This window comes from Schistocerca cancellata, chromosome 3, assembly GCF_023864275.1.
Source record: "Schistocerca cancellata isolate TAMUIC-IGC-003103 chromosome 3, iqSchCanc2.1, whole genome shotgun sequence".
Taxonomy (NCBI): Eukaryota; Metazoa; Arthropoda; class Insecta; order Orthoptera; family Acrididae; genus Schistocerca; species Schistocerca cancellata.
The window spans coordinates 198,784,292-199,937,724 of NC_064628.1; the positions used below are offsets into that span (position 1 = coordinate 198,784,292).

Consider the following 1,153,433-nt stretch of genomic DNA (forward strand, 5'->3'; position numbering starts at 1 on the left):
CCACCGGCGCCAACCTTGTGTGAATGCTCTGAAAAGCTAATCATTTGCATATCACAGCATCTACTTCCTGTCAGTTAAATTTTGCATCTGTAGCACATCATCTTCGTAGTGTAGCAGTTTTAATGGCCAGTAGTGTATTTTGTTAACACTTCAGTTGCTGCAGATTTAATGTCAATAAGCGCACTCTATTCTCCACATCAGAAAAATGTAGGATTAGAGATGAGTTCACCGACGTTTAATCTAGCTATTAAGCTTATTGGTGGGGAGTTATCAGGTTGATGTCTATGTACAAACTTCTTGACTTTTGTGTAATGAGATTGTATGTAGCAGGGCTTATTCAAGTTGATAAATATTAACTAATTTCTTGAATCAATAGCAAAGATATTGACATAAATTGCCAAAGTGATACAAAATTAGAAGCAAGCAAACTGGACCTTCGTTTTTTTTTTTAACTGTGACATAATGTTTATCAAAATAAGGGGTGCTAATTAGATAAATCTTCTGGTTATGTACATTTGTCATAATTTTATGTTTTTGTTAGTTAAATATGTATAGATATGGATAAAACACCGTACTTTGAAAATTAATTGTTCCAGCACATGATTTATGCTACAAAAATGGCATAATTTTGGGTGCAGAGTGTAAACTAATTTTGCTAATTTCATTTTTCACAAAGAATAATTATTGTTTTAGTTAAATGTATATTTAATTGATGTTTATAGATATGAAAGTTTTATGACATAAGTTAACACACACACACACACACACACACACACACACACACACACACACACAAATGGACACATGCACAAAAGGAATTCCATTCTTGAATTACATTTCATTTCTAAGTATAAGTTTCCTTCTCAGTAATTAACTAACATTTTAACATTTTTTTATTGTTCATATTTTAGTCTGAATTTTATACACATTTTAAACTTTAGTTTCACACCAGTAATAACTTGAGGTTTGAAAGTTCTGTAATGGTTTTTCATATCACCTTGAGTTCTCAGCAGATTTTGAATGTATAATAACCACTTCTCATTTTTATGTTTATCAGTAACATAATTGGTAGACTAAACATAGCACTCATGGTATTAACTTTTTTTACCATTTAGTTATTTACACTGTGATGAGGTACCATTAAAATACTGGATGGCATTCATTAGAAAATTTATCTTTTGGTTGTATGATTTACTTATGTGACTGGCAAAGTGACTTTACTCATAACATTTAAAATACTACTGTTTAAAATTCTTGAATACCCGAAGAATATGTATTGCCATTAAAAAAACTACATCAATGTTTGTTTTACATTTTTCCATGTATTAATGTCGTCATTCAATGGAAAAAATATTTGGCACATATTTGCTTTAAACAATTTAGGAAGTACATATTTATATATGTATGCATACACGTACATCTAGCCATAATGTATTTTACAAGCTATTCCATTTATAATATTAACATATTGAGTTCAATATATTATTTATAATTTTTATATTTATGCAATATGTACACAAACAGTATACTATATATTATTGTAGTAATAAATATTTCATTAATGTGTTAACAATAATATTTTTATATGTTTTATTTAGTTTTGCACTGCCCAAATGTACTCGTATAGACTCTGGCAAAGTAGATGAAGGAGAATAAGTTATGTTACACAAAAGAGAAGGAAGCAATAACAGATATGGAAGGACAACAAGAAATATATAGACTTATTTCTGTCAAAAACGATTCTTATGTCATTTACATTATAACTTACACATTTTGAACATGTCTACATGTCTTAAAGTAATTACATCATTTTATATGAGCTTCCACAGAGATACTACTAATAAAAAGTACCAAAAATATGACTATAGTTGTGAGAAGTAAGGAAATTTTGATTTAAGTGGCTTCAGATATAATGTATGGAGGAAAATCTCTTTATCACTTTTATTAATATACTGCATTTGTTCTTTGGGGAGGAATGATTTGTGAGAATGCACTATAAATTGCTAAAATTTCACATTCCATGATACACTGCATTATTCTCCATGCAGTGGAAGTAATTGTTTTGTATTACTTTGGAGTAATTGAAGACTGAAATAATTTTTATTTTCAAAATATCAGTTATATTCTTCATATTCTTTGTTTTACATGTACAACAACAGTATAAAAGGTGAAAGCTATCAAGGACAAATATTTTTGGTTTACAATTATGTTAACAGTACAGAGAGATTTATGCTGAAAAAACTGTAGACTATTCCTGTCTTGTGGCCCAGCGAGGTCATCATTTCAACATTTATTGTTTTAATGTGAAATTAATTAACTGTGAATAATAAGTGTGACAAATTTAACACTTATTATTTAAAAGTATGATTCAGTGACTTTTATTACTCCACAGTGAATATGCCATAATGTATATAAGGCCATGATAATCTGATGTATCAAAGTAATCAAATTCCTTCAGCTTCTTACTGTTGATAGAATAGACATTCAGTTTCATCTTTAAGAATTAATGAGTTATTCATATGCATCATATATGTAAAAAGTAAGCTTTAACAGTTGTAAGTGTGTTATTTAAAAATTATAAAAGTTAGGTCTCCAGCAGGCTTTAGACAAATATCTTGATTCTTGTCAAATACACTTTCGCAAAACTCATTACATAAAATCTGTTTTATCACATTAGTGAATCTATGATAACAGCACTTCTAGCATTTATATGAAAGAAATAGACATATGAAACTGAGAAGTAGCAACACAACAACATATTCAGGTACCATAACGAACTTTCAAGTATTTCATATCTTCTGTCCTTTTTTATTTTTTAATAAAAATGGAAGCCATAGCATTTGGAATTCATAAACTCCTGCCATGTATGTTTCATATTGCTCATTGTTTCTCTCTGTGAATTAATTATGCTGACTTATTTGTTTGTCATTAGTGACAGTACACTGTGTTACACATATGTTAACAATAATCATAATTCTAATGACTTACTGTCATATGGTTACAAATCAAGTAGTCTCAAATGAACATCAGGACATTACATTGAACATTTTAATTAATTTTTTTGAAATAAATGAATATAATGTGACAATAATATATTTTAATTTAGCCCATTGTTTCACAATGAATCAGCAAAGAATAAAATAGAAAACGTATTTCATTTATATAGCTCATCTGTGGAAGCTTTATAAATTTCTAAACCTAAAATATATATTTTTCAAATCAATCAGGTAGATGACAACTATGACATTATGTTCATGTCCACTCACAAACTACTGTGTCTTGTAAGTACTGAGAAATTTCTTCTCACTGAAAATGCTGTGACTCTCAATGCTGTATTTTAATGTATATGACATAAGAACATAGATGCTCGTGACATTAACAACATTGAAAATAGTAATTTAACAACAATTGTAAGTCATAACATGGCACATGTGCATGAACAAGAACAGTTAACATATTCTGTTGGATTTGCAACTGCAATTCAGCTGTCTCATTATTACATGGGTAGCACCATTTTGATTTTTTGAGCATTTTGGTTTTGCATTGCACAATTAAACAAATGATTATGTGGTATTTCAACAGTTACATATCATATGGTTAAAAGCTGTCTAAAATAATGCAAATTCAGTGGTTCATAATACAATAAAACAATCATTTGTATAATTGAAATATGTAGTTGCACACAAGATGATCATTCTGGGGGATGCAAGTGTATTCTCTCTCTCTCTCTCTCTCTCTCTCTCTCTCTCTCTCTCTCTCTCACACACACACACACACACACACACACACACACACACACACACACCACACACACACACACACACACACATGCGCGCGCACACACACGCACGCACTCACACACACTCACATGCGCGCGCACACACACGCACGCACTCACACACACTCACACACACACACACACACACACACACACACACACACACACACACACACACACATTCGCGCGCACACACACGCACGCACGCACGCACTCACACACACTCACACACACTCACACACACACACACACACACACACACACACACACATATGCACACACTCACACTTGCAAATGCACAGGTTCACAAAAAATATGTTATGTTTACACCCTTTAGTACATGCATTTTATTCATTACCGTACACTGCCCAATATTAGGTAGCACATGTTTTTTTGAACTGAAAACCATTTTCTTGATTTTCTACATAATGTATTTTGCTGCTGCTCTGTTTCTTTTTTCCACTAAAATATTTACACCTTTCATGAAGTGTTATGTGTACAAAGTTAGCTTGTCTTTATCAGCTTTAGATTTATCTCACAAATTTCATTTCGTTGGTTTAGGAATACTTTACTGTTGCTATGAGAAAATATATTGGACCAGCCAACACACCAATTAGCACATGAATCACAGAACAGTTTCCATTTCTGCTATTTCTGTTCTGCATGGCCTGTAATAGAAGAAGAGGAACATCACTCAGAAACATGAGGTTAGGTTGAACAAGATAGTGCAATAGCATTAACAAGAATAATTGGAAACTTTTAAAAGTGAAGCGAATTACAGAGTCTCTGGAATATTTTGTTCATTACTCTTGATTCCTGGATCAATGACTAAGGCAACTGCATTCTTCTATAATAATGGAGACTATTGCAACTGATGAAAAATTGTATGAGGAAAGACTATCACTTAAAAAAAAGGAATCCTTGAACAGTGGTGAAGCACATTAAAATTGGCAATCATCATAACATGCATTGTTTATTAGTGAACACATGGACAACTGCGCTACTCTGAAAGGAATGTCTGTCTTCCTACATCATGGGTTAAAGACACTACCTAACTTGCAATGATGGAGTCATATTTCAACAACAGAAAATAAGGGGCCACATCAACAAATTTAGTTTGGGGAATCAATAATGTCCTATGTAACTTGGCAGGTAATCATTTACCAAATACATCTGAGGTCTCTCGAAAAACTGTGCTATTTTCTGATGATACAGTTACAACTTTGTGGCTCCTTCCATCAGTAATGCTGTAATTCAATATGGTGTTCGCCCACCCTTAGCCTTGATGACAGTTTCCACTCTCAGAGGCATATGTTCAAACAGATGCCGGAAGGTTTCTTGGGGAATGGCAGCCCATTCTTCATGGAGTGCTGCACAGGAGAGAGGTATCGATGTCGGTTGGTGAGGCCTGGCACAAGGTCAGCGTTCCAAAACATCCCAAAGGTGTTCTACAGGATTCAGGTCAGGACTCTGTGGAGGTCAGTCCATCAAAGGGTTGTTATTGTCATGTAACCACTCCGTCATAGGCAGTGCATAATGAACAGGTGTTCTATAGGATTCAGGTCAGGACTCTGTCGAGGCCAGTCCATTATAGGGTTGTTATTGTCGTGTAACCACTCTGTCAGAGGCCGTGCATTATGAACAGGTGCTCGATTGTGCTGAAAGATGCAATTTCCATCCTCAAATTGCTCTTTGACAGTGGGAAGACACATCAATGTAGGCCTATGTTGTGATAGTGCTATGTAAAACAACAAGGGTTGCAAGCCCCCTCCATGAAAAACATGACCACACCATAACATCACCAATTCCAAATTTTACTGTTGGCACTACACATGCTGGCAGATGATGTTCACCGGGCATTCACCATACCCACACCCTGCCATCGGATAGCCACATTTTGTACCGTGATTCGTCATCCACACAATATTTTTCCACTGTTCAATCGTCCAATGTTTACACTCCTTACACCAACCGAGGCTTTGTTTGGCATTAACCAGTGTGATGTGTGGCTTACGAGAAGCCGCTTGACCATGAAATCCAAGTTTTCTGACCTCCCTCCTAAACATCATAGTACTTGCAGTGGATCCTGACGCATTTTCGAATTCCTGTGTTGGACTGGATAGATGTCTGCCTATTACACTTTACGACCCTCTTCAACTGTCAATAGTCTCTGTCAGTCAACAGACGTGGTTGGCCTGTACGCTTTTGTGCTGTACATGTCCCTTTATGTTCCCACTTCACTATCACATTGGAAACAGTGGGCCTAGAGATGCTTAGGAGTGTTGAAATCTTGCGTACAGAGGTATGACACAAGTGACTTCCAATCACAAGACCATGTTCGAAGTACATGGAGAGCCCCATTCTGCTCCCTCATCGTGCCTAATGACTACTGAGGTCACTGATATGGTGTACCTGGCAGTAGGTGGCAGCACAATGCACCTAATATGAAAAACATATGTTTTTGGGGGTGTCTGGATACTTTTGATCACATAGTGTATATCTGCACTGGGAAAGGGACCAAACACATCCATATACACAGCCAGGAGCATTCCATGACTAACTTAAAACTGGTTCACAACTAATAATTCTCATTCTTAATCTCACAAAAACTCAATTGCACAGTTCCAGACAAGTACAAATAGTTACAGGTACCAGAAATAGAGATCAATGGATCCATACTACATGAAACTCTGTGTATGAAATTGATAGACATCCTGATGAATAACAAACTGGAACTGGGCAAGAATTTGGAAAAGTTATTAAAAAAACTCAGTTCTGTCTTCCTTGCACTTAAAAATCTGTCTGACGTGTTGCTTGTACATCAGATTGCTAGTACACATTTTCATACTGTCAGTCATAACTGTACTATGCTATAATCTTCCAAGGAAGAAAGGTAAAAAAAAAAAGAGTTTATTCCACAAAAGCATGCAGTAATAATATACTGTCCAGCCACATTAATGTGATCACTTGTCAAAAACCTGAATAACTCCCTTTTGCAGTGCGGTCAGCTGTGAGATGTGCAGGGAGAGTGTTACTGATGTCATGGAAGGTACAGAAAGGAAAGTGAAAGCCATGCTGACTTCAGTGTCATGGCCAGCTGCACAAGGTTTCTTGGTTGAGGATCCAAGGTACAAACTGCCTGACTGATTTGGTCCCACAGATTCTCAATTGGGTTAAAATCTAGAGAGTTTGGTGGCCCTGGGAGTACAGTAAACTCATCCTGTTGCTCTTCAAAACGTGCATGTACTCTGGAAACTGTGTGACACATTGCAGCATTTTGCTGACAGATGCCTCATGCTGAGGAAAAACCAACTGCATGTGTGGATGGACATGGTCCCCAAGGATAGATGCATACTTGTGTTGATCCATTATGCCTTCCAGAATGATGAGATCCCCCAGGGCATGCCCCCTGGCCAGGACGCTTCCAATATTCTTACAGTCTGTTTGCTTTCAGAAGTTTCACATCATACATGCCACCGTCCATCTGACAAATGGAGCAGAAAATGTGATTCAGCAGGAAAGGTCATCTGTCACCACTCAGTGGTTGTCCAGTTGCAGTACTCATGTGCAAAGTCCAGCCCATGAACAGCAGTCAATATTGGTGCAAGAAGCAGGCACGTGCTGCAGAGGTCCATACACAGAAATGTTTGCAGAATGATCAGCAACGAGAAACTGGAAACTGTTGGTAGCCCTTGGTTAATCTTGGTGGTCAATTGCTCAACAGCTGTATATCCATATTGATATTCGCAGTTTTTGTTCACCGCTGTCATCTATGGCCCATGGTCCACCACAGCTGCCTCAGAGCCAGTTTGGGATAGTGCCCTTTTGCCATGCATGGTATACTTTAACCATGGTGGCACATGAACAGTTTACAAACATAGCTATTTCAGAAATGCTTCCACCCTTGGCCTGAAAGCCAATGTAACATCCTTTTGGATGTCATATAAATCACTCTCTTTTCACATTACGACAATGACTGTGAGGTTTACTGCATCCCCCAGATACACTTTATATGACCTTCACTACTAGTGCTGCCATCTGCTGTAAATGAGTGATTATTGCATGTTGATGTTGAACATTGGTGGCATCACATTAATGTGACCGGATCGTGTATGCTAAGCTTATAATAGAACACCTAGCAGAAACCTCCTTAAGAACCTTGATATTACTGTATTTATGTGACAAAACATTTACTCTTTAATGGTAATTGTGTTTAATAATAAAAGTAAATTTGGGACGTACTGGTACAATGAAATTCATATACACAGTACTAAATGTAAGAGTAATTTCCATACGGACTGTGCTTCCAGTCTGAAGTTCAGAATGACATTCTTAAAAGGTTGTCAGCAGACAATAGCTGTGTATGTCCACTTCTGTAGCTGATCAGTGAGTGCCATATATGGACTTTGGTTCAATTCAGACAACAGACAGGAATTCTTTCTTGGCGAGAGGACTGGAATAGAACGTACATAGCCTTTGTGATGGAGCAAGCTGGGATAGTTTTACTTCCCCTCTGGTTTGCTCTGTGCTTCCTTAAAATTAATTTTTTCTATTTTGAATTAAGCCCCATTAACATACATGAATATAATCAGGATTTTCATAGAAGAGAAAGATTGGTCCTCAGTTTTAAAGAATATAACACCAGATCTAATTTTGTGCTTAGTTCATTTTCTGATTTATTTTGACTATTCGTTGTTAGTATCTTTCATTATAGGGCAAAATCAGTAATTGTTTTGTAACTTAAATTCTATTGTTGACTTATAATCAAATATAAATTCTGTACTAATTATAAACATTTGGAAGATGAAACAATAGCATTCTTAAAGGATCTATTTGGCTCTATTTGAAAACATGTTAGCAAAACCAGCCCTTCATTAATTCCAAAGTAGTTAACAATTTTGTCAAAAGTGTTGTTTGCATAACCATATTTGTTAATTTCATGATTTAAACAAATAATTTGGCCTAAACCTTGTAGTAGAAGAAACTGTTAAAAAGAACCAATGTTTCGATGTATTCAGTTAATTTAATGAGTTAAGTTTTTATTGTAATTTCTGTAAATTTAACTTCAAACAATGTGAAGTTTCAGCACCCATTATTGTGAAGATATATAAGGGCCCGATTTTTGGTCATGAGACAGTCAGTCCACAGCCGAGTTTCAGACGAGGAGCCTGCACTGGTTACAGCAACAATGCTTCAACATAACTGTGAAATAAGTGTTACACAATTAGGCCATGTGTTAAAACAATGACAGAGTCTGCTCCATACGTACCTCTCTATTCTTCAAGAACTGTGAACTTTGTGGTTGTTAGGTTTCTACTGGTCGTAGATGTTCAATAGTAATCTATTGTAGCAGTATGTGGTTGTTCGCCTGCAAACTATTAATGAGGCTTTTGGAAAGTTTAAACAATAGTGCACTGGTCATATTAAATGTGTATATGGGGGGTTGTGGAAACTGAAAGTATACATCTGTGAAATGCAAATGTGCATCTCTTGACTTCATCATTCAAAGTAGTCAGTGTTTACTTCCAAACCCCATTTTTCAGCTAGTGTAGCAACACAGTATGTCAATACCGAGGACAACAAATCAACGAAGAAACAAAGTAGGCAAACTGCTACATCTTGTGAAGCCAATTGAGGGACTTCTTAAATTGGAAGTAGTAGGTTCAAGGTCTGCAAACCTACAGTGCCCAGGAGAGTGATGTGCTTGTCTCATGCCCCTCCACATGGCTGCACCATAAATTCCTCTTCTGCGCAAACCTCTTCATCTCATGTAGAACTTTTATTCAACACCTGCAATTATTTGTTGGATATATTTCAGTCTCTGTCTTCCCACTCAACTTTTACCCTATACACACTCCTATAGTATCATGGAATTTATTTCTTGATGTTGTAACACATGTCGCATTATCCTGTTTCTTCTTGTTGTCAATGTTTTCCACATACTCCTATCCTCATAGATTCTGCAAGAAACTAACTCATTTCTTATCTTCTAATTCTCAACATCCTACTAAAGCACCACATCCAAAACATTTTGATTCTCCTCTTTTCCAGTTTTCCTACAGTCCTTGATTCACTTCTGTACAGTGCTGTGTTCCAGAAACACATTTTCAGGAATTTTCCCTAAAATTGAGGCTGATGTTTATACTAGTAGACTTATTTTGGCCAGGAATGCCTTCCTTATTTGAGCCACTCTGCTCCTTATGACCTACTTCATTTGTCATGTGCCATTTTGCTTCAAGATAGCAGAATTCCTTCACTTCACCTACTTCATGGTCGTCAGTTTTGATATTAAGTTTCTTATTTCTGTTACTCCTCATTACTTCAATCTTTCTTCAGTTAGCTCTCAGCTTATAATGTGTACTCGCCATACTGTTCATTCCATTCAACAGGTGGTACAGTCCTTCATCTCTTTCATGAGGATAGTAATGTCAGCAGCAAATCTTATCGCTGTTATTATTTCACCCTGGATTTTAATCTCACTCTTGAACTGTTCTTTTATTTCCTTCACTGGTTTTTTCTGTGTATAGACTGAACAGTGGGCATGACTCTGCATCCCAATTTTACGCTCTGTATAATTTGAGTATGTCAATATTGATCATCCATTCATATTTTTCTGTTTTGATTCTTGTACGTCTTGTATTGATATTACTGTCTTTACCCATAGATTACAACTATTTTCATAAGAAATTAAAATGTATTGCATCTTTTTACACTGTCATACACTTCTTTTAGGTTGACAAATCCTGTGAACATGTGTTGATTTTTCTGAAGTGGTGCTTCCGCTATCAAGCACAATGGTGACTGCCTCCCTTGTGCTTTCACCTTTCCTAAAGCCAAACTGATCATCATCCAACAGATCCTGAATTTTCTTTTATGTTTTTTGTATATTGTTCTTGTTATCAACTTGGATGTGCAGTATGTCAAGGTGACTCTACAAAAGTTCTCAATCTTCCCTGCATTTGAAATCTTCAGGATTGTGTATGTGATGTTTTTCTGAAAGTTTAATGGTATGTCATCGTTCCAAACTCATGGATTTTACAAACAAATGTGACTAGTCATTTGATTGCTGCTTCCTCTAATGATTTTACATCATTCATGAAAGTGGTGAGTTTGGACTGAGGAAAGGTTGGGAATTTGTATGGGTGCTGATAACTGCACAGTTGAGCACCCCAAAAATCAAACATTATCATCATCATCATCCAATGATTTTAGAAATTCTGGAGGAATGTTAACTATTTCTTCCACTTTATTTGACCACATGTCTTCCAATCACTCTACTACCAGATCCCATATGTTTTTGTTATTAGTTCTCATTATTTCTGCTGTCATGTCATTAGACAGGTTTTCCACCTTGCAGGGGCCTTCAGTGTACCCTTTCCAACTACCTACTCTCCTCTGCATTTAACTGTGGAATTATTCTTTCACTCTGAATGTTGATGCCTTCACATTTAATTCCATCAAAGGTTGCTTTGTGTTTTATATATGCTCAATCAGTCCTTATGACTAACATTTCTTTTCTTCATCACCAGTGATCATTGTGTTAAGAAAGTTGGGATTACTTTTCACAGTATCCAGCAAATCCTGTGTGATTTCTAAACAAGGTGGCCTCTGCTCAGTTGTTAGGAGCTCTAGCAAAATTTTTGCTGAGATCCTCCTGAGATTCAAATGTTCCATTAAAATGGAATGAATTGATCCAGTACAAATTTTAACCTTGTCTGCAATTTATCTGACTATGATTCATTTATTATGTATCATCAGGGTCCTTATGTGATCAATATCAACCTCATTTGTGGATGTTGAGGGCCCACTTGAAAGTGCTTTACTCTTCACTGATGAGTGGCCATTTTTGAAGCAGTTGTACCACTCCTTTATTTGTGCAGTACCTGTTGCTTTGTCCCTAAACTCTTGTTAAATCTTGCAGATTGTTTCAACTTGAGAATTGCTGAGCAAAAAACAAAATTCGATGCAATAACTTTTTCTGTTATTTGGCCCACAACACAAAATCCGATGAGTTCCACTTGCAAGTGTTCACTTGTCAATGGATAGTGAATGAATGGTTGTTTCCACAGTTATGAAAAAAATCAGATATGTGCACTACACATGCCTACAAACATAGAGAGTGCACATGCTCTGATGTCATTGTTGGTTTCAATAATGAAAAATAATGTCAAATACTTTTTGAACAGCCTTTGTACATAAGTTACCTTCTGCTATATTTGTCCTTCTGATGTTGTGTCCTTATGAAACTGTTAAGAACTGAGAGTAATTTAAATACTTTCCAAGTCAGAAGACTGACCATTCTTGCTTCCAATTCACATTAGGATTTAATAGTGGCAAACATGGAGTTCCCCAAGATTCCATACTGGATCAAACCTGTTTTTACTATATGTAAATGATTTGGTTATAAACAGTAATACTGGTGACAGGAAACTATACAAATTTTCTGATTAATTACTGGAAGTATTAAAGAAATCTTTGAAAATGACTTTACAGTTGCCATGAAGAATATCTTAGACTACTTAGATGCAAACAATTCGAATATAAATCTGGAAACACTGTTACAATGGGCATATTCATCAAGCAGGATACGGCACCAGCTAAGTCTCATATTGAAATAAATAGAAAAATAATTGGAGAAACAGAGAGCTCAAAATTTCTTAGTATACAGATAGAATAGAACACGAAATAGGGTACCTATGTAGTCTACATAAACAGAAAACTGAGCGAAAGATGTTTTGTAGTGATACAAATACTAAGAAACTATTTGTTATATGTTAATCTCAGGATTTTATACTTTTCTTGTGTGCACTTTATATTAAAATACTGTGTAGTATTTTGAGGAAACTCTGGAGCAGTTGGAAATATTTATATTACTGAAAAATATTATAACACTAATGGAATGGGTAGACCAGTTATCAACAGGCAGGCAACTATTTAGGAAAAATAAAGCACCAAACTTCCATGTATTTACATACTAGAAATCATAATTATCATAATAGAGAAATGAACCAGCAACAGTCCATGCATCTTCCAAAATCTGGATAAATCTACAACCCAAGCAAATAAATTATGTACTATATCTACATCTACTTTGATGCAAACAATAGAAAGGCATATTCCATCACAGCACCAGACTGCCAGACTGCATAATGTATTACCTAAATTCATAAAAATAATCAGGGACAGAAAAAATTTCAAATCAACCATGAAAGAGTAACTGGCCAAACACTGCTACTGTAGAATTTGAGAACATATGCAAAATGTATGAAAACACTCAATTTCTACATGTTAACTACCTAGAGAGAGACAGTTTTACAAGACATGGTATGCACTTAAATGGAAAGGGAAAGAGACTTCTCAGCTCTAAAATTATGGAGACATTGATGGCAACAGCAGAATCAAGATTACCATGCCAGCCACAAATAATAGCACAGCAACCCCCACCAACTACAGCAGTGAAAGCATAAAAAACTACAGAAAAAAACACACTGTCAATATCAGAAACAAAACCAGCATCATCAGCTGATACAGCACAGCCCTCATCAATGGCAGAAAAACCAGCATCGACAGAAGTAAGACAATCCTCATCAGATGTGGCAGGGACTACTGATGCAGCAACATCATCTCAATCAACAGCAGAACCATCATCATCAGGGACAACAACAGAGCTGCTACCACAAGTGGTGGCATCATCAGCATTGCCAGAAACACATGAACAAGCAACAAGGCAAGAAGCAACAACAGAAGATTCAATAGGAGCCACTCATAACAAGAGAAAAACTTCACCACCATGCGACCTTAAGGATTGTTTTTAGTAGAAACTGGGAGGAAAAAACATTAAGGTAAGTAATCTACAAAAAAGTTTTGTCTGGCCAGTTTAGAGTAGATAATTTCAATGACATCACATCTAGAATAGCAAATAAGAACCTTATTATGCATTTGAATATTGGAGTTTTATCAAGTAATCTGGTCAGTAAGCTTCATGACTTAGAAATATTTCTAGAGAGAACAAAATGGTCTGTAAAGGTTATTTGCTTAAGTGAACATTGGCTTAGAGATGAAAATATAAATTAATTGAACAAACTTGCAGATTATGAAGTAGCAGCTAGCTTCTGTAGAGATAATGGGTATGGTGGTTCATGTATTCCAGTTCATTTACCAGTAAAATACCAAATTAAGCAAAATTTCAATAATTTAAATGAAGAACACACATTTGAGAGTTGCTGCATAGAACTTAAGGACTATAACATGCTGATATTCAGCATATATTGTACCCCTGGTTACTCAATCTTCTGAAGTTTTCTGGCCAGACTTGAAAATTTACTCCACCAACTAAAAACTGAAAAGTTATGTAAAAAATTGTTGTTTGTGCTGATTTTAATACAGATGTGAGAAAAAATGACAAATTTGCCTTTAAGATGAAGGGGCTGATGTCCACACATGGTTTTATTCTAAATTTTCTAAAAATGACAAGGGTAACTGCTTTGTCGGCATTCTGCATAGATGACATTGCTAGTAGCTTAAACTACAGAGTAACAGAAAAATGTATAGTAAGCTTAGGGTTCTCAGACCACAGTGCTGTATTAGTGCCATTACCCTGTTTTAGCCCAAAGCACACAAATAAGAAAATCAGAAATTTTAAACAAGAAAATATAGAAATGTACATCAATAAAATCAGCCTTATTTCATGGCCATTTACTGCTTAGTCCTCAGTAAATGAAAATTTCAATAACTTTCTGGAGGCCTTCTTGATGGTGTTCAATGAATGCTTTCCTTTTATAACTATAAAAACTGACCAACCTAAGAAGGGTTCATGGATAAAAAAGGTATTCAGATTTCAAGCATGAGGAAGAGGAAACTTCATATGGAGGCGAAAGTCAGTTGAGACCCAGAATTCTTAAATTATTTAAGGCGATATAAGAAAATCTTTGATAAAGTTGTCATACAAGCCAAAATATGGGCTAATAATAATTACACTTCAAATGCTAAAAATAAGTCTAAAGCAATATGGTCCACTGTAAAGAATGAAATAGGTATCAAAAGAGGCAGACAATGGAAACTTGAACTGGTGGTTGAAGATGAGACTGTTCGGGACCCTACACAAATCTGTGAAGTGTTTAACAGCCGCTTCATAAATCCATGTAAAACTGATGAACTTTCACTGTCAAACATGTACCCTGTTTCTAGTTTATGTAACCCACTAAATTTAAATTCACCCATATATCCTATTCTGAAGTAGCTGATATCATAAAATCCTTAAGAATTTAAATTCTGTAGGCTGGGATGAAATTCCTACAAAAATAATAAAGGCAGTCACCCATAGTATTGCACATTCTCTGTCCCTTATAATGGATCAATCTTTCGAGGAAGGATGTTTTCCTGATAGACTGAAGTATGCCAAAATACGACTCATTTACAAAAAAGGCGGACACGATGAAGTGAGTAATTGTCAAACAATCTCATTGTTATCAATATTTTCCAAAATATTTGAAAGAGCCGCATGTAACTAGATAGTTAACTATAAAAATCTGCATAATATCATCAAGAACAATCAGTATGTTTTTCAAAGAGGACAGTGCACTGTGCAAGCCATTAATGAACTTATTACAAAAATTAGTAGTAGTATAGATAAAAATATGAATATATCGGGCATCTTTAGTGGCCTAAATAAAGCTTTCGACACAGTAGATCACAAACTACTACTTCGCAAGCTACAAGCATTTGGTTTTAGTGAAAATTCATTGAGATGAATGTCATCTTACCTATTAAAAAGGAAACAAAAAATAGTAATAGAACAAACTTGTAAGAGATTCTTCTCAAGTTGGAAAAAAGACAGAACAAGGTGTGCCACAAGACTCTATCCTTGGGCCAATATTGTACTTGTGTTATATAAGTGACCTGCCAACTAACATAAATTCAGATACTATTCTTTATGCAGATCACTCTATGGCTATAGTCTGGTACAAGAAAAGTGAAAATTTAATTAGTCATCTTCAGCAGTCTCTGGCTGAAATTGAGGCCTGGGTGAGAAATAATGGTCTGAAATTAAATCTAACAAAGACACAAATCATTCACTTTACCACAAAACAAGGTGTACAGGTTATACTAGAAATACCATATGAGGACAATCACTTTGCCACCATAAACTGTACCAGATTTCTAGGTGTAATGCTGAACAAGAATTTATCATGGACAAACCATGTAGATGCCATATGTCACTGTCTAAATATTTGCAATGAATGTTATAAGCAGTATAATAGAAACACCAGTCAAAAAAGTTGTAAATCATGCACATTTTGTATCTGTGATTAGGTATGGTATAATTTTTTGGGGTCAGAGAAAACAAACTTACAGAGAGTCTTTAGGCTACAGAAAAAAATCATTACAGCCATGGCAGGTGCAGCAAAAAAACAATAAAGCAGACCTCTGTTCAAGGCTCTACGATCTTATGGCTGTTCCTGGTCTCTATATCTCTGAGACAATTAAGTTTTCGAAACAAAACTCACAACTTTTTGAGGATAACCTGTTTAAGCATGATTGTGAAACAAGAAACAAGTACCAGTATAAGTTACCAACTCATAGGCTAAAAGTGCTGGAGAAGACGCTTTACTGTATGGGTATGAGGCTGGGAAATAAAGCCTGTGAAAAATTTAGAAATTATGGACCAGAAGAATCTGGACATCATTTAAAAAAATACCTAGCAAGTAAATATTATTACAGTGCAGGAGAATTTAGACTGACTGTCACAAATAACTGTGCCTGATGTTTCATTTTATTCTGTCATGCTAAAAAAGTATGTTAAGTAAATACTTATTCTTAATTTTACTTTATTTTCAACATGATTATTTTAAATCATTTTGTGGTACTTAAAATTACAAAATACCTTAAATTATTCTGTATACTTCCAATTAGAAGTAGCTTTAAAGTGATGAGTCACCTATGTCCCAATCATCTGATTGTATATGACATGTTATTTGACAATAAAGTTTCTATTCTATTTCTATTCCACTCTAGAGTCAGAAAGCAGAAAAACAAAATTATGGCACCATGTTTTTAAAGTGTATAGGCCAACAAAGTATTCTGTGATATTACTTTATGAAGAAGTGATCTGTGTATTATTTTGAGAAATAAGTGTAGTAATAAAGGAGTGGTTGAATAGCTTTAGTACACTGTACAGACCTTGATTAACAGATTAATTGTAACACACACTCACAGATCATTATGCAGAAATCTCTAACATCTCTTTGGTGGATGATTATTGTACCTAATAATTACATTGCAGTTTAATTTTTCCGTATCTATTTTATCATATGGTCTGAATATAATAGAGGGAAACATTCCACGTGGGAAAAATATATCTAAAAAGAAAGATGATGAGACTTACCAAACAAAAGCGCTGGCAGGTCGATAGACACACAAACAAACACAAACATACACACAAAATTCAAGCTTTCGCAACCAATGGTTGCCTCATCAGGAAAGAGGGAAGGAGAGGGAAAGACGAAAGGATTTGGGTTTTAAGGGAGAGGGTAAGGAGTCATTCCAATCCCGGGAGCGGAAAGACTTACCTGAGGGGGAAAAAAGGACAGGTATACACTCGCACACACACCCCTATCCATCCGCATATACACAGACATTGAGCTGTAGACAAGCACACTGCAAGAAAACCTTAGCACCCAAAGAAAGCAGTGGATGTGTGTATGTGAGTTTGTGTCTGTGTATATGAGAGTATGGGTACTGTCTGCATCTGTGTGCTGTTTCTGTACAAATACAGTAATCAGCTTGTATCATACGTAGTTGACAATAAAGTGAATCACATAAAAATAAAAACACAATGGGTTATGGGCCCAGAGCTCTAAAAATAAATAAGGTAAAAACAGTGGCTGTGAACAATGGAGAAAGATCACAAAACCAGCAAAGAAGTGTTAGAACAATTAAGACATGTTGAGAAAGAAGAAAAACAAGCAAAATGTCACACGAAAATGAAGAATTTCATGCTATACAAGTGATCAAGTGCAGCACTACTTTTTCCATGCGGGCCATCTTGTTTCCTATGCAAGATCTGTGTGATATTTTGGATGGAACTGAATTACTTGAAAAATGTGCTGCAGAAAAAAAAATGAGGAAATGGTGTGGTGGGATAACAAGGCAAAACATTAAAATGAGGATAATTGACAAAAAGCTGACGCCACAAGCATTTGAAACTTTCCTGGTTGATAAATTATGAGAAGTATCTCTTTTGTATGTTGCTGTTAGAACTCAGCAGTTGCTTCAATAATTGTATAGTTTCAAATACAATAAAACTAGAGATTTTGCAAGAAATATAAGTGTACTGCAGAATACAGCATCTGAACTGAATCATTTACAGTCTGAAAAGGTATCACAGAGTATGCTTGTAGCCAAGATATTGTCTGTTTTGTCAAGTGATTTCAAACATTTTTCTCCAACATTTGATTCAACATCCAATTGTGAGAAGCCTATGGAAAATCTAATAGCAAGGCTCATACAAGATGAGGAACAATTCATAGCTAATAATCAAGAAGAGAGTATTGTAATGGGACACCCTCCTCTAACATTATCTTTTTTTTTATTTCATAGAAATAGCCAATACCAGGAATATTTTTGAATCTTGTATAGGTGAACATTATCTCAGCTGTTTAATTAAATGAATTACACATGATTTTGTACACAATGTATTATATTATAGGCTGAAACATGTAAAAATAAATTAATTTGTACGTACGGCCAAAATTATTCTTCTTTTGGAAATATTTGAAGTCAGTGTGATATAGATGAATGTGACATAATAAAAAAAGGTGCAATTAGAAATCACGTAACAGGCATTCTTAATACTTATCTAGTCATCTGGAACCCACAAAGTTAAAAAATTTTCAGCCTCAAGAATCTACCACTAGACATGCAGCCAGCAATGAGAAAATGAAGATAAGTAAAAAAAGTATTTTGTACATCTTACTCCTCTTGAAGTGTTTGAAACAAAGCAACTAATCTTCCTGAAGAGACTGACTGGTGATGTGTGGGAGGGTTGTTGTTGTTGTTGTTGTTGTTGTTGTGGTCTTCAGTCCTGAGACTGGTTTGATGCAGCTCTCCATGCTACTCTATCCTGTGATAGCTTCTTCATCTCCCAGTACTTAATGCAACCTACATCCTTTTGTATCTGCTTAGTGTATTCATCTCTTTGTCTCCCTCTACGATTTTTACCCTCCACGCTGCCCTCAAATGCTAAATTTGTGATACCCTGATGCCTCAGAACATGTCCTACCAACCGGTCCCTTCTTCTTGTTAAGTTGTGCCACAAACTCCTCTTCTCCCCAATTCTATTCAATACCTCCTCATTAGTTATTTGATCTACCCATCTAATGTTCAGCATTCTTCTGTAGCACCACATTTCGAAAGCTTTATTCTCTTCTTGTCCAAACTATTTACCGTCCATGTTTCACTTCCATACATGGCTACACTCCATACAAATACTTTCAGAAAAGACTTCCTGACACTTAAATCTATAGTCGATTTTAACAAATTTCTCTTCTTCAGAAACACTTTCCTTGCCATTGCCAGTCTACATTTTATATCCTCTCTGCTGCGACCATCATCAGTTATTTTGCTCCCCAAATAGCAAAAATCCTTTACTACTTTAAGTGTCTCATTTCCTAATCTAATTACCTCAGCATCACCTGACTTAATTCGACTACATTCCATTATCCTCGTTTTGCTTTTGTTGATGTCCATCTTATATCCTCCTTTCAAGACACTGTCCATTCCATTCAACTGCTCTTCCAAGTCCTTTGCTGTCACTGACAAATTACAATGTCATCGGTGAACCTCAAAGTTTTTATTTCGACTCCATGGATTTTAATTCCTACTCTGAATTTATCTTTTGTTTCCTTTATTGCTTGCTCAATATACAGATTCTATAACATTGGGGAGAGGCTACAACCCTGTCTCACTCCCTTCCCAACCACTGCTTCCCTTTCAGGCCCCTCAACTCTTATAACTGGCATCTGGTTTCTGTACAAATTGTAAATAGCCTTTCGCTCTGTATTTTACCCCTGCCACCTTCAGTATTTGAAAGAGAGTATTCCAGTCAACATTGTGAAAAACTTTTTCCAAGTCTACAAATACTAGAAATGTATGTTTGCCTTTCCTTAATATATCTTCTAAGATAAGTCGTAGGGTTAGTATTGCCTCATGTGTTCCAATATTTCTACAGAATCAAAACTGATCTTCCCTGATGTCAGCTTCTATCATTTGTCTGTAAATAATTTGTGTTAGTATTTTGCAACTGTGACTTATTAAACTAATAGTTCGGTAATTTTCATGTCTGTCAACACCTGCTTTCTTTTGGATTGGAATTATTATATTCTTCTCAAAGTCTGAGGTTATTTCACCTGTTTCATATGTCTTGCTCACCAGATGATAGCGTTTTGTCAGGGCTGGCTCTCCCAAGGCTATCAATAGTTCTAATGGAATGTTGTCTATTCCCGGGGCCTTGTTTCAACTTAGGTCTTTCAGTTCTCTGTCAAACTCTTCACGCAGTATCATATCTCCCATTTCATCTTCATCTACATCCTCTTCCATTTCCATAATATTGTCCTCAAGTACATTGCCCTTGTATAGACCCCTCTATATACTCCTTCCGCCTTTCTGCTTTCCCATCTTTTCTTAGAACTGGGTTTCCATCTGAGCTCTTGATATTCATACAAGTGTTCTCTTTTCCCCAAACATCTCTTTAATTTTCCTGTAGGCAGTATCTGTCTTACCCCTAGTGAGATATGTCTCTACATCCTTACACATTTCCTCTAGCCATCCCTGCTTAGCTATTTTGCACTTCCTGTCAATCTCATTTTTGAGACATTTGTAATCCTTTTTGCCTGCTTCATTTACTGAATTTTTATATTTTATCTTTTCTTCAATTCAATATAATGGTAGTAGTAGTAGTAGTTTATTCATCCAGCGACAATGTACACTGTATGGATTTCATCAAAGAACACAGTATAACAAAAATAAGATAAGGATGTACAGTTTCCTACATAATGCAATGGTTCATTGTACCCATCACATTATTTTTGGGCAATACAACTTTGATTACTGTAATAATATAGAAGTATAAGAAGGATCTTTTATATGAGATACCAGTACATTACAAGTAAATAATTGATTTAACACTTTTGTTCAGAAAAATTAACATTGAGGCTGTGGCAAGCATTTGATTTATGGTACTATTAACATATAGTAAATGAATGTAGTTACTTGCTACAAGGTTACTGCAGATATTCATTTATACTAAAATAGCAGTTGGTCATTAAGAATTTAAATATTGTTTCCTTGAATGTAGACAATGTTTTTATTTATTTTAGCTGAATTGGAAGTTTGTTGTACAAAATAGTACCCTGAATGTTGGTTTGTTTTTGTTTTAAAGCCTTGCTTACTCTTTTTATGTGGGTGTCGTTGCACATTCTTGTATTGTACATGTGAAGATCTGAGTTGGTTTTATAATTATCAATGTGCATTTTTATATTAACAACACTTTTTTATGTAGAGGCATGGCAAGGGTACAATATTTAGGTGCTGAAATACTTGTTTGGAAGGTGTTAGCATTGTACTGTTTGAAATCGTTCTAACAGTTCGTTTTTGTAAGGTGTAAGATGGTTTTCACGTTTGCCTTATTATGACCCCAGAGGGTTAGGCCATAGGTGATAGCAGAATGGATGTAAGCAAAGTAGACAGTTCTGCTACACTCCCTGCTACACACAGTACTAATCATGCATAATGTAAAGCAAGCAGAGCTTAACTTGTTAGTGAGGTAGAGACTGTGGGCTTTCAGTTTAAATTTTCATCAATTTGCACACCTAAGAACACAGACACAAGCAGACATTTGTGTCTGTGTATATGCGGATGGATATGTGTGTGTGTGTGTGTGCTAGTGTATACCTGTCCTTTTTTCCCCCTAAGGTAAGTCTTTCCGCTCCCGGGATTGGAATGACTCCTTACCCTCTCCCTTAAAACCCATATCATCTTTGTTTTTAGATATATTTTTCCCACATGGAATGTTTCCCTATATATATATATATATATATATATATATATATATATATATATATATATATATATATATATATATTGGCCTTTTAATATGTCTGCTTGTGTCTGTATAAGATATGTGTGTGTGCAAGTGTATACCCGTCCTTTCTTCCCCCTAAGATAAGTCTTTCCGCTCCTGGGATTGGAATGACTCCTTACCCTCTCCCCAAAACCCACATCCTTTCATCTTTGCCTCTCCTTCCCTCTTTCCTGACGAAGCAGCCGTTGGTTGCGAAAGCTAGAATTTTGTGTGTATATTTGTGTGTGTATCGACCTGCCAGCGCTTTCTTTTGGTAAGTCATATCATCTTGGAAACATTCCACATAGGAAAAATATATCTAAAAACAAAGATAATGAGACTTACCAAACAAAAGCGCTGGCAGGTCGATAGACACACAAACAAACACAAACATACACACAAAATTCTATCTTTCACAACCAACGGCCAAGGTAATCCCATTCCTGATGTCCAGGCGGAGCTCCAAGGAATCCTCAGAATCTTAGGCCCCCTACAAAACCTTTCACCTGACTCCATCAACCTCCTGACCCCACCGACACCTCGCACCCCTACCTTCTTCCTAAAATTCACAAACCCAATCATCCCAGCCGCCCCATTGTAGCTGGTTACCAAGCCCCCACAGAACGTATCTCTGCCTACGTAGATCAACACCTTCAACCCATTACATGCAGTCTCCCATCCTTCATCAAAGACACCAACCACTTTCTCGAACGCCTGGAGTCCTTACCCAATCTGTTACCCCCGGAAACCATCCTTGGAACCATTGATACCACTTCCTTATACACAAATATTCCGCACGTTCAGGGCCTCACTGCGATGGAGCACTTCCTTTCACGCTGACCACCTGCCACCCTACCTAAAACCTCTTTCCTCATTACCTTAGTCAGCTTCATCCTGACCCACGACTTCTTCACTTTTGAAGGCCAGACATACCAGAAATTAAAGGGAACAGCCATGGGTACCAGGATGGCCCCCTCGTACGCCAACCTATTCATTGGTCACTTAGAGGAGGCCTTCTTGGTTACCCAGGCCTGCCAACCCAAAGTTTGATACAGATTTATTGATGACATCTTCATGATCTGGACTCACAGTGAAGAAGAACTCCAGAATTTCCTCTCCAACCTCAACTCCTTTGGTTCCATCAGATTCACCTGGTCCTACTCCAAATCCCATGCCACTTTCCTTGACATTGACCTCCATCTGTCCAATGGCCAGCTTCACACGTCCGTCCACATCAAACCCACCAACAAGCAACAGTACCTCCATTATGATAGCTGCCACCCATTCCACATCAAACAGTCCCTTCCCTACAGCCTAGGTCTTCGTGGCAAACGAATCTGCTCCAGTCCGGAATCCCTGAACCATTACACCAACAACCTGATAACAGCTTTCACTTCCCGCAACTACCCTCCCGACCTGGTACAGAAGCAAATAACCAGAGCCACTTCCTCAACCCCCTCAAACGCAGAACCTCCCACAGAGGAATCACAAAAGTGCCCCACTTGTGACAGGATACTTTCCGGGACTAGATCAGACTCTGAATGTGGCTCTCCAGCAGGGATACGACTTCCTCAAATCCTGTCCTGAAATGAGATCCATCCTTCATGAAATCCTCCTCACGCCACCAAGAGTGTCTTTCCGCCGTCCACCTAACCTTCGTAAACTCTTAGTTCATCCCAATGAAATCCCCAAACCACGTTCCCTACCCTCTGGCTCCTACCCTTGTAACCGCCCCCGGTGTAAAACCTGTCCCATGCACCCTCCCACCACCACTTACTCCAGTCCTGTAACCCGGAAGGTTTACACGACCAAAGGCAGAGCCACGTGTGAAAGCACCCACGTGATTTACCAACTGACTTGCCTACACTGTGACGCATTCTATGTGGGAATGACCAGCAACAAACTGTCCATTCACATGAATGGGCACAGGCAGACAATGTTTGTTGGTAATGAGGATCACCCTGTGGCTAAACGTGCCTTGGTGCACGGCCAGCACATCTTGGCACAGAGTTACGCCGTCCGGGTTATCTGGATACTTCCCACTAACACCAACCTATCCGAACTCCGGAGATGGGAACTTGCTCTTCAATATATCCTCTCTTCCCGTTATCCACCAGGCCTCAATCTCTGCTAATTTCAAGTTGCCGCCACTCATACCTCACTTGTCAATCAATAACATTTTTGCCTCTGCACTTCTGCCTCGACTGACATCTCTGCCCAAACTCTTTGCCTTTTAATATGTCTGCTTGTGTCTGTATATGTGTGGATGGATATGTGTGTGTGTGCGAGTGTATACCCGTCCTTTTTCCCCCCAAAGGTAAGTTTTTCCGCTGCCGGGATTGGAATGACTCCTTACCCTCTCCCTTAAAAACCACATCCTTTCGTCTTTCCCTCTCCTTCCCTCTTTCCTGACGAGGCAACCGTTGGTTGCGAAAGGTAGAATTTTGTGTGTATGTTAGTGTTTGTTTGTGTGTCTATCGATGTGCCAGCGCTTTCGTTTGGTAAGTCACATCATCTTTGTTTTTAGATATATTTTTTCCCACGTGGAATGTTTCCTTCTATTTTTTATATATATATACTTAAAAACAAAGATGATGTGACTTACCAAATGAAAGTGCTGGCAGGTCGACAGACACACAAACGAACACAAACATACACACAAAATTCAAGCTTTCGCAACAAACTGTTGCCTCATCAGAAAAGAGGGAAGGAGAAGGAAAGACGAAAGGATGTGGGTTTTAAGGGAGAGGGTAAGGAGTCATTCCAGTCCCGGGAGCGGAAAGACTTACCTTAGGGGGAAAAAAGGACGGGTATACACTCGCACACACACACATATGTGCGAGTGTATACCCGTCCTTTTTTCCCCCTAAGGTAAGTCTTTCCGCTCCCGGGACTGGAATGACTCCTTACCCTCTCCCTTAAAACCCACATCCTTTCGTCTTTCCCTCTCCTTCCCTCTTTCCTGATGAGGCAACAGTTTGTTGCGAAAGCTTGAATTTTGTGTGTATGTTTGTGTTCGTTTGTGTGTCTGTCGACCTGCCAGCACTTTCATTTGGTAAGTCACATCATCTTTGTTTTTAAGTATATTTTTCCTTTGTGGAATGTTTCCTTCTATTATAACTATATATATATATATATATATATATATATATATATATATATATATATATATATATATATATATATATATATCTGTGTGTGTGTGTGTGTGTGTGTGTGTGTGTGTGTGTGTGTGTGTGTGTATGTATAATGATTATACAAGGCCCCTTAACAAATACAATAAATGAATCCTTCATATCACATACAATCTTTTAAGCGAATCACACAGTTTGGTTTCTGAAGGGACAAAAAAACGGAGTCAGCCATAGTAGAATTCACAAAAGCTGTACTTGATGCTCTTGATAAAAATGAGTGTGTCACAGGCATATCTTTGAATCTTTCTAAGGTGTTTGATACAGTTGACCACATGATTCTATTAAATAAATTAGAAGCATTAGGAATAAGAGGGGTAGCTAATGACTGGTTTCAATCATACCTAACAGGGTACAAAGAGTAGAAATAACACATACTTCAAATAGATCTAAACATTTAGTAAAACACTTATCAGAATCAAAACACATTAATATAGTGGTTCCGCAAGGTAGCATATTAGGACCAATACTGTTCCTGATATACATCCATGATTTTCCCAGTAGTGTTACTCATGGTGAAAAAATTCTCTTCGCTGATGGCAGCAATATTACAGTCACTCGGAAAACGAGAACTCCTTGCCAAGAAAGCAAATGAAACTCTCAAGGAAGTTTATGACTGGTCAATAAGCAATAAAGTGACACTGATCATAAAGAAAACTAATGCCATGAATTTCAGTTTGAAGAGGAAATATTACAATGTTAAATGAAATGTAGATGGCACCTCTACAGACTGTGTAACAAATGCAAAATTTCTGGGAATGAATATTGATTCTCAGTTGAAGTGGTGTGAACACACAAAGGTACTTGCAAAGAGAATGTCATCAGCATGTTAGTTAGTTAGTTATGTGTTACATTGATCAATAGCATGGAAAACCATTATGATGTGGGACGTGTCAAATGCACAAGAAACGCGCACAGGAAACAAGTTTTTTTTCTTTTTTTGTTTACATTATGGTGTTATACCTAAATACTTCTATTATCTATCCCATTCCCTTAAATGGCACAAAATGCATATATTATATCTCCAGATTTATTTACTCATATTCAAGACTGGTCAATAAGCAATAAAGTGACACTGATCATAAAGAAAACTAATGCCATGAATTTCAGTTTGAAGAGGAAATATTACAATGTTAAATGAAATGTAGATGGCACCTCTATAGACTGTGTAACAAATGCAAAATTTCTGGGAATGAATATTGATTCTCAGTTGAAGTGGTGTGAACACACAAAGGTACTTGCAAAGAGAATGTCATCAGCATGTTAGCTAGTTAGTTATGTGTTCCATTGATCAATAGCATGGAAAACCATTATGATGTGGGACGTGTCAAATGCACAAGAAACACGCACAGGAAACAAGTTTTTTTTCTTTTTTTGTTTACATTATGGTGTTATACCTAAATACTTCTATTATCTATCCCATTCCCTTAAATGGCACAAAATGCATATATTATATCTCCAGATTTATTTACTCATATTCAAGACTTCGTCTATGGTATAGAAGGAGTTGTCAAGGATGTATGGTTTCAATTTATTTTTGAAACTATTACTGCTGTCTGTCAGACATTCTATTTCATCTGGTAATTTATCAGAAAGTTTTATAGTAGCATATTTTACCCCTTTTTTTGCCAAATATAGGTTAAGAAAAGGATAGTGTAGGTCTTTCTTTTTTCATGAATGTCCCTGTTGATTTTAAACTGGTCCATGTTGTTGAGAAAAAATTTCATTACTGAGTAAATGTACTGTGAAGCTGTTGTAAGAATTCCTAACCTTTTAAACAGATGCCTACAAGATGTGCGACTATGAACCCCACACATTATTCTAATTACTTTCTTTTGAGCAGAGAATACCATTTGCCTAAGTGTTGAGTTGCCCCAGAATATTATTCCATATGACATCAGAGAGTGGAAGTATGCAAAGTATGTTAGCTTACTAATTTATACATCCTCAAAATTGGCAATTATTCTGATTGCAAAAGTTGCTGAACCTAGTCGCTTTAGAAGATCCAAAGTATGAATTTTCCAATTAAGATTCTCATCTATATGTACACCCAAAAACTTAGTATGCTATACCCTGGCTACTGACTTATTTTGAAGTGTTATGTTTATTGAAGGAAGTATACTTTTTGCAGCAGAAAATTGGAAGTACTGTGTTTTTAAAGTTCAGAGCAAGCCCATTCGCAGAAAACCAATTAATAACTTTTCCAAAGACCTTATTTGTATCATTTTCTAACGGACTTTCTTTTACTGGATTAATAATTATGCTTGTATCATCAGCAAACAGTGTCAGTTCAGCATCTTGTTTCACATAAGAATGGAGGTCATTCACATATATCAAGAACAGGAGGGGACCCATGGTCGAACCTTGTGGAATACCTAATGTAATTTCACCCCAGTTAGATGAAGTGGCAAACTCCTTTGAATCACTTGAAGCATATAAAGAGACTTTTTGCTTTCTGTTCTGTTGATATGACTTAAACCACTCATATGCTGTTCCATTTATACCATAGAATTGTAATTTCTTTAACATTTTATCATGGTTCACACAATAAAATGCTTTGGATAAGTCACAGAATATTCCTACTGGTGACATTTTACTATTTAAAGTCTCCATTATGTGGACAGTGAAATTGTATATTGCTGTCTCAGTGGAACAGCATTTCTGAAATCTGAACTGTGATTTACTAAGTGTCCCATTACTGTTGAGATGGCTAACCACTCTTGAGTACATTACTTTCTCAGAGATTTTTGAAAATGCTGTAAGCAAGGATACTGGCCAGTAATTATTGACATCTGTGGTTTCCCCCTTATTATAGAGAAGCCTGACAATGTCATATTTTAACCTGCCTGGAAAAATATCCTGAGTCAGTGATGCATTACATATGTGACTCAAAACATCAGCTGTAATTGCTCCACATTGTTTAAATAACTTGTTAGAGATGTCATTTACTCCAACAGAACATTTATTTTTCAAAGATTTAATAATTTTCCTTATTTCACAAGAAGTTGTTAGATGAAACTTAATCTGACTAAAATTTTTCAAAACTGTCTCTTCCATGTACTGCCTAGCTTTTTCTTTTGCACTATTCTCATCAATTTTTTTCTCTTACACTTAAAAAGTGATGGTTAAATACATTGGCTACCTGTGTACTGTTGGTTAAGATGGTCTCATTCTCGTTAACAGTAATACTACCTACCCCATTGGTTACTTTTCCTATCTCCCTTCTAACAACATTCCATATTGATTTGATTTGACTGCTGGAGTTGTTAACTTCTTCTCTAACATACATATTTCTTGATTTCCTTACAACTTTTCTCAGTATGTTACAATAATTTTTATAGTGTAAAACTATTTCTGGATCTTTACTAGTTCTTGCTGTCTCATACAGTTTTATTTTTCTTTCTGAAGACACTTTAATATTTGTAGTAATACAAGGTTTCTTTGAAAAGTTTGTGGTGTTATATTTAGTAATTTTCTTTGGAAAACAATGTTCAAAAAGGGATATAAATTTATCAAGAAATATACTGCATTTATCATTAGCATTTGTCTCATTATATACATCTTCATGTTTACATTTCCTAAACTTTCTCTGAAGTGATCTATAGATACCAGGTTGAGCACCCTCACACTTTTACTTAATGGTTTCTGAAGTGTACACCCTGTTAGGTTTTGTAAGCTAATCAGTTGTGCATCATGGTCAGATAATCCATTTACCACAGGGAAAGCATGTGTTTGTTCTACATCCTCTTGCTGTACAAATACATTATCTATTAGAGTACTACTGTCCTGAGCTATACGTGTAGGGAAAATGATCACTGATTCTAAGTTATATATTGTTAACAACATTTCTAGTTCACTTATCCTATCAGAATTGCTTGGAAAGTTAACACTGAAATCACCACAGATTAATAACTTCTTTTTGTCTGACAGACAGCATAATAGGGTGTCAAACTTTTTCACGAATAACTCCCAATCTCCTAGTGGAGACCTGTACACTGTTGCTAATATCAACACAAAATTATCTAGCTGAAGTTCACATGCACAAATCTCAAAGTGCTGATCAACACAAAATTTGCTTACTTCAACAGTTCTTTATTTATACCCTTGCTTTATGAAAATGGCAACGCCTCCTTTATCCATACTAGATCTACAAGTGTAAGATGCTAAATTATACCCATATATACTGACATTTTCCATCCCCACAGTTACATGGTGCTCAGACAGACGAAGTATATCAATCTCATTCTTATTTTTGAGATCATCTAAACACATTCTCAGCTCATCTACTTTATTTTTTATTCCCCTGATATTTTGGTGAAGTAAGTTGATACCACCTTTAGCTTTATCCCTGTTTGCTGTGCATGAAGTTTCTTTTCTTCTATTTTCCTTGGTTGCTGTCTGTCTGGAATTTGGCTTTAACCTAAAAAACCTGTCTGCCTGATCCCAATAACCACAGGGATCACCCCTTGTGTGACTGTGGCCCCCTTACAGTATCTGCTAATAGAGAAGCTAACTTATCTTTCCTTTCCTATTAAGGTGCAGGCCATGTGCAGTGTAACCCCACCTACCAATAGCATCAACTGGAACAACACTCATGTGAGACTTTGCCGGTGTCTTGAGCATCCTGTTTAGCTCAGTGTTAACACGCCTTATAGCAGTGTTTACCCAGGGCTGATTATGGCGCTGAAAGACCTCCACAAACCCCACATTCCAGTTTCTGCTCCTTTTATGCAGGTCACTCCTAATACTATATCTTGGATTCATAGCCAGGCTGTTTCCTGCTCCCCCAACTATAATTACCTGATCTTCCTTCTCAAAGTCTTTACATAGGTGACCTAAGTTTTGGTTTCACAAAACTTGTGACCTGGTAATCTGTCCCTAATTTCTCCTGAAGATGTTGGCCCACACCCCTCCCATGACTGCTACCGATAAGCAGAATTCTTATTTTCCTATTCTGTTATGCCCTGAGAATCCTATCATCAGTGTGTAACATGCAGTGTCTTTTAGTTGCATATTATTCATATGTACACACAATTCTTAGCTATGGCATTCGTTTTTGGGGAACAAATGCACAAAATATGAACACAGTTTTCAAACTCCAGAAAAGAGCCATAAGAATAATATCCAACAATGCTAGTCGAGCTCATTGTAAGGATCTGTTCAAAACACTGGGGATTTTAACTGCTCTATGTGAATACATTTAGCAGTCAATTACACACATCAAAAATAACATTTATAATTACTGCACAAACAGCTTTGTCCATGACCATGCAACAAGAGATAGACTCAACTTACATTTACCAAGAAAAAAATAAACATAACACTCAAAACAGCATTTTCTACCTAGGAATAAAACTGTACAATAAATTACCAAAAGAGATTAAAGAAATTGCAAAAATACACTTATTTAAAGTGCAGCTAAGTAGTACCTGTCATGCAATACATTTTATACATTGAAGGATTACTTAGATAAAACAGAGTAGGGGTTTGATAAAAAAAATGTTATACAAATAAATAACAATAATAATGATTATAAAACATTCAACATTCCAAATAACACCTTCACTTTTTTTTGTCCCTTCTATTTTCCTTTCTAGAAATACTTACCCCAAGCTATGCATAGCAAAATACTAACACCTCTTTCTGAGCTCAACATCTCACTCATTATGGAGGTATGCTGACAGTGTTTTTCAGGATAGCAAATGGGAAGTTGCAGTACAGAAAATGGCCCAGAGATCACCAGTGTGTGTGTGTGTGTGTGTGTGTGTGTGTGTGTGTGTGTGTGTAGTGAGTGAAGTGTTATGAAACAACATGTGTATAGTGTGTGCAGTGATTGATAGTGAGATATGAGTGAACAGTGTGGCATTACATTATTTAATAAGTTATTTGTAAAAAAGTACTGTATACCAGGAGTAAATCTGGTGATTGTCTCTAACTCTCTAACTAGAAGTCTGTAAATATATGTGTACACGAATTAGCTTATTTTAAATTGGTTTAAACTTGTAAGTACTTTGACATGTCCTATATCCATGTAAAAAGAGAGCTATAGATGAATAAAGCTACTACTACTACCAGGTCCTAGAATGCTGCCCTGAGGTACTCTGATTGGTACAGTCTGCATGTCCGATCTGTACACAATGTTTTGATTTTTATTATTTGCTGAGGTAAATTCTACTACCTGTTTTCTATTGTGGAGATATGACTGATGCCATTTTAATGCAACTCCTCATTTACCTATAGCTTCTAGTTTGTGTAGCAAGATATCACGATCAACAGTATCGAATGCCTTGGAAAAGTCCAAATTTATTCCTACTGTACTGTTATTTCTGTCAAGTCCTATTACAATGTTTTTGATGAATTGGGTAATTGCTTTTTCTGTACTCATGCCTTTGCAAAAACCATGTTCTGTTACAGAAAAGAGATTGAATTTTTTGGGGTAATTTGTAATTATATTTTTCATGACAGTCTCTATTATTTTTGAAAATACAGAAAACTAAGCTATTGGTCTATAGTTTTCCACATCATATATATCACCCATTTTATACAATGGTTTCATTTTTGAAATTTTTCATCTTTGTGAGAATGCCCCTTCTGTTAATGATATGTGAGAATGGTTCTGCTATGACACTAGCACATTTAATTATGACTGAACCTGGCACCTCGTCAGTTCCAGAGGACATTTTATTCTTCATTGTTTTTATTATCTTAAGAACTTCTAATTTATTTGTGGGACATAGCAATATTGAATTACCATGTTGCTTTATTTGAACTGTGGTACTATTATTACTAGCAAAATTTTTACTCAGATTGTCTGGAGTGTTTATGAAATAGTCATTTATGTAATTTGCTAGAGTACCTTTTCTGAGTAACACACCATGATCATCTTTTAATACAATGTCATCTTGCTTTTTAACACTTTTGTTTGTTTCTTTTTTTACTATATTCCATATTGATTTCAACTTGTTTGCTGTTCCTATGATTACTTTGTCAATGTGCATTGTCTTGTCTGTTTTAATTACTTTCTTATAAATTTTCTTATATGTCTTAACATATTCTGCAAAGTGTTCATCTTGATAGTCTTTTCTCAGTTGATTGAGAAGTTTTAGCTTTTGACGGGGTACTCTGATAGCAGGTGTTATCCATTGGCTGTTGTTTATTGGTATGACATTAATTCTTGTCAGCTTTTTTGGAAAACACATCTCAAATTTGGACTTGAAAGTTTTATAAAATTCATTGAATGATACATCAGTTGATGATTTTGAGAACATATCTTCCCAGGTTTCTTTTGCTAACCATTGAATAAAAATATTAACCTTTTCTGGGTAGAAGTGCCTTTTATATTTCCACTTGCATTTAACCACCTCAGGTACAGAAGAATTTATGTTACTAGTATGTTGTGGTCTGAAAGACCTAAGTTTGTGTTTTGTGCCTCAGTAACATCGTTTTTGATATTTGTAATGATATTATCTAATAGGGATGAAGATGACTCTGTTATTCAAGTGGGGTTCTGTGAAGAGTGGTTTAATGTGAAAGCTGTTTAGGATACTCAAAAGCTGTCTTTTTTCTTAATTTTCAATTAACAGGTTGATGTTAAAATTCCCACATAGTAATAAGTTAACATCATTGTTATACAAAATGTTTAGCACTGCTTCTAAATTTAAAAAAAAAAATATGTTTTCTCACATAATGTTGACCTGTATATTAACATGACAGTTAGATTTTAATACTTCTCCTCAGATTTTAGCTCAATGGCACATGATTCAAAATGTTTCTCGATATTTAGGTGGTATGTTTCAGATCTAACTTTATACTGCAACCCAGCCCTAGTGTACATGCATACTCCACCACTTTTACAAACATTGTGGCAATAATGAGATGCTAACTCAAAATTGCTTATATTTATAAGACTTAATTCACTGAGCCTGCACCAACATTCTGATAGACAAATACAAGAAATATCTACAAAGTAGTTTATGGCGACTTCTAATTCTAACACTTTATTCTTCAGACACTGAATGTCTTGACTCATTATCTTGAAAGTTTTGCAAGTATTTGTTATTTTGTCAATAACTGGTGAAGTGCTACTTTGTTGCTGATTTTTGACACTTATCTGCAATTTTTCAGGCTGATTTGTCAGAATCTCTTCCTTTTCTTCTTTTGGTGCCATAAAAAATCATCATCATTAAGTGAAGCAGCTGTACCTAGCCTTTGGCTCCTCCTCAGGCAGTGTTGATCAGCTGCTACTGTTGTTGGGAGTTCAGTGGCTGCTACTGTTGATGCTGTTGGTGACATGCTTTCACGTACAGTGAGTGCATTTGCTTTTTTTTTTACTGACACTGTTTCTGCTGGAGGAGGGCTGCTGCTGTAACTGATGTTGGTTTTACCTCAGCCACTGATGGTTCTTCTGCTGTTGATGTAGGTTTAGTTGTTATTGCTGTTTCTTCTGTTGTTGTTTTTGTGTTGTCGGTGGTGATGGTGGTGGTGGTGGGTGGGGAGTGGGGGCGGAGGGGTGGTACTGCTGCTGCTGTCATTTGTGTTGTACTTTCTGCCACTGGCTTTGGTAATTTTACTGACACTGCTGTTTGTGTTGCAGATATTTGCAGGTGCCTCTTGATTTTTACCAGTAATTTCTGGGTCACAATTTCCTTCCTTGGACTGTTCAAGTGAAGGCCATGTGATGTGTGAAACCTGTGACCAATGTAGCTAATATCAATAACATCAATGTTTTTGAATTGCTTGCATATATCAGAAAGAAGGTCATTGGTTGCTCTGATCTCCTTATTTACGCAAGACCAACGTGGCAAATCGTAGTGGTGGAGAATGGTCACAAAGAGAATGTTTTTGTGTGACATATGAACAAGTTGTTTCCTTAATTCTGATCAAGCTGTGGACATTTTGTTTCTGTACATATTGTTTGAGTCACTAAACAGAGCTATAAAGACACCTGAAGATAACTCCATAATTTCTGAGAGGGGCGCTCCTGGCTTGACAAAGCTCGTGGCTTTCAAACTGCTGTCTAATTAACACATGATGCGATTCTGCATCCATGGCTATCAGCTAGAATATAAAGTTTCATCAGGCAACCACGAATTTTTTGCTGCGGCATAGGTAAATGTTGTAGTATGCAAGTCTTCAGGGGTGCAGAAACGGCTGGTTTAAGTATCTGAGTGTTTTCAGTAGCATTTTATGATGCAGAGTCGTCACTTACACTATTTTGGATGTTATATTGGTTTTTTAAAGGAATTGGTGAATATGGTAATTCTCTGCTGTTACCGGTATCACATTTCCACTCCGATATTGTGTTTTCAGGTGTTTTTTGTGATGGACTGAGTTTTTTGTACCGTAAATTGAGCTCTCTTTCACATACAATGCATATGACACCATTTTTGCCTCCTCTCTCATAGTTTTTACACACACTATAACTTGTTTTAGTGTTGATACAAGTTCTTGTATCTGAGTGAAATTTATCATAAAATTTACTTGCATTCTGTGTGCCTTAGTTACAGTTATGTTTTAAAACCTTTATCTCCTCCAATAAGACAGAGATTTAGGAACCAGGTTTCAAATTTTAAGACATTTACAGTGACAGATGTGGACTCTGACCACAATCTATTGGTTATGAACTGTAGATTAATTATGGAGTTATCTTCAGGTGACTTTATAGCTCTGTTTGGTGGCTCAAGCGATATATACAGAAATGAAACATCCACAGCTTGCTCAGAATTAAGGAAACAACTGGTTCATACGTCGCACACAAACGTTCTGTTACCCAAGGATTTCTACTAGGCCTCGTCTTTTACCTACTTGATCCTCTACTGCCTTCACTATTTCATCCCTCAAATCTACCCATTCTTCTTCTACTGTATTTCTTTCCCCCATCCCTGTCAATCGTTCCCTAATGCTCTCCGTGAAACTCTCTACAACATCTGGTTCTGTCACTTTATCCAGATCACATTTCCTCAAATCCCCACCTTTTTGCAGTTTCTTCAGTTTTAATCTACAGTTCATAATCAATAGATTGTGGTCAGAGTCCACATTCATTCCTGGAAATGTCTTAAAATTTGAAACCTGGTTCCTAAAACTCCATCTTACCATTATATAATCTATCTGGTACAGGTAAAGAAAAGTGGATAAAAGCAAGAGAAGAAGAAATAATTCACTTGAGAAGAATGACACTTTTAAGTTGGTGAATCCAAAGGAGGCAATAGGGAAAGAGATCTTGACAAGTAAATGGATTTTTAAGGAAAAGCTAGGCTGCTTGTCATAGGTTTTGAACAAGAAAAGGATATAAGTTATCGGGAATTATTCAGCCCAGTAGAGATATCTGTTCACTAAGACTGTTATTAACTGAAGCTGCAGAGAATAATTTTCATATGAGAGTGTTTGATGTGAAAACAGCCTTTCTCTATGGGAAACTGGATGAAGAAATTTTAATAAGGATAAAAAGTGCTGGCGAGATTTGTTTTTTGAAGGTAGTTCTGTGTGGACTTAAACAAGCTCCATCCAGATGGAATAAAAATTTTATAGATTTCCTAAAAATAGGACTAATCTACTCAAAATCACATCAGTGCACATTTAAAGATGTAACTGAAGGAATGTATATGGCTAATCATAAAACAAGACTTGGAGAAAATTGAGAAATGTTGAAGAAAGTTAAGAAGAATTTTGAAATGTCTTGTAAGAAAATCCATATATTTACTTAGGGACACAAATACTGTAGAGACAAGATGAAGGAATATTTCTACACCAAGAACAGTATGTGAAGAAAGTACTAGAAAAATTCAGTATGATTGACTGCAAGACCAAGAAGGCTCCATTAGTACTAGAGGGGAAGTCAGATGAAGAAAATCAAGAAAATGAAAACAGTAAATTTCCTTACAGTGAAGCCAAACGAAGTTTCCTTCATTCATCATGTAAAACCAGACAAGATCTTCACAGTCATTTAGGAGAGCCACTTCACAGTAGAACCATAGAGAAAATATTACCAAAATGTCAAAAGGACTCTGAGATACCTACCAGATACAAAGAATTATGGTCTTTTTCATAAAAAGATAGATTATGGAGAAGATGACACTATTGATTTGAATGTCTACTGTGACGTCAATCATGCACAAGACTAATGAAACAGGAGGAGTACAACTGTATACATTGTTTTTTCTAATGGTGCCGCCATTAGTAGGTGATCCAAGAAATGAAGTGTTGTAGTTACTTCATCAACTAAAGCAGGCTATATTTCAGTAGTAAAATATGTGAAAGAAATAAAACGTATCAAGAACCTACTGCTAGAGCTATTCAGAAGAGAAGTGAAGACCATACTTCATGTAGACAATCAAAGTGCTATCTAGGTGATCAAATCAGGACAGACAGTTAGATGAAGCAAACACATAGACATGAAATTCCACTATGTTAGTGAGCCATACAGAGAAAATTTATTTGAGATAAAGTACTTTAATACAGAAAAACAGTTGTTAGGTATACTTACCAAAGCTCTGCAAAGATTAAAGTCTGAGAAATTTAGAAATGCTACTGTAAAACAACTACCATAACTTCCTTTTAGAAATATATACACAAATAACAGTTTTATGTGTGAATAACTAAAAAATATAAAAGTCTATAAAATATGGGAAAGGCAACCACTTACATATAGAGGATTGCTGTACGGCACACAGAAACATATAAAGGAAACCAGTTAACACTAGCTTTTGAGTTCTTGCTCTTTTTCTAGTAAAATTAAACACAGTCACAAGGAAAACCAGACTTACACAACTGAGATAGCATCAGGACTGGTTACTGAAAATAATTACTGAAAGCAGTTGCCTGGGTAGATAGGGAAAGATGCATGAGGCAAGAAGGGGTAGCAGGTCAGTGTAAGACAGGTCTTTCATCAGATAGCTATGGCACAACAAGACAAAAAGGATAGATCATATAAGGAATACAGACAGTGAAAGGGTGAAGAAAGGAGAGAAATACGGTGATAAAGAGGCAGACAGGGAGGGATATGGCAGCAAGAGAGGGGAAGAAAACCAATGTGCACTCTGTGTGCATACCGGGGGGAGTCATTCCAGATGTGGAAAGGGTCCTTCCAGATGCCATGAAGGGTACAGGGTGCACCCATCTGCAGGTGGTCGCTCATGTCGGCACCAATGATGTGTGTCGCTATGGATCGGATGAAATCCTCTCTGGTTTCCGGCGGCTATCTGATTTGGTGAAGACTGCTAGTCTCGCTAACGGGATGAAAGCAGAGCTCACCATCTCTAGCATCGTCGACAGGACTGACTGCGGACCTTTGGTACAGAGCCGAGTGGAGGGTCTGAATCAGAGGCTGAGACGGTTCTGCGACCGTGTGGGCTGCATATTCCTCGACTTGCGCCATAGGGTGTTGGGGTTTCGGGTTCCGCTGGATAGGTCAGGAGTCCACTACATGCAACAAGTGGCTACATGGGTAGCAGGGGTTGTGTGGCATGGGCTGGGCGGTTTTTTAGGTTAGATGGCCTCAGGCAAGTACAGAAAGGGCAACAGCCTCAACGGGTGCGGGGCAAAGTCAGGACATGCGGGGACCAAGCAGCAATCGGTATTGTAATCGTAAACTGTCGAAGCTGTGTTGGTAAAGTACCGGAACTTCAAGCACTGATAGAAAGCACCGAAGCTGAAATCGTTATAGGTACAGAAAGCTGGCTGAAGCCAGAGATACATTCTGCTGAAATTTTTACAAAGGCACAGACGGTGTTTAGAAAGGATAGATTGCATGCAACCGGTGGTGGAGTGTTCGTCGCTGTTAGTAGTAGTTTATCCTGTAGAGAAGTAGAAGTGGATAGTTCCTGTGAATTATTATGGGTGGAGGTTAGATTCAACAACCGAGCTAGGTTAATAATTGGCTCCTTTTACCGACCTCCCGAATCAGCAGCATTAGTGGCAGAACAACTGAGAGAAAATTTGGTATACATTTCACATACATTTTCTCAGCATGTTATAGTCTTAGGTGGAGATTTCAATTTACCAGATATAGACTGGGACACTCAGATGTTTAGGACGGGTGGTAGGGACAGAGCATTGAGTGACATTATACTGAGTGCACTGTCTGAAAATTACCTCGAGCAATTAAACAGAGAACCGACTCGTGGAGATAACATCTTGGACCTACTGATAACAAACAGACCCGAACTTTTTGACTCTGTATGTGCAGAACAGGGAATCAGTGATCATAAGGCCATTGCAGCATCCCTGAATATGGAAATTAATAGGAATATAAAAAAAGGGAGGAAGGTTTATCTGTTTAGCAAAAGTAATAGAAGGCAGATTTCAGACTAACTAACAGATCAAAACGAAAATTTCTGTTCCGACACTGACAATGTTGAGTGTTTATGGAAAAAGTTCAAGGCAATCGTAAAATGCGTTTTAGACAGGTACGTGCCAAGTAAAACTGTGAGGGACGGGAAAAACCCACTGTGGTACAACAACAAAGTTAGGAAACTACTGCGAAAGCAAAGAGAGCTTCACTCCAAGTTTAAACACAGCCAAAACCTCTCAGACAAACAGAAGCTAAACAATGTCAAAGTTAGCATAAGGAGGGCTATGCGTGAAGCATTCAGTGAATTTGAAAGTAAAATTCTATGTACTGACTTGACAGAAAATCCTAGGAAGTTCTGGTCTTACATTAAATCAGTAAGTGGCTCGAAACAGCATATCCAGACACTCCAGGATGATGAAGACATTGAAACAGAGGATGACATGCATAAAGCTGAAATGCTAAACACCTTTTCCCAAAGCTGTTTCACAGAGGAAGACCGCACTGCAGTTCCTTCTCTAAATCCTCGCACAAACGAAAAAATGGCTGACATTGAAATAATTGTCCAAGGAATAGAAAAGCAACTGGAATCACTCAACACAGGAAAGTCCACTGGACCTGACGGGATACCAATTCGATTCTACACAGAGTACGCGAAAGAACTTGCCCCCCTTCTAACGGCCGTATACCGCAAGTCACTAGAGGAACGGAAGGTTCCAAATGATTGGAAAAGAGCACAGGTAGTCCCAGTCTTCAAGAAGGGTCGTCGAGCAAATGTGCAAAACTATAGATCTATATCTCTGACGTTGATCTGTTGTAGAATTTTAGAACATGTTTTTTGCTCGAGTATCATGTTGTTTTTGGAAACCCAGAATCTACTATGTAGGAATCGACATGGATTCTGGAAACAGTGATCGTGTGAGACCCAACTCGCTTTATTTGTTCATGAGACCTAGAAAATATTAGATACAAGCTCACAGGTAGATGCTATTTTTCTTGAGTTCCAGAAGGCGTTCGATACAGTTCCGCACTGTCGCCTGATAAACAAAGTAAGAGCCTACGGAATATCAGACCAGCTGTGTGGCTGGATTGAAGAGTTTTTAGCAAACAGAACACAGCATGTTGTTATCAATGGAGAGACGTCTACAGACGTTAAAGTAACCTCTGGCGTGCCACAGGGGAGTGTTATGGGACCATTGCTTTTCACAATATATATAAATGACCTAGTAGATAGTGTCGGAAGTTCCATGCGGCTTTTCGCGGATGATGCTGTAGTATACAGAGAAGTTGCAGCATTAGAAAATTGTAGCAAAATGCAGGAAGATCTGCAGCGGATAGGCACTTGGTGCAGGGAGTGGCAACTGACCCTTAACATAGACAAATGTAATGTATTGCGAATACATAGAAAGAAGGATCGTTTATTGTATGATTATATGATAGCAGAAAAAACACTGGTAGCAGTTACTTCTGTAAAATATCTGGGAGTATGCGTGCGGAACGATTTGAAGTGGAATGATCATATAAAATTAATTGTTGGTAAGGCGGGTACCAGGTTGAGATTCATTGGGAGAGTCCTTAGAAAATGTAGTCCATCAACAAAGGAGGTGGCTTACAAAACACTCGTTCGACCTATACTTGAGTATTGCTCATCAGTGTGGGATCCGTACCAGATCGGGTTGACGGAGGAGATAGAAAAGATCCAAAGAAGAGCGGCGTGTTTCATCACAGGGTTATTTGGTAACCGTGATAGCGTTACGGAGATGTTTAACAAACTCAAGTGGTAGACTCTGCAAGAGAGGCGCTCTGCATCGCGGTGTAGCTTGCTGTCCAGGTTTCGAGAGGGTGCGTTTCTGGATGAGATATCGAATATATTGCTTCCCCCTACTTATACCTCCTGAGGAGATCACGAATGTAAAATTAGAGAGATTAGAGCGCGCACGGAGGCTTTCAGACAGTCGTTCTTCCCACGAACCATATGCGACTGGAACAGGAAAGGGAGGTAATGACAGTGGCACGTAAAGTGCCTTCCACCACACACCGTTGGCTGGCTTGCGGAGTATAAATGTAGATGTAGATGTAGATGTAGGAGAAACTAAAGGAGAGATATGGAAAAAAGAGGGAAGAGGGGGAGATAGCGAGAGAGAGAGAGAGTGAGAGAGAGAGAGAGAGAGGGAGAGAGAGAGAGAGAGAGAGAGAGAGAGAGAGAGAGAGAGAGAGAGACCACTTGGGGAGGGGGTGGAGGAGGAAGAGTGCTGTGAGAAGGCACTGGTACACAGGAAGGGTGGGGAAAGACTGGTGTGGGCTGAAGAGGAAAGGGAAAAGATGGGGGGGGGGGGGGGCAATGTAAATGAGTTAGCAGAGGTTTAGGCTGGGGCCAGGGGGAGGGGGAGGGTCTTTCCAGAACTCCAGCATATGCTACACTTTCACAATCCCCCTGGCCTATGGCCTGAGCCTCTGCTAACTTCCTTCCACTTTACCACCTTACTTTTTCCCTTCTCTCTTCTGTTCACACTAGTCCTTCCCCTTCCATATAGTGTACTGCCTTCTGCCATGACTCTTTCATCTGTGGCCCCCATCTCCCCATCTCTCTCTCTCTCTCTCTCTCTCTCTCTCTCTCTCTCTCTCTCTCTCTCTCTCTTCCCCTTTCCCTTCTCACCACCCCTCTCCCTTATTCTCTCTCCTCTCTGTCTCACTCTTCATCATCACCTTCCTCTCCTTTTCTCCTATCTCTCTCTACCCTCATCTGTCTGTCTGTCCCTTTTATGCTCTGCCCTCTGACTTTCTTTTGTCTTATTGTGCAGTTGCTGAGTCATCTGGCAAAAGACCTGTTATCTCCTCCTTGCCTCGTGCATTCTTTCCTATCGCCTCCTCACCTCCATCTATGCAGACAACTGCTTTCAATAATTGATATTCAATAATCAATCTTGATGCTACATTGGCCACATACATTTGGGTGTATGTTTGGTTGTGTGTGTGAATGTGTGTACTCTTACTAGAAAAAGAGCAAGAGCTCAAATGTTAGTGTTAACTATTTTCTGTTATGTATTTCTGTGTGCCACAAACCAGTCCTTTGTAAGCAAGTAGTTGCCTTTACCTTATCTTATGTGTTGTTTCAGCCAAGAATTTTCATTATTGCTGTAAAAAATGTAACATGTATGACTAAAATATGTTGAAAGAAACACTGATTTCATGGGTGCAAAGATGAATGAGTTAAACAGTTTGTAAAATGCAATGTTTGCTGTATGGTGTTTTAAAGGCTGGCAACATGAGTAATGTGAGAGTGCATGTTATCTGGGGGTACATGTACTGTTTGTATCTGTTTGTTGTTGGTGTCAAGATATGTTAAATAAAATAGGTTATGTAGTGCAATCAATGTGTGTCTCATAAATTTATTTTCATAATACAATGATCACATAAAAATAAAAATACAACACTGGAAATGAAAAATAATTTTATCTAAGTTTAAGAGAGAAAACTGTGTAGTAATAGTAAGGAATTGTGATGCACATATTTTTCACTGATGGATAAAACTGTGAAATATACCTGAACAACTGGTTACTGCCATCAAAGTGACCAGAATACTCTGTGGAAGTAATATGATTTCTTGTCATGTCACGGTGTTTCAGGACATCAGTACTGTCCATAATTCTGCAACATATGTAAATTGAAATTATATTATCTCAAGTATTATTTAGGATCTAATTACCATATCTTTGTGTACAGAATACATGTGTTTTATATACTTTCTGTTTTGAACTTTATACGCATTTTTCACATATTCAGTGTAAAATCTCCTTGTGTATAAGTTGCCCAGTCACACTTCAACATCTGAGGTGATAATGTTAGTGACCTGAAGCATTAATGCATAGTAAAGTAAGAAGTAAATACCTAGATAAAGTAGTAAATAAATAAATATTTATTTGTAAAAATTGTTGACTCAAGCTATACCTAACAATTATAAACATGCAGTGCTGCTGTTGCTGTGGCTCTTTCATGCACATTCGATAGCTTAACTAACACAAAGTACCATGATGTTTTGAATGGAAATATTGCAATCGTGCTTCGTAGGAAGCAGTGTGCTAAAAGGGGTACATAATTGATAAGCTTGCCTTATTTTTTTTTTAAAAAAACATTACTAAATATGCCATCAAACAAATTCATGCATGGCACTGAGTTTATATAGAATATCCCTGACTCAAGAGAAACCACACATTTTTTGTTTCATGGATGAAGTTGTCACTAACGTCTTCTGCAGGATTAACATAACTGACAATTTTTATTGCATGTTTTTGTAGGATGCACAGTTACTAAAATATGTAGAGGAATTCTTAATTGATTTAAAAACATGGTAAACACACAGAAAAAATTTTCAGACATGCTTATAAACCTGGGAAGAAAAGTTCTGTCATAAAAATGCAAATTATGAAAGATAACTTTTTTGTTGGGATAAAAACGTTTAAAAATCTATTTCTACACATCACATACATTATTTTTACATTCATTTGAGTAAAATTAAATGTGTTATTCATAAAAATTTGTCATTTAGGTATTAGAGAAGTGACATTATAAGATAGTAGTTTCATAAAGACTTCTATTTACAGGTGTAACATATATGTGATTCACTGGATGTCATTAACACTGAAAATGTGTCTTGTAAAACTCATAAATTATTTATGTATTACAACTAAAGCAAATATGAACTTGCTGAGAAAAAGGCCATTCCAGTACAGCCACATACACAGTTTTTACACAACAGAAACAGCAGGAACAGAAGCATACTTGCAGCCAATTATAGCCCTCAGCCCTGCATTTAATTTCTGCACCAGGTGAATTGTTTATAAATAACAAGCTTGTAACAACATTATAGAAATAGAATTACTGTTTTAATTAACATTTATTATATTCTGAACTATGAGGAATGACTGGAAATTATTAATAACATAATGATTTTATGTAGGGCTTCTCAAATTTAATTTTTATAACAAAACTTTGGCACTAGCCAAAGTGTAGGGTCTGTCTAGAAAGTTTGGTGAATGGCATGACACATAAATGATCGGGGTGGGGGGGGGGGGGGGGGGGAGAAAGAGAAAGAGAGAGAGAGAGAGAGAGAGAGAGAGAGAGAGAATCTGTTGAAAAGTGCCACATAACATTGCAGGCATAGTCTGAAACAGATTTGTCTGCTGTGGACAGTCAAACATAATGTTTCTGAAAAGTCACATCAAGTTTTGTTGCAGGCTGTGAAAAGCAGTCATGTAGGTGTGTACGATGTTGGTGGAAGTCTATGGAACAAAAGGTTTAACATGGAAGCGTGTTTGATCGGTTAAACTGCTTTTTTGTTTGAAAAGGAAGTGCCAGCTAACATGATAATAAACACCACTGAGATAGAGTGACAAATGATTGCACAAAATTACTGATAATCTACACTCCTGGAAATGGAAAAAAGAACACATTGACACCGGTGTGTCAGACCCACCATACTTGCTCCGGACACTGAGAGAGGGCTGTACAAGCAATGATCACATGCACGGCACAGCGGACACACCAGGAACCGCGGTGTTGGCCGTCGAATGGCGCTAGCTGCGCAGCATTTGTGCACCGCCGCCGTCAGTGTCAGCCAGTTTGCCGTGGCATACGGAGCTCCATCGCAGTCTTTAACACTGGTAGCATGCCGCGACAGCGTGGACGTGAACCGTATGTGCAGTTGACGGACTTTGAGCGAGGGCGTATAGTGGGCATGCGGGAGGCCGGGTGGACGTACCGCCGAATTGCTCAACACGTGGGGCGTGAGGTCTCCACAGTACATCGATGTTGTCGCCAGTGGTCGGCGGAAGGTGTACGTGCCCGTCGACCTGGGACCGGACCGCAGCGACGCACGGATGCTGCCAAGACCGTAGGATCCTACGCAGTGCCGTAGGGGACCGCACCGCCACTTCCCAGCAAATTAGGGACACTGTTGCTCCTGGGGTATCGGCGAGGACCATTCGCAACCGTCTCCATGAAGCTGGGCTACGGTCCCGCACACCGTTAGGCCGTCTTCCGCTCACGCCCCAACATCGTGCAGCCCGCCTCCAGTGGTGTCGCGACAGGCGTGAATGGAGGGACGAATGGAGACGTGTCGTCTTCAGCGATGAGAGTCGCTTCTGCCTTGGTGCCAATGATGGTCGTATGCGTGTTTGGCGCCGTGCAGGTGAGCGCCACAATCAGGACTGCATACGACCGAGGCACACAGGGCCAACACCCGGCATCATGGTGTGGGGAGCGATCTCCTACACTGGCCGTACACCACTGGTGATCGTCGAGGGGACACTGAATAGTGCACGGTACATCCAAACCGTCATCAAACCCATCGTTCTACCATTCCTAGACCGGCAAGGGAACTTGCTGTTCCAACAGGACAATGCACGTCCGCATGTATCCCGTGCAACCCAACGTGCTCTAGAAGGTGTAAGTCAACTACCCTGGCCAGCAAGATCTCCGGATCTGTCCCCCATTGAGCATGTTTGGGACTGGATGAAGCGTCGTCTCACGCGGTCTGCACGTCCAGCACGAACGCTGGTCCAACTGAGGCGCCAGGTGGAAATGGCATGGCAAGCCGTTCCACAGGACTACATCCAGCATCTCTACGATCGTCTCCATGGGAGAATAGCAGCCTGCATTGCTGCGAAAGGTGGATGTACACTGTACTAGTGCCGACATTGTGCATGCTCTGTTGCCTGTGTCTATGTGCCTGTGGTTCTGTCAGTGTGATCATGTGATGTATCTGACCCCAGGAATGTGTCAATAAAGTTTCCCCTTCCTGGGACAATGAATTCACGGTGTTCTTATTTCAGTTTCCAGGAGTGTATGAGAGCGATATCACAGGAGCTGAGGATTAGTGAACAGATTGTTTACTTCATTATTAAAATGGACTAGGATACATGGAAAATCATTTTCTGATTTACAGCATACAAACTGAAGTAAAAGCAGAAGACAGCATTGATAATAAGAGTGGAGAATTCACTGTTGCATGTTACCAGGCTTCATATTTTCTCTGACTGGTATCTGTCAAGGCAAAGATTTCTGCATCAGTTTTGATTGACATGCAAATACAAGTGGTAACTATGTTTCAAGCATTCCCATAAGAAACTTTCATTAATATTTTCCATCTGCTGTATAAATATTGGTAAATTTCTGTGTGATTAATAGATATTAGTTTGAAGATCACCAAATGTATTTTGCTTGTACCTATATTTTATAATACCATTCACCAAAATTTTTAGATGCCCCTCATAGATATTACTTTACATCAATAAACAGAGATATATATGTTGGCCTATATAATTTAAATTGGAGGAACATATGTTATAAGAAATGTGTGCTAGAACTGAATCCACACTCTAGAATCTCTATTTCTACAGCATTCAGTAGAAAGCACTTAATATCTGCAGCCTAATGTTATATGTTTCCAGAGTGTGATTCTATTTTTTATTATACAAGCAAGCAACATCATTAAAAAATGAAACTACCAGTAAGCATTCAAAGTTTTAACCCTACATTTTTATCAGAATATTAAGGATGTCATTCCTCATTGTTATTTATATGAGAGGCTCGATACAAGTATGAACAGTCCCTTTGATGTTCTTTAGATTTGCATAATTTATTATTAACATTGGATGCTGCATTTGATTATGAACAATAATTTGCTAGATTTCCAGTCTGTGTGCTTGTGTGTGTGTGTGTGTGTGTGTGTGTGTGTGTGTGTGTGTGTGTGTGTGTGTGTGTGTAGCAAGATCTAGGACTAAAGCTAACAGCAAAGCAAGCTTGGAAAAGGACAGTTGAAGTAAGTAGTGTATGTGTTTTATTTCTCATCAGTTCTCACCATTTAACAGTTGTTTCAGCTACAAAATATTTTTGAAAAGCTTTGTGAATTTTTTATTTCAGTAAAAACTATATCAAACAAATTATGGTAGTTATTACTGAAAAATTTATGATCACACTTTTATGATTTATAAACAATTTTTAAACTAATGTTAGGGAATGGAAAACTGAATCAGATGGAGAAAACACGGGGAATTTGCTTTGCAAATGGCAGCAAGAATGTATATTTCTGGTTGCATGCTTATCTTTGATTTTGAACAACATTTAAACATGATCAAGTATGGTGCATATTTTAATGTCCAGGTGTCCTGCCCCTCATGAAACTTCACTTTTCAACTAATTACTTTTATTTTATAAATGGATTATAGTTTTTTTGTTACTGTAAGTTACCAAAACACTCAGCATTCTTTAAATGAATTTCAAGATTTACAGAAATTTCAAATCTGATTATTTGTTCTCTTATTGGAAAGTAAAACACCTCATGCAGTATTTCTTTATGAACTGAGCAATGGAGCATAATGGTTTCCAAAATATGTCCAGATTGTATTCCTAATAGGGAATTTTGAACACACCAGAGGGTTCTACTAAACAACATATTTTTGATAAAAAAGGATGGAAAGGTTGCATACTTACGTATGTTCTGAGATTTAGTGAACTAACATTTGTGGAAGTTCTCTAGATGAATACCAGAGATTACAATATTTTAATCTTTCAAAAAGATAATAAATTTATAACATTGTATTTCTAGTTACTTCATAAAGGGAAAGGAAATAAAGGAAATAAAAAAGATGGAGAGAAAGAGAATTCACCACAAACAATGGATTGGAAGAAACATAAGGTGCAAAAAAGGTATCTAAGACAACTTTTTCTGCAAGTTTTCAGGCAACATTTTTCCCTGCAGTAGCTTATCTTATATTCATCTGATTATAATACCATTGAAAAGCTTAAACGGTAGTAATGGTCTTTTTAATTCAATATCATTAAACCATTCCACATTACTCCTTCTGTGGTACCTGGTGAGTAGATGCCATTTTATGTCTCGTACAGCATTTTCAATTAAATTTGTTCAACTTCTCAGCAACACATTGTCTGACCTAATTAAAATCACAGACAAATTTGACACAGAAAGTTCATTCTAAAATTTTTATGGTGTACAGCTTAGATACTTAATATCTAATATTTAAAAAAGATGTGCCAAGTTATTAACATTAAGGAATGGAAATTTTCAAGTGGTCTGAAATGTAATTAAAATAACCTTCTGTTTACAGTTTTCTGGTAATGGTAATGTACCAACACAAGCATTTATGAATTACCTTTCTCACTTTATAATAACATTAGCAGTTATCTTAAGTTTTTTTAATGGTGCTTTGCAGAAGTGTGTAGATTAATTATGAATTTTTGTTTAGGGAATGAAAAGATTAGTCTGTAAAAGATTTTGTTATATTTCCAAGTACTCTGATGCTACAGATCATAAAACTTCACTATGGAACTAAGATCTGTAGTGTAATAACAGAATCATTGTCCACAACATTCAATTATTATTTTCTAGCTGTGACAGCAGCCAAAGGGGCTATAAGGAATCCATTGTAGATACATTAGGCTCATTTCATCATATGCACCATCAACAGACTGTAGTTTCAAATATGGAACCTCTAAAGAAATTACCAATGTTATAAGATTATTAACAGACAGTATCCATTTGCTACAATGAGGTTTCCAAATGAATTTTAAAACATAGACAGGACCCTTTTCTCCATTAAACAATCTTTGTAATTAGTTAAGTGCTTTGACTATATTTTCTGACAGACTTAAACATGCAGTAACAATATCTATCTCAAAAAGGATCAAGCAAATACCATCCTATTATAGAATCATTAATGTCTTTCCAGATTTTTAGTTTTTTTAAAAAGGGAACTTGTTAATTAGTTCATATTTCAGCTGAATAAAGAATTCTATACAAAGGAAACTGTACTGCACCTCTTGGGTGAAATCTTGGGTGAACTAAACAGGAAAAAAATATCCTGTTAATATCCTTTGTGTCCTCAACTGGGTATGTGATTGTGTAAATCATAAATTTATATTTGGGAAACGAAAATTTTGTGATATTAATAGCTTCCCTCTAGGAAGGATTGTGTGTTCCTTTTAAAATAAAAAGGATTTTTTTGTGAATTGTGGTTTTTAATACCATAACATACATAAGCTAACTCATTTGAGTCACATACAGGAGACATGTCAAAGCTGTGGTAAAATTTCACTACAGACATAGAACAGCTGATGTTAACAAACAGCATAATAATAATATGTTGGCGTAAGCTGTCACCAGCTCACCAGGTGCCAAAGAGGTTGTGAAAAGATTGATAGTAGGTGCAAGCAACAAGCCTATCAAGAGAGAGGCCAAGGACAAACTCGCAAGAAATACCCTGCCAACACCCTCTCGACCACCAGTATTTAGACTGCCACTGCGGACCGGATGGCCCAGGATGTTCCTGCCTGTCATCCAGTGAGTCACCGAGACATCAGTCACAGCCCAGTCACTTGCAGTCACAGACAGTCGCAGGCAACACATAGCAACCAGAGTAGTGTACACAGCGGACTTGCACTTCACCAGCTGTGAGGCTAATCTGGTCTATTATGGAGAGCTTATACCACAACACCTGGACTATCTTGAGTTATTTTTTATTCTTATGAATAATGAACCCAGTTAATATAATCTTGCAATTTGTGTTATAGAAAGAGGATACTGGCGACCAACCAACATCCTCTGCTTGCCTCCCATGGTAAAAGTCTATAGTGACAATGAGACAACGCAAAAAAATTGTGATGAATAAAATTTGGTGCAGATTTTGCTTGTTTCAAATTACAGGGGTGGTCATATTCAAGTGTTTGCTGGTTTTTTGTTGTGTTCTTGCATGTATTCATGAGGGGTGCCACAGAACTAATCAAATTTCTCTTTTCAGAGGCTTTGCTTCCTTTTTTGCTTTAACATATTTATGTAAACCATGGCTACCCTGTCCCCACCACCCCCTGCTCCTCCACCTCAGCCACAGACAACCAATGTGATGGCTCTAATACATCTACATCTACATCTACATCCATACTCCACAAGCCACCTGACGGTGTGTGGCGGAGGGTACCCTGAGTACCTCTATCAGTTCTCCCTTCTATTCCAGTCTCGTATTGTTCGTGGAAAGAAGGATTGTTGGTATGCTTCTGTGTGGGCTCTAATCTCTCTGATTTTATCCTCATGCTTTCTTCTCAGGATATACGTAGGAGGGAGCAATATACTGCTTGACTCCTTGGTGAAGGTATGTTCTTGAAACTTCAACAAAAGCCTGTACTGAGCTACTGAGCATCTCCCCTGCAGAGTCTTCCACTGGAGTTTATCTATCATCTCCGTAACTCTTTTGCGATTACTAAATGATCCTGTAATGAAGCGCGCTGCTCTCCGTTGGATCTTCTCTATCTCTTCTATCAACCATATCTGGTACAGATCCCACAGTGCTGAGCAGTATTCAAGCAGTGGGCAAACAAGCGTACTGTAACCTACTTCCTTTGTTTTCGGATTGCATTTCCTAAGGATTCTTCCAATGAATCTCAGTCTGGCATCAGCTTTACCGATGATCAACTTTATATGATCATTCCATTTTAAATCACTCCTAATGCGTACTCCCAGATAAGTTATGGTATTAACTGCTTCCAGTTGCTGACCTGCTATTTTGTAGCTAAATGATAAGGGAACTATCTTTCTATGTATTCGCAGCACATTACAGTTGTCTACATTGAGATTCAACTGCCATTCCCTGCACCATGCGTCAATTCACTGCAGATCCTCCTGCATTTCAGTACAATTTTCCATTGTTACAACCTCTTGATACACCACAGCATCATCCGCAAAAAGCCTCAGTGAACTTCTGATGTCATCCACAAGGTCATTTATGTATATTGTGAATAGCAATGGTCCTATGACACTCCCCTGTGGCACACCTGAAATCACTCTTACTTCGGAAGACTTCTCTCCATTGAGAATGACATGCTGCATTCTTTTATCTAGGAACTCTTCAATCCAATCACACAATTGGTCTGATGGTCCATATGCTCTTACTTTGTTCATTAAACGACTGTGGGGAACTGTATTGAACACCTTGCGGAAGTCAAGAAACATGGCATCTACCTGGGAACCTGTGTCTATGGCCCTCTGAGCCTTGTGGACGAATAGCGCGAGCTGGGTTTCACACGACCGTCTTTTTCAAAACCCATGCTGATTCCTACAGAGTAGATTTCTAGTCTCCAGAAAAGTTATTATACTCAAACGTAATATGTGTTCCAAAATTCTACAACTGATTGACGTTAGAGATATAGGTCTATAGTTCTGCACATCTGTTCGATATCCCTTCTTGAAAATGGGGATGACCTGTGCCCTTTTCCAATCCTTTGGAATGCTACGCTCTTCTAGAGATCTACGGTATACCGCTGCAAGAAGGGGGGCAAGTTCCTTCACGTACTCTGTGTAAAATCAAACTGGTATCCCATCAGGTCCAGCGGCCTTTCCTCTTTTGAGCGATTTTAATTGTTTCTCCATCCCTCTGTCGTCTATTTCGATATCTACCATTTTGTCATCTGTGCGACAATCTAGAGAAGGAACTACAGTGCAGTCTTCCTCTGTGAAACAACTTTGGAAAAAGACATTTAGTATTTCAGCCTTTAGACTGTCATCCTCTGTTTCAGTACCATTTTGGTCACAGAGTGTCTGGACATTTTGTTTTGATCCACCTACCACTTTGACATAAGACCAAAATTTCTTAGGATTTTCTGCCAAGTCAGCTTTTCAGCTTCAGACCCAACAAACTGCTGCTTTGCTGATGATGATACAGCAACTTCTGGCTGCACACACTATGTCGACCACACAAGAACAACAACAACCACAACAACCAACTAGCCCAACAAGTGCCACTAACCAGCATACCCATTCCAGCAATTTAATGACACCGAAGAGGAATGGCTCAAATAGCTGACACAGTTTCAAGCACATTGTGAAGGTCATCGAGTTCAAGGTACTATGAAGCTACAATACTTTCTTTTGATTGCAGGGTCCCCAGTATTCAGGTTAATACAAAAACTACACTCCTGGAAATGGAAAAAAGAACACATTGACACCGGTGTGTCAGACCCACCATACTTGCTCCGGACACTGCGAGAGGGCTGTACAAGCAATGATCACACGCACGGCACAGCGGACACACCAGGAACCGCGGTGTTGGTGGTCGAATGGCGCTAGCTGCGCAGCATTTGTGCACCGCCGCCGTCAGTGTCAGCCAGTTTGCCGTGGCATATGGAGCTCCATCGCAGTCTTTAACACTGGTAGCATGCCGCGACAGCGTGGACGTGAACCGTATGTGCAGTTGACGGACTTTGAGCGAGGGCATATAGTGGGCATGCAGGAGGCCGGGTGGACGTACCGCCGAATTGCTCAACACGTGGGGCGTGAGGTCTCCACAGTACATCGATGTTGTCGCCAGTGGTCGGCGGAAGGTGCACGTGCCCGTCGACCTGGGACCGGACCGCAGCGACGCACGGATGCACGCCAAGACCGTAGGATCCTACGCAGTGCCGTAGGGGACCGCACCGCCACTTCCCAGCAAATTAGGGACACTGTTGCTCCTGGGGTATCGGCGAGGACCATTCGCAACCGTCTCCATGAAGCTGGGCTACGGTCCCGCACACCGTTAGGCCATCTTCCGCTCACGCCCCAACATCGTGCAGCCCGCCTCCAGTGGTGTCGCGACAGGCGTGAATGGAGGGACGAATGGAGACGTGTCGTCTTCAGCGATGAGAGTCGCTTCTGCCTTGGTGCCAATGATGGTCGTATGCGTGTTTGGCGCCGTGCAGGTGAGCGCCACAATCAGGACTGCATACGACCGAGGCACACAGGGCCAACACCCGGCATCATGGTGTGGGGAGCGATCTCCTACACTGGCCGTACACCACTGGTGATCGTCGAGGGGACACTGAATAGTGCACGGTACATCCAAACCGTCATCAAACCCATCGTTCTACCATTCCTAGACCGGCAAGGGAACTTGCTGTTCCAACAGGACAATGCACGTCCGCATGTATCCCGTGCAACCCAACGTGCTCTAGAAGGTGTAAGTCAACTACCCTGGCCAGCAAGATCTCCGGATCTGTCCCCCATTGAGCATGTTTGGGACTGGATGAAGCGTCGTCTCACGCGGTCTGCGCGTCCAGCACGAACGCTGGTCCAACTGAGGCGCCAGGTGGAAATGGCATGGCAAGCCGTTCCACAGGACTACATCCAGCATCTCTACGATCGTCTCCATGGGAGAATAGCAGCCTGCATTGCTGCGAAAGGTGGATATACACTGTACTAGTGCCGACATTGTGCATGCTCTGTTGCCTGTGTCTATGTGCCTGTGGTTCTGTCAGTGTGATCATGTGATGTATCTGACCCCAGGAATGTGTCAATAAAGTTTCCCCTTCCTGGGTCAATGAATTCACGGTGTTCTTATTTCAATTTCCAGGAGTGTATTTCCAACTGTCTCTCCCACAAACTCAGCTATGAAGAAGTAATTGTGGCATTAATTCAATATTTTGACTAGCAAGTCCAAGTAGCTGCAGCCAGATATCAGTTTTTTTGCTTGCAGGAAAAGCTGGAACAGACGTACCATCAGTGGTACACAGAACTAACAGGCTTGACTAAGAAGTGTAAATTTAAGTGTAGTTGTGGAAACTCTTACAGCAACCTAATGGTTAGGGATGCAATAACATTCAGTGTCCCAGATAGTAGTATATTTTGCGTGCTCCCAGAAAAAGAGGCTTGTGTACATGCAGTGGATGCTGCATCTTCTAAACCTACAATGGGTTCCGCCAAAAGTAAGATTAAGGTTGTGCCCAATTCTAACCCTAGTGCTGTGCAGTGATGTTCCAACAAACTATTTGTCTCACCATGAATTGCTGGCCATCGTGTGAACATTCAATTAGACATGGGTGCCTTAGTAACCTTGCTAACAATTATATGGGAACAGATCTTAAAGTACTCTGATCCATTACTTCCCCAAGTATTGCAAAACTTAAGAGCAGTATGATTCGGGTGTCATAGTGGCCGATAAGTTTGACCAGGCCCTGATTTGTTGGGTTGAGTCGCTCCTTGCTCATGACTACCCCAAGCAGCCACAACAACCACCATGTACGCAGCCACATGGAGAGATACATAGACAGGTAAATAGGCCTGTGAACTTAGTGAGGTCTTGCTCTAGATGTTCTGCTCACCATAAAATGACAAAATTGCCCTTCACATAATGCAACGTGTTACACATGTGGAAAAAAAAGGCTAAGTCCAAGCAGTTTTTTCACAATAGCACAAAAACACCAATTTTGCGTGCTCTCAGAAAAAGAGGCTTGTGTACATGCAGTGGATGCTGCATCTTCTAAACCTACAATGGGTTCTGCCAAAAGTAAGATTAAGGTTGTGCCCAATTCTAACCCTAGTGCTGTGCAGTGATGTTCCAACAAACTAGTTGTCTCACCATGAATTGCTGGCCATCGTGTGAACATTCAATTAGACACGGGTGCCTTAGTAACCTTGCTAACAATTAGGCTCACCACATCTTTCTAAATCTAGAAAGCATCTCACTGCTTGCAATGGACAGGAAATAACAGTGCTTGGACAGTGTAGGTTGCTGCCCACATACAAATCTCACACTCGGACAGTGAATTTTAATGTGTTGAAATCAAGAGACAGTGAGAACATTATCAGTTTAGATGCCTTTGATTTGTTTAGCCTTAGCATCCACAACAATATACTTTCCATATCAGTTTGTGATCCAAAAGACAGTGTCGCTAGTTTGCTTAAAGAATTTCCTGAACTATTTTCAGAAGGAATGTGGAAAACTAATAACTTTGTAGTGCATGTTACATTGAAAGAAACGGCACAGCCTAAGTCTTTTCGGGCCCAACCTGTTCCAATTGCTTTATGAGACAAAGTAGCCAGAGAACTGACAGAATTGCAAGATAGTGGTGTAACTGCTCCCATTCAAGCTAGTCAATTGGCAAGTTCTTTTGTATTGTTGCCTAAGCCTTCTGGTCACATTCGCATTTATGTTGACTTCAAGTCTAAAGTCAACCCACAGGCAGTCGTTGACACTTATCCATTACCTCACCCTGAGGAAGTCACGGACAGGCTTGGTGCAGGATGTTACTTTTCTAAGATAGATTTGCGAAATGCCTACTTGCAAATTCCATTGGATGAAGAATCACAGAAAGTGTTCGTTATAAATAAACACTTAGGACTATTCAAGTATTTGCAGAAGCCCTTCGGCAGTGCTTCTGCATATGCCATTTGTCAATGTTACTTTGAATAGCTGACTGTAAAAGTGCAATTTTGTTCAAACTATCTTTATGATATTGTCATCTCAGGTTGTACACCAGAGGAACATATTGCCAATTTGCATTTTTTTTTTTTTCCCGAGTGTTGTCAGAAGCACGACTCAAGTGTCATCTCGAAAAGTGTGACTTTTTTCAAACTGAACTACAGTCCTTAGATCATGCGATAAACAGTCAGGATGTGCACCCTCTCCTATCTCACTTGCTTGCAATCCGTGACCTGCCTGTTACTCGCAATGTATCTCAACTGCAGTCAGCACTAGGCAAGTTGACATACCACATTCATTTTGTTCTGAATGATTCACAAATCACAGCTCCATTGCAATTCTTACATCACAACAAGTTGCCATTTGTGTGGTCTAAAGACTATCAAGATGCATTTCAGAAACTCAAAAATGCTTTGCTTGGTGACAGATGTTTAGTGCCTTTTGAACCTGCCAAGCCAGCAGATTTGCAAGTTGATGCTTCTTCTGATGGAATCAGTACTGGTCTTTCACACAGAATATGTGCACAATACATACCTATTGATTTTGCCTCAATTATGTTAATTCAAATTCAGTGCGACATTTCACAAACTGAAAAAGAAGCTCTCGCTATTGTGTAGGGTGTCACAAAATTCCATCACTATTTTTATGGTCGCAAGTTCTATTTAGCGACAGATCACAAGCCTTTGCTGTCCTTGTTTCATCCATAAAAGCCAGTTCCTACATGAACTGCCCAAAAATTGCAACGTTAGGCTTTGTTGCATTCACAGTATCAGACGGGAGATGGACCATCCCTGGAGGAACTTCTGCATGGCTGCCGCCATGGGATGCTGCTACACTTTCTGCACCCACTGCATCATCCAGTGCCACCAATGGTCCACAAGTATCACTTTGTGCTGCATGATCTTGTTCTTTTCAGGGTTTATGGCAACAGCAGGCACTGGGAAAGATGTGTGATCGAGAAATGCATTGCCTCTTTTATGTATTTGATTGCAGGTCCCAATGGTTTGCAGTGCCGCCACCACATCCAATTTGCCCCATGATTCTGCTGCTTTTCTTCTTCCAGATTCACTGACTCATGGGACTATGTGGCCTTTGCAGCCACCTGCTGGTGCCACCAGGGCACCCCAGGAAGAGCGGATGGACAATGTGCCCTTGTCCCCACTTGCTGACGCCATGGACCTGGACCAACCATCACCATCATTATCATAATCCCACCATGTGCCCTCAGGCCTGGATGCATCATGTCCTGGCAGCAGTTTTCTGGAGGATGTTCCTGTTACATCGCAAGCCAGATGGGGAAGTATGGTCAGGAGTATGCCGTCTTCCACAGCTACAGGTCCTGATTCATCTCTACATCCAGCATTGTGTCTTCCTCCCAGCTGTGGCATTTCCTGGGAGGGGGGGGGGGGTAATGTGCTGTGACCAGGGTCCACATCTGCCCCTGGAAATGTCTTACCATTTAAAATCTGGTTCCAAAATCTCTTTCTTACTATTATATAACCAATCTCAAATCTTCTGGTCTCCAGGTCTTTTCCATATATAGAACCATGTTTCATGTTTCTTAAATCAAGTGTTAGTGATGATTAAACATGCTCTGTGACAAATTCTACCAGGTGCCTTTCTCTTTCATTCCTGTCCTCCAGTCCATATTCATGCACAATTTTTCCTTCTCTTCCTTTTCCTACATCAAATTATTGTGCCCCATCAAAATTAAATTTTCATAACCTGTAACTATATGAACAATTTGTTTTATATCATCATATATTTCTTCAATCTCATCATCATTTGCACAGCTAGTTGCCAAATAAACTTGTATGACTGTGGTGTGAGTGGGATTCATGTCTATCTTTTCTATGATAATGCATTCACTATGCTGTTCATAGTAGCTTATGCACATTCCTATTTTCCTATGCATTTTTAAACCTACTCCTGCATTAGCCCTATTTGATTTTGTATTTATAAATCTGTATTCACCTGACCAGAGGTCCTATTCCTTCTGGCACCAAACTCCACTAATTCACGCTATATATGAGGGACATTTCATAAACAATGTACACCACTTTTTTTTACCTACACATTTCTTCTTTAATATCTCTTTGAAGTCCTTCAATATAGACTCCCTGCTTGTCTGTGACTGAATCCTAATGTACTGGAAGCTTTATTATTCCATCCAGGACACCACTTCTGTTCATCTGTCAAATGACTCAGGTAATGGTGCTAGAAAGCCCTTCCAGAGTATGTCAACAACTTCCATGAAATTTTTTTTATTTTTATTTTTTTAATTACTTGGAGAACAAGTCAAAGTCTAGTAGATTCATGTCCAGGCTGTAGGGAGGATGTTGCAACACTTCCCATCTGTATTTGTACAGTTTTTGGGCTACTAAATTGCTGATATGCTGGCGAGCATTGTTGTAGAGAATGAGTGGCCCAGCCTCGAGCAACTAAGGTTGGGTTTGGTGCATTGTTCTGTGCAGTTTTGCATGAAGTTACAATAATACACTGCTGTGATACTTGTTCTACAGGCATTCTATACGTCATTATGATTTCTTGGTGATCATAAGCAAAAATCATCATTTGCTTGAACTTTGATCGACAGCATCAAAATTTTTTAGGATGTGGGGAATCTGGAACTCTCCACTCATTGAACTGGGATTTCAACTCCAGTTTAAAGTCTCTAATCCATGTTTCATAAATAATGGCAATTCGACACAAGGATCCTTGACCTTCATGGTTGAATCATTGTTTGAGCAAGGCCACAATGTCCAGGTGTTCCTGCTTGTCCTCAGCAATCAAATAATTTGGGACTCATTTCCTGTGGCTTCAGAGAGTTCCTCACAAGTCACGCTGTGATCTCCTTTAACAGCATCTGCCATAAGTTTCACACTTCATTCATCTGTTGATGCTTTTGGAATTTGGGTCATGGATTAACATCTATGTTCATAGGACCACAACAACAACAACAACAAAAACCTAATGTGAAACTGCACTACAGTCCACTCTAAACTCACCACAAAATTAACTTAATGCACCGTGAATTTGTGTTGGGTTTTTGCCATGTAAAGTTTTGATCTTCATGTATGATCTGTGGTCTTCACTGATCACAGTACCTGAGACCACTGCAGGATCCATGTGCTTCTCCTTCAAACTCCCATAACATCTGACAAATTTTCAAAATTGCTACATCAAACAGTCCAACTGCGCATTATTTATGAAATGTGCCTTGTATAACTTCAATCAATCCACTTCCCTTTTTAAATTTTCTAACCTATTTGCATGATTAAGGGATCTAACATTACACCTTTTGATACATAGAATACCATTTTCGTTTTTCCTCATGATGGCATCTTCATGAGTAGTCCCTGACGGGAGATCTGAATGGGGGACTACTTTACCTCTGGAATATTTTACACAAGAGGATGCCATCATCATTTAACCATACCATAGAGCTGCATGCCCTCAACAAAAATCATGGCTGTAGTTTTGCTTTGCTTTCAGCCATTCGCAGTACCAGCACAGAAAGGCCATTTTGGTTGACGTTACAAGACCAGGTCAGTCAATCATACAGACAGTTGCTTCTGCAACTGCTGAAATGGCTGCTGCTGCTCTCCAGGAACTATATGTTTGTCTGGCCTCTCAACAAATATCCCAGCAATTTGGTTGCACCTACAGTACAGCTATCTGTATCGCTGAAGCATGCAAACAACCTCACCAACAGCAAGGTCCGTGGTTCATGGACAGTGATCTCATATTATGTGTGTGGTTAAAATGATTCTCCTCAAATAATTTTTGTCTGCAGTGGAGGAAGATTATAATTTCATAAATGTAAATAGAGGAAACAGTTAGGATTTGCAGTTTCCAAAATAGTGGGCAACAAGATCCTGTTTGCTGTGCAGTGCACATGTATCTGATAATATTCTTCTGTGGTTTCGGTATTCGAGATACACTATTTGAACTTCCCCAGAAAATTATACAATACCTAGTGACAGGTTCAAAATAACTATAATATGCTACTTTTTATATACTCAAGACAGTAGACTTCACCAGTATTTGCACTGCAAATACAAAACTGGTTAGTTTATTTGTTAGGAAGTCAATATGTGTATTCCAGCTTAAGTTCTCCACATCTAGTCCCAGGAATTTGACTGTGTCAGCTTCTTCCATAAGTTGATTGTTATGTTGTATTTTAAGTTCCACACATTTCAAATGTTAATTGATGGGGAATTTATATTTGTGGGTAAGTCATTTACATAGAAAAGGAATAATATTGGCCTCAAAATGGCACCTTGAGGCTCATCTTGTGATACTGTACTCCATTTAGAATAATAATTCACTACATTTGAAGTGATGCAAAAAATATAAGTATGCCATAAGAGAAAAACTGAGTTCAGGCTGGGGAACATAAAATATGATGTCTGCCAAATATTGTTCTGTGTCTATTTGTTTCCATAACTGTTCATATGTTCTTTATATATCATGATTCATAATGCCCATCATGAAGAAGAGGCTTCAGGGATGTGCAACAAGTCAAATTATACATTTTCTATTAGAGGTAGCAATTGCATGCTATTTCTCTATGGTAAATTAATAAACAATTATGGTTAGTGCTAATCTACTTTCAGTGATACTTATTGAAATTAACTTTTAGATTACTTCATTGCTGTACACATTATCAGAAAAACAGCTAATTACAAAATGCACCACTATTACATTTCTTACACTATTCAGCTGTTTTTTTTTTTGTTTCTTTTTCTTTACCTCATCCATGAGATTAAATGTTCATGTGATTTTTCATAATTCTCTGACTGTTGTCCATATACTAACAATGTCAAAATTTGTCTAATACAAACATTAGTGTTAAATAGAATTTACATCCTAAGTTCAAATATTCAGATGAATTACAGGAGTGGTGAATAAGGTACTCTTTCAATATGGCTTTCAATATTCGTGGATTTCAAGTTTCCTGCCTCATATCTTCTGGGCCCTTGCTAATGCCTTTAGAACCTGTGTATAAAACTGCTTTGTGAACCTTAAATAATGATGCATAGCCTGTGCAGAAAATACTTTTACTCCTAGCACTGTGATTGTGGTGATCCTAAATTCACTCTTATTGTTAAACAAGAACATTATTAGGGAATAATTGTATTGACATGTAACTGTAATAATTTATAGTCTCTGAAGAGACATTTGCAGAGTATTTGGTTGTCAACTTTACAAAATATTCTTACTGCCTGCATCTGTAGAATAAATATCTTTTTGCAGAAGATTGTAATGTAAACAATACTGAGTTTAAGTATGCAAAGTATGGTAATCCCTTTGACTATAGTTCAATCCAAAGAGAGAAATTTCTATAAGCAAAGCATGCAAAATAGAACTTTTTAGTCAATTTATTCACATGCTGGTGCCAACTCAGTTTCTTAGCCGTCTGGATGCCAAGAAATTTCATCAAATGCAGAGTTTTGTTTTGTGTGTGTACAGTGATGTCTGTTGCTAGTACCTACAAGCAATTTTTATTTGTTTGGAATTGCACAGTATGAATCTCTGTAAGATGGCAAATTAAGCAGTGAACCAGTTGTAACCCTTTTCAAATTTTTTCCTGATTATGTTAGATATGGGTGTGTTTGTATCCTTTATTAGTTTGCTTATTGTTTGTCCATAATAAGTTGATAATTTTTGCTGGTGCTGCCAGTAGCAGAGAAAATTGCCACCAATTTATAGACATTAATTTGTTTACAAATGTTGCCAATATTTCACATGTATCATGGCTGCTTTCATATAAGCAGAGCCCACAGGTAACAGTGCCAGCACTGCAAGATTGTGTCAGTGCTGCTTTTCCCTTACTGCTCCTCTCTCCCTAAGCATTCATAATATGGGGGGCAAGGCCCTCCTCAAACCATTCCTAACAGCCACCACACAAATTGTCAACCTATCATGGCAAACAGTAGGTGATCATCAGACATTAGTGTTGTCTGTCATTTGTGTAGCAATGGGATACTGTGCCAATCACAGTTTGGATTTCAGGAGACACAATCTACTGGGATAGCTATTTGGATAGTCACTGGACACAGAATAAATGATAAATGATAAAATATGACAATTAGGGATCTTCTGTGGCTTATCCAAGAAACTTGGTTGTGTCAACCACAATATTCTACAGAGAAGTTGAGTTTTTATGTAGTATGTAGTTCAGCTCATGCCTGCTTTAGTTATTATTTAAGAAACAGAATGCAGAAAGTTATCCTAGGCTGCCTAAATAATACAAAGAGGGCTGCCACATCATGTGCATGGGGAGAAAGCACAATGGGAGTTCCACAGAGCTTGATTACTGGCTCACTACTGTCCTTCCTTTATGTTAATGCACACATTTTATTTGAATCAAGAGGGAGGATTAGTCCCATTTGCCGATGATACAAGCATTGTACAAACAACAAAAACACTAACAGATATTTAGATATTTTTGTGAATGTCACTGACTGATTGTTTACCAATAGAACTAGCTTTTTTTTAAAAAATAAATACAAAAACAGCTCATTCAGTTTTGCACTGCCAAAAGCAACATACCTCTTATTAACCTAGTATATCAGAAGAAGTAATTAACAAAGTAGAAAGTTCTAAGTTCTTTCTTTTTGGGTCATTGGTCTTTTGACTGGTTTGATGCAGCCCATCACAAGTTTCTCTCTTGTGCCAACTGCTCAGAATAGCACTTGCACCTTACATCCTCAAAGTCAAATGGTTCAAATGGCTTGAAGCACTATGGGACTTAACGTCTGAGGTCATCAGGCCCTTAGACTTAGAACTACTTAAACCTAACTAACCTAAGGACATCACACACGTCCATGCCCGAGGCAGGATTCGAACCTGCGACCATAGCAGCAGTGCGGTTCTGGACTGAAGTGCCTAGAACTGCTTGGCCACAGCAGCTGACCTTACATCCTCAATTAGTTGTTGTTTGTGTCCCAGTCTCTGTCTTCCCCTACAGTGTTTACCCTCCACAGCTCCCTCTTGTGACATAGAAGATATTCTCTGATGTCTTAAAACATGTGCTATCATCCTCTCCCTTCTTCTTGTCAGTGTTTTACATATGTTCCTTTCTTCACCAATTCTGTAGAGAACCTCGTCATTCCTTATCTTATCAGTTCATCCAATTTTCAACAGCCTCCAATAGCACCAAATCTCCAGCACTCAAATTCTCTTCCTTTCTGGATTTCCCACAGTCCAAGATTCACTTCCATAGAATTCTGTGCTCCAAATGTGCATTCTCAGAAGTTTTTCCTTTAATTAAAGCCAATGTTTGATAACAGTAGCCTGTCTTTGGCCAGGAATGCCCTCTTTGCCTGTGCTAGTCTGTTTTTATGTCCTCCTTGCTTCATCCATCATATGTTATTTTGGTCCCAAGGTAGCAGAATTTCCTCTTTGTCTATTTCACAGTCCTCATGTTTGATTTTAAGCTTATCACTAAATGTGTTTCTGTTATTCCTTTTATTTAAATCTTTCTTTGGTTTTCTGTCAATTCATATTCACACTCATTAGACTGTTCATTCCATTCAACATATCTCATAATTCTTCTTCACTTCCACTAAGGAACACAATGTTGTTGGCTCCATTATCATTGCAATGCTGCTTGTCTGTTGCCTCATTCATTTCATCAAAATTACAACATTCAAATAATGTGCCATGGCCCACTCCATATTGTCCTACTAAGTGGCAAAGTGTAGTGTTCTCTGACAAGTCTTGCTTCCACTTATCACAAAATGAAAGCAATGTGTATGCTAGACACTACCTTGCTGAACAAAATCAAGCAGACTGCATTGTTGAGTGACGTAGTGGACAAATGTGTAGTGTAATATTTTGGAGCACCATTGGCTATAAAATGATCTCATGTTCTATGTATTGAGGATAATATGAACAGAAACCACTTCATAAGGAACACTGCAGATCGTGAGACACTGTCCCCTCCGCAGGCAGCTTCACATGCCATATTTCTGCCCTACCACATGTTCAGAGAAATGTGCAAGCCATTTTTGAAGAACAAAGGGTACCACTGATTTGCTGGTGTACAGGTTCACCTGACATGTATCTCATCAAACATGTCTGGGACATGGTAGGTCAGCAACTTGTTTATTTCTGACCCTCCTGCAATCACTGTCAATGCTTTGTAGATGTATTTACAAATTGTGTAGCAATCTGTACCCCAGCAGCATACTGTGGTGTCAAATTGCATCTACAGTTCCGTAATTATAATCATTTGGGTATTGTCATTCCCTAATCTATGGAATAAAATTCCTTATACCCACATTTCTCCTCCTTGGTGTTGGTATTTTCACACACAGTTGTGTGTGTTCCTGTGTCTTTTTCCAATTTTCCTGTATACTTCTTCTGCTTTCGATTTTTGAGAATTATTTGGTATTACTAGTTTAAATGTATTACAGAATTCAAGGAGTTTTGCTTCCCTTATGTTACTATTGACAAGCCTTTATTTCTGCCTAATTGTGCTTTGAATTCCTTTCCTACTACAATGTTCCAGTTTTAAATTCCTTTACATTCTGAATCACTCATTCAGTTCCCTCACATACTTTCTAAGTTGTCATCCTCTGCTTGTAAAACTCACATGTGTACCTGAATTAGAGATGCTGAAGTTGGGTTGGTTTTGATTCTGTTGAAAACTATCCTACTGTTAAACTTTTAATAGTAACTCACTACCAGTGCCTTCCTATTCATGATGAATCCCGCACCTGTTACAACATTTTGTTATTATCCTGTACTCACCTGACTAAATGTCTTTAACTTATTTCCATTACACCTCACTGACCTCTGCTACAGCTGTTTCAAACCCTTGCATTTTCCTTTTCAAATTTTATAGTTTCCTGAGCTGCTGGAGTTCACTGTCATATGTCTGTGAGGTGTGCTTGCTTGTGTGTATGAATGGTGTGTGTCTCTGTTTCTCTTTTGTTGATGAAGGCTGTGGCTGGAAGCTTTGTGTAAATGTCTTTTATTGTGCCTGTCTGTGACTTATTGTGTCTTCCTTATTGTAAGTAGCAATCTGTATTTTCCTACAGTCTAGAAACTTTACTTTATAAAATTCATAGAGCAAAGTTACAGCAAGCTGAAGCATACTGGTACAATAGTAATTTGCTTACTAAATACCTTATGTCAAAATGTTATGAAACCTAATGAAAACGTGTTTTAAACCTATACTGTCTACTGCCCATCATGAAAGCTGGAGTGCCCACTAGAGGGTGACACAGACCAGGTTGACTACCACTGCTCTAACACATAGGGTGTTACACTCTCAGTGGTTGCGAAACCTTTACCTCATGGCCACCCTTTTTTAGTTTAGTTAGCCCAGGAGGGATCATCATGAAATACTCTTAATTAGAGCTTACTTTTACAATGGCCACTGTCTGTGTCCTTAACACAATAGTTTCCTCATTTACTTTCTGTATTACCAGACGATTCTGCGGAGATCTGGGGTGCAAATTTCTCGACCTCCGCTATCGGGTGGAGAAATGTAGGGTCCCCCTGAATAGGTCAGGCGTGCACTACACGCCGGAAGCGGCTACAAGGGTAGCGGAGTACATGTGGAGTGCACATGGGGGTTTTTTAGGTTAGAGAATCCCCTCCCTAGGCCCGACAAGACGCCTCCTGAGACGCGGCAAGGTAGGAGTAGGCAAAATGCAACAGGGAATAACAATATTAATGTGCTAATAGTAAACTGCAGGAGCGTCTATAGAAAGGTCCCAGAACTGCTCTCATTAATAAACGGTCACAATGCCCATATAGTACTAGGGACAGAAAGTTGGCTGAAACCAGACATAAACAGTAATGAAATCCTAAACTCGGATTGGAATGTATACCGTAGAGACAGGCTGAACAGTGAAGGGGGAGGCGTGTTTATAGCGATAAGAAGTGCAATAGTATCGAAGGAAATTGACGGAGATCCGAAATGTGAAATGATTTGGGTGAAGGTCACGGTTAAAGCAGGCTCAGACATGGTAATATGATGTCTCTATAGGCCCCCTGGCTCAACAGCTGTTGTGGCTGAGCACCTGAAGGATAATTTGGAAAATATTTCGAGTAGATTTCCCCACCATGTTATAGTTCTGGGTGGAGATTTTAATTTGCCAGATATAGACTGGGAGACTCAAACGTTCATAACGGGTGGCAGGGACAAAGAATCCTGTGAAATTTTTTTAAGTGCTTTATCTGAAAACTACCTTGAGCAGTTAAACAGAGAACCGACTCGTGGGGATAACGTATTAGACCTTCTGGTGACAAACAGACCCGAACTATTTGAAACAGTTAACGCAGAACAGGGAATCAGCGATCACAAAGCGGTTACGGCATCGATGATTTCAGCCGTAAATAGGAATATTAAAAAGGGTAGGAAGATTTTTCTGTTTAGAAAAAGTGACAAAAAGCAGATTTCAGAGTACCTGTTGGCTCAACACAAAAGTTTTGTCTCAAGTACAGATAGTGTTGAGGATCAGTGGACAAGGTTCAAAACCGTCGTACATTATGCGTTAGATGAGTATGTGCCAAGCAAGATCATAAGAGATGGAAAAGAGCCACCGTGGTACAACAACCGAGTTAGAAAACTGCTGCGGAAGCAAAGAGAACTTCACAGCAAACATAAACATAGCCAAAGCCTTGCAGACAAACAAAAATTACGCGAAGCGAAATGTAGTGTGAGGAGGGCTATGCGAGAGGCGTTCAATGAATTCGAAAGTAAAGTTCTATGTACTGACTTGGCAGAAAATCCTAAGAAATTTTGGTCTTATGTCAAAGCGGTAGGTGGATCAAAACAAAATGTCCAGACACTCTGTGACCAAAATGGTACTGAAACAGAGGATGACAGACTAAAGGCCGAAATACTAAATGTCTTTTTCCAAAGTTGTTTCACAGAGGAAGATTGCACTGTAGTTCCTTCTCTAGATTGTCGCACAGATGACAAAATGGTAGATATCGAAATAGACGACAGAGGGATAGAGAAACAATTAAAATCGCTCAAAAGAGGAAAGGCCTCTGGACCTGATGGGATACCAGTTCAATTTTACACAGAGTACGCGAAGGAACTTGCCCCCCTTCTTGCAGCGGTGTACCGTAGGTCTCTAGAAGAGCGTAGCGTTCCAAAGGATTGGAAAAGGGCACAGGTCATCCCCGTTTTCAAGAAGGGACGTCGAACAGATGTGCAGAACTATAGACCTATATCTCTAACGTCGATCAGTTGCAGAATTTTGGAACACGTATTGTGTTCGAGTATAATGACTTTTCTGGAGACTAGAAATCTACTCTGTAGGAATCAGCATGGGTTTCGAAAAAGACGGTCATGTGAAACCCAGCTCGCGCTATTCGTCCACGAGGCTCAGAGGGCCATAGACACGGGTTCACAGGTAGATGCCGTGTTTCTTGACTTCCGCAAGGCGTTCGATACAGTTCCCCACAGTCGTTTAATGAACAAAGTAAGAGCATATGGACTATCAGACCAATTGTGTGATTGGATTGAGGAGATCCTAGATAACAGGACGCAGCATGTTATTCTCAATGGAGAGAAGTCTTCCGAAGTAAGAGTGATTTCAGGTGTGCCGCAGGGGAGTGTCATAGGACCGTTGCTATTCACAATATACATAAATGACCTTGTGGATGACATCGGAAGTTCACTGAGGCTTTTTGCAGATGATGCTGTGGTGTACCGAGAGGTTGTAACAATGGAAAATTGTATTGAAATGCAGGAGGATCTGCAGCGAATTGACGCATGGTGCAGGGAATGGCAATTGAATCTCAATGTAGACAAGTGTAATGTGCTGCGAATATACAGAAAGATAGATCCTTTATCATTTAGCTACAAAATAGCAGGTCAGCAACTGGAAGCAGTTAATACCATAAATTATCTGGGAGTACGCATTAGGAGTGATTTAAAATGGAATGATCACATAATGTTGATCGTCAGTAAAGCAGATGCCAGACTGAGATTCATTGGAAGAATCCTAAGGAAATGCAATCCGAAAACAAAGGAAGTAGGTTACAGTACGCCCACTGCTTGAATACTGCTCAGCAGTGTGGGATCCGTACCAGATAGGGTTGATAGAAGAGATAGAGAAGATCCAACGGAGAGCAGCGCGCTTCGTTACAGGATCATTTAGTAATCGCGAAAGCATTACGGAGATGATAGATAAACTCCAGTGGAAGACTCTGCAGGAGAGACGCTCAGTAGCTCGGTACGGGCTTTTATTGAAGTTTCGAGAACATACCTTCACCGAAGAGTCAAGCAGTATATTGCTCCCTCCTACGTATATCTCGCGAAGAGACCATGAGGATAAAATCAGAGAGATTAGAGCCCACACAGAGGCATACCGACAATCCTTCTTTCCACGAACAATACGAGACTGGAATAGAAGGGAGAACCGACAGAGGTACTGAAGGTACCCTCCGCCACACACCGTCAGGTGGCTTGCGGAGTATGGACGTAGACGTAGACGTAGACTTCTTAATCTATGCAGATACTCCTATCTATTAAGTGCAGTTTGCCATCCCAAGAGCAGAAGGGTGCCCTGATCATTTTTGGCTTCACTTTCATCTTCTTAATAATAAACCACTGGACACTTAAGTTTGACTTTGTTATTGTCTCATAAAATTATTTTAAGGGAAATGTAACTTAATTGAATAGAATATTTGCTATACAGGAATAGGGCATAAGAATATTATTTGTTTTCAGAGGTTACATATCATACATTCATCATTTAGGGAATCTTAGCATACAGGATGTATCCAGAAAATAAGTTGAATAAATCCATAAAAAACAATTTATTGAAAATAAAAGTACAAATGTTTAGTAGTCTTCAAAATAGCATCCTTGGGCATCAGTACACTTTTTATAGTGATTCTGCCATCTCTGATAGACTTCCTGGAACACACTGATGGGAGCATCCTTCAGACACCTCATCCTGGTGTCTTCCATGGTATCTGCCATCCCAAAATGATGGCCCTTTATGTTTCTCTTTATTTGAGGAAACAAAAAGAAGACTGCTGGTGCATCAGTACTCCATGGTGGCTGGAGCATTGTTGCCACACCGTGCTTTGCCAGGAACTCACTAACAATGAAGGCAGTATGGGAAAGCATGTATCATAATGGAGTCACCTATTTACAATAATCTCCTTCCTGGCAAGGAGCACCCAGTTTTGGAGCCTTTCAAGGACTTTCAAGTAAAATCAGCTACTGACAGTTTGTTCCCATAGCTCAAACTCCAAATGGACATTGCCTTTGGAATAAAAAAAAAGATGAGCATCACTTTCACCCAGGTTTTTGTCATCCTTGCCTGTTTTGCTTCAGGGAAGCCTTCATGTGCCACTCTGCACTTTGTCTGTTTAATCTACACCTGCAATGATTCAATGGCATGTCACTGTTCAGTGAATTGTGGCATTTTGATCTCTTGAATGCAAGCACACACATGAGAAATCCACACTGGGCAACAGCCAGTAGGCAAATGGCACAGAAACGTTGCTTTTCCAAGACTGCCCACGTAATTTTCCCCCACCAATTGCAGAACTGCAATCTTCTGGGTTGGCAGGAAAAAAAATCATTCAACTTACTTTCTGGACACACACTGTATATACAATATATTTACCTTTTAATGCTGTTAATTGTGAGTATGTTAAAGAGATAGAGGGACCTGACTATACAGTAAACATCATGATAAAAGAAAAATGTTCTTAGACTTGTACCATTTTCTGTGAAATTTGTACATCTGTTAAGAATTTAGAATTTAGTCAATTGTTGAGCTCAAAAAGTTCTGAACATACTTCACAGTTGTAAACTATAAGTTTAGAATTAATGAGAAGCAAATCTATCAGCCTCTATATCAATAAATTGTATTAATTTATGATCCATCCCACACTTTATTATAGATACATCTCTGGTTACCTTTTAGAGATGGTAACATCAATGTGCTGTTTTGTTTACATAACAGATTTTGCTACTTGATAATAAAAAAAGTTGCAATAGTATGATTAGAGAAGCAGCTGCTTTTTTCAAAAGTAATGGCTTTTCTATCTGTGGAATAAGACATAACATATTATTACTTGAAATATGCATACTTAACGTATGTTTCCAATTATATTTGCATTAATAACTACTGATGGATAATGTAAACCATAATGATGATCTGTCACAGTGTTTTTGCTAATTTGTTAAAGGCCCATTCCACATTACTCAATGTTTATCCTCTTACTGATACTTATGAAATATATGTTAAATAGTACTTAGAATGTGATGATACTTAATCAATTACTTAAATGTTTAAAATAAAGTTGGATATGTTTTCAGTTTGGGGCAGAACATCTGGACTCAAATACTCTTTTAAGAAGGAATACATTTTGTAAAATTGTCATTGAACTACAAAAGTAACACAATTGTAAATAAATCTCCCTAGACACCCTAAAACAATATTGCCAAAGAAAATTTGCAGCACAACAACTGTTAACTGGCAAATTTAGGTAACATGGATGATTTATAGATCATATAATATTACAGTTTTCTTGTTTTTCTTCATTTGAGTATGAAAGCAATGAGTCACCATCTGTAACAAATAATCTAAGCTAAAATGTTTTCTTCCAGAGTTTTCTGATGTTGCATTGTGATGAGATATGAGGATTTTGGATAGTGGATGCCGTGCAAGTGTCTGTGCACTTACTGACGATCTGCAGGCAGCTCGTTGCAATTCAAACAGGATGCCCAGCTTCTGCCTCGTTTCTTCTTTCTGCCAGAGTGCATGATGGACACACATACATTCCAGTTAGCGAAGATCTAGCTGAGTTTCAGCATATGCCTCAAACCAACAATTAAGAATTCGATTTTGCTTGTATATTAATGAATCAGGAGGAAAGACTAAATCATTTCAGTGCTACATTCTGCCTTATGATGGTCATAGAAAATGCATTCCATTCTTGTAGTGTGTCCTGTGTTCTTCCAAGTACTTACAAGACAAGTATATGTCCATTCCTTATGTTCTTCCAGTGTTCAAATCTCTGTTAGGTTGGTAAATTTCATGCATATTTGTCACAGAGCTTTTAAAATTACTTCTCAAGGTGTTTCTGTAATAACTGGCATAAATGTGAAAAAAAAGTCATAAATGAAACTAAAAGAAGCTATAGATGTTTAGTAAGAGTAATTTCATGATGTTATCTTCAGTCATTTCTCAAATTCAGTAGTGAGTAATGTTTTTTTTCTGTGTCATAAAGAAGAAATGTTATGTTCAGCAGCTGTTAAATGCTTCAGTATACTTGTTCTACATATCAAGTGAAATATTATAGTTTTGGGTATCTGTTAGCATGATGATAGATTTGTCAGTAGAAGCAGTTTCCCTTAACATTGGCACACTGTAACTGTGTTAATTTGATTGTATGAGTTTCCACAAAAAATTGACCGCATTTTTCATCTTTATGACAAAGGAGCACTTTTATGTTTGCCAAATTATAATATTTACTCAAGTCAGATAAACAAGTAGCTCTGTATCTACTGTAACCAGAACAGCTGAAAGGTATTTCAACTGTTATGAACCTGCCTCATTATTTTATGAGCTTTTTAGTTGTTTCAAATCTGATTTGCTGCTGTTGTGACTCGTCATGTTAAGACTGAAGAAGGTAAATTAATGAAACTAATTAAATCACAGTGTGTCTGACAGAACTACATTTGTGAGGTACCTTGGTATTAACTGCATGTTTGTTCTGACTGCAGAGCTCATTAAATATATAAATGATTTTGACAAAAATTTGCTTCACTGTGCCTTACTCAAGTAAATGTTTTACAGAAATAGTTATAAAATATCTAAAGTGGATTTATAATAGAAATCTAATAAATGTAATATTCTACATTTATAAAGGTTATCTATTACATATTTTCCCAAATGCATTCCAAGTGAATATCTGACAACAATCCAATTTACAAATATGTAAAATATGATAAAGGCAACACTCACTACAGTGGATTGAAGCGTGGAGCACAGACATATATAACAGAAAACAAAATTCATTCTAGCTTTTGAGCACTAGTTTTTTTTTTCCTAGTAGTAGTACATACACACACACACACACACACACACACACACACACACACACACACACACACACCATAATGCACTATGAGGAAATTATCCAAATAAGATGGAAATTGGTAGATGTGATATACATGTACCGATAAACAAATGATGAGAATTTCAGATAAGTTGGATGATTTATTCAAAAGAGAGAGAGAGCTTCACAAACTGAACAAGTCAATAATGTGTTGATCCACATCTGACCCTAATGAAAGCAGTTGTTTGGCTTGGCATTGGTTGATAAGAGTTTTGGGGTGTCCTTCTGAGAGATATGATGTCAAATTGTGTCCAAATGGTGCTTTAGATAATCAAAGTCCTGAGCTGGTTCGAGGGCCCTACTTACAATGCTCCAAACATTCTTAATTGGGGAGAGGTCTGGTGACCTTGATGGCCAAGACAAGCATGAAGGCAAGCAGAGGAAACTCCCACCATATGTTTGTGGGCATTATCTTTCTGAAGTTTAAGGCCAGGATGGCTTGTCTTGAAGGGCAAAAAACAGGTCATAGAAGATCATCAATGTACTGCTGTACTCAAGGTTGCCGTGGATGAGAACCAAACGGTTCCTGCTACAAAATGAAATGGCATTCTAGACCATCATTCCTGATTGTTGGGCTGTATGGCAGTTGACAGATTGGTGTCATGCCCCTGTCTGGGGCATCTTCTTACACCTCTTTGCTTGTCATTCGGGCTCAATTTGAAGCAGGACTCATCACTGAAAATATTTCCACTCCAGTCAATAAGATTCCATTTTGAAGACCTGTCTGGAGACACCCCAGACTGTGAGGGGATAGCGACAAGACTGTCACCTGCCATACAGCCTGACAACCAGGAATGATGGTCTGTGGTGCTTTGGCCATAGGGGTGAGTCTGACCCATCTGACATGTTAGCCTGCCTGTTTGGATAAAAATAAAGAAAGCTCAAACAATATATTATTTGCTGGGATGACAAAGATTTTATTTGTTCATAGATCAAATAATACAGAACGTCTTTTAGATGCAGTGTAAGCAAAGACAAACTCGAGAGAGAACAAATAAGCCTCTTGTTGACTCATTACTACAGGCTATGCATAATTACATAACTAAATGTAGAGTAAACATGAACATGTATATCATCATAAACTAAGAGTAAATGGCATGGAGTTAATACACAAAACAAAGTGCTTCCTGAATAGTGCTCTACTTCCAGCAAGAGGGCTGTTGTAGTGACTGTGGCCAGCAGTTCTGTATAGTGTAGTGCATGAGCATTTGATGTGTGCGTTGTATTGGGAGTGTTCAATTTTGTGCTGTAAAATTAGTTCTGTGCTGGCTGACAGGAAGTGCTGTGTTTTGTCTATAAGCTCTGTGCCATTTACTCATAGTTTGTAATAACATATATGTTCATTTTTGCTCTATGTTTAGTTCTGCGATTGTACATAGCCCTTAGTAATGAGTCAACAAGAGGTTTATTCATTCTCTCTCAAGTTTGTCATTGCATACACTGCATCTAAAACACATTCTGTATTATTTGATCTACAAATGAATGAAGTCATTGTCATCCCAACAAAGAATATACCATTTGTGCATTATTTATTTTTATCCAAACAGGCAGGCTAAGCAGTCGGACAAGCCGGACTCACCCCTATGGCCAAAGTGCCATTTCTTTTCATAGCACAATCTCTTTGGTTGTCATATGTGACACCTTTACAGCACAATGGTACATTGCTGATATTTTACACCCCATTTTGTCACCCTCCATGGCAAGTCATCTTGGGCTTTCATTTCAACAAGATAATGCCTGTTGGCACATGGTGAGAGTTTCTCCATGTTCGCCAAATCCTACCTTGGCCAGTAATGTCACTGGATCTCTCCCCAAGTGAGAATGTTAGAAGCATTGTGAGCAGGGCTCTCCAACTAGCTTGGGATTTTGATGGTGTAACATGTCAATTGGACAAAAGTTTGGATGATATCCCTGAGGAGAACATCCAAAGACTCAATCAATCAATGCAAAGCCAAATAGCTGCTTGCATAAGAGCCAGATATGGACCAATGTGTTACTGACTTGCTCAATATCTGAAGTTAATTCACTTGAATAAATCATCCATTTTTTCTGAAATTGTAATCATTTATTTGTTTGTACATTTAGATCACATCCACTGATTTCCATCCCATTAAGATAATTCCTTCATGGTATATCGTTTCTTCTTTTTTTTTTTGTCTTAAAGTGTACTTATTAAAGTCAGATAAGCAAATGGTCTTTATGTGGCTACTGGAGTGTGCATTTAGGTGGTTGTGTGTGTGTGAATGAGTGTACCATTGCTAGAAAAAGAGCTAGTGCTTGAAAGCTAGTGTGAATGCTGTTTTCTGTTATGCATTTCTGTGCTCCATGCATTGACCTTCTTATTTTACATCTTGCTACATCCAGGAATTTCCATTAAGTTGCAAATATCACTTTTCTGATATGATATGTGTGTTGGAGACTTCAATTTTTTGGAGTATTTTTGTTTCATATTCACTTTGCCCACTGACAATGCAGAAATTGAATATTGACAAAGCAGCAAAATAAAGATGAAATACTTTTTACGTAACTGTGTACATTCATGTACTGACAACAGTCCTAAATGCACAATGCTGAAAATTTATGAGAAATGAACAAATAACAAGGATATCAAAGAAATATGACAAACTGGTATTTTTCAGATTTCAAATTTGTGAAGTTTCCATGATAAAATGAATGGAGGAGACTGACACAGTATAATACGAGGAGTGATAAAAAAGTAAAAGAAATTTTTTTATTACGTGGGCTTTGTACATCCGATTTTCAATTATTTTTGGCTTGTTGGTGTGCTCCTGATGTATGTTTGTGTTTTCAGCTGTTTTGAATAGTTAGTTTATTGTTGGCAATCAAAAAAGTTATACAAGGTTTTGAGTGCTTGGCAAGGTTTTACTTTTAAAAAAGATGGATCAAATAACTTGTAAATTTTGCTTGAACAATAGAATAAAGGGCATAGCTGAATTTGAAATGTTGACTGTGGCTTTTGGCAAATCTGATATAAGCAAGACAAAAATATAAGCAAGACAAAAATTTATGAGTGGTATAAATGGTTCAAAGAGTGTTGGGAAGATGTTTAAGATGATGACTGCCCTGGACACCCTAGGACATCAATTACTGATGCCAATGTGGAAGAGGTAAATAAAATGATTATGGAAAATCACCAAATCACCATCATGGAGGCTGCCTATGATGTTTGCTTATTCTTTGGACCATGTCAAGCCATTGTTTTGGATGTTTTGGGCATGAAACATGTAGCAGCAAAGTTTGTTCTGAAATTGTTGAATTTTGGTCAGAAATGACATCATGTAGATGTCACTCAGAAATTGCTGCATGAGGTTGATAATGATCCAGAACTCCTAAAGAAGGTTATAATATGTGATGAAACAAGAATATATGAGTATGACATCAAAACCAAGGCCTGGTCGTCCCATTGGAAACTGCCTGAAGGGCTAAGACTGAAAAAAATTCAATACGTTAAATGACATGTGAAGGTTCTTCTAAGTGTTGTCTTTGATTGCAATTGGATAGTGCATAATGAGTTTCTATCTTATGGTCACACAGTCAAAAGGGATATTACCTGGAAGTAATACACTGTCTGCATGAAAAATCTGAAGACAACAACCAGAACTGTGGCAAAACTACTCGTGGAAATTGTATTGTGATAATGCTACCACTCTCACCTCAATGCAATATTTTTGGGGGAAAAACAAAACCGTTATGTTGAATTAGCCACTGTATTCACCAGATATATCCCCCTTTGCCTTCTTTCTATTCCTGAGGTGGAGATGAACCATGAAAGGGTGTCATTTCACCATCACTGATGAGATAAAAACAGAATCGCTAAAGGAACTGAACACTATAATGAAAAGTGAGTTCTAGAAGTGCTTCCAAGAACTGAAAAAGCACTGACACATGTGTGTCATATCTGAGGAGGTTACTTTGAAGTGGACAAGGTAGATGTTGGTGAATAAATAAAGATTCCTTAAGAAAAACAAAATTCTCATTACTTTTTGGTCATGCCACATACAAATATTCAGTGACATCAAAAAGTGGAATATTAAAAAGTAAGGCTGTTATCAGAAGTGAGCATGCTTTATATAAGATTTGAAAACAAATTATGCAAATGTTCCTCCACAGTGATCAGTACTGAACATTGATGGTTAATGAGATTGAAAATGTTCACACAAATGTTTATAGATGCATGCTGCTATTTGTGTAGATTGCAACACCCAGGAAGAATGACACAACTAAACTGAAATTGGAAGATGTGTAGAGCCATTTGATATTCAGTAGGCGTACAATGTGCCTGGACAGGCTAATTTTATGCCAAACTCACTGAGTTCAAATGGAATGTGAATGTGGAACCAAGTGTCTGTATACTCCATTAAGCTTAGATGCAATATTAGTAGTAGATGAGAATTAGTTGACTGGGGAAGAATGACTGGTCTCCAAAAATGATTTGTCATACCATGATATTTCAACTTGTTTATCACAGTTCTCCAGCAATCACTGTTGATGGTTTGCCAACTCTCATGTAAATATCATGGAAAGAGAATCCCAAGAAATATATCCAGGTGCTCTTTGATTCATTGCCATAATATTTGGAATCTCTGATTGCAGCACATTGTGACAATACATTTATCAATATTCAGACCTATGTAATGTAATGCACAGAAAAATATTGTAGATTATCCAGGAATGTACTGCAGCTCAGAAAGATTGTCAGGGATATGATATGAATATAGGAAATGATGTACGAGGGCAGTTCAATAAGTAATGCAACACATTTTTTTTTCTCAGCCAATTTTGGTTGAAAAAACCGGAAATTTCTTGTGGAATATTTTCAAACATTCCCGCTTCGTCTCGTATAGTTTCATTGACTTCTGACAGGTGGCAGCGCTGTACGGAGCTGTTAAAATGGCGTCTGTAATGGATGTGCGTTGCAAACAACGGGCAGTGATCGAGTTTCTTTTGGCGGAAAACCAGGGCATCTCAGATATTCATAGGTGCTTGTAGAATGTCTACGGTGATCTGGCAATGGACAAAAGCACGGTGAGTCATTGGGAAAAGCGTGTGTCATCATTGCCGCAAGGTCAAGCAAGACTGTCTGATCTCCTGCGTGCGGGCCGGCCGTGCACAGCTGTGACTCCTGCAATGGCGAAGTGTGCGAACACACTCGTTCGAGATGATCGACGGATCACCATCAAACAACTCAGTGCTCAACTTGACATCTCTGTTGGTAGTGCTGTCACAATTGTTCACCAGTTGGGATATTCAAAGGTTTGTTCCCGCTGGGTCCCTCGTTGTCTAACCGAACACCATAAAGAGCAAAGGAGAACCATCTGTGCGGAATTGCTTGCTCGTCATGTGGCTGAGGGTGACAATTTCTTGTCAAAGATTGTTACAGGCAATGAAACATGGGTTCATCACTTCGAACCTGAAACAAAACGGCAATCAATGGAGTGGCGCCACACCCACTCCCCTACCAAGAAAAAGTTTAAAGCCATACCCTCAGCCGGTAAAGTCATGGTTACAGTCTTCTGGGACACTGAAGGGGTTATTCTGTTCGATGTCCTTCCCCATGGTCAAATGATCAACTCTGAAGTGTATTGTGCTACTCTTCAGAAATTGAAGAAATGACTTCAGCGTGTTCGTAGGCACAAAAATCTGAACGAACTTCTCCTTCTTCATGACAACGCAAGACCTCACACAAGTCTTCGCACCCAAGAGGAGCTCACAAAACTTCAGTGGACTGTTCTTCCTCATGCACCCTACAGCCCCAATCTCACACCGTCGGATTTCCATATGTTTGGCCCAATGAAGGACGCAATCCGTGGGAGGCACTACGCGGATAATGAAGAAGTTATTGATGCAGTACGACGTTGGCTCCGACATCGATCAGTGGAATGGTACCGTGCAGGCATACAGGACCTCATTTCAAGGTGGCGTAAGGCCGTAGCATTGAATGGAGATTACGTTGAAAAATAGTGTTGTGTAGCTAAAAGATTGGGGAATAACCTGGTGTATTTCAATGCTGAATAAAACAACCCCTGTTTCAGAAAAAAAATGTGTTGCATTACTTATTGAACTGCCCTCGTAGTAATGTCATCCAGAATGAGATTTTCACTCTGCAGCGGAGTGTGCGCTGATATGAAACTTCCTGGCAGATTAAAACTGTCTGCCCGACCGAGGCTCGAACTCAGGAACTTTGCCTTTCGCGGGCAAGTGCTCTACCATCAGAGCTACCGAAACACAACTCACACCTGGTCCTCACAGCTTTACTTCTGCCAGTATCTCGTCTCCTACCTTCCAAACTTTACAGAAGCTCTCCTGCGAACCTTGCAGAACTAGCACTCCTGAAAGAAAGGATATTGCCAAGACATGGCTTAGCCACAGCCTGGGGGATGTTTCCAGAATGATATTTTCACTCTGCAGTGGAGTGTGCGCTGATATGAAACTTCCTGGCAGATTAAAACTGTGTGCCCGACCGAGACTCGAACTCGGGACCTTTGCCTTTCGCGGGCAAGTGTTCTACCATCTGAGCTACCGAAGCACGACTCATGCCCGGTCCTCACAGCTTTACTTCTGCCAGTATCTTGTCTCCTACCTTCCAAACTTTACAGAAGCTCTCCTGCGAACCTTGCAGAACTAGCACTCCTGAAAGAAAGGATATTGCAGAGACATGGCTTAGCCACAGCCTGGGGGATGTTTCCAGAATGAGGCTAGTTTTTCTAGTTCTGCAAGGTTCACAGGAGAGCTTCTGTAAAGTTTGGAAGGTAGGAGATGAGATACTGGCAGAAGTAAAGCTGTGAGGACCGGGTGTGAGTCATGCTTCGGTAGCTCAGATGGTAGAGCACTTGCCCGCAAAAGGCAAAGGTCCCTAGTTCGAGTCTTGGTCGGGCACACAGTTTTAATCTGGCTCTGAGCACTATGGGACTCAACATCTTAGGTCATAAGTCCCCTAGAACTTAGAACTACTTAAACCTAACTAACCTAAGGACATCACACACATCCATCCATGCCCGAGGCAGGATTCGAACCTGCGACCGTAGCAGTCCCGCGGTTCCAGACTGCAGCGCCAGAACCGCTAGACCACCGCGGCCGGCAGTTTTAATCTGCCGGGAAGTTTCATATCAGCGCACACACCACTGCAGAGTGAAAATCTCATTCTGGAAACATCCCCCAGGCTGTGGCTAAGCCATGTCTCTGCAATATCCTTTCTTTCAGGACTGCTAGTTCTGCAAGGTTCGCAGGAAAGCTTCTGTAAAGTTTGGAAGGTAGGAGACAAGATACTGGCAGAAGTAAAGCTGTGAGGACCGGGCATGAGTTGTGCTTCGGTAGCTCAGATGGTGGAGCACTTGCCTTCGAAAGGCAAAGGTCCCGAGTTCGAGTCTCGGTCGGGCACACAGTTTTAATCTCGTAGTAATGTCATATCGGAATTTTGCAAATTAATTTCTTTTCCATAATACTGTGGTCTTTTTCTTCACTTCATGGAGTAATCTTACAGCCTGTTCCAGCTTCACCTGCATCATTTGTTTCTAAGTCATCCTACATCTCTCTTATCTACTGGTTTACAGTTCATTACCTGTTTAACTAATCTGTCCCCCCTCCATAAGAGTGGCATGTTGTTTTCATTTTACTCAAACTTCCTAGATTTTTTCATTTGTACAGTATATATATTTAGTACTTCACATATAATGTTGTTTTTTGTTTGATCTCTGAGTGCATGTTTTTAACATTCCTTATAAATTTTGTTTCAGTTGACTATATTTTTGTCCTTCATAGCTAATATTCAAGATCCTCTTCCATCTCTTAGAAAAGAAGTATCTATCACTTCAAAGAAATTTAGCTTGTGCCCTTCCTTGTTACACAGTGTTCTGCATATTGTGTCACATATTATTGGTATTTTTTAAATTTGTTAGTGGCATAATTTTCATATTCATAGTTAATATTGCAGACTAACACTGGAAAGTGCAACATCTGTCTTTCAATTATTCATCTATTGCTATTTTGGAGAGTAGTGGAAATTCTCCTTTGAGGACCATTACTTCAATCACTTTTATTGAAATTTTTAGATGATTGTTTTTATACACTGGACTAGGCAATATATTGTAAACTGGAATTAATTTTCTGTCTTCTGAATAATTGATTGGTCATCAGTAAAGAGCAGAGTGTTTATGTTTGCGTTTGTGCCCTGGTATTAACTGACACCTTGTTTAACTTTCCATTTGCACTGTCTAGCAGCGTCATTCAAGTACATATTGAGTATTCCAGTTGAAAGGAGACACACTTGACACTCTCCTCTATTGATATTTATTGGTCCTGTCTTCTTTTTCTCTCTGTTTATTGAAATTTATGCATTCTGATACAAACTCTTTATTAATTGTATTAAATGTCTTGGATACTCTTGTTTTTCCATGACGTTCCAAAGCTTGCTTCTGTTCACTCTATCTGTTGACTTTCATAATCTAATATGTCTAACATGAGTCTCCAGATTTTTGTTAATTTAGATAAAATCTGAGTGCTGAAGTTTGCTGTCCACTTCTTGAATGCATATTCACTATCACAAATATTGTTATTGTCAATGACAAGATCAAACCACATGATGGAATTGTTGTTGAAGAGAGCTATCATAAACTTTTATTTTCATTACTTCAAACTAACTTATTTTCAGTATTCTGAAGCGTAAAAAAATGTACAATGAATAGCTCAGTTTTGATGATGGTGTTTGAGTTGCCTTCTTCAATAGAGAGAGTATTCTTCTGGAGCACTTAATACATGAAAGAAATCCACGATTATCAGTAAATACAAATTAACATGTCACCCCAGTATTATAGAATTTTTGAGGTATTCTAGTGACAAAATTCAGTAATTTTCATAAGGACAGTTGCAAATATGAAAGAGGGAGAAGTGATAAGAGTTTCCATGCAAACTGAATGATTGCATCAAAGACAAAAGTAAAGAAGCTTCTGATATCACAACTGTTAGTTTGTTTTAGTGTGATGATGTAACGAGGCAAACTAGTGAGACCACCTCAAATCAAGGAAAGGATTTGGGGGAAGGGAGAAGTGGGGGACAGATATCTGCAACCTATTATCAGAAGTTCATATTTTCAGTATCTCCCAGGAACTTCTGCAGTTGTATTACCAATCAGGCAGATGTAAAGAGATATTAACTGTGTTGTCTGTTTATTGCAGCAAGCTGTTCTAAATTTCTCTAATTTTTCTCATATTGTGCAGTAATAAAGTTTTATGTGCATTTTACATCAATTATTGCCTTAATCTCTTTTCACTTGTGAGCTGATGAAGTCTAGTAAATAGAGGATGTAAGTTTGATAACAGTGTATATTATGAATTGCAATATATTGCATACTCAGAAATGATTATTTACACGTTACTGAATCAATTATGTGCTCCCTGAAATAAGCAGTAATATTAATTGTAATCACTTGATTTGGTTGCAAGATACAAGATGTTAGTAGCAACCCTTAGCAATACAATAAACAACATGCATAATTTTCATGTACGGTACCATAAATCTTCCAAAGGGAACCTTTCAGCAAAACGTATAGCAAAGGCAGTGATAGTTAAAGCTTTACATGCCTGATTGAAGCTTCATGATGATGTCATAAATGTTCTTTGAGATTTCAGCAAAATGCACACAATTTTAAATGATAGGGTGTAAGAAATGAAGTCTCAAATGTAAGCTTGTGAGAGATATACTCTGCAACAAATATGTAATATGCATGCTCCAGCAGACAAGTTTTCATTTGAAAATTATGTGAAGTACATGCTTCACAAAAATTCAGTGTAGCAAAAGGCAGTGAAGCCTGTTTTAAAGTACATTGAAAAGATAACCATACAATAATAACAGTAATTATGACAGTTGACTAGAGAGCACTAGTGTATAATCAGAATTTTCTAGATCTCACTATACAAATTATTTATTATTTTATCATTGGTAATGAGCATATATATTGTGGATATTAGTCTGTGAAGAAGTAAAAAGTTCACCAGTTATTTAGTGTAGTGGTTCTTCATTCAATTTCTCACACTTTGTGTTATAATTAATAGAATTTTAAAAAACTAGTCATAGATTTAGGACTGTGAAGGAGATAAGAGTGTCTCCCTATTTATGTATGTTAGAGGATGAAATACGTTTAATCGCTCTCTATATCCAAGTAGTAGTTTAAACCTGTACAGTGTGATATTTGTATATTTCGGTGTGATCAAGGACAAGTAAAGAAAAAGTAGTTCTGAAATCTCTGATATGTTAAGGGATCAAGCTATTTTGTTTAAAGTGGTACGTGAAAAGTATACACACCAGACAAGGAATTTATTGAAACTTGGGACAAGACCAAGATTAGTGTCTACAGTGCACCATGAATAAACTAGGCTATTGATTAGAATAGTGAAAACAAGTTACTATTGACTTGAAATCTGGAGTCAGACTTTCAGTAACTAATAATTTAACACCATATGATAATGTTCAATAAGACTGCAAGTATTCTCATATGAGGAATTATGGGAATTATGGACCTGTCAACAGAATGATTGTACTGAATACCAGAAACTACTACAGATGATACTGTTATTGCTGAATGGAACTTTCACATTGCTGCAGAATGTGCACTTCTCAGTACCTTTGTGACTATAGAAAACATGATGTGATTTATTTCAAAGCCAGATCCTTAGATCACTCTATTTAGTCAGTGAGTTCAGAAAATAAACCTAAATCAGGATGGCCATGCTGTGAGCTGAAAATAGCCCTCTTCAGGAGTCAGTCAAACCACCTTTCAAGCTAAGTTAAGCTCATGTGGATGACTCTGTACAGCTGGTTCCATTACATCACTTCCTAAACACGGCTGCATTACATCATACAAAGATTCTAGCAATGTTTACAGAGTTAAAAATGTTACAGTATGCTGTTTTAACAACACATCAATGCACACCAGTTTTGGAAACACTACTGGAAACTAACAAAAAATTAACTACAAATGCTTGTATGAGAAGTTCCAACTGAAACTCTACCCATTGCTTCATTATTATACAAGAGAGAAAGCAAAATAGGAATCATAGTGTTCTGGTTACCTCTAACATAATAGTTCTATCAGTTATTAACAGATATTGTCTTTTGAAAGTTTCCATTTGGACTGGGGTGCAGTTGATGATACTAGTATTAAAGGAATTACTACAGAGAAACAACCAGAGAAGTCTTCGTGGTCAAAAAAGTGAGGAACAACCAGAGTCTTATCTTAAGTAGGAGCTATAATATTCACTTCCAGGAAGGAAAATCCAAGGAATCTGCATGCAGGTTGAGATTCATTGGTAAGATATAGGGAAGCTATAGTTACTGCACTAGCAAAATTGTTTATAAAAGACTTGTACAGTCATACTGGGATACTGCTGAAGTGAGCAGAAACTTCAAGAACATAAGGACACTATAAAAGGTGAAACTACATAAAGACCCTGTGGAGAGAATGGAAGTGGAGCAGGACTAAGAACAGCTCAACAATAGGCACATGAGCGACCCTTATTCCCATACTCTATCGGTGTATTTTCAACAAAATATACATACAGTAGAGCAAGAAAGTATCTTCCGCTATGCAGCTTTAAGTGATTTTAAGTGTGTAAATATAGATATAAATTCAGATCTATAGGAATGTAGGAAAAGTATATTCAGTTTAAAAAGGTAAACAGTAGATAGTCATTGGATTTCATCATTTTATTCAGGATTGTGGTGAGAACTTATGATGTGTACCTTTCATCCAGAAGTTTTAAAAAGAGCTAATGTACATTCAGTTCATTTAACAAAAACTAGAATAATAATAATAATAATAATAATAATAAAACAAAAAAAAGCTAATAAGTTATTTCCAATTTCAAGGTCAGATTATATATGTAGACTGTGCTTTGTTTATATCTGACACAGTGTATGCTGCCTATGGTGAAATTCATAGTAATTTTATTCATAATATTTTTGATGAGTCTTTTTGTGCTTTGCCATACACTCAAAATGGGTTGAAACAGCCCCACTGAATCTTAAAAAGGAAAGTGCTCAGAACAGCTTAATAATGCATACAGTTCCAGTATAAGCGCCCAAAATTTGCTGTACAAGACTTAATAGAGTGGATGAGCTACTACAAAGTATTCCCATACTTTGTCTTTGTACCCCCAATGCAGGGTGTTCACTTCAGCTGCAGTACCAGTTTTGGAAAACAGATAAATACCAAGTTTCTGGACTTAGTGGAAACCTTTCTTACAATTCCATATTGTTGCTTGCAGAAGAAATTCATGCTTCAGGAGTGAGAGTTCAGATGTTTGTCTCAACAGATGAGTTGCTGACAGACAAAAGCCATTATGTCCTTCTATTGCACAGATGTTGTCTGAACAGAAAGTAACAAATGAAGTACTGATTGACAATCGTCATTTATATTATTTTTATTGATAACATTTAAATAGTTTTGTAATGGGTGGTAGTTTGATCCAGGTCATCAGATTCTCATTCCTGGGGTAGTACATCTGGAGTTGGTCACATCAACCATCAACCAGAAGTCCGATCAAATTGTAAAATTGTAGTACTATGTAGGATTGCTAAAATTGAGGCAATGAAAGGAATATTAATGCTGGCGATGAGAAATAATTGTATGCATCACAAAAGTAAATGGGTTTGGTTAATCTACATTCCAGAGGGAAGGCGAGAGGCTCCCAGGACTTATCTGCAGTGATATACACTTCTCCCAAATCTATCTCCTCTCCAACCCCCATCGACCTATGCAATGGTAAGACAGTAATAAAACAAACAATTGCTTCTAGCAAGGTGAAGAGAAGAGCCATGTTAGTAAAAGTTAAAATTCCAAAAATGTAATGAACACCAGTTGGACTAATGGTAGTAAGATTAAATGAGAGAAACAATCAGGTCAGTAGCTGAGATGGCACAGTTGAATGTTCCCAAGGGCTCAGCATGTTGTGGGAGGCATTCCTCCCACAACCATCCCATTCCCAGTCCATTATAGTGAAAGTGTTAAAGATGGAACTAGGATCCACTTTTTTGAAGGAAGCATGAAAACCAGTTCAAACATTTATATTTTGTTTTATTTATTTATTTTTGTCATCTGCTAGTTTCAAGCCTAAGGAATCCTCAAGATTTTGCTTTCATCAGAGTGCTATAAGAAGGGGAACTCCTAAAATGTACAATAGGGTGAAATAGAAAAAGGGCCCAATTGTATTTAAAAGTAATTAAAAACAGAATAATAGAGGGATGACCATGGTGGCTTATGGAGGAGGTAGGGGCAAAGATCCACCTGGGCCTGCATACGGTGGTAGTCACTCCAAGCCACATTACCCTGACGTCATGTCAAAAGCAGTTTAAAACGTAAGATCTGAAAAAGATCAAGATTTTTTTCACATGAAATGAAGAACCAGTTGAACTGTTCATGTGTCATCCATCAATATTAGAGATAAAGAATCTGGAAGATCATGCTTGTCACGGAGAGACAAAAAGAGGGGGCATTCTACCAGGATGTGAGCTACCATCTGTAAGCCTCACAATATGGGGGTGACTCATTACATAGAATAAATCTATGGATTAATGTGTTACGGCAGTGCTGGAGCAACATAGGAGAACTGATTCCTTGCAGGAAGAATTGAAGGAGGAATGCTATGCAGCCATAGTCTCCTTCATAATGTGGAGTTGATTAGAGGGTGTAGTAGCCCACCAGATGTTGGTCCATCTCTTATCTGCACTTGCAAATCTGTGCCAGGGATTATTGAAACAGATGTTGGGCAAGTAATCACTTCTCTGGTCAACAGTCAGTAAAGTAAGCTCATTCCCATTGAAACTGTTGCAAAGAAAATCAGTACATGTGTAAAATTTTCAGAGACCTCACTGTTATGTATAGAGAAAGGTCACCATAGGAAATTGCTGAGCCACACTTACAGATTTTCAACACCTGCTTCAGAGACTGACAGTTGACTCTCAATACAATTAAATGGGGTGAACGGAAGCATCAGATTCCATCCATCTGCTTTGACCCCATGACGTAAGGGTGTTGTGTGTGATGTCATTACGGCTCAGAGTTTATGAGTTGGTTGTGTTTGTAGATGTCACCTTGTTGTGCTTGATGGCGCCCTGTGTGTCTGTGTGTGTGTGTGTGTGTGTGTATGTGTGTGTGTGTGTTTTTGGGATGGCCGACCTACTTTCCAGTGCCGAAATTTGTTGGTGGTACATAGTTGATTTTTTGGGGCTCTATTTTTCTTGAGTTATAATGTTTTGTGTATTTATTGTGTATTGAATGTGTTTTAATTTACGTATGGATGTTTGACTTTTGACTTTTTGATGTGTTGTGGTTTTGTTTTTGTTTTTCGTAGTTGTAGGTGTTGGATTTTTCGTATCAATAGTTATGGTTGACCTATATAGGTCAAAGGAAATGATTGATTCAAATTTTTGTAGTTTTATATGTAGGTATTGGTGTTTTGGTATTGTCAGCTGTGGTCAAGGGAAATTCTGTTTCAAATTTTCGTAGTTTTTGCTGTAGGCGTCGTTGTTTTGGTATCGTAAGCTGCAGCTGAGCTATGGAGGTCAAGGGAAGTGTCCGGTTCCTGTAGATTTATTTATTTATTTTTTGTTGTTGTAATTATTGTGTTTTGGTCATCATTTTGTGTGTTTTGGGATCGTGGTGTGTGTGTTTTTTTTTTTACTGCTATATTTAGCTTGTCCCCCTCCTAAAGTCCCCAATTTCCTGCGGTTGTCCCATTAGTTTGATTATATTTTTGGAGGGAGATGTTACTGTCTTATTTGTACGTATTTTCGTGTTTGTTGCCATGTGTATATAGTAACATCATAGGCACCATATTGGAGATGCTTAGAATAGCCATTCCATCAAATTGTCTGCCCCGATAGCTGAATGGTCAGCGTGACAGACTGTCATCCTAAGGGTCCCAGGTTCGATTCCCGGCTGAGACGGGGATTTTCTCCACTCAGGGACTGGGTGTTGTGTTGTCTTCATCATCATTTCATCCCAATCTGGCGCACAGGTCACCCAATATGGTGACGAATGTAATAAGTCCTGCATCAAGGCGGCTGGATCTGTCTCGTATGGGACCTCCCGGCCAATGATGCCAAATGCTCATTTCATTTTTTTTTCCATCATATTGATGACATCATGGGTCAAAGCAGACAGGTGGAAGTGGACACTTTCGTACTCCCATTAAATATAGTTTTACAATAGAGTAAATCTATCCTGGACTCTTGACTATAAGCCATAAAGTAAGTTAGTGCCACAAAATGTTCAGTAGTTACCATCTAGAGTGACTCAAAGTAAACCAGATACATCCAGTTGTTGGGAAACAGATTTCAGGCTGTGATTCAATGGATTTCATGGAAACTGTAATGCATCTACAAAGGATGCACTTATACAATCATCTTTCAACATATTCTTAAAACCTGTTCCTCTGTCTGATATCCTTACCAAGCAGGATGAGCAGAGCAAACAGTGAAGACCTACAGACGTATTGTGAGTATCCAAGAATGTAGCTTTTGAGTAACATTCATAGACATAACTACGGAGTGTGATTCCTTCTACACAAGTCTTTTGGGTAAGGTAGTGACACTGATAATACTGTATACACTCTGTTGTATGGGGTGTTCCAAACAATTAAAGTCAAAATTATGATAGAGGATTCTAAACGGAGCATTTTGAGTTAACGAACTAATGGCCAGAAATTATGATATAATTTATTGACACAATTGAACTCTGGTGTCAGAATAATTTAGCGCCATTGCGACTGATGCATTCTGGTTCAAGCTGCCAGAGTTGGCAGTCATGTGTGTGTGAGGCGTGCTTGCATGTGTGAATGAATGTGTGCATTTTTCTTTCTTTCCCTGACAAAGGTTGTGACAACAAGCTTACATGTAAGTGTCTTTTAAATGTGTCTATCTTCAACTTAATGTGTCACTTTACAGTAAGTAGTGATCTATCTTTTCCTACATTGTTGTTATCCATCAGTGCTCTTCAAAATGTATTCTTTGAAGCGTGCATTTCAGATCTCCTTAATTTATATCACACAAACAATTATTTCTTATGAATTGTACCCAACTCTCTATACCTTGTACAGTCCAGTTACTCTCAAGATTCTGCCCAGTGTAATAACTTTCTTACATGTAAGAAGCCAATTTTTACAAGATTATTTCTCTGCAGATTAATTTTGCTCTCCAGGCAATGCATCCTGCTGCACCATAACTTAAATGCTAGTCTGCAAATTCCAATAATGAGTAATACTCTGTCTTCATCAGCCAGCCATAACTCGTAAACAATGGAAAATTCAACTGTGGACATTGTAAGATGTGAGGTCTGCCAGTTATGCAAAACACCGTTTTTCTCAGTATGCAAACATGTTTCAGCACCACTGTGCCATCATCAGTTGGTTTCCATTTTATTTATTCTGTAATGTGAACATTTTTATTAAATAATTACTAAATTATGTGGATGTTTAGTTGAAACAATAGTTCATTTCTTTTTGTTAATACCTTTACACTTGGTGTGTATGATTTTTCCGGATCACTTGTGTATTATTTATTACAGGTAGCTTGTGATCTGCAAGCAAACAATGTTGATGAGAAATTTTGCTGGGAGTTAACCTATCGTCTAGAATGTAATTTAGTTTGTTGCAATATTTCATGCCTATATTAGTTTTTACTTGCGTTTCCATGTGGAAAGCCCTTTTATTCTCTGCATAATTTTCTCTTCAGCAAAACAGTGTGATTGTGGTTGTTGTGTGTCCCAGCCCAGTCAGTGTTCAGTTGTTTACCAGAGAGTTCGGCTCCAAATTTGAATTTTGTTTACATTTTATCTTTGCGTGTGTGTGTGTGTATGCTTCTTAACTGTTTGTGTTGTCTTTTACATGGTGTTCCTTTTGTGCAGCGTTAATAGTGAGTCTTTGCAGATTGTAGTGTATCCATTTGTGTGTGTGTGTGTGTGTGTGTGTAACTTTTGTTTGTATGAAGCTGGTATCTGTACAGATGTCATTGGTGATCTTGCAGCTCTCGAAGAATGAAGTTATAATGAAATCTAGACCTTTTGCTGCTTACAGGCATTGATAAATATCAACAGGGACAGTTGAAAAATGTGTGCCCCAACTGGGATTCGAACCTGGGGCACACATTTTTCAACAGTCCCTGTTGATATTTATCAATACCTGTAAGCAGCGAAAGGTTTAAATTTCATTATAACTTCTTTTATCTGTTTGTGTTGTCTTTTTTGTGAAGTTCCTTTAATGTGTTAAATAGTGCATCCTTACAGAGTGGAGTGTATTCATTTAAGACCTGTTTTCCTTCTGCTATTGCCTTCTGTATGTGAAAGTGTTCCTCAATAGTCAGTTTGCTGTATAGGCTGTGGCTGGGTTTTAGTATTTTTAAGTCTGTTTCTGCTGTAATTGGCTGGTGATTGTGGGCTACAAGTTGGTCAGCTAATATGGGGAATACAGAAGTGTCTGATTCCACCCCTATGCTTTGACCCGTGACGTCATCAGTATGGCTGAAATGGCTATTCTAAGCATCTCCAATATGGTGCCTATGATTTCACTACATACACACAGCAAAAAACATGAAAATATCTATAAATAAGACAATAACATCTCCCTCCAAATATACACTCAAACTAATGGGACAACCGTGGGAAATGGGGGGTTGTAGGGAGGGGCAAGCTAAATATGGCAGTAAAAAAAAACCACACACCATGATCCCGAAACACACACACTCACACACTCACTCACACACACACACACACACACACACACACACACACACACACATACAAAAAATTGCAAAATCTACAGGAATCGAACACTTCCCTTGACCTATATAGGTCAACGGCAGCTGACGATACCAAAACACCGATGTCTACAGCAAAATCTACAGAAATTGGAATGAGACATTTCCCTCAACCACAGCTGATGGTACCAAAACACCTATCCCTACACATAAAATAATAAAATTGGAACTGGTCAATTCCATTGACATATATATGTCAACTGTAACTACTGAAGTAAAAAAACCAATGCCAACAACTACGAAAAACAAAACCAAATCCACAACACCTCAAAAATTAAAAACTCAAACATCCCTACGTAAATTAAAACACATTCAATACACAATACCTATCGGAGCTGTCGTTTTTTAAAGCGCGGAGATGTTCTGAATATCTGGTTTTGAAGCTTCTGCATGTTTGTCCTATGTACATTGAGTGACAAGTGTTGCATGTGAATTCATATATTCCTGATCTGCTAAGATTTTCGAAGGGTGTTTCTTGTGTTCTGATCTTTTTCTGTGTTGTGTTCTCTGTCCTGTGTCCTATTTGGAGTCCCTGTTTCTTTAATATGTTGCCTATTCTGTGAACAATCTTGTTATTGTAGGTGAGTATGTGCCATTTCGTTTTGTGTGTGTGTTGTTGCTGTGTTGTGTCTTGTAGTTGTCACTGTTTGTGTATTGTGTTGTACTGTATTGCATGAGGAATTGTGTGTGTGTGTGTGTGTGTGTGTGTGTGTGTGTGTGTGTGCTGTGTGGTATGTTCATTTTTGTACTGTTTACATATTTTTTGATTTAACTGTCGACCATATGGGTATCATAACATTTTTCTACTTCTATTTTTTTTATTGTGTTTAGTTCTAGTGTGTAGTTTTGTTTGTTCATGGGTGTTCTGTTGATTGCTTATGTGTCAGTGGGTTGTTCGATGGGTTGTGAATGGTGGTGCTTGTGGCTGTTGGTTTCCTGAATATTGTGAAGTTGTGTGTGTTGTTTGTTTTATGTATGGGAAGCTCTAGAAAATGTAGTGTGTTGTTAGTTTCTGTTTATAATGTGAAGCTAATTTTTGGGTGTAAGTTGTTTATTTCATTGTGTAGCTGTTCTGTGTGGATGTGGTTCATCAATCAGACATATTATGTCATCGACATAACAGTACCAGCATATAACTTTGTAGTTTTTTGCTTTTATTATGTGTCTGAAGTTCATGTTCTACTGGTTGTTCATAAATATATTAGCTAGGACACCACTAATTGGTGATCCCATTGGCAGTCCTTCATGTTGAGAATAAAATTCTTTGTTGAACACAAAATAATTTTGTGATGTTATGGTCTTGAGTATGCTTGTTATTTCATTGATGTGTGTGTCTGGAGTGTTTCCTTGTTGTTTTAATCTTTGTGTGATGATGCTGATTGTTTCAGTTATTGGAATACAAGTGTGTATTAATGTGACGTTGAATGATATGAGAGTTGCAGTGTCTGGTATGTGAATGTTCTTGATTCTGTCGATTAACTCCTTTGAGTTTTCCAGGTTCCTGTTGCTATCAAAAGTCTACAATTTTTTTAGTAGTGTGTGTGTCTGTTGGGTCAGGTGGTAGGATGGAGCATTTCGGATGTTAATGACAGGCCTTAATGTGATATTATCCTTGTGAACCTTTGGTAGGGAATTTAGGGTGGGTGCTTTTGGATTTTTCTGTGTCATACTCTTTACCTGGCCTTTTTAGAATGTATTTTTGATGTTTTTCAGTGTCTGTTGAATGTTTTTCTGGTACCTTGACTTTGAGAAAATCTAGTGTTTTCTCTACGTATTCTTTTTCATCCATAATTACAGTAATATTCCCTTTGTCAGTTTTTGTTACTATGGCATTGTTCTGTTTTAATTTTTGTTTTAGCTTGTTAGCTGTGATTTTCTCTGATGTTTTATGATTGGAAATAATTTTGGATTTGTGTGTTCTGATTATCTGTGTTATTTCTGCAGCTGGCGGACCTCACATCCTACAAATTTAACTGCAAAGACGATCAACACAAGGAGCTGCAAATCCAAATGATGAACAACTGTGGACATATCTGAGATGTCAGTGTATTATTTTACAAGGTAGTTGATGTGATAAGCATATGTATTTTTATTAAACATGTGGCTTACATATATGGCTGACACACATTTACCATTCAAGACCTCATTCCACATGAAATATTCTTTACTGCCATAGTTCTTTATCCTCTACCATCAGTATAATTTTGACCCTAAAGATTTGGAACACCTTACAGGGATGAAAGAGAAGTGACAAAGAGAGAGAAAGGTGGACGGGGTGGGTAGAAGAAGAAAACAGTTCAATAGGATTCTGGTGTGGAGCTTGCTTGGCTTCTATGAAACAGGAACTTCTTCTTCATCTTGCTTAATAACATTCCATTTTTGTACATAAAATACTATATTTCTAAAACAGCTGTCATTTTATAGTTTGGTATGTGAATACCAAAAACATGTAGCAAAATTAATGCTTCACCTGAGGATGTTAATGGTGGCAGTTTCCTAATGTGCTCTTTCGACTATTCTCTGAAAATCCTTGAAAACTACTATGGCTACTACTACTTCTAATAACAATAATAATACTAATGACACCTAGAATGACCCACATGAGTGAAGTTCTGGAGATTCACCAAAGTATGTAGCCCACATGACAAATGGCAATAGTGCGAAATTATGCAGTTGGACTATTGAGACTCTTCCTCATACACCACACTCTTTATGTCGGTCACTGATTTAACTCAACTTGTTTAAGATTTGAAGAATTCTTCTGGGTAAAACAATGAAATGCGTACATGGAAAAAAAAATGATGATGATGACAATAGTGCTCTCCATCCTGATTTAGATTTTCTGTACTTTTCTGAGTGACTCAGACATGAATGATTCCATGAATAAGTTCCTTACTGGCCTATGTCTAACAGAAGCACGTATTGCTATTTGCTAGCTGTCAAATCAGTGTTAAATTGTAATGTGGAAAAAAACTGGCACATAAGAAAAGTTATTTGTGGGTAACAGACTAGGTTTGTAAAATGTTATGAAGAAATTGTTATTGACTCTTTTTTAGAGAAATTTTCCGTAGCTTAATCAGGAGTAAATGTCTGCACTACTTTGATTAATTTTTCTTACTCTGTTTTCATGTTGGTTTCCTCATAACTGTGACAATATTACAACTATTATTACATGTTATTTTTAATGGGTAGCATTCCTGTTGTATTATAATTATAATTATTATTTAATAAGATACTAGGAAGAGATTCTCAATTTATGACCTTTATACACATGCATAAATCTTTCACTTAATAGCAGTTTCTAGAACTATTTAAAACTATGTGGTTTCTCTAAAACAAAATTCAGAACCATTTCTGTCAGATTTAAGTAAAATTTTGAGTACCTTTTCAGTTTTGTGTGGATTAATCTGTAATTGTGTGTAAAAGTTAGCTGAGTAGTTAATATGCTCCCAATATATGCAACCAATGTGGAAAATGACAGCAGTGCAAAACTGTGCAGTTTGGATCTTCCTCATACACCACTTATTATGTCCATCACTTGTTTAACTCAGCTTATATTTTAAGCAGACCTTATTAGAACACTTAACAGTAGGATGAAATTGTAGTAAGCTTGTATGTAAACAATTGAAGATGCGAGACAATTCAAAACATGCTGTGTAACAAAAAGTAATTAAAATTGAAATGAGATTGGAATGATGCTCATGAAGTATTTCTCATTTGTGAGTGAAGATGAAAGTTGTCATCCTGCAAGCAAAATATGCCCAGGAAGATGGAGTATGAAGTTTATCTTTTTAGACACTTATAGTTAAGGTAACTGTTGATGTTTAATTGATGACAACATCAGCTATATTTCCGAACATTATGCATTATGAGAAAAGTGTAAGATATTTACTGCAAGAAACCACACTTTGCATTTTAAGTATACATTTTTAAATATTTCCCCATGGAAGAAGCAATACCATATCTTGTAATGAATCACAGTTTCTTTTTATATACTATGGATGGCTCACAGAAAATACTTAGATCTATAAGCAGTTTTTATTTTATTTTGCATGCAGTCTATTACTGTGTGGCTACTGATAAACAATCACAATAAACTCCAAGTTTGGTGCTAAATGAAATTACTTCCACCTTGAAGTTAGGGCATGTACAACTCACTTGTTAATTAAGGAAATACAAACTGTTCATTAACAGATAAAATTATCAATTTATGGATAAATAACTTACAACATGCACTATAGTTCCTATTAGCCAGAAAAGAAAAATGGAACAGCAAAAAAGTTCTGATGTTCCAGTATCTGGCATCTTCAATCAAATTTCTTAGGATTACTCATTAAAAAAATCATTAAGCACTTGAAGAAATCTGAAAACACAATCCAAAGATATTTAAAAAAAGCTATAAACATAGCATAAATGGTGCTGGAATGAAGATAGGCAATAATTATAACTAATGTGTGATTTAATTACATTTATCTTTATAAAAAAATATGTTGTTTACAGTGCCTTAAATGTTATGAGCCTCAAGCTGGATACTTTATTTGTACCCTTGCATTGCATGTGCAAGTACATGCCAGTGTCATCAAATCTTAATACTCAAGCTCAAGCATGAAAATATGTACACCACCCAGTATCACTACATGCTAGTACTATTTTGTATCATAATGTACGTGTTCATATTTCTTGATTAGCACATTTTTCTCCTATAATGTCTGACAAACAAGCAATTAAAATCAAGTAAATTGTTAGTTCAGAAATGAATGTAACAGATGAACTGCTTCCAGTATCTGAAAAGAGTGTGACACCAGCTAAAGTGTACCAATACCTGGAAGTTAAAGAAATATATCAAAATTGGCAAATGCTACAACTAATATGTGAGTGGATTACTCTACAAAATTGAAATAGGAAAGTGACTCTTATTATAGTTACATACTGAAGAGTTTTAACAAATCTGTCATTATAAAAGTCTGCTAAAATATCTTTGATGGAGTATGGTGTAATTGTTGCAACAAGAGCCGTAATGGCTACATGAAAGTTGAACTACATATTAGTAATGTTTTTCCCTTATGTGTTTACCTCCATCTCAGATTTCTGTCTGAATTATACAGAACATCTGTATACATTTTTCTTTTTTATTTCAAAATCAGTGGGGAAAAGGAAGTGATAGTGTATTTGTTTCTCTCAGGAATTTTCTGTTCAAAATTACATTGTTGTGACACTAAATTCTAACTGTCCTATCTTTTCTTGCATGGAAAATAGCATGTAACTTCAGAACAAAGATGCTGCACTGGTTAGTTGTAATGATATCTCCTGGCCAGTACAATTGCTGGCACTAGATCTGCATCTTGCGGACTGCCTAAATGCTGGGCTACAGGTACTTCTCTTCGAGAGGCACCAGCTTTCTGGTAAGCTGCATGCACACCATCAATAGTAGCACTGTGATCTTGGACCATTTCTCCACCTCTGATCACTAACTATGTAAAATTAAAACTATCTGCTTCTTCTACACTTCATGGTTTAGTCACTTGTACCTGTTAAATCTTCACTTTTCACAGCCACCTCATTCTATGTCTTCTTACATCCTTTCTTCCTATTGGCTAGTAATGTGTAGTCTGAGGTGGGATTCTCTCCATGATCATTCCTTGTAGGTGATGCTTCCACAATGTTTTACTTTCTTCAGTGTTTTCATCAATATTATAAATATCTAGTTGATTGCTAATATACTCATTTCTTATATGGTCTTCCCTGGTAGCATCTCCAACTTTCCAAAGAAATCTTGTTATTGTTGTTTGTAGATTATCTTTACTACATTTTTAGGGGTCTGTGACTCATTTTCAAATAACAATGCAGGGGTAGCCATGGTTTTATAAAATCTTAATTTTGTTTTTGAATGTTTTGTTTATCATACTGCATATTGATTGATATTTGTTAATATAATTTTCTACATTCTTGTCCATATCACAGCTTATGTCACATACTAAAAAATTAAAAATGGGGACCTGCTCAAATGGAGTATTATCTGCTATTATTTTTGAGCAGGTGGGGTATTTCCCATGTTGAGCTGTGATGTTATTTAAGCTCTTCTAGGTTGTTAGTCCCTAATTTTCCTCTTTAACTCACTTTTTGTGATCCCTCTGCTGCAATATTTTTTCTGGAGTTACTCGGATGGCTCATTACTATTGAAAGGAAGTATTGTGTCCCTATAATGGAGAATTTACGATGTGTGTGCGTATAAGCATTATCCATAGCATCATTGTCCACAGTAAAAAATACTTTCACAAAAAACTGACAGTTTTGCACGCTGAAGCTGTGGATCTACCTAATTTTTAGTAGAGTCTCAAACACACTACTGATCAGCTCTCCAGGTAAGGATGATTGTTTTTGAATGAAAGCATTTTTATTTAGGTGGTTGTCATTCTAACAAGAAAGTGTGAACAAAAGCTGTTTGTACTCATTTTCTTATTCAAACTCTTTTGCCAATTTAATTTTGCATGTTACTGCCCATCATCTGTGGCTAGAGTACATACATTGAGGAGCCAAAACATCACAACCACTGCCCACAGCAAGATTGAGTGCCGTCAGGTGCTGTTTTGGGCAAGTGACACAGTAAGGAAAGTATATAAATGGAGCATACATGACTGGAAAACATTGTTTCAGACACAAATTAAAACAGTTCCACTCCATTAGTCTCATCACAGTTTTTGGGTTTCTTTTCCTTGATCATTGGGCAAACTTCAGAACTAGATACTCCCATCCAAGCTTCCCAACTGGAATTGCATCTGCCTCAGTCCTAGAGCTTGTTAGCATATTTGGCTGCAAAGATCTAAGTCCTACAACAGCCTGCCTTGCTCTCACAATTTGAGAAAAAAAAAGATACAAAAAATATTTTGTGACAATATGAGTTGAAAGTTTCAAAAAGGGCATGTTGTTATGGCCTGACACCTGTGTATGAGCACCTTGTAAGTGGGTAAGATGGTAGGCTGTTTGTGTGCTGCTCTTATGAGCATCTACAGAAAGTGGTTGCTGGAGGATGAAATCTCAAATAATTGAAGAACTTGGGGTATGGAGCCGTGTCCCTTCTTGAGAAGCCCAATAGATGGTTGATCTGATGGTAGGCACAGTGCTTTGAAGGGCACTGTGTGTTCCCATGTTGAGCCAATGACATCATCAGTTATGACTGGAGTGGGCAGTGGGCATGGGACCATCAAAATTGGGCCATAGAGCAATGGGAACATGTTTTCTTACAAGAAAGATGATGTTTCTTAACATACCAGACTGATGGATGCAGCTTGATATGCCACTGTAATCAGGTGGATAGCTGCTTGAGACAATCACTGTGCCACAGATGTAGGCCAGTGAGCATGGCAGTCACATGCTACAGGGACGTTCAACTGGGCTTCTGGCACCTGTGGTATTAATCAAAGGAACCATGAAAGCTGCAGGCTATGTGAACACTATTGTGGACCACCTGCCTTTTCTTCATATTTGATGTCTTCTCCAATGGCCACACCAGCTTCCATCAGGATAACAGTATGAACCAAAAGGCCAGAATTGTGCCAAAGTGGTTTTAGGTGTGTGACAGTGACTGCACATCAATGTATTAGCCACCATATTCATATGGTTTGAACCCAATATAACATATGTGGGACACTATCAGCTGCCAGCTCCTAGCCAACAGACTCTCATTTCATAACATATGGCAGTTGCACTACTTGTGCACAGACAGCTTGTGCCACACACTTCTCAAAACCCACCAAGGACTTGTCAAATCCACACCACACAAAATTGCTTCTGTATTATATGCCTAAGTTGGATCTGTATGCTATTGAGCAAGCAGTCATAATGTTTTGGCTCATCATATATAGTTAATGGGACTTGTAAAATGCATCATCTATATAGTCTCTTATTGTAAGTTCTTTTGAACACCTTCTTTTATACTGCTATAGGAAACAACCTGCCACAAAGTGATTGGGTTATTCATGTTATGGCTTGTGTGTACCAAAATAACCATTGTGCTAAGAAAAGAACCATTGACATTGTCACCTCTCTCTATATGTAAATGCAAACAATGAATTGAAATTTGAAAAGTGACAATGTAGGTCAGCATGGACTATGTAGATATGAGAATAATGAAACACGTGGAATGTGTTTTAACGAGCACCTGCTACCACTGCTTGTCAATATGAAAAAGAAAGTTTTGTTTTATTTTGAATGAGTTTAGCCTTTCCATCTGATGGCCAGCAGCTATAGCTAGGTAGCACTGTAAAAACTGTTAATGAGTAGCTGGCCATCCTAAATCTGCACCGGTGGTGATTTGTGTAGTTATAGCATTTTGGTAGAATTAGTGCAATATGAAACTGAAACTATCTTGTAATCATTCAGTAAATCCTTAAAATAGCAGCTTCAGATTTTGCAGTTAGAAGTCTTACTGGGAAGTAAGACTAAGTGGACAAGTTGCCAAAAGATTCCAGATAATTTTTTGCTTAGTTCTCAGCCTCTCAGTTTGCTTTATGACATTCTCCATCTCATCATATTTTGTATTTAGTTTTTCATTTAAAACACCTGCTATAAAGTTAATTTGCTTAGTGTATTTTATTATTTGACCTTTCCTCTAAATCTTACCCTATATTTTACTTTCCTTTGAATAGTTAAGCAGATGTGTCATTAACTTGTTCCCCATTCTTCTGAGGTTTTATCACAGATATGTTTCCTATCATATCCTTTTACACTTCTCCATTTCATACTTTACCTTTCCCATTAATTTTTAAAATGTTTATTACAAAATCTCACTTTCATCATAATATTTGACACCAGTAAAGTTCTTTAGTTAAATTTCATGTTTAGTTTCCTTTATATTATCCTTCATCACTTAAAGCATAAACTGTTATGTGCTTTTTACCCTACCAATTATGATCAACAGTTTTCTGGTTCTGGTGTTTTCTTTCATAATTTTGGGTATCAAATTAACTGAAAATAAGCAATAATTTAATGAGCTCTAAACCTGTTGTACAGATGTATATGCTGATTTCCTCTAACAACCATACATGTATATTAGAGGGAGTTGGTAAAGAGGTGGGTTTTTTAAACAATTTTAAATATCTGAAGCATGCACATGTCTGTAAAGAACAATTACAATACTGTATGGTACTATTGGTCTAGAGAAAGCATGTAAATTATTAAAAACATGTAAGTCCACAGCAGATGATCATCTTCAGCTTCCACAGAATATATAGATACCTATTTTGAAAATATTTGTGTTAATCATTACATAACTTCAGAATAAATAGCAGAGCGAATCATTCTCTGTGAAAGTGTGTGATGAGTGAGATAAAAAAGTGAGACAACAAACCTTTGACTGGGTTTGATCCCTCTGGATTCCAGCTCCTTTTGAAGTTGCCTGATTTTTAGACGGGCTAAGTCGAGTTCGTGTTTGACCTTCCAGAGGTGCGTGTCACAGAGCGGATCTGAACAGCGATGATGTCTTAGCAGGTCCTGAGCTTCATAGACTGCTCCGCGGAAGGTCAGTGATTTGCCCATACTCTAGGAAGTGAAAGTAATGTGCAAAATGACATTTATTTCAGTTTTTATGTATCAGTCACATGGATGGAATACATATGGTATGCTGAGACTTAGTGAGGTTATACTTTTGGCACAATACAGCTGGTGTGTAGGGATTTCAGAAAGTAAGTTACACATGTCTCCCTTGCTAAGAGTACTGTGCAACAAAAGTGGTGCACTGCCAGGAGAGAGTAAATGTTTTGGGTTACCTGCAAATGCAGTTTTGCTACAGGTGGATAATAGTTGCATCCCAGTTCGCAATTGAAATTCCACTGCATGTGGGAAAATACTTTGAAGCTGCAGTAAGCAGGGCAGTACGATTCTTATGGGGAAAACATCTTAATTTCACATAGGTTCACAGGGAAATACTAGTGGCATGTGGAACAGCTGCAAAGCTGTGTCCAGTCACAGTGAAATAATGCCATCAATTTTGTGAAGGCCCCACAGATGCTGGTGATGCTGATTGGGAAGAAGACCATCTACATTGACCAGAGACAATAATTTCCAGGCGGTCTTTTCATCATCTGGGGGCAAAGAGATTTTCCAACAATGAAGATATCCATACAACAAATCTTGAATGGCACAATGGCCAAGGAGCAGATTTCAGTTGCTGAGAGATTGAATGATTGGTAGGATCTTCCAACCATTGTTTACAACAACTTGGTGACTATGTATGAAAACAACGTCATGTATCTGTTCCACTTTAAAGTGTAGTGCAACATTAAGTAAAAGTTACTTGGCCCGTCATAATAATGTGTAACTTACTTCTTGAAGTCGTCTCCTGTACAGGCTAATAAATTGCAGTCTAGTGATTCATACAGAATATAAAATTAATTTGTTACCAACTAAGAATAACTGCTTCTGTCCAAAACATTATAAATATAAGCTTGTGCATGTAAATGGTTGCTCACTGTACAGTTCATAGATTCAAACACCATGATTTGCGCTACTTTCAGGCAATTTCTAAACCATTTTATAAAAAGTGCAGTAAGGCCTATTGTTGTTTTTTTTTGACATGTATCAGTATTTCATAATGTTAGCTAACAAAAAATATGCAAGTGGAAACATAACAGTCCGAAACCATATTTTTTTGTTAGGGGACACGACCACCTGTGACAATCGCAAACATTGAAGTGCAGACAACATAACATTGGCAAGCCATTGTACAACAGCATACTTGAATGCATTGCCAAACACGTTCATACAGCCTAGCACATAAGGGAAGCCAGTAACATAGACAAAAGTCACACGTCAATCTATACTGAAGGGTCGATTTTACAATCAAATTTATCTTTATGATGATGACTTGACATGTAACGGGAATGATATCCCTGCAGTTTGTCCAGGAGACATCATTGGCGCCTAGTAACATACACCCAAGCATATAATATCGTTGCTGGCAAGGACAATACGTACGCAGACCCAATATCTGTCCAAAATGTCACAGAGAATTTCTCCCCTCTCCCCTAAACCTCTACGCTTCAAAAACTTTGTCCTGCTATTTCCTAGATGGGACTACGTTAATGAGTGTAAGAACCCAGATGTATGGACAACAGGACAATGTGAAACCTCGACAGCAACTAACCTTTTTTTGCAGAGGTGACAGTAGACCAGTTGGTCCTAGCCTTTCTGAGACTTTACCCCTGAGTGCAATCAAATATTTATTACTAACACACCCACCCCACTCGTCCCCCTATCCCCACACCGTCACCAGTATTAATGCCTAACTAAGCTTTAGAATGAAAAAGAATATTCTTTGAACACTTTCATTTTTAAAATGAAGGAAGGTAAATGAATTTAGTTATTGTATTAAACTATGGACTAATTAGTTAGCGTGACAACTGGTATGTAACAACCTTTTCTCTTTTTTGAATTATGTTTGTTGTTGTTTTTCAGAAAAAGAGCTAACTTTCGATAATGGGGATAGACACCTGTTACAAAACATGCCTCCTCTGCAACTCTCCTCTCTCAAGCGGTACTTGCTTCACCCAAACCCTGCAACCCCATATAAAATCAACCAAACTGAAATAGTTGCATTGTTGTTAGGCCTACATGTTTGTCGGACTCCATACTTCTGAACTGGCAGAAATTGGAAGACTTCTCTTTGTCTTATCACTGCCACTAATTACAGTAGTAATAACAATAACAATAGTAACAATGGCAATCGGTACGCAAGCGACAGCATGCGCACTCTAATATGTTCCCAAAATGCCGCGCATAAAAACGGGATTCTTCCGGGGCTCATACCTCGAGTCAAATGTGTCGGATAAGCCTTAGGCTAGGGAACAGTTCTATACGCAAAACAAGGATCGTCTTAGTATCGCTATGCTACAGTACGGAGTCAAAGTATGTAGACACTTCCTCCTGCTTAGGCAAATGGAGCGAATCGGTTGGTTCCTTTTTGCCTTTGGTGTCGCTTACTGTGGGACTTAAGAGGCTTATGCAGGCACCACCAGTTTATGGGCTGTTTGTTAAAAATTCACCTAAAAACGTTTTAACAATTTTTGTGTGCCAAAACAAAGACGTGGATTCCAAGATGGCTATGCACAGCAAGTGGCTCAAATTTTTTACGATATAGCACTAAGATACCGATATCGAGCAACCTTGAAAATTTTCTTAATATGTTTAACCGTTTCTGAGATACAGAGGTTCACAGTTACCCTACTTGTACAGGTAAAACACGCACGTAAAATCCGGAATGAGGCGAAAACGAAGTCTGTAAAGTGACGTAGCAAGGAGAGATACGCTGCCAAGTGACTCCATTATCATCAGAAGGGTTCTGGGAACCCCATGCTGCAGTACTGAAGCACAAGCAAAATTTTTGTTCACGTATAATCCAGTTGGAGATGTAAAATCAGTTTTACGTTGTTTCAGTTTCACGTAAGCTATCAAAATTTTACAGACCCATAAAGTTCTTTTCATATGAGTGATATGCTCTGCTGTGGCAGGGAAAAGAAGGGAACCAGCGGAAAAATGCTCCTTTCGGAGCACAAAAAAGGCGAATGTGCTCCTGTATAAAATTTCGAGGAAATTTTTTTTAAAGTGCTGGGGAAGGCAGAATGAGGCAGCTGGCATCACACTTTTCAGCCAGAGTCAAAAACAGGGGCATGTTTGCCATTTTTGTGGTCCGATAAGAGCATTTTTCGGCTGGTTGGAATGTGAATAGTCATAGGACTAGTATAGCAATAAGAATAGCAACAGTACGGTCATAGTAATAATAAATGTGTGTAGCGGGTGGGCTGTGTGGCAAATATGATGTTCATACTTTCGTTTCACATGCTATAACCTCCACAGCGTCGTGTCACACATTAGTGTTAGTATTTAAGGAAAAAAATCATTGGGGACTTACGTAATCAGTATTATTGCCTTGTGAAATAGTGATAATCAGTACACTCCCAATTCTTTAAAGAAACGGAGTTCCTTTGACGTTGAAGGTGTGAAAAAGTTTGGATAAGTTGTGAAATTATGCTTAAAGGTTGTTGTAAGTCGCGAAATGTTCTCATTATGAAACACCACATAAATATAGTCTGGCTAATTTACTCTCTGTTTTAAGCAAAAGCCAGTTTTTCACGCATATCGATGTTTATGACGTTATTTCTCTTGAACTATGTGTCATACAGTGATATAATTTTGCACGTACATGCAGCTGTACCATATGGATACTGTCTGCAAATTGCGTTGCGAATAAAGTCTGTAGCAAAGAAGTAATAAATTAAAATGTTATGTCTGATGCTTCCGTTCTACAACGAAAATGTAGTAGCGCAAGTGATAAACTTTTCTCCTTTTATCATTTTGTGGGAATGTCAGCAAGAGAAAGTTTCGAAATTACGTGTAAATCTTGTTGAAAATCGGTAAGTGCTCACATTCTCATATACTGGATGAATAAAGTCTGGGTAACTGCATGCCGTCAGTCACGCTGCCTCAAGACGAACGCACAGTTTGTAACTGTAATATTGTCTTATTGTGTTGAATTTTTAACACAAGATTATACCCGTCAGGGGTTATTTCCTTCCAGTTGGGTACCAATGCAGTAGTGCTTAAATTATTGGTGGCGGAACCATAATTTCTTATAACCAATATAATAAAACCAAAACATTTAATATGAGCAATAGGTGCTACCATCTGTCCCCGTAGCAGTGTCACCTTGCTCTCTAACTCTGATCGATACACATCAGCCAAGTCGAAAATCTTCGTGACTATGACGTCATGTTTTCAGTTGCTGCTAGCCGCAACTGCAGCATGTCCCTGCCCACCGCATCACGCTGGTCATTCCTTGTTACGTCCACTGGTGCCGGTGCAGCTGCAAATAATAGTTATGTTACGATTTAATACACGTGTAGTATTTTAAATATCTAGTGCCGATTTGTTCCACGGAGTTAGAAAAAATAATGCTGGAAGGCCGTTTTTCAGTTTCCCTATATGTCCATCCACTTTTGCAATCAATCCTGTAGTGTTACACACCTTATTAAGACGTTTCAGCCTTTTAATTTTGATCTGGTGACCAAAGATATAGGTGGTTTTGCAGAGCATCCCACATTTTAAACTTTTAATGAGTTCGTGCACTTTCTTCTGTTGAGAGAACCAGTAGTAGTTGCCTCAATTGCCGCTAGCATTCAGGAGAGACTACTTTTCAAAATTATGCATATTAGCCAATTATATTAATGAAAAGGGACCTCTTGTCGGCCCGTGTTATTTCTCCATACGCGACAAGAGGTACCTTTCTCTAGGCTCGGTAGTCATTGCTTTGACGACGCATTTGAGTGTTTTATCTATTGCGATATTGCTTTATTTTCGGTCGTAGCTTGTAGAGGGCGAAGTAAAGTGCATTAAATTGCAAAATAAATAAATAAATAAATAAATAACAAAATTTATGGTTTTAAGGCTAACTATGTTTTTCGATGATACTGAACAACTGACTTTGCCGACAAGAGGTTCCTTTTTGCTTTCCGCCTCACTTTTGCTATCATATACTCCTACAATTATGAAGTACGTGTCTCAGTAACTGTGAATAAAAGGAGCTTGTCCATGAGCGTGTTGCAATTTTATTTTCCGGCAGTGTATACCACAAACCCTTTTGGGATCCTGTATCCTTTTCCAGTCCCATCCCCACTCTCCCGAAGAGGGCATATACGTAATATCAGTAATTTACACCAATTTAAACTGCGTTTTTGACTTTGTCTTTTCTGGTTATCTGGATTCGAATACACCGAAGATTTTTTGTGCAGAAAATTAGTAATTTGCACTAATGTAAGCTAATGTTTTGACATTGTTTACGTTGGGCCTCACCAGTAGGTAGAATGAAGGAAACATGTTTGATTAAAAGCTGATGTACCATCACAGTTTGCACATAATACAAACTACAGGCACATGATAGGAATAAAATTGCTATTGTAATTATGGAATAATTAACGATTAAAGTTCCGATACTTCTAGTCGTCAAGAGACAGCTGTTTGTATGCTTTGTTAAATAAAAATCTATTGTATCAATAATAGAAATATGACAAGATGTTTTTTCAGTCAGAATTAAGCATACTCATGTTTTAATTGGTGTTAACAGAACTGTAATTACGACCATATAGGATTGTAAAATTTTACTCGTACAAAATTTAATTAATTGACTTTAGGTCTTTTATTCAATAAAACTAATTGTTCTGTTCACCTGAAAATGGTAGGATGATATTCTTTTAAGTCAGTAAAATAGTATGTGCAAATTAACGAGATACATTGTCGTAATGATAAAACATGTAATTTATAGTCTTAATAGAAACAGATTATGTCCTGTCTTTGTATGAAATTATTCATTTATATTTCATGTAAATTTCTACGTGATTTGGGACGATGTATGTAAAATTTTAATTGTATAAATCCAAAATTCAATATGTAACAATGACAGTAATTGTTTAAAACCATATAAATACTGGGTGATCAAAAAGTCAGTATAAATTTGAAAACTGAATAAATCACGGAATAATGTAGATAAAAAGCACTCCATCTTCAGGCCACAAGTGGCCCACCGGGACCATCCGACCGCCGTGTCATCCTCAGTTGAGGATGCGGGTAGGAGGGGCGTGTGGTCAGCACACCGCTCTCCCGGTCGTTATGATGGTTTTTCTGAGTGGAGCCGCTACTATTCGGTCGAGTAGCTCCTCAATTGGCATCACGAGGCTGAGTGCACCCCGAAAAATGGCAACAGCGCTTGGCGGCTGGATGGTCACCCATCCACGCGCCGGCCACGCCCCACAGTGCTTAACTTCGGTGATCTCACGGGAACCGGTGTATCCACTGCGGCAACGCCGTTGCCGAATAACGTAGATAGAGAGGTACAAATTGACACACATGCTTGGAATGATACGGTTTTCACAAAATGTCCTACAGATGGCGCTGGGCAGCAAAACGTCAGTGAATGCGCATGACAATCGTGTATAAAAGGAGCTGTAATGAGAGAGAGAATCAGATGCGCCAGCAGTCGCAGCAAGTTACCTGAAAAGGCGCTTTTAGTGAAGTTGTCTTATCAGAATGGGGAGTGTGCTAGTTCGGCGTTACGATCCTATCGCCATAGAAAGGGGATTCGAACGGGTAAAGGTCCGTTGACAAATGCAGCTGTGGCGAGAATGATTTCGAAGCTCGAAGCCACGGGTTGTTTAGACGATAGACCCCGTAGTGGCCGACCGAGCACAAGGCGTAATGCTGCTGAGACAGTTCAGGAAGAAATGGAGACTGTAGCGGGCTTGTCTATGCACGGGGAAGTCAGCGCTCATGCAGTTGCATGTCGCACCGGCATTCCATACGCTACTGTTTGGTTGGCACTGAGGCGTACCCTCAGATGCTATTCGTACAAAATGCATCGGCATCATGAACTGTTACCTGACGATTTAGTGAAGCGGAGGGCATTTGCGGTGTCAGCGTTTTAAAAGATGGCGGAAGATGACGATTGGTTTAGTAACGTGTTGTGGACCGACGAAACTCATTTCACGCTCCGAGGGTCTGACAACGGCCACAACTGCAGAATTTGGGCTAGCGAAAATCCTAGAACTGTCGTGGAAACTCCATTGCACGACGAGAAAGTCACGGTATGGGTTGGATTTACCACATCTACGGTTATCGGGCCTTTTTTCTTCGAGGAAATGCGTGATTCTGGTTTTGTAACTGCTACCGTGACGGGTGAGAGGTACGCCGATGTGTTACAGAATCGCATCATCTCCAGCCTGGCTGATAAACACCTGCTGGAACGTACGGTGTTTATGCAGGATGGCGCTCCACCCCGTATTGCTAGACGCGTGGAAAATCTCTTGCGCGCGTCGTTTGGTGACGATGGTGTGCTCAGCCGCCACTTTCGTCATGCTTGGCCTCCCATGTCCGCAGACCTCAGTCTGTGCGATTATTGGCTTTGGGGTTACCTGAAGTCGCAAGTCTATTGTGATCGACCGACATCTCCTGGGATGCAGAAAGACAACATCCGACGCCAATGCCTCACTATAACTCCGGACATGCTTTACCGTGCTGTTCACAACATTATTCCTCGACTACAGCTATTGTTGAGGAATGATGGTGGACATATTGAGCAATTCCTGTAAAGAACATGATCTTTGCTTTGTATTACTTTGTTATGCTAATTATTGCTATTCTGATCAGATGAAGCGCCATCTGTCGGACATTTTTTGAACTTTTTTATTTTTTTTGTTCTAATAAAACCCCATGTCATTCCAAGCATGTGTGTCAATTTGTACCTCTCTATCTACATTATTCCGTGATTTATTAAGTTTTCAAATTTATACTGACTTTTTAATCACCCGGTACAGGCGATTATTACGCCGCCATAGGTCAGTCTTGGACCGAATTTTGTTTCAACAGCATGTAGTCAGACTTCGTACATTCGCCGCCGCCGAACATCTAGCGTGCGAAATAAAATTCTCTGTGAACAAGAAGTACTGAAAGTTATTTCTGTCATTGCACGATTCCCGTGTGGCGATGCAGTAACACCAAGCTGAACCTACGGCAGCATTAAGAAGCAGCACCTCGGATTACCAAAGATAGGTATTATTTTATTGGTGGAGGGTATCTGTGCTATGACGTGGTATATAAATCACAATTTTTCTTGTATTAAGCAACGATACACTTCCCAAACTTCACCCACAAAAACATTTATGGCATGTCATATTACAGGTTGGATCACATGTGTGTGTGGCAGGTACTCACGAGACTGATGAGGGCGCAGCAGCCGCCGCGGTCGGTCTTGGCGAGGTGCTTGCGCACGTACTTGAAGTAGAGGTGCTCGAGCAGCAGCAGCACGGCGGCCAGCAGGATGCCCGACATGAGCAGCAGGAACGCCGACAGGAACTGCTCCAGCGCCAGCGGGTCGCTCGACTTGTGCTCCTGCTTGCCGGGCTTGCACGTGCCCGTCATCCAGTAACGTCGCAGGCGCTCCAGGTCCCCTGCAGACCGTACGGTCAGACACACAGTCACAAACACTACTCGACAAGGCGAAACGTAGACGGCATAGAGCAGGAATTAGCTTGCTCGCGTGACGAACCGTCGTCTTAACTGTTCTCTCATAAAACTGCAAAACAGTGTAGGCGGCAGAAAACAAACGTCAAAATGCATTTGAGACAAAGGTTTTCCGAGTATCATACCGCGTCATACAGCAAAAAACTACGCTGGAGAAATCATCGTTTCGGCCACGGTTACGGTGCCCTTCTTCCAAGACTACTGATGTGTTTAGCTGTGAGGTGTCGCTTATATTTTGTCACTGCCGCTCGCTGAGCATGACATTACGTCATGATTTTAAGAGGTCGTAGTTACGATTGGTCACATGAGTTAGAAGGAGCGAGAACTTCATTATAATTACAAAGAAATGAACACTCTTAGCTGCTTGCAGGCGTTGACATACGTCAACGGGGACAGATGAAAATGTGTGCCCCGACCGGGACTCGAACCCGGGATCTCCTCCTTACACGGCAGACGCTCTATCCATCTTTTTTTTTTTAATCTCATTTTGTTCTCTTTCGTTCGTTGTATCTGCTCGGGGCGGACGTCGTAAGACACCCGTTTTGGTTCGTTGTTCATCGGTGAACTCAGTTTTTTTTATTACAGAGGGCAGCTAACCCTCTGGCCGAACACGCTGAGCTACCGTGCCGGCAAATCCATCTGAGCCACCGAGGACATACAGAATAGCGCGACTGCAAGGATTTATCTCTGGCACGCCTCCCGCAAAACCCACATTCTCAACGTATTGTCCCGCACTACATTCGTAGTGTCCCGCCCATTATACTCATTACTCGCGCCGCGTTGCCGATTCCCGTAAGAGTTCGGGCACTGTTTGTGCATTCGCACAGAAGAAGAAGATGGTCAAGTGGCCGGTGAGCCTTAACTATATATATACACTCCTGGAAATTGAAATAAGAACACGTGAATTCATTGTCCCAGGAAGGGGAAACTTTATTGACACATTCCTGGGATCAGATACATCACATGATCACACTGACAGAACCACAGCCACATAGACACAGGCAACAGAGCATGCACAATGTCGGCACTAGTACAGTGTATATCCACCTTTCGCAGCAATGCAGGCTGCTATTCTCCCATGCAGACGATCGTAGAGATGCTGGATGTAGTCCTGTGGAACGGCTTGCCATGCCATTTCCACCTGGCGCCTCAGTTGGACCGCCGTTCGTGCTGGACGTGCAGACCGCGTGAGACGACGCTTCATCCAGTCCCAAACATGCTCAATGGGGGACAGATCCGGAGATCTTGCTGGCCAGGGTAGTTGACTTACACCTTCTAGAGCACGTTGGGTGGCACGGGATACATGCGGACGTGCATTGTCCTGTTGGAACAGCAAGTTCCCTTGCCGGTCTAGGAATGGTAGAACGATGGGTTCGATGACGGTTTGGACCGTGCACTATTCAGTGTCCCCTCGACGATCACCAGTGGTGTACGGCCAGTGTAGGAGATCGCTCCCCACACCATGATGCCGGGTGTTGGCCCTGTGTGCCTCGGTCGTATGCAGTCCTGATTGTGGCGCTCACCTGCACGGCGCCAAACACGCATACGACCATCATTGGCACCAAGGCAGAAGCGACTCTCATCGCTGAAGACGACACGTCTCCATTCGTCCCTCCATTCACGCCTGTCGCGGAGGCGGGCTGCACGATGTTGGGGCGTGAGCGGAAGACGGCCTAACGGTGTGCGGGACCGTAGCCCAGCTTCATGGAGACGGTTGCGAATGGTCCTCGCCGATACCCCAGGAGCAACAGTGTCCCTAATTTGCTGGGAAGTGGCGGTGCGGTCCCCTACGGCACTGCGTAGGATCCTACGGTCTTGGCGTGCATCCGTGCGTCGCTGCGGTCCGGTCCCAGGTCGACGGGCACGTGCACCTTCCGCCGACCACTGGCGACAACATCGATGTACTGTGGAGACCTCACGCCCCACGTGTTGAGCAATTCGGCGGTACGTCCACCCGGCCTCCCGCATGCCCACTATACGCCCTCGCTCAAAGTCCGTCAACTGCACATACGGTTCACGTCCACGCTGTCGCGGCATGCTACCAGTGTTAAAGACTGCGATGGAGCTCCGTATGCCACGGCAAACTGGCTGACACTGACGGCGGCGGTGCACAAATGCTGCGCAGCTAGCGCCATTCGACGGCCAACACCGCGGTTCCTGGTGTGTCCGCTGTGCCGTGCGTGTGGTCATTGCTTGTACAGCCCTCTTGCAGTGTCCCGAGCAAGTATGGTGGGTCTGACACACCGGTGTCAATGTGTTCTTTTTTCCATTTCCAGGAGTGTATTAAGATGGTAAAAGAACAGATATCATCGGTGACCATGCAGCTCGTTAGAATGAAATTACAATGAAGTGAACACCCTTAGCTGCTTACAGGCGTTAATATACGTCAACGGGGACAGATGAAAGTATATATATAGTTAAGGCTCACCGGCCACTTGACCATCTTATTCTTCTGTGCGAATGCACAAACAGTGCCCGAACTCTTACGGGAATCGGCAACGCGGCGCGAGTAATGAGTATAATGGGCGGAGGCACTACGAATGTAGTGCGGGACAATACGTTGAGAATGTGGGTTTCGCGGGAGGCGTGCCAGAGATAAATCCCTGCAGTCGCGCTATCCTCTGTGTCCTCAGTGGCTCAGATGGATAGAGCGTCTGCCATGTAATTTCATCTGTCCCCGTTGACGTATGTCAACGCCTGTAAGCAGTTAAAGGTATTCATTGCATTGTAATTTCATTCGAACGAGCTGCATGATCACCGTTGGTATCTGTTCTTTCGGCCAGGTCCGAAAAAACAGATACCATCTTAGTATATATATTCATTATAATTGGTTGCTACGGTGCAGGGAGTGGGGATCTGCTGTTGTCCAGTGCTTCTTGCATTGTTTGCTGTGGCTGACATTCGTCGGCGATGAGGCGTGGGCAGACGCATGCCGCGCGGCGGCAGTTACCCGTCGTTAGCGCTCGCGTCACGTGTTGTTGGTGCGGTCTGTCGCTCTCTGAGGGCTGACAGCCAGGATGGGGCAAGCTTGTATCCATCCTTGCTGTTTGCTGTTAGGATGTTTTATTCTTCTACGGTTTCTCTGACATTGCGTTTCGTCAACGCCGGCTGCTTAGGCAGTACGACGCCCGGGTTCCCGGGTTCGATTCCCGGCGGGGTCAGGGATTTTCTCTGCCTCGTGATGACTGGGTGTTGTGTGATTTCCTTAGGTTAGTTAGGTTTAAGTGGTTCTAAGTTCAAGGGGACTGATGACCATAGATGTTAAGTCCCATAGTGCTCAGAGCCATTTGAACCATTTTTTTTTTAGCCAGTACGCAGGTTTCTTTAAACTTGATTTCCTTGTCGCAGTCTTGTCGGTGTTCGGCCACTGCAGACTTACGCAAGACAAATGTAGCGCTCGTGCTCTCGTATGCATGTTCCTATCAGCCTGCGACCAGGAGGAGAAAAACGGAAGGCCACGCCTCATCTGCCGATGAGCACCAGTTATAGCAAACTCTGCAAGAAACAATGGACAACAGCAGATCCCCACTCCAAATGGTTCAAATGGCTCTGAGCACTATGGGACTTAACATCTGAGGTCATCAGTCCCCTAGAACTTAGAACTACTTAAACCTAACTAACCTAAGGACATCACACATCCATGCCCGAGGCAGGATTCGAACCTGCAATCGTAGCGGTCGCGCGGTTCCAGACTGAAGTGCCTAGAACCGCTCGGCCACAGAGGCCAGCCGATCCCTACTTCCTCCACCGTATCAACCTATTACAATAACGTTTTCTCTCCTTCCGCTTCAAGTGACCAATCATAACTATGACCTTTTAAAATTATGACGTTACGTCACGTTCAGTGAACGTCAGTGACAAATTATAAGTGACTCCTCAAAGCTACGCACATCAGTAGTCCCAGAAGAAGCTCACTGTTACTGTGGCCGCCGAAACATTGGTTTCTCTGGTACAGGTTTTTACTTTATGACGGTGTACCATACTTAGAAAACTTTTATTTCAACTGACTCTGGTCACGGAAGCCTACGCAGTCATGTCAGAATGCACTGCTCGCATAAGCAAACGATTCGCGTTTCAGCACTGCCGCAGAGGTGAGGTAAGTAGGAATGACGACATTTTCATTCAGTGCACAGGGTATCCCAATTATCTTGTCATCACCAGATGGCTTTTTATAAAATATTATAAAAACAGTCTTGATAGCATAAAACCACTTTTATTCATAAGTGGTAACTGGTTTCGGCCCAGTGTGGATCATCTTCAGACGATACTCCAGTCACTTGGTGTGGAGATGACGGCACGGAGCAGGAACTGAGTACCACTTGTCGACTGCTCAGTGGGTGGTATCCACAGTTCCTACTCCAAGCCTTCGTCTCCACCACACACCATCACTGGAGTACGGAACGAAGATGATTCACATCGAGTCGAAGCCGCTCACCACTTACGAAAAAAAAAAATCTTTTAGGGTGGTTAAGTCTGTTCTGTATAATATTTTATTACCGTGATGTATGTATGCAGACTCAAGTGGACTGAAAAATTGTACCAACTTCAGGATTCGAACCCGCGTTTCCTGTTCACTCGGCAGATGTGCTAACCACTATAACCCTGGCACAGTGGCTTTACTCAACTACACGCTTCTCTCCTCAATCCAAATTTCCATTTATAGCTCAGATCACTAGGATAGTCCATGCATTTGTGCAAAGCCACTATGCCAGGAGGGTATAGTGATAGAGGCATCTGCGTATTGAGCAGAAGACCTGGTTTCAAATCCCGGCCTTGGTACAAATTTTCATTCGTCGCTTCAGTCTGCATATACAGATGTTTGGTTTGTGGGATGCACAACTGTGCGGTCATCAGCGCCCTCACGAAGTCACAATATTTTCATAGTCCACTTTTGTACACAATCCAATCGAGACACTTGCAACAAAGATAATGATGACGATGATGATGGAATGATGAGGACAACACAAACACCAGTCCCCGGGCGGAGAAAATCACCAGCCCGGCCGTGAATCGAACTCGGGACTCAGAGGTAGCAACGCTAGCCACTAGACCACTAGCTGCGGACCCATATACAGGGTGAACATTAATAACACCTACAAACTGCAGGGACGGATTACTGACTGGAAGTGGAGGAAAAAAGGTCCGGAAATGCATCATTGCCACGGTAGATGCTGCTGACGAATGACAGTTCCTCTGAGCAAGTGCAGTGTGTTCCTTGTGTGTTTCAGGTTGTGTGACTGACGCACCGCACTATAAGAAGCAGATTGGTCCGGCATTCATGTCGGGAACAAGCCAAGATGGTGTTTGTGTACGGCCAAGCAAATGGAAACGGTCGAGAGGCAGAACCCGATCCTCTACATCTGGTGTATGCACAGTTCGGCGTCCCCCAACACATTCGTCTGTCTAAACAAAGGGACCCATGAACATGCAAACGCTCAAAACTGGCTTGAAAAGTTGTGTGATGTGGTTGGTGTCTTTGAGGGTACTTGTTTTGGTATAGCCATCCTGTCTCTCGACCGTTTACATCTGTGTGGCCGTACATAAACACCATCTCGGCTTGTTGCCGACATAAATTCTGGACCATACTGTTGCTTACAGTATGCTGCGTCAATCACACAGCCACACAAGGCACTTGCTCAGAGGAACGTTCATTCGGCAGCACCATCTACCATGGCAACGACGCGTTTCCGGACACATGTTTAAAGGACGTTTCTTCCTCCATTTTCGGTTTTATTAATGTTCAACCCGTATTGACTACAGAGATTTAAAACTTGACAACGTCTCTGGAACCATATAGTTTCGTTTAACATTTTATTACCAATTTATTGTTTACAACGATTATAGATTACTTTTCGTCTATAACCATAATAAAAAAGTAGGCTGCCAAGTAAATGTTGTTTAGCTACCAGTGGAACATTAACCAGTATGACTGTTTCTTGTAACTTCGTTAGTTACGAAGATATTTTTAAATAGCACTTAAACTTTTTATCTGATTATCCACTTCTCTGCTCAATACTTATTCAAAAACGTATCACAAAGTACGATTCACGTGTACATATTGCTATTAAGAACGTAACATAAATTTGATTTTGACTCTCCCCTAGTAGAACGCTGTGTAAGTACGGGGGTAACGTAACACGTCCACTTGCTGGAGTTGACAGTAAAGAAATGGAAACACATATTATTGCAATTGGTGGTCTGCTTATATTCTCTATAGACGACTAGCATTTCTACCTTCTCTTCGTTGGTGGACATTGTGGTCACTCAATCACACAATCCTTCAACTCAAGATGGTTGGTTGATTTAACGCCGGCCGCAGTGGCCGAGCGGTTCTAGGCGCTTCTGTCCGCAACCGAGCGACTGCCACAGTCGCAGGTTCGAATCCTGCCTCGGGCATGGATGCGTGTGATATCCTTAGATTATTTAGGTTTAAATAGTTCTAAGTTCTAGGGGACTGATGACCTGAGATGTTAAATCCCATAGTGCTCATAGCTGTTTTCTTGTTGATTTACCAGTGTGCACTTTTCCCTACGTCTCCCTCTGTATATTGTCAACTGCAGAGTCAAATGTACGAGTTGCAGTATCCGTGGTGGACTTACCTGCCCCATGCGTTAGTACATGAAAGTCTAAGTCAATTTTGTATCCCGTTTTCAGTAACATCATGGTACGTTGTTGAGCAGGTCTTGAGGAAACGAAGTAAATTACAAAGTATAAAAAAAATACAGGATGCTATTCGTTATGAACAAAGTTATATGAAAGGGGTGTCCGTTAATTACGTGAGGGATTTTCTCTAAAATTTGGACACCTCTCTCTCCTTGGTGAGATGTGATGGGAACCCCTCCCTTCCTCCCTGCTCACCCGTAGCCAGGTAGAAATATGTAAAAATCAATTTTTTATTTGTTTTAAACACTGAAAAAATAATTTAATAAAACCACGTTTGATTTAGAAAGTGTATTGAACAGTGTTTTTAATATGTGATTAAAAACACTATTTTAAACGTGCCAACCTTGCACAGTTTTCGGATGGATGGACAGACAGAGGGACGAAAAGGCTCCACGAAAATAGCACTAACCGTTTTGACGGAACCCTAAAAAGTTGACATTTTATTGGTATTTTACGCGAGTATACATTAAATATCATTGAACCTTCACTTACTTTGCAGGCGAAAGACAACATTGTTTGTACCTTCCTTTAAACTGTACGATTACGTAGCTTTTCAAACTGTTGATTAATATGATCACTACGAGAATTCTTGTCTGTGAACTTCAGTTTAGTTTCCTTCCACGAATGATAACTTCTTGCTCGGACATTCTTTCAGCTTGCCTGCATTATGCTTAACGTATGCATTGTATAGGTTTTGATACAAATTCATGTTTAACACTGTAATATCGGCTTCATCTGCGCTGCAGAATATCATGATTGACTGACTGACAGACGCAGTGACTTCGACCTGTGCTGCAGCGCACTCCCTGAATGCAAAAAAAAAAAAAAAAAAAAAAAAAAAAAAAAAAAAAAAAAAAAAAAGGGTTCAAACGGCTCTGAGCACTATGGGACTTAACATCTGAGATCATCAGTCACCTAGAAATTAGAACTACTTAAACCTAACTAACCTAAGGACATCACACATCCATGCCCGAGGCAGGATTCGAACCTGCGACCCTAGCAGTCGCGCGGTTCCGGACTGAAGCGCCTAGAGCCGCTCGGCCACAGTGGCAGGCCCCTGAATGCGATCTGACACTTGCGCGGTACTCGTTTCCAATCGGGTATCCAGGGTATGAACACTTGTGTAAAATATTCACTTCAGTTCGCATATATTCGGTTATTCACAGAGCTACTTGAATTCCACTCTCGAAAGAAACATTCGTGGAAGAAATTAATTTGATCAAAACCATAGCAGTTAATAACGAATACGAAGCCGCGCGGAGTGGCCATACGGTCTCAGGCGCCAGGTAACGGATTGTGGGCCTCTCCCGCCGGAGGTTCGAGTCCTCCCTTGGGCGTGGGTGTGTGTGTTGTTCTAGCATAAGTTAGTTTAAGTAGTGTGTAAGTATAGGGAACGATGACCTCAGCAGTTTGGCCCCATATGAATTCACACACATTTGAACGAATACGAACCTGCCATAGTTGACGACATCCTTAAAAAGAAAACTGTTAAAAGAGTTACTACACTCGGCACCTCTGTCATTGAGTCCAACCAAAAGAAGAAGTTCTTTTCTATTCCTTTCTTGGGACCCATCCCCTATCAAATTCAACGCCTTCTTAGTAATGAATACAACTGAAGTGTAGGCTTTTTAACCAATAACAGCTTGAAAAAACTTTTATTTTCAATTTAAAATCGACCTGCTCCCCTTTGGAAAACTCTGGTATCTGTAAGATTTTTTGCGACACTTGCTGTTCTTACTACATAGGACAAACAGGACGTGCCTTTACAGTCAGATACAAAGAACATCTTTTAAGAAAAAATGGCACTAGACTCAGAATTCGTCTTTTGCCGACCATCTTCTGATTACAGGTCACGCACCAAAAGCTGTTCACGATATCAGCATTTTGCATACTGAGAAGAAAGGCCTTAGATTACATGTTCTCGAAGAATTAGAAATTTTTAAACATCTTTCTCGTAATGATAGTCTCATTGTTGATGAGCAGCTACAATTAAATGGTAAAAGCTTCTTCAATGATATAAAGCCATTACTTGATATTTGATTTTCATTTCGTTCGTCTGTCTACATTCTGAACGTTAAGCAGCCTGTTTGTATTTGCGGCTACTAGATGGCACTCTTGGTGTACTGTTCACCTGCGACGGGTGCCTCAGTCTGATGCTACCGTAGCTCGACGCGTGTGAGCAGCCCATAGTGGCTTGCCTTTCATGTAATCTGTTTTACAAATTTTGTGACTAAAGTTTTATCGCTTGAGTTTTAGTTTAAGACGTGGCATGTAAGTACTGTTCCTTTTTTGTATTACTAGCTACTACTTACACTTAAAACAATTTTGTTTCCTTTAATTTTTTTATAGACCAATTAGAGAATTTTATTTCTGATGAAGGCACTCGTAGCAGTGCCGAAACCTGGCTCAAAAGACTCCTTTTTTGCGACCGACGACTGCTATTGCTGTTAATTTTACTTTGTAAACGGTCGCTGACAACACAGCCATGTTCAAACCTTCTCTATTTAAATTGTACATAAAAAATTATCTGCGGTGGTCAAAATAAATTTGACATCAGTACTGTACCAATGATTAAACAGCCGGTATCGTATTTAGAAATCACTTTTGAATGTGGACTGGTTGTGAGGCGATTGTGTTATGCATCGTGTAAGAAGGAGAAGCATTGCACGTGTCGGAACTACACAGCGGCAGGATCGCGGGCTAGCGACACGGTGTTCTGCCGTTTCGCGATACTTTTGCTCGCGTTGGCTGACAACGCCACGGGGACGTTACTTCAGCGCTTGCAGTGTGTGCGTCTTGTCTTTTGTTGGCCACTGGCTGGCCGGAACCGATCACGGGAATATGAAATGCTTCTGGCGATTGTGCCATAAGAAAATAAAGGAAGATGAACTGAGAACTCACCATTTTCTCTGAAGTCGAGTAGCCTCTTGTTGAACATCTGTACGTATTTGGAGTTGCGTGTGAAGGCGAGGCCATAGCCCGTCATGGCGTACCAGGAGCCGACGGTGAGCAGGCGGCAGTCTTCGTCCTGCGCAACCAGGTAGTCCAGCACCGTCCCATCGTAGATGAAGGCGTCCAGCTCGCTGGAATCACAGAGTAGCGACATCCTGGATAGAATGTGAGCAGAAATACGGCTGCAGTGCTCTTTAACACCTTTCTCTAGGTTTAACATTTCCACTAAGCTTAATTGGTTTAGCCGATTTCTTAGGTTTCCGAAGTCACTCTGAACTGTGTTGCTGTTGTTATCTTCAGTCTGAAGACTAGTCTGATACAGCACTTCAAGCTACTGTGTCCTGTACAAGTTTATTTATTTCTGGACAACACCCATTTGAACTTGCATAGTGCAGTCAAGCCTTAGTCTCTCTCTCTCTACAGTTTTTAATCCACCGTCTCCCCCTCCCTACCCTTCATCCCCTATCGTGTCAAACACACATTACCAAATGATATTAGACGGACTGTCCAAAATATCAGAACCAGTACTTACAACGGAACAAGCTGCACCACTCAACTACTGCACCTAACATAGTATATTGAAGATGGTTTTGAAAACAATAAAATCATAGGTGTAGTTTTCATCAAGTTGATGGCAGCATATGCCACAATTAACCACAGCTTACTGCTAAACAAGTTCTATGAAATAACAAAGGATTATGAACTAACTCAAACATTAGTATGCCTTCTACAGAACGGAAGTTCAAAAAAATGGTTCAAATGGTTCTGAGCACTATGGGACTTAACTTCTGAGGTCATCAGTCCCCTGGACTTAGAACTTCTTAAACCTAACTAACCTAAGGACATCACACACATCCGTGTCCGAGGCAGGATTCGAACCTGCGACCGTAGCAGTCGCGCGTTTCCAGACTGTAGCGCCTAGAACCGCTCAGCCACTCCGGCAGGCAGAACGGAAGTTGTTTTGCTGAGCTGCAAGACCACAGAAGTATGAGGCGCGTTTGAAAAGTCCGAGAGACGGCACCACTGGCGCGTATCGAAGTCATGTTTAGTTAGTAGCATCTTTGGAAAGAACGCACACCAAGTTTCAGCCATATTGGTCTATTTATTTGTGTTTGACATTCGTGTGAATCAAGGAAGTCGAGTGATTGTCAAAAACTGGCCGAAAAAGAATTACGTTTGGCGATTAAATATTGCTTTATGAAAGGCAAAACGCCTCAGGAGACTAAAGAGAAGCTTGATAAACATTACGGTGACTCTTCATCTTCGATTAGAACAGTTTATAAGTGGTTTCAAAGTTTTCGGAGTGGCCATATGGAAACAAGTGATGCTGAACATTCTGGACGCCCTGTGGAGGTTACGACTCCAGAAATCATTGATAAAATCCATGATATGGTGATGGATGACAGAACAGTTAAGGTGCGTGAGATTGCTAGTGCTGTGGGCATCTCAAATGAACGGGTACATAATATTTTGCATAAACATTTGGACGTGAGAAAGCTATCCGTAAGATGGGTTCCGCGATTGCTCACGCTTGACCAAAACCGGAATCGTGTGAAGTGTTGCAAGGATGGTTTGCAGCTGTTCAGGAAGAATCCGCAGGACATTAAGCGTCGTTTCGTCACTGTGGATGAAACATGGATACACTACTATACTCCTGAGACCAAACAACAATGTAAACAATGTGCTACCAAGTGAGAATCTGCACCAAAAAAGGCAAAGACCATTTCTTCTGCCGGAAAGGTTATGGCGACTGTCTTTTGGGATTCACAGAGGATAATCCTCATCGACTATCTGGAAAATGGTAAAGCTATTACAGGTGCGGATTATTCATCGTTATTGCGCCGTTTGAAAACCATGCTACAATGAAAACGCAGGCGATTGGCCCGCAAAATGTCCTTTTCCATCACGACAATGCACCAGCACACAATTCAGCAATTGTGGTCGCAAAATTAATGGAAATAGGACTCCAACTCATTACACATCCCCCCTATTCTGGAAAACTAAAAAAAAAGTTTACCCCAAACATGTAACTAGTTATTATTTTTTTTATGCACAGACTTTTAAGACACTCCTCGTAGATGGAAGAACCATACAAATGGCCTGCCACAAGAAAGCGTCCTCGATCTTATTTTCTTTAACATCTAAATCAATGACGAACCTTCCCAGAAGGAACAAAAGTTTCATCTATGCAATAACAGCACAAGATACAAGTTTCGAGAATGTTGAAAAGAAGCTGTCCCAAACTGTAAAAGACCTCAATAATTGCTACCACGACAACCAATTAAAACTCAATCCGTCAGAGACACAAGTATGCAGTGTCCACCTAAAACGCAAGCAAGAACAAAATGGCATGTGAGCAGGGAAGATATTCAGTTAGAACATTGCACTACACCCAAATATTTAGACATCACCCTTGATCGAACTCCAACTTACAAAACCCACTGCTTAGACGCTAAAAGGAAGGTATCAGCAAGAAATAACATCCTCTGGAACAACTTGAAGGACACAGTCTCGAGTTCGGAGAAAACCAGCCTTAGCTCTCTGTTATTTTGCAACAGAATTTGCCTGTCCTGTCTAGTCCAGCATCAATCATGCCAGACGTGCTGATGTTGCAAATGCTAATTAACTCAGAAACAGCGCAACTTGCCGAATCCTCTTCTGAACAAGTATTTATCAGTATAACCTATCGTGCAACACCGTTACAAGCTTTTCAGACTGTTTCTGTATATTGTTTCGGTTAGGTGGTATATATTTTCTGATGCGATTAATAAGTAAATTACCAAACTGATGATTCCTTGATGCCACAGAATGTGTCCTATTAATCTATTCCTCCTCCTAGTCAAGTTGCACCATAAATAAATTTTCTTCTCAATTTGATTCCTTATCTCTTCATTAGTTATCCGATGCACACACCTTATCTTCAACATTCTTCTGTAAAAACATATTTCAAACGCTTCTATTCTCTTCTTGTCTGAAATGTTATTGTCCATGTTTTACTTCCGTACAAGACTAAATTCCAAACACATAAATTTATATTCATTTTCAATAGATTTCTCTTTTGCTGAAACACTTTTCTTCCTATTGCCAGCCTGCATTTCACATCCTCTCTCCTTTGTCATTGCCATTTGTTTTACAAACCAATAGTAAAACTCATTTATTACTTACAGCGTCTCATTTGACTCCGAATCACTTGATTTAATTCCACTATACTTGATTATCCTTGTTTTACTTTCGATATTTACCTTATAACCTATTCCATCATTCGTTCCATTCAACTTATCTTCCATGTTTTTTTGTCATCTCTGACGGAATCATGACATGATTTGGAAATCTTTAAGTTATTACATCTTCTCCTTGAATTTTACTTCACATTTCAAACTTCTCCTTCCTTTCTGAACTGAATAGTGCCACAAGCTCGGTTGCATGCGGTATGGCGCAGCGGTCAGTGTTGCTGGCTGGCGTCGGTTGGGCCGCCAGGTCAAACGCGACACCAGAAATTATTTGTTATTTAGCATTTATCGTTTCTAGAGGATTCTTGAAATATCTTATATTTGTAATGTTTGTATATTCTGGAATATTCGATGTTTATATAAATAATTAAAAATCTCCTTGTAGAGCGTTGGTGTTTGTAATAAACGTGTTTTCAGTGCTGGTTGTTGTATTTAAGTGACGACTCTTCATTCGGATTTGGACTTGAGTGTGTTTATGGTATGACATTGTTTAGTGGAGAGGATTGGTACTTCAAAATATCTGCATCACCATGACTCCAATCAGGCAACTAGCCGTCGCCTACACAGACAGGAACCGTAATCGAAGCATTACATCTTTCCCACGGTCCATGTATTCAGCAGACCAATAAATTACAAACCAGCAGTATGAAGCATCTATAAGTGTTCTCAAGACATGCTGGTCATGACCCACCGAAATGGCTGGAAGAATGCATGCAATAGGTGGGATGCCTTGGTACGTTTGGAAAGTGTGTACTTTTACTTGGACTGCACAGCCCAGCAATGAGTTGACAACGAAGAGAAGCTCAGTACTTGGGACAAGTTCCAAGTCGAACTGAAGACGATCAGTGGCAAGTCTGCTTAGCAGAAGAACCATTGAAGAACAGGCCCCAGCGTCATGGGGAAACGACATAGCTGTACATACAAAATGTTTTTACCCCGTGACACATCAAAAACTGACATCTCACAGTTGACGAAAGGATGTTTGAAAGTTATTTTCGCCATTTGACTGTACAACGTCTTTATTTTGTATTACTCTCATGATTTGACCTTAAGCCATCATAAAGTACAACAATATTGGGTATAATTAGACTTTTTAAAGTGAAGTCATCGTAAAGATCTATTGAACGGGGTGTCCCAATGTGTAGATAAGAACAAAATCACCGACGTATATGGCAGACAGGTAACAAACATGTTTTCCAGCCGTAAAACAACTGAGCTACAGAATGAACACCAATACATAGTTACATGTGCAGTGAACATGATCTGAAAACATGACTATGTATTTATTTACACTGCACACGTAACTACTGTATTGATGTTCACTCTGTGACTCAATTATTTTGTGGCTGGACAATATGTTTGGTACCTATTTGCTTCACATTTCGTTGACGCTGTACTTATCTATATTCTGAGACACCCAGTTCAATTGACTTTGACGATGAATTTATTTAACAAGGTCTGATTATTCGCAACACTGTTGTACTTGATAATGGGGTAAGGCCGAAATCATGATTTTTTTTTAATCGTATAGCTAGGGCCCCCCGTCTGGCAGGCCGTTCCCCGGGTGCCGGTCTTTCAATCTGACGCCGCCGGCCGGAGTGGCCGTGCGGTTCTAGGCGCTACAGTCTGGAGCAGAGCGACTGCTACGGTCGCAGGTTCGAATCCTGCCTCGGGCATGGATGTGTGTGATGTCCTTAGGTTAGTTAGGTTTAATTAGTTCTAAGTTCTAGGCGACTGATGACCTCAAAAGTTAAGTCGCATAGCGCTCAGAGCCATTCAATCTGACGCCACTTCGGCGACCTGCAGTTGATGAGGATGATAGGATGATGATGAGGACAGCACAACACCCAGTCGGGAATCCAACCCAGGTCCAGAGGACTGACAATCTGTCAAGCTGGCCATTCAGCTACCGGGGGTGGTAATATAAAATAAAGAAGTTGTACAGACAAATAGCGGAAATATTATTCAAACAGTATTACATGACTTGGACCAAAAATATGAAAAGATTGTTGATGAAAGGAGTTGTGGAAGGTACGTACAAAGTTCTTCTGGTAAAGGATGTCACAACAACCGAGGCGTTCATTATGTGGTACCAGCGTATCGAGGAGATGGAACAGAAAAGATGCAAACGAAAAAAGTATTCGTCCGATCCAGAAAGTGGTCCCTACAGCAGTTCTGAAAGACCACTACGACATGGTCTCTCTCATTTTCCAAATAATGAGAGAAGAGACACAGCATTTTGTGCCTTAGAATTGTCGGGCCGAGTAAGCAAGAGACAGGAGCCGTGAATGTCGATCTGATACGTCAGGAGATAACACAGGATTTGAATGCGCCATAAAAAATCGACTCGGCCAACTTGGACTTATTGCCATAGGCATGAAATGACAATCCAGTACTCGACCGACTAAGGTAGAACTAACTCCTACGCCAAGTATAACGTCCCATAGAATAACAGACATGTGGAGGCCAGAGGACAATATGTCAGTCTGAAATGTTAATCAAAACAACACCCTAGGCTGCCGACAGGCGTTGATATACATCAACGGGGACAGATGAAAATGTGAGCCCCGACCGGAACTCGAACCCGGGCTCTCCTGCTTACATGGCAGACGCTCTATCCATCTGAGCCACCGAGGGCACAGAGGATAGTGCGACTGCAGGGATTTATCCCTTGCACGCTCCCCGTGAGACCCACATTCCCAACTTATGTGCACACACTACATTCGTAGTGCCCCTGCCCATTACACTCATTACTCGCGGCAGACAATCTTACCGAGTCCCGTAAGAGTTAGGGCAATGCATGTGTATCCGCACAGAAGAAGGTCAATGACCGATTAGCCTTAACTATATGAAGATGGTATCTGTTCTTTCGGACATGTTCTATTCACGCCAGTCAACTGCAGGCAATTACGGTCAACCTGTGCAAGCAAACCCATCGCTGAAGCCCTGGACGAGGCCGCTCCCCAACAAGCTTTAGCAGTCGCCGACTCGAAGAAATCTAAGTGAGGTGATCATCTATGGCGATGAGGCTGCCACATACGCATGTCCACGACGGACGACATCACAAAGACGTCAGGAAATCTCACTGACCTCGTCATCGACGGCCAATATGTTCAGGTGCTAGTCGAATCAAGGGCTTCTTTTTCTGCAATGTCTTTGCTTATCGTCATCAACTAAAGAAGACAATGTTCTGTGACGTGAAAGCAATCGTTCTGAAAGTCGCAAATGGGAAATACGTCCAGCAGATAGGAACATGTATTGCAAGAATAACTATCAATGACACAACAAAGTCCTTCGAATTTAACATTTTAGCGGAGTATAGTTATAAAGTTATTCTCGGATGGAATTTCTGGCAGGCGTCACAAGCAGACTGTGGAAGATCAGAGCTGCGGATTGACGAAGCTGTTTCAATAAGCACACATAAAAAAAGAATGCACTCGGCAGCTGTTTGCCACTGAAGGCGTTGTTATACCTCCGTCATAATCGAGAGGAGTTCCAGTCATCATTCGAGATGCTCGGTTAAACTGTGAAGCTTTTATCGATTGCAAACAGGTACTGAGGCTCACAAAAGAAATTCACATTCAGCTACGATCATAAGCACTGTAGCTGATCAAGGAGGAACTTAGATCGCCAATGTTATGAGCAGCGAAAACTCGTCCCTAAAGGTGTGTGCACAGGGACGGATGAATCAGTCTAGGAAGGGCAGCTAAGTGTCACAGATGGAGAACCATTCTCCGCTACCATTACAGACGACACAGAGAGGAAGCTACTATCAAACAGCCAACAGGATCTGCCCTCAACGAAGAGCGAGTGAAATCCGTTACGCGTCAGTTTTCGGATACTTTCAAGACTGAGGATAATCCACCATAAGGCTAGCACTCATACAGAATGTCGCAGACTGAACGACGGATAATCAGAGAGCAGGTGGAGAAGATGCTGCAAGATGAAATCATGGAGCCTTCATAGAGTCCTTGGTCCTCTCCTGTGATCCTTGTGCAGAAGGTCAGCACGTGGCGTTTCCACTTAAACTACGGACAACTCAACAAAATCAGTCCATTGCCGCGCATTGATGACACCCGACACTGTTTGAGCAAAACATTTCTGAACTATGAACCTGCAGACAGGCTATCGATAAATCAAAGTCGACGAGGCTGATCATAAAAAGACTATCTTCATAACCGTAACGTCCTCTTTAGTTTAAGCTATACTGCTTAGATTGTATAACTTTCCAGCCACCTTCGAGCATGTGATGGACACCTACCTAGTGCGACACCTTAAATGGAAGGCGTATCTCTATTATGTGGATGATATTGTCGGTTTTTTCGAAGACGTTTGAAGAATATCAAAGCCACATGAGAACTGTATTAAAGTGCATTTCGACTGCAGGACTCTACCTGAATCCGAGAAACAACCTCCTCATCCCTCAGAAACAAAAATTTTGAGGCATCTAGTGAATGTCGACAAGAGCCTACATCTACATCCATACTCCGCAAGCCACCTGTCGGTGTGTGACGGAGGGTACCTTGAGTACCTGTATCGGTTCTCCCTTCTATTCCAGTCTCGTATTGTTCGTGGAAAGAAGGATTGTCGGTATACCTCTGCGTGGGCTCTAATGTCTCTGATTTTATCCTCATGGTCTCTTCGCGAGATATATGTAGGAGGGAGCAATATACTGCTTGACTCCTCGGTGAAGGTATGTTCTCGAAACTTCAACAAAAGCCAGTACCGAGCTACTGAGCGTCTCTCCTGCAGAGTCTTCCACTGGAGTTTATCTATAATCTCAGTAACGCTTTCGCGATTACTGAATGATCCTGTAACGAAGCGCGCTGCTCTCCGTTGGATCTTCTCTATCTCTTCTATCAACCCTATCTGGTACGGATCCCACACTGCTGAGCAGTATTCAAGCAGTGGGCGAACAAGTGTACTGTAACCTACTTCCTTTGTTTTCGGATTGCATTTCCTTAGGATTCTCCCAATGAATCTCAGAATGGCATCTGCTTTACCGACGATCAACTTTATATGATCATTCCATTTTGAATCACTCCTAATGCGTACTCCCAGATAATTTATGGAATTAACTGCTTCCAGTTGCTGACCTGCTATATTGTAGCTAAATGATAAGGGATCGTTCTTTCTATGTATTCGCAGCACATTACACTTTTCAACATTGAGATTCAATTGCCATTCCCTGCACCATGCGTCAATTCGCTGATCCAGAAAAAATAAGAGCAGTCACAGATTTTCCGACTTATTGACATGAAAGTCTATGATTTCGTTGTGTGCATAAAAAAACTCTGAGTCTGAGATATAATTATCGCGAGTAGTAGCGAGAGCACCGGCCGTTGTGGCCGAGTGGTTCTAGGCGCTTCAGTCTGGAGCCTCGCGACCGCTACGGTCGCAGTTTTGAATCCTGCCTCGGGCATGGATGTGTGTGACGTCCTTAGGTTCGTTAGGTTTGAGTAGTTCTAAGTTCTTGGGGACTGAGGACCTCAGATGTTAAGTACCATAGTGCTCAGAGCCATTTGAACCATTTTTAATTAGCGAGCGCGCAGTTGTCGAGGGGGAGTCAGAAGTAGTCGGACGCAGGGTGCGGTGGAGAGATGTCGCGCGACGTGAAACGTCGCAGCCTGCCGTGATCGTGCTAGTGGCGCCGGAGGAGATTTTGGTATTAATCGAGGATTTTTTGGTAGTTTGCCTCTTCGCTGCACCTAGCTGTTGGTTGCTTGTGCACTGGAGATATTTTGTCAGGTTTGCGTATGCATACACTCAGAGTAACATTCGTATCTTTGTTACGTCCAGATTCTTGTTTATTGAGCATAGACCCTGTGGAATAATTAAATGTCTGTGTAAAGTTTGTCAGCATTTAAATCATCAATTTTCTGAATATATTAAATTAGAAGTTTTTATCAGTTTCTTTTATTTTTCTTTACATCATTTAAGGTTAGTTGAACAAAGCCCTCCTGATCATTCAATTTTTATGTATAAAAGTATGGCAGTAATTGTTGCAATTAGTCCATGCATTACGCTCTGCATGGATCGCAGTATTATTTTTTGAAATATTTTAGCATGTTGTTGATCACACAGATGCAGCGGCAAGGTAGGTAAGTTGTCTGTTGCGTACAGGGGCATTGCAAAACATTTGTTAGGAGACCTTAGAGGATACTTTAAAACTCGCAGTCAATCGGCTGAGAATTGATTTCTTTGTAATTCGTAGGAGAAATAATTAATTTCTGTTCCTTTTTCTGTTTCTGTTTTCGATTAGAATTCTATTATTATCTAAGAAGGAACGGCACACACACATCACGTTTCCGCACGTCTTACAAAATAATTACCAATGACGTTTCAGAAACATTCTTGACGCGAAAAAGGATGTCTATGCAAGGCACATCCTTTGGAAGAACTACTGCAGGGACAGCCAAATTTTCCTGAAAGGAGGTGCAAGAAAGATCTTTCCTTGTCCTTGAGGAGACGGTAAAGTCTTCGCCAGTCCTGACACTGTATGACGAGAACGCCGACACGGAACTTTGCACCAGTGCTAGCGTTTAAGGGATTGGTGCTGTCCTAGTGCAAAGTCAGGAAGGTACAGAAAAGGAGGTAAGTTATGCGTCCAGGGTACTCTCCAAGTCATAGATGAAATACTCTACATCTCAGACGGAGTACCTTGCAGTTGCTTGTGATATCAACAAGTTTTGGCCGTATTTATTTGGCAAATCATTCACCGTTTTGACGGACCAGTGTTCTCCATGACAGCTGGCTAACCCAAAGGATCCGTCATGCCGACTCACGAGGTTGGTGCTGAGGCTCCAGGAGTACGAGATCACAGTGGTATACAAACGTGGAAGTAGACACAAGGACGTCAACTTCCTTTTAAGGAATCCTTTGGTAGAAAAAAAAGCAGTATGGATGAAATCTCAGTCATCGCTGCATTTAATGATTCCTGCTGAAAACCACAGAATCATTGAAGGAGGAAGAACTGGGGTAAGAAGAATTCCAGTTAATAACAGAGCATAGTATAAGAGGAACCATGATCCAATGGGGTGCAAATAGTAGTTTGTCATCCCAGTCAATCTATGGCCAGCTCTCCAGAAGTATTTTCTTGGCGTTCCGGCATTTGGTCACCTGGGATTCGTGAAGACTCTAGACAGAACCAGGTGCACATATCACTGGCCATGCCTCTACCCATCTGATCGACTCTATGTGAGCCATTGTAAGTAATGCTAACGATGGAAGCACGTGCCACAGTTACCCCAGGGCACCTGGTATCAATCCCATGAGCTGAGGCGCCATTCCATTGAAGTGGAATTGACCACTGGGGTAGGTTTCCGAAGCCAGCAAACGGGAATCCATGGATAATAGTCTGCACTGACTACCCCTCCCACTATGCTGTTGCCTACGCTATGTCGACTGCCGAAGCTTCGGAAATTTCAAAATTTCTTGCGGAAGACGTCGTGTTGAAGAAAAGAATAGGCTGTGTGTTGATCCTTGACTATGGAAAGACTTTACGGTCGATATTAGTGTCAGCGGTAACTTCACATTGCGACGACAGCCAAAGGACGACAACTGCCTATCATCCACAGTTCTCAGTAAAAATATTACTGTTACTGATCAATAAGATATGTGTACAGTATTTAACAATCATTTTCTGAGTATTGCTGATGAATTAAATAAAAATTTAGTTTCTGTAGGGAATCATATAACTTTTTTGACAAATGCCTTTCCGAGATTGATGTCTAAAATACTTATCTGTGATACAGACAAGAGGGTGATTGAGTCAATAATTAAATCACTGAAGACTATGGACTCTCATGGTTATGACGGAGTGGCTTGCAGAATATTAAAGTACTGTGCAGCACATGTTATCCCTGTATTTAGCCATATTTTTAATTTTTCTTTGAATGGTCAGTTTCCTGAACGATTTACTCAGTAGTAAAGCCGCTTTATAAAAACGGAGAAAGGGATAATGTAGACAATTTTAGACCTCTTTCTATGCCAGCAGTGTTTGCTAAAGTTATTGAAAAGGCTGTATATGTAAGAATAATTGATCATTTTATATCTCACGATTTGCTGTCAAATGTGCAGTTCGGCTTTAGAAGTCGTGTAACAACTGAAAACGCTATATTCTCTTTTCTCTGTGAGGTACTGGATGCGTTAAATAAAAGGTTTCGAGCGCTAGGAATATTTTTTTGATTTAACTAAGGCTGTTGATTGCGTTGATCACAAAATATTGCTCCATAAGTTGGACCATTACGGAATACAGGGAGTAGCTCACAATCGGCTCACCTCTTACTTTAGCAACAGACAGCAAAAGTTCATTATTCACAATGTTGATAACGGCTGTGATGTGGGATCTGAGTTGGGTATTGTCAAGTGGGGGGTGCCCCAGGGATCAGTGTTGGGGCCGCTCCTGTCCCTTATTTACATAAATGATATGCCCTCTAGTATTATGGGTAACTCTAAAATATTTCTGTTTGCTGATGACACTAGCTTGGTAGTAAAGGATGTTGTGTGCAACATTGACTCGGTTTCAAGTAGTGCAGTACATGACATCAGTTCATGGCTTGTAGAAAATAACCTAGCGCCATAATAAATCACAGTAACACTCAGTTTTATAGTTTCTAACACACAATTCAACAAAACCTGACGTTTTAATTTCACAGAATTGGCGTATGTTTAGTGAAACTGAACAGTTCAAATTTCTAGGTGTTCAGATAGATAGTATAAGCCATCGTGGAAATCCCACGTTCAAGATCTTGTTCAAAGACTTAATGCTACCATTTTTACTATTCGAACGGTATCTGAAGTGAGTGATCGTTCGACACGAAAATTAGTCTATTTTGCTTTTTTTCATTCTCTTATGTCGTATGGCATTATATGTTGGGGCAACTCTTTCCATTCTAAAAGAATATGTTTGGCTGAGAAATGGGTGGTTCGGGCAATAAGTAGTGTAAGTTCATGAACCTGTTGTCGACCCGTGTTCACGAGTCTGGGTATTTTGACATTGGTCTCTCAATATATATATTCTTTACTGTCATTTCTCGTTAACAATATCAGCTTACTCCCAAGAAAAAGCAGCTTTCACTCAGTTAATACTCGGCAGAAATCAAACCTGCATCTGAATCGGACTTCCTTAACTCTTGTGCAGAAAGGTGTGCAGTATACGACTGCATCCATTTTCAATAAGCTACCACTCGAATTCAAAAATCTTAGCAGTAATCCACGCGCTTTCAAATCGAAACTGAGGAGTTTCCTCATGGGTCACTCCTTCTATTCTGTCGAGGAGTTCCTTGAAAAATTAAGCTGATTCCTGTTGTATTGTTGATTGCATTTACTTAAACGTATGGACTGACTTTTTTCGGGTTCATAAACATTTATTTTTTTCTCTTATTACTTTTATGTAGTAATTTCAGGTTCTGACACGTTCCATGGCCATGGAGATTTGCTCCTCAGTTTGGTCGTACGGAACTTTACGTGTAAATAAAATAAAACAAATCCTCGTGCTCACAATGCCAGTCCTGTTCGATGAGAGCCTTGTGTACACGGGCCCCGTCATCTTGCAGTACAGCATCACTAATGGGAACAAACATTGTACCAAGTAATCTCTGGCCAAAATGCTTGGCAGTAATGATATCTTACAGAGTACTCATGTGGCCCACGGAATACCACAATACGGCTGCCAAAATCATCACCGAGCACCCACCATGTATCACTCTTGGAACGTAAACCCAGTCAGAAGTTGGAAACAGTGTACTACAAAATTCATATGACCAAATGCCTTTCTTCCATTGCTCCGCAGCCCAAATTTTATGGCTTCGGCAGTACGTTTTCCTGTTGCAGGTATTCGAATCACTGATGTGTGGTTTTGGAATTCCAGATTGCCCTGCAATTGCCTGCTTACGGAGCTCCCTTGGTATTGTTTTGGTGATGACGGGGTTCGTGAGTGCGGCATTCTACAGTGACTTCTGAAGCTGTCGTCTTCATATTTTTCGTGACATTCCTCTTCAATGAGTGTCCGTCACGCTCACTCAACCCATAACTTCCGTCTGCGTTGCGACTTAGCGGATGATGTTTTTCTGCTTTCCATGTATGTAGTATAAATCTTCTATATGGTGTCTCTTCAAAGACCAAACACTTCAATTACCTTGGTTACGCAAATATCCACCATACGAGCACCAACAACTTGCCCACGTACGGAGCCACTTAACTCTGACATAATCACTCACAACTACATAGAACAGTGTTGCGGTCACGATTACCGCTTTCAAAATATTCCGGACGTTGCACAGACGCCGTTAGTGGTCAGGTACAACAGCGCAACCTGCAACTTTGGCTGGCACCCGCATTCATGTTGAAGCACGCATTTCTCGCGGGGTTGCAAATGGTGTGTATGTGTGTGTGTTTGGGCTTATGGGCGCTCAACGTCGAGGTCATCAGCGGCCTGACACACATTAAAGGGAACGAATGTGGACAGACCTAATAAAACTGAAACACACACGCAAAGAAAGCAGAAAAAGAAGGAAAATGCTACATAAGAAAGTGGAACGTAAGGAAAGGGAAAACGTAGCAACAAGAATGCCACAGTAAATTATGGGGTTTCAAATGGTTCAAATGGTTCCAAGCACTATGGGACTTTACATCTGAGGTCATCAGTCCCCTAGACTTAGAACTAATTAAGCCTAACTAACATAAGGCCATCACACACATCCATGCCCGAGGCAGGATTCGAACCTGCGACCGTAGCAGCCGCGTGGTTCCGGACTGAAGCGCCTAGAACCGCTCGCGGGGTTTCCACAATATTTTCAACCCCTGTATATATTCTTCATCCAGCTTACGTCATGTCACAGATGGTACTTTGTGTGACACTACTACTACTGTCTTCTCTGTATCGTTTCCGAACGGCATGTCAGCCTGCTTAACTGAGTGGTAACGTGTTTGTCTACCATGCGGCGGGCCCGGTTCGATTCCCGGCCGGGACTGGGTGTTGCGTTGTCCTCATCATCATTTCATCATCAACGACATGCAGATCGACCACCGTCACGATGGAATATTTGAGTTTGTTGACGGAACCACAACCTCACCTCTGCTTGCACCGCTTCATCACTATTAAAGTGAAGTCCTCGAAGGCGTTATTTAAGTCTTGGAAACAGATTAAAATCGGATGGGACCATCTCGGGACTACATGGAGGATGATCGATAACAGTGAACCCAAGGCGATGGATTGTTGCAGATGTCGCAGCACTCGTGAGTGGTCTGTCATTGTCGTGTTGAAGCGGAGGTGCCCCATGTGTGGAGAAAATCTTCGAATTCTAAACTCGATTACAGAATGCTGTTTCTCAATCACCAGCATTGTTACGTTACACATCACCACGTTACACGCTACAATTCGGAGCCCTCTAGCGGCGGACGGCTGCAAATATGTAAATATGAAGAATAATGATTTAGAATGTTAATAACTTTTGTTTTAGTTAAAAAGTTTTTACAGTTTTTAAATAAAAAAATGCCGTCATTACTTTTCAGCACGCCCTCGCAATATATTACTTGATTCTTCCTGGAACGTGAGCTCTCGTAACGTTAACATTAAATCTGTCCGCGACACACAGCGCTCTTATTATAGCATATGCCGTTAGAGTTGGCACGTCCACGCTTACTAAACGAACCTGTGACAAAAAGCGTTGATCTTCTTTGGTTCTTCTCTCTCTCTATAATTTATCCCTCATGGTAAGAATCCCAAACTAACGAGAAGTACTCAAAAATAGGTCGAACGAATGTCTTGTAAGGCATTTTTCTTGTGAAAGAATAAAATTTCCTTAGAATTCTTCTCAGTATTGCCTCTGCTTTTCCCACAACTAGTTTTATGTGGTAGTTCCATTTTAGGACGGATCATGAAGTACAACCCTTAATGTTTAATTGGTGCAAACCTTTCCACTGATCAATCGCCAATCGTGCAGTTAAACAATAACTTTCGACACCTATTTATCTGCACTACATTACATTTGTTTGCATTGAAGGTCAATCTTCTGGATTTCGATACAGTGTTCCGCTGTCACGACTTCTCTACAAACAGCAATATCTTACAAGAATAGCTATTCGACATTGTACACGAGATCTCTCTGTGAAAGTTTATCCCAGCATCACAGGAACAGCCTGCGTTACTGCTAAGCGAGCTAAGTTAGCTTCTGGTTTTCAGTTTGTTTATTGTCATCTGATGATAGCCTAAGATGCCAAAACCAGTTTGTGGCCAAATAAATAGTTTTTCAGTATTTCAGGAACGTATTTTCTATTTAATAATATTTTGGTTTGATGCTCATAGCAGAGAAGATGATGTTGTACCGAATTTAATTATAATCATTAAATATATAATAGTCAGTGAAACAACATATGATGGTGCTTAGTAATTAACAAAAAAAAATGGCTCTGAGCACTATGGGACTTAACTTCTAAGGTCATCAGTCCCCTAGAACTTAGAACTACTTAAACCTAACTAACCTAAGGACATCACACACATCCATGCCCGAGGCAGGATTCGAACCTGCGAGCGTAGCGGCCGCGCGGTTCCAGACTGTAGTTAGTAATTAACAGTTCTGGCAGTTAGTCAGTAAGATTATGATAACATTATATTCTTACTTACCCACTTAGAACGCTCTCGATGCCCTCTGCAACCGTTGACCGGTTGAAATTCTTCATGTAGGCATGCATTTCTTTGAAATACTTGTGAAGTGTTGAGTCTGTGTGGCTCCATGGGATCGTTCCGAACTTGAACATGGGTTTGTGGCTAAAAGGTTTCGCTAGCTGAGAACAAAGAGAATGAACATTCCAGAATAATTTTTCTGTCCTTATGAAACAGCATGATAATCATAATTTCATTAAATATACAATTGTCATACTTTACGATTTGATGGTTGAATGAGGGTCAGATTATAATTACATATATTATGAATCCGATTCCAAATAGGTCTCAGAATATTGTCTGCCAGTGACCATGACTTCCATCCCTTGTAGTTAGTTATGCATTTGAGAAATTCCGTTGATTTAAAACAACTTTATTTTTGTGACTTAAGGCAGGATACACAGGTTGTTTCAGAGTGCATTAAACGTACAGGTCTGATAGATCTGTTCTGTTAGAGACAAAATGTTCGCATACGCTTTCCGGCTTTACTTGCCCTCTTTTAATTGGTTAGGCCCGAGAGGTGACAGGGCGTAGGGCACTGTGCAGCGATCGCATATTGTGTGTGTTGCATATAATCTAGTCATCTGCTCCGCGTGAGAGGGGCTAGCTTGAGCTTCTAAAATATCTTCCTGCGCTTAGAGCCACTAATTCTTAAGGTTTTCTTGTTGAAAATCACTCTGTAACGTTACTAGTGTAGGTAGTATGCCGGTGCAGCCATCTGGTTAATAGAAACTACAAGTTCGGTGAAATATTGTCGTTTCATTGCTAGCAAATTCAATAAAAAGACGCCTAGTGCTGCTAAGCATCAACGAACATTTTGATCCCTATGACGTGTTCTATCACTCCTACGCATTCGATGCAAGGACTTTGAAACATCCTGTATATAGGAAGCAACAACATGGCACAGAAAAAGTTAGGGGTTGTAATGGATATCTTATTGAGGATACGAATACATGTCCGGAAACATCATCCAACAGCGCCACATAGTGGTAAATTTACAGGGGCCTACAACTCCCGCTGCTGGAACACATAATCGCTGATATACGTCAGTTCGTAAGCTGACGGTATTTAGGCGTGGACACGTTCGATGCTTTTAACCAAGGAGGTTAGAATCTATGGAGATGCCCTAACGCCGTAAATCTGAAGCCAGCGACTTCCACACTTCGCCACATTGTGGATATGAAAATACTGTGCGTAGCGAAAGCCTACTGCTGTGTTATTTGTCGAAATAATAACGTAAATAGTGAAAAAATAGTTACTAGTGTCGCCTATGGTTGTACAAACCTAAGGAGAAAGTTAGTTACTACTTTCTGCAGGTACTTTAGCTAAACGTGCCAATTCGTTTCGTTCTTTACACTCACTAGCTTCAAGCTTTTTATTTTTATAATATGTAGCATAACGAAGGACAACGCAAGGAGAAGCTTCTAGATCAAGCCATTGCGTCGAAAAGATGGGTAACAAACAAAATATATCAAAGTATTTTCGGAGCGTTTCTGCAAAGTTTACACTGATGAAACTCCGACACCAAGCATTTACATTACAGTCGGCGTCGTGCCTAGCACTTTTTCGTACACGCAGAATGTGAATTGTGTTGACTGAATTGTTTTAGTGTATGATAGGTATCTATTTAACAGAATTTGATGTTAGACTTGTTTTCCGTTGCTGTTGGCAGCTACTGTCACAGGAAATGGCCATGCATTGTATCTACATCTACGTGATTACTCTGCTATTCACAATAAAGCGCCTGGCAGAGGGTTCAATGAACCACCTTCAAGCTGTATGTGTACCATTCCACTCTCTAACGGCGCGCGGGAAAAACGAGCAATTAAATTTTTCTGTGCGAGCCCTGATTTCTCTTATTTTATCGTGATGATCATTTCTTCCTGTGTAGGTGGGTGCCAACAGAATGTTTCCGCAATCGGAGGAGAAAACTGGTGATAGAAATTTCATGAGAAGATCCCGTCGCAACAAAAAACGCCATTGTTTTACTGATTGCCACTGCAGTTCACGTATCATGTCTGTGGCACTATCTCCCCTACTTCGCGATAATACAAAACGAGCTTCCCTTCTTTGTACTTTCTCGGTCATCCGTCAGTCTCATCTGATGCGCGTCCCACACCGCACAGCAATACTCCAGAATAGGGTGGTGTAATCAGTCTCTTTAGTAGACCTGTTGCACCTTCTAAGTGTTCTGCCAATGAATCGCAGTCTTTGGTTTGCTCTACCCACAACATTATCTATGTGATCGTTTCAATTCAGGTTATTTGTAACTGTAATCCCTAAGTATTTAGTTGATAGATATGTAGTAGTATGTAGTAGATATGTGTGACTTAAGGTGTAATCGAAATTTAGCGGATTTCTTTTAGTACTCATGTGAATAACTTCACACTTTTTTGTATTTAGGGCCAATTTACAAGACGGTAAATGACAGCATCATCTATAAACAATCTAATAGGGGTACTCAGATTGTCTCCTAAGCGTTAATATAGATCAGGAATAAAAGAGGTCTATAACACTTCCTTGGGAAACGCCGGATATTAATACTGTTTTACTCGATGACTTTCCGTCTGTGACCTTCCTGACAGGAAATCACGAATCCAGTCGCACAACTGAGGCGATATTCCATAGGCACGAAGTTTGGTTACAAAAAGCTTGTGAGAAATGGTGTCGAAAGCCTTCTGGAAATCTAAAAATATGGAATCAATTTGACATCATCCCCTGTCGATAGCACTCATCGCTTCATGAGTAGAAAGAGCTAGTTGTGTTGCGCAAGAACGATTTTTTTCTTAATCCGTGCTGACTACGTGTCAATAAATCGTTTTCTTCGAAGTACTTCATAATGTTCGAATACAGTGTATGTTCCAAAACCCTACTGCAAATCGATGTTAATGATATGGGCCTGTAATTCTACGGATTACCCTACTTCCCTTTTTGGGTATTGGTGTGACTTGAGCAATTTTCCAGTCTTTACGTACGGATCTTTCTGTGAGCGAGCGGTTGTATGTAATTGGTTAGTATGGAGATATTGTATCAGCATACTCTGATAATTTAATTCGGTGTTTATGTTTGAGATAATCCTGGGAGTGGAAGCTGTGATTAGTAACAAATAATTCATTCTGATACCTACCTAATGCTACCTCTGAAACTCTCAACAACCTCTAGTTTTTTCAACTTACCCAGGTACCATCTTCATGATTTCCTATCTTTTTGCAATTTCTTCAGTTTTAATCTACAGTTCCTAACCAATAATCTGTGGCCAGAGTACACAACTGACCCTGGGAATATCTTACAATTTAAAATCTGGTTCTGAAATCTCTGTCTTACCGTTATATAATCAACTTGAAACCTTCTAGGGTCTCCACGTCTCTTTCACATAGACGACCTCCTTTTACAATTCTTAACAAAAGTGTTAGCGATGATTACATCATACTCTATCTAAAATTCTACCAGACCGCTTACTATTTCTTTCCTTCCCCCCATTCCATATTGACCTACTGTTTTCCCTTCTCTTCCTCTTCCTGCTACCAAATTCCAGCCCCCCATTGCAATTAAATTTTCGTCTAATTTAACTATCTGAATAATTTCTTTTATCTCATTATACATTTCTTCAATCTCTTCGTCACTTTCGGAGCTAGTTGGCGTATAAACTTGTACTACTGTGATGGGTGTTGGGTTCTTGTCTGTCTTTGCTACGATAATGCGTTCACTATGCTATTGGTAGTTGCTTACCCCAATTCTTATTTTCTTAGTCATTTTTAGACCAACTCCAGCATTACCCCTATTTAATTCGTATTTATAACCCTGTGCTCATCTGACCAGAAGTCTGGTTCAGTCTGCCACGGAACGTCACTAATTCCCACTACATCTAACTTCAACCTATGCATTTCTCTTTTTAAATTTTCTAATCTACCTGGCCAATTAAAGGATCCTAACATTCTGCACTGCGGCTGGTTGGTGGATTGCCAGTTTTGTTTCTCCTAATGATCACATTCTCCTGAGTAGTCTCTACTGGGAGATCCGAATGGGGGACTATTTTATTTCCGGAATATTTTATTCAAGGGGGGATGCCATCACCGTTTAATCATACAGTAGAGCTGTGTGCCTTCAGAAAAAATAACGGTTGTAGTTTCCCATTACTTTCAGCCGTTCGAATGACCCGCACAGGTCATGTTGTTGATGTTATAAAGCTAGATCAGTCAAACATCCAGACTGTTACCCCTACAACTAACTAATGGAAGGACTACTGCTCGTCTTCAGGAACCACAAGTTTGTCTGGTCCTTCAACAGATACTCCTCTGTTGTAATTGTAGCTACAGTTCTATTATCTGTGTCACTGAGGAAAGAAAACTGCCCCATCACGGAATGTTCCGTTGCTGTGCGTTTGTGTCTGAAAAAAAAATTGCAATGTACTGAATGTTTGCCGCATAAAAGGACAACTTCATAATTTTTCGTTTCCAGATTAGAAGTAATGGTGGAAAATATCGTGTAATTGACACAGATAAATAAGTAACTTTCCACGTGATGCTATTGATGGTGAATAACGGAGATACATAATTTGTTGAAATGTTGAATCTTTTGTTCGTTTGTCATTTGACATTCGATGTAGAATGCTTCGTCCATAAATTTTCCCATATTGTGGACGGTCATTGATATTACTAAATGTGTTGCTTTGCACTTTATAACTGTGAAAAAATGAAGATAAGCTGGAAAGCTTTTACTTTAGTGGAGTCCACACTGTTCTGATTGTATGTGAGAAGCTGAAATTCTGTCCCGGAATGATTTGGACCTTAAAAAGTGTCTTACATGTCGCACTCAGAGCTCTACAGTCTGAGTGCCCAGGGATGGTCTCACTAGCTTAAATGTTGGGTCACTGCTCGTAAAAACGCACGTTTTCCGTTTTCTGACACATCTTGAACTTGTCGCAGATATTCAGTAAGTGAAGTTCTTTGCGTCGTATGGTAAGTTTCGCCGACAAAATCCTTCACCAATCACTAAAATTGTGTGTTTCAAGACTACTAATTTTTGGGCGTAAATAGTCTAGCAGCTCAGGACTGATTTGTGCCTCTGAGAGACTTGGTTAATTGAGTTGATGAGACTATTACTCACGAAAAGTTAGCTCTAGATTGAAGTTGAGTGACGGATTGATTAAATTTTAATGTCTCAGTAAGTTTCATGCCTTTAGCCATCATAAATCACCTTTCTGTTCTGACTGCTCGACTGCACTTTTGATGTTTGATGAACAGTCTTAGCAATAAACTTACTTTCAGTGTAATAACTGAATAGAAAGGCTACACGGAGCAGTTTTTACCACACTTCTTGCCTAAACTTGCCAAGGAAAATACTGAACCAGCTGATTGCATCTGTGTTTTTACCCTTGACATCATGGAAATGGCGGGCACAAATCACTCATCGAAATCAATGGTGCCTGAAATACGCACCAAAAAAGGAATTATAATTATTCTCATGACATCAAGTTTGATTTCATCAACTCATAACACACTGTCAGCTTCCAATATAAAATAGACCTTGCGCTTCACTACGGATCAGTTTGTCTCTACAGCCTCCATTCAAAGACATAACATAGTAGGAAAATAAATATTATTGCACAGAATAATTGTTTATTCTCTGGTTTGAAATTAATTCCACACAGCCGTATTCAACGATGTTCATTTTTTAAAACCGATTTCGAAGCTCTGATAACTTCATCGTCAGGTATCTAGGACATTAATGCAAAGCGTACAGACACCCACATAATCATTAATATAATAAATACATTTTGGGAATGGTGCACACCTAATAGAATAAACTCAATCTGGCCATGTAAGCTATGTTAAGAGTAAAATGATCATTGATCTACATAAATAGAATGTGGCTTTTTTTCAAAAAATAGGTTATAAATCTTTGAACACGTTAAATATTACAACTGGAAACTTAATAGAAACGTCATATGTCTAATTACTAAGTAACAGTACTAAACATACAAAATGAAAACGTGGGGTGGGGAATGGGCAGATAGTGGCCACTGTGGATGGGGGAACAGGCATCACATCGCTGCTCTGTGTAGTGTCCACTGGTGTGGTACTCGATCTAGCGATGAGGCTGTAACTACAACAGACATTACCAGAACTGAAATGAAAAATATAAAAAAATAAATAAAACAGTACGCTACCCTACATCCCCACCCAATTACACACATGGCAGTGATACCACAGCCATGTTTAAACAGAGCCGATGTGACATACAATAAGGCAACCATCTCTGGTGTGTGTCTTCCTGACTAAAGAATATGGTATTAAGCTGTGATTTATAACTCCATGGTGGTGCCAAGTGTGTTTCACAAGTAGTATTATGTGTTGTGTTATGTACTGTGATCACTGGGGCTATAAGAGTATCACGTTTCATATCTAGAACTTGAAAATCAGTTTTTAGAGCTTTAAAAACCTCTGGAATAAGTATATGTAATAACTGTTTGTTTGCTAAAGTGGTTAATTTACACGTAAAGTCATATGTAAACTATATGGGAATAGATCCCCCCCTATGAACCATGGGCTTTGCCGTTGGTGGGGAGGGTTGCGTGCCTCAACGATACAGATAGCTGTACCGTAGGTGCAACCACAACGGAGGGGTATCTGTTGAGAGGCCAGACAAACTTGTGGTTCCTGAAGAGGGGCAGCAGCCTTTTCAGTAGTTGCAGGGGCAACAGTCTGGATGATTGACTGATCTGGCCTTGTAACGCTAACCAAAACGGCCTTGCTATTGTGGTACTGCGAACGGCTGAAGGCAAGGGGTAACTACAGCCGTAATTTTTCCCGAGGGCATGCAGCTTTACTGTATGATTAAATGATGATGGAATCCTCTTGGGTAAAATATTCCGGAGGTAAAATAGTCCCCCATTCGGAACTCCGTGCGGGGACTACTCAAGAGGACGCCGTTATCAGGAGAAATAAAACTGACGTTCTACGGATCGGAGCATGGAATGTCAGATCCCTTAATCGGGCAGGTAAGTTAGAAAATTTAAAAAGGGAAATGGATAGGTTAAAGTTAGATATAGTGGGAATTAGTGAAGTTCGGTGGCAGGAGGAACAAGACTTTTGGTCAGGTGAATACAGGGTTATAAATACAAAATCAAATAGGAGTAATGCAGGAGTAGGTTTAATAATGAATAAAAAAATAGGAGTGAGGGTAAGCTACTACAAACAACATAGTGAACGCATTATTGTGGCCAAGATAGACACGAAGCCCACGCATACTGCGGTAGTACAAGTTTATATGCCAACTAGCTCTGCAGATGATGAAGAAATTGACGAAATGTATGATGAGGTGAAAGAAATTATTCAGGTAGTGAAGGGAGACGAAAATTTAATAGTCATGGGTGACTGGAATTCAACAGTAGGAAAAGAAAGAGAAGGAAACGTAGTAGGCGAATATGGATTAGGGCTAAGAAATGAAAGAGGAAGCCACCTTGTAGAATTTTGCACAGAGCATTACTTAATCATAGCTAACACTTGGTTCAAGAATCATGAAAGAAGGTTGTATACATGGAAGAATCCTGGAGATACTAGAAGGTTTCAGATAGATTATATAATGGTAAGACAGAGATTTAGGAACCAGGTTTTAAATTGTAAACATTTCCAGGGCCAGATGTGAACTCTGACAACAATCTATTGGTTATGAACTGTAGATTAAAACTGAAGAAACTGAAAAAAGGTGGGAATTTAAGGAGATGGGACCTGGATAAACTGAAAGAACCAGAGGTTGTAGAGAGTTTCAGGGAGAGCGTAGGGGAACAATTGACAGGAATGGGGGAAAGAAATACAGTAGAAGAAGAATGGGTAGCTTTGAGGGATGAAATAGTGGAGGCAGCAGAGGATCAAGTAGGTAAAAAGACGAGGGCTAGTAGAAATCCTTGGTTAACAGAAGAGGTACTGAATGTAACTGATGAAAGGAGAAAATACAAAAATGCAGTAAATGAAGCAGACAAAAAGGAATACAAACATCTCAAAAATGAGATCGACAGGAAGTGCAAAATGGCTAAGCAGGGATGGCTAGAGGACAAATGTAATGATGTAGAGGCTTATCTTACGAGGGGTAAGATAGATACTGCCTACAGGAAAATTAAAGAAACCTTTGGAGAAAAGAGAACGACTTGCACGAATATCAAGAGCGCAGATGGAAATCCAGTACTAAGCAAAGAAGGGAAAGCAGAAAGGTGGAAAGAGTATATAGAGAGTCTATACAAGGGCGATGTACTTGAGGGCAATTTTATGGAAATGGAAGAGGATGTAGATGAAGATGAAATGGGAGATACGATACTGCGTGAAGAGTTTGACAGAGCACTGAAAGACCTGAGTCGAAACAAGGCCCCAAGAGTAGACAACTTTCCATTAGAACTACTGACGGCCTTGGGAGAGCCAGTCATGACAAAACTCTACCATCTGGTGAGAAAGATGTATGAGACAGGCGAAATACCCTCAGACTTCAAGATGAATATAATAATTCCAATCCCAAAGAAAGCAGGTTTTGACAGATATGAAAATTACCGAACTATCAGTTTAATAAGTCACAGCTGCGAAATACTACCGCAAATTCTTTACAGACGAATGGAAAAACTGGTAGAAGCCGACCTCGGGGAAGGTCAGTTTGGATTCCGTAGAAATATTGGAACATGTGAGGCAATACTGACCTTACGACTTATCTTAGAAGCTAGATTAAGGAAAGGCAAACCTACGTTTCTAGCATTTGTAGACTTAGAGAAAGCTTTTGACAATGTTGACTGGAATACTCTCTTTCAAATTCTGAAGATGGCAGGGGTAAAAATACAGGAAGCGAAAGGCTATTTACAATTTGTACAGAAAGCAGATGGCAGTTATATGAGTTGAGGGACATAAAAGGGAAGCAGTGGTTGGGAAGGGAGTGAGACAGGGTTGTAGCCTCTCCCCGATGCCATTCAATCTGTATATTGAGCAAGCAGTAAAGGAAACAAAAGAAAAGTTCGGCATTAAAATCCATGGAGAAGAAATAAAAACATTAAGGTTCGCCGATGACATTGTAATTCTGTCAGAGACAGCAAAGGACTTGGAAGAGCAGTTGAACGGAATGGACAGTGTCTTGAAAGGAGGGTATAAGATGAACATCAACAAAAGCAAAACGAGGATAATGGAATGTAGTCAAATTAAGTCGGGTGATGCTGAGGGAATTAGATTAGGAAATGAGACACTTAAAGTAGTGAAGGAGTTTTGCTATTTGGGGAGCAAAATAACTGATGATGGTCGAAGTAGAGAGGATATAAAATGTAGACTGGCAATGGCAAGGAAAGTGTTTCTGAAGAAGAGAAATTTGTTAACATCGCGTATAGATTTAAGTGTCAGGAAATCATTTCTGAAAGTATTTGTATGGAGTTTAGCCATGTATGGAAGTGAAACATGGACGATAAATAGTTAAGACAAGAAAAGAATAGAAGCTTTCGAAATGTGGTGCTATAGGAGAATGCTGAAGATTAGATGGGTAGATCACATAACTAATGAGGAGGTGTTGAATAGAATTCGGGAGAAGAAGAGTTTATGGCACAACTTGACTAGAAGAAGGGATCGGTTGGTAGGTCATATTCTGAGGCATCAAGGGATCACCAATTTAGTATTGGAGGGCAGCGTGGAGGGTAAAAATCGTAGGGGGAGACCAAGAGATGAATACACTAAGCAGATTCAGAAGGATGTAGGCTGCAGTAAGTACTGGGAGATGAAGAAGCTTGCACAGGATAGAGTAGCATGGAGAGCTGCAGCAAACCAGTCTCAGGACTGAAGACCACAACAACAACATGGGAATAAATTACACAGACTTCAACACTGTGTACCATTTGGTAGCAACTTACGATTTTATAAAGTGTCTTGGCTAAATAACATGGTATTACCAACCTGTGATGTTATGATTTATAGCCTCACGACATAGACATTTTTCACACTAAGAAACAGTATTTGCAATACACCCTATGCTACATGCTTCTATATACCATAGGCTGTGTTACTGTGCTCTGGAATGTACAAGGGGCATTCAATAGGTATTGAAACGCATTTTTTTCCTTCTCGGACGACTGAAGTTGAAAAAATGTGGAATTAGTTGTGGAAGTAGTAGTTTCATGAAGTTTCTATATATGGCGGCACTATACATACACTCCTTAGTCAAAAGTGCCCGGACATCGCCATAAACACGTTTTTCATATTAGGTGCATTGTGCTGCCTTCTACCGCCAGGTACTCCATATCAGCGACCTCAGTAGTCATTAGACATCGTGAGAGAGCAGAATGGGGCGCACCGCGAAACTCACGCACTTCGAACGTGGTCAGATGATCGGGTGTCACTTGCGTCATACGCCTGTACACGATGTTTCCACACTCCTAAACATCCCTAGGTCCACTGTTTCCGATGTGATAGTGAAGTGGAAACGTGAAGGGACACGTGCAGCACAAAAGCGTACTGGCCGACCTCGTCTGTTAACTGACAGGGACCGCCGACAGTTGAAGAGGGATCGTAATTTATAGTCGATAAACATCAGATAATAGATAAACATCGTAGATAAATGAGGGCTACGGTTACCCATCCGTTACCAAGCTGCATGGTATCATTGTTGCTAAGGGTAAAGTTCAGAACTCCACCATAAAACACTGATGGACCATGCAGGACGACTTGTGCACCTACATAGTTCTGGGTATTAATAGCAATATTGTCTATTGCTTTATAAACTGTAAGCCGGGTACGCCTTGATGATGATGATGATGATGATGATGATGATGATGATGAAGTCCCATACTCTGTGACAGAGCGTAGGGGAACGATGCGGGAGACCCGCACCGCCGTACTAGGCAAGGTCCTAGTGGAGGTGGTTTGCCATTGCCTTCCTACGACCGTAATGGGGATGAATGATGATGATGAAGACGACACAACAACACCCAGTCATCTCGAGGCAGGAAAAATACCTGACCCGCCGAGAATCGAGCCCAGGACCCAGTGCTCGGGAAGCGAGAACGCTACCGTCTTCTGCTCCTATAATATCGTGGCATCTTCTGTGTGAGCGGTCCATAAAACATAATAGATAAACATCATAGATAAACATCAGACCATAATACAGGAACTCCAAACTGCATAAGGATGCACTGCAAGTGCTATGACAGGCGGGAGGTGAGAAAACTTGTATTTCATAGTCGAGCGACTGCTCATAAGCGACACATCACGCTGGTAAATGCCAAACGACGCCTCGCTTGATGTAAGGAGCGTAAACTTTGGACGACTGAACAGTGAAAAAACGTTATGTGGAGTGACGAATCACGGTACACAATGTGACGATCCGGCGGCAGGGTGTGGGTATGGCGAATGCCTGTTGGACGTCATCTGCTAGCGTGCGTAGTGCCAACAGTAAAATCCGGAGGCGGTGGTGTTACGGTGTGGTCGTGTTTTTCATGGAGGGTGCTTGCACCTCTCGTTGATTTGCGTGGCACTATCACATCACAGGCCTACATTGATGTTTGAAGCACCTTCTTACTTCCCACTGTTGAAGAGCAATTCGGGAAAGGCGACTGCACCTTTCAACACGATCGAGCACCTGTTCATAATGCACGGCCTGTGGCGGAGTGGTTACACGACAATAACATCCGTGTAATGGTCTGGCCTGCACACAGTACTGACCTGAATCCTATAGAACGCCTTTGGGATGTTTTAGTACGCCGACTACGTGCCAGGCGTCACCAACCGACATCGATACCTCTCCTCAGTGAAGCACTCCGTGAAGAATGGGCTGCCATTCCCCAAGAAATCTTCCAGTACCTGATTGAACGTAAGCCTGCGAGAGTGGAAGGTGTCATCAAGGCTAAGGGTGGGTCAACACCGTATTGAACTCCAGCATTACCGATGGAGATCGCGCCGAACTTTTAAGTTATTTTCAGCCATGTGTCCTGATACTTTTGATCACATAGTGTAGCTTTCCAAACAGCGTCTGTAACGGAGGTGGACTCCATGCAGAGAGCTGTAAATGAATTTATTTTGGTGGAAAACCGGATCATCGTAGATAATCGTAGGCGTCTGCTGGGTGTCTGCAGAGACTTGGCAGGGGAAGAAGCATGGTGAGTCATTGGTTGAGGCGTGTGTCATTATCGGTACTAGGTCGTGCAAACCTGTCTGATGTCACGCGTGTTGGCCGACCACATGCAGCTCTCACTCCTGCAGAGTTGGAATGGGCGGGCATTCTCATTTGAGGTGATCGATGGACCACAATGAAACACTTCGCTGGTCAGTTTGACGTCTCTGTTGGTAGTGTTGACGCACTCGTCCACCAGTTGGGGTACTCAGAAGTGTGTAACTGATGGATTCCTGGCCGCCTAACAGAAGACCATAAAAAGCAACAACGGACCATCTGTGCAGAATTTCTTGTGGGTTAAGCGGGTGATCATGACAATTTTTTGCCGAACATCACCACTTCAAACCGGAAACGAAACGGCAATTCATGGAGTGACGCCACACTGCATCTCCTCTGAAGAAAGTGTTCAAAGTTTCACCCTCAGCGTGTAAAGTCAGGGCGACGGTCATCTGCAACTCTGAAGGGGTTATTTCGTTTGATGTCCTTCCTCACGTTACATCGGTAGACTGTGAAGTGTATTGTGCTACCCTCAGGAAACTGAAGAAACGACTTCAGGCGTGTTTATCAGCACAAAAATTCAAATGAACTTTTCCTTTCTCTGTGACAATGTAAGGCCTCACACAAGTCTGCGCACCTGAGAGAAGCTCATTAAAGTTCATTGGACTGTTCTTCCTCATTCGACCTACAGCCTGGATCTCGCACCTTCCTACTTCCATCTGTTTGGCTCCATGAAGGATGCACTTCGTGGGAAGAAGTACGTGGATGATGGTGAAGTTACTAATGAAGCATGACGCCAACCACGTAAAGTGGTACCATGCGGGCATACAGGTCCTCCCAGAAAGGTGCCGTAAGGCTGTGGCACTGAATGGATGTTATGTTGATTAATAGGGTTTTGTAGCCGAAAGAGTGGGGAACAATATGGAGTATTGGGATAAGGAATAAAACCAATCTGCTTTCAGAAAAAAATGTGTTGCGTTAATTAATTAACTCCCGTCATACTATAATGTAACAGCCATGCGTTTGCTAAAGTGTTAGAAATTTTTGTTCTATATACGTGAATGTGGGGAAGAATTGGTAACGTGTACCCAAGAAGATGTGTGTTCGGTCTGCCTATAGTTTTCGTTATTTAGCTTGGAAACTGATACCACAATCTCCAAAACTGTTCACGATTTGGTAACAATCTTTTCGATTTTATCAAGTGCCCTGACTAAAGAGATGATATCAAGCTATGACTTCTAACTACAATGTTTGATACTGCACACATAATCATTAACAGAGTTAAAAGACTTGGTAAGTGACAGATATAAATCCTACAACTGACTGACAAGGGATCGAAATTGGAAACCATCTGCTCCATAGTCTAACACTTCTTTACAGAGTTGTTGCCTGACAGCACTGTCTGCAGCAGCCATGGCCTGCCCTACAGTTTTGCAGAACAACAGTCATGTTCATGTGTCCAAGTAATTGTGGTGCCTGCGGAGGTTAACACAGGCAATCACAACTACATATGTTAGTGAGTCTTCAACTTTGCCCTTGGTAGGTGGTGCTGAAGTATCTGGTGCATCTGGCGTTGCACTAGTCGAGTGGTGTCTCGGCAGCCCTCAGCTCGCAGCTGACGGCAGAAATTTTATGAGTAAGGCTGCAGTGTGGCGCAGTCTATAGTGTTGCAGCTGGTGTCAGACGCGTTTGACCCGCGACTGTGACAATCTCTCATCACGGCATCAATGAATGCTGTGTCCTGCTGATACCAACCCTGTTATTTAAGAAATAATAAAACGTTCCACCCGTACTACAGACGTGGTGAAACAGCTCAGGCGTTGGTGTGACACCCTGTGACAGTCAGTATGGTACTCTGTGATGGTCAGTGCAGGTGGTGTAGTGATCTCAATGTGCAGCTTGGCATGTGGGTGGTGAAGTCCAGAATGGTGTTTTTTAAATAGATAAACGTTTCTGTCCTATCCTACCATACAAAACACACACACACACACACACACACACACACACACACACACACACACACACACACATTAAGAGTATTGTATTTACGATAATCTACATGTGTCTTTGGCTGAAGATCCTGAAATGTAGTTCAAAGTGAGTAGTTAAATGAGCTTGAAAAATTGTTGGAAGTGAGTAAATGAAAGTATAATAACCATAGTTTTTTTTACCGATATCAGCGTAGCACAAGTGCACTTAAACCTGGGGCAAGTGGACTCTGAACTGTAAGGTCATAGGAGTGAATTTCCCACCATTTTATACTTAGGATAGGATTCTAAACTTAGAAAATATGACATCTGCCAAAATGCAGGCTGTCCTCATATCCCCCAGTCCACTATCTTCAATTTAAGTAACCTGATGATCAGGTTGAGGTCACCATCTTGGATCTGCAACATTGAGACTCTCCTCTTGTCTCTAGGTCAGCCATCTTGGCGCTGACGTCAGAGATTGTCCTCTTATCTCCACCTCACCACCTTGGATTGTCATCTCGGATTTTTGAGTTTTACATCAACAGGACAATTATCCGTCTTGCATTTTTCAATTTCCCGCAGTTTTACACTTACGACAAGTGGTGACCCCAGAGTGGTGAAAGAAACACTTGTAGAAAAACTGGGTTTTTTCCACCATTTTTTGAATTTCCCTCTATTTGATACAGAGTGCAATTGGGCTTGTCAGAGGAATGGGGTAGGGGGAAGGAAAGCCAGCAACATTGCATGACATCATCAATGGCATCATAGAGGAGGGGCGAAATATGGCAACAATGCATACCATTACCATCGCTGTACATACCCAACCCTACCATGATTTAGCAGTGCAGATGTTCCATAGGTGGGGTATTGCATGCCAGGACTGCGTTTTGTGATTAATGTAACCGATACAAAGGTGCTCAAGGAAGACAAGGTGTGGGAAGTGGATGACTTCATATAAAATACTCAGAGGGCAGAGGTTGAGGTGGAATGCATTTCTTTCTAGAATCCTTGGAACTTGCAGAATTTAGGGGAAGTGGAGATCCAGGTTATGTAGTGTAAGTTATGTTGGGGTGGATGAGGGTCTTATAGATGATCATATTGGTAGAAGGATATAAATTCCAAGAGAGGAGTACTAGTATTTTTTGTCGGCTTTGGGCTTTGTGATGTATGGTAAGGAATTTGATTTCCATGTGTCTTTTGTCAAAGGTTAGACCTAAATACCATACTGTGTTAGTCAAAGGCATAGGTAGGTTGTAGATGGAGAGGTGGATATCTGAACATTGAAAACGCGAAGTGTTTAACCAAACATCGTGGCTCGGTATTTCTACGAATTTTCTTGAAGTGTCAACATATTACACCATTCAACCAGGAAATTCAAGCGGTATTGGAGAGAAACACAGAAGGATTGAAGGATGTGGTGTCATCAATATATTGCAGGAGGCCTGTGCAAGTTGGTAGTCAGGGAATGTCTGTGGTGTATAGGATATAAAGCAGAAATGTTGGGACAGAGCCTTGAGGTACACCATGATGGGTTTAGCACTGCCAGTAGTTATACTAACTAGATTAATAATGACTGACAGAGTATAGTGATTCATAGTGAACAATAACCATAGACAAGAAGTACTACTAAATGTGACAAGTTGGTGTTGAAAGTGCTAGTCAAGAAAGCGTTTATGGCGTATTTATAGGAAATGGAATGAATGTGCCTACCACAGTAATGGTGTGAGGTTATCGTAACTGATGTAGTGCCTGAAATATGTTTCATAATGAGTTGCAGTTCTATGCATAAAGTTAGTATGAATAATGGTGCTGCAAACTCCACTGTTACTCTACTCCTCCCACTCACCCACTGGTTTCATTTTTCATTTTTTGTAATATTAATTAGTATCTAGACACCAACAAATTTCTATAATTTTTCCATTTTTAATATCTGACATATAAAAAATTATATCTTAGAGGTCTAGAAATATTTTATGCTATTAGGTGCACATTATTGCTAACCTGTATTTATCACATTAATGGATAAATAAATGAGTACTTATTTTGTGTTAGTGTCATGATTGCCTGGTGATGAAGTTATCAGACATTCAAAATCTGGCATAATAAGTGAACATCATCAAATACAGCTGTTTGGAATTAATTTCAAAATTAAGAGACTAAATAGTTGTATGTAACAATAGTATATCAGCTGATATCGCCATCTCTTCAGCAAAATGTAAGATGAAAAATGAAATAAACATTGCCAGTGCTGTCTATGTTTCTGTGCATATGACGAAAGACGGCACAATAATATTATGTCAGGGGTCAAATCAGATGTCTGGTATCTATAAGTTCAACCCACTAGCTCTTATTTTACAACTAGAAACAAATCGAATACCTCCCATTTCTGCATTTTGGAACTCGATTATAACCTTTATTGACCATCTGATTATTTTATAGCCTAATCGGTTCTTGGCCTGAAAACTTTTGTTTTGCCTCTGGTGATAGGTGTTATTTGACTTTAAAGCGACACATTTTGGGTAGGGACTACTTCATCGACTTTCCACATGGTCATAATTGTTATTCAGCCTCAGTGCTTGGAAGTTTTGATTGTGGGACTTCCCCATTGTGATGACATTTGTGTACTACGTGCTTGTATGAAATATCTATGTATAATTGTATAAAGCGGATTGTATGTGTGTAAGTCTGTTCCCCCAAACCTAAAGATCGATTTCAACTAAATTTGGAACAGACACAGTAACCTCATGAGTGCCTGCACTCTGGGGCCTAGCTCCAATACAAGTGGAAATATGGGCGAAAACGTGTTTTTTTCAGTCTCTGGAGTGCAGATGTATAGACTGCCATGCACGACAGGCAAATTGTGTGGGAGTATATCAACATGCTTTGCAGGCGCTATACGTGGGGAGGTGGGTGGGAGAAGAGGAGGAGGATGATGTGGACAAAGAAAAAGGGAGGAGGAGAGTGACAGAAAGGGGGTGAAGTAGTTAGACAGAGGAGGAGGAAGAGGAGGATGAGATGAACAGAAATTGTGGGGAGGAGGAGGTAGAGAGAGAATGAGGGGAGGAGGCTTGTTGTGTGCATAGCATTGGCATGCCTTTTAGGGCTACACCTGCAGATGGGCGAGGCTGAGCTGAGAAAGGGGGGAGGGAGGAGATGAATAGTGAGATAGGGGAGGGGGGAGAATGAGCTAGACAGAGAGCAGGAGATGGAGAGAGTTGGGTGAGGTGAGGGTGGACTGAGGGAGGAGAGAAGGAGATATACATGGAGAGAGGGTGACGCAGGGGGCTTGTCGAAGGGTTAGAGGGGTAGTGCGCAGGTGGAAAAAGAAGAGGGGCACGATTTATGGACAGAGGGAGCGGGAAAGAAGGTGTGATCAGAGAGAAGTGTGGAGGAGATGGATCAAAAAAGAGGCGGGAGGAGACAGATAGAGAAAGTGAGAAAGAGGAAATGAGCATGCAGAGGTTAAAGGTTAGGCGGGTAGAGAGAACAGGTGAACACAGAGAGGGTGGAGGAGGAGAAGTCTGCAATATATGTGTCGAAAGCATACATGAGTGAAGCTTCAGGCAAATGGCTGATGCGCAGTAAATGAAATTCGTATTTCGTCTCTAATGACCCAGATGTGGACGTCGACGGAACATTATGTATTACTTTCCACACTTTTCTTTCGTCACTGAACTTGGCTTTCTACCTCCAGGGAACTAACTGACCTCTGACCATGACAACCACTCAGATTTCAACTTGCAGCAGTCCCCCAATGACAATGTTCACTGCACTACAACTGTTTGAGACGGTAGTCGATAGTCTCCTGGGATCGTGGCCTACAGACTGAATGCATAAGGTTTTTCATTCTAAGTGAGCTGTGCCATTTTATGGAGATACAAGGTGCTTCTGAAAATGTCGATGAATTGTCTCAGAAAGTAAGGGAAACAAAAGTTAGAAACAAAATACCTTTACTGGAGTTGAACCAAATCACAATTAGCTACAATTAATTTCTGACATTGTTTGCAAAACTGTTGGAACCTATCATGAAACGCTTCTCGTGAATTCGCTCAATGAAACGTGGTCACGCGTTGTTGGATATCATCATCATTACAGGTAGGAAGACTTGATTCTACGAATACAATTCGGAGACCAGGCGACAGTCGATGGCATAGTGTGTATAGTCTTCCCCCAACTCTCTTGGGTAGAAGTTCATGATGGATCAAGCCCATGCCATTGAAAAAGACGATCAAAATCTCAAAATCGTCTTAGTCTTGGATTTTTTTTTCAGCCAATACTTTTGGATGGCAGGGAAGATGATAACCGCCACGCCACTGAGCATTACTGGGGCTCCGGATGACAATGGCAGCAGCAGGTATTATCTCCTGTAGTGATGCGGATATCCAACAATGTCTGACCACGGTGTTGCCAGCGATCCATAAGAAGCATTTGCTGACAGTTTCCAGCAACTTTACGACCGATGTCAGAAGTGTGGTGTAGCTAATGGTGGTTACTTTGAACGGCAGTGAAGGTTTTTTTTTGTTTTGTTTCCCTTATTCTATGTGACGATTCATAAAACTTTTCAGACTCATTTTGTAGAGTTTCTTTAAAATCTTACCAACGAATGTGAGCGATTCGTCTTGATGTTACGTTGAGCTGGTGAATATATACCACCCTAACTGAGGTCATTTACAAGATTTTCTCAACATCACAAGATGAGACAGTTACGCACTCAGAAAGTTTCCACTGGAATTGACAAGGCGCCTTGGACTGCACAGTCACCCTCAAGGAAGTACGTAACTACACTCCTGGAAATGGAAAAAAGAACACATTGACACCGATGTTTCAGACCCACCATACTTGCTCCGGACACTGCGAGAGGGCTGTACAAGCAATGATCACACACACGGCACAGCGGACACACCAGGAACCGCGGTGTTGGCCGTCGAATGGCGCTAGCTGCGCAGCATTAGTGCACCGCCGCCGTCAGTGTCAGCCAGTTTGCCGTGGCATACGGAGCTCCGTCGCAGTCTTTAACACTGGTAGCATGCCGCGACAGCGTGGACGTGAACCGTATGTGCAGTTGACGGACTTTGAGCGAGGGCGTATAGTGGGCATGCGGGAGGCCGGGTGGATGTACCGCCGAATTGCTCAACACGTGGGGCGTGAGGTCTCCACAGTACATCGATGTTGTCGCCAGTGGTCGGCGGAAGGTGCACGTGCCCGTCGACCTGGGACCGGACCGCAGCGACGCACGGATGCACGCTAAGACCGTAGGATCCTACGCAGTGCCGTAGGGGACCGCACCGCCACTTCCCAGCAAATTAGGGACACTGTTGCTCCTGGGGTATCGGCGAGGACCATTCGCAACTGTCTCCATGAAGCTGGGCTACGGTCCCGCACACCGTTAGGCCGTCTTCCGCTCACGCCCCAACATCGTGCAGCCCGCCTCCAGTGGTGTCGCGACAGGCGTGAATGGAGGGACGAATGGAGACGTGTCGTCTTCAGCGATGAGAGTCGCTTCTGCCTTGGTGCCAATGATGGTCGTATGCGTGTTTGGCGCCGTGCAGGTGAGCGCCACAATCAGGACTGCATACGACCGAGGCACACAGGACCAACACCCGGCATCATGGTGTGGGGAGCGATCTCCTACACTGGCCGTACACCACTGGTGATCGTCGAGGGGACACTGAATAGTGCACGGTACATCCAAACCGTCATCGAACCCATCGTTCTACCATTCATAGACCGGAAGGGAACTTGCTGTTCCAACAGGACAATGCACGTCCGCATGTATCCCGTGCCACCCAACGTGCTCTAGAAGGTGTAAGCCAACTACCCTGGCCAGCAAGATCTCCGGATCTGTCCCCCATTGAGCATGTTTGGGACTGGATGAAGCGTCGTCTCACGCGGTCTGCACGTCCAGCACGAACGCTGGTCCATCTGAGGCGCCAGGTGGAAATGGCATGGCAAGCCGTTCCACAGGACTACATCCAGCATCTCTACGATCGTCTCCATGGGAGAATAGCAGCCTGCATTGCTGCGAAAGGTGGATATACACTGTACTAGTGCCGACATTGTGCATGCTCTGTTGTCTGTGTCTATGTGCCTGTGGTTCTGTCAGTGTGATCATGTGATGTATTTGACCCCAGGAATGTGTCAATAAAGTTTCCCCTTCCTGGGACAATGAATTCACGGTGTTCTTATTTCAATTTCCAGGAGTGTATAATATGAGGAATTTTCGTTTTCACTTAGATACTGTCCTGTAGTTCCATTACCTATCTTCCGTTGAACATGGTATACAATTTCCGCAAACATTCACTTTCGCTTTGTTCACTAAATGAATCAGTACGAGAGTTCTTCTTTACATTGTAATATCATTAATGGAATAACAAATATGCAGATGGAGGTTACGTGTTTCCGAGCCAGTATCCATACGTACAATGCGTGACGCAAGAAGATATTTACCCTGTGGTCGTCGATGCCGGAGAACTCGTGGAACTCCTCTCTGGTGATCATGAAGGCCGCCAGGTTGGCAGTGTAGATAGCGAGGAACACCACGGCGAACATCGCCCACACGTTCGTCATGAACCTGTAGGCATTATAGCAGACATAAAATTATTTCATCATCCGACGATGTTGCTTAAGTATTACACTGACATGTGAGTGGCCGAAGACCATGGGCAGGCATTGAATGTGGTGGTACTAGAGACCGGATTATATGCATTTGCATGTCGCATATGTATTTGCGTATTTGGCTTCTTTTCACCGGTTATCGCATATTTTACCTAACAAGTAGTGTGATGCATATTTCTGCTCTACGTTTACAATATTTTAAAAATTTAGACGGGGGGTTTTCATGTCTCATAGAGTCAACGCGACCTTCAAATGCGTGCGACCGCTAACTGAGAGGATGATGGACAGCGAACTCATTACTGAATAGGAACAGGCAGGAAGACTCAATGCGTCTGCCTCCTGCAACCAGCTCAATCCCCTCCTCTGCCACATCGCATTCGTTGCCAAAAATTAAATTAAATTACGCAAGTTGTTGGTCGCACGTCCATTGTTTCTGTTTATTTTATTTTTATTAGTATTCCTCTTTACAAAGTTAGAAACGCTATCCTCAAAGGTTTCCTGCACAAATATTTTTTAAATCAAGATATACCAGATGACTCAACATGTAAAAATTGTATACCGACAATTTTCCTACATGTTCTGGAAAAAATACGCAATGAACTCCAGGACAACATTATTTGGATTTCAGTTGACGAAACTACCAACACTTGTGGTCGTTACACTGCAAATTCAGTTCTTGATACGTTAAAACAAGTGCCTTCATCATCCTATTTAGTGGCCTGCAAAGAACCTGAAAAGACAAATCATTCTACGATTCCCAGATTTGTGAATGAATGTGTCAGAAAAATATTTCCAGAATCTTTTGCTTGCTCAAGGAGTACATCGCCTTGATAAAGAAGTACGATCCACGTCTGGGAACGTAAATAAACTGATTTCATTTAAGACGCATCAAAACCTACAATGAAAAACTACCAAATGTGCCTTTACCTCCCGAACAACTGGTAACACGTTGGGGTGCGTGGTTAGAAGCAGTATCGTTTTACAAAGAACATTTCGAGGCCATCAGAGACGTAGGAAACGATTTCGATAGTGCAGAGGCTTTGACAGTTGGAAGGAAGGGTTTAATGATTCCATTATTAAAAATATCCTTGCTGTGATTAGCATTCTTTTTTTCCGTTTACTTGCGAGTATTAAAAAGCTTGAAACTCAGCGTTTGACGTTGAATGAATCTATTCAGTTAATGAATAAAATTAGTCTAGTGAACTACTCATTGCTTAAAGAAGAGTTTGAAAACATTTTAATCAATAACCCAGGCTTTGAACCCTTGTCCCAAATTGATAGTTTTATTAATCGGACTGGTGAGGTTTTGCCAGAAACAAAAATGTGTCAACATTGCACCCAAATTCAAATACTGCTCACTTACCTCGGTTGACGCAGAACGGTCCTTTTTTGTTTAGAAAAACGGTTTGCGTGATCGAAGACACACTCATACTAGTGAACATTTGGAACAGTATCTGATTGTTTATGATTGCAATAGTAACAAAACGTAAAATATTTGTAAACGATAATTTAATCCGATAATATTAATTAAACGTTAATCTTGTTAAAATATTCCTGATTATATCTTGTTTTTGAAATAAAATATTACAGAGTTCTTGTAGGTGCACCTCTGCGTGCGATACATCTCACAAATTGGACCTGTGCATATCGATTGTTTCGCGGCGACTAATTCACATCGCAATCGCTTGGTACCAACAACAACAGCAAAGAAAGAACAACATTTGAAACACAGTGTGTGTCTTCTTTTTGCAATTTTTTAAAACTAATCTCAAACAGGACCCTGCCTAGCCTCTACCAGAAAGTGAACAGATGATGAGTTCAGAATTCTAAATGCCCCGATTTTTCGCGTGGCCGACGCCCTTCCTCGCAATCGATATGCACAGATACAACTTCTAGATACATCGTTCACAGTTAACTACTATGTTTTTGTGTTATTTGATCTTGCATGTTTCGACACTTTTCATACATATCTTATTTTTCATGCATATTTGCATGCATATTTTGAGCTTTTATGTTGCATATAATCCAGTCTCTAGATATAAGGTATCGATTCGACGAGGTACTGCAATCGTTCTGGGGAGATTTCAATCCATTAATCTTGTAGTGCGACCCACAGTCGTTCTTGTATAGTTGGCTCATAGAACTAAATGCTCAGCTTGGGTTAAGACGGAGTAATCTGCCAGAGAAGGGCGGAGGGATAAACGCTCAATTTGGTTAAGATCGCGTGATGCGGGGGGAGGCTGTGGGAGGGGGGCAAAACCACAATTTTGAACTTACTGGAGAGTTCAAGCAACCAAAGACCGATGACATATCACACTGTTCTATTGAAACATGACATTTCCACCAGGATACTCCAATGCCAGAAGAGAATGTATACGCTTCACACGAATTCTTTTAAATATTAGCTATTGAATTAACAAGGCAATTAATATTTTATGTGTATGTCGATCCCCCAGTGGTTGTATGGACACCTTTTTTAATAAATTAACAAAATTTCTAGATAAATACTTAGGTACAAAAGTCGACCTAATTTTGTGTGGAGACATAAACACAACTATTATAAATGAAACTAGTACCAGCCTCATACATATCCTTCAGAGCTTTGGCGTGTCCCTCATGGTTAGTAGTGCGACAAGAATTACTACAAAACTGCATCAGTAATTGACCACTTAGTCACAAATATGGGCGGGAAACATGTGATGTAGCTGTAAGAGATCTTGGGATTTCTGCCGTTTCTGCCAAATAATAAAAGTAAAATCGGGTATGGAAAAATTCCCTAAGCTAAAAGCTTACAAAAGACATTTATCAGAAGTCAAAATACAAGATTTTTTCAGAAGAACTAGAAAACCAAATCTGAGATGAAGTGTGTAGAGAAACCAATGCAAATGTAACAACCTCTAGTTTCTCAATATTATTCAAGTTAGACTTTGAAAATAAATTTACGAAAGTACTCACGTCATTATCAGTGGCTCACAAAACAAATGGATAACAGCAGGTATTAAGACGTCCTTTGAAACCCATAAGTACCTCAGTCCCATGAAAAAGACCCATAATGGCCGAGAGTTCCTAAATTTCTGTCATAGATAGAAAAGTTTTATAGGAAGGTGCCGATTGCTGCAAAAAAAGTCATTTAATGACAAAATAATATATAAGGCAGTAAATAAAAGTAAAACACCCTGGGTAGTCATAAGAGAAGGAAACAGGGGGAGACAAACAAACGCGTAACAACCTACTAATAAGGGAGAGGTTCAAATGGTTCTGAGCACTATGGGACTTAACATCTATGGTCATCAGTCCCCTAGAACTTAGAACTACTTAAACCTAACTAACCTAAGGACATCACACAACACCCAGTCATCACGAGGCAGAGAAAATCCCTGACCCCGCCGGGAATCGAACCCGGTAACCCGTAAGGGAGAGGGATAAAGTAATGATTGATCCACACCACCGAGCAAACTATGTGAATGAACATCTCTTAAGTATTACAGAGAAGTTACAGTAAAAAATCCGAAGGATAAATATAATATCTGTAAATAATTACGCATGATGCTATGACAAACTACAGAGCATAAAGTCACAAAAACTGCACAAAAACTAAAATATTAGAAGTCAGTAGGCTGTAGCACAGCATTGTATGCTAAGGAAACATTGACTGTGGGAAAACCAGAAGAGAAGAGAATCGAAGCATTTGACATGTAGTGCTACAGGCGAATGTTGAAAATTAGGTGGACTGATAAGGTAAGGAATGAGGAGGTTCTGCGCAGAATCGGAGAAGAAAACACTGACAAGAAGGAGGGAGAGGATGACAGGACATCTGTTACATCAGGGACTGACTTCCATGGTAGTAGATGGAGCTGTAGAGGGCAAAAACTGTAGAGCAAGACAGAGAGTGGAATACATGGAGCAAATAATTGAGGACATAGGTTGCAAGCGATACTCTGAGATGAAGAGGTTGGCAAAGGAGAGGAATTCATGGCGGGCCGCATCAAACCAACCAAAAGACTGATGATAAAAAAAAAAAGGCTTGGGTGAAGTACCAAAGTGCGTGCTGAAACAATGCATAGATACTATACAAGCAACTTAGACAAACATAATAAACGAATCCTTCACATGACGGAAATTTTCAGAGTATATATAGAGGCAAGAGTCGCACCAGTGCTAAAGAAAGGTAATGCAGCTGGCCCATTTCCCTGCTGCCACCATTCTCAAAAATAATAGAATTAATTTCGAAGGACTGATTAATGAGTTACTTGAATAAATAAAACCTTTTAAGTGAATCACAGTTTGGTTTCCAAAATGACAGAAGTACGAAATCAGCCATAGTAGAATTCACAAAAGTGGTACTTGATACTCTTGACAAATATGAGTGTGTCACAGGCATATTTTTAGATCTTTCGAAGTATTTTGACACTGTTGACCGTAAGATTTTACTAAATGAGCTAGAAGCATTTGGAGTAAGGGGGTAGCTGATGACTGGTTCCAATCATACCTGGCAGTTAGGGTACAAAGAGTAGAGGTAACACATATTCAAGTAAGTCTATAGTTTAGTAAAACACTTATCAGAGCCAAAAAGTACACTAATATAAGAGTTGCTGATATATAAGGTATGTTCAATAAGTAGAGTAGTAGAACTACTGTAGAGTCATATGTAAGTATAGACTACAGTAGATTTCCTAGTAGCTTTGGTCAGTTAAGATCATAGTCACATTACCTCTACGTTAGGTGTGTTTAATACATATTGGGCGTTAGTTCATTTCGATTGCCTTGTCTGTGTATGCGATCAGTCTCTTACCATGTTCCCCTAGAAACGGACTGTGGTGCACCGTTTAGAAACTGACAGGGGATTTTGAATGAGCCGCGTGAGCTACGAAATATTTTTGTTCTACATAGATATACTCCTAACTGTTATTTAATATTAAACAGTATTTATGGCCAAATTGGAGTTTTCAATGTTTTATTCTACAATTACTGATTTTTTAATGTGAAACAGTGGGATGTTCAGAAAAAAATTTAAGAAGTGCAGATTTATCATATAGCGCTAGAAAACGCCATTTCCCAAAATAAAGCGTAAAATAAGAGAACTGCAAAACAGAAACGTATCAACATCGCTTCAATACACCGTAGAGCTTGTAAAGAATGTGTTTCTGTTATATATAAACAACTTTCGTAGTTATCAATAATAACAGGAAACTCTTTCCTTTGATCATGATGAAGAACGTTCTGTTGAGTGTAAAATAGCAACAACAGTGATACAGGGTCTTTACGTTTGTGCAAGTAAACTGTACATGCATCATAAGTAATTGCTTTGGTTTTATAAAAGCGGAGAAGTTACGCGACTAATTTTCATTACCTTTTAACCCTTTCAGACCGGAAATTTTTCTGGTGAAAGAAAAATTTTTCTTTATGTGGTAGTGGTTTTCTGTGATTTTTTAATGAATGTAGGAGCAAGATTTATACAAAGATATGTACCCGTTTCCAAAACGTACTTTGTTCACTTGACTTCACTTTAAGGACTAAAATAACTAATTATGAAATATTCTCTATTGTAATAAATAGTAAAATGATCATTCAATAATTTCCATGTAAAATAACAACAGCAATATTCAATTATACACTGAAATATAGTGAATCATGTATTCTGGTGGTCACGATTTGCTGCGCACTGCTACATTGACTTGCTGATATTTTTATAGTGATGCCCAACGGTTGGCAGCAGTTGCGCATGATGAAAAGGTTGAACATTTACAAGTGTGCAGCTCAGGTTCGCTTAGGGAAGAAATACTTTTGTTGCAGCTAACAGACCGTAAAAGTTAATGTACACAATTGTAGCCAGAGGGTCTGAAAGGGTTAAATGCAATTTACTTTTTTAGGTATTTAAAATACAGTGATGCAGTTCTAATTATATGCAAAACAAACAAAAAGCAAACACAAGTCGTCGGCTCCTAGTTTCTCTCTCACACATTCATTTATGTTTCTTTCTTACCAATGCTACCTATACTTCCGGTAACCCTACCATTTACTGTGTCATTTAAGTACAGTATCAAAATTACCGAACTGAAGTTTTGGTAGAGTTCAACTGTATCAATAAATAAAGCAACAGTTTTTTCTCAGACAACGCGGAATTTGTTGTGGGGCAGCATGCAATATTCCCGCTTCAGCTCCTATAGTTTCATGAAGTTCCGGTAAGTGGCGGCGCTGTACGTAACCTTCGAAGTGGCGTCTGTAACGGAGATGCGTTCCGAGGAGAGAGCTGTGACTGAATCTCTTTTGACTATAGATAGCGCTTGCAGAATCTCTACGGATTTCTGGTAGAGAACAAAAACACAGTGATTCGTTGGGCGATGCGTCTGTTTTGCAAACGAACTTCTCCATGACAATTCAAGGCCTAGTTTGCGCATCCTAGAGGAACTCACAAAACTTCATGGGACTGTTCTTCCTCATCCACTCTACAGCCGGGACCTCGCACCTTCCCACTTCCACCTGTTTGGCCCAATGAAGGACGCACTCCGCGGGAAGCAATACATGATGCAGCAAAACCTTGGCTCCGACGTCGACCAGTAGAACGGTACTATGGGGGCTTACAGGCCCTCTCAGTAAGGTGGCGTAAGGCCGTCACATTGAACGGATATAACGTTTGAAAGTAGGGTTTTGTTACCAAAAGTGTGGGGAATAATATGGTGTACTGGAATCCTGAAAGAGACCAACGTGCTTTCAGGAAAATATGTGTTTTGTTACTGTTGTGACTTTTCCCGGCGGATATGTTGTAATTAGTCTTCACGGGTGTGCCGACGGATGAAGTTGTCCAAATCCCACAATATTTCCTCGGAGCAACTGTCCGACATCATCAGGTGGTTGAACCTCGCTGGTGGCTAGGTACGACTGACAAGATCCGCATATCGACCCCGCTGTATATAGAGCACGCGCGTGAAGATTGCGCAGACGCGGGAACCACGCATGCGCAAAAATTTGCAGATAGATGATGCCAGACTCAAACGCCCTCTGCCGGGAAACGCAGAGCGGCCGTTCTGCGCGTGCGTCAAAATTATGACGCGTCTCTTATCGAAAGCTCTTTGCTTTCTGGTCGTGATTTAACAGCAGCCAATGCAGGTTTCCAGGCTGTACTCAATTGAAATCCCGCATCCCTGTTGATAAGGTTATCAGCTGTACGGATATGTATTACTTCCTTAATGACTCAATCCCAGAAAGAGGATGCTGGGGATAAAACTTCCGTCTTTTCATAAATCATGTGATGTCCTGTGTTCAGACAGTGTTCTGCAATTGCCGACTTCTCCTGTTGGCGTAGGCGTGTATGACGCTGATGTTCATCGCAACGTTCTTGTATAGTGCGACATGTCTGCCCTATACGTGCCACCCCACACTGACAAGGAATCTTGTACACACCACGTTTCCTCAGACCGAGATCATCCTTAACCGAATCCAACAGGTTCCTCAGTTTTGCAGATGGTCGGAAAACACACTTGATGTCATATCTTTCGAGGACTCTTCCGATTCTTGACGACATGGCACCAAAGCACGGCAAGAAGGCCAAGGTGGTGGGTGTCTTCGTATCTTCATTCCGCTCCATAGATTGAACTCGCTTGGGCTTGAATGCATTACGTAGCTGTCTCTCAGAATAACCGTTTTGACGGAAGACTGTCTTCAAATGTTGCATCTCACTCGGCAGGCTTTCAGAGTCAGATACCACACGCGCTCTATGAACTAGCGTACGTAATGCACTACCGCATTGTGCTGGATGACGTTGAAGAGGGAAAATGAAACTGTAAATGGCACCTCTATAGATTGTGTAACAAATGCGAAATTCTAGGAGTTAATGTTGATTCTCAGCTGAAGTGGTGTGAGCACACTGAGATACGTGCAAACAGAGTGCCATCAGCATGCCATGATCTCAGATTCATGCCATCAGTGTGGAACAGAAAGTGTCTTTCAGTTACATGCTATTCATACGTACACTCATTTCTTAGCTAAGGCATTCTTTTCTGGGCAGAAATGCACAAAATATGAACACATTTTTCAGACTTCAGAAAGGGGCCATAAGAATGATAACGAAAACCAGTAATCGAGCTCACTGGTCTGTTCAAAACACTGGGTATTTTTAAGTGCACTGTGTGAATACATTTACCAAATAGTTGTACACATAAAAACACTGGTAATTACTGCACAGTCAGCTCTATCCATGACCATGGAACAAGATCTAGACTGAACTTACATTTACTAAGAAAGAATAAACATGAAACACAAAACAGCATTTCCTTCCAAGGAATAAAACCGTTCAAAAAACTACCAAAGGAGATGAGAAAAATTGGTAAAAGAAACTTATTTGAAGAGAAAGTTAAAATGTATGTTAACCCAAACATCTGATACATTGAAAGATTGCTTACATAACACAGAGAAGGGGGGGGGGGGTTATGTAAAAAATTTAACCCAAGTAATAATAACGAGGATGAAACACCGAACGCCGGCCGCGGTGGTCTAGCGGTTCTGGCGCTGCAGTCCGGAACCGCGGGACTGCTACGGTCGCAGGTTCGAATCCTGCCTCGGGCATGGGTGTGTGTGATGTCCTTAGGTTAGTTAGGTTTAAGTAGTTCTAAGTTCTAGGGGACTTATGACCTAAGATGTTGAGTCCCATAGTGCTCAGAGCCATTTGAGCCAAACACCGAACACTGCTGAGCTGTGGCGTTTTGCTTGGGCGCCAGCGTATATACAAGTACCTCGCCTTCGCACTCTTATCCTTGCTTGTGACGCGTACTGAGTCTTGGCTGCCTTATCTTCGCCGGAGCGAAGTTAACTGTTAACTGGAGGCTCTCGCGAAGAACGTGGACAGTTGGCGTTCGTGTTACCTGAGGCCGGAGTGCGCTTTTAGTGGAGTAGGAACCGACCTCGTGTATGGGACAGCTTGGTGGAGAACCTTTCCTGTCGCCTGTGTGGAGACTTGTTGCTGCCTTGGGTTGCGTGCTGCTGGTTCCCGACACGGCTGTCTACGGTCGTCCGCTGCCTTATTGCCGCCTGCTGTACCCGACGCAAGCCATATCGGACGTTCAGCGAAAAGTTAAGTGAGATTGTACTTAGGGCATGTGTGCGGAGGTGTTGAGGACTGCTGCCTTACTTCTGGTAACTGTAAGCGCATGGGTGTTACCATGGAACTAAAGGTGTGCCTATAAAGAGTTCATGGTGTTTAAAACAGGTGTTAAATATTAATTACTGCACTAGCGTGCCTCTTCCAGCTCGTGGGAAATCGTTGTTTGATGTAATCGTAATCAGCTGCAAGGCAGTAATCTGTTTATCAAATATACTGCATTTGAGTGTTTGGTAGCCTTAGTGTAGTGAGCTCCAGTAAAATTTATAATGAAATTTTCAGAATGGTGCTCGTTACGGTTTTCACTGAACAGTGGGGCACAAGAGTCCACGTAGTTTAATTGTGACCAAGACTGGAGTGCCTGCTGGCCTTTCTAGTAATTGTAAGTTTTTTAAAATACACTCCTGGAAATTGAAATAAGAACACCGTGAATTCATTGTCCCAGGAAGGGGAAACTTTATTGACACATTCCTGGGATCAGATACATCACATGATCACACTGACAGAACCACAGGCACATAGACACAGGCAACAGAGCATGCACAATGTCGGCACTAGTACAGTGTATATCCACCTTTCGCAGCAATGCAGGCTGCTATTCTCCCATGGAGACGATCGTAGAGATACTGGATGTAGTCCTGTGGAACGGCTTGCCATGCCATTTCCACCTGGCGCCTCAGTTGGACCAGCGTTCGTGCTGGACGTGCAGACCGCGTGAGACGACGCTTCATCCAGTCCCAAACATGCTCAATGGGGGACAGAACCGGAGATCTTGCTGGCCAGGGTAGTTGACTTACACCTTCTAGAGCACGTTGGGTGGCACGGGATACATGCGGACGTGCATTGTCCTGTTGGAACAGCAAGTTCCCTTGCCGGTCTAGGAATGGTAGAACGATGGGTTCGATGACGGTTTGGATGTACCGTGCACTATTCAGTGTCCCCTCGACGATCACCAGTGGTGTACGGCCAGTGTAGGAGATCGCTCCCCACACCATGATGCCGGGTGTTGGCCCTGTGTGCCTCGGTCGTATGCAGTCCTGATTGTGGCGCTCACCTGCACGGCGCCAAACACGCATACGACCATCATTGGCACCAAGGCAGAAGCGACTCTCATCGCTGAAGACGACACGTCTCCATTCGTCCCTCCATTCACGCCTGTCGCGACACCACTTGAGGCGGGCTGCACGATGTTGGGGCGTGAGCGGAAGACGGCCTAACGGTGTGCGGGACCGTAGCCCAGCTTCATGGAGACGGTTGCGAATGGTCCTCGCCGATACCCCAGGAGCAACAGTGTCCCTAATTTGCTGGGAAGTGGCGGTGCGGTCCCCTACGGCACTGCGTAGGATCCTACGGTCTTGGCGTGCATCCGTGCGTCGCTGCGGTCCGGTCCCAGGTCGACGGGCACGTGCACCTTCCGCCGACCACTGGCGACAACATCGATGTACTGTGGAGACCTCACGCCCCACGTGTTGAGCAATTCGGCGGTACGTCCACCCGGCCTCCCGCATGCCCACTATACGCCCTCGCTCAAAGTCCGTCAACTACACATACGGTTCACGTCCACGCTGTCGCGGCATGCTACCAGTGTTAAAGACTGCGATGGAGCTCCGTATGCCACTGCAAACTGGCTGACACTGACGGCGGCGGTGCACAAATGCTGCGCAGCTAGCGCCATTCGACGGCCAACACCGCGGTTCCTGGTGTGTCCGCTGTGCCGTGCGTGTGATCATTGCTTGTACAGCCCTCTCGCAGTGTCCGGAGCAAGTATGGTGGTTCTGACACACCGGTGTCAATGTGTTCTTTTTTCCATTTCCAGGAGTGTATCTTAATAGCAGGCAAATTTCCTTAAGGTTATTGATAAGATTTGCGCTGTTGGTTGTTCCTTGCCTGTGTAATTCATTCGTAGTGGGACAAAGGCAGTGTGCCGTTTTATTAGTGAATAATTCAACCTGTTATTTAATATCTTTCGGTGTTTGATTACACTGTCCCTGCAGACCTGTTCTGTGCGCTTGTTAAATGCTACAGCTGGCTGGCTGGTGTTTTGGAGTAAGCGCTACTTTTCCAGCTGTGGGTACCAGGGGCTGTAAAATCCTGGGCAGCGGGAGGTGACTCCGTATCGAAGCTCGAGAAGTGGATCTTGTACGAACTGCCGGCTTGCGCCTTCCGCTTTGGCTTCTCCAAGTTAGGTTTTCGTTCTGTCTTCGAGCGACCTGGCGTCACTACTTGCTAATTAATTCTGGTGCTAATTATTTTTACTCGGTTATTTATTATATTTATTACGTTTATTGAACTTTGTGTGAAGAACACCATGCAATTGGGAATTAATTTAAGCCTTCAGGCGCGTATTTGTTAGCGGTTTTATAATTTTCTTATATAAGAGATAGACTTTGCTTCATAAAAAGACATTGGTAGCAGATTAAGATATTGTTCTTTTAAAGGAATTTGTTTATATGATTGGGTGGTCCAGGTTTTATGGTGTGGGAGGCATTATGTTGGATGGTCATACCGTACTTCAACGTTATTGTGACACTGTACTCCTTCCCTATGTGCCTCTTTTCAGGGACGCATTCGGTCTTGACTTAATCCTTGTGGATGACAGTGCGCTACCGGATCGCACTGCGTGGGTGGAGGAGCTCTTGGAACGAGAGGGTATTTGGCAAATGGACTGGTCTGTTCATTCTGTCGACTTAAATACGATAGAGCCTGTGTGGAGGACGTATTGTAGCACGTCCATATGTCCACCGTACCGATGGAGGAATTGCAAACTGTGCCACGAGAACTCCCTACCAACATAGTGGCCAGTATGGGAGCACCTCGCAGAGGATGCACAGCTGTGAGTGGTTGTCACACGGCCTATTGAGAACTATGTTTCGCCTTTTGTAATGTCCAGGGGACTATCATAAATAGCGACGACTTATGTGTAGTTATTGTATTTGAATAAACGTGTCATTGCCGTTCGTTTCATAGTGTATTTCTTTTAGTTACCTTCTGTTCTTTCTACGTTTGGTCCAGGTTTCATCGAGCTTGGCAGTAACATGTTATGCGGAAGTTAGTTTCGTCATCAAATGTTGCACACCAGTATAGTAAAACGATCCACAGTATAATATGGAACGAGCATCTATGCTGTAAGCTATACATGGTCCCAGGAAGAATATGAAGCTAGTGATAAAGCTTTAATTATGCAGGTGTGCTGTCTGTTCTTCCGCTACAAGTTTTTATATGTTACCACTGAGATATTTCAGTGCCAACTGCAGCAAAAGATCCGAAATTTTTTTCGTCTAGTGTAAATTTTTAACTATCACGTGGAAAAACTAGAGTTACAAAACATTTTTTTTGTTTATTTTAAACGTATTCACAATTGCGATTATGGACAACCATCAGCTGTATGATGGAATTATGACAATGAAAATTTGTGCTGGACCAGGACTGTAACCCAGATTTCCCGCTTATCGCGAGCGGTCGCCTTATCATTTTTTTCTCTCATTCTTTTTTAAAAAGAAAAATTTTACTGCATTTGAGAAGATTCTGACCTTTTTAATTTTTTTGTTTTTCTTCTTTTTTTGACTTACCATTTTAATTGAATGTAAATGATATTCAAAGTCTTTTGATTACATTTAGAAAAATAAAAAATTCTGCTGTGTTTGACGAGATTCATATTTATTTAGATCACATAGGACGCGCTCCGGGCGATAAATAATGATGTGCAATTAGCAGCAGTAACAAACAAACATAAATGGAATTAAAAATGCCCTCCTGGTCGAACAAGCAAAATGGCATTCGCGCGCTACCGCTTGTGGGCAGATACGCTCAGAATTCCATGGCAGCCAGGCGTGTTCCGGGCATGTCTCCGCCGGTTCCACTTTGCCGGTACACGGGGTCCAAGTCCTGGCATTACACAATCACACTGAAATCACCTTCTCATACTCAGGACACCCCAGCTGCAAGGGGGGGGGGGGGGGGGAGCGTTCCATGAAGGCACTACCCAAAAAGTTAGCATAGTATTGACGGTATCTCGGATTGTGCGTTAGAAAAGTAAAGTGATCTTGCAGGAATGTCCAAAAATCAACAACGCTCTTATCTCCTTCATGAAACAAATAAGAAATCGGGAGGCCTTTTATCCAGTTCACCGCATTGGTCTTCGTATGATGTAAATGTCTCATCTGGGAACAGAAGTGTCTTCGGTGCAATTACATGGGGAGCCGTATGTAGAAGTTAGGCAAGTATTTTCTGAAGCAGCTGCCACACCTCTGCAGAAGATCCACACATCAGTCGATGCTCGTCTGTGTCAAGCATTTGGTAATGGGGGCAAAGCAGCGAATCTATCATGTTAATGACTCGTAAAAGAAGTTGTATGTATTTCCCATTGACAACCAGATACCAGGTTGCATGAGCATTCGTGTCGAGGAGGACATAGTACGCAGAACGCCGGACCACGGGCCATGAGATCGTAGGATATCGGCTTTCCGCAGCATTTCTAGTATGATTTCTTATTATTAGGTGATTATATCACGTGCCATCGGGTTCCTGGTACTAGGCAAGTCAGTATGGACATAACTGTATTCTATGAAAAAAGGTCATGACATATACAGGGTGAAAAGTATTTAAACCGACAAACTCTGGGAGGTTGTAGGGGACATCAAAACAAATATTTTTCCCTAATGTGATTTGTTCCTATCAGGAATATTTAAACCGGTGGAAGAAGATTTCTCTGGTCGCCAATTAATTAAACCAACAAACACTTTTCCGTTTTTTTTTTATGACCAAGAGACAACACATTAACACAACCCAATTTCAATTACGGTAGATTTTAAAAAATACCTCCACTGACACGTAAACAAAGGTTACATCGTCGGATCATGTTCTGTCCGACACGGGCAAAAACCCCAGGAGTATCCTGAATTGTTCCTGCTGCTGTTACTATCCGGTCAACCAGACCCTCTTCTGATGCAACAGGAGTTGCGTAAACAGGGTTGCGCATCTAGCCTCATACAAAAAAGTCCAGAGGGGACATATCTGGGGATCGAGCAGGCCATGGTACAGGACCACCTCTGCCAATCCACGTTTCTGGGAACCGTCGGTCCAGGAATCGACGCACACGACGACTGAAATGTGCCGGCGCCCCGTCATGTTGGAACCACATGCGTTGTCTTGTAGGGAGCGGGACGTCTTCCAGCAATTCTGGCAAAGCTTTGGCGAGAAAATTGTAATAATGCCTGCCATTTAATGGCTTAGGTAGCAGGTACGACCCAATTAAACAGTCCCCAACAACACCGACCCACACATTAACGAAGAACCGTACTGATTGAAGGATCCCGCTCCACATGCTGCAAGACAGCTTTCTCAAATTGCAGCGTTCTTACCGTGCGACGGCGTCCCTGTCCAGGTAATCTGCTAAGTGACCCGGTCTCACGCAGACGTTGGTACACAGCAGCAAAGGTCGTATGATGCGGGATACGGCGATTAGGATAGTGTTGTTGATAAACCCGCTGTGCAGCTCGTCCGTTGTGGTGGGCTACGTAGTACGCACCAACCATATCAGTGTACTCACTCCAGGTGTACCGCTCCATTAGTAAACAGAGACAATGCACTACTACGCTGGTGGACGGCAGTTGCCTACAACTGAAGAACGTAATACGCCCTATAACAACTGAAGATTGTAATACGGCCTCTAACAACTGACGAGCGTAGTACGGCCTCCACCTGTTTAAATAATCCTCATAGGAAAAAATGACATTAGGGAAAAATATTTGTTTTGATGTCCTCTACAACCTCCCAGAGTTTGTCGGTTTAAATACTTTTCACCCTGTATATGAGAGAGAAATACGTGCTACTGCAACGGGTACCACTCGGAGGGAGGGAGGGTTGGGGGAAGGGAGGGACCAGCTCATCAATCAGTCTTCCCGTTAATCCGGTCCGGCGGCGGGTCCACGATTTAACCATCTTACTTAGATTAAGGGGAGCTGCTCTGGCATGGAAGTTGACAAGGCCGAAGCCGCCGTGTCGAGGAGGAAGAGTTAGCGTGCCGTAATGGACTTTGATGATGAGTCCCACACTTGAAAAGTAGCCTAACGTCGCTTGGAGTCTGTGCGCCATTGCCATTGGCATGGGTAAAATCGGTTCAAATGGGGTAGTACGAGGCCAGATGATTGTTAACAGAATCCACCCGTTGTACCATGTCCAATGCTCTCAAAAGGTTGCCACGAACGTTAGTGCGGATAGCTTGAAGCAGGCGTTTATAGTTAGACTGTGCGCTGTATATCATGCGTGAAGGTTATCCCCAAACATTTGATGTTGTCCACCAATGGCAGTGGGGCCACACTCTCCGCTGGAAGACCTCTACCAACGAACATATCACCAGATTTTGTCATGTTCACACTGCTTCCCGAAGCAGTCTCATGTTGGTTATACATTCCAGTGCCTCTCGCAATTCATCCCGTGATAGAACCAAGACCAACAGGTCAGCAGATGAAAGCATGCCCCCTCATTGTGATCCCCGTCAATCGGCTCCTAAAACTGTGTAACAGTGGCTCAAGGGCGATGGCCTAAAGGACCATCAACAGCGGACATCCTTGGCGCACTGACTGCACGACAGTAACAGGGCCCGCCACATGGCCATTGATCACCACTCGCGACGTGGCACCTCAGAGGAGTCATAAGACGATGCGTATAAATGCGTTTGGTAAGGCGCAGCTCTTCCTCTAGGAAGACATGACTCACTCTATCAAAGGCGTGGTCGAAGTCCACTGTCACTAATGCACAGCGACTGCGGCAGGTCGCTGCCAGGGCTATCATGTCACAGTAATCGCTGAGTGCCGTCTGAATGTTACTGACACCACCAAAGCACGTTTGATGACTTGAGGGACGACGCGCCGAGGTGAGCGGCAAGCATCCGGGTAAAAATCTTGATATCACAGTTTAACATGGTCAACTCCCCTACCCCAGACGGCTTGGAGGCTGGGATAATCAGGCCTTCCACGAATTAAGGTGGGAGGGGAAGGTCAGGTTTCATCAGTTCTTCATACAGCGCAGCCCACCGTGAAGCTATGATGTCGTAGAATGTGGGGTAAAACTCCAGCGGAAAGTCATCAGGACCTGGGGCTTCGTTTGCTGTCATCAGTGACGCCATCAGCTCCGCCAAGGGTTCCTGTCAAGGAGTGGAGAATGTCATTCATTACCGCGGTGTTCTGGTCCTCTGCTGCATGTAACTGTTTGTAGTGATACACAAAGGCCTCTGCGATACCATTCTGGGACGTGAATCGGCTACCATCTGGCATGTCAACGGCGTTGACCAGCTTTCTCTGACACCACTGCTTCTCTCGGATAATATGACGCGTGGACGGGAGAACCCAATCGTGACACCTTGTACGTACTATTGTGCCCTCAAGGCGGCGACGCATAAGCGAAATTATCTGCGCCCATAATTCCTTGAATTTCAGCCTGTTGTTGGAGAGAGGGGCTTGGCTTGAGAGGTAGCGGAGAATTGTGAAATAATATTTCATGACATGTCGCTGCCACAGCATTTTGTCCCGGCCTTAATTCATCATCGAACGACGTAATGCAGGCTTGGTGCAATCGAGCCACCACCGGAGAGTTGAAGGATACGCTGGAAGGCGTCACACACAGTTTTTCCACGTTGTCTCTACGAGCAGCCTGCGTTCCGGATTTTTGAAATAGGCGACATTCAGCTTCCATGGGCCTCGACCGCGCCATACCTTCTGCCACTGGAGGGAAACAGTGCAAAAGTAGGCAATAACGTCGGAGAAGGCAGTAGGTCACAACTCAGCGTCTAGCGTGGCAGTTATGAGTCCTTGGGAAACATAAACACAGTCAAGACGACTCGCTGAATGGCTGGTGACGAACGTATACCCAGCACGCGGTCCGAAGTACCGGTGAGTTTCAATTCATGCGCGAGCAGCTTGAGTTTCTGGCACGTGGTGAAACGGGGGTGTTGGTCCTTCTTGGGTAACACACAACTGAAGTCGCCGGCAAGAATAATACGATCGTAGTGACGCACAAACTAAGGAGCAACCTCTTCTGAGTACAATGCGTTAGGTTAACGCCATCACACGAGAATCACCATAACTTTAGACCGATCTATTCGCACCATCAACAGAACAGTCTCTGCTAACGGTATACTACGCCTTCCACATCGCTGGCAACGGGTTCTACACAACACTGGTGACTACTTTGAAGGACGTAAGACGAACGTACCAGTTAGGGCAGTGCGGCGTAATTTGGCGTTAATGGGCTACGCAGCAGGCGGCCGAAGTGTGTCTTTGCTAACAGACGATATCGACTGCAGCGCCTCTCCTGGTCTCGTGACCATATCAGTTGAACCCTAGACAACTGGCAAACTCTGGCCCGATCTCAGATGGCAGGAGCTTATGGTCAAGTTCAGGTTTGGCGCAGACTCCACGAAGCCGACCCGAATTGTCAATGAGGCATTATGCAAGCTGGTGGCGGCTCTAAAATGACGTGGATTGTACGAGGGCTATCCACAAAGTACATTACGTTTTAGTTTGTGTCCGTCAGGGGCGAGGCTAGCGCGGCCATCTTGGTGTCATGGCATTCCGCCGCTCAGTCGGCAACCTGCCGTGCTAGTGAGAGGTTAGTGCTGTACTCCGTTGAGTTACTGTGACAGTTTGAAACGTCAGCGTTAATTGAAAATGCCGCGAAGTGTGAAGTGCGTGCTCTAATAAGGTTTCTGACTGCAAAAAACTGTACACCGATAGAAATCTATCGGCAGCTTTGTGAAGTGTATGGGGACAACATAATCACTGAAGGTGGAGTGCGTCAATGGGTCATAAAATTTAAAAATGGCCGAACTAACGTTCACGACGAAGAGCAAAGTGGAAGACCCAGCATAGTGACTGCCGAACTTGTCGAAAAAGTCGATGCCGCGGTCCGTGAAAACCGTAATTTCACAATAACGGAACTCTCTATGAGTTTTCCACAAATTTCACGAAGTTTGTTGCACGATATCATTACCGAAAAGCTTGGTTACCACAAGTTTTGTGCAAGATGGATACCAAAAATCTTGACAGAGATTCACAAAAATCAGCGAATGGCTGCAGCGTTAACGGTTTTGGACGCTTACAAGAAAGATGGCGACTCATTACTCGATCGCATCGTTACTGGTGACGAAACATGGGTTAAGTATGTGAACTGCGAGACAAAATTACAGTCAATGCATTGGGGGCACACAAATAATTCCCCCCTCCCTCCCCCCAAAACCCAAGAAATGAATGCAGACAATGTCGGCAAGGAAGGTGATGGCGTCTGTCTTTTGGGACAGAAAAGGTGTGATTTTTGTGGATTTACTGGAAAGAGGCACTACAATAAACTCTCAAAGGTATTGCCAAACTCTGCACAACCTCAGAAGAGCAATACAAAACAAGCGCAGGGGAAAGTTGGGCTCAAAGATCTTGCTGATTCACGACAACGCCCAGGCCCACACGGCAAATGCCACTCGTGAAGTTCTCGAATCTTTTAAGTGGGAGTTGTTTCCTCATCCGCCGTACAGTCCCGACCTGGCACCGAGCGACTTCCACTTATTCCCAGCAATGAAGAAGTGGTTGGCTATGCAGCGTTTTGATGACGACGCACAGCTTCAAGAAGAGGTAACCACGTGCTTGAAGGCGCAGGCGGCCGAATTTTACGACGAAGGAATTCCAAGCTCGTCCATCGCTACGATAAGTGCCTTTATTTAAATGGCAACTATGTAGAAAAGTAGTATTTAAGTGTGGCTTTCATCTGTATACAATAAAAAAATTTCCAATACTTTATTTATTTTTAATTCCAAAACGTAATGTACTTTGTGGATAGCCCTCGTATTTACATGTAGTGGACTGGGTCTTTTGGTCCAACTGAACCGATCATTGATTGGAAATCAATCTGGAGGCCACATCTACATCTACATCTACATGGTTACTGTGCAATTGACATTTAAGTGCCTGGCAGAGGGTTCATTGAACCATTTTCATACTACTTCTCTACCATTCCACTCTCGAATGGCGCGTGGGAAAAAGGAAAACCTACATCTTTCCGTTCGAGCTCTGATTTCTCTTATTTTATTCAAAATGACTCTGAGCACTATGTGAATTAACTTGTGAGGTCATCAGTCCCCTAGAACTTAGAACTACTTAAACCTAACTAACCTAAGCACATCACACACATCCATGCCCGAGGCAGGATTCGAACCTGCGACCGTAGTGGTCGCGCGGTTCCAGACTGTAGCGCCTAGAACCGCTCGGTCACCCTGGCCGACTCTCTTATTTTATTATGATGATCATTTCTCGCTACGTAGGTGGGTGTCAACAAAATATTTTCGCATTCGGAAGAGAAAGTTGTTGATTCAAATTTCGTAAATAGATCTCGCCGCAAAGAAAACCGCCTTTGTTTCAGTGACTGCCACCCCAAATCGCGTATCATATCAGGACACTCTCACCCCTATTGCGCGATAAGACGAAACGGGCTGCCCTTCTTTGCACTTTTTCGATGTCCTCCGTCAATCCTACCTGGTAAGGATCCCACACCGCGCAGCAATATTCCAGCAGAGGACGGACAAGTGTATGCAGGCTGTCTCTTTAGTGCGTTTGTCGCATCTTGTAAGTGTTCTGGCAACAAAGCGCAGTCTTTGTTTCGCCTTCCCCACAATATTATCTATGTGAGCTTTCCAATTTTAGTTGCTTGTAATTGTAATTCCTTGGTATTTAGTCGAATTGACAGCCCCTTAGCTTTGTGCGATTTATCGTATACCCAAAATTTATCGGATTTCTTTTAGAACCCATGTGGATGGCCTCGCACTTTACTTTGTTTAGAGCCAATTGCCACTTTTTCGCACCATACCGAAATCATTTTGTAATTGGAAATGATCGTCTGATGAGTTTACTAGATGGTAAATTACAGCATCATCTGCAAACAATCGAAGGGGGCTGCTCAGGTTATCACCTAGATCATTTATGTAAATCAGGAACAGCAGAGGGCCTATGACACTACCTTTGGAACGCCAGATATCACTTCTGTTCTACTCTATGATTTACCGTCTATCACTACGAACTGTGACCTCTCTGATCTCTGAGAAGAAATCACGAAACCAGTCACACAACTGAGACGATACTCCATATGCACGCAATTTGATTAACAGTCGCTTGTGAGGAACGGTATCAGAAGCCTTCTGGAAATCAAGGAATATGGAATCGATCTGAGATCCCTTGTCGACAGCACTCATTACTTCATGGGAATAAAGAGGTATCTGTGTTGCACAAGAACGATATTTTCTGAATCCGTGTTGGTTATGTATCAATAAGTCATTTTCTTCAAGGTGATTCATAATGTTCGAGTACAGTATATGCTCCAAAATCCTGCTGCAAATTTAGGTGAGTGATATGGGTCTGTAATTCAATTGGTTACTCCTATTTCCTTTCTTGAATATTGGTGTGACCTGTGCTACTTTCCAGTCTTTAGGAACAGACCTTTCGTCAAGTGAGCGGTTGTATATGATTGCTAAGAAAGGCGCTATTGTGTCTGCATACTGCATTTTCAGTCATTCATGGACTTCATGTTCACAAACAACGACGAAATTTTTATGGGTGTCAATATGCCATGTCACCGGGTCACAGTTGTTGGCGATTGTTTTGAAGAACGTTCTGAATAATTAGACCGGATGATATGGCCACCCAAATGGCCCTTACGGACAGCTGTAGACGCAGCATTGTTCAGTATTTTTGCATGGAACTTCCGACGTCTTGTTAAGTACATGCTACGTTGAGTTGCTGCACTACGCCGGGCAAAAGATGATCCAACACGATATTTGGACGTATCCCGCGACTTTTGCCACCTCTGTGTATAGTTATGCCGCAGACATGACTTCCTGGCCGATGTTTTTAATCTCGTGGACCGTGGTTGATCTAGTAAATACTTCTCTGATGGCGGGAAGACACCAAGCTGGAAACTTATATCCGTCTTCTCTGTAGAAGTTACATTTGTTATGGGGAATCTGACTCGCTTCTCGGACTCTCCCATGTAAACGAAAGTTGGTAGGCGAGTTCTTACATTTGAAACACGATGTCTATTAAAATTTGGCGCCAGTCGCATAAGAGTGGCGATAGCAGCGCCATTATGAGAATGAAAATCAGGTTTGCTTTAAGTACATGCTGTGCTATAACGGTCGTGAGCGTTAGTTACCTTTGAGACTGCACGTGGTGAGTTGATGTTAGTCAAGAATGTCTTTGAGGCGACAAAGACACCATTATCAACAGCTGACTCAGTTTGAACGAGGTCACCCCATAGGGCTAAGAGAAGATGGATATTCCTTCTGCGATACTGCAGAAAGACTAGGCAGGAATGTAGCGTCTGCACATCATTGCTGGCAGCGGTGATCACGAGAATGTACGGATGCAAGAAGACTGACCTTCGAACAGTCACGTGACACTACCTAGAGGGAAGACCATCGTGTTCGTCCTATGGCTCTGGCGCATCGTACTGCATCTGCAGCAACAATGTCAGCAGCAGTTAGCACCACAGTGACACACTGAACTGTTAAAAATCAGTTACTTCAAGGACAGCTCCAAGCCAGACGTTCTGAAGCGTGCGGTCCTCTCGCCGGAGGTTCGAGTCCTCCCTCGGGCATGGGTGTGTGTGTGTGTGTGTGTTGTCCTTAGCATAAGTTAGTTTAAGTAGTGTGTAAGTCTAGGGACCGACGACCTCAGCAGTTTGGTGTCTTAGAAATTCACACAATTTTGAACATTTGAACACTGACTCCAAACCGCAGCCATTTGCGACTTTAGTGGTGTCAAGCGAGAGTTCATTGGAGGGCAGAGTGGAAGTCTGTTTTGTTTTCTGATGAAAGCTGATTGTGTCTCGGTGCCAGTGATGGCCGCGTGTTGGACAATAGGAGGCTACTTGGGGGGCTGCAACCAACCTGTTTGCGTGCTAGACGCACTGCACCTACACCTGGAGTTATGGTCTAGGGTGTGATTTTGTATGACAGCAAGAGCTCTCTCGTGGTTGTCCCACGCACCCTGACTACAAATTTGCACGTCAATCTGGTGGTTGCACCTGTTGTGCTGCCAATCACAAACGCCATCCCTGTACCTAACATGCACTACCAGGGATCGACATGTTGCCAGTATCGACGTGTTGTCTTGGCCTGCTCGATCATTAGGTCTGTCTCCAACCGGCAAGCAAATTCCAGCGTCTTCCACAACCAGCATTAACCGTCCTTGTATTGAACGACCAAGTGCAACAGACACGGAAGTCCATCCCACGAGCTGACAATCGGGACCTATAAAACACAATGCATGCACGCTTGCATGCTTAAATTCAGTGCTCTGGCGGTTACGTCGGTCATTAATGTACCAACATTTCACATTTTCAGTGGCTTATCTCGCGCTTACATTAATCTGTGATCTTGCAATGTTAGTAACTTAAATAAGTGACATTGAGAAATGTATTCCCGAAATTTCATTACTTCACATTAATTACTTTTTGATGTTGCGCTTTTTTATTCAGCGTGCTGTTAAAATAAGCACAACGGTCAGAAATATTCTCTCTCAGCAGACGTCACATATTAACGTGGAACACCACTGCTAGTCTTGATAACGGCGTGAGTTTGGTGGGGAAGAGTGACCACAAGTATCTTCAGATATGCCATGTCCAACTGAAGCGGCTCACTGACGACTAGACCCCGCATGGCTATCAGATTGCGATGATGCTGACTGCTACGTGACATCCGCTGTCCCTAATAGTCGCATACACTTCCTATGAGATTAAGGTCGGGCGATGCCTTAGTGTTTGTCAAACCAGAAACCTTTCCCTGCAGCCCTATCAACACGACCGTTGTCAGTTTGGAAGACGGTGGTGCCCACAGTATACTCATCATGAAAATGTAGAACGAAGGGTGATATACGGTCACATTAATGATAAACTTAATAAGTGATCGCCAGTCACCCACAAACCATGGCACAATCGCCTATGGCCTGAACTACATCCATAAAAAACTGTGGGTTAAACGCTGTTTTGGACTCCCGGTGAACTCGACGCTTCATTTCATTTGAAAAAGGAAAAGGACAAGACCCCTACGCGTCAACCACACTACGCACTTCCAGTCAGCTAACGACCAGTTTCCCTGATGTTTGGCGTTTTGCGAGATATCCGACTCCCGTCGCGATGCTCGCTCGGGAATCGGTTGAGATGGACCTGACAGTAGAGGATATCGCGGCACGTTTACGCAGAGCGGTTTTGTCTGAAGCCATTGTTTCTAGAGCGCTACCGACAGTGGAAGATTAATACTGCCACCTACGGAGGGCTCCCACAAACTCCAGGACACCAGCTGAGTGAACGTCTTAGCGCGGAGAATATATATATATATATATATATATATATATATATATATATATATATATATATATATATATATATATATTTTTTCTTGTGCAAAGTGAATAAATTAAGTTACTCAAATATCGAGGCACCTAGGTAGCATACGTTTTAGATCTGAGAATAGATAAATATATGTTCGTTTACAGGAGATTATTCTACTTTACAAGGTACATTTGCGTAATCTGAAAACCTGTAAGCTACTACTGTAGTTTCGTAACTAATTCAAAGATAGGGACGGGATACGTTTCCGCAGTTCTATTGGGACACGTTCACGCTCTATTTTGCATTGCCAATCTAACTGATGTCCCAGTCAAGGTAACTTTAAAGCAACAGCAATTGGAAACCCGATAAAAAAGATGAAGGAACAGGAGAATAAAAGGTAGAAATTGCTATACATTGCATTACATTACATTTGTAGTTTTCCATGGATCCCTTGGAGAGGAGTCTCTGGGATTTGGAAAGAGCCAAAGACTTATTTTTTTTCCTCAGATACATGGATATTGTACAATCCTAGTGCAGACAGAGTTATGAGCTATAAAAGCTATTTCATTATAATGAATCTCAAGCAGAAAAGAGTAATTCTATGTGGGCAAGAAACTGCTAAAAGCAAGAACAAGGAAAAACGTTGGTAGGCCTACTTCTGATGTCATCGTCAGTGTTCTACCCAAAGGCAGATTGCCACATCGTAATTATCCACACTCTATTGTCTTCTGCGGACCTCTTCAGGTGCGCGTTATTTTCGCTTTCCTTTATGTCCATCATGTTGTGTCTCGTCCTTCCTCTCGATCTTCTCTCACAAAATAGTCCTTTCAAAGCGTCTGGACAAGCGTTCCCGTGTCAAAGAATGTCCCATCCAATTCTTCTTCCTTCCTCTTATAACCTGCAGCTGTCTGCTGAAGTGGACGAAAATTGCGTTTGCGTTTACTGCTTCAAACGATACAACCAATCAAAAAGAAATAAGGTTCTGAGCACTATGGGACTTGACTGCTGTGGTCATCAGTCCCCTAGAACTTCGAACTACACTCCTGGAAATGGAAAAAAGAACACATTGACACCGGTGTGTCAGACCCACCATACTTGCTCCGGACACTGCGAGAGGGCTGTACAAGCATTGATCACACGCACGGCACAGCGGACACACCAGGAACCGCGGTGTTGGCCGTCGAATGGCGCTAGCTGCGCAGCATTTATGCACCGCCGCCGTCAGTGTCAGCCAGTTTGCCGTGGCATACGGAGCTCCATCGCAGTCTTTAACACTGGTAGCATGCCGCGACAGCGTGGACGTGAACCGTATGTGCAGTTGACGGACTTTGAGCGAGGGCGTATAGTGGGCATGCGGGAGGCCGGGTGGACGTACCGCCGAATTGCTCAACACGTGGGGCGTGAGGTCTCCACAGTACATCGATGTTGTCGCCAGTGGTCGGCGGAAGGTGCACGTGCCCGTCGACCTGGGACCGGACCGCAGCGACGCACGGATGTACGCCAAGACCGTAGGATCCTACGCAGTGCCGTAGGGGACCGCACCGCCACTTCCCAGCAAATTAGGGACACTGTTGCTCCTGGGGTATCGGCGAGGACCATTCGCAACCGTCTCCATGAAGCTGGGCTACGGTCCCGCACACCGTTAGACCGTCTTCCGCTCACGCCCCAACATCGTGCAGCCCGCCTCCAGTGGTGTCGCGACAGGCGTGAATGGAGGGACGAATGGAGACGTGTCGTCTTCAGCGATGAGAGTCGCTTCTGCCTTGGTGCCAATGATGGTCGTATGCGTGTTTGGCGCCGTGCAGGTGAGCGCCACAATCAGGACTGCATACGACCGAGGCACACAGGGCCAACACCCGGCATCATGGTGTGGGGAGCGATCTCCTACACTGGCCGTACACCACTGGTGATCGTCGAGGGGACACTGAATAGTGCACGGTACATCCAAACCGTCATCGAACCCATCGTTCTACCATTCCTAGACCGGCAAGGGAACTTGCTGTTCCAACAGGACAATGCACGTCCGCATGTATCCCGTGCCACCCAACGTGCTCTAGAAGGTGTAAGTCAACTACCCTGGCCAGCAAGATCTCCGGATCTGTCCCCCATTGAGCATGTTTGGGACTGGATGAAGCGTCGTCTCACGCGGTCTGCACGTCCAGCACGAACGCTGGTCCAACTGAGGCGCCAGGTGGAAATGGCATGGCAAGCCGTTCCACAGGACTACATCCAGCATCTCTACGATCGTCTCCATGGGAGAATAGCAGCCTGCATTGCTGCGAAAGGTGGATATACACTGTACTAGTGCCGACATTGTGCATGCTCTGTTGCCTGTGTCTATGTGCCTGTGGTTCTGTCAGTGTGATCATGTGATGTATCTGACCCCAGGAATGTGTCAATAAAGTTTCCCCTTCCTGGGACAATGAATTCACGGTGTTCTTATTTCAATTTCCAGGAGTGTACTTAAACCTAATTACGTGGCAGGATTCGAACCTGCGACCGTAGCGGCCTCGCGGTTCCAGGCTGTAGCGCCCAGGACCGCTCGGCCACTCCGGCCGGCAAAAATAAATAAAAAATGGGTCTAGTGTCTTCGACGTAGAAGATGGGCTCACGACAGTTGTGTCACAGGGACACATTTTTGTGTGCATAAATTGTAACTTGGACACTGATGACTGGTCTTTAATTAACATCAGACTTCGATGTAGGCCATATTGTACTAACAGGTGGTAGTTCGCTAAAATGTTTGTTTATGTCAGTATAATTTTTGTATTTTACCATGTCAATTGGTGTAACTAAGCGCGTAATTTTGTTTACTGCTAAGTATGATGTGTGTAAAAGTGCCCACACAGGTGCGTAAACTTGCCGCATATCCTGGGCACATTTACGCACTCGACTTGAGACTGTATAAAATTATTTGGCACTCTTAATGTAATGTTGAGTTATAATTACATGTACAAAGTTATACTTCAATAACCATGTTATAAAACTAAAAAAATTTAACATGATAAATGTAAACAAAAGAATTAAATAAATTCCGGAAATAAATCCGCGTAAGCGTGCCGCTGTCTCCCCTAAAAATTCATTTGAAACCGATTGTCACTATCCAGGCGTGACACTCGTTTTCAGCCTCTGTCAGGATCTTTGTACGACTAATGTTCTTATGACATGTTCATGGTTGTCAGTGATACGTAATTCCTTGTAGATTCGATAGACCAGGAATGCTTCTAGCTTGGCCACTATGGAAGAAGACGAGTTCTTTAGGGCCGCACTTAAAATACTTAACACTACTAACAATAACTGCTGAGGAAAAAAAAAATGGACTAGTGAGAGAATAGCATCTTGTGGTGGGAGCTTCGTACTGAACCTATCTTTTACATAAACTGAATTTTATTGAATTTTTTTCCGGTCGTGTGATAGAGACTCACTTCTTGGACAGCGTCGATATTTGTTTTGGGCCGCATACTGCCAGCGGGCCGCAGGTTGGATACCCCTGCGCTAGGCAGTTCTGGTAAATGCTGACCGTGTGGTCATGGACACGACTCAACGCAAAAGCTCATTTCTGCTGTTGTCATGACTCCACTTCGACCCCCGTCACCGCGCTGATTCCATACAATCGAATGGCTTACAGACACGTCTTCACTCCCATGACTTACCTCGTTTGGAGAGTCACATGACTGGTACACCCGAAGTGATCATTGGGCTCTCTTTTAAGGGGATTACAAGTATTGCGGCCAGTGAGCTTAGTAATAAGGAGATGAGTACGTACCGTGCGGTGAATCCCCGTGGCGAATCGACGTGGACGGCGGCCTGGAAGAGCACAGCCCACACCAGCCAGTAGGTGCGGAACAGCGAGAAGCGGTGGTTGGGCGCCGGCGCCGCTTGCTGCTGGTAGTACAAACGGGCGACGTTAGGCGGCTCCACTAGCACAGCAAGCAGCTTGCACAAATCTTTGTAAAATTACACAGCTACACTCCTGGAAATGGAAAAAAGAACACATTGACACCGGTGTGTCAGACCCACCATACTTGCTCCGGACACTGCGAGAGGGCTGTACAAGCAATGATCACACGCACGGCACAGCGGACACACCAGGAACCGCGGTGTTGGCCGTCGAATGGCGCTAGCTGCGCAGCATTTGTGCACCGCCGCCGTCAGTGTCAGCCAGTTTGCCGTGGCATACGGAGCTCCATCGCAGTCTATAACACTGGTAGCATGCCGCGACAGCGTGGACGTGAACCGTATGTGCAGTTGACGGACTTTGAGCGAGGGCGTATACTGGGCATGCGGGAGGCCGGGTGGACGTACCGCCGAATTGCTCAACACGTGGGGCGTGAGGTCTCCACAGTACATCGATGTTGTCGCCAGTGGTCGGCGGAAGGTGCACGTGCCCGTCGACCTGGGACCGGACCGCAGCGACGCACGGATGCACGCCAAGACCGTAGGATCCTACGCAGTGCCGTAGGGGACCGCACCGCCACTTCCCAGAAAATTAGGGACACTGTTGCTCCTGGGGTATATGCGAGGACCATTCGCAACCGTCTCCATGAAGCTGGGCTACGGTCCCGCACACCGTTAGACCGTCTTCCGCTCACGCCCCAACATCGTGCAGCCCGCCTCCAGTGGTGTCGCGACAGGCGTGAATGGAGGGACGAATGGAGACGTGTCGTCTTCAGCGATGAGAGTCGCTTCTGCCTTGGTGCCAATGATGGTCGTATGCGTGTTTGGCGCCGTGCAGGTGAGCGCCACAATCAGGACTGCATACGACCGAGGCACACAGGGCCAACACCCGGCATCATGGTTTGGGGAGCGATCTCCTACACTGGCCGTACACCACTGGTGATCGTCGAGGGGACACTGAATAGTGCACGGTACATCCAAACCGTCATCGAACCCATCGTTCTACCATTCCTAGACCGGCAAGGGAACTTGCTGTTCCAACAGGACAATGCACGTCCGCATGTATCCCGTGCCACCCAACGTGCTCTAGAAGGTGTAAGTCAACTACCCTGGCCAGCAAGATCTCCGGATCTGTCCCCCATTGAGCATGTTTGGGACTGGATGAAGCGTCGTCTCACGCGGTCTGCACGTCCAGCACGAACGCTGGTCCAACTGAGGCGCCAGGTGGAAATGGCATGGCAAGCCGTTCCACAGGACTACATCCAGCATCTCTACGATCGTCTCCATGGGAGAATAGCAGCCTGCATTGCTGCGAAAGGTGGATATACACTGTACTAGTGCCGACATTGTGCATGCTCTGTTGCCTGTGTCTATGTGCCTGTGGTTCTGTCAGTGTGATCATGTGATGTATCTGACCCCAGGAATGTGTCAATAAAGTTTCCCCTTCCTGGGACAATGAATTCACGGTGTTCTTATTTCAATTTCCAGGAGTGTAGATCACAGATTATTGTATACCTTTGAAGTACAGTGGATAGACTGTAAATGTGGGGAGTACACTTCGGTTAATTAAAATTGCAATACCAGGGAAAACAGCAAATTCTGGCGTATAAAATTGGCATCTGTAACGTACAGAAGCACTACAAGAGCTGAAAACAAATGAGTCGCCATTCCAGATGGAACCTCAGTTCGGTTTTACAGTGAGTACTCTGCAGCATTGGCCACTTACTTAGTCTGCATTTATCGCGAATCCCTAGCCAAGCAAGAAGTCACAAGCGAATGTAAAAAAAAGAAAAAAAAAACCATTCGTGACTCCTGGACATAAGAAAGGTAAAAGAACTGATCCGCATAATTAGAGAGAAATATCCTCAACGTAGGTTTGCTCGCTCGAAACTCAACTTGTCCTTTTCTCACATGATATCTTACAGACCATGGATGGAGGACAACAGGCGGCTTCCATACACTTAGATTCCGGAAAGGATTTGACACGGTGCCCACCGCAGATTCTACATCTTCATCTACATACATACTCCGCGATCCACTATGCGGTGCGTGGCGGAGGGTACCTCGTACCACAACTAGCATGTTCTCTCCCTGTTCCATTCCCAAACAGAACGAGGGAAAACTTACTGCCTATATGCCTCTGTACGAGCCCTAATCTCTCTTACCTTATCTTTGTGGTCTTTTCGCGAAATATAAGTTGGCGGCAGTAAAATTGTACTGCAGTCAGCCTCAAATGCTGGTTCTCTAAATTTCCCCAGTAGCGATTCACGAAAAGAACGCCTCCTTTCCTCCAGAGACTCCCACCCGAGTTCCTCAAGCATTTCCGTGACACTCGTGTGATGATCAAACCTACCAGTAACAAATCTAGCAGCCCGCCTCTGAGTTGCTTCTATGTCCTCCCTCAATCCAACCTGATAGGTATCACAAACGCTCGAGCAGTACTCAAGAATAGGTCGTATTAGTGTTTTGTAAGCGGTCTCTTTTACAGATGAACCACATCTTCCCAAAATTCTATCAATGAACCGAAGACGACTATCCGCCTTCCCCACAACTGCCATTACATGCTTGTCCCACTTCATATGGCTCTGCAGTGTTACGCCCAAATATTTAATCGACATGACTGTGTCAAGCGCTACACTACTAATGGAGTATTCAAACATTACGGGATTCTTTTTCCTATTCATCTGCATTAATTTACATTTATCTATATTTAGAGTTAGCTGTCATTCTTTACACCAATCACAAATCCTGTCCAAGTCATCTTGAATCCTCCTACAGTCACTCAACAACGACACCATCCCGTACACCACAGCATCATCAGCCAACAGCCGCACATTGCTATCCACCCTATCCAAGAGATCAGTTATGTGGATAGAAAACAACAGCGGACCTACCACACTTCCCTGCGGCACTCCAGATGATACCCTCACCTCCGATGAACACTCACCATCGAGGACAACGTACTGGGTTCTATTACTTAAGAAGTCTTCGAGCCACTCACATATTTGGGAACCAATCCCATATCCTCGTACCTTAGTTAGGAGTTTGCAGTGGGGCACCGAGTCCAACGCTTTCCGGAAGTCAAGGAATATGGCATCCGTCTGATACCCTTCATCCATGGTTCGCAAGATATCATGTGAAAAATGTTCGAGCATACGGTTCAAATGGCTCTGAGCACTATGGGACTTAACATCTGAGGTCATCAGTCCCCTAGACTTAGAACTACTTAAACCTAACGACATCACACACATCCATGCCCGAGGCAAGATTCGAACCTGCGACCGTAGCGGTCGCGCGGTTCTAGACTGAAGCGCCCAGAACCGCTCGGTCACACCGGCCGGCCAGCATACGGTCTAGGTTCCTAGAATTGTGAGTGGCTCGAAGACTTTTTAAGTAATAGAATCCAATACATGGTCCCCGACGACGAGTCTCCATCAGACTCAAAGATATCTACAGGAGTGCTCCAGGGAAATGTGATTGGACCGCTTTTATTCTGTTTCCCTATAAATGATTTGGCAGAATGGGTGAAAAGTAATTTACGGCTGTCTGCTGATGACGCTGTGATGCATGGGAAGATGTCTTCTTTGAGTGACTGTAGGAATATATAAGATGACTCAGATAAAATTTGTAGTTCATGTGATGAATGACAGCTAGCTTTAAATGTAGAAAAGTGAGTTAATGCGGATGAGTGGAAAACAGTCCTGTAACGTTGGTAAACAGCAATAGGGTGCAGCTTGACACAGTCACTTCGATTAAATATCTAGGCGCAACGTTGCCTAGAGAAATAAAATGGAATGAGCAGGTCAGGTTGGCATAAGGGAAGGCGAATGGTCGACTTTGTTTTATTGGGAGAATTTTGCGGAAGTGTAGCCCATCCAAAAAGGAGACGGCGTATAGAAAGCTAGTGCGTTCTGTTACCGGTAGTATCGATCAGCACGCAAGTATTACGGAGACTCTTCGTCAACTGAAATCGGACTCTCTGGAGGGAAGACGATGCCCTTTCTGTGCGGCCTATTTCGCAAATTTGGAGATCTGGCATTTGAGGCCGACTGCAGAACGATTCTTCTGCCGCCAAGGTACGTTGCGTTTCGGCTAGGGACCACGAAGATAAGATGTGAGAAACTTGGGCTTGCACGGAAGCTTCTAGACAGTCGTTTGTCCCTCACTCTATTTGCGAGTGGAGGAGACGAAATGACTAGTTGTGGTACGAGTCACCACTCGTCGCCACTGTCAGCAACAATGGCTCTAAGCCAGCTGATGCTGCTTTGATTCTGTGCCAGGGCTCACGCCTGCCAGTGGCTAGCGGTTGGCCAGTCTCGACAAACTATGACTAAATTTCTTCATTGGCGAGAAATCGGGAGATAGTACTGACCAGTCTACCAGTCGTACACTGTCTGTATCACGTAGATTAGGACGGCATTGGCAACACATATTGGCCTTAACAGGTCAGAAGTGTAGCACCTAATGTCCAAATTTCCAGATTTATGGACCAAAAGTGATATTATTCTGTACCCAATGGCAGCCAGCAACATCACGTCACATGATAAGCCCCTATGACGACGTGGAATTCAATTTGGTAACGTTCGTGCTTTCAGGATCCTCCTACACAAGGAGACATCTCTCGCGATGCTGTGCACAGAACAGGGACTCGTATGGAAAGACGACATGGAACGATTGGTTTGTCCATTGTTGTCGCTGGACGCTCCTCTTCCGGCGCGCCTCTCTCTCCTGCTGCGTCGAGGAAAGCGACAATGGTTACCGTGCTGATATCCCGTAATTCCCCAGATGTCGACACGTCTGCTGGAGAGCGCCTATTTTTTGACTCTAGGTATGTGCCACGGCAGTGCGAACTCGCAAGGCTGAACAAGCTACATGTCTTTCCTTTCAGATAATAGTTGAACGGGGCCGCTAAGAACTTACATGGCGTTGAGAATAACCCTCCTGAACATCGATTCTACCGGGGTTTCTCTCCAATGGGTTGTCAGACGCATTTTCTCTGGTATTTCGGCAGCTATCTGCAATTTAGTCTTTACAACCTATAGCTACAGTCAGCCCAAACATATCCTGCTCATCACGTCTTTCATACGACGCCCGACATCGATGAAAAGCGTCGGTTTGTTCACCATTAGAAACAAACTGATGTTTAAAGTGGAATTTTATGTGCCCATTTGATAGAGCGACCGTAGATCAGTCTGGTGCGTTATTCGTTTTATGGATAAATATTAACAGGAACAGTAGAATACAAAGAATAATCGGCACTCTAACAGTGGCTGAGCTGCGCTTCTGTAGGGCGTAGCAGTGAGCGAGGGCCAGGAGGGTATTCTTCATGTTTTAGTGATCCTGTTAATATTTATTGATAAACCTAATCACGCACTAGACTAATTGGGGTTCCTTTATCGAATGGGCACGTAAAGTCCGATTTAAAAACCATTTTGTTCGTGACAGGGGAAAAAACCTACGCTTTCCATTGGCGCTGGGCGTCGCATGGAATACGTGATGAGCAGGATTTGTTTGGGCTGACTCCAGCTAAACTTGAACAAAGTACTGACATCTGCCGAAATACCAAAGAAAATACGCCTGACGACTCTTTGGAGAGATAGACAGAGTACGTGTTTGCATGCCAGTCATGGGATACTTCCAACGTGAGCAGGAATATCGTCGATCGGTAGGCCACGATCCTGCCACCGTCAAAGTTCGACGAGTGCTGCTAGACGTTTCTGTTTCTTATACGAGGCATAATACGATCTTTTCACGACAACTAATATTCAAACGCATTTACAATACATAGATGACGTTACTGCTACGTGCTTTGTGCAGTTGATCCAGAAATGTGGATTTGCATATCCAAACATGAATTTGCTGCATGCTGCTTTTAACGTGTTGCAATTTTAATTTCCAGCAATGTACTGAGGCTAACCTAAGAAAAATATAATTTCGGTGAACCTTAAGGTATTCTCAGTTTTTATATACTTTTAGGCTAACATAATAAAAACATAATTTTTGGTGAAAATTAAAGTTAGTCAGTTTTTATATGCTTTTATTATGCTTACGAGAGAAGATTGAAGAGTTCCTGACTTTGGTCCCTTCCTGTTGGATTTAAAAATCTCTCCTTCTTTGAAGTATTTCGATCCTCTCGTCAATCCTATCTGGTAAGGATCACATACTGTGGAGCAGTATTTTAACAGAGAACGAACAGTGTAGGCTGCCTCTTTAATAGATACGTTACGTCGTCCACGTGTTCTGCCAACCAAGTGCAATCTTTGGTCTGTATTCTCCACTACATTTTCTATATGTCGGTACCAATTTAAGTTACTTCTAATTGTAACCCCTATGTTTTTTCGGGATACATTTTCAGTCATCAGCAAATTTTATTATGCTTTACCGGTTTCGATAAATTAATTTGTCATGTTCAGAAGCTTACAAATTTAGGGATATTATAAATCTTTAGACCTTGGCCGTACATTTACGTGAAGTATAAAAAGTATATTACAGACACTTACTTAGTTTAGCAAACGATCAGTACCTTCGTTATAGAAGGATAATGCCCTGGTATGTGCAGAAATATATGTGTGATTGTTTTAAACACTGCTCGACAATTTACAGTAACTGAAACATATCTATGTATCTGTTGCGTTAACAGCGAGGAACGTGTATAAAAGCACATATAAAAAAATTTAAAGAAGTTATATATAATATATTTGAAAAAACATGACACATAACGAAGAAATAGGTTGATTTTTACCTTTTATACGAGATGATATGCAATCAAAATAGTGTCTGTTTTTTACCGTAAATTGATAACTCTACAAATCTTTTGAATGTTTGTATAGTTCAAATTCTTCTAAGAGGTTCATTTTGCTGCCCTTGTCAATTATATGTAAGACTTCCATGTTAAGCAAGGATGGGGGAGGAAGTGAGTATTTCTCTGTTGTGACAACTTTAAATTTCAGAGCGAAACCCATGGGAACTGAAAGCTTCTTAATGCAAGTGCCATGTTCCCAATGATTTCCCCCCCCCCCCCCCCCCCGAAGTATCAATAGTCTTTGGTTTAGAGATGAATGAAAACAACTTGAAATTAACGATACAATTTGAATTCCCACTGTATCCAGACACTTACTAGTGAATTTACTCACTTTGTTCAAAACACTATAGCCTGATTAAAATTACTTGGTAATTGAAATTTCACACGATGGAGCTGTCTTCCTCCAAGAGCAATCAACGTCACGTCCAAACTGTTCGCTGTTGACAAGCTGCCGCTTATGGTCTGTTCACTTCCACTATTTGGCTACTGCTGTCTAAGGAGCATGCATATTTCGTAACAGTCGTCTGTGTGTGTGTGTGTGTGTGTGTGTGTGTGTGTACGTGTGTGGTTTTTCGTGAAATCCGAAGAAAAATGTTCAAATGTATGTAAAGTCTTCCTTTGGTCGTCCTCCCTAATCGTTCATTTCAACTGGAAACTTCCTTTGTTGTGAAGGCGATGGAGAAACTGCACCTTTCTTCAATGATCCTGACTTCAGCCACCGATCCATAAGTAGTAAACTGTTCAAAAATCGACTTATGAAATAGGTAGTGCACTGACAAAGCAAATTTAACATTTAATGATGCCTGGGGCAGCATACGTGCCAGCGAGCGCTGTGATTGGTCGACAAAGCTCGCTCGGCGCATCTAGCGCAGTGAGCCGGGGCACAAACGACCCCCGTATTGTTGCGAAACAGTCTATCAGAGAAGCCGCATTCTCCGCCACTAAACTGTGTATACGTTCTCACTTAGGAGCCGCGAAGGCTGCTTGGGGATACGACCTGAAGTAAAAGTACACATGTTTTTCACACGAAAAAAAAAATAGTGATGAATTTGATTTTCACATTTTTATTCAATAATTTTACTCATTATTTTAGGCGATTTGGTGAAAGGTGGCCGCGGACCTCCTAGAAAGAGCCGGCGGACCCCTAAGGGGTCCGCGGTCCACAGTTTGGGAAGCCCTGACTTAAAGTATATAGCGGTCAGTAACGGATATGAAGCAAACCCTGTATAGAAACTTCATAATAATAAAACAAACGAGGACATAATTTCTCCTACACTTGATAAAATGGCCTTACTCTCAAAACATACACTACAGTTCCATTTACAGGTAACGTTTCATATCGTATAGCCAATTAATTTAAAAAGTATGATCTCACTACGTCTTTTACCATCAATTATGCCCCCAAGTCGCTCTTCATACATAATGAGAAACCTCCAACTGACAAATTCGCCAAATCTGGAGTATATAAAATATAGTGTAATATGTGTCCGAGTTACAGACATGGAGGACATTTAAGACCCGATTTCGTGAGCACTTGCTCAGCAAAGATGGCGAGAATTCGTATAAGTCAGCTTTTGCAGACCACGTCACAACAGAGAAATGCGCACTTCCTCCCCCATCCTTGCTTAACATGGAAATTTTTCGGTAATTGGCAAGGACTACAAAATGAACCTTTTAGAAGAATTTGAAATATATTATCATTCTCACCTAAGTTCAAAAGATTTGTAGAATTATAAACTTGCATTAAAAAAACAGACATTATTTTTGTAGCATATCATCTCTTATAAAATGTGAAAATTAGCCCGTCCCTTCATTACGTGTCATGTTTTTTCAGATGTGTTATATATAATGTTTTTATATGCCATCGTTATATTTTTTATACATGCTTTTATACATGTTCCTTGCTGCTAACACAACCGATACATAGATGTGATTTAGTTATTGTAAATTGTGGAACAGTGTTTAAAATAATCACATACAATATGTAACTTTCTGAACCTATCACGGCATTTTTCTCCTACAAAGAAGATACTGTTTGTTAAAATAAGTATCTGTAAAGTACTTTTCATACTTCACATAAATATACAGTCAAGGTCTAATGATTTATAATATCCCTAATTTTTTAGGCTTCTGAAGATGACAAATTAATTTATCGAAATCGGTAAAGGATAATAAAACTAATTTGCAACTCCTGACTGAAAAGGTATCCTGAAGAAATAATGCCATAGTTGCTGAAAACCGCAGCCATGAATAAAGTAATAAGCAAATATGTGCCCATTATGCTGTTTAATATACTAGCTGACAAAAACGTGAAGTACTCAGCAGTCGAGGAGCAAACGGAACTTCACGAGTTCAGTGACTACAAAATGGAGTCATAGTTACAAAGAACATGGCAGAAGCCATGACGTTAAAGCCTCTCTGGCCCGCATGGATGCACTGATTCGTCAGTGAATGTTGTTATAAAGCCGTTGTATCTTCTCCTGAGGCAATCTGGCCCAAAACTGTTGAAAATAGTCCTTGATATCCTGGATACTGGGGGAAACGGGGGTGGTGATTCGATGGGGGTCGTGGCGGAGATTTTATCCAGGGACTGGGTGTGGTATTGTCCTCAACACCATTTCATCATCATCGAAGCACAAGTCGCCGAAGTGGCACAAAATAAAAAGACATGCACTAGGCGGCCGAACAGTCCTAGATGGGGTCTCCCGACCAATAATGCTATACGATCATTTGATTTCAGATTATGATGCTCGTCGGTAATTAGTGGACAGGTTTTAATGATGTGATGTGATGTTTTGGTTTGTGGGGCGCTCAACTGCGCGGTTATCAGCGCCCGTGCAAATTCCCAACCTGTGCTCAGTCCAAACTCGCCACTTTCATGAATGATGATGAAATGATGAGGACAACACAAACACCCAGTCATCTCGAGGCAGGTGAAAATCCCTGACCCCACCGGGAATCGAACCCGGGACCCCGTGCTCGGGAAGCGAGAACGCGACCGCGAGACCACGAGCTGTGGACGACAGCTTTTAAGTCTCCCTCTCAGTGATGATAAGCAACGACCGAAGATTGTCAAACAGCATAAGTGCGTGGGTTTGAAAAGTGCTAAGGAGCGCTGGACCGAGCGAGTTGGGTAGTGGTTAGCACACTGGAGGCCGGCCAGTGTGGCCGAGCGGTTCTGGGCGCTTCAGTCTGGAACCGCGCGACCGCTACGGTCGCAGGTTCGAATCCTGCCTCGGGCATGGATGTGTGTGATGTCCTTAGGTTAGTTAGGTTTAAGTAGTTCTAAGTTTTAGGGGACTGATGACCTCAGATGTTAAGTCCCATAGTGCTCAGAGCCAGCCAGCACACTGGACTCGCATTCGGTAGGACGACGGTTCAAACTCACGTACGACCATCCTGATTTAGGTTTTCCGCGATTTCCCTAAACCGCTTCAGGCAAATGCCGCGATGGTTCCTTTGAAAGGGCACTGCCGACTTCCTCCCCCCTCCTTTCTAATCCGACGGGACCGATGACCTCATCGTCTGGGCCCCCACCCACAAATCAACCGGCTAAAGCTGGAGCTGCAGTTCAGTGTAAGTGTACTGCCTCCAAGCTTTTCACACTTGCGTAAAAATACGAACACATACGTTATTCTTTTCCTACGCCATTTCTTGCGTCGTCAGAAACAGTGCGCTTACCGTTTCAAATATTCTTATCTGAATAACACAGTACTGCTTCCCTGCTTTAACTGGTGTCGGATCGAGTGAAACCTACTTGCCAGCTACTAACGCAAAAAACAATAAAGTAGCACTCGTAGGGTTGGACAACTTTGCTCGTTCTCTCTTGTTTTTCTATTCCCTCCAGTACAGTCGCTTGTCCACAGGTACAATGGCCAATTGTTCGCTTCCATTTGCCCCTGTGTAAACGAGACTTGGAGGGACATAATTCTGACGAGTATGAAAGCTTCAATCGTGCTGCCGAGAGCTATTTTGACCATGTACCACATGACATCTGTTTCAATCGTCTATATAAGGTGTAACGATGACGTAACAAGTGTATTAGTCTGGGCGTAACTGGTGGCGGGGCGAGAGAAGGCAGCGTGATTCGCTAAATAAATTTGTACTGTTAGAACGCTAGCTCTGCTCTATGTATGTATTTATTTTTCGGAAAAAACGACCTTCTGCCGAACGAATGTATGTATGTATGTATGTATGTATGTATGTATGTACTGAACTGGGGACCTAGAAACGACGGCGAGGCTCCATCCCCGCCTTAGCCCTCAGTGGTTCACAACCCCACAACAGGCTACAGCAGTCCACTCACCCCACCGCCGCCCCACACCGAATCCAGGGTTGTTGTGCGGTTTGGCCCGCAGTAGATCTCCCGGGAACGTCTGATTCCACACGAGTGTAACCCCAATGTTTGCGTGGTAATTATTGTGTACGCGTACGTGGAGACAGCGTTTGCGCAGCAATCGCCGACATGGTGTAACTGAGGCGGAATAAGGGGAACCAGCCCGCATTCGCCGAGGCAGATGGAAAACCGCCTTAAAATCCATCCATAGGCTGGCCGGGGACCGACACGCCTTACCGCTCGGGAAGCAGTGTGTTAGACCGCACGGCTAGCCGGGCGGGCTCTCCAGAAAGAAACTCGAGACTGACTTTCTTTTATCTTTGAAACAGTTAGATTTTATGACACTTTCATAACCGGTTTCTGCCTAGCTGGCTGTCTTCAGATAATATTAGTCGGGGTCTCCATTTGGTGAACAATTTGTTGATTATATACTTTGTCAAAGTAAACGAATGTTTGATAGTGCATGTAAAGAACGATTTTTTCGCCAAATGCCGCACAATGACTAATAGTATCTGAAGATGGCCACAGTGGACCGGAATCTGTAGTAACTGAGTAATACAGGTATATCCACTCTTACTGTTTTCTTTCTATGCAATGGCAGGAACGTTTCAGCCCCCACGTTTCGGACTGTCACTGAAATGATTTCGATATGCAGTAACGCCAGACAGAAAATTGGCGAAAGATCTATCTCTGTAACATCTAATAAAAGAACGAAACTGGCTAAAAGTACTAAAACTATAAAAAAACTGCACCTATGGAACTCCAAGCTTTCGCTATCGCGAGTACTTAAATCTCTGGTGTGGGTGCATATATCCCAGCTCCTTCCAAATTTTATACAGATCTTGAAAAACCAGTTGAAATTGTCTGCAAGAAACTTCACCTATGTATCCCTCCTCCATTTCATGAAGAACTTCGAAACTGCTTCATTAGTCGCAAAGCCTGAGCCTGCTACTCAGTATCTCACCACCACTGTTCTGATGCAATCCCTTTGTAGCCGCCGCAGACCTTGTACTTCGCAAGAAGCTTCACCATACACCTACCAGCCATGTAGCTAATATCTATTCCTTCATCAATACCGTCAGGAAATAGGGCTGGCTGACAAAAAAAGTGAAGCACCCAGAAGAGATTGTTGAATGTCAATGTAACTTCATACATGTACAAAACGTCATCGGGTGTGCAAGAGATAAGAGTTGGAATTCTCTGTGACAGGCAGAATGGGCACCAGAGCGCAATAGTGTTCGTTCGTGTTTAGTGTTGTTGCTATCACGCCCGGCAGGGTGTACGAGAGGCGTGAAATGTGTCAGGTGTTAAGTGATCAGTATGAAGGACACGGAGATGTCACGTGTGAATAGCGTTATGGGCAGCTGACACAGTCTGAAAGGCGTCTCAGTGGGGTCTCAATTTGGCTGGCAGGTCGAATCTTATAATATTCAGATTTGTGGGGTATTCGGATGTGACAGTAGCCCGATGTTGGTCTGCATGGAAACTTGAGGGCAGGAATTCTCGTCAATGTTCAGATCGACCATAAGGTCATATCAGGAATCTATAACGAGGGGGGATAGCAGTATTATTTACCAGGCACTCTTTCACATCTGCGTCTGTCATCCGAGAAGAAGTAACGGACTCCGTGCGACATTCTGTATCATCCAGCACCACAGGTCGCAGACTAGCAGCGGCTGACACGGGAATTACCGCCCGATGCGTAGGCTTGAGCTAACACAGCACACACACACACCAAAGGCTGCGTTCGAAGTCGTACCACGACAGGGAAGCATGATGAATGGGGCTGCATTGTGCTCAGCGATTAAACTCGGTTCCGTATTACTGTAGACGACCATCGTCGATGAGTACGGCGGCGATCTGGGTAGAGGTTTTATTCTTCCAATACTTTGGTTGGCAAAGCGCTGTTACTCGCCATACTCGATGTTGACAAATTTGTCTTCTTCAGAAACGCTTTCCTTGCCATTGCCAGTCTACGTTTTATATCCTCTCTACTTCGACCATCATCAGTTATTTTGCTCCCCAAATATCAAAACTCCTTTACTACTTTAAGTGTCTCATTTCCTAATCTAATTCCCTCAGCATCACCCGACTTAATTCGACTACATTCCATTATCCTCGATTTGCTTTTGTTGATGTTCATCTTATATCCTCCTTTCAAGGCACTGTCCATTCCATTCAACTGCTCTTCCAAGTCCTTTGCTGTCTCTGACAGAATTACAATGTCATCGGCGAACCTCAAAGTTTTTATTTCTTCTCCATGGATTTTAATACCTACTCCAAACTTTTCTTTTGTTTCCTTCACTGCTTGCTCAATATACAGATTGAATAACATCGGGGAGAGGCCACAACCCTGTGTTACTCCCTTCCCAACCACTGCTTCCCTTTCATGCCCCTCGACTCTTATAACTGCCGTCTGGTTTCTGTACAAATTGTAAATAGCCTTTCGCTCCCTGTATTTTACCCCTGCCACCTTTAGAATTTGAAAGAGAATATTCCAGTCAACATTGTCAAAAGCTTTCTCTAAGTCTACAAATGCTAGAAACGTAGGTTTGCCTTTCCTTAATCTTTCTTCTAAGATAAGTCGTAAGGTCAGTATTGCCTCACGTGTTCCAGTGTTTCTACGGAATCCAAACTGATTTTCCCCGAGGTCGGCTTCTACTAGTTTTTCCATTCGTCTGTAAAGAATTCGTGTTAGTATTTTGCAGCTGTGGCTTATTAAACTGATTGTTCGGTAATTTTCACATCTGTCAACACCTGCTTTCTTTGGGATTGGAATTATTATATTCTTCTTGAAGTCTGAGGGTATTTCACCTGTTTCATACATCTTGCTCACCAGATGGTAGAGTTTTGACAGGACTGGCTCTCCCAAGGCCGTCAGTAGTTCCAATAGAATGTTGTCTACTCCGGGGGCCTTGTTCCGACTCAGGTCTTTCAGTGCTCTGTCAAACTCTTCACGCAGTATCATATCTCCCATTTCATCTTCATCTACATCCTCTCCCGTTTCCATAATATTGTCCTCAAGTACATCGCCCTTGTATAGACCCTCTATATACTCCTTCCACCTTTCTGCTTTCCCTTCTTTGCTTAAAACTGGGTTTCCATCTGAGCTCTTGATGTTCATACAAGTGGGTCTCTTATCTCCAAAGGTCTCTTTAATTTTCCTGTAGGCAGTATCTATCTTACCCCTAGTGAGATAAGCCTCTACATTCTTACATTTGTCCGCTAGCCGTCCCTGCTTAGCCATTTTGCACTTCCTGTCTATCTCATTTTTGAGACGTTTGTATTCCTTTTTGCCTGCTTCATTTACTGCATTTTTATATTTTCTCCTTTCATCAATTAAATTCAATATTTCTTCTGTTACCCAAGGATTTCTACTAGCCCTCGTCTTTTTACCTACTTGATCCTCTGCTGCCTTCACTACTTCATCCCTCAAAGCTGCTCATTCTTCTTCTACTGTATTTCTTTCCCCCATTCCTGTCAATTGTTCCCTTATGCTCTCCCTGAAACTCTGTACAACCTCTGGTTCTTTCAGTTTATCCAGGTCCCATCTCCTTAAATTCCCACCTTTTTGCAGTTTCTTCATTTTTAATCTACAGGTCATAACCAATAGATTGTGTTCAGAGTCCACATCTGCCCCTGGAAATGTCTTACAATTTAAAACCTGGTTCCTAAATCTCTGTCTTACCATTATATAATCTATCTGATACCTTTTAGTATCTCCAGGGTTCTTCCATGTATACAACCTTCTTTCATGATTCTTATACCAAGTGTTAGCTATGATTATGTTGTGCTCTGTGCAAAATTCTAGCAGGCGGCTTCCTCTTTCATTTCTTAGCCCCAATCCATATTCACCTACTATGTTTCCTTCCCTCCCTTTTCCTACACTCGAATTCCAGTCACCCATGACTATTAAATTTTCGTCTCCCTTCACTATCTGAATAATTTCTTTTATTTCATCATACATTTCTTCAATTTCTTCGTCATCTACAGAGCTAGTTGGAATATAAACTTGTGCTACTGTAGTAGGTTTGGGCTTCGTATCTATCTTGGCTACGACAATGCGTTCGCTGTGCTGTTTGTAGTAGCTTACCCGCACTCCTATTTTTTTATTCATTATTAAACCTACTCCTGCATTACCCCTATTTGATTTTGTGTTTATAACCCTGTAGTCACCTGACCAGAAGTCTTGTTCCTTCTGCCACCGAACTTCACTAATTCCCATTATATCTAACTTTAACCTATCCATTTCCCTTTTTAAATTTTCTAACCTACCTGCCCGATTAAGGGATCTGACATTCCACGCTCCGATCCGTAGAACGCCAGTTTTCTTTCTCCTGATAACGACATCCTCTTGAGTAGTCCCCGCCCGGAGATCCGAATGGGGGAGTATTTTACCTCCGGAATATTTTACCCAAGAGGACGCCATCATCATTTAATCATACAGTAAAACTGCATGCCCTCGGGAAAAATTACGGCTGTAGTTTCCCCTTGCTTTCAGCCGTTCGCGGTACCAGCACAGCAAGGCCGTTTTGGTTATTGTTACAAGGCCAGATCAGTCAATCATCCAGACTGTTGCCCCTGAAACTACTGAAAAGGCTGCTGCCCCTCTTCAGGAACCACACGTTTGTCTGGCCTCTCAACAGATACCCCTCCGTTGTGGTTGTACCTACGGTATGGCTATCTGTATCGCTGAGGCACGCAAGCCTCCCCACCAACGGCAAGGTCCATGGTTCATGTTGTCAAGCCTGAATTGCACAACGAGGATTTTCACTCCCCACAGATGTTGCCAGAGTATATAGGGCGTATGTGTGTAGACGGAAGCGGATGACATGTTAAACATTTGTTCTGGATTTTTGTATTAAGGACTTTGGGAGACGCTTTTTGCTTACAACAGAAACACGAAGGATTTTCGCATTTTTGCCTTGTTTAGATAAAGAACGCTCTCCAAACTCTTGTAAAAGTATTTCTTTTACACTCTATGTAATAATAATGTTAGTGTGGCAGTAGATTACGAGATGTAACCTGGAATTCTACGATGCCAAAAAACTTTATTACCTACATCAGTTGTTAACCAAATGCGTTCTCACTGGAAGAGGAATTTTAGCCAATAGAATATGACGACGGTAGCCGTTCAACTCCCACAAAGGGGCTCTTTCTCGGAGTTACAGCAGGCTCGTAAACCAACGGACTGAGGTACCCATTAAATATTTGTGTGAACTTTTATTTTTACTGTCTTCATGCTGGAAGGGGTAACAGGGTGCACTGCATCCGCAGCCGACCACTCAGACCGCAGAAGAAGGATCAACTCTTTGAGATAAGAGGAGTAAGACGTGTAATGACGTGGTGCGCGAGAATGTATTGTCTTAGCTGTGTATGGCTGTGGCATTTTCAAGAAACATGGTCGGAAATAAACAAAGTCTGCAGGCTCAAACAGATATACAGTATGATCAGAAACAGTCTCAAAATATCGTAAGGGTGTTGCAGGGGGAGTTATGCGGTGAAATAATTGATAAGAAAAAATTCACTACATTGTGCCGTGTCCTAATTAATTAGCACTGAAGTTAGCCAATCAGACTGCTGGCCTTCCAAATTCAAGCGGCCCGCCACAGGCGTGTCATTAACCGTATTCTTCGTTTGGTATTCTTCGTTTGGTTTCCCAAAACAGAACAACAAGTGATTCAAAAATTGGAGACGGGACGCTAGTAAGGATCAAACCCGAGCCAAAGGCTGAATAGTCTCGTGTACTATCATCGACGCTATGAGAACAACTAACACTGATTATATATGAAGATAGTAACTGTTCTCGAAAGAACAGATACCATTGATGACCGCGCAGCTTCTCTAGAATAAATGATAATTACTTGAAACCCTCAGCTGCCGACAGGTGTTGTTGATGTACCTCGATGGGGACAGCTGAAAATGTGTGCCCCGACCGGTACTCGAACCCGGGATCTCCTGCTTACATGGCAGACGCTCTATCAATTTTTTTTCTTTTTGTTAATCTCGTTTTGTTCTATATTGTTCGTGGAATTTGTTCAGGGTGGACGTCCGATGACACCCGTTCAGGTTCTTCGTTGATCCGTTCACTCAGTTTTTTATTACAGAGAGTAGCTAGCCCTCTGACTGAACACGCTGAGGTACCATGCCGGCAACCATCTGAGCCACCGAGGACACAGATGAATAGTACGGCTGCAGGCTGCAGTCATGGACTGTGCGGCTGGTCCCGGCGGAGATTCGAGTCCCTCCTCTGGCATGGATGCGTGTGTTTGTCTTTAGGATAACTTAGGTTAAATAGTGTTTAAGCTTAGGGACTGATAACCTTAGCAGTTAAGTCCCATAAGATTTCACACACATTTGAACATTTTTTTTGCGACTGCAGGGACTTATCCCTTGCACGCTTCCCGTAAGACCCACATTCCCAACTGTCCAGAATTTACATACGTAATGTCCCTAATAGATATTTGCCCATCCACTAATTACTCGCGTACACTAAGGCTACGATTCCCGTAAGAATTCAGGCAACCTGTGCGCATTCGCACAGACGAAGCTCAATGGCTGATTAGCCTTTAACTATATATTTGAAGACAGTAACTGTTCTCGAAAGAACAGATACGATTGATGACCGTGCAGCTTCTCTAGAATAAATGAGAATTAATTGAAACTCTCAGTTGCCGACAGGTGTTGCTGATATTCCTCCTGCTTACATGGCAGACGCTCTATCCATCTGAGCCACCGAGGACATAGATGAATGGCGCGACTGCAGGGACTTATCCCTTGCACGCTTCCTTAAGTCCCACATTCTCAACTGTCCACAATCTACATACAGAGTCGCCGAACACATTCTACAATCCCACCATGTTTTCTACCAGCAGCAGGAAGAATAGATTTCCACACCCGAAATGTTTCTGGAGGTGCACAGATTAGTTCTTCAAAGACGCGGCGTAATGCAGCAGAGGACCAAAATAACAAGTGAATTGGTCAACGAGTTTCGTTATCATTTTTGTAACTTGTGATCGTAGTTAAGTGTAGTTACCAATAACATTTCGATTAACTGAGTGTAATAAGACCACCATTAACAATGAAAGGAGGGAATTATTAGTAGCTGCCAGTATTATTTTTGATTTTACCGTCTCCAGTATGCTCGACAGAATTGGTTTAATTTTTTTATTTGCCAGTGTCACCGTTCCTTTACTGGAAACGTTATTTGCAGATAACACTTTTTGTTATTTTGACCATTAGAGACTTAAAAACAGTTTATCTTGAGAATGCTTTCATTGGCGACAGCTAAATTAGCTTGACCAGATGCAGCACAATTTAGACAGCGGGAAGCCAAAATAACAATAAGAGGTAAACCAAGCTGAGCGTTGAGTTTCTGCGCACCATGTAACGTACCATAATTCTGTGCTTGCCGTTACGGGCAAACTTGTCGCTTCAACACGCCACAGAAATAATTTACAGATCAATATAGGAATAAAGGAATGTTGTCATTTGCAAAATGTTTTATTATGTTTATAATTTGTTGTACATGTATTGTTATAGAAATGCGCGAGGGTGAAAAGGATGCAACTAATTTGCTGGTTATGAATGATTCAGCCACATATGTGACGTAGCATGTGAAAGTTGCTGGATTTGGACGGGTTACTCCTGTAACTGAAATATCAGATCTGAAGATGGTTCTGAATGAACCGAAACCGGTTATATGAACAAAAAAAAATTTGCAATCAAGACGGATTTTAAGTAACTTTATAAAATCACAGATTGCTGTTATCCCATAAGACATTATGTCTGTTTTTGCAAAGGTTGAATGGAAGTTACAGTAAGCGTGTAGTGACACCTAATATGCATGTTATTGAAGAGGCTTGCAGTATTCTTTATGACTGCGGGACTTTTGATTAATAGTGCAGCACAAGGAGCTCGAAATTATATAAAGATTCTCGCCTGATTTCTTTACGTGCCTGAAGAGGCTGAGATTTTGCTGACTAATGTTAAATATAGAGCCAAAATGGCGATGGCGATTTTTTGTGGTTCTTTAGAGTCTGGTTAGCTTCAGTAGGGCACAAGAATCATCGCGCACGTCTGCGGTTGACTGTACTGGCACTTATTAATAAAATTAAAAACCAAAGTTACGACTTCGTCATTTCACCCCATAAAATATTGAAAAAGTTAAATTAATCAGCCGTCAGCCGATCTGTTTTGAATATCTATGCATGCAGTAGAAAGGTACTAGATAAAATTAAAAAGGAAATAAATATAATCAGAGTACGAGGGTTGGAACTTCAATAGATGCAACTATTTATTTACAGCTCGTACAAAATAGATACGTGTTCAAAGTTTTAATGGCCTTCGAAGTAGTCACCAGCATTGTGTGTAACCAGTTGCCAGCGATGTGGAAGTCGTAGGATACTCTAAGCAGTGCCAGTTGTCAGTTCGAGTGGCGCGGTCTGTTGCCCTATGAATTTGTAGCAGTTCTGAAGCAAATGCCATGAAGTGTTTCCTTCAGTTTAGAAATCGAGTTGAACTCACGAGGGCTAAAGTCAGGGGAGTGCAGTAGGTGGTATAGCACTTAGCAGCCACATTAGTCAAACAAATCAGTAAAGCTTGCACTGTATGTGCTTGAGCATTGTCCTGCAAAATGATGGTCAGGTTCTGCAGAAAGTGTCATCACATCTGTCTCTAAGCTGGTCCAAAAATGAACAGGCGCTGCATAGAAATAATTCCTCCTCCTCTTTTTTGTTAATGTTGAGATTACAGTGGCTGAACCAAAACATTACTCTTAACTGTGATTTAGTTCCGTCCCCTAGTTACAGAAATGGTAATAAAACACATTGGCCTACATACTTGGTGCTTCGACCCTTGGCTGCCTTCGTATCGTAGATTCTCTAAAATTGCTGAAAACAGTCAGTGCTCAGACTTTTTTCGGTTCCACCCCTGCAGAAACTATAACTTCCTCTTAATGAAGTTAACACAAGGGTAACATATCTCGTCACCAGTAAAGACATTCCATACGTATGCTCGATAAGGCAGCTGTGTTGTTCAAGCAGAAATGCATAAATGGCCATCCATTGCTTTTTGTTGCTTTGAAAAAGCTTGTACTATCGCTGCGCCCGACTTTTTGTTCGGGAGTAAGTCGTTTAGATCTATCGTGATGCCCCATGGAAATCCTGGATGGTCTGGGGGATTGGTGTTAACATAGTATGTCGAATTATTCCCACTTGATACTAATACTTTAACAACCACCAAAGGACATCCCATACTTTTGCTAATACCAAATGAATAACGATGGACTACACCGATATTTGGAATCTACATTAAACTTGATGATCCTCCTACTATCGACTGAGTGACGTCGTGTTATATTAGATTATGACAGAAGCAGATGTAGCGTCAAATGAAAACTCCATATTTTGCCTACATACAAAATTTAGTTTTGTGTCATTATTGAAAAACGTGTACCTGAAACATGGCCTCGAAATGTTCGTTTGATGCTACACAGTTCTCTGTTGACATATTTCTTTTCTACGTATCAAGACTGTCAGTGGGCACATTAATTTAATAGTAATGTATATGATGCTTCATTATTATTAAAATTACATATTTGTTTTGTTTATAGTTCCAGTAACATAGTAAGAGCATACAGAAATCCAAGAAAAACGTGAAAAGGACAGCATACAAGCCGTCAACGTTTGTGTTTGTTGACCAATGGTATGTCAGCTAGTCGGACTTAGTGCAAAAGGAAAACATAATTTCAAATTGTTTCATGTGTTAATATTAGTTCGCAATATGCTGTTGTCAGATTATGATTAACTGTTTTAATGAAATACAGAATTTTTATCATCAGGTTGTGACTATAAAGGTTCACAGTCGACGGACCTTAGCTATGGACCTGAGCTACATGGCCGCATGGTTTAATGTGCTGGTCCGTCGGAATGGAAGGGGATAGCCATCTGGGTGAGTTTTGAACTTACGTCTTAATTTAATATTTTACAATCAGGGAAATCAGAACAAATGATCTAGATCTGCGAGGATGATCTTTAGACGTAACTTTGTTTGCATATAGACAGAGAATCGTGCTAAAAGTGATAAAACACTGTGCTTACTGGTTTCGCCTCATCCTCCACTAAATAGTTTGCTGCTCGTCATGTGATTAAAGGAACTCCGTATGATGTAAGCATCGTTTCATTTAAGGTGTCAGATACGCCTGACTAATATGTTCGAACTGCGGCGTCTCAAGACTAATTTCTGTATGTTTCAGAACTACCATAACAGGGATGTAGAAAGGAATATGTCAGTCATGAAGGGCTTAATTTATGTGGGAACAATAAAAATCCGCTGGCGAGGGCCTCACTGTTTCGAGCAAAAAAGTGTGCATTATGAAGAAGACTGTTATTAATTCTTGTTTGCTTTTAGAAAACTATTTTCCTTTCTTGTGTTAGAGCAGAAGAAAATTATCCTATTTGTTAAGGTGTTTCTGTCAACTCCTAACTTCGGTCCAGTTTCCATCTCACTTTTTTCCTGCAAGGTATATTAGGGACACACGTGAATTGGCTTTCTGTTGGTAGCACTGTTTCCTTGCCCCCTTACGCTGTGTTACATGCTGCGAAGCCTTGCAGCTATAGGGAATGAAATGGCGAGGGCGTCGCGAATTCTTTCCCCGATTCTACATGTTACAGCTCCCATGTAGCAAACATCGTGCTAGGGACCATCCACAATGTCACCGCTGCGTATATCTAGGCGTAGGTAATCGTTCACCTCCGTGTGAAAAGTAATAATGTACGAGTAGGTAAAGCCTAAAAATGGCCAGAACAAACTATGTAGATACTAGTGTAGTGTATGAACAGTCACTGAAAATGTTCTGACCAGCACCTGCTCACACCACCGATCAATACGAGATCGAGCTTACTACGTAGATGATGCAGTTTTATGTCCATTAATTGTAAACGCTCTAGTAGTAGATAATGGGCGGCAATGCCCGAAATTAGTCCATCAAAAATGTTTTAAAAAATTAAATGAAACTACTAGAAGAACCTTTTGTAGTGATTTGCTGGTCAAAAGTGACCTTCGTCAAATTTATATCCCCTTTGAAACAGAATAATATATAAACTATGCACTGCAGGATTGCAAACATAGTGGAGGTACTGTTATCGTTTGAAAAACAGAAATGCCTAATAAGGTGTTACTGTAATACTGAGGTGAATTTGACAACGATGGAGAGTTAAATTTGGAACTTCATCTTGAGCTAGGTTAATATTTGCAAGAATTCGATACAAGTCAGATGTTCATGGAAAGGTACAAGATGAGAAAAAGGGGCCTTGCGAGGAAAGATAAGTTCGATAGACAACAGAAGTATAGTTGCAGTGGCCCTGGTTATGAAAGAATTACCAAAAGAATCTATGAGACTGGCCCCAGCAGAGCCACGGACCATGTCGATAGACGACTTTTATTATTTTACTGGTTCTTCAACATCTGGGAAGAAAGGGTAGGTTTCTAAGATTTAATTCTTTGGTTGACGAAGCTAACTTGAAATTTGACGGAACAATACATTGTCAAAGCTGCGTGTAAAAAAGCAAACTAAAATCAATAAACTGCTAAAAAGAAGTATATTAATCCGCCAGAAGTATCAATGCGATGAGATTCGTCTTCCAGAGGGTTGCTGGATCCGTACGTCTTTGAACAGATTGCTGTGAGTAACTTCTAAGATTTAATTCTTTGGTTGACGAAGCTAGCTTGAAATTTAACGGAACAATAAATTGTCATAGCTGCGTGTAAAAAAGCAAACTAAAATCAACAAACTGCTAAAAAGAAGTATATTAATCTGCCAGAAGTATCAATGCGATGAGATTCGTCTTCCAGAGGGTTGCTGGATCCGTACGTCTTTGAACAGATTGCTGTGGGTAACAGGAAATGTTTCATATTATTATCCCTGAGCTTAACTGCTTCTGACAATAAAGATCGTTGCTTCGAGCAGGATGAAACGCCAACGCACTTTTATGCCGAAGTGGAGACATTATTCTGTTGCACATCCTCCATGAGATGGGTAGGACGACGGGGAAATGCTGCCGACCGCTCAGACCGATCTCCGGATATAAGCCACACCACGAACACTGGAGGATTTGAAACAATAGAGCAGGCCTTTGGAAACAAAATAAACGTCATATCGCTCTGTTGTACGTTGTTTCCGACAATGCACTATGGCGGAAATTGACCGTTTCGAAAGTTTAAAGTCTTAAGGTTCACGACACCACTGAAACTGTACACCTATCTACTTTAATTGAAGAGATATTGTGATTCAATATTGAGACTCCCTGTACGATGCAGAGAGTGATGCCTCTTCACATCCACAAAATCGAGGATGCTGGTGTTTCTCTTGGAGAAAAATTATAACTTACTTGGTTCTCGATAACCTGATCTATAGATATGAACTCGGTGTACAGCCCTCAGTTATTGAACGGAGCATAATTCCTAACGTCGAGTGTCGATGATCAATTTTTACTTCAGCTAACAACCACAATGTGGTTCGAACTTCTACATTACATTTTGCTACCATGCTGTTCCCTGTTTAAACATTTAATATTCGTGTTTGAATCACAAACAGATTGTGTTCATAAAACATAATTCGTATCTGAAATTGTAATTTCAAGCAACATAGAATTAACAGGTACGGAAGAGCTCTGTCGCTTGAATGAGTGGCAAATCAAGCGTTTTCTAGTGGGCGAGATGAAATGATCATACTGACTATGTTAAAGGTGGGTAGTGTGTGCAGCACAGTACCTGAAGGAAAGAAAACACTGATCATCTGCAAAATCTGTCGAAACACAGTTCTAGAGAATTAGGAAGCATCACGGCTATGTAACGTACACAAGCAATTCGGAAACGCGAAATACCCAAGCCCAGCTACTGCGTTCTCTGAAAATTATGTCTAAAATTGATGTACTAGTTCTCCTCAGACGGTGCAAGCGAAGCTCGTAGCTGTGCAGGGCACCATGTCCAAGACCACTGGTCACAGTGCATGAGAAAACACTCTACGTCAGTAGTTGAAATAATGCCCAGGAAAATGAACTGTTCATTGCAGGTGGAGACTTGCTAATAGAACGCGTCTTCGATGTTGGCTTCATATAATCGTTGTACTTCGGACTCAAAATAGAGAACAGAAGTGTGGCTCGGGTGGTCAAAGAATTATTTTTGATGGAACTGAAGCAGAACAACAATCTATGAGTATATTAAACAAGGGTGGCTCTGCAAACGCGCTCATTAATTATGTGTGTATTCTGTTTGGAATATGTCAGCTGTGTAAGAGAATTTCACAAAAGTTAATGCATTTGTTTTCGTTAAAACGGCCGGCTCACATTCACCAGCTCCCTGTAATACTGCAACTGACTAGCTACACTCCTGGAAATTGAAATAAGAACACCATGAATTCATTGTCCCAGGAAGGGGAAACTTTATTGACACATTCCTGGGGTCAGATACATCACATGATCACACTGACAGAACCACAGGCACATAGACACAGGCAACAGAGCATGCACAATGTCGGCACTAGTACAGTGTATATCCACCTTTCGCAGCAATGCAGGCTGCTATTCTCCCATGGAGACGATCGTAGAGATGCTGGATGTAGTCCTGTGGAACGGCTTGCCATGCCATTTCCACCTGGTGCCTCAGTTGGACCAGCGTTCGTGCTGGACGTGCAGACCGCGTGAGACGACGCTTCATCCAGTCCCAAACATGCTCAATGGGGGACAGATCCGGAGATCTTGCTGGCCAGGGTACTTGACTTACACCTTCTAGAGCACGTTGGGTGGCACGGGATACAAGCGGACGTGCATTGTCCTGTTGGAACAGCAAGTTCCCTTGCCGGTCTAGGAATGGTAGAACGATGGGTTCGATGACGGTTTGGATGTACCGTGCACTATTCAGTGTCCCCTCGACGATCACCAGTGGTGTACGGCCAGTGTAGGAGATCGCTCCCCACACCATGATGCCGGGTGTTGGCCCTGTGTGCCTCGGTCGTATGCAGTCCTGATTGTGGCGCTCACCTGCACGGCGCCAAACACGCATACGACCATCATTGGCACCAAGGCAGAAGCGACTCTCATCGCTGAAGACGACACGTCTCCATTCGTCCCTCCATTCACGCCTGTCGCGACACCACTGGAGGCGGGCTGCACGATGTTGGGGCGTGAGCGGAAGACGGCCTAACGGTGTGCGGGACCGTAGCCCAGCTTCATGGAGACGGTTGCGAATGGTCCTCGCCGATACCCCAGGAGCAACAGTGTCCCTAATTTGCTGGGAAGTGGCGGTGCGGTCCCCTACGGCACTGCGTAGGATCCTACGGTCTTGGCGTGCATCCGTGCGTCGCTGCGGCCCACTATACGCCCTCGCTCAAAGTCCGTCAACTGCACATACGGTTCACGTCCACGCTGTCGCGGCATGCTACCAGTGTTAAAGACTGCGATGGACCTCCGTATGCCACGGCAAACTGGCTGACACTGACGGCGGCGGTGCACAAATGCTGCGCAGCTAGCGCCATTCGACGGCCAACACCGCGGTTCCTGGCGTGTCCGCTGTGCCGTGCGTGTGATCATTGCTTGTACAGCCCTCTCGCAGTGTCCGGAGCAAGTATGGTGGGTCTGACACACCGGTGTCAATGTGTTATTTTTTCCATTTCCAGGAGTGTATTCAAGAATGGTCTCCTGTTTCTGACTGCACTTATACTGTGGCGTCGACCTATTTGTCTGTAAGGAGGACGATGCACGCCAACAACTCATCAAAAAGCTAAATAAAAGATGGACAGTTGCACTTAAGACTGAAGGGGAACGACAAATTGCACTTTGTCTACGCAGGGTCCCGCTTGCGTGGGAGGCGAGCACCTGACCACCCATCTAAGCAGGCGGGACAGGATAAGATAAGCTACATAAGATAAAAAATAGTTTGTATTTCTGAAATAAAAAGAATTAGTATTATGAAAAATTTGTAAATGTTAGAGAATATAAGTTGTTTTAAAATGGCACTGTATTTAATACTTTAAACTTACAAGTGTAGACTAGAAAAAATGAAAACAGTATCATTTTTTGGGCTGAAGTTCTCAAATAAGACACGACTCGTCCAAAATAAGATACACAAGTGAGATTGATATTCACACTAAATCGAGAAGATTGAGGTCTTATAAATGAGATAGAGAAGACACAAAACGATACATACGTGTAACTCGGATTTTTTGTACGGGGTAATGCTAAGATACACGAAATTTGTTTCAGAGTGAACTATAGAAATTTCATTACTTGTCATTCCTATTTTTTAAGCTACGAAGTCAACCAGCGATGGATAGCAACTGTTTAAAGTTACACTTAATTTATTGAAGCCAATAAAAAGGTAAGAGATACGCAGGAGAGAAAAACTGTCTTCCATTTTTTTATCGACATGAACATTACACTTAAACACAAATCAGATTCGCCGTTTGATATTTACCACCTCATAGCAACAATAGGAACGGCAATTTTCCTATCACATGACTCTTATGAATAAGAGAAATGTCTTTCTCATTTAATTGAAAAACAATGTTGTCCTCATCCACAGACTTAAGATGCATAAATTCTAGGTCATTTTGCAGTGCCTTTTGTATGGTACAGGCTGATATGTAGCTGTATGAATGCCTCATCTCTTCTCGAAATTTAACCAAGATATAATCTCTTCCACCTACATGTGCTGGATCTGTCATTACAATAGTATCTAGTTTGGATACTTCAAAGGAATCGACATCAACCATGCTGTTGTCGCTCAAGACATATCGAAATCAGAATCAGTGTCCTCAGTTTCCTTTCTTTGTAGTGTACTCCCCATAGCTTTGTTCGCAGGCATTGCTTTCTGGCTGTACTGCTTTTATCCTACTTTTATTTTAATTTGTTGCTTTTTCAGCAATGACTTTACTGCTGCAGGTGTGGTCTCACAGGGTTGTGTGGCTGGGATATGGGAAAGGCGGAAATCCGCGGTACGCTGCTGTGTGGCTGGTGGCTGGGCCACAGGAAACAGTCTGTCCCTCTTCGGAATCAACTGTATCATACTTTGGAATGGTATATGTATTTAAGGATTATACTGGCTGCTTAATAATTTTCTCCATATAATAAATATGACAATAATGAACAATTCAGCAGAGTGAGCACAATTTTCTGTGTATGTAACACAAATTTGGTGGTTGTACTGTCAATGTATGCGTAAGTGTGGTAAATGTTCTAGAATTGTGTGCACATTTATATTCAGTCTGAATGTGCTCTTTTTCAGAATTATTTTTTACTTCAAAAGTGAAGTTTCTAATGGAGAAACAACTTATGATTAACTATTCCTAAACGATGGCAGCATAAATAACTGTAAGAACATTATTTTGTGATAGGTGTGGTTTCTTATGAATACACTGAGTGTATAACATTTTTGGAAAATTTTCGCCGTTTGGGTTAAAGGAAACCTTACCACACTCATGAGACGACCCTCGTCGATCCCACTTTTAAAGCCCAGCCAAGCGAGTCTGAGAGTGGAAGGTCCGCCTTGCATCGTGGTGTAAGATAAGAGCGTTTCTTTGTCTTATTGTGTTGTATTCATTCAAATGTGAAAGGTTATTCCCAGTATTATATTTCTCAGATGCATTTAGTACAGCAACAGCTCTACCCGTTTAGTTCTGAAGCCCAATAAGATGCAGCGCCACTCCTACGCTGTGGAAAGCCTCTACTGAGGGCAGTCGTATATATGGCGTGGGGAGGGAGTCGACTGTACTTGCGAATCGTTGCAGTGGGTTGAGAAACGGCGCCAGCCAGAGCGCAGGCAAAGAGCGATTTGTCTGGGTTCAAAGCAGCGCAGCGTGAACAGTGGTCCTGACCTTCATGTCGAAGCCGGAAGGGCTGAGCCACTCGAAGAGGAAGATGGTGAAGGTTGCCGCCTGGATCGCCACGGCGCCCACCAGCATCCACGATGCCGTGTCGAAAGGCTCTGTGGAGAACAAAAACAAATGAGGGGTTAGTACACGATACTGGTCACGGCCGTCTGGCTGATGCTACACAGGGATGTGGTCAAAATCGAAAGACGTACAAGTAAGAGTTTGCGATATCGTGTAATAACAGTTTGATAAACTTAGGTAGTCTGCACAGCTTCCAGCTTACGGTATCAAATGGTTGAAATGGCTCTGAGGACTATGGGACTTAACTGCTGAGGTCATCAGTCCCCTAGAACTTAGAACTACTTAAACCTAACTAACCTAAGGACATCACACACATCTATGCCCGAGGCAGGATTCGAACCTGCGACCGTAGCGGTCGCGCGGTTCCAGACTGTAGCGCCTAGAACAGTTCGGCCATTCCGGCCGGCCTTACGGTATCGTTTATTAATATCTAAATAAGTAAAAATTTAAATGTTTGTTAAAATCATGTATCCCCGAAAGTTTTTCACCAATTGCTTTGAAATTATGACACAACTTTGTATTCGAATATGGGGGTGTTTTTGTATAGCTACTGGAGCGCCGTATGGTATATACAGGGTGTTACAAAAAGGTACGGCCAAACTTTCAGGAAACATTCCTCACACACAAATAAAGAAAAGATGTTATGTGGACATGTGTCCAGAAACGCTTAATTTCCATGTTAGAGCTCATTTTAGTTTCGTTAGTATGTTCTTCCTCCCACGCTCAATGGAGCACGTTATCATTATTTCATACGGGATACTCTACCTGTGATGCTAGAACATGTGCCTTTACAAGTACGACACAACATGTGGTTCATGCACGATGGAGCTCCTGCACATTTCAGTCGAAGTGTTCGTACGCTTCTCAACAACAGATTCGGTGACCGATGGATTGGTAGAGGCGGACCAATTCCATGGCCTCCACGCTCTCCTGACCTCAACCCTCTTGACTTTCATTTATGGGGGCATTTGAAAGCTCTTGTCTACGCAACCCCGGTACCAAATTTAGAGACTCCTCGTGCTCGTATTGTGGACGGCTGTGATACAGTACGCCATTCTCCAGCGCTGCATCAGCGCATTAGGGATTCCGTGCGACGGAGGGTGGATGCATGTATCCTCGCTAACGGAGGACATTTTGAACATTTCCTGTAACAAAGTGTTTGAAGTCACGCTGGTACGTTCTGTTGCTGTGTGTTTCCATTCCATGATTAATGTGATTTGAAGAGAAGTAATAAAATGAGCTCTAACAAGGAAAGTAAGCGTTTCCGGAGACATGTCCACATAACATATTTTCTTTCTTTGTGTGTGAGGAATGTTTCCTGAAAGTTTGGCCGTACCTTTTTTGTAACACCCTGTATAACAATAAAAAAGGGATCTGATATTAGCAAAAAACTCATTTTCGTTTGTTCAAAATCTTAAATCTCCGAAAGTTCTTCTCCAGTTTTTTTGAAATTTTGACACAACCTTGCATTCAAATATGCGCCTGTTTTTATATACCTAATGGAGTGCCATATGGTATTTATATATATATTTTATATATCAAATAAACAACAATGTAATATATATACAGGAGCGCCATATTATATATATATATAGGGTGATTCAAAAAGAATACCACAACTTTAGGAATTTAAAACTCTGCAATGACAAAAGGCAGAGCTAAGCACTATCTGTCGGCGAATTAAGGGAGCTATAAAGTTTCATTTAGTTGTACATTTGTTCGCTTGAGGCGCTGTTGACTAGGCGTCAGCGTCAGTTGATGCTAAGATGGCGACCGCTCAACAGAAAGCTTTTTGTGTTATTGAGTACGGCAGAAGTGAATCGACGACAGTTGTTCAGCGTGCATTTCGAACGACGTATGGTGTTAAACCTCCTGATAGGTGGTGTATTAAACGTTGGTATAAACAGTCAACTACCCGAGGCGATGGATCGGTCGCCAGGCAGCCCGAGACAGAGCACTTCATCACTGGCCTCCAAGAGCCCTGATCTTAGCCCCTGCGATTTTTTCTTATGGGGGTATGTTAAGGATATGGTGTTTCGGCCACCTCTCCCAGCCACCATTGATGATTTGAAACGAGAAATAACAGCAGCTATCCAAACTGTTACGCCTGATATGCTACAGAGAGTGTGGAACGAGTTGGAGTATCGGGTTGATATTGCTCGAGTGTCTGGAGGGGGCCATATTGAACATCTCTGAACTTGTTTTTGAGTGAAAAAAAACCTTTTTAAATACTCTTTGTAATGATGTATAACAGAAGGTTATATTATGCTTCTTTCATTAAATATACATTATACATTTTTAAAGTTGTGGTATTCTTTTTGAATCACCCTATATATATATATATATATATATATATATATATATATACTCCTGGAAATTGAAATAAGAACACCGTGAATTCATTGTCCCAGGAAGGGGAAACTTTATTGACACATTCCTGGGGTCAGATACATCACATGATCACACTGACAGAACCACAGGCACACAGACACAGGCAACAGAGCATGCACAATGTCGGCACTAGTACAGTGTATATCCACCTTTCGCAGCAATGCAGGCTGCTATTCTCCCATGGAGACGATCGTAGAGATGCTGGATGTAGTCCTGTGGAACGGCTTCCCATGCCATTTCCACCTGGCACCTCAGTTGGACCAGCGTTCGTGCTGGACATGCAGACCGCGTGAGACGACGCTTCATCCAGTCCCAAACATGCTCAATGGGGGACAGATCCGGAGATCTTGCTGGCCAGGGTAGTTGACTTACACCTTCTAGAGCACGTTGGGTGGCACGGGATACATGCGGACGGTCATTGTCCTGTTGGAACAGCAAGTTCCCTTGCCGGTCTAGGAATGGTAGAACGATGGGTTCGATGACGGTTTGGATGTACCGTGCACTATTCAGTGTCCCCTCGACGATCACCAGTGGTGTACGGCCAGTGTAGGAGATCGCTTCCCACACCATGATGCCGGGTGTTGGCCCTGTGTGCCTCGGTCGTATGCAGTCCTGATTGTGGCGCTCACCTGCACGGCGCCAAACACGCATACGACCATCATTGGCACCAAGGCAGAAGCGACTCTCATCGCTGAAGACGACACGTCTCCATTCGTCCCTCCATTCACGCCTGTCGCGACACCACTGGAGGCGGGCTGCACGACGTTGGGGCGTGAGCGGAAGACGGCCTAACGGTGTGCGGGACCGTAGCCCAGCTTCATGGAGACGGTTGCGAATGGTCCTCGCCGATACCCCAGGAGCAACAGTGTCCCTAATTTGCTGGGAAGTGGCGGTGCGGTCCCCTACGGCACTGCGTAGGATCCTACGGTCTTGGCGTGCATCCGTGCGTCGCTGCGGTCCGGTCCCAGGTCGACGGGCACGTGCACCTTCGGCCGACCACTGGCGACAACATCGATGTACTGTGGAGACCTCACGCCCCACGTGTTGAGCAATTCGGCGGTACGTCCACCCGGCCTCCCGCATGCCCACTATACGCCCTCGCTCAAAGTCCGTCAACTGCACATACGGTTCACGTCCACGCTGTCGCGGCATGCTACCAGTGTTAAAGACTGCGATGGAGCTCCGTATGCCACGGTAAACTGGCTGACACTGACGGCGGGGGTGCACAAATGCTGCGCAGCTAGCGCCATTCGACGGCCAACACCGCGGTTCCTGGTGTGTCCGCTGTGCCGTGCGTGTGATCATTGCTTGTACAGCCCTCTCGCAGTGTCCGGAGCAAGTATGGTGGGTCTGACACACCGGTGTCAATGTGTTCTTTTTTCCATTTCCAGGAGTGTATATATATATATATATATATATATACGCGAGTATTCGGATTCAATAATGTGTCAAAGTTTCAAAAGTTTCAAAGGAATGAGTGAATATCTTTCACACATTTAAGATTAAGAACAAACAAACATGAGATTTTTGCTAGAAACGTATCCCATTTAAATATTGCACACACACATATACACACACCACATGAATATGGCGCTCAAGCAGTAATACAAAAATACGCGCGTATTCGAATGCGAAGCTGTGTCAACATTTCAAAGCGATTGGTGAAGAACTTTCGGAGACGTCCCCAGACACGTCTTCAGCCTGGCATCTCATTGACTGGAGTAGAACTGTCATCAGTGACGAGTCCCGCTTCGAATTCAGTTTCGAGGACTTGCGAAGACGTATCTAGAGAGGCCGCTGACTGCGATGGGGTAGCAACCTGACTGACTTCCGCCATATGACCCGCAACAGGAGCGATGGTCTGTGGTGCGAATTATTTTCTTAGCAGGACCCGTATGGTTGTCATCTGCGGCACCCTTACAGCAGATCGGCACGTATGTTTCAGTAAGATACTGCCCGCCCTCACACGGCAAGAGTTTCTGCTTATCTTCGTGCTTGCCAAACCCTACCTTGGACAGCAAATTCGCCGGATCTTTCCACAACTGAGAAAGTCTGGAGAATTATGGGGAGGGACCCCCAACCAACTTGGGATTCTGACGACCTACTGCAGCAGTTCGACAGAATTTGACACGATGTCCCTCAAAGGGACGTCCAACACGTCTGATTTGCTCAGTTTGTGAAGCTCTTACCTCTAATAAATCCTCCAGATTTTCTGAAACTGTCATCATTTGTTTGTCTGTACGTATGCATCACATCTACATATTTACGTTACACTCGCATAATTCCTTAGCGGTGCCTCGTCTTTTCTTCTATTAGAGATTATATACACACAATGTATCTCTCCAAAGGGTCGTCAGGCGCATTTTCTCTGATGTGTCGGAGATATGTGCAATTTAGTTTTTGCGATATGTAGCTGGAGTCACGGCAAGGAAATATTGCTCACGTCTTTCATGCGACGTCCAGTGTCGCAGGAAAGCGTCGGTTTCTTTCACTTTACAAGGAAAAGGATTTTTAAAGTAGAATTTTACGTGCTCATTCGATATACATGTCTCAAATTAGTCTAGTGCGATATTCGTGTTATCGATATGCATTGACAGGGAAAGTAAAACGTGAAGAGTTGCCAGTACTCCAGCAACGACTGAGTAGCAGTGCAGTTGCATGGAGATAACTGTTAGCACGGGCAAAGGCGGTGGGGATGCTGCTAGAATACTGATTATTCTGAGGGACACCAAGTATATATGAGCCTTGTTAGAAAACAGGGAAGTTGTATTTATGACTTTGTGGCTTAATGGCTTACGCTTAGATCTACTACATTATCTGAATTTGTAGTAACAATAAACAACGCTCAAGGTCAGAAACAGGGGGGAAAGGGAGATGTACAGAGGGGTGGGAGGAGATTGACACAGAAAGGGGAAAGGAACTGATGGACAGAGATGGGAGGAAGGAGGAGGAGATGGACAAAGAAAGAGCGAAGAGTAGATGGACAGATACAGGACGGGGGAATGGAGATTACGTCGTATGTCCAATTCCGATTCATATTAAAAACGTGTGATACCTCTTTTCTTTCTTTACATCTAACCAAACGGAGCGATAGCAACGCGGGGCCGGAAACAGGTACTGAAACTATATGGGTGAAGGGAGTACGTGATGTTTTTTCAGTGATTAGAATATCGAATCAAATTTACAAAGAAGCTAACTTGTCAGTACAACGCTGCACAGCAGCTCTGGAGGCAAGCACTGATACGGTTGGGTTCTGTGGCATAAAACCATTGTATTCTCTCGTGAGGCAAGCGCACCTACAACAGATGTAACTCGTCCATGAAATGCTGGATTCTGAATACTGGGAGAGGTCTGGGTCGTCTGGTTGGTCACGAAGGTATTTCAACATCAGGCAGGAAGTTCATAGAGACGCCTTCCACGTGTAGACGAACACTGTCCTGTTGAAAAATGGTCTCACGATACTGTCGCATGAGAGGTAACACACAAGAACGCAGGATGTCCGTGACGTACTGTCGTGCTGTCATATTTCCCTCGGTTACTACAAGTCGTGACCTGAAGTCACACCCGATGGCTCCATGACGAGAGGAGTAACACAGCTCTGCCTCTCCAAAACGTTGAAAGCCTGGGCCCTATTCCCACGTCGCTGCCATACTCGCTGATGATGTTCATCCGAGTTAGTGCAGATAAGCTATTCATCGCTAAACGCAATATGACGCCAATCATCAGCAGTTAAGGCTTCTAGATTACGGTACCACTCCAGACGCAGCCGTTAGTGTTGTGGCATTAGCGGCAGCTTACACATTGAACGGTAATTTCCCAGTCTGGCTGCTGTTAATATCGGAATAATGGTGCGGAATGACACAGAATGTAGCCGGGAGTCCATTATTTGTAACTGGGTCCGCCGCTCGTGGTCTCGCGGTAGCGTTTTCGCTTCCCGAGCACGGGGTCCCGGGTTCGATTCCCGGCGGGGTCAGGGATTTTCACCAGCCTCGAGATGACTGGGTGTTTGTGTTGTCCTCATCATTTCATCATCATCCAGGAAAGTGGCGAAATTGGACTGAGCAAAGACTGGGTAATTGTACGGGCGCTGATAACCACGCAGTTGAGCGCCCCACAAACCAAACATCATCTTCTTATTTGTAACTGGATGGCAGGTGCAGATGTGCTTGATGCACAGTACAACGATCCTTACTTGTGGTGGTTGAACGCGGTCCACCAGAACCCCGACGACGACAACGCCTTTTCTCACTTTCCCACGGAGTTCACATTGGGCTATTGTCACATACGAATGCTGCACAAAGCTGAATACAGCGAGACTCGATCAGACAGCCGAATGAAAGCCCACAATGAGGCCCCTTTCAAAATCTGTCAGCTGGTGATAACGCTGTGTCACCCAAGTAACGAGCGGCGAACGTGGCCCATGTGGTGCATGAGAGAGAACGTACCGAGGAACCCATAGTTATTCTGTATGGACGTTTTTCATAGAATCAAAATGGATGTGATCGATTTTCCGAATGTATCTGATGACGGAGTGTTGATTTCAAAACCCATCAGTAATCAACATCAGTAGAGCGCAGACTGAGCAAGTACGTTATTCTTCATGTCATACGATAAATTTAATTTATACGAAAGTAGCATTACCATGAAGTCATTCCCTGCCTCAGCTTGTTCTCCATCTGTAATTACCACGACGTCGGAAAAACGTTAAATCTTTATCTTCTTTCGTTCACCAGCATGTCGGTTCCGAGTTATACGACATTTCTTAAACTCATAGTATATGGAACTAGAGATGTGACATTCTGGTTGCTGGCGGTCAACAGTGACAGGCAATTCAACGAAAACAATACTGTGATGCTGGTACTTGCCCAGTTGCAACGTAGATGTCATTCTCACCAGCAAACTCGGTTGATCAGTACCGACTAGACCGATTCCGTAGCTGAGTGATCAGAGCGGCTGACTGCCGTGTTGAACGACCCGGGTTCTATTCCCGTACTGCTAGGAATTTTCCTCACTTAGAGTACTGGACAGGGTACCACTAGACTCGTGTTGCCAACTTAAATTGCTATTTTGTTTAAGATTTTTTTTTTGAGACGGCAGTCTTCTGACTGGTTTTATGCGGCCCGCCAAGAATTTCTCCCACGTGTCAAGCTCTTGATCTCAGAGTAGCACTTGCAACCTACATCACCAATTATTTGCTAGATGTATTCCACCCTCTGCCTTCATCTACAGTTTTTAATCTCTACAGCTTTCTTTAGTACCATGGAAGTCATTCCATGACATCTCAACAGATATCCTGTCACCCTGTCCCTTACCCTTGTCAGCTTTTTCCACATATTTCCTTCTCCGATTGAGCACAGATCCTCCTCATCCCTCACCTTACCATTCCACTTAATTTTCAACATTGGCCTGTAGCACGCACCTCCAAATACTTCGATTCTCTTCTGTTCCGGTTTTCCCCACAGACGTGTTTCACTAACATACAATGCTGTGCCCCAAACGTACATTCTCAGAAATTTCTTCCTTAGATTAACATCTATGTTTGATACTAGTAGAGCTATCTCGGCCAGGAATGCACTTTTTGCCGGTGCTAGTCTACTTTTGAGTCCTCCTTGCTCCACCCATCATTGGTTATTTTTCTGCCTAGGTATCAGAATTACTTAACTGCATCTATTTCGTGATCATCAATCCTGAATTTAAGTTTCTCGCTGTTCTCATTTCTACTACTTCTCATTACTTTCGTCTTTCTTCCATTTTCTCGCAGTCAGTGTTCTGTACTCTTTAGACTGTTCATTCCATTGAGCAGGTCATGTAATTCTTCTTCACTTTCACTCAGGATAGCAACGCCACCAGCGAATCATATCATTGATATCCTTTCACCTTGAATTTTAATTCCACTCCTGAAGTTTTCTTTTATTTGATTGATTCTTCGGTGTACAGATTGAACAGTAGGGGCGAAAGATTACACCACTCTCTTACACCCTTTTCAATCCGAGCATTTCGTTCTTGGTCGTCGACTCTTATTATTCCCTCTTGGCTCTTACACATATTGTATATTACCCGTCTTTCCATATAGCTTACCCCCTATTTTTCTCATAATTTCGAACATGTTGCACCATTTTATGCTGTCGAACGCTTTTTTCAGCTCAACAAATCCTATGAACGTGTCTTGATTTTTCTTCACTCTTGCTTCCAATATCAACCACAACATCAGAATTACCTCTCTGGTGCCTTTACCAAATGTTCAAATTTGTGTGAAATCTTATGGGACTTAACTGCTAAGGTCATCAGTCCCTAAGCTTATACACTACTTAACCTAAATTATCCTCAGGACAAACACACACACCCATGCCAGAGGGAGGACTCGAACCTCCGCCGGGACCAGCCGCACAGTCTATGACTGCAGCGCCTGAGACCGCTCGGCTAATCCCGCGCGGCGGTGCCTTTACCTTTCCTAAAGTGAAACTGATGTCATCCAATACATCCTCAATTTTATTTTCCATTCTTCTGTATATTATGCTTGTCAGCAACTTGGATGCATGAGTTGTTAAGCTGATTGTGCGATAATCTCGCAGTTGTCAGGTCTTGCAGTCTTCCGAACTTTGTGGATGATATTTTTGCGAAAGTCAGATGGTACGTCGTCAGACTCATATATTCTACGTACCAAAGCGAATAGTCGTTTTGTTGCCACTCCCCCAATGATTTTTGAAATTCTGATGGAATGTTATCGATCCCTTCTGCCTTTTTTGATCATAAGTTCTCCAAAACTCTCTTAAACTCTGATTCTAATACTGGATTCCCTATCTCTGCTACATCGACTCCTGTTTTTTCTATCACATCAGACGATTCTTCCCCATAACAGAAGCCTGCAATTCGATTCGCTCTCTCCTGTGCATTTATCAGTGGGATTCCATTTGCAATCTTAATGTTACTACGCTTGCTTTTAATTTCACCGAAAGTTGTTTTGATTTTCCTATACGCTGAGTCAGTAGTTCCGACAATCATTCCTTTTTTGATTTCTTCACATTCTTCACGCAGCCATTTCGCCTTAGCTTCCCTGTGTTACCCGTTTATTTCATTTCTCAGAGACTTGCATGTCTTTATTCCTGAATTTCCCTGAATATTCGTGTACTTCCATTTTTCATCGATCAACTGAAGTATTTCTTCTGTTTTCCATGGGTTCTTCGCAGTTACCTTCTTTGTGCCTATGTTTTTCTTTCCAACGTCTGTGATTGCTGTTTTTGGTGATGTCCATTTCTCTTCAACTGTACCGCCTACTGAACTATTCCTTATTGCTGTGCCTATACTCTTACAGAACTTCAAGGGTATCTCGCGTTTCCTTAGTACTTACGTATCCCACTTCTTTGTGTATTGATTCTTCCTGACTACTCTCTTGAACTTTAGCCTACTATTCATCACTACTGCATTGTGATCTGAGCCTATATCTACTCCTGGGTACACCTTACAATCCAGTATCCGATTTCGCAATCTCTGACTGACCATAATGTAATCTAACTGAACTCTATTAGTCTTTCTCTACTGTCATTCGTTGTCCCAAGCCCATATTCTCCTGTAAACATTCTTCTACTCTTTTCCCTACAACCTCATTCCAGTCCCCAGTGACTATTAGATTTTCATCTTCCTTTACGTACTGTATTATCCTTTCAGTATCCTCACATACTTTCTCTGTCTCTTCATCAATAGCTTGCAACGTCGGCATGTATACCTGGACTATCGTTGTCGGTGTTGGTTTGCTGTCGATTCTGATGAGAACTAACCTATTACTGAACTGTTCACAGTAACACGCTCTCTGCCCTATCTTCTTGTTCAGAACTAATCCTACTCCCGTTATACCATTTTATGGTGTTGTTGATATTACCCTATACTCATCTGATCAGAAATATCTGTCTTCTTTCCATTTCGCTCCATTGACCCCTACTATATCTAGACTGAGTCTTTGCATTTCCCTTTTCAGATTTTCCAGTTTCCATACCACGTTCCAGCTTCTGACGTTCCACTCCTCGGCTCGTACAAGGTTATCCTTTCGTTGGCTATTCAATTTCTTTCTCTTGGTCACCTGCCCCTTGGCTGTGCGCTCCCCGAGATCCGAATGGGGGACTATTCCGCAAACTTTTGCCAATAGAGAGGTCGTCATGACAATTTTTCGACTACAGGCACCACGTTCTGTGGATACATGTTATGTATCCTTATTCCAGTGGTTTCCATTGCCTTCTGCATCCTCATGCCGTTGATCATTGCTGGTTCTTCCGCCTTCAGGGACAATTTCCCACGCCAAGGACAAGAGAGTGCCCTGAACCTCTGTCCGCTCATCTGCCCTCTTTTGCCAAGGCCGCTGACAGAATGAGAGTGACTTCTTATGCCGGAAGTCTTCGGCCACCATTTCTAATTATTAATAAATTTCAAGCGATGGCGGGCTTCGAACTCGGGACAGAAGACGTTTCGATAATAATCAAAGATGGTACCCTAGACCACGGGTGTTGTTAGTAACCTAAACGTCCTCGGTCTCGAATTCGACGGCCGCCACCACCTAAATTTTGAATAAAAATCATCAGCAATTGCAATTGAAGACGTCTGGCGTAAAAAGTCAGCCTCATTCAGCCAACGGCCTTCTCAAAGAGAGCGGAGGAGCGGACAGAGGCTTAGGTCACTCTCTTGCCCTTTGGGTGAGAAACTGTCTCTAAAGGCGAAGAATCAGCAAATCAGCGGTGATAAACGGTTTGAGGGCGCAGAAGGCAACGGAAACCACTGCATTATAGAAATCACATAATGTTTATCCACAGGAATTGTGGCCTGTAATTGAAAATGTATTATGATGATCTCTCCATTGTCAAAGGGTTCCGAGTTCGTGCCCCATTCGGTTTTCTGGGTGAGGACTGTCAAGGGAGTGACGACCATGAGAAAATATTGAATAACTAACGAAAGGATAATGAAATTTTTGAAATTTTTCAAAACATACCCAGCGATATTAAAAATGGTTAAAACAAAAATTTAAAACAGTCTTGATCGCAATTTTTTTTATTTATTGGAGTGAGTGACCGGTTTCGACTCTTTCATAGAGTCATCTTCAAACTCTATAAAGATATATTGCCAAAGTAGTGTAGACGCTATAATAAGCATATAAAAGATATATAAAAATAATATAAATAGTAATAAATTATACCCAGAGTGGTGGATGGACACTGCCAGACGAGTTTCGTCGACCCTCGACGCTCGTGTAACTGCTGACTGCATAGAGGGAACAGGTATCAATAGGGCAGGACACACCCACCGTTCTGAGTATGACATCATATGAAGCCAATCAGAAAATACTTTCATGATTAGATAACTTAATACATAACTATGAAGGAACACTTATTGATCATTATTCGTCAATGAATATAAATTATACTATTAAAATGGTTCATTGGTATGAAATAGAGTATGCTGCCCTCTAAATTCAGAACTACAAATCTGCACCAAAGATTGTCGTTGCCCCAGCGTTTACGTGGATAATCGAGGGTTACCATGAAAATGGCGTCCTGTTCCGCTGTGGACGTGCTGTCAAAGACTGCACTATGGGGAGTTACGTCGATAATTACGTTTATGTGCCATAGAAATACGGTTAATTTTGCGCTCTTCTGATGTCAGCGCCATGTCTATGGCAGAATCACTCTAATATTTCTGTAATAACAGCGGAACGATGTTACTAAAGTGCATCGATAGTTGCCGTAGAAACGGCGACCTAGCTGGGTGAGGCAGGCATCAGATGATCAGAGATTATTGCGTACTGCGAAAGATATCTCAAGGGTTGACATTTCGACCACGAAAACAGTGTTTGCATCGATAAATCGGCAGTTGTTATAGAAATAGCGTCTTATTTTCATTGCGACAATCTATGGCGCTGTAACAAAGTTATAATTGGCGGCATTTGACCCCTTTGTCAATATAGCATGGTATTCGTCATTATGACAAAATTATACGTCATAGAAGGATAAAATTAAAGGGTTAGAATCAGCTTAAAAATCTCTTCACAAGAAATTCTCTATGTCAGGTTATAATATTGGCAACAGGATGCTATAAAAGTGTATGGTGGTTGGTGGGAACAGGTGCCTGATTCCGCTATAGCAAAGTACAAAGCGTACATAAAAAATAAGCGAGGACTAGCATCCTTTGATGGGAAAATAACACCAAATACAAAATTCAAAAATGGTTCAAATGGCTCTGAGCACTATGGGACTCAAATTCTGAGGTCATTAGTCCCCTAGAACTTAGAACTAGTTAAACCTAACTAACCTAAGGACATCACACACATCCAAGCCCGAGGCAGGATTCGAACCTGCGACCGTAGCGGTCTCGCGGTTCCAGACTGCAGCGCCTAGAACCGCACGGCCACTTCGGCCGGCAACAAAATTCAGGAGTATATAAAATACAATGTGATGACTGTATCGGGCAAACTGGCCGTAGCTTTGCTAATAGGTTTAAAGAACATGTGGCTGGTACCAGTCGTAATAAATCCTTGTCTGGCCAATATTTGATGACTGCAACCATTCCAAAGGATTAATTCATACGAATTTAAAAATCCTTCACTTTGCTCCAAAAGGACCGTTACTTGAAATCTATGCACATCGTAAAGGTGAACCACTAGCTTTACTCAATGAACGGCTAGACTTTAGGGAAAAACATTTTTATGGCCTTTTTGAAGACCTATTATAAAGAACTGCTCTTTCGTTTTCGTATTATTACATTCATATATTTTTATATTAAGCCGACGTTTGTGATACACTTTTATAGCATCCTGTTGCCAATATTATAACCTGACATAGAGAATTTCTTGTGAAGCGATTTTTAAGCTGATTCTAACCCTTTATTTTTATCCTTCTATGACGTATAATTTTGTCATAATGACGAATACCATGCTATATTGACAAAGGCGTCAAATGCCGCCAATTATAACTTTGTTACAGCACCATAGATTGTCGCAATGAAAATAAGACGCTATTTCTATAACAACTGCCGATTTATCGATGCAAACACTGTTTTTGTGGTCGAAATGTCAACCCTTGAGATATCTTTCGCAGTACGCAATAATCTCTGATCATCTGATGCCTGCCTCACCCAGCTAGGTCGCCGTTTCTGCGGCAACTATCGATGCACTTTAGTAACATCGTTCCGCTGTCATTACAGAAATATTAGAGTGATTCTGCCATAGTCATGGCGCTGACATCAGAAGAGAGCAAAATTAACCGTATTTCTATGGCACATAAATGTAATATGCGACGTAACTCCCCATAGTACAGTCTTTGACAGCACGTCCACAGCGGAACAGGACGCCATTTTCATGGTAACCCTCGATTATCCACGTAAACGCTGGGGCAACGACAATCTTTGGTGCAGATTTGTAGTTATGAGTTTAGAGGGCAGCATACTCTATTTCATACCAATGAACCATTTTAATAGTATAATTTATATTCATTGACGAATAATGATCAATAAGTGTTCCTTCATAGTTATGTATTAAGTTATCTAATCATGAAAGTATTTTCTGATTGGCTTCATATGATGTCATACTCAGAACGGTGGGTGTGTCCTGCCCTATTGATACCTGTTCCCTCTATGCAGTCAGCAGTTACACGAGCGTCGATGGTCGACGAAACTCGTCTGGCAGTGTCCATCCACCACTCTGGGTATAATTTATTACTATTTATCTTATTTTTATATATCTTTTATATGCTTATTATAGCGTCTACACTACTTTGGCAATATATCTTTATAGAGTTTGAAGATGACTCTATGAAAGAGTCGAAACCGGTCACTCACTCCAATAAATAAAAAAAATTGCCATCAAGACTGTTCTAATTTTAATTTTAAGAAGGGAAATGTTCTACGAATCGGTTCGTGGTGTATCAGGAGTATGGACGTGGTAGGGAAGGTAGAAAATATGAAAACGAAAATGCTACGGCTGTTTCCAGGCATAGTGGGCGTTAGTGAAGTAACATGGAGCATAGGGCAATATCAACCACACCAGAAAATGTTGTAACGGGAATAGAATTCTTTATGAATAAAAGAGGTAGGGCGGAGAGTGAGTGAGTTCGAACGATTTAGTGATAGGTTTGTTGTCATCAGAATCGGCAGGAGATCGATACCGATAGTGGTAGTGCATGTATACATATCGCCATCGTAAGGCGGAAGATGAAGAGACACAGAAGAGATATTCAACGGGTAATTCAGTACATAAAGGGAGATGAAAATCTATAAGTCATTTGGGATTAGAATGCGGTTGTAGGGGAAGGAGTAGAAGAATGAGTTATGAGATAATATGGGCCATGGGAACAGGAATGAGAGAGGAGAAAGACTAATTGAGTTCTGCAATGAATTTTAACTAGTAATAGCGAATCCTCTGTTCAAGAATCACAAGGTGAGCAGGTATACTTGGAAAAGGCCTGGAAATACGAGATATTTTTGTTTGATTACATCATGCTCAGGCACAGATTCCGAAATCAGATACTGGACTGTAAGCCGTTCCCAAAAGCAGATATCGTCTCATATCACAATTCAGTAGTGACGAAGAGTAGGCTGAATTTTAAGAGAGTAGTCAGGAAGAATCAAAGTGCAAAGAAGTGGGATACGGAAGTACTAAGGAATGAAAAAATACGATTGAAAGTCTCTAAAGCTATAATACTGCTGTAAGGAATGGCTTACTGGGCAAAAGAAGAAGTACTTCAGTTGATTGATGAAAAAAGGAAGTACAAAAATGATTCAGGGAAATTCAGAAGTACAGACATACAAGTCACATAGGAATGAAATAAATAGGTGCAGGGAATCTAAGGCTAAATGGCTGTATGAAAAATGTATAAATCGAAAAAGATATGATTGTCGGATGGACCGACTCAGCATCTAGAAAAGTCAAAACAACCTTTGGTGAAATAAAAGCAAGCGTTGGAACATTAGGAGCGCAACGGGAATTCCACTGTTAAATGCAGGTGGAAATGGTACATCGATGGCCTCTATGAGAGGGAAGACTTATCTGATGACGTGATAGTGGAAGAAACAGGAGTCGATATAGGAGAGATACGGGATCCAATATTAGAATCAAAATTTAAAAACACGTTGGAAGACTGAAGATCGAATTAGGCAGAAGGGATAGATATCATTCCATCAGAATTTCTAAAACCATTTGTGTAAGTGGTAACAAAACGACTATTCACTTTGGTGTGTAGACTGTATGTGTCTCACGACATATCAGAGGACTTTCGGAAAAGCATCATCCAGACAATTCCGAAGATTGAAAGTGCCGACAAGTACAAGAATTATCGCGCAATCAGCTCAACAGCTCGTTCATCCAAGTTGCCGAGAAGAAAAATACAGAGAAGAACGGAAAAGAAAATTGAGGATGTGTTAAATGACGGTCGGATTGACTTTAGGAAAGGTAAATGAACAAAAGAGGCAGTTCTAACAATGCGGTTGATAATGGAAGCTAGAGTAAAGAAAAATCAAGACACATTCATAGGTTCTGTCGACCTGGAAAAAGTGTCCACAGTGCCAAATCGCACAAGATGCTACAAATGCTGAGAAAAATAGGAGTAAGCTATAGGGAAACGCGTGTAGTATACAATATCTACAAGATCAAAGAAGGCACAATAAAACTGGAAAATTAAGAACGATGTGCTCGCATTAAAAGGGGTGGGAGACAGGGATGTCGTCTTTCGCCCCTGCTATTTACTTTATACATTGAAGAAGCAATGACGGAAATAAAAGAAAGGTTCAAGAGTGGGATCATAATTAAAGGTGAAAGGATATCAATGATAAGATTCGCTGATGACATTATCCTAATGGAAAATGAATAAGAATTACATAAAGTCCTGAATGACAGGAACAGTCAACGACTATAGAATATGGACTGAAAGCAAATCGAAGAAAGATTAAAGTAATGAGCAGTATCAGAAATGAGAACAGCGAAAAACTTAACATTAGAGAATTCTACTAGTATCAAACATAAGCCTTAATTTGAGGAAGAAATTTCTGAGAATGTTTGTTTAGAGCGCAGTATTGTATGGTGGTGAAACATGGACTGTGCGAAAACCGAAAACCAATAGAATCGAAGGATTTAAGATTTGATGGTACAGAAGAAAGTTGAAATTAGATGGACTGATAAGATGAGATATGAAGAGATTCTCCGGAGAATAGACGAGAAAAGAAATATATGGAAAACAATGGCAAGAAGAAGGGATAGGATGAGAGGACATATGTGAAGACATCATAGAATAACTTCCATGGTACTAGAGAGAGCTGAAGAAATTAGAAAATGTAGAGGAAGACAGAGACTGGATTACATCCAGCAAATAAGTGAGGACGTAGGTTGCAAGTGCTATTCTGAGATCGTGCGGTTCTAGGCGCTTCAGTCTGGAACCGCGTGACCGCTACGGTCGCAGGTTAGAATCCTGCCTCGGGCATGGATGTGTGTGATGTCCTTAGGTTAGTTAGGTTTAAGTAGTTCTAAGTTCTAGAAGACTGATGAGCACAGATGTTAAGTCCCATAGTGCTCAGAGCCATTTGAATTTTTTTATTCTGAGATGAAGAGTTTGGCACAGGAGAGGAACTTGCATGGCTAGTACCGGCAATAAAGCCGACAACGTCCAGGAAAGCGATGTGCCGACCCCACGCCCCTCCACACCGCGTTCAAATTGCGCCATACCTTCGGATGACATGGCAGTCTGTTGGTTTCGATTGGCCCGCCTAAAGCCAGAAAGGTGGAGTTTTGCTTCTTTTTTATTGCTGCTTGTCCGAATTCAAACTTCTTTTCGATATCCCTTCTATTGGCTAATGAAAACACCTGTTTAAAAATGGTTAAGACCAATATGAAAACGCAATATCCCAGACAAGAATAAAATTTTGTATATATATATATATATATATATATATATATATATATATATATATATATATATATATATACTGCATCTCGTTGAGACTGGGTTGGTCGCTTGCTGCTGTTCTTCTTTTACTGTTTCCTACAAAGTCGCTGACATTATCTGCCTTCTAAACGGTGCTAAAGCCTTACATCAACGCGCTGGGCTCTTGCGATATTTTCCTTGTTGTAAAGGAACGGGAATTTAGCACAATAGCGGCGAAAATATCTGCTTTCGCCGAAAGTTGGTTGTACCGGAAATTTCAGCCTCTTTCCGCTATTTCCTCCAGGAAAGACAATACACGCAACGAACGATATTATTCACGGTGGCGAACAAATCGCTGTTTTGAAGGTTAAATCGTCTGTCAAGATACGGCGCTGGCGTTTCAGCGTGCATCTCACAAGCACAAAGGCGAACGGTTATGCAGCAAGGCAGAGAACATATTTTCTGAGAACTGCGTGGGTTCTTTGTTTGATGGAAACGTAATTTCAATTTAAATTCGTAGTAAGAACTGTAGAGCTGCGCTTCGGATGAAGTTTTCAAGGACAGAATAACCTGCGTGAAAATTCTGTATCGTGCATGACCTCAGTCCAGGACGTGCTTAATTGTGGTAGGTAATGTTGTCGGTGCGATCGTGGCGTACACTGTTCGTACCTTCAACCAGGTCCTGTAAATGTTCCTCACAGTGTCCTCAGAGAGTCTTATCACTGATTGGCCTTCTTGACTTCCGGAAGGCGTTCGATACAGTTCCGCACTGTCGCCTGATAAACAAAGTAAGAGCCTACGGAATATCAGACCAGCTGTGTGGCTGGATTGAAGAGTTTTTAGCAAACAGAACACAGCATGTTGTTCTCAACGGAGAGACGTCTACAGATGTTAAAGTAACCTCTGGCGTGCCACAGGGGAGTGTTATGGGACCATTGCTTTTCACAATATATATAAATGACCTAGTAGATAGTGTCGGAAGTTCCATGCGGCTTTTCGCGGATGATGCTGTAGTATACAGAGAAGTTGCAGCATTAGAAAATTGTAGCGAAATGCAGGAAGATCTGCAGCGGATAGGCACTTGGTGCAGGGAGTGGCAACTGACCCTTAACATAGACAAATGTAATGTATTGAGAATACATAGAAAGAAGGATCCTTTATTGTATGATTATATGATAGCGGAACAAACACTGGTAGCAGTTACTTCTGTAAAATATCTGGGAGTATGCGTGCGGAACGATTTGAAGTGGAATGATCATATAAAATTAATTGTTGGTAAGGCGGGTACCAGGTTGAGATTCATTGGGAGAGTCCTTAGAAAATGTAGTCCATCAACAAAGGAGGTGGCTTACAAAACACTCGTTCGACCTATACTTGAGTATTGCTCATCAGTGTGGGATCCGTACCAGATCGGGTTGACGGAAGAGATAGAGAAGATCCAAAGAAGAGCGGCGCGTTTCGTCACAGGGTTATTTGGTAACCGTGATAGCGTTACGGAGATGTTTAACAAACTCCAGTGGCAGACTCTGCAAGAGAGGCGCTCTGCATCGCGGTGTAGCTTGCTCGCCAGGTTTCGAGAGGGTGCGTTTCTGGATGAGGTATCGAATATATTGCTTCCCTCTACTTATACCTCCCGAGGAGATCACGAATGTAAAATTAGAGAGATTAGAGCGCGCACAGAGGCTTTCAGACAGTCGTTCTTCCCGCGAACCATACGCGACTGGAACAGGAAAGGGAGGTAATGACAGTGGCACGTAAAGTGCATTTCCGTGTTAAGTAAAGTAAGTAAACCTTTATTTCCTTCATTACTTGTTCGAAACGTAGTTTGAACAATTGATGAGAAAGACTACAACCCTGCCTTATATTGTACTGTATTGAACCGGGGACCTAGAAACGACCGAGAGGCTTCGTCCCCGCCGTAGCCCTCAGTAGTTTACAACCCCACAACGGGCTACAGCAGCCCACTCACCCCCCCGCCGCTCCACACCGAACCAAAGGTTATTGCGCGGTTCGGCCCCCAGTGGACACCCCCCTCCCCACCCGCCTCATACGAGTGTAACCTCAAATGTTTGCGTGGTAGAGTAATAGTGGTGTACGCATGCGTGGAGGCAGTGTTTGCGCAGCAATCGCCGACATAGTGTAACTGAGGCGGAATAGGGGGAACCATCCCGCAGTCGCCGAACAGATGGAAAACCGCCTTGAAAACCATCCACAGGCTGGCCGGCACACTGGACCTCGACACTAATCAGCTGGGCGGAGTCGTGCCGGGACCGGCACTCCTTCCCGCTCGGGAAGCAGCGCATCAGACCGCGCGGATAGCCGGGCGGGCTACAACCTTTCCTTATTCATGTTCTAATCCGAACAAGTCTATCTTGGTTTTCCATTGTGATTGCTCCCTGTTGGTTCCTGAAGATACTGTATATCACCCATCTTTCCCTACAGCTTACACCTGTGTTGAAACATTCTGTAGCACTTTGCACTGTTGAGCGCTTCTTATGAATTGGCAAATCCCATGAAAGTGTCATAAATTTTTTAAAATCTTACTTCTGTTCTCAAGAGTAACACCAGAACTGTCTCTGTGGTACATGACATGTATTCGCAGCTGCGAATATGGACAATCATCGGCTGTATAAAGGAATGACCAACGAAAACTTGCGGCGGACCGGGTTCTGTATCCGGATTTTCTGCTTATCGCGGGCGGTCGCCTTAACATTAGGCATCCGAATACGACTCGCGGCCAGACCCAACTTACAATATATACAGGGTGGTCCATTGATAGTGACCGGGCCAAATAAAATGTTCAAATGGGTGTGAAATCTTATGGGACTTAACTGCTAAGGTCATCAGTCCCTAAGCTTACACACTACTTAACCTAAATTATCCTCAGGACAAACACACACCCATGCCCGACGGAGGATTCGAACCTCCGCCGGGACCAGCCGCACAGTCCATGACTTCAGCCCCTAACACCGCTCGGCTAATCCCGCGCGGCGGGCCAAACGTCTCACGAAATAAGCATCAAACGAAAAAACTACAAAGAACGAAATTCGTCTAGCTTGAAGGAGGAAACCAGATGGCGCTATCGTTGGCCCGCTAGATGGCGCTGCCAAAGGTCAAACGGATATCAACTGCGTTTTTTTTAAATAGGATCCCCAATTATTTATTACATATTCGTGTAGTACGTAAAGAAATATGAATGTTTTAGTTGGACCACTTTTTTCGCTTTCTGATAGATGGCGCTGTAACAGTCACAAACGTATAAGTACGTGGTATCACGTAACATTCCGTCAGTGTGGACGGTATTTGCTTCGTGATACATTACCCGTGTTAGAATGGACCGTTTACCAATTGCGGAAAAGGTCGATATCGTGTTGATGTATGGCTATTGTGATCAAAATGCCCAACGGGCGTGTGCTATGTATGCTGCTCGGTATCCTGAGCGACATCATCCAAGTGTCCGGACCGTTCGCCAGATAGTTAAGTTATTTAAGGAAACAGGATGTGTTCAGCCACATGTGAAACGTCAACCACACCCTGCAACAAATGATGATGCCCAAGTAGGTGTTTTAGTTGCTGTCGCGGCTAAGCTGCACATCAGCAGCAGACAAATTGCGCGAGAATCGGGAATCTCTAAAACGTCGGTGTTGAGAATGCTACATCAACATCGATTGCACCCGTACCATATTTCTATGCACCAGGAATTGCAAGGCGACGACTTTGAACGTCGTCTACAGTTCTGCCAGTGGGCACAAGAGAAGTTACGGGACGATAATAGATTTTTTGCAGGTGTTCTATTTAGCGACGAAGCGTCATTCACCAACAGTGGTAACGTAAACCGGCCTAATATGCACTATTGGGCAACGGAAAATCCACGATGGATGCGACAAGTGGAACATCAGCGAACTTGGCGGGCTAATGTATGATGGATGCGGCATTATGGGAGGAAGGATAATTGGCCCCCATTTTATCGATGGCAATCTAAATGGTGCAATATATGCTGATTTCCTATGTAATGTTCTATCGATGTTACTGCAAGGTGTTTCACTTCATGACAGAATGGCGATGTACTTCCAACATGATGGATGCCCGGCACATAGCTCGCGTGCCGTTGAAGCGGTATTGAATAGCATATTTCATGACAGGTGGACTGGTCGTCGAAGCACCATACCATGGCCCGCACGTTCACCGGATCTGACGTCCCCGGATTTCTTTCTGTGGAGAAAGTTGAAGGATATTTGCTAATGTGACCCACCGACAACGCCTGACAACATGCGTCAGCGCAGTGTCAATGCATGTGCGAACATTACGGAAGGCGAACTATTCGCTGTTGAGAGGAATGTCGTTACACGTATTGCCAATTGCATTGAGGTTGACGGACATCATTTTGAGCATTTATTGCATTAATGTGGTATTTACAGGTAATCACGCTGTAACAGCTTGCGTTCTCAGAAATGATAAGTTCACAAAGGTACATGTATCACATTGGAACAACCGAAATAAAATTTTCAAACGTATCTACGTTCTGTATTTTAATTTAAAAAACTTTCGTGTTACCAACTGTTAGTCTAAAATTGTGAGCCATATGTTTGTGACTATTACATCGCCATCTATCACAAGGCGAAAAATGTGGTCCAACTAAAACATTCATATTTCTTTACGTACTACACGAATATCTAATAAAAATGGGGGTTCCTATTTAAAAAAACGCAGTTGATATCCGTTTGACCTATGGCAGCTCCATCTAGCGGGCCAACCATAGCTCCATCTGGTTTCCCCCTTCAGGTTAGACAAGCTTGTAGTTTTTTCGTTTGACACTTATTTCGTGAGATATTTGGCCCATATATATATATATATATATATATATATATATATATATATATATATATATATATATATATATATATATATATATGTTACACGAACACCGTAACAAAATTTTCTTTTTTCTAGGACAAAGGACACCATTGTCTCAGAAACAAAATAGTGCGAATCCTCCAGTCCCACCAAGGATTTCGGAAGGTTCCCCTCGATCGTCGGACAAATGAGAGAAATGGAAATCCTCTTCCAATCATTTCCATCTGGGATTCTTTCGGATTCCAGGGTGCGAGGGTATCTGGCTGAAAAGATCGAATTTAACAGCTGGGGATGTAAGATGTATATAAAACCACTTGACCATGGCTGAGAAGCACTCGGCCGATAGCTCATGGATGTGTATCCACTATACGTGGCGGGAAATAGTAGGGGGAACTGTTTCGAAGTTTTATGGCTTTTTTAATTTTGAGGATCACGCTGGGATCGAAACTGAATATATTTTATTCTCATTTTTACTACATTTGATATTAAACACACTATATAACTGTAACTGTAACCACCTATTCTAAACATGGTCGATCACTACCTTGAATGAATGTTAGTGTAATAACGAACGCATGCCGCTGGTTAAGTTCAGGTAGAGCTTCATGGTTTAGCTTTGCGGCAGAGACCTGGAAACAACAGCTGGAGTTCCAATGTTGGCTTAAAGTGCTACTCAAACGGGGCGTCGGAGCGTTACACTGACGGGTTTTTGTAACGACCTCTCTCGCGTTTGGTTCTTGAGAGCCACGCGCTACAGACATGTTAGTTCATATTTCAGATGTTGAACCGATGGAAGATTTTCAGAATGCATAATCAGGTGTCGTCTGTCCTGTACTCTGACTGGCGTAAATTTCTTTACCACGAAAGAATTCGTCATCTTTATTAGTCAGCTCACCTCCTCCAATTTGTCGGTCTTCGTAGACTGAGACAAGGCGGATTCGTATAGATGTTACCGGCGTGTTGACGAGTGAAGTCACGGCAGGGTCGTTGCGCTGGCGATGAGTATGTGGCGCTGCTTCTGTGCGCACTTAGACGGAGATTTTGGACGGAAGTTGCTCAGGCGAGTTAGAAACTTTCTGTAACTGTAAGTCATTTGTGAGGAGCGTTATCGGTTTCTCTCGCCTATTAACTTTTATATTGTTTGAATAAACAATGCATCGCGATCCTGATTAGGTGATTCACGTTGTACTGTTAATTTTTAAGAATCTTCAAACAGTTTTTTGCTAAAAACGTTTTATGAATTGATAGGTTTAACAGTGAATGAAGACTCTTCAAGCCGCTTTAGCTGTTTTGTAGCTCTTTATTGTGAACACTAGAGATTTCGCAGGCGATGGATCCTCAGGCGATGTTGCTGTTGTTGTCTTCAGTCCTGAGACTGGTTTGATGCAGCTCTCCATGCTACTCTATCCTGTGCAAGCTTCTTCATCTCCCAGTACCTTCTGCAGCCTACATCCTTCTGAATCTGCTTACTGTATTCATCTCTTGGTCTCCCTCTACGATTTTTACCCTCCACGCTGCCCTCCAGTACTAAATTGGTGATCACTTGATGCCTCAGAACATGTCCTACCAACCGATCCCTTCTTCTAGTCAAGTTGTGCCACAAACTCCTCTTCTCCCCAATTCTATACAATATCTCCTCATTAGTTATGTGATCTACCTATCTAATCTTCAGCATTCTTCTCAGGTAATACACTGTTAATTATGATGCAGTTTTTTAGAATATATAAAAGAAGGAAAACAATTTTAGAAAATTTCTTAAAAATATTTTCCAGATGTGCTTAAACTGAAAAAAGAAAAGAAATACTTCAATTAATCGATGAAAAATGGAAATATACAAATGTTCAGGGAAAGTCAGGAATACAGACATGCAAGTCGCTGAGAAATGAAATAAACAGGAAGCACACGGAAGCCAAGGCGAAATGGATGCATGACGAATGAGAAGAAATCGAGAAAGGAATGATTGTCGGAACGAGTGAGCCAGCATATAGGAAAGTGAAAACAACCTTCGGTGAAATTTAAACAAAGCGTGGTAACATTAAGAGTGCTACGGGAATCCCACTGTTAAATGCAGAGGAGAGAGGGAATAGATGGGAAAAGTTCATTCAAGGTCGTAAGAGGGGTAAGATTTGTCTGACGTGATAGAAGAAGAAACAGGAGTCGATTTAGCAAAGATAGGGGATCCAGTATTAGAATAAGAATTCAAGAGAACTTTGGAGGACTTAAGATCAAATAAGGCAGAAGGGATAGATAACATTCCATGAGAATTTCTAAAATCATTTGGGGAAGAGGCAACAAAACAACTATTCACGTTGGGCGTAGATTATATGAGTCTAGCGATATACCATATGACTTTAGGAAAAATATCATTCACACAATTCGAAAGAAAGCAAGATCTGACAAGTGCGAGCTTTATCGTACACTCGGCTTAACAGCTCATGCATCCAAGTCGCTTACAAGAATAACTTACAGAAAAATAGGAAAGAAAGCTGAGGATGGTTCAAATGGCTCTGAGCACTATGGGACTCAACTGCTGTGGTAATAAGTCCCCTAGAACTTAGAACTACTTAAACCTAACTAACCTAAGGACAGCACACAACACCCAGCCATCACGAGGCAGAGAAAATCCCTGACCCCGCCGGGAATCGAACCCGGGAACCAGGGCGTGGGAAGCGAGAACGCTACCGCACGACCACGAGATGCGGGCAGCTGAGGATGTTTTAGATGACAATCATTTTGGCTTTACGAAAGGTAAAGGCACCAGAGAGGCAATTCCGACTGTGCGTTTGATAATAGAAGTGAGGCTGAAGAAAAATCAAGACTCTTTTCTAGGATTTGTAGACCTGGAAAAAGCGTTCAACAGAGTAAAACGGAGCAAGATGTTTGAAATTCTGAGAAAAATACTGGTAAGCTATATGGAAAGACGGGTTATATACAATTTCTACAAGAGCCAAGAGGGGATAATAAGAGTGGATGACCAAGAACGGACTGTTCGGATTAAAAAGGGTGTAAGACAGGGATGTAGTCTTTTGTACATACTGTGCAGTCTGTACATCGAAGAAGCAGTGTTGGAAATAAAACAAAGTTTCAAGAGTGGAATTAAAATTCAGGTTGAAAGGATATCAATGATACGATTCGCTGATGATATTACCATCCTCACTGAAAGTGAAGAAGAATTGCAGGAATGAACAGCCTAATGAGAGTAGAATATGGATAGAGAGTAAATCGAAGAAAGACGACAGTACTGAGAAGCAACAGAAATGATGACAGCGAGAAACTCAGATGTTGAAAATTAGGTGGACTGATAAGGTAAGGAATGAGGAGGTTCTGCGCAGACTCGGAGAGGAATGGAATATATGGAAAACACTGACTAGAAGAAGCGACAGGACATCAGTTAAGACACCAGGGAACGACGTCCATGGGACTGGAGGGAGCTGTAGAGGGCAGAAAATATAGAGAGAAATTGGAATACATCCAGCAAATAATTGAGGTAGTAGGTTGCAATTGCTACTCTGAGATAAAGAGGTTGGCACGGGAGAGGAATTCGTAGCGGACCGCATCAAACCAGTTGAAGAATAATGACTCAAGAAAAATAGGTGAATGTCAAACTGAACTCATGGGGTGATCTGATCTATTATAAAAATAATTACAGCCATTAATATTTGTGGTTAAACCGAGTAAATATCTTAAACAATATTCGCAGTAAGTAACATCTGTGGGGACCTGAGAAAGTAAATGTCAGCAACTAACACTAGTATTAATGCTTTTAACCATCACTTACTATTTAGCAAATGCGAAATGGCGACTGTGTGGTGCGCCAACGCTACGGTCTGGTTCCTGGGAGTGTTGTACTAGAAGCTCATACCGGCAAACATTTATCCCGAGATTTGATACCATAAATCATGCGACTCCCTGTGATGGAAAATTATAAAAATGAATGAACCTGTGGCAATACATCTGGTCTATTGTTGTGGTAAATCTACAGCAAATGCTAGAGGTGTAAGAAACTTTACTTACCAAGGATTTCTGTAAGGGTGCCTTCATAAAATCATGAGATAAGTAAAAGCATTCCTATAACTGTCGTTTGCTGTGGCAGACGTGGAACCAGTACGGGAAACATCGGCAGAACAGCAGTTGTGGGCTGCGTGGACTTCGCCTTGAGCAACAAAACCGGGATCATACACTGGATTAACATTTTCAATTTACAAGTGTAATATGGGACATCGTAGCTTCCCGATGGTTTGAGGGCTAATCACGTGAATAATATTTTTTGGAATTCAGAGTTGGCCGGCCGTGGTGGCCAAGCGGTTAAAGGCGCTACAGTCTGGAACCGCGCGACCGCTACGGTCGCAGGTTCGAATCCTGCCTCGGGCATGGATGTGTGTGATGTCCTTAGGTTAGTTAGGTTTAAGTAGTTGTAAGTTCTAGGCGACTGCTGACCTTAGAAGTTAAGTCGCATAGTGCTCAGAGCCATTTGAACCATTTTTTTTGAATTCAGAGTTTTTTTCAGTTAAAGCACGTTTGACAAATATTTTTAAGAGTTAAAAAGTCCCTTTTTCTACAAAAATTGCGTTTTAATGAACAGTGCATCATCTGAGGATTCACCTGCAACAGCAGTTTTTCTAATAATGGACTAAAAACAGCTAAAGCGGCTTGAAGAGTCTTCTTTCATGGAAAAATCCCATCAATTCATAAGTCTTTGTTAGTAAAATTCGCTTTGAAGGTTCTTCAATATTAACAATGTAAGATTTAGCCGTAGCTGCCCCGTGTACAAAATCGTTAGTATATTTCCTTTTAGCTGCAAGCCACAAGCCAATTTTGACGTCTCATCTGTTGTCCGAAAATGATGAATAATATTTTCAGTAATTCTATGAATGTTTGAGACGATTTCTGAGAATTTGCAGGCGAACGTATGTGCGTCCATGTTGCGCTCCTGACCCACCCTAATGACTGCTGCATAATTATGATGAATACAGTTGGATACAAACAACTTTTTTGGAAGGTAACGGCAGCTCAGAGACATTGCAAATAACAGTAAAAACACTCAATACCCAGTAACCATTTACTTTATCATAAAAATTGTAGGAATTAAAAAAGTCAAGAATGATGAGGTGTTTCCAAAGGCCGCATAGCTTTATTCGCAACTAGTGGTTTCACGACACTATAGACTCAGTTTTATAATGTCTACGTTTTCATAATGTAGTTGAGCAGTTACGGAGTGCCAGCATTCGGGAAGTTATTCACGTTAAGAGTAACATTATTCACGCTAAGACTCAAACCAGTTTGACCATGCGGAACCAAGTCCCAGAATTGTCATATATGTTCCATGTTTCATTTGAGGAGTATGCTTCCTTTTATGACAATGTTTTCTGTTCATTAATTAGTTAGTTACATTTTTACTCAATGTGCATACTAGCACGCCATATTACGTCCTGTGATCAATAACCTCATGCATCTTGTAATAAAAATGTTACTAGGAAATAGTCAATGAAGTTGAATCCCTCGTCAGCCGATCTGAAGATTTCGGTTGCTCATTTTTCCTTGTGGTCTAAATGATGACTAGATTGGGACTTCAGACGATTTGGCATTGAGATGCAGACAGTGAATGTTAGGTACTATATATGTTGAACAGAAAACTCGCGCTACGAAAAATCCTTATTACAGGACGACAGTTCGATCCGCCAATGAACTAACAGCCAATATTTAGATAGGCAAGAACAACCGGCGATTTTCAGTTTGTTTATAGTGTCTAAACTGCCCAGGCATTTCTGACCACCAATAAATATTGTGTGAAAGTGAAGACAATAATTTTTCTCCTTTCTTTCTGAGACTGTGGAATCAACTTAATGTATGTTGGAAAATCAGTCATACCAAGAGAGTGGCTGCACGCAAAAGTTATATCGCAGATTAAAAAAGAGATGAAAGCAAGTACCAGAATTATACAGGGATTAGTTCACCAGACATAGCATACATAGTTTACAGGAGGATCCTGAACAGAGGATTATAAGTAATATCTGAGTATTTATTAAGTGAAGAAGAAAGGAGTGCTTTAATAGAGGAAGATCGACAACAGACGCAGTATTTGTGAAGAAACTGTTAATTGAAAAACATGCAGAATTTAATCGAGAGAGACAACTGTCATTTGCTCACTTAGAAAAAGCCTTTGATAACGTTAAGAGCTGCATAGGTAAGAGATTTTAATTATTTGGGATGTGATATTAGAATGAAGTTTTATGAAGTAATGGCCGTCCTACCGAAATGAGTCGTGAGTCATTTACAAACGACAAGAAAGCAAGACCTAGGCAGCTCAAAAGAGATTTCTTAGGTCTGTAAAAGGTTATACCAAGGTAGGAAGATTAAGAAACAGTGACTTTAGAAAGAAATTAAAGATGTTTAACGACAGAAACAAAACTGAAGACTACAGAAGAAAATGGAGTGAAGATTTAGACGAATGAATTGCGGCAGACTTCGTTACAAAGTCAGAAATTATAATCATTTACGTCGAAGAAGTCTGAGAAGGCCAAGAAGGAGAGGGGCACAGTAACAGTTAGATGCATAATTCTTGATGTACAGTAAAAGAAGGAAGTAACAGTGGTGCGAATAAAGAATAATTTTCTACAAAGAAGGTTTCATTAGATATGTCGTTAGGGAAATACAAAAGAATTTGTTGCCGATTTAAATTCCTACAGCTGGGGTAATGTCGTATGTCAACGGGCAAGTATTGGCCATCTCGTCATTCTTTTTTATTTTGTGCCATCACGACCGCTGTATCAAACCTCTGGTCGATATATCTATTTCGAAACAATGCGAAACGGTTGAAAATACGCTTCACGATGGGAAGTGCGTTGATATCACGCCTAATCACCTTGCACGTTCGGACAGTCCCGAAGCGTATGCTCTAGTCCGGGTGGTTCCCCAATACGTCACGCACGTTTCAGCCAAGAGCGCGAAACGCGTGTGCCTGATTGCAACTGCCCAGTGCGGTAGGATGGTCTGCGCATTCAGGCCGCTGTGGTTAAAGCCACAAATTCAGTTTCAGTGCCGCGTCCCCCAGGCATTAATCTTCTCGCGAAAATTGGATTCTGCGCTTCAATTGCGGCTGAGGGCAAAGTGCTCCGTTCAGACCAATGTGAGGCCCAAATTGTTAGACTCGAGAGGTGCCAGGGAGCATCTGCTGCTTGCGCTGTGGTGTAGAGTCTAATGTGCGCAACAATATTAGGGAGGAAGGACGAGGAAACGAAGAAACAACTAAAGAAAGCAAAGAAACGTTGGAAGGCCGAATTTGCCAGAGAATAACACTTAGCTTCGCATGATGTCTCGTGACTAAGTAATGTACGGTGTCAGTAACGAGGGTCAGAGCTTTTTCTTTTATTTCTGTGGTGCTGCCGGGCGAACACTAGTCAATGATTTATGATCATAGGTTTTCACAGCTGGCTTCATACTCCATGAAATTATTCTACTTTGCAAACCGCATTTTTTTCCTTTTTCCCTTTTTCGCCTTTTTCTGTTTCTCTGCGGGGTCGACATTGTTACGCAGGCTGTCTCGAAATGTACCTTACAACTTCAATGTGCTGTACCACACAAACTAATTAAGATATTCGCACTATGTTTGGCTTATGTGACAGACAAACTCATAAAGTTTTATTTGTGTGTGTGTTCCGGGTCGTCCTGCATGAAACATAATGACAAAGCTTCAGGAAAACGCTCAGCGTGTGGAATGATTTTGTTAGACCAAATCGGACACACAGGTTCAAAGGAACTTACAAACACGGAATAGGAAGCACCCACCATCGTGCAGGTCGATACACCGGTGGTACAGGAATTGTACGCAGACAGGAAGCGTTGATGTGAAACATGATACTGGAGCATCTGGAACAAGTGAAGTCGATACAGGACGGGTTGGGTGTGGCAGGAGCTGCAGATCCCTAGGGTAACCGTGCACCGCGTTCTTGGAAATGTCTATAGATGCACCCAAACCGGCTGCAACTGTTGAATGCATTGAAACCACGCTACAAGCCACAACGTATGCATTTCTTTACCGTTTATAGGAGGACGAAAATTTTCTAAACCACCCATTATTTTCTGACGAAGCAACATTTCGCGTATGAGATTTTCACTCTGCAGCGGAGTGTGCGCTGATATGAAACTTCCTGGCAGATTAAAACTGTGTGCCGGACCGAGACTCGAACTCGGTCTCGATCCGGCACACAGTTTTAGTCTGCCAGGAAGTTTCAACATTTCACGTGTTTGCTAAGGTAAACCAACACAGTATTCGACTGAGCGAGGTTGCGCAGTGGTTAGCACAGTGGACTCACATTCGGGAGGACGACTGTTAAAACACGTGTCCGGCGATCCTGAATTAGGTTTTCGGTGATTTCCCTAAATCGCTTCAGGCAAATACTGGGATGGTTCCTTTGAAAGGGCAAGGCTGATTTCCTTCCACATCTTCCCCCAATCCGATGGGACCGATGACCTCACAGTTTGCTCCCCTCCCCCAAATCAACCAACCAACCACAATATTCGCATCTGGGGTACAACCAATCCTTATCCTCAGGCAGAAGAGGTGTGTGACAGCCTGAAAGTGAATGTGTGGTGTTGTTTCACGGTTGATCGAATTGTGGATCTATTTTTGTCTCAGAAAAAACAGTTAATTGCTGATGTGCTATAACTGTTTGCGCCTCCATCGCTGGATGACTGCCAAGGCAGTCGTTTTCCGACAAGATAGTGTATCGCCACTTTGGGCTGAGACTGTGCGAGATATTCAAGACCAGGGTTACAAGATCGCTGAGTTGTTGGAGTTAGTCAAGTTCCCTGGTCTTGGTCGCCTGGATTTCTTTCTACGGGGGTATATCAAGGACAGAGACTGTAAAATAGCTGTCAACCACATCAATGATTTAAAGAACCGAATGGTTGCCAATTGTGTCAGTTGATGCAGATATGTAGGCAAGTACGGATAATGCTTGAATACAGACTGGATGCTCTGCGTCCCACCGAAGGCGCACGTGTTGGAATTCCTTGAATATCACAAAAACTTTGGGAGATAATGTGCCATGTAAGGCAAAAGTGGTGTGAATATTTCAATCAGTTTGAATGCTATAACACATTAAAATAGTAGCGTACCTTTTGAAACACCCTTTAAATCGGGTTTGGCAGCGTTCGTGGAATTTGTTGGCCGGATGACCTTCCTGATGCCCCTCCCCCTCCCCCGCCCCTTTTTCCTTCCGGAAAGCAATTTTTGTGCCGCGTCTGGTGGAGATATTATGGTGAAGTTTGATAACGTGGGTATCAATCCTGTATTTGCCAAGTTGAATGTGAGAATTCGCCTAAAAACCACACCCAGGATGGATGGCTTAGAGGCTCTCGTTATTAATTCGTGAGACGGATTCGATCCGCGGCTGGCTCACTTCCCCATGTCCCAGAAGCAGGCGCGTTAGCGCTCTCGGGTATCCTGACGTGTAAAAATATTGTAAAAGACTGCATCAACGTTTCGACCTCAATTTGCAAGTGGTCTTCATGTGGGTATATAATAATAGTACGGCAACACAATTCGAGACTTATAGACTACTTTCACTCATAACCCTCCTAGCCCTTAAAAGGAGAGTAAAAAATTAAGCGTTTTTAATATTATCCATTTTCCGAGCGTGAAGCAGCGGAGACAGAGGGTCGACAATGTGTCCAATGGAATGGCGTTGTGGTTCAGTTAGTAGCTGCGCATATGCACTGGTATCTCGCTACAGCAACTTACAGATACGGCAGTACACAAGGAAAAACCTCAACTGGACAGTTGGCGCCCACATATAACGAAGAGGAGACGACCTAGCGCGCTGTTGCGATGTATGATACCCGACTGACAAGAACAGAAGTGGACGATTCTTATGGAAGGTGAGGATTCATAGAAATTTTTATCAACGCCACTAATGTGCTGCCAGAGGCTTTAGTACTTAAATCATAGGAACGAAATGTCAAAAACCTGAGGTGAGAGCACTGTCGCTCGAAATGTGTTGTTGTATTGTGTGAAGTACACATAAAATGTTACTATTACTGTTATTATTTGTTGATAGTACTGGAATTTTATTGGTTTACATTGAAGATAGAAGCCAGCAACCATCATTGCGGTTCATGTTTGTGAACTCCTTTAATATCTCGAGCGCTTCTCTTATCTTCTTTTGGCACGTAAAAGATTGTCTAGATGGTACATAAGCCCCATTGAACTGTATATGTTAGCCACATAAATTTATATTTTCTGCCACTGTGAATTCATTATGGCCTCCCAGTCGTATCAGACGTTTGCGTTTTCAGTCATATCCTGATCAGTCAAATAGTCTCTCCCTTCCTCGCTCCCCCTCCCCTTAAAGAGCCTTTAGCGTATCATCGACTGCATGTTAGGTGGACCCTAGCCGTTCTACAAATTTATTGTTGCTCCAATACATCGTTCTGATACCCACTCGGCGAAGAATTATTTTCTCGACATGTTCGGCGTCTCTTGCACGTATGGCAGAGGAGTTGTGCGTACTTCATCCATCTGCTAGTGTCAGTCTTTTCTGTTCTTCGTGGAATCAGCACCTCATCCATAACCTGGGCTTCTTTATTTGTCACCACTCCTGTGGCTTGATGCGGCCCACCACGGATTCCTGTTCTGTGTTGACATCTTCACCTCAGAGTAGCATTTGCAACCTACATCCTCAATTACTTGTTGAGTATATTCCAAACTCTGTCTTTCCGTACATTTTTTACCCTCTACAACTCCCACTTATACCATAGACGTTACTCCGTGATGCATTAACACACGTGTGCTATCATCCAGCCGCCTTCTTCTTGTCATTGTTTTCCATTAGTTCCATTCTTCGGCGATCCTGTGAAGAACCTCTTCATTTCTTATCAGCTTACCAAACCTTCAATGTCCTTCTATAGCAGCACTTCTCAAACGCTTCGATTCTCATCCTTTCCGATTCCCCAGCAGTCTATGGTTCTGATCCTCATTCCTTTTATCTTTCTTCGGTATACCACCAAAAATTAATCTATGCTCCTTAAACGGTTCGTTCTGTTCGACAGGTCTTGTAATCCTATTCCTTCACTTTCGCTGAGGACAGCAATGTCGTCAGCGAACCTAGTTACTGATATCCATTCATCCTGAACTTTAATCCCATTCTTGAGCCTTTCTTTTACTTGCATTACTGCTTCTTCGATGTCTAGATTGAACGGTAGGGACAACAGACCGATCTTAAACCATTTGTAACCCGAGCACTTCATTCTTCGTCTTTCAGACTTATCGTTCCCTCTTGTTTCTTGCACATATAGTATTTTACTCGTCTTTCCCTGTAACTTACTCCTGTTCTTGTTACAATTTCGAACATTTTACATTGCCATACGCTTTCTCTAGGTCGACAAATCCTGTGGCCACTCCTCGAAATTTCGTAAGTCTTGCTTCCATCTTCAGACTTATGTCAGAACTGTTTCTTTGATTCCTTTACCTTCCCTATAGCCAAACTCTTTGTCTTCAGACAGATCCCCAAGTTTCTTTTCCAATGTGATGTATGTTACTACTGTCAGCAACTTGGCTGCATGAGCTGTTAAGCTGGATGTGCTATAGTTTCCGCAGTTATATGCCCTTGTTATATTCGCAGCTGTGTAAATGATAGTTTTCAGAAAGTCTGACACCAACTTGAATAATAATTTAGTTACCACGTCTCCCAATGATTTAAAAATTTCATGAGAATGTTATGTATCGTTTCTATCTTATTTGATCGTAAGTGCTCCAAATCTCTGTTAACGTTGACTCTAGTTGGTTGGTTACTTAGTTGCATATTTCAGGTATCATTTCAACGATTCTTTTATCGAAATTATGTATAATGGAATTAGCTTACAGTATATGTGTACATGCTTAGTGGTAATACACTCCTGGAAATGGAAAAAAGAACACATTGACACCGGTGTGTCAGACCCACCATACTTGCTCCGGACACTGCGAGAGGGCTGTACAAGCAATGATCACACGCACGGCACAGCGGACACACCAGGAACCGCGGTGTTGGCCGTCGAATGGCGCTAGCTGCGCAGCATTTGTGCACCGCCGCCGTCAGTGTCAGCCAGTTTGCCGTGGCATACGGAGCTCCATCGCAGTCTTTAACATTGGTAGCATGCCGTGACAGCGTGGACGTGAACCGTATGTGCAGTTGACGGACTTTGAGCGAGGGCGTATAGTGGGCATGCGGGAGGCCGGGTGGACGTACCGCCGAATTGCTCAACACGTGGGGCGTGAGGTCTCCACAGTACATCGATGTTGTCGCCAGTGGTCGGCGGAAGGTGCACGTGCCCGTCGACCTGGGACCGGACCGCAGCGACGCACGGATGCACGCCAAGACCGTAGGATCCTACGCAGTGCCGTAGGGGACCGCACCGCCACTTCCCAGCAAATTAGGGACACTGTTGCTCCTGGGGTATCGGCGAGGACCATTCGCAACCGTCTCCATGAAGCTGGGCTACGGTCCCGCACACCGTTAGGCCGTCTTCCGCTCACGCCCCACCATCGTGCAGCCCGCCTCCAGTGGTGTCGCGACAGGCGTGAATGGAGGGACGAATGGAGACGTGTCGTCTTCAGCGATGAGAGTCGCTTCTGCCTTGGTGCCAATGATGGTCGTATGCGTGTTTGGCGCCGTGCAGGTGAGCGCCACAATCAGGACTGCATACGACCGAGGCACACAGGGCCAACACCCGGCATCATGGTGTGGGGAGCGATCTCCTACACTGGCCGTACACCACTGGTGATCGTCGAGGGGACACTGAATAGTGCACGGTACATCCAAACCGTCATCGAACCCATCGTTGTACCATTCCTAGACCGGCAAGGGAACTTGCTGTTCCAACAGGACAATGCACGTCCGCATGTATCCCGTGCCACCCAACGTGCTCTAGAAGGTGTAAGTCAACTACCCTGGCCAGCAAGATCTCCGGATCCGTCCCCCATTGAGCATGTTTGGGACTGGATGAATCGTCGTCTCACGCGGTCTGCACGTCCAGCACGAACGCTGGTCCAACTGAGGCGCCAGGTGGAAATGGCATGGCAAGCCGTTCCACAGGACTACATCCAGCATCTCTACGATCGTCTCCATGGGAGAATAGCAGCCTGCATTGCTGCGAAAGGTGGATATACACTGTACTAGTGCCGACATTGTGCATGCTCTGTTGCCTGTGTCTATGTGCCTGTGGTTCTGTCAGTGTGATCATGTGATGTATCTGACCCCAGGAATGTGTCAATAAAGTTTCCCCTTCCTGGGACAATGAATTCACGGTGTTCTTATTTCAATTTCCAGGAGTGTATTTACGAACACATACTTCTTTTTAGACCTACTGGATCTCCGATGTCTTCAATACAGATTCTCATTTCTTCATCTATCAAGACATCAGATAGTTCCTCGCTATCGACTGCAGTTAACAGTGGAATTCCCATTGCACTCTTCATGGTGCCACCCTTGCTTTTAATTCCATCTAAGGTTTTTCGATTTCTTTTCAGCAGTCGTTTTGTCTTGTCTTATCTGCAATTACACTCGTAAGTGGCTTACATAGATGTATTCCTGTCTTTTGCTAAACATTGTATTTCCTTCTTCAGTTTGCGAAATTCTTCAGTTACTCCAGTTTTCTTCGCAATTACTCACATTGCAGCTATGTTTGTCAGTCCAGTTTCTGAGATTTCCGTTTTTAGAGATGTACATCCTCTTCAGTTTAACTGCCTATTAGGTATTCATTATCTCAGTATCTGCAGCCTCAGAGATCTTTCAAAGCATCTCATCATTCCTCAGTACTGCAGTATTCCTCTCCCTTGCCCGAATCTACGTCTGCTATGGAGTACGTCTTACAATCCTATATCTGAGAAAAAAAATTCTCTGTGTGGTTGTTATGTAATCCAACTGAAATCTTCGCGTATCTCCAGACCTTTGCCAAGTATACTTCCTCCTCTTGCGATTTTTGCACGATGTGTTCGTTATTGCTAGATGGAATGTATTACAGAACTCAAGTAATCTTTCTTCTCTCATTCGTACTCCCTGCCCATATTCTCCCGTCACTCCGCCTTCAGTATCTTCCCCTATCACAATTTCCATTCTTTCATTATTATTGGAGTATCATCTCCCTTTTCATGATGAATTAGCCCTTCAATATTCTTATTTACTTTTTATATCTCTTTATTTTTTGCTTGTGACGTCGTCATGTAAACCAAACTATTATTGTAGGCGTTGATTTTCTGTCGATTCATATGAGGTTAACCCTATTTCTCAACCTTTACGATAACCTAGCCTCTGCTCTGTCTTCTATTTACAGTGAATTCTATCCTTTATACTATTTTGCCTATATATAAGAAACCTTGCCTTAGACACTGTGAGAATGCATACTATAGTTCTAAATCTTAAACATGGCTGCGAATCAGCAACTGTGTAAATCTGAAGAGGCTGAAAAAATCAGCGAATCAGTTGCAAAATAAAGGCTTGTTAGCCCTTGACCTAAATTTCGATATTTCTAAAAATGTCTTCTTCAGCAGGGGTATTACATCACATGATGGTACATTAGAATAGCTGAAGCCGAGATGCTCTTGTCATATATAAAATTGACAAAAACAAGAATTATGCCAAACCATGGCTTTAGATAGCAGCCAGATTACATTTAACGTACTTCAGAGTGAATGCTCACTGGTAAATGCCCACAGGTAGAGGCTCTTGCCAAAATAAACTAATAACAGGAGTCACGTGATAAAATATTTGCATACGTTAAGTGTACATCATGCCAGAGACAGAGGGCAGCTGTTACGAATTATCCCAAGCATGGCTTGGGATAATTCTTGTTTTGTCAATTTCATATGTGACAAGAGCCGCCCGTCTTTAGTTATTCTAATGTACCATCGTGTGATGTAACAAGGCCCACTCCTTCTGAAGAAGACAATTTTTAAAAATATCGAAATCTAGGTCAAGGGCTAATAATACTTTCTTTTGCAGCTGGTTGGCTGGGTTTTTCAACAGCTTCTAACATTATTTCTGGTACACCAAAATACAATAACGGGAACCAAAACGTGGCCCGACACATTTTATTTGTAGAGTTGTATATACTGGCGTGGCTGGTTGCGATCAGAGTTCATGAGGCTACTCACCTAGAAAAGCGGTAGGCGAGATGATGCCAGTCCTCTTGGCGACCAGGATGGCGATGCCCGTCTCCATGAAGGGAACCGTGAAGTCCACGGCGTTCTCACGCTCCGAGTTTATCATCAGAGACGTCATCACCATGTCCGTCTTGCGGTTCACCAGGTCCGCGATCAGACCGTTCCACTTGCCGTTCTGCAAAAGGCCGGAACACTGACGTCAGCACAAAAGGATGGAAGACAGCTTTTGGATTACGAATAACATTTTTGCATAGTCTCAAAGTACTCATTGAAAGCGGGAGTGATCATTCGACAAATATCCATTAAAAGCGTTAGAGTAACCCTATAGAACACTCGTGAAGTCCCGCTACTATTATCAAAAATCATAATTTGAAAACTGTTGGAGGTAGTTGTTAACGTATAGCATCTCTTAAAGTTTTTACTTATATGCCAGCATATCCATGTGCGTCCCCCTCGTCGTTCATAGAACATCAATGAGATATTCGGTTGCTGCCCCTGTACGAGTCAGAACTGCTGCATCAACAGTTATAATTGTTTCGTTGATTCGTGAACAAAGTGTAGCAATGTCACTGACTGATGTTTTGTAAACGCGATACTTGATGTAATCCCACAAAAATAAGCCTAAAAGTGTGACATTGGGAGAGCATGGTGATCTTGCGATGCGACCATCACGACCTATCCACATCTCATGAAATGTGTAATTCATCACGTCCCCAGTTCAAACCCCTATTGACCTATAGGTGCTGCGTTGAAATGCAGCTTGCGCTCGGTCAACACATGCTTCAAATACAGGGGGATGTCCACTTCGAGGAAGGTCTTCGATACTACCTGTCTCTTTAAAGTTTTAAGAAATACACAGACATGTTTTATTCGATCTTTGACGAAAGTAGTCTTCAGCAAACCTTTGCAGTCGTGGCCGTTGTTGACGTTTCGACACTGGAGCCGCTACCTGTCAATCGCGAAGCTGGCATCACGAGCCTGAGTGCACCCTGGTCCAGTCCTCCCACAAAGGAAAATCCCTGGCAGTGCCGTGAATCAGACCCGGGTCCCCCACATGAGGGTCTGTCGCGTTGACCACTCGGCTACCGAGGCGGACCTTATATATATAATGGGAATCCTTGGTAATTTTCATAATCTCAAGTATAGTAATGAAGTACGTGTTTTTTGCCCAAGGTGATTGAGGGTACTGCCTCCTCAGTTTTACGCTAATTCTATGCCCCGTCTTAATTTTCTTCATCTATAAAAGGCCCTTATTGTAATAGTGGTACTGTAGAGATGGCACAATTTATCTGCACAAACCCCAAAAATACAAAACACTGATCTAAATCGTAACCACGTTTAATTCAAAATCGTAGTATCCGGAATAAAACGCAAACCGGCCGAAGCTCATAACACAAACAAACCAAGTTATTTGCGAAGCCCGTTCGTTGTATGCATGAACAGTAGCTGAAAGCTGGACATGTAGCGCAAACACATGGATTTAAAACCTTGTGGCTGTGCATCCAAAGCTGTTATTTGTTCCTTTTTAGTTTGTTTTCCTTTCTTTCTTGTTACGCTACCTTTTTAAAGTCATTAATAATTTCTTCTTGAGTGAGGGTGCGACGGAATATTTGACTTCGGAACAGGTGTGGCTCAGGTGTAGCGTTCAGAGGCTGCACGCAGGTTCCAAGTGCGCAGGTGTGTCTATTCGTCTTCTGACTGAATGCCTGCATCATGTGCTGGTGGTACCCATCTCGGAAAGGAGGCACCTATCTGCATCAGTGGAAATCGGCTGATGAAAATCCTCTTGCAAGGTACAGGACGGGTCACCCTGTTCTATAGCCCTTGGAGACGCTTTATACGTGGTGTTTCACAATTTCATGTTGCTCACTTGTAGAGGTTGTAGATGGGAATAGTAGGTCAAGTTTTACATAACCGGAAACGTCATGGAACTATGATAAAGAGCGTCAGAGTTAGAGGCAAATATATGTGTGTACAGGGTGATTCCGTGATGATGTTACAAACTTTCTAGGATGATGAAGGAGGATGAGTGTATCAATTTGAGGTAAGGGTCCCTGTACCGGAAACGAACGATTCGAAAGTTATAAGCGAAAACCGTTCTGATACCTCTGCTACTGGAATACATGTATTGGCAGTGTTGTTGCTAAGATTGTAGGATAGGAAACTTTTAGAGATGCTAATATGGACCAAAAAAAGGAAGAAATGTCCAGTAAACATAGGCTCTAAAGCGCATACATAAGGAGATACTGTGAAACGCATCTTCTCTATTGAACAAATGCTCATAGTACTTAAGATATACATCTTAGACCCCACGTTTCCCGGATTTTTTCTTGTTTTTGGCCCATACTACCACCTCCGAAAGTTGCCTACCTTACAATCTTAGCAACAACAGTACCAGTATACGTATTCCAATGTCAGAGGTACGGAAACTCTTTTCACTTATAGCTTTTGACTCGTTCGTTTCCGGTGCAGAGACACTTACATCAAATAGGTACATTTATCCTTCTTAACATCATCATGAAATCAGCCTTTATAGCCGGCCAGAGTGGCCGAGCGGTTAAAGACGCTACAGTCTGGAACCGCACGACCGCTACGGTCGCAGGTTCGAATCCTGCCTCGGGCATGGATGTGTGTGATGTCCTTAGGTTAGTTAGGTTTAAGTAGTTCTAAGTTCTAGGGGACTTATGACCACTGCAGTTGAGTCCCATAGTGCTCAGAGCCATTTGAACCACCACCATTTATATACCTACATTTATAGGCATCTGCTTGTAGCTTTGATGCTCTGTAGCATCGTTGAGTGTCGCTCCCGGACATGGGTTCCTGTGTAATACTTGATCTTCTAAGTCCCCTCTATAATCTCTAGAAGTGTGTAATATGAATTGTGGAACACCCTGTACGCATGTCTGCCTTATTCCTTTCCCAGAGATTCCTGGTTTGTCCATATTCCTGCAAGGTTAATTCGAACCACGTACTGTGGTGGCCAGGGGTCTCGTCTGTCGCTTGCAGAGGCGTTCTTGGTGGAAACAACCACATTGGTGTGCCGTCGGCAGTGTAAACAGGAATATCACGGAAGTGTCACCTTTGAAAACTATGTATGTTGAACAGTAGCGAGTTGCTTCATTGTAGTGTCATATACAAAAGAACTCAATAAAATTAGCAGGTACGTTTCTTGCTGCTGACATCGCAATGAACGTCATCACAAAACCACCTGAGCGCTGATGGTGTGGCTGTGACGTTGAAATGTACATTGCTGCAATAAAAACTCTGTAAAAGACAGTAGATGGATGTTATTGCTCCGTTTGACTACTGTTTAAGCGGATCTGCTGATGATGGAATTATAAAACTCTGAAATGCGTGTTGGAAAGATAAATAAATGTAACAAGTATTTATGTACTTAAAATTGCTAAAATCATGATACTGTGAATAATTTGTCGACACGTTGTACCTTACTCTTACAGTTAATGCAGTTCTAAGAATATTTTTATAGGTAAAAATAGTGTATTTGTTAGTGGCACATTTCATCCATAATATTCACAGGTTAACCTGAAGTGATTCTCTCTGTTGTGGTGGTGCACGTTCTCTAACAACTGACGCCTTGAAGTCTGCTACCCGCCTGGCGGATTTCGCACAACACTCCAGCCAGCTCCGTGGCTTAGCAAACCGGAACCTGACAGGCCGCCGTATCGGTTTGCACGGCTAACTGATGTGTTCGCCATTCTACGCTTCACGCAGCTCGACCATTTAACATACTCCGATGGATTTTTATAGCCATAATAATTTAGGACGTCCGTTTGAAGAGGCTTGTATCTATACAGTGAAACCTAGTTTTTTCTGCTCTCATTAATAGCGATCTCCTTTTCATCAGGATCGCCATTTTTTAAACTACGATAGCTGGACAGTATTCGATACTTCATAGGTAATAGCAGCTACAGTCGACGACGATAATTCTTAAATTGAAATTCAGCGTACCACCGTATTCGGATCCTGCCAGCTACAACTTTGACAAGTTAACACTGTGTTCTACAGAACTGTATTGCCTCCCTTTGTTGTGGGCGCAAAATTGCGTCAAAGAGCAAGAAGGTGGCAGTATCAATAGATAAAAATATGTGCTCTCACCGTTGGAATGATTTATAATGATGTTCTGAACTAGATCGGAAACAACGACTTGTAATAAAAATATTAATTTTCCTTCAGTATTGCTAGAAGCTTGGTCAGTTACAGGTTTTGATCAGGAACTGAAAAGAAAGAACACGAGAGAAAAAAGTATTTTCGCACTTGTGTACTCGATATTTTATGTCGACTGTAAGCCCAACATATGTTTCGCTAAAATGCTGCTGGCCTCTTCAGCAGTGGCTTTTTGTAGTTTTTGGGACCCTACAGCTACGTGAATTATAAAACCTTTGATAGAATAGAAAGGCATACAGACCTGTAACACAACAAGATTCCGCCTTAAGCCGTTATCAAGTACTAGGCTTTAATAACTGAACTTATCTGCGGACGGACGGTCTCACCAGAATACATATAACACACCCGATCATACTACAGTAATACCATTGTATCTGTAGCTATATTTTGCTGATTTTCGTAGAACTACAGTTGAGGATCACTCATGGCCCTTGACGCACATTAACACTGCCTAAAAAAACGTGAAGCACCCAGAAGACATGGTCGGATTTTACTGCATCTTCATACACATACGAGTACACACCATCAGCGTATAGGCAAATGTTTATTCATTTTCGTACAACTGCAGATGAGAGTTGTTTGCGTGCCAGTGGTCGACATGAACAGTGCCTGAAAAAAGTGAAAGACCCACCGGACATGGTTGGATTTTAATTTATATCCGTAGACACACACACCTTTGCGTACATGAACGAATGCATGATCAAAGGTGCAATTCTCTGCGACAGGTAGAAAACCTACCTGAACTAATTAGTGTTGTTCGTATTTAATATTGTTGTCAGGCCTGATAGGGTATATAAGGGGCGAGCACAGTGTCAGAAGTTGAGGGATCACGTGAAGGATACGGAGATACCTTGTACTAGTGTGAGATAGCGTAATCAGCATAGACAGAGTTTGAAAGGGGACTCATAGTCGGTCTTCATTTGGCCAGCTGCTCGAATAGTGCAAAATCCAGGTTTGTGGGGTCTTCAGAGGGACAGTCGCCGCATGTTGGACTACAGTGGAACGTGTGAGCAGGCGTACTCACCGTCGAGGTTCCGGTCTAATACGTCCGACCACCACAAAGGAGAAATACCAAGCTTATCGCGAAAGACCATTGAGAAAGTTTAGAAAATTGACGTTTTCAGTTGACTCCAGAATGTCCTACTACCGCCAATGAACATTTGGCGTAAGGATGGCGAAGAAAAGGTAAGGGAAATTAGAGCTTGTACGGACGCTTAAAGACAGCCGATTTTTCCTCACTCCATTTGCGGGTAGAAGAGGAAAGGAAATGACTAGAATGGTACATGGTATCCCCCGTCATGCACCATACAGTGCACGTACGTAGACGTAGATGCAATGTGTTTCCTTGTGTATTTGTTTTCAAGTCGGGAACAAACGGAGTTCGTGAAAATGCGTTTTCCTCATACCAAAAGGTTATACGTTAGATCCTGCGACGCAAATAGCTTATGAACTGGAAACATCTATCCCTCTACAGCCAGTTACTACGTACCAAAATGAGGCAGCTAAACAGAATATAGCTGTGAAAATTATGCAAGCTTCTGGTACCACTTGGAAGTCAGAGATATTTGCGTAAAATGGTATAAGATATTTAAACACACACACACACACACACACACACACACACACAGTATTGGTTGAGGGCAATGGTGGTGAACTGGCTGGTTACTACTGATTGGGACAGTGATGGTGTCAGTTTACTGGATGACCACCATTGTCCTGCGTACTATTGGGTGGATCAGTTTACAGGGTGACTGCCAATGGTAATGATGACGTCTGTGTCAACGATAAGCTACTGCAATGAGTCTTCCAGCTTTTATAACATCCCACCACTCTGAGTCACTGAGCAAAAATGTGATTACTAAGTGTTAGTCAGGAAGTTCTAACTTGTTATTGATGTACACATCGTATTTTGAGTTTTTCACATTCACAAACTGAATAATGAAGCAAACTCAATCTCTGTAACAGGGAGCAGAAAGGCGTACTCTAGGAACTACGTGCCTTAATTTGCAATAATTTTTTTCACTCTTTAAGGCGCACATAATAATTCAATATGCCGCGATTCTTAGACACCACAACACTTGTCACCATTTACCTGCTGTGTTTGACAACGTTTTACCAAATGCGTCCAAACAGGACCAACGTGCTGTTGTTCTTTTCTTGGCTTCCGAAGGACAAATGCCGGCAGGCATCTATTGGAAAATGAAGAATGTGGCCTGTGCAGTATTCATTCCCTCCTCCTCTCACATGTTGTCAATGTTGTTTCGAGTACGCTACAACAGTTTCAGTGGAAAGCTCTTACACATTCTCCGTAAAGTCCCAATCTCTCCCCTTGTGATTTTCATGTTTTTAGAGCCCTGAAGAAATACATTCGTGGGCGTCGATTGCTTCAGATGAAAAGGCGAATGCCTGTGTGCAATCTTGATTCCGTCAACAACCACAAATATTTTTCCATGAAGGTACTGACCGTCTTGTCTCACAGTGAGATAAATGTATTAACAATTATGGCGATTAATTTTCAAATATTAAACAGTTTACTTACTTTCTTCCCATCTGTCTCGTTTTCATTTGACTGCCCTTACAATGAGCTAAACTTACCCGAAATTCTCCCAATGTCTTGCTCATGAACAAAGAAAGCAATACGTACGAACAATTTTGTCCTGAAGCTATTCCAAGAAGATCTGAAATATATAATGTAACTCAAGAAAACAGGTGTACGATTTAAGAAAGTTGTTGTGATTGTAATTCCTGTTCATAAAATTTAAGAGCAACAATATATTCGCATCTGGAAACAAGAAATTAGCAAGTCAGGCTGCGGAAACTTTCCCAAGGACAATCATTCTGCTAATATAGTTTCTTATTTAACACTCATTTGAGTTAACTTTTTTTCTGTTTCTCTAGCATCCAGAATTTTCTAAATTATTTCAATATTGGTATTACTGGCATCCCCAAATATTGGATCGTTCTTGGGGTAGTTTCCTTAGGCCTAAACAATACGATTTCTTGACGCTCAGCATATGTTACAGAGAGTATGAAAGAAATACGAACGAAGACATTATTTTTTGAAACTTCCACTTTCTCTTCTGACAAAGTTAGATGCATTCACTTACGTTCCTAGATACTGCCAGAAAAATCAGTTGACAAAATGTCTTTTAAGTGCAGTCTCTGTATATTTCAACTCCGCCGGTGTATTTGAAATCGTAATTCTAGGAAGTTCGCTCCGTTACACACTCTATAACACTGCTCACGTATGTGACACCCAGATACGTAGGGCTAACAGGGAATATTGAATATAGACAAGGAAAGGCAGTAAAGGTGGTCACAGGTGTGTTTGATTCATGAGAGAGTGTCACGGACTTACTGACGAGCCTGGCAGACGTTTCAAGGCAGATGCAAACTATCCGCGAGAGACTACTTGTAAAGTTCCAAGAACCAGCTTTAAGTAAGGAATCTAGGAGTGTACTACAATTCCTTACATATATCTCTAACGTACGGACCAAGAAGACAAGATCATTGATTCACAATCGCCCAGCCCAAAACGCTAAGAATAGATACTTGAGGTTTGGAGAAGGCGTTGATTTTATGCTGAAGACATCGTTTAACACGGGATTTTTCGAAATTACACCCCTAAGGGGAGTGAACTAGGGTGTTTTGAAAATAGGTCGTTATTAAGGCAGTTTTGAAGGTATAACAGCGAAAATTGGTATTCTCGGTCAGAAATAAAGAAATACGTGTTTCATCATTTTTGGAGCTTCAGTCCTTAAGGAGGTGAAATAGCGGGTGAAATTATCAAAGAACCACTAAAGCAATTTTAAAGACACGTCTATGAAAATGGTTGATTGGTTTGGGGGAGGGGACCAAACAGCAAGGTCTTGGTATTTGACTTCTCAGTTAGAAATTAAAAAAAAAAAACGTGTTTCAGTGATTTTGGAAATTCAAACCCTAAAGGGGAAATAAAAAAAAAAACCACTCCGTCTACAGGCCTCAGTGGAGGATGCGGATAGGAGGGGCGTGGGGTCAGCAACCGCTCTCCCGGTCATTATGATGTTATTATTGACCGACGCTGCTACTGTTCGGTCGAGTAGCTCCTCAATTGGCATCACAAGGCTGAGTGCACCCCCAAAAATGGCAACAGTGCATGGCGGCCTGGATGGTCACCCATCCCAGCGCTTAACTTCGGTGATCTCACGGGAAGCGGTGTATCCACTGCGGCAAGGCCATTGCCATAAGGGGGAAATAAGGGATGAAAATTTTATGAAAATATTCAAACATTTTAAAACATTCTTAATTCTAAATCTATGAAAATTGGTGTTTCACTTGCCAGTTACAAGTTGAGAAAAATGTGTTTGTGGATGAAATGTTCTATCGAAATATCCCGATAAATCTCAAAAGGCAGGATTAACACAAATCTACGATTCCAGCTACCGGACTCGCTTTTTGGTTAGATGTACATTCGGAAAAAAACAAACTTCTGTGCCCTTAATTGGCGTGAAAAGTTTATAAGGTGTTGCAATTTGTGAAATAAACACAATAAAGCTGTTTAAGTCGCCACGACAAATCGGCTTTATCATAATTCCAGAGAAAGACAAATGGGAGGGAAGCAGCGGGCGCTAAACTGTCGTCCGTTTTTTTCTTAAATTCCGGTCTATGATCACAAAAATTGTTTCAGGCTATACATTTCCGTCCATAGTGAGCATCTTTAGACTTTTTTAAAACATATAACAACATAATCAACCCAAAGTGTCGCCGTCAAGTTTTGTTGTTTAGGGGAAGAGACCAAACAGCGAGGTCATCGGTCTCATGGGATTAGGGAAGGATGGGGAAGGAAGTCGGCCGTGCTCTTTTAAAGGAACCATGCCGGAATTTGCCTGGAGCGATTTAGGGAAATCACGGAAAACCTAAATCAGGATGGCCGGACACGGGATTGAACCGTCATCGTCCCGAATCCGAGTCCAGTGTGCTAACCACTGTGCCACCTCGCTCGGTTATAAACAATGCCACTTTGTCTTTAGTATATTACGGTTTGTGTTAAACAGATCTGAAGGTGGTCACTTGTAGGGAAGCAGCCTACTCACGCTGTAGTAAATTCACATCAGTTTCCATTGTGTGCCAGCCAGTCTGCTGTAACTAGCTCTGACGTCATAAATGTTTCGCAATACCTTAAAAATCAAGCAAATGACCTAAAACTTTTCTAGCATGTCAGCAAAATATTGAAGGATAAAATGTATATATACCCATTTCATTGTGACCCACCCTTAGATATTAAGTGAACAGAGTCTGAGGCACTCTTTTGTTTGTTCTACAGGACAAACCAGATAATGGCAGCCTGGTAGCTGCGTGAAAACGTGGAGTGACTTGGACACAACTCACAGTGACCCCTCCCATTTCCCCCATGTAATTTAGAGAGAACGTGAAGGACGCACACCATAGCAACTTCCCCTCCTCTACCCTTGTGAATGGAAGTGTAGGACGCCAGCTAAAGCGGCTACAACCACGTGTGTAAAAATTATGTGTGTACTTTTCTTTCAGATTTAGAAAAGACTGCTAAGAGATAATCATCTGTTTATGTATCATGTTATTTTCTTTGAATTTGTGTATGTAAAAATGTATTTAATGTATTTAATGGATCTAAGATTTTTATAATTTTTCAATTCGTATGTGTTTGGTTGTCTAAGGCAATATGTATGCCAAAATATTTCATTGACTTTGCTTAAAATTTTGAGTAATGACATTGTTTAAAAGGCAGTGAACATGCCCACAATTTAAATAATTAATGTAGGTAATCAGTTTTCTTTAATGTTTCTACATGTTTATATTTCAATTTTGATTTTTTATAGGGAGTTAAACTGTACTCTTGCTTCCCTTTTTGTAATTAAATTTTTTTTCATTCATTAACATTCATAAACAAAAAATTTAAGTAGAGGGCGATGTAGGGAAGCAGCCTACTCACGCTGTAGTAAATTCACATCAGTTTCCATTGTGTGCCAGCCAGTCTGCTGTAACTAGCTCTGACGTCATAAATGTTGCGCAATACCTTAAAAATCAAGCAAATGACCTAAAACTTTTCTAGCATGTCAGGAATAATACTAAATTAATGTGTGTTAAATATCAGTTCGATAACTTCAGCCATTTTCGAAATTTGGACGTTTTTCTGAAAAAATCATTGGCGCAACAGAAAAGAGCTAGAGACTTCAAAATTTATATTTAGATTCATCTTTCATAATGATTTAATAAAAACAGTACTTTGGATTTCACAGATTAAGACTTTAGTGGAAATTTATGATTTTCTGGTTTTCGTCTCAAAACTGACGGAAGCAAGATAGATTAAGTAGGCTAATAAATAAGGCTAGGATGTTTAGATTTAAATAGGTTGGAGGTCCGCTATGACTGTGAAGATGTGAAAAGTTTCTTTTGAATACCTATAAAATTATAGCGATAGCGGATCTCAAAAGGGCCAGTTCAGAGCTCATCTACTGCGTGCAGTGTAATTTAATTAATTCTCTCGCCCAAAATATTTAACTTAGCCACGTCAAAATTTTATTATCAATACTTACCTGCGTGCTGAATGCGCGTTTAAATTAAGAGCTTCATCGGCCATCAGCAAAAGAAGCTATAAATTATTATGTAACTTGAAGTGGTGCGTTACTAGCCCAGCGGCTAGTCGGGAGAGCCGATTTGATCAGGCGTTCCCTTAGCCGTCCGCACCGCGGCTATATATATAAGAGCGCTGCACGAGGAAGGAAGGCCCCAGTTCTCTCCAGACGCTGAATAACACGCCATCTGTGTCGGGAGTCGCGTCGCATCTGTATCACTGCTACAAACAGCCTCGGGTGCCGTATTAAGTTACTAGAGATAGGCGGAACCATGAAATCATTTCAAGTGAAGGATTAATTCTGGGATGATTTTCATTATCTAGCCTCAGTTGGCGTATTGTCGTATTTTCACATGCCGTCGCGGGACAGACATTCTACCAATTATTTAGCGTGGCGTTTGATGAAATATTATCATCAAATTTTGGCGAGCATTCTTTTTAACATTTAATTCGGACATTTATAGTTGCATCAGCGTATTAGACTCTGAACTGCTCTGTTAGTTAGGTTGTAGGGATACTTGTGTTTGTTATCAGTGAATTTCAGAATATACTCAACTATTTTGGAAAATCGTTTTTGATTAGAAATCCCGGACAATCTCTTAATTCCTCAGTGCTATAAGCTGCAGCTATAATGGTATTCTCAGATGAAGTGGGCACTAGGAACTCTAATTACAGGCTCCACGTTTTGTTAAATCGCTTTCTGGGTGCTAAAAAGTAAATAGAGAGCCAGTGTTGAGAACGGCGAAAGACAGCATTAACAACATTCTAAAAGCCTGAAACTGATTCAACATGCAAGAATTTATACAGCAATTATATTTTAATTTTCACAAGTTACTCGCCGCCCCACACACTGTCTATAGAAGTCGATAATATGACGACAGTTTTTGTGGTCATAGACTGAAATTAAAAAAAACAAACTCTATATTTCCTGTATCATTGTCGCAACTTGTAATATTGTAGACTAATTACAGCATGTACAGAGGCGTTTAAGCAGTCATTCTTTCCGTGCTCCTTTGTCGAAGGGAGTGCGAGGAACCCTAATAAGTGGTACAATGTGTGTGAAGTACGAGGGTCATTCAGTAAGTAATGCAAATTTTTTTTTCTCGGCCAGTGTCGGTTGCAAAAATCCGGAATTTGTTGAGGGACATCGTGAAACATTTCCACTTGAGCCCCCATAGTTTAAGAAGTTCCGATAGATGGCGGCGCTGTACGTAGCCTTCAAAATGGCATCTGCGACGATTGTGCGTTCCAATCAGGGAACTGGGACTGTGTCTCTTCTGGCGGAAAACGAGAGCATCGCAGGTTGTCAGAGGCACCTGCAGAATATCTACAGAGAGCTAGCAGTGAACAAAAGCTCAGTTAGTCGTTGGGGCAGGCGCCCGCCATCATCGCAACAAGGTCGCGTAAACCTGTCTCCCGTGTTCCGGCCAGCAGCACACAGCTGGGAAATTGAAGAAACGAATTCAGCTTGTTCGTCACCAGAACAATGTCAACCGACTTCTCCTCCTCCATAACAATGCAAGGCCTCAAAACAGTCTGCGCACCCGAGAAGTGCTCATAAAACTTAACTGGACAGTTTTTCCTCATCCATCCTACAGCCCGGATCTCGTATATTTCGACTTCCATCTGTTTGGCCTAATGAAAGACGCACTCCGCGGGAAACAGTACTTGGACGATGGCGAGGTTATTGATGCATCGTACAGGGCCTCCCGGTAAGGTAGCGTAAGGTCGTCGCATTTATCGGAAATTATGTTGAAAAATAGTGTTTTGTAGCCAAAAGAGTGAGGAATAATATGATGTATTGGAATCCTGAATAAAATCAACCTGCTTCCCAAAAAACATGCTGCACTATTGAACTCCCCTCTTACCATCTACCATGCACTTCCCAATGGTTTGCAGAGAATAAGTGTAGGCATAAATATAAACCAAGGAAGAGGCAGAATGATAGAACTGAGCAAGCTGACAGTCATAGCCCGTGAAACAGATGATGATGACTTGCTGACGGTCATGCTAATGATTCTTATTCCAACGACAGGCTGCATGTGACAGGGTACAGTGGTGTACTGCTTAAAGCAAACTGCAGTTGGGATAAAGATTCTGCTACAATATTACAACGCCTCATCAGGAAGCTACAGTCACCGCGCGCACCAGAAGCTGCAGCGCGGGGAGCGCCCATGAAACATTAAGCCGGCTAAGCTGATAGCGCGCCCCTGTTGCAGGCTGAATCTTTCAGCAGCACTTAGGCGTGCATTATACAGAGACACGCCCGCCTCTACGCCCCCCCCCCCCCCCCTTCTCCATTTCACCTGCGCCCTGCCGGTCTCCGACGCTATCGCGCCCTCATGTCAACCGCCTGCTGCGCACACCGACCAATCATACGCTCTTTGAAGCTACTCAGCTCTAAAATCGTGAAATCGTGGAAAATGTGTGTGCGCCAACATAATAGCATTTGGAATATATATAGTGTTATTCTCGAGGCAGAACGAGCCGTTAATCAAATTCTTCTCACGATCATCTGCATCTACATCAATACTCAGTAAGCTGCCTAAAGATGTGCGGCGGACGTTACTTCTGATACCACTAACTGGTTCCCCCCTCCCTATTCCACTCGCGAATGGCGCATGGGAAGAGGGGTGGAAGTAATATGTTGTCCGACTCTCCCTGGAAAGTACTCTGCCGGAATGTCAATGCTAATCCTTACCGTTCTTCAAACCGACTGATTTGTAGCATCTGCCACTGGTGTTTATTGAGCATTGGAGTTTGTTGAGCCTCTCTGTATAATGGTTACGTTAATAGGGGGGTACCGCATCGTCTCCATCCAGGTTTAGCGAGCGGCGATGAATTTAAACTGTCACAGTGTATTTAGTAGTGAGGAATTCTGCGAGACACCTAAGTTTTTATCCATCTCGATGACAGATACCATTTGTCCTTTTGGAACCGTCTCCTGCTACTGCTATCTTTCGCGGGATAACAAAACTAACAGCATACCAGAGGGAAGTTTAAAAAGTTACTACCGTATCAACATAATCTGACTTGGACATGTCAGCACAAAAAGTCGAAGGCTTTAGACACAAATGACTGTTGTAATTACTATAACCTTATTCCGTTGTGCTTGAAACTTGAAATTTTTGTACAATGGAGAGAGAGTGATAGATAGATAGATAGATAGATAGACAAAGAGAGACAGACACAGAGATAGAGTGAGAGAGAGAGAGAGATAGAGAGAGAAAGAGGGGCGAGGAGTGGTAATGATAAAAGTGTTGTAAAAGAGAGGTCACTTAGTTTCAAACAGGTTGTGAGGCAGAGTGACAACTTCCCGTCCGACTATATTAGTTGGCCCGCCGGTGTGGCCGTGCGGTTCTAGGCGCTTCAGTCTGGAACCGCGTGACCGCTACGGTCGCAGTTTCGAATCCGGCCTCGGGCATGGATGTGTGTGATGTCCTTAGGCTGGTTAGGTTTAAGTAGTTCTAAGTTCTAGGGGACTGATGACCACAGATGTTAAGTCCCATCGTGCTCAGAGCCATTTGAACCATTTTTACCATCACCAGGAGCAGCCCCAACTCCACTAGCCACAACACCAGCTACGAAGCATATACCGTTACCAGCAAGTAAACATTCCCTACTCCCAGTCGTCCTACAACATCCATTCCACACCCAACCTAAATCTATGACTAAAACTATCAAAAGGCCGAGTACCACTGAGTGTCAGGATAAAACTAAAAGGACCCATTATCATCCCAGAATCGCAAAACAAAGCAAATTCCTCTTCCTTTTTACTCAACAGAAGTGACCTCAAAATTTTAATTCCAAAGACACTGCTCACTTTCATTCAGCAATGGATACCAGCAATGGAAATCCCGCAACTCATCCCTAGAAAAGGTTCCATCATCATCATCAAAGCCAACAATCGTCATCCCTGTTCATCCTTACTCCGAATTATCCTCTTTTCCGAGGAAATGCGCGCATAACGATCCATGCAAGCCTTCCACCAAAACAACCCCAGCCTCCATGCCGACCTCGAACGTTCAAAGTAGTGAACAAAAAGATTAACTTCGCATGCAGACGAAGAAATCGAAAGTGAACTCAGCTCGCAAATAGGAATCAATGCACGCCAGGTACTATGCATTCAAAGTGATAACGGACCTCGATTCTTAGTACGAGTTCAGCGATGCCTCCAGTATAATGCCCACCTGATAGAAATTGCAAGAACCCTTCCACCTGTCCCCACTGCAAGCAAAACTACCTTTACAAACAATGTCCGAACCTAAAATCTGGAACGCTTGCGGCCAGGCTCACATCACCTACTCGCAAAAATGCAAATCCAAACCCCCTTCACAAAAGTCTGAACTCTCTGTCCGCACATGCAGTTACTACATCACCCCACCCAAACAACTCCCTCCATCTTCCACCCACCGTAGAAGACATAATCCGTTTCGTAACTTTAATCCTGAAAAACATACACCCTCTTGAAAGAGCCTGCAAACTACAACAAATAACCCTCACCACCTCCATCTTCTATGTCAATACCTACGTCACATATTCAAGCCAATTTCATCTTTTATCGTGTAGAGACACTACCCCTTAGATATCACCTTATTTCAATGAAAATGGTGGAGCAGACATAAAACATTAGTTTCTCCGTGTCTGTATGATGCTGATTCCGTAACTGTTGTTCACTTCTGTGTAACAGACAGACGGTAATGAGAGAACAGATTGGCCCACACCGCAGCAGGTATTGGTTTCCGGATATATCATTATATGAACTTTTATTTTAGTTTTGATCTATAGTGACTCTTATGTTAGTATGTAGCACTTTTTTAAAACACTCTATACAAAAAACCTAAAAGAAGTAACGCTCTCTAGAATTTCACCATTGACCTGATAATTGGATTCTGAACGCGGACGTTTATAGGGCTGTCCATGATGTGAATAAATAATAATCTGACGTGTATAGTCGGAAGCGCACCGAGGCATGGAGCGGATGAAACTGCTGAATACAGGTAAATTGCAGAAATTTATGGCGAAATGCAGGATCGAAATTTGATACAGAGACTTTCAGTGAAGCCATAATTTGCACGGATAGAACAAAATGCACACAGGTTCATTACTAATTGATTGTACGGTTGTCAATCATTCACTGGGGATAGTGTCAAATGATAAATATCTAAGAGTATGCCTTAAAGTTGAAAAACTACACAAAACCACATGTGGGAAAGGATGTTATAGGCAAATGCATTGCAAGAAACTGAAGGCAATCAATTTCTACCATTTGGGAAGACGTTTACAAAACTATGGTTCGGTTAATTTTGAGCATTGCTTATCAGTCTGAGATACTTACCAGGTGGGAACAATTGCAGACAAATGAAAAATCTGCTCTAACAACACTAAATACGAACAACATTGACATTCTGCCGTGGCTATTCTACCTGTCACGAGGACTGCAGATGTAATCCTTTACACACCTGCCGATGGTGTGTGTATGTACGAAGTTACATTGACATCTAATCATGTTTTCTGGGTGTTTATAACACAACCTGCTGGTGTACTATATTAAACAATGCTGCCCCTCTTCTCTCATATTCAGTGCACTAACGATATATTCTCCTTTACTGGTGACTTTTAGGAAGCGGACAATGACGGATTCGAGTTAGATCAGTTATTCAAGAATCGTAAACTGTACCGAAATTGTTGCTCATTTCGAATATTTTAAATACGTTTTGTTTTTGCTACATACATCTTGCCACCCTACGACATTAACTATTTCACGTTTTAACTTGACGAGCGTCAGAAATCGCATTTAACGAGCATGTTTGACAATGCCGGCTCACATACCAAGTCTGTACTGTACTGCTAGTTTGTCTCGCCAAGCGTGCGCCGCCAGCAAGTCACTAGATGTAGATCAGAACGCAGTGTCAGCATGCAACTATTACTCGGAAATACTGGATGCAGCTAACCCAGCTAAAGTAGCGTAAATCATAATTTACGCAAAGATAACCGACAACTTTGCGACAAATGCCACAAGCAATGACAAATATATAGATGTGAGACAAGGAAGACCATGCGATAGTTTGTTGGGGGAGGGGTATGGAATATTTTTAATATTTTGGAAGACGAATGGCGACTCATAAGTAGCCACAAAAAGTTTCCACTTCCGACCCTGTCCAAAACCGTGTAATATCGACTTTTAAATGATTTTCTAGAATGAAAAACACCTGACTACGCTAGACCGCTATATTTTTTTTCTTTCCCTGAGAGCTAGGGTCGGAGATATCCCCGCCCTCCCCCTTTGCTTCTGAGAATGGGCGCCCTTCACTTTGAAGGATATAGCATCCCCACATATTTAACTTTTTTGTCAGGCAGTGTGTATACTTAACTGCAGTTTCGGTAGGATCCACTGAAATTACTTTTGTAGAATCTTTCTCTCTGTTACTGTTGGTTTAAAAAAGCGACATCTGATCTACAAGCACGCTATTTCCATTAATTTGTACCCCCTTTGGCAAGGAATTATTCGTAATCCAATTGGATGGCATAAGATTCGTGCAAATAGCGATCTACAACTCCGTAGAACTGCAGCAGAATTATAACTGCTTCTTTTTTACGCACGGAAGCAACAATCGGCACGACGCACACAAACTACAGCGCTATTGTCTTAAGCAACAATACCGTACATCTCGTCTGCTGCAAAACAAATGTAATTAAATATCAAATTAACCTGTTACGCCAACGCATGTCTCGTAGGCTAGTTCCGTGAATCTCTGTTTAAAATTTAATAAACAGACGGCGTATTCAGTAACAATTTTTTAAAAATTTAAGGCACTTTTCGAAGGCTTTGCTCCGTCATCAGGTGCGACTTGCGGTACTTAGCTCAGGTCATTTCTCCTGGGAAATCAACGATGTGGAAATATCTGGAGGCACAGAACGAAGATGCACTGGGCTGTAGATCTTTCGACATTGTTGGTTTCCCAGGAGCAATGCACCTGAGATAAGCGCAGGAACTCCCAGATGACGAGAGAGCAAAGCCTCCGAAACGCGTAGCAAATAAAAAAAAATGTAGTGACTGGTAACATTATGTTTTTATTTGTATTTCACGATCTAGCCGCTGTTGGGGGACTATTTTTAATAACTTTCTGTGCCAGTTATCATTTATCAAACGTACACAAAATGGCCCGAATCGTTAACAAGACAGTTTAAAGAAGAACACTACACTGAATGACTGTGAAATACTTACAAATAAATCTTTGGAAATAAATAATTTGAGAGAATCGTGAGTGAACGGTTCTTTAATATTTGGCCAAGTAAGAGCAGAACTTGAATTCAGTTATATAAATAAAAAATGTACATTATGATCTGTCAAAAGACTGGTTTGCTGCAGCTCCCCATGCTACTTTATCCTATGCAGGCATCTTCAACTCGGGATAACTGCTATAGCCTGTATCTATTTCGACCTGCTTACCGTGTTCAATCCCCGGTTTCCCACTATAATTTGTAACTTCGCATTCCTCCATTACCAAACTGACGATTCTCCGATGCCCCAGGAAATGTCTTGTGAACTTATACCTTCTTTGTGACAAAAATTTCATTTGTATACGGAAATGAAACTCGTACTACTCTCAATAGTGAACCGACCAAGTATTAATGACAACCACTGCACCTTTTTGAGACGGTGATAAGATCACCTGCTTGTGTTCCATTTTTGGTCACATATTTCCATAAATTACACTGTTCAGTGACATTACTGTGACCACCTGTCAAAAGCCTGAATATCCACCTTTAGCAGCGTGGACTGCTGCGAGACGTGCTGGTAGAGAGTCAGTGCGATTCTGGAAGGTAGTGACAGGGCTGTGCAGCCATGTCGACTCCAGTACAGTGGACAGCTGCGCTACGTTTTTCACTTGCGGACCAGTAGTGCAAACAACCCGATCGAGGTGTTTATACCCAGAGAATATGGTGGCGAGAGGATTACAGTAAATTCATCCTTTTGCTCTTCGAACACACATATACACTGTGCGCTGTGTTACATGTTGCGTTGTCCCGTTGCTAGATGCCATTGTATAGGAGAAAAACAAAAGCAGCATGTAGGAGTGTACACGGTCCCCAACAATAAATGTATGCTTATGCTGACCTATCGGGCCTTCCAGAATGACGGCATCATGCAGGGAATCTTACGAAGACATTCCCCAGACCATAACGCTCCGACAATTGTTACGGGTGTTTGCTTTCTGGCGTTTCAAGGCGTACACGATAAAGGCCATCTGTCCGGTGGAGCATAAAATGTGTATTTTGTGAAAAGGCGACTTGTGGGCAATCAGTGGACGTCCAGTTGTGATACTGGCGAGCAAATTCCAGCCATCGTCGCCGATGAACAGCAGTGAGGGTTGGTGCATGAACCAGGCGCCTGTCGTGGAGCCCATATGCAACAATGTTCGCTGAGTAGTTGTTGAGGCGACATTGTTGATTCATGTGGGTGGTCGCTGAGTAGTTGTTGAGGCGACATTGTTGATTCATGTGGGTGGTCGGTTGATGAAAAGTTGCATGTCTATTCGCACGTACACGTCCCCCCAGGTGTTGTTCAGTCCTGTTATGTGGCCCGTGATGCACCAGAGATGGCTCAGCGCCGTTTTGGATAGCCCCATTTTGCCACGCACCGCGTGCTTTAACCACGGCGGCACGCGAATAGTTTACAAACTCAGCCGTTTCGAATGTGCTTCCACCTTTGGCCCGAAAGCCAATGATCACATCCTTTCGTATGTCAGATAAACTGCTCCGCATCCGCACAACAATGACTGCGCGTTTCCGAATACCCCTGACACACTAGTGCTGCCACCTGCCATCTGTGAGTTTTTATTGCACCAACGGTGGTGATATAACCGTGACTGGACCGTGTATAATCACTCGGTATAATTCATTTTGCGTGACTGCAACTGAAAGGTGCCGTGGACTCGCTAAAGAAGTAGCTCTGTTTCCAGAGCTGCGCTAATTGCCGGCGCGGTCCCCCTTTGTTTTTATGGTGTGTTGTCGCGGTCCTTAATGAAGTGGGCGTTCTCACACACCCGTGGACCACCGCTGCCTCTGCTACCTCTGCCAGCCGCCCGCCCCTGCATGGCGTGGCTGCCTTTGATCTCTGCCTTGTATCTTGGCCCGGGGCGTGAGATTACACAACTTTAATGGCTCAAAGCTTTGTTTAGTTAACCTCTCAGCCAGAGCTTAAGGTTTTAAACTCAATTACCAAAGGCAAACAACAGTAAGTCCGCAGCTGCGCATTCTGGAGTTAGGGACGCCTCACAATAGTACGGCTGCCGTGAATAATGAGCGACACCAAGTTGGTGGTCCCTCTCAGCTACAAAAGGACTTTTGCGCGAGACGGGAGTCGCTTAAGTTGGATAAACTTATCTATCAAGCGACGGTAAACAACTACGTCTCCATCGTTTCTCGACAGCTGCTGCAACATCGGTTTCTTCGAAATTAATTTGTTGTTACCAACAAATACACGCAGCAAATAAATTCAGAACCACTCACCAGCCGATATTTTTGAAATCGATTGCAGTATTCCTTACGAGGGAAGACAAAGAGACTATTACGAACCACACGGTAGTGTTACATAAATGTGAACACTGCCTGTGTTCGACGCCACCGTTCAACACCATCTCTCAGGCGGCAAACGGCAGCATTAGCTGTGGAGGGTTTATAAAGCATGTCGAGGGACTGCAGAAAACAATGCAGTCTTTGTTATGATGCGGAAACAGAGTGATGTATCTGACGTCCAAAAGGGCATGGTCATTCGCTTTGGGACGACCACTGGAAGTACACTCCTGGAAATTGAAATAAGAACACCGTGAATTCATTGTCCCAGGAAGGGGAAACTTTATTGACACATTCCTGGGGTCAGATACATCACATGATCACACTGACAGAACCACAGGCACATAGACACTGGCAACAGAGCATGCACAATGTCGGCACTAGTACAGTGTATATCCACCTTTCGCAGCAATGCAGGCTGCTATTCTCCCATGGAGACGATCGTAGAGATGCTGGATGTAGTCCTGTGGAACGGCTTGCCATGCCATTTCCACCTGGCGCCTCAGTTGGACCAGCGTTCGTGCTGGACGTGCAGACCGCGTGAGACGACGCTTCATCCAGTCCCAAACATGCTCAATGGGGGACAGATCCGGAGATCTTGCTGGCCAGGGTAGTTGACTTACACCTTCTAGAGCACGTTGGGTGGCACGGGATACATGCGGACGTGCATTGTCCTGTTGGAACAGCAAGTTCCCTTGCCGGTCTAGGAATGGTAGAACGATGGGTTCGATGACGGTTTGGATGTACCGTGCACTATTCAGTGTCCCCTCGACGATCACCAGTGGTGTACGGCCAGTGTAGGAGATCGCTCCCCACACCATGATGCCGGGTGTTGGCCCTGTGTGCCTCGGTCGTATGCAGTCCTGATTGTGGCACTCACCTGCACGGCGCCAAACACGCATACGACCATCATGGGCACCAAGGCAGAAGCGACTCTCATCGCTGAAGACGACACGTCTCCATTCGTCCCTCCATTCACGCCTGTCGCGACACCACTGGAGGCGGGCTGCACGATGTTGGGGCGTGAGCGGAAGACGGCCTAACGGTGTGCGGGACCGTAGCCCAGCTTCATGGAGACGGTTGCGAATGGTCCTCGCCGATACCCCAGGAGCAACAGTGTCCCTAATTTGCTGGGAAGTGGCGGTGCGGTCCCCTACGGCACTGCGTAGGATCCTACGGTCTTGGCGTGCATCTGTGCGTCGCTGCGGTCCGGTCCCAGGTCGACGGGCACGTGCACCTTCCGCCGACCACTGGCGACAACATCGATGTACTGTGGAGACCTCACGCCCCACGTGTTGAGCAATTCGGCGGTACGTCCACCCGGCCTCCCGCATGCCCACTATACGCCCTCGCTCAAAGTCCGTCAACTGCACATACGGTTCACGTCCACGCTGTCGCGGCATGCTACCAGTGTTAAAGACTGCGATGGAGCTCCGTATGCCACGGCAAACTGGCTGACACTGACGGCGGCGGTGCACAAATGCTGCGCAGCTAGCGCCATTCGACGGCCAACACCGCGGTTCCTGGTGTGTCCGCTGTGCCGTGCGTGTGATCATTGCTTGTACAGACCTCTCGCAGTGTCCGGAGCAAGTATGGTGGGTCTGACACACCGGTGTCAATGTGTTCTTTTTTCCATTTCCAGGAGTGTATTACCAAAACGGTTAAGTTTGTAAACTGTTCACGTGACGCCAAGCTTAAATTATTCCGTGCGTGGCAGAACGGCGCTATTTAAATGCGGCGACGAAGCAACTGTGATGCACCATAGGCTGCAGATGACAGCGCTGAAGGACGGCTGCGGAGATGTGTACGTACGAATAGACGTGCAACTGTCGAGCAGCTGACCGCCCAGATGAACCAAGGCGATACCAACACTGTCTTCTCAACTTCCGTCCAGCGAACGGTGTTGCGTGTGGGGCTCTGCAAAAGGCGATAGGATCGTGCATCTTTGCTGAATACCGTCCATCGGCGACGAAGAGTGGAATACGCACCGTAAAAGCGAACTGAACATCCACTGAGAGGCTACGGGTAGTCTTTTCAGATATGTGACGTTTTATGCTCCATCGGACAGGGGGTAGGTTGCAGTAGCTAAGATTGACTCCATAGGACAGACTAGCGTAGAGAACTGAAAACCAGTTTTTGGACTGAAGACCACAGCAACAGAAGTGGTGCCCCTGACTAAGAAAGGAAGTAGGACGATTAGAGCTTAGTACCATGTTGTTGAGGAGGTCATCAAAGACGGAACACGTGCTAGAGATGGGAAAGGGATGCGGAAGGAAATCGCCGTGTCCTTTTTGAAGCGAACCATTGCAGTGTGCACTATAAGCGATTAGATGTAGTTGGCCGGTTGGTGATTTGAACCGCTTTACTCTCGATCAGTATGTTTTAAGGCCGCACTACCTCTCTCGGTTTGATCAATTGACCAAGCACAGCTTATTAAATATTGTCGTCTACGTACCCTGTCATTCTCAGTTAACAAAGTTGTACGAGGGTGAGTTAAATGAAAACCTTAAATTTGTAATAACAAATCGAAATATCAAGCCGTTGTCCTGTAAGTTGGTAAGCGTGCTACAAATAGCATGCAGAATGGCCTGTAGGTGGCTGCATAGTGCAGATGCACACATACCGTCGCAGTGTCAGTATAAAGATGGCCGCCCCACTTGCGACTTGCACCAGGGAAGAACAGCGTTCTGTTATTCGGTTTTAGCGTAGTGAAGGTGTAAAACCTGTTGAAATTCATCGACGAATGAAGGTTCAGTGCGGTGTCACCGCCAGACACCACACTTGCTGGGTGGTAGCTTTTAAATCGGCCGCGGTCCGTTAGTATACGACAGACCCGCGTGTCGCCACTGTCAGTGATTGCAGACCGAGCGCCACCACACGGCAGGTCTAGTGAGACGTCCTAGCACTCGCCCCAGTTGTACAGCCGACTTTGCTAGCGATGCTACATTGACAAATACGCTTTCATTTGCCGAGACGATAGTTAGCATAGCCTTCAGCTACATCATTTGCTACGACCTAGCAAGGCGCCATTACCCGTTATATTGAGATATTAAAGCCTGTACCGTCAGACCGATGTTCTCCAATTATGGATTAAAGTTAAGTATTCCAAGAACTACGTACTTTATTTACTAGACTCAACTCCTTTAACTGTTCCAGACCTCACGCCATCCTGCGTGAGCTTATAGCGTGCATTTCGGCTTCCTCCGAACTCCGTGAATTGGCTCCTGCTAATTCATAACACTCAGTACGGTGATGCATGTATCTCACAGCAGCAAGTCTACGAATGGAGTAGGAAGTTCACAAATGGTGTGACTTCAGTGGAAGATGCTCCTCGTCCAGGTCAGGCACAAAGAGTTTTGACACCACAGAACATTACAGCAACTTGAAGACATAGTGATGGAAAACCGCCGAGTGACACTGAATGACATCGCAGCATGTTTACAGATTAGCCATGGGTCAGCACACCACACTGTGCACGATGTGCTCCAGTTTCACAAAGTGTCTGCAAGATGGGTGCCATGGCAGCTGACTCCTGAAATGAGAGAACGACGTGTTGATGCTTGTGAAGAACTTCTTCGGCGCTTTGAACGAGAAGGTGATGGCTTCCTTGCAAGAATAGTTACTGGGGACGAAACCTGGGTTCACTTCCAGCAACCGGAAACGAAGAGAGCGAGCAGGGAATGGCGCCATTCATCATCACCAAAACCAAAGAAGTTTCGAACAGAACTATCAGCAGGGAAGGTTATGCTGACTCTCTTTTGGGACGCAAAAGGCGTCATTTTAGAGCATTAGATGCCTAGAGGGACCGCTGTAACCAGTGCATCATACACAGATCTCCTAAAAAATCACCTGCGGCCTGCAATCAAATCAAAGCGACGTGGGTTGCTGTCAGCAGGTGTCCTTTTGCAACATGACATTGCAAGGCCCCACACTGCCGGTACAACAGTTGCAACAATCACAGACCTGCATTTTGAGTGTCTTCCTCATCCACCATACTCACTAGACCTTGCCCCAAGTGATTTCCATATGTTTGGACCACTCAAAGATGCAATGGGAGGAAAGAAGTTCCGTTCTGATAAAGAGCTACACCACGCGGTGCATGAGTGGTTGCGCGGACTACCAAAAGAATTTTTTTCTAAAGGAATTAATGCATTTTGTAAGCGATGGAGGACTTGCATTATGTTGAAAAGTGATACAGATTTGTACCACTTCTGCACAATAAATAATATTTAAAAAATATTTAAGGTTTTCATTTGACTCACTCTCGTAGAAAAGCTACATTCACTGTACTAGTGAACTGCGAATTTCACTCAAGAATTGTCAAAAGTTTATACTTAAGAGTCAGAAACTGGAACTTTCAGTAATAACACGAACCTTCTCCTGTGTGTTAAATGTACAAGATATAACGATCAAAATATTTCCGTGTGAATACGTTGTTACAGCGTGAATGCAACGTAGCGTGACTCCGATGCGGTTGTACGAGCGCTGACATGTGGGAAAGGGGTTAGTGTGGCATTCGTATCTTTCCAAAATGCGTTAGTAAAAGTGCAAACGTGAACTATGGCGACATTTTACCAAATGCGTAAAAACAGGACCAACGTGCAGTTATTCTTCTCTTGGCTGCCGAAGGACAAACACCGGCAGGCATCTATCGGAAAATGAAGAATGTGTATGGGGCAGCACACCTGCCGAAACCAGCCATTGTGGAAGAATGCGCCAAGTTTCGTATTGGTCGCGATTCTACAAAAGACCCCGGTCTATTTGTCGTAACGCAGAAGTTACGCCAACTCAACTGGGGGACACTCGAGAAGCCGCCATACAGTTCTGATCTCTCCCCATGTGATTATCACGCTTTCAGACCCTTATAACAAGGCCTTGAATGGTCGACGAATCATGCCGGACGAGGATATGCAGCAGGAATTTACGGACTTAGTCAAGCAGGAGGACACTGTGTCTTAGCAAACGGGTATCTTCAACCTGTTGTGTCGGTGAAATGATTGCCTTACCACTCATGGTGATTTTGTCTGATTACCATACCGATTCAGGACTGGATGGTCTTTGAACGGAAACGTTTTGGTCGCTCCTTAAAATTAAAAAAAAAAAAAATTCAGTCATCATATACACCCGATTTAGTCGGAATAGCATACTTTGCTACTCTTAAAGACAGTGACCGATGAGTCTGGCCATTCCTTTTCTTTCAGAGCTAAACGTAGGTACCACTTGTGACAGAGTCAACGAAAGATAGCAACAACTGATGAAGACAGACACAGATAACAATTGCGAGGACACGTCACCGAGTCGTCATGAATTTAAACGAAAGAGCCTAAATAAGGACCCGTGTAGTCGTTTCGTCGTCTGGCGAGATGCGTGGCAGTGATGTAATATTCGCCTCTTTCGCAGCTCAGTGATGTTGTGCAGGGCGTATGTATGTAAATCAAGCGCTTACATACTACACAAAATGTGCTTGAAAAAGAAATACGTCTTTGCATCTAGTGCAGAGGTAATGTGAGGCGAGATGATATCACGCTGGCCGCAGAAACCAGCGATGACGCCATTGCCGGGTACTAGCATAAGGAGTGAGTAATCTGCCGTGAAGCTCCGCCTCGGCAGGAAGGATGCGCAAGTGAATTTATAAATGGACTGCCTCGCTCTCATTGCGGATGTGAATGGAGCTTGTGTGTACTGCAAGAATGTTACAGGATAGTTACATTTAATTAAACGTATTTACAGATGTTTGAGAAAGCTTTTGGCTCAGTTTCAACAAATCAGTATCAAAAGCCCTTGAGAAAGAAGGCTTTGATTCAACTTCTATTGCAGAATATATACGTCAACGCAACAGCATCCAATAGTCGATGTGTCACAGGAAGCGGATAGGTATTCACTAATTAAAATATTCGACCACCTTCCCAGTGACGTAAGGAATTTAATAGATAATAAAAGTAACGTAAAAAAAACTGAGTTCATATATGCTGAAAAAACTTTTCTACGCCATAGAAGAATTTCTAAATGTGTAATAAAACCAATGTGTAATAAAACCGAGTAGCCAAGAGTTATGGGAGGGCAATGGACGTGATTTTAATACTGAGCCGCTCCTTCGAAAGCTCTCTTAACTCCAGTAACGCACTGAAGCATGGTTTCTATGGGGTCTGGGAACAATTCTGGAAATACAGTGATCTACAACTACATCTAAATCGACATAGATACTGCGCTAGCCACCGTACGACGCGTGGCGGAGGGTACCCTGTCATTCACCTCCCCCCTCCCCCTTTTCCACTCGCAAACAGAGCGAGGGAAATGCGACTGTCTGTACATCTCTGCAAGAGTCCTAATTTCTCGTATCTTATCTTCGTGGTCATTACGAGCGATGTATGTTGGCGGCAGTAGAATCGTTCAGCAGTCAGCTTCAAATGCCGTTTTTCTAATTTTTTTCGATAGTTTTTCTTGAAAAGAATATCGCCTTCCCTCCAGCGATTCCCATTTGAGCTCCAGAAGCATCTGCGTAACGCATATGTCTTTGTTCGAACCTACCGGTAACAAATCTAGCCGCCCGCCTCTGACCAGTACCTATTGCAGCACTACCCACGTTTGTTCTTTTCTATTGGCGATAGATTCATCTTGGATATGCGGGTAGCGACAGAGTCCCAAAATGCTCGGTTGTATTAACATCTGGTGACTGGGGCAGGACGAGGGCAGGTGAAAACCGTGTTCATGAATTCACTGGAACGTTCAAACCACTTTTACGAACCCGATGGATCAGACGATTGAAACTTGCTGTGTAAATAAAGCATTTAACCAGCAGCTCAAGGCGGTAATATGACATTTTCCAAATACATAAGAGGTGTGGGGCACCATCTCCTGAAGATACACTGAATATTGAAACTTTGATTTTCATTTCATGTATCAAGCTCTTACTTACATTAATAAGATATTTAAATATGTCGGCTAGATTTATTTAACTTGTTCTTTACAAATTCTGCAGTAACGCTTTTTGTTGGTGTTCTAGCGAAGCGAAGTTGTTATTGCAACGGCTTGTTGCTGGGTGTAGCTTTAATGTGCTTCCACAAATTATGAAAATCTGAAGGATGATTTTATTTTAAGAGCGAAGTCGGCAGGTTTCTGGTACGGTTTTGTGACATGATTTAAAAAAATGCAGCATCTATTTCCGTTCTGGATAGCATGAACGGATCATTTTGTAAATTACGTACTTCTTCCTCAAGGCATACGATAGACACCCATCTTACGCAAACCAAGACTATCCTCTGTGGGTCCTAAAAGAGCCCTACTTACTTTTAACATTTCCGAGACTAATTTGCATTTCTTTCTTAAAGAAAATAGCATCTTGTTCTGGAGATTTAAAATTTTGAAGATGATTCTGAAACTCATGGAGAGTATTCAAATAAATTAAAAGAATGCAGTCGGGTAGCGATTTCGACAACCGCTGTTGTTTCAAGTGCACACCTTGTCATTTTCAAGGCACAACAGAATTTAAGACCTCGGTATGCAGAGCATATACGGGAGAATAATGCACACACACACACACACACACACACACACACACACACACACACACACACACACTGTAAATGCTAGCGTCTCCACAGAACTAAAAGTTTCTGACATCAGAAGTAATTGCTAGTGAGTATAGATAACCAAAGGGTGACGTAGCGTGAACTTTACCCTGTTTTTTTTTTTTTTTTTTTGACGATAGAGAGAGTAGGATTCCACGCAGAATTTAAGCAAAAACCTCCATCTCTTTCTCTATCACGTCACTTGCTAATTTAATTTCAACTGCTTCCTTAATATCTGAATAGCTGAACGCGAATGTCAGGATCTCCGTGTTCTTACATTCCGTATGATGACCAGTGCCAAGGTACTGTTCTGTAGATTTACTCGGCTGTTGTAAACGTGTGTGACGCTTACGCTCAGTACCCCAGTCCTCCACGCTCCTGACGGTCTGACCAATATACGAAATGCCGCCACTGCAAGGTAGACACCCACGTTACGCAAACCAAGAGTATTCTCTGTGGATCCTAAAAGGACTCTGATCTTAGATGGTGGTCGAAAAATATATCCCACACCATAGTTCCTCAAAGTACGGCCAATCCTGTTGGACACGCATCTTGCATAAGGCAAAAAGACTGCAGACTTGGGTGTCACCCCAGTATCATCACCACTCGCCGGTGCACGGTTGGTCAGTAGCGCAACGCACGTCTGATCTGTCTTTCTCTATAACCATTCTGGCAAAAGGTGACTTCGAGATGCGTTCCCTGGACACGTTATCGATAGTGGAAGTAAATCTTTGAAATTTTACTTCTTTGTATTTTTATTTCAATTCATTGTAACTTGAAAAATGACTAACGTTTTCCTTGTTTAGCTGCGGTTGAGACAGGTATTCATTCATATCTACAAATACACTCCTGGAAATGGAAAAAAGAACACATTGACACCGGTGTGTCAGACCCACCATACTTGCTCCGGACACTGCGGGAGGGCTGTACAAGCAATGACCACACGCACGGCACAGCGGACACACCAGGAACCGCGGTGTTGGCCGTCGAATGGCGCTAGCTGCGTAGCATTTGTGCACCGCCGCCGTCAGTGTCAGCCAGTTTGCCGTGGCGTACGGAGCTCCATCGCAGTCTTTAACACTGGTAGCATGCCGCGACAGCGTGGGCGTGAACCGTATGTGCAGTTGACGGACTTTGAGCGAGGGCGTATAGTGGGCATGCGGGAGGCCGGGTGGACGTACCGCCGAATTGCTCAACACGTGGGGCGTGAGGTCTCCACAGTACATCGATGTTGTCGCCAGTGGTCGGCGGAAGGTGCACGTGCCCGTCGACCTGGGACCGGACCGCAGCGACGCACGGATGCACGCCAAGACCGTAGGATCCTACGCAGTGCCGTAGGGGACCGCACCGCCACTTCCCAGCAAATTAGGGACACTGTTGCTCCTGGGGTATCGGCGAGGACCATTCGCAACCGTCTCCATGAAGCTGGGCTACGGTCCCGCACACCGTTAGGCCGTCTTCCGCTCATGCCCCAACATCGTGCAGCCCGCCTCCAGTGGTGTCGCGACAGGCGTGAATGGAGGGACGAATGGAGACGTGTCGTCTTCAGCGATGAGAGTCGCTTCTGCCTTGGTGCCAATGATGGTCGTATGCGTGTTTGGCGCCGTGCAGGTGAGCGCCACAATCAGGACTGCATACGACCGAGGCACACAGGGCCAACACCCGGCATCATGGTGTGGGGAGCGATCTCCTACACTGGCCGTACACCACTGGTGATCGTCGAGGGGACACTGAATAGTGCACGGTACATCCAAACCGTCATCGAACCCATCGTTCTACCATTCCTAGACCGGCAAGGGAACTTGCTGTTCCAACAGGACAATGCACGTCCGCATGTATCCCGTGCCACCCAACGTGCTCTAGAAGGTGTAACTCAACTACCCTGGCCAGCAAGATCTCCGGATCTGTCCCCCATTGAGCATGTTTGGGACTGGATGAAGCATCGTCTCACGCGGTCTGCACGTCCAGCACGAACGCTGGTCCAACTGAGGCGCCAGGTGGAAATGGCATGGCAAGCCGTTCCACAGGACTACATCCAGCATCTCTACGATCGTCTCCATGGGAGAATAGCAGCCTGCATTGCTGCGAAAGGTGGATATACACTGTACTAGTGCCGACATTGTGCATGCTCTGTTGCCTGTGTCTATGTGTGTGTGGTTCTGTCAGTGTGATCATGTGATGTATCTGACCCCAGGAATGTGTCAATAAAGTTTCCCCTTCCTGGGACAATGAATTCACGGTGTTCTTATTTCAATTTCCAGGAGTGTATATCCGGAGAAGCACGTTACTTTCTTTCCAAACAAAAATTCGAACTATTTAACTGATTTGTAAAGTAGTATACAAATGACAATTCCGAAGTAGAAGCCAGGCCTAGCTGCAAGAATGTTGTGCTAATAAAGTGGACCCATCATCGGCCCCTGCTGCTGGTGAAAGGGGCCGAAATGCTATTACGTGAACACAGCTCAGACCATAAGTGTGTTACTTGCTGTCCAGACACAGCATTGTTCACACGCAATATCCGAGCGTTGTGGGGCATACGCCACATTCTCATTAGCCAATCCGCTTAATACTACTAAAATTGGGAATCACTGAACCATGCTACATACCGCCACTGTTCCATGGTCCAGTGACCATGTTCCAGGCCCATGCCAGACGTTGAGCTCTGTGTCAAGACGTCAGTGCAGGGAAATGTATAGATTGCAGTATGCTGAAGCCTATGCAGCGCATCTGCCTACATACAGTCGTTGTAGAAATGGGTGTCTGATATAGCGCTACAATCATGTTCTCTACCTGTGTGGAGTTCACTCGGCTGCGGCAGCAAATAAACTTCACACAGCTTGGCGGAAGTTGCTATGGATGACTGACAGTTCTTCACCTAACGACACAGCCGCTTGCACGACTGACGTAGCCACATGGATAGCACGTGGAGGCTCATAACACGCAGAGTCGTAGTGTGCACAGACTTGATGCTCTTCCGAGGCCTCCTACTGAGTTGTAATATAGGTAACCACCATGTTATCTCAAAATGGCTACACATGTAATGCATGCGTAACAAACACGCATGCACAAGTGTACTGAGGCAAGCATGCTTGAGCGTATGTAGGATAAATTTGCTCAAGAATCAGGACTGTTAAAGTAGGTTCATGCAGGCTTGTGTAAGCGTTCAACTGTGTGCATGTTTGAGCATGGGGAATGTTGTGTAGGTATTCGACAGTGATTTGATTTCATTTAATTCTTATTTGTTCCCGGCAAATTACATTCTTTACAAAAGTCATTCTGTAATGTAGGATAAGTCAAAGAATAAGTGTTACATGAAGAAAAAGAGAATATGAACAGCAATACAATGAGGCAGTTAGTGTAACGTGTCTGACGCAAATACTTAATTAGGAACGATATTTTATTTCATTTCCTTAACCATTCTTTACCACCCATATCACGTTTCCTCTTTCGCTTGTTTTGTAATACAAGCAAAAAGGTTGCCAAAGCCATAGCAGCATCTCGAGAGCTTGCCATTTTCTGTTAAACAAACTGATGCTTGTACAAGTAAATATGACAGCAGTGCAGTTTCTGGTGCAGATAAACATCAGGTGATACATCAGTTCCAGTGATATGGTAACACAGTAACTGATAAGTAGTAGTATGTCATTGTGGGTTCTGTTCAGGTTACGTATATAATGTCAGATTATACACTTGGGCAACTTCAATTCAAGATCACCCCACACTCCCCTCCATCAGGGAACAACTGGATACTGATAAATGCCACCGAGGGCAACCGTCACACATCTTGAGCAATTGTGCTAGTTATATTCGTGGTTGCCCTGGGAAACCCGCATTCACATTGGGCAAGTGGACTACGTATATTCGGGATCATGGCGTAACTTGATATCAGTCATGTGGTCCCGCTCATGCACCTTAGGCAAGTGGGCACATAACTCAATACTGCTTTCATTACGTAAAATTGGTGGAAGAACCCTGCACTGATGGCAGGATATTAAAATGGCGGGGAAACCCAAGGACCAATGAGATACGAGCTCACCCTTCTCCCCCTCATCCTCTGTAACTACCTCAACACTGTGTAGGACTCCTTATTTGACGCCTGAGTCAGAGGTTCATATTTGTTACAAACAGTAATTATTTAGTGGCAGGGTTTGTAAATAATAACAATGATACAACAAATCAACTAATAGTTATTATCAACAGTTTCTTTTTTCCAGTATGCTATTTACAATATTTTTAGAATTATTTGTTGTTCATCTACATTTTCTTATTTATAATCATTTGCTATTCACACAATGGGTTTTTGAAAAGATATTGACTACATACAATAATTTTCAACTTTTTGTGTATTTAAACATAAATGAAGGGTAGTCAGAAAAAGTCTGAAAAGCTTGTAAGGCTGTTGCAGGGTAGGTTGTGCTGAGAACTAACTGTTAAGAAAAAATTCGATAATTTGCGCCATTTCCAAACTATGTATATATGTGTGTATGTATTGAGCTGAGGGACCTATAAACGACGGAGAGGCTTCGTCCACGCCGTAGCCCTCAGTGATACACAATCCCACAAAAGGCTACAGCAGTCCACTCACCCCACCGCCGCCCACACCGAGCCCAGGGTTATTATGCGGTTCGGCCCCCAATGGACGCCCCAGAGGACGTCTCATTCCAGACGAATGTAACCCCAATGTTTGCGTGGTAGAGTAATTGTGTTCGGTTACATGGAGACAGTGTTTGAGCAGATATCGCCGACATAATGTAACTGAGGCGGAATAAGGGGAACCAGCCCGCATTCGCCGAGAGATGGGAAACAGCCTTAAAAACCATTCACAGGCTGACCGGCACACCGGACCTCGACACTAATCCGCCGGGCGGGTTCGTGGCGGGGACTGGCACGCCTTCCCTCTCCAGAAGCAGTGCGTTAGACCGAACGGCTAGCCGGGCGGGCCTTTTCAAACTAATTAGCATTGAAGTTAGCCAATCAGGCTGTTGCTTCCACAGAGTCAGGCAACCTGCCAGATATAGTTAATGTCAGTTGCACTCACATCCACCCGGACCCTGTGTAGGTTGATCCACTCCAGACAACATCACCAGACGTAGTCCATGGTGAAGTCACACATAATAATATTCCCAATTTAGTATGTTGTGGATCCACCATGAGCAAGATGCCACATCTAACGTAAGTGGATCCACCTTTAGGACGCTACTTCGAAAATACACCGGGAAATGGCGGCACCCATGGAAATCCGAAACACACAAAATATTACTATAGATGATGTCATGAGAAGTTTGTATTTTACCTATATGATTAAGGTTAGTAGCTCATACTGTTGCTCGGCAATCGTCTACTTTTTAAAACCATTTATTATAGATTTAACCAATTTTTCGATTGTTCTCTCTGGCAGTAATTGCTGTGGGATATATACTGCTTTCGACACTTATAGAATTGAGTGCTTGGAGGAGAGTGAACTAATTTTGGTGAGAGATGGGTCATGTCACATCGTCTTGTTGATGTAGGTTAGGCCTACCATACGATATCGTTGTCTCAGGATGGTCCTGTATCGTTATTTGTCAGCCTGTGAGCTCCTGCTGCCATCCTCTGTCTAACATTTTACTGTTATACTTAATTATTTTTTCATAAGCAATTACACTCATGCTATAATATGGATCTGGATGGCGTTAGAAATGATTTTGCTCCATTAATATGCGATTTGGCAACACTATGCATGCCAAAAAGTCTCTCTCACATACACACACACACACACACACACACACACACACACACACACACACACATAGATAGTGTAATTACACCCAGACTTAGCGAGGGCGTTGGGGGTTGGGTTGTTGGGGGAAATAGACCAAGCAGCGATGCCATCGGTCTCATCGGAGTAAGGAACGACAGGGAAGGAAGTCGGCCGTACCCTTTCAAAGGAAACATCCCGGCATTTGCCTGGAGCGATTTAGGGAAATCACGGAAAACTGAAATCAGGATGGCCGGATGCGGGATTGAACCCTCGTTCTCCCGAATGCGGGTCCAGTGTGCTAACCACTGCGCCGCACCGCTCGGTTTTATTTAGTGGGTATGATAGAAAATGCTGTCATCTGGGGCTACCAGTATGGATACTCGACTATACTATGTTTGACATACGGGGTGAAAGGCAAAATATTAACCACATATCCATAATTTTACTTATTTAACATGGAAATCTATTACGTAAACAACTGCTCATATAAAATTCTCTATAAATAGTTAGAAACACTCCTCCCAGATTGCTATTGGTAAAAACACGTTTTTGGCAACTTACGTCAGACACTAGTAGCGTCTTTATACAGCCACACCTCTACACTGCCGGTTCAGGTATCAAAAGCGTTGGTAAGTTCATCTTCTCTCTTTGAACAGCTGAAGCGGCATATACATGCCTGATCAGCACACACACCTGTACTGAGATATCTACATCTAAATCTACATACATACTCCGCAAGCAGCCATATGGTGTGTGGTGAAGAGCACCCTGTACCAGTACTAATCATTTTCTTTTCTGTCCAATTGCAAATACAACAAGGGAAAAGCATCTGCGTATATCCCCTTTAAGAGCCCTATTCTCTCTAACGTTTTCTCCATGGTACTTACGTGAAATGTACATTGGTAGCATAGAATCACTCTGCAGTCAGCCTCAAATTCCAGTTGTCTAAATTTTCTCAATAATATTCCTTGCAAAGAACGTCACTTTCCCTCCAGATATTTCCATTTGTGTTCCTGAAACATCTGCGTATTACTTGGGTTTTGTTTAAACCTGCTGGTGATAAATTTAGCAGCCTGACTCTGAATTGCTTCGATGTCTTCCTTTAATCCGACCTTGCGCGGAGGCCAAACACTCGAACAGTACTCAACAAAGAGTCACACCAGTGTCCTATATGCGATATCCTTTATTGGTGAACCGCAGATTCCTAAAATTCTCCAAATAAGCCGAAGTTGACCATTCTCCTTATCTACTGCAGCTCTTACAAGCTCTTTTCATTTCAAATTGCTTTGCAACGTTACTCCTAGATATTTAATTGGCGAGACTGTGTCAAGAAGCACACTGCTGATTCTGTGTTCGAATGTCATCGTTTTGTTTTTCTTACTCCTCTGCGTTAACTTACATTTTTCTACATTTAAAGCTAAATGCCGTTCATAACACCGACGAAACATTTTCTCTAGGTCATCTTGTATCCTCCCACAATCACTCAAGGACGACGACTTCCCATGAACCACAAAATTACCAGAAAACAGCCACAGACTGCTGCTTACCCAATCCATTATATAAGATTACTGGCGGAAGCAGTGTAAGATAGCTGCGCCTATGCATTTCCGTGAGTAGATACTATTCTATCTAAAACCACGTGACTAGAATAGTTGTCAGGTATCGGTTGAAATAACCAAGGGATGCGGTTTCCCGCTATAAATGTGAGTCGTTTCAGTGAAAGAAGTCATTCTAGTCCGATACTTTGTGTGTGTGTGTGTGTGTGTGTGTGTGAATTCCTAAGGGACCAAACTGCTTAGGACATCAGCCCCTCGACTTACACACTACTTAAACTAACTTATGCTAAGAACAACACACACACCGATGCCCGAGGGAGGATTCGAACATCCGGAGGGAGGGGCCGCGCAGTCCGTGACATGACGCCTCAAACCTCGCGGCCACTCCGCGCGGTTCCGGTACTTTCTAGCAACTACAACAGTGCTGATAATGGGAACGATGGTTCATCAGGGGCTAATAAACAACCCTAACTTGACTCCAGTGGTCCTACGTGTGTGTATTTAGGATGATCTTTTTCATGTTTGTGGGTGCTCGTTAGAGCTGTGTTCTGTTGATTAACTTCTTCTTCCTCTTCTGCTTCTTCTTCACCTCCTTCTTTTTCTGTTGCAGATAAGATGGACGTCTGCGGACTTGGACATGCACGGTAACAATTACTCCATGACCTGTCAAGATACTGATGCATTCCCGCCCGAGCCTCGTTCATCTATGATGAATTTTCCATGCCAGCGGACACCTGCACAGCCTGGTGTGTGATCATCAGTGTGGTATCTGCTGATGACACCGGCTCATTTGCCAATGCAGCCGTGTCCTGGACCTTCGCTTCTAGATGCACCTGGTGATGACATGTGATGGATCAGCAAAATATGATACGACAAGACATCACTGTAAATAATGATGTGACAAGGGGTTCATGGACTTATTTGGATGCCACTAATGTGGAAGGTAAGTGAACTACTATAGAAATCTGTACATATAATCTTTTAAAATTATGTATGATTAGTTATTGTTTTTCTCTTTTTGAAGAAAAGATGGAGGCCTTATGCAGATGTGGGCGTGGACCAGCAGCTACTACTCCACCACTTGACCTGACTGTGATGTGTTCATCACTCCAACCCAATTCGTTGATAATGTATCCACTGTGCCTACAAACACCACCTCAGTTGGGTCCACCATCATCATCATCACCATCATTATCAATGTTGTACAGACTGTTGACATCTGCTTATTTTCTGATGCAGCTGCACCCTGGATTGTCTCACAGCAGTCAGAGACCTACACTGCATCGGACATCACTTCAACATCATTTTGGGCCTAGCAGCGCTACCCCTAACCACTTTGTTATGTATCATCAAGAAAGTTCTGCAGCCACACTGGATTATTCTGTAGCTGCTGGCACTTTTGGGGACAGGATCTCATAATCCCACGTTGACAACTCAAATTTGGGCTATCGAGATCCTGCCACTTTTCTTAGTGCCTACCAAGACAGTTTAGAAAGAATGCTGCCCGAAATCGTCAACGACCAGGGGTGCCCAGCCATTAAGTATAATAGAACTGTATAGTGTGAGTTCATGCACCCCCAAAAGAGTGCAGTGATGCTGGCGAAGAGAAGAGCATCGTCCAAATTTGGTAGAGAATTGAAGTCAAATCGAAGGCTGTTCAATCTTACAACGGTTTGCAACTTCTACTAAGACTGTCATACTCATCCATGATTCCGAAATGCTGGTAAGAGGTTCGGATAAGGCGCTCAGCCATGTACTCTACCTCGATTTACGTGTCCGTATCTAAGTTTCAAAGAACTGTAGAAAGATAACCAATGCTCAGAATGACGTCATATTTGAACAGCATATTGTTGGCGCGGGAGCAAACGTCATGGAATAGCATATTGTTGACGCCGGAGAAAACGTCATGGATCAAAAAATTTAATGAAAAGTTTACCAATAGATGATACTGTAAGCGTCTTAACGTAAATGGGGTTGGTTGGAAACGACAGATGAATCGCAATACGATGGCTGTGATTCGAGTTTGTAATCTACCCCTCCTTTCTAATTCCAGCTATTGGCCACAATATGCAAAGTCTTTTACGAAAAATTTGAGATGAATTATCAATATTCACATACTCCTTTACCTTTAACCCAAATGAATACAGACTCATTTACAGATATTTTTCTCTTATTGCGAGTATACAAAAACAATGCTGAAGGCGACATATATGCGGATTTACCAAAGTCTTTATTTGCAAGTTCTGCCATATGGCAGGTACGGTAGGCAACAATGTCTCTATCAACGAAACTTTCAAGTCCAGGTACGTTAGGAACTCCCGTACCTCCACGTACAATGGCTACAGTGAGCCACCCTTTACCATGACCGAATGTATCGTTAATGTCAATACTAAAATTAAGTCTACAACCACAGAAAACACAAGGTCCGTCGACAAGTGCAGTAGCAGCAACACTCTTAACTGGTATGCGGTTCTTCTTGTCTCCAGCTGTGGTGGCAAACTCGATGTTCTCGATGGTTTTATACGCCGAAATTACATTATTCGCACAAAGTACGAAAAAACGTCCGATCACATCAGAGGCATGCTTGTCACTCTGCACTTATTATTTACAAACGGTGCCAGTAGAGAATTACAGTGTATAACAAACCCCAACCTATCCCCCATGATGCTCAGATCTCGAATGAGGAGACCTATATATGTGAGCTAGTCATAAAGCAAGATAAAGGGGAGGAGTGTGAGCTACGAGGGCTATTCGAAAAGTAAGGAACGACAGGTCACGAAATGGAAACCGCAGTGAAAAGCAAAACTGTTTTATTTGCAACAGTTAACTACAACTTCCAGCTACTTATCTCCATACTCACCGATCCGACTTAGACCTCTGTCATAGCGTTGTACCAACTTTCCAATACTCTCTTTATAGAAGGCAACCGCCACTGCTTTCCGCCAATTCTCTATGCTGGCCTACAGCTCGTTGTCTGTGCCAAAATGTTGTCTTCATAGCCAGCGGTTCATGTGAGCAGAGATGAAACTCAGAGGGGACAATTACGGGCTGTATTGTGGATAATCAAACTTTTCCAATTGAAAACGATGCAGGAGCATCTTCATTGTCCCTGCGGAATACGGCTGAGAATTGTCTTGAAGAAGAAAACGCACGACTGTTATGTAATGGTGGCTCCATAGCTTCAGGCGAAATTTCTCACCAGCCCTCATACTTGATGGGAGACATTATTGTTCTAGGTATCTTTATGTGCTCCTTGTGTGCTCAGAACTGAAAAAAAAACTGCGTAACGCGATCGACGGGCATACTAGAGACACTGCCCAACACACCTGTGCAAAACTTCATATGATTTTTCGCGACCGATCGTTCCTCACTTTGCGAATAACCCTCATACAATGGGTTTCCTGTCATTTTAACTGCTCCCATTGGTACAGGGGTTTCCCACCAGTTTTATGTCACGAAAGCAGTGCTGACGTTAGGGTCCACTTGCCTCAGGTGCGTGGGTAGGACCATGTGACTGGTAATCAATAATCAATTATTCAAAATGACAGTTACAATCACATTATTTATTTTGCCGCCAACCGGTTTCACCCCGCAATGGGGTCATCTTCAGGGCTGTTTACACCAGCTAGTTACCAACTGTGCACAGGCAGGGTGACGACTCCAGCGAGCGATCAAATGGTGTAAATTGCCCTGAAGATGACCCCATCACGGAATGAAACCGGTTGGTGGCAAAATAAATAATGCGATTGTGACTGTCATTTTGAATAATTGATTATAAGTAAATTAATCGCTGTTATCTCTACACAACTATGTTGTCTAAAAATTCATGTGACTATTATCAAGTTATGTCATGATCATGAATATAAGTGGTCTGTTTGGCTAACATGCATGGGGGTTCCCCTGGATGACTTTGAATACACCTTGCACAATTGCTTAAGATGTGTGAGTGTTGGCCTTGGTGACCTTGATTAATTTCTAATGGTTCGCTAGAGGAGGGGAGTGGGGTGTGATCTGGAACAGAAGTTGCCTAAGTGTGTAACCTGGTACTGGATATGTAATCTGACAACAGAAATGATAAGATCGTTATCTGGTTCAGAACCCTCACTGATATTCTACTGGTTATCAATTGCTGCATTATCGTATCATTGGAAGTGCTGCGTCCCCCAGTGTTTACCTTCATCAGAAACAAGACTGCTTCCCTACTCAAGCAAGCTTAAGCCATATGGAGAGTCAAGGAATCTGTGTGTGCTTGTGCAGGGGTGCTTTTCATGCATGCTTGTCAAGGATGTAGTTATATGTGTAACCATCTTTCACTGTGTGGAAGGAGCAATATAACGCACACCTGTTCAGTCACATTCATTGAGTTCTTTGCTGTTGAATGCGAGAGATGGCGTACGACTTGGATAGTGCATGATGGATAAAGTGTGCCACTCAGTCATCTGTGTCACATGGATGCAGTGCTCAAGTTGCTGCGACCCCAAGCTCAGATCTGAGACAGTAAACAGTCTGTAATCACATGTGGCCCAGTGGAGGTGGTGGATGTCCTGTCATCACTTGTGGTTAGCCTGTAAGGTGGTTTTGCGTTTGTGGAAACATTTTCTGTATGATAATGTCCACCTCTAAAACCTAATTTCCTGTGTAAACTCGTTTGATATGACCGATATATCTTGAGCCAATTGTCGTATCACATTCAATGTGGATTAACTAGTGAAATACTGCCTCGTTGAATACATAGTTGCCTGTACCAGACTGCTCCGACATCGTGTCTGCACTAGCATCATTTAGTCGCAACATCCGGAACTTAAACGACATGTTTTCAATTGAGGTCAGCCTTCCAGATAATGTGTGTGTGTGTGTGTGTGTGTGTGTGTGTGTGTGTGCGAGAGAGAGAGGGAGAGGGAGAGAGAGAGAGAGAGAGAGAGAGAGAGAGAGAGAGAGACTGAACATAGATAAATATATATCGCTGTATGTAATAAATGTAACTTAAGAAAATCGTGAAAAGTTCAGGATTGTGCTATGTTTAATTATTATTGATTAAGCAAGCAATTAACTAAGAAACTTGTACATTACAGGAAATTTAGAATTGAAGAAGAGGAGCGGTTGTCGACTGTTACTTTTTGGTATGCACAGCAGGGCCGTGAGACTGTTCCACACATCATCAAGGACCTTATGGCCTGAAGATGGCCACTTAGACTGAAACCAGTTACAAGAATGAATAAATAAATAATTGTAACAACTTGAATTGACTGTTTTTGTTATACTGAAGAAGGACTCAGAGGAGATTCCACTTTCCCACAACTGTTCCCATCAGACTCGGAGAAGGTTATTACATTTTTCAACTGGGAGAACAAAGAAGTCTCTGGCTCTAACCACTATGGGACTTAACACCTGAGGTCATCAGTCCGCTGGACTTAGAACTACTTAAACCTAACTAACCTAAGGACATCACACACATCCTTTCCCCAGGCAGGATTCGAACCTGCGACCGTAGCAGCAGCGCAGTTCCGGACTGAAGCGCCTAGAACCGCTCGGCTACAGCGGCCGGCTAACAAAGAAGGAATTCGTGTTGAAAGTTATCTGAATTGTTGACGCTGGATAGTTTCCCTTGCTCGGCAAATGCGCAGGTGAAATATTAAAATGTTATTCTTGCTGGTCCTCTTGACGTGACGCTATGATTACGTGACTTGCTGGATTGGCCTCAGGTGCTGTGAGGTGTTTTGTTTTCGAACTGCTGTGGTGAAAATTATTCTTGCAGCAGGACTGGCCTCATGTGATGTGGAGGTGAGTTGTCCTTAGGTTGCTACATAGAAATTTATTGTCGCACCAGGTCCGGCCAATGTGTTCTCAGCATACGTGTTGTTGTTGGTGGCCCAGTTACCGGACAGGCCGGTTGTGGGATTAACCCACTTCCTAATAGAAAACACAAGCAGTCTGTTGGAATTTGTCCCGATACATACGAGCTGAATATAGCCTGAGAAGGTGTAGAGCGAACTTAGAAGCCCGATTCTGCACCCGCATCAGCAGTACCATGTGCGTTTTGGTGGCTTTTCCCCACATCACGGCCGCCTACTCCAACACTTGTCTGACCAGAGTTAGGGAGAGGTTAATACTGTGGCGCGGAGCAGCGACGAGCGAGGATTAAGCAGTCAATACAAGATGTGGAGGCACCCACCCACTACTCTGCTTCTGACGTCGTGTATGTGCTGCGCCCATGTGAGCCTCTGACCGCTGGTCACCCCGAGGTATTTCGTAGACTTCACAAGTGGAATGGGACCACCAAGGATGCTGACAGGCGGTAGAGCAGGTGGCAGCATCCTTCAGGTGAAGATTACGACGTGGCTCCAGAAGGCGATGAATTTCAAGCATCACTTCTTTTGACCACGAACCCAGTGAGTAGCACTCGATCTGGAGACGGCTCTCATAGCCTGAACATTCATGTTGAGGATGAACAACGCTATATTGCCGGTGTGAAGCCCCAACTCTACGCATGCCACCTCTGGTGCGGCTGCAATGTACAGCACTACAAGTGGCTCCCTTGGACGCGTCTGTTGCTCCATCTATCCTCACATGAAAGGACTTCCCGGTAATGTAGGATTGAAGAAGGACCACTGTGACGTGAGCTTCCTGTGAACAAAGAGTTTGTACAAGAGACGTACAAGAGACCTTCGTGTCACACAAAGTCGATGGCCGTGGGACCATTGAGGAACACTGCCCCAAACCACTTCCCTGTTTTCAAGGCCCTCATCGTCAGTTTCACCAACCAGGGCAGCTGGTGGGATTTGGAATGGTCATTCCGAAAGCCAAACTGTTCATCTGGCATCACACTTCCTTGAGTGATGTGTTACATGAGCTTTTCCGCTTACAGCCTCTGTAACACCTTCCAAAGGGATGGGAACAAGATGATACGCCGTGTCTGAACCGCTGGTAACAAGTGAGAAATTAGTACGGAGAGCTAATACTTCTGCCAGAAAGAAAGATGCTAATCCAGCAGGATATCGACTCCTACTGATCTTGACTAACAGATTCGGATACATGATTCCAAGCTGTTTCTGATCTAAGCTAGAGGTCATCAATCGTAGTGACAAGAGAGCCAGCCTCTCGGCAACCCACGACCAGATATTTTCAACTGTTGAGAGATCTGGAGAACGTAATGGTCAAGGCTACAGTCGAGCACCTATTGTATAGTGGTAGTTGGCCGCTGTGGCCGAGCGGTTCTAGGCGCTTCAGTCCGGAACCGCGCTGCTGCTACGGTCGCAGGTTCGAATTCTGCCTCGGGCATGGATGTGTGTGATGTCCTTAGGTTAGTTAGGTTTAAGTAGTTCTAAGTTCTAGGGGACTGATGACCTCAGATGTTAAGTCCCATAGCGCTTAGAGCCTTTTGAAGAGTGGTAGTTTTGGGAAAACAATAACAGCACTCAACACTCAATAACCATTAAAACTATCATAAAAATTGTAACAGTTAAAAAATCAAGAATATTATAAATTTTATGATAATTCGAATGGTTACTGAGTGTTGAGTGTTGTTATAGTTATTCATAATGTCTCTGAGCTGCGGTTGCTCTCCCCAGAAATTTGTTAGGATTAGGGAATATGCAAGTTTGTTTTTCTGAAGGACCCAGACCCGAAAGATAGGATATAGCCACAATCCTGAAGACGCCAGAAATGTAATGACTTCTGTCCAAATTATCAGTTATGTGTAATTTTTGAAACCTCAGACCCTGAGCCTATATGACTATGCAGAATTCACTCTGGTGACACGCGTTCTCCTCAGCGCTCCACATACAGGTATGTACTTCGTGATGCAGTACAATTCTGCACAGCCAAGTGAATAGTGCTTCTGTTCTCCCGAGTGCTAGGCGCCTGGGAGCCCTGAGATCCTGCTTTTCGATCGGTATGCTGGCCCTCCGAAAGATATTCCTGCATAAGTAAAAAGATCGATGCGCAAAACATACAACAGCTACCACCGTCATACCTTAACAAAAGATCTTGCCAAAACCCAGAGAAAATTCTGGTTCTACGTAAAATCGCTAAACAGATCGAAGACAGCAAAAATTTTAAATTTATCGCTGAAAAAATCGTTCACGTAGAAAAATCTTACAAACATACCTTCTATATGGAGGACATATAAATAAGTATCCCTGCAATAGAGAAACAACTGAAAAGGTCGAAAACAAGTACGTCGCTATGTCCGGATGGAATCACAATTCGCTTTTACAAAGCGTGCTCTGCACTTGGCCCCTTACTTAGTTTGCATTCCTCGCGAATCTCTCGCCCAGCGCAAAGTCCCAAGTGGCTGCATAAAAGCGCGGGTGACTACTGTATATAACACGGGTGAAAGGACAGAATCCGGAACATTACAGATCCGTTAACTGCAGAATTCTTGAACATATTCTCAGTTCGAATATGAAAAATTTTTCTTGAGAGGTGAAGCCTCTGTCTACGAATCAGCACGGAATTAGAAACTATTGAACGTACGAAACTCAGCTTGCCCTTTTCTCACATGATATACTGTGAACTACGGATGAAGGGAAACAGACAGATTCCATATTCCTAGATTTCCGAAAAGCATTTGACATGGTACCCCACTGTAGACTGTTAACGAAGTTCCGATCATACGGATTGTGTTCCCGATAGGCAAACGGCTCGAAGACTACTTAAGTATCAGAAGAAGGTATGTCGTCATCGATGGCGAGTGTTTATCAGAGAAAAGGATATCGTCAGGCGTGCCCCAGGGAAGTGTGATGGGACCGCTGTTATTTTCTACGAAGGCTACACATCTAAATGATCTAGCGAACAGGGTGACAGCAATCTGCGGCTGTTTGCCGATGACACTTTGGTGTACTGGAAGGTGTCATTTATGAGTGAATGGAGGACGATACAAGATGACTTCGAAATGATTTCCAGTTAATCTGATGAATGGCAGCTAGCTCTAAATGTAGAAAGTAACGTTGCAAAGTGATATGAAACGCATGTAAGGATTGTAGTAGGGGCTATTGGGAGAGTTTTAGGAAAGTGTGTTTCATCAGTAAAGGAGACCATATAAGGAACACTAGTGCGACCGATTCTTGGGTGCTGTTGGAATGTTTCGGATCCAAACCAGATCGGATTAAAGGAAGACCGAAGTAGTTCTGAGGTGGGCTGCTAGATTTGTTACCGGTAGGTTCGAGCAACACACAAGTGTTACGGAGGTGCTTCGGGAAATTAAACGGGAGTCTCTGGAGGGAAGACACTATTAAAGTGAAGGAACACTATTGATAAAATCAAGAGAACTGGCATTTGAAACTGACTACAGAACGATTCCACAGCCACCAATGCACATTTTGCGTAACGACCACGAAGATAAGGCAAGAAAAATTTGGTTTCGTACAGAGATATATAAAAAATCGTTTTTCCTTGCGCTGTTTGGGAATGGAGCAGGAACGGAGCTGTCTCGTAGTGGGACAGGGTACTCTCCGCCACTCACCGTACATTGACTTCCGGAATATTTATGCTGACGGAGATGCAGATAGGTCGTAGTCCAGTCGTTTCTCCTTACACAACGCATAACACGATCTTCTAACAAATAACCGAACAACCAACATTCAAACGCGACTTCTGAATGAGATATCCGCTGTGTAATCTTTCCTTATACGCAGAATATAAATGGCGTTGCTGCTACCTAGTTTATGCGGTTGCGCTGAAATGATGATCACTTGACTATCCAAGCAAGAAATTTGACCTTTATTGTACGCTGTCTTCGTAGTGTTGGAATTTTAATGGTCGGCAGTGTAGTTTATTGGAAACAAGATACACAAATGCGTAGAAAAACAATTTTGACACTCCCTTGTTTAGTTCCCGTAAGTACTACTTATTGTACATAAGCTCAACGGACAAAAAATTTGTCAACCCCGTGCGCATGCGCAGGTGAATCGTTAAGCCATTATACAGGGTGTTCCAAAAAGGTACGGCCAAACTTTCAGGAAACATTCCTCACACACAAATAAAGAAAAGATGTTATGTGGACATGTGTCCGGAAACGCTTAATTTCCATGTTAGAGCTCATTTTAGTTTCGTAAGTACATACTGTACGTTATCATGATTTCATACGGGATACTCTACCTGTGCTGCTAGAACATGTGCCTTTACAAGTACGACACAACATGCGGCTGATGCACGATGAAGCTCCTGCACATTTCAATCGAAGTGTTCGTACGCTTCTCAACAACAGATTCGGTGACCGATGGATTGGTAGAGGCGGATCGATTCCATGGCCTCCACGCTCTCCTGACCTCAACCCTCTTGACTTTCATTTATGGGGGCATTTGGAAGCTCTTGTCTACGCAACCCCGGTACCAAATGTAGAGACTCTTCGTGCTCGTATTGTGGACGGCTGTGATACAATACGCCATTCTCCAGGGCTGCATCAGCGCATCAGGGATTCCATACGACGGAGGGTGGATGCATGTATCTTCTCTAACGGAGGACATTTTGAACATTTCCTGTAACAAAGTGTTTGAAGTCACGCTGGTACGTTCTGTTGCTGTGTGTTTCCATTCCATGATTAATGTGATTTGAAGAGAAGTAATAAAATGCACTCTAACATGGAAAGTAAGCGTTTCCGGACACATGTCCACATAACATATTTTCTTTCTTTGTGTGTGAGGTATGTTTCCTGAAAGTTTGGCCGTACCTTTTTGTAACACCCTGTATATGAGGCAGTGATTGAGTCATGAAATATACATAAAGCAGTGATTGAGTCATATGCTCAACCACGCACATACTGCCTCTACGTTGGCATAACCAGTAGCAATCAGTGAGACATTTATGTTTCAAGCGGACACTTTTCACAATCAGGAGTAAATTTAACAACGTGACAGAGTAGCGGAAAGGGGCAACGTGTTTGGCTGTGCCCATGGTCCTAAGGTGTGCGAATTTACCGAATTTATTTTGTGTTTCGCGGCGGACTGTCTAACGGCTCTACATGCAGGGGTGTAAAACACGTGCTCATGGAACTCGATGCCAGAACTTGTGGCCGGTAAAAGATTCTGACTGAGAGGGACCAGAAACAAAATCACTTTCAAACTTGATAGCAATTGCTGCAGGTTACGATGAAGGTCCGCAACATGTTAGTGAGAGAACACTGCGACGCAAACTGCATACAATGAACATTTGGAGTCGGTCACCTCACAAGAGACCATCGCTCACACGGGCACACAAAGGCTACAGTAGCAAAGTTCAGCGGACTGAAAGAATATGTGACTGATATTCTAAAACACTCCCTCACTTGATTTGACTGCAAAATCATGTGACTTGAACCCCATAGAAAATCAGTGGGATATGTTAGAACAGCAGTTAAACCGCCATCAGCATCCCCACAATTTGGCGGGGCAGTGCAGATAGAACTCAACATTTCGCTTTTAACGGAACAAAATCGACAGATGTGAAGTTCTACCCTGAGTACCACAGGGAAGTGTGATAGGACCGTTGCGGTTTACAATGCATATACACTCCTGGAAATGGAAAAAAGAACACATTGACACCGGTGTGTCAGACCCACCATACTTGCTCCGGACACCGCGAGAGGGCTGTACAAGCAATGATCACACGCACGGCACAGCGGACACACCAGGAACCGCGGTGTTGGCCGTCGAATGGCGCTAGCTGCGCAGCATTTGTGCACCGCCGCCGTCAGTGTCAGCCAGTTTGCCCTGGCATACGGAGCTCCATCGCAGTCTTTAACACTGGTAGCATGCCGCGACAGGGTGGACGTGAACCGTATGTGCAGTTGACGGACTTTGAGCGAGGGCGTATAGTGGGCATGCGGGAGGCCGGGTGGACGTACCGCCGAATTGCTCAACACGTGGGGCGTGAGGTCTCCACAGTACATCGATGTTGTCGCCAGTGGTCGGCGGAAGGTGCACGTGCCCGTCGACCTGGGACCGGACCGCAGCGACGCACGGATGCACGCCAAGACCGTAGGATCCTACGCAGTGCCGTAGGGGACCGCACCGCCACTTCCCAGCAAATTAGAGACACTGTTGCTCCTGGGGTATCGGCGAGGACAATTCGCAACCGTCTCCATGAAGCTGGGCTACGGTCCCGCACACCGTTAGGCCGTCTTCCGCTCACGCCCCAACATCGTGCAGCCCGCCTCCAGTGGTGTCGCGACAGGCGTGAATGGAGGGACGAATGGAGACGTGTCGTCTTCAGCGATGAGAGTCGCTTCTGCCTTGGTGCCAATGATGGTCATATGCGTGTTTGGCGCCGTGCAGGTGAGCGCCACAATCAGGACTGCATACGACCGGGGCACACAGGGCCAACACCCGGCATCATGGTGTGGGGAGCGATCTCCTACACTGGCCGTACACCACTGGTGATCGTCGAGGGGACACTGAATAGTGCACGGTACATCCAAACCGTCATCGAACCCATCGTTCTGCCATTCCTAGACCGGCAAGGGAACTTGCTGTTCCAACAGGACAATGCACGTCCGCATGTATCCCGTGCCACCCAACGTGCTCTAGAAGGTGTAAGTCAACTACCCTGGCCAGCAAGATCTCCGGATCTGTCCCCCATTGAGCATGTTTGGGACTGGATGAAGCGTCGTCTCACGCGGTCTGCACGTCCAGCACGAACGCTGGTCCAACTGAGGCGCCAGGTGGAAATGGCATGGCAAGCCGTTCCACAGGACTACATCCAGCATCTCTACGAACGTCTCCATGGGAGAATAGCAGCCTGCATTGCTGCGAAAGGTGGATATACACTGTACTAGTGCCGACATTGTGCATGCTCTGTTGCCTGTGTCTATGTGCCTGTGGTTCTGTCAGTGTGATCATGTGATGTATCTGACCCTAGGAATGTGTCAATAAAGTTTCCCCTTCCTGGGACAATGAATTCACGGTGTTCTTATTTCAATTTCCAGGAGTGTATCTGGGATCCCTATCAGACAGGATTGATAGAGGAGACAGAGAAGATCCAACGAAGAGCGGCGCGTTTCGTTTAGTGGCGAGAGAGCGTTACGGAGATGCTATACAAACTCCACTAACAGAGGTTACAAGAGAGGCGTTCTGCATCACGGAGAGATTTACTACTGAAATTTCGGGACAGCACTTCTCTGTAGGAGTCGGACAACATAATACTTCCCCCCCCCTCCCCCCCCCTCCCCCCCACATACATGTCGCGTATTGACAATGAGGAGAAAATACGAGTAATTAGAGCCAATACAGAGACTTGCCGACAATCATTCTCCCACGCACTATTCGCGTTTGGAACAGGGTTGGAGGGATCATATAGTGGTACCGAAAGTACTCTCCGCCACACACCATTAGGTTTCTTGTGGTTGTGGAGTATGATGTAGATGTAGATGAGTACCTGCACTACCATGTAGACCACTTCCAAACTGAATTCAGGCGGTTATGAAGTCCAGGGCGGAATTCAAAAATGGTTCAAATGGCTCTAAGCACTATGGGACTTATCTGAGATCATCAGTCCCCTACACTTAGAACTATTTAAACCTAACTAACCTAAGGACATCATACACACCCAGGCCCGAGGCAGGATTCGAACCTGCGACCATAGTAGCAGCGCGGTTCCGGACTGAAGCGCCTAGAACCGCTCGGTCACAAGGGCCGGCCAGGGCGGAATTACAGGGTAGTAAATGTGCCTTGTAATGATTTCTCTACGGATGACTAATATTGTTTGTCCGATGAGCTTACCTTCAACATATGCCTTGGAAGTACATCTAGGAAATGGTATCGTCACTCGATAATATACCATAGTCTAAGATTGTTAATATTATTACTTCGCCTCTTTTAAGCTGGACTCAAATTTCGCACGTCTTCAGTCTCGCAGCTCTTGTCTGAGGAGGGCGCCTGTGTGATACTGACAGACTTCCTTCTAGTTATACGACCGAAACGCGAAGCTGGGCGGAGAGTGACTAATTAGCATGATGTATAGAGCCAGCAAGTAAAACGACGACGCCCTAGGCTACCCACCGAGATGTTACCCTAACCCTAGCCCTAACGAGCCGCCGGCGACGGCGCCGCGACGTCGGAGCCAGGGCGGCGCCGAGATAATGTTTGCCAAGCGACACTCCCCTTAACTGCCCCGCGCTGTGCGCCTGTTAAATCGGAGCGCCACTTACGGCCGCCGGGGTTTTATCTCCGTGGGGTTGGCAGCTCTGTGCCGTAACGGGCCGCCAGGCACACAGCGGCAGGCCTCTACCGCCACCCCCGGCCGCACCAGTCCCTGTTTATACGAGGTAGGCCGTCGTTCACGGGACTTCCCCCTCCCTCGCCCCCTTCGCAGTGCGGCACACCGACACAACAAACACGCGGGTACTCGGGTATAAATTGAGGAGCGATTTATCGCGCGCGGATTTCCAAGCCGAGTGCGATGCCCTGTTTTATTGGCGAAGATTAGTTGGGTGAAATAGTAGCGTCCCGGAACGGACGCAAAGCCGGGCTTTACGACATTCGCAGTCGATCGGTTTTATCGCACAGCTGTGAGATGACGTGCCGGGATTAATAACGTGTACATTTTGCTATCTTAATTTCACACGGATTTCATCTTTATTTTCTTGGCAGGTTAAGAAATGTGTTGCTTCTCCACTGAAGAGTTTGGGAGACGGTCAAATGGTGTTTTGGTTGCATAACTGCTAATATTCAACATTGAGTTTTCACACGAGGTTGCAGACAAGATGACGAACGGGGTTTGAGATTACAGCAGTTTGCCCTTAAGTTTGAAAAGAAAGAATTTCCTTTTGGAGTGCACTTACTAACTTTCTGCATACTCCAGCTTAGACTTGGCGGCCTCTGGCAGCAACGAAAATTTCAATAGAAAGTTCGTTGATGTTTGAGTGCTCAACCACCCGTATACAACACTGCTGAGGTAAACTTCGTTCATTCGTATAAGAAGTTGAGACAGGACTTCAGGCTTTCGCCCAACCTTAGTTACTTGTTATACGCGTTACAACTCTTGTCTCTAGAATAGTTTACCTGCCAATGTAGCTGTAAACAAGACGTACTTTTTCTGTTACTGAATTCATATTAGTTGCTTAAGTAATCCTAGTTTTATTTCTATATTTTCTGTATTACTGAAAACTAAGGAAACAGATTTGCACTGGCATTGTCCTGACTCGTTTCTCGCCATTGGACTTTTATGAATGACTGGTGTTAACTGCTTGTGTCCGTAACAGCGCTGGTTTGCGATGCTCTTCCTTCATCTCCTCTGACGGACCTACCGACACTCATCTGCTACAATTTCTAGTACTGTGGAACCTTGGCTCCTATTTTTCTCTGTTTTGAGACGTCAGTCTTGTGACAGTTTTGATGCGGCTCGCTTCGAATTCCTCTGTTGTACTAACCTCGTCATAGAGGAAATACTTGCACTCTGTGTCCCCAATTATTTGGTGGGTGTACTCCAAAACCCGTCTTCCGCAGCAGTTTTTACCCTCTGAAGCTCACTCTACTGCCATGAAAATTATTCCCTGATGTCGTAACACATGTCCAACCACCCTGTCCATTTTTCTTATGAGTGTTTTCCAAATGCTCCTTTCTCTGCCGGTTCGGCAGAGCGGCAGAGCACCTCCACATTCCCAGCCTGATCAGTTCACCTAATTTTCAACGACCTTCACTTGCAACAATCTCAAATCCTTTGATTCTCTCTTTCCCTCTTTTTTTTTCCTGTCAGCAGTGGAAAGTTCTCTAGGCCTCAGACATTTCTTTCGGTTTTAACCAATTCAGCAGACGATGATGTATCGTTAGCGAGGCCTCAAACGCCCAACAAATATTAATACTGCGTTGCCATCTCGACACACTCTTATCTTTGCTCTTCTTGGTTAACACTATATACTTCCATCTAGCGAATGTTAGTCTGCATATTTTTACAAAGTTTGCGGGAAGCAAACAATTCTTAAGAAATCGTCAGATATGATTGGCATTCCTACTCCCGATTTTATCGAGCCTATAGTCTCACCGAATGTATTGAATATTGTAATCCCCAAATCCTCCAAAAATTAACGAAAAACATACCTATTCAAAAAAGCGATGAAAATTCACTTGACGCCTTCCTGAGAGACAATCTCCACTTATTGCAAATTAATAATATAAGTGTAGACCAGATGTGGCTTGAGTTCAAAGAAATAGTATCGGCAGCAATGGAGAGATTTATACCAAATAAATTAACAAACGACGGAGCTGATCCTCATTGGTACACAAAACGGGTTAGAACCCTGTTGCAGAAACAACGAAACAAACATGCCAAATTTAAACAGACGCAATATACCCAAGATTGGCGATCTTTTACAGAAACTTGAAATTTAGCGCTGACTTCATTGCGAGATGCTTATAACAGTTTCCACAACGAAACTTCGTCTCGAAACCTGTCAGAAAATCCAAAGAGACTCTGGTCGTATGTGAAGTATGTTAGCGGCAAGAAACAGTCAATGCCTTGTCTGCGCGATAGCAATGGAGATACTATCTAAGACAGTGCTGTCAAAGCAGAGTTACGAAACAGAGCCTTTCGAAATGTCTTCACAAAAGAAGACGAAGTAAATATTCCAGCATTCGAATCGAGAACAGCTGCCAACATGAGTAACGTAGAAGTAAATATCCTCAGAGTAGTGAAGCAACTTAAATCACTTAATAAAAGCAAGTCTTCTGGCCCAGACTGTATACCAATTAGGTTCCTTTCGGAGTATCCTGATGCATTAGCTCCATACTTAAGAATCACATACAACCGTTCGCTCGACGAAAGATCCGTACCCAAAGATTGGAAAGTTGCACAGGTCACACCAATATTCAAGAAAGGTAATAGGAGTAATCTACTAAATTACAGGCCCATATCGCTAACGTCGATATGCAGCAGGACTTTAGAACATATATTGTGTTCAAACATGATGAATTACTTCGAAGAAAATGATCTATTGACACACAGTCAACATGGGTTTAGAAAACATCGTTCTTAAGAAACACAATTAGTGAGGTGTTGAGCTATGGACAAGGTATTTCAAATTGATTCCGTGTTTCTGGAAAGCTTTTGACACTGTGCCATAAAAGCAGCTTGTAGTGAAATTGCATCCTTACGGAATATCGTCTCAGTTATGCGACTTCATTCGTGATTTACTGTCAGAGAGGCCACAGTTCGTAGTAACTGACGGAAAGTCATCGAGTAAAACAGAAGTGATTTCTGGCGTTTCCCAAGGCAGTGCTATAGGCCCTTTTATTGTTCCTTATCTATATAAACGATTTGGGAGACAAACTGAGCAGTCGTGTTAGGTTGTTTGCAGATGCCGCTGTCTTTTATCGACTAGTAAAGTCATTAGAAGATCAAAATAAATTGCAAAACGATTTAGAAAAGATATTTGTATGGTGCGAAAATTGGCAATCGACCCTAAATAACGCAAAGTGTGAGGTCATCCACATGAGTGATAAAAGGAATCCGTTAAACTTCGGTTACACGATAAATCAGTCAATTCTACAGACCGTAAATTCAACTAAACACTTAGGAATTACACTTACGACCAACTTAAATTGGTAGGAACACATAGAAAACGTTGTGGGGGAAGACTAACCAAAGACTGCGTTTTATTGGCAGAAAATGTAACAGACCTACTAAAGAGACTGCCTACGCTACGCTTGTCCGTCCTCCTCTAGAATACTGCTGCGCGGTGTGGGATCCTTACCAAATAGGACTGACGGAGTACATCGAAAAAGTTCAAAGAAGGGCAGCACGTTTTGTATTATCGCGAAATAGGGGAGAGAGTGTCACAGATATGATATAGGATTTGGGCTGGACGTCATTAAAACAAAGGCGATTTTCGCTGCGTCTGAATTTTCTCACGAAGTTTCAATCACCAACTTTCTACTCCGAATGTGAAAATATTTTGTTGACACCGTCCTACATAGGGAGGAACGATCACCACGATAAAATACGTGGAATCAGAGCTCTTACGGGAAGATACAAGTGTTCGTTCTTTCCGCACGCTATACGAGATTGGAATAATAGAGAATTGTGAATGTGGTTCGATGAACCCTCTGCCAGGCACTTAAATGTGATTTGCAGAGTATTCATGTAGATGTAGTTGTTCTACTTCTCTTCCATTACCTATTTATTGAATTATACATTTTTGCATCTGTATCTAAGTATTCCGCAAACCAATATGCGGTGCATGACGGATGGTACTTTGTTCCACTACTAGTCATTCCCTCTCCTATCCCACACGCAAACGGTGCAAGTGAGAAACGACTATCAATGTGCTTCCGTACGAATTCTGATTTCTCCATGTGGTCTTCACTGTTCTTCCTCGAAATGTTCGTTGGTGGCATTTGAATCTTTCTGCTTTCTGTAACAGAAGTGGGTTCTCTGAGCTTTTCCAACAGTATTTCACGAAAATAACTCGTCTCCAGAGAATCTTATTTGAGTTTCCAGAGTATTTCTGTCATACTGGAATGTGTCTACAGGTAACAATTCCACCAGAACGTCTCTGAATTGCTTCGATGTCTTCCTTTAATCCGGGATCCCAAACACTCGATCATTGCCCAAGAGTAGGTTGCACTAGTGTTGTATGCGCGTTCTCCATTATAGATGAGCTACACTTTCCTAGAACTCTTCCAAAAAACCGAAATCGACCAGTCGCCTTGCTTACAAGCGACCTTACTTGCTCGCTCGATTTTATGTCGCTTTGCAACGTTAGGCGTAGATATTTAATGAACGTGACTGTGTGAAGGAGCACACCACTGATACTGTACTCAATATTACGAGATTGTTTTTCTTATTCATCTGCACTGACTCACATTTTTCGTTCTGAACGGTACCTTGATGATCATGCCCTATCGTCGTCGTCGTCTTCGATGTCGAACAATGAAGATGATTCCTCGCCTTCGAGTTCTTCGGCGTTCCAGACGAATACTGAGGAATCGTCGAGTTCGTCGTTATCGCCGCAGGTACCACCTGCGATGCGGCTGGAGTTGCTCAAGAAGAAATAATATGACTACTAATTGTCGTCTTCATCTTAGACGTTGTTACATTTAGCAGCTCGCAACTGTTTTAGGCTACAATTGATGTGCGAGATCCGGTAAAGATTATAATGATTGGGAATTGTCTCATATTAACCCTGCTAGTTATTGGTCTGGAGAATCTAACGAAATCAAACCAAACAGGAATTCTGTCCAAGTCATGCAGTATCCTCCTACAGTCAGTCAACGACGACACTTTATCGCACACTGCGGCATCATCAGCAAACAGTCGAAGATTGCTAGTCACCCTGTCCGAAAGATCGTTTGCAACGTAAGTGCCCCAAATAAGGACAGATGCATGATGTCAGTGACCACCGTCCGAAAAAGTATGCTACAGAACGTCTAGATGGCAGCATCCACATGCTTATGAAGTAAATTTGGTCACCTGGTGTGAGGTTGTTGATTATAGCAGCTTCCGGTGTCACCATACGCTGACTTGTTGTTTCGGAGTGCAGTTCGTTGTAATTTTGTGGCAACGTTTTTTGGGTAAAGCACAGATAATAATTATCTTCACTAAAATGTTTGGGCATGATACAAAAGCTTATTTAATGCTATTTTAATATTTCACTCTGTAACATGTTAATATTCAAGTTTGTAGCCACTAACTCAAAAAATGTGGTCACGGCTCACTACATCCAATAAGGCCCGTTGTGGCAGTATTAGGTACTCTGATTCTGGCAATGAAATCCATCAGCGTATCCACTGCGGTCTCATACTCAAGAGACTTTAGATATCCCCATAGGAAATAATCAAGGGGATTCAGGTCAGGTGACCTTGCGGGCCATGGAAGAGGACATGGAGTACTTGCCAGATACTAGTACACTATGTGATCAAAAGTATCCGGACACCTGGCTGAAAATGGCTTACAAGTTCGTGGCGCCCTCCATCGCTAATGCTGGAACTCAGTATGATGTTGGCCCACTCTTAGCCTTGATGACAGCTTCCACTCTCCCTGGCATACGTTCAATCAGGTGCTGGAAGGTTTTTGGGGAATGGCAGCCCATTCTTCAAGGAGTGCTGCACTGAGGAGAGGTATCGATATCGATCGGTGAGGCCTGGCACGAAGTTGGAGTTCCAAAACATCCCAAAGGTGTTCTATAGAATTCAGGTCAGGACTCTGTGCAGGCCAGTCCATTACAGGGAAGTTACTGTCATGTAACCGCCACAGCCCATACTTCATGAACAGGTGATCGATCGTGTTGAAAGATGCAATCGTCATCCCCGAATTGCTCTTCAACAGTGGGAAGCAAGAAGGTGCTTATAACATCAATGTAGGGCTGTGCTGTGATAGTTCCACGCAAAACAACAAGGTATGCAAGCCCCCTCCATGAAAAACACGACACACCATAGCACCGCCGCCTCCGAATCTTACTGTTGGCACTACACACGCTGGCAAATGACGTTCACCTGACATTCGCCATACTCACACCCTGACATCGGATCGCCACATCGTGTGCCGTGATTCGTCACTCCACACAACGTTTTGCCACTGTTCAGTTGTTCAACGTCTATGCTCCTTACACCTAGCGAGGCGTGATGTGTGGCTTATGAGCAGCCGCTCGACCATGAAATCCAAGTTTTCTCACCTCCATCCTAACCGTCATAGTACTTGCAGTGGATCCTGATGCAGTTTGGAATTCCTGTGTGATAGTCTGGATGGATGTCTGCCTGTTACACACGCCGACCTTCATCAACTGTCGGCGGTCTCTGTCAGTCAACAGACGAGGTCGACCTGCTCTCTTTTGTGCTATACGTGTCCCTTTGTCTTTCCACTTCACTATAAAAAAAATTCAAATGTGTGTGAATTCGTAAGGGACCAAACTGCTTACGTCATCGGTCCATAGACTTACACACTATTTAAACTAACTTACGCTAAGGACAACACACACACTCATGCCCGAGGGAGGACTCGAACCTCGGGTGGGCGAGGCCGTGCGATTCATGACATGGTGCCTCTAACCGCGTGGTCACTGCGCGCGGCACTTCACTATCACATCAGAAAAAGTGGACATAGGGATGTTTAAGAATGTGGAAAACTCGCTTACAGACGTATGACACAAGTGACACCCAATCACCTGACCACGTTCGAAGTCCGTGAGTTCCGCGGAGCGTCCCATTCTGCTCTCTCACGATGTCTAATGACTACTGAGGTCGGTGATATGGAGTACCTGGCAGCAGGTGGCAGCACAATGCACCTAATATGAAACAAGGTTGTTTTAGGGGGTGTCCGGATACTTTTGATAACATAGTGTATGTGCAGCGCCCATTTCACGTGTAATACCACGAGTACATGTAGTCAACTGCTACACATTCAGCAACACCTACTCAAAATAGTGGTGGGAGTGGTCCTCATGTTTCCAGGTTCCTCGTTTCCTCTTTCCGATGAACCAGTCTCCCGCATTCATCGATCGAGAGAAATAAACACTCGTCGTTACGGATGATGCCTGTTAGAAAATCGTTCCCTGTACAGCCTTTCAGCAGCGAGAGCATTTCAGGGTATATCTACACACACAAGGTGCATGTCAATGAGTTCTGCGAAACTGTACTGGAACTGCTCTATCGTACTGTACTGTACGTCGCTGAATAGCACTGAATAATGAATGGGTCTAGCGTTGATTTGTAGCACGTTCTGTAATGCAAATACGCTACAACAGAGTCACCTTATGGACATATAAAGTAAACCAAACCTGCATTATGACTTCCTAGTAACCGGGTTCGCCCTTCGTGTTTCCTTGGAGGAAATAAAGAATGTGTATGTATTCGTAAATAAACAGCACAGTATGTGTAAACTTGTATGCTTGTTTTTGCAAATAAGTGGAAAACAGTAATACTAGAAAAGCGGTAGATAAGTTTACTTTCATATCACCTTAAGCTGGCTTCTCTGAACCCAGGTTCCCCACCTCAGATTCTGCAGTGGAGAATTGTCTATGTCCTGTTACATTTTTGCACGCTCTTATGGAAACATCCGGTATGCAGGATTATACAATTTCAGATTTTCACGCTGTTTTGTTATGTTATTGCAGGGGCCTCCATCGGTGGTCCAGGTTAGATAGCCTGTAGTTCGAATCCAGGCAACCTCATTACTGCTCATTTCATATATTTTTTTTTATAAGGGTGTAAACTGACCTTATGTAATGGTTTATAGTATAATAGTTCAATAAAGAATTATTGGTCTTTCCAGTTGTAGACAATGGAATCCAGCCACATGCAATAGAAGTGAGTCGTGAGGGCAAAGAAGTAGATGGAGTTAGCTTTAGCTGCTGTTCATGATGGCAAGTCTGTGATTGAAGCATCCAGTACGTTTCATATTCCCAGAAGGACACATCGCAACCAGATTATTTTCGGAAAAGCTCAAAGGAAATTTGGACATTATACCCCAAGTGGAGGGCAAGAGGAGAGACTATGTCGTAGAATTTTTCGAGTGGCGGATGTAGGACTGCCAGTCACAACAACATTCTCAAACGTAGTGAATATACCTTCCGTGTAGAGAAAAAAACTCCAAACCCTTTCATTGTAAGAGAAACAATGCAGGAGGCCACCCAGAAATAGCACGACGGAGAACACAAAACCTAAATCCTGGAAGGACTTCAAAATTAAATAAGTTTGTTGTGGCTACTATGTTGTTGTGGTCTTCAGTTCTGAGACTGGTTTGATGGAGTTCTCCATACTGCTCTAATCCTTTGCAAGCTTCTTTATCTCCCCATACCTACTGCAACCTACATCCTTCTGAATCTGTTTAGTGTATTCATCTCTTGGTCTCCCTCTACGATTTTTACCCTCCACTCTGCCCTCCAATACTAAATTGGTGATCCCTTGATGCCTCAGAACATGTCCTACAAACCGGTCCCTTCTTCTAGTCAAGGTGTGCCACAAACTTCTCTTCTCCCCAATCCTGTTCAATACTTCCTCATTAGTTACGTAATCTACCCATCTAATCTTCAGCATTCTTCTGTAGCACCACATTTCGAAAGCTTCTGTTCTCTTCTTGTTCAAACTATTTATCGTCCATGTTTCACTTCCATACATGCTACACTCCATACAAATACTTTCAGAAATGGCTTCCTGACACTTAAATCTATACTCGATGTTAACAAATTTCTCTTCTTCAGAAACGCTTTCCTTGCCATTGCCAGTCTACATTTGATATCCTCTCTACTCCGACCATCATCAGTTATTTTGCTCCCCAAATAGCAAAACTCCTTTACTACTTTAAGTGTCTCATTTCCCTCAGCATCACCCGACTTAATTCGACTACATTCCATTATCCTCGTTTTGCTATTGTTGATGTTCATCTTATATCCTCCTTTCAAGACACTATCCATTCCATTCAACTGCTCTTCCAAGTCCTTTGCTGTCTCTGACAGAATTACAATGTCATCGGCGAACCTCAAAGTTTTTATTTCTTCTCCATGGATATTAATACCTACTCCGAATTTTTCTTTTGTTTCCTTCACTGCTTGCTCAATATACAGATTGAATAGCATCAGGGAGAGGCTACAACCCTGTCTCACTCGTTCGCAACCACTGCTTCCCTTTCATGTCCCTCGACTCATATAACTGCCATCTGGTTTCTGTACAAATTGTAAATAGCCTTTCGCTCCCTATATTTTACCCCCGCCACCTTCAGAAATTGAAAGAGAGTATTCCAGTCAACATTGTAAAAAGCTTTCTCTAAGTCTACAAATGCTAGAAACGTAGGTTTTCCTTTCCTTAATCTAGCTTCTAAGATAAGTCGTAGGGTCAGTATTGCGCCACGTGTTCCAATATTTCTACGGAATCCAAACTGATCCTCCCCGAGGTCGGCTTCTACCAGTTTTTCCTTTCGTCTGTAAAGAATCCGAGTTAGTATTTTGCATCCGTGACTTATTAAACAGATTGTTCGGTCATTTTCACATCTGTCAGAACCTGCTTTCTTTGGGATTGGAATTATTATATTCTTCTTGAAGTCTGAGGGTATTTCGCCTGTCTCATACATCTTGCTCACCAGATGGTAGAGTTTTGTCAGGACTGGCTGTCCCAAGGCCGTCAGTAGTTCTAATGGAATGTTGTCTATTCCCGGGGCCTTGTTTCGACTCAGGTCTCTCAGTGCTCTGTCAAACTCTTCACGCAGTATAGTATCTCCCATTTCATCTTCATCTACATCCTCTTCCATTTCCATAATATTGTCCTCAAGTACATCGCCCTTGTACAGACCCTCTATATACTCCTTCCACCTTTCCGCTTTCCCTTCTTTGCTTAGAACTGGGTTTCCATCTGAGCTCTTGATATTCATACAAGTGGTTCTGTTTTCTCCAAAGGTCTCTTTAATTTTCCTGTAGGCAATATCTATCCTACCCCTACTGAGATAAGCCTCTACATCCTTACATTTGTCCTCTAGCCATCCCTGCTTAGCCATTTTGCACTTCCTGTCGATCTCATTTTTGAGACGTTTGTATTCCTTTATGCCTGCCTCATTTACTGCATTTTTATATTTTCTCCTTTCATTAATTAAATTCAATATTTCTTCTGTTACCCAAGGATTTCTACTAGCCCTCGTCTTTTTACCTACTAGATCCTCTGCTGCCTTCACTACTTCATCTCTCAAAGCTACCCATTCTTCTTCTACTGTATTTCATCCCCCCATTCCTGCCAGTTGTTCCCTTATGCTCTGCCTGAAACTCTGTACAACCTCTGGTTTAGTCAGTTTATGCAGGTCCCATCTCCTTAAATTTCCACCTTTTTGCAGTTTCTTCATTTTTAATCTACAGTTCATAACCAATAGATCGTGGTCAGAGTCCACATCTGCCCCTGGAAATGTCTTACAATTTAAAACCTGGTTCCTAAATCTCTGTCTTACCATTATATAATCTATATGAAACTTGTCAGTATCTCCAGGCTTCTTCCATGTATACAACCTTCTTTTATGATTCTTGAGCCAAGTGTTAGCTATTATTAAGTTGTGCTCTGTGCAAAATTCTATCAGGTGGCTTCCTCTTTCAATTCTTGCCCCAATTACATATTCACCTACTACGTTTCCTTCTCTCCCTTTTCCTACTACCGAATTCCAGGCACCCATGACTATTAAATTTTCGTCTCCCTTCACTAACTGAATTATTTCTTTTATTTCATCATACATTTCTTCAATTTCTTCGTCATCTGCAAAGCTAGTTGGCATATAAACTTGTACTACTGTAGTAGGCGTGGGCTTCGTGTCTATCTTGGCCACAATAATGTGTTCACTATGTTATTTGTAGTAGCTTACGTGCACTCCTATTTTTTTATTCATTATTAAACCGACTCCTGCTACTATATCAAACAAAAATAAGTAATGCATCATATCGGTGTAGTTGATAAACATCATCTGATGTACAATGTCGAAGAGAAAAGTTTCAGACTTGCAGCACCAACAACAAGTGCTCGCAAGATAAGGATCTAAACGACTTCACGTGGCAGCTCCAGAACACGATGAGAATGCAACAGTTGTTACATGTGGAAACCTTTTGGGACATTATATTCCTACCATGATTTTGATCAAGGAGACTGAGATCAGAGTGGAAAGAGAATCTTTCTTATGACAGAAAACTTGTGATGACGCCGAAGTTTTTGCAGAGCGGTTCGATCATTTTTCCAGGTACAAGACGAATGTAACTGCAACATTACATGTTTCTGATGGGGCTTCTTCGCACCTTGCTATTGGTACTGTTTCCCCAATGGAAAGACAAAACATTATTCTGTTTTGTCTCCCGACTGATACCATCCACGAATTGAAACCGCTAGATGGATCAGTCTTTAAACCTTTTGAGACAATTGGGATGATGCTCAGAAGTACTGGGTGTGTCACCCAGAACGTAAAGTGAACAGAAGTGCATTTTCCAGTGTTTGGTGTGGATCCGTGACTGCTGTGAACTTAGTATCTAGGTTCAAAGCAACACGAATTTATCCACATAAACAAGACCTATGGAAACCGTATTCGCTCCCTCAACATTGTTCGAGATCGCTCCAAAAATTTCTGAGAACGACTCTCTGCCATCCACACACACTGCACAGACAAGTCAATAGCCAAATGCAAGTGTGGAGACTCCTCATACTCCAAATTATTGTGCTCCAAGTGCTTCACAACTTCCCCTAAGTGCAGTTCTATCCACGCCTAAAATGAAGTAGCAAAAGGCATCGAAACGTCATGCCTTGAAATCCAGAGGCCTAGTAGTTATGGAGTTATTATTCACCATCAGCAAGAGTAAAAAGGACAGCGGTGGCAAGCAAGGGTACAGTGAAGTCCATGGAGAGAGAGAAACCAACCAAGCCCAAGCGCCGGTTTACAAAATTCGTCTGTGATCTGGTATTGATTTGAGAATGAGATTGGTTTTGTTCGTGAAGAGACTAACGAGAGCAGCGACGTTTGCGTAGAGTTGTCAGTGCTAACAGACAAGTAGCACTGCGTGAAATAACCACAAAAATCACTGTGCCACGTACGAAGAACGTGTCCGTCAGGACAGTGCGACGAAATTTGGCGTTAATGGGCTTTGATAGGAGGCGACAGAAGCGAGTGCCTTTGCTAAAAGTACGACATAGCCTGCAGTGCCTCTCCTGTGCTCGTGACCACATCGGCTGGAAACTAGATGATTGGAAAACCCTAGCCTGGTTCGATGAACCTGATTTAAGGTGATAAGACCTAATGGTTGGGTTCTGATGTGGCGCAGATACCACGAAGCTATGGACCCAAGTTGTCAATAACGCACTTCGCAAGCTGGCTGTGTCTTTATAATGGTGTGGGCTGTGTTTACACGGAATGGACTGGGCCCTCTGCTCCAACGGAACCGATAATTGACTGGAAATGGTTATGTTCGTCCACTTGGAGACCATTTCTAGCCAGACATGGACTTTTCCAAAACAATGATGGAGTTTCTATGGATGTCACAACGCCATGTCGCCGGGCCGCAAGTATTCGCGATTGGTTTCAAGAACATTCTGGGCAATTCGAGCGAATGACTTGGCCATCCAGATCGCCCGACATGAATACCATCCAACGTTTATGTGATATAACCGAGAGGTCGGTTGGTGCTCAAAATCCTGCACTGGCAATACTTTCGCAATGAAGGACGGCTGTAGAGGAAACATGGCTCCATATTTCTCCAAGTGACTTACAATGACTTGTTGAGTCCATGTCACGTAGAGTTGCTGCACTACTCCGGGAGAAAGGAGTCCGACTTGATATTAAGAGGTGTCCCATGACTTTTGTCACATAAGTGTACACTATTACTCTCGTACAGATCAGTTATGTGTTGAATGAAGTAGTAATGTTTTACGCCCAGAAATTGAAACCAACGTTGCAGTATGAATCATTTACGTTGTCTAAAAATAGTTGCAAACCTTAGTATGGCCCTGGTGAGGTCACTTACATCATATATAGAGGAATGGTCCTACCACACTTTCCTGGGCCACTCATGACGAAGTATTTGTATCTGATGCTCATACGTCGTACAGAATTCTGTTACTTAAAAAGTAGTTTATCTAAGACGCTATTCCGTTTTCTCGGACCTTCACGACATGATCTTTAGTGTAATATTAGTTTTACATCCACTTTTATCTTGTGGAAGACTCATAAATTTTCAACAAGTAAGTCAGTAATCCCTAGAACTAGCAATAGTTTGGCTATCATTTTTATTTTCACTCGTATTGCTAATTCCTTTATGTATAATATGGCGTATGCCACTATGGTTTGTTAGTGAGAAAATGTCGATTTATATACGCATAAAAAATAAGTGCATACATTTATAGCATGTGCACTAAGTCGATAAAACTTTATGTCGAGTTAACAATGCAGCGTTTTAATTACTACGGGGACCAGTGATAATCACAAGTGCACTACTGAGTTTTAAAAAAATCAGACACTTAGCAGTTAGATTTTTATTGAGTGGGAAGTACGGCTATTACGACGGACTCTATTTAAATGCAGTTTCTCTATGTAAAATGAGTTGGTTAGGACAACGGATAGCTACTTTTCTTGTTATATAACGACTGTATTGTAAAAACGAACCTGGGTGAGCCTAAGTACGTCGAATTCTGCCCTCTTTAGATGCAACTGGTCCCCACATGATCTGTCTGTAGGATTGCCAGCTGTTTTTCTTAAGTGAGGAACGAATTAACATGTAGGAAGTGGTGCGCTTTAAGAACTACTTACGTGCAGCTCAATGGCAGTCTTGTCATTTATCAAACACAAGTTATAGGATCTTTCCTGTCTGGGATCTGCTAGCGTTGATTAAGCCGTCCAGACAGCAGAGCTTGTTTACGCGCCACTTACAGGATTTTGGGTGCAGAACCTGCACCGGACTGAATCTGCCTCGCAGATTAACGATGCAAGTTGATGAACAGGGGAGCCTTGATGTGGCTTTTAGGCGGCTTCCCACAGCCCTCTAGGTAAATACTGGGCTCTAGTACGGTAGTTGGGGTGAAAGCGCAATATTTTAATCACTCCGCCCCGCCCATCCCCACCCCCGACCACGCCCACACCCAACCCCAGATGACATCATTGTTTTCTCGGCTGCATACGTGCCCCAGACCCCTCCTCCCCCTCCACCATCCTCCACCTAACCTACCCTATTGGCGGGAAGTTCGAATTTTGGCGGGAATTTCGAATTTTTGTGGGAATTTATTTTTCCCAGGGCTGTGCTGACATCCCAACCCACCCCCACACGGGAACTGACAGGAAATTAAAAATGGCAGTGCCCTTTTCGCGACTCGAATCCTAGTCCTCCTGGGCAGAGAGCCCAAATGTACCCCCCTAACATAATTAAACTGCCAGAGGCACTTGGAATTGACGGGAAATAAAAATTGGCGTTACTCATTCCGGGACTCAAACCTTGATGCTCCTGGACAGAAAGCCCAAGAACACCCCCTTAACACAATTAAACCACCACAGGCACTTGGAATTGATGGGAAATTAAAAATGACTGTGCACTTTCCGAGACTCGAACCCTAAATCTAATGGATGGAAAGCCTGAGTGCACCCTCTAACACATGGAAACTGTCCAGATGTGGGAGAGGAAGGTTAGGTTAGTGTGCTTTATTTATTTTGTTCAGGAAACTGACGTGAATATCGATCCTAAAAAAATGGTTCGAATGGTTCGGAGCACTATGGGACTCAACTGCTGAGGTCATCAGTCCCCTAGAACTTAGAACTACTTAAACCTAACCAACCTAAGGACGTCACACACATCCATGCCCGAGGCAGGATTCGAACCGGCGACCGTTGCAACAGCGCGGTTCCGGACTGAAGCGCCTAGAACCGCACGGCCACAGCGGCAGGCCTATCGATCCTAATTATGTAATTAATCACAAAGATGGGGCCTAATTACACAACTATATGCATGGCGCTATACAAGGATGCAGGAAAAGAGCAATACGCCGCAAAAACTGACGATACCATACAACTGGTGTTATCCTGCTGGGAAAAAATTTCGCAATACCACTTGAAACCAGGAACAGAAATACTCGAACTCTACCCTACACCTACAAGCTGTGGGAAAAAGGCTGGTGTGTAAGGTACAATGTTTATTCTTTTTGGCGGAAAATATGTTCAACTGACGAGATGCTGGTGTTGGACAGAGAGAAGTTTGAAAAGTGTATTACCTGTAAGCATACAGTATCTATCGCTGTTTGATGTCATAGTTCGATACAGATGCCTCCTCAAAAACCATCCTGCAGCCCAGGTAATCGAAGCCAGTACACACTGTCATAACTGATGGGAAAAAATGCATCACAGTTCTAATTAATGAAAAAAACTAGCAGCCGTAATGAACGGGTCATAATGCAGTACGTGTACTGGAAAAAATCGTTTTCCTAAAAGGCTGCAGAGGAGGCGGTAGTTAAACGTGCGTTCTCCTCAGTGTGCAGAACGCTCCTGCAGAGGTGACCTGACACATAGTAGGCAGGCCCCCATCGTATCCAATAGTCCAATAGGCCTCTCGTTCGGCAGTGGAGAACACTTTTAATTAATGTCAACAACTCTTTCTTGCAACCTGTTAAAAGTATTTCTCGGAATGACTGGAATCCTTTGGAACAACAACGAAATTCCAGAGAATGGTCCAGCTGGCCGCCCGCACTCAGCTTTCTACCATCTGGCCGCCACCTTAAGGCAATAGGAGATCAAAGGACGGCCGCCTCAAGTGTAACTTGCTCGTCTAAAACATAACGACAGAGCCCCTACGCGCAGCTCCTCCTACACAGAGAGCAGTTGTGTCCGGAGCCCTTTACAGTTTTTCTGCAGACCCTCATACAGCTCCAATCTCTCCGTCGCACTAATGATATGCACCATGCCTTCAGGTGGCGGTCCTAGACAACACAAAAGGGAAATTAAGTAGCTTCACCCCTCCCATCCAGGGGACGTTCCAAAAGGCTATTTCAAAAGTCGGCTGTTTGCGAAACAGAAAGCCCCTCCCGCATTGCCTTCAGTACAAAGTGCGTCGCCGGCATTTCTCAGAACCGTGATGAATGACCACCGAGGGAGAGCCACAGCCTCGAAGGGAAATCGCCCGCCATACTGCGCTGGACTATTTCACATCAACTCGACTCCTATAATAAAGCAACTATTAAAAAAGGAAAAAAAAACATTCGCGACGATAATAAATGTTCTCTTTCCACGAAAATAGGAAAAGTCCATTTTATTTTAGTTTTATGAGCAAATTCGGTATAGTCTTTACATTCAACTGCAGTCGCATCTCATTATTTTGTGATATCCAGCGAAGTGTACCGCCACCGATCACAAATGATCAGCAGAGACAGACATACCCACCCTCTGTAAAATCAGAAAAAACTTCGCTTATTCTGATGCGAAAACTACCGATCACCACCGAATATTCTCGATATTTGGAAATTTAGTTGATCATGAGAGTCACTTTGCATGGCACGTAATTTTTTTTTCTGTAGTCGAATTACACTCACCAGGTAGGTCAAATGGGAATCCACGGAGGGAACACGATGTTCTTTTCGAGGAACTCTGTTCAGAAATGACATCTGAAGCCGACCACAGACGGATTCTACAGCCCACAACAAACATTTCGCGTAAGGACGGTCCTATTAAAAACACGATCGTCGCGACTACGTTACCGTCACCCTGCATAAAAAATGGTCTTGAGTCTACAGGTACACACACGAGCCGCTGATACTGAACCGCTATCTGGAAGAAATGCTGTCCGCGATTTGGTATCAAGTCTATCCGTTCAGCCACTTACTTGCGTTGAATCCTGTAGACACATCTTTTAATGGTTACAGCCACTGGTGAATCATATTGGTGGCACTCTCATACATCGAAATGAGTCACCTTTTTCAAACCTATCTGCTAAGGATCCCAGGCGACAGAAACTCCAGCGCTGTTGTTTAGACACTCCCTCTGCATCTTGTAACTGCACCTAAGTCTATGCCCTCATCTTCCATGCAGCTTAGTCTATCTGATCGCCAGAATTTAAGTCTGACCTGTACAGAAGTCAGTGAGCACTACTATATCTAAGACCTTCTGCATCCTGTAGGGAAACAGGACGAACTGAGTTAACGCTACAGGAGGGCGTATTGACCACTCGGTAGAAATGTGAACTTGGTGTTATATCTCCGCCAACCACGTACAGTGTGTAAGACCAGCGCGAAACGAAGCGTTCCCCTGCAACACGAGTTAGTAGGAGAGATAGTACGAGCAGTTATGGTGGTGTTTCTTGCTGTGAAAATTAGGAAGACTATACATCATACAGTAGTCCGAAACAGATCTGTTTCTCTTGGGGTGCATTCATGTCTATCACCCAAACATATGTTGTGATCCTATTAAATATACAGGTATTGGTTCATTGGAGCAGGTTGTTCGTCATCGAAGTAACTTCCATTGACTAGTATAAAGTTTCATCACCTGTATTGCAGGATGCCCGTATCCAACAGACTATCAATCACAGGAGAGGATTCCTGTATTGTACCTTCATAAGCAGTTTAATACATTTGTTTTTGTTTGTTGTTGTAACACATCCAATCAGTGTCACTACCATACACTTTGTTTTTTCTACCATGACTTAGAGACCTGTGTCAGCTGCTGCTAAACTGACATTAACACGCTTTGATCCTCTGTCTCTTACAGAAAACTGAACATCGCATGGCATAAACTGTACAGCTACCACACCACAGGCTGATAGAAATAAAACATAGACTCAATGTTTCTCTTTGACAAAAATGTGGAAGACATGCAACATATCGAAACTGGAAGAGTCTGCGGTATTGTAGAGCGCTGCACAGTTAATCTCATCTTCCCATCGAAAGGATAGCGGATGTCTCAGTGCTCCGTTACGAAAAGCATTGTTCCTTCATTTTGCAGGCATGTGCATGATTACTATTCCGGTGCTGACCATCGCCGGAAGGTTCTGTTCACAACACATGTGAGGTAGCACAAATAAAAAGAGGTACTGTTATCTTACTGGTGAAAAACAAAAAAAAAAAAAATAAAAATAAAATAAAAATAAAAATAAAAAAATTGAAAGATGTGTAGAGTATCACAGAATATGTAAATAGGACGAGTCTGTACCAATGAGGAACGCTTCCAAACAACTGTATTAAGGTGATGACCTCTAAATTTAATCCCATGTTCCACAGCGACAAGTAGCAGATATCCAGTGTTCAATGAAGGTTCCCTCCATCTCAACAGAGTGGTGTCAGTCAATCATTATGCAGTAATCAACAGTGTACCCAGTGGACAGTTGAGATTGGAAAGACGCCATTGATATGGAGCAATGTACTGTAATACACACCGCAGTTGATAGCAAGATAAATTTTAGAAATTTCACCCAGAATTCAGAGAGAGCAATATCCACCACTTTCTGCAACCTGTTTAGAAACAGAGTTAGCTGAGTTAATGCTATAGGAGCGTGTTTTGACCACTCAGTGAAATTCGGAACATGTTGTCGTAACTCCACCGCTCATGTATGATGTTTAAGGTCAGCATCAAATGAACCTTGCTCCTGCAACATGACGACAGTATGAACAGTTACGGTGGTGTTTCTTGCTGGGAAAATTAGGAAGTCTCAACATCGAAGCAGATCCGCATCCCTAAGGATCCATTCATGTCTATCACCCAAACATTCTCTCATCGTTATTCTGTACCATGCAGCAGAGAAAAATTACGAACTATCTGCGTGCCGTCATCAAGCAGATGTAGCGATCCTATTAAATATACAGCTATTGATCCATTGCACAGACCAGCGTAAAGTTGCATCATCTGTACTGTAGAAGGATGACCATATCCGACAAACTATACAATAAGTCGCAAGAGACGCTCTCTGTGACCCTGTGTCGTTGTTTGAAACATTGATTTTTCTGCTGTAACATGTGTTGTACACTGCCAATCATTTTGTTTCTCCTCCATGACTTCGAGGTCCGTGTCAGGTTCTAAACTGACATTAAACCGTTCTGATCCATTGCTTCTCGCAGAAAACTAGAGGTTGCTAGGTGTAAATCTTGTTGCTACTGCTACTACCATAACACACCAGACACTGGATGATTTTAAATAAAAGACAATTTAACATAAGGGAATTGGAAGAGTTTGACGGCACTGTGGAGAGTTTCCAAACTGCAGTCCGAAAGTGACTGATGACCTCTACATTTAAACTCATCTGTCACAGTGACGGAACCCTCGATGTACTGTAATAATAGGCATCACAGTTGATAGTGTGAACAATTTTAGCACTTTTACATTAATTTCAACACCGACCAATAATGCAACGGCATGTTTCCCAATTTCCGTACAATCGCCAAACTGTCCCTTCTCTACTTCGCGAGTATCATTGTGAATGTAGATATATGACTGTGCAGTACGTCCATTCATTGTTAGTTCTCGAACATATGCTTAGTCAAAGTATACCAGACAACACGCTACATATTTCTAGCTTCTCGAGCATAGTGCATAATTTATGATCTATTTCAATGTGGATGGGAGTCACAGAGCTTTCTTGCAGCCTTAGGATAGAATTAGAGACTGAAAGACCCCCTCGCATTGTCTTTGACCAAACCACCGTGCAGTACCAAACAGATTTAATCTGCAGCTGACCAGAAGATGAACGCTACATTCCACGTCTCGTGAATGAATGGAGCTTGCCGAGTCCTCGCCCATCCAAGTGCACAAGATTTCTCCAGACGCACTCATGTCAAGGAGGTTACCACCCGTTATCGGTGTATAGTAGTAGATTTGAAAGTGCTGTGATGTAATAGCAGACGCGTGAGGGCTCTGTCGCTATAATTTAGATGAACAAGTTGCAATTGTGGAGGCAGCCGTCCTTTTATCTCCTGTTGTTTAGCTGACTATACGTCCTTTTGTTTATTCTTAGGGGCGTTTCCTTAAGGTGGCCGGCAGATGATGGAAAGCCAAGTGTGAGTTGGCCACTCGACCATATACCGGAATTTAGTTGTTGTTCCAAAGAGCTTCGGTCATTCCGAGAAATACTTTTAACAGATCGCAAGAAAGAGTATTTGACATTAAATAAAAGTGTTTTCCACCTCAGAACGAGCGGCCTACTGGAGATTTTGGGTACCTGTCTAGTCTGTATCAAGTCGTCGCCGCAGGTGCGCCCCCTAACCATTAGGGGCGGCTGTGTCACTACGCTTTAGACAATCAAGTTGCATTCGGGACAGCCGTTCTTTTATCTGCTATTGTTTAGTTCACTATACCTGCTTTTGTGTCGTTGAAGGACCATCGACTCAAGGCTGACAGCGGCTATCACATGCTGTGAGGCTGCTGGCGGAGTAGCTCACTCCCTCTGGCCATCCGCCCTGTAGGTGGATGGAGGGAGTGAGTGGAGAGGGCCTCGATTTTCTGCAGTTTGTGATTGTACATCGAGAAGAAGGCACGTTTAACTACCGCGTCCTCTGCAGTCTTTTAGGAAAACGACTTTTCCCAGTACATGTGCTGCATTATGACCCTTTCATTACGAGTGCTGGTTTGTTGATGTCAGTTTCGAAGTGTAATTAGAACTGTGATGTATTTTTTTTCCATTAGTTGTGGTAGTGTGTATTAGCCTCGATTACCTGGGCTGCAGGATGGTGTTTGAGGAGGCATCTGTAGCGAACTCTGACATCAAACAGCGATAGTTACAATCTGCTTACAGGTAATACACTTTTCAAACTCCTCTCTGTCCAACACCAGCATCTCGTGAGTTGAACATATTTTCCGCCAAAAAGAATAAAGATTGTACCTTTCACACAAGTCTTTTTTCCACCAGTTTGTAGGTTTAGGGTAGAGTTTCAGTATTTCTGTCCCTGGTTTCAAGTGGTATTGCGAAATTTTTTCCCAGCAGGATAACACCAGTTGTATGGTATAGTCTGTTTTTGCAGTGTATTGTGCTTTTTTGCTGTCTTTGAGTAGCGATATGCATATGGTTGTGTAATTAGGCCCCATCTTTATGATTAATTATGTAATTAGGATCGATATTTGCGTCAGTATCGAGTGGTATTGCGAAATTGTTTTATTTTGTCAGCACGATAACATCAGTTGTATGGTATCGTCAGTTTTTGCGCTGTATTATGATTTTATGCCGTCCATGTGCAGCGCTATGCATATAGTTGTGTAATTAGGACCGATGTTTGCGATTAATTATGTAATTAGGACCTATATTTGCGCCAGTTTCCCGACCAAAATAAATAAAGTACACTAACCAGACCTTCCTCTCCCGCATATGGAGAGTTTCCATATGTTGGGGGTGCACTTGGGCTTTCGATCCAGTAGAATCAAGGTTCGAGTTCCAGAAAGGATACCGCCAATTTTAATTTACCACAAAAATTCGAAATTCCCACAATAGGGTAGGCTGGGGATGACGGGTGCGGGTGCGGGAGGGGTGAGGGGGAGAAGGGGCTGGGGCACACGTGCAGCTGTGAAAACACGTGACAACATCTGGGGGCGGCGGTGGTCGCGGTCGAGGGCGGGGTGGGCGGCGGTGGTTGTGGCGGGGGTGATTAATTGATCAATTTAATTAATTTGCACCTCAATTTGATATCAAAATTGCGCTGAACAGGTCCAAACCCGTAGAGAAACGGGAATAGGCAAGGAAGAAGATCTCTTGCAGTTGACTAAGCTCTCAAAAGCCGCATCATATGGCAACTATTCACAAACTCAGAGAAATAAGAAGTAATGCGTGTCGATAAACGTTTGTAAGAAGGGACGACGATTCGACTGTAGCGTCCTGTCGACTTCAAAGTCGTAACAGATAGAGGTACATATCATTTGACGAGGAAGGAAATCGCCGACGCATGTTCAAATGTAGCATCGCAGCTCGCATCTAAAGTAGTTTAGAAGAAATGACAGCTACCTGTTTTGGGGATTAGTAGCTCGTCCTTCAGTTTACGAGTCCATTGTCTTAACCGAAGGATCGGCTTGTCGGGTACTGAATGTGTATTAGCCTTACTACCCTAGTGTCCGCCACCGTAGCTGAGTGGAGAGAGCGCCTGCTTGTCATGCTGGGGGGGGGGGGGGGCGGGTTCTGTTCTAGGTTGGGTTGGAGATTTTCTCTGCTCAGGGACTGGGTGTTTGTGTCATCTTCCTCATCACAATTACATCCTCATCGACGCGAAAGTCACCGAAGTGGTGTCACCTCAAAAGACTTGCACCAGGCGATCAGGTCTACCCGCCGGGAGGCCCTCGCCACAAGAGATTTCATTTTCACCACCAAAGTTGTGCATATGTTACAATTCCTGGGAATAACAGTTCATGTGTAAGAAAAACCAAATGATGATATTCGTTTCGTCGTGGGTAAGATCAGGCCCATTGTGAGGAGATCCTTAAGGACATAGAAAAGTCTTAAAACATTAGCGTATTTCAAAGAAGAAAGAGATGTACGGATGTTTTTCCCACAAATAATAAGTGAAATTGTCCTTTGGATATGGAATAAGTGAAAAAAATCTGATACTTTTTTAATTTAAGGGGAAATAACAAATTTATCACGAAATATGTGAATGTATAATACACGTAAGTACATGTGATAATTCTTCGGGTAACGTACTTATGCATCATCAAGCAGAAAATTAAGGTAAAACACGTATTTATATTTGTGATATTACAGTACTGATTATATGCAGGTCATATTTCACGTTACACGTTATTTTGTGTTATTGATAACGTATACATAAACTGAGTCTGCTACGAAGTTCGTCAATGGAGTAATATCAGTTGACCTCTAATAAATCACATATGCTTCTCTTAACCTGAAATTTATTAGTAGCTAAACTTTTCAGTGCTATAGGCTTACTGAAAATGTTCCTGAATAACGGATCACGTTCTGGTTCAAAGTAAGTGGCTTTAAATGTTTAGGAACTGAGCTGTTTTTTTGAGAACGAGGTATATTACGTACGATAAATTTCGTTAAGGAATTAGTATACTGGGAAGAAATAGTCAGCACCTCCAGTACTTTGAAGAGACGTCTACAGTACGAATTTGAATACAACTCGTTCTTCATATTATTAGTAAGTAGGCTACAATGTGTCATAAACTGTTAAAAAGGGGAAACTACTCACACTGGTTCACCAGTAACACTCCTGTCAAGTGAAAATGCCGAGGAAAGTACCTTCTGCCACAGTTTAGAGTTACTTGTGGCATGTAAGAGTAGAAGCTGCGTTTCTATTAATTGTAAATAAGTATGGACAAAGAACTTTCGTGTATTATTATTGTCGTTGTTATTATAAATAAACACACGTAATGGCTAAAGTCATTCACACATCAACATGTGCCCACGCGCTAGGGTAGCTCAACTGAGGATAGCCCATTATATGTTACATCATGCTGTGGTGGTCACGTGCGCTATGTTCATAAGAGGAACCAAGGAAGTAAGTATAGAAATTGCCTCTAACATTAAAAGAATTGCGGAAGGACTGTAGGAACAATACTGTTTTCATTTTAAGTGACTTAGGGAAACAACACGAAGTCCGTAAGAGGAGATTCGAAACCATGTACTGCTGAATACAAACAAGTGACTTTACCAATATGACACATCCGTTCACTACAACGGAATTTTAAATAATTGTTGCAAAAAAGGTGCTCACTTGAGCAGGTGACGGCCACTATGTTTTGAACTGTGTGTGAATTGCTGTTTGCAGGCGAACTGCCTAAGTGCCGTGACGTGATGGTCACTCGAAGTTTGCAACGGAAGAGAAGTTAACGGAAGGGCAGGAGCACTATGCAGTGGTTGGACGTTGCAGTTAGAGAGACAAGAATCAGGCTGGTGAAAGCAGGTCGCAGGAAGAGGGAGGTGCCAGCGGGTTAGATGGAAGCGTGGAGTGGTGAGGTGCGGGCAAGTTTGAAGTTGTGACTCTCTGATGCGAATTTAAAGCCAAAGGCGTTGGGGAAAACAGAAGTTGCGGAGTGGTGCTGAAGTGGCAATTTTATCACACGCTCCGCTCTTCCCTTAACGATAAAGCACACTTCTACTTCTTCACCAAGGACATAGCACAGCGCGTTTTTACTTTACCTACTTTACAATCCTGTCAAAGTAATTTTCAAGGATAAAGGAAGTTGTTTTGTGAATAAAACCGCCTAGACCGCTTATTACAATTTCTTTATTTATTACGACGTTTTGGGTCCTGCCACCATTAGATACCAAAACGCTTAGAACTGATAAAAGAATCTATGTCAGTGCTAAAAGTATGCCTAACCGGGAATAGCTGACGCTCCGATTAAACGCAGGTTTTAGTACTGACACAGAACCTTGTTTTACAAGTTCTAACCTTTCTGATATCTGATGATGGCAGCAGCCGAAACGTCATAATGATTAAAGAGATTTTTATAATCGATGTATGTGTGAATTCCTGAGGGATCAAACGGCTGAGGTTATCGGTCCCTAGACTTACCCACTACTTAAACTGACTTACGCTAAGAACAACACACACACCCATGCTCGAGGGAGGACTCGAACCTCCTGTGGGAGGGGCCGCGCAATGTGTGACTTGGTTCCTCTAACCGTGCAGCCACTCTACGCGGCTTAATAATCTATTTACAAGGTTTTATTGACAAAACAGCCATCTCCCTGCGACTTTGCCCACATATGAATTCGACACATGTATTGAACACACATCTTCCTACCCATCTCTGTGTTCAAATCTTCCTCCCTCTGTCCACCTCATCCTCTCACCTTTATTTGTATATCTACTCCTCCCTACTCTCTCTGTCACTTCATCTCCTCCTCTCCCTCTCAATGTCAATTGTCTCCATCCCCTTTCTCTGGCCATATCTTTATATCTTTCTCCCCATCTCTATGACTATAGTCTCCTCCCCCTCTCCATCTCCACCTTCCCCTCTTCCTTTTCTGTCTGCCCACCACCACTGTACACCTTCTACCTGCCTCATGCTTCTCTCCCTCCTCCCCCTCGCTCTGTATGTCCCCTCTTCTATCCATACCAACCTGTCCCCACCCATGCTCAATGGTTCGTGTAGCCCCTACAATACTGTTCAGTAAAGCAGGCCAATACTACTGCCACAATATGCCTCTCATACAGGGCAGGCTACGCACCAGGGGCCTGAAAATCGTTTATTTACCTTACCTGTACAGACTGATAAGCAAAGCAGGTCGATAAAGAAGCTTGATACTACTCCAAAACAACATGCCTGCCACGCAGGGCAGCCTACATATTGGGTCCCAGAAAACCATTTCTCCCTCATGACATGTAGGCAGCTCTGCAAACCAGATTGATTTGCAGGTCGATACTGTTCCCATTCAAAATTACTGCCATGCAGGGCAGGCTACATGCCAGGGGCTTCAAACACACCTTTTTGCCAGTATCCCCTCCCCTACTGAAGCTAGGAGACTATAAATCCCACAGTGCTTAAACTCATTAGATCTGCTGTTTCTGGGCCAAATTTGGGTGAAATCGATGTAGGTGTTTGGGTGGAGATGCTGGATGTACACACATACAATCTACTGTATATATCTTTGAATTGAGTGCAAGCTGATATAACAAATTCATTGCCTTTGTTAATAAAGGATGGGTTTCTTTGTTAGCTTCCTGAGAGCATTCTTGTGTTGGTTGTTGGTGTCTGCAACAGAAGTTGAAATATCTTAGAAAGTTTGTAACTGAATGATTTCCAACAAATTAATGGAGATGGAGGTGGTTGGGTTTTTATCCTGCACAATAGACACAAAGGAGCCAATACTTTGTGACCACTGCCCACAGCAAGACTGAATACTGCCCAGTTATGGGCACATGCCACAGTAATGAAAGTACATGTATGCAAGTGGAGAGGAAAGGAACGGGGAAAAATTCTATTGTCGATGCAGACTGCAAAATGGGGATGTCCACTGACATAAGTGACTCTGAAAAGGGGGATTGTTGTGGCCTGATAGCTGGAAATGAATATATCATGAACTGTGAAACTAGTCAGTTGTACACATACAATTGTCGTGAGCACCTACAGAAAGTAGTTCAAGGATTTAAAAACGGCATGTAGGTGACAAGGTATTGGACTGCACGCCTCGTCACAGAATGCAGAGATTTGAAACTTATCCATTCTGCATCGAGGAGACGCGGAAAACAGAGCAGTCGTTGTCATAATGCGGGACCGGCCGCTGTGGTCGAGCGGTTCTAGGCGCTTCTGTCAGGAACCGCGCTGCTGCTACGGTCGTAGGTTCGAATCCTGCCTCAGGCATGAATGTGTGTGATGTCCTTAGGTTAGTTAGGTTTAAGTAGTTCTAAGTTCTAGGGGACTGATGACCTCATATGTGAGTCCCATAGTGCTCAGAGCCATTGGAACCAATTTTTTTCAGGTCATGTTAGTAGTCCTACTATTTATCTTGGAAAAACTTCGAAGAATGATTTTTAGGTTTCCGCACCCCAATCCGTGTAAACAGAATGCTTTCAGGATCAGTTTGTTGACCGTCTGACTGTCTGTCTGTCTGTCCGACTGTTAAAAACCGTTTTCGTCAGGAACAGGTAGACGTATCGAGTTGAAACATATGTCATAGACGTATCGAGTTGAAACGTTTGTCACATGTTAAGATCTACGGTCCCTTGACGGAATAAAACACGGAATCTTCTAAAGCTATACAACCATTTATGTCACATATTTTGATACGCCGAAACTCACTCATCAAAACCTGCAGGTTACTTCCCATTGACCTACTATGAACTATTTCACAATGCAACTGAAGGAAGAAACATAAAATTGTTAATTTGTCATTGTATCACAGGAAAACTTTTTTTGTCATTTATGATCCACCTGTCTGTGTCTCTGTCCGTCTGTTAAGATTCTTTTTTCTCAGGAATGGGTAGACGTATCAAGTTGGTATTTACGAGTATGTCACCTACATGTCTATGATGTCTTGTTGGCGTCAAAAAGTTAAGCTTCTGAAAGTCAATACAATCAAAAGATACGGCCACTTACGTCATATATTTTTATACTCACAAACTCACTAATTAAATGATAATTAATTAAAACCCTCAGGTGTCGACAGGTGTTGTTGATATACCAGCGGGAAAACAGATGAGCAGATCGACTGCGGGGACTTATCGCTTGCACGCTTCCCGTGAGACCCACATTCCCAACTGTTCACAATCTACACACGTAATGTACCTAATAGGGATAAATCCCTGCAGTCGCGTTGTTCGTCTGTGTACCCGGTGGCTCAGATTGATAGAGCGTCTGATATGTAAGCAGGAGATCTCGGGTTCGAGTCCCGGTCGGAGCACACATTTTCAGCTGTCCCCATCGAGGTATATCATGAAGACCTGTCGGCAGCTGAGAGTTTCAATTAATTATCGTTTATTCTAGAGAAGCTGCATGGTCATCAATGGTATCTGTTCTTTCGAGAACAGTTACTATCTTTATATATCACTAATTAAAGCCTATAGGGAACTCCGACTGACATAGAATCATGAAATTTGTTCGTAGAAAACTGGTAATTAGTAATTACATCACACGAAAAAATATTTCTTTTCTCAGTTCTTCGCTTCAAATTTAAAATTAAAACATTCTCCAAAGTCTTGGAATTCTCAGTACTACTTTCTTGCCAGGATCAATGTAATTAACAGGCAAAATCGTCGAGACTCTTGATTCCAGATATGGATGAACCGTCAATATACACAATTACGTTTGTGCGGAACCCTGACGTGCGAGTCCTAGCAGCACCTGGCCAATTATTTTTTAAATGGAACCCAATAAGTGCAATTTTCTGTATTATCTGGGCTTGTCAAATTTATAATCCGGTCAACCAACGTTCTTTTTCTCTTCACACTACAGAACAAAAAATTAACAGCACAGCCGTGATACGGCGGATAAAGATTACTTGAGTCTTTTGAGTGGTGCTATGTAAGGATATTCTTCTTCCATAATTTTAGAATCGGACTAGTGGTTTTCACGAAATTTTGTGTGCAAATCATGTTACAGAATCTTTGCGTATTGGAACCATCACAAAGCCTCAATAGATGAGGACCTAATTGATTCGATGTACTGATAAAAAATGATGTTAGTAATTTGATAATGAGGACACTGGGTCAAGGAACATGGACACACACTTACTGTCAACTCTGAATCATCGTATCTGTAGGGGGTGGTGGAGCGCGTTCGCACGCACACACACGCACACACACACACGCACACGCACACACACACACACACACACACACATACGAGTTTATAATTGAGGATTAACTAATTATTTTCGGGGAGACAGCATCTTACTTATTGCAATGAGGCAATGAGGAAGACGTTAACTCATAATAATAAACACTTATTGAAATACAATTTGCGAGTAGTATCGGACATATTCGCGCCATCGCAATCACTGATTCATGTACTGCACCCTAAAAGTATACATTCGTGTGTGCCAAGTGGCAGTCGACTATTACGCTCGGTGGGGTACTCTTTGCATACCCCACGCTGTAGAACAGCATCTGAGTTGCTTTTGACTGTAGAATAGCAATTCATGGCGTCTCATAATAACGGTATAGGATAATGTATACATGTATATGAAACAAGGTATATAAAGAATTTCACGGTACAAACTGTTGTCACCTCAAAGGCTTGATCTGTGGTATGACTTCAGCAACGTAATCCAGGTGTAATGTGCATAATTGCGTCCTGGTCACTACACCAAAGGCTTGACATGTTTTCAAGTATAATTTTCTCCAAATGAACTGCTGGAATCAGTCGTTTTCTTGCTCGCATGAAACGTAGCTGGTAACTAACTGAATTTTCTCATTGTGAGAGTATTGAAGGGTGATCTGCTGTAACTGTTAAAAACTATTCAAAAACCAAGATCACACGAAATATCCTTTTATTCAAGACGACCGGTTTCAACAGTTTTAGTTGTCGTCTTCAGGTATAACGCTTACTGTTTTTTTGGTAGTAAAACATTTATGTTTTACGCGGACCTCATCCACAAGACGCCAAGTGGATAAAAGTCAGCCATGACAAGCATTTATAATGTGCTGAGTTTTATCCACTTGATCTCTTGAACAGCATAAAATGAACATCACTCGCCTTTGCTCGGTCCTTCCCAGAAGTACCCCGCAAAGTGCGACATTCCTTTCAGCGTTTCGGTGCGGCGTTTTTCATTGGGCACAACTCTCTGGGTTCAGCAGAATCGTGGTGTCAGTACTGTTTACCCTTCGCTATTTGTTTGTGGTATGAAGGACGTCCACAGATCCAGTGGCTGTTTGCACAAAGGAGGTAGTCTAGTTATCCAACGTCGGAATCCTTTAAAATGAATGGGAATGACAGGAGAGAGGAATGAGAATTTTTAATTCTAAATAATAAGTTGTAACGCCGGAAATGCATATCCTTCTATTTCCATCTATTGTACGAGGGCAGTTCAATAAGTAAGGCAACACATTTTTTTTCTCGGCCAGTTTTGGTTGAAAAAACGGGAAATTTCTTGTGGAGTATTTTCAAACATTCCCGCTTCGTATCGTATAGTTTCATTGACTTCCGACAGGTGGCAGCGCTGTACGGAGCTGTTAAAATGGCGTCTGTAACGGATGTGCGTTGCAAACAACGGGCAGTGATCGAGTTTCTTTTGGCGGAAAACCAGGGCATCTCAGATATTCATAGGCGCTTGCAGAATGTCTACTGTGATCTAGCAGTGACAAAAGCACGGTGACTCGTTGGGCAAAGCGTGTGTCATCATCGCCGCAAGGTCAAGCAAGACTGTCTGATCTCCCGCGTGCGGGCCGGCCGTGCACAGCTGTGACTCCTGCAATGGCGGAGCGTGCGAACACACTCGTTCGAGATGATCGATGGATCACCATCAAACAACTCAGTGCTCAACTTGACATCTCTGTTGGTAGTGCTGTCACAATTGTTCACCAGTTGGGATATTCAAAGGTTTGTTCCCGCTGGGTCCCTCGTTGTCTAACCGAACACCATAAAGAGCAAAGGAGAACCATCTGTGCGGAATTGATTGCTCGTCATGTGGCTGAGGGAGACAATTTCTTGTCAAAGATTGTTACAGGCGATGAAACATGGGTTCATCACTTCGAACCTGAAACAAAACGGCAATCAATGGAGTGGCGCCACACCCACTCCCCTACCAAGAAAAAGTTTAAAGCCATACCCTCAGCCGGTAAAGTCATGGTTACAGTCTTCTGGGACGCTGAAGGGGTTATTCTGTTCGATGTCAACTCTGAAGTGTATTGTGCTACTCTTCAGAAATTGAAGAAACGACTTCAGCGTGTTTGTAGGCACAAAAATCTGAACGAACTTCTCCTTCTTCATGACAACGCAAGACCTCACACAAGTCTTCGCACCCGAGAGGAGCTCACAAAACTTCAGTGGACTGTTCTTCCTCATGCACCCTACAGCCCCGATCTCGCACCGTCGGATTTCCATATGTTTGGCCCAATGAAGGACGCAATCCGTGGGAGGCACTACGCGGATGATGAAGAAGTTATTGATGCAGTAAGACGTTGGCTCCGACATCTACCAGTGGAATGGTACCGTGCAGGCATACAGGCCCTCATTTCAAGGTGGCGTAAGGCCGTAGCATTGAATGGAGATTACGTTGAAAAATAGTGTTGTGTAGCTAAAAGATTGGGGAATAACCTGGTGTATTTCAATGCTGAATAAAACAACCCCTGTTTCAGAAAAAAATGTGTTGCATTACTTATTGAACTGCCGTCGTACTATAGATTTTCCCTTATTTTGTCACCTGAAGATATGACATTTCTGTCTCTTTATATATTGTAATTGTTTTACTATTTGTATTTATATGCATTTATGTCGATTTATAATTGGTTTGTTTTGTGAATATTATTTGTATTTATACGCTGGGTCTGGCCTAGGGAAAACTATGCTATCAAACGAATACATCGATAGGTCGTGTGGAGAACCAAAGTGTTTAGGATCTTTGGTAGTGTTAACTCTGTCGTGTGGAGCGCGGGAAGAGGGGGGAGTCTGGCCGGGGTGGTGCAGTGGAGCAGGTGTGTTGTGTGACGCTCCCGCGAGTTGCCGCGCTTTCGGGGTTGGGCAGCATGTAATTGCGCTCGACTTGCTATGATAGTTTCTGACACGGTGTCGCGGACGGGAAGCATTAGCTGGCGTACATCAAGATCCCGTTTTGCCTTGTGACTGTGTCGAGAAGAAGGCGCACAAACATCCATCTTCTGCAACAGCGACGGCCGACAATGAGTGACTGTCGCCACCTCCTCGATCGACGGCTTCAAACCTTCAATCAACCAACAAGGAAGACTGGAAGCACGGAAAGTTTTAGAACTGTATGGCACACCTCAGCTTTTCAAACTGTTCCATTTTCATAACTAAATTACAGCAACGTAGCATGAACCTTTGTTGCTCATTGTCCCAATTGCATTACCAAGCAGGGTTCCTTCATTTTTCCGGAATGAACCCGAGTGTCGTTGAAATTCAAACACCAGCATCATTTGATTTCACTGCTTTAATTTCAAAGTTCAGTTAAGGTATTCATAGCTGGCTACAATATTTAGATTACACAAGCACAAATTAAGAGTGCGAGTTTTGTAACCATATTTTAGCTTACCTGTGACTGCAGCTCAGCTTGGTACGTACTAAATTTTATTATTGTCAATTGTTCAGAATCATTTAATTCAAGTTCAAAGTTAAATCTCTTATTTCTAAATTGCGTAGATTCAAGTAGCTTTTGAAATGATTGTTGAGGTAGTCCAAGACTAACCGTATTTTACTGAATTTCGATGTGCTTCAGAAAGAAAGCTCACTATTAACTTCAGTCACTAAATTAACTTTCGATTTTCCAGTTTTATTAATTCTTTTGCTAAATTAAGTCAGAGTGTAGAGAAATTTATTACTTCTTACAAACTTTCAGTTTTCACACTACACGTGTCAACCTTCAGTTGCCACGCTTCTAGTGCTAATTATATGTGTAATAACCTTTCTTTTTCAGTTACTACAGTACTTGTCCTTAGAACTGGCGACCGTAATTTCCCCCAAATCTCAAATATCTAATTACCGCTAGTTAACTGTTAACGTAACGGCCGCAAATTTACTTTCTTTATTAACTTTACCCCTTTTCAAAATTAATTTCCACCAGTTTCATTTGCATTTTTCCTTTCATTTAGATGTAACCCTTTCCTCCCTCTTTACCGACAAATTAACTTCGGTGACGATTGCTTTTCCCAAATTTCCATTAGGTACACGCGGTTTAATTTTTCACTGTCATTAAGGTCGATAAGCGAGGGGGAGGTTACAAAGTGACAGGCAGTGCATATATGATATGAAACAACATTACAATACCATTCAGAAAGAATTTAAAGATTTAGTTGGCAATGAAAGAGCAAACAATTACAAAGACCTACAGACGGGATTCATCATTTTGTACATCAGGCCTGGAGCACGTGAAGAAATTAGTGGTACGAATAGCAAAATTTCTGAAGTTACGCGCATTATACCATTGTCAGCTGCAACACTTTTCAGTGGAAATGAACGAAGGGTATAGACACTTCATACGTTTCCTCAAAGTTCGTAGATTAAGTCAGGAGGCGTGCCTGGTACTATTCGTTGATGTCAAGCTCGCTACTATTTAATTTTTTAAAGGAAAAAAAAAAGAGTGCAGGAACTAAAATCGGAAAATCCGTAACTGAGTACAGAATTCGCATTGTAAGTGGACTGGACGGCACAGTGCCCACAGTAAGACATTTCAAGGTAACTTCTTTCTGATTTGATTAGGATGCACTTAAAAAGAAAATTGCGTTGTACAAGGAACACATTTTGACAAAGACAGTCCAGTTCTCTAAGCTGAAGGTCTGAAGAATTCCTTATGGCCTAGAATGGAGTACAAGGATAGTTTCATAAAGGTTTTGGGTACACTGTCAATCTTACATATGTTTCTGTGCTGTTTTCAATACCGTTGCCGTTACAGCTGTAAGCGCCCCTGTGTAGGTGCATACGTAACTGATTGACCTGCAGAATAATTCAAATTATGACGGATCTCTTTACGTTAAAACTGTCCGGGACGACTAAATTGCTTCGCTCTCGTAGAGTTTCCACGTCTCCATAATGAGGTTACAAAAGTGCTACAGTATTTCTATCTACATATTTGTGCGAAAGACTGTTTTTGGTTTATGAAACTAAATTAGTCACGATTACGTGGCAGCTTGAGCGCGAAACTCTGTGACATTGTCTGCGTCTGTCAGTACGCCGGCGGTTTGTACTACACAAAAATTATATTACGTCTTCAAGACACCAATAATAATTAAATAACAGTGAAAATTTGTGTTTTTTGTGATCGATGTTGTTGATAAATGTGAAGTATAAAACCAAGTTGTATGCAGTGCAACTGCCCTGCCACTTAAATACAGGGCGTTCGCAGTTTTTCCCCCTTCCCGCTCCTAGCTCTTAGACAGCGAGTGCAGGTAATGTGTAGCGAGATTGAGCGCTTTGGCACTCGTGCCAGGTACAGCCTGCCAGCTGAAGTCTTGGACGCCCCTGATATACACCATTATAACGTACTTTGTTACATTATTGATTTACATATCTTTTTGTCTCTGACATTATCTGTAAACTTTGTTTCTCATTTATAATTAATATCTTTCTCAGTGAAATAAACTATGAGATGCTACCTTCTGGAAAATAATTACTTACTCCTCCATTATACACCAATGTGTGTGTGTGTGTGTGTGTGTGTGGGTGTGTTTTATGGGCATGCACACTGAGATGGGACTTTGTACATACTGTGTTCCATGTTTCTGAGCCAAACAAGAAGCTCCATTAACAAACTACTGTTTGCTAATCGTTCACTATGACTGCTGGTCTACCACTCTTTGCCACCTGAGACAGTCAGGCTGTCAACGTTGCCCCTGCAAGAATACAAGAAGCGAGCCGGGCGGCACAGGAAGAGCTCAGCAGCGGCTCACCTCGATGGTTCCCCAGCGGCCGTCCTCGACCCGCACAAGCTCGTACGAGAAGGCCAGCTCTTCGGCGAACTTCTCCAGCAGGTCTATGCAGAAGCCCGAGCAGCACTGGTAGAGGCTGCCGTTGCGGTGCGCGCTCGGCAGCTCCACCCTGCAACAGCGAGGAATAATTGCTCAGTAGCTGTTGCTTATCTCTCCACCCTTATGAAGCTTCAAAGTCCGAGGGCCGGATACAGCAAAAGCATCATCATTATAAACAAAATATTGCATTTGATAAATGTTGGCGGCTGAAGATGACAGCATGCTGTTGAAACACGTCATGTCGCATGCAACCGGTAATAAATGCTGAAGGTCTTTTGCGTTTGCGCTGCGAATACTTATCCCATTTATGACTCAATAGTTACCGTGTAATAACCAACGCAAATAAATGATTACTCTATTCTCGTACTGCAGTCAAATATACAGTCTACAAGCTCCAGCTAAAATCTGCTGGCCGGCCGGTGTAGCCGAGCGGTTCTAGGCGCTACAGTCTGGAACCGCGCGACCGCTACGGTCGCAGGTTCGAATCCTGCCTCGGGCATGGATGTGTGTGATGTCCTTAGGTTAGTTAGGTTTAAGTAGTTCTAAGTTCTAGGGGACTGATGGCCCCAGAAGTTAAGTCCCATATTGCTTAGAGCCATTTGAACCATAAAATCTGTAATACACTGTGACAGCAGCACTCCAATTGGGCAGAAAGATGCGCTATTGAATGAGATATCTGATTAATGTGAGTAGTATTGTTTATTTTGTTTTGTAACATGGTTTGCCGGCCGCGGTGGTCTAGCGGCTCTGGCGCTGCAGTCCGGAACCGCGGGACTGCTACGGTCGCAGGTTCGAATCCTGCCTCGGGCATGGGTGTCTGTGATGTCCTTAGGTTAGTTAGGTTTAAGTAGTTCTAAGTTCTAGGGGACTTATGACCTAAGATGTTGAGTCCCATAGTGCTCAGAGCCATTTGAACCATTTTTTGTAACATGGTTTCTGCGAAAGGGGGCATACATAGCGCAGCAAATAGAAGTAACACTTCTTAAGTTTCCTAACGAGCTCGATAGGAATCAAATAGCATGTTACGGGACTGTTTATGTATGACTGTATTGTAGACTGCTGACATACAGTGAAGAATAACTTTTTAAGAGAAGAAAAAAGCAGGTGAACACCGGAAGACATAACCTTTTGCAGAAAGACATCGTATTACTACACAGTAACATGAAGTTTTGTAATTCCGAACTAAAGCAGTTTATGAATGAGGAAAACAGAAGTCTGGAATGGAATATAGTACGTACACTGTTTAACGTACTAAATAAACCGCCCTAACCATAGCTCAAGAGAAAACTGCCACAGGTGTTATAATAAAACGTCAAATGCCACACAACTGTTTACCGACACAGTTCACAACTGTTGCTACATCAGAGCTACAAGGGTCAGTATCTTCAACCAAGTGTTTTTTTTTAAGAAGCAGTATTTTTTATATAAATACTTGCGTGTTCTAAATTCGAGTAAAGTGTAAGAATGTGCAAATCATTAGACTCTGTGCAAAAAAAGTTGCGTGTCAAGGAAAGTACCTATCATAATAAGAACAGACAGGAACACAGACAGTTCCTGTTCTTGTGTTGTCCTGCTTTCTACGTGGCTAGCTGCAATTAGATGCAATTAGGAAAATATTTCTTCATGAAGACGTTGTAGCCTATGTCGCTTCATTTGTCAGTTCTTATCGTATTCACATTAAACTTTGAATCATTAATATATTTTATATTTTATTTCGGTAAGCTTGGGACGCAACAAAAATTAAAAACAAACATCAACCTTACGATGACTTTAAGAGCAGCCGGCTATCTTGCCACTTGGGACGCTAGTGTCACTTCACCTAGTGGAGGGTAACAGCTTATACAACACTGTGGTCGAACTTTGTTTAATATTATTCTTACCCTCCCCTCTTCCCTCTCCCGTATTTACCCATCTAGTCCTTAGTAGGGGGGGGAATTACCCCCACCCCCCCAAAAAAACCGGAATAACGTTGCTGTGGATGGAACTTGCGTAGTACGCATTTCTGCCGCTAAGCTTGTAAAATGCAACCCTTTGCCAGTTCAGTGCCGCCTGTGTTGTCGACCTGGCTTGTTCTGTTCATCTGCAGTGACTGTTTTCGCTAGTGCTGTTTTGTTCTTGATTCGTTTTTTATGATGAGAAGTTTAAGTGAACAGCGTACAGCTGCGTAATTTCGTTTTCTATTCAGTAAAAATGCTGCTGAAACAATTTTAATGTTGAAAACAGCTTACTAAGATGATGCTATGGGAAAAACTCCAGTGTATGAGTGGTTTGCTCGATTTAAAATTGGCGACATGTCGATTGATGATAAACCTCGTTCTGGACGAAAATATTGAAAAAATCGAGAGCTTCTGCTCACAGACCGCCGCTAGACAATTGATCAACTGTCAGAGATTAGTGGGTTATCTTGGAGCTCGGTTCAGCGAATTTGAACAGAAAATTTAAGAATGAAAAGGGTTGCTGTCAAGTTTGTTCCTCGGGTTCTGACTAACTATCGCTTCGAAACAATAGCTTCAAACTGATCCAGATTTTCTGTCAAAGGCCATTTCTGGTGATGAGTCATGGTGCTATGGTTACGACGCAGAAACAGAGCAACAGTAAAACTAGTGAGAGACGTCGTCGTAACCCTAAGCAAAAAATGTCGTCAAGTCAAATCAAACATGAAAACAATGCCGGTTTGCCTTTTTGATGACAAGGACATAGGTCATCCACAGTTTGTTCCCCCAGGTCAGATGGTCAATCAAACCCTTTATCTGAAACTTTTTAGAAGATTGCGCAACAGTGTTCATAAAAAAGAAACGATTTGCGGTCGGCAGGAGACTGTTTCTTCCTCCATGACAACGCATCTGCATACACAGACATCTCTGTTAGATACTTTTTCGCTAAAAATGGCATGGTTCCGCTGCCCCATGCCCCTTATTCGCTTGACCTGGCTCCATACGACTTGTTTATATTGCCATGCATGAAAAGGGGCGTGAGAGGACTCAGACTGGACAACATAAGGAGTCAAGAAAAGAACGAGGGAGGAGCTGTTAGCCATTTATGAAGATGACTACAAAAAATGTTTCGATCAGTGGAAGCAGTGGTGGAACAAATGTATTAGCTTTAATGGAGAGTGTTTTGAAGGGGATGCAGTTGTTTTGTAAACTGTTTGAAAACATATAGTTTAAAAAAAATAATTCCAGCTTTTTTGGGTACCCCTTGTACATCTGTACATTTTCCACGTTCAGCTCTCATGTTGTGAAAATAATTTCCTTGGTAACTCACAGTGATACTCGGTGTCAGCTGGCAATGAGGGAGAAAGTTGAAGAGTTCTCCTAGCCCATATGAGTATCTTTTTGATACGAATTGTCTCTTCATTGGAATTCAGGTGGTACGGGATATGTGTATTTATAGCGAAATAAATGAACCTAGACCTGAATTCTTTTGTGATCTGGGAGGAATTGTCCACTACTAATTTCGTTCATCTCTTCATTTCAGCTCGAGGCAATATGTAACTTACGAACAAAGACTTTGAAAACCCCAGACATTTAGGTCAAACCGGATTATTTTCCAATACGCATACAATCCGTCGACGATATGTTGGTTTTTTAATATAAAACAAAATAAACTACCTGTGCATCCGTCTTCATTTAGTGAATTTTGCCTAAGGTTAATTAAAATCTATTTTTTTACAGTCAAACGAATTTCTCCAGACACAGAAAAAGGTCAGGGTTTACCCCAGGCATCTATATAAACACTCCTCCAGGAGGCCCCCTTATGCCCTCCAAACTAGGCCAAATCTGGGGAAACCTGGAACCCTACTCAGGAGAAATGTTGGACTGAAACTTAACAACAAGAGGAAATGTATCCTTATAGCATCTACAGCACAAGCTATGAACCTCTCGCTTTCAGATGCTGCACGAACTATTCAGTTTTTCAGGAGAAAATTGTCCGTTATCAATTTGGAATTGAAAACAATAATACTGTGTAGCAACTGGAAAGCTGGTATCGCCTTGTGAATAGTAAGCTGTGTACGAAAAGCCCGTGGTGAGTGATTGTTTATGCCCGGAGTCGTCAGTGACACAGTGATATATACAATTACATTTATTTCTCGTGTTGAGATTATAGAGTTATATCTTCACAGCAGTGGTTGGCATCTGGGCCTAAACACATGCCATGAAGAAGTGCTGATGGCTCGTCGGAGAGATATGATATCGCTCAGCAGGTCGTGCCAAAGTTGCATGCTGTGCTGGCGGCAGCAAATGGATGACGAGGTGTCGCCCGCCGAATGTTGTGCGATACAAAGTGGTTCCCGCCTCAGCGCTCACGAAGACAGCTTGTTGCGCGCTCAGGTGGAGATTGCTGCATGTGGCTCAGGATGACAACTTTAGTGAAGACTGGGCCCCGTCACCCACAGTGGATTGACCAAGGCTGCAGTAGACACTCACGAATCGATCAGGAGGCTGCGCTAACGTTCCATGCCTGGTCAGTGTGCAGCTTGCAGATCCTCTGCAATGGCCCGTAATGTAGGAGGGCTGGCTGGTCACCAGTGTTCTCATCCGTGTGTACCGTAGGTAGTGGCAGCAATGGCAGACCGCAGGTGCATTTCAATACTGAAGTCAGCAACCAGGGTGCATGCAGGCCATAATTGATCAGCTTGTCATGGTTTCACTAAACTCAATAGACTGTCGCCTCTCTGGTTCTAGCGACACGCATAGAGTATTAGCATGACAGAATTTGTCTTTGAACTCCGAAAGCTTCGTTTTTTAAAGGGGTGAGCCTGCACCTATGATTTAGTGGGTCTGAGTATATGAGCACATTTGCCCTCGTTCATCGGTCCCTTCAGGACTATTTTCCTTGCTGTGGTAATCCAGTAATTATTCTGGGTCACCGAACTTGGGTCTCTCTGCTTTTGTTTGACTTTTCAGCACCGCCCTGTCGTTGATGGCATAGTGTTACTTCACAGTGCCTTGTTATGCACCACGGCAATGTTTGCGTTTCTGCCTTTCTCGCTACAAGGTTGTGTGGCACTGTTCAGTTTATACCCTGAAATATGTTACGTTGGTGGTATGCCTAGTTGACATTCAGTTTGTCACACCGGCCCATAGCTAGCCTTCTCTGTTCTGAGCCTGAGTGGTAAAACTTCCTTTAAAACAATTTAAACATGTACAAAAAAGTTATTCAGTCGTACAACACTCCCTCTACCGCCCCCCTCTCCGTTTTAGAAATTCGTCCCAAACTTTGCCTTTTCCTATCGTCTGCCACAATCTCACGGATCTGTTTACATAATTGTACATTGTGCCCATTGCTCCAAAAAACTCGTGTTAGCTGCATTATGTGAATATCTCTTTTCTTCTAATTCTCTGCCTATATTCTTAAGTTTTTGCTTACTAAACCCTGTTTACATGTACGCTACATTGTCTTTATTTCCGTTTTTACAAGTTGAACTAATTTTAAAGTTTTCTTAGTTTCTGTCTGGTAGTCTTTGTAAAGGGATCTTTTGATGACTGATATCAGCTCTTTGTGCATGAGGCACACAGTCCATCACATATTGCTTCACAACACATTTTCTTGTTCTCCACCAGAACCTTTCTGCTCCATCATTCAGCATTCTCTGTGATCTGAAAACACATGGTCATGTGCTTGTTACAGATTTCGTCTTTGAGATCGCTGGAACTACTACACACAGACCGTTCTCCGTCATTTCCGCAGAATACGGCCTCATGTGTCACAAACTATACATGTAACCTAAATGCCCGACAGACTTCGTTGGCCACTTGCACTCTCTGCCACTGTCTTACACTTTTGCCTAGCACGTTCAGTAGCGCAAACTTCAAGTAAATGCATTTTACCTAGTTTACAGATAGCCTCATAATCAAACTCGCTGACTTGAGTGGCCATATCGTTAACCTATGTAATGGATCTTTCAGCCCCAACAGCCATTTTAATGATGTGCGGTCTGTGAAAACGTTAAACCTCCGTCTGTATAAATAACAACAAAGGTATGCTATTCCGTATATCACTGCCATCATTTCGTTTTACATAGAGGAGGAATTATGCGCGGCTTTGTTTAGTTGCCTGGACACATACGTTTCTGGATATTATTGCCCATCGATATTCTGACTCAAAATACAACCAACTGCCTCATTGCTGGTGTCACATGAGAGGATAAATTCCTTCTCAGTCTCGGGAAAGACCATTACTGGATCTGACACTAGTGCTTCAAATGCTGTGTGACATTCTGCTCTTTCCTATCCTTTATAAACAATCAATAAAAGGGTTCTGCAGCTGCACAAAACTCTTCATGAATTTGTGATAAAATTTTCATAAACCTAACAATGACAATTTGTTTTGTGGTTTTTGGCACTGCAAGGTTCCATATCGCTTCTGTTAGGCGATGATAGGTTTGAACATGTTTCCTGCTAATTACAGGTCCAAGGTAGTTTACCTGTGTTTGTGCAAAAGGGCACTTCCCTATGCTAAGCATCAGATGCGCAGACCACAGCCTACTGAACGTGTCTTCCAGGAGTTACACATTCTGCCATATCCTATGGAAATACGATGATATCGTCCAAATGTACCACACAAGTTTTCTGCTTCAAACCATGCAATACCGTAACTAATAACCTCTGGAATGTGGCTGGGGAGATAACCTCGAAAGAAAATCCTGGTCCTCCTCCAAAGTGGATTGAACAAATGGCTCGTCAGAACACGAACACAAGAACTACTCCTAGTGCCCCAAGGAGCCTCAGAAAGAGGATGGTCTCAAAGTTAGATGACAGTGCTATGAAAAAGGAGACACTAAAAGGGATCAACGGATATATCAAAGGAGCAACGTGACACGTCAAGAGCATTTCCCAAAAAGAGATAGAACTAGCAAATATACTAAAAGATTTGAATATCGATGCTGTAGGAATCGCAGAAAGGACAATAAAATTGAGAGGTAATAAATATGTAGGTGATTACATTATGTACTATAGCAGAGACGAACAAAATGAAAGAGCAAGCAGACGTGTGGCATTTCCCCTGCATAAGCGATGGGGTAAAAGAGATCAAAGATTGCACTTGTAGAAGCGAAAGAATACCCAGAGTCAGACTGGAACCGTGAAGAGCCAATGTCACCATTATAAGCATATATGCACCAGAAGAAGAAAAAAGGATGGATGTAGAACCTTCTATGAAGAACTACAGAAGACTGAAAAAACACAGCGCTACTGAACAGATTATAATGATGGGCGATTTCAATGCAAGAAAAGGAAATATCAAAGTGATGAATATTATGAGTTATGAGGCCTTTGGTATGCAATGAAAATGGAAAAATACTAAGAGATTTTGCCACTTACAATAATCTAAAAATAACAAACTTCCTTCTTTAAGAAAAAGAGATGTACATAAGTTTACTTGGGACAGCAGAGGTCTTAGATCAATAATTGACTACATCTTTGTAAATTATAAGCTAGCAGGTCAAGTAAGGGATACAAGACTTTATAGACGACAAGATACAGGACGAGATCATTTTCTAGTAATCTCCAGAATAGATCTTTTTGCTAAATGAAAAAAATGATAAAACGAAAAAGTAACCAACAAGATCAAAGCGTTTATAAAGCATACTTCGCTCAAGAGGACAGCATCAAACATCTTTACCAAAGCAGATTAAATGAAGAGCTAGAAAACTTACAAACTAAAATAATATAAAAGAAGAATGGAAAAATCTGACGAATGTTATACGTAGAGTATTAGAAGAAGGACTCAGTGAAAAAGAGTAAATAAGGGAAAGAAAGGACCTAAAAATTTGGACAGGCAATGCAATGAGAGCTGTTAAAGAAAAATAGGATGCATGTATACAGGGTGTCCCATTTATCTTGATCACCCTAAATAACTGTTTGTCCAGATGCAAATTACAAAATGTTTCAAGCAAATGTTCTTTAGCCGTCAGGGCGACATCAATCAGCATGATTGCCTTCGTTGTAGCTTTGTTTTTTTTTTGTTTTTTTTTCTTACAAGGATATGAGCAGTGGTATGACTTTTTTAAATGGTACCCTTTATTTTTTATTCGGTAGTTTATTTCTCTGCTAAAGACGTATTCAAAAATGTATCACAGTGTACCATTCACTGAAACACAGCCTTATTAATTACATAACACAACACTGACGTTGACGCTCCCAGTGCTTAATGCATGTACTTGGGGTAAAGGATCACATCCACGTTCTGAAGTTGACAGAGGACAAATGTAAACATAACTAGAATGCACACCTGCCATTCCGTCAACCATCATCGGTTGAAGAATTGTGTGAGTAGAATGTACACCAACAAAGAGAATGTTGAAATGCTACTCATCTATGGGGAATGTAAGTTAGCAGAACAGTAATTGCAATTCTGTTTTCTTTTCTACAGGTACATTTAATAGAGCAGTTTTGTTCTTTTAAATACTGTTGTGTAGAGTAGGCATACAGTAAAGGCTGTCCTGCCTACAAACTGCATCGACAAAACGTTTCTTTTATTGTTGTTGTTGTTGTTGTTGTTGTTGAAGGTAGGCGAAATGCTACGCAAGCAGCGGAACTGTACAGAGAGCTATATCCTGACAAGAACCCACCTTCCCGACGGATGTTTTCTCGTCTTGTTGCGACGCTTCAGGAAACGGGAAGTTTCAACCCACGACAACGCAATCGTCGTAGCACTCGCACAGATGAAGCTGCCGAAGTTACTGTCCTCGCTTCCGTTGCTATGAATTCACATGTGACCACACGACAGCTTGAACACGAGACTGACATTCCTAAAACCAGTGCACATCGTATTCTTACACGTAACTGGTTCCATCCTTATCAAGTACACCTGCATCAAGAATTGCACGGGAATGACTTACAGAATCGTGTACAGTTCTGTCAGTAGGTACAGCACCAAATCCTCGACAACCCGAACTTCTTCTCCAATGTTCTATTTACCGATGAATGTTCCTTCTCAAACAAAGGACAGGTAAATACAAGGAACATCCATTATTGGTCTAGAAACAACCTACGATGGCTTAGACAGGTGGAACATCAGCGTCAATGGAGAGTTAACGTCTGGTGTGGGGTGCTTGGTACTACAATTATTGTCCCTTATTTCATCAGTGGTAGTCTAAACAGCACAGCGTATGCCAACTTTCTCAGACGAATTCTTCCTCCTGTTCTGGATGAAGTGCCGCTAAGAACCAGAATGCATATGATGTATCCACACGATGGATGTCCAGCACATAATGCCCTGTGTGAACGTTGTGTTCTGAAACGAAGGTATCATGCCACATGGATTGATCGAGGAGAAACAGTTACTTGGCCTGCTAGGCCTCCTGATTTAAATCCTCTGGACTTTTTTCTTTGGGGATGCTTTAAAGACATTGTCTATCGCGATATTCCAACAACTCCAGAGGACATGCAGGAACGTATCGTGCTTACTTATAATTCTCTTCAGCAGGCAACACTGGAAGCAGTAAATAATTCTTTCATTCAACGAGTGCACCAGTGTATCGGTGTCAAGGGTTACCACTTTGAGCACCTTTGAATGTTCTACACCTGGGAAATGGTACAGGAGAGTCAAAATCAATTTTGTGTTATGTTTTTACTTGGTTTTCATTTGTTTTTTGACAACTCCAGTAAGTGGACGAGTTTGTGATCCCGGGCTCAAAGTCAACGTTGTGTTATGTAATTAATAACGTTGTGTTTCAGTGAATGGTACACTGTGATACATTTTTGAATAGGTGTTTAGGAGAGGAAATGAATTACCGAATAAAAAAATACAGGGTACCATTTAAAAAAGTCATACCACTGTTCATATATTTGTAAGAAACAAAGCTACAACGAAGGCAAACATGCTGATTGATGTCCCCCTGACGGCTAAAGAACATTTGCTTGAAACATTTTCTAATTTTCATCTGGACAAACAGTTATTTAGGCTGGTAAAGATAAATGGGACACCCTGTATATAATACTTAAGTAACCCCACAGCTGAAAAGCAGCAGGACTACAACGAGAGAAGAAATATTGCTATATATGTAGTAGGAAAAGCACACAAAGAACACTGGAATAGATTTATTTGTAATATAGAGAATGATGTTCATGGAAGACATCAAATGGCCTAAAAGAAATTAAGAACTTTAAAAACAACCGAAAAAGAGAAGATACAGATAAACGATATCGAAGAGGAACAGTGGGAAAACTAATACAAAGGACTATGGTATGATGATACAGCAGAAGAAACTGAAATAGAACCAGTAGATGAGAAAGGATTAGATGAAATACAGTCTGATGAAATAACAGTCTGCCTTAACATCACCTAGAAGACAAAAGTGACAGGAAGAGATGGTATTAATGCTGAATTGCTAAAATATGGAAGAGTGATACTACATCTACGATTGCCTTATCTCTTAAACGAATGTTGTAAGAGCAATAGCACCCCCAAAGACTGGAAGATTGCTAGATGGACATCATTTTGAAAAAAAGGAGATAAAAATAAGCAATAACTGCAAAGGAATAAGTTGCCTGGATTTGCCATACGAGCAATGGCATCACACATCATTTCGGCCATTTCCTAACATACTCGCCTTTACCCTGGCAACATACAACTGTCACTTTCTTCTGTTCAAGCTTCTACTCTGCATCATTGTCCATTCCTGAATTCGGTCACGAATATAAAGGAACTATATTACAATTATCACTAACAGCTAATCGTAACGACACGCAGTACATCACTAGGACATGTGGAGAGGACTACAAAGGAATATAACACAGGCGGCATCGTGCAGGAACTCATTCAACATTTTTTTAAACTGATCGGTGTTTGACACTGCTGTCGGCAGCGTGTTTTCGACAAGAAAGAGGGGAATGGATGAAGATAAAACAAGACAAAGAAAAGAAAATTCGATCCTATATTATCGTTCCTTAATGTACATAGGCAACAAGGGTGGGTGTAGGTGCCCTGTACCCAGTTTCGTACTGCGAGGTTCAGTTTTTCCAGATTCCTAGCGGTCCAGCTACTGGAATTGTAGTTGTTAGCAACATTGTTGCAGCCATTAAAGACGGAGATCGGTGATACGTATTTGCAGAGATATCCCGGCCACGTCTAGGACTGTTAATGTCTGTTCAGTTGCAACCAACTCTGACGCTAGTTCGCGCTGTGTGGGGAGAGCGCTTAAGTCTCGATGCGGCAGCGGCTTTAATGCCCAGAATGTACGTCTGCGCTGCTGCGTTCGTCGTTTGTTTAACCGGCTGCGAAACAAATTAACAGCGAGCTCGCCGCGCGTAATTGCGTTTCGCGCTTCAGTTTTGTCAGTCTTTCCAGTCTCCCTTTCGCGCATATTATGAGCGCTCACCGCTGCATCCGGAGGAATAACTTCATTAAAAAAATGAATAATCAATAACGGCCGGTCCGCTCTGATGCTCCTTTTTATTGGCAACGTGTACCGAGGAACTGATCACTTTTTTTTCAGATTATCTGGCAATGCACAACAGCAATATGACAAAAGTTTGTACCAGATATATGCTTGCAGAAAAGGTCACTCTTATAATTGGGTATCGTATTCTGTCATGTATGTGAAACTATTTACGTTCATGCTGTATTTATTAGGAATATTTCGTAGCAAAAAAGGTAGGTGTCTTATACGATGTGTAATACGATGTCTATACCTAACTGTGAACCAACTAGTTTCGTCTAGAACGTGTCTAGTCCATGTCAGGAACGTATAGTTTTATTTGCGTCCATAAAATAGGGAGAATAAGGGCACAGTTTCAGTTTGGTAAATATTTATGTAACTCTGGCCTTTCTATCTCGTCGCCGTCGTAGAATAGCCTAGCCGCGTATTGGCTCTCTTTTCACTCTTTTACTGTTAGATCCTGCTTCAGTTCCTATCAGTATTGCGAAATGTTTATCGGCAGGAGAAGTAAAGAGCGACACAAACCCACACAATCTTAAAACAGCTGTGTTCTCTAACCTGTGTATGGAGAGAAGTTAGATAGCTATGTGTTTCTTTTTGCTGGAATCAACTAATAAGTTCTTCGAAGTCTCAAACGCCGACGGGAGTAAGAGTATCCTGTAGTAAAGTTCAGTACTGGAGTGAAAGCGGAAGATTTTCAGTTCTTTTCTGGGAATTACTGATTTTATAACGATGTTCGCTCATTTACACTTATGATCAAAAGGCTCCCTGATATTTAAGTAAAATGTTTTATTCGTCATTACTGATCAGCTTCAACCACATGAACGTTATCCAGTATCATGTGCATATTATCATATATTTGCTGAAAGCAAATAATACAAGTAGTTATAAAAAAGAAGAAAATGCTGATGCTTTTTTAAATGTATCAACTATCCTGCGCAGTATAGATCCCATTGCGAGACATAACAGGTACTGTGCTTACACAGTTTGCCAAAAGGAATATAAAAAACAACTCCGTTTTTTGTAGTGGAGTAGTCCTAAATGGCAATATATTAAACTGTCCGGAATAGTTCGGAACATTGCCTGGTTTGTTTCTTGTTTCACACTAAAATTTCGCTAACAGTATTTATGTCAGACTACGTCACCATATTTAAACGAGCAGAGATGTCACCAAAAGCATCAATATTGAGGAGACTCGGGAAGAGACCTCAGAAGTTCGGACACGACTGCCGCACAGCCGAGTACGCCACAAACTAAAGGTACTTTTCAGTATTGAAGTGAACGCGCAAGTACAGGTATAATGTTATTACCAGAAGACCCAGGAAGCGACGATTATTTGCAACTTCTGTATCCCAGGCACTACGTCGATCGACTATATTGAAGCCACTTTTTGACGTAGCCTCGTAATTTTAAGGCAAGCCATACGAACTGTTTGGTGGCACAGATAACCTCACCATTGTGCTACTCAGCTTGCGTTAAAACCATGCTGGCTTGCGTTAAAACAATGCTGACAGAGTTCGAACATCTGAGACACATGAGACCAAAATTTTTTAAAAAATTTCATTTCTCGTTGTAAAATGTAAACTTTCACGGCTGGAAATGTCACAGTTTATCAAATATTCCGGGCTATTATGACGTGGTGGGACAGATTTTCCATTAAAACCAAATGTTTCGTCCTCATCTGCGAAGGACATTTTCAAGGGGGGGGATCTTAGCTTCTTTGAATGTCCGATTCACAACCTAGATCGCCATTGTCAGGATGTGAATCGGACAGTCAAAGAAGTTACGATAATCATCGAAAACGTCTTTCGCAGCTGAGGACGAAACGGTGGGTTATCATAAAAAATCCACACAATCACGGCATAATAACGCGGACTATTTTATTAATAGTGAATTTCGATTCCGCCTGATACAAGTTTCTTGATATATACTGTTAGTATTGTAACATATTTTTATTCAAACATTGATTGACTTCCTCCTAAACGTATGTCGATACTAGACGGCGAAGTCCCTCACTTGTAAACATAAAAAAATATATGGGATGATAGAAAATAATTTAGCCGAGGCGTCTTATTTGAACTTACCAGTTTTATTGTTCATGTTTTTCTTACGCTTTTTAAATATATTCATCAGCATCACTGGAGGAAATGATCAATTATTAGAAATTGTTTCGCACAATGACAGATGCCCTACATTCAGGTTTCTTCATTTATTTCATCTAAAATTGTTTTAAGCTAGGGACAGCATCTTTTTGTGTAAAAATTATGAGGAGACTAACTGATCGGCACTAATTCTCGACGAAAAATACATAAATTCTGTTAATGATAATAAGAATAAAAATAATCCATCGATTCCTGCAGGGAGGTGGTGTATAACGTAGTACAACTCGGTAGTATCACATATCGATACCATTCAATGGGCGTCACAAACTAGGCAGCTGAATCGTAAGTCTATGTCAGACGCCAATAGCGGTCATGTGGGATCTGTTGGACCCAGTGGAGCATGCCCACTGAGCCATGACTCCAACAGGTAGTACCACGAGCGCCCTCTGCTCAGAGCTACTTTGCTGTGGGTTGTTACACAGGTGCCGCATAGTCACGACACTGACACCATCCATCGTGCTTTAGTACAGTGAGCCTCTTCCTTGTTGACACTGATAGCTGGACTCTATTTCTTGCTGCGTTATTTGTAATGAGTCTTCATACTCTTGTAAAAATTCAAGTTAAGTAAATCTTCTGTTTACTGTGATAACTTGTTTGCTAATCATTTCTGTTCCTGCCTAGCTCTCCTGCAATGACAATTGCTGCACCAGTCTGTAGACCACCTCTCCTTACTGTTGTATATAAGTTGTACACAACACCATGTTCTGATATGATTCAATGATCCGAAGAGGGTGCATCAAAATGAAAACAAAATTTAACCAAAAAGAACTGTTTGGTATAGACATAAGACTTCATTAAGGGCTAAAAACGGTCGTGTTGTTGTTATGCTGGTGGTGGTCTCAGTCCAAAGATTGCTTTGATGCAGCTGATGACAACATCCTTTTGAGTAGTCCCTGCAAGGAGATCTGAATGTGAGATAAGTCACACAGAAGGGCTATATGTCCTTAGGGCTCCATAGCCGAGTTGCAAAAGCACACATGTGCAGTGGCGCTATACTCGGTGGTGAGCTCGCTTGAATCTGTGGTGAACCGGCTCGAAACCTTGTCGTAGATGAAATTCTCACTACTAGTTTTGGGATGACAAGAAGAGGAAAGATGGTGCCATAAAGTTCCTGATCAGTCTTGCGCCAGTATCCCCTCGTTTTTGAGAGAACTATCTTTAAAGTTCAAGATACGCAGTCGACTCAGGATCGGTCGGTAATTGAAAAACAAGCACTTTTCATCAACATATACAGGGCGGTCCATTGATCGTGACCGGGCCACATATCTCACGAAATAATCGTCAACGGAAAAATCTACAAAGAGCGAAACTTGTCCATCTTGAAGGGGGAAACCAGATGGCGCTATGGTTGGCCCGCTAGATGGCCTGCCATAGGTCAAACGGATAGCAACTGCCTTTTTTTAAAATAGGAACCCCCATTTTTTGTTACATATTCGTGTAGTAAGTAAAGAAATATGAATGTTTTAGTTGGACCACTTTTTTCGCTTTGTGATAGATGGCGATGTAATAGTCACAAATATATGGCTCACAATTTTAGACTAACAGTTGGTAACAGGAAGGTTTTTTAAATTAAAATACAGAACGTAGGTACGTTTTAACATTTTATTTCGGTTGTTCCACTGTGCTACATGTACCTTTGTGAACTTATTATTTCTGAGGACGCATGCTGTTACAGCGTGATTACCTGTAAATACCACATTAATGCAATAAATGCTCAAAATGATGTCCGTCAACCTCAATACATTTGTCAATACGTGTAACGACATTCCTCTCAACAGCGAGTAGTTCGCCTTCCGTAATGTTCGCACATGCATTGACAATGCGCTGACGCATGTTGTCAGGCCTTGTCGGTGGATCACGATAGCAGATATCCTTCAACTTTCTCCAAGGAAAGAAATGCGGGGACGTCAGATCCGGTGAACGTGCGGGCCATGGTATGGTGCTTCGACGACCAATCAACCAGTCATGAAATATGCTATTAATACCGCTTCAACCGCACGCGAGCTATGTTCCGGACATCCATAATGTTGGAAGTACATCGCCATTCTGTCATGAAGTGAAACATCTTGTAGTAACATCGGTAGAACATTACGTAGGAAATCAGCATACATTGCACCATTTAGATTGACATCGATAAAATGGGGGCCAATCGTAATTCCTCCCATAATGCCGCACCATACACTAACCCGCCAAGTTCGCTGATGTTCCACTTGTCGCAGTCATCGTGGATTTTCCCTTGCCCAATAGTGCATATTATGCCGGTTTAAGTTACCGCTGTTGATGAATGACGCTTCGTCGCTAAATAGAACACCTGCAAAAAAACTGTCATCATCCCGTAATTTCTCATGTGCCCAGTGGCAGAACTGTACACGACGTTCAAAGTCGTCGCCATGAAATTCCTGGTGCTTAGAAATATGGTACGGGTGCAATCGATGTTGATGTAACATTCTCAACACCGACGTTTTAGAGATTCCCGATTCAAGGGCAATTTGTCTGCTACTGATGTGCGGATTAGCCGCGACAGCAGCTAAAACACCTACTTGGGCATGTAACGCCGGAAATGTATATCCTCCTATTTCCATCTATTGTACTATAAATTTGTTTTCCTTATTTTTGTTACCTGAATATATGACATTTCTGTGTCTTTACATATTGTAATTGTTTTACTATATATATATATATATATATATATATATATATATATATGCATTTATGTCGATGTATAATTGGTTGGTTTCGTAAATATTATTTGTATTCTTACGCTGGGTCTTGCCTAGGGAAAACTGCTATCGAACGATTACATCGATAGGTCGTGTGAAGAATCAAAGTTTAGGATCTTTCGTAGTGTTAACTCTGCCGCGTGGAGCGCGGGCTGAGAAGAGAGAGTCTGGCGGGAGTAGTGCGAGTGGAGCAGGTGTGTTGTGTGACGCTCCCGCGAGTTGCCGCGCTTTCGGGGTTTGGCAGCATGTAATTGCGCTCGACTTGCGATGATAGTTTCTGACATGGGGTCGCGGACGGGAAGCATTAGCTGGCGCACATCAAGAGCCCGTTTCGTCTGGTGACCGTGTCGAGAAGAAGGCGCGCCAACATCCAGCTTCTGCAACAGCGACGGCCGACAATGAGTGACTGTCGCCACCTCGTCGATCTACGGCTTCAAACCTTCAATCAACCAACAAGGAAGACTGGGAGCACGTAAATTTTAGAACTGTATGGCAGACCTCAGCTTTTCAAACTGTGCCATTTTCGTAACTATAATTACAGCAACTTAGGATGAACATTTGTTGCTCATTGTCCCAATTGCATTACCAAGCAGGGTCCCTTCCTTTTCCGAAATTCAAACGCCAGCATTAAAATAATAACATAGCATTTCACTGCTTTAATTTCAAAGTTCAGTTAAAGTATTCATAGCTGGCTACAATATTTAGATTACACAAGCACGAATTAAGAGTGCGAGTTTTGTTACCGTATTTTGGCTTACCTGTGACTGCAGCTCAGCTTGGTATGTACTAAATTTTACTATTGTTAATTGTTCAGAATCATTTAATTCAAGTTCAATCTCTTCTTTCTAAATTGCGTAGATTCAAGTAGCTTTTGAAATGATTGTTGAGGTAGCCCAAGACTAACCGTATTTTACTGAATTTCGATGTGCTTCAGAAAGAAAGCTCACTATTAACTTCAGTCACTAAATTAACTTTCGATTTTCCGGTTTTATTAATTCTTTTGCTAAATTAAGTCAGGGTGTAGCGAAATTTATTACTTCTGACAAACTTTCAGTTTTCACACTACACGTGTCAACCTTCAGTTGCCACACTTCTAGTGCTAATTATATGTGTAATAACCTTTCTTTTTCAGTTACTATAGTAATTGTCTTTAGGACTGGCGACCGTAATTTCCCCCAAATCTCAAATACCTAATTACCGCTAGTTAATTGTTAACGTAACGGCTGCACATTTACTTTCTTTATTAACTTTACCCCTTTTCAAAATTAATTTCCACCAGTTTCATTAGCACTTTTCCTTTCATTTAGATGTAACCCTTTCCTCCCTCTTTACCGACAGATTAACTTCGGTGACGATTGCTTTTCCCAAATTTCCATTAGGTACACGCGGTTTAATTTTTCACTGTCATTAAGGTCGATAAGTGAGGGGGAGGTTACAGGCATCATCATTTGTTGCAGGTCGTGGTTGACGTTTCACATGTGGCTGAACACATTCTGTTTCCTTAAATAACGTAACTATCCGGCGAACGGTCCGGACACTTGGATGATGTCGCCCAGGATACTCAGCAGCATACATAGCACGCGCCCGTTGAGCATTTTGATCACAATAGCCATACACCAACACGATATCAACCTTTTCCGCAACTGGTAAACGGTCCATTTTAACACGAGTAATGTATCACGAAGCAAATACCGTCCGCACTGCGGGATGTTACGTGATATCACGTACTTATACGTTTGTGACTATTACAGCGCCATGTATCAGAAAGCGAAAAAAGTGGTCCAACTAAAACATTCATAGTTCTTTACGTACTACACGAATATGTAACAAAAAATGGGGGTTCCTATTTAAAAATATATTCGTTTGACCTATGGCAGCGCCATCTAGCGGGCCAACCATAGCGCCATCTGGTTTCCCCCTTCAAGGTTAGACGAGTTTCGTTCTTTGTAGTTTTTTCGTTTGATGCTTATTTCGTGAGACATTTGGCTCGGTCACTATCAATGGACCACCATGTATGTGTCGGCAAACACATCGTTGCCTTGAAATCGAGGAAAGAAATGATTTCGATAGCTTCTTAATATACCTGTAAGGTGTAGCAATTCTTTTTTCTTGTCTTGACCATATGATTACAAGTTTTTGCATACCACATAAAAATGTAACGATTTATCTGCAGTTGAGCTCAGTCTAATTATTTGTTTTCTCTTCTAAAGGACATTGTTCAAAGATAATTATGACATTCTCATGAATATAATCGCACTGATTACTGTTTCGATGTGTGTCGCATTGCTGTGAGAATACAGTATTTGTTTTTGTCTGAGACGTGGCAGTGGTATGGATGTCCACTGTCGACGTTCATTGTACTTACGTCCATGATTTGGTAAATTAATGTAATGAAACTGAGACTAGAAAAGTCGTGGAACCCCTCCTAATGCCTCGCTGGACCTCGTTTTGTCCGGCATAGTGCAGTAACTCGACGTGGCATGGACTCAACAAATTGTTGGAAGTTCCCTGCAAAAATATTGAGCTCTGCTCCCTCGATAGCCGTCCATACCCACGAAAGTGGTACTGGCGCAGTATTTTATGCACGAACTGATCCGTCGATTGTGACCCATAAATCTTCGATGGGATTCATGTTGGGCCAGCACTGTGGCCAAACCATTTGCTACAACTGCCCAGAATTTTCTTCAAACCAATCGCGAACAATTATGACCCAGTGTCATGGCACATTATTACCCTAGTTGTTTCAGAGTATGACGTCCGTGAATGGCAGCAAATGGTCTCCAAGTAGCTGAACGTTCAGAGGACACAGTCTATTCCATGTGAACGGAGCCGATTATGAAGACACCACCAGCTTGCACAGTGCCTTTATGACAACTTTGGATCGTACCTTCGTGGGGTCTGTACCACACTCGAACTCTAGCATCAGCTCTTACCAACTTAAATCGGGACTCATCGAACCAGGCCACGGTTTTCCAGTCGTCTTGGGTCCAACCGATATGGTCAAGAGCCCAGAAGGGGCACAGCAGGTCATATCGCGCTGTTGGCAAAGGCATTCTTATCCGTCATCTCCTGCCATAGCCCATTAACTCCAAATTTCGGGCACTCTGCTAACGGATACAGTCGTAGTACTTTCAACATTGATTTCTGCAATTATTTCACGCATTGTTGTTTGTCTTTTAGAACAGGCAACTCTACGCAAACGCCGCTGCTCTCGGTTGTCAAGTGAAGGCCGTCGGCCATTGCGTTGTGTGTGGTGAAAGATAATGAATGAAATTTGGTGTTTCGGCACGCTCTTGACATTTTGGATCTGGGAAACCTGAATCCCCTAACGATTTCTGAAATGGAATATTCCAGACATCCAGCTCCAACTACCAATCTGCTTTCAAAGTCTGTTAATTCTCGTCGAGCGGCTATAATAACGTCGGAAACATTTCCACATGAATCACCTGGATACAAATGACAGCTCCGCCAATGTAATGCCTTTTTACACCTTGTGTAGGTGATTCTACCACCACCTGCGTATGTGCATATTGCTATCCCACGACTTTTGTCACCACAGTGTAAAGAAGAACTGAGAAAATGTAACATATCTAGTCGTATAGAGAATTTTCTTACAACAACTGGGATGAAAAGCGCAACGTAATCCGAGCAGCGAAGCTTTCATTCAGATGATCGATCTAAGTTCATGAGTTACAGAAGCGAGCGGGTCCCACCATAGTCGAAGACTGTGGCGGCGTTAGCCGAGAAAAGCAAGTCATCGGCGTGCGGGCGAAGCCACGGCTTCTGAAAAGTTCGAAGGCTAGCGGATGGATACGGTGTAATTTGCATCAGCGGACAACCCTTCTTTCCAAGTGGGTGGATGAGTCCAGAGCGAGATAAACAGTCAGAGGCAAAGTAGAGCCTGATATTGTTAGAGATTCTAATGGTTTGGAGAGTTGTAAAGTTCTGGCAGAGATCATTCTGAAAGTGTCTCACTTGGAGCTATCGACGGAAGGTATTATAATTTCAAAAACAGTAACAGTGCTGAAAGGTGATGGTGTGACGTCATTGTCACCCTGGTGGGACAGTAGTGAGATGGTGCATCATTGTTCGAGAAAACGCTGCTGGAGCCTGAAGCGAGCGGACATGTTAAGAGGCGACTCTGCAATTATGGTAAAATACACTTTGTACTTGTGCATATTACATAAATAATTTTTTGCAAGACAAGTTGGAAGGTAGTGATTATGGTTGGTGATTATAACTATTCTGGATTGGTGACATGTACACAGCCGTAGAAGCTATCAAACAATGTGCGAAGCTTATGCCAGAAGTGACGCCATTGCAACAATGTATGTAGGTAGATTGGCAGTCTTTAATGTTCCGATGTGTGCTGTTTCAGTGCTGTGAATTTATCGTCGCTGATGACCATTTGTCTGTGACAGGGAGAGAATTCCGTCACATTATGTTTGTTGCGAAATGGCCGCCATTTTATTAACTGTCATAGCAGGGTGGTAGCGAGACCGGCGAGGCAGGAACAGTTTAAAACAGAATAGAAAGATGGGAGATTGTTATAGAGCGCTTCTGGTGCAAAGAACTTTATCTTGCGTACCGAGAGTGTTGGGCCGAGAAGCAGAAGTGATGTTTCCGAGCGCACTGTGAATTATAATTGAAGCAGCTGGAACTTTACGTCATTTCTGTAACTAATGTGCACCTATGAAATTGGGGGACACTTTGCATCGACAGTATATCAAGATTTTACCAGATTTGTCTGTAGTTTATTTACGAGTGTAAATATTTTCTCAAAGTGTTATTTTCGTCGTGCTTTCGTTCTCAGAACTCATACGCTGCTGTACAAAGCGCTGTTAACTGCCCTGTATGTAAGATTGACTGGTGTGGATGGTGAGGTTGGACTTCAAATGTGCAGAACCAAAGAGGTATGTCTGCTAAGCAATTGGTCCATGAACCCCTGTTAAGCTACAGCGTCTTGATATAAGCAGTTTATATGTTGTACGTTATTGTTTGGACTCTGAGCTGTCAGTATTTTCTCTCGTAGCATACTAATGTGTTTTATTTTGTTCGACACGAAAATGGTAACAAGTCATATTCACGCAAAATATGAGAGGGAGGTTCGAATAGATTGCATGTCTGTTGGAGGGTAAAAATGAATATGATTAGCAGTTCATTATTTAAACTCCCTTATTTTGGAGATCTGCTGAAATGAGTTACAATTATCGTCAAAAAACAGAGCGATCAGTCGTTATTAAATACATTGCACTGATCAGCCAGAACATTGTCACCACCGACCTGCTATCGGTATGAACCCGTCCAGGCGATAGCAGCGTCACCTGGAGAGGAATGATTGCTAGTCAGACACACGCATGTTGCATGTACTGTAGTATCAGTAAGAGTGCTATCCGCGTGTAGAATGGAGAAGGCGCGCGATCTATCTGAGTTTGACCGAGGACAGACTGTGATGGCCCAGAGGCTCGGCACGAGAATTTCTGAAACTGCACGACTTGTCAGGTGTTCTAAGCGTGCAGTGTTGAATGTCTTCAAAAGGTAGCGAAACGAAGATGAAACCACGTCCAGAAGTCGAGGGTTGGGTGGCCACCCATCATTACACATGGACGTCGCAGACTGGGCAGACTGGTAAAACAGGACAGACGGAAAACTGTAGTGGAACTAACAGCTGGGCATAGTACAAGTATGACTGAACACACAGTGCACTGAACAATCGTAACTATGGGCCTCCACAGCCGACGAATGTGCCGATGTTAACACGACGACATCGGCAACAACGACTGAAATGGGGACGTGATCATCGGCACTGGACGTTGGCTTGATGGCAGAGCTTTACATTGTTCGATGAATCCCGATATTTTATTCATCACACCGATGGAAGGGAGCGAATGCATCATCTTCCTGGGGAACGGCTTCTTGTCACCTATATTGTGGGAAAAGCTGGCGGCGGCTCCATCATGCTCTAGGGAACATTCAAGTGATTATCCACGGGTCCGGTGGAGCTCGTGGAAGGCAAGGAGTACACTGGTTGCAGACCACGTGCTTGCCTTAATGACGATCATTTTTCGCCGACGGCAGTCGCCCTTTTTTTAGCAAGATAATGCGCCATGTCACAAGGCCAGGACTTTAATGGAGTGGTTCGAGGAACACAGTGGCGAGTTCCAACTGATGTGCTGTCCCCCCAACTCACTAGATCTGGATCCGATTGAATATATCTGGGATGTGATTGAACGCGGCATCAGAGCTCATCGCCCTCATCCCCGGAATTTTTTGCAATTGGGTGACTTGCGTGTGCAGATTTGTTGCCATCTCCCTCCAGCGAACTACGAAGGCCTCATTGCTTCCATGCCACAATGCGTCGCCGCTGTTATCCGTGCCAAAGGTGGACCTACCGGCTATTAGGTAAGAGGTCATAATGTTTTGGCTGATCAGTGTGTACACTGTCCAGTCAGATTAATGTGACTACCTGTCAAAATCCTGAATAAACGCCTTTGCTGCATGGAACGCTTCAAGGCGAGCAGGAAAAACGTCAGTGACGTCCTGGAAGGTACCGACAGTGATATGGAGCTATGGCGCCTCCAGTGCTGTGGGCAGCTGCTCTAGGTTTCTCAGTTGAGCATCCATAGCGCTTACAGCCAGATGGAGGTGATTCTCGATTGGGTTGAAGTCTGGGGAGTTTGGTGGCCAGGGAAACTTATCCTGGTGCTCTTCGGACCACGCCCGTATAGTGCAACAAGCTGTGTGTCTTGTTGATGATGATGTTTGGTTTGTGGGGCGCTCAACGGAGCGGTTATCAGCGCCCGTACAAATTCCTAACCTTCGCTCAGTCCAAACTCGCCACTTTCATGAATGATGATGAAATGATGAGGACAACACAAACATCTAGTCATCTCGAGGCAGGTGAAAATCCCTGACCCCGCCGGGAATCGAACCCGGGATCCCTTGCTCGGGAAGCGAGAACGCGACCGCGAGACCACGAGCTGCGGTGTGTGTCTTGTTGGTAGATACCATCATTCCGAGGAAAAACAAACTGTATGTAGGGGTGACAGGGTCCTCAAGGTAGACGAATACTTGTGTTGATCCATTGTTCCTTCCATAACGACGAGATCAACCAGAAAATGCGGCTAAAACATTCCCTCTCGCTTCTCCGTCCTGGACCCTTCCGATGATTACTGCAGTTTGCTTTGAGACGTTTGAAGCAGTATACGGCAGTGGCCAGCTGTCCGATGAAGCATTCAATTCATCTGAACGTCCAGTTGCGGTAATGGCATGCCAAATTCCAGCCTTCGTCGCCGATGAACAGTAATCAGCTAAGGTGCATGAACCATGCGCCTGCTGCGGAGGCCCATAAGCAGCAACATTCGCTGAACGGTCGTTGAGGACACACAGTGGGTAGCCCCTTGGTTTATATGGTGGCCAGTCGCTCAAGAGTTGCACGACTATTCTCCTGTTAATATCTCCGCAGCCGTTGCTCAGTTCTGTCTTTCATGGCCCGTTATGCACCACAATTGTCTCGGAGCCGGTTTCGCATAGCCGTTTTGCCATGTACGATATCTTTAACCACGGTGACATGCGAACAGTTTACACACTTACCCGTTTCGGAAATGCCCACGCTTCGCCAGAGAGCTAAAGAGCATGCTCTTTTGGACGCCCGATAAATCGCTTCGTCCCTCATTAGGACAACGACTGCACTGTTTTTTTCGCGTCTCTTCGATGTGCTTTACATATTCAGCACTGCTAGCAGTACCACCTGCCCTCTTTGAGTGGTTCCTCAGCTTGGGTCTCGACAATACAGTATTGTGAATGTTGATAAACCACTGTATATTCACTATGAAGAGGTCGTCTGGTGATTGTGTAGGAATACAAGTGTAACCTCATTAGCACTACATGGATTAGCAAATTTTGCTAATTTTAAAATTATTTAAAAAACCAGCTCCTCGTCCAGGCCGTGAAGGCTCAAAGGATGTCTACCGGGCGCCTTTCAGCGTCGTGCAGATGCGGTATGGAGAGATATGTGGATAGCACACTGCTCTCCCGCAAGTTTTTCAGTTCTTCCAGGCCTTGGAGACGCTACTGCTCTGTCAAGTAACTCCTAAATTGGCATCGAGTGACTGACCGCACCCCGTACCAGTCCTCCCACCAAGAAAAATTCGATGGCCGTATCGGCAATCGAACCCGGGTCCTCCGCGTGGGACATGGGGGTGGAGTTTTAAAATTATTGGGGATATTACATTATAAACTCAGTCGCATTGTCGTTCTTGTCTCAAAAGAGAAAGACAAAAGGAATTGTTAAACTCGTCTTGCAAAGTGCAGAAAATTTCACGAAATCCTTTCTGGTTGTGCTCTGGAATTTCCTCCTTTCCCTTCTACGATGTGTCACCCTAACGAGAGTTGTTTTAATTAATTTGAATACTTTTACGTTTTCTCTCTTCTCAATGATAAAATATGGTCATTCCACTCTGAATCTGCTATTATAATGTTGTTTAAAAAGTTTAAAACTGTGTTGTATTTCGTAGTGTTTCACAGCTCTCAGAAATGCAGCAGCGGCGAAGAATCGCTGTAACTAGCCGGATGGGATGGTGTGGCTGTGTTCGCATCAGCTGAAAATTACACAACGTACATCATCTCTAGAGGAAAATATGATCCCTAGAATTTTCCTGTTTCGGAGAACCTCAGCAGAGCACATTGAGGAAATTGCGTAGTTTATTTGAAACTGGAATTTATCAGCGCGGCGCTGTAATGAGATTTTCTCGTGCTGTCAATGAAGTAAAGCTGTCAACGAGAGCACAGTTTCTGGAAGCTTCTTCCATTTCATCTTCAGACGAAGGTGCAGGGGAAGCATATTCTGAAAGCGTTACGACTCTGCTGTTACTTAAACTTCGAGGAAAGGTTGATGACGTTTAATCAAATCCTGCAACCAACTTTGACAGTTTCTCGGCCTGGGAAATGCTAAATATCCTTAAAATACGTGTAGGTGTTTCGTCAAAAGACAGAGAACAAGATGATCGGTAGATACTGAAGTTATTACATGTAGTTCATGGTCTGTGAGAAATGACGACTATCTTATGTCTATTTAAGGAGTCAGGGAAACTGTGGGTTTAAAGTTACGGATTTGGTATCGAACTAGGCTCTTCCTATTGTGAATACCACTGTGTCAAACTAAAATGATAACTGATGCATCATAATAAAACATGGAAAATCGTCCCCATTTTGTTAAGCAAATGAATTACATGTACAGCGAAATATTAATAGAATTAATAAGTCTTGAACTTGTAATACAGAGAAGGTAAGCAGTGTCTTAGCTAGAATACCATCTGTAGCTCGAGTTCCAAGACAAAATGTAAATGGGCGCTAGTAATCGCAGGAACTTCTCCTAGAAATTATGCTTGATAGCATTTCTCATAGTAATTGGCCACCACGACAGAGATAAGAAAACAGCATAACATTTTTCAGCCGTGAAATGTGGAAACCTCTATTGTGTAAGTAATTGCCTGACCTTTGTACGAACGTAAAAAAATCGTAATGAATTTATGGAATAAAACTATGGAAGGACGTGAAACTATTTAGAAAATACCCATTTAAATGTCTCACGGACATCTGATGTGTCGTGCAACCGAAGTACAGCTGTGGCGTTATTTGCATCCACGAATTCGACAGCGACTGCTAGACGGTGAGCATTCATATGCAGATGATTTTAATCTTTAAAAAGGATGAAATAACACATAAAATGGCATTAACATTGATAGAAGGAAGTGTTTTGCAATGATTCTGTATTATGTGCACAGTACTCGTAGCTAAGCAAAAACGTTTCTACCTATGTGTCTCTTTATGTTCACTTTTTTTTAACTGTCTGAATACGTGATGAATATGCTGCGCTGTACAGGCCACAAATAGGAGGTGCTAGTTTATGTACGCTGATTGTTTTACTGAAGAATGAATTATTCATTTGAGAATAATAGTGCAAAATATGTCATTTATACTGTAAATCAGTGGATTATTTTGTAGCAACAATACGGAACTTATTTGCATGGTACAAAATCCGCGAATGGATTGTCTTCATACAAAGCATTGTTTATTCATAATTAAGTGGAGGAACACGTTGTTCCAAGAGTCATAGTGAACAACATAGAACCAATTCAGCATGGTAGAAACATCCATGAATGAGTTGTCTTCAGACGAAGTATTGATCATGTATGTTACTATGGTTATTCAACACGAAGTGGAGGAACACGTTCTTCCACGAGGAATGGTGAATATACCGATCTGTGGAGATGATGTCCATCATGCTTAGGTTTGTTTTTATAGTGTCACAATAGGTGATCATTTTATGCTACAATACGACGACGCTTGATTGCATAGGCTTCGGATTGTTATCGAATGTCTCCAGCTGCAAATAATTCAACGCTTGGAATAATCAACTCGATATCCCGAGCTGAGCTATTTATTTGATGATGATAATGATCATCATCATCGTCATTATCATCTCGACCACTAAACTCAACTCATTGTTGATTTAGCTCTCCTGTTTCGTCCCTCACCATGTGTACCATTTGTTTGTAGTTGCTGCAGTGCATTCCACTCGTAACACTTTGTAATACGGATGTTCTTGACCTGGATCTTGATTTTTTCAGTATTTTTTGTTCGAAGATGTTTTTTCATGAAGCTGTTATATATAAAGAGGTGCCAGATTAATTTAGACTTTCTTTTCTGGATGATGATAGTCAATGTCCTTTCCTCTTTAATGGCTTTAAGTATTCATTAATTAGTTATCCTTTTAGTCCAGGTTTTTATAGCTCTTCTTCATATCTAAATCTCTATTTCCTGTGATTTTTTCCTTTCTTGTTTCCCCAGATTCCGTCCTTATAGACCAGAGCTTCAATTGCTCCATGTTCTCACAAATGCGTTTCCTGTTTCTATATTAAGGTGGTTGTTCGTTAGTAAATAACTCTTATTTCTGAATGTTTGTTTATTCTTTGACATTCTTCTTTTAGTATCTGTTATACTACTGTTATATTCTATTATTGTGTTTCCCAAATAGCAAAATTTGTTCACTTCTATTAGAATTTTATTTTATATAAGTTGACTGTATTTGGCCTTATTTATCTCTTGGATTTATCTGTCACCATTATTTTAGTCTTCTTGGTGTTCGTTTTCGGTTTGTGGTTATCCAAGGTATCAGACAAAATTTTTAACGAATAGTTCATGTTCTCTTATTAAGACTACTATATAATCAGCGTATCGAGTACAATGTATTTGATTGCCAGAAATTTTGAGCCTTGTGTGCTACTTCCCATAAATAAATTATATAAATCAGGAGACAGTACAGCGTTATAGGACACCTTTTCCTATACTATTTTCTTTCCTTGTGCTATTGATATCACTATCTTCACGCTTTGTTGGTTAATATGTTTTATAATATATTTAGATAAATAAGTTATGAACACAAATCGAACGAACACAAGTTTACGAAACAGAAATTTAAACAGTGTCAGCCTAGTAGTTTGCATCTCCCGACAATCACATACATTGCTTTCACTTGGGAGGAATCCAAATTTGACTGCGTTGTCACTTGGAAGTGACAACACGTCTGACGTCAATGCTAAGTAGGTCTCAAGTGTGGAACTGATAACTAGTTGTTCAAAAACTTTACTAACGCTGTTTTTGAGAGACTGAAGATGGGCTGCTCCTAAAACACAAAAATGTGAGATTGTTGAACAGCTCAATTCTACATCACGGTCGCACGCCTCCTGCGCTCGTTTATGTCACATCTTAAGTGCACCGCTTACTGATGATACTTGGGTTTCTCCACAAGTCAAGTGTTCCCTGTTTAGTGTTTTAGTCACGATAAACGCTTACTGTTTCTATGATTACCGTATCTTTCTGTATCAATCCTGAAATATCTACCATTTGTATTTGTACTGAATGAATGGATCATAACTGTGAACAGTTCTTGGTGTATTCCTTGTTTAACATACCTGTATACTTTTTGTGAAAATGGCTCTGAGCACTATGGGACTCAACTGCTGTGGTCATAAGTCCCCTAGAACTTAGAACTACTTAAACCTAACTAACCTAAGGACAGCACACAACACCCAGCCATCACGAGGCAGAGAAAATCCCTGACCCCGCCGGGAATCGAACCCGGGAACCCGGGCGTGGGAACTTTTTGTGATTTGAAAAAATAAAATGTGTTGAGAAAGTAAAAAGAATTTTGAAATTTAGAGTGTTGTATTAGTCCTATTCATACTATTTTTCGTTGTTGTGTTGATAAATATGTTTTAAAAGTATCTGTACAATGATAATCTTTTTAAATTTTTGGAAAACAGTCACGTAGTAATGTTTCAATAATATTTCTGCCATTTGACTGTACAAACTTCTTTATTCTGTATTACTCTCATGATTTCGGCCTTAAACCATTATCATGTACAAAAAACGTTGGGTATAATTAGACTTGGTTAAGGGAAGTCATCGTCAAGATCTTTTGAACTGTGTGTTCCAGCCAGGGCCACTGAGAGGCAGCACTGGGCCTGGGCCAAGATATGCGATTTGGCCCCAAGTCCAAAAATTGCGACCCAGTATTACTGTTATTTTAAAGAAAGTTTGACTTGATTTGAACATAACGCAGTTCGGGGAATTTTCGAAGTACAGGAGAAATTTTCATTGGGGTGAAATATAGACACACCAAACAAATTTTCACAAGCAATAATATTTTCCAAAAATTCGCGCGCGAAAACGCGATTTTTCAGGGGGCCATATCTCGGTTTTTCATCATCACAAGGGGCCAAGTGTTTTCGATATCCGTTGACCTAACGACCATTTTTATGCCTAACGGAAGAACGGACGCACTGTAGGTATCCTTCAGTGGAGGGTTAAAATTTAAACATTGTACAGTTTCTCCAGACCACGCAAATTGAGCAAATCGGTTGGTTTTTTTGCATTATTTGTGATTTAGGGTAGACATTAGACAGCTTATAAAAGCAACATTTGCCCATCAGGGAGTCTTGATGAAACCCCGAAATACCACTTCCTTTGGGTACGAAAAATACCAATCGTGGGAATGGCAAATTCTGTAATTTCTATTGACGACAGACAGATGAAAAACTTATCGTATGTTCTTAAGATGACAGTCCCTAGGAACTTTGAAATGTTTTCGATATCATTATCCGTTACTAAAGCCAGAGGTTCAAAGTTACCGAACTTACACAGAAAACCGCAGAACCTGGTTGTTAGCTGTTTTTGCACCCTTGGTCCCAATAATTTAAATAACTACCACAGAAAGAGTCTCAAAATTTTACTGCACATTCTTTACGTATTGATCTATAGAACCCATTTTACTCATTTCCGAAAATCTGTATCCGCTATGAAGATACACTAGAAAACCAATGTTTTTGTGTACAAAAGTACCTCCTGTTGGGAGGCATGGCCACTTCTGTAATTTCTATTGATGACAGATCGACGAAAATTTTACCATATGTTCTTAATATCATATTCTCGAGGGACTTCGAAACTTTTTTCGACATCAGTATCCGTTACCAAGATCCAGAGGTTCAAAATTTTCGTACTGATGCTGTAAACTATGAACCTATTACCCGGCCTTAGGCCTAAGTGTTGTTTTAACTGACTTAGTAAACACGTGGTAAGGGTTCTAGGGTAATTGTTAGAGTTCTGAGGTCTCCAAACTATTTTTTTAGTCATCATTTATTCACAAATAAAATTTTATGATGATTTGTCTCTGTATAATGTACACTTTACGGCTATACGAATATGCCCAAAGTGATATGGCAGTGACAAAAATTAGGCTAAAAAGTTCTTAACAAGTGTGAAAAAACTTAAATTAGCTTTTTACTCTTTTATGAAATGAATCATAAGCTGGGCCTTTTCATTGAATTGCCATCGTTCAGCAAAGTACTGAGAAAAAGTGTAAAGCAAACGATTTTGTGTTATTCTTATATTATGCGCAGTTATTTGTTGTTTATAAGTGTCAGGATACACTGTGTGTTCAAAAGTATCCGGTCACCTGGCTGAAAATGACTTACAAGTTCCTGGCGCCCTTCATCGGCAATGCTGGAATTCAGTATGGTGTTCACCCACCCTTACTTAGCCTTGATGACAGCTTCCACTCTCACAGGCAAAAGTTCAGGTGCATGGAGGTTTCTTAGGGAATGGAAGCCCATTCTTCACGGAGTGCTGCACTGACGAGAAGTATCGATGTCCGTCGGTGAGGCCTGACACGAAACTGGCGTTCCAGAACATCTCAGAGGTGTTCTATAGGTTTCAGGTCAGGACTCTGTACGGGTCAGTCCATTACAGGGATGATATTGTCGTGTAACCATTCCGCCACAGGCCGTGCATTATGAACAGGTGCTCGATCGTATTGAAAGATGCAGTCGCCATCCCGGAATTAATCTTCAGCAGTGGGAAGCAAGAAGGTGCTTAAAACATAAATGTAGGCCTGCGCTGTGATAGTGCCACGCGAAACAACAAGGGATGCAAGCCCCCTCCACGAAAAACAGGACCACAGCATAGCGCCACCGCCTCCGAATTTTACTATTACCACTACACACGCTGGCAGATGACGTTCACTGTGCATTCGCCTTACCCACAGCCTGCCATCGGATCGGCACATTGTGTACCGTGATTCGTCAGTCCAAAAAATGTTTTTTCACTGTTCAATCGTCCAATGTTTACACTCCTGACATCAAGCGAGGCCTCGTTTGGCATTTACCGGCGTGATGTTTGGCTTATGAGCAGCCGCTCGACCATGAAGTCCAAGTTTTCTCACCTCCCGCCTAACGATCATAGTACTTGCAGTGGACCCTGAGGCATTTGGGAATTCCTGTGTGATGGTCTGGATAGATGTCTGCCTATTACACATTACGACCCTCTTCAACTGTCGGCGGTTTCTGTCAGTCGACAGATGAGGTCGGCCTATACGCTTTTGCGTTTTACGTGTCCCTCCACGATTCCACTTCACTATCACATCGGAAACAGTGGACATAGGGATGTTTAGGAGTGTGGAAATCTCGAGAACAGACGTATGTCACAAGTGACACCCAATCACCTGACCACATTCGAAGTCCGTGAGTTCCTTGGAGCGCCGCATTCTGCTCTCTCATGATGTTTAATGACTACTGAGGTCGCAGATATGGAGTTCCTGGCAGTAGGTGGCAGCACAATGCACCTAATATGAGAAACATATGTTTTTGGAGTGTCCGGATACTTTTGATCATGTTGTTGTTGTTGTGGTCTTCAGTCCTGAGACTGGTTTGATGCAGCTCTCCATGCTAATCTATCCTGTGCAAGTTCCTTCATCTCCCAGTACCTACTGCAACCTACATCCTTCTGAATCTGCTTAGTGTATTCATCTCTTGGTCTCCCTCTACGATTTTTCTCTCCACGCTGCCATCCAATACTAAATTTGTGATCCCTTGATGCCTCAGGACATGTCCTACCAACCGATCCCTGCTTCTAGTCAAGTTGTGCCACAAACTTCTCTTCTCCCCAATCCTATTCAATACCTCCTCATTAGTTACGTGATCTACCCATCTTATCTTCAACATTTTTCTGTAGCATCACATTTCGAAAGCTTCTATTCTCTTTTTGTCCAAACTATTTATTGTCCATGTTTAGCCGGCCGCGGTGGTCTCGCGGTTCTAGGCGCGCAGTCCGGAACCGCGCGACTGCTAGGGTCGCAGGTACGAATCCTGCCTCGGGCATGGATGTGTGTGATGTCCTTAGATTAGTTAGGTTTAAGTAGTTCTAAGTTCTAGGGGACTGATGACCACGGCTGTTAAGTCGCATAGTGCTCAGAACCATTTTGTCCATGTTTCACTTCCATACATGGCTACACTCCATACAAATACTTTCAGAAACGACTTCCTGACACTTAAATCTATACTCGATGTTAACAAATTTCTCTTCTTCAGAAACGCTTTCCTTGCCATTGCCGGTCTACATTTTATATCCTCTCTACTTTGACCATCATCAGTTATTTTGCTCCCCAAATAGCAAAACTCTTTCACTACTTTAAGTGTCTCATTTCCTAATCTAATTCCCTCAGCATCATCCGACTTAATTTGACTACATTCCATTATCCTCGTTTTACTTTTGTTGATGTTCATCTTATATCCTCCTTTCAAGACACTGTCCATTCCGTTCAACTGCTCTTCTAAGTCCTTTTCTGTCTCTGACAGAATTACAATGTCATCGGCGAACCTCAAAGTTTTTATTTCTTCTCCCTGGATTTTAATACCAACTCCGAATTTTTCTTTTGTTTCCTTTACTGCTTGCTCAATATACAGATTGAATAACATCGGGGAGAGGCTACAACCCTGTCTCACTCCCTTCCCAACCACTGCTTCCCTTTCATGCCCCTCGACTCTTTTAACTGCCATTTGGTTTCTGTACAAATTGTAAATACCCTTTCGCTCCCTGTATTTTACCCCTGCCACCTTTAGAATTTGAAAGAGAGTATTTCAGTCAACATTGTCTAAAGCTTTCTCTAAGTCTACAAATGCTAGAAACGTAGGTTTGCCTTTCCTTAATCTTTCTTCTAAGATAAGTCGTAGGGTCAGTTTTGCCTCACGTGTTCCAACATTTCTACGGAAACCAAACTGATCTTCCCCGAGGTCGGCTTCTAGCAGTTTTTCCATTCGTCTGTAAATAATTCGCGTTAGTATTGACGAAGTACACAAATAAACTTTCAAAATTTTACCGACCTATAGGATTCGTTTTATACAAACTGCATACTCGGCTGTAGCAGGGAAAAGAAGGAAACCAACGGAAGAATGCTCGTGTTGGACCTCAAAAAGTCGGATATGTTCCTCTTGAAAAGACTCTAACAGAAAAGTGGGGACCAGATGCCTCCATCCTGATTCCGATTTCCTCACCAAAAATTTCGTCGTGTGAAAATATCGGCCCTTTTTGGGCTGAGACTAGCAGAGACAGCGACGGTGGAAGAGAGAAGATACAGTGTGGTGGGAGAGAGGAAGTGTCAGTGAAAGCGAAGAAGAGAAGGATGAAGACAACAGCAGTGATAGACAAAGGGAATGAATACATTGACGGTCAGTGAGAGACAATGACAGTAAAAGCGAGAGATAGAGATGCACGGAGATAGAGGCAGAGGGAGGAAAGAGAGAGGAAACAGTGAAACTGAGAAAGATAGATGAGTAGACACCATTCACAGGCTTGGGTTTCCAGACCCTCTCAAATCGGCGAACTGTAACACGGAAGTATTGAGGGGAGTGGTAAATTTTGGATTTATTTCTGAACAGCCGAGAAATGGGGGAGACAGCGACAATGGCGAAGAAAGACAGAATAAGGAAGTGTAAGTTGTAGTGTCCTGCAGTCGGCAGGAAAGAACTAACGATCAAGTTTGAACACACTTTACTTAATTAAAACGCCTTTTTGGCGTGCACTAATTTCCAAACTCAAGAACAACAAGAAACACAGTAATTCTTGTGGTGGCAAAAGCCAGATAAAAGTTATAACACAATGAAAAGAAAAATAACAAGCAAAATACTACGCTACAAAATTCCAATGTGGCTGAACGGTTCTAGGCGCTACAGTCTGGAACCGCGCGACCGTCACGGTCGCAGGTTCGAATCCTGCCTCGGGCATGGGTGTGTGTGATGTCCTTAGGTTAGTTAGGTTTAAGTAGTTCTAAGTTCTAGGGGACTGATGACCTCAGCAGTTAAGTCCCATAGTGCTCAGGGCCATTCGAACTATTTTTTGGCGTTACGCCCAACAAGATACAAAATTCTACAGAAAGACTACGGCGAGTGTCTACTAGGCTACAGCCGGCGTAGGTATTGGCCGGAGCTGTCCTAGATGTAGATACGCACTGCTGGTTTGACTCTGCTGGCGTGCTTATAACACTGATTCTGCGGAGTGCTACACTTAATCACATTAGTTCCAATTGATGGATCTCTGTCACATGGCTTCTCACGAAGTAGTGCCGTCTTTATCCGAAAAGTTCTTTGATGTTTACATTCACTGGTGATATTTTGATATGAGCTCTTGAAGGGAGGCCGGCAGTCCAGCTTGCTTCTGCGGGTCCTCTAACTGATAAGGGGCCACTACGACATAAGTGAGAAGGGGTATATACTGTAAATCAGTGAGTGGAAAATGAGACAGTGGGGGAGAGGTGCAGACAGTGATAGAGAGAGGAAGATGCTGAGTTTGAAGGCTTCACTAAAAGAGAGACTGGATGAAAGGATGTAGAATGTTCTGTGCTAAAAGAGCACAGATATGTTCGCATGCCAAAATTTTTGGTGAGGGAGGCGGAATGAGGATTGGTTTCTTACTATTCTGTCAGAGTCTTTTCAAGAGAAACACGTTCTCCTTTCACTGCTCCGACAGGAGCATTTTCTCATTGGTTTATGCTATGATAATATACACTCCTGGAAATGGAAAAAAGAACACATTGACACCGGTGTGTCAGACCCACCATACTTGCTCCGGACACTGCGAGAGGGCTGTACAAGCAATGATCACACGCACGGCACAGCGGACACACCAGGAACCGCGGTGTTGGCCGTCGAATGGCGCTAGCTGCGCAGCATTTGTGCACCGCCGCCGTCAGTGTCAGCCAGTTTGCCGTGGCATACGGAGCTCCATCGCAGTCTTTAACACTGGCAGCATGCCGCGACAGCCTGGACGTGAACCGTATGTGCAGCTGACGGACTTTGAGCGAGGGCGTATAGTGGGCATGCGGGAGGCCGGGTGGACGTACCGCCGAATTCCTCAATACGTGGGGCGTGAGGTCTCCACAGTACATCGATGTTGTCGCCAGTGGTCGGCGGAAGGTGCACGTGCCCGTCGACCTGGGACCGGACCGCAGCGACGCACGGATGCACGCCAAGACCGTAGGATCCTACGCAGTGCCGTAGGGGACCGCACCACCACTTCCCAGTAAATTAGGGACACTGTTGCTCCTGGGGTATCGGCGAGGACCATTCGCAACCGTCTCCATGAAGCTGGGCTACGGTCCCGCACACCGTTAGGCCGTTTTCCGCTCACGCCCCAACATCGTGTAGCCCGCCTCCAGTGGTGTCGCGACAGGCGTGAATGGAGGGACGAATGGAGACGTGTCGTCTTCAGCGATGAGAGTCGCTTCTGCCTTGGTGCCAATGATGGTCGTATGCGTGTTTGGCGCCGTGCAGGTGAGCGCCACAATCAGGACTGCATACGACCGAGGCACACAGGGCCAACACCCGGCATCATGGTGTGGGGAGCGATCTCCTACACTGGCCGTACACCACTGGTGATCGTCGAGGGGACACTGAATAGTGCACGGTACATCCAAACCGTCATCGAACCCATCGTTCTACCATTCCTAGACCGGCAAGGCAACTTGCTGTTCCAACAGGACAATGCACGTCCGCATGTATCCCGTGCCACCCAACGTGCTCTAGAAGGTGTAAGTCCAACTACCCTGGCCAGCAAGATCTCCGGATCTGTCCCCCATTGAGCATGTTTGGGACTGGATGAAGCGTCGTCTCACGCGGTCTGCACGTCCAGCACGAACGCTGGTCCAACTGAGGCGCCAGGTGGAAATGGCATGGCAAGCCGTTCCACAGGACTACATCCAGCATCTCTACGATCGTCTCCATGGGAGAATAGCAGCCTGCATTGCTGCGAAAGGTGGATATACACTGTACTAGTGCCGACATTGTGCATGCTCTGTTGCCTGTGTCTATGTGCCTGTGGTTCTGTCAGTGTGATCATGTGATGTATCTGACCCCAGGAATGTGTCAATAAAGTTTCCCCTTCCTGGGACAATGAATTCACGGTGTTCTTATTTCAATTTCCAGGAATTTATGTTGCACGAGATGTTGCCGGCGGAATTCGAGCGGGTTAAGAGTTGTTCCTGGGGCAACAGGTTGAATCAGAGTGTGTGGTACTATAGACATTGTATCTTTTAGCCACTACTAACAGTACTAGCTTCAGCTGTATGTTGTATGCTGTGTCATCCCATATTACAGAACATGTGAACATTCGAGGAACTTGTACATACCATTACTTGTCATTGCACTGTGTTTAGACAGCGAATGCCCCCGAAGAAACAACAGAAAGTTTATGTGCAAGTGTATCAGAGTAACTATACCTAATTTTGTGATGTCGTAGAGGACAAGAATGTGGACATTACCGGTACTTATCAATAATACAGTGCCTGCAAGTGCTTCGTTTTCTATACAAAACCCAGAGCTCATCACTTAGGTTTTAGACACTTTTGTTTCAGTTGTCATTCTTACCATGTAAGCAATTAACTACTGAAGTTAGTTTGTTATTGTCAGTCACAATGTGTCTTCTGTGAAATTTGTTCTCTTAGAAGAGGACGCCAAGACATTGGGATCACAGATTTAAAATGGCACTGAGCACTATGGGACTCAAAATCTCAGGTCATCAGTCCCCTAGACTTAAAACTATTTAAACCTAACTAACCTAAGGACATCACATACATTCATGCCCGAGGCAGGATTAGAACATGCGCCTGTGCGGTCGCGCGGTTCCAGACTGAAGCGCCTAGAACCGCTCGGCCAGATCACAGATTTACTTCAAACTTTGTACACCTGTAGCAGGCCATTTAAACAACGTAGTGTAGAAGTAGTAAGGTGCACTACTCCTGCAATTGCGAGTAAATCGCAATAGAAAGTTTTATGCGTCTATTACACAACTGATGTTGCGCGAAGCAAGGGGCCGTAGACGAGGCGGCGATTCGAATCCTGCTAATACTTATTTTTTTACCTATATTTTTTCATCGCTGGTCACATTATTTAAGTTATTAAACACTTGAGAGGTAGTATAATGAAAAAAAACTACGTGCATCTTCATGAAGCTGTTGCGAATTACATATATTATTTGACCGTTTACTACTTTTAATTAAATTTTCAAGGACGAGGGACAGGTTTGGAAAACCCAAGTCAAACCTCGATAAATAATGATGCGTATGACGGTATTTAGTAATACAGCGAGTAACAATGCGCCAGACCACAAGAGTAATGTACAATCGCTCGTCGGATGTGCTCTTAACATCCACGCTGCAGGATGATATCTGTCATACAGACATGTAAAACATAAATTGAAACGTCATCTACTACACAGAATGAATACAGATTTCCCTCATTTACAAGGAATGTTCACAGTTCCTAAGGGCAAACACCCATTGTTGACATTTTGAAAAATTTCTCTTTCTTCCGATAGTATAAATTAAAAATTAAATTTGAGGGGGTATTATAATATGTAACATTGCTTTTCTATGCGAATGTGGAAAGGGATGATTTCTAATTACAGAACTGACACTGAAAGTTAAATTTCCTGCCTCCAGTGCGTAATTTTTTCGGAGCGCGTTTTCTGCATCCACATTTCTGGTTTCCACTCATATTTTCAATCGGAAGTAGAGTAGACTGCGCTAACTACAAGTTTAAATAACATTTATAAATATATTTGCAATTTTTTGTATTTAATAATACATCAATGGTAGTATTTCGATCTTGTAGTAATTGCTTCAGTAGTTAATTGGTACCAACGTCTTTACGTAAACTGATGCTATGATTAAACACTTGAATGATCTCACATAATAGAAAACATCATTACTACATTTTACTGTAAGAATCTTAATAAAGTGCGGTGAAGTTGTAAAACCATGAAATACTGTATTGCATTTGGCTACTGATATGCGAAAAATAAGCGTTAGCGCGTGGTAAAAGCTTTTCGAAGAATGCCGTGAAGACATTGACGAGCGGCCTGGATGCCCCAGTACATCATCCACCGATTGAATATGGAAAAAAGTGGAATAAATAATTATGAACGGTAGCCGAATCACCATCAGAGAAGTCATTAATGATTTTAACGTTTCATTAGCTCATTAGCTTCATGACTCTGTTTCACCTGTGTTCGGTATGTGAGGGTTACATTTTCCCAAAATCTTTATATTTCGAACTAAATCAGCGACGAATGCAAGTTACTCGGAAGTTGCTAGATGAAAGTCAAGAACAATGCAGAACTACTGAAAGGTGGCATAAGAAGCGATAGAACATGGGTGTACCGGTATCACGCCGAAACTAAGTTTCAGTCGTCCCTGCTGAAGCATCCTGTATGGCTGAAGGCAAACCATGGTATATGCGGTTGACTGTGAAGGGTACCATCACTTTGTTCTTCGATTTGAATGGCATAATGTACCATGAAGTCGGAAGATCAGTTAGGATGACTACCGCAGTTCAATGACGCTTGCGTGAAGCAATAAAAAAAAGAAAATAAATAAATTTGTGGTCAACAATTCACGGCTTTTATACAACAATAGTGCATCTACTTAAACTACAAACCTTATTCGTGGATTTTAGATCAAGACATAAACTTGTCTCTGCCACCACATTTGCCGCACGTGAAGTTATTGTGACATATTATGTTGTTAGAAATAAAGAAAACCATAAAGTCCGTGTTTTACAAGCTCAGATGATGTTAGAACGGTGTCGCTGAGAGAGATGACAGCTATCTCAAAGATCGAGTTCCAGAAGTGTTTCGGGGACTGGCTAAAAGCTTTGGCATAGGGTAAATGTATAGTGTCTAATGGGGACTATATTGAGCTGAATAACACTGATGTAGACGAATAAAAAAATTATTTAAAAAATCTGTTAATTTGTGAACACATAGCTCAAAAATGGGCATGTTTCTACGTCTCCTTTAGAGCTTACATCAAATAAGTACACACATCAAAAAAAAAGTTTAGCATCACCTTGGTTCCGAGAGTTCCGGAACCCATACAGAAAATTGGAACAGAGATCAACAAAACATCATTTCTGCCCTTTTTATTGCTCATGAAAACCACACATTGCGTGTTTTACCACTATGCAGGGAGACCTTCAGAGTTGTCAAGACTTATGTACACATCGCTACCTCTAATATCCGATAGCACGTCCTCTTGCATTGATGCATGCCTGTATTAGTAGTGGCATACTATCCACAAGAGCATCAAGGCGCTGTTGGTCCAGGATGTCCCACTCCTCATCGGCGATTCGGCGTAGATTTCTCAGAGTGGTTGATGGGTCACGTCGTCCATAAACAGCACTTTTCAATCTATCCCAGGCATGTTCGATAGAGTTCATGTCTGGAGAACATGCTGGCTACTCTAGTCAAGCGACGTCGTTATCCTGAAGGAAGTCATTCACAAGATGTGCACGATGGGGGCGCGAAAAGTCATCCATGAAGACGAATGCCTCGCCAACATGCTGCCGACATGGTTGCACTATCGGTCAGAGGATTGCAGTCATGTATCGTTCAACCGTTTCGGCTCCGTCAATGACCACCAGCGGCATACGTGGGCCCCACATAATACTACCCCAAAACAGCAGGGAACCTCCACCCTGCTGCACTCGCTGGACAGTGTGTCTAAGGCGTTCAGCCTGATCGGGTTGCCTCCAAACACGTCTCCGAAGATTGTCAGGTTGAAGGCCTATGCATCACTCATCGGTGGAGAGAACGTGATGCCAGTCCAGAGCGGTCCATTCGGCATGGTGCTGTGGTTGTAAAGAAGGACATCGCCATGGACGTCGAGAGTGAAGTTTCACAGGGTTCCTCCGAGCCATAATCCTTAGGTAGCGGTCATCCACTGTCGTAGTAGCCATTGGGCGGCCTCAGCGAGGCATGTCATCGACAGTTCCTGCCTCTCTGTATCTCCTCCATGTCCGAAAAACGTAGCTTTGGTTCACCCCGAGACGCCTTGACACTTCCCTTGTTGAGAGCCCTTCCTGGCACAAAGTAACAATGCGGATGCGACCGAACAGCGGTATTGACAGTCTAAGCATGGTTGAACTACAAACAACATGAGCCGTGTACCTCCTTCCTGGTGGAATGAGTGGAACTGATCGGCTGTCGGGCCCCCTCCGTCTAATAGGCGCTGCTCATGCATGGTTGTTTACATCTTTGGGCGGGTTACGTCTTTGGGCAGGTTTAGTGACATCTCTGAACAGTCGAAGGAACTGTGTCCGTGATACAGTACCCTCAGTCAACGTCGATCTTCAGGAGTTCTGAACTTTTTTGATGTGTCTATAAGGCTTTTCCAAGTCCTTTTTTGCAGCTTAGAAGCGTTGCATTCCATGTGTTGGCCACCTGTCTGCTTTCTCCTGTCCAGCCTCTGTTCTGCTTTTGCTTATTGAGGAAATCCTTAAAGTTATTGATCGGCTATTTATGGTTTGATTGGTTAGAGATGTCCTCTTGAATGACTAGTGCTCTGGAGAACCTTCCTTACTTCGTTGAATCATTTATCAGAGGCTTTAGAACAGTTGCCAAATACATCAAAAATCTACTTCGTTACTTAATCGGTGTACAGGGTGGTTCAGCTGCCTCTACCTACGGTTTTTATGCAACCTGCGACACATTCAAATGCTATGAGCAAGATTTTCATACTTTCTCCCTTGCTACGTGCCAATTATTAGTCCCACAGAACTGTACAAAATTTTCGCTAGAAAACGTAGTTTTCGAATTATTCAAGGAAAACGTACAAAATGATCTTCAAACACCTTTGCAGGAGAGCTTCTGCGAAGTTTTGAAGGTAGGAGACGAGGTACTGGCAGAATTAAAGCTGTGAGGACGGGGTGTGAGTCGTGCTTGGGTAGCTCACTTGGTAGAGCACTTGCCCGCGAAAGGCAAAGGTCCCGAGTTCGAGTCTCGGCCCGGCACACAGTTTTAATCTGCCAGGAAGTTTCATATCAGCGCACACTCCGCTGCAGAGTGAAAATTTCATTCTGATTTCAAACACGTTTTTCTTGAATGAGCCTAAAATAGTGGTCTCCAGAGATAATGTATCCTTGTACAAAATTAGCTACATTGTACTTCGTGCAAAAATATCCTGTACATGTTTTCTGTAGGTCTAACAGTTGGTGCGTAGCGAGTCAGAGTGTATGAAAATCTTGCACATGCTTTTTGGAAGCATAACAGGTTGCATAAAACCCTTATGTAGGGACAGCTGAATCTTCCTGTATAGCAGAATAAATTGTTGAAAAGAACAAAGATCTGTACCCAAAGACGGAAAGTTTCACAGGTCACACCAACATTCAAGAAAGGTAGTAGGAGTAATTCACTAAATTACAGGCCCATATCATTAACGTCGATATGCACCAGGATTATGGAACATATATTGTGTTCGAACATTATGAATTACCTCGAAGAAAATGATCTATTGACACACAGTCAACACGGATTTAGAAAACATCGTTCTTCTGAAACACAACTAGTTCTTTACTCGCACGAAGTGTTGAGCTATTGACAAGGGATTTCAAATTAATTCCGTATTTCTGGAAAGCTTTTGACACTGTACTACAAAAGCGGCTTGTAGTGAAACTGCGTCCTTATGGAATATCGTCTCAGTTAAGCGACTTCATTCGTGATTTTATGTCAGAGAGGCCACAGTTCGTAGTAACTGACGGAAAGTCATCGAGTAAAACAGAAGTGATTTTTGGTGTTCCCCAAGGTAGTGCTATAGGTCCTTTTATTGTTCCTTATCTATATAAACGATTTGGGAGAAAATCTGAGCAGTCGTCTTAGGTTGTTTGTAGATGACGCTGTCTTTTATCGACTAGTAAAGTAATTAGAAAATAAAAAAAAACTGCAAAACGATTTAGAAAAGATATGTGTATGGTGCGAAAGTTGGCAATCGACTCTAATTACGAAAAGTTTGAGGTCATCCACATGAGTGATAAAAGAAATCCGTTAAACTTCAGTTACACGATAAATCAGTCAATTCTAAAGGCCGTAAATTCAACTAAATACCTAGGAATTACACTTACGAACAACTTAAATTGGAAGGAACACATAGAAAATGTTGTCGGGAAGGCTAACCAAAGACTGCGTTTTATTGGCAGGACACTTAGAAAATGTAACAGACCTACTAAGGAGACTGCCTATACTACGCTTGTCCGTCCTCTTTTAGAATACTGCTGAGCGGTGTGGGATCCTTACCAGATAGGACTGACGGAATACATCAAAAAGTTCAAAGAAAGGCAGCACGTTTGGTATTATCGCGAAATAGGGGAGAGAGAGTCACTGAAATGATACTGGATTTGGGACTTCATTAAAACAATGGCGTTTTTCGTTGCAGAAGAATCTTCTCACGAAATTCCAATCACCAACTTTCTCCTCCGAATGCGAAAATATTTAGGAGACGCCGACCAACGTAGGGAGAAACGATCACCATGATAAAATAAGCAAAATCAGAGCTCGTACGGAAAGATACACGGCTTCGTTCTTTCCGCGCGCTATTCGAGATTGGTATAATAAAAAATTGTGATGGTGGTTCGATGAACCCTCTGCTAGGCACTTAAATGTGATTTTCAGACTGTTCATGTGGATGTAGATGCAGACGTAGATGAAAGTTTCAGGCTAATCGTAAGGGTGAAAGTGGTGACGCTGATAGTACCTCTAACCGAAGAGCGCCGGACAATAAACTCAGCCCGTGCCCAGCATCGAAATTTCTGGAAGGACTATCGGATGACGAGGGAAGGAGCGCGAACGGTTCCTGTGCGCTGCGACTGACAATGGCGAAAGCTGATACGACACGGGCTCGAACGGTATGTGAGGGAGAGGAATTCGCGGAAGTCCAGCGGCATTGCGCAGGCGCGAACATTGCGGCGCGCGAGTAGTTTCATATGGGCTGCCTGCGGCCGGCGCTCGGCACGCGGGGGCGTCCACGTCGCGGGAATCTGTCAGCCAATTCCAGGGGGCGCCGGCGGCGTTACACAAAGCCACGGCGGCGAGGGCGCGATGTGGCGGCTGCACCGCTGCCCGGCTCCTTTACACGGCACTGAGGCAGGCGGTTTCTCCCGTACGTGAACATATTAGTGGCCTTACAGCTCCCCAAGATGATCCGGCTTTCGGTACGCATGCGACGGCATGCGCTACCAGCACGTTCCACAACGCCATGCATAGAAACGGTATTTTTCCAGGGTCCTATCGCGAGTTAGTTACACTACTGGCCATTAAAATTGCTACACAAAGAAGAAATGCAGATGATAAACGGGTATTCATTGGACAAACATATTATACTAGAACTGACATGTGATTACATTTTCACGCAATTTGGGTGCATAGATCCTGGGGAATCAGTACCTAGAACAACCACCTCTGGCCGTAATAACGGCCTTGATACGCCTGGGCATTGAGTCAAACAGAGCTTGGATGGCGTGTACAGGTATAGCTGCCCATGCAGCTTCAACACGATAGCACAGTTCATCAAGAGCAGTGACTGGTGTATTGTGACGAGCCAGTTGCTCGGTCACCATTGACCAGACGTTTTCAGTTGCTGAGAGATCTGGAGAATGTGCTGGCCAGGGCAGCAGTCGAACATTTTCTGTATCCAGAAAGGCCCGCACAGGACCTGCAAGATGCGGTCGTGCAATATCCTGCTGAAATGTAGGGTTTCGGAGGGATCGAATTAAGGGTAGAGCCACGGGTCGTAACATATCTGAAATGCAACGTCCACTGTTCAAAGTGCCGTCAATGCGAACAAGAGGTGACCGAGACGTGTAACCAATGGCACCCCATACCACCACGCCGGGTGATGCGCCAGTATGGCGATGACGAATACACGCTTCCAATGTGCGTTCACCGCGATGTCGCCAAATACGGATGCTGTCCATCATGATGCTGTAAAAAGAACCTGGATTCATCCGAAAAAATGACGTTTTGCCATTCGTACACTCAGGCTCGTCGTTGAGTACCCCATCGCAGTCGCTCCTGTCTATGATGCAGCGTCAAGGGTAACAGCAGCCATGGTCTCCGAGCTGATAGTCCATGCTGCTGCAAACGTCGTCGAACTGTTCGTGCAGATGGTTGTTGTCTTGCAAACTTCCCCATGTGTTGACTCAGGGATCGAGACGTGGCTGCACGATCTGTTACAGCCATGCGGATAAGATGCCTGTCATCTCGACTGCTAGTGATACGAGGCCGTTGGGATCCAGCACGGCGTTCCGTATTACACTCCTGAACCCACCGATTCCATATTCTGCTAACAGTCATTGCATCTCGACCAACGCGAGCAGCAATGTCGCGATACGATAAACTGCAATCGCGGTAGGCTACAATCCGACCTTTATCAAAGCCGGAAGCGTGATGGTACGCACTTCTCCTCCTTAGACGAGGCATCACAACAACGTTTCACCAGGCAACGCCGGTCAGCTGCTGTTTGTGTATGAGAAATCGGTTTGAAACTTTCCTCATGTCAGCACGTTGTAGGTGTCGCCACCGGCGCCATCCTCGTGTGAATGCTCTGAAAAGCTAACCTTTTCATATCACAGCATCTTCTTCCTGTCTGTTAAATTTCACGTCTGTAGCACGTAATCTTCGTGGTGTAGTAATTTTAATGGCCAGTAGTGTACTTTAAGTTCTACTTCTGGCCACATGGCAATGGATATTGTTGTAGCTGACTGTGAGCTCCCAGGCGAGGAGGTAAGTATCGGAAAGGAGGCCGTAACAGTCGTGAGCAATATGGATGGATCACTATGACAGGGCCCGGCCCTCCTGATGTAGGTTTTCCGTGATTTCCCCAAATCGCTCAAAATGCCGGGATGGTTCATTTGAAAGGGCACGGCCGACTTCCTTCCCCGTCCTTCCCTAATCCGATGGGACCGATGACCTCGCTGTTTGGTCTCTTTCCCCAGACAACCCAAACCCATCGCATCTATGACAGGGAAGCAGTTGAATGTCAGAAATTGAATAAATTGAGAGGGAGATCTGGCAACGGAAGACAGTTAGAGAGGAGATCGGGTTCTGTATTACAGCCTTGAATCTTGGGATGAGGAAGCAATGCCTACCAAGAAACAGCACCGACAATTTGTTGAGTCCAAATTCTCTCTCATCTCATGGGCAGCATGGACATGTGAGGTGTAACGTAGAGCAAGTCAACGACTTTGCACCCTTAGATACACATACAGCCACACACACCTTTTGTCTGCGATGTGTCATCCCAGAAATAAGTAAAAATTTTTCCAATCTCCCAATTCCAACTAAAGTTTTCTGGAGGTTTCTCTTGACTGTTAGTTGACTGCCGTAACATGTGATTCCCTCTTATGTATTCTCCTTTACGACCCTCTATTCCTCACTAGTAACTTCCTAGGACTCGACCGAAAAGAACTATGTTCTATTACTACCCTACACGCTCTCAGGATTAGTAAGTAAGAGACAGCAGACTTCGTACTCATGCGACACGACCGTGTCTCTCCATACTCTCGCAAATCGTGCACCGAACTAGTGATACGAGATTTCTACTTGGCTATTGTGGCCTGCATAGCTTTCGTTACTGAACAGGTGCCTCTGTACCTATCGAATTTCGAGTATTAGAATTTTTTATTTCATTCAAAAGTGGTTCTACTTCTTTGTCTTACAATCTTATCACCGCATTATGAATACACTAAAATGAAGTACATGGAGTCGGTAATACTTCAGGCAACATGTGGATGACCTAAACTGCAGTATTTACACTTAAGATTCCCCAGACGCTCCAAAAAAATAGGCATTATTCTAGAATGAATCCTCTGCAGAGGACTGTGTGCCGGTCTGAAACTTAGTGGCACTTTAAAAATGTGTGCCGGACGATACTCAAACCCACAACCTTGCATTTTACGTACAATGCCCTTATCGGTGGAGCTATCTAGGCATAACTCAAGCCAGTATGAGCCCCCTGACAGTACGAGCAACGAAGGTGCTTTACACAAACTTATATTATTTTATTGTCACAAGTCCCTGATATCTCCACTTACAAAATTTACAAGGCGGAAAGAAGTGTTGTTAGTGCAGTGAGCACAGTTTTAGCGGGTTATGCATACAGGTGTAGATGTTTCTACAGAGGTAAATTTCACACCCTAATATTAAGTGCACTTTCCCTATCAAGTTGATCGCCTGCAAGCGGTTCAGTCTAAGATTTAGAAGTGTAGTGGTGGTTCACTTCTGTGCCATGGCAGAAACGGCTGCGGAGGCCTCGGTCACGGCATGGAAAATGCTTCGAAAAAATTTCGAAGGCGTCTTTCGGTCTTCATGGACGGCAGCCCGACGTGATGCCCAGAAACTGGTGTCACACATCGAGATTAATTTTATGAAGAAATTCCTTAGAATGTATCTTTGGACCACAGCTTTGTACGGAAGTGTTTAAAGTTTGTGGGAAAACCGTAAAATAAGAGAATCGAAATGTTTGAGATGTTGAAAATGAGAGGTACTGATACTAAGATAGGAAGTGTGGAGGTTATCCGCAGAATCGTCGAAGAGAGAATCTTATGTAAAATACAGGATTATTATAAATGATTGAAGCGATTTCATAGATTTGATTTTGGTATATAATTCAACAAATTGTCAAAGGACTTGGCACACACATACGACACTCAAAAAGATTTTTTTACATATTACCAGTGCTCCATATGTGCCCCCCAACCGATTCTACAGATATCAAGCCGACAATCGAGCTCTTCTCTCGTTCGGCGCAGAATGTCACTATCAGTCAAAAATGGTTCAATTGGCTCTGAGCACTATGGGACTCAACATCTGAGGCCATCAGTCCCCTAGAACTTAGAACTACTTCAATCTAACTAACCTAAGGACATCACACACATCCATGCACGAGGCAGGATTCGAACCTGCGACCGTAGCGGTCGCGCGGTTCCAGACTGAAGCGCCTAGAACAGCTCGACCACACTGGCCGGCCACTATCAGCGAAGAAGTTCTGGTAGGTTTGTTGGTGCAGGGGGCGTAACCACTGCATCTTTCACATGACGTCGTACAAAAAAAAAAAAAAAATAAACCTCACTCACCATGACGGATCCATCACTTTCTCAGTTTCCTGAGCATCACAATTGAAGTGTGCTGGAGTACCATCCTTTTCATAGATGAAGTCCAAACAGTCCATCTCCAGTTGTGGCATTAGCCAGCTCTCCAGCACGTCCAAATACACTTGTCCTATAACGGTCTTTTCGCAGAAGTAAAAAGAGAGTGTAAACTTTAAATCGTGAGGCTGCACAACACACATTATCTTTTGGTGAATGCCGAATGTGCTGCACGACAGCGTAGGGATTTTCTGTCCCAGAGATTCGCACCTTGTGCCTTTACGTTGTCCCATTCACAAGACAATTTTGCTTTTTGTTTTATTGAGGATGAATTTCTCAGAAAACCGCTCCTCTTCCACAAGCTGTTGCCACTGTGTCGAAAATTTAAAACGTCTGACATTGTTATCGGGAGTCAGGACTTATAGCTTATTGCGAGAGGTAAAGCTTCAGTTTCAGTCGTTTTCTTAAGATCTTCCAAACGGTTGATTGTGGTATGTTCAGCTCTCTGATCGGTCTCTTCGTCTACTTCTGCGGGCTACGTGTGAATCTCGCCCGCGCGCTGTCAACAGTTTCTTCACTCACTGCAGGTCGGCAAATTGATTTCCCCTTGCAGAGGCATTCTGAAGCTTTAAACAGCGCGTACCATCGTGGAATGGAGTTGTCAATTGTGGAATTTTCTTGAACTTTCTTTCTGAAGTGTCGCTGTATTGTTTGGCAGACTGATGTGAGAGCATTTAAAGCACAATATATGCTTTTTCGGCGGCTGTCGCTATCTTGCCTAGCTCGTCACTGCTGCGATTCTTGTGACAGAAATCCGAAGTTCGGCTGCAACAGCTCAAACGTTTCTGAATTTTTCTGTACGGATGTTGAGGTTTGTGACAATTCGTCAATTAACAGTGAATTTATGAAGTCGCTTCAATCATTTATAATAACGTTGTACTGATAGAGGGGGACAGGGTGACAGGACACCTGTTAAGACAACGATGAATATGTTTCGGGGTATTTGAGGGAGCTGCATTAGACTAAAACTGTAGAAGAACACAAATTCTGGAATATATCGACCGAATAACTTAAGCGAAGGAGAGGTTGGGGTAGGAGTGGATTCCGTGATGGACCACATCGCATGCGTCAGAAAACTGTTGACGGTGTCTAGTTTACGGGGGCTTACACAAGACTTCGGCTTTCCGCACTGAACAGTGTCTAGACAGTATTTTCAGTATAGCAATGACAATGTTCTCTCACTGGCGTAAACCGCCGCACAGGACGATCGAAAGTGTTTGACGAACGGACGTCGTGTCGCCATGCGGGGCGGTCGGCAGTCTACCGCGAGGTCGCCGCTGATTTTAATGAGTTGAGTCAGGAAATTCATTTCTCTAGGATAGTGTGGAGGCAAACGCTGCGCATAGGTCTCAGCAGATGACGAATGACTCAAGTCACTATGCATTTTCCTGACTTTGAGCCATACAGTGTACAATACATATGAGTACAGAATTCATGTATTTTCAGGGATACACATTTTATAAAAACATGACTTGCTGTGAAATGGAGAAAATCAGCAACAGCTAAATTGTTATGCACAATCTTGTGTGAGGAACAAACGCAGCCGTAAGCAGACATCTTGAATAATAACCGGTTAGCTGCTCTTGTAAATACACTCCTGGAAATGGAAAAAAGAACACATTGACACCGGTGTGTCAGAGCCACCATACTTGCTCCGGACACTGCGAGAGGGCTGTACAAGCAATGATCACACGCACGGCACAGCGGACACACCAGGAACCGCGGTGTTGGCCGTCGAATGGCGCTAGCTGCGCAGCATTTGTGCACCGCCGCCGTCAGTGTCAGCCAGTTTGCCGTGGCATACGGAGCTCCATTGCAGTCTTTAACACTGGTAGCATGCCGCGACAGCGTGGACGTGAACCGTATGTGCAGTTGACGGACTTTGAGCGAGGGCGTATAGTGGGCATGCGGGAGGCCGGGTGGACGTACCGCCGAATTGCTCAACACGTGGGGCGTGAGGTCTCCACAGTACATCGATGTTGTCGCCAGTGGTCGGCGGAAGGTGCACGTGCTCGTCGACCTGGGACCGGACCGCAGCGACGCACGGATGCACGCCAAGACCGTAGGATCCTACGCAGTGCCGTAGGGGACCGCACCGCCACTTCCCAGCAAATTAGGGACACTGTTGCTCCTGGGGTATCGGCGAGGACCATTCGCAACCGTCTCCATGAAGCTGGGCTACGGTCCCGCACACCGTTAGGCCGTCTTCCGCTCACGCCCCAAGATCGTGCAGCCCGCCTCCAGTGGTGTCGCGACAGGCGTGAATGGAGGGACGAATGGAGACGTGTCGTCTTCAGCGATGAGAGTCGCTTCTGCCTTGGTGCCAATGATGGTCGTATGCGTGTTTGGCGCCGTGCAGGTGAGCGCGACAATCAGGACTGCATACGACCGAGGCACACAGGGCCAACACCCGGCATCATGGTGTGGGGAGCGATCTCCTACACTGGCCGTACACCACTGGTGATCGTCGAGGGGACACTGAATAGTGCACGGTACATCCAAACCGTCATCGAACCCATCGTTCTACCATTCCTAGACCGGCAAGGGAACTTGCTGTTCCAACAGGGCAATGCACGTCCGCATGTATCCCGTGCCACCCAACGTGCTCTAGAAGGTGTAAGTCAACTACCCTGGCCAGCAAGATCTCCGGATCTGTCCCCCATTGAGCATGTTTGGGACTGGATGAAGCGTCGTCTCACGCGGTCTGCACGTCCAGCACGAACGCTGGTCCAACTGAGGCGCCATGTGGAAATGGCATGGCAAGCCGTTCCACAGGACTACATCCAGCATCTCTACGGTCGTCTCCATGGGAGAATAGCAGCCTGCATTGCTGCGAAAGGTGGATATACACTGTACTAGTGCCGACATTGTGCATGCTCTGTTGCCTGTGTCTATGTGCCTGTGGTTCTGTCAGTGTGATCATGTGATGTATCTGACCCCAGGAATGTGTCAATAAAGTTTCCCCTTCCTGGGACAATGAATTCACGGTGTTCTTATTTCAATTTCCAGGAGTGTAATTTATATAACGACCAGTGTCGTACCCTAGAAGCCACGTCAGCAGGTTAGAACTGTTAAATCAGAAAAAATCGTTCGCTACAATTATTGTAAAGTCTTTGATTTCGTAGAGTACTGCACATCTTCAGAGTTGTTAAGATTAATAAAATATATGGTAAGTTTGATCGTATCTTACTAATATAAAACGCGAGTATGATAAATACAACAGTATATTCGACACCGAACCTAGCTACACAGCAACAAGTCGATTTCAAGTGCTGTACACAGTATTCTGAAGTCACTAAGATATGTACAATAGGATGGCCCAGTGCTTCGGTCTTGGTCTACCACTCCTATTGTTCCTTCTTGGTTCTCGTACATATTGTATGTGACCCGTCTTTCCCTATAGTTTACTTCTATTTTTCTCAGAACTTCGATCACTGTAGAATGCTTTTTATAGGTCGACAGATCCTGTTAACATGTCTTGGGTTTCTTAAGTCTTGCTTCCATAACCAGACGTAACGTCAGAATGGCCACAACTTCTCCGAAAGCCAAACTCCTGAAGTCATCCTCCACATCCTCAAGTTTCTTTTCCCTTCTTCTGTATATTACCCTTGTCAATAACTTGGATGCATGATTTTTAAGCTGATTTTTCAGTAGTCTTTCAGTTGCCTGACGTTGTTCTCTTCGAGATGTTGTGGATCATATTTTTCCGAAAGTCTGATGTTAGTTCTCCAGTCTCAAAAATTCTACACATCAACTTGAATAGTTTTTTATTGCTACTTCCTCCAATGGTTTTGGAAAGTGCGAAGGAATGCAATTTATTCCTTCTGCCGTATTTGATCGCAAGTCTTCCAAGGCTGACTGATACTGGAGACCCTATGGGTTCCACATCAGCTACCAAAACTTCTTCCTTCACGTCATCAGACAGTTCATTCTCCTCGTAAAGGCCTTCTATGTACTCTTTCCACTTAGATGCTCCTTCCTCTGCAATTACGAGTGAAATTTCCGTTGCATTCTCAATCCTGACGCTCTTCCTTTTTTTTCACTAAAGGTTGTATCGGCTTCCTTCGACTACCTCTTTTTCGATTTCTTCAGATCTTTTCTGCTGCCATTTCCCTTTAGCTTCCCTGTATCTCTGGTTTATATCATTCCTAAGTAGCTCATATTGCTTTATCTCTGTCTTTTGCCGAACGTTTTTGTACTTCCTTCTTTAGTAGATCAATTGCGGTAGTTCTTCATTTACACAAGATTTTTTCTCTAATATCTTCCTTGTATCTATGTTTGACAGGCTCCTGTGAGCGGTCTTTTTAAAGATATCCATACCTCCGTAATTGAACTGTCTACTACGGTAATCATTATCGCAATATCTACACCCTTAGAGGACTTAAAACGCGTCCCTTTATTTTTGTATACCTTCTCCTCTTGTGAGTTTTGAACAGTGTATTCGCCATTACTAGCTAAAATTTATTGCAGAATTCAGTTAATATTTCTTCTCTCTCATTCCTACCACCAATCGCATCTTTTTTTGTAACTCTGTTTTCTATTTCTCCCCTACTACCGCGCTACAGTCCGTCATGAGTATTAAATTATCATGTAACTTTACATTATGAATTTTCCGTTCAACATTATCATATACGTCCCCTATCACTTCATCTTCTGTCTGTAAGGTTGGCATGCATACCTGAACTGTTGTTGGAATACTGTAGATTCTTATGAGTACAACCAAGTCATCGAATTGTTCGCAGTGACTCATTCTCTGCTCTTCCTTCTTATTCATAATGAATCCTACTCCCATTATATCATTTTCTTTTGCTGTTGATATTACCCTGATTTCGTCGGACTAGTAAGCCCAATGATCTTTCGATTTCACTTCACTGACAATCACCTCCTCCCATATATCCCCCCCCCCCCCCACCCAGCCCTATTATCTAAGATGAGCAGCTGCGTTTCTAATTTAAGATTTTCCAGCTTCCCTGCTACGTTCAAATGTCTGAGATTCCACGCTCAGACTCTTGAAATGTTACCGTTTCCCCTGTTACTTAGTCTTTTTCTCATGGTTACATCCCTCTTGTCCATCCTCTCCCGGAGATCCGAATGTGGTACTAATCAGGAATCTTTTGCCAATGGAGAGATGATGAAGATACTTTTTCAGTTACGGGCGTGTGTACTGTGGATCACATTATGTATCTTTAATGCAGTGGTTTCCATTGCCAACTGCATTCTCATGCCGTTGATCGCTTCTGACTCTCCCGTCTTCCCCCCAAGAACCAGAGGTTTCTTTGACAAGCTTCTAAGTGTCATTCTTGCGGAGGGGCCATGCTAATCTTCTCTGTGTCGTTCCAGCTTCCGCATACGTATAGCCGAAGCGCATACTGTCAAAACAAGTGTGACTCCTTATATCAGAAGTTTTCCGGTTTGCCCACAATCGTTGATTGCTTCCGTACAATGCTGTGCTCCAAACACACATTTTTAGGAATTTCTTCATAAAATTAAGCTCGATGTGTGACACCAGTGGACATTTTTAGTTTCGGTGTATCGCGTCGGGCTGCCGGTAATGAAGACCGGAAAACGCTTGCGGAATTATTTGGAGCCATTTTCCTTGCCGTGATCGAGGATTCCGCTACCATTTCTGCCCTGGCAAGGAAGTAAGCCACATCTACACTTCTAAATCTTAGAGTGAACCGCTTGCGTGTGATCAGCATGATAGCGAAAGTGCACGTAATATTAGGCTGTAAAAGTTACCGCTGTAGAAACATCTACACCTGTTTTCATTATCCGCTAAAACTGTGCTCACTACATTAAGAACTCTTCTTTCAATCTTGAAAATTTTGTGAACAGGGATGTTAGAGACTTGTAGCAACAAAGTAATATAAATGAGTGTAAAATACCTTTGTTGCTAGTACTGTCAAGGGGCTCATACTGGCTTGAGTCTTGCCTAGACAGCTCCACCAATAAGGGCATTGTACGCAAAATGCAAGGTAGTGTGTTCGAGTATCGGCCCGGAACACATTTTTGAACTGCCATTCCTCTGCAGAGGACTCATTCTAGAGCAATGCCTATTTTTTGCAACGTCTGGTGGATCTTTAGTGCAAATATTGCAATTTACGTCATCCACAAATATCCTGAAGCATTACAGACTTCACGAATTTCATTTCAGTCTATTCATAGAGCCGTAATAAAATTGGGAGGCAGAGAAGTAGAACCACTTTTGAATGAAATAAAAAATTCTAAAACTCGAAATTCGATAGTTACAGAGGCACCAGTTTAGTGGCGAAAGCTATGCAGCGCACAACAGCCAAGCAGGAAGCTCGTACTACTAGTTCGCCGCATGATTTTCCAGACTACCGAGTGACACGGTCGTGTCGCATGATTTAGAAGTCAGCTGCCTCTTTTTTACTAATTCTGAGAGCGTTTAGGATAGAGTAGAATATAGTTCTTTCCAGCCAAGTCCCATGAAGTTGGTAGTTGCGGAAAGGGGTTTGCGAAGGAGAATACTTACGAGGGTATCACTAGTTCCGGCATTTGACTAACAGCCAAGAGAAGCCACCAAAAGACTTTCATTGGAATTAGGGGACTGTAAAAATTTTTACTTTATTTCTGGAATGGCAAGTGACTGACAAAATAAGAACCCAGTTGTGTGTATGTGTGGTTGTATGTGTACGTAACCGTGCATAGTCGTCGACTTGTTCGACGTTACACCTCGCATGTTCATGCTGTTCATGATATGAAGAGAATTCGGACTCAACAAACTGTCGGTGCAGGTACTTGGCAAGCACTGCTTCCTCATCCCTAGTCTACCGGATCTAATACTCAGTCCCATCTCCTCTCTGTATCTTCCGGCCGCAGATCTCCCCTTCAGCTTATTCAGTTTCTTTCAACTGCTTCCTGGTATCTCACATCGCTACGCCTTCCCTTCTGAACCTTACCTCCTTACCTGGGAGCTCAGAGTCAGGTATAACAATATCCGTCCACATGTGGCCAGAAGCAGCATTGTTATCTGTATTGGAATTCCAATCTGAATTGGCTAGCCATCCTCATTTACGCACTGCTAAATCAATTTAGTTGTAGGCTGTTGTTTTTGTACTGCAATCTCGCTTGTCTTTTATGCTGGTACAAATGAATATTTTTATTCGTTAAAACAGTCTGGGACAATACAGTCGTTAGCTAGTGGTTTAATATATCGCTTCTTACGGTTGGCGCTGCTTCTCCTTCCCCAGTCGCCGTCTTTTCCCGTCTTGACTTTCCTCAACGTCAATTTTCCTTGCTTCCATTGCCTCCTCCATTTGCTTTTGTCAGTTGCGTCGTGGCGTACCCATATTTTCCGCTGGGTTGATATCCATCATAATATCCTATTTTGTATCCTGTGTTCATTCATCCTGTTCACAATGCCAAAATTCATCAGCTGATTTTTGGATGTCGTCACAGATGTCCCTATCTAATTTCATCCATCTATTGTAGTACAGCTTGAGCTTCGTTTTAAGTAATCCATCTCCGTGGCAAGCAGTTTATTCTTATTTTATTCGCTAATGTCCCAGGTTTCTGATCCGTTCAATACTATTCTGTACTCTTACACCTTCTATTCGTCTCTCTTGTCTCTTTTTCCCAAATAACAGAGTTCATTGCCCCTGTTACAACTCGTCCTTTATAAATCCTACTAGCGATTTCACCACTACTTGTGCCCTATATATTAAACAATACTCCAAGGTATTTTGCCTTTTTCACACCTGCAATTACTTCTCCAACTACATTCAAATTATTTGCGCACGTACATCTTCAGGTCAGCCTTTTTGCATTCCTCTTTCAGCTTTCTTATCAAATAACTTACATCATTTTCTCCTTCTGCTAGTGCAAAGCCGTTCCTCTGCAAAACACAGGCTAAATACCTTGCTGTCCGCTACTGTTACTCCCACAACCTGGCATTTTCTATGCCAAGTCTGCAGGATTTCTCCAAGATAAAGCTAAAAGAAGCTCTGTGACAGCCCACATCTCTGCCGCAGACCCTCATTCACCTCGAAAACTTCTGTCCAACTATTCCCAATCATTACTCTCGATGTGTTATTTTCATATATAATTTCATAGCAGCCTTTAGCAGTCTTTTATCCAACTCTGTCTCTTTAAACTTTTCCCACAGTTTGTTGGTGTATGCTTTGTCATATGGTTTCTTTAAGTCAAGCAATGCAACGTGCCCCACCAATCCAATCTTCTCGCGTTTTCACGTATTAGTTTCAGTGTGAAGATGTTGTTCATTACCGACCTTCCTGCTCGGAATCCTGCTTGTTCTTCTTGCTGCTTATGACCTGTTCCTTTCTCTACCAGATCTATCAGTACCTTCGAGTACAGTCTTCCGACGAAAGGGATCACTGCCAAATCCCTGTAGTTTTATGGGTCATTATGTGACCCTTTCTTACGCATCGATGTTATGCAACATGTTTTCCGCCCTTCACACAGCCTCTGGGTATATTGATCCGTATTCCGGCGCCTTCTTCATATTATAGCTCCTGGTGACTTCTTCATATTCCAGTTCCTCATAGCCTGTCGAAGAACTTTTATATCTAAACGCCATAACTCAGTCTGTGAATGAAACTGCGTTACAACCACACAGCCTTGGATTGTGAAACAAGAGACTGTACCATGCAGAAAATATTTACAGTATCTGTTGCAGAGCGATGGTTCGACGGTGAAATACAAGCTTCTTTTTGTTACTTTATTTGTATAAATCACAATTTGGCGGTGACCAATTCTCACATATTAAAAAAAACTTTATACAGGGTGACTTTTTTCTATGCGTATGGAAAATTAGCATGCAGAAAGAACACATAATTTGCTGACGGAAGTTGCTCTTCCATTTCTTCCGGTCGACGGTTTAACCAATAATTAACGCCAATTTTTTTGTTTGTAGGAACGAGCTTGGGTCACCACCTGTGAACGAAGGTGCAGCCGTGCCCGGATGTTCGGAAAAGCAGCCTTGCAGGACACTTCCTGGTTCGTGTTGTCAGCAAGCGGCGGACACATACAAGGGAATGTAGTCACTCGAAGTAACTCTTTAAGCCAAACTCGGAGGTACTTTTTACTTTGTTCACTACTTAGATTTTTTTGTGGCGTTTGCTTCGTTAAAACGAAGCAGCTCCATAAAACATTTATTGTGTGATGATTTTTCGAACCACTTAATTAGTTCCAGTTTGTCGTTTGCGGTATTTCTGTAATTATTACTTTGTGTAAACTGGTGCATTTTTATTTAATTTAGCATTACGCATAAGTTATTTGATTTTCTATACATGAGAGACATCTTGTCTAAAAAGTGGATGTGATATATTTTAGCATTACTCTGGTACGACGCAAGATATGTCAACCGAACATGGTGCACGTATAACTATAGAAAACCATTGTGTTGAAGTAGTAACTGTGTGAACCGTACGATAGACGAATACAATTGAAAAAGGTGCTGGTCTATTAAGTAATTCATAGTGGTTCTGAAGTCCTCGGGAAACTTCATATGTTTCTTGCATGAATGTTCTCTTACTGTTTCTCCTGGAGGGAAAACTATAATTTTCTTTACTAATAAGTTTTGTCGTGAATCCTTTTAATGGAGACTATGTAAAATATTTTACTTTACGATTTGGGTCCTGTAATTACACTTTCAAAAACGGATACTGAAAATTAATTAAATTATTAGTTGATTGTCTATAGTGTCGATTTCTTTTTCCGTCTAACGGTAGATTGGGATAAAAAAGTAACCTTGCAACGTTTCGTTATTGGATAGTCTATCTACAAAAATACATCACGATTTGGTTTTAAAGGGTCCTAACTGCATCGTTATCAGCTCCTCCGTCCTCTCGAAGCGTTCGAAGAAGTAGACGTGGTAGTTTTCTATTTCATAGCAATAATGGCTATATTTTGTACGCGAATGGCAGCTAAACTAATGAAATTTATCTGTATATAATACAATTGCAAATATCAAAATAAATCGTTTTTATCTATTATATTCAAGAATGTGTTTAAGAACATAATCCATTGTTTAAGTGGAATTCAGAAACACAGAAACGGATTGTGTGTGTGTGTGTGTGTGTGTGTGTGTGTTTTACAGCCTAGCTTAAAAAAAGCACGGAACAATTCAACTAAACAAGATTCACATAGAATATTAATTACAGTAGTTGGTAGTTTAGGCTGCTAAAAATACTGTAACTTATTTGACATGTAACACGAATGATTAGCTCTCAGTTTGAGGTATCCTGCCTAATGTCATGACGAAAGATTCAGTGCACTGGTAATATCTTCGATTTTAAAGACTTATTTTCTTACACACTAGTTTATCTAGTGGATGCTTTTCAGTTGTCACCTGATGGTAGCTTAATACGCTGATAATCGGTTTGTTATATACCAATATTTGCGTCACAAAAAGGTCTTTTCAACCTTACAATCAAAATCTATTAGAATTCAACACCTTTGGAAACTCAAAAATGGTTCAAATGGCTCTGAGCACTATGGGACTCAACTGCTGTGGTCATAAGTCCCCTAGAACTTAGAAATACTTAAACCTAACTAACCTAAGGACAGCACACAACACCTAGCCATCACGAGGCAGAGAAAATCCCTGACCCCGCCGGGAATCGAACCCGGGAACCCGGGCGTGGGAAGCGAGAACGCTACCGCACGACCACGAGATGCGGGCCTTTGGAAACTGAAGATCTCCCGAAAACATACTATTTTGCGAATTAACCATGCTGAAAACGTGCAAATATCAAATGTGAAGCTAGGCAGGATGACGCTGAGACAAAAATATAATTAGATAAAATTCTCTAATGTTTCCTAGTATCCTTGTGGTATCGGACCGCGCAGTAGAAGAATTTTGGCTACTAAGCGGTTAATGAGGTTCTCTTAGGCAGTAGGTATAGTCTATGCAAAACTGCTGTTGTAAATTTAGATTTTCCTCTGATACTGAACGGGGAATTTAATTGGCTCAAAAAAATGGTTCAAATGGCTCTGAGCACTATGGGACTCAACTGCTGTGGTCATAAGTCCCCTAGAACTTAGAACTACTTAAACCTAACTAACCTAAGGACATCACACACATCCATGCCCGAGGCAGGATTCGAACCTGCGACCGTAGCAGTCGTGCGGTTCCGGACTGTGGCGCCTTTAACCGCTCGGCCACTCCGGCCGGCGGGAATTTAATTATTCAACGGGCGTATCCATGGGATAACTTAATAATAACAGATGCAACAGTTATAATAACAATAAAATAGACTCAGACCGCTGCTACAGCTATTTGCAGAACAATTGATGGAAGGAAACTGGGGACTCGACACCAATGAGCACGTACATTACAGGCACTTCTCTGCTTGTGTTTGGCATTCGGACTCCATAAGTCAGTTGAAGTATTAGGGAACCATGTTGAACCATCGTCCCTCATTAGCCGTTCATAAGTCAAGTAGATCTGACGAAGCAGTGTGCAAGGCGCACGCCCATCTCTACAGCTTCCCAGGCGTGTCCCGTAGAGTGGAGCGCAGGTGCACTAGAGGGCTAGCCGAGCGCCCTCATGGCCGTGGAGTGTTTATCGAACCACCGTGGCACAATTCGAGCGCCACCGGGTCACCTATTGTGTCGGTGAAGTTACAGTCTCCAGGGGTTGCGGTAGGAGAAGGACCATCCAGCTGGTCTCTGTAAAATTCACCTGTGCGTGTAAGAGATGGATGTTGAGACTGGACGATGAGTTGGCGTCTCGGTCGCCAAATTCTAGTTGCCGCATTGGGCAGCAATTTCTCCTTGTATTTCTATTTTCAGCGGCACATTAAAAAAAATTTTTTTATTTAATTGTGCTAGAAAACATGTGTCATATAAACAAAACATTGCTTCGATGATATAAGTCCGGTACTGTAAGCGTTACCAGCTTTCTGCAAACAGATGTTATGTAATAACATGCATTTTAAATGCTGTGTGACCAATGGGCTTACGGGTAGTTGTCATCCGATCTTTGAGGGAGCATGTAATTTGACACCATTAAGTGGCCAGTGTGCATAAAAAATTTTTTGAGCGTCATACCCGAGGACAAGAAACATTTTTCATCGCTCGATGGTGAGTACCGCTGAGTTTCGCCTCTTGCGGGCTGGCTGCGCTGCCGTCGCTGGCAGGCGCTAATGAAAAGCGGCTGGAGCACCTGACCACCACTCGGGGTGAGCGAGTCGCACCGAGAGCGGCTGTGAAACGGGCACTGCTGGCGCAGCCTGGTTTTTACGGCGGTGGGTGTCTGCATAGGTAGGGGGGGGGGGAGGGGCTGAGGGGAGGATCTAGGTCAGCAGCGTAATGGCCGGCCAGCAAATAAGCTTAGTTTGCTGCTCTCTGTCCGCTCCTGTAGTCCTCTTCAACAAATTAGGTGACTGCAGCAGGTAGACGCCCGAGGCGCGGAGATGCGCAACGCTTACCAGCGTCGTAACGTAACGTTGTCAGTATCTCAGAAGGCGACGTACGACTTTTAAAACTGACAAAAAAGTCTCTTGCAGATATATGATTTACAATGAGGGACTTATTTAATGTACATTTATTTTTCGTTAGATTTAGTGATGAAACCACGTTTATCCGGAATGGAATCTGTAATAAATGCAGCAGTCACTGATAGTCGTGTTACAATTCTCATGTCGGCAAAGAAAATTCCAGTTTCGTTTATCCTTGTGTGATGGAGGTGATCGACAGTGTAAGGATAATTTTGTAGGAACTTACTTTGGAAGCCCAGCTAGCAGAGGAAAAGTGTATTTAGTTCGACAAATGGAAAAGGAATACAAAATTATAAATTTGGAGAGTGATAAAGAATACAGTTAACTATCACCAAAAAATCCATTTATAACTACACATACAAGTTGTTTTACGGTCTTGGTATTAAACGTCAAGGGACGACACGTCACGTTATGGGGAACAGATTTTATTGCAGACAAAATGTTCGCTCAAGCTTCCCAGCGACGCCAAGCATCTTCTTAGTGGATTCAGTGACCCAGGTACAACGAATTTATACCGAGCTAGCAGGCTCTACAAACCACGTGTGCTGGCATCTGCATACTGGCTACTCTAGTAACTTGATTGAATGATGTTCAGTAAGAAAACGTTAAGAATCAGTGTCTCTAAGAGGAGGAAGATATCCATCTGGAGCAAATGACTGGACCATAGGCAACACACATTGCATACACACCCCGCAGAAGGTCTACGCCCTGTTGTCTCTCAGGTGCATAACAATAATAAAAAAGATGCCTAATTGTCACCCCGACGTTAGATGTAAGGACCTCGAAACAGCTTGTATCCTCTACAGATCATTTCACAGTCCATACCAGAGGGTACTTCGCATCAGTATTGATAGGTTCATGTTCCAATCTATGGAAATAATAAATGAACGCAAAATGTTTATATGCCTCTCTACAGAAATGAGGTGTAATGTTGCAACAAGGAAAATTAGGATGATAAACAGTTCAGACGAGAAGAGAGTAGAAACTTCAAGAATGTACTGCTACTGGAGGACAGATGGGTGGCTCGGATAATTAATGAGGATATCAGCAGCAAAATCCATGAATGATTTGTGAGAAGTAGCTGCCATTTTTAAAGCGCTGAAAAACTGATATTAGTCTTGATCAAAGTATGTATTGATTTTATTCTGCCTTACGCGTTTCGGCCTTGCGCCATACTGAAAGGCGGAAAAAATTACAAAATACGATGGTCAAGACAAATGACAATTTTTGAATGTAATGAGGGTATAATGAATCAGATAAGGCTCTGGGAAGTCCACGAAACTGCTTCAGTTATGAATCAAAGCAACCATGTAACCATAAATTGAAATTTAGAAAGTCTGAACATATCTGCCTTGCTCATGACTAACAAATATTAAGAACGCACGATATCCTTAGATAAAAATTAATTTATTGTATTTATAAGAATGATTTTTGCCTGAAAATTTAAGGAAGTGTTCCAAGGTATTAACAAATAGTCAGTGTCACGATGGTGGGAAGTGTAGAGGGTGTTCAGCATCCACAGCTGATTAATGTGGATGTTAGTAAAATAATTGCAGCTGTTATTTAAATGCGTTTATTAAGTATACTGTACGATTGTCCTTAGGTGAAAAAGTGGTAGGAATGTGTCGGTACCGTGATTTAATACGCCAAGCAGCGTTAACGAAGTGAAGCATTGTATTTGACGGATTCCATTATGTATCTTTCAATGTTTTATTGGACGATTAATGATTTTAATTCAAGAGACTCGCAGATTTCTGCCACTTTGCCACCTGAGGATATTCGTATTGAATAAAACCTGTCGCGAATTAATAAGTGCACTTAAATAAAAGCTGTCGTCATTTTCATAACAGTGATATTCAAATGGATATAGTTTGCAGTATTTATGCAGAGATGAAGAGGGCTGCGCCTGGTAGATTAGTGTGCAGACTTGCATCAAACAACACACTTCAGTCTGAAGACAACAACAACGACGACGATGACGACGACGACAACAGTAACAACAGCACCGACAACAACATATGCATTGTTCGATTCCATATCTCTGATATATTATTTTCACGGTCTCCGGGAGAGAGATATCGTATCTGACCAAAAATATTCGAACACCCATTAGAGAATATTAATGTGGGGTATGTAGTCTGCTAGAGCACTTTCAGTAATGTGTCTGAATGTCTGTGGAAGAATGACAAGAGTCGAAACCAGAAAAAGTAGTGGTGGTAGTGATATCAAACGCTGGGATCTGGAGCGAGGACGACGTTCTAACTCACACAAAAGGTTGAGATTGGGAACAATACACAGACTACTCCAGTTCAAGAGTGTCACTGTCATCAAACCACTGCGACCCAGATGGCGCTTTATGACAAGGTGCATTGTCATACTGACACAATCATCGTCTTCGAACTATTCTTCTACTGTCCGCAATACACAATACCGCAGAAATGTGTTCATAACCTTTCATATTTAGAGTTTCCTTAAGCGTAATTAGACGGCCACGCCCTATCATTATAAACACCGATAACGCAATGCAGCACTTCCGCATTTCACAGTTGTCTTTACGTGTAATGGTATGTAACTTTCTCCTGGAATTCGCCAAACCCAAACGCTGAATCGAATTTGCGCAGTGTATAATGTGAGTCATCACTCCAGATCACTCGTTTCCAGCCATCCACAGTCCAATGGCGTCACTCTTTAAACGACCTCAAGAGTCTCTTACCATTGACTAAAGAAACGTGTTGCTTGTCAGGACCTGCTCGACCATAGTTCCCCCCTCTTTTAACTCCATACGCACAGTCATTGAACCAGCTGGACTGCTGGAAGCATTTTGGAACTTACGAGTGATTCCTTCCACTGATTTCATGTGATCGTTTTACAGACAACCTCTGCAAATCTTGATGTGTCTGCCCGTCAGTATTTGAGATTTTTTTGGTCTTGGTTTAGCTGTAGTTGCTCCTTCGCTTTTCCACTTAACAGTCGCATCACCAACAGTTAACATGGACAGCTTTGACAGGGTTGAAATGTTCATTATTGAATTCTAACTCATGTGACATTATATGACCAATACACGTTTGAAGTAACTGAGCTCTCGTGACCGCCGCTACTGCTTCTTCATTGACAGCGTAATACTTCCCACCTCCTTTTGTACTCATGAGAGAGATTTTATATCTTTTCGTAATGCAAATGTTCGACAGAACATACTATCCTCCAAAGTTAAACATTAAGTCTGACAGATTCCAGGGCACTCTCACTTTTGATATGGTGTCATGTTGCTTAATGTTCTTAGAGAAAATGATCTTTATTACTTGGTTGCTATATTTGATACGATCTGACTTCATTCATATCATGAAATGGTCGGCGGTGGTTAACACTCTTGCTTGTGTTATCTAGTGAAGGAATAGCGGTAAGCTTTATCTGCGCTCAAAGGAAGAGGGTGCCGAGTTGACTGCAGTAAAAGCGTATGGCAGCTGAGGGCCAATGGGAGATTTTTTCTGCAGAACCTGGTGAAAGCGTTTGCTGACAGCCAAGTCCCTTCATCTCATAGTTCAGACACATTGGGTGGCGCCGGTCGGTCGGCGTCCAGGTAGACTGACTAGCGCCGAGGAGTCGCTGCAGCTATGGGTGGAGCATTGAAGATCTGATGAGCGGTAATAAAACAGAGGATGGGCCCTTGTTGGGTAGAAAGCAGATAAGACGGATGTGAGTTTCTACGAATGAATCTTTTTTTCTTTTCTCCCAATTAATCTTTAAAGTCGCTGGTTGGTCAAATCTGCACATTCAGAACAAGGGGGCGGTCTCCCAGCTTCGAATGCCGAGCTGCAGCTAGTGATTGCCTTATGCTAAAGTGGGTGTAGTCTGAGCACGCAAATGTGATATGCTTCCGAGCTGTTGAGGAAAGCTGTAGAGAAAGAGAAGATCACACTCTTGTACTGGTGCTTCGCTAGTAAAGAACGGCAGGTAATTACCTAAACGGTGAGACTTGCGTCCTTTGCTAGTGTGCCACTTAGAGACTGTGCCAGTCACCATCTGAACCATTAGAGGTACTGCTTCTTGCATCACGCACACAACGAGTTATGCGTGGGTGTACGTATTTGTTTTGAGTAGGGCGTCTAAACGTTTGACATATTCCATCAAGCGTAGTCGGGTCAAGGAGTCAAACTGGTTTGGCAGACCAGCAGACGGATCCACCTGCACACTGGAATCCACCAGGGTTTCAGAGGCTCATAGGGAAGTATCTGCGTTCCGAATCAGCCGAACACAAGACCACGTACTTGCATATTTCCGGGCGCGCGCCGTTGATAACAGATTGTAGCTGTCCAAGACTCCAGTTGGCGGCCGCGTCGTGCTGTACTGCCCTCGCCTGCAGAAGGGTAAAGTATCCGCTGCTACGGGCGTAGGGCTCTAATATATGCTTGTCAGCACCCCGTTATTTGGAACCATACGTTTCTTTATGGAATAGAAGAGTGTAGATGCTTGATAGTAGCGTAGATTTTGGGCCATACCACGAATTCACATTTATGAAGTCAGATAAAGCGATTAGTTCTGGTTAGGTTGGTGTGTTGATCCCCAGCTGATCACGTTTTTCGCCATAGACCGCATATAACTGAAAGCGTTTGTCAGAGAAAAATGTTTGTGTGGCTGCCATCTTTTGTCATATGATGTTAAGAATGAATAAATCAATTGTTATTCAGACCACAACTCCTCCCAGTCTTCTGATTTACATTACTTTTGCCTTTTTATTAAAGTTTTGGTTGCAATTGATAGAGTCGGAAGCTTGCAGGCGATGCATTAGAACATTAGGTTCTGGTGTGTCCAGACATCTGGTGCAAAGATGAATCGAAGTATCCTTGGAACTCTAAAATGGAATTTAGATAAAAATGTTTATTTGCTGACAGTTTAGTCTTAAATCCTTTATTTAAATCAGCAAAAAAAAAACCTGTAAATACTTTACACATAAAAATGAAAGGAATATTTTTAGATGTTCGAGAGAACGAAAAAAAATACAATTTTTTTTAAATGCAAATCAACGATAAAAATGTCGTTAAGAATACCATTGTTAGGACTGAATTTAACCCTTTTTTTCAAAAAATAAGAGATATATATTGTAACACAGTTCAAACCAAGGTTCAGAACGGATATTAACTTTAAACATTAGATGAAAAAATAAAAGGTATGTCTTAAATTTAATGCACCAACAAACAAATTAAAACAACAAGAAAAAGACAAGTAAAACAGAAGAATTTGGTGATCCTTTGGGGAACGAATCATGCCGTGTACCGAAATCTAATGTTGCGATTCTTTTGAGAAAGTTTTAACGAGCCCAAGGGCGAGAAAATTACATAGAACTACAGTAGCGGATATTCATCACGAAAAACCTTATAAACTAATAAATAGCAAACGTTTGGTGGGCATATGCTGGGTCATAGTTCGTGGCACTTGCATTGCTAATGTCCGCACTAATCACTTACGAACAGTTTGGACTTCTGATATCCTAATGTAGATAATGTTCTAACGGCTACACCAGTGTCCAGGAAGACGATCGTCCTCTGCCTCCTCGACAGTGGATACGTTGAGATGTGCAGCAGACCGCGACGCCCGGAGGAATTCTTCTGAACGATGGCTTTTGTACGTAGAAGTTCCAATATTCAGAGGGCAAGATTCAATAGAAAATCCATCTTCTCGTGAAGGAACCGTAACTAGATGATGAGGTAAACCAAGTAAAATCTTGTTTGTGTGTTTATAGAGCCTGTAGAGTCTCAGAATAGGATTAAAATGTCGGTAACCACGCAAAGGCAATTCCTCAAACTCTAAAAAAGACGTCAAATAATGGGTTGAGAAGAAATTTACCAACCTCCTGATAAAGCTCCACATCACAAGAGAGTATCAAGTCTTTCATTGTGCGCTATGTCCTAGATTATATGACCTTCAGAAGATCCACAATGAAGGGTTTCCTTTTAGACTTAATGTCAGTAACATTGTTGCTAGCCTGCATCTCGTGGTCGTGCGGTAGCGTTCTCGCTTCCCACGCCCGGGTTCCCGGGTTCGATTCCCGGCGGGGTCAGGGATTTTCTCTGCCTCGTGATGGCTGGGTGTTGTGTGATGTCCTTAGGTTAGTTAGGTTTAAGTAGTTCTAAGTTCTAGGGGACTGACGACCTAAGATGTTAAGTCCCATAGTGCTCAGAGCCATTTGAACCATTTTTTGAACATTGTTGCTTCTACATACCTTGTGGCAAAACATCTTGCTACTTTGTTGAACCCACTAGTAAGATGGGGTATATAACACATTGAGAAGTCGGTGGATTCCTTACGTCGATTAGGGGGACTACGTCTGAATGACAAATATTTTAGTAAGTTTTGAGGTGATCTGTCTTCACTCGCTTTCTTCTCTTTGAATCGTTAAGGTCAGTGGAGGTTAGGTTTGGTGTTGAATTAGCTAACCTATATCGACATCTGTTGACTTCCATTCGATTGTGATTCAGAGACTAGCTCTGTGAGCAGAAAGATGAAGTAGCGATGGGGATCCCTGTCATCTATTATTGGTAATGCGTTTAGGGTGAATTCGAGAATAGCGGCATAGAACTGGCGACACGAAAACTGCTTACTTTATTTAGATACATAGGCGATACGTTTGTGGTATGGTTTCATGGCAGTGAGAATCTGAACAATTTTTTGAAACAGCTAAGTTCAATCCATTTGAATATTCTCTTTACTATGGAGGTGGAGAAGAATGGCAACGTTCCCTTCCTAGATGTGATGGTCAAGAGGAAGGTTGATGGCACGTTGCGACATGTGGTTTATAGGAAGTTAGTTTAGACTGATTTGTACGAGGGCTATTCGGAAAGTGACGAATGATCTGTCGCAAAATGGAAACCACTGTGAAACTCCGATGATGCTTTTTGCAGACTTTTGGGCAGTGTCTCTAGTATGACCGTCGATCGCATCAAGAAGCTCTTTTTGGTTGTGAGCGACCTGCGAGCGAGTAAAGGTACCTAGGACAACAATGTCTCCCGCCAAGTAGGAGGGGCCACTGAGAGGTTTCGCATTAATGAATGCAGCCCACCTAACACAACTGCCACGCACTTCCTTCTTCATGGCAAATCTCAGCTGCCCTCTGCAGGGTCTGTGAAGACGCTCCTGCAGCCTTTTCGATGGGAAGTGTTCGGTCACCCACAACACAGCCCTAATTTGTCCGTCCTGAGTATTATCTCTGTTCACATGAAACGCTGGATACGAAGACAACACTTGGGTGCAGGTTACGCGCTATAGACCAGCGTAGAGAACTATCGGAAAGCACAGGCGGCTACCTTCTGTGACAATGGTGTTAGAAATTTGGTGTAACGCTCCGACAAATGTCTAAGTCGGAGCGGTGACTATGTAGAGAAGTACCTAGAAGATGTAGCTAAATGTGCCAAGAAAACAGTTTTGATTTTCACTGTGATTTACATTTCGCGACCTATCGTTCCTTACTTTCCGAACAACCCTCGTATCTTTAGGCTGATGGTTGCTACCACCCTGCTTAACATAAAGGGGTACATTGCACCTCGTTATCTCTGATCCTGAAAGTTTGTCAGTTTAGTTAGCTCACCTCAGAGTAACGTTTCGCAGGGAAACACAGATCGGACGCACGTTACGATATCGGCCAAATGTGAATCGAGTGGATGACGAAAATAACGAGGAGGCACCCAATTCTACGGCCTTTTTGCCTTGGAAGAATAACATTTCAAACAGGGCTGTCGTATTCTAAGGCAAGTGTAGTTTTCGACGACCATCTAAGAATTTAGGGCCTGTAAAGGATACTGGTAGTTTGCGCAAGGCGGGTGTCAACTGTATTCCCTGCGGTTGGGGCATGTTATGCATTGATCAGACCAGTAATGGACCAGTGTATTGAGTATCGGGTCCTGATCTAGAGCGTGAAGCGTGGGGGTGGGGGGGGGGGGGCTACAAACCATGGTATCAGCCCCCGACGGCAATTTCAGGGGGCGCCAAATTCATATACTTAAAGAAAAAAAACCTGTTCCATAAACCGCCTAGCATCCAGCGCACATAGGTCTATTGATTATTCATATGCTTTGAAACGCGTCCCAATTGGTATTTGAACATTTTGAACACATTCTAAGTTCATTTCCGAACGAATCATAAGTTGATTTTTGCGTTGTGTATGTGATGTCACAGCCAGGCAACCCCGTTTCATCAGAAGTAAAAAACTTTTCTGCAGACAGAAGGGTACGGGGTTATACGAGCTGAGCCAGATAAACCCGAACGCGGTTGATTGGGTGTGCGAATGATTAGCATTGTTATAATTACCGGCGAAATCCATAGATTCAGAATACTAGAGTGAAAATAAAGACTAACATGAATAACAGTTACGAAAGATTACACATAATCTTCTCGGTGTACCCAAGAAAATGAAATTTTGACAAAAAAAATTTCCAGATCCCTACACTACCAGTTGTGCAGTCCCCGGTTAGCGGCCACTTTAAGTTCTATTCTCGTAACAGCGGGAAAAAGGCGTTGTATGAACACGTATAACGCCTAACCGAAGAATAAACGCGGGATAAGTGAACCTGTGATTCTGGCAGAATTAGTGAAGTTAACTGGAGAATACGTTTTGACATTGGCAGGAATATTTACAGAATTAGTGACGACAAGATCGCTTGTTAGAACGAGGAAGGAGAAGAAACGGGACATCACACAAATTACATGGAAGAATAATATATTACAGATTTATATAAAAATTTCGTGTTACTACTTTTCGATTTGATGCTTAGAAACTGAAGCGTGTGGATGAAATGTGGAAGTATTTCCTGACATAAAACTTGTAGTACGCCTAACAGGCATTTGATATTGGTACTTCGTGAGTTATGTTCTGTCGCGTCATTTATGTAGGTACATAAAAATGACCATTTATGCCAAAACAGTCTCGCTCATTTGGCGTGTGTTACAGTTGCGTCAATATTCTAAAGGCCTGTTTCGTTTTATATAACAGACAGTGAAAAAATAGGCGTAACAAATCGAGAAACCATACCAGTCTTGGGTACTACTCATACTAAAAGCATTTTCAAGTTTAGACAACGATATTTTTATTTTTCATGTAACAAAGCGTTTGACGAACAATGATGAGGTAATAACTTCTTCCGCAGAAACGAAAGCACTCCACGTAAAGCTGTAGAAATATTAGGAGGAAAAAATGCTGGGCGATAAGGATTGAAGAAATGTGTACTGTCTTGCTTGTCTCCTTTCTTTACTTCTTTTATCTTTCCTGTACTTAATTTCTTGTTACACAAAAGAGAAAGTTATTAGATAAGAGGCAATAAAGAGCGCAAATTTCCTGAAGAGTTGTTATACTTTTATGTTTCCTATATTTAATTTCATGTCACACAAAAGACGAAGTTATTAGATAAGAGGGGATAAAGAGTGCAAATTTCTGAAGAGTTATTATTCACCCGGTCACAAATAATACCACCCAGGGTTAACTGTGAGGTTTTATAAGGTGGGGTAGAATGTCAAACCGGCTGACTGGAAGCAGGAAAGGCATCAGAGGACGTTTTAATTTCCACTGTCCTGAATATAAGTTTGATGGCTTCCATTACAAAATATACACGTTTGAATTCCACGGAACGAAATACAGTGAAATGCGATGGAAGAATGCTGTGTAAAGAAGCATGGTACTGCATTTTGGCACACTTAAGACCAAATTACGTTCTTACATTTCCTCAAACATATATGTTTTACATATCAGACTCTACAGAAAGATGTGCGCTACAAAAGAAACAATTTTTGAAAAATCGATTTTTTTAAAAAAAATTTGAACTCCTATCTCAAACGCTCGAGGCTTAGAGGGGATAGGGAGGGGGGCCGCCACTATCAAGTCTTTGCCTCGATTCGGAAATATCGTAGATCCTGGGCTGTTGAGGTTAAGAGTCGCACGTGCTTAAATCAGACGGACAAATCTAATATTGCAGAACGTTGCCTTGGCGCGGTTCATCTTAAAGCTTTACAATACTGTTATTAAGAAAGTAGTTGAAATTAATCTATTAAGTGACCTTATAAATAGATGAAGTGACTTTATAAATAGATTTTGGTTAAATTCTGCTTGGAATTCTCTTCTCTGTCTCTCTGTCTCTCTCTCTCTCTCTCTCTCTCTCTCTCTCTGGGTCAGAGTTAAGGTTACTTGCTTACCCATTGATAATTGGCATTCACAACTAGAAACTTCTGATTTGATCATATTCGGTTGTGTGGTGGTGCTAGCTGTTTCCAAAGCGCGCTTTGTCTTTATGCGGTAGGAAGGACCTGACCAACCCTCAGTGACCAACTACCACGCACTGAAATTCTATCCCAGAAGTGCTGCAAAGATTTTGAAATGTTGAATATTGCTTTTGGTAAGTCTTCTGTTGGTAAAGCGAAGAAAGGAAGGTAGGAAGATCAGAATTTAACGTCCCGTTAACAACGCAGTCATTAGAGTGCAAGCCCTGATTATGAAAGGATGGGGGAAGGAAATCGGCAGTGCCCATTTCAAAAGGAATCATTCTGACATTTCCCTCGCCCGATTTGGGGAAATCGCGGAATACCGATATCTGGATGACGGGACGGCGATGTGAAACGTCGCCCTCCTGAATTCGAGTAAACCAAAGGTTTGCTGTTTGGCATATCCTCTTCGAAGTATGTCAAAGACAACGACGAGCTCACTGGACGTGCCAATTTTAATGTATTCATACGAGTGTCATTCACTTCTAGCATTGGGACACATTCCATCCCTATTACCTACCATTATATCAGGCATTCAACGGTCGTGAATTCGTATGTCGTCTCGAAGTTTCTCGATTTCTCTTCAGAAAGAAAATACATTTTAAATAAGTGTTCTATACGGATGTATCTGCTTTAGCAACCACTTAACATGTATCATTCGATGATAATCATCGCTGATTGCTGAAGTACGGAGAGTAATCGTATGAAGTGGCATTATAGGAAATATCATAGTGAGACCTTAGTTCATCAAAGGAATGTTGTATGGAAACTTTCTTACAACGGTTTACCCAATTTTATTAGAAGAAATACCCTGGTATGCGGTGGCGTGCGTGAATAGAACATAGTTGTTTCCAGCAGACGCATACCGTGTTTACCAAACAGTACTGAATATTACATTCGATGGTCATTGTATAAGATGGAATTCTACTACAAAATGTTCCGCCTGGTCACGCAAGCTGAGTCTTCTTTCTATAGGGAGAACGAAATAATACAGTCTGCAATCAACTACTGCGTCGGACAGTCGAAAACAAAACAATGAAATAAGAAGACGACTGTCAGTATCTAAAACGTGAATGAGCACTGAAAAGTGCGTGGAATCCATAGCAACATAGTAACATCTGAGATTCGCCATTAAGTAAATGCTATTATAAATCCGTAACACAATCTAGAAACAGCGAATCACAGCAAACAGTTTTCGAAACCAAAAGCTTACGAAATTTTACAGATGTCCACAGGCCCCTTGAACCATAAAATCTATAACAACGACATACGCGTATACAGCGGGCAAATAATACCAATTACAGCTCAAGACAGGTGAGCTACAGAAATGGTGAGCTTGAAAAAGGGACGTATGCAACTATTCTAACGGAATACATCATTACAAATTACATTCTAAACAAAAATTCAATTCAGACGATGCCCTAACATCGCTATATTGCAGTTATACTGTGTTAATAGAGACTTATGGCTGATTTCTGTTGGCAGCACAAGGCACAAGTAATGTAGAAAATGTAAGTACCTATGTAATCTAAGCAACAACAAAATCTGACGTCGGCATATTCTTAACATACGAGGGCGTGCTGAAAACCAATTCCCCCGAATTATTTATGTGAAAAGTCTTAAGGCTTTTTAAACAAAGCAAACGTTATTAACGTTCTACGTCTTTATTCCTGATGTCTACACATTTATTTCTCAACATAGTCACCCTGGCGACGATCACATTTCTCCCAACGAGAGACCAGTTTGTTGGTACGTAATTGTAGAATGTTTGACTTCGTTGGTGGAGCCACAACCTCACTAACCTCACCTCCGCTTGCAGCGCTTCATCACTATCAAAGTGAAATCCTTGAAGATGTTCTATAAGTTTTAGAAACAGACGAGAATCGGATTGGGCCAAGTAGGGACAGCATAGAGGAATATCTATGAAAGTGAACCCAAGGCGTTGGAATGTTGTAGATGTACCAGCGTTCGTGTATGGTAGGTATTGTTATGCTGAAGGAGAGAGTGTTCCATGTGTGGAGCAACAGAATGCAGCTTCTCACGCTCCGACGTAGGTACGTTATACACCGCCGTGTTACAAAGCACCTTTCGGAACTCTGTAGCGGTGGAGGATTACAGACATGTAGACACGAAGAATAAAGAAGTAGAATGTTAATAACGTTCGTCGTATTTAAAAAGCTTTAAGACTTTTGACGTAAAAAATTCGGAGGGATTACTTTTCAGCACTCCCTCGTACATTTGTAGGTATATACAGGGCCGGCGCAAGGCACGTGCGAAACGTGCGGCTGCACGGAGTGGCACTTTCCGAGGGGCGGCAAATCTGTCGCCCCCCTTTTTTTTAAAGGAAAAACTCAACATTCATGCCCAAGAGGAGATTCGAAACCAAACCTCGCAGGGAGCACCTTCGGGAACTGTGGCATGGCGCCTCGACTACCTGCCGGCCGCCCCTGTTGAACGAGGGGAGGGAGGACGACTAATTTCTTCCTCGCCACTGTGGCAGCACCGTCGTGTTTACGCCGGAGGAACAGAGAGGGGGAAGCAGTCTGGCGAACACGCCAGTATTCTTATGATTGGAGCGCTGCCAGCCAGTTACGCGCCGTGCGTTTACTCACGACTAATTTTGCAGAAGACGAAATCTAATTTGGAAATTCGAATGCAATGTTCGATACTGCGGTTACGTGTTAAGCATGAAGCAATTTTTCTAAGCCCTTCAATGGCAGTTTCCGAGTGTTTTATTCTTCCTGCATTATGGAAAAAAAATGGTTGCACATTCATTACTACTGTCAAACATGTCCAACACCTACGATGGCTAGAAGTATTCCGAATGGATAAATACGCTGCGCGTAATTACAAGGGGTTAAGACATTGCTGATACGCCTGGCATAAGTTGGGTTTCGACGTATTTCTGAAAATTTTTGCCATCCGTTTCTGAGTGATAGTCGGACGTTTTGGTTTTTGAGCCATGAAACACATCCGCCTGCATGAACAACAATTAAACTCTGACCGGCACTTTTGTTTGACAATACTACTCGCACACTAGATGTAAGCACACATTAAAAGCTTTGGGACTGGCCACTCAGTGGCCGAAACCTAGGTAGATCTGAAAAGTAAAAACAAAAACAGCGATTGATTGCTGACATTTCCTACAGGTTTGTTTAAATTAAATTTCAAAAACGTTTCGTAAAAAAAAAAAACAAAAAAAGACTGGGTGGGGGCGGCAATTTAGCAGCCCGCACGGGGCGGCACTTGGGCTTGCGCCAACCCTATGTATATATTTTGAGAAGCAATCGGAGAAAAAGCCTACTGAAGAAGCCACAACTATGGTCTAACATGTTCTTGCAGAAAGGGGGCCCTCTTTAATTAGTTATTGATAAAATGTATTAATATGAGCAAATAGGTGGTGTCAGCATAGCTCTGGAACACTCATAATTTTCCTTCTAAATGTGGTTTCCCTACTGAGAATCTATCGCTGCCACATTGTTGCTCACGAAACACCACCTTTCGGACACACACGTGACAAAACAATACATTCTACTGGAATGAGATTTTCACTCTGCAGCGGAGTGTGCGCTGATATGAAACTTCCTGGCAGATTAAAACTGTGTGCACGACCGAGACTCGAACTCGGGACCTTTGCCTTTCGCGGGCAAGTGCTCTACCATCTGAGCTACCGAAGCACGACTCACGCCCGGTGCTCACAGCTTTACTTCTGCCAGTATCTCGTCTCCTACCTTCCAAACTTTACAGAAGCTCTCCTGCGAACCTTGCAGAACTAGCACTCCTGAAAGAAAGGATATAGCGGAGACATGGCTTAGCCACAGCCTGGGGGATGTTTCCAGAATGAGATTTTCACTCTGCAGCGGAGTGTGCGCTGATTTGAAACTTCCTGGCAGATTAAAACTGTGTGCACGACCGAGACTCGAACTCGGGACCTTTGCCTTTCGCGGGCAAGTGCTCTACCATCTGAGCTACCGAAGCACGACTCACGCCCGGTACTCACAGCTTTACTTCTGCCAGTATCTCGTCTCCTACCTTCCAAACTTTACAGAAGCTCTCCTGCGAACCTGGCAGAACTAGCACTCCTGAAAGAAAGGATATAGCGGAGACATGGCTTAGCCACAGCCTGGGGGATGTTTCCAGAATGAGATTTTCACTCTGCAGCGGAATGTGCGCCGATATGAAACTTCCTGGCAGATTAAAACTGTGTGCACGACCGAGACTCGAACTCGGGACCTTTGCCTTTCGCGGGCAAGTGCTCTACCATCTGAGCTACCGAAGCACGACTCACGCCCGGTACTCACAGCTTTACTTCTGCCAGTATCTCGTCTCCTACCTTCCAAACTGTACAGAAGCTCTCATGCGAACCTTGCAGAACTAGCACTCCTGAAAGAAAGGATATAGCGGAGACATGGCTTAGCCACAGCCTGGGGGATGTTTCCAGAATGAGATTTTCACTCTGCAGCGGAGTGTGCGCTGATATGAAACTTCCTGGCAGATTAAAACTGTGTGCACGACCGAGACTCGAACTCGGGACCTTTGCCTTTCGCGGGCAAGTGCTCTACCATCTGAGCTACCGAAGCACGACTCACGCCCGGTACTCACAGCTTTACTTCTGCCAGTATCTCCTCTCCTACCTTCCAAACTATACAGAAGCTCTCCTGCGAACCTTGCAGAACTAGCACTCCTGAAAGAAAGGATATAGCGGAGACATGGCTTAGTCACAGCCTGGGGGATGTTTCCAGAATGAGATTTTCACTCTGCAGCGGAGTGTGCGCTGATATGAAACTTCCTGGCAGATTAAAACTGTGTGCACGACCGAGACTCGAACTCGGGACCTTTGCCTTTCGCGGGCAAGTGCTCTACCATCTGAGCTACCGAAGATATCGACGTCGGTCAGTGAGACCTGGCACGAATATTCCAAAACATACCAAAGGTGTTTTATAGGATTCAGGTCAGGACTCTGTGCAGGCCAGTCCATTACAGGGATGTTATTGTCGTGTAATCACTACGCCACAGGCCGCCATTTTGAACAGGTGCTCGATCTTGTTTGCAATCGCCATCTCCGAATTGCTCTTCAACAGTGGGAAGCAAGAAGGTGCTTAAAACATCACTGTAGGCCTGTGCTGTGATAGTGCCACGTAAAACAACAAGGGGTGCAAGCCCCCTTCATGAAAAACACGACCACACCATAACACCACGGCACCCGAATTTTAGTGGTGGCACTACACGCGCTGGCATATAAAATTCACCGGGTATTCGCCATACCCACACCCTGCCATCGGAACATCCATTGTGCTCCGCGATTCGTCACCCCATACAACGTTTTTCCACTGTTCAATCGTCCAATGTTTACGTTCCTTACACCAACCGAGGCGTGATGTGTGGCTTATGAGTAGCCGCTCGACCATAAAATTCAAGTTTTCTCACCTCCCGCTTAACCATCATACTACTTGCAATGGATCCTGATGCAGTTTGGAATTCCTGTGTGATGGTCTGGACTGATGTGTGTCTTTTACACATTACGACCCTCTTCAGCTGTTGACCGTCTCTGTCAGTCAACAGACGAGGTCGGTGTGTACGGTTTTGTGCTGTATGTGTCCCTTCATGTTTCAGATTCACTATCACATCGGAAACAGTGGACCTAGGGATGTTTAGGAGTGTGGAAATCTCGCGTACAGACGTATGACACAAGTGACAGCCAATCACCTGACCACGACCGAAGTCCGTGTGTTCCGCGGAGTGCCTCATTGTGTTCTCTCGCGATGTCTAATGACTATTGAGGTCGCTGATGTGGAGTACCTGGCAGTAGCTGGCAGCACAATGCACCTAACGTGAAAAAGGTATGTTTTTGGGGGTGTCCGATACTTTTGATCACATAGTGTACGTGTAGGTGAACTTGAGGTCCATATTACGTCGATACTAAACTGTCACGTAACTGTCAGTGCTCAAGTGTTGGTAAAATTACGTAATTTTAGTATCTGTTATACGCTGAATATGTTCTGACAGTAATTTGACAGTTCTCTTACTATTATGTTGGATATTTACAGAATATATAGGAATAGACAGATATGATGTAATTTTCCACTGATCGGATTTCGACGTAGGCTACTTTTGGTTGTTTTGTGTGTTTCGTTTTTATATTGTCCGCCTCCGTAGCGCAGCAGTAGCGTTACGGCCTACCACGCAAGGGGGCCCGGGTTCGATTCCCGGCAGTGTACTGAGTGTTGTGTGTCCATCATCATCACTGACACGCAAGTCGCCGAAGTGGCGTCAACTAAACAGACTTGCAATACGGCAGTCTAACCCCGACGGGGATATCCCGGCCAATAAAAGCCACACGATCATTTCATTTTTTGTTTTTTATCTGGTTGCCTTTTCGTGTTCCAGTATTTCAGTAAAGTTTTTAGGTAGTGTTTGCCTTGAAAATCTGCTGAAGACTCAAATGAACAAAAATATTTTGGTAGAAGATGGATGCCATCGATGGACTGAATCCCTAGAGGAAATTCCTGACATAAATGATCCGGATGCAAGTAAATTGTAGAGTTCTGGCGACAGATTAAATCAGTTATGTGGACACATAATGGATCAAGATACGAGCTTGCTGATTGTAGCATATAAAACGTAGCAACATCCGCGAATAGAGCCGAAAAATTTTAGCAACAAGGCAAGAATTTCTAAAATAATAATACTGCTTAACTATGAACGAGAGGTTCCTATTCGCTAGGTTATCGCACTGGCTTAGACGCAGTACTGGAAATATTGAAAAAACAGTATAAGAGTCAGCCGGGGTAAAGGAAAACACTGAATCCACTCGTGACGTGTATGAAAAACGTTTGAATATAGCATAGTGTCAGTGGTACCTGACATGACTTTTATGGAGACAAAAATGTCTGTTGGAGAGCGGTCTATGATTATGCAAATTCTGAACTTACTAGAGGAGTATCAAAGTAAGAAAATCGCGATTCTGCGAGCTAATTTGTTACTAAAGACACCCATAAATAAGAGGTTTTGTTGAAACTTGCTGGTTTTGATGGAGTTTGAAAAGTTCTTTGTGCAATCCTGTAGAGACAAGCAGACCTCCTCCGCAAGCCGAGCCAGACGGCCGAAGAATGTGAAGGGATTGTCGGCAGAGATATTTGACGACGATAGAAGGCTGCGACCTGGATAAAGCCTGACGTGGGGAGAGGCGAAGGAGATTTCCCTGAATAACCGGATCTGTTCCGGCTCTTGGCGACAGTCCAGGGGGGCCACCATTTATCGCAGGCTTCCACCCGCGCGTGCGTCTCCTACAGTCTGCTGGGATGGAGCCGCGGTAGTAGCAGGGGTGGTTTTTTTTCCTCCCTGGGATGGCCCCACAGCGGCTGCGGCTCCTGAGAACATCTGCAACAGCAAATACCCTGTTGCAAAGCGACAATCTTTCCAGGCACCAGCAACGTTTTCGTTTTAGCTGCACTGGTGCACAAGATTAACACTTGATATTTGATTTCAAATGGTGCCCGTTTTGGAGGGTTGTCCCCATTACTGGTCCATCTTCGTGGATATGACACGTACAGGTCACGGGTTCCATAGCTGGTGTCGTTTAGAAACTTTCCGTACTAACAAAGGACACCGCGCCTACTCGTCGTCATCGTTTTCGTACAGATTTGTGGTATATGCAGCGCTTGGCCAGAAGCGAAATTGACAGATGACCAAGTGTTTGCAAAAAAAGAGAATACTTTTCGCCCAGGTTGGGCGAGGCCTGAGCCAATAATGTCACTGTAGTTATCAGACAGAGGTTGGCGCAGCAGCGGATCGGGGTGGACTCCCTACGTGGAAACATTTTTAACTGTTGTTAATTTTTAAGGTACTTACACTGAAAATAAAGATAAATTATACATGGTGGCCCACTTAAACGTTTCAGTACAAATATCTATGGCAGAACAGCAGATATTGAGAAACGACTTTAGTAGGTATGAGTGTAAGACAGGGGCTCATAAAAGTATATACTCTGAGACATTCTAAAAAGTAAGCAGATATTAGTTTCAACAGAAACTTATTCTTTTTAAATGGACACCCCGTATTATTTCTTAAGAAATCAATAACATGAAAAACCACAAGAGAATGGCATTGGTTGCATCGGAATACGTCAGTTAAATCCAGAGAAATTGCAATCCGAAGTTGACATTTAAAATGAACGAAACGCGCCGCTATTGGACATCTGGAGATGCAAGTGTGATCCTTACACATTAATGTTTGTGGCAAAACCCTGTTACTACTTTCGGCCATCGTGACGGCAGTGACAGTATGATTAAGCACGCCAATTACATCGCCATTATGAGCAAAGTGGGGTTCACGGTTGCGTCTGCAGATGTGCAATATGTGCGTCTCATTTATTTCAAGAATCAACTTCGGTTTGAAATTTCTCGGAATGAAATTGATTTATTGCGATGCAACCAACGCCATTCTTTTTTGTTATTTTTTCGTGTTATTGACTGCAGAAGAAAGAACACAGGATGTACATTAAAAGAAACGTAAGTTTGTGTTGAAGCTAATATTTGGTTACGTCTAAGAATGTCTCATAATACTTATTTTTATGAGCCACTGTCTTACATTCATACCAGTGAAAGTCGTTTTCCGATGTGCACTTCTCTTCCAGAGATATATGCGCTGAAACGTTTAAGTGGGCCACCCTATATAGCAGTTATTAATATTTTCAAGAAATCCGTGAAAAGGGAAGGTTAGCGAAAATTTTGGATTGCAAATATATTTACAGCAAAGGATTGTAAAGTCGTACACCAGTACTTCGGATATAAAATTAAACAGTTTTATTATTTTGCAGCTGATGATTTACTCGTGCTGGGGTGATATTCATGGTAAAAAAAGGGGAGGCAGTGGATTTCTTGACTACTTACACACGTTATAAACGCCGCGTTTTTACAGTTACATGGTGATTTGAGATTTCTATAGAAAAACAAATCTGATTTGCATTCGTTAAAGATTCTCTCTCATCGCACTGTATGGCAGCAAATCACGCGTAACGCATGATTTTAGCAAAAATTGATAATGCAATGTATTTTGATGCAGTCTTTTCTAGACGTGATTTCTTTTTTTCTCTGGATAAGAGTGAAACGTCCCCTTAGAAAAATTATACATGACTGTGCTTAAACTGACACACAATATTTTTAGCGCAACGCAATCTGACTTTCAAAAATTCCTACAAAAGAATGGCCCTGACTAACATTAACCTATACGTTTCACAAATCACTTACCTCACAAAAAAATCTTCGTTACTCGAACTACTGCAATACAGCGAGCGCCACTACTGCCAGCTAAATAAAAGATTCAAACTACTGAAGCCACTAACTACTGATAGGCATAGTTAGCAAATGAAAGATTTTGTTAGAGAGCAAACAATGTAATTACCTTAATAGTGTTCAAAAGTCATAATATATATAGCAGTTCATGACATCCATTCTTACAAATGTACTGTTTCTGATGGACACACCTCCAGATTATCCATTACCAAAAATCCGCCATCTCACTTCCCCACATCCACCACTGCTGGCGGCTCGCCTCCAACTGCGCAACGTTACGCGCTATTAACATCCAGCTGCCCAACACTACAATGGCAGACAACAATGCAAACCAGCCACAGACTGCACACAGCACAGCCAGTGATTTTCATACACAACGCTACGTGGCGTTACCAATATAAAAATCCAAACAGCTTACTTACAAGAGTAGTTTTGAAGCTTTTTTACCTGACGAAAAAAATGGACATCGAGGGTTGCACTAGTGAGGGGATTGTGCTGCATGACGGCAATCCTTCTTCAACGTGAAAAATCTCGTCGTGAAACTGTGGACTTGTTTGCCCCACTCAATAGTCAGTTAACGAGAGAAATTTGTTCACTTGCACGAAAGGGTTCATTACATCAGTCACAAAATTTTCGTGTGCGGTGGTTGTAAGTTGCACATGATTTTTCTGAAGTAGTGACGGCATTTCTCTATTTTGCCACGTACTCATCCACTAAATTATCCTTTGCCTCTCCTTTTCATACCTTTTATGAAAATATTAATTGGTACAATAAACTGAAGTTTATTTAGATTTTTTCCTGTGTAAGAAACATAAAAATTTAAAATAAAAATAAAAAAGCTGTCGCATAGGGACCCGGCCCCTCTACCACTGGATTACCATTCTGAGCTTCTTACGCTGAGCCAGCCGCTGTCTGCAGTGACGCAAAGGTAAAAGGCTTATGCCCCGCCCAACCTCCGTCAGAACCACTGTTTCCTCTTAACGCTTGGCCGTCTGGAGCCCCCAATCCAGTCAGTTTCTTTTCTGGCCAAGCCCTGCACACACCATAAACTGCGACGGAATTGATGATGACGAGGAGCACAGTCTCCTTGTACGAGAACTGGCAAAAGTTCTCTCGGTTTCGTGAGAACGACCGTGGATCCAATCCAAAGACAAGCAATGATTTTTGGGCGTTAGATGCTCCCTGACAGCGAAGTTAATTAGTTTCCGCTCCTTAGAAAAGTCTCATACTCGAGATCCAGAATAATTCCACGTAAGGGTCGGCACGATGACTGATTGCTATTCACCGCACGTATAATAATAATAGTATAAGGTGCAAATAAGTACAAAGTCTTGCAATGCCACCATCTGGAACGACGACTGAAGCACAAAATAGTAAACAATGCATCAAGAGCATATGTATCAGTAGAATTTTGTCAGTTTTTTCTGTTCGATACGACCTTGAAATCCAGAGCGCCGTAGACAAGACGTCCAGGTTGATGCCGTGTTGCATGACTTCCAGAAGGCATAAGAAACGATTTCTCACTGTCCTTTGGTGAACAAAATATGAGGTTTCGAGTGTCGGACCAGCTAGCAGAAAGAACTTAACACATTCTTAACATGTAGACAAGCATGATCCCATGCATGATTTTAACTGTCGAGTTTAATATATTGACAAACAACCACTGTCCGTGTTGTCACTACCAGACTTCCAGGTCTTTAATATGTGTCGATCGGTCCTTGTTCCAAGAGAACTGCTTTCGATGAAATATTTTATTGTCACTGTACTGACAAACAAGCCTCTGAGTGCCCTGAAACCAATATTATCATCATCGTCAACGGGTAATGTACCAACTTTTGACAGCAACATTTACCTGGTAGAAGGTAATTATATGCAAAACTAATAACCAGTTTAACTAATCATACAAGATAGCAGATAAATCCAATGCATTATGTGCTAAGATACCATGATACCATCATACACACCATACACCATTTTACGATTTATATGTCTTTTTTGATTTAGTTGGTTATTTTATGCCGATTAATATTTTCACAAATAGGTTCACATACACCCCAAATTATATTACAGTTGTGAAAAAATGGCTGCACGAGGGGAAAAGCGAGGTAATTTCCATGTGAATAATGTGACATTTAGTTGTTAATAATAAATCTTAGGCGCCATTAACAATACAATGAAATTGTGCAATCTTGCTAATTATATCTGCATTAATTATGGAAAAACTATCCACTGTGCAACGTACTGCGATATCTCAAATTAAGCTGCACAGTAGCGAGCACCTTCAGCGAGCATTAAATTATGATCTGGTGCTGTTTCTGAGCTTACAATGTGTAAGAGGCTGCCAGAGGCTGAAGATGCCACTCCGCTTTGGGCTGCGTGCGATAGTACGGCAGATCAGTTGCACGTATGGGTTTGAAATTGGATGTTTTCGAGTGTACGCCATCAGAACTTTTAAAAATTTCGCAATGTGGTCTCTAACTTCGCCGACTTTTCGAGTGTGGCCACCGAAATCATGTAAAATTTGTCAGCAATAAATGCTGATCGGGTGTCTAAAATTTTCCTTCGTTAGCAACAGTAAGAATATTATTTATTGTTTGACGAAAATTCGGCACTGTACTTCTTTGTGGACCGTGAATCAGTGGTAACTTGCATGTACGAGGGCTATTCGTTTATTAAGGTCCGACAGGTAGCAAAATGGAAACCAAAGGGAAAATCCGGCGAAGCTTTGCTTGGACAGTGTCTCTGGGATGCCCATAGGACACGTCTCGTCGCTCTTTTCAGTTTTGAGTGCACAGTGAGCACCTAAAGAGGGCTGGAAAATAGCGTCTCTCACCAAATATGAGTGCCTGCTGACACCTGATTTCATGCAGCCCACGTAATGTAACTGTCGTGCATTTCCTTCAGCCGTTCAAACGGAGTAGCTACGTTCAACGGGGTCTATGGTTTTATTGGCGATTAACACAGAAACTTGTAAGACCTGGCGGCAGCAAATGAAGCACATGCGAGTACGATAAATATGGTTAACATAGAACAAATTGAATAATAGGTACATTGAATCTCACACGGGAGGTATACGTAGTGGAACCTATTGATCTTGTGATTAGTGTATTCAGACAATGACGGTGGGTGCTTCATCTCTAGTAACTTTATATCTCGACGTTAACCTGTGTAGATGGGAAAACGTATCCGCAAGTTACGTATCATGTAGAATTATGAGGCAAGTTCCTTAGGCCGACTTGTCTGCGCAGGATAAAATTTAGAATTGTTTTGGTACGATAGAGTTTGTCGCTGCACAGAGTATGTAGCATGTTCCTTGATCTGGTTAGTGGCTAAACGTACCGACAGAAAAAATCGTCTGGGAGTATCTTGGCATGGTATCTCTACATGCCAGTTTACTGGTAAACTAATTCACTGTAATTTACCTGTTGGGTCTAATGTTGTTTATACAAGACACTTATCCTTACTGAAAAAAGAAGAAAATATAGTCTCATTTTGTCTAGTAGCAGAAACAGATAGCTAGGGATCTGACTCAGGGAGGCTATCAAAGCTTCCGCTTAGCATATTGGATCCTCCTCTGACACCTGTCTTCGCCCAAAGTGTTTCGCATTCGGAATCTGTACTAATATCAATAGATATTACCGTATTTTTTTACAGCTGTAAACACGCTTCCACCACTCCGTGAGCCACGTTCCACTTATAATTTAGAATTTCACTGCTTGTAACATCTGACTTCAGCCAGCTTTTCGTCTCTAGTACAATGTGGGCATTCAGCTAGCTGTCTTCACCAAAGTAGGCAGTCGCCCTTAGCAACTGAAGATGGCCTCTCAATCCGCACGGCAGGCCCCATCCGAGACAACATGGGCCTCGATATGCAGCCGTGCACCCATAGCAGTCAATCGCTGCAGGGAGATCCTTCTCCAAAACCCGCAGCGCGATCAATGGCCATCGTGGCAGTCGGGGCCATTGAGCACGCAACACATGGCGTTATATAGCGAATCTGCAAAATAATGTGAATAGTAATTTCATCTATGCATAAACGACTTTTTGCGTAAGGTTGTGACGCAAACAAATCGAGAATGACTTAGCAAGATTTCACAAGGAACATATTTACCATCTTATGCGGAAGTGTCCAGATAGCAAAACTGTATTAAAGGCACATAATAGCAACACTAATGCTTGCCTTTTTAACTTAATATTAAAGCAACAATTTGTGACGCATCAGAAAGCAAAATATAATAATAATATTTTTACCAGTGTCAGAAGACCGTCCACAGGTATGACCGAAAGTAGTAGCAATTTAGTAGAGTTTCTGACAGCAGCTGATGCTGTAGTTACATAAATATGTCATTTGCAAAACATTGAAATCAACTGAAACTGTAATACATGGAATAAAAAGACGAAAATTGTTATGTTTCTTAATTTTATATATTATTGTCGTTGTCGAGGTCTTCAGTCCAAAGACTGGTTTAATGCAGCTTTCCACGCCTTTGTATCTAGTACAGGCTTCTTCATCTCTGCATAACTACTACAGTATACGTATGAGTGAACCTGTTTACTGTAAACATTTGGCAGTGTCAAAAACTGTTGACCCTTCACACTTCTCACACCTCATGATATGTCCTATCAACGTATACTCTCTTTTCGTCAAGTAGTGTCACAATTTATTTTTCCTCATCTCGATTAAGTAACTTCTCACTAGCGATCCCATCTACTCATCTAATCTTCAGCATTTTTTCGTAGTTACATTTCAAAAGACGCTATTCTCTTCTATCCTAAACAGCTTATCGACCACATTCAGACGCTATTCTCTTCTATCCTAAACGGCTTATCGACCACATTCAGTAACATATAATATTACAGTCCAGGCAAATACCTCCAAGAAAGACTTCCTAACCTGATGTTAACAAATTTATCCTTTTTAGAAAAGCCTTTCTAGCTACTGCCAGTCTGCATTTTATATACACTCTTCTTCGGCTTTCTTCAGTTACTTTTCTTCCCAAATTTACATACTTATCTATCACTTCAGAGTATGATTTCCCGATATAATTTTCGCTGCAACCATTATTTAATTCGGGCACCTTCCATTACTGCTGTTTTACTTTTGTTGATGTTCATCTCGTAATGTTCTTTCAAGCCACAATTCGCTCCATTTGGACATAATAAGTCTTGAACACAAAAGCATTTCATTTATGGCAACCGGTTTCAATCTTGAAAGCCCATCTTCAGACCATAGGGTATCATCAATGGCGACCAGCGTAACACTGAGCTGTAGTGCAGTCCAGGAGGCAAAGCCGTCATTAGATTTGGACACTGTGTTTTCTAAATATGTTACCAAAAAACAGTAAGCATCCGTTCCATTCAAATGCACTGTCAGTTTCTTTGCCATCTCTGAAAGAATCACAATGTAACTGCCAGACCCAAAGTTGTACTTCCTTCGCTCTGGACTTCATGATTCCATTTTGAAATTGATCTATGATTTTCTTTACCGTTTGCTCAATGTACAGACTAACAACATCAGAGATAGCCTACAGTCTTGCCTCTCTCCTTCCTCAACCACTGCTTCCATACCATGTCCTTCGGATTTTATAATTGCAGTCTCGATTCGGTACATGTTTGATCTCGCAGATAGGGTATGCTGCAATCTGCGGCTCTTTGCTGATGATGCAGTGGCGTACTGGTAGATGTAGAATCTGAGTGACTGTAGGAGAGTACAAGATGACTTAGACAAAATTTCTAGTTGGTGTGATAAATGGCAGATAGATCTAAACGTAGAAAAATGTAAATTAATGGAGCTGAGTAGGGAAACCAAACCCATAATGTTGGAATATAGCATTACTAGTGCGTTGCTTGACACAGTCACATCGTTTAAATACCTGTGTAACGAGCATGTGAGGATCGTGGTAGGAAAGGCGAACGGTCAACTTCAGTTTATTGGGAGAGTGCCGGGAAAGGGTGTTTCATCTGTAACGGAGACCGCATACAGGAAGCTAGTAAGACCTGTTCTTGAGTACTACTCGAGTGTTTGGGATCGGTACCAGGTCGGATTAAAGGAAAGCATCGGAGCAGTTCAGAGCCGGGCAGCTAGATTTGTCACCGGTAGATTCGGACAACACGCAAGTGTTACGGAATGCTTCGGGAACTCAAATAGGGATCCGTGGAGGGAAAGAAACTTTCTTGTCGAGGTTCACTAATAAGAAAATTTAAGGAACCAGCATTTGAAGCTGATTGAAAAACGATTCGACTGCCACCAACGTACGTTTCTCGTAAAGAGCACGAAGATGACATAAGAGAAATTAGCGCTCGTACAGGTGGATGAAGACAGTCGTTTTTCCCTCGCTCAAATTGCAAGTGGAACAGGAAACGAAATGACTAGTAGAGGCACAGGACACCCTGTGCCACGCACCGTACAATGGTTTGTGGAGTATGTATGTAGATATAGAAATAGATGTAGACCCTCATGACCACATGTTTCCAATCACTGAAGGATCCGCAGAACACGCTGACCAGTAGGTGAGGACAGTACGAGCGACATGCTGTCCTGCGTTAACTTGTTGAAAGATGTCACGGAGACCTTGAAGATCGTGTAGGGGCTTGCACCAGACTTCGCACTTCGCAAGTGTAAGGCCTGCTGTCCAAATTGCAGGCTATGCGAACGAGAGAAGGTCCTGTTGTGTCACCAACGGCACCTAATAACATCGAACCAGCTGCTGGGCCCATATGACGGCGACGAATGAAGTCTGGCAACGTTCAGTCTCCACGACTCTCCACAGAAAGATAATCCATCGTTATGGTGTACAAAGGACCACACTCATCCGAACAGACGATGTGGTGGCGCCGTCTCCACGAGCCTCCACAGAAAGATAATCCATCGCTGTGGTGTACACAGGACCACACTCATCCGAAAAGACGCTCCCGCATCCAATATAATGGCTTGATGCACCACTGTCAGCGACGCTTTATATTCTGGTAGGTTGCCACGTTGCTGTCAGTCAGTGCATGGTGGCTGCTGCTAACAGGCCCATTTCTTGACTCATGGTACGTGATGGGGTCGCACGGTCCTGCACGGCTGAACGAACAACGTGTATGTACTGCCAGGTGCTTGTTCTATGGAGTCACTGAGAACCTCCTGAATCCCTCAATTGCCCTTTCGCATGGCCGTCGTGTTGTCCTGACCAGAGCGAGCACTAAAATTGTGCAGGCTCAGTAGCCACGGTTTTTCCTTCTTGCACGTGGCATAATACAGTATTTTCTCCAAACTAACCAATACTCAAATGCTACTTCTACATGAGGAACTCACTGTGTAATTTTTCCTTACATTCAGAATATCAACGGCGATCTCTTCTGCACTTTATGCGGTGCTGCTGAAGGGTTTACGTAGCGAAGTACAATATACACTTCATGTCAGCCTGACGTTTATTGAATGTGCTAGGCTACCGTCACGTGATTCAAAGCTGTGGAAATTGGCCTTGTATCTGACGTAAAAAATTAATCACCCTCCAAAATAATCAAGTAGGAATTAAAAGATTACTAAATGAAACAAGAATCTCAATTGATTCTGTTTATTCCGTTAAAGAAAGCATTTGATAAACAATGATAATATTATTCTAGATAAACCTTGGAACATCTGATAAAAGGATCTGATGTAAGATTCTAATCACTCCGTAAGTGAGCCGGCCGGAGTGGCCGAGCGGTTCTGTGTGATGTCCTTATGTTAGTTATGTTTAAGTAGTTCTAATTTCTAGAGGACTGATGACCTCAGAAGTTAAGTCCCATAGTGCTCAGAGCCATTTGAACCATTTTTTGAACTCCGTAAGTGAACAACTGCAGTCGCGAAAGGGAGTTGAAAGCAAGCTGGCCATTGAATCTGAATCAAGTCTTCACAGTCAACTTGAAGTTATGAAGTTCTATAAAATGACTTTAATGTCCCTACACATCGTCTCATGTTTGCGTCTCGGTCTCGCCGTAGCAAATTGTTGGTGCAGGCTGAAGTAGCTGTAGGATCAGTCATTGGCGGCACACCAGTGACCCTTGGCAAAGGCTTAGTGCGAATCAGCCTGAAATCTCTCAAGTTCCTCGATACATCTGCTCTGGTTGTAGACTCTGCCGGTCAAGACTCTCTCTGAAGGCATAAGAAGAAGTAACTTTGTAACGAATGTTTTCGAAAAGAAAAACACGAATTTCTGTGTTTTCGTTCTTTACTCTATTTGGTTTGGCTTGGCTATGGATTTCCAAGTGGCAACTGTTGAAAATGTACTTTCCCTTGGTTATTTTTAGGTGGTTAACCAATAATGCACGTCCAACCATTTAATACTGAGGAAAGGCATCTCATTCTCCATTTCTCTCTGTCCCCTGTGAGGTGAGTCCTAGTCGGCACAGTTGAGTTTCTCTGTCTATCCTTTATTCGAATCAGCCAGTGCTGGCAGTTTTCATGTTGTGTAAAAATTTAGTTTTTTGCTAAGCCAACATCCAAAGGCACCTCACTTCTTCAAAGCGGCCCAAAACTGGGATTTACATTCTGTTTTCGAGATGGCATCCACGGTATCTTGTGTTTTGCGGAGGAAAAAAAAGCTTTCTACGTTTTATGCACAATAGTGCCTTCTTAGACTTCGCTAAAGACAGCGTTCCTTCTAATTCCCATTCTGCGTTGTAAAAGTGGTCAAGACTGGGGGGTGGGGGGGGGGGGGGGCTTACACCATAGTAGATTTTATATGTGTTTGCCTGTAAGACAACAAACGTCTGGCGCAGTAGTTGTTAGATCGGTTACTGCTGCTGCTATGGCAGGTTATCAAAATTCAAGTGTGTTTGAACATGGTGTTATCGTCGGCGCACGAGTTATGGGACACAGCTTCACAGAGATAGCGATCAAGTGGGGATTTTCCCGTATGACCATTTCACGAGTGTACCGTGAATATCAGGAATGCGGTTGAACATCAAATCTCCGACATCTCTGCGGCCGGGAAAAGATACTGCAAGAACGGGACCAACGACGGCTGAAGAGAATCGTTTAACGTGACTTAAGTGCAACCCTTCCGCAAATTGCTGCAGATTTCAATGCTGGGCCATCAACAAGTGTCAGCATGTGAACCATTGAACGGAACATCATCGATATGGGCTTTTAGAGCCCAAGGTCTACTCGTGTTTCCTTGATGGCTGCACGTCACAAAGGTTCACGCCTCGCTTGGGCGCGTCAACATCGACATTGGACTGCTGATGACTGGAAACATGCTGCCTTCTCAGACGAGTCTCGTTTCAAATTGTACTGAGCGGACGGACGTGTAGGGTATGGAGACAACCTCATGAATCCATGGACCCTGTATATCAGCAGGGGACTGTTCAAGCTGGTGGAGACTCTGTAATGGTGTGGGGCGTGTGCAGTTTCAGTGAAATGGGACCCATAATACGTATAGGTACGACTCTGACAGGTGACACATAAGCTAGCATCCTGTTTGATCATCTGCATCCATTCATGTCCAGTGTTCATTGTGACGGACTTGAGCTGTTCCAGCAACACCCCACACGTCCAGAATTGCTACAGAGTGGCTCCAGGAACACTCTTCTGAGTTTAAATACTTCCGCTGGCCACCAAACTCCCCAGAGATGAACATTACTGAGCATATCTGGGATGCCTTACAACGTGCTGTTCAGAAGAGATCTCCGCTCCCTCGTACTCTTAAGGGTTTATGGACAGCCCTGCAGGATTCATGGTGTCAGTTCCCTCCTGCACTACTTCATACATTAGTCGAGTCCATGCCACGTCGTGTTGCGGCACTTCTGCCTGCTTGCGGGGTCCCCACACGACATTAGACAGATGTATCAGTTCCTTTGGCTCTTCAGTGTATTATCTTTATCAAACATTGAGAAACGTGTTTAGCATAGCGATGGAGTGGAGAGATATGAGGCGCTGAGAGCCGTTAGAGCCTAAATCAAGTTGTCATCTATTTTGAAACGGCTGCATGCATGCATGCATTCTCCTGACATCTGTTGACCTTGTGGTGAACCGGCTTTGTCTCTTCTGTAAGCCCACTTGGTATATGTGAACATTCAGGAAAAGCACTCACACTGATTTCTAAATGGGCCCGAAGCAAAAAGCATAGTTCTGTAAGTCTGCACTGCTCAACTGTTATTTAAATTTGTCCACATAATTCAATGCCCACGTCATGTACATAGCAGTACTTCATAACGAGAGGTAGATTGGTAATACTGTTTGCTTTGGGTAGCTATTGTAAATGGAGGTTATAGCTTATAATAATGAAATTGTGCAATATAAAGGTAAAAGGGACGTTAAAGGGATGAAAAGGAGCGGGCAAAATGTCAGAAAAGGAAAGAGGAAGATTGGCAAAGGACATGGGAAGGCTGTGGACACGGTGATCCCATGGAATGAGCATGGTAAGGATGTCTGTGTAGCCAATGTGTTAAATGTAAAGTTATAATACAATGTCACACTTTCCTGTCTTTTGATTCTGGCTCTGATCAAATCAAAATAGTGAAAAGGAAAACTGATTCAATTTTCTTAATGGTATGTAAAATGGTCCATGAGGATTTCAGAAACTTTAAAACGTGTTATCGATTTCAAGACTACACCAAAACTTGATGTACATGCTAAAATATAAGTTTCAGAAATTTTACATTGATAATGAAGTTTTCAATAGTTTTCCGAGAACTCTGGTTTAAAGTAAGATATTCTTTATTGGAGTTCTGGGAGGCCACCTTTTTGTGCAAGTCACGTCGAGGAAGACCTCAATTTCTCATTTCCCCACAGTTTGTGGATTCCTTGTAAAATATAGTTCTCAGATACCTTAAAACACAAAACGTTAACAAACTACTAGATTTCATGCTTGAAGTGGACAGTTTTAGCTGAATCTCAAGCCACAAATTGAACTTAGTAAAAAGAGATAACGAGGACCATAAAGTGTTGGAACAGATAATAATGGTGTGCTTGGTGCATTTAGTATCTTTTCTGTATGTCCTTGTTCTAGTTTCACATTAATTATAAATTGGACTACTGTTAAAAAAACCATTGTCACTAGCTCAGAAATGAGAATTTTGTGAACTATCATTCTCAATAATAATTCTAAAAATTACTTGAAAATTCGTAACATAAAGTGAATACATTGCAATGAGTTGACAAAAGTTGTTGGGATACCTCCTAATATCGCGTCGGACCACCTTTTGCCCGATGAAGTGTAACAACTCGATGATGATGATGATGTTTGGTTTGCGTGGCGCTCAACTGCTCGGTTATCAGCACCCCAGTAACTCGACGTGGCATGGAGTCAACAAGTCGTTGGAAGTCTCCTGCAGAAGTATTGAGCAATGATGCTTCTATAGCCATCCATAATTGCGAAAATGTTGCTGGTGCAGGATTTTGTGCACGAACTGACCTATGTCTCGTAAATGTTCGATGGGATTCATGTCAGGCGATTTAGGTGGTCAAATCATTCGCTGACAACTATTGCCCAGTTACATGGCGCATAGTCATCTACAAAAATTACATCGTTGTTTGGGAACATGAAGATTCCAAGCCAGTCAATTCCATGTAAACATAGCCCATACCGTTATGGAGCACACCAACTTGCACAGTGCTTGTTGAAAACTTAAGTCCATGGCTTTCTGGGGTCTGCACCACATTGGCACTACACCACCAGTTCTTACCAACTAAAATCGAGACTCATCTGAACAGGCCATGGTTTTCCAATTGTCTAGGCCCCAACCAATATTGATTGTTCACAAGCCCAGGAGAGGCACCAAAGGTTGTGTCATGACGTGAACAAAGCCACTCGCTTACGTCGTCTGCTGCCATAGCCTATTAGCGCCACATTTCGCTGCACTGTGCTAATGGATGTGTTCGTCGTACGCCCCTTGCTGATTTCTGATGATATTTCAGTCAGTGTTGCTTGTCTGTTAGCACTGACAACTCTACGCATACGTCGCTGCTCTCAGTCGTTAAGTGAAGGTCATCGACCACTGCGTTGTCCGTAGTGAGAGGCAATGCCTGAAATTTGATATTCTCGGTTCACTCTTGACTATGTGGGTCTCGGAATATTGAATTCCCTAACGATTTCCGAAAAGGAATTTCCCATACGGCTGGCTCGAACTACCATTACGTACTCAGTGTCTGTTAATTTCGTTTTGCGGCCATGATCACGTCAGAAAACTTTTCACATGAATGGCTTGAGTACAAACGACAGCTCTGCCAATTCACTGGCCTTTTGCACCGCGTGTACACAATAGCACCGTTAATCTACATACGTACATATCTATATTCCGTGACTTTTGTCGCCTAAGGATATTTTTTCGTGGGAAATGTTGGATATTAAGAGCAAATTAGAAAATCAATGAGACTGATAGTTTTTCTACAAATCTAATTTTCACAAATATCAATTATCTGAAAACTTCCTGTCTGTGCTTTGGGTCCTTATTGTTTTATGTTTTTAGATTTATTTTAATCATAACTTCCGTAATTCATCACTTGAGCAGTCTTCTGCCTCTCAGTCGAGGCTGGCGAACACGTCTCGTCTTTGGCCTTCTCTCTGCCAAGGTGCCTCAGGAGAGAGCAGAAATAAAAACTGATTCATTTCAGTGCTTCGTACTTTTCGGCAAGATATTCGTGTAAGCGGGTCCAAATTATTTTTCTCGCTTCTCGTCTGCCTCTGATTAATCTCGTTTACCTGGCAACAACAAAGGAATCCTCATCAAATCAGCCGTAAATTCTCCCGCTTTTGCTCGAGTGCCGGGAGATTTCTCTTTGCTGCGACGCGGCTACTTTCTGCACGGAAATCCGGAAGCTCTGCAGGTATTTAATTAGTAACGAGAGCCATGCGCTAAACTTGGAAAGCTGCGGCTTCGTCGGAATCAGCCGACCAACGCCGGGGTTTGCGTTATTTAACCTCACTGCCCGGAAATATCGACCTCGGCAGCTGCGTGGCTGGTGGACTTCGGAAATAGACGTCTACCTGCTGGAACACCCTGCCTGAAAAATGCGGATGTTATTTCCTGTACTGTAAGGTCTCATAATTTTTTTCCTCTCTCGCCTGGCAGTTTTCTCGTTTGAGTCTGCACGTGATGAGTACTCGCCCATGCTGAGTTCGGCAATTATTGTTTTCTCTTGATGTGTGCCATTCATATCGCCATATCATCCGTTCCACTAACGTGGTGTCACGGGCCATTAGAATACACGGTAGAGGTTACGCGCAGGCGGGATGTGAGCTGTGACGTCACTGTGAACCCTCTCCAGGCATCACACCATTGAAGTTTATAGGCGTATGGCGCACACATGTTTAGTTCATATGCAGATATATAGGTAGTCGAAATTCTTCATGTTTTAGTGTATTATTATGATTATTATTATTATTGCTATTATTATTAAGCTTTATATTAGACCATTTTTTGTGGGGTCAGTTTACGGTTAGTGTAAAGCACCCAACTTCTTCCACCATGTCGAAGAGCACTGCTTTTTTTCTGGAGGAAGAGGGTTCACACAAGCTTATTGGTTGGTTGGTTGGTTGGTTTGGGGAAGGAGACCAGACAGCGTGGTCATCGGTCTCATCGGATTAGGGAAGGATGGGGAAGGAAGTCGGCCGTGCCCTTTTAGAGGAACCATCCCGGCATTTGCCTGGAGTGATTTAGGGAAATCACGGAAAACCTAAATCAGGATGGCCGAACGCGGGATTGAACCGTCGTCCTCCCGAATGCGAGTCCAGTGTCTAACCACTGCGCACACAAGCTTAGACCACATACTTCTGTAGTACAGAGGATGCCCTCTAATGTCGTTTTAAACTCTTTAACTGTACTAACAGGTTTTATTTTTCTATTCTGGGAAGTTATAACTTTTTGCAGTTTTTGCTTTTTGTTTTCTCTCAGTTCGCTTGCTACCTTTGCATTTTCTTTCTTGTTGACAGCTTCCATTTCAAAGAAAGTGCGTGTACTTGCTATACATATTTCAGCAAAGTCCTGAAAAAAGATAACGCTTCATTATATAGGCAATATAAATTCGCTGCCCTTGCGATATATTCAGGTAACCACTTAGTACACCGTCCTTTCACAACCACTTGTTGCTGACTATCAGAAATAGAGCCCTAAATTTCTTTTTGAACTTGTTATAATTTCAGTAAATCAGCCTACATGGAGAGAGACGTTTCTGCAAATCAGCGTTCTTTGGTTTTTGGTCTTCTAATTCTGTTTCCATAATCTCTAATTATTGTTGTAAGCACGTACTGTCGCATTCACACCAGTGTTAGTTTTCGTGGTTAATGTTTTGGCTAGAGTAATTTCTTCGTTGGTTGATAATATACTTACTTGTAAAATATCTTCTAGTTCTTTATGATAGATTTGTTTTGTGCCTAATGTTTCTTTCATTATTAGGCTCATTCCTACGCCATAAATCAGCACTAGAAGATGGTAATTTTAGAGCTGACATAGCACCAGTTTTCACCTTGAGTTTCGATGGTATATTCAACAGTCGTTTTCAAATCCATTTCATTATCTAAAGCAGTAAATGTATAGAGCAGATGGGAGCATTGTCAAGTGAAAACGAATCTGAACGTATACAAAAATTTATCCATTTTCTTTTCGTCCTGCTGTTCTTAGGACACACAGCAAACCATTATTTTTCACTTAAAAGCTTAGTCTAAAAATCCCTTGGTAGACCGATAATTGCGGCATACTCAATCGCCAGCCTCTAATAAAAATTCACATTTCCGTACGTAACCTTGTTTTCGCTTGTAAACACAATTGCAACACAATACGTCATGGCAGCTCTGGTTACTGACAGCGGGTCGGGTTTCCTCTGACGTCAGCGGCGCGGCTTACTACTGTTCCGTCACTTCGTGATCACTACTGTGTGTTCAGGTATCCATGGTTGGTACAGAAAATCGTGCACGGAATCTGTCCATGAATCATGAAAAACTTCTTTTATCGAGAAAACCTCTATTCACTCGTGTGTGACAAAATACCAGCCAATATGAACTGTTAATAACTAACTCGTAAACAATAGTTAAGCCCATAACCGATAAATCATGTCTGTTCGTGTTTGTCGCGATTATTTGTTTTAACTGTGACGTAATCGTACCGTGTAGACGCAAGCGCGTGATTGTTACCGTTTAGTTTTGTATAAAATTATAAATTGGCGGACCGTGGAAATGCGTTTAAGTGGGAAATTTATTCGCGTGTCTTTGTGGAGCGCTTGCAGAGCGCTAGTAGGACCCAAAATGAGGCAATAAAAATATCCGCCGAAATATCGGCGAAAATTGAGAATTTCAAAATAATGAACGTTGTCTTACCATATGACTCGCAAACAAGCTCGAAATTAGAGAAAACACATGTCAGAGGAAATCTCTCGCATCGAAAGGAATCCAAAAACCCTATAAAGTGCAGTGCCAAACAAGTGCTTTCGCTGCAGCGGCGTCGAAAGTTCAAATGGCTCTGAGCACTATGGGACTTAACTTCTGAGGTCATCGGTCCCCTAGAACATAGAACTACTTAAACCTAACTAACCTAAGGACATAACACACATCCATGCCCGTGGCAGGATTCTAACCTGCGTCAGTAGCGGCCACACGGTTCCAGACTGTAGCGCCTAGAACCGCTCGGCCACTCCAGGCGGCAGGCGTCGAAAGTGAAACGAAAAACAGACGCAAAGCTGTTACGTAGCTTGTCCGTCGGGCAAAGGGCGCGCAGTGACAGTCCTAACTTGTGACTTTAATAGTCCGTAACCATTTTATGAAAGAGATCTATAATTAAGTTACATATTAAGACCAAACACTTCTTATGATTTTTTCTCAATATTTTCGCAAAAATCTACTATGCGGGCCTCCGATGCACACTCAGATTCTTTCTTCTTCTTTTTTCTTTTGATGGTGTGATTGTTCATTTGAAATGTCGGTGAATCGTGCTTTTTGGACAGAGGTATGGAACAAATTGGGCTTTAGAAGGTGTGGAACAGCACGCACAAACCACCCCCAGGCATGCTGTTGTATAAAACTAACGGTTGTTACTGCAGGAACCGCCATCTCCGCGTTATGAGCTACAAGAGAAGACTGTCTCCTAACACTCTTAAATGGCCAATTGCTAGTGCTACTATTGTCTTGAGCAACGTAATTGACCGCGATTCTGATTGACTTTTTGTTCATTGGGATGCTTAAAGCTATTTATGTTACTGACACACAAGTGCTGATTGCAAAATGAGTTATAAAACTAGATAATAAAGAAAGTGTACAGTTTGCTTCGATTAAACGGGATATAGTAGGATCCTGTGAGGACGTAAGTAAGTGGACGTTCAGTTCCGTACGTGGTATATAATCAGATGTGTAATCAGCTTTGTTGTGCAATGAGTTTTTATTCCTTTTATGATTTCTGGTGTGCAATTCTTCACTCTGAGTCTCACAAGTTACATCACATCTGTGACAATCCAGTACTTATGAAGCAGTAAGTTTTTTTTCATTCATTGTAAGAGACATATCCATGGGCACGTCGCATACATTTGATGTAACAAGACTGTGTAGAATCTGGAAATACTTGTTACCTTTCTACGAATTGATAATAATAATCTTCTTCCTTTTCCTCCCTAGGGCCATAGCTGGTCCTCAGTGTAAATAACACGTTACGTTGCCTGCAGTTGCGAAGTCGTTCCATTAAAACGTATTCTGAAATGAGCATGAAATTACGTTCACTGTGGAAGTTTTCAGTATGACTGGGTTCTGCCACTGTCGCTCTTGCAAGAATGGTCGATATTTACATCTGAACTTTTAGATTGTATTTGATAAACTGGCGATAGTCAGAAGAGGTGTCTCTCATGGTATGAGTGGTATTATGTTAAGAAGATTAACGGCAAAATTATTTCTCTGCGTGATTATTATCATTTTTACGAGGATTTTGATGAAAATCAAAATCTCAGTCACTTGGAATTTAAAGTTTCATTGTATTCACGGTCGTGGCCTTTAATTAGTTCACGGAATACTTGTACATAAACGAAGAAAATTCTTTCGAAGACAGAAGTCCGTCAGGGCGCAAGGGTTCGGATAGCAAGCGAATACGCTCCCAGTGAAACTGTCAGCACATACTATTGTCAGTTGGGAATGGTTTGCCAGCCATTCAAAATATTAAGCGTGTGATGTCTGTGGCAGCATTGGGGTTTGCGATCTACCACGGGCATAGGTGAGATTCTTGCTGTGCCTGGTAGAACAGGCACCAGAGTACAATACTGTTGATGGTGTTAAGTGTTTGTTACCAGGCCTGTCACGATATATAAGTGGCTTAAATAACGTCATATGAGTGTTCACTGTGAAGGACACAGGTATGCCGCGTACTCGTACAAGGTATCTGTCGCAGCATCTGACACAGGTTGAGAGGGACCTCATCATTGGTCTCCATTTTAGCGGCTGGTCTAATTACGCAATATTCAGATTTGTTGGGCATTCGGATGTGAGAGAATTCGGTGTTGGACTGCATGGGAACGCGAGTTTGAGGGCAGGCGTACTCGTCATCAAGGTTCCGGTCGACCACCTCAGAGCCACAAATGGGGATCGAACCAAGTACCTCGTAACCCGAGAACGAGAAATTGACTCCCTGAAAAATTCTGTGTTACACCATTACTCGGAGACAAGCAGCAGCTGCTCTAGGGAATTTTGTCACCCCCATCCCCCCGCCCCTCCGCTGAAACCCCGCCGCCGTTAACACCAAATACTTACACGGCCGCCTCTGAAGCCGGGATCTGGAAGCATGCTCTGCTGATGAATGGCGTCTCTTTGTCTTTAGCGACGAATTACGGTCAACACTACACCAGACAACTATCCTCGGTGAGTAAGGCGGCGGCCTGCGAAGAAGCCTCACTCTTCCAGTGCCTGCAGAGGCACACCTGTGTTACTCCTGGCGCAGTGGTGTGGGGAGCCACCGGGTGTGACATCAGGTCACAGCTAGTAGCAGTAGTAGTAGTAGTAGTAGAGAGAACACTGGTTGCACAACAGTACACAACAGACATCCTGTAGTGTCCTGTGTTTCCTCTCATGCGATGCTGCCATGGTGCCATTTTCAACAGGACAATGCTCGTCCATGCATGGCACGGGTCTCTTTGAAATTAGTGCGTGAAGCGTAGGTCCTCATATGGCCATCAAGATCCCCAGATCAGTCCTCCGTAGGACGTGCGTGAGTCCAGCTCGGACGTCAAATCCAGTTACAACAGTTGTGGGCCGAATTCCCTTAGGAGAGGAAGTGACGAATTTATGACACCTTTCCCGAAGGAATCAGTGGATGCATCGGCGCAGGGGTGCAGTGTCATACTTTTAAGTGGGCTCTTTGTTTGTAAATTCGACTTTCTTTTGCAAATGGCTCTAAGCACTATGGGACTTAACATCTGAGGTCATCAGTCCCCTAGACTTAGAACTACTTAAACCTAACTAGCCTCAGAACATCACACACATTCACGCCAGAGGCAGGATTCGAACCTGCGACCGTATCAGCAGCACGGTTCCAGAATGAAGCGCCTAGAACCGCTCGGCCACAGCGGACGGCGACTTGCTTTTGGAATCACTGAAATAATTTCACGCACTCTCTAAAAGCATGAAGTTACATTTTGTCTCGTTCTGCCCTTCTGCGTTTTTCACTTTTCTGTCAAGCAGTGTTCATATAAAATCCGAGTTGTACGGGATGACACAAGAGCATGTCTCAGTTTGACTCAGAGACGCTGTTGCAGTTATGATCCAGTTTATCGCTCATATTCAACGAATAAAACTGAAAACAATGAGCACTCTGACAAACGTATGATGAGTATTTTATTCGCTTTAGGGGGACCCGTCGGAACAATTAAGGTTTCAAACTATAGAACAACAGCGGGAGACTGCTATGTTGGATCGCAGAACTGTCACAACTGTTAGACACTGGACGTTTATTCAGAGAGAGTAGTATTCATATCCCTTTTCGGTCTTTCAGACGTAGAGTTGCGTACCTCAATCGGTAAAAACGGAACACTTATAGGATCCACATTTTTGTCGGTCTGTCTCTTAAGACCATTTTTCTCAAAAGCGGATGGAGGTATGAAGTCAAATACTGTCTACGGTCTTTTGACAGTGTAAGAAAATTTAAATCTGTAGCAATGAAATAAAAAATACGGCGATTTTTGTCACATATTTTGATACATGTTAACTCACTTATCAAAACCTATAGATGAAGTTTCCATATCATAATTTTGTATAGAACCTTCAGAGTGTGAGTCCTATTCGGATTTGTGTGGATATTTTATTTTTTAATCGCCTCGTTTGGGTGCATGTAGGATACCCTTGAAACAGCCACGGCCCATAGCTTTCCAAATCGTCCATCCATTTGTCTGTAATCTATTGAGCGTCGACACCTCCTGAAACACTATCATTTCGTCTTTTTTTTGAATTTCTAGAGTAGTTCTGACATTTTTTAAATTTGTGTTCGCAAAAGCACAGAAAAGCAATCAACTTAATTAAAAGTCTCGCTAACGAATGTGTCTGCCTAGCAAGCGTCCCTTGAAAACTTTCCTTACTTTGGAGACATATCGTGGAGGTTTCAGTAAGTGGCTTGAGAAGTGGCACAGGGAGACATACTATGAGGAAGGTTACAATGATAAGACATTGCGGTAAGTTCTCAGAAAATCACGGGTTGTATCACTTTCAAAAATTTTCAGTTCGCTTCTCGTAATAAAGATTACAACCAAAACAGAATTTTTGTCTGCAACGTAGAAAGTTGATTTTATCCATAGCTGAAGTAAATCATTGTTTAATTTTCATCATACAATGTTGATTATAATCTTATTAATGTGGATTTATTACTTACAAAAAAGAGCCTGACAGCTTTGTCAACTATTTTAAAGAAGTAGTATTGTGTAAGGTATGACTCTTAACCAAAAATCTTATACAAATACTGTTCGGTCGCACCTGTCTCTTGCTGATACAGAAAACTCTACATAACGTTCTGACGTACTCTGAAAATTACTTTGCCTATAGGCCATTCTTGTAGCTTTACTTTTATTTATCGTAGTAACTACTGTAGTTTTGAGGCTATATGAGAGAAAACGTGAATTTCAAACAGCGTAATATTTATAGGTAAAACGAAAGAAATATTTTACACGTATTTGATGGTATGCAGTAATTAGTAGCTTACATAGTCACGACTTTTGATTTTCATAATCAGTCTCATGAAGTAATTTTTTTCAAAGCGTGTTAATGAGTTCACTTACAGTTGAAAGAAATTCTTTTTGCCCAATAGCATTTAGCAAGTCCCTCTCAGACCGCTTTGTTTAGGTTTCCGTTCAGTAGCAATCTGTACAGTTACGCCATCATAGACCTATCATGACCTCTGTCTCTATTAAAATTACAGATGTGTTGAAGGTATGGCATATCGCAGTGTGTTCTCGAAATCTTTGTGCATGGACTCCCAATTTGGTAGCCACTGAATGCATTCCTCCACGTCTGGCACATCCGTAGAGGAGGTCGTCTCACGTCTGATGAGCCCTATCAGACCACTCTCATCTAAATCTGCCTCATTTTAAATGAACACACGGCCATTTGACTGTATTGTTGTTTATTTAATTACGACACAGGTTTCGGCCTTTTATGCCATTTTTAAGTGATTGAGTTTATGTCTTTAACATATATTACAGGATATGATAATGACATAAACTCAGGCCGAAACCTGGGTCGCAATTAAACAAACAATAATACAGTAAAATGGCAGTGTCTTCTTTTAAAAATTATTGTAACTATTGTTCAGTAAAACCAAAAACAGTCTCATTTTATTCTCGATCATTTGTCTCTTTAAAGCGATGCCACTATTCTTCCATTACCATACAACCGACGTTATCTTCCTCTGGAAGACAACCTACATTCTGCGCAGCTGTCATTATTTATGTGGACTGATGAAAAAGTTCCCAAGACTTGTTTTTTGGGGTTGCCTCCTGAAGTGACGAAATTTCGCCACCAGTCCCACATATGTGCCGTTGCTCCTTCGAGTAGAACGCACGAGATCCAGCACAAAACATTTTAATGGTTCAAGAACGCAGTATTGGACCCGCCTCCGTACCAGAGTGGTCAGCGTGTCTGACCGCGACGTAGAGGACATGGAATTAATGCCTGATATTGCCAGCGACTTTTCCTTGGAGGAAGGAGTGGGGTCCAGTCAGCCTCTTGATACCAACTGATGAGCTACTTCAGTGAGAAATAGTGATTCCAAGGTCTGGATAACCGACAACGTCCAGGAGAGTGACACGGTGACCCCATCCGAATGACGCGATATTGGAGAGGATATCACGGCAACGATTGGACTGCGCGGTCCTTTGGACCTCATCACAAAATTATTATTATTTTTTTCTAAACCTGGCTTCCGGCCTTGTAAAGTGGCAAATCTCCATCTTTTTCAACCAACATCGTGGACGTCCTGCTAATACATGCTGGACTCTACCGACGATTGTTCCAGGGCCGACACGACAAAGGTCATTCATCCAATGGAGCATAAAACGTGGTTCAACTGAAAAGGCCAGCTGTCGCCACTCACTAGATGTACAGCTGCGGTACTGGCATGCGAATTCCATCCTTCGTCGCCGATGACAGCAATCAGCATGAATGTATGAACCAAGGTTCTTCTGCGGAGGCCCATAAGCAGCAACGTTTGCTGAACAGTAGTCGAGGAGACACTGCTGGTAGCTCCTGGGTTCGTCTGGGTGGTCAGTTGCTCAACGGTTGCACGTCTTTGGATGTCAGACAAATCCCTTCCTTCCAGCAAAACCGTTGTCCGCATCCTCTCCCCTCCATTCACCCCCCCCCCCCCCACCCTGGCGTCGAACACAGGCGGTGGTCGCATGTGATTGGACTGTACAGGTCTTACGCGTTTGGACTGTATAGGTCTTACACGTTCTTGTAGCCCTGTGCTAACAAAGATTGTGCAATAGCATTTTGAAGACTAAGCTCTTCTTCAAAAAATCCTAGTGATAATCACAGCAGTCTTTGCTCTGTTTTCCAAAACTAAGGAAATTTAAAATTTAATCTGAAGTCAAGTCTTCTGGACAACTATTCCTATTCTGCAGAGGAATATTTAATGAAACTGGTCGACATAGACGTGCATTTTGTTGTTAAACTTGTGTTTCAGTTTTAATGCGAACCATGGCATATGCTAATGTCATACATTTTACTTAGTTTAACTCTCTATTCTATTTAGTAATCTGTAAATGGCCAGCCTGCAGCCATACACAGAAAACCGTGTATATATCGTCTGTGTCATGTCTCAAACGAATTTTACTTTAGGCACTAGTCAGAGTAGCGATTACGGGACTAGTGACAGTAATGAGCTTTGTGCGCTTATTATTATCATTGCGACACTTGAACTGTTCCACAATTTCTTACAAAAAAAAAAAGAAATATGTTATCATTCTCACTTTGTATTTCTACAGAGATAGACGCATTACTTGAATAATATCGTAATTAGCCATTTTGTGCAAACTTGCTCGATGCATCTGCACGATTAATGTTAATGCCGTAGTATTCTATGTGAATTACAAATAATGTGGTGAGACTGTTCCAAGTAATTATTGGTTTTGTGAACTTAATTAATCAGTATAGCAATCCATTTTATGATAATTGAGACGACTTGTGTCGTACGGTATTCGTTGTTTGCCTATGGTCGTTCGTAGTAGAGCTGCATCTTCGGAGTCTGTTTTGCTTTCTGCTGCTAAAACAATATCTTGATGCTAAACGTTAGCTGTACACGCATTGCACACAGTGCGACACTTATCCAGCTACCAGGCCTAATAAGGTCAACTCGCATAGTAATAATAATAATAATAATAATAATAATAATAGACATTCCTATCTTTGAAATTAACTAATTTTTGAGGCAGATGTAGTTTAATTGTCAACCATTTGTATGAGATTGTTTACTATAAACTGACTCGTCCCACATGCGTTCCACAATCGTGCAATTAATCTATGTTACATGTAATTAAGTAACTAATTGTATTATATAACTTTTAAGAAGAGGCTATTGCAAAACATTTGTCGGAGGTACCGTATATGGTGTTAAGGCGTGGTGAATTTTTGAACTGAACAGATGCGATTATATCCCATTATTCTTTAAAGAAGTTAATTTGCCGCGTATTGTTTGTTGTCCAGAACAAAATACTTTTCCTATGAGAACCGACTGCCCGAAAAGGTAAACATGAGCTATAAAGAAGAGAAACAATATCCAGCGTTGTAACGGATGCAGCTCAACACGCAATCAACGTCGAGTAACCCTCTGCTAACATGAATGTGTTTCAATTAGCAGATTACTGTAAATGTAATTATCGTAAATTAACTCCCTTCCCTGATGGACTGTTTGAGGACTCTAGACTTCGGCTGAGGAGATGACGCACGACTAAATAGAACTGCTTTATTTGGACCTTGCCAGCTGAACACGCGCGTGTATTCTATTCCAACAATCAGTAGACTGATGTTACTCCATTTAATTTGACAAGTCCATGGCATCTTAGTAATATGCTGCATCTGCATATTTTTGGGTTCACCATGGTTTAACAGATCTTCAAACCAGAATGATGAGCAGGACACTGTTAGAGTATGACATATAGTCTAAAATTTGATAGAAGTTTTATTGGGTTAGAAAAGAGTCTGATCTAGACAGTCATTTTTCACACTTGTTACAAAAACAGACCATTACTTCTCGCATAGTCATTATTCGTTGTACGAGGAAACTGACCTACCATCTAGAAACACTTCCTCACCGTACGACACCATCATTACTGTTTTGATCTCCGAAGATTTGAAAAAGAATGCATATTTCATCGTCTGCGACACTTTTTCTTACAAGAAGCTCTCACTTTACTTCTTGCAACCCAGCGGAAGTATTACCGTACACCTCATTTGTTGAATCCTGTGGTTATCAGTGAACATTCTGAGCACTTGTTGTGCACCATGTTTACGTCATCCATGAGTCTCTGTAACAACAAAACATAAGGTGTTGAACTGGAAATTTCAGGTAAGTGGTAAGACCAAAAATCGTAAACGCACGCAAGTCTAGAATTACCTTATCCAATCGTTACTCAAGGTCTTAATTCGCCATTGACTTTCGTCCCTGGCTACTTTCATTATGGATACCCGTTTGGCCTACACTGAATCTCCTGCACCATTCCCACACCACACCTTAGATCATATAGCTCATACCATCAGACCAGATATCAGACTCATCGTACGATGATTTTATGCGTCATTATGTTCTCCGATAGGGCGAATTCCGGGATAGTTACTTAGAAAGGACACACGATATTTCATTCCCTATTCTTCTCTTACACGAGTTTGAGCTCTGTCGCTAATAACTCGTCTTGAACTTCCAAAACATCGTTTTCTACCACTTTTATGTTTCCCCAAAACGTCCAGTCACACTATTAAGCTCGAGCGTTGCGGAAAAATGATAATATTTACCTTGTTTGTATGCTCGTAGCGAAGTTCTTACCGAAGAGTTGACCGTGTTGGGGGGAAAGTGAAGGTTGGCGCACTGAACGAGTCTCCACTTTCTCCCACGTGACTATTGACACGGCAACAATACCGGAAGTTGAAAAGTCTGACTTTCTGCATTATGTATTAGAGAAAATAAAAAATGAATAATCGCTGATAAAATTTAATTTTTACGGGGACCTACTTCTTAGGCCACAGAGGAATACCAGGTAATAAGGGTGAGAAGTATTGGGATACCTAAGAATTTCGGCTTTGAAGTTTCTTTAGTAGAGTAATAGCTCTGTTAACAAAAATGTAATCTCCTGATTTCAACTGTTGTAATATTATTTTCAGTGAATAACATTGAAAGTAAAACACACATCCTCAAACTGAATTAGACTTATAAGAAGTTGTTCATTTCTGAGACACAATGAATTTTCTGAGTTTCAGGTGGAAGTAGTTCTACAGGAATATAAAGGTTTTTAACTTTGTATGTGCGCAAATTTTCGTGCTGACATTCATCGAATGTAGTTTGGACCTTGCATAAAGGGTAATGGGGAAAAGGCACTGTAATGACTATGTAATGGGAATGTGTGTCCAACACACAGGAAATGTGAAATTTTGAGAGCATGTGGCATGTACAGAGAGAAAATAAAAAGAAAAGAAAGTCTTGGTGGGGGCTTTATACACGTCTCGAATAAGATGCAGTCAGTCACCAGTACCTGTTTTTATTTTTCAGCTTCTTAAAAAATTTACGGGCACTAGAGGTAGGCTGACTTGAAGTGTCTCTCCATAAAGAAGAGTCACACGGCACTGCTGGCTGGAAGACCCCGAAGGGTAAGTTCAGCATCCTAGTCGGAAAAGGTTCTTTTCGCTCGCGACTGGTGGCCCCTTTGCTAGAGATGTACGATAGCTGTGTTTTAACTGTGTCTATTGAGTGTGTAGAGTGTGGTGCTATGCCTGGGATGCATAATGGTGACAGAAGACAGGTGGTGAAACTCGGTCCGCCTCCTAGTAACAGAGCGCAAAGACACCACCTGACAGTGGGAACACCGTCAACAGTGCCATACGACCTCAGTCCACGAGTAACTGCGGTAAGGTTTGAAATTTATTCAGACGATATGAAAGCCAGGCCTGCTCACCTATTTGTTCGTGTGAGCTAGCTCGCGCCCGCATCTCCAAAGCGGGCAACCGGCCGGCTCGCGGAGAGAAATGATGGGGGAGGGGTTCGACAGCGGAACGGAGGGGAGGGGAGGGTAAGTGGAATCGGAACAAGGCAGTTCTGCACGAGAAACTGTCTTCAACGAATCTATTCTAAAACTTCCTGGCAGATTAAAACTGTGTGCCGGACCGAGACTCGAACTCGGGACCTTTGCCTTTCGCAGGCAAGTGCTCTACCATCCGAGCTACCCAAGCACGACTCACGACTCTCCCTCACAGCTTCAATTCTGCTATTATCTCGTCCCCTACCTTCCACACTACCTATTCTACACCGCAAATTGACTTCTTAAGACTATTTCATTGATTTGAAATGACAATTTCTTTTAATTGATGAGGCGAGGAGCATGGGGCAGCTAAGAACAAAACATGATATTTATTACGACTGATGCACCCTTACGATGAATGTCTTTATCAGACGATTGTTTAAGTGGACATCAATTTATATTTTTTGATTGTGTTATTCACACGTTAAACATAAAAGCAGTGAATGTCAATGAATTCTACTTTTTCATTTTTTCACCAAAGCATCGGTGTTTGGAACCACTTTTCATGAACTACTAATTCGAAGATTAGCATAGACGTCAACGTTAAGAATTATATGGGTTATACCGACTTTTGCCGCCGGAATGATGTCTAATTAAGACCAAACACATTTAGTTTTGTTCTGAAACATCTTCAGAGGTCACAGTAACAAAATGGCTTTTCCTAAAATTTTGTTTGCTACGATCATGAACAGTTCTCATGCTTTCAATTCCTAGTGTAAACAGTATTAAATTATCATTGTTACTCACGATTTCTTTGGTTCTTACGTCATAATTCACTTTCGCCTGCACGCATGTGGTAGATTTAGCACGCAATACGTTCATTAACACTACATTTGTTCGTGTTTTTTTGTTGTGAAAGACCACTGGCATCTCACCATTTCTATACCTTGCGGAATGCGCTCATCTTTTTTTCGTTTTGGTGTGGGAGGAATATCTGCCACTTTGTGTGTGTGTGTGTGTGTGTGTGTGTGTGTGTAGAGTGCTAATATGTCCTAACTTCAGTTTGTACAAATTAGTGCTTTCCTATAGTACAGTGGATCTTCGAAACAAAAAAGCGTACATATATTTAGTGTTAGTGAAAGAGCTGTGTGATAAACTCGTCTACCAACTGTAGAGCGGATAAATGAAAAAAGGGGAAGGATATGTCTGATCACGTGACAGATGAAGTAGCAGTCAAAATGGAAGACATACTGAGATTCGTTTTTAGAGTCAGAGTTAAACAGATATTTGGAAGAATGGGATCAAATACGGAAACAGTTATACATACCATTACTTAAGAACTGCTAAAAATAATTGGAGGAAGAGACAACAAATTGACCATTCAAGTTCGTTTATAGAATCTATGAGTCTGGAGTACACCATTAGTCTTTTGGAAAGAAGAGCAAATATCGGTAATAAGGACAGGTAAATGCAATAAATATCGCACATCAGCTTAACAAATGGTTCAAATAGCTCTGAGCACTATGGGACTTAACATCTGAGGTCATCAGTCCCCTAGAACTTAGAACTACTTAAACCTAACCAACCTAAGTACATCACAAATCCATGCCCGAGGCAGAATTAGAACCTGCGACCGTAGCGGTCGCGCGGTTCCAGACTGAAGCGCCTAGAACCGCTCGCCACACGATCAGCTTAACAACTCATGCATCCAAGGGGCTTACAAGAATCACATTCAGAGGAATGAACAAAAAGTTGAGGACCTGTCAAGGTGATGTCAGTTTGACTTTATAAATAGCAAAGGCAGCAGAGAGTTATGTTGTTGCGTTTTACAATGGAAACAAGACTTAAGAAAACTAAAAACACATGTATACGATTTAAGGACCTATACAAAGCGTTCGACAACGTAAAAATGATGCAAGATCCTCGACATTCACAGGAATATTTGTAAGCGATAAGGAAAGATGGGTAATATACAAAAAATACAAGAAACAGTGAGGAAAAATTGGGGTATAAGACCAAGCACGAATTTATGGGATTAGTAATGGTATAATACCGGTGTATAGTTTTTCGCCCTTACTCTGCAATGTAAGCGTCGAAAATGCAATGATGGTAATTAAAGGAAGGCTAAGGAGTGAGACTGAAATTCAAGACGAAAGGGTATCAAAAATGAGATTCGCTAATGACACTGCTACCCTCAGTGACAATGAGGAAGAATTACAGAACCTATATGACTCGAATGAACGATCTAAGAGCACGTGTTATGGACTGAGAGTGAACCGGAGAAATACGAAAGCAACGAAGAACAGGAATAAACATAACATCAGAACTGGAGACCACAGAGTAGACGAAGTTAAGCAATTCTGCTACCTTGAAAGCAAATTAACACATGACGGGCGAAGCAAGAAAAACATAAAAAGCAAACAAGCACAAAAAATGGGGCACTCCTAGTCAATGTAAGTCTACTAGTATTAAGCATCAGTTGAAGAAATGTGTAAGAATGTATGTTTGTAGCAGAACATTATGTAGAAGTGAATTATGGACTGTGAAAAAAACCGGAGAAGAAATTGAAGAGCTTGAGAAACTGTATTGTGGAAGGACATTGGAAATTAGGTGGTATGATAAGAAACTACGTGTTTGCAGGAACAGTGAGGAAAGGAATCTGTGGAAGACAATGACAAGAAGGGACAGGATGATAGGACACCTGTTTAGACATGAATATCATCGATGGTACCTCAGGGAGCGGTAGAAGATAAAAACTGTAGGTGAAGACGGAGATTGGAATACATACCTCAAATAAATGGATTTATTCACTGCATGTAATACTCTGGGATGTAGAGGTCGGCACAGGAAAGGAATTATTGGCGGAATGCATCAGACCAGTCAGAATACTGTTGATCCATTAAAATGGCATCATTCAGCAGATAATCATGACTTGTGACAAAGTTGAAATCAGGAAGCGGTGCCCAATATAGGGGTGCCGACCAGAAGAGTACGAGGCTATTTACTGTCTGGCATGTTTTGACACTTAGTGACACTGCATTTCCCCGTCGACGGTTTGCGTCGATTAATACGCCAATCATGTGAGCAGGATTCCGCCTTTGATTGCGAGAGAATTGCCGCCTACCGGAGGTTGTGGGTTATTCTAGCGCGAAATTGGTTCTTGCGTTGGAAGAAATGCAATCACAGCGAAGCGGATATGAGATCAATGGCTCGCGTGTGGGGGATGGGCCGGGGAGAGGGGTTGATTGACACAGCGGACGTCAACGGCCCCGTGACACGAGGCAGGCATCTTGTGCACACGGAGGGAGAGGAATGCGCGGCATCACGCAGTACGCTCGCTTAGCACTCCATCCCAGTGCTCATCACCTGCATTATTAACCAGTGTTGGTTGTCGTCTACAACGCTGGAGTCTTCTGATGAAACAACGCTATTAACATACCGTATCCTATTAGAGAGATAACAAAGGAAATGTTAACGATATTTTTCAAAGAAAGGTTACGTGTTTCTCTGAAAATGAACTCTCCCTTAACTACAATAAAAAATTACAACAAATACACTACTGGCCATTAAAATTGCTACACCACGAAGATGACGAGCTACAGACGCGAAATTTAACCGACAGGAAGAAGATGCTGTGATATGCAAATGATTAGCTTTCCAGAGCATTCACACAAGGTTGGCGCTGGTGGCGACACCTACAACGTGCTGACATGATGAAAGTTTCCAATCGATTTCTCATACACAAACAGCAGTTGACCGGCGTTGCCTGGTGAAACGTTGTTGTGATGCCTCGAGTAAGTAGGAGAAATACGTACCATCACCTTTCCGACTTTGATAAAGATTGTAGCCCATCGCGATTGCGGTTTATCGTATCGCGACATTGCTGCTCGCGTTGGTCGAGATCCAATGACTGTTAGCAGAATATGGAATCGGTGGGTTCAGGAGGTTAATACGGAAAGCCGTGCTGGATCCCAACGGCCTCGTATCACTAGTAGTCGAATGACAGGCATCTTATCCGCATGGCTGTAACGGATCGTGCGGCCACGCCTCGATCCCTGAGTCAACAGATGGGAACGTTTGCAAGACAACAACCATCTGCACGAACAGTTGGACGACGTTTGCAGCAGCATGGACTATCAGCTCGGAGACCAAGGTTGCGGTTACCCTTGACGCTGCATCACAGACAGGAGCGCCTGCGATGGTGTACTCAACGACGAACCTGAGTGCACGAATGGCAAAACATCATTTTTTCGGATGAAACCAGGTTCAGTTTACAGTAGCGTGATGGTCGCATTCGTGTTTGGCAACATCGCGGTGAACGCACATTGGAAGCGTGTATTCGTCATAGCCATACTGGCGTATAACTCGGCGTGATGGTATGGCGTGCCATTGGTTACACGTCTCGGTCACCTCTTGTTCGCATTGACGGCACTTTGAACAGTGGACGTTACATTTAAGATGTGTTATCACCCGCGGCTCTACCCTTAATTCGATCCCTGCGAAACCCTACATTTCAGCCGGATAATGCACGACCGCATGTTGCAGGTCCTGTACGGGCCTTTCTGGATACAGAAAATGTTCGACTGCTGCCATAGCCAGCACATTCTCCAGATCTCTCACCAACTGAAAACGTTTGGTCAATGGTGGCCGAGCAACTGGCTCGTCACAATACGCCAGTCACTACTTTTGATGAACTGTGGTATCGTGTTGAAGCTGCATGGGCAGCTGTACCCGCACACGCCATCCAAGCTCTGTCTGACTCAATGCCCAGGCGTATCAAGACCGTTATTAAGGACAGAGGTGGTTGTTCTGGGTACTGATTTCTCAGGCTCTATGCACCCAAAATGCGTGAAAATATAATCACACGTCAGATCTAGTATAATATACTTGTCCAATGAATACCCGTCTATCTTCTGTATTTCTTCTTGGTGAAGCAATTTTAATGGCCAGTAGTGTACAATATCTTTCAGATGTAGAAACACGCCTACCATCTTTCTTTTGTGTCGCACGACTGCTTCTTGGTTTTGCGATTTTTTTAAGCCACTGTAGTAACTCATCGCTTAGAAGGGCGATATTGACCGGACAAAAGCAAGCAGTAAGAATTGGCTCGTTTCAGCTTAATATAAAGGATATATCGTGCAAAGCGACGTATGGAACGTCTCAAACTAGCCAACCTTAGTGATCTGACGATAAGAATAGTGTGTGTAGTGCTGTAGGAGCCACTAAATAAGTGAATTTTGTGTTGATAACTAATACGGCATTTCAAGTAATAATAAACGTTACAAAACACGAGGTATGAATAAGACCTTTTCACAGAACTTTTCAGCGTTCGTTACTTCGGTATCTGCTAGTTATAAAATACAAAGCTCACATGTAAATGGTTTTCTAAATCGAATATTCATTTATTGTTTACTGTAAGTATTAGATTACTAAGCCTATTAAATATAGCGCATTGAATTTTACAGATAAGACATACGAATTTCGTTGTGTGCATAGTTATAAACGGTTTCGTTAATGTGAGTCTAATCAAATCCTGAGTAATAAGACATCATTGTCACGCAGTTGGAAAAGTTATATTTGCAATTACAGTTCAGATTGTGTTCAGTTTTGATACCCTTATTGACAACAATCTGCGACAAACATGATGCCACCAGCTTCTTCCACTGACCGGACTCTGGCTGCAGCACAACAGTGATCGCATCCGTGTGTTGTTATACCAAGACAGCCACTTGACGTAGTCACACATTTTATGTAGACACTTAGCTCTAGGACTTGCTATCGACGAATGAACCGCGTCTGATTCTAGTCCCGCCCACGTCTAGTTCACGTTCCGTTACTCTAATGGACCATTGGTACATTGTCGATTTGTTGTAGCTCATAGTTTTCCCTAATCTTCACAGCTAACTTGTAAGCTGCGCTGTCAGCTTACATGTTTTGATTGCTGTATCGCATGAATCCGTTAGATTCGCGTTCACAGAAAGCATATGGAGCCTTGCTTTTTCTTTTTTTGTTAAATCTACCTTTGTATGTAGTTCCTTCATCCGTCTTCAAAAGGGGAAGTTCTCTTAAAACGTGTTGTGTGGTTTTAAAGGACATTGTGTGGAGTTCCCAGTCACTATACATTAACGTTTGTGAAAAAAGGCTGAACGAGATTATCACAGAGCAGGTTGACAATAATATAAAACTTGTCAGAATTGAAAAAAAAAACTGTTCATGGTCTCAGGCTGAAAGCAACATAAAGTGAGGCCCACAGATGCTCTAAACGTGGTGACCTGGAATCAGAGCGAACTTGGATTAATTCCTAGCGCATGGCATCCACACCCTCAAAGTTACAGTTCGACCATATCCTATATAAAGGGTGGTCTTAAACAGTCCGAGAACCTAGTAGGGGTGTTACAGGAGAGATTATGGGATTACGAGATATTTGTTAACAAAAACATTCCATACATTGCGCAGTTTCCGAATTATTTAGCATTGAAGTTAGCCAACCAGATCGTCACGCGCGCAAATATAAGGAGCCTGTCAGTGTCGGCGTCGGCAAACGTGGTCTTCGTCTGATTTCCTCACACCGCACAAATGTAGCTTTTGCTCACATACATTAAATTTATGCCTTCCGAGAGAGGTACATTTCAACTGGTAATAAAATGCAAATGCCATTGGGCTATGGCCTCCCGTCGGGAGACCGTTCGCCTGATGCAGGTGGGAGACCGTTCGCCTGGTGCAGGTCTTTCGAGTTGACGCCACTACGGCGACTTGCGTATCGATTGGGATGAAATGATGATTATAAGGACAACACCCAGTGCCTGAGCAGAGAAAATCTCCGATCAAACCGGGTATCGAACCCGGGCCGTTAGGCATGACATTCCGTCGCGTTGACCACTCAGCTACCAGGGGCGGACAACTGGTAATGAGTATTACAGAAAGTGGTAACACCAGGACCCAAAGATGTCTGTGCGTTACTGCATTTTAGCACGTGCAAGTGCTTGTACACTCCTGGAAATGGAAAAAAGAACACATTGACACCGGTGTGTCAGACCCACCATACTTGCTCCGGACACTGCGAGAGGGCTGTACAAGCAATGATCACACGCACGGCACAGCGGACACACCAGGGACCGCGGTGTTGGCCGTCGAATGGCGCTAGCTGCGCAGCATTTGTGCACCGCCGCCGTCAGTGTCAGCCAGTTTGCCGTGGCATACGGAGCTCCATCGCAGTCTTTAACACTGGTAGCATGCCGCGACAGCGTGGACGTGAACCGTATGTGCAGTTGACGGACTTTGAGCGAGGGCGTATAGTGGGCATGCGGGAGGCCGGGTGGACGTACCGCCGAATTGCTCAACACGTGGGGCGTGAGGTCTCCACAGTACATCGATGTTGTCGCCAGTGGTCGGAGGAAGGTGCACGTGCCCGTCGACCTGGGACCGGACCGCAGCGACGCACGGATGCACGCCAAGACCGTAGGATCCTACGCAATGCCGTAGGGGACCACACCGCCACTTCCCAGCAAATTAGGGACACTGTTGCTCCTGGGGTATCGGCGAGGACCATTCGCAACCGTCTCCATGAAGCTGGGCTACGGTCCCGCACACCGTTAGGCCGTCTTCCGCTCACGCCCCAACATCGTGCAGCCCGCCTCCAGTGGTGTCGCGACAGGCGTGAATGGAGGGACGAATGGAGACGTGTCGTCTTCAGCGATGAGAGTCGCTTCTGCCTTGGTGCCAATGATGGTCGTATGCGTGTTTGGCGCCGTGCAGGTGAGCGCCACAATCAGGACTGCATACGACCGAGGCACACAGGGCCAACACCCGGCATCATGGTGTGGGGAACGATCTCCTACACTGGCCGTACACCACTGGTGATCGTCGAGGGGACACTGAATAGTGCACGGTACATCCAAACCGTCATCGAACCCATCGTTCTACCATTCCTAGACCGGCAAGGGAACTTGCTGTTCCAACAGGACAATGCACGTCCGCATGTATCGCGTGCCACCCAACGTGCTCTAGAAGGTGTACGTCAGCTACCCTGGCCAGCAAGATCTCCGGATCTGTCCCCCATTGAGCATGTTTGGGACTGGATGAAGCGTCGTCTCACGCGGTCTGCACGTCCAGCACGAACGCTGGTCCAACTGAGGCGCCAGGTGGAAATGGCATGGCAAGCCGTTCCACAGGACTACATCCAGAATCTCTACGATCGTCTCCATGGGAGAATAGCAGCCTGCATTGCTGCGAAAGGTGGATATACACTGTACTAGTGCCGACATTGTGCATGCTCTGTTGCCTGTGTCTATGTGCCTGTGGTTCTGTCAGTGTGATCATGTGATGTATCTGACCCCAGGAATGTGTCAATAAAGTTTCCCCTTCCTGGGACAATGAATTCACGGTGTTCTTATTTCAATTTCCAGGAGTGTATTTGCACGCAACGACCTGATTGGCTAACTTTAATGCTAAATAACCTGGAAACGGCGCAGCTTACGGATTTTTTTTCTTAGCAATTATTTCTGAGCACAACGTCCCCTGCAACAGCCTTACAAGTTTTCAGACTGTTTTCGACCGTCCTTCATATGTTAAATGCCGACATGTCAAACGATAGTGCAGTCCGGAGAAACAGGCGCACCCTTAGGTCTTCGATGAAAGTTTGCATAATCATCGCCACAAAAGGCTGAATTTTCTCTTTTCTTTTTAATACGATAAGTGGAGTTGAGAAAAGTGCCGGTAATACTCATGGCTCCAAACTGAGCTGGACAAGAGAATTTCAGCACTCAGGACAAAAAAAAATCAGTCACACCCAGGACACATCAAGCTAATGCCGTAAAACAACGTCACTACAGTTGATAGTGGCCTTAATGTCATGAGAAAGAGAGACGAAATGTTTCCTCAGGTATGCCATATGCAGCAGAAGTCACGAAGTATTAGACTTCGCAACAGTTACTAAACTGAAAAAATGTTGATTGGTACGTGTCTCTCGCTGTTTTAGATGATCAAAAACATTTTTTTGGGTTTAGGCTCTCGCGATTTAGCGGATCACCTACGGTGCATTAGTGTTCATCAAACCAATAGGGTGTGCATACAGCGCTCTAACTCTCATTATTTTGGAAAACGGGAGTGACTAGTATACACCCAACATGCAGATGTGTAAGGAAGGGCAATGCTGGACGCCAAAAAAGTTGAAACATACGTCCTGGTTCATTTTCATGGTAATCTGAAAGAGTGCGCCCATGGTACGGAAAATACCCACCTCAAAACCGTAGAATCTCCTCCGGCTCAAACTGTACATCCCACACACTATGGATTAAACACCCGATTGTGCGATGGGCGTACTTACACCTTGCATTATTTCAAAAGAGGCCAAATCGCAACTCATTGGGTGGCACTGCATTTCTCTAATCAGCAATTGTCAAGTTTCTGTATTGTTCGGTCAACTGTCATTTACGTATCGCTGTGAGCATTGTTGTTACTGAATTCCACTGCATGCAGTTACTTTCGGCATGTTCGCTCTGAAATTGGCTGCGATGACGTACATTCACTACACCAGCAAGTCCTACCGGGTCTGAAACCACTTGTCATTAACATTTTAAGACATCTGTTTTTACTACATCATACATAATGTTACTTGGCTGTGTTTTCGTAAATAGTCCAATAACATAGGTAAAATCGTAATGCAAAGATCCATTCGATCAGAATAATTAATCGGTATCGAGAAATGAGATACAAGCAATACTAGTGAACTGTCAGTAGCTGACTAATATAACTTACTCCTTATTCGAATTTGCATGCCTTATATAAAAGAGGAGACAATGAAAGTAGATTGGGTTGAAATGGCAGTGCCATGGGGCCACGTAAGCGTGAGACACCGCTGAACGTTGACTTAAAAAAAATTATGCGACGTAGGGACTGCCAGAATTGGCTAATATGAATAAACCAGACGTTAGACAGAGAAACTCCTGTGCCTATGACTGCCAACCTCACTGACCACAGAGAGCGATGATAAATGTTAGGACATGAGTTACCGTTTAAGCGCCTAAGGAATATTCCAGGGAAGGGAAGCACCTTTTTCTAAACAACAGTTTTACTGGTAGGTGCTCGGAAGATCCGTGATCAAAGCAGTCCGAATAGAGTCAAGAGCGAAAACACGGAAATGTCAGCTTTTCTTGAAGCGAATACCAGGTAAAAAATTACTTCTTCTTCTCCTCCTCCAGAGAGGACAACTTCTTCTTTGCCGGCCGCGGTGGTCTAGCGGTTCAGGCGCTGCAGTCCGGAACCGCGGGACTGCTACGGTCGCAGGTTCGAATCCTGCCTCGGGCATGGGTGTGTGTGATGTCCTTAGGTTAGTTAGGTTTAAGTAGTTCTAAGTTCTAGGGGACTTATGACCTAAGATGTTGAGTCCCATAGTGCTCAGAGCCATTTGAACCATTTGAACTTCTTCTTTGACTTCCTCGTAGAGAGCTGCCTTCGCTTCATCTCTGAGACTCTTTACCACCAGAATCCACCGCCGTAGCAGACGTATCGGGGGACTTAGAAAGATTTTTCTGTTGTACTACCCCTCATTACTACTAATATCACAGCAATCATTGTACAGCTTTGCGACTGCAACTGTTTCATTTACTTGATTATTAGAATCTTATTTCAAATCCTTCTATCAGATGCGCCAACGTTTAACTAGAATAATATTATAATTGATAGTCAAATACTTTTTTGACAGAATAAACCAAATTAATTGTGATTCTTGTTTCACTTAATAGTATTTAATTCCTAGTTCATTATTTCGAAGGGTGTTTGGCTAACGTATGTCACATACAGGGCCCAGTTTCGACACCTCCAACTTGAATCACACGACTGTAACTTAGCAATAGGTGAGGCTGAAACATCGCTACTTCAAGACACGTTGGGGTCCCGGCGGAGGTTCGAGTCCCCCCTCGGGCATGGGTGTGTGTGTTTGTCCTTAGGATAATTTAGGTTAAGTAGTGTGTAAGATTAGGGACTGATGACCTTAGCAGTTAAGTCGCATAGGATATCACACAAATTTGATCATTTGAACAAGACACGTTGGGCATTCTGCTTTGATACACCAACAAATCACACAATTTCATTCACGAGATGCTTATAGCCATGGGCACTTCCAAACATGATAGCTTCATTCTGCCATTCTGTGACGACTTCAGCTACACCTTCCATATAACCGACTGGTACATGCATGTAACTACACTGACGTGACGTTCAGTAGGGGAGGTTCACGCGATCGCTTGGCGCCAGCTGTAGGCCATCTGCAGCACTCCAAAGCGACCAGTGTGCCCCTTTTTGGGGGTGACTAATCTTTTGGCTGGTGAGATAACACGCTTTTTAGTGCACATATTGTTTCTGTAACTTCAGTCATTTCATCGTGATTTGGTATTTGTGTCTCAAGTACAGGGGTTGGACGCCGCGAGAAACGCAGTGTTGGACGTAAATGCAGATGCTACCCGACCCTGCAGGTCGCGCTGTTGTATCTGACCACAAACGGTACCTGTCCGATGTCCTCAACATGTTGCAACTGTCAGTCGCGGTCAGTGCAGCGTTCTGTTTAGTTTTGAGTGCATTATGTCGTATCTAAGTGAACTCGAACTTCTGGTGCTCGTACGTTGGGTGCTTCTGATACCAAGGTAGGCGAAGTGTTTAGTGTTTCAAGAGGCATCATATCGAATCTATATACTGCATACAAGGAAAGCGAAAAAAATCATCGGCTAAGTCACAATATGGACGAAAGTATGTGTCGAATGTTCGTGACGGACTATCATTGAAGAAGATTATCAGGAAACATAAGAGGACGATAGCTACAAAAGTCACTGCAGAATTGAATTTCACAGTTGCGAACATTGTGAGTATCAAGACACGAATGGAGCATCGCATTCAGGAAATTGTAAGACAATCTGAAATGCCAAAAGCAGTCATCAGCGTCGCAAATGTCCATTAGAGAAAACTCTGCTGCCACAGCCATAAAACCTCGACTCTGGAGCAATGGAAGGATACCATTTGGTCGGATGAGTTTTCTTGCACACTGTTTCCAACTTCCGGCCAGGTTTACATTCCAAGAGAGAAACACGGCGGAGGCTGAATGCTGATTTGGGCAGCCACGTCGTGGTGTTCCGTAGGCCCCACGGTTAGTCTCTAAGGTCACATTACTGCCAAGGATTATGTGGCCATTTTGTCTGATCAGGTACATTCCATTGTACAATGTTTGCTCCCCTACAGTGATGCTATATTCCAAAGCGATAGGGAAACTGTTGACACAGCCTGCAGCATCCGCAGCTATTTTTGTGAGCATGAGGGTGAAGTGGCGCATCTTCCCTTGCCACCACAGACACCGGATTTCAGTGTCATTGAGCTTTTGTGGTCTGCTTTGGAGAGACAGGTGCGTGAGCTCCATCATCTTCACTTGAACTTGCCACTATTTTGCAGGAAGAGTGGTGTATGACTTATCCATTTCGAGACGACTGGAATCTATTTGAATACGAACGGTTTTCCTATACTGTATTAGGCAACATAGTGCGTTGTGCTTGTGGTTTTTCCATATTTATGTCGACCCTCTTGGTAAAATCATTAGCTTTATTGTTGAAACTTCCTGGCAGATTAAAACTGTGTGCCCGACCGAGACTCGAACTCGGGACCTTTGCCTTTCGCGGGCAAGTGCTCTACCAACTGAGCTACCGAAGCACGACTCACGCCCGGTACTCACAGCTTTACTTCTGCCAGTACCTCGTCTCCTACCTTCCAAACTTTACAGAAGCTCTCCTTCGCAGGAGAGCTTCTGTAAAGTTTGGAAGGTAGGAGACGAGGTACTGGCAGAAGTAAAGCTGTGAGTACCGGGCGTGAGTCGTGCTTCGGTAGCTCAGTTGGTAGAGCACTTGCCCGCGAAAGGCAAAGGTCCCGAGTTCGAGTCTCGGTCGGGCACACAGTTTTAATCTGCCAGGAAGTTTCATATCAGCGCACACTCCGCTGCAGAGTGAAAATCTCATTCCAGCTTTATTGTTCATCTGAATGTGTTTTAGGAAACATATGGAAAGTACTTTCTTCTTTTCTCTTCATAAACCTTGTCATCTCCTCCCTTCCTAGAATTCTCATAAGTAGTTAGGGTAAACATACCAACAAATTAACAAAAAATGACTGCCCATTAACATAACGCAGAGACATTATACAGTTGAAAACACAATAAAAACAAATCACACTGATGTGGTGCAATGGTATAGAAACAATTACTGCACTGCACTGTGGTGACAAGTGTAGACACTTCCTAGTTCAGAAGACGAGTAAGTAACAAAAGAACGCAGTAGACGACCAAAGAATTTAATGAGTAAGTAGTACATACAAAACCAGAGACCATCACAGACGTTCGTAACCTGTTCAAAATAAATTTCTAATCAAGAAATAAATAATGTTGCATGTCAATATCTATGTATTTCAAATGACTGGAGGCGCTTCATAATAAAAAACGTGAAAGGCATATCACGGAGTACAGATTTCATTTGTTCAGGTTAACGCAGACAAACCCTCTTAATCACCATTGTAGCAAAAGGGTTGTCCTTGAGCATTGTTGTAGCTTTTATTATTTGACATAGTGTCACCTGTGAATGGAGGCGTTTGTTGGTAAACATAGAAGTATCTTGGCGAAAGCTACGACTGAGTCTCTTCTGGTGTTACTCAGAACATGGCGCAGGCTACCGCTTTCTCTTCTTTTTTCGGGTTTAACGCCTGCGGCCCCCGAGGGAATCCTGATCGGTCGGCGCAGAACCGACGCTGCAGTCCGCGAAGCATTTGGGGGAAACGCTTGCCGGCCTCAGCATTTTTCCTCAGTGATTCATGACTGGCTGCAAGCTTAATTAAAGTTTTAACAGCGGAGTTGTCCCAGAATTAATGAAGCTCTTTATTAAACGAGCCGGTAACATTTAATATCTGCGCTCTGCTCTCTGTCTTCGCAGCTACACCAAAGGGCGAAACGTTTGAGCTGCTCCATGCGCCCGGGGGTTTTATTCTTTGCAAATCCGGGAACCCAGCCTAGGGATCCGAATTGTAATGAAATTAGGATTCAGGATAAGCTCTACGGATATGAAATCAGATACATACACAGAACTCACTTTTGCTTTTTCACACGTGACGTCTCAGCGGGGTTTTGGAATGTTTATTTATTACTCTTCTACAAATCATCAGGTGAAATTTCTAAGGTTTTCCAACAGATTTAGTTTCTTGCAATGTATAGACAGTCTTTACAAGCTGTGACATAGTCAAGTAAAAATTTTCAGCGTTCCAGGAAAGTAATTGCTATATTGTGATTCCAGTCTTGGACCACAGCATTTATCAGGATATTAATTTCGGTCGCTGCTGTCCGCCTTCAGACCTGAGAAAATACGAATACAAGAAGGTAGACTAGTTTATAAATTTACACCCAACTATTTGAATCTAAAACAGAAAACACTATAAAACAACAGTACAACGTATCCATACCTGAGTAGAAACGTGTTGTATTATATATATCACGCCATTACATGTGACGGTGCAGTCAAAACGGTTAGCCGTTTCGGCTTCGTCAAACAAATAAAATTATGGTATGAAAAGAGCACCATTGAAGCATATATACTGTACATAAAGAGAGACACAATTATACCTTCGTGCAGCGGTAAGAAACGTGTCTCAATCCAAGAGCGCTAATATTACCACTGTAAGTCAATTTACATGATTTCAAAAAATACATTCCTTATATTCAATTATATGAAAAGAATATAAAACAGAAATGCTTTTATTTACACATCATATAATAAATTTAATGGGGAAAGGATGCCTTTCACAAAATGTGAACTTTTTATATACTTGAGTATAAGGAATGTACTTTCAAAATACGTAAACTGACGTGTAGGGGCTACATCTGGCAGGCTTGGACTGAGACACGCTTCTTCCCGCTGCATGGCAGTATAACTCTGTCTCTCTTCGTATGCAGCAAGTATGCTTCAATGGTGCTCTTTACATAGCACAATTTTATTTGTCTGACGAAGCCGAAACGGCTAATGACTTTGATTCCACCATCACAAGTAATGAGTGATGTGTACAATGCATATACTGCAACACGTTTTTACTGTGGTATGGATATGTTGTACAGCTGTATTATTTCTGCTTAACGTTCGTATACTTAGGAGTGCGTTTGTGAATTAGGCTGTCTCTATGTGCATTTATTTTTGTAGGTATGAAGATGGTAATTACCGACTGATATTAGTAACCTGATTACATATAAACATTGTGATCCAAGATCGGAACTATAATAAATGCAGCATAGAGAGTTTGTCCAAACGAATAATGCTGTCACTTGATTCATGTGATTTCCAGTGTTTACGAGACTGTAGGTTTGTTTATAGTTACGCACAAAATGTTTTTAAAGTGGGAAGTACTCGTGAAAATCCCTTGCTTTCTAAGACACTCATGCTGGGGGAAGAGGCTACACAAAGAGCTTATTCTGTCAATGTACAGTGCGGGCTTTCCAAGAACTGCGTCTTACGTCGTTGTTGTATTGGTGGGATTCTAAGCAGCCACACAATAGGTATGCACATTTCCTAAGAGATATGCTGCTTCCCTATTGGGAACCATCCCACTGAATAAAAGGCAAGCCATATGGTAACATCATAATGTGTATCCTGCACATTCCTCATACAACTTCAAATATAACTTCTGGAGATCGTTTGATGGGTCATCTGGGAAACAGAAAAGAGCTTGTGCGATCACCTCTGGTCTTTTTTCTTCTTTCTGAACGTACTTGCCGTTTACTTGTTATCGTCTCTTGATGTAAATTACTGATCTTCGCACCTTTACTTGGTCTCCCTAAAGATCGTCTACCTACTAGGTAATAATTCATAATTAATTTTGGTATTCCGCTGCCTTCCATTCTTGTGACATGGTCCTTCCAGTTGTTTCCTTATCCCTTAATCTGATCACTTAAGCTTTTCTCTCCCAGTTTCTCTCCAATGTCAGTACTTCTCCTCGTTTTTGACAGTGTGTACCAAGCTACTCCTCTTAGGAATTGCACCTCCAATGCTTGTATTCTTTGTTAATTTTCTATTGTTTACACTCCATGACTCATTTCCATACATCATGAATGGTGCTGACATCGTTTTGGTGAACTTAAATAGGGTTCTTAATTTAGTGTGAGAGTTCTACAGATTATTACGTTAATACACTCCTGGAAATGGAAAAAAGAACACATTGACACCGGTGTGTCAGACCCACCATACTTGCTCCGGACACTGCGAGAGGGCTGTACAAGCAATGATCACACGCACGGCACAGCGGACACACCAGGAACCGCGGTGATGGCCGTCGAATGGCGCTAGCTGCGCAGCATTTGTGCACCGCCACCGTCAGTGTCAGTCAGTTTGCCGTGGCATACGGAGCTCCATCGCAGTCTTTAACACTGGTAGCATGCCGCGACAGCGTGGACGTGAACTGTATGTGCAGTTGACGGACTTTGAGCGAGGGCGTATAGTGGGCATGCGGGAGGCCGGGTGGATGTACCGCCGAATTGCTCAACACGTGGGGTGTGGGGTCTCCACAGTACATCGATGTTGTCGCCAGTGGTCGGCGGAAGGTGCACGCGCCCGTCGACCTGGGACCGGACTGCAGCGACGCACGGATGCACGCCAAGACCGTAGGATCCTACGCAGTGCCGTAGGGGACTGCACCGCCACTTCCCAGCAAATTAGGGACACTGTTGCTCCTGGGGTATCGGCGAGGACCATTCGCAACCGTCTCCATGAAGCTGGGCTACGGTCCCGCACACCGTTAGGCCGTCTTCCGCTCACGCCCCAACATCGTGCAGCCCGCCTCCAGTGGTGTCGCGACAGGCGTGAATGGAGGGACGAATGGAGACGTGTCGTCTTCAGCGATGAGAGTCGCTTCTGCCTTGGTGCCAATGATGGTCGTATGCGTGTTTGGCGCCGTGCAGGTGAGCGCCACAATCAGGACTGCATACGACCGAGGCACACAGGGCCAACACCCGGCATCATGGTGTGGGGAGCGATCTCCTACACTGGCCGTACACCACTGGTGATCGTCGAGGGGACACTGAATAGTGCACGGTACATCCAAACCGTCATCGAACCCATCATTCTACCATTCCTAGACCGGCAAGGGAACTTGCTGTTCCAACAGGACAATGCACGTCCGCACGTATCCCGTGCCACCCAACGTGCTCTAGAAGGTGTGAGTCAACTACCCTGGCCAGCAAGATCTCCGGATCTGTCCCCCATTGAGCATGTTTGGGACTGGATGAAGCGTCGTCTCACGCGGTCTGCACGTCCAGCACAAACGCTGGTCCAACTGAGGCGCCAGGTGGAAATGGCATGGCAAGCCGTTCCACAGGACTACATCCAGCATCTCTACGATCGTCTCCATGGGAGAATAGCAGCCTGCATTGCTGCGAAAGGTGGATATACACTGTACTAGTGCCGACATTGTGCATGCTCTGTTGCCTGTGTCTATGTGCCTGTGGTTCTGTCAGTGTGATCATGTGATGTATCTGACCCCAGGAATGTGTCAATAAAGTTTCGCCTTCCTGGGACAATGAATTCACGGTGTTCTTATTTCAATTTCCAGGAGTGTATAATTACATCATGCTACTTTCGTTTTTACGTCGCATCTGTCAGAATGAGGTGGTACTTCCTAAGAAGTTGCTCTTTCTATTTTCTGATCATTTATTACTATTTTGGTGCACACTGCCTCCCCCCCCTCTGCAAGCCATAATTTTATTTATTTTAAGGTACTAGTAGATACAATAACAATAATAATTTAGTGTGACTCAATGGCCTGATACAATTCTTTCTACTGGACGCTGTTTCGGCAACTTACGTGTTCATATCCTACCCCAGTTATCCAAACAGGGAAAGGGGCGCGTGGAATCCGAACCACGTGTTGTTTGTGACGACTCTTTCCATCGTTGAGAGGAGAAGGCTATGTTAAACAAAGACTAAAAGACTTGCGGTGCAAGCGAGTTTCGATCTCCAGACCTCTCTGTTTTCAGGTGTACGCATTACCACTAGACTACCATACGCGACGTACTAATGTATTACATAACTTAGCTGCTGTGGATAAATTATGGGCAGCTATTTGGACTGTATTCTCGCTAGCAACAATCACAATTTGATCATTGCAAAGAGCAATGTCACAGAATAATTCCTTCTGTTGATCTTGTAAAAACTAAAATTTAATTTTCTTACCCATTGCAATAGCATGTCGTCAGTGTATGTATGAAAAAGAATCAGAGACGAACTGCATCCTTATCTAAATCCCAAATTTGTCCTTGGCTTAGATTGTCCATTTCTTGCAATGGAGATTTCTGATCCTTGGTATATGCATTCTACATCCATGCCATTATACAAAATGAAAATATCTAATAACTGACATAAACCAACATATTTTTGTCTGTTGCATTATTGAAACTGGGTGTCAATGCAACTGCGTCCGCCTCGATAGCTGAGTGCTCAGCGTGACGGATTGCCGTCCTACGGGCCCAGGTTCGATTTCCGGCTGGGTTGGAGATTTTCTCCGCTCGGGGACTGGGGGTTGTGTTGTCTTCATCATCATTTCACCCCCATCCGGGGCGCAGGTCGCCCAATGTGGCGTCGAATGTAATAAGACCTGCACCAAGGCGGCCGGACCTGCCCTGGGCCTCCCGGCCACGACGCCAAATGCTCATTTCATTTCCATTGCAATTGCGACTTGAAGTTTGTGCATGAGGTACGCGATCATTATGGTTAATCCAATAAACGTACAATGCTGATTAGTCGCTAATAACAGATCTGGGATGTTCCGTAGAAATGTTGTATTGAATCCAAACTGCTTACTGGCGTTTCGGACGTGGAACATCGTCAGATAATTTAGTAAAACATATATGAATCATGAGCAAAAAAATACTTCACAACCTTCACAGTAAGGCAAACAAGTGAACGACAAATTTACAGAATACATACCAGCCTAAGTAATAAAGGAAGTTGCATAAGCAGTGACATATAGCGCACGAGACATCCCAGAGAAAAAGGTTAAGTGCAATGGCTGAACATGGAAACTGAAGTGAACGAATCATGCTAACCAGAGCGAAGCCTGTCAGATCGCGTGCCGAACTTAGTCTCCAAACGATGTCAAATACAATCAAAATTACAGTAAGTAAAAAAAGGCTACAGTTATCCGTATGTAACAATGAATATCATCAAAATCCACAAATTAACGGGAACAACTCATATAGTACAGTAAAATACATTAAAATACATACAAATTAAGTGGCAGCAATAAATCATAAGACCAGCATAATGCAGATTACGTGATTCCAACTAGTCAGGAATTCAAGGTATGGAGGAAAAAGGATATTTTACAAAAAATTTATTTTTACACAAGTACAGCAATCCATATTTCATGTCTTATAACAAAACCGTAGGAATAAATCATAAAACCATTGGTAATAAAGCTGCCGAAAGCTGTTACACAGCAACGTGCTGCACTGAGGACAGCATAGACGAAGTTTTCGCACTCATTTTTAAGAATGGAAAACTAAAATATATTTTACACAATAATCGAAAATGATCAAAGTACATAGAGAAATAGTAATCTCAGTGGGATATCCCTGGGTATAAAATCACTATGAACAAAAATTACGAGGACAGAAATTGAAAATTTTGTGCAAATCACCAAATCTTTATTAAAAGAACACCTACAAAATTGTCATAGGAGGAGCATGCTGCACTCAGAACGGTGATACCCATTTATCCGTCATATTTATAGATAATAAAACGAAACAAACTTCAGCTAATAAAATTCCAAGTGTTAGACGAACTACGAAAGCCAGACCAACATTTTCACAAAGGGTCGCATGGGCACCCCAAAAACCAGTTTCCATTTATATAGAAATAAAACAATAAAACAAAAGGAACCATGATAAATGAGAGTCGTGAAAGCTGCAGTTCTAAATGAGATCACTAATGTAACACATCATCAAAAATATTGAAAAACCAGTTCCTGCTACCTCCAATCTCTTCGTTAATTACAGTTAGTAGGATCTAACTCGTGGTGCACATGCACTTCGAGTTACTTCAGGATATCAAGGTCCCTACCCTAATGCTCAATGTGCAGGACTTTTATACCTTTATTCATCGAGGGCCAAACATGACCGTTCGTTTCTAAACGGCAACGTAGTGCACTATTATTTCGTCGGTACATGTGTTCTCTAAAAGTTGTTATAAAATTCCTCCCACTCCGACCCACACAATTTTATAAAACCCTGAATTTTTAAATTTTCTATCTCCCAGTTTCGAGATTGTGTTGCAAAAAAAGCCAAGTTCTTTCTATGTGCGGAAACCTGCTTGTACCTTTTCCTTTCTAAAGGCCTGCGCTATTTTATCGCACCAAGGGCCGAAATAGGACAAGCTTGCACGCTGCAACCTATCTTTAGACGTAGGTACCTGGTTTTTGTATGTCCAGCCTACTGTTCGGAGTCTGATGGCTTCGGCCGTTCACTTATGTAATACAAAAGAACACCTACAGCCGTCCCTGCGATGGTATTTATTATATGGTTACCAGTTTCGGTGCTTCAGTACGGCATCTTTAGGCCTTAACTGACGCTCAGGGGGTGTTAATCTCCTGAGCGTCAGTTAAGACCTGAAGATGATGCACTGAAGGAACAAAACTGGTAACCAAATAATAAATAACATCGTAAGGACGGCTGTAGGTGTTCCATTTTGTTACATAGGTACCTCGGGTTGCACTTTGTAAGGGTTCTGTTCTCCATATTCCGCATACTCTTTTCAGAAAAACGTTGGCCAGGTACACTTGCATTACGATATTAATTTCTTTATTGACCAAATCGTCGTCTAATCTTAATGTAGCGAGCCTGTGGAACATAAACGGAAAGAATCCACGCTTTTGTGCAACAGAGTGACAGGATTCTGAAGCAATAGTGACATCAGATGCAGTCGGCTTGCGAAAGATATTCATAAACAACTTAGACCCTGCCCTGGAAATCTGAAGATCAAGAGAATTCAAACTACCATCAGCTTCGTGTTTTACCGTTAACTGTATGTTCCCATTGTGTTGGAAATGGAAATGAGCGTTTGGCGTCATTGGCCGGGAGGCCCCTCGCGGGGCAGGTCCGGCCGCCTTGGCGCAGGTCTTATTACATTCGGCGCCACATTGGGCGACCTGCACGCCGGATGGGGATGAAATGATGATGAACACAACACAACACCCAGTCCCTGAGCGGAGAAAATCTCCGACCCAGCCGGGAATCGAACCCGGGCCCAGAGGACGGCAATCCGTCACGCTGACCACTCAGCTACTGGGGCGAACCCCATTGTGTTGAAAACTTGTGCAAATGAATCTACGTCGGCCCTACTGCCCTGTAAAAGGACAAATAGGCCTATACATCCAAATATCTGTGGTGCACAATAATTTTTATTTTTAGATGAGGATGAGAGTCAAGAACTTATTTTCAAGGTAACTCACAAAATATCAGACAAGATCCCAGAAAGGCTACATCCCAAGGACAGACCATCGCTTTGATGATGAATGCGACCGTTAGACCTAAAGTAATTAAAAGACAAGGATAGGCGCATGAGTACAGCAAACGCACTAGCCTCGCCTAGACTTATTTTCCGAAACTTCAAAGAAATTTTCGCAAGAAGTTCCAGGGTTTCTTCAATTGGATATTAATATAAAGATTCCTAATATTTAGGGAAACAAGTAGCGCCCAAACCGGGACCTGTACGTTCTATAGCAAGTTGACTAATTCAAAGCTATTTCGTACGCTGTAGGACTGAGGGCGTGTATAAATTTCTTTAAGATTTCCTTTGCAGAGCTACTGACATAGCGATCGTGGCTCTGAATAGATGAAACAGTGAGCTTGATTGGAAAATCCAGTTTATGAAGCTTAACCTGAAAGCGCAATTTAGGCATTGTGGGATTCATGACGTTAATACCTTTTTCTTAAAAAAATCTGACTTAAACTAAAAATGTGAATCATTGAAACTTTTTTAAAATATTGACAAAAGGAGGCGAGCGGTTTCTTCTTGAATTCTACTGTGCCATTTGCATAAAAAAATTTGAAAGTCTAAGAAATGTAGTACTCATCAGTAATTAAAACTATAGAGTTCCCTTCGTCAGCCTTCGTAACTAAAAAAATATTTTCTCAGAACCTGACATTCGCACTATTAGCAGAAAGGACCTACATACGGAACACTTTGCTTGACATGCCGTGATATACCACAATTGTTAGTAACAAAGGTAGCTTGTGAGAAATGAAATTTTTTTCTACTCACAGCCACTCTTCATTTCCGCAATCGTTCTCTTTATCAAGCTATAATCAACTTTTGAGGACAAATTGAAACACAAACCCTTAATTAAGACATAAAGCTCTTCAGCTGCAAACTCAAAATTAGTCTGATTGACCACACTTTCCTCATAGTTGTTTATTACTTGGTGGGCACCCGGTGCAGTCAAGCTGGCGCCTCGTGTAATGCCTGTGTATGCCTCCGGCAAATCACATTACATTTCCAAAAATCGCATACTAGCGCACAAGATTTAGCAAACTAACCCTGTAAAGAGAAGAGAGTGTGTGTGAGAACGAAGAAACCTTGCCACACGACTTCAATCTTTACTCCTAAGTGCAGATCTAATTTCACATTTACCCCTCACACTCAAATCTGATCTTAATTTTCCATGCATTACATGATTTGTTTTTCAGTTTTAATTTACCGTAATTAGGTATGCTTGCCACTGTTAAATGGTGCAATTGTGAAAACAGCTGTGGTAGTGGCTGGAAATTCTGACTCCAGCTCTGGCTCTGTACTTTGCTCTAAGCTGGAGACAACTCTCTCTCTCTCTCTGCAGATATTTTCTGTGTCTGTAAGCTGGAGACATCTCTCTCTCTCTCTCTGCAGATATTTTCTGTGTCTGCTAAAGGTTAAGTGCATCTTTGAAGATGTGCCTGCAGCAAGTGCACACTTCGATGTCCCAGAAGCAAGTGTTCTCTCACTTTGCCTTCTGAAACTTAGCTGGCTCAGCCAGTGTTGGAATCTTGTCGGCCAACTGCATCAGACCTTGTGAGCTCTAACCAATAATAATACTTTAAACAAGTTTAACGATATATTACTGTCAGAGGTTAACAAATAACGGTATGGTGTAAGGAATAAGGCAGAAGATCTCCCGCTATGTGACAGTCTTAGTCATGGCGCCCAAAGGCCTTGCACATAGCCATGTATTGCTAAAGTGTTGTCTTCGGAAATAAATACTGTGAGATAATCACAGAACCCATTACTCAGACTTGAACAAACATTCCACCATGGGACGGCAGTGTCCGATGGCTGGTATGATGGTCTGAAGCTCTGTGTGTTCACCTGGCCTTCAAATCTTGTCTAGTCAAAACAATTCCTTTCACTGTCTCGTACAATGCAGTTTCTATGGAATGCAGTCTGCCTTCTCCTATGCTCCTGCTGCATGAATATGGTAGACTGCCATTTCTCTTTTCTATGCCTGCTCAGAGGCGGTTTTCAGTACCAAACAAATTTATGACACTTCGGTTCTTCTAAGTTACCTTCTCTGTCAGGAGCTGGCTAAAGAAAGCCTCCAAGAAATAACAGGTCCCCCTCACCGTATTAAAAGGAAAGGAGAGGAGATAATAAGCAGTGCAGTCATAGGCTTTAGTGAATATTGCCAGCAGTTTTCATGCTGCGTTAATGAATTCTATACGGACTTCTGAGATTTGCATGTTATTAATTATAAAAATAGGTGTTATAGCTTGAGCATAAAGTTCCCCATAGCAAAAGACCCTTGTGCTAGCCTTCATCAGAAAATTCACCATTTTGCCTGCCGTAACTTAGTGGCAATCACATCTCAGTACATTTACCTGTTGCGAATATATTTCAGCTAGCATACTGGACTTTCCTAGTACGGTATAGATCTTATGTTGGAAATAAGACTTTAAATATTTTGAATATGCTGGAAAAAATGTTCTAGTATGATACAGGTGTATAAAGACGTATTCCCAATCAAGGTATCGTACGGAAATTTTGACCAAATTACTTATGTGTATAGTACGTATACTGTAACTTTCTGACTTGTTCTGTAATGTACTGCTGAAGCTAGGAATGCATCCCTATACCAGTCCGGCGTTATGGAATTTTAAAAATAAATTTTAGGCTCCCCATATCGAATTCTAGTAATCAAAAGCGGAAGTCCTGACTCACTGAATTTCAGTTGAGTGCAAGAATTGTTTATGCTGTATCAAGGAATAAACTCGGCACGTTTTCTACCATGCATCACCATCCAGCCTTCCGCCAAAAGTGAAGTGAAGAACCCAGCTAGAGTACAGAATGATACGAAGTTGTATCTACTGAGTAGAACAGATTTTTCCTTGGAAGAAATGACGGTAGTTGCAAATACATCATCAGGTAGGAGAGCAGCTGCTACACGTATGTGTCAGCCAGAGAGCAAGAAGGACAACTCCTGGTACCATAGAGTAGGAAACCATAGTCTAAAATGACGGAAATTCTTTTCTGCTGGTTGAGGAGACACTGAACAGTGGTGGATGATACAATGAGTATCTCACCCACCTCAATCTGTTGCCGTTCTTTCCATGTCAAGGAGATAGCCTCTTCCACCAGAACACCTCTCTAGAGTGTCCAGCACAGTCTGCGAGATGTTTGCTAACACCTCTAGTGAGCAACATCATGTGTTGTACCAAATTGAGACTGTGTGAGTCATGACAGATCGCCGGCAATATTTACCAGTAGCTGGCAACAGCGTATAAGGCTGACATTTCAGCCTTTTATAATTTTCTAAACACATTTTCTAGCAGCCAGTGATAAAGATCTGCTTCATGAGGGAGCTCTTCAGTAACTTGTATTCTCTCTGAAGTATAATTGAAAACAACACTAACTATAACAATTTTTACTGTCCAAAGACGTTGAAGTAAGATTAATGTTTTGTGTCTTATTCAAACGTAGATGAAAAGATTGTATTTTGTAAACAACTTTCTTCTGAAAGCCGTAAGTTATTTTGCTTTGAAATCCCTATTCATAATTATTTTGATTGATTTGGGTTTAGAAGAACAAAACAATAGGGTGACATTTAAATTAAAAATGGTTTTGTTCCCCAGATATTTAAAACTGTCAAAATAATTTGCTACGTTGGTCATTCAGATGCTATATTTTTGTGTAAAGGGCTAGCATTAAATTTATTCATGTGTTGAGTTTTCATAAAGTAATTCATGTTTTATTGTGGATATCGTGCTTCATTATCAATTAGAATGTAGCCTTTTACTTGTATTTAATTTCTGGGACTAAGGTAGTTAGCAAACAAGGGCAAAAGAATAACGACTCAGATATGTGATCTAATCAAAGTGATGCAATATCACATATGAATCATCACTTATCAGCAGTGATGGATCAATCAAATGACATAGCAAGCTTCAAGCAATATTATGTCACTATGAACTATGTGATGCCTGTCTTCTAATAAACACTAGTGTAATTTGACTAGGTGGGTCTAGTGAATTCATTAACAAAGGTCTACAGGGGTAAACGTATTTAGTGTGTTTGTAATGATAAAAAAATCACAAAATTACTTGCAAAATTATATTGTCAAAAATTAGTTGTTGTATGCAGTCGACACACTGAAATATTCGTTTCATGACCTGTAACATCCCAGTCTGCAAGATTCATCCATTTATCGACTATGCACATGCAATAATCTGCTTTACGCATAAAAGGCATCAGATAAATGTAATTACATTAGAACATGTATGCTGCTGGTGTTCGGAAAAAGAACGATGTTCATGAATCCCTACTTTGGAGCACAAACAAAAACATCAGAAGAGAGATGATGATGCCTCATGACCAATGTATAGGCTAATTGATCCTGCAAGACCCTAATATGATCTCTCTGAAGTTTAGTTCATTTCATTAATTGTGTTGTTATACGTAGCCCAACTGTGTCTTCACTATTAAATGTACCATGAACAGACTATAAGCCTATTCATCGTACGTTTAACAAGGAAGTCACCACTCTGCTAAGTTCTCATCCAACTGTATTGTCGTGTCATTATATTCTCCTTCCCGTGGAACGAAGGTCACACTTTGTCGAGCACAGTTGTTTACGACAATAAAGGTACGTTTGTGCTGCAGCCTCGTTGGTAGCACATCGCCTTACTGGGGCACGTAAGCCGCAGCTGCAATGCACTCCCCATCAGATGTTAATTGAGAAAGAGGCTGCAGCTACAGTAAAGAATATATCCTGTTAGCCGAGAAGTAATACGCCAAATTGCATATATATATATATATATATATATATATATATATATATATATATATATATATCATGTTCGTGACAACCGACGAACAGAGAGAGAGAAAAGGAAAATGTCATTTAGAATAATTTTTAAAAATAATGAATTGCCATACGATAAAACTCTGATTGTACGCATCACAAACGGTCTGGTGGTAACCGATGCAACGAGCAGGAAAAAGCTTCTGCAAACACTCGGTATTTTATTTGTCTTAGGTATTTGTGATGTGAGAGCGTTTGCATTGATTTCATTCTGAAACGAAATACTGAAAATACTGAAGACAATACTTAGTCAAGGAAGAAAAGTTTACCCGTTTTCTGTTCATTGCCGCATAGCTAATATATTCGACACAGGAATTAAGAAGTTATTTCTGAAATCTGCATAAAGACAGTGGCAATTTTTTTCAAATAAATTCGAAAGCATGAAGCAAAATCTGTTCCTCGTAACTTTTTGAGTTCCTCAGTAGTGATAATGATTTCCTGCGTCTATATTTCGCTACGAAACGCGAAGCAACTACACTCATTTCCACTGTGCATACGAAAGAGAACAAAACGTGGGCACAGCTGGCGGGACAATGTCCAATGAGACTTGAAACAAGATATACATGAAATGAACTTTTAATAAGGTAACTGGCAGAAACATTGACAACTTTTAGTACTTCAGTGCGCTTCCTTGCATCATTTGTTGTAGAATAACACAAAATACCTGGTATATAACTTCGCCCTATTTCTAGCGGAGCAACAACAAGCTGTGGATGTGTACCGATGACGACTACCATTTGCTACGCAAACGTGCGTTTACATTAGATTTCAACTTACCATGAGCAAAGTATAATGCAGTAGTATACTCGAAACTGCGTCCAACCCATTTAGAATGTCAACTACAACTCTATTGTGCTTAGAGTAACCATGTGGTTTTTACTACGACCATAGCACAATGGGATGGAGTGTTGCCTTTACTGCTCTCTACCAGAGACAGACCAAACACCCTTAGATTTGAAAGAGAAAGTATTAATTGCAAATCCAAAAAAGGCAAGCGCTGACACACGTGAACCCCAAGTTTAATAGGTCATGACCGTAAAATTACAGAAGAATGAAAATATTGACAGAAGACGACGCAGATGAATATCGGTTTAGACTTCGGAGAAATGTAGCAACAGTCGATGCTGTATTAACCATGCGACCTATGTTCATTTCATTTGCAGATATAGAGAAACCTTTAAACACTGTTGATCAGGATACTTTCTGTAAAATTCTGAAAGCAGCAGGGATAAAATACATGGAGCGAAAGGTTACATACAGCTTATAAAGAAATCAGATCACGGTGTTGAAGGAAAGGGAAGCAGTAATTGCGAAGAGGGGTTAATTAGGATTCCAGGTTATTCTAGATATTACCCTAGGAGAAATTTGGAGTAGGAATTAAACTTAAAGCAAATTGTCTAATTATTCCAGAGACGACAAGATCTATTGAGCGGAGTGGATAGTTGCTGGTAAATGTTCCCGGTTGTATGGATGCGGTCCACGAAACTTTTTCGTTTCTGACGTTCCGTCCGGAGCTTCGTTGGAAACCGTCTGACGCGTTCCTGGTTCCTCTGAGTCGGCTTTCTCTGCAAGACCCAGCGGAACTAGGAGCGTAATTGGAAGCGTCCATTGCAATTTGGGACGAAACTTCACCAACGGAAAGGTTTCATGTGTGCTCATATATAGTGAAAGCCATCACTGAGCGATCGGAGAGGATACAGTCTTGAAAAGAGATATGAACGTCAACAAAAGTAAGACAGAGTTAATGACACGCAGGCGAATTAAATCAGACGTTGCTGAGAACATGTGACACAAAAAGAGGTAGATGACGTTAGCTATTTTAGGGCAGGAAAATAATCGACGACGGGGGAAGGAGAGGGGGCAGAAAAAGCACAACAAACAGCAAGTAAGTCATCTCTGAAGATGAAAAATTTACTAAACCCGCCACGTTTTTCTGTCTGTATATTACAGCTTATCTCAGAAACCACTGTAGGGATTTTGATAAGTTTTTGCACTGCTTCACGAAGAAGGTTTGTATAAACAAACTATTGTTTACAATAATTATGAGTGTGTAATACATTGACGTGACGAAAGTCATGCAATAGCGATAAGCTCATATACAGATGGAGGTAGTATCGCATTCACTAGGTAAAGAAAGGCGGTGAATTGGCGGAGCTGTCATTTTTACTCAGGCGATTCAAGTGAAAACTTTGCCGACGTGACAATGGCTGAAAGACGGGAATTAACAGTTGGAGCTAGACGCATGGGATACTGCATTTCAGAAATCGTTAGGGAATTCAATATTCCGAGATACGCAGTTTTGTATCCCGCCTGGAAGGCGGCGCGTGGGTCTGCTCCTGTAAACTGAAGAGTAGGCCGAATGTAGGAAGCTAGGAGGAGCAGGTGAGGTAGAACACTTGGTACTGCAGTTAGATTATAACTCTTTTACTTAACTTTGCGTACAGATGAGCACGGAGGTGCGAAGCCGTTCATCCATCAAATCTAACAGCGGCTAGAAGTTACAAAGGCAAAATCTGTAGTGGCTCGCCCACTATGAAATAGAAACAATGTTGCTTGGTCGTCTCCTCGGAATCAACTGGGTTGAATCTGGAGCGGCGCTCGTAGAGCTGCACAGCGCCGGCTATAGGGCGCTGTCGTTGGTGTCGGTGACGTAGTGCCAACCTAAGAGCTTGTACCTACGCCGTCCCATTGTAGCTATCGATATCACACACAGTGTCAATAGTCTGCCAAGAACATCAAATTTCTGAAATTACCTCTCATCATGGGCAACGCAGTGGCCGAAGGCTTTCACTTGACCACCGAGAGAAGCGGCGTTTGTGTATATTTGTCAGTGTTAACAGAATTAAGCGTAGAGATCAATGGGGGAACTTACGACGAACGTATGCGTTAAGACAGTGCTGCGAAATTTGGCGTTAATGGGCTATGGCAGCAGACGACCAACGCGAGTGCCTTTACCAGCAGCACATTTTCTAACTTGGGCTCAAACCACATCGGTTGGACCCTAGACGACTGGAGAACCATTGCATGGACAGAAGAGTCCAGATTTCAGTTGATAAGAGCTGATGGTAGTGTTCGAGTGTGCCGCAGATCTCACAAAAGCATGGTCGCAAGTTTTGAACAAGGCTCTGTGCAAGTTGGTGCTGACTCCATGATGGTATGGGCTATATTTACATGGAATGGCCTGCGTCCTCTGGTCCAACTGAACCCATTATTGACTGGAAATGGTTATATTCGGCCACCTTGAAATCATTAGCAGCCATTCGTGGAATTTTTATGGATGATAATTCACCATGTCACAGCGCCACAATTGATCGCGATTTGTTTGAAGAACATTCTGGATGATTCGAGCGAATATTTTGGTCAACCAGATCAATGTCCTAACATGAATCACATCGGCCACTTAAGGGACGTAATCGAGAGGACACTTCGTGCACAGAAACCCTGCACCAGCAATATTTTCGTAATTATTGACGACTATAGAGCCTGCATGCTCAGTATTTCTGCAAGTGACTTCCACTGACTTGTTGAGTCCATATCTCGTCGAGTTGCTGTACTGCGCGAGACAAAAGAGGGTTCGACACGGTATTAGGACGTATCCCATGACTGTCACCTCAATGAATAAAGTATGCATTATCATTTTTCTATATTTCACTGGCGTATGGAGTGATATCTCGTGTTAGTGACATGAACTATGAGCTGACGAGTTGGAGAGCAGCCGCTGTCTGGCAGATACAGCAGTGAGCAGCCGCCGCAACTCCATATAGCAGCGAAACGTGACTGGAATCAATATATGTTATAAATTAAAGTCCCTCCTGCCTTCTACTGTCTGCACGTGAACGTTAATCTCAGGAACTATCGTAGTGAGTCTCATATGGCTTTCACGAATAGATAGATTGATATACGAAGGAGTGTTGTACCCGTGTATCACTGTGTATTATAAACAAGTCGTCCGGCTGGAGATGCATAGTGCTACCATCGCAAAGCCAGTGCGGGACTCGGATGCAGTAGGCAGGGTCAAATTGATGCAGTTTGCAGCAGTTATGCAGACCGCAAAGACTAACGTGGTGGGCTGCCCATACCAGTCTTTCGACTGAATACTACAGCAACAACATCAATGCCGCAGGGAAATGTGATTTACCTCTTATAATCATTTCTATTTTTTTCAGCAGTTTCATTCAACGATAGATTTAAGATGTTGTTGTTGTCTTTTTCACTTCGAAGACTGGTTTGCTGCAGCTCTCCATGTTGCTCTATCCCGTGCAAGCCTCTTCATCCCCGAATAACTACTGCAACTTACGTCCTTCTGATTCTGTTGACTGTATTCGTATCTTGGTCTCCCTCTATAACTTTTAGCCTCCAAACTTGCCTCCCTTGATGTCTCACAACGCGTCCTGTCTATCTATCCCTCCTTTCAGTCAAATTATCCCAGAAATTTCTTGTCTATCCAGTTCTGCTCAGTACCTCCTCATTGGGTAGGTGATCAACGCATCTAACACGTACATCAAAATTCTAAGTTAATAAATTTCTCTTCTTCAGAAACGCCTTTCTTGCCATTTCCAGCTTACATTTTATATCGTCTATATTTCGTCAATCGTCAGCTATTTTGCAAAACTCTTCTACCACCTTAAGTATCTCGTTCCCTAACCCAATACCTTAAATCACCTGGTTTAATTCAACTACATTCTATTATCCTTGATTTTATTTTATTGATATTCACCTTATAACCTCCTTTCAGAACACTGTCAATTCCACTCAACTTCTCTTCCAAGTCCTCTGCTGTCTCAGACAGAATTAGAGTGCCATCGATAAAACTAAAAGTGTTTATTCTTCTCCCTGAACTTTAATTCCTACTCCAGATTTGTTTTTTGGTTTACTTCACTGCTTGATCAAGGTACAGATTGAATAACTTCTGGGATTAGCCACACCCTCTTCTCAGCCACTGCTTCCCTTACATTTGCTCAATAAATCGAGGTACAGTATCTAGCAAGACGTTTTGTACAGAGCAGAACAGAAATGCGACACGTGTGGTTATGCAGCCTGCGGGCAGAGATCTCTGTAAAGCGGCACCGATCTGCGTGGCGGCAGCAAACGCTTCTGAAGCCCTGGATAGGGTTGGCGAGAGCCACGACGAAGGGGGGGGGGGGCAGGCAGGAAGGAAGGAAGGAAGCAAGGGAAGCGCGGGAAGCAAGTAGGTCAGCCGTGAAGCAGCGCGTATCGAAGAGAGAGAGAGAGAGAGAGAGAGAGAGTGAGGGAGTGAGGGAGGGGGGGAGGGGGGAGGATGGCGGCTACTGGCCTGGGGCAGCCACCCTCCGCCACCCTCTGGACACCTGTCTGACAGCGCAACAACGTTATCGGCCCGCCATAGCGTTACACACGGCGCCACCTCCGAATAAACTAGGGACCGTCGACGAAGCGTGCAACTAATATGAAACTTAAGACGACATTTAAGGCTAGTAGTGACACGCAAACGACCAGATTTACAGGGAGATAGATTACTAAGAATGGCCGAGTTAGGTACGTATATAAAGGGCTGTAGAGGCCCGTTCAGTGTTGTGCATCGTAGTGTGCTAGCGATACGCGTTGCCCCATTGACGTCAAACAGCGCTTAATAGCGAAGTTACGGGCTTTGAACAGGATCAAGCGATCGGCTGTTTAAATATTGTTTATGTTTGGACCTGCAAGTGGTGTAGTTGGTAGTGCAGGGAATGAGCAGGGATGGATTCCTACTCTGCACAATGCTGTAAATGCGTTTAAACCCCTCCGCACTAAGCGTTTTGTTAAGCACAATAAGGGAACTACACTCAAACCTCGAACTCCCCTCCTCCCTCCCCATTCTGTACTTCGCTGTTGTCACTACAAGTCAGAGGAAGTAGTGAGTGGTCACCAGGTCTCCAGGCTTTGTCACACCCAAATCCTTCCATCGGACTGCCACAGGTTTACTGTGTATCGAAATTCCAGATCATTAATCCACTATGCAGTGACGTTAATAGACTGTGGAGATATAAGTTATGCAATTTATATGCCGCGATGTTATGTTTTGTCTATTGTCTTATTTATTCTGTATTTTATTTCGTTTTGTCTTATTTTACTCTGTATCTTTCACTGATGTAATTTATAGCATATTTCATCATGTGTGTAGTTACATACGCTAAATAAACAAAAATAAATAAAATGTAGACTTTCAGGGCCGGAAGTATCATGTCCATTATAATTATCCGGGCTGTTATGCCGTGGTCGGTTGATGAATTCTGTGTCAATTCCCAACGTTTCGTCTCCGACTGCGGGAGACATCTTGAAGGACATCTTCAAGATGTCTCCCGCAGTCGGAGACGAAACGTTGGGAATTGACACAGAATTCATCAACCGGCCACGGCATAACAGCCCGAATAATTTTAATGGACAAAAATAAATAACTTTTTTTCCTTTTTTATCGTGATATGTAGGCGAATTATACGCGAGTGGCAGAAAAGTAGTCGCACAGGCTCTCTAAATTACCCCGACAGGACATCGTGAGAATCTGCTTCCATGGATTCCTACTTAAGATCCCGAACGTATTTTTTACGCTGTCGTGTGGACCGTATCGTCCTGTTACGATCCTAGCAGTACCTCTCTAAATTCCTTCGGTGTATGTTGCAAGTCCTACCTGATACGGATTGCAAACAGCCGGCCGGAGTGGCCGTGCGGTTCTAGGCGCTACAGTCTGGAACCGAGCGACCGCTACGGTCGCAGGTTCGAATCCTAACTCGGGCATGGATGTGTGTGATGTCCTTAGGTTGGTTAGGTTTAATTAGTTCTAAGTTCTAGGCGACTGATGACCTCAGAAGTTAAGTGGCATAGTACTCAGATCCATTTTTTAAAATTTTTTTATTGCAAACATACGAACATACTCCGGAGCTGACCGTCGGTTGCTCCGTTGCATTTAATTAGCAACGGCTGCCACAACAGCGTGTATGTGAGAGTGAATTTTGCCGGAGCTAAGTAATTTCACATACGAGCAGATTGTTGGTACTCATTTGTTTCCGAAACCAAAGGGGCCGAAGTGTTTCGTGTTTCAACAAGCACCGTATCGAAGATGAACATCATCCATTAACTCACAACGCGGTCGACATTGTGTGACAGACGATCACTGAAGAGGACTGTGACGAAAAATAAGACAACGACAGCTGCAAAAGTCAATGGAGAACTGATTGTAGCGCTCAAGAACCCTGTCAGCACCAAACGAACACCAGCTCCATAGGCACAGAACTCAGGGCGAGTTGAAATTCCAGAACTACACCCCAGTGATGCAAATGACCGTAAAAGGAAAACGTGGTGCGTAAGCCATGAAATCTGGACCATTGAGCAATGGAAGGGTATCATTTGGTCGGATAAGTTGTCTTTCACGTTGTTTTCAATTTATGGCCATATTTACGCTCTAAGAGTGAAACACGGCAGTAGTTCGTTGACGATATGGGCGGCACTATCGTGGTATTCCATGGGCCCTACATTTGCTCTGCAAGGTCGCATTACTGCCAAAGATTATGTGACCATTTTAGCCGATCAGGCCCATCCCATTGTACAATGTTTGTTTCCCAGTGGTGGTGTAGTCTTCCATTATGACAGGACCCCTATTCACACAGCTCGCATCGTCCAGGACTGGTTCTTTGAACACACGGATGAATTGTCACATCTCCCCAGGTCATCATAACACCAGATCTCAGCATGGTTGAACACGTAGAGGACTACATTTCAGAGTAATGTGCGGCATCGCTAGTCACTTCCATGATTCCCTTGAAAACCATCCGAGACGAGTGAAAGCTGTTTTAAATGTCAACGATTTTTCTACTCCGAATTAGGCATGGTAGTGTATTGAAAACATTGCAGACCCTTTTATCCTTCCTCAGGTCACATCCTATATTATTTTCACTTCTGTGGAATGTTCGCCATCCAGTATAATGTGTTGATTTTTACTGGTCAGATATTCCTATGTGGGCAGTTACACATTTACATTTACGAAGACACACCTATGATCGTGCCTAGGTTACTAGATCACGACGTGGTACAGCCTTACGAAAGTCTAGGGAGAAGCAGTCTACTTGTTCACCGCTCCCCCCCCCCCCCCTCCCGGCCACCCGCCATGTATTATTTTCTAGACGTCGAATAGGAAAAAAGCAAACTGTGCTTCGCACAAGCATTTTAATTTGTGCATCCGTGCTGATCCTTTAGAAGAAGATTGTCTCCTCTTAAAGAACATTATAATCTTAGAGCTTAAAATACACTCTATGAGCCGCGCGGGATTAGCCGAGCGGTCTAGGGCACGGCAGTCTTGGACTATGCGGCTGTTCCCAGCGGAGGTTCGAGTCCTCCCTCGGGCATGGGTGTATGTGTGTTTGTCCTTAGGATCAATTAGGGTAAGTAGTGTATAAGTTTCGGGACTGATGACCTCAGCAGTTAAGTCCCAAAAGATTTCACACACATTTGAAACTTTTTGAACACACTAGGATCCTGCGACAGAAGAACGTAATTTTATTTGGTCAGTATTTCTGTGCATCCGTTCAGTTACTATTTTTGTAAGCAAGAGTGACCTATGCTTTTTCCAGCAACACAGGACCTTTCCGTGAGCAAGCGGTCATCGATGAATATGAGCTAGGAAAGAATAAACTGTGTGGCCTTTTCAGATACAATATAACTAGAGTTGCCTTGCTCGTTTTAAGTGGTTCAATTTTTCTACATCTGGGCCTTTGATGTCGATATTGTTCATATGTGTGAGTGCGTCACCAAGATATTAGTACAACAGGTTTCTCTTGCGGAATACGTTTCTAAACGTGGAACTCAAACTATATGATTTCTGTTTGCTGTCTTTAGTTTCGAATGAGACGGATCTACGAGTGACTGAAGGTTTGAGTCAGAAGTTTGGGAAATAAGAAAGAATTAAAAAACTAAACTACTAGACATGGAAATGGATTATTTGAGACGTGCCGGAGTCTCAATACTAGACCACATCAGAAATCAAGGTATTAGATAGGAAACTGAGGCTGTTGAAGACGTTACTATGGTACTCCCATTTAGAACTAATCGATGATAATACGAGAACATGATGAAAGAAGATATGGAAAGGAGATCGACGGATGTCAAGGAAGCTATGGACTCCATGAATCTCGAAGAGAGTTATTTGGAAGACTGCAAATTATGGACGTTGACAATCTGCAAAAAATTCTCAAAGTATCTATAAAAACGCAAGAGCTTAAATAATAAATCGGTGTGACAATAATTACATTACAATAAATGAGAAGGTAAATGTCTATATTTTTTCTCTACCTCTGCTAACCCCTTAGCCGGTAATTTTCGTGCGCGTTCCTCTGCCTTAGTGGGTAGTGTAAATGCGGGAGAATGGCGCACACTTTCTAAAACTCTCATGTGAAGTTCCGTGGTGCACTTACAGTAATTTTTTTTGTGCAACTAAACACACCAATTGTCTAAGACATACAACGTTTTTGAGTTTCTCATTGTAAAATTTAAACGTAATATTTTACCATGAAAACATTCTTACATTGCCGGGTCTATCTTTTATGATGTGGGTGATATAACACATCCTACATAACAGCAAAACTACCCTAGTTTTTGTGCCAAAACCTGTACACACACACACACACACACACACACACACACACACACACACACACACACACACACACACATATATATATATATATATATATATATATATATATATATATATAAGTTATAAATATGTTGTTGGGTGAAGAGAAAATGATGAAATGTTAACAACAGTTTTTAATGATATCTTATTTGTGTATCTAAGTAGTTTACTTGTTTAGATAATTAGTTTATTATTAACTGTTGAAAACATTAAAATTGAGACATATGTCAAAACAGTCATAAATTCAAAGTGAATTACTAAAAACAGAAATAACATTTACAGACTTTGATCAGGTGTTTTATTCTAAAACTTGAAATTACAAATATATTTACAAATTGGGTATATTTATTTTGTCAGTATCCGGGGAACAATTTTAAGTAACTGGCTACTACATATATTCGGGAATACTGAATAATATCCTGCATTGATCTTGATGAGACTATGTAAACACTTCAAAATTCATGCCAAGTCTTTTGAATGAAAATATAAACAAAACAGAATTCCTTTCCCTTATTTAAAACTCATGCGGGAGATGTGCACCGAGTATCCTTAACGGAAAGATGTGCGCCATATTTACTGCAGAGTGTATCCCGATCTGTAAGGGAGAGATGCCGCTCCTTATTAATTCATGTCCTTGATAGCCAAGATGGCCCTGCTAGAATCAAAACACGTCCAATACAACTTGCTGCTAATACGACTTATCAAACATTTGAGACTGTTTGACCATGTAGCATAAACTGAGAACTAATAGTGACACTGAAAAGGTTTTGAAGGGATATTTATAGTCTTACTTTAGTTTTTTCCCAGACCTTATGTAAAACGTACTCGATCGAAATGCAAACTTTCTTATTAAGGCCTGGCGACCACGAAGCAACTGGATTGCCGATACGCGCCCACTTTCTAGGTTTTTACTGAAGGGTGCGAGGTCTATACTGCATGCGGGCGTCTCTCTCGGATTTACACTAATTTCCTCTAACGCTAGCTAGAGTAATCACACTACGTGTCTTATTCACAGATTAGAACATTTCTCTGTTGATTTTAATTTATAGATCAAAACTACAGTGGATTATAATCGAAGAGAATATATTAAAGAAGGTATTGAAATTTTACTTTCACAAATTTACAGGTAGTATAAGGTGTGGAATATTTTAAAACATTATGGTGCACAGAGAGGACCTTTCCATTCTGCACACTGGTAGGACGATTCTTTTTGAAAGCCTTCTTTCACGCAAACTCCACTTCTCCTCGTGTTCTTTTCTTCGTTATGCTTAGCAAAAATTCTGGGAAATGCGTGGCTATGAAGCGAATCGCTTTTGTTGTTCGAGGTAGACGTCTAATTGCCGTCTCTTGTGGTGGAGAGATAAATGAGACTGACAATGAATTCCAATCTGCATTTCCTCCGCCGTATTTTGCTGTACAAAACGTATTGTTGGACCAAACAACGCAAAGTAACCAGGGAGAAATCTTTGATATTCTGCTTCTGGATGTTGGTGGCTTTGAAAATAGGAATTCTTCCTATCCACGCCTCTCATATTCTTGTTGTAAACCATGACAAAACTGGGCTTTTTCAGGATGACATTCTTTGAATTCACTTTGTGTCATAATGGAACGTGCTCACCACGACGTCTCTCTCTTGTCGTTCCATTCCATCCACATCTGCTTGGTTCTGTACGCCATTATGGACTCACCTTTCTTCAGTTTTATCATTTTTCATAAAGTCGGAGAACTCTTTTCTGTTTCACCACATTGTGCCTTCAACGTCGGTGTCCATATTCTTTAGTTCATTAGCCAAATCTGGACTGGAGAAGTTATTTCATCTTCAGGGTACTGGCTGTCATAAACTGCGTCCTCACCAGTACCAATAATTAAAAACATTGTGTACCTGAGAGTCAACATTTTCAAGAGCTTTTTCCGAAATTTTGTGTAGATGAAAACCACTGTATCATTGCGATCGCTAGCTAGACTCCAGTTTCCGATGCGAAAGCTGTTGTAACGATATCGCAGAGCCAGTGGAACGCCACAAGGGAGCTGGCCAGGAGCGGTGCGCGCTGCGTGTTGCCTGCCTTGAGGCGCTCGCCCGGACGGCCGTCAGGTTGGTCCGGCGCTCTCTGCCGGCACATCAGCAGACCAGCGCGACGCGCCGTGCAGCACCGCTGCTGAGGCCGCTGCCGCTATCGACCGCAGGCGCCGGCTGGGCGTGGCAGAAGCGCGCCCTGCGCCCAGCTACCCCACCAGCCTCCTGCTGTCTGCTACACTATCACTACGATACTTCTGCCGCCACCCGGGTGTGCCGTCGGCCGCGTGCAGCGGTTGGGCAAAAATAAGCAAACGGACAAAACACTATACCACGCCCAATGTGGTGCATTAAAATTACTGGAGTTCAAAACAGCTTCCAGTCGTCTCTGAGTGGATAAACATACGTGCAGAATGATTTTCAAGGGGATCTTATACCATTCTTCCTGCAAAGTAATGGTACGTCCAGGTAACGATGATAGATGTGAAAAGCTATTACGCAAGCTTCTGTCAAAAGTAGACCACAATGGCTCGATAATATTGAGATCCAGTGGCTGTGGGGGCCACGGGAGACGCGACTGTTCATTATCGAGCTCAGAGACCCACCCCTGGACGATGCGGACGTGGGAACAGGGGCCCTGTCGTCTCGGAACAAGGCATCATTACTTGGGAACAAACATTGAACCATGGGATGAACCTGATCAGCCAAAATGTCCCCCTAATTGTTGGTATTAATGTGACCTTGCGGAAAAGCCATGGGGCCCATGGAATACCACGATATGGCTGCCCAAATCATTACCGAACCTCGGCCGTGTTCCACTCTTGGGACATAAACTCTCCCAGAAGTTGAAAACAATGTGAAACAAGACCCATCCGACCAAATGACTTTCTTCCACAGCTCTATAATCTGGGTTTCATGGCTTAGGTATAAAGTTTTCCTGTTACCGGCATTTGCATCACAGGTGAGCGGGTTTGGGATTCCAGCCCGCCTTGAATTTCCTTGCTTATGGAGCTCCATTCGTCTTTTTTTGGTGCTGATAACTTTTGGTGCTGATAACATCCAGTTATACAGTGACTACTGCAGATGTCATCGTGTCGAACGGCTACCTGTCACGAACACTCAACGCTCATTTTCGTCCGCTTTGTGACTTAGAGAATGACGTTTTCTCTGCTTTACCTGTATGCGGTATAAATCTTCGATATGGTGCCTCTTGGAACAGCTTCGTTATGGAATCAGGCACAATATGAGCACCAATAATGTGTCCACGCTCAAATGCACTAAGTTGCGGCGTAACGCACTCACAACTACACCACGACAGACACTTGAAATGTATTGAAGACATTCCACAGGTGCCGTTTGTGGTCAAATACATGCAGACTTGACTAGAGTCTCCATTTATGTTCATGCGTGCTTTTCTATCGGTGATTCCATATCTTTCTACAAATTCTTAATTGCATTTGACATATACAAGGGTGAATTCTGCTATTAACCATCTCACGATGAGTGACACGGCGCGTCGAGCTCAACGTGTGGCTTCATCACCTCAATGTCTACATCTATATTTCGCATAGGAGAGGGCACTTCCCACTACTATGGCTTCTTCTCGTTGCAAGCGCGAAAGGCTAATTGCTTAAACGCCTCTGCGCACGCTCTACAAGTACAACCTTGTCTCTGGGAATCCTAGGCGCTAGGTACACGATGAGGTGCGTTGCATTTTTAGATTCCTTACTTAAAGCTGGTTCTTGAAACTACATAAGTAAGCTTCAAGCGATTGGCAGTGAAATTGCTTCAGCAGCTCCATTACGCTTTCCAGTGGGTCAACCAGACCCGTGACCATTCATGCTGCTCACATAATCCGGAGGCCACCGTACGGCACATGACGGGTGTCGCTTGTACCACTACTAGTCATATTTCTTTGCTGCTCCACTCGTAAATACAGCGAGGGAAAAACGACTGTCTATACACCTCCCTACAAGCCCTAATTTCTCTTATCCTCCTGATCCTTACGCGAAACGTATGTCGGTGGCAGCAGTATCCTTTTGCAGTCAGCTTCAAATGTCTGTTCTCTAAATTATCTCAATAGCTTTTCACGAAAAAAACGTTTTCTCCCGTCCTGGAATCACCATCTGAATTCACAAAGAGTCTCTTCAGCACCCGCGTGTTGATCGAATCTACTGGTAACGAATCTAACAGTGGACCTCTAAAGCGGATTCCAAACACTAGAGCAGTACTTAAAAACGGGTAGCACTAGTGTTCAATGTGCGGTTTTCTTTTTAAATCCCCAAAATTCTCCCAATAAGACGAAGACGACCATTTGGCTTCCCTATTACCCTCCTTACGCGCTCATTCCATTTAGTATAGCTCTGGGAAGTTACGCCTAAATATTTAAGGGACTGTGTCAAGCAACACCCTACTAATTCTGTATTCGAAAATCAGAGGATTGCTTGTGCTACTCTTATATTTTTCTACGTTTAGAGTAAGCTGTCATTCATGACATCAAGGACAAACTTTATTAAAGTCACCTTGTATCCTGCTACAGTCGCTCAACAATGACACCTTCCCGTACATTTTAGCATCACCAGGCGACAGCCGCAGATTGCTGCCCACCCTGTCTGCCAGATCATTTATGTATGCGGTCGTATCATATTTCCTTGGGGCACTGCTGAGAATATCCTTGTCTCTGATGACCACTCGCCATCCAGGACAGAATACTGGATTCCATTACTCGAGAAGACTTCCGTCCTCTCACGTATCTGGGCATCTAATCCGTATGTCCGGACCTTCGTTAACAGCCTGCAGCGAAGCAGACGGCCTATACCCCTTGTACAATCTCTCTGTTCCTCGTATTTGGCACAGGTCCGAAGCACTTGAGCTGTATTCGAGGATGGAGCCATGACTCTTTTGTAAGCAATCTCCTTTGTAGAGTGATTGTACTTTCCACGTATCCCAGCAATGAAACGAACTCTGCCATGTGCCTTACCTAAGACTAAGCCAGTATGAGAGATCCATTTCTTACCCTACGAATTGCTACACTCAGGTATTCGTAGAGCTTATTGATTCCAATAGGCCGGCCGCGGTGGTCTAGCGGTTCTGGCGCTGCAGTCCGGAACCGCGGGACTGCTACGGTCGCAGGTTCGAATCCTGCCTCGGGCATGGGTGTGTGTGATGTCCTTAGGTTAGTTAGGTTTAAGTAGTTCTAAGTTCTAGGGGACTTATGACCTAAGATGTTGAGTCCCATAGTGCTCAGAGCCATTTGAACCATTTTTTTGATTCCAATTGTGACTGATATTGTAGTCATGAGAGATAACGTTTTTTGGATTAAAATTAAAAGGAAGGTCAGCGTTGGCCGTAATATTGATGTTTTATTGATAGCAGAATCGATTTTCGATCACATAGTGATCATCTTCAGTGCTGTACAAATTAAACTCAGACACTGGTATCAAGTTATCACAGCACTCCGTGGAGTCGCCAATCAATGACGTTTTTTGGTTTAGTGAAATGCACTGTTTTACATTTCTAAGTATATAAAACACGTTGTCAATCATTGAAGCACTTTAAAAGCTTAACAAGATCTGACAGAATAACTATACAGCTCTTTTCCAAACATTGTACCATTACAGGTAAATGAATCATCTGCGAAATGTCTGACATTACTATTAATATTGTCCGTAAGGTCATTAATATACGACATCAATAACAGTGGTCCGATGACACTTCCCTGGGGAACACATGAAGCTACTTTAGAAAGTCTGTCGACGACTCTCCATCTAAGGTACATGCTGAGTCGTCCCTACCAACGAATTCTCAACCAGTTTGCAAATTTTGTTTGGTACTCCATGCGCTCGTACTTCTGAATAATAAGCATAGCTTTGGTACTGAGTCAAATGGCTTTAGAAAGTTAGAGGAAGGAAGGTTAGATTTTAAAGTCTGTCTGACAACGTGGTCATTAGAAACATAATCTCGGATTACGAAAGGATGCGGAAGCAAATCGGCCGCGTCCTTTTCACAGAAACCCGGGATTTTCTAAGAGCGACTTAGGGAAATCACGGAAAACCTAAATCAGGATGGCCAGACGAAGGTCTTAACTGTCATACTCCCGAAGGCGAGTCAAGACGTGCTGCATCTACCTGCCGGCCGGAGTCTTATAAGGGGGATCAAAATGTTTTCGTTCTTGTCCTACGGAGTGAAGAAGTCCGTAACTGCCTGCTGAACATACTCATCCGACAGCAATCGTCGACTCTTCAGGTCGTTTTTTAAGGGACTGAAGGCTTGATAGTCGTTTGCGGAGAGATCAGGACCATAGGGCGGGTGCTCGACTTCTAATGACCGTAATGGATGAGACTGTTCTCCCACATCGATTGGCGTCCTCTGCCAAATCGTTACCACCCCGCAACCTTCGTACCATTCCAAAACGGTGGTTTGCAACAGACATACTGACCCATGCGTACCATCCAGTCACCGATGGATGCCTATTAGTGTTTGTCCTCCGGAAGCCAAGAAAACAGCACGTTGGTCCTGTTTAGACGCATTTGGTATTAACGTCGCCATAGTTCACGTTTCCGCATCTACCACTTAAACGTGAGAAAGACTCGGTTGCCACACTAATCCCTTGCATACACGTCGGTGCTTATACACCCGCATCGGAGTCGTGCTACGTTGCATATTCGCAGCAAGAGCGCCCTGAAACTGAAACTTTTGGATCACCCCTTATGTAAATTACTAAAAACAATATATTTCGTACAGATGATGCCCCATAGGTTGCATACATTTGAAAGAAAAATCATTTTCATAATAGCCAAGAGAAACTGATAAAATCAGTCTTTATTAACTACCGCTTTCGGTCATCTGATTGCCTTCAGATAAGGAAAAAATATGTAAAAGAGCCTGTATGGCAACGTTCTTATTGTGACGTCAAAGGAAATAAAAACCGTCTTTCGTCATTGCCGTCAATAACACATTGACGGCAGTAAAGATTTTTTATTATTTTGTTTCCACCACTCTAAGAATGATGGCATAGGCCGACATGGTACTGTAAATATTTCCAAGAAACATGAAGATAATTAGATGGTAGTTAAAAAATAGAGCCTATTTATTTTAGCAATAGCTCTTTGCTATTTTGAAATACGCCATTTTTCAGTACCCAAAAGACGCTTTGCACCACCCTCATGACGCCCACATTTTGTGTTTATTTGATCGGAAACGTGTTTATGAATGCACGTTTAACGACAAGAAATAGCTGAGTTCAGCCTCTTGTCGAACAGGAATGAAAGTAAGCTTCCATTGTTAGTGCAGTTCAGTATAGGGTCCCGCATGTCCGAACGTGAATGCGACAATGTGGCTTGTGTGCGCTGTTCAATATGCCTCGAAGCTCGTTTCAAGTTTAGACCGTCCGCTGACTGTCACGGTGCGGCAAAAAGGATTGTCAGCGAAGTTGTGTGCCAAACGTTTCAAATGGCTCTGAGCACTATGGGACTTCACTGTGAGGTCATCAATCCCCTACAACTTAGAACTACTTAAACCTAACTAACCTAAGGACATCACACACATCCATGCCCGAGTCAGGATTCGAACCTGTGACCATAGAGGTCGCGCGGTTCCAGACTGAAGCGCCTAGAACCGCTCAGCCACTGGGCCGGCAGTTATGTGCCGAAACGGCACGGAGCACAACAACATAATTCGCACATTCAATCGCTAAAGCGAAACACAAAGAATTGAAAACATACCTCATAGCGTTCGATCGCTGTTAAAATTACCCACAATTTATGACTCGTAGGTACCACGACAAAAGTGCGGTAGTTGAACACGCTGCCGTTTTGGAGACACCTGTCAGAAATGGGTCGACCCTGACAACAGGCAACAGGCTCACAGTCAATTTCGCGTGTAAGCTTTCATTATGAACAACAGTAAAATACCACCTTTCCTCAAGCCAGTGCCCTCGAGCTTTGTGAATCGGTATGTCGGGAAACACGTGGAATAGAAATTGGATCATTGGCGTCGGTTTCTTTCCCACACAAGCGCAACATCAGTCCTGCGCTCTATGATCGTTGTAGAAGAGTGTGGAGGTGAACATGTAACAAATATTGCCTCGGGCTTGCAATAACACGGGTTCAACAGAAAAGTAGGTCAGACATGTTTTATCGATGACGTGGATCAGCGGTTAGCACACTGGACTCGCTTTCGGGAGGACGACGGTTCAAACCCGCGTCCAGTCATCCTGATTTATGTTTTACGTGATCAGGCAAATGTCGGGATGGTTTCTTTGAAAGGGCACGTCCTAACCCGGTGGGTCCAATGACCTCGTTGTTTGGCCCCTAGCACCAACCAACCATTAGATATGTTTTGGACTTGAATCACGAACGGATGTTGGATGCCTGTGATCGAAATCGAGGGTGAGTGCTATGAAGTATCGAATCAGGATCCTCCAACAGTCTAACCTACTGTCAACCCTTACACTCATTTCGGCGATGATACACCAACATATCGTAGCCATCTGTTAAACACCCTCGTCCAAGAGGAAGGAATCAATCGGAAGTATTGGCCCGCATTATCCTTTGATATGAGGCAGATTCTTGGGAGCAGCTGAAACCCTCCGTGAATCATCACAGAAACTCTCCTCGCGCGTCTGGTGACCTCAAGACGGCCGCCTTCGAAGAGCGGAGAAATAGTCTGTGATACTTGTCGCCCACCTCGTAAACGGCATTCCAAAATGGATCAAGGCGTATCACAAGGAGCGTCCACTAAGTAACTGTCCCTATTTAATGAAAAATATTACACAAAGTTTATCGTGTAGAAATAATTTTATTGACATTGTACGATCCTTCTGTTACCGTTCTACATAGTCGCTATGTTTTCCCTAGTTTTTTGATAACGAAACCAAGTTTTTCTAGAACAAGGCCGGGTCCTGCTCTCGTAACCAGTCGTTCACTGTTGATGCACTTTATTGTCGGTGTTTAATTGCTGATCTCCAAGGCTGAGTTAGAGAAACATGTGAAAATCACTTGGGCCAAGATCTGGTGAATATGAAAGATGCGAGAACACTTCCCAGTTGAATCTTCCGGGCTCCTCGTGGATCATTCGAGTTTCTTGAAGCCGAGCATTGATATGAAGGAACAGAACTTTGCGGGACGAAAGTCCAGGACGTTTTCTTTCGATGACAGCTCGCAGATTACTCAAGACATTAAAGTACCTCTCAACACGTAGTAAAAGAGTAAAACCGTTTGACAGTCCGAAAAGATGTTTGCCACAACTTTATCCGTCGAAAGTGTGAACTACACCTCTTTTTGGGGCACTTTGACCAGGTTTCTTAAACGCCATTCTCTGGCGTTTTGTTTCAGGGGTCGACTGATAGACCCAGGTCTCATTCCCATTTGAATCCTCATACTGCTTTCTCCATAGATAGAGATTAACAACCGATGAATGTTGACAGCGTATTGTTGTTTTGCTGCGGAGAAACGAATGACAGAGCACAGCTCTCTAACAGAGATACTTTGCAGCGGCAACTCCATGCTAACTGGCAGCAAACTGGCAACATATTGCGGCATTCACCGTAGGCCGATGCGTGCGTTATCAACACATACCAGTCGAATTTGCCAGACCTCACATGCAACGGCATAGTTTATTTTGTAGAGAAATAAAATAAGGAAACTTACTTATTGGACGACCTTCGTATTACGCATACCGTGCATCAACACGATGTTCAATACGCCATGAATTCTCTCTGTGCAATCGAAAGTGCACTGATTTGAAAAGGTTACAGATTCTAATCCTGATCCGTCGCACTGTCTTAATCTGCCAGGAAATTTCAAATCACGGTACTCAGTGTAATCTAGCGGGAAATTTTGATTTCACAGACGCGCACTTTCTGTCAGACTACCTCTCCTTTCGTTACTGTTTTAATTTTATCGCGAACAAAAGTTACGTTTTTTATAAACCACATTCTTTCATTCCTTGTTACCCTTGAGCTAAGCCCACACATTCTCATAGTTGTGCAGGTATGCAAAACTGTTTTTATTCCATCATAGTTAGACACAACACTGTGTTAACCGTTACATGTTTTCAGCCTTTCGCAAGCTATGTCGTGTACTCTAGATCTATACGGCCCTAGGTTATCTGCTGCTCGGTGCAGATTTTTTTTTCTAAGTTTCGGTACCTTGTCGTAGACGGGCTTAATTGCTTTATAGGTCGGATGTTGTATCAGCATTTTGCATGAGGTGACAGAAGTTGTTGGATACCTCCTAATATCGTGTCGGACCTGTTTTTGCCAGGCGTAATGCGGCAACTCGACGTGGCATGGATTTAACAAGTGGTCGGTAGTCCCCTGCAGAAATATTGAGCCTTGCTACATCTATAGCCGTCCATAACTGCGAAAGTTTTACCGGCGCATGAATTGACCTCTAGATTATGTCCCATAAATGTTCGGTGGGATTCATGTCGGACGATTTAGGTGGCCAAACCACTCACTCGAAATGTCCGGAATGTTATTCAAACCAATGGCGAACAGTTGTGGCCTGGTGACATGCCATCGTTGTCTGGGAACATGAAATCCACGAATGGCTGCAAATGGTCTCGAAGCAGTCGAAAATAACGCTTTACAGTCAAAGATCGGTTCAGTTGGACGAGTTCATTCCACCTAAATACAGCCCACACACCACAGGGGGCCAGCACCAGCTTCCGTAGTGCCTTGTTGACAACTTGGATCCATGGCTTCACGGGGGTCTATGCCGCACTCTAACCCTACCATCAGCTCCCCAAATGAGATCGGGACTCATCTGACCAACCGATATGGTCACGAGCCCAGGAGAGGCGCTGCAGGCGATGTCATGCTCTTAACAAAAGCTCTCGCGTCGGTCGTGTACTGCCATAGCTCATTAACACCAAATTTCGCAGCACTGTTCTACCGAATAAGTTCATCTTACGTTCCACAGTGATTTCTGAGACTATATCGCTGAGTGTTGCTTGTCTGTTAGCACTGACAACTCTACGCAAACGCCGCTTCGCTCGGCCGTTAAGTGAAGGATGTCGGCCACTACGTTTCCGTGGTGAGGGGTAATGCATGAAATTTGGTGTTCTCGGCACACTCTTGACACTGTGGATCTCGGAATATTGAATTCCCTGGCAATTTTCGAGATGGAACGTTCGAATCGTCTTGCTTCAACTGTGATTCTGCGGTCAAAGTGTGCCATGATTGCTTCGGACATCTTTACACATGAATCACATGAGTACAAATGACGGATCCGCTAATGCACTGTACTTTTATACCTTGTGTATGCGTTACTATCGTCATCTCTATATGTTCATATAGCTATCCGATGACTTTTGTCACCTTATTGTATCTTCTTCGGTCCTTTCGCTGCATCCCGGGGGGTTTCATCAGATTATTAATATTTTCATTCTTGCACCTTTTGGAAAATCACCTGTTAGGGATATTAACCTTACTCCTTTCCAATGCAAGTTCAATTTTTCCACAACGACGCTACATCGCTTCATTTCATAATTATTGTTCCGTGACGGTCACGACATCATCGAATTCAGCTTGCATTTCCCGGCGGCGCTGCCGAAAGAGACCAATGTGTCACATAGAGTGTGCTGCTGACATCGTATTGGCCGAGATGGACACATATATGTCGCGAGTCAGAGGTCTGCAGATTGAGCACTTCGCTCGCTCACGAACGCACTGTGCTCAGGCATAGCGGCCAGAGCATGAATGCTCGGAGCGGCAGGCTTTGGTCGAACTAGGCGCAGTCTGGCGCGCTCGCAGCGCTGATGTTATAGCTCTGTGTGTCTGCAGACTCGTGTTACTCCTGACATACTGATGAAAACACTCTCAGATCAATTTAGTTATGCTGTAGGATGGGACAGAGTATCGTCTCAGTTGCGTCACCAGGTTAGTGACTTGCTTTCAGAAAGCTCACAGTTCGTAGTAACTGACGGAATGCCATTGAGTAAAAGAGAAGTAATTTATGTCTTTCCCCAAGAAAGTCTTATAGGCCCCCTTCTGTTCGTGATCTATATAAACTAGTAGGAGAGACTTTGAGCCACCCTCTTTGATCATTTGCAGATGCTGCTGTCATTTGCCATCTTGTGAAATGATCAGACGATCAAAATGAATTGCAAAAGATTTAGACAACATATCTTCAAGGTGCGAAAAGTGGCATCCGACTTTAATAATGAAAAGTCTGAAGTCATCCACATGAATACTAAAAGGAATCCGCTGAATTTCGGATGGACGATATATTACACAAAGCCTTTTCTTTCTTTCTTTCACTTACACCATAGTCCCGCAGCGATCGCAAGGTCGGCGTGGTTACAACGGATTTGGTAATGTTAGTTTTAGGGCTGGCCGGATGCCCTTCCTGCCGCCACTCAGTACCCCCAGGGATGGAATCAGTGTACCCCAGCTGTCTGCATCTAGTGTAAATCGTGAAATAATGCGAACGTGTTTCAGATGTCTGCGACGCGTGTCTGAGGCGAAACGTGGGGACCAGCCCGGTATTCATCTAGCGCGATGTGGAAAACCGCCTAAAAACCACATCCAGGCTGGCCCGCACACCGGCCATCGTCGTTGATCCGCCAGGCGGATTCGATCCGGGGCCAGCGCGCCTACCCGAGTCCAGAGAGCAGCGTGTTAGCGCTCTCGGTTACCGTGGCGGCTTATATATTACGCAACTCCAAGGGCTGTACAATCAAGTAAATAGACAGGTATCAGAATTACAAATAAGTCAAATTGGAACAATCACATAGACAATGTTGCGGTGAAAGCGAACAAAAGAGGGCGATTTATTGGCGGAACACGTGCAACAGATCTGCTGAAGAGGCTACCTACACTACGCGTGTCTGTCCTTTTCTGGCGTATAGCTGCGCGGTACGGCATCCGTATCAAATGGTTCAAATGGCTCTGAGCACTATGGGACTTAACATTTGAGGTCATCAGTCCCCTACTACTTAGAATTACTGAAGCCTAACTAACCTAAGGACATCGCACACATCCATGCCCGAGGCAGGATTCGAATCTGCGACCGGAGCGGTCGCGCGGTTCCTGACTGAAACGCCTAGAACCGCTCGGCCACAAAGGCCGACTGCATCGTTATCAGATAGGATTGACGAGGATATAGAAAAAAGTTCAAAGAAGGGTAATTCGTTTTGTATTGGAGCAAAATACCGCAGTCTCACGGATATGATACGCGAATTGGGGTGGCAATTGTTACAACAAAAGCGTATTGGTTGCTAGGCAGGATCTTGTTATGAAATTTCAATCACCAACGTTCTCCTCCGAATGCGAAAATATTTTTTGGAGCCCATCTATATATTGTAGGTAGAAATGATCATCATAATAAAATAAGAGAAATCAGAGTTCGCATTGAAAGATTTAAGTAGTTTTTTTCCCCTCGCAGTAGCGGAACGGTTGAGAAACAGCTTGTAATTGGTTCGATGTACCCTCTACCAGGCACTTGATTATGAACTGTAGAGTAGTGATGTAGATGTACACGTAGATGCAGAACGAGAATGTGGAAACCGTTAAAAGTTTCACAGAATAATATCTATTACCTTATGCAACGTAATCAATCTCAGAGCGAAAGATCCCACTGCAAGTGGCTTCAAGTGGCTCTGAGCACTATGGGACTTAACTTCTGTGGTCATCAGTCCCCTAGAACTTAGAATTACTTAAATCTAACTAACCTAAGGACATCACACACATCCATGCCCGAGGCAGGATTCGAGCCTGCGACCGTAGCGGTCGCGCGGTTCCAGACTGTAGCGCCTAGAACCGCTTGTCCACCCCGGTCGGCGATCCCACTGCAGTTCTTTTTACACCACCATCTGCTTCTTAGATTCAAATTTACGTTTGTGAAGACATCTAACAGGAACAAAATTGTCTCCAAATTATTCTGTTTTATCATTGTACTTACTACGAATTTTCAGTATATCATCGACTCATTTGGGATCACATCTGCTGCGTCTGTCCGAGATAAGAATTCCACACAACTGACATTCCTGTCTTTAGGCTGAGTTGAGGCTGGAACACAAAACATTCTTCTATCTAAATGAGATAGCGCGCGAAAGAGACTACCGTTATACTTCCACCTCTCAAGCGGATTGTCGTCGTCACCACTATCGATTCGGGTTAAACACAAGTCAACCTCAACAGTAGATTGAGTATAATTTTGTTGTAGCTGACCAGAAACTGATATTTCATCATAAATTTGAGGTACATATTTAATGTCTCATCGGAACGGCAGCCACAGAAATGATTTCATTTTCTGGACTCAGAACGGGTATTAAACAAGAAAACTACGTCTATAATAGTTTAAACATACCTCTGTATCGTCACCGCGTGACGTGGCGCAGTGTTTAGCAAGTGGATCGAATTCGGGAAGACGACGGTTCAAATTCGCGTCCGGCCATTCAGATTTAGAGTCAATAAAATTCATCTGGGTTTTAGGCCGCATTGTCGACTATAAAATTCCGACGTTTCGGCGTCTATTGCCAGACGCCTTCCTCAGGGTGTATTGCTAACTGCAGTTTGCAATACACCCTGAGGAAGGCGTCTGGCAATAGTCGCCCAAACGTCGAAATTTTATTGTTGACAATACGGCCTCAAACCCAGAAGAATTTTACTGACTGTGACAATGGCCGTGGATTTAGGTTTCCCGCGATTTCCTTAAATCAGTCCAGGCAAATTCCTGGATGATTCTATTGAAACGACATGGCTGATTTCCTTTCCCATGTCTGAAACATTCCGATATTTTGCTCCGTCTTTAATGATCTCGACGTCGACGGGACGTTAGACCTTAATCTCCCTTCCTTATGTATAGTTGAGCTATGCGTTATGATGACTTTTCAGTTTATGACGAAACAAACTAAACTGTAGAATACTTCTCGCCTTCGAGCACTTCTCTTGCATTTTTGAATGATCTAAAAAAGAACCTTTTTAAAATGTTATTGTCGTAGTCAGTATGTTTTTCAGAGACGTCCTTCTTCGAAAGCTTTTCCGTGATTTTAACGTCCGGCCTAACTATAGAGTCTGCCGTACTTTCGCTGAACTACATGCACCGAGCAGTTCGATAGAGCAATGTGTCAGCGATGTGACCAAAGATTGTTGTCGGGATCTTACCGTTACAGTGAGATATATAAGGCGTCAGTTGATTTCGAAGTAATGTGATTGGTTGAGTCGTTTTCATTGTGTTACAGCATTCACCACTTACAGTGCAGTCTTAAGTAGCGGCTGCTTGCTTCAATATTTTTTTTGTCAGAATTTGGTTTATGTTCTTGCTGATACTTTTTATAACATATTTAATTTATGATTTCCAGAACTGTTTGTGTCATAGAGTTTCTTAGTGTTCAGTGGCATTTGGTCGTTACATATCTTGATTTGTTCTGAGCAAACAAGGTAGGCAAAAATACACTGCACACAATTCGCCCAGTTCTGCCGTTCCACTTTGGCCTGATATCGATTTTGAAGTATATTTTACAACTGACTAAATTATGTTTCTTTTATAATGCTATCTGGCAATTGCTATCAAATTTTCACACAAAAGAAAAAAATTACGGTTTACTGGCTCAAATCCACGTTGTCTCAGCGATGATGCAATGCTTGCTGCTAATTATCTCGTTAATTACTGCCTTTGAGACCATACAAAGGATAAAACGAATATACTTGTTGGAATAAATACTTCACTTCATTTCTATCATGACAATACACAGAACTGCTTCTACTGAAAACACTGCGAGCAGCATGCACTGATTGTGGCAAAGAAAGTAGTTATCAAATATAACACACATCTAATTTTCACACATTCTGACTGTATGAGTTGAATCATAGATGCTAAATTCAGTAGTTAATTATTATGGGAAGTTTTCTATTATGTGTGGCTTTTGAATATTATCGCGCTCATTGTACCTAATAGCTCAAAACAGTTGATGGAGACAACTGATGCGCACAACTAATATCTTGGAGACCTCTAGAGCCTTTGGCGTTGTCGTTTGCCGGTAGTTAGAATATTATTCTAATGTTATATACATTAAACTTACATGCAATAAAACGTGTGAAAAGTACGTTATTCACTTTCTGTATTAATAGCATTTGCGACATAAAATTGTTATCGCCTGAGATTTTATTGTCCATGAGTGAACATGTAGATGGCGTCCATTGGGTTATACTATTTGTGTTGCATGCAACACCTCCCTGACGATACTAAACTATCAGGAAGAGTATCCGGCCGTGTCGCTATCATCCGATGTGGCATGCGATCATCAGCTTGAAGAATAGCTTCTCTGACAGTCTGGAAATTAATGGCCAGCTACGTTAATGACGCAGTAGATCACTGCCTCCAGTGAAGAACACATCGCATAGTATCAGAGCGGACATTATTAGCCCCGTTTCACGTGTTTCCTGTATGCAGGGTGATAGATGGTCTTGGATATCATGACAGGCAACGCAGACGGCAAACTGACTTGTTCGAGGCTGCCCATCTATCAGACAACGGGACCTCTGACGGCAGCATTCTGAGGTTGATATTCTGTTCGTTATACACAAATATTCAAGAAGAGAGGCCCCGAGGTTTGCTATGAGAAACTGCTCCTCAAAAATCCCTAAAATATCATCATCATCTTAATCATCTCCTTCGAAGGATTAGGTGTTGTAGTCACTAGTTCCGGTCTCAGTCATCCATCCATCCATACATACATTTCTTACGAGGTCAGTTTAGTATTCCGTTTCCAGTCGGTCGATAGTTCATAATCTTTCTGGCAATCTGTTTTCTAACATTCGATCAACATGATCTTTCCGTTTCGTTTTATTCTCTTCTATCTTGTCATTAACGGAAAAGATTTTTAACGCTGATCTCATTTTTTCATTCCTTATTTTATCCATTTTATTACAGCTTCATGAACGTCATCCCTGCAGCCTGTATACGTGATTTTCCTTTTTTTGTTACCAACTATGATTCGGAACAGTACACGATAGTAGGTACAGCCATAACTTTAAAGAATTTAATTTGTGTTTCCTTTCTTATTTTCTTCCCAAAACTCTAGCAACTGCTCAGCAGATATTTATTAACCTTGTTTTCAATGTCTTCGTCACACTGAAGCTAATGTCACACTCTAGATACTTGAATTGGTGTACTTATTCCAAAATTTTATTTGTTGTTATTTTCCATCCGGTTAGATTATTCCCTTTGAAAGCCATTATCTTGGCCTTATTTGCAGATATACGAAGGTTGGAACTTTAATAGTGGCAACTATTTATTTACAGCTCGTACAAAATAGATTCATGTTTCAAAGATTTACTGACCTTCAAAGTGGTCACAAGCACTGTGTATAACCTGCTGCCAGCGATGTGGAAGTCGTAGGATACTCTTAGCAGTGGCAGTTGTGTTGACAATTCGAGCGGCGCGGTCTATATTGCCCGACGAATTTGTAGCAGTTCTGAATCGAATGCCTTGAGGTGTTTCCTTAAGTTTAGAAATCGAGTTGAACTCACGAGGGCTTAAATCAGGGGAGTGCAGTATGTGGTATAGCACTTAGCAGCCCCACCAGTCAGACAAATAAAAGCTTGCACTGTTCGTGCTTGAGCATTGTCCTGCAAAATGATGGTCAGGTCCTGCAGAAAGTGTCATCACTTCTGTCTCTAAGCTGGTCGTAGGTTGTGTTCCAAAAATGAACAGCATAGAGATAGAAGTGATGACACTTTCTGCAGGACCTGACCATCATTTTGCAGGACAATGCTCAAGCACGTACAGTGCAAGCTGTTACTGATTTGTTTGACAGATAGGGTTGTTAAGTGCTATACCATCTACTGCACTCCCCTGACTTAAGCCCTCATGATATCAACTCGATTTGTAAACTGAAGGAAACACTTCACGGCATTCGCTTAAGAACTGCTACAAATTCGTTGGGCAATAGACCGCGCCGCTCGAACTGTTAACACAACTGGCGCTGCTAAGAGTATCTTACGACTTCCACATCGCTGGCATCGGGTTGTATACAATGCTGGTGAATAATTTGAAGGTTAGTAAAATCTTGAAAGACGTATCTATTTTGTACGAGCTGTAAATAAATAGTTGCCACTATTAAAGTTCCAACCCTCGTAGATAAGTTGTAATGTTCAACCTATATACTGCTCTTTATAAATTATCTTCTGTTAACTGTACAATTATATAGAATACAACATAGTATTTAATGGTATACTAGATCCTACTGCAATTCCTAACTGTGTTTCACGTTTCCACTTCATAGCTAAGTCGTCACATATAAATTAAACAAAGTGGACACCCTTGCCGAACACCTTGATATAATAAAATTTCATCTGACGTTTTCGAACATGAAATTAATACTATTTTTGTATTTACAAGTAGACCATTTATGGTGTTAACAAGGTGTTTAGTAAAACCCTTTACTTCCAATATTTTAAACAAAAGGGGTGTTTTTTCCTTATCAAAGGCTTTCTCATAATCAGTAAATTATAAATGCGTTTCTAAGTCAAATTCCTGACGTTTTTCAATATTTTTTCTCATTATAAATATATTACCATTACATGAACATCACTTTCTGAAGTCTAATTGTTCTTCTGAGAGTATTGCATCAGCGATAACGTAATCTTCGAGTAAGAATTTCCCCATAAATCTTATATCCTGCGTTAAGTAAACTTGTTTCTTTATAGTTTACTGTGTCTTTCCTATTGCGTGTTTTAAAGGCAGAAATAACTTTAACTATTTTCCCTTCTTCAGGTAAGGAACTGTTATTCCAACATATATTTAAAAAATGGAGGAAGCGAAATTCTAATATTATTCCGCTATATTTGATTAATTCACCATTAATGTCATTTAGGCCAGTAGCTTTTTGTTTTTTGTTACATAATCTTAATTCTTATACGTCCAATTCATTTGCAGAGTTGCTATCACTTTTTATAGAATAACTTTCTTCACTACCTTCATCAGACCATAAATTTCTGTAATCGTGTATCCATTGATTATCGCTTATTATATTAGTATCTGCAGTATCTTTCTCCCTTTTATTGACATGCTTCATAAGTTTAAATGCTATGTTCTGTCGTCCGAGATTGTCATGTTTAACATTAGCAATTTATCTTTCCCAGGATTCACTATGGTACGTTTTTTTAACTTCTTTGTTTTATTTCATTTCTATTTATATATTTTCCAGGCTTTATTTGTTCGCGTTTGTAAACAGATGTTACAGGCATTTTGTTAAATAAAACATAAAAAAATAAAGAGATATCTATTTCTTGCTACTTCTCGTACGGCAAGATGCTGAGATGCTGTGGTCGCTCTCCTCATGCGAACGAATTATGAATTGAATAGTTCTATATGTAAGAAGCTCCTTTTCAGTCCATCAGTAGCACTTCTCTTAGAACAACAAAGATACAGACTTCACAGAAGTTAATATGCACCCTTCTTGAATTCAGTCTCTGAACACTTTTTTGTTTAATTTTATATCCTTCTTCAATCTGTATCGATATCAACAGCTATGGCTGTTTCTCTATACTAGTGCAGAATGGGGAAAATAAAATTGGCCTGGAAATTTTTGTACATAAGGCGATCCAACTTACATCATCTGATCCAGGTATGGATAGGTAACCAATCTTAAGGCGTGCGAAATGTTTTATGGGTTACTTTTGTTCTTCATACTTTGTACATAAAACATAGACTTCTGTACAGTAGTTTAGAAAGACAGACGTACCTGATAAATCGAAAACGGTAGTATAATAAAATAAGTGCGATGAAAAGTTGTATTAAATTCTGCAAATTTTAAACATTGGGCCCCTGTTTCCTGAAATGTGATTATCTCACTTTCCATCAGTATCCACTACTGCTAATATCCGTGTGACTACGTTATACGCCTATTCCCGAATGTGCTCTATAAAATTTCTCCCTGTAGGATGTGTCATTTAGAGGTAGGTAAGTTGTTTTACTTTTTGTGTTGTAGTATTCCGAAATAAGGTTTTTAACTATGCAACGAATTATTAGCTTACGAACGAAAAACACCCATCATGCTATTTGAGCGAAGATAATCATACCTCACCAACTTTGAAACAACTTTATGGTCATCCACTTGGGCTTCGTATAATTTTACGTAGAGGTCGACGTGACATACCGTCTGTACACGATGCTCTTCCCGACAGTAGAAAGTGTTGAGCAAAGAAACTTTTAATTAATGAAAACATATCAGTTTATGCAGGGTGTCTCTCCTAAGAGTCGTCTGGTGTTTCAGCAGATATTTGTTATTTCGTTTTCGCACGCTGTAACTGGAGTTAGCCCACATAGTGTCGATCACGTATTTCACGTTCAGCCCAGTGTCGATGGAAAGAGTCGGTTTGTTTCCCGCTACAAACAAAATTATTTTTATATTGTTACATTACGTACAAATTCGATAGAGCGGTGGCAAATTACTCTTGTACGATTTTTATTTTATTGATATCTATTAAAAGGGACAGTAAAACTAAAAAAAACCACTGCTACAGCAGCGATAGCACTGCTCTGGCCGGCGCTGTATGTCAGAGCCAAGCATCCAGCGCTAATGAGACGCTGTTGGAGTGCTGCTTATTCTTCGTGTTTTTATTGTCCCTGTTAACAGACATCAGTAAACTGAAAACAGCACTAGAGTAATCTGCGGCTGTTCTACCGAACGGCCAAGTAAAATTCCGCTTTCAGAATCGTTTTATTTATAACGGTGGAAGTCGCTCGAAAGACATGATGAGCCCTATTTGTTTGGCCTAAATGCAGCTCCGCAATGTAAAATCGAAATCCCAAATATCTGTCGAAAGACTAGAGAAAATGAGCCTGACTAATTTTTGGAAAGACACTCCATACAGACGATTAAAGAAGTAAAGTGGCGCTTGTCCGTAAAATTAGTGGTATGCCGTTGGACTCAACCAAGTTAACAAAACATGTAAACCTTTACAACTGCTGGTTGCGTTTGAGATTCGTGGCACTCACATTCCTGTAAGGGCAACTGTTTTGCTTTGCCTCTAGGTTTTTTAAACCACTTTAGGTGATCGTTGGTATGGACTTTTCACCAACATCACGACAGATCCATCCCCACTCACTCCCCCCCTCCCCCCCTTTTGAAATGTACCGAGAAAATCAACTGATCTGTGTTTAGTCTCCGCGGTTATCGCGATTATGCTGTTATCCTCTCTCTCCGCGAGTGGCAGCACTGGTGTGTATCGATATTCGCACCTTTTACTAACTTTGGCCTGGCGCTTATAGTTTACGGCTCTGCTGTGTGCGACCAGTTGGTCAGGTGGCGTGGAGCAGCGAGGAAATCTCCGCGGCACGCAGTTTGGCCGGGCCTGCTGGCGGCGTTTATGAGCGGTCGGAGTGTATGGTGCTGATCCCATTGCTACGAGGCCCGTGGCTCACCGATCCTGGACACGAAAGTTGAGTTTTGACTTAATCTACCAGCAAGTCACGACTGTTCACGTTGTGTCGTTTGGATTTCGTTGTCGGCTGTTGGGACATTACTGCGAGCAATAACGTATATTTTCAAGTTGGCAAATTTTGGCCACCCTCCGGTGGAGTTTAACTCTACTTGGTTATTTTGAATTGAAGTGCACCAGCGGAATATTCTGCCTTGTGGCCGTTAACGTTCCCGTTACCTGCGCTGGACGTTGATGTAAATTCAGGCAGTGTATTTTCCTCATCGTTTTGTCGCTGTCCAGCACAGTGTGTAGTTTGACAGCTCAATGTATGATTGGTTGTGGGCGCCAATACCTTCTATGTTGTTCCATTCAACTCCCTGTTGTGTGCTGGTTGGGTGGAGTGGAAGTTATCTTGTCGGTGGGTCCGTTGAATGTCTGTCGGTTGGGTTTTCGTCGGATCAAGGATGGTTGGGCCGATTGCCTGTCTCACCTAAGAGAGCGTTAATGTTTGAATTCCAGGTCGACCCTCGGAAACTTCTGAGCGTCGTTGGGTGTAATGCCTTTTCTTATTTGTTCTTGTTGTTTGTGTTTGTATGGCTTCTAGACGATTTTTGAATTAAGGTTGTTTTGCCCTTAAGACGTAAGATTGTTTGGGCCTTCAGCCTAATTTAAAGAACTGTTTTAAGTAAGGCCATGCCCTTTTTAAAAATTTAATTTTGTTGCGTCTTAAGTGATGGGCCTTCAGCCAATTTTGAACTAAAGTCGTTTTGCTCTTAAGGTGTCAGATTGTTTGGGCCTTCAGCCTAATTAAAGAACTGTTTTGAGATAAGGCATTTTGCCTTTTACAAATTTAAGCTGGGTTTGAGTCTTCAGAGATGGGCCTTCAGCCGATTTTTTTAACGTTAAAGTTGTTTTGCTCTTAAGGTGTGAGATTGTTTGGGCCTTCAGCCTAACTGAAAGAACTGTTTTAAGATAAGGCCTTCTGCCTTTTAAATTTCTGATTTTGGTTTGAGTTTTAATTTATTGGCTTTATTTTAAATGAAATTTAATTTATTTTAAATTAAAGTGGTCTTGCCCTTAAGGCATGAGATTGTATGGCGTATTCAGCTGGCTATTAAATTCCAAAAATTAATGCTGTGTGTGTGTTTTTTTAAATTTTGTTGGCTCTTGTAATGTTTGGTCGAATAAATAAAGTTGTATGTTCGAGTGTAGCTGACAGACGCTTATTTTGGTCCCTTTCCACAATTTAAACTACCTGTCGTGTCCTGCAGGTTTAGCAAGGTGTCTCATCAAGTACTGGTTAAGACCGTGGACTCACATTTGGGACGAAAGGAGGTTGAAATCTCCGTCTGGACGTCCACATTTACGTTTAATGCTGTTTAGATATTTAAAGGAATAACAATAGCAACTGCGCTGTCAGACCCAGAGGACAACGCAACTATGATCGCCCGCCGTGTTTTTCTGATGCGATACGAAGGGGAGTAGGTCTCTCCCAGGCGTCGACAGTTTTCCAGACCTTGCAGCAACTACGTCTCATTCGAGTAGCTCCTTAACTGGTCTCACGAGAATGAGGTGAGTGCACCCCGTGTCAGTCCTCTGGTGAAGAAAAAAGCATGGCAGTACGGGGAAGTCAACCTTCGTGTTCCACGTGCCACTAAGATGCGCTGACCGCTCACCTACTGGTTTCCTGAAATTACTTGAGCCTATGCCGATATCGTTCCTCTGGAGAGACCCAGTTTCCTAGTTGAATTTCGCCTAGTGCTCCGCAGTTACCTAGTCGTCAACGGGAAGTTAAAACCCAGTCTTCCTTCCTCTGCTGGAGATGTGATAACATTCCGTCTTTAATTATCTCAATGTAGATGGAAGATCTAGCTTGAGTTCTGTTCTCATTGTGAATGTCTTTACTTCTTTAGCTCTTACACTAACAACCAGGAGCTCACGAAGCGAACCGGGACACCATCTGAAATTGCAGTCGTACTGTTTCTTTAATATCATCCATCGTAAACGATGTCTTTTGAAAACCTGAAAATGTGTCAGTGATGATTTAAATAATGAAACACTCCACTCGTTACTTCCTTTCATGCGTAGCACAGCGCATTTGAGAAATTTATTCCCAAATTTCAACTGCTGTGGAAATTTAGTTAGGTACTGGTATGGTATATCGTGAAATAAGTTACGGAATTCCATACACCATAGATTATATAATGAGTGCCGCAGCGATATTATGTGTTAAGCGGTCAGGGATGTACTCGCTGCTATCATTCGTTGTTCTATGTCCGATGTGAGACGAAGTATTTCATAGCTTTATTACGGAGTGTATAAACAAGAATAAACTCTCTACCTCTCACAGGATGAGGCAATTTAATGTACTTTTGTGTTTTCAAGTTTTAATTTCATCACCAGAACATTTATTCAATTATTGGTAATTATTGGTGGTCCGTGGTCAGTTATTACTGAATATGACTTCGGAGGCGATCTGGCATATTACTCTAATTACCATGTAACATGCAAACTTACCATGGTTTGCACAACACAAAGAGCATGACACAGAGTTGCCGATTGCAAAAAACGGAAAGGAGCTGATTAACTTCCAGTCAACTTCAGTTACAATTGTCCTGCCTTTCTCAAAGGATTTCTATTATTTATTGTAAGGAAAAGTTAAAATGACTATTATTCTGTAGATTAGACTAACTACTAGGCTACATGATATTTACTCAGATTCACATTATTTGGAAGACAGATATTTATTGGATGGGATATATGCGTTTGGACTGCTGTGTATCTTTTAATGCAGTGGCCTGTCAATATTGATAGTGCAGTCGGAAAACCGGATAACATAAATATTGCTATTTTAGATACTGATCTTACAAGAAACCTAATTTTGTATACATGGTGATTCAGAGGCCCCTACCGTTGTCGTTTTATGCAACCCACAATGTTGTAGTTGACCTTGATAAAATGTGCGAGATTTTTGTTCTCTCTTGCCAGATACGCGAACACTAAGGTGGTGATTCCCATAAGAGTTCGGGCAATCTGTGCGCATTCGTACAGACGGTCAATGGCTGGGTAGCCTTTAACTATATATATGAAGACAGTAACTGTTCTCGAAAGAACATATACCATTGATGACAGGCAGCTTCTCTAGAATAAATGATAATTAACTGAAACCCTCAGCTGCGCTAGTAATGAGTGGATGGGCAAATATCTATTAGGTACGTTACGTATGTAGATTGTGGACAGTTGGGAATGTGGGTCTCACGGGAAACGTGTAAGTGATAAGTCCCTGCAGTCGCGCTATTTATCTGTGTCCTCGATGGCTCAGATGGATGGAGCGTCTGCCATGTAAGCAGGAGATCCAGGGTTCGAGTCCCGGAGGGGGCACTCATTTTCAGCTGTCCCCATCGAGGTATATCAACAGCACCTGTCGGCAGCTGAGGGTTTCAATTAATAAACATTTATTCTAGAGAAGCTGCACGGTCATCAATGGTATCTGTTCTTTCGAGAACAGTTACTATCTTCATAAAAATAAATCTATTTCCCTACTCCATCACAGTCAGGAAATCCCATTTACGATGGAACTAAAGCGCGCAATAAATTGTCCTAATAAATTTAAAAACCTGCTATATAATGGGTTAAGTAGGACTATGAAACACCATTGATCACCAGGGAATCAGCCGAAAACCGATGAGATCAGGTGTGCACAAGAATTAAAGAAATTCGCTGTGCATCCATGGATCCCACTCGACTAGGTAAAGAACAAGACGTTTAAGATGTAAACCATTTTATTCGTGAATATAATTTCATTATTTTTCGTTCCCGCAATTTTCGAGCAGAAATACCGATGGGTCGAAATTTCGCCACACTCATCAGCAACTTGAAAAAAGCAATATTCTGATCATCCAAAGGTCACAACACACAAGAAGAGTTCTGACATTTAAAATTGGATTGGCGCAGCTTCTTCACGCTTCTACGACGCCCAATAGCATTGCTATTTTGTATACGTCGCTGTGGCAGGTGCAGTTCTATAGACGATTACTATTAAAGTTATGTACCAGGGCCGTCCAGTAAGTAAAGAAACGTTTTTTTTTCTTCTGAAAGCAGGTTAGTTTTATTCAGCATTCCAATACACCAAACTATTCCCATTTCTTTTGGCTACGAAACCATTTTTTTAGCGGAACCTCCGTTCAATGCGACGTCCTTACGCCACCTTACAACTCTACTGGTTGACGTCTGAACCAACATCTTGCTGCATCAACAACGTCCCCATCATCCACGTACTGTTTCCCGTGTAGTGAGCCAAGCAGATGGAAGTCGGAAGGTGCGAGATCCGGGATGTAGGATTAATGAGAAATAACAGTCCGGTGAAGTTTTATGAGCTCGTCCCGGGTCTTCAGAACTGTATGAGTCCTTGCGTTGTCACGGAGAGGGAAAAGTTAATTTTTGTAGCGACTAACACGCCGAAGTCCTTTCTTCAGTTTCCTGACGGCAGCACAATTCCCTCCAGAATTGGTCATTGCACCATTAGAGAGGACGTCAAGTAGAATAACTCCTTCAGAGTCCCAGAACACCGTCGCTATGACTTTACCGGCCGAGGGCGCGACTCTGAACTTTTTCTTCGGAGGAGAGGCGGTGTGGTGCACTCCAGGGATTGCCGTTTTCTTTCAAATTCGAAGTGATGTACCATGTTTCATCGCTTGTGAAGATATTCGACAAAAAAGTGCCACGATCAGTCTCGTAACGTGCAAGCAGTTCCGCAAAGATGACCCTTCGTTACCCGTCATGGACTACTGTTAGGCAGAGAGAAACCCACGAAGCACACACCTTTGAGTTTCCCAGCTGGTAGACGAGGGTGTCAGCCTACCAACACAGACGTCCAGTTGTTCAGCGGGATGTTTTGATTGTGCTCCGTCGATCATCTCGAATGAATGTGTCCACACGTTCCAAGATTGCGCGAGTGACAGCTGTATGCTGCCGGCCGGCACGGAGGCGATCGGATAGGTTCGCACGACCTTATTGTGATTAGTGATTATGTCAGACGCCTCGGCCAACGGCTCACTGTGCTTTTGTTCACTGCCATGCCTCCGTAGACATTCTGCAAGCAGCTACGAATATTGCCATGCTCTGGTTTTCTACCAAAGAAATTCGAAAACAGCTCTCTGCTTGGAATGCATCTCAGTTACGGACGCCGCTTTTAAGGGTAAATGTAATGCCGCCTTCTATCGGAACTTAATGAAACTATACCGGCTAAAGCAGGGCTACTTAACGACGTCCCACAAGAAATTCAAAATTTTTTGAACCGACATTGGTGTGAAAAATATGTATTGCATTACTTAATTGAACGCCCCTCGTGGCTTCGGTACCGGCACCAGCCTTTCGCATATCGAAAACTGGCAACGGCGCTGCTAGCCGTGGGGTTTATCATTCGCCGAACTGAGCACGGCAATCTCTAGAATATTGGCTTTCTTATTTCCAGGAGAATACGTGATGGAATTCTGTTTTCCACCACAAGACAAAGACGATCCGCGACACTGAAGGGTTGAAGCGGCCGTGGGAAGCGGCGCTACGACTTGTGCCGGAGACGGAGGAATGGCTTATGGCGACCAACCTCGCGAGCGATGCCCCATTACGGGATGGGGCAGGGGCCACCTGCATAGCGGGCGCTCCTGGCCGGGTCGATGTGGCGTCGGCAGCGGTCCAGGAGCCCCGAGCGTGCCGCGGCTGTGGCGGCGGCGGCCGGGTGTGGGGGCGGCGGCCGGGTGTGGGGGCGGTGGCTGCCGCCGCCGCCGCCGCCGCTGCTGCCTCCAGGCCGCGACACGCGCGCGCCGGCCGTGTCGTCGCATCTTAAGCGACGCATTCGCCTGCCGGGCCGCCATCCTTCTTCTCCTCATCACCGTCCCAACCGTATTACGCGGCATGCCTTGCATTGCAGATGAGTTCCATGCTGTAAGCTCTGTTCGCGTGATTTTGCTCCCCGTATTCCACTTGCGGGTGCGTAATACCATGTTGTGTCAGTAAATAAGTAAGAAGTTCAGATGATTATAACGTATCATCGTATTCTAGCACCCCTGTGTCTCCAAAGGCGGCATCATATGGCTGGTGCAAGATAACCGACACACAGCCACGTGGTTATTCAATTAATCCAATAATCCAATTCATTGTCTGCACACTGAAGAATGTCGTTCCGCGTCTGTTACTACAGTTTCTAATTGATTGTAATTAAATACTGCTCATCAATGTAGAAACGGGGGGGGGGGGTTGCGGGTAAGGTGGCCATACTAAGCTATTCTTGTTTTTTAAGCTGAGCAGAAGTGAATGAAAATTAATGGGAGTTAGTGATAATAATCTACAGTTACTGAAGTATAATATGCAATAGATTAATCACATTAGTATAAAAATGTTAGGGTACTTTCGTTAATGGTACCGACGTAAGCCGTTGTGTCGGTGTCACTGACAGGGAAAGTGTACTGACATTCAAATATCCACAATTCGCATGATTGGACACTGCTGAATCTACAAGGCACTCGACCTCGTTCTCATCACCAGCGATTCGGTGTTAATCTATGGGCCGGCATTCTCGGCGATATGTTGATAGTACCGTACGTTCTTCCATTCCACCTCAACAGGTGGAGATATCACACCTTCGTGGAACAGAACTGCTGGAGGACGCATCTCTGAATGTTAGACAAAGGATGCAGTTCGAGCACGATGGGCCCCAGCCCATTTCAATATCTTTGTGAGGAATCATCTGAGAGCCATATCGGCGAGGGTGACCTTGTGGCCTGCCCACCTAAGTCACCTGATTTCATGTGTCTCAGTTTGTCCCTCTAGCGGAATTTGACGCAGCTGATGTATGAAACCGTTGTGAAAAGAAGAATAATATCTCGTAACTAGAACTACCGTCGCTTCTGGTACTATTGTGGACACGCCAATCAGTGGTCAGGACAATCAATGTTCCAATGATGTTCTGAGTGCATACAGGCCATTGGTTGCGCGTTGGATCTGCTTTTGCGAATTTCACTGCTGTAATTAGCAAGGCAAACTTCCTTTTGTGTAAATTGTATCTAGCGTCATAAACTGCCGCCTAACATATTTGTTTTGATGTTTTCTACATCTTGCATTAATTTGAACGAGTAGTTTCGGAACACCCTGTAGAGAAGATAAGTAATTTTATTTTATAAAATCCATAAAGCAGAGTGACATCAAAGCACTCAATAATAATTACTTACCAAATACTTAATCTAGAAATTTTTTTCAAAATCTAAGGAAAATTTTTTTTAAATCCCCCACCGCCCACCATGAAAGCTGTAGCTACCAGTAGTGGACGGAAGGGACCAGGCTGACTATCACTGCTATGGACGAAGAGCGTGACAGACACGCAGCTCTTGGGAGTACCCGCTCCCATAAACGCCAGCGGTAATGTGGAGGGCGAGCGTACTCACCCCGCCATGTCGACGTCGTTGGCGACGCGGCAGAGCACGCCGCGGTTCATGCTGCACTTGCCGGTGACGGGGTCGGGCGGCGCCAGGTTGATGTAGGGCGGCTCTTCCAGGAAGGTGATCTTCAGGTGGAACTTCTCGGGCACGCCCTGCGGCGGCGTGTGGCTGTTGCCCGGCCACACGATGTCCTTGATGTCGAGGCCCTCCTTCTGCCACGACTTCCACACGCCGATCTGGAAAGGCACACGACGCCACAACGTTAGCAACCACCAACCATAGATTAACAGCCGACAGGGTAAATTGTCATCCGCAAGGTAAAGCAATCATTCAATGAACGTACGTCTCTTGTGTGTGAGAGAGAGAGAAAAGAGAAAGAGAGAGAGAGAGAGAGAGAGAGAGAGAGAGAGAGAGGAGTGCTTATCAGCACGTAGTATGAAGCTTGTGCCTACACATACCAGTATTTTATTACATATTTGCTCTACACTTCAGTACTTACTCCTTCTTCTTGGACAAAGTTTTGACATTTTTGATTACCAAACCCTCAGTTTTGAATATTATGTAATATCTGTTGTATAAGTCAATTTCAGCCTGAGGTCTACGCTCCTTGCAACGTTTTTTTGGTCAATATGCCTACAAGTACATATGTTGTTTGACAACTATCTTCCTAAATCAAGTGTTGTTTTCTACTAGCTTCTTAAATATCCGAGTGACGGATTATTCAATGCCTTATAGCTACATTATGTGTTTAAAAGGAAAATTCTTTGATCGCCTTTGCTCTTATATAAACTTGCTACTAGCAGTTCATAAAACCAAATTTGGTCACTCGTTGCATTATGCTGTGGTTGGTTACATTTTGATTATACTGATATTACTGCTAGACTGGTTTTCAAAATGAACTATCTAACAGATATGACAATCACATATCATGTTCAAATGGTTCAAATGGCTCTGAGCACTTTGGGACTTAACTGCTGAGGTCATCAGTCCCCTAGAACGTAGAACTACTTAAACCTAACTAACCTAAGGACATCACACACATCCATGCCCGAGGCAGTATTCAAACCTGCGACCGTTGCAGCCCCGCGGTTCCGGACTGCAGTGCCTAGAACCGCACGGTCACCGCGGCCGGCTACATATCATGTTGTCCTAGTAATAGTTAAGATGTACATTACGCTTATATTGTGGCTGATGTTTGGTTTTACACGCCTCATACATTATTGTGCAGTGATTATTCTACTGTTTAACATCTAGACTGTAGAGGTTTGTACCTTCTTGCTGTGAGATAGGTGTTTTTCTGTATTTGCAATGACAACTTTGTTTTCCACTTTCTGTTTATATGAGAAACTATCAAAGAAGTTCGGCAAAGATAATCTAGTCTCCTGAGTCAGCAGTTAACTTATGGTATGTATACTTTGTATCATATCATGAAAAGGTTTAGTGAAGGTCTTCGGCGAATTCTTCAGTGTTTGTACCATGACAATATCTCGTCTCTAGTCATCTCATTAGTGCATATACCGTTCTCTTAACTAATGTAACTGCCGGGTGGCCCCCAAATGTCCTGTGTAGAACTTACTGTATTGGAATTTATTACATATTACAGCATCTGAGATGTATCCACTGCCGCGCGGGGTAGCCGTGCGGTCTTGGGCGCCTTGCCACTGTTCAAGCGGCTACCCCCGTCGGAGGTTCCAGTCCTCCCTCGGGCATGGGTGTGGGTGTTGTCCTTAGCGTAAGTTAGATTAAGTTGTATTAAGTAGTGTGTAAGCCTAGGAACCGATGACCTCAGCAGTTTGGTTCCACAGGAACTTACCACAAATTTTCAATTCTGATATGACAGATGTGTTTGCTTGGTTCTTAACCTTGTAACTATACACATTCGTTTTGTACATTTTTACAGTTTCTTAACACATAGCTATGAGCTATATTTATGTATGTTTGTACCTTTGGATAGATATCCGTTGATAATACGATATTGCCGGCCGGGGTGGCCGAGCGGTTCTAGGCCCTACAGTCTGGAACCGCGCGACCGCTACGGTCGCAGGTTCGAATCCTGCCTCGGGCATGGATGTGTGTGATGTCCTTAGGTTAGTTAGGTTTAAGTAGCTCTAAGTTCTAGGGGACTGATGACCTTAGAAGTTAAGTCCCATAGTGCTCAGAGCCATTTGAACTATAATACGATATTGCAGTGCCTACTTTATTCTGATTAAATTTTCATAGTCGTCATTCCATTCTACAGCTGACGGTATTCCTTATTCGCAATGACGAATTCATTTGATGTTTTCCGTTGACGATGGTCGAAGACCGAAACCGGTTGACGGTTAAGATTTTTTATAAAACAGCTGATGGTCAAGAATGTGTTTCATTCATTACTTGATGGCTGTTTACAGTCACCTAACAAAAATTTTTGCCATTTTATTTGTTTATAGATACTAATATCGGTAAAAGTACCTTGATTAAGAAGTTTCTGACCCGTCGTCAAATGTATGTACATGCCATATTGTTCTGAGTTTACGTTCGGAGGCTACAACGAAGGTTGCTTGAAGTTATAACTTTTAAAGAATTCGAATGGTCTAAGTGGAAACAATACGGATATGTCGTGAGGCTAATTATTGACGGTACGCCGGTTACTGCGAATGTTAAGAATAAGCCTGGCGTAACAGTTCCGCACAGGGCGTTAGTCATATTTGCCTTTTACGCAATGGTAGCTGGTGACGTGTCATTACTTTTTAGGATTAACATATTAGGTGAGATCTCTCATACAACCCATTGTTCCTATATAAACGAGGATATAGATACGACGGAGAATCCGACATGGAGACGTAGTGCTTTCGCATATCGTTGGAAGAGGAGGATAATGCCGCAGATACAACGTCTTCCTCACCAATGGGTAAGTTATAGATGTTTGAGAGCAGTCCCTATATTTGGATCTGCTTGTAAACGCCGAACGGAGTTTCTTGACACATTTGACTTTGAATTAATAGTAAAAAATATGAAAATGTAATTAAAAATAAAGTTGCAACATATGTCTATAGAATACATGTACGGATGGAGTGGATAACTCATGATTCACAGGCTGAGAAAAAGTTTTTCGAAAAAGTTGAATCTATAGAGTAAATCCATATTGAATTAGTACTAAGCTAGAAGCTTTTTTAGACACGCTGTAACTAAATTCGCTTCTGGTCTAAATAAGCCAATGGTCTCGTTCCGGTATGGAGAGTAAACGCTCTTGTCTTACTACTTTTCCTCGAGTCAGCCAAGGTTATTGATTTTTATTTGCTTGCTATCGATTTCGAAGCAACTAGAGATTCATCTTCAGGTACTTAAACACTATTACCGATGTGCGATACCACTTCGCGTACGTCCTGTTAATGTACTCCACTAAATTATGGAGTGGTAACTATAAATCTTATACTATGCTGGCGTGCATAACAAAAACGTGCCGAGACTAATTTTATTCCCAGCGTGTAAGAGACGTCAGCACAGTAACAACTGTAAACAACAAATGTGCATCGACTGGTCAGTTGTGAGAAGGTAGTGTTAAAGAGTGGACGTGCGACCGTAGCGGCTGGATGTTGTTCTCTCACAAATCGCAGTGGAGCAACGAACTGATTCCAGAACGAAATTTTCACTCTGCAGCGGAGTGTGCTCGGATATGAAACTTCCTGGCAGATTAAAACTGTGTGTCGGACCGAGACTCGAACTTGCGGGCAAGTGCTCTGCCAACTGAGCTACCCAAGCACGACTCACGAAGGGCAAAGGTCCCGAGTTCGAGTCTCGGTCCGGCACACAGTTTTAATCTGCCAGGAAGTTTCAACGAGCTGATTTCGAAATCAAATGTTCACGATATTCTCCAGAAAGTTTATCCCGCACACCTTGGCTACCGAATAAAAAACAACGTCGCCTGGGTACCTACCGCGACGTGCTTGAAACGAGAAACATGGACACTTCTTTTCTGGAAGAAATTATAACGGGAGACCAGGCACGATGTTATCAGTATGAACCTACTACAAAACGACAACGATGAAGGTATGAGTGTGACGCGCGAGTTGAACAACAACATCCCATTCAAGGACTTTTATGACAGCTTCACGTGGTTGTATGAAATACCTGTGCGTGCGTGGAATCTATATAGGAGACCTAAAGCATTAAACCACCATCTCTTTCTCTGTTTCTTGTGAATTCAGTCTCGAAAGTTTTTTGACCGACTGGGCATTTACAGTCGTGTATCACATCGATCACACTATTAAACTTGAAGCTGATGCTGTATTTGCTTTGAAATCGACAGAAAACAAATAAGAACTAGATAAGCATAGTTGAGGGGAGGAAAATAGTGAGAGATTAGCTTTTTTTCTTCCTAACAAAATATTTAACAGCCAACGTCTCTAACTTCCAGCGCTAAATAATAATGATAACGGATCCCGTTCTTGAAATATTAACGCTAATTTCAACAAATATCAGTTCATATTCACCTACAATTTTAGGCTGTGCGTCTCAGAACCGTGATCTCAAGCAATTCTATAGTTCTATCGAATTTTTTTGTTATAAAATCCAGTAATGGAATACAAATATTTATTACCCAAGTACTTAATTTCGGTCAGCTAGGACTATCTTCAGACCTTAGTGGATCCAGTATATTACAGTCTTTGCGTATATACATACTACAGTAACGTTAGTCAATCATACAAGCTTCGTCAGAAAACACCTCATCAGAAAACACCTCATCAGAAAATACCTCATGTCTTTAAAGTGTCATCGTATCTGGCATAATAGTGTCCATGGTACCCAAAAAGCTTTAGAGTTTGTAACGAAGCTTATATGGCTCATTAATGACTGTACTATTTATACACGCAGTGACAGGAAGTATATGAAGTACTGCATTCATTCAGGTGTGATGATGATCGTAGCTGACCGAAATTAATTATCTGGTTAATAAATGACTGGAAATTAACTACGTGGTTAATAAATGACTCGATTTCATGAGAAACCAAACATTTCCTGGGTTGCTGTGAAACCTTATTGCGAAAATGTGGCAGCTCATGATTCCATCAAATTTTGAATTAGATGTGTCACTTTTATCCTAAAATTGTAATTTTCTTTACTCTGGGATATTCTGAAACTGAACCCCAAAACAAATAAAGTGTAATGGGAAGTTCTTTCACAAACGGCACTTCTATGTGACAGAAGCCGGAAAAATCCCCTGGATTTAATAGATTTTAACAGGATGAACAGAAGAAATAGAAGCAACGCTTAGTGTGGTACCTGGGACACCAAGCTGGTCACATTTCAATAGGAAATTCTTGTCCGGAAATACGTAGTTTTATTGAGAATGGTTCATTCTGTTTCTTGTGTTTGGTATCCTAATTAATTATGCAGGCAATAGCCAACGCTGTAAAGTGGGCGAACGCACTGTGTCTACATTACGCTTAATATGTCGAGCGGGAGGTGAACTTATTATTTTTCAGGAGGAAATGAACTGAATATGGTGATGAGCAATTTAGGGAATTAGTGAGGAAACCCAACTAGATCAGCATATCACGCTGCAAGTTAAAAAAATCAAATTGTGACCTCTAATTTAGTTCCAAAATGTATATCGTTCATGTGGAGACAAAAACTGATAACTATACACTCGCAGCTCTGCACTCGCTACTTAGGTCGCAACATGGGTTCGAGGGGTAAGATCCTCCTCAAATAATACATTGGTAGCTTACACCACACTCTTAGCAGTGTTTTACTAGTACATCGAACCGTGTGTAGCATCCCGACATTCCCTTAAATTTGAATCAAAATACGCTGGAGCTCCGTAGTTTTACAGCCACATAACCTTACAAATCCGTCATGAAATTCCGCTTAACAGGGCAGAACGAATATCTCCGAGAAAAATGTACTAGACTAGTCCTGTTGGTCTTTTTGCATTAAGATCACAAAGTATCCCAGCCCACACGTTCACACTGTCGGTTGCTTCTAACCAGATTCTTGTTTATCTGTGGTTGTGGCGCTAGTTCGCTATAGCATATGCAATAACTGGGTATTTATAAGTATACGGTTTCATAATAGCCAATTAGGGTTCGAATATCCAACACGATAAATACCATTTTGGAAACTGCGCTTGCCGTAGATAGTCAAACACTACTGTCGAAGTCCTGAGCTCGTGGTGTAGTGGCTATCGTTGCTGCCTTTGGATCACGGGGTCCCGAGTCCGATTCCCTGCCGGGTTGGGTATTTTCTCTGCCCGTGGACTTGGTGTTTGTGTTGTCCTCATCGTTTCATCATTGTCATTCGTGACAGTGGCTAGATTGGACTGTGTAAAAAAACTGGACTGTGTACAAACTGAACTTTGTATGGGCGCTGATGACCGCGCAGTTGAGCGCCCCATAAACCAAACATCAACATCAAACAACTATCGATTGTACTGTTTGCAGATGATATGGATGTAGCTGTTATTCCATCTGTCACCTGTCACACACCTGCAGATTAGCAAGTTACGTATTTAGCTCTTACTGTGTTTTCTCAGTATTTTAATTCTGGAATTCCTGGCATGTTTTTGTGCTGAAAAGGCGTAATCTCGCGTTCTGTAGCGCCGTTCTTGTTCATTTGTTTGTTTTAAAGAGCCAGCAACCGTTCGCTTCAGCCAGGTGTGGTTTGAACTGACAATTTCTACACACATGCAGAGCAGCATGTTACGTACTTAGTTCTTTCTGTGTTTTCTTAGTAGTCGTGGAACTGATATAATGTGTGCATGTTGTGTGGGGAGGCAGCAGGAGCTGGCAGCAGTTTGAGAACAGCTGAAGGACACTTTTGGTTACACTCTGCCGTCTTCAGGCTTCAGCCTCGGGGCGTAGTGATGGAGGAGCATCTGGCACGTCACATGGGATACCTCAGAAGACGCTTGTGTCGCCCACTGGATCTGCTGCTCAGGCACTTCCCAGTGGACACGGAACTCCCTCACTATGGTGTGCGTGGTGATGGTAACATGTTCGCGTCGCTCGAGGCGGAGGGCTAATTTGGAGGATGGCCATCTGGCTATGCCAATTCACCCTGTGATTGGACAGGTGGTCACTCCTTCAACACGGTCCGAACAGGCATGCCGGGGTAGTAGTGTGCTGGTTATCAGAAGCTCCAGTGTTAGGTGCTGTACGCAGCCTATTAGGAAAGCCGTTCAGGGTCGGAAAGAAAGCCAACATGCACTCGGTATGTCTGCTGAGGGGCCTCATCCGAGATCTGAACGAGGCCTTGCCTGGGCTGTCGAGAGTGAAGGATGCAGTCTTCTGCAAGTTGGCTTCACTTCGGCACTAGTGACGCCTGTTGCTCGGGTTCAGAGGCCATTCCCAGTTCATACGGGCGGCTGGCGGAAGCGGTGAAGCCTGCTGGTCTCGCTTGCCGGGTGCAATCAGAGCTCGCAATTTGCAGCACTATTCCCAGAGTCCTTTGATTTGGAGCCGAGTGGATGGTCTCATCGGAAGGCTTCGTCGAGTTTGTCACAGTCTCGGCTGCATATTTTTAGGCTTGCGTTATCAGGTGGAGAGCTGTAGGACTCGTCTCAGTGATCATGGGTCCGTCACTGAAAGGATGCAGGTACTCGGGTAGCAGAGTACGTGTGGGTTAAACATGTTTGTTGTATGATTGGCGGTAGTTTGAGATACTCTGATGAACACTCGCCAGTCGAGATGCAGGTAGCGAAATCGGACTATGTTCAGACAGTCAATTTTATCAGTAAACTGTCGAAGTATTCGTAACAAAGTTCACGAATGTACTGCTCTGTAGGAAGTTTGTCAAGCTCAAATTATTCTCGGGACCGAGAGCTGGCTGCTCCCGAAGTAGAAAGCTCTGAAATATTTATCATGGAATGTATACTGAAAAGAGAGATGGTAGGAGAGAGAGTGTTCATTGCAGTCGACAAAAATATTGTCTCTGAAGACTTTGAGTGCGACTATGGTATTACTTTGACGCTTATAACAGGTTTAGGTGAAATACCTTGATCATACAATATTGATTGAGGGCGACATTAACCTATCGAGCATAGACTGGCAGTTCGATGGGTTCATTGCAGGCGGTGCAGACAGGTAATCTTGCGAAGTACGATTGAACGCGTTTTCCGAACACTGCGTTTTGCAGATAGCGCACACGCAGTATAAGTATTTTAAAGCCTTTACCTATAAACAGGCCAGACCTTATCGATGGTGCCAGTATGGAGACAAGGACTAGTGATCGTGATGTCATCATAGCGACGATGGTTATTGAAGTTAATAAATCGATTAAGAAGGCTAGTTGAGTACTTTTGCTAGAAAGGGCAGAAAGCAATTGTTAGCATTCCACTTAGAGAATGAATGGAGATCATTTGGTTGCAGTATGATGGAAGTATAGGAATTATGGGCAAAGTTTAAAAGGATTGTAAATCGCGGTCTCGAGAAGTATATGCAGAGTAAGTGGATCAAGGACGAAAAAGAACCAGGGTAGTTTAATAACAAAATTTGGTAAATATGAGGAAACAAAGACTGTCGCAATCTCGGCTCAAAAGAGAACGTGCAAATGACGACAGGCAAAAGTTAGTAGAAATCCGTGCGTCTGTAAAAAGATCTGTGCTCGAAGCATACAACAACTACAATCGTCATAGTTTGGCTATGGGTCTAGCCGAGAACCCGAGAAAATTGAGAACCTACCTGAAATCGCTAATCGGGTCTAAGGCTTCTGTCACCAGTCACTATTTGACCACTCAGTTGTGGCAGTAGAAGACAGCAAAAGGGAAGCCTAAGTTTTAAATGTCTTGTTTAAGAAATCGTTCATGCAAGATGATGGTACAAATATATCGCCGTTTGACAATCGCACATGCTCCCGTAAGGAGGACAAAGTAATAGGAATCCCTGGCGTAGAAAAGCAACGGAAAGGGTTGAAAATAATTCGGTTTTACGAAGACTATTCTAGATTGACTCCTTAATTCGCTTGCATTTATCGGAAATCTGTCGCCCAGCTTTCTCTCTCATAGATTTCCGAAAAGCGTTTAACACGGTGCCGTACTGCAGATTGTTAACGATGGTACAGACCAGGATCCCAGGTATGTGGGTGGCTCGAAGTCTTATTAAGTAATAGGACTCAGTACATTGTCCTCGATGGCCAGTGTTCATCAGAGACCAGAGTATCGTCAGAAGTGCCCCATGAAAAGCTGATAGGAACGCCATTATTCTCTACAAACGTAAGTGATCTGATGGACAGGATGAGCAGCGATCTGCGACTGTTTATCGAGAACGCTGTGGTGTATGGGAAGATGCCTTGTATGACTTTAGGAAGATACAAGATGACACAGACAGAATTTCTTGTTTGTGTGATGAATGGCAGATGACTCTAAATGTGGAAAATGTAAGTTAATCAAGATGAATACGAAAAACAATCCCGTAATGTTCGAATACAACATTAAAAGTTTGTTCATTGACACTGTCTGGTCGATTTAATATCTAGGCGTATCGTTCCAAAGCGATATGAAATGGAATGAGCATGTAAGGATTGAAGTAGGGACGGCGAAAGGTAGATTTCAGTTTATTGGGAGATTTAGGAATTTGGGTACTGCTCAAGTGTTTGGAATCTCCACCAGATCGGATTCAAGAAAGACATCGAACCAATTCAGAAGCGTGCTGCTAGATTTGTTGACGGTAGGTTCGAACAACAAGCAAATATTATGGAGGTGCTTTGGGAATTCAAATGGGAATACCCGGACGGAAGGCGATATTCTTTTCGAGGAACGCTGTTGTGGAAAAATAGATAACCGGCATTTGAAGATGACTGTAGAGCTATCATACAGGCGCCAACGTACGTTTTGCGTAGGGACGACGGACATAGAGAGCTTAGGGCTCGTACAGAGGCGTATAGACAGCCATTCCTCCCTCGCTTTATTTGCAAGTGGAACACGAAGGGAAATGGCTGGTTGCCACGCACCTTACAATGGCTTATAGAATATATAGACGCAGGCAACCATTTTTGATACCTGGTACCATAAAAGAAATGTGGGATAGCAGACATAGTATTTGGAATTCCTTATTTACATAAAGTAAACGATTATCATGTAATATTACAGCAATAAGTACAGAAAATACACTTTGCTGTAGATACATTTTCGGACACTCAGCGGGTGAAGAATAAGGTACTTACTTGCAGCTCTCCAGTTTGTCGTAGTTTTCTCTCGACTGCTCCTTCAACAATCTTGAATTAGCTCTGACGTTGCCTTCAATCTGACCATATGCAAGCACCATATCTCATTTCCTGTACTTGCGAAGAGGACATTCTGTAATGTTACTAAACTGGTACACAACACAATGTCTCAGCTACGATGAGAACTATCGAACGACACATGAGGAGCAAGGCTCTTATACTCATTCCCTGTATGCATATTTCACTCATGGGTAATAAGTTGCTCAACTAGCTTCTGTGGATCTTCATAATACTGACAAGCCATTTCAGAATACGTTAGGATGCTTTGAAGGTAACTAGTACTTGATGTAAGCAAATTATTTCAGGGCACGCTTCAATTTTCAACTCGCCCTGCAGTTTATGCCAGTGCAGGTCTTGCACTCCAGTCGCTCCAGAGCTCGTGGGTTTCGGTGAGTTGGCAGACGCAGCGCCACACAAGACCAGCTGTGGTGGTGCCAGAGAGAAAAGTCAATTGGAGGGACGAAGTGTGGTATCACTTATCGATACCACTCTATAGGCGTCATAATTGGCAACGAAATTGCAAGTTTCTGACAGACGCTGGCAGCAGTTGCGTGGGATCCAGCTGAACCAATGGAGCATGCCCGCTGAGCCACACCTCGATATCACGAACGTCCTCTCTTGGCGCAATATAGAACGGCCAGTGGCAGCCACACGATCCATTTCCATTTGGAGCCTCTTTGCTATGTCATGATACGCAGACGCCACCTAGACGCAGCTCGCACTTAATTCAGAGTGCCTCTTCCTTGTTGACACTGAAAGATGGGCTCTATGTACTGCTGTATTATTTGTAATTCGTCTTCGTATGCTTCAAGAAACACAAGTTAAGTAAATCTTCTGTCTTTTAGTTAACTTGTTCACTGCACATGTCTGCTATTGTCCTGCTTCCCTACAACTACAGTTGCCCTTACCATTGCCCGCACGACTGAATCGGCCATCTGGGTGCAAGCACTGTCCCGCTGTGGAAAGCAGCTGATAGGTCTGCAGTGCGATGCCAGGGTCATGCAGCGATGGCACGATGGCCAAGGTTGACTGGTTTCAGTGGGGTGGCCCACGATGGGCCTGGACAGAACGGGTCCATGGGATGGAGAATGAGTGACAACTGCTCGACTATAGTAGGAGCATGGGTCAGGGTGGGCGCTGGAACTTCGGCGACGGCGAACACACCCCCGGGAGGAAGCTCAACAATGCAGCCTGGAGTGGGAGCAGATAGTGTTGAGGAGGACTGTTGATATTTTTAAAAATATAGGGAAGCCGATATGTCGATAATTAAAACAATATCATAATCGGCCCTCGATGTATCGGTAAAAATTGTAGATATATCGACGGGAAAAGCATCGACTTACCGGCCAAAGAAAATATCAAATGGTTCAAATGGCTCTGAGCACTATGGGACTTAACATCTATGTCCATCAGTCCCCTAGAACTTAGAACTACTTTAACCTAACTAACCTAAGGACATCACACAACACCCAGTCATCACGAGGCAGAGAAAATCCCTGACCCCGCCGGGAATCGAACCCGGGAACCCGGGTGCGGGAAGTGAGAACGCTACCGCACGACCACGAGCTGCGGACAAAGAAAATATCGGCTCAACATTGTAAATATACTGACAATTTTAGAGCTGTATATTTAAGTATTGTTTTAATATTTGATATTCTGTACATTCACAAGCTAGCAGTTTGCTTATCCCCCTCAGAGCAAGAACGAATGGAAAACGATGCACGTTCACGCTTGGCGACAACCACTTTGCTAACAATGGTAACTGCAGGCAAGTGGCACAATAAAATGTGTCCGATGGGTCCCTCTGTCGGTTTCGTTACATACCGGATTTGTCTGGAACACTTCATGTCGACTTGCCTGTTTTTTTTTTTTCATTTCTGCAAATGCCACAGACCTAGCAGTTTTAGTGTCTTCATTGCGTGGTGAAGTTAAACGTTGCAGTTTCTGTTGGGAGCGTTGATTACATCAGCATCTCCTCTCACACATCTCCGCCCACCTCAAAGACCAATCTTGTCATTTAGGTTTTTGTTCATCCGTTTCAGCGACTGTTTTTTAAGAATGACGATGTGAAGAAATAGCACACTAGTTGGGTTAATTTTTTTAACGCAATCGACGTGCTATTTCTTCACATCGGACACAGTATCTTGTTATTCCATTCACACTCCCCTCTCCCCCTCTAGTACAATCGGATTTCTTCTTTGTGCCCTCTATACCTGCTTCCCCCAGTCAAAAAGAAAGACTGCACATGATGAAAGTTCAAAAAGTATTAAGACTCCTTCACACAGTGTAAGTAAAACTACTTTCTACCACAATTTCAAAAGAACAACTTCAAATATTTATCGAAAATTGCGAAAAAAGTATAACATAATATAAAAATATCGCTACTAGACACTGCCATTTTGATACCGATACATCGATATGTCGGTGAAAAATATCCACGCTATTTATCGATATTTTTTGGAAAAAAACGATGCATCGGTATTTTATCAACAGCCCTAGTGTGGCGGCAGCAAGGCAGGAGGTTGCGAATCCTCAGCACTGGCTATTCTGCTTTATATATCTAGAGGGTAGTGTACAAGGAAGCCAGGAAGTGTTTCCGGAAGAAAGATTTCCAATATGTCGCTTTACAGGATACGCAAAGTGTGATTTGTGCCGTTTAATTGTGCTGGCCTTTGAGTTTGCGGTGATATTTGTGTATTGCCAAGGATTTGGTTTTATGAGGAACTGTGTGGCCTGTAATTGGAGGAGAAGTGCGTTCTTTTAAGTGTAATACATTTCGACGAACCGCATTAAGGCCATGTGATGCCTCTATCCTGTAAAGCAGTTAAGTATCTGAGGAATCGTATTTTAATGATAAATTGTTAGTGTCTCAAACTGCCTTTCTATGTGCCTTGCTAACTGACATACGGTTGGTTATTGTGTTATGTTGTTCGTGTTGTCTGTCCATGTTTCCTTGAGGTGACGGCTCTACTAGGAGCATTATTGTGCTTTCTTGTTGACTAGTGTATGAGTTGTTGTAGGTTATATAGTGTCCACTTCTAAAGTTAATCTCTGTGGGGCGATTATTTATATAATATAATACATATATTTGAGTGGATATTTATTTATGCCGTCTTAAAGTTTTTGTTATTGCCCGAATGAGAGCTTATTTCCCAGAATTTTTATGTTGTCAGGTGTTAAGTCATTTGGAAAATTGAGCCGAACTCCTCGTTTGTTTTTTCTGTTAACTGTATGCTTTGAATTTAGTGAAATTAATCTACAGTTGGTTAAGAGTCCACTGTTGCACAACATCCAACTCAACTTCCACAGCCGGCCGAAGTGGCTGTGCGGTTCTAGGCGCTGCAGTCTGGGACCGCGAGACCGCTACGGTCGCAGGTTCGAATCCTGCCTCGGGCATGGATGTGTGTGATGTCCTTAGGTTAGTTAGGTTTAACTAGTTCTAAGCTCTAGGGGACTAATGACCTCAGAAGTTGAGTCCCATAGTGCTCAGAGCCATTTGAACCTTTTTTTCCACAGAAATCCTGCACCACAAGTGTTACGGCTCAATAACACTTATTCAAATAAAACGTATTAAGTGCCGTGGAAGTTATTTTTCTTGATCATAGTTACTATGGCCAAGTCTTCAGTTACGAAACTAATTATGACAGCTAACACAGTCCGAACAAACATCGACGCCCCGCACGCACTATCCTATAATTTGCACTAGGGGTTTCCTCTTGAAAAAATTAATTCTTTGCTGTCTCGTACAACAGCCAGTGCAATTTTTTTTCTATACACTGTTTTGTTGGCGACACCGCAGAAGGTGCTACCTACTCGCATATACAGGGTGAGTCACCTAACATTACCGCTGGATATGTTTCGTAAACCACATCAAATACTGACGAATCGATTCCACAGACCGAACGTGAGGAGAGGGGCTAGTGTAATTGGTTAATACAAACCATAAAAAAATGCACGGAAGTATGTTTTTTAACACAAACCTACGTTTTTTTAAATGGAACCCCGTTAATTTTGTTAGCACATCTGAACATATAAACAAATACGTAATCAGTGCCGTTTGTTGCATTGTAAAATGTTAATTACATCCGGAGATATTGTAACCTAAAGTTGACGCTTGAGTACCACTCCTCCGCTGTTCGATCTTGTGTATCGGAGAGCACCGAATTACGTAGGGATCCAAAGGGAACGGTGATGGACCTTAGGTACAGAAGAGACTGGAACAGCACATTAGGTCCACATGCTAACACCTTTTTATTGGTCTTTTTCACTGACGCACATGTACATTACCATGAGGGGTGAGGTACACGTACACACGTGGTTTCCGTTTTCAATTACGGAGTGTAATAGAGTGTGTCCCGACATGTCAGGCCAATAGATGTTCAATGTGGTGGCCATCATTTGCTGCACACAATTGCAATCTCTGGCGTAATGAATGTCGTACACGCCGCAGTACATCTGGTGTAATGTCGCCGCAGGCTGCCACAATACGTTGTTTCATATCCTCTGGGGTTGTAGGCACATCACGGTACACATTCTCCTTTAACGTACCCCACAGAAAGAAGTCCAGAGGTGTAAGATCAGGGGAACGGTCGTCATCGTAAACATGTCCCTGCAGATGCTGCTAGCCGACCGTGGCCCGTGTTTGTTACAACACGCAACTGAACGTCGGAGGTTTCAAACGTCAACTTTAGGTTACAATATCTCCGGATATAATTAACATTTTACAATGCAACAAACGGCACTGATTACGTATTTTTTTATATGTTCAGATATGCTAACAAAACTAATGTGGTTCCATTAAAAAAAAACGTAGGTTTGTGTTAAAAAACATACTTCCGTGCATTTTTGCATGGTTTGTATTAAACAGTTACACTAGCCCCTCTCCTCACGTTCCGTCTGTGAAATCGGTTCGTCAGTATTTGATGTGGTTTACGAAATATATCCAACGGTAACGTTAGGTGACTCACCCTGAATATCTTTGACAACACTGCCACTTAATCTCGCTGCTTCATCGTTGGGGTACATAATAAATTCCATGTGCCCTCGGCAGTAGATTCCTGGCAAACTATCGACTCTCCGGTTCTGGTAGCGAGTTGCGTCCCCTTTATAAGCACTGCCGTTCCTTTCGCTTCGTCAAAGTATTCGATGAATTTAGTAGCAGCTGCCACGTCTCTTCCCGAAGATTTTACTTTTCTGTGCTTGCAGTTGCTTGTCAAAGACTCGAATTTGTCAGTAAATAATTGCGAGAGTACGTTAACCATTAATCAAATCCACCTCAGCTGTGTCATTACATATTTATTGTGTTAAGACTGGTTGGGTTCGTAAAACATCTTTACATTGCCGAATTACTGCTGCCGCCACTTCGCACTTGATTATCATAAGATATGAAACACACGGAAAACATTTCTGAAGGTTTTTCAGGAAAGCATGAAGAACTTTATAGTGCAAGTTCAGTTATTTCTCCACAACCGATATATAAGTATTTTAAGCATGAGTGCGTCGTCCGCCGGTTCTCTCAGTTACTTTATCACGCTCTTGTTTGACGTCGTCGGCTCCGAAAAGTTCTATCCTCCCCCCAAGTCGGCATTTCTTCAGCTTCGGCAAAAGTGAAAGTTACTTCGTGTGAGAACCCGAGTGCATGATCGATGCGTCCCACGGGAAGGTCTGACACAGTTCCTATGTGCCACGTGAAGAATGAGAATGCGTCTCGTTCGATAAGCAAATTACAGTGACACATTACTCGTCGTTTGGTCTGAATAACCGAATACAGTTCTTGTATCGTCTATGCAGTGGAGATCGTGTGCTTGGAGATTATCATTCGACAAGAACAAAATATATTGAAGTTTTTTTTTTTTTAATGATGATAGCTGTGTGTGTGTGTGTGTGTGTGTGTGTGTGTGTGTGTGTGTGTGTATGTATGCATGTGTGTATGTATGTATGTGTGTGTGTATGTGTGTGTGTGTTTATATGTCTATGTGTGTATGTAGTGGGCGAAGTATCCTATTAATTGTATCTTTCATTGTTGTCTGAGTTCTGCGTGTGTGTTGGGCAACAATAATATTAACCGAAAACTTCCTCTCAGCTTCAGCCTGTGATGGCTTCGGTTACAGAGTTTGAGGCTGCAGTGAATGGGCACCATTACTGTGGGCCGGCCGTGAGGATCCAATGAACGTCCAGGACGTCCCAGTCCTCCGATCGGTCCTCAACCCAGTTACTGCTCGCACTGAGGTTGACCCCTCACTTGCGGTTGAGTGGGAGGTCGCCTCGGGGCGTAGCAGGCGGCGAAAGACTTCCCAGGCGGCCGCGCGTAAGGCCTCTCCGGTTTGCCTGACAAACAGGTTCCAGACGCTGTCTGTGGCTGACACTGTCGCTGAGCCAGATGCTGTATCCTGTCCTGTTTCAGAGGAAACCTATCAGCCTGCAAGATCCGAACAGTCACAGACGTTCAAATGGCTCTGAGCACTATGGGACTTAACATCTGAGGTCATCAGTACCCTAGAACTTAGAACTACTTAAACCTAACTAACCTTAGGACATCACACACATCCATGCCCGAGGCAGGATTCGAAACTGCGACTGTAGCGGTCGCGCGGTTCCAGACTGAAGCGCCTGGAACCGCTCGGCCACTCCGGCCGGCGAACAGTCACAGAGGATGGGATTATTGATAGTTCGGAGCTCCAACGTTATACGCATTATGGGGTCCCTTAGGGACATGGTTGCCAAGAAGGGAAAGAAAACCAATGTGCACTTCGTGTGCATACTGGGTGGAGTCATTACTGATGTGGAACGAGTCCTCCCGGATGCCATGAAGAGCACAGGGTGCAGCCAACTGTAGGTGGTTTCTGACGTCGGTACCAATGATGTGTGTCACTTTGGATCATAAGAGATTCACTCTGGTTTCGAGCGGCTAACAGAAGTGGTAAAGACTGCCAGTCTTGCTTGCAAGACGAAAGCAGAGCTGACCATTTGCAGCATAGTCGACAGGACCGATTGCGGACCTCTGGTACAGAGCAGAGTGGAGTGTCTGAATCAGAGGCTCAGTCGGTTCTGCGATCGTGTAGGCTGCAGATTCCTCGAATTGCGCCGAAGGGTGATTGGGTTTCGGGTTCCGCTGAATGGGTCAGGTGTCCACTATACACAGGAGGCGGCTACACAGGTAGCAGGGGCTGTGTGGCGTGGACTTGGCGGTTTCTTAGGTTAGAGGGTCTCGGGAAAACACAAGAAGGGCTTCAGTCACAAAGGGTACAGGACAAACACAGGAAGAACGTAGATACAGGAACCATCGGTATAACAGTTGTAAATTGTCGGAGCTGTGTTCGGAAAGTACCAGAGCTCCAAGCGCTAGTAGAAAGCACTGATGCTCAAATCGTTATAGGCACTGAACGCTAGCTAAAGCCGGACATAAGCTCAGCAGAAATTTTTGCGAATAACCTGACGGTGTTCCTAAAGGATAGGCTAAACACGGTTGACGGTGGCGTGTTTGTTGATGTTAGAAGTAGTTAGCCTGTCGCGAAATTGAAGTAGATAGTTCCTGTGATTTGGTATGGGTAGAGGTCATTGTTGGCAACCGGAATAAAATGGTAATTGGATCATTTTACCGACCTCCCAATTCAGATGATACAGCTGCTGAAAGGTTCAAGGAAAAACCTGAGTTTGATTTCAAACACGCACCCGACTCATACGATTATAGTTGGTGGTGATTTTAATTTATCCTCGATATGTTGATGAAAATACACGTTTAATTCCGGAGGTAAGCATAAAATATCATCCGAAATTGTGCTAAACGCATTCTCTGAAAATTATTTCGAACAACTGGTTCATGAGCCCACGCGAATAGTAAACGGTTGTGAAAACACGCTTGACCTCTTAGCAACAAATAATCCTGAGTTAATAACGAAATCAAAACGGATACAGGGATTATTGAACGACGGGTTGTCGTAGCAAGACTGAATACTGTAACCTCCAAATCCTCCAAAAATAAACGAAAAATATACGTATTCAAAAAAGCAGATAAAAATTCACTTGACGCCTTCCTGAGAGGCCATCTCCTTCAAAATTAATGATATAAGTGTAGTCCAGATGTGGCTTGAATTCAGAGAAATAGTATCGGCAACAATTGAGAGTTTTATACCAAATAAATTAACAAATGACGGAGCTGATCCTCCTTGTTACTCAAAACGGGTCGGTACACTGTTGCAGCAACAACGAATCAAACATGCCAACTTCAAGCAGTCGCAAACTCCTCAAGATTGGCTGTCTTATGCAGAAGCTCGAAATTTAGCGCAGACTTCAATGCGAGATGCTTATAACAGTTTCCACAAGGAAACTTCGTCTCGAAACCTGGCAGAGGAGCCAAAGAAATTCTGGTCGTATGTGAAGTATGTTAGCTTCAAGAAACAATCAACGCCTTCTCTGCGCGATAGCAATGGAGGTACTATCGAAGACAGTGCTGCCAAATCAGAGTTACTAAACACAGCCTTGCGAAATGCCTTCACAAAGGAAGACGAAGTAAATAGTCCAGAATTCGAATCAGGAGCAGCTGCCAACATGAGTAACGTAGAAGTAAATGTCCTCCGAGTAGTGCAGCAACTTAAATCACTTAATAAAAGCAAGACTTCTGGTCCAGACTGTATACCAGTTAGGTTCCTTTCGGAGTATGCAGATACATTAGCCCCATGCTTACCAATCATATACAACCGGTCGCTCGACGAAAGATACGTACCCAAAGACTGGAAAGTTGCACAGGTCACACCAATATTCAAGAAAGGCATAAGGAGTAATCCACTTAATTACAGGCCCATATCATTAAGGACGATATGCAGCAGGATTCTGGAACATATACAGTGTTCGATCAGAATGAATTACCTCGAAGAAAATGTGTGTGAATTTCTAAGGAACCAAACTGCTGAGGTCAACGGTCCCTGGACTTACACACTACTAAAACTAACTTATGCTAAGAACAACACACACACCCATGCCCGAGGGAGGACTCGAACCTCCGACTGGAGGGACCGCGCAGTCAGTGACACGGCGCCTCTAACCGCGCGGCCACTCCGCGGCTGCCTCGAAGAAAACGGCCTATTGACACACAGTGAACATGGGTTTAGAAAACATCGTTCTTGTGATACACAACTAGCTCTTTATTCGTATGAAGTGTTGAGCGCTATTGACAAGGGATTTCAGATCGATTCCGTGTTTCTGGATTTGAAGAAGGCTTTTCACACTGTACCTCACAAGCAGCTTGTAGTGAAATTGCTTGCTTATGGAATATCGTCTCAGTTATGTGACTGGATTTGTGACTTCCTGTCGGAGAGGTCATAGTTGGTAGTAATTGACGGATAGTCATAGAGTAAAACAAAAGTGATTTCTGACGTTCCGCAAGGTAGTGTTATAGGCCCTTTGCTGTTCCTTTTCTATATGAACGATTTGGGAGACAATCTGAGCAGCCGTCTTAGGTTGTGTGCAGATGACGCTGTCGTTTATCGACTAATAAAGTCATCAGTAGATCAAAACAAATTGCAAAATGATTTAGAAGAGGTACCTGAATGGTGCGAAAATTGGCACTTGACCCTAAATAACGAAAAGTGTGAGGTCATTCACATGAGTGCTAAAAGAAATTCGTTAAACTTCGGTACTTTATAAATCAGTCAAACCTAAAGGCCACAAATTCAGTTAAATACCTAGGAATTACAATTATGACCAACTTAGATCGCAAGGAACACACAGAAAATGTTGTGAGTAGGGCTAACCAAAGACCTTTCGAAAATGTGAGAGATCTGCTAAGGAGACTGCGTACACTACGCTTGTCCGACCTCTTTTAGGATACTGCTGCGCGGTGTGGGATCCTTACCAGATAGGACTGATGGAGTACATCGAACAAGTTCAAAGAAGGGCAGCACGTTTTGTATTATCGTGAAATATGGGAGAGAGTGTCACTGAAATGATACAGGATTTGGGTTGAACATAATTAAAAGAACGGCGTTTCTCGTTGCGACGGAATCTTCTCACGAAATTCCAATCACTAACTTTCTCCTCCGTACGCGAAAATATTTTGTCGACACCGACCTACGTAGGGAGAAACGATCACCACGATAAACTATGAGAAATCAGAGCTCGTACGGAAAGATGAAGGTGTTCGTTGTTTCCACGCGCTGTACGAGATGTAATAATAGAGAACTGTAAAGGTGGTTCGATGAACCCTCTGCCAGACACTTAAATGTGATTTGCAGAGTATCCATGTAGATTTAGATGTCAAATAGTTCCACTAAGGCATGAGTTCCGTACACAGCCGGACTTGAAATTGGTAACAACTTTTTAAAACCAACCTTTTTGAGTACAGTACTGTCGCACGCGAGGTCGTACATCCAGACGACAAATCTGGAGTCAACTGCTTTATATTATTACGCGGTCTTTAACGACAGAGACGTAGATCCTTGGTTTCTGCTCACTACCGCTGTCTTGTAGAAACAAGGGGTGCTTCTGACGTCGTTTATGTATACAAGTGGTATAATACAGTCTGCAAACTGCGAAACAGTGTCTGTTCTTTTGCCTTTACACGAAAATGAGATCTACTAATTTTGAAAATCTGCACAGGCCTGTTCTATTGAGCTACTCGACTGTAATCCTCGACATAACACAGACTACATTCTCAGCGACCTTTATATCACGATTGTCCATGTCATTGTAGACAATACGGCATTCTAAACGAATAAGATGTTGCAGTACCTGTGTTGTTATGAAGAATAATACAATGTTCTTTCAGACGTTATGAAATAACATGAAATGTATTCGTAGCTGCGAATACGAACAACCATCAGCTGTATGAGGGAATAAGGAGAGATAAAATTGTATCACGCCGGGACTCGAACGTGCATTTCTTGCTTTTTGGGAACGGTCACATAAACCGCTTGGCTATCCGTCTACGAATCACGAGTAGACCCAAACTTCCATATGTCATCGATTCTGCGTCACAACTTGTACTCGCACACTCGTCATGTAATTCCCGTACAGGAGAGGGAATTTTAATTGAAAATTACTGCCTGGTATCGGCAGATAAATACGATATTGCAGCGCATGTGTTTTTAAGGGGAACGAAGCAGTGTTCCTTCGGACATGCATGCTTGCATGAAACTTCCTGGCAGGTTAAAACTGTGTGCCGGACCGAGACTCGAATTCGGGACCTTGGCCTTTCGCGGGCAAGTGCTCTACCAAGGAGAGCTTCTGTGAAGTTTGGAAGGTAGGAGACGAGGTACTGGCAGAAGTAAAGCTGTGAGGACGGGGCTTGAGTCGTGCTTGGGTAGCTCAGTTGGTAGAGCACTTGCCCGTGAAGGGCAAAGGTCCCGAGTTCGATTCTTGGTCCGACACACAGTTTTAATGTACCAGGAAGTTTCATATCAGCGCGCACTCCGCTGCAGAGTGAAAATCTCATTTTACATGCATTTTCATGTCGTCATTCCCCAAAGTAGCTGCTGATGATTGTTCGTATTCTCACAACGGCGTGGTCGCCGCAGTGCATGTTCCTTCGGAGATGCATGCATGTTCTTCTTAACACTGGCACTAAAAATCGTATGTTTCGGCTGATACCAGGCAGCGACTTTCAATGAAGATGGCCTCCACTGCACGGGAATTACATAACGCGTGTACGAGTACAGGCTGTGACACAGGAACGACGGCACATGGAAATCTGGTTCCGGCCGTGGGTCGTGCATGGATAGCCAAAGCGGTTAAAGCGACCGCTCGCGTAAAGCAGGAGATCCAGGTTCACGTGCCGGTCCGGAACAAATTTTCATTGTCATCATGTGTCCTAAATGGAATTTGCTGGCTTATATACTATACGGTCAAATTTCTTTCGGATTTGTATCCAGTGCAATGCTGGCAACCACATATTTTATATACAAGTACAAACAACGGTTTGCAGAGTCTCGTTTTCCTCTAGTTATCTCACGTTTGACATCGTAGCTACCCTTAATTGCTACCCTGAATTCAAGTTAGTACTATTTCCCTTCTTCTTCATCCACGAGCTCTTATCGTCATCACGGAAACGCCCTGTATTTTAACATTGAAAATATCGATTGCAGAAAGTGTTTTTAATTCCTATTAGACTAAATATTTAAGAATCTCTTAACTCCATGTGACTAAATCCATAAAATAGGCACAGTTGAACTTTAAATTGCGTAACAATTCATTGGCTAGTAGCTTACGTTCACAGCCGGCCGGAGTGGCCGTGCGGTTCTAGGCGCTATAGTCTGGAACCGAGCGACCGCTACGGTCGCAGGTTCGAATCCTGCCTCGGGCATGGATGTGTGTGATGTCCTTAGGTTAGCTAGGTTTAATTAGTTCTAAGTTCTTGGCAACTGATGACCTCAGAAGTTAAGTCGCATAGTGCTCAGAGCCTTATGTTCGCCGTTTCGTGCTATTACTGAGGAAGATAGTTTCATTGTTTGCATGATTTTTTTTATTTTTCCTATTCTTTCGTTTCCTATATGGCGTTTCAGATCAAAATGGGTACCATATCTTTTTTTTACTTTATTCATTTGTGTTAGGTTTGTAAGAACAATCTTCTAGGGAAAGACAGCCTTTGCAATGTAGTGTATGCCGCAAAGAACGGTGATAGTCCTTCGTATCTGCGTCTTGAATGGCTTGAGCGTCTGTTTATGGATGAGAAGCGAACTAAGCAGTGTGTAAACGACAACTATTTAAAACTTATCGTAGTGGTACATTCGAAAAGAATAAATTAATACAGGATATAAGCTGGGAAACAGCCTCAAAGTGGGCTACAAAGGCCACGTAAGCAACACCGCAAGTGCGCCGCGGTACATTGTGTCTAAAATCGTCCTCAAATGTTAAAAAAACCTTGTTCTTCCATTTACAGAATGTAAAATTGATGACTGTGTAGTTTTAACAGCATACAATTAACAATGAAATCGTTGTGTTTGTCTGCTCGTCTTACCGCGGAAGTGCTGTACTTGTAACGGTTAGCTTTAGATCGAATTGCAAGCGTAATTAGTTTTTGTACTATGTTTACAGAAGCCTACATTAATAATGATAACGAATTAGCCTAGAAAGCCGGTGGCGTAAGAGACGTTGAAGATACCGTACGGCGCACATTCCCTGCAGTTTAGGTAGGTGCCTGTTGTAGGCCGATTTCTGGTTGTTTGGTTTGATAGACCGCAAGTGTCCTTTATCAGTTTCTCTGTCTCGATTTCCACACATAATTGTGGTTAGCTGTACACGCTTATTGCCTACACCCTGCACAGCACTTGGTTTGTGTTATTCACGCCTGGAATTTGCATTCGGTGTTTGTTATGTGAAACTGCTGCAGCATATAGGCCGAAAGAACAACAAATTAAGAAGTCATACGTCATACGTAGGCGGTTCTAGATATAAGGAAGACACTATGATCTTACCTATATTCATACAGTTATCTGAGAAGAAATGACAAATTCATTGAGAGGAATGATTGAAGAAAGGCACACGATTATCGCAAAAGAATTTGAGGCACTTAAGATCACAAACGGCTTTTTAAAGAGGAACTTTAAGAAACAGACATTTTTTAAGTATGAGTCTTCTATTTATTTTGAACGAAAAACGGAAATACTATTTCGTTGTACTGGATATAAATTGAAAAACATAGGGAATACAACTTGCTGTAATTACATTTGATTTTAGCAGCAGCAGTAAAATACTCTCATTTTTCTTATTGCCTGTCTGTTGATTTTCTTACTTCAGGGAATGAGCAACGATAGTTTTGTGGTGGACACGAATACCAAACCCTTCTGCTAACGATGATATCCAGCAAAATTTCTCTGCCTAACGAGTGCGCATTGAAAATGAGGGGGAAATCGGGAATGACCGATAACAATTATCCTCTACGATGAAAGTATAACACCTGCTGCGGTGCAACAGACACTTTAATTATACAGAAAATATGAATGCCATGTGGTCGCTTGACTGTTCAGAATTCCAAACTGCGCTGAGTCATCGTAAATTGTAGAGCACCCAAGAGAATAATCCAGATGGTCGAAGGTCTAGCAAATACATCAATAATCCGCAGAAAAGCAATCCAAAACTTAGTCCAGTTAAAATCCAATAAACAGACAGGACACAAAAGTACTTGTGAGAGAGGTATAGACTTTAAGTGAGATACAGACTTAAGCACAGCACGATTCAAAATGTCTTGCAGCGGCCCAGCAGCCAGGTTCTTTTCTACGGGATGAGGTCAGGAGTCAGGCATATGTGGTGATGCGCTGATTCCTGTTACTGGTCGCTGGAGGAAACGTTGGTAGCAAACAAAGCAGGGCATCGACCACACCGTCAGATGACTGATACATGACAGTAACAAACGACCATCGAGCTGTAATTTTTTAAATTTGGTATTTAAAGAAAAATAAATGAAACTTGAGTTCATATTTAGTTGTGCAATGTTACAACATCATGGCATATTTGTAAAATAATGTATCAGTCAATAAATTTGTTAGTACTGTGATTGCTATTTTCTTCGATTTAGTAATCAAATCTACTTTCAAATGGAAATTGGTGTACTATTTACCATTTTGATGAAGGTAAGTACAATTTACCGGACAAATGCATGAGTAAACATTTAGCATGATAAAAACGTGTCGTGAATTTTTCCTTCATTTACTTTGCCGGGTTTATACTTTAGTAAAGCGTTACAAAGTGTTATCTAAATACAGCAGAGTTTAAGAATTGTTAAAATTCTTAACATTTACATATGATACAGTAAAGCAGCTACGACAACTTGCTCGTGTAGCTTAACGTGCAGACAAAGAGCTTAGCTTGATGCGGAACAAATCCACACCGTCTGTCTGGTGCACCAGCCAGTCTGAGCGTGGTTTCAACGCGGTTTACCAATCTTTCTTAGGCAACGAGTGGGTTCACCCAAGTCTTCTGGTCAGAAAATACGATAACACACAGAACAAAGTTTACGCTATTGGCTGACAGATAGCACGTACGACACTCCTGCCTTAGGGTATTTAACAACCACGTTAATAGGAAAGGATTCGACTGAAAAGTTAAAAAATAAAATTAATAAATAAAAGAGCCAGCGCCCTTCATACGATGAGATAAATGGTAAGGAAGAGAGAAACAGTAAATCAGCTAAGGTTAGAGGTGGCGCAAGATTTCTCCGAAAGATGGGGAAGAAGCTGAAAAACTCAGGTACACAAACATTGTTTAGTCACTTTCCGCACGCTGGGATAACGGGGGTTGTGATCCATCGTGAGTTGTATCAAACATAATAACATAAGACATCAGTGAATAGAAGCATGAAAAGTATATCAGTTTATCGAAATTAATGCAATGGGAAGTAGGACCTATTCTCTGCTATGCAGTTCACAGTGACTTGTACACTGGATTCCTCATAATATCGTGTCGGACTTCTGGGTTCAACGACGTAGAGCAGTAGCTCGACATGCCGTGAACACAACAAGTCGTCGGAATTCCGCTGCAGAAATATTGACCCATGCTGCCTCTAGAGTAATCCATGATTGCGATAATGGTGCCGGTGCAGGATTTTGTGCTACAACTGACCTATCGATTACGTCCCAAAAATGTTCGACGCGATTCATATCGGGCACTCTGGATGGCCGAATCATTCGCTCGAATTGTCCAGAATGTTCAAACCAATTGCGAACAACTGTGGCTCAGTGACATGACGCATTATCATCCATAAAAAATTATATCCTTGTTTGGGACCGTGAAGTCCATGATAAATCCAATGATCTGTTCACTTGGACCAGAGCACCGTATCCATTACATGTAAACACAGCCCACACCATTGTGGAGCCACCACCAGCTTGCAAAGTGCCTTGTTGACAACTTGGGTCCATGGCTTCATGGAGTCTGCGCCGTACTCGAATCGTACAATAAGTTCTTACCAACTTGTCTGACCAGGCCAAGTCGTCCAGGGTTCAACCGATATGGTCGCAGGTTCAAATACTGCCTCGGGCTTGGGTGTGTGTGATGTCCTTAGGTTAGTTAGGTTTAAGTAGTTCTAAGTTCTAGGGGACTGATGACCACAGCAGTTGAGTCCCATAGTGCTCAGAGCCATTTGAACCATTTCAACCGATATGGTCACGAACCCGGGAGAGACGCTGCAGGCGATGTGCGGTTAGCAAAGGCACTCGCGTCGGTCGTCTGCTGCCTTAGCCCATTAACGCCAAATTTCGCCGCACTGTTCTAACGGATACGCTCGACGTACGCGCATTGATTTCTGCGGTTATTTAACAAAGTGTTGCTTGTCTGTTAGGACTGACAAATGTACACAGAGGCGGTGCTCTTGGTCGTTAAGTGAAGGCCGTCGGCCACTGCGTTGGGGTTCGGGGTGAGTGGTAATTCCCGAAATTTTTCTTTTCTAGGCACATTCTTATCACTGTGTATCCCGGAGTATTGGATTCCCTAACGATTTCCAAAATGGATTATTCTGTTGCGTCTAGCTCGAACTATTGTTCTGCATTCAAAGTCTGTTGAGCCCCGTCATGCGACGATGGTGACTTCGGAAAACTTTTCGTATGAATCACCTGAGTAAAAATGACAACTTCGCCAACGCAATGCCTTTTCATACCCTGTGTATACGATACTGCCGCCAACTGTATATGTGTGTATCATTACCCTGTGACTTTTGTCACTTCAGTGTAGAGTACGGACGCAGACTTGGGAAGGGAAGAAAATGGTTACTTTTCATATTTTAATCGTTTTATTCCAAACTGTTTGACCTAAACGAGCAATCTAATTTGTCCACGAGAAACAGCTCTAGAGACGTTCTGATATACTGTGAAGTGTTGAATATAGTTTGCCAAAGAACAATTTTCGTTTTTGTTGGAGGACGAGCAATACATCCTGCATGATCTTCTCCATTATTTTCCAAGGAGAACATTGTTTGTAGCTTTGTAGCTGATGAAGTATTTTTTTGGAAATAGAAGCATTCCCCCGTTTAGTGCTTCCTGCTGCCGGTGTCGGTTCCGGAAAGTTGCTGTGGAGCGCCGCTACGTAGCTGTCTGATGTAAGCGCATTTAAATTGATTACAAAGCGGGACGCGCACCGCTCATTATTCGTAAACGAGACGCGGCGTTACTGCCCGCTGTTTGTTAACGAGACTCTGCGGAGCGTGATTACGAGTGAGCAGTGAACACAAAAAGGGTCACAGGCAAGAGCGCGGCCGCAGCGCGGTGATCATACTCCGTCCTGTCAGCGAGCTACCACCACGATAGCATAGTTAGCAGTGTCTGTATTAATGATACAGCGAGGCTGTCATTCTGTCGTTTGTACTGCACTATTCACGACGATTATCCGTAAAGTTAACACACAAGTTCAACGAAAGTGAGGGAGGAATTTTTGCTAGAGGTACTGCAGATACACTCCTGGAAATAGAAAAAAGAACACATTGACACCGGTGTGTCAGACCCACCATACTTGCTACGGACACTGCGAGAGGGCTGTACAAGCAATGATCACACGCACGGCACAGCGGACACACCAGGAACCGCGGTGTTGGCCGTCGAATGGCCCTAGCTGCGCAGCATTTGTGCACCGCCGCCGTCAGTGTCAGCCAGTTTGCCGTGGCATACGGAGCTCCATCGCAGTCTTTAACACTGGTAGCATGCCGCGACAGCGTGGACGTGAACCGTATGTGCAGTTGACGGACTTTGAGCGAGGGCGTATAGTGGGCATGCGGGAGGCCGGGTGGACGTACCGCCGAATTGCTCAACACGTGGGGCGTGAGGTCTCCACAGTACATCGATGTTGTCGCCAGTGGTCGGCGGAAGGTGCACGTGCCCGTCGACCTGGGACCGGACCGCAGCGACGCACGGATGCACGCCAAGACCGTAGGATCCTACGCAGTGCTGTAGGGGACCGCACCGCCACTTCCCAGCAAATTAGGGACACTGTTACTCCTGGGGTATCGGCGAGGACCATTCGCAACTGTCTCCATGAAGCTGGGCTACGGTCCCGCACACCGTTAGGCCGTCTTCCGCTCACGCCCCAACATTGTGCAGCCCGCCTCCAGTGGTGTCGCGACAGGCGTGACTGGAGGGACGAATGGAGACGTGTCGTCTTCAGCGATGAGAGTCGCTTCTGCCTTGGTGCCAATGATGGTCGTATGCGTGTTTGGCGCCGTGCAGGTGAGCGCCACAATCAGGACTGCATACGACCGAGGCACACAGGGCCAACACCCGGCATCATGGTGTGGGGAGTGATCTCCTACACTGGCCGTACACCACTGGTGATCGTCGAGGGGACACTGAATAGTGCACGGTACATCCAAACCGTCATCGAACCCATCGTTCTACCATTCCTAGACTGGCAAGGGAACTTGCTGTTCCAACAGGACAATGCACGTCCGCGTGTATCTCGTGCCACCCAACGTGCTCTAGAAGGTGTAAGTCAACTACCCTGGCCAGCAAGATCTCCGGATCTGTCCCCCATTGAGCATGTTTGGGACTGGATGAAGCGTCGTCTCACGCAGTCTGCACGTCCAGCACGAACGCTGGTCCAACTGAGGCGCCAGGTGGAAATGGCATGGCAAGCCGTTCCACAGGACTACATCCAGCATCTCTACGATCGTCTCCATGGGAGAATAGCAGCCTGCATTGCTGCGAAAGGTGGATATACACTGTACTAGTGCCGACATTGCTCAGTTGCCTGTGTCTATGTGCCTGTGGTTCTGTCAATGTGATCATGTGATGTATCTGACCCCAGGAATGTGTCAATAAAGCTTCCCCGGGACAATGAATTCACGGTGTTCCTATTTCAATTTCCAGGAGTGTACATTGCTTGTGTACACGACGTGATGCAATGCTGTCGTGGCACATACACGCAGTCTGCGGAAGTGAGACTGAAATGTTTGTATCAGTTACAAACCTCCCCAGTATAAAGGCCGAGATGTAACAGAAGAAAAATAATTTTCGCAGCATATTTACACTGTATGGATTTCGAGTAGCATTTCTCGTTTATCTTTACAGGAACATGTATTATATTAGACCCACCCGGATCAGTGCTTCTGAGACGGGGCGGTACGCTGGACACTGATCGAATTCTCCCGATGTGGTAACGACAGTGGTCGTGTGCCTGCTAGTCTGGAAGTGATTTCTAAACCGTTTCCCGCATCTGACTAGGTGAATATTGGGCTGTTACCAAAGTTCCGTCTCATTTACACTGCTTATAAACATTTAGAGAACTTTCGCACACTTTCACACGACTAACACAGTCACAGCTGCAAAATACTAACGCGAATTCTTTACAGACGAATGGAAAAACTGGTAGAAGCAGACCTCGAGGAAGATCAGTTTGGATTCCGTAGAAATACTGGAACACATGAGCCAATACTGACCTTACGACTTATCTTAGAAGAAAGATTAAGGAAAGGCAAACCTACGTTTCTAGCATTTGTAGACATAGAGAAAGCTTTTGACAATGTTGACTGGAATACTCTCTTTCAAATTCTAAAGCTGGCAGGGGTAAAATACAGGGAGCGAAAGGCTATTTACAATTTGTACAGAAACCAGATGGCAGTTATAAGAGTCGAGGGACATGAAAGGGAAGCAGTGGTTGAGAAGGGAGTGAGACAGGGTTGTAGCCTCTTCCCGATGCTATTCAATCTGTATATTGAGCAAGCAGTAAAGGAAACGAAAGAAAAGTTCGGAGTAGTCATTAAAATCCATGGAGAAGAAATTAAAACTTTGAGGTTCGCCGATGACATTGTAATCCTGTCAGAGACAGCAAAGGACTTGGAAGAGCAGTTGAACGGAATGGACAGTGTCTTGAAAGGAGGGTATAAGATGAACATCAACAAAAGCAAAACGAGGACAATGGAATGTAGTCGAATTAAGTCGGGCGATGCTGAGGGAATTGGATTAGGAAATGAGACACTTAAAGTAGTAAAGGAGTTTTGATATTTGGGGAGTAAAATAACTGATGATGGTCGAAGTAGAGAGGATATAAAATGTAGAATGGCAATGGCAAGGTAAGCGTTTCTGAAGAAGAGAAATTTGTTAACATCGAGTATTGATTTAAGTGTCAGGAAGTCGTTTCTGAAAGTATTTGTATGGAGTGTAGCCATGTATGGAAGTGAAACGTGGACGATAAATAGTTTGGACAAGAAGAGAATAGAAGCTTTCGAAATGTGGTGCTACAGAAGAATGCTGAAGATTAGATGGGTAGATCACATAACTAATGATGAAGTATTGAATAGAATTGGGGAGAAGAGGAGTCTGTGGCACAACTTGACTAGAAGAAGGGATCGGTTGGTAGGACATGTTCTCAGAGGGAGACCAAGAGATGAATACACTAAGTAGGCTGCAGTAGGTACTGGGAGATGAAGAAGCTTGCACAGGATAGATTAGCATGGAGAGCTGTATCAAACCAGTCTCAGTACTGAAGACCACAACAACAACAACAACAACAACACTATACGCAGATAGTTGGGGTACACACTTTCCGTCCTGGAGGATAATCGGGAGGCAACACGAAGAGTATCAGGCCACCCCTTAAATTAACCATGCCAAATCTGTTAACAACCTTGCGGATCATGCTCAGGCGTAGGACAAAGGCACAGAAAAAGGAAAAAGAATTTGTATTGTAAGTTACAAGAATGCGTATTTTTTGGTAAGTTGGCTTCGGACGTAGATGTCGAGATGAACTCACGAGCATTGGCCTTCCAGACTTGTATGGGTTCATGGCCACTATGCAGTGGCATGGACACTACATCAGATGGAAAGACACACTGGTGTTGTAGGCAATCTCATTGGCTGCGTTACATATTAATACGCGGATCGGCGGAAGCAGAATTTGGTCCGTCTTTATGGCAGCGCCATCTTGTAGAGCGGAGACGGACGAGCGCTGCGCCTGCGCTGTTGTGCTTAGCGGGGCGCGCTCTAGTGGGAAAGTTGTGTAAGCGCTGGCTACGCGGAACTATGTACACAACACTTATCTTATTTCAGTGTCCAGAGTGATCTGTTATTTAGTTGTAGGAGCAGTCTTTATGAAATGGTTCAAAAGTTACATTCATGCACGGACTCTTAAGCAATTAATCTATGCGATCTGCTGAATGACTATCAGACTCATATCGTGGCAGCATGATTGCAACGTAACCAATACAGAAAGCATAGTGACTGTCCTAGAATGTACTAACTGCAGTTTGACATACGCCGATTCTTTATAGTTTCCAGATCAGGACCGGACGAGGACATCCAAACTAGAGCTTTGGAACCTTCCAACCCTAAGTTAAGCACAGTTGCAAGAAGTCCACACGGCGACATCCACGGTATAAGTGCTGTACAAAGGAATGTTTCTTGCTCTCAAGGGGATTTCGTTGATCTTAGGAAACAGACTCATCCCAGCCAGTTGTGTTGAGTTATATCACGTTCCTTAGATTATTAAAATGTATCCCCTCTGCAGATTTGTCCCCAACATTTTGAGTGTCGTACCTGAGGACAAGAAACTTCTTCATCTTGTGATCCAGAAGAACTCAATGGCACAGGTACAGCCGTGGGATGCATACAGCTTTCGATGGCGCAAGAATTTTGTGAGAAGATTTTCAGATCTAGTTCTGGTGAATGATTATGATGTCAGTCTCAACTTGAGAAACAATATAATCAAGCTGCAGTACATAATCAATTCTCTTCACAAACGCTTTCCAATACACTGAAGTATGCCTGATACAAGTCGGGATATTTAGAGGATCAACAATGACCATTGAAATGTGCCGAATTTTTTTATATCGTAAACTCCGTTGTGTATATTTTGTGAATAAAGTTAGTTCATTTTATGTGCATAGTGTAAAAAAAAAGATATGTTTTAAGAATTTATTTAAGATTATAATTATTGTAATGATTTTGTATCATAATAATGTGTTCAGTAAACAAAATGTTTCCTCTAAATCTGATACGCCAAGTTACTTTTGCGGTGTATTTCACCCCTTAAAAGTGACACTGGTCATAAATTAAAAATTATGTGTTGGGTTATTTTGCCCCCTCTACACAGGTTCCAAGTTTTATCAAGATCATTTATTTACACTTGGGATTGTTTCCTTGTTAACAGCACTGCGCCACGGCAGTGTAACAGCACTACGGGCCGATACGCTGGTGTTCGCCAATACGCTGTAAGCAGCAAAAGCCTGACGAATCGTCGGTGTTTGCTTTAACTCCAGTCTTCATAGAACATGGCCATGCGCCTAACAAACTCCTGATTGACCCGAATACGAATAGTATTAAGTCCCAATTCCAGGTGGATATAGGGACAGATTATATCATACAACTTGCAAAAGATGCCTTTGTGAGGGCAAATTACTTTACGGCCAAATTCAAGAATGTGGAATGGAAAGTCAATTTATTGTTCGTACACTGGCCGCTTTTGGTTTCCAAGCCCTGAATGAGGTGAACTTGGTGTCCAGCTACGTACCTTTGTATTTTTTAGAATCGATAACAGAGAATTACAAGCAGTTATTACAACCAAGATTGCTTAGTGAAAACTGAATTATTTAAAAAATAGAGAAATTCGTGGCGCACAGCCTGTATCAGTTATTTCAAAATATAGCTAAAATTGTTTTTCTAAGTATTTCGTTGTTCTCACTTGAAGTTTGAAGGGTTATCAGTGATCGCGTAAATATTTAATTTATTAGGCCTACATGCAGTGCATACATATATTTAATATGGAAGAATATTACTTAAAATTATAGCGGAACATTTAGTCCTTGGAAGATACAGATGTTCTATGGACTTTAGATTTTTGCAAAGGGAAGAACTTTTGTTAGGACGCAATAGGATGTTATAGGGCTGCAAACAGACACATTTAAGCATTATCCACTGCGCATATGCGGGAATTACGTGTATAATGTCCCCATTGATAGAAGTTTCACGTGGGTCACAGCTATTTTTTGAACAGTCAGCAACGAAAATGTGGAGAAAACTGCAGTTACTCATATTCACATCTCACCAAATCCAAAAGACGCCACAACATCTTGCTACGTTTGGTGTTTGGTATGGTATGGTATAATAATAACATTGTATGTCATAGAGATTTTGTTGATTAGTTATTTTACTTTTCTCTAAAAATGAGGATGGCCGATGTCGAATCTAAAACCATCACTTAAAAGATTAAAGCAATCAAGTGGAAAAAAAACATGTAAAAACATGCTGCAGCAGCATGAATACATGCAGCTCAGGACGGTTCTCCATAGAAATGTCTAGAGGACGTCTTTGATACAGTATTGTATTAAACTGGGGACCTAGAAACGACGGAGAGGCTTCGTTCCGTCGTAGCCCTTAGTGGTTTACAACCCCACAACAGGCCACAGCAGTCCACCCACCCCACCACCGCCCCACACCGAACCAAGGGTTATGATGCGGTTCGGCCCCCAGTGGACCTCCCCTTGAATGTCTCATACCAGACAAGTGCAACCCCAAATGTTTACGCGGTAGAGTAATTATGGTGCACGCGTACGTGGAAACGGTGTTTGCGCAGCAATCGCCGACATGGTGAAGCTGAGGTGGAATAAGGGGAACCAGCCCGCATTCGCCGAGATAGATGAAAAACCGCCTTAAAAACCATCCACAGGCCGGCCAAGACACCGGATGTCGACACCAATTCTCCGGGCGGGTTCGTGTCTGGAAGCAGCGCGTTAGACAGAGCGACCAGGCAGGCGGGCTGTTATACAATAGTGTGCATTGAAATCGGTGATGACGACAACGATGTAGCATGTTACCGAAGGACAACGATTTTTTTAAATCTTAAATTTACTGGACAAAACGTTATGCCGAACTGAGGCCATAATATAAACATCTAGTCCATGTAATACGCTGTTAGCTCGATGTCGCCTGGATGTCCGATGTTATGTGTACCTCTTCAGCTGAACACGTCTCAATATTTGATGGGGTCTCATAACGTAATACTTGAATAACAGCACAGACGTGGAGCTGAGACGGCGTTGTATTCTGGACGCAGACTCCCTGCCGCTGTGTTCCATCGCCCGTCGACTACACACACACACACACACACACACACACACACAACACACACTGTGCAGACGGCGCAGCGCTCGGCCCAAACTAAATTTCCTGCCGTCTGCTGCTCCATTGATCTGAGCCATGCACGTGGCTTGCTGCCGTCCTCAGCTATCTCCACTCGCACACACTCAGCCGACAACTACAGTATGGTTCAAATGGCTCTGAGCACTATGGGACTCAACATATGAGGTCATCACTCCCCTAGAACTTAGAACTACCTAGACCTAACTAACCTAAGGACATCACACACATCCATGCCCGAGGCAGGATTCGAACCTGCGACCGCAGCAGTCACACCGTTCCGGACTGAAGTGCCTAGAACCGCACGGCCACCAAGGCTGGCCAACAACAATATATAGACCTTCACTAGCCAACATGTAGCGTCAATTTACCCCTTTCCAGTCTGTCAATTTATACTTTCTACGCACATAAAAAATAAAATATTAACGTGAAGATAATGATATACACATCTGCTTCTTAAGCTATACGACACAACTCACCTAACCCTCTTCTTACCATAAATCTATATATAGTTATCTACCAGCCGAGACTGTCAGACTCTTGGGGTTCCAATTGACATAAATTGACACTGTTTTGACTACTTATGACAGTGCATCGCTTTGAGGTATAAGTACTTGTACAATTATATTATTTATTTAAAGTTTACATTTTAAAAACACAATTTCTATTCTTTTGCTGGAGACTTTTAAAGGATACGTACTTTATTCTCATTCTGCCCCAAGTGTTATTATAATGCAACTGGGTGAGAACCCAGCGTTACTCACGTCCGTATTTGTTCCAATCTTCTGTTACCCCATTTCTTCCTTCCTTCTCTCTCTCTACATCTCATCACCTTTCCTTTCTCTGTCCATCTCCTCTTTTCCCCTCTTTCTCCTCCTCTTACCTTTCCTTGTCCGTATGCTCCCCCCTCCTCCCAGTGACAATCACTTCTTCCCCCCCTTGACTGCCCACTTCCCATTCCCCCTCTGTGTCCATCTCCTCCTTACACCTCTTTGTCTGTCTATCTCCTCCTCCCTCATCTTTCTCCATGTTGTCACCACCAACCCAACAGGAAGCTACTGGTTCTCACTGCCACAGTATTTCTCTACAGAACTAATATTATGCACCAAATTAGGTGCCGTACAATGATACTTTTCTGTAGGTTCATTCAGCAGCACATGTGGATACTGTCTGCGAAATATATTGCGAATAGAGGTAGTAGTAAAGAAGTAATAAATTAAAACGTCATGCATGACGCGACAATTTTTCACGCATCTCAGTATTTGACATCGCATCACCTGAACTGCGTATCGTACAATTTTTTTTAGGTACATTTAGCGGCTTATATGGATACTGTCTACGAAACGTGTTGCAAATAGATTTGGTAGCGAAGTAGTAATAAATTTAAATGCCATGCGCGATACGGCAGTTTTTCACGCATCTCGTCATATCCTCTGAACCGCATGAAGTACAATGATATTGTTTGTTTGGTACATTCGGTGGTGTATGCGAATACTATCTAGAAAATGTGTCGCGATTACAATTAGTAGTAAAGAAGTAATAAATTAAAACGTCGTGCTCAATGCGGCAGTTTTGCTGCCTGAACAACGAAAATATAGGAAGAGAGAAAATCTTTTCCGTTCATCATTCTCTGGAGGTTATCAGCGAGAAAAAGTTTCGTAAAGGTTTGAAATTATGCATAAAGGCCGTTTCCATTCACTATCTCATTCTCTACGCGGCTCTTTCACGGCCGTCCCCATCCCACTGAATGGTACGTCGTTCTTATCCTTACAGAGATTATCGAAAAAATGGTGCAAATGGCTCTGAGCACTATGGGACTTAACATCTATGGTCATCAGTCCCCTAGAACTTAGAACTACTTAAACCTAACTAATCTAAGGACATCACACAACACCCAGCCATCACGAGGCAGAGAAAATCTCTGACCCCGCCGGGAATCGAACCCGGGAACCCGGGCGTGGGAAGCGAGAACGCTACCGCACGACCACGAGATGCGGGCTCAGAGATTATTACCAGATAATGTATATGTGTACCAAGTTTAGTTGAAATCGGTCAAGTGGTTTAGGAGGAGAGGTGGAGTATACATACACACATATATACGTACGATTTTTATACGTATGGACGAACTTTTACAGCAAATTTGCGAATTGTCTACAGAAAATACGAGTAGCAGAATGTTCCGAGCATACACGTTTGGTGCACTTATAACATATAATCTGACTTTTTCTATTTTTCTTCGCTTCACAATACGCAAATCTTCTTCTCCTATCTGGAGGTTTCGCTGCTCTTCCTGCATCCAGTGCTACTAATGAATTTATTGATTTCAAACATGGTTCAGATGGCTGTAAGCACTATGGGACTTAACATCTGAGGTCATCAGTCCCCTAGACTTAGAACTACTTAAACCTAACTAACCTAAGGACATCAAACACATCCATGCCCTAGGCAGAATTCGAGCCTGCGACCGTAGCAGCAGCGCGGTTCCGGACAGAAGCATCTAGAACCGCTCGACCACAGCGGCCGGTATTTATTGATTTCTGTACTCCTACAAATTGCTTTCCCTAACTTATGATGAAATTCCGATGTTTCATTTTTGTTTTAATTGGCAGCCGGCATCATCAAAATTATATATGCATTCGTTGCACTCACTAGATCATGTTGGAGAAAACGACCAATTGTCAGCGCCTTGTTTTTCTCCTCACACTGTCGAATCGAGCCTTCTGTTCCATGTGGCAATGTAAGTTGTAACAAAAGGCTTATTTACTTCTGATGGCAAATCTGTTGATTGTTCATGAATAGTGCGACGTCCACGTCAGTTTCACCATCAGCACTACGTGGGTTTTCAGAATCAGAAGACTGCAACAACAATTCCCTTACGGCCTCATATGATAGTCCTCTTTTCCGTAACATTTTCACTTTCTAGAAAAGACGACTGGTATCAAATAACGCACCAAAATAACTATTTACTTATCTCACGGAGGACTGTTGATGACTGAAAAGAATAATAACGAGAGTCAATATTAGTAAACGACGCTGCGTAAACAGACATTTAGCCGTTTAACAATTGCTTCCATTCCCACAGGCTTGCGAGACGCGGAGGGAGGAACCATGAACCAACACTTTAACACAAAGCGAGAGGTAAATTTTTGTAATTATTTTCAAAAATTATGACTGACATGACAAATTAAGAAAAGCTCTAAAATCTCTTCAAAGTAAAATGTGTAGTTACTAACAGAGAAGATAACAAAAATCACAGACGGACCGGTGAGGCACAATGATAGTTAAAGCGTTAAGGTGTGTGGAGGAAGCTGCTCAGTGTATTATTGTCACTTTCCCCGTACGCTGTTTCACATCCTAATGTTGTGCGGAAGTAGTGATTGTTGGTAGCTACCCTGCGAGCTCAGGTCTAATTTTGCAGTCATGGGATATTCGCGATACATGTGCACGAGGAACCAATTAATTGATCGTCTCTTCTAGCAACGTACAGTTTCGGAATTTTAACAGCAAAACATAACACGATGCACCTCGCCTCTCACGCAGCACCTGCCACTGGAGCGATACTTTTACGCATACCACACGAATGCTGCTCTTCTTTGGATCTCCGAGGTTTCTCCAATCTGATAAGAGTTCCACACCGACAAGCAATACTCAGGTACCAGAAGAAAGAGGGTTCTTAACTACTTGATTTGTGAGTGTACTGTACTTCCATAGGATTCCGCTAATAAGTCTGTCTTGAATTTGCCTTAACTCCAAATAATTTTATGTGTTCACCGAATTTCAAATAGCTCTGGACACTGCATGTGTTTGCTACCGACGATTATGTAACGAAATTATAATGTGTCTTTCCGCCTACTTATACTTAGCACGTTACGTACTTTGTTTATGTTGAGGATGAATTAACAGTGTTTGCGCCATTTGTAGACCGTCTGCTGGTCTTGATCCATTTCACTACAGTTTTACAGCGTTGTGATTACTCTATACACAACGGAATCATTTGGGAACGGCCTATGGAGCTTCCGACGTTATCTGCAACATCATTTACATGTGTTTACATGTGTATCTATATATTTACATGTGTTGTGGACATGCAAATCTACATGAGTGTTCTGCAATTAAGAGTCAAGCAAAGGCTTCATCGAACCACTTTCGCACTATTTCCCTACCGTGGAACTCTCAAAAAGCGCGAGGGAAACAGAACACTTCAGTGCGAGTTCCGAGTTCTATTATCATGACGATCATTTGTCCCTGTGTGCCGGCCGGAGTGGCTGAGCGGTTCTAGGCGCTACAGTCTGGAACCGCGTGACCGCTACGGTCGCAGGTTCGAATCCTGCCTCGGGCATGGATGTGTGTGATGTCCTTAGGTTAGTTAGGTTTAAGTAGTTCTAAGTTCTAGGGGACTGATGACCACAGCAGTTAAGTCCCATAGTGCTCAGAGCCATTTGAACCATTTTTTTCTCCCTATGTAGGTTCGCGCTAACACAACAGTTTCAGACTCAGAGGAGAAAGTTGATGATTGAAATTTCATGAACAGATCGTGTCTCAACGAAAAACGCCTTTGATTTAATGACTGCCATATCTCTCATGTATCATATCCAAGAAACTCTCCAGTTTCGCAATAATGCAAAACAAGCTCTTTTTAAATGAAATGGTAATTAAATGGAGACCCTAGTTGCAAACAGGCGTTGATGAACTTCATTGGGGACATGTTGAAAATGTATGCCCTGAACGGGACTCGAACCCAGGATCTCCTGCTAACATGGCAGACGCTCTATCCATCTGAGCCACCGAGGGCACAGAGGATAGTGCGTCTGCAGGGACTTATCCCTTGCACGCTCCCCGTGCGAACGCACACGCTATGCCCGAACTCGTACGGGACTTGGTAGATTAATCTGCCACGAGTAATGAGTATAATGGGCAAACATCTATTAGGCGCACTACGAATGTAGTGGTGTGGACATGTTGGGAATGTGGATCTCACGGGGAGCGTGCAAGGGATAAGTCCCTGCAGACGCAATATCCTCAGTGCCCTCGGTGGCTCAGATACTACCGTCATATAAAGCTCTTTTTAGTTGTCTTCCATCAATGTTGTCTGGTAATGTTACCATACGGCACACCAATACTCTGTAGTCCAAGCATTATGATTACAAAAATTACTAGCTGGAAATAAAAATATGAGCGTATAGCAAATAAATAAATTTAAATTAAAGTTTTTTTTCATGAAAATCGATCTAAGATTGCGAACATGGCCAATAAGTCGGCAAAGTTGCAAAAAACGTTTTTCTGAAATGAGTAAAAAGCTGTAGCTCCGCTCGAGCAATGTTAAAAGAGAAAGCTGTACAGTTTAAAAAGATGTATCGATTGCTTTTCTGTAAGTATCGACTGATTTCTTACATTTCGAGATATGTACCGCAGAAACCTGTTAAAAAACGAGTTCTCTACAGCTCGTTAACATTCCCGTCCCCACAGTTGCTATTTACTGTAAGTATAGCAGGCGGTATGTGAAAAAAGTACTTGTTTGAAAAATTAAAAAATGATTTTTATTTTTTCGAGAGATATAGATTTTTGAACAAAGATTAGTGGCTAGATCCTTGAGGATGGACCTAACTAACGGTTTCAGACTTATTTTCTTCGCAAAGAGTTCTGCTGCCTTGCTATTAAGCCATTTTTTGGATTTGATTAACTGTAAGGGTCAAAAAATGACTTCAAAATACTTGCACTATCGTTGGGCGTGTTGTTCTAACTATCTCAATTTATGAAAAACCTTTTGAAGAAAAAAAAACTGTCGACACTTTTTTACGAAAGAAAGTTCTCCGGCCTTCTGGAGCCGTGATAAGTTTTTCTTTCTTTTAATCTAATGGACGCAATTAACATGTTTATAGCGATCCAGTCGATGGAGGTTAATACTGAATACTTATATTTTCAAGAAAAAAGTATTAAGATACGTTTAACTGATTTTTGGTACTAGTAATTGAGTAATAAAGTGAAACATGCAAGAACGGCCTGCGTCATCTGGTGAGGACGGCGAAGTGGGGGGAGCCGGCACGCGCTCGTTCTGAAAACCAACTGTAAGCAGCATGCGCTCGCATAACCGTTCATATCTCGGGTTCTAGACCATTTACAAAACTCTTTTGTACTCTCTCTTGAGTAGTTTTACGAGATTAATTATTTTCGCCTTAGAAGCAAAATATCCCAGGAAGTACTTAATTTTTATTTAAATTGCCTTTTCTTTACGTTTATCGTCATTTTAATAGTTTTGTGTTATTACAACAACATTTTTCACGCAATAACTTAAATGGTTTGCTTAATTACTGATACTTACGTTATACGTGTTGCCGATTTCATTAACATTTGCTTTATTACTTCAGTACTTAATTATTTTTGGCACAAAACTAAATAAATGCAAGGTACCAGAATAAATTTAAGGAATCTTATCTATTTACACAAACATTTAATAACGTAAGTGTCTGTAAAATTCGAATAATTCATTATAATGAAATCGATGATTTACAGGTGTCTTATATTGCTTTCTTTTTCTTGTTGGGTAGTCTTCTCATTCTTTTTCTTGTTCCTCATTCGTAAAGAAGTGTGTTGAAAGAATCGAGAGCATCTTCGTCAACATTTTCACTCCGTGCCTGCACGCTTTACTTTATTACTCAATTATTGATACTAAAAATCAATGAAACCTACGCTGTTTTTTGTATAGAACTTATAAGTATTCACTAGTAATCTCCATCATGGGCATCGTGTACAATGTTAACTGCGTCCATTAGATAAGAAAAAGAAAAAAAAAGCTTTTTTTAATTCGTGAAAAAATGTCAGCAACTTCTTTCTTTAAAAGTTATTTTCATAAAATAAATATTGAAATAGTTACAAAAACACTCCCAACAGAAGTGCAAGTTTTTTAAGTCATTTATTTGGTCTCTACAATTAATACTCAATTTGACACCTGTTATTGATTTTCCTACTCGGGTGGTAAAGGAAAAGCAGCTCACTGATAGATAACTTCTTTATAGACCAAGATAAGTTTAACCAGATAAATGCTCAGCCTGTTGAGAATGGTCTTTCTGATCATGGTGCACAGTTAGTTAAAAATGTGACATAGCTCCATTCAGTAGTACTAAACAGTCCTCCAAAGTAGTACGTTCAGTCAACAATTTAACAATTGCAAATTTCAGGGAAAGCCTACAGCAATTAGACTGGGATGAGGTGTACCGTGAACCTGATGCCGATTTAAAATATAATTTATTTCATGACACTTTTGTAAATGCGTTTGAAAACTGATTCCCCAAGACAATAGTTAAATATACTCATTGACAGCAAGAAAGAGTAGTGACCCAGAAACTATCAAACATTATAAAATCTACTGTGCTATATTAAGAAAAGTTATTAAAAAATCCAGAAGTATGTGTATCATGTCTGAGATCAGCAACTCTGATAATAAAATTAAAACAATTTGGAATATTATTAAAAGAGAAACAGGTCAACCAAGAGCACAGGAAGACAGTATTACCATCAAATTGAATGAAAACTTATGAACAAAAAGTCAGAAGTTGAAAATATTTTTAATAATCATTTTCTAAATGTTGTGGATATAGTAGGATCCAGGTGTTCATTAGAAGATGCTAGGCAGTCAATGAAAGAGGCCATACCTACGCAATTTGATACAATTGAACTCTCACCCACTTCTCCCTCTGAAATTAGGAAAATAATAAACTTGCTTAAAAGCAAAAACTCACATGGAATTGCTGTCATTTCCAGCAAAATACTAAAATCTTGTTCTCAACAGATAAGTAAGATTCTCAGCCACCTGTGTAACAGCTCTCTGGAACAGAGCATTTTCCCTGATAGACTGAAATATGCTATTGTTATACCTTTGCATAAAAAAGGGGATATATCTGATGTCAACGATTACTGTCCAATCTCTCTTCCAACAGCTTTATCCAAAATTTTTGAGAAAGTAATGTATTCAAGAGTAGCTTCACATATCAGTAAAAATGAAGTACTAACAAAATGTTAGTTTGCTTTCCAGAAAGGTTTTTCAACAGAAAATGCCATATATGCTTTCACCAACAAATTTTGAATGATCTGAATAACCGAAAACCACCCATTGGAATTTTTTGTGATCTCTCAAAGGCTTTTGATTGTGTAAATCATGAAATTCTGCTAGACAAGCTCAAGTATTGTGGTATGGGTGGGACAGTGCACAAATGGTTTAATTTGTACCTAACTGGAAGAGTGCAGAAAGTTGAAATAAGCAGTTCTCATAATATGCAAAGATCAGCACATTCCTCAAACTGGGAACTATCAAGAATGGGGTTCCACAAGGGTCGGTCTTGGGTCCTTTGTTGTTCTTAATATATATTAATGACTTGCCATTCTATATTCATGAGGAGGCAAAGTTAGTTCTCTCTGCTGATGATACAAGTATAGTAATCACACCTGACAAACAAGAATTAACAGATGAAATTGTCAATAATGTCTTTCAGAAAATTACTAAGTGGTTCCTTGTAAACGGAATTTTGATAATACACAGTACATAGAGTTCCGTACAGTAAATGGAATGACGCCATTAATAAATATAGACCTTAATCAGAAGCATATACTAAGGTAGAATATTCAAAATTTTTAGGTGTGTCCATTGATGAGAGATTAAATTGGAAGAAACACATTGATGATCTGCTGAAACGTTTGAGTTCACCTACATTTGCAGTAAGGGTCATTGCAAATTTTCGTGATAAATATCTTAGCAAATTAGCTTACTGCGCCTATTTTCATTCGTTGCTTGCATATGGCATCATATTTTGGGGTAATTCATCACTAAGGAATAAAGTATTTATTGCACAAAAGCGTGTAATCAGAATAATAGCTGGAGTCCACCCAAGATAATCCTGCAGACATTTATTTAAGGATCTAGGGATATTCACAGTAGCTTCTCAGTATATGTACTCTCTTATGAAATTTGTTATTAACAACCAAACCCAATTCAAAAGTAATAGCAGTGTGCATAACTACAATACTAGGAGAAAGGATGATCTTCACTATTCAAGATTAAATCTAACTTTGGCACAGAAAGGGGTGAATTATACTGTCACTAAAGTCTTTGATCACTTACCAAATAGTATCAAAAGTCTGACAGATAACCAACAAGTATTTAAGAAGAAATTAAAAGAATTTCTGAATGACAACTCCTTCTACTCCATAGAGGAATTTTTAGATATAAATTAAGAAAAAAAGAAAAAAACCAAACAAAAAAGTTATATTAAAAAAATTAAAAAAAAAACAAAAAAATAAAAAAGTTGTTATATTAACTTAATTATATTGTTAAATTAACTTAATTATGTCATGTATTGGAAAATTTGACTCGTTCCACATCATTACGAAATATCGTATTCATGATCCATGGAACTAGGATTAATCTAATCTAATCTAAGCTAACACGTCAGAGATTTCCTGTAACAGAAATTAGCTATTTGTGCCTTCGCAGAGTCCTACTGAAAGGTCTCGAAAGCACGTTCTCTCTCAGTTAACTGAAAAAAGGCTGCAAAACATTTTCTACATATCTCTCACTGTCGACTGTTTCCTGCAAAAAATAGAGTATATTATTCTCTCACCGCTAATAGCATACTATACTTTTTTTTTTTTTTTGATAATGCAGGTTTGCCTCGTATATTGCGTTAGGCTTTTCAGAAGTCCAACAACAGTTGTTTTCTGGAATGAAATTTTCACTCTACAGCGAGGTGTGCGCTGATTTGAAACTTCCTGGCATATTAAAACTGTGTGCCGGACCGAGACTCGAACTCAGTTGTTTTCTGAATTAACGTGTCCACTTGGGTGGAACCATGATCCATCCGAATACAATGTTAGGCGAGATCCATTTCTTCGCCATGCACTCTACTCAAAATTCATTCACAAGACGGCAACCTTTTTTTGCAGGGTCACCCAGTTCAAGTCCTTGCTCTGCAGTTAATTTCAATAAGTTTGTAGCCGTTTGAACAGAGCGACAGGAAATTCTCATTTGCTGAGAAAGACGTCGAACTGATTTTTTAGGAGACCTTCCCAGAGCACACTCAATGTTATCCAGAGTTCCTTCTGTGAGTACAGCATGTGGTTGTCAGTGTTTCCTGTCAAGAACACTTCCCGTTTCGCGAAATTTATCTCTCATTCGATGAATGGTACTACGATTTTGAACTTCAACCTCAGGAAATTCCTCTTGAAATAATCTCATTACTGCACGCGCTGATTCTGCACGTACTTATGAATCATATATGAATACTCTTTGGCGAATAGAATACTTATATTTCGCAATTTCACTTGAAACACCTTCACTCGGTACACTGTACTGCGTCGTCTAACAAACAGGTGCTACCTGCACAAACAAAGGCCTCACAGCCGAGGCAAAGTTTACTCCACACCAGCGCCGCCGCCGGTTGGCTGCAAGACGGGCAACAAAATTACCGTCAAGTGGTTGCGTTAAAGACTGATCGCCCTGTAGAATTAACACCGGATACTGAACTACACAAACACGGGCATGATTAATTGCATGTAGATTTGTTTGACTCAAGGAACAGAGACACTGATGTGTTGACAAACCAGAACATGCTTGATGATAAACGCTATCTATCAGGTGCGAGTTGACTTCCAAATTTTTAAGAATCAATATTAAATGAGATATTGGCAGCCCCCTATATATCGCTTCCAAGAAGCGGATAACACAAGATGAGGCTACTTATAGCGTGTGCAGAGCTATTAGACCAGTCATTCTTCCTGTACTCCAGATATAAACACGACGGCAAGAAACCTCATTACGAGTTACAATGGAAGTACTCTCTGCCATACATTTCAGAATGCTTTGCCGATTACGGAAGATGGAAGGAGGGATGATTAGAGCTTAAGGTACCAACAACAGCGACGTTATTAAGACAGATTCCAGGAATGTGAAATTAGATGTAGGGTCTAGTTTGGGCTGCAGAGAGGAAGTACAAATCCGTCCCATTTGAACGGACACAATAGATGGTGTGTTTGTTTTCGCAGAGTACGCCTCTGCGCTTTAGTTTCAAAATACACTAGCAACCAAGACACCACGTCACTTCTTCTGAATGGCTTATCTCAGTTTTCCGAGTATCTGACATTTCTGATGGTCCTCCCACGTTCCATGAAGCCCACAAACGAGATTGCTTTATCGTCCCAAAAATGGTGGCCATGTTCTTTTTAGCAGGACGCTCCTTTCCTCTTTCGTTCGGTGAGTGGGTAGGCCTCCACACCAGTGTTGTGCTAGCGTAGGAAACCCATATCTCAGCACTGATCAAGATTCCGTTCAATACGCCGCTTACTTTCACATTGTATCAGGAACTGAATTTGAATAAAAATATCATCTGCTTACTTGGTTCTCAGAAAATAATTTCGGAACCCTAAGACCACAGAACTAATGAATAGTCACGATTCCAAGCAAAACACTTCGACAAATATGCGGGAAGTTATGACAGTTGAGATATAGTGAAACTCCGGACATGAATGAACGAGCATTTACATTATTTTGACGAATGTACAAGCAAACTATTATTTACACCAGCGATAAATTGAATTCGGTAGCGCTGTTTTAAACATATTTGCCTTGTATTCGGCTGGATGAAGGCGTTAATTCCAGCCGGCTATCCTGAAATAGGTTTTCTGTAGTTTCCCTGAGTAAACGGGAAAAATGCCGGTGTGGTTCATAACAACGGACAAAGGTCGACTATCTATCCTATCCTCGTCAAGCTGGACCTGCAAGTATGGGAGTTACTGCATACACTCGGAAAATGTTAGCGCCGAAAAACTTTTTTATTGAAGCACGCCGTTTTTATAAATCTGTTAATGAAGTACACTCATAACGAAATCCTGATAGAAACAAAACAGGCTCTGCCAGTCAATTTCAACTATATTACTCATATATACGCCAAAGAGCAATATATCATAAGTTCAATTGCACAGTTCCACAAATATTTAGAATTCCTTCATGTTTTGTAATTTATGGGGATCGGTTGCATTAATAAACCGGTTGGAGTAAAAACTGCATACTATTTTCTGGATTTCATAAAATGCGTCACATAATATTGTATTATCATTATTTATACCGTCCTTGATTTTAACAGAAATTTTATTAATTATCTCACTAAATTAAATGCGAATCCGGTTCGCTGTAGTTGCGTTACAAATATTCTGCACAGTATGAGTATGGAATCTACTTTCAGTTTCTGATAACTGTGCAGTGTAAGTTTATTACACATGGCTGAAATGCGAAGGAAGAGAAGAAGATTGTTTTTTAATATACAACAGACTTAGACGTCATTAGATACTAAGATCGTCTTGGATAAAAGTTGGGCTTGAAATTAGCAACATAAATTTCAAAGGAACCACATTGGCACTCACCTAAATTATCTGGGAAAACAGCGGATAATGTAAATCTGGATGTTTGGCCGCAACAAGTCTCGCGAATTCGAAGCCAGTATCTTTACCACTGCTCCATTTCTGCTAAGAAGTGGCAAAATTACGAGGTAATTTGATGGTAATGAGATGCAAAATGTTTTTTGTAGCTTTGAATAACTATCCAATTGTGTCCGTTTGCCGAATAAATTAGATGATTAAAAGGCTGAAGAAAAAAATGTAAGATGTACAGTTGTATAAAAAAGGTGTAACTTATAGTTAGATGCTAACCATCACAAAAGATTAAATTTTCATCACTTTCAAATCACGTTATAGACAGTAGGAATCACTTTACGCGGTGTGCAGCCAGCTGCAGGTGGTGGCACAAGTCGGCACTAATGACGTGTGTCGTTTTGGATCTGAGGAAATTCTCTCTGGATTCCTGCGGCTATCTGATTTGGTGAAGCCTGCCGGTCTTGCTTACGAGATGGAGGCAGAGCTTACCATCTGCAGCATCGTTGACAGAACCGACTGCGGACCTTCGGTGCGGAGCCGGGTGGAGGGTCTGAATCAGAGGCTCAGACGGTTTTGCGACCGTGTTGGCTGGAGATTCCTTGAGTTGCGCCATAGGGTGGTTGCGAAAACACACTTGACCTCTTAGCCACAAACAATCCAGAGCTAATAGAGAGCATCATGACTGATACAGGGATTAGTGATCACAAGGTCGTTGTAGATAGGTTCCTTCCAAATCCACCAGAAACAAACGCAAAATAATTTTATTTAAAAAAGCGGATAAAGTGTCACTAGAAGCCTTCCTAAGAGACAATCTCCATTCCTTCGAACTGACTATGAAAATGTAGACGAGATGTGGCTCAAATTCAAAGATATAGTAGCAACAACAATTGAGAGATTCATATCTCATAAATTGGTAAGAGATGGAACTGATCCCCCATGGTACACAAAACAGGGCCGAACGCTGTTGCAGAGGCAACGGAAAAAGCATGCGAAGTTCAGAAGAACGCGAAATCCCGAAGATTGGCTAAAATTTACAGACGCGCGAAATTTGGCACGGACTTTAATGCGAGATGCCTTTAATAGGTTCCACAACGAAACCTTGTCTCGAAATTTGGTAGAAAATCCGAAGAAATTCTGGGCGTATGTAAAGTGCACAAGCGGCAAGACGCAGTCAATACCTTCGCTGCGCAGTGCCGATGGTACTGTTACCGACGACTGTGCCGCTAAAGCGGACTTATTGAACGCAGTTTTCTGAAATTCCTTCACCAGGGAAGACGAATGGAATATTCCAGAATTTGAAACACGAACAGCTGCTAGCATTAGTTTCTTAGAAGTAGATACCTTAGGGGTTGCGAAGCAACTCAAATCGCTTGATACGGGCAAGTCTTCTGATCCAGACTGTATACCGATTAGGTTCCTTTCAGATTACGCTGATACAATAGCTCCCTACTTAGCAATCATATACAACCGCTCGCTCATCGATAGATCTGTACCTACAGATTGGAAAACTGCCCAGGTCGCACCAGTGTTTAAGAAGGGTAGTAGGAGTAATCCATCGAACTACAGACCTATATAATTGACGTCGGTTTGCAGTAGGGTTTTGGAGCATATACTGTATTCAAAAATTTTGAATCACCTCGAAGGGAACGATCTATTGATACGTAATCAGCATGGTTTCAGAAAACATCGTTCTTGTGCACACGAAGTATCGACAGGGGATCTCAAGTTGATTCGTATTTCTAGATTTACGGAAAGCTTTTGACAACGTTCCTCACAAGCGACTTCTAGTCAAGCTGCGGGCCTATGGGGTATCGTCTCAGTTGTGCGACTGGATTCGTGATTTCCTGTCAGGAAGGTCGCAGTTCGTAGTAATAGACGGCAAATCATCGAGTAAAATTGAAGTGATATCAGGTGTTCCCAAGGGAAGCGTCCTGGGACCCCTGCTGTTCCTGATCTATATAAATGAGCTGCGTGACAATCTGAGCAGTTCTCTTAGGTTGCTCGCAGATGATGCTGTCATTTACCGCCTAGTAAGGTCATCCGAAGACCAGTATCAGTTTAAAGCGATTTTGAAAAGATTGCTGTATGGTGTGGTAGGTGGCAGTTGACGCTAAATAACGAAAAGTGTGAGGTGATCCACATGAATTCCAAAAGCAATCCGTTGGAATTGTACCTGGGTGTTAAAATTACGAACAACTTCAGTTGGAAAGACCACATAGATAATATTGTGGGGAAGGCGAGCCAAAGGTTGCGTTTCATTGGCAGGACACTTAGAAGATGCAACAAATCCAGTAAAGAGACAGCTTACATTACACTCGTCCGTCGTCTGTTAGAATATTGCTGCGCGTTGTGGGATCCTTACCAGGTGGGATTGACGGAGGAGATCGAAAGGGTGAAAAAAAGGGCAGCTCGTTTTGTAGTATTACGTAATAGGGGAGAGAGTGTGGCAGATATGATACGCGAGTTGGGATGGAAGTCATTAAAGCAAAGACGTTTTCGTCGCGGCGAGATCTATTTACGAAATTTCAGTCACCAACTTTCTCTTCCGAATGCAAAAATATTTCTTTGACCCCAACCTACATAGGTAGGAATGATCATCAAAATAAAATAAGATAAATCAGAGCTCGAACAGAAAGGTTTAGGTGTTCGTTTTTCCCGCACGCTGTTCGGGAGTGGAATGGTAGAGAGATAGTAGGATTGTGGTTCGATGAACCCTCTGCCAAGCACTTAAATGTGAATTGCAGAGTAATCATGTAGATGTAGATGTAGATATAAATGTAGATGTAGTGAAATATATTTATGTAGGTAATCCACCTTAGGTGCCTACGTAACACAAGACGTCAGAGGACAAGTTTTACACTGGGCGATTAAGGGGCGATGGAATCATAACTACAGTACCATAATGTGTTACACGGTCACCAAGCGACACCAACAACGCTGAGCATTACTTAACGGCAGGAATTAAAAGGCAGTGTTGACGATGTACTGAGTAACAATGTGAGATGTCTATTACATTTCTGACATGTTTTACTGTAGTATCTCAATTTCATTTCAGTTACAGATATCTGTACTAAGCAAATTGATCTCTCGTTGGGAGAAATGTGTTCGTCGCCTGGGTGACTATGTTGACAGATAAATACGTAGACACGAAGAATAATGAAATGGAATGTTAATAACGTTCGCTTTACTGACAAAGCTTCAAGAGTTTTCACACAAAAAATTCGGAGGCGCTACCTTCCAGAACGCCCTCGTATATCTAGCAGAGAGTGGGAGTTTTACTCTCGACTACACTCTCATTCCAGATTTAAATTTATTTGCAGTCGAATTCTGTTTAAATGTGCCCAGTGAGAGGACAGAATGCATCCTTATTTTGTGTGCTCCCAGACATGGTGTACCTCGACATTACATCTTAGGGGTGACCCAACTAGGGTAGGTGGTGCCAGGGGAAACTTCTCCACATTTTTTAATTCTCATCACTGCTTAAACTGAAAAAGAGATATAGTGGAAACAGTTAAGAGGAGGAAAAGAAAGTGGCTAGAATAATGGATGAGAAGAGACTTCTTAGCTTAGTAAAGGATGCCCTAGCAAGAATGATAACTGGGAAGAGGAGTAGAGGTAGAGGAATATACCAGGTAAATGACAACTGTATCTACAGGATTACACTGCTTCTCACACTCATTGTCTGCCCGAGGGCTCATAGGAGATGATTGAATCAGACGGAGCTACGAAAAGGATGGCGGAAAACTGGGAGAGGAGTGGAGAACGCTGAACTTGCAGTGATGGAGATGTGTAATTAGCAGAACACACTATTATCGTCATCATGGTGATTACCGTCATCGTCGTCATCATCGTCGTCGTTGGCGGTCGAAAAAAACAAAGCAACAAACGCAAAATGAACTCTTCACACTTGTGTTACGTTGGCTCACATCGCATAATAAGAGTGGCTGAATCTAGTAGCCGAAAGCAAAAGAGGAGCGTTTCTGTACCCACAGGTCATACGGAACTGTTATTCACCACATTTCAGCATAAATCTCTTCGTCATTTCCTCCATACATCTCCGCTCCCTTACCATGGATGCCATTTACCATAGTTATGCCACTGCTGTAACCCATAATTTGTAAGATTAAGACGAGAGGGCAGCAAAAGGTCATTCTCCACAGTAACGAGAATGTTTATGAGGCAGTGTTTGTTAAGGGCACAGTTAAGTGGGAGTCGTCTCAAGGACAACTAATGTTCCTTATACACTCCTGGAAATTGAAATAAGAACACCGTGAATTCATTGTCCCAGGAAGGGGAAACTTTATTGACACATTCCTGGGGTCAGATACATCACATGATCACACTGACAGAACCACAGGCACATAGACACAGGCAACAGAGCATGCACAATGTCGGCACTAGTACAGTGTATATCCACCTTTCGCAGCAATGCAGGCTGCTATTCTCCCATGGAGACGATCGTAGAGATGCTGGATGTAGTCCTGTGGAACGGCTTGCCATGCCATTTCCACCTGGCGCCTCAGTTGGACCAGCGTTCGTGCTGGACGTGCAGACCGCGTGAGACGACGCTTCATCCAGTCCCAAACATGCTCAATGGGGGACAGATCCGGAGATCTTGCTGGCCAGGGTAGTTGACTTACACCTTCTAGAGCACGTTGGGTGGCACGGGATACATGCGGACGTGCATTGTCCTGTTGGAACAGCAAGTTCCCTTGCCGGTCTAGGAATGGTAGAACGATGGGTTCGATGACGGTTTGGATGTACCGTGCACTATTCAGTGTCCCCTCGACGACCACCAGTGGTGTACGGCCAGTGTAGGAGATCGCTCCCCACACCATGATGCCGGGTGTTGGCCCTGTGTGCCTCGGTCGTATGCAGTCCTGATTGTGGCGCTCACCTGCACGGCGCCAAACACGCATACGACCGTCATTGGCACCAAGGCAGAAGCGACTCTCATCGCTGAAGACGACACGTCTCCATTCGTCCCTCCATTCACGCCTGTCGCGACACCACTGGAGGCAGGCTGCACGATGTTGGGGCGTGAGCGGAAGACGCCCTACGGTGTGCGGGACCGTAGCCCAGCTTCATGGAGACGGTTGCGAATGGTCCTCGCCGATACCCCAGGAGCAACAGTGTCCCTAATTTGCTGGGAAGTGGCGGTGTGGTCCCCTACGGCACTTTGTAGGATCCTACGGTCTTGGCGTGCATCCGTGCGTCGCTGCGGTCCGGTCCCAGGTCGACGGGCACGTGCACCTTCCGCCGACCACTGGCGACAACATCGATGTACTGTGGAGACCTCACGCCCCACGTGTTGAGCAATTCGGCGGTACGTCCACCCGGCCTCCCGCATGCCCACTATACGCCCTCGCTCAAAGTCCGTCAACTGCACATACGGTTCACGTCCACGCTGTCGCGGCATGCTACCAGTGTTAAAGACTGCGATGGAGCTCCGTATACCACGGCAAACTGGCTGACACTGACGGCGGCGGTGCACAAATGCTGCGCAGCTAGCGCCTTTCGACGGCCAACACCGTGGTTCCTGGTGTGTCCGCTGTGCCGTGCGTGTGATCATTGCTTGTACAGCCCTCTCGCAGTGTCCGGAGCAAGTATGGTGGGTCTGACACACCGGTGTCAATGTGTTCTTTTTTCCATTTCCAGGAGTGTATATGTAAACAATTTGCGTTGTAGTACGACAGGCGATTCTAAAATATTAGGGAAGTCAAATGAAAAAGAGGCCGATGCAAAAAATGAGTAAACTGTTTATCATTTCAAAAGTAATCGACATAAGTGTTAAACCATTTATCCTATTGCGAGGCAAATCAGTCAGCGCCTTGAAGAAAAAATGTATGCGGTTTCCTAAGAATCTATGCGCCCAGGCGTGCAGCTCTTTGTCCGTGAGTTCGACCACCCGTTGCCAAGGGTTTTTGAGTAGGCTGCTGAAGTTTCGCTAGGAAGCAAAGCCCCTCTACAGCCTCCATTAAGTCCCGATCCCTCCCCAAGTGACTTCCATATTTTTGAAACAGTTTCATAACCGTCGATTTGTTTCGAAGAGGTGGACGCCTGAGTACAATCAAGATTCCGTAATCAACCGCCAAGATATTTCCAGGGAGACACTCTCTTTCTCTCAAATATGGTGATTACTTTTGAAATAATAAACAGTTTACTTAATTTTTTTCCGTGTGTCTTGTTTTAATTTGACTGTCCTTTAAATTTATGTCTGCTGATGACACTATATTGATAGGGAGGTATGATGGGAAAGGCATAGGCAGTGGATAAAATAGTGCAGTTCAGGACATAAGTTCATGACTTGTGAAAACTAAATTGATACTGCATCACAGAAAGATACATATTTTTTTACAGTTTCCAATACATAATTCAGCTATAACTGACATTTTGACTACACATAATGGACATATGATTGGTGAGTGTTAACAATAAAAATTCCGAGGTGTTCAGATAGATGGTAAGCTGCCATTGAAAGCCCATGTTCAGAGCTTATTCAAAAACTGATACTGCTATGCTTAGAACAGTATGTGGAGTAAGTGATAGCCCAACACGAAAATTAGTTTTGCTTTCACTCGCTAATGAACTACGGTATTATATTCTGACGTAAACCTTCCCATTCACGAAACGCATTTTAACTCAGAAACGAGCAGTTCGAGCAGAACGTGGTCTAAGTTCGCGAACCTCTTACCTACCTCTGTTTGGCAGGCTGAAAATTCTGACATTGGCCCCTCGATATATATTTGTTTAATATCATTAGCTTTTTCACAGTATGGGTTTATTCCAAAGAATTAGCATCTTTCACTCAGTAGACAGAAATCGAATCTGCTTTTGGATCTCACCTCCTTGACTCGTGTGCAGAAAGGGGTACAGTATTCTGTTGCATTCCTTTTGGATTAGCTACCAGAAGGATTGAAAAATCTTAGCAGTAATCTTTGCTCTATCTAGTATAACTTGAAGAATTTTCTCATAGCTCATTTATTCTGTCGAGGAGTTCATGGAAAAAATTAAGAAAATTCCTCTGTTATATTGTTAATTCTAATAATGCATACTGGTCGACTTCATCGGAATTATTAAATTTTCATGTCTAAACGGGTGACATCACCGTATACATTTTCAAGTAGAAATAAATAACAGCCAATCACTAGTAAACCGGATGGCTTATTAAAATCTCTTTAACATGGTTTCAACGTTTATAAAAAACGTATTCTTCATATGGAAATTGGGCAAATGGGTTACATGTGCACTGTCTATACATTGGTGAGGAAATGCCACATGACAGCTACCATGTTGTGCATGTTTTAATTTAATATGGGGGTGATGATGATGATGATGTTTGGTTTGTGGGGCGCTCTACTGCGTGGTTATCAGCGCCCGTACAATTTCCCAACCTTTGTTCAGTCCAATTTCGCCACTTTCCTGGATGATGATGAAATGATGAGGACAACACAAACACCCAGTCATCTCGAGGCAGGGGAAAATCCCTGACCCCGCCGGGAATCGAACTCGGGACCCCGTGCTCGGGAAGCGAGAACGCTACCGCGAGACCACGAGCGGCGGACAATAATATGGGGGTGATATTTTATATCTGACTGACGCCTTTTTGGCCACAACATGTAACCCAGTTGTCTATATTTTCTTCTGAAGATGACGTTTTTATAAACGATGGAACCGTATGGTGAAGGAGTCTTAATAAACCTTCCAATTAGCAACTAATTGGCTGTTTTCTGTTTCTACAAGAAGATTTCATTCTACGGTTGCTGCTCCAGCCATGTACTAAAATTTTAAAATTTAAAAGATGCTTTGACTCTTCTAAGATATGAAGCAAAAAGAGTAATTTCTGAAAGAAAATGTTATATGGAATTCCGAGCTCCTCTTCTAGTGCCTAGGATGACCCAAAGTGGCCTACTTGTGCCATCTCGATACCGCCTGTAGTGTCTGGGTCTAGATAGAAGCATTTCAAAGCAGTAATACGTTAGCTTAGCGTCAGCAAGCATCAGTATGTGTACGAAAAAGGCGATTCTTTCGTTTCGACTCTTGATTTTTGTGTGCAGTATTGACTTCTGACAGTTTATTTGCGGTCGTATGGTATACAATTTTATAATGTTTACCTGATATTGTCAACTATATTGGAGGCAATCTCAGAATCTAAACTCGGTTGCACTTCTTATTACAAAAGTTTACTCACCCATACCGCACAAAAATACCCAATGATTACTAGTTGACAAAAGTTTACTCACCCATACCGCACAAAAATATCCAATGATTACTAGTTGACAAAAGTTTACTCACCCATACCGCACAAAAATACCCAATGATTACTAGTTTCAATCAATATGAATCACCACCTTGAGATCATTTTTATATCAAACACATATGACGCTTATAAAACGTTTTCATGCTGCATCCTTGTTGATAGGTGATGGGAAACTCTTACCATTAATATGCTATCCCAGGACTGGCCAGTTGTACTGTTGCCGATGCGATCTAAATCATATCCACTAGTTTACCACAGAACGATTAAAATACCGGTGTTTCCTATCAGATGCTAGCAAGGACACAACACGATAAACATTTTATACGCGTCTTGTGTATTTTATTTGTAACTACCGGTACTGTGCATTGTTCGCATAGTTATTCATCTATAGTATGACAAGAAACGGTAATATGGGACGTCTCTATAAGTTGTGTCCAGTTAATGTGAACAGTCGACTAAATGAATTGGCCCTGTAAAAATTTTTTCTATGCAAATTATCTGAAGATGGCGATTTAATTTCGCTGTAACTAGTAATCACTGTGTATTTTTGTGCGATCTGGGCGAATAAACTTCTGTAATCAGATAAACAACCGTGTTTGCACACAGTTTTGTCTTTCGAGTAGGAATCAGTAGCAAGAAAATGTATTCAGGCAGAAAAGGTACGAAAACATCGTATCCAAGTTGCGTCGAAGCAGCATGTCATGAAACTGTCCAAAGACTAAATATGGGGCTGAGAGCAGTTCGGAAGGACTCAGCTCCTCTGCTAAGAAACTGAAAGACAGAGACCGGGATTTTGGCGTGAATTACGGATTCAGATACAGGATTATAAATTTTCTTACCATTTTCTCTTTTGTTTCTCAACAGGTGAAATGCAAAACGTGCTATACAGACATTACGTTGCAATAACGAGAGGCTTCACAATAATTACTGCTTGTCCAAACTGACCAGAAGTCGTTATACGAAGTAGTAAATTTATATGGAACGCATATGAAATCAACCGTCGAATCGTCCTAGTGATGCGCTTGCTTAGAGTAGGACTAAACGGAATTGTAATGTTTTGTACGTTCATGGGATTGCTACGGCCGATATTTCAATCGTTCTATGATAAACTAGTCGATATGACTTCGATCACAGCGGCAACTATACGACAGACCAGTCATGGGATGGCAGATTAATGTAACAGCTTTTTTAAACGTAGAGTTTTTTCATTTGTTCATGTCTATAACAAATTTAAAAGCTTCTTTCGTGTTTTTCTCGAAATATGATTACTCGAAACATCACGCAGCACCAGTCCAACAATATTCAGTCCTTTTATTTGAACATTTAACCACAATATTGAAATAACATTTCAAAGTGAACGACATAGACGAATTTCGATTAGTTCATTTAAACAATGTTTGTTAACAAATGACTTTCCTTTTTTGGTGAAAGTTGAACTACTTTATTCAAACGCTCGCCAATTACACAAAAATTTATACTTGTATATCCTCCCTCCCTCCCCCTCCCTCCTGGTTCCCTAGCTACACTCATATAGATTAAATTTTTTGTCTTGTTTCCAGATTCAAATTGGCACCGGTTAGGCCTATAGCGCGTGCCGTAGATCGCCTCAAAACTAACACGCCTCCGGAAAATTAATGTAGTGTTGCCACTATATGATACGTTCTGACAAAATTTTTTTGTAACTCACTTTAATATATGCTCAGTAATTACCGCACGTATTATTTCACTATCACCTTTCTTTCTGTCGAAACAAAATTGTCAAGAAAACGCTGTTCTTAGGCAGTTATAGTGGTGTTGCCCACAAATTTCCGCAGTGGTTAGCAAACAGGACTCTCATTCGGGAGGACTACCGTTCAAACCCACGTCCGCCCATACTGATTTAGGTTTTCCATGATTTCCCTAAATCGCTCCAGACAGATTCCGGGATGCTTCCTTTGAAAGGGCACGGCCGATTTCCTTCCCATTTCTTGACACCATCCGCGCTTATGCTCCGTGCCTAATGACCTCGATGTCAACGGGAAGTTAAACCCAATTTTTCTTTTTTCCATTAATTTCATGTATAGAATCGTTCCATGAACACGAAGGTTTTGCTCCTCAGTTTCGTACTACAGAACTAGAAATGTAAGATAAACAGCATAAAAGATAGCAACGAGCAGCCTTGAAGCAAAAAACTGCTGTTGTGTGTTTGTAGATGGGGAAACGCAATAAGGATGCTTAGGAACCGTGTACATACACTCCTGGAAATTGAAATAAGAACACCGTGAATTCATTGTCCCAGGAAGGGGAAACTTTATTGACACATTCCTGGGGTCAGATACATCACATGATCACACTGACAGAACCACAGGCACATAGACACAGGTAACAGAGCATGCACAATGTCGGCACTAGTACAGTGTATATCCACCTTTCGCAGCAATGCAGGCTGCTATTCTCCCATGGAGACGATCGTAGAGATGCTGGATGTAGTCCTGTGGAACGGCTTGCCATGCCATTTCCACCTGGCGCCTCAGTTGGACCAGCGTTCGTGCTGGACGTGCAGACCGCGTGAGACGACGCTTCATCCAGTCCCAAACATGCTCAATGGGGGACAGATCCGGAGATCTTGCTGGCCAGGGTAGTTGACTTACACCTTCTAGAGCACGTTGGGTGGCACGGGATACATGCGGACGTGCATTGTCCTGTTGGAACAGCAAGTTCCCTTGCCGGTCTAGGAATGGTAGAACGATGGGTTCGATGACGGTTTGGATGTACCGTGCACTATTCAGTGTCCCCTCGACGACCACCAGTGGTGTACGGCCAGTGTAGGAGATCGCTCCTCACACCATGATGCCGGGTGTTGGCCCTGTGTGCCTCGGTCGTATGCAGTCCTGATTGTGGCGCTCACCTGCACGGCGCCAAACACGCATACGACCATCATTGGCACCAAGGCAGAAGCGAATCTCATCGCTGAAGACGACACGTCTCCATTCGTCCCTCCATTCACGCCTGTTGCGACACCACTGGAGGCGGGCTGCACGATGTTGGGGCGTGAGCGGAAGACGGCCTAACGGTGTGCGGGACCATAGCCCAGCTTCATGGAGACGGTTGCGAATGGTCCTCGCCGATACCCCAGGAGCAACAGTGCTCCCTGCCGCCGTTGGATAAGCAGCTGCAGCAGCAAGTCGTATACTCCTAGCTCACTCGTTTGTTACATAGTTTAATTCTTAATTTCTTTGCGTGTTTTTGGTACTTGCATTGTTTAATTCATAAATTTCGGGCGTATTATAGTATTTGAGAGTTGTAGCATCGCGTTTTAGTACCTGAATAGTGTAAATTCGCGTAGTCGTCTGTCATCTGTTTTTGTTTTGAACGGCCAGTGTCGGTTGGTCACAGTCAGTGACCAGTGTGCTCCCTGCCGCCGTTGGATAAGCAGCTGCAGCAGCAAGTCGTATACTCCTAGCTCACTCATTTGTTACATAGTTTAATTCTTAATTTCTTTGCGTGTTTTTGGTACTTGCATTGTTTAATTCATAAATTTCGGGCGTATTATAGAATTTGAGAGTTGTAGCATCGCGTTTTAGTACTCGAATAGTGTTAAATCGCGTAGTCTCCTTCCGCCGCCGAGCAGTGTTCAGCAGTGCACAAGCGGCAGCATTACTGCATTTACTAGGCAATCTTGTATTTTAATAACCGTTTCAATTTTGTGTCGTTTTGTTTGCGCTCTCTGTAGATTAGTTCAGACGTTCTTTGCACAACAGTTTTTAGCATGGATAGGGACTGCAACTGCTGTGTTCGGATGCAGGCTGAGTTGGCATCCCTTCGCTCCCAGCTTCAGGCAGTGTTGGCTTCGGTCACACAGCTTGAGGCTGTTGCCAATGGGCAACACTGTGGGGGTCCGGATGGGGGTTTGTCGGGGACGGCCAGCTCGTCCCACGCATCCCCCGATCGGACTACGACTGTGGTTGCCCGGGATACTGCCCGCATTGAGGCTGATCCCTCACCTGTGGTAGAGTGGGAGGTCGTCTCAAGGTGTGGCAGGGGGCGAAAGACATTCCGGAGGGCTGAACGGAAGGCCTCTCCAGTTTGTCTGACGAACCGGTTTCAGGCTCTGTCTCAGGCTGATACTGATCTTCGGCCTGACATGGCTGCTTGTCCTGTTCCAGAGGTTGCCCCTCAGTCTGCAAGATCCGGGCAGTCGCAGAGGGTGGGCTTACTGGTAGTTGGGAGCTCCAACGTCAGGCGCGTAATGGAGCCCCTTAGGGATATGGCAGCAAGGGAGGGGAAGAAAACCAAAGTGCACTCCGTGTGCATACCGGGGGGAGTCATTCCAGATGTGGAAAGGGTCCTTCCGGATGCCATGAAGGGTACAGGGTGCACCTATCTGCAGGTGGTCGCTCATGTCGGCACCAATGATGTGTGTCACTATGGATCGGAGGAAATCCTCTCTGGCTTCCGGCGGCTATCTGATTTGGTGAAGACTGCCAGTCTCGCTAGCGGGATGAAAGCAGAGCTCACCATCCGCAGCATCGTCGACAGGACTGACTGCGGACCTTTGGTACAGAGCCGAGTGGAGGGTCTGAATCAGAGGCTGAGACGGTTCTGCGACCATGTGGGCTGCAGATTCCTCGACTTGCGCCATAGGGTGGTGGGGTTTCGGGTTCCGCTGGATAGGTCAGGAGTCCACTACAGGCAACAAGCGGCTACACGGGTAGCAGGGGTTGTGTGGCGTGGGCTGGGCGGTTTATTAGGTTAGATGGCCTCGGGCAAGTGCAGAAAGGGCAACAGCCTCAACGGGTGCGGGGCAAAGTCAGGACATGCGGGGACCAAGCAGCAATCGGTATTGTAATTGTAAACTGTCGAAGCTGCGTTGGTAAAGTACCGGAACTTCAAGCGCTGATAGAAAGCACCGAAGCTGAAATCGTTATAGGTACAGAAAGCTGGCTGAAGCCAGAGATAAATTCTGCCGAAATTTTTACAAAGGCACAAACGGTGTTTAGAAAGGATAGATTGCATGCAACCGGTGGTGGAGTGTTCGTCGCTGTTAGTAGTAGTTTATCCTGTAGTGAAGTAGAAGTGGATAGTTCCTGTGAATTATTATGGGTGGAGGTTACACTCAACAACCGAGCTAGGTTAATAATTGGCTCCTTTTACCGACCCCCCGATTCAGCAGCATTAGTGGCAGAACAACTGAGAGAAAATTTGGAATACATTTCACATAAATTTTCTCAGCATGTTATGGTCTTAGGTGGAGATTTCAATTTACCAGATATAGACTGGGACACTCAGATGTTTAGGACGGGTGGTAGGGACAGAGCATCGAGTGACATTATACTGAGTGCACTATCCGAAAATTACCTCGGGCGATTAAACAGAGAACCGACTCGTGGAGATAACATCTTGGACCTACTGATAACAAACAGACCTGAACTTTTCGACTCTGTAAGTGCAGAACAGGGAATCAGTGATCATAAGGCCGTTGCAGCATCCCTGAATATGGAAGTTAATAGGAATATAAAAAAAGGGAGGAAGGTTTATCTGTTTAGCAAGAGTAATAGAAGGCAGATTTCAGACTACCTAACAGATCAAAACGAAAATTTCTGTTCCGACACTGACAATGTTGAGTGTTTATGGAAAAAGTTCAAGGCAATCGTAAAATGCGTTTTAGACAGGTACGTGCCGAGTAAAACTGTGAGGGACGGGAAAAACCCACCGTGGTACAACAACAAAGTTAGAAAACTACTGCGAAAGCAAAGAGAGCTTCACTCCAAGTTTAAACGCAGCCAAAACCTCTCAGACAAACAGAAGCTAAACGATGTCAAAGTTAGCGTAAGGAGGGCTATGCGTGAAGCGTTCAGTGAATTCGAAAGTAAAATACTAGGTACCGACTTGACAGAAAATCCTAGGAAGTTCTGGTCTTACGTTAAATCAGTAAGTGGCTCGAAACATCATGTCCAGACACTCCGGGATGATGATGGCATTGAAACAGAGGATGACAAGCGTAAAGCTGAAATACTAAACACCTTTTTCCAAAGCTGTTTCACAGAGGAAGACTGCACTGCAGTTCCTTCTCTAAATCCTCGCACCAGCGAAAAAATGGCTGACATCGAAATAAGTGTCCAAGGAATAGAAAAGCAACTGGAATCACTCAACAGAGGAAAGTCCACTGGACCTGACGGGATACCAATTCGATTCTACACAGAGTACGCGAAAGAACTTGCCCCCCTTCTAACAGCCGTGTACCGCAAGTCTCTAGAGGAACAGAAGGTTCCAAATGATTGGAAAAGAGCACAGGTAGTCCCAGTCTTCAAGAAGGGTCGTCGAGCAGATGCGCAAAACTATAGACCTATATCTCTGACGTCGATCTGTTGTAGAATTTTAGAACATGTCTTTTGCTCGAGTATCATGTCGTTTTTGGAAACTCAGAATCTACTATGCAGGAATCAACATAGATTCCGGAAACAGCGATCGTGTGAAACCCAACTCGCTTTATTTGTTCATGAGACCCAGAAAATATTAGATACAGGCTCCCAGGTAGATGCTATTTTTCTTGACTTCCGGAAGGCGTTCGATACAGTTCCGCACTGTCGCCTGATAAACAAAGTAAGAGCCTACGGAATATCAGACCAGCTGTGTGGCTGGATTGAAGAGTTTTTAGCAAACAGAACACAGCATGTTGTTATCAACGGAGAGACGTCTACAGACATTAAAGTAACCTCTGGCGTGCCACAGGGGAGTGTTATGGGACCATTGCTTTTCACAATGTATATAAATGACCTAGTAGATAGTGTCGGAAGTTCCATGCGGCTTTTCGCGGATGATGCTGTAGTATACAGAGAAGTTGCAGCATTAGAAAATTGTAGCGAAATGCAGGAAGATCTGCAGCGGATAGGCACTTGGTGCAGGGAGTGGCAACTGACCCTTAACATAGAAAATGTAATGTATTGCGATTACATAGAAAGAAGGATCCTTTATTGTATGATTATATGATAGCGGAACAAACACTGGTAGCAGTTACTTCTGTAAAATATCTGGGAGTATGCGTGCGGAACGATTTGAAGTGGAATGATCATATAAAATTAATTGTTGGTAAGGCGGGTACCAGGTTGGGATTCATTGGGAGAGTCCTTAGAAAATGTAGTCCATCAACAAAGGAGGTGGCTTACAAAACACTCGTTCGACCTATACTTGAGTATTGCTCATCAGTGTGGGATCCGTACCAGATCGGGTTGACGGAGGAGATAGAGAAGATCCAAAGAAGAGCGGCGCGTTTCGTCACAGGGTTATTTGGTAACCGTGATAGCGTTACGGAGATGTTTAACAAACTCAAGTGGCAGACTCTGCAAGAGAGGCGCTCTGCATCGCGGTGTAGCTTGCTCGCCAGGTTTCGAGAGGGTGCGTTTCTGGATGAGGTATCGAATATATTGCTTCCCCCTACTTATACCTCCCGAGGAGATCACGAATGTAAAATTAGAGAGATTAGAGCGCGCACAGAGGCTTTCAGACAGTCGTTCTTCCCGCGAACCATACGCGACTGGAACAGGAAAGGGAGATAATGACAGTGGCACGTAAAGTGCCCTCCGCCACACACCGTTGGGTGGCTTGCGGAGTATAAATGTAGATGTAGATGTAGATGTCCCTAATTTGCTGCGAAGTGGCGGTGCGGTCCCCTACGGCACTGCGTAGGATCCTACGGTCTTGTTGTGCATCCGTGCGTCGCTGCGGTCCGGTCTCAGGTCGACGGGCACGTGCACCTTCCGCCGACCACTGGCGACAACATCGATGTACTGTGGAGACCTCACGCCCCACGTGTTGAGCAATTCGGCGGTACGTCCACCCGGCCTCCCGCATGCCCACTATACGCCCTCGCTCAAAGTCCGTCAACTGCTCATACGGTTCACGTCCACGCTGTCGCGGCATGCTATCAGTGTTAAAGACTGCGATGGAGCTCCGTATGCCACGGCAAAGTGGCTGACACTGACGGCGGCGGTGCACAAATGCTGCGCAGCTAGCGCCATTCGACGGCCAACACCGCGGTTCCTGGTGTGTCCGCTGTGCCGTGCGTGTGATCATTGCTTGTACAGCCCTCTCGCAGTGTCCGGAGCAAGTATGGTGGGTCTGACACGCCGGTGTCAATGTGTTCTTTTTTCGATTTCCAGGAGTGTATGTTTACCAAAGGCGTGACACACATTAACACTGATCTTTTCCAGGACAGGTGTCTTCACTGCTCCTATGGGAATACATGAGGAAGATAGTTGCACTTCGGACACTAAAAGCAAGAGCGAAGAAGGGTGCCACTTCCAAGAGCAACAGAAGGCGGCAACAAGGCGACAGAAGAGCTCTGTCTGTACTGTCAGGTTGAGAGGGCGGCGGAATGCAAGATGGGACCAAGTTCTCCAGTTCCGGGTCTCTTGACAGGCAAGAATTGGCAGTGAGACGGACGCTACGTCAATCTGATTAGCCCTGATGCCTGTCCGGCATGCTGGAGACAGCGCAACTTGCCCTGTCGCCCTCTACTGTGCTCACGACTCAAAGGCATCGCTGCCCTCGACTGGCTTCGGATGCTGCGCAAGACGATCCCTATGCACACATCCATCTAGTATGGTCGTTCTTTAAACAGCAGCCCACAATGATGCTTTTAGCTTCTAGTAGAAAACCACTGCAGACGACCAAAAAATTGTGCAAAAACTGTGAAGAAGTCTGTCGTTATTAATGGCATGAAAGACATGCAGACTTTGACAATGTGAATGGAATTCATTCAATGAAATTCGTAAGGTACTAGGGGAACAAAAGGTAATCTACAACTTTACGAAGTGGATTTGCATTCTGCGACTATGCATTGACGTCAAATGTTCACAATACATGAAAACTTGTGCCAGAATGGGACTCGACTCGAATCCGGACTTCCCGCTATCGCGAGCAGTCGTTTTAACAACTTCGGCTATCCGAGTACACCTCCATGATCGACTCAAACTTCCGTAATATTCTTTGACATTGTCAGTGGGTAGACATGCAGTCTGTTGATTTGAAACACGTGTGGTTAAGAATCCTGCCAAGATCGTAAATTTTCATTACTGATTACCGGTTTCGGCTCACTGACGAGCCATTTTCAGATCAGTCTAAAATATCATTCAGTGGGTGACAATCATTACACATCGTCATATTCTTAGAGCTAAGTAGCTCTAAAATGAAAAATCGTATTTGGTTATGTAAACTGGTAATGTTAATCACTTATCAAATATTGTTACAGTCTCTACATTGCTACACCTGTGTACAAACCATCGACAGCAATGGCAGTTGCATCGGCGGTGAGTAAATGTAAACAACTTCTAACATTCATAACAGGAACAAGACAATGTCTGTGTGACAGATGTTCAAATGGTTCAAATGCCTCTGAGCACTATGGGACTTAACTCCTGAGGTCATCAATCCCCTAGAACCTAACTAATCTAAGTACATCACACACATCCATGCCCGAGGCAGGATCGGAACCTGCGACCGTAGCGGTCGCGCGCTTCCAGACTGTAGCGCCTCGAACCGCTAGGCCACTCTGAGGATAAAGTTGAAAAATAGTGCCGGGCCGAATTCGAAGGCGGGCCTTCATGCGAATACAGAGCCAATTGTGTCTCGCGAGAACGATGTTTTCTAAACCCATGTTGACTGTGTGCCAATAAACCGTTTTCTTCGAGGTAATTCATAACGTTCGAACACAATATGTGTTTCAGAGTCCTGCTGCATATCGACGTTAATGTTATGGGCCCGTAATTAAGTGGATTACTCCTCCTACGTTTCTTGAATATTGGTGCCACCTGTGCAACTTTCCAGTCTTTGGGTACTGATCTTCCGTCGAGTGAACGGTTGTATATTATTGTTAAATGTGAGGCTAATGCATCAGCATACTCTGAAAGAAATGTAATTGGTATACAGTCTGGACCAGAAGACTTGCTTTTATTAAGTGATTTAAGCTGCATCACTACGCCGTGGATAATTACTTCTACGTTACTCATGTTGGCAGCTGTTCTTGATTCGAATTCTGGAATATTTACTTCGTCTCCTTTTGTGACGGCGTTTCGGAATGCTGTACTTAGTCACTCTGCTTTGGCAGCATTGTCTTCGATAGTATCCCAAATGTTCAAATGTGTGTGAATTCCTAAGGGGCCAAACAGCTGAGGCCATCGGTCCCTAGACCTACACACTACTTAATCTACCTTATGCTAAGAACAACACACACACCCATGCCCGAGGGAGGACTCGAACCTCCGGCGAGAGGGGATAGTATCTCCAATGCTTGTTTCTTGCCGCTAGCATACTTCACAAACGACCAGAATCTTTTTCGGTTTTTGCCAGGTTTCGAGACAAAGTTTCGTCGTGGAAACTGTTATAAGCATCTCGCATTGGAGTCCGTGCTAAATTTCGAGCTTCTGTAAAAGAGCGCCAATCTTGGGGATTTTGCGTCTGTTTAAATTCGGCATGTTTGTTTCGTTATTTCTGCAACAGTGTTCTGAGGCGTTTTGTGCACCGAGGAGGATCATCTCCGTCGTTTGTTAATTTATTTGGTATAAATCTCTCAACTGCTGTCGATACTATTTCTTTGAATTCAAGCCTCATCTGGTGTACAATTATATTATTAATTTGGAAGGAGTGGAGATGGTCTCTTTGGAAGGCGTCAAGTGAATTTTTATCTGCTTTTTGTAAATAGGTACTTTTTTTGCTTGTTTTTGAAGGATTGGGGGTTACGATATTCAATCTCTCTACGACAACCATACGTTCACTATTCCCTGTTTACGTTTTGCTGCTCGTAATTAACTCAGCAATATGTTTTGCTAAGAGGTCAAGTGTGTTTTCACAACCATTTACTATTCGCGTGAGCTCATAAACTAACTGCTCGAAACAATTTTCAGAGAATGCGTTTAGCACAATTTCGGATGAAATTGAACATGAATTTCCGCCAACATATCGAGGGTATATTAAATCAAAGTCACCTCCAACTATAGTCGTATGTGTTTCAAATCTAACTCAAGTGTTCTATCAGCCTTTGAGGAATTGTATCATATTAATTGGGAGGTCGGTAAAAAGATCCAATTACCATTTTCTTACGGTTGCCAACAATGACTTCTGCCCATACTAACTTACAGGAACTATCTATTTCAATTTCGCGACAAGATACACTACTTCTAACAGCAATAAACACGCCGCTGCCAACCGTGTTTAGCCTATCCTTTCGAAACATCTTCAGCCTATCCTTTCGTCTGAGCTTATCTCCAGCTTTAGCCAGCTTTCAGTGCCTATAACGATTTGACTATCAGTGATTTCTATCAGCGTTTGGAGCTCTGGTACTTTCCAGACACAGCTACGATAATTTACAACTGTTATCCCGATGGTTTCTGTATCTACGTTCTTCCTGTGTTGGGTTGCGCTCTTTGTGTCTGATGCCCTTTTTGTGTTTTTCCTAGATCCTCTAACCTAAAAAACCGCCTAGTCCACGCTACATAGCCCCTGCTATAGGTGTAGCCACCTACTGGACACCTGACCTATTCAGCTGAACCCTAAATGCATCCACCGTTTTGCACAAGTCGAGGAATCTGCAGCCTACGAATTCACAGAAGCATTGAGCCTCTGATTCAGACTCTCCACTTGACTATGCACCAGAGGTCTGAAATCGGTCTTGTCGACTGTGCTGCAAATGGATAGCTCTGATTTCATCTTGTAAGCAAGACTGGCAGCCTTTATCACTTCTGTTAGCCGCTCGAAACCAGAGAGAATCTCTTCTGATCCACAGTGACACACATCATTGGTACCGACGTGAGCAACCACCTGCAGCTGGCTACACCCTGTGCTCTTCAAGGCATCTGGGAGGACCTGTTCCACTTCTGGAACGACTCCAGCCGGTATGCACATGGAGTGCACATTGGTTATCTTTCCCTTCTTGGTAATCATGTCCATAAGGGGCCCCCTAACGCGCCTAAAGTTAGAGCTCCCAACTATTAATAATCCCACCCCCTGTGATTGTCCAGATCTAGCAGGCTGAGATGTTTCCTCTGAAACGAGACAGGTGACAGCATCTGGCTCAGCGACAGTGTCAGCCACAGACAGCACCTGGAACCTGTTTGTCAGACAAACTGAGGAGGCCTTACGTGCGGCCGACCGCCCACCTGGGAAGTCTTTCGCCGCCTGCTACGCCCCGGGGCGACCTGCCACTCGACCACAGGTGAGGGGTCAACCTCAGTGCGAGCAGTAACTGGGCTGGCCATCGGTGAGGACCGATCGGAGGACTCGGACGTGTTGGACGTCCGTTGGATCTCCACAGCCGGCCCACAACAGTGGCGCCCATCCACTGCAGTCTCAAGCTGTGTAACCGAAGCTATCACAGCCTGAAATAATTCGCCCCTGATTAGGAACTTGTAATATGTCACAACATCGGTTTACTCTCCGACGCAAACGAAAATGCGAGTACTGTGGCTATTAGATATTAAATTAATAAGCAGAAACTCAAGAAGCTAAACTAGTAAAGCACACCGATGATATTGTTAGGAACTCGTAAAAGTCACAAAGTCGGTTACTTCCCTGTTCTGCTTGTGTCTCGCCTGGCTGCTGCTGCCTGCCTGTGATAGATTAAGGAAAGGCAAACCTACGTTTCTAGCATTTGTAGAACTAGAGAAAGTTTTTGGTAATGTTGTCTGGAATAGTTTCATTCAAATTGTGAAGGTGGCAGGGGTAAAATACAGGGAGCGAAAGGCGATTTACAATTTGTACAGAAATCAGATGGCAGCTATAAGTGTCGATGGGCACGAAAGGGAAGCAGTGTTTGAAAACGGATTGCGACAGAGTTGTAGCTTATCCCCAACGTTATTCAATCTGTATATTAAGCAAGCAGTAAAGGAAGCAAAATAAATATTTGAAGCAGGAGTTAAAATTCATGGAGAAGACATAAAACTTTTAGGTTTGCCGATGACGTTGCAATTCTGTCAGAGACACTAAAGGACCTGGAAGAGCAGTTGAACGAAATCGACAATGTCTTGAAAGGAGGATACACGATGAACATGAAAAAAATCGAAATGAGGATATTGGAATGTAGTCGAATTAGATCAGGCGATGCTTAGGGAATTAGACTAGGAAATGAGACACTTTAAGTACTAGATGGGGTTTGCTATTTGGGCAGCAAAATAACTGATGTTGGTCGAAGTAGAAAAGATATAAAATGTAGACTGGCACTGGCGAGGAAAGCGTTTCTGAGGAAGAGAAATTTGTTAACATCGAGTGTAGATTTAAGTGTCAGGAAGTCTTTTCTGAAGTTATCTGTATGGAATATGGAAGGGAAACATGGACGATAAATAGTTTAGACAAGAAGGGAATAGATGCTTTTGAAATGTAGTGCTACAGGAGAACGTTGAAGATTAGACTGGCTGTTCACGTAACTAATGAGGAGGTACTGAATAGAATTGGGGAGAAGAGGAATTTGTGGCACAACCTGGCTGAATGAAGGGGTCGGTTGGTAGGACACGTTCTGAGATATCCAGGGATCACCAATTTAGTGCTGGGAGGAAGCGTGGAGGGTAGAAGGAGACCAAGAGATGAGTGCACTAAGCAGATTCAGAAGGATATAGATTGCAGCAATTAGTCTGAGATGAAGAGCCTTGCACAGGATAGAGTAGAATGGAGAGCTGCATCAAACAGATCTCTGGACTGAACAATTACTATATGAAGATAGTAACTGTTTTGAAAGAACAGATACCAATGGTGACCATGCAGCTTCTGTAGAAAGAAATGATAATTAATCGAAACCATCTGCTGCCAACAGGTGTTGCTGATATACCTCAATGGGGACAGCTGAAAAAGTGTGCGCTGACCGGGACTCGAACCCGGGATCTCCTGCTTACATGGCAGACACTCCATCTGAGCCACCGAGGGACAGAGGACAGCGCGACTGCAGGGATTTATCCCTTGCACGCTTCCCGTGAGGCCCACATTCCCAATTGTCCACAACTTACATTCGTAAAGTTCCTAAAGGATAGTTGCCCATTCACTCATTACTCGCGCCAACTAAGGTGACGATTCCCGTATGAGTTGGGGCAAAGTGTGCGCATTCTCACAGAAGAAGGTCAATGGCCGGGTAGCCTTTAATTATATGAAGATAGTAACTGTTCCGAAAGAACAGATACCAATGATGACTATGCAGCTTCTCTAGAAAGAAATGATAATTAATCGAAACCCTCAGCTGCCAACAGGTGTTGCTGATATACCTTAATGGGGACAGCTGAAAAAGTGTGCCCTTAGTTGGCGCGAGTAATGAGTGAATGGGCAAATATCCTTTAGGAACATTACGAATGTAAGTTTTGGACAGTTGGGAATGTGGGTCTCACGGGAAGCGTGCAAGGGCTAAGCCCCTGCAGTCGCGTTATCCTCTGTGCCCTCGGTGGCTCAGGTGGATAGCGTGTCTGCCCTGTAAGCAAGAGATCCTGGTTCGAGCCCCGGTCGGTGCACACATTGGCTGACATTGTCGTGCCAGAAATAGTATATGCTAAATAGCTAATGAACTCCGTCCAAACAGGCCTCGTAAGGCCCAACATTACCGACCGATAATCGTATTGTCCTCACCTGATAGGTGTCACTGGATGCGGATATCGAAAGACTTGTGGTCAGCGCACTGGTCTCCCGGCCGTTGTTAATTTTCGCGACCGGAGCCGCTACTTCTCAGTGAAGTCGCTCCTCAATTGGCCTCTAAATGGCAGAGTGCAACCCGTTGGCCAACGGCGCTCAGAAGACCTGGACGACCACCCATCAAAGTGTTTGCGAAGCCCGACCGCGCTTAACTTCGATGATCTGACGAGAACCGGTGTTACGACTGCGGCAAGGCCGTTGGCAAGTAAAGTACGAAGGAGTTCCATCAGTAACGGAAACCATTTTACAAAAAATTTGTCTATCTGACGGAACATTTTCAAAATTTAAACAGCTTCAAAGTAGTGTCCATCAAAACATAATACATTTGTCTCAACGTTTTCTCTGTTAGTGGAAACAGTTTTTAAACTCGTCTGGAGCAGCGCTGTTTAGTGCCATCAAAGACATTTTCTCACTTATTCTACGTCTTGAAATGTTTCCCTTTTAGGTTTCTTTTCGTTATGGGGAATATCTTTTCCTTATGGGGAATAAAAATCAGTAGGTCAGCTTCGGCAATTAGGGAAGGGTGAGAAGCAGTGATCATTTTCTTTTAGGACAAAAGCTGCCTTACTCACAATGCTGTGAAAGCAAGGAGGTGTCGTGGTGCAAAAGTCAATGTGCTGATTGCCGCAATGCTCACTGCTTCATGCATCGTTTTTGCACTTAAAGATAGTAATTAATGTTAGTTAACAAAGGTGCCCTAGGGTATGAATAAGTGGTGGAGGACAATGTCTTAACTCAGGATGTCGCCTGCCTTGCTTTCCTTGTTCTTATGATGCAGGAGTCTTCCACTGGGGATATTATTTTTTTCTGGGTCGTATACATAATACCACCCTGGTATGACTTTTCCGTGACAGTTTCTGTTATTTCGATTCCCGGCACATGCGCAAACGGTTGGCTCTCTGGTTGTCAGAAAGCAGAAGCGAGTCAAATTTTGCTACACAGGTTTCATCTTAAAATTCATTGATTTGAATTCTAGGATATTCCTGACATTTCCACAACCTTATCGATTATTGTACAATGATAGCAACGAGGATTTTTTCAATGTTTTCGTCTGTTATGGAATTCGAGGGACGTCTCGATCGCGATTTTCTTCAGTTCCTCCGTATAAGCCGTCCGAAGCATTGCGACAGTGTCTGCTGGTGATGTCACTAACAGGAAAGAGAACCTGATCTTAAACGTTGATATTTAATATTTCCCTGAAAAATTCCCGAATCTACGAAAAAGAGCTTAGAAAAACGCTCACACTGATCACAATGATTCCATACCACTACCTCTAGGGCGCCCGCACGAAATGGCATCTACTGAAGTCATCGAGCGGGGAAATTAGGAACTAGCGTTCTAACAATTGCCAGAGGAAATTTCTCTTTGCTTCCGAATCCCCTGCGAGTACGGGCAGAGGGTGTATCCAAAGTTGACCTTGTTTTTATACTGCTATTAACTGATTTTGCGTGTGACTAGTTACGCCTGGTCGTGAACCGCCTGGGTATCATTATTTCATGCAGTCGTTAGAGCAATATTGAGTGAAGCTAATTTTTTACGTGTAATAACTTTTGAGGTCACTGAGGAAGCACAGCGGTCGTACTAATCGCACTAAACATCTCAATAAAAAACAGTGCAGATGGCTGATTCAAATGGCTCTGAGCACTATGGAACTTAACTTCTAAGGTCATCAGTCTCCTAGAACTTAGAACTACATAAACCTAACTAACCTAAGGATATCACACACATCCATGCCCGAGGCAGGATTCGAACCTGCGACCGTAGCGGTCGCGCAGTTCCAGACTGTAGCGCCTAGAACCGCTCGGCCACCCTGGCCGGCCAGGTGCAGATGTCTATATCTTAATTATTCTTAGTTCTGCTAACTGCTGGTTACAGTTACCAGTCGGTAACAGACAGCAGATTTACGAAACGGCTCCTTATGTCATCTGGAGCCTTTCGTCTGAAGATATTGACAAATATGAAAACCGGTTTCTGAAATTAAAAATGAATGTTTTATTGTGATATGGACCGCTTTTTATTTAAAAAAAAATATATATGATTCAATGATGTATTTGCACCTGGTTCAAAATGGCTCTGAGCACTATGAGACTTAACATCTGAGGTCATCAGTCCCCTAGAACTTAGAACTACTTAAACCTAACTAACCTAAGGACATCACACACATCCATGCCCGAGGCAGGATTCGAACCTTCGAACGTAGCGGTCGCGCGGTTCCTGACTGAAGCGGCTAGAACCGCCCGGCCACACCGGCCGGCTTTCCACCTCGAATATGAAATTATTTTGCTGATAAATTAATAGTAATGACTATGTTCTTAAGTCCGGTGCTCTTTTCAATGTGCCTTTTTATGGAGCTCGTATGCAGCAAAAAGTATATTGTGCATTTGATCGTAAATGTCTAGTGATATTAAATTACTGTGCTGGTGTTATAAGCACTGACCTTTTTTTATAAAATTTTATTTAATTGTTGTGAATTGTAATTCCTTTGCCTGAGCTAGTGCAAATTAGGTTGCTTTCAGTGTTAGAAATACTGTACTATTATTCTTTAGATCCATATCTTTCATTTCGGGGATTTAATCATACAGATTTTGATTGTTGTTATTTGGAAGGCATCTAGTGGAGGTTTTGAATGTAGGACTTGAAACTTGCTTCTCCTATGAGATGACTGAAGTTTCGTTTTAATATTCTATATTTATGGTAAACTGTATCAGTAGCTGTAAATTGATTTTTGTGATCCTGTTGCAAATAAACAGTGTATTCTGATAAGAAAAGAAAGCTCCGCCACTTATCCTGCTCCTCGGCTCATGTTGCTGCTAATATTGCCGTGGAAAGTTATTTCATTCGAAACCTTTCACTACACAGCTGGTAACAGAAAATTTTATAATGGGGTAATAGTAATCTTAAACTGGCAGTGCAGTTTAGTGATGGGCACTTCGTCTTCAAAAGTGAACTGAACAGTGCGGCTGCTCGGTATGTCAGCATAAATCGAACGGTTCTAGGCGCTCAGTCCGGAACCGCGGGACAGCTACGGTCGCAGGTTCGAATCCTGCCTCGGGCATGGATGTGTGTGATGTCCTTAGGTTAGTTAGGTTTAATTAGTTCTAAGTTCTAGGGGACTGATGACCATAGCTGTTAAGTCCCATAGTGCTCAGAGCCATTTGAACCATTTTTTGCAGATATGCCCCCAAGAGTCTCCTCGACTAATGTGGTTCGTACATACCCCTGATAGATAACGAAACACCTGGAATGGCGCTGGCATCTTTGGCGTCGGTTTCCTCTGACTTCTGGTGCAGCATTACATTAACGCACGACGATCGGAGCAGAAAATTGTGGAAACGGCCAGGCAGCTATCCTCTGTGATGGAGTCACAGGGTCTCTGCAGATAGGGTCGATGAGATGTTACGGGCAGGTGCAGTATTTGTCAGCACATGTGTTTTCGCACTCTGCTCGTAAGCCTGATCGATGTTAAAACGGATAGTAAATGACATCTGAATGGAGCGGAGTGGCGTAGACTGTAATAGAGTGTGTGCAGTGGCTCCGTGCAGAGGTCGACGTCCGTGCCGCACCATTAATACGGGCAATACAAAGGGCCGCTGCGGGCGTGCTGCGGGCCAGGTGCCTGCTGGCCGCCTTCCCTGTCACATCCCCCCCCCCCTCCTCCGGAAACCCGAATCGTGTGACAGCCAGTCGCCACCAGAAGCATCTCGCATGTCCTCTGTCCGGCCAATATGCGGGTCCATAGATACAGAAGACTTGCGCCCGAATGCGACGAGGTTGTCTGCAGAGCACTCCACGAGCCAGTTTTACACTCCTGGAAATGGAAAAAAGAACACATTGACACCGGTGTGTCAGACCCACCATACTTGCTCCGGACACTGCGAGAGGGCTGTACAAGCAATGATCACACGCACGGCACAGCGGACACACCAGGAACCGCGGTGTTGGCCGTCGAATGGCGCTAGCTGCGCAGCATTTGTGCACCGCCGCCGTCAGTGTCAGCCACTTTGCCGTGGCATACGGAGCTCCATCGCAGTCTTTAACACTGGTAGCATGCCGCGACAGCGTGGACGTGAACCGTATGTGCAGTTGACGGACTTTGAGCGAGGGCGTATAGTGGGCATGCGGGAGGCCGGGTGGACGTACCGCCGAATTGCTCAACACGTGGGGCGTGAGGTCTCCACAGTACATCGATGTTGTCGCCAGTGGTCGGCGGAAGGTGCACGTGCCCGTCGACCTGGGACCGGACCGCAGCGACGCACGGATGCACGCCAAGACCGTAGGATCCTACGCAGTGCCGTAGGGGACCGCACCGCCACTTCCCAGCAAATTAGGGACACAGTTGCTCCTGGGGTATCGGCGAGGACCATTCGCAACCGTCTCCATGAAGCTGGGCTACGGTCCCGCACACCGTTAGGCCGTCTTCCGCTCACGCCCCAACATAGTGCAGCCCGCCTTCAGTGGTGTCGCGACAGGCGTGAATGGAGGGTCGAATGGAGACGTGTCGTCTTCAGCGATGAGAGTCGCTTCTGCCTTGGTGCCATTGATGGTCGTATGCATGTTTGGCGCCGTGCAGGTGAGCGCCACAATCAGGACTGCATACGACCGAGGCACACAGGGCCAACACCCGGCATCATGGTGTGGGGAGCGATCTCCTACACTGGCCGTACACCACTGGTGATCGTCGAGGGGACACTGAATAGTGCACCTTACATCCAAACCGTCATCGAACCCATCGTTCTACCATTCCTAGACCGGCAAGGGAACTTGCTGTTCCAACAGGACAATGCACGTCCGCATGTATCCCGTGCCACCCAACGTGCTCTAGAAGGTGTAAGTCAACTACCCTGGCCAGCAAGATCTCCGGATCTGTCCCCCATTGAGCATGTTTGGGACTGGATGAAGCGTCGTCTCACGCGGTCTGCACGTCCAGCACGAACGCTGGTCCAACTGAGGCGCCAGGTGGAAATGGCATGGCAAGCCGTTCCACAGGACTACATCCAGCATCTCTACGATCGTCTCCATGGGAGAATAGCAGCCTGCATTGCTGCGAAAGGTGGATGTACACTGTACTAGTGCCGACATTGTGCATGCTCTGTTGCCTGTGTCTATGTGCCTGTGGTTCTGTCAGTGTGATCATGTGATGTATGTGACCCCAGGAATGTGTCAGTAAAGTTTCCTCTTCCTGGGACAATGAATTCACGGTGTTCTTATTTCCATTTCCAGGAGTGTACATCATCTGTGTGCTTTCATACTATAGTTTCTTTTCTGCGTGTTAATTTAATATATAATAACCACAGTTCTCACGTTTTCGTTTGCGTCGGAAAGTAAACCAAATCTGTGACATATTACAAGCTCCTAATCAGGGGCGAAATATTTAGTTTCACCTGAGTGCCTCGATTGTTAGGTTTTTGAATCTCTTTGTATTAATCTAATTTATTAGACAGATTTCCTGCGTGTCCGTCAGGGTCTACAGTAGATTTTCGCAGCGCGAGTCGATAGTCGTTTGTTTTGAAAGCTAGGGACCGCTTGTTGGCGTTAGTCAGTCGGTCAGGCAGGCAGTGGAAGCCGGCCGAGACACAAGCAACAGGAAAATAACAGATATTGTGACTTTTACGAGTTCCTAACCAGGAACTAGTTTTATAGTATCATCTGTGTGCTTTAATAGTTTAGTTTCTTGAGTTTCTGCATATTAATTTAATATCTAATAGCCACAGTTCTCGCGTTTTCGTTTGCGTCGTAGAGTAAACCGATGTTATATTAACAGAATCTTCCGTCGGTTATATATATATATATATATATATATATATATATATATATATATATATAATAAATGAAAAGCACCAGTTTGCTTTTGTTCTACAATATTATTTTTATTGCTAACCGGTTTTCGTTATCTTATTTCAATAGTTTTGTTTATCAATAGAAACTGTTATGTAGGCATGCTATTCTTATTTTGTGCTAAAGGTTTTCCTGTCTACTCCATTGTTATTTATGTACTGTTCAGTTTTTACTATTTCATTGCAAAGATGTTACTCACTGTATGTTTCTACTTCACTCTAGATGTGTTACTTCTCTTCCAATGTTGTCTGCTAACATTTAACTTCTTTGGTGATAATACTCAGTAAATGCCTGAAGATGGCCTTGTAAGCCGAAAACCGATTGTTCAAAAAAATGCTTCAAATGGCTCTGAGCACTATGAGACTTAACAGCTTTAGTCATCAGTCCCCTAGAACTACTTAAACCTAACTAACCTAATGACATCACACAACACCCAGTCATCACGAGGCAGAGAAAATCCCTGACCCCACCGGGAATCGAACCCGGGAACCCGGGCGCGGGAAGCGAGAACGCTACCGCACGACCACGAGCTGCGGACAAACCGATGTTGTGACATATTACAGGTTCCTAATCAGGGGCGAATTATTTCAGGCTGTGGTAGCTTAGATTACACAGCTTGAGACTGCAGTGGATGGGCGCCACTGTTGTGGGCCGGCTGTGGAGATCCAACGGACGTCCAACACGTCAGAGTCCTCCGATCGATCCTCACCGATGGCCAGCCCAGTTACTGCTCGCACTGAGGTTGACCCCTCACCTGTGGTCGAGTGGCAGGTCGCCCCGGGGCGTAGCAGGCGGCGAAAGACTTCCCAGGTGGGCGGCCGGCCGCACATAAGGGTTCCCCAGTTTGTCTGACAAACAGGTTCCAGGTGCTGTCTGTGGCTGACACTGTTGCTGAGCCAGATGCTGTCACCTGTCTCGTTTCAGAGGAAACATCTCAGCCTGCTAGATCTGGACAATCACAGGGGGTGGGATTATTAATAGTTGGGAGCTCTAACTTAAGGTGCGTTAGGGGGCCCCTTATGGACATGATTACCAAGAAGGGAAAGATAACCAATGTGCACTCCATGTGCATACCGGCTGGAGTCGTTCCAGAAGTGGAACAGGTCCTCCCAGATGCCTTGAAGAGCACAGGGTGTAGCCAGCTGCAGGTGGTTGCTCACGTCGGTACCAATGATGTGTGTCACTGTGGATCAGAAGAGATTCTCTCTGGTTTCGAGCGGCTAACAGAAGTGATAAAGGCTGCCAGTCTTGCTTACAAGATGAATTCAGAGCTATCCATGTGCAGCACAGTCGACAGGACAGATTGCAAACCTCTGTTACAGAGCTGAGTGTCCGAATCAGAGGCTCAGATGGTTCTGTGACCATGTAGGCTGCAGATTCCTCGACTTGCGCCAAAGAGTGGTTAGGTTTCGGGTCACGCTGAATAGGTCAGTTGTCTACTATGTGTAGTAGGCAGCTACTCGTGTAGCAGGGGCTGTGTGGCGTGGACTGGCCGTTTTTTTGGGTTAGAGAGTCTCGGGAAAACACAAGAAGGGCTTCAGTCACAAAGGGTGCAGCCCGAACACAGGAAGAACGTAGATACACGATAACAGTTGTAAATTGTCGTAGCTGTGTTTGGAAAGTATCAGAGCTCCAAGCGCTAATAGAAAGCACTGATGCTAAAATAGTTATAGGCACTGAAAGCAGGCTAAGGCTGGATATATGCTAAGGCAAAAATTTTTGCGAAAGACCCGGCGGTGTTCCGAAAGGATAGGCTAAACACGGTAGTCGGCGGCGTGTTTGTTGCTGTTACAAGTAGTTTATGAAATATCAAATGGCTCTGAGCACTATGGGACTCAACATCTTAGGTCATAAGTCCCCTAGAACGTAGAACTACTTAAACCTAACTAACCTGAGGACATCACACACACCCATGCCCGAGGCAGGATTCGAACCTGCGACCGTAGCAGTCCCGCGGTTCCGGACTGCAGTGCCAGAACCGCTAGGCCACCGCGGCCGGCAGTAGTTTATCTTCTCTCGAAATTGAAGTACATAGTTCCTGTGAGTTATTATGGGCAGAGATCATGGCTGGCAACCGGATTAAAATAATAATTCGATCCTTTTAACGACTTCCCAATGCAGATGATACAGTTGCTCAAAGGCTGATAGAAAACTTGAGTTTGATTCCAAACGCGTACCCGACTCATACGATTATAGTTGGATGTGACTTTGATTTAATTTACCCTCGATATTTTGGCGAAAATAAATCTTTAATTCCGGAGGTACGCATAAAATATCATCCGAAATTGTGCTAAACGCATTCTCTGAAAATTGTTTCGAGCAGTTAGTTCATGAGCCTGCACCAGTAGTAAATGGTTGTGAAAACACACCTGTCTTCTTAGCAGCAAATAATCATGTGTTAATTACGAGCATAAAAACGCATACAGGGAGTATTGAACACATGGTTGTCGTACAGAGATTGAATATTGTAACCCCCAAATCCTCCAAAAATAAGCGAAAAATATACGTCTTAAAAAAAGCACATAAATCTTTACTTGACGCCTTCCTGAGAGACAATCTCCACTCCTTCAAAATTAATAATATAATGGTAGACCAGATGTGGCTTGAATTCAGAGAAATAGTATCGACAGCAATTGAGAGATTTATACCAAATAAATTAACAAACACCGGAGCTGATCCTCTTTGGTACACAAAACGCTTCAGAACACTGTTGCAGAAATCGAAAAAAACATGCCGAATTTAAAAAAATACAAAATCTCCAAGATTGGAGATCTTTTACAGAAGCTCTGAATTTAGTGCGGACTTCTACGCGAGATGCTTATAACAATTTCTACAACGAAACTTTGTCTCGAAAGCTGGCAGAAAATCCAAAGAGATTCTGGTCTTGTGTGAACGATGAAGATACTATCGAAGACAGTGCTGCCAAAGCAGAGTTGCTAAACACAGCCTTGCGAAATGCCTTCACAAAATAAGACGACGTAAATATTCCAGAACTGGAATCAAGAACAGCTGCCAACGTGAGTAACGTAGAAGTAAATATCCTCGGAGTAGTAAAGTAATTTAAATCACTTAATAAAAGCAAGTTTTCTGGTCCAGAATGTATACCAATTAGGTTCCTTTCAGAGTATGCTGATGCATTAGCTCCATACTTAACAATCCTACGCAACCGTTCGTTCGACGAAAGATCGGTACCCAAGGACTGGAAAGTTGCACAGGTCACCAATATTCAAGAAAGGTAGTAGGAGCAATCCACTAAATTACATGCCCATATCGTTAACGTCGATATGCAGCAGGAATTTAAAACACGCATTGTGTTTCAATATTTTGAATTACCACTAAGAGAACGGTCTATTGACACACAGAGAACATGGGTTTGAAAAACATAGTTCTTTTGAAAGACAATTAGCTCTTTACTCGCATGAAGTGTTCAGTGCTGTTGACAAGGGATTTGAGATCGATTCCGTATTTCTGTGTTTCCGGAAGGCTTTTGACACTGTACCACACAAATGGTTTGTAGTGAAATTGCGTGCTTAAGGTCGTCTCAATTATGTGACTGGATTTGTGACTTTCTGTCAGAGAGGTCACAGTTCGTAATAACTGACGGAAAGTCCACGAGTAAAACAGAAGGGAGTGTTATACGCCATTTGCTGTTCCTCATCTACACTCCTGGAAATGGAAAAAAGAACACATTGACACCGGTGTGTCAGATCCACCATACTTGTTCCGGACACTGCGTGAGGGCTGTACAAGCAATGATCACACGCACGGCACAGCGGACACACCAGGAACCGCGGTGTTGGCCGTCGAATGGCGCTAGCTGCGCAGCATTTGTGCACCGCCGCCGTCAGTGTCAGCCAGTTTGCCGTGGCATACGGAGCTCCATCGCAGTCTTTAACACTGGTAGCATGCCGCGACAGCGTGGACGTGAACCGTATGTGCAGTTGACGGACTTTGAGCGAGGGCGTATAGTGGGCATGCGGGAGGCCGGGTGGACGTACCGCCGAATTGCTCAACACGTGGGGCGTGAGGTCTCCACAGTACATCGATGTTGTCGCCAGTGGTCGGCGGAAGGTGCACGTGCCCGTCGACCTGGGACCGGACCACAGCGACGCACGGATGCACGCCAAGACCGTAGGATCCTACGCAGTGCCGTAGGGGACCGCACCGCCACTTCCCAGCAAATTAGGGACACTGTTGCTCCTGGCGTATCGGCGAGGACCATTCGCAACCGTCTCCATGAAGCTGGGCTACGGTCCCGCACACCGTTAGGCCGTCTTCCGCTCACGCCCCAACATCGTGCAGCCCGCCTCCAGTGGTGTCGCGACAGGCGTGAATGGAGGGACGAATGGAGACGTGTCGTCTTCAGCGATGATAGTCGCTTCTGCCTTGGTGCCAATGATGGTCGTATGCGTGTTTGGCGCCGTGCAGGTGAGCGCCACAATCAGGACTGCATACGACCAAGGCACACAGGGCCAACACCCGGCATCATGGTGTGGGGAGCGATCTCCTACACTGGCCGTACACCACTGGTGATCGTCGAGGGAACACTGAATAGTGCACGGTACATCCAAACCGTCATCGAACCCATCGTTCTACCATTCTTAGACCGGCAAGGGAACTTGCTGTTCCAACAGGACAATGCACGTCCGCATGTATCCCGTGCCACCCAACGTGCTCTAGAAGGTGTAAGTCAACTACCCTGGCCAGCAAGATCTCCGGATCTGTCCCCCATTGAGCATGTTTGGGACTGGATGAAGCGTCGTCTCACGCGGTCTGCACGTCCAGCACGAACGCTGGTCCAACTGAGGCGCTAGGTGGAAATGGCATGGCAAGCCGTTCCACAGGACTACATCCAGCATCTCTACGATCGTCTCCATGGGAGAATAGCAGCCTGCATTGCTGCGAAAGGTGGATATACACTGTACTAGTGCCGACATTATGCATGCTCTGTTGCCTGTGTCTATGTGCCTGTGGTTCTGTCAGTGTGATCGTGTGATGTATCTGACCCCAGGAATGTGTCAATAAAGTTTCCCCTTCCTGGGACAATGAATTCACGGTGTTCTTATTTCAATTTCCAGGAGTGTATATAAACGATTTGGGAGAAAGTCTGAACAGCCGTCTTAGGCTGTATGCGATGACGTCGTTTATCGGCCAATAAAATCATCAGAAGATCAAAACAAATTGCAAAACGATTTAGAAAAGATATCTGAATGGTGCGAAATTTGCCAGTTGGACCCTAGATAACGGGAAGTGTTAGGTCATCCACATGAGTGGTAAAAGGAATTCGTTAAACTTCGGTTACACGATAAATCAGTCAAATATAAAGGCTGTAAATTCAACTGCATACTTAGGAATTACAATTGCGCCAAATTTAGAGTGGAAGGAACACATAGAAAATGTTATAGGGTGAAAATGTAACAGATCTACTAAGGAGACTGCCTACACTACGGTTGTACGTCCTCTTTTAGAATACTGCTGCGTGGTGTGGGATCATTACCAGATAGGACTGACGGAGTACATCTAAAAAGTTCAAAGAAGGACAGCAAGTTTTGTATTATCGCGAAATATGGTAGAGAGTGTCACTGAAATGGTACAGGGTTTGGACTGGACATCATTAAAGGGAAGGCGTTTTTCGTTGCGACGAACCTTCTCACGAAATTCCAATCACCAACGTTCTCCTCCGAATGCGAAAATATTTAGTTGACACCGACGTTCATAGGAAGAAACGATCCGCACGATAAAATAAGGGAAATCAGAGCTCGTACGGAAAGATACAGTTGTTCGTTCTTTCCGAGCACTATACGAGATTGGAATAATGGAGAGTTGTGAAGGTAGTTCGATGAACCCTCTGCCAGCCACTTAAATGTGATTTGGAGAGTATCCATGTACAGGGTGGTCCAAAAGTCCGGAAACTCGCTCGTAAAATTCAAATGGAGTAGCAAACAAGGAAACAGTCCCTACACACGAGGAACGGGAAGGGGGAAACTTTATAGGCTATGCCACCAACATGGCGGCCATCTTGAAAGCCGACATCTTGGATTCAACTCCAAAATTCAAATGGGAATATGGTCATGTGACAAATCAAACAGATAGAGAATTTCAGCAGAAAATCAATGCTGTTGTTATTTTAAACATAGCTTTATTCATTCTCGGGTTATAGACAATTACTTGCGGCAGCAGTGAGACGCTCGGCAGCGTGAGTATTACGTACTGAGAAGTCATAAAATGTAGTCTGAAACGGTGCAAAGTGACTGTTCCATGCCTGATATGTTACATGTGTTTAACTGTTAGGTATTATTTACTAACGTTTTAATCATTGTTTCCTTATTTACAGGTTACAAAATGTCCTTAACACATGAAGAACGCATTGAAATGATCTTGATATCAGGAGAAAGAAGCACACGGGTCATTGATGAGGATTTCAACAGTCGCCACCCAACCAGACAGCCCATCACTCACAGCGCAGTTGCCAAGCTTTTGGCCAAATTCCAAGCAACAGTTTCTGGCGCAGATAAACCTAAGGCTGGAAGACAAAAATCCGCCACCGATGAAGCAACAACAGTGAGCGTGTTGGCATAATTTAGCAAGAGTCCGCAACGGAGTACTCGTCGCCTGTCACAAGAATGTTGGGTTAGCAGTACCTCCAGACTGCGAATTTTATCGCAGCACAAGTGGCACCCATACAAAATTCAGTTGCTCCAACACCTGAACGAGGATGACCCAGACCGTCGGATACAGTTCGCAGAATGGGTGACGCAGCAGCTGCAAATAAACCCACGTTTCCCCTATCAGGTGCTGTTCAGTGATGAAGCCAATTTCTTTATCAATGGTGAAGTGAACAAGCAGAATCACATATACTGGTACGACACAGATCCGCACTGGATTGATGCTTCCAAAACGGTCTACTCACAAAAAGTGATGGTCTGGGGTGGTGTGTGGGGTACCAAAGTCGTTGGACCTTTTTTTATTTATGGTACGTTAACAGCCAACGGTTATCTGAGGTTACTGGATGAAGAAGTGTTTCCCTCGCTGTTAACGGAGGACGGGATATTTCCGGAATTCTTCCACCATGATGGAGCCCCACGACATTATGGGCACAATGTGAGAGCATACCTGGATGTGCAGTCCCTCAAAAGTGGATTGGTCGTAGGGGTGTTGTGGAGTGCCCACCACGTTCACCAGATTTGACTCCTTTGGATTTTTATCTTTGGGGTGATGGCAAAGCTCTGGTTTATTCTGTGAAAATACGGGATTTTCATCATCTAAAGCAGCGCATTGTTGATACGGGAGGTCAAATTCATCCAGATGTGTTGGTCGAAGTTCATCAGGACTGGGTTCCTATGACTGTCGGTGGTCTCTCGGGACTGTGTAACATCGGCGTAATGTCTCTTCGGCACATAACATACATGCTGCCTACCGAGCGAGGTGGCGCAGTGGGTAGGCACTGGACTCGCATTCGGGAGGACGACGGTTCAATCCCGGGTCCGGCCATCCTGATTTAGGTTTTCCGTGATTTCCCTAAATCACCCCAGGCAAATGCTGGGATGGTTCCTCTAAAAGGGCGCGGCCGACTTCCTTCCCCATCCTTCCTTAATCCGATGAGACCGATGACCACGCTGTCTGGTCTCCTTCCCCAAACAACCAACCAACCAACCACATGCTGCCGAGCGTCCCACCGCTGCCACATGTAACTGGGTATAACCCGAGAATGAATAAAGCTATATTTAAAATAACAACGGCATTGTTTTTCTGGTGAAATTCTGTACCTGTTTGATATGTCACATGACCACATTCTCATTTGAAATTTTGGAGTTGAATCCAAGATGGTAGCTATCAAGATGTCCGCCATGTTGGTGGCATAGCCTACAAAGTTTCTCCCTTCCCGTTCCTCGAGCGTAGGGACTCTGTTTCCTTGTTTCCTACTCCATTTGGATTTTATCAGGGTGTTTCCAGACTTTTGGGCCACCCTGTAGGTATAGCGACTATTGAAGGACCCTAAATGAATTGATATTACCTTCGGTGATTTAGTTTTATAGCCTTTGACTGATTTCATGCCATCATCGTGACACTAGTCTATTTTATAGACGTCCAACATGTTGTAAAAGGTGTTTTGCAGATTTTTAACTTTGTATTCCTCTGTGCCTTGCTCTACTTGAGAGAAAAGCATGCATAGAGGGTGGACAAAATATGGGAACAGAACACATTACGTCGTGTCATGAAGAATTAGATTGAATGTCGAAATTGGTACCTAATGACGTAACCACAAGCACGGACATTCGTAGCCTGACGCAGCAGCCAATAAGAGACATCGGTGTAGTCACGCTCTCAAGAAGTTCCATACGCCGCCGCTGCCGGATGATGAGCTACGTCAGAGCGCAGCGCCACTCTCCCCACTAAGCAACCATCGCTAGGGAAACTCCCCATCGCACCCTCATCAGATTTAGTGGTAAAATGGCCCAGCGGACAGCGCGTCAAAAACAGGCACGGAAACAGGAAGAGGCTGTGGTGACGGTACTCACAATTCCACAGAGTACCGCAACGCATTCGATAAGCCACGCTCGAAACGTAGCTCAGCAGCTGTACTGGTTGGCAGTACGAACTATACCGAGGTCCACCAGGGGCTGCAGAAGCCGACCCATGGGCATCACGTGTGTGGATAGTGAGTGGTCGATGTCTCGTTAAATGCCGGAGCACTGATCTACGGCGGACAGTTCACTTCAGTGCGCCGAGTCGTGTACAGTCTCCAGCTAACGCCGTTTCTACAATTTCCAGAGTCCGTCCGTCATCTCCGTAGGCATCGTAAGCCAGCTCTGGACTCTACGTAGGCATCACTCAGAGGCACAGTGACAGGACTTGTAACAATTTCAAACTTCTAATTGTGCTAGACGTTTCACAAGAAGAAGCAAGTTTCAATTGAGTATTTCTTCATATTTAACCAATGTAGTTTTATTACTAATTGTTGGGAAGGTTTCTGATTGAAGATAACATACGTTGTCCTCTTGTATTCCCAACAGAAGCTGTACTGAACTGTGAGGAAAACGAGCGATATAGAACCAGTGAACAGTCCAAGCTCAACATCGAGTGAGTTGAAAGAGTCAGTCACGGTGGTTGTGTGGTGACGGCGTTAGATTGCGAAGTGGGAGATATGTTTCAAATCTCCCTCGTGTCTTATTTTTCTTTTTCACGAAATTATGAACTGTGCGTGCGGTCATTGACGTGTCTGTTCTCGTTCTGTATTCTCGGCAATTGTCATACTATATGTTGGTTATAAAATATGAGTTACGTGGTAAGAATGTAGTACCCTCGTAAGCAAATGTGGCGAATAGTGAGAGCAGGCAAGATGCTGCATGGAGCTCTCACACAAATGAAAACAACAAGTAAACGAGTGTGAAGTACGTTACAACAACGGAAATCAAGAGTCAAAACTTCCAAAACGGAACGCAAGAGTCATAACATGTGGTACTTGTGTAGAAAAATAGGAGGTACGTGCATCTGAACATCCCTCCCTTACACCTCGCTGTGTCAAATGGGCAAATGGACGTTACACCACTACATAGACTTAAATCTGAATACAGGGAACAGACACGTCAGTGGCCGGATGGACACTTCATAACCGGTCACTTTTACGATTTTGCTTTTTTCATGCTTGATCTGTGTTCAGGCTGGCTAATGGGCCATCTTACTACTACCGGATTGGGATGCGACGGTGAGTTTCCATTTTAAGTTGAGAATGTAGCACTGTATTGTATCGAGTTATGAGTTATATTGTTTACCGAGGGTAACAAATACACATGCCGATCCAGTGGATGTGAATTGTTTCCAATGTAAATATTTCAATTTGTTCACATGGTAATAAAGTTACTTAATGTTTTGTGGGTGTCGCTGTATCTGGTCGACCTCCAGAAATACGAGGGTAGGAACTTAAATAGTGGTGACTATTTATTCACAACCTATACAAAAGAGTTACGTGTTTGCACCTCTTACTGTCCTTCAAAGGATGTGGAAGGCGTAGTATACAGTTAGCAGAGCCTCTTCTGTTGATGGTGCGAATGGAGCGGTCTGAAGTTATGGTGATCCTCGTGTACGACTGTGATTATGTTATCCTAATGCATTACGTTCCTCCACGGCAGACCGTCATGCTCAGCATTACTGTTCATTTTTGGAGCATCACCTGCGACCAGCTTTGCGAAAGCAGCGGCGACACTTTCTGCGCAACCCATCCATCATTTTGCACGACAATGCGCGGGCGCATACAGCGCAAGCTGTGGCTGCTCTGTTCGGTCGATGAGACTGGGAAGTACTGTACCATCTACCATACTCCCCGGACTTAAGTCCTTGTAACTTTGATTTGATTCCGAAGATGAAGGACCATTTCGTGGCATTCGCTTCAGAACTGTTCCAGAGATTCGACAGGCAGTAGACCGCTCCAGTACAGAGAACAAGCTCTGCTAACGCTATACTACGCCTTCCACATCGCTGGCAACGAGTTCTACACAACGCTGGTGATTACTTTGAAGGACAGTAACAGGTGCAAACATATAACTCTTTTTTATCGGTTGTGAATAAAAAGTTTCCAACCCTTGTATATATGGGCTTCCTGCGGCACACTACAGTGACCAATCAAATGTCCCAAGCGTTTTTTCGTCCGGCACTACATATTACCATGCCACACACGCTGTAGCAAAACGTTTCGCATTCTCCAGTCGTCTCGGTATGTATAAATGTAGACCCTGTACAGTTTTCAAGGAAATCTAATACCATTCTTCCTGCCAGATTGTGGCAAGTTGAGGTAACGATGATGTAAGTCAGGCCCTCTTCTCACCAAAGTAGACAACAAACGCTAAATAATATTGAGATGTGGCAACTGTAGTGGCCAGGGGCGATGCAACAATTCGTCCTCGTGCTCGCAAAACCAATTCTGGATAATGCGAGCTGTATGAACACCTTTCCTGTCGCCTTCGAAAATAGCATCACCACTGGGGAATGAAAATTGTACCTGGAATGCACTTGATCAGCCAAAGAGGTCACATAATCTTTGGCAGTAACGCGACCTCCCAGAGTATCCATGGCGCCATGGAGTACCACGATATTACTGCCCAGACCATCACGGAACTCCCGTCTTGTTTCACTCTCGTGATGTAAATAAACTTCTCCAGGATTTGGAAACAATGTGACACGAAATACATCTGACCAAATGACTTTCTTCTATTGCTCTATAGGCCAGATTTCAAGTTTACCTTTCACGGACATTTGATTCGCTGAAAAGTAGTGTTGAGTTTTGGATTTCCAGCTCGCCATGCAGTTTCCAGGTTATGGAGCTCCCTTCATGTTGTGGTACTAACACGGTCTGCGAGTGGGACATTCAGTTCTGCAGGAACTTTTGTAGCTATCGTCCTATTTTTGCCACAATCCTCTTCAGTGACCATACTCCGAGATCAGTTAACACGTACTTTCGTCCGCGTTTTGACCTAGCTGATGATCTTCTACCGCTTTTCCTGTAAGAGGTATAAATCTTTTATAGGGTACCTCTTGAAAGATAAAACATTTCTGCCACAATGGTTACGGAAGCACTCGCCATAAGAGGACCAACAATTTTTCCTCCTCCAAATTCTCTTAGCTCCGAGATGGTGCACTCAGAACTACAGGTAACACTGTGCAAACTATGACAGAATATTGCTAGGTACTGAGAACACTGTTGGGGTGCCGTTAGTAGCCAGATACAACAGCGCAATCTGCAGGCTAGGCTAGCATCTGCATTTACGTTTAAGCATGCATTTCTCCAGTTTACTTGTTGTTGTTGTTGTGGTCTTCAGTCCTGAGACTGGTTTGATGCAGCACTCCATGCTACTCTATCCTGTGCAAGCTTCTTCATCTCCCAGTACCTACTGGAACCTACATCCGTCTGTTTCTGTTTGGTGTATTCATCTCTTGGTCTCCCTCTACGATTTTGACCCTCCACGCTGCCCTCCAATACCAAATTGGTGATCCCTTGATGCCTCAGAACATGTCCTACCAACCGATCCCTTCTTCTAGTCAAGTTGTGCCACAAACTTCTCCCCAATCCTATTCAGTACTTCCTCATTAGTTATGTGATCTACCCATCTAATCTTCAGCATTCTTCTGTAGCACCACATTTCAAAAGCTTCTATTCTCTTCTTGTCCAAACTATTTATCGTCCATGTTTCACTTCCATACATGGCTACACTCTATACAAATACTTTCAGAAACAACTTCCTGACACTTAAATCTGTGCTGGATGTTAACAAATTTCTCTTCTTCAGAAACGCTTTCCTTGCCATTGCCAGTCTACATTTTATATCTTCTCTACTTCGACCATAATCAGTTATTTTGCTCCCCAAATAGCAAAACTCCTTTACTACTTTAAGTGTCTCATTTCCTAATCTAATTCCCTCAGCATCACCCGACTTAATTAGACTACATTCCATTATCCTCGTTTTGTTTTTGTTGATGTTCATCTTATACCCTCCTTTCAAGACACTGTCCATTCCGTTCAGCTGCTCTTCCAAGTCCTTTGCTGTCTCTGACAGAATTACAATGTCATCGGCGAACCTCAAAGTTTTAATTTCTTCTCCATGGATTTTAATACCTACTCCGAATTTTTCTTTTGATTCCTTCACTGCTTGCTCAATATACAGATTGAATAACATCGGGGAGAGGCTACAGCCCTGTCTCACTCCCTTCCCAACCACTGCTTCCCTTTCGTGCTTCTCGACTCTTATAACTGCCATCTGGTTTCTGTACAAATTGTAAATAGCTTTTCGCTCCCTGTATCTTAACCCTGCCACCTTCAGAATTTGAAAGAGAGTATTCCAGTCAACATTGTCAAAAGCCTTCTCTAAGTCTACAAATGCTAGAAACGTAGGTTTGCCCTTCCTTAATCTAGCTTCTAAGATAAGTCGTAAGGTCAGTATTGCCTCACGTGTTCCATCATTTCTACGGAATCCAAACTGATCTTCCCCGAGGTCGGCTTCTACTAGTTTTTCCATTCGTCTGTAAAGAATTCGTGTTAGTATTTTGCAGCTGTGACTTATTAAACTGATAGTTCGGTAATTTTCACATCTGTCAACACCTGCTTTCTTTGGGATTGGAATTACTATATTCTTCTTGAAGTCTGAGGGTATTTCGCCTGTCTCATACATCTTGCTCACCAGATGGTAGAGTTTTGTTAGGACTGGCTCTCCCAAGGCTGTCAGTAGTTCTAATGGAATGTTGTCTACTCCCGGGGCCTTGTTTCGACTCAGGTCATTCAGTGCTCTGTCAAACTTATCACGCAGTATCATATCTCCCATTTCATCTTCATCTACATCCTCTTCCATTTCCATAATATTCTCCTCAAGTACATCGCCCTTGTATAGATCCTCTATATCCTCCTTCCACCTTTCTGCTTTCCCTTCTTTGCTTAGAAGTGGGTTTCCATCTGAGCTCTTGATATTCATACAAGTGGTTCTCTTTTCTCCAAAGGTATCTTTAATTTTCCTGTAACCAGTATCTATCTGACCCCTAGTGATACATGCCTTTAAATCCTTAAATTTGTCCTCTAGCCATCCCTGCTTATCCATTTTGCACTTCCTGTCGATCTCATTTTTGAGACGTTTGTATTCCTTTTTGCCTGCTTCATTTACTGCATTTTTATATTTTCTCCCTTCATCAATTAAATTAAATATTTCTTCTGTTACCCAAGGATTTGTACGAGCCCTCGTCTTTTTACCTACTTGATCCTCTGCTGCCTTCACTATTTCATTCCTCAAAGCTGCCCATTCTTCTTCTACTGTATTTCTTTCCCTCATTCCCGTCAATTGTTGCCTTATGCTCTCCCTGAAACTCTGCACAACCTCTGGTTTAGTCATTTTATCCAGGTCCCATCTCCTGAAACTAGCGCATTTTGTAGTTTCTTCAATTTTAATCTACAGTTCATAACCAACAGATTGTGGTCAGAATCCACATCTGCCCCTGGAAATGTCTTACAGTTTATAACCTGGTTCCTAAATCTCTGTCTTACCATTATATAATATATATGAAACCTGTCAGTATCTCCAGGCTTCTTCCATGTATACAGCCTTATTTCATGATTCTTGAACCAAGTGTTAGCTATGATTAAGTTATGCTCTGTGCAAAATTCCTCTTTCATTTCTTAGCCCCAATCCATATTCACCTACTACGTTTCCTTCTCTCCCTTTTCCTACTGACGAATTCGAGTCGCCCATGACTATTAAATTTTCGTCTCCCTTCACTATCTGAATTATTTCTTTTATTTCATCATACATTTCTTCAATTTCTTCATCATCTGCAGAGCTAGTCGGCATATAAACTTGTACTACTGTAGTAGGCGTGGGCTTCGTATCTATCTTAGTTACAATAATGCGTTCACTATGCTGTTTGTAGTAGCTTACCCGCATTCCTATTTTCCTATTCATTATTAAACCTACTCCTGCATTACCCCTATTTGATTTTACTTAGTTTTGTCCAACTCCTCCTCAAGTAATAGAAAATTAAAGAGTGTTACCGTCATGTGGGGAAGAGTAACTATTTGAGCAAAAGCGTATGATACTTTAACCGAGAACATTTTTCAGCATTTGGGGTTATTATGCAGAAATATATACTGATGAACCAAAATATTATGACCACTGCTCGCCACGGAAAAAATGCGGCACACCACGATGGAATTATCCGAATGGGACGGTAATCGGTAGATAAGATGTACATTTATGGACAAACAAACGATTTTAATTTCAGAAAAATTGGATCATTTATTCAAGAGAAAGAGCTTCACAAACTGATTAAGTCAATAATGTGTTTGTCCACCTATGCCGCTTATGCTTACAGTTGTTACACTTGGAATTGATTGATAGAGTTATTGGACGTCCTCCAGGGGTATATCGTGCCAGATTCTGTTCTTCTGGCACTCTAGATAGTCAAAATGTCAAGCAGGTTGGAGGCGAGGATCTTAATGCTCCAGCGTTCTCACACTGGGGAGAGATCCGGCGATCTCACTGGCCAAGGGTTTGGAAACCACAAAGACAAGCTATAGAAACTCTCGCCGTGTGCGCGCGAGCATTATCTTGCTGAAAGTATGCCCAGCATAGTTTACCATGAAGGGCAAGAGAAAGAGGCGTAGAATATCGTAGACGCAGTGCTGTACTATGACGGTAATGCGGATGACAACCAAAGGCGCCCTGCTGGGAAAAGAAATGACATCTCAGACCATCGTTCTTGGGTGTCGGGCCTAATGGCAGCCGGTAGTCAGGTTAGTATCCCACTGTTGTCCAGGGCGTCACCAGACAGGTCATCGCTTGTCATCGGAACTCAGTTCGGAGCGGAACTCATCACTGAAGATAATTCTGGTCCGGTCAATGAAATTCCAGGTTCAAATGGTTCAAATGGCCCTGAGCACTATGGGACTTAACATCTGAGGTCATCAGTCCCCTACAACTTAGAACTCTTAAACCTAACTAACCTAAGAACATCACACACATCCATACCCGAGGCAGGATTCGAACCTGCGACCGTAGCAGTCGCGCGGTTCCGGACTGAAGCGCCTAGAACCGCTCGGCCACCGCGGCCGGCGAGATTCCAGGCCGAATGCTCCGGACACCACTGCAAACGTGCTTGTTGGTGTACAGAGGTCGATGGCAGTCGGTGCAAGGGGCTCCGTGAGCTCAGCCACCTTTCTGTGACTCGGCTATTAATCGACCTCGTGATCACTGAAGCACCAGTTGCACGTCGGATAGATAATAGTAAAGAAACCGGGGTTCTGAGTGCTTCTCTTACGACTACTCGATCTTCAATTTCTGTCGTCTGTCTAAGTCGATCATTTCCTTCTTGACGCTGTGTTCTACGATGGCTCACCCACTCCTAACAAAACGGTGGAATAGCGGCTCGCTGCTATAGCAATGTCGAGCGTTTCACTGATCGCTCGGACTGGCTTCTTTGATTCCAACCACATGTCCTCTCTCAAATTCTTACACTGCGCATACTGTTCGTGCACCTGTCTACGAGGCATAGTTACTGTCCAACAGAGTTACACGGAATGAAAGTCACAAAGCCATGGTATCGACATGTCCGCTGTTATTATACTTGCCAGTTGCGCGGTGAAATAGCGGTGCATCGTCAAACATTCATCCATGGGGAGTCGGAGCTTACAATTTTGCATTTTCCGTCGATACCCGTATGAATATAAATTTGTATGACTCCTTCTTGGTGCGATCCCTTTTTTTTTTACTAACTACTAGAGGATGTATAGCGGAGTGGACTTAGTAGATGTTTTGTTGAAGAACTGATGTCCAGAATAGTTCCATATGGATGTGAAATCGTTTTGAGGATCGGATCACTTTCAAGTCTTGCGCTTCACAGAGCGCGCACACGGGGACAATGAGCTCTGATTAGTGTGTTGCAGGAGCATATAGCATGGGGAATGTTTGCGTTACTTATCCTCGGCCGGCCGGAGTGGCCGAGCGGTTAAAGGCGCTACAGTCTGTAACCGCACGACCACTACGGTTGCAGGTTCGAATCCTGCCTCGGGCATGGATGTGTGTGATGTCCTTAGGTTGGTTAGGTTTAAGTAGTTCTAAGTTCTAGGGGACTTATGACCACAGCAGTTGAGTCCCATAGTGCTCAGAGCCATTTGAACCATTTGAACTTATCCTCGGGTTCCTTCTACGTGACAAAGGACGTTCTCTTCAAAGGCGGAAGAGTAGCGCGTCCATGTAGCACCATAGGCAATCCTCGTGGTTTCGAACATACCGATTTCTCGCAGCCCTTGTCGTAGTCGGACGAAGATGTTGTGTTATGTCATAACTGTGAGCCAGCTGGAATGGCCGAGCTGTTCTAGGCGCTTCAGTCTGGAACCGCGCGACCGCTACGGTAGAAGGTTGGAACCCTGCCTCGGGCATGGATGTGTGTGATGTTCTTAGGTTAGTTAGGTTTAAGTAGTTCTAAGCCTAGGGAACTGATGACCTCAGATGTTAAGTGCCATAGTGCTCAGAGCCATTTGAACCATTTTCATAACTACGACAGGGAATGACGACGGCCCCCTCTTCTCGGCCTGTGCACGTACCGTGAAGTGGCAGATCTGAAAACGATCCGATCTTCAAACTTTTTTTATATCAAAACGGTACATTTACGGACATGGGTTCCTTATAAAAACTTCATGTACTCTACGACCCTAGAAGCCAGTAATAGGAACCGAGAATCAACCCGTAAAGCTGAGCAGACACAAATTAGGGAAATCCTTCTAGTGATGATACGGGCCGCAAAAGTGGAAGTCCATTGACAGATGCGACTTTGACAAAAGGCAGCGTGTTATGGGACGGTGCGTGGGGGCGATCTTCTCGGAGACTGCGAAGTTGGTTGACTGTTCGCGTGCTACCGTCGCGAGAACCTGTGGAAAGCTGTTAAAGGACGGTGAAACCACGAGTAGGCGACAAGGTGGAGTACGTCCACGTGGAGCTCGGAGGCATTCTCGCCCTGTAAATTATGGTTCGTGGTGATCCGTGGAAGATCTGACGATAGTGTACAGTACTGGCGCAAAAGTGTCTCGGAGCACGACCCTCAGTGCAGATTGTTGAAGGTGGAGCTCCGTGGCTAACGATCCGTATGTGTTCCTATGTAGACCCAACGGTATGGTAGGCATGAGATCAACGAGATCAGGAACTTGTCGCCAGGTCGAATGAATAAAAAAATGGCTCTGAGCACTATGGGACTTAGCTTCTGCGGTCATCAATCCCCTACAACTTAGAACTACATAAACCTAACTAACCTAAGGAGATCACACACATTCATGTCCGAGGCAGGATTCGAACCTGCGACCGCAGCGGTCGCGCGATTCCAAACTGTAGCGCCTAGAACCGCTCGGCCACCCGGCCGGCTCGAATGAATCAAGTTTGTTGCTACACCAGATCGGTGGTCGTGTTCCGATGCGTCATAATCTGGTGAAAGGCTGATCGAAACATCCACAACGCCACGTACGCAGTCCGGGGAGAGCAGTGTTATGCTGTGGAGGACATTCGCCTGTACTTACAAGGGATCCGGTAGTACCAATCGAATGCACCATGGCTGCTGTGGATTACATGAACATTATTGTAGACTATCTTCATCCGTTCATGCTTGAACTTCCCGACGCCGATGGCACTCACCGGCATAAAACTGCCACGAGGCCAGAATCGTGCTATAGTGGTTTGAGGAGCATGGTAATGACCTCGCCGGTTCTGAACTCGATTGAACAAATTTGGGATGCTAGTGGGTGCCAGATCCGCGACCACAAACCACCGGCGTCTAATTTACAATAATTGCGCGATCTGTTTTTAGACGTACATAAATGGGTGTACCAGTAATATTATATCATTGTTCGACGGATAGCTCAGGAGACAGTTCGCCATAAACAATTAGATTCGTTGAAAACAGCCGTGTCATGCAACAAGTTTAAATTTATTACTTCGTTGCTACTAACTCTATTCGAAATACTTTTCGTAGATAGTATCGCAGTTTCCGCTGAGCGTGCATAGAAAAATACATTATTGTATGACACATAGTTCGGGAGATATGACGTAAAATACAGAGGTAAAGAATTTATTATTCCTTTACTACTAACTCTATTCTGATTTCATAGTCAGTAGCCATACCTGCAAAATTGTATCATTGTACAACACATATTTGAGGAGATACAATGTCGTAAACACGGAGCTTAGTGAAAATGAAAATAAAGGGCGAAATTCTCATCGTTCTTGTGCAACGAAGTAATGGCCGATATCGACAGAGGATCTCAAGTTGATTCCGTATTTCTAGATTTCCGGAAAGCTTTTGACACCGTTCCTCACAAGCGACTTCTAATCAAGCTGCGGGCCTATGGGGTATCATCTCAGTTGTGCGACTGGATTCGTGATTTCCTGTCAGGAAGGTCGCAGTTCGTAGTAATAGACAGCAAATCATCGAGTGAAACTGAAGTGATATCAGGTGTTCCCCAGGGAAGCGTCATGGGACCTCTGCTGTTCCTGATCTATATAAATGACCTGGGGGACAATCTCAGCAGTTCTCTTAGGTTGTTCGCAGATGATGCTGTAATTTACCGTCTAGTAAGGTCATCCGAAGACCAGTATCGGTTGCAAAGCGATTTTGAAAAGATTGCTGTATGGTGTGGTAGGTGGCAGCTGACGCTAAATAACGAAAAGTGTGAGGTGATCCATATGAGTTCCAAAAGAAATCTGTTGGAATTCGATTATTCGATAAATAGTACAATTCTCAAGGCTGTTAATTCAACTAAGTACCTGGGTGTTAAAATTACGAACAACTTCAGTTGGAAAGACCACATAGATAATATTGTGGGGAAGGCGAGCCAAAGGTTGCGTTTCATTGGCAGGACACTTAGAAGATGCAACAAGTCCACTAAAGAGCTAGCTTACACTACACTCGTTCGTTCTCTGTTAGAATATTGCTGCGCGGTGAGAGATCCTTACCAGGTGGGATTGACGGATGACATCGAAAGGATGCAAAAAAGGGCAGCTCGTTTTCTATTATCACGTAATAGGGGAGAGAGTGTGGCAGATATGATATGCGAGTTGGGATGGAAATCATTAAAGCAAAGACGTTTTTCATCGCGGCGAGATCTTATTTACGAAATTTCAGTAACCAACTTTCTCTTCCGAATGCGAAAATATTTCTTTGAGCCCAACCTACATAGGTAGGAATGATCATCAAAATAAAATAAGAAAAATCGGAGCTCGAACAGAAAGGTTTAGGGGTTCGTTTTTCCCGCGCGCTGTTCGAGAGTGGAATGGTAGAGAGATAGTATGATTATGGTTCGATGAACCCTCTGCCAAGCACTTAAATGTGAATTGCAGAGTAATCATGTAGATGTAGATGTAGATATACAGGCCCTGTATATGTAAAACTACATGTGAAATGTGTTAAATATATATGAAATATGTCTGAGATGTGCATACGAGAGAAAAACCACGGGTAGAAAACTCATCCTAAGTGCGATTTCTACTAAATTTGATACACATATTAGTTACAGTCTGGAAAGAAATCCTGTTGTTAAGAGAGAAGAGGGAGAAGGAGACGGCCAGACAGCGAGGTGGAAGGAGGAGATGGGCTAAGATAGGAGGGGAGGAGGATTCAGACTCAGAGAGGAGAGGGAGAAGTCGCAAAGAGCGGGGAGAGGAGAAGAAATACAGACAGAAAGGAGGAGCAAATGGACAGAGAGAGGAAGGTGGAGAAGATGAGCAGAGACAGGGCAGAGGAGGAGGTGGACAGAGAAAGGAATGAGGAAGTTATGAAGAGCGAGAACAAGAAGGATTAGATGTTCAGAGAGAGTGGGGAGGGATGGATGGACAGAGAGATAGAGGGGAGGGGAGGAGGAGAAAAAGCAAGGGGGAGGCGGAGAGCAGGTGATGCATGGAGGGGAAAAGCTCATTGACAGGAGGAGGTCATCGGCAAAGAATAGGGCAGGAGGAGAAGGGCAGTGAGTGGGAGTTGGAGGAGATGGACAGAGAGGGAGTGAACGGGGAAATAGACAGGGAGAGGCGGAAGGAGGAAATGGACAGAGAGAGAGGGAAGAGAAGGAGTAATAGAAGGTTGAAGTAAGTACATACCCTGAAATGCCGGGTAATCAGCTAGTATGTGAACGAACGTAAGTCCCGTGGACTAGGGGTAGCGTCTTTGATTAGTAAACAAAACGTCTTCGATCTCGGGTTTCTAACCGTTAAATTTTGATTAATAATCAGCCTTGGCGGTCGAAGGCTTCTGGCACAAGTCACCCTCATTCTGCCAACGGCCTGTCAAAGAAGGTCGACGAGAAGACAGAGATTCAGGACACTCTCTTGTCCTCGGGGTAGAAAATACCCCTCAAGGCGGAAAATCAGCAATGATCAACGGCATGGGGATCCAGAAGGCAATGGGAACCACTGCTTAAGGACACATAACGTGTATCCACAGGACATGTGGCCTATAATTGGAAAAAAAGTGTCATTGTGATCTCTCCATTGGCAAAAGATTCCCGAATTGTCCCCCATTCGAATATCCAGGATGGAACTGCCAAGGGGGAGGTGACCATGAGAGAAACAAAGAATAACCAACGGAAAGATAACGTTCTACTGGTCGGGGCGCTCAATATCAGAAGCTTGTACGTGATAGGGTAGCTAGAAAATCTGAAAAGGGAAATGCAAAGGCTCGGTCTAGATATAGTTGTGGTCAATGAAATAAAATGGAAAGAATACAAGGATTTCTGGTCATATGAGTATAGGGTCATATCAACAGCAGCAGAAAATGGTATATCGGGAGAAGGATTCGTTATGAAAAGGAAAATAGAGAAGAGAGTGTGTTACTGTCAACAATTCAATCATAAGGTTGTTCTTATCAGAATCGACAGCAAACCAATATCGACAACGATAGTTCAGATATATATGCCGAAGTCGCAAACTGAAGATGAAGAGATAGAGAAAGTAAATGAGGATATTGAAAGGGTAGTACAGTACGTAAAAGGAGATGAAATCTAATAGTCATGGGGGACTGGAATGCAGTTATAGGGGAAGGAATTGAAGTGTTCGGGAACGAAAGGGCTCGAGACAACTAATGGGAGAGGAGAAAGACTAATTGAGTTCTGTAATAAATATTTGCTCGTAATAGCGAATACTCTGTTGAAGAATCACAAGAGAAGGAGGTACACTTGGAAGAGGCCGGGTGGTACGGGAAGATTTCAGTTAGATTACATCATAGTCAGACAGAGATGCCGAAATCAGATACTGGATTTTAAGGCGTACCCAGGATCAGATATAGACTCAGATCACAATGTAGTAGTGGTGAAGAGTAGGCTGAAGTTTCAGAGATTAGACAGGAAGAAGCAATACGGAAAGAAGTGGAATACTGAACTACTAAGGAATGTCCAGATACGCTTGAAGTTCTCTAAGGCTATAGCTACAGCAATAAGGATTAGCTCAATAGGCAGTACAATTGAAGAGAAAAGGACATATTTAAAAAGGGCACTCACAGATGTTGGGAAAGAAAAACACAGGTACAAAAAGGTAAGTACGAAGAAACCATGGCTAACAGAAGAAATACTTCAGTTGATCGATCAAAGAAGGAAGAACATAAATGTTCAGGGAAATTGAGGAATGCAGAATTTCAAGTCACGGAAGAATGAGATAAATAGGAAGTGCAGGGAAGCAAAGGCGAAACGGCTGCGCGAAAAATGCGAAGAAATCAGAAGGACTGATTCAGAAAATAGGAAAGTCAAAGTAACCATCGGTGAAATTGATAGCAGGGGTGGTAAATTAAGAATGTAACGGAAATTCCACTGTTAAATGCAGGGGAGATGTAGTGTCCCTTTTGCAATATTCACCATTATCGAGGTGAAAAATAAATAAAAATGACTGTATGTGACTCAAAATGAATTGCAAACATTGATTTATCATTGATTTAACTGTAAAAATATACAATATATATCGATAAATGCAGAAAAGACATTATTTTTAGTGTATGAGATTATAATGTGTAAGTAATTAAAAGAAGTATTATCATCTCTGTAAGAGTATAAAACACAATGCAATGTTCATTCTTCGGTCTAGTCTGTTTTGTTCTGTTCGTTCTGGTGTTAGCTGGATTAAGGTACGCAAGCTATTGTGCTGCGCTAGCATTTGTTTCTGTCGTAGCGTAATTGCAAATATTTAATGGTGTAAACTGTGTCCTAGTAAGAATATATTAGTATAAAGTGATCTCCGTGTGTTATTTCAAGAACCTAAGCCACATTTATCTTATGAAAAGAATATTTAACGAAAATTATTTAGCATGTTTCCAGTTGCTGCGGAGCGAGTAACAGTAATCTCTGACTGTTAACAATTAGCCGCCATTACGCGGTACATTAAAAATATTTTTTCACAGCACTATGTCTAATAGCCGGAGCGGAAGAAATTAAGTAAAAATATTCTGTGAGATTAATTGAAGTAATCCAGTGAAATAATTTTATTAAAACTTGTCTATTTTCTGTGATAGTAATACTTTCAGAGCTGAGTACTACTACGCTATTGCATTTACAGTAATTTGTAGGGAGCCTGGCGCTCGATAAAACCAGATATAATACGTAATTGGCAACCTACGAAATTCATTATTTTGCTTATTATATCTATTTGTATTTTTTTTTTGAAAGCTAAAAGTAAAAACTAACTCCACTAAAAATCAGTAACAGATCACGATAAATCAAAGGACAAACGAATTTACTAGGAGAGTGTTTCCTCAAAATAAATAGTTACATTACTTTTTTTAAGAGATATAATAGAGAGAGAGGATAGATGGAAAGCGTACACTGAAGGTTTCTATGAGGGGCAAGATTGTCTGATGTGATAGAAGAAGTAACAGAAATCGATTTAGAAGAAATGAGGAACCCAACCCATTAGAATCAGAATTTAAGAGAAATTTGGTGGCAGAAGAGATAGATGACATTCCATCAGAATTTCTAAAATCATCGGGAGAAGTGGCAACAAAATCACTATTCAGGTTGCTGTGTAGAATGTATGAGTCTGGTGACATATCATCTGACTTTCGGAAATACATCATCCACACAATTCCGAAGACTACAAGAGTTGACAAGTGCGAGAATTATCGCACAAACAGCTTATTAGCTCAGGCACCCAAGTTGCTGACAAGAGTAACATACAGAAGAAAAGAAAAGAAAGACGAAGAAGCGTTACACGACAATCAGTTTAGCCTTAGGGAAGGTAAAGACACCGGAGAGGTAATTCTGACGATGAGGTTGATAATGAAAGAAAGTATACAGAAAAATCAAGACATACTCATAGGATTTGTCGACCCGGAAAAAGCGTTCGGCAATGCATAATGGTGCAAGATGTCTGAAAATCTGAGGAAATTAGGGGTAAGCTATAGGGAGAAACGGGTAATATACAATTTGTACAAGAGCCGAGAGGGAATTATAAAGGAGGACGACCAAGAACGAAGTTAAAAAATGGTTCAAATGGCTCTGAGCACTATGGAACTTAACATCTATGGTCATTAGTCCCCTAGAACTTAGAACTACTTAAACCTAACTAACCTAAGGACAGCACACAACACCCAGTCATCACGCAAGAACGAAGTGCTTGAATTAGAAAGGATGTATGACAGGAATTTAGTCTTTCGCCCCTACTGTTCAATCTGCACATCGAAGAAGCAATGATCAAAATCAAGGAAAGGTTCAGGAGTGGAAACAAAATTCGAGCTGAAAGGATATCAATGAAACGATTCTCTGATAACGTTGCTATCCTGATTGAAAGTGAAGAAGAATTACGTGATGCGATGAATGGAATGAAGAATCTAATGAGTACAGAACATGGATTGAGACTAAATCGAAGAACGACGAAGGTAATGAGAAAAAGCAGAAATGAGAACAGCGAGAAACTTAACATCTTAAATGATGGTCACGAAGTAGATGAAGTTAAGGAATTCTGCTACCTAGGCAGCAAATTAACCAATGGCGGACGAAACAAGAAGGAAACCAAAGTAGATTAGTACTGGCAAAAAGATCGTTCCTGACCATGAGAAGTCTACTAGTATCAAACATTGGTCTTTCTTTGAAGAAGAAATTTATGAGAATGTTCGTCTGGAGCGCAGCATTGTGTGGTAGTGAAACATCGGCTGTGGGAAAACCGGAATAGAAGAGAATCGAAGCGTCTGAGATGTGGTGCTACAGGCGAATGTTGAAAATAAGGTGGACTGATAAGGTAAGGAGGTGAGGAGGTTCTGCGCAGAATCGGAGAGGGAATGTATGGAAAACACTGACAAGGACAAGGAACTTAATGATAGGTCATCTACTAAGACATTAGAGAATGACTTTCATGGTACTAGAGGGAGCCGTAGAGGGCAAAAACTGTAGAGGAAGAACCAGATTGGAATGTTGTTGTTGTGGTCTCCAGTCCAGAGACTGGTTTGATACAGCTCTCCATGCTACTGTATCCTGCATCCTGCATCTGAATCTGCTTAGTGTATTTATCTCTTGGTCTCCCTCTACGATTTTTATCCTCCACGCTTCCCTCCATCCCTTGATGCCGCAGAACATGTCCTACTAACCGATCTTTTCTTCTCGTCAAGTTGTGCCACAAATTCCTCGTCTTCCCGATTCTATTCATTACCTCCTCATTAATTACATGATCTACCCATCCAAACTTCAATGTCCTTCTGCAGCACCACATTTCGAAAGCTTCTATTCTCTTCTTGTCTAACACTTTATTGTCCATGTCTCACATCCATACATGGCTACACTCCATAAAAATACTTTTAGGAAAGACTTCCTGACACTTAAATCTATACTCGACGTTTACAAATTTCTTTTCTTCAGAAACCCTTTCCTTGCCATTGCCAGTGTACATTTTATATCCTCTCTACTTCGACCATCGTCAGTTTTTTGCTTCCGAAATAGAAAAACTCATCTACCCTATTCTACTTCCCTCAGCATCGCCTGATTTAATTATACTACATTCCATTATCCTTGTTTTGCTTTTGTTGATGTTCATCTTATATCCTCCTTTCAAGACACTGTCTGTTCCGTTCAGGTGCTCTTCCAGGTCTTTTGATATCTGTGACATAATTACATTGTCATCGGCAGACCTCAAAGTTTTTATTTCTTCTCCAGGGATTTTAATTCGTACTCTAAATTTTTCTTTTGTTTCCTTTACCGCTTCCTCAATGCATAGATTGAATAAACTCGGGGTTAGGCTACAACGCTTTCTCACTCCCTTCCCAGCCATTGCTTCACTTTCATGTTCCTCGACTCTTGTAACTGCCATCTGTTTCCTGTACAAATTGTAAAAAGCTTTTCGCTCCCTGCGTTTGATCCCTCAAAAAGAGTATTCCAGTCAATATAAGCAGAAGCTTTCTCTAAGTCTACAAATGCTAGAAACGTAGGTTTGCCTTTCCTGCATCTATCTTCTGAGATAAGTCGTAGGGTCAGTATTGCCTAGCGTGTTCCAACATTTCTACGGAATCCAAACTGATCTTCCCCGAAGTCGGCTTCTATCAGTTTTCCCATTCGTCTGTATTGAATTCGTGGTAGTATTTTGCAGCCGTGACTTATTAAACTGATAGTTCGGTAATTTTCACATCTGCCTACATGTCGGTGCTTGTATAGCGGCATCAGGGTCGCGCTACATTGCATATATGCTGCAATAACACAAAAATAAACTTTTTGATCACCCCTTATACTTACTACAATGACACATTTAATTTGTTGTATGTAGTATTCATCATTAATGAAGTTAATTTAAGAATTATTTTTAAATAATGTGCCATGTTATTAAACCTACTTACAAAATCATAAAATTTGTTAAATCTGCCCACAAACATTTGCAGATAGGTAGTTTTATGGGGAAAGTGGTAGGGCGCGCAGCTTTGACAGATATGCCAGTGGCGCAAGACAACCTCGGTACGGTTCTGCTTTAATACAAAACATGACGTCACAGTTCCCTGTATGGTTACACTTTATGTAGAAATAAATAAGACGACAACAAAGATTTACATCACTTATCTCTTATTTGGCGCAGTTTGAGTTCCAAAGATGGCACATACAACGCGGGCCTTTAATAGTACATTTTGAATTAATTCCTTGTCTCTACTTCAATCACTTATTTATTGTGACCAAAGTTTCATTAATGGCACTCAATCTTCGTCTTCAACATTAAAACGTGAAACTGATAGATGTCATTCATCGGGTTATTTGCAAGAAACAGGTCTACATAAATGCTTTTTCAACTTACATGCTTATGCTTTGTTTAGTTCTTCGTTTTCAGTTGTCTGCTTCTACCACTACCTTCATTACAATGCTAGACCAAAAAGTAGTAAAAAGTTTTCTTCGAATGGTTGTTTTTCGCCCCTCTTTGACAAGTGGGTATGGGGGGTAGCATTTGCGGAATATGTTATAGTGTAACTAGGTATCCCTACACTCCTGTAACAACAAGACCCATTGTGCGTCAGAGAATATATTTTTGCAGTTGAGGACAGTAGGATAGTCATTTCAGACAACGGCTTCCGGTTATTCCATAGTGACATGAGAAGCCGTAAGTCGTGGAAAATAGCATTTGTTAGATTGTTAAATGTGAATACTAATATAATGTATTGTGAAATTATTTCATTCTTTTGACAATATGGTGTGACATCGACCATGAATAATTTGTATGTATTATATGTTTAAAATAAGAATGATTTCATAAAATGGATGACAGACCAGCTGCGCACATAACAACATCTCTGGAAATGTGGCTAATGTTGTGTGGGTGACGAGCTGCCAGCGACCAACTATTGTGGCAAGGTGGTTGCAGTGGCACTTGACACAGTGTACAGTGAGTCGTAAGAGGTCACTTCATGTTTGCAAACAAAACGAGGCATCTAATGGCCTGTGGAATGGGAATGAACAGTGTGTGTTTAGGTTCTAGATCTATATCTACATGGATACCCTGCGAATCACACTTAAGCGCCTGGCAGAGGGTTCATCGATCCGCCTTCACAATAATTCTCTGGTAATCCAATCTCTAATGTTTTCTTAGTTATTTATGTAATTACTGCTCTTTTAATTTTGTTTTTCACGGAGATTGTGATATCGTACGTGTCTACTGTTTGTTTTATTTAATGTATGGTGCATATATTAAAATATTCTCGAGAAATGAAGAAAAGATGCCAGTAATATTTGAACGATACAAGCGATCTTTGGATCAACGGGTGACTCTACCAGAAGCTACAGAAAACAAATAAATGGTTGTATTATAGCAGTGTCATCAGTGTTGATAAAGAAATTTATAACTTTGATGTATACAAAAAAACAAAAAGAATTCTTAATCGATTTTAACACTATATTAGATAAACCAGATTCATCATATATATAGTTAAGTGCACATGGCACGGTATTTCGGCGGTAGGGACGAGAACCTAAGAACTTAAAGCAATTTTGAAATATTGAGATCAAAATATTAGGGACATACCGTGCAACATCTCAGTAGGGAACCAGGAAATCTGAAAAAAAAAAATATTTCTTAGGGAATATGTGGCTTTTATGCCTCCCCTGTGCCTATATGTTATTACACTTTGACATGCAGTAGAGAAAGATTCACATCACTGTAAGGTAGCAAGATTCGCGCCCACCGTGCGACTCGACAGACGGTCTCAGAGCATAAGAACGTGGGGTGAGTGTCGCGATGGAGACTCTACAAGCAGCTGGGATTCATCCGCTATGATTGGTGCAAAGATGCATAATTTTTGTTTCTTATATTTACTGTTTGAGAGTTAATATACGCGCTGCTGAGTTACTGGCACTGACAACTTGTTATCAGTAATTTCTGTAACTTTCAGCTTACATTCAGAGACTAATTAGAAACTGTAGTTACTATTGATGATCGTTGGCGGACAAGATAGACCAATCACAAGCGTACCCTGAGTAACCAGGAACCAAACTGTTAAGATAGCTCACTACGTGTCTTTTTTCCAAGGAGGTGGAGCACGAATCTGCGTGTAAAATGTGATTTCGCATAGCAGAGAACGATTTGTTGAACACTGTCTCGGACGCCGTATATGTACGATCTGGTGTTCATCTTGAAGAGTCTGCTATCAGTTTCCGGAGAGACAACAAGTGATTTAACGTACGAAGAGTAAGATTGTGTGATGCATTTTTAGTAACGTTTTACGCTGCTCTGGAAATAACTAGCATCCGGAAACTTTGCTACATGTGTTAATTGTAGACCGTCTTTAGGTATCATTTTCTTGATTTTGTAATTCTGTGAGTAAAAGAAATTCAAGTGACATCCCAATATTTCGTAATTTCATTTTCCAGTAGCACTGAAATTTTCGCATTTACCACTTCGTTATGCACTGTTTACGGTACGGATGTTAGTCTGCGAGCTCCAGAGAAGAAACGAACTGGGATGATGGCTATGGTTATCTTTCCAATATAAGAGGTAACCAAGCTGTCTCCAGTTGCGCTAGGATAAGTGGACGCGGCTGCTACATTCAGAAATAGACTGAGTTTGCTGCTCCTAGACTATCTCTTTGGTGGAAATTGTTACATTATGGAACCCACTGTGTAGTATAAGAGGGTTACAATTCGCGTCTTGTGAGAGTTAAATAAATATTATACTTGGTATATTGTCATTAAACGTGCAACTTGACCCACGTGAGGGGAAACACTTTGAACCATTGCGTAAGTATATTACACTTGGTACCCCTTGTGTTGGGAAAATGCCGTTAAATAGCTATACATTTTAATATGTCGAATTAACGTTATTACGTATAAATGTATTACAACGGGACTGTATCTTATTTCCGAGGTCGTACCGCTGAATATTGAGCAAGCTGTATAGGAAACCAAAAATGTGGAAAGGAAGTGGAAAGGAAATGCACGTTCAGGGAGAAAAGTAAACACTCAGTGGTTTGACGATGACATTGTAATTCTAGCAAAGACGGTAAATGGCTTGGAAGCTCAGATGAGAGGAATTGAGAATGTCTTGAAAGGAGATAATAAGATGAATATCAACAAAAGTAGACTACGGGGTGAGGAGTGTAGTCAGATTAAATCAGTCGATGTTGAGGGAATTAGTTTAGGCAATGAGGTACAAAAAGCAGTAGACGAGAAAATAACTAATAAATAATGCTAATAAATAATTAAATGAATAATATAATAAATACGTAAACAATAAAATAAATAATAAATGAAAGTGACTGAAGCAGAGAGGATATAAAATACAGAACGGCAATAGCAAGAAAAGGCTTTCTAAAAAATGGAAATATTTTAACATTTAATATAAATTTAAGTGTTAGGAGGTCTTTTCTGAAAATGTTTATGTGGAGTGTAGCCTTAGCGAGAAGTGTAACGGGGATGGTAAGCAGTTGAGGCATGCAGAGAACAGAAAAGTTTGAAATATGATGCTACAGGAGAAATATATTAGGTAGATAGGTCGGATATCTAAAGAAGAGGAACTGATTGTAAGAAGTTGAAAACTTGACTAAAAGAAAAGATGTGGTTTGCGTCAAGGAAAACTCGATTTGATAATGATGGGGAGTATAGAGGCTATCATTATAGAGGAAGACCAACGATTGACTACCGTAATAAAGTTCAGACTGATATACGGTGCGGTAGTTGCTCGGAGATGAAGAGGCTTCGACAGGATAGTCTATGATGGAGAGCTTCATCAGCTAGTCTTTGGGATGAATACGATAACAATAACGGTGGCGACAACGATGACGACGACAACAACAGCAACAACAACAACAAAAATAACATCTACAACGTTTTGCAGAGATGGAATATAGTAATTGGAAACAATGTTGAACAGAAAACATTGACCTAAAAGGGGGAACGTCGAAAATCAATTTTGAATCGAGAGCCACAACTTTTTCTGCCACTTAGAGAAGTTTTCACTTTGCCCTTACAATATACGGAGGAAAGAGTTTCAGTGAGGCATAGAGATGTGGGTCTTGTGGAGTTGAATAACTTGTCGTTGAAAGGAAATGCTCTAAAATTTCTTCGTTACGTCGATGCTGCTAGGCAAATTCGAAGTATAACCCACAGTAAAATGAAATTAGGACTCATAATGGGATGTATTTTTTACATGCAAGTCATTTAAAAAGAACTTAAGTACATAGTGATATCCTGTGTATTGCGGCGTATTCCTCCGTGTCTGCTTTCGTGTTGCTAGTTGCCAAAGATTAATTTATACGCTGTGTGTGGATATAAAAGTCTTGACGTTCAGTGGAAGATTAAAACTGTGCGCCAAGGAGAGGAAAAATTACAGCTGCCTGGTCTCCATTACCAGCCCCCCGGGTAATTAACTACGTCGGTGTCCATTCCGGTTAGTAAACAGCTTGGGTTTTCGCCTGGGATTAATGTATCTTGAAGAGCTCTGCCTCTGAGGGCGGCGCAAAGCAATATTACGCGGTGTTCCATGCTCCAATCCACGTCTCCCTGCAGGGGTGAAATAAATGACATTCTCTACCTTTAGAATTACAACTGAGTACATCAAAACTAAATCTTACTCGGCGTAGAAAACCTTATAAGAGTCGTAGCGTGATTTCGAGGGCGGATAGACTGATTTTAGATTAACCTCCTTATTACCGAAGTTGAAAATATTTGTATCGTCTTTGACATTACGCGAAACTTTCATCTCCTGATAAAAGTTTTGCGCCACTTATACTAATATTACGTTCAGTTACGATTTATATCAGCGTCCCCAATCATACTTTCGGATCCTCACCTTTCTGTGTCTTCCCTATGCAGTTTAATCATCTTGTAAGTGACGGAGGAGCTACCTGCGCAGGACGCAGTTCTAATGCATTAAGCGGGTGTATCTGGAACAACATCGAATGACACATTGCAAATAGAGTTTGGGATCCTATCTATAGACCTTCGTGTCACAGAAACAGCACCTATCTACTAGATGAAGAAGAACAGAACATATAAAGTAAATAGAAACTTGAGGCTCCTGAAGGGCATCGCACTGAGAATATCGTAAATTTGTGCGAAGATGGAAGGGATGCTGCTGCCAGTGGAAGGCAGACGTACTGGTTCTTTCCAAATGTCAGGGAGAGAATTAAAATGGTTCGCATTGGGCCAGTTGCTGGTGTTCTGCACTATCTAACAGGAATTACACTACTGGCCATAAAAATTGCGACACCACGAAGATGACGTGCTACAGACGCGCAATTTAACCGACAGGAAGAAGATGCTGTGATATGCAAATGATTAGCTTTTCAGAGCATTCACACAAGGTTGGCGCCGGTGGCGACACCTACAACGTCCTGACATGAGGAAAGTTTCCAACCGATTTCTCATACACAAACAGCAGTTGACCGGCGTTTCCTGGTGAAACGTTGTTGTTATGCCTCGTGTAAGGAGGAGAAATGCCTACCATCACGTTTCCGACTTTGATAAAGGTCGGATTGTTGTCTACCGCGATTGCGGTTTATCGTATCGGGACATTACTGCTCGCGTTGGTCGAGATGCAATGACTGAAAGCAGAATATGGAATCGGTGGGTTCAGGAGGGTAATACGGAACGCAGTGCAGGATCCCAACGGCCTCATATCACTAGTAGTCGAGATGACAGGCATCTTATCCGCATGGCTGTAACGGATCGTGCAGCCACCTCTCGATCCCTGAGTCAACAGATGGGGACGTATGCAAGACAACAACCATCTGCACGAACAGTTCGACGACCGTTTCAGGAGCATGGACTGTCAGCTCGGAGACCATGGCTGCGGTTACCCTTGACGCTGCATCACAGATAGGAGCGCCTGCGATGGTGTACTCAACGACGAACCTGGGTGCACGAATAGCAAAACGTCATTTCTTCGGATGAATCCAAGTTCTGTTTACAGCATCATAATGGTCACATCCGTGTTTGGCGACATCGCAGTGAACGCACATTGGAAGCGTGTATTCGTCATCGCCATACTGGCGTATCACCCGGCGTGATGGTATGGGGCACCATTGGTTACACGTCTCGGTCACTTCTTGTTCGCATTGACGGTACTTTCAACAGTGGACGTTACATTTCAGATGTGTTACGACCCGTGGCTCTAACCTTCACTCGATCCCTGCGAAACCCTATATTTCAGCAGGATAATGCACGACCGCATGTTGCAGATCCTGTACGGGCCTTTCTGGAAAAAGAAAATGTTCGTCTGCTGCGCTGGCCAGCACATTCTCCAGATCCATCACTAATTGAAAACGTCTGGTCAATGGTGGCCGAGCAACTGGCTCGTCAAAATACGCCAGTCACTACTCTTGATGAACTGTGGTATCGTGTTGAAGCTACATGGGCAGCTGTACCTGTACACGCCATCCAAGCTCTGTTTGACTCAATGCCCAGACGTATCAAGGCCGTTATTACGGCCAGAGGTGGTTGTTCTGGGTACTGATTTCTCAGGATCTATGCACTCAAACTGCGTGAAAATGTAATCACATGCCAGTTCTAGTGTAGTATATCTGTCCAATGAATACCCGTTTATCATCTGCATTTCTTATTGGTGTAGCAATTTTAATGGCCAGTAGTGTATTCACAGACTATAAATTATTTATGCAGAAATCAGAGAAAAGAGAACACCAGCTGCGAATGTAGAGCGGTAACTACGTCTGACCGGGTGCTATTGTAAAATCTAGTTTACGCGTCCTTGATAATAGATGAGAGACAGCAGAGTCAGGCACTCCTGTCTACATGGCACGGCGTAGGTAGGTGAAATTCAGCTACTTTAATGAAATGCATTCGATATCCTCATTGGCAGGCAAATGACAGCATAATGATCAACTAATATGCTAGCGGACGACAGAAAATATTACGTACCCTGGAGTAGGGGAACGCCTCAATAGCAAAGATATTAATGAAGGAAAATATCTTCAGTAATTCATCAGATTGTCAGCGTTTACGTAGCCGGGTTGTCTTCGGATCCGAAGTTGACACTGAGAAACTAACCTACCGCATAGGTAGTGGAACGAGAAATACTGCAGGACGTTGACAACTTCCTTTTAGGATCCTGGAACCCCCTAACAGCAGTGTAAACAGGGGAAGGGGCCATTCGGTATCGTAATGATTGAGATTTCCTTTTCTTTTTTAATCGTTATCCTTCTGAATGTTTTTAACCTGTCCGCCACGAATTTCACACCTGCGCTAACCTCTTCATTCCAGACTAGCATTTTCACCCTACTTTCCAGATTATTAGTTGAATGTATTCCAGTCTCTGTCTCCTCTACAGTTTTTACCCCCTACAGTTCCCTCTAGCAACATGGAGGTTATTCCATGATGTCCTATCGTTCTGTTCTTCTTGTTAATTTTTTCCCATATGATCCTTTCTTCCGATGTTCTGTCAAGAACCTCCTCATTCCTTATCTCATCAGTCCATATAATTTTCAGACACTTCGTTTCTCTCCTGTTCCAGTTTTCCCACTGGCCACGATGCATTACACACAATGCTGCGCTCCAAATGTCTTTCTCAGAGATTTATTCCTCCAGTTAACACCTACGTTTTGGACCTATGTTTGGCACGAGTAACTTATCTTGGCCAGAAATTCTCTCTTTGCCTATGCAAGTATAGTTTTCATATCCTCCCTGCTTCGTCAGCTATGGAGCATTTTACTTCCAAGGTGGCAGGATTCTTTTTCGTCTACTTCGTGATCCTCAGTTTTGATGTTAAGCTTCTCACAACTCTCATTTCTGCTACTTCTCGTTAATTGTCTCTTTTTCCAGTTTACTCTCAATATATATTCTGTAGGCATTACACTGTTCATTCCACTTTCACTGAGGGCAGCAATGTCGTCAGCCAATCTTATCACTGGTATCTTTTAACCCTGAATTTAATACCACTCTTAAAACTTTGCTTTATTTTCAACATTGCTTCTTCGGTGTATAGATTGAACAGCAAGGGCGAAAGACTGTATGCTTGTATAACAGCACTTCGTTCTTGGTCTGCCGCTCTTATTGTTTCCTGCTGGTTCGTGTAAATGTCTTATATAACCCGACATTTCCTGTAGCTTACTCCTATTTTTCTCAGAATGTCGAACACGTTGCTCCCTTTTCCTTGTTGAAAGCTTTTTATAGGTCTACAAGTACCACAAGCGTGTCTTGATTTTCCTTCAGTCTTGCTTCCAATGTCAAATGTCTGTTTGGTGCCTTTAGCTTTCCTAAAGCCAAATTGATCGCCATCTAAGAGATACTCAGTTTTAATGTCCTTTCTTCTGTTTGTTATTATTGTCAGCAGCTTAGATGCATGAGCTGTTAAGCTAATTGTGCGACAGTACGAGCACTTTCGTAGTCTTGGTGTTTTCGCAGTGGAGTGGACGATATTCGTCCGCAACTAAAACGGTGTGTGTAAACTGAAGGGGAATAACTGCTATCGGATGCAGCGGGACGTTAAGCTGAATTAACGGCGACGAGTGCAAATGTGTACCGGACCGGTATTCGAAGCCGGAATCTCCTGCTTGCGAGGCAGGTGCGGTAACCACTGCGCCATCCGGGACACAGCATCACCGCAACTTTACGGACTGCCTCCGTGCGCCACACGGCCGATCCACACTCCATCTATCCGCCCTCCCTGTCCATTTTCGCTCGTAGCTGCTAATTCCGCTTAATGTCCCGTTGCAGCTGATAGCAGTGATTCCCGATCAATTTACATATAGTGCTTCACAGCTGCGGGATGTGCATGGTATCTGTTCTTTCGAAGGAACAGTCATCATGCATTCAAATAAAACGGTTTGTCACTAGGCTCAGATTCTATCGAAACACTTGAAGTGTCGTTTGGTTGACAATTCCACCAATTATTTTATAAATTCTGGTGGAATTTTATACATCCTTTCTGCCTTACTTGATCTCAACTCTCCCACAGCTCTTTAAAATTATGACTCTGATACTGGATCCCCTATGTCTTCCATATCTGCTCTAGTTTCGTCTTCTGTCACAATTCATCACATAGAGTCCTTCAGTGTACCCATTCCACCTGCCCCCTCTTTCGTCTGTGTTTAACTGTGGAATTACCATTACACTCTTAATTTCACCGCTCTTTCTCTTATTTTCTATATGTTCTGTCAGCCCTTCCGACGATAATTTCTTTTTCGATTTCTTCACATTTTTCTGGTAGCCATTTGTCTTGGCAGCCCTGCACTTCCTATTTATTTCAGCCTTAAAGGAATCAAATTGCTGTATTAGTGTCCTTCCCTAAACATTTTTGCACTTTCTTTTTTCGGAGAGCGATTGAAGCATTTTATGTCACCCAAGGTTTCTTCGCAGTTACCCTACGGTACCTATGGAATTCAACATTCCCTGACTTTCTTTTTAGTGATGTCCGCTCTTCTTCAACTGAACCGCCTACTGAGCAATTCGCTATCGCAATATTTATAAGTACAGAGAACTTCAAGCGTATCTCTTCATTAGTTAGTGCTTCTGTATTCCACGTCTTTCTGCGTTGATTCTTTCTTGACTAGTCAAGCTTCAGCCTACATCATTACCATATTGGGACTGATTCTTTATCTGTTCATTAGTGTGTCTTACAAGCACTTATACGATTTCGCAGTCTCTGTTTGACCATGATGTAATCCATCTAGAATCTTCCGGTAAGTCCGGGTCTTTTCCAAGTATATCTCCTCGTTTTATTGAATAGATTATTCGCTGTTACCATCCGAAATTTATTGCAGAACTCAGTTATTCCTTAGCCTTTCTCATTCCTGCTGGAGAGATCATATTATCCCGTAAGCCTTCGCATTCCAGTCCCCCATGATTGTTAGATTTTCATCTCCCTTCACGTAGAGAATTACACATTTAATATCATCATATACTCTATCTCTTCAGCTTCTTGAGACGGCGATTTATGTAACGGATTGTTGTTCTCGGCGTTGGCTGTCGAATCTGATGAGAAAAACTCTCTCACTGAATCGCAGTAATTCACTCTCTGTCCTACCTTCTCGTTCATAACGGCTTCTCCTTCCCTAGTATCAATTTATATTGCTGTTGATATCACTCTATATTCGTCTGATGAGAAATCCTTACCTTCTTTGCATTCAGCTTCACTCACGTCCATTATATCTAGCGTAAGCATTTGCATTTCTCATTTCAGATTTTCTAACTTTCCTAACAAGTTCAAACTTCTGACATTCCATGCACCGACTCGTAGAATATGGGCTTTCGTTGGGTAGTGCATTTTTTTCTCACAGTCACCACCCTCTCGCCAGTCCTCTCCCGGAGATCCATAATCTGTTGCCAATGGAGAGATCCTCATGAAACTGCTTTAGTTGGTGTCCTAATATCCTGTGGACATACCTTATGTGTCATTAATGCACTAGTTTCTTTTGCCATCAGCATCCTCATGCCGTTGATTGCTGCCGATTCTTCCGCCTATTGGGGACAGTTTACCACCAGGGGAAGATAGTGCCCTGAATCTCTGTCCACTCCATTGCTGATGATTTTCATTCAAAATTTAAGCGTTCGCTAGGTTCGGACCCGGGACCACCGCGTTTTAATTAGTAGGAAAACGGAGTACTCCTATTTTTTGTGACGATTTTGCTCATCAGGTCCATCTGATGGTACAATTTTTATTCCCAACGGAGATGCTGTGTTCCAAGACAACAGGGTCCTATTCACACAACTCCAATCGCCCAAGACCGATTATTCGAGTACGAAGACGAATCGTCGCATGTCCCATAGCCATGACAATTACCGTATCTCACTATTATTAAGCCTTTGTGGTCTACCTTGGAGAGAAGGTTATGATCGCTTTCCATCTCCATCATTGGTTCCCCAACGTGCGGAATCGACCAGCAGATGACACGAGAGGCGGAGGAACGTTGTGTTATCAGTAGTGAAGCAGCAACAGGAGAACGGGTCAACCAAGAGGGCTCCGTGTCTTCAAGCGTGGACCAGTCGTTGGATGTCACCCGACTAACAAATCCACCAGGGACGTTCCACTCCTTCTGAAGCTGTCTAAGTCGATTCTTGGTGCTGTGGTTGTGAAGTGGAAGCATGGAGGACCAAACACAGACAAACTAACACCAGGGAGAATGCATATACTGATGGACAGAGTCAGGCGACCATTGTGAAGGGCGGCTATAAATGTTGTCATTTTCTTCAGTTCGAAGACTGGTTTGATGCAGCTCTCCATGCTACTCTGTCATCTGCGAGCTTCTTCATCTCTTAATAACTATTGCAACTGCTTCTGAATCTGATTAATCTGTTCATCTATTGGCCTCCCTTTACGATTTTGCTCCCCCCCCCTCCCACACTGACGCACGCACATACACACTTTCCTCCAGCACTAAGTTGGTAATCCCTTGATGTCTCAGAATATGTCCTACCATCCGATATTTTCTAAATGGGTTGTGCCACAAGTTTCTTTTCTTCCCAGTTCTATTTAGTACTTCCTCATTGATTACTTCATCTATCCATCTGATCTTCAACATTCTTCTGAAACACCAAATTTCAAAAGCTTCTATTCTCTTTTTATCTAAATTGCCCACATTTCATTTCCCTATATGGCTGCACCCCATACAAATATTTTCAGAAAATACTTCCATGCACTTATATCTATACTTAATGTTAACGAATTTCTTTTTATCAGAAACACTTTTCTTGCCATTTCCACATCCCCTCTGCTTCGGCCATCTTAAGTAATTTTACTGCTCAGATAGCGAAACTCATCTACTATTTTAAGTGTCTCATTTCCTAATCTAATTCCCTCGCCATCACCTGATTTAATTCGTCTACAGTCCACTACACTTGTTTTACTTTCGTTGATATTAATCTTATATTCTCCTTTCAAGGCGCTGTCCATTCCGCTCAACTGCTCTAGTTAATCCTTTGCTGTTTGTGACAAAGTGTCATCGGCAAACCTGTACGCAGTTTGTGATCTAGTGACATGTGCTTGGGTAGCTCAAATGGTAGAGCACTTGGTCGCGAAAGGTCTCGAATTAGAGTCTCGGTCCGGCACACAGTTTTAATCTGCCAGGAAGTTTCAGCTGTTATGCCGGCACGGTAGCTCAGCGTGTTGGGTCAGAGGGATAGCTGCTCTCTGTAATACGAAAAAACTGAGTAACGGATCAACGACGAACCTAAACGGGTGTCATGGGATATCTGTCCGAACAAATGCAACGAACAATATCGAACTAAATAAGATTTAAAAAAAAATAGGTGGCTTGCTTTGATGCCTCTGGATCACGGGGCCCTCAGGTTCGATTCCCGGCCAGCTTGGAAACTTTCTATACCTGGGGACTGGATGTTTGTGTTGTCCTCTTCATTTCATCATCATTCGTGAAACTGGCTGGACTGGACTGTGTAAATATTGGGACATCGTACAGGCGCTGATGACCGTGCAGTTGAGCGCCAGACAAACCAAACATCATCGGCGAACTTCAAAATTTTTATTTCTTGTCCCTGAACTTTAATACCTACTCCAAATTTCTACTCAAAATTTTTCTTTGGTTTCCTTTATTGCTTTCTCAATGTACAGATAGAATAATATCGAGAAGAGGGTAAACCCTGTCCCACTCCCTTCTCAACCACTGCTTCCCTTTCATGCCTCTCGACTTTTATGACTACCGTCTGGTTTCTATTCAAGTTGTAACTAGCCTTTCGCTCCCTGTATTTTATGTCTTCTACCTTCAGTATTTCAGAGTATTCCAGTCACCATTACCAAAAGCTTTCGCTAAGTCTACAAGTGCTATAAACGTAGGTTTGCCTTTTCTTAACCTGTCTTCTATGATAAGTCGTAGGGTCAGTATTGCCTCAGATGTTCCTACATTTCTCTGGAATCGAAACTGATCCTCCCCGAGGTCGGCTCCTACCAGTTTTTCCCCTCTCGTGTAATGAATTCGCATTAGCATTTTGCAACCATGACCTATTAAACCAATAGTTCGGTAATGTTCACATCTGTCAGCCGCTGCTTTCTTTGGAATTGGTATTATTATACTCTCTCTGAAATCTGAGGGTATTTTGACTGTTCCATATATCTTGCTCACGAGGTGGTAGAGTTTTCATGGTTGCTTCAGTAGTTCTAACGGAATGTCATCTACTCCCGGTGCCTTGTTTCGACTTAGGTCGTTCAGTGTTCTGTCAAATTTCCCGCGCTGCATCATATCTTCCACCTCATGGTTAAAATGGCTCTGAGCACTATGGGACTTAACATCTGTGGTCATCAGTCCCCTAGAACTTAGAACTACTTAAACCTAACTAACCTGAGGACATCACACACATCCATGCCCGAGGCAGGATTCGAACCTGCGACCGTAGCGGTCACGCGGTTCCAGACTGAAGCGCCGAGAACCGCACGGCCACACCGGCCGGCTTCCACCTCATCTTCATCTACGTTCTTTTCCATTTCTATAACACCGCCCTCAAGTACATCTCCCTTATATAGATCCTCTATGTACTTCTTCCACCTTTAAGCATTCCCTTCTTTGCTTGGGACTGGTTTTCCATCTCAGTGCTTGATATTCATACAGGTGGTTCTCTTTTCTCCAAAGGCCTCTTTAATTTTGCTGTAGCTGTATCTATCTTTTCCCTATTGATATATGCATCTAAATCCTTACTTTTGTCCTGTGGCCTTTGCTGCTTAACCATTTTGCACTTTCTGTCAATCTTATTTTTTAGACCTATTGTAAACAAAGCACATGAAATCACAGCAAGGAATCACTCGTGAGTTCCAAAGTGCTTCCAGCAGAGAAGCTAGCACAGTGACTGTGCGTAAGTTGTTAAGAAAATGTAGTAGAGTGGTAGAACACCTCCTTGTAAGGCATACATTTCTGTAACCAATGCTAAGCGACGTTTGAGGTGATGATTGGAGGTAGATGACTGGAAACGAATGATTTGGAGTGATGGACCACTCTACACCCTATGAAAATCCGATGAAAGGTTTTTGCGAATACCTGGAGAACATAACCTGGTATTATGTGTAGTATGGAGAAGGTGATCCCCTTATTGTGCTTAGAAGATACCTGAACGCGGAAGGATATTACAACATTTTGTAATGTCTAAAGTACAGGAACAGTTTGGAACTGATGTCTGTATCAGCGCCGGCCGCGGTGGTCTCGCGGTTCTAGGCGCGCAGTCCGGAACCGCGCGACTGCTACGGTCGCAGGTTCGAATCCTGCCTCGGGCATGGATGTGTGTGATGTCCTTAGGTTAGTTAGGTTTAAGTAGTTATAAGTTCTAGGGGACTGATGACCACAGCTGTTAAGTCCCATAGTGCTCAGAGCCATTTGAACCATTTCTGTATCAGCGTTCATCATAAAGCAGTATCTTTGAAGGAATTGTCTGTGGAAAGTAGCATTCCTGAAATGAACTGGCTTGCATAGAGTCCCGTCCTGAAATCAATGGAACAATTTTGGGATGTGTCACAACGTCGCCGCGCGTAGTGGCCGAGCGGTCTCAGGCGCCATATCACGGATTGCGCGGCCCCTCCCGTCGGAGGTTCGAGTCCTCCCATGGGCATGGGTGTGTATGTTGTTCTTAGGGGAAGTTAGTTTAAGTTAGTTTAAATAGCGTGTAAGTCTAGGGACCGATGGCCTTAGCAGTTTGGTCCCTTAGGAATTCACTCACATTTGAACATTGTTTTTTTTGTCAGGACGTCAATTTCACTCCGGACCTCAGACTCCAACATCACCACCTTCTCTGTTTTCGGCTCTGAAAGTGTGTTTAGCAGAGTTCAAGCCGTCATAAGGGCAAAGGGCCCAGTGGCTAGGTGTATGGGTACTTTTGATCAGATCAACCACCCCAATCTGAAATTGTTGCATGCTGCCTCCACATTTTTGCGATTTTAATGGGAGGCAATTTACATTGAAGTGGCAAAAATTGTGAGATACCTCCTAATATTGTGCCGAATCTCTTTTTTCAGGCTTAGTGCAGCAACTCGACGTAGGATGGAGTCAACAAGTCGATGGATGATACCTCCAGAAATAATGACCCATGCGGTTTCTGTAGTCGTCCATAATTATGAAAGTGTTACCGCTGCAGGATTCTGTGCACGACTTGATATTTCGATTCTGTTCCATGAATGTTCGATGGGATTCTTGTCGACCATCTGGGTAGCGAAGTCATTTGCTCGAAATGTCCAGAATGCTGTTCAAACAAATCGTGAACTATTGTGGCCCAGTGTCATGACATCGTTGTTTGGAAACATGAAGCCCATGAATGGTTGCAAATGGTCTCCAAATATCCGAAAATAACCGTTTCCAGCCAGTGATTGTTTGGTCCCTTCCCCCTCTTTAAATCAACCAACCAGTCAGGTTTCGGTGCAGTTGGACCAGAGGATCCAGTCAGTTCCATGTAAACACAGTCCTCACCATTATGGAGCCACCACCAGCTTGTAAACTGCCTTACTGGCAGTTGAGTGTACGGCTTCGTGGGATCTGTGCCACACTCGAACTCTTATCAACTGAAATCGGGGCTCATCTGACATGGTTTTCCAGTCGACTAGGGTCCAACCGATATGGTCACGTGTCCAGGAGATGCGCTGCAAGCTATATCGTGCTGTTAGCAAAGGTACTGGCGTCGATCGTCTGCTTCCATAGCCCCATTAACGCCACATTTCGGCGCATTGTCCTAATGCATAGGTGCGCCGTACGTCCCACATTGATTTATGCGGTTATTATTGAATTCTCTAGTGATTTCCCAAATGGAATGTCCCTTGCATCTAGCTCCAACTACCACTCCGCGTTCAAAGTCTGTCGTGGGGGAATAATCTCATCTTCCAGTGCACTGCCCTTATACCTTGTGTAGCTATACTTTTACCATCTATGCATATCGCTGTCCCATGACTTTTCACACCTCATTGTAAGTGACATATATATTGGCCACAGGTTAAGGTGTTTTTTTTTCAATGGTACGCCCACAGTGAATGTTTCAGAGTGTACCGGCTCCGGTGGCACATACAGAATTGGCAGTTGCCCGATCCTGGGAAGGAACTGTAACTCAGACGGCGGCGTGCGTATTTTCCCAGTGTGTCGGGAGCTGGTTCAGTAATTCTGGGAGGGACGTGGCGCGGAGGAACTTCCACCGGCGGAGTGCTTTGCCGGCGAGTGCTCCGCCCGCTCGGTATTAACATGAGAGGCGAGTGCGCGCCACGCAGGGCCAATAACCGTCAAACCCGGCGGCCGCCCACGCCACTTCTCCTTCGCTCCCTCCCTCCCTCCCATCCTCCTACCCTCTCACTCTCTCTCTCTCTCACTCACTCTCTTCCACTGCGCTACACTTTCTTTGTCTGAGATCCTTGAGAGGCAGCATCGGCATCGACGCCGCCACTCGCCTCTCGGACGGAGAAGGCGGCACGATATTCCATGCTGCCTCGGCTTTTAGGATCCAAGACGCCTCGCGGACAGAGCGGCAACATCCTTCCAGAAATGTTTACACATCTTTTCCAGTCGGAAGATAAATTAAAAAATAGTAAGAACGCTGTTGCGGGACGCTATTTGGCTAAGAAACGTTTCGTGTTTTAAGCAAAACGCAAGCTTATGCAAGACGTCCGAAAGGTATGTTGCGACGTTTCGAAGAGTCCCGTGGTAAAATAAGTCGAAAACAATCGCAGAAGAGTGGAAACTTCTAAGGAACTGTAGAAATTACGACTTTCGGAATTTTTAAAATGGTCACTGTCTTCCGAATTCCAGAAAACCTACTGGGGGCTATAGAGTAGATAAGGTGAAAGAATTCTACTACCTTTGAAACAAAATAATACAAAACTGACGAGTCGTAGGGAATATAAGACGGGGACTAGTACTGACAATGAAAATAATGAAAATATTCCTCGCTTAACGAAGTCTACTGTCACACAACCAATGGTCTTGCAGCAGTGACAATACGGATTCACGTCAGATCATCGATGGTGAGCGCTGTCGGGCTTGACTAGTACTTGAATGGGTGACCATCTGTGTCTGCCGAGCGCTGTTGACAAGCGGGATGCACTCAGCTCTCGTCAGGCTGGTTGGCGATTGAGAAATAGCATCTCCAATCACAGAAGCTGACAACGGCCGGGAGAGCAGTGTGCTGACCAAATGACCATATCCGCATCTGACGATGACACGTTGATCAGTCAGTACCGTTGGGACTTCCAAGGATTCTTTGGACTGAGTTTGAATGTTACGTGACAAACTGTCCCGTAACGGATGGAAAACCCGAAGTAAAAAGTGAAATAAAGTTGTAGTAAATTACTCTTCACTGGTAAATGAACTACATTGATCAGCCAGAACTTTATGACCACCGACCTAAAATGGATATAAACCCGTCCATGCGATAACAGCGTCACCTGGCGAGGAATGATTTCCAGTCAGACACACACATGTGCGTGTAGTATGAGTGAGCGCGCTGTTCCGTGTAGAATGTGGAAGGCGCGCCATCTATCTGAGTTTGACGGAGGGCAGATTGTGGTGACCAGGGGGGCTGGCAAGAGCATTTCTGGAACTGCATGACTTTTCCGGTGTTCAAGGAGTGTTGTGGAGAGTGTCTTCAACGCGCGCGAAACCAAGGTGAAACCACGTGCAGACGTCTTGCAGATGGGCAACCACCCATCGTTACATATGTCGGACTCGTAGTCTGCGCAGACTGGTAAAACAGGACAGGCGGAGAACTGTGGCGAAACTAACATCAGACGATAATACTGGGAGTACAAGTGTGTCTGAACACACAGTGCACCACAGACTCCTAACGATGGCAAATGGGCTTGTGACCACAGCCACTAGACCCTGGCGTAGTGGCTGACGAATCCCGATACCTTCTCCATCATGCCGACGGGAGAACGCGAATCCGTCGTCTTCCATGGGAAAGCTACTGAGGGACGGAGACAAGCTGGCGCCGGTTCCATTATGCCGTGACGTGGGCATCCATGGGTCTAGTGGAGCTAGTGCAAGGCACCTTGACGGCCAGGGAGTATCGTACACTGGTTGAAGATCACGCACACCCCTTCATAACAATTATGTTTCCCTATAGCAGTGGCACTTTTTCATCAAGATAATGCGCCAGGAGTGTGATGCAGTGGTGCTTGGAACACAGTGGCGAGTTCCAGTTGACGTGCTGGACCCTCGTGTCGCCAGATATGAACCCTATCGAACAGATCTGAGATGTGATTGAACGTGGCATGGCCGCGGTGGTCTAGCGGTTCTAGGCGCTCAGTCCGGAACCGCGGGACTGCTACGGTCGCAGGTTCGAATCCTGCCTCGGGCATGGATGTGTGTGATGTCCTTAGGTTAGTTAGGTTTAAGTAGTTCTAAGTTCTAGGGGACTGATGACCTCAGATGTTAAGTCCCATAGTGCTCAGAGCCATTTGAACCATTTGAACGTGGCATCAAAAGTCATAGCCTCCTTCCCCGGAATTTAAGGGAATTAAGTGACTTGTGTGTACATATGCGCCACCATCAACGCCCAGCGACCTACCAACGCCTCATTGCTTTCATGCCACGACACGGCGCCGCTATTGTTCGCGCCGACTCTGACAATGTTAGGTAGGTGCTCTTAAGGGGATCACACCGTTGTTCAGGTCGAAAAAAATTGATTTTCGGTTTTCATCATATTTCGATAGATTAAGGTTTTATTTTAGTACTCTGAAAAGGATTTTGCCGAAAAAACTTTTTTTCGAGCATTTAAAGAGCATTTTCCTACCACAAGCGTTATGTGCCACGCCCACTTTTCTGTCACCCACTTTACTGCATATATTTTAGATCTTTATATCCCCTACATTCCACGTTAGTGATTTTTTTTTTACTCCCGAGTGTGTTGGCTATCCTGGGAATGCAACGGTCGGTATTCTTTTGTTTCTGCTGTTTGTAAACAACACGCTTCGAAACACGCGATTAGTTTTGTTCAAGTGTGATTGCGAGTTGTTGTTATAGAAAACTTGCAGCTATATTATGGGCAGGCAATTAGAAGAAATAAAGAAAATCTGGTGGTAATGAAGAGAGATGTTTGGGCCTTATTTTCCCATAAGTCCTCTACTGATGATAAGCCATGTCATGGTTGTGTCCATCAGGAGAAAATTCGTGGTGCAAATGCAACAGGGCTCAGGCAACTGGAGAATCTTATTCTCACCAGCATTCTCTTCCTGCGGCTGTTATTACAGTGATTAAACCTATTTTCAGAGACTTGGCTCATCCTGACCTTCTAAGGAAATGTCTGCATGGGCAGACACAGAACCGAAATGAATGTTTCAACAGCATAATTTGGAGCCGCCTCCCTAAAACTGTATTTTTAGGCTTGCATACAATGAATCTAGGACTTCATGATGCTGTTATTACATTCAATTGTGGTAATATTTAAAAGTGTTGGGTACAGGAAAAGCTGGGGATTAATCCTGGTGAAAATATGATCACTGGGCTGCAACATTGCGATAAAATGAGGATAGCCGATGCAGACAGGTCTGCATCTAATACGGCCAAGAAAGCAAGACAAACATCCAGGAAGGTGAAAAAGAAGCTGGAAGACCTGCTAGAGGCCAAAGAAGGGCCATCATATGCAGCAGGACAGTTTTAATTAACTGTAAGTAACAAATTTCAAAAGTTTTTCTTTGAAGTCAATTTCGTGCAAACTAAAATTTTCAGTACATATGCCCCACTATATCAGAAACTGTCATAGATAAATGAATGAAATTTTCAGAGACTCTGCATAACATAAAATGTCACTTCAGGTAGTACATTCATTAATATTCCCCCATTAGAAAGTTCTCAAAAAAATATTTTCTGCAGAAGAAACTTAATATTTTTTGTTAATACATTTAAAAATGTATTTCTTAAAAACTATAAAATGGATAAAGTAGATTTTAGTACAGTTGACTCTATTAGCATCATGTAACTTACAGTAAAAGTATTAAGGTCCTGCATCAAATAGTTTTTTCAGAAATGGGTCAAATACTTGCCTAAATTAAGATGGGTTAGATAGGCAGAGTGTAGTCCCCTTAATGTTCTGGCTGATCAGTGTACGAATAACTACCAGTGATTGCCAGTTCTTAATTGAATTCCACGCACACTTAAATAAGAGGCCTGTATGAAAGCATCTTGCACTAGGCTGTAAACGAGAGGACGCGCGTGGGCCATAAACGGCAGAGGAAACAGCCTAAGCAGAATTCGCAGAATCTCTGCGACCCAGCAGATGGGCCGTTTGCATACACAATACGAACGCTCCCAGGCGGTCAGACTGGACAGCGCTTTGAGGGAAGTAAATGTCACACCGGATGCACTAAAAGCGACAATGCAGATTATATCTCATGGCTATGCGGAAGCAATGGAGACTTATTAGTGGACTGTTCGTAATCTGGAGATGGATGCCAATTATGGGAGAGTTCTCGAAAAACTCCTAGTGTCGACAGTACTGCAGGCAGTCGGAATTCGTCGGCAGCATCTAAGAGAGTGGAATGGGGAAAGAAAAGTTCAGCGTGATTTTCGAGATCGCAACACATCATCATCGCGCCCACGGCTCCGCAAAAAGCATTATGTTTAACGAAGTGTCATAACAGCTGCCGGCCGGTGTGGCCGTGCGGTTCTAGGCGCTTCAGTCTGGAACCGCATGACCGCTACGGTCGCAGGTTCGAATCCTGCCTCGGGCATGGATGTGAGTGATGTCCTTAGGTAAGTTAGGTTTAAGTAGTGCTAAGTTCTAGGGGGCTGATGACCACAGATGTTAAGTCCCATAGTGCTCAGAGCCATTTGAACCTGCCGGCCGCGGTGGTCTAGCGGTTCTAGGCGCTCAGTCCGGAACCGCGCGGCTGCTACGGTCGCAGGTTCGAATCCTGCCTCGGGCATGGATGTGTGTGATGTCCTTAGGTTAGTTAGGTTTAAGTAGTTCTAAGTTCTAGGGGACTAATGACCACAGATGTTAAGTCCCATAGCGTTCAGAGCCATTTGAACCATTTGAGCCATTTGAACCATTTGAATAACAGCTACCATTGGTTATTGTAAATAACTCAGAAGGGGGAGTAAGAGACACAGCTGTGGTTACAGAGGCCAACCTTTATTAATCAGCATTCGAACGTAGGCGGAGAGAGCAGAACATAGTTTTGTACAGACAAATATAATTTATTTCGTAGCTGGTTAAGCATCTGAAATTAGACTAAGTGAGGGAAACGAATGTCTTTTAAGACAACTTCTTATAGGTTTGCAGTCGTAACATTTATGTTTCAGACAGCCAAAATAATGTGTCGGAAGAAAAAAAGTGGGAAACCAAATCTACGTAGTTGGATGCAGACTGCAGGAAGTTACTCTACAGCCAGAGGACACCTCGGGCGGATTTCACTTTGGCAATGAGAGGCACTCATCCAGCAAAGCTGAATACAGACAGAGATTGTTGGTACAGAGCCAATCAGTGATTCTGCAGCCGATTCAGCCACCACTAGTACATTATGACTATTGTGACATTCAACCGCAATAGCGAGTTGACTACAGGTGAAGTCGAGTGGTTTCTTACGATATTCAGTAATTTCAATCTTCACTGTAAAGAGACTCAACATCAATTTCAGTGCCAGAAATAGATGCAGACGCTTACCCTTCTGTGGTATTTTCGATATGCATTCACCACCCTTTGGCTGTCACGGTGTGGGTTACGCGAATATAATTGTATTACCCAGATGTAAGTTCATTTGAGTCACATTCTACATCAGTCGTCCAGGTTTACCAAGTCATTAAATTATTATTGTCAATGACTGTTGAGCCATTTCTTTTGCATTGATGCAAAATAGACTTAGTTAACTGAGATCCTTCTTTAATTTCATAGTGAAAAAGAACTCATGTCATTGTTTTGGTGCGTAGCGATTAATTGCATCTGATGTTCAGGGTTATTTTATATAGCCAGTTAAATACTTACATTTTTAAACTAGCGCCACCAATAAATCACGAGCCGACAGCTTACACTAGTATCAAACAAAGCCATTTATTTGAAGAAGAAATTTCTGAGACTGTACAACTGGAGAATAGCTTTGTATAGAAGCGAGTCGTGGACTGTAGAAGTGTTGAAAATGTGCTATTATAAAATGTGTTGAAAATTAAGTTCACTCTTAAGAAGTGATGAGGTTATTGGCAGAACGTGTAGGAAAAAAACTGGTAGAAAGAGGTCCCGTGCCACATCAGAACTGCCAAAGGTCAGACAAAAAAAGAAAGAAAAAATAAAACTAATAGCAGCGCCTACTCGTCCTAGGCGGCGGTTTATTCTTAGATCTCCAAGTGGGTGTCGTCCAAAAGCAGGATGAAATGCAAGTAAAACGCTTTCAGAACCCAATCACTAGTTTTCATACACATCTGATTGTTAACGTCCAACCTTGTTGGGAAAATTTACGAAAGGTCTATGCACCCTCCTACAAAAACGCGCTCGCTGAAATTAATTTAATTGCACCTGTTGTGTTTGTCAGTTCAAATGGTTCAAATGGCTCTGAGCACTATGGGACTTAACATCTATGGTCATCAGTCCCCTAGAACTTAGAACTACTTAAACCTAACTAACCTAAGGACATCACACAACACCCAGTCATCACGAGGCAGAGAAAATCCCTGACCCCGTCGGGAATCGAACCCGGGAAACCGGGCGCGGGAAGCGAGATTGCTACCGCTTGTCAGTGTGTGCTTGACACGTCTAAAATATTTACTCAGTATAATGCTAAAAAATGACAGATCGTGCATACCACAACGACTGTAGTTATAGGTTCGATCTCTGTCCACAACATAGAGCATGCAAACGAACTTCACTGTCCCTTATCTGTATCATCGGGTATGATGACTCTGCATCACCTCTCTAGATATGTTAATTACTCGTTTTCCATCCATATATTTTATTCAAAATTTATTGCAACATTTTTATACAGTAGTGAATTCTCACAGTAGCAAAGTCGGAAAATTCGAATTTGAGACGACATAAAACGGATCTTGGAGAAAATCCACCAGATCGATGGACGAAGCTGCTACTCGGTTGATCGTCAAACAGCCTGGACTCTCATGTGTTGGTAGTATATAAAGTAAGCGAAGTAGGTCGTCCATTTACGGAGACAGAGGAACGGGAGTTACATTTCTGAACTTTGTTCACAGTTGTTTTAGCTTCTTGCGAGATACTGAAAAACAAAAAATTATGAACAGGTTATTAATAGCCTGGTTGGACCATCTCCGAAACGCAGTACCTTTTCCGGAGGTATATAGGAGTATACGATTGTGCTCAGCTCCCCCTGTTCCCATAAATTAGGGCCTGGGTGTTGTGGGCACGGAACGGGCTACAGACAGCATCCCAAATGTGTTCCACAGGGTTCAGATCAGGTGAATTTAGTGGTCCATCAACTTGAGTTCACTGTCATGCAAGATGCTGGCCTTATGGCGTCGACAGTTATAGTGCTGGAAGATGCCATCGCCGTTGGAGGAAACACCAAGCACGGAAGGGGGCAGGTGGTCGGCAATAATATTCACTTAGTTCACAGTTGTCAAGGCGCCTTTGGTTACTGCCACAGGTCCAGGAAGTCCCATGTTAATGTGTCCCAGAGCATAATACTGCACTCACCGGTCTGAGTCCGTGGTGCGGTACAAATTTCGAGCAGCTGTTCGCGTGGATGATTCAAGAGAAACGTGATTCTTGCGATCAGTAAAGCGCCTCCATTGATTGACGTTCCAATCCCGATGACCGCTCGCCCTCTTCTGTCGTAATGAACGATGTCCTACGACCAACAAGGGAACACGTACAGATCGCTTGCTCCGAAATCCCACTTTCAATGACGTACGCTGGACAGTGTGCTGCAAAACACTAATGTCAGCACCAGCATTCTACTCAGTCGTCAGACGTGCCACAGAACGCAGAGTATCCTGCTTTACACGGCGGGCAAGCACTTTTTGTGATGCACTTTTTGTGATGAGGCGTGTATGTCCAACATCTTGTTACGTACTAGTGATTCACCGTTCTTCAGCCACTTGATGTCCACTACAGTTGCATTCAAACAGGCGAAGAGCTTCGTCGTTCCCAGCCGCCGGACTATAACAAATTCTGTGCGAGTCCCTTATTTTCAGGGGTTTTCCTCGTTTGCAGCCCTCAATGTTGCTAGAATAATTTCTTATTCTTCCCTGATACGATTATATACGTATCATATCGCGTCATGTACCCACAACCCTATCAAGCAGCATCTTCTCACTGTGGGCGGTAATCATGTTTTGGCTCAACATCGGGTAAAAGAAGAGAAAATGTACAAGCGAGACACACCGAAAAAGAAACTCTCCTGAATGACTGAAGAAACAACGTGAAACGGCTGACGTATGTGCTTCCCAGAACAGAAGACAATATAGAAAGGGCTGTTACTGAAGAAAGACATTGTTTTTAAGAGATAATGATTAACAGATTTAAGATACGGGCGGTGCTATTATCAATTCAACCTCTATCTCGGTATAGGTAAGGTAGAGGTCGCAGGAGGCTAATGCGCGGGTAACTTAATGGAACATGTTTAGCTATTGGTCGGAGACTGGGAAATGAACTGGCCCGACGCCAAGCCTCTAGAACGGTAGCTACAGAGCAACGAGCAGCAAAAACACTGCGATTACGTGTCTCACGGGAATCTGCAACGATGCCCGCTGGACAATATTAACTGGACTACCAGATGATGGTAGCTGATCGATTCTCCAGATGTCAACATAGATACCAAACTACAGGTTACGTTATCATCTCGACAAAACGAGAATACACGTTTCTCTATTTCCGTAATTGGTGCTCGTGTTGGATATTTCTTTGCGTAGCTGATGTGCTGTCTACTTGCTCGTCAACATTTCTTTTGAAAAACCGGATTCGAAACTTAACCTCATGACTGTAGTGTATTTGTTCTATTTTTCCATTACACAAGCCGCGCGGAGTGGCCGCGCGGTTTGAGGCGCCATGCCGCAGGTTCGAGTCCTTCCTCCGGCAAGGATGTTCGTGTGTTGTTCTTAGCATAAGTTATTTGAAGTTAGTTCAAGTAGTGTGTAAGTCTAGGGACCGATGACCTCAGCAGCTTAGTCCCTTAGGAATTCATACACAAAAATCCATTACACAGGTACATCTCCAGTCACATTGATGTGACTACCGCCTATGCGAGACGTCGTAGTGCAACAGCTACTCGCAGGCGGCACATGGCAGATTAGCAGTGGAGGGTATATAAAGCTTGCCGGTGGGACACAGAAGACAGTGCAGTCGTTCTTGTAATGCGGAAATGGAACGATTTATCTGAAGTCCTAAGGCATATGATCATTAGGCTTCTGGTCAAGGTTGGAAGCATTTCTCAAACGGCTAGGTTTGTAAACTGTTCGCCCGCTGCTGTGGTTAGTGCACCGTGCGCGGAAAAATGGCGCTATTCAAAACCTGCGCAGAGGCGACTTTGGTGCACCACGTGCCATGAATGACACGGGCGAATGACGCTTACGGAGATGTGTACGGGCGAACGGACGTCCAACTGTTGAGCAACAGGCCGCCCAGTTGAACCAAGGGGCTAGCAGAACTGCCTCCTCAACGACCATTCAGCGAACGTTGCTGCGTATGGGCCTTCGCATCAGGCACCTGGTTCAGGCGTCCATGCTGACTACTGTTCATCGGCGATGAGGTCTGGAATTTGTCGTCCTTTGAGCGGCGAGAAGTGGCCTTTTCAGATGAATCAAGTTTTATGGTCCATCGCACAGATGGCCGTTGCATCGTCGGAAGGGTCCAGGGCAGAGGAGGGAGCATTATGATCTGGGGAATGTTTTCGTGGCATTCCCTGGATGATCTCTTCATTTTAGAAGGCACGATCAACCGTTACAAGTATGCATCTATCCTTGGCTATCATGTCCAGCTTTGCATGCAGTTTGTTTTTCCTCCAAACGATGGCAACTATCAGTAGGACAAAGCAACGTGTCACACAACTCGCAGTGTACGTGCATGGATCGAAGAGCACCTGCCCACCAAACTGCCCTGATTAAAACCCAATCGAGAATCTGTGGGACCTCCTCCGTCTGGCTGTTCGCGCTGTAGACCCTCAACCGCGAAACCCAGCGCTGTTGGCCACGGCACCGGAGTCAGCATGACTCCACACTCTTGTCGGTACCTTCCAGAATGTGACTGACTTTCTTCCTGCACGTCTCGCAGTGGTCTTCCGTGCGAAAGCTGGTTATTCAGGCTTCTGTCTGGTGGTCACATCAAAATGACTAGACCGTGAACATTTATGTACTATTTGTTTCAGTCGATCCGCTGAACAGCAGTCAAAATGGCTCATATCGAGTGTGGAGTGATGGAGTTTATACTTTCTATACTTTCTTACGATAACTGCACTGCTGATGAGACTAAGACATCTCGGACACACACTCCCAAATAAAGACACACACAAACATGCACACACGCACGCACTCGAAGTTACTTTGGTAACTTTAGTTGGAACCTTAAACTAATCCAACAGTCTATTAAAATGGCTCACATGCCCCTTTCGAAATTGTTCATGTAGTATGAACAATTTCCTTCTTATTGTATCGTCTGTTACATCTGGACAACGGTTTCTCTACTATTCTAGAGTAGCGAGTTTCATTGTCAGTCGGGCTGTGCTTTTCCTGAACAATGACATAGCTGAATTTGTGATCTATTCTCGTTCAGCCCTGTCTTGCAGTAGTCTGTAATGACCTTGTAGCGACTACTACACACTGACACAGCAGTCGCGTTTGCGATAGTCACTCGTGTCGAAGTTCGGCCACAGCTTTTGGTCTCGCGGTCGCGTTCTTGCTTCCCGAGCACGGGGTCCCGGGTTCGATTCCCGGCGCGATCACGGATTTTCACCTAACTCGAGATGATTGGATGTTTGTGTTATCCTCATCATTTCATCGTCATTCATGAAAGTGGCGAGATTGACTGAGCACAGCTTGGAAATTTGTACAGGCGCTTGTAACTGCGCAGTTGAGCGCCCCACAAACCAAACATCATCATCACTCGCGTCGAATCTCGCGCGCGAGTGCGAAATGAAGACAGTAGAATGAAGTCCTTATGCCGAGCGTTTTCGCCACTAGGGGTGCGGTTATTCGCCTGCAGCGACGCGCCAAATTTTCTCTTGGAATAGCAGGGCAACTACTGATTTGTACTCTTTGTTCTTTTGTAGAGATTCTGTGACTCTTGTTTATACAGTAACGCTTCTACACAACTACGAAAGTGGAGAGTTAATAAATCTGAACTTCCATCTCGTCTTTGATTGTACGGAAGTTCAAGTGCGGTGTTTTCTCACATAGTTGTACCTCTCGTCAGTGGTGACGCCGACGTGATTTTGCCGTACGGAATTAACTAACATGAATGGAACCGTCTACGGTATCGCGCCTGGCAGTGCGCCTCCCGCCCTTTTGGCCCCACAATCCAGTATCGTGGTTTGCTCAGGTGGACACAAACTTTTCCTGCGCTGGAATAACGACCGATGACACAAAATTTTCTTTGGTCGTAAGCCAGCTCGACCAGCGATATGCTACACAGGTCCAAGGCCTAATAATAGCTCCTCCGACGGAAAACGCCTATGACACATTAAAAGCAGAGCTCATACGTCGTTTAGGGGCTTCACAGGAAGATCTCATTCGCCAGGTATTTTCTCAAGAAGAGCTGGGTGACAGGGAACCCTCACAATACTTCCGCTATCGTCGCAACAAAATGGACATCGGCACCGTACCTGACAACATCCTGCATACAATTTAGAGCAAGCGTCTGCCAGCCCAGGTAAAAGCCATCATTGCTACGGAGTCGGACATGTCACTGGAGGCGGTATAGCACTTGCTGACCACATTGAAGATCCCATCAGGCCATGCTTGCAGGTCAGTACAGTAACTGCTCCTCCCAGTATTACGTCCATAGCTCCTACGGTGTCGCGTGCCGATTACGATTCCCGGGCCGCCAAGGTGGATCTCTTAAGTGCACAGATGTCAGCTTTACTTGCATGTGGTAATACGAGCCGCCATAGCAAGCGTAGCCGACGGCGCTCCACTTCGCAAACCGCGTCACAGTCTGGATCCACAGTTTGCTGGTACGAACGCAGATACGGCGAGCAGGTGGAAAAGTGTACAAATCCACCCGACAGTCTTCAGTAGGTGTCACTGACTGCCAAAACACCTCTCAGCGCCTATTTATAACGGATCAGACCTCAGGAAGGGAATATCTAATTGATATTGGATGTGATTTGAGTATTTTACCGAGGGAGTCACTCCGATGCTGGAGGCCATGCATGGCAGTCAACTTAGCAGCTGCTAACAATACTGTAGCGGCACCACCGTTTAGGATAGGGAAAGTTAGTTTTGTGCGATATTCGGAGCACGAGTTACAGAGGTGCACAACCAAGTATAAATAGGAGCCTTTTTCTAACGAGATTTATTCAAGTGTGTCAGGTCTCCTTGACTGTGGGGCATATTACACTACCGGGCTACACGCAGCAACAGATGGGGCGCCAGCATCCCAGTCCATGGTGGGTCGTTGGTGTGACACTCTGAGGCTGACGCAGTGTCCGCAGCCAGCCAGGGCGGGCCACTCTTCGGCTCGCTACCATGGGCAGTTGTCTCAGCTCCCGACACATGCTGGAGACTTCCAAGGGCGAGGGCCACAGATACGGATGCCAGATAGCAGATGCTTGTTCATCACTATGATCTCAGCCACGCTGGTGAGGAGAAGGATGCAGCTGGCCGCCTGCTGCTCAGACCGAGCAGTGCTGAGTCGGCTGCTGGCGCAGCCATGCTGACATCATCAGAACCAGCGGGCTGGCCAAGGCCAGCACGACACAGCGTTGCATTGCACAGGCTGCTGGGGTGCTTCCTCAGCATTGCGGGGCCCTGTGATGCAGACCGAGGTGAATGGAGCACTGTAGCGGAAACAAATAAATCATTTGGAAACTTCTCGCAGAGTTTTAATAGGGCATGTCCTGGCCCCATCCACTACAATACTGAGAACCTATCTTACGGTACTCGGCATGAGGATGTGAATTTAGGCCTGTGTAGACAATTTACATCGAATTTCACAGTAGCAGATGTGGTTGAAGCGATAATAGGCGCTGACTTCTTAGCATATTTCAGACTTTTTCCTGGTGTATCGAATGCCGGCCTTGTGGACAGCCTTACTGGTCTGACAACCGCCGGATATCACCGTGATATTAGAACCAGTAGCATGAAGCTTGTGTAAGTAGTAGATGAAGAGTACCACTCAATTTTGCAAGATTTTCTGGCCTTTACTAGATCGGCAGGAGTGCCACAACAGGTGTTTCACGACACTGTCAACCACATCAAAATTACTGATGGACCACTTGCATCACGTCGCCCATGCAGATTAGCGACGGGTTGCCTCGCAATAGCAAAGTGCGAGATTGATCTTATGTTAAAGGAGGGAATTATTCGCCCATTATCCAGTCCATGGGCGCCTGGCGTGCATGCAGCGATTACCGAGTGCTGAATGCCAGAAATATTCCCGATCTACCCAGTACCATTAATACGTGACTACTATCAAGCTCTTCATGGCTGCTCAACAATGATTGTGTGAAGGCCTACACACAGATCCCGGGCCAGCCGGAATGGCCGAGCGGTTCTAGGCGCTTCAGCCTTGAACCACGAGACTGCTATGGTCGCAGGTTCGAATCCTGTCTCGGGTATGGATGTGTGTGATGTCCTTAGGTTAGTTATGTTTAAGTAGTTCTAAGTCTAGGGGACTGATGACGTCAGATGTTAAGTCCCATAGTGCTCAGAGCCATTTGAACTATATATATATATATATATATATATATATATATATATATATATTTAAAAAAAAACAAAAAAAGTCAGATCCAGGTCGCGCCAGAGGACATTCTCAAGACATTATTACACCCTCTGAGCTCTGAGGTGTGGGGTTGATCTGTTACTCTGTTATTCTGCGCAACGGATTAATCTGAGATGTACCCTTTACCCTGTGGCTCCTGCAAGATGCAATTTCCACCTCCACACTACTACAGAAGTCAGACAGACGCTCCTAACGTTCTATAGAGAAATGCCTGAAAAACTTTCAGCAATAAATATCTTCTGGAGTCATCCGCTGTAAGGAAATGACACAAAAATTCACAAAATTTCTTACGTAACTAGTGGGATACTTGGGTATTGGGGTAGTGCTAGTTAGTGTAAGAAAAACATGAAACTAACGAAAGTTATTATTTATTTTGCAAAAATTCTGAGAAATCACAATGGCACTTTTAGTTATGAATTGAACAAGTTATATCCTGGTTCTTTTCGGAATGTGATGTTACCTCTCAAGGATAGGATTCGCTAATGAAATTTCTATAAAAGTTTAAGATGGTTGTTGACTTGGCAGATTGGCTGAGAGGCGCGCCTACTCAACTTGAATAATTATCCTTTAGAATGTTGCTAGGTACAGTCGAGGCTGTCGCGTGTGAAATGCAGTGAAGTGTACTGTTGTGGAGGAAATATGGGGCTCGCAATAGCTGTAGCGCTCAGTACCATAAGCTGCGATGACTGCTGTCTATGCTGCTCGCTGCTGACAAATAAGATAACTCTCGTTCAATCTGGGTTGACCTTCGGCAATCAAACTCTCCCTATTCCTTGATGAAGTCAAGGATTCCTATTCGCCCCTAGTCTAACTATTGGCGTGGTACACCGGTCAGATAACCAGTCCACCGTGATGCCACTCAAAATTCGCTCACAGGCATTTAACTATAACTCTGTCCGTTCACACCGCACAATAAGTGTGTTGGCTAATGCAGTGAACAACGCTTAATCGCAAGGACTCAATATAGAGTAGCACTTCGATTCGCTCTCGACAGAGGTGCTCTCCCAGTGAAGTACTGAGGAGAGACTTGTTCCTCGCTCCAAGAGCGACAACAGAACGGAGCCTCTCCACACCAGACGTGAAGGGGTATATCTTTCAGTCTCTTCCATTATTTCTTCAGCTCAAGGCGTCAGAAATGTCGTCTGCCAATCAGCATTGCTCTTATAAAACGGGAGAATGATGTTTGGTTTAAGGCGACCAATCCAGAAATCTGTAGCATTGGCGTTTGGCGTTTGCTATCCCCCTGTGAAAATCTCTGAAACTGCGAGCAATGTGTAAAGAATGCGTAGGCTGGCCGCTCCCACACAATGTAGCGGAATTTGCTTTTAAGCTGAACACGGGGTTGTTCCCCCCTTTCACTCGGGCCCACGCTGTCCGCTACACAGGCGGTCACTGGCCAAGATAGGCTGGGTCATCCTCCGAAGGGACCGGCGTCCCGTTGTGCAGTTTCTCTCCAGAACTAAAAGCTTCTGTCTGGAATGTATGTGTGTATGCCAGCCTCGAGTATTTCAACCACGGTGTGCTTATTTGTTAATTGCATATCGTTTACATGAATTCATACAACACTGACTTTATCTTATCGAGTTTGGGTTCGAATGAAGCGTCTTGATGTGGGGAATATGATTGTGAGGGCGGGATATGTAAGCAATGAAGGTCAGGAGACCACGACGTCTTACAACCCTTCGGATTGTTCGAGTTGAAGTTTATGACATTTGGGTTGCGGAACGGTACATGGACCTGGCAGCGGTTTATAGATTCCATATTGCGTGGGCTACCTTTCTGCTTTGCATATCTGGACGACGTGTTGGTCTATTCGGAAACCAGAGTGCAGCGCCACAGTCACTTACGTGGGGCCTTTAAACGACTGGAGAAGGACGGCGTAGTTTTAAGCGCTGCGAAATCCGTTTTTGGCCAGCCTGAAGTTGAATTTCTGGGCCACCGCATTTCGTCCTCTGGTTCTGCACCACCATCAGAAAAAGTAGAGGCCATCTTACAATTGTCAAAGCTTACCACCGTAAAAGAGCTACGGAGACACCTCGGGATGCTGAACTTTTATCGGCGTCACGTGCCACGTACCGCCGAGCGACAAGCGCCATTAATTGCAGCACTATCAGGCGCAAAGGTACGAGATAACGCTCCCGTGCAATAGAATGAGAGTATAGACGCGACGTTCAAAGCAACGAAAGACCTAATCGCTCACCCAAAACATGACGCTCCGCTCGCCTTAGTGGTTGACGCCAGTCAGTTTGCAATCGGCTCGGCATTACAACAATGAGTAGAGGGTGCATGGCAGGCGCTGGCATATTTTTCATATACACTGACGCCTTCACAGCAGTGCTGGAGCGCGTATGATAGGGAGCTGTTGGCCATCTACCAATCGATCAAGCACTTTAGACTACAGGTTGAGGTACGGGATTTCGCAGTTGGTATACCGATCACAAAACATTGGTGTACGCATACTGTAGGAACAGTGACACGTGCTCACCACGGCAATACTCTCAACTCGAGTTTATAAGCCAATTCACTAGGGACTTGCGGTACATTTCCGTATTGACCAACTACTGCTTATCCAGAGTATCTGGTGTTTCACAATCATTGAACAAGACAGAGCTAGCAGTAGCACAGCAAGAAGACCCTGAAGTACAAGCAATATTACGCGACGACAAAACTTCGCTAAAATTGCAAATGGTCGACATTGCAAGCGAAACTGGCAAGGTATACTGCGACGTACTGCACGGCAGATCACGACCATAACTACCGACCGTATTCCACCGGACAGTGTTCGGTAACTTCCATAACCTATGTCATCCTCGAGTGCGCGCGACGGTTAAGCTGATGTCAAAGAGGTCTGAGTGGCAGCGCGTGGACAGAGATTGCCGTCAGTGGACTGGAGCTTGCACGCGCTGCCAGTTATGCAAAGTTGCCCGCCACGTGCACGTTCAATAGGGGAGCTCAAGGATGTCAGCGCGCGTTTTGCTAACGTTCACCTAAACGTGGTAGGATGACTGCCTCCCTCAGACGGCCGTCGCTATTTAATGACAATGATCGGCAACCACTACACTGGACCACACCGTGTGCTGTGCAGGAGTTTACATACCATGGACATTCTCAGTAATGGCAAACAAGCTACAGTTTCAATGAATAGAGTTAAGCCGGTCTACATGTTCAAAGAGGTGCCGACTACACTGCCAAAGATTTCGAAAGAGGAGAAGGAAGGGACTACAATCCAGCCTCCCATTCCACCACCACCTCAACCACATGAAGCAAAACGCACGACTCGCTCAGGAAGACACGTTCATTTTCCTGCCAGGTACAGAGAAGCCTTAACACTCTGCGCTCTCGCCGAGGGGGCTCCTACAGCGACTGCTACACACTGACACCACAGTCGACGCGAGTGAAGAGAGTAGAACGCCGTCCTTACGCCGAGCATTTTCGCCACTAGGGGCGCGGTTATTTGCCTGTAGCGACGCGCCACATTTTCTCTTAGAATAGCAGAGTAACTATCGATTTCTACTCTTTATTTTTTTTAGAGAATCTCTGACTTTTGTTCATATACTAACGCTTGTACACAATTGCGAATGTGGAGAGTTAATAAATCTGTTTGAAGTTACATCTCGTCATTGATTGTACGGAAGTTCAAGTGCGAGATTTTCTCACGTAGTTATACCTCCCGTCAACCTTGTAATCCATGGAATGTCATACTTCAAACCTCCTTCACCCCCTCCCCTCCATGCGTGTTTATGCCATTAACTTTCGTCTTGTAAACGAGATGTGTTTTACGGGAGAAAATATACTAAGTTCGTAATTCATGACAGGTGATCGAAACCCGGTTTTTCCTTGACCGACGACAATTTATGGTTGGTTGGTTGATTTGAGGAAGCGGACCAAACAGCGAGGTCATCGGTCCCATCGGATTAGGGAAGACTGGGGATGGAAATCGGCCGTGCCCTTTCAAAGGAACCATCCCGGTATTTGCCTGAAGTGACTTAGGGGAATCATAGAAAACCTAAATCACGATGACCGGACGCGGGTTTCAACCATCATCCTCCCAAATGCGAGTCCAGTGTGCTAACCACTGCGTCACCTCGCTTGGTGACAATTTATGAAACAGCTGTTAAAGTTTCACGTAATACTACGAGACACGATGTCATTATTGCTTCCTTTGAGAACTAGTTATGAGATTAGATGGTTGCCGTAACTTATGAAGTAGCTAATGCTACTATTAACTGTATCATTATATCACGATGGCCGGCCGAAGTGGCCGTGCGGTTCTAGGCGCTGCAGTCTGGAACCGCGAGACCGCTACGGTGGCAGATTCGAATCCTGCCTCGGGCATGGATGTGTGTGATGTCCTTAGGTTAGTTAGATTTAACTAGTTCTAAGTTCTAGGGGACTAATGACCTCAGAAGTTGTGTCCCATAGTGCTCAGAGCCATAAAAAAAAATCACGATGCCTTGGAAATATTTTGATGGCGACACTCGAGAACACTGTACTACATTTCCTTATCGCCTGTAACTGATCAATAGCTTACTTTCGCTACGTATAAAGCTTATTGATGTATTAAGAAAATTGATTATTCCATACACTCTGTAAATTTACTTTACGAAACAGGCAAGTTCAAATAGTTATATTACAATGATCTACAAAATATGTGTTCAGGCTTTGAATCTAACATAAATAATATTATTGATTGGCGACTCCATGTTGTCTTGTGCTCTACGACCAGATAACAGGTATACTTGAAAAAAGAGACAGCATTGGTCGTATATTTTTTACTATCGCAAAATCGATTTTCTGTCACTGAGTGACCATCTTCAGTGCTAGAAGTTAATTTTTTCACATTACGATCAGAGAGTACAACATAGAAAATCACAATTACATCTGCATATGAACATAACACTTGTTAGAAACAAACCTATATTGTATAACTTAAATTAGGATGCACTGTTGTCACTAAGCTTACGGCAACCACATAGACTGAGGTCGCTGTTTACCTGCACTTGTTCAGCAGACCTCGGTGTGACGGGGCTTGACACGCCCTCTATGTGACATGTGTCACGTGAAGACATAGTATTACTGGTTTTGCGAATTATTAACACTAAATAACTCTTGTACTTTTGTGAATGGTGTAGTACTTCAAATTTAAAATGTACGTACAACACATAGCAGACGCAGGGGAATATCTAAAATACATTGGCGTATTGTTTTTTATAAACTATAAAACATAAAATAGATCGATGATAAGTTGTTAGAGTGCAGTACATATAAAAAGCAAAAGATAATGCAAAAGAATAATAAATGAATAACATAAAAAGAGGCGTAACACAGGTTTTTTAAAAAACATAATACCCACCATCTGGCGTGGGAAGTCAGAAGTACAACGTTCGTAATTTATGTAACAAACGTTAATACCAAGGAGTCAAATATATAAAAATAATAACGTTAATACCAAAGAGTCAAATATATAAAAAATAATAACAGTACGAAACTGCCGTTACTTAATAATTAAAATGCCGTGCAAATATAAGGTGCGAACAAGTAGTATACATCAATCATCGAGAAACCATCATGAGGAAGGACAAGTAATAGTGTCACTTATACCAAAATATACATCGTACTTTAGAGAAATTAAACATAGATTATGCACGATATCCAGCACTTATTTAAATAGCAAAGGAATTGTTAACATACATTAAAAATAATTACGTAAAGTGATAACCGGTTTGTATTACTTTGTGTCAACGCCTACGAGATGTCGACTGTAGTAAAATTATCTTCAGTAAGCGTCCATAAGTTCTGCAAATTACAGAACAAAAAAGGAAGAAGCATCTTTTAAAAAAACCGAAATTAGTAATGTTATTAAAACAAACTGAAAAAATGTGTGTCAATGTGTTGAGATAGTTGAAACAGCGGCCATTATACGTGTTCTCGTAGCGACTATGACTGAGGCGTTGTATATAAGGGATAACAAGCAGCTGACTATGAATTGCTAATTGTGATAATTGACCACAAGTTGACTTTATTTCATAGGAAATCGGAGAAGCATTCCCAAAAATGTGTGCTTCTCGATATCGTTTGCTCGTTAAGTAGCGCGATATCTGGAGCTTTATTATGATAAATGATCTAGATCTCTTCCATAAGGTCGAGGAGGCGACCTTTTTTACCCTTGTGCAACAACTTCAATTGCGATGTCAAATCTGGAGTTGTACGACCAGTTGGTACCAGATGGGCTGCGAAATTAGATTTTTCAGCAATATCTTTCCTCTCAAGTGCAACGTGCTCACGGAACCTTGTTTCTAATTTTCGTCCGGTTTGCCCTATGTAACCTGCATTACATGTGGCACACATAAGTTTGTATACACCTGATTCATGTACGACTTTGTGTTCATGAATGTTATTCCTTAAAAGCACGCCCAGTCTGTTCGCCGTCGAGAAACCTACATTAATATTTCTCTTCTTGAATACACTGGCAATATTATTGCTAATGGGAGCATAGAAAGGCAATGTGATAAATTTTTGATTTTTAGTTTCGCTTGTCTCATTCCGCCTTAAATTGTCTTTACTATATTTTTTGGATGTCATCTCATAAATGTTCATGACGTATTTCAACGGGTAATTATTTTGTAATAGGTTTGATTCTAACAAGTGTTATGTTCATATGCAGATGTAATTGTGATTTTCTATGTTGTACTCTCTGATCGTAATGTGAAAAAAATAACTTCTAGTACTGAAGATGGTCACTCAGTGACAGAAAATCGATTTTGCGATAGTAAAAAATATACGACCAATGCTGTCTCTTTTTTCAAATAAATAATATTAATTCTGTTATTTCAAATATTACTATTTTTCGTATATTGGATTTATTACGAAATTTATTGACTCAATTTTATTTAGATATGGGGTCACTGACAGCAGAATTTTTAGTAATAAACTTTTAAAATAATTTCAAAGGAAACATTATCGATAAGAAACTCATTTACTGTGCAAAATAATTCCTTTGAAAGATGTATTATCTTTGTTCTTCTGGGACAGTTAGTTGTTTAAAGTTGTATATAGTTGGATGGAAGTTGTTGTGTGTTTTATGTCAAGCTTAAAATAGATTTGGATACTGAAATTATGATGTCTCATAGTGTAAAGAATTAAACGCTGTATGTCAAAGATAAAGTCGTTGCAATGAATTATTTCAGTGTACATGTTTTAAACCAAAACTTCAGTATCCTCCTACAAGTAGAAATGTAGCTGTAGTTGTTTTGCCATCAAAGATGTCGAAATATATCCATTGAAGGCAACAAAATAAATTTTTGATCACCATCCCTGTTTTATGAATCATGCAACCTCTTCTCGTATTTCTTCTCAGTGGCACAAAAGGCACGCAGATGTAAAGAAATAGTTTGCAAGGTTTGTTATTAAATTAAGTAGTGGATACGAGTACAGAGAGGTTTGGCATTCCAGTGCTTCCGATAGTCTGGTAGACTCGGAAATTCGTTAAGTATTTGCTTTAGTTTTGCGTCTGGTCATACTATGATGTTCTAGTAACAAGTGAGCTTAATTTATGTAAATTCCACAAAAGCTGAAGCGAACTTTGCGAACACATTACACACTGGCGGCCGATAGAAGAGATGTCAGGAGTAGTAAGAAGAAATGCGCTGACAACTAGAGAAGATAGAACATACTTGAAACCGAATCTATACGGTTATGAAGAAGGAGAAGAATATGTCGATTCAAAAACCTGCATTCTGATTACTGATTCAGTCAAGTATTGCCCTACTCGTAGAATAAACTAAGCTTCGGAATGTGACAAAACATAGCCCCATTCAGGTCTAAACGGAAGCGTGTTGTTGCTATGTCTGGAAAGCAATGGTAGAAAAAAATTTCCGTGAACCTACGTGAAAAAATAATATCAAGACTGTTAGGGCTACTGAAGAAAGCGAGCACCTATGGGAACGTGCTTCCAAGTTGTTGCGACGTGACGGGAAGTAAATTATAGAAGCATCTATAATCCGAAAATCTGTTCTAAAGGTGGAAGAGGAAACGAAATAATAGTAGCAGAAGAGAAAAATACGAGTGCTGAGTACAATTGTCATACGGATGATATGCACGAGCATGTGATAAAGGAGCTTTGTCTCCTAAACGCAAAAATGTAGAAAGAAATAACAGCCTTCTGAAAAGCTGGAGATTTTGTCGTGTCGAGGGGGACTTTAACAATGGCAAAGAGAGACTCAGAAAAAGTATTCGACTGTGCCATTCATTTTAAAAATATGGAGGAATGACCTACGTAAGTGCGTCCATTTTAATAGACGAAATAGATACAACTTAAAGGGCTACGGTAATTTAATCCATTCAGCGGTAGTCATTGTAATAAAATGTGCTCATTCAGATCAGTCAGAATGCGCACACCGTCTAACGTATTAACTTAGCGCGCTGCGACCAAACTAATGTACAACTTACGCTAGAAAACAGGCTGGTGGAGATTTAAATGTTAATACAGAAGAACCGTTGAGGCCGAAGTCGTATCCTTAAAAATCGGTAAAAGACTCTCCTACAGTTGCAGATGACACAGAGTGTCGTGGTAATTGGCTGCTCCAGTACTATCAGTGGTACAAGCATAAGAAAGAAGCGAAGGTAATGAAGATAATTCTTTTTAGAGCTTGACTGTCACTTCAGTAATCGCTATTTAGAATAGGTCTCAACTTCCAGGATCTATTTTTGATGCTCCAAAGGCGTGAGAGCTGTTTTGAAACACCATGGTTAACTAAAGCTGTGTGTCGGACAGAGTCCCTTGTCTGCCGATAGCAATGCTGGTTCTGACTGAGCAATCCAGGTGCGACCAACATCCCTCCAAAGATCCTCAATTTTGCCAGTCTCTTTCATCCAATTTCCAAACTGTAAAGAAGGTATCCTTCATACTGTCGTAAAGACGTCGAGATCTAGTGGGTATCGAAGGGCGACAGAAATGAGATATGAAGTTTTAATAGGTAAAACTTGAATATATCAACAAGTAAAGAGTAGAGTTGGGCGCGCCCTGGAGCTGGTGAACTGACAAGCAGCCATTCTGGATGGTCGTGGCCAGCGTCGATCAGTGACGGAAGGAACTCTGGAAAAAGATCAGGACGGAGACAATAGGAGAGGCGTCTCGCTGCCCTGGGGACCGAGACCAGACCGTTCGTCTCTCCTCCGACGCTGTTGTCACCCACCACAATAAACACGTTATTCTCGACCCCACCTCCCATTGGTCATTGGGGCGGGGCCTGGTACAAAGTACGAGTAATAGTCAGTAATTTGCCGGAACAAATAAATTCATGCTGAGGTGATGTTGCGGTACAGCACGTAGTCCACAAGAGTTAATGTAGAAGCACTAGAAATATCAGTTTTAAGCAGAAAAAAATTAAAATTGGCAATAAAACTTTCCCGTAACCTCTATACAGGAGGTATCCTGCACAACATTTTTTATTTCAGCAGTCTGTGACCATAACCGCATTGAAACGGATGATGAGACAGAAGACATTAAAGACATTAAAGTAACCTCTGGCGTGCCACAGGGGAGTGTTATGGGACCATTGCTTTTCACAATATATATAAATGACCTAGTAGATAGTGTCGGAAGTTCCATGCGGATTTTCGCGGATGATGCTGTAGTATACAGAGAAGTTGCAGCATTAGAAAATTGTAGCGAAATGCAGGAAGATCTGCAGCGGATAGGCACTTGGTGCAGGGAGTGGCAACTGACCCTTAACATAGACAAATGTAATGTATTGCGAATATATAGAAAGAAGGATACTTTATTGTATGATTATATGATAGCGGAACAAACACTGGTAGCAGTTACTTCTGTAAAATATCTGGGAGTATGCGTGCGGAACGATTTGAAGTGGAATGATCATATAAAATTAATTGTTGGTAAGGCGGGTACCAGGTTGAGATTCATTGGGAGAGTCCTTAGAAAATGTGGTCCATCAACAAAGGAGGTGGCTTACAAAACACTCGTTCGACCTATACTTGAGTATTGCTCATCAGTGTGGGATCCGTACCAGATCGGGTTGACGGAGGAGATAGAGAAGATCCAAAGAAGAGCGGCGCGTTTCGTCACAGGGTTATTTGGTAACCGTGATAGCGTTACGGAGATGTTTAACAAACTCAAGTGGCAGACTCTGCAAGAGAGGCGCTCTGCATCGCGGTGTAGCTTGCTCGCCAGGTTTCGAGAGGGTGCTTTTCTGGATGAGGTATCGAATATATTGCTTCCCCCTACTTATACCTCCCGAGGAGATCACGAATGTAAAATTAGAGAGATTAGAGCGCGCACAGAGGCTTTCAGACAGTCGTTCTTCCCGCGAACCATACGCGACTGGAACAGGAAAGGGAGGTAATGACAGTGGCACGTAAAGTGCCCTCCGCCAAACACCGTTGGGTGGCTTGCGGAGTATAAATGTAGATGTAGATGTAGATGTAGAGTCGAAATACAAAAGATCTTTTTCCAAACGTGTTTGGCAAAGGAAGCTCACAGTGCAGTACGTACTTTAAATAGTCGCACAAACGACAGAATGGCATGTATCACAATAAGTGACCAAGAGATAGGAAAGAAACTGAAATCGCTCGGTAGAAGAAAGGCCACTGGACCTAACTGTATATCAGCTCGATTCTACACGGGGCATGTGAAAGAACTTGTCCCAATTCTAGCAGCAGTGCACTGTACATCATAGCCGTTTTCAAGAAAGGTCGACGAACAGACGCACAAAACTACAAGCGTATATCTCTGAAGTCGGCCTGTACTAGGAATCTGGAACGTTTCATGCTCGCTTATTGTGAAATTACCGGAAAACGAAAATCTCTCTGGTAATAAACAGAACAGGCTCCAAAAACAACGACCAGTGCCTTATTCATTCATCCAAGGATGCCAGTCCAGCAAGGTTACAAGCTTCCTGCTAGAATTTGGAAAGAGAGAGAGGGAGAGAGAGAGGGAGAGAGAGAGAGAGAGAGCGAGAGAGAGAGAGAGATGAGAGAGAGAGGAAGGTTACCTATAAGAGTAAGGCCGGAATATGCCCTGTATTGAAAGCTGCCCTTACATATACAATGTTTAGTCACACGAATCAAATCGGTAACGTGATATGATTGCAAAATGTGTGGAATTTGATGTAGGCAGGAAAGGCTTCCTTAGAGCAACGATTTACAATAGACAAAAAAGGAAAACAGAATTAACATAAACCTAAATAGTTTTGAGATTAATAACAGTAAGAATTCTCGAATGCTGCTACCGTCACCGAAGGCAAGTTGTAGGCTCTGCATCGAGTCATCGTGTACTCACTATTAAATAGTATGGAAGTGATGAGGAGGAAACCAAATCTATTCAAAAGCTACTTGAATATAAAGCCATATCATTGTCTCCAAAAGTAATTAATCCACGATATAAATTGCAAAATATTCAGAAATAACTGGTACACAAGTTCTCAACACGTGAACAAATGAAACAAAGGAAAATATACATGTAGTGGAAAACGTTGAATAAATCTCATACGTGGAAAGTGTGATGAACTGAAATGTTCTACCATGTTGATGGATTATTCCTCAACAGATTCCGTAACTTGCATCGAAATCTACTCGCTTCACAAAGGTACGAAGACTAGGTGTCCACATGGCAGACATGCTTCCGAATCATGGCATTATCAGTGATATGCTCTACATTAAACTCCGCGATACGAGCCAAGAAAATAATTGCGACCTACACGATCTCTGTGATTGATTAACAACTTTATATTGCAAACGTGCTCATCTAGCATACAGTCAAGCTGCATCTTAACCCAATGTAGGCAGGAAAGGCTACAGCATTGCCGGTTACTCATAATTTTACTAAAAATATCAAAGTAGTCATACATCTCTGTCTTAAGCCTAAAATATGATGCAGAACTTCCCAAAATAAAATTATTGGCAGTCGTCTTGAAATCAGTAGGAACTAATGTTACAAAAGAATTACAATATAAATATATATTTTTTTATTTAAACTATGGGAACACCCAGAAACAAAAACATATTTGGACTGAAAGATATGTGAAAAATGTGCGATGTATACTTTATCGTGAAAATATAAACATGTTCTGGGATAATAATAAGATATCGTAAGAGGTGTGAAAGTGTTTCAACTATGCTACGAAAAATGTAGTCGGTCACGAATTTGGGTTGTGTAGGACCTCCTAGAAGCTTCCATCGACAAAGTTGTTAAGTATGTTATAAAATTATTGTTGCAAACAACTGATATGTCATTACTTTATCGTGTCACCTAAGAGCGAAATTTACTTGCGACATATTCCATGTGCGAGAACTTACATGCGGCCGTCAGGATCCTTGTTTGTAGAACTCACCTTAATACGAGCGAGAATACATTCTACAGCAGAATGCAATTCTATTAGCAACTGTTAGACTCTTCATCACCGCAAGCATCAACCAGAACGCCGATATTTGCTATACAAAATACACTCCTGGAAATTGAAATAAGAACACCGTGAATTCATTGTCCCAGGAAGGGGAAACTTTATTGACACATTCCTGGGGTCAGATACATCACATGATCACACTGACAGAACCACAGGCACATAGACACAGGCAACAGAGCATGCACAATGTCGGCACTAGTACAGTGTATATCCACCTTTCGCAGCAATGCAGGCTGCTATTCTCCCATGGAGACGATCGTAGAGATGCTGGATGTAGTCCTGTGGAACGGCTTGCCATGCCATTTTCACCTGGCGCCTCAGTTGGACCAGCGTTCGTGCTGGACGTGTAGACCGCGTGAGACGACGCTTCATCCAGTCCCAAACATGCTCAATGGGGGACAGATCCGGAGATCTTGCTGGCCAGGGTATTTGACTTACACCTTCTAGATCACGTTGGGTGGCACGGGATACATGCGGACGTGCATTGTCCTGTTGGAACAGCAAGTTCCCTTGCTGGTCTAGGAATGGTAGAACGATGGGTTCGATGACGGTTTGGATGTACCGTGCACTATTCAGTGTCCCCTCGACGATCACCAGTGGTGTACGGCCAGTGTAGGAGATCGCTCCCCACACCATGATGCCGGGTGTTGGCCCTGTGTGCCTCGGTCGTATGCAGTCCTGATTGTGGCGCTCACCTGCACGGCGCCAAACACGCATACGACCATCATTGGCACCAAGGCAGAAGCGACTCTCATCGCTGAAGACGACACGTCTCCATTCGTCCCTCCATTCACGCCTGTCGCGACACCACTGGAGGCGGGCTGCACGATGTTGGGGCGTGAGCGGAAGAGGGCCTAACGGTGTGCGGGACCGTAGCCCAGCTTCATGGAGACGGTTGCGAATGGTCCTCGCCGATACCCCAGGAGCAACAGTGTCCCTAATTTGCTGGGAAGTGGCGGTGCGGTCCCCTACGGCACTGCGTAGGATCCTACGGTCTTGGCGTGCATCCGTGCGTCGCTGCGGTCCGGTCCCAGGTCGACGGGCACGTGCACCTTCCGCCGACCACTGGCGACAACATCGATGTACTGTGGAGACGTCACGCCCCACGTGTTGAGCAATTCGGCGGTACGTCCACCCGGCCTCCCGCATGCCCACTATACGCCCTCGCTCAAAGTCCGTCAACTGCACATACGGTTCACGTCCACGCTGTCGCGGCATGCTACCAGTGTTAAAGACTGCGATGGAGCTCTGTATGCCACGGCAAACTGGCTGACACTGACGGCGGCGGTGCACAAATGCTGCACAGCTAGCGCCATTCGACGGCCAACACCGCGGTTCCTGGTGTGTCCGCTGTGCCGTGCGTGTGATCATTGCTTGTACAGCCCTCTCGCAGTGTCCGGAGCAAGTATGGTGGGTCTGACACACCGGTGTCAATGTGTTCTTTTTTCCATTTCCAGGAGTGTAGTTTATGGATAGTACTACTGCTGCCACCGGCAATCTGTGGGTGCTTATTGCACGTTGACGTCGAACGTAGATGGTAATCACATTGATGTGACTGGACCGTGTGTTTATTCGTGTGGTTTTTAAAAATTCAAGTTCTGTCTAGATAAATCACAGGAATATGGCATTCCGCATGTAGTAAATACCTGGTCCCCAAAAATGTAGCTCTTGCGGTGGCACTCTCCCGTCTTCCCGTAAGAAATTTGCTCGATCGTCACATTTTCTTGACTTAAAACCAACCTCATGTAAAAGAAGAGGAACGTACACACATGAAAAACAGTTTTGAGTCTTCTCGGTGCAGACAGTTTCGGAACCTGTACAGAAAATTGGAATAGAGATCAAAAACATCATTTCCGCCCTTTTTATTGCTTATGAAAACCACACATTGCATGTTGTACCACCATACAGCGAGACCTTCAGAGGTGGTGGTCCAGATTGCTGTACACACCGGTACCTCTGATACCCAGTAACACGTCCTCTTGCATTGATGCATACCTGTATTCGTCGTGGCATACTATCCACAAGTTCATCAATGCACTGTTGGTCCAGATTGTCCCACTCCTCAACGACGATTCGGCGTAGATCCCTCAGAGTGGTTGGTGGGTCACGTCGTCCGTAAACATCCCTTTTCAATCTATCCCAGGCATGTTCAATAGGTTTCATGTCTGGAGAGCATGCTGGCCACTCTAGTCAAGCGATGTCGTTATCCTGAAGAAAGTCATTCACAAGATGTGCACGATGTGGGCGCGAATTGTCGTCCATAAAGACGAATGCCTAGCCAATATGCTGCCGGTATGGTTGTACTGGCGGTCGGAGGATGGCATTCACTTATCGTACAGCCATTACGGCGCTTTCCGTGACCACCAGCGGCGTACGTCGGCCCCACGTAATGTCACCCCAAAAAGGCAGGAAACCTCCGCCTTGCTGCACTCGCTGGTAAGTGTGTCAAAGGCGTTCAGCCTGAACGGGTTGCCTCCAAACACGACTCCGACGAATTGTCTGGTTGAAGGGATATGCAACACTCATCGGTGAAGAGTACGTGATGCCAATCCTGAGCGGTCCAATCGACATGTTGTTGGGCCGATCTGTACCGCGCTGCATGGTGTCGTGGTTGCAAAGATGGACCTCGTCATGGACGTCTGGAGTGAAGCTGCGCAACACGCAGCGTGTTGCGTAAAGTTTGAGTCGTAACACGACGTCCTGTGGTTGCACGAAAAGCATTATTCAACATGGTGGCGTTGCTGTCAGTGTTTCTCCGAGCCGTAATCGGTAGGTAGTGGTCATCCACTGCAGTAGTAGACCTTGGGCGGCCTGAGCGAGGCATGTCATCGACAGTTCCTGTCTCTCCGTATCTCCTTCATGTCAAAACAATATCGCTTTGGTTCACTCCGAGACATCTGGGCACTTCCCTTCTTGAGAACCCTTCCTGGCACAAAGTAACAATGCGGACGAGATAGAACCGCGGTATTGACCGGCTACGTATGGTTGAACTACAGACAATACGAGCCGTGTACCTTCTTCCTGGTGGAATGACTGGAACTGATCGGATGTCGGACCCTCTCCGTCTAATAGGAGCTGCTCACGCATGGTTGTTTTCATCTTTGGGCGGGTTTAGTGACATCTCTGAACAGTCAAAGGGGCTGTGTCTGTGTTACAATATCCACTGTTAATGTCTATCAAATGGTTCAAATGGCTCTGAGCACTATGCGACTTAACTACTGAGGTCATCAGTCGCCTAGAACTTATAACTACTTAAACCTAACTAACCTAAGGACATCACACGCATCCATGCCCGAGGCAGGATTAGAACCTGCGACAGTAGCAGTCACGCGGTTCCGGACTGAAGTGCCTAGAACCGCACGGCCACCGCGGCCGGCCAATGTCTATCTTCAGGAGTTCTGGTAACTGGGGTGATGCAAAACTTTTTTTGATTCGTGTATTTTTCCCAGCCTCCATTCCCAAGTTTGCATTGTAGTTAGCCAGTATCACTTATAACTATATATGCACTAGAATGAATTCACGAAATAAAGCAAAACCAAAAACATGGAAGTAGCCGACTTTAACGGCAGGCCAGCCAGTATCTGACAGCAACAGTGCATGACCTGGAGCGGAGGGGAGTCAGATGTAAATGACGACTTTGAGCAGCCTATTTTTGTGACGAGGACTGTGGTGATTTCAGACCTTCTGATCAGAATCCGTCGCGAGGCTGGAACTTCAAGAGATCTCCCTAAACAGCCTGTACTCTGCTCCAAAGACAATGTTGGTAGCGATCCATAACTGTGTCTTTGCAATAAATATGCGTTAATTAATAAGGGAAATAACTGAATAAGGAAAGTTGCCAGTGAAACAGCCAACTTCCAGGATATGTGGAGGAAGTTCAAAAAATAAGAGTCGTGCCTGGATAGCTGAGTTGGTGAGGGCATTACCCGCAAACAGAACGTTTCGTATTGGAACAATGGTAGTCACACAGTTTAAATCTGTCAAAAGGTTTCATTATTTTTTGTGAATTAATCTTTTGCTCTGCAGTCTTATAGTCGCTATGAAATATTTTGGCAGATTAAAAGTGTATGCCAGAGCAGGATACGAACCAGTGACCTTGCCTTTTGCAGATGATGCTGTTACTGCCTGAGCTAGCACGACCTGTGAGAGAAGCTGGTGAGTCGTGGCTGGATATGTCAGCCGGTGAGGTCATTGCCCACGAAGGGCCAGATTCCAGCCCCACTCTGGCACCTGCCAGGCGGTCTCTTAACTCTACTGCTGGTGACAGACTCTTTCTGGAAGCCGATGGAACAATTAACAGTCTGTGATCTGTCGTGGATGGTTCAAATGGTTCAAATGGCTCTGAGCACTATGGGACTTAACATCTATGGTCATCAGTCCCCTAGAACTTAGAACTACTTAAACCTAACTAACCTAAGGACATCACACACATCCATGCTCGAGGCAGGATTCGAACCTGCAACCGTAGTGGTCTCGCGGCTCCGGACTGAGCACCTAGAACCGCTAGACCACCGCGGCCGGCTCTGTCGTAGATCAAGATGCTATTATATGAAGAGAAAATTTAGCACTGCACCTCTTTACATCGCAACAGCGCGGCACACGCACCTCAATAGTCTCGCTAATTAGGAAACCTAGAGCTTAAGATTGACAGTTTAAGGTTCTGTTAGCTACTCGACAGATCCCGGTGAGCGGAATATGCGGTAAGAATAGCAGTGCGGTTTCACAGTCGTGGCGAGACAGAGTTTTCCTCCGGTTCTTTTGGAGCGACTCAGAGTCGCAGTGAAGCCGCCTGGAGAGATAATTCCTTGGGAACGGACTCGCAGGGAATGTGTGCAGCGCGAAGCGGCGGGAAAGCGGATTGCAGCGAGCAGTTCGCTAGACGCGGGCGCAGTCGTATATCTTCTCCGGAACTCACGTCTCGGTAAACTCGTCGTGTGGGTAGGTCTGGAACGCACACCTTTGAGAACTTGTCCTTTGAGAGGGATAAATCCCACTGCGACACACTCTAGGCGCCGTTACGATGTTCTGCGCAATACGGAACACAACTTGAAACCAATAGGGCAGAAAGACTAGCAATTTCTTCATTTCTCATCTTTTATATCTTTTAGTTCGTTGTTACTACTAACTTCTGTTTATTCACAATCAGCGGAACAATTCTTCACAGCAGTAAACGTTTCAGTTGGTGATAGTTATGCTTTGTCCATGTTTCAGCTTTTGATTCTGGTAATGAAAAACTTAACGAGATCATACTTTTCAGAACGTATTCTACCTAAGATTAACAATCTTTGTCGTGTTGTATTAAAAATTAAAGGAAAACCTGCACGAAATCCGCAATTCAATATGACTAAAACGAATGAACTACGAGGCTCACTCCAAAAGAAGTGCACACTATATTATTTTAAATCAATTTTTTATTCTACATATTTGAAAGTTTTGCAGTGTGTAGATACATCCTTCAGGAACAATATTTTCATTTCTCCACATAATTTCCATCCATCTCAACTGCCTTATGCCATCTTGTAACCAGCGCCTCTATACCCGCACGGTAAAATTCTGGACCAACCTGTTGGAGCCACTGTTTGGCAGAGTGCACAAGGGAGTCATCATCTTCAAACCTTGTTCCACGAAGAGAGTCTTTCAGTTTCCCAAACAGATGACAGTCAAATGGAGCCAGGTCAGGACTGTAAGGCGGGTGTTTCAATGTTTTGTGATCGCTTCCATGGTTTTTTGACTGACATGTGGCCGTGCATTCTCGTGTAACAGCAAAACATCCTGCTTTTGCCTATGTGGTCGAACACGACTCAGTCGAGCTTGAAGTTTCTTCAGTGTAGTCACATATGAATCAGAATTTATGGTGTTTCCACTTGGCATGATGCCCACAAGCAAGAGTCCTTCGGAATCGAAAAACACCATAGGCATAACTTTTCCAGTAGAAGGTGTGGTTCTGAAATTTCTTCTTGGGTGAAATTGCATGGTGCCACTCCATTGATTGCCTCTTCGTCCCTGGTGAAAAATGATGGAACCATGTTTCATCACCTGTCACAATTCTTCCAAGAAATTCACCTCCACCATTCTCGTACTGTTCCAAAAGTTCGCTGCATATCGTTTTTCTTGTTTCTTTGTGAGCCACTGTCAATATCCTGGCACAAACCTTTTTTAACGTCAACGCTTTAAGTATTCTGCAAACACTTCCTTGCCCTATCCCAACGTAGCGTGACAATTCGTTAACTGTGATGCATCTGTCAGCAGCCACCAATTCGTTAACTCTCTGCACATTTTCTGGAGTGTGTGCAGTACGAGGCCTGCCGCAGCGAGGGAAATCCTCAATATTGCCGTGCCCGCTTTCATCACGTAAACTGCTTGTCCACCGACTAACTGTACTGCGATCGACAGCAGCATCTCCATACACCTTTTTCGACCTCTTGTGGATGATTCCCATTGTCTAGTTTACACAGCACAGGAATTCTACGACAGCACGTTGCTTCTGACGAACGTCAAGTAAAGCACCGTCTTGAAGACATGCTGTGACGGCGCTACTCACGGGAACAGGTTGAACTAAGTTTGAAAACAAGCGGGAAGGATGTATCTACGCATCACACATGCAGAATAAAAACTGTATATTTACAAAAATAGTGTGCATTTCTTTTGGAGTGGCCCTCGTACCAACAACGCAAACAGCTCGAGTCAAGGACATGTGACACTAAAAGAAAAAATACAAATCTAGTTCTGTAGAGACTTGGTAGAAATTAGGCATAAAAGCCACTGAATAAATGTGCTTACGTATGCGCAATGGAAAAATGGCAAATCAATAAATTAGAAAACTATCGATGAGTAGAAAGATCCTTAAAGTCATCAAAACTACTAAAATGAATGTAGATAATGTAACCAAATGGATTAAGATGAAATGAAGAATGTGTTACGTGAATAAGACAGCGTCTGTGAAATGTATTACAAATATAAATTAACTAGCATGTTTGGGGACGCAGTCATGTAACACATCTCATGTGAAGTTACGTTGGATAAAAACAACCAGGACCTGTGTCTAAACAATCTAAGTACAGCGGTAAACAGTGTGGAAATCATATAGACAATAAAATAATGTAACGAAATGGATAAACTAGTCATAAAATAAGAATAAGGAAGTTATAACACAATGCAGAATGCCTAGCATAACAATTATACTGGGCCATGGCTTATGTCAAAAAGTTAGACAGAGGAATATGACGTAAAAATGGTCAAACTAATAACCAGAAGGTAGAAAAGAGCATTGAAGACATTATCAAAAATGGTTCAAATGGCTCTGAGCACTATGGGACTCAACTGCTGTGGTCATAAGTCCCCTAGAACTTAGAACTACTTAAACCTAACTAACCTAAGGACATCACACACATCCATGCCCGAGGCTGGATTCGAACCTGCGACCGTAGCGGTCGTGCGGTTCCAGACTGTAGCGCCTTTAACCGCTCGGCCACTCCGGCCGGCAATACATTATCAATGAATCAAAATGAACAGAACTTATGTGTACATTGTTTCCAGGAACAGATGTGGGACCAATGTGCACCATAATAACAGTAAAAATATATGTATGTAATACAACTTAGTCTAAAGAGAGATACCAAAACGCATCAAATTGTAATTACATGAAATGTGTGTCCAATAAGATAAATGTAATATATGATTATGTAAACTAAGACTATAAACAATGAAAGTGAACACATTTATGCCCCAGACGTACTCCTCTAGTAAGATTAAATGGACTGATTGGGCCGCACGGGATTAGCCGAGCGGTCTGGACCGCTGCAGTCATGGACTGTGCGACTGGTTCCGGCGGAGGTTCGAATCCTCCCTCGGACATGGGTGTGTGTGTTTGTCCTTAGGATAGTTTAGGTTAAGTAGTGTGTAAGCTTAGGGACTGATGACCTCAGCAGTTAAGTCCCATAAGATTTCATACATTTGTACATTTTTTTTCCTTTTTTTTTTGTTGGACTGATCGGACCTTCAACGTAGCTGGTCAGACAAGAAAACTAGATTTATTTAAGCAGCTTCAGCGCTCGGTCGCACGAAAAATTCTATATAAGACGACCGTGAAAGTCGGCAACTTGCCTTACGTGGAGCCTCAAGTTCGATCATACTGATCGTGTCAAACAGCAAAAGAATGCAAAAGGTAAAGCACGTTGTTCTTAAACACGACGATCGCAATTTGTAGTTTTCCAAAACATGTGGCACGAGATGCTTTGGGACACGCCACGCAGTCCCAGCAAATTACGGGTTTGTGGGAGCGGAGCTCACCCCCCACACCGTAGCAGATGTGTTATGTCGGCTTCAGATCAGTCGAATTTGGTGACCATGCCGTCAGCGTGAGTTTCCTGCCATGCTCCTTAAATCACTGCAGCTCTATTCTGGCATTCTGACACTGACAGTCAGTCTGCTGGAAGATGCCACCGCTGTCAGGTTAGACATCAAGCTCTAATGGATGCAGACGGTCCGCAGTTGTGCTTACCTAGTCCACAGTCACGGTGCTCCCGACACTGTCCTGCGTCCGTGGCACAGTACATGCTTCCAGTAGCCGCTCGTCTGGATGACGGCGAATGTGGACACGAGCATCGACCTGGTGTAGCAAATTCCGTGGTCCATTCGACCAGGCGACACGTTTCCATTTATTCATAGTCCAGTCTCGATGATGGCCTATCCTCTGCAATCGTGGTTGACCATGTCCTTGGACCAGCATTAGAATACGTAGGAGTCGTTTCCTGCGCAGTCTCGTGTTCAACAACGTACCTGAATTTTATTCTATCGTCAGATCTACCGGGAATCGTCTTTTACTGCTGTGGAGAGCCGGCAAGGACCCGACCTCCACACACGCACTTAAACCGCGTGAGTCTGAGGCAGACACCTACATGCATATGCGGGGAAGAAGGATCCCCAGAACACACTGTCTTTTTTTGCGGGAAATACGAGAACAATAGGCATACACTACACTTAGATTACACAGATACTGACATAGATATATACACAGCAATAAGAGACGAAGAACAATGGGCACAATTAAACGCACTGACAAACAGTATTTCAAAAACAACACATGAAAAGTATATGTGGACACGACATTACAGACATGCCTATGTGCAGCGTAACAGAAATCCCCAGAGGATGAACAGCGATACCCACAGTGACAACGAAAATAGTGACAATGAGGAGGAACAGGAGGAGGAAGCTGAGATGTGACATTAATTAAGCAAACGTGCTGGCAATCTAGCCAAGAAAACACCAAATGCTGTACATGGATGGGCACCTAAAGTGGTTAATACATAAGATTAGTAATAAATAGGATAAGCAACATTATTTCTCTACTAATAACCATTTGTGTGTGTGTGTGTGTGTGACTGGCGGTCAACGGCTCAAAGAAACCATTCCGAGGTATTCACCGTCAATCACATTCGATGATGGTACTAACAAACCTCTCATCTATCCTATCTTCTCTTTATATTCTTCTTAAAAAAACAACAAAATTTTATTTATATTTCAACCTTAAATTATTGTTATTTTGATAAGTAGCATTCTTTGTAAATGTAGATAAAACAAAAGGAAAGAAAACTGTAAAATGATGAAAAACGAAAATTGTAAGATGTACGACCTGTTTTAAACATCAGGTAACAGGTATTTAATTTGGCAATAAATAAATAAATAAAAAAAATCCTCGAGCCGTGGCTTATCGACTAAACGTGGTGCTATTTCTCGCGTAGGGAGATGCCTAAGAGACAACACGTCCAGATCAACAAGAGAAAGGTTTATTAACAAAACAACAAGACAATGACAAATCAAAAACATCTTCTCACAAAAATAACACATAATTCTCTTAATATTCTATTAGGCTTGCACCCAGAAAGAGCAAAGTGAATTAAGATGACAGGACGTAGCGTGTACTCGACGGAAGCTGGCCAAACGCACACGTCGGGTGCAGTGTTGGAGAGGTACGAAGTTCTGCTGCGGTGGCTCCTAACGGGATCTGGTTGAAGGGCTAGGCTTAGCTAACACATGAGATGGCCCAGAGTGTTGGTGGAGAACTTCCAATGAGTGCAGCTGCGCTGCTATAAAAAGCTAGTGCGCGGACGTACAGTTGTGGATCTATTTCCGCGCACGTGAGCCGGCAGAGGGACGAAGATCCCCAACGATGAGGACCTCTGGTGGCGCTTGCTCAGCCGTATACCGGTTTCTGCATGACAGTCACCGGTAGCCGGATTCCTGGAAGGCGACGCTTCGGGGCTTTGCTGTTTCCCAACTTCTCATCTCCAGGTGTCAAGTCATAACTATGTACCATTTGTAAATGTTGTTCTTGGATTTCATAATTTGCGATCCAAATCGTCGCCGGAATGATTGCCCACTCGTCTCTGCTCCACTAACATACTTTCTTTCCCGCGTCATGTGTTCTCACCGGCACTAGATGGCATTCAGTCTCGTGGTGGTTAGTGCTCATAATGTTTTGGCTCGTCAGTATAGCAAGGACGTCGATTCTGATTTCTCTGGTTCATGTACCCTCATGTAGATATACACTCCTGGAAATGGAAAAAAGAACACATTGACACCGGTGTGTCAGACCCACCATACTTGCTCCGGACACTGCGAGAGGGCTGCACAAGCAATGATCACACGCACGGCACAGCGGACACACCAGGAACCACGGTGTTGGCCGTCGAATGGCGCTAGCTGCGCAGCATTTGTGCACCGCCGCCGTCAGTGTCAGCCAGTTGCCGTGGCATACGGAGCTCCATCGCAGTCTTTAACACTGGTAGCATGCCGCGACAGCGTGGACGTGAACCGTATGTGCAGTTGACAGACTTTGAGCGAGGGCGTATAGTGGGCATGCGGGAGGCCGGGTGGACGTACCGCCGAATTGCTCAACACGTGGGGCGTGAGGTCTCCACAGTACATCGATGTTGTCGCCAGTGGTCGGCGGAAGGTGCACGTGCCCGTCGACCTGGGACCGGATCGCAGCGACGCACGGATGCACGCCAAGACCGTAGGATCCTACGCAGTGCCGTAGGGGACCGCACCGCCACTTCCCAGCAAATTAGGGACACTGTTGGTCCTGGGGTATCGGCGAGGACCATTCGCAACCGTCTCCATGAAGCTGGGCTACGGTCCCGCACACCGTTAGGCCGTCTTCCGCTCACGCCCCAACATCGTGCAGCCCGCCTCCAGTGGTGTCGCGACAGGCGTGAATGGAGGGACGAATGGAGACGTGTCGTCTTCAGCGATGAGAGTCGCTTCTGCCTTGGTGCCAATGATGGTCGTATGCGTGTTTGGCGCCGTGCATGTGAGCACCACAATCAGGACTGCATACGACCGAGGCACACAGGGCCAACACCCGGCATCATGGTGTGGGGAGCGATCTCCTACACTGGCCGTACACCACTGGTGATCGTCGAGGGGACACTGAATAGTGTACGGTACATCCAAAACGTCATCGAACCCATCGTTCTACCATTCCTAGACCGGCAAGGGAACTTGCTGTTCCAACAGGACAATGCACGTCCGCATGTATCCCGTGCCACCCAACGTGCTCTAGAAGGTGTAAGTCAACTACCCTGGCCAGCAAGATCTCCGGATCTGTCCCCCATTGAGCATGTTTGCGACTGGATGAAGCGTTGTCTCACGCGGTCTGCACGTCCAGCACGAACGCTGGTCCAACTGAGGCGCCAGGTGGAAATGGCATGGCAAGCCATTCCACAGGACTACATCCAGCATCTCTACGATCGTCTCCATGGGAGAATAGCAGCCTTCATTGCTGCGAAAGGTGGCTATACACTGTACTAGTGCCGACATTGTGCATGCTCTGTTGCCTGTGTCTATGTGCCTGTGGTTCTGTCAGTGTGATCATGTGATGTATCTGACCCCAGGAATGTGTCAATAAAGTTTCCCCTTCCTGGGACAATGAATTCACGGTGTTCTTATTTCAATTTCCAGGAGTGTATGATAGCAGCAGGTTTCATTCACTGTGATGATTATTTAGAGAGAATATTTATCTTAGTCACATGCTTCAGCTATCGGGGACAACAAAAAAATGGTTCAAATGGCTCTGAGCACTATGGGACTCAACTGCTGAGGTCATCAGTCCCCTAGAACTTACCGAGCGAGGTGGCGCAGTGGTTAGCACACTGGACTCGCATTCGGTAGGGCGACGGTTCAATCCTGCGTCCGGCCATCCTGATTTAGGTTTTCCGTGGTTTCTCTAAATCGCTCCAGGCAAATGCCGGGATGCTTCCTTTGAAAGGGTACGGCCGAATTCCTTCCCCGTCCTTCCCTAGTCCGATGAGACCGATGACCTAGTAGTTTGGTCTCTTCCCCCAAAACAACCCAACCCAACCCTAGAACTTAGAACTACTTAAACCTAACTAACCTAAGGACATCACACACATCCATGCCCGAGGCAGGATTCGAACCTGCGATCGTAGCGGTCGCGCGGTTCCAGACTGTAGCGCCTACAACCGCTCGGCCACTACGGCCGTCCTATCGGGGACAGATCTCTGAGGTGACTCACCTAAAACTTGCACCGCAAATATTGCGAAAAGGGGAAGTGCTATTGATGTGTAGTTCTCGCAGATTGTTCGTCAGGGGCTCATATTGTTATCCAATCAATAGATTGTAATGATAATAATTGTATGTTTTTGTGCAAACATACACTTTTTTAAGTGGAACAATGACTTTTGTCATCAACAGACTACAAGTAGGGTAAATTTGAATGCCAGATGCAGGAGTGTAGAGCGAACCGTTTACGAGATATCGTATTTTGAAAAGTTTCGACACCGACACTTCTTTGTGTCATTCAAACTGTGTACTTGGTAATTACGATGTTGTTATGTTTGCTTACAGTAAGCTTGTGTGTTCCTTGTGGGTACAGTGACTTTCGTGTCAGATAATGTGTGATAGTTCAAGCACCAGGTCATGAGTAGATGTAAGGATTCACGAATGCAGAAAAAGCCGACATTCGCGTGATGTATGGAGGATGTAAGAGCAATGCAGTTCGTTCTTGTACGGTGTATGTGGCAAGATATCCCAACAGATGTAAACCATGTAGGCAGTTATTTATCAGTCTCTTCAACCAGTAACGTAGAAGTGATAATGTAACACCTAGATGACGTAACAGAAGGAAACGAATGACGACACAACAGGCGGAACTTAGCGTTCTTGCTGCTGTTTCAGTTGATCCGTGAACCATGTAGGCAGTTATTTACCAGTCTCTTCAACCAGTAACGTAGAAGTGATAATGTAACACCTAGACGACGTAACAGAAGGAAACAAATGACGACATAAGAGGCGGAACTTAGCGTTCTTGCTGCTGTTGCAATTGATCCGCACGTTAGCTCCCGCGCATTCGCACGAGGAAGCGTCATGTCTCAGACAAGTGTCCTACGCACTCTCCATCCACAAAAGTTCAATCCCTATCATATCTTCTCTATCAGGAGATACATGAAAACTATTATGAGAATCGTGTTAACTTCTGTACATGGGCATTAAGACAGGATACTCCTAACGCATCGAGTACCTTGTTTAGCGATGAAGCCACATTTACCAATCATGGCCAGGCAAACCGCAGAAACATGCGCTTTTGGTCTGTTGAAAATCCCCTTTGGCTTCGTGAGGTGGAACCTCAGCGTCCATGGAGTGTGCGTGTGTGGTATGGAATAGTGAACCACCAGCACATAGGCCCGGAACACCTAACGTATACAAGTATCGCAACATCCTAAATGGATCACAGGTGCTAGAAGACGTTCCTCTGCAAACTAGGAAGAACCTGTGATAACAACATGATGGCTATTCATTCCATAGTGCACGAATTACTACAGCATGTCTTTACCAATTGTTTCCAGATCGTTGGATTAGACGCAGATGATCTATAGGTTGGCCGATCCGTTCCCTGGATTTGACGCTTGTAGCTTTTTTTTTGTGTTGGGAAAGCTATAAGACGCTGTCTACAAGGATATATCAACTACAGCCGATGACGTACATTGACGTATTGCTGCAACCTTTTCAGACATCTCCGCTGAAATGCTAGCACGTGCGCAGTACGCGTTCCGTAACAGACTGGAAGCGTGTATTGCCGCTGCCGGTGGAAATTTTTAACACAGCGTGTGGTGGTCAGTTGTCTCGTTACTGGTCAGAACTTCCATAACAAGTGCGTGTACTCGTCTTGTTCCTTAGTGTATGTTATACCACAGGTATTGTACAATTGTCGGTGTGGGAACTTTTCAAAATATGATATCTCGTGAACAACACGTAATAGAATCCTGCAACAAACACCACTGATATTCTAATTTACGCTACTGTTTCTTTGTTTATGTTAATAACCACAGTTCCATTTAAATTAGTGTATGTTTGCGCAAAAAGTACACTTTATAAGTATTATTAAAGTCTGTTGGTTGGCTAACAACAACAGTCCCTGACTAGCAATCCATTCTGTAAAACTGCACAGCAATAGAAATTCCCATTTCCCCAATATTTGCGGTGCAAGTTTTAGGTGATTCGTCCTGTATACCTGCATTTATGTAAAAAGGGTGACGGCTTACTCCGTGTTCAAAATTTCATGGTTTTCTTCACGGATGTTTTCTGAATATTTTGGTATAAGACACCCGTGAATTTCGGTGGCTCGTTTCGCGATAATAATGTACCTATGGTTTATTCCATTTACTACACCAGTTTCCTTCCCTTCTCAAAAAATACCTTTTCAAGAGCGAAAAAACTGCCAGCTGACGATAACCAAAATCACGAAAATGCACAACACAAAACATAGTAAGACAATGGCCCTAAGACGGAGAAAGTGCACTTTTTCGTAATGTGTTCAGTCTGTTCTGTCAGTGTACAACACGTAACAAGTGCAGAACTAGTCACTTCATAGGCATTGCTCAAAATGTCGACAACCATGATCACGGCATAATGAACAGCGACGCACAAATGGCTGACTTACAGGCTCCAGAACCCCTAGAGATTGACGTCCTACTACTGCGCCTGTGGCAGTCCTAGCCCTGTGGTGCAACATTTTCACTACAGTGGGCAACTTTCAATAGTCACATCTCTGGCGTTTCCAGTCATTCTTGAGGCTGCAAATGCATGCAGGAGACAACACCAGTAGGCTGTGAACAACGCAGTGGACTTTGTGCGTTTGCAGCCACAGGACTAACTGAACCGCCAAAGAACCGACCATTAACAGCTGTCCACTGTAGCAGACACAATGCGCCGCAGGGCTAGCAATGGGCTTCGTGTGAGTCTCGACCAGAGTCTTGTAAACTAGGCTCTCCACACTTCTCCAGAGGAAATAGCCTATTTGTGTCATGTCTGGTGACCGAGCTGTCTACAGAACAGGGACATCACCATCACCAATCCTTTGTTGTCTAAACTGAAGGTCGTTGCGATTTATAACACCAAGACCAAATTGTGCTAGAGTCCGATCATATTGAAATCGCATAAGCTGACGAATTCTCAACGACATATCTTCTAGGAGCGTGTTAAAGAAATGTTTTGTACACGACTCCGTTCAGTTTGTGGAAAAGTACATACGTCCAATCAAATATCGTTAACCATACCACTCTGCACAGTCACAGCGAACTTCGTTGATAAGATGGACACACCTGTGCATATGGGATTTCGTCATCGATATATATATATATATACAGTCCTCCAGAAAAATGTATACACACTTTAAGGGACGAAAAGTATTACTTAAGTGTTTATTTTGTATTTAATACTTAATCACACATGTTGTACAACCTTAAGTTTAGTATATGGTTACTTTAAATGTTCAAAACGTTCACCGTTGGCGGCTATATGCATAACAGAAGGACGAAACTACGTCAGTCAATGTTACAGTGGAGATTGCTATACATGTCACTGTAAACTCCTGACGAAGTTCCACCAGAGTGCGCGGCTTACGTCGATGGACGTTATCTTTCACAGTTCCCCACAAGTAAAAGTCCATAGGTGTTGTACCTGGCTACCGTGGAGGGAACTCAATAGGTCCTCTTTGTCCAATCCATTGCCCCAAAAAATTGTCATTTAGGAAAGCTCGTAGAGCTAGGGTGCTAATATAGTGGCGCCCCGTCCTGTTGGAAGAAGACCTCTTCATCAGCTCCATAAAGCGCACGTATAACTGACAAAATTGGTGTGCGTAACATTTCTAGGTACACTTCTCCAGTGACAGTAGCATAAAAGAAAAAGGGTCCTACTAAGCCCGTAGGCGACCACACCACACGTGAACCCCTGGTAGATTCACCGCCTTATCCACATAAACATCCGGATTTTCCGGTGCCCAGTACACAATGTTATGCCGACTTACGGTTGCATTAAGTTTAAACTATACCTCGTCACGCCACACTCCCTTTTATCGCAAATTGTTCGTCATTAGCTATCCTTTGCTGATACCATTCGCAAAATTGCATTCGGCGATCAGGATCGTTATTATTAATCGGTTGAACTAATTGTAGAATGTAAACTTACTACTTTGCAGCTTTCAGAATTCTTCGTAGACTTGTACTGCCAACCCCAACTTCACGTGCACATTGCATAGCAGACTTCCGTGGAGAATTAACAAACGTTTCCAACACGAGAACCGACGGAGCAGGACTTGTAGCTATACACTGTCTTCCTGATCTTCCTTTGTGAATATTACAAATCGTTCCATGCAATTCAGACTGGTCAATGATGCGTTTAATTGTTAGGCGGTTGGCAGTTCTTTTTCAATCTCCCGCCTACACTGGCGTTGCACTTCAAAAACCACTTCACAATACAATTTCTTTGCTCGAACGTCAAGCGTGCTCTCAATATCGAGATCAAAGTCCTAACATCTGTTGAGCCAAAGACCATACCACAACACACTCGTAACTCAAATCGAACGATAATATAGATATCTCGATAGAGGCTGACAAAGGGTGTATACATTTTTCTGGCGGACTTTGTATATATCTGATGGGCCAACCGTTTCCACTGCCCTCCGACAAACTGAAAGCTATCGCCATCTGGGGATGTCAGGCATGGAGGAGGGCAGATAGGTGGTGGTGATTAGTGTTTAACGTCCCGTCGACAACGAGGTCATTAGAGACGGAGCGCAAGCTCGGGTTAGGGAAGGATTGGGAAGGAAATCGGCCGTGCCCTTTCAAAGGAACCATCCCGGCATTTGCCTGAAACGATTTAGGGAAATCACGGAAAACCTAAATCAGGATGGCTGGAGACGGGACTGAACCGTCGTCCTCCCGAATGCGAGTCCAGTGTGCTAACCACTGCGCCACCTCGCTCGGTGAGGAGGGCAGATACTCCACAATAATGTTTACTTGGTTCACAGCTGTAAACTAGGTGAACATTATTGCGGAGCTCCTGCTCTTCTTCAAGCCTGATGTCTCCCAGATGGCGATAGCATTCAGTCTGTCGGAGGGCAGTGGTCATAATGTTTGGCCCGTCAGAGTATATTTCTCCGTTGCGCTTTGGCGTGAGTCTTCCTAATCACAACGTCCAATTTCCATTTAGATGTTTATCCATTAGTAGAAACGTTTAACACTCCTTTTATTTGTCATACAGATTTTCCACAGTCGTTAGTGAGGAAACAATCAACAATGCCATATTTTTAAGCCTCCTAGGCGAAACGGTAAAGCCGAGTTCCCTCACGCAACAGAAGTGACGTCACTCGGATTGTGTTACAGTATTTGCAAGTAGAATCATAAAGATGCAATGATGTCATTTTTGGCCAGTCAACGGAAAGTTTAAACTTTGTGACGCCATTGGCTTTCCCCATCTATCGGTTAGTGCTGTCCTACTTCCGCCTCTCAGCTGCACTTCGAAATACTATCAATCTGTATTTTCGGTGGATGTCGCAACAAGCAAGTGAAAAAATTATTAATTAATAATAACAAGAAGTTGAATTTGAAGCAGTTGGTTTTGTGGAGTTATGCGCAGAATAGGTTATACTTTTAAAACTTGGGTGAATTATTTTTTATGTCTGTTAGAAAATTATTAAAGTAAGGCAGTTTATGCGTGCTGGATGCAAGTTGGTTAACTTGTTACTGCATGCACAACCGACACAGAAAAATTGGTGCACTTCATGTTGTGTGATATCATCCCGTGCAATCATGACAAAGAAGTAATAGAAGGTATGCCTCGTTCACATATTGGCATGAGTTCTTGTTGTGACCAGAGGAAACTAGTTTCGTCTGGTCACGGCAGTGCGCCTTTAGCCTGCTCTGGGAGAAGGCTCGTCACACTATATCACATGAAATATTAGTTCACTTTATTACATATATGAATAAAAGATTTTCTTAACCTTGACACACTTCTTTGACACAGGATTCCAGGATAAATTACAACTATCATGGAACAGCAAAGCTTTACTTGATGCACTAATTGACACAATGTTCTCATGAGGTGCAATGTCCAATACTGAGAAAAGTGTACGTCCATCTGAAACTTTGTCACTGTCGTACACGATGATACTGACTGCTGCAGCTGAGGTCTCGACCTGGGCCGAGCTCCTGCTAGCTGGACACCTTAAGCCGTCGGCACACGGACCGTGCTGTCGAACGTTAACGTTGAGCGTTCCAGGTTCAACGTGCTGCTGAACGCTCAGGAACGATGCGACTCGTGCATACGGTACGTGGGCCCCAACGTGGTATACGCGATCGTAACGCACTCTAGCGGCAGTTGAGGGATGTTTCTAGTTCGTAAAGCACATTGTTTACTCAAAGGGTGCGCGTAAAATTCCCACATTAGCTCTATTAAAACGCACATTTCCTCCATCATCCACGAAAAGGAAAGGACCATGTCCAATCAATAAGCACACAGGTTTATAAAAGTGCCATTACAAACAGTGCGGTACGAATTTGGAATACTTCTCCGCATAAGATAAATATTATTTCATCATTCCCACATTTTAGTAAAACCCCAAGGTCAGTCTTACTTGATCAGTGTTCCTACTCAGTAGCAGAATCTTTGCAATATGTGAATTATGAAGCGTAAATGAAAAAGGAGCAAAATATCTTTATACAAGTAGCGCAAGCTGTCCTGTAGATTAAGCCAATGGATCAAAGTCACCCCTCAAAAAAAGGTGAACTTATATTTACATAACATCAAATATTATAGTATATACTTATATTAAACTAATACTAAAGTATCAGAACCCAATAAAAACACGAATGGTAGGAAAAAAAATTTGGAAGTGGCAAGACGCGAACCACCGCGGCAGCGACGCGGAATTACGCTACAGCAACTACATACTCTACACGTCTAATCATAATATTTTAGCTCCTGCAGAAAACCTTAATCGTAGATATGTTACTAATTGAAATTTAATTATAACAAATTGTACCAAGAACAATGCGTTTTGGGTAGATCTTCAGTATGTCGCTGGCTTCAAATAGCCTACTCCCATAATACGCAAGTTACAATAATCCTTTTGCCACGAATATGATGTTTCTCATTATGTTATTGGAACGAATCACACAGTTAACAACAAGTTTTCCAGTGATTCTCAATTTTCTGGTGCTCAGAAACGGCATATATACATATAGGCTTGAAATGAATGCCAATATGGCGCCTCACAACTCTCTACTGAAGGGAGACGGCGTGCATGTAACGTAGGTGGCGTTGTGCCACCTCATTGGTCAACGCTCAGACGCACGCTCAGTATATCTGACATGCCAGATATTGCTCTGCACGTTCGGGGCATCTCCGGCGGTACTCCGCAAGGATACCGCCCTTCGATTGTGCCATTCCAGCACTAATCGAAGCGTTATGGTTTCAGGTGCCAGCCAGCCAGCCAGCCAGCCAGCCAGCCAGCCGAGCAGCAGCGGTCCAGTCGAGCAGCAGCAGCAGCAGCGGTCCCGGCCAGCAGCAGCGGTCCAGCCGGCAGCAGCGGTCCAGCCAGCCAGCCAGCCCTCCAGCAGCAGCAGCAGCAGCGGCCCCGTCCGCGGCAGCAGCAGCAGCAGCTGCTGCGGTGTTCCTGACAGCCGTCGCCAGCGCCAGCGCCGCAGCGTGGGACTCTGGTCTTCGTCCGTCTTCGTCTGTCCCCAGTTTTTTCCTCTCCTTTTCGTCCTGTGATATTTTCGTTCATCCCTGTCGTCATGTCAGCCCCCACCACCACTGCCGCTACTACCACCACTGCCATTGTGTACACTTCGCCCTCTGCCGCCACCACCACCATTACATGGTGTGCCCAGTCACCCCCCCCCCCTCTTTCCATCCCTCCTCTTCTAACTCTCCCTTCACCCTTGCTCTTTGTCACCCCCTCCCCAGCTTGTTCCTCCCACTCTTACCGCTCCTCTCCCTCTGATCCTTTCCCGCCACTCCCCCAGCCTATCACTGCAGCTCCGGCTAGGGTGGTGGCCCGTCGGGTCACTGCCCATGCCCAGCTCTCCCCGTCGCCTCCGCCATCACCGCCACTGCCACCACCATCGCCATTGCCGTCGCCGTCGCCTTCACCATCTCCATCTCCGGCGCTGACTACTGCGCCCACACCGGGACCTGCCACTTCCCGCCACCTCCCTATAGCTTCCGTCCTTCATGTCACCACCCACCCTTCTGTCGCCGTTAAACGTCCTAGTGGCACCACCACCTCCTCCGCTTCCAAAAAGGCCCCGTCGCGTCCTCCTTCTCCCCCCCCCCCCCCCAGGATGCCATGGATGTCTCCCTGCGTGGCCCTGCTCCCTCCGCCTCCTCCTCCTCCTCCTCCCCCCCTCCTTATACAAATACTTCCTCTCCCATCCCAATCCTTCCCTTCTCGAGGCCCGGAACATCTCCCTCCTCCTCCGCCAACACTTCCCTGGTGCCCCCATCTCACTCCTCACTCCCAGACGGGATTCAGTTCTCATCTCCTCCCACAGCCCCACCCTCCATACTGACATCCTCTCCCGCCTCCCCATCACCCGGTTTGGCCCCAACACCTCCTTCACCCCTGCTCCTTCCCCATCTCCAACCGGCCAACCCCAACCCCCGCATCGCCTGCCGACCCTCACTGCCACGATCACTTGGCTTAGTCCGACGATCACGGAGGAGGAGGTGTTGGCGGAGCTCAAGGCGCATCCCTCACTGGAGGTGTGAGCGGTCCGCCACATTTTTAACTCGGCCGGCCCAACCCGCCTTATGCGGGTTTTCTCCTAGGACGTCCCCTCCATTGACCATCTCCTGAAGGAGGGTGCCCTCCTCTTCAACCAGCGCTATAAGGTCGACCCCTCCCGTTCCCCTCCTTAATCCCTGCACTGCCAGAGGTGTCTGCGCTATAACGCGCACCCAACAGCTGAGTGCCGCGAGGCCCCCACCTGCCTGCATTGTAGGCAAGCACACTTCCTCCGGCAGTGCCCTAACTTTCAATCCCCTCCCTCCTGTAATACCTGCAATCTACCCCATCCCACCTACTCCCAAAAGTGTAAAGCTCGACCCCATCCGACCACTCCTGAACTCACCGTCCCCATCCGTCCTCTGGACGCCCCCACCCCTCCTGGCAATTCTCTTTGTCAACCCCCACCGCTGAGGACATCATCAGGTTCCTCACCACTGTCCTGCAAAACGTCCACCCTTTCCAGCGCCCTCACACCCTCCAACAGGTCTCCCTCGCCACCTGTTCCGTCTTCCACCTAAAAATGTATGCCACCTACTACCACAACCAGGCCCATTCCACCTTCTCCCGTCTCGACACCCTCATCTAAATCCCTGTCATGGCGTGACAGCACCGTATCCTGTTCAACAACATCCGTTCCCTTCCCACCAACAAGAACCTCTTCATGCACACCCTTGCAACCCACTGTGTGGATGCCTTCCTCCTCAATGAAACCTTCCTCCAACCCCACCACACCATCCACACTTCGCCTAACCTTCTCCACCGCTCTGATAATCCCCTCCCGATTGCGTGTGGCGGAGTTGCCATTGGCCACCACTGCCAGGTCCTGGTTCGGCTCCAACCTCTCCTTCCCGACCCCACCGAACACCTGATCCTTAGTCTCTTCTTCCCCAGCCTTACCGTCACCTGCGCCACCATCTATGTCCGCCCTAACGCCCCTATTCCTCTCTACTTCCTCTCCCACATTGATCGTACCTTCTCCTCCTATGTGATTGCCGCCGACCTCAACATCCAAAGTCGCTCCGCCTCCCAGTTACGGCTGTGGCATTGGTTCCTCTCCACCCTCCAAGGCGACCTCGTCCCCATTCCCCAGCACACCCACCCCGAATCCAACTCCACTCCCGATGTCATCCTCTCCTCCCCCAACCTCCTTGGCCACATAGCGGTGGATGTCCTGGACCCCATTGGTGGTGACCATCTCCCTGACCTCCTCACTGTTTCAGACGGTCATCGCCCCTGCCCCGACCCTTGTAATGACCCTCCCTCGAAGTACGTCTGTGATTATTCCCATGCCAACTGGAATGCCTACCTGACGATGTTACCCATGCTGCCTCCTTTCTCCAGCAGACCTTGTCCGAGGCCGTGGAGGCCCACATCCCTACTGTCGCCATCCACCCCCACCGTCCTACCTTACCCCCACAGGTTGTCGTCCACCTCTGTGAATCCTGCCATCTCGACCATGCCTTCCTCCACACGCGTGACCCAGACACACATACGATGCCACCGGCAACTCCAGGGACACATCTGGAACCTGCTTGCGGCTAAGAAATGCTGGGACTGGCGACTGTTTAAATGCTACCCTACCTATAAACTCGTCCAAGTTCTGGTCAGCCTTCCGTCACCTTACCGGAACTAAATCCTCCCCCTACTATCCACTTCTCCATGATGATCACCCCTTCACTGACACCCTTAGTAAGGCCAATCACTTTGCCTCCTACCTTTCCAATGTCTTTTCCATCTCCGATGATCCCCAGTTCGATTACTCCCTCTTCCCAGATGTCCGCGATCGAACTGACACCTCTGTCCCTCCCCTCGCACCTGGTTTCCAGAACTTGGACAACATTGCACACACAGAACTGAATGCCCCCATCACTACACAGGATCTCATTGCTACACTCTGCACAAAACGCAACACCACTCCTGGTCATGATCGTGTCACCTACCGCCACCTTCGTGAAGCTCCTGTCTCTTTCCTCTCCACCCTGGCCAGGCTCTACAATGTAGTCCTGTCCACCGGCTACTACTCCGACCTGTGGAAAACCTCCCATATCCTGATGTTCCTTAAACCTGGTAAACCACTGTCCGCTGTCTCCTCCTACCGTCCCATCAGCCTTACCTCAGTCTTCAGCAAGGTCCTGGAATCCATCCTCACCCGACGCATCCACCAGCATCTCCGCAATCACCACCTCTTTCCAGTTACCCATTGTGGCTTTCGACCATCCTGCTCTTCCGATGACCTTCTCCTCCGCCTCACTCATCTCCTTTCTGAACAGCTAAATTCCCGTCACTCCACAGTCTTCCTCTCCCTGGACCTCGAACGTGCCTATGACTGCATATGGCATTCCAGTCTCCTCTTCAAGCTCCAAGCCTTCGCCCTTCCCATTAACTACGTCCATCTGATCGGCTCTTTTCTCTCCCACCGTCCTTCCTACGTCACCATCCATAAAATGGATTCCTACACTTTTTTTCCCTCCGCCGGTGTGCTCCAAGGCTCCGTCCTGTCCCCCCTTCTGTACCTTTTGTATACGGCGGACATGCCGCCGCCGTCACCCCCTGTCCATCTTCTCCAGTTTGCCGATGACACTGCCGTCCTTGCCCTCGCCCCCACCCTGCAGCGTTCCCAACACCTTCTCCAATCCCATTTTGACAGGTTCACCACTTGGTACAACCAGTGGTTGCTCAAGGTCAATCCCTCCAAAACCCAGGCGATCATTGTAGGCAAAATCACCCCTTCCTTCCACCTCCTTGATTTCTATCTCACCATCTATGGCCGTCCTATCGCCCTCACCCCCACCCTTAAATACCTTGGCGTCACCCTCGACCGTCGCCTCTCCTGGACTCCCCATCTCCGGACAATCCAAGCCAAGGCACACTCCCGACTCCGTCTCCTCAAGCTCCTTTCCGGCCGTACGTGGGGTCTGGACCCTTCCACCATCCTCCACACCTATAAATCCCTCATCCGCCCTATCCTCTGTTACGCCCATCCTACCTGGATCTCCGCCCCCCCCTACCTTTTACAAATCCCTTCAGATCCTTGAACGCCATGCTCTCCGCCTTGCCTATCGCATCCGTCTCCCCTCTCCCACGCGGATCCTGTACGACCTCATTCCGTTCCCCCACCTCCTCCTTTTCCTTGAACAGATACGGATCCTGTACACCTCCCGAAAACTCGATCCTCCTCACCCGCTTGTCTCGCCCATCCTCTCCCACCCCCGCCCACTGCCGCGCCTGTATTCCCACATCCCACCCGGTCTCCATCTCTCCACCCTCCTTAGCCTCTCCCAAGGTGGCTTCCGCCAGCTCCCCCTCCCTGATGATGCCCTCCTCTCCTCCATCTACCCCTCCTACCAACTTTGATCCTCCCTCCCTCTTCCTGTGTTTGCTCCTTTGGGCACCATCCCTCCCTTCTTTCCCCCCTTCCCGCTCTCCTCCATTTCTCCCCACACCCCCCCCCCCGAGCTTCTCCTCCCCTGTCCCTCTACTCCTCCTCCCACCTCCTCATCCATTGGCATCTTTGTTCTCCCCTCTCCCCCCCGCACACCCTTCTTCCCCTCTTGGCAGGTCCCCGGACTCGCACACGCTACGTGGACATTCGCGCGCTGGAGATCATCGCCATTAGTGTCTCGTGTGTGTCGTCGTGTTTAGTGTTCAGTGTTCACCGTCACACTCCGTCGTTGACCAGTGCCATCGACATCTTCAGTGTTTGTGCGTCGTGTCAACAGTTTGTAGTGTGGATTGTCATCGAGTGTGAACGGCTTCATTTTTTTATGTTCATATGTCTACTGTTTTTTTCCCGCCGTTTTGTTCCAACTCATGTGTCTTCTGTGTTTTATCATTGTAATATCTTTGGCTGAAGAGCGGCGTATTGTGCTGCTGCCAGCCTACCTGTTTTTATACGGGTATTACAATCACAATAAAGAAAAAAAAAGCACGTTTGGGAAGACTCCGAAACGTGCTATTCCACGCTATGACGTCAGAAACTCGGCACGCACAACGCTCAACGTACGGATACACGGTCCGTGTGCCGACGGCTTTAGCGTGAGGGCGCTGCTACGCTGAATGGCACTCAGGAGCGCCTCACTTATGTTGTCGCGGGTAGCAGGGAGCCCTCGCTAATGTCTGTGGTATCAATTCGAGTCGCCAAATTTGGTGTGGCAACGGTAGCTGTGCACCACAGTTTTTTTATTTCTGTTGCATGTCTACGAAAGGTAAATTTATGCGCCAAATGTGTCGAACGTTCATGACATCAGATATGTGGGTAAGACTTGTTTATAAGCAAATTACATTGTGGGTAAGCAAGTAAACAGGATTAACGAATAACAAAAGCTTGTTTGTACTCAGGCAGTCCTTTTGTGTTGGTCCTCGAAGCTTCTGTGGCGTAGCGCTAATTCCCACTTACAGCTGAGGCTGCAACCCACACTCAGCGACGAGCAGGAGACGAGGAAAATTACTCAGACTTACTCGGGAACGTTAATTAGAAAACCATTGTAAACAGATTTAGTCAGGGTAGGGTTAAAGTTGTCACCACTCTTCCAGTGCTATTAAATATCCTGCAGCGATCCGGAGATACCGTAAAACATCATCCGAAATTGTGATAAAGGCATTCTGCGGAAACTATTTCGAGCAGTTAGTGCACGGCTCCACGCGAATAGTAAACAGTTGTGAAAACACTCTTGGCCTTTTAGCTACAAATAATCCTGAGCTAATAACGAGCATCAAAACATACAGGGATTATTGAACACAGGGTTGTCGTTGCGAGACTATTGTAACCCCCAAATCCTCCAAAAATAAACGAAAAATATACCGATTCAAGAAAGTAGATAAAAATTCACTTCGCGCTTCTCCTGAGACACAATCTCCCCTCCTTCCAAATTATCAATATAAGCGTAGACCAGACGTGACTTGAATTAAAAGAAATAGTATCGGCAGCAACTGAAAGATTTGTGGGTACCAAATAAACTAACAAACGACGGAGCTGAAGGTACACGAAACTGGTCAGAACACTGTCGCAGAAACAAAGAAAAATCATGCCAAATTTAAACGAACGCGAAACCTCCAAGATCGGTGATCTTTTACAGAAGCTCGAAATGTAGCGCGGATTTCAATGCGAAATGCTTATAATAGTTTCCACAACGGAATTTTGTCTCTAAACCTGGCGGATAATCCAAACAGATTTTAGTCTTATGTACACTATGCTAGCGGCAAGACACAGTCAGTGGCTTCTATGCGCGATAGCAATGGAAATACTATCGACGACAGTGCTGTCAAAGCAGAGCTAATAAACACAGCCTTTCGAAATTCCAAAGAAGGTTAACTAAATATTCCATAACTAGAATCAAGAACAGCTGCCACCACGAGTAACTTAGAAGCAGATATCCTCAGAGTAGTAAAGCATCTTAAATCGCTTAATAAAAGGAAGCCTTTCGGCCCAGACAGTATACGAATTAGGTCCCTTTCAGAGAATGCTGATGCAATAGCTCCATACTTAACTACAATATACAACACATTGCTCGACGAAATATCCGTTCCCAAAGACTGGAAAGTTGCAAGGGCAAAACCAGCATTCAAGGAACGTTGTAGGAGTAGTCCACTAAACTACAGGCCCATTTCATTAATGTCGATATGCAGCAGGCTTTTGGAACATATATTCTGTTCGAACATTATGCTTCATCTCGCAGAAAACTGTCTATTGACACACAGTCAACACGAATTTAGAAAATATCGTTCTTGTGAAACACAATTAGCTCTTAATTCATAAGAATGTTGAATGTTATTGACAACGAATTCAAATTGATTAGTATTTCTAGATTTCCAGAACGCTTTTGACACTATGCCACACAAGCGGCTTGTAGTGAAATTGTGTGCCTATGGAATATCGTCTCAGTTATGTGATTGGATTCATAATTTTCTGTCAGAGATTTCACAGTTCGCAGTAACTGACGGAAATTCATCGCATGAAACAGAAGTAATTTCTGGCGTTCCCCAAGGTAGTGCTGTAGGTATTCTGCTGTTCCTTATTTATTTAAACGGTTTAGGAGACAATCTGAGCAGCAGTCTTAGGTTGTTCGCAGATGATACTGTCGTTTATCGTGTAGTAAAGACATCAGGAGATCAAAACATAAAAATAATTGCAAAACGATTTAGAAAAGATATCTGATTGAAAATTGACCTTAAATAACGAAAAGTGTGAGGTCACTCATGTGAGTGCTATTAGGAATCCGTTAAACGTCGGTTTCACGATCAATCAGTCAAATCTAGAGACCGTAAATTCAACTACATACCCAGGAATTACAATTACGAACAACTTAAATTGGAAAGAACACATAGAAAATGTTGTGAGGATGGCAAACCAAATACTGCTTTTTATTGGCAGGGCACTTAGAAAATGTAGCAGATCTAGTAAAGAGACTGCCTACAATAAGTTTGTCCGTCCTCTTTTAGAGTAATGCTGCGCCGTGTGGGATCCTTACGAGATAGCATTTACGGAGTACATCGGAAAAGTTTGTTTTATCGCGAAATAGGGGACAGGGTGTCATTGACATGATACAAGATCCAGAATACAGGATGTGGGGTGCACATCATTAAAAGAAAGGCGCTTTTCGTTGCGGTGGGATCTTCTCACGAAATTTCAATCACCCACTGTCTCTCCAGAATTCGATCTACATAGGGAGAAACGATCATCAGAACAAAATAAGGGAAATCAGAGCTCACGGTGAAAGATATAGGTGTCGGTTGTTCTTCGTGCTATTCGAGACTGAAGTAATCGAGAATTATTGTGAAGGTGTTTGGATGAATCCTCTGCCAGGCACTTAAGTGTGCTTTGCAGAGTATCCATGTAGATGTAGATGTAGAGCTGCGTTCAGGTTCCTATCAATGACCTGCAACACGTGTACCGCTTATCAGTTTTGGAGCTCTTCCAGCTGCTTCGTAGTAACTTATGTTTATTTTTAATGCGTTATGTTATGAAATTTTGTCTGAGCAGTACAACCCTTTAGCTGTACTGACGGAATCTAAACAGGGGTCCCCGTCGGTTTCTCTGTTGTTTTTCCTTATTGTGTCCTCAAGCTACGATTGCCTCACGAGTTTCTTATATTCGCCGGGGAGTTTTAGGCGAACTTGCGGGCACCGAAGCAAATGTGATGTGTTACTGGTGCTAAATCCTTTTGTATTCCGATCCGCTGAGTGCCGTATCTCTCTAGAACGCTTATACCCAGCAGATAAATTAATCCAGAATATTGAGGAGCCGGCCGCTGTGGTAGAGCGGTTCTAGGAACGTCAGTCCGGCGCCGCTCTACTGCTACAGTCGCAGTTTCTAATCCTGCCTCGAGCATGGATGTGTGTGATGTCCTTAGGTTAGTTGGGTTTAAGTAGTTCTAAGTTCTAGGGGACTGATGACCTCAGATGTTAAGTCCCATAGTGCTCAGAGCCATTTGAACCATTTTTAATATTGAGGACGCCATTCTCTGGCTACGAAAGCTGGGAAAGGAGGCTTGTTTCTGCAGGGTACCAGGGCAAATGGGTATTGCGGGGAACGAAAGGGAGGATGTAACAGCCAAAGAGGCAAGTCGAGATCTTAATTTAGTTCAGTGTGCCGCTCCCTCCGGATGCTATCGCCTCGCTGTTGAGGTGCAGAGACATGCGTCGATGGGAGAAAGTGTGGCTGGAAGTGACGGACAATAAGCTTCGTCTAGCAACGGCCGCAACGTAACCGTGGTGTACCTCCTTCCACCCATGCATTCGCGATGAGTCCTTCTTACTCGCCTTCGCGTAGGACACAACCGCATGACGCACGGGTTCCTGCTCCGGCGAGTGGACCCTACCATGCGTGGTACTTCTGGCGTACAGATCACTGTACGTCATATCAGTCTAATGACTGCGTTTTACTTTCAATGCTAGAGGGCAGCGGCAGATTGGCCGTCTGATCTGCCCCCTATTCTGACGTTCAGACCAACGCGGTGAGAAATCTAAGGTTTTGTGATAAGTCCAACCTGTTTCCTAAAATGATAGGGGAATGTTCGTACTTCATTGCCAGGGTGACTAGCTCACCCAACCTTTTTCCGTTTAAGTGGTCAGCCACGCACATTTACCCGTGCCGTTATTTTAGTTCATCTGTCGTCTTACTTGAATTAAATGCTAGGTGCAACACCTTTCACCCTTTTTTCGTTGTTGTACGGGGTGTATCATAGAGCAGCTGTGTAGGTTAACACGACTGAGGTTGGAAATGTTTGAGTGACTACTTTTGTAGGTTTACTCCGTTATGACGTTTTACGCCACTTCATTCATATTCGTTTCTTTTAATATTTATAAGGGCGCTGATAGCCCCCTCGTTCTGCGCCCGTAACACACATACACACACACACACACACACACACACACACACAAACAAGCGCGCCCGCAGTAGCGCCATCATACTGTCTTCCAAGGCAAAACACGGCAATAGTTCGAAGCAAGTAAGTCAAAAGGCACACAAAAGTACCACACTCAAAGTTTCCACAGAAAGATATTTGCTTTATTAGGATCAATTTGAGCTCACCAAGTTCCTCTCTTTTATACAATACAACTTTGGGCTAGCTCTACTCTTTCGTGCGAAACCTCTTCGGACCAACAACTTATGACATATTAAAACGCAACACTCGGCTAAAAATTCGTAAGTGACTGATCAGAATTTCACGTTTGTACACAGCAACGCCATTGCGAATTCTTTTAGGCTTGACACATCAGCAGTTAAAGAGAGGATTAAAACGAAAATAGATGGGAATCTAGTCAACGATCAGTTTGGGGTCAGCTCAGGGAAAAGATCGCGGCAAGCAATATTGACACTACGTCAAATTTTGGAAAAGAGATGAGAAATAAACAAGGAAAAATATACAGCATTTATTGACCTGGAAAGGTATTTCAAATGGTAGGATTACTTAAAGTAATGTTGTTCAAAAACATTCTCAGAGCGCATCTTCACTGGAAGGACAGGCGAGTAGTACTGATTATATATAAAGGTCGAAATTTGCTAGCTCGAAGAAGCTCCACGAAATTTTTTTAGTATTCCACTAATCAGATAATCAATTTCTGGAGAAGAATTTCAGTTTACGCTTCTTGCTCCCACTAACAGCACATCCCTGCGAAGTTCTGCTTCCTGTTTTCAAGGCAAAGACGTGTCGTCAAAGGAAAGTCACTAGCCCTTAAGGAAAGTTGCATAGTAGGCCTGAACCACACCTCAGTTGCAACGATTACTGCCCCATGATCCCCAGGTTGTAAAACTCCCCAGACGCTAGAAACCAACTGTGTAACCCACAACGGACAAGACTACGTGCCTATGCGCCGAATGATACGTTGTAGTACTTTGCCAGTGGCTCAATTCATTTCTAAAATGACAAAAATTAAAGATCTGCAGTGGTTGAGAACCTGTCGTTCTCTCCTGATAACCTCTTTGACGACGTTCACGTCCACCTATACGATTTCGGTTGACGCATAATTGCCATTCGAAATTTGTCGCCAGTACATGGAATTGTAAATTACGGCACCAAAACAGCTTGAGGCATCATGCCATTTTCTATACTGAGACTTTAATTCCGGTTTTCGACGGACTATTAGATATTCAGATTTTCCAGTTTACAGCTAAGTAATACTCAATTAGACGACGTTCAGTTTGGCTTCAGGAAAGGTAAAAGCACCAGGGAGGCAGTTCTCACGTTGCGCTTCATAAGGGGAACAAGGCTGAAGGAAAATCAAGACACGATCGTAGCATTCATCGACCTACAAAAAGAGTTCGACAATGAAAATTGATGCAAGAAGTTTGCAATTCTGAATAAAATAGGAGTTAGCTATAGCGAAAGACGGGCAGTATACAGTATGTACAAGAACCAAGAGGAAACAGTAAAGAGGAAGACCAAGAAGCAAGTGTTCGCCTTAAAAAGGTTGTAAGGGAGGGACAGTCTTTCGTCCCCTACTGCCCAGCCTCTAAACCGAAGAAGCAAAGACTGAAATAAAAGAAAGGTCCAAGAGTGAGACTACAAATCAAGGTGAAAAATATCAATGATAAGGATCGCTGACGAGATTGCTATCCTCAGTGAATGAGAAGGCGAATTACCGGATGTGTTGGATAGAATGAACAGTCTAATGAGTACAGAATGTGGACGGAGAGTAAACCAGAGAAGGACAAGGTAATATGATGCAACAGAAATGAGAATACCGAGAAACTTAACATCCAAATTGGTGATCACAAAGTAGACGAAGTTAAGGAATTCTGTTATCTTGGAAGCGAATTTATCCATGACGGATGAAGAAAAGAGGACATAAGTGAAGTTTTTTAAAAAAACTGCTTGCTGAACAACAACAAAATCAGATATACGTAGTAAGTTCCGCATGTCCCTACTGTAGGAGCAGTCCGTTGCTGCAAGCTTCCGATGTGTTTCTCATAGTCGTTCCGCCTGCTGATCCCAGAGAAAGTCATAATATAGTCATGCGGTTGGTCCGCTAGTTGTACTGGCCTCGTTGCGCGGTCTCATGCATACTTCACATGTCCGGAAGTGAGGTCAGCTTCACACTCGCTGTGCTTCAATGGAATAGGACCCCTGGGAGTGCTTCAGTTCAATTGCAGAAAGGCTAACAAATTCATTGCGGGATTTTAGCATGTACTTTGCTATTGCTGAACTTGTTTAAGAGTGGCAGTTGGAAATTAGTGACTAAGCTCGCTTCTAAAAGGACTGCACCGCTCGGAACGAATAAAGGAAAGAAGGTTTAACGCTTTTCGACGAGGAAGTCATTAGAGACAAAAGTGGGTTTGTTATTTTCTCAATTGAACCACCACGCCATTAACCCGAAGCGATTCAAAAAAAGTCCTCAGAAAAAATTAATTGAATGGCAATATGTGCATCTGAACCCTACTCCGTCTGTACCAATAAATTAACAACATTTGTTTATTACAGTTTAGATCCCCCTCTCTTGAACTCTGATTTCCTTACTATTGAGGCAAATTAAAATTGTTTCTCTTTCCAAGCCAATTTGATAAAATTTTCTTCCGTATAAGTATTACAATCCTTTTTAACGAACCGACTAAACTCTAATCTCCTTTTTTGCATTACCTGGCAATAAAATGAAGTGACAGAGGCTTCGAACTTTGAACATATCGAAACATAAGAAAACAATTCTTACTGTTCTGGCACAAAGAACTGCTGAAGACTTCAAAATGCAGTGTAGTGCCACAACTTCCAATGAAATTGTCAGTTAGACATTTACTCACGAAATATCATAAAACGAAAAACATTATCAATTCATATTCATCCTAACCTGTCCAAAGCATTTGATTATAGGAACCGTGACACCCTTCAGGAAAATCTTGTTTGATGGAATTAACTGTTAGAAGCAACCAAAGGAATGAAACAAGTTCTGCGGAGAACCTCTTCATTCCGTAAGTATCAGTCCTCCCTCGGGCACGCGTGTGTGTGTTGTTCTTAGCATAAGTTAGTTTACGTTAGTTTAAATAATGTGTAAGTCTAGGGACCGATGACCTCAGATGTTTGGTCCCTTAGGAATTCACACATATTTGAACATTTATCGGTCTGTCTGTCTGTCCGTTCGACTTTAGAAATTATTCTTTTCAAGAACAGCTAGACTTAAACAGATGAAATTTATGTCACATACTGACGTGTACGGTCCCTAAACGTCAGCTTTTAAGTCAGTACAATCAAAAGATACAGCCATATTTTGATACTCATGAACTCACTCATCAAAACCTGCATGGTACTTCCCGTCGAACTAGGGTCATAAAATTTCGCAAGAAGTAAGGTTTCACACAATCATCATCATCATCATCATCATCATCATTTAAGACTGATTATGCCTTTCAGCGTTCAGTCTGGAGCATAGTCCCCCTTATAAAATTCCTCCATGATCCCCTATTCCGTGCTAACATTGGTGCCTCTTCTGATGTTAAGCCTAATACTTCAAAATCATTCTTAACCGAATCCAGCTACCTTCTCCTTGGTCTGCCCCGACTCCTCCTACCCTGCCATTGTTCCCATCTACTAGTACCTGCAATCATCCTAGCTACTTTCATATCCGTTACCTCAACCTTATTGATAAGGTAACCTGAATCCACCCAGCTTTCGCTCCCATACAACAAAGTTGGTCGAAAGATTGAACGGTGCACAGATAACTTAGTCTTGGTACTGCCTTCCTTCTTGCAGAAGAGCACTCACTGCATTAGCTTTGCTACACCTCGCTTCCAGTTCTTTCACTATGTTGCCATCCTGTGAGAATATGCATCCTAGGTACTTGAAACCGCCCACCTGTTCTAACTTTGCTCCTCCTATTTGGCACTCAATCCGTTTATATCTCTTTCCCACTGACATTACTTTCGTTTTGGAGATGCTAATCTTCATACCATAGTCCTTACATTTCTGATCTAGCTCTGAAATATTACTTTGCAAACTTTCAATCAAATCTGCCATCACAACTAAGTCATCCGCATATGCAAGACTGCTTATTTTGTGTTCACACATCTTAATCTCACTCAGCCAGTCTATTGCTTTCAACATATGATCCATAAATAATATGAACAACAGTGGAGACAGGTTGCAGCCTTGTCTTACCCCTGAAACTACTCTGATCCATGAACTCAATTTACCGTCAACTCTAACTGCTGCCTGACTATCCATGTAAAGACCTTTAATTGCTTACAAAAGTTTGCCTCCTATTCCATAATCTCGTAGAACAGACAATAACGTCCTCCTGCGAACCCGGTCATATGCCTTTTCTAGATCTATAAAGCATAGATACAATTTCCTGTTCCACTCATAACACTTCTCCATTATTTGCCGTAAGCTAAAGATCTGGTCCTGACAACCTCTAAAAGGCCTAAACCCACACTGATTTTCATCCAATTGGTCCTCAACTAATATTCGCACTTCCTTTCAACAATACCTGAGAAGATTTTACCCACAACGCTGATTAAAGAGATACCTCTGTAGTTGTTACAATCTTTTCTGTTTCCATGTTTAAAGATTGGTGTGATTACTGCTTTTGTCCAGTCTGATGGAACCTGTCTCGACTCCAAGGCCGTTTCAATTATCCTGTGTAGCCATTTAAGACCTGAAATTCCACTGTATTTGATGAGTTCCGACTTAATTTCATCCACCCCAGCTGCTTTATTGCACTGCAATCTATTGACCCTTTTCACCACTTCCTCAAATGTGATCCTATTTCCATCATTATTCCTATCCCATTGTACATCGAAATCGAAACATTACTGATGGTATTATCACCTACATTGAGCAACTCTTCAAAATATTCCCTCCATCTGGCCAAGGAATCCACAGGATTCACCAGCAGTTTTCCTGACCTGTCCAAAATACTTGTCATTTGCAACTTACCTCTCTTTCGAAGACTGCTAATTACACTCCAGAATGGTTTTCCAGCAGCTTGACCCAAAGTCTCCAACCTGTTTCCAAAGTCTTCCCAAGATTTCTTCTTGGATGCTGCAATTATCTGTTTGGCTTTGTTTCTTTCTTCAACATAACTTTCTCTGTCTACCTGAGTTCTAGTATGTAGCCATTTTTGATACGGCTTCTTTTTCCTTTTACAGGGTGCCTTGACTGTGTCATTCCACCAAGCTGTTTGCTTCATCCTACCTTTACACACTACTGTTCCAAGACATTCTTTAGCCACTTCTAGTACTGTGTCCCTGTACCTTGTCCACTCCTTTTCCAATGACTGTAATTGACTACATTCAACTAACTGGTACCTTTCTAAGATCATTGTTATGTACTTGTGCCTGATTTCCTTATCCTGAAGTTTCTCCACTCTTATCCTCCTACATATGGACCTGACCTCCTGCACTTTCGGCCTCACAATACCAATTTCGCTGCACATTAAATAATGATCAGTGTCGTCAAAGAATCCCCTGAATACACGTGTGTCCCTCACAGCCTTCCTGAATTCCTGATCTGTTATTATATAGTTAATGACAGATCTGGTTCCCCTGCCTTCCAAAGTATACCGGTGAATGTTATTGTGTTTAAAAAAGGAGTTTGTGATTACTAAGCCCATACTGGCACAGAAATCCAAGAGTTGTTTCCCGTTCCTGTTGGCCTCCATATCCTCTCCAAATTTACCCATAACCTTTTCATACCCTTCTGTTCGATTTCCAATCCTGGCATTAAAATAACTCATGAGCAGAACGCTGTCCTTGTCCTTTCCTCTGACAACTACATCACTGAGTGCATCATTAAAACTATCCATCTTATTTTGATCTGTCCCTTCACAATGCGAATATACTGACACAATCCTAATTTTCTTGCTAGACACTGTCAAATCTATCCACATCAGTCGTTCGTTTAATACCTCATTGCAACTACGCTGGGTTCCATTTCTTTCCTGATGTAAAGCCCCACATCCCATTGTGCTATTCCTGCTTTGACTCCTGACAGGTTGACCTTGTATTCTCCCACTTCCTCTTCTTTCTCACCTCTTACCGGAATGTCACTAACAGCTAAAACGTCCAGCCCCATCTTACTTGCAGCCTCTGCCAGCTCTACCTTCTTCCCAGAGTAGCCCCCATTGATATTAATAGCTCCCCATCTCATTACCATTTGTTTGCCAAGTCGTATCTTAGGAGTCCCTGGTTTGTCAGTTAGAGGTGGGACTCCGTCACCTCCAAAGGTCCGAGGCATTTTGCTCTGATTGCTGCCAGCATCATATTTAAAATGCCAGGGAAGCAGGATGCTAGCCTTACTTTCCACGAGTTCCATTGAGTTTTACCCCTAACGGTTGAGGGACTAACCGGTGAATTTGTAGTCTTTGCCGTATGAGCACAAAGGTGACCTCGACTCAGAATACGTCCGAGATGCCCAGCCTTTTTCCAAAGTAACTGGTATCCCGACTGTCGGGATAATTTGTAATTATATCGACATCAAACTTGGAACTGAAACAGTCAGTAGTTCTGCATTCAGGCCGACTGAGTCGCAATGGTAAAAGTCGAAGTTCAGAAAAGGAATGGCTTTATTTCTCATTTGACGCGTTTCGGAATTTGTTCATTATCACATAACCAGGAGCGATAACTGCACGTATATATGGCACATCAAGATGTATGTGAAACAAACATTCACAGACTAATCTAGGTTCAGTAGACGTTCCTGGGTATCTGATAATGGATAAATTCTGCAACGCCTCATATGAGTTATAAAGTAATTCCTTACCTGATGTTTCACCTTTACCACTGCCAGCCAGTCAGCCTGAGTGGAGAACCGCTGACTGTTACGATAATGCTCACCTGCTTCTTGCATGCGTTTATGCCAGTTTATATTATTGTAATAAAACATTATCTTGGAATCCCTGGGACCAATAACTTGCCAGTATCAATACCCATAACAGGCCTAAATCGTCGAGATCCTCGATTGACGGACAGGATGAACTGCCTGTATACATAATTCAGTTTGAGGGAGCCCTTAGTGCGCGATTCCTAGTTGCACAAGATCAGTTTTTCGAGTAGCATGTACTTCTCCTCTATGCAGAATAACAGATTTATTGTTAGTGAGGCAAGCGTGGCAGCTGATTGCTAAATTTTTCTGTTTCCATTCTCATTCTTAGGTTTTGGATACTTCTTTGCATTGATGCGTACGCAATACAGTTTTAAAAATGATTCATCAAAATTCAGAGGAGTAATTATTTACGTGAATTGAGGGAAAACACGGGATGAACCGTAAATTAAGCGTAGTGACTGAAGGTTCACTTCGCTGTAAGTTGTAACTTCATGTGGTTGACGCTAGTGGTCTTACTGGTGAAGCTGGGTCGCTCGCCCAGATACAGAATTCACGTACCTGAAAGCAATGAAGATTTAGCTTTTTCCACTAATGCAAGAACATGCAGAATATTTCATTTTTCTTCAGAGGCAGCACCGCCGCATTGACAGCTGAATTTAAGACTTCTTAACAATAAGTTATCTTGTGGGTGGACTGGCGGTAAGGGACGCACTGATCTCGCAGTTCACCCCTGAGCTCCAAAGTCGCTCTGGTCTCAGGGAATGTGATTTTTGTTTTGGTTGGTCTGTGAAAGATTTCATGTATGTGCTTTCCCTTCCAACAACTTTGGATGAACTGCGGCGCCATGAAACAACAGCGATGATTACAGTAGCTCCAAACATACTCCCAAAAGCATAAAACGGATATGACTATCTTCTGCATATTTAACGAGCATTTGTGAAAGATATATGACAATTTCGATCCCAAAAGTAATTGCAAAAAGTAATGAACGATTACATGTGGAAGCATGTAGAATATATAAATTTATAAAATCGGTTGGTTCTTTCAAAAATTAAGCTTTTGTAGGTCTATGAGTAAGTTACAATTTACCGCAAGTCTCTATCTCCATTCGTGTAGAATATATAGCTTTGCCTTAACACCAGCTTCTTAGACAACCACTTCGCGTAAGAAGTGCTGTTGCGTTTGATGGCACTCACCTCTTCCCAGACGAGCTGCTTGCTGACTCCGGGCCGCAGATTCATGATCTTCAGCTCGGCCGCCTTTAGAACGCCTTCTGGCGTGAATTCTATGTTGGGCTTCCCCTGTTCGCCTTCGACGCTTACGTTGCGGAGGTACCTGTAGACAAACGAACGAGAGCGCATTATTGGCAGTTGCTTGGCATTTGCAAAGTTCGACCCACCAGCAAGAAGATGACTACTGGGTTCTACTGCTTCAAGAGTCATACGTCTCTTAATTAGTTGATATTATTTTTTTGGTTAACTTACGTAAAGAGTTTTGTGACTCGGTGGCCGACTGAGCAGGTGTCAAACTACAAATGACATGTTCAGCGTTCAAACTAAACCGGATGTTGTATAATTTCTGTGCGTTATTGAAACTTTCATCTCTGGCAGTGAATTGTTAATGTTAAAAACGCAAAATCGCATCATCATTAACAGTTCACATTAAGTGCACCATATCTACCGCTGTCAAGTTCTTTTCGAAACGTCACAGGCAGTTGTTAGGTGCAGTGGACTTGGCAATGAGCGGTTTTTGATTTGGGGAAATGTGCGTTTTCCTGTAGGCAGTGAGTCGTTGGAGACGAGTGGAAGGCAGTTATAATGTAGAATAGCCGTGTTATGTACCAATAGAAATTATGAGATAAAACTGCTTAATACAAAGCAAGCAAGACTGACATTACTTAAATACGTATGTTTATTTTTGTTATTTTTCTTTCCGGTTTGACAAACTAAGGATCACATGCCAGTTTCTTGTTACTTGTTTTTTTCCTTCTTCACAGTGCTCTTCCATCTCTTCACTATCATTTTTCTGTCTTCTGGTCACTTCAGACCAGTTTTTCGTCACTCGCCTACCTTGCAATCCTTCCTCATTCAATACTTTTTCCCTAAACATTTCCCTGTCACTTGTTTCTTCAGCTTTTATATAACTTTTCTCTAAATCCTTTCATACTCAGTGGATCCAGCTTGTTGCCGACTTTTTATTCCTCAAATGTCTAAAGGTCTTTTTGGTTAATCTGCAGCATGTCATGGGACATAAATGTCCAAAAGCTACCATTCTTATTTATCTCATTATTTTTGAAATGTTTTCTGTATTCCGATAAATTTCATCGTTATTAAGTAATTTACAATCTTCCATAGCTTTTAGCTGGCTTAATATTTTCCTGATATATCGCCTTGCAAGTGATTCCGATTTCTCTTAGTTAGATTTTAATGCGATTGAATATAGCCATTCTGGTTCACTACTGTATCATAATGACTATTGTATTTTTAGACAGGTATTTTTATTGTATAAATCTTTAGTTACGTCATATGCTCTTCCCATTTTATGTATCCTTTCTCCAATAACAGCGTTTTGAAAACGATCATCTTGGATTATCTCCCAAAGTTATTTAAATTTTTTAACTTTCTTTAGTTGGCCAATATGTATTTTCAGAAATTTTAATGCGCTTTTATTGTTTGTTTAAAAATTTCTACAGAAATTCTTCAGCTAGTCCTACTATCTATTTCTTCCGAAAGTTGAATTTGTATTTTACCAGATATTACTTTTTCAGAAAAGTACAGCAAGGTTATCTACAAATAAGAAGCAGTTTATTCCAAAATTTTTGTTTCCTCAACCAAACCTTTTTTTGTGAAATACATTCATTTAATTTTTCAGTTAAAATTATCACTGTTTTTCTAAAATATAACTAAAAAGAATTAGGACATGCCACCATCTTCATGTATATGTGTGTTTATTTCGAAGGGCCGAGATATTTCTTCCGTAAATCCCACTTTAGATACTTTACCTTTAATTGATTGACGAATTAGATTTGTTAATTTAGACTTTTCGTTCAATTCTTAGGTTATTTATGTATAACTTCTCTATCAAGAGAATGAAAGATCATTTTGAAATCAATAAACGTTACTACAATATCTTTTGCATTCAGTCATTGGTGGTAATAGACTGACTTCAGATTAAACATTTGTTCAGAACATGATCTGTCCACCCTAAAACCACAATGATATACACCTAAATGACTGGCCAGTGTTATTCTTTCTCTATTAACTAGAATCTTGGAAAATAATTTACGTGCAGATGGTAGCAAAAAAAAATAATTCTTGGCAGTTGTTAACGTCTTATTTGTTGCCTTCCTTATGTGGAAGATATATCAAGGCTACCTTCCACTGCCCTATGATCTTTCTCTGTTTTCCAGAATTCTTCAAAGATCAATTCTACCTTGTTTTTTAGTTTTGGTATCAACCATTTCAGAACTTCCACCAGATTTACTGTTCCACTAGAATTACAGTTTTTCAGGATTTAATTACTTCTCCAACTTCTTTGACAGTCGGAGGCAAAAACTTGTTCTATATGTTCTTGGGTGTTTGAGAATAATAGCTTTTGGATTGATTCTAGGCAATTAAGAAGCTGATCAAAACGTTTTCCCAATATTTCACCATTTTCACTGTTGCTTACGCCACGTTTGCCATTTATATTTATGAAACAGATACTTGGGATTTGGTATCGTTTAAGTCTGCCTTTAAATGGCTAATAAAAATTGTAGGTATCACATTCTGAAAAGTTTTGCTCAGTTCCTACTAGTTTCCTCTTGCCAAAATCTCATTTAGTGCTTCTAAATATTGCTATTTCCTTTCTTTGATGTTTAAATTCATCATAGTTTCTATTTTCCTTGTGCATATCCACTTTTTACATGCTTTCCCTTACCATCATCACATATTTGATTCCATAATATTTTATTTCAATTTTTTAGTGACTCAGACATTATCTGTACAGAACTATTAATTTACTTAGCTAATTATTGAGATAAGAATTCATTTAAATAATCAATGTTTTGTTACTTGAATTTGTTCTTGATATTATCGAACTGATTCTTTTATTTTACGCTAGTAAGTCTGAATTACTGTTGATTAGTTTTTACGACCTTCTTTGTAATTTATCACATTGAAATTTAACCTTAATTTTGGAGGAATAGTGACCAGAATGAAGTTCACCTTTCCTTTTTACTTTCATATTCATATAAGTTATTCCTTATTACTTTTTTTCTAGAAACAACAACACGATCTGTTTGAAATAGTTTGGAGATATTTCGTATGCTGGATTTTCTTGGGAGCTCCCTGTAGAAGGTCAAAATTATTTTCAGGTGAAAGCTTCCGCACAGACTCACCAGTTGCACACTGTTTCTATCGGTTCTTTTGTGGGCTAGGTAATGACCTATTCCTAAGTTCCTCTTCTCTGCCTTTTGACCACAGAAGTAACCCAAAAGCAATATGGTGTTCATTTTCGGTATTTTCGATTTCTCGGTTTCTGAATGAGCTAAAAAAACTTTTTTTTCTTTCCAGATTGTTCTTCGTATTGTCATTTCACCGTGCATGGCAATTAACAAATGTGTAGTTTTAGTTTCTGCATTTATTCGATAGGCTAGATAGTTGTTCTGAGGAATCTACTTCTATATTTACATTGTTACCCTGCATTTCACTATTAAGTACAGGGCAGAGACTCAGTTCCGTTGCGTTCCTTCTTATATTAACATTCAAATATGTACGGCATCGCTCTCATTATTCTGATTTCTGGTTTCCTTTAAGGATTCTGTAGTTACAATTATCTTATTCTGCAGTTACAGTAAAGTTGGCTCAGTGCATCGTATGTTGTCTGTTCCCTTAAGTGAATCTGATGATACATTTTTGAAACGCGTCAATAAAAAGAGAGGTTACAAAACTACCTGTGGCTCTTTTACTGTTATCATAGCGTCCATAGTAGCTATTCCCATACTCCCATCTAGTATCAACATGATGGCACTCCTTATTCGCGATTTTACATCTCAAATGCAAGTAGATTGTTTAGAAGTTTCTCGTACAACTAGAATATTGCTTAAATGTGTGTGATGCCTATCAGATAGGACTAACAGGGGATATTAAGCGCATAAAAGAAGGGCAGCACGTATAGTCGCAGATTTTTTTGACCTTTGGGAGAGCGTCATTGAGATGCTGAGAAAGAAACGGGACTGGCAGAGGTTTGTCGATAAGCAAAAAAAATCCCGTGAAAGACAACATACAAAATTTAGAGAACCAGCTATGTGAGGAAATTAGTAATGTGATACAACCCCTACGTGTCGCCTTTCGTAGAGGTCGAGAAGCCATGATTAGATCAATTACAGCTCGCACAGAGGCGTTTAATGTATCATTCTTCCCGAGCTCCATACGCAAAAAGAGCAGGAGGAGGCCCTAATAACTGCTGCAATGGGGAGCACCCTCTGGCTCTGGGGCACTTTCATTCAAGAGTTATAAATTATGTACATAACAATCACGAAAGAATTCAGATTTTTGTTCTATCGTTACTTGAGAATTAATCTGTAATTTCAGTAACGCACTGCTACTTAATCAAGCTGGAAATATGGAAGTAGGAAAAATATATTGCACATCTACTACGTTTCCTGCATCAGTTGGAGAAACCGTCCTTCTTCGATAAAAGATTAGTAAATAAACCATTGTAATTATTCTCCATATCTCCGAATGTTGTAGGTACATCATTACAGCGGAGTCTGGGGTTTGGAGTGGATGATCAGTTTCTCTGATAAGCTTAAATGGAAACAATTATTTCAGATTTTTATATCAAAACTTGCATTACTAATGCGTAGAGGAGACTTTCTTTCGATCAGCATCTTGTTCAACGAAATGTGTGTAAATGGAATGCCTTTCTTATGTTCCATGTGTCAGTCCAACTGATAGGAAGAATAAGCTGCGAGATTTTAAAAAAAAGTGAAGCTCTTTTCAGAAGCTGTACAATTATAAGAATTCTTTGCTTTCAGTTAGTTCAGTTACCGCCGCTTTTAAACCTTAATATGTCTTCTGTTCCGGTACGAGACCATTGGAGTTAATAATTCGGAAAAATATGTGCAGCTGCACATTCCATAAGGGACTCTAAAACCCCGTTGCCGTCACAATGTGCAACGGAAGTCGTTAACATCTGAAATCGATGTGCCGCCAATATTTGCAGAATCTGATGATATTCCCGTTACCTGCAGTATAGCTGCATATTGGGCCGGCGTCTGCGTGCCGGCAGCTTGTATTTTATTCCCTATTACATTTGAAGATTATTAAATTCTTGTGAGTCAAAGGCGGCATATACTCTTTCAGTTGGTTACTAGCCAAATCCATTACTTTTGTTTCTATTCTGAATCTACAGATGTACTCTGCAAGCTACCGTAAGGTATTTGGCGCAGGATATTATACACCACTACTAGTCAGTGCATGAAGTACCAAATGTTCATGCAAATTTTATAATAAGCAGAGCCACGTTTGTATTTTCACCATATGTTCAAACTTGTATATTATTTTTATGTTTATTATAGTCTAGTTTATTTTAATTTAATGTAGTAGCTGTTATTGACATGCTTCAAGTCATCTAGTAGCTATAAAAAGATGTAAATCATTGAATAAAAGTTTGAGAGGACGGAAATTTGATTCTTGAATGTTTTGATGAAGTCGTTCTATTTCTCAACTGACGCAACTTAAAGTAACTACAAATTAAATTCCATTGCCAAATACACTCTACATACGTTGAAAGAAGGTTGAGCTGGCGACGTACGGTATAATAGACCCTTATTACTCTCTAATCGCGTTACTTGTACTACGTCAGCCTTCAGCAGGGGAAATATTCATAAAAGCAAAGTGCCCTGACAATATCGATACACATGAAGCAGAGAAGTATTTGGGACTGACAAGGGGATCACATGGCAATCGGATTCTTGTATTTCTTTATGTTTGTGGTAGGTGATGTTCAGAGCTCAAATGTTGCTACCGGAAAATAGTTCGATGCAGCTTTAAAAAATTCTCGAGAAAACCGACTTCGAAGTTGTCCGATCATCTGTAGTACGTTAAAGCAAGATCAATTTTTCGCGACAGGCGTGTGACTTTGGTTAGAAAAGTCGCTTAACATGTGTGCGCTATCAATTCGATCCTCAGATCTAACACAATTGTAAACAAAGGTACATGTTCGATGAACATACCCATGAAGCTTAAAATACATTAGGATGGAAAAGAATTTAAATTTTAATGTTACTTTTTTAAAATTTCAACAAACTATTATTAAAGATGAGTAATTAAGAATTTATATTTGCAATGAAAACGGGATTTCTTGAGTGTGACACGTAATTAGGGATAAGACATGTTTCATAATTTACCAATTAGGAATGCCTTAATTAGCATGTATACGATGAATTTTTATTTAAAAGAGGTAGGTACTCGATATGAATGGGAAAAAACTAAAAAGCTAATGACCGAAACCAGATTCGAAACAGCAACTACCATACTCGATGTGAATGGGAAAAAACTAAAAAGCTAATGACCGAAACCAGGTTCGAAACAGCAACTACCAGTTTCGAGCGCTACTGATTATTTCCATCTCTATTTACTTTAAACTTCAAAGAATTGGTTGTAAAACATGCATCAGCCGGGAATCGAAACTAAATCCCCTACGTGCCCTGCGATGACTGTGCTACACATGGCCTGTCAAGAAACATCTACCTTGCATATTAAAGACGATCGGCAAATTCGAAAGTTGCTTTTGTCGATAATTTTTGAGGACTGGATAAAACTGTTTTGGGGGAATAACATGTTAGTTCTGAACTTTACGAAACATAAATTTATAAAAATAAAATAAAAATCCGAGTGCCTTGTGGTCCCCTTGTGAGACACATGTGTCGTATGCTTTTTTTTTTATGAAGTTAATCTGGGAATACGATGACAACTTCTGTCGTTTGAAACACAGGTAGAGTTCTATGTATAGTTTGACAATTGTCTGCACGACGTGGGACAGAGAGGGCAGATTATCGCCACGTCAGTTGGTCCATGCTGTCAGCTGTATAATTGGTAACGTAAATCTTCCCTATTCTTGCAATGTTTGAAAAGGCCTTCAGCCTACCCCGTATTTGATAAGAGTGAGTTAATGCCATTGTTCGGATACGGATTAACTATCACTATAGTCTTGCCGTAAGCAGCTTTCTAGAAAGTGCATGGTGCTGTATTCAGGACTGCTACACGTTTCACGGATCCAGTATCTTCCCTAATCATTTCTAGTATTTGCGTTAATTGTCAACCCAAATTACAGCTACATTTTGGGCTTATTACGGTACTGGAATTTCTATTAGTTCGGTTTCACGTGTTACTCGTACTGAAAAAGACCGAGCCGTGTACATTACACACACAAGTGCACGAATGTGTGTCGTTGCAGCGAATAAGCTAAGTTTGTCGGTGCAGGAAACGCACAGCACAGACTCGGGAAGATTTTTCTTTTACAGCCATTATTCCCGGGTCGACGACAAATTTCTGTGTCTAACGTTCCGTTTTCGAACGCTGCAGACATCATCAGACTTTATAGTCTTGCCTCGGGCTGATTATAATGAGTAAATCATCAAGGACACAAATACCGGCCATGTAAGTCTACACAATATAGACTGTCCGTTGCACGTATTCATAGGTCCGACAAGGAAGATTTTCAGTTTCATTGCATAATTCTATAGGTAAATATGGATGAAAGCTAAGTCTTTTCAAAGAATTAGTTTAACGTATTCAGATAATGCTGAGTTGATGTGTGTGCAGTAAAGTTATTCTAAATACAAGTTTCAGCACGTCATTTGTTTGAGACACAGTAGAATAGTGTCAGTATTTTACATTGTCTGTGGAGTTCGATGGAATGTGCCTTCGCACCGAACTATAGAGACATTGTAAAACACAGAGCACTGCCCTGCTGTGTCTCAGGGAAAAGCAAGGCAGTCTGCCGAGCAAAACAATGTCTCTCCCTGTGCGGGAATCATATGATTTATATGCAAACACTACGGGACGTAGACACCAGGACATATGGAATTTTGGGTCTGACAGTAAGTCGTGCACGGATAGCCAAAGCTGTTAAGGCGACCGCTCGCGTAAAGCAGGAAATCCGAGTCCGGGTTCGGCACAAATTTTCGTATCCTGCTAGTAAATCGTATAGCCTATGCACAGTCTCATTCACAGTTTGTGAATACATTTCATAACCATTTGTTTGTATTTAAAATATAAGCATAGCAACACTTTCATCAGCAGCTAGCTAACAAAGTTCAGAAGTTAATGGGTAAAAATAAGTTTACGTTTACAACAAATCTTTTACTAAAAAGGCAAAAAAAAAAGTGACCGTCGAAGAAAAGATATTGTTGATGGAGGGAACTGTTGTCCCATTATCACATTAAACCATAATTTTCCTTCCTTCTTTTCACAACGTCGTCTGCTTGGTGGAAATGTTTGTCGACGGGAACACCCTCCTGTGACTGTTGGACGGTATATTCAAGAGAGTCTCCCTTGTTGTAAGTGTTTGCCATCGCCGTCCACCTCTCCTCCACTCTCGTCTCCTCTATCATATTCTGCAAAGATATTACATGTCGCAATTTAATACTGTTTGAAATTATTTGTTAAAGTATTTATTGGAGGCGTAGAGATCAAAGACAAGTAAACTCGGGAAGGTTAAAAGTTGTTATCTTCTACAAAATAGCCATCGCATATTACTGTTTCGATCTGAATGCTGTTGGATCATTTTAACTCAGATTATCAACTGTTTCAGAATCGTTAGTATTCTACTATTCAGGAAAGATCAAGTAGGTAATAAAGTCCTTATTTCGCTTTGATTTAAATGCATAACATCAAACTCAAGGGTTTTAGTTTAGACATCATTTATGACATGTTACTGTTTCTTTTTACTTATGATCCACTGGTAACCTTCATTATTTTACTCATCTGCGGTACTTCCGAAAAGATTTCGTATCACCCTGTCACCACATCATTGATGTTGTTAATTACTTTCCCTTTCTACCGTCAAATTTTCCAGTTTCAATTAAAATCAAAATTATCCTCACATTACGTGTCAGTTACTGCTCCATTACAGCTATCGCGAAACTTCACCTATCGACTCTCACCCAAAAATCAAAACGATTGACTGTGAGCCACTCATATTGATAGACTACAGTTAAAAATGCCCTTGCGATCGAACAAAAACACAATACGTCAAAATTGCAGTAGTCTTTGAATGTTTGTGTATATACGAAACAGCTCATGTGATACGCTTACTATCTATGGGAATCTGTTGTTCACTGTTCTGCTTGTTCAGCTGATCATCCCACATTACACATGTGTAAGAAATCATCTGTCATCTGTTCAAGGTTCTCGTCCGGTAACGAAAACGTATAAGCTTGCATATTCCAATGTGACCTATCTGAATGCTTTTTCAGCTCGTCGAGTCTACGGGAAGATAAGGGCTCAAAACCCTAATCTGATATCGAGATTCATGTTTTCTTTGGATTCACTTCGTCGCTTCAGCAAATAAAGGCGTCTGTACTCGTAAAAGGTGCGGCTAAGTTTCCACTCCAAACTAAGCTTGCACTCAGTCCGTAATCCTTTCGTCGTCGGTGCGTCGTTAAAACGGAATCTCCCTGGCTTTAGTGAATTGAACAGGCAACGTTATTCAGCTACATCACTACCCTGCGAATCACAGTAAAGTACATGGCGCATTATAATTTCCTCGTTTTACATTCACAACAGAGGCTTACTCCGACAATTATTCTTCCTACGTGCCTTTCGCCAGTGGAACAGTTCAAATGGTTCAAATGGCTCTGAGCACTATGGGACTCAACATCTTAGGTCATAAGTCCCCTAGAACTTAGAACTACTTAAACCTAACCAACCTAAGGACATCACACACATCCATGCCCGAGGCAGGATTCGAACCTGCGACCGTAGCAGTCCCGCGGTTCCGGACTGCAGCGCCAGAACCGCTAGACCACCGCGGCCGGCAGTGGAACAGTGAAATAGGGATCATTTAGTGATACCAGAAGTACATTCCGTCACACACCGTTAGGTCAGTACGATATAGAAGTAGACTTGTGAGCCTGAAAAAGTAGTAGACTGTAAGCACTTCAGCGAAATGTTATTTCGAGATTTTCTCTTACTATGGGAGGGGGGAACTAAACGTAGGGATCTGAAGGAGATATATTTCGCTATGAAAACTGGTCCTCAACGTTTTTCACGATATAAAAGGAACCCTTCTGAAAGTATTCGACAGCCGTGATCTGTCGATATTCCTGTCTATCTGTCTATCTCCCTCTCCAACTCTCCCCTCTCTCCAGTCGAACATGAGAAAATTTCGTACCATGCATTGCACAGCCTTGATGTCTCTTGTTAGTTACAAATTTTGTGGAACTTACTTCTATAGCACCCGAATATATGCTGCACAAGTGCTTTGTACTTTTAAGTAATCCCTTTCGATGACATCTACATCTACATCTACAAACTGCCGTTTCCCAGTGTCCCACTAACATGTCGAAGCCAACCATTAATTACACTTACAACTGAGCTTGCGTGACATTCCTCTTCTTACGCTTATTTCTCGCATCTATTCGCTTTACTTGAATGTCTTTTCATCGTTTACTCGTGTCGTCGAAAGCAAATACGTTTTATATGTTTCGTGCAGTTCACATATTTTCCAATTTTGTACAATACATTCACATCAGAGTTCGATTGCGGTCGCTGTCAGATACTATAGCGTCACGGATTATCTTGCGGTCCAGGCTTCTGCTAAGTTTACCCCCGACCGTTTGCCAGTGTTTCACAAGAGGTAGGCCGCGATTCAGCGCAGCTGGTATTAGTATGGATCGGCGGGTTCCTTTTATTGGCGCGAGAGCTGAGGACAATAAGGTGGTGCAATATCCAGCGGCGGCCGCGCGGGGCGAGAATGCCAATAACAGTGTATCACCCGAGCCCGCCAACCGTACGAGTGCGCAAGGCGCGCGTTAAGTAACGTGTCAGCGGGTCGCAGCTGGCCCAGTTGCAGGGCTCCGGGGTTGACTGCAATGCGTTAGAGACGGTACTGAAGTAAGCAAACCGAACACAAATTAGTCAGCACCAGCATACATCACACTAACACCGTGTCTCTGTCCTTGATAATGGTCTCACAAGTGTCTGCAGGTATGCCATACTTAAGGGGAGGTTTACTATCTTTTGGTTCAAAAAATTGATTTTTTTTAAAAATTGCATTTTTGGATCCATATAAGTGTTTAGAATCCCGCCCTGAAACGATTTTTCCGAATACGGAACGGAAATGTTTGTTATTCGCGGTTGAACAAAAAAATGCACCTGCCTGAAATCGGCCTTTTTCACGCAACAGTTTTTTTCTTTCGGAGGACATACGGCTTGGGAGGAAACACACAAAATTCAAATGAAAGTTTGAACGCGTGTGTTTGGAAGTTAGCCCTCAAGCATTTGCATTCTGGTGCGAAGACTGCGGAGATTGCGACTTTCCTGACAGTGAGCAGCTTCAACGAAGGGTATTCAGAACTTTTGAAGACCATGACAACGATGGACGTCACCCTGGGACTCTATTCGACGCAGTTCGCCAAGCATTCGGGCGACCACCGGATTCAAGCGGGCGAAAATCGCTTGTCACCGGCCGTACGAGCGGCTCTGGAGCAGCGCAGGACGGCCGCATCAAATTGTCCATAGTGGACATCGTCAAGCTAAAACTACAAATCCTTAAATTATTGTGAGCCTGTAAAAACTTATCTGAAACTGCCTCTGCCCGACATCGCTACCGCGTTGCAGCAGCCACGAGCGCTGTACTGGAACTGACCAGTAATTAGCTAGCGATGAATCAAGTCCAACCATCAGTTTTAGAACTCGTCATATTTCATTAAGTAAACAATGTCATTTTTCTTGACTTTTCTATAATACGTAGGAACTGTGTCGTCCATCTTGGGTGTCATTACGGGCTTCAGCAGAGCCACATTAATTCCGTCTAGCCGTAAATAATTCTCCCAGGGACCCATAAAAAAACCTGTCGAATTCACGACAGTTTTTGTGTTCACTCACGTTCTCATAAAACACTAGAACAACTATATTGCCGGAAAAAATTAGTACACGTGGACCGACAGCCATTTCGATCCGGTGACGGCATACGCCATCTAGGTGATGTTCTATTAATGGTTTAAACAACGTCCACCAGCAGATAGCGTAGTGGCACAGCTTCCAGAAGCAATCTTTGTCTATCACAGCCAGAAAGCTCAGTATAGGGCTAACGTATGAAGGAAGCAGGCACCCACGCCATGGAGATGCACGTGTACTTCCTACAGTCAAATGAGTGAATTTGGAAGGGGTCAAATTGTGGCTATCTGAGTGGGGCCACATTCCTTTCACAGAATGGCTACACAAGTTGGATGTGCTGCGTCACTTGTGCAACGATGCTGGTATCAGTGATCAATTGAACATTCTCACACCCGTAGACGAGGTTCTGGATTTTTCACGTAGCACAGACACCCGCCAGGATCGTCGATTGTAATGGCAGCAGTGGCAGATCGTGAAACTACCACGGCACAGGTAGGAGGGCTTGAGAGCGCAGACGTGTCAACACGAACTGTTGCGAACCGGTTATTAGCGGTGGGACTACGGGCACGCACACCTCTAGCCCGTCTTCCACTCACGTCACAGCATCGATGTGCAAGGCTCGACTGGTGCCGTCAGAGAATCGCTTGGAAAATGGAATGGCACGCTGTAGTCTTCAGCGATGAAAAAAGGTTCTGTCTGCACGCAAGTGTTAGTCGTTTGCATGTACGATGTAGACCTAGTCAGAGATGTCTCGTAGAATGCAACTGTCCAAGACACACTTGCTGCTCACCAAGCATTGTGGTCTGGTGTGTGACAACCTACAACTCTCGTGTTTCTGGAAGGAACGCTAGCCAGCGCTCGGTATGTGCAGAATATTGTTAGTCCCTTTCTTTTGCCGTTACTGCAGCAGGTAGGTGATGTGGTGCTCCAACAGGATAACGCTCGGCCACACACTGCCTGTGAAACTCTATGTGCTCTGGAAGACGTGCAGTAACTTCCCTGGCCAGCAATATCTCTGAACTTGTCTCCAGTCGAGCATGAGGGAGATATGATGTGCCCAGAAGTGACTCGTAAGACTAGCCAACCAACAACTGTTACAGAAATAAGTGAACAGGTCGAGAAGGAGCGGCATAACGCATCTCAGAACATATACGCCATCTACACGATTGGCAGGATATCAAGAGTCAGTGCCTGCATTGCCATCCGTGACAGCTACACCAAGTGCTAATACGGGTATTTCAGTATGGGTCAATACCTGGTACCTCAGCTTGTTCTATGGATCTGTAAATGTAATCATTTCATGTACTACACATACACTATGGTAACAATAAATATTGAGTGGTAAATGACTAAACTATCGAAAACCACCATTGTGGAATGGCGTGAGTGTGAATTCGTGAGGGACCAAACTGTTGATGTCTTCGGTCCCTTGACTTACACACTACTAAACTAACTTATGCTAAGAACAGCACACACACACTCATGCCCGAGGGAGGACTCGAACCTCTGCTGGGAGGCGCCGCGCAATCCGTGTTATGGCACCTCAAACCGCGCGGCCACTCTACGCGGCGCTGTGGAATGGTGCGTCAAGTTCTGTCCTGGTCTCGAATCTAAACGAAACTCTGGTCGATCGTAACGAAAGTTTTTTGGCTGCCCCTTTAGTGTACCCGAAGTTTTGATCATGTTTTACAAAGGGCAACGTCGATTGTGTAGTTGTTATAGTGTTTTATCATGACGCAGTCCCAAACGCAGAATGATTTAACTGAGATTGGAACTGGGCGCGGAAGCCTACGAACCTGTATCTATTACATTCCTTGTCCTGTTACAGCTGAGCATAATCGTACCTCGACACCAGATGCTTTCAGCTGTCTTTCGAGAACTATTTCACCTGTTGCACGACTGTGGCCTCTCCCTCTGTTCCCTCTGCTATATATCGACTGTAGCTTTGTGTTGCCTGATGTGGCAATGGTTACGAACCACGTTTTCTGTGAAATATGTTATCATTCGGAACGAATGGAAACTTTTCTGAGAGTTTTCTTCGTTGTATAGATCATATGTAAGGGGTCAACTTGACTAAAAGACAGGTTCGGTTGACAGGTCACATTCTAAGACATCAATACATCGTCTGTTTGGGAAAAGAAAAACGTGTGTGGGCGGCCAAAATTGTGGAAGGAGACAAAGACTTGATTGCAGTAACCAAGTACAAATAAATATAGTTTGTAGTACATAGTTACGTAGAGAGAGAGGAGCTTACGCGGAATAAAGAAGTGTTGAGAAATGTCACACTCCAGTCTTAGGATTGTAGGCATCAGCAACAACAACTTAATGTGAATGAACGACCAAGAATGGTTGTAGTTTGTGGGTCAGGTATATGTGTGTGTGTGTGTGTGTGTGTGTGTGTGTGTGTGTGTGTGTGTGTGTGTGTGCGTCTTTCAGATTGAGACTACACTGCATCAAGCGTTAGTGTATGTTTTAAGTCTGTCCTATTCGTGAAATAATGGAATGTACTCTCCATGATAAGCAATTAGAAACCAGTAACCAGTGTAGTGTCTTTAAATCCAGTGTGCTATGAAAAGTATACATTTCTGGTTACAGTGATGATTCTGATTAAATGTGACTACGTTCCTGTTAAGGGAGTGTTGGTTTTGTGTTACGATTGCATTGATGGTCTTCCCTCTAAAACAATTTTCAGAGACTTAGGCAGAAAATTTTACAACTTTAAAAGCGGTCTCCTTCACGTACAGTCAGATCGACCTCTACCAAAACACTGACTGAATGAATCTCACTTCAAGATTTCAGCCACCTGCTGGACACACGCAAGACGCAACTTCCAATCAAAAAAATTTCCAATAAAATTTAAGCTCCCACCATACTGTCCTAGAGAGAAGAACCTATCAGATTCGCTCCCGCCTAAGTCAGAAAGTGCGCCCAAAACCACCCCTCCAGCGTCACGACGGTGTCAGACTTCCTCTCATCCAAGAGTTTAGATAAATACCAAGCATATTATTCTGTGTTGCTTACCTATTCACCTGAGAAGGCCGGCCGCGGTGGTCTAGCGGTTCTGGCGCTGCAGTCCGGAACCGCGGGACTGCCACGGTCGCAGATTCGAATCCTGCCTCGGGCATGGGTGTGTGTGATGTCCTTAGGTTAGTTAGGTTTAAGTAGTTCTAAGTTCTAGGGGACTTATGACCTAAGATGTTGAGTCCCATAGTGCTCAGAGCCATTTGAACCATTTGAACCACCTGAGTCTCGCAAAGATGCTATCGGGCCGCTGAGACCTCTGCCGCTTGCATTCCTCCGTCCTGGGTCAGACTCAAAAATAGCATTAACTGACTCCAAAACGTCCAACCCCCCGCCACTGAAGCTAAAGTTAATGCCCAAGCTCCAACCCCTCACTGTCAGTATTATCTGCTCTTGTGTCTTAGAGAAGGACTGGATTGCCGGTGTGGCCAAGTAAAACAAAACACTGAAATTCCTGGTGCCTGCAAGGCCCTTGGCGGCCGCCCACACATCGACTGACACCGACTGCATGTTCCCCAGGCCTCGGTGGTGTGGCCCAGCTGGCCGTCTGCTGGAGCCAGAATCACTTTTCAATTCGTCCCGCATAACGGAGCTGAGGGAAACAAAATGCTGGGCCAGAAACTCTAACCCTGCGTAACAAATTAGGGTGGATTTATTTTTTCAAATTTCGTGTTTCTTCAAGCACACGCTCTAGTTTCTCTTCCTTTTGTTTTAAGAAGAATTATAAGACCTATTTTGTTGAAACTCAAGACGAGGAACCCATGCCGCAATGACCGAGAAGTAGCGTCATCTCACTATTTGTTATTTATTACTGCTTATGCGTGTACTTGACTGCGATCATGAGGGTGGCTATCATTAGGGTAGTCCTTATGTCCACTTCCATATGATTGCTCTGCAGCTCCCAATTAAGTGCCTGGCGAAGGGTTTAGCCATCCATATTGGATAAAAATGTCAAGTCGTTTGAGAATCCCCGTTCCAATTTCTTTCACTTTTTTAGATGTTTAGATAGTGTCACGAATTTCATTACTATTAATTAATGTTAACCCATACCGCAACGGACTTAAATATTCAAATAAGACATATGGACCGAAAAAAGTGTGCGCATTTTCTATTGGAATAAACAATCGAATTCGACCTGTATACGTATGTTTTACTAATATGCTTAAATACATTTAAGAAGTAGAAACTGAAGTACTACTACGTAACAGAACATACAAAAAGTCTAACTGCAGCATAAATCAGTATCAGTTTGAACATAATTTCCTTTTCAGTGTCTTTCTTTTTCACAATCAAGGTATTGTCTCCAATTTTCTTACACACATCGCAAAATTAATTGCTTTTGTTCTTCACCGGTTGTTAATAGCCATGGAAATCTTGCAGTAACTTCAATCCTCTTTTCACGGTGTCGTATATCACCTTAAGTTTTTAATTTGCCTCTTTGGCACCGCGGTAGGAAGTACACTCCTGGAAATGGAAAAAAGAACACATTGACACCGGTGTGTCAGACCCACCATACTTGCTCCGGACACTGCGAGAGGGCTGTACAAGCAATGATCACACGCACGGCACAGCGGACACACCAGGAACCGCGGTGTTGGCCGTCGAATGGCGCTAGCTGCGCAGCATTTGTGCACCGCCGCCGTCAGTGTCAGCCAGTTTGCCGTGGCATACGGAGCTCCATCGCAGTCTTTAACACTGGTAGCATGCCGCGACAGCGTGGACGTGAACCGTATGTGTAGTTGACGGACTTTGAGCGAGGGCGTATAGTGGGCATGCGGGAGGCCGGGTGGACGTACCGCCGAATTGCTCAACACGTGGGGCGTGAGGTCTCCACAGTACATCGATGTTGTCGCCAGTGGTCGGCGGAAGGTGCACGTGCCCGTCGACCTGGGACCGGACCGCAGCGACGCACGGATGCACGCCAAGACCGTAAGATCCTACGCAGTGCCGTAGGGGACCGCACCGCCACTTCCCAGCAAATTAAGGACACTGTTGCTCCTGGGGTATCGGCGAGGACCATTCGCAACCGTCTCCATGAAGCTGGGCTACGGTCCCGCACACCGTTAGGCCGTCTTCCGCTCACGCCCCAACATCGTGCAGCCCGCCTCCAGTGGTGTCGCGACAGGCGTGAATGGAGGGACGAATGGAGACGTGTCGTCTTCAGCGATGAGAGTCGCTTCTGCCTTGGTGCCAATGATGGTCGTATGCGTGTTTGGCGCCGTGCAGGTGAGCGCCACAATCAGGACTGCATACGACCGAGGCACACAGGGCCAACACCCGGCATCATGGTGTGGGGAGCGATCTCCTACACTGGCCGTACACCACTGGTGATCGTCGAGGGGACACTGAATAGTGCACGGTACATCCAAACCGTCATCGAACCCATCGTTCTACCATTCCTAGACCGGCAAGGGAACTTGCTGTTCCAACAGGACAATGCACGTCCGCATGTATCCCGTGCCACCCAACGTGCTCTAGAAGGTGTAAGTCAACTACCCTGGCCAGCAAGATCTCCGGATCTGTCCCCCATTGAGCATGTTTGGGACTGGATGAAGCGTCGTCTCACGCGGTCTGCACGTCCAGCACGAACGCTGGTCCAACTGAGGCGCCAGGTGGAAATGGCATGGCAAGCCGTTCCACAGGACTACATCCAGCATCTCTACGATCGTCTCCATGGGAGAATAGCAGCCTGCATTGCTGCGAAAGGTGGATATACACTGTACTAGTGCCGACATTGTGCATGCTCTGTTGCCTGTGTCTATGTGCCTGTGGTTCTGTCAGTGTGATCATGTGATGTATCTGACCCAAGGAATGTGTCAATAAAGTTTCCCCTTCCTGGGACAATGAATTCACGGTGTTCTTATTTCAATTTCCAGGAGTGTACATGAGTCTCAAGAATAAAGAACGTCATAAGAAATCTAAATACATGCTTAACTTCTAGAATCACCGTCACCAAGGTAATTCACATATCGCACTTCATCACACGCAACAGAACGTTGAAATACACTAGCAACACCAGCCACTTACATTCCTCCACAACTGCCACTACATTTAGCTGTGCAATTATTTTATTTTCGTGGACACCTACAATATTTAGATTTTACTGCTACATCTAAAACTTTCCCTGTATACATACTGGTGCAGATAAAACACCATGATGTGTGTCCCCATTTATGCCAGGTAGCGTCGAATGCTGAAGTCAAGTTTTTGTAAAGTGCTACTATTACTGCCTCTTCCACAGCTCTCTTCATAGATTCTATACATATATCTTCTATTTTAAACCCTATAAATCTATTATAGTTCGTAAACTTGGTTGAGGGATTTGGCAGATTCATCATGCCACAGAAAACTGCACCTGCAGTAGCACCCTTACCAATTGTAAGCAAGGCACAAACAAATCTACTCGTAATGTCATGTTAATATACATTTTGCTACCATTTTCTTCATTTGGACTTACTGCAATACTGTTCGAAAAGGTGCTCATGTATGAACGCTTACCACGCTGCAGTTCCAGTTCACTGGCAAGTCATATGAGATTTTTTATAGAAAGTTCTAGATCAACTTCACTACAATGAATAAATTCCGTTGAGAACTAACGTATCAAATATTTCATTCACATCCTATTCGCCGATAAAACATTCACACTTTTCACTAACTGAACCAATATTCCTCTGCAAAATACTTTCTTTCTCACTTTCGTTGCAATGGACAGGTGAAACAGGAAGGCTATGTTCAGACACTTGGTTATCGTCTTTACTGTTTACTTTTTGTCAATTATGGCCACATGCCGCTCGGAACTGACGCTCACTGGTCGGTAATTTTTACCTTCAAAGAAATGTGTCCCAACGATTCCAATGGACTGTCCAACAGCACAGCAGGCCATAACCTCTGGACTAGCCTGGGACTTCTCATGATGGTGTTCGTGTCATCTCGGAAGTTTTGTTGATTGACAGACTCATCCAGATGAACGTTTTCCTCATCAAATATCACGATATTTGTCAGAAAACGGTCGCCCTTGTGAACTGTGCCCAGTAATGTTGTGCAGAAACTACGCCTGCCCTCTTTATGTGTCGCACGCAGCTGTTGAGAAACTTGCAGCTTACAAGGATGAAACTTTAAATACTGCTTCACAGTTCTCTCCAAAGCCGTGTGATTCGATTTGAAATGTTTCTGGAATGGCGACGCACAATTGCTGTGGTCTTGTCTGTAGACTGCATGAATTCGTCGCATTTTTTCCTGCGTTTGAACTGTCATTCCAGGTCTCTCATGATTCACATTTGTTACAAAACCCATCTCACGCTATCCTTTTATCCACTTAGATATTGTCCTGCCTGGACACGGAAATGACAGTCTTCTCTACGGCGCATTGCACACTGGACTGCTGTAACGTTCTGCAGAAGACAGAACTACTCCATTGCCTCAGTGCACACGCGCTGTGGCCAACGTTCCACACTGAATCGAATGACACTATGTGCGTCCGATTAGAAGCGATAGATGATGCGAGCACATCCACATCTCAGCAGGGTGACCAAATGAAAATGTATTACGAAGGTTGTTCGGAAAGTAAGGAACGATCGGTCGTGAAATGGAAACCACAGTGAAAATCAAAACTGTTTTCTTTGCACTTTTAGCTACACCTTCTAGGCACTTCTCTACATAGTCGCCGCTCCGACTTAGACATTTGTCGGAGCATTATACCAAATTTCCAACACCATCGTCATAGAAGGCAGATGCCTGTCGTTTCCGATAATTCTTTATGCTTGTCTATAGCGCATAGCCTGCGCCCAAGTGTTGTCTTCGTAGCTAGCGTTTCACGTGAATAGAGATGATACTCAGGACGAGCCAATTAGGGCTGTGCTCTGGGTGGTAAAAAACTTCTCATCGGAAAGGCTGCAGGAGCGTCTTCAATGCCCCTGCAGACTGTGGCTCAGAATTGCCATGAAGAAGGAAGTGCGTGGCAGTTGTGTTAAGTGGGCTGCATTCATTAAGGCGAAACCTCTGAGTGGACTCTCCTACTTGGCGGGAGACATTGTTGTGCTAGGCACCTTTATTCGCTCACAGTGCGCTCACAACTGAAAAGAGCGTCCTGATGCGATCGATGGGCATACTAGAGACACTGCCCAAAACGTGGTTTCCATTTCGCGACCGATCGTTCCTCACTTTTCGAATAACCCTCGTATTTCCCCTGGGCTATCCTATTTAAGGTGTGAAATTCAATCACGAACTAAAAATACGAGGAAGCTGCTGATCTACCCCAACAGCCTGTCGTACAGATAGCCTGCAATTATTAGGCAATTAACAGAGCATGCACTGGACACTGTTACAGGTAGCTAAGTAACAAGAAGGGGGGGTCGTTCATGAAATTGACTGAAAAATGTAAATTTCAATTTACTTTTTGTTAATTAGCAGAGCTCATGGACAATAGGTTCCCAATGTTTCAGTGATGAAATTGCATCCGAAGGGCTGAAACAGAATTAGATGTGTGAAGCGACATTTCCGCCAAGCCCACTTTTTGAAGCAAAAATTCAATACTAGATCGGTGAACAATTCCGTGGATGAGTTTCAGGCACACTTTCTCGGGGTTTCACATAGAAGGTTGTGGTATATAGTCTTTGGTTTTATAGATCATTTGTGGCTGTGTTCCGTATCTTAGAAACAATAACAAAACCAGCTGCTTTGTTTATGAAGAAGCAATTCTTGTTGTGCCTTGTGCTGCAAGGCTGTCATACAGAACGTATCCAGTGTAAGTGACATGAAAAGTGCAGTATGGCCTACGTATTTCCATATGGTGACAACAGATGATCATGCTATTCATCACCTGTGCCACATTAGCTGGTGTAAATATCTACAGGCTCAGAGAGATAACAACCCCTATATTGACAAGGAGAGGCTCCCAAAGTGAATCCTGGCTGTTGTAAAGCTCACTTACAGGTTTATGACCGAATGTGGACTTATAAAAAAGTGTGATCATAGCAAAAGCCAGAAACCAAATGAGTCTCTAAATTCACTCATACTGAAAAGATGTGCTAAAACCACATTTGCATCTGCTATAGTTGTCAGAATTGCAGCTTATGATGCCATTCTTGTATTTAAGGATGGGAACGTAGGGAGGATGAATCTATTAGAGAGAATGGACTTTATGATAGGAAATTTCGCTCAAGACATCTAGAGCAAAATAGATTTATAGCACCTGTCTGCAGCTGTAAAGTCAGTGAAAGATCTAGTAGAGGAAAGAAGGCAGAAAACAAGAAACCAGAAGAGAAAACTTGGAGAGAAAGAGGACACTGAATACAAATCTGGGTCATTCTGAAGAGGTGACATAAGAATAAACATCATGTTGAACTCTGAATTGCATTTCTCGAAAATAGTTTTTTTCTGGTTTATATACTTTTTCCTCAGAATCTATGAAGGCTAGAATTTGAAATTTTGTACACTTATTTCTATAAATGTTATCTCAAGAGTAAATTTTGAAATTCTAAGTGTGAGCTGAAATATAGGGCACAGTGGTAGGAATTCTTCATGAAGTTTATACTTACATAATTGTAATTTAAAAAATATTAAAATTCTCCTGTTCGATCTATTCAAGAAACATCATACGAGAAGCTTACTAGATGCAAAGACATTAAACGGAAATTTTTTTTTAGAAATCTCTCGATAGTTTGCTAGGAAAAGGTACATACGTTATTTTTTGAAAATAAAATTTTTAAATTCAATGAAAAAGTAAAATGTATACAATCCAAGGAACTTGATAGCGAATGTGTTAATGTTATTTAAACCATGGTATAAAATTTAACTGCCGTTTCTTCAGAATTTTATATTTGGTGTATCTTTTAAGTAGCGTGCGTTTTTCATGAACACCCCTCCTCAATGTGTTTCACGATGGTCCTTTGTTACGAAGTCAGAAATATACTATATGCCAGGTTTCCTGTTAAGTGATGACGCCAGTAGCATCAGTGCTGTTGCAAACGCAGTCGGGACATATGGCTTATTTGTAACTAAATTCGATCCCCAAATTTGGATTATGCATTCCATGGGAGTCATGTAAACTGCGAACCGAATTAAAGAGAGAAACGAAAAAAGAGAAAGAACACGTTGTTTTCAGCTGAGTACGCTTCCACAGCCCTAGTGTATATTAGTAAGAAATGGGTTAACTGAGCGCCAGCCGGTTTAAAGAGAACGAAATGGAATAAATTGCTGGCGAGTCGCAGCGCCCAGCCACTCGTGCGCGCTCCGTCCCGCAGTGCGGTGGTGATAATTTCTGCAGCGCAGCGGCACACCGTCTGTGGGGTGGCGGCTCTGGGTAGGGGGAGGAAGGGGCGGCGGTGGGCTGCGTTTTAAGCCGCGGGCTCGGCCGTCGGCACCGCTTTGAGGCGGCCAGAACACTCGCTTAGCGCACGCATTAACGCTTTTGTCTCCTGCAGCCATTGTGGGCGGACGACGCAGACTTAAACGGCAGGCCTCGCTGCAGATGTCCATTCGAAGCGCACTCGCACTTCATGCGTACGTACACACACACACACACACACACACACACACACACGCGCGTAGGCAATATCAGGAAGAAAATATAAAAGAAGATTTAAATAAACGCTTCCAGCTGATCACACATCCTGCTGCGGTGTTTTCCTACACATACTGCCAAATGGGTCGATCTGTAGCTGTGTTTCTACAACAGGTAAATTGGTGCCACGTTATAAAACTACCATAGGCTACAGTAGCCTATCTTAAGTAAGCGTAGCCGGCCGAGGTGGCCGAGCGGTTCTAGGCGCTACAGTCTGGAACCGCGCGACCGCTACGGTCGCAGGTTCGAATCCTGCCTCGGGCATGGATGTTTGTGATGTCCTTATGTTAGTTAGGTTTAAGTAGTTCTAAGTTCTAGGGGACTGATGACCTCGGAAGTTAAGTCTCATAGTGCTCAGAGGCATTTGAACCATTTAAGTAAGCGTAGCCTACGGTAGTTTTCGTAGAGCCTTGGTCTGTGAAGATTGTCTCTGCGTTATCTGTGCATTAAGTGTGTTGCATACTTATTGGGATTTACCTCATATCTATTACTTGGTTTACGTATGCAATCAGAGTCTTGCTACATTCCCCCAGAAACTGGAACAATAAACTGTGTTAGAATATACGGGGTGTTCAAAGAGTCTCTCCGCAGTGGCGTATGATTGTTAGCCTCACGTGCCTTATGCCACAGTGAATATACTGAAATGAAACTCAATGAACTACAAGTTATTAATGTATTGAATATTCATTTTTACTTGCGAATTTTCACATTAAATGTTGAAAGTGTCACCCCTGTTGTTGAATACACAATTCAATTCGTCTTATCATGTTTCCAAACAAAAGCTGTAACCTTTCTTCTGTAACAGAAGCAGTGAAAGTGGATATTGCAGTTTTCAATTCATCGATGGATTTTGGACGGTTTTTATAGCTAGTTGCTTTTCCTGCACCCCAGAAGAAAAAGTCAGGTGGTCTTAGGTCAGGCCATCGTGGAGGACAAAGTCCTTGTGAAATTAGACGATCACCAAAAACTTCACCAAGCAGTGACATTGAAACGCGAGCTGTATGCGCGGTTGCACCATCTTGTTTAAAATAACCGTTCAGTATTTCACTTAACACAAGCTCTCCTAAAGAATGGGTACAGAATATCACTGCAGTATCGTTGTGCGTTTATTGCTTCGTTAAAAAATATGGGACCCACAATCCGACGTCTAGAAATTGCAATCCAAACTGCTATTTTCACAGAATGAAGTGGTTCCTCATGAATACACAATGGATTTTCAGTACTCCACATATGAGAATTTAGCGAGTTCATGTACCCGGATAAATGAAACCACGCCTCATCAGTGAAAAACGTTTCATTAAGAATATCCATTCCATTTTGTTGAACGAAATTTTTGAACCATTGACAATAATGCAGTCTCTTGCCATGATCAGTATATTTCAGTTCTTGCACGACTGTTATACTGTGTATGGGAAAAGTTCTAATTTTTTCCTTACAGCTATGTGGGCCGTTCAGAAACTAACATCGATTTCCTGGGCAAGTCTTCTTACTGACTTGTCCGGTCTGATGGACATGTTATCGGCAATATCGAGTAGTTTATCCTCAGACAAAACGCTAGGAATATCACTTCTCGGTGCACCTGTCACTGAACCCGTACTTCGAAATTTGTTAATCAAATCTCGCACAGTATCACGATGTGGCAGTGTTGTCGCCGGGAAAACTGTTTGACGAACTGAAACTGTGTATTTACCGCCAGCTTTAAACACTTGTTCGACTAAAAACACACGTTCTTCAATGGTTAGCATTTTAACAATGACAAAACGACACACGCCAACGATATTACTGACGCTGGCTGACATAAACGAAACAGTGGAATGTTGCGAGTCCGGCTAACAATCATACGGCACTGTGGAGAGACCTTTTGAACACCCCGTATAAAGGGACTATGGAACCTCTTCGTTCTACATGGTTATCCTCAGCTTCCATCTTAACAACAAGCTCGTAAAGAAGAAAATAAAAGTGTGTTTTGAAGGAAAACAGCTGTGCCATAACAAAAGTACACGTTGTCTAGGGATCACTCTTGACAGAACGCTCAACTTCAAAGAGCACATGCTGAAAACTGCCACTAAAACGAAACTAAGAAATAAAGTGTTGCAGAAACTTTGTTGCACGACTTGAGGATCATCAGCTCCAACATTAAGGATATCTGCTCTTTTACTGGTGTACCCAGTGGCAGAATAATGCGCTGCAGTCTGGATCAACAGTCCGTACACCAGACGATACGCAGCTCAACTAGACTGTGCACATGATCATAGGAACAATCAGAAATACTCACTCTCTCTGGCTGTATCAGCCATATAACTCCACCATTTTTGCGCCCTGAAGCTACTACTCTCAAGTGGGAGTTTTTAAAAAACAGGTGGCGATTCTCACCTCCGTGAGGTAACACCAGACTAGGCACCCGTCACCCATCTATAGAAGATGCAAAATCTATCGCGGACAATGGAGCAATAACAGCAGACCGACGAGAAGAAATATGGCAGAACAACGCTAACCGAGACCAGGCAACCAGGGTTTTCACAGCTTCGCAAGATCTGGCCCGTACTCAACAGAATACGGATAAACAGTGGAAGATGTACTGACTCAGTGTACACATCGCCTAACTGGGACTGTGGTGCAGAGCGAAAAATTGTTTAGCATATCATACTTATGTGCCAAAATCGACACTTTCCTGGCAATTCGGAGGACTTCCTGTCAGCAACTAAGGTATCAACTGCGTACGTTCATCAGTTGGACAGAAGCCTGTGGACCTTCTGCGTTTTCTAAATATTGTAAATTTAATCAGCTTATAATCATGACTTCCTTTTCCATGTGTTAAGCAATTGCATGTGTATTGTTAAAGATAAAATGTTTCCTTGTGCGATGTGATTCTAGCCATACGCTAATTAACTAATCCTCCTGTCTCTTACTTAAAAATAAGCAGTATTTATAGCGAAATTAAAATTGTCAATATTTAATTCGGGTTCTATTCTATCATTTTTGAGTTTTTAATGTGACAGAGAGAGAAGCTGTAGCAGTAATGCAGATTATACATATCGCTTCAATACTTTCTCGTGCTTATGTAAGACATGTTTGTGTTATTAATAAACAACTGTTGCATTTACCAGTAATAGAAGACAACTCTTGCTTTTATCATGATGAAAAACTTTCTATTGAGCACAAAATAAAAATAACGATTTTAGATTTTTTTATGTTGTGCGCGTAAACTGTGCTTGCATCAAAAGTAATAGCTTTGGTTACATAAAAACGCAGAAATTACGTGATCAAGTAATTTTTATTAGTTATAAAATGTAATTTATATTCTGCAAGGATATGAAATAGAGAATGGAGTAACAATGAACGAAGTGAGGTTTTCATTAATGCAAAAAAAAAAAGCACAAACAGAAGTAGTCGGCTCCCAGTTCCTCTTTTACATATTCATTTATGTTTCCTTCCCAGAACACCTATAGGGAGTAATGTAAGTACCATGAGAAATATCAATTTCCTTGGTATGTCTGCCACTATAGGCATCTTTACACGCTTAAACACATAGGTGATATGTATTCTTTGGCTACCATAGGTTTTATTATTGAGTAGAGCTTGGGCGAGCGAGTGAGTCAGTTGCAGAGAGGGAGAGTCATAGCAGAATAAGAGGCTTGAATGGGGATAAGTCGCACAGAGAATGAATTTTGTTTAGGACGGTCTCTGATGTGCAATAGAGGATCGAGGGTCAAGGATGAATTTTAAGAGGATTTTATTGGGAGGCGGCAACTTGCAGTGAGTTTATTTGCTGCAAGCGCTACCTGAGTTATTATTGTAGTGTAAAGATTTCATTGTGTTTAACAATAACTACATGTTGGTACCAGTGTTAAATACCAATCTTGCGTTCAGTATTCTAGTTATCTTTTTCCCTCCACTGTTAGTCAAAAGTACTTCGTTAGGAAACAAAGAGTAAATTTTACGTAATTTAAATATTGTGTGTAAAATTAATATTTATGGTCTATGACAATGCTGAGAAAATTTTATAATACGTGTTCGTACAGTCACTTCTATGTCATTTAACGGACTTTAATTTGAAAATACCTCTTTTATTCATTTACAAATGTTTCACTGATGCTAATCCTCACCGTTCAATGAAAAGCAAATCTGCTGAAATTTGCTTTTTACACCTTGCACTATTGCGTGAATAAAAGTTGCATATTTTGAAAAAGATAACAAGGAGTTTATCTTACGAAAACAAATTAAGATGATATGGGATATGGCAGTTAACTGCGTAGTGATTTATTTCACGTACACGCAGTTCGTCACACCATATTCTTGCAGTACGATGAGCAGAGATGAGTAGTGTGTTGCAAAAGTAAGAATCTGTGGTAGGGCCTCAACGAACCTTTTGAGAAAAAATTCATTTGGAAAATTTCATGTAAATTCCGAAGAAGAATTTTTCTAGCAGAACCTATTTGGATAGGCAACAGTTAGTCATTGGGTCTGATTGTTTCGTATCAAAACCATTCGGAGCGTTACTGATAATCATTCTTTTATTCAGTCTCATTTATAGATATTCAGATGCAACTTAAATTAAGATGTATCACACACAGGAATTAATTTGCACAGATATATTCGTGTTCAAAGAAAAAAGGGTAGCTAAGACTATTCTAGATGAGAATATATGGGTGACACAGCAACCAGAATTTTAAAGCGTTTGTTTTCACATTGCTAGCAAAAGGTTTTGGCACACATACAGTTTTCAGTTACCAAGTTTCATTGTTACAGTTTCAGAGATGGAAAGGTAACGCGGTTTACGAAGAAAGAGAGTTCTCTTTCCCCATTATTCAACATCGCACTCACGGATACCAAAACGAAGGACATCGAAGTAATGCAAAGAGAAGCCATAAATGTTCCTGTATTTGAGGGTGATGTTGTATTTGAGGAAGCCGGCCGGTGTGGCCGAGCGGTTCTATGCGCTTCAGTCCGGAACCGCGCGACCGCTACGGTCGCAAGTTCGAATCCTGCCTCGGTCATGGTTGTGTGTGATATCATTAGGTTAGTTAGGTTTAAGTAGTTCTAAGTTCCAGGGGACTGATGACCTCAGATGTTAAGTCCCATAGTTCTCAGAACCATTTGAACCATTTTGTATTTGAGGATGATGTTGTCATTTGTGGTGAACGTAACATGTAGGTTCACTGCCAAGTTGAAAGAAGTCTAGCAAAGTGTGAGCAGAAACAAAACAATGGAATTGTTTATCGGTAGAGTCCCCAGTCCAAGTAACTTATATCTTATGATAAAGGAGATCTAGAATGTGAAAAATTTCACATATATTGATGTACTGAACAAACCAAAGGATTTAAGTTCTCCAATTTAGAATAAATTCTTGCCTGGGATAAGAATATTCCTGTAAGAATTAAACAGAGTATATTCAAAGCTTTCCTTCTGCATAGCATGCCTTATAGTCTGGCGAAAGCAAAAAAAAAAAAAAAAACACTTTGTCAGGTAAAAGCTTATGAAAAAAAAATCCCTTCCGTCTGCTCCAAAAATGAAAAAGAGAGCAAGATCAGGAACTAGCACGTAAGGAGAAACCTGCAAGTGGAAATGTGTATAGAGGAAAGGTTAAGTGCAGTGGAACTGAAGTGTTTTGGTCATGTACAACGGATGCAACCTATCCGAAATCGCCATCAATAGTTGTAAAGGAACATAACAGGGGGAATACTAGTTTTCCGTCCAAGAAGGAGAAGGTGTGGAAGGGTAGTTGTGGTGAGGGAAAAAATAACCAAGATAGCAACATGTGGATGCAAGTCATTAGGAAATATTTTTATTTATTTATTCATTTACGCGTCTAGTTCCGTAGGACCAAATAGAGGAGCAACAATACAAGGCAATGGAACGTCTCAGTACATTAAATTACAATAAATTAAAATGTTTGTGTACCCAAAAATGTCAAGTCATAAGTTTAAGTAAACGCAATCAACATAATAACAAAAGAATAAGCTCAATTTCTCAAGGAACTCCTCAACAGAATAGTAGAATTGACCCATGGGGACACTCATAAGTTTCCATTGGTGAGCGCGTGGATTACTGCTAAGAGTTTGGAATTCTTGGAGTAGCTTATCGAAAATAGACGCAGCAACATTATGTGCACCTTTCTGCAGAGAGTTAAGGAAGTGTGATCCAAGTGCAGATTAGATTTTTGCCGAGTATTAACTGACTGAAAGCTGCAAATTCTTACGAATAAGCTGATACTGTTAACAAGAAACGACAGTAAAGAATATATACACACATCAAAAAAAGTTTTTTATCACCCCGGTTTCCAGAACTCCTGAAGATAGACGTTGACTGTGATTATTGTATCACAGACACAGTCCCTTTGACTGTTCAGAGATGTCACTAAACCGGCCCAAAGATGTAAACAACCAAATATGAGCAGAGGATATTAGACGGAGGGGGTGCGACAGCCGATCAGTTCCAGTCATTCCACCAGGAAGGAGGTACACGGCTCGTATTGTCTGTAGTTTAACCATGACTAGACGGTCAATACCGCGGTTCGATCGCGTCCGCGTTATTACTATGTGTCAGCAAGGGCTCTCAACAAGGTAAGTGTCCAGACGTCTCGTAGTGAACCAAAGCGATGTTGGTCGGACATGGAGGAGACACAGAGAGGCAGGAACTGTCTATGGCATGCCTCGCTCAGGCCACTCAAGGGCTGCTGCTGCAGTGGATGACCGCTACCTACAGATAATGGCTCGGAGGAACCCCGACAGCAACGCCAGCATGTAGAATAATGCTTTTTGTGCAGCCACAGAACGTCGTGTTACGACTCAAACAGTGCGCAATGGGCTGCATGATCTGCAGCTTCAGTCCCTACGTCAATGGCGAGGTCCATCTTAGCAACCACGACACCATGCAGCGCGGTACAGATGGGCCCAACAACATGCCGAATTGGCCGTTCGGGATTGGCATCACGTTCTCTTCATCGACGAGAGTCGCATATGTCTTCAACTAGACAATCGTCGAAGGCGTGTTTGGAGGCAACCCGATCTTGCTGAATGCCTTAAACACACTGTCCAGCGAATGCAGCAAGGTGGAGGTTCTCTGCCGTTTTAGGGTGGCATTATGTGAGGCTGACGCAAGCCGCTGGTGGTCATTGAAGGCACCGTAAGGGCTGTACGGTGCGTGAATGCCATCCTCCGACTGACAGGGCAACCAATCGGCACCACATTGGCGAGGCATTCGTTTTCATGGACGACAATTCTCGCCCACATCGTGCACATCTTGTGAATGACTTCCTTCAGCATTACGACACCGTTCGAAGAGAGGGGCAGCATGTTTTCCAGAAATGAACCCTATCTAACATGCCTGGGATAGATTGAAAAGGGCTGTTTATGGACGACGTGACCCACCAACCACTCTGAGGGATCTACGCCAAATGGCTGTAGAGGAGTGGGATAATCTGGACAAACAGTGCCTTGATGAAGTTGTGGATAGTATGCCACGACGAATACAGGCATGCGTCAATGCAAGAGGACCACCACCTCTGAAGATCTCGCTTTATGGTGGCACAAGATGCAATGTGTGGTTTTCATGAGCAATAAAAAGGACGGAAATTATGTTTATGTTAATCTCTATTCCAATTTTCTGTGCAGATTCCGCAACTGTCAGAACCGAGGTGACGTAAAACTTTTATGATGTGTGTACATTGAGAGGCCAATGTCAATATAACCAGACCAATGAACAGAGGTCGACAAGAGGTTTGCGAACTTACATCATTTATTGCCCTAACTACCCATTTCTCAGTAAAAATATCTTTTCAGAATGGGAAGAGTTACCCCAAAATATAATACAATACGACATAAGCGAATGAAGAAAAGCAAAGGAGACTAGTTTTCGTGTCTAACGATCACTTACTTCAGATAACGTTCGAATAGTAAAAATGGCAGCATCAAGTCTTTGAACAAGATCCTGAGCGTCGGCTTTACTATCTATCTGAATACCTACAGATTTTAACTGTTCAGTATCACTAATTATATGCCAATTTTGTGAGATTAAAAAGTGGGATTTGGTTGAACTGTTTGTTAGAAACTGTAAAAACTGAGTCGAACAGTGATTTAGCGTTAGTTTATTTTCTACAAGACATGACACAGAGTCAGTTTTGCGGACAACATCCTGTGTTATCATGCTATTGTCGTCAGCAGACAGAAATATTTTAGAATTACCCGTAATACTAGAGGGCTTATTATTCATATAAATAAGAAACAGGAGCGATCTCAACACTAACCCCTGGGGCACCCCCCATTTGACCATACCCCACTCAGAACCCACATCACAGCCTTTCTCAAGACTGTGAATAATGACCTTTTGCTGTCTGTTGTTAAAGGCGTACTAAATGTGAGCTACTTCCTGAATTCCGTAATGGTCCAACTTATGGAGCAATATTGTGTGATCAACACAATCAAACGCCTTAGTTAAATCAAAAAATGTGCCTAGCGATCGAAACTTTTATTTAATACATCCAGTACCTCACAGAAAAAAGAGAATATAGCATTTTCAGTTGTTAAACGACTTCTAAAGCCGAACTGTACATTTGATAGCAAATTATGTGTTATCAAATGATCAATTATCCTTACACACACAACCTTTCCAATAACTTTGCCAAACACTGATGACATAAAAATAGGTCTAAAATTATCTACATTATTCCTTTCTCCCTTTTTATAAAGTGGCTTTACTGCTGAGTGCTTTAATCGTTAATGAAACTAACCATTCTTAAAGGAAAAACTACAAATATGGCTACGTACAGAGCTGACATGTGCAGCACAGTACTTTAATATTTTGCTAGGTACACCATCATATCCAAGAGAGTCCTTAGTCTTCAGTGATTTAATAGACTCAGTCCTCCTTTCTCAACACCGCAGAGGAGTATTTCAGACATCAATCTCGGAAAGGTATTTGCCAAGAAAGTTATATGTTTCCCTGTAGAAACTAATTAATTTATTTAATTCACCAGCATTGCCCAGAAAGTGATTGTGTTAAATGCTTTACATATATGACTTATCAGTAACAGAAATATTTTTACTACGAGTTGGCTTTATGTCGTCGACCTTGTGCTGCTGACCAGACACTTCCTTCACAACTGACCACATGGTTTTAATTTTATCTTGTGAATTAGGTATTCTATTTACATTCCACATACTCTTAGCCTTACTAATAACATATTTAAGCACCTCACAATACTGTTTGTAATGGTCTACTGTACCTTGATTGTGTCTACTTCTGACATTTTCATATAATTCCCTCTTTGTTCTACATGATATCCTTACCCTACTAGTCAGAAACCCAGGCTGCCTTTTGCTGTTAGTACCCCGTTTACAACGTTCCAATGAAAAGCAGATCTCGGAGAGATGATGTGTTAACGAAAGCATTATATTTGTCATCTATGTTATCGGCTCTATAAACATCCTGTCATTCTTGTTCCTTGAGGTTTAAAGAAGTCTCTATTGCCGTCGGATTAGTTTTCCTACGTAGTTTGTAATTATATGTGTCATTTGATTGCGTACGAAAGCCTTTTAGGTACAATTTGTGCAGCATTGTCTGAAAGGCCATTCACCCTTTTACTAACAGAATGATAATCTAGTAATGAAGAATGAATAAAAATAATGTATATGGCTGTGCAACTGTTTCCCTACACCCTAGCTGGAAAAACCACAGTCTGCATCAGCTCTTATGAGTTATGAGATCTACCAAAATCCTTTTTCTTGCACACTCACATACAAAATTAATATTGAATTCGCCACATATAATCACCTCATGTAACTAATTTCTGGTAGTTCCTACAAAGTAAACCAAGAACCCTCTCTAACTTGATCAGAAATGACCTGAAATCACAGTTAGGGACCTATAAACAGCAACAATTAGAAGTTTAGTTTCACTAAATTCAACTGTCGCTGCACAACATTCAAATATCTGTTCAGTGCAGTGCCATGATACTTCTATGGAATCAAACAGAATACAGTTTTTTACATACACGGCCACTCCCCCACTCCACAAGCAACTCCTTGAAAAACAGCCGGCTAATCTGTATCCTGGTAAAGGAAGCCTCAGAATTTTCAAATTATTTAAGTGGTGCTCTTTTACGCCAATCATGTAAGAGTTAATATCTATAAGCAGTTTACTAACGTTATCTCTAATTCCTCTTATATTTTGATGGAATATACCTATTGCTCCTCTACTTGGATAACCGACCTCCTCTGAATGTGATTCCTTAGTTAGAGGGACTTCCTTAAAGCAGGTATACCTATCAGCTGACTTCAATCTAAGAAAGGTGCAGCTCTAATACCAACTACTACAGGAATTTTTCCATGAGTGATCCCACCACCAACCATTACACTGTCACCTATAAGCTGTGTCAGCCTCCCCTGCCCACACCTATTGAGGGGCAGGCCATGCCTAACTGGAACGACTCCGCTTATGAAGACGATGGAGACAGAACATCATCCTCTGCGATAAATAAAGGAAATAGCCATTGCCTAGAATTTAGCGCAGCCTGCTGGTTTAACTCCTTCCCCCGATATTCTGACTGGTTTGATGCAGTCCTCCACGAATTCCTTTCTTGTCCCAGCATTTCATCTCAGAGTAGCACTTCACCCTATGTCCCTCATTATTTGTTGGATATAAATCAATCTGTGCCATCTCCTACAGTTTTTTTACCCTCTACAAATCTCTCTGGTATGAAGGGAGTCATTCCCTAATGCCTTAACACATTACCATGTCCGATCTTCTTATCAGTGCTTTTCCTATGTTCCCTTCCTCGCTGATTCTACCGACAACGACCTCATTTTCGTCGTTTTCAGTTCATCTAATTTTCAACATCACTAATTTTGATTTCAACTTTATTGCTCATTTTATTTATGCTATACCTCATTACTTTGGTCCAACTTCATTTGATTCTCAACTGATATGTTGTACTCATTAGACCATTCCTCTCAAGACTTTCTCAGAAGATAGCAATGTGATCAGCGAATCTGATCACTTGTAAGAGGTCCATGATTAAAGAATTTGTTACTAGCGCACTCGAGCAGATGTAATTTCGATGGATTGCTCACGCGCTGCCTGCGATATGTAAGCTATAGGAGAATCTGAGACCAAAGAGCAGTGTTGATTGGAGCAGGAACTTTGTAACAGTAGCAGTAAGCAGTTGCTAGCGAGCAGTCTGGTGTATCGTGTTGGCTGGGCCGGTCGTGGTGGAGCGATGGCGGAGCCTGAGCGTTGTAGTATAAGGTAAAAGCAACCTCGCGCATATGTAGTATTGTTACATCAAGTCCCATGTAAATGTTTCTAAAAAAATCTCTTAATCATAATCTTTCTTATAAAAAGTAACTTTTGACAATCACTCATCTCAATTTAAAGAATTTACTAATGCCCCCAATCCATGGTCATCCCGATTATTGCTAAGAAAAATCAGTTGTTCTTTTTATACACGACAGATCTATCGGCCAGCATTGCACTGGGCTGTGCCACAAAAATTTATTGTAAGAGCAGATATATATGCGTTATCCGGCGACTTCATTGAGGTAAGAATTTTAAATTTATTCAGAATGATCTTTCAGGGCCATGACGCAGCACTGCTGACGTCCAAAATTTACCAGTTTAAATTCACAGTCAGTTATTGAAAGGTTATCTATGAGCCACATTTTTTTTATTAGGAGATTAGTCACATTTTATTATTGATAGGTTACGCAATTTATTTATTGGGAGGTTACGCTAAATGTCAATGTTATGGTTATATTTTTCTGTTGGGAGGTTTCGGAACTTTTTCTATTGGGAGGTTAATATACATTTTAATTTTCTGTGGGGAGGTTACACACTAATATTCTTTTATGTGGAATTTTAATCCCACATTTGGACCTTGCTTTCTTTTTCGTCATTACTTCTTCAGTGTAGAGATTAATCAGTAGGAGCGAAAGGCTACATCCATGGCTTACACCCTTCTTAATTCGAGTACTTTTTCCTTGGTCGTCCAGTCTTATTGTTCCCTCTTGGTTCTTGCACATATTGCATATTAACTGTCTTCCCCTATAGCTGACTATTTTTCTCAGAATTTCGAACATATTGCTTCATTTTACAGTGACGAACGCTTTTTCTAGGTCGCAGAATCGTATGACCACATCGTAATTTTTCTTAAGTCTCGCCTCCATTATGAGGCGTAAAGTAAGCTGATTGCGCGGCTATTCTCACAATTATTTGCTCTTTCTGTCTTCGCGATTTCACAGATATTTTTCCGAATGTCTAACAGTATGTCTCCAGTCTCATAAATTCTAAAAACCAATTTCAGTAGTCGTTTGGTTTTGATTACCCCCCAATGATTTTAGAAATACCGAAGAAATGCCATCTATTCCTTCTGCCTTTCTGACTATAATTCTTAGAAATCTCAGTTTGATTCTACTAACGAATTCCCTTTGTCTCCCACATCGAATTTTATTTCTCTTTCTATTATGTCATCAGACACTTCCTCCACCTCAAAGGGGCCTTCAATGAACTCTTTCCTCCTATCCGTGGAATTCTTCATGCATTTATAATGTTGATATCCTTACTTTTAATTTCGCCGAAGGGTGTTTTGGATTTTCTCTACGCCGTATCAGTCCTTCTTAGAATCATTTTTTTCTTTTTTTCCATTTTTACACCCTCTATTCGCCATAAATTCCCCGCACTGCCTATTTATTTCATTCCTGAATTTTCCTGAACATTTTTTGTGCTTCTTTCTTTCGCCGATCTGTTGAAACACACTGCCGGAAAAAAAGATTACTACACCTGGAAAGACGAAGTCAACTTTGACCCGATTAAGTTATATGTTTCCTGGGGGATAGTAGGTATTCTAAGGACGACACACACGCCGATGCCTGAGGGAGGACTAGAACCTCCGGCTGGGGGAGCCGCGTGGACCGTGACAAGACGCCTGAGACCGCGCGGCTACCCAGCGTGGTTGACCGTGAGTGGGATACGACGTAAGACCCGCCAACCACCAACTCATACAGAACTATGTAAACAGGTCGAACAGGCGTGGAATAACGTATCTCAGGACATATTCGCCATCTGGGTGATTTGCTGGATGTCAAAGTCAGCGCCTGCATTGACGCTCGTGCCGCCTACGCCATATGCTAATATGGGTGTTGCAGCATGAGTCGATAGCTGGTACCTCAGAACAGCTTGTATTATTGATCTGTGAATGATCAGTTCCTGTGCTGCACATGGGCTGTTGTAACAATAAATCTTGAGTGAACTGGAAACCTCTAAAAGGTTGTTCTTTTTTACCAGCAGTGTATTTCTTTTGTTACCCAAGATGTCTTCAAAGTTACTTATATTGTAGGCCTACCTATGTTTATTAGTCCAGCCTCTGGGATTACTCTTTTAGAGATGATAATTCCACTAAAACTGAACTGCCTGCTTTGATATTTATTGACGCAGTATCTAAAACCTTAGAGAACTTCAAACGTATGTTATCATTCCTCACTACTTCAGTATCACATCTTCTTCTACTCTGATTCTTTCCGACGATTCTCTTAAACTTTGGTCTGCTGTTCATCTGTACTAAATTGCGATTCGAGTCTGTATCTGATCCTGGGTGACAGTTACAATCCTATATCTTATTTCAGAAGATCTGTCTGATCATGATGTAATCGAGCTGGAATATTCCAGTGCTCGTACCTCCCCCTAATGGTTTTTGAACAGTGTATTCCCTATTACTAGCTGAACTCCGCAGAACTCGATAAGACTTTCTTCAAATGGTTAAAATGGCTCTGAGCACTATGGGACTTAACAGCTATGGTCATCAGTCCCCTAGAACTTAGAACTACTTAAACCTAACTAACCTAAGGACATCACACAACACCCAGTCATCACGAGGCAGAGAAAATCCCTGACCCCGCCGGGAATCGAACCCGGGAAAAGACTTTCTTCTCTCTCATTTTTCCTACTAAGCCCATAGGCCTCCATAACTCTATTTCTTCTTTGAAAACATAAGCTTAGGCAGATGGGCTTGATACCGTAATGCAGGCCACTTACGGCAATACGCTGACTCAGCGTCCCATCGCATCTGTCACTAGACGTTGCCGTCCATCTTGCACGCTGTGCCAGGGTGATTACCATAACCAGGGACGCCTTAGCACCTGGCGTACGTGACTTATACAACCACCAATTCGACAACAAAGAAGTTTAGACGCGAATAAATGCTGGTCGTCTCGCCATCTGGGTATGCGCCGGTGCAGCGAGTCATAGACTAGTCAAGCGTCGTAGAGTTGCCATCCGAAGAGAAGTCGCAGTCGCTATTCCGTCATCCGGACAGGACCGCCTGCTAAGGGTATCCAGCGCCGCCTGATGTTCCAAGTGTCGAACTGAAGCCCTGCCAGCCACTGAGCCACTGGCCAGCGCCAGTCGCAGTCAGCCAGCGACCTGTCAGGGTCTTCTTTGCCAGGAGGTGCGCGCCGTCACTTGCCACGACCGAGCCGGCCTCAACGTCCCGCATTTAGTGGGCGGTGTCAGCCTCCCGCATCAGACCTGACGTCGCTCGGCCACGGCCGTCACTGTTGACTTAGCGAAGTCGCGCCACGCCTGGACCGCGTTAACGATAGCAGCGGTGGGAGTCCTACACATAATGCTTCGCAGCCGGGGTCAGCGGGTTGAGGTAAACCTAACTCCGCCTGATGTGAGACCGAGTTGTATTACGAACTACTCAGCGTCATAAAGGGACTGTACAGCTTCTGATCGGTTTATGACTCACCCAAACGCATTACACTCCACCATTACACTACCTACAAGCGCGTTCCAAGCCCCCATGATTACGGATTATTATTTCCCTTTACATATTTAAGTAAATTATCATTATTCCCACATACCTCCTGTATTTATTCATCTCCTACTTGTGATGCTGGTATTTGCACTGATCTATTATTGTTAGCGTTGGTTTACTTTCATTTCTGATGAGAATAACCTTATTACTAGAATGTTCACAGTAACTCACCCTTTGCCCTTTCTTCATACTCATACCGAATGCCATTGCTGCTATACCATTTTCGGCTGCTGCTGATTATATTACCCTATATTTCTCTCAGCAAATTCTGCATCTTCTTTCTATTACGTTTACACTGAACCTCTGCTCTTTGCTTTTCAGAATTTCGAGCTTCCCCACCACTTCCGAAATTTCAGCCATGAGAACTTTACCGCTTCGTTGGTAGTTCAATCTACTCATGGTTACCTTCCCTTTTGCAGGAAATTCTGCCCTTCACCTCACGTAAACGTAGACAACTCTATTAATATCTACGCAAAATCAAAGGAACAGACAGCTGAAGGTAAATGGTGAGGAGAAAGATGAAAAAAAGAAGGGTGAACGTGAGATCTTCTGGTCATCTAAAGTAAGAAAATTAAAATTTCAGCGGCTCATCAACTAATATCCAGTGAAATTATTGAACAAAGGTGGAGTAAAGAACTTTCGTTTCCAAGTGATTAAAACTGCTGAGTTTTTGAAAACGACTTTAGAGCGTAGAGGAACTGATGTGTGAGCTACAAGTGACGGAACAATGTTACATTTTTTGAGTTACCTTGAGTAATGATTAATTACTAAACAACACTGGTGGCGGCTCAGCACATGTAATAACTTTATGTGTATATTTTTTTGAGTAAACAATCGCGTCATCTACAATTATGTATCATGCGTTGCGATCAAAAATGACTTAAACTCTGCGATTTTTGACTAAATTTAAAATATATGTCCCACCTGGATATTTCGTCTTATACTGCTTGTAGCTGTTACGTGTCAATCCAATCAGTCACTGAAGAGCATCAGTAATCATTTTAGTTTTTGTGTGTGTAAAATCAACAGAGGCGCCACGCCATCTTAGCAAAATCAGGCATCGTAAAGATTGCATTGTCAGTTGCCATTTACGTAAATCATAGACCACAGATAACGTAGACTGTGCACGACGTTATTTTACTGAAACCAAAACCTATGTCACGTGACTCGGGGCACGAAGCCGAGTATTTTGCAGAGATATTTCCACGGAGAAATATTTCCACGCATTTTGATCCTTAGATGTAGAAATCGTTGAAAGAGTAACTTTTAAAACGACAGAACGTTAATATCTAACTCACACAGGAATTCTCTACAATATTTTCTAATATTTTATGTCCATTGTTTTGGTATCTGTACTGGATTAAGTCATAAAATGTAAACATTTGTTATGAAAAAACGGACATTATGGATATAAACTAATTTCATTTTCTGTAAAAGCGTTATAAAATGTTTCGTACATATTGCTGAGGAATCGTCAGAAAACTGATGCTGCCTGCGAAACCGATCGCTCGTCTTCCACTCCTCTGGAAGCTGTGACTTAAGACTGAAACAAAACCAGGCATTCACCAAATAACTTTAATTTTGTCGTTTGCGAAAAGATCTGTCAATATTTTTCTAACGGCCATGTCATAACGATAACCATCGCATTAATATTAGGAGTTTCGGAAAAATGAGGTTAACTGTACTAGAACATGGCGTATAATAGCAATGTGACAAGTCATTTTATTGTTAAAATCTACCCTCGGTTTCAGATATAAATGAGAAAAACTGTCAGCTCCACTTCGCATAGTACGTAGGGGAGACCGGAGCACGTTGGCCATATTTTTAATAAAATATTTATATTAATTGTTTTTGCACATTTAAATTTATGGTTCAAATGGCTCCGAGCACTATGGGACTTAACATCTATGGTCATCAGTCCCCTAGATCTTAGAACTACTTAAACCTAACTAACCTAAGGACAGCACACAACACCCAGCCATCACGAGGCAGAGAAAATCCCTGACCCCGCCGGGAATCGAACCCGGGAACCCGGGCGTGGGAAGCGAGAACGCTACCGCACGACCACGAGATGCGGGCTTTAAATTTATGAAATTATTGCTAAATATTTAGAGCAGTCTTACTGAATCTAGATCACAATTATTAACTTTGAAAATATGAGTTAAAAAGTTTTTAAAAAATTATTTACTGGACGTATGTCAAGTAGGCCAATCTGTCCCTACCTCGGGGTAAGCTGGCCCAGAGTCTGGGGCATGTCTACCCATGTAATATTTTGATAAGTTAAACTAGTATACTTTAGGATATCAAAATAAAACGAATAGTTATCAAGAAACATACTTTAATGTACATCAAATCAAGTTGAATATTGAGCTAAATGCTTAACATTTTATTATGACAATGGGAAAGCTTAAAATTATTAGGAATTATAGTGTCTTAATACAAACCAATCAACTTTAATCACTGTCCACATCCAAAGGATCAGCACAGTTACAACACTCATAAAATAGCCCACGGATTTCATTTTTCACGCATGTCTGATGAGCCCAACGCTTGCAGTTTGTGCACAAATTCGGCTTGCTGCAATGAGTTTTGCTTGCTGCCCCGTCACATAACTCAGATGTTGGTTTTAAACGTTCAACTCTGCAGAGATTCTACGTGGGCGGTTTGTGTTATCCATTGTATCAGGTGACAGAGACTTCTTTGCGTATATCTTTGGGAAAGGAAAACTGAACAAAATAGTGTTACTTGTTCATAGCAAGATTCTGCTACAGTTTAAAGACGTTCTTCTCTTACGTAGAAAAAAAAAGGAGAAGCAAACTTGCAGGCGAAATTAATGGGACAGTTGATATACACTCCTGGAAATTGAAATAAGAACACCGTGAATTCATTGTCCCAGGAAGGGGAAACTTTATTGACACATTCCTGGGGTCAGATACATCACATGATCACACTGACAGAACCACAGGCACATAGACACAGGCAACAGAGCATGCACAATGTCGGCACTAGTACAGTGTATATCCACCTTTCGCAGCAATGCAGGCTGCTATTCTCCCATGGAGACGATCGTAGAGATGCTGGATGTAGTCCTGTGGAACGGCTTGCCATGCCATTTCCACCTGGCGCCTCAGTTGGACCAGCGTTCGTGCTGGACGTGCAGACCGCGTGAGACGACGCTTCATCCAGTCCCAAACATGCTCAATGGGGGACAGATCCGGAGATCTTGCTGGCCAGGGTAGTTGACTTACACCTTCTAGAGCACGTTGGGTGGCACGGGATACATGCGGACGTGCATTGTCCTGTTGGAACAGCAAGTTCCCTTGCCGGTCTAGGAATGGTAGAACGATGGGTTCGATGACGGTTTGGATGTACCGTGCACTATTCAGTGTCCCCTCGACGATCACCAGTGGTGTACGGCCAGTGTAGGAGATCGCTCCCCACACCATGATACCGGGTGTTGGCCCTGTGTGCGTCGGTCGTATGCAGTCCTGATTGTGGTGCTCACCTGCACGGCGCCAAACACGCATACGACCATCATTGGCACCAAGGCAGAAGCGACTCTCATCGCTGAAGACGACACGTCTCCATTCGTCCCTCCATTCACGCTTGTCGCGACACCACTGGAGGCGGGCTGCACGATGCTGGGGCGTGAGCGGAAGACGGCCTAACGGTGTGCGGGACCGTAGCCCAGCTTCATGGAGACGGTTGCGAATGGTCCTCGCCGATACCCCAGGAGCAACAGTGTCCCTAATTTGCTGGGAAGTGGCGGTGCGATCCCCTGCTTCACTGCGTAGGATCCTACGGTCTTGGCGTGCATCCGTGCGTCGCTGCGGTCCGGTCCCAGGTCGACGGGCACGTGCACCTTCCACCGACCACTGGCGACAACATCGATGTACTGTGGAGACCTCACGCCCCACGTGTTGAGCAATTCGGCGGTACGTCCACCCGGCCTCCCGCATGCCCACTATACGCCCTCGCTCAAAATCCATCAACTGCACATACGATTCAAGTCCACGCTGTCGCGGCATGCTACCAGTGTTAAAGACTGCGATGGAGCTCCGTATGCCACGGCAACCTGGCTGACACTGACGGCGGCGGTGCACAAATGCTGCGCAGCTAGCGCCATTCGACGGCCAACACCGCGGTTCCTGGTGTGTCCGCTGTGCCGTGCGTGTGATCATTGCTTGTACAGCCCTCTCGCAGTGTCCGGAGCAAGTATGGTGGGTCTGACACACCGGTGTCAATGTGTTCTTTTTTCCATTTCCAGGAGTGTATATAATTGACTATTTTAATTGCAGCGATCGTATACACACACGCGCACTTTCAGTCACTCACGCACAGCGCGCTGAGCTGCCGTACACTAACGCACAGGTCGCACACACTCACATTCATTATTGTTTACATAACTACACAACTCACTCATCCACCCCCCACTCTCCAACGCAACACCTCCTTTCACTGCTACAATATATAGCTTCAACATTCCTTAAAGCAGTAGCAAGATCACGGTTAACGTAGAGGAAGAACGCTTATGCCCACTCGAAATTCCTTTTTGAAAACCTGTGTTTCGTTCAACTAGTAAGTAATGAAAATATGAGTAGTAATTAAACTTAATGCGCTGCCTGGAAAAAGTGTTCGTCTTATAACAAAATATATGTAGTAGATTTAGCACATCTAGTTGGAAACAACTCTTAAGTTGCAGAATATGGATAATGTATATTCTAATATGCGTGTTAAACGTAGTTTGATGATATTTCTTGGAACTATCTAGTGGCTGCACACTGTTTTCCTTAACGAATATGCTTCTGGATTCCTAATTCAACGCGGATGCAGTCGGATTTGTGGCTTGCCTCCTTCAGACTGCCAGAAAGAAGTAAAACGGTGGACGTGACCGTGATTAGTGCGCAAGGCTGAGTGGCCGGAGGAGCCCCTATCGCTTATTGGCCTCGCTCAACGGTTATTGGGTTTCATCGTTGAACGCCTCAGCGACCATTACTGCGCTCGATGGCTACTTCTGCACACACAAGATAACTGTTCGTCCCTTAATGGAAGTGCTTTCAGAATTGCGGCTGTCGTTTATGAAGGCCATGAAATATGCAGACTCATGCGTCTGTTTTTTTAGTTTATCTATCGCTCGAGATCAACGTCACGATCTGTGCATGTCGTACACGCGTGACGTATTTCACCAGTGGATGTCTTTAAAGCCTATAGTTAGTGAATGACGACGTCTTTTTATCCGGAACTTCAGAGTGCATCAGTTCTTAAATAGCTGACCTTTTCTTCTCTCTTTTCTCTCTTCCAAATTTGTTTTTCCTTTTCTAACGTTATTGTTAAAATTACTTGAGCTCTCCGCCGATGCTTGGCAAAAAATGATACGATCTCCAGGAAAAATAACTTTTATTGATGGCCTGCAACAGCGGCTGCGTCATATTTATTTTCTTACATGACGTTTTTTAGCTTTTTGTGCTACAAATATGTTTATTTTAAATACACATTATCCACAAAAAGAAATTGCTAAAAAATGAAGGTAATCCTACTGTTGCAGTTGTATATTTGTCTCATTTATGCGTACATAAAGTTAATGTTAAAACGTAATTTCGCTGAAGAAGAAATTAAACTATGCTATGTGCGGCAAGCTAAATGAGTGTTTGTCATATTAAGCAAAACTTCTGCTATCTCCCGGAATTTACACAGCATACTCATCAGGAATATGTAGTAGAAAAGGTAAGACCTGGTGACCGAAAACTTCAAATAACATCTCGCTTTTAAAGTTTATGTTCACAATAAGCACGGTTTTAGAAGGTATCACACATGCGAAACTCAGTTTGCCCTTTTCCACATGGTATACTGCGAACTATGGATGAAGGGCAATCGGCAAATTTCATATTCCCAGATTTCTGGAAAATAAAATTGATGTGGGGCCCCACTGCAAACTGCTAACGAAGTTACGAGAATAGGAAAAAGGTTCTCAGATATGAGAGTGGCTCGAATACTTCTTCTGAGCGTGACGTTGCAAAGCCATATGAAATGGACCGAGCATGTGAGGAGTATCTTAGGGAAGGTCAATGGTCGACTTCGGTTTATTGGGAGAACTTTGTGAAAATATGGCTTACCCGTAAAGGAGACCGCATATAGAACGCCAGCGCGACCTATTCATCAGTACTGCTTAAGTGTTTATGATACGCACGAGGTCGGATTAAAGGACGATATCGAAGCAATTGAAAGACGGGCTACTACGCTTGTTGCCTCCAGGTTGGAACAACATGGAAATGCTATGGAGGTGTTTCGGGAATTCAAATGTGAGTTGGTGGCGGAAAGGTGACGTTCTTTTCGAGGAATACTGTTGAGAAAATTTAGAGAATCGGTTCGGAGTTGATCACACAACGATTCATCTGTGACCAACAACATTTCGGCTAAGGACTACGAAGATAAGAGAAATTAGGGCTCATACGGAGGCATATAGCCAATCATTCTTCCCTCTTTCTATTTGTGTGTGGAACAGCAAAGGAAATACCTAGTTGTGGTACGCCGGCCGGAGTGGCCGAGCGGTTCTAGGCGCTTCAGTCTGGAACCGCGCGACCGCTGCGGTCGCAGGTTCGAATCCTGCCTCGGGCATGGATGTGTGTGATGTCCTTAGGTTAGTTAGGTTTAAGTAATTCTAAGTTCTAGGGGACTGATGACCTCAGCTGTTAAGTCCCATAGTGTTCAGAGCCATTTGAACCAGCCAGTTGTGCTACACACACTATACGATGAATTCCGGAGTGTGTGTGTAGTTGTAGTTATAAACATAAATGAGTAGTCCCATGTAATTATACGAAAAACATCATGAAAAATATTAATGAACCACCTCTAGCCTAAACTATAACTTCTACAGTCTGTGGGTTGAACGCCTGGCTGAACCGATAGTGGAATCGACGACTTTTGATGAAAAGACAGTCACTACCAGTCCGACTACACCACACACGACACAGCTTTATGTGCCACTGCGATCGATGGCCTTTTTCCGAGGTACCGACTGTAAATGTCAGTTGCATCCTCGGAAACTCATTGTGTTGGAGCTGCATTCACTGACAGCAGCAATGTTTATCGAGTTTGACACCGATAGTCGTCTCCGGTCGCTGTCGGTTTCGATAGCTTTACGAGCACTGCTCTTCCGTCGTGTTACATCGCTGCGAGTGGTATACCGGCAAACAGGGCGACTTCATTCGCAATGCAGTTACTGACATGTCCAAACACGATTCAACTGTTCTGCCACTGCACCTGTGCACGTTAACTCACCTTACTGCTCTGATTTCGTAAAACCGTCTCGAACATATGCACCGGACAATTTCGATGAGTTACATTCAGTGATGCTACCTACATGTAGATTTCTGGCGTCTGTACACAGAACTGTCGGGTGCTGGAGATTCTGTCATTTTCTGTGTTAAAACGCGCCAGAAAACTTTCGACCGATCTGTATGTGATAAGAAGTTACTTATCTGTATAAAATTTTATTACCTCAATGATCGCTTAAACATGTATAAAATTTTCACATTATGGGTTTCGGCAAGCAGCTGCATCTTTAGATGTTACAAAATCAACAACACAGCTTCATATATCAATGTTGCAAGTCTTTTCACCATGAGATGAGAACATGTACATTCACAGAAATATTTTAATTGACTGCTCTAACTATTTTTGTTATACGTCTATACAAAACGTTGTAGAGGATTTTGTAACATCTAAAGACGGCACCTGTTTGCCGAAACCAGTAATGAGAACATCACCATATATATCTATTTAAGCGATGGTTGGCGTAATACGTTATTATACAAACATCTAGGAAGGTCACATACTTCCAGTTGACTACATGTCACCTTGACGACATGTCACCTTAATATACTTACATTGATCAGCCAAAACATTATGATCACTGTCCACCGAGACGTTGGATGCGGCTTGATGGCGTTGCGGGAACGTGACGAATAACGAAAGTGTGCAAGCGAACCAGACACAGACTGGGGATCACCCTAGCAAAGATGTGGGGTGCAAATCGGGTAGTCCACCGAGATAAGCGACACTGACAAAGGACAGATTATTTTGATACAGAGCCTATGAACGAGTACCTCGAAAACGGCGAAGCTAGTCGGATGTTAATGTGCTACTTTCGTGAGCACCTACGGAGAGAGAGGCAGAAGGGCAGTGGTTGGTTGGTTGGTTTGGGGAAGGAGACCAGACAGCGTCGTCATCGGTCTCATCGGATTAGGGAAGGATTGGGAAGGAAGTCGGCCGTGCCCTTTCAGAGGAACCATCCCGGCATTTGCCTGGAGTGATTTAGGGAAATCACGGGAAACCTAAATTAGGATGGCCGGACGCGGGATTGAACCGTCGTCCTTCCGAATGCGAGTCCAGTGTCTAACCACTGCGCCACCCCGCTCGGTGAAGGGCAGTGAAACTATCACTAGGCGCTATATGGTTGGGCGTCCACGACTCTTCACAGAACATGCGGTACGGCGTCTTGTCTGTTCCGTAAAGTAGGATAGATGGTGATCTGTGGAACCTCTGCCGAAAGAGCACAATGCTGGTGCACGCACAAGTGTTTCGGAGCACTCTGTTCAAGTACATTGTTGAACATGGAGCCCCGTAGCAGGCCACCTGTACGTGTTCACACGTTGACACAACTACATCGTCAGTTACGACTGCATTGAGCACGGGACCATCGGAATTCGACCGTCGATCAATTGAAACGGTCGGCTCTTCGGGTGAACCACACTTTTTCTACATTTGGTCGATGGTCGTTACCACAAACGCCGTCATCGAGGTGAACGGCGGTTATAAAGGTGCAGCGCGCCACGGGCGGAGGCTGGTTCAAATGGTTCAAATGGCTCTGAGTACTATGGGACTTAACATCTGAGGTCATCAGTCCCCTAGAACTTAGAACTACTTAAACCTAACTAACCTAAGGACATCACACACATCCATGCCCGAGGCAGGATTCGAACCTGCGACCGTAGCCGTCGCGCGGTTGCAGACTGAAGCGCCTAGAACCGCTCGGCCATCCTGGCCGGCGCGGAGGCTGGTGGGAGCAGTATTATGCTATGGGAGATATTCCCCTGTGCTTGCGTGGAACGTGTGGTAGTAATCGGACCTCACAGTTGCGAACCATGTGTATCCCTTCGCGCTTGATGCCCTTGCGACGGCGATGTCGTCTGTCAGGAGTATAACTGTCCGCGCCTTGGAGCCAGAATCGTGCTATAGTGGTTTGAGGAGTATTATGGTGAAATCGTGTTGATGCCTCGGCGACCAAATTCGCTGATGAAAATCCTACGGGACCTATCTGGTTTGCTACCGGGTGCCGTCACAACGTACGCATATCAGCGGCCCGTTATTTATGAGAAGTAAATAACTTGTGCGTAGACATCTAATGCCACATACCTACCAAAAAAACCTGCAAGAAATGTATTCGGAATTTCGAATATGGTAAACCATGGGATGACGACATGCTTGCATGTAAGTTGCATTCTTGGATTCTTGCAAGTAATTCTTGCATTGTAAGTCGGAATAACACAGGCACTGCAGTATCTTATACCAAAACACTGTCTGATCCTTGACACACCGAATCAGTGAGGTATTTCGTTCTAAAGACGGCCAAACAAAGTTATTAAGCCGCTGTATTTCTCGTTTTGAACATTATGCCACCAAGTGATGTAATAGACTGATGTTGTTGTTGTTGTGGTCTTCAGTCCTGAAACTGGTTTGATGCAGCTCTTCATGCTACTCTATCCTGTGCAAGCTTCTTCATTTCCCAGTACCTACTGCAACCTACGTCCTTCTGAATTTGCTTAGTGTATTCATCTCTTGGTCTCCCTCTACGATTTTTTCCCTCCACACTGCCCTCTAATACTAAATTGGTGATCCCTTGATGCCTCAACACATGTCCTACCAACCGATCCCTTCTTCTAGTCAAGTTGTGCCACAAACTTCTCTTCTCCCCAATCCTATTCAATACTTCCTCATTAGTTACGTGATCTACCCATATAATCTTCAGCATTCTTCTGTAGCACCACATTTCGAAAGCTTCTATTCTCTTCTTGTCTAAACTATTTACCGTCCACGTTTCACTTCCATACATCGCTACACTCCATACAAATACTTTCAGAAACGACTTCCTGACAATTAAATCAATACTCGATGTTAAAAAATTTCTCTTCTTCAGAAACGCTTTCCTTGCCATTGCCAGTCTACATTTTATATCCTCTCTACTTCGACCATCATGAGTTATTTTGCTCCCCAAATAGCAAAACTCCTTTACTACTTTAAGTGTCTCATTTCCTAATCTAATTCCGTCTAGAGATGGGCAAAACTGTTCTTTTCAGAGATCGGATCAGATCTGTTCACTCCCTGAAATGAACTAGCTCTTTTTCATGACTCACCACTCATTCACAATAGAAAATAAATGGAAGGTACATTGCCCTTTAAACTTGGTTTATTCCAGTACTATACCTGTATTTTGATCTTATTTGATCCTATTTTGAAGTAACACAGATAATAAGTAAGAATTTTGTATTGTTTATTGAAATTTCCACAATATGACAAAGTTTTTGATTATTGGTTTATTTTGCACTATCGTGGTTTTGGCTTTGTAGTCATTATAATGGCCAAAGGTGAAATACTCATAAAATATCTGACATGTCTGAATGATTGTAATATTGTGACAACAATCATTCAGACATGTCAGATATGTAATAAATATTTCACCTTTGCACATGATAATGGCTACAGAGGTAAAATACCATGCTGATAACGATACTTTTGAGTGCCCCACAAAACAAACCACCACATCTAAATAGTGATAGTGTGAAATGAAGTAATAATGAAACTTAATCAAATGGTTGCATTTTCATTCATAAAGTACAGTATGACTGCAGTCTGCAATGAAGAAAAAATCACTGATAGGTTTATATTACATCCTGAGTCACTTTGAGATAGAAGAGTTATACATTTCATCTGGTGGAAAAATAAAAATATTACAATAAAATTCTAAGTATTTTTATCAGGTAGGGAAATTTTGAAAATAAGACTGATTAATATTATGTAAACAAACTTTAATTGCATAAAAAGTAGCATACAAAAACTGTAATATATTTTAGTATGCACAGTCGACACACCCAATGAGTATATGTTATAGGAAAAACTAATCAGTGTTCTGGTTTATAAATAAAATTTGTTCAATTTTACTCGAAGTGAGTCTGTTCCTTCTGTCGTTGCATATTTGTCCTGCTTTTGAAAAGATACGCTCAAGGGAACTGATGTAGCCGGGATGCATAACGTTTGCAGGACTAGTTCATACAGTGTTGGGTACAGCAAACTTCTAGTGCCCCACCAGCTTAGGATCGCTGTTTCTACACAAATATGCCTCAGACAAATATTTGTCTAGTTCGACAATTGCTGCACATCCCGGGTCATGGCTCCCTCGGAGCTGATTTATTGTTTCTTCGAAGTCCTCCCAAATTGAAGAGCTCTCGCCTGTTACGGTGGTAACTGGTTCAGATCGTTGATGTGTTTCTTCTTGTTGAGCTAGCAGTGATTTAATTTTTGCTATGACACTTGTGTTGCAGTCATGGAATGTCGACTCATCAGCAAATCCTTGTTTTTTGAACCTTCCTTCCGAAGACACCTAAAATCACAAACTCCGTACTACAATAAGAAAAAAATATATAAATTTGAGTGTAAGACCAAAGTGCTGCATATAGCCTTACGCAGAATAAAACAAGAAAAATATTGGTGTATCACATTTTGCGATACGTTTATCGGTTCGCTCGTAATTAAAGTGTAAATTCGAGTGTCCATAACAAAAAATTCTATAGTAAGAGGAGTTGTCAGGAACCTGATCTGATCAGTTTAAACAAATAAAAATAAAATAAAAACAAATGATGTATACATAACATAATTACGTAATATACATACCGGTATTACTACGAAGAATAATATCCAGTAGAGGCGAACTCCGATGCAGAGGCGCTGAGTCGAGCAGGTCGAGCCACGAGCTGTATTACTGCGTGAGCTAAGACCGCAGAGACCAGAGTGACACCTGAGTTGCTTTGCTCAACGCTCTGGCTGGAGTCGAGAACGGTGGGGTGAACGTTGAGTGGGCGAGTTCCGAGGGTGGGGGGGAGCGGTGAACGGCCGGCCACCAGTCACCCGCTCCGAGACAAATCGTCCATTCATTTGCGAGCAGGTTGTTGCAAGTAGTTCTTATGTTCTCTGCTAGGAGGCTCTCTGTCCGGTTGCTCGCGTCAACTGCCCAGAGGGCAGGACATGCGACTGAAATGATCGCCGACGGAGTGTGATGCTAAGTTAAGGTGCGCCAGACACTGCACGCGGCAGAGGAAGCACAGAGACGGCACCGCATATGTGAAACACAAAATCCAATGGGGCACTGCACAATGTAGGCAACCAAGGCAGAAGCAGGGCAGAGGCTGGCGCTGGCTGTGTTGTGTGGCGTGCAGTGTGCTCTGACTAGCAGAGGCCCTGCTGATTTGCTCTGACTCTCTCTCTCTTTCTCTCTCTCTCTCTCTCTGCTGTGAGAAACGTTTGGAGCTACCGTTCATTTTTTCTGATTGTTCAATCCTTTGAAAGATTCAACTCTATGAATCGGTTCAGGAGCGGATCCCTCATCTCTAAGTCCCTCAGCATTACCTGACTTAATTCGACTACATTCCATTATCCTCGTTTTGCTTTTGTTGATGTTAATCTTATACCCTTCTTTCAAGACACTGTCCATTCCATTCAACTGCTCTTCCAAGTCCTTTGCTGTCTCTGACAGAATTACAATGTCATCGGCGAACCTCAAAGTTTTTATTTCTTCTCCATGGATTTTAATACCCACTCCGAATTTTTCTTTTGTTTCCTTCACTGCTTGCTCAATATACAGATTGAATAACATAGGGGAGAGACTACAACCCTGTCTCACTCCCTTCCCAACCACTGCTTCCCTTTCATGTCCCTCGACTCTTATAACTGCCATCTGGTTTCTGTACAAATTGTAAATAGCCTTTCGCTCCCTGTATTTTACCCCTACCACCTTCAGAATTTGAAAGAGCGTATTCCAGTCAACATTGTCAAAAGCTTTCTCCAAGTCTACAAATGCTAGAAACGTAGGTTTGCCTTTTCTTAACCTAGCTTCTAAGATAAGTCGTAGGGTCAGTATTGCCTCACATGTTCCAACATTTCTACGGAATCCAAAATGATCTTCCCCGAGGTCGGCTTCTACCAGTTTTTCCATTCGTCTGTAAAGAATCCGCGTTAGTATTTTGCAGCCATGACTTATGAAACTGATAGTTCGGTAATTTTCACATTTGTCAACACCTGCTTTCTTTGGGATTGGAATTATTATATTCTTCTTTAAGTCTGAGGGTATTTCGCCTGTTTCATACATCTTGCTCACCAGATGGTAGAGTTTAGTCAGGACTGAGTCTCCCAAGGCTGTCAGTAATTCTAATGGAATGTTGTCTACTCCCGGGGCCTTTTTTCGACTCAGGTCTTTCAGTACTCTGTCAAACTCCCATATCTCCCATTTCATCTTCATCTACATCCTCTTCCATTTCCATAATATTGTCCTCAAGTACATCGCCCTTGTATAGACCCTCTATATACCCCTCCACCTTTCTGCTTTCCCATCTTTGCTGAGAACTGGGATTCCATCTGAGCTTTTGATATTCATACAAGTGGTTCTCTTTTCTCCAAAGGTCTCTTTAATTTTCCTGTAGGCTGTATCTATCTTACCCCTAGTGAGATAAGCCTCTATATCCTTACATTTGTCCTCTAGCCATGCCTGCTTAGACATTTTGCACTTCCTGTCGATCTCATTTTTGAGACGTTTGTATTCCTTTATGCCTGCTTGATTTACTGCATTTTTATATTTTCTCATCTCATCAGTTAAATTCTGTATGTCTTCTGTCACCCAAGGATATCTACTAGCCCTCGTCTTTTTACCTACTTGATCCTCTGCTGCCTTGACTACTTCATCCCTCAAAGCTACCCATTCTTCTTCTACTGTATTTCTTTCCCCCATTCCTGTCAATTGTTCCATTATGCTCTCCCTGAAACTCTGTACAACCTCTGGTTTAGTCAGTTTATCCAGGTCCCATCTCCTTAAATTACTACCTTTTTGTAGTTTCTTCAGTTTTAATCTACAGGTCATAACCAATAGATGGTGGTCAGAGTCTACAATTGCCCCTGGAAATGTCTTACAGTTTAAAACCTGATTCCTAAATCTCTATCTTACCATTATATAATTTATCTGAAACCTGTCAGTATCTCCAGGCTTCTTCCATGTATACAACCTTCTTTCATGATTCTTGAACCAAGTGTTGGCTATGATTATGTTGTGCTCTGTGCAAAATTCTACCAGGCGGCTTCCTCTTTCATTTCTTACCCCCAATCCATATTCACCTACTACGTTTTCTTCTCTCCTTTTTCCTACTGCCGAATTCCAGTCACCCGTGACTATTAAATTTTCGTCTCCCTTCACAATCTGAATAATTTCTTTTATTTCATCATACATTTCTTCAATTTCTTCGTCATTTGCAGAGCTAGTTGGCATATAAACTTGTACTACTGTAGTAGGCGTGGGCTACGTATCTATCTTGGCCACAATAATGCGTTCACTATGCTGTTTGTAGTAGCTTACCCGCATTCCTATTTTCCTATTCATTATTAAACCTACTCCTGCATTACCCCTATTTGATTTTGTGTTTATAACCCTATAGTCACCTGACCAGATGTCTTGTTCCTCCTGCCACCGAACTTCACCAATTCCCACTATATCTAACTTTAACCTATCCGTTTCTCTTTTTAAATTTTCTAACCTAAGTGCCTGGTTAAGGGATCTGAAATTCCACGCTCCGATCCGTAGAACGCCAGTTTTCTTTCTCCTGATAACGAAATCCTCTTGAGTAGTCCCCGCCCGGAGATCCGAATGGGGGACTATTTTACCTCCGGAATATTTTACCAAAGAGGACGCCATCATCATTTAACCATACAGTAAAGCTGCATGCCCTCGGGAAAAATTACGGTCATATTTTCCCCTTGCTTTCAGCCGTTCGCAGTACCAGCACAGCAAGGCCGTTTTGGTTAGTGTTACAAGGCCAAATCAGTCAATCATCCAGACTGTTGCCCTTGCAACTACTGAAACGGCTGCTGCGCCTCTTCAGGAACCACACGTTTGTCTGGCCTCTCAACAGATACCCCTCCGTTGTGGTTGCACCTACGGTACGGCTATCTGTATCGCTGAGGCACGCAAGCCTCCCCACCAACGGCATGGTCCATGGTTCAGAGGGGGGGGGGATAGACTGACATGGGATCGGAATGTAAAAGTTCTTTATTTTCACGGGTTAGTGAAATCTCGGGGCAGACATATTGAATTTAAGCACGAGACGCTAAACGAGTATCGTTGCCTGGCACACTTAGACAACAGGAGTTTGACATCAAGGAAGTATACAGATCACACTACACACATGAGTGGTGGAGCGTCACATGACCATATCAGTTTTTCATCAAATACAGAAGTCTAAACCTACCAGCGTACTCTTTCGAATGGGATGAATAATATTTTGTCCAGTGAGTTTACTTCAGGCTATCCATAGCCAACTGGATCCATACGACATGCTGTTCACTCTAGAGAGAATCATGTGTATCTTTGACTTACAAATGCGACTCCAAATTCTACAGTGGAGCACACTGCCAGTGGGATATTACAAAGACTGCTGCGTACAATGCATACGGTGCCTGTATCAATTCTGGCGATTGGAGAGACATGGTGTGACTGTTACTTCCCGATTATTTTCCCTTAGTCTGAATTGTGTGTATCCGTGGTCTAGGGGAGCTGGTACGGTAGCTCAGTGTGATCGGTCAGAGGGCTGATTATCCTCTAAAATAAAAAACTGAGTAAACGGATTAACGATCAAGTTGAACGGATGTCATGTGACGTTCGCAAAGACCAAACGCAACGAATAATACCGAGGAAAAAAGGGTAGCGTGTTTAGACAGTCGGTTAGACCGTCAGTCATTGAGCATCGCGAGTTCCTGCTGCTAATAAGGCGAGTACACCGTTTGTTTGTTACATATTTTTACGAGCTTCAATCACGAGCGACTTATTTTCAGTTACCTGCGTAGTTACTAGTATATTTTTGTAATTTCTTGCGTGTTTGAGTGCTTACTAGGTTAGGTTAGGTTAGGTTAGGTTAGATTAGGTTAGGTTAGGTTAGGTCAGTGAAAATCAAAACTGTTTTTTTTTGCACTTTTAGCTACACCTTCCAGATACTTCTCTACATAATCGCCGCCAGGTCAGTGAAAATCAAAACTGTTTTTTTTTTTTTTTGCACATTTAGCTACACCTTCCAGATACTTCTCTACATAATCGCCGCTCCGACTTAGACATTTGTCAGAGGGTTACACCAAATTTCCAACACCATCGTCATAGAAAGCAGCCGCCTGTGCTTTCCGATAATTCTCTTTGCTGGTCTATAGCACGTAGCCTGCACCCCAGCGTTTCATGTGAACAGAGATGATACTCAAGACGAGCCAATTAGGGCTGTGTTGAGGGTGGTCGAACACTTCCCATCGAAAAGGCTGTAGGAGCGCCTTCACTGCCCCTGCAGAGTGCGGCTGAAAACTGCCATGGAGAAGGAAGCGCGTGGCAGTTGTGTTAGGTGGGCTGCATTAATTAAGGCGAAGCCTCTCAGTGGGCCCTCCTACTTGTCGGGAGACATTGTTGTTCTAGGCACAGTGCGCTCACAACTGAAAAGAGCGTCCAGATGCGATCGATGAGCATACTGGAGACACTGCCCAAAACGTCTGTGAGAAACTTCCTCGGGTTTTCACTGTGGTTTCCATTTTGCGACCGATCGTTCCTCACCTTCCGAATAGCCCTCGTATTTTTATAAGTTTCAAACAGGAGCGATTTCAGATATGGATAGGCACTGTGATTGCTGTGTGCAGATGCGAGCTGAGTTGGTGACCCTTCGTTCACTGCTCCAGGCAGTGTTGGCTTCCGTCAAATAGTTTGAGGCTGCTGCCAATGGGCATCACTGCTGTGGGTGCCCCGAGTACTGCCTGCACTGAGGTTGACCCCTCACCTGTTGTCGAGTGGGAGATCATTCCAAAATCTGGCAGCCAGAAAAAGACTTTCCGAGGGGCCGATCGTAGGGCCTCCCCAGTTCGTTTGACGAACAGGTTTTTGGCGTCATCTGTGACTGACGAAGTCTCTGAGCTGGATGCAGTCGTCTACCCTGTTCCAGAGGAAGCTTCTTGTCCCACAAGGTCTAGGGATTCACAGAGGGTGGGCGCGTAATGGGGCCCATTGGGAACATGGCTGCCAGTGTACACTCCGTGTCCATACCGGGGGGGGGGGAGTCATTCCGGGTGTGAAAAGGGTGCTTCAGGATGCTTTGAAGTGTACAGGGTGCAGCCAACTGCAGGTGGTGGCCCATATCGGTACCAATGACGTGCGTCACTTTGGATCACAGGAGATTCTCTCTGGTTTTGGGCGAATAGCGGAAATGGCAAAGACTGCCAGTCATGCTTGCGTAATTACGGCGGAGCGCACCACCTGCAGCATCGTCGATAGAGGCGACTGTGGTCCTTTGGTGCAGAGACGAGTGGAGGGTCCGAATCAGAGGCTCAGGCGGTTCTGTGACCGTGTAGGCTGCAGATTCCTTGACTTGCGCCATAGGGTGATGGGTTTCCAGGTTCCGCTTAATAGGTCAGGAGTCCACTACACAGCCGGCCGGGGTGGCCGAGCGGTTCTAGGCGCTACAGTCTGGAACCCTGCGACCGCTACGGTCGCAGGTTCGAATTCTGCCTCGGGCATGAATGTGTCTGATGTCCTTAGGTTAGTTAGGTTTAAGTAGTTCTAAGTTCTAGGGGAGTGATGACCTCAGAAGTTAAGTCCCATAGTGCTCAGAGCCAGTCCACTACACACAGGAAGCGGCTACACGGGTAGCGGGGGTTGTGTGAAAGGGACTGGGCGGTTTTTTAGATCAGAGGGTCTCAGGAAACCACAGAAAGGGCGTCCGTCTAAAAGGGGGCAGGTAAAACACAGTAAGGTAGTTGTAGAAACGATCGGTATTGTAGTTGTAAATTGTCATATGTATGTTGGGAAAGAACCAGAGCTCCAAGCCCTAATAGAAAGCACTGAAGCTCAAATAGCTGTAGGTACAGAGGTACAGAAAGCTGGCTAAAGCCGGAAATAAGTTCAGCAGACATTTTTTCAAACGATTTAACAGTGTTCAGAAAGGATAGTTTAAATACAGTTAGTGGTGTATTTATTGCTGTCAGAAGAAGTTTGCCTTGTAGTGAATTTGAAGTAGATAGTTCCTGCGGAACAGTATGGGTAGAGTTTATACTTAACAGTCGGACTAAACTATTAATTGGACCTTTTCACCGACCCCACGATTCAGAAAATATAGTTGCTGAACAGTTCAAAGAAAACTTGAGTCTCATTTCAAATAGATACCCCACTAATACATTTAAAGTAGGCGGCGACTTCAATCTACCCTCAATATGCTGGAAAAATTATGCGTTTAAAGCCTGCGGCAGGCATAAAACGTCATCCAAAATTGTACTGAATGCTTTCTCAGAAAATTATTTTGAACAATTAGTTCCTTAGCCCACTCGAAGCGTAAATGGTTGCGAAGGCATACTTGATCTCTTAGCAATAAATAATATTGCACAAATAGAGAATATCATGAGGAATACAGGGTTAGCGACCACAAGGCAGTTGCTGCTAGGCTGAGTGCCGTAACACCAACAACCATCAAAAAGAAACGCGAAGTATATCTATTTAGAAAAGCTAATAAAAATGCTCTTAACGCCTTTTTAAGAGGCAGTCTCCAATCCTTCCGATCTGATCACGTAGGCGTGGAAAAGATGTGGAATGATTTCAGAGAGATACTATCGACGGCAGTTGAGATATATATACCACATAAATTAATAAGTGATGGTACTGATCCCCCACAGTACACAAAACGGGTCAGATCGCTGTTGCAGAAGCAACGAAAAAAAGCATGCCAAATTTAGAAGAACGCAAAATCCCCAAGATTGGCAAAGTTTTGAAGAAGTTCGAAGTACAGCACGTGCTTCAATGCGAGATGCTTTTAATAATTTTCACAACGAAACTCTGTCTCGGAATCTGGCAGAAATTCTGGTGATATATAAAGCACACCAGTGGCAAGACACAGTCAATACCTTCATTGCGCGATAACAACGTTGAAGTCACTAATGACAGAGCCACCAAAGCAGAGTTATTAAACACGGTTTTTCGAAACTCCTTCACCAAAGAAGAAGAAGTAAATATTCCCGAATTCCAATCAAGAACAACTGCGAAGAAGAGGAACATAGAAGTAGATATCCTCGGTGTAGCAAAGCAACTTAAATCACTTAATAAAAGCAAGGCTTCATGTCCAGATTGTATACCAGCCAGGTTCCTTTCAGAGTATGCTGACGCAATAGCTCCATTCTTAGCAATCATATACAACCGTTCGCTCAGAGAAAGTCCCGTACCTAAAGACGGGAAAATTGCTCAAGTCACACCAATACTCAAAAAGGGAAATAGGAGTAATCCGCTGAATTACAGGCCCAGATCACTAAGTCGATTTGCAGTAGGGCTTTCGAACATATACTGTATTTGAACATTATGAAGTACCTCGAAGAAAACGATTTATTGACACATAGCACGGATTCTGAAAATATCGTTCTTGTGGAACGTAACTAGCTCTTTATACTCACGAAGTAATTAGTGCTATCGACAGGTGATGTCAAATAACTCCATATTTTTGGATTTCCAGAAGGGTTTGGACTCAGTTCCTCACAAGCGTCTTCTAACCGATCTGCTTGCCTACGGAGTATCGCCGCAGTTGTGCGATTGGATTCGTAAATTCCTGTCAGCAAGGTCACAGTTCGTAATAATAGATGGAACGTCATCGAGTAAAACAGAAGTAATATACGGCTTTCTCCAAGGAGGTGTTATATACCCTCTATTGTTCCTGATATATATTGACGACATAGGAGATAATTTGAGTAGCCCTCTTAGATTATTTGCAGATGATGCTGTCATTTACCGTCTTGTAAAGTCAGTAGATAACCAAAACGAATTGCAAAACGATTTAGATAAGATATCTGTGTGGTACGAAAAGTTGCAACTGAACCTGAATAGCCGCGCGGAATTAGCCGTGCGGTCTCAGGTGCTGAAGTCAAGGACTGTGCGGTTGATCCCGGTGGAGGTTCGAGTCCTCCCTCGGGCATAGGTGTGTGTGTTTGTCCTTAGGATACGTTAGGTTAAGTAGTGTGTAAGGTTAGGGACTGATGACCTTCGCAGTTAAGTCCCATAATATTTCACACACATTTTACATTTTTGATCTACTAAAGAGACTGCTTACACCACACTTGTCCCTCCTATTATGTAGTATTGCTGTGCGGTGTGGGATCCGCATCAGGTGGGACTGACGAATGACATCGAAAAAGTTCAAAGAACGTCGGCTCGTTTTGTACTATAGCGGAATAGGGGAGACAGTTACATAGACATGATACGTGAATTGGAGTGGCAATCATTAAAACAAAGGAGTTTTTCGTTGCGATCTTCTCATGAAATTGCAATCACCAGGTTTCTCTTCTGATTACATTCTGTTGGCACCCACCTACATAGGGAGAAATGATCATCACCATAAAATAAGAGAAATCAGAGCTCGCACAGAAAAATTTAAATGCTCGTTTTTCCTTCGCACCATTCGAGAGTGGAACGGTAGAGAGACAGTATGAAGGTGGTTGATTGAATCCTCTGACAGATACTGAATTGTGAGTAGCAGAGTAATCACGTAAATGTAGATGTAGATGATTAGAAAATATTTGGTCTTGGGTTCGAAATCCGTCACCACTTGAAGTTTGATTAATAATCAGCATTGGCTGCCAAAGACTTCCTGCATAAGAAGTTACTCTTATTCTGCCAACGGGCTAGTCAAAGAGCGCGGAGGAGCGGACAGAGGTTCAGGGCACTATCATGTACTTGGGGTGGGAAACTGCCCCTAAAGGCAGAAGAATCAGCAAAGATCAACGGCATGAGTTTGCAGAAGGCAATGGAAACCACTGCATTAAAGACACATAGCGTATATCCACAGGACATATGGCCTGTAACTGAAAAAGTGTCATGATGATCTCTCCACTGGTAAAAGATACCGGAATAGTCGCCCATTCTTATCGCCGGGAGGGGACTGCCAAAGGGGACGTTATCATGAGAAGAAGTTTGAATAACAAACCAAAGGATAAAGTTCTGCTAGACGGGGCGTGCAATATCGGAAGCCTGAAAGTGGTAAGGGAGCTAGAAAATCTGAAAAGGAAAATGCAGCGGCTCAATATAGTAGGGGTCAGTGTAATTAAATGGAAAGATGACAAGGATTTCTGTTCACATGAATATTAGGTAATTTTGGCATGGAGTGCGGCGAGTGGTTGCTGGGAATATTTGTGGTCCGATTTGAAGCCATGTCTGAATTCGAGTGGTGTCTTCGTGCGTAGTCTGGCCAGCCAGGTGTTAATGGCTGGTGTCCGTAGCGACATCGTTGCTCTGCGGCTTTGGTCCTGTGGATCCCGCACGATTTGTTGAATTATCAGTTTCATCGGAGGATATTTACATAGTGTACGGGATCGTTGATGCAAACTGAATGGAGACAATCAATTTTGCTGAGATGATTGGTTTAGTGTCGCACCATAGGTATGCTATTAAGTGCTTTAGTGCAGTGTCGTCGCCACAGTGCGTCGTAATTTCCCGTATACACTCTCCGGTTGGCGAAATTATGAGTGGCGTGCCGGTTGCATTGTGGTTGCATCGTTGCTGTTACTGCAAGCTCCTTGGCCTAGCTGTTTTGGCGAGTGTTCATTGTTGGTTAGAGAAATCGTCGTATAGTGAAAAGAGGTGCTACTGCATTTGCAGCGACGAAGACAAATTCTGTGGAAGCACCTGGGCAGGAGACGCTACAAATAAACTACCGACTTTGTGTAGTGGGTCTTGTGCACCATCAACACGCGCGGAACTAGGTCAATGTTCTTGTCTGATGCCACGTCCTACCACGTGTGCGGCCGTTGTCAATTGTTACGGCGTTGTTGCATGGTGTTGACGCTATTCTGTGTGTAGCTTGAGGGTAATAGCAAGCCTCGGGTCGTTTGTTCTCTCTCTGTGTTCATTGCTATTCGTACCCTACCGTGACGTTTTACACTCCTATGGCGGAACGTGATTACTGATTTTACGCATGTGTGCTGGTCGTAGAAGATTGTGTTGCATATCCGTGTTCAGACTTTTTTTTTTTTTGCGCCATGGTGATAAATTCGGAGAGTTGCTCCATTAGCAGCAGTGCCTGTGAAAGAATTAAAAGCCATATGTACTCTCGTGTGTTTTCCGCATTCAGTGTGAGCAAAAAATGCATGATTTGTAATTTGATAAAGTGCAGTGCCGGCCGGTGTGGCCGTGCGGTTCTAGGCGCTTCAGTCTGGAATCGCGTGACCGCTACGGTCGCAGGTTCGCATCCTGCGTCGGGCATGGATGTGTGTGATGTCCTTAGGTTAGTTAGGTTTAATTAGTTCTAAGTTCTAGGCGACTGATGACGTCAGAACTTAAGTCGCATAGTACTCAGAGCCATTTGAACCATAAAGTGCAGTTGGCGTGGCCTTTCGATACTGTTTGACAGAGATGTGTTTAATTAAATTACTAGTACGAGTTTAGGAAATTTTCTTGCGCCCAAAGGGGCTGTCCCCTAATTCTAGGTTAGATGTGAGTGCACCACGCTCACTTAGGAGAGTGTACTGATTAGTCACCAAGCATAAGAGGTGCTTTTGCACATATAGCACTGTTAAGCTGGCTTACTTCAGAATGTATCTATGTTAAGGCGTGATAAACTATTTAAGCTCTGCTGTCTGAAATATAACTGGTTTGGGCTGATGATTTGGCGTGTAGATAGCATAGCGCATAATGATGTACCGTTAAAGCGGTACATTGGGCTCTACTAATTAAGTGTTGTGTTGTCCTATGGTGATAGGTGACCAGAGGTTCATTATCTGTTACATGTGGTATAAATTATTCTGGGGTAGTTCTCCTCGACGAGAATGAAGTGATTACAATTGGAGTTCACTTGTACTTGAGTGATCTGAGGTGGAAACCTGTGAAAACATAGCTAAGTTTTTATATTATTTATCAAATTGCATATGTATCATCACACGAGTAATCTTTCGAGTAAAGGCGACCTGCCTGTTTTGCATTTTGTACTTTCGCTTAACTGAAGCTGTTATCGTTGAAGGCCTGTCTGTTTTCTATTTCGTAATTTTAGCTGAAGGTGCTATTATAGAATGCCTGCCTATTTCCTATTTGGCAGTTCTGCTTAACCGAAGCTGTTATTGCAGGCGTATCTCGTCCCTTTAGAATTAAAAGCTGTTTCATAATCTGGGTTAGCTGAAACTCTTTTTAATCAAGGCCTACCTGTTTTTATTGCCCTATTAGTGAGATCTGACATGTTACTCAATCTGTGTTGCAATTGACTGAAATTGTGATTGCCAAAGGCCTATTGTTTCACAGGTATTATACCAACCAGGTAGTAACAGGAAGCTAAACAAAATAGTGTATGGGCTCCAACCTTTCGCCTTACATCCCTTTATCTATAATTGTCGGTTTCAAAAGCATTTAGAGGTCTCTAACATACTTGAAGTGTAATTAAGACCGTTTCTATACTTATGCCTACACGATCCAGATTACGAAAGCTTATATTCTCTTTTTATCCGAACTGTTTATCGTCCATGTTTCACTTTCATACATGTCTGCATTTCAGACGAATAACTTCAGAAAAGACTTTATAGCGCTTAAATCTTTATTCGACATTAAAAAATTTCTCATGTTTATTCATAGCCTAATCAGCCGATGAGAGGTATCTGAACTGATTAAAGTCTGCACTACTAATTACAGAAAACATGCAGAAATAGCACTACAGAATGTGTTGGGAACGTAACAGTAACCAGAAAACGTAAACACACGTTATGAACAATGCTTACATTGTGAATTTCCAGTACCTATATGCCGTTTTTGCTGAATGGGATTTCCTCAGTTTTGTCCGTGACGGAAATTCTGACAGTTTCATTCATTTGGAAACAGCAGTTCATTTTCTATAAGACTGATATAATGCTGACAGTGTGAAAACTGCTTTGATTTTAATTTCGATTGTGGGCGAAATATTCATCCTAAAAGTTATTATTCATAAATTTATTACAATATATTATTTTAATCGGCATCACAGCGCGGATCTTCTGGTTTCTATCGTTTTAAGGTAGCACATAAGGATAAAATGTTGCTATCCGGACTGGTGAATGACAACCCAAGCTAAGGGGAATTAAGGAGAAACTCAGGTGCCGTTTATTTAGAAGGCAGTCATATTGGCTTCTCGGCTGTGTCCTGAGAGCATTTGAAGCGGTAAGATTTGTGAAGTGATTTTGCCGCTTGGTGTTTCGGTAGTGAATGCTGTGAGACGGGACTTAACTTTGGGAGAACAGTGCGTACCAGGCATTTGGTTTGATTTGTTTTTCGTGTGTTTCAGCAGAACCTTCAATTGTAAAAATTGATACAGATAGTTTTACTTAAATTTATAGCGATCTTGAAGCACTGTGTGGAGTTAGTCATATATCGGTCGGAATTAAGACAGCAATTAAGTTAGTCCACGGCAGTCCACTATTGAAGTGTAGAACTTATTTATTAATTAGTGGCACTTCCAATTACTTATCACGTTGTTTGGTGCTTTTATTTGTACGCAAAATATCCACCGTAAAAAATTTATTTTTCTTAGTATGCACATCAGTGCGAGTTAGTCGAATACTTTATTGAGACGGACAGACAGTGACCACAGTGCGGCTACTTCTACTGTGATGTAGACAAGCCAAAGAGTTTATTTGGCGGTCGCATTGAAAATTCCCGACAGGTAAAATTATCGCTTAAAATTATTATCGCTTGCATTTTGTTCAGGCTTCCGCTCAGAATCCCCGAAGCTCACCACCTACATATTATGAGCTTAAGCTATTGAATTGTCTTCACGGCAGGAATCCCCAAAATCCAAACGAGCTTGTGAACTATGCGACTGGGACAGGCTACCTAAAACTGTGTTTGTGCGTATAGACTCTCTCCATTCTGGCGCTTATAATAAAGTTTCATCATTCTGTTAGAAAAACACAACAAAGTGCAATGTTTTGCAGAGGATGGGGCTCTGTATAACATTGGTAACTGCAGCAGCTATGCTTTATTTAAACAAGGAACGGCTCAGGTCTTCAGATAATGCAGTAAAACTCTATTCAGAGACGGCTAGACAAAATAGGAGACCCTTTAGGACGAAGCTGTTGGACAATTCTGATGATACTAACTATGGAGTAGGCACGCACTGAAGTAAAAACAGTGAAGCTCATTTCCCGCAGGTTTAATTTTTTTGGTATCTAAGGTACATTTTCTCAGTCTGTTCATGGTAAAAAGATGAAATTTCCAGGAGTTGTTCCTTAATCCTTGTAATATATCTGAATTAAGATTAGTGAAATTATTTTGTATTAAGGGATATATATTTTAAAACACTTGTTAACGTATATAACATTTTAACATTTAGAAAAAATAAAATATCTCAAAATCTAAACTTCCTTTCTCCAAAATTAATAATTCAGTAGAAATGCCAAACGTATGTTAGCGTCTCCAGAATGAGATTTTCACTCTGCAGCGGAGTGTGCGCTGATATGAAACTTCCTGGCAGATTAAAACTGTGTACCGGAGCGAGACTCGAACTCGGGAGAGCTTTGCCTTTCGCAGGCAAGTGCTCTAGAAAGTGGCAGGTAGGAGACGAGATACTGGCAGAAGTGAAGCTGTGAGGACGGGGCGTGAGTCGTGCTTGGGTGGCTCAGATGGCAGAGACCTTGCCCGCGAAAGGCAAAGGTCCCGAGTTCGAGTCTCGGTCCGGCACACAGTTTTAATCTGCCAGGAAGTTTCATATGTCCCCGTTCTCCGAAAAAAATCAAGATTACCGTCCCAGTAACTCATGAAAAAATGTTTAGCTCAGTTTAACATTGTAACATTAAACCACAAATCCATCAGCTTCATTAGTGCCTTGCAACAATTTCCGCAGCATCTGTTCTGACGTCGAAGAATAATGGTTCACATATTAAGTCTTCTGGGAAGCCGTTGGAAACCTTTTTAGTTACCAATCGAGTGTGAGATCTTAATAGTAGTCCATGAAGCAAACTGTGTCTTGCCACAGATCTCTTGTACTGTCACTGTTTTTTGGTAACTGCTGGGATCTGGCTCCGCCAGAGTACAAGCCAGCTTTTACACACGCGGTGCTGTGGGCTGCGCCTTCTGTGGGTCGGCGAGGGCGGCCCGAAGGAGCGCTTAGCGGGCGGCGTCACGTAGCGGCTATGCCGAACTCGCGCCAGATATTCCCTGGGGGCTGGTATTTTCTGAAATATGCAGCCGGTCCATCGTATAAAAATGAGAACCGGCGGCGGTTCCAGGAAAAAAAAAGAAGAGCAGCGATCCCATCTGGAAGGGGCGGCACTCAGCAGCTGGAGGGACAGTCTGCTGCCGGATTTCTCCGTCACCGGCGTGGCTCGTTGCATAGCAACAAAGCGTTTGCGACAGTATTTCTTGCGGTACGTGGTACACTCATCTGAGGATATGTCATAAAGAAGCTACTTCATTTTTCTTAAATTTGGCTTGTGTTTATTGAACCACACTGTAAATAGCTTGGCACAAATACAAAAGCGTCTGTGCAGAGAAATCACAGTTTAAATTTTGATCAACGAGTGAAGATTATTTTACGGTATCACGCAGGTACAATAGTTATAGCTAAAGACTTTTGACGTGATAAATGTAGAGAAAGTAGGTCATAAAAAATGACTTAACAAGAATTGCGGTTTAAAGTGTTTATCTGATCGCTAATAGTACACCAAATTTGATAAATGTCGAAAAGTGCTTTGTATATGTGAATACTTTCCTCACACAATAATATACACGAGCTCTTATTGAAAAGATTTCTTCATTTTCACAAGGTTTTGCTGTAAGTAGTTCCCCTGTATCTCGAGGAAGCAAAAATGATTATCCTTGATTCGTATCTGGTGTAACAGGGACGAGTTGAATTATCGTTGGTTACATTCGTATCAACTTATCACTTCCTGCGCACTTCCAATTTTCCGAACCAGGCGTAGCATATAGCTGTCTAGTACTGAACTTAAAGGAAGAGGGAAAGGTGCCAATCCACTTTCTTCCTCTGCCACTTCCCGTGTCCAAAACGAGTATTGTATCTCATAAACATGCAACTAGAGAACACAGAAACAAATTACTATTGTTCTCACTATTTCCTCTCTTTAAATGCCCCGTACGCTCATCAACTGATATTTTGTAACCCGTTGAAAATGTTTGAGTTTAAAAATTATACAGGGTGAATCTGAAAGTCACTGAGGAAAGCAGGAATGGATGCAGCTAAATTGAAAATTCAGGACGCCGTTTTCTGATATTTTTTTGAGTGTTTTGGTACGAGCGATGCGTGGTCTCCGGAGGCTCGTTACAAAGTAATAACGTCATTGTGGTTTATTCTGTTAACTAATGGCGTTGCCTTTCTCCGTTTGAAAATACATTCACAACAGTGAAAATGTATTATGCAATCGTCAAAACGAAAACACAAAACTCAGACGGAACACTAACCCAGCTCAGCTTGAACTCGTTATGCCACCCTTCCGTTGCATTCAGTGTACATATACGCTAGATATATATAGGGAAACTCTTCATCAGTGAACCTATCTATACTGCTGTGTATCACTGTTAACGTACGACAAACATTGCCGAAAAAAATCATCGAGGCAGATCCGACCAGTACTTAATGCAGACACGCCACGAATAACTCTCCTGTGCAAACTTCATCTCAGGGTACAGTTGCAACCTACGCCCTCAATTATTTGCTGAATTTATTCCAATCTCTGTCTGTCAAAAAATGGTTCAAATGGCTCTGAGCACTATGGGACTTAACTTCTACGGCCATCAGTCTTCTAGAACTTAGAATCACTTAAACCTAACTAACCTAAGGACATCACACACATCCATGCCCGAGGCAGGATTCGAACCTGCGACCGGAGCAGTCGCGCGGTCCCAGACTGTAGCGCCAGAACCGCTCGTCCACCCTGGCCGGCCTCTGTCTCTCTCTACAGTTTTTGCCCACCACAGCTCAGCTCCCTCTAGTACCAGGGAAGTTATTCCCTGATGTCTTAACAGATGTCCCACCATCCTGCTCCTTCCTCTTGTCAGTGTTTTCCATACATTCCTTTCCTCTCCGATTCTGCGCAGAACTTCCTTATTTCTTACCTTATCAGTTTACCTAATTTTCCACATTCGTCTGTAGCACCACATCTCAAATGCTTATAGTCATTTCTGTTCCGGTTGTCCCACAGTCCATGTTTTCTAACATAGAATGTTGTGCTCCAGACGTACATTCTCAGAAATTTCTTCCACAAATTAAGGCCTGTGTTTGATACTAGTAGACTTATCTTGGTCAAAAATGCCCTTTTTGCCAGTGCTAGTCTCCTTTTGATATCCTCCTTGCTCGGTCCGTCACTGGTTGTTTTGCTGCCTAGTTAGTAGAATTCCTTAACTTCATCCATTTCGTGACCATCAATCCTAATAAGCTTCTCGCTGTTCTTTCTTCTACTACTTCTCATTACTCTCGTCTTTCTTCGATTTACTCTCAATCCATATTCTGTGCTCATTATTGTTCATTCCATTCAGCAGATCATGTAATTCTTCTTTACTTTCACTCAGGATAGCAACGTCATCAGCGAATCGTATCATTGATATCCTTTCACCTTGGATTTTAAGCCCACTCCTGAGTGTTTCTTTTATTTCCATCACTGCTTCTTCGATGTACAGATTGAAAAATAGGGGCGAAAGACAATATCCCTGCATTACACCCTTTTTAATCCGAGCACATCGTTCTTGGTCGTCCTCTCTTCGCAGCTCCCCCCGTCGGAGGTTCGAGAGCTCCCTCGGGCATGTGTGTGTGTGTGTGTGTGTGTGTGTGTGTGTGTGTGTGTGTGTGTGTGTGTGTTTTGTCCTTAGTGTAAGTTAGATTAAATTAGGTTCAGTAGTGTGTAAGCTTAGGGATCGATGACCTCAGCAGTTTGGTCCCACAGGATCTTACCAGAAATTTCCAAATTTCCGTCCACTCTTATTATTCCCTCTTAGCTCTTGTAGCTAACCCCTATTTTTCTCAGAATTTCAAACATCTTGCACCATTTTATACTGTCGAACACTTTTTCCAGGTCGACAAATCCTATGAACGTATCTTGATTTTTCTTAGGTTTGCTTTCATTCTCAACCACATCGTCAGAATTCCCTCTCTCGTGCTTTACCTTTCCTAAAGCCAAACTGATCGTCCTCTAACACACCCTCAATTTTCATTTCCATTCTGTATATTATTCTTGTCAGCAACTTGGATGCCTGAGCTATTAAGTTGGTTGTGCGATAATTCTCACACTTGTCAACTCCTGCAGTCTTCGGATTTGTGTGAATGGTATTTTTCCGAAAGTCCGATGGCCCTAGGCACATATGTCCTACATATCAACATGAATAGTCATTTCTTTGCGACCTCCCTCAATGATTTTAGAAGTTCTCCTGAAATGTTATCTACCCCTTCCGCCTTATTTGATCATAAGTCCTCCAAAGCTCTTTTTAATTCTTATTCTAATGGTGGAGCCACTATCTCTTCTAAATCTACTCCTCTGTCTTCTTCTGTTACATCAGACAAGTCTTCCCCGTCATAGAAGTCTTCAATGTACTCTTTCCACCTATCCGCTCTCTCCTCTTCATTTAGGAGTGGACTTCCCATTGCACTCATAATGTTACCATTCTTGCTTTTCATTTCACCGAAAGTTGTTTCGATTTCCTATATGCTGAGTCAGTCCTTCTTTCATTTTACGATTCATTCACATTTTTCATCCAGGTATGTCGCCTTAGCTTTCCTGCACTTGCTGTTTATTTCATTCTTAAGCGATTCGTATTTCTGTATTCCTGATTTTCCCGGAACAGTTTTGTACTTCTTTCTTTCATCGATCAACTGAAGCATTTCTTCTGTTACCCATAGTTTCTTCGCAGTTACCTTCTTTGTACCATTTTTTTTTCCTTCTAACTTCTGTGAGTGCTCTTTTAAGAGATGTCCATTCCTCTTCATCTGTACTGGCCACTAAGCTATTCTTTATTGCTTTGTCTAATAGCCTTAGAGAACTTCAAGCGTATCTCGTCATTCCTTAGAACTTGCGTATTCCACTTCTTTGCGTATTGATTATTACTGAATAATCTCTTAAACTTGAGTCCACTCATCACTGCTACATTATGATCTGAGTCTATATCTGCTCCTCAATAAGCCTTACCATCCAATCCCTGATTTCGGAATCTGCCTGACTATAAAGTAATCTAACAGTAACATTCCCGTATCACGCGACCTTTTCCAAGTATACCACCTCCTCTTGTGGTTCTTGATCAGAGTATTCGTTACTACTAGCTGAAATTTATTACAGAATTCAGTCTTTCTGCTCTCTCATTCCTTGTCCCAAATCCATATACTCGTGTAACCTTTTCTTCTACTCTTTCCCCTACAACTGCATTCTAGTCTACCATGACAATTTTGCTCTCTCTTCACATAATATATTGTCTGTTCAGTATCGTTATATACTTTCTCTACATCTTCAGCTTGCGATCTATTGTTGTCGGTGTTGGTTTTCTGTCGATTCTGATAGAAGCAACCCTATCACTGAACTGTTCACAGTAACACACTCTCTGCCGTACCTTCCTATTCAAAACGAATCCGACTCCCGTTATACCACTTTCTGCTACTGTTTGGATTACCCGATTACTCATCTGAACAGAAATCCTCGTCTTTCCGTTTCACTTCACTGGCGTTTACTATATCTAGATTGAGCCTTCGCATTTCCCTTTTCAAATTTTCTAGCTTCCCTACCTCGTTCAAGCTCCTGACATTCCACGCCCCGACTCGCAGAACGTTATCCTGTCATTGGTTATTCAATCTTTTTCTCAAGGTAACCTCCCCTCGGCAGTTCCCACCCAGAGATCCGAATGAGGGACTATTCCGGAATCTTTTGCCAATGGAGAGATCATCATGACACTTAACTCACAGGCCACATGTGCTGTGGTTACACCTTGTGTGTCTTTCATACAGTGGTTGCCATTGCCTTCTGCTTCCTCACGCCTTTGAAAATTGCTGATTCTTCCACCTTTAGATGCAGTTTCCCACGGCAAGAACAAGAGAGTGCTCTGAAACTCTGTCCGCTCCTTCGCCCTCTTTGACAAGGTCGTTCGTAGAATGATGAGGGTGTCTTCGTACGCCGGAAGTCTTCTGCCACCAATGCTGATTATTTATCAAAATTAAAGCGATGGAGAGCTAAGCAGGGACCGAAGGCGTTTTGATTACTAATCTAAAATGCTACCACAAGACCGCTGGTGCAGTAGACATGTATATTTAATGTTGTGTTTTGGTGATAATTTGTTCCTTTATTGCTGCGAAGTGGATAACGAAACAATTCTAACTTATTACTGGAGATACCTACAGTTCGGTCGAGGCATCTGCATGAGATATATAAGTATATATTAGAGATACGTTTTAATTTTACTGCCGTAGATGGATGGTATGTACGTGCATAGAATATGTGAAGATGATGTTCATATATTCGTTTCATAAGCTGTAACACTGTCACACGATAATGATAGTATCTGAAAAAAATGCTGCCCTACCCATCCGCTAGCGACTATACTGCTTCGTTATTCGGCTCGAAACTTATCTGAAGGTGCCTTTCCAGTGTGTAGATTAAATTGATGTCGAAAAATGAGATGTTATTGGGGACACAGTATGCAGTGGTTTCTGTCACCGAGCGTTCTGCATCGTTGAGATCGTCAAGAAATGAATAACATCCATCAGGTTGGGAAGTAACAGGGTAATTTCCCATGAGTCGACACTTAGTGCATCAGTTTAATCGGTTAGCACTGCTTAATTAAATTAAATTATGACCAATTCCTAATTCTCTGGAGCAATTCAATCCTAATAACTCATTTTTTGCACTAATGTCTCAATAACTGATACAAGAACTTTAACTTCTTAGACGAATGGCTCTGGGTCTAAACTTTTTCTAGCCTGAAAACTGCCTTTTGGCGTTTCTACTGTCGAGATCGCTACTCACCCAGCGAAATCTGGCAGTTTGGAGTACATAATACCCGTACTGTTCCAAAAATTGCAATTAAGCATTAGTTTTGACATCTAAATGATTATTTGGTTAGCCATACCAACCGACTGCCTAAGGGTTTTTGTTTATGCAGGAGCCACGTCGTGAATGCAAGGCTTTCGCGGGTAATAGAAAAGGAAAAGCCATCTCTGGTGGGGAACCGAAGAAGGGCCACTAATTCCATCCAGACAACAATGACAAAGATAACCTTCTGGCAGACCGGGAAGGACCAAACCAATGACGGCCATATGGCTCCCGAAACATTAATCCTAAACGCCCGAACGGAGTCACATAGAAACGTTAATGTCAATAAATCTTTGAGCCTAAATCACGTACAGGATAGTGTTTATACCATACGCACACAGCCTGTAGTTACATACGATATTTAAATGGAGAGAATGACGGAACCTCGGTTGAATAATAGTAAAATTATTCATATCTAATCATCCTATTAGTTGTGAAAGAGCAACCAGAACAGACCGTTACTACGTCTGCAATACGGTTGGTTACAATGTCTCCTTTATGTATCTCCAGGAACTATTTTTAAAGCTTTGGGGACTCTCATTTCAAGCCTCTGACAACAGAGCATACGAGATTTCTATTATGTAGAAATCTCAAGGTTGGAGATCTTGTGAATTTCTGTAATCTTATCTTTAAGTATTGTAGGATATATAAGCTATTGTACAAAGATCATTTCAGTTATATGTATTTTTCCTGGTAATATAATGTTCTCAATTAAACCGTATTAAAATCAGTCACTTCAGGTCTGTTACTTGTTGATGAACTTAACCTTCTTCTTACTCAGTCTTATGAGATGCAAATTATAGGCAATTAAAGGAAAGCCTGATAAGCTCCATTTAATGAGAGTCTCTATTCCCTTTAAATTTCTGATGGAGGTGTATGGCATTAGTGCTTCTATGCTGTCGATGTTCACGGAAGGAAATGGAAACCTTGAAATGGGGAGCCTATCTATTCGCTGCGTCAAAGTGATAATCTGTATGGAGAAAGCGGAAGTCTGCTCACATCATTACGCTCAGACTTCACCTATAGATGCTCTTAATAACGAAGTAATTTTACGTGCCTCTTGCGCTAATTGGTGCTCCTTACTAATGGCATTCATCAGTGGTAGACATCTTGCCACCGATTTTCCTCGCACAGCAATAGACTGCAGTTGATTCTCGAGTTTGCTGTCTAGACTACCATATAAAACGAATAGAAATTACTGAATTATTTTATGCGAGCATACATGAGCAGTAATTATATTTATAGTGTTTGATTCTTTTGAAATTTCTCGAAATTTCCATCTAAAGTGTGTACCTGCATAGTGATGAGTTGCGTCATCAGTCTTGAACTGATTTAATGCGGCTCGACACGAACTTATCTTGTGTGCCAACCTCTTCATCTCAGAGTAGCACTTACACTTTACGTTCAGTTATTTGTTGGATATGTTATACTCTGACTTTTCCCTTAGTTTTTAACTTCTGCAGGTCCTTCCAGCACCAAAAAGTTATTCCCTGATGTTAATTAAATGTATTCGGAGTTGCGAATATGGACAACCATCAGCTGTATAATGGAATGATGGCAATGAAAATGTGGACCGGACCGAAACTCGAACCCGAATTTCCCGCTTATCGCGAGCGGTAGCGTCAACCATTTGATTGTCCGAGTTCTACTCACGGCCAGACCCAAACTGACATTTGTCTACAACCCTTACTCGTACATCCATTATGTATATTCCCGTAGAGGTGAGACATCTAACTTGAAAGTCATTTGCCAGGTGTCGGAATTGCTGCAGTGTATGCATGTCCCAAGGAACATTGTATCATAATTCGGAACAAAACGGGCACTGCGAAATCGTATTTATCCGCCGGTTTTGCAGAGAATCTCCTCATTCCGTGTCTTATCAGTCCATTTAACTCTTAATCATTCTTGAGCGCCACATCTAAATCGTCATGGCTTGGTTCTTTTCCATTTTTGCCACAGTCTTTGTTTCACTTCTACACAGTGCAGTGATCGAAAAGTGTATTTTCAGAAATTTCTTCAGCTGTTTAATACCACTGTTTGACACTACTCTTTTGGCAAGATTACCTTCTCCACGTGCGCTAGTCTTTTTCTCTAAAGTCATTGGTTCGTCCGTCATGCGTTACTTTGCTTCCAAGATAGCAGAATTCCTTCACTTCAGTATTTTCTGATCACATATTTTGATGTTAAGTTTATGGCTATCTGATTTCTTCGGCCCATCGTTACTTTCATCTTCACTCGATTGGCCCTCAGTCTATATTCTATACTCATTAGACTACTCATTCCATTTAACAGAACCTGCAATTCTACTTCACTTTCATTGAGGATAACAAGTGGACAAGTCCATAAATATACAGGGTGTTTCTGAATAACATTTTAAAAATCTTACACCAAAACAAGAAAAAATTCCGGTAAATAGGGAATCTGAAATGCTTATCTTAAGAACTGTGAGCACTTGTTCATCCTCGATGCTACGAAATACATCCCCTCTACTACAAGCTTTTTGCTTTCCATATTCTGGAAAGAGGTAGTAAGGGCCAAAACAAAAAAAAAGTCCATTAAAGATGGGTTCTAAACTGCATACCTTAAGAGCTAGGAGCTACTGTAAAACACATCTCTTGTACTGAATAAGATGTCTTAGTTCTTTAGGTGTGCACTGTGTAGCCTGTGTGTACGGCATTTTTTTTTTTTGTTTTGGTGCAGGGAAACTGTTCCCAAAATTTTAAAACGTCATTATGAAACACCCTGCATATCATATGATTTATTAAGTAACCGATAAGCGGTGGGAAGACCACCATCTCTAGTAAATAAATGTGATAATGTCACATTTCGCGCTAAATGGGAAATGCAAATAAAAGGCAACATTGCAAAATTCAAACATCTCACTTTCAGACACTGATATCTTCATTTATTTATGTTCTGTGCTGATGAAATATAAAGTTATTTCTAACCACACATTTAATTTGTGAAAACCTTCTATTTCCAGCTGTGTCGTATAACGCGTGGCACATTATGTTTTTTGAACGTACTTCTCAATTAGTGCTATGTCAAGAACAGATTTACGAACTACCACTACTTTCGCCCACATGAGACTTCTTATTTGGACTTAATTTCCTATTGAAATTGGTAACATTACAACTGATTCATTTACAAAACTGATTCCAAATTCAGTCCGTATTGTCTCTCAAAAGAGAAATCCTTTGCTATGTAAATGTGACATTTTTAAATTTTCTAGAAATGTTAATGGTACTATAAAATAAGTGATTACAGGAAATAATCAGCATCTCCCAAGACAGGTGTGCAAAAGACATAGAAAGAAAATGAGAGACCGAAGAGTACGACTGAGTCTTATGGACTGGTATCGATTACTGCAGCAATTACCCTATCCGGGAATGTCAACATTTACATTGAGTTGCGGGCTCTGCGGTTGCTAACTGAATCTGCGAAATCTGCAAGTGTAAACGCTATCATTAATGAACTCAAATATGCATAGGGTTAGCCCACCGCTTGATTTCTTTCCTGTCACGGCAGGTGCAACGAAGTTACTTTAGGAATTCCTCGTGATAATCTTAATCCTTACCCGGACTATTAGCAGTATAAAAGCGTAGGAATTCTGCTGCAGGCCCCTCATAAATTCATGGTCTTCGATATTTGGCACTTGCAAATTAATGCTGAACTACTTGCTTTTCTGGTCTAACTATTCTGCGTTGGATTTATTTAATATTTACTAACGTGAACTGCAAGGAAACAGAATATCATAGTTAAAACGTGTCATGCATTCCATCAATGACTCAGAGCACGGCATTTCAATATACTCTACCTCAAGATGTAGGAGATCAAGTTAGAAAGTGCAAACAATTTTTAAAGGAAATTTTTGTTTATAAAAAATTTTAAATAATTTTTGTTTTCTCCATCCTCTATGCACTCGACCCATCTCTTGAAAAACTTCCAAATTCCGACATTGGAGAATGATTGTGGCATCATTCGTATCCATTTTTGTATTGCCCTCACGACCTCGCCACCCAACGGGCACTTGGATTCACATAGGTGCTCCTATGTCGGGTTAAAAGGCGTAACCTGCTTAGAACTATTGAAGTGTTCCGGAAATAAAAAATAGTTTTTTGCGTGTACTGGACTGTATGGTGGTGAACATTACCCTGAAGCTAAATAACACCTTTTGAAAGCTCCCCCCTCCGTTTGTATTCAGTTTTGGATTTTATATGTCTGAGGAGCAACAGTAACTGTCAACATTCACCGTTTGACCTTTACGAGTGTAACAAACCAACAGCGGACGTTTTATGTCCCAAAACACTGTCTCTACATCTACATCTATGTAATTACTCTGCTATTCACAATAAAGTGCCTGGAAGAGGGTTCAATGAACCACTTTTAACCTGTCTCTCTACCGATCCACTCTCGAACGGAACGCGGGAAAAACGAGCCGTTAGCTTTTTCTGTGTGAGCCCTGATTTATCTTATTTCATCGTGACGATCATTTCTCCCTATGTAGGTGGGTTCCAACAAAATGTTTCCGCAGTCGGAGGAGAAAACTGGTGAAAGAAATTTCATTATAAGATCCCGTCGCAACGAAGAACGCCTTTGTTTTAATGATTGCATCTCCAGTTAACGTATCATGTCTGTGACACTATCTCCCCTATTTCGCGATAATACAAAACGAGCTGCCCTTATTTGTACTTTTTCGATGTCATCCGTCAGACACACCTGATGCAGATCCCACAATGCACAGCAATACTCCAGAATAGGGCGTCTCTTTGATAGACCTGTTGCATCTTCTAAGTGTTCTGCCAATGAATCGTAGTCTTTGGTTTGCTCTACCCACAATATTATCTATGTGATCGTTCCAATTTAGGTTGTTTGTAATTGTAATCCCTAAGTATTTAGTTGAATTTACAGCCATCAGATCTGTGTCACTCATCATGTAATCGGAATTTACCTGATTTCTTTTAGTACTCACGTGAATTACTTCACACTTTTCTTTATTTAGCGTCAATTGCCACTTTTCGCACTATACAGATATGTTATCTAAATCATTTTGGAAGTCGTTTTGGTCATCTGATGACTTTACAAGACGGTAAATGACAGCATTTTCTGCAAACAATCTAAGACGGCTACTCAGATTGTCTCCTATGTCGTCAATATAGATCAGGAACAATAGAGGGCCTATAACACTTCCTTGGGGAACGCCGGATATTACTTTTGTTTTACTCGATGACTTCCCGTCTGTTACTACGAACTGTGACCTTTCTGACAGGAAATAACGACCCAGTCGCTCAACTGAGGCGATACTCCGTAGGCACGCAGTTTGGTTAGAAGACGTTTGTGAGGAACGGTGTCGAAAGCCTTCTGGAAATCAAAAATATGGAATCAATTTGACGTCCCCTGTCGATAGTACTCATTAATTCATGAGCATAAAGTGCTAGTTATGTTGCACAAGAACGACATTTTCTGAATCCGTGCTCACTGTGTTGTCAATAAATCATTTTCTTCAAGGTACTTCATAATGTTCGAATACAGTATATGTTCCAAAACCCTACTGCAAATCGACGTTAGTGATATAGGCCTGTAATTCAGTGGATTACTCCTACTTCCCTTTTTGGGTATTGTTGTGACTTGAGCAATTTTCCAGTCTTTAGGTATGGATCTTTCTGTGAGCGAGTGGTTGTATGTGATTGCTAAATATGGACCTATTTTATGTGCATACTCTGAGAGGAATCTGACTGGTATACAATCTGGACCGGAGGCCTTGCCTTTATTAAGTGATTTAAGTTGCTTTGTTACACCGAGGATATCTACTTCTATGTTTCTCATCTTGGCAGTTGTTCTTGATTGGAATTCAGGAATATTTACTTCGTCTTCTTTGGTGAAGGAGTTTCGAAAAACCGTATTTAATAACTCTGCTTTAGTGGTAATGTCATCAGTGACTTCACCGTGTTTATCGCTCAGTGAAGGTATTGATTGCGTCTTGCCACTGGTGTGCTTTATATATGACCAGAATCTCTTTGGGTTTTCTGTCAGATTTCGAGACAGAATTTCGTTGTGGAAATTATTAAAAGCATCTCGCATTGAAGTAGGCGCTATGTTTCGAACTTCTGTAAAACTTTGTCAATGTTGGGGATAATGCATTCTTTTAAATTTGGCATTCTTTCTTCGTTGCTTCTGCAACAACGATCTGACCCGTTTTGTATACCGTGGGAGATAAGTACCATGACTTATTAATTTATGTTGTATATATCTCTCAATTGGTGTAGATACTATCTCTTTGAAAACATTCCACAACTTTTCTACACTTACATGACCAGATCGGAAGGAGTGAAGACTGTCTCTTAAAAAGGCGTTAAGAGCATTTTTCTCAGTTTTTTTAAATAGATATACAGTGCGTTTCTTTTTGATGGTTTTAGGTCTTACGGTATTCAGACTAGCAGCAACTGCCTTGTGGTCGCTAATACCTGTATTCGTCACAATACTCACTAATTGTCCAGGTCTGTTTGTTGCTAAAAGGTCAAATATGCTTTCGCAACCATTTACACTTCGAATGGTCTCATGAACTAATTGTTCAAAATAATTATCTGAGAAAGCATTCATCATTATCAGTTTTCCTATTGCAGCTTGGCTCATCAACATTTTTGATTTAGGCAGTGATGAACGTTTCCTCACCACACTCTACTACTCACGATCGGTATAATAACGATGGATCCACATCACATCAACGGTTGCTATACGACGTAGAAAGTCTTCTCCTTCCCTTTTGAAATGTCTTAATTGGGAGTCGATGTTTCCAAATGTCACTGTTTGGGTTTGTCTGTCGGCTTCAGCTGAGATGAAGCACATACTTTGCGGTATTTGAAAGATTCAAGGACAGTTGGAGTAGGAATGCAATGGGGATGCAGGACCACATCCCGTGTGACACGTGTCCGAGAGAACACGTCTACACAGGCAGGGGTGCGACGAGGAAGAACGGTGGTAACGGGACTGCATCATCACGCCCCACCCCTCCTCCCATCCCACCTCTCCTCCAAAACCACGTCACTTTCTTAGAAATAAGCCAGAGTGTTTTTGAGCCAAAACACACACACACACACACACACACACACACACACACACACACACACACACACATATTTTCCTCTCCCAATTGCAGTACAGTATTTTAAGTCACGGAAACGAAACAACCAGTCGGCCAGTATGTGCTCCAGAGCTGGCATTTGTTCTCTGTACCTCACTTGGCGCCCAAATGTGATTGCTAATCGATCTTTTTACCCTACGTGGTCTCTTACATCAAATATTACAATGTTATTTCCATGTTTATATTGTCTGTATTATTATTCTATAACAGTACAAAACACAAGTTGCTCGTTTACGGGCACTATTGATCTACTTTATAGGTAAAAATATACTTGAGAACGACTGTGGTTTCCTATTTGTATCCATTTGGTGCAAGGCACAATGGACACCCAAATTAAGTCCCATAGTGTTATTTCTAAGCCTAAGTGATCGTATTATTTATCAGAAACTCGTCTTAGATCATTAAAATCGTTACACCACCTGCTAATGTCCTATGGCCAGTTGATCACTGTTCAGCATATAAAGTGATCAGAGTCCCTCCCCCTCCCAAATCCCTGCACCCCCACCCTTGGCACTGAAACCCACACAACGCTGGTCATAGCATTTCGGGATATCTTGTACAGCTTCATGTACCTGAAAACATCCACAAATTTTAATTTTACCTGATATGCCTTCTAATATTACAGGTGATTCAAAAATATTTCTGTTTGCTGATGACACCAGCTTGGCAGTGAAGGATCTTGTGTGTAATATTGAAACAGTATCAAATAATGTAGTTCATGAAATAAGTTCGTGGCTTGTGGAAAATAATTTGATGCTAAATCACAGTAAGACTCAGTTTTTACCGTTTCTAACTCACAATTCAACAATAACCGATATTTTGATCAGACAGAATGGGCATGTTATAAGCGAGACGGAACAGTTCAAGTTCCTAGGTGTTCGGATAGATAGTAAACTGTTGTGGGAAGCACATGTTCAGGATCTTGTTCAGAAACTAAATGCTGCTTTATTAACCATTAGAACAGTATTTGAAATAAGTGACAGTTCAACACGAAAAGTAGTCTACTTCGCATATTTTCATACGCTTATGTCGTATGGTATTATATTTTGGAGTAATTCTTCTGATTCAAAAAGGGTATTTTTGGCTCAAAAACAGGCTGTTCGAGCTATACGTGGTGCAAGTTCGAGAACCTCTTGTCGACCCCTATTCAATAGTCTGGGAATTATGACATTGCCCTCACAGTACATATTTTCTTTAATGTCGTTTGCTGTTAGCCATATTAGCTTATTCCCAAGAGTTAGCAGCTTTCACTCAGTTAATACTAGGCAGAAATCAAATCTGCGTGTGGAATGCACTTCCTTGACTCTTGTGCAGAAAGGAGTATAGTATTCTGCTGCATCCACTTTCAATAGGCTACCACAAGAACTCAAAAATCTTAGCAGTAGCCCAAACACTTTTAGGTCTAAACTGAAGAGTTTCCTCATGGCTCACTCCTTCTATTCTGTCGAGAAGCTCCCGTAAGAGCTGAAAAATTAAGCAAATTCCAGTGTTACATTGTTGAGTTTCTTTGATTAAACTTACGACTTGTCGACTGAATATGTTTCTTATATTTCATTTTATCTGTTTCTACTATCGTGTTATAATTTCATGTATTGACTCGTTCCATGACCATGGAGAGTTCTCCTTAATTTGGTCCCGCGGAACAATAAATAAATAAAAAATAAAACAATATTGTTAAGACATCCCACATCGCTCTTGAGTATACACTGCTCATTCACTTAAGCAAACAAATTATCGTTAAGTGTAGTTATTCCGTCAGTTCTAAACTTCACAAATGACTTGTTTGTTGATACATGAACAATGTAACCATCCTTGTTAGGCAGAGGTTTATAAATAGATATTTCGCATATCCTCTAATATAGTAAACATTGTTGGATGCATTGTTTTCTGCAGCTACTGCAACATACGGCTATTTCCCTCGGTATTTAATGTAAATGCTGTTATCTTGTACTCTAAGGCATGGGGATTCTTCAATATATTATGTTTAATATAATTTCCAAGCGTTGCTTATATTTCCAATTGCTCTTCACATTCTTCCTACTTTGTAGATGTTTTCGGCAAATACTCCAGTTTGGGTTTTTGACGTCAATTTCATTGATTTCCAGTTTTCTTTTAAACACCATAACATCTGAAATGAATGTAAATGAGCAGTTTCTATAACAGGGAGTGGTTTATGTCTGTTCGATGCATTATTTCTTTTTCTTAAGACCTGCAGAGTAATGTTATCCCATGCAATCAATCCTAGATCCGCAATATCTGTATTTGACAGTACTGTGGAGAACAATGTCATGGACTGGGAAAAAAATGTGTTTCTCCACCTTTAATATACCAGTTACGTTGTTCTTGTTGATTTTTATGTTAAAAATTTCCATATAGTTTACAGGTAACTAATTAAAGCTATAATCAGACAAAACATAGTCTATAAGCTTTTCTCGCTCCTGATTGTGTGGATAGTTTACACCAATAAACGCTTCTTATTGCCCCAGTTAACAAACTACAAAATACTATTGTACACAACACAGCAAGTCGTCTGTAAGCTCTCTGATAGTTTAACACTACATGGAAGCGAGTGGGACATATTACAGTGAAGCATATTGTAAATGCCTTTTGCTGGCATTATATACATTTAGACAGTCATCCACAAGTTCAAACATTCCTTCCATTCTGTAGTAGTAAATCATAGCTTACAGTCTGTTAATAGCATGTTCCTTAGCCAAGGAAGGTGTAAAAATTTTTCATGGGCATATATCAGCATACTTCGTAAAATCAATAAGATATTACCAATATCTTTGTTCTCTATTCGGCTTGTGATTTGGCACATACATTTTTATGTAGCTTTAGTTTACAATTGAAACACACCCATAATCAACCGCCTATTTCAGCTGTCAGTCACGATGCATTTTCCTTGGTAGTCTTCTTGCATATAGAAGTCAAGGCGTTCGATATTATGTAATCATACACATCCATCTTGCTAAAAATCTCAGCAAAATTTTGTGCTATATCCAGATCCATAGGGTTATATTTATCTACATGAAATTGCTGCAATATCCCAGGCAGCCTATCCTGGAGAAATACCACATATGTAACTCTCAAATACCCCACATATTTCCTCCTTTAACATTACAGACCATTCCTTCTCTAATGGTTTTCGGCAGTCCTTTAATATACAGCTGCCCTTTCTCCCTTTGGCACCAATACTTGTGCAGCCCGAATCTCTGTGAAATGAGAAATCAAATATGTGCATATTTGAACGTGTCAACAAGTCTTTGGTCATTGGAGATCTTGCTGACTAAGCATATGTACACATCTTAGCACAGCTTCTCTAGCGTCACACTCATCCATTCTCGTCTCCCACTTCTTCCCTCTCCCTCCTCACCGAGCAGTGTGGACCATGATGCCATCTACCACCTTTGATTTCGTTCTCTGTAACCTTACCCCTGCAGGTATGTCCTCTGTGGCATTATTCACGTGAGATGTGGCCACGAATCCCTATGCATTCCTACTGTTGGAAATGCTGATCCATGGCTAATACTCAACTCATGCAAAGTATCATCAGTGCTGGCACGACAATCGCCATTAATCTTCGCTAAGCCATCTCGACGAATCTGCCTGTTTACGAAGTTCATGACCTGCTTGAACACTCTTTGTTGCCAACATATACATGTACACTATTATAGCTACTGATCCAATCGCAATTTTTTCGTTCACTACGACAGCGATGACCATACTGCAGCTGCATCTTACGAATAATTTTCGCAGATTTAGTCCCTTGAGATTAATGGACGCGTACGTATCACTATCTTCCACCCCCCCCCCCCCCCTCTGCCCCTCATTTCTTCCTTGAAGTCTAAGGACAAGAGCCACCCACAATAAAATAATTACGTCACTATAAAATAGAATTAATCACTGTCACAACACAGGTTTTGGAATATCGATGTTCAGACCGTGCTGTCAGTTTTTGGTGCAAAGGAGCAACTTTGCGTATCGACTTCCCCTCTTGGATAAAAATAGCAGTTGTGAAGGCACAGTAAGCTGACAGAACTATATAATGAGCAATATTTTTTATGTTCCCAAATTCAGACTTCAGATTGGACAACAGTTATTTTTGGGAAGTAAGATCACCGTTACACACCTTATCGTCAACGAGTTCATTACAGACGGAACACAAGCTCGAGATGGAAGAAGGATATGGATCGAAATCTGGACGGGGTTGACCGTATATGGAATTTTAGATCTGGCCATGAGTCGTGCTCGGATAGCCTAATGATAAGGTGACCGCTCGCGACAAGCGGGAAATCCGGGTTCGTAACCCGGCCCGGCATAAATTTTCATCGTTTTTGTATGTCAATCCTTCATTGTTGTCATTTCATTACAGAGTTTATGGTTGTCCATATTCGGAAATGCGAATGTTTTTCATGTATCAGTCTAGATAGCTAGAGGAGGGATTTGAAGTGCTGTCCTCCAGACTCTGACCAGTGTGCTAACCACTGTGCCACCTCAATCCGTAATTTGAGTTTACGCTATTACGAACAAGGCCATGTAGGTATCGCGTGGGATTACGAGTTCAAAAACGACCAGCACAAGCTCAGTGCAAATTAAAGACGGTGGGAGACTGATATCATAAAGCAGATGTGGGAGATGAAGACGCAAGTCGACCCTTGGCACTGGGAGCGGAGGATAGATGCAATGATCGCCTTCAGGCAATATCTACGACAAGGAGTTGGGGGGCGGGGATGTTCGTTAAACGATGAATGACCAAATAGTTTTGGGATGATGGAACTTGCTACTATTTAATATCAATTACGTATGACTTGCTTCAAAATGATTGTGAATTTACCATAACGAATCTATTTTATGAAAGTGTGCTCCACAGCTCACAAGTGAAATGGTCAGTCAGAAAGATGCTTGGGAAGTCGTAGAAGTATATAACCATAATTCACACAACAGCTACTTTACTAAAATGAACCAGAGCTACCCTCATGGATAATAAAATACAAAACAGGCCAAAGGATTACCATAAAATTGTAAATGCCAGCAGGTGCCCATTCAGTTTCCTTTTGCAATCATCCGAACGTGGGCTGGTCTCAAACCTGGCACCATTTCACAGTACTGGACGCGCCTTTCTACAGGATCTGGCTAAACAGGATCAGCCACTGGCAATTCTAAGAGATATAAATAGAATCCCTTCAAGCAACACATAGCCGGCCGAGTGGCCCAGCGGTTCTAGGCGCTACAGTCTGGAACAGCGCTACCGCTACGGTCGCAGGTTCGAATCCTGCCTCGGGCATGGATGTGTGTGATGTCCTTAGGTTAGTTAGGTTTAAATAGTTCTAAGTTCTAGGGGACTGATGATCTCAAAAGTTAAGTCCCATAGTGCTCAGAGCCATTTGAACCAAGAAATTACAGGCGGAAGTCATTTAACGTAAAACAATGACTAATACACCCTTTTCAATTCTGTCGGAACCAGTAACAAACAACAAGTAACAACACTGACTCCAACTCAATGGGAGTAAGGTTCGATTAAATAGCATTAAACAGACTGAGCTGTATGTTACAGTCAGCTCCGTGGTACAAGTTCACAAAAACAGGCAGTGTTCTGAAACTTGCACAGCAAGTTTACTTCTTCTTGGCAGACAGGTACATCAGTCTTCATTTGACCGTGACCCAAAACCCTACGATTCCTGCGCCCATTGTACGGCTGCACTGCCTTGAAAGCTCCTTGCCTAGCTTGTCAGCTGGAAGTGGAGACGGCGCTCCTGTTTCCAGTCGTAATCCTCTTCCCTGACTGCCAGAGTGAGAGTCCATCACGCGAGCCCGGTACCCCGGTAAAAGCCCGGAACGCGAAGCACACACTCTCCGTGGCAGTCATTCGGTAAAATAAACCAGCATAACCACGTACAAAATCGATAACAGCCGAAATAAGTATTTCAAAAGCTGCAAAACCTGCTGGCGAATTTCGAGCTCCAAAACCTCAACAGGCATCTTAAAGTTATGTACTGCAGTATTAATACTGTGGCATCAAGTAAACTAAATCCATTGTACGTCACTGCAATCATAATAAATATATTACATAGTCAATAGTAACGTGAATTAATACTGATTGTCTTTGTCTACATACTACAGATTGGTTCTAACTTTTCCAAGCGAGAAATGCAAGCCATTGTGAATGACTTTAAGATATCTGATGATCTGAAAGTCAAAACAGGTCGTGAATAAATAATTATCAGCAGCTCTTAGTGGTTTAAGTAAACGTTTTTCCTGATACTGAAATGATACATCTGTGTGGCAAATCATGAAGCGAATTCGGTTTGCGAAGATCTTTTCTATGCGAAAGGGGGAGGGGGAGGGAGAAACGAAAATTGAGGATGTGTTGGATGAGGATCAGTTTGGCTTTAGGAAAGATAAAGAAACTAGAGAGGCAGTTCTCACGCTGCGGTTGATAATGGAAACAAGACTACAGAAAAATCAAGAAACATTCATACGAGTTCTCGACCTGGAAAATGCGTTCGACAATGACAAATGGTGCAAGATGTTCGAAATCATGAGAAAAATAGGGGTAAGCTATAAAGAAAGACGGTAGTATACAATACCCACAAGAACCAAGAGGGAAAGATAAGAATGATAGACCAAGAGCGAAGTGCCCGGATTAAAAAGGGTGGAATGTCAGATCCCTTAATCGGGCAGGTAGGTTAGAAAATTTAAAAAGAGAAATGGACAGGTTAAAGTTAGATATAGTGGGAATTAGTGACGTTAGGTGGCGGGAGGAGGGTCAGGTGAATACAGGGTTATAAATACAAAATCAAATAGGGTTAATGCACGAGTAGGTTTAATAATGAATAAAAAATAGGAGTACGGGTAAGCTACTACAAACAGCATAGTGAACGCCTTATTGTGGCCAAATTAGACACGAAGCTCACGCCTACTACAGTAGTACAAGTTTATATGCCAAGTAGCTCTGCAGATGATGAAGAAATTGATGAAATGTATGATGAGATAAAAGAAATTATTCAGGTAGTGAAGGGACACGAAAATTTAATAGTCATGGGTGACTGGAATTCGAGAGTAGGAAAAGGGAGAGAAGGAAACATAGTAGGTGAATATGGATTGGGGGAAAGAAATAAAAGAGGAAGCCGTCTGGTAGAATTTTGCACAGAGCATAACTTAATCAAGTTCAAGAATCATAAAAGAAGGTTGTACACATGGAAGAATCCTGGAAATACTAGAAGGTATCAGATAGATTATATAATGGTAAGACAGAGATTTATGAACCAGGTTTTAAATTGTAAGACATTTCTAGGGGCAGATGTGGACTCTGACCACAATCTTTTGGTTATGAACTGTAGATTAAACCAGAGGTTATACAGAGTTTCAGGGTGAGCATAAGGGAACAATTGACAAGATTGGGGGAAAGAAATACAGCAGAAGAAGAATGGATATCTTTGAGGGATGAAGTAGTGAATGCAGCAGAGGATCAAGTAGGTAAAAAGACGAGGGCTGGTAGAAATCCTTGGGTAACAGAAGAAATATTGAATTTAATTGATGAAAAGAGAAAACATTAAAATACAGTAAATGAAGCAGGCAAAAAGGAATACAAACGTCTCATAAATGAGATCGACAGGAAGCGCAAAATGGCTAAGCAGGGATGGCTAGAGGACAAATGTAAGGATATAGAGGGTTATCTCACTAGGAGTAAGATCGATATTGCCTACAGGAAAATGAAAGAGACCTTTGGAGAAAAGAGAACCACTTGCATGCATGTCAAGAGCTCAGATGGAAACCCAGTTCGAAGCAAAGAAGGGAAAGCAGAAAGGTGGAAGTAGTGTATAGAGGGGACGTACTTGAGGGCAGTATTCTGGAAATGGAAGAGAATGTAGAAGAAGACGAAATGCGAGATACAATACTGCGTCATGAGTTTGACAGAGCACTGAAAGACCTGAGTCGAAACAAGGCCCCAGGAGTAGACAACATTCAATTAGAACTACTGACAGCCTTGGGAGAGCCAGTCCTGACAAAACTCTACCATCTGGTGAGCAAGATGTATGAGACAGGCGAAATACCCTCAGACTTCAAGAAGAATATGATAATACCAGTCCCAAAGAAAGCAGGTGTTGACAAATGTAAAAATTACCGAACAATCAGTTCAATAAGCACAGCTGCAAAATACTAATACGAATTCTTTACAGACGAATGGAAAAACTAGTAGAAGCCGTCCTTGGGGAAGATCAGTTTGGATTCCGTAGAAATATTGGAACACGTGAGGCAATACTGACCTTACGACGTATCTTAGAAGAAAGATTAAGGAAAGGCAAACCTACGTTTCTAGCAGTTGTAGACTTAGAGAAAGCTTTTGACAATGTTGACTGGAATACCCTCTTTCAAATACTAAAGGTGGCAGGGGTAAAATACAGGGGGCAAAAGGCTATTTACAATTTGTACAGAAACCAGATGGCAGTAATAAGAGTCGAGGGACATGAAAGGGAAGCAGCGGTTGGGGAGTGAGACAGGGTTGTAGTCTCTCCCCGATGTTATTCAATCTGTATATTGAGCAAGCAGTAAAGGAAACAAAAGAAAAATTCGGAGTAGGTATTAAAATCCATGGCGAAGAAATAAAAACTTTGAGGTTCACCGATGACATTTTAATTCTGTCATAGACAGAAAAGGACTTGGAAGAGCAGTTTAACGGAATGGACAGTGTCTTGAAAGGAGGATATAAGATGAACATCAACAAAAGCAAAACGAGGAAAATGGAATGTAGTCGAATTAAGTCGGGTGATGCTGAGGGAATTAGATTAGGAAATGAGACACTTAAAGTAGTAAAGGAGTTTTGCTATTTGGGGAGCAAAAAAACTGATGATGGTCGAAGTAGAGAGGATATAAAATGTAGCCTGGCAATGGCAAGGAAAGCGTTTCTCAAGAAGAGAAATTTGTTAACCTCGAGTATAGATTTAAGTGTCAGGAAGAGGTTTCTGAAAGTATTTGTATGGAGTGTAGCCATGTATGGGAGTGAAACGTGGACGATAAATAGTTTAGACAAGAAGAGAATAGAAGCTTTCGAAATGTGGTGCTACAGAAGAATGCTGAAGATTAGATGGGTAGATCACATAATTAATGAGGAGGTATTGAATAGAAATAGAGAGAAGAGGAGCTTGTGGCACAACTTGACAAGAAGAAAAATGGACCGGTTGGTAGGACTTTTTCTGAGGCATCAAGGGATCACCAATTTAGCATTGGAGGGCAGCGTGGAGGGTAAAAATCGTAGAGGGAGACCAAGAGATGAATAGACTAAGCAGATTCAGAAGGATGTAGGTTGCAGTAAGTACTGGGAGATGAAGAAGCTTGCACAGGATAGAGTAGCATGGAGAGCTGCATCAAACCAGTCTCAGAACTGAAGACCACAACAACAAGACACCGATGTCCTTGCCCCTACTGTTCAGTCTAGACACTGAAGAAGCAATGGCAGAAAAAAGAAGGGTTCACGAGTGGTATTAAAATTAAAGGTGAAGGGATATCGATGTCAAGATTCGCTGATACATCGCTGTCCTCAGTGAAAGAAAAGACGAATTACAGAATTTATTGAATGGAATGATACGGACTAAGAGTAAAGCGAACAAAAATGAAAATAAAGAGAAGTAGCAGAAATGAAAACAGTGAGAAACATAACATCAGGATTATTAATCACGAATTAGGTGAAGTTAAGGAATTCTGCAACCTATGCAGTAGAATAACTCATGACGAACGGAGAAAGAAAGGCATAAAAAGAAGAGTAGCTCTGAAAAAAAGCACATCCTTGGCCACGAGAAGTCTACTAGTATCAAACATAGGTCTTAATCTAAGGAAGAAATTTTTGAGACTAATACGTTGGAGCACAACTTTACACTATGTGATCAAAAGTATCCGGACACACCGTAAAAGTTACGTTCTTCATATTAGGTGCATTGTGTTGCCGCCTACTGCCAGGTCCTCCGTATCAGCGACATCAGTAGTCATTAGACATTGTGAGAGAGCAGAATGGGGCGCTCCGCAGAACTCACAGACTTCAAACGTGGTCAGGCGTTTTGGTGTCACCTGTGTCATACGTCTGTGCGCGAGATTTCCACACTCCTAAACATTCCTAGATCCACTGTTTCCGATGCCGTAGTGAAGTGGAAACGTGAAGGGACACGTACAGCACCAAGCCGTACAGGCCGACCTCATTGTTGACTGACAGAGACCGCCGACAGTTGAAGAGAGTCGTAATGTGTAATAGGCAGACATCTATCCAGACCATCACACATGAATTCAAAAATGCATGAGGATCCACTGCAAGTTTTATGACAGTTACGCGGGAGGTGAGAAAACGTGGATTTCATGGTCGAGTGGTTGCTCATAAGCCACACATCACGCCGGTAAATGACAAACGACGCCTCGCTTGGGGTAAGGAGCGTAAACATTGGACGATTGAAAAGTGGAAAAACGTTGTGTGGAGTGACGAATTACGGCACACAATGTGGCGGTCCGATGGCAGAGTGTGGGTACTGCAAATACCCGGTGAACATCATCTGCCAGCGTGTGTAGTGCCAACAGTAAAATTCGGAGGTGGTTGTGTTATGGTGTGGTCGTGTTTTTCATGGAGGGGGCTTGCACTGCTTGTTGTTTTGCGTTGCACTATCACAGCACAGGACTACATTGATGTTTTAATCACCTTCTTGCTTCCCACTGTTGAAGAGCAATGCAGGGATTTCTATTTCAGCCCCCCCCCCCCCTCCTCCCAACCCCTCTGCGAGTCCGGGGCATAGAATCGGCCCTAGGTATTCCTGCCTGTCGTAAGAGGCGACTAAAAGGAGTCTCACACGTTTTGGCCTTTATGTGATGATCTCCATTTTTCAAAATTTTCCCGAACAGCGAGCCTGTTGGGGAAGGGCGCCTTATATGGTGCATTGTGTCCATAGTGCATTAAGGTCTTTGGCCTACTTTCTCGTCGTCGCATTGCAGTCCCACTCATTCTCCATCTCTTGGGCGAGGACACATTCCTGGGTGCGTTTTCCACCATGCACTGTGCAGTGCCACTTTCTGTGCCGGCGATGACCATGGACTTTTTTGCACTCATATTCAGCAGGGTAGACAGTCTATTGTGGTGGGACTGCCATGTACTCTGTTGGTTGCAGCACCCTGACAACACAGGAATCGCTCTGCTGATGCCTGCGCCCTTAACTCCCCTCGTATGCTAAGGAGTAGATGCCCATCACCCTGGGGCATTGGGACTCCTGGCTATGGCCATCCTGCCAGGTGGCCTTTGCTGTGGCTGAGTGGCACCTGTGGGGAGGGCTCCTGATTGAAGTGGGTGACATGAGGATGGATGACAGGCCGTGAAGCGTAGTACGTCGTCTCTTGCTGGTGGTCCGCTGCCAGCAGTCTCTAAGCGAGCAAAGCCTAACTTCAACGCTAAGAAATATGACCCCAAGAGATTTCCGTCCCTGGCCACATCATGGGAGGAACACCAGGCTAAGGGTGGCAGTGAAGCTTATTCATCCAGGTACCTCATTTGTACGAGAGTTAATGCGGAATCTTTATGTCCATGAAGTGTCTGTTTTTTTGTGGAGCATTTGGAGGACACGTTTGACGAGGTAGAGGGCTTGTCCCAAATGCGCTCTGGGTCGGTTTTGATAAAAAACAGTATCCTCTGCCCAGTCACGGGCAGTACTCAGTTGTGGCAAGTTGGGGGACGTTTCTGTTACCATCACGCCCCATAAGAGCTTAAATGTGGTCCAGGATATTACATTCCACACGGACCTTCTTTTGCTGTGTGACGACGAGCTGCGTGCCAATTTAGAGCGGCGAGATGTTCATTTCGTCGCGCGCGTCCATATGGGTCCGAGGGATATCCTGGTTGCCACCGGTGCCTTCATCTTGGCCATCAAAAATGGTTCAAATGGCTCTGAGCATGTGAGACTTAACATCTAAGATCACCAGTGCCCTAGAACTTAGAACTACTTAAACCTAACTAACCTAAGAACATCACACACATTCATGCCCGAGGCAGGAGTCGAACCTGCTGCCATAGCGGTCGCGCGGTTCCAGACTGAAGAGCCTAGAACCGCTCGGCCACAGTGGCCGGCTCTTGGCCTTCGAGGGTGACACATTGTCCGAGAAGGTCAAGGTGATGGTCTACCACTGTGACGTCAAGCCATATATCCCTCCCCCGATGCGGTGCTTTAAGTGCTGGAAAATTGGCCATATGTCTTCCTGCTCTACTTCCAGCCCCACCTGTCGAGACTGTGGACATCCATCGCATCCCAATACTCCATGTGCCCCGCCTCCCATCTGTGTCAACTGCAGAGAGCATCATTCAACTTGCTCGCCAGACTGCAGGATTTTACAGAAAGAGAGGAAAATCATGGAATATAAGACCCCGGACCGACTAACCTACACTGGGGCTAAGAGGAAATTTGAGTGCCTGCATCCTGTGGCTATTACCTCCTCATACGCCGCCACTATAACAGTTGTCGCCCCGTCAGTTCCTCGAATTCCTGTCGCCTCTCAGAACTAGGCGACTACACCTGCCACCTTGATGGTGGGGGGCCACTTCGCTCCCTGTTGTTCCCACACCACCTACTTCGGGAGCAACACGCCCCTGCCCCCCCCCCCCCAACAATCAGGGATTTTACTCCACATTTCTGAGCCAGAGAATCGTAAGGCTAGGAAGGGGTCCCTTAGGACATTCCCTTCCCAGGTGTCTGCTAGTGGGAAAAATGACACCTGCCAATGGATGAAGCGCCAAAAAGCAGCTGGTAGTAGGACTTCACGCTCATCCTCAGTCCTGGAGACCGATTCAGTGAAGCCCTCCCAGCCAGAGAAACCCAAAGAAAATCGCAAGAAATCGAAAAACAAGAGCCCCAAGGACAAACTTGCAGTGGCACCCACACCACTGCTACCTACAAGCTCTGCATCTGAGGATGGGGTGGAGATTCTGGCGGCCATTGAGGACCTGTATCTCGACGGACCCTCATACACAATGGATATAGACTGCTCAAGCAAAAGTCGATGGCAGCAGGTGATCCTGAGGTGTAAGCTGCATCATTGAATGTTCCATGCCTTCTCCATCTCACGACGACGTCATCCTCCAGCGGAATTGCGGAGGTTTTTTCCACTGCCTGGCTGAGCTACGGCAGCTCTTAAGCCTTACACCTGCATTCTGCATTGCCCTCCAGGAAACCTGGTTCCCGACAATGTGGACCCCTGCCCTCTCCAGCATTAAGGGATATTACAGGAACCGTAGCGACTATAATCGACTGTCAGGTGAAGTTTGCATTTATGTCCTAAACATGGTCTGTAGTGAAACTGAGCCCCTTCAAACCCCTCTTGATGCTCTGCCTGTCAGAATATGGATGATGCAGAAAATAACTGTCTGCAATGTACATGTTCCTGTTGATGGTGCAGTATCCCTGAATGTATTAGCTTCACTGATTGATCAATTTCCTAATGCTTTCCTACTTCTGGGAGATTTTAATGCCCATAACCCCTTGTGGGGTGGCATAGTGCTTACTGACCAAGGCAGAGATGTCGAAACCTTACTGTCTCAGTTCGACCTCTGCCTCTTAAATGCTGGGGCCGCAATACATTTCAGTGTGGCTGGAGGTAGCTACTCGGCTATTGATTTATATATTTGCAGCCCAGGACTTCTCCCATCTATCCAATGGACAGCACATGACGACCTGTGTGGTAGTAACCACTTCCCCATCATCCTGTCACTGTAGCAGCGTCAGGTCCACGGACGCCTGCCCAGATGGGCTTTGAACAAGGCAGACTGGGAAACTTTCACCTCTGATGTCACCATTGACTCTCCCCCACATGGTAACATCGATGTGATGGTTGAGCAGGTGACTACCACAACGGTTTCTGCCTCAGAAAATGTGATCGCTCGCTCTTTAGAGTGCCCCTGGTGAAAGACAGCCCTCTGGAAGTCGCTGAGGCAATTACACAGCGTCGGCGAGCTCTACAACGACATAAGCGGCACCATTCCCTAGAGCATCTGATGGCCTTTAAGCGTCTCTGTGCCCCTGTATGCCAGCTTATAAAAAGACGGAAACTGGAGTGTAGGGAGAGGTACGTGTCGACCATTGGGTGTCCCAGGTCTGGACGAAGATCAGAAATCTTTTTGGGTACCAGAACACAACAGGTGTCCCTGGCGTTACCATCAATGTTGTGCTTTGTATCAATGCAGATGCAATTGCCGAGCACTTTGCTGAGCACTATGCTCAATATGCTCAAGCCTCTGCGTCGGAGAACTACCCACCCCCCAGCATTTAGCACCCTCAAACGGCGGATGGAAAGTAAAGTCCTCTCATTCACTGCACGCCACAGTGAACCCTATAACGCACCATTTATTGAGTGGGAGCTCCTCAGAGCACTTGCACATTGCCCCGACACTGCTCCAGGACCAGCTCGGATCCACAGTCAGTGATTAAACATCTCACGTCTGTCTACAAGTGACATCTCCTCCTCATCTTCAACTGGATCTGGTGCGATTCGTCTGTCCATCGCAATGGCGGGAGAGTACCATCGTTCCGGTACTCAAACCCGATAAAAACCCGCTTAATGTAGATCGCTATCGGCCCATCAGCCTCACCAATGTTGTTTGTAAGCTGCTGGAGCGGTTGGTGTGTCAGTGGTTGGGTTGGGTCCTGGAGTCACATGGGCTACTGGCTCCATGTCAGGACGGCTTCCGGCAGGGTCGCTGTAACACTGATTATCTAGTGTCCCTCGACTCTGCCATCCGAACATCCTTTTTAAGACGCCAACATCTTGTTAGTCTTTTTTTATCCATGCAAAGTGTATGACACCACCTGGCGACATCATATCCTTGCCACGTTATGCAGGTGGGGTCTCTGAGACCTGCTCCCGATTTTTATCCAGAATTTCCTGTCGCTCCGTACTTTCCGTGTACAAGTTGGTGCCTCCCATATTTCCCCCCTTATTCAGGAGAATGGGGTCCATCAGGGCTGTGTACTGAGTGTATCACTGTTTGTAGTGGATATTCACGGTCTAGCTGCAGATGTAGGGCCGTCTGTTTCACCCTCTCTGTAAGCAGACGACTTCTGCATTTCGTACTGCTCCACCAGTACTGGTGTTGCTGAGCGGCGCCTACAGGGAGCCATACACAAGGCGCAGTCATGGGTTCTCGGCTATGGCTTCCAGTTTTCGGTCGCTAAGTCCTTTGACGTGCACTTCTGTCGGTGTCCTACCGTTCATCCGGAACCAGATCTTTACCTTCATGACGATCCACTCACTGTAATGGAGACATATTAGGACTGGTTTTTGACACCCAATTCACTTGGTCACCTCACCTTCTTCGGCTTAAGTAGAAGTGCTGGCAGCACCTCAACGCCCTCCACTGCCTGAGCAACACCAGCTGGGGTGCAGATCGATCTATGCTGCTGCAGCTCTACAAAACCCTTGTTCAATCTCGCCTTGACTATGGGAGTCTGGTTTATGGTTCGGCGGTGCCCTCAGCATTGCGGGTACTTGATCCAGTGCACCACTGTGGCGTTCATCTAGCGACAGGAGCTTCTAGAACGAGTATGGTAATCATGTACTGGTGCAGGCCGGAGGCCCTCCATTGCAGATCCGACGTACACAACTGCTCACCAGTTACGTTGCACACATTCATAGTTCTCCTGAGCATTCGAATTACCAACTCCTTTTTCCTCCCATGACAGTTCATCTCCTGCATTGACATCCCAGGTCAGCGCTAACGATTGTGGTTTGCATGCGATTCCTTATGTCTAAACTGGAGTCCTTCCCTTTACCACCTCCCATGCAGGTCCTTCTGCATATTCCTCCATGCTGTACACCTGGGCCACAGATTCGTCTGGACCTTTTGCATGACCCTAAGGATTCAGTTACTCTTGCCGCTTTCTGCTGTCACTTCTTCTCGATTCTTGACGTATTCCAGGGCTCTGAAGTGGTTTACACCAACGGCTCGATTGCTGATGGTCATGTCGGCTTTGCCTCCATCCACAGAGGCCATTTTGAACAGCATTCCTTGCCCAATGGTTACAGTGTGCGGAGCTGGTGGCCATCTCTCGTGCACTTCAGTATATCTGTTTATATTCCGGGGAATCGTTTCTTCTGTGTACTGACACCTTGAGCAGCCTACAAGCTATCGACCAGTGCTACCTTCGCCATCCTTTGGTAGCGTCCATCCGGGATTCCATCTTTGACCTGGACCGGTTCTGTCGTTCAGTGGTGTTTGTGTGGACCCCTGGACACGTCGGCATCCCAGGCAACGAACTAGCCGACAGGCTCGTGAAACTGGCTACACAGAAACCGCTTCTGGACATGGGCATCTCTGAACCTGATCTGCGTTCTGATTTACGCCAAAGGGTTTTTCGGCTTTGGGAGACGGTATGGCATAACAGTACACACAACAAATTGTGTGTCATTAAGGAGACTATGAATGTGTGGATGTCTTCCATGCGGGCCTCTCACAGGGAATCAGTTGTCCTCCGCTGGCTCCACATTGGTCACGCTTGAGCTACCCATGATTACCTTCTGCGCCATGAAGACCCACCTGAGTGTCGGTGCGGCTCCCGGTTGAGAGTGGCGCATATTATGGTGCACTCTCCCACTTTGACTGCCCAACGACGAAATGTTGAGTTACCAGACTCTTTGCCGCTAATTTTATCTGACAACGCCTCATTGGCTGATTTAGTTTTATATTTTATTCGTGGGGGTGGGTTTTATCATTTCATCTAAGTTCTAGCGCATATCATTTGTCCCTCTGTGTCCTCCACCCTAGCGTTTTTAGGGTGGAGGTTTTCATGTGTTGCAGAGTGGTTGGCTTCTCCTTTTTTATTCTCATAGTCAGCCAGCCATGGTAATCTGCTTTGTTGCTTTAATCTCCTCATCCGGTTTCTTGCGTTTCTGTGTTTTTCTTGTCCCCTTGGGTCCCTTTACATGTTTGTTGCCCTTCATCTGTCTTGTGATTTTTCCTTTCATTCCAGTTTGAGTTGTCCGTCTCGTTTGTTTTATTCTCACACTTGTGGCATTGCTTTATTCGGAACAAGGGACTGATGACCTCGTAGTTTGGTCCCTTTCCCACCTCTTTTAATCCAACCAACCAACCAACCAAACGATGGAGGGTGCCACGAACTTATAAGTCACTTTCAGCCAAGTGTCCGGATACTTTTGATCACATAGTGCACATGGTCGTGAAACGTGGTCTGTCGGAAAACGGGAAAACAAGTGATCGAAGCATTTGAGATATAGTGCTAAAGAAGAATGTTGAAACTTAGGTGGACTGATAAGATAAAGAACAAGGAAACACTCTGACAATCGGCGAGGCAAGGAATGTATGGAAAACACAAGACGAAGGCAGAGGATGGTAGAACATCTGTTAAGAGATCTGGTTGTAACTTCAATCGTACTAGAGGCAGCTGTAGTGGGTAAAAGCTGTAGAGGTAGACAGAGACTGGAATACCTTCAGAAAATAAGGCAGAGGAGAGAAATTCATAGCGGGCACATCAAACCAGTCAGAAGACTGATGACTGAAACACAGAGGGTGAGATGATCTCCGCTGCCCTCCTCTGCCCATTGCCTGAAGACATGACACTATTGCGGAAGACATGGCTAGGAAACCTGATTGGACTGTGATGGCTCTAGGATGGTGAGGGCTGGTTGGTATGTGCACTGAGGAAGAAATAATGCCGGATATGATTTACTTCGTCAGCTGGCAGTTCATCGCTGAGAAATGTACAAGAATATTTAAAGACTAATGAAGTATCAAAAACAAATGTGTCTTCCACTTCTGCGAATCCGGTTCTCTGTTTGGTCACAATAAGTTGGGAGACGGATTCTGGAAGCGATGTTATGCTATCTGTGCATGCTGCGCAAATAACTCGTTTAGGAATCAGTGAAAGAATCATGTGGCTGTACTTTCATGTTGGAAATATTCATCGGAAATTAGTCATCAACGTTGAAGTCTTGTATTGGTTTAACAATATCAAGCGAAATTCCTGTAAAAGACGCCAAAATTTGTCTTTGTCATGAAATATCATTGACAGAGTTATGTTAAGTTGGTTGTGCACCTCTTAAATCATTAGCTCCAGACACAAATGGTCAAACGCATTTAGTGGAGACGGAGAGACGAGAAAGTTAGAAAGAGAGAGCGAGCGAGCGAGCGAGGGAGAGAGAGAGATCGTGTAGCAGTAGGTAAATGAACTTTTCGTGGACGAACCATTATAACGTAATGTAAATTTCATGCAAAATACTCCTCAGTTCGGCATTTACGTTTCGGCAACAGGTAAATCGCAGACCGTTCTTTTGTTTGTGTAGGGACGAAGAGAAAGAGAGAGAGAGAAAGAGTGGGGTGGGTTAGAGGGGTGTACGCGTTTAGACAGTAGATGGCTACCAGACGGTCCGGAGCACACAGCTCGTTCACGGAACCAAAGCGATGGCAGGCGCGTGACTGGGTGTCAGGGAGCGCGTACGGCTGATGGCGCTGAATTATTCATGAAAATTTATGCACAGCCTCAGCTGCTTACTGCGAGCTCAGGGCAGACTGTGCAGGCTCTTCTGGATGAGCGAAATTTTGGTTCTGTTTCAAAACAGACACCGCAGGTTTTTCTCAGAATAATATGCTTACCTGAGCACAGTTTGTGAATAATGTTGCTTTGCGGTGAACCACGAAAAGTAATTGAGACTGACCCCATCTAATATAGTTTTTAGTGGCGGACGTATGTCGTAGGCTATACAGAGTGATTCCGAATTGTATCGTTTGGATATAAAATCAGTTTTTGAGATTGGATGACTTTCAAATCTCCCACTTTATGGTACGTGTACAAGTTGAGAAGAAGGTGTCGTCGTTAGTATCTGTAGTGGTTATGACGTCACGTAACACCTTCCTCTGACTACAAGATCAGCTGCGAGAAATTGGTTCACTCGAAACTACACTCCTGGAAATGGAAAAAAGAACACATTGACACCGGTGTGTCAGACCCACCATACGTGCTCCGGACACTGCGAGAGGGCTGTACAAGCAATGATCACACATACGGCACAGCGGACACACCAGGAACCGCGGTGTTGGCCGTCGAATGGCGCTAGCTGCGCAGCATTTGTGCACCGCCGCCGTCAGTGTCAGCCAGTTTGCCGTGGCATACGGAGCTCCATCGCAGTCTTCAACACTGGTAGCATGCCGCGACAGCGTGGACGTGAACCGTATGTGCAGTTGACGGACTTTGAGCGAGGGCGTATAGTGGGCATGCGGGAGGCCGGGTGGACGTACCGCCGAATTGCTCAACACGTGGGGCGTGAGGTCTCCACAGTACATCGATGTTGTCGCCAGTGGTCGGCGGAAGGTGCACGTGCCCGTCGACCTGGGACCGGACCGCAGCGACGCACGGATGCACGCCAAGACCGTAGGATCCTACGCAGTGCCGTAGGGGACCGCACCGCCACTTCCCAGCAAATTAGGGACACTGTTGCTCCTGGGGTATCGGCGAGGACCATTCGCAACCGTCTCCATGAAGCTGGGCTACGGTCCCGTCTTCCGCTCACGCCCCAACATCGTGCAGCCCGCCTCCAGTGGTGTCGTGACAGGCATGAATGGAGAGACGAATGGAGACGTGTCGTCTTCAGCGATGAGAGTCGCTTCTGCCTTGGTGCCAATGATGGTCGTATGCGTGTTTGGCGCCGTGCAGGTGAACGCCACAATCAGGACTGCATACGACCGAGGCACACAGGGCCAACCCCCGGCATCATGGTGTGGGGAGCGATCTCCTACACTGGCCGTACACCACTGGTGATCGTCGAGGGGACACTGAATAGTGCACGGTACATCCAAACCGTCATCGAACCCATCGTTCTACCATTCCTAGACCGGCAAGGGAACTTGCTGTTCCAACAGGACAATGCACGTCCGCATGTATCCCGTGCCACCCAACGTGCTCTAGAAGGTGTAAGTCAACTACCCTGGCCAGCAAGATCTCCGGATCTGTCCCCCATTGAGCATGTTTGGGACTGGATGAAGCGTCGTCTCACGCGGTCTGCACGTCCAGCACGAACGCTGGTCCAACTGAGGCGCCAGGTGGAAATGGCATGGCAAGCCGTTCCACAGGACTACATCCAGCATCTCTACGATCGTCTCCATGGGAGAATAGCAGCCTGCATTGCTGCGAAAGGTGGATATACACTGTACTAGTGCCGACATTGTGCATGCTCTGTTGCCTGTGTCTATGTGCCTGTGGTTCTGTCAGTGTGATCATGTGATGTATCTGACCCCAGGAATGTGTCAATAAAGTTTCCGCTTCCTGGGACAATGAATTCACGGTGTTCTTATTTCAATTTCCAGGAGTGTAGAAGGGATGGATGTGGTGCTCCACGGACGCGCAACAGTGTCTAATTTGAAGAGGATCTCCTCCGTTGCGTAGAAGAGAACCCGAGGACACGCACTCGAAACATTATCCATGAATGTGCTCCTACAACATGAAGGTCAGAGCTCATTGTCTCTACCGTGCGCGTGCCATGAAGTGGGAGACTTGGAAGTGATCCCATCCTCAAACTAATTTTACATCCAAATGGAATATTTCCGGACATGGGTTTTCATCCAGACGTTTCTACTAAGTCCCCTCTACAAACGCGAAAAACCTGTAATAGGAATTTTGAATTACCCTGTATATCAGAAGGTCTTTGTGTCGAAATATCGTAACACATGAGTCTCAATCCACGATACACTCACTGCTTACATCGACGGGCAGAGTTACGCGGCCACCGTTCATAAGAAACCCAGGTATGTCGTATCGGTTTGCTGCCGATTTTAATACATGTGACGACAAGGTATCTGCCACCACTTTTCATTACTGACATGTGCAGTATGCAGGAATCCCACCACTTTTCATTACTGACATGTGCAGTATCCAGGAATTCAGTTTCATGGGAATTTCCTCTTATCCGTCACATAACGATCATTTATATGACAAAGGCTAATGTCAGATAAACTACCCCATTTTCGCCTTACGACGGCGACTGCACCACTGTATTCCGCATTCTCGCCCACACGAGTTTTAAGTACACACCCTCCCCCTCCCCCAATCTTGTTCCACGATTTCCATTGTTCTGTTCGCTGTTACCAGCGTTGTCATCAGCGTTGTACTGTCTCTGTTTGTTCTGTGGAGTGTTTTTAGTTTTTAGTTAGTTTCTCTGCAACTGACGTCTGGGAGACTGATAAATATGGAATCGGTCGGGCCAGTTGAGGACAGTTTGGGGGCGTGCGAGGAAACACAAGGCACTTTTATGCGGGATACACAAAGTCAGAGTCCACTAGATCGAATTCTCGCGATATTAGAAAACTACACATCACATTTAACAGCCGTACAAACTGGAAACTGAACTAAAACATTGCAAGCAAAAGCTTGATCGGCAGATCGCCGAAGTTAGGCACTAATAGCAGACCGAAACCGAAAAGATAAGGACGGAGGTCACCAACAACCTAAATGAGGTGAGGAAAGAAGGTTGACAACTTAGAAACGCGGGTAAACGCGAAGATGACTGATACCTCTGTGCTCGTAGATGTTGTTGTTGTTGTGGTCTTCAGTCCTGAGACTGGTTTGATGCAGCTCTCCATGTTACTCTATCCTGTGAAAGCTTCTTCATCTCCCAGTACTTACTGCAACCTACATCCTTCTGGATCTGCTTAGTCTATTCATCTCTTGGTCTCCCTCTACGATTTTTATCCTCCACGCTGCCCTCCAATACTAAATTGGTGATCCCTCGATGTCTCAGAACATGTCCTACCAACCGATCCCTTCTTCTAGTCAAGTTGTGCCACAAGCTCCTCTTCTCCCCAATTCTATTCAATACTTCCTAATTAATTATGTGATCTACCCATCTAATCTTCAGCATTCTTCTGTAGCACCACATTTCGAAAGCTTCTATTCTCTTCTTGTCTAAACTATTTATCGTCCACGTTTCACTCCCATACATGGCTACACTCCATACAAATACTTTCAGAAACGACTTCCTGACACTTAAATTTATACTCGATGTTAACAAATTTTTCTTCTTCAGAAACGCTTTCCTTGCCATTGCCAGTCTACATTTTATATCCTCTCTACTTCGACCATCATCAGTTTTTTTGCTCCCCAAATAGCAAAACTCCTTTACTACTTTAAGTGTCTCATTTCCTAATCTAATACCCTCAACATCACCCGACTTAATTCGACTACATTCCATTATCCTAGTTTTGCTTTTGTTGATGTTCATCTTATACCGTCCTTTCAAGACACTGTCCATTCCGTTCAACTGCTCTTCCAAGTCCTTTTCTGTCTCTGACAGAATTACAATGTCATCGGCGAACCTCAAAGATTTTATTTCCTCTCCATGGATTTTAATACCTACTCCGAACTTTTCTTTTGTTTCCTTTATTGCTTGCTCAATACACAGATTGAATAACATCGGGGATAGGCTACAACCCTGTCTCATTCCCTTCCCAACCACTGCTTCCCTTTCATACCCCTCGACTCTTAAACTGCCATCTGGTTTCTGTACAAATTGTAAATAGCCTTTCGCTCCCTCTATTTTACACCTGCCACCTTCAGAATTTGAAAGAGAGTATTCCAATCAACATTGTCAAAAACTTTCTCTAAGTCTACAAATGCTAGAAACGTAGGTTTGCCTTTCCTTAATCTTTCTTCTAAGATAAGTCGTAGGGTCAGTATTGCCTAACGTGTTCCAACATTTCTACGGAATCCAAACTGATCTTCCCCGAGGTCGGCTTCTATCAGTTTTTCCATTCGTCTGTAGATGAGGAAAGTAAATCATCCAAGGAAACACAAACACGAGTGTCAGTCCACGAGCAATGCGACAAGGGAATGTCCTTGTAACTCAGGTCACGCCAACGAATTTGCAGGCCACGTTCCCGATGAACGAGGTGGACTTACCACTTCCCAAGTTCGGCCGAACGCTCAGTACTTACCCGGAGGCATACCTAAAGAATTTAGACGTGTATCTGCGTTCGAAAGCAGTGGCGAAATGTAATGCGTTACTCGCTGTACGCCAGACACTCGACCAGGAGGAAGCTCCCTGGTATGACATTACAGTTTGCGAGAACAGTAGTTACAAGGATCTCTGCACTAAGTTTCTGGCAACGTACTGGAACCTGGCTGCACAGGCGAGTGCAAAGATGAGTGTATATCGGGGACAGTATGCGCCACAGTCACGGCAATCCATTGCAATTTGCGCTGCTCACCTTGTCGTTCTGGTGGGACACTTAGATGATAAAATGTCAGCTGAGGAATGGTGCATCGCAACGCGCGCACATTTTCCTGCTCATGTACAATGTGCACTCGTCGGGGCACTGTCGAGAGATATTTGCAGGTCCTTGGACGAAATCGAAGAGCAGAAGAAGCAAAGGACAGCAAATGGACACGCGATTAGGACAGAAAATGGGGCGTCGCAAGGGTTAGGGCACCGCAATGACAAACAGAATCGGCGCAACAACGGACGATGGAGACACGAGGGGAATAGGCGAGAGCGAGGTAGACATCATGGTCCACACCATGGAGAACAAAGAAGAAACGAAGTGCCAAACCAAAGAGGCCATGTGAACTGCGTGCAAGCGCCGCATTATGGGAGAGATCGTGAGACTAATGCAGGTTCACCACCTCTGACGCCACCTCAGGCAGAGGAGCGTGAGATCACCCAAATGAGCGGTCAGGGAAAATGAGATATGGCAGAGGACGCCACGGTAGAGAAGTGCCATCACATAAGCACTGTGCGGTACTGGCAATCAAAAGCGCAAGACGACATTGACCAGTACTGTGATGACCCAGAGTTACCAGAAAAAGCGGATGATCGATGTCCCAACATTGAAATAACTGTGGAAGGAATTAATGTCTCGATTCTGGGTCGGAAGTGACAGCACATCCTACGTCTTTTTATTCAAAGCTGGTAGAAAGTGGTAGTAAATTAGCTGAGATACCTGTAAAAGGAATCTCGCTAAGCCTCACTTCTGGGGTGAAAAGAATGAAGGTAGAGAAACTGGTCTTGGTGTCATTAAGCAATGGATGAAGTAACTTCCAGGTGAATGCAGTTGTCATCTGTGGGTTATCGCTCGATTTTATAATCGGGAATGACTTTCTCTCGAATAGAGTGGTGATCATGGAGTGGACCACTAAAACTGTGGTCAGTTTGTTCGAAGATCCGATCGCATGGGCGCAGAGGGCAGGGAGGGCACAGTTCATTTAGTAAAATTTCCTTTTTTTTAGTGTGAGACGTGCGGGGAAGGACTCGCTCTCTAGAATCTAAAGTGTGGATTCCTCTTCCTTCTTCGTTTCCCTCTCCCCTCCCCACTGTAGCTCTCTTCCACCCTGCTAGATCACCAGCACGTGTAGCGAGTCCGTGTGGTGTGTCTGTTTTATGCCCATATGGCTGAGCCCCCTTTCAACCCAGGGATGACACTTCTGATACCCTGAGCTGTTCCATCACCATGTATGCCAAAGAGTGGTTGCTTATCTCCTTGGAACATCTGAACTTCTGGCAACAGCCGCCTTTCCAGAGGGTTCTTGCTGTGACTGGATGGTGCCCATGGGGAGAACCCCTGGTCAGAGTGTGTGGTATCAGGGCGGATGCTTGGTGCATGAAGTGTATCAAGCTGCAAAAATCTGGCCATACTCAAATGGCTGTCTCTTTGTATGGTGAAGGATCCTTGAATGCTGCTTTGTATGACTCGGCAACTTTCCCTGCCCCGGCTACACCATGAGAGGAGGGTCAGGCTCGCTGTATGGGGATGAAACCCTTTCCCCCTCATTTCGTCTGTACTACGATGGATGGGGACACATTCACTGCCATGAAGCCATTGTTTTCCGTGGAAACTGTCGAGGACAGGCTTGTTGCAGTCTCATAGTAAGATACAGTCGGGCTCCCTGTTGAACAAAGCTTCTTCTCCCACCCAATCCGCAGCTCTTCATGCCTGTGATCGTCTTGGAAATGTCCCAGTGTCTATCACTACTCACCAATCTCTGAATATGGTCCAGAGAGTAATTTTTCATAGGGATCTCATCTTGGAAACTGATGAGGAACTCTAGGCTAATCTGGAGCGGCGTGACATTCATTTTGTTGTGACATGTGCAGAAGGGTCACAAAGACAACTGCACCAATACTGGCTCCTTCATTTTGGCTTTCAAGGGGATACCCTCCCAGAGAAGGTCAAGGTTATGTGCTACAGATGTGATGTGAAGCCGTACATCCCTCTACCTGCTGCATTTTTGGTATGTGTCTTCCCACTTTGTGGTGGACCTTTTTGTTGTGACAGTGGCCATCCGCTCCATGAGGGAAGCCCCTGTGTTCCGCCGCCTGGGTGTGTGTCAGTTGCGCTGAGAGCCACCCCCCTCGCTCGCCGGACTGCCTAGCTGACAAGAGAGAAAGTAGATTCAAGAACAGAAGTCTCTCGATTGTCTGTCTTATGCTGAGGCTCGCCAAAGTATGGGAGACTCCTCCATCCAGCATCACTATCTTCAACTTTCGCCTCTATAATTTCCTTTCTCCTCCTCCCTCGTCCTTACCCCAGCCCCATCCCACTCTCCCCTCCATCTTCCCTGCAGTTCCCACGACCTCCTGTCAGGGAGCCACTCCCCTCCCCCATCTGAAGACGTGGGCTCCTTCTTCGGTAGCTGCCAGTGATCAGGCTCCCTCCTGGGACTCCTCTCTCCAGCGTCTCTCAGGCCATGAGGCACACCATCTGTGCGCCCCAAGTTCTCCCACTCTCTTTCGGTTCTAGATCTTGCAGAAGCCTTTACTCCCCCTGTGCTCTGCCCTCCTCCACCTCAGAAAGAGAAGAAGAAGAAAAAACATAAATCCCAAGACAACATGCCCTCAGTGTCCATGGGGCCCCTGGAGGTGCCATCTCCCCCTCGCAACCTGAGTTTGACATCTTATTTATGGATGTCACCCCATCCTTGTTGGCTTTTTAATGTCTACCTTTGACGCCACACAATCATCCAGTGGAATTGCAATGGATACTGTCGTCACCTACTGGAAATGCAACACCTTTTCTCCTCTTAAGCTGTGTTCTGTCTTGTTCTTCAAGAAACGCATTTCCTTAATGACCATTTTCCAACTTTTCGTGGTTATCGGGCATTCTGTCAGAACCATACTGGCCCTGGGGTATCATCTGGTGGGGTCTGCACTTTGGTTCACTCCGATGTCAGTAGTGAGAGGATCCCCTACATACTACCTAGGAAGTGATAGCAGTTCGAGTGCAAATGACTCTGGCAATGTCTATCTCCCGCCAGGTTGGCCACTTGCTTACATTGCACTGTCTACCTTATTCCAGCAGCTCCACCATTCAGCAGTGTCACTTCAACATGTAGTGGTATCCTAATTGACCCACATATCATGGATTTCGATTTGTGTCTCCTCAATGATGGTTCCCCTGCCCACCTCAGTGCCACCCATGGCACTACCTCTGCTATCGATCTCACGATCTCCTACCCTGCCCTCGTTGCTTCCCTACACTGGTCATCAAATCATGACGTTTGTGACAGTGACCACTTTCTGGTGATCTTATCGTTCACCTGCTGCCGCCAGGTAGACAGGCCCCCATGCTGGGCGTTCTGCAGGGCCATTTGGCCTTTTTATACGTCTGCTGTCTACTTTGACACCCCCTCTCGAATTCCATTGATGTAGTCGTGCAAGGCATCTCTTCGACTATTCTTCATGCTGCTGGTACTGCTGACCCCCTGTCCACAGGTCCCCCTTGTCGTCAGCCGGTATCATGGTGGATCAAGGATGTCACAGTCACTGTCTAGGACCGCCGACGGGCGCTGCAGTGATTTAAGCGTCACTCTTCACAAACCAACCTCCTCACTTTCAAGCAGCTCTGTGCCAAGGCTTGTTATCTTATTAAGTGGAGGAAAAAGAAATGCTGGGAGCGCTATGTTTCCTCCCTGACAATGTATGCCTCTTCATTACAGGTTTATTCAAAGCTCTGTAGCCTTCTGGGCCACCAGCGACAGTCAAATGTCCAGGGTCTGAGTCTCCCAGGTGCTCTGTGCACTGATCCATTGGTCCTCGCAGAACATTTCGCGACACACTTTGCGAAGGCGTCGTCGTCCTCTTCCTACCCTACTACCTTTCTCCGGCAGAAACGGAGAGTAGAATAGGACCCCTTCTGTTTCATCGCACACCACTTTGAGTCCTATAATGCACTGTTTGCTGAATGGGAATTGGTGCAGGCTCTTAGCTCTTCACGAGACACAGCACCAGGGTCGGATTTCGTCCACAACCAGATGATCCAACACTTGGTAGTTCCCCAGAGGCAACAGCTCCTCAGGGTCTCCAACCACAATTGGCTCATGGGTGCTTTTCTGTCACAATGGTGAGACTGTATAGCTATCCCCGTCCTTAAGCCTGGTAAAGACTCAATGTCTCTCGACAGCTACCGCCCAATTAGCCTAACCAATGAACTTTGTAAACTACTAGAATGGATGGTCAACTTAAGATTATATTGGGTACTCGAATCTTGGGGCCTTTTGTCCCTGTATCAGTGTGGCTTCCAGGCAGGGTGATCTCCAACTGACCATTTACTCCGACTGGAATCAGCCATCTGACAAACTTTTACACATCGCCAGCACCTTGTCGCGGTCTTCTTTGGCCTACATAAGGTGTATGACATGGCTTTGCCATCACATTGTAGTTACCTTCCATGACTGGGACTTCTGTGGTCCCCTTCTGAGTTTTATCTGCGAGTTTTTATCTAACTGGCTCTTCACGGTTTGAGTTGGCACTTCACTCAGCGCCCCTCAGATTCAGGAGAATGGTAGCACACACGGTTCTGTGCTGTCACACTCTTTCTCATTGTCATGAATGGGCTTGCGACCTCTGTTAGGCCTCTGGTTAGCTCGACGTTGTACGTCGACGATTTTTGCCTCTGGTGCAGCTCCCAGTCGTTAGTGTCTGCCGAGCGCCAGCTCCAAGACACTATCTGAGAGGCCTCTGTATGGGCCACCGCCCATGGCTTCCAGTTTTCTCCCTCCAAAACACGGGTTATGCGTTTCTGTTATCGACCCACAGTACACCCCGATACAGAACTTGATTTAGACAACCAGCTCCTCGATGTTGTAGCACAGTTACGTTTCTTGGGCCTTATTTTTGATAACAAGCTGACGTGGCTGCCCCACATTCGCCACCTAAAGCCCACATGTATGCAGAAGCTTAATGCTTCTGCCTCCTGGTCCACACATCTTGGGGTGCAGACCATTCCACTCTTTTCCATCTTTAACCTTCTCTGGTCCTGTCCAGACTAGATTATGGTAGTCGGGTTTATGGCTCAGCAGCTCCTTCTGCTTTGAAACTCCTTGACTTTGTCCATCATTGTGGGGTGCGTCTGGATATTAGTGCCTTTCGCACTAGTCCTGTTGATAATCTCCTCACAGAAGCGAGGATTTCCCGTCTACAGATCTGATGGAACTCATTGTTTCTTACGCAATCGCCATTCGCCAATTCCCTGATCATTCTGTGTGCCCTGTGCTCTTCGCCAATGAGGGATGTCTCCCTCCTAACACCAACACACGGGTGGGATTGCCAGTTGGCGTGCGTCTCACTTCCCCCAGTCGGGACCTCCATTTCCACTAACTGGATTGCACCCCACGTCTTTCCTCACATCTCCCCCCCCCCCTACCCCCTTTGGATGGTGCCTAGACCACGGATTAGGATTGATCTATTCCAAGGTCCTAAGGTCTCTGTCGCTCCTATGATTTTCTGGCGCCTTGTCTGTGCCATCCTTGCAGAGTTCCAGCGTGCCATCATCTTTTACGCTGATGGTTCTAAGACGATTGATAAGGTGGGACACGCTTTCAGGTCCCCTACTGGCTTCGAGCACCATTTATTGCTGGAATTATGTAGCGTGTTCACAGCAGAGCTTCTAGCCAATCACAAGCCCCTCCTTTTTGTTTCTCAGGCCTCCCTCCACAGTGTTTTAATTTGTTCAGACTCTATGAGCAGCCTGTAGGTTATCGACCGATGCTACTCTCGTCACCCTTTGGTCTCTGCCATCCATGACCTTCTCTCTGCCTTTTAGCGTGCAGCCTGTTCAGTCGTCTTTCTCTTGGTCCCAAGTCATGTGGGCATCCCATGGAATGAATAAATGAATATGCTGACTGTTTGGCTAGAGAAGCAGATACTTACCCCCCTCCCCCACTTCCTTTCATGATTTCAGCTGCGTATATGCGGATCTAAGTCAAATCTCTCTTTGTGCCATATGGAGCGCTGCTTCTCATAATAATAAACTCCGCACAATCAAGGAGTCTACTGCACTTTTGGCGATCTTCCTTTCGCTCCTCTCAGAAGGAGTCCACTGTTTTATGCCGTTCACGCATTTGCTATACCCGGCTCACCCATTGTTTCTTCCTACGTAATGACCCATCCCCACAATGTGGTGGAGCCAGACATGGTATCTCACATATTGGAGGAATGTCCCCTTCGTGTTAAGTATAGTCTTTCCGATTCCTTAGAAATTGTCCAGTTTTTAGATTGGGTCTCACCTTTTATGCCTTTACTGTGTGTGTTTAATGTTCATTATTTTATAGTTTGACTCCCCTGACTGGATCCGTCCAGTTTCAGCAGACCATCTTTCTTCTGTAACTCACTTCGGAATCGCGGGACTGATGACTTCACCATTTGATCCCATAACCCCTCTCAATCAATAAGTCCCATAACTTTTTGTTTTCTTCCCTCCCGTGCTAATACGTTCCAGTCTCCCACGAGTATCTCCTTTTACGTACTGAATTACTATTTTAGTATTTTCATATACTTTGTCTCTTTCATCTTCTGCTTTTGACGCCGTCATATATATTTTAACTTACTTCAACTATTGTTTGAGAATGTGGTTTTCACTCTGCAACAGAGTGTGCGGTAGTATGACACTTCAAGGCAGATTGAAAGTGGGTGCCGGACCGAGACTCGAACTATTGTTGTCGGCGTTGTTTTACTGTCGATTCGGACGAGAACAACTGTCACTGAACTATTTGCAGTAACTCACTGACCTATCTTCTACTAAATCTGTTCCATTGTAGTATTTGTACGAATTATTTTGGTCAAGGCGGCAAGCAGAAATACTTTCAGCTACACTAATAGCAACTGAAGACATTGAGCGTATATTCAAATGCTGATAATGGTAGCAACGCTCAGCAGTCACTGGGGTGAAAGTCTCATCGATAGAGGAAGGTGCCAGAGGCTTTCCCCAATATAAATCACAAGCAAATGGAAGAGAATGCCAATAATAAATTCTTGAGATTACACCTAGGTAATGGATTCAACTGGAAGGCACAGAACTGCTGAAACACCTAAATAAATATTTATTTGCAGTGTGGATTTTGTGATAATTGATACAATTTTTTAAAAGCCAGCATAATTCTCTCACTTCCGTTCTATAATTTTATGAGGAATGATTCTTGGGGGATGACTCATTATGTGACTTTGATTTACGCCCAGTGCAAGTGTGTATGATACGAATAAATTTGTGATATGAATTTAAGAACGTCTTACAGAGGGCTACTCAAGAAACTTGGAATGTCAACCACTGTTTCAAGTACATTTAGTCCTTGATGAAATTTAAGTAACATCTCTCTTTTTAAAACCAACAACTCAGTTCGTGGAATTAATGCTAGAAGTAAGAATAATTTTCAAAACGATCTATATTCACTTACCTTGGTTCAAATCATGTCCATTATTCAGGAATTTTAATCTGCTTGTGAGATATGAACAACATCAGCTGTAACTCTGCTATGTAGACGAATTAAAAACGTTTTGAATCTCTGTGACCTATAGAAAATGCCGTTTACATATTAATCCTCTCGACTGATGTCAACGACCTAACAAGATTAGCAGATATCTTCTATGATTCATTTCATCCGTAGAAGCATACGACTGACCAGCGCAAGCAGCCACTGGAGGCTAAAGAAAGGTTTTCAGGTGTGGGGTCTTACATGCGGTTAACACGAACTGACCACGTCTTTCGTATGTTCGCGAAAATTAAAAACAGAATAAATGAATATACGATGGCGTACTGAAAAGTAATGCATCCTAACTGTTTATGTGAAAATTCTTAAAGCTTTTTAAATTAAATGAACGATGTTAACATCGTACACCCTTATTCTTCATATCTACATATTCGTTTCTCAACATAGTCACCCTGGTGACGAACACATTTCTCCCAACGAGAGACCTGTTTGTTGAAATAGTTACTGTAGAACGTTTGCCTTTGTTAGTCGCACTGCTTCATCACTATGAAAGTTAAGCCCTCGTAGGAGTTGTTTAAGCGTTGGAAACAGATGAATATCGAATGGGACCAAGCCGGGATTATAAGGAGGGTGATTTATAACAATGCAACTTTTTTTTTGAGCACTATGGGACTTAACTTCTGAGTTCATCAGTCCCCTAGACTTAGACCTACTTAAACCCAGCTAACCTAAGGACATCACACATGTCCATGCCAAACTGAAGCGCTTAGAACCGCACAGCCACACTGGCCGGCTAACAATGCATTCAAAGAGTCGGGCTGCTGCAGAGGTCGCAGCGATCGTGTGTGGTCTGGAATTGTCATGCTGAAGAAGAGGATACTACACGTGCGAACGAACTCTTCGAATTCGAAACTCGATTACAGCACGCTGTTTCTTATACACCGACATAGCAACGTTACACACCACGATGTTACACGCTACAATTCGGAGAACTCGAGAGGCAAAAGGCTGCATGCATGAAGACATCAAGAATAAATAGGCAGAATTTTAATAGCGTTTGTTTTATTTAAAAAGGTTTAAGAGTTTTACCATAAGAAATTCAAAGGCATTGCTTGTCAACACGCTCTGGTAGTGCACATTTACTTCATACTGTATACTGGAGGATCAGAAACAGTCTGAAGAGATTGCGTGTTGCAAAGTAGGTTGTGCTGAGAAGTAACTGTTAAGAAAACAAGTCGATACGCTGCGCCGCTTCGAATTAATTAGCACTGAAGTTCAGCAATCGGGCCGTTAAAAACAAACAAACAACGTCTGAACAGGCCTTGAAGATCCAATGGTACCAACCGGCCGCAGTTCGATACTTACTAGGGTCCCATATCCGGTTTCTGTATCTCTCTGTCCTTCGGTTTTAGGAAACCAAACGAAGACCATTTTTGACGACACCGTCTCTGCCGGGACTCTTTGAAGTTTCGCGTGCAACGGCCTGATTGGCTAACTCCAATGCTAGCTAATTCTGAAACGGCGCAACGTATAGATTCTTTTTCTTAACTCCTATTTTCCATCGTAGTTTACCCTTCAAAACCCTAACAAAATTTTCAGACAGTTTCTTTCCACCCTGCCTATGGCCTAGTATGATGTAGTAAATGTTTTTATGAACCTCACGATTGTTCGTGGAGCGAAACTGGTTACTCAATAAATAAAGTTCATCATCAGCTCTTAGCGATAAAACATGAAGTTCTTCAGAATAAACTAAGTGGGAGCTGTCGTTGGAATATGGTGGGGTGTGGATCTCAACATCCTTTTGATCCTGTACAAGGCCCTAGCTGCTCAGTCGTAGATTATGAATAGTTTATATATTACGACGCTGGCTACCGAACAATTAAAACACTTGACACGGTATAATTTTTATTTCTGTGAATGTGATCGACTCCACCGAACACCTCACTAATAGAAGCTACTGAACTGTCACTAAAATGGTTGGTGTCAATACCTGGCGAGAAAATTTATTTGTGATCGATATTGGAAATGTGGAAGCTTTGTCTTCTACTGGTGGCAGCATTAGACTCAGTGTGTGCCACGGACCACTGGGTTCAGTCACGTAGGTCCATTGTTCCACTTAGTATTCCGTTCAGGTATCAAACGGAAAACCTCGATATTCACTTGTAACAGTTTCATCGAAAATGGCTTTACTGAAGTTTCACTACTTACGTTACTCTATATTCGACGCTCATGTTCATGTGCGTACTTACAGTTCTCGATAACAGAAACGTCAACCGGAGGATGAGAATTTCTTGCCCTCAAGATACACTGGAACAGGCCGAAGACGAATGGGCAGAAGATGGCGCCTTTCGAACTGCCATAATGGTCAATACTACGCTACGTAATTAAGAACTATTTCTGATTTCAAAAATTTCAAGTGAATGTGGCGATGATAACTGGAGAAAATCCGAAATCACTAACTGGAATACAGATTAATTATTGTCTGCCTCAGCTGTATTACCTTTTTAAAAAATTAGATCCATCATGAATCATTCTCAGACTTGTCGAGAACAGCAAAGTAACTACTCAAAAATATTCTATGAAATACATGATGTTATGATACATGCAATCATCAAACAACAAATTCTCCGGAACTTACGTGACTGTACCCGTTACAAGACTAACCCCGGTCGAAGTATCCGCAAAATTTTCGTTCTACGTCACGGAATAAAATAGTGATTTAGTAGAACACATCTTATTAACATAGCCGATAAGGTTGCTGTGAACTAGTGGCGTCTGCTACATTCGTCACATTTGAATAAAACGTACACTCACATTGAATTAATAATAAATTTTGTTTGTTTGGTGAGCATACTGCTATTGGATGTACTTAACAGGAAGCTGCGCGGGGTAGCCTCGCCTTGGTCTGAGGCGCCTTGTCACGGTTCGCGCGGTTCGCCCTCCCCCTCCTCCCCTCCCCCTGTTTATAAGTTAGTTTAAGTAGTGTGTAATCTTAGGGACCGATGACCTCAGCAGTTTGATCCGATAAGATCTTACCACAAATTTCCAAATTTTTCCAAATTTTCACTTAACAGAAATTGGTGATTTGTCAAGATTAAAAGACATTAAAATATCTTTTTTCGTTTTGTAATTTAAAAAACGGACAACGTCCATATCATCGGCGTTGCTACTGGTCTGTATTCGTCGCGGATTGCTTTGTCATACGGTCTTTATTTTGGTATTGCGACTCGAGCCAACCAGTCGTCTACTGGCCGAAGTCTAAAAATTTGCTTTTCCTTACAGTTTCTTCGAACATAGCAAAACTACTTGCTGCAAAATCTATGACAACCGAAGTGCTCCTCCCAATAAACGCGCCGGTATGACTGTGTCATGAAGGTCCTCCAATATACAGAGTCTTGTATGATTTTTTACGAGTTTGGAACTTGGGTTTATTAAATGTGGTGTTTTACCAATGCTTACACTAAAGCTTCACTCACATGTTGTGTTCTCCCAAATGTCGGATGAGTTGATGTATGTGTTGTGTCTATGAGGATACTGTAGAAACTCTTTATATTTTAATTTCTTTGTACAAGTTTTCGCAAGGGGACTACAAAAAGTTACAAATGTCGTCCCACGCTAAGCCCATTCCACGCATTGTCAAATGAGAGCACATGTTCCAGGTTTCCCTGAACATGCAGTTCTGCAGCAGTACGGTGTTTCACACATTGCGCGAGTGAAGTGGCCCCGAAAACTGGAAACGCACTCCTTAAAGTTTAAGTACGGACCGTGGGATTCTTGTGCGCAAAACGTCTACTTTGCACAGCGATTCACTGTGAAATCTGACGTTATATACATAACGTGACCAGTTTTTTTGTCAGAGAGTAACGTTTGCACAATTTAAGAAAGAATCTTATTATTTATTATTTATTCGAAAACTATATGATAACAATGTATTAATTATTACTTATAATTTGAATTAATCAACATTAGATTGCACTTGCATTAGTTTTATGTTCATCGGCAGAGGAAATCAGTTTCAAAATGTCGGGTCTAGTTTTTAAGCAGGAATGGAGCTTATCAAATGATTTGTTGATGTTGGTCTTGGTAATCTGGCTTTCAAAACTGGGACGCTCGGCTGTCTTGTCACTTGTCCGTATCTTATTCAGTAGGAAAAAACTCTTTCGGCAGATGCATTATTTCCAGGAAAGCATAAAACTTATTCAATAATTACAGAAATTTCGTACAGTTCAGATTGTTGTCACGGAAATGAGTGAACAAATTCACCCAACGGCCTTCAGTACTAAGATTTTTAGCGTTCCAGCTTGATATTTCTTTCGTCTGTGACGTAATTGGAAATAAGCGAAAACTCATGGAGTAAGTTCGTATTTTGGTCGCTCTAAGAAATCCTTGTGTAATCATCAGTGATTACACAAGAATTTTTTAGCGGCGTAATCGATGAGGTTTCGCTTATTTCCAATTACGTCACAGACGAAAGAAATATCAAACTGGAACGCTAAAAAACTTAGTACTGAAGACCGTTGGGTCACATTCTATATTTCTCCCACTTAGGTAATTTTGTCAAAGTTGCCTATTCCATCATTTCTAAGTGTGAACACCACTGATCCAAGTATTCTTTGCTAGTCTTATAAAATTCATCTGCAGTAGTTTCTAAACCTGAACAACAGCATCAGTTTCTTGTAATTTTGTTATTCGATTACGGACGGTGTGAAGAAAAAAAGTGAACCGTCTTTTCGTGCCAACTTATCTCGGAGATACTTAATTTCCTTTGAAGATTCTATAGAAGACACGAACTATCCTTCAATTGTTTACACGGTTTGATGGAAAGTCGCTTTGTGTGCATCCAAAAAGTATAACCATAATTTCGAGGTGGGATTTTCGAAAAAATGTTTTTAATGTACTTGGCATTTATCGATGCGCAGAAGATACCTTTTTAAGGGCTGAATATTTTTTAATTCTTTCAAGCGCCGCCATTGAGTACATTTTACGGTGACACACACCAAGTTCACAGGGAGACTATCTGAAGCTGTTTTGGACGGCCAGTGTGGCCGAGCGGTTCTAGGCGCTTCAGCCTGGAACTGCGCGTCCGCTACGGTCGCAGGTTCGAATCCTGCCTCAGGCATGGATGTGTGTGATGTCCTTAGGTTAGTTAGGTTTAAGTAGTTCTAAGTTCTAGGGGACTGATGACCTCAGATGTTAAGTCCCATAGTGCTCAGAGCCATTTGAACCATTTTTGAAGCTGTTTTGATCGCGTTGTGAACTATGTGGGCTCTGAATCCAATCCCAATGAATTACCTTCTGAGTGATACACTCAGTTTTACATGAAGATTATTACTTCTTTTTCTGTTCTTTCCTCCAGAAATGCAGTGAGTATTATCTCCACAAAATGCCACAATTTTCTTATTTAGAACTTAGAACTACTTAAACCTAACTAACCTAAGGACATCACACACATCCATGCCCGAGGCAGGATTCGAACCTGCGACCGTAGCGGTCACGCGGTTCCAGACTGAAGCGCCTAGAACCGCACGGCCACTTCCAGCCGGCCTTTCTTATTTAAATCACGATAATACCTCCTTCAAAAAGTCGGTAAAGGTATCCAATGTTTCACCAGGCTGCTCTCGATGCTCAAAAATCTTGACTTTCATACCTTCCTAAGGTGAAAACATCGAATAAAAACAGAGAATAATTTTTCAGAGCGGTGATTAGAAGTATCCATTAATAAAGATACGCAGTGGGCTTCATAAAGATGCTGTTTCAATTCATTCGTCACCATAGTTGCCAGCCTGTGATTTTGTACAAGCGCATCTAAACTTCTTCTTAACACATGCTTTCACTGAATTAGAGGCACAGTCATTTGAGAGAAAGCTGTGGTTTTCTTGAACCGTATGATACGCACAAGCAACTTCCGCTGCAGCGACATCCAAGTCCTTGGAAGTCAGCAAATTGGTTCTTTTGAAAAAGCAAGCCTTGACGAGCTGGAAGCAGCAGTTAGATCCGAAAACCAGTGTTTTTTCCAATTTTAAATGTTTTTCAATATCTATGACCACCAAAACCAAAAAATCAATACGACCCTTTTCATACGTAACATCTGATGCACCACTCCTTTGTTTTATACTCCGTCTTCAGGCCACGAGTGGCCTACCGGGACCATCCGACCGCCGTGTTATCCTCATGTGGAGGATGTGGATAGGAGGGGCGTGGGGTCAGCACACCGCTCTCCTGGTCGCTATGATGGTATTCTTGACCGAAGCCGCTACTATCCGGTCGAGTAGCTCTTGAATTGGCTTCACGAGGCTGAGTGCACCAGGAAAAATGGCAACAGCGCATGGCGGCGTGGATGGTCCCCATCCAAGTGCCGGCCACGCCCGACAGCGCTTAACTTCGGTGATCTCACGGGAACCGGTGTATCCACTGCGGCAAGGCCGTTGCCCCCCCCCTTTTTTTATACATCGATACTTATTTTGCAAAGTAAGATTAAAGGTACACATGCGTTTAGGCATTTTTCTAACGTTACAAACACACAAACACTAAAACGTTGAATGCGGCCGAACATTCCAGTACAAACTAGAACTGTACAGTGTTGCCACACGTTAAGTTCGCACTCGCGCGATGTGATTGTTGGCTGAGTTGAGTGGCAGCATCTGTCACCTGTCTCGCTCCACATGTTATTCGCTCTCTTCTCCACGCCGCCCGCGCTGCCACTGTCAAACGCGCGTTTCAAATGTAATGAATATAGAGGGATAGGGCATCTAATCAATTATCATTTGGTCTGCTAGCAAAAGCGGTACATTTTTGCTCTGGCTGGCACAACGGGACGGACAGTCGGAAACAATGGGGCCAACAATTGGACTAACGCCACATAGACTTCAGTTGTGTGGTCGGGAAAAAAGTTCAGGCGACAATGTCCAGTTAACCGAAGAACTAATTCACAGCTATTGCAGAGTTTAGATCGACGAGGACGTCCGCACTATGGATTTCGAAAGGCACCATCAAGAAGGAACGAATTCCTATCGTCGAGAAACTGAACGATTTGTTGAACGAACCGACATTTCTCTACAGAAACATAAGGGCTAAATAGAAAAATAATATCCGTGACACGCTGAAGTGTAGTGCAGCATTAAATAAAAGTCACTCGGGCTGCCACATTGATGTAAAATTTGCTTTTTGAAGTTACCCCCCCACATATTCCTAACTCAGTGTGGTTCGATAAACCCAATATAAATAACAAAAAAATCTCATAGAACCGTACAGTTCAAATTTATTTTAAAAGTGTGAAGTATGTGGAAGTTCAGCGACGGTTTTTGTGGATCATATGTCCGCAATAAAAATTACTAATATCCTTGAGGTTTACTGTTTGCACTATTGTACTGCAGAAGATTTAAATTTTCTTCTTCAGTTGTAAGACTCTGTTATTAAGAAAGTTTTCAATATACACACATCAAAAAGTTGTTTGCATCACGCCAGTTCCCAGAGCTCCTGAAGATAGACGTTGACTGTGGTTATTGTATCACAGTCCCTTTGACTGTTCAGAGATGTCCCTGAACGCGTGCCGGCTGGAGTGGCCGATCGGTTCTAGGCGCTACAGTCTGGAACCGCGCGACCGCTACGGTCGCAGGTTCGAATCCTGCCTCGGGCATGGATGTATATGATGTCCTTAGGTTTAAGTAGTTCTAACAAGGGAACCTCCCCATCGCACCCCCCTCAGATTTAGTTACAAGTTGGCACAGTGGATAGGCCTTGAAAAACTGAACACAGATCAATCGAGAAAACAGGAAGATGTTGTGTGGAACTATGAAAAAATAAGCAAAATATACAAACTGAGTAGTCCATGTGCAAGATAGGCAACATCAAGGAGAATTTGAGTTCACGATCGCCGTGGTCTCGTGGTTAGCGTGAGCAGCTGCGGAGTGCGAGGTCCTTGGTTCAAGTCTTGCCTCGAGTGAAAAGTTTAATTCTTTATTTTCAGTTTATGTGACAAACTCTTATGTTTTCATCACTTTTTGAGAGTGATTATCACATCCACAAGAAAACCTAAATCGGGCAAGGTAGAAGAATCTTTTTACCCATTCGCCAAGTGTACAAGTTAGGTGGGTCGACAACGTATTCCTGTCATGTGACGCACATGCCGAAACCAGTGTCGTATAGAATATATCAGACGTGTTTTCCTGTGGAGGAATCACTTGACCTATGACCTTCCGATCAAATGTTTTCGGTTCCCACTGGAGAAGCACGTCCTTTCGTCTACTAACGCACGGTTTTGCGGTGCGGTCGCAAAACACAGACACTAAACTTATTACAGTGAACAGAGACGTCAATGAAGGAATGGACAGATCATAGCTATGCGAAAATAAAGAAAGTAAACTTTTCACTCGAGGGAAGACTTGAACCGAGGACCTCTCGGTCCGCAGCTCCTCACACTAACCACGGGACCACGAAGCTGCTGAGCTCGCTGTCTCCTTGATGTTGCCTGTTCCGCATGGACTATTCAGTTTGTATATTTTGCTTATTTTTTTCATAGTTTCACACAACTTCTTCCTGTTTTCTCGATTGATTTGTGTTCAGTTTTTCAAGGCCTATCCACTGTGCCAACTTATAACTAAATCTGAGGGGGGTGCGATGGGGAGGTTCCCTTGTAAGTTATAGGGGACTGATGACCTGAGAAGTTAAGTCCCATAGTGCTCAGAGCCATTTGAACCCTTTGAACCAAACCCACTCAAAGTTGTAAACAACCGTGCATGAGAAAGCGCCTATTAGACGGAGGGGGTCCGACAGCCGATCAGTTTCAGTCATTCCACCAGGAAGGAGATACACGGCTCGTGTTGTCTGTAGTTCAACCATGCCTAGACGGTCAATACCGCAGTTCCATCGCGTCCGCATTGTTACTTTGTGCCAGGAAGGGCTCTCAACAAGGGAAGTGTCAAGGCGTCTCCGAGTGAACCAAAGCGATGTTGTTCGGACATGGAGGAGATACAGAGAGACACGAACTGTTGATGAAATGCCTCCCTCAGGCCGCCCAAGAGCTACTACTGCAGTGGATGATCGCTACCTACGGATTATGGCTCGGAGGAACCCTGAGAGCAACCCCACCATGTTGAATAATGCTTTTCGTGCAGCCACAGGACGTCGTGTTACGACTCAAACAGTGCGCAATAGGCTGCGTGATGCGCAACTTCACTCCCGACATCCATCTTTGTAACCACGACACCACGCAGCGCGGTACAGATGGACCCAGCAACATGCCGAAAGGACCGCCCGGGATTGGCATCACGTTCTCTTCACCGATGAGTGTCGCATGTGTCTTCAACCAGACAATCGTCGGAGTCGTGTTTGGAGGTAACCCGGTCAGGCTGAACGCCTTAGACACACTGTCCAGCGCGTGCAGCTAGGTGGTTCCCTGCTGTTTTGGGGGTGGCATTACGTGGGGCTGGCGTACGCCGCTGGTGGACATGGAAGGCGCCGCAACGGCTTTATGATATGAGAATTCCATCCTCACACCGATAGTGCAACATTTTCGGCAGTGTACTGATGAGGCATTCGTCTTTAAGGACGACAATTCACGCCCACCATCGTGGACATCTTGTGAATGACTTCCTTCAGGAAAACGACATCGCTCGACTAGAGCGGCCAGCATGTTCTCCTGACATGGACCCTATAGAACATGCCTGAGATAGATTGGAAAGGGCTGTTAATGGACGACGTGACCCACCAACCACTCTGAGGGATATACGCCGAATCGTCGTTGAGGAGTGGGACAATCTGGACCAACAGTGCCTTGATGAACTTGTGGATAGTATGCCACGACGAATGCAGGCATGCATCAATGTAAGAGGACGTGCTACTGGGTATCAGAGGTACCAGTGTGTAGAACAATCTGGACCACCAGCTCAGAAGGTCTCGCTGTATGATCGTACAACATGCAATGTGTGGTTTTCATGAGCAATAAAAAAGGCGGAAATGATATATATGTTGATCTCTATTGCAATGTTCTGTAGAGGTTCCGGAACTCTCGGAACCGAGGTGATGCAAAACTTTCTTTGATGTGTGTATGACAAAATGGCTTTTGTCTGGGAAATACAATTTCTGATACTCATAAATTACCTGACCGGAAATGCTGAGATAATCATTGAGGCATGCAAGTAAATAAGCAAGAACTAGCCATACAAACAATGCTCCTATTTTAAGTAGACACACAACGGACAACCAATAACAAATTTATGAGAATCATATAAACAGAATTTATTTATCGTCTGATGATAGAAGTTTCATGTAACTGGAGCAAATGAAGTTATGTTTTGCATTTCAGGAATATATTAGACTCAAGTGTTGCAGTATTAGGAGTTTTGTGTCTGCTTGGAATCGTGAATACCCTTTGGCAGATTTTTATTTTAGGGCGTTTCTGTGGAGCTATGAAATGCTTACAACAGGTGGGAATATACCTCTCACTGTGAGTTACTGTCTCGTAAAGTTTTACACCTGCCTACCATATGCTGAATACTGCACAATTTAACAAAAGTGTGAAAAATAACAAACAGCTTCAATAAAATTTTGGTTTAATTGTCACATTAATGTGGTACGGAACGATCCCACAAAGCTGTTTTCCCAACAAAATTAGGCTTTTTCACAGCAGTTAGGACCGATATTTTCGCTTGTATCGCAGAATAACCAAACGTTATATGGTTTGAAGGGTGCCATTCGTCAAGATAAAAACAAGGGCGCCACAATCGGCTGAACGTCGACGTTTCGTATTCTACCGACATTAATAAATTCAAATACTCTTACAGAGACCAGCTTACCGCGCGGACAAAGCTTAAATCTGCTAGTACCCCTCGTAAAATTCGAATTTCCAGAATGTAATTTCTTGCTGTCCGCTGAAATTAAAGCTTAAAACGCTTCGGTACTCACGTAATCACACGTAATGAATATGCCAGACAAAAGGATATACTAAAGATCAAAGTGTCTTTCTTTTCCCATTCAGGAATTTGAGATGTTTAACTCGTATAAGTTACAATACATTTTCCTATCTCATTACTGTCCCTCAATTCGTCCAACTGCTCTATCTTCCTCATTTCATACAGTCTTTTTTTCATTCCGCATATCTTATTCTCTCTTTTACTCGTCTCTTTATACGCTTCCACCCCTAGATTTGTTTTTCTTTGCAGCATTCCTTGTCTCGCTTCATTTCCCTCCTCGTTACCAGTGAACACTACTCGTCGAATAATTAAACTGATCTTTTGTGTTTTATCCTCCCCAGTACTGCAATCGCAGCTACTCTGATGGCTGTTTTCAGTATCTCAAATTCTGTTCCCACATCATCTTCCATCCCTGTGTCCTTTCTTGTGTCGATAATCTCTTCTAATTTCTTCTTTGTTCTTCCTGCTTTTCTTTAATTTTGAGACTTTCTATATTATATTTCTTCCCATAATCTATTTGTTTCTTACCAGATGTATCTTCTGCCTGCGTCTGATCCACACTAAGTAGTATGTTCCTTATACAATGTCTACTACGTGGCTTTTATAACTACATGGCCTATTTTGTTCCTTGTAACTCCGTCTGGCGATGCTCAGGTGCACTTCTTAACATCTTTCCTTGGATACCATGTTCTCTTTATTATTATCTCCTTTCCACAGCGAAATTTACCACTCTTAGTCCGTTATCATTATTGACTTCATGCAGGCTTTTTTCCCCTAGAAAACAGTGTTCATAGGAAAGCCCGAAGAGAGAAAGACAAGAGGAAGAATCACGGAAAGGTGGCAAGAAGATATGGATGAGGACCTTAGAACAATGGGAACCGGTGACTACAGAAGGAAAACGATGCACAAGACGAACGGGGACAGGTGACTAAGTTCTACAAGGACTTTAAGGAATTAAATTTTTCCTGTTGTTTTAGCAGATTACACTGTGTGTAAGCTTCCGCTAGTGATTGCTTCTTTCTTCTTAAGGCTGATTTACAGTACTTATCGGTGTGGGTAGCTACGGATCGAGGAAGCTACAGCCGTTGGTCTGTTTACGCCAGAATGTTTAGATTTTAATGTACCTTGCCGACCTAAAACGTTGCGGCAGGTAAACAGTATGTATCTGAACAAGAAATTTCGAAAGCTTCTGAAGCCTTGCTGTCAACGGGACTGTGAGACACGATCTTCTCTGAACTAGCAGTCGCTAACGATTTGAAAGCTGGCGTCAGAAATAAAATTGCCACTGACAGAGACATAGACGATAGGATGAGAGTTTAATTTGGTGCTCGCTGATGCGAGGCTGGAAAGCGTCGATGGCGCGTAATTCATTACTGTGATTGTAGCAACATTAATCACTAGGCTTTGTTATTATGGAAACAGGAGGAACGGCTGAGCGAAGCAAAAGACGGATCACCTGTCAGCTGTAGAGAATAATGATTTTCAAAGTCGTCGCTGGAGGGAGATGACGGATGAATTGCTGTGTGTGATCTGTGGTACATCATTCGGGAAGAGTCTTATGTTCTAGACACAAGGAGACTTCAAACTGTAAGGTACACATTATTAATGGCAGCCGAGTAAATTACAGTGCATGCTGTACAATATTTAAAGGTGACACAGATAGGCGACACTATTATTCTACACAGTCACCAAGTTTCTGTAAGCAACGTTCGCAGCGTTCTACCTATTGTTCGATTCCTCGATGACAGAAACTCTCTCCTTCCTGATGGAGCCGTTCGAGAACCGTTGTGTGGACGTCCTCATCGTTGGAAAGCTGTGAATCAATTGCTCGATCAACTGGACATTGTCGCCTGAGGACAATGACCTTCCCTTCCTACCAGTATCACACATGTCTGTGTGGCGTTGCTCAAACTGTTGGCACTATTGTTGTCAAACTATTGACGCACCATTGCATTTGGTACATATAAAACGTGACCATACGTCTCGTTTTGGGTGGAACATACCCGCTTTCAGGCTGTCTGTCTCGTTATCTCCAGCCAGATTAAAAATGTCCTGCTTTTACAAACAGAATAAGCGATAATTGATTAGATACACGCCATTATATTCGAAACGCGTGGGTGACTGTGGCATTGATAACGGAGCCATTCGAGAACCGCTGGGTGAGCCGGCCGCGGTGGTCTAGCGGTTCTGGCGCTGCAGTCCGGAACCGCGGGACTGCTACGGTCGCAGGTTCGAATCCTGCCTCGGGCATGGGTGTGTGTGATGTCCTTAGGTTAGTTAGGTTTAAGTAGTTCTAAGTTCTAGGGGACTTATGACCTAAGATGTTGAGTCCCATAGTGCTCAGAGCCATTTGAACCATTTGAACCGCTGGGTGAACACCCTCATCGTTAGTAACTCTCTTTCCCTTCCCACATTTTCTTCCTCGTTTACCGGGACATTGTCTTCTGTTCTCGATGTCGATGTCTTTTCTCGCCGATCAGCATCACTCAGTTCCTGTGTGGCTTTGGTCAAATTGGTGGCACAGTTTCATTACGGCTGGACGCAACATTGCCAGAATTTCGAGGTTAAACTTTTTGTAATTCAAATGTTTTGCCCACAAGAACGGTACTGCCTCGTGTACTTCAGCTCTTGCGTACGTTTCCAATTATCGCGCCGTTTCACTCGCACACTGCGACGCGTTGATTACCTCTACCGTGGCAGAACCGTCTCTGCAGGAAACCAGCTATTCAAACTGACAATATGCCACTCTATATGAAGATGGTACGTGTTTTTTCGGAAATGTCCGAAAGAACAGATACTATCTTCATACAGATAAGGCTAACTGGCCAATGATCTTCTTTAGTGCAGATGCACTCACATTGCCCAAACTCTTACGGGAATCGGTAGACTGACTGCCGCGAGTAATGAGTATAGTGGGAAGGGGCACTACAAATGTAGTGTGTGGACAGTACGATGGAAATGTGGGTCTCACGGGGAGGGTGCCAGAGATAAGTCCCTACAGTCGCACTATCCTCTGTGTCCTCGATGGCTCAGTTGGGTAGTAGCCGGCACGGTGGCTCAGCGCGTTCGGTCAGAGGGATAGCTACACTCTGTAATAAAAAAAAAGAAATAAAATGACTGAACGGAACAATGAAGAATCTGAAAGGGTGTCATAGGACGTCCACCCCGAACAATTTCAACGAACAATGCAGAACAAAAAGAGATAAAAAACATAGAGCGTCTGCCATGTAAGCAGGAGACCCCGGGTGAGAGTCCCGGTCGGAGCACACATTTTTAACTCTCCTCGTTGATATTTATCAACGCCTGTAAGCAGCTAGGATTTTGTTGGCTCGGATCACTAAGGGACGAAACATCTGAGGGCATCAGTCCTCTAGAACTTAGAACTACTTAAACCTAACTAACCTAAGAACATCATACACATCCATGCCCGCGGCGGGATTCGAACCTACGACGGTAGTGGTCGCACGGTTCCGGACTGAAGCGCCTAGAACCGCTCGGCCACAGGGGCCGGCTAGGATTTCATTTTAATTCATATGCCACTCTTGTCGTTCAATGGTCTTAGAATGAGACGACATGTGCCATTTGCTTTATGAAGTCCCTACATGCATTAAGTGTATGAATGTATGTTCCAGCATAGGTCTGAAACGCCTGGAAGAATTTCAAACAAACGTGTTATACATACGAATTAGTGCCAGGAGACATCTACTATCGTACAACACACCCGTTATGACCAATATTGTTGGGGTTTTGCAGGAATATTTTGATTTATAAAAATAACTTTGTAGTGCCTTCAACAGTTTCAATCAATGTGTTATATGTATGTCTCACTATCTGTAAAAAACTTGTTTAGTACACTTTTAGCATATTTAGTATATGGGGTGTGTGTGAGGGGGATTACATATACAAATTTCTAAGACCTACAGTATTTGTGCCAAATCCATAATTTCAGGTGTGGTTTGGAAGTACTGATGATATTTAACCCCTGGGTTTTGGTACGCGGTAGGAAGAGATCGCTTGCAGAGCATAGCTCTGGTACAGTTGGAGTGATACGAACCAAAATGTTACATTTATTCGACTTACTATATGGTATAAATAAGTACCCAGGAAGAATGAGAAAGAAGTTTTAACATCCCATCAATGATGAGGTTGGATCTAGGGTGGAGGAAAAAATCGGTTCCCTTTCAAAAGAACCATCCCAGCATTCGTCTTAATCGATTCTGTACAATGTTTCTGGAAACCACGCACTCACCCTTAAGCGGCTCCCTCCCAGGAACAAATTCGTGCAACAGTGTACTATAGCTCTGTTCTCAATGTGGTCTTTCAGTAAACGGTAGCCATTCCAAGCTTTTAAGCCTTTCACATGCCAAAAAGTGAAAGATCGTTAGTGACTCGCTGTCTGCACTGTTCTAGCATGGCGGTTGAGCGTCACAGTGACCTTTAGAAAATCGTGAAATTAAAAAAAAAAAATGCAGATTTTTATTTACTGCTATTAAGTCTACATTTATGTAAGCTACCCGCTAATTTCATGGACTTGCATTATTTTCTATTTCTCAATACTCGTACTTCTTAGTTTATATTCCAAACAGCCTCCCTGGCGGGCTTCATGCCAATTTTAGAGGAAACTATCCTTCGGAGCTCGTGTGTAACACTTTTGTAGGCTATTTCAGCCTTAACATGCACGGTAAAATCAAATTACACTTCTTTTAAAACATATTTGCTGTAGGAAAGATCCGCTGTTGACGTGGTGACCACATTAGTTCATCAACTAAAGTTCTTTATACTCTGACGAAAAACTATTTTAGAGGAAGTATCGTATAGGTAGCGCACTGGCGTGATGGTGGGGTCATCCTACGCGTCTCACAATGTCACGCTATTCCTGAAGCATAATGCAGGAGGTGTGACATGTCGAGGCTGCCCAAAGTGCTACCCATAATGCATTTAATGTTTGAGTCTTAATGTGTGCAGTACATTTGTTATTCTAGGTTGAGAGACATAATTTGTGTGTAGTAGATGAGGAAAACATTCGTTCATAGTATGCATGAGAACAAAAAAAAAAACAAAAAAAGTTTTTGTCTGCAGCTCGTGGTCGTGCGGTAGCGTTCTCGCTTCCCACGCCCGGGTTCCCGGGTTCGATTCCCGGCGGGGTCAGGGATTTTCTCTGCCTCGTGATGACTGGGTGTTGTGTGATGTCCTTAGGTTAGTTAGGTTTAAGTAGTTCTAAGTCCTAGGGGACTGATGACCATAGATGTTAAGTCCCATAGTGCTCAGAGCCATTTGAACCAATAAAAAAGTTTCTCCGAGTGAAAGTATACGCCGGCCGGTGTGGCCGAGCAGTTCTAGGCGCTTCAATCGGAAGCCGCGCGACCGCTACGGTCGCAGGTTCGAATCCTGCCTCGCGCATGGATGTGTGTGATGTCCTTAGGTTAGTTATGTTTAAGTAGTTCTAAGTTCTAGGGGACTGATGACCTTAGATGTTAAGTCCCATAGTTCTAAGAGCCATTTGAACCATTTTTGAAAGTATACTTAAGAGAAACAATTGCCGTTAATAGTAAACAACAGATCTATGTGTAACTGAACTGTTATACCCACAACAACATCCAACGAATATTTGCAATCTGTTTAGGGTCGTGATGATGTCGAACATGTTTATAAAGGCTTGGCTGTTGGGAACTGAAGACAGTGAGGTAATTAGCTGATGTCGACATTTCAACTTCAGTTCAGAGATAACGTTACTCAGGCACAAAGTGGAATGTATAAATGGAGGCCATAATGTGTATTCTGTTACTGATTACATGTTTCATTTTGTTAATAACAGGCTAACCGGTAATGTGCGGTAGGTTCAAATGGCTCTGAGAGCTATGGGACTTAACTTCTGAGGTCATCAGTCCCTTAGAACTTAGAACTACTTAAATCTAACTAACCTAAGGACATCACACACATCCATGCCCGAGGCAGGATTCGAACCTGCAACCGTAGCGGTCGCGTGGTTCCAGACTGTAGCGCCTAGAACCGCTCGGCCACTCCGGCCGGCAATGTGCTGTAGGAAGAGATATTAATTGGCTTTATTCATTCCAAACGAAGGTAGGGACAAATATATCACCTACTTCCACTCATTGATGTCTCATATCACAATTTTTTGTGGCCCGACTTTTTAAGGAATTCATTGTACAAAAACAAGCAGTTGGAGCAATATGTGATCTTTTAAAGTAGATGCCTATCTTGTTACCACAGTTGTTACTTAACCTAAAGGAGGGAAAGTGTCTGCTCCAATGATGAGTCACGCAAGCCATATACTGACTGTTAACATAAATCGAGCAGCTTGTGTATCCTATTTTCTGAGATGAAGGTAGGGAATCATTAAGGATTTGTCTAAAAGAGAGTGAAAAACTGCCGAAAAACCATATTTAGCGTTCAAGTTGGCTTGTGTAACAGACCAACAGTCATTAATCTGTCACATAAATTCGATGTGGGTCTGGCTCACATCCCCATCTCTGAAGATAACACACTGCATGTTGAACTGCACAAGTGGAATATAAAGAAACAAGCCACATGGGTTCACACATATATGCTTTTGACACATATTCTGAACACACATCCTCCTCCCCTTCTTTGTGTCCATGTCTTCCTCCTCACTCTGTCCACCTCTACCTATATACTCCTCCTCACTCTGTCCTTTCATCACCACTCCCCCTCGTTCGTCCATTTCCTCCATCCTTTCTTCTGACTGTATTTTCTCCCTCTCCCTCTGGTAATATTGCCCTTCCCCTGTTTCCACATCTGCCTCCCCTCAACCTTTTCCTAATGCCCAATGTCCACCACCCTTTACATCTTCCACCTGCCTCATGTACCTCCTGCTCCTACTCCGCCTCTCCTCTCTCTGTCCACATCTTAGTCCCTCTCAATCTCTCTGACCCCTCCTCTGTCCATCTCAACCTGTCTCCAGTCATGCTCATACAGGTCAGTGAAGTTCAGTACAGTTCAATGAAGCAAACCGATACTACTCCTTTAACACACCTACAATGCAAGTGCTTGAAAGTTATCTATTTGCTCCTGACATGCAGGCCACTATGCAAAGCAGGTTGGTCAAGCATGCTGATACTATTCTAACACAACACTCCCATCATGGAGTGCAGCCTACGTGTTGGGTCCTACAGAACTCTTTCTTGCCCCTGACATGTAGGCTGCCCTACAAATCAGGTTGATTTGTCTGGCCATTACTGTTCCCACACAATATGCCTGTCACACAGGGTAGCCTATACATCAGAGGCTGGAAAAACACGTGTTTTCTCTTATCATCACTCCTATTGGAGCTAGAAGGTTATAAAGCTCACAGTGCTGATACTCGTGAGGCCTGCTGTTTCTGTGCCAAGTTTCGTTGAAATTGATCCAGGGATTTGGAAGGAGAGCTAGAAATACAAACATGCTGCATTACTCATTACTAGATATGACTGTGTTCTAGAATGAAGTTAAATCTCTAGTCACAAAAATGTTTGATAATTTGCCCATTGATGTAAAGTGTGTGACACCTAGTGGGAGCAAATTTTAAATCATGAAAGTCTGTAAGCCTCATGACCTTTGTCATTGAAGGTAAAACTCTCTAGGTTGTTAGACAATTTATTCTCACATAATCAACATTTTTAGGATTTGCAGGCGTTCCTGGTTGGCTGAACTGTTAAGGACCAGTGTCACATTCACTCACAAAACTTAGTTTTTCTGCAAACTGATCTCCAACGCTTTTCGGGTAATGAGGGAACATAAGAATGTCCTGTTAGAGATCACAGTAGATAGGTCGAAATAGGAATCACATAAGAGGAAATTGAAAATAAACATGATATGGGCTAACAACGAAGAAGGTTCAAGTGGCTCTGAGCGCTATGGGACTTAACTTCTGAGGTCATCAGTCCCCTAGAACTTAGAACTACTTAAACCTAACTAACCTAACGACATCACACACATCCATGCCTGAGGCAGGATTCGAACCTGCGACCATAGCGGTCGCGCGGTTTCAGACTGTAGCGCCGAGGACCGCTCGGCCAACCGGGCCGGCAACGAAGAAGGCTTTACCTTACGTAAAATCATTTCATCGAAACAGCATCTTCTGTCATACACAAAAAAAAAAAAAAAAAATTAAAACCTTTGATATATGTAAGTAGAAAAAAGAAACACTAAATTTCAAATGTTTCACTATTTACACCAATAAAATCAAACACTAATATGTTTTTTGTTATTTCATTTAATGTCAATGAGCTACATACTTATGTTCATTAACTAGAATGTATCAATACACGCAAACCTACCATTTGCACAAAGCCAATGAACTGAATGCTTCCACATAATGCCGATAAGAACCGTGAAAATGATCTACAGAACATATTACTAGCTAATTAACTAGTCTGACTGTTTAGAGGAAAGGAACTGCCACTCTTATTATATTCATTATTCAGGAGAGGATCTCTTGACATAGGTCGGTAGTTGTAAGAGACCTTATTCATTGGACACTCTGGGGATTCCCACATCTGTAAGCTGCACGTAATAACGCAAGCCGCGTCGACATGTAAGAGCCGCCACGACGGCTGCGTTTAATTGGAAAGAGTGACTTCCCGGCAGGGAGGGTTGGTTAGTCCTTGTTACTGGCGGCCGCGGCAGGCAGTCTCTGCCCTCCCCCCCTTCCTCCATCACATCAGAAGCGCCGCCTGTCCTTCATTAGCGAGTCGAGTCGAGTCGGAGCTGAGCAGAGCGTCCGCCTAAACGCCCCCGGGCTGCCAGCCGCCGTGCCGACTGCCCGCTCTCTGGCGGACTCTTCCGTGGTTCTGCTGCACGTGCGGCGCTGCCACCAGTACTTTGCCCACAGTGTTCTGTACTCGTCACTTTTCACCATTGTGCCAATCTGTGCAGCTTTGGGTACGTGTGCAAGAGTCGACATTTATTGTTTACACCGGCTGTTTCAAGATGGACAGGCAAACTGAGTTCTAGATATACAGGGTGAGTCACCTAACGTTACCGCTGGATATATTTCGTAAACCACATCAAATACTGACGAACCGATTCCACAGACCGAACGTGAGGAGAGGGGCTAGTGTAATTGTTTAATACAAACCATACAAAAATGCACGGAAGTATGTTTTTTAACACAAACCTACGTTTTTTTTTGAATGGAACCACGTTAGTTTTGTTAGCTCATCTGAACATATAAACAAATACGTAATCAGTGCCGTTTGTTGCATTGTAAAATGTTAACTACATCCGGAGATATTGTAACCTAAAGTTGACGCTTGAAACCTCCGACGTTCAGTTGCGTGTTGTAACAAACACGAGCATAAATTGGCCAGCCCGTTCTCCTGATCTTACACCTCTGGACTTCTTTCTGTGGGGTATGTCAAAGGAGAATGTGTACCGCGATGTGCCTACAACCCCAGAGGATATGAAACAACGTATTGTGGCAGCCTGCGGCGACATTACACCAGATGTACTGCGGCGTGTACGACATTTATTACGCCAGCGATTGCAATTGTATGCAGCAAATGATGGCTACCACATTGAACATCTATTGGCCTGACATGTCGGGACACACTCTATTCCACTCCGTAATTGAAAACGGAAACCACGTGTGTACGTGTACCTCACCCCTCATGGTAATGTACATGTGCGTCAGTGAAAAAGACCAACAAAAAGGTGTTAGCATGTGGACGTAATGTGCTGTTCCAGTCTCTTCTGTACCTAAGGTCCATTACCGTTCCCTTTGGATCCCTACGTAATTCGGTGCTCTCCGATACATACGATCGAACAGCGGAGGAGTGGTACTCAAGCGTCAACTTTAGGTTACAATATCTCCGGATGTAATTAACATTTTACAATGCAACAAACGGCACTGATTACGTATTTGTTTATATGTTCAGATGTGCTAACAAAACTAACGGGGTTCCATTTAAAAAATGTAGGTTTTTGTTAAAAAACATACTTCCGTGCATTTTTGTATTAACCAATTACACTACCCCCTCTCCTCACGTTCGGTCTGTGGAATCGATTCGTCAGTATTTGATGTAGTTTACGAAATATATCCAGCGGTAATGTTAGGTAACTCACCCTGTATACTCCGAAGGCGTGTGCGCTTTGCATGGCGTACTGTACTTCGCACCAATGTTTACTGGTGCTTTCTGCTACGTTTACCAAATCTAGGTGTCCGCAGGACAATCAGAAGTGTAAATCTACAAACAAGAAATAGAACAACGTTGAAACATATGGAATATGGAGGTGCAGAAGGATATACAAATATAGAGTTATTCAACGGATTTAAGCAAAAAACAACACGATAAACGATTAAAATCAAAAATATGGAACTGTGTAGCGAATATGAAGGCAGCAACCAAGAGATAATTTGTGAACAGAAGGAATATAGGCGGCAGTAACAATAGGTCTGGAATAGATAACGAAGATCACCTAGGCTGATATCAATGTAACTACCCCCTGAACGATGGAGCTTGCTTTTGGCGAAATGGCTTGCACGCCTCAGAGATAAAAATAACCGTTCCGTAGATACAATAACAATGGAGGGGTATCTGTAGAGAGGCCCGTCAAACGTGTAGTCCCTGGATAAGGGCAGAAGCCTTTCCAGTAGCTGCAGGGGCAACAGTCTGGATAAATGACTGATCTGAGCTAACATCAAACAAAACGGCCTTGTTGTGCTGCTATTGCAAATGGCTGAAAGCAAGGGCAAACTACAGCCATATATAAAGGCTGTATATGAAGGCTATATATGGCTACCCGGCCATTGACCTTCTTGTGCGAACGCACACGCTATGCCCCAACTCGTAATGAGTGTGATGGCCAAACATCTATTATTCGCACTACGAATGTTGGGAATGTGGGTCTCACGGGGAGCGTGCAAAGGGTTGAGTCCCTGCAGGCACACTATCCTCTGTGCCCTTGGTGGCTCAGATGGATACAGCGTCTGCCATGTAAGTAAGAGATCCCGGGTTCGAGTCTCGGTCGAGGCACACATTTTCAACATGTCCTCAATGATGTATATCAACGCATGTTTGCAGCTAGCGTGTCGATTTAATTATCATTTCATTGCAAACTACAGCCGTAATTTTTCCCGAGGGCATGCTCTTTGCTCTATGGGTAAATGATGATGGCACCCTTACGAGAAAAATATTCCGGAGATGAAATATCTCCCCGATGGGAACCCGAGGCGGGGACTACTTAGGAGAACTTCGTTATCTGGAGAATGGGGGAAGAGGGCTTCTAGTCAGGTGAGTACAGGATTATAAATACAAAATCAAAATAGAGATAATGCAGAAGTACGTTTAATAACGAATAAGAAAATAGGAATGTGGGTAAACAACAACAAACAGCGAAGTGGACGCATTAACGAAGGCAAGACAGATACGAAACCCACACTCACCACAGTACTGTAAGGTGTCAGGCAAATCCAAAACCTTCCATGAAAACCCTGACATTATAAGCAAATCCAGTAATATGTCACATAGCTACGAATAAATCGTGACATTAAAGTAACCAAAGTAATACGAGTAACGAGCGAGCAAATGGAATACCACAAACTAACACAAGAATGCCCAAATGCATGTCATACCTTCTCACCGTGAGACAGACGCAGTTCCGAGGGGAGAAACGAGAACAGAAGCCGAGAGCAGAACCGTGTTAAGCTAGAAGGTCCTACGATAAGGGACGGACCCCACGTCGCCAGCTAACCACCAGGACCACCCCCAGGTCATGTTAAAAGCTAGAGCCCTCCAGAAGAACAGTATAGATCTTACGATAACACTAAAAGGGCCACTCCAGCTGCAAGTTTTAGCGTGAGACTTCTTCGCGTCTCTGTTACGTTGCAAACCTAAAAAACATTGCCCCACCACGAAAAGTGACCGCTAGGACCACCCTCCAGCCCATGTTAAAAGCTAGAGCCCTCCAGAAGAACAGTATAGATCTTACGATAACACTAAAAGGGCCACACCAGCCGCAGGTTTTAGCGTGAGACTTTTTCGCGTTTCTGTTACGTTGCAAACGTTAAAAACATTGCCCCACCACGAAAAGTAACCGCCAGGACCACCCTCCAGCCTATGTTAAAAGATAGAGCCCTCCATAAGAGCAGTATAGATCTTATGATAACACTAAAAGGGCCACACCAGCTGCAAGTTTTAGCGTGAGACTTTTTCAGCTGGAAACACAGCCAACTTCAGTAAATTGTAGTAAGGAGAAGTTAGGGGAGAGTTGCTTCGGAGACAGCGAGCTGTATGGAGCTGCGCCGGCCGCTGCTCCCTGACGAACACCGACAAGGTAATGAACGCACGCGATGTCGCATTTTTGAGCGCATAAGGCTTCACTCAGAACAGCAGAAGTCTCACCTGTTACATACCCTTTCTGTGCAGTACTAGTGTCGATCTTCAATTGCAGCTCATGGTATTCACATTTGCTATGTAAGTTAAAATCTGAAACACGATGATTTTTCTGTTATATACACTCCAGTAAATTGAAATAAGAACACCGTGCATTCATTGTCCCAGGAAGGGGAAACTTTATTGACACATTCCTGGGGTCAGATACATCACATGATCACACTGACAGAACCACAGGCACATAGACACAGGCAACAGAGCATGCACAATGTCGGCACTAGTACAGTGTATATCCACCTTTCGCAGCAATGCAGGCTGCTATTTCTCCCATGGAGACGATCGTAGAGATGCTGGATGTAGTCCTGTGGAACGGCTTGCAATGCCATTTCCACCTGGCGCCTCAGTTGGACCAGCGTTCGTGCTGGACGTGCAGACCGCGTGAGACGACGCTTCATCCAGTCCCAAACATGCTCAATGGGGGACAGATCCGGAGATCTTGCTGGCCAGGGTAGTTGACTTACACCTTCTAGAGCACGTTGGGTGGCACGGGATACATGCGGACGTGCATTGTCCTGTTGGAACAGCAAGTTCCCTTGCCGGTCTAGGAATGGTAGAACGATGGGTTCGATGACGGTTTGGATGTACCGTGCACTATTCAGTGTCCCCTCAACGATCACCAGTGGTGTACGGCCAGTGTAGGAGATGGCTCCCCACACCATGATGCCGGGTGTTGGCCCTGTGTGCCTCGGTCGTATGCAGTCCTGATTGTGGCGCTCACCTGCACGGCGCCAAACACGCATACGACCATCATTGGCACCAAGGCAGAAGCGACTCTCATCGCTGAAGACGACACGTCTCCATTCGTCCCACCATTCACGCCTGTCGCGACACCACTGGAGGCGGGCTGCACGATGTTGGGGCGTGAGCGGAAGACGGCCTAACGGTGTGCGGGACCGTAGCCCAGCTTCATGGAGACGGTTGCGAATGGTCCTCGCCGATACCCCAGGAGCAACAGTGTCCCTAATTTGCTGGGAAGTGGCGGTGCGGTCCCCTACGGCACTGCGTAGGATCCTACGGTCTTGGCGTGCATCCGTGCGTCGCTGCGGTCCGGTCCCAGGTCGACGGGCACGTGCACCTTCCGCCGACCACTGGCGACAACATCGATGTACTGTGGAGACCTCACGCCCCACGTGTTGAGCAATTCGGCGGTACGTCCACCCGGCCTCCCGCATGCCCACTATACGCCCTCGCTCAAAGTCCGTCAACTGCACATACGGTTCACGTCCACGCTGTCGCGGCATGCTACCAGTGTTAAAGACTGCGATGGAGCTCCGTATGCCACGGCAAACTGGCTGACACTGACGGCGGCGGTGCACAAATGCTGCGCAGCTAGCGCCATTCGACGGCCAACACCGCGGTTCCTGGTGTGTCCGCTGTGCCGTGCGTGTGATCATTGCTTGTACAGCCCTCTCGCAGTGTCCGGAGCAAGTATGGTGTGTCTGACACACCGGTGTCAATGTGTTCTTTTTTCCATTTCCAGGAGTGTAGTTTCTCAAAGAAGCTTCTAGACGTGACATGTGAAAAAAGAAATCAGCAGGTAACACAAGCGAGACAGTCGTTTATTAAAAGAATGCAGAGAAGGCGTGGCACTGATGTAAAGTTTGTTCGACGCTCGGCGTAAACTGTCCGACGACTTGTAGGCAGTTGTAGAACTTATTAAATGGAACTGCTTGATAAGTGGACGATAACCGGTACTCGCTGAAATCATGCCTTTGGCGTGTGAATGTCATCCTGTCGACTATTTTGTGTATGTATCGCTTAGTTCCAATTTTCGGCACTCTCTGTGGTGTGAGAGGTAAATATTGGCGAATGAATGACCTATTGTAATATATTTTCTGAGGCATGAAGTAGGACTGTGGCGAAACCGGAACAGAAAAGAATAGCAGCATTTGAGATGCGGTGCTACAGAAAAATGTTTGAAACTACGTGGATAGATAAGATAAGGAGCGAGTGGGTTCTGAGCAGAATCGGAGAGGATAGGAATATGAGGAAAGCACTGACAAAGAGAAGGGACAGGATGACAGGACATCTGTCAAGAAATGAGAGACTGACTTCCATGGTATTAGAGGGAGCTGTTGAAGACAACTGTAGAGGAAGACAGAAATTGGAATACATCCAGCAAATAGTTGAGGACCTAGTTTTCATAGTTTGCAGGTGCTACTCTGAGATGAAGAGGTTGGCACAGGAATGGAATTCCTGGTGGGCTGCATCAAACCAGTCAGTAGACTGATGACTAATAACAAAAAGAAATAGTTTCTGGTATGAGCGCCATCTTGAAGGTTACTGACCATACTATGTGTGGTGCCACATCTGAGCTCCCTCTGAGAAAAACGTTTTGTACCGCAGCTGGCAGGCACGCTGTAGTGCCCTTTTCAGTCATGTATTTGGACAGGGACAAGAACTGTCTTAGTCACTTAATTAACGCAAGTCTTACAGTCCAGACTATAAAATTAGGTTCCTTCCAGAGTATGATGATGAAATAGCTCCATTCTTGGTAATCGTACACAATCACTCGCTCAACGAAAAATCTGCATCTGAAGTCTGAAAAGCTGTGTAGCTCACACCAATAGAAAAGAAGCTATTAATATTACTATCCCCAGTTTTTGCAATGTATTTACGTTTTCTGGTAATCCAACATTGTACATCAAATTAATTTTCATTTTCCGTGAGTGCCTACTTGTCGATAAATTTTGTTCACTATTTTTTCTCCTAATTAATGCACACATGTAGCCGGTAATCACCTCTTGTGTTTGTTTCTGGTGGTTCCAGTTCCATGACCCATGGTGGGAATCAACCGTCTCACATTCTTTTCGTACGGCCATACCATATGAGTTGAGTTTCTCCCACAAAATCAACGATCTGTCTTGTGACTTCTATTTTATTCTTTATACTTCACAGAACTCTCACACTCGGCCATCAATACAGACGGTCTCCAAAAGTCAATCACAGTTGCCATCAATCTTTTCATTAATTGGAATGTAACTGTCAATGTGTCTAATCCATACGTTGCAATGCTTTCGATAGTTTTATAATTATCACGACTGTGTGTACTGAAATATGTTATAATATTATAAAGAGAGCTGTCTTTCTCATAACAATGTTTCAAAAAACTTTTAATATCCATTTTCAAGATTTTTTCCATGTATTTATTCTATCACACACTATTTAATGTTCCAACAATGAAATCCTTGCGTTTATTCATGAATTAATTTCTTTATCTTTTTAACCACTTTCTGCGATTTTTACTCCTAAATCTTTTACTCTTCAGTATGAGCAGTCGGGTCCAACAGTTTGTCCATGTCACATCTTGGTTTGTTCCTCATATTACCAAATATTTTATGCTATTCATGATGACCTGAATGCCCAATTTCTCACAATCATCTATTAATATCCTGGCGATAAAATCACTGTCTTCATCATTTTAGGTGCCCATCAAAAAATTGAAGTGAGTAGGCAGTACTAGTGGGATTCCGGTTTTCTTTTTTGCTTCCAATTTTTTCAATCTATCATGAAGTATTTGTCATAGGCTGCGTACCTGACCTAATCTGTTTGAACCTTAATTTCAGGGGAGATAAATTTTGTATTTTTAATCTTGCTGTGGTGTTTTCATATAGGTTCTGAACTATTTTAATTGCTATAGGATTAATATTTGATTATTTTAAAGAACATTGACAATCTGCATAAAGTTATATTATCATAGACTGCTGTCTAGTCACATTAATGTGACCACATATCAGAAGCTTGAAAATCATACTTTCGCAGCGCGGAACGTGGCGAGACGTGCAGGAAGACTGTCAACGAGGTTCTGGAAGGTACTGACAGACATGTGGAACCATGCCGACTCCAGGTCCATTCCTAGCTGTACCAGGTTCTCGGTTGAGGACCTCTGGTGCTACCAGCCCGATGGATGTGATCCCACAGACCCTCGATTGCCTTTAAATCCCGGAAGTTTGGTCGCTTGTGGAGTACAGTAAACCCACCCTGGTGGTCTTCGAACCGAGCACGTAGACTGTAAGCTGTGTAAGACGTTGGATTGTCCTGCTGATAGGTGCCACCGTACCGAGGAAAAAGAGACTGCATGTATGGGTGAACATGGTCTCCAAGGATAGGTGTATACTTTTATTGACTCATTATGCCTTCCGAAACAACGAGGTAGCTCAGGGATTGACACGAAAACGTTATCCAGGCCATAACGTTCCCTCCTCCGGCCTGAACCCTTCCGCTGATCAAACAGCCATCTTTCCAATGGAACATAAAACGTGATTCATCTGAAAAAGCCACCTGCCGTCACTCATTGCGGCAAGGGTTTGCAAATTCCAGTATTCGTTGCTGATGAACACCAGTCAGAAGGGTGCATGAATCAGGAGCCTGCTGCAGAGGCCCATACGCGTCAACGTTCCCTGAACGGTCGTTGATGAGAGACTTTTGGTAGCCCCTTGGTTGATCTGGGCTATCAGTCGTTCAACAGCTGCCCGTCTGTCCGCCCGTACACATCTCCGCAGCTGTCGTTCATCCGTGTCATCTATGGCCGCATTCGGGAGGACGACGGTTCAATCCTGTCTCCAGCCATCCTGATTTAGGTTTTCCGTGATTTCCCTAAATCGTTTCAGGCAAATGCCGGGATGGTTCCTTTGAAAGGACACGGCCGATTTCCTTCCCAATCCTTCCCTAACCCGAGCTTGCGCTCCGTCTCTAATGACCTCGTTGTCGACGGGACGTTAAACACTAATCACCACCACCACCACCACCACATCTATGGCCCGTGCTGCAACATTGTAGCCTCGGCACAGGTCTTGGATAGCCCAATTTCGTCATGAATGGTGTACATTAACAGCGTTTACACGAAGTCTTTTCGAAAATGCTTCAAACCTAGGCCTGCAAGCCAACGAGCATGCCGTTTTGGATGTCATTTCCGCGCTACGACAACGAATGAATTTTCTGCGTCTTCCAACACACCTTATATAAGACACACTTTATATACCCTCTACTGTTAGTGCTGCCACCTGCCGTCTGCCGGTGACTATTGCCCATTGACAATGATACAGGCAGCGATCACATTAATGTGAGTGGACAACGAAGGTCTACAAATACTAATTGAAGGCGACAATTTCGAATATTTTTCTTTTCAAGTGCTTGTTGCAAATAAATAGTTGGGAATCTAGCTGTTTGGTGACTGTATTTTTCAGGGTCTTAGAGAAGTTTTGCAGGTTATAAGCAACAAGGAGATGCCTCTGTAGTTGTTGAGCTCGGTCCTACTTCCTTTCTTGTGTAGTGGATGGATCACAGCTGAGGTCCATCCCTCTGGCAAGACCTCTGTTCTTCAAATGTCCTGAATGATCTGGGTGATACTCTGCAGGGACTGGTCATCTACACACTTCCACATTTCTGCAACTGTACCATCTTCACCTGGGGCCTTGTTGTTCTTAAAGTCTTTGATGATCTTCTCTATTTCTTCCCTGTTGGGTGGTATAGAGTCCTGGTTCCTGACAGTGGGCTCGGCGAAAGCAAGTCTCTCTTTCGGTTTTTCTGCATTGAGGAGTTTCTGGAAGAATTCTGCAAAGGTTTTTGTGCAGTCCCTTTATTCATTTGGAGTGTCCCATCTGGCCCTCTGCGAAATAGGTTTTGGGACGTGTATGAAATAGTCTGTTTCTTGAGTAGCTTGTAAAGATCTCTTGAATTGTTTTTCTTGAAGTCTTCTTCTGCCTGTAGTAATGAGACCTGTTTTGGTTTCTCTTGGTTTTGCGAATGATGCTCGCTGTTGTTTTTCTTAGCTCCATGAAAGCCTGATGGTTGGGTTCATCTTTGCGCTGATTCCACTTGATCCAGGCTTTACGCCTTTCCTCTACAGCTTGATCACATCTGTAAAGATAGTTAACAATCCTTCCACAAAGTCTACTACATATATTGGTGACATTTGTTTCTCTATAACTCTTACATTCAACATTTTTTACTTTTTATGAATAGCTGGTAGACATCCCACCTTCTATTCGTCAAGGATAGCCTCGCCATTTTAAAATTTTTCAGAAAGGTTTCTCATAATTTCACATCACTAATTATCTGTACCATATTTCAACACTTCAGCTGGGGTTCCACTAATTATTTTAATTCTATCATTCTTTAAAGCATTGTATGAATCTTTTAATAGTCTATGTCCAAGGAAAAGCATTCACTATTTTCTGTTATCCCCGTTTCGTTATTAATTTTATCCAAGAGATCTTACCTGTTTTCTATCAACATCTCCTTAAAATATTTTTCCCAAGACTGAATACTAAGATGTTTAATGTTTTGTGTTTTCATTAGATTTTTCTTCAATAATTTAAATATCGTCAATGTTTATCAGCTTTGTTACAAGTATATCCTCTTGTCTCATATTTTACTTCTGTGACGATTTTTCTAATTTTTTGCTTGTTGCGCTCTTCTGTCTCGTGCTGAACATTTTGTGCATTTAGTCACTTTAAATATTTCTTTCTTTATTTTTACCTCCTTCTCTACATTTGAAACAAAATAATGCAATGATTGGTCCCCTTGTAATTATTTACTTCGGCTAGAGTTTCTTTGGTTGCCTCATGTAAGGTTTTACCGACATACTTATATTGTATTTCTGAACTATCAAATTCTATTTCACTAAAGGATGTATTCCGCTGAATTATAGACTCCTATCATTGACACCGATTTATAGCAGGATTTTGGAACTTATACTGTGTTCCAGCATTAGGAAATTCCTGGAAGAAAACGATCTATTGACACACAAAAAACATAATTATTGTGAAACTCAACTGTCTCTAGCCATACGATGTATAAGTGCTACCGGCAAGGGACCTCATATTGGTTCCATTTTCCTAGAGTTGCATAAGGTTTTCGAAATCGTTCTTCACAAGCGACTTCTAATCAGGTTGCGTGTCTCTGGAGTATCGTCTTAGTTGTGTGGCTGGATTCATGATTTCCTCTCACAAAGGTCGCAGTTCAGTAACTGACTGGAAGTCATCTCGTGAAGTCTCAGTGATATCTGGGTTTCTCGAAGGAAGTATTATAGGCCCCTTGCTGTTGCAAAGTTGGCAGCCGACTAAATGACAAATAGTGTGAGATCCTCCATATGTCTACTTATGAAAATCCGTTAAGTTTTTGTTACACACAGATTTAACCGTTGTAGACTCAACGAGTTGCTGGTGACTGCAGTTACGAACAATTAAACTGGAACCATCACACAAAAAATTTTGAGGCAAAGTGAAACAAAGAACTCTTTGAACAGGCAAAAATTCTACTAAGGAGACTGCACACACTATGCTACTACGTCCTCTTCTGGAGTACTGCTGCGCGTTTTGTGAACCTTACTAGAAATGACTAATGGAGGAGTTCGAAAAAGTTCAAAGAATGGGCACTCCTACTATCGTCAAATAGGAGAGATTGTATACAGATGTGATAAACGAGTTGTTGCAGTCTTATAACGAGGCATAGGAAGAAACGAATATTGTGATGAAATAAGAGAAATTCCACGTGCTTCTCGAGAGTGCAATGGTCGAGATATAGTTGAAAGTGGTTCTATGAACCCTTTGCCAGACACTTAGGTGTGAAAGATATTGTCATGGTTCCACCTGGGCTGTTGTCTAGAAGTATTTTCTTTACTTTGCTCCGCACGACTGGCCAACTTCGGCATCAAAGGCCGTGCTCAAGTGCTATAGGAACCTACATGTGATGTATCTGTCTATTAAGCAGCGGGTATGGCAGTCCTGAAAGTGAGCACACATTCGTGCAAGCATCAGATTTAAAATAGAATGTTTATTAAATCCAGTAATGGACATCGTTGAAACTGTTGTCGCTTTCTTAGAGACTGAATGTGCTCACCAACTGTCAATTATGTCCGCGTGGTTTAGTTACGCTTTGATTTGTTTAGTATGTGTGTGCTCTGTACACTTCAGCGCTTAAGGACCAAACCAAAAATACCGTCACTAGAACAAACTGAGAGAGCGAAGGGCATGCTACCGAAGAACTAATTACTGTAACTAAAAAATGAGCCAGCTGAATACAGGCATGAAGAACGATATCGGTAATGAAATCAAAATGAAGTTTTTTAGAAGTACGGCTGCTCTAACAATCCATAATGGTTATGGAGTTCAACAAGATATATCAGGGACAAAGTAACAAATACATATCTGTTTTATTCTGTCAAGATGCAACATAAAAAAGTAAAACGAAAGTTACTTTTCATTTCGACTGAAAGCAGCATTAGGTGCTCACTAAGCAAAGCTTTGTGAAACTGGATAAAACACAATCAGCAAGTGATATAAGAGGGTATTATCCTGCTCCTTGCACAGACGTACGTGAAGTCTGGATCTGGAGTTGGAGAAGTTTATAATAATGGATGATTAAAAATTACACTGTAATTAACAGATCTTTTAAAATTGATAAAACAAATGTTTTAAAAACTTTTATATAAAGCTTGAAAAAACATATACAAAGCTACTAATCAAAAGATATGCTAAAACTTCAAGATACAATTTTGTGATACAATACTCTTTGTGAAACTTAAAATTATATAAACAGGAAAATTAGAAACACTGAGTGAATGTTTCAAAGTGGATCATTGTATATGTTATGATATCAGAAACGAACAGGAAGTAGGATGCTATTCTCTTAGTGGGGTATCCATAACTGTTGCTAAAATGTTTCATTACGAATAATTCCCCTTACGATGAATAATTCCGATGTAGTTGACAAATCTTTATTTGGATAAATTCTGACACATGATCCTGGTTTCGGGATGTAATTCCTATCTTCAGATGGTATAAAGAAGAAGAGAAACTAAGTGGGATTATGTATAAAATAAAAGAGTCCATACACTTGCGAACCTAAGTGATACCTTAAATGCGTACAAGAATATCGCACCAATCCAGCAAACTTATCTGGTAGCATGCGAGATGTCGTGCGGATGAGGCATGCAAAATTTTTTGAGTCAACCTGTAGCACACCGAAAAAATCGGGAATGAATCATCAAATAAACGCTCACTGTCACACTAATGTAACCTACGAAACAGCTGCGAACGATCAGACATGTGGCATAGGCTTAATGAAGTAAAATGAAGGCATAAGTGCTGTAGAACGCCAATGTATGAAACTCAAAAGTAGCTTACTGTATAATTGACCAGCCCGCCGCATGTCGTAGGAACCCAGCAAGACCAGTCAACAGGCAGCTGCACAAGCCGCAATAAAACGCCTGAGTTCCCGTAGAGTCGCACGTCATGGAGTGGCCGCCGCCAGAACTAATACCGGGGATCGAGCGGCGGTCTCTTGACCGGATTTTTCTAGCTGTCCACGACATACGGCTGGGTGAGCACTTCACGGAGTTGGAATTCTATGGCATTTATGTCATCATTTCACTTTCTTCAGCCTATACCAGATGTCTGTCCATTCGCAGGTTACATTAATCTGACAATGAGTGTTTATTTATTCGTTCATTCCCGGTTTTTCGGTTAGGATACATTTATCCGGTGTGGTACTTGAGCCGGCCGGTGTGGCCGTGCTGTTCGGCGCTTCAGTCTGGAACCGCGTGACCGCTACGGTCGCAGGTTCGAATCCTACCTCGGGCATGGATGTGTGTGATGTCCTTAGGTTAGGTAGGTTTAAGTAGTTCTAAGTTCTAGGGGACTGATGACCACAGATGTTAAGTCGCTTAGTACCCAGAGCAATTTGAACTATTTTTTGTGGTACTTGTTAACTCAAACCACTCGAGGTCTCACATGCCATCCAATGAAGTTGCTGAATGTTTTGCACGACTCGTACTGTTTTATCGTACTCGTTCACGGTATGATCCGATGTTCACATGTTTATGTATGCCTTTAATGTTTAGTTATATAGTAGCAGCATTAGTTTCCCTCTTTTTGTAGAATCTGAAGATAGTATTTACATCCCGTAACCACGGTCGCAAGTACGATTTTATCCAAGTAACGGATTTCTCAAATGGAATTGGAGAGAATGTGTTCATTATGAAAAAGGAGTGGGATGTGTTGACATTCGAACACTTGGAATTCACAGGAAGTCAACGAAGTATGTTTCAGTAGTTCACAGTAAATCTAGTACACTTTACAATCAGTTATGGATGATCGCTCTACCATCTGAGCTACCGAAGCACGACTCACGGCCGGTACTCACAGCTTTACTTCTGCCAGTACCTCGACTCCTACCTTCCAAACTTTACAGAAGCTCTCCTGCGATGTTCGCAGGAGAGCTTCTGTAAAGTTTGGAAGGTAGGAGTCGAGGTACTGGCAGAAGTAAAGCTGTGAGTACCGGCCGTGAGTCGTGCTTCGGTAGCTAAGATGGTAGAGAGATTGCCCGCGAAAGGCAAAGGTCCCGAGTTCGAGTCTCGGTCGGCCACACAGTTTTAATCTGCCAGGAAGTTTCATATCAGCGCACACTCCGCTGCAGAGTGAAAATCTCATTCTGGAAACATCCCCCAGGCTGTGGCTAAGCCATGTCTCCGCAATATCCTTTCTTTCAGGAGTGCTAGTTCTGCAAGGTTCGCAGGAGAGCTTCTGTAAAGTTTGGAAGGTAGGAGTCGAGGTACTGGCAGAAGTAAAGCTGTGAGTACCGGCGGTGAGTCGTGCTTCGGTAGCACAGATGGTAGAGCGATTGCCCGCGAATGGCAATAGGTCCCGAGTTCGAGTCTCGGTCGGGCACACAGTTTTAATCTGCCAAGAAGTTTCATATCAGTGCACACTCCGCTGCAGAGTGAAAATCTCATTCTGGAAACATCCCCCAGGCTGTGGCTAAGCCATGTCTCCACAATATCCTTTCTTTCAGGAGTGCTAGTTCTGCAAGGTTCGCAGGAGAGCTTCTGTAAAGTTTGGAAGGTAGGAGTCGAGGTACTGGCAGAAGTAAAGCTGTGAGTACCGGCCGTGAGTCGTGCTTCGGTAGCTCAGATGGTAGAGCGATTGCCCGCGGAAGGCAAAGGTCCCGAGTTCGAGTCTCGGTCGGGCACACAGTTTTAATCTGCCAGGAAGTTTCATATCAGCGCACACTCCGCTGCAGAGTGAAAATCTCATTCTGGAGTTATGGATGTCTCGTAAGGTCGCAAAAGTTCGCAATCGATTTTAAGTAGCTGACAAAAAATTTTCAAAATACTTCCGCTGTCAGCTTCAACAAACTGAAAAAACATTTACCAAGGAAAATCTCCAAACACTCGTACATTATGAGAAGCTATTTTACTTTGACAACCAGTTTGAGCATTTAAATATGCCATCTACAGGCTCCATGTGCATTTCATGTATAGACATTCAGATGTTCGCTGGAGCCGTCACTATCTGGATACCATGAATTCGTTATTCGAGTGCTTCCTTCGAAGACTTGGAAACAATTAGTCAACAGAATGTTCGAAGGAAGCACGCGAATAACGAATTCACGGTATCCAGATACTGATGGCTCCAGTATGCCAATAGCGATACAGCCGAATGTCTATACATGTAGTGCATATTGGGGCTGCAGATGGCATATTAAAATGACGGAACTGGTTGTCAAAATAAAATGAAACAACTTCTCAAGACGCACAGCTGCTTGGTAAATATCTGACCAGCCGCTGTTCCGCGTCCACAATGGCTCAGCAGAGATTGAAAAACCATTGTTTTAATGTATCTACTGTATGAGGGCAGTGGCCCTATGAGACCTAGCTGTTCATCTCGCTTTTTGCTCTTTCTTCTGTACAATTTTAGATCATTGATACCCACAAACAAGAATGTATAGGTATTGGGTTTAGAGGTCTTGGACACCGAATATTCATAATACTATGACTAATCTCTCAATCAGGTCTGTATATCTACATATATATGGTTTTCCGACTAAGAGTCGTTGGGAGGGTTTTCTCCGTTGTTCTGGCAGATATTTGCAATTTCGTATTTGCAATGTGTAGCTGCAGTCATCCCAAACAAATACTGCTCATCATGTCTTTCATGAGATGCCAAACGCCGACGGAAGGCATCGGTTTGTTTCCCGTTACAAACAAAATGACTCTTAAAGCGGTGGAACAAAATGAGTCTTAAAGCGGTGAATAAACTTGTTGTAGCTGGGATTCACAGTCATAAAAATTTTTTTGATGGACATCATCTTTACGCCAGTGACTATTATAAGTTTTTATTACACTACTGCAATTTCTGCCTTAGGTCATAATATCACTTGTTAATGGCCTAAAGGCCGAAATTGCAATAGTGTAATAATAACTTATAACAGTCACTGGAGTAAAGATGATGTCCTTCTTAAAGCGGTACTTTACGCGTCCATCCGATAGAACGGTGCCAGATTAGCGTAGGGCGACATTCGTTTCATCGATATGTATTAACAGGAACAGTAAAACACCATCAGTAACCGGTACTCCAGCAACGGCCCTCCTACCTCGATAACCCGAGCTGGCTGCTGTCGCTATGCAGCTGCGCTACAGTGTTTCAGTGTTCCAGTAAATACACGTCGAGAAAATAAATATTGCACTAGACTAATTTGGGACTGATCTACTGAATAGGAACAAAAAGTGCTGTTCGAAAAAAAAAATTGTTTGTAACGAGAAACAAACCGACGCCGTCTATCGTTACTGGGCGGACTTGAAACGAGCAGTATGTGTTAGGACTGACTGCAGCTACGCATTACAAAAGCGAAAATGCAAATGTCTGCCGAAACACCAGACAAAACGGGTCTGACGTCTCTTAGGAGTGGTATATTCCCCAAGGGAGTGTACTGCGCTTGTCTCTGGGTACTTTACACGAATATTAAGAGTTCTACGTCCTGTTGAATACTGACTGAGGGGAAAATATCTGCCTCGATGGCTCGCTATCCTCGTTTACCTCTCTCATTACTGTGATTCCCATCCACGTGATACCATGGTTACAGCACAGCTGTCACACTGTCTTCTTCAAATGTCGATTCTTCACCCAACCAGATATCACGAAAACACTGTATTAAAGTGAGAAGCTCACCGAGCGAGATGGCACAGAGGTTATCACAATGGACTCGTATTCTGGAGGACAACGATTCAAATCTACGCCCAGATAATTAGAGTTGGGTTTTTCCTAAATCGCTGGGTTCTTCCTAAATCGCTGCTGGCAAATGCTGAGATGGTTCCTTTGAAAGAGAACTGCCGATTTCCTTCCCCATCCTTGAAACATTGGGAGCGTGTGCTTCGTTTGTAGTGACCTCGATGTCAACATGACGTAAAACCCAGATTTTCTTACCTTATTCCTTTTTTTCGAAAGGCTCCTACTATGTTACCAACAAATCTCAGAGTTTCGTACTGGATATACCGACAAGAAGGTACAATGCGGTTTAAATACAGCCACATGTGTACGTTAGCTGTATGTAGAGATTCCGTAAGGCCAGAAATACCTTGCATTTCTCGTTGCCAACGAAACTAAATTGTGGAACTGACGTCTTCATATAAATACTGCTGGCCAACATCAAGAGGGATAAAACCGAGAGAAAACGAATCATTTATAACTCAGAAGTCTTTCAGAAAAAGGCATATTTTTGTTCAAATACTCTTTCATAATCAGTCGCAGATGCAATGAACTTCCCTCCTGTGACATACATGAGTAAATATAAACTGTGTTTCTCAGGTGCGTCTGTCTCAAACCGAGAGGAATGGTGAAGTGCAAATGATATACACCGACTAGCCAAAACATTATGACCACCTGCGTAAAGCTTGTCTGAGCGTCTTTGGAACGAGGTACATCACTGATTCTGCGTCTCAGGGATACGACAGTTTGTCTGTAGCTTTGTAGAGGTATGTGGCATTCGATATCTACGCACAGGTCATGCAATTCGCTGATTTGCGTAGGCAGTGATGACGCCCAATAGCGACCCAGATCTGGGTCAATAGGATTTACATGAGGCGTATTTGGTAGCCGGGCTATCGACGTGATTTCCCTATAATGCTCCTCAAACCACTGTAGCATGGTTCTGGCTTCGAGAGACGGACAATTATGCTGCTGGAAGATGACATCGTCGTTGGGTAAGACATCATGCATGAACGGGTTCAAGAGGTTCGCAGCTGTCAGCATGTCTACGATTAGTAACACTGGGCCCACACAAGCGCAGAAGAATGTGTCCCATAGCATAATACTTTACCCCACCGGCCTGTGAACGCGGCGCGCTGCATGTTTCGAACCGCCGTTCACCTCGATGATGGCGTTTGTGGAGATGACCGGCTATCTAGTGTAGCAAAAATGTGGTTCACCCGAAGAGCTGACGCGCTTCCATTGATCGAGCATCGAATTCCGATTGCGTGTCCGTTCCGCATAGCTACACTACTGGCCATTAAAATTGCTACACCACGAAGATGGCGTGCTACAGACGCGAAATTTAACCGACAGGAAGAAGATGCTGTGATATGCAAATGATTAGCTTTTCAGAGCATTCACACAAGGTTAGCGCCGGTGGCGACACCTACAACGTGCGGACATGAGGAAAGTTGCCAACCGATTTCTCATACACAAACAGCAGTTGACCGGCGTTGCCTGGTGAAACGTTGTTGTGATGCCTCGTGTAAGGAGGAGAAATGCGTACCATCACGTTTCCGACTTTGATAAAGGTCGGATTGTAGCCTATGGCGATTGCGGTTTATCGTATCGCGACATTGCTGCTCATGTTGGTCGAGATCAAATGACTGTTAGCAGAATATGGAATTGGTGGGTTCAGGGGGTAATGCGGAACGCCATGCTGGATCCCAACGGCCTCGTATCACTAGCAGTCGAGATGACAGGCATCTTATCCGCTCGATCCGTTACAGCCATGTCTCGATCCCTGAGTCAACAGATGGGGACGTTTGCAAGACAACGACCATCTGCACGAACAATTCTACGACGTTTGCAGCAGCATGCACTATCAGCTCGGAGACCATGGCTGCGGCTATCCTTGACACCGCATCACACACAGGAGCGCCTGCGACGGTGTACTTAATGACGAACCCAGGTGCACGAATGGCAAAACGTTATTTTTTCGGGTGAATCCAGGTTCTGTTTACAGCATCATGATGATCGCATCCGAGTGTGGCGACATCGCGATGAACGCACATTGGAAGCGTGTATTCGTCATCGCCATACAGGCGTATCACCCGGCGTGATGGTATGGTGTGCCTTTGGTTACACGTCTCGGTCACCTCTTGTTCCCGTTGACGGCACTTTGAACAGTGAACGTAACATTTCAGATGTGTTACGACCCGTGGCTCTACCATTCATTCGATTCCTGCGAAACTATACATTTCAGCAGGATAATGCACGGCCGCATGTTGCAGGTCCTGTACGGGCCTTTCTGGATACAGAAAATGTTCGACTGCTACCCTGGCCAGCACATTCTCCAGATCTCTCACCAATTTAAAACGTCTGGTCAATGGTGGCCGAGTAACTGGCTCGTCACAATACGCCAGTCACTACTCTTGATGAACTGTGATATCGTGTTGAAGCTACATCGGCAGCTGTACCTGTACACTCCATCCAAGCTCTGTTTGACTCAATTCCCAGGCGTATCAGGGCCGTTATTACGGCCAGAGGTGGTTGTTCTGGGTACTGATTTCTCAGGATCTAAGCACCCAAATTGCGTGAAAATGTAATCACATGTCAGTTCTAGTATAATATATTTGTCTAATGAATACCCGTTAAACATCTGCATTTCTTCTTGGTGTAGCATTTTTAATGGCCAGTAGTGTACTTTTTTAACCGCGTCATATGCCCGCAACGCCACCATGTGGCATCCAAAGTCGCGGTCATAATGTTTCGGTTGATCAGCATATTTATACCAAAAATAATAACTGCTCACATTACATTGGAATTATTTCTCGTCCCTGGTTAGGACCTTCCAAATTCAAGTATGCGGCCTTGTCCGCGTAGTTCATTACAGACGCGTTCTTGCACTGTGGCGGAAACTATTCTGTATGAGATCCGACACAAATAAAAAAAAGAAAGGTTAATGCTGCAACTTTGTGTACCTGCTAAATACGTTCAACTACAGCTACATTTAAATCAGCATATATGCCGGGTTGCGGCAGACTGATTCGCGGAATGCCGAAAAAGGATTTGGGTTTGCTGTTTCCACGAAATAACTAACGGGTGCGGAAGCCGAATCGTTAAACTGTATGCGCGGCTTCAAAAAACTGCTCATGTGTGCCCATCAACAGAATGCCGCTTCCACGTAATAACGCGTGTGGCCTGAAGTCCACGCAGGAGACTCGCGCATTCACGCTCCTATGCTTCACTTGCAGCTCGTACGCACTGTGAGAGAATACCGCAGGATTTGGAGCTCAAATCATGAGTATATTACAAATCAGAGTACAGTAGTACTAAAGCAACTCCCCATATTCTTATGTATAGAAGTGGAAGTTTAGGATACGAATGGATGTCTAAGGGTCTAAGCTACAGCAGACTTTTATAGCTGGTAAAAAAGTGGATCGTGTGTCTGACCCGGTGAAATACTCGAGTGCATTTAACACCGACAGACAGTATTTTCAACGTCTGCACTGCACTTTGTGCCAGTCACTTCCGTGTAGTATCAGTTAACAAATAACTTACGAAATAGCTTTCCGTGATGGTAACATGCCGGAATGCTGCCGTCTTGGTTCTTTAGAGTATAAAAGGAGACTTAACAGCCGCAATCGGTCAGGCTTCTGTGGCAGCGGAAAGTGTCAACATGTATTCCTCCAAAGTGTTACGAATTCATTATTTATTATGTACGGGGACAAGACTTTCATTTAGCTGGCAGTATTGACGCTCGCTGTATTGCGGTAGTTCGAGTAACGAAGATTTTTGTGGGGTAAGTGATTCATGAAACGTATGGGTTATTGTTAGTCAGGGTCATTCTTTTGTAGGGATTATTGGAAGTCAGATTGCGTTGCGCTAAAAATATTGTGTATCAGTTTAGTGATGATCACAAGAAGTAAAGAGAAAACTATTGGAGTACGTTGAGTTTTGCTCAGCTGTTTGAAAATCAACTAACGTATAAGAGTTTTCCCAGCACTGTCATTCATAATTTTTCTAGGGGTACGTTTCATTAAGTAGGCTGTTTAGGTTTTTTATGTTGGTAACGACACTCAGCGCTCTGTATGAAAATCACTGACTGTGCTGTGTGCAGTCTGTGGCTGGTTGGCATTGTTGGAATATTCACTATTGTAGTGTTTGGCTGTTGGATGTGAACAGCGCGTAGCGTTGCGCAGTTGGAGGCGAGCCGCCAGCAGTGGTGGTTGCAGGGAGAGAGATGCCAGAGTTTCAATCTACGTAGAAAATTTTCCAAATTCGTCACTGCAAGACACGTTGTCAAGGCAAAACTACCATTTCTCCTACATAACAATGACAATGTGGCAGTACAAAGAATATTCAAAAATATCTACAAGAAAGCGCTAGAAATTATTAGTGTGAAATACACAAATCCCGTGTCTTTACCATATAAAATGGAATTAATGGGAGTCCTAATGGAACAGCTACCTGAAATATTGAAGCAGATTCATGTAGACCAACAACGTTGTTGTAAAGTTGGAAAATTCTAGCCACCTTCCGGTGACTTTTGACACTGTACCACACAAGTGGCTTTTAGTGAAATTGTGTGCTTATGGAATATCGCCTCAGTTATGTGACTGGATTCGTGATTTCCTGTCAGGGAGGTCACAGTTCGTAGTAATTGGCGGAATGTCATAGAGTAAAACAGAAGTGATTTTTGGCGTTCCCCAAGGTAGTGTTACAGATCCTTTGCTGTTCCTTATCTATATAAATGATTTGGGAGACAATCTTAGCAGTCGTCTTACGTTGTTTGCAGATGACGCTGTCGTTTATCGACTAATAAAATCATCATAAGATCAAAACAAATTACAAAGCGATTTAGAAAAGATATCTGTATGGTGCGAAAATTGGTAATTGACCCTAAGTAACGAAAAGTGTGAGGTCTCAACATGAGTCCTGAAAGGAATCCGTTATACTTCGGTTACACGATAAATCAGTGAAATCTGAAGGCCGTAAATTCAACTAAAACCCTAGGAATTACAATTACAAACAAAAATTGGAAGGAACACATAGAAGATATTGTGGGGAAGGCTAACCAAGACTGCGTTTTATTGGCAGGAAACTTAGAAAATCTAACAAATCTAAGGAGACTGCCTACACTACGCTTGTCCGTCCTCTTTTAGAATACTGCTGCGCGGTGTGGGATCCTTGCCAGATGGCATCGACGGAATACATTGAAAAAGTTCAAAGAAGGGCAGCACGCTTTGTTTTATCGCGAGATCGGGGAGAGAGTGTCGCTGAAATGATACAGGATTTGGGAAACAAAGGCATTTTTCGCTGCGGAGGAATCTTCTCACGAAATTTCAATCATCAACTTTCTCCTCTGAATGCGAAAATATTTTTCTTTAAAGTCAGTACCACCATTAGACTGTTTTTATTTGTAGTGTTACATTTACAAGATCATAATTTCGGCTTTAAAGTGCCATTATCAAGTGTTTTAATGTTATTCAGTGCCTGAGGTGGCACTTTAAATCCGAAATCATGATCATATAAATGTAACTCTACAAATAAAAAAACGGTCTAATGGCGGTACTGATTTTAAAGAAATATATTATGTATGTGGCCCCACATTATGAAAAAATTAGGAAAATACTTTACTGACACCGACTTAATAGAGAGAAACTATCACCACGATAAAATAAGGGAAATCAGAGCTCGTACGGAAAGATATAGGTTATCATTCTTTCCGCGAACTATTCGAGACTGGAATAATAGAGAATTGCGAAGGTGATTCGATGAAACCTCTGCCAGGTACTTAAATGTGATTTGCAGAGTATCCATTGTAAGTAGGCTGTTTAGATTTTTTTATTGGTAACGCCACGTAGCGCTCTGTATGAAAATCACTGGCTGTGCTGTGTGCAGTCTGTGGCTGGTTTACATTGTTGTTTCCTATTTTAGTGTTGGGCAGCTGGATGTTAACAGCGCGTAGCGTTGCGCAGTTGGAGGTGAGCCGCCAGAAGTGGTGGATGTGGGGAGTGAGATGGCGGAGTTTTGAGAGCGGATGATCTGGACGTGTGTCCATCAGAGAGGGTAAATTTGTAACACTGGATGCCATGAACTGATATATATATTATGACTTTTGAACACTATTAAGGTAAATACATTGATTGTTCTCTATCAAAATATTTCACTTGCTAACTATGCCTATCAGTAGTTAGTGCCTTCAGTAGTTTGAATCTTTTATTTAGCTGGCAGTAGTGGCGCTTGCTGTATTGCAGTAGTTCGAGTAACGAAGATTTTTGTGAGGTAAGTGTTTCATGAAAGGTATAGGTTATTGTTAGTCAGAGCCATTCTTTTGTAGGGATTATTAAAAGTCAGATTGCGTTGCGCTAAAAAATATTGTGTATCAGTTTAGTGTTGATCAGAATAAGTAAAGAGAGAAATGTCTGAGTACGTTCAGTTCTGCTCAGCTGTTTGAAGATCAAATAATGTAAGAGGTTTATCAGCACAATAATTCATTAATTTTTCTAAGGGGGCGTTACACCATGTAGGTGTAGATGTAGACCCATTTCACAGCTTCACTTTCGCCAGTACCTCTTCTCCCAACTTCCAAACTTCACAAAAGTTCTCGTGCATAACTTTAAACACTACTACTCCTCTAAGGAAGGATATTGTGGAGACAAGGTACGTGATGAGGTACTGGCAGAACAAGTGATGTGACGGCGGCTTGAGCGGCGTTGTTGGATAGCACAGTCAGTGGACCACTTCCCAGCGAAAGAGAAAGGTCCAGGGTTCGAGCCTCCATCCACACGCAATAGCAATTTACACGTAAATTTCGAATCAGCACACACTTCACTGCAGAGTGAAAATCATTCCGGAAACTATTAGTAAATAGTTTGTTTCTTCCTACTGCCAATGAATTATTTACAAACGAAAAGAGAGTCTTCGAACGCTAAATCGCACACAGCGCTTCACAAAGGAACCAACTTTCTAGTAGCAATAACTTGGAGACAACGATTCTGCGGTAAACTTCTAGTGATGAGAGTGGGCGGTGGAGCAGGCGCCAGCAGCGGCACTCACCGGAAGAAGCGGTCGCCGGTTTTCCAGCGCGAGTCGCCGGCGCCGTGGCAGCTCAGCTGCGTGTTGAGCGACAGGTCTGCGTTGCGGGCGTCGTTAACGAAGTCTTCCACGCCGTACGCGTACACCTTGATGGCCGTCGTGATCTCGTTCACCAGCGACGAGCTGCTCGTGTCGAAGTGCACACCTACCAACAAACACAATAACAGAATCAATACATGTGTGGTGACAGACACCATTTTTATATAGCGCCTATGAGAAGTACAGATATCAACTAAAATTGGGCATTGAATTAAATTTAGTGCTAAATTTTTGCTAGAGCAGCACTCGAGCGCGGATTTCCCGCTTTACGCGTGTTGTCGCCTGAACTGTTTCAATTATCTGGACACGATTTCCATCCAACACAAACTCTCAACTTGTCCCACACTACGCATATAGCATCCACCATTCTGTTCTCGCTGCGTTATCTGAATACCACAAGATTTCGAACCTGTACCACACATATAACAATGGAGATGCACCTTGACGCTAATGTTAATGGCTCTGAGTACTAAGGGACTTAACTTCTAAGGTCATCAGTCCCCTAGAACTTAGAACTACTTAAACCTAACTAACCTAAGGACATCACACATATCCATGCCCGAGGCAGGATTCGAACCTGCGACCGTAGTGGTCACGCGGTTCTAGACTGAGGCGCCTAGAACCGCTCGGCCACACCGGCCGGCGCTAATGTTAACTTCATTGGGGGTGCACAATATGACTTAACAATCAGGTAAAGACGCGAGCAGTGAGGATTATAGACTGTGGACGCTACATGTGTATCGTGCAACAAGTTGAGATTTTGCATTGGACGCAAAGATTGTGCGGACAGCCGAAGCTATTAGACCAACCACCCACATAAAGTGGGAAATTTTGGTTCGAGTACTGGTCCAGCATAAATTTTCACTTGTCCCCATTTAATTTAACACAATCCCATTGTGGCTGAAATCTGTATTTCTCTTAAATCACGTGGGTTCGAAAAACCCATATACAGTGTACAAAAGTAACATGTATCAAAAACCTTTTTGGTTTATTCTTGACATCAAAACATTACAAAAATTACACGTGAACATGATCCAAAAACCCTTGTTTAGAATGGTACCAAAGGATTTATTATTTATGGCACAAAAATGATGTCGAAGTGACAACCTCCTATTTCCATGCATTTCCTCAACCTACGTTCCATAGCTTACCGTACGTTGTGGAAAACCCCTGGTTTTTTTCATTTTGGTCAAATAGATTTTGGATACTCTCCCTCATAACGTCGACACTTTATAAGGGGCTTGAATATACCAAGAATTTTAATTGCATGCAGAGAAAAAAATCGAATGGCCATGCAATGTACGCCCGACGGCCAATCCATCTGCTCGGAAACCGCTTGACGAAGTACTGGCAATCTATCCCTGTAAAGCGAGGTGGAGCACCATCGTGATAAATAAATACCAGTCACAATCCTGCAGCCAAGCTTGGTTCTTCATTGCACGTTACTAGTTGCTGCACCATCCCCACTATGAGTGCGAAAGTTTTATAACGGTAAATACGTTTGCCCAGTAACACGTTGCCTAAAGAAGAGATAGTCATTAGCGATTTTACACCACACGTTGAGGCTGAAGCCCTGTTAACGTTTGTGTTGTGAATAATGAGGGTTTTCACAAGCCTATACGTGATTTTTTTGATAACTGAAGTTCACATCACTTGAAAATTCAACCTCATAAGTGAATAAGATACACACTAATAACTGGAAAAAGACAGCACACTGCCCTATCATGCGCTGACAGAATGTTGTCCTTGGCTGAAAATCTGCCTCAAATGCCGTTCCCTGCACTCCTTCCGCTGTAAGGTAACTTACTATAACCCTCTGCTCTTCTTTCGAATCCTACAATTTTCTGTTATCAGCACTACCGACAAGGGAAACCCACAGACACGGCAAACCGATTCGGCTCATATTTGGCAAACCTCTTGTGTGTAACCTAAAATGAAAGACTGTAGAATAATTTGGCTCAACATCACCCCTACCCCCTCCTTTTTGAGAAATATATCCGTTACGTTCAAGACACGCAATGTACTCAGAATTAACGGAAAATTGAAAACTGAGCATTTTCCTTCAGTATATATGTTGCCCACCAAGGCATATTTTCCCATAAATCGAGGAAAGGAACTTTTTCGACTGCCGCATTTGCACCCATAAAGTATGCTTTGTTAAAGTAAAGCGAAGCTGGCGTAGCGACCACGGCATAAGGCTCGGAAGCAGAAAACCTGGTTTCGATTTCTCGTTGTATTTTGCAGCTTTGTTTTTTCAGTTCTATTTTTCCTGCATCGGAACAGGTAGGAAGGTAAGTGAGCCAACAAGGAGTAATGACAAATCAGGCGAATGCATTTCACTAGCGTCTTGGGTTTCTAAGGATTTAAAATTTTAAGTCTCGTTGTACGAAATCAATTGCGAGTAAGTTTGCTGCGAAGACGAGAATTCGGCGAACGTTGCCCCATAAGGGAGCAAAATATTTCATCACAGAGTTTTTCCGTGGATCCTGCAGTTTTGGTTTTTCATTTCTATTTTGTAGTCATCGAAACAGGTAGGAATAGAAGGATTAATAAGGTGAGAAACTCAATGAGGAATAATGACAGGCGAATAAATTTCTCGAACGACTTGGATTAGTAATGATTTAAAATTTTAATTCTTTTCGTATAAAAACAATTCCGAGTAAGACTACTGCAAAGACGAGCATTCGGAACACCCTATCGAGTAAGGGAGAAAAACATTCCACCACGGAGTCTGGAATACTGTAGTCTAAAGTTTTCTCGCGCTTATCAGAAGGTAATGGTTACTTTCGTCTTCGGAGTATAGAAGATGTCAATCGTTTAACTGAACCGTTAAGAAATGTTTACTTCACATGCTCCACATCCAGAAAAAAAGGAATTAAATTTGCAAATTATATCTTGAAGTCATTTTGAAATGATACGTTGCTGACAAAAAGTTTTTTTCCTGATAATGGACTCATCGGGTGGAGAGACTAGCACCGTCATGTATGAACAGCATGTTTCTAAAGGACGAGGGTTAACCGACTTGCGCAGTGGAAGTAATGTTGCCAACCTGCACCCCTATGTGTTAACCATGATTATTTTATTTATACCGCCAAGTTAACAGCTGTATTTCAAAGCTGCAAAACTACAGTCTGCTTCCGAAAATCCAGCGGGAATTGTAGAGCCAAGCAGATGGAATAATGATTCACAGCATAATTTGTGATCATCTTTCAGCACACATTTTTCGGACATAGTTATCATATGTGTCGAAGGCATCAAAATTAATTCCCGAAAAAGAAGTATTTTTAAACCTAAACAAAGTTTGTTCCTCCGAATGCACGGAAGGAACGATGTAGTTGTACGAAGATTGTGTTTGTTAGATGTTCTTGGTTCCACGAGTATATCTGCGTCTAGTACTATAATAGATACCTCGTTATACGAAATTAATTTAAGACACGTAGCAGTGTGACTGAAAGAACCATTGTAGATCAAACAGGTTTACAGTTTTTTACTAAACCATGTCGTTGATGAAATTTATTTGCCTATCTTTTATTATTCCCTATTGCGTTACTTACCTTATGAAACGTGCTGTGGCCACCAATTTCGAAGCGGTAAAACATACAAATACAGATAAAAAAAACCTGCAGAATGCAACTGGGTATTGAACACAGGTTGTTCGCTGCGCACCCAGATGCCTTGGTCGGTACTCCAGCGGTGTTTTTGGTGAATAACCCTTACATTATGGGCACTTAAGCGGCAGTCGGAAAAGTTCCTTTCACCCGATTTCTAGCAAACTATGCGATTGTTCACCCCAAACATGTTGTTGAGAAATGCTGTTTTCAGTTACCCAGGGCTGGAAATTAAATTTTTGTTCAAGGCTTTTAATCCTGAACGGTGATTTTTATTAACTGCTAGCCTTTGTTGAGGAATGTGAAGTCAGATTTTGACTACCTCATATGAGAAAACTGCAATAATGCTAAAAATATGTCATATTTATAAAATATTACGACACTTAAATATATTAATAAAGGCACTTACGGCTATACTAGTGACCTGTAAACTATTTACAAATGTATATAGTGAAGAAAATCACACAGCACTCATTTGTTTATAGACCTCATCACAATTTAAGATAAACATATTCAAAGTCTTTCTGAGACACTGCACTGTTTCAGTACCGCTATCTCTTCATACTGAAACTTTGTCTTCGAGATTTTCTTCTATGCTGTTTTTCTTTTTAGAAGCCAACACTAGTCAGCCATCATCCCTGCGTTCCACCTGCCTTGATAACGTGATTCTATTTCTTTTATGAGTTGACGAGTGCTTCCTCCATGTTCAGGGAAGAAGTCAAGATGGCTATGAAGAAAGTAGGTTTTAAGGCTCATATTGCGTCCTAAATTTTTCAAAGCTATGTACATATTTTTTACCATGGCTCTGAAATCTGGATGTCTCCCATTCCCTAAGAATCTGTCAACCACATTCTTAAATGCTGTCCAAGCCATTACTTCTTCCTGCGTTAGTACATTTTAAAATACATCATCTGTCATCAGACATATTGCGCCGTTAAGTTCAGCTTCAGACAGAAAATTTGGAATTGATATACTTAAACCAATCACCGTCTTTAGGCAATGTTTTGAGGAACTGTTTCATGATTCCCAGTTTAAGATGAAGAGGCGGCCGGATGACTTTCTTTCGTTTCACCAGAGATTCTCGTATCACATTTTTCTGCCCAGGTTTCATTTTATTCTACTCCAAAGTGATTCACGGGCACGACTAACCCAGAGGCACCGAAAATAACTTCGTAAAGCCTGACTGTTGTCGCAGAGTATTCCGGTTACTTTCAGCTCTCCACATACAACATGATAGTATTTAGAATAGTTTAATGCCTTTAGCAGCGTCTTATGTTCTCTCTCCTGCTTTTGAGAGTCAGAGACCTGAAGACAAAATTCATCAGAGTCATTCACACATGATCTTCTTGATGAAGTCGCCCTCATTAGACTGATTTGAAATGACCTAGTAAATTCGACACAGAAAAAATTCACTTAAACTTTATACTCACCTGACTGTGAGGTATATTATGTAATTCGAATCAACTCGAGAAGTATCAATATTTTCACAGATCATGCTAGATCACATTACGATCTATTGAAATATATATTGTGCTGGAAATTTAAAAATATGAGACTTCAGTAACTCCGTAAAAATGTGTGAGTTAGAAGAAAACAGATTACATTTTAGTAAAGAGCGTAGAAAAGGCACTTTAATTGGCGCACTTTCATGTAAAGCACCAAAACATTACAGCTGTGTATTATCTATCGTTCCCGTCCGTTGTGAGTCTATTGTGCTTCATGAGCTTTAGGGGTAGTTTCCTCAGAAACGGGGGCCTGTTGTGCCTTAAAATTTTAGAGTGTTTCATCCCAGCCTGTACACAAGCGCCCTGCCATATATTAGCCGAATAGGTTTGCCATGACTGATGCCTTCCCCTTGTGGGTGCAATGGACTGTCGACGCATGCACCTGCTCATTGTCATCACTTGGGTGTGCGTCCATGTCTCTGTAGCGACGAGTGTTGTGCCTCGGCTCTCGTGTTGAAACCACACATTCTGATGCAGGTAATGGAATTACGACCCCTTCAGTGTTTTTGATTTTATATCCTCCAGGTGGTCTCTTTTCTAATGAGTGAATTGTTTATTCATGAATCATGTAACAGAGAAGGTTCCACGTAGACGATAAACATGAGTGGAACCCACGTGTAATTAGTCTCTCGTTTATCTATCGATTATTGTTGTGGACGAGATTATCGAGCTGTATATCTTTATCCTCTCTTCTTGTCATGTCAAAGTATTTTTTTATTACAGGCGTTGGATAATATGGAATTAGGCGATTGTTACAATTTTTCTAGTATGTACGGGAAGTATTATATCTTTATAATAAAGAATATAGGTTTCCCAAGTCCGCAATTATTGACGGTATGTGTAAATTAAACACTCAAGCTACTAAAATATATTTGTGTATAACGACGTCTCTGCCACTACCATCATCAGATCAAAACTTAGAACTCACAAAATGGTGTTGAGTGACGTTTTTAATAAAACCTGTGCCTCTGTCTTTGACTGAAATTGACATTGTACATAGTTTTACAAGTCCTAGGTTCTGATCTGACGATCTCAGTAGTCGAAATATCTTTATACACAAACGAAACTGGTCCTGGCATGCGTATTCAAATACAGAGATACGTAAACAGGCAAAATACGACGCTGCGATCGGCAATGCCCATATAAGACAACAACAGTTGTTAGATCGGTTACTGCTGTTACAATGGCAGGTTATCAAGATTTGAGTTTGAACGTGGTGTTATAGTCGGCCCACAAGCGACGGGACACAGCATCTCCGTCGCAGTGATGAAGTGGGGGTTTTCCCGTAGGACCATTTCACGACTGTACCGTGAGTATTAGGAATCCTGTAAAACATTAAATCTCCGACATCGCTGCGGTCGGAAAAAGATCCTGCAAGAACGGGACCACGACGACTGAAGAGAATCATTCAACGCGGCAGACGTGCAACTCTTAAGCAAATTGCTGCAGATTTCAATGCTGGGATATCAACCAGTGTCAGCGTGCTAACCATTCAACGAAACATCACCCATATGGGCTTTCGGAGCATAAGACCCACTCGTGAGCCATTGATGACTGGACGACACAAAGCTTTACGCCTCACCTGTGCCCGTCAACGCCGGCAATGGACTGTTGAAGAATGCAAACATGTTGCGTGATTTGACGAGTCTAGTTTCAGATTTTTATTCTAAGTGCTGGATTTGAATGGCTGTCGTCGCAAAGGGACTTTATGGACTATTGTCGAACCCGCCACGAACAGAGCACACTACACGACAGGTGCCACAATTTTTGAAGTGCTCGCATAAAACATGTTACTCCGTAAAAACCGTTGGCATTGGAGAAATTGTCGCTCCCGCTTCAAAAGCCGGTTTGAAAATTCCCGTTTCTCATTTTAACATCCTATTGTCCATTACTAAGGTAGTTCTAGTTTGTTCCGCATCTCGTCTATTCATCTGCACCCACGACCAGTGACTGCTGTAATATTCCTTCTACATCTGCGTAGCTCTTTTTCTTTTTGCGGTGGTGTTCTCGAACAACGGGCCACACAAAAAGGCATCGGGGCGAGGTCGGAGAGTAGGTGGCGAGGCAGCGGCTGTGGAACACAGCGGCCGCAGCTGGCGCCAGATAACCGCCGGCCGCGGCGGCTGGCGCCAGCATTCAGGCCGCGCCAGATAACCGGCCCTGCCAGGCAGGCAACCCGCCGGGCAGCGCCGTTCTGCAGGCTGAGAGCCCCGCAGGTTGGCTTTCAAGTTTTTACGAAAACAATGGAAAAAAACAGGAGTTTGTGGCACAAATCGTTATACTGTTTCCCAAAAAGAAATCGTCTTAAAAATGTATACACTTTTGCTTGTATTTATATGTAGCAGAAGAAAATGGACATAATATGTCCACATAAATACAAAGTAATAGTAACTCTGATGGAAAACTCAATAAGAACCAAAGCTGATATAGATGGTAAAACATTTGAGCAGATATGCAACATGAATTGTCTGTTATTATTACCCAATCTATTTTGTCAACATATGCCCCTAGATAGTTAAATTCTTCTACCTGTCTCATAAGAGCTCCGTCATTAAAGTGTATTACCGCGAAATAGGGGAGGGAGTTTGACGGACACGGATACGATACGTAAGCTGGCGTGGGAATCATTAAAACGTAGCGTTTTTTGTTGCAGCGAGACCTGTCACAAAATTTCAGTCACCAACTTTCTTCACCGAATGAAAATGTGCTGTTGACTCCCATTTACATAATGAGAACTGACCATCGCCATGAAATAAGAGCAATCAGTACTCTCATGAAAATATTTAGGTGTTCAGTTTTTCCGCGTGCTGTCCAAGAATGGAACGGTTGAGAATTAGTGTGAAAGTGGTTCTCTGAAGCTTCTGCCATACACCTAATTGTAAACCGCAGAGTGGTGATGTAGACGCAGATATAAATGACGTCACCTGTACTCAAAAATGGCTCTGAGCACTATGGGACATAACATCTGGGGTCGGCAGTCCCCTAGAACTGAGAACTTCTTAAACCTAACTAACCTAAGGACATCACACACATCCATGCCCGAGGCAGAATTCGAACCTGCGACCATAGCGGTCCGTCACCTCTACTATTACTGGAAAATGAGATATGGGCACTTTCAAAGAAAGACAGAAGAAAAATTACGTCTCAGAAGTATTATTTTGGTAATCGGAGATGGTTCCTACACGTGTGTGCACAGACGTCTTGTCACTGGTCGCAACCTGAAATCTGTTACATAGTGGTGCAAATTTTCTGCCTTCTTCCACACACAAGGGAGAAATATGCCTCACTGGTTAAGACAACAGAATCCGTAAGAACAGGAAATTTGGGAAGCTTGTTTATAAAATTACCACTGGTCTGAATTCGCAAGATCTGCTACAACTGGACGGCGTGATTCCGACGCTGGCAGAACCAGCTAAGTTTCCTAGAGGAGATTAATTAATCACATCTCCACAGGGCGTCATAGTAGATACTTAGGCCAGAGCCTGACGCAGCACGCTGTGCCTTAGGACTGCAGAACGAGACGTCTCTGACTTAGAGTCGAACGCAGAGGCCATGCTGAAATTGGAAGTATCAGCCACTACTCCAGCCATCTTCTGGTTTCGCACATGTTTACAATGTTAGGCATTGGCTGTCTTTGTATCCACCGAGGTGAGGCAATTGTGAAGTCAGTGTGTTTGCATCAGGACTTCCTTCTTGCAAATATAATTTTCAAAGCCAACTAGACCCACCGACCATGCGCTTAGGTGAGAGTACTGGCGCTTTATTCATGCTTTTTTGGGGCCTTTCTTCATCTCATTAATCTTTTCCACAATGACTGGCCGTATTTGTGATACAGTTTACATGTATTCTCTCACCAGTGCAAAGGCTAATGTAAGTATTAATACTGTCTTGTCCATTTATTAATTGTTTGTATTCTAGAATCATTTGATAAAATATTTTCGATGTCCTCTGACAATAAACCTGTTTGTAATAGTGAAAATTAATTTCCTTTTATAGTTTGATGGATCCCATTAGCCATATGACATGTGATGTGATGTCTCGAAACTTTCATGGTTGTTGTTGTTGTGGTCTTCAGTCCTGAGACTGGTTTGATGCAGTTCTCCATGCTACTCTAACATGGTTAATTTTTGTGAAATAATGCGTTATATGTTACGCTCCTTCTTTTCTTTTAATTTGAGTGATTTTATGGGGGTTTTTCATCTCTGTAAACACCGGGGATAGAATTTTTAGCAAATCAAGGGTATGCTAAACGCCTCAACTGACACCTCGTCTCACAGCTTGAACAGAGCAACCAACGATACAAATAATCATTTTCTTGGATGTGTTTCAGGGACGAGCAACTTTTTGATGAGCTATATTTTATGGACATTAGGTTTCCTATGAAAATTATCTAATCGGGTCTTTATAAACTGTGAGGAAATCTTCCCCTGTAGAAGACTAGTGGTTACCCACAGAAATTTGTCTTAACAACGACATATTATCCGTAACACTTTTTTTTTTTTTTGTGGTTTTAGGGCGCGCAACTTCAATGGTCATTAGCGCCCTGACTACTCTAAAAATGCACCGCGAGCCACAAGTTGACAACAACAACTAAAAGGAAAAACACAATAAAAGACAGACTGACAGGCATAGGATTAAAAAACTTCATCAAATGTCCTTAGCGAGGTGTGTCAAATTGATAAAACAAAGAACACGAGCAGCTGCTCGTGGGTCATCCGCTAAAATGTCATCGAAAGTATTAGGCAGGTTAAGATCGAGGCGCAGTTGGTTAAGATCGGGACAGGACATTAAAATGTGTCTAACCGTCAGCAAGTGCCCACATGGGCAGAACGGCGCCGGCGCAGCCGTCAGCAGATGGCGATGGCTGAACCGGCAGTGTCCAATCCTTAACCTTGCTAAAACGACCTCCTCCCGCCGAGAAGGGCGTGAGGAGGACGTCCAAGCCACGGGAAGAGGTTTTAAGGCCCGAAGCTTGTTGTCGGTAAGTGCAGCCCAATCGGCATGCCACAGCGACACAACGCGCCGACAAATGACCCTGCTAAAATCGGACGAAGGGACACAACAAGAAGCTGTCCGAGGCTGGAGGACCGCAGCCTTGGCCGCGGCATCTGCAGCTTCGTTCCCAGGGATACCGACATGGCCAGGAACCCACATAAAGCTAACCGGCGGACCGACGTCCACCAGCCGCTGAAGAGAGCGTTGGATCCGGTGTACGAAAGGGTGAACCGGGTACGGATCACTGAGGCTCTGGATGGCGCTCAGGGAATCTGAGCAGATGACATAAGCAGAATATCGGTGGCGGCAGATGTAAAGAACAGCCTGGTAGAGGGCAAAGAGCTCAGCTGTGAAGACCGAACAATGGTCATGGAGCCGGTATTGGAAACTTTGTGCCCCGACTATAAAGGAACACCCGACCCCGTCATTGGTCTTAGAGCCATCTGTATAAATGAAAGTCATGGTGATGAACTTCGAACGAAGTTCCAAAAAACGGGAGTGGTAGACCGAACTGGGGGTGACCTCTTTTGGGAGCGAGCTGAGGTCAAGGTGAACGCGGACCTGAGCCTGGAGCCAAGGTGGCGTGTGGCTCTCGCCCACTCGAAAGGTTGCAGGGAGTGAAAAATTAAGGTGTTGAAGGAGGCGACGAAAGCGAACTCCAGGGGGTAGCAGGGCAGAGATATACAACCTATATTGACGGTCAAGAGAGTCGTCAAAAAAGGAACGATAGGACGGATGGTCGGGCATTGACAGTAGCCGACAGGCATACCGACAAAGCAGTATATCGCGCCGGTAAGTGAGTGGCAATTCGCCAGCGTCAGCATGAAGACTCTCTACGGGACTGGTATAAAATGCTCCGATCGCAAGTCGTAAACCCCGATGTTGTATGGAGTTGAGGCGGCGTAAGATGGATGGCCGTGCAGAGGAGTATACGAAGCTCCCATAATCCGGCTTGGAGCGGACGATCGACCGATATAGACGAAGTAGGACGGTTCGATCCGCTCCCCACGACATACCACTGAGAACACGGAGGACATTTAAAGAACGGGTACAACGGGCGGCCAAATATGACACATGTGGAGACCAGCTAAGTTTCCTGTCAAAGGTAAGGCCTAAAAATTTGGTTGTCTCCACGATTGGGAGAGCAACGGGACCAAGTCGTAAGGACGGTGGGAGAAACTCTTTGTAGCGCCAGAAGTTAATACAGACCGTCTTCTCGGCAGAAAAACGGAAGCCATTGGCGACACTCCAGGAGTAAAGACGGTCAAGAGAACGCTGAAGACAGCGCTCCAGGACACGTGTACGCTGCGCGCTGCAATAGATGGTAAAATCGTCCACAAAAAGAGAGCCTGATACATCAGCTGGGAGGCAATCCATTATTGGATTGATCGCGATGGCGAACAGAGCGACGCTCAAAACTGAGCCCTGTGGCACCCCATTCTCCTGGCGAAAGGTGTCTGACAGGACAGAACCCACACGTACCCTGAACTGTCGATCCATTAAAAAGGAACGAATAAAAAGAGGGAGGCGACCGCAAAGGCCCCATGTATGCATGGTGCGGAGAATGCCCGCCCTCCAACAGGTGTCGTAAGCCTTCTCTAAATCAAAGAACACAGCCGCGGTCGGGCGCTTCCGCAAGAAGTTATTCATAATGAAGGTCGACAAGGTAACCAGATGGTCAACAGCAGAGCGGCGCCTACGAAATCCACATTGGACATTGGTAAGTAGGCGTCGAGACTCGAGCAGCCAAACCAATCGAGAGTTAACCATTCGCTCCATCACTTTACAGACACAGCTGGTAAGTGAGATAGGTCGATAACTGGAAGGCAAGTGCTTGTCCTTCCCCGGCTTAGGAATCGGGACAACAATAGACTCGCGCCAGCATGCGGGAACATGTCCCTCAATCCAGATGCGATTGTATGTACGAAGAAGAAAACCTTTACCCGCAGGAGAAAGGTTCTTCAGCATCTGAATATGAATAGAATCAGGCCCTGGAGCGGAGGACCGTGATCGGCCAAGTGCGGTTTCGAGTTCCCGCATGGTGAATGGGGCATTATAACTTTCACAATTCGAGGAGCAAAAGTCAGGTGGCCTAGCCTCCTCTGCCTGTTTGCGGGGGAGGAAGGCAGGGTGGTAATGAGCGGAGCTCGAAACCTCGGCGAAAAAGCGGCCGAAGGCATTGGAGACAGCCTCAGGGGCCACAAGGACTTCATTCGCGACCTTCAAGCCAGAAACTGGGGAGTGGACCTTAGTGCCAGATAGCCGGCGCAGGCTACCCCAGACAACAGAAGAAGGAGTAAAACTGTTGAAGGTGCTTGTGAAAGCAGCCCAGCTGGCTTTCTTGCTTTCGTTAATAATACGACGACACTGAGCACGTAATCGTTTATAATTAATACAATTCGCCACTGTAGGGTGGCGTTTAAATGTGCGTAAAGCACGTCGACGAGCACGTAAAGCGTCTCTACATGCTGCGGTCCACCAGGGGACCGGTACGCGACGTGGAGAAGAAGTAGGGTGAGGGATGGAATATTCAGCAGCAGCGAGAATGACTTCCGTGAGGTGTGCGACCTGACGATCGCAGCTTGTGAAGGTTTGATCCTGAAAGGTCGCCCTGGAAGAAAAGAGCCCCCAGTCTGCCTTGGAGATGGTCCAACTAGAGGAGCACGGAGAGGGAGTATGCTGCAGGAGATGGATAACACACGGGAAGTGGTCGCTCGAATAAGTATCAGCAAGTGCATACCACTCAAACCGGCGTGCAAGTTGGGGAGTACATATAGAGAGGTCTAAATGGGAATAGGTATGAGATGTGTCCGAAAGAAAAGTAGGGGCGCCAGTATTAAGGCAGACAAGATTGAGCTGGTTGAAAAGGTCTGCTAACAAGGAGCCCCTCGGGCAGGAGGCTGGAGAACCCCAAAGGGGATGGTGGGCATTGAAGTCTCCAGTTAACAAAAACGGTGCAGGTAGCTGAGCAATAAGTTGCATCATGTCTGCCCTGGTAACGGCAGATGACGAGGGAGTGTAAACGGTACAAAAGGAAAACGTAAAAGTGGGGAGAGTAATGCGGATGGCGACTGCCTGCAGGCCGGTGTGCAACGTGATGGGATCGTAGTAAATATCATCCCCGACCAGCAACATAACCCCTCCATGAGCTGGGATTCCTACCATAGGGGGTAGGTCAAAACGCACAGAGGTGTAGTGTGCCAAGGCAATGTGATCGCATGGGCGTAGCTTCGTTTCCTGGAGGGCTACGACGAGCGGACGATGCAAGCGGAGCAGCAACTTCAAGTCCTCTCGGTTGGAGCGAATGCTGCGAATATGCCAGTTAATAAGTGCCATCGTAAGAAAAGGAAGATGAGAGAAGGGGTCACCTCGAAGGCCGCTTAGGGCCTGGCTTCGAGCGAGCACTGCCGCCGCTATCAGTAGGCGGACAGTCATCGTCCATTGGGTCTATAGGGTCATCGGCCATCTCGGGAGGATGGCCGGGAGGGGGAGCTTCCTCCGCCGGTGAATGGCCAGATGTACGGCTACCGGCGATGCGGCCAGGCGAAACGGATGACGGCCTGGGGCGGCAACCGCTGGGTGGCGCAGGAGAAGAGATGCGCCGTGGCGGAGAAGGAGAACTGTGCTTCCTATGCGCCTTTTTGGAAGGACGTTTGGTGGAAGTACCGGTCGAAGGCTGGGAGGTCGAGGGACGGAGGAAGTCTGCACGGGATGGTTCCTTCTTGAAGGACCGTGCATCTGACTTCGGGGTCTTCGACTTAGCAGAAGCTGAGGAAGTGGCTGGTGTCTGTGGTGTGATGGGAGGAAGAGGAGACGTCGACCGCGCGATCTTAGCACTGGCCGAACGGACGACCGTGGTGCTGAAGGTCAGATCGCATGTCTGGGTTGCGACCTCCCTGGTAGTCCGAGGAGAGGCGAGGACAGTACTATATTTCCCCGCTGGGAGCAGCGTGGGCTTCCTACTAGCCAATAGCTTGCGAGCAGCCGAGGTGGACACTTTCTCTTTGACACGAATTTCTTGGATGCAACGTTCGTCCTTATAGACAGGACAGTCGCGGGAGGATGCGGCATGGTCACCCTGACAGTTCACACAATGAGGAGACGGAGGTGGACAGTCACCCTCATGGGCATCCCTGCCACAAGTGACACATTTAGCCGCATTGGAACAAGACTGTCGAGTGTGATTGAAACGCTGACACTGGTAGCAGCGCGTAGGTGTCGGGACATAGGGGCGAACAGAAATAACCTCGTAGCCCGCCTTGATGCGCGATGGCAGCTTAACACTATCGAAGGTCAAGAAGAGTGTCCGGGTCGGTACAAGGTCGTTGTTGACCTTTTTCATGACCCGATGGACAGCCGTCACGCCCTGCTCAGCGAGGAAAGATTGAAGCTCCTGGTCAGTCAATCCGTCGAGGGAGCTAGTATACACTACACCACGAGACGAATTCAAAGTTCGGTGGGCCTCCACCCGGACAGGGAACGTGTACAGGAGGGTGGCCCGAAGCAGTTTTTGTGCCTGAAAGGCACTCTCAGTTTCGAGTAATAAGGTGCCGTTACGCAACCTGGTACAAGATTTGACAGATCCGGCTATGGCATCAACGCCCTTCTGAATAACAGAAGGGTTGACAGAGGAAAAATCCTTTCCGTCCTCAGTGCGAGAAACTACGAGGAACTGTGGGGCAGGCGGTAGTACTTTTGTCACTGTTGGCTGGTCACGTGTCCGTTTTTGGGTCGAAGTCGAAAGCGATGGAGTAGAATCCATTGCGGAGGAATCCCCCATGATTGCCAGCGTCTCCGATGGCGCGCTCCTTCCTTGTGGGGACCCTCTTAGAGGGCACTCCCGCCTTAGGTGAATGTTTACACCTCAGGTCACACCTCCCGAGAAACAGACGGAGGGACCAATCGGCATGGTCAGAAGGTATCAGCTCAGGCAATCACCCCTCCCCGGGCCTGGCCTTTACCAGGGGGTACGCGCGTGCCTTACATGTCTACCCAGGGCGGGGACTTACGCGTTACCCCGTCACCGGCTACGCGTGCGAACGCGTGGGTCGGCCTTCAGACACGCACAGGGAGGAAGGAAGAAGAGGAAAAAGAAGAGAGAGAGGGAGAAAGAGGACAGACTGTCTCAAACGCCGAGGCGGAGACCAGAGAAGGCAAGGAGAAGAAGGCAATGAGAAGGCAAGGAGAAAAAGGCAATGAGAAGGCAAGGAGAAAAAGGCAATGAGAAGGCAAGGAGAAAAAGGCAATGAGAAGGCAAGGAGAAAAAGGCAATGAGAAGGCAAGGAGAAAAAGGCAATGAGAAGGCAAGGAGAAAAAGGCAATGAGAAGGCAAGGAGAAAAAGGCAATGAGAAGGCAAGGAGAAAAAGGCAATGAGAAGGCAAGGAGAAGTCAAGGGAAAGAGTAAGGAAGACAGTGAGGTGGAGAAGAGCAAAGAAAGGGACCAACAAAAGGAAGGAAGAAACGAGAAGTGAAAAACCAAAAAGACCACGATTATAGGTCGTGAAACCGTCCGTCTCCGGACGCAGGCGCTAACTACCCCCGTGAGGGGGATGGACTCCTTTTAGTCGCCTCTTACGACAGGCAGGAATACCTCGGGCCTATTTTAATCCCCGGACCCGCAGGGGGCATCCGTAACACTGATGTCATAATGAATGTAAACACTGTCCGTAGAAAACAGGTCTGTTCATCCTCGAAGGCAAAACAGTTGACTGCTGCCGGTTTCCGGATCGTACGAATATATCGATTTTTGACTGTAAGGGGTAATCAACATTTTTCCTTTCGAAGGCCGCACAGTACAAAATTGGTATTCGTACCAAGCAAAGTCCACTTGAGCATTGAGCCAGTCACCCCACCGACGCACCAGATTGAAGATATCGGTTTGGTAAAATACCTTGTCCTGATACGTGAATAAGTCTGTAACTGCCTAGTGCACATCCTCATCCGACAGGAATCGTCGATCCTGCAAGGCCTTTTGAAGTAACAGAAGGTTTGATAATCGCATGGCCAGAAATCGGAACCATAGGATCATGCTCTTATGTTTCCTACTGCAGTTAACGTAGCTTCTGAGTTACGAAATTTGCCTCTGGTACATTGTTCCGCAACGGTGGCTTTCAACAGACATTCTGTTCCATACACATTCTTCATACTCCGATGAAAGTCTACCGTGTTTCGGTTTCGCAGACAAGAGAACGTTGGTACTTATTGGACGCGTTTGATAATAACATCGCCATTGTTCACGCTTCCGCATTTACTGCACACGCGTCGGGTAGACACGAATGCCACACTAATCCCTTACCTTTATGTCGGTGCTTATATAATGGCATCGGAATCGCACTACGCCGCAGCCACGTCCTCAAATGGAAACTTTTTGTGGAAGTCTATGCGCCCGGGATGTGAGACGTGCATCAAGGTCCGACGTCGTAATTTCGAACACTTCCTTTGATGACAATCGTTGTCTGTTTTTTCCTTATTTCTTGGTTTCTGCTGTACTACGTACAATAGACTTTGATTTCTCATCCTGTTGGTGTCCTTCCTTTCTTGTGTTTTGTATCGTCACTACCGCGCCAGGAAAACGTCTCCGACCACGCATTTCTATGTGATTTTCCGTCTTCTAGGTGTACTCTGTCTCTCCTAAAAATTTATAACCGCTGTGCTGAAACATCCTGAACAGCATGGTTATGAAACCGAAGTATGATACAGAGTAAACTAGAACTCCACCAACAAACTTTCAGAGGTTTTTCAGGAACATACTAGTATTATGACTATTTTTGTACAAGGGACAGGGGACTTGTTTAGGAGAAGTACTGTAACTGTAATTTATTCAGCTTGTTACTACAATTACATTGCTTTCCATGAAAATGCCATCTGAGCAGTGAAATGCCTGTTATGTGCAATACCCTAAATGTACACTATACAGTACAGAGTAATGCAATTATCTACTGGTGCAAAAGTACGTAATGTGGTTGTCATCGCAGCAGGAACAGTTGAGCATAGCTTCGTTGTGTGCCGCACTTCCATTGCATTCAGTGATCCAATACGTGAGGTGCATAGCGGGCAACTGTTCATCAGTGACGGTATTGATGTCTATCATTATTAACGTACGACTGCTACTGCCGGGAAGCATCCCCGACGCAGCAGTGAGCCATACATACTTAACGCACGATGAGGGCGACAAATAAAGTGATCAATAGTGTTCTCAACAGCAAGTAGCTACCGTGGCTGAATGGAGCAATTTCCATTCAAGAAAACACGTAAGGCAAACCAAAGACACAGCGCGCGCTGACGGCATTTGCACTGTTGAGCACTATTTTCGGTACAACAGAGGTAGAAAGCTAATTGGTGGCCCGAAACCGAATGAAATGAAATAACTCTGTAACGAGCCACCGGATTGTGTCAACAATGCACAAAAGACCTATAACAAGCTGGTGTTCGTGAAAAAAATTATCAGGAAAATTGGGAAATTCTGACAGGCTGTACGCAGCTGTCAGGTACTAGTTAGATTGGATCCTTTTGGATGAAAGAAAGACTGAAAGATACCGAGAGTACGTCTAAGTTAGGAGAAGGATTAGACCTTAAAAATGAATATGAATGTCATATAGATGACATACTTGATTCTTTATACTTTTTTCGTTTGCTTTCTCTATACTCGTACATCAGTTAACTGCTAAGCGCAACTGGACATACTAATACATCTCGGGCGCAAGTTTCAGTAAGGCCATCTTTGCCGCAATATTTATGTGTAATTTTTGTTAATTATTCAGACTCTTGCCGTAGGTCAAGGTCATGGTTTAAGTGTGCACTTTCGCGACAGAAATTAGCCACCTATAATAGTGCCCGTTATATTTTACTTCGTTACGTACAGAGGATAGGGTGAAAATTGATGATCCGAGGTGCAGAAGGGTGTGTTTAATTACGGGCAGCCAAATCAGATATTTTGCGTTGATAAACAAATTGCTCAAGCTCAATGGTTGTATTCCGTCTTGTCATTTGGAATGATGTGCCCGAAATTAATTAGAACCAATGATTCTCTAGTTGCTTCAATCCTGTAGGCCTCGCAAATCTGACGGCTAATGTCTACTGTTGCGACACTTCTAGATAGAAAATCTAAACCGACGCATGACAAAATGGCAGCATTATAGCGCAATAAAAATTAGTGAATGAAGTTTGTTTGCGAATGGCCTGTCGTAAAAAAGCTGGTTATCAGCAAGTCTATAGAATTATAATCGTGCCTTATTCCTTTGCTATATATTCGCAGACGACGTGTAGCAAGTGCGGAGAACCATGAAAGTGTCAGTGATTATGTCTTACAAAGTTCAGTGTAGTGTGGATCTCTGCCTGTTTTAAATCGGTGGTAAGAAAGAGAAGGAAGGAGAGGAGGTTAGAGTTTCGCGTCCCACCGACAGTGAGGTGATTAGAGACGAAGTACAAGCTCGAGCTGGAGGAAATCGGCCGTGCCCTTTTCAAATGGCTCTGAGCACTATGCTACTTAACTTCTGAAGTCATCAGTCACCTAGGACTTAGAACTAATGAAACCTAACTAACCTAAGGACATCACACACATCCATGCCCGAGGCAGGATTCGAACCTGCGACCGTAGCGGTCCCTCGGTTCCAGACTGTAGCGCCTAGAGCCGCACGGCCACTCCGGCCGGTTGCCCTTTTCAATGGAAAAATAATGGCATTTGCCTGGAGTGATCTAGGAAAGTACCAGAAAACCCAAACCTGGATGGCTGGAAAGATTTGAACCGTCATCCTTCCGAATGCGAGCCGGTTGCAAAAAGTACAGAGGAAAATCACAATGTATTGGTTTATTGACATTATTCTCGTAATCTGTTGTTATGTTATTGGTTATTGTTACCATATTCGAAAGATGGGGCCCTGGTTAGATACAGAAAACCCATTGAACCGATACAGCTAACATCCAAGTAATTGTAAAATTACTAAATGGTTCATCGAAGGTATTCAGAGAAAAGAGATTAACTGTAAAATAAGAAACGTTACGATACAGTTATGTGTAAAACTGAACAACAAATAAATGGGGGATACAGGTAAATGATTATAGACGTTTCTCTGGATTGTGCGTACCATTTGACAGCTTTGGAGTGGAGGGAACTAGCCTACAGTTATCACGTTTTGCAGCGGAGCGTGTTTTATTTGTGATTGGCCAGATTGAGACTGCCAATCCTGAAAAAGAACCCACACTCTTGGCTTTCGCGAGTACAGTTTGCACAGACTGAATTTTCCAAACACAACTCTCGACCACCGTTCACATCTTTAATTCTGCCATTGCATATTTCTTACTTTCCGAACTCCATAGAAGTACTCTTGCATAAAGTACAGTTCCTGTACAGTTTCAAAGAAGGACCGAAGGAGATATGTGAATTGTGCAAGAGCATTGTCCACAGTAAGCTAGGGTTCGGATCTCAGTTCAGCGCGCACTCTCAAGCTGTGAGGCAGCTTCACAGAGGAAATCATGTTTTTAAACCACCAGTTCATACAGTGATTACTTTGATGTTAAAATTAATTTTTTTCTCTGGGGGAGGCGAATATTCGCATCACATTAAAAACGCTGATATTAATAGTACACACAATATATTTTTACTCATATAACTAGTGACTACATAATTCCAGCTATGTACGAAAACTTGTAAGAATTTTCTGAGTACTTCGCAGAGCAGATGTTTCCTGTAATTTAGCTAATGCCAGGATCCGCTAAGATTTTAGGAGCCGTACATCGCAATGTAGTAGTGATGAAGAGTAGGCTGATGTTTAAAAGGCCAGTCAGGAGGAATCAATACTCGAGCAAATGGGATACAGAAGTACTACGGAATGACGAGATACGCCGGAAGTGTTCTAAGGCAATAGATTCAGCAAGAAAACATAGCTCAATAGGCAGTACAACTGAAGAGGAACGGACACTCTGAAAAGGATAACCACAGAAATTGGAAAGAAAAACACAGGTACAAAGAAGGAAACTGCGAAGAAACAGTAGAAATACTTCAGTTGATCGATGAAAGAAGAAAGTACAATAGTGTTCAGGAAAATTCAGGAATACAGAAATACAGGTGGCTGAGGGATGAAATAAATAGGAAGAGCAGGGAGGCTGCATCAATAAGTAAAGAAAGCGAATAAGAAATGATTCTCGGAAGGACTGATTCAGCTTATAGGATATCAAAATAGCCTTCGGTGAAACTAAAAGTAATTGTGGTAACTTTAAGAGTACAATGGGAATTCTGCTGTTAGACCGGATATCTGGAAAGAGTACCTTGAAGGCCTCTATGAAGGGGAAAAAAGGGTTCAAATGGCTCAGAGCACTATGGGACTTAACTTCTGAGGTCATCAGTCCCCTAGAACTTACAACAACTTAAACCTAACTAACCTAAGGACATCACACACATCCAAGCCCGAGGCAGGATTCGAACCTGCGACCGTAGAGGTCGCACTGTTCCAGACTGTCGCGCCTCGAACCGCTCGGCCACCCCGGCCGGCTACGTGGGGAAAGATTTTTCTGATGTGACGGAAGAAGAGAGATAGGGGATCTAGTATTAGAATCAGAAGAGAGATTTGGAGGACTTAAGAGCAAATAAAGCAGAAGGGATATAAAACATTCCATCAGAATTTCTAAAGTTATTGGGCAAAGTGGCAACAAAACTTCTATTTACGTTGGTGTGTAGAATGTATGAGTCTGGCGACATACCATCTGACTTTCGCAAAAATATCATCCGCACAGTTCACAAGACTGCAAGAGCTGACACGTGCGATAATTATCGTACAATCAGCGTACTAGTTCATGCATCCATGTTGCTGACAAGAATAATAAATAGAAGAATGGAAAAGAAAATTGAGGATGTGTTAGACGACGATCAGTTTGGCTTCAGGAAAGGTAAAGGTACCAGAGAGGCATTATGATGTTGCGATTGATAATGGAGCAAGGCTAAGGAAAAATCAAGACACGTTCATAGGATTTGTCGACCTGGAAAAAGTGTTCGACAGTGTAAACTGCAGCAAGATGTTCAATATTCTGAGAAAAATGAGGGTAAGCTATAGGGAGAGAGAATATCTACAAGAGCCAAGAGGGAATAATAAGAGTGAGCGACCAAGAACGAAATCGTTGGATTAAAACCGTGTAAGACAGGGATGTAGTCTTTCGCCACTACTGTTCAATCTACACATCGAAGAAGTAATGGTGGCAACAAAAGGAAGGTTCAAGAATGGAATTAAAATTCAGGGTGAAAGAATGTCAATGATACTATTCGTTGATGACACTGCTACCTTGAATGAAAGTGAAGAAAAGTTACATGATCTGCTGAGTAGAATGAACAGTGTAATGAGTACAGAATATGGATTGAGGGTAAATCGAACAAAGACGAAAGTAATGAGTGGTAGCAGAATCGATGGTCGCGAATTAGATGAAGTCAAGGCATTCCGCTGCCTAGACAGCAAAATAACCAATGACGGACGGAGCCAGGAGGACATCAAAAGCAGACTAGCAGTGGCAGAAAGGGCATTCTTGGTCAGGAGAAGTCTACTAGTAAGAAATATAAGTCTTAATTTGAGGAAGAAATTTCTGAGAATGTACGTTTGGTGCACAGTGGAAGAGGGACTGTGGGAAAACAGGAACAGAAGAGAATCTAAGCATCTGAGATGTGGTGCTAGAGACAAACGTTGAAAATTAGGTGAACAGGTAAGATAAGGAATGAGGAGGCATGTTTAAAAAATATATTACCGTTGCAAGTAACTGTGACGAATAGTGAGAGCAGGCGAGATGCCCCGTAGACCTCTCACACAAATGAAAACAGCAAATAAACGATTGTGAGCTATGTTACAAAAATGTTCAAATGTGTGTGAAATCTTACGGGACTTAACTGTTAAGGTCATCTGTCCCTAAGCTTACACACTAATTAACCTAAATGATCCTGAGGACAAACACACACACCCATGCCCGAGGGAGGACTCGAACCTCCGCCGGGATCAGCCGAACAGTCTATGACTGAAAATTAGGTGAACAGATAAGATAAGGAATGAGGAGGTTCTACGCAGAATCGGAGAGGAAAGGAATATGAGGAAAACACCGGCAACGAGAAGGGAGAGGATGACGTCCATGGTTCTAGCGAGAGCTGTAATGGGCAAAAGCTGTAGAGAAAGACAGAGATTGGAATACATCCAGCAAATAATTGAGGACGTAGTTTGCATGTGCTTCTCTGAAATGAAGAGGTTGGCACAGGAGAGGAATTCGTGGCGGGCCACATCAAACTAGTGATGACTTTTAAAAAAAATTGTTTCTAATATTGTCGATCTTAAAAACCGGAGGTTTCCGCTGTTAAGGTAATCGTTATAGATGTTTTAGCACACAACCCCTCCCAGCCCCCCCCCCCCCCCCCCCCGCCAAGAAATATCGGCAACATAATCCACAGCAACGCGTTTTGGGAGTTAAACTCCCATAATCTGGCTGTCTAAGGTAATCCTAAATAAAATGCACTACATAAGCACTCAGTATTTTGAACTTGAGTGTTCTTGAAGTGCATTTTATCTAGGATTAACTTAGACAGGCAGATGATGGGAGCTTGACTCCCGAAAAGTGGTACTGTGGATTATGAACTTAATACAAAAACGTTTACAAGGAGAACATACTTTGTTTTTGTTGATAGCGACGCACGACAGTACGGTCATTAACACCCATAAATGGTCAGATTATGTATCACAGAGGTAAATTGGACAGAAATTACACTATCTGATTAAAAGTAACCGGGCTACTATTCGTGGGCTTTAATAAAGGGTTTTTCCACTTTTAGCCTTCATGACTGCTTGCACTCTGCTATGAATACTTTCAACTAACTAAGTGCCATTCTTCCTTTAGAACCGAAACCAGTGAGGGTAATGATGTTTGACGCTGGCATCTGGGGCGAAGTCTACGTTCCGACTCAACTCAAGGATGTTCCGTTGAATTCAGAAAGGGATTCTGGACAGGTTTGTATATTTCAGAAATGTTATTTCCCGCAGACCATTACCTCACAGATGCTATTTTCAGACGCGGTGCAATCTCAAGCTGACAAAACCAGCCATAGTTTCCTCACTATTCCTCTACCGCGCGCAGTACTCAGTGCTGTAAAATGTGTTCATATCCCTCCGCATTAAATATTTTGTTAGACGTAATGAGGGGAACATATCCCCATTCCGAAACACCACGTCCTTCAGGTTTTCACTACACATTGCAACAGGTAACATTCTCCAGGCATTCGCTAAACCCGAAACCTGACATCGGATTGCCACGGGGTATAGCGTGAGTCGAGACCCAAAATCACTCATTTCCAGTCATCTACTGTCCAGTGGCATGGCTCTTTATACCATCTCAAGCATAGATTAGCACTGGCTACAGAAATGCGTGACTTATGAGGAGCTGCTTGATCATTGTATATTATTCCTTTTAACTCCCTAGGCACAGTCCTTGCGTTAACTACACTGCGGATAGCACTTTGAAACCCTTGAGAGCTTCCTTTCCCTGATTTAATGGGATTTGATGCAACCAACCTCCCCAGGGGACTTCATGCAGAAGTTCACGGGTGGCATCCGGTGGGCCCCAAGCCGAATCTGACATTACTTCCCCTTGCTTATGTTAGACCCCTCCTGTATTCTTTTCTGTCGGCCTCCCTTGGCCAACTCTTGTTTTTCGACCACAACGGTATTGGGTTTCGAAGCCCGAGGGTGTCTTTCAGTTTTCCTTCACTCTCATCCCAATTCTGCGTGGTTTGATGCCGGTCCTGGCCCAAGTTTGTGGGTCCCCAACGGTAGCTGCGGCGGGAAAGGAGGGCTTCAGTACGGCGAATATACTTGGCGGAATATGGAACGAATCTGGAGTACCGTAGGCGACAGCGGAGTTCAACTTGAACAAGTCAGCAACTTCTGCAACTCACTCAGTTCCACACATAGTGACCCGTCACTCCTGTGGAAACATTGGACTGGGTCGAAAGAAAGCCATGAATGTTGGGCAGTGGCCGTGCGGTTCTAGGCGCTGCAGTCCGGAACCGCGGGACTGCTACAGTCGGAGGTTCGAATCCTGCCTCGGGCATGGACGTGTGTGATGTCCTTAGGTTAGTTAGGTTCAAGTAGTTCTATGTTCTAGGGGACTGATGACCTAAGATGTTAAGTCCCATAGTGCTCAGAGCCATTTGAACCATTTTTTGAATGTTGGGCAAGTTAGTGGTTTGTAAATTTGTCCCAGGCGATGCAGTGTCTGTGGAGAGTATATTCCCCATATGCCTGCAAAGTTGCCTATAATAATCCTGGGAGTCGCAGTTGCCGGTTTTAAGCCTTGCGCTGAGGGACTTGTGTGCTGGTGCCAGGGGTGACTCTTGTCGGTGGGATAGTCCATTGCTTCTAATTGACGCCTGAAGTTGGGCAACCCCCACTCACTAAGGTGCTAGTCCGTACCCCACCTTGCACTTCTAAGGGTGTATGGAGCAGAATGCATGTCGCAGTGCTTGATACAAGGTGGGTTACAAAGACATCTGGAAAAACAACAATGAAGTAGCTCATATGAACAAAACCAACCATTCAGTAAAATGATTTGCCACCTGCAGTGTCAGAACGATGTTAACCGGACATGACAGTGCAACAGATGGTGCCCCTGTAGTCAGAAAAACAGCCGTAATCGAAAGAGAACTGCTGCGTCTTCGCACTGATGTGGCTGCATTACAGGAAACTCGTCTCTAAGGGGAAGGCAGCTTGCGTGAAGATAATATCTTTTGCTGGAAAGGGATAGAAATTGCAGAAAGACTTGAGCATGGAGTTGGTTTTGGAGTAGGAAACAGTCTTATTCTCTGCTGCGAAGAACCAAAATCTATTTCTAAACGATTAACGACTTTGAGATCGAGGATAACAGCGGGCCCCGTGCATTACTCTCAGCATGTGCTCCCACCTTGAAAGCGCCACCTGAGGACAAGGACAGGTTTTACGAATATCTGCAGAAATGCTTGGAGAATGTTCGCGTCTCAGGTAGTCTCACGATATTTGGAGTCTTCAACGCCAGGATTTGGAATACATGGAACAACTGCCCTGACTGAATTGGACTACATGGCACTAGCAATGTGTATGAGAATGGTCAGTGACTGCTGAAACTTTGCACCTTTCTTTCTCTCTGCATCATTAATCCTACGTCCAGAACAGAGCTGTGCACAAAGTAACATGGAAACACCCACGTTCAGACCATTGGCATCAGTTCGACTTCATCTAAACCAGAATATGTGATCTACGTCATGTCCTTAACTCCTTTACATATCACAGTCAATATCCTGTACATATCACAGTCAATATCAATCGCCTTCAAACTGCGATAGACTGGTACACTGCGCCGCCAGCGACGATGGTAACCACGTCGCAGAGGCATTGCTGTGGCACGTTAACACAAGTGAACACGGGCCCTAGTTTTACTAGCCCCGTGTTGCAGAATAATTGGCTTCCGGTCGCGCCAGTCGGGACTGATAAGGCGCGCTGGCGCTGTGCTAGCGCGTGGCAATCGGAAGTTGTGGTTGCGATAAGCGCTACTGGGGTCCAGCTGCGCCTCAGCATGGAGCGTCAGTCGCTCTGCGAACGTCGAGGAGTGCGGACGCATAGCTCTGGGTGTCTCGCTGGGCGTTGGCTTGCTACGTTCACTTGTGTTAACGTGCCACAGCAATGCCTCTGCTACGTGGCTACCATCGTCGCTGGCGGTGCAGTGTACCAGTCTATCGCAGTTTGAAGGCGATTGATATTGACTTGTCTGGGCAGTTTAATAAACAGCAAATGATTGGAGGTCGAAATGTTTTTCGTGGACTCTATCTGAACTTTACCTGTGATGTACAAGCAATGTTTGGAGGTAGTACCAGGTTGACACTTGCTGTTGTATGGGGCAATCAAGCAGATTATGGTGGCCTTGAAGCATTTCCAATTGCTAACATTTTGGCTTGGAAGACATGGAGTATTGCTGAGACTGCAGGACTGTTGGCTAAACAGCCTTATTGTACTCTTGTTTTGACCACGAGAAGGAAGAAGAAGTTAAATGTTGATGAGTACCTCTTTTTATGGGCGAAAGTCGGCAGCCTCGTACAGCGGCTAACTCCCATTCAAGGTCACCCACCTAGCGTGCAACCAAGAGCGGCACGGCCACCAAAACAAAAAGTGAATATATTTTTTTGATAAAAAAGGGAGGGAGATTAGGAAAAGATATAAGGAAAGGACAGAACACACTTTATTGTCTATAATAAATCATACAATCACCGTTGATCTTTATTTTACAATTGCCATTGCCGACTTTCGCCCATAAAAAGAGATACTCATCAACATTTAACTTGTTCTTCCTTCTCGTAGTCAAAACAAATGGCATGCTTGGAACAAGAGTACCATAAGGCTGTTTAGCCAACAGTCCTGTAGTCTTAGCAATAATCCATGTCTTCCAATCCGAAATGTTAGCATCTGGAAATGCTTCAAGGCCACCATAATCTGCTTGATTGCCCCAGCAAGTGTCAACCAGGTACTACCTCCAAACACTGCTTGTACATCACAGGTAAAGTTCAGATGGAGTCCACGAAAAACATTTGGACCTCCAATCAATTGCTGTTTATTAAACTGCCCAGCCAAGTCAATATCAATCGCCTTCAAACTGCGATACACTGGTACACTGCGCCGCCAGCGACGATGGTAACCACGTAGCAGAGGCATTGCTGTGGCACGTTAACACAAGTGAACGTAGCAAGCCAACGCCCAGCGAGACACCCAGAGCTATGCGTCCGCACTCCTCGACGTACGCAGAGCGACTGACGCTCCGTGCTACGGCGCAGCTGGACCCCAGTAGAGCTTATCGCAACCACAACGTCCGGTCGCCACGCGCTAGCACAGCGCCAGCGCGTCTTATCAGTCCCGACTGGGGTGACTGGAAGCCAATTATTCTGCAACACAGGCCTAGTAAAACTAGCGCCCGTGTTGCCCGGCACCCTCGTCCATAAGGGAGGGATATAAGGAAAAGAGATAAGGAAAGGGCAGAACACACTTTATTGTCTATAATAAATCATACAATCACCGTTGATCTTTATTTTACAATTGCCATTGCCGACTTTCGCCCATAAAGGGAGGTACTCATCAGCATTTAACTTCTTCTTCCTTCTCGTAGTCAAAACAAATGGCATGCTTGGAACAAGAGTACCATAAGGCTATTTAGCCAACAGTTCTGCAGTCTCAGCAATACTCCATGTCTTCCAAGCCAAAATGTTAGCATCTGGAAATGCTTCAAGGCTACCATAATCTGCTTGATTGCCCCATACAACAGCAAGTGTCAACCAGGTAATACCTCCCCAGTTTTACTAGGCCCGTGTTGCAGAATAATTGGCTTCCAGTCGGGCTGCTAAGGCGCGCTGGCGCTGTGCGAGCGCTTGGCGACCGGAAGTTGTGGTTTCGATAAGCACTACTGGGGTCCAGCTACGCCGCAGCACAGAGCGTCATTCACTCTTCATTTGTGACCAAATCACGGTTCAAACCAAAGAAGATGTACTCAGCTGAGAGCGGTTGTCGAAGAGTGAAGATCAACACCAAAGCCATCCAAGATGATGCGCCGTATAAATAGTTCAGAGAAGATATTAAGAGGGAACTGAATTCTGAGAAATTGATAACTGCACAGAGTTCCGAAAACATGTGGCATCTAGCTAAAGAAAAAAAAATGCAAACAGCTATTGGAACATTTCGGAATCAAGGTAGGACTCAAAGTGACTCGTTTGCTAAATATGAAAGTGAGTTGAAGAAACGTAATGCTCATATGCGGGTTATAAATAATCCTAAAGACCAACGAGCAACAGCCGAATACAAGGCCTGCGAAGCAGATCTGCAGTGTTAGTTTCTCACCTGTGTGTAAATAGATATTGGACTAGGCTTTGCAAATCTATTCTGATCTGCCGAGACAAAGAAGATTACCGTGGCATGAATCAAGGTATCAGAACGGCCATTGGACCAACAAGCAGGAAGTACACTGCAATAAAAGATGTTAATGGTGACCCGGTCAGCGATAAAAACCAGCGGCTAGATAGACGGGTGGAGCACTGTACTAATCTATACTCAGAAGAGGTCAACATTTCTTCAGAAGCTTCGGGTACTTTGCCAACTTATCCTGTTGTTTGAGCTTGATGATCCTCCTCCTCTCGACGAATTAAAACTCGCACTTAAAAGTCAAAATCTAGGTAAGAGTACAGGCCGTGATAACCTACCGACTGAAACCATCAAACTTGACTGTGTTTCACTGATATTGTATCAAATCCTACTGTCGTGCTGGGAAAAAGGCACAATACTTCAAGACATGCGAGGTGCAAATATAGTAACAAACTGCGAAGGAAATGGTGACAGAGATGATTGTAACAACTATAAAGGAATATCTCTCTTGAGCATTGCTGGAAAGGTGTACGCTAAGATATTTTGTCGACCTCAACAAGGCATTTGACACCGTCAGTATGGGGGGAGTCGACAGCATATTGAAATAAACTGGATGTCCACCAACTTTGTTGTCCTTAGTAAGATCTTTCCGTGACAATACGCATCGCTCTGTAATCTTCGATGGTAGCACATGTAAACTATTGAATATGAACTGTGGCGTAAGACAAGGCTGTGTGTTGTCACCTACACCTTTCGGAACTTTCTTCTCGGCTCTGCTTCCAAGGAACTTTTGAGAATTGCAATGTTGGGGTACACCTGCATACTAGGAAAGATGGAAGGCTTTTCAACGTCAATCTTCTGAAGAATAAGACAAAGAGTTATGGATCCTGAGACATTACCACGTGAGGTGATGCTTGAAGAGATTTCTACAGCCAAAAGTCCCGTAGGCCGTCCTGAATTGAGGTTCAAGGGCTCCTTTAAACGAGATGTGGAGAACTTTGGCGTCAACACCAACAGGTAGGAGGTACGGGCTAGCATGAAACTAGAATGGCCTAATGATATATCATCTGGATGTCGAAGCATGAGGAAGGCGTGTTAGACAGATTAAGGCAGAAAAATCTTCGCAATGCTACCACAGCTCCTGCCTCAGTAGCTAGATATACTAGTGACAAAAGCGGCAAGAGATGCAGTGCTGCCATTGGCTTGATAAGCTGTATGAAAAAAATGTAACTCATAACTACACAGACAGTATAACAATCATCTACGAAGATGCTGTGGCCAATATGTACCCTTCGCAATGCTTGATGGCCTCTCTGCTGTGGTTGTCGTCGCCCATTCCCAGTTCACAATCACGTTATCAGCACTGAAATGTCCCTATGGCTTCGTTAGGTAACATCCAGTGACTAGGCCACGTTGTATGTCACTGAGCGATTCATTCCGCTGTCATTGCTTCTCTACTAACGACACAATACTCGCCGCCTCCTTTTATACTGGTGGGATGGAAGTGGGGATGGGGGGGGGGGGAGGGTGTTTCGCCTTTCGTGACAGCTAACGGTCATTTCCGCATTGCATAAGGATTTCCGGCGACTTTTGTTCAAACAGTGTATTTTAGTTAACGCAGAAGAATGATAGCGAAAGTTGAACTCGGCACTGCAGTGACTGTGCGTACACTTGTATCTGTCCACTTGAAGGCGGTCTGTGGTGCATGTAACTGGCTGTACGAAAAATATTGGCCTAGAAGACCGCATGTTAGCCTTGATTCGTTGTGTTGCGTTGTTCATGTTGTACGTATTAGTGAGATACACTCGCTAATTACGTATATTTATATTATTCTGCAGCTATATTTCGTAGCTGTGGTTTTATTTCCGAAGAAGATTCTTAAGTCAATGAATAGTGCTTCAGAATTCGCCTAGATTATTTATTCTGTTTCCATACTATCTTCATATCGTCTTACGAAACAGATGACTGAGACTCGGTCTAAGGAAATAATAAGATATAAAATCGTGTGGTCGACAAGTTACGGTAAGAAATTTTAAATATAAGATCTTATAAATTTCACTGAGGTAGTTTTGGGATGGCTACCATAAAAGGTATTGTACTTGTAATAATAAATCACATTATATAAGGAACAGAGTTGGTTCTAAAATGCTTATCAGAAGATGTCTAACGGTAACGTCCTTTTCTTGCGATATTTGTTCCACAGTAAGTTTAGCCTTATTTAAGGTGTGTGGTCTCCATTCTTTGTGCCCCATCTGCTAAATATGATCACAAACAGTTGATATTCAGTGGGTGTTTAATTTTACATTCACCAGTCAATGACGTGAAGACTCGGCAGTAACGACACTTGGTTCGGATTCCGCGTTAAATTGGGGTGGATGAGGGACAGCAAGGTGCCGAAGTGGCGTCCAATTGAAAGTCTTACACAGGGTCACTGAACTACACAAAATTAATCTACACATTACTCGTATGTAAACATTAGCGTGGTTACCCAATATGTCGAAAAGTACTTAACCGATTACTTCAGGTTTTCAAACGATACCCTAAATAACGGTCGGTGAGTATCAGCTATATGTCTTTCTGGGTGGTCAGAAAAATCTGAAACGCTTGTACGGATATTGCAGGGCAGGCTGTACTCAGACATAAATGTTATGAAAAAAATTCGATACGTTGCGTCGTTGCCGAGTCATTTAGCGTTGAAGTTAGCGCGGTCACATTCAGGTAATATGCCAGGGGCGGTGATGTCCAACAAATGCTTTGTTTGGTTAGCTGAAACTTGAATCTGCACGCGAGATCACCACATTGACTAACTTCAATGCTAAATGACTCAGAAACAGCGCAACGTGCCGAATTTTTTTCTCAGTATTAATGTATCAGTACAACCTGCCCCGTAACATCGCTACAATCGTTTCAGACATTTTCTGACAACCCTGTATGTCAGTGTGTATGCTAAATGAAGGGATAATGTGGGAACTTAGTCACCAAAGCTTTCGAAAAGTTCTTGACTAATTTACTTCAGATTTTTATACGACATATGATGTACCTTAAACGGAAACCATTGTTACCAAAAATCTCAAAATCTAGAAAAGTACTTGACCGATTTCCTTAAAATTTTTGCGTGGTACACAAATATACATTTATACGGACATAGGCTGCATTTCTATTAAAATTGACTCCGAGAGAAAATGCAGTGAACATGTGAGATTTCGTTTTCTTTCTCGTAGTCAGTGAGTCTGTATTACGTTATCAGAGTGAGTAAACCGACAGTTTCTTTCATCTGTGTATATTGTTTCCCCTTATACATAATTTGAAACAAAAGTTGTATAGACAACGATGTGCTGAGTCGTTTTCTACCTCGTCGTCGGTTTTTCAGTCTTCTGACTGGATTGATGCGGCCCGCCATAAATTTCTCTCCTACGCCAACCTCTTAATCTCAGACTGGCACTTAGAAGCCACATCTTCAGTTGTTTGCTGGTTCTATTCCAATCTCCGTCTTCCTCTATATTTTTAACACGCTGCAACCGTGGAAGTTATTCCCTGATGACTTAACAGATATCCTATCATCCTGTCCCTTTCTTTCGTCTGTGTTTTCCACATGTTCCTTCCCCCTCCGGTTCTCCGCAGAACCACCTCATTCCTTACGTCATCAGTCCACCTAGTTTTCAACACTCGTCTGTTGCACCACATCTCAAATGCTTCGATTCTCTTCCGTTCCGGTTTTCCAAAAGTCCGTGTGTCACCAGCATACAATTCTGTGCTGCAAACGTACATTCTCAGAAATTTCTTCCTCAAATTAAAGCCTATGTTTGATAATAATAGAGTTCTCCTGGCCAGGAATGCTCTTTTTGCCAGTGCTATTCTGCTTTTGATGTCCTCCTTACTCCATCTTTCACTGGTTATTTTGCTCCCTAGGTAGCAGAATTTCCCAACTTCATCTACTTCGTGAACATCAATACCGATGTTGAGTTTTTCGCTGTTCTCATTTCTGCTATTTCTCATTACTTTCGTCTTTCTTCGATTTACTCTCAGTCCATATTCTGTACTCATTAGACTGTTCATTCCATTCACCAGATCATGTAACTGTTCTTCACTTTCACTGAGGATAGCAACGTCATCAGCGAATCACGTCATTGATATCCTTTCATCTTGAATTTTAATTCCACTTCTGAACCTTTCTTTTATTTCTGTCATTGCTTCTTCGGTGTATAGATTGAACAGCAGGGGGGAAAACGACGTGCCTGTCTGACACCCTTCCTTAAATGTTCAAATGTGTGTGAAATCTTATGGGACTTAATTGCTAAGGTCATCAGTCCCTAATCTTACACACTACTTAACCTAAATTATCCTAAGGACAAACACACACACCCATGCCCGAGGGGGACTCGATCCTCCGCCGGGACCAACCGCACAGTCCATGACTGCAGCGCCTTAGATGGCTCGGTTAACCCGCGCGGCACACCCTTCCTTATCCGAGCAGTTCGTTTCTGGTATATCACTCTTATTATTCCATCTTGCCTCTTGTACATGTTGTATATTACCTCATATCTCCGTGTATCTTACCCCCTCAGAATTTCGAACATGTTGCATCATTCGAAACTGTCGAACGCTTTTTCCAGGTTGAGAATTCCTATACGTCTTGCTTTCATTATCAACCGCAATATCGGAATTGCCTAAAGCGAAACTAATAGTCATCTAACAGATCCTCAATTTTCTTTTCACTCTTCTGTATATTATCCTTATCAGCAACTTGGATGAATGAGCTGTTAAGCTGATTGCGCGATTGTTCTCGCACTTAACAACTCTTGCAGTCTTCGGAAATGTGTGGATGATTTTTTTTTCAGAAAGTCACATGCTATATCACCAGACTCATTAATTCTACACACCAGGGTGAATAGTCGTTTTGTTGCCACTTCCCCCAATGATTTTAGAATTCCTGATGGAATGTTTGTTATCTATCCTTTCTGCCTTATTCGACCTTAAGCCTTCCAAAGCTCTTATACACACATCAACAAGTTATCCCAGAACTCGTGAAGATAGACTTTGACTGTGGGTATTGTATCACAGACCCACTCACTCTGACTGTTGTAAACGACCATGCATGAGCAGCGCCTATTAGACGGAGGGGATACGACAGCCGATCAGTTCCAGTTATTCCACCAGGAACGAGGTACACAGCTCGTATTGTCTGTAGTTCAACCACGCCTAGATGGTCAATACCGCGGTTCGATCTCGTCCACATTGTTACATTGCGCCAGCAACAAGGTAAGTGTCCAGACGTCTCGGAGCGAACGAAAGCGATGCTGTTCGGACATTGAGGAGATACAGAGAGACAGGAACTGTCGATGTCATGACTCGCTCAGGCTGCCCAAGGGCTATTACTGCAGTGGATAATGGCTACCTAAGGATTATAGCTCGGAGGAACACTGACAGCAACGTCACCATTTTGAATAATGCTTTTCCTGCAGTCACAGGACGTCGTGTTACAACTCAAACTGTGATCAATAGGCTGCATGACGCGGAACTTCATTCCTGACGTAGATGGCGAGGTCCATCTTTGCAACCACGACACCGTGCAGCGCGCTGCAGATGGACCAACAACATGCCAAGAGGACCGCTCCGGATTGGCATCACATTCTCTTTATCGATGAGTGTCTCATATGCCTTCAACCAGACAATCGTCGGAGACGTGTTTAGAAGCAACCCAGTGAGGCTGAACGCATTAGCCACACTGTCCAGCGAGTGTGGAAAGGTGGAGGTTCTCTGCTGTTTTGGGGCGGTATGATATGGGGCCGACGTACGCCGCTGGTGTTCGTGGAAGGCGCTGTCACGACTGTACGATACGTGAATGCCATCCTCCGACCGACAGTTCAACCGTATCGGCAGCATATTGGTGAGGAATTCGTCTTTGTGGACAATTCGCGCTCCCATCGTGCACATCTTTAGAATGACTTCTTTCAGGATAACGACATCGCTCGACTAGAGTGGCCAGCATGTTTTCCAGATAAGAACCCTATCAAATATGCCGGGGATGGATTGAAAAGGGCTGTTTATGGACGTCGTGACCCACCAACCACTCCGAGGGATCTACGTCGAATTGCCGTTGACGAGTGGGACAATCTGGATCAACAGTGCCTTGATGAATTTATGGATAGTATGCCACGACGAATACAGGCATGCATCAATGCAAGAGGACGTGCTACTGGGTATTAGAGGTATCAGTATGTACACCAAACTGGACCACGATCTCTGAAGGTCTCGCTGTATGGTGGTACAACATGCAATGTGTGGTTTTTATGAGCAATAAAAAGGGCGGAAATGATGTTTGTGTTGATGTCTATTCCAATTTTCTCTACAGGTTCTCGAACTCTCGGAATCGAGGTGATGGAAAACTTTTTTTTATGTGTGTAAATTCTAATGCTGTAACCCTTTTCTCTATCGTATCGACTCCTGTATCTTCTTCTATCACATCACACAAATCTTCCGCCTCATAGAAGTCTTTACATCTATACGCTCACTCTCTCTTCTGCATTTAACAGTGGAATACCCGTGGCACTCTTAATGTTATTACCCTTGCTTTCAATTTCATCTTAGGTTGTTTTTTCACTTTCCTATATGCTGATTCAGTCCTTCTGACAATCATTTATTTTTAGATACCTTCACATTTTTCATGCACTCATTTCGTCCTATTTAATTCATTCCTCACTGAACTGTTCACAGTAACACGCTACCTGTCCTACCTTCCTATTCATAACGAATCCTACTATAGTTATACCATTTTGTGCTGCTGTTCATATTACCCTATATTCATCTGACCAGAATTTCTTGTCTTCTTTCTATTTCACTTCGCTGATCCCTACTATATCTATACTGAACCTTTGCATTTCCCTTTTCAGATTTTCTAGCTTCCCTACCACGTTCAAGCTTCTGACATTCCACGTCCAGACTCGCAGAACGTTGTCCTATCGTTGGTTATTCAATCTTTTTCTCATGGTCACCTCCCCTTTGGCAGTCCACTCCCGGAGATCCGAATTAGGGACTGTTTTGGAATATTTTGCCAATGGAGAGATCATCGTGATACTTTCTTAGTTACAGGCCACACGTCCTGTGAATACAAATTACGTGTCTTTATTGCAGTGGTTATTACTAGCTGAAATGTATTACGCAATTCAATTTCTCCTCTCTCATTCCTAGTACCAAGCCCATTCTCCCGTAACCCTTTCATCTACTCCTCCACCTGTAACCGTATTCCAGTCCCTCAGGGCGATCAGATTTTCATCGCCCTTTATATACTGTATTACCTGTTCAATATCCTCATATACTCAGCTTGCGATGTCGGCATGTGCACCTGAACTACCGTTGTCGATGTCGATTTTCTGTCGACTCTGATGAGAACAATCCTGTCACAGAAGTGTCCACAGTAACACTGATTGCCCCATGCACTGCAGCTAATGACAACTTCACTGTGACAAAATTCTTCTGGTTTGTAGACAATGTTATATCGTAAAATGTACCAATGTTTGGGTTGTTGTTGCATCTGGTCTTCATGAGGGGATGGAATATTGCCGAGGCAACGCTTTTTGTAACTTTACTGTTATTTCAGTTTCCTATTGTTTTTTAGATACAGGTTATGCAACACAACTTTTACACACTGTCTTCATTATTGTACCTGTAGTTGCTTAAAATGGACACAAATTTTGTCTTTAGACTGCTTGTCAGAAGTAGAGGAGAAGGGAGCAGATATTATTCACTGATTGTAGTTTAAGACGGAGTTCGAGTGGCTCACGTTGAGGAATCAGGAGGGAGCTTTTTGTCGTGATGCTGTGCTGTTTCAGCTGTGGAGGTCGGGATGGTTAGGAGGTTACGTGCCTCCAGTGCGAGGTGCTAGCAGCCAAGACTCTGAAAGCCTGTACCCAACAACGTGGTTTGTGTTCATGGAGCGTCTGTCTCGGCTGCCTCTTATACCGACCTACTGAAGGTAAGTGGCTGAATAGTCTCCTCCAGCTGTATCTATTTCCCACAGTAATTTTGATATTCTACCACCGTGGGTTAACGATGTTGTCCTAGCCGTATGTGACGCCAGTGCTCTTTAAGATGTGTTCTGTTAGGTCTCCCTCTCTCCGATATAAATTACTCCGAAATCTCAGCTGAACTCATAAAATCGAAGCGTGTGCAGCATCCCGACAGCGTCTTTATTTGATCGCAGCAGATACCTCATTTTCTTGTTGACACGAGCGAGTGGTTTAATGCCCACTCGGCGAAAAATTTGTCACACGCGCTTCATTACTCCTTTCACGTATGACAAAGGAGCGATGCCCAGTTGTTGCGCCTTTTTCTCTTGTCCTTTGGGGAACTGACTTTGTTGAGCTACTTACTGGCTCTGGTAAGTCTGGAGGTGGTAAACCGCTTATGAATTTCCGCTTTGACATTGTTTGTATCGGAAGATCTGCGAGCCCTCTTGTTCGATGTAGGTACAATACGAGGGACGTTCAACGAGCAAGGTATCACCTTTTTTCTGAAAATAGTTTGGTTTTATTCGGGATTCCTATACAACACATTATTTCCCACTCTTTGACTAAAAATACCCGATTTTCCAGCATAATCTCCGTTCAACGGGAGACAGCCTAACGCCGTGCAGCGAGGTGTTTGACTGTATCCGACTGTTTTACCGTCAAAAGAAACTCAATGACAGCTCTCTGCTTGGAAGGCGTTTCTGTTACCGACGCCATTTTGAAGGCCACGTGCAGCGCCGCCACCTATCGGAACTTGGAATATTCCACAAAGCTCATAACACGAGGGTAAGTCAATTATTATCCGGAAAGTACATATAAAACTTTTATGTAATCAAATCGGAAACTTACAAGAACATCATTTTTCGACATAGTCTCCTTGCGTTTCAACGCACTTGGTCCATCGTTGTGCAAGCTTGCTGATGCCATCATAAAAGATGGTTCTCGGTTGAGCTGCGAGCCAGGAAGGCACCGCTTCTTTCACTGCTTCGTCCGAGACAAATCGACATCCCTTTAATGCCTGTTTGAGTGGACCAAACAAGTGATAGTCAGAAGGGGCAAGATCGGGACTATATGGAGGATGATCCAGTACTTCAATTTTGAGTTTCTGGAGCGTTTAAGCAGTGTGGGGAGCAGTATGCGGACGGGCATTGTCGTGCAACAACACAACATCTTTTGACAGCAATCCTCGATGTTTGATTCGAACTGCAGGCTTTAGCTTGGCAGTAAGAATCTCACTGCTATGTACAATGTTTATTGTTTTGCCCTTTTCCTCATAATGTTCCAGTACTGGACCTTGTGCGTCCCAAAAAACCGTGAGCATCAGTTTTCCTGCGGACGGTTGGGTCTTTAACTTTTTCTTGCACGGCGAATTTGGATGTTTCAATTCCATACTCTGCCGTTTACTCTCCGGCTCGTAATGATGGATCCATGTTTCGTGACCAGTAATGATCCTGTATAATAAGTTGTCCCCTTCGTAACCATAGCGAACCAAATGTTTTTATAGATGTCCAAGCGCGTTTGTTTATGCAAATGTGTTGAGTTGTTTTGGGACCCATCTTGCACAAACTTAATGAAACCCAAGAGTGTTATGGATGATTTCGTAGGCAGAATCGTGACTAATTTGCAGATGATGTGCCACTTCGTCAATAGTTAATCGTCTGTCTAACAGAATCATTTCACGTGAACGCTCAATGGTTTCTTCATTTGTGGCGGTAAACAGTCGTCGGGCTCCTTCATCTTGTGTAACACTTGGGCGACCGTTTCGGAATTTCTCAATTCATTCGTAGACCTTCAGTTGGGGCAAAACACTGTTCCCGTACTGTACCGAAAGTAGTCGATGAATTTCGGCACCTGATACGCCTTCCTACCACAAAAAACGGATCACTGAACTTTGCTCTTTTTTGGTGCAAATAGACTGCAGCCATGATTAACAGCGCGATAGTGATAACTAAACTAACCAAGCAGCTTGAAAATCGCAAATATATAACAATAAATAAATGTAAAGTGACAGTACTACCAAAATAAACAAAAATATAATTCACTTATCCTGGTAGATCATGCAGTTTTTCAACCGAAGTTGGCAGAGGGAATGCAGAAAAGTAATGCATCTGAATTTTTTATGTGAAAACTTAAAACTTTTTCAATTAAACAAACGTTAATAACATTCTACACCTTTATCCTTTATGTCTTCTTATTTATTTCTGTACATAGTCACCCTGGTGACGAACACATTTCTTCCAACGAGAGACCAGTTTGTTGAAGCCGTCACCGTAGAAAGTTTGACTTTGTTGACACAGACACCATGTCACCTCTTCTTACAGCGCTTCGTCTCTATCAAAGTTAAGTCCTCGAAGTTGTACTTGAAGTTTTGAAAACAGATGAAAATCGGATGGGGCCCAACTGGGACTGTATAGTGGATGATCGATGACAGTGAACCCAAAGCGTTTTTTGCTGTACATATCGCAGCGTTTATGTGTGACGTGGTATTGTCTTGCTGAAGAAGAGGGTGCTCCATGTGTGGACGAACCCTTAGAATTCAAAACTCGCTTTCTGCCCACTGTTTCTTAGGCACCGATAAAGGTACATTACACACCACCATGCTGTAGACCACAATTCAGAGCCCTCTAACGGAAGAGGGCTGCAAATATGTAGACACGAAGAATAAAGTTGCAGAATGCTACTAACTATTGTTTTATTTAAAAAGCTTTAAGAGTTTTCACATAAACAATTCAGAGCCGTTATTTTTCAGCACGCCCTCCTAGAATTCTTGTGCTTTCGGTGGTGCAACACAGTGTGCACATATCTATGGGTAGGCCTACTGGTGGGCTTCCTCGAAACTGTGCACAAACGTACCATCTGGATAACGGAGGTTCAAATGGCTCTGAGCACTATGGGACTCAACATCTTAGGTCATAAGTCCCCTAGAACTTGGAACTACTTAAATCTAACTAACCTAAGAACATCATACACACCCATGCCCGAGGCAGGATTCGAACCTGCGACCGTAGCAGTCCCGCGGCTCCGGACTGCAGCGCCAGAACCGCTAGACCACCGCGGCCGGCCGATAACGGAGGGGCATGCGTCAACCACAGAAAGTGTTATAAATAGAATTTTAGCTGTTTTTAATAGTTTTTTATCCTTTCCATCCGTACTGTAGCGACGGGCAAATGACCGTAAAGCTCATCATTCATATTGTAGTGCAGAATAAAGCAGAAATCAGAAAGGAACTTCGCTGAAGAAAATGTTGTTTCTGATATCGAAATCGCGTTAAGGGAAATAAACAATAATTCTTGAATGTTGTTCTATCTCAAGTAAGAACTCCTTTTGTTTTGTAAAAGTGAAGAAACTATTTCGTCAATTCAAAATGAATTAGCTTTTTAATTTTGCATATATGGATTTCAAGTATTACATCTTCAATTTTATGGTACTTACGTTCTTGAAATGTGGTGATTATTTGGTGTAACTCGTCACCTCCTACGTAACGGCATGCATCGGTAAGATCATCAAGGACGACGGGAATTCGCAGGTGGTGCGACGTCCTCACCCGCAGGGAGGCGCTTTTAATGGCCTGGGGCCGTCAGCGCTCGCGACGCAGCCCGTTAGTCACAACGCAGGCTGTCTGGCCAAGCGTCATAGGAGAATATTTCCGTCAAGCGTTAGCGAAAGGGCCGACCTCTGCGTTTCGTCATTGTGCGACGAACTTTACCTGGAAACTGTCTCGTTGTCTGTTCTAAATCTCGCATAATTCATTGAAAACACTGTTATTATTAATCCGTGGGAAAAGATAGCAAAAAGTATCACCACCTAAGCTCATCGAATAAGATAATAATCACTCCCTTAAAACAGCACGCTGGTCGCTTTGGAACACTATACAGAGTGATCACAAAACTCCTATACCCGCTATGTGTTACAAAGATGTTAATGAGGTGTTGTTTCTTATTGTCACAGGTACTGATGTACACCTAAATCCACGCAGGAAAATTAGTGAGAGATATTCAGCATGATTTCACTGTAAGCTTTCAGAAACCTTCCCCGACAAAACCAGCAACTTTACGATGTGAGATAAAGTTATTTGCACCTGGTTACGTAAAAGATAATCCACGCTCAGTACGACTATCAACACGACTGGAAACCGTGTTTGGGGTCTGCAGCGTTTGTCGAAGTTTCGCCAAAAAAGTCCGTTTGTAAGCTCTCACAGGATCATATGAAGAATAATTTAAAGTTAAAGGCATTTAAACCTTCGTTAATAAACGACGAGCAAAACATCGCCAGGCTTTTGGGCGAACGCTCTACGTCTTTACAACTCTTCTTTCAAGGGGAAAAGTTTTTCCGAGCGACTGTTCAACATACCGCAATGAAAAAGCGAGAAACATTTATTTGGGGAGTAAAGAAAACTCACATTTTTATGAAGAACTTGAATACAATCTACCTCATGTCCCGATCTAGGCTACAGTGTCGGCAACCCACTTGATATGTTTATATTTCTTTGACGGTGCTATGAATCAGATTGCGTAACGCACCATGTTAAGTGATTGGTTTATTCCACATCCGCAAGGTCGGGAAATGCTTGGTTGTCTGTAGTCTGAACAGAACGGAGCACCAGCCCATTAGGCTATTGCCGTTAGAGAATATCCCCACGATCTGTATCCTGATAAATGGATCGGACGTGGTTCTGTCCATTTGCATGCACTCTTATAGTGGCCACCCCGAAGTCGTGATCAGTTATCTTGCAACAACGCATTATGGGGGTTCATTAAAAAACACGGTATCTCTCACACGTTACGAGGCAGTTGACGAACTTCAGGATGCCGTTCGACGTGCGTTTACTGCCATCACGCCAGCAGCGTAGAAGATAATTTTACGTCGTACGCGGAGTAGGATCATACTCTGTTATGAAGACTAGTGTGGAGCGAGGATTTAGGTGAGTGGTAAGCATTTAGGCCACGAAAACATTTCGCAAAACTAAAGAGTTTCTTCATTGGTCCTTGAGAATATTAAATACACGCAGTACAAGTGAATCAATGAACAAAGAGGGCAGTATCTCATTACCAAATTTAGCGTTTCATAACAGAAAGAAAAGTTTAAATTTAATTTTACAGTGATTAAGTTCCGACCTACAGGGACCGGATCCTCAGATTGGCCATTTGGACAGTTAAGGCACAACTAAAACAGACAGGAGGTTCATTGTAAAAGAGGCAAAACATGAAATCTTAAGGCCAGCGAGAAGCGGCCACAATAACCTGGCACTGAAATTCTAAGGATTGCTTTTAGCAACTGAGCAGCAAGACCGTAAATAATGAAACCTTTAAGTTTCACTCCAGATAGTAAAAATCTTTAAAACAAAGAACTTTAAAAAATTAAGCAACAAGAAAAATTCAAGACTTGTGAGCTTAACTGTAGGTAATGAACTCCTTAAGAACATTTAATAGCAGTGACCTACTGGAAGACTTCAACTTCACGGATTTTACTAAGCTAAACTTAACAGAAAACTCAATAACTCTGTCGCTGCACCACGGGAGACAAGTGATTTATAGCAAACAGCTTACGTACAAATGACCAACAAGCGTGAAGCAGTGGTAGTACACAGATGTTCGCAATGAGATAAACAAGAAATATGAGTTTCTTAACTTACAGTTCGTGGTAAGATCAGTGTCCAAAAACTTAGAAGTTAAGCGGAGAGCAAAATGGTCATCAGAAACTAATAACTAAAACCACAATAAAATATACAAATGGTATTCAATATGAATTCTTAGAACAATAACAGGCGGAGAAAGTGGCCCAGGCAAACAGTACGTATTCAAGCGAACGACTCATGCATCGAACAAATGCGATGCTCACGTATTCAAACAGCACCCTGCCAAACTATGCATCCAGCAGTTTGAGTCAATAGCTTTCACTAATGATCATCTCATCTGCGGCCACCATACTGCAGAGTGTAACAGGTCACACCTCGTTCCAAAGGGGCAACTAAATTCGACAACAAATGTGTCTGCTCTTCCAAGAAATCATCGTGTCAGTAAATGATGCCGGGCACGAGGATACACAGGTGCTCAGTGAGAATGAGGTTATCCACTTGCCCCTTGCACGCTCGGTCATCAGCATTACCATGGCTGCATCTATACATCTTTCAGACTCTTTGAGCAACTCAACAGATAAACACTGGCTGATGCCCAAGTCACAGCCATGGAGCATCTTTCCACTGCTTCGCTTCAAGGGCCGACTCCTCGCTAGCGCCACAGCTTTCCACTAGAAGAATCCACGCCAAAGCTCACGGCAGCGCCAAAAGAGCAGCCGCTGCCAACTTAAGGCGAATGATATCAAACGTATAATCCAATCGAGCTATTGCACTCGCGATTGAGCCAGCACCAATCTGGGTCAAAAACGATAGTGTACGCTTAACCACTGTGACATAAATGATAAAGTATTGTCACATTGCATCAAAGGTGTACTCTGCCTAGCCGCCCGGAGTGGCCGAGCGGTTCTAGGCGCTACAGTCTGGAACTACGCGACCGCTAAGGAGGCTGGTTCGACTCCTGTCTCGGGCGTGAATGTGTGTGACGTCCTTAGGTTAGTTAGGTTTAAGTAGTTCGAAGCTCTAGGGGACTGATGACCTGAGAAGTTAAGTCCCATAGTGCTCCGAGCCATTTGAACCATTTTTTGTACTCTTCCTACCACATTAATAGATCTTTGGATATGTGGACATGTTGGTAATGGGACTTTGTGTGATCACTGTGTAGATGGCGGAGAGCTTGTGACGGGTGCTCGTGTGGCCCTCCATCACTGACAAGAACTATGCCAATGAAGTGCTGCGCATGCGACAATTGGGTGTATAGAACCAATAATATGGAGCAACGAAAAAACGCGGCAGAATGACAGGAATAAACTATTCCGTTTGACGTGTCCTGACCACACCATGAATGAAGTTATCCGTTTTCTTGGCGTGTCGATGCCTATTGTCCAATGTGTCTGCAAGAAAATGGCTCTGAGCACTATGGGACTTAACTTCTAAGGTCATCAATCCCCTAGATCTTAGAACTACTTAAACCTAACTAACCTAAGGACATCATACACATCCATGCCCGAGGCAGGATTCGAACCTGCGACCGTAGCGGCCGCGCGGTTCCAGACTGTAGCGCCTTTAACCGCTCGGCCACCACGGCCGGCTGTCTGCAAGAAAGGTGCAGGACTCGTATTCATGTAACACGGTGGAACAACACTGGTAGTTAAAGAACGTAACATGTAGGAACAGGAGACGAACTTCACGCCTCTCAATGATAACCATCTACAAACTGTCAGGTTGTAAAGATTACACCATAAATCTAAATATCTACATACATAGTCCAGTCATGGTGACGTGAATACCTCCTACTTTCGATGTCAACGTGGAATAACCATTCACAGACGGTAGTTGGCAGCACTGGCACTGGAGGGAACGCAAAATACGATGGATGGACCCGAAAAACAGAGTAGTCGTAATGCGCATACGGAACGATTTATCTGTCGTCCAAAAGAGCATGATCATTGTCTTTCTGGGCAAGGCTGGTCCCGGCGGAGGTTCGAGTCCTCCCTCGGGCATGGGTGTGTGTGTTTGTCATTAGGATAATTTAGGTTAAGTAATGTGTACGCCTAGGGACTGATGACCTTAGCAGTTAAGTCCCTTAAGATTTCACACGCATTTGAACACTTTTTTTTCTGGCCAAGAGTGAAGCATTTCCGAAAAGGCTAGGTCTGTAAGCTGTTCGCGTACCGCTGTGATTAAAGTGCATAGCAAAATGACGCTATACAAAATCGGCGCCGAGGCTACTGTGCTACACCATTGACCATAGCTGATAGGGGTGTACGACGGGTGCGGAGATGTGTATAGGCGAACAGACGTGGAACTGTTGAGCAGCTGACCGCCCAGATGAACCACGGGGCTACCAACAGTGACTCCTCATCGACCGTTCAGCCAACGTTACAGCCTATGGAACTTCACAGCAGCCGCCTAGTTCACGCACCCTTGCTGACTGCTGTTCACCGACGAAGGCTGGAATTAGCTCGGAAATAAATGGACGGCCAGTGAGTGGTGACAGTAGGCCATGTCAGATCAATCGTTTTTCAGGCTTCATCGGCCAGATGATGATTGGCCTCTACCGATCCAGGCCAGAAGAGGGAACGTTATGGTATGGAGAATGTTTTAGTGAGATTCCCTGGATGATCTCGTTATTCTGGAAGGAACAATAGATCAACACAGAAATGCATCTATCCTTGCGGATCATGTTCACCGCTGAATGCAGTTTTTTTTTGCCTCGGCACCATGTCAGGGCAGTGCAACGTGTCACAGAGTTCACAGTGCACAAGCGTGGTTCTAAGAGGAGCAGGATGAGTTTGCCTTATTCCCTAGACCACTAAACTCGGCGGATGCAAACCCAATGGAGAATCTGTGGGACCACCGTGATCGGGCTGCTCCTACCATGGATTCTCAGTCGAGAAACCTAGCGCAGGTGGTCAGGTGGCCGTGGCCCTGGCCTCGGCTTTGCCCCACATCTCTGTCAGTACCTTCCAGAAATCTATCCACTCTATTCCTGCACGCCTCGCAACGGTCCGCGCTGCAAAAGGTAGGTTATTCAGGATTTTGGTAGGTGGTCATATTAATTTGACTGGGTGGCGTATGTTTAATTCGTATAATAGTATTTGAATACTGTAATGCATCACAGTTTGTGTATTCTTTGTAACCGTCAGACACTGCATGGGTTTTATTTTGTTGCATTTGTTGTTTCTCATGCATTATTTTTTGTTAATCTTCCAATCAGTTGTACATTTTTATACTGGAAAATGTTTACAAAGATTTAACTGCAGTAATATTCCGCAAGAGCGAGAGTTTAGACGTCTGTCGACAGGTAGCGAGTTCTGGTATAACCATGAGAAGCCGACGGTAGAGAATTTGCTGCCGCGGGCATGTTGACTGTTTTCCAGTGCATTGAGAATTGTGAAAATACATGATAAATTACATTTAAACGATGCACGTTCTGGGTTATGTTTTCACGCAATAGTATAAAGTATGCGACTTTGGAATAGTGCAGAGAGACACCTTTCAACAGGAGAATTTACGAGAAACACCGCAGACTGTCGAATTCCAATGTGTCGATCTGACTCCTATCGTGATGTATGTGGAGTATTAGGAGAGCAGTGAACATAGAAAGACAGTTTTACGGAGTGAACTAATTTCAGTATTCAACACAAACTACGAACTGTGTACCAGTGTCTTCTTGTTCTTGTTTTTGTAGTTCATTAGTCCCACACCGGTTCAGGGTCAGTAATGTTATGTACGGATTTGGCATAATTAACTGTTAAGGGGTGGCCTATGCCCTTCCTGTCGCTAGAACTGTGTACCAATGTCAAAGTACCTTTAATCGTGAACAAATACACAGAAACGTGAAAGCAGTGGCCGTAAAAGAAAAAGCTTATTGAGTGAACACATAGCCTCAACTACGAAGTTCCAACAACAATTATCAGTGCTTACTACAAGCAGTGTCGATAAAAAATATTACATTGTTCAGTGCGAATTACAATTTGTCGTTCATCGTCGAACACCAGCCAACAACGAGACGATACGCATTGATTAGCACGCCTTCATAACAACCATCACTTTCAAGGGGAAGGCTACAGCGTCAATATTTAACAAGAATTATATTCAATTAGTATGTTTATGGGCCACCAAAACGGGGAGAACTGCTCACCGTGTCTAAAAGCTAAGTTTCTTTCTCCGAACGTTTTAACTACACTCCTGGAAATTGAAATAAGAACACCGTGAATTCATTGTCCCAGGAAGGGGAAACTTTATTGACACATTCCTGGGGTTAGATACATCACATGATCACACTGACAGAACCACAGGCACATAGACACAGGCAAAAGAGCATGCACAATGTCGGCACTAGTACAGTGTATATCCACCTTTCGCAGCAATGCAGGCTGCTATTCTCCCATGGAGACGATCGTAGAGATGCTGCATGTAGTCCTGTGGAACGGCTTGCCATGCCATTTCCACCTGGCGCCTCAGTTGGACCAGCGTTCGTGCTGGACGTGCAGACCGCGTGAGACGACGCTTCATCCAGTCCCAAACATGCTCAATGGGGGACAGATCCGGAGATCTTGCTGGCCAGGGTAGTTGACTTACACCTTCTAGAGCACGTTGGGTGGCACGGGATACATGCGGACGTGCATTGTCCTGTTGGAACAGCAAGTTCCCTTGCCGGTCTAGGAATGGTAGAACGATGGGTTCGATGACGGTTTGGATGTACCGTGCACTATTCAGTGTCCCCTCGACGATCACCAGTGGTGTACGGCCAGTGTAGGAGATCGCTCCCCACACCATGATGCCGGGTGTTGGCCCTGTGTGCCTCGGTCGTATGCAGTCCTGATTGTGGCGCTCACCTGCACGGCGCCAAACACGCATACGACCATCATTGGCACCAAGGCAGAAGCGACTCTCATCGCTGAAGACGACACGTCTCCATTCGTCCCTCCATTCACGCCTGTCGCGACACCACTGGAGGCGGGCTGCACGATGTTGGGACGTGTGCGGAAGACGCCCTAACGGTGTGCGGGACCGTAGCCCAGCTTCATGGAGACGGTTGCGAATGGTCCTCGCCGATACTCCAGGAGCAACAGTGTCCCTAATTTGCTGGGAAGTGGCGGTGCGGTCCCCTACGGCACTGCGTTGGATCCTACGGTCTTGGCGTGCATCCGTGCGTCGCTGCGGTCCGGTCCCAGGTCGACGGGCACGTGCACCTTCCGCCGACCACTGGCGACAACATCGATGTACTGTGGAGACCTCACGCCCCACGTGTTGAGCAATTCGGCGGTACGTCCACCCGGCCTCCCGCATGCCCACTATACGCCCTCGCTCAAAGTCCGTCAACTGCACATACGGTTCACGTCCACGCTGTCGCGGCATGCTACCAGTGTTAAAGACTGCGATGGAGCTCCGTATGCCACGGCAAACTGGCTGACACTGACGGCGGCGGTGCACAAATGCTGCGCAGCTAGCGCCATTCGACGGCCAACACCGCGGTTCCTGGTGTGTCCGCTGTGCCGTGCGTGTGATCATTGCTTGTACAGCCCTCTCGCAGTGTCCGGAGCAAGTATGGTGGGTCTGACACACCGGTGTCAATGTGTTCTTTTTTCCATTTCCAGGAGTGTATTAGGAAACTCTGTGTTTGTGATTGTGTTCGTTTAACAGATTTCAAAATTCAAATGATAGTTTTTCCATTGCTATCCACTTCACGCATCATAGTAATAAAATCATTTAAATTATTTTCCAGTAATTGTGAATACTGCAACAAAGCTACATTCACCGTATAATGATTTTCATAGAAATATGCTACTGCAAATAATATCTCATTACGTTACATTGTTTTAGCTCTTGCTTGCATTACATATTCTTGGCTTCTAAAAGCAGTGTAAAATATTCTATTATATTTATTTCGTTTTGTGTCGTTATAATACAACATTTGTGGTTACCGTTAAGCCAGTTAGCTTCGACTAATCACCACGGATTAGGTGGAATTTCGTTGGTAGAGGGTTCAGACAGCGGGAAAGCTTTGAACTGGGTAGATTCATGCTGAGTGAAGTTTGATTACTTATAACACCTAATCACATTTCACTGTTCCAGAGCCATTAGGGATCCCTGTTTGTTTGTTTGGTAAGTATTGGTGGTCATTCTACACCAAGTGATGCTACTATTGGGTTAATTCTGGAGAGAGTCAAATTTTATATGTCCTTTTAAGTGTTCCAGCACTAAATACGACTAATTTTTACGCACTTCGGTAATGAACAATTATTACATCTACATCTATATCTATACTCCGCGAGCCACCTTACGGTGTGTGGCGGAGGGTACTTATTGTACCACTATCTGATCCCCCCTTCCCTGTTCCATTCACGAATTGTGCGTGGGAAGAACGACTGCTTGTAAGTCTCCGTATTTGCTCTAATTGTTCTATTATTGTTCCCCATTCTCCAACGTTATTCACCAGAGTTCACTTTTATTTAACAGATCAATTAAAGTTTTGTTAGAATCTTTGTTCTAACACGATCATTACTGGTAGGAAGATCAATTAAGGAGGAAATTCTGTTTCGCTGCAAGCTATTACTGCTGTGGGTGAATTCAGGTCGATCTGTAACAGTTTCCTAGCGAATACAGCGAAAGGAACTGCATGCAATGGACGTGTGGAGCCGGGTAACTCGACAAGGTCATTTCCCCCGGCAAGAAATATAAGAAACACAGAAACTGGACGTAGGGGCCTAGTATGGTCCGGCGACTCACCATCTTGCCTCTTTTTAAAATAATTCAAGACGTGGAGTGCACCGACGATCCATTTGTGTGTTTAACCTGCATAGAATCGAGGGTGTAGGTCGGCCAGCACGTGATATTTTTGGAGTGTTTCCGTACAACGAATTGAGTTCAATCATTAAAATTACCTTGAAGCCAGAGTGTTAGTTTCAGTATACTCGGCGACCATGACCTTCTATTTATTCTACGAGGATCGCCCAGAAAGTGATGTACTACTTGTCTTTCTTCAATAATTATTTATTCCTGTTTTCCCTGGCTTGCCTCCAGCGACACACAAGGGCGTGCATGCCCTGTCGGTACCACTCCGTGTTCTGATAACGATGCCAGTTCTTTATTGTGCGAATCATGTGGTAGTAGCCTCAAATTACCTTCCACGAACGGCGTCCTTTAATGGCTCAAATAAGTAGGAGTCTGACGAAGCTGAACCAGGTCGTAGGGCGCATGCGGCAACACTGCCCAGTCGTGTTTAGTGATGGGTTTCGAACTCATCAAATTTTTGTGAGGCTAAGCGTTATCGCGTTGAATCAGACAACCATCTGGGTTGTTAGTGCGCCAAAATCGCTGGACGCGCTTCTTGAGTCTGGTTAATGAACTCATATATGGTTTAAAATGAATGGTTATGGTTCTTGGCAACACACCAGTGAGTATGACACCCTTACAGTCCCAAAACACGGTGATCATGACTGAAGGAAGAAGTTGCTCTGAAGTTTTCCTTTTTTGGGGCGTGAGGGTGACGCAATTCCATCGATTGTCGTTTTGTTTCTGGCTCAAAATGGTGATTACAAGTTTTGTCACGTGCCGCAGTCCAGGACAATAAGGCTTTTCCTTAGCTTCAAAACGTTACAGCAAGTCGGAAGAATGTTTTTCCTGAGAGATTTGTCTTCCACTGTATGAGTAATCCATTTGAGTAATCAAGAGCACGGACGAGTGCATCCATAAGTCCTTGGACAATCTCCCCGCTCGCTCGCAAACCACAGAGCTCCGCCGAACCCGTTTCTGATGGCCCCATTCTCTATGCTCAGCGACTAATCGTACTTCTGTCGACTGCAGATGCCCCATAAACTCCACACAAAAGTTTGTGAATGTTTCAAACAGTTTCCTTCTCCGCAGTGAGAAATTCAATGATGACACGCTGCTTGTCACATACATCACATTTTGAAACATTGCTGCAGCTACGCTATCTGTCGAAGGGAAAATTTGCGGGCGCACTCGATAAACTTCACATAATACATACATAAAGTTTCTCATTCGTAGCTTTGTTGTTGGGAAGAAAAGAAAAAGTGGTGCATTTTCTTTTGGGCTATACTCGAACATCTTCACGATCCGTATGCTGGGGGCTGACTCACACGTCCCTATTTTGACGAACATTTAGGCACCTTATTGCATCTCTACTGGCCCTCTAAATCGTCCGATCCTAATCCTCTATAAGTTGTCTGGTACTATTTGGAACATCCCCCTATTTTGGAACCTCTTCGGACCTATTCATCAATGAGTGGCTTCAGTTGGATATCAACACCTGATGAAGGAACTTTTCAAGTCTCTTTCTCGCCAAACTGAGTCCACTATCGAAACTCAAGTCGATTTTAAAAGCTTTCAACGTAATGTCTGCTGTGGGCGAACTAGTTGTTGACAGTAAGAGCCTCTGAATCGCTAGGCTGCGTCATGTTCCACTTCACACTCCTATGTTCGGAGTTTCGACTCCTCTTCTGGGATTTTCTTTAGGTGTGCTTGGATGGCTGAACATTGTCAGAATAGAGTCTCACGTTGACTTGTAAAATGCTATATTCCAGTTCTTTTCGGAGAACTGGAGTTACCGGATATGAACTGTGCGGATGCCCTCAGCATTCTGGGTATACTTAGGGATTTAGTTTAAAAATATTTATTTCTGACTTACTAGCCGAGTTTTTACAAACGCACTTCCACTGTAGCTCTAACCCGTGTTTATGTGCAAGCCTACCTGTCATCCAGATCAGAACCGGTTGAATCCAGTAGCCGTATAAGCAGCTAAATCCGACGCCCCGTCACTTTTCCGGCAACTCTGTTGAACAGACCGGTGATTCCACACGGCAGTTCAGCAAATACGGAATGCGGGAGTCACGTCGGTATGGAGTTTGCAGCTAATCCAGACTTCAGACGAAGCAGACGCTTATTGTGATCCAGCTTTCGCACGGAGCGGACGGCCTCTGTTCTTGAGGAATGGCAGCCAACAACGCAGACCTGAATGCCACCAATCCCATCCTGCAAAAAGTCTTCTGGCTACCCTTACACAGTGAGCCTTCCACAAATGAAAGAAGCGCTGTCTTTCAACAGTGTTCAGCCATCGAGGGACACCAGTGAAAACTTGAAGAAGATGGCAGCAGAGGGATCGAAACATCGAACCGAGAAAATGTCGGTACAGGAAAGGAATACGAAGCTGCCTAACGACTCATAAGATATTATCGTCGGATACATCGTATCGATGCGGCACCACCAAACATCGTTAGGGAGGGGGCAGTTACGCTTCTTGCTGGTGTGATTTGTGAGCGAGCGCTACGGCAAGAGTGGTGGGCAAGTGCTGGGGAAGAAGTCGGCTTTTGGAGGAAGTTGGGCAAGGATGTCTGAGAGCAGTTGTGTGCACGTGAACTCCGCCACGCCCAAGTTGACGTATACGGGTATGGACAGACATCGAGGCTAAAAGTCTGGAACCGGCTAGAGGTAGGCGTAGGTGACACAGGAGGAGGCGGCGTGTTGTTGCTGGCCTGGAAAGTTACGGTACGAAGGAGCAAGTACTACGTGGTGTTCCGAATCCATGGAGGCTGCTTCGCCTCTAAATGTGTTAGCATAAATGGCGAGCTTCCGCCCTGTTTTAAACAGATCTATGTTATGCTGAGCTGAAACGGCTCTCAATGATCGTGCATCAGCTTAATAGCGACTCTTTGTGGAAGCTTGTTGGTTGTTATATTGAGTTGAACTATTTGAGCCTTGTTATTGCTTTGCGGAACTACATGATAATTTCTACCCTGCTAATGTATCACTTTGTGGATTTAAATATACAGGGTGTTACAAAAAAGTACGGCCAAACATTGAGGAAACATTCCTCACACACAAATAAAGAAAAGATGTTATGTGGACATGTGTCCGGAAACGCTTAATTTCCATGTTAGAGCTCATTTTAGTTTCGTCAGTTTGTACTGTACTTCCTCGATTCACCGCCAGTTGGCCCAATTTAAGGAAGGTAATGTTGACTTCGGTGCTTGTGTTGACATGCGACTCATTGCTCTACAGTACTACCAAAAAGCACATCAGTACGTAGCATCAACAGGTTAGTGTTCATCACGAACGTGGTTTTGCAGTCAGTGCAATGTTTACAAATGAAGAGTTGGCAGATGCCCATTTGATGTATGGATTACCACGGGGCAATAGCCGTGGCGCGGTACGTTTGTATCGAGACAGATTTCCAGAACGGAGGTGTCCCAACAGGAAGACGTTCGAAGCAATTGATCGGCGTCTTAGGGAGCACGGAACATTCCAGCCTATAACTCGCGACTAGGGAAGACCTAGAACGACGAGGACACCTGCAATAGACGAGGCAGTTCTTCGTGCTGTTGACGATAACCCTGATATCAGCGTCAGAGAAGTTGCTGCTGTACAAGGTAACGTTGACCACGTCACTGTATGGAGAGTGCTACGGGAGAACCAGTTGTTTCCGTAAAATGTACAGCGTGTGCAGGCACTATCAGCAGCTGATTGGCCTCCACGGGTACACTTCTGCGAATGGTTCATCCAACAATGTGTCAATCCTCATTTCAGTGCAATGTTCTCTTTACGGATGAGGCTTCATTCCAACGTGATCAACTTGTAAATTTTCACAATCAACATGTGTGGGCTGACGAGAATCCGCACGCAATTATGCAATCACTTCATCAACACAGATTTTCTGTGAACGTTTGGGCAGGTATTATTGGTGATGTCTCGATTGGGCCCCATGTTCTTCCACCTACGCTCAATGGAGCACGTTATCATGATTTCATACGTGATACTCTACCTGTGCTGCTAGAACATTTGCCTTTACAAGTACGACACAACATGTGGTTCATGCACGATGGAGCTCCTGCACATTTGAGTCGAAGTGTTCGTACGCTTCTCAACAACAGATTCGGTGACCGATGGATTGGTAGAGGCGGACCAATTCCATGGCCTCCACGCTCTCCTGACCTCAACCCTCTCGACTTTCATTTACGGGGGCATTTGAAAGCTCTTGTCTACTTAACCCCGGTACTAAATGTAGAGACTCTTCGTGCTCGTATTGTGGACGGCTGTGATACAATACGCCATTCTCCAGGGCTGCATCAGCACGTCAGGGATTCCATGCGACGAAGGGTGGATGCATGTATCCTCGCTAACGGAGGACATTTTGAACATTTCCTGTAACAAAGTGTTTGAAGTCACATTGGTACGTTGTGTTGCTGTGTGTTTCCATTCCTTGATTAACGCGATTTGAAGAGAAGTAATAAACATGGAAAGTAAGCGTTTTCGGACACATGTCCACATAACATATTTTCTTTCTTTGTGTGTGAGGAATGTTTCCTGAAAGTTTGGCCGTACCTTTTTGTAACACCCTGTATATACTTTGAAAACTGAACTGTAGGCATACGTCATGTCACGCTTGAGTTTTAGTGGAAGCAGACCAAGAGGGTTGCGTTTCCTGTCTATGGTTTGTCATTCCGTAGTCAGCTGTGCCGAGTTTATTAATGAGTCGGTGACCAGCAAGTTCAAGTGCAGTCAGTTGTCACAAAGATGCACTTTTTGAAACATGCATGATTGCTTTTTCACGCCACAGAGTGTGTATTTATACATGTTTCCTTTGCTGTAGGGTTCTGAGAAGCTGTTTGTGTTAATGTGCAAGGGACTTGTGTTGACCAGTGGATTCTGTAGCAGCTGCTGTTACTAAATATGTGAGCCGTGGCGCCATTGAGTCAGTAGACAGTTCTGTCCGGCGCCACTGGCTCAGGTCTAGTATCGACTAATCTGTCTTGCTGCCCCATTGCCAATATCTATGAGGAAGAGTTTATAACGGGTGCCAGGGACAAAGAATCCAGTGAAATTTTTTTAATTATCTGAAAACTACGTTGAGCAGTTAAACAGAGAACCGACTCGTGGCGATAACATATTAGATCTTTTGGTGACAAACAGATCCGAACTATTTGAAACAGTTAACGCAGAACAGGGAATCAGCGATCATAAAGCGGTTACAGCATCGGTGATTTCAGTCGTAATTAATATAAATATTAAAAAAGATAGGAAGATTTTTCGGTTTAGCAAAAGTGACAAAAAGCAGATTTCAGAGTACTTGACCGCTCAACACCAAAGATTTATCTTAAGTACAGATAGTGTTGAGGATCAGTGGACAAAGTTCAAAACCATCGTACAATATGCATTACCTGAGTATGTACCAAGCAAGATCGTAATAGATGGAAAAGAGCCACCGTGGTACAACAACCGAGTTAGAAAACTGCTACGGATGCAAATGGAACTTCACAGCAAACATAAACATAGCCAAAGCCTTGCAGACAAACAAAAATTACACAAAGCGAAATGTAGTGCGAGGAGGGCTAGGCGAGAGGCGTTCAACGAATTCGAAAGTAAAGTTCTACGTACTGACTTGGCAGAAAATCCAAAGAAATTCTGGTCTCATGTCAAAGCGGTAGGTGGATCAAAACAAAATGTCCAGACACTCTATGACCAAAATGGTACTGAAACAGAGGATGACAGACTAAAGGCCGAAATACTAAATGTCTTTTTCCAAAGCTGTTTCACACAGGAAGATTGCACTGTAGTTCCTTCTCTAGATTGTCGCACAGATGACAAAATGGTAGATATCGAAACAGATGATAGAGGGATAGAAAAACAATTAAAATTGCTCAAAAGAGGAAAGGCCACTGGACCTGATGGGATACCAGTTCGATTTTACACAGAGTACGCGAAGGAACTTGTCCCGTTCTTGCAGCGGTGTACTGTAGGTCTCTAGAAGAGCGTAGCGTTCCAAAAGTTTGGAAAAGGGCACAGGTCATCCCCGTTTTGAAGGAGGGACGTCGAACTGATGTGCAGAACTGTAGACCTATATCTCTAACGTCAATCAGTTGTAGAATTTTGGAACACGTATTATGTTCGAGTGTAATGACTTTTCTGGAGACTAGAAATCCACTCTGTAGGAATCAGCATGGTTTTTGAAAAAGACGATCGTGTGAAACCCAGCTCCCGCTATTCGTCCTCGAGTCCAGGGCCATAGACACGGGTTCCCAGGTAGATGACGTGTTTCTTGACTTCCGCAAGGCGTTTGATACAGTTCCCCACAGTCGTTTAATGAACAAAGTAAGTGCATATGGACTATCAGACCAATTGTGTGATTGGATTGAAGAGTTCCTAGATAACAGAACGCAACATGTCATTCTCAACGGAGAGAAGTCTTCCGAAGTAAGAGTGATTTCAGGTGTGCCGCAGGGGAGTGTAGTAGGACCGTAGCTATTCAGAATACATACACACACACACACACACATATATATATATATATATATATATATATATATATATATGACCTTGTGGATAACATAAGAAGTGCACTGAGGCTTTTTGTGGATGATGCCGTAGTATATCGAGAGGTTGTAACAGTGGAAAATCGTACTGAAATGCAGGAAGATCTGCAACTGATTGACGCATGGAACAGGCAATGGCAATTGAATCTCAGTGTAGAAAAGTGTAAAGTGCTGCGAATGCACAGAAAGAAAGATCTTTTATCATTTAGCTAGTATATAGCAGGTCAGCAACTAAAAGCAGTTCATTCCATAAATTATCTGTGAGCAGGCATTAGGAGTGATTTAAAATGGAATGACCATATAAAATTAATCGTCGGAGAAGCAGATGCCAAAGTGAGATTCATTGGAAGAATCCTAAGGATATGCAGTCCAAAAACAAAGGAAGTACGTCATCTGTTTTGAGTAGTTGAATCACTCTTGTCATTAAAAGTGCTTACAGTTTTCATGTGTTGCAGAAGGGTATTTAATAGGACAGACTGTGTCCAGCGCGGCAGTAAACACCGATGTTTCACCCGATAATAACGGGCGTGCTGCAGGTCCGGCCGTCTTTTAATCATTGTCATATTGTTTGCTGTTTTGAAATACAGCGCTTCAGATTACTTTTGCAAAAGCTTATTCAACATATGGTTTAACGTCAAAGGAATTTAACAAATTTGTTCATTTTATTACAGAAAATTTTATGTTTATATATTGTTAAATAAACAGCTTGTGTGAAAAGAAAGTTATGTTGCTGGGTCCTCCCTTCCACGTTACCCTTAATTCCACGAAGTACCAAGTAGAGTTCTGAGATGTTATTTGTGTGTATTAAGTTAAGCTGCAAGGTACTTGTGTGCACCAGTGGATTCTGCACTAGCTGCTGTTCCAGAATGTGCTGTCTCTGTCAGGCGCCACTGGTCAGTTACTGGTGCTGTAAACAACTTGCCGTGAAACAACTTGCCTTTATACATCTACGTCTACATGGCTGCAATTCAGAATTGGTACAGGGTTCATTGAACCACATTCAAGATATTTCTCTACCATTCCGTTCTCGAACAGCGAGCGGGAAAAACGAACACTTAAATTTTTCCGTGCGAGTTCTGATCCCTGTTATTTTTTTATGATGACCATTCGTCTCTATATAGGTGGCCACAAACAAGATGTTTTCACACCTTGAGGGGAAAGATGGTGACTGATATTTTATGAGAAGTTCCTGCCGCAATGAAAATGGCGTTTGTCCGTTGTTAGAAGTTCGCTAGTATAAGAAACGATTTTAAACTACAATTTTTATTGTCAGGTTATGTTTTGACAACAACGTTTCAGTAACAGGCTGCTGTGAGAATTTTTTTGTAATGCATTGGTTGTATCTGAATTGTCAAGTGTTTTAGAGTTCAGTAAAACCTGACATAGTTTAGTTATTTAGGTCCCTGGCCGTGTACTATTGCTCTCGACTATTACGTAGGTTAGCAAATCAACCGTAGCTCAAGTAAATTCAAAGAATTCAGCAATACGTGTCGATCTCCTTTGTTCGCTGTAAACTTTCATGACCTCTTTGCCGTATTCACGTTTTTTAGTAAAATACACTGTCTTTCCCTGTAAACAGCTATGGCCACCAACCGTGTTTGACTGCTTAAGTAACAAGTGGTTTTCTTTTCCTTTTCGGTAACTAAGATTTTAAGAGCCTTTGGTGTTGTACAGAACCCTTTGTTTTATAACTTAGCGAATGTGTAAAGACTGGCAGTCGTTGTTTAAGCTGCACCATTATACATGGGTTTTTATGTGTGGCCGGCCGGGGTGGCCGAGCGGTTCTAGGCGCTACAGTCTGGTACCACGTGATCGCTACGATCGCAGGTTCGAATCCTGCCTCGGGCATGGATGTGTGTGATGTCCTTAGGTTAGTTAGGTTTAAGTACTTCTAAGTTCTAGGGGACTGATGACCTCAGACGTTAAGTCCCATAGCGCTCAGAGCCATTTGAACCATTTTTATGTGTGGTAAAATTTTAAGGCTAGTGGTCGTTGCTGAATTGAAAATTTTATTTGTAATGTATCAGTTTAAACTGTTTGATTCTGTGCTCGAAGTACCAACTAGTGGTGTGTGTGGAGTTGATGTTAGTCAATAAAATTGTTTAATGTTTTTTTGACGAGTTCGCCCCTCGGCTTTCCACACCCTAACGCTTGTATCCTATCTGTTGGTGCCATTACATATGTCAAACATTTAACCGTCAATGACAACGGCCACAAAAGCCTGCTGATCTTCCTTTGTTTTCTTTAAAGTCAGTACCGCCATTAGACTGTTGTTTATTTTCAGTGTTACATTTACACATACACAATCATGATTTAGGCTTCAAAGTGCCATTATCAAATGTTTTCTGAAAGGAGATTAGACAATAACAGTGAAATACATAACAAGTGATACAACCATATAAGAATCCATATTTATAATGCTTACAAGTGTTATAAATTGTCTAAGATGGCATACTGTTGTATTAAAATACACTATTGGACACATTGTCTAAGAGTCGATATTTCTGGCAGAGCCTATTGCTTTGTTTCATCACTGGGTATACCATCTTGACTGAATGACAGTTGGCTAAGTGTCAAATTGTCTTCGTAAAAGAAATTCCTGTTACCAGCAGTTGGCTTTTTCTTTTAATCTTTGGACTCAGTGTCCGGTAGGATAGGAAAGGTTAGGAGCAATTTATTTTCTTTGGTAGTTGTTACATCTTTGCAGTGCCTGTTTACCTTAGTATACAATCAAGTTGCCTGCTTATAACCTCTCGATAATATTCGCTGCATCCATAAATATAACAGTCCAACTAATCATTGACGTTGTTCAAATTATATTTTAGTAGATATACAGCTTTGTAAGTGAAATTAACACATGTCCAACACTAAGTTGTGTAATTTTGCCTCAGTTCAGAATTAATACAATAAAGTGCAATTAATTCTCACTCACTAATTAACCAGTAAGGTTTGAAGCGATTCCTTTTTTTTCTTTCTTTTTTTTGTCCGTTATTCTTATCAGGGAACCTGATTCGACTACAGTAGTTGTACGTGAAATTAACACATGTCCAACACTAAGTTGTGTAATTTTGCCTCAGTTCAGAATTAATACAATAAAGTGCAATTACTTCTCACTCACTAATTAACCAGTAAGGTTTGAAGCGATTCCTTTTTTTTTCTTTCTTTTTTTTTTGTCCGTTATTCTTATCAGGGAACCTGATTCGACTACAGTAGGAGGTTGACACTGTGGGTGTGTCTAATCAGATATTGTTCAATAGAACGACAATTCTGACCTCGTGGAAAACATTATACTCTGAACCAGAATCAATAATCCAAGTACAGCGCAAGGATGATTAATAAATTGCTCTGAAAAGGTTACAGAAAGTGCTCAATACATTGGCAGTATGTAAAATGCTATAGTTACGTTGATCAGAGATCCTACGAGCCACAAATATTAATATCATATGGTGGCTACAATTAAATATCTACGGAAAGAAAAAGCAGTATCGATACGACCTGACTGAGCGAGAGAAGAGGAGTTAGGGGTAGCGGCGGTCAGAAGAGTGGGCAGGTTTCCAGGTAGTCATATCTCGCCTCGTGCCACCGCCGGAAGCCATCCCTCTGGATGAGCTTTCTCCGGTATCCGTAACTACTAATATGTTTCCCGCGACATCAAATTCGTAGGTGAATCGGTTCCTCTTCAGTGTTCTACTGGCTGCGACATACCACAGGATAAAACTTAAGCCAACTAGGTACCAAAGTGGAGGCCCATCGTGAGTGATTTGTACGTGCAGTCAGATCCAAGTAGATAATGAGAGTGGGAGTAAATGACCTTCTCGGCTCGGAACTATCTAGAGAACCAGTAACAAATGAAGCTGGCCCTATTATCTGAAAACGATACTAAAGAAAGGCCATATCAAACTTTAGAGCTGACGAACTACCTAAAGGTTGACAAAACATCTGTCATCACATACTCCACGTAAGCACTAAAATGTCTTCCTACTGAAATATTTCGGCGGATGACAGAGAGCTCGATATTACGAAGGGACGTTTTGTAGCGGGACTCTGAATTTCGCCGCGCTACACTCGTTCCCTCAGATATAAATTATACCGTCGCAGCGGTATGAGCGCTCGACGGCAGAGAAAATATTTATAAGAAAATGAAGGTACAAAAATTGTAACTCTTTTTGTTTTCTACCTCGCTCTCCTCTCTTGAGAGCGGAAGCTTAACTTCACTTATTCGCTAGTCTTGGTATGATTCCGACGTAAAAACTTATTGATGGGCAGACATATTATATTGTGGAAGCTTGTATGAAATTTGGAGGATGGAAGCAGCCGAAAAATACATTGCATTCAATATCAAGATGGTTGTAATTCGTAGACATTAGTAATTCCTGCACGATGAAATTTATTGCAAGATTTTGGAGCAGCTACGACTTTTTCACTCAGAAATGAAGCAGCAGATTGTTGGAGAACAAGACCTGGACGCCGCACGAGAGAAGACATATTAAATTGATAATGAATGAACTCTTATCTACGCCATTTCCCCCTGTTAATCACATTTTGTTATTCTCTGTTCTCTTTCAAATAATTTTTGTAGTGAAAATTGGTTTAACTTTTTCTCAGAAACGCCACAAGGACCACCCCAAAAAATAGTTTTTCCGAATCACGAAGTCTGATAGCTTTTCTGAATACGTAGTCCGATTTTCATTTCATTCTTTCCCTTTTTCACGGTCATTAACGATTTTAAAACCCCTTTTTATTCACAATTTCTTCCCACATTTTCAACCTTTTCTTTTCTTCTCTTTTTTTTTATTAAGCACTACAGTTTTAATAGGTCATCCACGATGTTACAGAAAATTAATATTCTTTAAATGTGGAATAATATCTGGGGATAAAATTTATCAGAAATTACGTGGTACTTGCATCGATGGTAGTTGACATCGATATATGAAAAACTGAAATACTCCTAATTTATCGACTTAACTATCATTTAATGGCATAGTCAAGGAGGAAATAAGCGATCTACAAAGTTTAATGAAGCTAAAAAATTGCAGACAGAATCTTTCAGTAGTCCAGATCACAACTGTGTTACATTCAGTGACTTAACTGTCATTCACCATATTTTTGAAAGTGAACGGTCTTTGGACTGGTTTGATTCTGCACATCTTTACCTGCCTTCAGCCAGTCTACGTAAGTACTTCACCATTCTAAATATTCTGTTTTGCATATTCAATCTTTGTCTGCAGTTCGCTGTAGAATGTGTTCTTGTGCACATCGTTCGTTCACTGTAAGTTCACTGTAAGTGCCCCGTGACAATTCTGTGATAGATGTAGCTTAAAATATTAAAGTCAGTGCACTGATGAGTCTTATTTGGCAGTATTAATCCCCCAGATTCTCACAATATAAGGTGGGACTTATGGTGCAGGTTGGTGTGAAGAAAGTGGTGAAGCAGGAAACAAGCGTATGTCCACCACAAACAGTGCTCAGATACCAGAAACACATTTACGCTCATTCTTAGCCTCTTGAGTGGATACTATAATCGGATAAATTGTCAAGGAATGGTGGAAGACTTTGAGATGAAGCTCGATATTGACAAAAGAACAACGAATTAAGTGCCTGCTGATGAGCCTCAGAAAAGGCGACAAGTGAAAATACCAGCGGAGACTTTAGACAGGTCAGCATTCAGAATCGACGTCAAGTGACAGCTGGGAGAAAAACAAGAAATAGAACACAAAGAAGAAGTCACAGCTACCTTCTACAGAACAGTGAACATCTCCGAACAGATGTAAGAAGACAGATCTGAGACAAAAAATGGTGTACATCGAAAGTCTCGAGAGAAAAATTGCTAAACTCCATCCAGTGGCCGTGGGTGAGCGATCGAACGTACCACTTTTAGAGACTGATATTGTAAATGTGTCTGCTGTTGGCAAGAATTGTGTCAAATGTGAACCTAAGAAATGTCAGGCAGCGAATCATATAGTTTTCAAAGATAACTGGATTGTGTATATTCCCACACATTTTGTGTACAAACTAGTTGTGATCACGGACTTCGAAATTTCAGTAAGTGAAGAGGATATATTGGATATTGTTGGCAAATACAGAGTTACAAAGGTATGGAGATTTTCTAAGCCAGTTACACAGGCAACCATTGCGAAGAGCACACAAGATACAGATGTAGTTGACAACACTATCATAAACATGCCCGTGTCCATCCGCTGTATGTATTTACAGCCAAGAAAATCATTTAGCCACGGGAAAAATATACCAGGAGAAAATACGTGCAAGTAATAGCCAACTACAACGACATATCGCATAACGAGGCATGCAACATGTTAAGTTCCTGTTGCTACACCACTGCAGCATTCATTAAGACAGAATGTTCTGAATAGTACGAGTGTAATGCAGTGCAGAAAAATAACATGGAAGAGTTCATTCCGCTCACAAATATGGGTGACTCGCTCTGGGAACTGAATGTAAGCCAACAAATGCAGTCAATAGCATCCTGCTTAGGTCCATAAAAGGCGAATAATGGTAAGGTCGGGTTGTAGTTGTATATTTATTTATTTACGTTTTGGAGCAATTAACTGAGAGACTGTCTTTTACCTATCCTATTTTTCTGTACAGCAGTTTAAGTAGACCATGCCCATACGTCATTAACTTCATATTTGCGAATACTTGTGTAAATTTTAAGTTGTTTCATATATAAAATCTTGCACTAATAGACTGTTTACATACAAGTTGTGTACATTAACGTTATAGTGAAGGTTACAGTCTACTGTAAGTTGATTGACAGATACTGCAATCAAGTCAGAGCTGTTTTCTTGTAGTAAGAGGAAATAATAAAATGTCATACACCTTAAAAGCTAACTTGTATTCCAACTTTTTGTGGCTCATAAATAACGAAAATTTGTGTAATTTAAAAAGTGTTAAGGAATTTAACTCTATTTTAAGCATGTAATCTGTGTTGCATTGCGTGATAAGTGTGGATGTTGCTGTAGGATAGTCAAAGAGGGAGTGGCACGTGTAGTCTGGGTTGGAATTTCACTTGGGTGACTATAGTGGGGAACTGAATGGGGAACTCAACAAGGTTCTCCCATGGAACTATAGGCTCTGCAAAAAAGACATGAGAATTGCTGTACAGGAGGCAAAGGTTTATGCCCTTTGGGCTGAATGAGAACATACGAAATTTGAACTAGATAGGTTGAAGGAGGAGAAAGATCATGGGTCCTGGGTAAAGATAACAACCAATACGAAACATAGGAACAGCTCTTCTGCTTCTTCATCAGCATTTGAGCTTACAGTATCGAATAAATTTGACTTTTTACCTGAAGTAGGAGGGGAAAAGCATCATCCAGCTGCATTTCAGAACAGAGTGCAGCAGATATCTGGCAATGAAACTAAGTGTAGTACGGTGCCAAGATAGAGCAGACAGAAAATGACTTCGTGCTATGAAGTAGGCTGAGAGAGATGTATGCCACATGGTACAGGACAAATTAGGAACAGGGTATCAGGTGATAAGTATTGTGAAGCCAAGTGATTAGCTTAGCCAGGACATATGGAAATTGTCCATAATTTTGGCAAAGAGGATGAGGACCTGATTATTGTAGTAAGTGGAGTGGGGAAATGTCTGGCTAAGGACAGTAGTTATGGTATTAGAGATGATCTGGATGAAATAGGAGTAGCGACTACATGCACAAATTTGTGGTTTTGTGTAGGTCCTGTAGCGGCATGACCAGACCTAAGTTAACACTGCTGTGAGCTGTGTGAACAATGAGTTGAGCAGGCTGATGCTGACTGAAATGAAATATCATGTGAGTGCAGTGAATGTTGCTTCAATTGGAAAGAGGGGATATACCAAATATGGCCTACAACTGCATTTGAGAGGTAAGTTAGATTGGCTGAGATTCTTGCAGGAAATATATAAGGGGGGGGGGGGGGGCTCTTAGGCCAATCTGAGCACCACGTAACCATAGGGTTAGGTAAGCTGAATAAAATGTTTCCTCCTAGCAGCTTAAGCATGCAGAACTAATACAGGAGAAGTAGGAGTTGTTACGTATATTAAGACAGAACACAAGTTCAGAAACGCTTAGATGAGTAGATTTTGTAGTGATGAGCACATAGAAATTTATGTTTCTGAAATAATACTAAAAATAGTACACTTTAAATTGTTGCTCTTTATGGCACTCCACTGGGAAATTTTGAACCGTTTATGAGGAATCTGGATTCCTTACTAGACTGTTAAAAGGTTGTGGTGACTTCAATGCAGATTTTCTAAAGAATTCTGAAAGAAAAAATGATCTCGAAACCTTATTGGATCTTACAAATTGAGCTCAGTGATTAAGATTCCAACATGGGTGCATAGAGACAATAGGACTCTAATTGATAAAGTTTCTTTGGTAAAGCTCAAAGCAAGGAAATAACTGTTTACCCCATACGAAACGCTCTCTCTGATCATCATCCACAGTTAGATATTAAGATAGTACCATACAGTATAGATACTCCTCAGTGGAATCAGTTATTCCAGCACAAACGTTTTCAAGAATGGTTTATAAGATGTAACTTGGGATTAAACTTATAATGAACCAAATTCTCACATAAAACTTAATCTATTCCATGATAAATTCACATCATTATTTGGAAATAGCTTTCTGCATAAGCTAATGAGAAAGAACATCTAATGAGTAAGGACATTAAACAGCGATGTAAAAAGTCATGGATCACTAGAGGGATTAAAGGATCTTTTGAAAGGGAACAGGAAAAGTATCTGTTGCACTCTACAAGAACTATGCAAAGTAAGAAAATTTATTAGGAATCAAGCAATAGCCACATATTTTCATAAATTAGCAATACCAACAACAGAATAATGCAGTCTGTTGTATTGTAAAATAAGAGATAGGATAACCAGCCACAGAAAAGGATACCATCACTATTGAAGTGAATGGAAGGGCTATAAATGATGAGTCAGAGGTAGCAAATATGTTTAATAAGCATTTCTGAAATATAGTAGAAAGCATAGGGAGAAACAGTTGAATAGAAAAACTACAGCAGTATGTTGGCAAAACACCTCTCATAAAATTCGATCATATGAATGTATCGCCAAACTCTCCCTCTCAAGAGAAGAAAATAATGTTTTCTCAAAAAATAAAAGCTCATTTGGTTTTGGTGGTATTTCCAATAGAGTACTAAAATTTTGTTCACATATAATATGACCTGTCTCATCTGAAATACGTAATGCATCACTAACTCTAGGCATTTTTCCACAGAGACTGAAACACGCCTTTGTCAAATGCATCTTTAAGAAAGGCGTTAGGAGAGATGTGAATAACCGTCGATCTGTTCCACTGCTGACATCATTCTTCAAAATTTATGAGAAGGTGATGTACTCCAAAATATATCCTCAAGAATTCAAATTTTTGATAAGGAGATGGATTCTTGAATGGTATATCCTCAGCATAACAAATTTTTGAGAAGCTGATGTATGTTGGAACAGTATATCCTCAGCAAATCAGTTTGGATTTCAAGAGAGTTTCTGGACTGAGAATGCCATTTAAATGTTCACTCATCAGATTTTACAAGCATTAAATAATAAAATAGCGCTGGTTGGTATTTTCTACAAGCTATCTAAGACACTTAACTAAGTGAAACAAAGTATTCTGCTACATAAATTGAAGTTCTATGTGGTTGATAGTATAGCCAACCAATGGAGAATGTTGCAGCTAACCAAAAGAACACAGAAAACTGTTCTTAGTTATTCAACCAATGTAGTCTGGGGACATAATTCTGAGGAGGTTCCTCAAGGCTCAATCTTAAGTCTACTATTGTTCTTCATAAATGTAAACAATCTTCTGTCTAATATTCAACAAGAAGGATTAGTTCTTGTTGTGGATGACACCAGTATCGTAATCAGTCCAAGCATATAAACGGAAACAGAAGAAATAGTAAACAATTTTCTTAAAGGTGTTACTGACTGGTTTTCTGCGACTGGTCTCACCCTGGATCTTAAAAAGACACGTTTTGCTCCTCTAAGCGTATTACACTAATGATACGTATAACACATAATGAGGAATTAATATATATGATGAAAACTTTAAAATCCTTATGTGTCAATGTTGATGAGAATTCAAACTGGAAAAAACACATTTTGAAACTCCTAAAACAACTTAAGTCATCCACATTTGCGCTTAGAACCATTGAAAAACTTGGGGAGAGACAAATCATGAAGTTGGCATATTTGACATATTTTCATTCAATAATGTCATATGGAATAATGTTCTGGTGTAACCTATATTTAAGAAAGAAAAATCTTCATTGCTCAAAAACGTTCTGTAAGAATAATATATGGTGCTTACCCATTATCATATTGTAGAAATCTGTTTAAGGAGTTCAGCATTCTGACTACTGCTTCACAGTATATTTATTAACTCAGGCAGTTTGTTGTAAATATTCAGCTACAGTTCAAAAGGAATGGTGATGTACATCATTAGAATACCGGAACGAAAAATGACATTCATCACTCCACATAAAAATTGCCTTTAGAACAAAAAGGGGTGCATGATGCTGATGTGAAATGTCTCACAGACAGCAAAATAAAACTTGGTAACAAACTGAAAAAGTTTGTCCTTGTCAACTCCTTGTGTTCAGCAGGAACATGGAACTAATTAAATACACCTTCGATTCACAGGTTAAACGTCGCGAAGACCCAAAGAGTTATAGAATGGTGAATGGTAACTCCAGTTTAATTTTGGCTATAACGGAGCAAATAAAACCAACGGAAGGTGAAAATATACAACAGCAAAAAGTCTGGAACAGCATCGAATACTTTATAAAACAGTATAATGCTTAAAATGTTACAGCGGAAGGCACGATCTGCAATATCCAATAAAGGAAGTTTACTACAAGAACTGAACAGAAATAAAATTCACACCTTAGCGCTCTCTAAAACAAATTTTTAAAACCTACTTCTGGTACAGTCTTTCCTATGTATGATAAGAAAAGACTGACTGAATGGCAGTGAAGAAGTTGCGATTTTTAACCAGAGGAGTATTTCTAACAGAATACTGCCTATACGACTACCACCAGGCGAAGAGCAACAGTTGTAGTAGTTAGAATTCATAAACAATATGAACAGTATCCTGTGACTCTCTGGTTACTGTGCACTCAAAACCAGAATGCAGGAAACAGCACGGACAAAAATTTTTAATCACATGCAGTCGTTGTATGTAGTGTGTGATGACTCTAATGCGTGTAATGTTTTTTTTTTTTTGCATTTGTGGAGTTACAGACAGTTACGGGTGGCAAATGGAAGAGATAGCTGAAGACTGCGGGTCAGCGCTTAACTACAGAAGGCTACTACTGTATTTAGTCCTTGTAGAAGAGAGACGTCGGTATATCTAACCGTATGGTCACCAGAATTAGGTTAGGTCACATCCAAATTAAATTTAGGAATAACTACTGTGACGAAAAGTGAAGTAAAGAAAAGTGGGCAATGGAGAAAAATAAAAGCAGAATGGGAAGAACACAAATTAAGACTCAGTACCTTATCTCTGACATACGATTATGCCACATCATAGAGGACGATTATACAGCGTTTATCGAATTAATAAACAAAGAAGTTCTCTAATGAAGCCCATGAAAAAATATCTAAGAAACCAAAGAAAAATCCATTTATTTCATGGTATACAGAATGTTGAAGATCAGTTGTGGCGTAAACGACACATTGAAAGCATATCGTGCAAACTAGTAACTCGATAAGTTCTTACAATACAAAAAAGTAGATTCTAAAGTGAAGCGTTTTTTGGAAAAAATAAGAAATAACTGGACAGCATTTAACAGCAACGGATATATGGAGATTTATTAAGGCTCTTCGGCGTAGGAACCGAGAACCAACAATAGAAAAAGAAATGTACGAATGACTTGCAGACGCACTGCTCTACAAGAGTGCGCGCCTCTCAGTTCTGCAGAAACTTTGTGTGCTCCAGGGTTAGTTTCACACTGTTTCCTATGCTTGCCATTTATAAAGGAAGGTGGCTAGGTGTGTGTGTGTGTGTGTGTGTGTGTGTGTGTGTGTGTGTGTGGAGATGACCATCATGAGTGCTTGTACATTGTAGAGTGTTCGTTTTGTTACGAATGAAAGGAAGGGAGAGTGTGAAATCCGGTGCTGGCACGTATCCTACTCTTCGCGAATAGTACCAACGGAGCCGCCGAGCTTAACGTACCCATCCGACAGACGAATCACAATTAACAGTGTCACATGACGTCACCTTATGAGACATTGGGGAATGGTTTGGAATTTAATTTACGACATCAGTGCAAAGACTGTTGGCCAGGAACTTCAAGCCACCAACTCTTCTTCCCTTGCCGTTCAAATATTACCAGCCAAAATTTTCCTTCACCAGGATTCGAATGGGCTTACCTCCGGGCCGAGTGCCACCTCATAGGCGTGAGTTAGCGACCTCACCTACGAAGGGTGCGTACTGATTGTCGTATTGACGAGTACATCAGAAGAGAATCAAGTACCATAGACTCAAAGGTAAGATGAAAATTGTGGGTTATCCCTGGCAATCTACTAGTGATCCAGCACTGTACGTGCCGTCTAGACATTGTTGATTAACCTTGTTAGCAAATCTGTTGTAGCTTTTTTGAATTCGTTTCTGACGCACATTAACACGTACCAAGTTCAATAATTGTTCTATAGTACCCAGCCACATCCTTCGACCAACAGTCGCAGTCCACGATACTAATTTAATGAAAACTCAAGGAGTCGGCGGCAGGAAGAGATAACCACGAACAGCGTATTTTGATTTATTACATGTAAAATAAACACCTTAACACAATTGATGTAGAAGACAGTTGTGAGGGACGTGTGGAGTTACTTGTTACCTGCTTGTGGTGACTTCGAATATACAACAGATACTGTGATCAGAGTAATCCTTAGTAAAGTTAGGGTTAACTGTTCCTTCTTCCAAACCTCATTATACTGTAGATGTGCTGACAGTTTCAAGGACAGAATAAAAACTGTTTCATTAGGTTTTCATAAAATTCCCCACCACAATTTAAAGTGTTATTTATACAGCCCATGAGAAGTTTAATTCACGTTAGATAAGTGAAACCAAATGCCGTTTCAGTGCGACAGCAAACAAAACAGCCTCGTCCCAGAATAACTCGAGCCTCTCCTCCCAGCCATCCGGCTGTAACAGACAAGCATACTTGTAGCCGGCGCCGCCGCCACCCAAACCCAACCCACGATGTGCGAAGGGCATGCACAGATGATGGTACCTGGCACAGGCTCTTTTGTTTCCGGTAGCGATTGTCAGTGCGCAGATAAATTTCTGAAAGTGGGCACGTCCCTACAGTTTCAAAGAAAATATTGTGAGCCCATGTATAAAAAAAAATGAAATACGTTCCTACTGTTTGCCACAGTATCTAAAAGTGGGTTTTATAAAACCTGTTGTAGATAAACATTATTTTTCGTGAGTCATCAATCTTCTGATGCGGCGCGCCACGAATTCCTCTCTTGAACCAACCTCTTCATCTCACAGTAGCATTTACAACCTACATCCTCAATTAATTGCTGTATATATTGCAATCTCCGTCTTCCTCCACAGTTTTTACCGTCTGCAGCTCCGTCTAGTACCACAGAAATTATTCCGTGATGTCTTAAACAGATGCCCTACCATACTGTCCTTTCTTCTTGTCTATGTTTTCCGTATATTCCACTCATCGCAAATGCTCCTATTCTCCTCTGTTCTGTTTTTATCACAGTCCATTTTCGCCACCACACATTTCTGTGCTCGAAACGTACATTCTCTGAAATCTCTTCCTCAAATGAAGGCCTATGTTTGATGCTAGTAGGTTTCTCTCGGCCAGGAACGCCCTTTTTGCTAGTGCTAGTCTGCTTTTGGTGTCCTCCTTGCTTCGAACGCCATGGATTACTTTGTTGCCTACTTAGCAGAATTACTTAACTTCATCTACTTCGTGATTTCCAATCATGATGGTAAGTCTCTTGCTAGTCTCATTTCTGCTACTTCTCACTACTTTGGTCTTTCTTCGATTTATTTTCAACCAATAATCTGTACTCATTAAACTGTTCTCTCCAGTCAGCAAATTCTGTAGTTCTTCTTCACTTTCACTGAGAATAGGTATGTTATCAGCAAAAAAAAAAAAAAAAAAAAAAATGGTTCAAATGGCTCTGAGCACTATGGGACTCAACATCTTAGGTCATAAGTCCCCTAGAACTTAGAATTACTTAAACCTAACTAACCTAAGGACATCACACACACCCATGCCCGAGGCAGGATTCGAACCTGCGACCGTAGCAGTCCCGCGGGTCCGAACTGCAGCGCCAGAACCGCTAGACCACCGCGGCCGGCTGTTATCAGCAAATCTTGACATTGGTATCCTTCACCTTGAATTTTAATACCATTCCTGAACCATTCTTTTATTTCCGTCATTGCTTCTTCAATGTAAAGATTTAACAGCAGGGCGAAACAGTACGTCCCTGTCTGACAACATTCTGATACGTGTATTCCGTTCTTGTCTTCCACTCATATTTGTTCCCTCTTGGCTATTGTACATGTTGTACTCGTCTTTCCCTACAGCTTAACCCTGATTTTCTCAGAATTTCGAACATGTTGCATCGTTTGACATTATCGAACTCTTTATCCAGGTCCACAAATCCTATGTACATGTCTTGATTTTTCTTTAGTCCTGCTTTCGTTATCAACCGCAACGTCAGAATTGTATACTCTGGCGCCTTTACCTTTGCTAAAGCCAAGCTGAACGTCATCTAACACATCCTTCATTTTCTTTTCCATTTTTCTGTGTATTATCCGTGTCAGCAAGTTGGATGCGTGAGATGTTATGCTGACTGTGTGATAATTCTCACACTTGTCGGCTGTTGGAATATTCAGAAGTGCGTGGATGATGTTTTTGCGGAAGTCCTGTGGTATATCGTCAGACTCATACATTCTACACACTGATGTGATTAGTAGTTTTGTTGCCACTTCCCCTAATGAATTTAGAAATTCTGATGGAATGTTATTAATCCTCACTTTCTCACTCGATCTCAAGTCTTCTACAAGTCTTTTAAATTCTGATTAAAATACTAGATCTCCTATCTCTTCCACATCGACTGCTGTTTCTTCTATCACATCATCAGACAGTCTTCCCCCTCATAGAGGCCTTCAGTGTACTCTTTCCACGTATCCGCTCACTCCTTTGCATTTAACAGTGGAACTGCCATTGCAATCTTTATGTTACTACACTTGCTTTTAATTTCGCCGAAGGTTGTTTTGGCTTTTCTATCTGCTGAGTCGGTCTATATGACGATTATTCTTTTTTCGATTTCTTTACATTTTTCATGCAGTCATTTAGAATTAACTTCCCTGCTCTTCCCCTTATTTCGCTTCTGGTGACTTGTATTTCTATATTCCGAATTTCCCATGGACATTTTTGAACTGCTTATTTTCATCGATCAATTCTTCTGTTACGAGGTGCGACAATAGAGTAATGAGACTGATCTTCTTTGCAAGATGTGGCAACCCTGCAGGATTGCGTAGGCACAATACCTTTGACCTTGGTCTATAAGCTGCTTGTAGTCCAAACGGCACATTGATGAAACTGTTCAGTCGTGAGTTGTGCTGTAATACGTTAACACGTGTTTGTGTCTCTCGTCACGGAAATGGAACCACATAACATTGCGCAACGGTATGCCATTTCTTTTTGCGTTAAAGTGGGTGAAAACGCGACGACAACTTACGGTAAGCTTCAGAAGGCTTTTGGAGAGAGGGTTATGTCAAGAGCTCAAGTTTTTCATTGGCATAAAATGTTTAGTGAAGGAAGAACGAATGTTGAAGATGAAGACCGCAGTGGACGACCATCGACCTCACGGACAAATGTCAACTTGGCCAGGGTGCATGAACTCGTACGATCTGATCGAAGATTATCCGTGAAAATGATTGCAGAAGAACTGAGCATCAATTGAGAAACGGTTCGTCTAATACTAACTGAAGATCTTGGTATGAGAAAGATTGCTGATAATTGGATTCTGCATCGCGATAATGCGCCATCCCATACTGCTCTTCCAGACAGCAGTTTTAACCTCAAAACAAATTTCAGTACTACTACAGCCACCTTATCCACCAGATATCGCTCTGTGTAACTTTTTTTCTATTTCTAAGAGTCAAAATGGCAGTCAAGGGACACCATTTTCAAACAAAACGTCCGAAAAGGTGTGACGAGGGTCTTGGAGAATATTACAGAAGATGAGTTCCAGAAATGTTACCATCAATGGCAGAAGTGCTGGAAAAAGTGTGTGCAATCAGAAGGGAACTACTTTGAAGGAGACAACACTAAACTTGACTAAAATCGTAAACAACATATATTTTTCACATGAGTCTCATTACTTCATTGTCGCACCTCTTATAAATGGTTCCTTCGATATTCCTTGAACGCCTTTTTATTTCAAAATCTGTGATTGCGCTTTTGAGAGACGTTCATTCGTCTTCAACTGAATTGTCTGCTGAGCTATTCCTTATCGCAGTATCAACAGCCTCAGAGAACTTACAGCGCCTCTCTTACATTTTACTTACGTTTGACAATAAAAATTTATACACAAATGTCCCTTTGAAAGAGACCGTCTTAACTATTCAAAACAATTTCTTTACACATAAGCGATTACCACTTTTTTGAGATTATTAACATGATATAATTACTTTTTAATAATAAATTACTTTTTTAAATATTAAACTTTATTGTCAGTTAGATGGCCTCGCTCTGGGCCTTGCTGGGTTCCTGTATGACGCATTCGTCAAGTGTTTAGAGAGCGAGTACCTTCTCAGAGGGTAACGTATTTCTAGCAAAGTGCTATATTGCATACGGTACGTAGATGGTGGATCAGTTTGTGACATTCATTTATTGCTTTCAGAGCTTAATGGCTTGCATGATTACATAATGTTCTCTTATGAGGTGATGAATGGCAGCAGTAATCCGAATTACTTGGAGTTAAACTTTCGTCTTAATGATAACATTGTAGGTTTCGATATTTACTGTAGGCCCACAACTAGTGATTCAATTATCCATAACACTTTATGCCACCATCACAAATATAAAATCATTTACTTCAGATCCATGATAATTCGGACCACCGAGACTCCCATAAATGACGAATCTGTTACAAAGGACCTGAAACTTTATGTTTATTGGTTTCAACAAAGACTATAGTCCCCTTATTGTTGACTGTCTGTACAGGCAAAAGACATTCCAGCATGAGAAAACAGCTACGCCGCATTTCCATTCTCATATTTTTGTTGTTGTTGTGGTCTTCAGTCCTGAGAATGGTGTGATGCAGCTCTCCATGCAACCCTATCCTGTGCAAGTTTCTTCATCTCCAAGTACCTACTGCAACCTACATCCTTCTGAATCTGCTTAGTGTATTCATCTCTTGGTCTCCCTCTACGATTTTTACCCTCCACGCTGCCCTCCAATGCTAAATTTGTGATCCCTTGATGCCTCACAACATGTCCTACCAACCGGTCCCTTCTTCTAGTCAATTTGTGCCACAAACTCCTCTTCTCCCCAATTCCATTCAATACCTCCTCAATAGTTATGTGATCTACCCATCTAATCTTCAGCATTCTTCTGTAGCACCACGTTTCGAAAGCTTCTATTCTCCTCCTGTCCGAACTATTTATCGTCCATGTTTCACTTCCATACATGGCTACACTCCATACTAATACTTTCAGAAACGACTTCCTGACACTTAACTCTATACTCGATGTTAACAAATTTCTCTTCTTCAGAAACGCTTTCCTTGCCATTGCCAGTCTACATTTTATATCCTCTCTACTTCGACCATCATCAGTTATTTTGCTCCCCAAATAGCAAAACTCCTTTACTACTTTAAGTGTCTCATTTCCTAATCTAATTCCCTCAGCATCACCCGACTTAATTCGACTACATTCCATTATCCTCGTTTTGTTTTTGTTGATGTTCATCTTATATCCTCCTTTTAAGGCACTGGCCATTCCGTTCAACTGCTCTTCCAAGTCCTTTTCTGTCTCTGACAGAATTACAATGTCATCGGCGAACCTCAAAGTTTTTATTTTTTCTCCATGGATTTTAATACCTACTCCGAATTTTTCTTTTCTTTCCTTTCCTGCTTGCTCAATATACAGATTGAATAACATTGGGGAGAGGCTACAACCCTGTCTCACTCCCTTCCCAACCACTGCTTCCCTTTCATGCCCCTCGACTCTTATAACTGCCATCTGCTTTCTCTACAAATTGTAAATAGCCTTTCGCTCCCTGTATTTTACCCCTGCCACCTTTAGAATTTGGAAGAGAGTATTCCAGTCAACATTGTCAAAAGCTTTCTCTAAGTCTACAAATGCTAGAAACGTAGGTTTGCCTTTCCTTAATCTTTCTTCTAACAAGGGAACCTCCCCATCGCACCCCCCTCAGATTTAGTTATAAGTTGGCACAGTGGATAGGCCTTGAAAAACTGAACACGTATCAATCGAGAAAATAGGAAGAAGTTGTGTGGAACTATGGAAAAAATAAGCAAAATATACAAACTGAGTAGTCCATGTGTAAGATAGGCAACATCAAGGATACTCTGAGCTCAGGAGCGCCGTGGTCCCGTGGGGCCGGCACGGTAGCTCAGCGTGTTCGGTCAGAGAGCCGGTTGGCCTCTGTAATAAAAAACTGAGTGGAAGGATCAACCACCGAACTTGCGACGTCCGCAACGACCAAACACAACGAACAAAATGAAGAAGAAGAAGAAGAAAAAAAAAAGTGGTTAGCGTGAGCAGTTGCGTAACGAGAGGTTCTTCGTTCAAATCTTCCCTCGAGTGAAAAGTTTACTTTCTTTATTTTCGCAAAGTTATGGTCTGCCCGTTCGTTCATTGACGTCTCTGTTCACTGTAATAAGTTTAGTTTAGTCTCTGTGTTTTGCGACCGCACCGCAAGACCGTGCGATTAGTGGACGAAAGGACGTGCTTCTCCCATGGGAACCGAAAACATTTGATCGCAAGGTCATAGGTCAACCGATTCCTCCGTAGGAAAACACGTCTGATATATTCTATACGACACTGGTGACAGATAATAATTGTCTGAAAATAAAAAACTAAAATTTTCAGACGAGGGTAGACTTGAATCGAGGACCTTTCGTTCCGCAGGTGCTTACGCTAACCACGGGACCACGACACTACTCACCTCAAGTTGTCCTTGATGTATATATTGCAAATAGACCACTCAGTTTGTATATTTTGCTTATTTTTTCATAGTTCCACACAACTTCTTCCTGTTTTCTCGATTGATCTGTGTTTAGTTTTCCAAGGCCTATCCACTGTGCCAACTTATAACTAAATCTGAGGGGGCTGCGATGGGGAGGTTCCCTTGTAAGATAAGTCGTAATGTCAGTATTGCCTCACGTATTCCAGTATTTCTACGGAATCCAAACTGATCTTCCCCGATGTCGGCTTCTACCAGTTTTTCCATTCGTCTGTAAATAATTTGTGTTAGTATTTTGCAGCTGTGACTTATTAAACTGATTGTTCGGTAATTTTCACATCTGTCAACACCTTGTTTCTTTGGGATTGGAATTATTATGTTCTTCTTGAAGTCTGAGGGTATTTCGCCTGTCTCATACATTTTGCCCACCAGATGGTAGAGTTTTGTCAGGACTGGCTCTCCCAAGGCTGTCAGTAGTTCTAATGGAATGTTGTCTACTCCCGGGGCCTTGTTTCGACTCAGGTCTTTCAGTGCTCTGTCAAACTCTTCACACAGTATCGTATCTCCCATTTTATCTTCATCTACATTCTCTTCCATTTCCATAATATTGTCCTCAAGTACATCGCCCTTGTATAGACCCTCTATATACTCCTTCCATCTTTCTGCTTTCCCTTCTTTGGTTAGAACTGGGTTTCCATCTGAGCTCTTGATATTCATACAAGTGGTTCTCTTTTCTCCAAAGGACTCTTTAATTTTCCTGTAGGCAGTATCTGTCTTACCCCTAGTGAGATAAGCCTCTACATCCTTACATTTGTCCTCTAGCCATCCCTGCTTAGCCATTTTGCACTTCCTGTCGATCTCATTTGTGAGATGTTTGTATTCCTTTTTGCCTGCTTCATTTACTGCATTATTATATTTTCTCCTTTCATCAATTAAATTCAATATTTCTTCTGTTACCCAAGGATTTCTACTAGCCCTCGTCTTTTTACCTACTTGATCCTTTGCTGCCTTCACTATTTCATTACCGAGTGAGGTGGCGCAGTGGTTAGCACACTGGACTCGCATTCGGGAGGACGACGGTTCAATCCCGTCTCCGGCCATCCTGATTTAGGTTTTCCGTGATTTCCCTAAATCGTTTAAGGCAAATGCCGGGATGGTTCCTTTGAAAGGTGTAAGTAGGCTGTTTATGTTTTCTTTATGTAAGTTTGATGTTTATGTTTTCTTATTGGGAACGTTACGTAGCGCTCTCTGTATGAAAATCACTGGCTGTGCTGTGTGCAGTATGTGGCTAGTTTGCATTGTTGCCTACCATTGTTGTCATGAACTGCTATAGCTGGATGTGAACAGCAGATTGCGTTGCGCAGTTGGAGGGGAGCCGCCAGCAGTGGCGGATGTGAGGACAGAGATGGCGGAGTTTGAAATTTGTAAAAATTGATGTCATGAGCTGCTGTATATATTATGACTATTGATGACTATTAAGGTAAATACAGTGTTTGTTCTCTATTAATATCTTTCATTTGCTAACTATCCCTATCAGTAGTTAGTGCCTTCAGTAGTTTGAATCTTTTATTTAGCTGGCAGTAGTGGCACTCGCTGTATTGCAGTAGTTCGAGCAGCGAAGATTTTTGTGAGGTAAGTGATTTGTGAAAGGTATAGTTTAATGTTTGTCAGGGCCATTCTTTTGCAGGGATTTTTGATAGTCAGATTGCGTTGCGCTAAAATTATTGTGTGCCAGGTTAAGCACAGTCAGTATAAATTGTTCTAAGGGGACGTTTCACAAGTATAAAGTGTTCTAAGGGGACGTTTCATATGGCGACCCTGCCAGGATACCTCACTGGAATCTTCTGATTTTTTCTTTTAGTTTGTGTATTTAGTGTAGCTTTTGTTTATTGCTAGTGCGTAATTGTAGAGAGAATCTCCTTTGTAGTTGCAGTCTTTCATTGTTGTACAGTAAAACAGTTGTGGCATGCATGTAGCTTTGCGCCAAGTATTTCACTGCTGCAATTAACTAGATATTATTTTCAGTGCTATGTTAATGTGTTCTCCTATTTTTGCTCTTCAAATTGTGTTTTTCTGTGTTATCGTGTGAAATATTGTCACAATAATGGCGTGTGAAAAACGTAACACTCGGCTCCAAACTAAACTGAGAAATGACAGTGAAGACGAAAGCAGTGTGTTGGCCCCACCATGTAATGAGTTAACTAATATTCAAAGTAGTAATTTGGTAACTGTGCATAGGGAAATGGAGCGGGCGTCAAACAATGGAGTAGGCAGTGAAACAGGTAGTGAACAGAGAAGCATTATCGATCGATCGGTCAGCAACAGCTCGCCTCAGGAATCCGAAATGATAGGACACAATTTTGCAAATACTGTAGATTCAGGTTTTGCGTCCTCACCGTTTTCTCAAATGAGTCAAGACACATTTTCCGCTTGTCAAAATGTGAATGTTGCCGGTGCAAATTCGCTGCCGAAAAGCACTGAGGAACATGTTTCAGACACCAGTGCATTGTTATTACAGTTAATGCAACAAATGGGACAAAGGCTACAAAAGTTAGACACAATGCTTGAACAAAATCAGAAACAAATGGGACAGAATCTTCTAAAGTTAGACACAATGGAACAGAATCTTCTAAAGTTAGACGCAGTGGAACAAAATCTTAAAAAGTTAGACACAGTGGAACAAAATCAGAGACAAACACAGCAAAAGCTTCAAAAGTTAGACACCACACTTGAACAAACACGTGAAGATTTAACTACTGAATTACATAACATTGAATCGAAATGTCAGAAAGTCTGTAATGATGTAAAAACACAAATTTGTGAGCATTTCCAACCTATTTTTTCGCGTCATGAGAATGTATTACAGAATCACGAAGCAGCCATAAAAGAGCTGCAAACCATTGTTCATGAAAATCATGAGACCTTGTGGGCTAAAATTGACTCAGTTGCATCTACCGATTCGGTTACGCAACTGGCAAAAACTCAGGAAAACTTAAAGAACACAGTAGATTCGATCTCAACACAAATGGACACTCTGAAACTTGGTTCAGAAAAACACACTGAGGAAATGTGTTCACTATCGGAGAAAGTAGCCGAACTTTCGGATCAGGTCACTAACTTATCTACAAAGGTAGATGATGATCTGAATGACACAAGACCCGTAGCCTTCACTGACACAGAAGACTATGAACAAATATGAAAATTCAAACAAAATCAAAATCACATCAATACACAGTACAAAAGAGAAATCCGGGAAGTACAAGATCAGCTGAAACAGGTAATACAAGAATTACGTATTTCAGAGGACACTCACGCCCCAATACGGGAAGAGGAACTTAGAAATACGGAAAAGCCACAAAATAATAACACAGGGCATTTCGGTAATTATGAAAGGAATTGGCAAGGTGCACCGAATTTTGAGATGGAACCGCCGACACGACGTAACAATGAGCGATATGTGACTCGCCGACACGATAATTTTGACTATAAGCTGTTCATTACTACACGTAAATTCAAAACATTCAAGAATTCTGCCAACGACATTCATCCACAAGCGTGGCTCCATCAATTCTCTCATTGTTTTCCTCCCAACTGGTCATTAGAACACAGATTAGAATTTATGTGTGGCTACTTGGAGAATGAACCAGCTGTAAGAATGCGATCGGTCATTCACGATTGTCACAGTGAAGGAGATTTTTATCATGCCTTCCTCTCAGCATATTGGTCTCAAGCTACACAAGACCGTGTAAAACATAACATCATAATGATGAAACATTTCGAACAATCTGAATTTTCCAGTCTTGTGAAATATTTTGAAGACATGTTGCACAAGAATCAGTACCTGTCAAACCCATACAGCCCCTCAGAACTCATCCGCATTTGTTTAATCAAACTGCCTGAACATTTACGACATATTATTTTAGCAGGACGTTGCAAAGACGACATTGAAGCTTTTCAGGGACTGTTACAAGAACTGGAAATTGACACTGACAATCGCGGAACGCGAAAACAGGAGTACAACAATTACAGGTCACATCTGTCACAATTCCGTGACGACAGAAACGATAACTGGACGCGACAAGGCTATTCTCACCACACAAATCGTGACCAAAATCGACACCACCCGTATGACAACCGTTGGCAGAGGAGTAATAATTACAGGGAAAGATCACCTCTCCGCAGTAATGACTATCACAGAGACAATCAGAGAAACAGACAATATGGGAACCAAAATAATTATTATCAAGGGAGACAGAATAACTTTAGACGCAACGGTCCAGCACGCAGTTACGACTCAGGCAGAAATTCTCCACCACGTGACAGACAAGAAAGAAACTATCGAACCTACCGAAATGACGACAGACGATATGATCGTAACGACAGACCTGAATTGCATCAGAACTGGCGAGATTTAAATAGAGCAGAGCACTCTCGTCACGATGAATTTGTAGAAGTTAGGTCTCCAAATCCCAATAACGACGCGCGCCAACAAAGAGACAATAGGCGATGACTCACACCACTGGCAGCCACAAGACGTACTTATGAAACGGACGACGCAGCTGCCGTAGCTAGTAATTACGTAAAAATGGAAGACATTAGGGACATCTTACTCCAGGAACACGACGTAAAACATAACAACATTGCATATCCTGTGATTCATATTACTGTAAATGACGTAAAATTTACGGCAGTACTTGACTCTGGCAGTCCCATTTCAGTAATTAGTGAAACAGCTTTTAGCAAATGCAACAAATCGAACGATTGCCCCACACTTCCGTTACGTAAGATTAAATTACAAGGTGCAATCTTTGGAAAAAGTGTAGATGTACGCCAACAAACCAATTTAGAATTCTTTTGTCAAAGCCACAGCTTCTCTATGAACTTCCTTATTGTTCCATTATTGTCGACGGAAATTATACTGGGAGTAGACTTTTTGAATGAATATAAAGCAATCTTAAGTTTTCACGATGCTGAAATAAGTTTAGAGAAAGAAGGTAAGTCAATAGCTTTGAAATTTGAAGACTGGCTCTCAAACCATGATGAGGAAATTAATCGGCTTTACCTTCTGTTAGATAACAGTTCGGAATTTTCTACGGAACTAGACACTAACAATCACTCTGGAAGTACTGACAGGGATGGTACCGACGGCATATTTGAAACTAATGAGTCAATTCAGAATAAAATTCAAACAATTGAGAATTGTAATGACACTGATAGGCAGGACCTTTTTGAGATTTTACAAGCACATTCCACAGTTTTTACTCACAAAACAGGAACAATCAAGGGATTTCAATACCAATTTCGTGTTCGTGAGCATACTAAATTTTGTGTTAGACCATACGTAATTCCGGCGCATTATAGGGACCGTGTTAGAACAGAAATACAATCTATGCTTGACGAGGGCATTATTGAGCCTGCAGCAAGCTCATACAACAATCCGTTACATGTTGTTGAGAAGAAAAATGGATCGATCAGACTTGTCTTAGATTCGAGACAAATCAATACTATCATTATTCCTGAAACAGACAGGCCGCAGACGATGGAAGAACTTCTTCAAAATTTTAATGGTGTAAAAGTGTTGTCTTCCATTGATCTCAGATCCAGCTTTTATCAGATCAGATTCATCCAGAATGCAGAAAATACACAGCTTTCCTTTGTTTCGGCGTTTGTTATCAGTTTCGGAAACTTCCTTTTGGTTTGAACATTTCTTCGGCAGCATTCATTCGTGGGTTAAATTCCATATTACCTGAGTTCTTAAAACGTCACATCACCTTATATGTGGACGATATTCTAATAGCAGAAGCTTCATGGGAACAACATAACCGCATCCTCAACAGTTTGTTACGTATTTTTGCAGAATCTGGAATTACAGTTAACTTGGAAAAGTCTGAATTCGGTAGGACAAAGGTGAAGTTTTTGGGACATATTATTTCTTCTGAAGGCATTCAGCCGGATCCTGAAAAGTTAGAAGCAATCAGAGCCATTCCTGTTCCATCCACAAAAAGACAGGTCCGCAGTTTTTTAGGTCTCGTAAATTTTTACCGTCGTTTTCTGAATATGCAAATTCTTGTTACACCAAAACTTTGTTCTCTCACTGGAAAAAATACTATTTGGAACTGGGACGAACAAGCACAGTTGGAATTCAATTCTTTGAAAGAAGCGTTACTTCACGCGCCAATACTAGCTCATCCAGATCTGTCACAAGATTTCTGCCTTAGCACGGATTCTTCTAAAGTCGGTCTTGGTGCCCATTTATTTCAAGAAGCCATAGAAAATGACACTACCATTCAGAAAACCATTGCTTTTGCTAGCCGAGTGCTAACAAAATCTGAAAAAAATTATTCCGTTACTGAATTAGAAGCTTTAGCTATCGTTTGGGCATTTAACAAATTCCGTTTCTTTCTTTCTGGTAAGCACGTAAAAGTATACAGTGATCATCGTGCATTACAGTTTCTTATGTCTTCAAAATTAAATCATGATAGGTTAAAACGTTGGGCATTGTTTCTGCAAGAATTCCGCTTCACAATAGTCTACATTCCCGGCAAGGAGAACATTGTTGCGGACGCGCTGTCACGCGCACCGGCTGGGCTTGAGAAAAGTAACACAGAAGGCAACCTCGAGAAAAATTTCAGTATTCTTTACATTCAGAAAGTCGCCTTTGAAAACTTCATCACCACATCTTTAAAGGACATTGCTCATGAACAAGATAAAGATCCGATTTGGAAAGACATCAAAGGTAAATGGCATGAAAAGACACACACTCAGATTCGGCATTATTACCTAGTTAGAAACAACATACTCTTCAAACGCTGCACTGTTGATGACAAGCTATGGGTACTTTGCATTCCAGACGATTTTGTTAATAAGCTCATTTGGTACATTCATTTCAGCTACGCACATTTTGGTCCACGAAAATGTTATCATATTCTTCGAACGACTTGTTATTTTAACAATATGGAAAAGAGAATTCGAAGAGTCTTGTCTATTTGTAAACTTTGTCAAAAGGCGAAACCATCTACTGTCTCACATCGTGCTCCGTTGTTTCCAATTATTCCTTCTAAATTAAAAGAATTTGCTGCTGTTGATCTCTTGGGACCACTTGTCAGAACATCTAATGGATTTGCGTACGTTCTAGTCACTGTTGAACTTACTTCAAAATTTGTTTCTTTCACTCCGTTACGTAAAGCCACTGGACGGTCTGTATCCAACGCCTTTGTTAACAATTTCTTACGTGAAGTTGGACACGTTAGTAAAGTCATTTCAGATAACGGACCGCAATTCAGATCTGCTGTTTGGTTACGCATGCTTCGGAATCATAAAATCAAACCTGTTTTTATTTCATTGTATTCACCACATTGTAACCCGTCTGAACGGATTATGAAAGAAATCAATAAGCTTTGCAGACTTTATTGTCACAGAAAGCATCAGCATTGGGACAGATATTTACACTTATTTCAAAATGTGCTGAATGAAATGCCTCATGATTCCACTGCTTTACCACCTACTCTTGTACTGAAGAATGAAGAACCTCCGAACAGAATCAGAGAGCTTGTACCTTTCCCGAATACACGTAAACTTCGACACAAAGACATAATTGATTTGGCTCTTAAAAATATAAAATCTGCAGCAGACAAAAGGAGAAAACTACACGGTAAAGCAAATGCAAAGAAATTATATATTGGTCAGAAAGTTCTCATTAAAGCTCATTCATTGTCACATAAGAAGAAACACTTGAGTCACAAATTCTTTCTAGTTTACAATGGACCTTACAGAATCCGACGTATACCACACGATAATTGCGTTGAAGTTGAAACTCTGCGTACTAGGAAGAGTAAAGGTTTACACCACATTTCTCATGTAAAACCATTTATTGACAGATAATCTGCTTTTTAACTTAGTCTTTGCAATTTTCACTTCATGCTACTTGTACAATTTGTCCCACTGAGAAACTGTTAACATGCAACTATGTTTTAAAGCTAACTAACTATCCAGTCAAGAACATAGCTAACTTAGACAAGTAATTGCGAATGCATTGTTATTGCGAACAGACGACACAGTGTTGTTATTTATACATTCTTCCTTGTTAGTTGCACGATTACGTAACGACTATGAGGCTCACATACTTAGAACATATACCAGCACTGCTAATGAGATTTTAATGCAACATTTTGGTTTACTTGAAAATACATTCTGGATTTAAAGTACTTTTTGTGAGATACTAGATGACACAGTGGTTAGTTTATGTGACAGCTACACGATTTTATCACGACGCTATTATTGAGTGACAATTTACAATGTTGCTTTTGTGGTGTATCTGTTTTTTATCTGCACAGTTTTTCTGAATTATTCTGGAAAGTAAAACATGTTTTAGTAGTAACTTTTGTGGTATAGCTACAATGAGACAGCCTTTTCCGTAGCACAACAATACTTTACAGCACAGTAATTTCTTCATCGCAACAATAAGCATAATAACTAAGTTATCTATACGCAAAGCATTTCACTTTTGTTTATCATGAGGTAAGTACATTGGCTTCTGCTGAACTTAGCTTTTGGAGGACGATAACTACGACACTTCCCAGAGATTATCTTAGAGCAAGACGCTCATTTAGCGCTACAGGACACGTACTTGAGTGATTAATTTTGTACTTAAAACATTTATTTTTAGAGATTTTTGAATTACAAAGAAAGTTTTTCGTGATACATTTCATTTCATTGCTGTAAGCTGTAATACCTGAGGATACAATTACAATAAACCTCAGGGGGGTACACGCCTACTTTGTGTACCATGTGTTTGGCAAGCACAAGGAGCCCTAGCTAATATGGTATTTGCTTATACAATTTAACACATCGGTACCATATTTCTCTAACACATAAATTACACAGCTATCTGATCATTTAACAGAGAAACAAAATTTTTTTTCTATGTCAGTGACACATGCTTACGCAATTACACCGTTACTTACGAAATTGTACTTTGTCTGTACTGTGTGAACTGTTCATAATTTTTTTTGAAACCATTGTGATACTATGAGAACTTTGAATGATGTATTTGGTAAGGGAGTATGATTTTAAAGTACGTTGGAGGCAGATGACACTTTTGACATGAGCAGAGAATTTTGTTAGGTTTTGAAATTATTGGAGGAAGCTACGACGATTTTGAGATTTGACTGAGGTTTTATGATGTTATTTTTACGACGACGATGTGTATTATGCTGCTGAGGTAAGTTTATGATCCATAAGCTGATGCTATATGAGTTATTTGATTATGCTATGTATCTGTTATGATGAAATATGGAAAAAGTGTCGACGAATAAGGTAAGGAGTAATGAATAGTGGTTAGGGACTCTTGACTTGTGAAAAAGGATGTTGGAAACCAAGAATCGTACTTTAAGAGTTATGAAATGTGTGTGTAAATGCGTGAATGTATCACAATGCCGGCGAAAATATTTTGGACACTGTCATATCAATAGCATTTTGTTTCTACAGATTTGTAACGCAAATTCTTGACCTGTGAAATTTTTATATGAGACTGTCACTGTAGCGAAAACTGCTGTCGTAAATATTTCCGTAAGAAAGTTAAGTGACCACCTGCACATAATGCGACGTGGGCACCCAGGTGTGTCAGACACCTGGAGAACAAGCCATTAGGGTGTGCCAGAGGCACAGGTGGAAGAGAAGGACAAAGAGAGGCCTATACCCCTGTTAATGACAGAGGGCATCGCTAATGCGACACGCTCGTTACTTGAAAACATATGATTTTTGTAATGCGTTGTGGGCACACAGCTGTGTCAAACACCTGGAGAACAAGCCATTAGGGCGTGCCTTTCATCGCTAATGCGACACCCTCGTTACTTAAAAAACATATGATTACTCGCACTTTGTGCTAATTATTGAAATGCTTATGAATTGACAAGAAATATTTTTACATCTGCACACCTGATTGTCTTTGTACGAGAGTTGAGAGCAATTAACTTATGAAATGAAATGTCACATGACTACTGAATGACATTTTTATGCTTTGGTTTGCGTAATTGCTTATTTCATTTAATATCTGGTTTCCAGCTGTGTTGCAGCATTGCTTTTATAAAATAAAATGCATTTGCTAATGTGAACACTTTCTGTCAACAGATCTATTAAATAATTATTTTATGATCCACATTCTTTAAAAAAGGAGCACTTGGAAAGGAAAGAACAATACGAAGGAACTCGTAACAGTAAAACATAATTTTCTTTTCAAGTACATGGTAATATTTTTTTTACAATAAGTTGTTATGGTGCACCACTTTAATTACATAGACATTAAGATGTGAATATGCATTTCCCTTGTCTGCATTGTTGTTTTTACTGTAATATTTTTTCTGCTTGAGCTATGTCATGTTTAGGTATAAGTTGCTGCTGTTTGTCAGGCATAGTGTTACTGAATTGGACTTTGTGTTACTCTTCTAAGCTAGTTTTTCTTGTTTCCTGCATTGCCTTATATTAGTTGTAATATTGCACTTGCTTTGCTAATTTATGCTGCTAGCTTTGCCAATTTGCATTTTTTGTCATTTCTGTTTGTGTTGATTTGTTGTGATGCTGCATTGCCTCGTCCCTTGGTATATATATCTGAGCTCAGTAGATTTAAGTTAGCTTAAGAGGGGGTAGACTATATAAGAAACTGACTATGGAGAATAGGTAAAGAATGCATTGCGAAGAAAGATTTGGGCCCCAATGAGTATTGTACAATCAGAAATAATTATTTTGAAAGAAATATGAATAGAATACAGGAACGAGGTATAGGTAGGATTTTCTTGGAAATAAATGATGAGGTAAGCAATGTGTGAACATATAAATACAGAAAGCATGCTTAGATAGAATTTTTTGGTGGAAGCAAAGGTTGAAATAAGACGAACGATCTATGGAATGAAGGGAGATCTCCAAGCAAAATACTGCAGTAAAAGAAACCCTGTCCTTTCCTCTTTGCTGCTTTTTCCCAATATGTAATTGTGTGTTGTCCTTTCCATTTGTGTTATCCCACTATGTGTTTGGGTACCCGTGTGTATTTGTGTTTTTCCTGTCTTTATGTGTTTAGCTGATGAGAGCTATGTTGTAGAATTTTTCTAATACTCTGTTATTTTCTTTGTAAAGATGCTTAGACTTTATTTATTCTGTTTTGTTTTAATGCTCATGTGTGAAGTTGACGTTTCAAAAGTTATTCTGATCTTTTATGTATGTACTCATGTCATCATTCCTGTAACACTGATGTATATGTTTATTTCTATTCTTTTGTAAAGCCCCTATTACTACAAATATTATCTGTATTGTTATGTTTTTAATGATGTATTTTGTATCTTTGTAATTGTATTCTTATGTTATATAATTGTAATTGACGCCAGTTAATCAAATTAAGTAACTTGTAAGCATTCATTTCACTGCACACATTTCTGTTGGTCATAGTATATGAACAAGATGTGAGAAGTAGGGACTGTTAGTGTTTGCACGTGTGTTAATAATTCAGCAAGGGACTGGATAACAGCATTGCTGGTTCTAAGGACAATTCCAAAAAACTTTGTGAGTGCACAAGTGGTGGTTCATGGACTTGCTATATTGTCCGCAAGACTCTTCGATGGTGATTGTGCACCTGCACAGTCACAACAGATGGCTGCTGGCCATCTCTACAAGGACTACAGTGGGCCTGTCCACAATTTCTACAAGGTCTACAGTGGGTCTGCACCTCTGGTGGCCCACCAATACCACAATCTCTACCAGGACTACAGTGGGTCTACTCTGTGATGACCTACCTACCAATATTCGTCAGAACTTCGAATGACTCTGCTGTGGGTTTGCTCTGTTGTGGCCCATTACCTGTCAGCATGTCAAGAGTCAGCACTGTCTTTCCGTTGGAAGGACAACACTACTTCTTCAAGACTGCATGGAAATCCACTACTTCTGTGTGCAATTTCTTTTACTAGTGAGACTTTGTGAAAAAAACTGTAATTACTATTATGATGAATGATCAGGACTGTCTTTATGGACTGTGAGAAAATTTTAGCTTTTGACCAACATTGTATCAATAAGTGTGTGCATTGGATATCTTTGTTAGTGTAATTATGAAAAATTTTATCAAATCATTATTGGCCACTGGCCAAAAACATTTGTAAAATTTTTTGTGGGGAGCATGGGGGCTATGTAAGTAGGCTGTTTATGTTTTCTTTATGTAAGTTTGATGTTTATGTTTTCTTATTGGCAACGTTACGTAGCGCTCTCTGTATGAAAATCACTGGCTGTGCTGTGTGCAGTATGTGGCTAGTTTGCATTGTTGCCTGCCATTGTTGTCATGAACTGCTATAGCTGGATGTGAACAGCAGATTGCGTTGCGCAGTTGGAGGGGAGCCGCCAGCAGTGGCGGATGTGAGGACAGAGATGGCGGAGTTTGAAATTTGTAAAAATTGATGTCATGAGCTGCTGTATATATTATGACTATTGATGACTATTAAGGTAAATACAGTGTTTGTTCTCTATTAATATCTTTCATTTGCTAACTATCCCTATCAGTAGTTAGTGCCTTCAGTAGTTTGAATCTTTTATTTAGCTGGCAGTAGTGGCACTCGCTGTATTGCAGTAGTTCGAGCAGCGAAGATTTTTGTGAGGTAAGTGATTTGTGAAAGGTATAGTTTAATGTTTGTCAGGGCCATTCTTTTGCAGGGATTTTTGATAGTCAGATTGCGTTGCGCTAAAATTATTGTGTGCCAGGTTAAGCACAGTCAGTATAAATTGTTCTAAGGGGACGTTTCACAAGTATAAATTGTTCTAAGGGGACGTTTCAAAGGGCACGGCCGATTTCCTTCCCAATCCTTCCCTAACCCGAGCTTGCGCTCCGTCTCTAATGACCCCGTTGCCGGGACGTTAAACACTACCCACCACCACCACTATTTTATTCCTCAAAGCTACCCATTCTTCTTCTACTGTATTTCTTTGCCCCATTCCTGTCAATTGTTCCCTTATGCTCTCCCTGAGACTCTGTACAACCTCTGGTTCTTTCAGTTTATCCAAGTCCCATCTCCTTAAATTCTCACCTTTTTGCAGTTTGTTCAATTTTAATCTGCAGTCATAACCAATAGATTGTGGTCAGAGTCCACATCTGCCACTGGAAATGTCTTACAATTTAAAACCTGGTTCCTAAATGTCTGTCTTACCATTATACACTCCTGGAAATGGAAAAAAGAACACATTGACACCGGTGTGTCAGACCCACCATACTTGCTCCGGACACTGCGAGAGGGCTGTACAAGCAATGATCACACGCACGGCACAGCGGACACACCAGGAACCGCGGTGTTGGCCGTCGAATGGCGCTAGCTGCGCAGCATTTGTGCACCGCCGCCGTCAGTGTCAGCCAGTTTTCCGTGGCATACGGAGCTCCATCGCAGTCTTTACCACTGATAGCATGCCGCGACAGCGTGAACGTGAACCGTATGTGCAGTTGACGGACTTTGAGCGAGGGCGTATAGTGGGCATGCGGGAGGCCGGGTGGACGTACCGCCGAATTGCTCAACGCGTGGGGCGTGAGGTCTCCACAGTACATCGATGTTGTCGCCAGTGGTCGGCGGAAGGTGCACGTGCCCGTCGACCTGGGACCGGACCGCAGCGGCGCACGGATGCACGCCAAGACCGTAGGATCCTACGCAGTGCCGTAGGGGACCGCACCGCCACTTCCCAGCAAATTAGGGACACTGTTGCTCCTGGGGTATCGGCGAGGACCATTCGCAACCGTCTCCATGAAGCTGGGCTACGGTCCCGCACACCGTTAGGCCGTCTTCCGCTCACGCCCCAACATCGTGCAGCCCGCCTCCAGTGGTGTCGCGACAGGCGTGAATGGAGGGACGAATGGAGACGTGTCGTCTTCAGCGATGAGAGTCGCTTCTGCCTTGGTGCCAATGATGGTCGTATGCGTGTTTGGCGCCGTGCAGGTGAGCGCCACAATCAGGACTGCATACGACCGAGGCACACAGGGCCAACACCCGGCATCATGGTGTGGGGAGCGATCTCCTACACTGGCCGGACACCACTGGTGATCGTCGAGGGGACACTGAATAGTGCACGGTACATCCAAACCGTCATCGAACCCATCGTTCTACCATTCCTAGACCGGCAAGGGAACTTGCTGTTCCAACAGGACAATGCACGTCCGCATGTATCCCGTGCCACCCAACGTGCTCTAGAATGTGTAAGTCAACTACCCTGGCCAGCAAGATCTCCGGATCTGTCCCCCATTGAGCATGTTTGGGACTGGATGAAGCGTCGTCTCACGCGGTCTGCACGTCCAGCACGAACGCTGGTCCAACTGAGGCGCCAGGTGGAAATGGCATGGCAAGCCGTTCCACAGGACTACATCCAGCATCTCTACGATCGTCTCCATGGGAGAATAGCAGCCTGCATTGCTGCGAAAGGTGGATATACACTGTACTAGTGCCGACATTGTGCATGCTCTGTTGCCTGTGTCTATGTGCCTGTGGTTCTGTCAGTGTGATCATGTGATGTATCTGACCCCAGGAATGTGTCAATAAAGTTTCCGCTTCCTGGGACAATGAATTCACGGTGTTCTTATTTCAATTTCCAGGAGTGTATAATCTATCTGATACCTTTTAGTATCTCCGGGATTCTTCCATGTACTCAACCTTCTTTTATGACTCTTGAACCAAGTGTTAGCTATGATTAAGTTATGCTCTGTGCAAAATTCTACCAGACGGCTTCCTCTTTCATTTCTTAGCCCCAATCGATATTCACCTACTATGTTTCCTTCCCTCCCTTTTCCTACACTCGAATTCCAGTCACCCATGACTATTAAATTGTCGTCTCCCTTCACTATCTGAATAATTTCTTTTATCTCATCATACATTTCATCAATTTCTTCATCATCTGCAGAGCTAGTTGGCATATAAACTTGTACCACTGTAGTAGGCGTGGCCTTCGTGTCTATCTTGGCCACAATAATGCGTCCACTATGCTGTTTGTAGTAGCTTACCCGCACGGCTATTTTTTGTATTCATTATTAAACCTACTCTGCATTACCTCTATTTGATTTTGTATTTATAACTTTGTATTCACCTGACATTGTCATATTGTAAATTGAAAACAAAATTCCTTTTTGAGCAGCCTATACTACTATACAGCTAGGATTTTCTGGGGCGCAATATTAAAAATAGATTTTTACGACTAGTAATAACATCCAGTACCGCTACCTTCCTAATGAAGCCCTCCTAAAGATAAATACACGGCCTCCGGCGTTTGTGAACTTAAATACTCGGACTGGCAGGATGTATGGAAATGACAAACGGGCAGAGGACTTGCTAAAAAAAAGCGATAGGTGAACGTTGGATCAAACTTCGTCGAACACCTCCTGGATAGTAACGATTCGCCACCCATGCTTTCTAGCCGCGAAGTCCTACACCACGCTCCGGAGGGGAGGAGGCTTAACCTCTTGGAAGACAATGAAACTACCAGACACGCGTACTTGAAAAAAGATAATTTACTCAATGATCAACCTGCCGTCACAATAAGTTGTTTTATAACTATTAATTGTGCCTGAGTTAGCGAAAGTTCGACATAAAGTATTTGGTAGGTAATTATTCCAACGGGCTTTAACTTCAAGTAACTCTGCTTTATAAATTTTATACAGTGAAGGTACTTCATTAATTTATAAATTATCCTTACTTTCGATCTGGTGGGCTGTTTGGAAATTTTAATACTAACAGAGATACAAAGTGAGCGTTACGTATAGAAAGGTTGGCTACCCGTGCGCTAGACCACCACAGTTCCACCCAATTTCACAAGCCCTACAACGTAATTAGATATTCGCTGACTACGTACCTATATATGCAAGTGGCATATCAATAAATGTCATCAATGCTGGGAGTCTACGCGAGTTCCGTTCTTATTGAGTGGAGAGAGAGAGAGAGAGAGAGAGAGAGAGTGGTATGTGTGTGTGTGTGTGTGTGTGTGTGTGTGTTTAGTTTGGAGCTCAAGGGCGCTGATCGCCGAGCTTATCAGCACCCTTGCATATATTAAAAAAATCAACAATGGATAAAATTGTTGTTACACAGTGAGGAGAAACCTATAAATGACACTCGTTCACTAACTCCCACCTGTGGGGCTGGAAGCTAGCCGTCCAATGACCGTTGCCAGTCCACTATGCCGAAGTGGGTTGTATCTGCCGCACAATGACAACGACGACATTTGTAACTGAAGATTAATAAGGTGTGCCCTACAGAACGTTGTCAGGGACCTGTTCTCGCTGCCAGTGGACTGCGGACGTTCTACTATCCTCCACTGCGTGACGTCCAAAGTGCAGCCTACAGAACTTTTTTGTGAGGCGAGTGAAATTGTTGCTTGTGTCTTGATGACAATCATGCAGTCCAGAATTAAGGGCGTCATAACGGCAGAGTTACTTCTGTGAAGCCGGAAGAACCAATGAATGTTTCCCAATGCAGGGGTAATTCTAGGGATCAGTGGTCAGAACCCATGCGAGGTGCACAGTGTAATTTACTTGAGCAATTTGCCCCTTTTGCCGAATAGTGGAAATTGTTTGTGTTGCATGTCATCATTTTGGCCATATGACAAGACAATGCAGGGAATACGGGTGGCTGATAATTAGATGTAAGAAATGTGTGTTGTAGTGTTATCGATTAAGAAGTGTTCTGTTGTTGTTACTGTGGGTTTGCTATTGTTGAGTTTATAAAATATGAGTAAGGGTAGTGGGGGGATCGGAGACTAAGGTGTCACCGATCTGGACATTGTGCAGTCGTTACCTAATGAAGTACCACGGTTCGTGTGGGAAATACATTTGCAAATAATGAACTGGCAGCGAAGAATGAGGAGTTGGGATCACTAAAAACACATTCTACCGGTAGACGCAGCCATTGCAAACCTTGTTATTGCCTTTTCCGGTAGCTAGTCTGAGGGTGTGCTACATATGGAGGATCTCTTGTCATCGGTTAACACAGGAAGTTGGCGGACAACAACTGTAGCAAACAGCGAGCGCTGAAGTGTGATTATTAAGAGGCCTACTGAAGAAATAGAAAATTTTGCAGACACGATTAGGAAAATTAATGTGCGCACATACGAATTAACGCAAAATGATAAGGCGAAGATGGTGTTGTTACAGGAAGCTGAACAAAGGGCACTCAATGCTCTCCTGAGGAGTGTAGACCCGGAAATGTCTAGGAGGGTGTGACCTGGGGCACCTAATAATAGAATCTGAAGAAACTGTTATTGTAACATGGGTAACGGATAGACCAAGGGCCTTTGCAGGAAATATAAAATGCTTTAATTGTGGGTGTACGGGACAGTGCCGTCAGCCACGGAACAATAGCGTTGTAATTGATCATCAGCAGTATTATGGGAACAACAATAGAAGTGGTCTGAATGGTAACAAGCACTTGTTAAACTCAAAAGAGTATTCCAGATCCGCCAGAAGGTGTTCGCAATAAAAACAAACGCAGGAAATACGAATGCAGCGGCGAAATGTGCCACAGTGGACGTAGTGGATGGGAAAAGATATATGTTACTGTTGGACACGGGGGCGCATGTATAAGTGGCCTTGAGAGATTTGGTGGGTAGGAGACAATGGGACAGATCGCGTTTTAATTTTCGCAGGGTGGAGGATAATGATATGTGGCCACTGGGGTCGCTAAAGGTGAATTTCCAATTGGAGAAACGAAGTTCAGGCAGTGTGTCTCATGTAAGCGAGGGCTATAGCATGATTTTCTGCATCAGCATCATGTCTTAACCGACCTACAACGACATGTGGTGGGATTAGTCATAAGACACACTGCCATGTCGTCAGTGTTGATGCGTCACGAGGAGCGTCTGTCATACTAGACAATACAGTTAAACTGCAAATAACGACATTAACACTTAATTTGGACGACTGTACTTCGAGTGACACCGATAAATCGCTGTGTGTGAAGTGTGAAGTTTGACTTACCATCGAAATGCTCGAGGGTTGTAATGCGGCATGTTATATAGTGAGACGCGGTATTGTGCGTGGACAGGAAAAGGTTGGATGCAAGGAAATGCTCATTAATGTAGATAATTTTGGCGCTGAGGAGGGCAAGCTGTTAAAGGGAACGTTAGTGACACAGTTATAAATTTCGGAAGAGGAAAATTGTTTCACAGAGGGAGTGAGGTATGAAAATGCACAAGGCATCGCTTAGACTGCATTGAGTGGAAAGGTTAAGCATTTGAAGGGAACAGAGAGGGCGCAGATGGAAGAACAATTGTTAGAGTTTCAAGAACTGCCTGGGTGCATGCTTTCAAATAGCAGAGGTCATATGTTGCAAGAAGAAGCAGCGTACCACTGACGTCAGGGCGGTGGTCTGCTGATGGACCGCCAGCCACTGTCCGGCCTGAAGTCAGCAAGGCAGGGTGGCAACGCGAGTTGTGTCCCGCTGGGGCGAAAGCTAGCTGTCTGCTGCCCATAGCCAGCCTGCCGTGCCAGAGTAGGGAGTGGCTGGCTCGTATTAGGAGATTAAGAAATCGTTTCTCTCGACCGTCAGTCTGTCACTAGGCCTCACCAGTTCTCCAGTCTCCTCAGTCATTCGGACCCTAGAATATAAACTTATTCATATGACTTATGAATCTGGTATTGGTATATTTTGTAGGAGATCATGTTTTTACTCACATATTACGCTAGTAGCGAACCACGCCACCACAAGCGCCAGCGACAATTTTACCAAAGACGGTTCCCTGCACTGCTCTGGGGCGTGCTCGCTGTTTGCTTTTGTTCGAAGAATCAAAGTCTGCGACAGCTGTGAAACTTAATTTTCATACAAAGTACGTAGAAGATCCTCACACTAGTCCTATCATTTATAAGGGGCAAATGTGTTTCGTTGAAATTTGATAGTAAATTTGTCCTCAGAGGACCAACATTTTATGATCATAGACGGAAATAAAAAAAACAAGAATTTTTTTCTACACTTTCTGGATCACTGTTCGATTCGCAACCATGTTGCAGCTTGGGAAACTGTATAAGCTAGAACATATCTTCAAGTCGAGTGCATGTGCCCGATGACATTGCAGAGAAAGTCAGGCAAAATTTCGTTGACACATCGACAAAAGCAACCCGGCGTGGTTCGCACGAGCTGGCCTCTTTCATGTATCTGTTTGGCATGTGGTATGAAAACAATTACATCACAAGCCCTACAAATCAACAATAGTGCAAGAACTGGAAGACCCTGATGGGATTGTTCCCAAGCACCTCCGTGGAGAAATATTATTTCGTTAGGATGAAGTCTGAGATTTCACTGGAAACATTTCTTTTACTGATGAGTTGACTTTACACTTAAGTGGTAAAGTAAATGAACACAACTGTAGGAATTGGAGCGATGACAATCCATGACAAGTCTTTCCACGTGTAGTGACAGCCCAAATTGGAAAGTATTTATGCATCGAGCAAGAGCGAATTTTATGGCACATTTTGTTTCCGAGAGAAATCAGAATATAGTCTGAAAAACCTTTTAATTCCAATGAGGCAGACAAAATATATATGCTAAGACACCAGCGTCTGCTACTTCCTCCATAACCGCCTCTGAAGTAAGTGGATTGAGTCGAGTTGTGCCGATTGCATGGCCAGACGTTCAATGGATCTCAAACTTATCGATTTTTTTCTTGTAGCGTTCCATAAAGAATTCCCTGTTTATTCTAAAAATGGTTCAAATGGCTCTGAGCACTATGGGACTCAACTTCTGAGGTCATCAGTCCTCTAGAACGTAGAACTACTTAAACCTAACTAACTTAAGGACATCACACACATCCATGCCCGAGGCAGGATTCGAACCTGCGACAGTAGCAGTCGCACGGTTCCAGACTGTAGCGCCTAGAACTGCTCGGCCACCACGGCCGGCCCTGTTTGTTCTCTTCATGTTGTATTCTCTAGCAAGAATCTACTCCGTAATTAAACAGACTGCAGAGAACCTGGCAGGAAATCGATTTTAGATTGGATGTGCGCCTCATTACCAATGGAAGTCAGATTAAATGTGTTTAGATATAATATAATGTAAAAGGAAACTCCGGTGTACATTTGCAAAAAAACTCCAAAACCGGATCTGTAAGTCATGTGACTATATCTGTTTTGATTTTCAAAGTTGTAAGGGTTCATTTTGGAAGAGAAATAAGAGGTATGTATGGGAATGGAAAATTATATTAACTAGTGACAATGACTGTGCACTCGAACAACGGGTTTATGTCATTTGTTGACATATTGGATATTATCCATCTTTCCCTACACTTTGATTCTGCTTTTCTGAGGATCTGAAGTATCTGGTACCTATTGATCTGATGGAATTACATTTTACTGTAGATATATGAGTCTCAACTTTATCTTCGATAACGACAGAAGCTGAAGCAATGAATCAAAATTTGTGACACAGCCAGGACTTGAATCCGGGTCTACTAGGCAGATGTACTAGTCACTACACAAGTATAATCTTACGGCTACCACACCTGCACAGACTAACATAGTGCAATGCCCTCCCTAACAGAAAGTTCTGTTCACACCTTCAGCCCATTTTACCCTTCTTGGGTCTGTATTGAATTTTGTGTTATGGGGGCGATGGACAACAGCAGTCCATTCAGCTGTGGTAGCCACAGTGTTACGGGGGTGTAGTGATTAGCACAGCAGCTTAGTAAGCGGGCCGGCCGAAGTGGCCGTGCGGTTAAAGGCGCTGCAGTCTGGAACCACAAGACCGCTACGGTCGCAGGTTCGAATCCTGCCTCGGGCATGGATGTTTGTGATGTCCTTAGGTTAGTTAGGTTTAACTAGTTCTAAGTTCTAGGGGACTAATGACCTCAGCAGTTGAGCCCCATAGTGCTCAGAGCCATTTTTTTTTAGTAAGCGGGAGGCCTGAGTTCAAGTCCCAGTTGTGGCGCAAATCTTAACTCATTGCTTCAGCTTCTACCATTTATCCATTACCTGTTTATCAGAAGACAAATACTGTTTTGGCCGGACGACATCTGTCGATGGCGCCAGGGCCCGCGTGCCGACTTACCCAGCATGCCGACGGGGAAGTGCGAGGGCGTCTCGCGGTTCTCGATGACGCTCTGCGTGACCACCCAGACGTAGTTCTCGCCTGTGATCTTGAGGTCGCGAGCAGCCTTCAGGATGTGCACAGCCTCCTCGCGCGTCGAGTACAGCAGCATGACGCGCGACTCGGAGTTCACCAGCTCCTGCAGGTCGCCCGGCTTTGTCACCAGAATCGTGTTCAGGATGTTGAACCTGTGGAAGGAGGGCCACGTGCAGCTGACCGCCTCATAGCTTGCATATGTGACAGTGGGCGCACCAAGCACACAGCCAGCATTAAAAGTATGTAACTAATGCAAGAACAAAGAGAAGTCATTAGTCTACACTGTGAGTAGAGAATATAAAATGATAGTTATTTAAGTGACCCTGGCAATGAGGAGGGCGTGCTATATTTATATTTATTTATTTATTGTTCCGTGGGACCACATTAAGGAGAAGTCTCCATGGTCATGGAACGAGTCAATACATGAAATTATAACACGATTGTAGAAACAGATAAAATGAAATATAAGAAACATATTCAGGCGACACGTCATTAGTTTAAATAAAGAAAATCATGAATGTAACACTGGAATTTGCTTAATTTTTTAGCTCTTCCAGGAGCTCCTCGACAGAATAGAAGGAGTGAGCCACGAGGAAACTCTTCAGCTTAGACTTAAAAGCGTTTGGGCTACTGCTAAGATTTTTGAGTTCTTGTGGTAGCTTATTGAAAATGGATGCAGCAGAATACTGCACTCCTTTCTGCACAAGAGTCAAGGAAGTGCATTCCACATGCAGATTTGATTTCTGCCTAGTATTAACTGAGTGAAAACTGCTAACTCTTGGGAATAAGCTAATATTGCTAACAGCAAACGACATTAAAGAAAATATATACTGTGAGGGCAATGTCAGAATTCCCAGATTATTGAATAGGGGTCGACAAGAGGTTCTAGAACTTACACCACACATAGCTCGAACAGCCCGTTTTTGAGCCAAAAGTACCCTTTTTGAATCAGAAGAATTACCCCAAAAAATAATACCATATGACATAAGCGTATGAAAATATGCGAAGTAGACTACTTTTCGTGTTGAAATGTCACTCATTTCAGATACGGTTCTAATGGTAAATAAAGCGGCATTTAGTTTCTAAACAAGATCCTGAACATGGGCTTTCCACAACAGCTTACTATCTATCCGTACGCCTAGGAACTTGAACTGTTCCGTCTCGCTTATAACATGCCCATTCTGTCTGATTAAAATATCAGTTCTCGTTGAATTGTGAGTTAGAAACTGTAAAAACTGAGTCTTACTGTAATTTAGCATCAAATTATTTTCCACAAGCCACGAACTTATTTCATGAACTACATTATTTGATAATGTTTCAATATTACACACAAGATCCTTCACTATCAAGCCGGTGTCATCAGCAAACAGAAATATTTTTGAATCACCTGTAATACTATAAGGCATATCATTTATATAAATAAGAAACAGCAGTGGCCCCAGCACCGATCCTTGGGGAACGCCCCATTTAACAGTGCCCCATTGGGACTGAACATCATTACCACTCTCAATATTGCGGAGAATTACCTTCTGCTTTCTGTTATTAAAGTAAGAGGCGAACCAATTGTAAGCTACTCCCCTTACTCCATAATGTTCCAAATTCTGCAGTAATTTGACAACGAAAAAATGGCGGTCTATCGAAGTCACCACGTAAACACTGTATAGCCAAAACATTATGACTACTGGCCACCGCGACGTTGGATTCCATCTGGTGGAGTTGAGGGAACCTGACTCTGTAACAATAGTATGTAAATTGAGCAGACACGGACGGCGGATCATCCCAGCGAAGATACGGGCTGCAAATGGGGAAATCCATTGAGATAAGCGACTTTGACAAATGGTAGGTTATAATTACGCAGAGCCTGTGAACGAGTATCACGAAAACAGCGAAGCTGGTTGAATGTTCACGTGCTACTGTCGCAAGCATCTACGAAAGAGGTAGAAGCACAATGAAACTACAACTACGCGCTAAATGTTTGGAAGTCCACGACCCTTCATAGAAGTGGCATCTTTCACGAAAGAGCACAATGCTGGTGCACGCACAAATGTTTCGGAGCAAGCTGTTTATCTTATTTGTACGTATCGAATACGAAGCTCCGCAGCAGACCACTCCTATGTGTTCACTTGTTGACCCGTCAATCGTCAATTACGACATCGTCAATTACGAATACAGTGGGCGCGGGGCCATCGGGATTCGACCTTCGATCAATGGAAACGTGTCGGCTCTTCGTGTGAATCACATCTTTGCTACACTAGGTCGCTAGTCATCTCCACAAACGCCGTCATCGAGGTGAACTGCAGCTAGAAATGGGAGCGTGCCAAGGATGCAGACTGCTGAGAGCAGTATTATACTATGGGAGACATTCTTCTGCGCTTACATGGGATCTGTAGTGGTAATCGAAGACACGCTGGCAGCTGCGAACCACCTGCATCGCTTCACGCTTGATGTCTTCCCCGACAGCGATGTAATTGTCAGCAGTTTTATTGTCCGTGTCTCGGAGCTAGAACCGTGCTACAATGGTTTAAGGAGCATTATAGTGTACACACGTTGATGTCTCGGCGACCAAATTCGCCTATGGAACCCATCTGGGTCGATGTGGGGTGCCATCGCCGCGTACGCAGGTCAGCGGCCCGTTATTTACTCCCGTTACATGACCTGAGCGTGGACATCTAATACAAAATACTTCTACAAACCTACCAATAAACTATCGGACCCGCGTTACATAACCTGTGCGTGGACATCTAATACAGAATACCTCTACAAACCTACCAATAAACTATTGGACCCCTGGTTTGCTGAATCACTGATGTTCTTCGTTCCAAAGACGGACAAACAAGCTATTAAGCAGGTGGTCGTAATGTTTTGGCTCATCAGTGTATGTTATACTGCAGCGCTAAAGAAACTGGTATAGGCTTGCGTATTAAAGTACAAAGATATGTAAACCGGAAGAATACGGCGCTGCGGTCGGTAACGCCTATACAAGACAACAAGTGTCTGGCGCAGTTCTTAGCTCCGCTACTACTGCTGGAACGGCAGGTTATCAAGACTTAAATGACTTTGAACGTGGTATTATAGTCGGCGCACGAGAGATGGCACACAGCATCTCCGAGATGGCGATGAAGTGGGGATTTTCCCGTACGACCATTTCACGAGGGTACCGTGAATATCAGGAATCCGGTAAATCATCAAATCTCCTACATCGCTGTGGCCGGAAAAAGATCCGGAAAGAACGGGACCAACGACGACTGAAGACAATCGTTCAACTTGTTAGAAGTGCAGCCCTTCCGCAAACTGCTACAGATTTCAACGCTGCGGCATCAACAATTGTCAGCCTGCGAACCATTCAACGAAACATCATCGATATGTGCTTTCGGAGCCAAAGGCCACTCGTGTACGCTTGACGACTGCACGACACAAAGCTTTACGCCTTGTCGGTTCCCCTCAACACCGACATTGGACTGTTGATGACTGGAAACATGTTGCGAGGTTTGACGAGTCTCGTTTAAAATTGTATAGACAGGATGGGGGCAACCTCACGAATCAATCTTTTGTATGTCCATCCTTTTAGCGGGAGGTCTCTGAGACGACGGCTGTTTACCATCGTGACAAATAAAAACACCTACAGCCGTCCTTATGATTTTATTTTATTTTGTCGCTACCAGTTTCATCGCTTCAGTGCGTCATCTTCAGGCCGTTTTTGATGCGGTACAGATTGATATGATCCCCATGCATAACATATCAGTTGCCAGCATTACTGGATACGCAGATAATCTTAAACTTACATGTCAGCACTCCAACCAGCAACTCATGATGGGATTCATGAATCAATGGACCTTGCATGTCAGCAGGGGACTGTTAAAGCTGGTGGAGGCTCTGTAGTGGTGTGGGGCGTGTGATACATCTGGATACGACTCTGACAGGTGACACGTACATAAGCATCCTGTCTGATCACCTGCGTCCATTCATGTCCAATGTGAATTCCGATGGACTTGGACAAATCCAGCAGGACAATGCGATACCCCACAGTCATTGATACAGAGTGGCCCCAGGAACGCTGTTCTGAGTTTAAACACTTCCGCTGGCCACGAAAATCGCCAGACATGAACAGTATTGAGCACATCTTGGATGCCTTGCAAAGTGCAGTTCAGAAGAGATCTCCACCTCCTCGTACTCTTCGGGATTTATGGAGAGCCCTGCAGGATTAATAGTGTCACTTCCCTCCAGCACTACTTCAGACATTACTCGAGTCCATGCCACGTCGTGCTGCGGCACTACCGCGTGCTCGAGGGGGCTCTACAAAATATTAGCCATATGTACCACCAGTTTCTTTCGCTCTTCTGCACGCAGAAACGGCTGAACGGATTTGGAAGAAATATAGAATTGAAATATACTCTGAATTAATAATAGGCTACTTTTAAAAGTGTGTATCACAAGATATTTATTGTTTTGAAGAATTTAACGAGTAATGTGGGAGAATAATTACTCTTAGAAGAAGCTATTTGCTATTTGACTTTTGCACTAAATCGTATTTGTGAAAATGCTCTTGTAGTTAAATATATCCTACATAACACGATTCAACATAATGAATTAAATGGTTTTACGAGGGTTGTTGAGAAAGTAAGGTGCTATCGGGTGCGAAATGGAAACCATTGTGCAAATCCGATGAAGCTTTGGACAAAACTGTTGGGCAATGTCTCTAGTACGCCCTTCGATCACGTCACGTCGCTTTTTTCAGTTCTGAGTGCACAGTGAGCACGTAAACATGGATAGATAAATAGTGTCTCCCGCCAGGTATGAGGGTCTGTTAAAGATTTCGCCTGATGTCATGCAACCTACATAACACAACATGACAATTCTCGGCCGGACTCTGCGGGAGTAATGAAAATGCTGCTGCACCATTTTGTATTTGATCACTCACAACACAGCCCGTAACTGGCTTCCCCCGTGTTTCACCTCTGCTCACAGGAACCGCTGGCTTTGATGACAACATTCTGGCACAGACGAACGAGCTGTAGAACAGCGTAGAGAATTGGCGGGAAGTACAGGCGGTTGTCTTCTATGTCGAGAGTATTGCAAAGTTGGTACAAAGCTAACACAGATGTTTAAATCGGAACAACGATTATGTAGAGAAGAAGCTGAAAGGTGAAGCTCACTGTAGCATATAAAACATTTTTGATCTTCATAGTGGTTTCCATTTTACAACTTATTGGACTTTTTTTAACTGTTTTGACAAATGAAATAACTACGTACATAAATCTAGCACAGCACAAACATTTCTGTAGGATAAAATCATCATAAACTACGTAACAAAGTAATATTTTTTTTGAGTCAGCAGTCTTATGACTAGTTTGATTCTGCCCACCACGAAATCCTCTTCTGTGCCAACCCCTTCATCTCAGAGCAATCTACGTCCGCAATTATTTGCTGGATGTATTCTAATTTCTGTCTCCCTCTACAGCTTCCGCCCTCTACAGCTCCCTGTAGTACCGTGGAAGTCATTCTATGATGTCTTAACAGATGTCCTATCAACCTTTCCCTTCTCCTTGACAGTATTTCCCACATATTCCTTTCCTTTCAGATTCTGCGTAAAACCTCATTCCTTACCTTGTCAGTCCACCTAATTTTCAACATTCGTCTGTAGCACCACATTTCAAATGCATCGATTCTAATCTGTTCCATGATTCTCTACCATACAATGCTGTGCTAAAAACGTACGTGCTCAGAAATTTCTTCCTCAAATTAAGGCCTATGTTTGATACTAGTAGACTTCTTTTGGCCAGGAATATCCCTTTTGCAAGTGCTAGTCTGCTGCTGATGTCCTACTTACCCCGTCTGTTACTGGTTATTTTGCTGCCGAGGTACGAGAATTCCTTAACTTCTTGTACTTCGTTACCAGCGACCTGATGTTAAGTTTCGTCTTTCTTCGATTTCCTCTCAGACCATATTCTGTACACATTAGACTGTTCATTCCATTGAGAACATCATGTAATTCTTCTTCACTTTCACTCAGGGTAGCAATGTCATCAGCGAATCGTATCATTGATATCCTTTCACCTTTAATTTTAATTATCATTGATGTCCTTTCATTTTGAATTTTAATCCCACTCCTGATGTACAGATTGAACAGTAGGGGCGAAAGACTACACCCCTGTCTTAAAACCTTTTTACTCCGAGCACTTCGTTGTTGGTCGTACCGTCTTATTATTACCTCTTGGCTCTTGTACATATTGTGCATTACCCGTCCCTCCCTACAGCTTACCCCTATTATTCTCAAAATTTTAAACATCTTGAACCATTTTACATTGTCGAACGCTTTCCCCAGGTCGACAAATCCTGTGTCTTGATTTTTCTTTAGTCTTGCTGCCAGTACTAATCTCAATGTCAGAGTTTTCCCTTTTCCTTTCCTAAAACCAAACTGATCGTCATCTAATACAGTCTCAGTTTTCTTTTCTATTCTTCTGTATATTATTCTTGTCAGCAACTTGGACGCAGAAGCTGTTAAGCTGAGAGTGCGACAGTTCTCGCACTCGACACCTCTTTCAGTCTTCGGAACTGTTTGACTGATATTTTTGCGAAAGTCAGATGGTATGTCACCAGACTCATACGTTCTATAACACCAACGTAAATAGTGTTTTTTTTTTGCCACTTCGTCCAATGATTTTAGAAACTCTGATAGAATGTTATCCATCCTTTATGCCTTATTTAATCTTAAGTGCTCCAAAACTCTTTTAAATTCTGATTCCAATACTTCATCACTATTACATTGTGATCTGAGTCTATATCTGCTTCTGGTTATGCTTTACAATCAAGTATCTGATTCCGGAATCTCTGTCTGACTATGATGCAATCTAACTGAAATCTTCCCGTATCACCCGATGGTTTCCAAGTGTACCTCCTCCTCTTGTGATTCTTGAACAAAGTATTCGCTATTACTGGCTGAAATTTATTACATAACTCATTTAGTATTTCCCCTCTCTCACTCCTTGTCGCAAGCCCATATTGTTCAGCAATCTTTTCTTCTACTCCTTGCCCTATAACTGCATTCCATTCTCCCATGACAAATATATTTGCATCTTCCTTTATGCACTGTATTATACTTTCAAGGTACTCGTATACATTCTCTATCTCTTCATCTTCAGACTGCGACGTCGGCATGTATAACTGGACTATCGTTGTCGGTGTTGGTTTGCTGTCGACTCTGATAAGAACAACCTATCTCTGAATCGTTCACAGTAACACACTCTCTGCCCTACCTTCTTATTCATAAAGAATCCCTTTCCTGTAATACAATATTTTACTGCTCTTGATATTACCCTATACACATTAGACCAAAAATCCTTGTCTTCTTTCTACATCACTTCACTGATTTCTGCAATATCTAGATTGAGCCTTTGCATTTCCCTTTTCGGATTTTCTAGCTTCCCTACCACTTCAAACTTGTGACATTCTACGCCCCGAGTAGTAGAACGTTTTCCATTCGTTGGTTACTCAGTCTTTTTCTTATGGTCACCTCCCCCTTGCCAGTCACCTCCCGGGGATCCCAATAGTGGCCTATTCGGGAACCTTTTGCCAATGGAGAGATCATTATGACCGTTTTCAGTCACAGGCCACATGTCCTGTGGATACACGTTAAGTGGTTTCCATTGCCTTCTACATCCTCATGCGATTCATAGGTACATGAAACTATTTTGCTGTTTGAAAGTGTATTGCATCATGGTACTATGGGGGTTCTTGACCAGTGACTTTTATGTTTGGAATTGAATTATTTGTAATTTTTTGTAGATTTCGTTTACTTCGAGCATCCTGATAGTTCAGAAGAATTAATGTTGGGATCTTGGGTTGTGTAAGTTGAGTTGTGGGTGACATTTATTCTATTAACTTCTCTCACCTCCTAAAACGTGTTATTATTATTATTATTATTAATATTATTATTTCGATGTGCATAGTTCGGCAACTGGTTCGCTCCTCAATACCCCCAAAAGAGAACTTTTGTGATGGAGCATACACGTGGACAGTGACTTTTCTTCAAAATTTCTTTACAAATAACTGCTTAATCGTGGGTAACAATGCGGGGCGCATCTAGTGTACACGGAGCGTGATCTGGTCGTTAGTACAGCTGGTGCTAGATCCCGGCGTTCTGGGTTCGCTCCCGGCCGAGTCGGAGATTTTCCTAACTCTAGATCTGAGTGTTTGTGTTCTCCTCATCATTTAATCTCACCTTCACCGAATCAAAAGTTGCTAAAGTGGCGTCAGACAAGGAGATTTGCACCAGACGGCCGAACTACCCCAGACGAGGTCTGCTGGACAATAATGCCATATGGTCATTTCATTTCATTGTAATATGGCGGGGAAATTCTGGTAGAAGACAAGACACTCCATTCAGTGAATGTGGAAGTCTTCTAAGCTTTGATGAAACAGGACAGACAATTTTCTGTCGCTTAAGTTGTGGTGATACACTGGAATGCTAAACTTTTATTTCTTATTTTTCGTATTTTTAGTCATGCAGCGTAATTCATTGATGTGAAAAAGCCAATTAAACGTTGAATACTTTATTAAAACCATGGGAATACACTTACCTGTCAGTTATGTGCGTTAAAAATAACTTTCACTGTTATTGCACAAGCAGCTCTGTAAAACACGAAGGTGACTTACTTTACCAAGAAAGCAGACACTTAAAGCTCAGTAGATCATTTTCGGTCAAGAGATGAAATTGTTCAGTGAACTGTGTAAAGAAATTAAACAGATTGCAATACACATTTAACGTTTCTACCTATTGACAGGTTTCTTGGATACCACAGAGCAGGGGTTTATCACAAATATAAAAAAAATTGGATAGTACAAAAAACTCTCTCACTTGGAAATACTCTTTCGCACTATGTTTTTTTCATTTATAGTTTTGGGAGCCGACACGAAAACTCTGCAATAGTTGCCACTAACTTTCTGTCTTCGTTATGCGCTTACCTCAGTCAGTATGACGGGGTACTAACTAAGTTTTCTAGGAAAGCAAAAAGGAATTATTGGTGATGAAGTGGAGACAAAAGAGTATTGGCACGGACCTGATGTTAGTCGACTGTGCGTGCAGTGGTCAGTGTTTATAAATAAATTAATAGTGTAAAAGCAGCTTTTCAAATTATGATATCTTCGCTCCAGTGTATTGTACGCTTGGGAAAAGGCAACGTGGTAGAATTGTTTCTGACAATCTGGCCTCTTAATCTAGATGATGGAGACTCTAATTCGCTAAGGAGTTTCTGGTTCTTCCCCCGCAGCATTTCTTTCCTGAGAGTAAGTAATGTTTCTATCAAGATTGGTTGAAATCGATCCATGGGTTTAGCAGGAACTTTCTACCGTTGAATTTGCACAGGTATGGACTTGTCCATATATTTAATATATTTAAATTGTATTTGTACACATAGTTCAGCTCTATCTCTATCGAATTTCGCCCTGCAGTTTCGTTTTCTTGCACTTCAGTGTTTATGCCGTCATATCTCCTGAACTATATTTCTTGCACAGATACAATTTTGTGGACACATTCAGCGGTATATTTGTATACTGCCTGCGAAACGTGTTATGAATACAGTTAATAGGAAATATGTAATAAAACATCATGCATGACGCGCCAGTTTTCCATATATCTCTGTGTTTGAACGTCATTTCTCCTGGCCTGTGTGTTATAATCAAATATTTTGCTGTAAATTCAGAGATTTGTGTGGATACTGTCTACAAAATGTATATGCAAGGATTTAGTAGTAAAATTGAAATGCCATGCCTGATGCGGCAGTTTTACAGCACGAAGAACGAAAAAGTAGTTATCGATAAAGTTTTTCCTTCCACCATTTTATGGTGGATGTCAGAGAGGAAAGGCTTGTAAAAGTTTGGAATTACGTGTAAAGCTTGTTTTAAGTCACTAAGAGCTCTCGTTCTCAAATACTGGACGAATATAGACTGTTACTAGCACAACGTGAGCTCCCCCCCCCCCCCCCCCCCCCCCGTTTATGACAGGGTAGTAGGCCGGCCAGTGTGGCCGAGCGAGCGGTTCTAGGCGTATCAGTCTGGAACCGCGCGACCGCTACGGTTGCAGGTTCGAATCCTGCCTCGGGCATGGATGTGTGTGATGTCCTTAGGTTAGTTAGGTTTAAGTAGTTCTAAGTTCTAGGGGACTGATGACCTCAGATGTTAAGTCCCATAGTGCTCAGAATCATTTGACAGGGTAGTAGTTTCTAACCATGTTGTCGTTCTTTGTTCTTTGCATACAGTAAGTGACTCGTATAGCAAGACTGGTTGAAATCGATCAGTGAGAAGCAGCTGTAGAACTTACAAACATACATACACTTTTATAATGTACTTGAATGTAGCAAGATTTACTCCATCATATAAAACAAACATAAATGGTTATACCTCAAATGGATCACGTACCTCCAACCAGTGTCATGGGATGATATCATAAAATCTAAAAACGACTGGTGTATTGAAGAATTACTGAGGAAGTTGCAATAATCAGATTTAGATTGTGATCCAGCGTTACCGGAGTTTTCTGAGGTGGAAGGGGTGTTTGTAGATACATCAAATAGAGAAAGTTGTGAGGGCAGCGACTGAGTTGCAATGTTGATGTGAATGGACTGCAAGAAATACTGTAAGAAGCGGCAATTGCGGACTCTCATAATAACTTCACGTCATTTATTCGCCGATAGTGAGAGCCACAATGAGCAAATGAGGCAATAGCAACGTCATTTTCACCCCCAGGTCTTTTCCACGTGTATGTTAATACAGCTCCGTTTTACGGCAAAGACAGTTGTTTGTAGCTAACAGAGTGAACACGGATGATGATCTGTCACTTGTGTGACATGCGGTTTGTCAATTTCCAATAGTACAAAATCAACAAGACATCTCGGTTAATGTCTATATTATCTATTATAAAAAGCTTAAACAGAGAGTTTGGTAATATCTGAATGTCGCTGGCGGAGAATCTTTAGCTTAAAATCATTGTTGAGCAAACGTTCAAACCTCCATAGTTTTACATGCGAATGACCGTGAAAGATGGTAGAAGAGAGAGAGATGCGTAGTTTAACACGTTCTTTGTTCGGTTTCACAAGGTTACAGCTCGTGTCCTTTGCTCGTCAATTGCAAAATTGAAATCTCTGTTAGAGGGCTCCCACATGGTTTCCATCATAACAGCGCTTACTGTCTTGTTACTTCTGCGTGAGGTGCGGGACTCTCTCCAAGCGGTGCTGCATCGCTGTGATGTTCTCTCGCAGCGCCTGCACGAATTCGGCGTGGCCTCCATAGGTGAAAGGTCAAGTCTCTCTTCTCCTTTATCTTTTCGCTATCCCGTGACTCAAGAGATCGCCACGTTACCCTGGATCTGGCAACGTTGGCAGTAGACGGCGACCTGATACCCTTGCTGTCGCCACCACTTCCAGCGCCCCGCACAGCCCCCACCTCCCTCACGACACTCCCTACCCAGGGGCGGAATTTATGCACATCTCTCTGCGTCTGTTGTTACCCACTGTGAAAGTTAGGGAACTTTTTTCTAATATATACGAATCGTGAAAGTGAGTCAAAACGTAGTCGGTAGTTGCCAACCGCAAGGTGGAACGAGTATAACATCTCTGAGTAGGAGGTTCTTTGATGGTTAAGAGAGCCGGGCGCGTGCAGTAAAAAACCGAGGAGTCGTAGCTAGGTGCCCGGAGGAAGCAGACGTGTGGTGACAGCTGTAAGGTAGGTCGCGCTCGCTGCCCCAGACTAAGCCTTAGCACGTAAACGAGAAAAGATATATAATGATTTCAAATCGGTTTTGTTAGATAATATTCAGAGTTAGGATTTATACGTCCAAGGTTTGGCACAGTAAGCACTTCGTAAAATTTTTTGTAAGACTGTTTCGTGCTATAAAAATTTTGGAAATGGTAGGTTTCGACTTAAAATTTTAACAATATATATATATTGGGATCAACATTGTGTTTAAATCTAACTACCTGAATCATAATCCAAATGCTTTGCTTAAACTGAATATGAAAATGAGTAGCAGAGTAAAGTTACCCACCAATGAAAGAACCAAGTAAACATCAGGGCCAAAAGTTAATTTTCCAGTACCATCTTAACGCCATTGCACAAACGGCATTATTCTCTTAAATTTTATTGCTGGGGCAAATACATGTTGCATTTCTGGCAAAATGGAGGAGTGCAAGAAACAAGTTTACAGACGCAGTCAGATGCAGGTTTGCTGAATAATTAATTTAGAACAATCTTATCAATGATACTTTCAGTATGTTACAGCCTGATATTCACCTTTTCGAATGTGAGAAACTACCTAAAAACTATATCCCGGCTGCTTGGCACACCGCTCATCGGTGAATTCGATCTGGCCCGGAGCGCTTTTCGGAATCCCAGAAGTAGCATGCTACCGTAAGCGATTACGCGGATGGTTCGAAAGGGGGAACAACTGACAGAAACCAAATCTAGGACGGACTGGAGTCAGAGGCCCAAAAAGGAAGTTCTTGCTCCACGTCTTCCATTTTTTGTTAAATTTACAGCCCTTTTCTTTCTTTGGTATAGTCCGTTCACAGGAGAATAAATAGAAATATAGGGCAATCCATGTTTTCTGAAGAACAGTGTCTGAGGTACTGAATCAACAATCAATAGCCACGGTTAATTGAGAATGAACTCGCAAATTGCGATTATGGTTCAGTATCAGCTGTAGAACGTTTAAGGACAAGTCAATATCTGCGCTGGATTGGGTCTCGACCCCGGATTTCCCGTTTTTCACTAGAAGTCGCGTGAACAACTTCGGTTATCCGAACACGCTTCCAAAAACGGCCGGAATCTCAATTTCTCCTGGTGTACTCTCGCTTGTTCTCGCACTACATTTCTGTGCTTCCCGCACAGGGTGAGACAGGGTGTGACAAGCTAGAAATCTGGATCCGAGTCGTGGTCCTAAACAAATTTTCATTTGTTCTGAAATATTCTACAGCCGTTGCGGAGCCACAGTCGCAATTTCCGGGCACCTACTTAATCCCTACTTTATTTTAAACGACCATTCACTTCCAGTTTTAAGAGTTACACTTAAGATGCATTATGTCACCTGAAGAGAGATGACAGTTTTGAGTAAGTAATTCAGAGCCTGCCCCAGGAGTGCAACCAAGTACTCAATGGGTCGTGATCATCACACCAAGCTCACGTCGATAATAATGCAAGTTCTGGCGAAGGTGTATGACACTTAGCGTGAAGGGGGACCTGACTTGTAGCAAAAACCGTGACAAAATTATAACCATTTAGGTGCTTACTTTTTATGGGGGTTGGCTGGCTGTCAGGCCGAGTTCAACATCGCTGTTAATTTTTCATGACTGCACGGCGGGAAATCCACAGCAGGGACGTGATGAGAATACGGTCGCTGTATTGCAGCGGCTGGCCTCGGCTGGGATGTGGCGGTGCCATTCAGAAGCACGTAGAAAGCGCGGCGCGCGCCCTGCGCGATCGAGGGCAAGATTGCTGCGGGATTACTGCCTGTCTTACATTAATATCGCCACCGGCGCAAAGGGGATTTCCTCCCCATTTATTACTTTCCAGGACCGCTCCGAGGCAGCGCCGAGTCGAGAAGAAGTACGGAAGAAATTTCCGTTTACTCGTAACGAGGGAAATGATGCTATCGGAAACGCATTGAAAGTTGTCTGTTACAGTAACTGTCAACTTCCAGTTCTGCATGTGTTACCCGTTCTTTACGTCGTGATGAGTATTTGCAGTGCTAAGATGTAACCACTGGTCGATATCTGTGGAGAAGAAATTCGTCGTTCGGCTTCAGTGGTTTACCTGAATGACGTTCCTTGGTGCGAGCAGTGACTCTGCCAGTTCATGCGATCAGCGTGGACAGTTTTGTAGCCGCTCAAAAATGGTTCAAATGGCTCTGAGCACTATGGGACTTAATATCAGTTGTCATCAGTCCCCTATAACTTAGAACTACTTAAACCTAACTAACCTAAGGACATCACATACATCCATGCCCGAGGCAGGATTCGAACCTGCGACCGTAGCAGTCGCGCAGTTCCGGACTGAGCGCCTAGAACCGCTAGACCACCGCGGCCGGCTGTAGCCGCTCCATGTGTGTGCTGCGGAGTGGTTGGTAAGGAGGAATCGTGATTGGTCTGAAATTTATTGAGAGAGGAGGACGCTGAAGATTACTACCTGGATTTTTAGCTGAAAATTTGTAATAAGAATGCTGCCCGGAGTTCTCGGGAGACCAACCGGCCGACCAAATATCCAGACATTGCCTTTCACCCCAGCCAAAGCAGTGGCCGACGTCCTTCGTCTATCGGCCGAGAGCAGCGGCGTTTGCAAAGAGTTATAAGAGCTAAAAGACAAGTAACAATGCGAAATTTGCATTAATGGTCTATGGCAAAGGACGACCGACGCGAGTGACTTTGCTTATAACATGACATCGCCTGCAGCGCCTCTCCTGGGCTCGTGACCATATCGGTTGGACCCTGCACGACTGGGAAACCGAGGCCTGGTCATGTGAGTCTCGATTTCACAGCACGTTGCTCGTGTCAAAATGTAAGTTTCCATTCGGTAATCGTTATAAAATTTTTATTTGATTGTCAGCCTGCTTAGCCAAGAGCGCCAGTATGGTAGCTTAGTGTGTTCGGTCAAAGAGTTAGCTGACCTTTGTAATAAAATAAAAATTGAGTTAATGGATCAATGATGAACTGAAACAAGCATCGTGTGACGTCCGCCACGAACAAACAGAACGAACGATAACGAACAAAATGAGATAATAAAAGTGGTAACGTGCTTGCCTACCATGCAGCAAGTTCGGGTTCCATTCCCGGCCGGGTTGGAGATTTTCTCCGCTCGTGGACTGGGTGTTGTGTTGTAAACATCATCATTCATACTCATCACCGGCACGCAAGTCGCCCAATGTGGAGTCAACTGCAATAAGACATGCTCTCGGCGGTCGAACTTCCCCGGAAGAGGTCTCCAGGCCAACAGCGCCATACGCTCCTTTCTTTTCATTTATGATTTGATTGTTTGTTTTAAACTATTGGAGTTTTGTAAATGTCATGTCTGTTAATATCATTAAACATGACGTCCAAAACATTTTTCTTGCCAAGTACCTTGCGTACTAAATCACCAGTCGCTTTCTTTAATTATTTGGAGTCCGCAATGTTGTGCGCGAGTCTAGAACCTTGTTGCTCCTATTTTGGCGAATCATACTTCCAAGCCAGTCTTGTGTTTACGTAGGTGAGGTTCATCAGGCGTCAACCTAACATCTATGTTTTCCGTCCGGCATCACCTCTGAGTATTCGATTTCAATATTTCGTTGACATGGAACGGCTACCTTTATTTAAATTCCTTAAAGCGTTCAGTAATGGTTCTGTCAACAGTTGCAGTTATTTATTAGGTGACTAGCTTCGAAGCCTTACAGGTTCATTTTCAAGCTTGGACCACTGATGCTGCACTGACAGTGCCTGCAGTGCCTAGTAAATAAATACAACTATCGATGTGTTTTCGAAAAGCAGAAATGCTGAAGTCCATTTTTACACGTTCCTTTACAAAGGAAAATCCAGCGATGTTACCTCAATTTAATGCTTGCACCACTGCAAAGATTCGTTAACATTTTAGTGCCGGTGCCTTTGAGGAAGATCTGAAATCGCTAAAATTGAACAATACTCCAGGTTCCGACGGACTCACTATGAGATCCTGTACAGAATTTGCTGACGAGTTAACCCCTCTCTTAACTACGATGTGTCGTAGATCCCTAGAGCAAAAAACCGTGCCCCGTAATTGTAAGACAGCCCAGTGACACCCTTCTACAAGAAAGATAGCAGAAGTGACCAAAATTACTGTCCATTACTCTTGTCATCCATTTGCTGTAGAACACAGGTCACTTAAAACGAAACTAGCACTTTTCTGACATGAAATCCTAAGAGCTGTGGGTCATAGAAATCAGGTAGATGCAGTGATCTCGATTTCCAGGCATCCAATTATTAATCAAAGTACGACTGTATGGGATATCTCGCGAAATTTGGATTATTTCTTGGTAGGGAGACTGCAGCATACTGTTTTGGACCGATGAAGGTGAAACTTCATGTGGGTCCTAGGGAAGTGTTTACGGACCCTTGCTGGTCATATTGTATATTAACGACATTGAAGGTAATACGTATTGTAACGTAAGAATTTTTGGGATGATGAAGTTACCCATAATAAAGTGCTGCCTGAGAAAGAGCTGTGTATTATATATATATATATATATATATATATATATATATATATATATATATATATATATATATATATATATTCAATCGGATACTGATGCGAATTAAATGTGGTGCAAAAATTGACCACTTGCTTTAAATTGGGTAGTATTCTATGATTACAGTCTCTATAAATTACAATCGGAATCCGTCAACTAATAGAAATACATATAAGTAATTATTTGTAGGAACATGAAATGGAAGAACGAAACAGGCTTACTCGTAGGCAAATAACGTGGCGGACTTGCAATCTGTCTATAAACGAGACTGCTCATATACCAGTGGTGCGAGCAATCTAAGTACCTTATTCAAATGAGTGGGGCCCTTACTAAAAAGGACTAACAGGCGATATTGAACGTACATAGAGAACAGCACGTATTCTCGCAGGCTGTTTTGACCCCTGGGTGCCTGACACCGAGCTCCTGAAGAAACTGAATTGACAGTTGAAGATAGACGTAAATTATACCACCAAAGTCTACTTACCAAGTTTCAAGTTAAGCAGTTTTAAATGACGAATCTAAAGATATGCTAAGACCTACGTATCTCTCCAGCATGGATCACTTGGACAAGATTAGATTAATTTCATCACGTCGAGAGGCGTTGAAGTTATCATTCTTCCCGAGATCCTTACCGGGTACGTAAATGGGGCGGGAAGAATACCTAGTAACTTATACTGTTCCTGCTACTGAAGAGGAACAGTGACTAGCATATGGACAAGTGAGAATGTGTGCTTATTAATAGAGTTAACATAGGAATTTGACGCCCATCCACTTCATAGAGCCAGAGCCAGATACATCCGTTGAACTGGGCACGCTCAGCGCTGATGTTCGAAAGTACTGCCCGTGTGCAGATGGCTTAAGGCTGTAAACCGTCATCCTATATAGGCCGCTGTTATAGAACATTGCGCTTGCGCCGCCCACCACAATTTCTGTCTCCACGACTGGGTGCCATTCCTGGAAGAACACGGGCGTCAACGATATATCACATTTAAAGACTCTCTTCAAACGCTCTTATTCGCCGCACCAAAGAGCGTTTCGTTTTGGTGCGAGATATAGGTTTTCACGTCCCGTTAGGAGGAAACCTCTTGTCTGTATTAATCAAATTATCGGTCAACCTAACTTCAGTTACCTCTTGATAAACGTTATTCCAAAACGCGGAAATACTGACAACCATCACAGTCTCGTCAAATTTCATCTCGTGTCTCTCTTTTAAACAATCTTTTCTTAACTCCAATGCTAAGGCTGTTTGTAGCCTCGTGGGACGGCGTTACTACGAGGTCACTAAGTGAAGGGGTCATCTTAAGGAATCAACTAAGTTTGGAGAGGAACGAATCGCGACAATAATCGGTGGTAGTGATTTAGATACAGTATGTAAAGTATAAAGTTGCGGCAGGTCGAACCCTGGTCTTCAGTTCTTTTTAGAGTTGAACAACATTCGAATATTTCTGTGACTGAACAGAAGGACCGTTCCTTTTCATTCATGCACCTTACATGTTCCTCAGCATTTATTGAATCAAACTCTACTTCTACATTTCGTTCGACATTAACGTTGAATGTCACTGCAAAGACACTTTAGCGGTACTTGAATGAGTATTCAAAAATCCGCTCAGATGAAAACTTTATGTGTGCCCCCCTCCCCCCATGTCAAAATCAAAAAGCTTCTTGGCTGGATTAATAAAAAGTAGAGAAAAGCTAAGATGGTGGATGTCTGTAGATAGTCTTCCCCCATTTTACTATAAGGCACAGAATGTTCGTACAATAACGTGAAACTTTCAGGGAACTGCTTCTGTGGGATGTTATTAGACTCGAGCGTCAGATACGTTCTATGGTATTCTCGCACTGATAACACAAAGTGTCGTCACCCGGAATGGCTTTTTTCCAGAAAAGAAATGTCGGCGTTTTTTACATTAATGAAGTCGCTGCAGGTTTCCACGTATCGCTGTTGTTGTTCGGGGGCCAATAACTGTAATCACAGTCATAGTACTTTCTCCGGAACTGGCCTAGGTCCCCAACATGAAAGGACGCCAGTCAGCCAATTGGATCTGGTCTCTCTAACAAGGTGGTGCCGGACAAAAATGTGAAACAAGTTATCTGGAAAGTTGAAACGCTTCTGCTAATATTATATTTTGGTGCTCCGTTAACCAAATGCTGCGAAGTCTCGTGTAAAAGTACTGCGTAGTTGTAATTAAACTCTCGCTACATGTGAAGGCCACCATGGAAAACGAGTAATCATAGGACAATGAAACTTCAGGACACATCTGTAAGGACATACACAACCATTGAAAAATAGACATTTTAATCTTCACCTGAACGGGTACCATTTTTTTTATTCCGAGCCGTTTTCACGTTCCGGGATGCAAATGTTGCTTATTGTCAAAAATGGTTGAAATAGCTCTAAGCACTATGGGACTTAACATCTGAGGTCATCAGCCCCCTAGTCTTAGAATTACTTAAACCTAACTAATCTAAGGACAAGACACATATCCATGCCCGAGGCAGGATTCGAACCTGCGACCGTAGCAGCAGCGCGGTTCCGGACTGAAGCGCCTAGAATCGCTCGGCCACAGCAGCTGGCTGCTCATTGTCACGACCATCTTTATCCACGACAGCGTGGAACCTCACTAGATACAATCTCACAATTTAATAACCGTTCACAATATTTTGCGATAGATTGACCGTGGAACGTTCAGCTGCGTGACGCAGCCCGCGTTGAGCTTGAAGATAGCACACTACGTTCAGTATTCTCAGCCTTGACAACAGTTGCTTTGTCAACAATTTGTGGCACAATTGGCTGTCCGCTTCCCCCAGGCGCAGTTCCCAAATCGCTAGTTAATTCGAACTTCTGAAACATGTTCATCAACCCTGGTGAGGGAAAATGACCTCTCCGTATTCCTTTAATACGTCGATACTTTGTAAGAGCAGCAGCACCATTGCTATTGTTTTGATAAAACAATTTGCTCACCTTGTCCAGACCCACGTTGGCTGTCTGCAACTGTAACGCGAACTGGCGCTTACTTTTCAACCCCACGTCGCCGTATTATTAACGACACCCAATGGCAAGTCATGACATTGACAATACCAACAACGCAGTTCCTGCAGCTCAGTCTTAACAGCGTTCTATACGGTTGGATACACATGGAGCATCCGCTCCCGTAGGTCGGTGAGAAATTCGTGTGGTCTACGTCCCTTATGGCTAGTGCCTTGTCACGCATCCATCCGCCAGCATTTGAGTTGGCGTTTAGTTTGTATTGGTACACCGGTAATTGCATTTGCCTGGTGTAGTCGCCCCATCCTTAACCAGTTCACTGCTGCCCTATATTTGATGGTAATATCTGTCCGGTATATTCCAAGCACCATACATTGTGCTGTCACTGTTAATTAGACAAATTTGCCTACATGATTTGGGATCTGAAAAACACCTGTCTGCTGTTGAGGTTTCCCTTGCTGTAGGTGCCCGGCTCAGCTCTAGGACATCATTCAATAGTAGTGTTACGAAGATGATGATCTATTATACTAGTATTTTGAGTACTTCTGATTGGGTAACATCTGGTCCAAGTGACTGTTCTTGAGCTGCGAGATTGCTAGAACAACGTGGCAAGGCTGTATGGCGTGTGTAATTTGTCTCTTCGTGTGGCTTGGTGTTCAGTCTCTGTGTCGATGATGGCGTCGGCGAGGAGTTTACACTGCAGGTATTGTAATATTTCTCTCCATCCTCTCATCATCTTATTATCATCCTGATTTAGTGTTCCCAGAACTAGTAAGATTTTATTTTTTCTTTGAGTATTATGTACGGTTCCCCCGTAAGTTTTCCTGTCTTTGTTACCTTAGAAGTCGGTCCCAGGGCTGTTAGGGCGTGTTGAAAAATCTCTGTTTATATTAGTCTTGTTATGGCTAAACGCATTTAGGCTTATCAGTCTATGTCTGTCGGTTCTTGCTGATATAGTTTTCTTTTTCGTCCGGCTCCTGGTTAAGTAATGGACCCATCAATTGCAATAAGAGTATTTGTGTGATCATGAATAGTTACCGGGACGTGAGAAACCGTAATTGCCCTACAGATATACGTCAGTATCACTAACACTTAGAACTGTGCCTATGGACTGGAAACGTGCTATCTGGTAGCGCTTCTGTTAAAATGAACTACATTTTGCTACCAGATTTCAATACAATGATCAGTCAGTAACACGCACTGGCGACGCAGGTGTAATTATATATCTAACGGGACCGTAATAACTTTAGAATCTACAGTGCAATCGGTTTAATTTCATTGAAGAGTTGTCGGAACATACTAGAGTGTATTTCTGTACTTGTGGAACATAATTAGAAACTCGCACTTCTGCGTTTTCGTTCTCGAACTGTTGCAGTGAGGATATTGATTACACCGTGTGTGCCTCCGAAAGGCGAGCGGTTAAAATAAACTGTGTGTTCTGATACGGATTTGCATTAATGAACGTACTTTAGTCCCTTACAACTTGCAGTCTGCAATGCACCTTAGGTGGCATTAGGTAACAAGGTTGATTATTTTGTTAGAAAAGTACCTGAACTACAATAAAATCACTTACAGCGTCATTTACGTATGTAGTTCCGCGTGTCTCAGTGGTATTTAATGTTACATAGCATTTTGTGATACAGATAAAAATAAAGTAAAATTACTTGTTTTAATTGGATACATTCTTATACTGCGTGACTTATTTTCACTGATCACACAGTAAAGTAGATCGTTCAATCACAGAAATATGCGTATTGGTGGAAAAAAATACAAAATACAATGGAGGCCATTACGAAGGTCATGATAAAAAAGAAGGGAGCCGTTACGGAAAACATAAGTGATCTAGTATTAGAGTGAAAGTTTAACAGAGCTTTGAGAGATTTGCAATCAAATAAAGCAGAAGGGATAGATAAGTTTCCTTCAGAATTTCTGAAATCATTAAGGGAAGTGGAAACGAAACAGCTATTCAAGTTGATTTGTAGAAGTTGTGAGAGTGGAGACATACCATCTGACCGTTCGAAAAATTTCATCCACAGTCCTGAATATAGAAATGGCGGGCAAGTGTGAGGACTATTCCACAATCAGCTTAACAGCTCATGCCTCCAAGCTACTGACAAGGGTAACACTGTATATAGAAGATTGGAAAAGAAATTTGAGTGCATGTCACTTGACGCCTATTTTGGCTTTACGAAAGGCAAAGGCACGACCAGAGAGAGTATTCTGACTTGCGCTTGATGACAAAAGCGAGACATAAGAAAATTCAAGACAATTTCACGGAATTTGTCAACCAGCAAAAAGCGTCTGACAATGTGTAACGGTGCAAGGCGTTCGCAATGTAGGACAAAGTAGGTGTAAGCTGCAGGAAAAGACGAGTAGTATAGAGTATGTACAGAAACCAAAAAGTAGTAATAAGAATGGAAGACCAAGAACGAAATGCTCGGTTTTGAAAGGTTATAAGATAAGGCTGCACTAATTCTCACCTGCAGCGCAATCTACCCATCGAAGAAACTTCGACGGTGTGCAGTGAATTACGGCACGCCCTAATTATCGACTGCTTGTTGGCCGTGGCGAATTACATGTTGGCGCCGTGCTCGCGTATTATATGCGGCTGAAGTTTTGCGGCCCGTGGAGAGGACTGCCGTGGACAGAGCTCGTATCGTCCAGGGCTGGCCAGGAGAGATCTTGGGCTCACGAGAGTTTGAGTTGGACAGGTGTTTGAATGACCAGTGAGTGAACTGGCAGGGGCAGTGGTGCCTTGGACGGCGAGCCGCCGCGCGGTGGACTTGATTCCGGTGGCAGCGAAGGAAGTCCGCCCGGAGATGTCTTGCGGACAGCAGCGGCTGTTCATGGTGCCGGGCTTTCCTGGTGCCTGACATCATGGTTTCTGTGGAAACCACTCGTGATGTGGGTCCCTGCACGGCGGCACACTGAGAGAGAGAGAGAGAGAGAGAGAGAGAGGTTCTGGTGACGTTGAGCACTTTTACAGCGGTTCTCTGTAAAGTTATACCAGCAAGTGGTGCTCTTTACTTTGAAATACACTTCTGTCGTGTTGTGTTGTACGTAAAACTCTACACCTTAGTACTTCAACTGTATCACTTGCTGAGTACCCGGCTTGCCCAGGTACATATTTATTCCAGTCTGTAATTAGTCCATCTTCTCTTTTATACTCTCTCTGCTCATCTCCTCCACCCCCTCTCGTTGTCCACCTCCTCCTCCCTCTTCTCTCTCTCTCTCTCTCTCTCTCTCTCTCTCTCTCTCTCTCTCTCTCTCTCTCTCCACCTCCTTTCCTTTCTGTGTCCCATCTCCTCCTCTCCCCTCTCTCTCTGTACATCTCCTCCTTTCCCCAGTCACTGTCCATTTCCTCTTCCTCTCTCACTCCAACTCCTCGTCACCCCTCTGTCCACTTTCTCGTCATCCATTCTTTCTCCTTCATGTCTTTGTCCGTCTCCTCTTTCCCTTCTCTGTTCATCTCCTCCACTTCCCTCTCTCTGTACACTTCCCCCTCTCCCTCTCACCACCCCCCCCCCCCCGTCTGGTTCCATTTCCTTCATCCCCCTCTCTGTCCATCTCCTTCTCCTCAGTTCGCTCACCATGTTATCACCACTATCCCAGTTATCACCACCATCCCAGCAGGATGCTGGTGGTTCTTACCCCACAGCATCTGCACAGAAAATACTAACTAATACGTGTACCAAATTGGGTTGAAGTCGTTCCAGGGGTTTAGGATGAGCCTTTTAGCCGTAGCTTGGCCCACGTACACACATATATATTTCACATATATTTAACATATTTCATAGGTATTTATGCACGTATTTCACTATTATCTGTAGCGAATTTCGCCAAGCAGTTTAATTTTCATGCAGCTAGATATTTATGACGTCGTATCTTGTGAACTATGTGTTGCACAAAGACAAAATTTTGCAAGTGCATTCAGTCGTATACGTGGTTACTGGCTGCGAAATGTGTTGTGAATAGAGTTAGAAATAAAGAAGTAATAAATTAAAACGTCATGCATGATAAATCGCATTTTGACCATCTCAGTGTTTATGGCGTCGTCTCTCCTGAACAACTGTCATACAGTGATATATTTAATACTTGAGTGACGATAATTGAAACCAACAGCTGTATTGTAATCTAACGCCGTTTAATTAAAAATATCCTACTAATTTCTACGTTAAAATTGTCATCTTCAGGCTTCAACCGTAGTTTGCCATCAACATACGAACAACACTTACGAATATCAACGGAGTCTTCAATTTGAAACAGCACAACATATCAAGCATGTTACGCCAGCTTCCGCGGTCGAGTGCAGCATGTCAAAATCAACTAGATTTCGTATGTAACAGTAAGAAGCCCACCAATGGTCAGACGGTATCGAAACTGGTAGCACGTGTTGAATAAAAGACGTTGGATTACAACATAGCGGTTGGTTTCAGTTATCGCTATTCAATGTCCGGCTGCTGTCCCACTGCCCTTGATAGATTACCAGAGACTTGATGATATATTTTTCCAGGTACATTCAACGGCACATATAGAGACTGTCTGCGAAATGTGTTGCGATCAGAATTAGTGGCAAAGAAGAATAAATTTATTCGTTATGCATGATAAGGCAGTTTCTCATTCGACTCAGTATTTGACGTCATTTCTCCGGAACAGTTTCGTACAGTAACAGATTTTTGTAGATACATTCATGGCGTATGTGGATACTACTTGCAAAATGTGTTGCGAATAGAGTTCGTAGGAGAGAAGTAATATATTTGTACGTAATGCATGATGCGACAGTTTTTCACGCATCTCAGTGTTCACGATCTCATGTCTCGAGATTTGTGTGTCGTTCAATGACATAATTTTGCTTTTGAATTCAATGTTATATGTTAATACTGTCGCAAAATGTATCGCGACTATGGTTAGCATTAAAGAAGTAATGAATTGAAAAGTCGTACTCTATGCGGTAGTTTTACTACATGAACAGCGAAAACGTAGCAAGCGAAAAGCTTTTTTCCTTCTATCATTTTGTGGGAGTTGTCAGGGAGAAAATGTTTCCTAATGGTTTGAAATTATGTGTTAAGATTATTGCAAGTCACTATGTGCTCTTATTCTCAAATACTGGAAGAATAAATTACGGGTATTCGCGTGTCGTGAGCTGCGCTGCTTTTCCACCTCCACCCCCGCCTCTGTGACAGGTGGTCACTCTTACCCCCACATCGAGGATTCCAGACAGTAAATGGTATGTGTGCCATGTTTGGTTGAAATGAGTCCAGCAGCTTAGGAGGAGATAGGAAGACACATAAATAAAACGTACATATAGTTTTATAGTATGTATGGATTGCTAACTTTATGTTAGGTGGTTGGATTTCTCATATTTATTCTCTGGGCTAGTGTTCCTTCAGCTATTGAACTCTTTTTATTGTCCTCATATTCCGGCAACATGTGGGGATTGATCGCAGCGCCTGAAATTATTATCCTTGCTGAGTTAAATTTGGAATGCAGATAAATTTAAGCTTTTGAAGTATTTCTGTGTTCTTGTCGCATTAGTTTAGAAACATTCCTCAGGTTAGAATTAGCAGCCCTTTGTAATATTGTTCCTTACGAGTGTACGAGAGCTTACCGAAAACCAATGCCCCGGAACTTTTTATTCTGTTTTGAATGTCGGTTGAGGTATTACATATCATGCATATCACTCGGTCGATTTTGCCGCTTTGCATGTTGCAACCCTCCGCCTATAGAGGACTTCAAATTCCAGAGTGCAACATGACACTGTGTAACGTAACTATGTCGATAGAGTTTCTAACCGTAGAAAACACGTCTACAGTTGAAATCCGTAGACGAATGAAAGCTGTGATCGATGAAGATAGTATCGACACCAGTAATGTGTGTTGTTGGGTTGTTTGTGCTCATGTGTGATACAGCTCGGAGTAGATGAACGCGTGCGCCAACTGTCGAGGATCATCGAAATCGGGTTGACCAACTCAAAAAAACATCGTCGTCTAACACAGACTAAGGTCTGAGATAGATGTGGAATACCACGATAGCGTGTACAGGCCATCATTGCAGAATTGCGCTACAGGGAACTGCGTGTACGCTGGGTGCTCGAATGCTCTGATATGAAACAGAGGAGATTCGACATATGACATCGATTTATTTTACGTCTTAAGTGTGAAGGTGATAGGTTCTTTGCAACATTTTGACAGCTGACGGAAACTGGTTTCACCATTTTGACTCAGGAAACAAGAACATCAATGGAGCTCTGCCACAAAGGATCACCGACGCCAAAAAATTCGCGACCATTCCATCAACAGGCAAATTCACTCCGTAGTGTTCTGTAACGCTCAAGGCGCGGTGCATTTATATTTCATGCTTAAAGGCACCGACATAGCCTGCGTAAGGTACTGCAATACCTTCGGAAAATAGAAAGCTCAAATTCGAAAGATTCTTCCAGACATACAGCATCCACTCCTCCAGCACGACAGTGACAGTCCACATACTACTGCTGCGACGTCCGTATTAATCCGAAGCCTTGAGTTCACTATCATCGATCATCCTCCATATATTCTGACTTTCCCCATCCGATTTTCATCTGTTTCCAAAACTTAAAAAACACTTTGGAGGCGGACTTCAATTTTATAGTGATGGGACGGTACAAGCTGAGGTGAAGATGTGGCTTCGTCCACAATGTGAGACACTCTGCAGTCACGGTATCAACAAACTAGTCTCTTGTTGGGAGATACGTGTTCGTCGCCAAGGGAACAACACTGATAAGTAATTATGCAGACATGAAGAATGATGATGTAGAATGTTAATAAAGCCTGTCTTATTTAAAAAGTTTTGAGGGTTTTCACAATACTTTTCGGCACGAACTCGTTTGCTAATTTCTTCTGTGAGTTCATTTTATTGAGAGGCAACATTCACTGTGTTTATCAAGTTCTCGTCAGAAGGGCCTTTAATGTAACAAGTACTGTACAGAAATATTTGGTTAACGATTTTTTGATGTGAAGTTTGCAGAATTTGAGTGTAAGTAATTTTCTGAGTTATTGTTACTGAGAGGCTCTAATTTAATGGTTGTGTCATTAAATTAACTGCAATAACATCTGTAAGTGTCTATGCCCCTACAACCCTCTACTAATTACGACTCCCATATCTATCCTGCACCAGAGATGAATTAACAGAAAGGTTGAGATTTGGGTCTTAAATTTAGGATGAAAGAATAACAAATATACGATTCGATAATGACATTGCTATCCTAGGTGAGAAATTACAGGACCTGTTGAATGGATCGATGGTCTAGTGTGCACACTTTATGGACTGAGAGTTAAAAAGGTGTAAGTAGTATGAGTTCAGTGATAAAATTAACATCAAAATTGGGGACAACGAAGTAGTCAAAATGGTTCAAATAGCTCTGAGCACTATTGGACTTAACATCTGAGGTCATCAGTCCCCTAGAACTTAGAGCTACTTAAACCTAACTAACCTAAGGACATCACACACATCCATGCCCGAGGCAGGATTCGAACCTGCGACCGTAGCGGTCGCGCGGTTCCAGACTGTAGCGCCTAGAAACGCTCGGCCACCACGACCGGCAACGAATTAGTCGTAATGAAAGAAATTCTGTAGCCTTCAAAGCAAGATAACCGTGATGAAAAAAGCAAAGGCAACATAAAAAGCATACTAACACAGTCAAAGGGGTCATTATTGCCAATAATAGTCCACTGGTATCAAACATCGACCTTAATCTGATGAAGAAACTTCTGACAATATTTGTTGGCAGAAAAGCGTTGTGTGGAAGTGGAGTATGGCTCTGGGAAAACTGTAAAAGAATTGAAGGGTTTGAGACGTTTTTATTATTAGCAAATTGCATCATTTGATCGTAAATTGCTATTCTCTTATCTCATATAATCATGATTTCGGCTTCATAGCCATTCTCGTATGCAAGCTGACACATCACAACATGTCCGACCAGCCTAAATGACATATCACCGTTGAAATGACAGACGCCTTATCTTACAAACCAGTCGTCATTATTTCAACGGTGATGATGATGCTTGGTTTGTAGGGCGCTCAACTGCGCGGTCATCAGCGCCCGTACAAAGTTACAATTATTACACAGTCCAATTTTCGTAACAGCCACATCTACCCACTGTCACGAATGATGATGATGATGTAATGATGAGGACAACACAAATACCCAGTCCCAGGGCAGAGAAAATCCCGTTTCAACAGTGAATGTCATTTAGGCAGGTCGGCTAATTTATGACATTTCAACTTGAACATAAGAATGACTGTAAAACCTAAATCGTGAGTGTATGAAATAAATGAATAGTAATTGACAGCACCCGTGGTCTGAGGTACCGTCTTTGATTAGTAATCAGAACGTCATTGGCCCCGTTTCGAAAAAGAGTACCGATTAAATTTTGGTTAATAATCAGCATTTTCAGCCTGAGACTTTCGACAAAATACGTTACCACATTCTGTCAATTGCCTTGTCAAAGAGGGCGGAGGAGCAGAAAGAGGTTCAGGGCACTCTCTTGTCCTTGGGTTGGGAAACTGCACCTCAATATTGAAGAATCAGCAATGATCAACGGCATGAGGGTGCATAAGGCAGTGGAAACCACTCCATTAAAGACACATAACGTGTATCCACAGGACATGTGGCCCGTAATTGAAAAAGTGTCATAATTATCTCTCTATTGGCAAAAGATTCCCAATAGTCCCACTTCGGATCTCCGGGAATGGACTGCTAAGAGGGAGGTGACCATGAGGAAAACATTGAAGAGCCAACGAAAGGATAAAGTTCTACAAGTCGGGGCGCGGAATGTCAGAAGCTTGAACATGGTAGGTAAACTAAAAAATCTGAAAAGGGAAATGCAAAGGCTCGATCTAGATACAGTAGGGGTTAGTGAAGTGAAATGGAAAGAAGAGCCGAGCGGTCTCAGGCGCCTTGCCATGGTTCACGCAGCTTCCCCCGTCGGAGGTTTGAGTCCTCCCTCGGGCATGGGTGTGTGTGTTGTCCTTAGCGTAAGATAGCTTAAGTAGTGTCTAAGCCTAGGGACCGACAACCTCAGAACTTTGGTCCCATAAGAACTTACCATCAATTTCCAATTTCCAGTTTCGAAAGAAGACAAGGATACCTGGTCGGATGAGTATAGGGTAATATCAAAAGCAGAAGAAAATGGTATAACGGGAGTAGGATTCGTTATCAATAGGAAGGTAGGGAAGAGTGTGTCAGGCGTCAGGCATGAGGTTCTGCTGTGTCCGTAAGCAGATTCCTGTCAACCAACATGTTAAGAAAAGTACGGGAAACCTAAGCAAGGTGGGTGGAGCGGATTAGAGTATCCATCCTCCAGATTAACAGCCCAGATTGTCAGAAACGGTTTTACTACGTTGCCTTTTCTGTAGTGTACAATACATTGGTGCGAAATTTTGTAATGTGAAAAGCTACTTTTACACTACTAATTTATTTATAAATACTGACCGCTGCACACACAGTCGACTAACATCAGGACAACGCCAATACTATTTTGTCTCCATTTCGTCACCACTAATTCAGTTTTGCTTTCCTAGAAAACTGAGTTAGCATCCCGTCATACTGACTGACGTTTGAGCAAGGCGAGGACAGAAAGTTAATGGCAACTATTGAAGAGTTTTCCGGTCGGCTCTCAAAAATATAAATGAAAAAAACGTAATACGAAAGAGTATTGCCAAATGAGAGATTATTTATTACTATCCAATTTTTTTAACACTCCTTCTAAACCCCTACTCTGTGGTATCTAAGAAATCTTTCAGTACGTAGAATGTATTGCTTAACAGGTACTTTTAAATTCTCCTGTTAAATGTAATCTCTTTAATTTCCTTCCACAGTTCACTGCACAATTTTATCTGTTGAGAAAATGATGTATTGAGTTTTAAGTATATCCTTTCTTGGTAAGGAAAGTCTCCTTCGTGTTTTACCGTCATGCACAGAGCAGCTTGTGCATTAAAAGTGAAAGTTATTTTTAATGCACGTAACCGATAGGTAAGTGTATTCCCATGGTTTAGTTAAAATATTCGACGTGTAATTGGATTTTTACAATGATTGCTATTTCTTGGTATTATAGATAAGGGTCTTTCCTGTAGCTTGAAAACTATATTAATGTTTTGCGCAGCCGGCCGGGTTGGCCGAGCGGTTCTAGGCGCTACAGTCTCGAACCGCGCGGCCGCTACGGTCGCAGGTTCGAATCCTGCCTCGGGCATGGATGTGTGTGATGTCCTTAGCTTGGTTATGTTTAAGTAGTTCTAAGTTCTAGGGGACTGATGACCTCAGAAGTTAAGTCCCATAGTGCTCAGAGCCATTTGAACCATTTGTTTTGCGCATTTGTTCCCCAGAAAACGATTACATACTTCGCGTGTACATTCAAATAGTGCGTAAATAAAATGCACTGAATAGTGGACGCTGACGTTCGTATTCCAGCTACATAACATGCTGATCATAATCTCTTTGCGTATAGCTTTGTTTTTTCACATCAATTAATTACGTTCCACTACTAAAAATAGGAAAAATAAGAGATAAAAGTTTAGCATGCAGTGTATCACTACAGGTTGGGCGACAGTCTTTTCTGTTTCATCAAAGCTTAGAAGACTTCCAAACTCCCTGAGTGGAGTGTCTTCTCTTCTATCAGAATTTCCCCGCCATATTATAATGAAATCATTATTGTCCAGTAAACCCCGTGTGGGGTAGTTCGGCCGTCTAGTGCAAGTCTTCCTATTTGAAACCATTTCGGCGACTATCGAGTCGATGAAGGTGAAGTGAAGTGATGAGGACAACACAAACATCCAATCCCCGTGTGAATAAAATCTAGAACTCGGCCGGGAAGCGAACCCAGATCGCCGGGATCTAGAAGCAGCTCTGCTAACCACCAGATCACGATTCGCGTACATATAGTGTAACTAGTTTCGTCCCGTGATGTTACACGCGGTTAACAGTTATATGCGCCATCACAAGTCTCTGGATGGGGTATTTAGGAGTGTACCAACTGCTGCCAGCCTATCCAAGCAAATCGAAATAATAATAATTATTATTATTATAATTTTTAGACGATGGTTGAAGCTAAGAGAATAAATGTCGCCCACAACTCAACTTACACAATCCAATTTTCAAAAATTAATTCTTCGGAACTATCGGCACCCTCAAAGTAAACGAAATCTACAAAAAATTAGAAATAATCCAATGCCAGACAGAAAAGCAAAGTCACTGATTAAGATTCCACATAGTATTACGATACAATACACTTTCAAAACATTCTATATACTGCAAAATATTTTCATGCACCTATGTACGGCATGAGGATGCAGAAGGCAATGGAAACTACTGGATTAAAGACAAATAACGTGAATCCAAGGGACATGAGGCCTGTAACTGAAAAAGTGTCATGATCATCTTTCCAGTGGCGAAGGATTCCCGAAAAGCCCCCATTCGGATCTCCGTTAGGGGACTGCCAAGCGAGGGGGGGGGGGGGGGGATGACCATGAGAAAAAGATTGAATACCAACGAAAGGTTAAGTTCTACGGGTCGGGTCTGGAATGTCAGAAGCATGAAGTGCTAGGGAAGGTAGAAAACCCGAAAAAGGAAATGTAAAGGCTAAATCTAGATATAGTGGGAGTCAGTGAAATGAAATAGAAAGAAGACCAGGATTTCTGGTCAGATGTGTGTAGGGTAATACCAAGAGCAGAAGAAAATGGTATAACAGGAATGGGGTTCTTTATGAATAAGATGGTAGGGAAGAGAGTGTGTTACTGTGAACAGTTCAGAGATAGGTTGTTCTTATCAGAGTCGACAGCAAACCAACACCGACAACGATAGTTCAAATGGTTAAAATGGCTCTGAGCACTATGGGACTTAACAACGATAGTCCAGGTATACATGCCGACGTCGTAGTCTGATGATGACGAGGTAGAGAATGTATATGAGGACCTTGAAAGGGTAATACAGTATATAATGGGAGATACAGATCTAATAGTCGTGAGAGCCTGGAATACAGTTGTAGGGGAAGGAGTAGAAGAAAAGGTTACAGGACAATACGGGCTCGCGACAGGGAATGAGAGAGGAGAAAGACTAATTGAGTTCTGTAATAAGTTGGAAAAGGCCGGGTGACACGGGAAGATTTCGGTTAGTTTACACCATGGTCAGACAGAGATACCGAAATCAGATCCTGAATTGTAAGGCATACCCAGGAGCAGATGTAGACTCAGGTTACAATGCAGTAGTGATGAAGAGTAGGTTGAAGTTAGAGAGATTAGTCAGGAAGAGTCAATACGCAAAAAAAGAAAGGAATACGGAAGTATTAATAAATGAAGAGATACGCTTGAAGTTCTCTAAGGCTACAGATACGGCAGTTAGGAATAGCTCAGTAAGTAGTACAGTTCAAGAGGAATGGACGTCTCTGAAAAGGGCTATCAGAGAAGTTGGGAAGAAAAACATTGGTAACTGCGAAGAAACGATGGGTAACATAAGAAATACTTCAGTTGATCGATGAAAGAAGTAAGTACAAAAATGATCAGGTAAATTTAGGAGCACAGAAATACACGTCACTGAAGAACAAAATAAAAAGGAAGTTCAGGGAAGCAAAGACGAAATAGCTGCATGAAAAACGTGAAGAAATCGAAAAAGAAATGCTTGACTCGGCATATACAGAGTCAAAATAATCTTTGATGACATTAAAACCAAGGATGGTAACATTAAGAGTGTAACGGGAATTCCGCTCTTAAATGTAGAGCAGAGAGTACACTGAAGGCCTCTATGACGGGGCAGATTTGTCTGATGTGATAGATGAAGAAACAGGAGTCGATTGGAAGAGTTGGGGGATCCAGTATTAGAATCAGAATTTAAAAGAGCTCTGGAGGCCTTATGATCAAATAAGGCACAAGAGATAGATAACATTTCATCAGAATTCCTAAAATCATTGGAGGAAGTGGTAACAAAATGACTATTCACTCTGGTGTGTTGAATGTTTGAGTCTGGTGATATACCGTCTGAGTTTCGGAAAAATATCTTCCACGCAATTCCGAAGACTGCAAGAGTTGACAAGAGAGGGAGAATTGTCGCACTATCGACTTAACAGATCATGCATGCACTTTGCTGACAAGAACAATATGCAGAAGAATAGAAAAGAAAACTGAGGATGTGTTAGATGACGATCAGTTTTGCTGTAGGAAAGGTAAAGGCACTAGAGAAGCAATTCTGACGTTGCAGTTGATAATGGAAGGAAGACTAAAGAAAAATCAAGACACGTTTATACTATTTGTCGACGTGGAAAAAGCGTTCGACAATGTAAAATGGAGCAAGAGATTCGAAATTCTGAGAAAAATAGGGGTAAGCTACAGGGACAGACGGGTAATAGACAATATGTTCATCAGCCAAGAGGGAATAATAAGAGTGGACGACCAAGAACGAAGTGCTTGAATTAAAAAGGGTGTAAGACAGGGCTGTAGTCTTTCACCCTACTGTTCAATCTGTATATCGAAGAAAAAGTGATGGAAATGGAAGGAAGGTTCTGGAGTTGGATTAAAATTCGAGAATATCCTAATGAGTGGAGAACATGCACTGAGAGTAAGTCGAGAAAAGACGAAAATAATGAGAAGTAGCAGGAAGGAAAAGAGCGAGAAATTTAACATCAGGGTTGATGGTTACGAAGTACATGAAGTTAAGGAAATCTGCTACCTAGGCACCAAAGTAACAAATAACAAATGGAGCAAGTAGAACATCAAAATCAGACAAGCACTGGCAAAAAGAACATTCCTGGCCAGAAGAAGTCTAATAGTATCAAACATAGGCTTTAATTTGAGGAAGAAATTTCTGAGCATGTACGTTTGGAGCTAGTGAAACAAGAACTGTGGAAAACCGGATCAGAAGAGAATCTAAACATTTGGGATGTGGTACTACAGACGAATGTTGAAAACTAGGTGGACTGATAAAGTGAGTAGTGAGGAGGTTCTGCTCAGAATCGGAGAGCAAAGGAATTTGTGGGAAACACTGACAAGGAGATCGGACAGGATGATAAGACATCAGGGAATGACTACCATGGCACCAAAGGGAACTGTAGGAGGCAAAAACTGTAGAGGAAGACAGAGATTGTAATATATATCTAGCAAATAATTGAGGACGTAGTTTGCAAGTGCTACTCGGAGACGAAGAGGTTGGCACGGGAGAGGAACTGGTGACAGGCCGCATCAAACCAGTCAGAAGACTGATGAGTCAAAAGAAAAAATAATTCAATCAACTGACGCAAAATTTTTCAAAAAGTTCTACATGACTGTGGTCCCCAAGGATAAAAATCATTCGAGAAGTGACGGGTAGACGAATGATTATGTGAGAGAGGTAAAGAAGTAAGCAAGCTGTTAATTGTTTCAAAAATAATCATCGTAACTCTTCAAAGATACATCCCACTGTGACTTCATAGATAAATGTTTTCCATTGGCTAAGGAATTTTGATTGTGGGTAGACGTGCACCTCTTTGTCGGAAGTAAATCGACGGCCACGAATGTCTTTCTTCTGAGCTCCAAAAACATGGAATGCGCATGGAAAGAGAACGGGAGTGAATGGAGGATGTGTATGCGCTTCCCTGCATAACTTCGGTAGTGTAGTCTGTACAATCTTGGCAAAACGTGAGCGTCGATTTGCTTCGGACGAAGAGGAGCACTCGTGTGTACACTCAGTAGGCAGCCCCAAGCATTTTGCCTTGAAGGCACTGATTGTCTTGTTACTTGTTAAACAATAAACAATTCATTTAATTTTGTCCATCTGCCACGTTCTCATTAGACTGGCCCTTATACAACGATGGTTGGAAATTAGGTGAATTGATGAGGAATGAGGATATTCTCCGAAGAATCGTCAAGTAGAGAGAGGAACGCGTGGAAAACATTGAGAAGAAGGACGGGATGATGGGACATGTGTTCAGATAGCAAGAATATCACCCGTAGTACTTAATGAAGCCATAGAGGGTTAAAATTGTAGAAGAAAATAAAGGTTTGGATACATCCAGCAAATAAATGAGGACTGTGAGTGAAAACGCTACTCTGTGATGAATTCGTGGCGGGCAGCACCGAACCAGTCAGAAGACTGGTAACCCAAATAAATGTGTCCTGCAATTTTTGGATTTGCAAACGTTCATCTTGAACATGACATCTAGCATAGAGGTTTTATTGTTTAAAGAATTGCACACTAAGACAAAACAATAATAATAATAATAATAAATGACTGACCACGAAGCAATTATCTAAATGGGAAGGAAATCGGTAGATGTGTTTTATATGTGCAGACAAACAAATGATTACGACTTTAGACAAATTGGAGAGAGAGAGTTTAACAAATTGAGCAAGTCAGTAACGCATTGGTCCATGTCTGATCATGAGGCAGTTATTCGGCTTTGGATTGGCTGATAGGGTTTTGAATGTCCTTCTGATGCATATCGTGGCAAATTCTGTCCAAATGGCTAATCAGATTGTCAAAACGCGAGGTGGTTGGAGTCAACACCGACTCAAAGGAAGGCCTCGGCGCTTGTTGGTGACGTCACGTCAGCTAGGCAAGGCGAACGCCAAATCTGTTGCAGGCAGAAACGCCTGGGCGTGCTTATCACTATAAATCTCATTTTTTTTAGGACAAAATGTTTAGTATTGTTTTGGATTCTGCAGTTTTATTTAGGTTAAAGATTTTCTTACTGTCGTAAAGCTACAAATGAAGATCATAGTTCTGTATTACTGAATCCTGTCGAAACAAACGTAGATCAATATGAGAAGATGCTTTGCCCCATTGCAAGCTTCGGAAATTTTACATTCAAGAAACTATATTTACTTGATCCATTTTGTTATCGAAACTTACCCCAACCCCCTTACAATTAACTCGTTTCTTTTATTTATTTATTTATTTTCGTTTGACATCGTCACTGGAAATGTGAACTAATTTACATGTGTAAATGTCCGACTGTTGCCAGTCATTAGATTACAGTCGTTTTCAACGAAAGGAATTCTAAACAGGAAACAAAATAGCTTCATACATCGAAAATACTGCTGAGCTGAAACTTTTTTAAACATGTACATTAGAAAAGATAAATATTCCCCTCTTGCAACTGAAAGGAGAAACTTTATAAGATAAAAAAAATTTATTTGATAAAACAAGTATCTCTCTTTTGCCTCTTCTTCTGTCCCCCACCCCCTCCCCCAACGTGTACTATCTCAAGATATTTCATTAACATTCAGTGCTCCTCACCCCATAGTCAACCAAGATTCCTAAAGAAGAGCACTAATATGTTCACAGTTTCTTGTAAAAGCAACCCAGTACAAACGTAACTTCCTCAGATTTACAAATAAGGTAAAGAAGCACGAATTCTGTTGCTGCTGGACCTTGAAGTTGTTTTTGTATGTCAATCCTTAAAACAGGTGGAAATTTAAGTTCAGGAGTACACAATTTGTTAAGAAGTGTAATGAATTGCGCAATTAATCGGTTGCAGAAATCTCTCAGAACAATGTGTGTTGGTCAACTACCGCCAATAGTTTCACATTTTCCTGTGTCAGAGAGGGAGTCACCACCATTATGAGCATGCCAGCAATAGACCTATCGTTCGCCGTGCCTAGCTGACGTGACGTCACGAAGAAGCGCCGAGGCCTTCCTTTGAGTCGGTGTTGATGGAGTCCCTTGCCCATAATGTTCCAAACGTTCTCAACTGGGGAGAGATCCGGCGACCTTGCATTCCAAGGTAAGCTCTGGCAAGTACGAAGGCAAGTAACAGAAACTCTTCCCGTGTGCGGGCGGGCATTATCTTGCTGAAACGTAAGTCCACGGTGACTTACCATGAAGGACAACTCAACTGGGGCGTAGAATATCGTCGACGTACCACTCTGTCATAAACGTGCCACAGAAGACGGCCAATGGGATGCTCTTATGAAAAGAAATGGCAACTCAACCATTAATACCACTTGTTGGTATCCAACCGCAGTCTGGGGCGTCTCCAGGCACGTCTTCGCTGGTCATCGGAACTCAGTTCGAAGAGGGACTCATCAGTGAAGACAACTCAGCCTCAGTAAATGAGATTCCAGAGCGAATTCAAATGAGATTCCAAGCCGAAAGTAGGTTCCTCCAACCATCTCGGGAGTTTGATGATCTAACGCGCCAATTGGACAGTATTTGGCATGATATCCCTCAATCAACGTCAAGCCGAATAATTGCTTTCATAAGAGGGAGAGATGAGTCAACGCGTAATTGACTTCCTCAATTTGTGAAGCTCTTTCTGTCGACTAAATTATCCAATTTGCCTGAAATTGTAATCATTTGTTTGTCTGTACATGAACATCACAACTGCCTATTTCGGTCACATTCGGGTAATTCCCTGGTGATCCATAGGTTTTCGTCTTATGTGTATTGTATATCAAGAGGTTGGCAGTGACTGTTTGTCTTTAGTAGTAATATCATTCACGTAACACCATTCTTGAGAGGACATTCAAAATCGATAGAACACGAACTTAGGCGTTCAGTGGTAAATGACCTCTATTGGTGATAGAACGGACACATATATCCGTATTTTAAAATTATTCTTATTCGATTTAGCTGTTCGAGAGGGCGAACTTCTCTCGTCAGTCGCAGAAGTGCGACCCCCTCCCATGCACATGCACGTAACTAGCGCTATAGTTGCAGCAACTACGGCTACGATGCTATTGGCGAGGGAAGCGAGTCTTACTTGAAGCGGTCCTGCATCTCGGTGATGCGCTCGCGCAGCGCCTGCACGAAGTCGTCGTGTCCGGCGATCTGGCTGGTGACGACGGAGAACTGGTGCCACTTGTAGCGCTCCAGGATGCTCAGCATGGCCGCCGTCTGGTGCTCCAGCGACGGCGCCAGCTGAAGCTGCAGGCTCGACTGCGACGCCCTCTGCACACACACAGGCGGCAAGCGAACGTTAAACAAAAGTTCCTGTGCTACATAATCTAGAAATACCAACAGAGCATACGTAATAATTAATGATGATGGCACAGCATAAAACGAGCAATTTTGTGCCAGTAGCTAAAATGGGAAGTTCTTGCAATGTTGATGGCTAGAGAGATCTTGAAGAACACTTTAGACATTTATTCTCAATTACTAAACTCATCTTGATTAGTAATGGTCGATGTGTAATAATTACTTGAGAGAAGGTGAACGTAAGCATGGTTACCATCTTCTGATGTCGATAAAAGTTATTTCATGTCTCTTACACCAACTGAAAATCATTCTTTCTAAACCACTGTCGTGTATGTGATGAACAATGCATCGCCACGTCAAGTTTAAAATCACAGTATACAGAGTAATTCGCGAAATGTTCGTGTCCCATACTACACCTTACTGTGTACTTCCCTGCAGTCACGGCACCGCTAGACTGTCATTGGTTTAGACAGAGTGCTTGTACAGCTGGTGCAGGAGATATGTAAAAACCTGTTGGCGGGCCGGGGTGGCCGAGCGGTTCTAGGCGCTTCAGTCTGGAACCGCATGACCGCTACGGTCGTAGGTTCGAATCCTGCTTCGGGCATGGATGTGTGTGATGTCCTTAGGTTAGTTAGGTTTAAGTAGTTCTAAGTTCTAGACGACTGATGACCACAGCAGTTACGGCCCTTTGTGCTCAGAGCCATTTGAACCAATTTTGAATAACCTGTTATCGAGAACTGAAGACAATAACCAGGTTTACCGAAATGGTGACCTACAGTAAAAGTTGTTTACAAGCGATCTTGGCAAAGAAGTTCAGCAGGTGCGGTGTCACCCTTCTACCTGATGAGCAGAAGGCTGACAGCTGATGAACCCTGGGCCCTGTATTCTGCGGTATAAACTGCACTAAATGTATTTTGTATTTGACTTCTTCACTGGCTGATCCATCCGGACAGGTGCACTAGTTCGCACGCTGCTTTCGGGATTCGGGGAGGAGCGCCGACGCCGGATCGAATCTTCCGGGTGGATTAACGACAATGGCCATAGAGGGAGGGAGGGAGGAGGAGGGACTGGCGGGAAGAGAAAGGCATCTGACCACCCTCTGCCACTGACATTGCCAAATCAAATTATTAACACGGCGATCCCGTGAAGATCAAGAGAAGATGTTAGGAATAGCTGGGCCTTTCGTCAAGGGATCGTTTCCTCACCGCGGAGGTGCGCTAAAACTCCGGTTGTAGACCCTAAAAGAGGGGCGTTGAGCGCAACGGAGAGTTACCTACGGAAATTATGAAAGCGTATGTTCCAACAAGATTTGAGCTGCATGTTACTTCCTCCCACATATAACTCGAGGAGAGAAAATCAGAGAAATTAGATGCTTTACTGACAGTCGCTTTTCCTACGTGCCATTCGTGGATGGAACAGGAAAGGGTGGTACCAACACCGTAAGGTGTAGATTGATAAAGACTAATCAGTTGAAGCCGATAGATCCACTAAGTAATGTATTTCAGTAGTGACAAATAAACTATGTTGGTGCTGATGAACCTAAATGACAAAGTAGGATATTTACAACATCGTACTCCTACGTACGACACAAAGGTCCGTCGCTGTGTATTGCATTACGTATTACGAATGCAAAACTTAGTTGTGAGAGGAGGTTTCACATGAAACGAATGTGCTGTTGATGGCAGAATTCTTGCAGTCTGATATTTCGGGCCCGCCGGCTTGTTACAGTATCGACTCAGGCCCGGCAATCTGCTCTCACTTCTTAAATTAAGCAGACGAGGGCGCGCGGCAGGTACTCGACGGGAACAGGCGTCGTCAGCAGCGAGCTAATAGCGGGGCAGGCGTGCCGTGCCTTGCCGTCACGGCAGCCGCTACTTTGCGTTGCAACCTGTTGCGTTTCTGCCGGCGGGCACGGCCGTGGGCCATTCAGCTGGCGCAGCCCCGGCCGCCGGTGTTACACCGTGGCCGCAGGCGATGCCCTGGGCTGCGCACCACAGCGAGCCTCAATTTGTCAGCGCTCTTGTCGGATACACAACGCCTGCCACTCGCTCTCTCAAGGGAAGAGAACGCAGTGCAGCGTCGTGTGTCGAGACAAAGAGCTTACCCACCGGTAGTGGCACGACACGTTATTTTGGAATTATTACATTGAGGTATTAAGTGAACTTCCTATTTGAAGAATATAATAATACTACCTCGAGATGATGGTAAAATCCATTGTTTACACAACCAGTTTCAGTCGTCTGACCATCATCAGGTTCATTAAACTTTTCACATTGTAATGGCAGACGAAATATAAAACAGTATCGTCAGGCGATAAAAACGACTGTTATCGTATCGTAGTGCAAATTACGTCGTAAATCTATTAAAAATATTTTAGTTAGTGTACTAATCTATGCTAAAACTGCAATCGTGGTATGATTCTGTCCACCGCGTTAAAACGGATTACAGTTTTAATATCAATGAGCAAACTACCTAGCGCAGTTTTCATAGATGAACGATGTAATTTATATTACAATATGCTAACAGTGTACAACTCAGTGTTTAAGCACCTGACGATAATGAATTTCTATTTCGCCTAACATGAACTGTGACTACTTAATTAAGAAATTAGATAGTGAATTTAAAGTAGTGTCCAGAAGCGGATATAGACTCAGATCATAATTTAGTTACAATGAAAAAGATACTGACGTCCGGAAGATTTGATGTGCTCTGATTTATTTAATTGAGATACTGAACGCTAATGGTATGCTTTTGATCTGAAAATGTAGCCACTAGAACGGCCTAAAATGTAGTAGGCACTTCACCTAAAAATAAGTGGACAATCATAAGAGAGAGCTATCATGTAAGATGGACAATCAAATATAGGCCTATAAAGGAAGCTAGCTGCGAAGTTACTTTGGGTTATATAAGGAAAATCTGAAGTTATCGAAGATAGAAAAAACAACGAAGAATAATAAGGAAAAGAAAGTAATACAGTAATATGAGTCATTTACGAAGGAAATGGAAAGGAAATGCAGAGAAGCTAAAGCGAAACAGCTGTGGGAAAGATGTGAGATGTGAAGATATCGAAAAGAAATTGTTTTGGAAAGACATATTCAGAGTATGGTAAAGTCGAAACAATATTCAGTGAAATCAAAAGCAAAGGTGCCAATTTTAAGAATATAAAGACTTCCACTGTTAAAGGCAGAGGAGAGATCGGATACATAAAAGAATACACTAAAGGCCTCTGCGAAGAGAAGGATCTGTCTGCTGACGTTAACAGAAGAGAATGGACGACCATTTAGAAAACAGAGGCTGCAGTATTAGAACCGGAGTTTGACAGCGATTTGGAAGACTGGCGATAAGACACAAAAGCATGGAAACATACCACTGTCTAGGAAATTCTAAAACCATTTCTGCTGATGACAACCAAATAGTCAAGTTATTTCGCAGAATCTATGAGACTAGTAAGGGTACAGACGATGCTGCTCCAGTATCGACTTTACTCTTTCCCGCTACTGCCTCTTGGAGATATTTCCGCTGATTCGAGCAACCCCCATCATTCTTTGCAGAGAAAGTTTTGCCGCCGACCGCCGTGCGAGGCGAGGGTAGGTAGTCGGTGGTAGCGAGCGAGGAGATAAGATGGCAGGGTGGAGCGAGTGCCTCATTACGCGTATTATAGCACCTATGGTTACCACTGCGAAATAAATGGAAAGTCTGTGTGACAGAGTTTGTTATTATGAAAGAGATAGTGCAGATAGGGAATACAAGTCTGGTATTGTTTGCTTGAATAATAAATAAAATGGTTTTTCAATGTTCACTCTTTATCTCAGCTACCCTTTCACGTTAAAGGTAATTTTTTGTAAGGTACTAAAGATTGTTTTGTTCAGAAGATGTAAAGGAATTAAAGGATATGCGTCAGCAGGTACACGGTTAGGGATAATTAGTTAGGCACATGTTCCCCTTGGATGTAAGATCCCCCTTTAACTGTCGTAAATGTAGGAAGATTTATGTCAGTTGTGACGATTAGTAGTATGGTTTTGTCGACATAGAAAAACGAGTTCCACAACCTAAAACAGTGGAAGAGATTTGAAATTCTCAGAAAGATACGTACAATCCGTAGGTAAAAACTAGTAATAAACAATATGCACAAATGCCGAGAGCAAACAATAAGTAGGGCTGACCCTGTGAGTTCTCGGATTGTAAAGGTGTACGGAAGAGATACAGTCTTTCCCCCCCCCTATGGATCAACCTTTTCAACTATGAAGCAAAGATTGAAATAAAAGAGTGGTTCAGGGGTGAGATTGAGACTCAGGTTGAAAGAGTAACAGTGATAAGATTCGTTGAGGTTATTGCTATACGATGTGTAAGTGAGAAAGTAGTGGGGGGACCCGCTTAGTGAAGTGAGCAGTCTCATGAGCACCCCACGGTTTGAGACGAAGCCGAAGAAAGAAGCAAGTAATGACGAGTGGCAGAAAGGAAGTCAACGATGAACGTAACGTCAAAACTGTGGACCAGGAAGTAGACGAAATGAAGGAATTCTGCTACCTTGGAAGCGAAATAAAACACGACACACAAAGCAAGGAGGATATCAGGAGCAGACTAGCACAGGTAAAGAGGTCATTTCTGGTAAAATTGAGTGTACTAGTATCAAACAAAAGCTCTAATCTGAAGAAGATGTTTCTGTGATGTAGATTTGTGGCAGAGCTTTGTATGGAAGTGAAGTATAGACTGTAGGAAAACTGAAAAAGAGTATCGAAGTGTTTGAGATGTGATGTTACAGAAAGATGTTCAAAATGAAGTTGGACAAATAATTTATGGAATGAGGTAGTTCTTCTGAAGTAATCAGAGAATATGGGAGTTTGTAGAAACACTGACAAGAAGAAGGGACAGGAGTACAGAACGCGTTAAGACATCAGGGAATAAACTTGTGGTACTACAAGGAGCTGCAAAGATAAAAACTGTAAGGAAAGACGGAGTTTGGAATATATTCAACAAATAATTGGGAATGAAAACAGATTGTCATGGATGTTGAAGTCTGGGGGTTGGGGGAATTACACCAAACAGAAGGCTAATGAAAAACAGTAAATGTCACTTTAGCACACAGGAAAATGAAGAACAGTGGTGGAGAAGCAAACATATGTGAACAATGGGGAAGGCTCTTTTTGAACTCAGTTATATCACACTGGATTACGTCACTTTATATACATCGAGGATGGTAGTAGTCAGTTTGAACAATTATTACGAGCTACAGTTGTTGTCATAAGGCCCATATTATATACATCAGTAAAAAAGTAATCACTTCACATCGTCGCATCCTATCTCGTTACAGTCAACTTAGGTTCCCCTCCTTCTAATTTTTACCCTAAAGCTTTAGGACACCACGTATAACACAACAATAGGTTTTAAAAAGAACGAGTTGCAAGGCACTACTCAGTACTGATAAAAATAATTTTCTCTGCGTTATACATTAAAGGTAATTACAATAAAAATCATTATTCAGATCGTTGCTAGCGAAGAAAAAAATTTCACCAAGCCACACTGTTGTATGGCAGAACATAAGAGAATAAAAATTACGTTCTCTACTGCTTACATAGCGTCACAAACAAAAAAACATCATTCTCGTAAGTGAGCAGTTGTTAATTTTAAAGCCCATATTCATGAAATAATTAATAGGTCCTGTATTTAAATGTTGTGAAAGTGGCTTTTATGTTTGATGATGTTTGAGGTTATTAGTAATTACTTGCTCTGCCAACGTTACAGGTTTAAGAGTGTTATATAGTGTCGACCGTGACCAAGTTTGACTTCATTCAAGGATACGGTAATCTTGGATTCTTATTACATTTGGCGATGTGTGCTGATTAAACATTCCACAGATAAAGTTAATTTCCTGAGGTACATATTGAAAAAATAGTGTACATATTAAAGTAATTCAAGACGTTTGCCTCATAAACTTCGGCCCATCTCAGATCAGCGACAGCAGCACAATCTTGGGAGTTTAGCACAGCACACTATTACCGGAAACTGTCTTCAGCCAGAGATAGGCGAATCTCAGATATACATCTTTGCGGCAGCCGCAAAACAATAACGCCGCCGCTTATTTGCTACAGACCTTGGCATTATTCGCCCCAGGCAAGTACATCAAATAGCAATACAAATAACTGATTAAAGAAAAGCAAGACTTAACTATAGACCACTTAGGCAGAATGGTTGTCCAAAGGGTTTTTCAGGTGTGGATGGGTGGGGGGGGGGGGGGGGGAAGGAGGGAACAAGACTCTAAAACTGTCAATTTTCATATAAATCAGTTGGTCAGTTTCGATAGATGTCATGTGACAAAAATAATTTATATAAATGATTAAAAGAACTTGTCATGTCCTAGACATCTGATGGTTATCCACTAAATATATGACTAAAATATCAGTACCCCATATTGCAGGGGGGGGGGGACCACATACGCCATCTTGCCTCCCACCCCTCTCACATCCGCTGAGGACGCCTATTTTTAACAGCAATAACTACTTTGGAGTGATGCATGACGTACAATACACAATCGAGCTCGCAGTTACGTTTACAGCAGTCAGCGTACAAGTGTCCACTGAAAGCTTATGTTATAATGATTATTATTTCATATTCGTAGTCAAAGTTTGTTGCGTTCGTGATCGCGATGGGAACAAGACATATTCATCAAAAATCACTACAGAAGAAAAGGTAATGCAACATGACCAGTGGGGAATTCATGTCCTCTTGGAACAATTAATGATCAAGATCAATGTCCACTGGCCCAAGGCAGTTGTCATCTTTATCTTCAAGATCGTAGGTCCAAGTGCTGAAACAATTTTCTTCAAGACCTCGGATCACTGTCCTAGTCTTGTTCACGAAACTCTCCCTTCGCTTCTTCTTTCGGCCGTATCTCCCGCCCTCCCTCAAAATTTTCCACCGTCTCTGTGGGTCAGTTGTGTCTCACAGGTCACACCACAGCGAGAGGATCGCCATGAAATGTTAGAAGATATCAGCCAGTAAGCAGAGTAAGAGAGGAAAACTGGAATGTAAATATTTCATTCACTCCTGTCCCTCTCTCTCCGTCTCGTTACTCACTGCGTGTGCGTGTGTAATTTCGCACGGTTTTATTTCTTGCCTACAACAGCCCTCTTTTGTGGCACTAGCTGATACGTTCACTACACCGTCGGTCGTCGAATAGCAGCAGCAACAAGCAAATATTTCAGGGCAGGGCTCAAAACCATTCAGTGCAACACCACTACTCGTCGAGCATCAGCTAACTGGTCATAGTGTACTAGATTTCCCTACTACAGTTTATTTGACTGTCAGTAGATCTAAACGAGTAACTAGAGGTATACAAGCAGACAATGTCTGTCGTGTAGTAGACTGAGAACGTGAAACACATGAAAGAGAGTTAGAGTTCGGCATACGGACACAGAGAGATATACGAGAGTTATTCCGACGCAGTATATCGATGCTCATATAAGTACAAAGTGGTGGACACTATACTTCCAACTACAGTGTCTGAACTACTTTTCAACGCCATCCGATTGGCCATTTTCAACAACTTTTTCAGTGTCAGCCAACTACTTTCCTTGATGTCTTCCAAACACGCACGTAGAGAATTGTAAAGTAATTATGGAGCTTTTTATTTTCAAACAATCGATGTTACGCATGTATAGTATGATGTGAAAGTACAAGGAGGTTTACTTATTTAACACAAAATACCGATCGACCAATCACGCTGCGCTCGTCAAACGCAGATAGTAGCCCACGTGTAGGCCGGACGCCACCATTGTAGGCAACCCGCCTCTCCGCCCGATATTGGGGCGCAAGACGCAGCCAACTGTCGCTGTTCTCACACGGTTGTGCGATTTCGGGTCAGGGTTCGGGAGCATCATTTTTCTTGCTCGTCTCACTAACTGCCAGTTTAACTGCAAAAACTGTTCGAGTAATAAAAGCCAAACGCATTTTCTCAGGTGTTCAGACAGATACATGGAATTTCGTTTTTGCTATATTTGTAGCCGCAGTCAGCAGAGAGAAACATTGCAAATAGCGACTTTAATGAGACGGAGAGCGTCGTCTTGTTTCCTGCTACCAACTAAATTATTTTACAAGGATATGCTTAATTCTACTCCAGAGTACAATTTGAGGTTAGAACTCCAAGCGTGTGGTCAAGCTCTGATTACACTAGCATACGGTGTGCGTAACACAGATTTTCTCCACCCCATGCTCCACAAAGCATCTCCCAGAAATTATCATTGTCTGTATCGAAAATCAGATGTCCAACACCTGCTTATCACTGTACGATGTGAGGTGTATTTCCTCCTTTTGGTCATATCTTGAGGCACGTTTAGTAGGACGCCAGAACGTACATCCTCATATGCATTTCTTTCACTTTTTTTTTTTTTTTTTTTTGCAATGGAACCTCTTAGAGAGGCGTAACACCCCTCTTGTAGCATTATTTACCACAGAAGTCACACCGACTAAATGAGAACGTTAGCATCATCCCTCAACGCATCTTCTATTAATCTGATCTGATAAGACTTCTAGACTGAAGAGTAATTTTTAAAAACCGTTCTAGCTAAATTTTGCAGTAATTAGCATTTCAAGCACTTGTATAACAGAACAATACAGTATTTCTTCCCCTATGTATGCGCAGCTTATTGCACTTATTTACGCCCAGACTGTCTCTGAACCAACCGCTGATCGCTACAGGCGCTGCTGTCTTCTACTTACAGACAACAATGTCGTCTGTGACCAAGTTTTGCGAATTACAAGAATCAATACGAAACTGTTTTACACTCATAGTGCTACTCTACACCACCAAAACACCTACGCACAGAGAACATTTAACAGCGTATATGCATTAAAGCGGCACGTATTTTGTCACTAAACGGTAAAGCAGTATCTGCTGCAAACCCCAAAATCTGTTTACCGACCGAGAGGCAAAGAGTTCTGATTGTCCTTAGAGCAATACACCCATGCCTAATCCACGCTTGCAGTACACTGTTAATAACATTGTACGTACATCCCATAAAGTTCTCCAGACGATGCTGATTTGGATTGTACCAAACGTCGATTCAGTAGTGTTATTTAAACAACTGGTATGATAAGCTAAATTCGCAAAGTGTGTAGTTTTTATGGAACGTGCGTTTATAGCGAGAAAAGAGGAAAACAAGGATTAATAGCTCTCCACAGCAATGATCAAAGTGGAAGTTGCTGATACATCTCCAATCATACATTGATTAGTACAAGCATAGCTGATCTGGTCTTTCTTCTGTAGCAGATTATATTAATCCGTCATGGTAGGTATTTTCGCCATATACTCCACTTTTAGCTCGCCTCACCATTTATAGATTTCTTTTGCACACGCATAACAACTTACCTGAAGATAAGGAGCAATTTCTCTTATAGGTAACGGCTTAAGTACATTTGAAACACTGAACCTTTTCCCTCAGACCTATTAACTGTTGTTGCTTGTGGGAATCAATCATAATTCGGTAACATCTATATTTGAAGGTATTTGGGAGACTAACGCCATACATACTGCAAACCACAAATCTATTGAGGAAGTTTTTTCGAATTTCGATCCGCGATAAGAGATCTGTAATCATACCTGTGTATTATTGCCATAAACCTGGGCCAGTTTGAATGCACATTACTGCTCTACAGCTCCAAACCACCTACAAAGGGACAACACTTACCACTACTTAAAGCATCAGCCACGATGTCTTTTTAAATGTTAGTTGTAACTCCCCCAGATACGTGTGTGGACGTACGTTGTCGTGAAAAGCCCAAACTTTGCGCTAAGTATTCAACTACGTTTGTTTTGTATAGCCCGCCTTAACTTTGTCAGTATTTGACAATACCTCTCTGAGTTAACTGTTGGGCCACGTTCAAGGAAATCAACGATAATCACTACCTTAGAGCTGCAAACACAGTAGCCATGATCCTCCTTGCTGACAGCGTTTGCAAACACTCCTGTTTCATGTGAGAACTTTTATGTCGCTTTTCAATACATATACGTTCCTAAGTGTCCTTCATGCGTGGGTGTTTCGGTGGGTTAGAGTAGCAGTATGTGTACAAAATACATGCATGTAGATTGTCGTAGTAAGAAGAAGTTGGTCACAGATGATGTAATTGCCTGTAAGCAGAAGATAGCAGTGCCTATAATGATCAACGGTTGGCACAGAGACAAATTGTGTGTAAATAAGTATAATGTACTAAGCATACATAGGTGAAGAAATACTACACAGTTTTGTTATGCAATTGTTGCAGATGCAAACTGCTGTAAAATTTTGCTAGAATGGCTTTTAAGTATTGCTTGTCGATTCGGAAGTCCTAACAGGTCATATTAACAGAAAATATGATAAGTGGGGGTGCTAACGTAATCGTTGATGCGATTTCTGTGGTAAATGTAACAACAAAAGCGTTACGGAAAAAAATGATATCTGACGGAGTACTTTCCTGGCAATAACGTTTGACGTCCCCCGAAGCGACGTAGATGGCGCTGACACACAAGCCATTTAATATGAGACAGATGAGGCCGAAAATGTTGGGAAGTAACTCAAAAGTGAACGCGTGACGTCACCAAATGACGTACCCTCGCCGCACAAGCTACGTTTGGGCTTTTCGACCATACTCTCGCTGGTAGGGGGCAGTGCTACACATCGCTCGGCTTGAATACTTTGTTTTCGGTCTTACACTATACGTTGTGGTACGGTAGTGCTCGCGGTACTGATAATACACGACTACGATGAATCGGTTTATATATGCGAAAATTACAATTCGCTACATGCATATTTGGATGACGATCTCGAAAAGTAGTTGGTTGACACTGAGAAAAGTATTTTTTGAAAAGTAGTTAGCTGACATTGATAAAAGTAGTTGGAAGTGGCTAATTGGATGATCTTTAAAAGCAGTAACTGGGTAGTTGGAAGTGAAGTATCCTTCGTTTTGTACTTGTATGTAAGTCTATGTACTGCATCGCAATACTTCTCCCACCCTTCTCAGTGTCTGTAAACCGAACTCTAATATCGTCTTTCACATCCTCAGTTTACTTTATTACATGGCAGTCACTGTCTGCTCGTATACCTATTTGTACACGTTTGATCTATTGACAGTCAAATTGTATATAGTGACGAACAGTGGTACACTGGGGCCAGTTAACTGAGACCCGACGAACGGTGGTGATACAGTAAACGGTTGTGAGCTCTGCTCTGAAATAGGCTGCGAGCTGCTGCTGTTGCTGCGGTGCAACGAATATATCAGCCAGTGCCGTATCAGAGGACTGTTGGGCTATCGAAGAAAAGAAGAACAGTCACATTTGCGAAATGAAACACATACTGGAAATAAGTACTGAGAGAGAGAGAGGATTGCATTAATACTGAAATGACAGTTCTCCCCCGTTATTCTGCTTGTTGACTGGTCTCTGCTAACGCTTCATAACGATCCTCTCTATACGGTTTATAGAACGACTGATCTGTAGAGAGTCAGGGTATGGGAGGAGGTGTTCGAGGGAATGGGGTGGCAAGGGCTTTGACCAAGGAGGACAAAGACCCGAAAGCCTGGAGGACAGCTACCTGAGGACGGTGGACAGAGAGCTTGACCTTAAATGTTGACCCTCGACTATTGATGGAGGAACATGTATAATCTATTACTAGCAACACTCATCCATATGTAAGTAAAATTGGATACCCATTTAATTTAATAAATAATCCATCATTTACGAGGGCTATTCGGAAAATAAGGAACAATAGGTCGTGAAATGGAAACCACAGTGAAAATCAAAACTGTTTTATTTACAACAGTTAGCTACAACTTCCAGCCACTTATCTACATAGTCGCCGATTCGACTTAACGTTTGTCGTAGCGTAGTACCAACTGTCCAACACTCTCCTTATAGAAGGCAGCCGCCAGTGCTTTCCACCAATTCTCTACGCTGGCCTACAGCTCGTCGTCTGTGCCAAAATATTATCTTCATAGCCAACGGTTCATGTGAGCAGAGATGAAACTCAGAGGGATATAATTACAGGCTGTGTTGTGGGTAATCAAACACTCCCAACTGAAAACGATGCAGGAGCATTTTCATTGCCCCTGCAGAATGCGGCAGAGAATTGTCTTGAAGAAGAAAACGCACGAAAGTTATGTAATGTTGGTTGCATAGCTTCAGGCGAAATTTCTCACCAGGCCCTCGTACTTCGCGAAGTCACTATTGTTCTAGGTATCTTTATGTGCTCCATGTGTGCTCAGAACTAAAAAGAACGACGTAACGCGATCGACAGGCTTACCAGAGACACTGACCAACACACCTGTGCAAAATGTCATCGGATTTTCGCTGTGGTTTCCATTTCGTGACCGATCGTTCCTTACTTTCCGAATAACCCTGGTACTTAGTTATTGTTATCGTACTAATTCATTACGGTTATTTTATGGTCTGTGTTTCTTGTCGGTGTGTGTGGGATTGAAAGCGTGAATGTGGTATCTTACTTGTGGTATCTATGTAGAAATGGCGAGGCAGTGCAACAGAGAAAGTTGTTGTTCGATTATCTGGACGAGACTGGAGCAGCAACTATGTTGTGTGATATTCATTGCGTTTAGCAGGATAAACACTGAAATATTTAATCAGGTTCAGTACAGAGAAAAGGACCCAATTAAGCTGACAACAAAAATTCAGTAAAGCAATAGCATAATACCGAGCAAGAAAAGACATATGATAAAACAGTCACTCTCGGAAGAGGAAAATGAAAACGAATGGTAACTTAATGGCTTGAGAAAATATGTTATATTACTTTATTGATTACGAAATCGAGTTAAATTTAGGCAGAACTTAGCAGTATGAGTCCATTTACGAATATGACATTATACCCCTTCTCGCCTGCATAGATGCCTTGAATCGCTTGGGAAGGGGATCATAAAGCCGGTATATCCTCTCGTTAGGCAAGCTGGCCCACAACTGTTGGAAAGAATCGTTGATATTCTGTGTACTGACACTGGGACAGAGCTTACGTCCCAGCTGGTCCCATACGTGTTCTGGTCGTGGGAGTACCTCCACATCATGCAGACACTTCATGGAAACGCACGTACGATGTGTAGACGAGGACTGTATTGTAGAAAAATGGCAGCACTATTTTGACCCATGAGGATGCACGATGTCGGTGATGTTCCATTGTGTCGTCAGAGTTCTCTCAAACACTACCACACGTCATTTGAAGTCATATCCGATCGTTCTCCACACCATCGTACCAGGAGTAACACAGCTGTGCATCTCCAAAGCAATGGGAGAATAGTACTTCCCCCAGGGCGCCGTCATACTCTCGGACTATGGTCATCCGGATTATTACGGATCGAGTTACATCGCTGAACACAATACGAGGCCATTCCCTAGGCTTCACGGTCAGCAGCGCCACTCCAACCTCAGCCGTCTGTTGTGGTGTTAGCGGCAGGCTACGTGTGGGACGATAATTCTCTAGTTCGGCTGCTAATAGTCTCCGAGCACTGTTTCAAGATGACACAGAATGTTACGGGCAGTCCATTACTTGTTTCCGGGTAAAAAGAGGAGACGTACTTGGTCCACAATACGGCGAACATCCGTTGCAATGGTCAAGCGTAATCAACTGGAATCTTGAAGACGAGTATGCCTCACCACATGCAATTCCACACCGGGCCAGTGTCACATCTGAATGCTCCATAAAAACGGATGTCACGCGATTCGACTACCCAGCCAGATAGAGACTCACAACGAGACTACATCCAAGCTCTGTGAGGTGCTGACAACGCTGGCTCACAAGAGTATGCGGTGTCTTCGTATCCTTCATAGGGATCGCTCAACATCTGACACTGTTCACGTCCCTTACGTGTATGTAGCCCTCGAAGCACGGTTGTTGTTGTGGTCTTCAGTCCAGAGACTGATTTGATGCAGCTCTCCATGATACTCTATCCTGTTCAAGCTTCTTCATCTCCCAGTACCTACTGCAACATACATCCTTATGAATCTGCTTAGTGTACTCATCCCTTGGTCTCCCTCTACGATTTTTACCCTCCACGCTGGCCTCCAATATTAAATTGGTGATCCCGTGATGCCTCAGATATGCCCTACCAACCGATCTCTTCTTCTAGTCAAGTTGTGCCACAAATTTCTCTTCTCTCCAATTCAATTCGATACCTCCTCATTAGTTATGTCATCTACCCATCTAATCTTCAGCATTCTTCTGTAGCACCAGATTTGTAAAGCTTCTATTCTCTTCTTGTCCAAACTAGTTATCGTCCATGTTTCACTTCCATACATGGCTACACTCCATACAAATACTTTCAGAAACGACTTCCTGACATTTAAAATTAAACTCGATGTTAACAGATTTCTCTTCTTCAGAAAAGCTTTCTTGCCATTGCCATTCTACATTTTATATCCTCTCTACTTCGACCATCATCAGTTATTTTGCTCCCCAAATAGCAAAACTCCTTTACTACTTTAAGTGTCTCATTTCCTAATCTAATTCCGGCAGCATCACCAGATTTAATTCGACTACATTCCATTATCCTCGTTATGCTTTTATTGGTGTTCATCTTATATCCTCCTTTCAAGACACTGTCCATTCCGTTCAGCTGCTCTTCCAGGTCCTTTGCTGTCTCTGACAGAATTACAATGTCATCGGCGAACCTCAAAGTTTTTATTTCTTCTCCATGGATTTTAATACCTACTCCGTATTTTTCTATTGTTTCCTTTACTGCTTGCTCAATATACAGATTGAATAACATCGGGGATAGGCTACAACCCTGTCTCACTCCCTTCCCAACCACTGCTTCCCTTTCATGCCCCTCGACTCTTATAACTGCCATCTGGTTTCTGTACAAATTGTAAATAGCCTTTCGGTCCCTGTATTTTACCCCTGCCACCTTCAGAATTTGAAAGAGAGTATCCCACTTAACATTGTCAAAAGCTTTCTCTAAGTCTACAAACGCTAGAAACGTAGGTTTGCCTTCCCTTAATCTATTTTCGAAGATAAGTCGTAGGGTCAGTATTCCCTCACGTGTTCCAACATTTCTGCGAAATCCAAACTGATCTTCCCCGAGGTCGGCTTCACCAGTTTTTCTATTCGTCTGTAAAGAGTTCGTGTTAGTATTTTGCAGCCGTGGCTTATTAAACTGATAGTTTGGTAATTTTCACATCTGGCAACAGCTGCTTTCTTTGGGATTGGATTTATTACATTCTTCTTGAAGCCTGAGGGAATTTCGCCTATCTCATACATCTTACTCACCAGATGGTAAAGTTTTGTCAGGGCTGGCTCTCCCAAGGCTGTCATTAGCTCTAATGGGATGTTGTCTACTCCCGGGGCCTTGTTTCGATTTAGATCTTCCAGTGCTCTGTCAAAGTCTTCACGCAGTATCTTATCTCCCATTTCATCTTCCTTTACATTCTCTTCCATTTCTATAATATTGTCCTCAAGAACATCGCTCTTGAATAGACCCTCTATATACTCCTTCCACCTTTCTGCTTTCCCTTCTTTGCTTAGTAGTGGGCTTCCATCTGTGCTCTTGATATTCATGCAAGTCGTCTACCTTTCTCCAAAGGTCTCTCTAATTTTCCTGTAGGCAGTATCTATCTTACCCTTAGTGATATGTGCCTCTACATCCTTACATTTGTCCTCTAGCCATCCCTGCTTAGCCATTTTGCACTTCCTGTCGATCTCATTTTTAAGACGTTTGTATTCCTTTTTGCCAGAACGGTAACAACACTAAATACGAATGACACTAATACAATCTGGTGGCTGTTATACTTGTCACAGAGAATTACAACTCTAATCATTTACATACTCAACGATTAAGTATACGTGTATGAAATTACATTGTATTCTGCTTGCTTCATCTTTTTGTCAGGCAGTGTATTTTTCATAAAACCTGTGTAGAAAGAGTATGTTACTGATAAATGCGTATCAGATCAATGCTGATGTAACTAATACAGAAGAGACACGTCGAATTCAATGTTGCCTTACATGAATAACACTAAAACGAATCAGTTTTAGGAGCATATTGACTGAATTTTGTTTCTGCGTTACTCGTGAGACACCAATTCATCCCCAACTCTTCCTTATCTAAAAGTCCTCTATACACTAAGCGCTTGTAGGAAGCACTGTTCCTTGTAGAGTGCAAAGATGTGCAGAACCACCTTATAAGCTGAGACAGCAGGGACCTCTCTCCTCCTTCAAAATTATTAGTAATGAATTTAATTTTGTACTACAACGTAGCAAAGTTGAAAATCTGTGATTTGGTCATCTATTTTTATACAACCAGAAGAAATGAGTCATGCTAATTGCCAGTAAATTAGCATATCACACAAATATTCTTGCATTTATTTCGACAAAATTGGTTTATATATAAGCGAAGATACATATTTGGAGGATTACTTGGATTTCACTCAAGTCTAATGATTTATAATCCTTGTAACACTTGTTAGTGTCCTAAGGCCAAAATCTATATTTTGAAATAAAACCTGTTGTACAGTAAAACAGCAGTTACATCTTTCTCTAAAAAGTTACTAGTGTTACAATGTACAAAAAGCTGTAGAATGTTGAGGTGTATGTAGATGGAAAGTACCAGGAGTTTGAAGGCTGCATAATTAATAGTTTATGATAAAAACTAGTTTTTTCATGATCATGATTTCCGTCAAAATACAGAAGTTATAAACTGAATTCTTAACATCCTCCTGGGAAATTATGAATTACTATCCTTAAAGTGCATATTTCTGATTGAAAATCGATTAGCGATTGCAGATTATCAACTAGTTTAGTTTACCTTATAGAATAGGATTTTCAGTATTGTAATAAAGCTGTGCCAAGTTACTTGTTTCTAATTCCAATAATTTAAGGTACAGAGAGTTTTCATTCAGCACTTTCGGAAGTGAAAGTCAACGACAGATCCATTTGTAAAATTGTAGCTTACATGTTTAGGAGAGTGGAAGATTCTAATTAACTTCATCATATCAAGAAATCCTTTCTGTACTGCGGGAAAATTTGGCGTTAAGTAAATTCCCAACTGAGAGCACTATTTTTTGTTTTAAGTGAGGAAACCTTTTTATTCTCTATCACAGGGTTCATACAACATGCTGTTTTGTTCGCCGTCCGCGCTAACGGATGATCGTCGTGTTGTTCTGGAACAGTGAGTCAATGATAAAAAGTCAGTGAGTGCAGTATATGCCAAACAGTGAGCACAATCGGTCCGGAATACGCAGTGGGAAGCTATCATTATAGAAATAGTAACCTCATGCCTCGGGCGGCTGTCTTGGAAAGTTTCGTATTATGGACAGAACAATGCAAAAGGCAGTTTACAAAGTTGACTGTTTCAGGTAATAATTTAATAACTTAACTCATACTGACTTACAGATTAACTAACTCAGATTTTGTGTCCCTCCTGAATGAGATACCACGTAGCAAGTAGAGCGGTGCTATTAGCACTTTTAGAGCGAGCAAATATAGTTTCGAATTAACCATCGACCAATTATTTCAGTTAGTAATGCCGAAAATTGGAACATTCTTAGTGCTTCAAATAGTAAACTTGCCGTGTGCTGCTTCCTGTGTTGTAAAGGGCTTCTCTTTGTAGAGGGGCTTGTTTACGATGTGAACTTTCAGTGATTCAATATATGGTACTTCCGTTTTACCAGACAGAACTTCAGCTTACTTTTAGAAAAATATAATTTACTATCAAATACCTTACTACAGGTATTGCTATCGGAAGATGAAGCAGATATTAACAAGTATACTGAAGATTATACGCAACGCTTTCAGACTGTTTTCAGGTTACGTTTTCGAGTGATCTGCTAGCCTCTCTTTGCGAGTATGGATAATAAATTTTGCAAATAAAATACTAAGGCAGTGGTGACAGAGCTTTGAGTAGAATTAACTACATACAGGAAACTGACCATGGTTGGAATGGGTTTACTGAACTGTAGTTAACTATCCATTTCTCGAAGTGAGAAACCGAATGCTCTTTTACAAGAACGGTGACTGTGCGGCTGTAGCCCTGCAGAAGTTCCGAACACTCAGGGGTACGAAAAGGTCACTGTCCGGATGTCTGCTGAGAGTCTGGAAAAAATGTTTACAAAATTCGAAAACGCAGATTCTTCTGAAGTACAATTCGGCAGAGGGAGACGTCTGTCGATGTGGCCACAGCACTGCAGGAAGGGTCGAAAAGTAGTGTGAAAACATGCAGTGCACAGGGGAAATTGCTCGAATATTGGACATGCCTGCAAACGGGGTGCGTAAAATCCTACAGAACATCCTGCATTGCTTTTCATACAAAGTCACGCATGTTCAGGAGATGCTTCCTGCTGACTTGCCAGCAAGGGAAACGTTCGCTCTGGAAGTTCGTGCTTGTGAAGAAGTGCAAAATGAATGGCCATGGAACATTCTGCGGACAAACGAGGCCCATTTCCAAGGATAGGTCGATACGCAGAAATGCAGAATGCAGGTAACGGAAAATACACATGCACGTCGGGTGGAAGCGGACATAAGAGGCCCGCTTCCATCTCCAAGGGTAAGTCGATACGCAGAAGTACCGAATATAGGCAACGCAAAAGCCACATGCACGTCAACTAGTACCACTTCATTCTGCAACAGTGACTTTGGTGCGGCTGGCAGCGTATTTTTTCGCAGAGATGAGTCCTGCAGATCCTGCTACCTGTCCCGTCACTGGTAAACGCTATGACAGTTTCGCACACCATCGTCATTCCAAATTTTCAACAATGTGGATATGTGGGTAGTATCATTTTTATGCAAGGCGGCGCTTCTCTTCACACTGAACTACCATTAAGCGGGCTGCTGCAGAAGCATTTCGGAAGTGCTAGAATTATCAGCCTTCATTTCTCTCTAACCTGGCCGTATATATCAGCTGATCTTAATACGTGTGATTCTGGCTGTGGAGCTATGTAAAAGGTATTGTGTTCAGTGCTCCAGTTACGAATGTAGCTGAAATGAAGGCATGCATTACGGAATGCATTCTGAACGTGATCCTCGAGACACTCCTATCTATTGTGGAACACGGTGTTCCCCGATTTCGGCTTGTGGCGGAAATCGGTGGACAATATGTTAAACATGTCTTCTGCTAGACTCACGACTATTAAAACCGATGTCATTTTGCTTTTTATGCAGTTTTTGGCACAGGACAATTAAAAACCGATGTCACTTCACTTTTTACGGGATATTTGGCTCCAGGACAAACAGAAATCGATGTCATTTTTCTTTTTACACAGTTTTTGGCCTCAGGACATTTAAAACCGATTTTTCCTATCCGATGTGTTACGACCTTGCCGCGGTGGGTAGCGACCTCGCCGTGGCGGATAGCCTTAACAAAGAGTGCCACAACTGTTGTCTGCCGAACTTGTGCTGCTATGCACATTGAACACTGCAGATGGTGCAATGCGCAACTCAAACCATAGCTGTTGTACTGCGATTCATCTGTCATTTGTAGCAGATTCCATTTACTCCAAGACGCTTAAAGGACTATCCCTTGGTAAAATTTTCTTTAATTTGTTTTTGTTCTAGATTTTTCCCCTGACATCAATATTATGCCATTCAAATATGACTTCATTCTTTAGAGCTGCTCTCTTTGTACAGCGTTCTGAAACTGGAGCTTCGAATATGGGCACCCTATATATGAAGCAGAGAATATGTGTGTCTGTCTGGCATCTCGTCCCAGACCCGTGGATAGCTTTCAGCAAAATTTGGCACAGAAATAGCAGGCCTCAAGAGTCTCAGCAACATGGAGTTTATAATATCCTAGCTGCAATAGGATTGGAGATATGGAAAAAAAAAAACTTTTTTCTTCCAGCCCCCAGGTACAGGCTGCCCTGTATGAGGGATGCTGTGTGGGAAGAGTATCTGACTGCCTAATTAACTTGCTTCGCAGATCAGCCTACATGTGAGAAGCAGAAAACAGTTTCTAGGCCCCGACATATAGGTTGCATTGCGTGACACGCACGGCGTGTTGCAGTAGTATCGACCTGCTTCATCTACTTGTTTCCGTGGTGGCTTGTGCATTATGGGCAAGTAATGATTTTCAAGACCTTGAAGTGCAGCCTGACCTGCATGGAATGTGTGACATGGGAGTAGTATTGACCTGCTTTATTGAACTGCATTCAAGGGGTTACATGTGGTGATGAGCATGACGTGGGACAGGTTGACATGGATAGAGGAAGGGATGGACAGAAAAAGAGATGGGAAGAGGAGGCATTGGAGGGAGGGGGAGAACATAGAACATATGATCAGAAGGAGGGGGTGGAGAAAACGGAAAAAAGGGGGGTGGGGTGGGAGATAGCAGTTGGATGGTAAAAATCACTGTACAGTGGAAGTGTCGTAAAATACCTAGCACTAACTGTGTGTTCTCTGCAGAACCTGGTCTCACGCAAAAGTTCGTACCTCACGATGACAAATCGTTAAAAATAGTCCCTGTTAGACGCTCCCATGCGCTTCGTTGTGCCGCCGCAGTGGGAAGTTATTTATGTCCGAGCGCAGTGCTACTCAGCCGAGTCTGTATGTAATGAGCGACCACTTTCAATCATAAAAAAAAGAAAAATGGTTCAAATGGCTCTGAGCACTATGCGACTTAACTTCTGAGGTCATCAGTCGCCTAGAACTTAGAACTAATTAAACCTAACTAATCTAAGGACATCACACACATCCATGCCCGAGGCAAGATTCGAACCTGCGACCGTATTTCAACCATCGTTAACGACAACAGTATTGTCTTAGCATCTGTCCGGGTGCGTGCTAAAAGAACAGTTATTTAGAACTTTATATAATGTTATAGACAATTGCACTCTCGCGTGTAACTATCATCCTGCATTGAAAAAGTGTGCTAAATGTTATAAGTGTCGGCGACAGTATCAGATACAAGTAATATGTGAGGATAATAATTGTTTCCAAAGTCAAGTTTCTCGTGCTCATGTTTTAATAAATTACTAACTATTTGTGTGTGTGTGTTGTGATATCCGCTCGGCCTCCTCCTGAAGTAATCTACACTTGCTACAATACACCTAGCATAAATCTGAAGAGAGATAGACTGGAATGAACACATCAACTTTACAACAGGAACTGCAGATTCCATGGAAGAATCTTAAGGAAACTTAATTCATCTACGCAAGAAGTGGTTTACAAACCACTTGGCAGACAGGTCACCAAGGGGTATTAAGAGAAGAGGTGGCAAATATCCAATGAAGAGAGCCATTTTTCGTCATATGATCGTTTTGTCGGCGTGAAATCATTACGGAGGCGCTCAAAATACTCCATTGGCAGTCCACACACGAGAGGCATTTTGTATCACGAATAGGATTACCTTTGAAATTACGAGAGCATATGTTCAAAGAGAAGTCGGGCAACATACGTCTCTCGGCCAGAAAAGTCGGAGAAATTACACCTCATTTAGAGGTTTGTATATCGTCGTTCTCCCGGCGCATCATTCGCGAATGGAACAGAAAAGGAGGGAAATGATTAGTGTTTCCAGAACTACCTCTTCCAGACAGTGTAAGGTGGCTTGCAGAGTGTAGATGCTAAGTTTTTCTGCACGGGTTATAAATGCTGAATATGTTCCCCCTTTGGTTCAGGGCAAACATTTAATCTGTTGTGAGACTCTTCCCAAACGCGAAGACGCATGTCTCGTGTTACAGACGTCACCGCAGCGTTGTATGCTTCCGCTTGTTGGCCAGAGCTCTTGGTGGAAGTGGGACGTAAACATCCTCCTCACCCAAGCCCCACAAGAAAAAGTCACAAGGCGTGAGATTAGGCAATCTCGGTGGTCAGAAGTCCCATAAGACTTGTCCATTGCCGACGAAAGGACTTATTTAAAAATCCTCGTACAAGACGGTATATATAGGTCAATCCTGTCTGAAAATTAAGTCTTATGAATCTTCGGTAAGTTGTGGAAAAAGTCATTGTTAACATGTCCATCAACATTATTCCACTTACAGTACTTTCTGCAAAAAAGAATAGTTCATTAGCATCAGTCTGTGATAAGGTACAAAACGTTTTAGGCTTTGCAGTCTCTCTCATGATGCAATGTTGTACAGGGATTTTGCAGATCCTGTACGCGGATATTGTGTCTTTTTACTTTTCCACTAAGACAGAACATAGATACATCGCTAAAAATTAAGCTCGTCAGAGACGCGTTGTCCACCACATAAACCGCAAAATTAAATACGCTCTTCTTAGTCGTTCCGCAGGTGAACCTGCACAAGTTGTAAACAGCCGCGCTTATACAGCAAACGCCGTCTCGAAGCTCACCAGACAATTGGTTGAGGTATTCCTAGTTCCGTAATGATTCAGTTGATTGGCTTACATGGACTGCGGCCGGCCGGAGTAGCCGTGCGATTTAGGGCGCATTGTCATGATCCGTGCGGCTCTCCCCGTCGGAGGTTCGAGTCTTCCCTCGGGAATGGGTGTGTGTGTTGTCCATAGCGTAAGTTACTTTAAATTACATTAAGTAGTGTGTAGGCCTTGGAACCGATGACCTCTGCAGTTTGATCCCATCGGACCATACCACAAATTTCCAATTTCCATTGACTGCGAACAAAACTCTCTTGTATAGTCTGACGTCATCCTTTGCAGAGGCACCCAGTGTGTTGAAATTCACTAAACCAACGGGTTACGCTTTTCCTAGTTCATGTTTCAATGCCGAATGGGAGACGAAATGCCCATTGTACTGTAATTACCGACACTTCTTGCAAACTAAAGAACGCAAAAAACCTTCTGCTGAATTCTAACCATCTTACTCACAACAAGAGAACTCCAAAATATCAGTGATGCAAGGATAACGTTACGATACGGATGCAGAGACTCACAGTAGCGCTCCGAGTGACGTGGCAGTGAACTTCGAATTCGGGAAAATACATCACTATAATCTATATTTCTCTGCAAAATACGAATAATATATCACAATATTTTTCATTTACACTTTGTAGGTGAGTCTGGTAGTCTGGTGGTAACGCATATTTATCTCCAAAACTTAGTATTGCAATTTCGACCTTGTGGCTGCTATCAAGTGGAAGTTAGACTTCTGGTTACGACCTTCTTCTTTTTATTGCACTATCTGAATTGTGCTGTAAATATGCTGGTCGAATTTTGGTTAATACTTGCTCTTATCCGTAATACTGGATGGGGTAAATGATGAAATAGAAACTGGTTGCGCCGCATGGCGTTCCGTGGACTCATGGATATTCGTTGCTGTCTACGAATCAGTATGTGAAGTGCGCGATTTAAATGTATTGTTAGTATATAGCTTTTATTCTACGTTATTTTTATTCCCATATGTTTCCCGTACCCTGGCACTTAATGGAGGCCACCAAAAGTTTTATTGACTTTTGATACAATCTACTTTCCGTAGTGCTTGCTGATAAAGCGTGAAAACATTTGCGTAACTAGTGTCGCATTTTTAGCATTTGCAAGGAAGAATGGCCTAGCCACAAAGACTACACAGCATACTCTACATCCGCATCCATAATCTGCAAGCCACTGTGAGAGGCATGGCTCTCAGTGGCAAGAAGCAACACCATCGCAGCGTTCCAAGTGGCGTGGCAGCGAGTCAGGTTCGTGTTGCAAGTCCACATATGAGCTTCACCGATGTGTTCACAACTGCCTGTTGTCTCTAGCGACCATTTACGCAGCTAATCGCCCCCCCCCCCCTAGCGGCCGTTTACACAGCTGGTGGTTAACGCAACAAACCTTTGGTCCGTCCTCTTTCCTTCGATACGTAGACTTTTCATGCCCCATTTACAGGGATGGACAAAATAGTGTGAACAGTGGTAGTAATGGGACGGTTGTGTTCGACTGACAACAACGCAGGCAAGGCACGTGAAGCGCTGGACTGTGCGTGTGTAGTAGGAATAGGCATCAGTGCAGGTTGTGTACGAGTATTGCACACTTCGTATTTGCACTCAGAGGCCGAGGTCGACGAGCAATGAAAGACCTAACAGAACTCCAAAGACGGCAGATTGACGGAGCCCGATAAGCTGGAGTTTCAGTAACCAAGACAGCAAACTTATTGAATGTTTCAAGAGAAACTGTTTCAACAGCCATGACAGCCTTCACAAAACATGGAAATACATCATCGTGTGAACGTAATACGAGCGGCTCTAGGCGCTACAGTCTGGAACCGCGCGACCGCTCCGGTCGCAGGTTCGAATCCTGCCTCGGGCATGGGTGTGTGTGATGTCCTTAGGTTAATTAGTTTTAAGTAGTTCTAAGTTCTAGGGGACTGATGACCTTAGAAGTTAAGTCCCATAGTGCTCAGAGCCATTTGAACCATTTTTGAACGTAACAGTGGGCGCAGATGAAAACTAAATGACAGAGACTATCGTATGCTAACACGAATTGTGTCGAAACAACACAAAACTACGACGGCTAAAGTGACTGCAGAGCTCAATAGCCATCTTCGATACCCCCTATCAATTGACACTGTCCACCCGAACTCCATTAAGCGAATATTCATGGACTAGCTGCTATACCGGAACTATCAATAACGACAACCAGCGCAAAAAAGCGTAAAACATGGTGGCAGGAGCATAAATTGTGGACGGCTGATCAGTGGAAACACGTCATATGGTCCGATGAGTCAACGTTTTCCTTATTTCCAACATCGGGCCGTGTTTACATCTGGAGATCGCCAAAAGAAGCAGCCTCAATCCTGATTGCTTGATTCCAGCAGTTAAGGATGAAGGCGGAAGTGTGATTGTGCGGGCAGCCTTATCACGGTATTCTGCTGGTTCCATCATTACTCTCAAAGGCTGAGTTAAACCAACAGCTATATAAACATTTTATGTGATTAGGTGCACCTCATGATTCAAATGTTGTTCCCGAACAATGATACTGTATTTCAGGACTATAATGCACCCTTCACACAGCCAGGACAGTTCAATCGTGGTATGAGGAGCATGCAACTGAACTGCAGCGTCTTCCCTGGCCAGCACAGTCCCCAGACTTCAACATTACCGCCATTGTGGGCGGTACTGTAGTGCAGCCTCCGGAATAGATTTCCGCCTCCCTCGTCACTACAGGAGTTAGAAGAGGTTATTATGGAAGAATCTCAGCTGTGTTATGGGTAAAGGGGGCCCAAACTCTTATTAATAAACCATTCCCAAGGAAGAACATGTGTTCACATAACATCTTTTCTTTATTTGTGTGTGAGGAATGTTTCCTGAATGTTTGGCCGTACCTTTTTGTAACACCCTGTATAAATCGTGAAATGTCATTTAATTAAATTGGGTCCATCTACTTGAATAACTCTGTCTCTCTAATGTCTAGTAACAAACAGACGTCAAGGTTATTGGCCTGTAATTCTGCACAAAATTTGTTTCGCTCGTTTCTGACGCTGAGTGGGTCACGCATTCTGCCAGTGTCCGGGCCTGGAGCAGAGAGAGAGAGGGTGGGAGAGAGAGGGGGGGGGAGGGAGATAGAGAGAGAGACAGGGGGGGGGGAGAGAGCAGGACAAGTGTAGGGGAGAGGAGAGCAGGAGCAGAGTGTGAAGTGTTTAGCGGGAGTGGGTCGGCCGGCCGGCGACAATGCAGACTGGGGTCCCGGAGGCACGGCCGCTTGTCCGTGGCGCGGCCGAGTGTATCGGGCCGGCAGCGGCAGCGGCGCAGCCTCCATTAACCTTAATCACGTCCGGGCTCTCCCGCTAACGAACACAGCAGTCGCGCTGTCTGCCCGCCGCGTCCACCACTGTGCACTCCGTGTTCCTCCTCCGGCACTTTTCGCACAGGTCTGTTTCTGGCACGTGAATGTCTTGTCTCCTAGAGGCGCCGCCGCCACTCTTATTTTCCCACTAGAGAACTGATATAGAGCTTTTTACGTAGGGAATATATTTATTCAAATAACTTACGGGAATACAGGGGGGTGACGTCTTCGACAACCGCCAGTATTACAACAGGTGCACACCCTACCATTTACAAGGCACAAATGCAGCGACGAAGCGCTGTGCAAAGTAATTCAATCTTTAACTAGATTCGCAGGCTAAATATTCTCTTTTGTTTACAACTGCGTTCCTACTGCAACATTACAACTCCACTTCCACGTAATCTTAAAACAGTTTGTACGCAAATATGAAAAAAATACCGTAGAAAGAATATCATGACGATCAGTGTATCAACTGCTAGTGGTGTTCTGACACTAGCCTTCATTTGTGCAGATTACTTTTGACTGAAAAGGATGATCACTCATCCAAACGAAACTACAGTTCGTAAAATCGCCATACAATGGATTCGCACTAGTAAGTAAGAAATTCTTGCAAACCGAAGGGTCCCGATTTCGATGCGCTACGGATCGGAGGTTTTCTCTTTTCGTCGACTGGGTGTTGTGTTGTCCTTACGTTCGTAACGTCATGATTGACATTCCACAGCTGAGATGGTTCTATCGGCACGTCCAGAACGCCAGTAAATTAAAAACAAGTAAAAAATTCTAGAAAAAAAGTATTAAGAAACAGACGAGGATAATGACGTTAAACCAGGTTGAGGTCATTATTGTTGGTTTAAGGCATCGTAAATTCAGAGTAAAATAATTTTTAATGTGTATGTTATTAAACTAATAGACAAGGAAAGAGAATGTTACGCACGGAGATAGTAGGGGAAAGAGAGAATAAAAACTTTTCTAAGTCTCCACAGCTAAGCAGAACGTTGTATAAGTAGATTTTCTTTGTTTTTTAGTTCCAAAAACTCTGTATAAGAGGCCAATGTTAATGTAAGGGCCTTAAGTGTTGCTAAGAGCATGTGGTCATTTTTAATAGACATATACTTTTTTAAAGTAGAAGCCTTTTTTTATTTATTCTTTAACAACAGTCTAGAGAAATTAAAAGGAAATGAAGGAAATAAGTTTCAGATTGTTTTTGTCGAAAACTACCCCATGGAGTTACTAACGTCAATCTAAACAGCGAGTTTAGTAAGGGCTAAAACCTCGGAATGCAGAGCAAATCCGGAAAGATAACACACACACACACACACACACACACACACACACACACACACACACACTCACACTCACACACTGTAAAAACTAGCGCTGCCACACAACCAAGTATGACCTACGTTAGACATCAATAGCGAACACTAATAACCAGTAGGTGAGGTAGCATTAATCGGTCCTTCTTTGTTTGTTTTGTAATGGGAACACCTGGATTCCGCGCAGAATTTAAGCAAAAATTTCCTCTTCAGTTATAACGTCACTGCTAACTGAATTTCAACTGCTCCTTTAGCAACCATGTCCTAGTAGCTGGACGTGCATGAGCGATTCGAAGGCTACATTCTGCAATAGGAGATTTTTCTCGGCTGTCGTAAGCTTGAGTGACGGTTATGCTCAGCACATTGGTCCTCCCGGTCCCGGTGGCCTGACCAATATACGACTAGCTACATCTACAAGAAATGCGACAGATACCCGCATCGTGCAGTTCAAGACCAACCTTCACGATCCTAAAATGGCCATAAAGTTAAATGGTGGCCGAGAAACACAGTTCACATCATATTTCCATATTACTTCTATTTTGCGGTCATCTATGTATGTGCAGACAAAGTTGATACTCCGCTGATAACCACGCAGTTGAGCGCCCCACAAACCAAACAAAAGTTGATACTCCTTTTTTTTAGCAAACTGTTACTGTTTACAGTATTTTATTTCACCATTATAGATGTGGACGAGGTTTAGTACAACCGGTGAAGGGCCGCCCGCAATAATCAGAGTCCGTGCGAGTAGAAATATTCCCTCAACAAGCGGCGACACCCGCCATTTGACAAACCATACAGAGTGTGTTCTTGCAACGAGGCCCATCGTATTTTCATCACAGGAAATCATAAACACGACATATGGGTCGCCAGTGAATATGAAGAAAGAGACGCGAGTCACAGTTTCCATTTTGTGCCGAGATTTGAAGAATTGATGGTGAAGAAGAAAGCTCATTCTACCCACTGATTTAGTTGGAAGAACACTAAAATTTAAAGGTTATTAAAATGTGTTATGAAAACATTTTTTCTAAAGTTTATTTACCCCACACTTCAAGTCGGATTCTTTGTGCGAAAGGAGCAAAGAGTGTTTCTGTTCAGGTCAAAGAACCCGTGAACCCAAAAACTTTGAAAGTCCACTGGCTTAGAATATAAATCGCTCATCCCAAAAATAGCGGTACAAGCCATTCACATCCGAAACTGCGCTTCTTACCACGGTATGCATTAGAATGATCGCCAGTTCATGGTCTAAGAAAAGAACTTTGATACTGCGAAGAAATGAAACATTAATATAATATGATTAATAACACACATTTCAGTGTAGCGAGTTATTGCTGTATTTCGCTCTACTTAAAATAACTGCGCTATCTGAAATATAAACTTTTGCCATTGACCTGATAGTACTGCACAGCTATTAAATCTTCAAACTGCAGTTGTGAGATTTTATGAAGTCGTCAGAGCAAAGTGGAACACATCAATACGCGCATCTGACTAAAACGCAATTTACTACATTCAGCAGCACTGTTTCAGTCCAGTAGTCTAGTGTCAAATTGCGCACTCAATATGTTTTCAGACGATGCTAAATGCTTCATAATCTTTTGTCAAGCATACTGTAACACAGGGCTGCACTTCTAGCAGAAAGTTGTGCAGCACAATGTTAATTTGTGATAAAATGACGATCTTGTAACGTTACTTCTGATTGTTCAAGTTACAGTGTTATAAGAGGTAACTAGTTGCAAAACGTAATCACGGCCGGAAATGTTACAGTTAATAAAATATTCCGGGCTATCATGCCGTGGTCGGATGGATTTTCCATTAAAACACAACGGTTCGTCTCCATTTGCGGAAGACATTTTCAGGAGGGTCGTAGCTTTTTTTAATGTCCGATTCTCACGCTAGCTCATTACTGGCTGCAGCAAAATTCCACGCTGCGACGTGCCATCACATGCTTTCAATATCCGGCCCCAATTGGCCGTTGTTGGTTGCCTTCGTCCACCGTTGCTGTTATCTGTTGGTGGAAGTCTCGTACACATCTTCTTCAGAAGCTATGAAACTGTTCTCGGCAGATGACGATGAAATGTTGGGGTTTAATGGAAAGTCCATACAACCACGGCACAATAAACGGGGATATTTTTTAAACTGTGAGTCTTACAAGATTACAGATGCTCTCATGCAGGTCTTATAGCACCTATAAAAGTACTCATGGAGTGGTTTTCAATAATTTTCTGTCCCTGGAGAGAGTTTGGTCCAATATATTGATATTTTGTTTCCTTGCGTAACCAAAGTCCGTACCTTAGACCTTGTATAAGTGATCAGTCAAAATTCTCTCGTGGTTGCCAAGTTTTTCATTGTTTCTGAAATGAGTGCTTTTTATTCTAAGCATATTATCGTGCAGTTCTGAGCAATCGAGTTCCATCTCAGACACTTAAAGGTGACGACACGACATTGGAATTTGTTCCCCCACTTGTGAATCTTACTTTACATTTCATCTAAAACATTTGTCATCATAGAATGCGAAATTAACGTCACACATTGTACCCATTCAAACGGTGCAAGATATGGAGACGTGCACATGTGTGTGACATGCAAAGCGTATGTGCATAGGCAGTATCTCGACAGCGTTGTCTCTACGCGTTAGCTCATTGGGATAACCCCTACATCCCGCTGCGCACAATAGAGCGCGGGATGCTGTCGTGACCTGTGTGCAGTGAGCGCTAATGAACGCGTCTGCCGCTGACACGCCTCGAACAGAAAGCGGCGGCCGAGGTGCTCTGCTGAAGCTGCTGAGCCGCTGTCTACAATGCGACAGCCCGTGTTCAGCACGCTCCTCGTGGCTTTACGTGGCACCCAACTGGGAGAGCGGTGTTTTGGTAGAACACTGATTTTTTGTTTTCCCAAATACAGCGAAACATCGTGCATCCGGACTAGGTTTGGACCAGACGTCATGCGGATAATCGAAAATCCGTTTAATCCGGAAAGTAAGAAAACAATGGAATCACATGGGTTGAACGCTACAAACACACGCTTTACATTTAGTATCAGCTAACTGGAGAAATTATGCTCTTTTTCAAATAAATGCTGATTAGATATTGAAAAAAAAACACTTTTGCACACTGATATAATATTTCTTTTGAGCCAAATCACTATGTCTTTTACGCGCAGTACGATAACGTTGGCGTTTCACCACCAAAAGATTAAGCGAACGTGATTCGCTTGACGTTCCAAATAGATTATTATTTTGTCCATCTTTTTTGTTGTCTCCATATGTCATGTCTTGAAGTAATCCATTAATTTCATCATTGTATGCCGCTGAACAAATGTTGATAATTGTGTCATCAGGAGTCATATGCGTTTGCCACTCTGGCATCTTCTTTCTCTTTTATGTCATTGTACATTCACAAAAAACGAAGTCCACTTAATACTACACTACTGTTGACCACACATTGCCCAGATATGGATATAGTGGCTGGTTAAATCAAAATTTAACGACTAACGTGGTAGATTGTTGGCGTTATTACTTCCACACGGTGTAGTTTCCTGGTCGTGGAAAAACAACCGATCCAAATAAATGAGAGCCAAAACAGCGACGTTCCACTATAAACAAAACTGCACACCATGAATTATTCGCTGTCTGATCTGAGGCGGCAGTCTCCTATGAAGTAATGTGAACAAAATGCGCATAACTATCACATGCGATGACCAATGACCAACTTTCTACAATATTATAATACACTGACTGAAAAAAAAACTCTCCTAGAAGACACGGTCTGATGTCATAACACCTACTCCGTTTACAACCACCGTCGACCACCTTGGTACAAATTGTCTGAAAACGGTCACTTTCTGCCGGAAAACAGTAACCACTGTAAACAAATATTTTATTGCGGTCAGCACTGTTTTTAATTCATTTAAAAGTATTTTGAGCCAGACTGCTGTTTCTCTGTGAGGAATGTTCTCAAAATTTTTTAAAAGGAATCTGCAGTGGAGTATGCGAAGAAACACTCTGATTTTAGTCCACCTAAAATAAGTGGAGCTGTGCACCAGAAAGGCCAGATGATCTAATCAGTGAAGCTAATAGTGGTGAAATATTGATCAAGGACGTTCTTGTGTTTTAAGAAACGTATACCACATACGAGAATCAATAGCATAAAAACAGCACCAAGTGGTCGGTCGATCACGGTCTTTCAAGGCTGCTGGCTCTCTCCTATCGTTTAAATTAATATTTTATTGGCAGTAAAAGTTCTACTTTCAACAGTAAAAAGTTTTTTCATTGCGACGCATATAAAGTTAATTTCACCGTGAAACACACATACATTTACAATATGTAGAGAATTATCGAAAACAGGTGGGGAACACACATGGCATGCGTACAAGTTTCTTTCCAATAATGCTTCTTTTGATAGGTTCGAAGAATGCATCCCCAGTTGTTACTGATCTCAACAACTTGCAATCATGCAGATTCTTGCGATGTTAATGTTTGACATTCGACATGAGTTAGTGTGTGATAACAGGGACATCACTGAAGACGTTATACATGTGCTAGTAGTGGTGAAGTAATTAAACTTTTCCCAGTATTGTAGTTCTCCTATAATTTTCAGCAAAAAGTAAAGCCTGGAGCGTAACCAGCACTGCCGGGGCTATTTAGCGCGGCGGTTTCAGTCAGTGCGGACTACCGCCGTGCTACCGCTGCCGTGCTAGAGTACTGGTTATCCTTCGTGTTTTAATGTTGGTGTTAATACATATCGATAAAATGAATATATCTCTTGCTTAATTAGAACTGAAATCGTGAACTCAATTTCTTAAAGATTTCACAATCTCTAAAACAAAATCACTGCCTACGAACTTCTCGGAATTCAAATGCTGTTCTTGTAAAAGATAAGTTCATTCCTGAGTTCGTACATATTTTTTTTGTGATTCATCAGTCTTCTGACTGGTTGATGCGGCACGCCAGGAATTCCTGTTGTGTGCCAGCTTTTTCATCTCAGAGTAGCGATTGAAACCTAGTGCATTAATTAATTTCTGGATATATCCTAACTTCTGTATTCCTCTAAAGTTTTCTCCTACAGCTCCCTCTTCTACCGCGGCAGTTATTCCCTGTTATCTTAACAGATGTCCTATCATCCTGTCACTTTTTCACATCAGTGTTTTCCGTATATTCCTTTCCTCGCCGATTCTGCGGAGAACTTCCTCGTTACTTACCTTATTAGTCCACATAACTTTCGACGTTTTTCTATAGCATCCCATCTCAGATGCTTCTATTCTCTTCTGTTCTGGTTTTCTCATTCCATGTCTTACTTCCATACGACGCTGTGCTTCAAATGCACATTCACAGTAATTGCTTCCTCAAATTAAGACTTATGTTTGATAGTAGCAGACTTCTCTTGGCCAGCAATGCCGTTTTTGCCTGTGCTAGTCTGCTTTCTATGTCCTCCTTGCTCCGTCCGTCATGGATAATTTTGCTACATAGGTAGCAGAATTCCTTACCTTCAGGTACTTTGTGATCAAATCTGATGTCAAGTTTCCGGGTCTCCCTTTTCTACTATTTCTAATTATTTTCTTCTTTCTTCGATTTACTCTCAGTCCATATCATTCAACAGATCCTTTAAATCTTCTTAACTTTCACTGAGGACATAAATGTTGTCAGCAAATATTAACATTGATATCTTTTCACCTTGAATTTTAATCCCACTCTTAAACCTTTATTTTATTTCCGTCGTTGCTTCTTCGACGCAGAGATTGAACAGCAAGGGAGGAAGACTATATCCCTGTCTTACCAGCCTCCTTATAAATTTGTTGCATTCTTTTAGAATTTAGTGGTCGACTTTTAACCCTTTCAGACCCTTTGGCTACAATTGTGTACATTTACTTTTACTGTGTTTATTACAACAAAAGTATTATTTCCCAATGGAAAAATCGTATGTGTGAATGCTCAAGCATTGCATCAAGTACAAGGGCTGCCATCACTGTGAAAATGTGAGCAAGTCAATGCTCGTGACCAGCAGGATACACGGGTGTGTTTGGTTCACTATATTCCACTGTATAATCGGACAGTGTTATTAAGATTTTCCATGATAATTATTGAATAATCACGTTTCTATTTACTAAAATACAGAATTCTTCGTAGTAAGTTAATCTAGTCTATAGCAGGGGTCTCCAAACGTTTCAGTCCGCGGGCCACATTGACTCCTCCACGAAGTCATAACGGCCAAGGGATTAAAGCACCCTTGCACTCCATGATCACCCTAATGTAAGGCTCAAGGAAAGATGAAATCGCAAAAATCTAAGGTCGTGGGAATAGCTAGCACTGAAACGAACTAAGATTTTTATTTAATTACATAATTTTGATTGCTGGACGTACCTGACCGAAATTCTGGCGTATTTTATTCTGGCGAGGCTCTGAGTACTATGGGACTCAACTGCTGAGGTCATTAGTCCCCTAGAACTTAGAACTACTTAAACCTAACTAACCTAAGGACAACACAAACATCCATGCCCGAGGCAGGATTCAAACCTGCGACCGTAGCGGTCTTGCGGCTCCAGACTGCAGCGCCTTTAACCGCACGGCCACTTCGGCCGGCTTTATTCTGGCGAATTTCACCGACAAAAAAAAGTATGCCATTGCACATTCTTCACGAAAGCGTCCTGCAAAGTTAACGAAACCTCAAAATCATTGTTAGCAACACTATTACTGCAAGACGTAACAGAGTTAGAGTATGTAAACGCATTGTTATTTCAAGCGGCGCAACAGTAAGTTTAGTTATGTAGTCTTGTAGCGAGTAGCAGAGCCAGAGCATATGTTTGATAGTTCTGTTGCGTGATTGTGTCTATGTTGCGAGTGTCTCACGAGCTTTTTTAGTGTTTTATGCGCTGTACTAGTAGGTGAGACGACGAAGTGTGGGACAATTCAAAGTTTGAATTCGAAGAGACAAGGAAAATCCGAAAATCGAAATACGTATAGCACGACTGAGTATTTTTCACTGTATTTTTTAGTGTAACTACAGTGTAATTGTGAGTACTTAATTTAGTAATTAAAGTACCTTAGGCACACTAATCCCTAGTTTTATTAGTATTAAATAGCACAATTGTATTTTCAGGTTGCAATCTTCTGTGAAGTTCTGTACAAATATGGAAAAGAAACGAAAGGTTGACAGTGAAGGAAGAATTTTTAAAGAGAGGCCTCGAAACTCAACTGTTGGCAGTAAAGGTACCACCTCAAATATTTGGCGGGCCGGATACCGGGGAATGAAGCCAAATATAGAAAGTACATTTTAAAAACAGGTACGTAATTTTATATAAAACTTGCACCTAAAATGGTTACAAAACCACGTAAGAGCATTACCACATAAAGAAAAAATTTTCTTCCTCTAGAAAAAACTCAGGTCAGGGGGTTAATTAAGTTCAACACTTTGATCACTGATTCAAGAACCTCGTGGAGGACAGGGCCTCTCGGTGAATAAAAGAACTTGTTCGAATAGTTTGAAGAATTTCTTTCGGGTCAGAGCTTACAATAAGGCATAGCAAGCAGCGATACTGCGACCTCCATCGGCATACAAGCCTGCACAGTTTTCTGGTTAATGATGCTTTGTTTTACGAAAGAGTGTAGTATTTCGAGGAATTATGTCCTTTTTGTACCAAAGCGTTATTTTCCTGCATAAATGGAGGTCTGCATGACATTGGCTGAAGAGAATGAAGCGTATGTAATTAGAAGGGCATCATTGTGGTTGTCTTTAACTTCATCCAGTGAACAGTTAAATCACTGTAAAGCGCATGTCATAGAGTACGTGCCATGTAACTGCTGTTAGAGCATTTTCCCGTTCCATTACCGTATGGGGAACGCGAAGAACGATTCCTTGAATGCCCTGTGCGTGCTATAATTAGCCTAATCCCGTCTTAGATAACCCTAAGGGAGGGTTACCTAAAGATCTGTAGCATAATACTAGGTTCATCGCTTAAAGTTTGTCTTAGAATCTTTCTGAGTAGGCTTTCATGGAATGTTTCGCGTATCTTCAAGCGTCGGCAAATTCACTTCTTTCAGCATCTTCGCGACGCTCTCCCATGGATCAAACAAACCAATATCTCGGTTACATCCATTTGGTGGTCGCGCGGGATTAGCCGAGCGGTCTTTGGTGCTGCAGTCATGGTCTGTGCGACTGGTCACGGCGGAGGTTCGAGTCCTCCCTCGGGCATGGGTGTGTGTGTTTGTCCTTAGGACAATTTAGGTTAAGTAGTGTGTAAGCTTAGGGACTAATGGCCTTAGCAGTTAAGTCCCGTAAGATTTCACACACACAGATCTATTTGGTATAAGTCCCACACACTTGAACGGTATTCTGTGATGGATCACACGATTGTTTTGTATCAATCTTCTTTGCAGACTGGATATATTTCCATAGCATTATACCAATGAACCGCAGTATACTACGGGCTTTACCTACGACTGAACTATGAGGACGTTCCATTTCAAGTCCCTTCATATTATTACACCCAGCTGTGACTCATTGATATTGTAGGCACAGGATACAATGCTTCTTTGTTTTGTGAAGTGCACAGTTTTACTTGTCTGAAGTGAGGTGTCAGTCTTTCAAATACTCTGAAATATTATCAAGATCTGACTGAACATTTGTGCAGCTTTTCTTAGATGATACTTCATTATAGGTAGCTGCATCATCTGCGGGAAGTCTGAAGTTACTATTAACATTGTTTGCAAGATCATGCTGTTAGACAACATGAACAGCATGAGGAATCCTCAGTCTAGTCACAAATATCGCTTGACACCCCACATGAACGTGCTTTAGTTGGTAACTATGTGTGTGGTACTGAGTCAAAAGCCTTTTGGAAGTCAAAAGACACAACATCTGACTGACTATCTAGGTCCTTGGCTTTCCGAATGTCATGTGAGTAAAGTGGGAGTTGAGTTCCACATGATCAGTTTTTCTGAATTCGTGCTGATTGACATGGAAAAGGTCATTCTGTACGAGATACATTCGAGCTCAGAATTTGTAATAAGAGTCTACTATGGCCATCTTCTTCTGTGCAGATGCACAAACAGTGCCCGAACTCTTACGGGAATCGGCGATAAAGGCGCGAGTAATGAGTATAATGGGCAGGGGCACTATCAGTATAGTGCGAGACAGTAAGTTGAGAATGTGGGTCTCACGAGAGGCGTGCCAGAGATAAGTCCCTGCAGTTGCACTATCCACTGTGTCCCCGGTGGCTCCGACTAGCTGGCACGGTAGCTCAGTGTGTTCGGTCAGAGGGTTAGCTGCTCTCTGTAATAAAAAACTGAGTCAACGGCTCAGCACTGAACGTGAACTGGTGTCGCGGGACATCCGCACCGAACAAATGGAACGAACAAAATGAGAACAATAATAAAAAGATGGATAGAGCGTCTGCCATGTAAGCAGGAGATTCCGGGTTCGAGTCCCGGTCGGGGCACATATTTTCAAATGTCCCCGTTGACTTATATCAATGCCTGTACACAGCTAAGGGTATTCATTTCATTGTAATTTCTACAATAAATCGCTGTCAAAAATACTCGATGGTAGATTTTTGGATGATTTATGCTGCCCTTTCTGTAGATGAGTGCCATTTGCGCTTTCTTCCAACTTCTAGGTTCTGGTTCGAGAGATCTTTGGTATCTTGCGGTTAAAATGGTGCTAATTCAGTCGCAAATAATGGCATAAAATTTGGTAGGGATTCCATTAGGACCTGGAGCTTTGTTCTATTTTAACGACTTTAACTGTTTCTCAACACCACTGAAATTATTTCACTCATCTTTGCCACGGTACCTGAATTAAATTGAGGTTATATTCTTACGTTTTTATTTGTAAAGGAACATTTCAAAACAGTTTCCAGAATTTCTCCTGGATTTCACTTCCTTTCTCTTCCATTAGTGTCTGAACCCTAACTTTAGTGCCATTAACTGGCACAACCAGACTTTTTTCGGGTTTTGTGGCAGATTTTCAATAATATTTTGCTATAGCAGTCAGCGAAGGCTTCACGCATTACACTTTTGACAACGAAACTCGTTTCATTCAGTATCTCTATCTATACCTTGTTTTGCACATATAGTGCAGTATTTTCAGGAGGCGGTGCCAAAAAGCTCGTAACTGGAAAGCGTCATGATTACCGCCTCGAAATCCTTATAAAACCAGTTTTGGTTGAATGACCGTCATCGTTTTCTGATAAGCATTTGCACCATCATATTAGGCAAATACGGGGTGTTTATAAATGAATATCGGGGTTTTAACGCTTTATAATACTTACTATATTAAACTTACAGTTATAAATGATATGTAAAATGAAAGAGCAACTCAAACAGTTTTACAAAGAACCTTATAAATGTTCAATGTGAGCACCATTTGTCACACGGCACACAAGTCTGTAGCAGAGTTCTTCCCAAACGCTGAAAAGTGTATCTTCAGTGACTGTAGCAATAGCTGCTTCAATCCGGTTTCTTAATTCAGGGAGGTATGCTGGTAGCGGAGGCACGTACACACGATCCTTGATGAAGCCCCAAAGGATAAAGTCGTATGGCGTTAGGTTGGGTGAACGTGGAGGCCACGCAAAGTAAGCCCTTCATTGGGCCTCTTACGGCCTATCCAGCGCTTGGGTACAGTGAAGTTCAATCTGTTCAACCAGTGAAGTTCAACCAATGCATACGCGCTGGTGCCAAACACAACTGTTTGAGTTGCTCTTTCATTTGACATATCATTTATAACGGTAAGTTTAATGTGATAAATATTATAAAGTGTTAAAACCCTGATATTCATTTATAAACACCCTGTATATGAAAAAGTGCTCTGCCAAGCACAATTTACATACTGACGACGAAATTTTTATTATGACGTGACAAAAGGGACAAATTCATGATTTTATTATCTGACGCTAATAAATTCATATTACCCTAATACGATGCTGTAAAAGCTTTTAAGAAACTGCTCACGGTCTGTCGATCAAAACTAGCTGTTAAATAAGGAATTTATAAGCAGCTTGATCCGGTGATCATGACATTTTCAAATACCATAGAGAAGCTCCAGTTTCTCTGGAAGTGCCGGCCGGAGTGGCCGAGCGGTTCTAGGCCCTACAGTCTGGAACTGCGCGACCGCTACGGTTGCAGGTTCGAATCCTGCCTCGGGCATGGATGTGTGTTTTGTCCTTAGGTTAGTTAGGTTTAAGTAGTTCTAAGTTCTAGGGGACTGATGACCACAGCAGTTAAGTCCCATAATTCTCAGAGCCATTTGAACCATTTTTTTTCTCTGGAAGTTCCTTTTGAGTGACTGTATACCATGGAATGCCCTTCGCATCACGAACTGTTTTGCTACGTTCATAAATGTCCAGTACATGGTCAACTATTCTTTTAAACTTGAGCCATAGTTCCTCTACATGTTCCTTTCCTGAATTAAATGCTGCAAGTTTCTCATTCAAATATTTCACTCCTGTCTTTTTGTCTACTTTCTGAACATGTAAACTTTTGTACTTGTTTAGTTATTCTTCGTACTTTGTTAATCGTGGTTGCTACAAGAACTTCATTTTTACTAATAACACGCTCAATTGGGAAGTCCTTGAAGAGGTCAGGACTATTTGTTGCCAGCAGATCAAACATATTTCCATCATGAGTGGATTCCGAACTACAAGGAAAGAAGAAAATCACAACACCAAAAATTATTAATATGGAGTAAGGAAACATTTGTCTAGGTAACAAACACTGGAATCCAAAAAACTAAAGCAACAAACTGCTGTTTCCCCATCCTGTGTCTAATTCACGGTATAATCATACAAACTGTCAACACATGTCGTTAAGATCGTGTTCTGCGCGGGAGATGGCATTGCGATCAATGGACAACCACACCAGAAATGACTCAGGGCACGTATCGATCGGGGAACCGTTTGAAGGGTAGTCTCACATCCACATTTACTGTGTACACGCTCGCAGACGGTGCTATATGGCACAGAGGAGCCACACTCGTCTTTCGAGCGCCATAGGAAGAATGGAAGCAGGAGAGTCACAAATTGATGTGTCCCCAAGGCTTAATGTGAATCGTTCTGTTGTTTCTCAGATAAGGTGACAGTTCATGGAGACCGAAACTGTATTCCGGATACCAGGACAAGGCCGACCACGTGTGACATCAGAAAGAGGACCGTTATTTGGCTGCAAGGGCAGGACGGTACCGCCTTACTACTGTACTGCAATTGGCATCTGACTTCGCAGGATCTCCTGAATGTGTTGTATCGAGGCAAACGGTGTACAGAAGGCTTCAGCAGAGTGGCCTTTAACGTTGGAGACCTGCTGTCTGTTTACCTGTAACATGTCTTCAACGAAGGAAACGTCCAGAGTGGATCCGTCAACGTGCTGGACGGTGGAAAGATGGGTCAATGTTCTTTTTACAGATGAATCCCTATGTCGTCTGGAGAGCGATTCTCGACGGATTCGCATCTGGAGGACACGTGGAACATGATTTCTGGACCCGAACAATGTGGAATGAGAACTATGTCGAGGAGGATTCCTAATGGTGTGGGTAGGGTTTATGTTGACCACTTGAATCAGCAAGATTTAACTGCTGTCAGGCACCGTGAGGTGATCTTGGGATCTCATGTGTGATTGTTGCGAGGTGCTGTGGGCTCAGACTTCGTATTTTTGACAATAATGCCCGACCTCATAGATGTTTTTTGAGAAACGGGATATAATGCACTCATGGCATGGCCTGGTCGCACTCCTGATTTGAATCTCATAGAGCATATTTTAATCTCACAGAACATATCTGGGATGCAATAGGAAGATGGGTTGCTTCACATTACCATCCACCAAACCCTCTTTAAGAATTATGACCAACGTTGCCGGAATAATGGGCGTTATTGCCTCCACATGAGATTAATGACACCATTCACAGCATGTTCCGTCGTTGTCAGGCCTGTGTTGGTGGCAGAGGTTATCACATCCCATACTGGGCACATTAACCAGTTGTCATAATGTGTTTGGAGATCCGTTAAGTTGGAAAAGAAACTATGAACATTTTTGTCTACCGTTATGCATGTTGCAGTTGATCACGTTCCGTATTCTTTACATTGTTTCTACTGTACTAACAGTGTTTATACCGTTTTGTGGCTAAATAAATGCAACCTTGTAAAATTTCCGTTTGTTTCTTTAATTTTGGATACCGACGTATTAAAGTGCAAGATCACGGAGTAATGTAAGCGCGATATAAGCCATCGCAAATGTGAATTGCTGGTACAATAATAATCGGTGTAACCACAACAATGTTAGATGCAAGCATGCAAACGTGCATGCATTGTGTTGTGAAGGTGTCGGATGTCAGTGTGTGGAATGGAATTCCATGCCTGTTGCCCTTGGTCGGCAAATACAGGGACAGTTAATGCTGTCTGTGAATGACTCTGGAGTTGTCGTCTTATGATGTCCCATATATGCTCGATTGGAAGAGATCTTATGATCGAGTAGGCCAAGGCAACATGCCGATGCTCTGGAGAGCATGTTGGATTACAACAGCGGCATGTGGGCGAGTCCTATTGGTAAACACCCACTGGAATACTGTTCGTGAATGGCAGCACAACATGTCGAATCACCAGACTGACGTACAGTTTCGCAGTCAGAGAACGTGAGATAACCACGGGAGTGTTTCTGCTGCTATAACTCCAGGTGTTGGCCCAATGGGCGCACACAGGTTGGTTACAGGCCCGCAACTGGCCTCCTTCTAACCAACACACGGCCATCATTGTGTTGGTTCTAAGACAGAACCAGCTTTCATCAGGAAACACAACTTCACCCTGCACTCCACTGAGCTCTCGCTTGATATCAGTCACGTCGCAAATAGCGGTGATTTGGACTTCGGGGTCAGTAGGATGCACGCTGGCTAGGCGCTGTCTTTGAAGTAACCGATTTGCAACAGTTCGTTGTGACACTGCGGTGGCAGCTGCTGCTCAAACTGCTGCTACACATGTAGTATACGATGCGCCAGAGTCATACGCGTAACACGATGGTCTTCCCTCTTGATAGTGTCCCGTAGCCGCCCGGATCCCGGTCTTCTTCCGACCGTACTTTCTCCTGGCCACCGCTGCCAGCAATCAATTACAGTGGCTACGTTCCTGTCAAGTCTTTCTGCAATATCACAAAAGTAACATTCAACTTCTCGTAGCCCTGTTACACGATCTCCTTCAAACTCAGTAACTTGTTGATTAGGGCATCTTTGTGGCCTTAAAGGCTTTCGTGACTAATATCACTTCAGCACGTCGAATCTCAAAGGTGACTAACGCTCGCTTCAATCCGGAACCGCGCTGCAGCTACGGTCGCAGGTTCAAATCCTGCCTCGGGAATGGATGTGTGTGATGTCCTTAGCTTAGTTAGGTTTAAGTAGTTCCAAGTCTAGAGAGTATCTTAAAGGAAGAAACTGATTTGCATCCTCATAGTGCCGCCACTAGTGTCACTACTATGCTACTGGAGCGAAATTTGAATGGACATCATCATCATGTACAAACACTCCTACCAACTTTCGTTTATGTCGCACAACACCTTCCTCGTTTTAGAATTTTCTTTCCGTCAGTATTTTTGTTCTAGGGAGTTTTCAAAGAAGGCATTTAGTAGTGATCCGTAGGATAAATTATTAACCCACCACTAACGAAACTGTCACTATCCCAATTGACTGTCAGATTATTAAAGTCTCCTTCGATGATTACAATATCACTGGAGAACTACGTAATAGATACCCGAATTGTGTCTAAAGTTTTCTGTTGTATCAGAGCTCTATCTCGATCGAACTGATGCTCTTGTCTACGGCGACAAATATACCATCTCCATTTCCCATTAGTCTACCCTTTCGATTTGCGCTTAAATCTCACTGCTATCGATTTTAGTTTTTAGCCTGTTTTTTGTAACTAGTATTATGTGAGCTTCATTACTTTTATGAATGCTTCAAACTCTGATACTTTATTATAGCAAATGCTTCGGCAGTTAACCAGAAGGACTTTAATACTCTCATCTGTGAGGGACATTTCTTTTTGACTTGCACTGATACTTCCTGCCCTCCTATTGTTACCGTTTTCTGAAGTGGATGAAGATCACCTAACATGAAGAACCACTGCGTGCACACAAAACCGTCAGCTAACTTGGTAGCCTCTGATCTGTAGTGCACATCTGACCCGTTTAGAGGGAACCCCACATGTCTGAACCCTATGGCTCACGCCTAGCTCCTTATGAAAACTACGCAGTCTCTGATGTAAGCCTTCCACTCGACTTAGAACGAGGAGGCCACAATCTGTTCTGGTAAGAGTACCGCAGATTGGGAGCTTCATTAAACTCCACGAGCACTGCTACTACTCCCCACCTTCCATGCCAGTCGCTGGAGTGATCCAAGTGCGGCCGCAGAGCCCAGTCGACAGGCATTACTTGTTCCAACGTACTCACAATATGGAGTTGGTTACAACCTCTTCCATCAATGGTTGCTAGAATAGCCCCTTGACTGAGGCTTCTAGACATGCTTGAGTGCACACGCTGCTCATTCCCATCTGTTGCTGTCATTTCCCTAAGTGGTACCACTATTCATCGTACATACAGGGTGTTTCAAAAATGACCGGTATATTTGAAACGGCAATAAAAACTAAACGAGCAGCGATAGAAATACACCGTTTGTTGCAATATGCTTGGGACAACAGTACATTTTTAGGCGGACAAACTTTCGAAATTACAGTAGTTACAATTTTCAACAACAGATGGCGCTGCAAGTGATGTGAAAGATATAGAAGACAACGCAGTCTGTGGGTGCGCCATTCAGTACGTCGTCTTTCTGCTGTAAGCGTGTGCTGTTCACAACGTGCAAGTGTGCTGTGGACAACACGGTTTATTCCTTAGAACAGAGGATTTTTCTGGTGTTGGAATTCCACCGCTTAGAACACAGTGTTGCAACAAGACGAAGTTTTCAACGGAGGTTTAATGTAACCAAAGGACCGAAAAGCGATACAATAAAGGATCTGTTTGAAAAATTTCAACGGACTGGGAACGTGACTGATGAACGTGCTGGAAAGGTAGGGCGACCGCATACGGCAACCACAGAGGGCAACGCGTAGCTAGTGCAGCAGGTGATCCAACAGCGGCCTCGGGTTTCCGTTCGCCGTGTTGCAGCTGCGGTCCAAATGACGCCAACGTCCACGTATCGTCTCATGCGCCAGAGTTTACACCTCTATCCATACAAAATTCAAACGCGGCAACCCCTCAGCGCCGCTACCATTGCTGCACGAGAGACATTCGCTAACGATATAGTGCACAGGACTGATGACGGCGATATGCATGTGGGCAGCATTTGGTTTACTGACGAAGCTTATTTTTACCTGGACGGCTTCGTCAATAAACAGAACTGGCGCATATGGGGAACCGAAAAGCCCCATGTTGCAGTCCCATCGTCCCTGAATCCTCAAAAAGTACTGGTCTGGGCCGCTATTTCTTCCAAAGGAATCATTGGCTCATTTTTCAGATCCGAAACGATTACTGCATCACGCTATCTGGACATTCTTCGTGAATTTGTGGCGGTACAAACTGCCTTAGACGACACTGCGAACACCTCGTGGTTTATGCAAGATGGTGCCCGGCCACATCGCACGGCTGACGTCTTTAATTTCCTGAATGAATATTTCGATGATCGTGTGATTGCTTTGGGCTATCCGAAACATACAGGAGGCGGCGTGGATTGGCCTCCCTGTTCGCCAAACATGAACCCCTGTGACTTCTTTCTGTGGGGACACTTGAAAGACCAGGTGTACCGCCAGAATCCAGAAACAATTGAACAGCTGAAGCAGTACATCTCATCTGCATGTGAAGCCATTCCACCAGACACGTTGTCAAAGGTTTCCGGTAATTTCATTCAGAGACTACGCCATATTATTGCTACGCATGGTGGATATGTGGAAAATATCGTACTATAGAGCTTCCCAGACCGCAGCGCCATCTGTTGTTGAAAATTGTAACTACTGTAATTTCGAAAGTTTGTCTACCTGAAAATGTACTGTTGTCCCAAGCATATTGCAACAAACGGTGTATTTCTATCGCTGCTCGTTTAGTTTTTATTGCCGTTTCAAATATACCGGTCATTTTTGAAACACCCTGTATGAATTGTCGACTACTAATAGATATTTTTGTGTCTGCCTCACCTTGACACAAGACATGCACGTTTCCCAGCAGGTGAAGTGGTCTCATTGCCTCATTTTCCGTTACAGTGGAAGACAGAAACAAAACATGTTGGTTGTGTTGATGGGAGTGACAACCTGAGGTCCCCGGTCACTGTTTCCCCATACAAGACGCCTAGCTCTACCAACGGCACACCACTGACGCCCAAGTAGACGAGAAGATCCTGCATTTACTGTAGATGAGACAAGATCGACAGGAAAGAGGAGTTCTTGAGGTGCCTTTGGTATTTATGTCAAACTACTTCTTGGAGCCCTTCCAGCACATCCATCCACAGCAACTTCCAATCGCTTGACAGTGGTTAGAGCTATTTTCAACTGCATAAAAAACTACAAGTAACTCATCCCAAGGGCCAGAACAGTGTACACAGATGAGCGGAATTGTGGATGGTGCTTATTGCACAGGACAGTAAACAAATAACTCTTAACTAAGCTTGATGATTAGGCTTTAGGTTATTGGTCTGATATGCTACAATTATTACCAGTAGCCTCTCAGAACTGAGGCGATATACAACCAAAACGACGTATCCATTATAACAAAAAACTAGGTTTAAATTTACTGCTTCTCTGAAACGTTTAGGGTTATGGTCACTAAAAAAATTCGACAATAACGTTAATTTACATCGGGACAGTAGACACTCCTGTAAAAAGAGAAAACTAATGCGACACGATATGTTAGCTATTTACAGGAAATGCAAATTAAAAACGCATATTCACTACAAAATAATTTATTCTTAACCCTCGTACTTAAAGAAAATTCTTGCAAGCGTCCGAAAATCCTCAGAGGTATACTTAATTCATGTAAATACACAAAAATTACGAAACAAATTATTTTGAACCGCAATATTGTTCCTAAAATTATGTAAAGAAGCACAATTTCCTTTACAGTTTACGGCATAGTGCGAGTATGGTGAACGAAGAGCCTCTGCAGGAATCGTTGCTTGTTTCGTGCAAGCTTTTTTGTTCTATTATTTCTTTTAAGTTGTGGGAAAAGTATTCTCGTTATTTGATTACAAAACTACCGTGAATTGACCAGTGCCGATTCGAGAACAGGTTAGTTGGTTGGAAAATTCTGGAGATGGGACCAAACAGCGAGGTCATCGGTCCCATCAGATTGAGGAAGGATGGGGAAGGAAGTCAGCCGCGCGCTTTTAAAGGAACCATCCCGGCATTTGCCTGAGGGTATTTAGGGAAATCACGGAAAACCTAAATCAGGATGGCCGGACGCGGGTTTGAACCGTCGTCCTACCGAATACAAGTCCAGAGTGCTAACGACTGCACCACCTCGCTCGGTGAGTCGAGAATAATTTTGCACACAAATGACTTTTTATTCGCGTCACCACATCTATTTTCCTCGTAGACGGTCACTCTGGTTAGTTTTCGATGCTAACTGTGATATGCACAATATAGACATCATGCAGTTGAGTGCCCTCTCAACTTCACGCCCCAAGCAGTCGGAACTAATTGCGATTCGTCGTATATGGAAATATTGCGGTTCTGGCAGCTTTTGCTCTTGAAACCTGGCACCCTAAGCGACGGGCCTTAAACCAGTCCTATATTTGACTGAAAATGTCGTTTCGTTTTATTAGCAAGCATGGTTTCAGTCCCTAATGATTTGAATAGTGAGACACTTAAGTTGTTTGTAATTTCCGATGGTAGAGTCTTCGCAGGATACTGTGGCTGTTGCCCGGTGACCAGTGTTCGTCTGAAGCGCTGGGACAGTTCAATTGTTTGTTCAGTTGTTTCGGCCGGTTGGCTACGCGCTGCGTGGTGGACGCCCTGCAGTCTTTCTCAAACTACACTCCTGGAAATTGAAATAAGAACACCGTGAATTCATTGTCCCAGGAAGGGGAAACTTTATTGACACATTCCTGGGGTCAGATACAGCACATGATCACACTGACAGAACCACAGGCACATAGACACAGGCAACAGAGCATGCACAATGTCGGCACTAGTACAGTGTATATCCACCTTTCGCAGCAATGCAGGCTGCTATTCTCCCATGGAGACGATCGTAGAGATGCTGGATGTAGTCCTGTGGAACGGCTTGCCATGCCATTTCCACCTGGCGCCTCAGTTGGACCAGCGTTCGTGCTAGACGTGCAGACCGCGTGAGACGACGCTTCATCCAGTCCCAAACATGCTCAATGGGGGAAAGATCCGGAGATCTTGCTGGCCAGGGTAGTTGACTTACACCTTCTAGAGCACGTTGGGTGGCACGGGATACATGCGGACGTGCATTGTCCTGTTGGAACAGCAAGTTCCCTTGCCGGTCTAGGAATGGTAGAACGATGGGTTCGATGACGGTTTGGATGTACCGTGCACTATTCAGTGTCCCCTCGACGATCACCAGTGGTGTACGGCCAGTAGAGGAGATCGCTCCCCACACCATGATGCCGGGTGTTGGCCCTGTGTGCCTCGGTCGTATGCAGTCCTGATTGTGGCGCTCACCTGCACGGCGCCAAACACGCATACGACCATCATTGGCACCAAGGCAGAAGCGACTCTCATCGCTGAAGACGACACGTCTCCATTCGTCCCTCCACTCACGCCTGTCGCGACACCACTGGAGGCGGGCTGCACGATGTTGGGGCGTGAGCGGAAGACGGCCTAACGGTGTGCGGGACCGTAGCCCAGATTCATGGAGACGGTTGCGAATGGTCCTCGCCGATACCCCAGGAGCAACAGTGTCCCTAATTTGCTGGGAAGTGGCGGTGCGGTCCCCTACGGCACTGCGTAGGATCCTACGGTCTTGGCGTGCATCCGTGCGTCGCTGCGGTCCGGTCCCAGGTCGACGGGCACGTGCACCTTCCGCCGACCACTGGCGACAACATCGATGTACTGTGGAGACCTCACGCCCCACGTGTTGAGCAATTCGGCGGTACGTCCACCCGGCCTCCCGCATGCCCACTATACGCCCTCGCTCAAAGTCCGTCAACTGCACATACGGTTCACGTCCACGCTGTCGCGGCATGCTACCAGTGTTAAAGACTGCGATGGAGCTCCGTATGCCACGGCAAACTGGCTGACACTGACGGCGGCGGTGCACAAATGCTGCGCAGCTAGCGCCATTCGACGGCCAACAGCGCGGTTCCTGGTGTGTCCGCTGTGCCGTGCGTGTGATCATTGCTTGTACAGCCCTCTCGCAGTGTCCGGAGCAAGTATGGTGGGTCTGAGACACCGGTGTCAATGTGTTCTTTTTTCCATTTCCAGGAGTGTATTTTGCAGTGGCTATTCTTAAAAAAACGTCCTTTTTGGCTTACTGATAGCTTTGCATGTCAGCTTCATCACGATGACTCATCATTTCGTTAATGGTTCATAGTCATTGTGATATTGGCATTCAAGTAAGACACTGCGCGAAATTCGAGAAAGTTTTTTCAATGAAAAATAGTGGTCGCTATGTTTTTATGTTTGATGTATGTTACATAATATGTTGCTGTGTATGAACTTTAACTCACATATTGAATTTTTCTATAGAATTGGGTCTGTCTCCAATCTCTAGAAAATTCGTGTTATCTAGCGCACTCATTTGCGGTCGGGTGCCCCGGCGATAAAACCAGATGAAAATATCCATAACATTCCTCATATCTCATAAACGGTTTGAGACAGGGAAGCGAGTTTTTGGAAAATGATGGCACATAAGGAGGAAACTAATTTGGCGTGTAGTTATTATGCAAAAATTTATTATCTACCATTTCATTCCGCTAACGACAGACTTATCTGGGGAAAGAAAGTAATTTTTTACTTTCATCGTTAGCTGGTGAAACGAGAAATACTGTGGCTTTTGGAAGAATGTAAGTGAAGACTGTACACCTTTATTTTTGTGTCAAGGATGCGCTTTTTCATAAGCTATTGACCTCACATTTTCTTAGTCCCTCACTCAATAAGGTTCATAAACCACTCTATCAGATTTTTGTCGCTATTTCATCTGCACAATGTGTTAGTGGGGTAACATTGTGGAAGCTCCACTGTGTCTTTGCTTTCCTCAATATTCGCCACTCATGACACTTCTCTGAAAGTTACAAATGTTATCAAGTCAGGCGGAATTAAATCACTGCTCTTGTTGCATTTTCTGCGGGATGCTTTTTAGATACTAACCAAAGCAGATGTGGACAGTAGATCATTTGGGTGGTCACCTTGCAAGAGCGGCCATGGAGCGACTTCAGTAAGAGAGGCCCAAGTTTCGAATGGCACTTCCCTTCCAATGCTGGGCATTTCCGCTATAGCACAGTGACAACCTGCCCGCAATTCCCACTACAACCTCTACCCCCACGCTCGCCCTACCCCCATTGCTCATCAACCGGCGATTACATTCCGTCTGCACTCTAATAAAAAAAAACAGTGGCGTAATACTTCCGGCATTTTCATCTATTTATCTACATCTACATCTATATTTATACTTCGCAAGCCACCCAACGGTGTGTGGCGGAGGGCACGTTACGTGCCACTGTCATTACCTCCCTTTTCTGTTCCAGTCGGGGATGGTTCGCGGGAAGAAGGACTGCCGGAAAGCCTCCGTGCACGCTCGAATCTCTCTAATTTTACATTCGTGATCTCCTCGGGAGGTATAAGTAGGGGGAAGCAATATATTCTGTACCTCATCCAGAAACGCACCCTAGCCGGCCGCGGTGGTCTAGCGGTTCTGGCGCTGCAGTCCGGAACCGCGGGACTGCTACGGTCGCAGGTTCGAATCCTGCCTCGGGCATGGGTGTGTGTGATGTCCTTAGGTTAGTTAGGTTTAAGTAGTTCTAAGTTCTAGGGGACTTATGACCTAAGATGTTGAGTCCCATAGTGCTCAGAGCCATTTGAACCATTTTTAGAAACGCACCCTCTCGAAACCTGGACAGCAAGTTACACAGCGATGCACAGCGCCTGTCTTGCAGAGTCTGCCACTCGAGCTTGCTAAACATCTCCGTAACGCTATCACGCTTACCAAATAACCCTGTGACGAAACGCGCCGCTCTTCTTTGGATCTTCTCTATCTCCTCCGTCAACCCGATCTGGTACGGATCCCACACTGATGAACAATACTCAAGTGTAGGTCGAACGAGTGTTTTTGTAAGCCACCTCCTTTGTTGATGGACTACATTTTCTAAGGACTCTCCCAATGAATCTCAACCAGGTACGCACCTTACAAACAATTAATTTTATAGGATCATTCCACTTCAAATCGTTCCGCAGTTACAGAAGTAACTGCTACCAGTGTTTGTTCCGCTATCATATAATCATACAATAAAGGATCCTTCTTTCCATGTATTCGCAATACATTACATTTGTCTATGTTAAGGGCCAGTTGCCACTCTCTGCACCAAGTGCCTATCCGCTGCATATCTTCCTCCATTTCCCTACAATTTTCTAATGCTGCAACATTCTGTATACTACAACATCATCCGCGAAAAGCCCCATGGAACTTCCGACTCAATCTACTAGGTCATTTATATATATTGTGGAAAGCAATGGTCCCATAACACTCCCCTGTGGCACGCCAGAGATTACTTTAACGGCTGTAGACGTCTCTCAGTTGATAACAACATGCTGTGTTCTGTTTGCTACAAACTCTTCAGTTCAGCCACACAGCTGGTCTGATGTTCCGTAGGCTCTTACTTTGTTTATCAGGCGACAGTGCGGAACTGTATCGAACGCCTTCCGGAAGTCAACGAAAATAGCATCTACCTGGGAGCCTGTATCTAATATTTTCTGGGTCTCATGAACAAATAAGGCGAGTTGGGTCTCACACGATTGCTGTTTCCGGAATCGATGTTGATTCCTACAGAGTAGATTCTGGTTTTCCAGAAACGACATGATACGCGAGCAAAAAGCATGTTCTAAAATTCTACAACAGATCGACGTCAGAGATATAGGTCCACAGTTTTGCGCATCTGCTCGACGACTCTTCTTGAAGACTGGGACTACCTGTGCTCTTTTACGATCATTTGGAACCTTCCGCTCCTCTAGAGACTTGCGGTACACGGCTGTTGGAAGGGGGGCCAATTTCTTTCGCGTACTCTGTGTAGAATCGAATTGGTATCCCGTCAGTTCCAGTGGACTTTCCTCTGTTGAGTGATTCCAGTTGCTTTTCTATTCCTTGGACACTTATTTCGATGTCAACCATTTTTTCGAGGATTTAGAGAAGGAACTGCAGTGCGGTCTTCCTCTGTGAAACAACTTTGGGAAAAGCTGTTTAGTATTTCAGCTTTACGCGTGTCATCCTCTGTTTCAATGCCATCATCATCCCGGAGTGTCTGGATATGTTGTTTCGAGCCACTTACTGATTTAACGTACGACCAGAACTTCCTAGGATTTTCTGTCAAGTCGGTACTCACGCATAGCCCTCCTTACGCTAACTTTGACATCGTTTAGCTTCTGTTTGTCTGAGAGGTTTTGCTGCGTTTAAATTTGCAGTGAAGCTCTCTTTCCTTTCGCAGTAGTTTATTAACTTTGTTGTTGAACCACGGTGGGTTTTTCCCGTCCCTCACAGTTTTACTCGGCACGTACCTGTCTAAAACGCATTTTACGATTGCCTTGAACTTTTGCCATCAACACTCAACATTGTCTGTGTCGGAACAGAAATTTTCGTTTTGATATGTTAGGTAGTCTGAAATTTGCCTTCCGTTACTCTTGCTAAACAGATAAACCTTCCTTCCTTTTTTTGTATTCCTATTTACTTCCATATTCAGGGATGCTGCAACGGCCTTATGATCAGTGATTCCCTGTTCTGCACTTTCAGTGTCGAAAAGTTCGGGTGTGTATGTTATCAGTAGGTCCAAGATGTTATCTGCACTAGTCGGTTCTCTGTTTAATTGCTCGAGGTAATTTTCGGATAGTGCACTCAGTATAATGTCCATCGATGTCTTTAGAAATGCATGATACATTCGAAATATTGCAATTAAATTTAAAAAAAGTTGGCCTTTCTGAACGAGAACCACAAACCACATAATACAGACAAAAGTTAGAAACGATCTGTATTCAACAAAACTAACCTTCAACCTGATTCAGACTGAAGATTAAAAAAAAAGGCAAGCAGTGTGATTCGACTGAAGCTACCACGCTGCCATTGTAACAACACCTATTTGCAAGACCTTTAGGTATAACTGTTAATGCATCTTTACGCAGAAGTAAATAAACCAAATACATTATTACTTATTTGAAACCATCTCGACGTCTCTACCGTAAGGCCCTGGCGTCCCTGGGAGCCACGACACACAATTTGAAAGCCTCTGTTCGAAGAACGTTTTACTCTTTTCTGAGCGTTCGATGTCACAAATTTCTCTTGTGGGTAAAGCTGTCCGAAGCGATTTATGGTCAAACGACCACGAAGGAACAGGCACGAGAATGGCAACTGCCAGATTCAGATTTATTGGAAGAATCCTAAGGAAGTGTAAATCACGCTGGAAAGACGTCACTTTCAGAACTCTCGTACAACTATCTCGTAACTGTTGTAAGTTTGAGACCCTTATCTTTATGGATAAATGTGATAACTGTGTGAGTTAACGAACATTTCGCTATTTAAGTATGTGGTCGAAAGAGTCAGCCCTCAGGAATTGTGAAACGAACCGCGTCGTCCAGGAGCGTGTGCGACAAACAGCGCAGATTCGCCACGAGATGGGGAAATTCACAGGCGTCTATTGTGCTGACTGAGGCCTAAGCGCTGTAGTGTGCGAGTGAGACAGACGAAAATCTACGTCGTAGGGAAACCCTGTAGAAGCTGTTTGTGACCAAGGAGGCGTAGCACTGTTAAATATGCCAGACTTACGGTCGGCCATAAAGGGGAATATGAAAACTATTCAATTCTGTAGTAATACGGGGAATGAAACCACAGTAATTTTAATCTACCATCCTTCAAAAGTTTTCATGGTGATCAGAATAAAATTTGATTATTGATCATCTCTATAATAGTTTAGAATTTACTGCTGAAGTGAAATTAGCAAGTTTTGTAACAAATCCTGAATGCTAAAATCTTTGGTCGATATTAACGATCGACATTTCATATAGAAGCGCATCATTAAAATAACAAATGTTGTAAATATCAACTCTGTAACTTTATTTGTTTAAAAGATAGTGAATTCAAATTATCAGTATTTTCAGTTTGTCGGCCGGGATGGCCGAGCGGTTCTAGGCGCTACAGTCTGGAACCGCGCGACCGCTACGGTCGCGGGTTCGAATCCTGCCTCGGGCATGGGTGTGTGTGATGTCCTTAGGTTAGTTAGGTTTAAGTAGTTCTAGGGGACTGATGACCTCAGCCGGTAAGTCCCATAGTGCTCAGAGCCATTTGAACCATATTTTCAGTTAAACATCAGATCATCATTTCCTCCACACAAAGCACGCTGAACTATGACAGCATGACACCTTATTGGATCATTAGGTAACAGAATATTTCTTTTTGGAAAGTTTAGTGCATAATAGTTACTTTTGTTCTTTATTTATTTATCAGAAAGCACACTGGGTCAAGGCTATTGGCCGTGACATTGAAAGTTAAGGAGGACATTGTATTGGTTTTATGTAAAAGAATATAACGTTTATTATTTAATAGAATTTATCGTTACTTTATTTAAAAGTGAAAGTGGTCAAGCTTTGATTATTTAAATATGTTAAAATGTAGAATAATGTATAATAAGCTGTAGGCAATCATATGGACAGCATAAGGGAAAGGGTACTGGCTTAGTCAGTTGAGCGACCATGTTTGGCACACGGGGGACGCGGTCGGAGGCGGGCAGAGCGACAGTTCGGCTGGAGACACCAAAGTGGACAGTGCTGGTAGCGACGCGAAAGCGGGCGGTCGGTCTTTAGGTAGCTAGGAAGTGAAACGACTTAGAAAATTTCGCGTTGTGTGATATCGCAAGACATAGTCTCTAAGCGGTAAGCAGCCGTGAGCTTGGTGTGAACTCTATTTCGCGTAGTTAACGAGGTGGACTTGTAATTTGCGATGAGACTGTGAATGATCGAACTGTGCAAATGGATATGCGCTTGAATGTAAGAGTAATTCTAAATACGCCCACATTCGCTATTAGTTTGCTTTCTGAATAAACATTATTCCGACCAAATCGCAACTGTGTGGCCTATATCAGTTATGGCTCGTTAATTTAGTTCCCGATATTATTATTACTGTTATTACATGTTATATTAACTTTGTATTTCGCAAACTTACCATCTGATAGACAATGTAACCAGAGTCACAAGCGTCTAATTTAGGGTGTGTAATGTGACAAGTGCGGTTCAACCCCACTCGAAGCGTAAATGGTTGCGAAAGCATTCTTGACCTTTTAGCGACAAATAATCCTGGAAAAAATAGTGAGTATTGTGACAAATACAGGGATTAGCGACCACAAGGCAGTTACTGCTAGGCGGAGTACCGTAACACCTACAACCACCAAAAAGAAACGCGAAGTATATCTATTTAAAAAAAGCTGATAAAAATGCTCTTAACGCCTTTTTAAGAGTCAGTCTTCACTCCTTCCGATCTGATCATGGAAGTGTAGAAAAGTTTTGGAATGTTTTCAAAGAGATAGTATCGACAGAAATTGAGAGACATATACAACATAAATTAATAAGTGATGGTACTGATCCCCCGTTGTACACAAAACGGGTCAGATCGTTAGAGAGGTAACGAAAAAAGCATGCCAAATTCAAAAGAACGCAAAAACCCCAATGTTTTTCAGAAGTTCGAAATATAGAGCGTACTTCAGTGCGAGATGCTTTTAATAATTTTCACGACGAAATTCTGTCTCGAAATATGGCAGAAAACCCTAAGAGATTCTGGTGATACATAAAGCACACCAGTGGCAAGACGCAATCAATACCTTCACTGAGCGATAACAACGATAAAGTCACTGACGACGGTGCAACTAAAGCAGAGTTATTAAACACGGTTTTCCGAAACTCCACAGAAGACGAAGTAAATATTCCTGAATTCCAATCGAGAACAACTGCCAAGATGAGAAACATAGAAGTAGATATCCTCGGTGTAAGAAAGCAGCTTAAGTCAATAAAGGCAAGGCTTCTGGTCCAGATTGTAGACCAGTCAGGTTTCTCTCAGAGTATGCTGAAAAAATAGCTCCATATTTAGTAATTATGTACAATCACTCGCTCACAGAAAGATCCGTACCTAGAGACTGGCAGATTGCTCAAGTCGCACTAATACCCAAAAGGAGTAATCCGCTGAATTACAGGCCTATATCACTAACGTCCATTTGCAGTAGGGTTTTGGAACATATACTGTATTCGAACATTATGAAGCACCTCGAAGAAAACGATTCATTGACATATAGTCAACACGGATTCAGAAAATATCGTTCTTGTGAAACACTACTAGGTCATTATATTCATGAAGTAATAAGTGCTATCGACGGGAGATGTCGAATTGATTTCATATTTTTAGATTTCCAGAAGCTTTCGACACCGTTCGTCAGAAGCGTCTTCTAACCAAACTGCGTGCGACTGGATTCGTGATTTCCTGTCAGAAAGGTCACAGTTAGTAGTTGCGACTGGATTCGTGATTTCCCGTCAGAAAGGTCACAGTTCCTAGTAATAGACGGAAAGTCATCGAGTAAAACAGAAGTAATATCCGGCGTTCCTCAAGGAAGTGTTATAGGCTCTCTATTGTTCCTGATCTATATTAACGACATAGGAGAGTAGCCGTCTTAGACTGTTTGCAGATGATGCTGTCATTTACCGTCTTATAAAGTCATCGGATGATGAAAACGATTTGCAAAATGATTTAGATAAGATATCTGTATGCTGCGAAAAGTGGCAATTGAAACTGAATAAAGAAAAGTGTGAAGTTATTCACATGAGAACTAAAAGAAATCAGCTAAATTTCGATTACGCGATAAGTCACATAAATCTAAAGGCTGTAAATTCAGCTAAATACTTAGGGATTACAATTACAAATAACCTAAATTGGAACGATCACATAGATAATATTGTGGGTAGAGCAAACCAAAGACTGCGATTCATTGAGAGGACACTTTGAAGGTGCAACAGGTCTACGAAAGATACTGCTTACACCACGCTTGTCCGCCCTATTCTGGTATATTGCTGTGCGATGTGGTATCCGCATCAGGTTGGACTGACGGATGATATCGAAAAAGTACAAATAGGGGCAGCTCGTTTTGCATTATCGTGAAGTAGGGGAGATAGTGTCACAGACATGATACGTGAACTGGAGCGGCTATCATTAAAACAAAGGCGTTTTTCGTTGCGACGGTATCTTCTCATGAAATTTCAATCACCAGTTTTCTCCTCCGATTGCGAAAACATTGTTGCCACCCACCTACATAGGGAGATAAAATAAGAGAAATCATGGCTCGTACAGAAAAATTTATGTGCTCGTTTTTCCCGCGTGCCGTTCGAGAGTGGAACGGTAGAGAGACAGCTTGAAGGCGGTTCATTGAACCCTCTGCCAGGCACTTTATTGTGTATAGCAGAGTAATCACGTAGGTGTAGACGAGTTTGAGATTCAGCAATGGTCTGCTTATTCAGCCTGAGAGCGTCACTGAAAGGCTCAAGAGAAGTGGCTAGAGACGTTCTGCATCGCAGAAACCCTTGCAGATTCCAGAGATCTCATGGTCCAAATGACTAAAGGAACGCGCTACTTCCGCCAACATACATCCTATGCGACGAAGAGGACAGTAAAGATTGCATCAAGTCAGTGCAATGTAAATAAAAAACAGTGGTAGGGCAACGCTTCTCTGCCATGGGAAATATCACATCACCATCACATGGATACAAGTCTTTATATTTGTACCATCCAAGAAAAAAAGAGAAAAAAGCCATAATCGTACAATAACAGTCTGAACAAGTTCATTTCCGTCACCCTAGTGTGTATGCGAGTTGGAAACGACGTTCATCAAAATCTGCTCTTGGAGGAGTGCGTCAACTTCTTTCTCTTCTGGCATTGTGAAGAAGAAGTCAGGCCATCAAAAGCAAGGCTGCCTCGAAAAGTCGGAAATGCAGAAGTTTCTGGATGTTTTCATTCAGGCGCTGTTCCCCCAGTTCACCGTATCTGCGTGGTACTTCCGATATTACGTCTCTCAGAGCTGTTTGACTTTGAAATTGTCGGCCTTCGCGGAGCATTGTGGTGATGTAATGGAAATGCATCTCGTCGCCAGAAAAATAAACGCATCGCCAAGAAGTCCTCTGTCTCCACCCACGGCTGTTGCACGGTGTTGCAGGGAAGATAAGGTGGCTCTCCTAGTGCGGCACTACAATATTTCTTTCAGCCATATGAAAGACAGAAGATTTATGATACGAAGAAGTCGACAAATTTTTTCGTTATGGGCGGCCTGTGCTTTTACAACTAGATAAAAACAAAATAAGGGATACACAAAAGAATGGAATACTAAAAATTTTGCAGAGAACGGAGGTACGGAAATTCTCTAAAACAGAAAACGATGGACTAAGTTAAAGTGACGATAGTAATCAAGTAGAAGACGAATGGAATGAAATATAGAACGAAATCATTCAATCTAACTGACCAGTATAGACACAGCGAAAGCAGAAGTGTTAAAGCTGTAGATACTCAAGAAACGATCTTGATTTTCGATGAAAGAAGAAACAAGAAGACAAGAAATTAGACATGATCGCAGTGGTATATGGTTGCTGAGAAGCGGAGTTAACAGAAAGTACAAAGCAATTAAGAGGTAGAATGATTGCAAGATGCAGGTGAAAAAAAGAAAAAGAAAAGTGAGGGAGGGGCACTAGTAACTGACTTCAAACATCATAAGGGGAAATTGCATCCATTTCAGAAGAAATAAAAAGTAAGGATCACAGCAGTACGATACAAAACAAGAACCTTTGTTACGTGCAAACGAGAGTGTATATATAGGTGGAATACACTTAAACTCTTAGGTGGAGTATAGTTTAGCACCACGTGGTGAATGAATATACTGTGAAAGTAAACTGAAAGTATATTGATGACGCACTGAATGATTTGAGTTCAAACAAATTAGCATAAATCTATATCTTTGGAGTCTATGAAATTAAGGGAAGGTCCAGGAACTAGAATGTTCCTTGGTCTCAAGTAAAAGAAGCATGCTCTCAGATTTCGAGAAAAAATACCATGATCATAATACCAAAAAAGACAGAAGCGAATAATCAATATGAAAACTACTGGAAGCTCAATTATATTCTTAAAAGTGTAATATATTGTCAAAGATAACACAGAGATGAAAATATGAAAAAGAAAAATGATGAGGTGTTGAGCAAAGAACAGTTTCAGTTTAACTCACTGCGAGTTATTGTTGAAACATGATTAAATAGAAAAACAAACTTTTTGAGGTAAAATTATAGGTCCACACTAGGACTAGATACTGTAAATCAGCTTAAACAGCGTTCTGAATGCAATACGATAGATATATTAAGATAAAACGACATTACAAGATAAGAAGATATGGAAAAGGCTGCCAAACATTCAGATAGTCTCAAGCCTTGCGAGCCACAAACAACTTATTAGTAGTAAATTCGTTTATAGAGGGCGGAGTTAGTGCTCATTTAATTTAATTTCCGCAACACCGAAACTACGACACTGTAGCGTTTGTCAAATACGAACCCAACCCAACGTATGTAGTATTCGTGGGAGAGCTCTGTGAGAACTGCCGAAGAACTGGTGGAGACTTGTTGGATGGCTCAGTATTTAATGACATCTCCAGATAGTTTCTGCAGCGGAAGCCTTGTCGAAGTCTTACACTTCCTGTTTCCCACAGAATGGGGCTTGTTCTGTCAAATGAAACTATAGTTTGCCGCCTTTTAGTCATGGTGGGATATTAACATTTATTCATCCCCATTTGATTCAGTATCTCATCGTTTGTTAAACGATTTGCCGGTCTAATCTTCAATATTCTTCTGAAGCACAACATTTCAAAAGTTTCTATTCAGTTCGTACCACTCGTCATCCATACTTCATTTTCGTATGAATAAAAATTTTAACGTTGGTGAAATATTCAGTTGGTACTTGCGGAAACACAGACGTATTAAAAAACTGAAAACATAGTATTAATTTTCTAAAATAATATTTATTTCATATTTCGTTGTGAACCGACATTCAGTTTTCTACACCATTCTCAGACAACTGAAGACTAAACAGATAGTCTACACAAGATTAGCGAGAGTTTGTTTCTGTACTAAGATGGTTTCTCCACAGGTATTTTACGACTGCATATCCGCATGAAGAACATAATAATAATGAAATACACAAAGTAGCTATGAAAAGATAAACATATTACATTATACTCAAAAATTGAAAGTATATGAATGTAAGGGCCAAAGCAGTACTACACAAATGAGTACAGTCTCAGACAAATATGTCATATGGATAAAGTAACTGAGGAATATGATAAATAGGCGGAGAATGGGGGAAGGTGAAGAAGGAGTCAGTGGACTGTGGGAAGCGAGGAGAAATTATACTAAATATGACAAGCAAATTATCATATGGCGATAAAAACATTAACTGGCTGCTGCTAATCTAGCAAGGGTGAATAATGAAACTGTATTTTATCCTTAATGATTAAGTCAAGATCTTGTAATTAGTGTTTATGGACAGCCATAATTTCAAGAAATGTTAGTTTTTTGCTTTTATTTGCTGTATGTAGAACATCAAATTTAATATGATTTACTCAGAGCTTCTCAGCGAAGGTGGAATGTTTTCTTGTCACTCTACAGCTCGTTTCATGCTCCGTCAGTCAATTAGTTAGAACTATCTATCATTGACCAACATGAAACACATCACAGAAATTACAGGAATTCCTACAAATTTCAGTCTACTCTGAAGGTAAGTACAACTTAATTTAAGATTATTTTATCACACTGTTTTGTATATTTCAATATGATTATGTTTTTCATATAGATATACAGTCATAAAACGGTCACACATCCTTGGGAAAACAATTGTACATCAATAAGCTCCTACTGATCTTGAGTGGACTGTTTAGTCTTACGGTGTCTGATGATTCACAACGAAATATGAAACCAGTATTATTGGGGAATTTAATACTGCGTACCTCAGCTTTTAATAACAACAAATTACCAATTTTACAATGCTGTTATCTGAAGGCACCTTGACACTATCATGAAGCATAACACTTCAAAATACGAAGTTGAGGAAAAGTTTCCTCTGGTATAGAGCAAGCAGTGCGAAACTGGAAACAGATGTGTTACGTGGTTTCAAAAGTATGTAATAACGACGGAATTTCAAATGCATAATAATTAATAAATCTGAAAGTTTTACCGACTTTCACGCTGTAATGCCGTTTTATAATCACACGCGTAACTCACCTTATTGTCTTAAACTTTAAACATTTAAATTACTCAGCCTGGAGTAAGTAAATGTTTTCAGAGGGATTTCCTACTTTTGTGTGTTGCTACTTAGGCTGCCATTTTTTCAAATGGTTGTACAGCGTTGAGTGGGCTCCATTGTGTAGCGTCCTTTCCCCGCCTCCCAGCCTCAGACAATACCTCAGTCCGCGAAACAGCGCTGAGCTGTGTTATTTCTGAAAGGACAAATGAAGGAAGTAGGTCAGTCCATTTTACAAACCATTTTACATGAGATGTTAGGTCCCATCTGCTGTTGGCCACTTCACACACTTGTTGTGCATACAGCTTGTTATACAATGGATGTCAGTGAAGAGAAATGGAAAGAATGCAAGGTTTTCTGGTATGACAATACAAGGTAATATTACCGTCAACAGAAGATGGTTTAATGCTGGTAAGATTCGGTATCAGTAAGAAGGTAGGGCTGGGAGTGAGTTACTGTGAATAGCTCAGTGGTAGGGTTGTTCTCATCAGAATCGACAGTAGACCAACACTGACAACAATAGTTGAGGTATACATGTCGACGTCGCAAGCAGAAGATAAAGAGATAGAGAAATTATATGACGATATTGAACGGGTAATTCAGTACGTAAAGAGATATGATAATCTAATCGTCACGGAGTTTTGAACGCGGTTGTAGGAATGGGAATAGAAGAAAGAATTATGGGAGAACATAGACTTGATAGTAGGAATGACAGAGTAGGAAGAGTAAATGAGTTCTGCAATAAACTTCAGCTAGTAACAGCGAATACTCTGTCAGAGAAGCACAAGAGGAGATATACAGGGAAAAGGCCGTGAGATATGGGAAGATTTCAGTTATAATACATCATGGTCAGGCAGACATTTCTAAATCAGATAATGTATTGTAAGGCTTACTCAGGAGAATGTATAGGTTCATATCACAATGCAATAATGATGAAAAGTAGACTGAAGTTTGAGAGAATAATCAACAAGAATCAATGCACAAAGAATTCATCATCATAATCATCATTTAAGACTGATTATGCCTTTCAGCATAGTCCCCCTTATAAAATTCCTCCATGATCCCCTATTCAGTGCTAACATTGGTGCCTCTTCTGATGTCAAGCCTATTACTTCAAAATAATTCTTAACCGAATCCAGGTACCTTCTGCTTGGTCTACGCCGACTCCTCCTACCCTCTACTGCTGAACCCATGAGTCTCTTGGATAACCTTGCTTCTCCCATGCGTGTAACATGACCCCACCATCTAAGCCTGTTCGCCCTGACTGTTACGTCTATAGCGTTCATTCCCAGTTTTTCTTTGATTTTCTCACTGTGCACACCCTCCTGCCATTGTTCCCATCTACTAGTACCTGCAATCATCCTAGCTACTTTCATATCCGTATCCTCAATCTTATTGATAAAGTAACCTGAATCCACCCAGCTTCCGCTCCCATACAAGAAAGTTGGTCGAAAGATTGAACGGTGCACAGATAACTTAGTCTTAGTACTGACTTCCTTCTTGCAGAAGAGAGTAGATCATAGCTGAGCGCTCACTGCATTAGCTTCGCTACACCTCGCTTCCAGTTCTTTCACTATGTTGCCATCCTGTGAGAATATGCATCCTAAGTACTTGAAACCGTCCACCTGTTCTAACTTTGTTCTTCCTATTTGGCACTCAATCCGTTTATATCTCTTTCCCACGGACATTACTTTTGTTTTGGAGATGCTAATCTTCATACCATAGTCCTTACATTTCTGATCTAGCTCTGAAATATTACTTTGCTAACTTTCAATAGAATCTGCCATCACAACTAAGTCGTCCGCATATGCGAGACTGCTTATTTTGTGTTCACATATCTTAATCTCACCCAGCCAGTGTATTGTTTTCAACATATGATCCATAAATAATATGAACAACGGTGGAGACAGGTTGCAGCCTTGTCTTACCACTGAAACTACTCTGATCCATGAACTCAGTTTACAGTCAACTCTAAGTGCTGCCTGACTATCTATGTAAAGACCGTTAATTGCTTGCAAAAGTTTGCCTCCTATTCCATAATCACGTAGAGCAGACAATAACTTCCTCCTAGGAACCCGGTCATAAGCCTTTTCTAGATCCATAAAACATAAATACAATTCCCTGTTCCACTCGTAACACTTCTCCATTATTTGCCGTAAGCTAAAGATCTAGTCCTGACAACTTCTAAGAGGCCTAAACCCACACTGATTTTCATTCAATTTGTCCTCAACTAATATTCGCACTTTCCTTTCAACAATACCTGAGAAGATTTTACCCACGACGCTGATCAAAGAGATACCTCTGTAGTTCTGTAGTTATTACAATCTTTTCTGTTTCCATGTTTAAAGATTGGTGTGATTACTGCTTTCGTCCAGTCTGATGGAACCTGTCCCGACTCCCACGCCATTTCAATTATCCTGTGTAGCCATTCAAGACCTGACATTTCACAGTATTTGATGAGTTCTGACTTAATTTCATCCACCCCAGCCGCTTTATTGCACTACAATCTATTGACCATTCTCTCCACTTCCTCAAATGTGATCCTAATGCCATCATCATTCCTGTCCCATTGTACAGCGAAATCTGAAACATTACTGATCGTATTTTCACCTACATTGAGAAACTCTTCAAAATATTTCCTCTATCTGCCCAAGGCATCCACAGGATTCACCAGCAGTTTTCCTGACCTGTCCAAAATACTTGTCATTTCCTTCTTACCTCCCTTTCGAAGACTGCTAATTACACTCCAGAATGGTTTTCCAGCAGCTTGACCCAAAGTCTCCAACCTGTTTCCAAAGTCTTCCCAAGATTTCTTCTTGGATGTTACAATTATCTGTTTGGCTTTGTTTCTTTCTTAAACATAACTTTCTCTGTCTACCTGAGTTCTAGTATGTAGCCATTTTTGATATGTCTTCTTTTTCCTTTTACAGGCTGCCTTGACTGTGACATTCCACCGAGCTGTTTGCTTCATCCTACCTTTACACACTACTGTTCCAAGACATTCTTTAGCCAGTTCTAGTACTGTGTCCCTGTACCTTGTCCATTCCTTTTCCAGTGACTGCAATTGACTACATTCAACTAACTGGTACCCTTCTGAGATAACTGTTATTACTTGTGCCTGATTTCCTTATCCTGAAGTTTCTCCACTCTTATCCTCCTACACATGGACCTGACCTCCTGCACTTTCGGCCTCACAATACCAATTTCACTGCAGTTTAAATAGTGATCAGTGTCATCAAAGAATCCCCTGAATACAAGTGTGTCCCTCACAGCCTTCCTGAATTCCTGATCTGTTATTATATAGTCAATGACAGATCTGGTTCCCTGCCTTCCCAAGTATACCGGTGAATGTTCCTATGTTTAAGAAAAGGAGTTTCTGATTACTAAGCCCATACTGGCACAGAAATCCAAGAGTTGTTTCCCGTTCCTGTTGGCCTCCATATCCTCTCTAAATTTACCCATAACCTATTCATACCCTTCTGTTCGATTTCCAGTCCTGGCGTTAAAAACACCCATGAACAGAACACTGTCCTTGTCCTTTACTCTAACAACTACATCACTGAGTGCGTCATAAAAACTATCCATCTTATCTTGATCTATCCCTTCACAATGCGAATATACTGACACAATCCTAATTTTCTTGCTAGACACTGTCAAATCTATCCACATCAGTCGTTCATTTACATACCTTATTGCAACTACGCTGGGTTCCATTTCTTTCCTGATGAAAAGCCCTACACCCCACTGTGCTATTCCTGCTTTGACTCCTGACAGGTAGACCTTGTATTCTCCCACTTCCTCTTCTTTCTCACCCCTTACCCGAATGTCACTAACAGCTAAAACGTCCAACCCCCATCTTACTTGCAGCCTCTGCCAGCTCTACCTTCTTCCCAGAGTAGCCCCCATTGATATTAATAGCTCCCCATCTCGTTACCATTTGTTTGCCAAAGAATTGTGATACGAAAATATTAAGGAATGAAGAGATACGCCTCAAGTCTCTGAGGCTATAGATATTCAGATAATGAATAGCTATTGGAAAGAAACCATAAGTTCAAGGAAGCTAACTGCTTGGAAATCATTGCTAACAGCAGAAATACATCAGTTGACTGACGAATTAATAAAGTTCAATTAACGGGAAATGCATGGAAGCTAGGACGAAGTGGATGCTTGAAAAAGTGAAGAAATCATAAATGATATGAATGTCGGAAGGACGGACTCAGTCTGTAGGAGTGTCAAAACAACCTTCTGTGGAATTAAAAGCAAGGGCCGAAACATTAAGAGTGTAATTGGAGTTGCACTCGTAAATGAAGAGGAGAGAGCGGATAGGTCTAAGGAGTTCGCTAAAGTCATTTATAAGGGAGAGGACTTATCTGACGACCTGATGTAAGAAGAAACGGGAGTCGATAAGGAAGGGATAAGAGATCTGGTTTTAGTATCAGAATTATAAGAGCTTTAGAAGACTTAAGATCAAGTTAGGCAGAAGGGATAGGTAACATTCAATCAGATTTTCTAAAATCTTCGGGGCAAATGGCAACAAAACGATTATTCACATTAGTGTGTAGAATGTACGAGACTGACGATGTACCATCAAGAGTTTTCCACAACCATCATCCATACAATTCCGAACACTGAAAGTACCAACAAATGCGAGAATTACAGCACAATCAGCTTAACAGCTCATGCATCCCAGTTGTCGCCAAGAATAGAAAAGAAAAATGAGGATCTGTTAGATGGCGAACGGTTGGGCTTTAGGAAAGGTAAATGTGCCGCAGAGGCGGTTATACTGTTGCGGGTGATAATGGAAGCAAAACTGAAGGAACATCAAGACTCGTTCATAGGACTTGACGACCTGGAAAACGAATTAGACAACGTCAGGTGGTGCAAGATGTTCGAATTTCTGACAAAAAATAGGGGTAAGCTATAGGGAAAGACGGGTAACTTACAATATTTACTAGAACCAAGAGGGAACGATAAAACTGGAAGACCGAGAATGAAGTGCTCGGAACAAAAAGTGTGTAAGACGGGCATGTAGTCTTTCGCCCCTAATGTTCAATATATACAGCGAAGAGGCAATGACGGAAATAATAGAAAGGTTCAAGACTGTGATTAAAATTCACTGTGAGAGATATCATCGTAAGTTTCGCTGACGACACTGCTAGCTTCACTGAAAGTGAAGAAGAATTACACGACCTGCTGAATGGAATGTACAGTATAAAGAGTACAGAATATGGACTGAGAGTAAATCGCAAAAAGACGAAAGTAATGAGACGTAGCAGAAAAGACAACATCATAATTGTGGATAGCGAATTAGACGAAGACAAGGAATTCTGCTACATAGGCACACAAATAACCTTTGATTGACAGAGCAAGGACGATATAAGAAGCGGACTAGCACTGACAGAAATGTATTCCTGGCCAAGAGAAGTCGACTAGTATAAAACATAGGCCTTAATTTGAAGAAGAAATTTCTGGAAATACACGCTTGGAGCACAACATTGTATGGGAGTGAAACGTGCCCTGTGGGATAGCAGGAAAAGAAGAGAATCGAAGCTTTAGAAATGTGCTGCTACAGAACAATGTTGAAAATTAGGTGAATGTATAAGGAATGAGTAGGTTCTCCACAGAATGGGCTAGGAAAACACTATCAAGAAAAAGGAACAAATCGATAGGACATCTGTTGAGATATCAGCGAATACCTTCTACAGCACTAGAAGGCGCTGCAGAGGGTAAAATCTGTAGAGCGAGACGGTTTGGAATACATCGAGTAAATAATTTAGGGTGTAGGTTGCCGTTGCTTTTCTGGGTTGAAAATGTTGGCACAGAAGAGGAATTCGTCTCGGCCGCTTAAAATCAGTCAGAAAACTGATGACTCAAGAGGAAAAAATGCAGATAAAAGTCGATAACCTTTATGACGTGTCAGTGTAATTTTTTCCTTGTCGAAAGCAGCCGATGCGAGCAAGGTGGCTATGTATACGATGATTGTGTCACAAAATTTATACATTACTTCACAAAATTATTGTTTAATGGGTAAGTCCTTCAGCAGCAAATGTGACTCCAGGAAACTTCTCCTAAAACTTTTCTACACATTTTATTATTTACGTGGGTAAAGTGAAATTTACTGAGACCAAGGTTGGTTCTTTCGAATCTCACTAGAATCTTAGGTGTTTATCAAACTCCTTAGTATGCAATTTTTCAGGTCGATGTTGCCATCTTCAAGTGTCAACTTGAGTCTTTTTACGGAATGTGTGTCCTGGCAATACGAAGCGCGAATAATTAAACTCAAGTTCACAACCGATTCTGGCAGTGCTCTCTTAAAGGGATCATGTCAGTTTATGAGGGAAATACAATGTTATTTAATTGGATAGTGTGTAGTATAGTTGGGACAAAACTTAAGTAGACTTGCAGTGTATCCATATAGTTGTTCCTCCTCGTACGTGCTAGACGTTTATTTCATAAAAGAAAGGCAAAGAAATGAGAAAAATACGGCCCGGTAATTGGTGAAAATTGCTATTTCTATAATGATATTTGGTTACTGATTTCACAGAATCCGACATTAGACAGGATGACTGTAACTTTTCGCATTACTTAATCGTTTTGGGTAGTCTGGGCGGCTCCGTCTGTAAATTGGTAATACGTAATGGGATTTCGTTACTTTATTCCGTCAGCCAGCCATACATCTGGATGTAAGAAGCGGTCGTGTTTGAATACCATAAAATTTCATGCTCTACATCGAAAGGTCCTTCCTTTTCAAAACTGGACAGGACGTGAAATACGATATAAGTGCTTGCTTAAACAAAGGTACAAAATCGTCTCTTACCAAGAAGTGACTCGCAGGCACGGTATAACGCAATTTTAGGTCGGCTGGCAGCATTCGAGTGGAGCGAGCGATATTTGTTACAGCGTAGTTGAAACACCTACTGGGGCGACAGGTTCCGACCGGACACTGCTTTACATCTCTGTTTGCAATGACAATTCAAATTGCTGTTGCGAGAGATTGTTATTGAAAAAGCGAGCGTTTTGCTGTTAATAATAAATGTGGAAACTGCATTGATGATGAATAATAAGTATTAAAAAATACCAAATAAAAACTGCGAAGTAACTGTTATTCGACGCGAATGTACTCTTTACGCCACAAAGCTTTCGCTTAACAAAACGAAAAAAGTACAGTGTGAAAGTTATTGATCGTTGTATACCAGTAATAGCGTGTGTTATTTAAAATCCATTAACTGATTTTGTAGCAGGCGTATCTTTGACGCTCTTTAATTCGGAATCCGTATTACAGACTTTCGTTCAATAATTCTGAAATGACGGATGAGTGGAAAGCATATATTTCATTACTCTCTGCGTACCCACCTCTGGTGTGACTGTTTAACGATTTCAACACATTTCCTGCAATGTTATAATGTGTTAAACAAAGGGACCGGAATTTTCAGAATATTTTATTTGTTTGCAGTAGCAAATGTTTGCTTAAGACAAATATTAATAAAAAACCTAGTACTGTGCAAAAAAATCTAATTATTAAGTTTAGTTGCATGAGTAGAATTAAATAAAAATATAACAAGTTTCTTGTGGTTGACATCTTCACAGTATGTACATACAAACTACTGTAGCTTACCAGAAAACCCATTTAACAAGGCCTTCTCATTGGGTACCCCGAAATATTAGATAACTTTTCTCGTTTCCACGTATACGTTATACACTCCTGGAAATTGAAATAAGAACACCGTGAATTCATTGTCCCAGGAAGGGGAAACTTAATTGACACATTCCTGGGGTCAGATACATCACATGATCACACTGACAGAACCACAGGCACATAGACACAGGCAACAGAGCATGCACAATGTCGGCACTAGTACAGTGTATATCCACCTTTCGCAACAATGCAGGCTGCTATTCTCCCATGGAGACGATCGTAGAGATGCTGGATGTAGTCCTGTGGAACGGCTTGCCATGCCATTTCCACCTGGCGCCTCAGTTGGACCAGCGTTCGTGCTGGACGTGCAGACCGCGTGAGACGACGCTTCATCCAGTCCCAAACATGCTCAATGGGGGACAGATCCGGAGATCTTGCTGGCCAGGGTAGTTGACTTACACCTTCTAGAGCACGTTGGGTGTCACGGGATACATGCGGACGTGCATTGTCCTGTTGGAACAGCAAGTTCCCTTGCCGGTCTAGGAATGGTAGAACGATGGGTTCGATGACGGTTTGGATGTACCGTGCACTATTCAGTGTCCCCTCGACGATCACCAGTGGTGTACGGCCAGTGTAGGAGATCGCTCCCCACACCATGATGCCGGGTGTTGGCCCTGTGTGCCTCGGTCGTATGCAGTCCTGATTGTGGCGCTCACCTGCACGGCGCCAAACACGCATACGACCATCATTGGCACCAAGGCAGAAGCGACTCTCATCGCTGAAGACGACACGTCTCCATTCGTCCCTCCATTCACGCCTGTCGCGACACCACTGGAGGCGGGCTGCACGATGTTGGGGCGTGAGCGGAAGACGGCCTAACGGTGTGCGGAACCGTAGCCCAGCTTCATGGAGACGGTTGCGAATGGTCCTCGCCGATACCCCAGGAGCAACAGTGTCCCTAATTTGCTGGGAAGTGGCGGTGCGGTCCCCTACGGCACTGCGTAGGATCCTACGGTCTTGGCGTGCATCCGTGCGTCGCTGCGGTCCGGTCCCAGGTCGACGGGCACGTGCACCTTCCGCCGACCACTGGCGACAACATCGATGTACTGTGGAGACCTCACGCCCCACGTGTTGAGCAATTCGGCGGTACGTCCACCCGGCCTCCCGCATGCCCACTATACGCCCTCGCTCAAAGTCCATCAACTGCACATACGGTTCACGTCCACGCTGTCGCGGCATGCTACCAGTGTTAAAGACTGCGATGGAGCTCCGTATGCCACGGCAAACTGGCTGACACTGACGGCGGCGGTGCACAAATGCTGCGCAGCTAGCGCCATTCGACGGCCAACACCGCGGTTCCTGGTGTGTCCGCTGTGCCGTGCGTGTGATCATTGCTTGTACAGCCCTCTCGCAGTGTCCGGAGCAAGTATGGTGGGTCTGACACACCGGTGTCAATGTGTTCTTTTTTCCATTTCCAGGAGTGTAGATTTAAAAATAATTCGTGGAAGTTTATATGAAAAATGGAACATTACTTACAGATCAGCGTCTGATTCATTAATTGTAAACCAAACAGATTTATCTCAACTGGAAAATTGGTTGTAACCTTACAGTTTTTCTTGTGGTCATTAGTGTTTTCAAAGCATAGAACCGTACCTGCCATCTTCTGTATCTACAGTGTCATACACCTTTGTACGTGCTGCCAGCTTTCTCAGTTTTTCCTTTCGATTGTTTCTCGTTTGACTGAATATGTTGTCACGTTAAGTTTTGTGTGTGTGTGTTCGTATACCATTTTTATGATTTATTAATTTTTTGTTTGTTTACTTTTATTATTCATATTTCTGTTTTTCATTTTATCCATAGGAGAGGACTGGGGTTTGTGGTCATCTACTGGGATTTCTGTCTGAGAAACGATCAATAAGTGAAAAAAAGGAGTGTTCACAATTGTTCTCTAGGTCATTTTGTAGTCGCTTCTTTTCAGCCGTTGTTTTGTATCTCTAATAATTGTCTTGCAAGTTATAGAGGTGTATTATTATTTATTCTGTTTTCACATCTTTCTCTCTTGCATTATGTTTGCTATTACGAGTATTTTCTCTTAAATCTTCTGTAAGGACAGGGCCTTGTCCCATGTATACATTCTTTGATACGTTGTTTGTACTAGGTGCCAAATGTTCTGTGGGTTTGTCCTACATATCTCCCACCACATGTTTTGCCTTTTAGTTCTTAAAGCCCTGCTTTTTGATGTATGCCTGTGTCTTCTGTTAGATTTGGAATGTACTTTTGGATTGAACAGTCTAGTTTCAATGCTGTTGAGAATGTTTGTTACTTTATGTGGAAGTTATTGCATGTATGTCGTTGTGTACCATCTTCAATTTTCTTTCTTGTTTCATGTATTCTTTGTGTTGTTGTTGTCCTATCATTGTGTGCACTTGTTTGGCTGTGCATGTCTTGTGTTTATTGACTGTGTCTCTTTTTGAATTTCTTTGTTTAATTTTTGGATTAGATTACTATAGTACCCACTGTGTGTTGCTATTTGTAAAATTATGTCTAGTTCTTCCAGGTAGTTTTCTGTGCTGAGTGGTACCGTGGTACTACGTTGAGTATGTGAAGTATGTGTCTGAGTGATGCTTGTGAGTGTGAGTGATTTTGATTCAGATGTATGATAATTAAAGTTTTAATGCTTTTAGAAAGAACCATTAACCAGAACTCATTTACGAGGGCCAGCCTACTCAAATCACTCAATCTCTTGCGTGTCAGATTCTTTTCTTCATTGAGATCATGGGAAGCGATCTGTTTCCCGGATGGTCCAGTAAGTACAGATCATGTTAGTAGGCAGAAGCCTTGCTAGCTCGGTTGGTGTCTTACAGCGCTACAACTATACTTACGGGCGCATTCGTGACATACAAGAAAAGAGAATATGTGCCCATCTACGTGGACGCTTCATTTCCGTGTTCATTTTTCGTAATACATAAATTAGGGGAAAGAGTCAGGAAGATAATGTCCCAGTTTACGACAAGGAAATTTATCTGACATTAAATATTCAAAATACTATTCGTTAACTACATCTCACTAATCGCAGAAGTGCTCATATATTCCTGGAGTATTGTGGATGGTTTCTCAGTATTCCACAATAGAGACGAGAAATTTCTCAGCATCTTACACCGGAGCGCGACGCACAAGAGGTTTCAAATGACCAAAAAATAAAAGAGAAATGGGCTCAGGCGCAGAGAACATGAAATCGGCTGTACTCCTCCTGTCTAATTGTCACAGAATCTGTTACTTAAGGGAGGATGTAACGGAATATGTAAGCATTCATTTAAAAAATCATTACAGCCATATTTATTAATGCACAAATCTAAAATCTACCAAGTGTAAAGCAAAAGAGCCGTGTTTTAACGGAAAAATATAATAAAATATGCAGGATTAATATTTTGCTAGAAATTTTCATTTCTAATTTTTAGTTGTCTTTTTATAAAAAGCCATAATCCAAGTTCTAATCATGCAATTAAGCTGAAAATTTTATTGTAGTGTCCTGAGAAGGTTATGAGATCACTGAAGTACAGTTATTAATTTGTGGTACAAATTGTATCATTAACATAATTTTTAATTTTGCACGTCCAAAATTAACTTTTTTTCTACATACAATCATCTAAAAATCAGGATGTAATTGCAGGATCTCGTATTTTTTAGTTCCAGGAAGACAGCAATACATTGCGAACAGTTTCTGGAAATTTCATAGCATTGGCGCATATATCTTTTTGAGAGAAGGCTTCTTATAACTTAAAAAATGTAAAACAGAGAAAATGAGGTTCAGAGACTTTGTTCTCATGCTTCCACATGTAATAAGCTTACCTCAATTTTAAAATCCTCCTTACTGAAACTCCTCATCCTCCAGGTTTCTCTTGTCTCCTCTTAGAATCTGCCTGGTCTGTATTTGAAGGTAAGACACTGATCGTTAGATTTCTGGACACTCCTCTCGTCGATGGTGTAAAATGCTTTTCTTGTAAACACACCGAGATCTATACCAACTCTCTACAGCACTTCAGTTCTGCCATTGTTTCCGTTATCGTAATATAAAACTGCGTTACAGACACCAATTTTGCGTACTTCAAGTCCACAGAATGACCTTTTTGAGCATCTAATCTAAATTAAATTATTGAGGCTTTCATTTGCATATTGTGTCTTTCCCTGAAAACACTTCCTCAATAAATCAGGCTTTGAATGTGGGCTTAATTGCATTCATAACACGTTCTTGTAATGAGTGTTTATGTGAATACGTCTCATTTCTGTTTTTGAACTTACACCAATCATCTTTCGGACACAGATTGTACATTGGTGTTTGGTCAGTAAATAGTGAAAAAAACTGCTCTCACAGCATGCCTCATTGTCTCTGAATCAGGTGTGTATAACTGAAGAGAATCAGTTTCTTTCAGAGTAAATCTGTCTTTTCCACCTAGTGGTTTTCCGTTCTCAATACTTCACCTTTCCTCTCTTTCAGCAGGCGACAAAGACTACCACCAACCATCTTTTGGATGTGGCTAGCATATTCCAACTTTCTATCGTTGTATTGCACGTATTTTTATCTGTTACAGCTTTGAACGAAGAGGAGTCCCCATCACCAAGGTATTTTGTATATCTAACTCCATGCTGATCCTCAGATCTGGAGAACATCCTCGTCGTAACTGCCGCCTGCTTCACGTCTGCTGTGCAGCGAGCTACCTTAATTTGAGTATTAACTGTATTTTTCTTACTTTTCACTTCTTCTTCCGTGTGTTTTTGCTTTTAGGAAGCTTTAATTGTCGAGTGCTGGTAATAGTGTTCCGTAGATTTCGTGTTTGTTTTGAATACAGTCAGAGAGTCGCTTTAGTCAGCCATAGTGCCAGTAGTGTCAGTGTCGTCGTAACTGCCGCCTGCTTCACGTTCTGCTGTGCAGCGAGCTACCTTAATTTAAGTATTAACTGTATTTTTCTTACTTGTCACTTCATCTTCCGTGTGTTTTTGCTTTTAGGAAGCTTTAATTGTCGAGTGCTAGTAATAGTGTTCCATAGATTTCGTGTTTGTTTTGAATACTGTCAGAGAGAGTCCCTTTAGTCAGCCACAGTGCCAGCAGTGCTAGTGTTTGTTTTGAATACAGCCCAGAGACAGGTAGTGCTATTTTCATTGTTTTCTACAAGAAGTGGCTAGCAACCACAGTTTAGTCAACTATCAGCCGCCTTTAGTGAATTAGCAGTCTAGTTAAAAGTTGATTGACTCTCTACAGTAAATTGATTCCTTAGGATGGATAGGATGTGTGACTGCTGTGTACGGACGCAGGAGGAGCTGGCCACTGTTCGCCAACAGCTGAGCGTGTTGATGGCCGCGGTCAGCTGTCTTCAGGCTGCTGCCTCGGAGTGTAGCGGCAGTGGGGAGTCTGGTGCGTCGCATGGTACACCCCAGGTGTTACATGCTTCGCCCACTGTCCCTGCTGTCGAGACATCTTCGCGGGTACCGGGCGCGGTTGGGCCACCCTCTCCCCAAGGGGAGTGGCGGGTTCAGTGGCGTTCGCGGCGCGCGAGGCGGAGGGTAAAAGTGGAGGCTGGCCGTGTGGCATCGCCCGCTCTGCCTGTGAGTGGACATGTCGCTGCTCCTTCAGCAAGGTTCGAGCAGGCACACGGGGGGAGGGGTTTATTAGTCATTGCGAGCTCCAACGTTAGGCGGGTGAGGGAGCCCCTTAAGGAAATAGCGGAAATGTCGGGGAAGAAGGCCAGTGTTCACTCTGTCTGCTTGCCGGGGGGTCTCATCCGAGATGTGGAGGAGGCCCTGCCGGCGGCCATAGAGAGCACTGGGTGCACCCGACTGCAAATTGTTGCTCATGTCGGGACCAATGACTCCTGCCGTCTGGGTTCAGAGGTCATCCTCAGTTCGTAGAAGCGGTTGGCGGAATTGGTGAAGGCGGAAAGCCTCGCTCGCGGGGTGGAATCAAAGCTAACTATTTGTAGTATCGTTCCCAGAACCGATCGCGGTCCTCTGGTTTGGAGCCGAGTGGAAGGCTTTAACCAGAGGCTCAGACGATTCTGCGGAGATCTGGGGTGCAAATTTCTCGACCTCCGCTATCGGGTCGAGAAATATAGGGTCCCCCTGAATAGGTCAGGCGTGCACTACACGCCGGAAGCGGCTACAAGAGTAGCGGAGTACGTGTGCAGTGCACATGGTTTTTTTTAGGTTAGTGAATTCCCTCCCTAGGTCCCACAAGACGCCTCCTGAGACGCGGCAAGGTAGGAGTAGGCAAAATGCAACAGGGAATAACAATATTAATGTGCTAATAGTAAACTGCAGGAGCGTCTATAGAAAGGTCCCAGAACTGTTCTCATTAATAAACGGTCACAACGCCCATATAGTACTAGGGACAGAAAGTTGACTGAAACGAGGCGTAAACAGTAATGAAATCCTAAACTCAGATTGGAATGTATACTGCAGAGACAGGCTGGACAGTGAAGGGGGAGGCGTGTTTATAGCGATAAGAAGTGCAATAGTATCGAAGGAAATTGACGTTGATCCGAAATGTGAAATGATTTGGGTGAAGGTCACGGTTAAAGCAGGCTCAGACATGGTAATTGGATGTCTCTATAGGCCCCCTGGCTCAGCAGCTGTTGTGGCTGAGCACCTGAAGCATAATTTGGAAAATATTTCGAGTAGATTTCCCCACCATGTGATAGTTCTGGGTGGAGATTTTAATTTGCCAGATATAGACTGGGAGACTCAAACGTTCATAACGGGTGGCAGGGACAAAGAATCCAGTTAAATTTATTTAAGTGCTTTATCGGAAAACTACCTTGAGCAGCTAAACAGAGAACCGACTCGTGGCGAAAGCATATTAGACCTTCTGGTGACAAACAGACCCGAACTATTTGAAACAGTTAACGCAGAACAGGGAATCAGCGATCATAAAGCGGTTACGGCATCGATGATTTTAGCCGTAAATACAAATATTAAAAATGGTAGGAAGATTTTTCTGTTTATCAAAAGCAGATTACAAAGTGCCTGACGACTCAACACAAAAGTTTTGTCTCAAGTGCAGATAGTGTTGAGGATCAGTGGACAAAGTTCAAAACCATTGTACAATATGCGTTAGATGAGTATGTGCCAAGCAAGATCGTAAGAGATGGAAAAGAGCCACCGTGGTACAACAACAGAGTTAGAAAACTGCTGCGGAAGCAAAGGGAACTTCACAGAAAACATAAACATAGCCAAAGCCTTGCAGACAAACAAAAATTACGCGAAGCGAAATGTAGCGTGAGGAGGGATATGCGAGTGGCGTTCATTGAGTTCGAAAGCAAAGTTCTATGTACTGACTTGGCTGAAAATCCTAAGAAATTTTGGTCTTATGTCAAAGCGGTAGGTGGATAAAAAAAATGTCCAGACATTCTGTGACCAAAATGGTACTGAAACAGAGGATGACAGACTAAAGGCCAAAATACTAAATGTCTTTTTCCAAAGCTGTTTCACAGAGGAAGACTGCACTGTAGTTCCTTCTGTAAATTGTCGTACAGATGACAAAATGGTAGATAGCGAAATAGACGTCAGAGGGATAGAGAAACAATTAAAATTGCTCAAAAGAGGAAAGGCCGCTGGACCTGATGGGATACCAGTTCGATTTTACACAGAGTACGCGAAGGAACTTGCCCCCGTTCTTGCAGCGGTATACCGTAGGTCTCTAGAAGAGCGTAACGTTCCAAAGGTTTGGAAAAGGGCACAGGTCATCCCCGTTTTCAAGGAGGGACGTCGAACTGATGTGCAGAACTATAGACCTATATCTCTAACGTCGATCAGTTGTAGAATTTTGGAACACGTATTATGTTCGAGTATAATGACTTTTCTGGAGACTAGAAATCTACTCTGTACGAATCAGCATGGGTTTGGAAAAAAGATGGTCGTGTGAAACCCAGCTCGCGCTATTCGTCCACGAGACTCAGAGGGCCATAGACACGGGTTCACAGGTGGATGCCGTGTTTCTTGACTTCCGCAAGGGGTTCGATAGAGTTCCCCACAGTCGTTTAATGAACAAAGTAAGAGCATATGGACTATCAGACCAATTGTGTGATTGGATTCAAGAGTTCCTAGATAACAGAACGCAGCATGTCATTCTCAATGGAGAGAAGTCTTCCGAAGTAAGAGTGATTTCAGGTGTGACGCAGGGGAGTGTCATAGGACCGTTGCTATTCTCAATATACATAAATGACCTTGTGGATGACATCGGAAGTTCACTGAGGCTTTTTGCAGATGATGCTGTGGTGTATCGAGAGGTTGTAACAATGGAAAATTGTACTGAAATGCAGGAGGATCTGCAGCGAATTGACGCATGGTGCAGGGAATGGCAACTGAATCTCAATGTAGACAAGTGTAATGTGCTGCGAATACATAGAAAGATAGATCCCTTATCATTTAGCTACAAAATAGCAGGTGAGCAACTGGAAGCAGTTAATTCCATAAATTATCTGGGAGTAGGCATTAGGAGTGCTTTAAAATGGAATGATCATATAAAGTTGATCGTCGGTAAAGCAGATGCCAGACTGAGATTCATTGCAAGAATCCTAAGGAAATGCAATCCAAAAACAATGGAAGTAGGTTACAGTACGCTTGTTCGTCCACTGCTTGAATACTGCTCAGCAGTGTGGGATCCGTACCAGATAGGGTTGATAGAAGAGATTGAGAAGATCGAACGGAGAGCAGCGCGCTTCGTAACAGGATCATTTAGTAATCGCGAAAGCGTTACAGAGATGATAGATTAACTCCAGTGGAAGACTCTGCAGGAGAGACGCTCAGTAGCTCGGTACAGGCTTTAGTTAAAGTTTCGAGAACATACTTTCACCGAAGAGTCAAGCAGTATATTGCTCCCTATTACGTATATCTCGCGAAAAGACCATGAGGATAAAATCAGAGAGATTAGAGCCCACACAGAAGCATACCGACAATTCTTCTTTCCACGAACAATACTAGACTGGAATAGAAGTGAGAATCGATAGAGGTACTCAAGGTACCCTCCGCCACACACCGTCAGGTGGCTTGCAGGGTATGGATGTAGATGTAGAACTTCTGCAGCCTCCATGCCCCCACTTGACCCACTTCAATTTTGAGAGCATGCTTTTCTTGCCACATTTTCTCACTGTCTTCAGTATTGGACATTTTCCTTGTTGCACACTAGTGGCAGTATTTAGTCATAATATCTACATCTCAAACTTTACTGAGTGAATTCGAATAACCGATGCAGCTCCATACAGCGATGTGTGACCCCTTTTCATCCAGGTCCCATCTACAGACACACACTGTTATGAATATCTACTCCAGGATCTATTTCTTTTGGGTTTATTTCCACCAATTCCTCCACTGCTTTCTCCATACAAACTTCGGCAGTATCGCATACAGCATCAGATATTTGTTTATTTATTTTCTCAAACATTGCACAAGGTAGAGGCATATTCAGAAAACCACACACTGCACTGTTCAAGGCATCTCAGAGCATGTGCTAACCTAAAATTGCTTTCATAGTTACCCGTGTCACCTTTTATGGAGGAGGACTGTTGTCTGGAACCACGCGACCGCTACGGTCGCAGGTTCGAATCCTGCCTCGAGCATGGATGTGTGTGACGTCCGTAGGATATTTAGGTTTAAGTAGTTCTACGTTAGAAGTTAAGCCCACAGTGCTCAGAGCCATTTGAACCATTTCGAGGAAGAAGATGAAAATTCGTAGCCACACGAATTAAAAGTTAATTTTAAATCACAGGCTATTCGCACTCTTCTTTCTTAAGCAACAATTCTGCATTCCGTATTTTTACAGCTAACACATGAACATGAAAATTTTATAGCCTGTTAGAGAAGCTCTAAATCAGTAAGTCTGAATCCAGAGGAATACATATCAACATCAGTCACTCACTTATACAATTCTCCAGTCCCGAGTTTCGTTGCTGAAGCTGAGAGCTTATGTTCTTCATTTCGACTGCTTCCTCTTTTTTGTTGGTAAACCGATTTCCATGAAACCTCCGTTTCCTAGACACAGATTTTCCACCACCCATTATGCATAAATCTTGACTTCCACGTAAAGGTTTGCGATTTCAACCTTCTACCCACTAATATGTGTTAGTATTGTCAAAACATAAATAAACCACATGCAAGAAAGTTTTCAGGCCAAGATATAGGTTAACCAGAGATATAGATGTCAGTCAAAGATATCGAAAGAAAATAGCCTTCACACCGACAAAAATTCCGCTGAAGTAAGCAGTTTAGCAAACGTCGGGAAAGGTGGGAGTCGCCGGCAGTGCAGAGTTAATCAGTCTAACAATTTAAAGGCAAGCTTTTAAAGCTGCTATCACGATAAAATTCACACACAACATAGATTACACTGTGTCGATTAAGAAAATAATATTTCTGAAAAATCGATTTTTGGGCCAAAATCCATTACATCCCCCTTAAAACAAGGAAGAGCTCCAGGGTGCATGACTGGGAAAAGTCCTGTATATACAGGACGCCACTCTAAATACACCCAGAAAGTGGTATTATATTGAGAAGTGGTTCTCGCTAAGCTTCAGCAGACAAATTAGCTAATTTTATGACGTATGGAAGTAATTTTTAATGTTTCAAACTGCCGAATTTCTTTCTTTTTACTACAGTTATAAAAATTTTCTATCGAATAGGAAACCGCGTCGTAAGATGACTTCATTGATTTAACATGATTGAAAATTGATCAAATGTTAACAATACAACAACGCCACAAACCACTAACTCGCCGACCAGAAAAAAGATCTCAGCAACATTTATACTACTGCACCTCATGCAATATTGCAAGGCCAGTTCCTATCGTCAATAACCTCATCTAATTCTTTCATAGGTGCACTGTCGACGTGTGTTCTTGCATCGTCTATCATGAAATAAACGTAGATCTTTCCGAACGTTGTTTGCTCTCGGAAAATAAGTTACAGCATATTGTTGATATACCGGGTGATCAAAAAGTCAGTATAAATTTGAAAACTTAATAAACCACGCAATAATGTAGATAGAGAGGTAAAAATTGACACACATGCTTGGAATGACATGGGGTTTTATTACAACCAAAAACAACAAAATAGTGCTAGACGCGTGAAAGATCTCTTGTGCGCGTCGTTTGGTGATGGTCGTGTGCTCAGCCGCCACCTTCGTCATGCTTGGCCTCCCAGGGCCCCAGACATCAGTCCGTGCGTTTATTGGCTTTGGGGTTACCTGAAGTCGCAAGTGTATCGTGATCGACCGACATCTCTAGGGATGCTGAAAGACAACATCAGACGCCAATGCCTCACCATAACTCCGGACAGCTTTACAGTGCTGGTCACAACATTATTCCTCGACTACAGCTCTTGTTGAGGAATGATGGTGGACATATTGAGCATTTCCTGTAAAGAATATCATCTTTCCTTCGTCTTACTTTGTTATGCTAATTATTGCTATTCTGGTCAGATGAAGCGCCATCTGTCGGACATTTTTTGAACTTTTGTATTTTTTTGGTTCTAATAAAACCCCATGTCATTCCAAGCATGTGTGTCAATTTGTACCTCTATATCTACATTATTGAGTGATTTATTCAGTTTTCAAATTTATACTAACTTTTTGATCACCGGGTACCTAACAGGCGTTATGATTTGGTAGTATATTTAGGTCCAAAAATTACGTAGTACACTCCTGTTTTTATATACTGAAGAGTCTTTTTATGCTACCGATGGCTATTTTCAGGGCTCCAACGTCGGCTGTCGTAACTGTTCCTGAACCCTGACAAATGCTGCCATCACTCAAAAGAAAAACAGTGCATTTTAGGATCTGCCTCTCCACAGTACGCATGCTGCAGTCACTGACTGCAGGCAGTACCCCTTGTAGTACTGACGACGAGGAACAGAATCTGAATCTTTAAGTCGATGCACTACCATGTAGTAGGCCAAAACGCTGCTGTAGTTCAAAACGTTTTATTGAGATGTTATTTTCTGGAGCTAAGAGTTTATCTCGTCGCCATGGCTATTGTCAAAATACCTGCAAACAGATGGAGTTGTTAATGCATAAATCTATGCCTAGTCGTAATTAACAACAGTTTTGTATATGTCTCTTGTAGTACTTACCTCCATAGCAAATCGTTTACGCTGCCGCCGTCTTATGCCTTGTATTACTGTGTACCGCAGGTGTAGCGCAGACAAAATTGTTATTCTCACGCTTCTGCAGTGGAATTCGTTTGAGCTACACCTACGATATACATCAATACAGTGTATTAGATAGCGACACCGCTAATGAAGTGTTAGGGGAATAATTACTACAGCAGATATACACAAAATAATTACTAGTTGTAAATAGACATATACAGATGCACTAACAACTCCATATGTTTTCAGACAGCTTAACAACGGCCATGGAGCCGAAATACGCTTATACCACCAGAAAATAACATCTTAATAAAATGTCTCTGAATACAGCAGTGATCAGCTAGCAAATTATGACCTCCTGCCTAACAGCCCATATGTCCACCATTGGCACGGATAACAACGGCGATCCGTTGTGGAATGGTAGCAATGAGGTTTTGATAGGTCGCTGGAGGGACGTGGCACCACATCTGTACACACACGTCACCTAATTCCCGTAAATTCCGGATAGGGAATGGATGAACTCTGATGCCGCGTTGAATCACATCCCAGATGTGTTCGATCGGGTTCAGATCTGGCGACCCGCGGGTCGAGCAAAAAAATGGTTCAAATGGCTCTGAGCACTATGGGACTCAACATCTGAGGTCATCAGTCCCCTAGAACTTAGAACTACTTAAACCTAACCAACCTAAGGACATCACACACATCCATGCCTGAGGCAGGATTCGAACCTGCGACCGTAGCAGCCACGCGGTTCCGGACTGAAGTGCCTAGAACCGCACGGCCACCGGGGCCGGCGCCGGTCGAGCACATGAACTGGAACTTGGCATATTGTTCCTCGAACAATTTCATCACTTTCCTGTTCTTGTGACATGGGGCATTATCTTGTTGAAAAATGCCATGGCCGTCGGGAACCATGAAAGTGATGAAGGTGTGTACGTGGTCTGCAACCAGTATGCGATACTCCTAGGCCGTCAGGGTGCCTTGTACGAACTCCACTGAACCCATGTGTGCCTAATCACCGGATCACAATGGAGTCGTCGCCAGCCTGCCTCCGTACAGCTGTCAAGGAGATTTCCCCTTGGAAGATGAAAGATTCGCGCTCACCCATCTGCATGATGGAGAAGGTATCGGTATTCATCAGACCACACAACTCTGCCGGTGCGTCGTAATTCCGGTGGTGTTAACGTTGGCACACGCATGGGTCATCGGCTGCAGAGGTGCATCGTTGAAGAGTGTTCGGGGCACTGTGTGTTCAGACATACTTGTACTCTGGCCAGCGTTAAAGTCTGATGTTAGTTACGTCCTGTTCTGCCAGTCTGTCCAGACTACGACGTCCGACATTTGTAATGAGGGGTGGCCGCCCAACCCCTCCCCGTCTGGACGTGGTTTCGCTTTGGTTTCGCCACGTGTTGAAGACACTCACCGCAGCACTCCTCGAACACCTGACAAGTCTTGCAGTTTTCGAAATGCTCGTGCCGAGCCTCCGGGCCGTCACAATCTGCTCTGGGTCAGACTCAGATACTTCGCGCATCTTCCCCACTCTACACACGGACAGGACGCTCACTGATACATGAACCGTGTTTGTGTCTGACTAGCAGTCATTCCTTGCCCGATGACGCTGCCATCGCTTGGACGGATTTATATCGACAGTAGGTCGGTGGTCACAATGTTCAGTGAATAATATCGATACAAGACATCTGTATCGCTTCCGACCCATAATAATTCAAAATGTAGCTGTTTTATATTTCAGGCTTCGTTTGGCACAGCTTTGTGATTGGAAGTTACTGGTACACCGGTGTGAAGTTTCAAAGAGTGCAATGATTCTTTCGGGTAGCACTGTTAGCAACGAATGAGGCTAACCTCTCTGGTACTGTTTTCCATACAAACAAATATTTTAATTTTCCAATAGAGGCAACAATCTTGAAATACGAGACATTCAAAACTTTTCGAGCTACTGCTATTTCGATGTAGAACATCATAGAGATAACAAAACACATGCTATTGTTCACATAATGGGCCTTTGTTCAGGGAAGAGCAGCTTCCTGGGACGGGCAAGTGGGCGGTCTTTGGTGCACAAAGACGGAGTCAAGCAAGCAGAAGCATGTTGTGTTACATACAAAGCCCCGTACATGGGTTGCGCTCCCTGTATCGGCATGGGCTAACAGTCCACAGATTGGCGAAAGCAGCCACGGAGAACACGACTGTGATACACCAGGGTGGTTTTATGACTTAACATCGCGTACAGAACGTGCTCTTTTTAGGCTGTGCGGTACTTTGAGGTGCTCTGATGAACACACAGCAGTTAATATGCAGCAAGGGAAGTCAAACGACGTTCAGAAAAAAGACTGTCATACTTTTATCAGTAAACTGTCGAAGTATTCGTAATAAAGTTCCCAAATTTATTGTTCTCCAGGAAAGTTCTCATGCTCAAATTATTCTTGGAACCGAGAGCTGGCTAAAACCAGTAGTGGAAAGCTCTGAGAAATTTAGTGAATCGTGGAACGTATATCGGAACGATAAAAGAAAATGGTTCAAATGGCTCTGAGCACTATGGGACTCAACTTCTGAGGTCATTAGTCCCTTAGAACTTAGAACTACTTAAACCTAACTAACCTAAGGACATCACAAACATCCATGCCCGAGGCAGGATTCGAACCTGAGACCGTAGCGGTCTTGCGGTTCCAGACTGCAGCGCCTTTTAACCGCACGGCCACTTCGGCCGGCTCGGAACGATAGATTACACGTCATAGGCGGGAGAGGATTCACTGCGGTTGACAAAAATATTGCCTTTTATGAGCTCGAAGTTGAATGTGATAGTGAAGTCATCTGCTCGCGTTTACCAGGTGTAGGTGAAACCAAGTTAAATACTGGATGATTTTACAGGCCACCCGATTCTCTTGTGGCAGTTCTCGAGTCACTCAAAGAATGTCTACCGTCAATAGCATATAACTACCAGAACATGCAATATTAGTCGGAGGCGACTTTAACCTACCGAGTTTAGACTGGGATGTCCATGGATTCAGTGCGGGGGTGTACAGACAATCATGCGAAATACTTTTCAGCGTGTTACAAGAAAATTGTCTTGAGCAGCTAGCTCGGCAACCCATACGCAATGAAAGTATCTCAGACGTCGTAGCTACGAACAGGCCGGACTTCATCGACAATGTCAGTAGAGATACAGGGATTAACGATCATGATGTCATTACAGCAATGATGATTACGAAAGTTAATAAATCAGTCAAGAAGGTTAGCAGAGTGTTTCTGCTAGATAGAGAAGATAAGCAGTTATTAGCATCTCGATTAGACAGTGAACTAGTATCACTTAGTTCAATAAGATGGGTACAGAGGAATTATGGGCCAAGTTAAGCATACTGTAAATCGTGGTATGGAGAGTTATGTGCCTAGTACGTTGATAAAGGATGGAAAAGACCCACCATGGTTTAATAACGAAAGTCGGAGGACGTTGAGGAAGCAGAGGTTGTTGCACTCTCGGTTCAAAAGGGAAGCACAAATGACGACAAGCGAAGATTCGTAGAGATTTATGCACCCGTGAAAAGATCTTTTGCACGAAACATACAACAATTACCACCGTCACACCTTAATAAAAGATCTGGGGGTCAGTCTGCCGTCGACCAGTCGGGTGTGGCAGTTGAAGACGGCAAAACGTAAGCCCAAGTGCTACATTTCATGTTCAAGAAATCAGCCACAGAGGAGACTCGTACAAGCTTACCGTTATTTGACCATCGGACAGTTTCTCGTATGGACGACATTGTAATAAGCATCTCTGGCATAGAGAAACAAGTGAAAGATTGGATAGCAAATAAATCACCAAGTCTGGACGGTGTCCCAATTCACTTTTACAAAGAATATTGTATGGCTTTGACCTCTTACGTAGCTTTCATTTATCGTGAACTTCTAGCCCAGCAGCAAGTCCCAGGTGACTGGAAAAAAGCGCAGGTGACTCCTGTATACAATGGTAAAAGAACAGTTCCGCAAAATTACAGACCAGTATAACTAACTTTGGCTTGATGCTGGATTCTTGAACATATTCTTAGTTCGAATGTAATAAAGTTTCTTTAGACTGAGAAGCTTTGCCCAAGAATCAGTATGGTTTTAGAAAGCATCACGCATGCGAAACTCAGCTTGCCCCTTCCTCACATGACATATTACGAACAACGGATGAAGGGCAACAGGCAGCTTTCATATTTCAAGATTTCTGAAAAGCACTTGGCACAGTGCCCCACTGCAGACTATTAACGAATGTATGAGTCTATGGAATAAGTTAACAGATATGTGAGTGGCTCGAAGACTTCCGAAGTACGAGTGTTTAATGAAAAGTAATGCCCCACCTTCGTTAATTGAGTTTGGATGGGAATATTTTAATAACTGAAACGCAAAAATAATCCTTATGATGTGATCTTTAATTACCAATATTCACTTTTCCACATAATCATCAACCAATTGCATACATCTCTGACAACGATGAACAAGTTTTCTGAAGCCGTCAAGGAAGAAGTCTACACTCTGTTTCCGTAACCACAGCCTTACAGTTCTCTCAAAGTCTTCATCAGAAGCATAATGATGTCCCCGCAGATGGTCTTTCATTATCACGTACAGATGGAAGTCAGACTGTGCTAAATCTGGACTGTATGGAGGATGCCGTACGGTGGTCTCCGAAGTTCTGCTCTGGTGGCACGTGAAGTGTGTGGTTTGGCTCTCTCATGCTGCAGGAAAACATTTCCCTTTTCTTTTCGAACCATTGTTAGCCGTCGTGTCAGATTTCGCAGCGTTGTGATGTATCGCTCTGAATTTATTGTTGTTCCACGATCAAGGAATTCAACATGGATAACACCATCTGCGTCCCATAACACAGTGGCCGTGATTTTTCTAGCTGAGGGCTGCGTCTTGAATTCCGTAGACTGAAGTATCATCTCCGGGTGGTAATGGTGTACCCACGTTTCGTCTCCTGTCAGAGTTGAATGGAGAAAGGCGTTACCTTCATTCTCGTGACGCGAGAGGAATTCCTGGCAAATTTCAAGCCTGTACGCTTTCATTTCAGGATTCATCATCGGCCCTACCCATCGTGCACAGTTCTTCCGATAGCCCAGCAAAGCAATAATGTGTCCCAGACATTCTTGTGAAATGCCGATTGTGCTTGCAATTTCTCTCTGAATGATACGACAATCGTCCTGAATCAGTCTGTCAACATTTTGCTTGTGAAACGCGGTGTTTGCTGTCACAGGACGTCCAACTCTTCGTTTGTCACGCAGGTCAGATGTTCCCTCCTCAACATCATTAAACTTACTCGTCCAACGACGCACAGTACTCACATCAACACAATCACCATAAACTGCTTTCATTCTCTGATGAATCTCCTTTGGGGTGACACCTGCTGTCAAGAATTCAGTGATTGCACGTTGCTTAAATCGCATTGACCGACCGTCTGCGCAGGGTTCCATACTTAACAGTGTAACAACACAACCGTTCAATGCTAAGGCTTCCTGCCAACTGGAGCTATAGAGAAGAGGCAACGGAACAAGCCAGTACCTGTCGCATACCAATGCTGCCAACTGTTGAGGAGTTACGAAGGTGGACGCATTACTTTTCAGTCAACCCTCGTAATAGAACCCAACATGTTGTTCACGATGGCAAGTGTTCATCGGAGACAAGGGTATCGTCAGGAGCGCCCCATGGAAGTGTGATAGCATCGTCTTTGTTCCCTATATACATAAATGATTTGGGGGAAAGGGTGGGCAGCAATGTGCGGTTGTTTGCTGATGTGGTGGTGTACGGGAAGTTGTCGAGGGTGAGTGGCTGTATGAAGATACAAGACGATATACACAAAATTTCCAGTTGGAGCGATGAGTGGCAGATACCCATAAATGTGCAAAAATGTGAGTTAATGTGGATGAGTAGGAATATCAAACCTGTAATGCTCGGATACAGTATTACTAGTTTCCTGCCAGACACAGTCAAGTCTGAGCGTAACGTCGCAAAGCTACATGAAATGGATCGGCATCTGTGGTAGGAAAGGCGAATGGTCGACTTCGGTTTATTGGGAGAATTTTAAGAAAGAGTGGTTCACCTGTAAAGAAGATCGCATATAAGACGCTGGTGTGACCTATTCTTGAGTAGCGCTCGAGTGTTTGGGATCCGTACCAGATCTCATTGAAGGAAGACATCGAAGCAGTTCAGAGGCGGGATGCTACACTTGTTATCTGTTAGTTCGAACAACACTAAATTTTACAGAGATGCTTTGGAAACTCAAATGGGACTCCCTGGAGGTAAGGCTACGTTTTTTTCGAGAAACACTATTGAAATTTAGAGAACCGGCATTTGAAGCTGACTGCTGAACGATTCTGCTGCCTGCAGAATACATATCGCATAATGACCACGAAGATAAGGAACGAGAAATTAGGACTCATATGGAGGCATATAGAGAGTCGTTTTTCTTTCGCTCTACATGTGAGCGGAACGGGAAAGGAAATGACAAACAGTTGTACAGGGTACCCTCCGCCTCGCACCCATGCAGTGGCTTTCGGTGTGTCTATGTAGATGTAGATCTGCTTACATAATTTAGATTGTTTGTTGATTCACGCATGTTTACAAAGCAAAATTTAACGTGAACATTTGTTCCAAATTGTGCCTTGTACGTCATGATTCTCTTTTTCCAACGACCTCTAGTTAAGTGGTCAGCGCGATTTTGACTGTGGAGAAATTTTCTTCTCGATTAGCGAGATTCGAGGGATCTACGGCTCGTTGTTATACGTATACGTCTTTTATCCCAGAGTGTCACACAATATTGAGCTTAAAACTAGCAGCAAGAAACAACCCCAACGGTTAATCTTACGTTGAATTGGTAATTCAGTCAGTATTTTTTCATTAGTTGGTGGCCCACAGTTCTTATATATTTGAAGAGTGTCATATTACTGCCTCTAGCTTCTAGAAAAATTCTTTATTTACACAACAAGTTTCGGTCGATTTACCATTGTCAGTTTCATGGAAGTATTCACGGCTTCATTTTAGGTGAAAGATAAGATCATTTTCATCAAATGAAATAAAAATACGTTGCTATCACGTCGTAACATAAATTTCATGGTCAATTTACAAAAACTGACGATGTAGTTTATATTCCGGTGTGAGAACACTGACGAACTCATATTTTATCATTTGACAATAATCGTATTATATTTCTCCTGACGTAAAGCTATGAACACATTTATGAACCTGATGATGGTCAGTCGACAGAAACGTGTTGTGTAAATAAAAAATTTCACCACTAGCTCAAGGCCGTAATACTCCATTTTTCTTTCTGTATACGTGGCAGTGACAATTAAATTAATGAGAAACTGTGCTAAGACACATTCCTTTCCGCTTAGCATTCCTTCTGCCCCGATCAAGGTAACCAATCTTCTTTTCATGGACTCCACGACACAATAAAAGCAGTAAGCACCGATACTTTCTCGTGACTGCTCGACCACACAATACAACTCGTCAAATAGATCCAAATTAATAAATAAAAACAACAAATACTGATTTGTAGGAGATTGTTTCAATTTCTACATTAGCATACGTACTACGCAAGCCACCATACAGCGTAATGGTAGAGGGTACATAGTCTCAGTGGTACTCATTTCCCGTCCTGATACACAAGCAAGTGGAGAGAAGGAAAAACGACAATTTACTCGCTTGTCTTCGAGCCCTGATTTCTCTTATCTGTCTTCACTGTCCTTATGCTGAACGTACGTTGATGACAGCAGACTCGTTCTGTTGCCTGCAGCAAATGCTGGCTCCTAAACTTTGTCAATGGAGTCTCTTGAAGAGAACACCTTCGTCCGTCCAGGGATTCCCATTGGAGTTCACGACTCAGTTCCGTAATACGTGCTGATCGAACCTACTGGTAACTAATATAGTATCACGCTTCTGAACTGCTTTGATACCTTCCTGTAGTGCGAGCTAATGGGGTCATAAACACTCGAGCAGAATTGAAGAATGGGTCACGCCAGTGTTCTGTACCCTGTCTACTTTATACACGAGCTGTACTTTCCTACAGTTCTCCCTATAAGCCGAAGTCGACCTCAACACCAGTCAACAGTCCTGCCCCAGGAAATCCTGGGCTTCGTCTCAATGAGACACCGCCTTAGGAGATACTGGCGTCCTTTCTATAAAACGCACATTAACGGGCTTGAGGGGCTAATACGGGAGAAAGTACAAACATTTAGAAACGAACAGTGGGGCAGAAACTCGCAGGGCTTGGTGACACGCGTCCTGGCGTGTGAAAGCTAGCCAGACACTTCACCAGAGAGAAACACTACATTCCTACTCTAGAACACCCTGCATACTCCGCAGAAGTGAAGGGAGAGCTTATGACCAGAACATTTGCAACGACGTTCATGCCGAATCTGCTTCCATCAGAGTCAGTACTCACACATGGTATGAACCAGGATTTCACGGAAAGAGTCGTAGGATACCTCACACACATAACAAATGCCATCCTTAAACACCAACACTTCCCTGACTTTTGGAAGGCGGCCAAGGCCGTGATGTTCAGGAAGCCAGGGAAAGACCACTCGCTCCCACAAAACTACCGACTCATCAGTCTGCTGATGAGAAGGTAATATTTAAACCCATCACTAGGCACTGCATCACCAATGATACCCTAAGGCCGAAGCAATTCGGCTTCAGGAAAACTCAACAACACAACTCCTCCGCGTAGTTGAACGTATAACACACGGCTACAACGTAAAAAAAGCCACAGGGGCTGTGTTTCTGGACATCGAAAAAGTTTTCGACCATTTCTGGAATAACGGCCTCGTACGCTAACTAACCGATGCCGGTTTTTCCAACGGGCTCGTTCGTCTCATACACTCATATCTCACCACAGATGCTTCGACACTGATGTGCAGGTTAAACAGTCGACACGAAGCGGTATTCAAGCTGGAGTACCTCAGGGAAGCATACTGGGGCCCATCCTGTTCAACCTGTACATTAACGATCTCACAGAGAAACAAAATACGGCGTTAGCCATCTACGCGGATGACACAACCATCCTTGCGTAAGACTGGAAAATTTCCAACGTAAATTCACGATTAGAACAGCGCTCAAAACTGTTGAGCCTTGCTTCGAGTGATGCCCTACTAAAGTAAACGGCGACAAGTGCGAAGCAGTTATGTTCACATACATACCGAAACAACTACGCAAACATCAACTCTGTAGACAGGTAACACTACATGCACGTCCAATACGTCTCCGCGAGAAAGTTAGATACCTCGGTGTCTGGCTGTACGGAAACTTACAAGGGGGGACCACACAGAATACGTTGCCAACACAGCACAGGCAAGGCTCAAACAACTCTACTCTGTGCTCAACAGGGAATGTACACTAAATAGAAGGGTATCGAGGTCCATGTTCATGACACCGATCAGACCTCTGATGACGTACGCAGCTCCCGTCTGGAGACACGCCTGCGCCGCCGGAAGGTCATAGAGAACAAAGTGCTATGTATCATTAACAACTCATCACGCTACACTCGCACCAAGGATCTGAAAAATGAATACAGCGTTGGAACCCTCAAGGATGAATTCAAAAAGCCGGCCGCACAACTATACAGAACTCCGGACACTGGAACAATCCTTCCATCCTTACTCTGGGGATCTATGATCACAACCATAGGTGGAACCATAAGCGACCAAAGACCCTGTCAGGTAGCAGCTAAGTGCCTGTGGTGAGCTGACACACACTCACAAGCGATAACATTGGCGAGCCCCTGTACATCAGCAATATTGACTGGACATGCCGGCTGCTATCACTGCTCGCCAACAGGCACCAGCAGGGAAGCCAATAAACTCGCACACTGACCCACAAACGAACCTCTACACTACCCTTCTGCACTGTGCATCTGGTATATGACCTATCGGACACTAAGCGATGACAAACTGAACTGTTACAGGTATTCTGATGCCGGCCGAGAAGGCAACGCCGGTACCTAGCTGCAGCCACCGAGTGACAACGCATCGCAACGTCAAAGGTATCCGCCTGCATGATATCCACTACTAACGTACCTAACCCTTGCATGATCTGTCGCAGATAGCAATCAATCCGTTACAGCTCTTACTACCCGACTAGACTATCGCCGAGGTTCTTCTTCCCTTGGCTCTTCCCTTGGCACACTTTTCCTCTGCCCCTCTGACCGCTACCCTTAGTTCAATTTTCGACCAATCTATCTCCAGATGAGAGCGTATTAATGGTTAATCGTAGCCAAAATTACGCTAATGATGCAGTAATCACATCCTGCGAAGACCTCACTTAGTGAACACAAACCCCTACGCAGAGATGGCAGTAGACCTTTTGTGTTGGTCGTCACGCCAGTGTGGGCCTGGAGGTCCCCCAACGTATTAAAAAAGGAAATCAGAGAGGGCAGCAATCTGTCATTCTTTGCTGCTGCCGGTGTGGTGCAGGGGAAGGTGTCGAGGTTTAGTGACTGTAGGAGGATACATGATGACTTCGATAGAATTTCTAGTTGATGTGATGAATTCCAGTTAGCTCTGAATGTAGAAAAATATAAATTAATGCAGATGAGCAGCAAAAACAAACCCATAATATTCGGATAGAGCATTAATAGTCCTGCTTGACACAGTCACTTCGTTTACATAATAGTGCGTAACGTTGCGAAGCGATATAAATGGAACGACAATGTGAGCACTGTGGTAGGGAAGGCGAATTGTCGACTTCGGTTTATTGGGAGGATTTTAGGAAAGTGTGTTTCATCTGCAAAGGAGACCGCATACAGAACGCCAGTGCGATCTATCCTTGAATCCTACACGAGTGTTTGGGATCCGCACCAGTTCAGATTATAAGAACACATCGAAGCAATTCAGAGGCGAGTCGCTAGATTTAGTCCCAGTAGGTTCGAACAACACACAAGTATACGGAGATGCTTCGGGAGCTCAAACGGGAATTCCTGGAGGGAAGGCAACGTTCTTTTCGAAGAACACTATTAAGAAAATGTAGACAACAGTTATTTTCAGCTGACTGTAGTATGATTTTACTGCCACCAACATACATTTCGCGTAAGGACCACGAAGATAAGATACGATAAATTAGGGCTCGTACGGGGGGCATATAGACAGTTGTTTTTCCCTCGCTCTATTTGTGAGTGAAACAGGAAAGGATGGTTCAAATGGCTCTGAGCACTATGGGACTTAACATTTATGGTCATCAGTCCCCTGGAACTTAGAACTACTTAAACCTAACTAACCTAAGGACATCACACAAGACCCAGTCATTACGAGGCAGAGAATAAACAGGAAAGGAAGTAACTAATAGTGGTACAGGGTATCCTTCGCCACGCACCGTAGTGTAGCTTTCGGTATGTGTATGTAGTTGTAGATGTAGACGGTTGGGGCTCTCTTGTCTCAAATATAGGAGCCTAGAAATCTTATACCGATTGCTAGAATGAATCTGTCACTCTGGATCGGACTGTGCTTAGCCTACTTATGAAATTTCGTAGCAGCTTAAAACAGTGTGCTGGACCAAGTTCGATTATCGGTGCGGCGCACAGCTTTAATCGGGCAGTAAGATTTACGTACGTTTGTTTTACGTACTTGCACAGAGAATCCAAGCACGGTGTCACAATTGTAATAGCCAAGACTCACCCCACTTTTTTTTGCGTAGTCCAAAATATGTCTTGTAGTACACTTTCTCTGATAGCTAATGTTCCATCAAAATACGTAGTTACCAATAGAACAGCACTCAATCTCAATCTAATTGAAACTGTTAAATCTGTTGTTCGATCCAAAATCGAAACACTTTGTAAGAAAAACAGTAGGAGCAATGAGAAACAAGAAAGCGACAGGCACTAGTTATTTTATAAAAATGTGAACCAGCAACGTCGAGATGGAAAAAACTGCTACCGCTTGAATCTGTGGTCTACTCACCCACGGCGACAGACGGTGACTCCTAATTACTTCAAGATACAATTTAATTAAGATAGAACTGACAGAATGTGAGCTCAAAAACTACCTCAGGCACTGTGTCTGTAAGCAGCCTGCCTTTAGCGTCCCGTAATGACTTCCAGTCCGTTGAATTTCACTCAATGAACAAAAAATTTCTGCCCAGAAACTTTTCTTAATTTAATTTTTTCCCGATGTCGAGATGACGAGTAGGCATGTTGATCTTTGAGAAGTTTTGATTGCTCTGTTCGCTATCTGAAAAGGAAGGAGGTATATTGGGGCGGGAAAGTCTGAAAGAATGATAAAGTGAATCAGAAGAAAAATACAACCGCTCTGGCACTGTAGGGAAGAGAATGAAACGGCAGGGAATAAATAAAAATTACACAAGCTGCGACATTGTCGCGAAGAAACAGTGGCCCGTATATGTGATAAGTTTCCTTTAATTTACGTCTATGGTCACAAACTTTTTGTTAACGGATTACCGGTTTCGGTCTTTAATGACCATCATCAGAACTGTTTCATAAAAACAAAGCCCTAATGTACTGCAGCCATAGTGCCATCGTCAAATGTTAAATGCTGGTGCTGATTCCGCATTTAACATTTGACGATGACACTATGGCTGCAGTACATTAGGACTTTGTTTTTATGAAACAGATCTGATGATGATTAAAGACCGAAACCGGTAATCTGTTAACAAAAAGTTTGTGACCATAGACGTAAATTAAAGGAAACTTATTAAATAAAAATTAGTTTACATTTATTGCAGAACTGCTGTCACCAGGAGGCTAGACGCTAGTCAAAGAAACGAAGAGGTTCGTTAAATGATCGTCACTTGCAACTGGAGCAGTCTACATCTACATCTACATAGATACTCCACAAGCCGCCCTACGACGCGTGGCGGAGCGTACCCTGTCCAACTACTTGTGATTTCCTTTCCTGTTCCACTCGCAAATAGCGAGGGAAAACGACTGTGTGTATCTCTCCGTATCAACCCTGATTTCTCGTTTCTTATCTTCGTGGTCCTTATGAGTAATGTATGTTGGCGGCATTAGAATCGTTCGATAGTCAGCTTCATATGCGGATTCTCTAAATTTTCTCAACAGTGTTTCTCGAAAAGAGCGTCGCCGTCCCTCCAGGGATTACCATTTGAGTTCCCGAAGAACCTGCGTAACATTTAAACGTTGTTCGATCCTACCGCTAACAAATCTAGCAGCCTTCTTCTGAATTGCTTCGATGTCTTCCATCAATCCGACAGTATCCTACTCCCAGGATACGGTAGGCTATACGCAGTGACCAGTTTTCGTCCAAAGTGCAGTACGAGGTCATTCATTTGCACGGAACGGGAGGCCGACATGCTTTTGCCACCTTTCAGACGGTCGGCGATGACAGAATCTAGGCGCACGCCCTGCAATTCTACTCAAACGATTATACAGAAACTATTGGGTACAAAGAATTAGTTTTTCTGTTGTTGTAGTTTATATATCTCTTTCATTATAACGTACCCATCATTTCGTTAATGATCATAGGTACGATATTTACGTGGAAGTAGGACACAGCGCTAAAATCGAAAAAGTTTGCAATGAAAAGTAGGAGTCGCTACGATTTTGCGTTTGGTGCATATTTCTTAGTATGTTGTTGCGTATGAAATTTAGGTAACGTACTGAATTTTTTTAGACTTGGTTGGAGGTCTCCACATGCCACCAGCCTCGAGAAAATTGATATGGCGTAGTGCATTCTTTTGCGATCACACGCCCCAGGAATAAAGGCAGAGTGAAATATTGACAACATTCCTCATATTTCATAAACTGTTGGATATATCTAAATGAGATTTTGACAAAGAGGAAGTATAGTTATTGCCGTATAGTTATAATGCAAAACTTCGTTATCTACCGTGTTATTCCACTAATTACAGACTTTTTGATCAAAGATAGTAATTCTTAAGGGCCATCGATAGCTGCTGAAACGAGAAATGCTATGGGTTTTGGGACAACATAAGTGAAGTCATTACACGTTTATTTTGCACCGAGGATGTGCTTTTTGATAAGATGTTGACCTTGTATCGTACTGAATGTTAACCGGGGACCTAGAAACGACGTAGAGGCTCTGTCCCCGCCGCAGCCTCAGAGGTCCACAACCCCGCGACGACTATCGCAGTCCACTTCACCCCTCCGCCGCCCCACACCGAACCCAGGGTTATTGTGCGGTTTGGCCCCCGGTGGTACCCCCAGGGAACGTATCACACCAAATGAGAGTAACCCCTATGTTTGCGTGGTAGAGTAATGGTGGTGTACGCGTACGTGGAGAACTTGTTTGCGCAGCAATCACCGACATAGTGTAACTGAGGCGGAATAAGGGGAACCAGCCCGCATTCGCCGAGGCAGATGGAAAACCGCCTAAAAACCATCCACAGACTGGCCGGTTCACCGGACCTCGACTGGAAAAAAGACAAGGATTTCTGGTGAGACGAGTTTAGGGTAATATTAGCATTAGAACAAAATGGCATAACAGGAGTAGATTCGTTGTGAATAGCAACATAGGGTAGAGAGTGAGTTACGGTGAACAGTTCACTGATATGGTTGTTCTCATCAGAATCGACAGTAAACCAATTCCGACAACGATAGTTCAGGTATAAATGCCAATGTTGCAAGTGGAAGATGAGAAGGTATAGAAAATGCATAAGGATATTGAAAGGGTAATTCAGTAATTAAAGGGAGATGAAAATCTAACAGTTTTTGGGAACCGGAATTCAGTTGTAGGGGAAGAGGCTCAAGAAAGGGTTACGGGAGAATATGCGCTTGATACTACGAATGAGCTAGGAGGAAGACTAATTGAGTTTTGTAATAAGCTTCAGCTAGTAATCGCGAATACTCTGTTCACGAATCGGAAGACGAGGAGGTATACTTGCAAAAGGCCGGGAGGCGCAGGAAAATCCAGTTAGATTACAAGATATACAGGAAGATCCCAGTTAGATTATATCATGGTCAGGCAAAGATACCAGGATCAAATATTGGTTGTAAGGCGACCCAAGGAGCAAATACAGACTCTGATCACAATTTCGTAATGATGAAGCGTGGGCTGAAGTTTAAGAGATTAATCAGCAAGAGTCAATACATAAAGAAGTGAGATACCAAGGAATGAAGGGATATGCTTGAAGTTCTCTAAGGCTGTAGATACAGCAATAAAGAATAGCTCAGTAGACACTACAGTTTAAGAGGAATGGACAGGTCTAAAAGCGCTAATCACAGAATCTGGAGAGAAAAACATATGGAAAAAAGAAGGTAATTGTGAAGAAACTATGGGTACCAGAAGAAATACTTCAGTTGATAGCTGAAAGAAGGAAGTACAAAAATGTTGAGAGAAATTCAGCAATATAGAAATACTAATCATTTAGGAATGAAATAAACAGGATTGCAGGGAAGCTAAGACGAAATGGCTGCACGTAAAATGTGAAGATATTGGAAAAGAAATGATTGTCGAAAGGACAAACTCAGCATACAGAAAAGCTAAAACCACCTTCGGTGTAATTAAGAGAAAGGTTGATAACGTAAAAAGTGCAACGGGAACTGTAGTGTTAAATGCAGAATAGAGAGCTGGTAGATGGAAAAAGTACACTGAAGGCCTCTATGAGTGGGAAGACTTGTCTAATGAGGTGATAAAAGAAGAAACAGGAGTCTATGTAGAAGAAATTGGAAATTTGTGGTAAGTTGCTATGGGACGAAACTGCTGAGGTTTTCGGTTCCTAGGCCTACAATTACTTAATCTAACTTAAAATAACTTACTCTAAGGACAAGATACACACCCATGTCCGAGGGAGGACTCTAATCTCCGACGGGGGGAGTCGCGCGAACCGTGGCAAAGTGCCCTAGATCGCTCGCCTACCCCACGCGGCTAAGTAAATGAGATAGTGGGTATAGTATTAGAATCAAAATTTTAAAATTCTTTTGGCGACTTAAGATCAAATAATGGAGAAGGTATAAACAAAACTCCATCAGAATTGTAAGTGCAGGTTGTAAGTGCATACAAGTACGAGAATCATCGCACAAACGCTTAAGAGCTCCTGTATCCAAGTTGATAACTAGAGAATACACAAATAATGTAAAATAAAACTGAGAATGTATTAGATGACGCTCAGTTTGGCTCTAGTAAAGGTAAAGGTACCAGAGAGGCAGTTCCGAAGTAGCAATTGATAGTGGAAGGAAAACTAAAGAAAAATCAATATACAGAATGAGATTTTCACTCTGCAGCGGAGTGTGCGCTGACATGAAACTTCGTGGCAGATTAAAACTGTGTGCCGGACCGAGACTCGAACTCGGGACCTTTGCCTTTCGCGGGCAATTGCTCTACCAACTGAGCTTCCCAAGCACGCCTCACACTCTGTCCTCACAGCATTACTTCTGCCAGTACCTTGTCCCCTACCTTCCAAACTTAGCAGAAACTCTCCTGTGAACCTTGCAGAACTAACACTCCTGAAAGAAAGGCTATTGTGGAGACATGGCCTAGCCACAGCCTGGGGGTTGTTTCCAGTATTCTGGTAGAGCACTTGCCCGCAAAAGGCAAAAAGGTCCCGAGTTCGAGTCTCGGGCTGGCACACAGTTTTAATCTGCCAGGAAGTTTCAAAAATCAGTATACATTCACAGAATTTGTCGATCTGGAAAATGCATGTCAAATCGTGGAAGTTGTTCGAAATCCTGAGAAAAATACGGGTAATCTACACTCCTGGAAATGGAAAAAAGAACACATTGACACCGGTGTGTCAGACCCACCATACTTGCTCCGGACACTGCGAGAGGGCTGTACAAGCAATGATCACACGCACGGCACAGCGGACACACCAGGAACCGCGGTGTTGGCCGTCGAATGGCGCTAGCTGCGCAGCATTTGTGCACCGCCGCCGTCAGTGTCAGCCAGTTTGCCGTGGCATACGGAGCTCCATCGCAGTCTTTAACACTGGTAGCATGCCGCGACAGCGTGGACGTGAACCGTATGTGCAGTTGACGAACTTTGAGCGAGGGCGTATAGTGGGCATGCGGGAGGCCGGGTGGACGTACCGCCGAATTGCTCAACACGTGGGGCGTGAGGTCTCCACAGTACATCGATGTTGTCGCCAGTGGTCGGCGGAAGGTGCACGTGCCCGTCGACTTGGGACCGGACCGCAGCGACGCACGGATGCACGCCAAGACCGTAGGATCCTACGCAGTGCCGTAGGGCACCGCACCGCCACTTCCCAGCAAATTAGGGACACTGTTGCTCCTGGGGTATCGGCGGGGACCATTGGCAACCGTCTCCATGAAGCTGGGCTACGGTCCCGCACACCGTTAGGCCGTCTTCCGCTCACGCCCCAACATCGTGCAGCCCGCCTCCAGTGGTGTCGCGACAGGGGTGAATGGAGGGACGAATGGAGACGTGTCGTCTTCAGCGATGAGAGTCGCTTCTGCCTTGGTGCCAATGATGGTCGTATGCGTGTTTGGCGCCGTGCAGGTGAGCGCCACAATCAGGACTGCATACGACCGAGGCACACAGGGCCAACACCCGGCATCATGGTGTGGGGAGCGATCTCCTACACTGGCCGTACACCACTGGTGATCGTCGAGGGGACACTGAATAGTGCACGGTACATCCAAACCGTCATCGAACCCATCGTTCTACCATTCCTAGACCGGCAAGGGAACTTGCTGTTCCAACAGGACAATGCACGTCCGCATGTATCCCGTGCCACCCAACGTGCTCTAGAAGGTGTAAGTCAACTACCCTGGCCAGCAAGATCTCCGGATCTGTCCCCCATTGAGCATGTTTGGGACTGGATGAAGCGTCGTCTCACGCGGTCTGCACGTCCAGCACGAACGCTGGTCCAACTGAGGCGCCAGGTGGAAATGGCATGGCAAGCCGTTCCACAGGACTACATCCAGCATCTCTACGATCGTCTCCATGGGAGAATAGCAGCCTGCATTGCTGCGAAAGGTGGATATACACTGTACTAGTGCCGACATTGTGCATGCTCTGTTGCCTGTGTCTATGTGCCTGTGGTTCTGTCAGTGTGATCATGTGATGTATCTGACCCCAGGAATGTGTCAATAAAGTTTCCCCTTCCTGGGACAATGAATTCACGGTGTTCTTATTTCAATTTCCAGGAGTGTATAATGAGAGAGGGGTAATGTACAATATGTACAGGAGCCAAGAGCGAACAATAACAATAGGAGACCAAGAAGGAAGTGCTCGGATTATAATGGGTGTGAGACAGTGGTGCAGTCTTCCGCTCGCACTGTTCAATCCATACATCTAAGAAGTAATGACAGAAATAAAAAAAAAGCTTAAGAGTGCAAATAAAATTGAATGTTTTAACCTAAATTATCCTAAGGACGAACATACCCACCCATGCCCAAGGGAACCTCCACCGGGACCAGCCACACAAATTTGAATGTTAAAAGGATATCAGTGATAAGATTCGCTGTAACATTGCTATCCTCAATGAAAGCAAAAAAGAATTTCAGGGTGTGTTGAACGGAATGGACTGTCTAACGAGTATAGAATATGGATTGATTGCAAATCGAAGAAAAATGAAAGTAATGAGAAGTAGCACTGTAAGACGTCATGGTCTCCTGACTTTCATTGCTTACATATTCCGCCCTCACAGTGATATTCCGCACATCAAGACGCTTCATTCGAACCCGAACTCGATGAGATAAAGTCAATGTTCTATGAATTCATGTAAACGATATGCAAATAACAAGTGCGCACCGGGGCTGGCATACACACATACATTCCAGACACGACGGTCACAGGAGCTTTTAGCTCGAGAGAGGCAAACCACACAATGGGAGGACTTCAGAGGACAAGTCAACCTCGGTCGCCCGTGGAGCAGACAGCGTGTGCACGAGTGAAAGGGGGAATGGCCCTGTGTTCGGCTTAATAGCAAATTCCGCTACATTGTGTGGGAGCGTCCAACCTATGCATTCTTCACACATAGCACGCAGTTTCAGAGATTTTCACAGGGAGACAGCAAACGCCAAACACCGATACTACAGATTTCCGGATTGGTTGCCTTAAACGAAATATCATTCTCCCGTTTTAGAAGAGCAATGCTGATTGGCAGACGATATTTCTGACACCTTGAGCTGAAGGAGTAATGGAAGAGACTGAAAGATATACCCCTTCACGTTTGGCGTGGAGAGGCGCCGTTCCGTTGTCGCTCTTGGAGCGAGGAACAAGTCTCTCCTCAGTACTTCACTGGGAGAGCACCTCTGTCGAGAGCGAATCGAAGTGCGACTCTATGTTCAGTCCTTGCAATTAAGCGTTGTTCACTGTGTTGGCCGACACACTTATTGTGCAGTGTGAATGGACAGAGTTATAGTTAAACGCCTGCGAGCGAATTTTTGAGTGGCATCGCGGTGGACTGGTTATCTGACTGGTGTACCACGCCAATAGTTAGACTAGGGGCGAATAGGAATCCTTGACTTCATCAAGGCGTAGGGAGAGTTTGATTGGCGAAGGTCAACCCAGATAGAACGAGAGTTATCTTATTTGTCAGCAGCGAGTGGCGCAGACAGCAGTCATCACAGCTTACAGTATTGTGCACTACATTTCTTGCGAGCCCCATGTTTCTTCCACAACAGTACACTTCAATGCGTTTCACACGCGACAGCCTCGACCGTACCTACCAACATTCTAAAGGATAATCATTCAAGTTGAGTACGCGCATCTCTCAGCCATTCTGCCAAGTCAATAACAATCTTAAACTTTGTATAGAAATTTCATTAGCGAATCCTATCCTTGAGAGGTAAGTTCACATTCCGAAAAGAACCAGGATATAACTTGTTCAATTCATAACTAAAAGTGCCATAGTGATTTCTCAGAATTTTTGCAAAATAAATAATAATTTTCGTTAGTTTCATGTTTTCCTTACACTAACTAGCACTATCCCACTAGTTACGTAAGAAATTTTGTGAATTTTTGTATCATTTCCTTACAGCGGACGATCCAGAAGATATTTATTGCTGAAAGATTTTTAAGGCATTTCACTTTAGAACGTTAGGAGCGTCTGTCTGACTTCTGTAGTAGTGTGGGGGTGGAAATTGCATCTTGCACGAGCCACAGGGTAAAGGGTATATCTCAGATTAATCCGTTGCGCAGAATAACAGAATAGCAGATCAACCCCACGCTCACAACTGAGAACCGCGAGAAAAGATCGGTGATCACGAAGTAGACGAAGTTAAGGAATTCTGCTATCTAGGCAGCAAAATAATCCATGATGGACGGAGGAAGAGGATATAAACAGCAGACTAGCACTGGTAAAAAGTCATTCCTGGCCAAGGGAAGTCAGTGACTATCAAACCTAGGCCTTGTGAGAATGTACGTTTGGAGCACAGCATTTTGTGATAGTGAATCATGATCTGTGGGAAAACTGAACAGAAGAGTAACGAAGCACCTGGGATGTGGTGCTATAAAAGAGTCACGAGTAGCGAATTTTCGGTACTTTTTCTTTTTGCCATGTTAAAATTTACTTCTTTCTCGAAAAGACAGCAGAGATTACATTGTGTCACCTCTCTAATATGTTGTGCAGACGCAACTGCGAGAGAATTCTGAAACAGTGCCCTATTAAGTGAGAAAATGAGGAACAGTAAGGCCAGTAGCTTACGAAACAGTACATAGCCCATACAAAAAAAAAAAAAAAACATATCTTCGCTTACGTTGTTCGAAAATCCATATCGTCTCTCGTTTCACCGGCTATCAATGGCCCTTAAAACACATTCTTTCATGGAAAATGCCTGTAGTTTGTGGGATTACACGGTAGATAGTTTTACATAGTAAGCATACCGTGAAATACTGTCTTCTTTGCATGTTATCATTTTTCAAAATCTCATTTAGATATCTCAAACCTTTTATGAAATATGAGTAATGTTGCGGATGGCAATGACGAATACACGCTTCCAATGTGCGTCCACCGCGATGTCGCCAAACACGAATGCGACCATCATGATGCTGTAAACAGAACCTGGATTCATCCGAAAAAATGACGTTTTGCCATTCGTGCACCCAGGTTCGTCGTTGAGTACACCATCGCAGGCTCTCCTGTCTGTGATGCAGCGTCAAGGGTAACAGCAGCCATGGTCTCCGAGCTGATAGTCCATGCTGCTGCAAACGTCGTCGAACTGTTCGTGCAGATGGTTGTTGACTTGAAAACGCCCCCATCTGTTGACTCAGGGATCGAGACGTGGCTGCACGATCCGTTACAGCCATGCGGATAAGATACCTGTCATCTCGACTGCTAGCGATACGAGGCCGTCGGGATCCTGCACGGCGTTCCGTATTACTCTCCTGAACCCACCGATTCCAATTCCATATTCTGGTAACAGTCATTGGATCTTGACCAACGGGAGCAGCAATGTCGCGATACGATAAACCGCAATCGCGGTAGGCTACAAGCCGACCTTTATCAAAGTCGGAAACGTGATGGTATGCATTTCTCCTCCTTACACGAGGCATCACAACAACATTTCAGCAGGCAACGCCTGTCAACTGCTGTTTGTATATGAGAAATCGGTTGGAAACTTTCCTCATGTCAGCAAGTTGTAGGTGTCGCCACCGGCGCCAACCTTGTTTGAATGCTCTGAAAAGCTAATCATTTGCATATCACAGCATCTTCTTCCCATCGGTTAAATTTCGCGACTGTAGAAAGTCATCTTCATGGTGTAGCAATTTTAATGGCCAGTAGTGTATTTTCCATTGCAAAATTTTTCAAATTCCGCGCAGTCTCTTATTTAATAGTAAATATCACAATAACTACCATCATTAATGAAATGACGGCATGTCATTACGAAGCTGACGATTTCTCACATACTATTTTCTGTAAAACTGTTTGAAAAACATTGCAGGATGTGTAGCTTGGTTCTCTCGTCGACGACCGGCCGAAAGTGGGAAACAATGTCGGCCTCCCCTTCCGGAAAAATGTATGAACTCGCACAGAGTTTCCGAAGAAAACTGGCCACTGCGCATCGGCCACCGCATCTTGAGTTGTTTGTGAAAAGGGGCATAGGCAGGGGCACGCAGCTGTGCATCACGCATGACGTGACGTCATACAATGTCCACATTATGCAACAAATGGTATAGAAGTTCGTAATAAACACGCTGAAAGTTGTACAAGCACTGTATTCGTTATTACACAGCCTTCAGAAATGCCTTCCCGAAAGAAGACGAAGTAAATATTCCAGAATTCGAATCGAGAACAGCTGCCAACATGAGTAACGTAGAAGTAAATATCCTCGAGGTTGTGAAACAAGCCGGCCGGTGTGGCCGTGCGGTCTAGGCGCTTCAGTCTGGAACCGCGTGACCGCTCCGGTCGCAGGTTCGAATCCTGCCTCGGGCATGGATGTGTGTGATGTCCTTAGGTTAGTTAGGTTTAAATAGTTCTAAGTTCTAGGGTACTAATGACCACAGATGTTAAGTCCCATAGTGCTCAGAGCCATTTGAACCATTTGAACCATTTGTAGTGAAACAACTTAAATCACTTAATAAAATCAAATCTTCTGGTCCAGACTGTATACCAATTACGTTCCTTTCGGAGCATGCTGATGCATTAGCTCCATACTTAACAATCATAAACAACCGTTCGCTCGACGAAAGATCCGTACCCAAAGACTGGAAAGTTGCACCAATATTCAAGAAAGGTAGTAGGAGTAATCCACTAAATTACAGGCCCATATCGTTAACGTCAATATGCAGCAGGATTTTAGAACATATATTGTGTTCCAACATAATGAATTACCTCGAAGAAAACGGTCTATTGACACACAAAATGGTTCAAATGGCTCTGAGCACTATGGGACTCAACTGCTGAGGTCATTAGTCCCCTAGAACTTAGAACTAGTTAAACCTAACTAACCTAAGGACATCACAAACATCCATGCCCGAGGCCGGATTCGAACCTGCGACCATAGCGGTCTCGCGGTTCCAGACTGCAGCGCCTTTAACCGCACGTCCACTTCGGCCGGCTATTGACACACAGTCAACATGGGTTTAGAAAACATCGTTCTTGTGAAACACAACAAGCTCTTTAGTCACATGAAGTGCTATTGATAAGGGATTTCAGATCTATTCCGTATTTCTGGATTTCCGGAAGGTTTTTCACACTGTACCACACAAGCGGCTCGTAGTGAAATTACGTGATTATGGAATATCATCTCAGTTATGCCATTGGATCTGTGATTTCCTGTCAGACAGGTCACAGTTCGTAGTAACTGACGGAAAGTCATCGAGTAAAACACAAGCGATTTCAGGCGTTCCCCAAGGTAGTGTTATAGGCCCTTTGCTCTTCCTTCTCTATATAAACGATTTGGGAGACAATGTGCGCAGCCGTCTTCGGTTGTTTGCAGATGACGCTGTCGTTTATTGACTAATAAAGTCATCAGAAGATAAAAGAAAACTGCAAAATAATTTAGAAGAAATATCAAAATGGTGCGTAAAGTGTCAGTTGACCTTGATACAGGATTTGGGATGGACATAATTAAAAGAAAGGCGTTTTTCGTTGCGACGGAATCTTCTCACGAAATTCCAATCACCACCTTTCTCCTCCGAATGCGGAAATATTTTGTTGACACCGACTTACATAGGGAGGAACGATCACAAAGATAAAATAAGGGAAATCAAAGCTCGTACGGAAAGATATAGGTGTTGATTCTTCCCGCGCGCTATACGAGATTGGAATAATAGAGAATTGTGAAGGTGGTTCCATGAACCCTCTGCCAGGCACTTAAATGTGATTTGCAGAGTAAAAAAAATGGCTCTGAGCACTATGGGACTTAACTGCTGAGGTCATCAGTCCCCTAGAAGTTAGAACTACATAAACCTAATTAACCTAAGGACATCACACACATCCATGCCCGAGGTAGGATTCAAACCTGCGACCGTAGTGGTCGCGCGGTTCCAGACTGTAGCGCCTAGAACCGCTCGGCCAGATTTTCAGAGTATCCATGTACATGTAGATGTAGATTATCACGCAGAACGTTTCAACCAACAAAAGTTTTTTCACAAACATAATAAGGATAAAGGAAAAACAAAAATAAACATCTTGTTCAGAGAGTAAACACTTTTCCCTAACTCGCGTTACATTCTTCAAATGAGTAAGCATCTTTTACTACGCACTTTCTAGAGTAGTCTATGTTCTTCCTGACGATACAAACTATCTCCGTACCAAATATCATCGGTATCATTCAGCGGGTTAGATGTGAAAACGTAACAGGCATTTTTTTCCCGCATTCATAATATTAGTGTGGATAAAACTTTCAGTTACGTTATCTTTTTCTCTGTAATCAGATTTTGATGGACTGAAGATTACAAGGAACCCCAAGTTACGCTCTAGTTACCTGTAAAATCCATATGAGAGAAATTAGAGTTTTCAGACTGTAATGGTACTTGAATTACGCAACCATTACGGCACCTCACCTGAACTTATCGATACCAGTAATATTCTACTCTATTTCTGTTAAGTACTTAACTTATTTCTGAGACAACATTCAGATTTGATTTCATTTGTGATACATCGATATGTTTATATTCCAATGATATTATTCTTATGTGTATTCTTTCTTTTGTCACTATGATCTTTGACGTACTTGTAACTCAAGCGATAGTTAGTTAGTTGTTGAGTTCTTAGAGAGTCGGACCTTGAAAAGAGTCAAGTCTTGGACGTCATATTGGAAAGATGCATATTGTAGTTGGCTTATAAAATGTGAGGAAGATGTTTTCAAGTATGTTTTGTATTCTGAAGTGATGTTTGTGTGTCACGTGATATTGCAATGAAAGCAATTAAAAGGAAGTGTTACTTAATTTCGGAGTGCTGATTTTTTTTTACACCCCTATTGTGCTAACTTTGAAAGGTTTAATCTCCAAGAATGGTTTGTGAAGCGCATCTACAAAACTTTTGAATATAGCAAAATAAAACCTAGGCCTCTTTGTATCAGAGCTTGGAATCATAACCACCTAGATTTTCAACGATTGAGCCATGATAATACGAGACCAGCGTGGGAAACACAAAAAGATGAGTGCCTAGTTTTTTGATTATTACATGAAATGACTTTATTAACTGTGCTCTAATAACACCTGCCACATAATAACTAGGTTGTTGCGCGAAAATGCAGTATTTAGCAGCGTGAGCAACACCACAATCGTTATTAAATTCTGACCTTTGTTGTGGTAGGGTTGTTAGAAGACGGACAGACAGACATGACAGATTTATAGATTTATTATTTTGTGTGCATTTTTCCTGCAATAGCGTATAGGGGCAAAACGTGAAATTTGTTGCTGCAGTTTTAATGGACAGCAGTTATTAGATGTTTCCTCTTATAAAATTTTTTTCACTAGGAGTATTTCTGGATAGGCAAGCCGTGTCAGCACCGATGGCATCGATTAATTTATGGACCCATTTTTACTTTCGTATGGACGATGTTTCCAATAAAGGTGTGCCATCATTTCCGGCCGCAATGCGTCGAAGAGCAGGGACGCCAAGTGCAGCGGATATCGCTATGTCGGCACCTCCCCGTTGTCGGCGGTCTCTTACATCCCCCACCACGGTTCATCGCTCCACGTCCAACGTTGCTCCTCACGCGATCGCTGGTTGCCGACAGTACTGGACGGGCGCAGCTAGCGTCGCTGGGGGAAAGGCGCGCGCATCTGTGCTGCTCCGATTGCCTTTATCTGTTTGTCCCATTATTCGCGTCCGAAATTGGAAATCGTCAATCACAGACTGGCCGAACACGTGACGGCGGCGGCTATCGACGAATCTGGCTGCGCGAAGCGGGGGGTGAGGGATATTGACGTAGGAACGGACATAGCACGTAACGCCGCACATTGCGCGCTGTTACGGGGGTAGGTGGGGGTGGCAGGGGGTGGTACGGGAGGCACGACGGAGGAGGCGATACCCCATCGTTCCCCGCCGCCCCCCCCCCCCCCCCCCCGGCCGTCACTACGTTTTTGTGTGTTCGCTCCACGGTCGGCGCTCGATTGCACGCTGGGTGCGTTTTCCAATTTTCGCCCTCATCTGGCGATTGGCTGCAGATTGGGGCGGCGCGCCGTCTACCTGCTCCTATCCGCCCCCGACCGCAGCCCCTCCCCCAGCAGACCGTTCTCTCTTGTACGCTTTAACTAGCCTCCCTTTCTATTTGTGCTCGGTGGGCAATCAGATTAGTCCTGTTTAACGTCACCGGACACTCTTCTCCCTGTTCCCAATATTACGGTGTCAGTCGTTTCCCGTTTACTGTCCGTAGCATAAACGTGTGTCGTGTTGCAGCCTCATGATCCCGTTAGCATAAGACAGCTATCGTTGTAAGAGCTTTCGCCTCTCGTACTCTCTACAGCAGGTCAATAAAATGGTAATTACAGTATCAGTTGCATTAAAATTCTTCTTGATGCACTGCCCTGTCTTCTTTCAAAATACTTAAAGTACGAAAATAAACTCTCGAGGCGAATAGGAAGACGTTGCAAAAGGGTCGAACCGTGGATTAGTTTAGTATTTTGCATTTTAAATCAAGATGACGTGGCAGTATACCCAACAGGATCTTAATCAGATTGACACAAGTCATGAAAGTCTACTTACTGAGATCAGTTCTCTCAAGCATACAAGATGCTATTCCCTGTAACACTAGTGTCCACGCACTGAGAAGTCGTGGGATAGCGATACGTACTTATGCAGATGGCGGTAGTATCGCATACGCAAGGTGTAAAAGTGCAATGCTGTCATTTCTACTCACATGATTCATGTGAATAGGTTTTCGATGTGATTATGGCCGCACGAAGGGAATTAATAGTCTCTGAAGGCCGAGTGGCAGTTGGAGCTAGAGACATGGGATATCGTAAATTGTTAGGGAATTCAATATTCCGAGGGCCACATAGTCAAGAGTGTGCCAAAAATACGACATTTCAAGCATTACTTTCCGTCATGCACAGCGCAGCGGCCGATGGCCTTCACTTAACGACCAAAAGCAAAGGTGGTCGCGTAGAGTTTTCATTGCCAATGGAGAAGCAACACTGGGTGAAATAACGCCTGAAATCAATGTGGCACGTTCGAGGAACGCACCCGCTATGACAGAGGCGCAATTTGGTCAGTGCACTATGGCAGCAGATGACCGACCCGAGTGCCTTTGTTAACCGCTCGGCATCGCCTGCACAGCCTCTCCTGGGCCCTTGATCGTATCAGTTGGATAGTAGATGACTGGAAAACCGTGGCCTGGTCAGACGTGTTCCGATTTCAAAGAGTTGTTGGTAGGGTTCGAGTGTGGCGCAGACCCCACGAAACCGTGGACTCAATTTGTCAACAAGGTACTGTGAAAGTAGGAGGTGGTTCGATAGTGGTGTAGGCCGTGTTTACTTGGAATAGACTGGGTGCTCTGGGTGTTCGGCTACTTCGAGACTATTTGTGGCCATTCATGGACGTCATGTTCCTAGACTACGATGAAATTCTTATTATGACACGCGTCATGACACAGGGCTGTAATTGATCACGTTTTGTTTTCAGAGCATTCTGGACAATTCGAGCGAATGGTGAGACCAACCCAGGTCTCCCGAAATGAATCCCATCGAACATTTACGGGACATAATCGAATAGTCAGTTGACGCACAAAATCCTGCACCGGTGATACTTTCGCAATTGAGGACGGTACAGAGGCATCAAGGCTCAACTATTCCTGCAGGGGACCTTGAACGACCTGTTGAGCTCATGCCACGTCGTCGAGTTGCAGCACTTCGCCGGGCAAAATGAGGTCCGACGTGGTAATAGGAGGTGTCCCATTACTTTTATCATCTCAGTGCATACTTCTCTTGGTCTGGAGAAGAATAAAGAGGTGGCCATACTGGTTTTCTCACCATCATAACAATGCTATCTACGTTGCTGACCATTAAAATTGCAACTCCACTAGGAACAGCAAAGGAATTTTTATTTATTCCACGTATCCAGTATAGCAGGGGCAAAACATAACTAAACATGTGAAATAAACACCATCCGAACAGCCCTTGAAGGCCCAACTGTACCAACCGACCGCCGTGTCATCCTCAGACTAAAGGTGTCAGTGGCACACCGGTCTCCCAGAGGTTGCCAGCTTGTTGTTGTTGTTGTTGTGGTCTTCAGTCCTGAGACTGGTTTGATGCAGCTCTCCATGCTACTCTATCCTGTGCAAGCTTCTTCATCTCCCAGTACCTACTACAACCTACATCCTTCTGAACCTGCTTAGTGTATTGATCTCTTGGTCTCCCTCTACGATTTTTACCCTCCACGCTGCCCTCCAATGCTAAATTTGTGATCCCTCGATGCCTCAGAACATGTCCTACCAACCGATCCCTTCTTCTAGTCAAGTTGTGCCACAAACTTCTCTTCTCCCCAATCCTATTCAATGCCTCCTCATTAGTTACGTGATCTACCCACCTTATCTTCAGCATTCTTCTGTAGCACCACATTTCGAAAGCTTCTATTCTCTTCTTGTCCAAACTAGTTATCGTCCATGTCTCACTTCCATACATGGCTACACTCCATACAAATACTTTCAGAAACGACTTCCTGACACCTAAATCTATATTCGATGTTAACAAATTTCTCTTCTTGAGAAACGCTTTCCTTGCCATTGCCAGTCTACATTTTATATCCTCTCTACTTCGACCATCATCGGTTATTTTACTCCCTAAATAGCAAAACTCCTTTACTACTTTAAGTGTCTCATTTCCTAATCTAATTCCCTCAGCATCACCCGACTTAATTTGACTACATTCCATTATCCTCGTTTTGCTTTTGTTGATGTTCATCTTATATCCTCCTTTCAAGACACTGTCCATTCCGTTCAACTGCTCTTCCAAGTCCTTTGCTGTCTCTGACAGAATTACAATGTCATCGGCGAACCTCAAAGTTTTTACTTCTTCTCCATGAATTTTAATACCTACTCCGAATTTTTCTTTTATTTCCTTTACTGCTTGCTCAATATACAGATTGAATAACATCGGGGAGAGGCTACAACCCTGTCTCACTCCTTTCCCAACCACTGCTTCCCTTTCATGCCCCTCGACTCTTATAACTGCCATCTGGTTTCTGTACAAATTGTAAATAGCCTTTCGCTCCCTGTATTTTACCCCTGACACCTTCAGAATTTGAAAGAGAGTATTCCAGTCAACATTGTCAAAAGCTTTCTCTAAGTCTACAAATGCTAGAAACGTAGGTTTGCCTTTTCTTAATCTTTCTTCCAAGATAAGTCGTAAGGTCAGTATTGCCTCACGTGTTCCAACATTTCTACGGAATCCAAACTGATCCTCCCCGAGGTCGGCTTCTACCAGTTTTTCCATTCGTCTGTAAAGAATTCGCGTTAGTATTTTGCAGCTGTGACTTATTAAACTGATAGTTCGGTAACTTTCGCATCTGTCAACACCTGCTTTCTTTGGGATTGGAATTATTATATTCTTCTTAAAGTCTGAGGGTATTTCGCCTGTCTCATACATCTTGCTCACCAGATGGTAGAGTTTTGTCATGACTGGCTCTCCTGAGGCCATCAGTAGTTCTAATGGAATGTTGTCTACTCCCGGGGCCTTGTTTTGACTCAGGTCTTTCAGTGCTCTGTCAAACTCTTCACGCAGTATCTTATCTCCCATTTCATCTTCATCTACATCCTCTTCCATTTCCATAATATTGTCCTCAAGTACATCGCCCTTGTATAAACCCTCTATATACTCCTTCCACCTTTCTGCTTTCCCTTCTTTGCTTAGAACTGGGTTGCCATCTGAGCTCTTGATATTCATACAAGTGGTTCTCTTCTCTCCAAAGGTCTCTTTAATTTTCCTGTAGGCAGTATCTATCTTACCCCTAGTGAGACAAGCCTCTACATCCTTACATTTGTCCTCTAGCCATGTCTGCTTAGCCATCTTGCACTTCCTGTCTATTTCATTTTTGAGACGTTTGTATTCCTTTTTGCCTGCTTCATTTACTGCATTTTTATATTTTCTCCTTTCATCAATTAAATTCAATATTTCTTCTGTTACCCAAGGATTTCTATTAGCCCGCGTCTTTTTACCTACTTGATCGTCTGCTGCCTTCACCACTACATCCCTCAGAGCTACCCATTCTTCTTCTACTGTATTTCTTTCCCCCATTCCTGTCAATTGTTCCCTAATGCTCTCCCTGAAACTCTCTACAACCTCTGGTTCTTTCAGTTTATCCAGGTCCCATCTCCTTAAATTCCCACCTTTTTGCAGTTTCTTCAGTTTCAATCTGCAGTTCATAACCAGTAGATTGTGGTCAGAATCTACATCTGCCCCAGGAAATGTCTTACAATTTAATACCTGGTTCCTAAATCTCTGTCTTACCATTATATAATCTATCTGAAACCTGTCAGCTTATGGCACTGGAAATTAAGCGTGTAGAGAGGGAAATTTACTACACAAAGCTGCTACATCTGGCACCAAAGATGTGTCTAAATCTGCTGGGAATCGAGGCGATTTGATTTTGGATGACATATACGGTTACGTGATTCCATGCTGCGTCAATTCTGTGGTAGGGTTAATCACAGTACTAGCTGCCCAGAGGTCCTGTGACAATCTCTGGGCAATCAATAACCTGTTGTGTTTAGTCGATGAGAGACCAGGAGAAAGTTATCTGCGGCAACAGTCAAAGACCCTTTGTGTTAAGGTAGACCAGCACAGCAGGGGTAACATGCAGTTATGCGTTATCTTGCCGAAAGGTAACGTCACGGAGACCTCGAAGTTCACATATTTCTGTCATAACCCGTCAGACCTGTAACACCTCCTGACCAGATTACTATGTGGGCCAGTGATAATCAGATGTAGTGTACCCGGATGGTGCTGGGGCCATATGACGAAGATGAGTGCAATATGGCGATCGTTCACGTTGAAACCTCCACACAGGGGTACGTCACTTGTTATTCTGTACACCTGAATAACGACCTGTTGCAGCGCACATCGCTGCGTGGTGTGCAGGAAAAGAGTCAGTGAGGTTCTCGAAGGACCCATTTACACTCCAGTGTCATGGCGAGCTGCACTTCCTTTCTCGGGTGATGATCCATGGCGCCTACAGCCCGAGCGAGATGGTCACACAGATTCTCGATTAGGTTTAAACGTGAGGAGTCTGGTGGTCAGGGAAGTACAATAAACTCCTCCTCGTGCTCATCAAACCACACATGTACACTGCAGGCTGTGTGACATGTTGCATTGGCCTACCAGTGGATGCCATCGTTCCGAGGAAAAAAAAATGAATGGATGCATACTTGTGTTGATCCATTATGCCTTCCAGAATGACGAGATCAAACAGGTTACACCAAGAAAACATTCACCAGACCACAACGCTCTCCCCTTGGCCTGGACCCTTTGGAGGATTGCTGCAGGGTATTTGTTTCAGACGTTTCACGCCGTACACGCCAACGGATATCTGTCTGACGGAGCATAAAACATGATTCATCTGGAAAGGCCACTCAGTGGACATCCAGTCGCTTTAATGGCGTGCAGATTCCAGCCTCCATCGCCGATGAACAGCACTCAGCATGCATGCATGAGCAACCGCTTACTGCTGAGACCCATACACAGCGACGTTCGCTGAACGATTCTTGAGGAGACACTGTTAGTTGCCCCTTGTTCCATGTTGGCGGTCAGTTCTTCAACAGTTGCTCGTCTCTTCACCCGTGCACATATCCACAGCCGTTGCTCACCCCTGTCATTTGTGGCCTGTGTGGTGGACCGCAGTTGCCTCGGCGCCAGTTTTGGATAGCGCCATTTTGTGAAGCATGGCAGAATTTAACCACGGCGTACACGGACAGTTTACAAACAGCCGTTTCGGAAATGTTCCTATCATTTTCCCGAAAGCCAATGAACACGCCTTTTGGACGTCAGACAAGTCGTCCTCTTTCTACATGACAACGACTGCACTACTTCCCGCGTCCGCTCGACGAGCTTTAATGGGGGTAGGACGTCAAACGGGCCGAGTTGGAGCAGGAGAGGCACCTCAGGACATTTTAATTTCCACTGTCTATACTTTTACAAATAAATTCATAAAACTTTGTCAGCATGACCAGGGAGGATTTAGGACTCACACTAATAGCAGCGGAAGTTCAAAAACTTAGCAAAATTCCTTTTTTTTTACATGTGAAATTTCATCATTTGTCACTTACTACTGGCTGCATTTGTTTCTGTAGGTACACTTTTCTTCCTAAGTAAGAGAGATTCTTCGATGAATTTTTCACAGCATACAATCAGTACTTACAGGTGTATGAAACTCTAGAATTTTCCAAATCTATTAAAAACTGTGGTAAAAATTGAGATAATTAACTATAAAATTTAAGTTTTTTCTGAACATGAGGTTTAAAATGTAACAGTTTATTCATTTTTTCATAAATTAGATAAACTCTAGAGTTTCATACACATGTAGCTACAGTTTGTATGCTGTGCAAGATTCATCGAAGAATCTGTCTTACTTAGGAAGAAAAGTGTACCTATAGCAACAAATGCAACCAGTAGTAACTGAAAAAATGATGAAAATTCACATGTAAAAAAATGTATTTTGTTACGTTTTTGAGCTTCCACTGCTATGAGAATGAATCCTGAATCCTTCCTGATCATGCTTTCAAAGTTATATGAATTTATTTTTAAAAGTATAGACAGTGGAAATTAAAATGTCCTGTGGTGCCTCTCCTGCTCCAAGTCGGCCCGTTTGACGTCCTACCTCCCTTAAACACCCTCTACTACTAGTATTGCCATCTGCCGTCTGAGAGTGGTTGGATGGCCGCTGTGGCCGAGCGGTTCTAGGTGCTTTAGTGCGGAGCCGCACTGCTGCTACGGTCGCAGGTAGTAGTAGTTAGTAGTTTTGGCATCTTGCATGACGTTGTGTCTGGCCCAGTTTAATCCATGTGTTCCATCTGCAATGTACGCCTCAGGTATTATTTGATTTAGCTGAATACTTCCGATAGTCAGACCTTCAGATATTCGTTGCTGGGACGAGTTTCATGATCGACATTAATCATGTAAATTTCGTAATACGAGACTTGTCGTGGTTTATTTGTACACTATTAACAAAGGTCGCTGTTTCCCAAACGCACGACAAATTTCGCTAAGGTCGCTTATTTGCATAATTGTTGTGTGGTCCCGACAAACTAACGAAGCGGAACGGTAAACCGTAGTCTCTTTAGGACACGATCCTGCCGCTATTGAATGCTAATCATCTGCATACCCACGCATGAGACATGCCTACTCTTCATGCCAATTTGACGTTTGTTGCTTGTCGTGGTCATTAGCGTCTCTCTCTCTCTCTCTCTGTCTCTCTCTCTCACTCTCCCTCTCTCAGCGGATGAGAAACGTGCGGTCATCAAATCTTACCCACTTTGAGACGATCGTATAGCGTAAGCTTACTAGACGTGATGTAAATAAACGTTTGACAGAGAACAAACAATGTATTTACCTTAATAGTGTTCAAAAGTCATTATATATATATATATATATATATATATATATATATATATATATATATATATATATATATCAGTTCATGACATCCAGTCTTACAAATTTACTCTCTCTAATGGACACATGTCCAGATCATCCGCTTTCAAAACTCCGCCATCTCACTCCCCACATCCACCACTGCTGGCGGCTCACCTCCAACTGCCCAACACTACAATAGCAAATATTCTAACAATGCTAACCAGCCACAGACTGCGCACAGGACAGCCAGTATTTTCATACAGAGCGCTACGAGGCGTGTTACCAATATAAAAACCTTACTTACAGTATGAATATTATGAGCTCAGATGGAAAACCAGTGCTAAGCAAAGAAGCTAAGGCAGAAAGGTGGAAGGAGTATATGGAGGGTCTATACAACGGCGATGTACTTGAGGGCAATATTATGGAGATGAAAGAGTTTGACAGAGCGCTGAAAAAGTCGAAACAAGGCCCCGGGAGTGGACAACATTCCATTAGAACCACTGATTGCCTTGAGAGAGCCAGTCCTGACAAAAATCTACCATGTCGTGAGCAAGATGTATGAGACAGGCGAAGTACCCTCAGACTTCAAGAAGAATGTAATAATTCCAATCCCAAAGAAAGCAGGTGTTGACAGGTGTGAAAATTACCGAAAAGCAGCTTACTGAGTCACGGGTGCAAAATACTAATACGAATTCTTTACAGACGGATGGAAAAACTGGTAGAAGCTGACCTCAGGGAAGATCAGTTTGGATTCCGTAAACATGTTGGAACACGTGAGGCAATACTGGCCCTACGACATATCTTAGAATGGAATGTAGTCGAACTAAATCAGGTGATGCTGAGGGAATTAGATTAGGAAATGAGACACTTAAGGTAGTAGATGAGTTTTGCTATTTGGGGGGGGGGGAGGGGGAATAACTGATGATGATCGAAGTAGAGAGGATATGAGATGTAGATTAGCTATGGCAAGGAAAGCGTTTCTGAAGAAGAGGAGTTTGTTGACATCAAGTACAGATTTAGGTATCAGGAAGTCTCTGAAAGTGTATGTATGGAGCTGATTCTAGAATTAGTAGGAGTATGTGTCCATTAATTAGTAATGAATTTAAATTTATTGCTATAGTAGCCATGTATAAAGTGAAACATGGACTATAAATAGCTTAGACAAGAAAAGAACAGAAGAATGCTGAAGATTAAATGGATAGATCATTTAACTAATGAGGAAGTGCTGAACAGAACTGGGGAGAAGAATTTGTGACACAACTTGACTAGAAGAAGAGATCGGATAATAGGACACGTTCTGAGGCATCAAGGGATCACCAATTTAGCTTTGGAGGGCAGCGTGGAGGGTAAAAATCGTAGAGGGAGACCAAGAGATGAATACACTAAGCAGATTCAGAAGGATGTAGGTTGCAGTAGGTACTTCTAGATGAAGAAGCTTGCACAGGATAGAGTGTCAAGGAGAGCTGCATCAAACCCGTCTCTGGACTGAAGACCACAAAACACACACACGCACAGTCACACACACACACTCACACACACACACACACACACAGACTAGTGATTAACACTTTATAAGTGTATTAGTCACAGAGTGACTGCCGGTTCCGTTGGGTCAACGTGCAGAGGCAAAATTTGTCAATGACAACGTTTAATTCAGCATCTCCTGTCCACAAGCCATCATACCCTACATGCGTACATCGTACATGTAAGTGGTATACTAGAATACCTTAAGGTCTTCTTGTTCCCTTCGTGAACTGTAGGGGAGACCAGGACAGTTCGGTCCACTTACTTTTCTTGAGTTTTCCAGCTTGTATTTTGAATTTTTCGGGTGGTCTTTTTATGTGAAAGCATTGGTACATTGTTTCAGTACCTTTAAAATAAGTAATTATGACGTCTCACTGATCATCTATTCACAAAAAAATGTTTAGTACAGTAACACCATCTAGGCCTACCTACGAAACCCATGGGGTAAGTTGGCCCAGCAGTTGGTGCAAGCTAGCTCATATGACTTTATCATTTATGACATTGGTAATTTAATTGAATAAGTACCAACTTTAATACTCACAGTTTATTTTAATACAAATCCTTAGGGTTTTATGACAAAACGTATAATTATAAATTGTGTTACCATTGATACAATAACAGTTTCACAGACAAGCATTTCCAGATCATTTTTCAGTCTTAGTCTGATTGCCCGACAGGATCTTCACAGTTCAAATATTAATAAAAGCGTCCTTTCAGGTTATTTTCTAAATGGGACAGATGTGCCCATCTCCTGCAACTTGTGCATTGAATCCATTCATCGCCTTGATTACTGTGAATAAATGGCTTAAGACACCTAAGAAGATGGGCATCCTCATCTTCATCTCCATCATATTGAAGAATCTTCTTACAAATGCGTTTTCTTCTGCACTTCTGTAATTTCTAGAACCACCTTTGTGCAGAATATCAGTATCTCTCTTTAAAGTGTTTTCTTTTCTCTCTTTGGAGGCTTGTTGTTCGCGTTGTAACGCGTCTTTCACTGAAGTGTCTGTCAGTACTGGTGAAGTTGTTATTTGTTTCTTTGCTGCCTTTCTCTCGTTGTTACGATTTCTCAAATGACCTGACTTCTTCAGGCGTTGGTAAGCACTGTTGTTCACGAGATATGGCGTTTAACTTAACAGGCGTTCTTATTGACAAAATAGGCCTACCATTGTGTTCTTGAGCAGTTGAAGTGTCAGCTTCAGTAATTGAATTTGGTAGTGCAGTTTGCAGTTTTCACAATACTTGGGAGATCGTATATAGTTATTGATCGTTCGTTTACTGTCACCCATACGTCGCAAGCTGAGTTTACAAACTTCTTTGACAGGCCATAAAAACTTCGATCTAAAGTCTGTAGTTTGTAACTACAGTGAGCTGGGAGAGACAAAAGTGTCACATAATTTTTCTTGCAAAAATCGAAGACTTCAGCTGATGAATGAGAACTATCATTGTCAATTATTACGAAGCAAGCATGGTCATTGGAACATCGAACATGTAACAGAAAATGTTGCATATCTTTCAAGAAGGTAGTTTCTGTCATCCACGCTGAGGGATGGGCACTAAAATTGTTCCCAACAGTACCGTCTATAATGAAGGGGGGTTTAAAGTTAATCCCAGGGAAAATGAAAAACGGAAGCACGCTATTCCCAGTTGGACTAATGGTTAAAGTCAAAGCGATAAGCGATCCTCTTTCGGGAGATGTTACCCGCTCAACCTGACATAATCCCCTTCGAGCTACTATCCTGTAAGGCCTTTGGACTATAATGATCCCAGTTTCGTCTATATTCCAGATGTCACCAGGCAATAGTTTCAGTCTTGTCAAAACATTTTTCAGGTTGTCAAGAAAGAAAATACTGTGTGTAATAGAATGGTAAAGGATATTACCATCCATTTACCTGAAACATGTTACATTTGTTTGTACGAGGGTTGGAACTTTAATAGTGGCAACTATTTATTTACAGCTCGTACAAATTAGAAACGTGTTTCAAAGCTTTACTAACCTTCAAAGTAGTCACCAGCATTGTGTATAACCAGTTGCCGGCGATGTGGAAGTCGTAGTATACTGTTAGCAGTGCCACTTGTGTTGGCAGTTCGAGCGGCGCGGACTATTGGTCGACGAATTTCTCATGAGATTTCTGAAGCGAATGCCGTGAAGTATTTTCTGCAGTTTAGAAATCGAGTTGAACTCACCAGGGCTTAAGTCTGGGGAGTGTAGTAGGTGGTATAGCAACCCCATAAATCAAACAAATCAGTAAGAGTTTGCACTGTACATGCTTGAGCATTGTCCTGCAAAATGATGGTCAGGTCCTGCAGAAAGTGTCATCACATCTGTCTCTAAGCTGGTCGTAGGTTGTGTTCCAAAAACGAACAGCATGGAGACAGAATATTGCATATAGAAAGATTGTATTATTTTCGATTAACTCCACTAAGTATTCCTTATTTGGTGAAAGGCATCTGGAACATAAATAAACAGGAATTCCAGTTCAAATAAAAAAACACATGTTTAACGACATATTTAGAAAATACAGATTTTTTCTTTTTTGCAACTTCAGAGCAGTAAGTACGGTAGCAATTTAACTAAAGCCTGCAAACAACGGATGTCCTTTACATCAATCGTTTATAAACAGGCAGTGTTATGCAGTGTACATGCTACCACAGTGGGTCAAAATTGTTGGATCACAAATCGCAAAAGAGCAACATCTCTATTACTCCGGAATGATTTTCAGAATAAAAAAGTGTATACAAAGTATGCCGCGCGCACCCTGACTCCCGAAGTAAAACTGTGGCGCGTTGGCACATGCCACAACTTGGCCAAACTTCAAAATGCGAACAGTTTTTTCCGGGAAAGTCATCTCGTGTGACGACCGCTAAAGCATTAAAACCGACGTCTAAACTTTTCTTTAGTATTTACTAAGGGATATACTGATATTAACAAGTTTGTGGAGTCACTTATGATTCTTTTAAGAATTTTATTGCATGAGAAACGATGGTATAACTTCTAACAGAAGGAAACTGTTAATGGTCATGGATAACGGTATATATAATGAAAATATTGTTTGCTGAAAAAAATATGAGCCATTATATAACATTGAGTTTAGATAGCAGAATCTTGAATCGCCAGTTGGAACAATGTCTCCATTAAAAAAAAAAAAAGAAAGAAAGAAAAAGAAAGAGGAATGTTTCTGTTGGAGGATTTTCAGTGAGCTATGAGGATAGCTTTAACTGCAAGCAGTCTGCCTGTCGGGAGACTACCGCTGTTAACACAGGAAATTTCGACAGGAAAGAAAGCAGATAGACGCCAAGAGGTCCCGGAGAGCAATCTGGAGGCGGAAGTGGATGAAACTGGAGGTTGATAAATGTAATATTCAGTGTCGGCAGAGCGCGGATCGCTGGGGCGCCAGGGTGGGGCGCTGCCGAGAGCCCGGCACCATTCGAGAGATCGATGCGATTGGAAAATCGATTGTCTGACAACCCGATACTGCCTCGAAAGCGGAAGCGAGAAGTTTGGTCGTCCGGATACAGTTCCGGGGAGACGGATGCGTGCGTATGTCACTGAAGGAAGGCTTTGTGGCAAAGAGGGCAGTTGCACAGGCAGTGAAAAGTAACGGAGATGGAATTTCATAATATAACGCAGATGTCTAGACCGCTACAGTTATAAGAAGGCTGTCGGTCTCAGTCTGTGTATTCGATCATCTGCAGGTCGTACAATAGCCACTGCAGCCGTTTCTCTAATGAGAACTTACCATACTCCATGAGGAGAATGGCAAGTTATGATTTGTCAAATCTTACGAGATACTGCTTTGAGTTCTGCTAAATGGCATCCCTGGGATGATAAGAAGCGACAGTTTGCCACAAAGACGGAAATGCTTTCTGGGGCAGGTACACCCTCTTGAAGTTACGGATACAAGATCTTCGACAAAGTTCCTAGGCAGATGGCTCGCCAATAGAATAAGCCAGCCAGACGACAGCACGCCAAGTGTATTACATACAAGTCGTGCACGTCGCATTACCAACGAACGTGCCCCTGCAACGACGGTTTCGTCGCTGGTTCGTCATACAGGCCACTATGGTTCTGGGACTTTCACCATCACCCATTTTCACAGGTGAGGTGTGATACCGACAAAACCCTCTACACTTTCGCTGTGTAGTTATCTACTGTTACCACCACGTTGTAATACGATGTCCATACTTGGATGAGTTACATCCCTACTGGCTCATCGCTATATATCATTTCACACATGCGTGGTTCTTCACTGTCATAATGCAAGTCCTATTTCGGGTGAGTTGCCCCAAACCCAGTCTACCGCACGCAAACTTCAACAGCTGTGCCGCGGGTGTGTCCCGTACTGGTTATACGTCTGACGGAGCAAACACGCATTACAGGAATGCCTTTCTACTATGTATTAAGGCCTCTGCGGGAAATCGCTGTAAGTAGCGTTACTATCACTTTTATGGCATTTGCCGTTGGCTTACCGTAACGCTCGGTAAGATATAGTGCAAGCGGTCTCTTGCCACAGGTTCATTCTTTTTCATAATTTTCCGTCACAGGGAATCGCACGATTGAAGGTATCAAACTCGGGATGAATGTTTGCCAATATGAGCAGCACTAATTACCAGTGGACAGCAATGGCATAATCAAGAGTCACTGTTTTCACATTTGTTTAATGGTGAATGATTCTTAAATGCATCAGTACTTTTGGTAGGTTGCTGTTATTTACTTTCGTAGAAACAGCAGACGTTACATAACCGGGAACACTGTCGAGGTTTCTTTACAAGCTTTAGCCGTAAATTTTAATGGCTTAAATTATATTTATTAGGTCTTGTCATCCCATGCGACCAGTCTGACACTCACATAGTTGTGTTCAACGCAAGTTTTACGATCGAGAACAGCCTATAACGGATTAACATTTTCAGATTTACCACTGAACTACGGACATCGTGCCTTCCCGATTGTTTGAGCGATAATGATGTGAGCACTGGCTTCAAATTCACAGTTTTTGAGTTAATGTCTTTTCGACAAATATTTTAAAAATTATAACGTTTTCCCCTTTTTTAGTAAAAATTTATTCTAAAAGATGCATTTTCATTAACTATGCATCACCTGAGGATGCGCCTGTAACGGTGTGAAATCGGTAGTGTTCCCAATAAAGGACTACAAAACAGCTTACATGGCTTGAACAGTCTACATTCACCGTGAACACCATCGATTCATAACACATTCTTTAGTAAAAAACTGGTCTGAAGATTTTTAAAGATTAATAATTCAGTTTCCTTTTAGGATCTTTCCCCATAAACTGGTGAGAGTCTAGACTTATCCAGAGTTCAAAATAAAAGAAACTTACATTTTCCTTACAATGCACGGTTTTATAGGTGGTATTTCTCTCTAGAGAGCCTATAAATACTTGATTAGCTGGTTTTCCAACTCATTTAGTCTGTGAGGATGTCTCTAACATTTGGAGACCAGATACTACCAACAGCAGCATGCTTAATGTCCATATAACAAAAATCGCCGAGGAAATAACTATCTCTTATCATACGAAGAATCTGGAAGTAATGATGGACGGAAAGCGAAACTGGGGTGAAATCAGTTACAAGTTGCAATAAGGCATCCCAATTACAATGAAAAGTTTCCGTTCCCGGTCTATTACACTCCTACTTTTTCGAAGCCGTTTCCGTAGCAGTAAATCTATTATATAATAATCTCCGGATGTCAAAGAACTGTAATCTCCAGCTTCAATAGAAGGCTAGTGAAGTATTTCGTAGCACAACAACGTTTTCCTCTAAATTAAACGCAACGTTTACCGCTTTGAAAGTAATTTTTCTCCTATGTGGGCAGCCCTTTCACTGCTCCCAAAGCCCTTTGCTAAAACATTCTTTTCGAATTTCTCAGTGTTGTAATTATCTTATTAGTCATAATTTTGTGCCTACTCTCACGGTTCCTTTAGCATTATCTACAGCAGCTATTATTATTAGCCACGCGGTCTGAGGGCGCCTTGTCACAGCCCGCGCGGCTCCCCCCGTCGGAGGTTCGAGTCCTCCCTCGGGCATGGGTGTCTGTGTTGTCCTTAGCGTAAGTTAGTTTAAATTAGGTTAAGCAGTGCGTAGGTTCAGGCACCGATGACCTCAGCAGTTTGGTTCCTAAAGACCTTACCACAAATTTCCAAAATTATTATTATTAACTGTTATTATCAGTGATAAGCTTATCATTTATCCGTCGCCGTTGGTATTCCAATTCTTGCACTGCCTATGGAGTTACTGTACTTTTTGTTCAATAGATGTTTTTAAGGCTGGTATAAACCATACTTTCGATATCATTTTAACTAACTTTACTGTTATTACTTATTGAACTTCAGACATCAGAATTGTTCATATGTTTAATGTTTATGAATAAATTTTCTCCTCTGATGTAAGAAGGCCCAGTCAACCTGATCACATCGATTAAAAAAATAAATACGTATGTAAATATAGTTAACCGGCAGCTTACAACGGCACTAAGGTAAACTTTTATTTTAGATGCATATGTTAAAATTTACCTCAAGTTTCTATTTTCATTCATATAGAGGAGGAGAGAGGAGGAGATTAGTGTTTAACGTCCCGTCGACAACGAGGTCATTAGAGACGGAGCGCAAGCTCGGGTGAGGGAAGGATGGGGAAGGAAATCGGCCGTGCCCTTTCAGAGGAACCATCCCGGCATTTGCCTGAAGCGATTTAGGGAAATCACGGAAAACCTAAATCAGGATGGCCGGAGACGGGATTGAACCGTCGTCCTCCCGAATGCGAGTCCAGTGTGCTAACCACTGCGCCACCTCGCTCGGTTCATATAGAAGTTATAGACTTGTGAAAGCGGATGAAATTTTTGAAAATTCCTGACGGTAGTTGTCTTATACTCGTGTTAGTGAGATCCACAAACTTGCCACTAAATTAGAGTCGATGTGCGTTATAGCAGAAGAAATAGGTGTAGCAGAGCTAAGAAATTACTTGAACACTTTGTATAATGGACGTTTAAAAATCACTTTGTATATGGGAGTTTAAAAGTATTTATTCGGCCGTAGTTACGCAAGGCAGAACAGTTATTATAGGTAGCCAAAACCGATAATGTGTGGGTGGCTCAAACCATAGGGAGAAGTTTGATCTTCCTCTTGTTGCGGAGGTCCTACAGCTGTCATTGGATCTCGCATTTTTGTCGCCAGACTCCTCGTTCTCGCATTTATCCTAATCCTCTTCTACTACTCACCGTCGCTTCTTAGGTACTCCTCAGTCAGACTTTCAGTGGTATTCCCCCTCTTCTCTTTCCAGGAGGTTGCCGTCAAAGTGCTTTCTTTGGCCATCTGTCTTCTTCCATTCTTCTGACGTACTCAAACCATCCTAGCTGTTTTTGTTCTATCCTGTCCGTAATACTGCGTCCTTTCTTTTATTTCTTATTTTTATGCGCTCAAGTAGGGAAGTTTTGCATGTTCTTCTCAAGAGGTGCATTTCTAAAACTCTAAGTGTCCTTTTTATTTATTTTTGTGAGTTCCAAACATTCAGACTCATAACTTGCTATTGGTGCCAAGATGAATTTGTATAATCACGATTTAAGCTTTAAACTCATTTTTGAGGAACAAAGAACGAGATTTATTTTCTGGATAGCAGCCTTTCCGTTACTGATACATTGTTGAATATCTGCGTCATACCTTCCGTCATGTGATAGGGTATCAAGGGACTAGAACATCAAATTCTAAAATACGGGTGGAACTCCTTTACAAGGGACTTTTTTCCAAGTTTAGCACCGCTGGCAGCCCTCGTTTGCTGCACGGGATTAGGCTGGAATTAGTGGACAGGCAGCGCTGAGTGCGCGGTCGATCCGCATGTGACGTCAGTGGGAACGTGCCGCGCTGGGCACGACGGGCTGTGTTTACGTCGCCGCTCGCAGGTGTTTGTCCCGCTAATATCCGCGACACGCCCACCTCTCCACACAGGGGGCGAGCGCGGCGAACGTCGCTTGATGGTCCTATGGGGAGTATCCTTTCCGGGCTCAGACACGCCAGACCAGCATATCTTCCCTCTTATTGTTCGTCTGGGAGAGAACCTTATTTGTAAGAGAGGCACTCTGATTTTTTTTTTTTTTTGGTCATCAGTCTACTGACTGGTTTGATGCGGCCCGCCACGAATTCATTTCCTGTGCTAACCTCTTCATCTCAGAGTAGCACTTGCAACCTACGTCCTCAATTATTTGCTTGACGTATTCTAATATCTGTCTTCCTCTACAGTTTTTGCCCCATACAGCTCCTTCTAGTAACATGGAAGTCATTCCCTCATGTCTTAGCAGATGTCCTATCATCCTGTCCCTTCTCCTTATCAGTGGTTTCCACATATTCCTTTCCTCTCCGATTCTGCGTAGAACCTCCTCATTCCTTACCTTATCAGTCCACCTAATTTTCAACATTCGTCTATAGCACCACATCTCAAATGCTTCTATTCTCTTCTGTTCCGGTTTTTCCACAGTCCATGTTTCACTACCATACAGTGCTGCACTCCAGACGTACATCCTCAGAAATTTCTTCCTTAAATTAAGGTCGGTATTTGATATTAGTAGACTTCTCTTGGTCATAAATGCCTTTTTTTCCAAGGCGAGTCTGCTTTTGATGTCCTCCTTGCTCCGTCCATCATTGGTTATTTTACTGCCTAGGTAGCAGAATTCCTTAACTTAATTGACTTCGTGCCCATCAATCCTGATGTTAAGTTTCTCGCTGTTCTCATTTCTACTACTTCTCATTACCTTCGTCTTTCTCCGATTTACTCTCAAACCATACTGTGTACTCATTAGACCATTCCGTTCAGCAGATCATTTAATTCTTCTTCACTTTCACTCAGGATAGCAATGTCATCAGCGAATCGTATCATTGATTTCCTTTCACCTTGTATTTTAATTCCACTCCTGAACCTTTCTTTTATTTCCATCATTCCTTCCTCGATGTACAGATTGAAGAGTAGGGGCGAAAGGCTACAGCCTTGTCTTACACCCTTCTTAATACGAGAACTTCGTTCTTGATCGTCCACTCTTGTTATTCCCTCTTGGTTGTTGTACATATTGTATATGACCCGTCTCTCCCTGTAGCTTACCCCTACTTTTTTCAGAATCTCGAACAGCTGGCACCATTTTATATTGTCGAACGCTTTTTCCAGGTCGACAAATCCTATGAAAGTGTCTTGATTTTTCTTTAGCCTTGCTTCCATTATTAGCCGTAACGTCAGAATTGCCTCCCTCGTCCCTTTACTTTTCCTAAAGCCAAACTGATCGTCACCTAGCGCATTCTCAATTTTCTTTTCCATTCTTCTGTATATTATTCTTGTAAGCAGATACGCGTAGCGTAATATCAACGATACTCTGATAATAACTTCGTCAAACACAGTTGGTATTTCTACCGAATCACGCTGACCGAGGAACAGTGTACGGTCCATAATTAGATGTATTTGTTATATTTTAGTGTTTATATGTATTATAGTAAAACTCTCATGTACATATGATATGCAGAGTGAGTTCTTCCCCTGAATCGTAAAGAGGCGATTTTTCGATCACACTTTGGCTTTCGTGTTTGTCAAAGATGGTTCAGTAAATTAAGAACTATTTGTGGCTATTGGTAAAGTGGAGTATCTTAGGCTCCCAAGGGAAAGACTCAGAGCGCAAATGGAGGACAAGAGGCCGCTGGCACAGAGTCGTCGTAGCTTTCGTGGAGACAGTTGAGTCGTCTTCGCTGCCTGTGATAGACCTGGCCTCCGCCGCCGGAGTTCCTGCGTCATATGATGCGTGGGAGAGAGAGAGAGAGGGCGGACGATAATTAACTTTTTATCACTATGCCAGTGCATATCTCCAATCGGTTTACTAACTAAGGTTAACTCCGTTACGTTATTCATGAAACTGATAGTCAAAATTTCTTGAGTGAGTCTTCCACAAAGGCTATGTCGCCCTTACACAACTAGTCAGTTTTAATATTACCTTGCTCACTTATCACATCAATGTTTTCCCTTGCTATATTTTGACGCTTTTCCGTACATACAATGTTTTGTAACTTGACGCGCCATGATGTTGGTTAGTGTTTCTTGCAAATTGCCTTTGTGTGCAAGTGATTTTGTTGTGGTCGCCTCTCGGCCGCAAATTTCGCAACTATTTGGGCGTTTGTTATGTCGAAAAGTGTGGTGTACTCTTAACTCCCTCAAAAGAAATTCTTGATAAATACTAAATTTTGCATACCACATGGTAGTGATTAACGAGGCCATAATCTGTGCTGTTTGTGCGAACAAAAAAATGCTCTCTCATAAGGTACCGGAAAATTATGTTGACTTTCTTCGTGGACCTTTTATTTTAGGTATGGGAAGCGGAGGCCTTCGTGGTAAGTTTGTGCAGAATACGGGAGAGAAGTAAATATGAACGGTGGTGACGTACCAACTTTAATGTTCGCTGATGACAATTTACCTCTGAGTGAGGGAATGAAAACCTCGAAAGCCTGTTGAAGGATTCGACAGCATACTCAGCATTTAATTCGGTTCAGGACAAACAAAGTAAAGACGAAGGTGATGAATAGGATAAAGAATAAAAGATAACTGCTTAACATCAGTCTTGGAAACGAACATGAGAAATACATCTTCTGTCTACAAACTAGGATTACGTAAGATGCCCGAAGCCAATACTGACATGGAATTTCGAAATAAGTTTCTGAAAGAGTGAAGCACAGCAGTGTATGCTGTATATGGGTGAAAATACAGATGAGGCTGCTGCAGTAAGGCTACTTCACCAAAATATTAGGGATCTGAAGGCAAAGCAAATATTGCTAATAGATCTTGACGCTGACATTATTTGCATCTCAGAGCATCATTTACATAGCTACGAAATACTCAGGATTCTTTTGGAAGAGTACTCCTTACCTGATTTCTATGCAAAGAATTCGTTCCAGAAGGAAGAATGGCCATTTATGCCATATTTAACGTCTTATTCAAGACATTAGTCATATCAAAACATATAACCAGATATTTTAATTGTATGTAGGAGAGTTTGAATTTTCAAATCAAAATCTTTTTCTTATACGGTTCTACAGATCTTCTGATTTAGATTGCAGCATTTTCCTCCACAGTCTTGACACGGTGCTAGTTAGGTCCACAAGAGTGATTTTGTTTAGGGATTTCAATATAAACTTTCTGACTGATTCTCGAGAGAAAAAAATGTTAACAGATTTACTTTAAGATTACAACAGGGTGCACACAGTATACGTTCCAACTCGAATTCAGAAAAACAGCAGCTCGATCACAGTGGCTTCATAGATTGTTCTCTAGTTGATGGAGATAAGGTAAGGACGGTTAGTAGCGAACTGTCAGACTGTCAGTAATACTGGAAGAAATCAAGGTAGATTATATCACAAAGTAGTGAACAAAATATTTGGACATGTGAAGCCATTTGCAATGCAAACATTTAAAACCAACCTCGAAGGGCCAACTTGGCAAGAATTTTGCAATCCAGACGACTGGAATGACAAATACAACACATTTCTTCAAACCTTTATCTCTTCCTTAAACAGCTCCTACCCACGTACAAAGTGCAGGCACATATGCAGTACTAATAAGCAACCTGTCTGGATAACTAACGGCATTAGAATATCGCGTAGGAGAAAACGGAGGTATGAAGACAGTCAGAGCAGCGTAACTGAATTTCAAAACTGACGATATTGCTAAGTGCAGACGAATGTTACCAGAGAGGCTAAGACTATACATTCCACCAAGAAGAATAGAAAAAATTAAAACTACGGAGTGAATATCGAAAGAGGTTGAAGGTTCAATGTGGGTGTTAAGCTTACTACAAATCTCTTGTGAGAGAGTGAGGGTTGTGCCAAATATTTAATAATCACTTCTTGTCAACAGTCGGCAAGGTAATTCTATGTTTATCAGTGCAGGTAGCAGTACAGGACTCTTGTAGTCTGGTGTTCTCGCACAACGACATTACAAGCAAAGTGAAAACTAAATTAATTATTACATTACTAAGAGTAATTACAACCATGGATACGATGAAACTTCAAGCCGAATTATGATGATCAGTGCACATAATTTGCTGTCAGTCACAGTTTAACTTCAGTAAGGGAGTAAATGTTTATTTATTGTTGTATTTGTTAGGCACTAACAGCGCTAAACGATACGTTAAGGTCTGTAGATATTATTTTGGTTTAATAGAAGCATTTTGTTATGTGAATCAGGCAGTATTTTTGCGTACGTTGGTACGTTATGAGTTTAGGAAAGAGGCTAAACAATGTTCACTTATTACCTGGAAAGTACGAAGCAGTTGGTTCTCCTCCAGCGTCAGTGATTAAGGAATGGGTTTGAATCTGATTGTGCTCTTGTAAAGTGGGGGATGCTACAGACTTGCGTGTTGAGTCCATTGCTTTTCTTGATGATCTGCCAATGAACATTACAAATGACACAAAAATCGTTCCCTTTGCAGATAGCAAAAGCGTTGTTGTTAAAGACGCGGGATGTCATAAAGGGAGTTTGGGCATACGCGCAGATATTGTGATAACTAGTGCTGCAACGTGTATCCACGTCAGTGTGTTACGTGTCTTTCCTCTACATCTAATAAACAGGTCATATAATTTAGTACCTTATGTTTCATGCACAATCGGAACTGCACTACTAAGGGGAATGGGCCTGTCAGTATGCACTAAAACGTTTTGCGCCTCACGTGTACGAATTGCTCAGGTGAAAACAGACATTCCTGTATAAACGATGTAGCTAATAAGACAGTAAAATCAGCATGTGGCTTTCAGAGAACAGATTGACGCAAAACTAGATCTAAATGCAAGGTGTATGCGTTCTAACATGAAACTTTTGTAAAAATGAAATATTGCGCTCCGAAGGTGGTAAAAAAATGAAATCACGTATTTTAAAATCTTACGACTGAGGGTAGATGGGAAGCTTTCTTGGAAGCATAACGTCCAGGATCAAGTGCAAAAACTGAATGTGACTGGCTATCTTCAACATAAGAATTATCTTCACTCTACACAAACAGTTTGCTCGAAAATTAAGTTTGCTAAAATTTTGTAAGTTGTTTTAGTGTACAAAAATTTTGAACACTGAACGAACAAGCATTCTGATTTCTGCTTACTTCGAGTTTGCTGGTTGTCAAGAAGCCATCAGCTTTAAATGCTTCAACAAAATTGTAAAAAAAGTCTTCAAAGATGCACAGACGTTTGTCTTTATTAACTGATGACTAGTTTTGGACCTTTCCAGGCCATTTTCAAATTATCCGCGCAAGTCATGCAACAACATCCATTGCGTGTGAACACTGGCCGCATAACTTGCGTGCGCGCGCGCGCGCGTGTGTGTGTGTGTAGCTAAGTGCAACATACTATGGCTAAATGCAACATACTATTTATTCCAATGCATGCAACACATTAGTCGTTCTGTGGATAATGTGTCGCAGTCAGCAACACACACACACACACACACACACACACACACACACACACGGTATGTGGCCAGCGAGACAAACTTCTGTGTAGCTTTGACGCTTTTTAAAAGTTTTTTGAAGCGTTCTGATTTCGTTTATAGGGTCAGAGAAGAGAGTATTGTTGTATTTTCGTATGCTAGAGACTGATACAGTTACGTTTTTACGCATTTCTGTTCTTTAGCCTAGTTCTGTTTAGGCTATGATGTGGAATGCATTTATAGTACTATCGAAAATCGACCACAGAACCCGCCGCCGTAATAGTTTTGCTCAATAATTAGAATGATTTTTAGCAGAACTCTTTTCGACACAGATAAGGTTAATTGAATCATGGAAGTTTTTCAGACGGCAATATGCACTAAACTGAAGAATTAAAACTGGAAATAATGTATTCTTCTTCTTCACGACAACAACAACAATGGTTTCAACCTGGTATCAATGAAAAAGTTTTTAGCATTTAATGCAAAATTTAAATTATATGTGTATGGTGTAAAAGGTACAAGTGCAGGTATTTTTATATGAGGTACCTTAATATACGTACATACACATCAGTGTGTTGGTTGTCCTTTTCTGCGTGTCGACGTTTTCCCACGAAGATGTCACAAACTTTACTGCGTGATGTTTTCTGCATGGTCGTAACTGCACCACTAAATTGACCACACCTGTCGGTACAGACTAACAGTTTTTCGTTGTGTGTCCATACTTCAACAATTGCCCTGCTGCCCAAGGAAAATAAGGATTAATGACTTGCTCTTGCCAAACATACTTGGCGGTACTAACCAACTTACAAATATACGACTTGTAACAGGTATAATTATTAGTCTGCAAATGACATAAAAGCTGATCTAATGTCGCTCAGTAGACCGTCCTCTGTCACCAACAGAAATATCTGCACTTAAACCCGTTACATTCCGCACATTAAAATAAAAAATAATGACTCTCTGCTATTACTCATTCGGTGTGTTAATCTTGAGGCCATTGTGTAACTCTATCGATTTAATTACTGCTCATGACAGAAATGGAGCAATGGGACAATATTAACAACTGGAGACCTCTGCTTATAAAAAGATCAGAGTGAACCAATAGGCAACGAGAAGTACTGTACAAATTCATTGGCTTCGATCAAAGATATGGATATTTAATAATGTAATGCGTTTTTTATTGAAATCCAGTATATATATAAGTACTCTGAGCAAAAGAATTTTTATAAGGTTGTGGTGAAATTTCAGCAGATGTAACACTTAAGTGTTTGAGGTATAAACTCAGTTTGGGTCTCTCATACATTTTATTGTTCTGACAGACACCGAAGCCGCCGAAGCATTAGAAACTACTTAATTTGTTACACACATTTTGCGTATCAAAATTCGTTTACGAGTCTGTTGCTGTTTTGGGTGATATGCGTTGATAAGTTGGTAGTTCACCTGAAGCGTAAGTAAACAATGAAATCTGTATTAGTTTTTATTTGTTTCCAAATTTGTGGTGGGTAGCTTACACAGCAGAAGCAAAGAAGAAGATGACGGCGAAACGCCTATGGAAACGTTTGTAGTTCTTTCTATTTGCAAAGTCTATCGTTTGAAAATGTCTGGCACTCCTTTGTTCTGCAGAGTTTACTCTTTGTCTTCTGAAGCTCTTGATTTTTAATGAGTGCTCTCGAATGTCAGCTGTCCAAATAACAGCGAGCCTTGCAGAATCGAAAAAAATCCCTCAACTTGTTGACATTTAATTTCGCAGTGCAAACAACGTGCATATCAGAAAAGACGACGGAGCGAGTTTACCGTTTGCATGGTTACAGCCTGTGTGATATAATATGAAGAGTCGTCTCAACTGTGAACGCTAAGCAGAGTTACTATTTACGACACATGTTTCGGTTGTCGGTTTCCATCTTTCAATAACGAAATCCAATTGTTAACTCTTCAGACATATCGTACTCTTCAACATTGTTCTTAAACATTTGATTGAAAATGGAGAATAAACGTAGAAAGAAATTTGTGGTACACCAAAGATGTTTCAAAGACGCGTCCCTGACGGTCCGGGCTCATTGCCCCGATAACTATAGTGGTGTAAATCTTATTATCATTACTATTAGTGGATATAGTCAGACACAAAACGTAAGCAGCCTGAAATCTTCCAGTTACTATCATTTCGGAAGCAAGGCCTGCAGCGATGAAGCGATTTCCGAACAGTAAGTACAGCACACATATTTTAACTTGGTTGATTTTAAATGGGGTTTGAGTTCAACGAAGTGCCGCAATGGAGAGGAGTAATGCAGAGGAAGTACGTTTTGTAGCAAGGGTCTACCCACACTGTTTTGTTATCTGAGAAGGAGTTGCGTGTTGCACCTGCTTCGTCATTCATGCTTCACACACACACAAACTAAATATCATTCATCTTTCATCATTTCAAAAATAAAATTGTTTCAAGAAATGTCTTTCCTTATACAGTTTAATTAGGTGCTAAACTTGGTGATAATGTGGGGGAGGAAGGGGGTAATAGATGGCGAAGAAAAGATGGTGGGGGTACTAATTAATGTGTAATTGCTTGCAGAGATAATTGTTTGAGAAATGTTGGCAACCATTGGTCTAAGCTAACATCGGCCAGTCAAAGCTCGTGGATTGTTGTAAGGCAACGACATGAGAGGGGATCACCGTCACAATTCCCCCTCCAAATAAAAAAAAACCGAAATAACAGCCAAGCGTCTCTAAAAAGAAAAAGGGAAGCTTACTGATAACCACTATCCAAAGAGCACACTATCACAATGTCCCTCTGCCCAAATGTACCGACAGGTCGCCCTCGCGGACAAGAGGAGTGTGCCCTACGCTGACAACCGCCAGGAGTGGTACAAAGGTGTCGCCACCTCCGGTGTGAAAATGACTACCATCAGGAGTTCCTCATTCCAGAAAATTTGAAACTAACAGAGTATTCGCGCTACTGGAAGAACGAAAGAAGACCACGTATCGGCAACGGCCAGGTTAAGCATCGAGCCTTCGCCTCTCCACAGCGTAAAGGGCCGACGCCCTCTGGACACCTTCTCGGCAGAAAAATTCGACTTCTTGGCGGAACTACTACTACTTTGGTAAAAATTAAAGTTGCTCATACGTCGTCTTTACAAGGAATTCACCTAATAACTAGAAGAAAGCGTGATGTGGTTACCACACACATTAAAAAAAAGTTTTGCATCACCTCGGTTCAGAGAGTTCAGGAACCTGTACAGAAAATTGGAACAGAGATCAACATAAACATCACTTCCGCACTTTTTATTGCTCATGAAAACCACACATTGCATGTTGTACCACCTTACAGCGAGACCTTCAGAGGTGGTGCTCCAGATTGCTATACACACCGGTACCTCTAATATCCAGTAGCACGTTCTCTTGACTGATGCATGCTTGTATTCGTCGTGGCATACTATCCACAAGTTCATCAAGACACTGTTAGTCCAGATTGTCCCACTCCTCAACAGCGTTTCGGCGTAGATCCCTCAGAGTGGTTGGTGGGTCACGTCATCAATAAACAGCCCTTTCCAATCTATCCCAGGCGTGTTCGATAGGGTTCCTGACTGGAGAACATGCTGGCCACTCTAGTCAAGCGATGTCGTTATCCTGAAGGAAGTCATTCACAAGATGTGCACGATAGGGGCGCGAATTGTCTTCCATGAAGATGAATGCCTCGGCAATAGGCTGTCGATATGGTTGCACTTTCGGTCGGAGGGTGGCATCACATATCGTACAGCCGTTACGGCACCTTCCATGATCACGTCGGCCCCACATAATGCCACCCCAAAACAGCGGGGAACCACCACCTTATTGTACTCGCTGGACAGTGTGTCTAAGGCGTTCAGCCTGACCGAGTTGCCACCAAACACGTCTCCGATGATTGTCTGGTTGAAAGTGTATGAGATACTCATCGGTGAAGACAGCGTGATGCCAATCCTGAGCGGTTCGTTAGGCATGTTGCTGGGCCCATCCGTACCGTGCTGCATGGTGTCGTGGTTACAAATGGTTCAAATGACTCTGAGCACTATGGGACTCAACTGCTGTGGTCATAAGTCCCCTAGAACTTAGAACTACTTAAACCTAACTAACCTAAGGACAGCACACAACACCCAGCCATCACGAGGCAGAGAAAATCCCTGACCCCGCCGGGAATCGAACCCGGGAACCCGAGCGTGGGAAGCGAGAACGCTACCGCACGACCACGAGATGCGGGTGCGTGGTTACAAAGATGGACTTCGCCATGGATGTCGGGAGTGCAGTTGCGTATCATGCCGCTTATTGTGCTTATTGTGCACAGTTTGAGTCGTAACACGACGTCCTGTGGCTGCACGAAAAGCGTTATTCAACACGGAGACGTTGCCGTCAGAGTTTCTCAGTGCCATAATCCATAGGTAGCTGTAATCCACTGCAGTAGTAGCCCATGGGCAGCCGGAGCGAGGAATGTCATCGACAGTTCCTGTCTCTCTGCATCTCCTCCATGACCGAACAACATCGCTTTGGTTCACTCCGAGACGCCTGGACACGTCCCTTGTTGAGCGCCATTCCTCGCGCAAAGTAACAACGCGGACGCGTGGCTGACTACGGACAACACGAGCCGTGTACTTCCTTCCTGGCGGAATGACTGGAACTACTCGGCTGTCAGGCCCCTTCCGTCTAATAGGCGCTGCTCATGCGTGGTTGTTTACATCTTTGGGCGGGTTTAGTGACATCCCTGAACAGTCTGACTTTGTCTGTGATACAATACCCACAGTCAACGTCAATCTTCAGGAATTCTTGGAACTGGGGTGATGCAAAACATTTTTGATGCGCATATTTGTATTTCGCAATTATTCCTGATGCTGTTGGAAGTTACTAGCAATTATTCAAGGAGCGCCATTTGATTCATCATTACATTTGCAAGTACGTAGTACTTTGTTGTAACTGTAGGTAACAAGACAATAGTTATAAGAGTAATCCCTGCACAATTCGGCTCATTTTCCCAGCTGTTCGAATAACGTGAGCGGACAACATGGAGTGTTTTCATCGAGAAGAACGGTAGACATCGTGGTTTCTGTGGAAACAGGGTGCGAGTATTCGCAAGTGAATAGTAGCCTTGATTGGGAGTGTGCATCATCACGAAAAGTACTGTTGCAACACCACCACTCTACTCCTCATACAAGTTAGAAAACAACTGTTGCCATAACTGCCACACCCAATAAATTTTCCTGACTTTGGCCATTTAAATTCTGTAGGACATAAAAAACTTACTAATTCTGGCAAAAAAGGCATTACTGGCCAAGAGAAGTCTACTAGTGTCAAACATTGATCTTAATTTGAGGAAGCAATTTTTGAGAATGTACATTTGGAACACAGCATTTTATAGCAATGACTGTGGGAAAACCGGGAAAGAAGAGAATCGAATCACTTGAGATGTGGCGCTATAGGAGAATGTTTAAAATTCAGTGGGCCGATACGGTAAGGAGTGAGGAGGCTCTCTGGAGAATCGGCGAGGGAAGGAATGGAGGGAAAGTACTGACAAGACGGAGGGACAGGGTGGGAGGACATCTGTTAAGAGACTACGGAACAACTTCCGTGGTGCTGTAGGGTAAAAACTGCAGAGGAAGAAGTAGATTAAAATATATCCAGCAAATAATCGAAGACGTAGGTTGCAAGTGCTGCTCTGAGATGAAGGGGTTGGCACAGAATATATATTCATGGCGGATTGCAAAAAAAACAGTCATAAGACCTGTAAAAACATAAAAATAAAAAAAAACCATCCTCGTAATACTTTTCTGGAAACCGTCGCGCCCACCACAGGACATCTCCTCGCATGTACTGGAAGTCTGCTAAATGATGTACTTGCAGAGATTTCTTCATTGTCCAGAATAGGAGGTAATCAGAAGGGGCAAAGTCAGGGGAAAACGATGAGCCGCGCGGGATTAGCCGAGCGGTCTCAGGGGCTGCAGTCATGGACTGTGCGGCTGGTCCCGGTGGAGGTCCGAGTCCTCCCTCGGGCGTGGGTGTGTGTGTTTGTCCTTAGGATAATTTAGGTTAATTAGTGTGTAAGGTTAGGGACTGATGGCTTTAGCATTTAAGTCCCATAAGATTTCACACACATTTGAACATTTTTTTGAAAACGATGAGAGTGGCAGTACCTGGAACTGTATTGTAGCGATGAAAGCCATGATTTTCCGACTGGTATGGGGACGAGTGACGTATTGTTACAAGCGCACCTTTCGTGAGGGTGCACTGTCTCCAGTCAATGTCACCAATCGCCTTTGAATATCATCAGTGTTTATACTCTCCTTCCACAGAAACCGCCGAGTCCAACGCTATTCTCATTGAGAACACTCCATGTCGTCCACTCACATAGTGAGAGCAGCTGGGAAATGGGGCTGTACTGTGCATGGTTACACTTCCATTGATTGTCCTGCCAGCTACGTTTAGACTGAAGTACTACATACTTGCACTATAATGATGTATCAAATGGCGCACCTTCAATGATCGGGAAAAAAATAAAGTGTAAGTAGATATGGGACACCATTCGTACATTCATTACCTTCATAAATGTGGCAGAAATCAGTACTTCCTTAAACAAGGCAGCCAGACAACAGGCGGGCGCACTGAAGAAGCCAGAGAATCAGTACTGACGCCACACTTGACAATCAGGGAGTAAGAAAAGACATTATCAAAGGATATGCCGCTCTATAAAATGGGTTAAACAATGTGGAATAGTGAAAAATGTTTAAAATCTTCAGGACAGTAATTACAGTAATTATTCGCTAGAGACAACGGTACACTGTAAAAACTGTAGTGCAAGATACCGGTTGGAATACATACGAGAAATAAAGAGAATACATATGAAGAAATCATGGCTGGTAGATCAAACAATAAAAAATCTGTGTATAAATCTTCGTCATGTTTAGAAAGTCCTTCCATCAAATATTTAATAGTTAGAATACGATACTAGCTTTTCCTCAAAAAAATTAAAAAATGAAAAAAAAAACGTTTCAATGAGATCTGACCGTAAAACCTTGATGAAATGCTGCCATGCTCTAACTATCCTGATCATAAGCGTGATACTCTCACATTTTTTATGAAAGTATCAGAAGATGGCGGAGTATCACATTTTTTGGATTCATGTTAACAGGAGCGAGTAATATGTTGTAGCGGACTATGAAATTACAAGAATGACACAATTGTGTAAGCGCAAATGTTACATGGAGTACTTCGGATGGCTCGCAATATGCACCAAGTCGATAAAAATTGTAAGCTCCATAAATTGTTATTTCAGATTCACAGAACTTCAATTTCTATGAGCGGAAGCGCTGAGTCCTGTATTCGTATTTACAATTCATGATAACAGTTGCCGTCGTTTGCAGAATGCTCCGATCGTGAATGTGCTGGCAATGTGTGAAAACAAATTAACTGCAGTGAGCAGATGCTGTGAATAAAATCTAATGCCGTGCAATTGGGTTAGCGGACGGAGAGCGGAAATTGCGTGTTTGATGTTGCAGCTATTTTTTCCGGTATGAAAGGAGGATGGATGTCATTGCCGAATCTAAATGAAGAACATGGAAAGCAGAACGAGTTATCTGCTGCATTCCACGCACGATCTATGCGAGGTGCTCCTCTACATATTCAGCAGGCTACCAGTTGTGAAAATAGGATAAGCATTGTCTGTCATCCGTACCTTGGATGTTACTGCAGGCACGTAGAAGCAGTAACATTTTATTGACGGCAGGTTGGTTGTTTCTGAACGTTAGAGCGCCTCCGAGAAACCAGAAACATGAAAAAATGAAGTGATAGTTTGATCGCAGCAAATACGACGACGCCAAATGTACAGGAAATAAAACAGTAGGGATTCACATATTTCAATGATTTTGCGTAAGGTATCGACCTGAGTGATTTTAACTCCTTCGAACATACAGAAACTAAGTTTGATGCAGATAGCAATCCACAAGGTTTAAAACATTTTTAATATCAGTGTGGACAATGCTCCTAACTTTTGCGTCACTTTATTAATGCAGTAACGTTTTTGCCTAAAACTAGGTATTACACACATCATAAAAAGTTTTGCATCAGCCCGGTTCCCAGAACTGCAGAAGATAGACGTTGACTGTGGATATCGTATCACAGACACAGTCACTTTGATTGTTCAGAGATGTCACTAAATTCACCAAAAGATTTAAACAACCATGCATGAGCAGCGCCTATTAGACGGAGGGGCTCCGAAGCCGATCAGTTCCAGTCATTCCCCCAGAAAGGAGGGACACGGCTCGTGTTGTACGTAGTTCAGCCATGCATAGACGGTGAATACCGCGTTTCCATCAGGTCCGCATTGTTACTGTGTGCCAGGAAGGGCTCTCAACAAGGGAAGTGTCCAGGCGCTCAGAACGAAGCAAAGCGATGTTGTTTGGACATAGAGGAGGTACAGAGAGACAGGAACTGTCCATGACATGCCTCGCTCAGGCCGCCCAAGGGCGACTACTGCAGTGGATAAGAACCCTGACAGGAACGCCACCATGTTGAATGATGCTTTTCGTGCAGGCACAGGACGTCGTTTTACGACTCAAACTGTGCGCAGTAGGCTGCATGATGCGCAGCTTCACTCCCGATGTCCATGGCGAGGTCCATCTTTGCAGCCACGACACCATGTAGCACGGTACGGATGGGCCCAACAACATGCCGAATGGACCACTCAGGACTGGCGTCACGTTCTCTTCACCGATGAGTGTCGCATATACTTTCAACCAGACAATCACCGGAGACGCGTTTGGAGGCAACCCGGTAAGGCTGAACGCCTTAGACGCACTATCCAGCGAGTACAGTAAGGTGGAGGTTCCCTGCTGTTTTGGGGTGGCAGTATGTGGGGCCGACGTACGCCGCTGGTGGTCATGGAAGACGCCGTAACGGCTGTACGATACGCGAATGCCACCCTCCGACCGACAGAGCAAGCATATCGGTAGCATATTGGAGAGGCATTCATCTTCATGGAAGACAATTCACGCCCCGATCGCGCACATCTTGTTAATGACTTCCTTCAGGTTAACGACATCGCTCGACTAGAGTGGCCAGCATGATCTCCAGATATGAACCCCATCAAACATGGCTGGGATAGAATGAAAAGGGCTGCTTATGGACGACGTGACCCACCAACCTCTCTGAGGGATCTGCGCCGAATTGCCGTTGACGAGTGGGACAATTTGGACTAACAGAGCCTTGATGAACTTGTGGATAGTATGCCACGACGAATATAAGCATGCACCAATGCAAGAGGACATGCTACTGGGAATTAGAGGTACCGGTGTGTGCAGCAATCTGGACCACCACTCCGGAGGTCTTGCTTTGTGGTGGTGCAACATGCAATATGTGTTTTCATGAGCAATAAAAAAGGCGAAAATGATTTTTATGTGGCTCTGTATTCCAATTTTCTGTACAGGTTCCGGAACTCTCGAAACCGACATGATGCAACACTTTTTTGACGTGTGTATTTTTAACAGTGGTTGAAAGCCGTTGGAAGACAGGTAGTTTAGGTTTTAAAATCTCATTAAAATGTGTTAAATACGAAAGAAAATGCATTTTAGCAAAAATTGGTTCAGATATGTAGCCTGATGTTCGCTGAGCGAAACAAGTGAAACTGTTGTGTACCGAAGATCTGGGGTTTCGGATTTATTGTGGCTTATTAACCGTCACGTTCATGGCAATATCAAGGTCGTCACCTCATTCAAAGAGCATCTCTTCCACTTAGTCCATCTCGAACACTAACAATATCAGTTGTCTCTCACTCTTCCTCTAAACGGACATCACAGTCTATCATCGATTATGCCACTTAATGATCTTACTATACTTCCATCTTGCGCAACAATAACAAAACAGCTAATCCGTATTTTTCCTAATCCAAAAGCAGCTTTGGGCCAAGGATCCGTACTTTTGCCACAGATTTACTCTCGCACACATCCCACGTCGAAAAGCATTCTCTTCGAGCCACATAGTCCAATATTCTGAACACCTTCGCTGCTATTCACCCCACCCTCCATTCATCTACACTTCATCCTCTGGTGTAGCCAGAGCCAGCACTACATAAGTCCTGCAAAACGCACATAAAAATTATAGAGAACATAACTTTTCAGACCCCATGCCCTCAATCCTACAATCTACGTGAGTAAAATATTAAAATATTTTTGTTCTTCCCAACCTTTACCACTCATCCCAAAAACTGGAAATGCACATTCTCTGCCTCGCTTTACGTATCTGAAACCTTCTAATAGCTGGAGTCCTAACTGCGATATCGGCCGTCAGCCAGCCGGCCGCACTTTCAAATACGCGTACCGCCAGTTACGCCGTCACGTTTCCTACAGCCGCAACCACATCTTGAGGACGCTGCCACGAAGATTATGCTGCTGCCAATGAGACACAACCCCCCGCCCTCCAGAGCTCCAGTGGAGGTTGTCCTTAAGTTCGAACATTCTTCACTGATCTGATGTTGTGTGTCTGTCAATTGAATATTTACAGACTTTCATAGTGGCCAGAGCTCGAAATCTTCTGAATAGTGATTGCACTGAAGAGTGACGATTTATAAATGTCTTATATCTGTATGTATTTCTACAATCAGATCTATTGTTAGCAGCTGAAGCTGCAATTTCTGTAACAATATTATGTATTATTTTGACTATTTGATATTAGATGTAGAATAAATTAATATCTGAATTCTCTCTTCACGGACGGCATCTGTTCCTCGCTCCAGTATCCACTGAAGAACCACACAGGAAGTCGTAACACTAAAATCTTATTGTGCCTCTCATTATAGAAATCCTTGCCTGTAGTCATGCACATATCAACAAATGTCTACCATCTATCCATCCTTATGTTCCCCAACTCTCACACACATCTAATTATGAAGTGAACGATGATCTGCAGTCAGTAACCATCTTCCAACCCGTGTTCATCTACTTGTCCGAGTAGTGCTTGAAGGAAAACCTCACAGGTGCGTGTTGATGAAGGCAGTCTGGGCTCTGCATGCAAATGGTTGGGAATGTAGAGCAAAGATGGGTGGTATGGGTGTATCAAGTCACGAAAACCATCCATAATGCCGTTGGTGGGCCCATGACCAATGTTTTTGAGAGTGTCGAAAAGACCACAGTCGAGGAGACCACATGGCCCTGGTTGGTATTACGAATACAGCTTGACAGTCAGGGCCAAAGACGTGTCGTCGATGCCGATGTTGAAATGCCATTCGTCGGTTAAGAACATAATGAAAGCCGGCTTACAGTTGAGCAAAGCAAACAGATATCGTGGGGTCTGTGAACTCGATCAGTCGTTCCATTTAATCAAACCATACTTAGGAAGAAGTTAGGATTTCAGGCAAAAATTGCAGATTCCCTTTTAATACTAGAATGAAGGTCTTCTTACCAGCGTTACAGACCTAGCTGAGAGCACAGCAAACCACTTTCATAAAATCACCACCTGTTGTAATCGAGTTTTCCCTTACTACTGCTTATAGATAGGGGCGTTTCGTGGTCCAGTACCACCACTTGTAACTCTTCGTTATAACTGCGTTTAGTTAATCCTGGGAAACATCACAAATGCCTAAGCATCAATCGTAAAGTTACAAACCGTGTGCTAACTTGTCGGCGCGGATCTTCAAATACCACCTATTCTGGATATTAAAATCCCGGCAGCTCCCTAGTCTCATTCAGTGAGCTTTGTGGAGACATCACTTCGTTACCAACAACATTACCCTGCTGTAAACACTGTATGACCTTTATGAAGCAGTCAATGCAGATATACGTTTCTTTCCAGTTTGGGAGGGCCTACGAATACATGTAGGCATAATATCCTTCAAAGGAAACACCAGAGTGAAACGCACAAAGAACTTGTCTGTGTGAGCCAACGTATCACTTTGATTGCCACTATGCATGCACTGATTCGATTGGGAAGGATGCCGTAGAGCCATTGTACCCTCTCCCTGGGCAAATGGGCCTGCAACTATTGCAACTGGCCCTTCATGGTCTAGACCCTGGCCCTGGGACGAAGATGACTTAAGAGCTGGTCCTACAGATGTACCGTTGGGGATAGATATAGAGTTCCTGATGGCCCCTGCAGTACCTTAACATCGCGAACAAAGTTCATACATAAATGTCTCATGTGTGTATGAGCCGTGCCCTTTTGAAAAATGGCATCACAGTACTGTTGCAACAGAAGTAATACGTGAGGACGCACGATGTCTCTGACGCACAGTGCTGTCGCCAGAGTCCTTCAGTCACTACGAGCCATGACCTGATATCACACCCGGTGGTTTCCCCATACCACGAGGCCACCACTAACACCTCTGTGCCTCTCCAAAATATTGGAGGAACGGAACTTCTCTCCTGACAGCTGATACACTTGCCAACGATGGTCATCCGTGGTAGGGCAGAACCACAGTTCATCGTTAAATGTAATGTAGAGCTATTCATCAGCTGTCCATGCACCACTCACAGGCGCAGTTGTTTGTTTTGTGGTGTCAACGGCAGCCTATGCATGGGATAGTAATTCCTTAGGCCGACTGCTGCAAGTCTCTGGTCACGGTCCAGGATGATGCAATAATGCAAGGAGTACATTCTTTCCGGATGGCAGGCGCAGATGACAAGGAGCCGCGACGTGCTTGGTGCACAATTAGGCAACTCCCCGTATTGTGGTGGTCAGATATAGTCCACTAGAAACTTGGTGACGACTATGTCTGCCTTTACTTTCTCACAGAGTCCTACATCTGGCCATTGTCACATCGAAATACTCCACAAATTTGGATATTGGACAATTCGATCAACCATCCAAATGGTATCCCACAATGAGGCCCCTTTCAGTCTCTTCGAGGTGCTGATAACGTTTTCTCACACGTGTACGTGGCATCTCCGCGTCGTTCAAAGTGATCAGTCAATATTTGTCGTTGTTCACGCCACTTACACCCTACCAGGTCTTGGAACAACACTAAACACGAATAACAATAATGCACTCTGGTGCCTGTTCCAACTGTCATACAGAATTCCAGCTCTGATCTTTTACGTACCTCGTCGATGGTGCTTATGTGTACAAAACTACATTGACATCATACCTTGTGTGTTGGCTTCTTTCTTTTTTTCCGATTGTTTCTAGGTGTTTGGAAACTCAGTGCCCTTTCGCTGTATTGGAAAAGTGCTCCACAACTCCCAAATCCCTCCCTCGGCCCCATCGCCGCTCCACCTGTCTCATGTTTACGCAGAGTAAAAGAAGTGTAATTTGGAAACTAACTTCTTGGAAACTACAGTACATATTGCACAATAATAAACAGAATTTTGTAAAATTTGGTTTCCAAACAGATTATCATTAAGTATGAAACTGATCGCAGAGGCATTTTAATCCTCCGAATAATTAGAAATTTACAAACCATGGAAACAACGACAATTGGGTGCTAATGGGCAGGTATTTTTTATCAGACGAATGAATTATTGAATCGTTCATTCGTATTTTATAAAAATAAGCATATACGTATTCACTTGTACATTTCCCTATATCTTTGCTTACAATTTCTTGTAGATATGGGAAATAACTGAGGCCGTATCAAGTTACTGGTGTGATGCCATCGCTCGGCAGTGAATGAAGATTTTACATGTTTAGCATAGCTGAAATTCTTTCTGTGCCTTGTAGCTTTTCTTGATTTTTTTAAAGTAAGGCTAAAATGCTCTAGGTTTGGCTTAGTCAACCGAACACTTACGTCTTCGTAGGCACCGCATTAGATGCAGATGGAACTTGTAGACAAAGCGCTTGTTTAAAGACTGCAGTTCTGTATAGTGCAGAGATTCATGTAATTTCACACTTTAATTCCTACCAGCGAGGTACGTTGGTATTGGCTAAAAATGCGCTATATCGAACAACCATGGATTGAGCTCCAACAGTTGCGCATGGAAGAAGGAATGATTTTTCTTTTAAAAGTCTCTTTCTTCTACGGATAAAAGAGCCTTTCTTTTAGTTGATCAATTTTCTGGCTAACATCAATTCCTCCATATCTCATAATTCCGTTAAATGAACCGAATTTAAGCTAGCAACAATGTTCCCTTCTCTATAGCTGATAATTCCGCAGTTTGCACTACAAACTATACGTAATTCAACACATCTATAAGAAATGCCGTCTCCTGGATTATTCTCAAAATTGTGACATTAGGCGAAGAAATTGGTTTCATACACATGTGTCAGACCCCAGAATCCGCAAAAGAGATTAATAAAAGCGCTTGCCCGATGGAATGCGATTTTCAAAGTTCGGTTATTAATAAGTAACCTTTACACGAAATCTGTAGGAGGTTGTCATCGCTGGGAGTAGATTTTTCAAGTGAATTGACTTCAGTGTTGTGTGCTGACAAACTATGATACCTAAAACTCCGAAAATAAAATAGGTTTTTCCACTTTCTCAGATTGTGAGTGAAATTTTCACTTAGTCACTTCATCTGAAAGGCTTAATCTACAATTTGAAGATGTATTTTCACAAATGACGCACAATGGTAATCGTCCATCTGTAAGTGTACCGATGACTCATATTCCACCTATTCTTTAGAATGTTGTGACCTTTCTTTTTCTTAACTATTTTCAGAAAATATGCTTCCAAGCCAAACTGGTCACGCCTCTGATCAGGCGCCACAGATTTTCACCGTGCTCCTCCGAGTGTAGGCACAACGCACTGCAGCTCGCTTGCTACTTCAGCCATTACAACTAGAGAGGGGATCCGCTCTTGAACTAATTCATAGAGTTGAATCTTTCAAAGGAGTGAACAATCAGTGATTCAGAAAAAAAGAACGGTAGCTCCAAACGTTTCCCACGGCAGAGAGAGAGAGAGAGAGAGAGAGAGAGAGAGAGAGACGGAGCATATCAGCAGCGCCTCTGCTGGTCAGAGCACAGTGCACGCCACACAACACAGCCAGCGCCGGCCTCTGCCCTGCTTCTACCTTGGCTGCCTGCATTGTGCAGTGCCCCATTGGATTTTGTGTTTCACATATGCTGTGCCGTCTCTGTGCGTCGTCTGCCGCCTGCAGTGTCTGGCGCAGCTTAACTTCGCATCGCACACTGTCGGCGATCGTTTCAGTCGCACGTCCTGCCCTCTGGGCAGTTGATGCGAGCAACAGGACAGAGAGCCACCTAGCGGATAACATAGGAACTACTTGCAACAACCTGCTCGCAAGGGAATGGACGATTTGTCTTGGAGCGGGTGAGTTCACTGCTCCCCCCACCCTCGGAACTCGCCCGCTCAACGCTCGCCCCACTGTCTCGACTCTAGCCAGAGCGTTGAGCAAAGCAACTCAGGTGTCACTCTGGTCTCTGCGGTCTCAGCTCACGCAGTAATACAGCTCGCGGCTCGACCTGCTCGACTCAGCGCCTCTGCATCGGAGTTCGTCTCTACTGGATATTGTTCTTCGTAGTAATACCGCTATGTATATTACATTATTATGTTATGTATACATCAATTGTTTTTATTTTATTTTTATTTGTTTAAACTGATTAGATTAGGTTCCTGATGACTCCTCTTACTATAGGATTTTTATTATGGACACTCGAATATACACTTTAATTACGAGTGAACCGATGAATGTATCGCAAAATGTGATACACCAATATTTTCCTTGTTTTATTCTGCGTAAGGCTATATGCAGCACTTTCGTTTTACAGTCAAATTTATATTTTTTTTTCTTATTCTGGTACGGATTTTGCGATTTTAGGCGTCTTCGTAGAAATGTTCACTTTAAAAATATATGGCTTGCGATGTATTTGTATGAGGTTAATGAAATTTTAATACGTTATAGCCAAATATATTGTTAATGTAAATCTCAAGTTACAACATTTTCCGATCACCCAAAAAACCACGATAGTGCAAAATAAATCAATAATCAAAAACTTTGTCATATCGTGGAAATTTCAATAAACAATACAAAATTCTTACTCATTATCTGTGTTACTTCAAAATAGGATCAAATAAGATCCAAATACAGGTATAGTACTGGAATAAACCAAGTTTAAAGGGCAATGTGCCTTCCATTTATTTTCTATTGTAAATGAGTGGTGAGTCATGAAAAAGGGCTAATTCATTTCAGGGAGTGAACAGTTCTGATCCAATCTCTGAAAAGATCAGTTTTGCCCATCTCTAATTACAACACGAACGTTTCGCTGATACATACTGTATGTACTACGCCGTGTGATTCGGGAAATTCTCTGGTCGGAGCTTTGCCTGAGTCTGTTCTCCACTTCGTGCCTTCACTACTGCCTCTGACATTTCAACAGCTTGTGGAAGTTAAAGTCTTAATTACTACAGATATGTGTTTACGAAATTTTCACAGTTTTAAAATTGTTCTCATTTTAAACTAACTCGTCATCTACATATCATTTTAATCATAGTTATCGGTTCAGCTAAAATATATTACCTTACCAATATTTTGAAATAAATTCAGCAGTATTTTTGCCCATTAGTAGAGAAAAGAATAATTAAGGGGGGAAAACAGAATGTCTGACTCCCGATAGTCCTCTACCGCCATCATTGCGTTACAACACCTCTCCTGCTACGGCCCAGTGCCACTTCCGTGTGGGCGAAGCATAACATTTGTGTTTTATATGCCAGGCAAACGTTAGTAGATAGGAAAGATGGCAAGCTGAAACAATGTTAGTGCAGATAATGTTCTGTTTTTATGTTTCATGAGCACACTGCGATACTGGGACCGAGAAGTGTCTACTTGCAGGATGATCAAAGTGTCTCATACTCATCCATCTCGAACAGCCATTACAAATTCTTACTCTGAAACTGTAACTGTCGTGTGACTAGGGCCTCCCATCGGGTAGACCGTTCGCCGGGTGCAAGTCTTTTGATTTGACGCCACTTCGGCGACTTGCGCGTCGATGGGGATGAAATGATGATGATTAGGACAACACAACACCCAGTCCCTGAGCGGAGAAAATCTCCGACCCAGCCTGGAATCGAACCCGGGGCCTGAGATTGACATTCTGTCGCGCTGACCACTCAGCTACCGGGGGCGGAAACTCTGAAACTGAAGAATGGAAAAAAAAATGTCGATGTATTCAAGAGACGGAAGACCATTGCAGATGTGTGCCGTGTCGTATTGCATCTGAAAGACCAACCTAGTTTATTACTTGCAAAACAGGAAGAACCGTTAACGATGTTACCATCTCTTGAAAAAACGTACAGAGAGTTTTACAATCAGCCGTACAGTATTTGATATTAAGAATGGAGTTGTGTAAGACACAGCAGTCACTACTAGAGGAATATCTTTTGATGAATTTAGTGTTGTTGTTCCCCTGTAAAAAATGTAAAAGGAATAAGAACTGGTTATTGTTGACTACAATTCTGCCAGTTAAAAGTATTAATGCTGTATTCCTGTGCTTGTATTACCATAAATAAGACGTAGTACTTTTTATTAATGGCAATTTAAAGAAAAACTTTCTTATTGACACTGAGAACAAGCCAGTTTCGTAGGATGGCATTTAGAACGCTCCTAATAAATTGTTTATCTCCTAATTTCCTCATATTGTCTTTTTTTTGCAGTAATGAGTGGGTAGCATAATTTTATGGTATCAGAATATGTTCTCTGTTGTCCAGATACAAGTAAGTTATGCATGAAGAAAGCTATATTGTTTTCTGTTTCTGCTAAGAACGTAGCAGTTAGACCGTTTACAACTTCATCCTTGATACGTAGTAACAGCGCCACAGCTCATCATTTCCACAACAACGTTTTTTCGCCATCCGGAACATCGTATGGAAAAAAAGTTCTCGTCGCGTTACCTATCACCAGAAGTCCGCAGCATCTGGAACAAGGTTGTAAATAGGGTCATACCGAGAAAACTGGCAGTTATACACACGATGCAGACAGACGCATGCGACACTTGCAATGAACTGAACTCTCTGGAGAACAGGATTCTCTGTCAAACGGAACGGTGCAGCCGGTTGACAAACTAGTGGACAAAAATATTCAACCTCATCAATAGACTCGAGGCCAACAACTTTGACGCAACAGTAATCATGGCGATCAGCCATTACGTGGACAGTCACCCACACAGAGTAAGCTGTCCTTGAACTACAACATAATGAGAAATTTCAGTTCCTAATCTACCTACGGGGCAAATATGAAAAAAAAAACAAGGAAAATGTTGCAATATAAAAGAATTTTTATAAATTTATAATCTTAGCATTAGCCCACACCCTCCAAAGTACTGTGACTAACACCACCAACCAACTATCCGATTAACAACATCCCTAACGGGCGGGGGCCTATGAACATCAAGCAGCAGCAGCAGAATAGCGTAGGAAGACGAGTGGCTCCCAAACTGGGGGCAGTTGCCACCTGATAGGTAAAATGTAATTCTCTAATGAGTACGAACGAAACCGTACAGTTGTGTTTGGGTCAGGAAGCTAAATTATTTTTAAAAGATCACTATTATTGTCACTGTTTCGTAAGATTTAAGTTATTAATTTTCTTTTTAAATACTAGCATTAACGTGTAACACAATGTGGTGGAAGTTACAACATCTTCCTCACGTAGTCCACCCACTAGACACATATTTTCTCTTTGTACATTGCAGAGAAACATAGAAAAATTGAGACATATATATCACATAAGCTTAAATACCTCAAGAAAATACCTTCTCCAGCTTGTAGATAGTTCCCTCAATAGACTAGAACTTGCTTCATTATTCATTCGCAACAATAAACGAACTACTTGATAGTAGAACACAACAGAAACTATAGTAGTGACTACTGTAATGCTCTATAATGCTACAGGGCCTACGCATTATTATTTTTATTGTTATTACTAGTGGCACTCGTCAGATACCATGCATTGGCAGCCTGGTACGGTCAAATTTCTGACAGTTCAGAAGTAAGGAATCCTGGAATGATTTCGAAACACTAGGCCTACATTTAATTTGTTTCTGTTTGTCCGTCTCCTCCTCTTTCCCCCTCTTTCTGTCCATCTTATCGTCTCCTATCTCCCTCCATTTCCTCCTGTCTCCCTCTCTGTCCATCTCCTCTGTTTTTCTTTCTATGTCCATTTCCTTCGATCCCTCTGTCCACCTTTCCTTCCGCTGCCCGTCTCCGACCTTGAACCTAGTTTATTGTTATTGCAGATTTTGTAGTACCATTCCAATCATAAGCTGACGAAACAGAAATACTACTTTCCTGTTTTCTGTGAAAACCATATATGAGAAGGAAAACAAGACAGCACGTTTACGTGTACACAATGTATGTTAAAATATATGCAATGGGAAAGAACATATAAGGGAAAACAATCTGTTTAATAGTTTAAATGTCACTCTGTCGTAATTCAATCTGTAATAGAATATCGTTCGACATATAATGTAAATCGGTCAAGAACTTTTCGAGATTGTTACTAGATACGTTTCACTATAATTTATGTTATATGTACATATATTTGATTATTATGTAGATTACAAATATGTATGTATTCTAGAGTGGTCCAGACGTTTATTAAATTCAAGGGTAAAATTTTGAAGCAAATCGGCCAAGTACCTGTTGTGATTCTTGGTAACTATGTTTCTCTCTGTCCTTCCGAATGTTCATTAGAATATCGATTAGACTATCGTATAAAAACTTGAAGTCAGTTGGTCAAGATCTTTTACGGAACAAGATTTCCCCTATGTATGTTACATATTTCTTTATATGTTATACATATTTAAAAAAGGTATATAAAACACGCGCTTACTCGAACGCAAAGTTGTGTCAAAATTTGAAAGTCAATCTACAGACTACTTTTCGAGTTTTGCGAGCACGGTCATATGCGCGCTGAATTTTTTATGTAAAGATTTATAAGTTAACAATAAAAGTTCTTACATACGGTTCAGCCACTAAATTAAAGTTGTAAATCATTATTCACTCTGTGCCGCAGTTGTATGTAATTGGCACTACATGCACGTGCTGAATATATAAAATAAATAAATACGTAAAATTTCCAAATATATAACCAGTTCTTAGGTACAATACACTCTAATAATTATGCTTTGTGTCATGTTGCTACGGAAGAAAGTGCAGCGAATTTGAAACCTATTCGACGCTGCATTGCCTGCATCTTTGCATAGCAACAGAAGAAGCGGGAAAAGCGAAAGCAGCGCGCACGCTCAGGCAGTAGTGTGAGGAGAGTTCACTGCCGGAACGAGCAGGCTGGCTGCCTGGAGACGGAGTCCTTTTAATTAGGATCCTCTCTGGGTGCGAAGCGTGGCCGTTGGCGTTCCGAAGTAACAGACTAGCAACTGCAACTGCCCCGGCAGGCTGGCAGGCGCTGCAGGGACACGATCCTGCAATCAACGGGAGTGAGCTTAATTTGAGAGTGGCGCGGGAACAGTTGTTGCCGCTGTGATGCGCCCGGGCTCCCTTTGGAGCACACTGTCCTCGCAATTAGTGCCCCCGCCGTTCAATGTTTCGGTAGCCGCCCCTGGGCTGGCGCTGTTAGGACCAGGCGACTGGCTCTGCATCCCAAAGTAACTCTGTTAGGTGACTGACCGTTGCTTTAACACTCACGTACTGCAGTTCTCAGAATAAAGTAGCTCACAGAGGATTCCTGAACGAACGGAAACGGTATTACCCTGTGATCTCCAAACTATGTCTTTGTAGAACTCCGAACGTCAGTACGGTGGTTCAGCGAGCACTCAAAAGCTTGATAGTCCGCTACGTTGTAGTCAAGCAAAAAGTTCATACAACTGCCTACCACAAGTCTCCTAACTGCGTATGGTGGAGGTTAAATCCGCTATCTCTGTCTGTTCCCTTCTTCCTTGTTTCATTCGCGAATGGCGCTTGGGAAAGAATGGTACTCCATAAACCTCCCTACTGCATTTAATTCCTCGGCTTTTCTCGTCCTGGTTATTACGAGGATGTAGTATGTTGCCCGGCTCTTCTAGAAACGTACGGTTTCTAAATTTCCACTCACTGTCACCGATGACGCCTCTCTTGTAGTGTCTGCTATTGAGGTTTGTTGAGCAGTTCCGTAACGCTCTCGCGTCAAATAATCGATCCAGAGACAAATCGTGCAGCTCTTATTTGGATCATATGTATCTGTTCCGTGAATCCAACCGGATAATGATCCCAGACTCATGAATAATCCGCTTCTTAAGTGATTTCTTTTGTGTATGGATTACATTTCCCTACGATTCTTCCAGCGAATCTCTGCCTGGTATCTATTTTTCCTGAAGTTGGTTTTTTGCCCGTTATTTTGCAGCATCTCGAGGTGGTATGGGATCAAATTGGAAGTCCCCTGCAAAAATACTGAGCCATGCTGCTTCTATAACCGTGCATACTTGCGAAAGTGTTGCAGCTGCTAGATTTTGTGCACGAACTGACTTCTCGATTATGTACCATAAATGTTCGATGGGATTCATTTCGGGTGGTCTGGATGACCAAATCATTCCCTCGAGTTTTCCAAAATGTTCTTCAAACCATGTGTCATCTACCGTTGGTTGCGAACATGAAGTCCATAAATGGCTGGAAATGGTCTTCAAGTAGCCAAACACAACCAGTTCCGGTGGGACCTGAGGACGTAGTCCATTCCACGTAAACCTCATTAGTCGCCACCACCAGCTTGCACGGAGCATTGTTGACAACTTGTGCCCATGGTTCGTGGGGTCTGCGTCACACTCGAATCCTGCAATCAGCTATTACCAACTGAAATTGAAACTCACATCACCAGGTCACGGTTGCCATTCGTCTAAAGTCCAACCGATATGATCACGAGCCCTGGGGAGGCGCTACGGGCAATGTCGTGCTATTAGTAAAGGCAGTCGCGTCGGTCGTCTGCTTCCACAGCCCATTAACGCCAGATTTCACTGCAGTACCGTAACGGATACGTTCATAGTACGTCCCACGTCGATTTCTGCGGTTATTTCATGCAGTGCTTCTTGTCTGTTAGCACTGACAACTCAACTCAGATGCCGCTGTTCTCTGTAGTTAAATGAAGCCCGTCGGCCACTGCATTGCCCGTAATGCCTGAAATTTGGTATTCTCGGTTCATTTGTGGCACTGTGGGTCTGGGAATACTGAATTCCCCAACGATTTCCGAAATGGAATATCCCACGGACTAGCTCCAACTGCCGTTTCGCCTTCAAAGTCTATTAATTCCCGTCGTGCCACCCAAATCAAGTCGGAAAACTTTTGACATGAATCACCTGAGTGCAAATGACAGCCCCGTCAATGCGCTGCCCTTTTATACTTTGTGTACGCGCTACTACCGCCATCTGTACCTTTGCGTATACCTATCCACGGCTTTTGTCACGCTCAGTGTTAGCTGTTTGGCCTTGCACCAATCAACGATCGTCTGCAGGTCTCCTTGCAATTTGCTACTGCCCTCCGGCGTTCTTCATTCTTATACGAGGGGCGTTCAGTATTGATTTATATTTTATTTTTCCCCATCATTACAGCTACAACTATACAGAACTTGGCTCTAGCCGTAGATGGCTCGCCAATCACTACGATTGTGATCCCTGCTCGGTACAGCTCATTTTCCCAACTGCTGTCATTATGTGAGTGAACAACATGGAGTATATGATCATCAAGGACAGCGCTGGCCCACGTGGCTTCTGTGGAAGGAAGCTATAAATACTGCAGATATTCACAGGTGATTCTTCTGACTCAGAAACTTTATCTCTAGCCTGCCCGCATAATCGTCAGTTGTCCCATCCGATGAGACGGTTCGGCTACATTATTTCTTCGTTTGTTGTCCTTGGTATCGACGTACTGCATTGTGATACTGGCTGAAAAATTGTGTGTGGAAGTACAACACTGACTACTGTAAATAGTGTAGCCGACAGGTGCACAGTCACGTTTCACAGTAGTTTTCTTTCACTGTTCACTACCTACCAATAATACACAGTTATATTTGGCAAGTGCACTGTTGTTTTAACTTTCCATAAGCCTCATTAATAATTTGCAGGCAAACTTCCACATAATGTTACAGTAGTTTATTATTGAACATTTACGAGCAGTAAAAACCCATCCACAAAGTATACAGTTCTTGAAGAATAGAAAGGTACGTATGGAGCAGACATTGTCATTGTTTTAATACACGGCCTAATTGTCTTACACTGATTTCACGAACACAATGTTCTTTATCTAACCAATACAGGTCCCTCGTCTGAAACTCGGCTGTGGGCTGACTGTCTCTGGACCAAAACTTTTGCCCTTATATATCCTCACAATAATAGGTACTGAAACTTCACATTGTAAAGCTGAAATACTAAACACCTTTTTCCAAAGCTGTTTCACAGAGGAAGACCGCACTGCAGGTCCTTCTCTAAATCCTCGCACAAACGAAAAAAAGGTTGACATCGAAATAAGTGTCCAAGGAATAGAAAAGCAACTGGAATCACTCAACAGAGGAAAGTCCACTGGACCTGACGGGATACCAATTCGATTCTACACAGAGTACGCGAAAGAACTTGCCCCCCTTCTAACAGCCGTGTACCGCAAGTCTCTAGAGGAACGGAAGGTTCCAAATGATTGGAAAAGAGCACAGGTAGTCCCAGTCTTCAAGAAGAGTCGTCGAGCAGATGCGCAAAGCTATAGACCTATATCTCTGACGTCGATCTGTTGTAGAATTTTAGAACATGTTTTTTGCTCGAATATCATGTCGTTTTTGGAAACTCAGAATCTACTATGTAGGAATCAACATGGATTCCGGAAACAGCGATCATGTGAGACCCAACTCGCTTTATTTGTTCATGAGACCCAGAAAATATTAGATACAGGCTCCCAGGTAGATGCTATTTTTCTTGACTTCCGGAAGGCGTTCGATACAGTTCCGCACTGTCGCCTGATAAGCAAAGTAAGAGCCTACGGAATATCAGACCAGCTGTGTGGCTGGATTGAAGAGTTTTTAGCAAACAGAACGCAGCATGTTGTTATCAACGGAGAGACGTCTACAGACGTTAAAGTCACCTCTGGTGTGCCACAGGGGAGTGTTATGGGACCATTGCTTTTCACAATATATATAAATGACCTAGTAGATAGTGTCGGAAGTTCCATGCGGCTTTTCGCGGATGATGCTGTAGTATACAGAGAAGTTGCAGCATTAGAAAATTGTAGCGAAATGCAGGAAGATCTGCAGCGGATAGGCACTTGGTGCAGAGGCAACTGACCTTTAACATAGACAAATGTAATGTATTGTGAATACATGGAAAGAAGGATCCTTTATTGTATGATTATATGATAGCGGAACAAACACTGGTAGCAGTTACTTCTGTAAAATATCTGGGAGTATGCGTGCGGAACGATTTGAAATGGAATGATCATATAAAATTAATTGTTGGTAAGGCGGGTACCAGGTTGAGATTCATTGGGAGAGTCCTTAGAAAATGTAGTCCATCAACAAAGGAGGTGGCTTACAAAACACTCGTTCGACCTATACTTGAGTATTGCTCATCAGTGTGGGATCCGTACCAGATCGGGTTGACGGAGGACATAGAGAAGATTCAAAGGAGAGCGGCGCGTTTCGTCACAGGGTTATTTGGTAACCGTGATAGCATTACGGAGATGTTTAACAAACTCAAGTGGCAGACTCTGCAAGAGAGGCGCTCTGCATCGCGGTGTAGCTTGCTCGCCAGGTTTCGAGAGGGTGCGTTTCTGGATGAGGTATCGAATATATTGCTTCCCCCTACTTATACCTCCCGAGGAGATCACGAATGTAAAATTAGAGAGATTAGAGCGCGCACAGAGGCCTTCAGACAGTCGTTCTTCCCGCGAACCATACGCGACTGGAACAGAAAAGGGAGGTAATGACAGTGGCACGTAAAGTGCCCTCCGCCACACACCGTTGGGTGGCTTGCGGAGTATAAATGTAGATGTAGATGTAGATGTAGATTGTCCGATGTTTAATTTACAGAAACTACATTTGAAACTTAACTCATTAAAATAACTGAATACATCGAAAAATTCCGTCTTTTTCACAGTTAGGCCAAATTATTTGTTTCAGTCATGAAATTAACAAACATAAATTCGCAAACAATATTTTGGACAAAACTATTAATGTCTTGGGAATTAATTAAGAGCCGGTTTAACTAACATGTATTCGAATACAGCAAAACAGATCCCTTAAGAATATTATCAGTTGTTCTTCCAAATGTTTATAATTAATACAGAATTTATATTTGTTTATACGTCAACAATAGAATTTAAGTTACGAAATAATTACTGATTTCATCCTATAATAAAAGATAATAACTAGGCACAGTCAAAATAAATTATAAAATCAGTTACAGACATAAAACAAAGCACAAAATTAGATCTGGTGTTATATTCATGAAGACAAAGGATCAATCTTTCTCTTTTATGGAAATGCAGAATATAGTGGCGTAAGATAATGGTAATTAGTCAAAATCGAAAAAATTAATTTTAAGGAGGCAGATGGCAAAACAAAAGGGGAAGTAAAACTATCCCAGCTTGTTCGACACAGCGAGACCAAACATAAACTAGTAAGCGACCTCTATTCTAAACGGATGTAGATCTCTGATCCCGGATCTTGGAGATTCTATGTGCTTGAAGATTAGTGTCATCTGCATAGTCCATCGGTCTGTACGTGATAAGGAACGCCTTACTTATTTTACATCTACATCTACATTTATACTCCGCAAGCCACCCAACGGTGTGTGGCGGAGGGCACCTTCCTTTCCTGTTCCAGTCGCGTGTGGTTCGCGGGAAGAACGACTGCCGGAAAGCCTCGAATCTCTCTAATTTTACATTCGTGATCTCCTCGGGAGGTATAAGTAGGGGGAAGCAATATATTCGATTCCTCATCCAGAAACGCACACTCTCGAAATCTGGACAGCAAGCTACACCGCGATACAGAGCGCCTATCTTGCAGAGTCTGCCACTTGAGTTTGTTAAACATCTCCGTAACCTATCACGCTTACCAAATAACCCTGTGACGAAACGCGACGCTCTTCTTTGAATGTTCTCTATCACCTCCGTCAACCGGATCTCGTCCGTACCACACACTGATGAGCAATACTCAAGTATAGGTCGAACGAGTGTTTTGTAAGCCACTTCCTTTGTTGATGGACTACATTTTCTAAGGACTCTCCCAATGAATCTCAACCTGGTACGCGCCTTACCAACAATTAAATTTATATGATCATTCCACTTTAAATGGTTCAAATGGCTCTGAGCACTATGGGACTCAACTGCTGTGGTTATAATTCCCCTAGAACTTAGAACTACTTAAACCTAACTAACCTAAGGACAGCACACAACACCCAGCCATCACGAGGCAGAGAAAATCCCTGACCCCGCCGGGAATCGAACCCGGGAACCCGGGCGTGGGAAGCGAGAACGCTACCGCACGACCACGAGATGCGGGCTCCACTTTAAATCGTTCCGCACGCATACTCCCAGATATTTTACCGAAGTAACTGCTACCAGTGTTTGTTCCGCTATCATATAATCATACAATAAAGGATCCTTATGTATTCGCAATACATTACATTTGTCTATGTTAAGGTTCAGTTGCCACTCCCTGCACCAAGTACCTATCCGCTGCAGATCTTCCTGCATTTCGCTACAATTTTCTAATGCTGCAACTTCTCTGTATACTACAGCATCATCCGCGAAAAGCGGCATGGAACTTACGATACCATCTACTAGGTCATTTATATATATTGTGAAAAGCAATGGTCCCATAACACTCCCCTGTGTCACGCCAGAGGTTACTTTAACGTCTGTAGACGTCTCTCCATTGAGAACAACATTCTATGTTCTGTTTGCTAAAAACTCTTCAATCTAGCCACACAGCTGGCCTGATATTCCGTATGCTCTTACTTTGTTTATCAGACGACAGTGCGAAACTGTATCGAACGCTTTCCGAAAGTCAAGGAAAATAGCATCTACCTGGGAGCCTGTATCTAATATTTTCTGGGTCTCATGAACAAATAAACCGTGTTGGGTCTCACACGATCGCTGTTTCCGGAATCCATGTTGATTCCTACAGAGTAGATTCTGGGTTTCCAGAAACGACATGATACGCGAGCAAAAAACATGTTCTAAAATTCTACAACAGATCGACGTCAGAGATATAGGTCTATAGCTTTGCGCATCTGCTCGACGACTCTTCTTGAAGACTGGGACTACCTGTGCTCTTTTCCAATCATTTGGCACCTTCCGTTCCTCTAGAGACTTGTGGTACACGGCTATTAGAAGGGGGGCAAGTTCTTTCGAATACTCTGTGTAGAATCGAATTGGTATCCCGTCTATTCCTTGGACACTTATTTCGATGTCAGCCAGTTTTTCGTTTGTGCGAGGATTTAGAGAGGGAACTGCAGTGCAGTCTTCCTCTGTGAAACAGCTTTGGAAAACGGTGTTTAGTATTTCAGCTTTACGTGTGTCATTCTCTGTTTCAATGCCATCATCATCCCGGAGCTGTTCCGAGCCACTTACTGATTTGACGAAGACCAGAACTTCCTAGGATTTTTTGTCAAGTCGGTACATAGAGTTTTACGTTCGAATTCACTGGACGCTTCATGCATAGCCCTCCTTACGCTAACTTTGACATCGTTTAGCTCCTGTTTGTCTGAGAGGTTTTGGCTGAGTTTAAACTTGCAGTGAAGCTCTCTTTGCTTTCGCAGTAGTTTCCTAACTTTGTTGTTGAACCACGGTGGGTTTTTCCCGTCCCTCACAGTTTTACTCGGCACGTACCTGTCTAAAACGCATTTTACGATTGCCTTGAACTTTTTCCATAAGCACTCAACATTGTCAGTGTCAGAACGAAATTTTCGTTTTGATCTGTTAGGTAGTCTGAAATTTGCCTTCTGTTACTCTTGCTAAACAGATAAACCTTCCTCCCTTTTTTTATATTCCTATTTACTTCCATATTCAGGGATGCTGCAACGGCCTTATGATCACTGATTCCCTGTTCTGCGCTTACAGAGTCGAAAAGTTCGGGTCTGTTTGTTATCAGTAGTTCCAAGATGTTATCTCCACGAGTCGATTCTCTGTTTATTTGCTCGAGGTAATTTTCAGATAGTGCACTCAGTATAATGTCACTCGAAGCTCTGTCCCTACCACCCGTCCTAAACATCTGAGTGTGCCAGTCTATATCTGGTAAATTGAAATCTCCACCTAAGACTATAACATGCTGAGAAAATTTATGTGAAATGTATTACAGATTTTATCTCAGTTGTTCTGCCACTAATGCTGTTGAGTCGGGAGGTCGGTAAAAGAAGCCAGTTAATAACCTAGCTCGGTTGTTGAGTGTAGCCTTCACCCATAATAATTCACAGGAACAATCCACTTCTACTTCACTACAGGATAAACTACTACTAACAGCGCAAACCTGAAACCACAGGTTGCATGCAATCTACCCTTTCTAAATACCGTCTGTGCCTTTGTAAAAATTTCGGGAGAATTTATCTCTGGCTTCAGCCAGCTTTCCGTACCTATAACGATTTCAGCATCGGTGCTTTCTATCAGCACTTGAAGTTCCGGTACTTTACCAATGCAGCTTCGACAGTTTAGAATTACAATACCGATTGCTGCTTGGTCCCCGCATGTCCCGCCTTTGCCCCGCACCTTTTGAGGCTGTTGCCCTTTCTGTACTTGCCCGAGGCCATCTAATCTAAAAAACCGCCCAGCCCACGCCACACAACCCCTGCTACCCGTGTAGCCGCTTGTTGCGTGTAGTGGACTCCTGATCTATCCAGCGGAACCCGCAACCCCACCACTCTATGGCGCAAGTCGAGGAATCTGCAGCCCACACGGTCGCAGAACCGTCTCAGCCTCTGATTCAGACCATCCACTCGGCTCTGGACCAAAGGTCCGCAGTCAGTCCAGTCGACGATGCTGCAGATGGTGAGCTCTGCTTTCATCCCTCTAGCGAGACTGGCAGTTTTCACCAAATCAGATAGCCGCCGGAAGCCAGAGAGGATTTCCTCCGATCCATAGCGACACACATCATTGGTGCCGACATGAGCGATCACCTGCAGATGGGTGCACCCTGTACCCTTCATGGCATCGGGAAGGACCCTTTCCACATCTGGAATTACTCCCCCTGGTATGCACACGGAATACACATTGGTTTTCTTCCCCTCTTTTGCTGACATATCCCATTACATATATATAATGTGTGATGAATAGGCTCAAGTGGGAGGAGAATCGAAAGTGTTTTCATTATGCTATCTGGTGACATTCCGTTGCATCAGTGTTGTACACAGACAAGAAATGAAATACGAGAATCTTTATCCAGCACTATCAGGCAGCTGAAGCTCGACCTACAAGTAGTACAGAGGTCACTGGTGCAAGGCAATGAATCCACAGCATTCCTGAAACTTCGTTAATGCAGCACTGTAGAACAGCTAGCCTGTATGAGCACAACGAGAAACGATACATAGTGGAGCAGCACGTTTAAAAGAAGCCGTATTTCGGAATCTATAGTAGGGCTATAAATTTCAGAAATACAATCGAAATATGTAACATTTTTGCTGTAGAAAGGAAGGAGAGGAGTAAGTGACAATGTTGCGAATAACATAGACTCATTTTAATCAATAGAAAATCCACGTAGGAATATCAATAATGTGGGAAAGATAAGGTTGCTGCTTTCTATGAAAAAGACACGTTAAACTGCAGACAGGCACAACAGAAAGACACTTATACAAAGTTTACGGCAACAGCCTAGGTCAGCAAAACAGAAACAGAGAACGCACACCATTCATACACACGAGCAACAACACCTCGAGCGCAAATGACCCACAACTCTGGCAGCTCAGGCCATAATGCAACTATGAGGTGAAAAGGCAGCAGCAATCTAGAGATGGCAGGGAAGGAAAGGGACAGCGGTGTATGTACAATGCTAGCAGCAGTCTGGAGAGGGCAGCGAAAGGAAGTGATAGTAGTGCATGTACAATGGCAGCAGTTATCTGGAGACAGCAGGAAAGGGAAGGAATAGTAGTGCACGTACAATGGCAATAGCAATCTGGAAAGGGCGGAGAAGGGAAGGGACAGTAGTGCACATACAGTGGCAGTAGCAATCTGGAGAGCGTGGGGAAGGGAAGAGCAGTAGTGTATATACAATGGCAGTAGCATCCTGCAGAATGTGTGGACAGGAAAGGATAGTAGTGCGTGTACAATGACAGCAGCAATCTGGAGACGCAGGATAGGGAAGGAATAGTAGTGCACGTACGATGGCAGTAGCAATCTGGAAAGGGCGGAGAAGCTTCAAATGGCTCTGAGCACTATGGGACTTAACAGCTGTGGTCATCAGTCCCCTAGAACTTAGAACTACGTAAACCTAACTAACCTAAGGTCATCCCACACATCCATAACCGAGGCAGGATTCGAACCTGCAACCGTAGCAGTCGCGCGGTTCCGGACTGCGGCGGAGAAGGAAAGGGACAGTAGTCACATACAAAGACAGTAGCAATCTGCAGATGGCGTAGACGGGAAAGGATAGTAAAGCGTGTACAATGGCAGCAGCAATCTGTAGACACAGGATACGGAAGGAATAGTAGTGCATGTAGAATAGTAGTAGCAATCTGGAAAGGGCGGAGTAGGGAACGGACAGTAGTCACATACAATGGCAGCAGCAATCTGCAGATGGCGTAGACGGGAAAGGATAGTAGTGCGTGTACAATGGCAGCAGCAATCTGGAGACGCAGGATAGGGAAGGAATAGTAGTGCATGAACAATTACAGTATCAATCTGGAAAGAGTGGAGAAGGGAAGAGACAGTAGTGCACAAACAATGGCAGTAGCAGGCTGGAGAGTGTGGGGAAGGGAAGGGCTGTAGTGTGTTTACAATGTCAGTAGCAATCTGCAGAAGGCGTGAACGGGAAAGGATAGTAGTGCAGCTCGCATTTCGTGTCGTGCGGTAACCGTCTCGCTTCCTACGCCCGGGTTCCCGGGTTTGTTTCCCGGCGGTGTCAGGTATTTTCTCTGCCTCGTGATGGCTGGGTGTTGTGTGCTGTCCGTATGTTAGTTAGGTTTAAGTAGGTCTAAATTCTAGGGGACTGATGACCATAGATGTTAAATCCCATAGTGCTCAGAGCGATTTGAACCATTTTGATAGTAGTGCGTGTACAATGACAGCAGCAATCTGGAGACGCAGGATAGGTAAGGAATAGTAGTGAACGACCAATGACAGCAGCAATCTGGTAAGTGCGGAGAAGGGAAGGGACAGTAGTGCACATACAATGGCAGTAGAAGTCGAGAGATTGTGGAGAAGGGAAGGGCAGTAGTGTGTATACAATGGGAGTAGCAATCTGCAGATGGCGTGGACGGGAAAGGATAGTAGTTCGTGCACAATGGCAGCAGCAATCTGAAAAGGGCGGAGAAGGGAAGGGACAGTAGTGCACATACAATGGCAGTAGCAGTCGGGAGAGAGTGGGGAAGCGAAGGTCACTAGTGCGTGTACATTGGCAGAAGCAACCTGCAGAATGCGTGGACGGGAAAGGATAGTAGTGCGTGTACAGTGGAAGGAGCAATCTGGAGACGCAGGATAGGGAAGGAAAAGCAGTGCACGTACAATGGCAGTAGCAATCTGGAAAGGGCGGAGAACAGAAGGGACAGTAGTGCACATGCAATGGCAGTAGCAATCTGGAGAGTGTGGGGAAGGGAGGGACAGTAGAGTATATACAACGGCAGTAGCAATCTGCAGATGGCGTGGACGAAAAAAGATAGTAGTGCGTGTACAATGGCAATAGCAATCTGGAGGCGCAGGATAGGGAAGGAATAGTAGTACACGAACAATGACAGTAGCAATCTGGAAAGGGTGGAGAAGGGAAGGGACAGTAGTGCACATACAATGGCAGTAGCAGACGGCTGAGGGTGGGGAAGCGAAGGGCAGTAGTGTGTATACAATGCAGTAGCAACGTGCAGAAGGCGTGGACGGGAAAGGATAGTAGTGCGTGTACAATGGCAGCAGCAATCTGGAGACGCAGAATAGGGAAGGAATAGTAGTGCACGTACAATGGCAGTAGCAATCTGGAAAGGACGGGGAAGGGAAGGGACAGTTGTGCACATACAATGGCAGTAGCTGCCTGGAGAGGGTGGGGAAGGGAAGGGCAGTAGTGTGAATACAATGGCAGTAGCAATCTGCAGAAGGCGTGGACGGGAAAGGATAGTAATGCGTGTACAATGGCAATAGCAATCTGGAGACGCAGGATAGGGAAGGAATAGAAGTGCACGTACAATGGCAGTAGCAATCTGGAAAGGGCGAGGAAGGGAAAGGACAGTAGTGCTCATACAACGGCAGTAGCTGTCTGGAGAGGGTAGGGAAGGAAAGGGCAGTAGTGTGGGAGTAGTGTGGCAGTAGAACAACTTAAACCTAACTAACATAAGGACATCACACACATCCATGCCCGAGGCAGGATTCGAACCAGTGACCGTAGCAGTCGCGCGATTCCGGACTGAGGCGGAGAAGGGAACGGACAGTAGTCACATACAATGGGGGTAGCAATCTGCAGATGGCGTGGACGGGCAAGGATAGTAGTGTGTGTACAATGGCAGCAGCAATCTGGAGACGGTGGATAGGGAAGGAATAGTAGTGCACGTACAATGGCAGTAGCAATTAGAAAAGGGCGGAGAAGGGAAGGGACAGTAGTGCACATACAATGGCAGTAGCAGTCTTGAGAGTGTGGGGAAGGGAAGGGCAGTAGTGTATATTTAATGGCAGTAGCAATCTGGAAAGGGCGAAGAAGGGAAGGGGCAGTAGCGCACATGCAATGGCAGTAGCAATCTGGAGAGTGTGGGGAAGGGAAGGGCAGTAGTGTGTATACAATGGCAGTAGTAATCTGCAGAAGGCGTGGACGGGAAAGGATTGTAGTGCGTGTACAATGGCAGCAGCAATCTGGAGACGCAGGATAGGAAACACGAACAATGACAGTAGCAATCTGGAAAGGGCGGAGAAGAGAAGGGACAGTAGTGCACATATAATGGCAGTTGCAGTCGGGAGAGGGTGGGGAAGCGAAGGTCAGTAGTGTGTATACAATGGCAGTAGCAATCTGCAAATGGTGTGAACGGGAAAGGATAGTAGTGCTTGTACAATGGCAGCAGCAATCTGAAAAGGGCGGAGAAGGGAAGGGACAGTAGTACACATACAATGGCGGTTGCAGTCGGGAGAGGGTGGGGAAGCGAAGGTCAGTAGTGTGTATACATTGGCAGAAGCAATCTGCAGAAGGCGTGGACGGGAAAGGATTGTAGTGCGTGTACAATGGCAATTGCAATCTGGAGACGCAGGATATGGAAGGAACAGTAGTGCACGAACAATGGCAGTAGAAATGTTGAAAGGGCGGAGAAGGGAAGGGACAGTAGTGCACATACAATGGCAGTAGCAGAATGGAGAGGGTGGGGAAGGGAAGGGCAGTAGTGTGTATATAATGGCAGTAGCAATCTGCAGATGGCGTGGACGGGAAATGATAGTAAAGCGTGTACAATGGCAGCAGCAAACTGTAGACACAGGATATTGAAGGAATAGTATTGCATGTAGAATGGTAGTAGCAATCTGGAAAGGGCGGAGTAGGGAATGGACAGTAGTCACATACAATGGCAGTAGCAATCTGCAGATGGCGTGGACGGGAAATGATAGTAGTGCGTGTACAATGGCAGCAGCAATCTGGAGACGCAGGATAGGGAAGGTATAGTAGTGCACGTACAATGGCAGTAGCAATCTGGAAAGGGAGGAGAAGGGAAGGGACAGAAGTGTACATACAATGGCAGTAGCAATCTGCAGATGGTGGGGATGGGAATGGATAGTAGTGCATTTGCAATTGCCTCAGCAATCTAAGGAGGACGGGGATGTGAATGGTTTGTAGTGTACAGTCTAATGCAGTAATAAATTAATGTGAAGTGTGTTCAAATTGTGAAATTTTCTTCCTGGTATTTATTATTTAAAAACGTAATCATTCGATTTAGGTGTGACAGTACTCCTTGTATACTTCACCGTATTCAAGAAGATAAAATTCATTTTGGTTTGTTTACTTATTCGACCTGCTATAAATGTCTGTCATTTTTACAGTTAAATGTACGCACGCTGACAATATAATCTAATATAACGCTCGTATTCGCAACAATAATATGAAATTGTCAATTAAGCAAAGTTTCATCTAATTAGGTATAGAGGGTAAATTCTAAGTGTCGTTAGATGTACTTTGTCCGATAATGTCAGTTTCAGCTTTGCAATGTGTAGCTTTAGTCAACCTCATGGGATGTGCAGTCTCGACGGAAAGCATAGGATTCTTTCCAGTTACAAGGGAAATTGTTTGTGTGGCGGAATTTTACGTTCCTAATCGTTACAGCGGATCCAGATTAGTATAGTATGATATGGATTTCATCGGTATGTGTTAACAGTGACAGTAAAACTCAGGTAATAAGCAGTACTCCAGCAGCGTGAACGCCGCCCTTGCCCACTCTGTCTGCTATCGTCATGCAGGAGAGCTGCTCAGTCGCTGAAAAAGTTCTGGTTATTCTTCGTGTTTTACTTTCAACGTTAATGCCTACTGATAAAAAGAATGTCGGTCTAGATGTATTTGGGATCCCTCTATCACATGAGGACGTAACATTGCGCTTTAAGAATCGTTTTGTTTGTAATGGTGCTGGGTTTCGAACAATAAATGAAAGATGAGTGATGTGGTGGTGGCCCTAAACTATGTGCCCTCTGACTCAGAGTTGAAACATTAAAGTTTTGCCTGGTTTCGTTGTCTAAGGACTGGGATACGTAGTTGCCACACTACAGGCCAAATACTACTGACTGTACAGTATACTCTAAGAATACACACATGACTCGAACGGCCGAAGTTTTCTATCACTCGTTAATTGCGAATTATGAATGTAACATACAAATTTATAAGTGAAAGTAGCAATTAAATAAAATCTGCAGGCACAATCTTAACGACTTTAAACGATGAGTAGTACGATAGTAGGAGTACTTTTGAGAATATGGCTTATTCCTGCAAAACATTTATTGATGTCGATGGTCCAGCAATTAAATAAAATATGAGTTGAATAAAAGGGAAACAATAGATTCCTTCCTTACGTAATTAGTTATGAACAACAACATAGCTAGCGAGATATTCACTTCTGAACGCATACTACGACTTCACTGCAGGAGCCACGGAAATCACACAAGAGCACAGGTCGGCACTCCGAAATATTTCTATTCCCCGCGACCACGCGCATCCTGCTCCATTCCAAGTCCTTCCCGCGACTGCGCGTCCGCCGCGCCGTCGCGTCCAGCACTTTCCGTGTCCTGTGCCGTACTCGAACTACCGCACTTCCAAACTCCCTGTCCTCTCTCGAAACGATCTTCCTCCCCCCTGCCACTTCCACACAGTCTCTTCATTAACGAGCGCTGTGATTGGCTAGAGCACTCCCTCCATGTCTCGAAGTCAACATACAATCATAAACATATTTAAACACATAAGAAATACTGGAGTTACATTTAAATAACTTGAAATTAAATAAATATTCCTACGGCTCGACCACAAACACGCACTAACACACAATATTAAATACATAAACAAATTAAATAAACATTTATCAAAGGAATAGCACCAAAATGTAGGCCAGTAGCCTAATGTCGCTGTGTTTTCTCAAACAAAGAAAATATTTAACCAATTTCTTCATGAATAGTATATATCGGATATAAACAAAGATGAACAAATATAAGCATGCTTCTACCGTTTATTCGTGTAACTGTGGAGTGCTTATTGCCTGACGCGATCGATAGAAATTGGCCACATTGACCTCCAATAACACGTGTACTATTCAAGTTACATGGCTGTAATTCGTACCAATACAGATTTACGCTAATAGCTTTCTAAAGACACATCGATCGGCGAAATCGGATGAAGCGTTTAAATTTTGGAAATTCGTTGTTGAGAGTTACTTGTATAATTTACCGTCAGATACTAAATTTTTAACTAATAAAGATATTGAAAATTTGATTACAGGCAAATAATAGTAATGTACAGTCGTGCTCAAAAGTATCCGAACGACCTGAATTCCATAACGCAGCTGTCTAGGAGGTCTTCTAATCGCTCCTTGGTACAGTCGTTTGACTACTGAAAATGGTTCCAAGTCACCACTAGAAAACACTGCTCTGTGTCGCAATAACTCAAGTTGTAAAGTAACACTATGATACTACAAATATCAGGTAACATCTTATCACAGATAAGACTGTCCTTAAGCCAACCCACATAACGCAGCTGTCTAGCAGGTCCTCTAATCGTTCCTTGGTACAGTCGTTTGACTATTGAAAATGGTTCCAACAAGTCACTGCTAGAAAACACTACTCTGTATCGCAATAACTCAAGATGAAAGTGATACTACGGTACTACAAATATCAGGTAACACCTAATCGCAGGTAAGTCTGTCCTTAAGGGTTTATTACAGTAAATGACATACCTGAAATGTTACCACTCTCATTATTACGTCAGATAGGTACAATACGTGGTAAGTTCGTCATATTCATGATTTCCTCTTCAAAGTAACGTACCGTACTTATTATTTAACACAAAATGACATTAAAAATTTAAGTTATTCACGAGCAGCTACTTGAGAACAGGTACGAACTTCAAGTGACACGACGAACCGTCTCGTTCTGCATATGGATTCAAACCCAGGTCATGCAGAATAAGCAAAGATTTCTTGAGTGACGGAAACTAACAGTCATTCTTGATTAGGCATACAGAGAGTGATATACCTCGACAGTATCGGTTAGCAAATATCAACTTTAAATTACATAACGCAAACATTTTTAACGGACGCGAATTCCTACCCAGCACCTGTTGTCCCTGTTAACGAACTACGAGAGATGTTAAACATTACTTCTTAACGAATAACTTACTTGAAATGCAGTGAGGTAAAGCTTTGTGTTGGACAGGGATTAGAACCCAGAACCTAATCGAATTTTTTTCCAACAGCAGCTCGGAACAACATCTTGAACTTAACAGTGATCTCGAAAATAGTTCTGTGTCTCACTGGGACTCAAAAACGTCAAATATCGTTAGTGATGACAACCAATCAAAATACACTCCTGGAAATGGAAAAAAGAACACATTGACACCGGTGTGTCAGACCCACCATACTTGCTCCGGACACTGCGAGAGGGCTGTACAAGCAATGATCACACGCACGGCACAGTGGACACACCAGGAACCGCGGTGTTGGCCGTCGAATGGCGCTAGCTGCGCAGCATTTGTGCACCGCCGCCGTCAGTGTCAGCCAGTTTGCCGTGGCATACGGAGCTCCATCGCAGTCTTTAACACTGGTAGCATGCCGCGACAGCGTGGACGTGAACCGTATGTGCAATTGACGGACTTTGAGCGAGGGCGTATAGTGGGCATGCGGGAGGCCGGGTGGACGTACCGCCGAATTGCTCAACACGTGGGGCGTGAGGTCTCCACAGTACATCGATGTTGTCGCCAGTGGTCGGCGGAAGGTGCACGTGCCCGTCGACCTGGGACCGGACCGCAGCGACGCACGGATGCACGCCAAGACCGTAGGATCGTACGCAGTGCCGTAGGGGACCGCACCGCCACTTCCCAGCAAATTAGGGACACTGTTGCTCCTGGGGTATCGGCGAGGACCATTCGCAACCGTCTCCATGAAGCTGGGCTACGGTCCCGCACACCGTTAGGCCGTCTTCCGTTCACGCCCCAACATCGTGCAGCCCGCCTCCAGTGATGTCGCGACAGGCGTGAATGGAGGGACGAATGGAGACGTGTCGTCTTCAGCGATGAGAGTCGCTTCTGCCTTGGTGCCAATGATGGTCGTATGCGTGTTTGGCGCCGTGCAGGTGAGCGCCACAATCAGGACTGCATACGACCGAGGCACACAGGGCCAACACCCGGCATCATGGTGTGGGGAGCGATCTCCTACACTGGCCGTACACCACTGGTGATCGTCGAGGGGACACTGAATAGTGCACGGTACATCCAAACCGTCATCGAACCCATCGTTCTACCATTCCTAGACCGGCAAGGGAACTTGCTGTTCCAACAGGACAATGCACGTCCGCATGTATCCCGTGCCACCCAACGTGCTCTAGAAGGTGTAAGTCAACTACCCTGGCCAGCAAGATCTCCGGATCTGTCCCCCATTGAGCATGTTTGGGACTGGATGAAGCGTCGTCTCACGCGGTCTGCACGTCCAGCACGAACGCTGGTCCAACTGAGGCGCCAGGTGGAAATGGCATGGCAAGCCGTTCCACAGGACTACATCCAGCATCTCTACGATCGTCTCCATGGGAGAATAGCAGCCTGCATTGCTGCGAAAGGTGGATATACACTGTACTAGTGCCGACATTGTGCATGCTCTGTTGCCTGTGTCTATGTGCCTGTGGTTCTGTCAGTGTGATCATGTGATGTATCTGACCCCAGGAATGTGTCAATAAAGTTTCCCCTTCCTGGGACAATGAATTCACGGTGTTCTTATTTCAATTTCCAGGAGTGTACATTAAACATCGAAATTATTATCCACCAGCAGATAGGTGTTCCCATGCTAGAGCTTGATAATACGTAATGAAATCTTTAGTGCCGCGCCAGGATTCGAACCCATTCAAGCCCAATATGTGGAGATGTTGTGGAATCTGCAGTTTTGAACAAACAACAAATTGTAGCTCAGCTGTATTGTCACGAAGGGATCAAATTCCGCGTTGAGGGCGGCCTGAGTTGCATTCCCAGCTCAGAACCAATTTTATCGACATACAGAGTCTCAGATAAAGGATGGAATAAGTGTCCTGTGATCCTACATAGCATTTCTTTCGTCACTAGAAATAAATAACTAGTATAAGGAAGGTTACTGGTGATAGATGTTCTACATGTCGCCATTCCTGACCTTATTGTGGCTCATCCTAACGTCTACTTTGTAGAGAAGGAATATCATTTTTTATGTGAATTTCAGACCGCAATGCCATTATGTCTTCTTCACTTGGTGTAGCCAGAAGAGAATTGAATCTGTCTCTCCCTATCTAAAATCACGGACCAAAGTTGGAATCGAACCCAGACCATAGATATATGAACCTATCGTCAGCCCAACTGACCTCCAAATCCTCTTCCCGGTGGCTCATGTTTCAGTCTTAAGGCCGTTGTGCCACAATGGTTGAGAATTCTGACACACAGGCTCCCTGTATCAATTTTCAGTATGTTCAGTAAATTCATTTATTTGGTTGACCGAATCCCCATGAACTAGCTGCATCGGCTAACAAGTGCATACATTCAACTTTATTTTGTAATCACCGATATAAAATCACGTAACGGCCACCTACACAAAACTGCCAACGGTGTAGGATGCAGAAATTTAAATAGGTTGTGTTCCTTTCCACTTGAGCTACTCTATTGCGCTATCTGTTTGTTGAAAACATCGTGCAGTGCAACAGAAATGGTGTAACTGTTTGTCTCTCAGAGTTCTAGACCCGGCCACAGGCATTATCTCACAGCCCTGTGGAATGCAGAAGTTCTGGAGGAATTGTTTTTGAGTTCTGGATCTATTGTACTTACGTGTCAGCTGGTAGCGTAATGGTAAGTGTCATGACCTGTGGGAAAGATGTCGCGATTTCGAGTACACTCATTGCTACATTTTTTTAAACGAAATTCGGCTGTATGCTTATCAACGTAATGGATGGCTCAAATGGTTCAAATGGCTCCGTGCACTATGGGACTTAACATCTGTGGTCATCAGTCCCCTAGAACTTAGAACCACTTAAACCTAACTAACCTAAGGACATCCATGCCCGAGGCAGGATTCGAACCGGCGACCGTAGCAGTCGCGCAACGTAATGGAACTTGTAACATAATTCTCTTCACTTCTCAACCCAAAATTGTCGCATGTGGGAAAAGGGCTAACTTCTGCGACATATTATTCTTATCAGGTTTAATAGACAGCCAGGCAGCAGACGCATCTCGATCGTTTTGTATTATGTATTGTGAGATCGCATCGTGCCAAAATACGTCGGAAAAGTATTTTCTACATTAGCTGTCGTCTGGTAGTGGTTGTTCTTCAAATCTTGTTTGACAGCTTTAACTCAGAACAAGTTTTCTAGATGCATGTAATCGATAAAGTGCATGTGCATTTTCAGACTGTTATACACTCCTGGAAATGGAAAAAAGAACACATTGACACCGGTGTGTCAGACCCACCATACTTGCTCCGGACACTGCGAGAGGGCTGTACAAGCAATGATCACATGCACGGCACAGCGGACAAACCAGGAACCGCGGTGTTGGCCGTCGAATGGCGCTTGCTGCGCAGCATTTGTGCACCGCCGCCGTCAGTGTCAGCCAGTTTGCCGTGGCATACGGAGCTCCATCGCAGTCTTTAACACTGGTAGCATGCCGCGACAGCGTGGACGTGAACCGTATGTGCAGTTGACAGACTTTGAGCGAGGGCGTATAGTGGGCATGCGGGAGGCTGGGTGGACGTACCGCCGAATTGCTCAACACGTGGGGCGTGAGGTTTCCACAGTACATCGATGTTGTCGCCAGTGGTCGGCGGAAGGTGCACGTGCCCGTCGACCTGGGACCGGACCGCAGCGACGCACGGATGCACGCCAAGACCGTAGGATCCTACGCAGTGCCGAAGGGGACCGCACCGCCACTTCCCAGCAAATTAGGGACACTGTTGCTCCTGGGGTATCGGCGAGGACCATTCGCAACCGTCTCCATGAAGCTGGGCTACGGACCCGCACACCGTTAGGCCGTCTTCCGCTCACGCCCCAACATCGTGCAGCCCGCCTCCAGTGGTGTCGCGACAGGCGTGAATGGAGAGACGAATGGAGACGTGTCGTCTTCAGCGATGAGAGTCGCTTCTGCCTTGGTGACAATGATGGTCGTATGCATGTTTGGCGCCGTGCAGGTGAGCGCCACAATCAGGACTGCATACGACCGAGGCACACAGGGCCAACACCCGGCATCATGGTGTGGGGAGCGATCTCCTACACTGGCCGTACACCACTGGTGATCGTCGAGGGGACACTGAATAGTGCACGGTACATCCAAACCGTCATCGAACCCATCGTTCTACCATTCCTAGACCGGCAAGGGAACTTGCTGTTCCAACAGGACAATGCACGTCCGCATGTATCCCGTGCCACCCAACGTGCTCTAGAAGGTGTAAGTCAACTACCCTGGCCAGCAAGATCTCCGGATCTGTCCCCCATTGAGCATGTTTGGGACTGGATGAAGCGTCGTCTCACGCGGTCTGCACGTCCAGCACGAACGCTGGTCCAACTGAGGCGCCAGGTGGAAATGGCATGGCAAGCCGTTCCACAGGACTACATCCAGCATCTCTACGATCGTCTCCATGGGAGAATAGCAGCCTGCATTGCTGCGAAAGGTGGATATACACTGTACTAGTGCCGACATTGTGCATGCTCTGTTGCCTGTGTCTATGTGCCTGTGGTTCTGTCAGTGTGATCATGTGATGTATCTGACCCCAGGAATGTGTCAATAAAGTTTCCCCTTCCTGGGACAATGAATTCACGGTGTTCTTATTTCAATTTCCAGGAGTGTAGACAACATCAGAGAATTCGGACATATCGTTGATGATTAATTTCTCTCTCATGATTACTATTGTTTTAACAACACTAAAGGAAACCTTACGGAAATTGTGAACTGTATTATAAAAAGTGACATAAAACTACCCACGATAACCTTACGATGAAAGTCTGTTTTAATAAACGTGAGTATCTGTACACAAGCGTGCATCTATCGTCACGAATTGGTAAAATACTACTCACTTAGATTTTGATTGGGTCTTTGTTTAATTGGTATGCTGTGTCATACTCAATAGGGATGCAAATGTGGCATTTCATAAATAAAGTTATGTATTCCTAGAAACCCAAAATTTGCTTGTCAGCAGCGGAAAGAGGCGTTACCTGTTGTGCAGCATTATACGTTTTTCGCCATTGCACTATGAGCCGAAAGTATTTTCTTGAGATTATCTTAGCGATGTTTGATCTGACTGTTTGTAGCTCTTTCACAAAAGGGATAAAAACGCTACCCTCAGTGAGACTGGAACTACGAACCATAACAGACGCTTTTTCGCAGGTCAGCACGTAACCACAGAGCTGGCGAAGAAGTATGTGTCTTAGCTTCCTTTTACCAGACCTATAGTGGCTATAACTCGTAAACCACTATTTAAAAGACGAAATAGGTTGCGATATCCACGTGCAACGACTTTCCTGGGCTGAAACCGTAAAGTTTCAATCTTTTGTTACACCTCAAGCAATAATAACTCACATTATTCCATGGAAATGACAGGTAAAATCAAGTGAACTTTGAGGCTTAATTCCGTGCACACCATGAAGTAACTCGTCGGTCACAGAGTTGCCAAACATACATTGCCTTGTTGCCAAATCTCAGTTACAATACCAGGTGGAAGAAGACGAATACACAGAACTGACTGCAAACTAAGCATCATAAATCAGTAACCCTTATAGTTGTTTTTCTTTTTCTTTCGTAAGTGTACTCAAATAAATCAAAAGAATCAAATAAATCAAAAAGAATGAGAGAGACAGAGAGAGTAAAAAATTGTAAAGAGATTGAATCATGGTATGTAAAGAAATGTTTCATTAAAATGACATGTTCCACATCATTACGAAATATCATATTCACGATCTATGAAACAAGATTTAATCTAATGTAATCTAATATAATCATATTATATTGATGACTAGCCATGAAGAGTCATGAATTACCGACATGTTTGTTAATACCAGTAACCAAATCTAAACTTGAAAATAAAAGACAACAATTTTTGTAACAAACAGGGACTTCTGTCAAGACCCTTTCGTCCCTGCTAACTAAGCACGAAAGATGTCTGATATACCTCTATTCTAAAGTAACAAAGTGTGCATGCATTTAAAGATGAAGTGCATGATATGAAGTTCTGTGACGGAAATAAGACCCAACACGTAATCGGATTTTTAACTAAGTAAAATCAAATGGTTTGTATCGGTTTTTCTTACCAGCTGCTAGGTGTTTGAATCTAAAATAAGGACACAAACTTTTGTGCCTAAGCAATAATCGAACTGCACACCTACCGTGCATCCACGAATATAGCTTAAGTATTAATTGCTTACTCGCAAATAGTAAAATGTGTGCGTGTTTGACCAGAAATAACGACACCTATTGAGGTTGTTAGCAACACACGAACAGACTTTAAAAATGTACGTTAAGTTTCACTAACAGGCCGGTGTGCACGTGATAGGACTTGAAATGAAATTATGAATATTTTTGTACTGGATCAGGATTGGGACCCACATACTAACCTTTGGAGGAGACCTAAAGAAGATTACTATACTGTTCCGAGAGATTCATATCCTCGAAAGAGGAGATACGAATTCGAATCACAGTCCAGCACCAAATTTTTCAACGTCTCTAGTTCAATCAGGCACAAGTAAAGTAAGAGCCCTGTTCCTTTAAATGCCTACTGGTTCACCAAATAAATTAAAATTTTCTAATGTAAGTAAGTTTACTGGCGACTGTATTTCTGTTTACCATGACTTCCACTATGTCATTTCCCACGTAAACCGGCTCTGCCCAGGTGGTAATGAAGGAACGTGATGTTTAATGTGGATTCTGGATTATAACGTCTTTCTCTTGATGTTACCAGGGGTAAAGTAAATCTGTTTGTGCCTTTTAAAGTAAATGCCTGAACCCACGCATTGCACCTGTGATAGTTCATTTTGCCAGACCATTGTGGCCACATTTCCCAGCCCAGGAGTGTGCTGTAACAGATAATGTGCTTAACTTACAAAATTAGTCACGGTGGAACAAACGCGAGTCTACTAAATGTTTGAGTAGAAGAAAGCTTCTGAAGCGGAGATTATGCTATTCTTATGTCAGAAGGATGTAAAGGCTCTTCTATGCATCATAGACTCGATGTGAAGCCATTCTGAAATTTTCACAATTTCAGCAAATTTATTAGTTAGAGAAAATCCACTGGGAACTGTAAAGTTACCGGATTATTCTATTATTACCGTCATTATTGCTATCATTTCCTTCATACCGCTGCTGGAACACTGTACCTGAAGATCATTTGATGCCTTTGGGTCACTATAGTAGTTTCCCAAGTACATGTTCTTTCCCTGTCTACGGAATCCTTTCCATGTTAATATCAAACATCAGTAATTACTCGTAGATTACATTAAAACTAAAGTAATTGATGATGACATTACTTTATATCAAAAACGCGCTGCCTTTCTTCATTTACTTGTGCCTAGAAATGGCTTTCAAGTACTGCCAAACCAAAAGTCAAGAGATCTTACTGCCTTCCGATATACGTCGCTCTGTCAGTTCTTCCATATGATTTGGTTGAAATGACCTGTTTCAAGTTGTGTATGACAGACAATGTTTTAGAAAATCAATTGTTTTCCTTGGCAATAAACAGAAAGGTTTCATTCTAAGCTATCCAAGTACAAAATTTTCGCAATATTAGTTCAAATTTAATATTCGCTTCTATAATATAGGAAAGTATTTCACAGTCGCAAAACTCGCATCTGACTCATTGACCTTGCACTTAGTCGCTGACCATAAATTCTAGCTCAGAGTGACACCAGATTAAGTAACCTAATGTAGCGAAGACTGTTTGCCAGTGCTCCTTCTCACCGGAAAATACGTAATTCACTCATTGGGCTTCATAAGTACACTCTAATAGTAATTTCTGTGTATGCAATGCATACGGATTAGAATTTAGTGGTGCTCTCCCTTCCACTTCTGTATACAATATGCCTGACCTAAACGGGCCCTTTATCATTACAGGCCCTGGGCAGTGCAACATCATCCTAACAACAGTAATGTGCTTATACTGACAACCTGACTGTTCGTTTTACCTGATTTTGTAATCATTTAAATAAAATGAAATGAAATGTGTAGCTAGGGCCTCCCGTCGAGTAGACCGTTCGCCTGGTGCAGGTCTTTTGAGTTGACGCCATTTCGGCGATCTGCGCGTCGATGGGGATGAAATGATGATGATTAGGACAACACAACACCCAGTCCCTGAGCGGAGAAAATCTCCGACCCAGCCGGGAATCGAAACCGGGCTCTTAGGATTGGCAGTCTGTCATGCTGACCACTCAGCTACCAGGGCCGGACATCATTTAAATAAAACAACATGACCTTCCAGTGGGAGACATTTCGTCCCCCTTTTCCTTCTGTAAAATTTTTCAGTAAGCTTTTTGCCTTCCAACCAGTGAAATGCGGCAGAGTACGGCCGGTAAATGATTCAAAAACCACGATTTAGTGCTGTTAAGACGATTTATTTAAACGTCACATAGGTGCAATCGATTTCGAGGTGGAGGAAATTGTAATCGTGATGGAAGATTATACGCCTGAATGTTTGACACGACTGGTAGTAGAAAACGCTGCATATTAACCAAACCCCGCGCCTCCTTTCCATATCCTCCTATGACACGAGCACGGGATTCTCCTCGCATACCGCTACAGAGCTGTTCCTAGCACAGCTGAGAATTGGCAACATCGTCACAAACATTAGGCAACACTGTGACTGTGCAATCACTTCCGCGTATGGTACTGAATTGACTCGCTAAACTCACTTGATATTCCTTTTCCATTTGAATGACTCGTGCTATATAATCCTCATGTAAACTAAGACACTGAGACAGAAAATTCAATTTTTTGCCTAAAGAAATGCTATTCTTCACATAAGTGACAACTTTTATTATCTTTTACGATGCGTTATGAGGCTGAGCGACAAATACCATGATGAGAGCGGCGTACAGGGAGCAGTGTGTCCGTTCCCCGGTGGTACCGCCCGTGTCTCGGGTCAGAACGCCTCAATCAGTTGTCAGTTCTAGCCGTGGTAGGGTCCAGCGTATGAGAGCTATTTTTCTGATATATTTTATGGAGTTGCGAATTTCCAGAAAAAATTGTGTATCTAAATTGAAAGGAAACCTTTACACATCAAATCCTCTTGGTAGCTGGACTCAGTAAGTTGTGTTAATGGTCATAGATCTAGGCTTTCTGGCTGCCAAGCTGCTTCGCAATACCAGCGTCTCTCAAGAAATTTGAATCGACCATCAGCGGTACGAATTTCAATATTGTTCTTCACTTAAGACTCACATGCCAGGGTGATAAGTATGAAGGAAATGAACCTCTGATTACTATAGGGCCTGTATGCTAAATTTCCACAGTAGCAATTACGAACTCCCTGCAGACATTTGCTAACAGCGGCTCTAGCAACTTACTTTTTCTCTGGGTAGCTTCAAATATGGGAAATTTTGTCGCCTTAAATCCAATTGAATATTTTAAATATCACTTGTGAACAGCGTTCACTGCTCCATTAATTAAGGTATAGACCTCAAAACAAGCAATTTGCCTGCCGGCCGGTGTGGCCGTGCGGTTCTAAGCGCGTCAGTTTGGAACCGCGTGACCGCTACGGTCGCAGGTTCGAATCCTGCCTCGGGCATGGATGTGTGTGATGTCCTTAGGTTACTTAGGTTTAAGTAGTTCTAAGTTCTAGGGGACTGATGACCTCACTAGTTAAGTCCCACAGTGCTCAGAGCCATTTGAACCAAGCAATTTGCCTGAGTAGCTATAGAGCAGGTTCTGATATGTATTGACACAACCTTTTGCATCCATTTACCATAGAGAATCAAAGAAAGAAATCAAACACATTACATTGCATTTACTCTCTGTGCCTTGGCTAACACATATGAATCCATGACCATAATAAATTATTTGAGGAACCTCCCATGAAAGGAAAAAGAACAGAATATGACGCTTTAATTGTAGTGCACTGGATCAGAAACAATGAAATTAATTCTGTGCCACATTGATGTATTGCATTCTAGTGTAATAAAATAATCATCAAATAAAAACGGTTTTGTGCCTCCTTTGCTGTCAAGAGTGAAACACAAATCGTAGACAGATTTTATGGGTCGCCACTCAACAACATTAAAGCATTTTACATGGTCGAGAGTGCGGAGTGGAGCAGACGTTGGCGGCAGAAGGCGAAACAATGCAGTGCCTCAGCCCCCGCCGGTAGGCAGCAAACGGGTGACAGAGAACTCAGACGCATGTGGTGTTCAGAGGCAGATGGTCGGCAAAAAAATCCTTTGCTAAAACATTTTTGGACCAAACTGCTATTACCAGTGTGACAGAAAGCGAAATCTGTTGTAGATTCGCTTGAATTACACTCACCGCTTCAGAACCGAGAGGAAAGATTCGCTAAAAACTTTGTCGACGTGTGCTTTTAGGTACCATATGTCGTATTAGCTAGTCTCGCGTTTTACCTCAAGACTACGGTCGTAGTCAAGAATAAAGTACTAAGACTGAAGTCAGGACTCCCTCTGGGAAGTGCTGCAGTCTACAATGTTGCCAGATCGAGCATATTGCCGGACATAGGGTTCTGAGAGGAGCACGACTGTATTGCCCACCTTACGTGAACGACTTGGCGGTCAATGTTTTACTCTAAGACTGTACCTACAACACATATTGCACGCTGAAGTCCCAGAAGAATTAAAAAACAAAAGTAGTTTATGAGAGCAACGTTAACTATAGCTTTCGAAGTATTCATAGTATTGTATACGTGTGTGTAAACGCTTTCCAATGCCCACTCAAGGAAGGCAAGGACACACAGTCTAGCTTCAATATTATAAATTCGCCTCAGTTTTCAGATAAACACAGACTTAGGCTGATAATCATTTTGAATATTTAGCAGTACTCTACCCATTGGTGTTAAACTCGTTTTCAACCAATGCTCCCACAGCTACAGGAACACTACTTGTGATACTTCATAGACAAAATACTTACGCAGTGTTATCAGACGAAAAGATCAACCTGGCACAAACTGCGGGAAGTTTGTTTTACAAGCTTCGTACCTGGATAATGAGCTTTTTCCTATCTGAGATGTCTGTGAACATTGCTACTTGACACGATTAAAGACGAAACTAAATTCCTTCAGCTACGACAATGTTTAAAGAAATCGTCTTAACGGCACTAAACCGTGGTTTGTGAATCGTTTACCGGCCGTACTCTGTCGCATTTCGCTGGCTGGAAGGCAAAAAGCTTATTGACAAATTTCACAGAAGCACAAGAGGAACGAAATGTCTGCCACTGGAAGGTCATGTTGTTTTATTTAAATGATTACAAAATGAGGTACAACAGTCAGGTTGTCAGTATAGGCACATTACTGTTGTCAGTACGATGTTGCACTGCCCAGGGCCTGTAATGATAAAGGGCCCGTTAAGGTCAGGCATATTGTATACAGAAGTGGAAGAGAGAGCACCACTAAAATCTAATCCGTAAGCATTGCATACACAGAAATTACTGTTACAGCGTACTTATGAAGCCCAATGAGTGAATTACGTATTTTCCGGTGAGAAGGAGCACTGGCAAACAGTCTTCGTTACATTAGGTTACTTAAACTGGTGTCACTCTGAGCTAGAATGTATGGTCAGCGGCTAAGTGTAAGGTCAATGAGTCGGATGCGAGTTTTGCAACTGTGAAATACTTTCCTACATTATAGAAGCGAATATTAAATTAGAAATAATATTGCGAAAATTTTGTACTTGGATAGTTTAGAATGAAAACATTTCTTTTTATTTGAAAGGAAAACAACTGTCTGTCATATACAACTTGAAACAGGTCATGTCGATCAAATCATATGGAAGAACTGACAGCGACGTATATCGGAAGGCAGTAAGATCTCTTGACTTTTGGTTTGGCAGTACTTGATAGCCATTTCTAGGCACAAGTAAATGAAGAAAGGCAGCGCGTTTCTGTTATGAAGTAACGTCTTCATCAATTACTTTAGTTTAATGTAATCTACGAGTAATTGCTGATGTTTGATATTAACATGAAAAGGATTCCGTGGACAGGGAAAGAACCGTGTTGGGTTCGTATCTCTGTTACAGAACTTCATATCACGCACTTCATCTTTAAATGCATGCACACCTTGTTACTTCAGAATAGATGTATAACAGACATCTTTCGAGGGTAATTAACAGGGACGAAAGGGTCTTGACAGAAGTCCCTGTTTATTACAAAAATTGTTGTCTTTTACTTTCAAGTTTTGATTTGGTTACTGGTATTGGCAAAAACGTCGGTAATTCATGACTCTTCTTGGCTAGTCATCAATATGATATGATTACATTAGATTACATTAGATTAAATCTTGTTTCATAGATCGTGAATACGATATTTCGTAATGATGTGGAACATATTTTAATGAAACATTTCTTTACATACCATGATTCAATCTCTTTACAATTTTTTAATCTCTCTCTCTCCCTCATTCTTTTCGATTTAACTGATTCTTTTGATTTATTTGAGTGCACTTACGAAAGAAAACGAAAAACAACTATAAGAGTTACTGATTTATGATGCTTAGTTTGCAGCCAGTTCTGAGTGTTATTAATAACTACGCTCCAGTCTCTAAACCTAGTTACAGAAATGCGACTCAGACGCATTACGAATTCCAGGCCGTAGCAGCCGCGACTTGGCGACACCAGCTATGGTCACTTCCCAGCCTGCTGTAAGATCACCATCGGTTCATCTTTTTCCTGCTGGTATTGTAACTAAGATTTGGCAACAAGTCAATGTATGTTTGGCAACTCTGTGACCGACGAGTTACTTCATGGTGTGCACGGAATTAAGCCTCAAAGTTCACGTGATTTTACCTGTCATTTCCATTGAATAATCTGAGTTATTATCGTTTGAGGTGTAACAAAAGATTGAAACTTTACGGTTTCAGCCCAGGAAAGTCGTTGCACGTGGATATCGCAACCTATTTCGTCTTTTAAATAGTGGTTTACGAGTTATAGCCACTATAGGTCTGGTAAGAGCAAGCTAAGACACATACTTCTTCGCCAGCTCTGTGGTAACGTGCTGACCTGCGAAAAGGCGTCTGTTATGGTTCTAAGTTCCAGTCTCACCGAGTGTAGCGTTTTTATCCTCTGTGAAAGAGCTACAAACAGTCAGATCAAACATCGCTAAGGAAATATCAAGAAGGGAATTATGTTACAAGTTTCATTAGATTGATAACTTTAGCAGACAGCAGAATTGCGTTTTAAAAAATATAGCAGTGAATGTACTCGTACTTGCGACATATTATTTGCCGTACACGATACTTACCATTATGTTACTAGCTGACACAGAGCTGTAACAGCTCCAGAAGTCAACAACAATTCCTCCAGAACTTCTGCATTCCACAGTGCTGTGGGATAAATGCATATGGATAGGTCAATACTTATGAGAGACAAACAGATATACCCTTTCTTTTGACCTGCACGACGTTTTCAACAAACAGATAACGCAGTAGAGTAGCTCAAGTGGAAAGGAACACATCCTATTAAATTTCTGCATCCTACACTGTTGGCAGTTCTATGTAGGTGGCAGTTACGTGATTTTATTTTGGTGATTACCAAATAAAGTTGAATGTATGCACTGGGTATCTGAGGCAGCTAGTTCATGGTGATTCGGTCAACCAAGTAAATGAATTTACGCAACATGCTGCAAATTGATACAGGGAGCCTGTGTGTCAGAATTCTCAGCCAGTGTGGCACAACGGCGTTGTGATACAAAAATGAGCCACCGAGAAGAGGATTTGGTGGTCTGTTGGGTCACAGTCGTGTTCAGGCACTCGGCCAGTGCACATCGCGCGGTGACGGGCGGTAGCGCGGGCCAGTGTTTACGTCGCGAGCAGTGCTGCGGTGGAGAGCTGAGCAGCGTGTGCGAGCGCTGTTAACGTTTGTTTCTGTATAACTGTTGTAAGTAAGATGTCGACGATTAACAGAGCGAAAAGCGTTTAGTGTGTTTTCGATCGTGCTGCCTTGCGACCGACTGCTTTTGAAATCCATGAGTGGATCTTTGAGGATTTGAAATTGCCGGAAGATATAGTTGATACGTTCCAGTTGGATTTTGTGCAGTACTCATTATTTATCAAATTTATTTCGAGTGACACTTATGAGAAGTTCGTTGAGGAGCATGCTGGTGTGCGACCATTTCGTCATAATGATGGCAGTATTAGTAATGTCCAAATCGTGCCTTCGGGATACGGAGTGAGAACCGACAGGGTATTTAATGTGCCACCTGAGTGCCCAAATGACCTGATTGCACGTTCTCAGTCACTGTACGGCGCTGTTTTGTCAGTTACAAATGAAAAATGGCCGAGTGCTTATCGCTACCAGGTTAACAGCGGGGTGCGAAGTGTACGTGTAGAATTAAAAAAGCATATACCTTCGTATGTTGCCATTGGCGGCTGTCGTGCACAGGTAACTTACATTGGACGACCCCCTACCTGTTCGATCTGCCATTCAACGGAACATCTGCGGATGAACTGTACACGTCGACGTCCATTTCAACTTCCACGGGAACGTCCTGCAGACGGTAGTGAAACGCTTGTTCCGCTATTGAGTGAGGTAGTCGCGGGGACTGTACCACCACCTCGGCAGCCGGAACGTGTTAGCGTGGCGGAGATGCCAGTTCAGGTGGAATGCAGTGCCAAAGACATTCGCGGTAGGACGGACGTCGATCCGGCACCGTCATCCTCACCGTGGCAGTTACCGCTGGATAGCAACGATGCGCCAGCCACCTCTGAAACTAAGCCGTGTGAGATACAGGAGCGGGTGCAGATCAGCTTGCCTGAACCACCCCTATCGGTAGAGACTGCAGCAGAAACGAAGAAAGGCCGCCGAAGGAGAAGCAAAGGGACTAGTAGCAAAGAGGAAAAGTCGGATGATTTGAGACCCGTACACGTGTCAGAAAGTGGCAGCGAGACTGAACCTCAATCTTCTTGCTCCGTGCGCTGCGAGGACACCGCGAGGCAAGAACGCATTCGTGAACAAACTAAACACCTGAAGGCACTACTGAGCGCTGACAGGGAACAGAGCACGGTAACGGCTAAGAGGAAGAGCGAGCAGAGCAGCGAGCAGCTGCAGCAGCGCTCCCGCAGGAACTCGCTGACGTCAGTCGCAGCCCCGCGTGGTGGCCAGGAGGATGCGACCACTTTGACAGACTCAGCCGGCGGTGGCGGGCAGTGCGGCGCGCGCACCGCGAAGCACCCCGACAGCAATGGGCCGTGGTGGCAGCAGAACGAGGTGATGCAGCAGTAGCTGCTCTCGCGCATGACCATCGCGCTGCGACATTTCCACTCTCTGACCCGTTATTGGTTTTGACATTTCGTTTCGTACTCCAGACGTTTCCAACGAGTTTGATTCAAAGCCGTCGAGAAGGACGATCCAACACAGAGCTCATTGTCCTCTGAACCGTCATGTGCGATAGCCAAACCTACAACGTTACCACACTTAACGTCAATAGAATTCAAAGTGCGGTGAAACCCCGTTCGCTAACTGATTTCTTGTATGGTACCAGCGTTGACATTGCCCTCCTACAGGAGGTAGTCACAGTCTTAGAAGTGCCCGGTTACGTTCTCATTGATAACACCAATCTCCAGGATGCTGTAGGCACTGCCATACTTCTGCGCGACGGTATACCATTTACGGATGTGCAGAGGCTGCCTAGTGGTCGTGGCATTTCTCTTCGAGTGAATGGTGTGCAGATTGTTAACGTGTACGCCCCCTCAGGTACCACTCATAAGAGAGATCGCTCAACGTTTTATAAAAACGAAGTCCCCATTCTTCTTAGCGCTTATCGTGCACATCTCATCCTTGGTGGTGACTTCAATTGTGTGCTTAACGACAGAGACCAAACTCCTAACACGAACAGATGTATCGAACTTGAACATTTAATTCAAGCATGCGTCTTCACGATACATGGCAACAACTGCACGGTGAACGGGTAGCGTACACCTTCGTAACCAGTCATTCTGCCAGTCGGCTGGATAGGATCTATGTGTCCGATGCCCTCCAGCGACACACTGTGAACTGTGACGTAGCTCCTGTCAACATCTCCGACCATTGTGCGTATCAGTGTTACCTTAAACTACACCGCCAGCAAATATACCGCGGGAAAGGCTACTGGAAATTGAATGTCAGCCTTCTGCAGGATGCCCAACTTGAAGAGGAGGTGAACATAACGTGACAACAGCTCCAGCGGCAACGACGTCGTTACGATAGCGTTCTCCAGTGGTGGATTCAGTGTGCTAAGCCTAAATTACGCCACACCCTCATGAGTTACGCCCGACAAAAAAGCTTTTGGCAGAAACAGACTATTGAGTTTTGTTATCGCTGTTTGAGAGAACTGTACAATCGCACTAACAATCCTTCTCGCGGTATCGACGTAAAGATCAAACGATATAAAGCGAAAACCACGGCGATACAACGCCAATGAATGCAAGGCATCATCGTGCGAGCCCACCCCAAGGACGTTGCCGCCGAAGAACGGGCCTCTCTGTACCACATCCTGAGAATGACGAAACGGTGTAAAGCCATGTTGATTGAAGCCGTCGTTGATGACGCTGAAAATGCCATCACGAAGCAACGTGACATCATCTCGCACGTCTACGACTATTATAGTCAACTTTACAAGAAGCAAGCCGTTGATGAACACTCGTGCGCCGATTTTCTTAGGACCTCGAGCTGTCGCTTGTCACAACAGGATAATGCAAATCTGGAGTCTCTTTTCACAGAGGACGAAATCCGACTGGCGGTCCACAGTGCAAAGAAAGGGAAGTCACCAGGACCCGACGGTCTCAGCGCTGAGTTTTACCAGCGTTACTGGAACCTCCTTGGTCCGACACTCCTCGAGATAGCGAATGAACTCTGGCACCTGGAAGTTATACCCAAGGCATTTACGGAAGGTATCATCCTGCCCTTACCGAAAAAAGGGAACAACAGGAAGGTCGAAAACATGCGACCCATCACACTCCTGAAAGCCGATTTCAAAATCATCACCAGATCGATTAAGCTAAGGATGAAAACCGTTATGTACAAGGTTTTGGGCAGTTACCAGTACAGTGCAGTGCAAGGCCGAAGTGCAATCTCAGCTGCCTGCGATTTGAGGGACATCATCTGTTCGTATGCTGAAACCAAAGGACAGGGCGCTCTGATCTTTCTAGATTTTGAGAAGGGTTATGACCGTGTACGTCATGACTTCCTCTTTAAAAGCATGAAGAAACTAGGATTTGGACTTCATCTCATAGAATTAATTCGCAAACTTACTACAAACGCCTCTTCACGGATTCTCATTAATGGCCATTTTACAAAAGAAGTTTCCATTGAGCAATCCATCCGCCAAGGATGTCCTCTGTCAATGATTTTGTACGCCATTGCAGTGGAGCCGCTACTGAACAACTTGGCGCATAGCGGGATCGGACTTAGCGTCGAGTCTGTCGCTATCCCAACCATTGCGTATGCTGACGATGTATGCGTAACTGTGTCATCATCGCAACAACTTCTGTCAGCGGAAACTCTTTTACAAACATTCAGGTTTCTTTCAGGAGCAATACTCAATAGAACTAAAACCACAGCTCTGCAGATCGGTGGCGGTATCGGAGACATATCCCATGTTACCTGGTGCAAGGTCAACCCTCGGTGTTACCTTTGAGGCCAAACCAGACAAATTCCTGACGAAGAACTGGTCATACATGCTTAATAAATTACGTGCTGCTTTGATACTTCACTCCGACCGTGACTTGAACGTACTACAGAAAGTTAAGACCAACGAGATCTCCATTACGAGCAAGATGAATTATTTGGCGCAAATTCTTCCAATCTCCGACCATCTAGCCAAGAGTATACAACAAGCGTTATGTTGGTTTCTTTTTAGCGGGCACATTTTCAAAGTTCAATTCGATACCTTAACCTTACCTTCGTTCAAAGGTGGCCTTAACCTCATTAAAGTACACAAAATATGTGTCACCCTGCTCCTAAATCGCATCAGGAAGAAGTTCCGTACCCGGAGGACCAGTATCATCACAAACCTCATTAGCGGTGGAAGCCTCGTAGCCTTGACCCACCCGTTAATATCGCCGGCATTCCACTTTCTTACCGACATGTGCGACTGTATTACATGGAAATGAGCTACATTCGATAACGGAAGCCTGACGAACAGGAAGCTTTATGGCCTTCTCATGACAACAAACCACAGGAATCGTCTCGAAGAAAAACATCCACATACACATTGGAGTATAGTATAGCGGAATGTGCACAGCGACGTGTTACCGTCACGCGTCATAGGCGACTGGTATCTAACGGTTAAAGATAAAGTAGCAACGAATGAAAAGCTACATAAAATTGGCCTTCATCCAACGCCCAACTTTGACGCATGCGGAAGGGTAGATACGCTTCTTCATAGGTTCACGTGCGGACATGCAGAAGAACTTACTACATTTCTTCGTCAACGATTGTCGGTGATAGACCGTACGACGCCCTGTGGTGTAGATCTTTTAGAGATCATTCAGCCACAAAAAGTGAGATATCCACGAGCAAAAAACAACGCTGCAACTTGGATCATGGGCCACACAGCATCGTTTATTATGCAGAATAGGCATGCTACTTTCCTCGACTATTATTCTTACATAGAAATTGAACACTTTAAAATGAGACAACATTGTGACTACAGGAGGATATTTGGAAATATGCTTAACATCATAATTAACGGTTAAATGCTTCAAATATAATATTTCGGATAACAGAGGTTGCCAGTGACCTGTATGAATGAATCCCATTTGCTTCTTGGGACTTTAGTTCTTGTCGGAAATTTACGATACTATTCAGATGCTCACCAATGCAGAAGGCATTTTTTATTTCCCATTTCCGTTTTCACATTTCCCTTTTCTCGCAGAGCAGCGGAGCAACTTTCCTTCAGTTATGAAGTGATAGTCTTTTGTGCACCATAAAAATTTCTGTTTACTACTTGGCTAAAAAAAAAAAAACCTCAAGAAGACATTTCATTTCTTATATTGCGCCACGGCAGCCTAAAAAAAAAAAGTTGGGCTGATGATAGGTTCATATATCTATAGTCTGGGTTCGATTCTAACTTTGGTCCGTGATTTTAGATAGGGAGAGACAGATTCCATTCTCTTCTGGCTACACCAAGTGAAGAAGACATAATGGCATTGTGGTCTGAAATTCACATAAAAAATGATATTCCTTTTCTACAAAGTAGACGTTAGATTGAGCCACAATAAGGTCAGCAATGGCGACATGTAGAAACTCTATCACCAGTAACCTTCCTTATACTAGTTATTTACTTCTAGTGACGAAAGAAACGCTATGTAGGGTCACAGGACACTTATTCCATCTTTTATCTGAGATTCTGTATGTCGATAAAATTGGTTCTGAACTGGGAATGCATCTCAGACCGCCCTTAACGTGGTATTTGTTTTCTTCGTGACAACACAGCTCGGTTACAATTTATTCTTTGTTCAAAACTGCAGATTCCTCAACATCTCCACATATTGGGCGTGAATGGGTTCGAATCCTGGCCTGGCACTAAAGATTTCATCAGTATTATCAAGCTCTAGCATGAGAACACCTATCTGCTGGTGGATAATAATTTCGAGGTTTAATGGATTTTAATTCGTTGTCAGCACTAACGATATTTGACGCTTTTGACTCCCAGTGAGACACAGAACAATTTGCGAGATCACTGTAAGTTCAAGATGTTATTCCGAGCTGCTAGTGGACAAAAATTTGGTAGCTGACGTCTCTTTGTGTGTGGTCAACAATGATATGTGTGGGGCTCTAATCCCAGGCACCACTGAACTCTTGCTCATATTATTTCTAGTTGAAACATGCTCACACGTCGCTGCTGGTGCAACAACCCATATTTAACATTCGTTTTCTCTAGAATAAAACAGCGATAGGTGCTGGGTTAGAGTCCTGGGAAGGAAAAAATTAATGTTTTGTCTCGTCATTTCAGTTACACATCTAGCTACTGTCGAGAAAATGCGATATGTCACAGTTGATTGTGCTTCGATATCTATCCGATTAGGTTCTGGGTTCGAATCCCTGTCCAACACAAAGCTTTACCTCACGGCATTTCAAGTAAGTTATTCGTTAAGATGCAATGTTTAACATCTCTCGTAGTTCGTTAACAGGGACAACAGGTGCTGGGTAGGAATTCGCGTCCGTTAAAAATGTTTGCGTTATGTAATTTAAAGTTGATATTTGCTAACCGATACTGTCTAAAATCGAGGTATATCACTCTCTGTATGCCTAATCAAGAATAACTGTTAGTTTCCGTCACTCAAGAAATCTTTGCGTATTCTGCATGACCTGGGTTTGAATCCGTATGCAGAACGAGACGGTTCGTCGTGTCATTTGAAGTTCGTACCTGTTCTCAAGTAGCTGCTCGTGAATAACTTAAATTTTTAATGTCATTTTGTGTTAAATAATAAGTACGGTACGTTACTTTGAAGAGGAAATCATGAATATGACGAACTTACCACGTATTGTGCCTATCTGACGTAATAATGAGAGTGGTAAGATTTCAGGTATGTCATTTATTGTAATAAATGTGAGCTTACGAGCCTTAAGGACAGACTTACCTATGATAAGGTGTTACCTGATATTTGTAGTATCATAGTATTACTTTACAACTTGAGTTATTGCGACACAGAGCAGTGTTTTCTAGTGGTGACTTGGAACCATTTTCAGTAGTCAAACGACTGTACCAAGGAACGATTAGAGGACCTGCTAGACAGCTGCGTTATGTGAGTTGCATGAAAATCAGGCGAAATGCAATCAGGTCGTTCGGATACTTTTGAGCATGACTGCACATGTTTCTTTTTGAGTTGTTCTTGTTGTGGTCTTCGGTCCAGATATTGGTTTGATGCAGCTCTCCATGTTAGTTTATCCTGTGCAAGCTTCTTCATCTCCCAATACCTTCTGCAACCTACATCCTTCTGAATGTGTTTAGTGTATTCAGCTCTTAGTCTCCCCCTACGAGTTCTACCCTCCGTGATGCCCTCCAATACTAAATTGGTGATCCCTTGATGCCTCAGAATATGTCCTACCAATCGATCCCTTCTTCTAGTCAAGTTGTATCACAAATTTCTCTTCTCCCCAATTCTATTCAGTACCTCCTCATTTGTTACGTGATCTACCCATCTAATCTTCAGCATCCTTCTGTAGCACCGCATTTCGAAAGCTTCTATTCTCTTTTTCTCTAAACTATTTATCGTCCACGTTTCACTTCCATAGATGGCTACACTCCATACAAATACTTTCAGAAAAGACTTCCTTATACTTAAATTAAATAAATGTTAACAAATTTCTCTTCTTCAGAAACGCTTTCTTGCCACAGCCAGTCTACATGTTATATCCTCACTACTTCGACCATCATCAGTTATTTTGCTCCCCAAATAGCAAAACTGCTTTACTACTTTAAGCGTCTCATTTCTTAATCTAATACCCTCAGCATCACTCTATTTAAATCGACTACATTCCATTCTCCTCGTTTTGCTTTGGTTGATGTTCATCTTATATCCTGCTTTCAAGACACTGACCATTCCGTTCAACTGCTCTTCCAGGTCCACTGGTGTCTCTGACAGAATTACAATGTCATCAGCGAACATCAAGGTTTTAATTTCTTCTCAATGGATTATAATTCCTACTCCGAATTTTTCTTTTGTTTCTGCTTGCTCAATATACAGATTGAATAACATCAGGGATAGGCTACAACACTGTCTCACTCCCTTCCCAAACACTGCTTCCCTTTCGTGCCCCTCGACTCTTATAACTGCCATGTGGTTTCTGTACAAATTGTAAATGGCCTTTCGCTCCCTGTATTTTACCCCTGCCACCTTCAGAATTTGAAAGAAAGTATTCCAGTCAACATTGTCAAAAACTTTCTCTAAGTCTATAAATGCTAGAAACGTAGGTTTGCCTTTCCTTAATCTATTTTCTAAGGTAAGTCGTAGGGTCAGTATTGCCTCACGTGTTCCAAAGTATCTGCGGAATACATACTGATCTTCGCCGAGGTCGGCTTCTACTAGTTTTTCCATTCGTCTGTAAATAATTCGCGTTAGTATTTTGCAGCCGTGGCTTATTAAACTGATAGTTCGGTAATTTTCACATCTGTCAACACCTGCTTTCTTTGGGATTGGAATTATTATATTCTTCTTGAAGGCTGAGGGTATTTCGCCTGTCTCATACATCTTGCTCACCAGATGGTAGATTTTTTGTCAGGGCTGGCTCTCCCAAGGCTATCAGTAGTTCTAATGGAATGTTTTCTACTCCCGGGGCCTTGTTTCGACTTAGGTCTTTCAGTACTCTGTCAAACTCTTCACGAAGTATCGTATAGCCCATTTCATCTTCATCTAAATCCTCTTCCATTTCCATAATATTGTCCTCAAGAACATCGTCGTTGTACAGACCCTCTATATACTCCTTCCACCTTTCTGCTATCCCTTCTTTGCTTAGAACTGAGTTTCCATCTGAGCTCTTGATATTCATGCAGGTGGTTCTCTTTTTTCCAAAGGTCTCTTTAATTTTCCTGTAGGCAGTATCTATCTTACCCCTAGTGAGATACGCCTCTACATCCTTATATTTGTCCTATAGCCATTTTGCACTTCCTGTCAGTCTCATTTTTGAGACGTTTGTATTCCTTTTTGCCTGCATCATTTACTGCATATTTATATTTTATCCTTTCATCAATTAAACTCAGTATCTCTTATGTTACCCAAGGATTTTATTAGCTCTCGTCTTTTTACCTACTTGATCCTCTGCTGCCTTCACTATTTCATCTCTCGAAGCTACCCATTCTTCTTCTACTGTATTTCTTCCCCCATTCCTGTCAATCGTTCCCTAGTGCTCTCCCTGAAACTCTGTACAACCTCTGGTTCTGTCATTTTATCCAGTTCCCACCTCCTTAAATCCCCATCTTTTTGCAGCTTCTTTAGTTTTAATCTACAGTTCATAAGCAATAGATTGTGGTCAGAGTCCACATCTGCCCTAGGAAATGTCTTACAATTTAAAACCTAGTTCCTAAATCTCTGTTTTACCATTATATAACCTATCTGAAACCTGTCAGTATCTCCAGGATTCTTCCATGTATACAACCTTCTCTTTGAGCTATCATGATTAATCTGGCTACTATTAATTTCTATACGAACTGTCAAATGTCAAATTTCTGCCATGACTTTCACAAAGTCCGCCATCTTTGGCACTCCTGGCGCACAGCGATGGACCACATGGTCCGGTCGTTGTGCGGCAACACGCGCTTGCTAAGGAACCGCGCCTTGCTGAGCGGCCCGAGCTCTACCAGCTGAGCCATCCAAGCACGACTCACGCCCCGTACTCACAGCTTTACTTCCGCCAGTAGAGTACTTACCCGCGAAAGGCAAAGGTCCCGAGTTCGAGTCTCGGTCCGGCACGTAGTTTTAATCTGCCAGGAAGTTCCAGGCTTGGACTGCCTCTACAATCTTTACCCCCCCCCCCAATACACCCGTTACCTCTAACACCACAGCCCCCCCACCGCCCTCCCCTTCCCCCCCCCCCCCACACACACCCTCCGCCATCAAACTGACGATTCTGTGATATCTCAAGATGTCCTATCAAACGAACCCTTCTTTTAATCATATTCTGCCACTAATTTCTTTCCTGTCTAGTTAGAATCAGTATCTCATGTACTCATCTGCTCTTTAATACTCTTCTGTTTCACCACATTTCCAATACTTCTATTCGGTTACTGTCTGAAATGTTTAGCGTCCACCTTTAGTTTCTGCTTTCATAACATCTAAATTTACATTTTATTGAAGAAAAGTTGCAGTTCTAGATTTACTTTTGTTCATATTCAATCGTCAGTTAATTTTCTGCCCACTGTAACGGAACATATTAAAGGCTTTACTGTAACGAAGTATGCGATACCCTCCAAATTCAACCAGTTTAACGAGTATTTATGATTATAGAAAACTTATTGTGTATGTTAACAATGATTGCATAACATGTCTCCATAAACAGTCAGCCCATTAAATTATACTGAATAACTGACCCACACAAAAGCTTATATCACTTGATCACTGATACAGCAAATGTCATCATGTAAAAACACTGAGTTCATCTTAAATAATTAATATGAAGTACGAAAAATAGTGGCCAACTTAGGTATTTTGGATCTCCTTAAATAAAAATCACCCAGTGAAACTTATTTGTTCACTAGGAGCGTTTTCACTCAGTATTCACGTAATCAATCCTATTTTAGACGAAAACCAATGTAATTCTTAATAATTCATGTTATTTACTTATTTATGCAAATTAGAGAAGTCAATTGACAAACTTCTAAAAAACGGCCTTTTTGTAACAAAGAATTATTCTGTCAAGTCAACAAATCTGTCTGTCATTTTAATAACATGTTAAATTATGTCACTCGATGCAAATTAATAACTTTTCTGCACAAATTATGATAACAGATGTACATGTGACTTATAAACTATATCTCTTTGTAGTAGTTCTTTGACAATGTTATAAATACAAGCTGCCAGAAGGGTCGGGGAGCAGTCGGAATGTCACTTTGGTACAGTGTGTTTGTGTGTTATTGTTTGAGGTGGATAAACAATGCAAAGAACATGTAAAGGAAGTTGTGTTGTGTCATGGTCTTTGGTGGACAGTGGAATTAAGATGGTCACCAGAGTAATAAATATTTGAAGTTTACATATTTGTTGGTTTCGCTCGTTCTTTATCATCAAAAGCACATAAAAAACACGGGACCTCATGGTTTTAACCCTAGACAACCAGATGTAGAGCCAGCATCAGCATCGAGAGACAGCAGCGATCCAGCAAGTAGCAGCGATTACCACAACACAATGCATTTTAATGGCGCCAACCTAACATCAAGTGCTAACAAGCTCCGTAAATGGGAGTGAAATAGTGCGATTATAGCAATTAGCAATATCTACGGCCAGGCGACCATCACACCACGCAGCAAAATTCGTTAAATAATTTTATTGTCTCTTCTCTGTCGGCATTGACTGATGGAGTTCGACTGCATTCCATTACCCTTGTTTAACTTTTGTTGATGTTCAGCTTACCTTTTCCTTTAAAGGCACTACGAGGGTAGTCAATTATTATTCGCAAAGTAGTTAGAAAATTTTGTTGTAATCAAATAGGAAACTTACAAGATCATCATTTTTCGACATAGTCTCCCTGCGTTTCAACGCACTTGGTCCATCGTTGCACAAGTTTCCTGATGCCCTCATAAAATAAGGTTCTCGGTTGGGCTGCGAACCAGGAATACACAACTTCTTTCACTACTTCGTCCGAGGCAAATCGACGGCCCCTTAATGCCTGTTTGAGTGGACGAAACAAGTGATAGTCAGAAGGGGCATGATCGGGACTATATGTAGGATGATCCAGTACTTCAATTTTGAGTTTCTGGAGCGTTTCGGTTGTGTAGGCAGCAGTGTTCGGAAGGGCATTGTCGTGCAGCAACACACATTTT

General features: G+C 42.8%; 1 protein-coding gene and 2 non-coding genes across 3 annotated transcripts; all 3 read right to left on the reverse strand.

Annotated features, from left to right (window-relative positions):
• Positions 1-4,047: 4,047 nt before the first annotated feature.
• Positions 4,048-926,547, reverse strand: LOC126176222 (glutamate receptor ionotropic, NMDA 2B). The gene is made up of 16 exons (XM_049923366.1): positions 926,397-926,547; positions 831,172-831,355; positions 680,324-680,462; positions 498,786-499,015; positions 329,077-329,224; positions 245,537-245,720; positions 208,196-208,305; positions 180,057-180,175; positions 152,665-152,788; positions 132,089-132,249; positions 116,183-116,364; positions 106,310-106,545; positions 97,905-98,095; positions 69,298-69,363; positions 41,916-42,020; positions 4,048-4,446 (listed from the first exon to the last, which is right to left on the reverse strand). The coding sequence occupies exons 1-16, from the start codon at positions 926,545-926,547 to the stop codon at positions 4,404-4,406; spliced, it is 2,373 nt and encodes a 790-aa protein (XP_049779323.1). The 3' UTR covers positions 4,048-4,403.
• Positions 122,027-122,101, reverse strand: Trnat-ugu (transfer RNA threonine (anticodon UGU)). The gene has a single exon. It is a non-coding gene; the product is annotated as a tRNA-Thr (tRNA).
• Positions 381,542-381,652, reverse strand: LOC126178685 (U6 spliceosomal RNA). Its single transcript, XR_007536564.1, has one exon. It is a non-coding gene; the product is annotated as a U6 spliceosomal RNA (small nuclear RNA).
• Positions 926,548-1,153,433: the final 226,886 nt, after the last annotated feature.

Coding starts and splice junctions, on each gene's coding strand:
- LOC126176222 (XM_049923366.1), bottom strand. CDS start 926,547: ATGCTGCTGTACTCGACGCGCGAGGAGGCTGTGCACATCCTGAAGGCT. Junction 245,721..329,076: donor GCCGCTGGGGAACCATCGAG/GTGAGCCGCTGC, acceptor GGCCTTTTGCAG/AACGGCAAGTGGAACGGTCT. Junction 42,021..69,297: donor GAGCTGCCTGCAGATCGTCA/GTAAGTGCACAG, acceptor CATATGTTGCAG/AATTATGGACAGTACTGATG.